Source organism: Rhinopithecus roxellana, chromosome 8, assembly GCF_007565055.1.
Source record: "Rhinopithecus roxellana isolate Shanxi Qingling chromosome 8, ASM756505v1, whole genome shotgun sequence".
Lineage (NCBI taxonomy): Eukaryota > Metazoa > Chordata > Mammalia > Primates > Cercopithecidae > Rhinopithecus > Rhinopithecus roxellana.
Genome location: NC_044556.1, coordinates 71,692,417 through 72,752,454, shown reverse-complemented (window position 1 = coordinate 72,752,454; position 1,060,038 = coordinate 71,692,417). Strand labels below are relative to the sequence as shown.

The following is a 1,060,038-nucleotide window of genomic DNA, read 5'->3' as shown; positions in this document are numbered from 1 at the left end:
ATTTGAAAATAAAGTCATTCCCAATTTTAAAATAAATGGTCTCAGTAAAGGTATATATGGAATATTTTATTAGTAATTTATAATGAATTATTAAAATATAATACATACATGTTTTATGAAATTAAGTACCAAATAAATAGGGCAAATTATGTGAGGATCTCATAAACTTATATTGATTAGTAAGAGAAAAAATGAAAACATCTACTCAGCATAAAGAAAATATATCTAAAGGAAAACCTTCCAAAGAATACTTTTAATATGTGGTAGAAACTGCCAATTCTTCACCAAAACCCATGTATTTCTCTTTTTCTTGGTCATATGGCTAGCTTACGTTTCTCACCTTCCCTTGAAATTAGACATGGCCATGTGACTGAGTTCTAGCCAATTGAATACAACCAGAGATGATGTGTACAATTTCTAGGAGATTTTTGTTTGTTTGTTTTTTGTTTTTTGTTTTTTGTTTTTTTTTGAGACAGAGTCTTGCTCTTTTGCCCAGGCTGGGGTGCAGTGGCACGATCATAGTTCACTGCAGCTTTGATGTCCCAAACTCAAGAAATCCTCCCACCTCAGCCTCCCCAGTAGCTGGGACTACAGGTGCATGCTGCCACACTCGGCTTGTATTTTTATTTTTTTGTAGAGACAAGGTCTCACTATGGTGCCCAGGCTGGTCCTGAACTCGTGGCCTCAAGCTCTCTGCCTGCGTTGATCTCCCAAAGTGCTGGGATTACAGGTGTGAGCCACTACGCCCAGCCCAGGAGGCTTTTTAAGAATCAAATATGGCCAGGCATGGTGGCACATACCTGTAGCCCCAGTTACATGGGAGGCTGAGGCAGGAGGATCATTTGAACCCAGGATGTGGAGGTTGCAATGAGCCAAGATTGTGCCATTGCACTCCAGCCTAGGCAACAAAGGGAGTTCTTGTCTCAAAAAAAAAAAAAAAAAAAAAAAAAAAAAAAAAATCAAATATGCCTTTTCCGTGCATTCTTTTCACTTTCCACTGGCTGGATACAGAGAAAACTGAAAGCTTTCAGGAATGGCAAAGCCCCAAGTTGGAGAGATTCTGGGTCACTGAGTCACCTCACAGAAAACAGACAACCAGGTATGCATGCCTTGGAATGACAGCATAAATAAGGAAAGAAACTTCTATTATATTTGAGCCATTACTTATTTTGGAGTACATTTGTTACTGTAAACAACCAAAACTAAAAAACTATTGATACCTTCCAGTGGGGTTCTGTGAGAACGAAAACCTAAAATACTTTACGTTAACTTAGCAGTCAAGCAGCCAGTGGTGAGGAAATAGATACAGCAGCCCGGAAACCTGTAGCGGTATTTTGCTGTGGCAAAGCACGAATAAACCAGTTGCCTGCATAATGAAAGTGGTCAGTGTGACTGCTAAAACTGTAGTTCAGGGGAAATGGATGGAAAGAGCCAGAGTAGCGGTGTGTTTGAGATGTTCCTTGCTAAAATATATTAAAAGAAAGCAGTAAACTCAAGCAGAAGTTCCATGGCTTTCACGGAGAGATTGAAGGGAATGGAAAAGAGCCCTGAGATTAACTGCCTTGGAGTTGGAAAAGTCTACTGCTTCTAGATCCCAAGTATTAAGATAGAAAATTGAAAAAGGTGTTGAATAAGAAAAGCCCATTGAGACTGCTCAACCAAACACAGGGACTCAACCTCATGGCAAATATCAGAATTGTTTTAGTGTTCCCTCCTGTTTCAGAGGAACTCTAGCCAAACTTTCATCCTCATGAAGCAAGCTATGAAAGTTGTGTGGCCTCCAAGAAGGAAACAGTTCTCAATATCTACTTCAAATGAAACCATAGCATGTAATAGTCTTCTGACTCCTCAGAAGTCAAAGCAGTGGACCACTGAGAACAATGAATAAGAGTTCCCCTTAGAAAACAGATGAAGCCAAATAAAAAATTGCCCCTAGGTCAGGCGTGGCAGCTCACACCTATAATCCCAACACTTTGGGAGGCTGGGGCAGAGGGATGCCAGGAGTTAGAGACTAGCCTGGGCAACATAGGGAGACCCAATCTCTACCAATAAATAAATAAGTTGGGCGTGGTGGTGCACACCTGTACTCCCAGCTACTCAGGAGGTTGAACTGGGAGGATCACTTGAACCCAGAAGTTCGAAGCTGCAGTGAGCTATGATCACTTCACTGCACTCTTGCACTCCAGCATGGTCGACAGAGCAAAACCCTGTCTTTAAAAAACAGGAAACAAAAATAAACATTTAAAAACTGCCTCTGCTGAGAGAATTGGGAGCCGGGGTTTCACTGCTATGAATCAATGACTGCTGTATGTTTCTCATTCTTCCCTCTTTCAAATGAAAATTTTAATGGCAGTTATCTTCTTCCTGCTCTGCATTATGTATTTGTTGGAAGTTGCGGGGGCAGATATCTTTAAATTCCCAGGTCACTGGACTTGATGGAAAGGAGAGTGTATCACCAGAGATAGAGGTCTTGGAGAAGACTGCAATAACTGAATGGGACTTGAGGTGGTCTTCCTTAGGGAGAAAGTAAGCTGTTTAACTAAAGCTCTGTTCTCTTCCTGGACACACGCTAGACTACAGTTCCCAGCCTCTCTTGCAAGTATCTGTGGCTATGTGACTGAGTCCTAGTCAACTGGAATGTGAGTGGAAGTGATATGTACCATTTCTAGGCCCAGTGCCTTCATGGTCTCTCTCCCCATGCATTAGCTGGTTACAGAAGATGGCTAGTATGCTAAGGGATGGTGAAGCCACAGATGAAAGGAGCCTGGGTCCTTGATTCACTGCTTGAAGTTCATCTACGCATCAACCAGTAACATCTTCAGAGTCTTACATGAGAAAAAAAACTTCCACTGTGTATTTGAGCTGTTACTCATTTGGGGTCTATTTTATCCCTGCAGCACTAGCATAGACTGATAAGTAAACTCACAGCAACTGAGGAAAATCTAGATAGCACTGTAGCAAAATAAACAAAAGTTCCAAACAATATTCGGAAAGACAAGGTCTAACACCTAATTGTTGGGGGCAAAAACCAAATAATAAGATAAGTCTCCAGAACATTGCCTGCCAGCAGTACTGGAAGGAGTTATTTTAGGAATGGATTGTAAGGCTTTTGTAAAGATTCAAAATGCATGACTCTCCAACTTCACCAAACTACAAGAAATGAATTTAACTGTGACCCAAGAGATGAAATGAAGTGATAGGCGGAAAGCCAGAGGAACAACTAAAACCTAGAGCATCAAACCTAGAGACATAACTGAAGCAATAAGAATGTTGGAGGAACACATTTGTAGGGTGAAGAGAGAAAGAATCCAAGCAGTGAACCAGAGTTAAGGCAAGGACACCAGAAACGTCATGAGGGGCAAATGAAAACCAGGTGGTCAAAACCCTTGAATCCAGACTAGAGACTTGTATAGTTAACCCCATAAGGTTTAGAGTAGAAGAGTGATTTTAAGAAGGCAAGTTTAATAGGGGATAAGAATCAGAAAGAGGTCCATTGGAAGCTTTTTTAAAAAAAAAATATTTATTATTATTATTATTTATTTATTTATTTATTTATTTATTTAAGACGGGGTCTCACTCTGTCGCCCAGGCTGGAGTGCAATGGCACAATCTCAGCTCACTGCAACCTCTGCCTCCAGGGTTCAAGTGATTCTCCCGCCTTAGCCTCCCAAGTAGCTGGGATCACAAGTGCATACCACCATACATGGCTAATTTTTGTATTTTTAGTAGAGAGGGGGTTTTTCAGCATGTCGGCCAGGCTGGTCTCAAACTCCTGACCTTAGGTGATCTGCCTGCCTCGGCCTCCCAAAGTGCTAAGACTACAGGTGTGAGCTAACACGCCTGGCTGGAAGCTATTTTTTTAAATTCAGATGTTTAAAATCATAAGTGATTAGATATAAGGTAATACTAGTAACCTATATCATGTGAATATATCCTATATCCTATATCATGTGAATTCTGGGAATTGATGACCAATTCAGTGCAGAGTCGTGCAAAGCACTGGAATGACCAAGTCACAGGAATCAAGAGCTGACATCCTCTCATTAGAATATACGTTCCCCAATGGCAGAAACTTTTCACAACTGTGTTCCCAGTGCCTAAGCAGTATCTAGGGCATAAAGTGAATGAGTATTTAATGAATCTTTATTTCTGATGGAGGTTGGGACATTGGGAAGTTTGAGGGGGCTTGAGAGGTTTTTGGGGGGTTGTCTTTCTAGGCAGCTATTTGTTTTAATTGAATAGAATCAGCCAAGAATGGTTAGATTATATTAATGTACATTATTTGCCAAGGTAATACAAATATACAAATACATTTGAGAAATATATTCAATAATACCTGAGATGAAAAGAATAATTGTTCAACAAAAAGAAACTGATTTATGAAACCCCATGTCCTCTGTCATTTCTGGTTCATTAGTTGATTTTTTAAAAAACGTCTATTTCTGACATAGCTGTAACTGTTAATAGGAAAATAATACTAAGCTAACACCAAGCTTTTTTTTTCAATAAACTTCATTTTAGGACAGTTGTAGATTTACAGAAAAATTCAGTTGATACTACAGAGAGTTCCCACACACCATGCACCCAGTTCCCCCTATTAATAACATCTTACACTGGTACATTTTTTTACAACTAATATCCAATTTGCTTCATTATAATTAAATGAAATCGCTGGTTTAATCAGATTTTCTTAGTCCCCTCTCCTTGCTTATCTAATACCCTTTCGCTGTTCCAGGATCCTGTTTAGGATCTTACACTACGTTTATTTATAAGTCTCCTTAGGCTTCTCGTGACTATGACAGTTTCTCAAACGCTCCTTGTTTTTGATGACTTTGACAGTTTTGAGGAGGACTGACCAGGTATTTTGTAGACTGTCCCTTAATTGGGATTTCTCTGATGTTTTTGGTTTACAAACCTATTTTCCCGTCTAGAAATATTACTCTGCTCAGCATGGAGTTATGAGTTTTAAATGGGTTGACCGAGGCAAGTTATCCAACACTTAATAAGTGTTCATGTAGTTTTATTTTCATCTTTTCGTGATTAATGAAATGACACTTATTATCTTTGGCACAAATAGTCACTTCATATGCTTGGGGGGCATTACTAAATCAACCATCATTTTTCTAAATAATATTAATACCTTTAATAAATTTTATTTTCCAGATTTTCTATTCTCTAGATCCTTTCTAACTAGCTTGACATCCCTTAATCCATGAAATCTGAGCTTCTATTCACTTATTTATCAGGGGTTCAAACAAAATAAGGGCTTACAATATGGCTTTACATTTTATACCACTTATCTTACTTGTTTTTTATTTTTTAGTCACAACACAAGTATAAGGATTCTATTTTAATTATTTATAAACTGTCAAAACTTATTTACCCTGTATTACTTTGATAATTATTTTTAACCATTGGGCAATATTTTGCTACAGTAGCTCTTAAACTGTACAATACAGATGATTTTTGTTCACCCAAGATAGTTTCAGTCTTTATAGGATGTTACCATATGTTGCATACTATACATGCATATAGCTATCCGGAGATTTTGAAAGCAAGAAAAAATATGTTAAACTTCAGTGAACATATTTTTTAAATGAAATCAGAAACAGTATCCTATAATCTTTATTATGAATGTCAATTTTTTTCAAGCTTACAGGTAATTGGATTTCAAATTAAATTGTTTGTGTATAAAATCTTTGTAGAAATCTTCATACTTTTCAGAAGATTTTAAACATTTATACTATCAATTTTGTGATTTTTTAAAATTTGCCTCTTCTGCAAGAGTAAAATATTAAACAAAACCACTTTTGCTTGGGCTTCAATTTACTTAGCAAAGAGTTTTCAATGCCTACTATGTGTTTGAGACTGTATTTCGCTTAGGGCTGTAAATACAAATGAGATACAGTTTTTTCCCAAATGAAGCATGTGATCTAGTAGAGGAAGACAGACCTGAAAACAAAACAAGGCCAAAAAAATTGTAAATGTTCAATGATACAAGTTTGCAAATAGTCCAAGGGCTCACAAATGTCATGAGCTTGGTTCTTCTTTGGGGTAGGGGGTTGCATCAAAAAGCTTTCAACAAGAAGTTAATACCTGAATACAGTGTAGAAAAAGGAGGACTGCACATATTTTCTAGTGAACTGGGATGAGGGAAATAGCACATGAACACAGGAATGGAGATACAAGGCCGAGTGCTTCTTGATGAGTACCGCAAGTCATTAGTCATGGCTGGAGCATAGTATGTGAGGACAGTAGCGTGAAAGATAATGCTGTAGACACAGGCAGAGAACAGAGCAGAGGGGCCTTTGTTTGCCTTGCAAAGAATCTCACATTTATCAGTAGACAACAGAGAACCCCTGAAGAGTTTTAAGCCAGACAGTGACATGATGAGATTCTCATTTTATTAAGAGTATTCCTGCAGCAATTTGGAAGATAGGCTGGAGCAAAAGGAAAAACTGAAAGCATATGGCCTATAAAGAGGCCATTGCAGTCGTCTAGGTGAGAAATGTGTGAGGGCTCAAACTAAGGTAGTAGCAGAGGGAATATAGAAAAGGAGAAAGAAAAAATACTCAAGGAGGCTAGGCACGGTGTTTCATGCCTGTAGTTCCAGCACTTCAGGACGGCCAAGGCAGACAGATCACTTGAGATCAGGAGTTTGAGACCAGCCTGGCCAACATGGTGAAACCCTGTCTCTGCTAAAAATACAAAGATTAGCCAGGCATGGTGGCTCACGCCTGTAGTCCTAGCTACTCAGGAGGCCAAGGCAGGAGAATCGCTTGAACCCAGGAGGCAGAGTCTGCAGTGAGCTGAGATGGAGCCATTGCACTCTAGCCTGGGCCACAGAACAAGACTCTATCTCAGAAAAAAGAAAAAAAAAGCTGAAGAAGACTAAACAGGCCTTGATGACTGACTAGTTGTGGAGGATTAGACAGAGGGAGATGTCTAGGAAGATACTGTTTCTGGCTTGGACAGTGGAATAGAGGATGTTGCTGTCTACTAAGAGGGAAGAATAAAGTGAGACTTTCTGAAGGAAGAGATACTGAATCAGTTTCCCTGTGGTGATCCCCCAAAGATTTCTAATAGGTTGTTGCATATGCAGGTCTGAAGCTCAGAAGAAAAACCTGAATGAAAGGTATGGATTTAGAGTTTATCAAATTTCAAATCAGTTGGAGTCTAGATAAATGGGATTTGTTATATGCTGATTGATGGCATATGGTTTAACCAATATATGTTATGTAGATGAACATTTAAAAAATCATTTAGGTAATACTAAACCCAATGGGAAGATGGCATATTAGACTCTAGCACTCTTACTACTCACTAACAAGGACTATTATAAAATAATTAGAAGAGATTTCAAATAAATAAATAGAATATAAAGAGCCACCATAATGAATGTTATGCTTACTCTAGTTGCTATTTAAGAATTATTAAACAGCAATTTAATCATTATTGGGAAGTGGTTCTTTTTCTTTCTTTGTTTTTTTGTTCTTGTTTTTGTAACTAGTTTCTACCACTGATGTTTCACGAATGTTGGACGGACAGTAACTACTAAATAAATAATGAAAAATGTGGCCGGGCACAGTGGCTCACGCCTGTAATCCCAGCACTTTGGGAGGCCGAGGCGGGTGGATCACAAGGTCAGGAGATCGAGACCATCCTGGCTAACATGGTGAAACCCCGTCTCTACTAAAAATACAAAAAATTAGCCGGGCGTGGTGGCGGGTGCCTATAGTCCCAGCTACTCAGGAGTCTGAGGCAGGAGAATCGCGTGAACCCGGGAGGTGGAGCTTGCAGTAAGCCGAGATGGCACCACTGCACTCCAGCTTAGGCAACAGAGTGAGACTCTGTCTCAAAAAAAAAAAAAAAAAAAAAAAAAAAAGTATGCACTGCTTAAAGGGAAAGCTTGAACCATATCAAACAATAAAACAGATTTTAGAAACAAATATTTATACATTGCAATGAGTGTTGTACTTTGGTGGTCTTAAAACATGGTATGCTATTCATCTATTTAAACAATACTGCCTAATTCAAAACATTTTAGAAACATATTCTTTTGGTATTATTTTCAGAGCCCATCTAGCAGTCATGTAAGAAAAACATTCCAATGATTTGTAGTCAAAACTCATTTTTGACAAAAATCAGTACTTTTTCTTCTTAAACTTTTTATTATGGGAAACTTAAAACATCTACAAAATAAACAGAATAGAATAATGAATTTTCATGTACTACTCACCGAGCTTGAGTAGTTAACTAACATTTTGTTATTCTTGTATGATCTATAGTTTCATGTACTTCCCATCCCCACTTAATTTTTATTACTTTCAAAAAGTTTTAAGGTAAGTTTGTTATACTTTCATGTACCTTACATTGAAATCCACAAATGTTACCTTGCACAATATTGACAAACAGATGCACGTTTGTAACCCACACCTCTATTATAGACCATTTTCATCTACCAAGAATGTTTCATTATATTATTTCCTAGTCGTTTTGCACCCAAAGGCAATCATGGATCCATGTATTCATTTAGATTAACTTTGCTTATTCTAGAACTTCAAATAAATGGAAACATGCTATATGTACTCTTTGTTCCCAGCTTCTTTTGCTAAGCATAGGATCTTTAGATTCATCCATGTTGTTGCATTTACCAATACTTCATTCCTTTATATGGCTGAGTTTCATTGTATGTGTATACCACAATTTGTTTTCCATTCTCCTTGTCCCAGTTTTCTATTGCTGCACCACAAACTATCCCAAACTAAGTGGCTTTGAAAAACTGACAATAATATATTTTGCTCATGAATCAGCACTTGTGCATGGCATAGCAGGGGCAGCTTTTCTCCATTCTGCATGTCACCCCCAGGGTGGCACAAAGGCTGAAGGTGACTTGATGGTCAGAGACAGGAATCATCCAAAGACTCACTCACGTACCTGGTGGTGGATGCTGGCTGTCAGCTGGAACCTTAGCTGGAGCCTATGCACATGGCTGCTTGCATTCCTCACAGTCTGGAAGCTGGGCTCCAAGAATAAGATCTCAAGAGAGCAAGGCAATTGTAGGTGGCATTTTTATGACCTATCTTCAGAAGGCACAAAGCATCACTTTCTTCGTACTCTATTGGCCAACACAGTCACAGAGTTCTATACAGGTTCAGAGGAATACAGCAGAGACTCCACGACTTGGTGAGAGGGGTGTCAATGTCACATTCTAAGAACACATGGGATAACACATGTTGTTGTGACCGTCTTTGGGTAACACTGTCTGCCATAGCCTCCCTTCTGGCCACAAGAGTTCACATCTTTCCCACATACAAAATGCACTCAACTCTCTCTTCCAAGAGCCCTAAGTCACTTACCATTATGGTAATAGCACACAGTCCAGGATCTCCTCATGTCGTTTAGGTCTGAGTGTGGATGAGACTCCTTGGGAGCAGCTTCTGCATTCAGTTCCTTCAGTAGCATTCTGAAGAGCTGTGAACCAAAGAGAGAAGTTACATGCTTGACACACACCCAACAGACAACAGGGGAACAGGCAGAGGATAACCACTGTAAACCCTACTGCTCAAAAACATGTGCACTCCCTGGGATTTCTTCCTTTTGATAAAATGTAGCTCATGTTTGCAACTAATACATTTTATCAGACTACTCTCTGCTGTAGAAGTTTGTGGATCCAATGAACTCTTTTATTTTTGTACTGTCTTTGTTCCTTTCAGTCCAGGCAATCTACTTTTTCTTTAAACCTTGTGAGATTTATGTGTATTAATTTCTAATCCACCATATTAAAGAAAAGCCATACCCACAAATCTCTTCAAGAGAAGCCCTACTCTACCTAGAAATATCTATGAGATTGCTATGGGACAACTCTTTTAAAATCTTTAGATGCCCCATTGTTTAGCAGGGAAGATCTGTGAGGCATTTCCTTAAGATCCTTAGAAGAACTTCTGTTTGTCTGAAAAGGCATATAAAATACCACCTTATGGCCAGGCACAGTGGCTCATGCCTGTAATCCCAGTACTTTGGGAGGCCAAGGCAGATGGATGGCTTGAGCCCAGGAGTTCAAGACCAGCCTTGGCAACAGTGAGACCCCATCTCTACCAAAAAAAAATTTTTAATTAGCTGGTCCTGGTGACATGCAACTATAGTGTCAGCTACTTCCTTGAGCCTGGGAGGCTGAGGCTACAGTGAACCATGGTTGTACCACTGCACTCCAGCCTGGGCAACAGAGTGAGACACTGTCTCAAACAAACAAACAAACAAAAAAAAAAAAAACAAAAGAAAACCCACATTTTTTTAACACCACTTTAAGTCTTTCTGAGGTCTTAACAAAAGGATTTCCAGTCATGCCCTTGGCTTATATGTGGACATATTTCTGCAACACCATTGATTTCCTATAAGCCATTTCTTAATTCAAGCATCATTTACCATCTAGAGAGGCTGGAAATGAGAAACCATGTAATTTTCATACCCAGCAAGTCCTGGCTCCTTATATTTAACTGTCCTTTCTCTTATCTCTCTTCTAATGCATTGCCAGTGAGAAGTCAGGTGACATTTTCAATATTCTACCTGAAAATCTTCTTAACTAGATTATTGTCTGCATTCAGGACATTACCTATTTTCCATATTACTGCAGGGGACTTCAGGGACAATTCTCCACAACCATAAAATGAAGGTCTCTTTTCCCTGCAGCTTCCAATAACATTTTCCTTACTTTCTCTTTGGTCCTCACTGACATCCTCCTCAAGATCCTTTAAGCCCCTGCTAACACCTTGTCTCCTCAAGGCCCTTCCAACTTTGCCTACTATCCAGTCCCAAAGCCAATGCCACATGTTTTAGGTTTTTGTTTTGGCAGTACCCCATCTCCAGGTACCAAAATCTGTTCCAGTTCTCTGTTTCTGAGTGACAAATCACCCCACACTTAGTGGCTTAAAACAGCAAGTCATTTATTTTACTCACGAATCTGCAATTGGGCAGAGCTTGACAGAGACACCTCATCTCTGCTCAATGCAGCATCAATTGACATAATTCACAGGCTGGAAATGACTCCACAGTCAGGCTTTGAAGTCATCGGAAGGCTCACTTACCTGTCTGGGAGTCAACAAAGGTTGCCATCTGGGACACCGAGGCATGAACTCTCCTGGTTAGTTTCCTTGCAACACAGTGCTGGATTCCAGGAACAAGCATCCCAAAAGAATAAGACAGAAGTGTGTGGCATCTGTACAACCTAGCCTCGTAAGTCTCATAGTGAAGCTTCCTCCATTCTTGGTTGATTGACACAGTCACAAAGATCTGCCTAAGTACAAGTAGAGGGAATATAGGAGATGTGATATAAGGTGGTGGCCATCTTAGAGAAATGAAATCTGCCATAGTCCTGATGCTATTACTTAGGTTTAACCTGTATCTTATTTATAAGTCTACATTCCAAACCTGTATCTTATTTATAAGTCTAGATTCCAAACAATGTTTTTATATTTCTGATGATCAAACCCATTTTTAAGGTGCCATGATTGACTTGATTATTCATGATTATTCATGATTGAGATATTGAGAACGCATGGAGGCTTTCAATTCCAAAAGAGTTTTTAAAATCAACAGAACCATCATCATTGCAAGTACTGTTTGAATCTATATGCAATTCTAATTATCAGCCCTTTATCACAGATTATTTATACTTGTAGTTGAATGCATTGCACACTCTGACTGTAAACTACAATGATTAGATTATCACTATCAAGCAGATTTAAATTTAGCTGGCAAAAGATAGACTAATTTCTCAAGCTCTTCAACACCTGACAACAATCTTATAAAATATTATGAGACCTTTGGTATTGTTAATTATTAGCATGCCTGATTCTTCTTTTCCCACTAGCACATTTCTATGAAGAAAATTAACTCCTATATATTTTTTGTGAATATAACCTAAGGGCATATAGCAATCTAATTGTATGCCTAATTATTTCAAGTTATCTTTTAAAAGTTGGTCCTAAGGATCTCTTTTGCTAAACCCTGTATCCAAAGGAGGCCAGAATTGACACAGACTTTTAAGAAAACCCCTAGGCCACATGCAGTGACTCATACCTGTAATCCCAGCACTTTGGGAGGCCAAGGCAGGCAGATCACTTGAACTCAGGAGTTCAAGACCAACCTGGGAAACATGGGAAAACCCCATCTCTACCAAAACTACAAAAATTAGCCCGGTATGATGGTGTGTGCCTATGGTCCCAGCTACTAAGGAGGCTGAGATGGGAGAATCATTTTAGCCCAGGAAGTTGAGACTTCAGTGATCCAGCATCGTACCACTGCACTCCAGCCTGGGTGACATAGTGAGATCCTGTCAAAAAAACAAACAACGAAATCCCCTGAGAAATATTTAATATATAATCTTCCCTGCTATATTCAAGACACTCAATTGTATCAGGAATATTCCATAGGTATGGAAAGATGTTTCTTCTGAAACCTTCTAACTATAAATAAACTATCAATTAATGAGTATATACATTCTTGTCACACCACCGCCCCACCACTGCCATTTATAGGGGGAAAGGCAAAAAAGAAAAACCAAAAAAAACAAAACAAACATATATATATATATATAAATGCCAGTCATGATCATTTAATCTCATAGGTTGGGACCAGTTGGAAAAGAATAATCTCATTTGCTAAGAGTGCATGGCACACTGGCTATAGAATAAAAATGAGCACAGGGAGGTAAATGCCCAGGCAGCTTGCACTCAGCCTGAATCGGACTTTTGACTTCTATGTAAGAGAAGGAGAGTGAGTCACTAAAAAACTTTCCACTCAAAGGTGAATTCTAAGTGATGAGTTGTGTATTAGTGATAAATTAGCAGGTTTTACTTAGATGTCTCTTTACATGCTTACTATATAGGTACAACATTTTAAATCATGTCAGTAACAGGTTCAACTTTTAGAATAGATATTAAAAGAAAAAATTGCACAATTGCATGTCAAATAAACATGCCTAGAATGACAGCCTTCAGCTGGGACCATGTGGCCATTATCAGGGCCCCACCACCATCCAGTGTCACTGTACTCCAATTACAGAAGGAAGGAAACATAACGTTTTGAATACTGCATTTGCAAATATAATCATAGAAAGGTTCATAGATAGCTCTTTTTTTAGAAAATAGTTTAAGTATGATTTTAAAGAAAAAAATGGCAGAAGAATTTTTTCCTATTTATATCACGTGAGGCATCCTCAGCCTCCCCCCCCCCCCCCAGCTTTATTAACTTTATCTTGGGTTTGTTTGTTTGTTTGTTTTTTGTTTTTGAGATGGAGTCTCATTCTGTCACCAAGGCTAGAGTGCAGTGGCACAATCTCGGCTCACTGCAACCTCTGCCTCCTAGGTTCAAGCAATTATTTTGCCTCAGCCTCCTGAGTAGCTGGGATTACAGGTGTGGGCCACCACACCTGGCTAATTTTTGTATTTTTATTGGAGACAGGATTTTGCCATGTTGCCCAGGCTGGTCTCAAACTCCTGACCTCAGGTGATCCACCCACCTCAGCCTCCCAAAGTGCTGGGATTACAGGTGTGAGCCACCACTCCTGGCCTTCCCTCCTAGCTTTAAACATTAACCTATTCTTCAAAGTCAGATGCTCTTCTCTTGTTATTGAACTTTGGTTGACTCTATTTTGTTATTGGGAACATTTTCTAGTTAAGAAACAATCTTTCACAGGGTGTAAATTTTCAGTAGTCCATAGGAAATCTTAAAAGGTGGAAATGGACTTGATTATTCATATTATTCAAAGATTTTAGTCTTTTTTCTTGGAATCCATGAATGGATGGCCATCTGGCCTTCTCGTTTCCACTACAAACACAATCACTTTTTTCCCAGTAAAGTTATGCTGATTCCCTCTTGATTTTGATTTTTTTCTAAATGGATCTTTCTTTGACAGCCACAGAGTGAAATGACTTGAAGGAGAAATTTCTCCATATGGTAGTATTGAAATAAAATGCCTGCCAAATTGGATTGATTGGAGGAGCTCTGAATGCAGCAATATTAATATTAAGTGAAAAATGCATATTTCATAAAAACCTTTGGGTGAAACAATACATGAGTCACAGAGCTATTATTCAAGATGTCAAATGGTAGTTCATGGTATGAAAATAAAATACTAATCAGAGTAATGCCAGGTGCAATAGAAATGAGAGAAATGTGCCTAGATCTTGAGGTACAAAAAAGACAAAACTATCATTTGGATAGTAGAAGATCTTTAGTCTTTTTCTTGAAACCCATTAGTGGATAGTTGTCATTGCCTTCTCATTGCCACTATACACATGCTTTGTTCTCAATAAAGCTATTTCTGATTCTCTCTTTGAATTTGATTTTGTTGTTGACAGAAACAGAGTGAAATGTCTCAAATAGCATTTGGGAGGTTGGGGGGGAGAATGAAGAGAAAGGAAAAGGACTCATGCTTCCCTGTTCTCATATTGGTGGTTCTCAAACTTTCAGATGTTTAGGAATTATCTGGGAAGGGAAGCATAGTACAAATACGCATTTTTCAGGCCTTATCCTCACAGATGCATTCTAAGGCACCCCAAATATCAATTAAATTTACCCCTATGGCCCACTGTGTAACTCATGACTGGCTATATATATATCAGTTTTTCTCAACATTACAGAAATACTCCTGGTTCCCTCCTCTGAAAATGCCACTCTACATGTTTCTTCTGAAATAACCTACACTTGGGGCCAAATACCAATGTCACGTAGAAACTTAAGGTGCAGAATCTATTCTAAAACATCTTCAGACTTCAAATGAATGTGTGGCCCTGGAGGTCTAAAACTGTTATGTTGGCTGAGTGCAGTGTCATGCCTGTAATCCCAGCACTTTGGGAGACCAAGGTGGGTGGATCACCTGAGGTCGGGAGTTCGAGACCAGCCTGACCAACATGGAGAAACCCTGTCTCTATTAAAAATACAAAAAAATTAGACAGGCATGGCGGCGCATACCTGTAATCCCAGCTACTCTCCTGCTGAGGCAGGAGAATCGCTTGAACCCAGAAGGCAGAGGTTGCGGTGAGCTGAGGTCATACCATTGCACTCTAGCCTGGGCAACAAGAGCGAAACTCCATCTCAAAAAACAAAACAAAAAAAAAAAACTGTTGTATGGCTTTAATGTTTATTACAACCCCAAATATATTTAGTATGCATTGACTATTGTTTAAAAGTTGCTTCAGTAATTCCTGTGTTCATTGAATATAGTTGGATAACAAGACATTTTATTTGCACAGGAACTTCCCTTTACCCTTGGCATTGCTAGAATTTGCTTTGGGCTGAGTTGAAGTTCAGAGATTCTAAAGTGTGGGTTCAGTCAGTTTAACTTCCGTTGTATCATTTTACATCTACTCATTTGCAAATGGACTGAAGAGACCCTCTTTAACAGAAGAAGGGGTGAGAATATGATTCTACCATCCAGTGAGGTTTAACAAAATAACATTTCTGATGAACTGGAATAGGATCAAACCAAGTCTGGATCCCAGGATATGGCAACAAGATCCCTAAGACGGAAGATGGATGATTGAATTATTTACTGATAAATAATAAACACTTCCAAACTAAGTGGCTTAAAACAAAAACAATAATTTATTTTGCTCATTAATCTGTGAGTCAGGAGTTGAGATAGGTGAGAAGAGAACAGCTCACCTATCCTCTGTGATATCTGGGGTCTCAGATGGGATGGTCTCAACATTTCAATGCTGGAACACCTGAAGCTACTCAGCCACCCCAAACCCTTCTCTCTCACACACAGCCTATCTACATGGCTAGCTTGAGCATCCTCAAAACATGGCAGCCTTACCATTGTCAGACGTTTTGTATGGCAGTCAGGGCTCTAAGAGTGCGTGCTCTATGAGGCCTGGGTGAAAGCTGCAAGCCTCTTATGACCTAGCCTCAGAAATCCAGAACATCAATTCTGCCACATCCTATTGGTCAAATACGTCATTAAGACCAGCCAGATTCAAGGGAAAGAAAATTAGACTCCACCTATTGGGGGAGGAATAGCAACAAATTTGCAGCCATCTTTAGTCTTTCTTTGTTTGTCCTTCCTTCCAGTTCATTCTCTGCCCACCAATAATTTACATTCATCCTACATGCAAAATACACATACCCCCTCCCAAGGCTCCCAAAAGTCTCATCCCATTTCAGCACTAGTCCAAAGGCCAGCATCTCATTATGTAAATTGGGATGAGGTTTCTCAATGTAGTTCCTTGAGGAGAGTTCCTCTTGATCTGAAGACCATGAAATGAAGATGCAAGTTATCTTCCTTGTCTATAAACCCAATATCCAATAGTGACACAGGGATAGGGTTACTGCAGTCAACACAGTCATTCAAAAAAGAGTAGGACAGAATCAAAGGTTCAGAGCAGCCACTAGCCTATAATAGTTATGAAACCCAACCAGACCCATATCAATAGTTCCTTTGCTCTGAAGCCATTTCTTACTTTGATAATATTTTTCTGAAAGAGATGGAGGTAGGGACTTTCATTTTCAAATGCAACAAGTTCTTCCTTCTTAATATATCCTATAAATCCTCAAAAAGTGAACAGTTCCATCTTTAATTTTTTCCTCACTTCCCATATTTTATGGTAGAAATAATAAAATTATTAGAAAAAACTAAGTAGCACTTTCAGCATTCTGCCTGAAAATTTGTTTAGCAAGATCCTCAAGATCTTTCTTTACCTCATTACTCCAAGCAACAAGTTAGCTAACTGTTTTGCTAGGACATATCTCACATGCCTGTCAGGCCTCTGAGCCCACGCTAAGCCATCATATCCCCTGTGACCTGCACATATACATCCAGATGGCCTGAAACAATTGAAGATCAAAAAAGAAGTGAAAATAGCCTTAACTGATGACATTCCACCATTGTGATTTGTTCCTGTCCCACCCTAACTGACACATATATTCTCCCCTGCCCTGAAGAAGGTACTTTGTAATATTATTCCCCGCCCTTAAGAATGTACTTTGTACGCCTATCCCAAACCTATAAGAACGCCTATCCCACCACCCTTTGCTGACTCTCTTTTTGGACTCAGCCGGATAGCACCCAGGTGAAATAAACAGCCTTGTTGCTCACACAAAGCCTGTTTGGTGGTCTCTTCAAATGGATGTCCGTGACAATACCCTTTCTTCCAGCCTCTATTTCTTCACTGTCCTGTAAGGCATCACTCATAAGGCCATTACAGATTTCACAAACAGTCTTCTTAAGGCCCAGTTTCCAGCTGCTACCTAGTCCCCAAACCAATATCATATGTTTTAAATTTTCTTAAGGTAGCACCCCACTCTTGGCACAAAATTCTGTTCCAGTTATCTACCCGGTGTAAATAACTACACAAAACAACTTTTTTTCTCACAAATCCATAAATCTGGAATTCAGACATTGCACAATGGAGACAGTTCACCTTTGCCCCACAATGTCTGAGGCCTCAACTGTTATGACTTGAATGACTGGGTGCTAGAACAGGAAATTAGCTATACTGAGGTTTCTAATAGTATGGTCCTTATTGGGGGAACCCGCCCCCAATATTTCAACATAGGTTCTTTCTATTTTCCATAAGTGTCGGCCGGCTGAGAAATAAAGAGAAAGAGTACAAAGAGAGGAATTTTACAGGTGGGCCGTCAGGGGTGACATCACATATCAGTAGGACCATGATGCCCACCTGAGTCTCAGACCAGCAAATTTTTATTAAGGGTTTCAAAAGGGAAGGGGGTGTAAAACAGGGAGTAGGTACAAAGATCACATGCTTCAAAGGGCAAAAAGCAGAACAAAGATCACATGCTTCTGAGGGAACAGAACAAAAGGCAAAACAGAACTACTGATAAGTGTCTATGTTCAGTTGTGCACGTATTGTCTTGATAAACATCTTAAACAACAGAAAACAGGGTCTGAGAGCAGAGAACCAGTCTGGCCACAAATTTATCAGGGCAGAGTTTTCCCCCACCCTAATAAGCCTGAGGATGCTGCAGGAGACCAGAGCATATCTCAATCCTTATCTCAACCGCATAAGACAGACACTCCCAGAGCGGCCATTTATAGACCTACCCCCAGGAATGCAGTCCTTTCCCAGGGTATTAATTATTAATATTCCTTGCTAGGAAAAGAATTTAGTGATATCTCTCCTACTTGCATGTCCATTTATAGGCTCTCTGCAAGAAGAAAAATATGGTTCTTTTTGCCCAACCACACAGGCAGTAAGACCTTATGGTTGTCTTCCCTTGTTCCCTAAAAATCTCTGTTACTCTGTTCTTTTTCAAGGTGCACTGATTTCATATTGTTCAAACACACATGTTTTACAATCAATTTGTACAGTTAACACAATTATCACAGTGATCCTGAGGTGATGCACATTCTCAGCTTATGAAGATAACAGGATTAAGAGATTAAAGACAGGCATAAGAAATTATAAAGGTATTATTTGGGAACTGATAAATGTCCATGAAATTTTCATAATTCATGTTCCCCTGCCATGGCTCCAGCCAGTCCCTCCATTCGGGGTCCCTGACTTCCCGCAACAGGTCCTCAAGGTAGTTAGACTTTAAATTGGTAGCTCAGGGCTCCAAGAATGAGTGTAACCAGGGGCCTGGGCAGAAGCTGCAAAGCTTCTTATAATTTAGCTTCAGAAGTCCTAGACTGTCACTTCTGCCACATTCTGTTTGTCAGTCAAGTTATCATAGCTGGCCCAGATTCAAAGGGAGTAAAATTAGACTTCATCTCTTAATGAGAGAAGTAGCAAAGAATTTGCAACCATCTTTAATTGATCATAAAGGATATTGTAGATAGCATGAATTAGTTTGCTCCACATCCATTTCAACTTCATTTTATTACTGCAGAGGTTAGAAAGATTCTTTTAACCTAAAGCTTCTTTAACCTAAAGGTTATTTTAACCTAAAGCTAAAAGCTTTGTTTCCTCTACTCTCTTGCAGTTGGGTTTAGAGGTGTGAACCAAGTTTAATAAGTGGAGAGACAAGGCATGGGGCCTCTCCTTTTCTGGTATACAATATTGCAGAGAGAGACAAGTTCTACAGTTTGCATCTAAAATGGCAGTATGCTATTTTAGTGCTATGCAGTGGGAGGCAGAATTCTAAGATGACCTCTAAGATCCCCTTTCCCTTACACACCATATCCCAGTTATTGAATAAGACACTAATCTAGGTGCTGCTGTGAAGAGTTTTGCAGAAGTAATTGAAGTCCTTCTTCAGTTACCTTTAAGTTATGGATATTATCCTGTGTGAACCTGACATGATAATCAAGTGAGTCCCTAAAAGAAGTCAAAGAGACACTCCCCTGCTGACCTTGAAGGAACAAACTGCCTTGTTGTGGCAGGGAATGGCAGGCAGCCTCTAGAGCTGAGAACAGCTCAGGTTGACAGCCAACAATCAAGCAGGAACCTTGATCCTACAACTGCAAGGAGTTGAACTCTGCCAACAGCCAGGGAGTTTAGAAGAGGACCTCAAGCCTCAGATGAGATTATTGTCCCAGATGACACCTTGATTTCAGTCTGGCGAGACCCTGACCAGAGAACCCAGTTGAGCTGTGCCTTGACTTCTGATCTGCGGAACTGTAAGAAAACAAATGGGTGTTGTTTTAAGCCACTAAGTTTGTGATACTTTGCTAAATAGTGTTTTAGTCTGTTCAAGCTACTATAACAAAATATCTTAGCCTGGGTAACTTATAGACAACAGAAATGTATTTCTCACAGTTCTGGAGACTGGGAAATCCAAATGAAGGTACTGGGGACATTTGGTGAGGGCCTGTGTCCTCAAGGATGGCAACTTCTCACTGCATCCTTACATGGTAGAAGGAGCCAACTAGCTCTCTGGGGTCTCTTTTATAAGAGCACTAGTCCCATTCATGCAGGGAGAGCCTTCATGAGCTAATCACCTCCCAGAAGCCTTCTCATACTATCACATTGAGGATAAAGTTTCAATATATAAATTTTGAAGAGATTAAAAACATTCAGACCATAGTAAATAGCAATAGAAAACGAATACAGGCAGCACTGCAGTTTGGCTGGTAGCTTCTTCATTGTCACAATGCAGAGTGATTCTAGAGTCAAAAAATGTAGCACAAAAGATTCCTGATTCTACAATTTCCAGACAATGTCAGAGACTGGAGGTCCAATGGCAGCAAGTTTGTGGTGGATTTGGTAGTCATTCCTAAACTAGCTTAGAGTTTTTCTCAAGCACTCAATAGCAACAGTAGGTTCTGTTTTCTGCATTTGACTAGTAGAGTTTTGTTTGAACCCACAAGGCAGGCTCAGCTCCTAGACCTAAAGTTTAATGGAAGGCCTTTGTTTCCTACAGCTGGCAAAGGAATTCATGCCAAATCAATTTTGCTTGATGCTTGATCCCATCTTGGGGCAAATGTATCTATGTAATTATGAACTGAAAGATCTGTACCATTAAAGACTTATTCTTCAGCACACAAGCCACTTTGCTGTAGGAAACTGTCTCAGAATAACAAAACAGAGTATTCTAGTTTCCATCACATCAGCTATTGATGACCACGTGATCAATGAATTCAATGATGCAAAGACATTGACAGGGTTCTACTGAATTCAGCCAACAACCAATGATCTTGGAAGAGGGCATCAGGTAAGTAATATGTATAAAGTTAAACTTCCAGAAGGACCCAGTCATTCTCCCTCTACATACAGATAAGTACAAGTTGCAGACACATATATATACATTTACTCTTAAGAATTTTCAAGAATATTTAGAGAATAGAGTCCTCATCAAAGATTTAGGCAGTGTCAAAGACCTCAAACAGAGATGGGTCAGACCTCGTTGATCCTTCTGGGCTGGCTCAAAATGTGACAGAAAGGTACATACAGATTCTAGTACCTGACAGAGGATCGATGAGTGGAACCTGCACATGATGGTTCTATGTGTTATTAATCTTGTTTACTATGGATAAAGTGTGTAAAATACATGGACGAGCATCTGGCATATGGTAAGTGTTCAGCATATATTAGGTTTTTAAAAAATCCTTTTAATGAAAGTAACTATGTACATGTAAAACTTTGCTAAATTTTGTAAATAATTACAATAAAAGATGTGGTTTCTACTTTCAATGAGTTTCTTTTGTTTTTATATTTTTTGAGATGGAGTCTCGCTCTGTCGCCCAGGCTGGAGTGCAGTGGCCGGATCTCAGCTCACTGCAAGCTCCGCCTCCCGGGTTCACGCCATTCTCCTGCCTCAGCCTCCCGAGTAGCTGGAACTACAGGCGCCCGCCACCTCGCCCAGCTAGTTTTTTTTTTTTTTTTGTATTTTTTTAGTAGAGACGGGGTTTCACCAGGTTAGCCAGGATGGTCTCGATCTCCTGATCTCGTGATCCGCCCGCCTCGGCCTCCCAAAGTGCTGGGATTACAGGCTTGAGCCACCGCACCCGGCCTCAATGAGTTTCTAAACCAACAGATAAACATTTAAAATGGTTATCTCCTAAATAGTTAATGAATTAAAGAGAGACAGAAAACGAAAAAAAGAAAAAAAAAAAGTAACACCTTTTGTTTTAAAGAGACCTTCTTACTAAGACGAAGGGATATTGATTTTAAAAAGAAAAATCTACTATTATAATATGATTACATTACTTGGAACTTTTTTTTTTTTTTTTTGAGATGGAGTCTCGCTGTGTCTCCCAGGTTGGAGTGCAGTGGTGCGATCTTGGCTCACTGCAACCTCTGCCTCCTGGATTCAAGTGATTCTCCTGCCTTGGTAGTACACATAGCTGGGATTACAGGTGCCTGCCAACACGCTCAGCTAATTTTCGTATTTTTAGTAGAGACAGAGTTCCACCATGTTGGCCAGGCTGGTCTCGAACTCCTGACCTCAGGTGATCCACCTGCCTCGACCCCCCAAAGTACTAGGATTACAGGCATGAGCCACCACACCTGACGGGACATAAATTTTTTTTATATTGCAACACCAAACAACAGCACATAGTATGGCAGCAAATGGAAAGTGAAACAGGTGATCAAGCATAATCAAGAAAATAATTTAAACCATAGGAATGGTGAAGTAGATAGAGCTACACATTCGGTTTTATATTTGAATTCTTTCAACTTTGCAAAATTTCTCTCAAATATATTTAGACACAAGGTGTCAGCACAACCTTGAGCTCAATTAATTCTCATCACAATATCCAGATAATCAGGTAAGGAAGACTTGGTCTAAAGACGGCAATGTAGCTTTGTTTCTCTCTTGTATTAGGCATTCTGCTTGGTTATTTAGTACTGATGATTTTTAAATGCTCTAATATAAACTCCAAGGGGTGCTCAAACATAATATTAAGGCAAAGCACAAAACCACAGGAAAGCAATAAAATGTATCTAATGGGATTATGTAATAAATCATATAGATTTTACTTAAACAATTTATATGGCAATAAACCCCTAATATGATTATGAAAAATGTGTAAAGTTTACTATTGTTTGTTTCATGCCTAATTAGAGGTCATGCATCTCAGACTATTAACAATAGAAAGCCAAGTCTACAAATACATGTAACCACTAACATGTACCTGCTCAGGCTCAAGCAGAATCCAATAAACTGTTTCCAATAATAAGTTAATGAATATGTTTTCTAGATTTCCACTTCTTATCACAGGTGTTTCATTTATTTGTGTTCCTCCATTAACTGACTTTCAGAATATTACTCTGTCCACAGTGCTTGGGAATAAATCAGGATATTACATAATGATAAAAGGGTCAATTCACCCAAAAGACATAATAGTCCAAAACGTGTATGCACTCAAAGCTGAATCTTTCTTCCTCAGTTTTTTTTTTTTTTTTGATAAATTTGCTAGATCCAAGTATGTACATCTTTAAGCCTTCTGACAAATCATGCTATAATGCCCTCCAGAAAGGTTGCTCTAATTTCTACCCCTAGCCAGGATATGTGAAAAAAGCCTCCTCTCTTCATTTTCACCGAAACCAGATGGCCATTCCATCTAAAATAGTTTTCAGAGGTTGTTTTGCTTCTTTCCCATTTCTCCTACTAATGGCAACTATAAAAGCATAGGGATTTTAAAAAGTATACATTCTCATACCTGCTTTCAATAACAAATGAGTTATGATGCTATTTATATGTAAACCTAGTGCTTCAAAATGCTTAAGAATTGTTCAAAGGCTTTATTTGAAATTTGATATGGAATGGTCATTTTACACAAACCTGTGTGTATGTGTATGTGTGTGTGAGACAGCACCAAGGTAAGTCAATTCTCCTCTAGTAACATTTGTATACATCTTTATCACTAAATTGTCACATTATTATTATTTTTTAATAAAGTCTTGCTCTGCTGCTTAGCCTGAAAGGCAATGGTGCACTCACTGCTGGCTGCAGCCTGGACCTCCCAGACTCAAGGGATCCTCCCACCTCAGCCTCTCGAATAGCTAAGACTACAGGCATGTGCCACCATGCCTGGCTAATTATTTTTTTATTTTTTGTAGATCTGGGTTCTCCCTATGTTGCCCAGGCTGGTCTCAAACGCCTGGCCTCAAGAGATCCTTTGGCCTCTCAAAGTGCTGAGATGATAGTTGTGAGCCACTGAGCCTGACCCATTTTTAATCAAGTTTTGCCTCATAGATTGTGACCCTCCTTAATGGCAGGGATTTTGTTTGGATTTTTGTTTGGTATGCTTTTTTTTTTTTTTTTTACTATCAGGGGATTACAGAGTCTGGTATAATAACCACTCAACAAATGTTTGGGGGAAGGAAGGCTGAGAGGAAGGAAGACATGAGGGAAGGAAATATAAACTTGGTCCTTATCCAAATAGCACAAATTCCAATTCACATAATCATGTTAAAGATGGTTAACTGTATTCACTGTTTGTAAAAATTAATTTGTTGGCTTCTACATCAATTGACTATATTAAAAGTCTGAAGGCTGGGCATGGTAGCTCATTCCTGTAATCCCAGCACTTTGGGAGGAAGGCCAAAGAGTTTGAGACCAGCCTGGGAAACATGGCAAAACCCTATCTCTACACAAAAATACAAAAATTAGCAGGGCGTGGTGGTGCACATCTGTAGTCCCAGCTACTTGGGAGGCTAAGGCAGAAGAATTGCTTGAACCCAGGAGGCGGAGGTTGCAGTGAGCTGAAATTATACCCCTGTACTCGAATATCCTCTCTTGTCCAAATTTTTTATAAACTCCAGTGGATAGTCTGCATTTCATATTAGTGAAAGAGTCTGGGCTGGTTGACAATGCCAGAATGCTCTGTGTGAACGACCTCAACCCAAGTATAAGCGAGTTACATCTCTTTATTTCCTGCTTAATTGCAGAATTGGGTTTTATTTTGTTAAAATGAAGGTAAATTTTTCTTTACAATTAGAATTTTATATTTGTGAAAAACAGTTGTAAAAGCGAATCTAATGAGGATTCCATTAGCTTGAAACTTCTATTTAACCAGAACTTTGCTAGGCTGTTCACAGTAATGACTCTATAAAGTATGCAGTGTTTTGAAATGCATTCTGAATTATCAAGGATTTAATTATATGTAATATAGATTTAGACATTGTTTTCAAGTAATTTAAAAATTGATGGTGCATTAAGAATCAGCAATGGTTTTAGAGCTGTAGTTGATTTTAGAGATTATCAAATTCAAATGCATCATTGTACACATAAGAAAACTGAGGCCCCAGGCAGGTGGACTTACCCAGAGTCACACTAGTTAATGTCACAGTGGTGACAGATCTACTGAATCCCAGCCAAACACCACATCCATTGATTGGACAAATTGACTAACAGACCATTTTTTTTTCAGTTGACCTTAATTCCTCACTTAGAGAATTGAGTTTTTCTGTAATAACATGAAAAACAAAAATAGGTCAAATAGCCAATTACATAAAAGACATAGAGTCCTGTCTCTATGATGAGGAAAAACTAAGTTAATTGCCTAAAGTCTGAATATTTTGAAATCAAATATTTCAGAATAAACTCTTCTGTCTAGGATCTGCCTTACCCTTTTACAGCTGTAGGTTTGGCACAGTACTGGCATCTGCTACCTACTTGTTACCCGACAATGAAGAATGATAAGAATTAACAAGAAGCAACTCAATCCTCATTCTTCCCACCCTTCATGATCAAGTTGAGCATCTTTATCTCATTAATATCTGACTATGAAATCCCTTGACACCTGAAAAGACTGGCAATTTATTTATAAGAATATGGTACCTGATTGTGAAGCTTTCTGCCAGCAGAGATTTTTCAAAGATTTATCTTTCTCCTGGAGTAAATATCATATTTTTAATTATTCATAATGTTTCTCCTGTTTTACCACAAGCTACCTCAGAGGACAGAAGTGCATTAAGACTCTTCTGTTACTGTAAGAGTGTGAAGTGTAAATAGAATATATATTTTTTAGCATTTCATCATTATTCTGGGCAAACAAAATTAAACATGATTTGCAAGTGCTGCAGTCAGAAACAACAAAAGGTATAAAGTGATGTAACAGAATTTATACTGTATGCACACCAGAAAACGTAAACGAAAAATGCTTATAGTTGAAATGGAAACTGAAAAGATATCATATTCTTAACAGCTATATTAGAGAGGTAAAAATGTGAGCATGCCTATAAATATGACCAGAAAAGCTTTATTTAGATTTGTGCTAAAGGAATACTCCACAATTTTGAGCGTCTTCTATACAAGCTAAATTTGGTGAGCTGCCTTTTCTCATATTGAATCCTTAATAATTAGCCAAAGAAAGAGAAACTTTCTCCATATTTTTAGGTTAGCTTAGGTTATTATCTTATAAGTGCTAATGTCAAGAGTGGCCCTATTGACTTTTGTTTCAGGCTCATTGAGATATAATTTGCACATAGCAGAGTTCATCATTTTCAGTGTAAAATCCTATGAGTTTCAACACATACAGTCATAACCATCACTACAATCAGGATATGGAACAGCTTTCTCTACCCAAAAGTCTCATGCGCCTTGGTTTTCAACTTCTTGCCCTGCTTTTAATCCCCAGTAACCATCAATCCTTTTTCTTTGGTTTTGCCTTTTTGAGAATGTCATATAAATGGAATAAAACAATATGTAACTTTTTGGCTCTGGGTTCTTTCACTTTGCATGATGCGTTTGTGATTCATCTATTTATGTTTATTAGTAAATCTGTTCCTCTTTTTTTTTTTTTTTTTTTTTTTTGAGACACAATGTCATTCTGTCGCTAGTCTGGAGTGCAGTGGCATGATCGCGGCTCACTGCAACCTCTGCCTCCTAGGTTCAAGAGATTCTCCTGCCTCAGCCTCTAGAGTAGCTGGGACTACAGTTGTGCACCACAATGCCCAGTTAATTTTTGTATTTTTAGTGGAGATGGGGTTTCACCATGTTGGCTAGGATGATCTCAATCTCTTGACCTCGTGATCCACCCACTTTGGCCTCCCAAAGTGCTGGGACTACAGGCGTGAGCCACAGTACCCAGCCAATCTGTTCCTTTTTATTGCTGAGTAGCATCCTCGGTTTATATACCCACTCGGCAACTGACAGACATTGGTTTTGTTTCTAGTTTTTGGTAATTATAAATAAAACAACTAGAAACATTGATGTACAATTTTCTGTGTTAACATAAGTTTTTATTTCTCTTGGATAAATATCTAAGAGTAGGATTTCTGGGTTATATGGTAACTTATGTTTAACTTTATTAGAAAATTCCAAACTGTTTTCCAAAGGGGCTATAACATTTTGCATTCCCACCAAATACATAAAACATTAAGTTGCTTTGCATTTTCATCAGCACTTGATATGGAAAGTTGTTTTTGTTGTTTTTTAAAAGTAAGCCATTCTAATAGATGCAGTGGTAACACATTATGATTTTAATTTGCATTTCCCTAATGTCCAATAATGCTTAGCATCTTTTAATGTGCTTATTTACCATCTGTATATGATCTTTGGTGTAGTGTATGTTCAAATTTTTGCCATTTTCTTACTGGGTTATTTGTTTCTTTCCTTTTTGACAGAGTCTCACTCCGTCGCCCAGGCTGGAGTGCAGTGGCGCAATCTTGGCTCACCGCAACCTCCGCCTCCTGGGTTCAAATGATTCTCCTGCCTCAGCCTCTGCAGTAGCTGGGATTACAGACACTCGCCATGATGCCCAGCTAATTTTTTTTTTTAATTTATTTTTAGTAGAGATAGGTTTTAACCATGTTGGCCAGCCTGGTCTCGAACTCTTGACCTCAAGTAATCCACTTGCCTTGCTTCCCAAAGTGCTGGGATTGCAGGCATGAGCTGCCACACCCGGCCTATTTGTTTCTTTATTATTGAGGGTTTTTAAAAAGAATTCTTTCAATATGTAATGTGGTTATCGGTTATTTAGGAGATATGTGTTTTGCAAATATTTAATTCCAGACTATGGCTTTCTTTTCCTTTCCTCAACAGTGTTTATGAAGAGCAGTGTTTCTGTAAAGTTTTTTGCATATGAGTGTCCAATAGTTCTCATACCATTTCTTGAAAATACTTATTTCTCCATTAAATTGCCTTTGCACTGCCATCAAAATACAAATGACCACATAAGAATGGGTCTGTTTCTGGTCTCTCTATTCATTTCCATTGATCTACATGTTCACCAAATATCACACTGTCTTTTTATTTTTTTCTTTGAGATTGCAGTGGTGCCATCTCAGTTCGCTGCAAGCTCCGCTTCCCAGGTTAACACTATTCTTCTGCCTCAGCCTCCCAAGTAGCTGGGACTATAGGTGACTGCCACCACGGTTGGCTAATTTTTTGTATTTTTAGTAGAGACAGGGTTTCACCGTGTTAGCCAGGATGATCTCAATCACCTGACCTTGTGATCCTCCTGCCTCGGCCTCCCAAAGTTCTAGGATTACAGGCATGAACCACCGCGCCCAGCCAGTACCACACTGTCTTAATTGCTATGACTTGACGGTAAGTTTTGAAGTCAGATAGTATGAATCCTCTAACTTTGTTATGTTTGTCAATAGCAAGTGGGGGAAATGTGGGTAAAATGGAGAATGCATGACCAACCTATAAACATTCAAATTTAATCTTTAAAACTTTGTGGGCTGTGTGCGACGGCTCACCCCTGTAATCCCAGCACTGTGGGAGGCCGAGGCGGGTGGATCACCTGAGGTCAGGAGTTCAAGACCAGCCTGGCCAACATGGTGAAACTAAAAAGAAAAAAAAAGAAAAAAAAAAAAAAGCGGAGCATGGTGGCACATGCCTGTAGCCCCAGCTACTCAGGAGGCTGAGCCAAGAGAATTGCTTGAACCCAGGATGCAGAGGTTGCAGTGAGATGAGATTGTGCCACTGTACTCCAGTCTGGGTGACAGAGTGAGACTCTGTCTCAAAAATAAATAAATAAAGAGAGAAAGAAAAAAGAAATGTAATCCCCTTGTCTATGTCAGAGGAGGGGCCTGGGGGTAGGTGACTGAATCATGGGGACAGGCTTCTCCCTTGCTCTTCTCATGTTAGTGAGTGAGTTCTCATGACATCTGATGGTTTAAAAGTATGGCACTTCCCTCTTCGCTCTCTCTCCTGCTGTCGTGTAAGACATGCTTGGCTCACCTGTGCCTTCCACCATGATTGTAGGTTTCCTGAGGCCTCCCCAGCCATGTGAAACTGTGAGTCAATTAAACCTCTTTTCTTTACAAATTACCCAGCCTCAGGTAATTCTTTATAGCAGTGTGAAAACAGACTAATACACAGAGACACTTTACAAATGCCCTTTAACAAAGAAATCATAGTCCCCCTAAAATTTCCTCCAACTTTATGAACCCCTCCATTGCTTACTGATGCTTGCTTAGTTGAGGAAAAAGACTTTAAATTCACATTCAGATATGAGGTTTAAATGCAATGAGGCTGTTTCTTAAAAAGTTGAACATAAACTTACCATATGACCCAGCATTCACTCCTGGATATTTATTTAAGAAAAAAATGAAAATATGTGCCCACACAAAGACTCACACACCAATGTTCATAGCAGAATTATTTGTAATAGTCAAAAAGTGGAAACAACCCAAATATCATTTTGTTTATCATTTGGACAGATGAAATATGGTATATCCACAACAGAATACTATTCAGCACTTAAAAGGAATGAGCAGAAACTGCTACAGCATCTCAGGAATAATTGTGCTAAGTGAAAGAAGCCAGATGCAAAATGTTACATACTGTATGATTTCATTTATCCTAAAAAGACAAATCTAGGCCAGAAATGGTGGCCCGCGTCTGTAATCCCAGCACTTTTTGGAGATCCAGGCAGGTGGATTGCCAGGAGTTTGAGAGCAGCCTGGGCAACATGGTAACACTTGTCTCCACAAAAAAATAGAAAAATTAGCCAGGCGTGGTAGTGTTATGCACCTGTAGTCCCAACTACTCAGGAGGCTGAGGTGGGAGGATCACCTGAACCCAGGAAGTTCAAGGCTGTAGTGAGCTGTGATCCTGTCCCTGTACTCCAGTTTGGGTGACAGAATGAGACCCTGAAGAAAGCAAGCAAGAGAGAGAGAGAGGGAGGGAGAGAAGGAAGGAGGGAGGAAGGAATGAAAAAAGCAAGGAAGGAAGGAAGGAGAGAGAAAGGAGAAAGAAAAAAGAAAGAAAGAAAGAGGAAAGAAAGAAGAAAGAAAAAAGGAAAGAAAGAAAGAAAGAAGAAAGAACGAAAGAAAGAAAGAGAAAGAACGAAAGAAAGAAAAGAAAAGGAAAGAAGAAAGAAGAAAGAAAAGCGAGCAAAGGAAGGAAGGAGGAGCCAAAAAAGAACGAAGGAAGAAAGAAAGAAAGAAAGAAAAGAAAGAAAGAAAAAGAAAGAAAGAAAAAGAGAAAGAAAGAAAGGAAAGAAAGAAAGGAAAGAAGAAGAAAAAACGGAAGAAAAATCTATAGAGACAAAAAGTAGATTAGTAGTTGTCTGGGACTGAAGGTGGGAACATGAAATACTGTAACTCAGCATGAGGGAATTTATTGAGTTGAGGAAAATATTCTAAAACTGGATTATGGGGATGGTTGCCATAACTCAATAAACATGAAAAGTCATTGAACTGTATTCTTTAAATGGGTGAATTTCAAGATATGTAAATTATACCTCAATAAAAATTATAAAATTCAAGTGCCTGACTGAGGTAACAGTGTAGTGTGAATGAATTTCAAGTATGCTACAATTATTCTCTCTTTAAACTAATATAAATGGTGAGTTATAGAGTTTACTCTGTAGGGCTCAGGGAGAAGACAAGGATAGCAGAAGGGACTGGAGTGAGTGTGGGAGGAAAATGGAAGGACAGAGGGGCGAGGCAGCCTTGCAGAGACGTTAAGAACTTGGATAGCCAGATCTTGGTTCCTATGCTGGCTCTACCACTTACTAGCAGGTCAAGTGAGCAGATATTAATCTTCTTTTAATGTCTATTACCTCTCTGTGAAATGGTGTCTCTCATAGGACAGTGTGAAAAAACAGAGATAATTTATGTAAAGTACTTAGCATAGTGCCAGGCCCATAAAAAGAATTTTTAAATGAACTATTATTATTTAAAATACTAGTTTTTAAACTAGAAGACAAAACAGCAAGGTGCCACGAATTTGCATGGGTAGTTCTTATTTACCCTCAACTGGAAAGAAAGAGATTGATCTTTATCCTTTACAACCCAAAGTGCAAGCCTCGATATTATCAGAGGCTCCTTCAACCCATCCTGAGTTTCTCTGGGGCTGTCTATGATGTCACATGTACACCACTACTGTATAGTGCATCCTTGAAATAACTCCTTTAGAGAAAGATTCCATTTTACATTTCATCGGACACTTTGCCAACAAGAATAAGATGTTTTGTTTAATAAACAAATAACAAAGACTATTACCCAACGAGATAAGAACATAAACAAACATACTCTTCCACTATCAGTCCTCACCAGGGGACTCAATGGTCATAAAATCTTACTGTCACTCATGATTTAAAAAAAAAAAAAAAAAAAGAGTTTGGCATCTACTGTGCCAAAGGCTGAAGGCTGTGCCACATCAAAGACCCTTCATTACAAGACCGACAGACTTCCCTGGCCTAGCCCAGGAGATTCTTTTTGTCTTGTTAAAGCAAACTAAATATGGCCTGAGAAGGACTCCGTACCTCTATATTTGAGTCCTTTTGGAGGAACTGTAACCTAGCTTAACAGACAAAATTGAAAACCTAATTTAGGAGTATGTGCCTGTCACAAGAGCTAAGTCTTGGCCAATGCCAGCGGCCATACTTCAACCATTCATTCACCACTGAGTGTTGACACTGTGTTCAAATAAGGTAAACGCCGAGCTGTAACAATCTAGCCGTTCTGTACCTCACTTCCAATTTCTGTATGTCATTTCCCTTTTTTTGCCTATTAATCTTCTTCCACCACGTGGCCATGCTGGATGCTGAAATCTCTGTGAATCTGCTGTGATTCTGGGGGCTGCCCGATTCCTGATGTTCATGGCTCGATTAAACTCCTTTAAATTTAATTCGGCTGAAGTTTTTCTTTTATCAGCCTTCCTCACTCTCCCTAGACTAGTTTGTTAACCCTTTTTCCTATCTTTTCTCTTGATACTAAAAGTTACTTTGTTTGTAAAAGATTACATCTGTAACATTTCATTTTTGGTAGAGACGGGGTTTTGCCATGTTGCCCAGGGTGGTCTCAAATTCCTGAGGTCAAGCGATCCGCCCGCCTCTGCCTCCCAAAGTGCTGAGATTACAGACGCGGGCCACGGCGCCCAGCCAAACCTATAACATTTTTATATTGATTCAGTGTACTACTATGTGTGGTTTATAAAACTGACTGACTTTCAGAGTGGCTTGAGCCTGTGTGCCCGCAGCTCTGACTACTGGATGAATGAAAAGTACTAAAAACATTGCCTTCTTAGAAACTCCATGTAACTGGTGACTTTTCTAATTAAAATAACATCAATGAAAATCTAACATTATACAAAGACAATGAAGGTGGGTAGATCTGGTTTCCCCTAATAAGATAATGAGGCCTACCATTAACCAGGTAGAGAAGGCCTGCTGGGGCCTTTCTCAAGGATCTAGGGATGTCTTCACCCTAACCTTGCGCCTCTGGAATCTTCCTCCTTCCCCTCCTCCATATGTCAGCTGTCTAAGTGCCATCCACTCCTCTCCAGGTACAGGGACATTAATCTATCACACTCCAAGTACCCCAAAATAAAAGCGTCAGAAGCAAGCTTTCCTTTGATTTTCTCTTGTCCTGTTGTCTCTCAGTTCCATTCTCCCCTGAGCCTAGCCATAAAGCTGGAATCCCTCTTCTCCAAGGCAGGTCATAGAAGCCAGAACCCCTCTTCCCCAAAGGTAGCCATGAAACCTAAATATATTACTCAATTTTCCCTCCATCTTTCTGTGTAAAGACTGGCCACAAAGAAATTATCTGACCTACCTTGTTTGACTATGGGTCATAAGACCCCATTCTAGAAAGGGATCTGCCGCACACACAGGAGGAGGAATGTGTGCTCAGGGAGATCAAGAAGAATCTAGACAGGCAGGCCTTGCTGGGTTTCCCCAATCAGTCTATTAGCATTAGATCAGACCCTTTTTGTCCAATCATATTTCTACATGGTGGTTTGTACTTTGTTGAATCTAAGCATACCAACGGAGAATTTCCTCTGTATCTTTGGGTCTTCAATCTGAAGGCTCCCGTGTATTCATGTTAAATAAATGTGTATACCTTTTCTCCTATTAATCAGTCTGCCTCAAGTCAGTAATTTTCAGTGCACACCCCCTCTAGGGGACCAAGGCCTTGTCGCCTATGTCACCAAGCCTTGGTTTTGATAAGTGAAGAGAAGGTTTGACATTTTCTCCCTCAACAAAGCCTGGCTTTCCAGACTGTTCTCTCATTCAGGATGCCAAAGTAAAATAAAAATTGACAGTCAGAACTGAGCAATGACTGTTGTTCTAGCTGGTATCTACCATCTCTATAAAGCAAATGAAATATTGATTTAGTGAGTGAAGGCAACGGAGCTTTAAGAAAAATCTTAAACTGCATTGGCTTAAATTTTTTAAAATCATGATTATATTTGTTACAAATGTACAAAAAATTAATTTTAAATAAGAATTAAGGAATTTTAAATTATTTTCCACTACTGGTAAGAGTGAAGAGAAAGTCATTTTCATACATTGTGTTCACACGCTGCTGGTGTTTGCATAAATTTACTAAGTATACTCAAAGGTCCAAGTAGATGTTTGCTTTAACTTGTAACCTGCTCCTCTCTACTCACCTCTACCTAACCCCCTCCTCTCTTTTCCTGAAAATTAAAAGTGACAATAGAAAGCAATTTCCTCAACATGGAGAATTTTTGAGAAAGAAGAAATCAATGAGCTGTTTTCTTTTCTCTAAATAAGTTAGATTATAAACGGATTTAGACATATCAAGGGCATAACTTTCTCTTTCCAACTATTATGTTTTGAGATTTAGGATAGTTTATCACATTTATATCAATCAATATGTTGTTATGAAATTTAGAGATTCCTTTTAAAGTTGGCAATCTTGGTAGTTTCTTTTTAACCTGTTAATTCAGTGAATTTCTAACTTACTGTAAATGTTGATGCTTAAGGTCTTAATAGTCTATATTTATATAGAATATCTTGATTCCAATTTTCTGTTCTTCTAGCTGAAGTTTTGCATTTGGAAAATGTTGCATTTCCATCTAGATCTACCCTACAGGCCTAGTGGAAGAAATTTTTTCCTCTCATACCTCTTACAATGAAATTTTAAGAAGCAAAAAAAGGTGGGGGGGCTTCTGATTAAATATGACAGATTGATTACACATGTTTGCCTCCATTTCCTTCCACAACCTCACTAACATGAAAGTAAAAAGATTACCTAAAAGACGTAAACCCATAAAGGCAATGACAAAGAAAGAAGAGATGACAGTACAACATGATAGAATTTATAGATACATACATGAGTGGGAAGTTACTTACTAGATAAGAGAAAGCTGAAACTTTAAGCTGACCGTAAGGCAAAGGGAGGTGGTCTAGAAACAAGACAATTGATTTTACAGAACCCCAGAAAAGCTAAAAAAATCATAGGTATCACATATTTCAAGGTGCTGATCAGGTGAGGCTAAAAACAGAAGGGCAGGGTCGGGCGCAGTGGCTCACGCCTGTAATCCTAGCACTTTGGGAAGCCGAGGCAGGCGGATCACCTCAGGTCAAGAGTTTGAGACCAGTTTGGCCAACATGGTGAAACCTCACCTCTACTAAAAATACAAAAATTAGCTGGGCGAGGCCAGGCACGGTTGTTCATGCCTGTAATCCTAGCTTTTTAGGAGACCGAGGTGGGCAGATTGCCTGAGCTCAGGAGATCGAGACCAGCCTGAGCAACATGGTGAAACCCCACCTCTACTAAAACTATAAAAAATTAGCCAGGCATAGTGGTGTGCACCTGTAGTCCCAGCTACTCAGGAGACTGAGGCAGGAGAATGGCTTGAACCTGGGAGGCAGAGGTTGCAGTGAGCCGAGATCACACCACAGTACTCCAGCCTGGGCGACAGAGGGAGACTCTGTCTCAAAATAAATAAATAAATAAATAAATAAATAAATAAATAAATAAATACAAACAGGATAGGGTAAATCTATATAGGAAATAGAATCCCCAGATCCCATCTTTCACCCCAAATAATGACTACCCTTTTCCCACTCGGTATAAGACTGGATTGCTCTCTGAACAAGCTGCACCATAATGGCTCAGGTCATAGGACATCAGGAAGTGGAAGACAGGGATACCGTACTAAAAATGAAAATCTACATATGAAAGGTGAGAATCTCATTGCCCTTTTTGACATAACTCCCAAGAATGCTGGCATGCAGGCTGATACTAATATAGGAGTTAAAAATAAATTATTGGCCGGGCATGGTGGCTCCCACCTGTAATCCCAGCACTTTGGGAGGCTGAGATGGGCGGATCACGAGGTCAGGAGATCGAGACCATTCTGGCTGACTGACACGTGAACCCGGGAGGCGGAGCTTGCAGTGAGCCGTGATCGCGCCACTGCTTTCCAGTCTGGGGGACAGAGTGAGGCTCCGTCTCAAAAAAAAAATAAAATAAAATAAAATAAAAATAAAAATAAATTATTTAGGCAGATAGTGAGGGTACAGGAGTCCTCAGTAAGTCTTTTCTCTTAGTAAAAAGCAGCCCCAAAACCATTTCTTTTCTAACAGAAAGCAGCCTGAAAAGCCAAGCTGCAAGCATAAATAAGCAAGCTGGAAGCAGGGATAGATGAGTGCCAGCAGCTGTACTAAAAGCCAGGTTCACACAGTATGGCAATTCCCCGTCCCTTTTCTTGGTGGCCATGCGTGTGGGTGTCATGGAGCCGGCCACGTAAAGAACCCCATTTACATAATAAAAGATTAAGGTGGGATGGCCAGTTTCTTCTTGGGCTATGTAAATGACACACCTGGTCAAAACAATCCCCTGGGCCCTATGTAAATCAGATACCACCTCCTCAAGCCTCCCTATATAACCTACTGCTTCCTGCCAAGGATGGGGCTTTTCATTCAGAGCCCTTCCTCTGCACAGGGGAGCTGTTCTCTTCTTTCCTGCTTATTAAACTTTCCTGCTCCTTAACCCACACCATGTGTGTGTGTCCGTGTTGTTAATCCTCTCGACGTGAGACGATGAACCTCGGGTATTTCCCCAGACAACAAAGCTGCTTTGATACCTCCAACCGGATTGGAAGATTTCTCTCTGGGTCAGTTGACCAACGCAAGAGGAAAGACTCACAGACACAGACAACTCACGTCGGAGGGCACTATGACACTGTCCAGCCCAGCCCCCCTGTGATGGTGGTCATCACTCCAAAAGCCCCCACCACTCACACAAATGTTTCATCCAACTTTTTAGTGCCTCACTCTGAAATTAAATATGCAATAATGGAGAAAGATTGTGAAATAAAATTAAGTTAATCTCCTAGGGGGGAAAAAGACAGAGACAGAAAATGGGAGATAAAATTTAGAAAATTAGAGGACCACTGTAGACTATCCATATAATAGGAATTCCGGAAAGAATGTGTAAGGAAAATGAAGGGAGGGTGTTTTTAAATAAATAATTCAAGGGAATGTCCTAAACCCGATGACATAAGTTTTCAGATTATGCCCAGCATGACACCAAGACACATATGAAAACCATGCCAAGATACATCATGAAATTTTGGAGCCCCTAAAATAAAGAAAAGACCCTAAAAGCCTTGAAATTTTTTCCCAAATATCATGTACAATGGATTAGAACTCCGATTAGCATCAAATTACTCAATACCTAACAATGGAAACCAAAAAAAAAAATTTAACAGTATTCAAAAATCAGAAGGAAATTATATTCAACCCAGAATTGTCTATCTGGCAATTAAACAAAAGGATAAAGACATTTCCAGATGTGCAAAGTGTATCAGTGAGATTCCAGTTAGTATTCTGATACAGGGAAAATTTAATATGAAGAATTATTAGTTAGTAAAAAAAAAAATGATTTTTTTGAGAGAGGGTCTCACTCTGTTGCCCAAGCTGGAATGCAGTGGTGGGACCACAGATCACTGCAGCCTCGACCTCCCAGGCTCAAGTGATCCTCCCACCCCAGCCTCCCAAGTAGCTAGGACTACAGTCATAAGCCAATGCACCTGACTAATTTTTTTATTTTTTGTCAAGATGGGGTCTCCCTATGTTGGGCAGGCTGGCCTCAAACTTCTGAGCTCAAGTGATCCTCCCGCCTTGGCCTCCCAAAGTGCTGGAATTACAGGCATGAATCACCATGCTCAGCTAGTAAAAGATGATTAATTACTAAAAGATGTAAAAGAAAGCCCAAAGAAAACAGGAATACCAACTGTAGGGAACGACTACTTCCTTTAAGGCTGAGGCAGAGTATCCATAATCAAGGAAGAAATAAGCTCAGAAGGACCTGCAAAGGCTGAGATTCAGACCTCATTGTAGAGAGTGTGACTGAGGCCCATGTAATGGTGGAGAAGTTCACTAGGGTACTGTGGACGGAAGCTGTCCACTGGGGTGTGCCAACCAGAGCCAGTGGGCAGGAGGCCACCCGCTAGGGCAAGCTAGGGCTGGCTCATGAGAAGTTGCCTGCTGGAGAGTTGGAGGAACTTACTGGAAGTTGAGTGGAGAAACTTGTTCGAAGGCAAGTGCCACTGAGCCCCCTGCACGTCTGTTGGCAACTGCACATGAGAACTTGGAAGAGAAGCCCTTTTATCTGCCATGCTGTGCAGTGTTTTTCCAGGGCCCTCTATTGACAAAGCCTACCATTGCTCCAGCTGGCAAAGGAGAGATGTTTATTGGGTCCAGCTCCAGTATCATAAAGAAGCACAATAGAGCTGAGATGCAATAAATTAATAACTGACACACAAAGTCTCAGAAAATCTGCTTCCTTTGTGCCTTTCCCTGGAAAGTGACTCAAAAATGATCCACCAAAAGGAAGCAAACTAGGAAAGAATAATATATGAGATCCAAGAAACAAGAGATAGAGGACTGATCCCAAGAACGAGGAAAAGTGAATCCCAGGATGATGACAATGGAAGATCCAGGATGACAGTGGATGCAGCAGGACTAGTGAGCAACCAGTGTCTCTGACTGGAGCAAGAAAAGAGATGATTCCAGGAGGGATGACTCAAAAGAGACTCTGTGTGTGTGTGTGTGTGTGTGTGTGTGTGTGTGTCTGTGTAGAAGGAAGAAATGGAGTGGGGAGGAGGAGGGAGAAAAAGAGCAGAAGAAATAAAAAAAGGAAGAAAAGAAAAGAGAATGTGTTTGAACACTTTGAAAGGAGTTTTATGCTCTATCAGTGTCTTAATGATAGTTACCTAGAAAATTAAGTGAACAAGAAACTGACAATTATTAATCCCAGAGGGAAAAAAAGGTTTTACAAAAAAATATATAATTGTAGTTCACTACATGTCTAGTTGTGAAAAATATTTACACAGTGTTCAAAATTCAATGAATATTCAACTGATCAAAAATCATGATACAACTATATTAGGAAGATGAAGTGAGAATAGGTGAAGAATCGGAAGGTATAAAAGAACCGAAGCCTCATCTTACCTAGCAGGAAGGCAATAACAGATGATAACCAACATGTAAAAATATAACAAAGCAACATGACGAAAATGTTATTTAAAAATATGAAGGTGACTACCAAATGAAAGACCAAAATGTATCCTAAGTGGTTGTTTCTGGCTAGCAGTAATTGAGGGTAAGGTGAAGTGGGATGGAAATTGTTGGTTTAAGTTATAAGAATTATAGAATTTAAACATTTTTAACTATACATATGGATATCTTCAATAAAAATTGAGGAAAAATAAGAAGAGAATTTATTTCTTAAGTTTGAATTGGAACGTAGGTCTGCGTTAAACACATTTCTTCAATTTATTTCAATGAAAGGTTGGTTCCAGGGCATAACTCCCTGCTTTGGACATGTTCTCAGAAGCATAAAGTCTTTGGCAGTAAGGATGCTCCCCTCAAATTACATGAGGAGCAAAACCACAGTGTGCCAGGAGGAGTGAGAAACTACAGGGTAAGCATGGCCTACCTCTAGAGGAGAGAGTCAATTTTATCCACGGGTAATCGCGGAAAGCTTCTTTTCTTGTCTTAGAAAACATATCAGGCCAGGCACTGTGGTGCATGCCTGTAATCCCAGCATTTTGGGAGGTTGAGGTGGATGGATCGCTTGAGCCCAGGAGTTCAAGACTAGCCTGGCCAACCTGTTGAAACCCTGTCTCTACTGAAACAAACACACAAACAAAAGAAAACCAAAAATTAGCTGGGAGTGGTGGTGCACACCTGTAGTCCCAACTACTGCAGAGGCTAAGGTGGGAGGATTGCTTGAGCCTGGGGAGGTCGAGGCTGCAGCGAGCCATGATCGTGCCATTGCACTCCAGCCTGGGCAACAGAGTGAGACCCTGTCCAAAAAAAAAAAAAAGAAAAGAAAAGAAAACATATCTATGTTATGGAAGACAGTGAAGCTTTAAAGAAGGAAAGAAATTGGGATTAATTTTGATGCTAAGTTAATGGTTACACTGACATCAGGGCTTTTCAGATGTTGTTTCCTCTCAAGAAGTGCAAGCCCCTCTAGCTTCTCACAGGTATATTACCTTCCCATTCGGTTCTTCAGGTATGAATGGAACACTTAATGTATATGTTATGGGTTGAATCGTGTTCCCCCAATATTTATATGTTAAACTGCCAATCCCCAGCATCTCAGAATGCGACCTTCTTTAGAAATAAGTTTGCAGCACATATAGTTAAGATGAAATCTTCATGATGGACCCTAATTCAATAATACTGGTGTCTTTACAAAAAAGGAAAATTTGGACACACACACACAGACAATGCCATGGAAAGATGAAGGCAGAGATGGGGATGATGTTTCTACAAGCCGAGGAACATCAGGGATTGCCTACAAACTACCAGATACTAAGGGAATGGCAGGGAACAGCCTCTTCCTTACAGCTCTCGAAAGAAACCAGCCTTGCCAACATCCTGATCTCAGGCTTCTAGCCTCCAGAACTACGAAACAATGTGAAACATTTCTGTTATTTAAGCCACCCAGCTTGTAGTATTTTATTATAGCAACTCCAGAAAACTAATACGGTGTTTAATGTGCTTTTTGTATTAAGTGGTGGTCTGGTCCCCAGATTTCCTTTTTGTTGTAAATATTATCCAGAGAGTCAATATACTTATAAATATCTTCTCAACATATTTATATCATCAATTGAATTAAATTCTTCTTTTGAGCTACATTTGTATAGTTATGAATGAAAAGTTGTTGGGGGAGATAGCAGAGAAAGAAAATGTGATTATTTATTTCTTTAGACTGAATAAATACATTTACTTTTCTGTCAGAGGGTGGAAGAGATCAGAGTAAGACTTTCCAGTTGCATTCCTTATTTGATTTTCTACCTAATTCAAGTCCTTTCAGTTCAGATTTGGTTTGTATGTTTTCTTAAAAGATGAGTGAATGCACGTAGTTGTGTATACATTGCTTAGGATCTATATACTGTAAGGCAAGAATGTTTCCATTTATAACATTCCTTGCAGCAGGACACAGTGGCTCATGCCTGTAATCACAGCACTTTGGGAGGCTGAGGTTGGCAGATTACTTGAGACCAGGAGTTCGAGACCAGCCTGGCCAACATGGTGAAACCTTGCTTCTATGAAAAATACAGAAATTAGCCAGGTGTAGTGGTGCTCACCTGTGATCCCAGCTACTTGGGAGGCTGAGGCATGAGAATCACTTGAACCTGGGAGGCAGAGATTGCAGTGAGTTGAGATCATGCCACTGTACTCCAACCTGGGCAACAGAGTGAGACTGTCTCAAAAAATAAGAAGAATAATACATTGTTCCCTGCTGGCAAACTACTGAGGGTCTGAACTAGACAACACTGTCCTAAAACCTATGTATTACACAGAAGTTCAACTGATTTAGGGATCTGTAAAAACAAATAAAACTGACAATTTTTACCTAACACAGATGTTTTAATCAATGGTGTGTATATGTCTTGATGCACAATTAAACACAAATGTCCCCAGAAGATACATGCTATTTCAATGTGCACATTGGGAGTATCTCTAGAATAAGGACCTGAAAAAGTCCTATTGTTCTTCATCTTATTAAGAACTTCAATTCTGGCAATTTAATCTATGCATTCATAGTAGAATTGAGAATCGTGATACAGCTATGCTGATAATTCAAGTTAAAAACACATTTTCTTTGATTATCTGGATGTTGCAGGCAAATGTAGGAACCTATTAGCATGAATTATTATCCAGAGAATTGGCTCAATTTTCCATTTCACTTTGCTCATGTAAGCATGGTCTAAATCATTGAGTGAAAAATATTATTAGCAATGAACTGCATTTAAAACTCTGGTAAAAAAGTCATTTTTATCTAATGGCCAAACGTAACAAATATAATAACAGTGATTTCTTACACTTACAGGGTTGACACTGGTGAGATGTCTCCATCAAGGGATTTGATGGAGATTACAAAATTTAGAACTCATGGGTCCTAGTTCAGTGTTCCTTCCACTGCTTCAAGGTTCTTTGTTTTTTTTTTGTTTTGTTTTGTTTCTGTTTTTGAGACAGGGAGCGCAGTGGTGCCATAAAAATTCATTGCAGCCTCAGCCTTCTGGGCTTAAGCGATCCTCCTACCTCAGCCTCCCAAGTAGCTGGGACTACAGGCACATATCTCCTGGCTAATTTTTTAAAATTAGTTTTTTGTAGACATGGGGTCTCACTTTGTTGACCAGGCTGTATTTCAGGGGTGCTTAGCCTTTTATGTGCCATGAACCTCCTTAGGAATTGGCAGAAGCATTTGGACACCTTCTTAGAAAAATGTTTTCAAATGTATTTCTAAAACATCATAGGTTTATAAAGAAAACCAATTATATTAAAATGTAATTATCAAAATATCTTAAAATTTGTGACACTTTAGTACATGTGCCTCTTTATTAACACATTAAATATCAAGATACAGTAGTAAATCTAATAAATGTCATAATTTCAAAGTAGTGACAAGTATAAACAATAATTCAAGGTATTTACAACAATTGTGACATGTAAATAACTGTGATTTCTGTTGGTAACAAAGTCACTGATATTGCTGCATACAAGACATTGGGAGTTACCAATAACCCAGTAATCCAAACAGGATGTGGCATTAGAGTTTTGAATTCAGATAATTATTTAATTAATTAACTAATTTTTTTGAGACAGAGTTTCACTCTGTTGCCCAGGCTGGAGTGCAGTGGCGTGATCTCGGCTCACTGCAGCCTCAACCTCCCAGGTTCAAGCGATTCTCCTGCCTCCGCCTCCAGAGTAGCTGGGATTACAGGCATGTGCCACCATGCCCAGCTAATTTTTGTATTTTTAATAGAAACAGGGTTTCACCATGTTGGCCAGGCTGGTCTCGAACTCCTGGCCTCAGGTGATACCCCTGCCTTGGCCTCCCAAAGTGCTGGGATTACAGGTGTAAGCCACTGCTCCTGGCCGAGATAATTATTTAATCAGTTGTTGGGTTCTTATGAATGAGACTAACACCTTGGAGTAGCTGGACATTAAACCAGGTGTAGGGGCAGAGGGGTGCTGTCATCGAAAGGTCTAAAACCCAGTATGAGTTATATGTATCCCAGAGCCAGGAAAGCTCTATAAGTTAAATTGCAACGACATTCATTCATTCAACAATTACCTTCTGGGAACCAGGAACTGAGTGGACACTTCCTCAGCAACTTGGTCCTATCTTCTGATATTCGAAAGCCAGTCATAAAAAATCCAGAGATCAATGGGAAACCAAATTGCATTAATTCAAGAAAAAGCTATTCATCTTGATTGGATTGGGTTTCAAGACAGGAACACATATCTTACATCTTGCCATTCCCTTGGTTCTCTCAGTAATCTTGGCCCATTCTCTTTTGTGTGTGTGTGCCAAAATATTTTTACAGACTTTATGTTTTTAGAACAGTTGTAAGTTTACAGAAAAATTGAGAAGATAGTACAGAGGGTTCTCGTATCCCCTAAACTCAATTTTCCTTATTATTAATATCTTACATTAGTATGGTACATTTGTTATACTTAATGATATAATATTTACACATTATAATTAAAGTCCATACTTTATCCAGATTTTTTTTTTTTTTTTTTTTTTTTTTTTTTTTTTTTTTTGAGACGGAGTCTCGCTCTGTCGCCCAAGCTGGAGTGCAGTGGCTGGATCTCAGCTCACTACAATCTCCGCCTCCCGGGTTCACGCCATTCTCCTGCCTCAGCTTCCCGAGTAGCTGGGACTACAGGCGCCCGCCAACTCGCCCGGCTAGTTTTTTGTACTTTTTAGTAGAGACGGGGTTTCACCGTGTTAGCCAGGAGGGTCTCGATCTCCTGACCTTGTGATCCGCCCGCCTCGGCCTCCCAAAGTGCTGGGATTACAGGCTTGAGCCACCGCGCCCGGCCTTTATCCAGATTTTTTAGTTTTCACTGCATGTCTTTTTCCTGTCCCAGGGATGCCACATTACTGTCCTCCTGCCTCCTTAGACTTCGACACTTAGACTTTTCTTGATTGTGACAGTTTCTCAGATTTTCCTTGTTTTTGTTGACCTTGACTGTTTGAAGGAGGACTGGTCAGGTATTTTGTAGAATGTCTCTCAATTGGGATTGGTGTGATATTTTTGTCATGATTAGACTGAAGTTATGGGTTTTGGAGAGGACTATCACAGAAGTAAGTTTCCATTTTCAAGACCTCATATCAAGGGTACAAGCTATCAACTTAAGGATGATGACCTTAAGTTATCACTGTTGATGATCAAGTGACTGAGGTAGTGTTTGTCTGGACCCCTTGCAAATTCACTTTTCTGTAATTAACTACTAAAGAGAAAATAATTCTTACTATACATGATAACCTCGTCCTTTACAGAATCATAGGTCTAGAAGAGATTTTGACAGATTAAGTGATCCAGTTTCTTGCCCCTGTATTCAAGCCATCCTGCGCAGATGAGTTTGTGGTAGGCCTATTTTTAAAGATAGAAAGTGGCTGGGCGTGGTAGCTCATGCCTGTAATCCTAACACTTTGGGAGGCTGAGGCAGGCAGATCACTTGAGCCCAGGAGTTTGAGACCAGTGTGGGTAACATAGTGAAACTCTGCCTCTACAAAAAACACAAAAATTAACCGGGTGAGGTGGAGTGCAACTGTAGTCCTACATACTCAGGAGACTGAAGTGGGAGGATGACCTGAGCCCAGGACATCAAGGTTACAGTGAGCTGTGATTGAGCCACTGCACTCCAGCCTGGGTGACAGTGAGACTCTGTCTCAAAATAATAATAATAATAAATATAGAAAGAGAAAGGGACTCCACAGTGAAAGAATTCTGAATTCTTGACAAATGAGGTTCTCTGGCTCAATCAACAAATATGCAATGTAGAGTGCTGGAACCTTATGCAAACTGCTTAGATATGTGTGTAACTCCAAGGCACTTTTACCATCTGAAATCATTTCTGGAACAAGGTGGTATATGAGTGAAGATACAAATAACTGAAAACAAAAAGGCAGTATAACAGTGGGAAAGAGTACAAAAAAAAGTGTGGTTATAAACACAGTTTTTGGACTCATAAGGTCTAAATTTACATTCCAGGTCCACTGAATGAAGGCATGCCATTTTCAGCAAGACACTAAGGCCTTTCTAAGCCTCAATCTCCTTAGCTATAAAATGGGGATAATTTGTACCCATTATCAAAAGTTGTGCAAATCAAATAACATATCGAAAGCATCTGGCACGTAGTAGGTCCTCAATGCATTGTAGCTATTGTTATTAAACAGGGAATAATTATATGACCCTGTAATCATTATATTACACGGTATCATAATAGTTACATGGCACTGTAAATTAAATAGAGTGTGTTTTAGAAGGGCTCTCTGCTGAAGGAATACACATTGCGGATCTTTCTCCTTAGTTTTCTTCCTGCTTCCCAGCTTCCTCCACTCCCTACTTTCTCCCTTGTTTGTTCTGGGATTTCATTACCTCCTCCCTGCTCTCTTAGTGGCTGGTGCCTTCATACCATTCCCCACTGCCAAGCCCTTTTGTTACTCTGGCATTTGTCAAGCAGCTGAGTTTCCTAGTGACTGATAAGAACCACTTCTCCCCCAGGTAGTCAGGGAGAGGCAGCGAGCTAGCAAGAGTGGAGAAAATGTTTCTGTGTACAGGACTTGGATTCCTGCATTTGTTTGTTTTGTTTTAAGTGGTTGCTTTGCTGATCCTATTACCGTAAAGGGTAATTATATTTGGGAATGAAAGTCTATGAATAAGTAATGATAATAGAAGTAAGACCCAGAACTGTGGGATAGAAAGCTTGTGTTAAAAATAGTCTGTCATTTTCCACTCTGCCTACTAAGCCTTTTCCTAGACTGAAAGACACAGATCGTGCTTCCACGAGCTGAGCCAACACAGCATGGCGGGAGTCAATCCACAACCCAAGGAAAACCGTACTCCCGAGCAAAGCAAGTTTCTATTGTGGTCAAACCACGTCCCCTGGGTGTCTCTGATGTAGGCAATGAAACTTTTCTTCCCAAAGCCTGGTAACCTGAGTAAAAAATGTAAAATGTATTGATTTTAGAATGGAAACTACAAAATGAGAACACGTTAGGCTTTGCTCTGAGAACTTTATGGTTCTTAAGATAGTTATTCTTAGTTATTTGATTCAATTAAAACACAGATATAAGCAAGGTGAACCATAAAGAAATATGATAAGAGACTTCAGCTCGGGATGAAAGTGTAAATTATAGCATCAGAGGCATCATGCATGCATTATCTAGAAGGCTGGTCAAACTGAGGTCCTGCAGCCTCAGCACAAATGGCTGCCAAATCTCGATTCTAGTGAACTAAGAGAAAACAGACGGTGAGCCAAGCAGGACTTTATACTCAGAATATTCTCCAGTTCAGGAAGCCCAGATCCTAGGAGTGCAAGCCAAGACATTACAACTGATGTGAGCAATTGCTCTGGTGCCTATCGTGGCCTTGGATTTATTGCTTTAATGGCTAAGGTCACAAGCTAAGGCATTCTCCAGATTCTGCTATTGAATACAGACACTACCGCCCCTCCTGTCTCCCCACCATCAAACACCAGGAGTCTGGTGGGGCAGAACTGCACAAATGGGAAACACCCATCAAATGCAGCAGGAATATTAACTTCACTAGGAAGCCTTTATATGCCATTACTTTAGAAAGGATTCCTTGTTAGTCCTACCATTAAACAATTAAATTGTCAGAGATGAATTCTGTGCATGTGTGTGCAGAGCTTGCCTGTGTGTGCAGGATGTGTAATTTCCCGCTCAGGTGATGTCTGCTGCAGGTTGTCTTTCTCTCTCTCTCTCTCTCTCTGTCTCTGTCCCTCTCCCACTCCCATTGTATGCTTTTTCCTTTACGTTGTTGAAAATAAATACATCTTCCTGATGGTATAAGCAGTTTTTGTTACAAACTTTGATATGCCTACACATTTTATACTACACAGAAAGTAGTAATATAAAATGAAATGTTCAAAAATTAATTTGTCTCCAGGTATTTCTCTGCCAGAACATGATTCCTTAGTTCCCCTCTCCTGACACTAGTTATTGATACAGTCAGTTTACTCTACATGCATTCTAAACATGGATGTTATACCAAAAAACTCTAAACCAAGTCCAGGCTACTGCCTACAAATAGGAAGAATGATGAGTGAATGCTGTTTCCCTTATATATTCATCCTAATTAGGAATTTATGCCTTCATAATACTGGCTTACTTACCCTAGTTCCCTATTGTAAAATGTTTGACCTAGGAAAAGCAATGCTTGTGACAAGTACACACATTTCACTTAAACCAAGTAATAATTATTTTAGTCAAGAAAAAGCACACTACCTAAAATAAATTTAATTATATTTAATACATATAATTAGTGCCACACTTAAATCTCTATACTTTCTTATATAGCTCGTATGTTTACTTAATTGGAATATATTCTTGCCCTTGTCAATTACCAAAACTTTTCTTTGAGGTTTTTATAATCTTTTAAAAATGCTAAAAACAAAATAGACTAGCTATACACTAAGATGAAAAGACTTTTAGAAATTCCGTATGTATAAAGTGAAGGGGCCAGGTGCAGTGGCTCACATCTGTAATCCCAATTCTTTGGGAGTCCAAGAAGGTAGGATTACTTGAGACCAGGAGTTTAAGGTTACAATGAGCTATGATCCCACCATTACATTCCAGCCCAGGTGACACAGCGAGACCCTATCTCTAAAAAATAATTACAAATTTAAAAAAATAAGGTGAAGAGTAAGCTTGAGAAAATACTCCAATATCTACAAATCCTCCAGTTCCTAAGAAAACCATGTTGGATTAATTCTCTATATGCCAGTATGACTATTAGTCACTTAATAAATGCTCCTTGATTGTGATGACATCACAGTATCATGAATATAACCCATGAACGGATATTAAGCTTCACAAAATATTTAGCCTATCTTTTTTATAACAATGTGCAGAAGGGGCAAATAGAGAAGGAAAGGACTCTTCAAATCAGATTATAAGTAGCTTCAGTTTCTCTCCAGACTGCCCGTTTTTTGGATCTTGTTTTCTTTGGCTTATGATATGGTTTGAATATGTCCCTCTGAATCTTAAGATGAAATGTGACTCTCATTGTTGGGAGTGGGACAGATTCCTCATGAATGACTTGGTGCCATCCTCATGGTAATGAGTGAGTTCTCAGTCTGTGAATTCATGCAAGAGCTAGTTATTGAAAAGAGCCTGGCACCCCTCCCCTCTCTCTTGTTTCCTTTCTCTCTATGTGATACAATCTCCTCCTTTGCCTTCCACCATGATTGTAAGCTCCCTGAGTCTGTCACCAGAAGCAGATGCTGGCACCATGCTTCTTGTACAGCCTGCAGAACTGTGAGCCAAATAAACCTCTCTTCTTCATAAATTACCCAGCCACATACAGGTATCCCTTCATAGCAACACAAACGGATGAACACAGCATATATATATATATATATATATATATATATATATTTTTTTTTTTTTTTTTTTTTTTTTTTGAGATGGAGTCTTGCTGTGTCACCCAGGCTGGAGTGTAGTGGCGTGATCTGGGTTCACTGCAAGCTCCGCCTCCCAGGTTCACGCCATTCTCCTGCTTCAGCCTCCCGAGTAGCTGGGTCTACAGGCGCCCACCTCCATGCCCAGCTAATTTTTTGTGTTTTTAGTGGAGATGGAGTTTCACTGCGTTAGCCACAATGGTCTTGATCTCCTGACCTCGTCATCCGTCTGCCTTGGCCTCCCAAAGTGCTGGGATTACAGGCGTGAGCCACTGTGCCTGGCCTATTTTTTTTTTTTAACAGATTGACCCTAATATGATTTTTGGAACCTCCTCCTGTTGCATGGCCAGTTATATTTAGGCATAAGCTGGGGTACACTCTGCTGTCCAGCTGTGGGGGCCCTCGTACAGCCCTGCATAGCCTCTCCCAGGCCTCACCAAAATCTGCCTTCAGGTTTTGGATGAAATACTCGACTTCTTCAGTCATTCATACTTCTGAATTTGTGTTCTGGCACCATGTGGACCCATGTGTTTAGGTTTCTGGTCAAGAAAAAACTGTACAGACCCTTACTGCCAAAGGAAGGAAGAGGATAAATGAGGAACATTCTTCTTGGAAGAAGAAAAGGAAAAGGGAACAAAGAAAGGTAATACTCCCAGAACATAGATGTGTCACCATTTTTCTTATTTACTTACTATCTCAGTTCATTGTGTAAAAAGTTTGAACTCCCCCACCTCCAATACACATACATACCCCACACACTCTTTTGCCATCTTTTGCTTAAATAACTTCCTTCCACTTTCTGTGCTTTCCCTCCAAAAGCAATGCCATCTTCCTTAATATAACTATTTTTAAAGTTGGCTTTGACTCATCCAGTGCCCTCATGCCTGGAGCATTCTGTTCTCTTACCTGGGGAACTCATGAATGTTATTCCTTAACCCACAAGAAGGTTCCCTTTCTCCTCCCCTCTGGTTATCCAGGTCCCATCCAAGTTTCATGCCTAACTTAGGACCCATATTCTCCCTGAAGACTTGGGATGAATATTGAGGTTGATGTACACATGATTACCACACTCTTTTTATTATTATTATTATTGTTCCTAATATAGAGAAGGGAGTCTCACTATGTTGCCCAGGTTGGTCTTGAACTCCTGGACTGAAGCAATTCACCTGCCTTGGCTTCCCAAAGTATTGGGATTACAGGTGTGAGCCACGGTGCCCAGCAGGTTACCATACTCTTTTAGCTAATACAATATTAATAGCATTAAAAGTATTTCAACTGAAAAATTTTAATTGAAAAAGTTACCAAGGATGTTAGAATGACAACTCTTTACAAATAATTGGTATGGGCCAGGGCCAGGTGTGGTGGCTCATACCTGTAATCCCAGCACTTTGGACCAGCACTTTGGGAGCGGGAGGATCACTGGAATCCAGGAGTTTGAGACCAGCCTGGGAAACAAAGCAAGACCTCCATCTTTACAAAAAATAAAAAAATAGCCAGGAGTTGTGGTTTGTGTGTGTGTAGTCCCAGCTACTTAGGAGGCTGAGGCAGGAGGATTACTTGAGCCAAGGAGTTCAAAGCTGCAGTGAGTTTTGATCACTCTATTGCACTCCAGCCTGGGCAACAGAGTGACACCTTAACTCTAATTTTTTTCAATTAAAAAAGGATTGATATGTTTACTGTAAACCACTCCTACCTATTTACTAATATAGGTTTTCCAAAATAGTACCTTGAGCAAGGGACTCTCTCTCTATATATACATACATATATAAATATATAGTGATTTCCATTCAGAAATAATATTCATTAGCTTGTATTACATCTGAAATCATGTCATTAGTTATTAATTGCTCTGATTAAAGTTTTTATAGCATTATGAGACTCCTATTAAAATGCAAATGTCCCTGAGAGAGATAACATTCCAAGCTCATTGTCAATGATTTACATCTTTCAGGAATTATTGCAGGATTATTTGTGAAATATCAAATCACTTTCCACCTGTGATGGCAAATAAGTAAATGCAACCACATGAGGTAGCCCAGCACATAACTACTTCTGTGTCATGACATCAGGGCAGTTAGAAGAGACTGCCTGCTACCCAAACTCCACCATCACTTCTCAAATTTTTTATTTTAAATTTTAGCCAAACGGGTCTTTGTATACTATTAAATACAGCTATTCCTGAAAGAAGTCACACATTAAGCCCAAAATGTTTTTTGTTCATCCCTGAACAAATGCATTTATCAGATTCTTCAAGATGCTGACCCAAACCCTTTACTGTTTAATTCTCTGAAATGTCTTCAATAATTTTATGAAGTCCTAAGAGATGTTTATTGAAATAATCACAAATTTTTGTAATTTGCTCTCATATTATATCCACACCTAGAATGGAATATTCAGCTAACTAGTGGACATCCCTGTCTACACTTCATCCTCAAAATACCCAGAACCAACACATGGTATTCTCTTCATACCTGCTTCTCATTTGTTATGGGTTTACTTAGCCACACAGTAGTAGTAACGTCACTCAAGTAGTAACGTCAGAGGCATCTTTCCTTCTTCTCTTCCCCGCAGTCAGTGATTATATCCTGAGGATTCCAACTCTGTGATACCTCACACTTGAAAGGGCTCTCATTCAGAGGCCCCGTGTTTCATGCAGACCTACACTTTTCCTCCCTAGACTGCCAAAAGAGCTTCTTACTCACAATGCCCAGCACCGCTCCCCACTGCACGTTACTCTTCCTAAAGCTCAGCTTCAATCATATCATTCTCCAGTTTGAAAACTTTAGTGTTCCCCACTGCTTATTAAATTCAGATCAAACTCATCTTATTTTTCACTGTATATTATGATACACTGAATTATGTATATTCATAATACAATATTAATGGCATAATATATTATGATACACTGTGTTATGTAATATACACTGTATTATCATACACTATATTACGATACACTTTTACTTTCATGTACCCACTAGTTAACCAGAACACTCACTCCTCTCAAAGATTCCCTTTGCTTTCCAGCCTACGTGGCTTTCCTCAAATTGTTTCCTCCACATTTCACCCATTCCCCATTTCCAGCCATTGAGAGCTACCTATCTTCAAGGTCAACTTCAAGTTTTACTTTCTTCACTACATCTTTCTAGCTCTCCCAGCTGGATGTGATCATCTCATCATGGAACTCCCATGGCCATTTAGTGCCATCATGTCTATGCTTGTCTTATGCTACTCACTGTACTGACAACCCATAAGTCTAAGAATAGTATCTTATTAATCTCTATTTCACCTGCAGTGCCTCGATCAATTCTTGCATGTAAAATGCACATAATTATTAGAGTATTTCTGAATGAGTTTTGAAGGAGGATAAGAAAGAAAGTGGAGGAACTCTGAAAGGGTAGCTATGGCAAGAAATGATATCCTAGGCTCCTAGAGAGTAATTTTACACACTTTGTCATCTTGTATAATACTGTAACTTAGCACAAGCATCTTGGCAATGATGAAAATCTGTGCTGGGGGCAAGGCAGGCTGGACCAGAGCACCAGCATTCACAGGAATAAAATCTAGTACTGGGACTCTCAGGCAGGGAGGGCAGCATGAAACCACTGGGTCCTGGGAATCTTGGTAGTATCTTCAGATCCTGGAAGGCTGCAGGGCAGATGGCAGCTCTAGGCCAGAGGATTCTGGGAGACAAATGAGGTAATAAAACTGACTGCCTGTTTCACCATTCTACATACACTAGATTAGACTAGCACTATTTTAGCCTTGTTTGGGTTCTGTATATACGTGAAACTGTCAGTCAGTTGTTCAGTCAATCATTATATATTTATTGAGTGCTTCCAGTACGCCAAGTACTTGCACTGTGCTAGTTGCTGAAGATATGGGAGCTAATAAAAAAAGACAAAAATCCCTGCCTTTATGGACATTACTTTCTAGTGGAAGAAGAGAAGTGATAAATTGAACATATGCATAAAAGATTAGAAGGTGATCTTTATTTTATTCTCTGGATGAAAATCAAGCAGGCTATAAAGGTGAAGTGTTAGAATGTCACGCATATTGGTCAGGGCTTATTAAGAAGATGATACTTGAGCTGGGATGTGGAAGAGGTGAACACGTATCTGTGCAGCTATCTGAGGAAAGAGCACAACAGGAAGAGGGAATAGCCAGTGCAAATGGCCCGAGGAAAGCAAGGTTGGCTGTTAGAGGGACAGAAAGGAGACCAGAGTGGCTGGAGTGGTTGGAGGCAGAGTGAGATTAGAGAAATAAAGAGAGACTTCTAGTCTTTGTAGGCTATTGCAAGAACCTGGCTTTTACTTTGAAATGGGGAGCTCTAGGAAGAGCCTTGGCAAAAATTGACACCATTGCTATTGACCTGAGATTGAACTGGAGACAGGGCCAAAGACGGAAGCAGGGAGACCAGTTAAGAGGCTATTGTCACATCCTAGGCAGAAGATCATGATGAAAGCGTGGACCACAATGGTGGTGGTAGAGATAATGAAAAGTGATCAGAGTCAAGAAAAAAAAAATTTTTTTTGAGACGGAGTCTCACTCTGTTGCCCACGCTGGAGTGCAGTGGCGTGATCTCGGCTCACTGCAATCTTCACCTCCCGGGTTCAAAGGATTCTCTAGACTCAGCCTCCCAAGTAGCTGGGACTACAGGCATGTGCCACCATGCCTGGCTACTTTTTTTTGTACTTTTAGTAGAATGGGGTTTCACCATGTTAGCCAAGATTGTCTCCATCTCCTGACCTTGTGATTTGCCCACCTCAGACTCTCAAAGTCCTGGGATTACAGGCATGAGCCACCGCACCTGGCCAAGTCAAGAAAAATTTTAAAGGTAGCTTCTCAAGGACTTTCTGATGTATTAGGTAGAGGAGATGAAGGAAAAGAAATCAATGATGACTGTAAGGATTTTTGTCAGAGCAAGTAGAAAAATACTGTTGTTTATTGATGGAGACTATTATAGGTGGCATAGATTGGGAAAGCAGAGATAATAAGGGTTGAGTTTTGGGTCTGTAAAGCTTGTGATACCCATTAGGCATCTACATGGAGTCTGGAAGTCAGGAGAGAGCCTGGGCTAGAGATATGAATTTGGGAGTCATCAGAATATAGAGAGTATTTGAAGGCAAGAGACTAGATGAGACCCACAAGGAAGTGGCTGTAGAGAAGAGACAAGGTACAAGGACTGAGCTTGAGGCAACCCAACATCCAGAGGTCCTAGATAAGAGGGGGAACCAGCAAAGGAGACTGAGAAGGAACAACCAGTGAGTCAGGTGGCAAACCAGGTGGGTGTGTTGTCCCAGGAGCCAGGATAAAGGCATTTGAAGGAGGAGGGAGTGGGCACCTGGGTCAAATGCTGCTTAAGGGTCAAGTTAGATGCAAAATGGCCTTTGGATTTAACAGCGTGGAGGTCACTGGTGACATTGACCAGAACAGTTTCAATGGAGTGATGGGATAAGAAAGCCTCAGTGGAAAAGATTTGAGAATAGAAGAGGAATTGGGTGCAGATGCTTCTTTTTGCCATAAAAAATGGTTTGTTTTTTGTTTTGTTTTGTTTTTTAGACGGATTCTTGCTCTGTCACACCCTGGCTGGAGTACAGTGGTGTGATCTCGGCTCACTGCAGCCCCTGTCTCCTGGGTTCAAGCTATTCTCCTGCCTCAGCCTCCCGAGTAGCTGGGATTACAGGTGCCTGCCACCACGCCTGGCTAATTGTTTTGTATTTTTAGTAGAAGCGGGTTTTCACCGTGTTGGTCAGGCTGGCCTCAGGTGATCCACTCACCTTGGCCTCCCAAACTGCTGGGATTACAGGCGTGAGCCACCGCACCCAGCCAAAAATGGTCTATTTTTTTAAGCCAGTAATTTTAACTTTCAATTAACCCAATTGGGAATTGTATCCACAGCAATCTGAATAAGTCAAATTTTACTTGTGAAATCTCCCTACCAGACAAATGACAAAAAGGTTTTGTGAAATGGGTTTCAGCAATTTTAAGTCTGAAAGTCTATTTGTTAAACAAAGGAAAACAACCACTGCCTTCAGTAAATCTGCAGCTCAAAGTATTATAAGTTTTATAATCAAACTTCTATTTGGAAATTCACACACACACACACACACACACCCCAAAATGATGACATCATAGTTCTCAATTAAATATTGTACCTCATTATAAATAACATTTACTCATTCCAAATATTTCATTATTGATTTATAGTTAGTTCTTTTTTCATGCCATAGCTACCACATACTCACCTTAAATTTGTAATGAGGTTTCTCATTCCATAGACATTTGTCTGCCTCTTGTACTTGGAGACACAGGTTCATGTTGTCAACAGTTGGGTATTGAATCTCAAAAAACATTAAGCTTGGGATTAAAAGTAGGGCAGGGAAAGCTGTCAGTAAAACATGCTAACCTAATATATCTGATGAGGACAAGGTCTAGTTCATACTCAGAACTGCAAGGATGCTGTGAAGTACAATGATTTGATACTTGTGATATCATTTTGTTGTAACATTAAAGCCAAGAGTCTTCTCCACCCAAGGGCAATGCCAGTTTCCCAGAAGGCTCATTTCTCAGAGCCAAAGCTCCAAAGATACCAGTGCACCCATGCTGATAACTTAGTCTCATGTTATTTCTCAATTTTATGCTTAATTTGCTCCTTTTGGTTTTATGTATTTTGACACAGCCAAGTGTATGTGGGGATTTCCCCATAGTCCTTTAAATGCTATAAAACTTTAATATAGGGAGATAAAAACCATAATAAGCCATGCCTCCAAGCCCTCACATTTAGTTCTTTGAGTTTGACAATAACCAGTTTTAGATATTTGGAAATTTGGATTTCTACATACTTGCACTGCTTTAAACGCTCTTGTGCCTTTCCTAATCCTCCTCTCCCACCCAAATGAAAATTGTATTCTACTCTTAACCTGGACGTGCAACTTCCATTGACTGCACAAAATGGTATCTTTACAATTCTTAAATTATCATCATAATGGCCTACATCATGCATGAGCCAATGCAATTTAATATGGTTCAGAATAAAGCCAAGATGGATGCCCAATTCCCAATTTTAGGCATGCAACCCTGGAATGTCTTTTGGAAAAAATGAAATAATGCTCTTGGTAGGCTGTTGGGTTCGTCTGTTTTCAGCATAATTGCCATCTCTCAGTTTCCTAATACCCTTAAAACCTCTGAGAGTCTTTAATGTACAAAGTTCAACAGAAACACCTTCAAAACAGATTAGTTCTAATTAGGTTTAATATTGGTTTGCTACTTTATTGAATAAACTACATTTGCTTAAAAAAAAAAAAAGGAAATTCACTTAACTGCATGTCAGTCACCCAAGTTTTAAGTGTACAAATGAAATGGAAAACATTTATTACACAAATTTAATTACAATTCTAAGAAATAAACATGCAAATTAGATAGAGTTCAATTTGCAGATGCTAATCCTCATCCTTGATCTTGTTCCTTCCTCCCTTGATTTTCAGTCTGTGCGTCTTCTTGATTCCTAGGGTGCCAGGCAGCCAGAGGTTTGGTTTTTCACAGTCGGAGGATCACTGTTTTAAAGAAGTGTTATATTTAGCACATCTGGCATAGTGGCAGTAAACAAACATTATAGTCTTTGTAACACTTTTGTGCAGGTGCCTTCTCCCGATTTTATTAGGTCTATGCCTTCCAAGCCTCTGCCTTCATTACACCTAAAATGACCCATCTCGGCAATGGAGGGGTCCCTAGACAGAAGTTATGAATTAATGTTTTTAAAAAATAAACTCTGATTGAGGCCACTATAGGAGAAAATTACTATTTGCAAAAATTCTGATTCCAAGGCTTAAATTGCATTCTCTTCAGCAAGGACAGTCTCTTGTATTACTTTTTATTTCCTGGAGGTTTTCCCTGGAGGCTCCCCACCCAGAAAGAGTTGCCAATTCAAGTTGCAGCAGGACCAAGGTTGCTTTTTTTTTTTTTATATATATATACGTACGCAGCTCAGGAGGGAAACGGGTGGGGGCGGGCAGCGAGGGAGAATAACTGTTTGGTCCTGCAAAGACATCTGTTTCTCATCTCCGTTTGCTGTGGCAAAGAAGAAAGTCTTTTGCAAACGGTGGGAAAGGCACAGATTTTTTTTTTAATCACACGCACACACAACAACAACAAAACTAAAGCAAATTTTAAAAGACAAGACATCTCGGAAGGTTGCAGTGTGAATACATTATTCGGCTGGAGCCGAGCCCCCAGGGCTAGGGCGGGAGCCGGAGAGCGCGTGGGGTCTGGGCTGCGGGCTGGAGCTGGGCCCGCGTGTCCCCGGGCACCGGGAAGGGAGGGGAGGAGAAGGAGGAGGGAGGGCGGGAAGGAGGGAAGGAGGCAGGGGGCGGGCTGGGGTGGGGGTGCGGGAAAGGCGCCCCGTGTGCAGCCTGAGGAGCGGCGGCGGCGGCGGGAGCAGAGGGAGGGAGGGAGAGCGGGCGCGCTTGTCATGTTCCCTCTCTCACCCTGGGGGCATCCTGCAGAACCTCTCCTCGGAAATCCGCGGGGAAATGGCAAACAGGATTGACGGGTTTCACACGCTGCTCGCTAGACAGAGCCGCTCATTACCATAACCGTCTGCAGCGACGGCGGCGCAGCGCCCGAGTCGCGGCGGCGGGACCTGCCGGGACCCTCGCCCGCCGCGCACCCGCAGTCACCGCCGAGCGGGCCGCCGGGCCGGGACCCGTGAGTGTGCACCGGCGGCCGGGCTGGCGTCGAGCCCAGAGCGGACCAGCAGCGGCTCAAGCGCTGCGGCCGCTGCCTCCCCGCTGACCCCGCGGTAAGAGCAGGGCTGGGCGCGGGCCGCCGGGGCGGGAGAGGGCCGGGCCGGGTGGAGGGGGAGGGCCGGGCCGGGTGGAAGGCGAGGGCCCGCCGGGGCTCCTGCCCGCTCAGACGGGCACCCAGGCGGCCTCCCGCGCGCCCTCTTGGCACCAGGGCTGCGCCGAGGTCACCGAGTGGACTCTCAGCGGCCGGAGCGGGGTCGGGGCGGCGTGGGGGCCAAGGCACAGCTGGGCGCGGAGGCGGCGCGGGCTTTTCCCTGGGCTAGCGTGCGCTGCGGCGCCTTCACCAGGGCGGGAACCGCAGCCTCCTCTAGGGCTGCTTGGGCTGCCACCCGCGCGCACCGAGACAACTCCAGGGGCGGGTGGGGTCAGAAGCTCTGGTGAGACCTCAGGGTCCTCGGTGGTCGCTTAATCCCTCATCCTAGGGGATGGGGGTCAGTAGGAGGGGTTCCCCAGGTCCCGATGCCGCGGCGCTTGGCAGGTGGGGAGAGAGGGATTGTGGATGTCAGGAGCGCGCGTTTGCAAGAAAAAGGAATTGATGCAGTAGCTGACACCTTCTGTCCCCCGCCACCTCCGCCCCCGCACCCTCCTCCCAGGCAGCAGAGCCGCGCTGCGGGCGGCGGCGGCTCCTCTGTCCTCAGCTCACCTCCCCGGCGGGCTGAGGCTGCTGCCCGCCTGGTCCACGCCTCCGCCTCTCTCTTCCCTTCCTCCCCTCCAGCCTCTTCGGCCCTAGCAACTTTCCGAGTGCCCAGCTGCGGTCGCAGAAGCAAGGAAGAGGCGTCCTCGCCGCCAGGTCCCATGGGCGCAGGGCGCTCCCGCGGCCGGGGGCTTCCAGCGGGTTTGGCCATCAAGGGAGGGAGGGAGGGAGGTCCGGGCCGGCATCTGCTGCGGGCTGGAGCGCGGGGGCCCAGGCCAGCCCCGCCAGAGCCCTGCCAGCCGCCGTGAGTCATTTCCTTGGAATCCTACCTTTGGTGTTTATTTCCCTTAGAAGGAAACTTGGTTGAAAAAAAAAAAAGGATAAGACATAAAGAATAATAATAGCTCTCATTCTTCAGAAGAGGCACACGGCTCCGGCACCGTAGAAAGACAACTTGCCTTTGTTCCCGGACACTTGGGGTGTTGTTTACTTTCTCCTGCGGCCAGCGGCCGACTGGGCGCTGCTGGCTACCCCGGGAGGGGCTGAGGGCTGCGGCACCGACACCCCGGGGGTGTGTCTGTGCGGGAGCCAGAATGTGGTTGGTGGCTGCCGCCCGCCTTCAAGAGGTCTGCCCTCCAAACCTCGGAACCCCCCCGCCCCCGCCCGCCGCCAACACACACACACACCTTGGGCACCGGGGCTTGGACATCGGAGCACCCCTTCGTGCTATTTAGGCCCACCCAGCACCTGCAGCCCCAATCACAGGACCCAGCTTCAAGCTCTTGACCTCGTGAGGCTGCAGCTGAGAAGGGTACTTTCCAGGGCAGACAGGTGTACTGCAGGGACCGGCAGAAAAGCGACATCTGTCTGTTAGAAGGGTTGAAGGATTTTGTTCCGCCCATCCAGTCCCTTCCACTGCCACCACCAGGAGCCGGACAAGCTATTGAGATCATTTTAGGACAACGTGGAGGTCAGGGGCTTGATGCCATTTAAGACTGGCAGCATCCATCGGGGGTGGAAATAGCCCTTTACTTCCCTGCTTTCCAGTGCTGGAATCAGACTGCTAACTGCTATAATGATCTTAATCAAATGCTCTCCAGTTTTCAATGACAGATGGAAGAAGAGGTGAGCAAGGAATGACCTGGCGCCCCTTGTTAGATTCAAGGTGCCGCTGAATTCATAGCTATCCTGTTTTGTGTGCCAGCCCCTCCTATTAGCATCATAATTGCTTCGAGGAAAGAACAAGCACAACTCATCTGGAAAAAAACAAATTGTGTAGAAATGTCTGGTAACTTTACTATGAGCATTTGCTGGAAAAGCTTAGCATTCTAGCCCTCAGCCTTCTGGGGATGCTGGACATGTCATTCCACTACAGCCACCTGGGTGTCAAAACAGACATTCAGGAGCCTGAGGATGAAGGGTTAGGGGTGTTTTTTTTTTTTTTTTTAATCTTTTAAACCCATGCATAGGCAAAACACACTCTAACACCCTCCTGTTGAATCCACCACCTCAGATGTTAGAAAATAAATTTTGTCATAATGTATATCCTTTTATTTGTTTAATATTAATAGAACATGAATTTGTGGACTTGAACTGCTGACATCAGTAGCAGAATTATAATATAAATCTCATCAGACTGGGAATTATGACAGTTTAGATCTCTACATATAATATGAAGACAGATTCATGTTAAGCATTTGTGCTTAATGCTGCAGTGTCCAATTTTTCAGGAACATTCAACTTGCCTTCTTAATTTGTTAACATCCAGTGTAAGTTTTAAATAGACTAGGAAGACTCAATTGCAAAATCTCCTCCCTGCTCCCAAATAATCCCAATTCATTCATGTTTTATTCAGATTTACATAAATCACTTGCAGAACTCAGCCTCTCTAGTTTAGGGTTTTGTGTGTAACAGTTCTCAATTTACAGAAGAAAAACTTACTAAAATTAGATATTGTGAACAAAAAAATAGCCAAGATAAATACTGTTATGCCATGTTTCCAGTTCACATGCATAATAGCATCTCATATGCTGGAAATAATGCTAACACATAGAAACACTGAAATCCCTAACAACCAAAAAGCTCCTACCAAAAAGTTATTAAAATATAAACAAACTCTGGCAAACATAAAACAGCACAGGGCCCATTTAATGTCCTATTAAACAAAAGTAATTTGCTGCCAGGGGCCTGCAAATGTTTTTCTTTCTTAAGGGGCATGAGTTTGTCAACTTGCTTTTGTTTACATGAAATAAAATTCTGCATAGGCAAAAGCCTTGGATCTTATTCCCATGATCTAACACAAAAGTGAGTGTAAACTTCAAACTAGAAAATGTTGATTCTTTCAATAAGAAAGGGCTGCTGACTGTTGAAAAGTGTAATTCATGTGCTCTTGGCAATAGTATTTCCTGATTTGATTGTCTCTTAGAATAGTTTAAGAGACTGGACCATTTCATGAGAGTCTTCCAGGGAATAAATCATCATGAAGTTTGATACCCTACTTGGATGCGGAGTTTGAGAAGTGATGGAGAGAAGGGCTTAATTTGTTAAATCAGTGTAGGCTAAATTTCTTTGTTGATGACTCAAAGATAACAGTAAATGACATGTCCCATCGTTTCTTTATAAAGATTTAATCAAACCTTTCTTTTGCCCACTTGTCTTAAGGTTTACTAATAAGTCCTTACTGATGTCTCTTTGGCGGGCGTCTTAAAAGAGAAAGGGGAAGTGTTTTAGCAGCCCAAACCAGCTGAGTCCTAATTCTCTCCACTGACCTGTACACCTTCCCTGTCTGTCAAAAGGTCTTGCTTCATTATTCTGTGTGGTTGGGACAGAATTTGAGACCTCAGAGAGAAGACTGGGTGAAAGGTAGAGTCATTGCTGCCAAGAACTGCTCTTTTAGCCAGAAGGACATTGTCACTTTAATGATGCTGTTTTGCCTTACCCTGGTGGTGTTCCTCCTTTTCTTGGAAGTGGACCCCTGTTATAGCATGTAGGTAATAGTCTCCCATGAGACAATGATAGATTCCCAGTCTTTCCCAAAAACATTACAAGCTGTATAATTTGGAAAAGAAAGCAAGAACTGGGTCCTTAGTTTATATTTGAAAAACAATCAATCTTCAGAAAGCAAGCCTGACATCACTTGTGTGACAGTTCTTGAAACCACAAAACGAGATAGTGGGGGCTTGGGTCTCGTAAAGGGATTGGCAGTTAAGGAGGCACTGAGGCTGTGCTACTGTTACCACTGGTCTATGGCTGCTAGGTCTTTTTACCTTCATATCAGACTCTCCTCTCCCTTGAACTTACTCTTGACCCTACCTTGAGAGCTGCAAAGGGCCAAGTGAAGACACAGAGCCCCCATGAAAGCAGCCCCACTGCTTATGCTATAGAGGGGCCCAGGAAGCCTCACAGAGCAGAGGCTCCCATCTCCCTGCAGGCCCAAGGGAGAAGGGCGTGAACTGGAGAGAAGGGCAGTGATGTGTTGCCTCTTGGAAAGTTCCTGCTCTGTGTCTGGGCTTTGCAGTGTAAAGAGTTGTTGGCTGCCTCTGGCCCCAGAGCCTGGCTCCTGTTTAATATTCTGCCTGCTCCGTTGATGTTGTGCTTGGCTCCTGTGGGACTGCAACTCACGGCTTGAAACTGGAGCCAATTTTCTGTCTTCATCTCGCAGTGTTTTGACTGGAGGCAGATCCAGTTCAGGCCGATCAGGGCTGGTGGAAACAACTACCAAGTGTCTCTCTGTCTGCTTTGCTTTGGGAGAAGAAAGTGGAGGGAGCCCCAGCATGTTGTAGAGGAACTGGCCTGCGGAAACAAGAGGAGGAGGGTGCAGGGGGCAGCGGAACAGACCGAACCTCAGAACATCAGTTGGAATTACGGTGGATATTTCTGCTTCCCCTGCCCTTTTCTTTTGATTGATTAGTGGATTTCATCAAAGGAGACTCCCGGGGAATTGACTGGAAAATTGATTTTGCCTTATTAATAGAAAGGAAGAGCAAGGGTTTTGGCTTCTTAGCGGTACATTTTCTTTGGAAGGTCAGAAGGAAAATGTGTTTAGGAGGCAAAGCAGCTGTCTAGAAGAAGGCTGAGGGGAATCTGAGAACAATAAGAAATGGGGTTTTAAAGATCCGCCCATGAAATGCAGATTGCTGAACACAGAGGCTGAGCTAATAGCAGCTAGAGAGTTTGCTGAGGTTTTCTTTGAAAAAATAATAAAATGTTTCAGGGTGAAGGGGAGGGCCGAGAAGTAAAAGTTTCCCAAAGCAAAGAAATGAAGATGCCAAGGCCGTCCCTTGGCTTGCTCTTGATTAGGGCTGTTTTCTTCATTCTTGTTTTTTTTTTTTTTTCTTTTCAGATCTGAGACTGTTAGAGATGACTCTGGTTCTGTCCATGAATAGATTCTGCGAGCCCATTGTCTCGGAAGGAGCTGCTGAAATTGCTGGGTACCAAACACTATGGGAGGCTGACAGCTACGGAGGCCCAAGCCCCCCAGGGCCAGCACAGGCTCCTTTGCAGGGAGACCGGGGAGCTGGTCCCCCACTGGCAGGTATTTCCTTTGACCCCACCCCCCACCCCCACCACCCGCTCCTTGCTGCCCTTTGCAGTCAGCCTGGTGGGCAGGAGGTGGTGTCTGGAGTGCCCCTCTGAGCCAGGAAAGCTAAAGCTCCCAGGACTTCCCGGGCTGCTGTGCACCTCTCATAAGTGAGTCCAGAGCTCCAGAGAGAGGACCAAAGGTGATATTTAAATTGCATTCAAACCTGTGTCTACCCATGCTGCTGCTTGAATTATATTCTGTATTTTTAAGAGGGCCAAACCAGATATTGAAACTCTGAGTTTGGGTTTTGGTTTTCTACCCTGTGGAACTATATGGTTCTCTCACAACTATGAAAGCTCTGGTGGGCTCAACAATGACACCTTTATCCCATGAGATACAAAGGAATCTGTACTTTGGGCCAGCAGCTATGTGTCTCTTTTCTTTATTAACCCATTTATGCTCAGTGTTCCATTATTGGAACGCTAAGCTTGTGGAAGTTATTTCTATCCTACTGTTCAAGGTCATCACCAAGGTTGGACTTCACACACAAAAAATTTGCAACCTCTGGCATAAATGGGTTAAGCACACAACTGGCTTTGGGATTGTAGGAAAAAATTTAAAGCCAAGAAAATAAAAGTATGTTCTTCCTGATTCTTGCTTCTTATGGTTTAAGTTCCTTTGGATTTTTGTGCAGTATTAGCTATTTTTTAAAATAAACTAAAATATAAAACAAGTACTCGGCCGGGCGCGGTGGCTCAAGCCTGTAATCCCAGCACTTTGGGAGGCCGAGACGGGTGGATCACGAGGTCAGGAGATCGAGACCATCCTGGCTAACATGGTGAAACCCCGTCTCTACTAAAAATACAAAAAAAAACTAGCCGGGTGACGTGGCGGGCGCCTGTAGTCCCAGCTACTCGGGAGGCTGAGGCAAGAGAATGGCGTGAACCCGGGAGGCGGAGCTTGCAGTGAGCTGAGATCCGGCCACTGCACTCCAGCCTGGGCGGCAGAGCGAGACTCCGTCTCAAAAAACAAAAACAAAAACAAGAAAAACAAGTACTCAATGAAGTCTGTTTTGCTAAAAAAGATTAAAAACTGTGGTGTTCATGGTTGGCATACTACATTTTGAAGAGTGAAAAGGACATTAGTTACCCACTATTTTAATTCAAATTTTAAAAATTTGAATTTTGCATTTTGAAAAAAAGGAATGTTATAATTCCAATATGCAGATAACCATTTGTTCACTAACCTAAAGCCAATAATATTTTAAAGTTGTTTGGTTATCAGCGGTTACAGTTAAAGATGTATGCATTTGAACAGTGGTGCTCTGTTGTCATGGGTTTAATTAAACAATTTAAATAAATACTAATATATTTTAGAGAAATTACACTCCTCCCCTTTATGAATATTGCAGTTTCCTTTTGCATAGATTTAAGATTCTGCATATTTATTAAATGCTAAAGTATGTGATTTTCCTCTATAATTGCCTAGAAATCTTTTCCTAGCCTGGGTCACAGGACTCCATATGATAGCAACTATTAAGACAAATGTTTATTTTTAATCACCACATGTTCAGACAAATATGCAGCCAAGTTATCATCTAGAAGGAAAGGAAACGAAAGTATTTTGTTTGGAGAACCTCTGGCAAACCGCATGTCATTTGTCATATCTGATTTATTACCACAGGATCACATTACAGGGGAACTTCAAATCCTCTAACAACATCCAAGATCGCATACTTTAAGAGGAAGTATGTGGAAGAAGAGGATTTTCACCCACCACTCAGCAGCTGTAGCCATAAAGTATGTTTTTTTTTAATAGTCATTATTTTTATTAAGAGTTTAAGATACTTAGTAACAGTTGCTTGATCCACTTCCAGGAATTAAATTGTTTCACCCAAGCAATGAAAATGAGCCACTTCTCAGTGGAGCCTCATTAATCGTTGTCACTTTTTTGGGTCCTGTGTTATTTTTCACAAGTACTTGAAGAAAAAGCTGGCAAGAGCTGTTCTACCCAGAAATGTCAAAATTATGTAATCCAAGGAATTTTTTTTAACATATGATTTAATATTTCTCAGACTGCGTTTCGGGTTATGGTTCTTCCGCACTTTTGTGTGTGGGGAAATGCTTGTTCTTTCCTGTGGTGTTCTCCCCAGTCGAAGTTCTGGCTCCTGCAGCCAATGTTACTTCTGTGTGTGTCCACATGGGGGTGGTTACGCAGAGCTTTTCCTGACCTTTTATGGGTAGACTCACCATCCTTGAATGTGTGTATGCAAGTAGAAATATGCACTTCCCTGGACATTGGTTACATATAAGTTTGTTGAAAAATAGACTTCATTTCCAAGAAAAGACCAAAGCTAACTTTTTTGTAGGTATAGTTAAAAAAAAAAAAAAATAACAAGATGGAGAAATTGCATAGAATTATGAAACTGGGCACCTAAACTTTTGAAATACCAGTTCGTTTTTCTTTAGAGTTACCTTCCTTCAATAACTATCTGCTGATTTCATTGAGGCAGGTATAACTGCAGACCATAGTTGTCTGAAATGCAGAGAGGATTTTCAATTCATCTTCCTCTCTGTCTTCTCTTGTCTTTCCCCTCTGCCACCTCATCCTTTAGATGTTGCTTTTACCTTGCTCATGAAAAGACAGCAGAATGCATTGGTAGGTACTGGGCTTTTCCCTGCATGTGTAGTCCCTGCGTTTGGTCAGTATGGGCTGGTTTAGTTCACAGCTCCTCAGGTTATGCTGCCAGTGTGCTTTTTTGATGACCTGGAATAGCTGGTCCCCCGGACACAAGCAGTTTATTTCCTTTTTAGTTTCTGTGTTGTGGTTGTAGCAGTTTCCCAGTTGCTACTGGATTTGCACCAACCATCACATAGTGATAGTATCACACAGCTAAGGAGTGAGCCCTCTCATTTCCTCTTGGCATCTCATCTCCCACTCAGCTCCACAAGGAAGCCTACTTTGGTCCTTCAACTGACAGATTCTGTCAGGGCCTGAGCCTCATTCATTATTGTATCCTCTTATCAAGCAAGGATAATTGCAAGTATGAAACCCAAAGGATTAAAAGAGGGACAGTATTAAAAGCCAAATCTCATGCTCCTTGATGGCTAGACCAGGGTTTGGAGTATATTCATTATGACTTGCATTTTGACATCATTTTAAAAACACGTATTGATGTACAATATATGAGGTATGTGTCTGTGTGTGTGTGTATTTGTATAGACACACATAAAAAAGTACAAGTATCACAGTACAGCTTGATGAATTTCATGAGGTGAACATACCCATGTAACTAACATCCAGGTCAAGAACCAAAACATAACCAGCAACCAGAATCCTCCTTGTGCCTGCTTTTAACATTACCCTTTGCCCCACTCACCTCAACTCTGAAAGTACCTCCTCTCCTGACTTCTAATAGCTTAGATTAGTTTTGTGTTTCAGCATCTTCCTTACTGGGCCATAATAGATCAAACCACCTGAACTGTCCCTCCTGAGGTCTGCACTGTGGCTTGATTCCCTAGTGCTTGACCACACCAGTGAGTCAGGAAGTGGGTGGGCACTCCAGCCAAGTGACAAAAGGGAACATCGACAGAATGGGGGACAGCCTCTCTAAATGAACCTTGGGGAACAAGACCACAACATGCCCAGAAAGAAGTATGCTATGATGCCGTTTTCTTATAGTCCATTTTCTAAGCTTTCTCTCTTCCTTTTTTCGTTTTTTTGTTTTGTTTTGTTTTGGTTTTGGTTTTGGTTTGTAGACCATCTCAGTTTTTGAGGAACGAGCCCACATCCTTTATATGTCCTTAGAAAAGCTAAAGTTTATCGATGATCCTGAAGTATACCTCCGAAGATCTGTCCTTATAAACAATTTGATGAAAAGGATCCATGGAGAAATTATCATGCAGAATAACTGGTGCTTCCCTGCCTGCTCTTTCAATGGCACCTCTGCCCAAGAGTGGTTTATGGCTCAAGACTGCCCTTACCGAAAACGACCACGGATGGCTAAAGAGGAATGTGAAAAGTTTCATGCCTGCTGCTTTTACCAAGAATGTGGTGGCCACTACCTAAATGTACCCCTTTCTGTCAATGCTAATGTTGGAAGTGCCTCCACTGCTGCCTCCTCTCCCTCCGTCTCTTCTTCCTCCTCATCCTCCTCTTCCTCTCCCCCTTTGTCTTTACCGAGTTGTTCCCACCAGGTGGATTTCGATGTAGGCAGTGCACCTGTTTACAAGAGTGATGGCCAGATACCTGCCAACGAAATCTTTGTCACTAATGTCAGATCACTTGGTGTTCAGGAAAAGGCCAAATTAAATGAGGAGAAAGCAAATAATGACACCAACAGAGATGGTGGCCCCCTCAGCCATGAACCTGTGGGAAATGACCTTGCTTTTGAGTGCAAAGGCCAATTTTATGATTATTTTGAGACTGGATATAATGAAAGAAACAATGTAAATGAATCTTGGAAAAAGTCCTTACGGAAAAAGGAGGCTTCACCACCAAGTAACAAACTGTGCTGCAGCAAAGGAAGTAAAATATGAGCCATCTTCTCACCGAACTTTGAAGCATGCACAGCATGAACAGTTAGCTCTCATAAATTTTATTTTGAATGGATTTTGATCAACTGATAAAATTATGCCATGAACATGCCGTGTCATTTTAATGCCTGGAGAGCAGATTGCATAAAACATCTGTATAGTAGACATCAGCGAGCTTCTTATAAATGTGGTGATTTTTACCAAGGAAACGATTGACTTAATGCTTAAAAGTGTATCATAGTTTTCTGACAGAAAAGACCAGTAGATTAGATTGGGGGGCAGTGTGCCCTTGCAATATTTCCATTGCCCCCCAAGGAGCCTGTCACTAGCTAAGAAATTTCTACATGTTTGCCATTTAATTAGGGAGTTATTTGGTAAGCAAATCAATATAACCAGCAAAGATACCTGCTTCTTCTATATGATATAATTTTTTTTTTTAAATAAAAGACTGAAGACAGGGAGCTAGATGAAATGACTTAATGGTGCTGTTAAGTATTTGTACCTAACAGTCTTGTGTGACAGATGAAAATAGGATGTAACATAATGAAACACACCTGTCTAGGGGCAGGCAATCAACAGTCTTACACAGAGAGGGTATTCCCTGCAAGTTTCTGGCTTGCCTGTGATGGGTGATGAGGCTTTTAGAGAGGTGTTATACAGGGCGATTTTTGGTGCCTTACTTTATCTTAATTTTTGCCAATGTGAAAATTAAGGATAAATCAGAGTTACAGCAGGGATTTAACAAACAGGAAAAAAAAAAAACACACACACACACAGGGTGGATCAATATGGTTTGGAAACTGTTAACTTTGAACTACTGTGTTCAACTTTTGATTCGACATCTCTATTCTTCCTTTATTTTTGATGCCCAATTGCTTTTGGATTTGGCATTTTTTCAATAGGGATGGAGGAAATGAGAGAGAGAGCTGTTAGAAAGCAGCACGGGCTGCTCGAGCTTTTCTATGGCAACTGTCTGTTGCTGGGGTTTGAGTTTTCTGGGTTTTGGGTTGTTTTGTTTTGTTTTCTTGTCCAATGAAGTTCACGAACCAGTGGCATGCATTATACTTTTCTCTGTTTTGCATCATTTCACTTGTTTAGATTATAAAAGCATGTGGGTTTTTATATATGAACTTTGCTGTTGATTAAGAAGCACAATGTTATAAATGATGTGGTGATCATTAAGGTTTATCTTAAAGAATGTAAAGACTTTAGTTTTTTGAAAGTTATTTTGGAGAAATGGGACTTAATTTATAATAGTTACTATGTATTTGGTCTACATTTTCCAAATAATATCTTTAATTTGTACATTTGAAAAGTGTTCAGAGTGGCCCTCCTACCATCCTTCCTTCCACTCCAGCCAAATCTTCCTGCTATTACAGTTTCCAAGTTTACTAATTGACTTGGACCTGTTTAAACAATACTTCACAGAAACCAAATGCCAAACGGAGGAAATAAGTAAACCCTCCCAGTTTCTCCAAGATAAAGCTTTTTTATTATTGCTATTAATATTAAATATAGGTCTCATTCATACAGTGTATGAGTAGGATCATTTGGACAATTGTCCACAAGGACCAATTTCTAAAACGTTTTATTGTGTTATAGCTAAATAGTCTAGTAATGTTTTGTCCTTTATTTTCAATATTTGATAAACATTTGATGTTCAAAACTTAGTGAATAGATGCTTGTATATGAATGTGTTGTAATAAAGTGAGGTTTTCTTGATATATATTTATTAAAATGATAAAAATTCGTTAAGATTTTTTAAAGTTTTAATGGCTATTGGCTATGTTTCTCTTTTCCATTATTCTCTCTCCTTTAAAAAACTCAAAACATCTAGAAACTGTAATGGATAGTGGCCACACAGGAGTTTTCTAAATTAAAGAGTATTTGAAAATGCCAATCTGACAGGTGTTTTAGAATGATCCTAGTTTGTAAGTTTAAGTTTCTGTTGATTAAGAAGCACAATGTTAATAGATGATGTGGTGATCAATAAGGTTATGTCTGAAAGAATGTAAAGATTTTCCTTTTTGGAGTGTGTCTGAAAAAAATTGTATAGCATGAAGCCGTAAATACTGAATCTTAGCTGATTGCATTATGAAATGTCGAACTGTGAAGATGACCCATATGTAAACAGTTATAACAACTACAGATTATTGCTAGTAGCATTCCATACAATTGTGTATTAATGTTCTTAGGAGCTAATATTTGATAAAGGGGGAAAGCTAGTTAAAAACTAATTTGTCAACTGTAGCATTCTTATTACGAGTGTAATATCTCGTGGAGATTTAAATATGAACGAAAGGACTTATCCTTCTGCTTTTTAAAGGCCCCAGCATTACTAGATAGTGTTCTTCTTGATGGCCAAAGCTGTAAAATGACAAAGTTGGTGATTTTCAGCAGCACTCACCTGAGCTGTGTGCGCCTGCGCCTGTTCGGTAGAACCCACTAGAATCACTTCTCTGCAGGATAAGTGATGCCTTTGAATCCAGCAGAATAAAAATCTGTTCTTTGTAGTCATCATCAAGTTTTTGTTTCCAGGATATTTCTAGCATCACAAAAAAATTTTCTTCACCAAAAACTGATTCCTAAACACCCATCCAAACTACAAAAATTCTCTTGTTAGTAGGTGAGAGTGGTAGGACTTCCTGTGTTCACCTCCCACGCACCCAGCATTGTCTTTTATGCATGAGATATTCCATTAGATTTTCCTAGAATGGCCAGGACACCCTTCATAGTAAGTTAAATCTCTTAGCTGGATTCTATAGTTTTATCCTGAGCAACTTGGAAAAGCTAAGACATCCTCCACCCACACTGCTGTCTACCCGCCTGGAAGCAGCACCTTCTCTCATTGCTGTGCTGTGCTTTAAGGAAAACCTGATATGACAGAATCAAGACTATTAAAAGATAAATGAAGGGAAACCTTCATTTAAGAAAGTGGCCTTGCTCCCCAAGAGTGCCTTTAATTGCTATTCCCCTAGGCATCTGGGTGCATATCATTAATGAAATCATTAACCTTTGTCTCTGGTCCTTCCTTTCTAAAAATGGCAGATTATAGAAGGTGGTCTGGCAAAGGGATTTTCAAAGGACAAAATCTCATCATCATCTTTCCACTCAAAATCCTATTATTCTATACTTCACTTTGCAGGGGTCCTAGGGATAGGATTGCAGGGACAGGGGACATGGGAGGAAGAGAGAAAAATTCAAAACCAGCAGATGCCACTATCTGGCAATGAATTGAGAATTAGGGTAAAGCATCTTTGGCATGATCTTTTATTAAGACAACAAAAACGTAGAACATTTTACATGCTACTTTGTTAAATGGTGAAGCAAGTGAATGAAAGTATTTATTTTTAGAGCTCACAGTTAACTCCATCAAGACATGGCTATCCACCCCTCCAGTTATGAACTTGTATTACAGCTCCACTTGGTGACTTCCTTTCTGTGTATCAGGAGCAGAGCAGAGCACAACTTGTAGAAGACATGACCATTAAGGGACATCAACTTCACAACAAATATAAGACAAGGATACAAGGATTCCTATGTGATGCAGCTAGGTTTTTATATCCTTCTAACAAATGGTGAGCAGGAGACTTTTTTTTTGGAAATAATTAGTTGTGAAATTCCATTTTTCTGACAGCCCCTTAAATTTGAAGTTATTTGATTTGTAGTTAAGGTTATCACATCCCTGCCAATTTTGCTAGATCTTTTCAGAGACAAGCATTCAGCATGGCATTAGTAATGGTGGTTTAAACTAGATGCAGAACTGTCCCATGAAGAGAAGAATGATATCAGTATTTAAATAATAAAAGAAGAGACAATGTATGATTTGTAGTGATTCATTTTAAGATTGCTGTGTTTTGATTGCTGTGGTTTAAAATAAATTCATTAAGGATCTTTTAAGTTACTACAAGGTGCCTCTGTTGCTTTCTTAGCTATAGTGCCTAAGCAAGTGCCTAAGCAAGTATATTCTCTTGACATGGCTAAAACATCTCAATTTTATGTGATATAGCTACACGACCAGGGGTGAAAGAGTTACTAGTTTGGAGATTATTTCCCAGCCCTGGGTACCTGCCATATTTGAGCTGGGAGAACTCACTTAGGAAAAGCACTTGCAAAGATGTAAGTTATGAACACTTGAATCTCGCATCCTGCCATAAAGTGCATCAGCAAGTGAGCTTAATAAAACATGCTGTTTAAAATAGTCTGTAATTTCCTGTTTCTGCATTTCCCTTCAGTATCTGTGACAGGCTGAAGAACGATGACTAAACGAAGGGAATTTACACAAGCTAGTCTGGTGGTGTTTGCAAACCATCGCCATGAGCTTCATCTTCTTTGGTAAACAATCCGCTGGTGGGCTGTCTATGGTTGGTTTCTTTTCCTTGTTGTTGATCCAATTTGTTAATTTTGAAAATGCAAACTACTTATTCACAGCGTGGAAACACCTGCTTTTGACCACAATGAAACTGATAGAATGTATGGGGATGTATTAGTGGTTTCTCATGACATTTCTTGTATTTCTCAACCCCATTTTCATGACTCTTCTCTTGATTTAAAAATATAAAAATGTGATAAAATCTTGTTGGGAGGACCTACATATAAAAGAACTTGCAGAGTTGTAAGTTATGATCTTGCTTTCTGCCAAGATCTCTAAGACAATAGGCAAATATCAGAATTTTGGGAGAAAGGGATCTAACGTACCCTAGTCTTGCGCTGCACAGACCAGCCTGGCCTTCAGCAGGCATTACCTCTATCCAGATCTTTCAATGGAAGCAGCTGAGTCCAGGCATCAAGCATGTGATTCTCCACTGCCTCCTCTGGTCAGCACACACGTGCTTCAGATACCCTCTAAAGTGACTGCAATGAACTAAGCTCAGATGTGGTAAGACCCTGGTATCCTCTCAATCAAGAGATGAGTAGATCTCTCTGAAATATACTTGGCACAGCACTCAGATATCTATACCATCTTCAAAACTCACAACATCCCTGTGTGCACAATAAGGAAAAGATCAAGAATGACAGTCTATGCAAGGGATTTGGGCAAAAGGTTAGGGAGTTGATGTCTGGTCCAGTACGCTGAAGGAAGTCTGAAAAATACAGTGCTCTCCGTACACTGCGGAGTGAATACAACTCTCTTTAAGGAAAAGTCTAAAGACTGCAAGAGAAAGAAGACAGAATTTTTTTGTTTTCTCGTCAAACCTCTTTAGGAAAAGAGAAAAAAACATTTCAGGGACTAAAGGATTGTTTTAAATGTTTTTGCAGGAAGACAGAAATGGCTTGTCTGCCCTTTCTTGATCTGGGAGGGGCTCTCCTTGTTCTCCATGTCCTTAGATGCTGTGCTTTTCAATAAACCCACCAAACTGTATTTGTGAACAGGTATGGTCATTAGCCCAACGAATCTCTCTCCTGTTCAGTTTAGGCACAGAGGTTGTGGGTTTCTCACAAGACTGGAGTATGGCAGAGGGTTAAGAGTAGGGGGTTTGGAGTTAGACTGCCTGGATGAAAATCTCAGCTCTACCAGGGTAGCTGTGCAAGCTTGGCCTTGGCCAACAAGCCACTTTACCTCCTAGTGCCTCAGTTTACTCATCTGTAAAATGGAGCAGCACACATTATCCACCTCACAACATTGTCAGGATTAAAGGTTTTAATATTAGGGGAGTGACTCAACATTTCCTGGGTGTACATTATGGGTTTGCAATGAACACGCCTCCATGACTCCTCCATTACTGTCCTTGAATACCCTGCAGATGGAATCCAACTGTGCCAGATCCTCCTTTTGGTGGAAAGTATTCAGCCTCTTTGGTTCTGTACAGCAAGCTTGAAGTTAAACGGGGGGATGGTATGAAACCTGGGGTCCCAGGGCCCTTAGCTATGAAAATAGTCATGGTGTCCTTGAGATATGTTTAGTATTTAAAATACCTTATTGCAAATCATAAAATCTTCTGAAAGTGGTTGCACAGGCTAACCCCACATCAGATTTCCTTGCCTTTGGCTGGAATTAAATCAGCTCCAGGCTATCACAAACTGAGAAGAAACTCTGACTGGGAAAACGAAGGCATTATCCTTAATAAATGCAATTTGTTTGTCAGACAGAATCTTTCAGAACATTTGCTATGTGAGGGGAATAAGAGGTGTCCCTTACAAATGGAAAGATTAAAAACCACTAACCTCTGACTCATCTCCAGGATTTGCCAAAGTTCAAGTTTATTCAGTTGTTGTATCGAATAATTTTCTTAAACCTAGTTTTTACTCTGAAAAAGTACAGTATTAAGTTAGGGAAAAAAGGGGGTGGCAGGCACGGCAGCTCATGCCTGCCAGTAATCCCAGCACTTTGGGAGGCCAAGGCGGTTGGATCACTTGGGTTAAGAGTTCAAGACCGGCCTGGTCAACATGGTGAAACCCCGTGTCTACTAAAAATACAAAAGTTAGCCGGGTATGTGTGGTGGTGGTGGGGGGGGGGGGGTGCCTTTAATCCCAGCTATTCGGGAGGCCAAGGTAGGAGAATTACTTGAACCTGGGAGGCAGAGTTTGCAGTGAGCCTAGATTGATCCACTGTACTCCAACCTGGATGAGGAAGTAAGAGTCTGTCTCAAAAAAAAAAAAAAAAAGTTGGGGGGGTGGGCAGGGGAGGTAATTTAGACTAAATGCTATTCCTTGTGCTCCTGAACCTGATAATTTTGGAGGCCAAAGCAGAATTTCCTGGATAACCATAACCAAGGACACGGCCTATTATAAAATAACTGGGATACAGTTTCCACGTATAAGGTCAACTAGAGGTTGGTTATCCCTATTTCAAACTCTTATCCCTTCTGTTTTGCCATTAAACTCAGAAATCAACTGATAATTTCAAAATAGAATTCCATTTACAAAATTACATTCCATTTCTCTATTTTTGAAGAGTATGTATTTTTCCATAAGGTGAGGTCACTTGTAGTAGGCTTGCTGATGGGTAGGTCCTGAAATGAGAACAAAACTGAACCATATGGCTTGAGAATGAGAAATGGACAACACAGTATAATGAGAGCGAATGCAGTGTTGTATCATGGGGGTCCCAGGACTTCTCTGCAAGAGGCTCCCCTCCTATTTGACTGGACCAGGATCTCATGATTGGCAACATTAGTTGCCATTTGAGCCAGCTGAGAGAGGCAGTGGGAAGCCAGGACATCTCAGCCTGCCCAGGAAGGTCTAGGCTGACCATCTCTAAACCTCTGTCCTCTCAGAGTTGGGAAAACCAGCAGCTGGAGTAGATGTTTTTGTTTTCCAATCAGTAGGATTTTAACCAGTTAAGATGACCAATTAGAATTCTCAACCAGCCCAATCTTGACCTAGCTGGTTTTAGGCAAGATGACTTAATGCACAAGGGACATCTCTATCTAGAGATGGTATTTGTCCCTGCACAGAAAGAACTCTTAAAGAAATTCTGGGGCCATTTATCCATCTGGGTGTTTTAAGTGATGAATAAAGAAATACACACTAGGAAGAATCCTGGGATGGAATTTGTACGACTTAATTGATTTCTAACTCTTATTACAGATCCAACAAAGCTTAACTCAATCTTTTAAAAATGTCCTGTTAGGCCAGGCGCGATGGTGCACACCTTAATCCCAGCACTTTGGGAGGCCGAGGCAGGAGGATCACTTGAATCCATGAGGTGGAGGTTGCAGTGAGCCTGCAGTCCCAGCCGCTCTGGAGGCTGAGGCATGAGAATCGCTTGAACCCCAGAGGCAGAGGTTGCAGTGAGCTGAGATTGCGCCACTGCACTATAGCCTGGGTGACAGAGCAAAGAGCAAGAATCTGTCACAAAAGAAGAGAAGAATAAGAGAGAAGAATAAGAAGAAGAAAAGAGAAGAAGAAGAAGAAGAAGAAGAAGAAAAGAAGCAGAAGAAGAAAAGAAAGAGAAAGATAAACGACATAATCAGAATAACTCAAAGAACAAAAGAAGAAAGAATGACTCCTTACCTCTCCAACACTACTACCTCCCTCAACTCCTCCCTAAAAAGACCCTCAGCCCTGACCCAAGCCCAGCCCCCCAACTCACCTCCTCACACACGCCCGCCTACCAACCTCAAAGCCTCCCTTCAATACTCCAGAAGAAAGAAACAGAAATAGAAAAAAGAAAGAAAAAGAAAAGGACAAAAGAAAATCATAAGTCTCATTTATTTGCTTAGAGTCAATCTATTGTATTGATTTCTGGTCAAATGACTGCTGTTTCTTAACCACAAGATTATAACCAACTTAGTGGTGAGAACTAGATTAGGAGTTAGGAGACAGATTCTTGCCCAGGTCTGCCACCCAGTAGTGGTCTAACCATGAGCAAGCCCCTTCACTTCTGTGGATCTTGATTTTCCATCTGTCAAATGATGAGGCTGGATTCAAAGGACTTCTAGAAGATTGTTCCCTTCTGACCCTCTCTTCTGATTCTAACAATCAGGGATCTTTCTGAAGATGTTCACTTGAGTTTTCTGCATGTCACCCTTTCCTTTCCTTCCCCAGAATGCCTTTTTTCCCTCCCAGTGAAACTGAGAAATGGCTTCTGGATCTTTCTTTAAGAATACATCTCTGAGTTTTCCTGTCCCAAATAACTGTTTTCTGCATATGGCGGCTAATCTATTGTCTTCTGAAAATATACATTCCTCTAGATAGGCCATGCTCCCCCATTCTCACTGCAGTTCCTCTGCCCCCTCCTCCTGGAGTGCTCCTGCCCCCGCCTCCTTTAGCCGATTAGCTCCACACACCCGGAGCCAGCCAGGCACAACGTGGCTCCCCCTGGCACAAGATTGTCCTCGCCTGCAAGCAACCAGCCTGCCTGCACCATGCAGGCGCGAGATCCGTGAACCCTCTTCTCTCTCATTCTTATGCGTAATAAAATAGCGGACTTTCCCCCTTCTTTTTATGAAAACAGTTCTTGCAGCTGTGACTATAACTGTTTTTTTGTTTGTTTGCTTGTTTTTTTTTTTTTTTAAATACCAGCCAACATTATGGTCCTATAACCCAATTAGTGTCATTTGGTTGTGGTCCAAGGGCTTCCCCTGCACGAGTTTTAATTTGGGGATCCCCGGAGGCTGCACTCCACATCTGTAACCGGCCTGTTCTTCCTCTCCCCTTATTTGCTCGAGGTTTATGGGAGGATTAGCTGTGTGGTCTGGGAGGCGGCTGCTTCCCTTTCATCCTCACGGCTCTCGAGCCGCCGAGGAGCCTTTTACTTTTCATCAAGCCCTGGCACCTGGAGGGCGGGCAGCCCGGGCGACTGGAATGAATCAGAGGATGCCCTGCAGGCCCCGGGGGGGCGCGGCCCTGCAAGCAAGGGGGAGGGGAGGACTGGGGAAAGGCTGCTTATTGGGCGGCTCAGCACCCTGCCAAGCTGGGCAGTGCTGGGACGGCGAGGGGGTGGTGAGGAGGGCGACCACAGTGTGAGGTGCCCTCCCTCCTCGCCCCCACTCCCTGACTGGCGAGGGCTGGCAAGGGCTCCGGGCGCTCATTGTGCAGGCAGCTGGCACCAGCTGGGAAGGGGAATTAGCATAACAAAGAGCCGGAGCGAGTGCGGCGCGGCCTGGCGGGGGCTCTGCCGAGCGCCCCGGGCTCCGAGAAGCCGCGCTGTCAGCGGCTGTGGAGCGCTCGGGTCGCCTGGCCTGAGACCCTCGGAGCGGCGGGTCCCGGCCCCCAGCGGGCGCGCTCTGTCTGGGTTCCGGCCGCAGGACTCCCCCGGAGAATGCAGTGGGTGTGGGTGTGTCCGGGACAGCGTGAATGGGCGTGGGGGTGTGTGTTCGGGTGAATGTGGGTGCCCGTGTGTCCGAGCGTGCGTGTAACCTTGTCCCTGGGCGTGGGAATGCGGGTATGAAGGGGTCGCCTGCACAGGGGTGGGGACCCGCCAGCCCTCTTCCCTCCCGCCCCAGGAAGGCCTCTTTGTTTATTTTTTTTCCCGAGACCGCGGTCGTTCTTCTTCAATCACCAGTTCTGAATCCTGACTGCACCTCGGAGCCCCCTTCGGGAGTTTTTACAAAATCCTCAGGCCTGAACCCTACCCCCACGCGGCTCGCGATGAATTGGACTTTGCTGAGGCCTCCCAGCGAATGTTTCTTCAAATGTCCGAGTGGATTCCGACATGCGGCGTGGTTGGAGACGGCCGGGTACCCCCTCCCACCGTCCCCAGCCCCGCTGCCGACCCTGGACGCCAGCGAGCGCCAAGGAGACCGGGGCCGGCTGGGTGTCGGTTCTAGGGCCTCGAAGCTTATCCTTCGCCTTCACTGGTTGAGGTCAAGTGCACATTCCCCCGACAGTAGCGCTGGGTCTTAGGCTACCGACTGGGCAACTTCACCTCCATTACTGCATCTAAGCCTTACAGTAGCCCCGTGGGAAAAAAGCTGTCGTGAAATGAAGCTCAGTTGAGTGTCACAAAAGGTCACAAAGCTAAGTATTCGGCCCACCGAATTGGAGTCCAGGGCTGTGGGACTCCAAAGTCCACATTCTTTCCACTGTAATATTTAAAAATAAAAATTAAACAACTAAATCAAAAACCACCGGTGCTTTTCAAGTGTTGCCAAGACCTCAAGCTGACCAGGTCCCTGGAAAAACCCTGGGAGGACTGTGAGGTAGGCGGGGTTAGGGTGTAGCAAGACTCCTGACCCTAGAAGGCAGATACGGCCTAGACGACGTCGCTAGAAAATGCCAGGGGCATCTTCTCTCCAGCAATCTTCTGCACCGCCTTCCACCTGGGTAGTCTCCCTCTCAGTAGCGGCCCTTCCAGATTCCAGTTCCCCACCCCCTCCCTACAGGAAGGAAATGTGACAGCGCAAGCCGTTCGCCGTCACCCAGGAGCTGTCAGCAGCTGTGCAGTGCGGGGCGGGGTGGAGAGCGGAGGGGAGAGAGAGCGGCGGTCAGAGACTCGGGGACCCAGGGACCGGGAGACTGGGGAGGTGCACCTCCGCGTTCTGGGCCTTGCGCCTGGGCTTCGCCTCGCTGCACCGCGCCTGCTTGCTCCTAGCGGGAGCCCAGAGTCTCCGAATCTCCCCAACAGCTTCGCGACAGGAGTCTCTTGCCTCAGCTGCCTGAGCAGCCCTCCTGGAGAGGGAGGAGAGGAGGATGAAATGAGCTCTGGGCTCTGCTAGCCCCAGACTCCCCCATTACCCAGAGGTGTGAGTTTCCAAGAGTGCAGGCTCCAACCAGCGCCTTAGCATCACCAAGCTCCAGAGGGCCCTGGGCTTCTGAGGCCACCCAGGCCCACCCACCCTTCTCACAGCAGGGGAGATAAAGGTCCAGGGAGATGAAGTGACTGGAGGTTTCACGGCCTCCTGACTGCTTGCTGAGCTTTACTCTGGCTGCATCAGACCCTTTAATAGGCACCTGTCAGTGCTTACTTACCGGGGCCATTTTCTACAGAGAGAACCTCAGTGCTGGGGAAAGGAGCAACTATAGGCTTGCAGGCAGCATCTGCCCACAAGGTGCTCTGGAGAGAGGGAGAAGTTGGAAACCTTGGGCCCCCAGCCTGAGCACTACCCAGTCTGAGTTTCTGGGGCCTGATGGGGCTGGTGGTGGCTGCTGTTGTTATTATTAAGAGTTCAGAATTCTCGTAGGTTCTAACAACTGTGTTCTTTCTCAATAAATGGTTTCTTAATAATCGTTTTAATTAGCAAAAAGGCTGTCTTATTAAAGCTAATTAAAGGCAATTTGGGAACTTTGTTTTCATACAATCATAAAATTAGAGAAACAAGAGGCAGGAGAAATGGGAAAAGTCTCAGCTTTTCTGCAGAGGGGGCAGGGAGGAGTTGGGGAGACCCTACCTCCAAGCCAGGCATGCAGAATGCCAGTGCCCGTGGCGGGGGTGGGGGGACGGAGACTGGAGCTCCTAGACTTGGGTGTGGCCTCAGGCAGTGCTAGGGACCAACTGCAGGGAGGGATACTCTGTTCACATCCTCCAACTGGAATCTCAGAGTCACCTGAACTCCTCCCTCTGCTCTCACACAATTAGTCAATTCTTTCCCTCTAGTTATCTCTACATGGAAAAAGAAGGTGCTACCATTGCACCTCTGCCATTGCACCTGGCAGCCATAACCTAGGTGGTTTAGCATCCCTCAGGTGCCTTAGCATCACCAAGCTCCACAGGGGCCCAGGCTTCTGAGCACTCAGGCTTATCTACCCTTCTCACAGCAAGGGAGATTAAGGTCCACGGAGGTGAAGTCCAGAGCCTCAGCCCTGCCCAGGGCGCCCCTAAGTTCCCAAGCGTTTCCATTCCATCCATTCTGTAGCTGATCATCCTAAATCCCCAGGCAAACAGGAGCAGTTTACCTCCTAGGTTTGACTTTCAGTGCCCTCCAGACCTCAGCCTAGGCTATATGCCCAGCCCCACCTTCTGCTCCCTGGGGGGAACCTTCTGCTCCAGCCACGTCTGTCCTTTCAATGGCCTCTCCTGCTGACCTGCAACTTTTCACCTCCCAGCCTTCACTCCAGCTTTTCCCTTAGCCTGGGATAACCTCTCCATGCCCCCACTTATACAAAGAGTAAGTTGCCCTCAAGGCCAATTCAAGGTCCACATTTTGTGTGAAGCCTTCCAGGGCTACTATAGTTCTGTTCTGTGATACATAAAATGTAATATCCCCCCTCTCTAGAATTACTTTTCAACTAGAATCATAGTTTTTGGGGAGTTTTTTTTTTTTGGAAGGCATTATAAAGTAGAAATTAAACATGGGCTTTGGAATCAGAGAGCTTAGTTACAATCCTGGCTTCCCATGACTTTGTGACCTTGAGTAAACGTCTTGACTTCTCTAAGCGCAGTCTTCTTCATGAGTAAAATGTGGCTAACAATACTCATAACTAAATTATTGGGATGGTGTATGTAAGTCACTTTACATAATGCCAAACACGCAATATGAATAGCTCTGGGATCCTTGTCCTTCTTGTTGTGGGGGAATAGTTTAGGGCGACAATTTGTTGTTGTATGAGCAAGTCCTCCAGAAAAAGAGAGCACCCAGTCAAAGGATAGATTCTGTGGCTATCTGAACTTTCACCGCACACATCCCTAGGGGTTCTAGTGCCTCAGTACACATACCCCCATTCCTTCTCTCCAGGGACCCTTCCAAATCCTAGGAAGGGGCTCTTCCCTCGGGTCCATGGGATAGTGGTTTACGGGCGCATACTTACTGTAAGTGTCTAGTGTCAGAACTCTACACAAGAAAGACCCTAAACAGGGGCTTAGCTCCTTGCCTTCATGTTTTAAGTTTCCCAGTCTCTATCCTCAGTAGGCCTCCCTGTAAATAACCCATTCTGGCAGGAACTAACAGTCTATAAGGGTTTTCCAGTAAATTCTACCATAACACCAAGAATTCTTGCCTGTCCTTAAAAATGCAGCTTTGTGCATTTTTTTGTGTGCATACATAGATTTTTTTGTACATCAGGTTTTGTCCCTCTCCTTATCTGTTGCTTAGGCCATGGGACAGTGGGTGGCCATGAATCTGCAGGGGGCTCCCCTTCTGCCCTCCCCTGAACATCCTCTGGATGAAACAACCATAGCAAAACTGACCTGGAGGAAGAGTAGTGAGCCCATGCGTGAAATACTAGTGTTTAGCCGCCTAGTCTCAAAGCAATTGTTTAAGTAGGGGCCTCAGCCATGCTAATAGCTGTTATCATAGGACCTTATGTCTATTAATGTCTCCTCAGAAGGAAATGCAAACCTATGACATGCTGATCGTGATAAGCAGCACACTTTCACCTACGAGGGGCTGTAATCGAAGCAGAAGTGCCTCACAAATGAACTAGTATTCCCCCACACATCAGGCACCAGAGTATATTTTCTCTATCATAGGTAAGAAAGGGACTTATTTCCCATCCTGGAGCATCAGTGGCTGTGTCAGCCCCACCACAGCTTCCGATATGACTGGAGCTACACTGACATGTATGATTAAAGCTCCACGTTATACCGCAGTGGCTGCATTTTCAAGGAGATAGAGGAAACCTCACAGGACCCCTGGGGCAGGACACAACACTGCTCCTCAGAACATTCCTTTTAAAAAAGTTGTCATGAAATCCAATTAACCAGCTGGAAGGCCATCGTGGGCAGGCCTCCTCGGGGTTAATAAATAATAGAATATGCCCTACATTGGAAGGGGAATCTCTCTTTTCTAAGCTTGCAGGCTGTGACAAGGGCTCCTGGCAGGAAGAAACATGAACTACCACCACGTTCTGGTCCCTAAAACCTCAGTGAGTCCAGCAGTGAAGGTCCCCTAGACAGATGCCCAGGGGATACCCTGGGGGTACCTTCCCCCTCCCCTGAACCATGAGCCACAAATTCATCAACCCAGCCCCAGGTGTGAGGGAATGAGGGGCCCTGTCTTGAGAGAACAGAGCATTAGAATGGGGTCAGAAGCTTTAGTTCTAGCTCCAGGTCAGTCTCATTCTCAGGCAAGCTGTTCAGAGGCTCCTGTTCGCAGCTGAACAAGACCGATGGTAGAGAAGAGTTCAAGATGGGCACAGCAGGTCCTCTCACTGGTCCCCTCTCTGTGGCTGATCCCCCGTGGGGAACTCTTTGCTTTTGTTAAACCAGCACTGCTCAATAAAAATATAATGCGAATCATGAATGTCATTTTCAATTTTCTAGTAGTCACATTAAAAAAAAAAGTTCATTTCAAAAAAAAGGGTGACATTAATTTTAATAATGAAGGCTGGGTGTGGTGGCTCACACCTGTAATCCCAGCACTTTGGGAGGCTGAGGCTGGAGAATCACTTGAGACCCGGAGTTCGAGACCAAACTGGGAAACATAGGGAGACCTTGTCTCTATTAAAGATTAAAACTTAGCCAGGTGTGGTATTGCACGTCTGTTAGTTCCAGCTACTCAAGGAGGCTAAGCAGGGAGGATCGTTTCAGCCCAGGAGGTCGAGGCTGCAGGGAGCTATGATTGTGCCACTGCACTTCAGCCTGGGCAACAGAGTGAGACTCTGTCTCAATTTTAAAAAAATTTTTCAAATTTTTTTTTAATAGAAGGTCTCGCTATGTTGCCCAAGCTGGTCTTGGACTCCTGGACTCAAGCAATCCTCTCACCTCAGCCTCCCAAAGTGCTGGAATTACAGGCATGAGCCACCACGCCCAGTCCCTTAATTTTGACAAAATAAAAAACAGTTTTAAATTATAAAACATTTTAATAATATATTTTATTTAACCCAAATATATACAAATTATTGTCATTTCAACATGTAATCAATATAAACATTTTGAATGAGATATTTTACATTCTTTTTTGTCTTGTACTAAGTCTGAAATCTGGAGTCTAGTCTACAATGACAACACATATCAATTAGGACAAGACACATTTTAGTGCTCAATAGCCACATATGGCTAGTGGCTACCATATTGGGCAAGTCAAGGCCTGGATCTCTGTGATCCCTTGTACAGGGAATCATGCAGCCCCCATCTGGCTCACAACCACATCCTCTCTCCTCCGTGCCCTCTGGGCACCACATTCTTGCTTCTTGGGGACCCTTAGCCCATCCCCCTAGTTCAAGACTTTGGAAGGCCTGGGAAAGGCAGTGGAAGCTGCCATCACTCCTAGGGACTGCTCATTGAAAACTCCCCGACACCAGAGGGTCAACATTTTGGGGCTGGCTGGCTCTGGTGTACACCCTCCAGCATCATCCCCACTGCCCAGGGAGGGTTGTGTGGGGCTATCCTAGAGTGGCAGAGCCAAGGACTGGGCAGGCAGGTTAGGGGACAGGAGGAGTTGCAGACAGTAGCTCCAGTAGTTCCTGGAGTGGTGAGGGCTTTAGTTAGAAGCAGATTGAGGAGCCTTTAATCCTCTCTGTTACCAGAGAGCAAAATGTGGGTGGCAAGTAAAGTCTTGTCAGGGAAAATACTGGCAGGAAGGTGAGCCACATGCCCGAGTAATCACCGACTCCACTGCTCTCCTTTGATGTAGCACCTCGGTGCCATGCAGGCCAGGCCAGGCCTGTGACAGACAGGCCCTTCCTGGGCGATTGCGATTGTGTGTGTATGTGTGTGAGTGTGTATTCTGGCTCCTTCTCAAGCTGCAGATGCCTGTCTCTGCATGCCCTCAATCTGACAGCATCCCAAGGGGAATGAGTCTTAGGTTCATGTTTTCTGAACCTCACATTTAGATGTGTGGCCTGAGAAATTAGGAGTGTCCTGGAGCGGACGACAGGCTGGTACAGATGACACTGTACTCACCATGCCTGTCCTACCTCCCTGGGTGCTCTCTGCTACCTTGTGGAATAGCAGTGGATGAATGAGCACGTGACTGCTGCAGACAGTGGGCAGGCTCGGTCAACATGCTGAGTAGAAGAGGGCACTGCAGAGAACAAAGAGCTCCAGTGGAAGTGCTGTTTATGGGCCTGGAGCAGTGGAACAGGATGAAGCCTCAGTGAGGTCCCTTGCGGGGGAGAGAGTCACCCATTTGTAAGAGACAACATTCCTGGGGTCCAGTTCTCAGGCCCTTATGCGTTACCAGGAACTCTGCCAGCTCTAGCCTGATGTTGCCACCATGCCTCAGGCTTTAGAAAGGGGAAAGGGAGCTGGCTGATTGATCACTATTATAATATAAAACACTTTACAGTTTACAAAAAACTTTCACCTCCATTACGGTGTAATTCTCCCAACAATTCTATAGTGTTGGCAGGACAGGTATTGTTATCCTTATTTTATAGGTGAGAAAACTGTGGCTCAATGAAGGGAAACACTTGCAAGGGGCAGAGCCAAGATCAGTAGGCAGGCTTTTTCATAGAGCTCTCCAGAATCATTGCTCAAGCTGCCCTTAGAGCAGGGCTCTTATAATTTGGGGGTCATAGATCCCTTTGGGAGTCTGATTAAAAAAAAAAAAAAGCTTTGAATACTCTTACTGAATAATGGACTTTAAACAGTCCATGATCCCCTTGAAATTGTACACAAAACATTGTCTGTACAGTTTTTAGGGGGAGGGACTGGGGATGAATGAAAAAGATCAGATTTTTTTTTTTTTAAAGAGTCTTGCTCTGTTGCCCAGGCTGGAGTGCAGTGGCACGATCTCAGCTCACCACAGCCTCTGCTTCCTGGGTTCAAGTGATTCTTCTGCCTCAGTCTCCCAAGTAGCTGGGATCACAGGTATGCACTGCCATGCCCAGCTAATTTTTACATTCTTAGTAGAGACGGGATTTCGTCATGTTGGCCAGGCTGGTCTCAAACTCCTGACCTCAAGCAGTCCAACTGCCTCAGCCTTCCAAAGTGCTGGGATTACAGGTGTGTGCCACTGCACCTGGCCAAATATCAGATTTTTCTTTTTTCTAATTGGAGTCTTACTTTGTTGCCCAGGCTAGACTGCAGTGGAGTGATCTCAGCTCACTGCAACCTCTGCCTCCTGGGTTCAAGCAATTCTCCCGCCACAGCCTCCCAAGTAGTTGGGACTACAGGCGCACACTGCCAGTCCTGGCTAATTTTTTTTTTTTTTTTTTTTTTTTTTTTTTTTTTTTGTATTTTAGTAGAGACGGGATTTCACTGTTTTGCCCAGGCTGGTCTCGAACTCCTGAGCTCAGGCAATCTGCCCACCTCTGCCTCCCAAAGTGTTAGGATTACAAGCGTGAGCCCCCTCACTTGGCCCAAAGATCAGATTGTTAAGGGAGTCTATGACACCCAAAAGGCTAAGAATTTGTGATCTAGACCAACCTCTTCATTTGACAGATGAGGTAAATGAAGCCCAAAGATAGCCAGTGATTTGCCCAGGACTGCACTAGCCTCAGAGCAGAAGTGGGACTTGAAATCTGAGTCAGTCTGCCCTTTCGCTATATACCAATTATAATGAGGTTTACAGATGCCTGAGCTGCTCCTGGCTCCAGGGAGCCCTACTTGGGAAACACCAAGCCCCTACACAATGAGATCCAGATTAAGAATGAATGTGTCATCCCAGCTCCACCCCTAGCCAGCTGCACAACTATCCTGCACTCTCTACACATCATTTTACCTTCCAGAGTAGCATTTTACCTTCCAGAGAGAAGCACCCCCTGACCTCCCTACCTCTGAGGAACAGTGTGAGGAAGCAAGGACGTGAAATGTGATGGAGCTCCAGAGACGGGGCAGGGAAGGGGAGGAAGAGGGAAGAACAGAAGAGAGCAAGTGGATGTTCAAAGAGGCTGGGGCTGGGCAGCAGATAGATGGGATGGTTTTGTTTTATGCAGCCGTTTCATCCTTAGGGGCTAAATTTCCCCATCCCTCACACTGTAGGTAACAGGTCTCCTTAAACTTTGCCCTTGCATCCTCTGAATTGATCAGGGTCCTTCTTTGTAAAGCAAAGCAAATATAAAAACCTGGAATCCTCCCCATCTGGTTTAAGCATGAAGTAAGGATATTGAGAGGACTGAAAAACAGACTTGAGTCTGAGCTTCCAGGATGACTCCAAGAGCCACACTGCAGATCTGGCTGCCAGGGGAGCTGCTGCCTCCGTCAGGAGCAGGAAGCTGCCAGTTCTTACCCACTCTGTGCCTGCTGTGATCTGGTGCCAGCAAAAAGGGAGGACCCCTTCCTGCCATGTCCCTGTCCCTGGGTAACTCTGTTCAGAGACAAAGATTGACTCCGATTGATGTGACTAGCACCCCTAGCAGCAATGGAAATGAAAAAATAAGAGCAGTTTTCTTTTGTTTTAGTTTTCGTTGGAAAGGTAGGATGCATCCTTGAAAAACTATCAAAATATCAAGAGGGTATTGAAAACATTTGGGCAGTCATGAATATGTCTATGATAGTGCCCTTTTTGATGCTGGGGACATAGTCCCAGGAGACTTGCTCTGACAACTGTATTTTGAGGTCTCTTATTTTAACTTAATTTTTTTTGTTGTTGTTGTTGTTGTTGTTTTTGAGACAGTGTCTCACTCTGTCGCCCAGGCTGGAGTACAGTGGTGTGATCACGGCTCACTGCAGCCTGGACCTCCTAGGCTCAAGCGATCCTCCCACCTCAGCCTCCGGAGTAGCTGGGGCTACAGGCATATCCACCACACCTGGCTAATTTTTAAAGTTTTTTTGTAGAGATGAGGTTTCACCATGTTACCCAGGCTGATTTCAAACTCCCAGTCTCAAGGGATCCTCCTGCCTCAGCCCCCTAAAGTGCTGGGATTACAGGCATGAGCCCCCACACCTGGCCTAATTTCAACAAATTTAAAAAAAATTCATGTGACTTCTGTATTATATGTGTATATATCTCTTATCATCTATCTAGAAATATATATATAGATACACATACACACATATACTATTTATAAGCACACATTGTATACATACATGTTTTATTTACCATAATAATCATGTTTCTCTAAAAATCAAGCAGAATTGGGGTGTTGAGGAGAATATTTGAAACTAATCCTTCAGTTTCTCATAACCCTCAGCTACACACAGACACAGGCCCTTAAAGATCTTAGAAGGGAGGGAGGCTAAATGTCCTGGTTTATCTGGAACAGGCCTGGTTTATGCCTATGGGCCCAGCATAATGATTAATAACACATCTGCCCTCTCCAAAGTCCTCATTTAAATGATAAATTATATAGTCATCTTAATCTTGGGGGACATCTGACAGTCCCTGGCTTCTGGGATGTGCTGACAGAAATGTCATTGCAACCTGACCCAGCCAGCCCTTGGGGAAAACCAGGTGGTCAACTGATTTGTCTTAATTCTCCTATTTTGAGAGAGGTCAGATCTCCAAGCCCTACCTCACCACACCCAGCCAGTTGAACTGAGACCTCTGGGGACATGGGCTCCTAAGTCCTGTCCCTTAAGAATCGAGAATGCATCATCACAGATGCTCACACACAGGCTATGGTCCTAGCAAAGCCACGGTCATCTTACTGCTCAAATCTTCCCTCCTCTAGGAACTATCCCTAACCCTGATCCACTGTAAACATAAGTCCTTTAGCATATGATGTCCCCACATTGCATAAAACTCACTGAACCTGCTTACATGCCAATTCTGTATGAGTCTGATTATTGCTTCATTTACTACAGTCCTGCCTTTCTCACCAGACTAGGGATCCCAGGGTTAGGGGCTATCTACTAGGTATCCCCAAGTGTAGGAATGAGTTCTTCCCCCATCAAACCAGGGGTCTTTAATGGCAGGAACCAGTCTCCCCTATCAGATGGAGCTCCCAAGGACAGGAGTCCTGTAACCTGGAAGACAATCATCTCTTCTTACTTCTGCCTTTGCCATTCAGTGCCCAACCTAGGTTCAAGGGCAAGTGTAGGTATGGATCTTGTTCTCCTAACTACCCCGCAATTGGGCTGGGTGAAGGGGTGAGATTTGTTCCTGTGACTCCCTTTCAAAGCAGTTCTGATTTTTCCAGTCTGCCTGGGCCTCCAGGCTGCAGAGCGGACTGACTCGTGCTTAATGAAGCGCATTCTCCATCTGTGGTCTGCCCCTCCTGGCAGCTCCAGCTGCCTGGGGCCTGGCTTTGGGGAAAGCAGTAAAGAAGTTCCCTCATCTCAGGCTGCCCCCCACTACAGACACACCAGGGATCCACTCCCCCAGGCTAGCCCCACCTCACCCATGTTAAGCTAATGAGATCCAGACCCCACACCAGAGCTGTCCTGATTGGGTTGACCTGTTTAATTAAAGCAGCAGCTTCCAAAGACGGAGGTTCTGCTCCAAGGCTCTGCCCCTGGCCTCAGAGACAGACTCTGGCTGTCTCTGGCCAGCTTGGACTTTGGCACTTTTTCTCAGACCCTGACTTTCTTCTCTCCCTCCCTCCTTCCTTCTCCTCATTTTTCCAACATCTGTGTCCAGAAAGGAAGAAAAACCATGTTTGGACTGGCTTCCTTCCATCCGTCATTTTTTTCCCCTTTCAAACGTCTTGTCTAAAGCGGAGTCAGTTACATAAACATTCCACCTCTTTCCATAAATTGGCCGCAGTTACCGAACAATAGCGTTACTGTGCAGGGGAAGAGGGAGCCCAAGGCCACACCCCGCAAGTGCTGGTCCCCCAGCCAAATAGAACCAGAGACTCATTCTTTGAAAGAACCAAAGAGGAAATCCAGAATCTTCAGGCGAGACCTTTTCTGTTGTGCTTGGAGCGGTTCCTTTACCAAAGCCCCTCTCTGCTCTGCCCTCCCGGCAGCCGTCTTCCATCTCTTAACTTCAAGCCGTTTGAACGGATGCCCAATTTCTGCTTTTTCCTTGACTGCCTGACAGTGTGTGTCACTGTGTGTCCCTGTCCCGAGGGCAGAGTGTGTGGATGATGGAATTGGTGGTGGTGGTGATGTGTGCGTGTGTGTGTGTGTGTGTGTGTGTGTGCGTGCATGTGTGTCTTTTGGCAAGATTTTTGGAGGCACACCCTCAAGATTCTGTTGCCTTTTTCTTAAATAGAAACAGTTAGACCTCACTAATTCAGACCAGTTGGAGAAAAGTCCACAGGGGAAAAAAAGTCTGACTTAACAGAACCCAGTTCTTCTTAGGCCCTCTCCCTTCTCCCAAATGCATCCAGTTACTGGAACTGGACTAACCACATTGGCAGATACAGTTTTGCCAGACTTGCTCCATGAATAGATAAAGACCACTTTTTCCATTATCTTGAGTACCTAATTAAATGTGCAGGCCACTCAGGGTGTGAAAATGCATTTTTTTTCTTAGTAGATCAGATATCTTCAACATTTATACAGTACTTCTCATTGACTTAGTGAACTGTCTTCTTAGCCAGACTGCATGCTCTTTAAGGACAAGTTCTATATCTTAATCCATTCACTATCCAGTGTCTATTGTAGCTCCAAGCACATAGTAAGTGTGCAAAATATTGTTGAATAGCGGATGGATGGATGGATGGATGGATAAATGGATGTACAGATGAAATTAGTGAGGCAGGAAGAATGGGGGTGGAGAAAGAGCCTTGGCAGGGGAAATTTGAAGGAAGCTTCTATTGACCTCCTTCTGGTGAGGAGCAGAAGTAGCAGAGAGCAATGTTAGAGCAAGAGCAAGTAACTGACAGCATTGCCATCAGTTCTCACAGCAAGTGGCAGGAGATGAGGGAGGCAGAGATGGGTGGAGCTGGGACTGGGGAAGTGAGTGGTAAAGCAGGAGTAGGAAGGCTGTGATAATGGGGTTGGTGGGAAGATGTAATCATGTGAATGGGTTTGTGAGCAGCTCTGGTGCTAGAGGCAGATGTGGGTGTGATAAAAAGAGATTCATCTGCTATGGGTAAACTAAGTGGAAAAGGTGCTGTATCAGTTAAGTGGCTTTTGGCTGCAAGTAATAGAAAATTTAGTTCAGTTGGCTTATACTAGTCATTCTCAACTGGGGGCAATTTTACTCCCCAGGGGACATTTCGTAAGGTCTGAAGATATTTGTGGTTGTCACAACTGGGATGGTTGGCGGAGGGGGTCATACTGGTATCTAGTGGGCAGTGGCCAGAGATGCTTCCCAACATACCACAATGCATAGGACCACACACAATGCACAGCTGCCCACAGCAAAGTATTATGTGGCCCAAAGTGTCAATGGTGATGCTGAGAAACCCTGGTTTAAACCAATAAGGAACAATTTATTGTTCCATATAATAAGCAGTTTCAATGGTGGTCATTTCATGTGTTCATTGAGGAGGTGGGTTCTCCCCACCAGTAGCCTTTGCCTCTGCCATGTATTGGGCCTTTGTTCCCTCAGGGCCACAAGAGGCTACAGTGGCTCCAAGTATCACATCCTCACCCAAGAGCATCTTCCTGTCCCTTTATAAAACTCAAATTTCCTTTCTGTCTCACTAGCTTTGTGTCCTATACCTATTCCTCAATCAATCCTGGGCGAGGGGATTGCCAAGATTAATTTAATTGACATCCCTCACCCCTATCCCCACGCTGACACTGGGGTATGGAACGTGAAACGAAGAAAATTTATATTCTGTTAAAAAGAAAATGTATCTTCTGGAGAAAGGAGAGGGTGCTGTGTGGTTCACAACAGGCTCTCCCCAGCATATTATGTTCATGAAGCTGAGAAATAGCTGAGAAATGTGGTCCTGGGCCTCAAGGCTGGAACTTGCTGCTCTGTTACTCACTTTGGATTCGCACCTTCGTTCACTCATTCCATAAGCAATAGATATTTACAGAATGCCTCTGCATGGTGCAAGGGACATCACAGACGTGTGGTTCCTGCTGACCTGGAGCTTTCAGTCTTGTAAGGGAGACACTAATCAAATAGTCTCATGGATGATGTGCAATTAAAGACAGAGATAGGCTGGGATTTAAAAGCACATGGAGCAGCAACAGTATATTACAGAAGACCTTACAAAGAAGGTGAGGGAGAGTCAGGAAGGGTTTCCTTGGTTGAGCTAAGATCTGAAGAATGTATGAAAATTAGCTTGGTGAAAGACAGGGGACAGAGGAGACTTCCCAAGAATAGTGACCATGTGTGCACATCCCTCTGTGGGGAGGAGCTCAGTGCAGTCCAGGAACAGTCACAGTGGAGTGCAGAGCAGAAATCCAGGGGAGGACAGCAGGGATTTTGAGAGGTTAGACAAGGGCCGAATCTCACAGGGTTTGCTCGTGTTAAGGATTTTTGTCTTGGTCTTAAGAGCAAGGAAAATTCATTCAGGTGTCCCAAACAAAGATCTTTTTTTTTTTTTTTTTTTTTGAGTGCTTAAAGTTTGTAATTCCTAGTAGGAAAACATTATCTGAATGAATACCCTAATGGCAAACCACTGTAAAATGCTTCAGCTGCATTTGGGGAAGAGGGGTAGGGATTATCTTCAAAGCATCCCAGCTCTCTTGATGAGAAGGTCAGAGGTACACTGGTTTGTATTGTTGCGACATCCATAAGGTGATCTAGGTTGCTTTCCTTTCAGCAAGGGCTTTATTTATCAGAAGGGCATTATGTTTGACCTCCATATTTGGCTGACAATTTACTGATAAGATTCATAACCTTTGGGTTGCTCTGGTATTGTGACATATTTGCTGGATGCTGAGCCACATCCTGAAAGGCCACCATAACTTCTGGATCCTGCATGGTTGCAAGAACCTCTGGATCACCAAGAATTTCATTGAGTCCAGGCATTCTGGCCATTCCAGGCATGCCCCCTCCCATTCCAGGCATTCCTCTGGTAAAATTACCAGGCATTCCCCCAGGAAAGCCACCTGGAAAAGAGCCATACTGAGCTCCTGACCATCGTCTGGCTTCTTCCTCCCTCTGGGCTCTCTCATGCTCTTCTCAAGCCTTCTTAACTCTTTCTATTCTTTCTTCGATCTCTCGCTCTTTCCATTTTCGCTCATACTTTCTCCAATGTTCGGCAATTGTCCGTGCCCTAGGTTGAACTTCTTTTAGCATTGCACTAGCATCTTCATTATAATTCAATTTACAGTCAAGGGCAAGATCATGGGCTGCTTCTTCCCAGTGGCCTAGAAGTCTGTGTGCTTCCCAGCAGGGTGCGGTGGCTCACACGTGTAATCCTAGCACTTTGGGAGGCTGAGGTGAACGGATCACAAAGTCAGGAGATCGAGACTATCCTGGCTAACACGGTGAAACCCCGTCTCTACTAAAGATACAAAAAATTAGCCGGGCATGGTGGCGGGCGCCTGTTGTCCCAGCTACTCAGGAGGCTGAGGCAAGAGAATGGCGTGAACCAGGAGGCGGAGCTTGCAGTGAGCCAAGATTGTGCCACTGCACTCCAACCTGGGTAACAGAGTGAGATTCCCTCTAAGAAAGGAAGGAAGGAAGGAAGGAAGGAAGGAAGGAAGGAAGGAAGGAAGGAAGGAAGGAAGGAAGGAAGGAAGGAAGGAAGGAAGGAAGGAAGGAAAAGGAAAGAAAAAAAAAGAAAAGAAGTCTGTGTGCTTTCCCTCACCACTTGTCAGGCTGAGCTGAATCAGGATTTATTTCTATGGCTCTGTCACAGTCTCGGATGGCAGCATTTGGCTTCTGTAATTTGACGAAGACACTGGCCCTCTTGGCCTACAAAATGGCCAAGCAAGGATTCAGCTTGATGGCATCTGTGAATAAGTCAGTGGCTTTCTGCAGTTTACCATCATTTAGGGCTCAATAGCAGCCACTTCTTATCATTTGCCTGATTCATCATCTCTGTTATCTCTGCATTTTCATCTCCCATTTCTTGATGGGCATCAGTGTCTGGTTCAATCACACCTTCATTATCAATTTCTAGATCACTTTCCTCACTTGATGGTTCATCTGCCTTTAAGTCTTCCTCCACCTTCTTACTATCAGGTTTTTCTTCGTAGGTATTTTCTTCGAATTTAGCTTTCTGAGTAGCAGGTGGTACTTTACCCCGCATGCTCTCCACCCACTCCCTCAGGAAGTGCATTTCCTTGGTGTGCAGAACACTCGGATCCTGCACACACTTTCACAAAGGCCCGAAGTTCATTCACTTTGTGGGGGTCCATGGTCAGGAGGTGGTGGGCAAAGCTGAGGGTCTGTAGCCTGGTTCCAGGATCAGGCCCTGGCTTGGCATGACCGCACAGAAAGGGCTTTTTTTTTTTTTTTTTTTTTTTTTTTTTGAGACGGAGTCTTGCTCTGTCACTCAGACTGGAGGGCAATGGTGCGATCTCGGCTCACTGCAGCCTCCACCTCCCGGGCTCCAGTGATTCTCCTGCCTCAGCCTCCTGAGTAGCAGGGATTAGAGGCACCCACCACCACGCCCAGCTAATTTCCAAATAAGGATCATTTTGACTGCAGTGTGAAGAACAAAGTGGAGAGAAGCAGGCTAGATTTGGGAAGGTAAGAAACTACTACATGGGTTCAGGCAGGTGAGTTGTGATGGTGGATTGGATCACGGCAATGGTGGGGATGTAGAGAGGTTGTGAGATTTAAGATACATTTGGCCAGACACGGTGGCTCAGGCCTGTAGTCCCAGCATTTCGGGAGGCCAAGGCAGGTAGACTGCTTGAGGTCAGGAGTTCGAGACCAGCCTGGCCAACAGGGCAAAACCCTGTCTCTACTAAAAATATAAAAATTAGCCGAGTGTGCTGGCATGTGCCTATAGTCCCAGTTACTCGGGAGGCTGAGGCAGGAGAATTGCTTGAACCTGGGAGGTGAAGGTTGCAGTGAGCTGAGATTGTGCCACTGCACTACACTCCAGCCTGGGCAACAGAGCAAGATCTTGTCTCAATTAATAAAAAAAAAAAAAAAAAAAAAAAGAAGCCAGGCACGGTGGCTCACACCTGTAATCCCAGCACTTTAGGAGGCCAAGGCGGGTGGATCGCAAGGTCGGGAGATCGAGACCATCCTGGCTAACATGGTGAAACCCTGCCTCTACTGAAAATACGAAAAATTAGCCAGGCATTGTGGTGGGCACCTGTAGTCCCAACTACTGGGGAGGCTGAGGCAGGAGAATGGCAAACCCGGGAAGCAGAGCTTGTAGTGAGCCAAGATCATGCCACTGTACTCCAGCCTGGGTGACCGAGCAAGACTCCATCTAAAAAAAAAAAAAAAAAAAAAAAAAGAAAAAGAAAGAGAGAGAGAGAGATTTTAAGAGGTAAAATTGACCAAATTTATTGATGGATTTCTTGTGGACCAGTGGGGAAAATAAAGGATTAAGGACAGATTCCTAAATTTCTGGATTCAGAAAATGGTTGAAAGGAAGAGCCATTTATTAAGAAAGAAAACAGTGGAAAAGGATCAGACCTCTGGGAAAATTAGAGTTTAGCTTTCATCATGGTGAGATCCCAGCTCCTTTGAGACATCCAAGTGGAGACGCTGAGCAGGCAATTGGATATATGGATCCAGAGATCAAAGAAGAAGACTAAGTTGGAAATATAAATTTAGAGAATATCGGCATACAGATGGTATAGTGGGTGTCTATCACCAAGTAACAAATTACTTCAACACTTGGTGACTTCAAACAACAGCCATTTATTATCTCTTATGGTTTCATTGTATTGAGACTTTGGACAATGCATGGAGAGGATATCTTTGTTCTACAGTGTCTGAGGTCTCAGCTGGGAGACTCAATGGCTGGGACCTGAAACTATACACACACACACACACACACACACACACACATATATATATATATATTTTTTTTTTTTGAGACAGAGTCTCGCTCTGTTGCCCAGGCTGGAGAGCAGTGGCGCGATCTCGGCTCATGCAAACTCCACCTCCTGGGTTCAAGTGATTGGTTCTTCAGCCTCAGCCTCCCAAGTAGCTGGGATTACAAGTGCCCGCCACCACGCCCAGCTAATGTTTTGTATTTTTAGTAGAGACGGGGTTTCACCATATTAACCAGGCTGGTCTTGAACTCCTGACCTCGTGATCTGCCCGCCTCAGCCTCCCAAAGTGTTGGGATTACAGGCATGAGCCACCACACCTGGCCTATGTGATATTAATGTTGGCTGCTGGCTGAGGGCTTAGCTGGAGTCATTGGCTGCCAACACCCACATGTGGCCCCTCTATGTGGCCTGGGCTTCCTCACCACAGGATGGATTGCTTCTAAAATCAAGAAGCCTGAGAGAGATCCAGGTGGAGACTGAATTATTCATACGACCTAACCTCCAAAGTCATAGAGTGTCACTTCCATTTGACCAAAGAAGTCATAAGCTGCCAGGAAGATTCAAGGGGAGGAAACTTAGACCCTACTTCTTGATGGAAAAGTGTCAGTTACGTTTTAAGAAGAGTATGTGGGATGGGATAAATATATAGGTGTGGCCATTCTTGGACAATGCCATGAGCCACAGATGCTACTTAAAGGTAACGAATAAGGTGTCCCAAAGAAAAACAATATGGATGAGGAAAGGAGAGTGCCTAGGATGGAGGTTTGGAGTCATCTTACATGTCAGGATAAAGAAGAAGAGTCTACCAAAAAAGACAGAGAAGAAGCAGACAGGGAGTAGAAGGAAAACCAGAGAGCAGGGCAGCACAGAAGCCATGGAAAGAAAGTTCACTCATTTATTCACTGAGCATTTATCAGGTACCCTACTGTATTTATCAGGCACTTAATGCCAGACTGTTCTAGGTTCTGGGAATGTAGTAATGAATGCAAAATTCCTTGACTTCATGATGATTACATTCTAGAGGGGAACTATCCAATTAGTTGAAAACTGAAAAAAAAGTGTGCCTTGGACATAGTCACTTGAAGGTCAATGGTGATCTTCATGAAAATGGCTTTTATAAGAAATGAGGACCAAGCATGATGGCTCATGCCTATAATCCCAGCACAATGGGAGGCTGAGGCAGCAGGATTGCTTCAGCCCGGGTGTTTGAGATCAGCCTGGGCAGCACAGCAAAACCACATCTCTACAAAAAGTAACAAAAAATTAGCCAGGCATGGTGACGTGTGCCTGTGGTCCCAGCTAGTTGAGAGGCTGAAGCAGGAGGATAGCTTGAGCCTTGGAGGTCGAGGCCATAGTGAGCAGAGATCATGCCACTGCATTCCAGCCTGGATGACAAGTGAGACCCTGTCTCAAAAAAAGAAAAGAAAAGAAAAGAAAAGAAAAGAAAAGAAAAGAAAAGGAAAGGAAAGGAAAGGAAAGGAAAGGAAAGGAAAGGAAAGGAAAGGAAAGGAAAGGAAAGGAAAGGAAAGGAAAGGAAAGGAAAGGAAAGGAAAGGAAAGGAAAGGAACAGAAGCCAGATTGGGTAGGTTGAGGAATCAGTTGGAGAAGGGGAGTATAAAAAATGGATTGGGGAGGTAAAGGCAGCTGTGAGGCTCTGAGGATAAAGATAAAACCCCTAACAGGGCATTTCCTCTTCTCTGTAGCATGTCCTATTATCAGGCTGCACTAGAAGGGGCTGAAGCCCCACTGTGACTGGCAAGGGACCCGCATCAAGTTTTTCTGCGCTCCACTCAGCATTGTTCGGGAGTAACTAAGAATGTGCTGCCTAGTGCAGTTCCAGCCTCCAACCCTTAGTCAACAGCTCTGTCATCTCCCATACCCTCATGGATTCTTTCCTGGATTGTTTCTTCATTGCTGCCAAACTCCATCCTGAGCTTGCAGCCCAGATTCTAGCCACATTGATCTCCTCACAAGCTATGCCTGAACTCCCCTCCTTCAGTCTATCCCTTTCACTATTTGAGTTCCACCACAAAACTCCTTTTCCATGAAGAAGGACCCACGCCAGCCCTCATGGATGCCCTTACCCACTGAAGGCTGCACTGAGTTCAGCTCTGCACCATGCATGGTTCTGGCTGGCCTGTGATGTTTGTGTCTTAATCTTCCACACCACGGGTAACTTATTTGAAAGCAGACCAGGGTGGAGATGTTTCCTGTCTTCACAGTGTCCCCGAGGCAAGCTCAATACTGGACTAAGTAAATAGCAAGGGCCCAATATCTATCGCATCTGTTGAATGACTTGATGCAGAGCCTACCTGTGCCCTCCCACACTTGCCCCAGATGACCTGCCCTGTGAGCCTGTTGCAGTAGCTGAATCCAGGATAGGAATGGGGACTGCTTTTCTCAAGACTCTGCCTGCAGAGCTCCTGGGGAATAAAGAGCAGGAGAGGCCCTCTCTGTACTCAAGAATCTGAGTTCAATCTGGGGATAGAGGAAGAGGGATATAGTTCCCCATCCCGATAAGCACCCCCAGATAAGTTAAAGAGAACACACCAGCCCACAGTAGTAGCTGAACGAGTCCATTTAGGTATGGCAAATAGATACAGAATAAAAGATTGACTGAGGCGGTATGATCTTCTCTGGTAGAGTTTTCTCCAGGTGAAAGGTCTTAAGCTTGATGTGGGAGACATACAAATGCCACTTGTTAGCCATACCACCTTGTACAAATCACATAAGCCCCTCTGAGCCTCCGTTTTCCAACCTTTTTTTTTTTTTTTTTAAGAAACTGAGTCTCGCTGTGTTACCTTGGCTGGACTACAGTGGTGGACTCACTGCAGCCTCAAACTCCTAGGCTAAAGGGATCCTCCTGCTCAGCCTCCTGAGTAGCTGGGATTGCAGACATGAGCCACTGTGTCCAGCTCCCAAGTTTTCTAATCTTTAAAATGGGAATAGTAATACCCACCACAGGCTGGACGTGGCGGCTCACACCTGTAATCCCAGCACTTTGGGAGGCTGAGGAGGGAGGATTGCTTGAACCCAGGAGTTTGAGATCAGCCTAGGGGACAAAATGAGACTCTATCTCTACAAACAATAATAATAAATACCTACCACATAGAATTGCTAGGAGAAATAAACGGGATAATATACAGTTGGTCCTGTTAGTTGTGACCTCTGTATTTGCAAATTTGTCTACTCACTAAAATGTATTTGTAACCCTCAAATCAATATTTATGGTGTTTTTGGGGTCATTTGCAGACATGCACAGAGCAGCAGAAATTCGAATCATGTTCCCAGCTGAGGCTGGACAAGGCATGCTCTTCCTTCTTCTTTCAGCCCTCATGCTGTAAACAAGTGCCCCTTGTGCAGTCTATTTAGTGCCCATGGTTTTGGCATTTTTTTGTGCTTTTTCTTGGTAATTTCACTGTTTAAAATGGTCCCCAAGCATAGTGCTGAAGCGGTGTCTCCTGCTCCTAAGCACAAAAAGACTGTGATGAGATTTATGGAGAAAAGAAGTGTGTTAGAGAAGCTTTGTTCAGGCTGAAATGATAGTGTTGTGGGCTGTGAGTTCAATGTTAATTAATTAATGATACATACTTCATAGAAACACATAAAACAAGGCTATGAATTGATTGGTTAATGAAAATGTTCTGACCAGAGGTTCGAGGTTTGCAGTGATTTTGTAGGGTATAAGTACGCTAAGCAATGAGAACGGACAGTATGTAGAAGTGCCTATATAGCATATGGTGTAGACGAGACGCATTCAGAAGTGCTGACTGCTGATCTTGGTGAGAAGGTGGCAGAAGGCACTCCAGGCAGTTTCTCGCCATAGTTGTCTGTGCTTTGCCGGGAATTTGGATCCTGTAAGAGTCAAAAAATTTTTGATCATAAGTTTCTGTCCCTTTGCATCCAATTGAGGTACCGAGTTAAAAAAAAAAAAGTTTCTGTCTTATTTCTCTTGTATCCTGTGGGCGCCTCATGTTTCTGCCTCAGACAGGGAGCTTAGGCAGGGGCTGAGGCTCCAAAAGGACCATGTCTCTTGCCTTCTGTGTGTTTTCTACCCTCCTTCTTGTTTGACATCCAGGGGTCCCAATTATCTTGTGTTTCAGTGGTTACTTTCACTGTGGTTGGTCCTGGGGTGGGTGGAGGAGCAAAAGCCCTGTCTGGATCCACATTCCCCTGCAGGGTGACAGAGAGGGCTCTAAGCCCCAGCCATGGGGGAAAATGTTGGGGGTGAGCGCGAAGGGGGACACTGACCACAAGCTTTCCCCCCATAGGAAAGGCCTTCCCCTGTTGGGCTACTGTCTTTTCCCAGGTGGAGACGAAAGCAGCAAGAACTAAGAAAAAGGGCTAGAGGTTTTCTCCACACATGGGTCTGATTAGACTCTCATTCCTGAGGCTCTCTGGGCTTGAACACTTTCTCTCCAGGAAGCCAGACAGCCAGTTAGAGAAAATCTGCAAACCTGCACGGAGGCCAGGCTTCAGGAGGCAGCCCCGGGTGGGGTGGAAGAGACGGGAGGGCTGTGGGCACTTGATCTTTATCACAGCCCTCAGCCTCCCGGCCTCCTGCCAGCTCCCATAGCCCCTGGCCAGGAGCCTCTAAGAATTCAGAGCCTGAGGATTGTGTTACCTTCTGAATTCTATTAGCACAGGCCAGCTGGGGGTGGGGATGGGGGCTGGCTACGGCTTACCTGGGGAGTCGTTTGGTGCCAAGCAGGCGCCTTGGGTTGCTTGTTTCTGCCTTTCCAACTTTGACTCCCCCTTTGCCCTCATTCTCTCACATTCTCTGCAGGGAAGGACATGAATTGTGTATATGTTAATATAAACCAAAAAAGATAGGGGTTTTTCAGATGTTCATAAGGAAGAGAAGTTAACGATGATATGAATAATAGCAAAACTTTGTGCCAGACACTGTTCTAATTGCTTGTATGTGTACAGTCCTGCATTGTTTAACAAAGGGGATATGTTCCGAGAAATGTGTCATTAGGTAATTTCATTGTTAGATGATTTCGCCATTGTGTAAACATCATAGAGTGTACTTGCATAAACCTAGACGGTAGAGCCACTACACACCTAGGCTGCATGGTATAGCCTATCTCTCTTAGGCTACAAACCTGTACAGAATGTTACTGTACGGAATACCATAGGCAATTGTAACAGGCAATGGTAAGTTCTAGAATACCATAGGCAACGGTAAGATTTTTTTGTATGTAAACTTATCTAAACATAGAAAAGGTACAGTAAAAATACAGTATAAAAGATAAAAGATGGTAGACCTGTATGGGGCACTGTCTGTGAAAGGAGCTTGCAGGACTGGAAGTTGCTCTGGGTGAGTCAGTGAGTGAGTGGTGAGTGAATGTGAGGGCCTAAGGCACTATTGTGCACTACCGTAGACTTTATAAGCTCTCTACACCTAGGTTGCAATAAATTTATAAATAATATTTTTCTTTCTTCAATAATAAATTAACCTTAGCTTACTGTAACTTTTTTACCTAATAAGCTTTGAAAAATTTTAAAAACTTTTTGACTCCTTTGTATTAGCACTTAGCTTAAAACACACATCGTACAGCTATACAAAAATATTTCTTTCCTTATGTCATTATTCTATATGCTTTTTTCCATTTTTACATAACTTTTTTGTTAAAAACTAAGACACAGACACACACATTAGCCTAGGCCTACACAGGGTCAAGGACATCATGTAGAGAACCAACTCCACATCTTGTCCAACTGAAAAGTGTTTTTTGTTTTTGTTTTTGTTTTGTTTTGTTTGTTTGTTTGTTTTGAGACAGAGTTTTTCTCTGTTGTCCAGGCTGGAGTGCAGTGGTACGATCTTGGCTCACTGCAACCTCTGCCTCCCGGGCTCAGGCAATCCTCCCACCTCAACCTCCCAAGTAGCTGGGACTACAGGCCTGTGCCACCACACTGGCCTGTTTTTGTGTAGTTTGTAGAGACAGGAGTCTCACCATGTTGCTCAGGCTGGTCTCAAACTCCTGGGCTCAAGCGATCCACCCACTTTGGCCTCCCAAAGTGCTAGGATTATAGGCGTGAGCCACCGCGCCGGCCCCATTGGAAGGTCCTTGAGGGCAATAGTTGTCGTCTCCTATGATAACAATGCCTTCTTCTGTAATACCTCCTGAAGGAACTCCCTAAGGCTGTTTTACAGTTAGCTAGTTTTAAATAAGTATAAGGAGCATACTCTAAAATAATGATAAATAGTATAGTAAATACATAAACCAGTAACATAGTTGTATATTATCATTATCAGTTATTATGCATTGTACATGATTGTATGCTTTTACACCAGTAGGTTTGTTTATACCAGCACGTGAGTAATGCATTGTGCTACAATGTTACATAGGCTACTATGTCACTAAGTGATAGGAATTTTTCATCTCCATTATAATCTTATGGGACCACCATCATATATGTGGCCCTTCCTTGACCAAAACATCATTCTTTATGTGGTACATGACTGTATTAGCACATTTACAACTCAAAATATCTCTATTTTACAGATGAAGAGATTGAGACAGAACTGTGTTGGACTACAGTTTCCTCACAACCATAAAGAAGTTAGACAAAATCAATCTAAAGTAACTTACAGCCGAGCGCGGCCGAATTATCTCCGCTCACTGCAATGCTAGGCTCATGCCTGTTATCCTAGCACTTTGGGAGGCTGAGGCAGAAGGATCACTTGAGTCCAGGAGTTCAAGACAGTCCAGGAGTTCGAGACCAGCCTGGGCAACATGGCGAAACCCCATCTCTACCAAAAACACAAAGATTAACCAGGCATGATGGCACATGTCTGTAGTCCCAACTACTTGGGAGGCTGAGGTGAGAGGATTCCTTGAGTCAGGGAGGCCGGTATTGCAGTGAGCTGAGATGGCACCACTACATTCTGGACTGGACAACAGAGCCAGATCCCGTCTCAAAAAAAAAAAAATGTAACTTTCATGTTCATTTTTCATTTGTTTTTCTTTTTCTTAGTCTCCTTCCATAACAAGAAGGAGGAAAAGGAAAGAGAAAGAATAATTTATGTAATCTTTACTACATTGGGCTCTATAACAAGGGCAGCAAACTGTGTTTTCAAGAGCCAGATAGTAAATATTTTAGGCTTTGTGATCCACACAATCTCTGTCAAAACTATTCAGCTCTGCCATTGTAGCACCAAAGCAGTTAGATACAATATGTGGACCAACCTGTGTAGCTGTACTTCAATAAAACTTCATTTAACTAAATAGGCAGAGGGCTGGATTTGGCCCTCTGTCCTATTACTTTATAAGATTACCCAGGCTGGGGTCCTGCCCTCAGAAAGCTCACCTTCTGCTCCAGGCTTCACTGTGAGATACATGAATGTGACTGACATACTCCATTTGTTAACGTGCAAAACTACATATACATGTGGACACACGCACATATGCTCACACACACCTGCACATAGTTCCCCAGCTTTATGTGTATTTACACACACCACAGGCCTCTTTTACACATTGCCTGGCAATTTACATCCCCAAAAGGAATAGTATTGCTGGGCATTCACGATGTTCTAAGCACTATGATTGGTGATTTTCATGTTTTCTCAAGTCATCCTTCCCACAGTTTCGTCCATAGGAATTATGACCCCTGTAGCAGTTTGTTAGGGCTACCATAACACAGTACCACAAACTGGGTGGATTAAACAACAGAAATGTATTTCTCACAGTTCTGGAGGCTAGAAGTTTGAGAACAAGTTGTCAGTAAGAGCCAGGCATGGTGGCTCACACCTGTAATTCCAGCACTTTGGGAGGCCAAGGTGGGGAGATCATTTGAGCCCGGGAATTTGAGACCAGCCTAGGCAGCAAAGGGAGACCCTGTCTCTACAAAAACATTTTTAAAATTGTCTGGGTGTGGCGGTCTGCACCTGTAGTCCCAGCTACTTGGGAGGCTGAAGTGGAAGGATCACTTGAGCCCAGGAGTTCGAGGCCACAGTGAGCTATGATCACACCACTGTATTCCAGCCTGGGCAACAGAGTGAAACTCCATCTTAAAATAACTAATTAAACAAGGCAGAGTGCAGTGGCTCATGCCTGTAATTCCTGCACTTTGAAAGGCTGAGGTGGGTGAATTCACTTGAGCCCAGGAGTTCAAGACCAGCCTGGCAAACATAGTGAAAACGCATCTCTCCTAAAAACACAAAAATTAGTCCAGTGTGGTTGCACATGCCTGTAGTTCCAGCTACTCAGGAGGCTGAGGCAGGAGGATCACTCGATCCTGGGAGGCAGAGGTTGCAGTGAGCTGACACAGTGAGATCCTGTCTCAATAAATATAAATAAATAAATAAATAAATAAATAAATAAATAAATAAATAAATGGTGTCAGCAGGGTTAGATTCTTCTGAAGTCTCTCTTCTTGGCCTGTGGATGGCCTTCTCCTCTTTGTATCTTCATATGATTTTCTCTCTCTGTGTCTGCTATGCTCTGAATGTTTGTGTTCCCCCCAAATTCATGTTCCTATCCTAATCCCCAGTGTGATGGTATTAGGAGGTAGGGCTTCTAGGAGGTGATTAGGTCACGAGCGTGGAGACCTCATGAATGGAATTAGTGTCCTTATACAAAAAAACCCTATCTCTTCCACCATATGAGGACACAGCAACAAGCTGCCATCTATGACGAAAGAGACCTCACCAGACACTGAATTTTCTGCAGACATGATCATGGACTTCCTACCCTCCAGAACTGTGAGAAATAAATATTTGGTCTCTATAAGCCACCTAGTTTGTGGTATTTTGCTGTAGCAGCCCAAATGGACTGAGACAGTGTCTGTGTCCTGATCTCCTTTTCTTATAAGGACACCTGTCATATTGGATTAGGGCCTACCCATATGATCTCATTTTAAATGACCCTTTTAAAGACCCTGTCTCCAAATGGTGCCATTCTAAGGTACTGGGGGACAGGGCCATAACACATAAATTTCTGGGGAATACGAGTCAACCCACAACAATCCCATTTACAGAAAAGATAACAGAGACACCGAGAAACCAAGTAATTGGCCCATGGTCACACTGCAATTTGGTTGCCTGATGTCAAAGCCCATGTTGCCGCATGTATCAGTAGCTCATTCCTGTTTATTGTTGAGTAGTATTCTATTGGATGCATACATTATGTTTTCTTCTTATGCATTAATTTTTAAATTTTGTTTTATTTTTTGGAGATGGAGTTTCACTCTTGTCATCCAGTCTAGAGTGCAATGGTGTGATCTCAGCTCACTGCAACCTCTGCCTTCCAGGTTCAAGCAATTCTCCTGCCTCAGCCTCACAAGTAGCTGGGATTACAGGCATGCACCACCACATCCAGATAATTTTTGTATCATTAGTAGAGACGGGGTTTCACCATGTTGGCCAGGCTGGTCTTAAACTCCTGACCTCAGGTGATCCACCTGCCTCAGCCTCCGAAAGTGCTGGGATTACTGTGTGCACCACCACGCCCAGCCATGCATTTTTAAATTGATGAACATTTGTGTTATTTCCAGGCTATTAGGAATAAAGTCATTGTGAGCACTATTATATCAGTCTTTTTGTGGCTACAACTCTAATTTCTCTTGCCCAAATACCTAGGAGTCTAATTGCTGAGTGATAGAATAGGTGAAACATTTAAGTTTTAAGAAATTGCCAAACAGTTTTCCAAAGTGCTTATTCTATTTTCACTTTTATCAGCCATGTATTAGAGATCTGGTTGTTCCTTGTCATCATCAACATGGGGTTGTTTTTCCCTTTGCTATTGAGTTGTAGGAGTTCGTGTGTGTGTATGTGTGTGTGTGTGTGTGTGTGTGTGTGTGATCCTTTGTTGAAGAGATTGATTTCTGGTATGATGATTTGGGGAGCTCCAGTGAAATTGATGAAAATCATTTTTTTAAAACCCCAAACACTTAGAGGCTCTAGAAACATGCCTAAGGACATACAGCAAATGAAGAAATATCTATTAAAGAAAATCTACAAATATCTGGTAAGAAAAACAATGATCTATTGTATTTGAACAACTGTTTCTTTGTAGAAATTGACAAACTAATTCTCAAATTCATATGGATTTGCAGATGACCCAGAATAGCTATAACAATCCTGAGAAAGAATCTTGGCTGGGTGTGGTGGCTCACACCTGTAATCCCAGCACTTTGGGAGGCTGAAGTGGGCGGGTCAAAAAAAAGCCAGGCGCAGTGGCTCACGCCTGTAATCCTAGCACTTTAGGAGGCCAAGGCAGGTGGATCACGAGGTCAGGAGTTTAAGACCAGCCTGACCAACGTGGTGAAACTCTGCCTCTACTAAAAATACAAAAATTAGCCTGGGGTGGTGGCGCACGCCTGTAACTTCAGCTACTCAGGAGGCTGAGGCAGGAGAATTGCTTGAACCTGAGGCGGAGGTTGCAGTGAGCCGAAATTGTGCCACTGCACTCCAGCCTGGGTGACAGAGCAAGAGTCCATCTCAAAATAATAATAGTAATAATAATAATAAATACAGGTCACAAAGACTTTGCTGCTAAAATAGGCTGTGATAAAGAAGCCAGGCAAAACCCACCAAAACCAAGATGGCAACAAAAGTGACCTCTGGTCATCCTCATTGCTCATTATGTTAATTATAATGCATTTTAATGCTAAAAGACACTCCTCCCAGCACCATAACAGTTTACAAATGCCATGGAAACATCAGGAAGTTACCCTATATGGTCTAAAAAGGGTAGAAACCTTCAGTTTTGGGACTTGCCTGAAAACTCATGAATAATCCATCCCTTGTTTAGCATATAATCAAGAAATAACCATAAAAATAGCCAGCCAGCAGCTCTCAGGACTTCTCTGCCTATGGAGTAGACATTCTTTATTCCCTTACTTCCCTAATCAACTTGCTTTCACTTTACTCTATGGATTTGCCTCGAATTGTTTCTTGCACAAGATCCAAGAATGCTCTCTTGGGGTCTAGATCAGGACCCCTTTCCTGTAACACAGGATGAGTACTCTCCCCTCTCTCTGTGGGACGAGGGCCCAGCTGAGTACTGTTCCTAGAAGGAGGTAAGGAAACAAAGGACTTCCTTAGGGAAATGGCCCAAACACCTTGTGGGCCATAACAAAATGTTACTAAGTACAGTCCGATGGTACTTACAGAACCTGATACAGGGTTTCGCTAGCTAAGGAATTATTTTGGTTCCACCCATAGTAGAAACAATAGAAGTAACCCTGTTGTGATTGGCAGTCCCAAGGGGGGCCTTGTGTCTCAGGATGGAATTTATACATGGCTCTTTGTTGACCAGAGTTCATCATAATGGGTAGGGGAGGGGCTGAGTGCATAAGACTTGAGTTGGTTGAGTCTTTGAACCAGTAAAATGGCTCCCTTTAGATGTGGGAACCTGACAATCAAAATTAGTGACTGAAGCATAAGCTTCAAATTATCAAGATTTATTAAGCCAGCTTGAGGGCACACCCAGGAAAAATGAGAGTCACAGACACATCTGCAGCAGCTCTTTTTTTCCAAAGAGGTTCTCAGGAGGTTTAGTATTTATACATTTTCCTTAAAAAAGGAATGGGAGCAGTGAGAGGAATGACTACACATTTGTCAGACTTTAGTTAGTGCCCAGGAAATCTATATTTTACATAATATAAGGTGAACATTTGAAGAGAAGAGAAATAGAGGAAGCAGATGTTTCAGAGAAGGGTGAAGGAGCAACTAATCTCATCTTGTCTTTGTTCTGTACCTGGGAAGATAAGCTAGTCATTGACATTATCAGTGTGGAGTCTTTTGAAAGGTCTGGTTTCTGTGTAGCCCTTAGGGAAGAAAGTCTATGGCAGTTATCAAGGGAGAGGATGTAATGAGGTATGTCCAACCTTCTATAGCATCATGGCAAGGACTCAGCTTCCAAGGTTTCTCTGGGGTACCCCTGGCCAAGAGGGGATCAGTTCAGTCAGTTAGGGCCTTGGAATTTTATTTTTTATTTCTCAGGTCTCAGTAAGGCAACCTGGGGAAGAATCATTCCCCACCTGGAGATTCCTGAAGATACATGTTAGATATAAGTGAGGCTTGGTGAGAACGGGGGATGACAGGAGTCTTGGGGACCTGCCTGGTATCATCTTTCCTACTCTGAACTTGTCCATGTGAGGAAGCACCCAAGGACCAACACTGAGATGATATCTCCCTTTGTAGGTTCCTCAGTCCAGATCCACAGTGGAGGCAGAATTAAGGAGTGAGTTGGTGACTCCCTCCCCACATTTCCCCATCATCCTGTCTTTCCTTTGCCCAAAACAAAGCCCTCTTTTAAAGGCTAGGAGCTTCTGCTACTATGAGAATGTGAGATGAGAAAGGAAGAAACCAGTCAGGCAGGCAGTTAGGGTGGGTCCTCAGTTAAATTCTTTCAAACAAAAGAACAGCCTGAAAAATCAAGCTGCAGGCACAGATAAGGAAACTTGCACAGGGGGTCTTGCCTAAGACATTCCCACAGCTGCACAGATAAGAACAACTACACAGGTGACTTACCCAGACATGCTTGCAGTGGAAAATTCTGTGCTTTAACACATGTGCATAAGGGGAACAAAACAATATGGAGCTAAGGGCCCCCATGCACATTAGGAAAATGGGGTGGAGCTACCAGAAATTTGCACCTTATGTAAATGAGATGCCTAGCCGCCATCAGTGTCTTATAAAAGGCTTTGCATTCAACTATAAAAACGGCACCCTTTTGAGACCCCTCTCTGCTGCAGAGAGCTTCTTCTTTTGCTTATTAAACTTTCACTCCAACCTCATCCTTTGTGTTTATGCTCCTTAATTCTCTTGGTTGTGAGACAAAGAACTTGGAGTGATACCTCACAATGAGAGACTGCTACATTGTGGTGCATTGCTAAGACTGTAACAAAAACAGCCTCTTCTTACTACATATTTCATCAAGAGGAACTTACATATTTATTATAAGGTTTTTACTTTTAAGAACTGAATCCCAGTATCATGTCTCTGCTCAGTGCTACAGGAAAGCAAGTGGCATCCAGGCAGAACCTGTGGAGATCTATCACTGTGGGGCCAATTTAACCTGCAGTACAGAGGCTTGTGCATTTGAGCTTCATAGTAACAGCCTTCAAATGCTAGTTCCATGCCCATGGAACACAAATGACCTTGTGTCTGAGAAAGAATTTGGGCATACAACGTAGCAGCTTCATGTGAGGGATTGTATTTGTCAAACTAAGGCAGCCTGAACCGTTGGAACTTATGCTTGATTTAAGGGAGCTGATGATGTAGGCAGGGGAGACAACCCAGAGAGTTCATCTGCAGTCCACAGACCTCCTAAAGAATCCATAAGTGGAGCGCTATCTCAATATAATTGGTTTCCTAGGTAAGCCTATACATTTGATTTTACACATTTAAAGACACTCTTCAGAGAAGGGGTCCACAGACTTCACTAGTTTATCAAAGTCATCTATGGCACCAAAAAGACTCAAAGAATAAGAACCTAGTACCTCTCTCTCCTTTCTCCTCTCTTTTCCCTTTTCTTTTCTCCATCTCCTTTCTCAGTTTTTATAGCAGGGCAATTATAAGACAAAAAAGCCCGCTGTTACTAACACTGATCCCTCTTCACAGCATACTTTTAATATGTTTGTTTAAAAATCTACATTCCTATCAGGAGAGGAATGGGGAAAGACAAAGGAGATGACCTCATTTTTAGTTTCTAGTGAGGAAGGGATCCATTGTGTGGTTTATTTATACCCAATTCCCTCCAGAAAAGGCTTGGGACAAATATAAACATTTCAACATATGTAAACCTATGTTTTAGGCATTAAACAGCAGGAGAGAAAGCAGGGAGTGATCCTGGGGTGCTTGCACAGACCTTGCTCAGCTGTGGAAATCAGCATTAGCATTTGGCTCTATTCCAAAAAGCTCCTTCATCACCTTCAGAGCATATCTCAGAATCTAATAATAATTTAAGTGAGTATTTTTGTCAAACTTTAAAAGCTTGGCATGTTCTGTCCTTTAATATCTTCCTTCAGAAAAGGTAAGCTGCTTAATAAGTATCAATGTTAATGGATGGAATCATTAATCAAGAGGAAGAAAGTTTTTTTTAATAGTCATTTGACTTAATTCATCTCCAAAATATTTTCCTAGAGAGGAATTGGACAATTCAAGTCTTTTTTTGGTCATCAGCATTGATAAGACTTTGGTACTCAGGTAGTAGTGGGGTCATTGTAAGAAATTTCCAGCTTCCAGTTCTTTATGTAGTTTGGTTTTTTTTTAATGTTGGTCAAAAACAAGATGTTGCAACTTTGTCAGACGTTTTCAGAAATCATTAGGAATAAAAATTCCATTAGCATCCCAAAATATGTATTAGTCCTATAGCAGACACAATGCGTTGCCCACTCCCCATATCCATTTCTCTTTCCCTTTCCCTCCATTCCTTTCCTTGGGCACATGACTACCCAGCTAAAGACCACATTTCCAGCCTCTTTTGCAGCACGAGATGGACACATAATTAAGTCTTGGCCAGTGAGATGTGAGCAGAAGTGGTACGTGCACTTTCTAGGTCATTCCTTTAGCAAAAGAATGTGTCCAGTGTCACTTTTCTTCCCTTCCCATGAGCTGGAAGGTAGGAGTTATGGCAGGAGCTGGAGTAGCCGTCTTAGACTGGGAGGTGAAGCCACATGCTGAGAATGGCATGGAAACAAGGTAGAAGAAACCTGGCTCTCCTACAAGATAGAAGAAGCCTCCAACACTACAGAACCACCATACCAACCCTGAACCATCTACTCAAATTCTTTTATGTAAGAGAAATAAGCTTTGTTAGAGACACCATTATTTTGGCCTTTGGTATAGTAGCTAAATCTGTACCCTAACCCATCTTGGTCTCAGCCACACTTCTTCTTACTCCTAGTTACTTTTATTCTCTTCTGGGCTCCATTTCATTTTGCTGGCCAATCTCTGACATTTTGCTATCATGATCCATTGCCAAAGCTATTGCAGATGAGTGGGGAGTACGTGGGCCAGTGGTGCAGGGGTAAAAGAATTTACCAAGACAGTTGTAGATAACAATAGGCAGATTTACTAACGAAAGTAGGAAAATACATTGCAAGGAGGCAATGGGCAGCCAGCAGAAGAGAATCTGACTGCCAGGAAACAGAGGCTTGCTGGAGATTCTATAGAAGAGTGTTTATGCTGTCTGTTGAAGAGGGCTTTGTGCAGTTCTGATAATGCCAAGGTTGCAGTGAGCTATAATAGCTTGCAGGTGTCTGGTGATAGTTAGACGCAGGAAGATTGTGAGTTATTTGCTCAGGAGGGCTATGTGTCCTGGACCATGAAGAAAGAAAGGAAGACTTACAGTTTATCTGCTTTCTTTAATTTTTATTTATTTATTTATTTTGAGATGGAGCCTCGCTCTGTTGCCCAGGCTGGAATGCAGTGGCATGATCTCAGCTCACTGCAACCTCTACCTCCCAGGTTCAAGCAAATCTCCTGTCTCAGCCTCCCCAGTAGTTGGGATTACAGGCACACACCACGACGCCTGGCTGATTTTTGTATTTTTAGTAGATATGGGGTTTCACCATATTGGCCAGGCTGGTCTTGAACTCCTGACCTCAGGTGATCCACGCACTTTGGCCTCCCAAAGTGCTGGAATTACAGGCGTGAGCCACCACACCCAGCCGTTTATCTGCTTTCTCTCTTTGCTTTCCCTTGGTCCTGCTAGCCTAACTCTGTTTCTCTAATTAGAACTCCACAAAAGCTTCCTCAGTCACTCCCCCTTCCTGCAACTTATATGACTTTCTCATCTGATCACCACTACACACCTCATTCTCAGTTCTCCACCATGGCCTACCTCTAGATAATCCGTGATCTCTAACTTCTGCCAAGGATTCATAGATATAAAGCAACAAAAGCTGCCAACATTTCTTTTAACACTTAACACAAGCCAGTTTCTATTCTAAACTAATTATGTATTAATGTAATGTCTAAACTAATTACATCTCATTTTAACCTTTCACCAGCCCTTCGAGGTAAGTAGTTCTACTCCCTCCATTTTGAAGATGAGAAATCTGAGGCACAGACAGGTGAGGGGATGCTCTTCCCACTCATCCTGACAGCGGTTCTACTCCAGAAACTCTAAACAGAGACAAGCAAGATCAGAGAAGTCCATGAGTGAGGCAGGTGAATTGCTTGAGGTAAGGAGTTTGAGAGCAGCCTGTGCAATAACACAACACCATGTTTCCACAGTAAATTTAAAAACTAGCCTGCATGGTGGCCCCACCTGTAGTCCCAGCTACTCAGGAGGCTGAGGTTGGGAGGATCCCCTGAGCCCAGCAGTTTGGAGCTATAATCACACCACTGCACTCTAGCCTGAATGACCCTGTCTCAAATACAATGAAAGAAGAAAGAGAGAAGGAAGGAAGGAAGGATGAAGGAAGGAAGGAAAGAAGGAAGGGAGGGAGGGAGGGAAGGAAGGGAGAGAGGAAGAAAGAAAAGTCCTTGAGGTCACTGAAGAGTATGAGGGCCAGGCTATCTATGACCAGTGGCAGCTGCTGAGTGGTGGAGACAGGCTGAGTAGTTTTGGGGGACTCCTGCATCTTTGGTTCTCAAGAAATGGCACAACTTTTGTTGGAGTTCTGCTCTCTCTGCCTTGCTCCCAAACACACATAATTCCATGGTTGTTTTAAATGGTATTCTCCCCAGTGATTCTTTCAGAATCCTCCAATTCCTATCCTTGGGCTCTCTCCATTTTATTTTTATTTTTATTTTTATTTTCCTTTGTCAAGCTTTCTGCTTAATTAGAACCATATAATAGCAGAAAGCAACTTACCAAGCCAGACCCCAGAGAGCCCTACAAGTTGGAACTGGGTCTTTCCTCTCAGCGTGGGGACAACTTTGTCTCTTCCCCATCAGGCACATTGACCAGCTGAAAGATATTCAGTATGGTCACAGAGAAGGCAATCTGGATTAAAAGGTGCTTATTTAAAATGGAAAATTCTTCCTCTCTCATCCTTCCATTTTTCTACTGAAAATGTCTCTCTCTGTCCCTTGCTCCCTCCTGCAGCTTCAGCAAGGGTGATCACATGTTAATTGAGTTGTAATTCCTCCTCCTGTTAAAGTGAGTAGTTATTTGTTAACAGGAGAGTTTAATGCTGTTGTACTAGGGATGTCACAGATAGTTCTTCCTTCTTTACAGCAGTATGTAGTCCATGCTACATGTCAGCTGCATTGTCATTGTTCTGCCAAATGGATGAAAAGATTGCAGTGGTTGATTGGCACTCAGCATCTAGTCTGCCTTCACAGGTAGCATTTCCTGTTTGATTTACAGAAGCAGGTAAACTAAACTCCTCATTTCTCAGACTCTCTTGCAGCTAGGTTTCTAAAAGAGAATTAGGTTCTCCCAATTAGATGCGCCTGACCCAAGTGAGACAAAGGCTCTCTTCCTGCAGCTTTGACTATTAAGGATCTACCAGAGAACCAAGCAGCTAAGCTTGTCCTACCTCGGGGTCTTGCTCAGAGCCATCCCTAGAACCAGCAGCAAGCATGGTTGTACAGACATTATGTTTCTCCATAGCAGCCTTCCAGAGCTCTGTCACCAGTCTTGTAGGTGTCAGGAGGCAATGATGTGGTGGTGGTGGTGGTGATGGTGGTGGTAGCAGATGCCTGAATCCAGCTATGGCCGTGGCCACATGTATTTTTAAATTCATCAGCTTCAGATTTGCCCACCTTGGTAGCAGCTCCCCTGTTGGGCCAGTTCTGGTGTGCTGTTCTGAAAGTCGTTCTAGGAGGCACAGTCTGAGGTCTGCTGCTTCAGCCCTGGCAATAACCTTTCAGGCATCTAATTCCTGATACTACATAATCTTTTTGTTTAAAATTGGCATAATGGTTTCTGTTTCCTATACCTGAACTCTTTTAAAACAGGGGGCTTTGGAAGTACAAAGAGCTGAGAGCCATGGAGAAAAATTCTAGCATTTGACTGTGGAAAGGGGACAGTCATAGTACCGCTCTTGCTGAAACGCCCATGAAAAGCTAGAAAGGTATGTTTTATGCCTGTATGTATTACAAGTTGGTCAGAGGGCTTAGATTTAAAGCTTGCCCTAGGAAAGTTTCATTCATTTAGTCATTCAACAAACTTTTATTTTCTGCCGGGAACTATACTAGGCACTATGGCCAAATAAAGAATAAACCATAATCCTTGCTCTTCAGGTGCTTAGAGCAAACATCCAAAGTAAAATTAAAGGCAGCTTAGAAGAAGCATCTTAACCAAAGTTTGGGAATAAGATCAAATTTAGATTAAATTGTGATTGATGACAGTTAAAATTGCCCAATTCTGTAGAGCTATTCCCCTTAAATCCTTTTTGGAGCTGACATGAGTCAGTAGATAAATAGCCTCACCTATGTGTTTCATTGAAATGCTTGTTTCCTGAGCATCTTCCCCGAGTGGAGTGTTTGTTTCATATGCATTAGCAAAGAATTATATTTTTCATTTAAAAAATATCTAGATATGTTATTCCAAACTAGAACTCAGGTACAACACACATACTGTGGTTTGGAACGTGATATTAAGGTATTTATCACCAGCTCAACGCAGAGCATTACAACTCTGGGAAAAATACAGCATCCTAAATGATGAATTTGCAAAACTAAACTTTTAAGGCAACAACAATAAGGTGTCACTGGCTACTGCTTTATATATACACAAAGGTTTTTGACAATATTGACCAATTATTAGGTTGGCACAAACGTAATCATGGTTTTTGTCATTAAAAGTATGGAAGGCCTGGTGCAGTGGCTCATGACTGTAATCCCAGGACTTTGGGAGGCTGAGGTGGGTGGATCACCTGAGGTCAGGAGTTCAAGACCAGCCTGGCCAACATGGCGAAATCCCATCTCTACTAAAAAATACAAAAATTAGTCGGATGGTGGCGTGGTGGCAGATACCTGTAATCCCAGCTACTCAGGAGGCTGAGGCAGGGAGAATTGCTGGAACCCGGGAGGCAGAGGTTGCAGTGAGCTGAGGTCACACCACTGCACTCCAGCCTGGGTTACAGTGAGACTCTGTCTTAAACAAACAAACAAACAAAAAGTAATGGGAAAAACCTCAATTACTTCTGCACCAACCTAGCATATTGACTGTTTAACATGTATAAAACAAAAATAGAACTCTTCTTCATTTTCTTCACCCAAACATTTGTTTCCACGAGGGAAAGGACCTCTTCTATTTTGTTCACTGCTGTTATCTCCAGCAACTGAAATAGACTCTTGCACATAGCTGGGCTCAAGGAATATTATTTGAATGTTGAATATATCTTTTTAAAAGATTTTCTGTGCTGGGCACAGTGGCTCATGCCTGTAATCCCAGCACTTTGGGAGGCCAAGGCAGGCAGATCACGAGGTCAGGAGATCTAGAGCAGCCTGGCCAACATGGTGAAACTCCATCTCTACTAAAAATACAAAAATTAGCCAGGCATGGTGACAGGTACCTGTAATCCCAGTTACTCAGGAGGCTAAGTCAGGAGAATCGCTTGAACCCGGAGGCAGAGGTTGCAGTGAGCCAAGATTGTGCCATTGCACTCCAGCCTGGGGAACAAGAATAAGACTTCATCTCAAAAAAAAAAAGAGAGAGATTTTCTAGGCCAAGCACAGTGGCTCATGTCTATAATCCCAGCATTGTGGGAGGCTGGGGCAGGAGGATTGCTTGAGGCCAGGCATTTGAGACCAGCCTGAGCAACATAGTAAGACCCCCTTCTCTACAAACTTTTAAAAAAAATATTAACCAGGCATGTTGGCATATGCCTGTAGCCCTAGCTACTCAAGAGGCTGAGGCAGGAGGATAGCTTGAGCCCAGTGGTTCAAGGTTATAGTGAGCTATGATTGCACCACTGCATTCCATCCAGGCTGAGTGACACAGTGAGACTCTGTCTCTAAAAAATAATAATAAAAAAAGATCCGTCTGGCTACTGTGAGAAGGATAGGCTATGGGGTGCAAGATGGCAAGCAAAGTGGCTACAGTAATCCAGGTGGGCAGGTGAGAGATGGTGGTGGCTTAGATTAAGGGTCTTTGGTGGAGGTGATAAGAAGTAGTCTGATTTGGGATCTCCTTAGAATGGAAACCTATCAAGACCTGCCAATGGATAGGCTATGGAGTGTGAGAAAAAAAAAAAAAAAAAAGGAATCAAGAGTGACTCCTAAATCTACTGCTAGAGCAATTGGGGGAATCATGGCCAAGAGCTTCGCATCGCTCAGAACAACATCAACTGTCTTCACCTTCCTTGCGAAGCTCTTGGAGGTACAAACTACAAGTGTTCTAATACATGATCACATTTGCATTTTTAAAGGATGATTCGGGCTACTTATGTAGAAAATCAACCACAGAAATGAAGAAATAAAAATGGAGAGACTTGTTAGGGCTATAGCAGGGGAGAGGGTAAGAGAGAGTGGTGGCTTGAACCAGGCTGGTGGCTGGGGCGGGGATGAGACCAGTGAGATCATGTCTGCTTCTGAAACATGCCAAGCTCATTCTCTCCTCCTGGACCCTTCCCTGGTTGGTCCTACTAACTAGGCTGCACTTCACTCACTGTTCCATCTCATGTAGGTCTCTCCCCAATTATCATCTCCTCGGAGGTCTTCCCTGAGAAAGATCACCTTTAACACGGTGCCTGGTGCCTCCTCTCTCACTCTGCTTTCTTTGCATTATTTTACTCATACTCTGTATCACCCACTGTTTTTATATTTTATTGATGTATTTTTATCATCAACTTCCCCCACTAAAAGGTCAACTCTATCAGGGCAGAGGCTTTGTTGTACTCACTGCTGCATCACTAGCCTCTAGGTCAGTGTCTGCAAACAGGTATTTGTTGAATATAAACGAAGCACTTAGGTAGGTGCTGGGAAGATTTTCTTTATATGACAAAGGGTTTCGTATGCAAATATTCAGTGTAAACATGACTAAAGGACAGGGAGTATTCAAACTGTTAAGGAACAAGCCATGTTAGGGAAGTTTCTACATAGGAAAACTTTTTTTTTTTTTTTTTTTTTGGAGACAGGGTCTCACTCTGTCACCCAGGCTAGAGTGCAGTGGTCCAATCATGGCTCACTGCAGCCTCCACCTCCAGGGTTCAAGTGATCCTCCTGCCTCAGCCTCCTGAGTACTGGGATTATAGGCATGCACCACCATGCCCAGCTAATTTTGTTCATTTTTTATAGAGATAATGTCTCACTATGTTGCCCAGGCTGGTCTCAAACTCCTGGCCTCAAATGATTCTCCCAATTTGGTGTCCCAAAGTGCTGGGATTACAAGCATGAGCTACTGGGCCCAGACTACACAGGGGAACTTCTCGTTGTCATACAGTCAACAGGTGAGGGGCATAGCAGCAGGTTGATGCTTATGTATGTAAGTACTCTCTTGCACCAAGATACAGGTCTAAATGAAAAAATTTACTTATTTTTAATAAAAATGCCTGGCTCATCATTTAAAAAATAGAATTTTCGGGGGATGTAATTCCTGTTTTTTTTTAAAAAAAGGTAGCACGTATTCATAATACAGACCTTTACACAAGCATATGCATTGAGCAAATACATGTTGTCTTATTATTTTTGAATGCAGTCTTTTCCCCCTATTTCCTTTTCTTTAGTCAGCCCTAGCCCCATTTCTTCCCACCATAACACCTTGAATACGGAGTATACTTTTCTCTTTTTTATGTAATTCTGTATAGAATATATACCTATACACATACCCGGGGGGGATGCTGTTCATTGCTTTACAATGTGGGATCATTTATATACCTTTTCTCTCCTCATCTCAACACCACCTCATAGAAACTCCTCCAAGCTATCTGGCATACTCTGATTTTCCATGTTCATTGGTTACATACTATTCCATGGCATGGACATGTAATAATGTGTTCAGCTATTCCCTCTTGGAAGGCAACCCTCTGTTTCCCAGCTTTTGCTCCTTTGAACTATGCCATAACACCCATCTTTGAAATGTACAGTTTCAGAGCAGGAGGTGAAGCTGGATGCTCTTTCATTCAATCCCACAGTTTTACAGTTAAGATGAAAAAGGATCAGAAAAGTAAAAGAACATGCCCAAGGTCACACAGCTATTTGCTTGGTGCTTTGTAAAAATTTGAATAGCTATTATTTCACACGTTCTTCACAAGCAGGGCAAGTATTATCATGTCAACCTTAAAAGTGGAGAAACTGAAGTCAAAGAGACCAATTGCTTTGATTTTATTGCCAGTGACGGCTAAAACTAGGGCTTAAAGCCAGGACTTCTGATTCCTGATCCCCAGTAGCTTCTTCCACTCCTACGTTGATGGAAACCATTAACTCAAAACTTCTACAGGGCAGCCTTCTGTTAATATATTCTAGACATCAACTATATACCAAGCCTGAAAAAAAAAAAAAAGTTTAGTTAAAAGAATGACACAGTGTGGATTTGCCCATAATTCACAGCATACTTTCCTTACCTATTAGAATAAATGATAGTTGAGGTTGCTAAAAACCGTCTTTGAAATCAAACAGATTTAATTGTGAGTGCTGGCTCTGACACTAACTCTGCAACCTTCAGTGTATTATCCAGCATCCCTAAAACCCAGTTTCCTCATCTATAACCAAGGATATAATTGCACTGCACCTACCTTCTCAGGTATTGTTAGGATTAGATGCCACAGGTGTAAGAGCAGATAGGACAGTGCCTGGCACATAGTAAGCTCTTGATAAAGATTAGCTATTATTTTGGATGCTGTAATTCTTAGGTCTCACCCAACTGAACCAGCAGATATCTTTGATATCTTTCCTTCTTCACTCTTGCCTAGGACAGGGTAAGTCTTTCTTATCTACAGGTCCAGGGCAGCTCAATATCCTTGCTGGTTACTTTGTTATTTCTTCATAAGTGTAGGGTCAGAGCGGGGAAGACCTTGAAACAGTTGTCTCTTTTAGCATTGTACATTGGCTAAAGTGGAGGGGAATCTGTCCCCAAAAACGGCAGAATGGGAATATTCTGACCCTTCTGAGCACGCCTGACTGTGTGAGCCATGGAGAATGCAGACATTTTTCAGCAACAGAACATAACTGTCAATGGATGTGTTACAGCTATTTTAGTGCCTTCTTCCCTCCTAGAGAAAAGCCATTTTCAAGCCCGTTGCTTGCAATGCATCAAGTGATGAAATACAGATAACAAATTGTGCATTTGTTTGGCTTCATGCTTATTACACCCCCGGTTCTGGAAAGCATTGCACTTAGCCCCTTAATAATCCCTCTCCTGAGATCAATTACTAGGATTTATCTGGTTCCTCGAGCATAAAAGTGTTTTATTGTTTTTACTTTTGCTCCAAGTGAAGTGTGAGTGGGTAGGCCAGGTTTAAAGGGACTGTCCCAGGCAAGAATGTGAAGCTGCGATCATTGGCCCTGCTTTTACTGTCTACCGGGTCCTCATGACCAGGAAAGGGGGGAATATTTGGAAGCGCCTTCCCTGGGGAGGCACCAGGTCCAGATGTCCTCATCTCTAGCTAGTTGCACGTACATAGAACGTAGGTCTGCAGGTGCCTAACAAGGTGGGTGCTGCTCCAGGGGAGAGGCTGGAAAGCAGAACCAAGTTACCATCTCAGACCAAATCGTTTTTCCTCTAGAGTTTCACTGTAATCCAAACCAGTTGAACATTTGAGAAGTGGGTACCGTGAAAAGGCGTAATGGAATTAGCTTTCATGTTTTTCCAGGACTCTAAACCATATTTCCTGTCACAACTGTACATTATTAATACAAGGCATCTGTTAGCGCAGAACTGCCTGAAAATGTGCACCCAAAAACCTTACATCTGGTTTCAATAATTTTTTTCTGACATTTGTAGTTGGTGGTGGTGGGGAGTGGGGGGAGGATGGGAAAAAAGGGGGAATTAAAGCAAGATGTTGGCTTTAACCCATCAGAAGCTCCTGTTGGAGCCGAAAGCTGGAGTTCTTAACGTGGTTTCTGCATTAGGTAATATAATTATATTAATTTAGCAGCAAATAGCAAGACTCCAGGCCTGGTGGGTGTGGGTGCCCGCTCGCTTTTATCCTGCCTTCTCTGGCTGCAGCAATTAGCTTCCTCTTGAGAAGGGGATTAGGAGGACCACCCCCCAGCGGCGGGGGTTGGGGAGCTCTCTCGGAGCTGTCAGGTGTCATTCGGCTTACCCAGTCCCCCCACCACTCCCCGCCCCTGAAATTTAACTCCCTCTCCTGCTTTGCCAGCCCCTCACCCGCGCAGAGACAAAGAGGCCTGTTCCCGAGGTGTCCGACCTCCTGCCCTCTCGGCGGGCCCCGCCCGGGTTCCTCCAGCAGGAATCGCCCCAGGCGCTGGGAGCCAGAGCAGGCCGACTCTGACACCCGCCCCAGACTTTCCACGATCAGGTTTCAGCTCGACTAACGAGGGGGAAAGAAAGAACGCGCGACTTCCGCGGGCCGGAGCCGCGCGGGGGCCCGGGGGAAACGCAGGCCTGGCCTGGGTGGGAGGCGACGCGAAGAGGCTCCGGGCTCGGCCAGTGTCTACCCCGGGACTGGGCCCTGGGACTGGGCGGGGCACAGGCGTCCCAGGAGGGGGCGCCCTAACTCGACGCGTATGGGCCACCTGTGCCTCCCACGCCTGCGCTGCCACCCGCCCTGCTCCGCCGTCGCCTCCTCAAAAGTGCCCCGGGTCCTCCGAGGCGGCGTCGTCCGAGATGCTCTGCGGGAGGAACGTCGGCTAAAGCCGGTCCTTGGGTACCCCCTGCCTCAGGAGGGGCAGAGCCCGGTTTGTCTTAAGTAGAACACTTGCCAAAAGGGGCTCTTTGGGATTTCGGACTTTTTTTTCCCCCAAGCAACAGACGTACCTTTCTAGACTCACCAACTTAGAAACACAGGATTGCTGTTTGTTTCATTAATAGACCTTCAAAGACCATCATGTCCCACCGACTCCTCGTTTTCCAGATGAGGGAACTGAAAATCAGAAAGATTTTGCCTTTTGCTCAAGGTCACACAGCTCAAGTTCACTGTGCGACTGGGACTACAGGGTCCGAATATTCTGCAGCTATGATATGAAAAAAATAAGTTTGGCTGGAGGGTGGAGGGCATCCAGGTCTGTCCTGGCCAGCCGGCGGAGAGGCTCAGCCCAGGGTTCAGATTTTCCTGGAGCCAGTCCACCAGCGGTCAGGCCACATGTGAGTAATAAAGAATTGAGTGTTGTGTACTTTAGGCTGGTCTCCCTCTTCCTGGCCCCCTTCCCCGGCCTTAACTTCCTTTTGGAGTCCCTACTGACTTCTGGGTGTCCACCATGGGCCCTGTTGGAAAAATTTCAGCTCCATCCCAGAATAAAAGGAATGAAAACCTGGGGAAAGGAGCCAAGGAGGAAAAGCCACAAATACGCATCTGGCCGCGGCAGAGGGAGCAGATCCAAGAGTCTGCAGAGATGCACCGTGACTGCTGTCTGCAAAGTTTCAGCTGCCAGACACTGGGCTGCCCTCCTGGGTCCTGCTCCTGAGAAATCAGAGCAGGAGAGAGAAGACACATGTTCCCCACCAAATTTTTCCTGCTGCCAAGTCCTTCAAGTTTCTGCAGACCATGGGGAAGAGCAAGAACTGTGGAGTCAGACAAGAGGTAGCTGAAATTCCAACTCCCCAACCCATTAGATGGGGCCTTGAGTAAGTGACTCAACCTCTCTAAGCCTCAGTTTCTTTGCCTGTTGCATGAGGGGAACAACAGGACCATTATGAGGTCTTATATAATGTGTACTATATAAGCACTTTACACAGTTCTTGTACCTAGGGCTACATTGTAACTTTTGTGGATTTTAGGCATTTTGGCCTTTGTGGCCCTGAGCCCTTCATCAAAAACAAAAATTAAAAAATACAAAAATAGTTTATGGCTGCATTTGTATAAAGATGAACATAGTAATATTATGTAGTAAAGCATTTTTTTTTTTTTTTAATGGAGTCTTGCTCTGTGGCTCAGGCTGGAGTACAGTGGCACGATCTTGGCTCACTGAAACCTCTGCCCACTGGGTTCAAGCGATTCTCCTGCCTCAGCCTCCTGAGAAGCTGGGATTACAGGCACCTGCCACCATGCTGGCTAATTTTTGTATTTTTAGTGGAGACGGGGTTTCACCATGTTGGCCCGGCTGCTCTCAAACTCCTGGCCTCAAGTGATCTACCCGCCTTGGCTTCCCAAAGTGCTGGGATTACAAGCTTGAGCCACCGTGCCCAGCCAGTACTAAAGCATTTTTTAATCTAAAAGTATTATATATTGTTTTGTTTCTACAAAGAAATTACAACATTTCCTTGGGTCCCCAAAAGCCCTGTGGGCCCTCGACACTGTGCCTAATGGATGTCAGCCCTGCTTGTCTCCCAGCTCAGGATCTGCTTTTAGGGTAGCCCAAACAAAGACATAGGGGCATGTCTATGATGTGTGAGGAGCCACAGCAAAGAGGCAAACGAGAAGAGTGTAATGAGTGAAGGTGGGGGGAAATTAGAGAGAAATAATTTTCACAAACTCAGCCTCCCCACAATCCTCTCGCCATCACATGGGGCTGCTATTGTAGCCTTCCCTGCAGGGTCTGTCAGGACTGTTCTTCCTGTATGTTTGGTCTGCCCTCTGCACCACTGGCCTTCTATCTCCACTCCCTCTGCTCATACCCAGGCAGGTAGGTAGTGTAAAGTCCACCTTCCCCTATAGGCCCCTCTCAGTAGTTCCTCTTCACAGACAGGCATCTATCCTGCCAGGATTCTAGTCCCTCTTGCCAAGGGGAGATCCCAGGCTTTGGGGCAACACTGCCCTAGCCTCCTGAGGCCCACATGTGGAATATCTGGCCATGCCCTCCCACCCACTTTTCTTCTCAGGGCAGGCCCACCTCTGGGGTACTTTTCAATTGCAGAGAGCCTCAGAAAGAGAGTGGACATTAGAGAAGAAGGTGCTGTCCTACATGATATTAGCTTTTCTTCCATCTGAAGTCACAAGGCTGGGTCATGCAGTCGGTCCCTGGGGACACATAGCTCTTAGGATTCGCTTCCAGCTACCAGGCAACTGGCAGAGACTAAACAGCTTATGTTTCTAAAGAGGGAGTGACTGGTGTTTATCAAAGACTGATGTGTGGGCTCCAGCGGCCTCTCCAGACGGTGGCTGAGGCCTGTCCTGAGATCTGGGAAAGCAGGAAGTCCCCGGCTGGGCTGGGACTTGCTGGCTTTGCAGGAGCACTGGCAGGATCTGAGGAAAGCATTCCTCACAAATGTCTCCTTCAGAGGCTGGTGGATTCCTTAACAGCTAATTTGTGAGAAGTCGCTACCATGATGGGAGCTGACCTAGGCCTTCCTCTACCTCCTCCTCGGGGTCGAGACCCCAGGAGAGACCAGCAATGCTTTACTATGGCCGTATTTCCTCCCCGACATCAATGGTTTCTTTAGGAATCATCTCTCCAGTTTAAGCCTTTTCTCAGAAACCAGCTTTTCTCTGACAAGTTTGCAGCTCAAAAGGAACTGGCTCCTCTTACTGTTGAAATCGGGCACATCTGGAAGCAGTAAACTTTTCAGCAGGCTGAGGGGGAAGAAAAGATGTCTTGTAGGGGACGGATTCACCTCTGGGACTAATTACTCTTTGTATTTCACCCGTCACATTTACCATCTTCGTCAGAGCAAAGAGACAATAAGTGATCTCATTAAATCCCAGAAAGATGCTTCTCCCCTTCAAGGAGAATCTCCTCTCGACACCCTGTCCTCTGACAAGGGCCATGTCACTGAGGTTGGCACCGGGGCCTGGGAATCAGGAATGGGTGGGGCAGGGGTGCTTCCAAATGCTTTTCCTCGTTTGAATACAGTGTCTGTGTTTTCTATTGCTGGAAATATCCTTATGGGTCTGAAATCAAAGTCTTCTCTGGCCAGATTTTCCCCAGACATAGGCTCCCTTTGGAAAGATAGAAATGACAGGGGATTGGTTGTGGGGTTAAAAAAATCATTTTGGGGGAATTCTGAACCAACTCTTCTCCTCCTTTCTTCCTATCAAAAACTCATCCTGTGGCCGGTTGCATTGGCTCACACCTGTAATCCCAGCACTTTCGGAGGCTAAGGCAGGAGGATTGCTTGAGCTCAGGATTTCAGGACTAGCCTGGGCAACATGGTTAAACCCTGTCTCTCCAAAAAATACAAAAATTAGCCAGGCATGGTGGCACATGCCTGTAGTCTGAGCTACTTGGGAGGCTGAAGTGGGAGGATTGCTTGAGCCTGGGAGGTTGAGGCTGCAGTGAACTGAGATTGTGTCACTGCACTCCAGACTGGGTGACAGAGTGAGACCCTGTCTCAAAAACAAACAAATGAAACATCCTGGTAAAAAGATCAGAGAAGACACTGAGTCAGATTCTTCCAGAGCTGGGTGACAGTTGTGTGAAACCCCTATTAACCCCAGTGAGTAAGGCACCAAGTTCAAGAGGCTGAAGATGAGGCCCAGAGTCAGCAAATGAGACACGGGGTTTTATTAGAGGCTTCCATACAGAGGAGCATCAGGATGGACAACATAATCGGGTGGCCTAGTGGCAGTGGGCTGGGCAGGAAAACTGCAATGGCCTCCAATTTCATGCAGTTTGTATAGCATTTTCACTTAACACCCTCCCCCTAACAACTTTCACCCAGCAGACTTCATTTTGCCCCAAAATTCAGGGCCTCAATCCCCTGTACTACCGGTGTTCCACAGGATGGGCCGGGGACTCAGATGTTCTGCCTAGACAAGGAATGAATCTCCTGGTTGGCTATTCCCAGGTTCCCTAGCTCAGAACACACATTCTGGTGCATCTGCCACACAGGATCATTCCGAGGGTTTGCTAAACTTAATGCTGACAGGTGCGTTTACCCTACAATGACCCTCCACAAAGCCATCGCTATGATACCAGGGTTCAGGAGTTGTTGTCACTTCCTTTCCCAATCACATAAATGAGCAGCTCAGACAGGGCCCCAGCATCCGATTGATTGTCTTCCCAATCCACACCTTTTTAACCCTTCAAACAGATACCACTCAAGTCAAGGGGATGAGTGTAGGATAAGACATTCTCTCCCTCTGCACTCTTGTCAGATGTTGGCCTGAGGTGGCCCAGAAGGATCACAACCCCATCTTCTGAAGAGTGCCTGGTGTCTTTCAGGTCTTCCTTACTTAAAATGTGCTTGACAAAATTAGCATTAGTTGAAACCTCCTTCAAAAGTACACAGTCTCCTCACCCTTTCCTGCCCCGCATCCCAGGCATTTTTAACAAGACCTCCAGGTGATTTGTATGAATGCTGTAGAATGAGAAGTTGAGTTCCAGATCAGTAGTTCTCAGTAATTGGCTTGGCTCGGAATCACCAGCACGGGTTGTTAAAATGTTGACTGCAGGACCCTACCCCAGAGTTTCTGATTCCAAAGGTCTGGCATGGCTGAGAATGTACATTTTTAATAAGTTCCCATGTGGTGCAGGTTGTGCTGATCCAGGGACAACACCAACGTGGTTCCCAAGCCTAACTGCGTAACACTTAAGGAATTGTGTTTAAAAATACAGATTCCTGGGCTCTACTTAAGAAATTCAGATTCGAAGGTCTTATAATCTAATAACAGGGTTGTTACAACAAAGTACATTTGTATAGCACTTTACAGTTTACAAAATGCTTTTGTCAGAGGCTTTTGAACCAGAGCAACTTCATCTTGAATAGGAGCTGGGTAAAATGAGGCTGAGATCTACTCAGCTGCCTTCCCAGAGAGTTAAGGCATTCTAAGTCACAGGATGAGATAGGAGGTAAGCACAAGATATAGGTCATAGAGACTTTGTTGATAAAACAGGCTGCAGTAAAGAAGCCAGTTAAAACCCACCAAAACCAAGATGGTGACAAGAGTGACCTCTGGTTGTCCTCACTGCTACACTCCCACCAGCGCCATGACATTTTACAAATGCCATGGCAATGTCAGGAAGTTACCCTATAGGGTCTAAAAAGGGGAGGCATGACTAATTCACCCCTTGTTTGTCATATAATCAAGAAATAACCATAAAATTTGCAACCAGCAGCCCTCAGGGCTGCTCTGCCTGTGGAGTAGCCACTCTTTTATTCCTTTACTTTACTAATAAACTTGCTTTCACTTTGCTCTATGGACTTACCTCAAATTCTTTCTTGCACGGGTTCCAAGAACTGTTTCTTGGGGTCTGGACCAGGACCCCTTTCCAGTAATGAAATGAGAGAGTTCCCTGGCCTCTTTGCAGGATGTGCAACAGGGGTGTGGCTCCTTTATTTGCGCCCCCCCCCCCCCGACAACAAACACACAAATCCCTTAAGGTAGTGGGAGTATGCAGGTGAGCAGGTGCAGGAGCTGGGGTGAGTGCTTTTGGGCTCCAGCCCCACAGCAGTGTCTAGGGGTATTACAATGCTCTTTTAACCCTGCCGTATGGGGATGGCTTTACTGTTAAACAGCTGAGTGAAGAGTCAGTATGAAAGCCTTTTTGGGTTCCTGCATTCAGTGCGTCCCGAATTCTTGTCCAGTGTCCAGGAAGAATCAGGTCACACAGACTTGAAAGATGGTGAATGCAGGGATTTTATTGAGTGATGGAGGTAGTACTCAGTGGGACGGGGAGCTGGGGAGGGGATGGAGTGGGAAGATGATATTCCCCTGGAGTTTAAGCATCCTGCAGCCAGTCTCCTTTGCAACTGCTCCCAGCTGAGCTCTCGACCTTCAGACGCTTTGTCTGTTCTCCCCTTCTCTGCCATGCTGCTCTGCTGCTTTTCTGCTTGTGGAGCCTGGCGTTTGAGGTTTTTATGGGTACAGAATCAGGGTATGGTGGGCCATGGTGGTTTTGGCAAACACTTGGGCAGGAAAACAAGGATAACTGTTCTCATTTAGGGCCGTGGTTTCCAGGCTTGAGGGTGGGGCCTTTGCTGGGGAACCACTCTCTTCTACCCAGTATTTCCCTGCCTCCTGTCTGTATCAGTAACACTTTTATAAGCAATATTCCATTTACTCTTTGGAGTGAAGAATCTTCTTACAAACAAGGAGGAAGCTCAGGCTCTGAGAGGTTAAGCAATTTATCTAATATTTCTTAGTGAGTAAGCCAAGATTTGAACCCAAGAATTCCAAAGCCACAACCTAAACTTTTCCATCTCGTCATAGCCTGTTACAAAATCATTGTGAAGATTGAGTCCATTTCAAGTATTTTTAGTTTCGTGATCACATTTGAGTTAACTGTTCACAGGGTTTTTCAGAGGCGGTTTTATGGTTTTGTGGAACCTGGTTAATGAACAGATAAGACTGTTTTGTACAGAGCAACATCTATTCCCATGCTGGTAATATCCTTGGGTACTTAGAAGCATGCCAAATAGATTGAACGTGCCTTCTCTGGTCTTAACTACCCTTCCAATTCTCCTTTTTTTAAAACAGTTTAAAAAATAAAAATAAAAAGACTCAACCCTTTCTTCAAAGGTCAAACTGATCAAGTTTTGATTTAGCTGAGCCTGAATCAATGAGTTTACTGAGTGTACAGACTCCTAGTCCACATCACTGCCATAATGCCCAACTAAGCTTTTTCAGTCAAAGAAAAGGCATCTGCTTGCATTGTAAGTACTAGTTGTTGATGACCAAAAAAACAAACAAACAAACAAAAACAAACAAAAAAAAAACCATTGTATGCCTCAGGCCATATCTATGAAAAAAAAAAATCTTCCCAGAATCTGTCCTCAGATCCTTTTTAAATGCAAGTTGAGACGAAAGGTTTCCAAGCTGGCTGGGACCGAGAACAATGCCCTGGAGCTGTGGGTGTGGGAGTGGGTGCGGCTTGTCATCTGGCAGCTTTTGAAGAGTTGTCAAAAAAAGGCCATTTTGAAATAAATGCTCCACTTACCTACAAGAGGGCAGCGCCTAGGTCAGAAATGTCCAGAGGTCTCCTTGAAAAAAGAAAAGGGGAGAAAACAACCTTCCTAGCTGGGAAGCAGAGCTGATATTCTCCCATTACATGAACCCCTTTCCCAGAGGTGTTTCTGGGAGCACTGAGATCAAATTACAAAACCATTTTCTGCCTCACATTACTCAGTTTTTTTTTTTCTTTCTTTCTTTCTTTTTTGAAATAGGGTCTCACTCTGTCACCCAGGCTGGAGTGCAGTGGCGTGATCTTGGCTCACCGCAGCCTCCATTTCCAGGGCTCAAGCGATCCTCCCACCTCAGCCTCCCAAGTAGCTGGGACCACGGCACATGCCATTATGCCTGGCTACTTTTTGTATTTTTGGTAGAGATGGGGTTTTACCGTGTTGGCGAGGCTAGTCTTGAACTCCGGGGCTCAAGTGATCCACCTGCCTCGGCCTCCCAAAGTGCTGGGATTACGGGTGTGAGCCACCATGCCTGGCCTTAGTTGGTGTTTTAAGTGGCAAAATTTTCTTCTTTCAAAGTCCAGTGCTCCGCTGATTTTCCCCTTTCCTCCCTGTCTGGCAGGAATGGCAATGGGGAAGTCAAGGTGCTACAGAAGAGTGAGTTGAGGGTGCCTGTATCTTAGATCACATGCCATAACCAGGAAATATTTTTAGAAATCCAGAAAAAAAAAAATCTCCTGGGCGAATGGTGTCGATTTTGTGCTGTTTGGGGAAAGTGGCTCATCAGAGTAAATGCCTCTTTCTCTGATGCCTTAAGTATCCTCCCTGCCTCAGATGAGCAGGTTATTAAGGTAATGTTACCCTTTATTGTTGAAAAGCAGTGTAAACAGACACCCAGACTACAGAGATTACCTGCTTTCAAACTGCAGAAATGAGACACTTTCTCTTACAATTTCCCTTTCCACCAAATAGCATACCCTATTTACTTGGGGGAAATAGTCGCCTTCTTATAATGACCACACCCATTTGCTCAGATGGAAGAAGCTGGCAAAGTAAGTGCTGTTATTATCTGGGCAAATCTTTGAGAGTTTTCTTCCTCATCCTGCGTTGTTCCACTGTGAGCTTACTGCCCTCCTTTCATTCAGTCACGTACAGAAGGTACTGCCCTTTCTGCTCCCCACAAGGGTCAAGGAGCTCCCAGTCCTAGGATGGAGTGTGTCTCTTGACTGATGGGGATGGCGGTAGGGGTGAGAATCATTCCAGGACCATCTGATACTGAGAGAGGAGACCCAGCCTGCTGCCCTTGGAGAGCTCTCAGCTGATGAAGAAGGCACAGCCCTGACGTGAGGAAATTTACACACACATATGCACACATAGACACATAGACATATACATATATACATTTACACATGTACCTATGTGCACATATATACACATGCATTTCCACCAAATATTATATATTAATATATTTTTTCTTGGAATATATAGAGAAAAGTAGCATTTGATGAATAACACTGAGACTAAGAGAGCATAATTAGTATTCACTGACCCAAACTATGGAGTTAGTGCTGGGGAAAAGAGATTTTAAAGGGAGCAGGTGTCCGGCTCCATGTAGAGCAAGTCAGTATGACCGAGGTGTACTCCGAGTGCTTAATATTAGCCTAGGAAAGAATAGCAGAGACTCCGCCTGCTGCTTCCTGATAGGGATTTCTTTATAACCAAAGCAAAATAGCTTTACCCAGCCCACTGTAACAGGATAAACAAGTTTGATGTAACTTCCAAATCTATTTTCTATTGTAAGTTCGTTTATTGAATAAAATAGCAATTCAACATGTTTGCAAATCATGGTGCTGTTAGATGCCAATGCTGGCAGAGATTCATGTGTTTACTGTACAGCTCGCCCAGTTAGGCTCTGCTACTCAGCAGAGCAGCAATGTGGAATTCCAAACAGCTGCAAGTAGTAAGTGGAAAGCGATTTTTGCTAATCATCCAGGAGGTTATGTGGCATGGTGGAAACTGGTTCCAGACAGCAACTTGCGTGTAGAGTCAGGACTTGGAAGCGGCTTCTGGATATTTGCTTTTTGGACTGATACAAAGTAAGAGTGAAGTGGTGACGTGATCTTGCACACTTGCATTTAGTATTCTCTAAATGTGAACCTGAATTTGTTTTACATTAGAAAACCCCTTTTCAACAGTTTTTGGGCCTGGTTCCCAGCATCTGAGGAAAATGCACAAAAGCAAAGATGTGGTCCACTTATGGGGGAATATGGGAAAGCTACCTCCTCAGGCTTCTCCAAAGGATTTAAAAATTCTTCTGAGGATGTGTGTGGTTTTTTAAAATCTATTTTGAATGTAGAATTAACTTATATCCATTCAGCCAGAGAAAAGTTGATCTTGGTTTCTCAGTAAAAGCACATTTCAAGATATCGATGTGGAAACAGGGGCTTTGGTGGTGGTCTACCAAGAAGTATACCTAATCTGTGAGTATCCCTGCTCAAGTTGGCCACTCTAAAACTCAAGACTTCCTAGGCCTACCATCACCTTTTGCCATATAATCATCCCCAGCCCTGTTCCTCCTTGTCCTGACTAGAGCTTAGAATGGGCTTTGGAAGCCCAGGCTAGAGGCTGCATTTCTCTCTCATCAAGAATGGGAAGTGAAGACCCTCTGCTGCTGCTTTTTGTCTGCGGCTGGAGCACGAAGAACATGGCCTCGAAGCTGGCTTCCAGATACACAAGTAGCCAGGATCTCTGCTAGGTCCCTTCTGTCCTGGTGTTTGGCATCCGAAGTAGCCCTAGCCTGTGTTCCAGCCACCTAGCTGGTTGCTGCCAGCTCAGTTTCCCAGGGCTTGGGCCTAATCCCGGTCTCACGCCTCACATGGAGCTGGCTGGTTCCTGTTAGCATGTCAGTCTACCCCTAATGGCAAGCATCGTTGCTCCCAAGAACTCATGAAACTGGATTCCCATTTGGCCCCTTCTGATCAGACTCTTCTAGACCACTTTGCCTGCTTGGAAACAGGCGGCAGTTATGCCACGTCCCTTGGACTTGTCTGTGGCTGCTCAGGGAAGGGCTGTGTCTGGTCCGTATGTTCTGATTCATGATATCCCCTCCTGGCAGCCTGTAGTGCAACTGGCTTCAATCTGGAATTCTAGGTAATGCTAACCCCTCTTTTGGAATAGCTCCTTATAGCTATGATCTGTGCTGAACAAAATAATCTTATCAAGTGCAGAGGCTTTCAGAGAATGTTATCTACCTTTCAAAGTAAAGTTCTCAAGAACATTCTAGAAGATCACGTTTTGTTTTTTCTCCACAGCTTAGCTCAAGGCATAGGGGATTTGATAGATTTATGACAAGGACTTTTTCAAATGCATTGATCTGACTAGCTTTGGTCCTCAGAAGAATGTTCTGCCCTGGAGCAGTCCCGTCTTATCAGACACAGCTAAACAAATGGGTTAGTTCTTGCAAATGGTCCACCAACTGACCATAGAGAAAAATAATTAGCCAAGTCTTTAGTTATGCCTCAGAGTGTACTTTTTTTTTTAAGATAGGTTCTCACTCCCGTCGCCCAGGCTGGAGTGCAGTGGCACAATCTGGGCTCACTGCAGCCTCGACCTTCCGGGATCAGGTGATTCTCCCACCTCAGCCTCCACAGGTGTAGGCCATCATGCCCAGCTAACTTTTAGTAGAGATGGGGTTTTGCTATGTTCCCCAGGCTGGTCTCAACTCCTGGACTCAGGCAATCCACCCACCTCCAACCCGAAAAGTGCTGGAATTATAGGCATGAGCTACCGTGTCCAGCCTCAGAGTATACTTTTACTGAAGCTATTTTTGGTGGGCACTGTTGGGGTCACACTGGTGTGAAGCGAGGGTGAGCCATGTGCCAGCCTTGATAGCTGTGCACTGCCGCAGGGACTGTTGCAGCCTCAGGATGGTCTATGCTGTGGGGAGGGCCTGCAGGACCGGGGTCTTTCTGACCTGGAATGAATGTAGAGCATAGGTGGACCTATTTCCTGCTGCCAGATTTAAGAAGTTTGCCACAGAAAATGAGGCCTGGGCCTTTGTCAGGAAATCTGCAAGCCCAGAAGGTTCAGAAGGGCGGAAAAATAAACATGTACAAGAATCACAAATGAAAGACAGCAAGGGACTCCGTGAGCCATTGAATGGCGATGGAGATGAAAGCGCAAAGCCTGTGTAGCAAATCACAGAGCCAGCACCTCGAATGAGCAGGGACATTTTCTTACATCGAAGGCTTTGTCATTGAGTACACTGATGGCTGCTGCTCCAGTAATGGGTGGAGGAGAGCACTAGTGGGAACTGATATTTACTGGGGGCCAGGCCATCCTTTAAATGTAGGCATTAGACTTCCTGGGTGACAGACAAACCACAGAGCAGAAAATCATGCAGCCTGCAATACCATTGAACAAGCAGAGGCTGAAAACATCAATAAATTGGTTCCATACACAGATAGTATGTTTACTATAAATGGTATAACTAACTGGGTTCAAGGTAGGAAGAAGAACAGGTGGAAGACAAGTACAGGGAAAGAGGTGATGAAAAAAGAGGACTTTGTGGCACTGGAGAAGCTCACTCAAGGCATGGGCATTCAGTGGATACTTGTTCCTGGTCATCCAGGGTTTATCAGCAATGAAAAAGCTGATAGATTAGCAAGAGGAGCTAAACATTCTGAAGACTAAGCAAAGTGACTTTATTACTTGGGAAAAGTTGAGCCAGTGGCTGTTTTGCTACTTTTGCTTACTGGTACAGAAAAGAGACTACAGGCTGGACCATTGCAGTGGATGAGCAGATGTGGCTTTCACACTGAATCATGGTGGCACGGTGGCATTCTGTGATACATTTTGATAAAAAGTGGTTAAATATATAATAAATTGAACATCTCTGAGATTTAAGAATTATGTGAGATTTCAGCATTATGTTTACTAGATTTGATACTGTTCTTGCTTATTTTATTGCAATCTGTTTTAAAATGCCACAGGTTTGATTTTTTTTTTTTTTTTTTTTTTTTTTTTTTAGACAGAGTCTTGCTCTGTTGCCCAGGCTGGAGTGCGGTGGCACAATCTCAGCTCACTGCAACCTCTACCTCGAGGATTCAAGTGATTCTCCTACCTCAGCCTCTCGAGTAGCTGGGACTACAGGTGTGTGCCACCACGTCTGACTAATTTTTGTATTTTTAGTAGAGATGGGGTTTCACCATGTTGGCCAGACTGGTCTCAAACTCCTGATCTCAAGTGATCCACCCACCTCAGCCTCCCAAAGTGCTAGGATTATAGGTATGAGTCACTGTGCCCGGCCCACAGCTTTGATTTTGATAACAAATCAAAAAAACATTGGTTAAAAGATGCAGGTCAGAAGTCTAGAAATATTCTGAAAACATCCATTTACCTTCCAGTTCACAAACTTGAGTCTCTTACTTTTACAGGTGACTTGTGCCTGTGGGCACATTAGAGACAGATGCAGCCAGGGGCCTGGGTGGGCTGCTCAGCAGAGAGGATGTGAGCTGGTCTTAGCCTCACATGCTTGCCTGCTGGGCACTGACATAACAGGCCAAGCCTGCACACAGGCGACCCTGGCTGCTAGGCCACTCTCTAGGAACAGACAACTTGTAAAGACCAAGATGTATAAATCAATCTTTCCAAAATTTCTTTGGCTCTTTTATTGAAAACTGTGCACACTTAAAAAAAAAGTTTGACATGATCATTGATTTAGTTTTAAATCTTTTTATCATAAAATGAAAACATACAGGAAGACAGACAGACAGACACACACACACACACACACACATATGCTGTTTTCATTGAGACTTCTGCCTAGAAGAAAATCCTTATTGATCTGTATGTTCTGAAGGCTAGTGGCATTCAAAACTGTTAGCAGCATTCAGACAATTTTTATTTATTAATGGAACATTAATTTTTAAAAACCTCCCTTATTATTATTTTTTCTTTTTTCTTTTTTTTTTTGAGATGGAGTCTCACTCTGTTGCCCAGGCTGGAGTGCAGTGGCATAATTTTGGCTCACTGAAACCTCTGCCTCCCAGGTTCAAGCGATTCTCCTGTCTCAGCCTCCAGAGTAGCTGGGATTATAGACGTGCGCCACCACGCCCAGCTAATTTTTGTACTTTTAGTAGCAGGGTTTCACCATGTTGGTCAGGCAAACTCCTGGCCTCATGTGATCCATCCACCTCAGCCTCCCAAAGTGCTGGGATTACAGGCATGAGCCATGGTGCCCGGCCAAAACCTCCTTTTTTAAAAAACTAATAATAATCTGTTAATCTACATGCATACAGAAACACAACTTACGAGTTGGCCATTTTTTTCTTGCTATGGAAAATTAGATAACAACTACTGAACAGGCTCACAAATCATAACTTGGAAATACAGTTAAAACAGAGGTACATATGATCGTTTACTACTATTTTGCTTATTTCCAATAGATAGAATCACTATAAATGTCCCACATTAAGATTTGTGTTTGTTCATTTCTGATGAGTCCAAAAGGAATAAAACAGTATTCCCAAACATTTAATATTTTAATTGTTTTGTTATTTTCAATAGGTTTTAGAAATAATCACTTACTCTGGTGTCATCCATTAGTAAAAACTTATTACTGCTTCAAATCATCTTTTGGCTAGATTGTATATAGAAATAAATATGTAATTCATTGAAAATCTACTTGGTACATGTTGCCAGGCTTAGTCAAGGGAGCCCTAAAGCAGAGGTGTTTGAGACCTCTCCATTAAGCTATGAAGACTTTTTGTTAGTTACAAAACTTCTCTTACTGTAGGTAAAATAGGTGAAATGGTGGCTGATGTTGAGTCTGTGGTAGAAGGCCCAGACCCTGTTGTGAGCCACTCCTCCAGTCTCAAGGGTCTCCTTAGAATACCTACACTACTATGGAGCACAGTTTGAAAACATGGCCTATTAGATGAGGTGTAATTTCAACCTTAGTGTTTCTTGGGTACCAAAGGGGGTCACCTTAATAGTAGTAACCCATGCCAGGCACCGTGGTGGACACCTGTAATCCCAGCACTTTGGGAGGCTGAGATGGGTGTTCTTGAGTCTAGGAGTTTGAGATCAGCCTGAGTAACATGGCAAAACCTCATCTCTACAAAAAATACAAAATTAAAAAAACATCGTAATAAACCAAGTTTTATTGACTCTTCTTACCACATACTCAACTAGAACCTTCTATTTGTTTCAGCAAAGTTCCATCCAGACTTCATAGAGTATGTCTCACATGTCCTTATGAATGGTGACCATATTATTATAGTCAACACACAGATTCCTCTAGGCTCATCCCCCTTCTCTGGCCTCAGTCCCATCCAATGTTCTCTGTCCACAAAACCTCTTGAGAGTGACTCTCCATTGCCCCAGCTTCTGGCCACCACACTCAGAATTTCAACATCCAAGCCAGCTACATCCAGAGGCCAAAGTTTCTAATCCATGAGGGCCAGAACAGCACTAGGTCCTGGCCCATCTGTCTGGCAACCTGTGTCATGCTGATCCCTTAGGAAAGTAAGAACGATACTCTTGCCTCAGGCCTCACTGAGTCCCTCACAAAGACCAATAGTATAGCTTTAGCTCACAGCCCGTTTTCTACCAGGCTCAGACACCAAACTGAGGTGCCAGGTATGGAACAAATCCCACTTTGGCCTTTTATTTTTACCTCCAACCAGATGGCCACCAAACCTCCTCCCTTCTGTTTCTACCCCATATAGCAAACCTGCAAACTGACTATTCTTGTCCACCCACCAGTTTAGGTCCATTCTCTGACATGTTTAAATCTCAGTTTGGGCTCAAAGTGGAATTAATTCATCAGATGACATTATTCTGAAATTTGATATCGGCTGTCTTGTTTCCCTTAGATTGACACCATTGACTTCTTTAAGCTGTGGCTCTGAACCCAGCCCTGGGGTGCTATGAGCTTAGATGGAGAGATGTGTTCAGGACATGAGGCAGCTTCAGCACATACACCAATATCTTTGGCCCTTGGAATGAATGTGTTATCCAAAGGGCAGCTACTGTCTTTACTAGATTTCCTGGAAAATTACAAAGAAAAACAAACAAACAAATAAACCACAAAAGCTATTTCCTGAATTTTCCAGCAACTCTGACTAGTTTTGAGTAGGTTGTTTTTATTATTTCTTCCTTTGGGGAACAAATTAAAGTTATGTGTTTATTTCTGCAACATTGAGGAACACAAAGAGAAAATCTCCCAAAAGGATGATCCTCTTTCCCATTCTAGATATTTGCCAACAACCACATGAAAAGGAAAAATATGCTTGAAGACATTGCATTATGCAATAGATTTGCCTTATAATATTACTTATAATTCCGATTCTATTTTAAATTCATGTAAGGTGTGACTCCCACTCCCTTGCACCATCCAAAGTCATTTAAAGACCTAGGAGGCTGGGCATGGTGGCTCATGCCTGTAATCCCAGCACTTTGGGAGGCCAAGTTGGATGGATTGCTTGAACCCAGGAGTTTGAGAGTAGCCTGGGCAACCTGGGGACAAACCTTGTCTCTATAAAAATGATAAAATTAGCCAAGCATGGTGGCATGCACCTGTAGTCTCAGCTTCTCAGGAGGCTTAGGTGGGTGAATTACTTGAGCCCAAGGGGTCAAGGCTTCTGTGAGCCGTGATTGTGCCACTGTAATCCAGCCTGGGCAACAGAATGAGACCCTGTCTCAAAAAACAAACAAACAAACAAACAAACAAAAATCCTAGATGATAAATAAATAATCATACTGATAACAGCCTCTCATGTTACCAGAGAGAACATGATTCTAATAAAACCCAGTCATGACCACACTCAACATCTGGGATGGGGAAAAACTGCTGTGTTCTTTTCCCATTGGCTCTCCTTTTGGTCATATGAAGATAGCTTTTTAGGGCATTTGGAAGGCCTGTCTTGAGAACTTCTCAAGGCTGGTTTTAGTTAGTGGCACTTAAAGTACAACATTTTTAGATTTTTCCAAGAGGACCATCTCTAAGCAATATTTCACCTGCCAATAGCAACAGCGTCTCATAACCATGATGTGTTACTGTGCTCAAAGAATGCCTCCCTCTTCAAGGTAACAAAAGAATAGAACAAAGGCAGTTGAAGGAACTGAGACATATAAATGTATTGGTTTCATACAGCTGCAGTAACAAAGCACCAAAACCTTGGTAGCTAAAAACAACAGAAATTCATTCTCTCACAGTTATGGAGTCACATGTCTAAAATCAAGGTGCTAGCAGAGTTTGTTCTTTCTGGAGGCACTGAGGGAAAAGCTGTTCCATGCCTCTCTCCTGGCTTCTGGTGGCTGCAAGCAATTCTTGGATTCCTTGGTTTGTAGATATATCACCCCAATTTCTGTCTTCACATTGTCTTCTTCTCCGTGTGCCTTCTTCTCCCCTCTTCTCCCCTTCCTTTCCCTCCCCTCTCCTCTTCTCCCCTCCCTTCCTCTCCTTTCCTTTCCTCTCTTCTTCACTCCTCTTCTTCTCTTCTCAAGACACTTGTCATTGGATATAGGCTGATCCTAAGCAAACATAATTTCATCTCAAGATCCTTAATTAATTACATCTACAGAGATCCTTTTTAAAAATAAGGGGATTTGAGACCAGCCTGGGCAACATGGTGAAACCCCATCTTTACAAAAAATATAAAAAATTAGCTAGGTGTGGTGGCGTGCACCTGTAGTCCCAGCTACCCAGGAGGCTGTGGTGGGAGAATCACCTGAGCCTAGGAGGTTGAGGCTGCCGTGAGTCATGATCGTGCCACTGCACTCCAGCCTGGGTGATAGAGTGAGACTCTGTCTCAAAAAAATAAAAAAATGAATGAATAACATTTAAAAATAAATATAAAAGTAAGATTCTATATCTTTTTTGGGAGGGGGATGGTGGTACCATTCAACCACCATAACATGTAAAGGAAAGTCAAGTAAATCCAAGTAAAAAAGGCAACAAACATGTCTATAATCCTTTAAGAACAGATAAAATGACTGGAATTATGAACTGGGGATCAAGATATTGAGTTACATAGTCTTAGTTCTGTCAGTGTTGACTCTGGGATACTGGGCAAGACCTTCTCCTTTGCAGGCCTGGTATCTGCATTTGTAAAATGAGAGGATGGATTAAATTAGCTTGAAAGTATGTTCTAGCTCTGGTGTTCCATGATTCCATATGAACACCCATTCTCCTAACTAGTTCTCACATGTGCTTATGTGCATACACACATGGGTGCAAGTCATACCCCACCCTCTTACAGATCAAGCCAGCCACCTCCCAAACCCAAATGTGATTTCCACACTGAATCTATAACCTATGCTTTCTCATGTGGGGCATCTGGGAGCTGACTTCCATTGTGTCATGTTTGACTTGGCTGGAGAAATAAATTTGGCAGTGCTTAGAAATGCCACACCTTTATATTCTGAGTTTTTCCACAATCTTCTTGGTGTCCAGGACTTCTGATCACTTTTCTTTCTTATTTTCCAATTGCATATTTCCGCCTGTGGTCTTCAGCCTGCCCACTGCTTTTTCTGCCGCAGGAGCGGCCCACATCTCAGATGATTGTCCTGGCACTGGCAGATGACCTAAGAAGGCAATAAACAGATAAAGAACAGACTTGGAAATTCCATGGCATCACTTCTTCTGGAACTCTTGATGGTAAAATGACCACATGCCAGAAATTACACTGCAACTCTACTCCAGAAAATCTGTGTGGCATCTAATTTTGGCAGATTAACTGAGTCTTACTATCCCATACTTCATGTGAGGGCTGTGCAAGGGAAGGGCATACTCATGGGATTGTAGAATGACAGCTGGAGAAACTGTACACTTTTTTTTCTATGTACAGTGTATATGCATTTTTCTAAAACCTAAGTTCCGTGAGAGTACAGAGTGTTGTTCACAGCTCTCTCCTCAGCACCTAGCCCAGGGTGTGGCAGGTAGTAGGCACTCATCAAATTTCTGATTATGAATGAAAATTAATGCAAATCAGATGCTTAGAAGAGTTCAGATCTCATGCAACATCCTCATTTCTGATTCATTTTCAGTAGCCAGAAATGTTAGTAGGCTAACACTTCAGTTTCTCTGCTAAATAATTGATGAACTAAAAAGGACTAAAAATATCAAGAGAATTCACCTGTAAGGAGGAGCTCTGCATGCTTTCCATTGTCGGCATTAAGGATAGCCCTTCAACTTACCTGCTTTGTAAACTTAGGCATTTTTAACATTGAGTTTTCTTAAACTTCTGTCTCTGCCTCCCCATTCTCCCTGCTGGGCACCTCCCCACCCCCTACCCCTGCTAGGTGCGTGCACGGGAACACACACACACACACACACACACACACAAGTGGCAGAGGGTCTCATCTCTCTTTGCCACCAGCCTGGCACCTATGGAAACAAACAAGGTCCTGTGCAGCCACCTAGTGGTGTCTCTTCACCCCTGCAGTTCCCCATGGCTTCTAAAGGAAGTAACAGAGGGCACTGGGAGGCACTGAGATACTTTGAAGACTGCCCACTTCCTCAAGGCATCTGGGACCTCACCCAGAGGTGAGCCAGAGGGAAAAAAGGAGAGCGAGCTCAGGGCGTGCCTGGCTCCGGCCGCTGCCTCACTTCCTCGGGGGTCAGCGGCCAAAGGCAGTGGGGGTGAGGCCAGACGACCCTGCACCACCCGAAGGAAGTGATGTCATGGTCTCCTTCTCCGAGAAGCCTTTGACACGGAGGGCGGGGGCGGGGGGATAGGAATGAGTGCCAGGGTGGGACAGACAGCCCTTGTTCCATGGGAAATGTCAGGCTTTGAGAGACTTGTTTCATAAACATGCCTTGCCTCAATTTTGAACCCTCCATTTGAGTTCCTTTACAGACTTGTCCCTTGGGACCGAGAAACTGTTGTGATTGCAGAGGACACAGAAAAGGGTCAGCCAAGCAGTGATCAGAGAATAGGGGCAGGCAGAACTCAACAGCCACTAGGCAATGGGGTTTAAATGAAGAACCATAACATTGAACTAGGCTCCTAGGAGCTCCTAAGGACTCTGGAATCTTTCCACGGGGTCTCCAACCTTCACAGGTCCCGGGGTGCTGAGCCTAAGAAGGAGATGGAAGTCAAAGACCAGCGCAATCAGACACACACCATTAAAAATACCTTTCTTCTCATTTCATACACCACCCTGCAGTACCACCATGAGTGCTACCATCCTGAGAGCACCTTGCCTTTGTTGATTTGACCAGTTTTCACCTGAGTAGTAATGTATCCTATGTCCACTGGAACCTTCCTTTACCCACGGACAGCTCTGTGTAAGCCTTTCTCATCTGCCTACAACTTCTGCCTATAAATTATTAGGTTTCTCCATTTAAAATAAACAGAATTTCCCTCAAGCCTACAATCCATACTCATCCACACCCACACTCCTCGCCAGTGTCTCCAAAGAGCAGTTTATTTTGACCACTCTGTTCTGACCCCATTGCCATCTGGCTTCTGTCCTAAGCATGACGGAAATTGCCCTTTCGGAGGTTGCTCATGACTTTCTACTTGCCAAATCCAAAGGCTTCATTAATAATAACATGTCAGTTTTGATATTTTATACAGTCACAGCTCTTGGTGTTCGAGGATGTAACTTAATTTTCTTAGAGCTGACCTCAAATCATTAACTCAACCTCCAATGTCTGTGGTCTTCCTAATTCAAGATAAATCCAGCCTTTTCTGTTTTTTACTTTTATTTTTTAGAGATGATATCTTGCTCTGTCACCCAGGTGAGAGTGCAGTGGCACGATCATAGCTCACTGTAGCCTCTTGGGCACAAGGGATCCTCCTTCCTCAGCCTCCCAAGTAGGTGGGATTACAGCTGCGTGCCACCACACTTGGATAATTTTTAAATTTTTTTCTGTAGAGACAGGTGTCTCACTTTGTTGCCCAGACTGCTCTCAAACTCCTGGGCTCAAACAATCCTCCCACCTCAGCGTCCCAAATGCTGGGATTACAGGTGTGAGCCGCCACACCCAGTGCCCATTCTGTTTTTAATCTTATTTTAAATTTTTATTTTTATGTAACTTGTGTTAGAAATGTACCATCAGACCCATTTTTTTTTTTTTTTTTTTGAGATAGGCTCTCGCTCTGTCGCCTATGCTAGAGTATAGTGGCTTGATCTCAGCTTACTGCAACCTCTGCTTCCTGGGCTCAAACAATTATCCCTCCTCAGCCTCCCGAGTAGCTGAGACTACAGGCACACACCACAAACCTGGCTAAGTTTTTGCATTTTCAGTAGAGACAGGGTTTCGGAATGTTGCCCAGGCTGGTCTTAAAGTCCCAGACTCAAGCAATCCATTCACCTCAGCCTCCCAAAGTGCTGGGGTTACAGGTGTGAGCCACCACACCCAGCCTCATTCTGTTTGAAAACAGAATTAAAACATAGTCTTTGAGTAGTGAATCAGAAGTTCCCTCCCCTTATTCCCCAACATTTTTTCAGTCTCTGTAGCTGCAGGGGGCGTGCGTCTGGGGGCAGCATTCGTGCATCATGTCGGTGTGGGGAGAAAAGCAGTGTCTGGCCCATCATGACATTCTGTCTACACCACTTTCCACTGACTGGTGACCCTTGCAACTTGATCTCATTGTCCTGAGCCAGCACTAGTTTCTGATGGCCAAGTTTCCACTGTCACCTCCCTTTGCCTACATCCTTATGGTCCAGACTGCAGCTCCTTTAGATCCTTTTGGCTTGTCCAGGGCCTCTTCTACATCCCTTTTGGTGGCCATAGAAACTTTTCAGATTTTTCTCCAGCCTCGCCAAGATGCATGGGGGCTCTGTGTGGCCACCCTAAATCATGACTGCTCTGTTCTTCCAATGCCATTCTGGATGTGGAAATTCTCCCAGGAACTATGATTCTCCCTGGTACATTCTGAGAGGAGAGACACATGTGTCCTCTGCTATGGAGAGTCTCTGGTGATGTATGAATTTGTTTGACTGTGACCATAATAGAAAATGCGTTTTACATCATGACTGAGCACACGTACACATCACACATGAAACAACAACTTCATGAAACAACATTACCATTACCTTGCAATGAACTCTGGGATTTCCTAGTCCATTGTATTCTGTTTCTTTTAATGCTGGTTTTATCCCAATAAACCGATTTTATGATGCAAGAGGTCTCAGCCCACAGTTTAAAAAATATTGCCTTGATAGTGGGTTTACTTGGTTCAGAGGGCGAGCTCTGGGCTCCATACCAAAACTTAGGAAGCAGCTATACGCTTGTTTTGTTCTTTCTCAAAATGCACAGCTTTCAGAATCAAAGAAAGTCCTGCTTCTCAAGCTGTTGTCTCTACTATGGGTTTAAAATAAATCCATTCAGACATTCAACAGATTTTTTCTTCTCAGCTTTATCTACTTTCTGTCTGAGAACAATGTGTATGGAGTATGACACATGATAAAGAAAAGAGTAATGGCTATAAAGAAGCACAAGGGAAAAAAAACCTCAGTTAATATTCCCAAATATACCTGTAATCCCAGCACTTTGGGAGGCTGAGTTAGGTGGATCACTTGAGGTCAGGAGTTGGAGACCAGCCTGGCCAGCATGGTGAAACCCCATTTCTACTAAACATACAAAAATTAGCCAGGCATGGTTGGAGGTACCTGTAATTCTGGCTACTTGGGAGGTTGAGGCATGAGAATCGCTTGAACCTGGAAGGTGGAGGTTGCAGTGAGCTGAGATTGCACCCGTGCACTCCAGCCTGGGCAACAGAGCAAGACTTAGTCTCAAAAAAAAAAAAAAAAAAAAAAAAAAATCCAAGGATTACATATTCTATTGGTAATAGTAATAGTAACTAATTATGACTGAGTATGTATTATGGGCCAGGCATGATGCTTAGCATTTCATGTTTATTATTTCAGTTAATCCTTACACCATCCCTATGATATGGTACAAATATTATCCTCATTTTATAAAAAGGAAGTTAAGGCTAACCTAAATTTGACTCTTTCCCTACCCTTTACATCCAGAGACCATTTCTCATGTCTGTTAGTTTCTTTGTTCTAGCCCTACCTCCATAAAATTAGGGATGAAAACTAGACCCTCTCTCTCAGCTCAGAAAGAGTCCAGCAAACTTTCAAAGGCAAGGCTGGTTTCTACTAAGTTGGAAAAGTGAGGGTCTTGCTCCACAGGCCTGCAGCTTGACCTGTACCCATCCCTCCTGCTGCTGTTAGCCATTCTCCTTCTAGGACTTTCTATGGCCTAAAACTGAAGATCATCCAGAATCTTCTTCCAACCAGAAGGGATTGGGAGTCTGCCCTTCTCCTTAGCAACCTGCAGATCCTCATAGGAAATGACCACGGTAACTTCCCTTTATCTTTTCTAAAACCCACATCTATAAAAGGGAGAAAGATGTCTCAAGAATGCAAACAAAACATAACTATAAGTTTGAATTTTCTCCTTTGATTTGGTGAGTTCCTTCTTTATCTAGCAAATATTAATATTTATTGAAGATGTACTAGGCACAGTTCTAGGTGCTACTGGAGATTTGGTGATGAGCAAGACAGATCAAATTCTTCCCCTTCTGAAATTTACACTCCATAGGGGCTGGTTTCTGGGGAGGGCAGACAGTGGCTGCAGGTTTTCAGCTTTCTTTTAAGTCACACTTCCCAGTAAGAAGTGTGTTTTGCACAGCAATGTAGTATATTCCTTCTCCCTTCTGCCCCCACACAATAGAATCAAAGTTTTGTAGAACACTTGCTCTTATTAAATATAAAAACTAAAAACATAAAGTTAATATAGCCTTATTAATACTTGAATGCAGCTGGGTGTGGTGACTCACATCTGTAATCCCAGTACTTTGGGATGCTAAGTCAGGCAGATTGCTTGAGCCAAGAGTTTGACACCATCCTGTGCAACATAATGAGACCCTGTCTCTACAAAAAGTAAAACAAAATTAGCCAGGCCTGGTGGCAGGTGCTTGTGGTCCCAGCTACTCAGGTGACTGAGGTAGGAGGAGTGCTTGAACCTGGGTGGTTAAGGTTGCAGTGAGGTATGGTGGTGCTACTGCACTCCAGCCTGGGCGACAGAGTGAGACCTCATCTCAAACCAAAAACAAAACCAAAAACAAAAAAACTTGAATGTAGCATAAGAAAAGTTTCCCCAACAAGCAACACAAAAACAAGAGTCAGGCAAGATTGTATTTAATGCACTAGGAGTACTTGTCTGCTTCTAAGTTTATTCCAGTCCAGGACATACAAGGATAATTCTCACTGTGCATACATTCATGCGCCTGTTTCTTTCTCTCCTTTGTTTTAATTGGTTTTAAAAGTTGGAAATCCTTGTTCATACAAATAGGTAATTTTGAGTGGTGATAATAAAGATGCATTCTTTTTGCCTGGGAATGGAGATTCTTCTTTAATTTTACCCTACAATTATGATTCATTTAACGTCTTGTGATTACTCTTTCGTACAAACATAGAACTAAGCTGCAATAATTCATTCACTCCTTTTGGGCACCAAGTTTAGGTCACTTATTGATTCAGGGTTCTGAAAAGAAAATGAGTCTTTCATTTGAAACCTTTTATCTTGTGTTTACAATTTATCATCTGGAAAATCACGATTGCATCTGGAAAATCACTCCAAGTTTGAAACTGAGGAGTGAAATATAACGATCTCCCTAATTTTATTTCCTTCATACTGACTTTACTAATAATATCATTTTCAATATGTTGTAACAATATGAGGAACAAATAGGTGCTAGGGTGATTGCTCTTAAGGTTACTTGCCATAACAAAATGTCTTTGGAATCCTGGATGTGTTGGACTTGCTGAATTATATTGTTGTTTTCTCCCTGAAGTTATACATTGAAGTTCATTTAAAAAAATCAATAACCTCTGTTAAATACACTAATTAAAAATGCCAAACATTGTCTTTGAAAATGAGATTGCTTGCCAAATGAGATTGCTTTCCAACTAGAAAAACGTGACTGTCATTTCTGAGTTTATTCATCCTGATTAATACTTTCCCTTACGATTCCGTAGATAACCAATGAATTTCAGTGAGCTTCAGAGTATGGTTCATTCCAGTCTCACCAAACACATCAATATTTTGGCTATTGATGAGCTCTCTTTAATAAATTTAACAACCTTCATGATGTTTTCCAATACTTCCATGAGATTTAGCAGAATTACTTCAAGAGATGGCACATTTCTATTGATTCTGATTTCTGAACACAACTGTCATTAATAGTTTTTACAAATATTTTAATAGCTTTGCTGTTTTCTAGCAATATCAGCTGGCCCTGCCTGTCTCTCATAATTCCATTGTTATATTTTATTTTATTTTTAAATATAAATTAAAATAATTAAATTTGTTATTTTCTTTTAGAGATGGGGACTCCCTATGTTGTCCGAGCTGGAGTGCAGTGCTCTTCTCAGACGTGATTATAGCATGCTATATCCTTGAACTCCTCGGTTCAAGTGATCCTCCCTCCTCAGCTACCCAAGTAGCTGGGACTAAAGGTGCATGCCATCATGCCCGGCTCTATTTTTCCATTTTAGTAGATATTGACCAACAAAGCATTTTTCCACTTTTGTAAATATATACAATCCATTGTGTGTGAGGTTAAATTTAAACAACACAAACACCGCCACACACTCACACACATCTTGTTGTTTTGCATACACGAGAGGAGTTTAACAACTTGCAGTATCTGTGCTCTTTTGGGGATGGATCTTAAGGTCTATACTGGATTTTAACCACATGAGAAGCATGGCTCTAGAAGGTTCTGCAGTAGTACAGATCTGACTAGAAATATTACTATCCCAAAGAATTGTACACTTCAATTTATTAGCTGATTTGGTATTAAAAATCATATTCATCGTAGCTATTTATATTAGAGAATAATTTTTATTTTTATTTTGAAAGATTTTTTTTTTTTTTTTTTTTTTTTTTTTTTGAGACGGAGTCTGGCTCTGTCGCCCAGGCTGGAGTGCGGTGGCCGGATCTCAGCTCACTGCAAGCTCCGCCTCCCAGGTTCACGCCATTCTCCTGCCTCCGCCTCCCAAGTAGCTGGGACTACAGGCGCCCGCCACCTCGCCCGGCTAGTTTTTTTTTTGTATTTTTTAGTAGAGACGGGGTTTCACCGTGTTAGCCAGGATGGTCTCGATCTCCTGACCTCGTGATCCGCCCGTCTCGGCCTCCCAAAGTGCTGGGATTACAGGCTTGAGCCACCGCGCCCGGCCGAAAGATTGATTTTTTAAAGTTGTTTCATTTTGAAGTAGTATAGGTACATAATAGTTTTATATATTTATGGGGGTACATTTGATACTTTGATACAGGTATGCAATGTGTAATAATCACATTAGGGCAATTGGAGTATCCATCATCTCAAGCACTTATCATTTCTTTATGTTAGGGACATTCCAATTCCACTATTTTAGTTATTTTAAAGTAGACAATAAAATATTGTTAACTATAGTCACCCTATTGTGCTACCATATACTAGATCTTATTCATTTTATCTAACTGTATTTTTGTGCCCATTAACCATTTCCACTTTATCACCCTATCTTTGCTACCCTTCCCAGTCTCTGGTAGCCATAATTGTACCCACTAATCTCCTCCCTGAGTTCAATTTTTTTTTTCTCACCTATATGAGTGAGAACATGAGATATTTGTCTTTCTGCACCTGGCTTACTGCACTTAACATAATGTCCCTCAGTTCTATCTGTGTTGGTACAAATGGCAGGATTTCATTCTTTTTAGTGGTTGAATAATATTCCATTCTCTGTATGTGCCACAGTTTTTTTATCCATTCATTCATTGATGGACTCTGAGGTTGATTCCTTATCTTGGCTATTGTGAATAGCACTTCATTAAACAGGGGAGTGCAGATATCTCTTTGATATACTGATTTCCTTTCTTTTGGATATATACCCAGCAGTGGGATTGCTGGATCATATGGTAGTTCTATTTTTCATTTTTTGAGGAACCTCCGTAGTGTTCTTTATAGTGGTTGTACCAATTTACATTTCCACCAACAGGGTACAACCGTTTCCCTTTCTCCACATCCTCACTAGCTTTCGTTATTGCCCATCTTTTGGATAAATGCCATTTTAATTGGGGTGAGATAATATTTCATTGTAGTTTTCATTTGCATTTCTCCAATGATTTGATTTTGAGCATTTTTCCTGTACCTGTTTGCCATTTGTATGCTTTCTTTTGAGAAATGTCTATTCAGATCTTTTACCCATTTTTAAATTGGATTATTATTATTATTTTTTTTCCTATTGAGTTGTTTGAGCTCCTTACATATGGTGGTTACCCCTTGTCAGATGGGTAGTTTGCAGATATTTCCTCCCATTCGGTGGCTCATCACTTCACTTTGTTTATTTTTTCCTTTGCTGTGCAGAAGCTTTTTAGCTTGATGTGATCCCAGTTGTCCATTTTTGCTTCGGTTGCTTGTGCTTCTGAGGTCTTACTCAAGAAATCTTTGCCCAGACCAATGTTCTGGAGAGTTAGAAGAATAATTTTTCAACAACTATGTGAGAGCCATTTTCTCTTTTGTCCAACCATATGTAACTAAGTCTTATTAACAGTTTATAGAACAGGCCGGGCGCGGTGGCTCATACTTGTAATCATCTCACTTTGGTAGGCCGAGACAGGCGAATCACTTGAGGTCACGATTTCGAAACCAGCCTGGCCAACATGGTGAAACCCCCTCTCTACTAAAAACACACAAAAAATTAGCCGGGCGTGGTGGCGGGCACCTGTAATCCCAGCTACTTCGGAGGCTGAGGCAGGAGAATCGCTTGAACCTGGGAGGTGGAGGTTGCAGTGAGCCAAGATTGTGCCATTGCACTCCAGTCTGGACCACAGATTGAGTCTCCACCTCAACAAAACAAAACAAAACAAACAAACAAAAAAACAGTTAATAGAACAACAGAGAAATTGTATCAATAATTTTTTGTCCTTCGTTTTCTTTTAAAAATGGTTGAAGGGCTTATTAATAAATCTAGCATGCTGTGTTTCCAAGTGTCCTTCTAGTTTTGAAGGTGTCATTACAAATAATATATTGGGGTTTGTCACTTTTGTTGGATTTTATGCACTGAAAAAAATTTTTAAAAAATAATCTGTCTTATAAAGCTGTGCATTCTCTTTTTCTTTTTAAAAGACATCTCAAGGCCGGGCGCGGTGGCTCAAGCCTGTAATCCCAGCACTTTGGGAGGCCGAGACGGGTGGATCACGAGGTCAGGAGATCGAGACCATCCTGGCTAACACGGTGAAACCCCGTTTCTACTAAAAAAAAAATACAAAAAACTAGCCGGGCGAGGTGGCGGGGGCCTGTAGTCCCAGCTACTTGGGAGGCTGAGGCAGGAGAATGGCGTAAACCCCGGAGGTGGAGCTTGCAGTGAGCTGAGATCCGGCCACTGCACTCCAGCCTGGGCGACAGAGCGAGACTCCGTTTCAAAAAAAAATAAAATAAAATAAAAAAAATAAAAGACATCTCAAATGAAGTTGAAGCTAACTAATTAGAATCAATCATTTTCTCAACATTGTCACTATTTACAGTTCTAGGTTGAACTTGGGGATTTCTCTAATTTTTCTTTCATCATTCTTTTCTAATAAGAAGAAATCCTGTTAAAGGGAAATTCATGCTAATTTAACAAAATACACATTTGATGCAAACCTGAGACGTATCTCACTTGACAATGTTCTTTCAGAAAAAGGCTTTACAATGAACTCTGACTAATGTTAACATAAAATATAAACAGCTAATTATCTTATAAATATCATGGGCATATTCATATTATATATCAGAAAATCAAATGAGATGTTTGTTTTTAGAAGGTAGAATGACTTGTACTAGCCAAATGATATTGATATTCATCATAGTCTTTTTTTTTTTTTTAATTATTTTTGAGACAGAGTCTCACTGCATCACCCAGGCTGGAGTGCAGTGGTGCGATCTTGGCTCACTGCAATTTCCGCCTCCCAGGTTCAAGCGATTCTCCTGCCTCAACCTCCCAAGTACCTGGGATTACAGGTGTGTACCACCATGTCTGGCTAATTTTTTTTTTTTTTTTATGGTAAAGATGCAGTTTCACCATGTTGGCCAGGTTGGTCTCGAACTCTTGGTCTCAAGTGATCCACCTACCTCAGCCTCTGTAAATGCTGGGATTATAGGCGTGAGCCACTGTGCTTGGCCCCTCATAGTCTTTTATTAGCTTTCTTAATCCTGCTCATAGCAATTGGATGTAGTATTTCTTACAGTGTTCACAACTCCTAAAAAAGTCCAGTAATGTGTTCTCATATTTTCTATTTTATTCTAATTGCTTATTCTACTCTATTTCATTTTGTTAAAAAATAAGTAAAAAAAAAAAAAATTAAATGTATTTGTGACCCATTAAGTTTATTTTACAACCTACTACGGTATTATGTCTTCCAAGTAGTCTGAATAATGGTGACATAAATAATAAATATATAAACAAATGAGAGAAGTTCAGAGAGTGGTAAGTGCTATAGGAAAATGTAAAAGAATAATGTGATAGAAGAGAGTGACTGGGCAGAGATTAATTTTGCCAGGGATTGAATTTACCCTGGATAGGAAGGGTTCTTGGAGATGCTAATGAATTGCACTCTGCATAGTTTAGGTTACTGATACGAGCCTGTTCTTCAGCATTTATGAGTAGTTTGAACTATATCATTTTAATTGTACTTCTGATTTGCCTGTTGTTTTGTGTATATCTGGTGAATCCCCAGCCAGAGTGCAACTTCCTGCAGAAGAAGTCTTTTTTCCCTTTTTATAAAATCTCCCCCAATACTCGGTTTTGTGCTGTGTGTAAAGTTGGTGCTAGACAAATGCTAGTTCAATGTTGATTATTGAAAATCACAATAAACCAGGGTGGACATTCTTATAGGTGGAGCAGACAAAAGCCTATGCCAGATGGTCAGGGTTGGGTAGATCCTTGAATCTTTCAAAATAGCTCATGATTGCTCCTTCAGTGTGAATCTTTGTAATTAGAAATTCACTCCTTTGTCTTCAAGCCTCTATCAATGAAGTCTTAGCAACCATTTATGCCTCTGTTGAATGAGTATAATTCTATGGCTGAGTCACGGCTGAACTTAAAAGGAGGATTGGCCTCGTTAATCCCTCCTAAGCACCAGTTTTTCTGTCTGGAGAGTTGCTACCAGGTACTCAGGTCTGCCTGTCTGCATGGGACGCCCCAGTGGAATACTTAGATTCTACTAATTGAGAGTCAGAGAGAAAACACACCCAGTGCAGGTGCCTGATTAATGACTTATGATTAAAATAATAGTATAGAGAGGGACTGACCATTTATTACTCACATTTATGTACTACTTTTGGTATTTTTGTTTTTAAGGAAATACAATACCAAGGCACAAATTGGTTCCCTCCTTTAAACCTCAATTATCATCAATTTTGCTCTATTTACTCTATTTCTGGTTTGCTTCTCAACTTCAGGGAGGACTCTCCTTGGCTTTGCTTGTAGTCAGAACTGACGCCTTTCAAGCCAAGGCATGTCTGGTCATGTCTTGCCTCAGGGCTCACTGCTCTGGCTCCAAGTCGGGAAGATCCAGAGGCCTTACTGCTCCAAGACAAGCAGAGATCCTCAAAGTTCAGCCACTTCTGCCTGTGTGTGAAGCATTAAAGGCGGGGTAGAATCTCCCTCTTCTCCCTCTACTCCCATCTACACTCTCCCCAACCCAACTTTTCTCCTGGTGTTTAGACTTTGACGTTGGTTTACTCCATTAATCTTATTTCTCATTTCCAAAAGGAACTTAGTTTCCTACCATCCATTCCTTCTACTCCAATCCCTGGCATTTAAAAGATGTTTATGCTTTTTAACAAGTGGTACTGGGAAAGTTGGATGGCCATATGCAAAAGATTGAAGCTGGACCCTTATCTAATACCAAATACAAAAATTAACTTGAAATGGATCAAACTCCTAATCATAAGAATTAAAATTATAAAAATTTCAGAGGAAAATATAGGAAAAAAGCTTCATGACATTGGTTTCTTGGATATGACATTAAAAATACCAGCAACTGGCCAGGCATGATGGTTCATGCCTGTAATCTCAGCACTTTGGGACGCCAACGTGGGAGGTTCACTTGAGCTCAATAGTTTGAGACCAGCCTGGGCAACATAGTGAGTCCTCTTCTCTACTAAAGATAAAAACAATTAGCCAGGCATGGTGGCATATCCTGATAGTCCCAGCTACTTGGGAGGCTAAGGCAGGAGGATCGCTTGAGCCCTGGAGATGGAGGCTGCAGTGAGCTATGAATGTGCCATTGTACTATAGCCTTGGTGACAGCGAGGCCCTGTTTCAAAAAACAAAATAAAAACAAAAACAAAAAAAAGCAACAAAAGAAAAAATAGTTAAATTAGACTTCACCAAAACTAAAATGTCTGTGCATCAAGTGACACAATCAGTAGAGTGAAAAGACAACCCATGGGATGGGAGAACATATTTGCAAATCATATATTTGATGAGGGATTAAAATCCAGAATGTGTAAAGAACTCCTACAACTTAACGAGAAAACCAACAATAAAATTTAAAAAAATGGGCATAGGACTTGATTAGACAGTTCTCCAGAGAAGGTATGTAAATGACCAATAAGCATATGAAAAGATGATCAACATCATTAATCATTAGGGAAATGTAAATTAAAACTACAAGGAGATACTACCCCATACTGATTAGAATGGCTAGTATAAAAACAAATAAAAAAAACAAGTATTGGTGAGGATATGGAGAAATTGCACTGTTGATGGGAATGTAAAATGGTACAGCCTCTATGGAAAATAGTATGGCAATTCTTCATAAAAATTAAAAACAGAATTACCATATGATTCAGCAATTTCACTTCTGGGTATATACTCAAAAGAATCCAACGCAGGGTCTCAAAGAGATGTTTATATATCTGTGTTCATGGCAGCATTATTCACAATAGCCAAAAGAAGAAAGCAACTCAAGAGTCCATAGAGAGATAAATGGAGAAAATGTGTGACATACATACAATGGAATATTAGCAGTTTTAAAAAGGAAGGAAATTCTGGCATGTGTCAGCTTAAAAAAAAATCACACATTTTTTATACATTTAGAAAAGAGACTTTCTTATATAAGGTTGCAGACTGCAGGGTGGCCATCTGACAGGCTGAGAAGTGTAGCCTCTGGTTTTTTAAAGCCATTCAGCCACTGTTACGTCTTTTGATTGGAGAGTTTAGTCCATTTACATTCAATGTTATAATTGATAAGTAAGGACTTACTCCTGCCATTTTGTTATTTGTTTTCTGGTTGTTTGGTGGTCTTCTGTTCCTTCTTTCCTTCCTTCCTGTGTTCCTTTTAGTGAAGGTGATTTTCTCTGGTGGTTATGTTTTAATTTCTTGCTTTTTACTTTTTGAGAATCTGTTGTATGTTTTTGATTCAAGGTTACCATGAGGCTTGAAAATTATATCTTATAACACATTATCTTAAATTGATGACAACTTAACACTGAGTGCATAAACAAACAAGCAAGCAAAGAGAAAACTAATGAAAACTCTACATTTTAACTTGCTTACCCTACTTTTTAACTTTTTGTTGTTTCTATTTATATTTTACTGTATTGTTTAAGTCTTGAAAAGTTGTGGTAGCTATTATTTTTAATTGCTTCCTCTTTCAGTCTTTTCACTCAAGATATGAGTAGTTTACACACCACAATTACTGTGTTAAAATATACTGTGTTTTTCTGTGTATGTACTATTACCAGTGAGTTCTGCACCTTCAGATGATTTCTTATTGCTCATTAACATCCTTTTCTTTCAGACTGAAGAACTCCCTTTCGCATTTCTTGTACAGGGCTGGTGTTGATGATAAATCCTTCAGCTTTTGTTTGTCTGGAAAAGTCTTTATTTCTATACTTTTATGTTTGAAGGATATGGTTCACTGAATATACTATTCTAAGATAATTTTTTTTTCCTCAGCACTTTAAACATGTCATGCCACTCTCTCTTGGCCTGTAAGGTTTCCCCTGAAAAGTCTGCTGCCAGACGTATTGGCGCTCCATTGTAGGGTTTTTTAAAAATTTATTTTTGTTTTTTGAGACATAGTCTCATTCTGTTGCCCAGGTTGGAGTGCAGTGATGCCATCTCAGCTCACTGCAACCTCTGCCAACCAGGTTTAAGTGATTCTCCTGCCTCAGCCTCCCAAGTAGCTGGGATTAGAGGCACCCACCACCATGCCTGGCTAATTTTGTATTTTTAGTAGAGACAGGGTTTCCCCATGTTGGTCAGTTTAGTCTCAAACTCCTGACCTCAGGTGATCCACCTGCCTCGGCCTCCCAAAGTGTTAAGATTACAAGTGTGAGCCACTGTGCCCGGCCAGTATCCTTTCTTTATCCTTGACCCTTGGAAGTTTGATTATTAAATGTCTTAAGGTAGTCTTATTTAGGTTAAATCAGCTTGGCGTTTTATAACCTTTTCTACTTGGATATTGATCTATTCTTCTAGGTTTGGAAAGTTCTCTGTTATTATCCCTTTCAATAAACTTTTTACCCCTATCTTTTCTCAACCTCCTTTTTAAGGCCAATAACTCAGATTTGCCTTTTGAGGCTATTTTATAGATCTTGTAGGTGTACTTCATGTTTTTAAATTATTTTTTCTTTTGTCTCCTCCCACTGCATATTTTCAAATAGTTTGTCTTCAAGCTCACTAGTTCTTTCTTCTACTCAATCAATTCTGCTATTAAAGTACTCACATGCATTCTTCAGCATATCAATTGTATTTTTCATTTCCAGAATTTTGGGCTTAATTCTTTTCAATTATTTCAATTGCTTCATTAAATTTACCTGATAGGATTCTGAATTCCTTCTCATGTTATCTTGAATTTCACTGAGTAGAAACTCAGTGAAGAGCTGTTCATGTTCAAAAGAGCTGTTTTGAATTCTCTGTCTGAAAGGTCACTCTGGGAGTGATGCCTTATTTAGTTTGTTTGGTGATGTCATGTTTTCCTGGATGGTCTTGATGCTTGTGAATGTGTGTCAGTGTCTGGGCATTGAAGAGTTAGGTATTTATTGTAGTCTTCACAGTCTGGGTTTGTTTGTCCTCATCCTTCTTGGGAAGGCTTTCCAGGTATTCAAAGGGACTTGGGTGTTGTGATCTTAGTTTTGGGTCACTGCAGTCATTTCTGCATTAGGGGGCACCCCAAGCCCAGGAATGCTATGGCTCTTGCAGACTCAGAGGTACCACCTTAGTGGTCTTGCATAAGATCTGAAAGAATCTTTCCGCGGCTGTTGCTGGAGGATGAGGGAGGAGTAGCGTCCGCAATTCAAGACTGTCTTTTCTACGCTTTTCAGTGCCTCTTCCAGTGATATGAAGTTAAAACCTGGTACTGCAATGGCCCACTTGATCTCTGGTTCTTATTAAGGTGTGTTTTTGTAGATAGTCGTTCATCTTGTTGTTCTTGAAGGGAGGACAATTGGTAGAGGCTTCTATTTGGCCATCTTGCCCCACCTCTCTTAGATTTTGATAAATTTTAAGGGTTTTCATATTGCCAAATTGTTTACCCAACTAAACATTGTGTGTGAGTGCTATCACATAGCACCCATGCCAGGCTGTAATGTTATTTTTTAATTTTTTGCCAACTTAATGTGTGAAAATTGTGTGTTCTTATTTTACTATGCATTTCATTGAGCTTTTTGCAATATATTTTGTTTCCTAATTTTATTTCCCTCCTCCTTTTTCTAGTGGGTTGTCTATAAATGTGTCTTGCTCGTCTATAATTGGTTTCTAATGTTTTCTTATTGATTGTATTGACCCTATATATAATTTTAAAATTAACACTTTGCAAATTTCTTGCAAATACCCCAGTCTATTGCTAATCTTTAAATTTTTGCTATTATGGCCAAGCACAGTGGCTCACACCTGTAATCCCAGCACTTTGGGAGGCTGAGGCAGGTACATCACTTGAGGTCAGGAGTTCGAGACCAGCTTGGCCAACAAGGCAAAACCATGTCTCTACTAAAAATTACAAGAATTAGCCAGGTGTGGTGGCTGGTGCATGCCTGTAATCCCAGCTACTCAGGTGGATAAGCCACGAGAATTGCTTGAATCTGCAGTGAGCTGAGATCATGCCACTGCACTCAGTCTGGGTGACAGAGTGAGACTCTCTCTGAAATATATATATACACACATAAATTTTGGCTATTTTTATTTAATTGATGTTTCTGATTGCCTGTGTTTAAATCTACCTTTATCTCCTTTGTGTTCTCTGGTGAATTTAAAGTGTGTTTATAGATAGGGATTAAATCACACTGAACCTATATTAACAACAGCATCTTTTAGAAATAATGTAGGAGCTGTTATCATATCCCTGTCTCTAAGTCTGACACTACCTGAGTTGAGTTCTTATTCCACCACTCCCTCTGCCAAACCCTTGGATCTAGAGTTGCCAGATAAAATACCCAGTTAAATTTGCTTTTCAGATACCTAGGATGTAAATTTGAATTTCAGATAAATTTTTTTTTTTTTTTTGGTAGACATGGAGTTTCATCATGTTGGCCAGGCTGGTTTCAAACTCCTGGATTCAAGTTATCTGCTCACCTTGGCCTCCCAAAGTGCTGGGATTACAAGCTTCCTGTAAGTACTTTTTTCTTTTTTTAAACACAAGTATATCCAAATATTGCATGGGTCATAGTGATACTAAAAAGTTACATATTGTTCACCTGAAATTATGTACTTATTTTTTGAGACAGAGTCCGGCTCAGTCACCCAGGTTGGAGTGCAGTGGTGCTATCTGAGCTCACTGCAACCTCTGCCTCCCGGGTTCAAGCAATTCTCATGCCTCCGCCTCCCAAGTGGCTGGGATTACAGGCGCAGGCCACCACACCAGGCTAATTTTTAGTAGAGAGGGGGTTTCACCATGTTGGTCAGGCTGGTCTCAAACTCCTGGCTTCAAGTGACCCTCCTGCTACGGCTCCCAAAGTGTTGAGATTACAGGCGTGGGCCACCGTGCCCAGCCTGAAATTCAATTTTAATCGAGTATACTGTATTTTTTATTTGTTAAATCTGGCACTCCTATTTGGGGCTAGTTTACTAACACCTGCTTACTGAACATCATCCTGTACTAGATTTTGGGGTGGGTGGGTTGGGAGAAAGCAGAAAGAAAAGATGGCTCTAGCTCTTGGAGAGTTCATACTCTGGTTTCCTGGAGAATTCTACAATCGTTAAAATAATCCTCTCGACCATTACAATGACTGCTAGATGAAATTTCTGAGAGCACAGCTTCCGCATTTCCCTGCTGCCTAGCGCAGAGTTATCCACTTTTACCTTATCATAGAACCACCTGAGCCGCCCGTGCCATGGACAGTCTGATTCATTTGGTTTGGGGAGGGATCCAGAAGCCCGAGGTTTTAAGGAGAGCCAGGTGATTATGCTGAAATAAGTCTGCAGAACTCTGGCAAGCCTGTCTGTTGGCTCAGGCTTGGAGGCCTCCGGGCAGCAACATCGTCCCAATTACACCCCGTTGGGGCATCTTCAGATCTTTCAGCCTTTTCACAACGCAATCAAAATCTTCGTACCCATTTTGCAGTAGTGATCTCTGTAAGTTGTTTTACAATTCATAAAGTTTATTCTGTTTGATCTTCACTCTAATTTACAAGGAAAGGCAGGGAAGTTTATTTCTGTTTTACAGAGTTGGACAGGGAGGCTTACAGGGGCTAAGTTCACACAGCGAGCCCTCGAAACTGCCAGGGCTGCAAAACCCGCCCTCTTTCCACGGCACCGAACTACCTTCCTTTCGCCTAGGAAATGTAGGTGGGGACCACTGGTGTTGGAATGAAGGCCCACCTCAAGTTTCAGGTGACTTTCACTCTGCAATTAACTTGCAGGCAGCCCCACACCTGCAATGAACATACAGGTGGGGGGAGAGATATACACGCCAGGGTCAGTGGAAACCGGCAGCCGAGGAGTGAGCGGGGCGAGGGGTGAGCGGGGCTAGGGGTCCCGGGCCGCCGGCGGGGCAAACGCGGTTCGGAGAGGCAGGCCGCTCTGTGGCCCGTCCCCCTGCAGCAGCACGGCCTGCTCGCCACCGCCCCGGGAGCGCCGCGGGTTCCCGAGTCCGGGCGCGGAGGGCGCGCGGGCACGGCGGCAGGGGCGTGCTCAGAGGACGCGCGCTGGACTACTCCTCCAAAGGGCAGCTCCGGGGGAAAGAGGGTGGCGTCCCGGGGAAGCCCGCAGCCGCCGCCGATGTCGCTGGGACTCGGAAGTGCCGAAAGAGGGGTGTTGGGAACTCGCGGCGCGCGTGAACGTTGCCGTCGCCGCCGCCCGGGACAGCCCGGAGGTTGGTAACTGGTGACCGTAGGGGGTCCTGGGGAGGTTAGATGCTGAATTTTCTGCGTCAGTTTACTTCGTTAAAAAAAAAATGCACCAAACGCTTTCCGTTTCTACCCCAGTTCCCGTGTGCGCGCCCGAGGGCGGGACAGAGGAAGTTCCCGGTGAGGCGAAGGAGACAAAAGCGGCGGGGGCCGCGCGCTTAGTGCACCCGGGCAAAGGCGGGGATCTGGGCGCCGGGACATGTCCGCGCACGCCCCAGCCGGCGTCCTCTCTCCTTGGCTTCGTCCCCAGCTTCCGGCACTGCTGCGGGGAGTTGCGAACTCTGGTCCCCTTGGCAGTATCAGCGGTGTGCCTGCCTGCCTGCCTGCCTGCTGTGACTCCAGGGACTCTAAAGTTAGAGACTTCCTTTGCGTTCTGTCTTCAGGACTCAGTTTCCTTCTTCTGTTCTGAGTCTAACCTTCAGGTGGCAGGTCTTTATGCGGAAAACCCCTCCCCCCAGTCCTCACCAGAGGTGCTTTTTTACGGGTAGCATTCTGTTAAGAAATGTGTTGCTACCTGTGTTCATTGCTCTTGGATCAGGGTTGTAGAGCTAGGGCATTTGGCATCCTCGGAGGCTTGCATTATGTGGGAGTGAGACATTGCTTCTCTGTCTCTTTCTGTTGTTGTTTGTGTTTTTTGAGACGGAGTGTGGCTCTCATCGCCCAGGCTGGAGTGCAGTGGCACAATCTCTGCTCACTGCAACCTTCGCATCCCGGTTTCGAGCGATTCTCCAGCCTTGCCTTCTGAGTAGTTGGGATTACAGGCATGTGCCACCAAGCCCAGCTAATTTTGTATTTTTAGTAGCGACGGGGTGGGGGTGGGGGGGGTCTCACCATGCTGGCTAGGCTGGTCTCGAACTCCTGTCTTCAGGTGATCTGCCCGCCTCGGCCTCCCAAAGTGCTGGGATTACTGCGCCTGGCATCTCATTCATTCTCAGAGCTAAGGACCGATTTCAATGTGATTAAGAGCTATGGGAACGCAAGGAGAAGAGAGGGAAGGCTTCATTGAAGAAGTGGTAGTTCATTGAAGGAGACTTTGAGGAATGATTTTTCCCCCTTCCATTCCTCATGTTCCATTTTCCCTGTGATTTTTCTCCCTCCTTTCTCGTTACCAGTCCTTAATTGTGATTAAGTGTTTGATAAGGACAGCTCTGACCTGAGAGATTCAATTAATGTTAATTTAAGGAGACTATGTGCTTGTTAGGTGCTTTAGATACATTATTTCTAAACCTTACAGTAACTGGGAAAGATAGGTGGTGTTACCGCTTTTCACCGTGGGATAGAGAAAGCCTTGGAGGGGAGCCAAAGCCGCAAACTAGTACATGTCAGGGCTGAGTTTTGGACTCCTCTTTTGGATCAACGCCCGTGCTTTATCTACTGTTTACTTTGTCTCCTCCTTGGGAGTAGGTTAGATGGATGAACTTAGGGTGAAAGTCAAGTCTCTGGAGGGAGCAGCCATTTTTGTGGGTGGCCAGATGTTGGGAGCTCTGTAGGTAGGTAGCATCACGAACTTCCGAGCATGGGCCTTAACTGCACACCCTGCTTCCAGCTCAGGACCTGGCCCAGGGGGAAGTGTTCCCTAAAGTAGTGGTCCCCAACCTTTTTGGCACCAAGGACCGGTTTCATGGAAAATAATTTTTTCATGGACCGGGGGAGTGGGGATGGTTTGGGAGAATTCAAGCGCGTTACATTTATTTTATTTATTTGTTTTGAGATAGAGTCTTGCTGGGTCACCCAGGCTGGAGTGCAGTGCCACGATACCGGCTCACTGCAACCTCCACCTCCTGGAATCAAGCAATTCTCGTGCCTCAGCCTGCAGAGTAGCTTACAGGCGTGCGACACCACACCCGGCTAATTTTTGCATTTTTAATAGAGACAGGATTTCACCATGTCAACCAGGCTGGTCTCAAATTCCTAAACTTGAACTCCTCAACTCAAGCCATCCTCTCCTTGGCCTCCCACAGTGCTGGGATTACAGGTGTGAATCACCATGCCCTCCCCCCCCCGCATTACATTTATTGTGGACTTTTATTTCTATTATTATTACATTGTAATATATAATGAATACAACTCACCATAGAGTAGAATCAGTGGGACCCCTGAGCTTGTTTTCCTGCAACTAGGCGGTCCCATCTGATGGTGTTGGTAGACATTGACACCCAAAGTCTGTTTGCTTATGTCCAGTCTACTCCATAGTCTCATTTTGGTTGCTGTCACTGCAGAAGACCCTGCTTCACAAAGATAGGATGTTGGAAATGGAAGCAGACTTTTCAGTGCTTTTGTGGCAGTCTCAGGATATTTCGCCTTGACTTTAATCCAGAATGTATGGAGATTTGAAGTTCTCTCAGACATATTTCTAGGGCCCCGTCATTTGCCATCTCAAGCAACTGGTCCTCTTCTAGCATGGACAAAGTCAATTTACCTGGCTTATTCACAGATGGGTCTAGGATCCTTCCCAGTACGTAGGTCTTTTGTAGGTGGGAAGTAATGCTCAAACTCTTTTGAAAGCTGTGATCATGCATCAGCTGGGAGAAAGAAGGCCCTGACTTAGTCTCTTTCAAAATCTCTGCTAATGTTTGAAACATGTCAGAAATCCGTGTTCACTTGTCGCCCCAATAATTCCAGTTTGGTTTTGAGTACAGCCACTTATCTGTTGACTTGAACACAGTTCTCTCCTGAGGGGACAGATTGAGTTCGTTGAGTAGGTAAGCAGGTAAGCAAGTTTTGCTACCCCTTCTGTGAAATGTGCTGCCAGTGGTGACTGTTTTTCTAAAAGAAATCTCTGGAGTGGCCCTCATAACTCAAACGCTGGCCAGTGATCTATCTTTAGAAAGCCATCCCACTTCTGTGTATAAAAGATGTGTGTGCCCTACGTCCATCTCACAAAGCTGCATGAACAGATGTGAGTTAAGGGCATGTACTTTAATGTGGTTGATAATTTTAATCATATCCTGCAAAACGTTGTTCAGGTGACATTTTTCAGCTAGCCAACTCTTCTCTATGAATGTAACAGTGCATAGACTCACATTCAGAAGTGACCTCTTTGACCCGAGTAGTGAAACCAGCTGTAGCAGTCGCTCTGCTCATGCATGTACTACCCAAAATGACCAATTCAGTTTTCCTGATAGGTAATCATTCAAAGACTTGAATAATTCTACAGCTGTGGTGTTGGTTAGCAACAAAAGTGCAAGTGACACATCCTCGTGCATCTAACATCCTCATGCATATCCTCCTGAAAACCATATCACACAAAAACAAGCATTGTTGCCTTGTCAGCATTGGTAGACTAGTCAATCTGGATTGCATTCTGCAGTGACTCATTAATCCTCTCTAACAATTGTGCCTCAATATCCTCTGCTATTTCAATTAGCCTAGTTATGCTGCTAGAGAAGAACACATGCCACCTTTTGAACTGCAGCCTCTCCTAAAAGTTCAGAACAAATGTCCTTAGAAGTACGCAGGACCAACTCTTCACCAATAGTAAAGGGCTTCTTAGCTTTAGCAATACGGTTAGCCACTAAGAATGATGCTCTCATTGCAGACACATTTGATGAAATGGTAGCCTTCAATAATTGCTTCTGTTCTTTGTGCTTATGTTTTTTCTTTTGAAATACTCCAGAGGTTTGTCTTTTAATGAAGGGTGCTTGGTCTCCATGTGGTGAAGCAGTTTTGAAGGTTTCATGGCTTCACTGGATAGCCAGTAGCCACATGTTATACAAAGTGGGTTTGGAGAATGTGAATCACTTGTTGCAATGAACCTGTAATTTGAGTTTGACTCCTGGTATTTTCTTTTAAATGTAGCTTTCTTTTTGTTGGCAGTCTTAGCGTCTTCTGTCTCATCATTGGGTCTTTCCACCTTTTCAAAGAAGCTTACCAATGACGTTTTTTTTTACTCATTTTGGCTAGGGTTAACTTGTGGGCTTACCAAAACTGTGACTGAGACAAATGCGCAGTGCAGGAAACAGGTACAGCTGGAAGTGGTAAATAAAATAATGGGTGGACCACGAGTGAACTAAAATAAGTGTTGGATTCTGACTTAAAGCCTGCCCACGGCTGCGGTTGTATAGTGGAAGTACATCAACTCACTTGCCACTATAAAGCCTGCCACCAGACGCAGCTTGTTACTTGACACTCACTGATAGGATTTTGATATGAGTCTGCAAGCAATTGATTTATTATGGTCTCTGTGTAGTCAAACCTCTCTGTTAATGCTAATCGGTATTTGCAGCCACTCCCCAGTGCTAGCATCACTTGTAGTCCCAACAACTTGTGGGGCTGAGGAGGAAGGATCATTTGAGCCCAGGAGGTCAAGGCTGCAGTGAACTATGATCAGGCCACTGCACTCTAGCCGGCATGACAGAGTGAGACCCTGTTTCTTAAAAAAAATAATAAAGTGAAAAAACTAAAACTCCAAATTTATGAGTATATGTACTTCTTTATTAATGCAGTACTTTTATTAAAAAGTAAAAACAATTCAGTGCAGTAGCAAATAACTCCTGTAATTTCAAAGTAGTGATGCCCATGTAAATGGTATTTTGTAGTATTTTCAAAAGCTACACTGTGGTATGACAGTATCTGACTTTTCCTGGTGACAGAGTCATCCGAGCTGCTCTTACTACCATGCTTTTCTATTTTTTTTTTTTTTTTTTGAGACAGCGTCTCACTGTGTCACACAAGATGGAGTGCAGTGGCGTAATCTCGGCTCACTGCAACCTTTGCCTCCTGAGTTCAAGCAATTCTCATGCCTCACCCACCCCAGTAGCTGGGATTACAGATGTTCACCACCATGTCAGGCTTAGTTTGTAGTTTTAGTAGAGACAAGATTTCATCATGTTGGCCAGGGTGGTCTTGAACTCCTGGCCTGAAGTGATCTGCCCACCTCGGCCTCCCAATATGTTGGAATTACAGGCGGGAGCCATCATATCTGGCCGGAACTGCTCTTACTACTGTGATTTCTTGTCCACATCTATAATCCAATGAAATGCTAATTTTCAGCCAGAAATTCATGAAAATAAAGATATTTGAGCTCATATTCCCCTGAATTCTCTCTATGGACACCTTGGGAGTGGAGGGCTGGGGATCCTGGGTTACATACAACCTTACTTAGTGGTTGTTGTCATCTAAGTACTTGCTGGCCACCTTAAAGTATCACTTTTTTTTTTTTTTTTTTTTGAGAAGGGGTCTTGTTCTGTTTCCCAAGCTGGATCACAGCTCACTGCAGCCTCAACTTCCTGGGCTCCCACCTCAGCCTGCCGAGCAGCTGGACTACTGGCATGCAACACCATTCCTGGCTAATTTTTGTATTTTTAGTAGAGAAGGGATTTCGGCATGTTGCCGAGGCTGGTCTCAAACTCCTAGGCTCAAGTGATCTGCCCACCTCAGCCTCCCAAAATGGTGGGATTACAGGCATGAGCCACCACACCTGGCCTGTTAGTGCATTACTGATGGTAGTTTCCTTCTTCAGTGTTCCCCTTAGCCCGGGTTCACAGTTTCTGTTTGATGAAAGCTTTTGAGAGGGGATTGCTGGATTGTTTATATAATCTACCTGCTCTGCTCCTTCTGTGGGTAATACGATTGAAGAATATTCCTGAAATAGTGGATGTGTGTCGTGTATACACCCTACCTTTTTTTTTTTTTTTTTTTTTGGCTAGTAGAAATTAACCTTAGTGGTAGATGATGTTATTAGTGTGAGGGAGGAAAGATGAACTACAATCACATATACCACAGACAGAAACTCTAAAGATGTTATGAACAATTTCATGGTAATACATTTGAAAATTCAGATGAAATTGACAAGTTTTTCCAGTAAAATGTATTACTGAAGACACAAAAGCTAGAAAAAAATAGTAGTCCTGTATCTACCAAAGACATTGAATTTGTAGTTAAAAACCTTTCCATAGCAAAATTTTCAGGCCCAGATGGCTTTACTAGTGAAACTTCCAAACATTTAAGAAAATTAAAGAGGAACCACTTTCCAGTTTCATTTATGAGGCCAGCACAATCTTGTTACTAAAAATTGATAAGGATATTACAAGAAAATTATAGACCAAATGCTCATAAAGACAGACACATAAGTCTTAAATAATGGTAAGTCAAATCTAGCAATCTATAAAAAGGATAATAAATCATGACCAAGTTAGATTTATTTCAGGAATGTAAACTTTGGCTAACACTAGAAAAGTCAACAAATGTAATTTAACTCCATACATGAAGTAAAGGAGAAAAATTATTTGATACAATTCAGCACCCATTCATGATTTAAAAAAAAAAAAAAAAAAAAAAAAAAAAAAAAACCTCTTTGCAAGCTGGAGCATTGAGACAAATTAGATTTAAAATAACAGAGGGTATGGTATTGCTCTGCAAATCTATAGATTTGGGCTAATCCCAATCAAAATCCCGGCAAATTTTTTTCTTCAAAAATAGGTGATAAGCTGATTGTAAAATTTATTTGGAAATTCCAGACAGTCGTAAGAGCAAAATTGGAGGACCTAAGCTACTGGATCAGTATTTAGTCATGTCAGTGTGGTATTGCATGAAACTACACAGATTATGGAACTGAGCAGAGAATCCATAAACAGGCTTATACATCTGTGGTCTTTTGATTTATGACAGAGGCAACACTGCAGGGCAGTGGAGAGAAGATGGTCTTCTTGGTAAATGACACTGGGTCGATTCCCTATGTACATAGACAAAATGAAGCTAGATCATGTACCTCATCTCATATACAAAAATTAATCAAGATAACATCATATACCTAAATGTGAATGCTAAAACAAAGCACCTGGAAGAAAGTTAAGTAAAATATCTTTATGACCCAGGGACAAGTTTTTTAAATAGGACACAAAAAGCACTAATTTGTACAGTAATAAGAATGAACAAATTGGCCGGGCACGGTGGCTCAAGCCTGTAATCCCAGCACTTTGGGAGGCCGAGACAGGCGGATCACGAGGTCAGGAATCGAGACCATCCTGACACGGTGAAACCCTGTCTCTACTAAAAAATACAAAAAACTAGCTGGGCGAGGTGGCAGGCGCCTGTAGTCCCAGCTACTCAGGAGGCTGAGGCAGGAGAATGGCGTGAACCCGGGAGGCGGAGCTTGGAGTGAGCTGAGATCCAGCCACTGCACTCCAGCCTGGGCAACAAAGCGAGACTCCAGCTCAAAAAAAAAAAAAAAAAGAATGAACAAATTATTGCCTCACATAACAACATGGATGAATCTTGTGACACAAAGCTGAGCAAAACCAAGATAGATGTAAAAGAGTAAGTGCAATGTGATTTCATTCATGTGAAGTTCAAAAACAGACAACTAAATAAACCACGGTGGTAGAAGTCAGGCTACTGGTCACCTTTGATGGATTTAGTGACTAGGAAAGGGCAGAAGGGGCTTCAGAGGCATTCTTTCACTTTTTAGAGACAGGATCTCGCTCTGTTACCCAGGCTGGAGTACAGTGGTGTGATCTCAGCTCATTGCAACCTCCCTCTCCTGGGCTCAAGTGATCCTATCACCTCAGCCCACCTGAGTAGCTGGGACTATAGGCGTGAGCCACCATATCTGGCTGATTTTGTTTTTTTTTTTTAGAGATGGGGTCTTGCCATGTTGCCCAGGCTGGTCTTGAACCCCTGGGCTCAAGCAATCTGCCCATCTCCTCCTCTCAAAGTGCTAGAATTACAGATGTGAGCCACTGCCTCTGGCCTGGCATGCAGTTTTTATCTCAGTGATAATTACTTGGTAATTATATAAGGCTTTCCACTTCTCGCAAGCCCTAAGGGCTGGGCATGGAGGCTCATTCCTGTAATCCCAGCACTTTGGGAGGCTGAGGAGGGAGGATCACTTGAGGCCAGGAGTTTGAAATCAGCCTGGCCAACATAGCAAGATCCTGTCTCTAAACAAAACAAGACCAAAAAATTAGCAGGGTGTGGTGATGCGAGCCTGCAATCCCAGCTACTCCTGAAGCTAAAGCAGGAGGATCACTCTTGAGGCCAGGAATTTGAGGCTGCAATGAGCTATGATCATGCCATGCACTATAGTCTGGGTGACAGAGTGAGACCCTATTTAAGAAAAAAATAAAAAATAGTAAAAAAGGAAGTCTTAAGGTTTTTTCTTCATTTAAGTATATTTTAATAAAGTTTACTTAAAATCTTGTAAAAAGTTAGGTTCATTCTGATGCTCCCAGGCTGGGGAGTGTAAGATGTGGTGGGCACGAACCTTGCTGATTAAAAAGGCTTAAAATAGGTTGAGAATTTTCAGGGGAAAGAATGCAATATCACATCAGTAGCTCTTTTTGAATTAGGGACTTATAAAATTGACTCCCTTTTGCCAATCTTTAATGGCAGAGATCTGGCTTAAGGGAATTTCATATAAAAAGACTTAGAGTTATGTTTGATTATAAGATTGATATCAGTGTGAGGTGGAAATAAAAGCTAAGGGAGTGTTAAGTAGAAAATTTTGTTTTCAGATTTAATTTTCTTCCAATTTAAGTTTTGAAAGTTTGTGACCACTGGATTAAAAAACTTTTCTTCCAATTTAAGTTTTTAAAGTTCATGACCAGTGGATTAAAAAACAATTTGTTTTCTACAAATCCTTTCAGTTAGGTGCTTTCCTCCCATAAGGCCATGAACTAACTGAGGGCAGGGATGGCATGTGAGTTTCCTATTACACCTGTACTAAATTAACACAAATTCAGTGGTTTAAAACAACAGACATTTATTACCTTATGGTTCTGGATGTCAGAAGTCCAAAATGTGACAGCAGGGTTCATTTCTTCTGGAGGTTCTAGGGAAGAATCTTTTTGTTGTCGTTGCCTTTTCCAGCCTCTAGATGCCTCTTAGATTCCTTCATCCGGGAGCCCTTCCTCCATCTTCCAAGCACACCACTCTAACCTCTGCCTCCATCATCACCTCACATTTCCTCTCTGTCTCTGACCCTTCCGCCTCCCTCCTAAAAGGAACCTTGTGATTACTTCGGGCCCACCCAGATAATCCAGGCTAATCTCTCAATCAAAAGATCCTTAATCACATAGGCAAAGTCCCTTTTGCTGTGTAAGGCAACATATTCACGGTTCCAGGGATCAGGACATGGACACTTCTAAGGGACCCATCTTTGGTGGACCCCACAGAGGGGATCTTTATATTTTGTCTTCACAAAGAGCACAGTTCCTGGTTGTCATTAGAAGTTCATTCATATTTGTTGAATGAAGACATGCGTCTAAGATTTCATTATTTGAGTGCAGTTTCTGAAAGAAGAGAAGTGATGGTCTTGTCCTCCCACTGACACAACTGAAGCTTTGGGTTCAGGTTTAGGTACATGTATTATACAGAGACAACTGACAGAAAGGCAGAGGATCTGGGGACAGGCATAGTGGCTCATGCTTGTAATCCCAGCACTTTGGCAGGAATAGGTGGGAAGATCACTTGAGCACAGGAGTTCAAGACCAGCCTGGGCAACATAGTGAGACCCCCCCCCCCCCATTTCTTAAAAAAAAAAAAAAAAAAAAAGGGTGTGGTGGCTCTTGTCTATAGCCCCAGCTACTTGGGAGGCTGAGATGGAAGGATTGCTTGAGCCTGGGAAGTTGAGACTGCAGTGAGCCAAGATTGTGCCTCTGCATTCCAGCCTGAACAACAGAGAGTGAGACCTTGTTTCAGAAAGGAACCTGGAACCAAGTCATTGAAGTAATGGTTGAAGGAATCATAGATGTTGGTCTGGAAGAGGGTTTGGATGGAGTAGATGGCATTAGTTATCTTTAAATATTTGAAGGAGTATTATTGGAAAGAATAAAAAAGACTTTTTAGCATACTCAATAGTAATAGCATTAAAAACAACAAAATAAGCATTTCAGAGTTTACTATGCCTAAGACACTGTTTTATCATTTTATAAATTAACTTAATCCTTACATCAATCTTCTGAGATTTGCTATTACTGTATTTTACAGATAAGGAAACTGAAGCTCAGAGAGGTTATGCACCTTGTCCTAGGTCACACAACCATGAAGCAGCAAAGCTGGGATTCAATCTTTGGCATTCTGACTCCAGAGCCACCCCTGAAACCATATCACACTATGTTGTCTCCATGCCTTTAGTTCCAGAAGGTAGAAGAGGGCTAGTGGCAGAAGAAGTCCACCTCTGTATTTTTTAGAAATCTGTATTTTTTAGAAATACAGGGGTAGATTTCAAGGGAAAACACAACAATCAGAACTGCTAGCCAGGCATGGTGGTGTGCACCTGGGAGGCTGAGGCAGGAGGATCACTTGAGCCCAGGAGTTTGGAGCTGCAGTGAGCTGCGATCACGCCACTGCATTCCAGCCTGGGTGACAGAGTGAGACCCTGTCTCAAAACAAAAACAACAACAAAAGCAACAGCTGCTTAGGAACAGTGTTTCTCTGCCTTGTAATGTTACTGGAAATGGTCAAGTAGGCTATTATAAAAGGAATTCCCCAAACTGGCTGGATGAGACCAAATGGCAACAGAGATCCCACTGATTTTGAAATTCTGACTTGGGAACATAATTTTTTTCATTACATATATAAGAAGGGAGGGAACAACCTTTGTGCCATTTTATGTAATGAAGATCCATTGTGAAAGGTATCTTTTCAACTAATTTTCCAGATTTTATTGATTAGTAACTATTTATAATATACCTGGTGTGGTAGATGTGTCCCCACCCCTTTCTAAGGTACGCTTGCTGCTCCTCCCATAAAGAAGTATGGTCTGTTTTCTCCTCCTCCTTGAATCCAGGCTGGGTTTTGGACTTGCTTTGACCAATAAAGTGTTCTGTGAACTCTGGAGCCTGGTCTTTAAGGGATGTTGCACCTCTTGCCTCTGTTCTTTTGGTACCCTGAAGCCCCACTGCTGTGAAAAAGCTGAGTCTAGCTTACCAGAGGAGGAGCCCTGGCCTGGAGGAGAAGGGAGGGGCCTTGTGTGAGCTGGTGCCAAATGCCAGATGTGTGCATGAGGTCATCATGGCCCCCTCCAGCCCCAGTGGAGTTGTGTGATGACAGAAGTCACATGAATGACCCCAGGAGGGACATGAACAGAACTATCTAGACTGACATCCCACAAAATCCTTAAAAAGAATAAATGTTTATTGTTGTAAGGAACTACATGTTGTGATGGTTTCTTATGCAGCAATACATAACTGACACATAATATGTTGGTGTGGATTTGGAAGTAGTGGGTATTTTAAACTATTCTGTAATTAGACTTTTTTCCCCAGTTCAGTGGACCTCTTTCAGTCTATCTAGCCATTCTTCTGTGTTGGTGAAACCTTTCTGGGTTTGGAGAAGTATTTCCTCTTAGTATTATGTGTGTTGAAGGATAAGAGTCTTTATAAGACTCTTACGTGGGGACCGGGCATGGTGGCTCACACCTGTAATTCCAGCAGTTTGGGAGGCTGAGGTGGGAGGATCATTCAAGGCCAGGAGTTCAAGACCAGCCTGGGCAACATGGCAAAACCCCATCTCTACTAAAAACAGAAAACTTAGCAGGGCATGGTGGTGTGCGCCTGTAATCCCAGCTACTCAGCAGGCTGAGGCACGAGAATTGCTTGAGCCCGGGAAGTGGAGGTTGCAGCGAGCTGGGATCATGCCAGCGCACTCCAGCCTGGGGGACAGAGCAAGACTCTGTCTCAGAAAAGGAAAAATAAAAGACTGAAGTCGGGTTTGGAGAGAATTGTGATATGGGAATCTGGACTTGGTGGTTTTCTTGGAGAAAATCATGTAATTTAGAGTCTATAAAATGGAGTTCTGTTTCATGAAAATTGGACTCTGGAAAAGGCAAAAGTGTCATACCACTTTTTCTGAATATGCTAGAATATTGCACTACTATTTCATTTTCTTTAAAGCCATTGTCATTTCAGTGGGCATATGCATCTTTCACTTTTATTACTTGTGGTTTCCAGAGTGCTCATTTATTCCTGAATTTAGAGATATTTCAATTTTACTCTTATCTCTGCCTAACTGCTGACTTTCCCTTCTTACTTCCAAGGTAGATCGGTTTGGTTTAGTTTGCCTTTTTCAGTAAATCTTTTAAGGAATGTATGTGAGTTAGATGTTTCATGTGTATTTTGATTACATTTCATTGATTTAAATTTTTTTCATCATAGAGAGTGTCTAATGTTATGCATAACGTTTAAAAATTCTATTACACTTAGACCACTTGTATTACCTTCTAGCTTTCCTAATGGATTGATTTCATTATAGATTTTGGAAAAAATGAATCCAGTACACTCTAAGAATAGTGAGGTGGCTGAAGGAAGGCTCTGCAGTTAGACTCAGTGGGTATGAATTTAAGCTTTGCTGCCTACCAGCTGTGTGATTTGGGGCAGCTTTCTTTATCCTTTCTGGGCCTTGGTTTCCTCTTGTGTTAAGTGAGGTTATCAGAAGCACCAACCTCAAAGGGTTGTTATGAAGATTAAGTGAGATAATGCTTGTAAAGTGCCTTTTCAGCATAGGAAATCCGTAAATAGTACTTGTTATAGTACAGCTATTACTAAAGCATGAGAAAACTCAGTAGAGGGAAATCTTCATTTAAGGACATTGAGCAGTTAGTCAGTAGAAGTGACGATGGTGATGCTGATGTGGGGGGATTGTTAGCTTAATGATGAGAGCTGTCTTATTAAAGTCCTCTGGTGCATGTGAATATTGGGTGCTTGATATCAAGATATCAAGTGCTTGATATTAGTGCTTGATATCAAGATTTAAAAGCAGAAAAAATTTAAAATGGAAGTGTTGGAATCCATTAGTTGCCTGCATCAGAATTAAAGCTAAAGTACTTTTGAATGATATTGGAAGTTGCTGGGGGAAAACCATCTTGCAGCCATTATGGTTATGCATGTTTCAGGGTTTGGCAAGGTGAGCTATGCTTTTCTTCCAAGATCAAGGAACAGGATTTCTGCCTGTATGACAGCGGGGGCTGGGAATTTTTGTTCTAATTTTTGCTCCATTGCTGGCTTCTCTGTCCATGGGCAGATCGCTGCTTCTTCCCAAGCAGGATTCTGATTCCTGAAAGGGCCCCAAAAGCTTAGCCCTCCTGTGAGGATCGGAGTAGATGGCGACTTTGAAAGCAGGTGGAGGGTTAAATTCCAAAGTAAATGCAAATGTAAGTAGCTCCAGTATAGAAAAAGCTCTGTTAGCTGAGAGATTCTTGCCATTTTATAGCTAAGATTTTATTCTGCGGCCCTCTTGAGTTCTGTAATTCCCAGATAAATATATTTTTTGAAATATTCAACTTTGGGGTATTTGTACCCAATTTGCAGGTGTAGAAAGCTCCCTATTACTCCAGTCTGAATTCCTTCCGTCTGATTCCAGGGAAACCTTTGCTATGATTTCCTTTAATGTCTAATATTAAAGGCATATTCTATTGCTTTGTCCTCACTTGCCTCGAAATTCTCACTCTTTTCAACATTTAACTTTGAGATCCTGTTGTCTTACAGCTTTGGAGTTTCTGTTTTATCTTCTTTATCTTCCTCTTTTTTTCCTCCTACCAACTTCTGGACTAGTTTGATGCCAGGGACAACTTAATTTTTCCCCGTCTGTGTGGCTTGGATCCAGCACTCTCTCCACTTTCACTAAGGGCCTAAATCATCCACCTCCCTGCCTCTTAGGTCTACCACAGCACCAAGGCGCTGCTTTGTAGAGCTTCGTTCGAATAATTTTATGTACTGGCTTGCAAGCCTGAGGTTTCTGCAGGAAATAAAATCTAAACGTCAAATCGTATGTTTTAAGACTCCTTACCACTTGGCTCCTGTTCTCCCTTCCCTGAACCATACACACTTTCTCTTCTTTACAGTTCTGACCAGTATTCCCACACTGGGAAAGTGTTTGTAGACACATCTCACCATCACACATCCCAACAACCCAATCACTCTTACGTATCAATAGTGCAATCTCATTTATGTAGATTAATCAGGTAGACTGCTACTTAAACACAGGCTATGTCACTATAGATTGGCTGTTTTCTATAGAAATGATGCTGTAAGTGGTGATGACTTTTCTAGGCTATCTCACAGCTACCCACTTAGCTGATAATATTGGTGCAGGACTGACTGCATGAAAACAGAAAAGAAGCATCAGTTACACATTTTAGTAAGAATCTCCTTGATTTCAGATAGCTCTGCCTAAAGAGGGACATGCTTGTTTAGAGCATGAGAAATGGAAACTTGATAATTTTTTGAGAGTGTTTTTGGGAACCTCTAAGGGTCTGGACATTTAAAAAAGGTTCCAGTCATATTCCCAAATATACAGCTTTCCTTTTCTTTTTCCTTTTCCTTTTCATTGTGTCATAAATCCCTTAAGAGATATCTACTCTGATTTACTTTCTGGCTGCACAGCTGAAATAAACAGGGAAAACAAAGTAGGGAAGTAATTTTCCTGAGATAAGTGGGCAAGTGTTGAAGGCTGAAAGAATGAGGGTCGTGATCAACTTAGTATACCACTGGAAGCTATATGAGTAAACAGCATACTGTTTCTCATGAAAGCAGGTTGTTGGCAAACTGACAAACTGCGTCTGCCTGCCAGAAGGAATGCTGGGGGCAGTCACCACCCAGGCACGGTGTTTCTTGTGATTAGGCAAATCTGAAGCCTGTTAGCAATAATGTGAACCTGTGATCAATCAAGCAGCTGACCAATTGTTACCTCCTCCTCCCTGCTCTTTCTACCCAATAAAAACAAAGGGCTGTAGAAGCTGGAGGTTGCTGCCTTTGCTCCCTAGAAGCAGGGAGCTCTCTTTTTCTCCTGGCCCCCTTCCTTTAAAATAGTTACTTTTGTTTTAAGTTTTCATTTCTGCCTTCATCCTCCTTCCTTTAGTCTCCTAATGATGGTCTCAAGTAGTAACAGTAGTAACTGTTGTAATGACGGTCTCAAGTAGTAACAGTAGTGACTGTCGTAGTGACAGTCTCAAGTAGTAACTATGACAGTCAGCTACAGGCAAGAGTTGAAAAGAGGTGTGAGGAAGAAAGGTCTGTTAAGGAGATGGGGGAGTGTCTGCGGTGGTGGTGTTTTGAGGTGGCATTCAGTGTAATGGAGAGTGGTGAAAATGAAAGTGGAAAGTACTGCCTGCCCATCATTCCCTTGGGAGTAGCAGAAAGGTAGGTGGTGAGGAAGAGGCTCTGGGCTGAAAGCTTGCAGGTGACCCCCAGGGATAGTTTGCTTGCTGTCCAGGGTGGCCTTGGATTGGGCGTCAGAAGAGGAAGGAGACATTAACAAAAGCCCTGGGGATGCCAACCTCCTGAAAGAGGTCCAGATGCAGGTAGGATGGGCACACCTCTGGAAGGTCAGCCAGATTTCTTTGATTTAGGGGGAAAATCAGGGTCTGGGTTAGGTAGGCTCCTGATGAATGAAATTCACTAGTAACTGCTAATGTTTGTTGAGTGCTTGTTCACTGCCAGGCCCTGGGCTAAGCATTTTACATTTAACCCCTTCAACAACCCTATGAGAAAACATTTGGGAGGCCGTTATCTACCCAAGTTTCCTCAACCAATAAATTGACAGAGCCTGGGACTCCCCCTGCACCTGCCCACCCCTTCTCCCCGACCCCACAGGTGGGTTTGGTGCCAGAATGTATCACTGTGCTGTCAGGTGGAGACTATTTGGTTCAATCCCTAAATTTTGGGAGTGAGGGGACAGCCAGTTTTGCTGCTTAGTTACCTGCTGTTTTGCTGCTAGTTACTGTGTATCTTTGTGCATATGTCTACAAAACATATAGCATTATTGAAACTGTTATTGTTTCCCTATACCACTGAATAGAAGAAAATGGAGTTTCTGCTGGGGGTCACTGTCTGTGGAGTTTGCACGTTCTCGCTATGTCTGCAGGGGTTTTCTCTGGCTACTCGGTTTCCTCCCACATCCCAAAGCTGTGCCCATTAGGTGAATTGGTGTGTCTAAATGGTCGCAGTGTGTGAGTGTAACCGAGTACCCTATTAAGTTTTTCTGTGATGGCATCGAATGCCTGTTGATGTTCATCTGTCCAAGGTTGGGGGCTCTGAATCTAGTCCCTTTTAAAGGCCTCATAAACTGGCTTAGCCGTCAACCCCAAATTTGGAATTCAAATTCAACAAAAGTCAGACATTCCTAGGAATCCCTGCAATTGCCTCTCATTTTGGGGAGCCTTTGGGGCCACTGTTATCTGCTTTCAGTGGGGTCTTTAGGCTCCTTCAGCCTGAAGTTGAGGTTCCAGAGACTAGACCTTGATACAGCACAGACACCTGTGAAAATCTCCCCTACCAGGAGATGGCTTCAAGGCTACAGTCAATTTACAACCCAGCTGAGCCCCAGATGATGCCAGCCCATTCACAAGATGGAGCAACAATTGAAGACGAGTCATCGGAACAAGTCATGCATGCCTGCACTGCCTCACCCCATGCCACAACTTCCTTCCCCTTCTTTTTTATTTATGTATTTATTTTTATTTTATTTATTTTATTTTTTTGAGATGGAGTCTTGCTCTGTCGCCCAGGCTGGAGGGCAGTGGCGCAATCTCGGCTCACTGCAAGCTCCTCCTCCCAGGTTCACGCCATTCTCCTGCCACAGCCTCCCGAGTAGCTGGGACTACAGGCGCCCGCCACCACGCCCGGCTAATTTTTTGTATGTTTAGTAGAGATGGGGTTTCACCGTGTTAGCCAGGATGGTCTTGATCTCCTGACTTTGTGATCTGCCCGCCTCGGCCTCCCAAAGTGCTGGGATTACAGGCATGAGCCACTCTGCCCAGCCGGCCTTCCCCTTCTTAAGCCTTTGCACTTCGCTTGGAAATTTGAAGTGGTTCCATTAAGGCAAGAGTCTAGACCGTCTTGCACGTTGCTAGCTTTGGTCTGTAATCAAGTCACTTTCTGTCTACCGTATCTCTATCTTGCTAATTTGTTTTGCAAGTGGTGAGCAGCTGAACCTGTGTTTGGTAACGAGTGTGGGGGTGTGAGTATGAGTGGGTTCTGCGCTGAGATGGCATCCTGTCCAGGGTTGGTTCCTGCCTTGCGTCCTGAGCTGCTGGAATGGGCTCCAGCTACCAGAGACCCTAAATTGGAACAAGTCGGGTGGAAAATGAATGCATAAAAATTATCTAATAAAAATTTGTAACGTCTATGATAATCATACAAATGCATGACCAAAAAATGTAGTATGGAAGCTCTCAGTGAGCCCACCCTGATTGTAAATGTTTTGAACTGCATGGTGGCAGGAGGTGCTCCTTATAATTTTTGCTTTGCAAACATTTTATTCCTTGGTTTAACCCACCACCAGTACAACTGCCATCACTTGCTGATTCATCAAACTTGGGTAAATAATGATCTTACCTGTGCTTATTAATCTTTAAGTGTATGTATAGCTCATGTTTATTTCAGTGTTTACTATTAGAAGTGTTTTGGTCTTTAGATGTTTGGTGTTTTTGTGACCAGAAATATGCAGTAGGAACTTACCTTTTGTTTATATCAATTAGCCTGTGGTAAAATTAGTTGCATTATACATTGTTTTGCTTAAAGTTACAATTTCCAAGACCCTACTAGTGATGTTAAATAAGGACTCATTGTACAATCCAGCTAAGAGCAGCACTAAGCTGGGTGCAGTGGCTCACGCCTGTAATCCCAGCACTTTGGGAGGCCATGGCGGGCAGATCTCCTGAGCTAAAGAGTTTGAGACCAACCTGGGCAACAGAAAAACTCGCCTGGCATTGTGGTGCGTGCCTGTAATCCCAGCTACTCAGGAGGCTGAGGCAGGAGAATCACTTGAGCCTGAGAAGTTGAGGCTGCAGCGAGCTGAGATCATGCCACCGCACTCCTGCTTGGGCAACAGAGCAAGACCCTGTCTCCAGGAAGAAAAAAAAAAAAGCACCAAAACGAAAAATTATTAAACTGAATTTTCTAGTTCCCTGAGGATTAAATCCTTAATGCAGGAGAATTGTCTCAGATAGAATGTCCTTGAAAAACATCTAATGGCAAGCCTTCTAAAACTTTCATTTAGTCTACAAGATCATTTGTGTTCAAATTTCAATCCTTTTAGAAGATCAGCTTTTTGTTAATCAGATTCTTCGTGAGGCAAAGAGGTCATCCAATGTAATACCAACATCTTTTGACAGGCGAGACATTAAATTATAAACCAAGAAGTTAAAATTACCTTCCCACTAAGGGGAAGCCTATCAAATTCCTGAAAAGTTCCAGAAAGGAGTCTTGTTATTCTGAAGATGAAAGTATTTAAAAATAAATTGTGAGTAGAAATGGATAAAGCTAGAAGTAGTTCTGAAAAATAGTAAGGAACTTGAGAAAGTGTTATTGAAATACTGGGGCTTAGGCATATGTTTTAAAGCATGAATGACTGCTTCTGGATCTCTTAGGTTGCAGGAAAAGTCCAGACCAAACTTTCTGGGTGACTTTTAGGTAATGAAATGGGGCACTCTGGGTGCAAGACCACTTATTTCTGAAATCGTGGTTTATCAAAGTTGAAGTTTATTTCCCTTCCTGCTCTGTCTCCCAGTGGCCTGGAGAAAGGAGTTTGTGTGCAGGCAGATTCTGAGTCAGGCTCTAAGTCTGAGTAACTGTACACTGGCATTAATGGGATTGGCCGTGGCAGAGTGGAGGGGCAGCGGCCTGGGTCCAAAGACTTGGCTTTGAGCCTTGGCTCAGTTGTTTACTTATTTGTTTACTCATTTATTTAGACAAAAATTGTGCATATTTATGGTGTACAATGTGATGTCTAGCTATACATTGTGAGATGATTAAATCAAGGTAATTAACATACCCATCACCTTACCTCCTTATCGTTTTATGATGAGAACATTTAAGATCTACTCTTAGCACTTTTCAAGAATATAATACATTATTGCTAACTAGAATCACCATGCTGTATGATAGATCCTCAGAATTTATTCATCCTGTCCAACATCTTTTAACCAGCATCTTCCCCCCTTCCCCCCAGCCCCTGGCAACCACCACTTCTGTGAGTTTGACTTTTTTTAGATTTCACATATAAGTGAGATCATGCAGTATTTGCTTTTCTGCTCTGGCTGTTATTTCTGGCTCTGTGACCTCATCACATTTGTCATCTATAAAATGCCTACCTCCCCTGTTCCACTTCCACCTACTTCACCAGGCTGTTGTGAAAACAAAATGAGATAATGTGTGAATTCTGGGGTTTGGCATTACTGTCACATGTTAGAAGTAGTTGGTGGGGTTGGGGAGGGGGGTGCAGCTTAAAATTTTGCTCTTAATTTAGCATCCACAATGAGACATATTTGAGAGGTTTAAGTAAAGCAGTAAAGGCCATAAATGGGTTTAAATTTAGTGAACTCTGTTAGTTGGAACATTTGGAATCATTTAATTTGCTGAATTTTAGGATCTAACTTTCCTATACCTTCTCTATTACTTAGAATATAGTCATGGCTGCCATGATGGAGAGATCTAGAATAGGAGAGGCTTCAACAACCTAGAAATGCATTTCTTTTTCCTGTAACAGTCTAGATCTAAGTAGTCTGGGGCACTTTGGGGGTTGGGGGTGGTACATGGATTTGGGGACTGAGAGGCCTCTGTCTTGTCCATGTGACTTTCACCTCTTCATCCATGGTGGCTGTTCCAACTCTGTTCAACAGGAAAGGGAGGGAAAGAAAGAGATGGCCACAGCCTTGTCCCTTCACTCACATCCTTTTGAATGGAGCTATTCAGGTGTCCACACTTAGCTACAGTGTAGTGTTGGTGTCCAGAGGAAGTTTTAATTGCTGTGTGAGAAGAGAGACTGAATTCTGAAAAGGGGTAGGTGAGGGGCAGTGGGTAATGAGCAGTGTCTGTCACAGATGCCTGTGGTTATGTCATTAACTGCCCTTTAAGAAATGTATGGATGAGGCCTAGCACAGTGGCTTGTGCCTGTAACCCCAGCTACTCAGGAGGCTGAGGTGGGAGGATCACATGAGGCCAGGAAATCAAGATTAGCCTGGGCAACATAGACCCTGTCTCCAAAAATACATAAATAAAGTGCGTAGATGCATGGCAGACAGACAGGTTTATAGTATTCCATTCTGATAATCAACTGCAGGATGGTACTTGATTTCTTATATATATTTTTTGAGGCAAGGTCTCACTCTGTCACCCAGGCTGGAGTGCAGTGGCACAATCTTGGCTCACTGCAACCTCAGCCTCTTGGATTCAAGTGATTTTCCTGCCTCAACCTCCTGAGTAGCTGGGATTACAGGCAAATGCCACCATGCCTGGGTAATTCTTGTATTTTTAGTAGAGACGGGTTTTGCTGTGTTAGCCAGGCTGGTCTCAAACTCCTGGCCTCAAGTGATCCACCTGCCTTGGCCTCCCAAAGTGATGGGGTAACAGGTGTGTGCCACCGTGCCCAGCTGATTTTAAGTTTTTATTTTATTTTTTAGAGATGGGATCTGGCTATGTTGCCCAGGCTGGCCTCAAACTCCTGGCCTCTAGTGATCCATCTTGGCCTCCCAAAGTGTTGGGATTATAGGCATGAGCCACTATGCCTGGCCTATAGTATGATACTTGAAAGGGACAACGAGGATGGTGAGCCTGTTGGCTTAGAGGTTTGGATATTGTTTGTGCTTTTCAGACTTTTTGAAGCCATTTATTATTCACAAAGCACCTGGTAGTCCCTTCTTGCTACATTCCAGGCACTGCGCTAGGGGCTGGGAGTCAGAGATCATGGTCCCTGCTATCTGAGGTTCACTCCACAGAAGAGACAGGTATATTATGCAATGAGTAGAGAACTGATGTATACTTTGATGGGAGGCTGTGGGAACCCGTAGGAAAAGACCTGACCCCTTTGACAGGCAGGTTGAGTGTGTGTGGTGTATGTGTGCATGTGTGTGTGTTTGTTGGATGCAGGAGGGAGTAAGGTCACAGGCAGGAGGAGGCTTTATTGGGGTTATGTCTGTATCACCTCCAACAGTGATGGTCTCGGGGAGTGCGAACTAACTGAATTGATGTTAAGATGCTGTTCTCTAGTGTCATGTTCATGGCTTAATATTTTGTCTCTTTCTCAGAAACTCTCAGTGTGGGCATCGGGAATCTTCGTGCCTAGGAGCCATGCTGCCCCGATGGGAACTGGCACTTTACCTACTTGCCTCACTAGGCTTCCACTTCTATTCCTTCTATGAAGTTTACAAAGTCTCCAGAGGTAAGGCCCCAAGCTTTTCTGACTTTCTATCAAGCAAGGAAACTCCTGTCAGAAAAAAGGAGCAGAGGTGGAAGATTCAAGAAGATGATCCAATCGTGTCAAGATGATGTGGGCCTTGATTTGCTTCCCCCTGTCCTGGATAGTTTGAATCAGTGACCTGAGTCCATTAAGTTTTCTACCCTAATCCTGGGTCTTTTAGGTGATGCTGTGGCTTGTCTTCTATAATTGGTGGGTTTGATTCAAAGGCTATTGAAGGCCATGGAGGGGATTTGCATTCAGAATTCAAAGTAAACTCTTAAATTTCTCTTTCATCATTACTCCTCTCAGACATATGAGACCCGGGCTCGTTTTATCTTCTCGTTCTGTCATTTTTAGTGTGTTGCCTTTGTCTGAGTGCTGGAGATAAATCATCATCAGGTCACAACCCAGCCCGTAGGAAGGAGAATGGGAGCCCTCGTTTATTTTAGTGGCAGTTTGGCAGGGAGCACTAGTCACTCCTGCTCACACCCAGTTGACCAGCACTGAGTCCCACGGGCACAGCTGGGAGGCTGGGAAATAGGTGGCTATGTGCTATCTAAAACTACTTTTTTTTTTATTGAGACCTAGTTTCACTCTTGTCACCCAGGCTGGAGTGCAATGGCACGATCTCGGCTCACTACAACCTCTGCCTCCTGGATTCAAGCAATTGTCCTACCTCAGCCTCCTGAGTGGCTGGGATTACAGGCGCCCACCACCACGCCCGGCTAATTTTTGTATTTTTAGTAGAGACAGCGGTTTCACCATGTTGGCCAGGCTGGTCTTGAACTCCTGACCTCAGGTGATCCTCCTGCCTCAGCCTCCCAAAGTGCTGGGATTACAGGTGTGAGCCACTGCACCCAGCCTAAAACTTCTCATGTTATGGAAGAAAGAGAAAGAATTTTGGAGGGTCCTTGAGCAGTCTCTGCCATAGGTAGCAAGAGTGTCCTAGAGGTGATAGTGATTACTGAACCTTGTCTTAAGAAGAGCAAGAGTCAGCCAAGTAGAGAAGTGAGCAGAGGAACTCTGAACAGAGTTAAGTTTGCAGGCAAATGATGTTGGAGATAGCTTACCATCATCAGGGAACTACAAACCACTCATCAGGACTAGAGTGCAGAGTGTGATGGGGAGTGAAAGAGTTGAGCTTAGATCAAAGAGCAGGGATAGGTTGTGAAAGACATGGGTTGTATATTTGCCCAAGGAGTTTGGATCTTATCTTGAAGACAGGACAGCGTATTGAAAGTAGTGCAGTCATTTAAAATGACAAAGGTAGGTTTTGGGAAGTACAGTTGAGAATGCTCTGCCTTCAGCATCTGCTACTCTATGGATCACCAGGGTTGACCTTCCTCTGCATTCTGAATGTGTCCCATTCATAGCCGTGGACTTGGTTGCAGGAACTGACCATCTAAAGGAGATGAGCAGGGTTCTTTGAGCAGGGCTGTCCAAGTAGCTGCATTCTCTTGCTGGAGCCTCTGAACTCTCAGAGCTTATGAAGAGGAACTAACCTGCCCTGTGTCAGGCCCTGTGTTAGATACTTCATCTACCTTGTCTCACTTGATCTTTAGCACACCCCAATGAGATAGGATATTTAGAAAACAAGCTTGGCTGCAGAAACTTAGCCTCCAGAGTAACTGTAGTTCACAGCTAGTGTGGTGTCTAGCTAGCATCAGAGACCCTGGTTCCTTCTCCCATGTTCCCCTGCTGTCTTCAACATGTCCCACCTTTTGTAAGGTAGCTGCTCCAGCTCTTGTTGTCAAGTTTGCTTTTTGACCAGCAGGAAGGATGGAAGGGAAGGGGAGGACAGGCTCTCTCCCTTTCAGAACTTGACTTGAAAGTGGCTTATATCATATCTGTTCAAGTACTACTCACCAGAACCTAGTCCTGTGACCACATTCACTGAGAGGGGAGCTAGGAAATGTAATCTCTGGTTGGGAGGCCATTTATCCAGCCAAAGCACATGGATTCTATTGTAGAGAAACCAAGAAGGGACATGACCAGTTCATTGGCAGTCTCCTCCTTAGAAGGGTGTCTTCATTACCTGTTTCTGCACAACAAGCTATCCTGAAGCTTTGTGTTTTAAAGAAACAACCACCTTTTATTATCTCTCACTGTTCTGTGAGATTCCCCCTACCTCCCGTTTTGAATATACTTTAGTTTTTAAAAGTAGTTTTAAAGCCAGGCATGGTGGTGCACTCCTGTAGTCCCAGCTACTTGGGAGGCTGAGGCAGTAGGATCACTTCAGCTCAAGAGCTTGAGACCAGCCTGGACAACACAGCAAGACCATGTTTCAAAAACAGAACAACAAGAAAAGCAGTTTTTGGTTCACAGCAAAATTGAGCAGATAGTACAGAGAGCTCCCATAATACCCCATGCTCCTATACATACATAGCCTCGCCAACTATGTGCGTCCAGCCCTGGAGGTGTACATTTGTTACAATTGATGAACCTACATTGACATATCATTATTGCCCAAAGTCCATACTTTACAATAGGGGTTTCTCTTGGTGGTGTACATTCTTTAGGTTTTAAGAAATGTGTAATGACCCATATCCACCATTGTAGTATCATATAGAGCAGTTTCACTGCCCTAAAACTCTTCTGTGCTTCGGCTACTTATCCTTCCCTCCTCCTGCCCCAACCCTGGTAGCTCTTAATCTTTTTACTGTGGCCATAGTTTTACCTTTTCTAGAATGTCATATGTTTGCCTTTTCTTCGAATCATACAAAATGTAGCCTTTTCAGATTGGCTTTTTGTTTGTTTGTTTGTTTGTTTTACTTAGTAATAAGCATTTAAGACTTCTCAGTGTCTTTTTATGGCTTGATAGCTCCTATCTTTTTACTGCTAAATAATTTGTGGTCTAGAAAAACCACAGTTTATTAACCCACTCACCTGCTGAAGGACATCTTGGTTGCTTCCACGTTTTGGCAATTACAAATAAAGCTGCTATAAAGATCATGTGTAGGTTTTGAATGGACATAAGTTTTTACCTCCTTTGGATAAATACCAAGGAGTGCAATTGCTGGATCATATAGTAAGAATATGTTAATTTTTGTAAGAAACTGCCAAACTGTCTTCCAAAGTGCCTGTGCCTTTTGTATTCCTGTCAGCAGTGAATCAGAGTTTCTTTTCTCTGCATCTTGCCAGCAACTGGTATTGTCACAGTTCTGGATGTTGTCCATTCTAATAGGTATGTAGTAGTATCTCATTGTTTTTCTATAAGGAAATGCATTTGCAGTTTCCTAAGGACATACGATATGGAACATTTTTTATATGCCTATTTGCCATCTGTGTATCTTTGGTAAGGTGTCTGTCTGGTTCTTTTGCCCATTTTTAAATTGGGTTGATATGTCTTTTGCAAATATTTTCTCCTAGTGTATGGCTTGTCTCATTGTCTTGACAGTGTTTTTAGAAAAACAGAAATTTTGAAATTTTAACGAAGTCGAGCTTATCAATTTTTTTTTTTTAAGGATTGTGCCTTTAGTCTTAGATCTAAAAGGTCATCACCATACCCAACATCATCTAGATTTTCTCTTATGTTATCCTCTAGAAGTTTATAATTTTACATTTTATATTTAGGCCTATGATTCATTTTGAGTTAATTTTTGTAAAGGGTGTAAGGTCTGTGTTTAGACTGATTTTTTTGCAGGTAGATGTCCAGTTGTTCAGCACCATTTGTTGAAAAGACTATCTTTTCCTCATTGTTTTGCCTTTGCTCCTTTGTCAAAATTCAGTTGGCTATATTTATGTGGGTCTATTTCTGGGCTCTCTATTATGTTCTGATATATTTCTCTATTCTTACACCAATACCATAATGTCTTGATTACTGTAGCTTTACAGTAAGTCTTGAAGTTGGATAGTGTCAGTCTTCTGACTGTTACTTGTGTTGTCTGTTCTGGGTCTTTTGCCTGTCTGTATACACTTTAAAGTCAGTTTGTTGACATCTACAAAATAATTTTAATTATAAAATAAAGATGTTTATAGCAGCTTTATGAATAATTGCTAAAAAATTGGAAGCAACCAGGATGTCATTAAGCAGGCAAATGGATTAATAAACTGTGGTATATTCAGACAATGGAATTTGCCAGGATTTTCACTGGGGTTGCATTGAATCTATAGATCAAGTTGGGAAGAACTGACATCTTGACAATAGTGCGTCTTCCTAGCCATGAACATGGACTATCTCTCCATTTATTTAGTTACTTGATTTCTTTCATGAGAGTTTTATTGTTTCCCCGATATAGATCTTATATATATTTTGTTAGATTTATAGCTCAGTAGTATTTCATCTTTTGGGTGACAATGTAAATGGTGTTGTTTTACATTTCAAATTCTATTTATTTCATTGCTGATATATAGGTGAGAAATTGACTTTGGTATAGTTACCTTAAATCCTGCAATCTTGTTGTTATTGCTTATTAATTCCAGGAGTTTTTCTGTCAGTTCTTTCAGATTTTCTACATAGGTAATCATGGCGTCTGCAAAGATGATTTTATTTCTTCCTTCTCAATCTTATATACCTTTTCTTTGTTGTTGCTGTTGTATTGCCTTAATTAGGATTTCCAGTACAATCTTGAAAAAGAGAGATGAGAGGAATATCCTTGCCTTATTCCTAATTTAACTGGGAAAACTTCTAGTTTCTCACCATTAAGTATGACATTAGCTGTGGGTTTTTTATAGATGCTTTTTATCTAGTTAAGGAAGTTCCCCTCTATTCCTAGTTTTCTGAGAGCTTTTGTTATGAATGACTGTATTAGTTAGGGTTCTCCAGGGAAATAGAATCAACAGGCTACATATAGATATAAAAGGAGATTTGTTACAAGGAATTGGCCCACACAATTATAGAGGCTGGGAAGTTTCATGATCTTCTTACAAGGAATTGGCCCACACAATTATAGAGGCTGGGAAGTTTCATGATCTTCTGTCTGCAAGCTGTAGACCTGCGAAAGCCAGTGGTGCAATTCAGTTCAAGTCCGAAGGCCTGAGAACTGGAGGAGCCTAGGATGTAAATCCCAGTCTGAGGGCAGGAGAAGATGAACCGAGATGATCTAGCTCAAGCAGTAGCCAGACATAAGAGTGAATTCTTCCGGCCGGGCGCGGTGGCTCAAGCCTGTAATCCCAGCACTTTGGGAGGCCGAGACGGGCGGATCATGAGGTCAGGAGTTCGAGACCATCCTGGCAAACACGGTGAAACCTCGTCTCTACTAAAAAATACAAAAACTAGCCGGGCGAGGTGGTGGCGCCTGTAGTCCCAGCTACTCGGGAGGCTGAGGCAGGAGAATGGCGTAAACCCGGGAGGCGGAGCTTGCAGTGAGCTGAGATCCGGCCACTGCACTCCAGCCTGGGTGACAGAGGGAGACTCCATCTCAAAAAAAAAAAAAAAAAAAAAAAAAAGAGTGAATTCTTCCTTCCTCCTCCTTTTGTTCTATTTAGACCCTCGATGGATTGGATGATGCCCACCCACATTAAAGAGGGCAATCTACTCTATCTGATTCAAATGCTTATCTCATCAAGAAACACCCTCACAGACACCTAGAAATAGTGTTTAACCTGGGCATTCCATGGCCTGGTCAAGTTGACACATAGCACTAACCAACACAATAGATGTTGGTTTTTGTCAAGTGCTCTTTCTGCATTTCTTGATCATTTTATTCTTCTTTAGCCTGTTGATGTGTTGGATTACATTGATTTTTTGTGTTCTGTGAGATTTTGACTTTAATATACCTGGACTGGACTCAGCTGGCCTTTCTCCTGTTTCCTGTATTGTCAGCTGGGGCTGCAGTCATCTGGTGGCTCGATTGGGTTCACTCATCCAGGGTGGCTCACTCACGTGACTGGCAGTTGGTGCTGGCTGTCAGCTGAGAGCTCAGCTGGGGACTGTCAAGTGGAGTACTATGGTTCTCTCTAAATGGCTTCATGTGGCTTACATTTCTTACATTTATAACAGGGCAGCTGGGTTCCAGCTGTTGCACATGCCGCCTGGGAAATTATACAGGTCACTTCTGCCTCATTTATTGGTCAAAGCAAATCATAGGGCCAGTCCAGATTGAAGGGGAGGAAAGACTACACCTTTTTACAGGTAGAGCAGCATATGGAGGAAGAGAAGAGTCTGATGGCAGCCACCTCCTGGAGTTTCTCTTCTATAATGGGTGTTATACTTCTTTACCCACATGAATCACTGAGGCTCAAAAGTATTACTTGTCCAAGATCATATATCTAATAACTAATAGAGCTGAAGCTTAAACCTAGGACTCTACAACTCTACTTCTTATGTTGTGTTAGCTTCTGGGAATGGGGCAAGGGGTTCCTTTGTAGATAGTACAAAACTTTTCTGCACCTTAAACTGTCCAGATGCTGCCATGCTGTGCGTCATGCTGACCACTCCCTAACCTGAGGCTTCCTAAATCCTTAATGCCTTTCCTTTTGTTGTCAGTGCCGACATTCCCAAGAAATGTCTTCCTCAAATGCTTTTGCCAGTTTAGCTCACAGGAGCCAGATCCCCATGCCATGCTTAAGTATGTTTAACTGGTGCAGTGTTGAGCCTTCTTGGTTCCACATCTCACTTTCTAATTCAGGAAAAAGTGCTACTTACCCACATTGTAGAAGTGGGTCACTGGAAAAATTGTCTCTACTGTGAACTTTTTTAGGGCATTCGTGTCTGGAGCAAATGTGCTGCCTAGAATAGACTAGGGGCTCCAAGTGTATTTGTTAAGTGAAATGTCTCTGGTGGGCATCTGCATGGCTACTCTCCTTGGGCACAGAGCAGGCATCTCATTCACTGCTATCTCTATCAGCAGTAGCGGGGTTGTCATGTGGTTGGGGACAGCAGACTGATTTTAACAGCTTTAGTCAAGTGGAATCTCTCACCAAATCCATAGCAGGGACTCAACAGAATACCCCTTCTTCCCTGCAACTCTACCAAATTAGAGTATCTTGAAGTCACATGGAAATATTTGGGGTGGTGACAGTGATCTGCTATGCTGGCTGACCTTGCCCCTGGTGCTCTGCAGTACTGTGGCTAATCCACAGCTATTGCATTAGGTTGGTGCCTTATGGTTTAGTAGACATAAAACTTTTTATCTCTGTTTACTTTATTTATTTATTTATTTTTTTGAGATAGAGTCTTGCTCTGTCGCCCAAGCTGGAGTGCAGTGGCACAATCTCGGCTCACTGTAACTTCTGCCTCCTGGGTTCAAGTAATTCTCCTGTCTCAGCCTCCCTAGTAGCTGTGATTAGCCACCACACCTGGCTAATTTTTGTATTTTTAGTGGAGACAGGGTTTCACCATGTTAGCCAGGCTGGTCTCAAATTCCTGACCTCAGGTAATCCACTCCTCTCAGCCTCTCAAAGTGCTGGGATTACAGGCATAAGCCACCACGCCCAGCCCCTCTCTGTTTACATTTAATGGGAAAATGCAATGTGCCATGCATCAGAAGGCTTGTGTGATAGGCCTTGAACGAACTGATGCCTCTGCCTAAAAGAATACCATATATTTTTCTGGCCATATCAATTTAATGCAATATTCAGAATAAAAACTATTGAATTCCCATCATTGAAAATCCTGGTGATAGAAGGAAGTCACCTGTTTTGTGTTTTTTTTTTTTTTTTAAAGAAACCACCTGGGAGGGGAAGTCTGACTATTTCAGTTTACCACCTATTGGTTCTTAAATGTTTTATTTCTTCTTGTACCCATTTTGACATTTTATAGCTTTCTAGGGATCTATATACTTTACATAGGTTTTCAGTTTGATTAGCATATTTTGGCTCTTAACTTTTATTTAAAAATTTTTTTGTTATTTCATTATTTTATATTTTATCTGCATCATCTTCACTCTTTTCATTTCCTCTTTCCATTTCTTCCTCCCTTCTATTTTTTTTTTCTTTCATCAGTGGTGATAGAAATCTTATTAATCTTTTCAGTATTTGGCTTTATTTTCTCAGTCGTTTCTTTTTGTTTTCTAACTCATTGATTTTTGCCCTTATCTCATTATTTCCTTCGTTATTATTTCTTTAGGTTTGGTCTGTTCCTTTTTATTTCAGTGTCATGAGTTGAATGCTTGTCTCATTTACTTTGTAAAGAATGTGTTTGGATTGTTGATTTTTTTTTTCAGAAAGATTTCTAGAAGAGGAATTATAGAGTAAAACCACACAACCATTTTTCAGGTGCTTAATAGATGTACCCAGGCTGCTCTCAGGAAGGCTGTGCCAATTCACGCTTCCAAAGGAGGAGATCCATTTTTCTGTACTACTCCCAGCAAGTTGAATGCTCTTCAATCCATCTCAAGTGTATTTAGTATATGATGTGATATTTTTTCACAAATAGGTAACTAAACATTATGTCTTTTTTTTTTGGAGACAGAGTCTTGCTCTGTCACTCTGACAGTCTTGCTCTGTCACTGAGTACAGTGGCATGATCTCTATTCACTGTAACCTCCGCCTCCTGGGTCCAAGCAATTCTCATGCCTCTGCTTCCCGAGTAGCTGGGATTACATGTGTGCACCACCACACCCTGCTAATTTTTGTATTTTTAGTAAAGATGGGTTTTTACCATGTTGGTCAAGCCAGTCTCAAACTCCTCGGCCTCCCAAAGTGCTGGGTAAATTACTGGTGATTATGATAATTATGATGGAATCTTGATCATGTATTGAATTATTTTGTTAAAATTTAAAGTTTATTTTTATTTTTCATTTTACAAAAATAGACACAAGATCTATGTTGCTGAGACTGGTCTCAAACTCCTAAACTCAAGCAATCTTCCTGCCTTGGCCTCCCAAAGTGCTGAGATTACAGACATGAGCCAGGTTGCCTGGCCTCACATATTAAATTATTATATTCTGTTTAACTGACTTCTCAATCAATTCTTACATCAATACTGTGCTGTTTTAATTATTTTTGATTTATAAAATGCTTAAGTATCAGGAGTAAGTTATTAGTCATTGGTTCTTTGTTTTCAGATCTTTCTTAGGCTATTCTTACTGGCTTATTCTTCCAGATATATATTTGAAATTGGCTACTTTCAAAAAATCATTAGGGTTTTAGTTAGAATTGTAATAAACTTATAAATTAATTTGTAAATAATTGATATTTTTATAATGTGTCTTTCTATCCAAGAATATATTTTTTTCTTTGCTTATTCAAAATCTTTCATCACTTCCCTTAATGAAAGTTTGTGGTCTTCTTCAAAATAGATCCTGCTGAAACTTAAGATTATTTCTGAGTCTTTTCCTTTCTCCTTTTGCGATTGGGATATTTTCTGAATTTCCTAGCTGATTATTTCTGATCTACACTAAAGGTATTTATTTTGGTTTATCTATTTTATATTTTAGCAATTTATTGAATTCTCTTATGTTCCATTGGCTTATTTGATTTTCCTTGTTCTTGTATTTAGATAATACCATCCACAGATGATGATGGTAGTTTTGCTTCATTTGTTTTTGCTTTGCTAGGACATCTAGAACAATACAACAGTTGAATGTTATCCTGTTTTAATTCTGACTTTAATGGAAATCTCTGTATAGTGAAAGGTTGAACAAGCTTTACTTATTTGTTTTTAAAAACTCATGTTAAGGAATCCTGGCCCCTTTAAATTGGCAATAAGTGTTTAATTTTATTTGTTTTTAAAGTACCTATTCCTTTTTTGACCTATTGATACATTTTAAAGTCATCAGTTTTCCAAAGGCAAACCATACGGATTCAATCCTACCACAAACCTACCATGACCATGGTATTTTTAAACATCCTTTTCCCCCTAGGGTTAAAAAAATATGGATTTCTAAGTGAGAGTGGTTGGCCTGTAATTTTGTTTTGTCTCATCCCCAAATTTCAGTCTTGATATTCTGTTAGCTTTATGAAACACTGGAGATGATTCCATTTTAAAAAATATTATGGTACTGTTAAAGTAGCATATGAAATGTCTGCATCAGTGTCTGATGTTATTCACTTCTAAGTATGTCTAGGCATGAAGTCTCTTTGGGAGTTTATTCACTGAAAACTTTTCAGTACTTTTCAGGGTTATTTGTATGTTTTCATTCTGAAGTCAGTTTGAACAATTCATATTTTTCTATTTCATTATTATTATTTTTGAGACAGTGTCTCATTCTGTTGCTCAGGCTGGAGTGTAGTGGCTTGATCCTAGCTCACTGCAAACTCAAGCACCTGGGCTCAAGTGATCCTCCAACTTCAGCCTCCTAAGTAGCTAGGACTATAGGCACACATTACCACACTTGCACACTTGCTTGGCTATTTTTTTTTTTGATGATAGGATCTTGCTATGTTGCCCAGGCTAGTCTTAAACCCCTGGCCTCAAGCCAAATCCCAAAGTCCTGGGATTATAGGCATGAACCACTAAGCTTGGCCTGTGAAAATTATTTTCTAATGAAAAGCAGCTACCCTAGAACCTTCTGATTTTACAGAGACCAGGCACATCTTCTTTTATGAAGTAGCTATGTTCCTGAAAAGTTGCATATTAATGACATTTTCATAAATGAAATTGTGCTTCCCATTGATTTGCATTTTCATGTCACAGGCTTTTTTTTTTTCATTTTTTTAATATTCAGTGATATATCTGTAGTTAATGTTTCTTTAAATACACTCTAGCACCAGGGAGCCCTCATATTTAAGGAGCCTTTGCTTTTTATGGTGCAAAGTATTTATTTGAATCACTACTCCCTATTTCTTTGTTTTTATATAGTTGTTCTTAAAGTGGGATACAGCTAGTATAGCTGACTGAACATATTCACCTTCTACCTTTTGTTTATTTCTGTATAAACCTGTGGCTTTCGTTGTTACTACGCTCGATTTATGAATAAAGGATACAGAAGCTCATTTATAGATGAGTTCTTTCTTTTACGTTGTTCATGCAACGTGCTAACCTCTCATGGGGCATGGGCTTTTTTGGAAGTAATTTTTCCCACTGACTTTTGTGATTAGAGGAACTTATTTGGTTGCAAGATGATCAGTAACTCTGGAGAGCCCAGTCCAGGGTGGGAAAACAAAGGCCACTGGTCCTGTCCTTGAACAGGTGTCCTTGCTCTTAGAACCAGGTGAGCTGACTGAGTATGGCTGGGGCCACCAGGGGCCCATCAGCTAACAAGACTTTGTGAAAAGACCCAAATGTACTTCTGTAGGAGCCGGGAACTGAACAGCCTGTCATGAAGCATTAACAGTGAGTGTTGTGGAACAGCCAAGGCCCCAAACATTCTGTTTGGTGATGCTTCACATCATATTTGACTGTGGTTTCCATTGTTACCTATGGCCAGAGTCTTAGGAAACAGTTGAATCACTGTCTTCCTATTAGAATGGATCCCAAGTCTTGTAGCCTATCCCTTCCTTCTTGCACTGGCATTTTCCTCCTGGGTTGACACTGGTCCTTCAGGTAGGTGTTGGGGTTCAGGAGCACTACCTCAAAACATGGTATCTTGGCATTTGAGAAAACAGCAGAAGCGGGAAAGTTACTCCCAACCTTTCTCCCCTGAAGCAGGTCATACAACCCTCATCTGAGAGGTGCCTTCTCTATAGACAAAGGAAGGGAACATCCTTATCTCAGAAGATGAAGGATCACACAGAAGAAATAGGTCTTGCTAAGTTCCCCTCAGTTGATTACCATTAGAACATACTCATTTTGTCCAAATCTATTTCTCCACGACTGTCCAATCTTCATCAAACTTAGCATTAAAATACACAAATTTAGTAATTTCTTTGGGTCTTCACTTCCTTACAAAGGCTCCTGTATCGTATAAAACTTACATTAAATATATTTGTATGCTCTTCTCTTGTTAATGTGCCTTTTGTTACAGGGGCCTCAGTCATGAACCTTCGAAAGTTAGAGGAAAAATATTTTTTTATCCTCACATAGGGGGAGTGTTGGCTTCCAGATAATCTGCTTTCTTAAGACTTCTAGTAAGCCTCCCACAATGACATGGGGCAGAGACTGGGCTGGAGGGCATTTGTGGGCAAGCCCTAGTATTAGACTCCACAGCTCCTCATTCCTTCTGCTCCCCATCTGGTGCTCCATGTCAGACCCCACACACTGAACATGCATAGAGCTTATGGCTCACTCTTGGCTTGAGAGTTTCCATTTAAGTCCAGGCTGCTTCTACTTCTCCCAGAAGCTCTAAAGTTTCCCATGCAAACTACACACCTGGTGGTCTGCCCCTGCAGACTCAGAATTTCTCAGGTGAGTGGCAGATGAGCAGCCATATTTGGGAGTTTTGAAGGACATTTATGCAATCTCCTTTTACATCCATTGGCATATATGATTTGCTTTTCCTTGCGTTATTTTTAAATCACTTTTTTATTCCTCAAGTGGAAGTTGGAAGAGGAAAGAAGGAGCCCCTAGGCCTCCAGAGTGTCATGAAAACCACCCCCTTTATGTAGGATAATCTGCAGATGAATATTTGAGAGTTGCTTACCACTAAATTCTCCCATCATCAGAAGCCCATCTTTTCTGTGCCGCCCTTCCTATTCTCAATGACTACCACAGTCTGTTGTACTCATGGCTTCCTGGAGAAATAATCAGTAGGAGCTGATTGGAGTTTTGCCAATGCGTAGAAACAGCGGGGCACGTGTGCCATGACTGGGTGTGCTGCTCCCAGTGGCTTGTGTCTTGTCAGACTAGGGTGTGTGTGTGTGTATGTGTTTTCTTCTCTTTCTGATTATTGCCCTCTTACTACACCCACCCCAGAATTAATTTCCCATCAAAATGCTGAGAGTGAAAAGGGGTAGGTTAGTTAGAGGTTTTAAGTAGATGGTTTACCACCACAGCTCATTGACAGCGATTAAAATGCAAATCCTCTCACTCAGTAGGTAGGATGGAGCTTTGATGTATCCTTTTGTGGAAGGCAAGAATCAACAGCTGACGTGGTAATCAGGACTCATCAGCAGAAATTGCTTCATTTCTATGCTCTCAGGCAGTTTTGTGAAGCACTGAATTTGGGGAAATAGAAGCAGGGCACTGGAAGAAAGAGCAGGCTCTGCCAGTCAGTCCTGTGTGATGGGGAGAGAATTCCCAGGCACAGAAGGCTTCTTTTCTGTTTGTGGCAGCCTCTTGCCTGACTGTGTTTGACTTAGGATAAAAACTCCAGTTCTGCTCAAAGAATGAAGGTCCGAGGTCCCTCCCTAAGAATAAAACTGCCTGTGCAAAAATTATAAATGTAACTGCCTTTGTAGGACTAACAAATTAGTCATAAGATTAGAAATGAAGCTTAGGAGGTATGCAGCTGGAGGCCACAAGATTCTAAACCATCCCAATTGCTCCTAGGTAAAACTATCACTATTGTAAAACCTAAGACTGGTGCTTGAGATATTTTGCAGACTCTGTACTGGAGGGATCAGCTGGTGCCACCCAGATCGATGAACTGGCTCATCTGATCTTGTGGCTCCCACTCAGGAACCGACTCAGCACAGCAGGACAGCTTTGACTCCCTATGATTTCATCTCCAACCTGACCAATCAGCCCTGGCCCTCTACCTGCCAAATTATCCTTAAAACAAAACAAAACAAAACAAAAAAACCAGTCTCACGAGGTCAGGAGTTCAAGACCAGCCTGACCAACATGGTGAAACCCCATCTCTACTAAAAATACAAAAATTAGCCAGGCATAGTGGCGCACACCTGTAATCCCAGCTACTCGAGAGTCTGAGGCAGGAGAATCGCTTGCACCCAGGAGGCGGAGGTTGCAGTGAGCCGAGATTGCACCACTGTACTCCAACCTGGGTAACAGAGCGAGACTTCTTCTGGGGTGGGGCTGGGGGAAATTTTCAGGAGACTGATTTCAGTAATAATAAAACTCTCATCTGCCATTTAGGCAGCTCTATGTGAATTGAATTTCTTTATTACAATTCCTCTGTCTTGATAAATCTGCTGTGTCTGGGCAGTGGGCCAAATGAACCCAAAGGGCGGTTACCAGAAGATATAATCAGAAATTCTGAGGGTTACTGCAACTTGTGGAAAGATGTCCTGCCGCAGGTTCTCCTGTATCAACTACATTCTGCAGCTGGGGATTTTCAGCTAACTTATGACAATGTGAAGACAGTGAGTTCCAAATGGGTCATGAATGGATTTAACTTAGAATTTAAAATTTATGTCAGGGAGCATTTGTGTCAAGAAATGAGGCAAAGGTGATATATATGAATTCTCTAAAACATGAGGAAAGATTTTTTTTTTTTATATGAAATTTCGCTCTTGTGCCCAGGCTGGAGTGCAGTGGTGTGATCTCAGCTCACTGGAACCTCTGCCTCCTGGCTTCAAGCGATTCTCCTGCCTCAGCCTCCTGAGTAGCTGTGATTACAGGCACCTACCACCACACCCAGCTAATTTTGTATTTTAGTAAAGATGGGGTTTCTCCATGTTGGCCAGGCTGGTCTTGAACTCCTGACCTCAGGTGATCTGCCTGCCTTGGCCTCCCAAAGTACTGGGATTACAGGCTTGAGCCACCGCGCCTGGTCAAGGACGGATTTTTGGTCTAGAGCTATGCTGTCCAGTACTGTAGTCATGGGCCACATCTGGATAGGGAGCATTTGAAATGTGGCCAGGTCAAATTGAGGTGTGCTATAAAGATGACATGTAAATAGGATTATAAAGAATTAGAAAAAAGGAACGTAAAATAGCTCATATCACTGTTTAATATTGATTTCATATTGAAATACAATTTATATTGGAGTAAATAATATAGTAAAATTAACTTGACTTTTTTTTTTTATTTTGTGGCTATTAGAAACTTTAAAATTTTAAGTGTGGCTCATGTTCTGTTTCTGTTGGGCAGCACTAGGCAAGATTTCATCATCATTCTCCAGTCTGCATAGGGTTCCTTGCTCCCACTAGAGGGAGATATGTTCCAGCCTCAGGAAATCTGAGGCTAGTGTGTAAATAAATGCCACTGCTTTTGAATGAGCTCTTAAAAAAGAAGCACCAAAAAAAAAGAGCTTAAGTTTTTGCTTTGTTTTAATCCCGTGTAACTCTGATGTTTCTAAAGGTTGCAGTTTGTGTGAAAGTGAAGCCAAAACAGAAGAGGGAAGAGGCAGAAAGTTTTTGTACTCTCTTTGCCCTACCTAATGAATTCAGAGGTTTCTGTTACTTGTTTGTTGGATCACAGTAACTTGTCATTTGTTTGCCAATTGTTCCCTTGGACTTGAGTCTGTGTGTCTGTGTGCAGTGCAACACGCAAATAGGTGCATGCACACACACATACACAATGTGGTCTTGGATACAGCTGTCACAGAGAGGACCAGTGCCCTACTGCAATCACACACCTCCATGGCACACCCAGATCACTTGGAGTGCACTGTAGCTGGGGCTCCTGGAGGTGTGCCATGTGTACCCTGGGCCGGTGTGCAAGCCCCTCCCTTTTGTATTGTTCCTAAATGTTGCCTGTGGTCTGACGCTTGGCTTGTTGTTTGCATCTAGTGTGTGTGAATCTGCCCCTTGATCCTACTCTGAACCCAGCATCATTTCATGATTATATTTTAGTGACAGCACTCTCTCCTGGGTTTCCTTCTGGGTAGCTCCTTTTTGGTTTCCTGTGGTTTTTATACTTTTGTTGATCTGATAAACATTAATATTTCCCCATTCTTGTCTATGTACTCTTTGTCCGTTTTTGGGGGGGAATCTCAGTCATTCTGGTGGCTTTGTCCCACCCTTATACTGAGAACTCATAAATCTTTATCTCCAGCTTAGAGCATTCCTGTGAGCTCCACCCACACCCATGCAGCTGCCTACAGGACATCGCACCTCAGCATCAGCCCCCACAGCATTCCTTCCTGCATCAATTCACTCATCAGCACTATCGTAGTTTCTTACTCTGTGTTTGTCTATCTTCCCCAGTAAACAGTAAGCCCCAGGGAGACAAAAGCCACACCAGTCTGGTTGCATTTCATTCCTAGTATCTTGTACTGTGTCTGGTTATTGTACATCCTCAAGAAGTGTTTGCAGATATTATTTTATCTTTTGTTTCAAATCAACTGTATTGTTTACTTATATACATGCTCATTACCATTATATGACTATTTTATTATATTTTGTTAGCATTATATCATAGTGGATCCAATCACCATATTTTGTGGCAAGTCTGTGTCAAAATTTCTTTCTTTTTTTTTCTTTCTTTCTTCTTCTTTTTTTGTTTTTGAGATGGAGTCTTGCTCTTGTTGCCTAGGCTAGAATACAATGGTGCAATCTTGGCTCACTGCAACCTCTGCCTCCTGGTTCAAGCGATTCTCCTGCCTCAGTCTCCTGAGTAACTGGGATTACAGGTGCCTGCCACCACACCTGGCTCATTTTTGTATTTTTAATAGAGGTGGGGTTTCACCATGTTGGTCAGGCTGGTCTCGAACTCCTGAACTCATGATCCGCCCTCCTCGTTTTCCCAAAGTGCTGGGATTACAGGCGTGAGCCACCATGCCTGGCCCAAAATTTCTAACAGCATGTGCACGTGGGCCATTTGCAGTAACCCTTCCCATGTTTTCCTGTGTTGGAAACTCTTCTCCCTTGCTCTCTCCTTTTGTGACCCTTATTACAATCCAAATTTCCATCAGTGGCTCTACGTATTTCCAGGAACTTAGGTCACAGAACACTGGAAAGCAGGGTCAAGGAGTGTGGTATGTTTCCGTGCCTGCAGCTTAGTCCACCGGCTGCTTTTCCAGGACATAGTCCAATTCCTTTAGTGCTTCAGCTCTTCAGCCAACCCAGTTTTGTTTAGATTTGTGACTAACGAAGACTTTTTTTTTGTTTTTTTTGGTCAGAACATGAAGAGGAGCTGGACCAGGAATTTGAGCTGGAGGCTGATACTTTATTTGGAGGATTAAAGAAGGTACAAAGTGGATGAATAAAAAATCTCAGTTTTCAAACCTGATTTCAATATTTCACATCACATTTGTATTTGGAGTCGACCCAGGTATCGTATTCAGCAACAATCTGGAATGAAGCGTCCTTTCTGCTGTAAAGGTGTGAGTGTGCTGTGTTGGGGAAGGCATTCCCAGGGTCTGTATCTTTTTGTCCCCTGTTCTCTTCTGAAGATACCAGAAATGTGATTAACCTTATCAGTTAGGACAGTTCACCTTTGGAAAGCTCAGCAACTTCCTTCTTGACCAAGCCAGATCCATAAGAATCACATGTGGCCCCTGGACACTCCTACACCGACTGTTGGCAGCTACAGAAACATCTTCCTTCCGGCCTGAGTGTCCCTGGCTGTTCACGCTGCTGCACAGCGTGCTGGGAATTCACATTCTTCCTCCCTCTGGTGGGGCGGTGCCAGGGTGCTGGCTCGCTTGTCTTCAGCAGCAGCTCATTTTGTATTTTGTCTACTTTGGTAGCAGGCAGAGTGGCCACTGTTCTTTCACATACCCGTGTCTTTCTAGATGTGACCAGTAGCACGTCTGTGCTAGAGTATATATTCTGGGTAGGGTACCACACCCTTCTCTTCCAGTTGAGAGATGCCTGACTACTTTTTTCTCCCACCAGAATCCCTGTCCCTTTGAGGCTGGAGTTCTTCTCATTCTTCTCCATTCAGTTTCTTAGGGCCCCATTTCAGTTACGACTTGGACGGTGGAGGGTCCAGGGCCCAGCTCATGGTGTGGGCTTCGGGTCAAGGCTAATTATAGGCTGCATATTTGTTTTTCTAAGTATTTTTATATGTTTTTAAAATGTGATCAGAGCATTGTTTGTTTTTTGTTTTGTGTTGTTTTCTATTTTTACTTTAAGTATGTAATATACCAAATAAATCATAAATTCAATCAGCCTTTTGTGAGCTGGCTTGGGACATAAAAGACACCTTGCATTCCAGGTTCTGAACATTCTGCTTGTGAGTGAACTTTTGCAAGACAGTTCATGTCCAAGTTGGGCACTGCCAGTACTTCTGTTTTTCTCCTGTTGAAAGTTGCAGATCTTACTCGAATTGTAACAAATGTAGCTCAATTTCCATTTTGATTTGCTAGGGTAAGCCGTTCCTTTCTCCCAGCTCTGGACAGAGCCATGCATAAGATACAAGGCCCATGTTTGTCTGGAACTAGGAAGAGTATCCTGCCCTGCATGGGGTGCCATTCTTGGCTTTCCTTGCTCTACCCACCAGACACTTCCATGAAAACTTAGATGTAAATTGAATTTTCATCCGTGGCATCCATTTCTAGATGGCTCTTCTTTAAATAAGCTCTTTTTAGGATTGTTAGTGAGAATGTAATGTGGGTAGTATTGTACCCACCTCAGAGATGAGGAAATTTAGGAAGCTTTGTCACAAAGTGGAATTTGAGATGTAATAGGAGGTAGCCTTTGTGTGTCTCAGATCTACTCTTTACAAATATAACGTTAGCGGATGTCTTACAGCAGGAAAAAAGGTGATTTTTTTTCCTTTTAGAATTAAAATTCAAACATTCTAGATAATATTGAAATATAGAATTATGTGCCAGGGGCAAAAATAAGCAGACACATTTGAGAGACTTTCAGCTGCAGAGGAGCAATGGTGAGGCAGCGTGAGAAAGGAAACACAGGGTGAGGCCCCAACAAGTTTTGGAGCTGCCACAGATTTCATTATCAAGGGCAGGCTCAGCCCAGTCATGTGTTGCTACTTCTAGACAAAGGGGCTTTGTCTTCACTGACTTCCCGGTTCCTGTCACTTCACTGGGTCAAGCCCAGCTGCTTGACTCCCTGCAGAGGCTCCAGAGCCCTGCAGAGATGACCACTTCTCAGTGCTCTGCACAGCAGCTCTCATAACAGGGCTGGGGTTGGCAGTGTTGTTGCTCAGGCCAATTCTGCCTTCACAGAAAAGTCCACGTGGCACAGGCACATACTCTGGGAGCTCCAAGGATTCAGTCTTTTGCCATCCTGACAAATCTGTCTGTCCATCCCTCTGTCTATCATTCATCTGCAGTGCTGTGAGCACCTCTCACCTTCTCATCTTTCTGCTTCTCATCACCTTGCATGTGGGGTGGGTGGTTTGGAGCCTTAGAATTTATGGAGGAAATGATGAGTCCTGGTGGATATCCAGCAGATGAAGGACATTGATGTGGGTCCTTAGGATCAAGATAGTTTTTGCTGAATATTTCTTTTCTCAGAGCCTATAGGAGGTGGCAAGCACATGCTATTTTGGTCCAAATTCTAATCAAAAGAAGGTATTAGGTGTGACTAGAAATCATGACCTTTAAAAGAAAGTTTGTGTTTTCTGACCAGCCCATCCCTTGAATGTTAGTCTGCAGCTGGATTGGTAAACCTCAGTACTGCTGACATTCTTCTTCTTCTTCTTCTTTCTTCTTTCTTCTTCTTTCTTCTTCTTTCTCCTTCTTCTCCTCCTCCTCCTCCTCCTCCTCCTCCTCCTCCTCCTCCTCCTCCTCTTCCTCCTTCTTCTTCTCCTTCTCCTTCTCCTTCTCCTTCTTCTTCTTCTATTTTGAGACAGAGTCTCCCTCTGTTACCCAGGCTGAAGTGCAGTGGCATGATCTTGGCTCACTGCCAGCTCTGCCTCCTAGGTTCTAGTGATTCTCCTGCCTCAGCTTCCTGAGTAGCTGGGGTTACAGGTGCCTGCCACCATGCCCAGCTAATTTTTTTTTTTTTTAGTAGAGCTGGAGTTTCATTATGTTAGGCTGGTCTCAAACTCCTGACCTCAGGTGATCCACCGGCCTTGGCCTCCCAAAATACTGGGATTACAGGCATGAGCCAACATGCCTGGCCGACATTTTATTTTATTTTGTTGAGACAGAGTCTCGCTCTGTAACCCAGGCTGGAGTGCAGTGGCACAATCTCAGCTCACTGCAACCTCCATCTCTCGGGTTCAAACATTTCTCTTGTCTCAGCCTCCCAGGTAGCTGAGATTACAGGCACACACCACCACGTCTGGCCAATTTTTGTATTTTTAATAGAGATGGAGTTTCACCATGTTGACTAGGTTGGTTCAAACTCCTGGCCTCAAGTGATCCACCTGCCTTAGCCTCTCAAAGTGCTGGCATTACAAGCGTGAGCCACCATGACTGGCCACATTTTTTTTTTTTTAATAATAATATTTTTTTTTAGAGATGGGATCCTGCTCTGTCACCCAGGCTGGAGTACAGTGGTATAATCACAGCTCACTGGAGCCTTGAACTCCTGGGCTCAAACGATCCTCCTGCCTTAGCCTCTTGAGTAGCTGGGACTACAGACATGCACCACCATACCTGGCTAATTTTTAATTTTTTTTTGTAGAGATGGGGTCTCCCTGTATTACCCAGGCTGGTCTTGAACTCCTAGCCTCAGCCTCCCAAAGCACTGGGATTACAGGTGTGAGCCACACTGCTTGGCCACTACTGACATTTTAGATCAGATGGCTGTTGTGGGGAGCTGCTCTGGACATTGTACAATGCTTAGCAGAATCCCTGGACTCTACCTAGTAGATGCTAGTAGCAGCATTTCCTGCCCTAAGCCTTAACAATTTAAAAAAGTGAGCTGGGTGTGGTGGCTCACTCCTGTAATCCCAGCACTTTGGAAGGCTAAGGCCAGCAGGTCACTTGAGGTCAGGAGTTTGAGATTAGCCTGGCCAACATGATGAAACCCCATGTCTACTAAAAATACAAAAATTAGCCAGGCATGGTGATGTGTGCCTGTAATCCCAGCTACTCCAGGGGCTGAGGCACAAGAATGGCTTGAACCCAGGAGGTGGAGGTTGCAGTGAGCTGAGATGGTGCCAATGCACTCTGCACTCCAGCCTGGGCATCAGAGTGAGACCCTCTCTCTAAAAATAAAAAGAAACACAAAAAACAATTTTAAAAGTCTCCATGCATTGTCAAATGCCCCCGGGAGGCAAAATCATCCCCTTTTAAAAGCAGCTGGTCTATAGCAATATTTAAGTGCTCTTAAGTGACCACTCTCTTGGTCATGCCAATTTGCCATTCTTACCTTTGCTCATCCTGTTCCTCTTCTGGATTGGGGCTCACGCCTTCCCTGTCTGGCCCTCACTCACACTCCAGATCATAGCTGGCTCCCTGTCATGGAAGCATTGCCTAAACCTCAAGCCGGCCTTGGTACTCATAGTTCCTGACACTTCCCTGCCTCTCTCTTTACTTCCTTCCACAAATACAGCTTTCAACGAGAGTGTCTCTGTGCTCAAGTCCATATGGAGTGCTGGGGACAGTGGCGAACCAGACAGACAATGTTCCTATGCTAGTGTCTCCTACTAGGGACAGGCTGACCACAAATAAATGAACCAACAATGGCTGCAGACTGAGCTAAATGACATGAAGGCAGTAAACAGGGTGATAGGATGGCTCTGTTTTGGATCAAATTGTGTACCCTATTATGAAAAATTGATTTGTAGAATTTTATTTGGTGTCATCCTTTCTCACATAGATTGTGGGTCCCACAAAAGCAGGGCTGGGATGTAGTCATTTCTGTATCTTCAATGCCTGGAGCAGAGTCAGTGAGTATTTTGTTGAATTTAACTGCAGGAAAGAGTGAAGTGCCAGGTTGCAGCATGGAGGTGAAATACATCGTCCTCTGTGCCTCTAGATAGCCATGTAGGTAAGCGGGCGAAGTGGGACAGTGTGTAGAGTCAGAGGAGGGAGAGACCACTCTGGGCACAAAACAATCACAAACTGCCTCTGGGAGAAGGGGCTGCACCTTCACCTGAGCTGCAAAGAATGGGTAGGGTTTGGCAAGATCATCAGTAGAGGAAACGCTGTTCCAGTGGTGTCACTGTGGTTAGAAAAGGGAAGAACATATTAGGGAAATGGTGACTCAAAGTGAAGCTTCACTTAGGGCAGTGAAAGGGAGCTGGACCTGACTGTAGTCCTCCAATTTTTGATGATGTTTGGGTTTGGAGGATTACAGCCCCAATCAAGAATGCCTTTGAGCTTTGCCATTTCTTTGAGGGTAACGCTGACTGCACTTGCTGAGACAACAGATGCGGTGTGGGTGCTTGTGTAGGTGCGGCTGTCAAGGGCTGTTCAGACTCCATATGCTTTGGTTTTTGCATCCTTTTTTGTAATGTTTGCTCTTCCAGGCTGTCAGGGTAAAAGCGTCCCCTGACCTCCACCCCCGCAGGCTCCAGCGTGCTGTGCTAGAGCCTGTGTGTGGCAGGGATGGGGCGAACCCAGTCTTGCTGGGTTCTGGCGTGATCTGTCATTGTATTTGCCAGTCCCTGTCTGTTACTTCTTACTGGTCTTCTCTCTAGTGATGCCAGGGAGATAGGGGAAGTATTTCAGTGCCCATGTTGCTTGCTCGATGAAGTAAACATGTTTCTAGACAGTAGCATCTGAACCAAACTGATACAAATGAAGTTCTATGTCAGGTATATAGTCATTAATTTTTTTCATTTTAGTTAGGATTCAAGATCATAAATACTTGGCATAATAGAAAGAGCACAGGTTTGGAGTTGGATGGGCTTGAGTTCAAATTTGGCTTTGCTAGATCTGGGAAAACAGTTTACCTCCTTTGTAAAAAAATGTATGTATTTTTTTTGAGACAGGCTGAAGTACAGTGGCAAGATCTCGGCTCACTGTAACCTCTGCCTCCCAGGTTCAAGTGATTCTCTTGCCTCAGCCTCCTGAGTAGCTGGGGTTACAGGCATGTGCCACCATACTCAGCTAGTTTTTGTATTTTTAGTAGAGATGGTGTTTTGCCATGTTGGCCAGGCTGGTCTCGAACTCCTGGCCTCAAGTGATCCACCCGTCTCGGCCTTCCAAAGTGCTGGGATTACAGGCATGAGCCACTGTGGCCTGGCCTCATTTACTTCCTTTTAGCCTCAGTTTTATTACCTGGAACGTGGGAATAAAAGGTTATGAAGAGGTGATGGACAGAAAACACCCAGCATGCTTGTGGCTAGTACGGAATCAATGCACAATACATGTTATTGTGGTTATTGTTATTTTTTTCTTCCATGGATGAATAATTCCTTGCTTTAGCACTAAGAATTACTGATTCTTGGTTGGGCGCGGTGGCTCATGCCTGTAATCCCAGCACTTTCGGAGGCTGAGGTGGGCAGATCACCTGAGGTCAGGAGTTCACAACCAGTCTGGCCAACATGGTGAAACTCCGTCTCTACTAAAAATACAAAAATTAGCTGGGTGTGGTGGCGGGTGCCTATAATCCCAGCTACTTGGGAGGCTGAGGCAGGAGAATCACTTGAACCTGGGAGGCGGAGGTTGCAGTGAGCCGAGCCTGCACCATAGCACTCCAGCCTGGGCAACAAGAGTGAAACTCTGTCTCAAAAAAAAAAAAAAAAAAAAAAAAAAAGAATTGATTCTCCCTTTCTAGCAAGAAGGTAATGTTCTACAGAGTGACATTTACATGTAGAGGGGGACTGCTATTGAAAAGAGCTCTCAAAATCCTAATGCATTATAAAGAGTGTTACAAGTAATCAATTCTGTTCTTTCCTGAGGACACATTTTCCCATGACAGGTTTCTGAAATTGGGGCAGACCTCTAAATAAGCTGTTCTTTCAGAAGTAAAATCAGAAAGGACTTTCCAGTGCCTGTGAGGAGACTTAGGAAGAAGAGGCAGAGGCAGGCAGGGAAGCTTGAATACGAATGACTGTGAACATACAGAAAGAGGTACTTCTATAAAGACGTAGTTCTTAGCTACTCATGCTTTCCCCATGAAGGTTTTAAGATCTGGCTTATCTATAAATGCCTCTGCATTTTAATACTTCAGGAAAACAACATTCCATTTTGACTCATTTAACAAATGAGTTAAATGTGCATCTGCTGTGTAAGCAGCTTCCAGGCCACGTGCCAGGGATGCTGTGACATTCCAGGCTCAGTCTCTGTCCTGAGTGGGCTCTGAAGTTTTGGGGAAGGTGATGATGTGACAATGAGCTCGTGGTGCAATAGCCACTGGGGCTTGTAGAGGCAGAAGGTGCGGAGAACCCCACCGGCAGGGACTGAAGGGAGGTGATGGCTGGGAGACAAAGCTAGGTGAAGGGAATAGCATGCCTGATGACCTGGATTTGAGTGAAATAAATTTGACTTGGCTAGAAGGTTGAGTTGTGAGGAGGGCAAATGACTCAACATAGGCAGGGGATAGATCATAAAGGCCATGGAGTGCCATATGTGGAGTCTGGACTTTATCCAGAGGGCAGTGGTCAGTCATTGAAGGGTTTCAGGTGCCATTTCTTCTGTGGACTCTTTCTGAAGCCCTCTGACTGATTTTCCCGCCTTGCCCTGTCGCCCTCTCCTTTCTCTTCTCTATACACACACATGCGCTCTCTCTCGCGCTCGCTCTCTCTCTCTCTCTCTCTCTCTCTCTCTCTCTCTCGATCTGTTAGTTTTGCAGAGCTAAACCCTTGATTCTACCTTCACCTTTTTTTTCCCCCATATAAAGTCTCGCTGTGTCACCCAGGCTGGAATGCAGTGGCATGATCTTGGCTCACTGCAACCTCTGCCTTCTGGGTTCAAGTGATTCTCTTGCCTCAGCCTCCCAAGAAGCTGGGACTACAGGTACCCGTCATCATGCTTGGCTAATGTTTGTATTTTTAGTAGAGATGGGTTTTCACTATGTTGGCCAGGCTGGTCTTGAACTCCTGACCTCATGATCTGCCCACCTTGGCCTCCCAAAGTGCTGGGATTGCAGGCGTGAGCCATTGTGCCTGGCCTTCAAAGACCTTTTTAATGAAACAAATAATATTTCCCATGAGCTACTAGATAGAAAAGAGAGAGAACTGAGCAGGGTACCTGGTGGCTAAGAATTAATAAACAAATTTGCTATTTATCCATTCACAATGTAGATGCTATTTTTCTTTCTTTCTTTCTTTCTTTTCTTTTTTTTTTTTTTGAGACAGAGTCTCACTCTGTCACCCAGGCTGGAGTGCAGTGATGTGATCTCGGCTCACTGCAACCTCCATCTCCCGGATTCAAGTGATTCTTCTGCCTCAGCCTCCCGAGTAGCTGGGACTACAGGCATGTACCACCACACCCAGCTAATTTTTTGTATTTTTAGTAGAGACAGGGTTTTTACCGTGTTAGCCAGGATGGTCTTGATCTCCTGACCTCGTGATCAGCCCACCTCGGCCTCCCAAAGTGCTGGGATTACAGGCGTGAGCCACTGCACCTGGCTGCAGATCCTATTTTTACATGAGGCAGAGAGCTACAATTCCTATTCCTGTTCTCACCAGGAAATCACTAGCATCTTACGTTTTTCCTACCTGTCTGCAAATTTACATGTCAGGAAGAAAATCTAGCATGGATGAGACTAGACAAAAGGTCTTGTACTGATGGGTAAAGAGCTGGCATTCTTTGTGTTCACAAGAAGGAAGCAAACTTGACCTTCCATCGCTAATCATGGGTTTTTTTTCTTATTTATTTTTTTGAGACAGAGTCTCACTCTGTTGCCCATGTTAGAGTGCAGTGGTGCAACCACGGTTCACCGTAACCTCTGCCTCCCAAGTCCAAGCGATTCTCGTGCCTCAGCCTCCCAAGTAGCAGGGCCTATAGGCATGTGCCACCATACTTGGCTAACTTTTTGTATTTTTAGTAGAGACAGGTTTTCAACATGCTGGCTAGGGTGGTCTCAAACTCCTGGCCTCAAGTGATCCACCCGTCTCGGCCTCCCAAAGTGCTGGGATTACAGGTGTGAGCCACCCCGCCTGGCCTAATCCGTGGGTTTCTTGCCCCTGCCATTTGGAGACTCTTCAACCCACATTCTTTGTCTGGAGGGGCTGGCATGGTACACAGGAATCTGTCTCTGCTAAGCGAGCCTCTCTGGGAAGGGGAAAAATTGTATAAAATCCAATTTTCTGTTATTCAAGACAGGCTGAACATTCACACACACAGCCAAATCACTTATTAATCTGCTCCCGTCAGATGGAGGGAGGCAGAGATATGACAGACATGCTGGAATAATCTTTGAGGGGCTGTGGCTTAATGAAAATGAGTTAAGGCCTAACCTCTATAAACTCACCAGAATTTACACACATGAAACAAGGCAAATGTTGCCAAGAGATCAGTGTTCTTTTACAAGAAGTCCCCAACCCCAATGGGCATGTTCACCTCAACTCAGCAAACATTATCAAGAGTCTCCTAATGTTTGAGGGAGTTTGATGGAAAGATGAAGACATTCCCACTGTTGAGAATGGTGAGAAATTTCTCAGTCACAAAGCAGTTTACAAGTCAGTGCTTACTACCTGCTTTCTGGTCTGGGTTGTGATAATGCTGTGGGTTAAGGAAGTAACAGGCATTATTTCTCTACTCAACAAGTTTATACTCTATTTGAAAATTCCAGGAGGACACCCCTAGCTTTAATACGGCTGATGTGTGAAGTATGTAACAAGAGCCAGGGCTGTACACAGCCAGGACAGTTGGCCCTGCTGGTGGGTCCTGCCTGAAAGCTGGCCCTGGCATGCCGTTTCACAAAGTGTTTCCATATGTAGGATTGTCCCTAGTCGGTGTAGCCAAAACTTGCTGGGAGAGTTTCTAGCCTTGGAATGATCAGAGAAGACTCTCTGGAGTAGGTGGATTGGAGCTGAGTCTTGAATAGAAGTACTATGTTTTGAACTGACCCAAGCCTATTTTGTTGTTTAACAAAAATAAAGTTCTTTGGTTTTACTCTTGGTAACTTCTGGCATTTGGAGGTGAATAGGAGTTAAACGTCTTCTCTCCCACAACCTTGCCACCAAGTGGTATGTTAAACAGTGAAAGTGTCTAACTCTGAATTCTCCTACAAGTATAAACATTCATTAGATAGGGAGGTACAAAACCCATCATTGAGCCTGTTCCTGAAAGCTTGTGAAGCCTCTATTGTTTGTCTCTAGGTACTCCAGCAAGCATCTTGCAGACAGTTCCTTCTGCAGCTGGTGCAGTTCTATTCTGCTGGCTGAAGCAGTTACCCTTCTAGTCTGATTAGAGGATAGAGCCTTATTGAAGCAAAAGACACAGACCAAGAGAGTGTTAGACCTTCAGTGCTTTGGGTGCTGGGCTCAAGGGAGGTTTTTTTTTTTTTTTTGATAGGGTCTCTCTTGGCCAGGCTGGAGTGTGGTGGTGCCAGCACCATAGCTCCCAGAATAGCTGGGACTGTGAGCATGTGCCACCATATCCAGCTAAGTTTTAAAATTTTTGTACAGACAGGGTCTTGCTTTGTTACCCAGGCTTATCTCAAACTCCCCGCCTTAAGCGGTCCTCCTGTCATGGCCCCCCAAACTGTTAGAATTACAGGTGTGAGCTACCACACCCGGACTAATTTATTTATTTTTTAAAGACAGAGTCTTGCTCTGTCATCCAGGCTGGAGTGCGGTAGCATGATCATAGCTCACTGTAAACTCTAACTCCTGGGCACAAGCGATCCTTCTGGCTCAGCCTCCCAAAGTGTTGGGATTACAGGCGTGAGCCACTGCACCTGGCCTCAAGGGATTCTTACATACTTCATTAGTACAAGGGTAATAATGAAAAATTTTAATCCATCACATGTTGAGCACCATGCTTTTCATTAGTAAAATATTTATTCCTAACATTCCTTATGCTAGTTAACTTTCAGGTGCAGCTTTAGGTACCATGTTGGAATTATTTGAATTGTAGTCATGTGTGGGAGTAGATTTCTGATTAGAATCCTTCAAATGCCAACTCACTCTTTCTGGACTCCTTATTTGGATACTTTCAATGTTAAGAACTGTCCTTAGAGGTGGATTAAAGTTAATTTACACACAAACATATAAGTGCTATAACAGGATTCAAAATTATGTAAGTGCCATAACAAGACCCAGAGAGAAAGGGGGAAGGGATTATTCCAGCCTAGGGCAGGTTGAATAGTGGCGGGATCTGAAATTTGGGGGGAGGTATGGGGAAGCGGGAAGGAGGGAAAACATTTCCTTCTCTCAGTACATTTCCTAAAAGTGGTGCCTGTCAGCATTCTTAAAAAGGTTATTACCTTTTAAAATCATGACATGACAGTTGATAAGCCTTTGTTAAAAAGAAATTAAGCAGCCGAAGCAAGGTAAGAGCGAGATCACAGGGGCACGTGGGAGAAGATGTAAAGTGGGGTGTCTTTGTGTGGGGAACTGACTGATGCCACTTTCAGGGATGACAATAGCTGCCGAAAAGTTTGAGATGGATGAAGGTTTGTTATTCCACCATAATTTTCCTCCCAGGTTTGATGAAAGCAAATCTCAGGTCAAATTCTATCTGGCATATGTACGTTTATTAAACGCTTGCTAGGCAAGCAGTGGAAACCAGTTTACACCAAGCTGATCAGTGGAATTGATGGAGTCCTTTAAGGAGCTTGCATCACCACCTTGCATTGAATTTCTTACTAGGTAGATAGATAATAGAATATTATCTAGAGGGGGATGGATTTGGGGTTTTTTTAAAGACAGGCAACCAGAAATTCTCCAACCATGTGACTGAATTTAGGATCTTAAAGGCCATTACTTCAGGGGGAGTCTCTCTAAATTGTCTAAGCCAGTCTGTGTCTCTAATGTTAATGTTGTTAATTAGCGAGTCAGATGTCACCAGGGAAAGTTATATGACTTTTGAGATATATGACTCGGAGCTTTGAAATGCAAAACAAGAGTTAACGACGGTCTTAGAAGTTCTATTATTCAGTGTTTAAGCAAACAGTGAACAGCAACAATGTGTAACCCTGGAACCTGAAGCTGGACTACAATGCTGTCTCTTAAGGTCTTTCTTTATAAAACATAATTCGCCTTGCCCAAGGCAAAGCTTCAAAAAATTAGTTTAAAACTGATTTGCTTCTCTCCACGGAAATCTTTAGTAAAAGGCGAAAGATTTGTTCGATTTGAAGAGAAACCAGTGAATACTGAAAGGAAAGGTTAACTCATTATGGCAGTAACTGCAACTCCTAGTACAGCGATGGTGCCTACAGTTCGCACAAAGAGAATTACTGCCTACAGTTTGCACAAAAAGAATTCTTTAATCTTCACATAGTTAGAAATGTTGAGTCAAAAGAAATATTCTTTTAAGCTTTAAATAATTTACTATGTGCAGGGTACTATGGGTATGCAAATGAGATGTTGAGTCATCACCTTGAGATTCCACACCTTGTTATTCATCGGGTGCCTTTGGTGCTACCACTAGGGGGCGAAGTAGAGGACATGCTAGCTGGGTTCTAAATCCCATCCTGGGTTAACCATAGAAACTCTCGTTTTTAGCCCTTTTTCTATAATGGGACTTGGAGTACGATTTGTTATCTTTAGCATCGTCTTATTTTGAAACAATTACACACTTACAGGAAGTTGCAGCAATAGTACAGAGAGGCCTTGTGTACCTCTACCCAGATTCCCCAGTGGGGAATCTTTTCTTCCCCCCAACTTTTAATTTTAGATTCCAGGGGTACATGTGCAAATTTGTTACCTGGGTATATTGTGTGACGCTGAGGTTGAGGGTGTGAATAATCCTGTCACCCAGGTACTGAGCACAGTATTCAATAGTTTTTCAGCCCTTGCCAGTCCTCCCTCCCACCCCCCAGCAGTCCCTGGTGTCTGTTGTTGTCAACAGGAGGACCTGATGGTTAGCTCCCCAGTGGGGAATCTTCCATAGTAAACTCAAACCCAGGAACTTGACATTAGTACAACCCACAGACTTTAATCAGATTTCACCTGTTTTGCAGGCACCTATTTGTGTATATGTATATAGTTATGTGCAGTTTTATCACATGAGTGAATTCATGTAAACACCAACATGATAAAGATATAGGACCTTGAAGAGCTACTCTGTGCTACCTTTTCTGTGGCCATACTCACCCTGCTCCTCCTCATCTCTAATCCCTGAAAAACCACAATGCTTTTAATATATATGTATATGTGTATGTGTATATACACACACACATTTAGGATTCTTATATCTTATTGGTGAGAAGATATTTTTATCATTCTGCAATGACCCTTTTTGACCCTGGTGATTTTCTTTCTCTGAAGTCTACTTTATCTGCCATTGATAGAGCCACTCCCACCTTCTTTTGATTCATGTATGTATGCCATATCCTTTTCCATCCTTTTAACTTTCCACCTCCCCATTTCATTATATTTAAAGTGAATTCCTGTAGACAGTCTAGAGTTGGGTCATTTTTCTAGCAATCCATTCTGCCAAGCTCTGTCTTTTAATTGCTGTGTTTAATTTGATTGGAGTTTATTCAGCTTCTTGAATCTGTAGGTTTATGCTTTTGGCCAAATTTGGGGATTTTTCTTTTTTTTTTACCATTATTTCTTTGAACATATTTTTAACCTCATTTTTTTTCTTCTTTCTTTCTGGAAAATTTAATGACAACAATGTCAGGTCTTTTGTTCTTATATCAAGGGTCTCTGAGACTGTATTTTTACAGTCAGTTTTCTCTCTCTCTTGTTCAGATTGGGTGATTTTTATTGACCTATGCTTAGGTTAAAAAAAAAAAAACTCACTGTGTCATCCAAGCTGGAGTGCAGTGGTGCAATCTTGGCTCACTGCAATCTCTGCCTCCTGGGTTCAAACGATTCTTCTGCCTCAGCCTCCCAAGAAGCTGGGATTACAGGCATGTGCCACCATGCCCAGCTAATTGTTTTGTATTTTTACTAGATAGGGGGTTTTGCCATGTCAGCCAGGCTGGTCTGGAACTCCTGGCCTCAAATGATCCACCCCTCACAGCCTCCCAAAGTTCTGGGATTACAGGCGTGAGCCACCACGCCTGGCTCAATAATTCTTTCTTATGTAATCTACTTTTGCTATTAAGCCCATCTAGTAAGTTATATTAAGTATAATTAATATTGCATTAATGTAAATATTAATATATCAACATTTACTTCATACTTAATTTTATTTTGCTTATTGTCATTCCGTAGGTCCTCAGCTCTCTAGCCCAGTCTGCTCTTTTCACCATTCAGAATCTCCTTGCATTTGTTTTATATATTACATCCAAGGGTTTTAGCTGTCATTAGCGGAGGGATAGGGATAAATGTGTGTACTATATCTTGCCTGAAAGCAGAAGTCTCTGTGTTGGAGTCTGTGTTTTAAAGTAAGTTTCCGGTATCATAAATAAGGTGAGTTATTTTATTAATACACAAATAGGTTTCTGAAGAGAGATGGTAGAAGCAATGCACAGTGGGGGAAGGATGGGGCAGTGTGCCCTGAGGATGTGGTGAGCCTTGGTCTTGTTCTTGTCTGTCTCTATTCCCAGTCTCCCAGGTTCCTGGGCTGCCTGTGATGGCTGGTGGGTTCACGGGTGATCTGGGTGGGGAGGTGTCTCTTGAACAGCTTGGGCAGCTAATGGGCAAAGGGGACAGATGTAAAGATGTATGGGAGTACTCTTCAACATAGCTCTGCTCACCTGTTTCCCTGGTCTTTCAGGCAGTGTGTAAAGTAGAAAGGTGGTATCTGGGATTATGGAGGGTTCCCTTCTTCTTCCCCTAGATAGATGGCAAAAATGTTAGTTCTCCCCTTTTCTCTCTGAGATTATACTTTCTTTCTTAATTGGCCTTCTGCCCTGGAGATCTCCAACATTTTGGGCCTCCATGTGGAGTTCCAGTTTGCTACGTTTGCCCACTGCAGAGACGTTCTGTACAAACCAGTTTTCTTGCATGTGTGAAGACTTCCTCAGCAGAGAGTAAATTCTCTGAGTGTAAGGATCATTTTAGGGGCTGTGGCCCCCAACAGGCTGAGGATCTTTTTTCCTTCCATGTTATTGTGACTCACTTTGTCTTTCTGATATTCTGGGGAAGTGACATTAATGGTATGTGTGATTTATTAGCATATTTTGAAGCTGAGGAGTCATGATTCTGTGTAATTTGTTCTCCAGTCATCTCATTCTATTACATTTTTTTGTCATGATCTCTAATTTGTTTATCACCTTTTTTCATCGTTTATAGCTCTTTTTTTCTATATACCTTGTAGAAAATATAGTGTTTTTCCAATTTGAGAGATGTGGGGAAAATAAAATAGTTTTGTGCCTTCAACTTCACCCTGAAATTTAATGTTTCTTTTTAAACATTTGCTTCCTTCTTTGCTGGCTTTAGGAGGAAAGGAAAGGTGGAAATATGGCATAGACAGAGCAGGGAGACAGTATCTATTCATGTTAAACCGAATAGATTCTGCAGTCTTGCTCTCCTGCATAATCCAAAGTGACTTCTGAGAAATAGGTAGGTAGGTAGGTAGAGAGTTGTGACCAGAGGAAGTTACTGAGTTTAGGTTGGCAGTTGGGCTGAAGATAAGCGAAATAACTTACCCATGTTAATTAGGTCCTCTTGTCTTAAGAGGCTTTCTCTTTTCTTCTTCCGCAAAACATCTCCGCTTTACCATTTTACCCTGGACCAATTTGCCTGGCTTGTGTGGCGAGGGGCAATGAAGAGGCTGGGAATGGTACACAGTAGAACAGGGCAGCCTGGGCCTGTCCTGTTGGCAGCGTCCCTGCGCTTGTAAGCGTCTTCACCTATGCAGGAGGGTGACGATGTTTCAGCAGGGACTTTGTTATTTCCAGAAAAAAAGGTTTTATTAGTGGAAGCATTTTATCTTTCAGAAAGTATTGACTGGGAGAGAGTGTTGTCTCTGGAAATTGTAAGCAGTAAAATGATTTAGTTCAAATTCTTTTAGAAAGAGAAAAAGCAGTTGTTGAAGGAAAAAGAAAACTCTTCCAATAATTGCTCAATGAATCGTTAGCCTGGGTTCATTCGGAGAGCAGCGCCTCTTTTGTGCAGAATTCTTACAAAATTAGTCTCCTTTTGTGTTTCTTGTCTGGAGATTTACGGGCCATTAAGGTCAGTTTGCTGCCTTAGAATGTGCAGGGAAACATTTATGATTTCAAGAACCTCATAAAGGTTTTCTCTGATCGCAGATTTACTCAGTGTAATTAGATATTATATATGGTCTCAAAGTAAACAATAAGCAAATAATGCTATTTAGGAAATAGGTACACAAACGTGTAGTATTTCTGTAGTATTTTATTTTTACAACTTGCTAAATATGAAGATAAGGAAAATAGTAAATATATTCAGCTCTATACTGTTTTCTCTGAAGGAAAAAGGTATAATAATGAAAAATATAAAGTGGTTGGTAAGGTAGGCCATTTCTTTTTTTTTTCTTTAAAAATTGATCTACAATAGTTGTACACATTTTTGGAGTACATTTGATACTTTGACATCTCTATACAGTGTGTAATTATCAAATAAAGGTAATTGGGATATCCATCACCTGAAACATTTATCTTTTTTTGGTATAGAGAACATTACATATCTTTGGGTTTTGAAATACATAAATGCATTTGTGACTGTATTCTAACAAACAATCACTGCCTTCATTACCTAGTTCTTGAGCATTCATTTTTGAGATGGAGTCTCGCTCTGTCACTAGGCTGGAGTGCAGTGGCATGATCTCGGCTCACTGCAACCTCCACCTCCCGAAAATAGCTGGTGTTTTCTTCCATGTCATTTTCTTCCATTGAATAGACTTATTTCAGACTAGTGTCCTTCAAAGTGAATTGTTTTCATAATGCTTTTGTTATTAAGCTGGAGCTGGATGCCAATCAGAGGAAACATTTCTTCCATAGTATGTTAGTCATGGTTCCACTGCAGACAACAGAACTATTGCAGTCATTTTAAAAAGACAATTATTGCAGGGATTTAAAGACATTTCAGAATAATGGAAAGACCTGTAGGAGCAGGCACTAAGTGAGCTACCAGCAACAGTTCTGAGAGCCACCCTACACATCTGCTGCCACATAGCTCCTGGCTTGAGAACCTAGGGCTCTGGTGCCACATCTGACAGCTTCAGCATCTCTGAACTGACTGGACTCTAGAATCTCCATCATGGCTGCTGCAGAACAGCCAAAGGGCCTCTGCCACCATTTTCTTCAGAAGTCTCGCAGCCCATGCCTCGTTCCTTTACCCTCAGAGTCATCGTGTTTGTATTTGTTCATCAGAAGTTCAGCCATTTTTAGACCTGCCAGCTACAGGGAATTCGGTGATATGTAGTTTTCAACCTTCTAACCTGTAATGTGTAGGAAGTAATGCTAGAGAGGATTAAATAGTCATGGTTAAGTTAATTGGCAGTCCCTGCTGTACAAGCAGATGTTTTCTTCTTAGGAAAAGATTAAGATGGTTGCTTTCCTGAATGCTGAAGTTCCTTTTTGTTAACCGTGGACTCACTTCTTTTCAGTCCACAGTCTCTAGAACTTTCTTCTTTCCTTTTTTTGGACTGGGTTTGGGATCTTGAACAGCTGAACTCTCTCATATTCTAACTATGGGTGCTTCTAACTGTTTCAGGATGTGCAGCTTGAAAACTCCTGGAGTTGTGTTTCTGGGCCTATCAAAGCAAAATCGAGTTTGTTGTTTGTTCATTTATTTATATATTTACTGAACAAACAAGGACAGAGCACTTCATACATTCCTGGCTGTATTCCAGGTGTTTTCCATACTTTAGTTTATGTGTTTCTTATGAATATGAAATGGGTCCTCTATTGTAATAATACTATGCTTTGGCCATGTCTTGAGAGTCAGTAATTGATTTTTCAGAGAGTGGGCCTTGAGCTGGTCAGGATAATCTGCAGAGCAGATCATCCACTAGAACTATTCTGTGAGCTTATATTTTCTCCTTACCTGGGGTTATAAAGGCATTCTAAGCCAGACACTAGGTTCTTCACTTTTGGTATCTCTTATTCCCCTTTCCCAGCAGACTGTGCTGATACCAGGTTCCTAAAAATAGTTTGACTCAATGTATAATCATTCAAATTTTTCAAACTTTTATTGAGCATCTAATATATTATGTTTATTGAAGGATACAATGCTTAATATACATGTAGACCCTGTCAGAAAGAAGCTCACAGTCTAGTGGAGAGACAGCTCAGTAACCTGTAATTAAAACACAATGGGGGCTGGACATGGTGGCTCAAGGCTCTAATCCCAGCACTTTGGGAGGCTGAGGAGGGTGGATCACTTGCAGTCAGGAGTTCGAGATCAGCCTGGCCAACGTGGTGAAACCCCATCTCTACTAAAAATACAAAAATTAGTTGGGCGTGGCGGTGCGTGCCTGTAATTCCAGCTTCTTGGGAGCGGAAGCAGGAGAATTGCTTGAACTCGGGAGGTGGAGGTTGCAGTGAGCCGAGATCATGCCACTGCACTCCAGCCTAGTGACAGAGCGAGACTCCATCTCAAAAATAAAATAAAATAAAATAAGCCGGGCACGGTGGCTCACGCCTATAATCCCAGCACTTTGGGAGGCTGAGGCGAGAGGATCACAAGGTCAGGAGATTGAGACCATCTTGGCTAACACGGTGAAACTGCGTCTCTACTAAAAATACAAAAAAAGAAAAAAATTAGCCGGGCGTGGTGGCGGGCACCTGTAGTCCCAGCTACTCCGGCAGCTGAGGCAGAAGAATGGTGTGACCCCGGGAGGCAGAGCTTGCAGTGAGCTGAGATTGCACCTCTGCACTCCAGCCTGGGCGACAGAGCGACACTCTGTCTCAAAATAAAATAACATAACATAAAATAAAAAAATAAAAAGCACAGTGGGATAAGTTGCTTTGATACAGGTAACCATAGTGGCATATTATGAGAGCATAGGCAAGGGACACCGAGTCCAGGCTGAATGGATGGATTAGGAAAGGCTTCCTGGGAGAAGGCTTGCCTGAGCTGAGACCTGAAAGGTAGGTCCTCATTCACATGATGCTTCAGTGATGGTTTTTCCAAATAGAGGGAGCAAAGTGTGGGAGGCCCAGCTGCATGAATGTGGTGCTGTGGGGTCAGAGGGGTCAATGCAGTTGTAATGTGGGATGGTGGGGGCAGTGAAGGTTAGGTAGGACGATGGAAGCGTGGACAGGGGGACAGGGCCATTTTATGAAGAACTGCGTGAGTCTCACTGAGAAGTTTCTCTGGAATGCTAAGGGGAGCACATGAAGAATATTAAGTGGGGGAAATAATATGATCAAGTATGCTCTTAAAAATATTACTTTGGTGCTGTGTAGGGGGCATGGGATGGAAGGAATTAGGTCAAATGGGTAGAAGTGAGTAGAGAACAGTCTGCAGAATTGAAGTAGGTCTAGCATATAGTACAGGGAGGAAAACGATTTTGCAGTAACTCCAAGACTTCCCTCGATATCAAAGCCTAATTGATGTGCTGTGATTGAGTATATGAAGCAGCATATACTAGATGCTTAATAAAATTTCTTGAAATATTTGAATGATTATACAATGGGTCAAATCATTTTTTAAAAGGTTTTATTTATTTTTATTTTTTTGAGACAGAGTCTTGCTCTGTTACCTAGGTTGGAGTGCAGTGGCATGATCTTGGTTCACTGCAACCTCCACCTCCCAGGTTCAAGTGATTTTCATGTCTCACCCTTCCGAGTAGCTGGGATTGTAAGTATGCACCAGCACTCCCAGCTAATTTTTGTATTTTTAGTAGATACGGGGTTTCACCATGTTGGCCAGGCTGGTCTCGAGCTCCTGGCCTCAAGCTATCCACCCACCTCAGCTTTCCAAGGTGCTGGGATTATAGGCGTGAGCCACTGCACCTGACCTCAAATCATTTTTAAGGCTCATCCATGGCCTTTCTTAGACTCTGCATCATTTGTAGATGTAAGCTTCTGAGCTGATAGCAAGCTATATACAAATGCCATCAACAGGCATAATAAAACAGTGCTCCTGACCCATCTCACTAGGAGATAAACAGTGGAACTATTCAGCAGGTCATGGACTGATTACAAAAAAAAATCCAAAAAGACTCCAAAAACAGTGGGGCCAGGGATCTGGATTGAGGAACTAGCAGACTGAGCTAACTGATGTGGTGACAGGGTGAATTTCTCTCATTCACTTAGGGCGTCTTGGTGAGTGCCTTGGCACTTGGCTTGGTACTTTATATTTTAGTCTATTGACCAGGCCTCAGTAGCTATGCATTTGTGTTGTTTTCAGCTGGAAAATAGTCCTCAATTTTCTGGGGAATGCAAGAGAAAGCACAGAACCAGAATTTTAGCCATCCCTTGTGATAACAACACAGTACTCCAGCTAAGCGGCTGAGAGTGAGTTGTGATCTGGCAAGGTTTAAGGGCGATGAGAATTCAAGGCTAGAAGGAGGAAAGATTTACTCAGGAGTGAGTTGCTAGGGCAAGTTCTCACTTGCCAGGAATTTTTTCTCGTAACTTTCTTCCCTAGTGACATAGGGGTGTGAGAAGGGGGGACCACCCCCTCTCCACGGGTGGGTGACAAGCACTTTCTTAGTATTTCTTTCCTTTAGCCTGGAAAATAACTGTCTTTCCCATTTTCTGAAAGGCATCTTAGACATTGTGCTAGTGGAGACCTTCATTTTACACGCAAGGAAATTCAAGTCCAGATAGTTAAGTGACTTTTCCAAGTTTAAACAGGGGGAGAAATGTGACAAGTACTAGATGGCCTGATTTTTTGGCTCCCTTCCTTCTCCCCGCCATTTTAAAGGCTTACTGAATGTTTAAAGGCACATAGGAGACAGATTTAAGTCAAGGTTCTTGCTCTCGGAGAACTCCATTTTTCCCTCCAGAGAGAAAATACATGAATAAAAGTAATATAATAAATATGCCATAATGAAAGTTCTAAAATTGAGATGTGGATGACAGAGAAGGGAGTGCAATGAGGTCCACCTGGGATGGGAGCGCAGGGATGGGAAAGCTTCACTTCTGAGCTGACATTTGAATTGAACTATTTAGTGAGTGTTTTGTGCATGTCACTGGGCTGGCTTTGTGGTTATGGGGCATTAATGAGGTGCACTCTGGGTTGGAGATTGTCTAGTCAAATAGTTTTGTGGGCCAAAGGGGTGGGAAGGCAGAGAGTCCAGGTACAGGGACAAGCATGAGTAGAAACGTCTCAGAAGAGGTTTTCCTCCTTGGCATCAGACAGGCCTACGTTTGAAACCCAGTTCTGCCCCTTACTAGATTTGGACAAATAATCTGCTTTCTCTGAGCTCCAGTTAACTCATTAGTAACACGGAGATAAAAAACAGAACTACTCAAAAAAGAAAAAAGAAGAAAAAAGGAAAAATGAGCTTCAGGCCAGGCGCAGTGGCTTATGCCTGTAATCCCCGCATTTTGGGAGGCTGAGGCTGGTGGATCACTTGAGGTCAGGAGTTTGAGACCAGCCTGGCCAATGTGGTGAAACCTCGTCTCTACTAAAAGTACTAAAATTAGCCAGGTATGGTGGTATGCACCTGTAGTCCCAGCCCCTTGGGAGACTGAGGCACGAGAATCACTTGAGCCTGGGAGGCAGAGGTTGCAGTGAGCCGAGGTTGTGCCACTGCACTCCAGCCTGGGCAACAGAGTGAGACTGTCTCAAATAAAAAGAGCTTCAAATTGCTGACAGAAAAACAAAAACAAAAACCCAAAACGTATGTATTTCAACTACATGACATTCTGAAAAAAGTAAAATATGGAGACAGTAAAAAGATCACTGTTTGCCAGGGATTGAGGCGGGGCAGGGTCAGGGTGGGAGGGACGAAGAGGTAGAGTACAGAGGATTTTTAGGGCAGTGAAACTATTCCGTATGATATGAAAATGGTGGATATGTGTTTTTATACATTTGTCCAAACCCATAGAATATGCAACATCAAGAGTGAACCCTAATGTACTTTGGGTGACAATGATGAATCAGTGTAGGTTCACCAATTGGAACAAATATATTACTGTGGTGGGGGATGCTGATGGAGAGGGGTTAAGGGGTCTATGGGAACTCTCTGTACATTGTGCTTAATTCTTCTGTGAACTGAAAACTCTCTAAAAGATAAGGTCTATTAAACAAATGAACCACTTTAAAGATTGTTATGAGGTTGTAATTAGAAAACACATACGCGAATGTTCATCAGTGATTGTATGGGAAGAAAGGACAGGTCTGTCAGTTTCCTGGGCATATGAAGTTGAGTTGCAGCACTGTTACCCCTCTCACTTTGCAGTGGATTTTTAGTGTGTCTTCGTTGTGGGATGTGGTGGTCTTGGTGCTGGGGGTGTTCCCATTTAGACTTTGAGCTCCTCATGGTGCCTAGAGTAGAACTCCATTGTGGATGGGAAAAGCGGCAGTTACAAAGACTAGGCCCAGACCCTTTCCTTTGTTAAGAAAGGAAAAAGTGTTTTGCCAGGAAGTTAGAGTTACTATTTAAGAAACCCAGAACGATTGTGTCTCTCAGAGTCCTTAGTATTGCCTGGTAGCAGAATGCAAGCCTCGGAATAAACAACCGCATTTGTTAACTTGTTCAGTGAATTCCGAAGTCTGGGTGCTTAGAGCTTTGAATGGTGAACAGGAGGATGACTGATCTGTTGGTGAGTGTTAGGTAGCAGCTTTGGAGTGTGTGCCCTCCCTGGCTGGGAATGGTATGGGGTAGGCTGAGCTGTTAAGGATTCTGTGAGTTTATGAACATTCAGCTGTAGGGAGGCTCATCAGTCATGCAGATCGGTCCCCAGGCTGGTAGTATCACATCATCTGGAAGCTTGTTAGAAATGCAGAATCCCAGGCCCCACTCTTGATTGACTGCATCAGAATCTGCATTTTAGCAAGTAGGTGGCTTGTGTCCACCTTGAGGTTGGATGTGGGTGACTTCTCCTTGGAGTACAGCCTCCAAGCTTCCATGGAGAAGCCTGCCTAGTTCTGCCTGGCTGGGATTTAGCCCCAGTTTATATCTGACCCCCTTAGAGTCCCAAAGAAGAGTAATAACCATGGAGTCAAGAAAGAAAATGCGGGAAGGGACAGAACATGATGTTGTTCCTGATTTTAGGCTTTCATGTTTGCCTTGAAATGTGTGACTGAGCTCAGAGTCTATAAAGCTTTTGCTTCGAGAAGCTGTGAGTCAATATTTTTCTTACCCAAATCATTAAACATCATCTTGACCTTTTCACTGGCCCAGCTTTTCTGGGTGGTCATTTCCCTTAGGTAACTTTTTTAAATGGGGAAGAATAGACATGAGAGAGACATTTTTATTTCCTTTAAATGAATGTTTTTTGTAATAATTAGCGGTGAAAGGCCATGCGTAATTTTTGTTGATGGGATTTTACCAGCAGAGTTTTCAGGAGTCCTGGACTTTCTGGTGGAACAGAAAGTCTTAGATGTTTTGTCATATTATATCCTTTTTTCCCCTAAAAAATTAAACTTGGAGAAGTTTTGAGGCATAGGTAAGCTTGGGGTCATGAATTCTAAATGTAATTCTAAGTGTTCAAAAATGTTATATTTAAAAAGCTCAAATGTTGTTTTTTCTTTTTTGAGTTTGTGTTAAAAAAAAAGTCTCGGCTTTCAGTGTCTTTTTGGCTATATCCCTGTTATAAAAGTGGTATTTTACTAACATGGCCTCATCACATGACCTTTGACCTTGTTTACCTTTATTTAGTTAATTGACTCTTAGCTAACTTGGAAATCTCTAGATGGGGGAATAAACTGTGGATCAGGGATCAGGAGCCAGGTTAAAGCTTTGCGTTCTCTGCTGTGCTGTCTGGCTGTTTGTTGGTGGGCGTGTCCCAGACTCTGGTGTAGTCATCTCTAAATGGAAACAATTCAACTAGGTACATGATTTCCAGCAGGGGACGGGGTGTTATGAGCAGATCATGTATGAGGATCTGGGGTGTGGAGAGCATGTGTAATTTGAGAATGCACAGTATTGTATTTCCTTATTTGAAGAAATGGGAAAACTTTTTTTAAATGAGTGGCACAAAGTAAAGCATGATACAGTGTTGGCTGGTGGTTTACAAGGGATGGGAAGCACATGGGTCTAGCAGTGAGTAGTGGGTACTGCTGTTTAGTGAGTACTGTGTGCTGTTATAAACTTTTAATATACATATGCTCGTATTTAAGCCTCAAAAATCCCTGTAAGGTAAGTACTATTGTCATATGAAGAAACAGAACAGAAAGGTTAAGAATCATGTTCAAGGTCATCACAGCAAGTGTGAGTGGACCTGAGCTCTGGACCCAAACCAAGCCTCCAGTCTTAGCTACCTTGCACTCATAGTCTGTTATGAATCAAGATTAATTTTATGTGTATCTTACCTTCTGCAAAAAAAGTTTTATTTGTGTGTAACTGGTATGACATTACCCCACAATCTTAGGTACACCAAAAAAATCACACTTTTCTTCAAATCCAATTAAGAGAGACTTCAAGTTCCACTTGTAGAGATTGGTGAGGGGTTCAATATCAGTAGTCATTGCAGGAGTCCTTTTCCAGGCACACGTTTTGGTTAGAAAATTCTAAGACCTCAAATCCCCCACCATCCTGTGTGCATCTCTCCACGCTCCTCTTGGCCTCCGTGGTCCTTTCTGGGGCTCCTGAGGCTATGACTTTGAGGTGCTGGTTCCTAAGCATCCACATGTCCACTCTTTTCAGAGGTTTCTACCTACTCTTGCTGGGGAGCTTCATACATGTGGAACCTGGTACCGATGCAGACACAGAATGCTACATGGACACAGAGCTTCTTGGGGGGAAGAGAAGTGTACCTTTCATTCCTTTATTATACATTTATATGAAATTAGTTAATTTATCTGACAAATTATTCTGTCTGTAAATGGTAACAAGACTCAGAATGACTGACTTTAAGCCATTTTATTAGCGTCTAATTTACATTTCTCTCCTTAGTGAAAACATCTAGTTGTCTAAACTGGGATAGCCTCAATTCATTACTTGTGCTATCCCTGTGACCTTGGGTAAATGAATCGAGTTCTTTAAGTCTCTGTTTCATCTTTTGCAAAATGGAAATAATAATAGTATCTATACTATAGAGGGTCCTGGGAGATCAGCTATACCAAAGACACTGAGTTGTAGAAAGTCCAAGGTGCATTTGGGGAATGGCAATAGCAATGATTCTGTTAGGTTGGTGCAAAAGTAATTGCAGTTTTTGCCATTAACTAATAGCAAGCTGGAGGGGAGTGTACAGGTGGACGGGGAAAGGCTAGAAGTGTGTAAATCCTGTTTACAGAGTTTGGACTCACACTGACCTTCTTTCCAGTTTTATTAACTGGAGTTTGTATTCTGACTCAGACGTGCACTGAAATCCCTCTGATAAACTCCTATTTTGTCCTATTTAGGATGCGACTGACTTTGAGTGGAGCTTCTGGATGGAATGGGGGAAGCAGTGGCTGGTGTGGCTTCTCCTTGGCCACATGGTAGTGTCTCAAATGGCCACACTGCTGGCAAGAAAGGTATGATTATTTGTGTTGTTACCTTTTAAGTGTGTTTTTCCTTTGCTTCTTGTAAAGAAAGAGTCCAAGCTAGGAATCAGAAGACATGAATATTAGCATTGGGAGCCTGGAAAAAATGATAAAGTTGTTAACGATCAATATAACATTTAAGATAAAAGTTCATAGTTCATATCCTGCACTTACTTTCTCCAACTTATTTTCAGACATTGAATATAAAGGTTGTAGAGTAAAACTAACCATGGAGGGTGGTGGTGGTCTTTAAGATCACTTCCGATCAATTTATCAAAAAGTTGCCTGTTGTTGAGAATCTAGACGAGTTCAAATTCAGAAGAAAGTTGATGATTTACTTAAGAAGTGGGAATAATTTTAATGTCAAGTAGTTTATGCTGCTGTCGCTGTTTTAGATGGGAAGTCCAGTAGCATTTTGCTCTTGCCTTGGTCTGGCTTAGATAACGAAAGATTCTTCAAAGTGATTATTTGAAAACTACTTTTATATGAGGCAGGATTGAGACCCTCTTCACAGGTCTAGCTAGCAAGGGACCTGGTATACTGCCAGGGGGATCTTTCTGTCACCTGGGGGCCAGGGTGTTGCCCAGAGGCCTCTGATAAATGCTTCTTGCTTGCTATAGATTCCTGATGGAGGAAAAAATCTGTGCTTGGAAATTTACTGAGTGAAAACAAGACACAACCAAAACCTGATTTAGAAGTCAACCTAGGAAAAATGTTTTGATTCTCAGAGGTTCCCGGAGGTGATAAAACTGAAGTAGAAGAGAAACAGAAACCTCTGGAGATTGAGACCGGAAAGTGAGATACAGAAACAGGATGCCCTGTGGTTAGAGACGTGCACCTACCTTGAGCCAGTTTCTGACTCTTTCCTGAAAATTGGTGCTTCCTGGGCATTGCTTCTAACCCTGGAAGATAGGAAATCTCAACAGCATATTAACTTCCTCTTAAATATGATATTGATTTTTTTTTTGTACTCAAGTGGCTGCTGAACTGGCAAAATCCAAAATATTAGATGTTGTCAGATCTGAATATATTTTAAAATTTCATATAACTTTGTGAGCAGACCTAATAATAATTTTTTTGTTCCTAAGCTAGTAATAAATATATCTACCTCAGCCCTCATTAATGGTTTCTTTTCTCCCACAAATTTCTGTTTAGTTTTTTCCCCCAAGAATTCAAAATTTCTGGAAATTTAACATTTTAATTTGTAACAAAGTTTTCCCACCCATGTGTAAATGACTTATTACCATAAGTCTTAGTTTTCCTATATGTAAAATGAATAGCTTCATACTGGTTTTTCTTTACCTCTGTGAGGGGACGATGATGTACTTCGAGGATTGTACTAAGTTAATTGTGTAGTGGAGGAGTGCTGGACATTGTATTACTCATGTTTGGTCCTTAGTTTGGTCACTGATTAGCTTTCTAACCTGAGCAAAGGTTTTCACTGCATCTTCATTTATGGTCTTAGTGAATTTTTGTTGCTTAGAATACATAAAACTGAGTAATTTTATAAGAAAATGAACTTATTTAGTAATTTATGAAGAAAAGGAATTTACACAGTTATGGAGGCTGGGAAGTCCAAGGTTGAGGAGCCACATCTAGTGAGGGCCTTCTTGCTGGCGTCTCTATAGTCCTGAGGCCATGCAGGAGATCAGGTGGTGAGCATGATAGCTCAGGTATCTTTTCCTCTTCTTATAAAGCTGCCAGTCCCCCTCCCATGGTAACTCATTAATTCATGACATGGTTTGGCTCTGTGTCCCTACCCAAATCTCATGTCAAATTGTAATCCCCACATCTTGGAGGAGGAGCCTGGTGGGAGGTGACTGAATCATGGGGGCAGACTTCCCCCTTACTGTTCTCATGATAGAGTTCGTATGAGATCTGGTTGTTTGAAAGTCTAGCACTCCCCGCTTTGCTCATTCTCTCTTCTGCTCTGCTGTGGTAAGATGTGCTTGCTTCCCCTTTGCCTTCCGCCATGATTGTAGGTTTCCTAAGGCATTCCAGTCATGCTTCCTGCTAAGTCTGTGGAAGTGTGAGTTAATTAAACCTCTTCTTCGTAAGTTACCCAGTCTCAGGTAGTTCTTTATAGCAGTGTGTAAACAGACTAATACAACCTATGAATGAATTAATCCATTAATGAAGGCAGAGCCCTCATGATCCAGTTGCTTCTTAAAGGCTGTACCTCACAATATTGCCACACTGGGGATTAAATTTCAGCACCAGTTTTGGAGGGGACAAGCATTCAAAACCTAGCAGTTGTCCTCTGCAAGCTAGGATCAATAATATAGTATCAGTTTTTTAAATCCCTTTACAATAGGATGAACTTCATTTGTTAGACATTTCATCCTTAAAAGTAAAGATGAAACAGGGAAAAGTGGGACAAAGAGACAGCATAAAAGAAATGGTTAAAATAAGTTTAAATATGTCAGTCATTACAATCAACATAAGTGGATTCTCAAAAAAGATGAAGATTGTCAGACTAGATGAAAAAAAGAAAGAAAGAAAGAAAGGAAAACAAAAACCAAAACGGAGCTCAGAGAGGCTTTTCTTAGCTGGATATCCTTAAAACAGAAGGATATAGAATTTGAAAGTAAAAGTATGAAAAGATATTCCAGGCAAATATTAAACCCCCTCTCCCTCTGACAAACTGCTGGTGCAGTTTTATTAATAGCGGCAAAGAGCATTACTGGTGACAGAGGGCTGCTGTTGAATAACAAAGAGTTCATTTCTTGTTAGGAAGATATTAAAACTCTGAGTTTATTTGCTTCAAAATATATACAACAAAAAGTGTTCATAAACATAAAGATAGATAGGTCTATTATTGTGGGGAGATTTTTTTCATTTTTTTTATTTCAATAGTTTTTGGAGTACAGGTGGTTTTTGGTTACATGGATAGATTCTTCAGTGGTGATTTATGAAATTTTAGTGTACCTGTCACCCAAGCAGTGTATACTGTAGCCAATATGTAGTCTTTTATTCCTCACCCCCACAACCTTTCCCTCCGAAGCCCCAAAGTCCATTATACATTCTTATGCCTTTGGGTCTTCATAGCTTAGCTCCTCCTTATAAATGAGAACATATGATATTTGGTTTTCCATTCCTGACTTACTTCACTTAGAACAATGGCCTCCAGCTCCAACCAAGCTGCTGCAAAAGACATTATTTCTTTCCTCTTTATGACTGAGTAGTATTCCATGGTATATATACCACATTTTCTTTATCCACTCATTGGTTGATGGGCACTTAGATTGGTTCCATATCTTTGCAATTGCAAATTGTGCTGCTATAAACATGCAGGTGCGTGTGCCTTTTTCATATAAGGACTTCTTTTCCTTTGGGTAGATACACAGTAGTGGGATTGCTGGATCAAATGGTAGTTCTACTTTTAGTTCCTTAAGGAATTCCCATACTGTTTTCTATAGTGGTTGTACTAATTTACACTTCTACCTGTAGTGTGAAAGTGTTCCCTTTTTATCACATTTACAGCAATATCTATTTTTTTGACTTTTAATTATGGATTAATAAGTAATTATGGAAATTAAGTTGAAAAGCAATAAAAACAAGATCTACTTTTGTCAAACTAGAAAGTATACATATGGTTTCCTCATAATAATTTTCTATATGAATTAAGGAGTTAAAATGAAAATCAAAAGTATTAAACTTTTAGAAAATATGACATAGAATATTGATGCTGGCACAGAGAGCTTTTTTTATACAAGATACAAAAAGTGCAAATTATAGAGGAAAACACTAATAAATTTACATTAAAATGGAAAACTTTTTATCCAGTGACACAATAGAAAAGTGGAAAGGCAAGTCACTAGTGGAGAAGTAATTTGCAAACTGACAAAGGCTTGGCATATGGAATAAAGAAATTTCGTATAAAAGACAATCACTCAATAGAAAAATGGTATAAGATATGAAGAGGAATTTGTAGAAGAGGAAACATAAATGACCAATAAACATATGAAATAATGTTAAATTCATTAGTAATCAAACAAATGCATCTTAAAACTACAATAAGATATCATTTTATGCTTTCTAGTTTGGCAAAAACAAAACAAAAATCCCCTGATGATATCAGCGTTAGCTGCCTGAACTGATCCAGAAAGGGTGTTGAATATATATTGGTATAACTACTTAGTAACACATTATATAGTAAAGCCAAAGGAGGGCCTACCCTACAGCCACCAGCACTGTGTGATTTTTTTTTCCTTACAGACAGGATCTCATTGTGCTACCCAGGCTGGAGTGCAGTGGTGTAATCATGGCTCACTGTAACCTCGAACTCCTGGGATTAAGCAATCCTCCTTCCTCAGCTCCTGCGTAGATTGGACTACAGGCTGTGACACCACACCTGGCTAATTTTAAAAACTTTTTGTAGAGACGAGATCTCGCTATTTTGCCCAGACTGGTCTTGAACTCCTGGCCTCAAGTGATCCTCCCATTTCACCCTCCCAAAGTGCTGGGATTACAGGCATGAGCTACTGCACCTGGCCAGATATTTCGTATATTTTTAACTGAACACATGGAAGAATGAAATGATGGGCAGAAGGAAAGGTAGAGTTGTCCTGGGGACACTGTGTTTTCGTCTGTCCCCCTGATGTCTCTGGGCCATGCGCATCCAGACCCACATGGCCTCCTCTGATGGGTCTCCTTTGCCTCTAACCCTTGTTCTTGTTCCTCCTGTTTGCTTCCTGTAGATCAGTGTTTCTTAAATTTTTTTCAGTATTGTCCCTGAGGCACCTTTCTAGATAATTTTTTTCCTGATCATCTCTCCTCCTCTGTGAAATTTGAGTACTACATATATCCTGTATATATCTCTTTATTTACTGTACGTATGTCTGTGCTTTATGCATAAGGAGTAAGATTTTCTTGCCCCCAGCAACAAGTAACCTAAAACTGAGACAAAATATAATACTAATATTCTACAAATGTTAAATTATTAAAAAACAATAGAGATGGAGTCTTGCCGGTCTCAAACTCCTAGCTTCAAGCGATCCTCCCACCTCTGCTTTACGAAGTGCTGGGATTACGGGTGTGAGCCACCATGCCCAGTCATCACTAATTTTAATTTCCATTTTATCCTTAGGTCTAGCCTACAAAATCTGCCCCACCCCACCTCGTTTGAAGGAGATACAACCTTGTTGAGAACGCATGATTGAGATTAATTACCTGTTCCTGATTAGATGCCCCTCCCTCTTTCCAAACCTCCTCCACGTTCAGCTCCTGTTTTGCACCTGACACTATCAGAAATCTAGCTATATTAGGATATAGATGTCCCTTCTTTTAATTTGCTTGAACCTTTGAGTTCTTGCTCCTCCTCTTGTGGGAGGCAGTATTTGGTGTGGTTAAGAGCACTAGGGTCAATCCCTGCATTGCCACTCTCAAGCTGTGTAACCTTAAGCAAGTTCCTGAATATCTCTAAGGCTGTTTCCACAGTTGTGCAAGCGGGATGGCACTGCTGGCTTCGTGGAGTTGTGGAGAGGGTCTGATAAGCAAATGTTTTTCAAGGTTATGCTTGCACATGAGGACAGCCCAATAGATGGTGTCTGCTACTGTCATCTGCTGGCATTTGCTCCTGAGAGCAGTTTATGGTATTCAAGAATGGAGGTGACCATCTTGAGATTCCAAAATCCTCAAGGGCGTAGGTCGTGTCTAGCATCCGTAGCAATGTTCCCATGCTGATGGTCTTTTCAAGCTTGTCTTGGGTCCTGGGGGAAAAGATTAAGAAACACAGCCCCTTCTCTTGGGGAGTCACAGTTGAGTGGGAAGTTAGGAAAGCAAATACTGCTCACTGTTCTGTACCTGATGTGGTTGGCTGGGCATGCTATGGTGGGAGAAGATGTGGGCCTCACCTGCCATTCTGGTGTCAGGGCAGGCCTCCGAGAAGGTGGCTTTTGAGCTGTGGCTTGAAGGAAATGGAGTTCACTTGTTTCAGCTTCTTGCATCTTGTTACCAGGCAGGGCTGGACAGGTGGACTAGTCTTTTTCTCTGCAGAGCACACCAATGTCCGTAGGAGGTGTTCTTTTGCATTTTTCTTGGAATGAGGCAGAGTGAGCACTGAGTCATCTCCCTCTGTATGTGCCTCTCTCATCCTCTGGGCGACCGCAGGTTTGATTTGTGAGACAGCTGGTGGGCCGGGTTCGGCCTGTGGCTGGGGCACAGTGCTTTCTTTGTCTGAGTTTCCTTGGCCCTTACATAAGTATGAACCACAACGTTGGCCTCATTAGCTCTCTGCTTTCACCACCTGGACTAAGTGTTCCAGATGGCCTTAATTCGGGTTGTTGTTTTTGGTACTTATTCAGGGTGGAAGATTTAGGCTGCAGTTGTCCTTTTTTTTTTTTTTTCCTCCCCATTCTCTGAGGCATCCTAAACTATAGGCAATACTATGCAGGGACAGGCTTTAGCAATTCTTGCTGCTATAGCCTTAAGCCCTGAAATATTCTAGCCTTCTCCTTTATCTAATATCTAATCTTGTCTCTTCCTTGGCTCGCTGCACCTCCTCCCATGGAGAGGTGGCAGGTTATTTTTATTTTCAAAAGCATGATCTATCTTTTTTTTTTTTTTTTTTTTTTTTTTTTTTTTTTTTGCCATGGTAAGAAATAAAACTTTCCACTGAGTTCCTTGGCTCAGTTAAACACCCTTTCCCTGGATAAGGCTCTCTCTTTGGGTTTTGGTGAGACTTCATCAGGAGCCAGTGGCCCTGGAGGGAAGGCTGAATCACGGCTCTGAGCTTTGGCTGTGTGTTTGTTATGATTGGATTGGATGTCGTGGGTCAGACAGTTGCCTTCTTTCATGAATGCCAACAGTGGCCTCACCACCACCTGAGACATTGTGTCCTCTGCCCTCAGAACCAAAAAATACCCCCGTGTGAACTTTTTGAGAAGACTGGCCTGGTGTAGGGCTGAGGGTGGGTGCTGTTGCTAACCACACAGCTGGGTTCTCACTGTGCCTCTGATGGGGAGAACCCACATCATTAGCTATTGGCTGATGGGCTGAGCTCATCAGGCGCAAGATATGAAAAGGGCTGAGAAGCCTGACCCATGGTGCTGAGTGAGATGAGTTAACCAACCTCTGGAAGGCTGCAGGGAGCAGGGCTTTTTTCCAGGACATTCCCAAATCCATGCACCGAATAGAAATACCATGTGCTAATGGTTCTCCTGGAATCAGCCCCTTTCTACCTCCATCAATGCATGTTTAAGGAGGGATGAAATTCCTTTCACAGGGGCCTGCTGGCCTTTACTCCCAGGAAAAAGCAGGCTAGAATGCAGTTTTTCAGACTCTGGGATGGGTGGGTTGTATCTTTCTGTTTGGGGAGATTGTATATAAATATATATGTATATATAAGACATATATATTTCAGTAGAGCTGCTATTGGTTATGTAGTACGTAATAAATTATGTCATACATAAGAATATTGATTGATTCCCATTCTTATTTCCCAAATAATGCTCCCATTAAGTGGTTTCTTGGCAGATGTGCAAAAAGAATTAACAGGCAGGGACATCTGATAATGTTGCCAACAGGAATTCTGACCAAGGCTGTACACTTTCATTCCTCCCTGCAGAGGTAAACTCTAAGGAGGGAACCCACTCAGGCACATCCTATTATCACTTGGCACCCTTGGCACAGAATGAGCTGAAGTAGAAACAGATGGTGTGAGAAGGGGCATTGTCTGGCAGTTTTTCTTGACTCCTTATGAAGAAGGTTTTAAGAGTATGGATTTCAAAAGAAAGAGCAAATCTGTAGTCTTTTCTTAGGGTCACTGATTCCATCCTTGGAGCTGTGCCAGCTCAACTGGTTATTCTCCCGGGAGACTCTGCTGGGGTGAGGGATAGAAGGCTCTATAGCAGGTATCCACTTTCCTGGATTGGTACCTGTGCCCCATCAGTTGTTAACTATTGGAGATTTCCCCCAACAGAAGTACAGTTAAGAGATGCTGTGAGTGGCAAACAGGTAATAGGCGGTGAGATGTGAAATGTCTCTTCCATTCTACCCGCATTGGCAAAACAGCCTTTGTTTATAACGGGTTAAGTAGGACAAGTAGAGAAAGACAGTAGGTTTTCACTTTAGTGGGTTCCAAAGCCCACATTTTAGTACTATTTTCTTGTTTCTTCTTATTCATGATCACAAGATTAAATCCCAAGACTTGGGAAAGCATATCCGTCTACCCAGCTATCCATCCATGCAACTATTCTCTCCGTCCTTCCATCCAGTAGTTATGAAACACTTGATATATGCTGGGCACTGTGCTAGATTCTGGGCTCACATTACTGTAATCCAAACAAAGCAGGAGTTTAGCCTGTTAAAGGAGACTATCAAGTAGAGTCAGACCCCATTTTGAGAGTGGTTCAGACCCAGGGAGCAGAGGGGAAGGATGCCTGCTTAAGTCTATCAGGGTTAGTAAGATCTATGTCTCATCAGAGAGGCCATAGTGTTCTCAGTCTGGCTTTGTCTCCACTGCTACATAAATAGAGTATACTTTCTTATTTTTCATCAGATTTTTAAACATTTTCCCTCTTCCCCTGCTTTCTGTTTCATCTTCTATTAGAAATGGAAGAACCTGGAATAAAGAGCATTAAGGGAGGGTCAGAGTGGTTCCAGTGGGGCTGTCATCCTGTGCTCCAGCAAACCCATCTCAAGCTTCAGGTCACTCATGCTTTGATACCTTTTAAAAGAGCATGATAAATTCAAATTAGAACCACAACGAGATGTCATTACACACTTACCAGAATGGCTCAGATAGAACATAGTAACAGCACCAAATGCTGGCAAAGATGTGAATAAACTGGATCACACATGCATTGCTGGCAGGAAAGTATAATGCTACAGCCATGCTGGAAAATGTTTTATAGTTTATTATAGAACTAAATATGCAACTACCTTGCACCCCAGCAAGTGTGATCTTGGGCATTTATCCCAGAGAAATGAAAACTTATTTTTACACAAAAATCTATGTATGTATGTTTGCATAAGTTTTATTTGTAATAGCCCCAAAATGGAAACAGCCTAGACAGCCTCCAGTAGGTAAATGGCTAACAAGCTGTGGTATATCCACATCATGGAACACTACTCAGCGATGAAAAGGAGGAAACCATTGATACAGCAACTTGAAGGAATCTGCAGGAAATTACGCTGAGTGAAAAAAGCCAATCTTTGAAATGGAGAAGAGGTTATTGGTTGTCAGGATTAGGGATGGGGGCGATCAGGGGAGTGGGAAGGAGGTGAATGTGGTATAAAATGGCAATATGAGGAATCCTTGTGGTGATGGAGCTGTTCTGCATTTTTGCTGTGGTAGTTACCAAACCTATACATGTGATAAAATTGTATAGAACTAAACACACACATAAATGAATACGAGTGAAACTAGGAAAATCTGAATAAGTTTGGTGCATTGCAGCAACATCAATATCCTGGTTGTGATATTTGTGGTTTTAAACAATGTGCCATAGGAAGAAACTGGGTAAAGTGTACAAGGGATGTCTCTTGTACGTATATGTGAATACAACTATCTCAATAAAAATCTGAGAACATTATATAAAAGTTGTATGCAATTGGAATCTAAATTTATAAATCAGAAACATCACAATCCAACATTAAGGCCATGTTTTACTTATACACTTGATGTGATCAATGTGATTCTTTGTGTCTTCTTTCAAGTAACAAGTAATTCCCAATCATATTCATGATTTGAATCTTGTAATTTAAATGAATTGGGCTATTTTGGTGTTTAGGTGTGTTTTTAAACTTGAGTTTGACGTACAGTATGTGTATGACCAAATCTTGTATGTCTGCTCTTATTACCTTGAGAACTTGGAAAAAAAATCTGAAAGCCTTTCTAGTGATGAGTCAGAAGTGTTGTTTTGGAACAAAATGCAACACATTTTATTTTTTTATTTTTGAAAAGTTAAAAAAAATTCTAGCCTGGTTGATGTCAGATGTCAGAGGCTTAATACTGATAGTTAAGCATTTTTACTTAAGAGAGAAAAAAGGTCGATAAACACATACACACATTTGGAGTAGAGATGGATGGGACAGGGCTAGCCTTAGGCTTTTGCTTATGAAACTGGCCTTTGAAATGCTTAGAAAAAGCTCTTCTGCTGCCCAGAGGAGCAGGCTGTCCATGCTGCTGCTCACCCTGCTGGGCCATGTCACCCGTTAATCCTGGAACCCTCTTCATAGTGCTTGAGATCTAGGTACGTGCATGGGAAGGATCGTGGTCGGGCAGCTGTGCCCTAAGGGCTACATCTATAATGGGGACTGCCCTGCCATGACGCCAGTTGGATTGCAAGGCATGGGAGGCTGGTTCTGCTCTAGCAGGATTTTATTTACTTCTTTGTTACTTATTTTGAGATGGAGTTTCACTCTTGTCTCCCAGGCTAGAGTGCAATGGCGCGATCTTGGCTCACTGTAACCTCTGCCTCCCAGGTTCAAGCGATTCTCCTCTTGTAGGATTTTAATGGTGTTTTGGGGATAGGATTCATTCCAATGGCATTTTTATAGACAAAGTATGAAAATCAACATTGTAGTGGGATTCTAATCTATACAACAGTTTTGTGTAGGTGATTCTTTTTGCGTTATTCACATCTTTTCATGGCCTGTGCATCATGAATGTATATAGTAGAGTTGCTTGTACCTGGGGAGAATCAGTGCGTAATACTAAGATGGGTAGAGAACATGAGGCTCATGTGAGAGCGTGTCCTGTGATGTCTTAGACCAGTATTAAGTGTCATCTGCCTGTACTGTTTGGCAGTAGGGAAACAGTGGGGGATGAATATGGGACCAATTTGTCTGCCTCAAGGTGGCTTTGGAGACCACTGTTAAATTCATCATAGAGTCTCTCCAGTAAATGGGGTATGCACAGCACTGTGAAGTATTTCCTGAAGGTTCTTACAGCATTTTCCAAGTTGAAGCGGCTTCAGACTGTGGTAAGTTCCCAGATGAATCCTAGCAAACAGGCTTTTTCCAAAGGGATCAAATAGCACTTAATAAAAACATAACTGTGTCTATGTATGTAGCCACACATGCACGAAAAAGAATTCCATTGGTAAATGCTGTAGGTCATGTTGGAAAAGAACCTCTTTTTTTCATTTGTTAAAACTACTTCTTCAAATAGTCTTTGGCGACGTATTCCTTATAATTGGACTCTGCCCAGAGGTGAGGGTTTGAAGCAAATTTATGTGGCTGTTTTCTGTGGGTAGTAGGATGGAAAAATAGTAAAACTGAACTTCACATTTCCCTGGTTTTCCTGGAACTTAAAAATGGCTGACCTAGTCTCATATTTAAAATGTTCTCTCTTGAACTAGAGTATAGGTTTGGGAAAGAATAGTAGGTAGGCAATATTTTGAAAGTGTTAGCATCAAAGCATGGGATTTGCAATTTACACTCCACACCTGTCTTGCCCTGAAAAGTCTTTGGCTCCACAAGAAGACTTAAATTCAGGCACTTCTCACTTTTCAGTTCGGTGTGTTCCTGGGATCCACATTTTAAAATGCATACCTATGAGACATCACATTTCCCTATGGAAATAACAACTGTATTTGTAGAGTCCTTCCTGTGTATACACCCCATGAAGGAGATACTGTTATTATTCCAGTTTTGTTTTGTTTTGTTCTTGAGATGGAGTCTTGCTCTGTTGCCTAGGCTGGAGTGCAATGGTGCGATCTCAGCTCACAGCAACCTCCGCCTACCGGGTTCCAGGGATTCTCCTGCCTCAGCCTCCTGGGTAGTTGGGATTGCAGTCACCTACCACACCTGGCTAATTTTTGTATTTTTAGTAGAGATGGGGTTTATGCCATGTTGGTCAGGCTGGTCTCAAACTCCTGACCTCAAGTGATGCGCCTGTCTTGGCCTCCCAAAGTGCTGGGATATTACAGTTTTATATATGAAGAAATTAATCCACAGAGATGGAGTCATTTACCTCAGGTTACACATGTAGTTATGAGACACAAGCATTTGAATTTAGGCAGTTAGACTTCAAAGCTTGAATCATTGAACCACAATGATATCTTGCGTCTCAAAGTTAAAACATTATAGTTTTTAAATAAGGATTTCCCCATCAGATCTGACCAAAGTTATATCATGAAGCAAAGATATGTTAATTCATCTACTTATTCAATGTGATAACTATAAATTACTTGATGATTAGATAAAAATCTGTGATTCTCCTAAAATGGGAATAAATGTATCAATCAGGTAGATGATGCAAAGTCCTCAGTAGCTCATAAAGCAGGTAAGATGCAATTTTTCTATGACATAAATTTGACTAATCAATATGCAAAAAATCAAAAATGGAAAAATCCCTACATATTAAAAATTTCTGGCTTAGACTTTGGAAAGTCTTTTGTGGTTTGGATGATCCAGATTTCTTAAGAAGTCTTCCTAGAAATGTGTACTAATACTTCCTCTCGCCTTCACTTCTGAAGGATGGTGTATGTAGGATGTGGTCCATTTGGCAGTTTTCCAGCTGTCTTCTGGCTTCCATTGTGTCTGTTGAAAAGTCAATCCAATATCTTATTGTTGTGTGTCCCAGGGGTCTGGGTGGCTTTGGTTGAAGGCAGGAGAGTGGTTACTTGCTTCTGGGTGGAGCTGATGGGACTCTGGGGGTTAATGTGGAAAGTCCCTCTCAATCTTGTTTGTTTTGTACCAAAATTCCCAGGGCAATGATAATAGAGTTTCTTTATTGGGTAATTAAACGTGATCCTCTTACAGGTAGAACTTTCAATATCAATTCCATGAGCTCACTTCTCTTTCTTTTCCTCCCTCTCCTCTCCCTCCCTGTCTCTCTCTGGTTGGACCCCACCCTGTCTGCAGCACAGACCCTGGATTCTAATGCTCTATGGGATTTGGGCCTGCTGGTGTGTGCTGGGGACCCCTGGTGTGGCCATGGTTTTGCTGCATACCACCATCTCTTTCTGCGTGGCCCAGTTCCGGTCTCAGCTCCTGTCGTGGCTCTGTACTTTCCTCCTGCTCTCCACACTGAGGCTGCAGGGTGTGGAGGAAGTTAAGGTAAGTGTCTTCCTGTTACCATCGGGAATCCGGAGAAGGCCCCTTTGGCTTTGCCTTGATCCCAGTAGACACCTTGGTTTTCAGACAAGATGATTGTAGAACTGTGATGGGGCTCCCCATAGTGGCCATACGGGGTTGCTACATGTGAACCCTAGTGGTGCGTTCTGCAGTCCTGTCATTCCTGGCTGTGTTTTAGCCCTGTGAGATTGCCCAGGGCTAGCCCTGTACCATCTCTCAGAGTTTGGGTAGGCATGTGGAGTGCCAGATGTCACAGGGCCAGAGGGCCAGGAACAAAGAGAGAAGAAACAAACAGATGATTTACTGAAAATCACCTGGAGAGTGCCCTACAATATATAGGGAATGTGCACATCACTCAACTCATCTGATGGCCACAATGGCCCTGTGGTGGTAAGTTAGGTCTTTTTCTTCTTCCTAGTTGATTGAACAGATCCATTTATTCATTTATTGAGATGGCGTCTTGCTCTGTCACCCAGACTGAAGTGCAGTGGCGCAATCTTGGCTCACTGCAACCTCCGCCTCCTGGGTTCAAGTGATTCTCATGCCTCAGTCAACCGAGTAGCTGGGACTACAGGTACCTGCCACCATACCCAGTTAATTTTTGTATTTTTAGTAGAGACGGGGTTTCACCATGTTGGTCGGGCTGGCCTGAAACTCCTGGCTTCATGTGATCTGCCCACCTTGGCCTCCCAAAGTGCTGGGATTACAGGTATGAGCCATTGTGCCTGGTCAGGAACAGATTTACTATCTACTCATGTGACCCAGTGGAAGCTCTTTCAATTTAGATAGTGAAAACAAAGGGTTGTCTCCAAAGGGCACAGACCAAGCTTTCATTTTTGTAAACCCAGAGGCATTTTGACAGACTCAGTCACCTATCGGTTGTTTGTGCTAATAGAGGAGAGCACTGGGCTCAAACCACACTTCTTTATAGCTTTTGTTTGCATTAGTAAAATCTTATTTTATAGGCACTTACCTTTTAGCTTTATTTTTTTCTTAGTCACAATAACAGTGCATTTTTATTTTATGATTGCACATCAGACTTGGCCCAGAGGATGGTGGATGACAGAGGGACTGCCTTCCGAGTTGAGGAGTTTGCTGAGGCGATTGCACCTATCAGCAAATTCTTCTTGCACTGCATTTTCTGATTTCTGTTGTGTGTTCTCTGATCATCTCCTGGGCAGTGGCTAGCATCTCCTGGACAGCTCCGGACTATCGGGTTCTGTCTTTGGTAACTGGAATAACCTAGCCCTGCTTGTGCAAATGAAGCTTAGGCCCCTCAGGCTATCTCAGGCCCACTCAGACTGTGAGGTTCCTTCTCTCACTTGTCTGTTGAATACACCCTTTACATGTGCAAGTTGGAGCTGCCAAGGTCTGTGGCTGCAGGGGAGAAAAGGGAGAGTCTGTGTGGAACTCTCAATCATCCAGAAGTGGGAGCTTTCTTTTAAGGTAGAAATGCATGGCAAGAAGAACACAAGTCCAAGGCCCCAGCTCCAGGGTCTGGTCCTGGGCACTCGGCTTCAGAGCCCTTCACCTTCGGGGTCAGTCGACTCTGAGAATAGCCAGCCTGAGAGATGCACAGCTTGGAAAACACTGGGGGTCATGTGCCTAGGGCAGGACCATTAATGTTTCCCACCTTCATCGACCTTCTCCTTCCTAGCCCGGTTCCCAAACACTGCCCAACTGGCAGGAGCTGTTTTTTTGAGTCAGGCCAATCTGCTTACCTTTCCCTTTACACGTTTACATATGTTTACACTGTCTATTGGAACCAACCTTCCCATCATCCCTGTCCACCTGATTCTCTTTCAAAGTACGGCTTAGACCTCAGTCTCTAAAGGTAAGTAATAAAAGAGGGCCACAGAAAAAGCAGATCATTTAGTATCACATACTGCTCTGAGAGCTGCTGGCTCTGACAAACCGGGGACACAATAAAACAGTAGCATGTAAGTGACCAGGTGTCACATAGAGCTTTGGGGACACTGCACACACCTATCCCTTCCTCTAACCCCCTAGGATCTCCATAGGCACATTTAAAATCTTGGGCAGTGTTGGATATTCTTTCTTCAATCACTGTGGGACTGGAACTCCTGTGGTATCTATATTTTTGTTCATTCATTCAGTCACTCATTCGTTGATCCAGGTGACTGCACTTAGCACTCATGTGCCCTGCATCGACACAGTGATGGGAAGGAACATGATGGGAAATGTGAGATGGATGACCTGGTTTCTAGTCTTTTCTAATCCCCATCTCTTCCTACTCTGAAGCTGGAGCAGTCATTTAGCCTCTGAGCCTCAATCTCGTCATTTGGAAAATGGAAGTAATAAATGCTCTTCCTTTCTCATGGGATTGTTCTGATAGTCAAACAAGATAATCTATGTTAAGTGATTTTGTGAAAATTGTAGCATTTTGAAAGTTGAAGTGTTTTTTGCTGTTTTTAGTCTACCTTAATTTTTCTCACTCTCATTAATGATGTGGGGCTAATATTTTAAGCACATATGTCAAAATCTGGACTTATGAGAGTATATCAGATAATCACTCCATTTTAACAAAAGATACTTCCCAGAGTGATTAACTAGGCAACCATTTAAGCAAGTGTGCTTAAAAACAGATTTACAGTAAAAATGAAAACAAGTTCATACTTAACTTTTTGGGGACCTGGCAAGTGTAAAAACAGAATCTAATTCCATTTATCATTTCTTTGGGGACAGTTAGCATCAGTTATGGATGTTGGAGGTGAATAAATATTCATTTGTTCTGTACGTTTTACAGTGATTTGAAAAACATTGAGGAAGGAGATCATATGATTAGAAACTAGCTGGGTTTCCATGCTTTTGCACATGTGGTTCTCCTGATATGATTATCCTCTTTCCCCTTGGTGGCTGTTAAAGTCTTGTACAAGAAGTAGAAACTCTGTTCAGTGGTTGGTTTTTCTGTGTACAGCTTTAAGAGACCCTGATGGATCAAATTAATTACTTTCTCCTTTGACCCAAGTTATATTTCTTCTATGTATTTCCATAAATAGTTTTTCTCACTGAATGTATTTTTGGAAAACATCGAAAATATAGAAAAATATAGAAATTAGAAATACTTCATGATTTTATTCCCTGATATTAACATTTTATTGTATTTCCTTCTCATCTTTTGTTCCACGCATATTTTTGCACAGGTTATTTCTTGTTTCATGCTGTATTATAATTGCATGTTTACACATTTATGTCCTGTATGAGAATTTAACATATTGAGGGCAGGGACTGTTTTTTTAATTTTTATTTTTTAATATTTGTCTTTAAAGCTTATTTGACAGATGCTACTCAACTAAATGTAGAGCCAAACTGATAACAAAAGAGAGAAAAGAAAAATACATTGAAGACAGAAATCCCATGGGACATTTTAAGCCCCCTCTTTGTTATCCGAATAGTTGAAGAAGCTGTCAGAGTATCCACTGGATGTAGCTAATCTGCACTTTATGCCCTGGGTATCTGATACATGCGTATCTGGGAAAACCTTCATTATGTTGTGTCAGTCCTAATGCTAAGTTTACATTAGAGACATTCTTTTTCCTACTGCTCATTAACTGCCTTGCTTTGATTACCAATGAGATTTACCTGGTGTTCATTGGTTCTCGACTCCCCTTTATGGCACAGCTGCTCTACCTGAAAAAGAGGTCGCCTTCCCAGAGCCCCCTAGGATTCTCAGATGAAGGTGGTCCTCCTGGCCAGCACCTGCAATGGGACTGGACGATGTCCCTGCTGGCCACTCAGAGGTGGTTCTCTCCTTTTGATTTTGTAGAGAAGGTGGTACAAGACAGAAAACGAGTACTACCTGCTGCAGTTCACGCTGACTGTTCGCTGCCTCTACTACACCAGCTTCAGCCTGGAGCTCTGCTGGCAGCAGCTGCCTGCTGCATCGACCTCCTACTCCTTTCCCTGGATGCTGGCCTATGTCTTTTATTATCCAGTCTTCCACAATGGGCCCATCCTCAGCTTCCCGGAGTTCATCAAACAGGTAGAGCCCGCTGGGGATGGGATTGGGATTCTGTAGATTAAACCTTTGTCACTGTTGCTGTGGGCTTCTCTGACTCTTGAGTCATTTCATTCAGAGGTGGCCACAGATTTACAACACTATTAGTTCTCATGAGGTTTTATGTAATAGATGAAATGCATATGAGAAATGAGCCTTTAAAGTTTGACCCATCAGATATGTTAGTTCTAGGGGGTCCCACCTTGATTTTCAGTGAACTCTGGCAACCAGGATTAATGAGTGGGGCACAACGAGGAGTTTGGGAGTTGGCATCCAATGTGGCGAAGTCCCAAGGAAAGAAAAAAATTTGATTATGATGCTATTACCTGAAGGAATAGAAAAGGAAACTGTCTAAGCTGTTGCTTGGCAAATAATATGTTTCCTTTTATATTCACAAGCTGCCATAGCTTGTGAAATTTCCCATAGCCTGGGAGCTGTTCAGGGTGACCTAGATGTGAGAACAGAGTGGAGTTGAAGTAAGTTCGAAGGCAATGGTGTGTGTTCAGGACTGGATTCCCCTTTGTGCCCAGGCCCCTGCCTGCCTTCCTTGGACAGCGTCCTTGTCTGAAATGCCATGTTAAACTGCCTTTGTTGTTCCCCCCTACTTCACTTTTCCCCCTTGCTTACAACTTTCTTTTTTTTCTGCCTCCTCAACCTACATCTAGTTTCATGGAGCATAATTGCTAAGTTATTTCACATAAGGAATTAGTAATTGACAATGCCTAAAACGGTGTTTCTCAAGGGATATTCTACCCCCACCACCAAAACAAAACAATCCTCATAGAGAATAACATGTACGTGCATACACACACATGCATGCACACGCACAACACACACCCACACATATGCACACACCTGGAAGTGCAGGGCAAGCAGCAGTGTTGCACATTTCTGGGCAGCAACATGAAAGATGCTCCCTGAAAAAGAAGAGAGGGTTCTTAGAAATCATATTTTGTCCTCAAAGTTCCACTGAATTATACATTGTATTAAAGAATATATTTTTGCATTATAACAATAACATAATGTTCTAAAATTTCCAGTGAAAGTATGTAACGTTTTATATCTCTAGAAATCTGTAAGTGAAATCAATATTCTAGACAGATATGTTTAGTCTGTGGTTTCTCATACCTCGGTTTGGGATTGTTCTTTTGTCATGAAGGAATTTAAAATCTGTGTTTGAAATTGTGTTTAAAATTATTGTGTAGGCCGGGCGCGGTGGCTCAAGCCTGTAATCCCAGCACTTTGGGAGGCCGAGAAGGGTGGATCACGAGGTCAGGAGATCGAGACCATCCTGGCTAACACAGTGAAACCCCGTCTCTACTAAAAAATACAAAAAACTAGCCGGGCGAGGTGGTGGGCGCCTGTAGTCCCAGCTACTCGGGAGGCTGAGTCAGGAGAATGGCGTAAACCCGGGAGGCGGAGCTTGCAGTGAGCTGAGATCCGGCCACTGCACTCCAGCCTGGGCGACAGAGCGAGACTCCGTCTCAAAAAAAAAAAAAAAAAAAAATTATTGTGTAAAAGAGATGGTTTAATGATGGCAGCTGATCTTCTAACTCAATGATTTGCAAAGTGTAGTTCCTGGACCAGCAGCATCAGTATCACCAGAGAACTTGTTAGAAATACAAATTCTCAGGTCCTCTCCAACCTCCTGAATCAGAACCTCTAGGGTTAGAACCCAGGAAGGTGGTTTAACAGGCCCTTCAGGAAGAGGGTGGGAATAAAGGTAGGGTGGGCACAGCATAGGGTGGGTTCCTCTCTTTTACAATCTCCTTACCTTTGTGAATATTTGAATTATTCCCAGTTTGCCAGCCAATAACTTTTGGACCAAACATCCACACACAGACACCCCTCTCCTGAGGATGGCTGGTAATTTTCAGAGAAACATAAACTAAATCCATTAGGAGGAAACAGATTGTTTTCCCAACTTCCTTTTATATATAAGCTTTGCCCTGTATGCTCTGCACTTTACTATTATGCAAAATGTTTGTTCCTGTTATTTCTCATCTTTTTCTTCTTTTTTTGAGACAGAGTCTTACTCTGTCACCCAGGCTGGAGTGCAGTGGTGCAATCTCAGCTTACTCCAACCTCTGCCTCCTGGATTCAAGTGATTCCCGTGTCTCACCCTCTTGAGTAGCTGGATTACAGGCATGCGCCAGCAAGTCCAGCTAATTTTTTGTATTTTTAGTAGAGACCGGGTTTTGCTATGTTTCCCAGGCTTGTCTCTAACTCCTAAGGTCAGGCAGTCTGTCCTCAGCCTCCCAAAGTGCTAGGATTACAGGCTTGAGCCACCACACCCGGCCCCCCTTTTCAAATTGTGCCTTTTAGGGTCTAGTAAGAATATTAGAGGCCTCTAGTAGGGTCCTGTGTCACACAGAGGCATGCTTTAAGATTATTTCCCACCTAAATCCTTAGCCAAGGGCTCTCATTCTCTTGAGTCTCAGTCTGGGGAAGTGAAGGGGCATGCTTCCTATAGGGGCCAGGTATAGACACTCTGGGTTTCATCCATGTCTTTTCGTCCCTCTCTCTCGCTCTCTTTTTTTTAACCCGTTCCAAAACAATAGCAATTGCTGACAGCAGGGAACTTGAAAGGGCAAATTAAAACCTCTATGTTTGGGGGAGTATTCATAGAACAGTCATTCTAGAAAAGGATAAATGTTCAGTAAGATATAGGGCAAATTTAAAAAGCCAGGAGGTTTCCGCACTTGCTGAAAGTGGCTGTGGGAAACTTCCCTTCTGTGGGGAAGGGGGCTCTAAAGGGGGAGGGGGTTAAACCAAAAAGTTTATCTTGTAGTGAAAGGGTTCTTTCAGAGAAGCCAAGAAGGAAAAGGCTGGGAGGTGGGGAAAGAAAGCTAGTTGGAAGAACTTGTAAGTTAGATTTGCTCTGAATGAATGCTTGGATGAATGCATGCATGAAATGCCTTTAACTATAAGGATTGGAAATATTGAAATGCATGGTTCTTAGACTGGCGGGTCAATGCTTAAAAATAACGTAGAGCAAGAGAATGACGCTGCACCACCAGGGGGCAGCAGTGCCCCATCGTGTAAACCAACCCCAGCGGGAAATCTTCACCCAGTATCTGCAAACGCCTAAAGATCAAATGACAATGTTAGTTTTAGGCATACCCCTGGAGAATGTATCTTCCACCCAATTTACATACACAAAATGAGGGAGGTATAGAAGAGGTGTCTTCTGCAATGTAAAGCGTGTGAAATTTGCATAATTAGTCACAAACAGGTAAAAATCTGCCTCAGCGCCTTAACTTGAAGGCTATTTCTGGTGGCATTTAGAGTTTTAGGAACATGGGCCCGATTTGTTTTTCTCTCATGTTGCTGTGGCACTCGGATACCAAGTCAGTGGTGAGGCGGGGATCCTGAGGGACTTAGGGAAGGGAAGGACATGGTGTTTACTTGCTTAGCCTGGAGCCTGGGGCCGGTACGTCTTGAAGAGGTTGACTGGTGTGGTGTAGGCACTGGGGAGAAGAGCAGCCTTAGTGTGGTAGGCCAGGGACTCTTCCTTGCCGGGCACTGTGCTCTCCCATCTTAGAGAAGCCAGTGGTCAAATAGGGAATTTGGCATGGAGGTTAAGAGCAAAGGTCCTGGAGCCCACCCTCCAGGGTTCGAAACCCTGCTCTGCTTTGGCTTGAGAGTGCTTGCTGAGTTATTTACCTTATTTATGCCTCAGTCTTCTCATCAGTGAAATGGGAAGAATAATAGTGCCTCCCTCAGGATTGCTGTGAGAATTAAATAATTGTGTATAGGTAATGTGGTTTGACAGGTTAATACTATAAAGTGTTAATTCTTACTCTTATTATTATTATTATTATTTGAGACAGAGTCTGGCTCCGTTACCCAGGCTGGAGTGCAGTGGCACAACTTCAGCTTTCCGCAACCTCCAGCTCCTAGTATCAAGTGATTCTCGTGCCTCAGCCTCCCAAGTAGCTGGAATTATAAGTGTGCACCAACACACCCAGCTCATTTTTGTATTTTTAGTAGAGACGGTTTCATCATGTTGGCCAGGCTGGTCTCAAACTCCCGACTTCAGGTGATCCGCCTGTCTCGGCCTCCTAAAGCGCTGGGGTTACAGATGTGAGCCACCATGCTCGGTCTCTTACTTTTATTATTGTGATTATTGGCCAGAAAGCATGCGGTAGGGTAGTTTAGGTCAGAAGTGAGACCCTGGGTATCCAGTCTGATAGGCAGGCACAGCAGCAGGGGACACTGGGCCATGGCCATGCTTGGGCTCAGAAGAGGCCAGTGTGCTGGTTCCATCTATTTGAAGAGAGACTCAGGCAGTTGCTGCGGGAACAGGGATGCGGGCAGTCCCAGAGTTGCTGGGACTGGCAAGAGCTGTGCAAGGCAGTCAATGTCCCAGAAGCTTTGTTTAGTATTTGGCATGGGCTCCTGGAATCATGTATTTGGCACTTGGAATCATGCTAATTGTAATAAAATATACTAGCTGATCATTTAGTCTGAGCCAGGCTTTATACAATTCTAACTTCAAATTTTTGAGATGGTCTCACTCTGACACCCACGTTGGAGTGCAATGGTGCAATCATAGCTCACTGTAGCTTTGGCCTCCCGAGCTCAAGTGATCCTCCCACCTCAGCCTCCTGAGTAGCTGGGACTATAGGTATGCATCACCACATTTGGCTAATTTTTAAAAAATACTTTTCTAGAGATGAGATCTTGCTATGTTGCCCAGGCTGGTCTCAAACTCCTGGCCTCAAGTGATCCTCTTGCTTCGGCCTCCCAAAGTGCTGGGGTTACAGGCACATACCATTGTGCATGGCCATTCTAGCTTGTTTAATCCTCACAACCTATGAGAGAGATACTGTCATGACCACTTTATGGACAGGGAAATAGAGACAAAGAGAGGCTATTACAATGCAGATAGGGTGAAGGGAATCAAAACATGAACCTTGTTGCGCTGACTTGGTGTGTGAGAGGAGTTAGAGGGGGATGGAGTGTCAGCTGGTGGACATGCAGGTCTGGAGGCTCAAGCTGGCTGGACCAAGTACCAGTGTTGGTGGCAGCAACACCTGCGGGCCCCACTTGCTGTTCCAGGAGAGCTCACTGGACATCACTGGCCTTGGTCTGGATGGCTAGGGGGTCGGGAGTAATGTGGGTCTGATTAGGGAATGATTTGTTAGGAGTAGGGGTATGGTCTGTGGCCAGTATAAAGGAATAAAACAACTGCCACAAGGCCTCCTATACCCAAGCAAAGAGAAGCCAATAAGTTAGTGGCCCAGGTGGTCCAGCTGAATATCTGGCTCTGAGGAGGGCTTTTGTTTTGTGCTCACCAACATATGTGTTATTCGTGTGTGAAGAAAAAGAACCTTTCAGCTTTGAGAACTGTCATCTTTAATCATCAGAATATATTTGGAAGAGGGAGAAAGGCGTCCCTATTCCTTTTTATGCAATTTGCATGAAATGAGGTTTTAAAATATAATGCATTTTGAAATGCACCTTGCAGATGAGTTAATGTGTATTTTTTAGTGATGCTTGAACTTCACAATTTCCATGGTAGCAGTTTCCAGTGGTCTTAAGGTTGGCAGTCCCCTAGGTTTGAAATGTCTCAAATGAAATACTTTGCATGCAGGCAAGAGAGTCGCCCTGCACATTAGATGGGCTGTATATGGACTGTCTGTTCTTCCTGCTGGGTTGAAAAGGGACAAATTTTGGACTTTTTTTTTTTTTTTTTTTTTTGAGACGGAGTCTCGCTGTGTGGACCAGGATGGAGTGCAGTGCCACAACCTCAGCTCACTGCAACCTCCAACTCCTGGGTTCATGCCATTCTCCTGCCTCAGCCTCCCGAGTAGCTGGGACTACAGGTGCCTGCCACCAGGCCCAGCTAATTTTTTTGTATTTTTTAGTAAAGACGAGGTTTCACTGTGTTAGCCAGGATGGTCTCGATCTTCTGACCTTGTGATTCGCCCTCCTTGGCCTCCCAAAGTGCTGGGATTACAGGCATGAGCCACCATGCCCAGCTGGATTTTTTAAACAAAAGTCAATTAGATTGCACATGTAAATGGACTGTAATAATGATATGACTCTAAAGAATGATGAAAAACCTTTTTTAATTTTTTTCAGGTGAAAGCAAATAGAATGAAAGTTGGATTGTTTTTCTTTTGCTATGTTTCTTTGTACAATTTTTTTTTTTTTTTTTAAACATGCAATCTCACTGTGTCACCCAGGCTAGAGTATAGTGACTCAATCTCGGCTCACTGCAACCTCCACCTCCCAGGTTCAAGCGATTCTCCTGCCTCAGCCTCCTGAGTAGCTGGGATTGCAGGCACATGCCACCACACATGGCTAATTTTTGTATTTTTAGTAGAGACAGGGTTTGACCATTTTGGCCAGGCTGGTCTTGAACTCCTGACCTCAAGTGATCCGCCTGCCTTGGCCTCCCAAAGTGCTGCGATTACAGGCATGAGCCACCATGCCTGGCTTATTTGTGCAATTAATAAACATTTCTGTTGCTCAGAGCAAGGAGGCAGTTAGCACCAGAAAGTGAGTGTTGCAGAGAAAAGTCTAGCCCTTTTGGTCCTGTAGTGACATGTAATTATGCCTTATTAAACCTGGTAGGGAAGTTTTAGCTTGTGGAAACTAGGGACGTCATTATTAGGAAGCCAACACCTAACAAAATGTACCTCATGATTTTTCTTAATTAAGATATTTGTGTCATTTTAGAAACTACGTAGTTTGAGGAGGGAAAGGAAGCCTTTGAATTGATCTTGAAACGTGATTGCCTGGAACTGAGACGTGATTGGGTGTTAGTGGTATTTTCTTGATTGTCATGGGGGCTGTTGGTTCTGACCTGTTGGCTCCCTTCCAGTCCAGCTGCTGTCTCTCCACTCCCTGGGATGGGGCTCCATACCCAACACTGCTTGGAAGCCCGAGGTGCAGTCCTGGCCTTCAGGGGACCTGAGCTTGGGGTAGGTTATGCTGAACAGCCTGTGGGCCATATGCACAGTTGCTTATTTAGAAACTGTAGAAATATGGCTGTGTGAAGATTATCTGCTGTCAACACTGCTTTTGACGCCATTATCGCGTTCAGCTAGAAGACTTGCTTCTCTCCAAGAGTTTGGGCAGGTTGGGCACAGTGATTTATAACTGTAATCCCAGTGCTTTGGGAGGCTGAGGTAGGAGGATCACTTGAGGCCAGGAATTTGAGACCAGCCTGGGCAACATGGTGAAACTCAGCTCTACAAAAAAATAAAAAAATCAGCCAGGCATGGTGGTCCATGCCTGTAGTCCCAGCTACTGGGGAGGCTGAGGCAGGAGGATGACTTGAGCCCAGGAGATCAAGGCTACCATGAGGTAGGGTCACATCATTGTATTCCAGCTTGGGCAATAGAGTGACAGCCTGTGTCATAAAGAAAAGAGTCTGGGTGCCAGGAAAGACCTGTCCGTTGATCTAGAGTGATTTTGCTGCCTCTACATGTCTTAACCTTGGTGTGAACTCCTCTAGCCTCTACAGACTAATATATGGTATGTGTCTTAGTCCATTCAGACTGCTATAACAAAATATCATAAACTGGATGGCTTCTAAGCATCAAACATTTATTTCTCACAGTTCTAGAGGCTGGACACTGGCAGATTTGATGTCTGGTAAGGGCCTGCTTCCTGGTTCATAGGCTGGTGTCTGTCACTGTGTGCTTTTGTGGTAGAAGGGGTCTAACTCTTCAGCATCTCTTTTGTAAGGGCACTATTCCCAACCATGAAGAATGCTGTCATGACCTAATTACTTCCTAAAGACCCCATCTCCTAGTACCATTACCTTGGGTGTTAAGATTTCAACATAGGAATTTTTGGAGGGATGTAAACATTTAACTTATAATATTCTGCTCCTGCCCCCTGAAAATTAATGTCCTCCTTACATGCAAAATATACTCATTCCATCCTAATAGCCCCAATAATATTAACTTGTTCCAGCACCAGCTCAAGTGTCTGAAATCCAAAGTCTCCTTTAAATATCATCTAAGTCAGATGTGTGTAATACTCAAGGTATGATTCATCCTTACGCAAATTCCCCTTCAGCTGTGGGCTTGCGAAATCAAGCTCTGTGCACCCAAATGCAATGGTGAGACAGGCATAGGATGGACACTCCAATTCCAAAAGGTAGAAATCAGAAAGAAGAAAGGAGTAAAAGCTCCCGAGGAAGTCCAAAACCTTAAGGCTCAGGAATCATCATTTTTGGCTCATTACTCTGCCCTCCAGGCCCACTAGGGTGGAGGTTTCACCTTCCAGACACACTGGGGTGCCTTCTGGACACATGGTGGCAGGGAGGGGGGTTGTGGCTCTGCCTTCATGGGGACTTTGCGCCTCCTGCCGATCGTCCAGGCCAGAATCTTGAGCTGGTGGCTCTACTGGTCTGGGGTCATGAGAGCAGTGCCACCTGCATGGCTCTGCTGGACCCTGCCTGTGTGCAGTTATTTATCTGGGCCCCATTGCTCTCTAGGCATTGTTAGAAATCTAGGTGGAGGCAGCCACACCCCCTTACAGCTTCGCTGGTTGCAGTGCCAACTATACTGCACTGGGGCCCACAGAAGCCACCCTTGGGGCAGCCAAGGAGTGTGGTGATGGGGAGTGGGGAACAGCCCACAGTGTGAGGCAGGACTGGGCAGTGACATCCCCTCCTTTGCATCTGCAATTGCTCTGTCCCCCAGGCCTTTGCACTCTGGCCTGTGATGATGGTGGCAACACAGAAGGTCAAAATATTCACAATGTTATAATGTTACATTACTTTTTCTCTGACTGAAAAGAACCAATTTTAATTGTAAAACATAACTAAAATCTCACCATCCAAAGATTACCATTGTTGACATTTGGTGTAGATCTTTCCAGCCTTTCATTATTTTATGCACATTGAACAAAAATAGTTTTCATGACTGAATTCCCTTTGGAATCACTCTTCCATTGTCTTGGACAGGAGGTCCTGGCTTCTGTTTAAACAGCTGACTAACCTTATCAGGTGGTTGTTTGACCACATTCTCAATGTTCTCTCCTGAAGAGGCTTTCTCATTCTTTATAGTATGGAAAAGCTGAGAGTTTTCCAGATCTTTAAGTTCTGCTTCCCTTTCGATTAACAATTTTGTCTTTAAATCACTTTTCTCCTCTACTGTTTTACTATAAACAGTCAAGAGGAGCCAAGCTGCACCTTCAACACTTTGCTTAGAAATGGCTTTAGCTAAATATCCAATTTCATTACTCACAAATTCTGCCTTCCACAAAACACTAGGATATGAACACAATTCAGCCAACTTCTTTGCTGGCTCATAACAGGATTGCTTTTCATTCAGTTTTCAATACCATATTTCTCTTGTCTAAGAAATCATCAGATGGCCTTTACTGTGCATATTTCTACCAACATTCTGTTCACTACTGCTTAGCTCTTCTCTAAGAATATTGAGGCTTTCTCTACAGCTCTTCTCCTTTCCTTCTGAGCCCTTGCCAAAATTTCCATTGAAGATCCATTTACAGCAATGCAGACTTCTTAAAGCATGCACCTCCAAACTCTTCCAGCCTCTATCCATTACCCCTTCCAAACTAATTGCATATTTTTGGGTATTTGTTACAGCAGCACTCCCACTCTTGGTACTGATTTTCAGCCGTAGTCCATTTGGGCTGCTGTAACAAAATACTATAAACTGGTTGGCTTATAAACAACATAAATGTATTGCTTACAGTTCTAGAGGCTGGGAATTCCATGATCAATGAGCTGGCAGATTCTGTGTCTGGTGAGGGCCTGCTTCCTTGTTCATAGATTGACACCTTCTCACTGTCTTCACATGGTAGAAGGAACTAGCTAACTCTCTGAGGTTTCCTTGATGAGAGCACTAATCCTAATCATGAAAGCTTTACTCTCATGAGCTAATCACTTCTCAAAGGCCCCACATCCTAATACCATCTCCTTGGGGGTTAGGATTTCAACATATGAATTTTAGGGGGGCACAAGCATGCAGACCATAGCAGTGTATTTGTAATCATTTCTTCTTTTGCTAGTGGTTATTAGGTCAAAATGAATTTGCTTTGGAGAGCTGGAAAAGGGTTGAGAATTAACAAAGAAGAACTCCGTACATAGCTACAAAAAAAACCAAACCAAACCAAAACAAAAAAACCTAAGAGTGAAGGGAGAAGGAGAGGAGAAATAAAAATTAGTCTAGCATAAAACATGGAGAAGAATACTCACTCATAGAGGATGCTGGGCTTCCTGGCAGAAGTTCCGATGCCAGGCATTTGGAGAAGCAGGATGAAGAAATAGAGGGGTCTTGAGTACATTTGCCTCACTAACAGAGAGGGTCCAAATATTCACAATATTGTAAGGTCACGTTACTTTTTCTCTGATTTAAAAAGGAACCAATTTGGCTGGGTGCGGTAGCTCACACCTGTAATTCCAGCACTGTGGGAGGCCAAGGTGGGTGGATCACTAGAGGTCAGGAGTTTGAGACCAGCCTGGCCAATGTGGAGAAACCCTGTCTCTACTGCAAATACAAAAAATAGACAGGTGTGGTGATGGTACGTGCCTGTAATCCCAGCTACTTGGGAGGCTAAGGCACAAGAATTGCCTGAACCTGGGAGGCAGAGGTTGGGGTGAGCTGAGATTGTGCCACTGCACTCCAGCCTGGGTGACAGAGTGAAACTGTGTCTTAAAAAAAAAATTTTAATTGTCAAAAAATAACTAAACTCTCATCATCCAAAGATTACCACTGTTGACATTTGGTGTATATCTTTCCTGCCTTGGATTATTTTATGCACATTGAATAAAAATAGTTTTCATGATGATATAATATTGAGGTACACACATGCACTTAACCAACACCCTAGTGTTGGACATTTGGGTTATTTCCTTTTAACTTCTTGTTTATTAACACAAACGTGAATGATCTGGCAGGTAGATGTTTCCACACTCAGGATTTAGTGATTAACTGGCTTGTAACAGATCTGCTGCCATAGACTTTGTAGGGTCTCTCAGAGCATGCATGCTTGGGGTAAGGATTCAAGTGAAAACCATCCTCAGTTTATGCCCAGAAAGGGGTCTGCCTGGGGTCACTAGTGCATCTTTAATTGCAGTTAGGTCTGATCAATACAAGTCTGCAAATACCCAAGGATACCCAGTCTTCCTTCTTGGAGAACTCAAGTTCTGCTTCCTGTCAATACTAACCAGATGAATTCTCCAAAGCAGTTACTGTTGTTTCTTAACAATGCAGATTGGTATGGCTGCATAAAATATCTTCCTGAAGTGAACTGAGGTAAACAAAAGGCAAAAGGGAAATTTCTGTTAGTTTTGCCAATTTTTTCCTTTTTTTTTTTTTTTGAGACAAAAGAGAAATTCCTGTTAGTTTTGCCAATTTTTTCCTTTTTTTTTTTTTTTTGAGACAGAGTCTCTCTCTGACACCCAGGGTAGAGTGCAGTGGTATATAGTCTAGGCTCATTGCAATCTCTGCCTCCGGAGTTAAAACGTTTCTCCTGCCTCAGCCTCTTGGATAGCTGGGATTACAGGTGTGTGCCACCACATTCAGCTAATTTTTGTATTTTTAATAGAGACGGAGTTTCACCATGTCAGCCAGGCTGGTCTCGAACTCCTGACCTCAGGTGATCCGCCTGCCTCCGCCTCCCAAAGTACTGGGATTATAGATGTGAGCCACCACCATACCCAGCCTAATTTACATTTTAAAAGTTAAGCCAACAAGCTTTCCTGGGCATAGTTAACCAAGCAGATGGCAAAAGGGAGAAAGCTGTTTGTGCAGAAGATTGTAATGCCAATGAGCCGACCAAAATTTCTTAGCCTGGCTTCTTGTTGCGGGAGGACAGTTTGAGAGACTGGAAGTTTCTAACACTGGAAGTGTTAGAAAATGGAATAAAAATAAATCCCCTGCTGTGTAGCTCTCTCTTCCCCGCTAGGGGCAGTGCCTGCCACTCTCCTGGCTGCAGTGGGACCCACTGCACCCTGACGGTAGAGGAGAGAGAAGCTAAGGAGCTACCTCATGGAATGGGCCTTTGTGTCATGAGCCCTGACAGTCAAATGCTAAAGCAAGCTCTTTTCCTCCACCGGCTAATGTGTGCAGATGCAGCTTCCACATTTAGCATTAGTCTGTCCTCTGCATTTCAAGGGAGCTTTCAGTCTAATAAAATCCTGTCATTGTGAGATCCAGAAAACTTACTGCTCTCTCTAGTTTTTCTGTATTTATATTTGTTTAGTGGTATAAGGCTGAATGAAATTGAATTCACTTCACATTTTCCAGCATGTTTATGAATTCTAGAGTCTATGTGTTTTAAGTTATTGTGCATCTCTAAACAACAGGCAGTGAGGTGAGACCACAGAACCAGGCTTTAGCATTTTTCGTCTGTGTTGTCCACATGTATTGAGTATGCCCTCAGTAGCTTCTATCTGTATCTGTGAATAATCAAAACATCCCTCTCTTGCCTTTGGTGTTTGGCTCTGAGCTGTCTCCTAATGCTGCCCTGTAGCTGGTTGTCTGGGACATCACGTGGGAAAGATGGGAAGACACACATGGAAGTGGTTAATGATAGATACTACCTATAATACAAGATATCCAGGGCTTCTTGTATGCCGGTCACTGTACTTCGTACTTCACATACTTCATCATATTTAATCGTCATAACAATGTTTTTTTACTTTATGTTTGAGGAAACCCAGACTCTGAAAGGTTAAGTCACTTGCTCGGGATCACACGGCTGCGTAGTTTGTGGTAGAATTTGATCTTGATCCTCTGACTCTAAAGTCCATTTTTTAAAGAAGAAAATTCCTTTTCCAATAACATCAAAAAGAACAAAATATTTAGGAACAACTTTAATCAAAGAGGTATAAGACTTGTGCACTGGACACTACACACATTGCTGAAAGAAATTTAAAGAAGACCTAATAAATGGAAAAACAGCCCAAGTTTATGGAGTGAAAGACTCAATATTGTTCTGATGACAAAACTACCCAAAGTGATTTATTTTACTTTTTCTTTGTTTTGTTTTTTAGACGGAGTCTCGCTCTGTCACCCAGGCTAGAGTGCAGTGGTGTGATCTTAGCTCACTGCAACCTCTGTCTCCCGGGTTTAAGCAATTCTCCTGCCTCAGCCTCCTGAGTAGCTGGGATTACAGGCATGTGCCACACCACACCTGACTAATTTTTGTATTTTTAGTAGAGATAGGGTTTCACCATATTGGCCAGGCTGGTCTCGAACTCCTGACCTCAGGTGATCTGCCCACCCGGGCCTCCCAAAATCCTGGGATTACAGGTGTGAGCCACCGTGACCCACCTTATTTTATGTTTTCTAAAGTCTGTATTCTTAACTATTATGCTCTGCTGCCTACTAGGCAAGAGACTTGTTCCACATATTGTCTGCCATGTTTAGAAAACAACTTAGGGTGAAATGACACTGCCACACATCCTTTTCCCTTGCTCTCAGCCCCTGTCTTTTTCTCTGTCTCTTCTACCAGTCCTGTGTCTCTTTTTGACTGGTCCCTGCTTTTACCAGCTTCAAACATGAGTAGGTGATGGAAGAATTCAGGCAGGGTGGCGCTGTAGCCTAAAGAAACTCCAAATTCCCAGTGGGGGAAATACACTGTGTGCTGCCCTTCCACTTGGGTTTTCCCAGGGCTGATGCTGGAGTGGAGGGATCAGTGCAGAACGTGGCTTTGGTTCTTGGCACTAGGCTAGCTTGTTGACCCCCATCCCCCATTCTGATTTTGAGACAGTGTTCAAGCTCAGATATGATTCTTCCACTCAAGAATGTTGAGTGTTCCCAAGACAAGCCAAACCAACCCTCTGTCAGCCAGCATAGCAATAATGTTTGTGGGAAGTTTATGAAAAATCTTATCGAGGGGACTGTTTTAGAAATCAATCACCATCTAATGACCTCTTTGTTTCCACTTTAGATGCAGCAGCAGGAGCATGAATCCCTGAAGGCCAACCTGTGTGTCCTGGCCCTGGGGCTGGGCCGCCTTCTTTGCTGGTGGTGGCTGGCCGAGCTGATGGCTCACCTGATGTACGTGCACGCCATCTACAACAGCATCCCCCTCCTGGAGGCTGTCTCTGGTTGGACGTTAGGTAATTGTGGGAATCACTAACAGTGGGATGAGCCCCAATAGTCAGTTAGCATCAGAGTGGAGCTGGAGTGGGGGTGAGGAGGGGTGCAGCTGCCTAGAGCAAACCCTCTTTATTATTATTTTTTAACCTACTCCTCTTGTGGCCAAGATTATGCACGTGAGAAGTGGTTGATGTGGTTGACGTGATTGACGAAATTGAGGGCTGTGCTGATAATCTGGGAACCAAGAATGGTGGCATTCTCCTCTGTAATGGGATCCTACTGAGCTTAGCTGGGTCCACATCTTCACAGATGGCCAGCATTGCGTTTATCAGTAGAAAGCAGGAGTTGCTGGGGGCAGCTTTGAGTTCATTCTAAGAGGGAATGCTCCAAGATTGAGTTGTTCCACAGTCTTCCTTGTCCTTCGTGCATAGGGTATAAAAGAATATGAGGCTGGTTGTGGTGGCTTATGCCTGTAATCCAAGCACTTTGGGAGGCTGAAGCGGGCAGATCACTTGAAGTCAGGAGTTTGAGACCAGCCTGGCCAAGATGGTGAAATCATGTCTCTACTAAAACTACAAAAATTAGCCAGGTGTAGTGAGAGACACCTGTAATCCTAACTACTCGAGAAACTGAGGCAGGAGAATCACTTGAATCTGGGAGGCGGAGTTTGCAGTAAGCCAAGATCATGCCACCACACTCCAGCCTGGGTGACAAAGCATGACTCTGTCTCAAAAAAGAATGAGTTTGAGGATCACACAGTTGTAGGTTTGAGTTTCAGTTTCACCAATGACTGATGGGTAATCTTGGCAGTTTACTTAACCTCTGAGCTCCAGCACCCTCATCTGTAAAACAGGGAGACTTAGCTTTGTGGAATAATAGGAGGATATCAGGAAGTGCCGCACATTGAGGGTATACCTTGTAAAATGTCTGGGGGATAGAATAAAGGGTGTGTGTGTATTTCCCTCTGTAGATCCCCTTTTCTTATCTACCCTTTCCTGTGTGTCTGCCAGGGAGGTGGCATGGAAGTCTTATTTCCTCAGCAGGGCTAGTCTCCAGTATAGGATTTGTCTGTGGAGAAACCACTCTTCTTTATTCCTCTGGCCAAAACAGCAGAGCCCACACCCTTTTCTGAATAAAATCTCTTCACTTCCTTCTTCTCTCTCCTTTTGAGGACTCCCGCAGTGACTGACTTCTGCCTGTGTGCTGACCTCCAGCCTGTAGCTCCAATAACTGTGTGATCCTCAGGCAGATCAAGCTGTTTCCTGCTGAGGGCAAGAGTACAAGCCCGACTCCCTCCTTATCTGTTTAACATTTCATAGATCTTCCTAAACAAATCTGGATTGTTCTTGCTATCACACGTACTTAATCAGTATGTTTCCAAGGAAGAAACCTTTAAATGGAAAAAATGCTAAGCTGTTTTAATGATAGTCTCTTTCTTCAAAACAAAATTTTTTATAGTTTGGGGTTGCTTAATATTGTAAGGTTTTAATGATACAATTAGACAAACAGAATATGATTAAATGATAGCTTATACTAAGTCAGATCCCAGTTGTACGGGATACAAACTAAGGGACTGTTTCAGCGTGAGGGTTTTTAAACTACAAGTAATGGAAGACACAATTCAAAATGGCGCTTAAACAATAAGGAAAAGTTATTCCATATAACAATGATACCTAAGTTCAGCACTAGGGGTAGTAAATTATGTGACTCTGATGTCACCAACACACCTTTTGTATGTCTACCATTCAGCTTAAACTAACCAGAATCTTAGAAGCCCTTAGTTTGTACTCCTAATCCCGTCAGCCTCTGTCACCCTCTCTGAAAAGGTAACCTGAATATTGTATTTATCCTTTTCTTCTTTTTCGTTGTACTTTTACCACAGTTAAAACCTTAAAATTGCATATGTTAACACCTCTTCATATGAATAGATTCATACTTGGTATGTATGTTCTATGACTTGATTTTCTTGTTTAACATGTTTTTGAGAAATATTCATGTTAACACTCATGTAACTAGGTACCACTTATTTTCACTGCTATATAGTATTCCAGTGTATCCATATACAAGAAGTTATTTGTCCATTCTACATATAGAAGGACATTTGAGTTTTTTTTTTTACAGGGTTTTGCTGTTCCATATAATGCCATTTCTGTGTCTCTTGGAGCTCACGTGTAAGGCTTTCCCTGTAGGGCTATAACTTTCAAACTCTTTGGCACATTACCCACAGTAAGAAATACATTTTGTATTACAGGTGTGTGCATGAGTGTATGCATGTCTGTGTGTGTGTGTAAACTCTCACAAAGCCATACTTTACCTTGAACCACCTGCAATGTATACTGGCTGATATTTTCTGTTCCATATTATTCTATTTTAAACTATTCGCTGGAAATCCCTGAATTGGATGAGTCACTATCCAGAGTTTGTCAAACATTGCTCAAATATATCTATATCTAGAAATAAGTATCGTGGGTAGTATATATGTTCAGATTTATAGCATAAATTATTTTTTAAATTGGCTAAACCAATTTATGCTCTTCTTGGCAGTGTATGAGAGTTTCCATTGCTTGAAATTCTCACCAACACTTGATACTACTCAAAGCAATTTATAGATTTAATGCAATCCCTATCAGTGACATTCTTCACAGAAACAAAACAAAACAAAACAAAACAAAAACCCTAAAATTTGTGTGGAACCAGAAAAGAACCGGAATAGCCAAAGCAATTCTGAGCAAAAAAAGCAAAGCTGGAGTCAGAACACTGCCACACCTCAAAATATACTACAAAGCTGTAGTAACCAAAACATCATGGTACTGGCATAAAAACAGGCATGTAGATCAATATAAAAAAAATAGAGAACCCAGAAATTAATTCACATATCTTTTAATTTTGAAAATCTGGTGGTTGTGAATTTTATCTCATGGTTTTAATTTGCCTTTCCTTGGTTACTAATAAATTTGAGCATCTTTTCATAGGCTTAAAGGACTTTATTATATCATTTCTTATTTATTTTTGAGACAGTCCCACTCTGTCACCCAGGCTGGAGTATGGGTGATCTCAACTCACTGCAACTTCCACCTCCTGAGTTGAAGCAATTCTTATGCCTCAGCCTTCTAAGTAGCTGAGATTACAGGCGTGCACCACCATACGCAGCTAATTTTTGTATTTTTAGTAGAGACAGGGTTTCACCATGTTGGCCAGGCTGGTCTTGAACTCCTGACCTCAAGTGATCCACTCACCTCAGCCTCCCAAATTCCTGAGCTTACATCTATGAGTCCCTGTGTCTGGCCTGGTATATCATTTCTAATGAATAACTTGATAACTTTTACCCATTTTTCTAATGGGATTTCTGTCTTTTTCTTATGGATTCATAAAATTTATTCTATATTATTTGAAAAAAGTCATATGTGTAGTTGCAAATATTGACATCTTTTGGTTTGTGGTTTGACTTCTAATGTTTCTATGTTGTCTTTTGATGAACGGGCTTCATTTTAATGCAGTTGCATTTAGACATTTTTATTTATCATTTTTACTTTTTTGGGTCTTTCAAAACTAATTTTTTCAAAAATATAAATAAAAATAGGTAATTCTCCATTTTCTTCTAAAACTTTTAAAGTTAAAAAAATCTTTGGTTATTATGGACATTTGCATCATAGACTGATAAAATATAAACCATCCAAAATAATTTTTTTTTAAATTGACAAATAATAACTGTACATACTCATGGGGTACATGGTGATGTTTTGATACATACAATGTATGGTGATCAGATCAGGGTAATTAGCATATCCATCATCACAAATGTTTATCATTTCTTTGTGTTGGGAACATTCAGTATTTTCCTTCTAGCTATTTGAAACTGTGTAATATATAATTAACTCTAGTCATCCTACAGTGCTATAGAACACTAGAACTTATTCCTTCTACCTACTGTAATTTTGTATCTTTTAACAAATCTCTCCCTATCCCTCCCTTTCCAGCTTCTAGTATTTTCTCTTTGGTTTTTTCACTTCTGTATGAACATTTATTAGCTTCCACCTATGAGTGAGAACATGTGGTGTTAACTTTTTGTTTCTAGCTTATTTCACTTAACAGAATGTCCCCCAGTTCCATCTTTGTTGCCTCAAATGACAAAATTTCATTCTTTTTTATGGTGGCATGGTATTCCATGGTGTAAAAATACCACATTTTCTGTTTCTTTTTTTTTTTTGAGACAGAGTCTCGCTCTGTCGCCCAGGCTGGAGTGCAGTGGTGTGACCTCGGCTTACTGCAACCTCCGCCTCTTGGTTTCAAGTGATTCTCTTGCCTCAGCCTCCTGAGTAGCTGGAAGGTGCCTGCCACTACACCTGGTTAATTTTTATATTTTTGGTAGAGATGGGGTTTCACCACGTTAGCCAGGCTGGTCTCGAACTCCTGACCTAAAGTGGTCTGTCTGCCTCCCAAAGTGCTGGGATTACAGGCACAAGCCACTGCGCCCAGCTTTAAATACCACATTTTCTTTATCCATTTATCTGTTGTTAGACACCTAGGTTGATTACATATCTTGGCTGTTGTGAATAGTGCTACGGTAAACATGGGGTATAGATGTCTCTTGAATATAATGATCTTCTTTTTGTTGGATAAATTCACAGTAGTGGGATTGCTGGATCATATGGTAGTTTCATTTGTAATTTTTTGAAGGACTTCCATATTGTTCCCCATAGTGGCTATACTAGTTTGCATTCCCACCAACAATGTGTAAGAATTCGCTTTTCTCTGCATCTTCATCACCATTTGTTATTTTTTGGCATTTTCATAGTAGTCATCCTAACTCTGGGGTGAGATGATATCTCATTGTGGTTCTGATTTGCATTTCCCTGATGATTAGTTATATCGAACTTTTCACGTATTTGTTGACCATTTCTTTTGAGAAAATATCTGTTCAGATCATTAGCCCATTTTTAAATCAGATTGTTTTGTTTGCTGTTGAGATGTCTGGATATTAATCACCTGTTGGATAAGTAGTTTACAAATATTTTCTCCTATTCTGTAAGTTATCATTTCACTCTTTTGTTTCCTTTGCTTTGCAAAGCTTTTTAGTTTGATACATTCCATTTGTTTATTTTTGCTTTTGTTGCCTGTGCTTTAGAAGTCTTATTTATAAAATCTTTCCCTGACCAATGTCCTGACAGATTCTCCCAGTGCTTTCTTCTAGTCTTTTTATTGCTTCAGGTATTACATGTAGGGCTTTGATCCATTTTGAGGGTGAGAGGTGGGGGTCTGGTTCAATTCTTCTGCATTTGGGTATCCAGCTTTCTCAGTACCATTTGTTGAACAGACTGTCCTTTCCTTAATGAGTGTTTTTGGGAGCTTTGTCAAAAATCAGTTGGCTTAGATTGTGGATTAATTTCTGGGTTCTCTATTCTTTTATATTGATCTATGTGCCTGTTTCTATGCAAGTACCATGCTGTTTTGGTTACTACAGTTTTGTAGTATATTTTGAGGTCTGGCAGTGTTCTGACTCCAGCTTTGTTCTTTTTGCTCAGAATTGCTTTGGCTACTCAGGATCTTTTGTGGTTCCACACAAATTTTAGGGTTTTTTTTTTTTTTTTTCCTATTTTTGTGAAGAATGTTACTGGTATTTTGATAGGAATTGTATTAAATCTATAAATTGCTTTGAGTAGTATTGTCATTTTAACAATATTCTTTCAATCCATGAGCATGGGATGTTTTTCCATTTGTTTGTATCCTCTTCAATGTTTGTATTTCTTTCATCAGTGTTTTGCAGTTTTCCTTGTGAAGGTTTTCACTGCCTTAGTTAAATTTACTCCTAGTTATTTTACTTTTTTGTAGCTATTGGAAGTGGAATTGCCTTCTTGATTTCTTTAGTTCACTGTTTGTGTATAGAAATGATACTGATTTTTGTCTAACTGTACCGTGCAACTTTACTGAATTTGTTTATCAATTCAAATAGTTTTTTTGGTAGAGTTTTTAGGTCTTTCTTTCTTTCGTTCTTTTTTTAACTCTTTAAGTTCAGGGGTACGTGTGCAGGTTTATTACATAGGAAATTTGTGCCATGGTTTATTTTTTTTTGTACAGATTATTTCATCACCCCGCTATTAAGCTGAGTACCCATTAGTTATTTTTCCTGATCTTCTCCCTCCTCCCACCCTCCACCCTGTGATAGGCCCCAGTGCGTGTTGTTCCCTTCTATGCCTCCAGCTCCAACCATGTCCCTGCAAAGGACATTATATTGTTCTATTTTATGGCTGCATAGTATTCCATGGTGTATATGTACCACATTTTCTTTATCCAGGCTGGGCATTGTTGATGGGCATTTAGATTGATTCCATGTTTTTGCTATTGTGGATAGTGTTGCAGTGAACATACACATGAGTGTGTCTTTATAATAACACTATTTATATTCCTCTCAGTATATACCCAGTAATGGGATTGCTGGGTCAAATGGTATTTCTGTCTTTAGGTCTTTCAGGAATTGCCACACTGTCTTCTATAATGGTTGAACTAATTCACACTCTTACCAACAGTGTGTAAGTGTTCCTGTTTCTCCACAATCTGGCCAGCATCTGTTATTTTTGGACTTTTCAATAACAGCCATTCTGACTGGTATGAGATGGGATCTCATCGTGGTTTTGATTTGCATTTCTTTAATGATCAGTGATGTTGAGGTTTTTTTTTTACGCCTGATTGTTGGCCACATGTACGTCTTCTTTTGAAAAGTCTGTTTATGTCCTTTGCCTATTAATGAAATTGTTTATTTTTTTCTTGTAAATTTGCTTAAGTTCTTTGAGATGCTAGATATTAGACCTTTGTCAGATGCCTAGTTTGCAAAAATTTTCTCCCATTTTGTAGGTTGTCTGTTTACTCTGTTGATAGTTTGTTTTGCTGTGCAGAAGCTCTTTAATTAGATCCCATTTATCAATTTTGCTTTTGTTGCAATTGCTTTTGGCATCTTCGTCATGAAGTCTTTGCCCATGCCTGTGTCCCAAATGGTATTGCCTAGATTGTCTTCCAGGGTTTTTATAGTTTTGGGTTTTACATTTATGTCTTTAATCTATCTTGGGTTAATTTTTGTATGCGCTATAAGGAAGGGGTCCAGTTTTAGTCTTCTGCATATGGCTAGCCAGTTATCCCAGCACCATTTATTGAATAGGGAATTATTTCTCCATTGCTTGTTTTCGCCAGGTTTGTTGAAGTTCATATAGTTGTATATGTGTGGCCTTATTTCTGGATTCTCTGTTCTGTTTCATCTGTCTATGTGTTGGGTTTTGTATCAGTATCATGCTGTTTTGGTTACTATAGTCCTTTAGTGTAGTTTGAAGTCAAGTAGCATGATGTCTCCAGCTTTGTTCTGTTTGCTTAGGATTGCCTTGGATATATGGGCTCTTCTTTGGTTCCATATGAATTTTAAAATAGTTTTTTCTAGCTCTGTGAGGAATGTCAATGGTAGTTTAATAAGAATAGCATTGAATCTGTAAATTGCTTTGAGCAGTATGGCCATTTTCACAATATTGATTCTTCCCATCCATGAACATGGAATGTTTTCCCATTTGTTTTGTATCATCTCTGGTTTCTTTGAGCAGTGGGTTGTAGTTATCCTTGTAGCTATCTTTCACTTCCCTAGTTAGCTGCATTGCTAGGTGTTTTATTATTTTTGTGGCAGTTGTAAATGGTAGTTTGTTGCTGATTTGGCTCTCAGCTTGACTGTTGTTGGTGTATAGGTATGCTAGTGATTTTTGCACATTGATTCTGTATCCTGCGGCTCTGCTGAAGTTATCAGCTTATGAAGCTTTTGGGCTGAGATGATGGCGTTTTCTCAACATGGATCATGTCATCTACAAAAGGGGTAGTTTTACTTCCATTAATACCTAGTTTATTGAGAGTGTTTAACCATGAATGGATGTTGTATTTTATTGAAAGCTTTTTCTGCATCTATCGAGATAATCATGTGGTTTTTTTCTTTAGTTCTGTTTTTGTAATAAATTACATTTATTGATTTGCATATGTTGAGTCAATCTTGCGTCCCAGGGATAAAGCCTACTTGATGGTGGTGGATAAGCCTTTTAGTGCAGTGGTGGATTCGGTTTGCCAGTGTTTTGTTGAGGATTTTTGCATTGATGTTTGCAAGGACATTGGCCTAAAGTTTTCTTTTTTTGTATCTCTGCCAGGTTTTGGTATCAGGATGATGCTGGCCTCATAGAATGAGTTAGGTAGGAATCTCTCCTCCTCAATTTTTTCGAATAGTTGCAGTAGGAATGGTACCAGCTCTTTTTTGTACATCTGGTAGAATTCAGCTGTGAAGCCATCTGGTCCTGGGCTTTTTTTGGTTGGTAAACTATTTGTTACTGCCTCAATTTCAGAGCTTCTTATTGGTCTGTTCAGGAATTCAGTTCTTTTCCTGGTTCTGTCTTGGGAGGGTATACGTGTCCTGGAAATGATAACTTTCTTCTAGATTTTCTAGTTTGACATATTCATAATATTCTCTGATGGTTGTTTGTACTTCTGTGGGGTCAGTGGTAATATCCCCCTTGTTTCTTATTATGTTCATTTGAATCTTCTCTCTTTTCTTTATTAGTCTAGCTAGTGGTCTATTTATTAATTTTTTTTAAAAAACCAGTTCCTGGATTCACTGATCTTTCAAGTCTCTAATCCCTTCAGTGCAGCTCTGATTTTGGTTATTTATTGTCTTCTGCTAGCTTTGGGATTGGTTTGTTCTCGGTTCTTTAGTTCTTTTAGTTTTGATGTTAGATTATTAACTTGAGATCTTTCTTTTTGTTGTAGTCATTTAGTGCTATAACTTTCCCTCTTAACGTTGCCTTAGCTGTGTCCCAGAGACTCTGGTATGTTGTATTTTTATTCTGGTTAGTTTGAAAGAACTTGCTCATTTTTGCCTTAATTTCATCATTTGCCCAAAAGTCATTCAGGAGCAGGTCATTCAATTTCCATGTAATTATATGGTTTTGAGTGAATTTCTTAGCCTTGATTTGTAATTTGATAGTGCTGTCGTCCAAGAAACTGTTATGATTTCAGTTATTTTGCATTTGCTGAGGAGTGTTTTCTGATTATGTGATCAATTTTAGAGTATGTGCCATGTAGTGATGAGAAGAATGTATATTCTGTTGTTTTTGGGTGGAAAATTCTGCAGATATCTATCAGGTCCATTTGATCTAGTGCTGAGTTCAGGTCCTAAATATCTATCTGGCTTCTCATAATGTCATTATAGCATATTCCTTTATCCCTTCTGTTTCTTATAAACTAAAAGTTAACTCAGAGCTTCATGGGTCAGGTGTGGTGGCTCATGCCTATAATCCCAGCTCTTTGGGAGGCTAAGACAGGTGTTTGACTTGAGTCCAGGAGTTTGAGACCAGCCAGGGCAAGATGGCAAAACCCCATCTCTACAGAAAATAAAAAAATTAGCTAGGGTGGTAGTGCGCACCAGTAGTGCCAGCTACTCAGGCTGAGATGGAAGAATCACTTGAGCCCAGGAGGTCAAGGCTGCAGTGAGCTATGATCACACCACTGCACTCCAGCAGCCTGGGCAACAGAGTGAGACTCTGTCCTCCACTCCGTGCCCCCCGCCAAAAGAAAAACCTTCATAAATTAAAGTGGTTAATTATTTTTAGCTGCAATACCTATCATATCACCTATGAAGTCATAGGTGATATGGCATACTTAAACTTTCCCCAATTCTTATGAGAAATTTTAAATATCTAGAATGTTTGAAGGAATTATGTAACAAACACAATGGATCCATTGTGTAGATCCAACAATTGTTAATTTTTGCCCCCAAGTAACATTCTCCTACCTAACTACAATCACACTTGAAAATAGTACTTTTCTAATACCTAATATCTAGTCTATCTTCACATTTTCCTAGTTGTCTCCAAATATATTTTAAAGTTATTTTTGTCAACCCAGAATCAGCCAAATGCATCATTTAGTTTCATGTCTATTAGTCTACTTAAATCTAGAATAGTTCAACCATGTTTTAAAATGTTAAGACTTTTTGAGGAGTCCAGACCTATTGTCTTTCAGAATGTCCCACACACTGGATTTGATTTTTTTAAATTGTGTTATTCTTAAATTTGTTCTTCTATCCTGTCTGTTTCTGTAAATTGAAACTTAGATCTAGATCCTCTAGAGTCTTGATTTAATAAAACAATTTTTTTGCAAAAATAACTTTATATAGAATGTCCTGTGTTTCGTGTTGCATCTGTGGGATGCGTATAATGTCAGGTGGCCCCCTCTGTTTGCATCGCTAAGTTAAATCACTTGCATATGGTGGTGGCGCCCCATCTCTCCCTTCTGAAGGTACATTTATCCCTTTGGAATTAGCAAGCAACATGTGGGATGTTAATTCAGTGCTATCTGAGTATCTTGTTCCCCAATAACCTGGAAAATAGTGTTAGTGAATAGTTTTAACATTTTTTGATGAAACTTGCCTGAATCAGTTTTTTGAGTAGGAGTTTGAAATGCTGATTTTCCAAATCTATCATTATACCTGCGTTTGATAGCTGGCATTCTTCCGTAAAGAAGACGTTTCCATCATAAACTGGAGCTGACTACAGTTTCTCGTAAAAAGCCAGGGCAAATGTGTAATCGTTCCTCTTTAAACTTCATTTTATAGAATAAGGAGTTCAGTGAAATATTCTCCTTCAATAGTAGTGTCAAATAATTTTCTATTTTACAATTCGATGTAGTAATTTTCCTTTTGGATGCTAAAAGTGTCCCAAATTTGGTCAGGCTGGCTTCTGTGTTCTCTTGACGAGCCTTTATTTGACTCTGAGTGTTTCCTTAGTTTCTGGAACTAAAAGATACCCCCATGCTCACCTTATATTTTCCTTAGCCCTGTATTGGAATCAGCCAAATCTTCAAAGGACCCTTGGTTCCTTTTAGTTGGGGAATTATATTTGGGAGCTGAGATCTGAGTCTGTCTATTACTATAGGGGTGCTATTGTTTGGAGGCCTGAAAATTTCCAGTGAGTAGACTGGGGAATATGTTTTTACAAAAACATGAGTTTTGTAAAATGTGAGTTCATACTGAGATTTTAAATTCAGATTTAACATTACTATGTGTTTTCTTAGCAACTTTGATTTTATACTTGTGCCTTTTCTCTTTATTAATGAAGATCATAGTTTCTAACTACATGAGCATATTATTTGTGGTGACACTATGAGTAGTTTCAAAATTATAATACTCAACATTTTGACTAAAAATCACTGAATGACATTTAAGAATCATTTCAGTTCTTTTTTCTCTTAGAGTCGAGGTAGATACTGAGTGCTCTGTGTTCAAAAGCCAGTTGAAATAATGCTTTTTAATGTGTGTTCATATTACTGATTTGATATTTGGTTAAATTCTTCTAAATTTGAATATGTCTTTTTATCAGTCCTATTTTTTAGTTTTATAAGTTCTTTTTGATGCCTTTTCGTATCTGTGAGGTCTTATAGTTTCTTTTCCTTGCATATTCTTTCAAGTTTACTTATATTTTCAAACATGATAAATGTGTTTATCTTATATTCTATAGCTGGTAATTCTACATCTGCAATCTTTGTTAGTCTAATTATCCATTTTACTTCTGTCCGTTCTCACCCATATTTTGGGATGTTTGATTGTGAGCCCATGTTAATTGCTGCATTGTCCTTGGGAATTCTTTGGTGTCTGTGTTTGGAATACATTCATCCAGAGAGTATTTAGGTTTATTTCTGCCAGGTGCTTGGAGTTATTACCAACGTGGTGCCACTTACATTTCTGGCTTGGGGTTTTGAGGGGACACACCAGTAATGGGAATTTTGGGCTTTGGAAATCTGGATTTATGTGGGCTCTCACCCTGACCTCCTATGTGTATGGGCTCCCAGGACTGCCACCTGTCCCCACATGTGGCTTGTGGAAAACACAGCCTGGATCCTTGCAGCCTGGCAGGTTCTACCAAGGTAAAGACAAGCACCACTACTCGCCCATTTTTCGACTCTTGCTTTATATGTATATGTTTGGTCTCCAAGGACTTTTCCAAATAGCTCCAGCATATATTTTAAAAAGATGATGCTTTTACATATTTCAGTTAGCATTTCTTAGGTGTTCTCCATTGGCATGATTTTCAAGATGGGACAGTCTGTTATATTGCCAGAAATGGAAATTCCCCTATACCTCTTTTTAAGAAGGAAGAAATCTCCCAAGAAGCATCTCCAGCAGCTTCCCCCTTTATGTACCTTGTAGCCGTAACTGCATCATCTGGGTCATATGCCCATATTGTAATCATCCCATGATTAGTTGTAATCCGGAATTTCTTTCAGGTAACTATGGGGAAGAGGTCGGACACTGAAATGAAATTCCCTTTTGCAATGGCAAGGACTGGGGGAAGAGAGTTGTTTGGGAGGCAGCCAGTACTTTGTATTAGGGCAACTACTTCTGAATACAAAGTTGCAGTGTAGTGTTTCAACTCGGAAAATTTGAAAAGTAGTATAATAGGCAGCCAAGAAAATAGAAGATTTAAATTTTATAATTGTTTTATTCCACTCTTAAAATAATTAATTTGAGGCTTATGATTTGTAGAGTGACCAAATATCCCATTTTGTAGTCCTATTTTATATCTGTTGTCCTGACATCATTATAATAGTTCCTTTCATTCTCAGAAGTGTCACTGAAAAGTGAACATCCATGGATTTTGGTATCTGTAGGGGTTCTGGGAACCAATTCCCCAGGGATCCAGAGGACAACTATATAGTTAGATGCAACTGGAGCTCAGGAGTGGGATTGGCAGCGGAGACAGGTACGTGGGAACTGTTGCACACATGTGATAACTGAGGCCACAAGAGTGAAAGAACTTCCTTGAAAAAAGTGTAGAATGAGAATAAAGGAGGGCCAAGTATTGAACTTTAGGGAATGCTAAAATTTAAGAGGTGGCTGAAAAAGAGGAGTCAAGAACTAATGAGAAGGAATTTTAATAAACAAAGGAGGAAGCCAATGGTTTTGTGAAGACTGCAAGAAGAAAGCTCAATTTATCAGAGGTTGAAAAGAGACTAAGAGGGGATTTAAGAGAGTCTTTCATTTTGGCAAATGGGAGGTCATGGTTGACACTGTTCATTTTGGGGGACTAAAGACCAGAGTTACAAAATAAATCAAAGGTGAAAAAATAGAGGCAGAAGCTAATATGCTGCTTTGGTTGTGTTAAATGATGGTGCCTAGTATGTTCTGTTTCCCTGCCACATAGTCTCAGATGGCCTTGCTGTCACACAGCCCAGTGGGTCCTGACTGCATCTTTTTTCCTTCTGGTGGACCTGCCATCTCCAGGCCACTCCTCAGGGTCTCCATCTCTCCAGGCTGCCATGGTGTGGAGTATAGCATGGCAAACACTCCCTTTCTTTCCAGCATGTGGGCATCTTCAGCTTCAAGGTTGTGGGGCTAATCCTTCTTGGGATGTTCAGAAAGATAAAATAAGCATAAGGGGGTTATAAGGTGTGCAGAAGGCATGTGGGCTTTGGGCCCTGGTTGCAGCCTCTGATTTCCTTCTGAACTAATACAGAGATACAGTAATTTTTTTATTCTATCACTTTTAACCTCTCAATGGTAGGGCTCTCCTTCCACGATGGCCCTTTTTTTCCATCCAAAAGTTGTAGTTAAGTGTGAGGCAGCAGCACAGACAGAGTAAAAGATGCCTCTTTGTCTTACATGGAAGAAGACATACAACATATCCTTCATCTCTAAGGATCTCAGGACTGGGTAACATTCTACCCTGTCCAGGAATGACCCCCTCTGAACACCCCAAGCTGAGTGAGAGCTGCTTTAGAGACGTGCCTATACCACTGCCTCTGGGGTCTTTCTCCTGCAGCACTCACAACACAGGTGCTTAATGAGTACTTCACGTGCAGGTTCAGGTGAAGTAAAATTTCACAGGGACTCTGCCTGGCAAATGACATCAGATTGGTGTTAGTGTGAGCAGCCAGATATCCAGAAGAGTGATTGATGCAAGATTTTGCATAAGGCAGCAAAGGGAAATCATACATCTTACATTATTATTCCAAAAAGGGATCGCTGCAAAGTTAACAGAAATAGAGAATATAAATAGAGGTTGTTTCTCATGGGATTGATGTGGTTAATCAAAGGAGAGAGATTCACGTACTCCATGGAAGGTGTTCAATCCTCTCCTGGCAGGGATGGAAAAAAACAGTGGTGGCTGCTTGTCTGTCAGGGCTCCGTTGCTACTCACTGTGATTGAGAGGACATTGGGAGCACCATGGCAACAGGGCGACATTTGTTTTTCTTTCATTTCCCTTAATCCTCTCCTGGAGATATCAAGGTAAAATTTTCTTCCCATTTATTTTTCTCTCTCTTCAGGGTGATGTTGATGATGATTATTAATTTTAACCTTCTCCTTCAGTTTCTAGTGAGGGTTAGAGCTGCTGTAATCAGCCTCTCTGGTGGAGGCCAGGCTCCAGGAAGCTCTGCTCCCTGAGCACTGCCTGGGCAGGGCATTGGGCTGTGGATGTTTTCCACACCAGCGTTGTACCGGTCTACATGGGGTTACCTCTGCCCCCGCTGCGGCTGGCCCAGCACCTGCATTAGATGTATCTTACTGGAAGGATAGAACTTTAGAGAACACTAATATTTGACAGATGGATAGAAAAAGAGGGCAATCAATGAATCAGAAGGAATATTAATTAATGAGGAAGGAAACAAGTGTCTTGCGAAAGTTTAAAAAAGAAGGAGATGCACAATTTATCAGAAGTTGAAGAGAGCCCAAGTAAGGGGACTGAAGATAGTCTGTTTCAGTTTTGGCAAATGAGTCGTGGTTGACTATGGTCATGGTTGCCACTGTTCATTTTTTGGGAATATAGACCAGGGTTGAAGAATAATCAGATATGAGAAAATAGAAGTAGTTTGGGGGAAACTTTCAGTGTTTCTGCTTTCAACAACTAAAAGCAATCAGAAACTAGTGGGAAATGTGATAGTGATTATAGCTTTCTGAAGGCCAGTGGGAGGCTGAATTCTTTTAATATGCAGGAATATTCAGGAAGAGGATACTGAGCAGCTCCTATCCATGTCTGCCGAGTTCAAACAAGGTTTAAGTTTAAGCAAGGAAATGTTATTAGATATAGTTCTCAAGTGGTGTACCACAGACTGAACACCTCGAGGAAGACACACACTATCTCTTATAGAGCTGAAAACATACACACCTCTTTCCCTAAGTAACTATTCAAGTCCAGGCTCTCAGTCGGCTCAAGGGAATGTTCACATTTCCTGGAATTCGGTCATAATGTTAATATCCTACAATTGTGGGCTCAATTGTAGAGTTAGCTACCATTGACACACTTCATATTAAATAGAAGGGGAAAGAGATAGAAATATTAGTTAAAATTTACATGTAAATGCATTATACAGCAAATAAGAAAGTACAGGTAATGGTTTAGAGTGAATTTTTATGTTTTTCATTAAGAAAACTTTTTAACTTTTAAAATTGATATATAATGTACGTATTTTGGGGGTACATGTGATAATTTGATACATTCATATAACCAGAGTAATTGGGATCTCTTTTTAAATGCTGGAACTTTTGAATTATTTTCTCGCTGTTTTGAAATGTACAATCAATTAATGTTAACTATGGTTACCCTATTGATCTATTGAACAGCAGGTCTTCTCTCTTCTAAGTGTATATGTGTACCCATTAATCAACCTCTCTTCATCCTCCCCTTCTGCTTACCCTTTCCAGCCTCTGGTAAACCACCAATCTACTCTGTCTTAACGAGATTCACTTTTATATCTCTGACATGTGAGTGAAAACATGCAATGTTTATCTTTTTGTGCTTTGCTTATTTCGCTTAACATATGACCTCCAGTTCCATTCATGTTCTACAAATGACAGAATTTCTTTTTTATGGCTGAATAATATTCCACTGCGTATATATTTCAATTTTTTAACTCCATTCATTCATTAATGGACATTTAGGTTGATTTCATATTTTGGTTATTGTGAATAATGCTGCAATAAACATGGGGAGTACAGATACTGCTTTGACATGTCGATTTCTTTTCTGTGGGGTGTATACCCAGGAGTAGAATTGCTGGATCATGTGGTGGTTCTATTTTTGTTTTTGGGGGAAGTTTTTGTATTGTTTTTCATAGAGGCTGTAGTAATTTACATTTCCGCCAACAGCGTATGAGGTTTCCCCTTTCTTCACATCTTCAGCAGCATCTGTTTTTTTTTTTTTTTTTTTTTTTTTGATAAAAGCCATCCTAACTGGGGTGAGACAGTATCTCATTGTGGCTTTGATTTGCATTTCTCTAATGATTAGTTATGTTGTGCACTTTTTCATATGTTTGTTCACCATTTATATGTCATTTTTTGAGAAATGTCTTTTAGGTCTTTTGCCCATTTTTAAATTGGATTCTTTTTTTTTTTTGGTGTCGAGTTGTTTGAGTTTCTTGTATATTCTGGTTATTAATCTTTTGTCAGATAGATAATCTGTAAGTATTTTCTCCCATTCTATGGGATGTCTCTTCACTTTGTTGATTATTTCTTTTGCTGTGCAGAAACTTTTTAGCTTGATGTAATCCATTTGTCTATTTTTTCCTTTTGTTGCCTGTGGTTTTGAGGCCTCGCCTAGAATCTTTGCCCAGACCAGTGTCCTGGAGTATTTTCCCAATGTTTTCTTCTAGCTGTTTCATAGTTTCAGGTCTTGGATGTAAGTCTTTAGTGTGGTTTGAATTAATTTTTGTATATGGTGAGAGAGGTCTAATTTGGTTCTTCTGCATGTGGTTATCCAGTTTTCCCAGCACCATTTATTGAAGAGAGTGCCCTTTGCCTATTTTATGTTCTTGGCACCTTTGCTGAAAATGAGTTCACTGTGTATGCATGGATTTATATCTGGGTTCTCTATTCTATTGCATTATCTGTACGTCTTTTTTAAAATGCCATTACCATACTTGATTTGGTTTCTATAGCTTTGCAGTATATTTTGAAGTCAGATAGTGTGATGCCTTCAGCTTCATTCTTTTTGCTCAGGGTTGCTTTGACTATTTGGGGTCTTCTGCAGTTCCATATGAATTTTAGGTTTGTTTTTTCTATTTCTGTGAAGAATGTCATTGGCATTTTGATGGGAATAGAGCAATTTCTGTGCCTGATCAGGGGGTTTGTGACTTTCCCCTTCATTCTGTGTTCTTTTTTGCCTTCAGTTAGTACTTCTGCTGTTGGGTTTCTTAACTCTGATGTGATCCAAATTTTGATTCTTCACAGGTCTAAGCCATTGCAAGTCCTGCTGTTGTCTTCCATTAACTAACCAGTAGACATGGCAATACTAGGTGATACCCCACAAAATCCCCTAAGTTTCCTTTATACTCCTCCTGCCTCCATTGTGTAGGAGTAACTCAACTTCCCTTTGAGAGTAAAGGTTAAGCCTCCCAGCTTGTACTATAACTCCTCTTTCACTTGTTCTCCTAGTTCCAGGAGGAACCCCAAATGGCTGGGTGATAGTAGGTTTTGATTTGATAGAATCATTGTTTTGTTCCCTGGTGGAAGCACTTCTTTGCTGTGTGGTAAGACCTCTAACCAAGCACATCACAGAGTTGCATGGATGGGAAGAGGATTTCTTAGGAGTAGGTTAAGAGGTGCAATAGTGAGAGGTGTCGCTCCTTCTTCCCCTCTTTGAATACTGACTTTACATATTTAGGTGATGGGTAAGAGCACCATATGGAGTTTGCTGGCTCAGAGCACATTCTATATCCTGTGGGATAGAATCTCAATGCCACATGATGATGTGTATGGGAACCTTTGATAGACTATTCTGTAAGGCTAACTGCTTTCGAATGATGGGATAAGACTAGTGAATCCCATAGCCCAAGGTCTGACTTCATTTGCTACAAAGTGAGGTCATTAGACAAAAGTGATGTTAAGTCTGATAACATGACAGTGACTAAGACAGTCATTACGCCCATGGATGGTGAAACTGGCAGACACACTGGTGAATTTGGAAAGCAGATTCACAAGGAACGACTCTCTGGCCCCTCCAAAACAGAAGAGGTCTAGTGTAATCAGCCTGATACCAGAATATGGAAGGTCATAGAAAACTGGCACATTAGGGATCCAGCTGTGCTAATAGCCAGGTTAATCTTGGTGAGAGGCTGTCCACATTGTTGATCCTATGCAAAGCTTTCATTACTGCCATTGCGGCTACTTTGGTCATGAGTCCATTGGAATGGCTGTGGAAAGAAGCTGGCTGATGTGCAGGGGCCATGACACCTTATTATTTAGACTACCAGGCCCTTTTGTTGAGTATTTACATGGGTCACAAATATCTCCACTGGGCTCATTTTGAGATGTTCATTGATATGCCTCTTCACTGATTTAAATGCCTCCTTATTAACGTTTATCCAATTGAATTCCTTCCACAATCCTAACTATGCCAGGAAACTATTGGACACTCCCATGAATCAGTTTTAGATTCTTACAGACAAATTGACCAATGGTATGTACCACTTGAAATTCCACCCAGTGTGAGGCTTTTTCCTTGTTTGCTGTCCTTTGGGGCCACCTCACGTGTAAGGTTGCAGCTGTTCATTTCCAGCAGATTCCAGCATATCATGGGGAGCCATCAGTGAACACAGCTCAGTTTCCCCTCCTCTACCAACTCCTCTTGGGGCCTTAGGTGTGGGATGAGAGAAGGATAGCATATTGGGAGGAAGAGTTCTCTTTTCCTGCAACTTATTTGTGACTTGAAGATTCTCCTTGTGTGTGTGTATGTGTGTACACACACGTGTATGTATCCATTGATAATGGAATGCTTCCTGATATTGTGGCTAGGTGAATCAGATAACTCCAGTTGATAATGGATCACTCAGGTAACATGGTTCTCTGGTGTTCTGTGGTCAGGGATAGCTCACCTGGTGAATGAGTTAGAATGGCATGCACAGTTATGTATATATCACCTCCAAATTCCGAAGAGGTCTGCCAAAGCTGTGCCTCTTTCTTATGGATGAGTGGCATAAGGTAGACCAACTTGCTCTTTACTTGTATCTTGAACTTCCAGAAACTGCTCTGAAGTGATATACATATATATATATATATGTTTATTTCTGATATGCTCATACTTACTAAGGCATCTGGTATACCTGCCACTCCTAATTTTGTAGGTCCTATTGGCATGCTCTATTAATAATTTTTCTTATGGTTATTTGGCTCTCTAGTTTAGAATCTTTAGATCTGTGAACTGACTCAGGTCTGCAAATTGGATAAATGATCATGGTGGCTTAAGTTAAGCCTTGTTCACTAAGACTAGATTATTTGCCAGTTATATAATGACAATAAAAATAACAGTAGTGGAAATGATAGCTAACATATATTGAGCACTTAATCTGTGCCAAACACTGCTTTAAAAGCTTTATATTAGCCTGTGTAATTCTCATGGCAGCCCTCTGAGCAGGTAGAATCTTATTGCTATATTACAGTGAGGAAATGGAGACACAGAGAGGTTCAACTTGAATATTTGTCTGTTTAAGGTCTATGGACCTCATGATCAGTTGCCCTTCTCCAAAAATCCCAGTGAATCAGAGCATCTGACCACCAGGAAGGCCATGTGGCTTACTGTGGTCATCATGCACACATCACCCTGGGGTTAAGTGGCATTATTTAGTCTATTACTTAAGGGGTTTGGTGTCCGCATTGAAATGAAGAATCCCGTTGTCTCCTAACAGCATTCTCAGCCCACAGAGAATGGCCTTGGCAACACATTTCTGAGATGCTTGTGCTCCCCTCACTAGTGTATTTATTTATCAAATTCTCAGTGAAGGGAGTGTCTTCTGAGCTCTCTTGGAGACATAATTAGGGAGTGGGCTAGCAGGTCACACATGATAAATCCGCTCTGACATTCTTATCTCCTGAAATCATTCTATTACTTCCTCTATGACTTTCCAAAGAATTTGTGGCATCTCAGCCCCACACATATGGGCAGCTGTGGTGTCTGGGTTTCCAAAGTCATACAGTCAGCTCCACTCCCAGCTGCTGCAGCTGGCATGTGGAATCCTGACTTGCTGGTAAGTGTACTCATATTGATCACTCCACCCCATCTAGTTAGTCTTCTTCCCTCCATCTAGATTCCTCAGAATCCATTTGCACATATATAGGTCAGAGTTTTGTGGTTCTTTTGGAGTGAAAACCTTGTAATAGGCCCCTTGGGGCATGCTGGGGCTCATTTCTAGACAGTGAGGCATGGTGAGCAGGAGAGATGAAGAAAATCTGCTTTTCTTGCAAAGTAATTCCTTCATGAGACTTCACTAAAAGGGTCTTCAGGTAAGGCCAGATCAGCCTCACCTGAAAGCCTTACACAGGGAAAAATGGGCTGTCACTGCTGGGAAGTGATGCTCCCTGAGGTTTGGGGACTTGGGCTTTTCTGAATCACCTTAAATATCCGTTTTAGTTTTTAGGAGTTTCACTCTTTGTAGATTGGTAGCCCAGTCTATAGATACCTTGCAAGAGTGAGGATTCAGCTGGCAATGTAATTTAATAAAGATAAGGATAAAACTTTTTGGTTTTTTTGTTTATTGAGCCTGCTGACTACAAGAAATAAGAGACGGTTTTTAGCAGAGGCCGAGAAGGTCCCTGGGTTTCAGTCCATGCCCTGAGCTGAGAATTTAGGAATTTGAGCCTGTCATTCTCCTCTTACTCTCATTCTTTAAGCTCTCCTTGGCAGTTGAAAGCAACCAGCCTACACCATATTTCTTGGAATTAAAGACATCATGCCCTTAGTAGTTGTAAACTGTGTTCCCCAGGGAGGCTGGTTTGCAGGTGCTTATTAGGGTGTTCTCTTGAGATTAATTCTTGTGGGAGGAAAGGGGTGGAAGGAGGACCTGGAATAGGGAGGAGCCAACTGTGATGGAGTCTTCATGGAAGCTCCAGTCGATTCTGTCGGGAGTTCTGCAGGTGGGGTAATTCTTTGGAGTGGTCCCAAGCAGAGTGGGGAGGCTAAGCCTTTCTACCCCCATGGCAATCAGTCCTTGGATGTAGCCTGCCCCAGAAAGGCTTGGGCGAGGTAGCTTTCCTGAGTGGAGGCAATCTCCAGTGGAGGTAATCCCCAGCTGGGGGTTTCTGCTGGTCACCTCCCATCAGCTGGGACAGTGAGTCCTTCCTTGCTTAAGGAAATCTGGGCAGTGCATCCTAGTATTCACCACAATGGTGTTTTGTGGAATTGTCTACTCGGTCACCCAGTGTTGGCTTCAATGGTTGCTTCTTTCCAGGTGACTCCAGACAATAATTTGATGAACAATTTCAATACTGTGTACCTGGAGCTTCCAGAGTCTCACTGTTGATTAGTAGCTGGATTTTCACTGCCTTCAGCTCCAAAGCATCAAGACAACCAAATCTAGGTTCCCCAGGTTTTCCTGAGTGTCTGATGCCAACAGGTACTGAGTATCAGTTTCTTGAAACTACCGATTTCTTCTTTGGAAGTAGGAGAAACCAACTTTGAATGATTTATGCAGAAAATAAAATGCATTAAAAGGAAAATGAGTAGCTCATACAATCACAGGGCTCTGAACTCAGAGGACTGAATCCAGGGCTATGCAGCCAGGACTAAACCCCACAATATGTCACAGTCTGTAAGGATGCCACCACCTCCTAGGGTAACTTGCACTAGCCACTGTGTGCTGCCACTAATGTCACTGCCACTAGAGTGTGCTCGTCTAGTGGACAGAGCCTATTCAAAGTGCAGGGGAACCTGCGGGGACTGTGTGATGTGGATGGAGGGTAAGGAATGAGAAACGGGAGAGGGACTGTGGTCAAGTTTCACAAATGCCCATGTTGATTTTAGACAGCAGCAGCTTGTTGAATGGCTTGAGAATCGAGTTGCAAATAAGACCTCTTGTGGGTTACATAGGAAATCTGAAGCCTGCTGGGCCCAGAGGGACAGAAAGCTCAGTAATTGTTTTTATAGAGGTACTGGTCTGAATGTCAAGTGTCTTTGCCAAAAGAGACCTTGCTCACTTTTCCGATCAATCTTTCTCTACACCTTCTGGCTGTCAAGTTGTTACCTAAGTGAGTTTTTTGGTGGTTATTCTACAAATATGACACTTTTTCAAATGATTTGCGTTTTAATGTCAGTGAAAGTCAAGCTGGTCTTTAGGTTTTGACAAAGATAGCCCCATGGCTCACCAAAGATATCTTAGTTCAAACTGTTCTTTTTAATAGTATAGTAATAATAGCAATATATTTTCCTCACCATGAAAGTGGAAATGATTGGCAGTTGGAAAAAGTATTTGTTCATCAACATCTTCTCAAATTTGTAATTAAGAGCAACAAATAATCTGCTAAACATTTCAACATGCACTAAATGTATATATAAAAACAGATATACACATGTAAACATACGTGTATGTGTATATATGTACACACACACATACACACATTTTTAAATAGAGACTGGGTCTCACTATTTTGCTCAGGCTGGCCTCAAACTCCTGGACTCGAGCAATCCTTCCACCTCAGCCTCCCAAAGTATTGGGATGGATTACAGATGTGAACCACCATGCCCAGCCAATATATAACACACAAACGAGGTGTTGTTTTTTTTTTTTCTTTCTCCTGAGACAGAGTCTAACTCTGTCGCCCAGGTTGGAGTACAGTGGTGCAATTTCGGCTTACTGCAACCTCCACCTCCTGGGTTCAAGCGATTCTCCTGCCTCAGCCTCCTGAGTAGCTGGGATTACAGGCATGTACCACCACACCCAGCTAATTTTTGTATTTTTAGTAGAGACAGGATTTCACCATGTTGGTCAGGCTGGTCTTGAACTCCTGACTGTGTGATCTGCCTGCCTCGGCCTCCCAAAGTGCTGGAATTACAGGCCTGAGCTACTGTGCCCAGCCAACACACAAACAAGTTTTAAACAGTGGTCACATTTTGACTAGTGAGCACAATGGTGCAAAGAATATAAAATAGAATTATGCTAGTATATCTTCCTAGCCCTCTCCGCCTTTACTATTTGCCTTTTGCATTTTGTCCAGATAATCTACAAGGATTTGCAAGCCCTGTGTTCTTTACAGGCTCCTTTTTTTTTTTCCTTTTAAAAGGTCGCCTTGGCTTTAGAGCTTACAACCTACTTTGAAAGTTTACTATATTATGAACTTTTCCTCTGTATGGTGAAATCATCTTTTAGATTTCATTCTTTTAGAGTATATATATATATATTTTTACTAGTTTTCAGGTATTCCTTTCTATGGCTTTACTGTAATTTAGTTAACCAATTCTCTGTTGTTGATTAGTGTTTAAAATTTTGCCTCATTGTAAATAATGCTTTAGTGAACATATTTACATTAACCTTTTTAAATTCACCTGGGATGATTTCCTCAGGGTAATTTCCTAGGTCAAAGGCTTTTGCAACTCATTGCCAAACCAGACTTTAGAAGGGTAGTGTCATTTTTCTTTCTTGACATCAGCAGTGTTTGAGAGAGGTGGTTGGTGGTGGACTGATTTTTTGTTAATGCAATTGATTTCTATTTAGAAGGCTAGACATCTCTTGCCACCTGCCCTACCTTTCTCTATTTTCTGGATTCTCCTCCCCTGCTAACCTCATAGGGTGCTCATTAACATTCCTTTGCTCTTGGACAGTTACAGGCTCTATCTTTGAGTATGGAGCAAGCTGCAGTCAGGTGCCATCTAAGCAGCCAACTGGGGGAAGAGCGCAAAGGACGGAACCTGTGGGAGATTCTCTTGTCAGGTGGGCAAGGCATGGAACTCTGGCCCTCTCCCCTAGCCTTTTCCCAGAAGACAACTGGGGCCTCACGGGAGCCTTACAGGGCTTCTTGGAGGTCAGATTGCCTGAATATTGAGGCTATGAACCTACTGCGTATATATATGATTTTTTAGATAGGAAAAACTTTTCTTCTTGCAAGATTATAGTGTTTGAAGTCTTTCAAATATGTCCTTCCTGTTTATGGAAAAAATACCATATTAATCAAGACACCAGTCAGTGGATTCTGGGAATAATGGGACGATCGGGACTTTGGGATTGTTGGGTGTAAAACTTATTCTACAATGGTGTGACCTTGTTAAAAAGCAGAATATTTCTGCAGTTGTGTGCTGGCTTGTCATTGAGCTTAGAATAAAGCCAGTCTGATCCTCCTTAACAAAACATCATGTGGTCCGGCACCTGCCTCCGTGACTCATCTCCTCCCACCCTTGCCCCGGCCTCTGTGCTCCAGCACTCTGGGCTTCCTGCTCATCTTCAGACAGAGCAAGCATGGTGCCACCGCAGGGTGCTTTTATGAGCTGTTCCTTCATGTTAGAATGCTTTTGCCTTTCGTCATCATATGACTTCTTGTCATTCCCATCTCTGCTTAAATGTCATTGCCCTAAAGAAGCTGTCCTTGGTGACCCAAACAGAAATAGACAACCAGCGTTCTACATCACCGGATTTTTTTTCTCTGTGTAGGGCTCATTGCCATCTGAAATTTTCCTCGTTTGTCTGCCTTCCATCCCTGAGTCTATGTTCCATGGACGTAGGAACCTTAGTGAACTTGTTCATCATGGTGTCCCCACTGCCTAAAACAGTAGATAGCTAATACTTGACACTCCATAAATATTTGTTGAGTATATGAGTAGTGCAGTTGGTCAGGTAAACCCCTTTGTAGTTTGTTAAAAGCAAGTATGCTTGGTAGACTCATTTGGGGTCTGAAGATCTGAGCTTTAGTCTTAACCCCATATCCACTAATTCTGTGACACTGGAAAAACCACTTGTCATCTCTGAATCTCAGCGTCCTTATCTGTAAAATAAGAATCATAGTACTTACGCAGAGAACCTCCTATGATGGTTGAGAGGAATAGCTGTGACAGTAGATGTGCAAGCTGTCTGTAAGCTTTTCAACAAATGGACATTGTCTCTACCTGTTTATTAGAAGTAATTACAGGAGATTACCGTAGGGTGCTTCCAAAGCTTGGAAAAAGAGAAAATGCAGCCCACTACAGAGAGAAGACTTTTATATCAGTGCATGATGGGTTAGAAACATGTATTTTGGTGGGCACTTGATTGAGGATCATTTAATTGGAGGCTTTAATCATACCATTGGAAAGATTTTGCCGATTAGAAAGGGAGCTGGTTTAGTCAGAACTAGATGAGGAAACATCCAGAAGGCAAATCCTGACAATTCCCAGTCAAGCATTTGCTGGGGAAGGATGCCCTGGTTCAGCAATTTGCTTTGTCATGTCAGGTGGCAGAATATCCCTGTGGAGGAGACAGGTATCTCCATCTTTCACAGCTTGAAGTCACTGAAGGTTCACGTTCTTGAACCAGGGCCAGTGCCCTGGCCGTGATTTCTTTCTCACCAAGCACTCTCTGAGTGCATAATTTGACTTCTTATGTGGCTGACCTAGAGAAGATACGAGGCCCCACATTCTGGTAATATAGATCTGTCTCCATGAGCTGGGTTAATGTGTGTCTACCCCTACACACAGATCTGTCTCAGGGTGCTGACAAATCAGGCTCCTGACCCACAAAACGGAGGACCCAGACGCTGGCTGAGGTGACTGTCAGTGTACAGCCACCTTGAAGGGGATGTGGCTGGGTGACCAGCTGCCTCGATCAGGGACTCCCACTTGGTAGCATAACTTTCCATCTGCAATGTGGTCAGAGTTTAATTTGACAGTTTATTTGGTTAGAGGTTCTTTTTTGTTTTTGAGATGGAGTCTTGCTCTGTCGCCCAGCCTGTAATGCAGTGGCTCAATCTCAGTGCTCACTGCAGCCTCTGCCTTCCTGGTTCAGGCGATTCTCCTGGATCAGCTGCACGAGTAGCTGGGACTACAGGCGCTTGCCACCATGCCCGGCTAATTTTTGTATTTTAGTAGAGACAGGGTTTCACCATGTTGGCCAGGCTGGTCTTGAACTCCTGACCTCAGGTGATCCGCCCACCTCAGTCTCCCAAAGTGTTGGGATTACAGGTGTGAGCCACTGTACCCAGCAATTAAGAGATTCTTGAATGTAATTGATATTTTGTGTATGCATAGGAGGATTTATCAGTATTAGTGTAATAGTTTAGGGTAGACATACTAGAAGGGGCCAGGAGGTGGCAGTAAAAGATAGCTAGTCATTTAAGCAATTCAAATTAGACCAAATTAGCCTAATATTCAGCCTATCTAGGGTAATTTGCAAAGTATTGAGGTTGGAGCAGGATGGGTATTGTTTCTAGACCAGAGAGAGAGAGAGTCTACCGAAGTAGCCATTCTCATCCCAGCTTTCATGATTTCCCTGAATCTTTTTACTTTAAACTGTTTTTCATTAAATTCTCCTGTGAAATTAAAAAAAAAATTCTCAACTTACTCTAGTTTTCAGATTTTATGTAGAACATGTTTTTATATATAGGCTGTAGGTTGGACTGTCACTGGGTTTCAGCAGTGAGGGTCTCCCAGCTTCTTAATTTCTAGATAAGGTGGACCTGACTCTTTATTCCCTAGATGGAGCATGGCCCAGTGCTGTCCTGAGACATTTACTCCTATGCCGCTTCTGTCCCTCACCTCGTGCTTCCATGAAATTGGTTCTGTTTGGGGATCATATTGCTGTCCCCACTGAACATCACCCTGGCTATCACGTGGCATTTGGCTATTTTTCTTAATTTGTACACATACACCATGCATGACACACACAACCACCAACAGAAATCTCTTTGGATGCAGCATGTGTTAGAGGACTTTAATAAAGGTTTGGGAGACAGTTCCACAAGCAGCTTAAAATTGGTGGTCGGACCTCCTGGATCCCTCTGCCATATCTGAAACTCAGACTCTGGCCTCTGGCCACGCTGTTCTATCTTCTCTGTCTAGCTCCTTTTTCTGCCTTTTCTCCCCTTAGGAACAAAGCTTATCCTCTACTTCTTTTTCTGAACAGACTGATCTTTCTAAAACACAAAACAAATCATATAATTTTCTTATTTGATTTCCCAGGTCTCCCACTATAAAGTTGTGCTTTGTAGCTGACGAGTGTGACCCTTTCTGATAGTGCCTTTCCCGTTGCTGAAGTCGCATCACCATTCCTGTCTACGTTTTTTCCACCCCATCTGCACTGGGATGGTTCATTTCTTCATGCTTTGTCTATGCCATTGCTTCAGGTTTTCTTTATCTAGTTAATACCTCTAAAACATCTCACTTCTGAACTGCTTCCCCTGAGCCCTCAGGTTTAGAGGGAGCCTTATTCTGTTCCTTCATGACTGTAATGAATTACTTTTCATTGGGAGAGAGAAGCTGAGAATTCCAGTCTTAAACTGTCACCAATTTTGTGACACAGGGCATATTAAGGGAGGCTAGATGATTATGAGGAGTTATTTAAGTGCTAACCTTCCTCAAATGTAATTGTGATCACTGAAAAAGTGATGGTCATTTAATTCACATCAGTTCATCAAAGTTTCATTAAGTCTTCATAAAGAAATTTCTACTCATGAATTCGCTCTCTAAATGTTGGGTGCCAGGTACTGTGTGGGGCCACAGGTACAGAGAGGAAGTGGAGATTTCCAGCGGGAGTATGCATCCATAGGTCTGGGATTCAGAGGAAATATCAATGTTAGCGATACGTATTTGGGTTTCAGTAGTGAGAATATAGGCTGGGCGTGGTGGCTCCTGTTACCCCTGTACTTCGGGAGGCTAAGGTGGGTGGATCACGAGGTCAGGAGTTCAAAGCCAGCCTGGCCAACATGGTGAAACCCCATCTCTACTAAAAATACAAAAACTAGCAGGGCTTGATGGCAGGCACCTGCAATCCCAGCTTCTTGGGAGGCCGAGGGAGGAGAATTGCTTCAACCCGGGAGGCAGAGGTTGCAGTGAGCCAAGATCGCGCCACTGCACTCAGCCTGGGCGACAGAGCAAGACTGCGTCTCGGGTGGGGGGCAGGAAACAGTAAGAATCTGGCCATTAAAGCTATTGGGAAGGGTGCCGACTAGGGAAAATATATGAAAGATCTGTATAGATCACTGGAGCCGTGGATATATCCTGCTTTTCAAACATTTCTTATGTGAAAGGGAAGATGTTCTGAGTGCAACTTTCCTATTCCGAAGAATTAAAAAATTATTTTGTATCTTTAAAAAAATTTTTTTTTTGAGATGGAGTCTTGCCCTGTTGTCCAGGCTGTAGCGCAGTGGTGTGAACTGCCGTACCTGGCCATATCTTTTATAATTGGTACATTGTAAATTTTTCTTTTTACAAACTCCAAGGACTGTGACAATAGCAGAGGGCACATTTTATAATGAATCTACATATTAAATAAATATATAGATAAAATGTACAAACAGCTTTCCCCTGGAATGCTAGCAAATTTGAAAATTAGCTGAAGATTTATCTTTTGAGGGAGCTTTGATAACTGGCAGTAACTTTTTTTTCTCTTCTACTAATCCTTACGCGATGGAATAGGGTGGTGTTAAAAGTGTTTTGTTAAAATAGGGTTTTGTTAAAAGTGTGGGCGGATCACGAGGTCAGGGGATCGAGACCATCCTGGCTAACACGGTGAAACCGCATCTCTACTAAGAATACAAAAAATTATCTGGGCGTGGTGGCAGGCGCCTGTAGTCCCAGCTACTCAGGAGGCTGAGGCAGGAGAATGGCGGGAACCCAGGAGGCTGAGCTTGCAGTGAGCGGAGATTGCGCCACTGCACTCCAGCCTGGGCGACAGAGCGAGACTCCATCTCAAAAAAAAATAAAAATAAAAATAACGCTATTTGTAGAAGTATTTTAGCAGAACTCTGCAGAGAAGCTTGGAGCTTGGTTTCTCTAGTAGGGAGTATTAGATTGGGTCTGGGTGATCGCTGATTTTCACTCTCAGGCTAGCAGAGCATTGTTTCTTTACAGTTAAGTTATGCTTATCAAAATGATAGCAGTCTTTAGGTAATAAAATGAAAGGTCACTTCTGTGGCACAAGATTTCTCTTTGAAATTCCCTGCATGTTCTCTTTTCGGATAACTCAGTGATGAATGTCAGAATGAATTTGGAACATTACCTTTGAAATTCTGCCACAGAACAAATTGAGCGAGAAAGGTGATGTTTTTTCTTTTCTATACCTGAAAATCAGAAAATGTTAACAAAATTAGTATTTGGAAAATTAAAACAACAGAAAAGTAATCTCTATTTTTCCAAGAAAGCTGCTATTTACACTTTGAAATATCTTTTTATATTTATATTTATTTATTTAGAGACAGGGTCTCACCCTGTTACCTAGGCTGGGGTGCAGTGGTGCGACAATAGCTCAACATAGCCTTGAACTCTTGGGCTCTGGTGATCCTCCCACATCAGCCTCCCAGGTAGCTATGACTATGGGCAGGCATTACCATGCCTGGCTAATTTTAAATTTTTTACAGAGACACAGTTTTGCTATGTTGCTCAGGCTGGTCTCCAACACTTGGTCTCCAGTGATCCTCCTGGCTCAGCCTCCCAAAACATCTTTTAAAAAATGGGAAAACAAAGTAGAGTGTGGATCTTCTAACTTAGGTCTCTCAAACTTGACTGGGCATAATTTTCTAGTACTTGTTTTATATATAGATTTCAGGTCTCTGGCTCAGATACTAAACAGAATCTTTCAAGGAGAGGCTAGGATTCTCTGTGATTATTATCCCGGAAGGTGTTTAGGACCAGATACATTTCAGAAGTGCTGTTGTAATTGCTAAAGATCACCATGGGGCATCTTGTTGTAGAAAGACATTCTTCTTCATAGGCTGCCAGTTCCCAGCGATCTAAGGCCTGATAAGCTAATTCATTATTCTGATCCTTGACATTCTCCCCCTTCTCCCTCCCATCATTGGCCTCTCCATTTTTCTATTTTTCATGCTTTCTATGTACGAAGGCCGAGCAAGGAGGTGGGATTGTGCTGAGATAAGCCCATTTGGCTCATTGCCCCCTGCACATGCATTCAGTTCGTGGTGAGGAGGAAGTTGAATATTCAGGGTTCAGGTGGGGGCTCTCATTGCCTCCCCTTTTAGAATATTGTATTCTGGAAAATTAAAGGTGTAAATGTAGAATTAACCCTAATGTATTCATCACCCAGGTTCAACAATTATCAGCTCCTGGCCAATATTCTTTTTTATCTGTACTCTCTCCCGTATTGTTTTGAAGCAAATCCCAGACATCTTATTATCTATAAATATTTCAGTAGTATCTCTAAAAGATAAGAACTCTCATATTCTTTTGAACTTCAGAATCTTCTAAGAAAACAGAATATGGTAGACTGGAGCTTTACCCTAACTAGGCAGAGCCTAGGATTAACGGGAACAAAGACAGTGACTTGAGGTTTTTCTTTAAAAGAGCTCAAAAAGGTAACATTTCTTCAATTCATTATTGAATGGTGCTTCTCAATGGTAAATCCATGGTAAATCCAGGTATATGAGTTTATGGGAGAAAAGAGAGCTTTAGCAAGGGATTTGAGAGTGAGCGAGGAGGTAGAAAAGTGAAAATAATTGAAAGTGAGTTGTTCTTACATGGCAAAGTTTATAATAAAGCTTTGTGAAATGTACATTAGGGTCCTTTTTAAACACTTAACTGTTCACTGATTGGAGATTAAAAACCTGTCTAAGTGTAAGTAATCAGTTTTTTAGCTCAGTGTTTAAGTACTAACTGTTGTTGATATAATGCCTGTGCACCTATCTAAATGGTGATGAAATGCCAGCAAAGTTATCCATTTGCTTTTTCTCATTCTACAACATAACAGTGAGAGGAAAGGGATAAGACATTTGACATCTGATATTTGTTTTGAAAGCTGGGGAGACAAATATATATCAGTTAGCATAAGATTCCTTTCTTTTTGCACTCTTTTGAGGAATTAAACATTCTAAGATTTGTTAAGATACAGGAGAAAAAATTTTATAAATTTTCTCCTTGGATTAGAATCCTGAGGTTATTTAAAATTAATGCAGTGTGAACCTGAAGCTACTCTGGGATTTACTACTCTGGAACTTGACTGTTCAATTACAGATATTCTATGTAGTGTGAAGATAATTTCATGGTGCATGCTTGCAGAATGGAAGAGATGCCTGCTTGATGTGCTGTTATAAATATATACTGAAATGTAGCAAGTTGCAGCACAGTTATTTAAAATACCAACTATTCCTTGCCTTCCCTTTCCCCCTTTATCTCCTTCCCCCATAGTCCCCTGAGAATACCGTGATCTTTGTTCATTCTTACCTAACTCATTGTTGTGCTCAGGTAACTTGGTGTACAGATAACTTCTTAGATGCAGAAAATAGCTGTATCTTTCTTTTAAGCCAAGTTGACGTATGGAAATCTGAATTTGTTGGATACTTTGTGGGGGGGGGGGGGGCAATTATTTGCTTTCTAAAGAGATTCTTTACTTTTTTGAAGGATTTGCAATAGAATCCTTTAATTAGTGGGTAATTTTCAATTCATTTCTGCACATAGATTTTACAGAGCACTTCTTTTAGGCAAAGTGAGTGATTGACTGTATTAGTTTGTTTTCATGCAGCTGATAAAGACATACCTGAAACTGGGAACAAAAAGAGGTTTAATTGGATTTACAGTTTCACATGGCTGGGGAGGCCTCAGAATCACCACGGGAGGCAAAAGGTACTTCTTACATGGTGGTGACAAGAGAGAAATGAGGAAGAAGCAAAAGCGGAAACCGCTGATAGACCCATCAGATCTCGTGAGACTTACTCACTATCACAAGAATAGCACAGTAAAGACCAGCTCCCATGATTCAATTACCTCCCCGCTCCTGGGTACCTCCCACTATGCATGGGAATTACAGGAGACACAATTCAAGTGGAGATTTGGGTGGGGACACAGCCAAACCACATCATGGACTCTGCCTGAAAATGTGCTTTTTAGAACTGTCAGGACATTTTGCCCTGTGTAAAGCTCCCTTCTTGTCCCACATTATTTCATTAAGTCTTGCCTGGCTGTGTGTGTCGAGTATTACTTTGCTTCTGCTGTGTGGAATCTTCCCTGCATTTCTTCAATCAAGTACAAGATGATGTCAGTAGGTGGTATCCTGAGGAACAAGATGGGCAAATAGGATTTAATATTCTACCTAGGTAAATTGTCTCCTCCAGCAACACATATTTTCTTTAAAGGGGCATTTTGGTGATTTGAACCCATTAAGAAGAAATTTTCCAAAACTAGGTTTTTCCATGCCTAACATGTTCAAAGAATAGTCACTCTGAGAAGTAAACTGTCTCTTGGGTTTCCAAGTTAGTAACCACTCATTGTGACCTTGAGAGGATCAGTTTGGTGTTAAAGAAAAAGAGGAAACAGTTACCTGGGAGAGTGTTAGTTCATGGTTTGACCAGTATAGAGCCCTTTCTACAGATCACTGGCTCCTCTCATTTAAGGACAAAGCAAGGGAGAATGATGGGAGGCCAGGAGACAATTTGGATGCAGCTGTGGAAGCCCTTTTTGGGACTGACTCTTGACCTTGACAGAGATCACCTCTGGGAGCGGCTGAAAGGCTTCCTGAGCTTGATGGTCCTTGGCACACTAAGTGCCTGTCTTCTTGTCCCTGTCTTTCACATCACCTGCCCTTTATAGCAGAAAAAGGTATCTCTTATTGTGCCTGTGCTTCTTTGAGCTGGTATTAGCTTGGAACAACTCAAAGAGCAAATCTATTCACCTGGAGTTGCTCACCACAATGCACCACCCCCTCATTTGATCTCAAATACCTTTGCATACATTGTGCTGCTTGAGGATGGATTTTCTGAGGACCTTTAGAGCTCGTTCCCTGTGTTTTTTTGTTTTTTTGTTTTTTTGGTTTTTTTTTTCCTGCTTGAAATAACCTCTGTCGGCTCCCTTTAACAACTCCCTGGTCAGCTTCACACAGGCTCTGTTCCACGTCTGGCCTCAGAGTTGTGTGTGAATCTAGTAAACGTGGTGACTTGGAGACAGCTGACCCGATTCAAGTTACGACCCTGCCACTTGTTAGTGTGTGATCTTAGGCAAATGTTGTAACCTTTCTGTGTCCAGGTTCCCATCTATAAAATGAGGAGTAATAGTAGTTCTTACCACAGACAGAATGGAGCAAACACTTGTTTCTCCACCCTTAGTTTAAGAAATAAAGTATTACAACATAGTTGAAGCCTGATTGGGTTCCCTCCTGATTGTGTTTCCCACCCTGCCCCTAAACGGCAGCCACTATCCTGAATTTGGTATTTTTATTCTTCTGCATCTGTTTATGCTTTTACTGTTTGTGTGACTATTGTTTTACGTGGATATTGGTAAATAATAAGACCTGTGAGAGACGAGGTGGAACTGTCTGAGAAGCCACGTGTGAAGGGTGTGTAGATCCCACTCTAGCAATTTGTGGGGAGAGGAGAGTGCAAAGCTCTGCCATAGCTCTCATCAGGAGAGCACCAGGTTTTGGCATTGTCCCCTTCTGTTTGGCTGCTGTCCTCCAGGTCTGTTGATGCACCCAAGGGGAACAGCCTGGCCTCTTTGTAGTGTTTTGTGCCTTCACGCAGAAAGGAATTATGCAGCCAGAAGTTTATAGCCCCAAACCCCTCTCCAACCCACTCTAGTCTGTTCTTGCTTCATTTTGCCAACATCTGCTTTGTTTGTTTCTAGTTTTACGGATGCAATTAATGTTCCTCCAGCCTCTGACTTGTTGCCTTTTTTCCCCTTTCTGTCTCCCCTCCCTCCCTGGTTTGGTCTTTCTTACTCTGAACACTCAGTCTTTGCATTTCCTAGAAGCAGCCCTGAAGCCTCTTCTGTGGACTACTCACCAGCCGGATGCAGCCAGGGTCCTGGGACCACCCCCTTTTTGAGCACCAGAGGGTCCACTACTGGGTGTGCATGGCCTTGCCATCAACATGCACAACCAATTGTTTAGAGCATATTATTGCTGTACTATGAGTAGGGGATTTGGTGATATAGACCGTGCACAGTCAGGTAGATTACAGGTGTCCCCCTTAGTCAGAGATTCAGCTCAGGATCTCTTAGTGGATGAGTCTGAGCTACTGGTTTCTGACTGTTTCTCCTTCAGCAGGCCAGTGACACTATTGAGCTCAGAAGTAGGGACACTAGCTTCTCCCTCCTGGGGCTGCTTCTAGCTCTAGAGGTTTAGGTTGAATTGAAATGACACCAGTTGCTATAGTCATTCATTTCCAGAAATCAATGCTAGAGATGACTGAATTCCTTTTGCTTCTTTGGCCCCTCTGGCTGGCCAAGCTTCACATGAGGTGTCCCTGGTGCCTCTCCCCTACACACTGCTCTTCCTTCTGGGCTCTAGCACTTGCTGCCCTGGAGTATGTGGCAGCCGTTCCTCAGTTCTGCCCATGACCTCGCTCCCTTTCCCTCAGTTCTGCCCATGACCTCGCTCCCTTTCCCCACCAGTCACATTTACTGACTTTGGTTTTCTGGGTGCTGATCCATCTCTTCCTGACCAAGCACATTATAGAACTCCTGTGGGGCAATAGCTACCTTTTGTTCAGTGTGTCTACAGAGCCATCATGATGACTCTGAGCACTGGTGTTGACCACTTCAGGACATTAGCTTCTCTTCTTCCTTCACCCCTGGCTGGGAGAGAAAATCTCCAAGTGTCTGTTGTGGCACTTCTACCTTATGTTGAGGTTCCTGGTCTGTACTCTTCTTGATTCATCTTTATATTTCCAGTACTTACCCCAGATCTTATATATGAGAGGTTCTTATAACCTCACATGAGAAAAAACTTATTTAAAAAAATGTAAGGTTCTTGAAGCTACAAAGCTTTTTTTAAAATTATTATTTATTTATTTATTTATTTATTTATTTATTTATTTATTTATTTATTTATTTATTTTGAGACAGAGTCTTGCTCTGTCACCCAGTCTGGAGTGCAGTGGCCGGATCTCGGCTCACTGCAAGCTCCGCCTCCCGGGTTTACGCTATTCTCCTGCCTCAGCCTCCCGAGTAGCTGGGACTACAGGCGCCCGCCACCTCGCCCTGCTAGTTTTTTTGTGTTTTTTAGTAGAGATGGGGTGAAGCTACAAAGCTTTAATCACAAAGTTAAGCAAAATCTAGAGTAGGTTTGATGTGTACAAAGTAAAAGTTATTAGAGGGACTTGGAGCAGAAAATGTCCAGATGAGAGGTCAGGCCATGGACTGATGCAGGAGCCCAGGACAGGCTGGAGATGAGAGCGTGGAGTCGGGGGGCACAAGCTAGTAAAGGCAGCTTCCTGAAGCTGAGGGAAGTGGGAGCCAGTACCTGACACACACGATGAGGCTCGGAAGGCAGGGGTCAAACATGCAAAGATGGCAGCTCTGCAGCCAGCCCACAGAGCCGAGGGGCACCTCTCTCCAATCCTGGCAAACGCTGGCGCAAGATGCAACTGGACTCTTTCTGTTGCTCATGAATTTTCATGAGGCAGTTGCTGAGTTGTTCTCCAGGTCTGTGGGGGAATTAACAATTCACAAGGTGATCTCATACAACTCAGACCCTTGTGTTTACCCCCGGGAAGATCTTCTGATCATTAACAAGGTTCATTGGACGCGCTACTCTGTATTGTGTGCCTGCTGCTTGGAGGTCCTGATGTTCAGCCATGTGGGGATGGCCTTTGGATATCCTGTAATCTGGTAGACAATATCAGCAAGTACAAAAAGACCTGTAAGATAATGAGTAGAGAAATGTTAGTTGCACTTCCTCATATGTGGTACAAATAAAAGAATACTAGAATTGAAATCATGTGAGTAAAACATTTTTAAAAAATCTAAAAATTTATATGTAGAGAAGGTACTTTTGGAAGCTTGGCATTTGGAGAAGATGCCATTGATTTTGGAGCCAAGAGACCTGGGTTAAAGTCCCAACTGTGGATTGACTCTGAGGCTTGCGAAGATCACTTAATCCTTATCAATCTTTGCATTCTAATATGATACATGGGGGCAATACTTGTGGGATAGGGTGGTAAAAATTAACAGTGGGATAATGGACATGAAAGTGCATTCATTCTTTCATCCCATTCATTCATTCATTCAGCAAATACTCATTGCTTATTTTGTGTTATGTGCCAGGCACTGGTTGGTGCTAAGGAGATGGAATTAAAGAAGATAGCTGTGATCTTTGCCCTTCAGATCTTATCGATAACTAGACTTTACAGAAAGCTGAACCACATTATGTACTGGGAAAGTACTATGTGACTATTTTAGCTAGGGCAGTTAGAAAAACTTTAAGAAATAATGGCACTTAGATGGGTAATGGCAGTTTAAGGGTAACTCTACCCTTAAACTTAGGTAGAATTTTGACAGACAAAATGGAGGAAGGGAACCTCTAGGCAGAGAAAAGAGTGTGAGGAAAGAGAAAGTGAAGGAGAGAATTGAATAAAATGAGTGGTTCAATGAGGACAGGAATGTCAGGGCAGGAAAAATAGGTTGGGCCTGGCCTTGGCTTCTCCTTCCCATTCCCTCCACCTTTCAGCGCGAGATTTTTAGCCACTCATTTGTGGACTAGAGCCGAGAGGAGGGTGATCAGCCAGATGGGATCCAATCACTAGCTTCTTCATTTTTAGTTAAAATTATGACAAGTCAAGATTAAACACAAAGAAGGGCTGGGTAGGTATGTATATCAATCTAGGAAGAACTAAATTCCAGGAGAGCTAGTTGGGATATTTTCTCAGCCCTCCTAGAACTCTTATAGAATTTGACATTCATCTCCTTTTGTCTTGAAAATCTGTGCCATTTATAGTTTTCAAGGGGAGAAAGCTAAATTCTGTTTTGGACGAGTTGAGTTTCAAGATGCCCAGTTAGGGGTGGCCTGCTGTTAGGCAGAATTAACTACACATTTAGTAACTTCAAAGCAGTAGCTAACATAGTGCTGGGACTTCTTTCTCTCCTTTTCACCAATGTTCTTGATACTGGGAATACAGTATCCAAGGTCCCAAACCTACAGAAGACTCATTGATTTGGTGGCAGGTCTGAACTTCAGTAGAGATTTAAGAATCCTCAGAGCTGACTGTATACACTTCCCGGAAATACTGTGATACAGTTTGTCTTCCTTTAGTATAAGGGGAATTTTTCATTCAGTTACTTCTTAAGGAAATGCTTATCAAACATCAACCATATGGCAAATATTAGGTGCCGGGAATGCAAGAGGTATACGACACCATTCCTGATCTTAAGGAACCTACGATCTTAAGCTATACACACATGTGTACACCTGTGGTCTGATAGGATAAAGACAGATCGTAAGAAGGGAGTATGATGACAGCCCAAGAGGAAGCAGAGTGGCTGCATAGCTGACCTCCTCACCCCCTTCAAGTTTTTGCAAAAATGTCCTCATTTTGATGAAGATCACTCCACTCTCCTTTTAAAAAGGGCAGCATCTGCCACCTCAGCACTTCAGAGCTCCCTCACCCTATTCCACAGTTTTGCTTTTTCCATTACATTTATTGTCCTCTGTCTCAGTTGGCTGTTGCTGAATAACAAACCATCTCCAAACTTACCAGCTTAAAACAATGATTGCCTCTGTCTCCCTGTTCTGTTGGTTGACTGTACTTGGCTGGGTAGTTCTTGCTTGGGGTCTATCCTATAGTTGCAGTCAGACATCAGCCAGGGTTGCCATCTTTCAAAGGTGTAACTGGGCAGGATGTCCAAGAGGTTTTCTCACATGGCTGGCCATTCAGGCTGCTGTCAGCTGGGAGCTCGGCTGATGCTGTTCCCCAGAACATCTTCATGTGGTCACTCTGTGTGGCTTGGGCTTCTTTATATGACAACTTGGTTCTAAGAGGTAGTGTTCAAAGATTGAGCATTCCAAGGGGCAGGAAGTGGAAGGTGCCCGGCCAGTGGCAGACCACGCTTGGAATTAGAACAGCATCACTTCTTCTGTATCTGTTGGTCCTAGGACCTGCCCAGATTTACTCTTGATGGGGGAGTGGCAAGGTCACATTGCAGAAGACCATAAGGGATGAAAGATACAGTTGCAGCCCTTGTCAGGAAGTCATTCTGTCCTACTTCCTAAGTTCATATAAAGTTTATTTTTATGTCTATTTTTTTGTTGACTCTTGCTCGGGTATAAGCCCCATGAAAGCAGGAGTATCCACTGATGCATTCCAAGCACCTAGAACCATGCTTGGCACATATGTACACAATGAATGTTTGTTAAATATGCAATGAATGGTGTCTGATCCTCTGTGTTTAGGTTGTTGCCTGTCCTTGGGGTGTGAGTATTAATCTCACTCCTAATTTACATTCTTTTCTCTTTTAACAGACCGTAACACTCCATAAGGGCTGTTATCATGCCTTTTTATTCACTACCATATTGCTCAGTGCCTGGCAAGGAGCTGATGTTCAATAACTGTATGTTAAATGAATGAGATGAGACCATATTTGAGCTGGGATCTGAAGGATACATAGTATTTTGCCAAGAAAAGAAGGAGGAGGGGTAGGGCACAGAGGCAGAAGAAAATACCGTGTGGCAAAAGAGAAGGGTAAATGAGACTGCAGTGAAACTGTGAGTCCCCTGAGGCTAGGTCCCACCGATTTGACCTCTAGTCTATTTCTCATAGGACTTAACTGGTGATTCCATTAGTCATACCCTCTGCACATGCTTGTTGAATGAATGTCAAAGGAGTGTGTAATACATGAACTCATATATGGCTTTTCTTTGTAGGGGAAGAAGTTGGGTTAGATAAAGTCATAACTCTTGCTAATTGAGAAAATCTTACACATACAACCCAGAAATATTTGTTAAAGTATTGAAAAATAGTAAAATGTAATTTTTTTGAGCATAACGAAAGCTAATTCAATTTATATCAAATAATTTGCAATCAGAGTAGAGTCATTTATAGTCTTATGTTGCCTTCCTGCCTCTTGTATGCCCAAGAGAATGCAGCAAAATATTTAGGGTCAACCCTGAAACTTAGACCAAATCTTACAAGGGAAAGAGACTAATTTTTAGGTCAAGGGGAAAGAAGAATGAGCCATGCATTTTCCTTTTTTCTTTTTCTTTTTCTTTTTTGGGACAGAGTCTCACCCTGTCACCAGGCTGGAGTGCAGTGGCGCGATCTTGGCTCACTGCAGTCTCCGCCTCCCAGCTTCAAGCGATTCCACTGCCTCAACCTGGAATCACTTGAACCGAGTAGCTGGGAGTACAAGCATGCATCACCATGCCCAGTGAATTTTTTGTGTTTGCTTAGTAGAGACGTGACTTCACCATATTGGCCAGGATGGTCTCGATTTCCTGACCTCGTGATCCACCTGCCTCAGCCTCCCAAAGTGCTGGGACTACAGGCATGAGCCACCGTGCCTAGCCAAGCCATGCATTTTTCAAAGGGATAATGGAAATCAACAGCAAGACAGCAGAGTAGTGAAATCCACGGTGCAAACCCAATTTTTAAAGAAAATTAACACGCAAATTATTATTTGTAATTTAATCTTTAAATTTAATATTGTTTTAAAAATCATTATGTGTCTTTTATTATATAAGCTTGTAAACCAGATATTAAAATTTCAAGGAAAAAATCTATTTAAGCCTTTCATATCTTAAGTCATAAGAAATACTCAGTGACAGGAAAATAGAGCACTTGTGTGACTTCTTTTTTTTTAATATTATAAAAATGTATTTAATTAATCATTTTGTTGGTTATCTGATTAACTTTTCTCTGTATCTTTTTTTTTTTTAAAGTTCTAGGGTACATGTGCACAACGTGCAGGTTTGTTACATATGTATACATGCTTTCCATTCACCTAGTGCTTTAAGAAAACCCAAATCAACCTAAATCTTTAATTATATTTAGCAGTAGAGTTTATTAAACATCTATGCAAAATCAATCTTTTCCTTAGCCCAGTTCTGTGTGAAAATACTAACAAATAGTGAATATTTTGTACAAACAGCGAGTCATAAAAATGTAGACTCAGCCATAGATTTTAATTTATATGCCTTGAATCTGACAAATGTACAAAAATAGTGTAAAAAATAAAGCAATACTTGAGACATGAAGCAACCCATTTTTCCTAATCTGGCATCCTGTTAGCAGGGAGGAGAAGTCTGTGATGCTTCATGTACGTAAGAGCTTGGCACGGCCTTAACGATGCATGGTCTTCCATAGGTCCATTGATGCCTTCAGTTCTTCAGGTGGATCATTTTCAGCTCTGGAAGCATTGTACCCTTTAATCAGTCATTCTTACATATGTGTCCTGCCATCTCTAGTTGTGGAATTTTTCTGGCTAGAGCCTAGTGGTTCATTTTGCATGAGTTGCGAGCCTCCCTCATTGCCATCTCAGCCAGTGAGACTGATTTGTCACCCAGAGTGATCACATGCCCTTCAAGTATTTTATGATAGTATTGCTAGGACATATGTCTCACTTCTTGCTGAACGTGTGGTGTATACCTATATTCACTTGTATGTATACATATATATTCACACACATATATCAGATTTTTTTCCTGACTCTTATCAGGCACATCTAAGAATGCTGAAAGTTTATCCCTAGCTCTTCAGTGGGTATGACTGTAGTCTGATTTTCAAAAGTCTGAAGAACCTGTTTGATCACTTCTGAATGGGAATGAGACACAGCGGTCCCCAGGGGTTTCTCCTTGTAGGATGTATGACTTTCACATTTGAACCACCATCTGCCATCACCCAAACTATATATTCAGAAAGTGGCTTATGTTTTTCTTCTGGCACCAGGGTTACCATTTATAGCCACACACTCGATAATAGTGACATTCTTTCAAAGATCCTAGTGTGGCATCAAAGAGGACAGACAGTGGTATTTTCTGCTAGTACCTCTCTGAAGCTTGGTTATTTCCTTCAGAATATCCCAGAAGATAACCTGGTCTGCCACACCGACATGTCCTGCAGTAATTTTCTGCACAGTGGGGAGGGCAATCTTGAGGTGAGAGAGCATGTGACCATTTATCATCTTCCCTGGGGGCTCCTTCTGGGCTTGGCCTGTGGCCTTCTTGCGGGCACTGCTCTGGCAGACCCACTGCCTCCTTACTCCGCTAGACCTCAGGCCTTCATGTGAGTTTTCCTTTTTTTTTTTTCCAAAGAGCTTTATTGGAAGATACCTCACATGCCATAAAATCCACCCCTTTAAATTGTACAGTTCAATGACTTTTACTATATTCACAGATATGATTCACCTATCACCACCACCAGTTTTAGAATATTTTCATCGTCTTGAAAAGAAACCCCACCTTTTATTAATTGCTGCCCCTTCTCCCCAAGAAACCACTAACCTACTTTGTCTCTATAGATTTCCCTATTCTGGGTCTTCATATGAATGGAATAATACAATATGTGGTCTTTTGTGACTGGCTTGTTTCACTTAGCTTCATGTTTTCAGGGTTCATCCACATTGTGGCATTTATCAGTACTTCATTCCTTTTTATGGTGCAAAGTTATTCTGTTGTGTAGACAGACCACATTGTGTTTATCCATTCATCTGCTGATGGATGTTTAGGTGGTCTCCTCTTTTGGCTGTTGTGAATAATGCTGCTCTGTACATTGGAGTATAAGTTTTTGTGTGAACATATGTTTTGTGTGAACATTTCATTTCTCTTGGGCATATAACAAGGAGTGGAGTTGCTGGGTCATGTGTAACTCTGCTTAATCATTTGGGGAACCACCAGACTGTTTTCCAAAGCAGCTCCCTCGCTCTACACTCCCAGCAGCTGTGCCTGGTGGTTCGAGTTTCTCCAGATCTTCATCAACACTTGCTGATCTGACCTTTCGATTCTAGTTATGCTAAAGGGTATAGACTCACGTCGGTTTTCTTTAACTTTTAAATTTTGGGTGTGCATTGTAGGTGTATATATGTATGAGGTATGGGGGATACAGCAAACAGGCATATGATGCATAATAATCGATACAGGCATTCAGTGTATAATAATCACATCAGGGTAAATAGGGTATCCATTACCTCAAGCATTTATCCTTTGTGTTACAAATAACCCAATTATATTTTTCTAGTTATTTTAAAATGTGTAATTAATTATTTACCAAAGTTACCCTGTTATTCAGTCAAATACTAGATCTTATTCTTTTTTTTTTTGTACCCATTATCATGTAGGTTTTGAAAGATTTTGGAAGGATTTTCCCCTTTGTAATATTTTTTTAATGCAATGTACACATTTTGGGCATTCTCTTTCCTAGTATCTGTAAAAGCATGACTGCTAAGAGGTCCTCTTGCCTGTCACAATAATGAAATTTCATTTTTTGTTAAACAAAAAATTTCATTGAAGAAAACCAATGTGGGATACTTTTGTAAAATGTGCGAGTGGAAGGGAGGAAGGGGTGGGTGGAGAAGCGAGGCAGTTGGCATAGCTCCTGGGGTGCTGGTCTCCTCCAGGAAGCTACTGTGACTCTCATCCGTGTGTCTGACTGGCCTGTTTGCCTTTCAGGAGGACTGGCGTTAGCCCAGGTGCTCTTTTTCTACGTGAAGTACTTGGTGCTCTTTGGCGTGCCGGCTCTGCTCATGCGCCTGGATGGACTCACTCCGCCCGCCCTCCCTCGCTGCGTGAGCACCATGTTCAGTTTCACCGGGATGTGGAGGTCAGACGCTGGGTTTGCTAAAGTTGGTCAGGCGTGTCCAGTGGGAGGAGCACGGCTGGACAGGCCTCAAAGGGTTCGGGCTACTGTCCTCTCCCTGTCTCTCACTCAAGCTGCATTTGGCATCTGTTTCTTCATCTTACTAACAGGATGACTAATCCATGCTTTCTGGGTCTCTCACAATTATGATTAGTCTATGTAGATGGGTGAGATAAGAAAGTTTCTTTCTGAGTCTGTGTACTGGTGCACAAAGGGTTATGTTTGAAGTGGTTTCTTACTAACTTGGGAAAGGCTACTGTATCTTGATTTTTTAATTGCTTTCTCTTTGTCTTGAAAATGACATCAGTATACGTGAGACTGTTAAGAAAAATAGACTCAGGATAATAGATTCGGCCAGTGTTGCAGCATACTATTTATAAATGTCTCTAAGTTTCATTTTTCTTATCTCTTAAACAGTAGTAAAGATAATCTCTGTCTCAAGGAGTTGTTTTGAAGATTAAATAACCTAATGCATGTAGAGCAGGTGGTATAATATAGATGTTTACTAATGTTAGCTTTAACACTTGTGTTATTCTTATGCTCAGTGAACATGATAGACAGACACTTTTTTTCTGAAATTTTCTTTTCTAGATTTTGACCCATAGTCTTATGGTTGGTGTGGAGTCTTTTTTTCCTTAGTCCTTCTGCCATTTCGGATTGTTGTTTTCAACGTGATGGACTTGTTGCTGTGTTCCTCTTATCACTTCCAGAGTGTAATAAGTGACAGGATTGCATTTGCAATGGGAAACCTAATGGAAGAACCTCAGAGTCAGCACTGGCACAACCATGGGAGTCGGTGGCTGATTCATGTGGCTCATTCCTTTTTATTTTTTAATTTTTGAGACAAGTTCTTGCTATGTTTCCCAGGCTAGTCTCAAACTCTGGGCTAGATCCTTCCACCTCAGCCCCCCAGTAGCTGGGATTACAGGCTTATTCATTCTTAAATTTCATCTCTGTAGGCAAAAAAACCCAAGACACAGGTAGGGGAAGAGCTCAATAAATAGTGCCATATCTAATGTTGCTGTTCAAAAGGAGGTGGGTAGCACTCAACATCTTGATTTTTCATAGTAACTTGTTACAGATGCTGAATTTATCAGAGCCTCTCTAAATACATTTTATTTTTGGTCCAGCTTGCTTCTTGGAGTAAGAAATTTCCTATGGTGATTGCAAGGAATGTCAAGTAGTTACTTTGATTTGTCCTTACTTCATCAAATATCACAGGTTGCCCTGTTTTCATGGCAAGATTGGGGAATGTTGGCAAAGAGGTACTCTCTAACTAGAAGGCCAAGGAATGGATTTCGTTGAAAAGGTGACGCTGGTTGGAAGGCTCTGTTAACTTTTGATTTACTCATCAAAGTCACTTACTGAGTCAATGGGTTGGGACCCAGCATGGTTTGGGAACATGTCACAAGTGTCTGGTGTGAACCTTGCACAGTCCCTGTGCCTACTCAGTGTGAATGCTTGTACTGTTGCATTTCTTGGGAAGCACATTCCCCTGAAAGGCTTCTCCTGAATTGGCTTGCATGATAAAATCATAACTCCCTGGCATGCATGCTGGTTTCTGGGTCCATGTCCATAAATACCAACCTATTGTGTCACCAGAGGCAGTTTTGGCAGTTGACTATTTCATACTCAAAATGGTTGTCTTCTTGTCCTTTATTTTAATATTTTTTTTTGTCCAAGGAAGACCTTCAGTTCTATGTCAACCACAGACATGGAGAGAACATGTCTGTCAAGACCTTTGTCACTGTCTTGATTAGAACTAGACTCATATAGTTGAGACCCCAGGCTGCTGAGACACTCTCTCGCCTCACTCAGTTAAAGTTTTAAGACAAATGTGGACAATAGAGTAGTAATGAAAAGTTATTCTGAGGAGGAAGCTCTGGGGTGACCCCTTGGAGTGATGTGGTTCTAAAAAGAGGTGTTTCTGAGGGCATGTGACAAAATAACAAAGAAGGCCTTTCCTGGGAGTGACCTAGACTTTCATCCTAGCTTCTTTAGCATGCATAGGTGTAGGTTTTCCTCTCCACATTTTTAGGTTTCTTGAAGGATTTTCCAGGCTGCTAATTATACTTAGAAACACACAGGTCTTTGTGCAGAATGGCCATTTCATACTAAGTAGCTAAATTTAGGTATGGAGATAAACTTTTTCTGAGATTCAGTGTACAATGTAAGACTCAGAAGTAGTTTTTTAATTGAAAAAACAAAAAGAATAACAATTAGTGTCTCTTTTGTGTGATTTGCAGATGCTCCTTGACTAGTAGGAGGAGGTTGACCATGTTTCATGTTCAGTATCTGGTAGCATAACCCTGACACTGGTCTTGGTCTCATTCTCTAACTTTTCTCTTTAAGAATGCTTGTTAAAGGAAACTAGGTTTTGAATTTGTAATTTCTGTTAACAGCTAACCTTACTTTTTCTGGGTCATCTGTTGAAGTATTGCTGCAGACAGGGAATGGCTCTCTTCCTGGATTTAGGTTTGAGAAGAATTTAATCATGAGCAGATGTGAACGCTGGTGATGCAAATTATTCTGCTGGGTCATGTCAGCTATTCACAAGGTGACGTAAAGGGTACGGTGGATGGGAAGTGGAGGGAAGAATCTCCAGAGATGATTTAATGGTTACCTGAACTTCTCAGAGATCTACGCTGACTGAGATTTAGAACTGCTGATAGAGGAATATTTAGCCCCGCCTCCATTTTAGTGGAGCCATAACCTCCTGAACACCGTGCTGACTGATTGCATCATCTTTCAGCCTACTTAGCATTGAGAGACTTGAAGTCAGCAGCCTGCCATATGAGAGGAATATGAGCTCTACATCATAGAAAAGACAAAATTGGTCATTACCAGAGAGAGAATCTTCCTTGCCATGCTAGTTCAAATTGACTGTGAAAAATTGCAATTCACCAAGAAGGCCCAAACCTGAAAGTTAGGACCTGATGGGTTTGTTTTTCTTTCCTCGTAAACCTTCTCTTTCATATAATTTCTGCTCAGATTATTTACAGATATAACAAGACTCCAAGGAGTACCTGTATTCCCACTTGCATGATTTTTCCATGGTCTTATGGACCTGAGAAAATGATAATTTTCTGCTTAACTTTTGGATTTCACGTTTTAATTTAGATTGGCTGAGATCTGTAATGAGCATTTTTTGCCAGGAGTCATTAAAGATGACGTTGCACGGCCGGGCGCGGTGGCTCAAGCCTGTAATCCCGGCACTTTGGGAGGCCGAGACGGGCGGATCACGAGGTCAGGAGATCGAGACCATCCTGGCTAACCCGGTGAAACCCCGTCTCTACTAAAAAATACAAAAAACTAGCCGGGCGAGGTGGCGGGTGCCTGTAGTCCCAGCTACTCGGGAGGCTGAGGCAGGAGAATGGCGTAAACCCGGAGGCGGAGCTTGCAGTGAGCTGAGATCCGGCCACTGCACTCCAGCCCCGGAGACAGAGCAAGACTCTGTCTCAAAAAAAAAAAAAAAAAAAAAAAAGATGACGTTGCACGTCTAAGGCTCCAAATAAGAGATCTGATCCTATTTTTGTGATTTGATTTCTAGCTATGGAAGCAAAGCGATAGAATTTCCCATGGTGGCTGGTGAGTTATGGGTCAGTTTCAATTATTTCAGGAGTCCTGCACAGCTTGCCCTCTGCATTTCTTGAATTATGATGCTTTCAGGTGTTCAGAGGCAAACTCATGCATCATTGCTTATCCCAGGGGGATCTGGGTGCTGTTGGTGGCTGCTAGACCTTAATATATAGGAGTATCTTTAGGCTGGGGATGAGGAGGAATCTGAGCACTTTCTTTTAGTGTGGTAGGTTGCGTGGGCTGTTAGGTCAATAGAAGAATTTAGGTCCCTAGGTAGAGAGTTGGTCCAGCATGTTAGATGATAAATCAGCTCTACAAACTGCTGGCTTTGCATTAGTACTGCCTTTGAATCATGCTTAACCACCAGTTGCAGGGCAGGATGGCGGGCATGGAGTTGGTGAAATATTTTATCATGTCTACCGACATTGTTGGGTAGAAAGCTGGAATAGGGTGAGCATAAATAAGAAAATGTCAAATAGGTGCTGTTAATAAAAGATTGCTTTTTTGGGCGGCGATCTATTGACTAAGAGCTGACTACCTACTAGTTATGTGACTTTGGACAAATAATTTAAATTCTCTGGGTCAATCTTTTAATAGGAGAATAGTACTACTTTGCCTCATGGGGTGCTATGAGGATTGAGTGAGCCTGGTGTATAGTAGGTCCTCAGGAAGGGGTAGTTTCTTAGTACTTTTTTTTTTGCTTGAAAATCAAACAAAGCCAGAGGTGACCAAGAGGTCCACCTGCTAATGGACTGGGGTAGGGAGGCAGTGAGCAGTGATGGGACTGGCTGATGGAAGGCTCAATTTCAGCTCTGCACCGGAGATGTGATGATTCAGAGACAGAGACTACAGTGGAAGCAGTACGGGCTAGACCTTCAGAGGAGGGGCCTTGCTCTTGTCATTTTTGTCTGCTTGCTTATGTGAGAGGAAGACTGAGGTGTCAGATGAAAAGACTAGGAACAGCATCTTGTCACTAGACAATGCCTGTGTTCCCCTCTACTTGTCTGTTAGCCCTAGCCACATTGAAGGGAGATGACGACCAGGATCCCTGTGCTAAAGTACAACCACCCCCACAAATCTGCTTATTCCTCAGTTTCTTGAGGCATTACAATGGGGCTGATCATAGTACTCATCTCACTGGATTGTTGTAAGGGTTAGGTAAGATCATGTACTAAAGCACTGGATACACTGCAGGCAAGCTGCAGACACCAAAATATAAGTGATTAACTAATCATTACATAATTATATAAATAATGATTAATAATCATTACAAATAGAGTAAAATTTATACCATTTGTTCGTTTGTGGTTTATTTATGAGACAGTGTCTCACTCTGTCACCCAGGCTGGAATGCAGTTGTGTGATTATAGCTCATAGCAGGCTCTACCTCCTGGGCTCAGGTGATCTTCCTGCCTCAGCTTCCCAAGTAGCTGTGACCACAGGCACGCACCACCATACCTGGCTAATTTTTTTTTTTTTTTTAAATTCTGGGACACATGTGCTGAATGTGCAGGTTTGTTACATAGGTATACACGTGACATGGTGGTTTGCTGCACCTATCAACCCATCATCTAGGTTTTAAGCTCCACATGCATTAGGTATTTGTCCTAATGTGCTCCCTCCCCTTTCCCCCACACTTGCCTAATTTTTAAATTTTTTTTGTAGAGGAAAGGTCTCTACTGTTTTGGCTAGACTGGTCTTGAGCTCCTGGCCTTAAGCAGTCTTCTCACCTTGGTCTCCCGAAGTGCTGGGATTACAGGCATGAGACACTGTGCCCAGCCCCACCATTTGCTTGTTTTTTAATTTCTCAGAAAAGAAATACCTGATAAGGTGCTAAGTGTTGAAGTAGATGGAAGGTAGAAGAGGTGAGTGACAAAAGGTGGAAGACATGGATTTCAAATTAGATGCATGTGAGTCCCCTGAATCTGCCCCAGTATGACCTCTCCTCCACCCCTCACAGAGCTCTTATTCATTCATATAACTTTGCAAGCAGTTTCCAGCCACTAGACATTTATATTACCTCATATTTTGGGTACTTACCTTAGTCAACCCCTCTCTCATAGTTCCATCTCAACAAACTCAAAACATATTTTCTTTTCTGTAGCATTCGTATTTTAAAATCCCCTTACCTTTTCCTTCAAACATAGACTTCCATAGATCAAAGTGGAAAGGGCTATCAAGTTAAAGCGAATTTTACAAACCATCATTATATTTTGCTTCCTGAATTTATTTTGCTTCACGGATTTATTTTTGCTTCACAGATACTGTGTCCTCTTCTCCATTTTCTCCCCATGTGGAAGATTTTTGGGGGTGCCTTGACTGACAAGCTCTTAGATGACTGTTAGAGTAAGAAGTAATCTAATGTAAGAAGCACCAGACATTTTCAGATGAAAGATGTTGATCACCAGTCACCAGAACATAGTGTTTGAGGCCACAGATCTAGAGCCTGAACTGCCTGGGTTTGAATCCTGGCTCCACTGCTTATTAGCCGATGACCTCTCTGTGCCTTCATTTCCTTCTCTGTAAGATGGAGATACTATAAAGGGTATCCAATTCCTAATGGAGCTGGAACCCCTGTACCTTTCACGGTAATAGTCACACTGTACTTGGTTGTAACCCACCAGCCCATAAGCCCTTTGAAGGCAGTGATCATGTCTTATTCTTGTTTAATGTTGTAATCCTAGCACCCTCCTCGGTGCCCAGCATTCAGTGGAAATCTATGCTGAATGGACACTGGTCACTCTTCTGAAATTTTGATCACCAGGTCTTAAGAGCAAGATTTCCAAGTATTTAGGTCTGGCAGCTGGGCGGCTTCTCTCTGCAGCATGTGGTGACATGTGGCTGTAGGTGTACCATACCATGACTGCTGTTGATACTCCACTGTCATCTCCCTGTTTTTCTCATTAAGTATTAATACATGACATGCCAACATATCGCATCTGCCGCAATTTCTTTGAGAATGACTTTGCCTTATAAGGAATCTAGAGAGAAGAATGTTTGCCTTTCTTAATTTATTACTGTCATTATTTTATCAGATGTTGTGCCACATCCTAGATATGAGATGAGGGAGAAAGTTACAAATATAAAGGGAGAAAAGGGATTTAATTCAGACTTGGCTATGAGAGAGGAGTTTGGCAACTGTTTATGTTTGGGGGTAGGATTTTTCTGAGGAAGGTGCTGAAAGGAGATATCCTAATGCCTTACAGAGGAAGATGAGGAACTGGATGCGGGGCTGGGAGTGAAGCCTTTCTAAAACACATCCTCAGAATAGCCCAAACTCTAATAATAATAATCATAATAACGGCAATAGCAGTAGCAGCGGTGCGAAGAGCATAATGCTTACATTCTGCCAGGACAGTTATTTTTAAAACATGTTTTAAATTCATTTAAAATAACATTATTAAGCCCATTATATGTTAATATAACATTTTTTTCTGAAAAAGTAACTATTTCCAATATCAAATAATTTAGTGAGAAGAGTTTTTTTTTTGCAGATTTAAACAAAATTCCAGCAATTTTCAATGCACTGTTGTTTACTATAGTCACCATATTGTACGACAGATCTCTTGAATTTACTCCTTCTAACTGAAATTTTGTATCCTATGAAATAGTCGGTATAATTACAGATAATCTAGGGAAATGGGCAAATATTAAGAACAAGTCTAATTCATCTAAAATATTCGCCACCTTTGGAAAGTAAAATTATCTGCTCCTGTAATAAGATCAGATAACATCTCAAAATCAATTAGAAGGTACTTGAGCTATTACAGCTTTGAAAATGTGTATCCCTGTGTTTGTGCATGCACACACACTCAAGTATAATTTATTCAGAAAAAAAATCCTCCCACACAGCTTGTTCCCACTTCTGCAAGGACAGTTCTAAGTTCTTTTATATATTCAATGTATTTCATCTTTACAAAACCCCTGTGAAGTAGGTACTATTATTTTTGCCACTCTACAGATGATGAAATTGAGGCATAGAGAGGTTGAGTAACTCTCCTTAGATCACACAGCGAGTGAGTGGTGGAGCTGGGATTTGAATACAAACACATGACTCTTGAGTCTGTGCTCTTGATCACTCCCTTTTACTGTCTCTCTAGTGAAATGGAACTGAAGCAGATTTCTCCTTCATGGTTTGGAGTGTGGGGCTTGTGGGACAAGATCTGGAATTTAGAGGTACCTGAGAATGACTATGGCTTACATACTGACTCCCTAGAAAGGGAATGGTTCAGGGAGTGATGGGAGGGGTTCAGTCTGTGTCACGGTTGATGAAAACAGTCAAACTCTGTAAAATATTTAAAAACGTTTATTCTGAGCCAAATATGAATGATCAAGGCCCAAGACACAGTCTCAAGAGGTCCTGAGAACCTGTGTTTGTTAGGTTATAGCTTGGTTTTATACCTCAAGGAGACATAACACATCAATGATTGCATGTGAGTTATACATTTGTTTGGTCTGGAAAGGCAGGACAACTTGAAGTGGGGGCTTACAGGTCACAGGTGGATTTAAAGATTTTCTGATTAACAGTTGGGAAAAGAGTTACCATCTAAAGACCTAGAATTGATAGCAAGGAATGTCTGGGTTAAGAGAAGGGGTTGTGGAGACCAAGGTTCTTATTATGTAGATGAAGTGGCTACTCTTAGAGACAATAGATGGCAAATATTTCCTCTTCAGACCTTTAAAAGGTGCTCAACTCTCAGCCAATCTCTTCAAGATCAGAAAAGGACCTGGAAAGGAAAGGGGATTCTCTACAGAATGTAAATTTACCCCGCAAGAGACGGCTTTGCAGGGTCATTTCAGAATATGTCAAAGAGATATATTTTAGGGTAAAATACTTTTAATTTCTTTCAGGGCCTGCTATCTGTCATGTAATGCAATACTAAAGTCAGGTTGGAATTTGGTATCTTATTGCCACAAAGAGTCTGTTTTGTCTTAAGATTTGTGTTTTAATGTTAATGCTGGTCAGTTGTGCCTGAATTTTGAAGGGAAGAGAGTATAATGAGGCATGTTCAACCCCTTCTTCCCATCATGGCCTGAACTAATTTTTCAGGTCTACTTTTAAATCCCCTTAGCCAAGAGAAGAGGTCCATTCAGTCGGTTGGGGGGTTCAGTGTTTTGTTTTTGGTTTACAGCACCGAGCCGGGAGGGATGGGGAGAAAGGAATCACCAGTTTAACCTGAGTCACTGACTGAGTGAATGGTGTGGGGCCACTGGGGGCTTCTGTTCCTATCTTACATCCTTGTATTACAAACAACAATCCAGAAACAGCTGCCCTGATAGAGGAAGGAAGTGGAGGCTTTACCTGGTGCCCACAAAGACTTAATTTGACTTAATTTCTCCTGCCAGTCTCTCCTCCTGCATCTCCTCTCCCACAGCCACCTTGATGACTGTCCTCTTCTTCTGTTCCTTTATCTCATTTCATGCTGGGTCAGGTCCTCCTTGCCATTGAAAAAGGAGAATTGTCCTACATCTGCTGGTCTTCTAGGTCTCCTAGCTCTACCTTATTTCTAATTCAGACATACCTTCAGCAAAGTAGTGTTGTTTTTTGCCCCACCTCAGTTCTGAGGAATGAGTGCAACCTTCTATTTTTCTAAAATATTTACAGAATATTTGGATATGCCAATTTCACATTTATATGCAATTAAGGCTTCATTCTTTTTTTTTTTTTTTCTTTTCTTTCTTTCTTTATTTATTTTTATTATACTTTAAGTTCTAGGGTACATGTGCATAACGTGCAGGTTTGTTACATATGTATACTTGTGCCATGTTGGTGTGCTGCACCCATCAACTCGTCAGCACCCATCAATTCATCATTTATATCATGTATAACTCCCCAATGCAATCCTTCCCCCCTCCCCGCTCCCTATGATAAGCCCCATTGTGTGATGTTCCCCTTCCCGAGTCCAAGTGATCTCATTGTTCAGTTCCCACCTATGAGTGAGAACATGCGGTGTTTGGTTTTCTGTTCTTGTGATAGTTTGCTAAGAATGATGGTTTCCAGCTGCATCCATGTCCCTACAAAGGACGCAAACTCATCCTTTTTTATGGCTGCATAGTATTCCATGGTGTATATGTGCCACATTTTCTTTTTTTTTTTTTTTTATTTAAGTTCTAGGGTACCTGTGCATAACGTGCAGGTTTGTTACATATGTATACTTATGCCATGTTGGTGTGCTGCACCCATCAACTCATCAGCACCCATCAATTCATCATTTATATCATGTATAACTCCCCAAGGCAATCCCTCCCTCCTCCCACCTCCCCATGATAGGCCCCAGTGTGTGATGTTCCCCTTCCCGAGTCCAAGTGATCTCATTGTTCAGTTCCCACCTATGAGTGAGAACATGCGGTGTTTGGTTTTCTGTTCTTGTGATAGTTTGCTAAGAATGATGGTTTCCAGCTGCATCCATGTCCCTACAAAGGATGCAAACTCATCCTTTTTTATGGCTGCATAGTATTCCATGGTGTATATGTGCCACATTTTCTTAATCCAGTCTGTCACAGATGGACATTTGGGTTGATTCCAAGTCTTTGCTATTGTGAATAGTGCCGCAATAAACATACGTGTGCATGTGTCTTTATAGCAGCATGATTTATAATCCTTTGGGTATATACCCAGTAGTGGGATGGCTGGGTCATATGGTACATCTAGTTCTAGATCCGTGAGGAATCGCCATACTGTTTTCCATAATGGTTGAACTAGTTTACAATCCCACCAACAGTGTAAAAGTGTTCCTATTTCTCCACATCCTCTCCAACAACTGTTGTTTCCTGATTTTTTTAATGATTGCCATTCTAACTGGTGTGAGATGGTATCTCATTGTGGTTTTGATTTGCATTTCTCTGATGGCCAGTGATGATGAGCATTTTTTCATGTGTCTGTTGGCTGTATGAATGTCTTCTTTTGAGAAATGTCTGTTCATATCCTTTCCCCACTTTTTGATGGGGTTCTTTGTTTTTTTCTTGTATATTTGTTTGAGTTCTATGTAGATTCTGGATATTAGCCCTTTGTCAGATGAGTAGATTGCAAAAATTTTCTGCCATTCTGTAGGTTGCCTGTTCACTCTGATGGTAGTTTCTTTTGCTGTGCAGAAGCTCTTTAGTTTAATTAGATCCCATTTGTCAATTGTGGCTTTTGCTGCCATTGCGTTTGGTGTTTTAGACATGAAGTCCTTGCCCATGCCTATGTCCTGAATGGTACTACCTAGATTTTCTTCTAGGGTTTTTATGGTATTAGGTCTAACATTTAAGTCTCTAATCCACCTTGAATTAATCTTCGTATAAGGAGTAAGGAAAGGATCCAGTTTCAGCTTTCTACTTATGGCTAGCCAATTTTCCCAGCACCATTTATTAAATATGGAATCCTTTCCCCATTTCTTGTTTCTCTCAGGTTTGTCAAAGATCAGATGGCTGTAGATGTGTGGTATTATTTGTGAGGACTCTGTTCTGTTCCATTGGTCTATATCTCTGTTTTGGTACCAGTACCATGCTGTTTTGGTTACTGTAGCCTTGTAGTATAGTTTGAAGTCAGGTAGCGTGACGCCTCCAGCTTTGTCCTTTTGACTTAGGATTGTCTTGGCAATGCGGGCTCTTTTTTGGTTCCATATGAACTTTAAAGCAGTTTTTTTCCAATTCTATGAAGAAACTCATTGGTAGCTTGATGGGGATGGCATTGAATCTATAAATAACCTTGGGCAGTATGGCCATTTTCATGATATTGATTCTTCCTATCCATGAGCATGGTATGTTCTTCCATTTGTTTGTGTCATCTTTTATTTCACTGAGCAGTGGTTTGTAGTTCTCCTTGAAGAGGTCCTTTACATCCCTTGTAAGTTGGATTCCTAGGTATTTTATTCTCTTTGAAGCAATTGTGAATGGAAGTTCATTCCTGATTTGGCTCTCTGCTTGTCTGTTACTGGTGTATAAGAATGCTTGTGATTTTTGCACATTAATTTTGTATCCTGAGACTTTGCTGAAGTTGCTTATCAGCTTAAGGAGCTTTTGGGCTGAGACGATGGGGTTTTCTAAATATACAATCATGTCATCTGCAAACAGGGACAATTTGACTTCTTCTTTTCCTAACTGAATATCCTTGATTTCTTTCTCTTGCCTGATTGCCCTAGCCAGAACTTCCAACACTATGTTGAATAGGAGTGGTGTGAGAGGGCATCCCTGTCTTGTACCAGTTTTCAAAGGGAATTTTTCCAGTTTTTGCCCATTCAGTATGATATTAGCTGTGGGTTTGTCATAAATAGCTCTTATTATTTTGAGGTATGTTCCATCAATACCGAATTTATTGAGCGTTTTTAGCATGAAGGGCTGTTGAATTTTGTCAAAAGCCTTTTCTGCATCTATTGAGATAATCATGTGGTTCTTGTCTTTGGTTCTGTTTATATGCTGGATTACGTTTATTGATTTGTGAATGTTGAACCAGCCTTGCATCCCAGGGATGAAGCCCACTTGATCATGGTGGATAAGCTTTTTGATGTGCTGCTGAATCCGGTTTGCCAGTCTTTTATTGAGGATTTTTGCATCGATGTTCATCAGGGATATTGGTCTAAAATTCTCTTTTTTTGTTGTGTCTCTGCCAGGCTTTGGTATCAGGATGATGTTGGCCTCATAAAATGAGTTAGGGAGGATTCCCCTTTTTTCTATTGATTGGAATAGTTTCAGAAGGAATGGTACCAGCTCCTCTTTGTACCTCTGGTAGAATTCAGCTGTGAATCCATCTGGTCCTGGACTCTTTTTGGTGGGTAGGCTATTAATTGTTGCCTCAATTTCAGAGCCTGCTATTGGTCTATTCAGGGATTCAACTTCTTCCTGGTTTAGTCTTGGGAGAGTGTAAGTGTCCAGGAAATTATCCATTTCTTCTAGATTTTCTAGTTGATTTGCGTAGAGGCGTTTATAGTATTCTCTGATGGTAGTTTGTATTTCTGTGGGGTCGGTGGTGCTATCCGCTTTATCATTTTTTTATTGCGTCTATTTGATTCCTCTCTCTTTTCTTCTTTATTAGTCTTGCTAGCGGTCTGTCAATTTTGTTGATCTTTTCAAAAAACCAACTTCTGGATTCATTGATTTTTTGGAGGGTTTTTTGTGTCTCTATCTCCTTCAGTTCTGCTCTGATCTTAGTTATTTCTTGCCTTCTGCTAGCTTTTGAATGTGTTTGCTCTTGCCTCTCTAGTTCTTTTAATTGTGATGTTAGAGTGTCAATTTTAGATCTTTCCTGCTTTCTCTTGTGGTCATTTAGTGCTATAAATTTCCCTCTACATACTGCTTTAAATGTGTCCCAGAGATTCTGGTATGTTGTATCTTTGTTCTCATTAATTTCAAAGAACATCGTTATTTCTGCTTTCATTTCGTTATGTACCCCGTAGTCGTTCAGGAGCAGGTTGTTCAGTTTCCATGTAGTTGAGCGGTTTTGATTGAGTTTCTTAGTCCTGAGTTCTAGTTTGATTGCACTGTGGTCTGAGAGACAGTTTGTTATAATTTCTGTTCTTTTACATTTGCTGAGGAGTGCTTTACTTCCAATTATGTGGTCAATTTTGGAATAAGTGCGATGTGGTGCTGAGAAGAATGTATATTCTGTTGATTTGGGGTGGAGAGTTCTATAGATGTCTATTAGGTCTGCTTGGTGCAGAGATGAGTTCAATTCCTGGATATCCTTGTTAACTTTCTGTCTCGTTGATCTGTCTAATGTTGACAGTCGAGTGTTGAAGTCTCCCATTATTATTGTATGGGAGTCTAAGTCTCTTTGTAAGTCTCTAAGGACTTGCTTTGTGAATCTGGGTGCTCCTGTATTGAGTGCATATATATTTAGGATAGTTAACTCTTCCTGTTGAATTGATCCCTTTACCATTATGTAATGTCCTTCTTTGTCTCTTTTGATCTTTGATGGTTTAAAGTCTGTTTTATCAGAGACTAGGATTGCAACCCCTGCTTTTTTTTGTTCTCCATTTGCTTGGTAGATCTTCCTCCATCCCTTTATTTTGAGCCTATGTATGTCTCTGCATGTGAGATGGGTCTCCTGAATACAGCAGACTGATGGGTCTTGACTCTTTATCCAGTTTGCCAGTCTGTGTCTTTTAATTGGAGCATTTAGTCCATTAACATTTAAGGTTAGTATTGTTGTGTGTGAACTTGATCCTGCCATTATGATATTAACTGGTTATTTTGCTCGTTAGTTGATGCAGTTTCTTCCTAGCCTTGATGGTCTTTACATTTTGGCATGTTTTTGTAATGGTTGGTACCAGTTGTTCCTTTCCATGTTTAGGGCTTCCTTCAGGGTCTCTTGTAAGGTAGGCCTGGTGGTGAGAAAATCTCTAAGCATTTGCTTATCTGTAAAGGATTTTATTTCTCCTTCACTTATGAAACTTAGTTTGGCTGGATATGAAATTCTGGGTTTAAAATTCTTTTCTTTAAGAACGTTGAATATTGGCCCCCACTCTCTTCTGGCTTGTAGAGTTTCTGCCGAGAGATTCTGCTGTTAGTCTGATGGGCTTCCCTTTGTGGGTAACCCGACCTTTCTCTCTGGCTCCCCTTAAGATTTTTTCCTTCATTTCAACTTTGGTGAATCTGGCAATTATGTGTCTTGGAGTTGCTCTTCTGGAGGAGTATCTTTGTGGCGTTCTCTGTATTTCCTGAATTTGAATGTTGGCCTGCCCTAGTAGGTTGGGGAAGTTCTCCTGGATGATATCCTGAAGAGTGTTTTCCAACTTGGTTCCATTTTCCCCCTCACTTTCAGGCACCCCAATCAGACGTAGATTTGGTCTTTTTACATAGTCCCATACTTCTTGCAGGCTTTCTTCATTTCTTTTTCTTCTTTTTTCTTTTGGTTTCTCTTCTCGCTTCATTTCATTCATTTGATCCTCAATCGCTGATACTCTTTCTTCCAGTTGATCGAGTCGGTTACTGAAGCTTGTGCATTTGTCACGTATTTCTCGTGTCATGGTTTTCATCTCTGTCATTTCGTTTATGACCTTCTCTGCGTTAGTTAGTCTAGCTGTCAATTCTTCCACTCTTTTTTCCAGATTTTTAGTTTCTTTGCGCTGGGTACGTAATTCCTCCTTTAGCTCTGAGAAGTTTGATGGACTGAAGCCTTCTTCTCTCATCTCATCAAAGTCATTCTCTGACCAGCTTTGATCCGTTGCTGGCGATGGGCTGCGCTCCTTTGCAGGGGGAGATGCGCTCTTATTTTTTGAGTTTCCAGCTTTTCTGTCCTGCTTTTTCCCCATCTTTGTGGTTTTATCTGTCTCTGGTCTTTGATGGTGGTGACGTACTGATGGGGTTTTGGTATAGGTGTCCTTCCTGTTTGATAGTTTACCTTGTGACAGTCAGGACCCTCAGCTATAGGTCTGTTGGAGATTGCTTGAGGTCCACTCCAGACCCTGTTTGCCTGGGTATCAGCAGCAGAGGTTGCAGAAGATAGAATATTGCTGAACAGCGAGCGTACCTGTCTGATTCTTCCTTTGGAAGCTTCCTCTCAGGGGTGTACTCCACCCTGTGAGGTGTGGGGTGCCAGACTGCCCCTAGTGGGGGATGTCTCCCAGTTAGGCTACTCAGGGGTCAGGGACCCACTTGAGCAGGCAGTCTGTCCGTTCTCAGATATCAACCTCCGTGTTGGGAGATCCACTGCTCTCTTCAAAGCTGTCAGACAGAGTTGTTCGCGTCTGCTCAGGCCTCTGCTGTTTCCCCTGTTGTTTTTTAGCTGAGCCCTGCCCCCAGAGGTGGAGTCTATAGAGACAGGCAGGTTTCCTTGAGCTGCTGTGAGCTCCACCCAGTTCGAGCTTCCCAGGGGCTTTGTTTACCTACTTAAGCCTCAGCAATGGCGGGCGCCCCTCCCCCAGCCTCGCTGCTGCCTTGCAGTTAGATCGCCGCAGACTGCTGTGTTAGCAATGAGGGAGGCTCCGTGGGCGTGGGACCCTCCCGGCCAGGTGTGGGATATATTCTCCTGGTGTGCCCGTTTGCTTAAAGTGCAGTATTGGGGTGGGAGTTACCTGATTTTCCAGGTGTTGTGTGTCAGTTCCCCTGGCTAGGAAAAGGGATTCAGTTCCCCCTTGTGCTTCCCAGGTGAGGCAATGCCTCGCCCTGCTTCAGCTCTCGCTGGTCAGGCTGCAGCAGCTGACCAGCACTGATTGTCCAGCACTCCCTAGTGAGATGACCCCAGTACCTCAGTTGAAAATGCAGAAATCACCGGTCTTCTGTGTCGCTCGCGCTGGGAGTTGGAGACTGGAGCTGTTCCTATTCGGCCATCTTGCTCCGCCCCAAGGCTTCATTCTTTTCCTGTATAATTTCTGCCTTTAGTCATCAGCTGAGAATGTCCTACACTCCATCTAAAATTTACTTTTATGTAGGGCAGAAATTCCTAATTTGGGGATCCACAAGCCACTGATTCAGTTTTTCTTTAGCTTTTCGAGAGACTACCCTCATAGAATCCCTGCCTCCTAGCATGGGGACCGGCACATAGTAGGCACTTAACAAACTGATATATTCTAAGTGAAAGAATGCCTGATCCTTCACTATTCCCACTCCTTTGAGGAAGAGATAAAGAGTAATTATTTATTTTCTGAGACAGGTTCTCATTCTGTCGCCCAGGCTAGAGTGCAGTGGTGCCATCATGGCTCACTGCAACCTCTACCTCTCTACCTTCCGGGCTCAGGTGGTCTTCCCACCTCAGCCTCCTGAGTAGCTGGGACTATAGACGTGTACCACCATGCTTGGCAAATTGAATTTTTGAAATATAGGTTTCACTTAATTTTTTATTTCCAGTGGTTAACCTGCCAGCCTAAGTCCATTTATGGTCATCATAAAATGCTGCCTTTTGCCATAGTCTCTATTTCCTATGTTGACCTGAGACTTTCTGGGCCCATCCTCCAGCAGCATGCATTCTAGGTTTTATGTTTCTTTAAAATGTAAATGTTTCCATTTTTGTGTGTATTGAAAAACTCAGCATTAGAATCCAAGAAGGAGTTTGTGTTTCTTTATTGGTCTAGTGGATAAGAGTGAGTCTGATGAGGAGGGAAAGGTGGTGAACTTGGCCTGGTTGGGGTCCAGACATCTTTTCTTCCTAACTTGGCCTCACCCCAGGTGGTTTTTTTGTTTGTTTGATTTTGAGACAGGGTCTCACTCTGTCACTAAGGTTGGAGTGCATTGGCTCAATCAGGGATTACTGCAGCCTCAACTTCCCAGGCTCAAATGATCTTCCTGCCTCAGCCCCCCCCAAGTAATTGGGACTACAGGTGTGGGCCACCAGACGTAGCTATTTTTTTTTTTTTAAGTTTTGGAGACAAGGTCTCGCTGTGTTGCCCATGCTGGTCTCGAACTCCTGAGTGCAAGTGATCCACCTGCCTTAGCCTCCCAAAGTGTTGGGATTGCAGGTGTGAGCCACTGTGCCGAGCTCACCCCAGTTCTTATTAACTAGGCAGAACCTTTTGAGTCCTGGCCAGTCTCTGGCAAAGCTGTGTACTTTGTGGTAGGCTTACCTTGCCATCCATCATGGTGCACCTTATCCTGGTTTTCTGGCCTTCATCCCTCTACCTTTAATGCAAGAACTTCTGGATCTCTTCTTGCAGAGGGATTGCTGAGGAAGACTTAGCAGTGCCAGCCAAGCTCTCTCCTTCACTCTACCTAACTACATTTACTGTGATATGATCACCCTGTGTTTTTGTGGAAAGCATCTTGCAAGTGTCGTCTATCAGAGTCCGAACCAGGAAGTAAAGCCAAAGCCTCTCTCATTGGGTTTTTACCTCCACCTACATGACAGACTTCACTTTCAGGATGCCATGGGGTGACCTGAGGGCAGGGGAAGCTAGAACATAAGATTGAATAATTTCATCCTCTTCCTTCTCTTCCTTTTTCTTCCCATGATTCACTGTGTCACAGGGGACTAGTTTTTTGTTTCCTCTTCCTATTCTCTCTTAATGACATATTCTTCTTTAGGGAAAGAAGCCTTGTTGCCCAGCCCTTGTAGGGAGAATGGCGTATTCTTTTTGTAATATGGAGGAAAATAAGTTTTGACTCATTAGATTTGATTCTGAATTTGTGAGCAGCCAGACAACCACTAGGAATGAGAGATTGCTGAGAATGAACTTCATTGTTTTAGTTAAAAAAAATCCCTGTTAGAATTAGCTTATTTATTCTTGTGTAATTGTATTGTTAAGTAAGGATTTAGATATTATCATCAATGAGAATCAGAGATACTGATATGTCCCAGATCACAGAGCTAGTACATGCTAACTGCTTTTAAATCCTAATCCTCTTAGTAAGAAAGGTTTTGAACCATAAGTGTGTTTGCTCGTAGAGGAGCGTGTGAAAATTTGCATATTCTGTAGCACCGTGGGTGAATAGGTTTCTTCTTTCTGTTATACCAAGAAGAAAGGCAGAAGTTTTCTTATCCATTTTGTGAGTCCTGAGATTGCAGACAATTACAGCTACAGACAACATCTGTTTTGTGTTGCTACGCAGACCTACTGCCATTTTTATTCTAATCCACCTGTCTGTACAGACATTCAAAGACTTTCTTTTGGTATACTATCAAATTCTCTGATACTGCCCAACTGCTTACCTAATGAACAAGATGAATACTTTGTCTTCTACTAGGAGCCATAAACTGTAATACCTGCAGGGGTAAAAGTTAAGACAAATTCTCTGGTTGTCATGCTTGCAAACAATGCTTTATTCTTTAGCATGGTGTATAAGCCTGGCTCCAACCTTCTATTCCAAATTCCTCTCACTCACCTTACTGGCAGTAGTGCAGAACAAGTCTTCATTCCTCAGTCCAGCCTGTGCAGCTCTCTCACAAACCTCCGTGACTTGGGTGCTGGCTTTCTAGTACCATAGGGCACACTCTCCGGACCCTTTTTTTTTTTTTTTGAGACGGAGTCTCACTCTGTCGCCCAGGCTGGAGTGCAGTGGTGCGATCTCGGCGCACTGCAAGCTCTGCCCGCCAGGTTCTCGGCATTCTCCTGCCTCAGCCTGCTGAGTAGCTGGGACTACAGGCGCCCACCACCACGACCGGCTAAGTGTTTGTATTTTTAGTGGAGACGGGGTTTCACCGTGTTAGCCAGGATGATCTCGATCTCCTGACCTCGTGATCCGCCTGCCTCAGCCTCCCAAAGTGCTGGGATTACAGGCATGAGCCACCGCACCTGGCCTCCAGACCCTTCTTATATCAGGCAAAATACCACTGAACTTCTGGAAGCCAGGGACTGCTATACATTACTGTTTTGTATTTGATATTTTGCTTTGACAAAGCCAGCGTTTTGGTATTTAGCAAGAGCCTTGTATTAGATTCTTGGTGTCTTAAGTAGGGTCTGAGGAACAGCCACATCGATCTTTCCTGGGAGCTTGTTAGAAATACAGGATCATGACTACAAGATTGGAATCACAATCTGCTTTTCAGCAAGATCTCCTAGGAACAGTGTATGCATATTAACATTTGAGAGTCACTGGGCTAGATGACTCCTCAGGACTTCTCCTTAACGTGCTATGGCTCCATAGACTGCCTTGATGATGGCCATGAGTAACCGTAAATATGTTTGAATATTCAGTATCTTACATTCACATGGGTCACAGGGACCAGGACCCTGAAGAACTTAAATGGGAGTTTTTACTGACTTTACCAGGGGATGGGACCACAAAAGGACTGAAGAGACAGGTGACAACAAACTTGTTGACCAGTTCTAAGGCAGGGAGGGTGCTGGAGGGCAGCTCTTTGGAGGAGGTAAGGAATCAGGGAAGCTCGACTTACAGGTGCTCAAACCGTATAAAGGCAACTGATCTACAGCCACAAAAACTTGGGAAAAATGAGTTGGCCCATTTGTCATCATAGGATGCATTGTCCTCCAATTCATTTTCCTATATATGCCCTCTTCCCACTGTTTCCCTAGAGTTGCTTCTTGTGTGTAAGAAGCCCACAGGGGAGGGACTCCGCCATTCAGGAGGGAATGCCCAGCCTTTCCTGATTTCTGGCCGAGTCCTGTAGACATCCTTCTGTGAATGTCAGAGGATTGGCCACCTGATCTCCATGGCAGGGAGGGATCTAGTTTCCTGTGAGACTATTTAAATAGGAGAGCTGACCCACCAGACTTCTGGAAAGCATCATCAGGGGCATGGCCTTACTGTTGAAATAGACATGACAAGTTCAAGTAGGCATTCCATTTCTGGGAAATGTTGCTAGCTGCAGGCTACAGAGGATTTGCTAAGAAGTTAATTAAAATATACATCATGGGTATCCTACAGGTGGCGCCTAGGTTGTGATTAATGACTGATTGGGAGGTAGTCAGGCGAGGTTGCTTGCTGCATTATTTTAATCGAGGCTCTTCACCTGGGAGTGGGGAACAGGGTTGTCATTAGCAGACTAAGGGAAATGGACTTGCAGAGGCTTGGTGATGGGGGCAGTAGCTCAGATCTTATGACACATTGTCATCATAATGTAAATCTGCAAATAATACTTGTCTAGTCGGTGGCTGACTTACTTGGTAGCAGTAATTGTCATAGCAATATATTTCCAAGATTACTTATATTTATGTTGCAGTTGGGATTAGGTACCCTTCTTGCAGTCTGGTTTTAATGAAAAAACTGAGAGCTAAGATCTTAGGTTCCCTGGGATTTCTCAAGTGAGTTCCTGCTGCAGACTGGGATATGGTATATTTGAGACAGATGTATTTCCTTCTGAATTGTGTCGTCACTCACTCCAATAGGGTTGATCCGGAGGGAAATTCAAGGGACTGGTTTTATGTGTTACGTTTTTTGTGTGCTTCATTTTCTATTAGCAGATTTAATTTTCCAAAAGTTTTTAGCAAGATCATCTGCCAATATTTGCCTTTGACTCAATCATGATCAACTAAAATGTAGCCTGGTTGCCTCCCTTCCTCAAGGTTGTTGGTTGTGAGAGTCCTATAGGTGGAACCAAGAAACTGGACCAGCCCCTTTCCTGGTTTGAGTAAAGACTTCAATTAGAGTTATGTGTGGAATTTGGCTGTGGTCCTTGGCTCTTGGAATGGTGAAATAGGAGGGTGAGAGGCTGAATCTCTGGAATCTGAGAAAATATTTAGTAGCCTAAGGGTTCTAGGTATCTTGCCTGTGCTTCAGAGGAGAGGGATGGATGTTAGGTGAGGTGGAGAGTGATTCTCTCACACTCTATGAAAGCACCTTCCTAGTGGAACCTTGACCACAAGGGACTCCTCGGCCCTTTTCCAGCATAATGTAGGTAGAAAGGAATTTTCCTTATGACAAGTAGGGGTAGGACCTGCCCTCAAGAATCTATGCAGGGGCTGTTCTTGTGTGAGTTTGTCATATATGCACCTCAAAAGTGCTGTTTATCAAATCTTAGATGGATACTCTGGAACTGTTGGCCCTGAGGAATGTGTCCTTAAATGTTTTCCTGGTGCTGGGAAGCATTTTTCTGGACCCCTTCCCTCCATAATGAGAGACAAGCATCTGGGAGAGGGTTTGCAGAGTGGTGGGATCTGTGTCATGCCATCTGACCTTTGTGGGCTTAAAGTGTGATCTGTTGGCTGTGTACTCTGACCACTGAGTGGCTGGTGGAAGTGCCAGCAGCAAGAGTAGCAAACAATTTGTCAGCTGTTCCTGGGCAAGTTTTATCAGCATCTCACGGAACAGAGTGTCCCCTATCGTATGACCTTTCCCCAAATGATTCTGTAACTTCATATTTGATTCTCAAATGGTCTAGATTATTCTCATCAATACTTCGCTCACAGACTATTTAGACTTGTTGTAGAGCCTCTCTGAATGAATTGTACCTGATAGTCCAAATTCTCTTTGGTCAAGGAGTATTTATTGAGCACCTCCTATGGGCCAACCATTGACAAATGAATATGATACAGAGCTGAAGAGAGGAGTCCCTGCCCTCAGGGAGTTAATACTGACAAGTAATGTGTCACAAGACAGCCATGACCATCATTGAGTCTCTATAGCCCTGAATGTTAACAAACATTTCCATATCTATTGTCTCATTTGTTGGTTCAATAGATTAGTCAGAGAAGGCCTTGTTTTTGTTATCTCCATTTTATTGATGAGAAAAATAAAAGCTTAGAGAGGTTAAACGATTTGCCCAGAGAGGAGAGTGGCAGACCTGAGACAATACCATGTCATCTCCCAATAGCATGTCCTAGTTTCCTTGATGTTGGTTTCTGTAACAGTTTACCAGTGATTAGCTTTAAACTGTCGTGTCTTTAAAATGTAAATATTGTGGTCAGTGGGCACCTTGAAAACTAAATGAAATTACACTAATTCCCTGAAAATAAGTGAAATAAATTGTTTTGTTTGAGTAATTGTATATCACTATTGATATAAAGTTGTTGGAAAAGCAGAGCAATATTTTAATTCATTTAAAAAGCATTTAAGGGAGTTATGTAATGATGTAGTGTAGAGAATAGAGCATGAGCTTTGGAGTCTGGCAGACTTGGGGTCACATCCTGTCCTTACTAGTTCTGTCACCTTTGTCAAGGCACTCAACTTATCTAAGCCTTAGTTTCTCTACCTATTAATGGGCTACTGATGCCTACCTGCTGGGATGAAGGTGAGAAGTTAATCTTTCTGTATAAATTAAGGTTCATATTCTGTTTGTTACTGGACATTCAGGCATTAAAGGGGTGTGTGTGTGTATGTGTGTCTTTTGAGTAAACTGACACAATATGAATTACATAGCTATCCGAAGTTCATCTGGGGTAGAACGAGGTGTAGTCACCCTCCAGGGACACTGACACTAAAGTCCAAAGTGTGCTGGAGGTGAATCAGGATTGAGGGAGACCTCACCTCTGTATTGAAATCCCATGGACAGACTGCGAGCTGAGGAGTCAAAGTTGAGCCACCAATTAATCCATTTATGCCTGAGGTTGCAATTTGTTGAATATTTGCAACCAGACCTTGGTAATGACATTGAGCACTAGGATATAAATAACTCCCACATGCTTCGTGTTCCAGTAATGGAACACTAGGCATAAATAATTGCCAGAGAAGACATGGAGCTGCAGCCATTGATATGTAATGAAGCTGCTGCTTACATGGGCAACTCTATGGAGCTTATTCCAGGAGGCACAACACCAGGGATTTTAGTTATTAAGGATTAACGCAAATATGATGGTGCTTAGCACCCCCCCATTTCTGTTTGGAGCCTGTTGTATCCTGCACCCCTTGCTGGCTTGAACTTTCCATCTACAGTCTGCCTCTAGAAACCTGGCAACTGTCTACCTGGGTTCAGCTTCAGAGCCTGCAGGTAAACTCTTTGTTCCCCATCCAGCCTCTGCTTCCCTTTAGGCTCAGCTGACGGTAAAATGTTTCTCTGACCTCTCCCTGATAGCTCCCCTCCAGGACAGAATTCCCACCTTATTCCTTTGTTTTCCTAGATACACTCATATGGTACTTATCCTCTAGGAAAGCACTTGTCAGATCTCTGCTTCAGGGGAGGCTGTGACTCCATCCATCTATCCATTCACTGATCAAACAAATATTTGTTGAGTGCCTATTATGTGCCAGCAACTGTGCTATGTGCTGGGGATATAGTAGTGAACAAAACAGGCAAAAGCACATACTCTCACATAGCTTACTCATAGCTGGTGAGACAGATAATTAACAAACCTAATAAATAAGCGAATGATATGGTGTGTTAGGAAGTGATAAATGCTATGAAAAAAATAGAGCAAGGTGAGGGAGACTTGGAGTTCTGGGGGAAGGGTTGCAGTATACAGTCAATATCATTTTACAAACACTGAATTAGTGACCACTGAGCCATTGCTTCTAGGGGAAATACAGAGTTAGGTTTCTGCTAGCCTCTGGTCACAACCTTCTCATCAACTGATAATACATAACTTTGTTTTTTTTGAGTGTTTCTGCTTAAAGATGCCTTCTTTACCATATGTAGTCGATTCATTCACATTGAACTCATGGCCAACAGCACCATAACTTGTGCTTGAATAAAGCTTTTCTAACACTTGTGTTTTCTCTGTAAGTCTCATCACAGCCTTCCTGTACTTAGCAATGCTAGGCAGCACTTCATTACTGTGCTTGGGGGTCGCTTTTAGCAATGAAATCGCCAAAAACACAAAAATGTGTAAAACATGGCACTAAATAGGTGGCAGAAGGGATACTCGTAGTATGAGAGCTAAAGCATGGAGGCGGCATGGGCCTTGTTGGACCTCACCCAGCTGAGATCCTCAGCAGCACTTCAGACCTCATCGGGTGATGTACATATTTTGCTGCATGGAACTTGCCTGCGAATGGCCACAAAAGTGCCTCAAGTATTGATTTTGAGGTTACAAATAAATTTTAGTGAGGTGAATTTGCAAATACACAATTTGTGAATAACAAGGATTGACTGTCAATGAATGATTAGCATAGGCCTCACTGAGAAGGTGATATCTGATGAAGACTTGGAGGAGATTACGGGAGTCATGTGGGTATTTGGAGAAGTGTTCCAGGAGGAAGGTGCAGCCAGTGCCAGAGGTATGCCCAAAGTGCTCAAGGAATAGCAGGAAGGCCAGTGTAGCTGTCATGGAGTGAGGAGTAGCAGGAGATGAGGGTAGGGGAGTGGACTTTGTAAGCGATAGTGCATCCTTTGGTTTATATCTGAGTTAGATGGGGAGATGTGGAAGGGTTTTGAGCTAAGAAGTTTTACAGCACTGTACTGTGTTGAGGCAGCAGTAAACCAGTTAAAAGGGTGCCGGCAGTAATCTATAGACAAGCCTAGATGTCATCATCTGGTCACCACTAAAAATAACTCTTCTGCACCTCCCGTTCCCCAGATCACTCCCAGATCACAAATAGAGCACAGTTCTTAGAACTCAACCACCTTTTTGGAGCATATCAAGGAGAGTTAAACTGTGGGATTACAGTACCTGCTGCTGCTGGTGCCTATCTGAAAATGTGCTGCCACTTGAAATTGAACTAATTGAAGCTTTAGTTTCTCTAATGCAATTTGGCATCTTGCATTATTAGCCTTACACTTTCAGATTATTTTAAACACAGGGTGCCAGTAATTGGATAGAAGAATATTCCCTTCATTGTTTGTCTGGATAAAAGGTACATATGCTTCCTTGCTAAGTTTCAGCTTTCCTTTTTACAACCATGATCCCAGCCATTGAAAGCCACATCTCATTTACCTTCACTGGGAAGGGGAATGTGGCTAAATAGATTGCCTGCATGAAGATATTTGCATCGGAAGTAGAGAGTGGAAATAATTCATGTCACGTTGCTGTGCTGCTATAATGAATACAGAATATACTTTAGGTAATGCATTATTAAAGGCATGCACAGCAGAGCTTCCGTGTATACAGTTTGAGCGTGAGCTTATTAGCATTTCAGGTTGATACCTCTTTTAGATTTAATTAGATTCCAGGCTTCAATCAATTTATTAAATGAATTTCTCACTGCTTAAAAGGTGTAATATGTTCATGACAGTAGCTTTTCATCACTCTCTTCTCATTTCCTCATGCACTCAAGCAAATCTCAGCTTCCGTCTTGGATTCAAAGCCAGAGATTATTTTCCAAAGATACTATGCTGTATAAACGTAGCCTCTTTTGTGCTTGGGGATATTGGGGCTTTGGGGAGAGTTTTTTTTTTATCCACACTGTCTGACATGAATGCACTTCTTGTAGATTTACCACCAGTAAATGTAACTAATGCATAATAATAGCACTCTCTTCTGTTTCTGTGGCCCTTTGTCACTGTGACTCTTTCTACTATTATTTTGGCACAAAATTCACAAACTTTTATTTCTGTTGCTATGGGGAGAGTGTTGGGACTATTCAAATAGTGGGAAATTAAATGGAATGCGTCAAATCATATTAGTGATTGGCAAGATGAGCTAGAGAGCTAGACCATAAAGTGCGTAATTTCATGATGTTCTGCATTTGTTTAGAAGAGCAGAGAGAACACTTCTCTGAGCCCTGCAGCATCCTAACCTTGCCTCTGTCATTGCCTGCATGCATGCCCTTAAGTCAGCCCCTGGCTATGATTGCCTCATCTTTGAAGTGGGGCCCCTGGTATCTTGTCATTGGAAGGCAGGGGAGAGGTCTGATCTAGTTCCAGCAGTTCCTTCCAGCTTTAGGTTCTGTGTATTTGTGGGGTAAAGAGGGTGATGTGAAAATAGATTAGTTTCTATTTATGTCTAATAGCCATCATCTAAATAAATAAAGCCTAAAATGCAAAGTGGAAGAAGTGATATAATTTATTTGATGTGTTTTTAATTTGTGAATGAACTAGGGACTCAGATTAAAGTCAGTTGTGCCCAGCTCAGTTAAGGAAGTTATATTTATTATATGGACTGTTTATCTCCTCATGGGTTACATTTTTGAAAGCTCAGTTGGAAAGGAGATTAAAGACCCATCAACCAAGGTAGAATAATATAAATATAAATCCATTTCTATACTATAAATCTTTTTATAAGGATAAATCCATTTTTGCCACAGAGCAAAAGCTGTGGTGAAAATGCTGTGAATTCACAATTCAGGGAAAAAAAAAATACTAGCTAAGAGGCAGAGCCCAGAGGCAAAATGGGATTGTGACTGATTGACAGGCTCAACTTCAGGGACAATGCTGGTTTTGTTTGTTTCTGCAAGCCTCAACATGGGCTAGGTTATGTAAGAGGCCTGTGAAATTTTAAAAACTGATTTTCCACCTGCAGATTATTCATGTAAGGAATGCTATTTAACCCCAAGCCTGATTTCTCACAGAGAAGAGAGTGTAAAAATGCCTGACTGACATGTAGTTGGAGTTCTAGGATCTTCTTTAACCTGGAAAATGTCCGTAGCCTTTTTTTTGTCTTTTATGACATTTAAGAGTTCTCCCTTATTTAATAGAACACTCATAATTTTGAAGAATCCTCATGATGAGACTGATACACATTCTGGGCAGGAAAACTACATAAGAAGTGTTATATCCTTGTCGGGGTATGTCATCTGGAGGGACACCATGTCCCACTCTGCCCATTAGAGATGTTAATTTTCATCATCCTGAAGAATGAATTTTGTCTGATTTATCTACTGTTACCATAGTTACTTTTTTTTTTTTTTTTTTTGGCCTTGTGGCTAATAAGCAATCTATGGAAGACACTTGAAGACCATGCAAATACTCTGCTCTTTGTCAAAATGTTCCCCTAGACTTAGTGTTATGGGTTATTTTTGCCTGAGCCAGTTTTACCCTGATGGTTGCAAATGATGACTTCCTGACTTTGGTACTTACCAGTGGCACTGGGTATTCTATTGAAAACATGAGCTCCTTCCCCCAGTTTATTTGTATATTTATTATCTGTACGGATGCACCACTTCCTGTTTTTTAGTAGTTTACAATTCATTACTTAATTATATATTTATTTTTTGGTGCTCACATTGTCTCAGTCTTACTCAAGGGGAGCCCCATCAACCTGCTTCTGTGTCCTTGGACATGCCCAAATGGGATTTGAGAAGGATACCTTATATTAATAAACTCTGCCCTGCCAATCACGTTTTTTCCCTCTGTGATCCCTAAAGTATCCATACATAAATTTGGAGTCATTGCTGGCTATGTGCAGAGTAAGATGAGGTGTGGGCTAGAGGTTCATGGGGTCTCTTTGCTCCTCACTGAGCCCAAATTTGAAATTCAGTGTCTTGCCTCATGTTGAGTGGCTACGAGAAGAACAAGAGAGAGAAGAGAGTACATGAGAATATGAATGAGGAAAGAGAAAGAACAAAGAGCTCAGGCCTCCTCTTCCCCCAGGCAGGAGTGGGCTCAAGACCTAGATGGGAGTGAGAATAAAAACACACCTGTATACCTGACTTTTTAACATGCTGACTCCTCCTCCTAGGATATGCAGCACACAGTGCTGTGGTCCGATCACTCTGAGGCAAGTCCTCCTCTCTGTAGGCTCAGGGTCAGCCGCCATAGACTTCTTCACTAGTCAGCCCTGGTCAGAGCTATAGCCTTCTTTCTTGTTCTTAACAGTTGATTAAGAACAGGACCCATTTCATCTCTTCCTTGGGTGCTCCCAGCAGAACTGACACATGGACCTCTCCCATCAGCAGCTCCTCAGGTCCTGGGGCTGTTTGGATCATGAGGTCTCTATATTAGTCAGTTTTCACACTGCTGATAAAGACATATCTGAGACTGGGTATAAATTATAAAGAAAAAGAGGTTTAAGGACGTACAGTTCCACATGGCTGGGGAGGCCTCGCAATCATGGTTGAAGGCAGCGAGGAGAAAGTCACGTCTTACATGGATGGCAGCAGGCGGAGAGAGAATGAGAACCAAGCAAAACAGCTTTCCCTTATCAAACTCAGATCTCGTGAGACTCCGTCACTACCATAAGAACAGTATGGGAGAAACCACCCTCATGATTCAGTGTTCTCCCACCGGGTCCTTCCCACAATATGTAGGAATTATGGGAGTACTGAGATTTGGGTGGAGACACAGCTAAACCATGTCAGTCTCAGACTGTATGCCCTGTGTTGTCTTGTGTTTCCAAAAGACATCTGATAGGCTGTAATATTGGGCCTCAATTTCCTTTAAGCTAAGAGAGGGAATAGGATTAGGATCTTTAAGATGGTCTTCGACTTTGAAACTCTCTAATTCTGAAAATTGAGTCAGGAATTATATGTGCTTGAATTAGTATTCTCACATATTTGCCCTTACTCATCACCGTAATGATTCTGCTATTGTGTCTAACAAAATAGGCACTTTTCATGGGTTTTCTTCTTTAACAACTTCTTACCACTCCCCTAAATGATCCCTTTTGATAGAAGTGTAATCAGGATGTTAATTAATACATTTGCTAGCTCTCACATAAGGACATAGAAACAAAGTATTCTCACAAAAAAAGGAAATGAATTTCTGTAACAGCCTAGTAAAGGGCATATTTTTGAATTCCTCCTAAGACTACGTTAAGTGAATGCTTACCCATAATGAAGCCACTCACATCAGCTTCTCATTTCTTCTTCATTCATTTTGAAGGATTGTTCTTGTGCTGCTGAAAGTGCTATTCACATTATTAATAATTAGAGCTTTTATCTAGATGCTGGGTCCTCTTTTCAAGTATTTTGACCATCGGCAGCACTGTGTACTTACCTGCTGGCCACAGGTAGGACTGATCAAACACTTGTTCTTTTGAGTGGACAGTTAGAGTCCACACCCAGACCTTCAGTGTGGGGGAAGCATAGTGTTTCCTATACATCAGGCTAACTTCTAAGGTGGCGTATTAATAAGGGACTGTCCCCCAGTATTGACAGTTCATATCCAATAGTATCTTTTCTGCAGTTTGTATACTTAGAAAGTCAGGGGCTTCTAAAAACTCAAGAATCAAGAGCATTCATCTCAGGAGTTACTGTCATCTAAGATCAAGCCTCTTGATTATCTTCTTTTTGGCCTGGGCAATAGGCAGGCAAGTGTCCTCTCCCCTCTGTCATTAAATCCTGCACCGGCTGCTAGCCTAAAGGAAAGCTTGATTTGCTGATTATACTGTGGCTTTGAAAGCTGCTTCTGCTCTCTGAAGAATGTGAAAAGGAGGGATAATGAAGTCCCCAGTCACTCTCAACTTAGAACCATATAATTATTTTAAATTGTTTTCATTGTCTGTTCTTCACACCTGTGATGTGGTTTTTTCAGATTTCACTCCTAAGAAGTCCAGATCTTGATGCAGAGGCGTAGGCAGTAGGAGAGGATGGGCAGAAATGGGAGCTGCCAGGCCAGGCATCTGTGTGGCTGTGCAAAGAGCTTAGGGTCAGCTCAGACAGCAGAGCAGCAGATATGTGGGCAGAGTGAGGAGCTCAGGAGCAAAGGTGAGGACAAAGGGGTTGCAGAACCGTGAGAATGTAGTATAAGGGAGGCCATTCCCAGAATAAGTCAATACTCAAAAATAATGAAAAGTAACTAAGAGGTTTTTTGTTTGTTTGTTTGTTTGTTTTAAGCTATGGGAGAGCATAAGCATGGTCTCCTACAGAGCCCCACAATATCTATTTGAGCCTCTCCTGGACTTCACAGAGAATGGTCTTCAGAGGTATCCAGTTGAAAGACAAGGGTTAGTAGTATTCTGAAGGGAAGTTCACAATGGTTGCTAGAGTCCCATCCTCTTCCAAATTTGTTTTGACAGCCAGGAAGCAGGTGCATGTTTTAATATGTGTTTCTAGTATGACGCTGAGAGATATGGATAATGAATGGCTTGGAAGAATGATCCAGAGATGCTGGTGAAGGGGTTCAGAAGATGTTGCTCCAAAATATGTCACTTTGGCATATTATTTTGAGCTGAAAGAAACTGAGAACCAGCCAACACAGGAAATGCTCTTTTACCTTTCCCTCAGCTGCCTAAAATAAAGTATAAATTTCCCCTTTTGTAAAGGAAATGTACATTTATGAAGGAAATGCTCATTAATGTTCATTAGTAAAGGCATCTGTAGCAGGAAGAAAGCTACAAGAGACAGCTTTTATCTTCTAAGGGACTTTAATCTGCATACCAAGGCAACCTTTATTCACCATCCATTTCCTCTTCTCACCTTCCGTAATTTGCTTTCACCACCCCTCAGAAGCCCCAAACCCCTATTCTTCTCTGTAGCTCAGATGATACATTAGTTTCAGTCATCTGGCTGCTTCCTCGTGGGATTCCCATGCATCTGTATGTAATTAAAATTATTTTTCCTCTGTTAATCTGTCTTATGTTAATTTGTAGACCAAAGATCCAGAAGGGTGGAAGGAAGCAATCTTTTTTTTCCCTCTACACTGGAGAATTTGATGCACAGCACAGCAATTTATAACAGAGAAGGAAAACCTCTAAAGGTCACCTGGCTCTTCTTTCCCCTACATATCTGCATCACAGATTCCCTCATCTCCTTCAAGTCTTGACTCACATATCACCTTCAAAGGGGAGGCTTACCTGGACCATTCTGTTTAAAACTTCAACTGACATCCCCACTCACCCCATCACTCTCCACTTTTTCTTTTTGCTTTTTGCTCTAGCACTTGACCATCCACTAACACATGATATGCTCTAGTTATTTATTATACACATAATGGGGGTGAATTGTTGATTGTCTCCCTTTCCCTGTTGGAACAGAAGTTCCATGAGAGTGAAGATGTTTTCCCGTTTTATTCACTCATGTACATCAACAGCCCAAACAATGCCTAGCACCTAGTAGCTGTTCAATGATTATTCATTCGATGAATGAATGAATTTAATAATAGGTAAAACATGGCCAGGCATAGCGGCTAATGCCTCTAATCCTAGCACTTTGGGAGGCCGAGGTAGGAGGATTGCTTGATCCTAGAAGTTTGAGACCAGCCTGGGCAATATAGTGAGACCTTGTCTCTACAGAAAATTTAAAAATTAGTAGAGCTTGGTGGTACACACCTGTAGTCCTAGCTACTCAGGAGGCTGAGGGTGGGAGGATCATTTGAGCCCCTGAGGCAGAGGTTGCAGTGAGCCAACTGTGGCACTGCACTCTAGCCTGGACAACAGAGTGAGACCTTGTCTCACAAAAATAAAAATAAGGTAAAACATTCACAGACATAGCAAAGAAGCCAAAATGGGGACCTGGAGGGAACTATTCTCAGGTTTGGCTTAAGTGAAAAAGGAACTTTCCATACTAAAAAGTGGACAACAGAAGCAATGCTTTGCTGAATGGTTCACGACAAATTCTATTGAAAAGTCTTAAGTAATGTTCTTTCTACCTGTATGTGTTCAGTCAAGATTCTAGCTCTTTGATACAAAGTCATTATTTTGATATCATTCATTTAGGGTACAACTTTATTTAAATGCAGTGCAAGTTATTTCTTTAAAATGTGCTGATTTGTAAAATATTGTGTTAGTAAATAGTTCTCTGCTGTCCCTAAAGAGCTAGGAGTGGGGATCAGGCAGTGGGGAGATTAAGCTGGTGGGAAGAGAGTTGAAGAAAGTTAACTGGAGATAGAGTTAAGCTGGGATTCTTTAGGAGGAGTGACAGAAAAGTCATTCTGAGGCTGTCAGCTTAATGCCATAATTGCCTTACATAATTTGATACATAAATGCTGAATAAACACCAATTAAAGCCTTCTTGAGAGAGAAGCAGGCTAATCTGAGGATCTTACTTTGTGCACCTTGACTTGTGGTCATAATTGTCTCCACATTATTATTATTTTTGCAGCCTCTTCTGAGTAGCTTGTCAGTTCCCCTTGACCAGGGCCTCTTTTGGTCATGTTCTCTTTCTATTCTGTAGCAACTGGCATTCGGTGTTGTCCTGGTAACCATCAACTTCTCTGTTTGCATTTCTTATTGGAGCTAGAAAAGCTGAGGTTGTAGGTTAGGCTTCCTACATGCTGACCATCTGTGAATCCGGGAAAACTGCCCATGACCTTCTTAAGCAGAGCACATACCTTTGGATCCATGCCTTTAGTGAAAGAGGAGCTCAGGAGAATCTGCAGATGCTCACCTTATATCACTTCCAGGTATGCATCCCCCACGGCCCGCAGTCCCAGTCCTTTGTGAAGGCCATAACATCATTTATGATTATTTCAGATCAGTTGAGTGGGCTTGTCTGTAGGAGGCATAGTCCTCAATGACTGTTCTACGTAAAAAAAAAAAAAAAAAAAAGTAACTGTAAAATTCTTCAATGGTTTTTAGATCTGGTAACCAGTACCATGGCCTCTGGATTAACCCAAGTTTGGCATCTGAGCTTTGCTCTCTGACATCTGGTAAAGTGGTCTGGATTCCAGGCTCATAGGCTGCCAAGGCCTTCAAGTCATGGAGTGAGACCAAGCAATGGTATAGAAGAGCGGGGAGAAAGAGGCTTGTTAAATCAGGGAATAACTCTGGCCTTTAATACATTCTAAAGAGAGGAAAGGTATCTGAGCATCTCATACATTTCTGCCACCAGCAGATGTTCTCCACCAGAAATAACGACCACACATGGATATGAATGGAGTGATATCTCTACTGATTTCCTTGGTTCTCCCCATTTGGAGTTGAAATGCCCTGACTTAGACTTCGTTCCTGGGAGAATTCTCTAGGGGACAGGGACAGGAAAGCTGAAGCTCAAACATCAAACCTAAACATTTTCATGTTCACCCAAGAAGTGATATTGATGTTCTGGCCATATCAAACACCTTAGCAAACTTCCCAGGTTTGAAATCCCCATGTGCCCTCAGGCAAATGAGATTATTGAGATTATTCATCAAAATGAATGTTTTCACAAAGAGAATGAAAGACATACTTGCTAACCTGATGGTGGCATCACACCACAACTTGAAATTGAGGCCTGTGGGATTTAACCTGGGTGTCATGTCTTAATTTTTGTCAAATGTAAACTCACTAATAGGAAAAGAGACTTTCACCCAAGTGAAAATTTTCTGCTAAGAAAAACATTCCAAAGTAGAGATTTTTACTTTTGATGTAGAAAAATGTTTCAACTATGAACTTGCAAAAACACTCTTTTACATCAGAAGACAAAAATAACACATTGTAAGGAACATAAGAAAAAAAATCCATATGGAAAAAGTTGAAACAGCCAATATGTGTTTAAGTGTCTCCATTATGCAGCCATCTCACATAAACTGTCTGAAGACACCATTTTTGTGAGACACACACATAGAGAAAGAGAGAGAGAGAGAGAGAGAGAGTGTGTGTGTGTGTGTGTCTCCTGGATTGAAAGTGGGAAGAAATGGGGGAGGGGCAGTGATTTATGTGCTGCTAAGTCCTCTGAGACCCTAGTCAATGGGGTTCAAGCCTGATTCAGGCCTCTCAAGCTGACCTTTGCAGGCCCATCACCATCTCTCAGAACTGGCCTCCCACCTCACTCTTGAGCCCTCTCCCTCTGTGTTCTCACTAATGCCAGACTGAAATTTTTCTAGAAGATAAGTAAGTCTCTATCCAGTCATTGCTCTGTCTAACACTGTTTGGTGGCTCCCTAGTGCCTTAGGATAAACCACAAACTCCTATGAGGAGCAAGTTCAGAGAGCTGGTGGGAAGGCAGTGGTTACGGCTTTGAGCCGTGAAACTGTACTTCCTGGGTTAGGACCTTGTTCATCTACTTACCAGCTGAGAACCCTTGGGCAAGTTATTTATTTCTTTGGTTTTCAGCTTCTTCTTCTGTAAAATTGGGATAATAGTACAACCTTGACAGTGTTGTTGAGAGGATTGAATGAGTTCTAATACGTACTAAACACCTAATAAAGATTCGCTTTTATTGTGATTACTTATATTCTGCTCCCAGTTTGCTTCTGCCCCTATTCCTTCAGTCATACCCAGCTACTTGCAGAGCTCTTCCCTACCGGCATTCAGCTAATGGACCATATTTCTTTCTGTCTGTGTTTAGTTTTTTTGTTTGTTTGTTTTGAGATGGAATCTCACTCTGTCATCCAGGCTGGAGTGCAGCGGCCCGATCTCAGCTCACTGCAACCTCCGCCTCCTGGGTTCAAGCGATTCTCCTGCCTCAGCCTCCCAAGTAGCTGGGACTACAGACACACACCACCACACCTGGCTAATTTTTGTATTTTTAGTAGAGACAGGATTTTACCATGTTGGCCAGACTGGTCTTAAATTCCTGACCTCAGGCGATCTGCTGCCTCGGCCTCCCAAAGTGCTGGGATTACAGGTGTGAGCCACTGCACCTGACCCTGTATTTAGTTCCTATAAGCTACTTTCTCCACCTAGAATGTCATCACACACGTACCCACCTGCATCCTCTTCATTTATCTTCTACATCCTCCCACTAACTCTTCCTTAACCTTCAAAGTTCAGCTTAGGTCAAGACTCTTTTACTCTCAACAGCCTACCAGATATCACTCTATCTTAGAGGCTCCTGTAGCTCCAGTTCATCTTTCTCTCCTACCATTTATGACACAGCACAATAATGGTCTGTTTACTCGTAGTTCTTTACTCCCTAGCCCCATGAAAGAGGGATTATATCTTGATCATTTCTATATATCTCCTACCTGTATATTGTGTGCTCATAAATGCTGCTTCATGAATGGATGGTTAGATGGAGGGAGGCATGGATGAGTGAAGGCACTTTGAGAGATATTACCAAACTAGAATATGTCTAATGTGGTTGTAATGGTTAGGGGTTTGGAAACCTATTTGATTAAGAAATAGGTCAAATATTTGAGAAATACCCATGCTTTGTGAAAGAAGGCATGGGTAGGAGAGGGTTTAAATAGCTGTCTTGGTATATATAAATGACTGGAGTGTACTTTTACTTACTTTGTATTGTTTAACATGGCAGAACCATGACCAAGACTGGGATGAAAGATACAGGCCACTCTCAGCTCAAAATAAGAGATATAATTTTAATAAAGGGATTTCGTTGCAGTAGCAACTGCCTAGGTTATAGCAAAACTCTGCACCAAAAGCAAGTTAGACTAAATGATCTCTGAATTCTATTCTGTGCGTTAGTTTTTGTCTTCTTCCTGTCAATGGATGGGTTCAGATGCCAAGTATCTTATCAGCCTTTTGGGATCTCATTTCTTAGAGGGCTACTGGGCTCCAATTCTTAAATAGTTCCATTTTCCCTTTTTAGCCTGTGCACCCTCTTTTTTCTACAAATGCCTTCAAAGTTAACAGAATATCAGCAGTTGAAAGGATCGAGTACCTTGATTCTAGTTCAGCCAACCATCTGAATATTTGGTTTCCTTTATAACACCCTTCACAGTGCTAAGTTTGCAACTTTTAGTCATCCCAGCAGAGACAGTCAAAAAGCAGGGAAATCTATGGGTCTTATGGCAGTCAAGATTTTCCAGAGAAACAGAATCAATAGATTGCACTCACATGTATGTATGTGCATGTATATATATACACATATATATTTATTTATTAATTTTAAATAATTGGCAAATTCAAACTCTGCAGGGCAGGCTGGCAGACTAAAGAGCCAGGGAAGAGTTGATGTTCTACTTTTTAGTCAAAGGTGGTCTGCAGACAGAATTTCTGCCTCCTTGGGGCCCTCAGTCTTTTCTCTTAAGGCCTTCAACTGATTGAATAAGGCCCACCCACATTATGGAGGGTAATGTGCTTTACTTGAGGTCTACTGATTTAAGTGTTCATCACATTTTGAAAATACCTTACCTGCAGCATTTATACTGGTGTTTGACCAAACAACTGGTACCATAGCCTAGCCTAGTTGACACATAAAATTAATCATCCCACGTCTGGAGTATGAGAGAGAGGTCAAAGCTAGAAATACAGATTTGGGAGTCTTGAGCATATAGGTAGCACTTAAAACCTTGAGACTGGGTGCTGAGGTTGCCAAAATGATCTAGTGACAGGAAACTTCTCAAGGCGGCCCGTTTGGTTATAGTCATAATTGAGCTGAAATCCACCTGAAAACCCTGTTTTCTGGTTCATTACTTATCCATCTTAAACTTCCCGGTTCCTTGCATCCCCCCTCAAACGGTATTCTTTCACATTCCTGCCTCAGCCTGGATGTTATCATCAGACATGTCTCTCTTTGTCAATCTATCTTTAAAGTAGGCACTTGAAATTGAGGGTGACCTTCCAGGTGTGGTCTGATGAACACAAGCCATGCTCAGTTCATTTGTTCTTCTATTGAAGCAGATAAATATTAGAATTTGGTTGAAGGGAGGGGGGTTAGAATACTGTTGATTCATTGAGCTCACTCTTGGCTTAAAGGCTCAATCTCAATCTGCTTCTGCAACATCACCTTGCCTGTATCCTACATGTGCAGTGGTTTTGTAGTCCATAGTAAAGACTTGAGCTGCTCCTCTGAGTGAAGTGGGGAACAATTGTAGCATTAAGTAGAGGAGTGATGTGTCTTGGGTCTTTAAAGGATCATTCTGGCTGCTCTGTTGAGAATGGCTTTTTGGGAGCAAGGGGAGCCTTTTAGGAAGCTATTGAAGTGGAAGTGGTGAGAAGTCATCAGATTCTGGATATATCTCAAAGTAGAGCTAACAGGCTCTACTGATGGATTGGATGTCAGGGTTACAGAGTTAAGTATGACTGCAAGGTTTTTAGCCTCAGCCACTGGTAGGATGGAGTTGCCATCAACTGAGATAGGGAAGGCTACCAGAGGAGGAGATGCAAGCGGGGAGATCAGGAGTTCAGTTTGGGATGTGTGAAGTTTGAAATTGCTTTTTTTTTTTTATTTGAGATAGAGAGTTTTGCTCTTTTTTCCCAGGCTGGAGTGCAATGGTGCGATCTCTGCTCACTGCAACCTCTGCCTCCCAGGTTCAAATGATTCTCCTGCCTAAGCCTTCTGAGTAGCTGGGATTACAGTCGCACACCACCGTGCCTGGCTAATTTTGTATTTTTGGTAGAGACAGGGTTTTACCATGTTGGCCAGGCTGGTCTCAAACTCCTGACCTCAGGTGATCCACCTGCCTTGGCCTCCCAAAGTGCTGGGATTACAGGCATGAGCCACTGTGCTTGGCCTGAAATTGCTTTTTGACATCCAAGTAGAGTTATTTAAAAAGTAAGGAGATGTGTGGCTCTGGACTGCAGGAAAGAGGCCTGAGCTGGAACTCCCAATTTGGGAGTCTTTAGCATAGGTAGTACTTAAAACCCAGAGACTGGGTGGTACGACTGCCAGTGGCATGAGTACACAGAGGAAAGAAGAGGACCAAGGACTGATGAGCCCTGGCTCTCCAGCAGTGAGAGGCTGGAATCAGCAAAGGAACCTGAGAAGGAGCAGCCAGTGAGTTAGCAGGAAAACCAAGAGAACGTGGGGTCCTGGGAACTCAGTGAAAATCAAGGAGGATATCTATGTAATAGATTATAAACTTTATATATAGTATAAAATATTGTATACATCTGTAGTATATAATACATGCTTAATATATATTTTCATAAAGATTTTATATGAATTATAATATATTACAACATTTATATATTAGATTACTTCTGGGGAAATATAGCAAAGGTGGCTTAGTGGAAAGGGCACCAGGAATCAGAAGGCCTGAGGGCTGGGCTCAGTTCTGTTGGTCTTAGTTCTTTAACTTTAGGCAAATTAAATAGCCTACTTCAAGCAACATTTTTGACTCATCGGGAAAGTGGAGATTTTAATCCTTTCTTTTTTTTTTTTTTTTTTTTGAGACGGAGTCTCCCTCTGCTGCCCAGGCTGGAGTGCAGTGGCCGGATCTCAGCTCACTGCAAGCTCCGCCTCCCGGGTTTACGCCATTCTCCTGCCTCAGCCTCCCAAGTAGCTGGGACCACAGGCACCTGCCACCTCGCCCGGCTAGTTGTTTTTGTATTTTTTAGTAGAGACAGGGTTTCACCGTGTTTGCCAGGATGGTCTCGATCTCCTGACCTCGTGATCCGCCCGTCTTGGCCTCCCAAAGTGCTGGGATTACAGGCTTGAGCCACCGCGCCCGGCCCAATCCTTTCTTTACTCTCAGTTATTGCAAGAATCAACTGAAGCAATAGATATGGATATGGTTTATTAGCAATAAAGATCCTGTACTCCCTCATTCTCCCTCTCTTTCTCTATGTATGTATAAATGTATATGTATATATATAAGGAATTCCAGATATTTGTTATATTTTTAATGCCTGTTGGACCATTCAGATTATGACCTATTGTAGGTCATAATCGTTTTAGTGGGTTTCAGGCAACATTTGAAAATGAAATAGGACCGAGCATGCTGGCTCACACCTGTAATCCCAGCACTTTGGGTGGCTGAGGCAGGCAGATTGCCTGAGGTCAAGAGTTCAAGACCAGCCTGGCCAACATGGTGAAACCTCATCTCTGCTAAAAGTACAAAAGACAGATGGGCATGGTGGTGCATGCCTGTAGTCCCAGCTACTCGGGAGGCTGAGGCAGGAGAATCACGTGAACCTAGGAGGCAGAGGTTGCAGTGAGCCAAGATCATACTGCTGCGTAACAGAGTCAGACTCTGTCTCAAAAAATGGAATAGAAAATATCAGTATTCACGGGTCAGAGAGAGTAAAGGTAATTAGTTTTTTTGGGGAATCTTTTTAGTTATATACTTGCATTAGTTATCAAATTACCCCCATACTTAGTAGTTTAAAACAATAAGCATTTGTTATTTAGAGGGATCAGGTATCTGTGACCTGCTTAGCTGGGTGGTTTGATTCAGGTGGAAGACAAGCTGTCAGCTAGGGCTGCAGTCATCTAAAGGCCTCGCTGGGCTGATCTTCCAGGCCTATGCTTGTGGCTGTTGGCAGGAGGCCTCAGCCTCTCACCACATAGGCCTTTCCTTAGTGCTACTCATGACATCTTTGCTGGTTTCTACCAGAACACATGACCTAAGACAGAAAGAGAACAAGAGTGTGCCCCCAAGACAGAAGATGCAGTATCAGATCAAAATTAAGAGTATCAGATCAAAAGTAATCAACTCTGCTATGACTCTGTTCTCTTCTTTTAGTCACATCTAGCGATCCTGGTACAGTGCGAGAGGGACTTTACGAGAGTGTAAAGGGCAGGAGGTGGCGATTGTCCAGGGCCATCATGGAGACTGGCCATCACAACTTCTATAACTGGGTTGAGATAAAAGATACATCTTTAAATGTGGGTCATGTGAGAAGGTGTTTAAGAAACACTGCTGTACAGTGTCTAATACTGTGCACCATTAGGCAGAGGTATACATTAGCTAGCAGAAGCCCATTTAAGAAGCTCTGCTGTTGATGCACTCTACACCCATGTTTAATTACCTGTGACTTTAAGATCATGAATATGATGAACACCAGTGACTTTTACAATGAAGCAACATCTGGGCTATGGGGGACTGTTTGTCCTTAAGTAAATTGAGCCTATACTAATGTCCTTTCAGAGTCCTTCTGTCTGATTTCTATAGTTCTACACCTTTTACCTATCTGGTCATCTGTCAAGTATATCTGCTGGTGGTGAGTTCTCACTTCAAATCTGTGGCCATATTTCATGCACAACTGCATGGCTTGTTTCTTATAGAATACAATACAGGGGTTTGTGATAGCAGTTATACTTTCAGCTGATCTTTCTGCCTGTTTAGTCTTCTTAGGAGTGTGGTCTGAGTAATGAGCTTATGGAAAATTCTACCTGGAGATAAATGGGGTATAATTAAACTTTGATATTTTGAGAATAGGGATTATTAGAAACATAAAGTCATGCCCTACTTAAAGGAATCTTGTAGAATAATTACAGACATGATGTGTATAATATAATTTGATATATTCCCTGGTGTGAAAACAAATCTGTTTTAGCTCTCCTAGCCAATATTTTTTGTGTTGACTAATGTAAATGACTGAAAAAGAACAAATTATTTTTGAAGTGCTAATAGATCCTAAGCAGGCTAGAAGTCTCTAGTTAAACAGTTAAAAGACCAGTAGAAAACACAACACAAAGTAAAAACATATGGCCTCGGGTTCTTAATTTGAAACTGTGAGAGTTTCAAACTGGAGTCGTTTCTTGATATAAAGTGAGCCCTACTAATTAATTGGAAAGGCACTGTTCTACAAGAAAATTTCTTAGTTTGATGTTGATTGTTTACTCTTCAACACACTCCTACTACTTGTCAGCCCTGCAGCCACAGGTCTTCTCTGGCTTAAGATTTTATACCTGAGGGCTTCGCTGCATGTTCCAGTCACAGTGAAGAATTGGAGGATGTGTTGTTTTCAGTGGGCTCCCGGGTCTGTAGAGGCCCATTTTTTCTCGAAGAGTTACTACTGTTAGAATGCTGGGCTGACTCTAATTTTTTTTTTTTTTTTTTTTTTTTTTTTTTTTTTTTTTTTTGAGTCAGAGTCTCGCTCTGTTACCCAGGCTGGAGTGCAGTGGTGTGATCTCAGCTCACTGCAACCTCCACTTCCCCGGTTCAAGCAATTCTCCTACCTCAGCCTCCCAAGTAGCTGGGACTACAGGCATGCGCCACCATGCCCAGCTAATTTTTGTATTTTTAGCAGCGACGGGGTTTCACCATGTTGGCCAGGATGGTCTCGATGTCTTGACCTTGTGATCTGCCTGCCTTGGCCTCCCAAAGTGCTGGGATTACAGGCCTGAGCCACAAAGCCTGGCCATAATTTTTTATTTATGTATCAGTTGACCCCCTAAGCTATCAACTCCTGTGGTCAGGGACTGTCCATCCCTGTACCTGACAGCATTTGGCTCATGGGAGAAGCTCAGTAAATATAAAGAAATTACATTCTTTATTCTCTTGCGTGGATTTGTGTCCAGAAGAACAATGTTTGGGGTACAATATGCATGTGATACCACTTTTCTTAGTGTTTCTATTGAATGTAGTAAATTTTAATTTTCCTTGAAGTGTGTGAAACTTAAAAATTTAAATGTTGAGACAACAATATGATTCTTATTTCTTGAAATAAGGTGGATTTTTAAAAAAATCTATTAAAAACCCCTATATTATTTTTGGTAACATTCAGTAGGAGAGGAATTTAGTTTTTATAACACAGATAGGGATCACTGGCAGCTTGAATGAGCAGGTTGAGAACCACTCAGCTAGAGAACACTGAAGGCCCCTTTATGTTCTTGCCTGTGCATATCCCTGAAGACCCAGCAACATCATCAGTTGACTTTATGAAGTGACTTCTTCTCTGTCCAGAATGCTGTCTGAGCAATGGGTGGCTAATGAAGGTGCTGTAGGCCTGGCCCACTCACCCAGCATTACTTATAACTAGGAAAATCCAAAGCAACTGTTGGCATGGTGGATTATGAAAGGTCAGGCACTCTTTTGTATGTATTGCTTCCCTGCCTTGCAGTCTATTTTTATTTTTCCTTGCTGCCTCTGCTCTGCAAATCAGCCTATGCACTGCTTAGTCCTGAGAAGACCATCTGTGTCACACTGCCTTGAACCTCAAGCCTCAAGCCGTGACACAGCCCTGCAGAACTCCTTCCTCATCCGTGTCCTTCTGGTCTCTGCTTCCCATTCCCCACACCTGCCTATGCTGCACTGTGACATCGACAGTTGACAAACTGTGGCTCCTTAATTTTTTTCTTCTGGACTTCAATAAAAAGAATTTGATAGAAAGTTATGGAAGTGGCCAGGCATCATGGCTTGCGCCTGTCATTCCAACACTTTGGGAGGCCAAGATGGGCAGATCACTCAAGGTCAGGAATTTGAGACCAGCCTGGCCAACATGGCGAAACCCTGTCTCTACTAAAAATTCAAAAAAATTAGCTGGGCGTGGTGGTGCATGCCTGTAGTCCGGAGAATCCTTGGAACCCAGGAGTTGGAGGTTGCAGTGGGCTGGGATTGTGCCACTGCACTCCAACCTAGGTGGCAAAGTGAGACTCTGACTCAAAAAAAAAAAAAAAAAAAAAAAAAAAAAAAGAAATTTATGGAAGGGAAAATAGCCATATTCACTTAGATTAGCTCAGCCACTTAAGTGAAAGAGATGCCGAGGGAGAGACTTAGACAGTTTGCTGGTAATTACTAAGCCTAGGAGAGGCGGCTGCAAAGACTAGGAGAGCTTGTTGTTTTAAAACCCCGAAACTCTACTTATATCTTAGTCAAGTAGGGAATAAATAACCAAATGGGAATTCTTAAGGCTCCGATATATCATGAGTATGAGAGTAAAACTGAGAAAGGAAAGGACACAAATTAGTGAGAATGACACTAATGTCAAATATATTTTCAAAATTTGTTAGTATCATTTTTAGATACAGTGACTGTTGTCTTTTGAGTCCTGGTTATGGTAAAAAGTATTTTGTTTCAATATAAAAGGAGGGAAAGCCTGTGTACCTCATTCCAGTTAAGCAACTTCTCATACCAGTCAGCCTTGGGTAACAAGGCCAAATGTTCAACTATTCCGAGAGGTGAAACTAGATCCTTGAAGGGATCATGTGATGGCAGTTTTTCAAACCGTAATGAACAGATTCATCAAACACATGTCATGAATAATCACTTGTTGTGATGTATTCACAAACAAACTGCTGAAGGGTAGAATGAGGTATTAATAAGATGACTGATTATAAAAATACACATGCAGGGAAGATGTTCAGCTTTTAAGATTGTATTAATAATAGCCTTATATTAGTTTTGTGTTGAATTCTTGTGACCTGCTGGCACTTTTTTGTAAGTATTGACTCATTTAATTACCCAGCTCCCAGAACTCAACCCTTAGAAGCCTAACCTAATTTCTTTAGTTTCCTGAAGCTCTGGGTGTCTTGGGTCCAGTTTACTCTATAAGCACATGCTGAAGCCTGTGTCTCTGTGTAATTTTTGGAGCATCATGGAGAGGAAGGTGTAAGTCATATATCCTTGTTCTCTGTTTGGAGATACTCAGTGGTGTGGTTGTCAAGGGTAACCTGGGCAGAAAGACCAGCAGGGCTCTGTGGTTCCATTAGGGATGTAGACGTCTCTCCTTTTAATCTTGCTGCTTTTGGTTGCCCTCTGGGCATCATTACTGAAGTGCTCCTTGGAAGAAAGAAGAGAACATTTGTCACCATCTCCTGTGGCTCTGGAACCAGCTCCCCTTATCAGTCACCAACTCAAGTGGTGTTCTGTGGGGACTGTTGCCAGTTGGCTTCCGCAGTGAGGATCCTAAACACTATGGAACTGACATGTTACCTGGGAAGTCCCTCCCACACCAGGCTGTCCAACTTCTTGTTCTTCAAAGCCCAGCTAGAGCATCAGCTCCTCTGGGAAACCCTTCCTGCATGCCTCTCCTGCCCTCCCCCATGCTGGTAAAATGTAAACACCCCCTCAGGAGCTCTCACAGCACCTCATGCTTATCTCTTCTTTGGCATTTGTCCCTTTGTTCCAGATTCATTGAATCACTTATATTGCCTCCACCAGACTGAATGCTGGAGGACCACATTCCGCTTTGTTCGGTTTTATTTTTCTAGCCTCTAATGCCATGCCTGGCACATAGTAGGCACTCTAAATATTCATTAAATGGATTTATTTGCCATTCTTATTTTGGCCCATAGACTCGGTTTCCCCAGCCTCTGCCCTTTGCAGATGCTTGAAATCTCCTGGCACATCTGTTTCTGTCCTGTCTCCTCCCCTTTCTCCCTTTTGCTGCAGCAGCTTTGCCCTGTTTCATCGGTTGCATGGGAGTTTGGGTAGGAAAATGGAAATCACTCCAGATATTTTGGGTGGCAAGGATTAACTATAGGGAACTGGAGGTGTGCCAAAATCATAGAGGTGTGGTGGAGTAGAGGGTCGGAAGGCTGTTGGAAGCTGCTGCTGCTGATCTTGGCTGCCTGCAGCACCAAAGTGGGGTCTCAAGAGTCCCTCACTGCAGAAGCAGCTAGCAAAACCCATGTCTGCCATCTGCTGACGTCCACAGGCCTGTCCCCAGCTGCCCCCTGGGAAAAGTGGCTTTTCTTGCTTTTTTCCCTTCAGTTCTTATGAGAGTGCCTCTTATTGGGAGAACTGAATCAGAAGTCAGCTGGAAAGGGAATCTGGGAAGTGCTAGTTTATAGGCATTTCACCTCTGAGGTACAGGCCAGTGCTTGGAAGAAAGGAATATCCACACACAAAATCTGGCATATCGAGAGCACTGCCTTGCTTCATCTGAAACCTTCTCCCTGAGCTGCCCACCCCCACCTTTAAAAAAAAAAAAAAAAAAGAACAAAGCTCTGCCCATATTATTGAATGCTTTAATTTTGTTAATGTGTGGGAACCCTCATCCTTAGTCCTATCCCAACAGTTAATATCCCCTCTGCCTATATTTTAGGTCTCCTGTGTTCTTCTTAAGAATTAAATCTTTCCTAGTCCAGAAGTTATAAGCATAATCTTTTGAAAAGTATATCTCATTTAATTTATAATACATTAGTCATTTGAAAATCGCGGAATTTTTAGTGAGGCAATCTGAGTTTAAGTTAAAATCAGGTCCCTTATTAGCTACATAATTGTAGGAGACTCATTTAATCATGCGTTCATGCATTTTCATATTTACCAGGCTTGTACTAAGTGCCAAGAACCAGGCTCTGTTAGGTACCACTGGCTGTTAAATGGTTATAATATACAAGCCCTATTTTCCTTACAGTTTGTGATGGTGCTTTGTAAATTTAAAGTTCCATTGAAGTACTAATCATTATTTTCCTAATAGACAACAACTTATAAATTCATGTTTAGAATTCTTTAATAGAATTTATTATAGTTATAATACGTCAGCAAAGTGGTATCATGGTCATATTAAGGCACAACACCTGGAGTGAATCAGCCTCAATAAATTTTTTTCTTTCTTGCTGTCTATATACTCAAGATTTAATTTAGCTTATACTATATACTTAATATATATACTCTCTATATACTCAAGATTTTTTGAGACTGTCTCCGTCACCCAGGCTAGAGTGCAGTGGCACAATCCCAGCCCACTGCAACCTCTGCCTCCGCCTCCTGGGTTCAAATGATTCTCCTGCCTCAGCCTCCTGAGTAGCTAGGAGTACAGGCATGTGCCATGACATCCAGCTAATTTTTGTATTTTTGGTAGAGACAGGGTTTTGCCATGTTGGCCAGGCTGGGCTCGAACTCCTGGCCTAAAGTGATTTGTTCACTTTGGCCTCCCAAAGTGCTGGGATTACAGGCATGAGCCACTATATATTCAAGATTTAATTTTACTTAGCCTGGCTGCCTTGCCCATGGTTCTAGCAGGCAGGGATGAGGTTTAATTGTCCTACTAGAACAGGACACAGTAGGTGAGAGGTAAGTCCCCAAAGGAAGCCAGGCCTTCCCTGAGAACAAACAAGCAAACAAGCAAAACCAACAAATGTCCACATGTAACTCCTATCTACTTTTCTCTCATCTGATGATTTTGCTTTGTACTCTTGAAAATATTGCCTCCACCAAATCACTGCCATTTGCATTCATCTTCTTTTAAATCTTCTGTACCTATCACTGGTACAAGGGAAGACTTTCCCCCAAATGAACAAAAACCAACTGATTTGCTTTCTAGGAAACTGATTTGCTTTCCAGGAAACTGATTTGCTTTCCAGGAAACTGATTTGCTTTCTAGGAAACCGATTTGCTTTCTAGGAAGCTGATTTGCTTTCCAGGAAACCAGGGCGAGTATTAAATGACCAGCAAGTAGGCAAGGCTAGGAGCAAAACTGCACATTTATTTTTGGCCCCCCAGCTTCAGGAAAGAAGGTGTGGGGGAGGGGTGAGGTCCGTCGGTCTCCGGCAGGGGAGGCCGGGGGAGTCACCCAGTGGAGCTCTTGGGTGGAGTTCCTACAGCCCCGACAGGAGTGAGGGCTGAGGAAGTGTGCCCAGTGCACCCGCCGGGAGTGGCTTTTATGTCCTGGGCCTGGGAGTGGGAGGGCAGTGGGCGGGACATAGGCGGGTTGGGGGCCAGGTGGTAGGCGTGGCTAGGCAGGTTCCGGTTTTTCTCCGTCGGAGGCCGGGTTGCGCCTGCACAGTCCACCCGACCCGTGCCTTTCCTGGGCGCGGGAAAGTTGTCGGTGAAGAACCCGGAACTGCGCCATCTTGAGTCCGTTAATCCAAACACCAACCTTGTTTGTTTCATCTTTCATCGGTGACTATGGTTCCTCTTCTCCTTCAGGACATAACTCTTCCTCATAAGAACTACCCACACCAGGTAGTGTCCTCCTCTCCTTCTCATCCTCTCTTCACTTGGCTCTCGTCTGGCTTCCATTTCCACCACTCAATGAAACTACTCCTCTAAGTTGCCAGTGACCTTTAATTTGGCAAATATGTCCAATAGACATTTTTACATGAAGAGCTAAAAAGCAAGATGAACTTAGACCCTTATACTCACCCCATGCACAAAAATTAACTCAAAATAGATAATGGACTTTAAGTGCTAAACTATGAAACTTTTAGAAGAAAACAGAAAATTTTCAAGATCTTGGGTTAGGCCAACTTAACTTTGATCACAAAATACCTCTACATTTTTACCCCTCTCTCCGCCACCCATTTTGAAGTTTTAATGTCAACATTTATATCTTTTCGGATTGTATATTCAGCATCCTTTTCATTTAGTTTGAAGAACTCACTTTAGTATTTCCTATAAGACAGTTCTGTGGTAACACACTCCCTCAGCTTTTGTTTTTCTAGGAAAGTCTTTATCTCACCTTCATTCCTGAAGGACAGCTTTGCTAGGTACTCTTGGTTCAGTTTTTTGTATTGTCCCTTCGGCACGTTGAATATATCATCATACTTTGTCATGGCCTATAATGTTTCTGCTGAGAAGTCTGTTGATAGGCATATTGGAACTCCCTTACATGTTACTCATTTCTTTTCTCTTGATACTTTTTTTGTCTTTGATTTTTGATAGTGTGGATATGTCTTGTGGTAGTCTTATTTGGATTGGATCTGATTGGAGACTTCTGGTCTCCCAGTACCTGGATGTTTACATCTTTCTCTAGGTTTGGAAAGTGTTCCGTTACTATGGCTCTAAATAAGCTTTCTACTCCATTTATCTTTTCTTCTGCTTTTATACTTCTATGACTTGAAGCTTGGCTCTTTTGGGGTTGTTTACAAATTCTGTTAAGTTTTCTTCATTCCTTTTTCTTTAAACATGTAAAACTGTCTTTATTTGGAAACAACATGATCATGTGTATAAAACAGCCTATGAAATCTATCATTATGCTTTAGAAAAAACAAAACCCCACAGTAAATGGGGAATGAATAAAATAAAGTATTACTGCTCTTTCAAAAAAAAAAAAAAAAAAAAAAAAAGATCTTGGGTTAGGCAAAGATGTCTTAGATCTAACACCAAAATCATGATCCATAGTAGGAAAAACATCGATCAATTGGATTTTTGAAATTCACAACTTTTATGCTTCAAAGACATTTTCAGAAAATGAAAAGATAAACCATAGGTTGAGAGAAAATATTTGCAAATTACATATCAAATAAAGGACTTGTTTCCAGAATACTCACAAGGGTAGGAACTCTCTTGTTCATTGCTGTATCCTAAGCATCTCTTGTAGCTCTATTGAGCATCTAGAAGGTACTCGATAAATATTTCCTGGATAATCACAGCGTTAATACAGTTTGGAGAATACTCTGTTAGGATTCTTAATGACGTCTAAGGAGGAGAGAAAACAATCTTGAACATTTGTAGAACATTTTTGAAGCATTTGTACCTACTACATTTATTCCCTTTTCTGTTGTTGGTATCATTGTATCCATGCCACAGTTAAGAAAACAGAGCCATGGAGGGGTTAACTTTTTGCCTGTGGTCAAATGCTGTTAAGTGGTAGAGTCAGAATCCAGATCTCGAATTTCTAATTCTACATTCAGTGTGTCATGATTTCCACTGTTGTTGGGGAAATGTCTTCACTCCTGAGCTGATGATGCCTGGGACTGGTGCCTTCTCACCTTTCCTTCAGCAGTGTGAAATGCCTAGATCTCAGGCTTGTGGGCTGTTTTTCCAGACACTCCTTCCTGATGATCTGATGGCAGACACACTTGTCTGATCCATAAGAGCATGTCACGTGATAACTCAGGACTGTTTTCACCATGTTTGTTCCAAGGAGTTTGTCCTCCCAGGGCTTGTTTTCTACTTTTCCATCAGAACTTGGTATTTCACCAAACGTGTTTGACTGCCAACTGGGATCATGCTAGTCTAAGTTCATTTTCACTTCTCACTATGTTCTATGTTCCCGGCGTAGCTTTTTATTCTTTCTTTCTTTTTTTTTTTTCTTGAGATGGAGTCTCGCTGTGTTGACTAGGCTAGAGTGCAGCGGAGTGATCTCGACTCCAACAACCACCTCCTGGGTTCAAGCGATTCTCCTGCCTCAGTCTCCCAAGTAGCTGGGATTACAGGCGCCCACCACTATGACTGGCTAATTTTTGTATTTTTAGTAGAGATGGGGTTTCACCATGTTGGTCAGGCTGTTCTTGAACTCCTGACCTCAGGTGATCCACCCTCCTTGGCCTCCCAAAGTGCTGGGATTACAGGCATGAACCACCACACCTGGCCCAGTTTTTTATTCTTAACTGTGAGCAGGTTGAGACGTAGGATAACAGATGGAGCTGAAGATGGTATGATATGGTGCCAGTTACTATATGATGTCATCAGTAAGCCTATTCCAAGAATCGTGCCTCGGGCATCCTTAGAAAATAAAGATGTTACTTGAGACTGAGAGGAGGGCAGCATTGGGACACTTTGAAAAAAGCTGGGGTCTAGGGGGCCTGGTCGATCAGCCTCAGCTCTGCAGTTGTTGTATCTCAGTTATTTCATGTTCCTTATTCTGTGCTTCCAAATTAGTCAAGTGAGGAGGAGGTTAGGTTAGATATACTTTCAGGTCTTCTCTGCTGTCTAAAATTGGGTTGGGTAGGCTAGCCAGAACTAATCAGGGCTTCTTGAGTCTAGGTATCAACTTTATCACCCTAGCGACGTGCTTTGGTTTTTACCCCCAGCTGTGCAAATTAGTTTTCAAACTTCCCAGGCAGGAATGTAAAGGCTGAACTTTGGCAGCCCATTAATGGGATAAACAAGTCTAGTGACAAAAGACTGAAGATTGAAAATGGAAGAGGTGGAGGCAAGGATTGAGAGCTGAATTTTGGTATATTGTCTACATGCTACCTTGCCTGTGTCATTCTTAGTGGCCATGACAACAGTGGTTCTAAAACATACCTCAGTTGTATGGTATTTGCCACTCCTGGCCATAGTCCATTGCTGTTTTTATCCCTAGCTCCCACCCAGCCAAGATTAGCCTGGGAGGAAAGACAGGACCCCAAAGGGCAGGCAGCCTGTTAGTGCAGAACAAGTCCTGGAGCTGGCCATAGGTTCTGTCTGAGTTCTGCCATGGACGTGCTGTGTGGCCCCCATCCCTCCTCTGTCAAAGGAGCAGTTCTAAGCTAGGTGATATATAAACCTCTGTGCTCTGTGAGTAAGCATATGGACAGCACCACTTTGTCAGGCCCAACAAGCCTAATTTTGATGCACTGCGAAGCTCTAATGAGTACAGCAGTCATAATCATAAATAAACTGCCAGGGCTGCCATGGATGTGTTAGCCCAGGCACAGTCTACTAATTTGCTGATGGTAATCAGACAGGAGCTGCTGCTGTGGGAGGGAGCATTCATACTTAGAGATGCTGCCTGAAAGTGCCTGAAACACGAACTTGGAAACTTGAGGCTTAAAGGAATCTTAAAGGTCATCCATTCTAGTTTCTTTTTATCTCAAGCTGAAATCTGCCTCCCTGTGGCTGCTATCAATTGATGTGCAGATAACAAAGCTTGCATATCATACAAGATTTTCTATTTTTAATTTCTGGAAGGAGCTAAGAATAATATGTGCAGGATCCATGTTCCTTATGCCTCTTCATAAGGAAATCCTGGTTTTCTGTGGGCTGGTTAGCAGTGAGACTATTTCCTTAAAAGGTGATAAGAATGATTGTGCTACAGTTTGATCAGTATCTTATTTCAGAAGAGAACCCCCATTTTTATCTGTGGGTGTTTATTTTATGCACTTACATAAAATAATCAGTGTATTAACTACTTTTGAGCCTCTTCTATCTGCAGTGTACGATGCTAAGTTCCAGAGCAGACAGAAGCATTGGTGCCTTATTACGGGCGTATCATTCACACATTGCTTCACTCAACGACATTTATTGCTTTCCGGCAGGCTCTGGTTCTTGCCCTTATGAAGTTTTTGGTCTGTTGTGGGAGAGAATGATTGATTAGTTATCAGTCACGCTGCATTGAAATTATTGTTGACTTTTCCATCCCTTTAGGCTCTATTATCCCTGAAGCAGAGGTTACGTACTGTGCATTACTGAATTTCCGGTATCTAGCACAGAATAGGCACATAATGAATATTTGTTAAATGAGTCTGTGGTTGAATATATGAAGAAAAAGCACAGACTTTGGTGTCTGCTCTGAGCTAAATCCTGACTGAGCATTTGCTAGCCATGAGACTGGGAATAAAGACACAAGCCTTCATAAAATAGGACCTATTTAACAGGGTTGTTGTGAGGACTAAAAATTAGGATATACAGAGTGCTTAGCCTAGTGTTTGGCATATACTTCTAAGAAAACAATGTATATTCTTTTCCTACTGTAGCTCCTTAAGGTGCCTTTTGCATCTGTATAAAAAAACTAAATGAAAATATATTTCTTTTTTTTTTCTTTTTTGAGATGGAGTCTTGCTCTGTTGCCCAGGCTGGAGTGCAATGGTGCAATCTCGGCTTACTGCAACTTCCACCTCCTGGGTTCAAGTGATTCTCCTGCCTTAGCCTCCCTAGCAGCTGGGATTACAGGCACTCACCACCATGCCTGGCTAATGTTTGTATTTTTAGTAGAAACAGGGTTTTCCCATTTTGGCCAGGCTGGTCTTGAACTCCTGACCTTGTGATCTACCTGCCTTGGCCTCCCAAAGTGCTGGGATTACAGGTGTGAGCCACCACGCCTGGCCATGATAACATATTTCTAGAATTCATTGGATTGCTAGTGTTTTGAAATTAAAGATGGCCCCACAGGGGAGGCCCCACCCCTTAACTCTTTGGAAGGAGCATGAGTTAGGTTTACCATCGTAAAGAGGAAATCTATACTGGACGTTTCAAAATCACTGATGGAGTAAATTTGAAATATTCTCATCATAAAAAATGTTAAATATTTGAGGTGATGGATATATTAATTAGCTCGATTTAATCATTCCACATTATGTTCAAAAATCATAGTTATCACTTTGTACCCCATAAATGTATACAACTATAATATGTCAATATGTAATAATAATGATGGTAAAAGAATTAACTCATGATTCTGAGGAAGCTGCAAAAGTCCACAAATTCTGGTAACAGGGGGCTAGACCTCTGGTTGGGTAGACCACAGTTTTCTTTTGGATAGAATCATTTTCTCTTATGATACTTAAAATTCTTAAGGTAATGATGAAATAACTTATTTTTAAAATACCACATAAATTTAAATAACAGTTTATAGTTTCAAATATGTTTGGTTTATTTCTTTCTAATGGGAACAGGATGAAAGGCATATACATTCTTTAAGCCAAACCTTTAGCATCATATTAAATATGTTGCCTGACTTATTGGTGGTGAAGTTGGTAAGACTAAGATAATGACTCTTATGAAGAGCAGCTTTATGGACCACTTCATTCTCCAGCCAGTAAGATAAGTATCATTGGTTTTATCATGTGGTCTTGATTTTCATTTTATATATGTTCACTCATTTACAGCTCAAAAACAAAAGATATGAGGAAAAACTAATTAGAGTTATAGACATTAGATTCTGATTTTAGGATGCATTGTTAATTTCTATATACAAAAACATGAACTTGTGTGTCTTTATTTTGCAAGGAGTGTGCTGTTTTATCTTTCATTTTTAAAATGTTGAAATAATCTTAAAGTCACAAACATTAGAAGCACAGTACATGTAACGTTTTCCCCCTGAATTATTTGAGATTAGGTTGTGGACATGAAGCATCATCACCCTAAATACTTCACCGTATTCTTCCAAGGACACTTTCCTATGTATTAGGTTGGTGCAAAAGTAATTGTGGGTTTTGTCATTACTTTTAATGACCAAGACCACATGCAATTACTTTTGCACCAACTGAATAACTGCAATATGCAGGTTGAGTATCCCTTATTTGAAATGCTCGGGTCCAGAAATCAGTGTTTTGGATTTTGAGCTTTACAGGTGTTGGAATACTTGCAGTTACACTAGTTGAGCATCTCAAATTTAAAAATCCAAAATCTGAAGGTGCTCCCATGAGCATTTTTATGAGCATCTCATTGGTGCTCAAACAGTTTTAGATTTTGGAGCATTTTGGATTTCAGATTTTTTGAATTTGGGATACTCAGCCCTCTAATAACCAAACTCAGGAAGTTAACCTTGGTGCATTCCTACTATTTATTCCTCAAAACCAAGGTACTGTTCCCTGGGGGGTCTTCTGGCTAGTGGAGACTATCTGGGCTCAGGTGTTAGCTTTACCCCTAACTAACAATCACTTAACCTCTCTGTGCTTCTGTTTCTTCCTTTGTGGTGCAGATGATAATAGTATCTGTCTACCTCATAGTGTTACTGCAAACATAATTGTGTGTGTGTGTGTAGAATGGAAGAGTGCCTGGCACATGCTAACCACTGTATGTGTGTAGAATGGAAGAGTGCCTGGCAGTGTGTGTAGAATGGAAGAGTGCCTGGCACATGCTAACCACTGTATGTGTGTAGAATGGAAGAGTGCCTGGCACATGCTAACCACTGTATGTGTGTAGAATGGAAGAGTGCCTGGCACATGCTAACCACTGTATGTGTGTAGAATGGAAGAGTGCCTGGCACATGCTAACCACTGTATGTGTGTAGAATGGAAGAGTGCCTGGCACATGCTAACCACTGTATGTGTGTAGAATGGAAGAGTGCCTGGCACATGCTAACCACTGTATGTGTGTAGAATGGAAGAGTGCCTGGCACATGCTAACCACTGTATGTGTGTTGGCTTTTACTATTAACATACCCCCTTCTCCACTCTGTGTGTGCTGTACTGTGCCTGCACGGTGAGAAACTATAACCCTTTATTCTCCCCTAACCTTGCCTTTCTTTCTTACATGATCCAAGGAATGTGAGAAGCAGCATTAAATTAAAGCTTACGTATATTCTACCCATATCTTGTAGTCATTGCAAAGGCTCTTATATTTAGAGGTGATTTTTTAAAAACCTGCTCTTTGTCCCATTTCTGGAGCTAGAATTAATTTTTAGATACATTCATCCTTTCATGTATTGGGTGTCTACACAGAATTGTCATTGGGAAGTATTTTCAAAGCCCTAAGATGTGCTTTGCAGTGGAAATCTTTCAGGGCTATAAGAATGGATAATTTCCTGGCTATTAGTTGAATAAGAAAGACACATTTTGCCTTTCAGAGATTGTTCAACCATTATGGAAAACAGTATGGCAATTCCTCAAGGATCTAGAACTAGATGTACCATATGACCCAGCCATCCCACTACTGGGTATATACCCAAAGGATTATAAATTATTCTACTACAAAGACACATGTACACGTATGTTTATTGCGGCACTATTCACAATAGCAAAGACTTGGAATCAACCCAAATGTCCATCTGTGACAGACTGGATTAAGAAAATGTGGCACATATACACCATGGAATACTATGCAGCCATAAAAAAGGATGAGTTTGCGTCCTTTGTAGGGACATGGATGCAGCTGGAAACCATCATTGTTAGCAAACTATCACAAGAACAGAAAACCAAACACCGCATGTTCTCACTCATAGGTGGGAACTGAACAATGAGATCACTTGGACTCGGGAAGGGGAACATCACGCACTGGGGCCTATCATGGGGAGGGGGGAGGGGGGAGGGGGGAGGGATTGCATTGGGGAGTTATACATGATATAAATGATGAATTGATGGGTGCTGACAAGTTGATGGGTGCAGCACACCAACATGGCATAAGTATACATATGTAACAAACCTGCACGTTATGCACATGTACCCTAGAACTTAAAGTATAAAAAAAAAAAAAAAAAAAAAAACAGAGATTGTTATATTTTATAATGCAGAGATGGTTTCGAATATATTTAGTTTTTAAATATTCAGTAGGTGGTGTGCTAAAGCTTAGTGTCCTTAGGTAGGCCTCTTGTTACAAGTAGAGGAGGAGATGGGTGAGGGAATTGGTTTGGCTGGCCACCGTTTCTATGAGGAAGGGCACCTGGAAATGGAAAGAAATGAATTGACTACCAACCACATCATCCCCTGGAGGCCATGGCTAGGTTGAATGAAAATGATGGTGTTGGCATGAGTTGGGTGAACCTTATTTTTTAAAAACTGATAGTCATCCAGAAACAGAAGGACAAATAATGTACGTCTCCACTTACCTGAACTTCTATCACTTTGTGGAGCCTGGCTAGCTGAGACCAAGAAGGTGGGTGGAACCGGGGAAGAAGAAGTAGGTGGGAGAAGAAGCAGGTGGGAGAAGAAGCAGGTGGGAGAAGAAGCAGGTGGGAGAAGAAGCAGGTGGGAGAAGAAGCAGGTGGGCTTCCCTGGAGCAGGGCAGCCATGCTGGGAGAAGCAGAAATGAAGTGGAAGCGGGAAGACATCAGCTTTTCGCATGAGCAATCATTTTCAATTAGTAATAATGAAAGGCAGTGAGAACCCTGCTTTTAGTGGGGTGCTTGGGAAGAACAAGTAATTCATGCATTTTAGGGTTCAGTTTGATTTCCAGCTTTGTTTTCTACTGGCTGTCAGCTCCGGGGATACCAAGTACCTGCCTCACCGGCATGTGTATGTGAGCACCAAACATAGTACTTGCCACATTCTAAACAATAAATATAATTTCTCATTATTATCAGGTTTTTCATTACTGTTTCAGTGCCTTCCTCCTACCCCACTATATACTGCGGATCTCTGATTTCTTCCATGTCTGCTTTGTCCTGTGATTCCTGAAATAGAGTCTATTGGTCTCTGTTCCTAATGTAATTGAAAAGGCTCTACAAGCTTTGGATGAGTGAAGGAAGCTGAAATCTTTGTTTTAATCTACACATACTTCTACCTCCCATGTTATAGATGTGGCAACCTTAAAATTGCTGTCTGTGGTGTGGATATTTATTTATGGGGCTAAGCAAGGTAGCCTTGGTTTTGGTTAAGAGAAGGGATCATTTCTATTTAAAAAAAATTTGTGTTAAATATAATTTTAGAAAGAACTTAGCATCTTATCCAGGTCAATGTAAAATTCAAATGAAACACATCACCTCTCCCTACAGGTAGCTCTCTCTTTAGAGAAGAGCTCTGTGCAGAAGACTTATGAATAAATGGAATTTATATATCTCTAATCCTGTTTTTCCTGAATTATGTAATTATTTTAGGTCAGTGATATAGTAAATGAGGTCTGTCATGTTTTGGCTTTGAGTTTCTTTATTCTCACCTATGCTGTGTCCACTGTCTGTAAACAGATACTTAAGTACGTAAAAGACTCTTGTCATTTAAAGGTATCCCACAGGGAATGACAGTAATTACCTGTCAAATGTCAGGTGGCGAGGTACCAGGCATGATGGGATGTTCCAGGGATGAGGCAAGGGTGGAGCTGGAAGCTAGGGACAGGTGGGGTCTGGACAGTCAGACCCCCCTCAAGGGTGAATTCCTGTGTCCATTACCCCTTGTCTGAAAGGGACAGAATTAACTCAGGCCCTACTCAGTCAGGTTGGCAACCCAAGAGGTGAGACTCGTGGGTGGGATGCAACCACCACCCTTCAGGTGCTGGGAGCAGTGATTCTGTCTAGGGGACTATATCATCATGATTCTGGCCGCCTGGTCTTTTTCTCTCTCTCTCTCTTTTTTTTTTTTTTTTTTTGAGATGGAGGCTTGCTCTGTCGCCCAGGCTGGAGTGCAGTGGCGCAATCTCGGCTCATTGTAAGCTCCGCCTCCTGGGTTCACACCATTCTCCTGCCTCAGCCTCCCGAGTAGCTGAGACTACACTGGCCACCTGGTCTTTTTACTCACACTCTGACCCAAAGGGAGAGAAGGGCACTGGCTACATGATCAGAGGTTCAGGAGGAACAAGCATGCTAGTTAGAGAAACCAAGCAGCGTCATTTATATGGACTATACCAGTTTGGTGGTGTCAGGAAAAGGCTGTGACTTCAAGGGTCTGCCATAGCCCAGTGCTGTGGGATGCCTAGTATGAGGCTCAAGCACAATGACAGGCTCCCCAGCTAGTGCATGGAGCTACAGCTCTTCCAATCCCCTGCTCAGGGCAGACCCAGAGATGGGACAGGGTTGTTTTCTCAGGTGGAAAGCTCCAGGGACTACAACTAGGTGGGGCTTGGAAGGCCACTACCACACCAGCCTCTCCCTGCCCCACCACCGCCCCCCCAAGCCTTCTTCCCTTTGGCTAGTGTGGTGTTGTGCTTTTGAAACATATTTTGGGCTGAGTGCGGTTGCTTGCACCTGTAATCCCAGTACTTTGGCAGGTTGAGGTGGGAGGATTGCTCAAGCCCATGAGTTTGAGACCATCCTGGGCAACATAGACCATGTCTCTAAAAAAATTAAAAATTAGCCAGATGTGGTGGTGCACACCTGTAGTCACCGTTATTCTGGGGGCAGAGGTTGGAGGATTGGTTTAACCTAGGAGGTCAAGGCTGCAGTGAGTGTGATCGCCCTGCTGCACTTCAGGCTGGGTGATAAAGCAAGACCTTGTCTCAAGGGGAAAAAAAAAAAAACCATATACGTATACATATATATGTGTGTGTGTGTGTTTGTATACATATATATTTTTTAAATGAACATCTGAGACATGAATATTACAAACGGACTCATCTATTGGAAAAGTGGAAGGTACCTGGGAGATCCACTCTCATGGCCTTTGTTTCTAGAGAGAGCTTACCCTTGCTGAGACACTTACGCTACTAGAGAGCAGTGTTTCTGCACCAGAATCTCCTGGAGGGCTTGTTAAGTTTAATTGCTGGGCTCCATCCCCAGAATTTCGGAATTGGTATGTCTGAGGTGGGGCCTAAGAAGCTGCAATTCCAACAAGTTCCCAGGAATGCTGCTGCTCCAGCGGCCGCATCTTGAGAACTCCTGTGGTAGAGCAATCCATTTATTCATGCTATGAATTTAAATTATATATATAGTTGTCTACCATTACTATAAATATCTTTTCTTGATATGCCTGTCTATGTCTCCTTTGAACAGGTATTTTGATGTTGGACTGCATAAGTTCTTAATCAGGTAAGCCAATAATTTTTATTTTAGGTAACATTGAATAACATGTCTATTATGAAAGACTGAAACGGAAAATCCTTGTTAAATATCTTGATAAATAATGGCATTTGCATATATATACTTGTCAAGAAAACATTGCTAACACTAGTTATTTTGTGTTTCCCAGAATCACACATGATTAAGCAATTAAAGAAATCAATGTTTAAAGTGGCTTATTTCTGAAGTGATAGTTACCTGAGATCTCAGACAGTATAATTCCAACTACTAGGCTGCTGGAAAAACCAATTGAAAAATTAGGAGTGCCAGCTTGTATTCAGACATTAAACAACCCCCTTAACCAATTTTCCCTCCACTGAATTTAGTCTTTTTAAGTGGAATCTTTCAGTTGCTTTATAGTTGTGAAGATACAACCTTGTTCATAATTGAAAGAGATTACAGGTGACAGTTTATATCCTAGTTTATTGGTGATTTTTACCAGAGTTGGCTTATGGGACATATTAATTTCAAATAGCTATTAAATCTAATAGAGGTTAAATGGAAATATACCAGCATTGTAGTTTTAAGAATATGCATATTTTGTCTGCTATCAATTTTGCTGTGTTTTCTAAATGTATTAATATTGAGCATGTATTACTCTAATAATGGTAAATAATGATCATTAAAATGCTTGTCAAAAATATTGAGGGAAGCAGAAATGGTTGCTGAAAGACTGCAAGCTAAAGATGACAAGGAAACCAGAAATTATGTAAAGCGATTTGCTTTCTGCAAGTATGTATCTCTAAATGCTAGTTAATACTGTCTAATAGCCTGATAATTAACAGTCTGTAAACGCAATGTGATTTTTGGGTAAGTGTTAATGTTGGTTTCGTTCTCTACAATGCGTGGCCATCTCCCTACTGGTAAGATGCTCTTTGAGAGGAAGTGTACATAATTGACATCACCTTTAATCCCACCAAAAACCACATTTCCTCTGCACTGGATATGGTGGTGTTCTGAGTAAGGCCATGCAGGCCTTGTCCTCTTTGACCTCTTTTCCAAGGCCTCATCCAAGGCTGCACAGTGAAATCTCCTCGGCTTCCCCCCTACTCAAGGAATATGCATGGTCCTGGCTTTCTCCAGGACCATCCATACTTACTCCACAGATAGTAGAGTGTGAACTGCTATCTTTGACACAGCAAGGTTAAATACATTTTAGCAGGAAGGACAAAGAACCAGCAGTCATAGGAAAGCAGGCATGAGCATTCCATATTTGAACTGATCAGAAGAATCTGGATGTATTATTACTTCAGGGAGTAGTTCGAGTTTTTTATTTAATGTCTTTGGTGCTTTGTATAACTCCCATTGTACTGTTCCCTTATTGCCTTGTAGTGGATGCAAATTTGTACTCTTATTTTTTATAGTAAATTTCTTGAGGTCAGGGATCATGTCTTAGTCACTTATCAATGATTAGATTCAGAAACTTGTATAGGATCAACCTTCAACAAACATTAGTGCTAGCAGGGAATGAATGAGATGAGACGGAAAGGACAAGAGGGGTGAAGCAGGTTGAGAAGAAGCTGTACAGTCATTTATTCAGCAAATAACTTAAGCTTACCATGTGCCACTTACTTGGATATGCCTAGGAATACTGTCACTTGCAAAAACAGACATTTGATTTGAAGCTTTCCATGTGCTTACCCCTTGCCAGGCTTGTAGTTGGAGCAAACGGTGGGTCTGCCTCTGCTATCCCTCCTCTCTTTCCTTCTTCTGGGCTCCAACCCTTCCTCCTATGTTGGGTCTGGAGGAAGGAGAGAGAGTGGTCTAGTGGCTCTAACGTGACTGAGGCTGGGATCCCCTCGCTCTGGCAGGAGGCCCTTGTGGGCAGGTACTGGAAGATGCTCTAACTGGTCACCTTAACCAGCATTCTGTGAAGCGAGCACTATTGGGAGAGTAAGGCTTCTCTCTACCTTGCCATGCTGTCTTCTGTGTTTCCTTTCCCTCATTCGGGTAGGGGGCAGAGAAAATTAGCAGGTTTCTTGCTTATCCTACTGGGGAATGAGAGGTTAGTTTTGCAGGCATCCCTAGCCTCTGGGAGTAGGTCTCTTCCTCTCCCATCACATGACAGCGTGCCCCACTAAGCAAACAACTTAATGACTCCAAGGAATCTCTTCCTCTTTCCTCTTCCCAGCTTGGGAGTAAGGGGTAGGGGTGGTAAAGATGGTGGTTGGGAGCAGAGGCAGTTCTCCATCTTGCAGTGATCCCAGAATGGGGTGGATCTCACCTCTTTATTTGCAGCTTTCTTTAGAAAGTGAGTATTTTCAGGCCGGACTTGGTGACTCACACTTGTAATCCCAGCACTTTGGGAGGCCAAGGCAGGTGGATCATGAGGTCAGGAGATCGAGACCATCCTGGATAACACAGTGAAACCCCATCTCTATGAAAAATACAAAAAATTAGCCAGGCATGGTGGCGGGCCCCTCTAGTCCCAGCTACTTGGGAGGCTGAGGCAGGAGAATGATGTGAACCCAGGAGGTGGAGCTTGCAGTGAGCCAAGATCGTGCCACTTAGCTTCAGCCTAGGTAATAGAGCAAGACTCTGTCTCAAAAAAAAAAAAAAAAAAAAAAAAAAAAAAGTATTTTCAACCATGTGCAGTGGCTTATGCCTGTAATTCCAGCACTTTGGGAGGCTGAGGTGGGCAAATCACTTGAAGCCAGGAGTTCAAGGCTAGCCTGGGCAGTATGAGAAAAAATCCTGCCTCTACTAAAAATACAAAAATTAGCCAGGCGTATTGACACACACCTGTAATCCCAGCTACGTGGGTGGCTGAGGCACGAGGATCACTTGAACCCAGAAGGCCAAAGCTGCAGTGAGCCGAGATAGGGCTGCTGCACTCCAGCCTGGGCGACAGAGTGAGACTCTGTCTCAAAAGAAAAGAAAAGAAAAAAAAAAGAGGTATTTTCTGCTCCCAGCTTGGGAGGGAAGTCAAACCTGATGGGATCCAGCACCATTTATGACTGGACACCTTAATAAGAAGTGTTTCTTTGAGACAATGACCCTGAAGCTAGGTTGAAGAGGGTGGGGGCATGGTGGGGTTAGCAGTGAGGGGATGGCAGCAACAGCTCCTTTAAGAAGATAAGCTGTGAAGGGGAGGAAAGAAAGACAGGGCAGCTGGTGGAGAGGGTGGGTGGAGTGGGTATTTTTTTCTTTTTAATGGGATGAACTCTTGTATTTAGCCACCAGAAGGTCTTAAGTGTCCTTTAGACTTAGAGAAAGCAGTTTCATTTAGGTGGAGAGAAGTAGAGCCTGATTGCTGGGGGGAGTGAGTGGCCCCTTAGTAACCTCAGACAGCAATGGCATTTTCTTGTAAATATATCATTAGAGAAAACCTTAGAGGGTTGGAAGAGTGAAAGGGATGGTCCTTAAGGAATCCTTCTCACTCTATAATGGCCAAGAGAAGAAAATATACTTCCCTTTGTAAAAGAGCAAATATGGGAGAAATTGTCATAGGTTTCCTCCTCCCCTCTAAGATTAACTACATTTATTAGCTCCAACAAGCTCTTAATGTGCAGTTTGGCTTGTCAGGCTGTATTGAATACTTAGTGTTTGGCTAAAAAAAACAAAAAAACAAAAAAACTACAGCATGCCTGAAATTAATCAGCTGCATCTTTTAAATTGATGGAAGTCATGTCAACTTCTCTGGAATGACGTAAATTTCCACAAAGCCAAGAGCCCTATCTTTGATCTCAGACTAGGCATTTGCAAGGAGGGACATGCTTCCTTTTAAACCTTGAAGTGCTCTACTGAGCCATGGGGGCAGGAAGGAGCTGTCACACTTAATGAAATGTGGGCATTTTTGGTATTAGTGTTTTGTGATGACTGTGGGAAAATTCAGTGAGCTCAGTTCTGCATCTTATAGAAATCATAGACAGAAGCAGCAACCACAACTCACTTAGGAATGGCCTCAGAAGAAGCCTACTGGCTGGAGTTCTTAATGTGACACTGCGTAAGAAAAGCTGACCAACCTGGAGAAAGAGATTACAGAATAAAAATCTCTGTTTCATTATAGATAACAGGGTGGCTTGTTTAAATTTAGCTTAGTTTAGCTTTGGCAAGAAAGTAAATGATTTTTGGTTTGATTCTTGCTGACTGAGGCATGTTTCTTTTTCTTTCTTCTTTTATCTTTGAATAGATATGGGGTTTTGCCATGTTTCCCAGACTGATCTTGAACTCCATGAGCTCAGGCGATCCTCCCGCCTTGGCCTCCCACAGTGCTGGGATTACAGGCGTGAGCTACTGCACCTGGCCAGCATTTTCCATCTTACTCAGAATTGCAGCCAGCACTGTCTCTTTTAAGACAAAGGTGTACATGTGGTCTCACTTATATGTGGAATCTAAAAAAATTGAACTCATAGAAATAGTAGAATGGTAGCTACCAAGGTCTGGGAGTGGGAATGAAGAAATGTCAAGGAATACAAAATTTCAGTTAGACAGAAAAAGGAAGTTCAAGAGCTCTATTGTATAATAGGGTGACAATAGCTAATAATGATGTATTCTTGAAAATTGCTAAGAGAGGAGATTTTAGGCTTTCTCACCACAAAAAAAATAAGTATATGAAGAAATGCATGTGTTAATTAGCTTGATTTGTCTGTTTCACAATATGAACGTATTTCAAAACATGTTGTACACCATAAACATATACAATTTTTGTCAGCTAAAAAATAATATTTTAAAAAAGATGAATGATACTTGTTTTGTTCCGTCCCCTACCTCTGACTGCTCCTGTCTGACCACCTCAGGTGGGGCAGTAGTTTTCAGTGGAGCAGGATGACATCGTGACTAAAAAAAAAAATTGACACATTGTGTTTGTATTTATGGGGTACAATTTGATGTTTTGATATATTTATGTTGTATAATGATCAAATCGGGGTAGTTAGCATATCTGTCATCTCATGCATTTGTCATTTGTAGTGAGAACATGCTGTATTTGGTATTATACAATAACTTTGATATAATATACAATACCTTACTATTAACCATTGTCACTCTACTGTGCAGTTGAACACCAGAACATACTCTTCCTATCTAATTGAAACTTTGTACCCCTCACCAGTCTTTTCCTATCCTCCCCCTCTACCCCATCTATGGTAATCACTGTTTTATTCTCTGCTGCTGTGTTATGAATTTTTTTAAGCTTCCACATGTCAGTGAAATCATGTAGTATTTGTCTATGTCTGGATCTTTTCAGTTAACATGATGTCTTCCAGATCCATCCATGTTGTCACGGATAACAGGATTTCTTTCTTTTTTCTGGTTGCATAGTATTCCATTGTGTTGCCAAAATCAAATAATATATAGAGATGAATCTCTAAATTTAAAACATTTTATTTGGCCCCAGGCACGGTGGCTCATGCCTGTAATCCCAGCACTTTGCGAGGCCTAAGCAGGTAGATCACTTGAGGCCAGGAGTTCAAGACCAGCCTGGCCAACATGGCAAAACCCTATCTCTACTGAAAATACAAAAATTAGCTGGGTGTGGTAGCACATACCGATAGTTCCCGCTACTTGGGAGGCTGAGGCACAAGAATCTCTTGAACCTGGGAGGCAGAGGTTACAGTGAGCTGAGATCATACCACTGCACTCCAGCCCTGGGTGACACAGCAAGACTGTGTCTCAAAAACAAACATATGGGAAGCAAGAAGTTTCAATTCAGGGCATACATACAGACCAGGTGGTCTTCCGTATGTCCAGAGAACAAACAGAAAGTTGGGAGTTGTATTAGACAGAGAAATGTTATGTATTGTTTTGAAAGAAAGCTCATTGGCACTAGAGAGGCTTTTGAGAGATGGTAAGCTCTGACTGGTGACTGATGATAGTAAATAAAACCAGTGTTAGAGTCTCGGGAGGTCATTTCAGCAGCTACTGCGTAAAACTGGTCTTAGGGTTACAGCAGACTGTTTCAGCACCTGAGCTTGTGGAACATTTAACTCTTGGAGCAGGTGCTATGTGTCCCAAGTGCTTTTCTTCCCTGGCCCCTCAACTCTGATTTAGTTGGGCATAACAAGAGTGATCCAATTTGTATAATTAACTTTCACGGTATGTATATGCCACATTTTCTCTATCTGTGCATCTGTTGTTGGACACTTGAGTTGATTCCATCTCTTGGCTATTATCAATAGTGCTACAGTAAACATGGGAGTGCAGATATTTCTTCAATATACTGATGTTCTTTCCTTTGGATGTATACCCAGTAGTGGGATTGCAGGATCATATGGTAGTTTGGTTCTTAATTTTTTGAGGAACCTCCAAACTGTTTTCCAAAGTGGCTGTACTAATTTATATTGCCACCAACAGTGTGTAATGTAAAGGGTTCCTTTATCTGCACATCCTTGCCAACACTTTTGTTTGCATTTTTTTTTTTTTTTTTTTTGAGGCAGGGTCTCCGTCACTCTGGCTTTGGTGCAGTGGCATGATATGGCTCACTGCAGCCTCAGCCTCCTGGACTCAAGCAATCTGCCTGCCTTAGTCTCCAAGTAGCTGGGACTACAGGCATGCACCACCATGCTCAGCAATTTTTTTTTTTTTTGGTAGAGACAGGGTCTTACTGTGTTGACCAGGCTGCCTTTGAACACCTGAGCTCAAGTGATTCTCCTGCCTTGGCCTCCCAAAGTGATGGGATTACAGGTATGAGCCCCCACACTTGACTTTTTTTTTTTTTTGGTCTTTTTGGTGATAGCTATTCCAACTGGGATGAAGTGGTATCTCATTGTGGTTTTGATTTGCATTTCCCTGATGATAGGTGATGCTGAGTATCTTTTCATATGCCTGTTGGCCATTTGTATATCTTCTTTTGAGAAATGTCTATTAAGATCTTCAGCTCATTTAAAAACCCTTTGTTGTTTTGTTTTTGTTTTTTTTTTGAGACAGAGTCTCACTCTGTCACCCAGACTGGAGTGCAATGGCATGATCTCGGCTCAGTGCAACTTCGCCTCCCGGGTTCAAGTGATTCTCCTGCCTCAGCCTCCTGAATAGCTGGGATTACAGGCGTCCACCACCATGCTTGGCTAATTTTTTATATTTTTAGTAGAGACAGGGTTTCACTATGTTGGCCAGGCTTGTCTGGAACTCCTGACCTCATGATCCACCCACCTCAGCCTCCCAAAGTGCTGGGATTACAGATGTAAGCCACTGAACCTGAACCATTCTGTCTTTTTAATTGGGGAATTTGATCCATTGACATTCAAGATTATTATTGGTAAGTAAGGACTTACTCCTGCCATTTTGCTAATTGTTTTTTGGTGGTTTTGTAGATCTTTTTTTCCTTTTTTCCTCTCTTGTTTTTTTTCCCCTCTGGTTTGGTGGTTTTCTGTGCTGCTAAGCTTTTTTTCTTTTTTCTTTTTTCTTTTTTTTTATCTTATTTGTGTATCTGCTATAATTTCTTTCTTTGTGGTTACTATGGGATTAACATAAAGAGTGCTGTAGTTATAATAGACTAACTTTTTAAAGCTGATAACTTAACTTTGGACATATGACTTTTAAAAGAGGACCTGATGCTATCCTTCTCTCAGTGTCTCTGAAACATTAAATTTGTCAATTGATAATTTTTTGTTACTCTTTAACTTACAGATTTAAAATCAGAAAAGTATTCACCTGAATTTTGTTTTCGATATTATTTATATGTATCTTTTAATTAGTTTCAAATACATATTTCAAATAAGAATCTAGCTTTTAAAAAAATAGCAAGATAAATTTTATCATCACTTTTCGTATTTACTCCAGAGACCATGTGTGAGTTCATCCGAGCCACTACTTCTGTCCTAAGGAGAAGGACTTGATACCCTCTCAGGACTAGTGGAAATGCAAAGTATGGAAATAATTCCACTGATACTTCTTAGGCAAATAGAACAAGGCAGTGAACCTCTGGCATGGCCCTGAAGCTATTTGAGAAGATCTCTGGAGATCTTAATATAGTCCTTAATAGAGTCCTTAGAAGATAAATTTTTTCACAAATAAATAGATTTTGCCTATTAGAATGGCAAAGGCCAACATTTTTATGAAATACATGTGCCCTTTTGAAGCATGATTTTGTTATGAAAGAGAAGGTAGAAGAGGACAACTATTCACTTGTAGTGTCTTTTGTTCTTCTGGAGGTTGGTGCAGGTTTTCCATGAAGTCTAGAGTGTATCTTTGAATGGCCAGAAGGGCAGCAAATTTCAGCAATATGGGAGTTGGTGGCTTACTGAATTCTGAAATGATTATAAATGATATTGCCTGCTTCTGGTGTTTTCCTTGTTGATACCCTATACCTGACCCTTTCATAAAATTAGGCCTACAACAGAACAGAATTATTATTTGGGCTAAAAATCATTGGCATTTTGAATTTTATGAATCACAGGGTAATTTTTAACTTTCTTTATCTTGGATACCACAAGTCTATCACTGCATTTGCTGTAGTTAATTGTAGCATTCCTGGTATGGATGAAGAAGTCTGGTCACCATCATCTGAAGTGTTTCTTGGACTGTGTGATGTCTGAAACGTTCAAAAAATCTGCCTTGCGTCTTTAAGAAGCGAGGTGGTCAAATGAAGGATTAATTGAGGCTCACGCACTCCCTCTGAGAAGGAAGAGAGCTGAAGATGAGCCACTGTCTTTTTGGTGTCCCCTTAGGACCGTTTAGACCTATTTGGGCTCTGAGCTGCCCTGGAAACAGAAAGAGAGAGGCACGCATTTGATCCTGGAAGTAAGACCCAGATGGTAATGGGAAGTTAATTAGCATCCGTATTCAGTTTAGCAGTTTACAACCAGCTAAAACACATGCCTGTTCTGTGTCTACCAGGAAAGAAAGATGAAGTCATTGTGTGTGTGTGTGTGTGTGTGTGTGTATATATATATATATATATATATTTTTTTTTTTTTTTTTTTGAGATGGAGTCTCGTTCTGTCACCCAGGCTGGAGTGCAGTGGCAGGATCTCAGCTCACTGCAAGCTCCGCCTCCCAGGTTCACGCCATTCTCCTGCCTCTGCCTCCCGAGTAGCTGGGACTACAGGCTAATTTTTTTGTATTTTTAGTAGAGATGGGGTTTCACCGTGTTAGTTAGGATGGTCTCTATCTCCTGACCTTGTGATCCTCCTGCCTCGGCCTCCCAAAGTGCTGGGATTACGGGCATAAGCCACCACGCCCAGCCCATTATGTATATATTTTTAAACACAGAGGTGACAACTCAGAGGCAAAAAATACTTGCTCTGTTACATGGGATTTTAAACTTTGTATTTTGTAAATGTAACATAAAGGTCGGTTTCTGTTTAAACAGTTTTTAATAGTGATATAAAAAGTGAATGAGCTTATTAAAACACCGCTTCCACCTGAGGTGAGTCTAAAGTGTGTGTCTTTGCGGCCCTAATTAGGCATTGCGGATCATCTTTTAGTGGCATCCAGAGGGGAGAAGTGACACCTGGGAGGAGTCCCCAGGTCTCTTTTATCCCCGCCTGATGAAAACTCATCTCCTTTGAAGTGACTGCAGTATCAGTTTCTTTTAAACTTTTCTTTGATTCCACCAGAAAGAAGCTAAGGATCTGTATGATGTTCTTGTACTAAAGTGTTTTAAATAAAAAGTGAAGAACATGTGAGTGAAGAGACCCAGGTAACCAAAATAGGCCCCAGAGAGGCAGTTAATGAAAATGCAGGCAGGGTGCTAGAGAGAAGTCCGCTGGCTCCCATGGAGCTGGGAACCCCCTTCCATTGTTGCTCCTGCACCCAGTCATTTTCCAAATCGCACTGACTTTGTCTTCTTAACATCTCTCACATCCACCCTTTCCTTTCTGTTTCTGGAGGAAAAGAATAATATGTACCTTTGTCTGTGAACTGGGCTTCTTATCCCACAGAGCTGTGATGAGGTTTAATAATACATGCTAATCACTCAGCTCTGTGCCTGGACATGATGGAAACTCAAGGCTAGTTTTATCTCCCTGCCCCCCACTTCCCAGTCCCACTTTACCTCTGGAATCAGAGTAACAGGATTTGAATCCTGGCACACTCTTCACTCTTTCTACCCGTGACTTTAGATAACTTATGTAACCTTTCTAAGACCTTGACTACTTATCTGTAAATGGGAAATCACAGTTCCTGGCTCAAGGAAGTTGTTTGCCAGGGTTGAATGGGATGAAGTGTGTCAAAAGTGTTTTAGGGGCCATAACACTCCATGCAGATGTTAGTTGTTATTCAGGTCTTCATTTTCTTTCCAACCAAGTTGTCCGAGCCTCCTCCTAGTCCCCTCACCTTTCATAGCTTTTCTTTCATTTTGCTTATGGTCACCCACCAGTCTCACAGAAACCCAGCCCTGATGCTGCCCCTCCCTCCTCAGAACCAGACTTTATACAACCTCATCTCCTGGGCCCACCACAGTGGGTCTTCAGGCTACCTTTCCATCTCATCTCACCGTTATTCCCTTTGTGCTACTGCCACTTGGGACCAAATGCTGCTTTTTGCCCCATGCCTCGCCATCTCCTGGCATCTTTGTTACCTATATCAGAAGTGCCTGTGCTTCCCCCATTAGTGCATATCCAAATCCCACCCGTCTCAGTCCATCTCAGATGCTGCCTTCTCTGTGCAGCCTTCCTCCCTCTACCTCGATAATGCTATCTCCCAAGCCTCCTGGATCCTGGAAATCTTCCTGGATACTTTAGATCCCCAAGCTCTACTTCTGGGAATTGGGCTAAGTAGATTTGGATAGAGTCTAGCAATGAGTATAACTGTGAACCACTCCCAGTGACTCTGATTCTTAGGGGATTTTGGGACCCCAGCTTTAAATATAGTGTGTGTTTGCATGTGTGCACATACATGTTGCAGCCCCCTCCCAGGTAGCCAGCAGGATCTGACTCATCTGGATCTTCCACATAGTACCTTACAATGTCTAATGTCTAGAGGGACTCCTAAACATGTTCAGATAAATAAAGTTTATTTTCAAAAACGTAAAAGGACTTAGTAACCATGTAATTTTCTTTTCATTTAACCCATTTATTTTTATACCAAATTAAGTGCCCTAAGCACTATTCTAGGTGCCAGGATCAAAGCAGTGACAAGATAGACAATGTCCCTGCCCTCTCTTTGCTCACATCCCAGTGAGTAAATGAGAAAACAAGTAAGCAGTGTGTGATGACATGGGTGAGTGTGGAGGACGTTAGCTAAATGAAATCAACCACTCACAGAAGAACAAGAACTGCATGAATCCACTTTTATGAGGTATTTAAAATAAACTCAGAAGCAAAAACAAAAATAGAATGATGGTTGCTGGGGGTGGGGGAAGGAAGAGTTGCTAATCAGCAGGTATAAAGTTTCAGGTAGGCGAGATACATAAGCTCTGGACATCCACTGTACAGCATGTGCCTGTAGTTATCGGTACTGTATGGTGTAGTTAAAAACCTGTTAACAGGTTAGATCTCATGTTAAGTGTTTCTACAATAAAATTTTTTTTAATGGAAGAACAAAAAGAACCCAAGTAAGCAAGCACTATCATTCCCTTGATGTGATGGAGGGTGCAGGCGTGAGTGCGACGTTTGAAGGGCTGGGCAGGAAGGCCCTCTTTGAGGCAGTGGGCGACACAGAGATGAGTGAGGAGGAAGAGGTCACCGGGGAAAGGGCCAGTGCTGGACTGTTCGAGCCAAAGGGAAGTACAAGTACCCAGCCCCTGAGTGGCAAAGGAATGTGCTCGAGGAACAGAAGGGGAGCCTGGGGCTGGCCAGTGGAGGAGCAAGGAGTCCTCCGTGAGGCTGGAGGAAGAGGGAACAGTCAGACTGTGATGAAGACTGAGCTCCATTTTGAATGTGATAGGCACCCTTGAAGGGTTTTAAGTAGGAGAGTGACAGGATCTGATTTACATTTTCGAAAGTCACTCTGACAGACTTAGGTGGGAATCTAGAGAAACTGGGAATTTTGAACCTCAACCATGACTGGGCTTCTGCACCATGAGCTGGAGCCTCCTGGTCCAGGTCTGTCCTGCTACTCGGGGGTTTCTCAAACAGACAGCTGCTGTGAAAGCTTCACTGTATTGAGCAACAGCAGACCTCAAATACCTCTTAATTTCTTTCTGCTTGCCTGGTGTGTTCTAAAATATGTAATTATGCACGTGAACATTAACTTGGAGGCAGTTAAGTAAGGGTCGGTTGTGGCAGTAGACTCTCTCCAGAAGTATGGGCAGCTGAGTGGAGTTGGGGTCAGGGCTACGAAATGTACTTGGGATAGAGGTTTGCAGTTTTCCCAGGATTACAAGTACCTACCTTGTCTTCTGGCCACTCAGCAAACCAGGGCTTCGGCCTCGTCACTGGTTCGTCTCTCTTGCTTGGCCATTAGTTAGTGAGGTCTCTGAAGGCCCAGTTCTTAGCCATCAGCACCCTTGTGTTGACGCCCACTCCCCTTGGGTGTCAGCCCATCTTAGGATACAGAGACCCTCTAAGTCCACAAGGCTGGCTCCTTCTCTGAGACTTCCAGTGCAATCTGTCACATACTGTGTTGGTGTGTTCTCCCATTTCTTGTCAAAAATTAAATCCCCTTCCAGGCTTTCCCCATCACAGTCATGTCAATGGCCAAGACAACATTCCTTGTCCTTCAGATGCAAACACTTGGACTGCTTTGGAGTCCTTTTCTTATGTTCACAGAATGTTAGAATGGAAGGGCCTTGATGATGATGCTCCACATTTCACTAATATTTCATTTTTAGAAGATTTCTCAGGTTCACTCCTCACCCTGATCTTGCTGTTACCACTTTTGAGGAAAAATTTGTTAGAATTATTTGTCTTCCTGGCTGTGCTATATTTGAGTTTATTAATGAGAAAGTCCAGGTTTAAAAAGAAAAAAAGAAGAGAAACTCTCCACACTTGGGAATTGAGATGCATAATTTAGTTCCTACCATACATAGCTTTGTCAATACAGATGTTCCTGTGAATAAATGCATCATTTAAAAAAATCAAAAAGAGCCCCTGGTGACTTGTTTGAGGTATTTGCAATGTAGAAACGTAGTTTTAAATGTAAAAAGCTCTGAGTCAGGGATGCTGCTTAGCAAGATGGGCTGTGAGATCCATGGTCTTAGGCCAGTACAGATGGGTTATTTACTTGACAGGCCATTTGCTAAGTGTTGGCGCTGCCTTCTTTTGAATTCTCTTATGCGTGGGGGATCTTTCTGCCTTATGAGGTTGCTGCATCTGGTAGAAGCCATAAATTTTTTTTCTTCCTTGCAGGAAGAGTCTCAGATCCCCCGTGCCTGAGATTAGATTCTGAAGAGAATGGTAGGTGGGCAGAGGTGGGACCTGAAGTGCATTCTGGTGAGGGTGGTAGTGGTGATACCCAGCTTGAAGGGACAGAGGTCCTGGGGTGGAGTCCTATACCCAGCACTGGAGATGGGGAGCCCCTTTTCCTGAGTCCAGTGGCAGACATGGTTGAGTCCCCACTGGAGCAGTGGTGGTATAATTTGTCAGCAGTTCTGACTGCATCACCTCTGAGCCTGGCTCTCTGGCCCTTTCAGAGATTGTGCAAGCTGCCTAACCTTCCTTAATAAACTAACCAGAGTGGGTTCTGTTTTTTTTTGTTGTTTTTGTTGTTGTTGTTGTTGTTTGTTTGTTTGTTTTGCAACTGAGATAACTAATATAGTTACCAGCTGGACATTGGAGATGCCTAGCTCAACAGGGGGAGCACATGATCTTTAGTTAGCTTTGCCTGTGAGCTGCATCAATTCCACATACCAGAATTAAACAAAATTAGAGCTATTTTTGCATCAGTAACAGAAGCAGCCTGTGGAATGGAAAGGGCATTGGATCAGATGCAGAAGACCAACACTCTAGACTGCTGTACCTCTCTAGCTGCAATGGTTTTGTGTGAGTTGCTTCTGTTTGGGCCTTAGTTTTCTTATTTGTGAGATGAGAGAATTATACCGGATAAACTCTAAGGTCCCTTCCAATCTCAACAGCCTCTGCTAAGCAGCCTTGCTGTTTCTAATATTAGAGAGCAGCTTCTGTTGTCTAGATCTGTGCCAGCCAATACAGTAGCTATTAATCACTCATGGCTATTTAAATTTAAACTACTGAAATTCCATAAAATTACTGTGATGTTGTGATATAATATGAAATATATATTTGGTCTCTGCCTCCCAGTTTCCAGCACAGAGCTCCTAAAACACTTAGGGGCACTAGGATAATATTTTGTCCTGATATTTGGTCTTTGACCCCAGTTCCTGATACAGAGTTCTTAAATCCCTTGGAATTTCCTGAGTGATCAGAGCATCTTTTGTTCTAATGAGGCAACTCTTGATGGGCTTCTGGATAGCATCAGGATGGGGGCTGGGTACCAGGGTAACCAACCACATGCTAAGAGGATGGGAACTTTTAGCCCCACCCTCATCACCACCTCCCAAGAATGCAGAGGCTCCTTCATTCTCTTCTTTCCTTTAATGCATGTGTCGCCCCCTCCTCCTGCATAGGCTGGCTCAGCACTCAGCTCAGACTCCCCTGGAAACGTCAGGTGCTCCCTTGCAGCATGGTGTGTGGTCTCTCGCGGTTTTGCAGCGCAGGCTCCCATGGCTGACTGCCTGGGTTTGTGTGCTGGATGCATTACTCTTGACTGTGTGACCAGCTTAACAGCTCCGTGCTTCACTTTCCTCATCTGTAAAATGAAGACTAATAATAATACCTATTTCACAGGAGGTTTTTGAGGACCAAATAACATAGTACACTTAGAGTGCTTAGAATAGTGTCCAGCAGTAATACAATGGCGGTTAGCCATCACCGTTATCAGCATCATCATTTCCCTGGCTATCTTGTCATTCTTTGGGATCTTAGCATACTGAGTGGCAACACTTTTAAAAAGAAAACAATAAAGAAAATGAGTGATTCTGCTTTTGCTTAAGATTTGGCGATTCTCAAGTAAGCTCCCTGAGGGCCAGAATTGTGGGCTTGCTTTCTTCTGCAATTTCCTTTGAGCACCTGGCAGAGGATGGTGTGCCAACAGTGTGGCACTATTGAGTGGAGCTGCTGTAGACTAAACCCAGGCCATCTCTGGTATGTACTAGCCATGTGAATTTATTAGCGAATATTTAATAGCACTGCTTCAGTTTCCCCATCTGTGAAATGGAGACATTGTCACCTTTGAGAGAAAAGTTAGATACTTTGAAACTCTGAGTTAAATCAAGCAAATAAATAAATGGGTGAACTCAATCACTCTGAATGCATAAACCCATTCATTTATATATCAGATGTTTTTTTAGCATCTACCATGGGCAAGAAACCCTACTTGTTCTTGGAACACAGCAGTGAGCAAAAAGACATGCAGTTCCTAACCCCTGGGAGCTTATTATGCTTTAGGAGCAGAGAGGTGTTCATCAGGTGATCATATGTGTATCAGCAAAAGTATAGCAACCAGTAATGCTGAGAGAGAGACACATGGTTCTGCAAGTGTGTGTCACAATGCACCTGACCCAGGAGTGGTGCAGGGACTAGTCATGGGGAAGGTTCTCCCAGGATCTTTGGGGTGGAAGGTGTAGGGAAAAGCATATCAAACCCCTGTGGTGGGAGGAGCAGGGTGCGTCACAGGAGGAAGAAGAGAAAGAAGGTTCTTGTGTTCTGGGCACCAAGAGTGAGGGGCATAGTAAGACTGGTAGATTGTCCAGGGCTGGGCCATGTAAGGCCTTGAATGCCATTTTAAAGATCAAAGTCAGTTTTAGGTGCTAAGCAATAGACTGGAAATGAATGACTAAGGAGTTTCCTAGGGAAACATAACTGTAGTTAAAAATTATGTGTGCAAATGTATCCTAGCATGTCTAAAGTTCTCATTCAGATGATGTAATTAACATATTGAAGGGAGAAACTTTCACTAGAAAATGCGTAGTGTAGCCTATTAATATGTGGAAGTGGAAGGATCTGTTGTGAGGAATATTATCACTAATCTGTTACCAATCATAATCGCAATGTTTGCAATGATGTACATTTTTATATTAATTAGGGTAGATTCATTTGCATTCAGATACCCTTTCCTGAATGAGAAAAATGTGATAGTACCATTAGGGGACATGGAAATCGGGCATACCCTGGATCTGTAGAAATCTGTGATGCACCTCTGTCCTGGTTTGTCTGCAAGTCAAAATCCCCATGTGCTCATACAAATTGTTACCCCTGGGATATCATCCATTGATAAGTGCAGCCTTGGAACCTTGGGGATATTTTCAAATGTTGGTCAACATATAAGATCAAATTTTGTTAGAAAATGGAGGCCGGATGCGGTGGCTGATGCCGATAATCCCAGCACTTTTGGAGGCTGAGGCAGGCGGATCACCTGAGGTCAAGAGTTCGAGACCAGCCTGGCCAAGATAGCAAAACCCTGTTTCTACTGGGAAAAAAAAAAAAAAAAAAAAAAAAACAAACAAAAAAAAAACATTAGCCAGGTGTGGTGGAATGTGCCTGTAATCCCAGCTACTTGGGAGGTTGAGGCATGAGAATTGTTTGAATCCAGGAGGTGGAGGTTGCAGTGAGCCGAGATGGTGCCACTACACTCCAGCCTGGGCAACAGAGCGAGACTTCGTCTCAAAAAAAAAAAGAAAAAAAAATGGGGATATTTGTTGTTAAGCTGATGTACATCAGACAGAACACTGAATTCAGCTGTGAGGAGCGGTGACATCAACGTGGTACTGAGAGATCAGTATTTGTTGCGACTTGTGTAAAATTTAATCCCTACTCTAGCTATGTGGTACCTTTTGAACATTCTTGTGGCTTTTAGGGAATTTCTAGCCTTATGTACTCTGCCTCCTCAAAGTACAAGTCAAAAAGTCACTCTCTGGGCCTCTCTTGCAGCTAGTACCCCAGTGTATCCCAGGCCCAGCTTCTCAGGGACATCAAAGGGTTAACTGTGATTCAGAAGAGTATCATGGGAATGAGAGGGCCTCCCACAAAACTATTTCCAGCAAAGATGGTAGAGAGACATGCAGCTTTCCCTGCAGCATAAACAGGGTTCTGCAGCACAGGCGTCTGCAGCACAGGCATCTGCAGTACGAGCACGGTGCTTCTGGCGGTGTCACCAGAAGCAGGGTGAACTGGAGCAGCCTCAGGGAGCAATGGTCTCCCAGCCTGATTTGCTGGCCCACCCAGGTATTTTGTGAGCACATGTCCTTTAATAAATTCCTTTTCTGCTTAGTTAGAGTCTGTTGTTTGCAACTAAAAACTGAGTTATATATCAGACTATATAAATAAGCACGGTAAAGACAGTAATTCATTCTGTTCTCACAGCGACTCAGTGTTGAAGAGGCACCATGTGAGTCTTGAGGTAACTGGATAAAGTTTAATCCTTTGGTTGTGCTGCCAGTTCAAATGTTTCTGCTATGATGTCGGGTATACAAACTTGGAAAAGCTCAGGTTATGTAAAAGTGCACACAAAAATCATAGGATTTGTGGGAAAAATAGAGTTGAGTAAATCATTCAAAATCTATTCAACTTTGTCCAGAGCACCAAGAAAAACAGTAACAGTCCTAATAAGGATCTTAGCACATTTGAAACGTCATGTTGAATTCCTAGGAAATACATATTCTAGTAAGTACATATTAGCCTTTACCTTAAAAGATGAAGGTAACATGACTAAAGGGGTATAAACAAGGGTCGGGGCTATCAGGGCTAATTTGTTATGAATCATATTTGCATTAATTAGAGGAGATTCATTTGCATTCGAATGCCCTTTCCTGAATGAGAAAAATGTGTGACAGTACCAGCAGGGACTTGGAAATCAGGCGTACCCTGCAGCCTGTAGGAATGAGGAGTACTGAATAAGGAGTTATTAACAGAGCAACTTGTTCTGGAGACAAAGGCAGGGAGAGATGGAGAAGCATTTGCAGACTTTGCACAGACTTGAGTGATGTCTGAGAGAGATGGCTCTGAATCCTTGTTCTGGGTTGTTCTTTTAAACAAGAAACTAGGAGAACTGGGTGGGCCCTATGTGCTTCTAAGACAGCGTGTTGACCGAACTAAGCCAATAAAAAGGCAGGCTTAGTGGGTATCTGGTACAATAATCTAGTCAATTCTGTTAGTGAATTCTCTGTTCAGATGCTCAAAGTATTGACAGGCTAAGAAAAAAAATGCATATAAACAGTCACAATTTCTATTTTATAAGGATATTATTTTCCCCTTTACCAGTTAATCATACATCAATTAATGACAAGGATATAGTCTGAGAAATGCATCGTTAGGCAATTTCATCATTGTGCAACAGCGTAGAGTGTACTTACACAGATCTATGTGGTATAGCCTACTGCACACATAGGCTATATGCTAGAGCATGTTGCTCCTGGGCTACAAACCTGTGCACTGTATTACTGTACTGAACACTATAGGCAGTTGTAATATGGTAAGTATTCATGTAAACATAGAAGAGGTACAGTAAAAATACAGCATTATAATCTTATGAGACCACCCATCGTATATGCAGTCCGTTGTTGACTGAATCATTATATAATGCATGACTGTACGTATGAACTATGGTAATTAAAGTGTGTGACTGTGTGTTGTAGAACAGTCTGTATTTGAAAGTGCTGTGTAAACCTGAAAAGCTGGTGGACCTCTGGCATGTAAATAACGGGACTGTGGGCTTCAGATAGTCTCTAACGTTGTTGAAGAGGAAGAGGAAGAAGAGGAACCTAGGCAGAGGACTAGAATCTCTTGTCAGTGCATGCTGCAGAGGGGTGGAATAGCTCAACAGTTAGAAGCGTAAGTTGTGGAATTAAACCACCTGGGTTTGAATCCCTACTCTACTGCATACTAAGTCTGAGCCTCGGTTTTTTTCATGTGTAAGTTGGAAATGATAAATTTGCTAATGCATGTAAAATACTTCGGACAGTTCCCTAAGTGGTGGATATTGTTATCTCTTATCTGTCCATCAGTCCACAATACCATCTGTTTCAAGGTTAAGGAGAGAAAACCCACGTGGAAGTGCCTCTCACAGGGTCTAACACTTAATAGGCACTCAGTACGTATTTGTGGAATTTGAATCTGATGAGAAAGATTGACATAGCTGCAACTAACACTGTTTCTTTTCCTCTCACCAAGTCTATGTGAAAAGGCTTGCTTAGTGGCAAGGGTGAGTGAGATAATCTTTATTGACGAGACAGATGCAAGAGCATATTCTACACCAAACAGGCGATGATTCCTGGGTATTTGCAAGCAACATGTGATCCCAGGGGTAGGTCTGACCTTCAGAATGTGTGTGGACTAGAAAGAAAGAGCAGCCTGGTTTCAGCTGTGAAAAGGCCATTTAAAATAAAAACACTTTAGAATCTGAAAGCCCACAGCATCTGTTTCTAATTGAAAGGTTATTTGCAGACAATATGTTTTTCATAGAGTGACATTTGTATGTGTTTATTAATATACTGAGTCTATTGCAGTGAAATCCATTTTGGAAATGGAAATAGATTTTTGAACATTTTAATCAATTTTTAAGCAAAATAATGAACTGAAAAACATTTAGCTGAGAAAGTGCATCTGATTACACAGGAAAATTTTTCAGTTGTAATAAAATGCAGATATATATTGTTTCTCCCTGTGCTACTGAGAGGAGGTTCCTTATTTTATCTCTGGACTCTATAACGTTTTTTCACTTTCATCTGATGCTTCGGAGGCCCAAGATTCTAGTCCTGGCTTTTCCATTTATTTCATAGCCTTAGGAAAGTCACTTCCCATTTCTGGACATCAGTTACTCATTGGTAAAAACACCTTATGATTTAAAAGGTCTCTTCTAGCCCTAAACTTACATAACTGTAGGATTCTGTGACTTGACTGAAGCAGGCAAATTCCTATAAGCAATTGAGCAATCCAAGAACCATGACGTTCTCCAGACCCCATATTGGCGTTTTAGATACTGGATTTTATGTTTCCGTCAGCACCATGTTCAGAGCTCCTACCATATGCAGAATACTCTTAAGGCCAATGATGGGACAGAAAGGTAAGTGACTACCTGAGTTTTCTGTGGTCTTGTTGGAGAAGGAGAACACATTTATGACATAATTAGAGTGATTAAACCAGCCAAATCTGCACTACCTATTTTCTTTCCATATAGTTTTTCTGGAATATACCCTAGTTGAGTCTTTCTCTCTCACTAGATTTGTGAGCATCTCAGAAGCCTCTCCTTGTTTTTCGGTGTGAAGTCCCTGTGGCATCGAGCATGGCACTTTGTTCAATATAAATGTCTTGAATGGTGGAGCATCCCTGATCGTCACCTTCCAGCCCTATCATTGCTCACTGGCACTGGAATTTGGGTATGGCCAGGAGTGATAATTGGGTGAGATGGAGGTGAATGGCGCAGAAAAGCTGGCTGTTTTGTTAGTAGCTCTGCTGTTTTAGAAGTACAGATGGCAGCTGGCTGCTTCAGAAGACAGCATCTTTGGGGACTGTCAACTCCAAGGGAAATGGGTATGCCTGAGAAAAGTGCATCCCCAGATGCTGCTCTTGGCCTTAGGTCTGGAGATGGTCTTTTCATGACTAAATATGTTTGTAATCACCTCTGAGACTCACAGACAACCTGCAGCTTTCTGTCTGTAAGAGCTTCTCCATCCTGTCCTTGATGCATCTTGCTGGAGCAGGCAGGAGAGCGGCAGCATTTGCATATAGTGCACCCATAGGTGCATTTTCAGAGGGAAAAAAATCAAGCTATGTGATCATTGCTTTAGATTGGGGATCTTTAAACGGGTTCTGTAGTCCTGCCAAGGAAGCTACTGGATAAACTGAGATTTAGGGATTTCCAATGATTTTGATCTTCCTGGCTTTCTCTCTAATAAAGAAATCAAGGGTTTGATAATTTGGTCTTACTAAACTTTTTAAAATTTCTGAGAAATCAATCCTGACTCCAAAAGAAAAAAGGCCCAGCTTAAATGAGTTTGTGCTGGCACCTGGTGGCTTGATGATGCAGAATACTCCCGGGTCCCTGAACTCACTGTGGGATGTGGTGTTAGGGAGGAGGCTGGAAGAGAAGGTGGATGGGGAGCTGGTGGGGGAATGAGGAGTCTCAGGCTGCCGTATAGAGTGGAAGCACATCTTTCCATACTGGCTAGCTGCCACGCACTGGGGTAATTGTACCTTTTTTTTTTTTTTTCATGAGTGTTCTCCTAGGTGCTGTTCCAGGCACTGCTGAGCAGGCACCTATGGTCTGTGAGGGGTATCCATTCTTTTCCTGGCTCTGATGGCTCACGTGGAGCCTGTCAAGTTTTCTTTTCAAACTCAATACCGTGTCACTGTACTGCTACCATGGTGGATTTGTACACTCCTGTTATATTTAGCTCTGGCTACCTCAGGATGTGGGGAGATGATTATTCACGCTACATGGGGTAAAGATATTTTGTTTGTTTATTTCATTAATGCTCTTTTTATATAACAATCCCCACCCCGCTACGTCCTGAACATAAACAGAAATACAGGTGGAGTACCCCGTATCTGAAATGCTTGGGACTAGAAATGTTGAATTTTATATTTTTTCAGAATTTGGAATATTTGCTTATACATAATGAGATATCTAGGGGATGGTACTGAAGTCTAAACATGAAATTCATTTAGGTTTAATGTACATCTTATATACATAGCCTGAAGGTAATTTATACCATATATTAAATAATTATGTGCATGAAACAAAGTTTTGGACTGTGGCCTGTCACATGAGACCACGTGTGGCATTTTCTACTGGTGGCATCATCACAGAGCTCAAACGTTTCAAATTTTAGAGTTTTCAATTTTGGATTTTCTGTAATAGAATTTCCAGAGAAAGGTCAAATATATAGGGTCTAGATTTACCCATCACGTCAGTGCTAAGATACCCATAGAATTGTACCTCCTGTGTCTAACATTCTGGCCTTCAACAAGGACCTTGTGGATTGGGTTGGTCTCTCTTTGCCTTCCATGGGAGTACTGCTAGCGGGATGCACTGCTGAAGTCACTCCTTGATAGAGGGTTGGCTTTGCATCCACATTTTCTTTTTTTGTTTTCCTTTTTTATTATACTTTAAGTTCTAAGGTACATGTGCACAATGTGCAGGTTTGTTACATATGTATACATGTGCCATGTTGTTGTGCTGCACCCATTAACTCATCGTTTACATTAGGTATATCTCCTAATGCTATCCCTCCCCCCTCCTCCCACCCCACAACAGGCCCCAGTGTGTGATGTTCCCCTTCCTGTGTCCAAGTGTTCTCATTGTTCAGTTCCCACCTATGAGTGAGAACATGCAGTGTTTGGTTTTCTGTTCTTGAGATAGTTTGCTGAGAATGATGGTTTCCAGCTGCATCCATGTCCCTGCAAAAGACATGAATTCATCCTGTTTTATGGCTGCATAGTATTCCATGGTGTATATGTGCCACATTTTCTTAATCCAGTCTGTCATTGATGGACATTTGGGTTGGTCCCCAATGTCTTTGCTATTGTGAATAGTGCTGCAATAAACATATGTGTGCATGTATCTTTTTAGCAGCAGCATGATTTATAATCCGTTGGGTATATACCCAGTAATGGGATGGCTGGGTCAAATGGTATTTCTAGTTCTGGATCCTTGAGGAATTGCCACACTGTCTTCCACAATGGTTGAACTAGTTTACAGTCCCACCAACAGTGTAAAAGTGTTCCTATTTCTCCACATCCTCTCTAGCACCTGTTGTTTCCTGACTTTTTAATGATCGCCATTCTAACGGGTGTGAGATGGTATCTCATTGTGGTTTTGATTTGCATTTCTCTGATGGCTAGTGATGATGAGCATTTTGTCATGTGTCTGTTGGTTGCATAAATGTCTTCTTTTGAGAAGTGTCTGTTCATATCCTTTGAGAATTGGAAAAAGCTACTTTGAAGTTCATATGGAACCAAAAAAGAGCCTTCATTGCCAAGACAGTCCTAAGCCAAAAGAACAAAGCTGGAGGTATCATGCTACTTGACTTCAAACTATACTACAAGGATACTGTAACCAAAACAGCATGGTACTGGTACCAAAACAGAGATATAGACCAATGGAACAGAACAGAGCCCTCAGAAATAATAGCACACATCTACAACCATCTGATCTTTGACAAACCTGAGAAAAATAAGAAATGGGGAAAGGATTCCCTATTTAATAAATGGTGCTGGGAAAACTGGCTAGCCATAAGTAGAAAGCTGAAACTGGATGCCTTCCTTACACCTTATACAAAAAGTAATTCAAGATGGATTAGAGACTTAAATGTTAGACCTAAAACCATGCATCCACATTTTCTTAACTAGGCTTCCTGACCATCCTCTGCTTTTTGTAGGATTGTTTAGCTGTGTTGAGCACCAGGGAGGAGCACAGAGGCCTCTCTGGGGCAAAGGCAATGCATCCCAGCCCTGAGGAAAGCCGTTGTTATACTTGGAGCTCTGGGTTATAGGACCTCCATTGCCAGCACTACTTCTACCTGGCCATGTGAACATGCCCATATCGGGCTCCAGTTCCTCATCTGCCAAATAGAAGACAGTGACTACATCACAGGGTTTTGTGAAGACTGGGTTAGATGATTTCTGTGGAAGAACTTGGTGACACTGTACAGTATTGTAAGGTGGATTACTAGCATGTTGCTCTAACCTACTGAGCTGTAATACTGTGAGGGAAGGGGACTGGGAAACTGTGTGTGTGTGGTAAAATAATATAAATAATCTGTCCTTCATAGTTGATGATTCTCTGGACATTGGCTAGAATCCCTTTCGATGGGGGAGAGAGGTCAGTGGGAGGGGGTAGGCCAGTTCGCTCAGTGTGCAAATAACTCGGTTCACACATCAGATGTCAGACTGGCTTGGCCTTTTATGACAGAAGGTACTATGAGCGACACTCTTACTGGTGTGTGTGTGTGTGCGCGTGCGTGCGCGCATGCATGCGTCCCTTCTTGTGCTGTATCTGCACAGAAAACATAGCAAAGGTTTTGATTGAAAATTTGGGGGTGGGGGAGAATCCCTGTGAATAGCACATCAACAAATAAAGACACCCATGAAATAAACAGTGTTCCAAACCAAACCAACTACAACACAAACATGCAAATATGCTAAAAGCCGTGTAACCAATAGCGTGGCCCCCTTAGCTCTGAATTACAGAGCCTGGAAGAGCAGCTTGCGGATGCTCAAGCTTCCAGTAATTACTCAACTAGCAGCCAGCTCCGTAACTCTCAGCCATTCCTGGGGAGATTCGGGCATACGCATATCAAGTCCAGCTATGAGCTGTCACTGGCCATCAGAGTGCTAATGACCAACTGATTTGGCTGCCTTAATGTGGTGGAATTCCTTTTGAGAATATTTCCTTTTTAATCGGGGAAAATACGTTTAGTGCTTTAGTAAGCACCTCATCAATGAAGCCACTGCTGCAAAATATATAAATAGCCTGTGTGAAAGTCCTGGGATATTTGTATGAATTTAGCCTATTCCAGCACACAGACCTTTACCATCTTTCATCCACCCAACACAGAGTCTCTGATGCCTGTTGTTCCCTGAGGGCTCATAGCTACTGCTGGTATTTTGAGAACGAGTTTCAGAGCATCTTTTCAGTACGCACTCAACTTTCTTTGTCTGAACAGAATGCAGCCAGTTCCCTCCAGTTTCCTGCTGGGGAACCCAGCTGTCTGCTGTTTTCATGTGTGTCCAGCCCAGGCATGCTGGGCTCAGTACCACATTACTGCTTGTGACTGCAGACTTTTCAGCCTCTCCCTGTTAGTGATTGTATCTCTCCTCTGCTATATCATTTACAGTGGAGGTGAAAGAACAATATGGGCGAATCTGTCTTTTCTTGAGTTGGAGAAGGATTTGTGTCTCCTAATCAGCAGAAAGTTAATGTAACTGGGACATTCAGATAATGAATAGGGTGCTAATACAGGTGATCAGGGGAGTAGCAAAGACACCCCTCAGATAATTCCCCCATGGGGCTTCTGTTGGAGTTGGACCTTTGCCATACAGCAGGATGCGGCGATGTTGGCACTGTTGACATTTTGGACTGGTTAATTCTTTGTTGTGGGAGCTGTCCTGTGTACTTAGATGTTTAACAGCATCTCGGGCCTCTACCTGCTAAATGTCAGTAGCACCCCCTAGAAGTGACAATAAAAAATATCACCAGATAGTGCCAACTAGCCCTGGGGTATGGAGAGGGAGGGGAATTGCACTTGGTTGAAAACCACTGTTAAAGATAAAATGTCACATTGGGGTTTGGACTGTACATAAAGGCAGGTGTAAAAAAAAGGTGGCTATAGGGCTTCAAGTTTAAAATAATGTCTGTTGCCTCTGATACAACCTCACCCAACCGCCACTGTAATGTAATGTCTAGAGAACACTGAGAAAAGATGAACAAAATCAACACTGAAAAGTAGGGCTGGACTTCAGTCTGTTGTGAGAATCAATGAGAAATTTCCTTTACTTTGGCACAGAAAGCTCACTTGTCTGAAAATGCTGTCAGTGGCTTGTGCATGCTGTGCTACGAAGCCCCTCACCCTTCTTCTGCTGTCTGCCTGTCCTCCCAGTTCAGAAACACAGTCTATTCCAAGCAGAAAGGTGGGCTGCCCTTCCCTGTACAAATACAGTGTCATTGTTGCATTCCGTTCCAGCGCAATTGTTGTATTGCTCTTCTCACTTCATAGACACCCCCCTTTCCACACCAATGTGGAGACTCCAATAATAATAAAATGAATAGACAGAAAGTGAGGAACACAGGATTGGGCCATTGGGGTTCATTTCTCTGTTCGGTCTTCTGTCTTCCGCCTTCCGCAGGTCAGCTGTGGTAGGTGAAAATGGAGACAGGAAGGGCCCTGCTGCCACATTGGGAAGGGCCATTTTAATGTGTCCTGTTGGTTAACTGATCAAGCAAGGAATGGGGTAGAGGAAAATGCACCCTGAAGGAAGAAGCAGCATATCCGAGAATATCTGTTGGAAACTTGAAATTGGACTAGGGACTGGCACCTCATTTTGTTCATTGAGTGTGTTACTTGAGGAGATTTGACTGTTGTTTAAGGAGAAACAGAACAAAGTGAAAAGCAATAAAGTGTTTCCTTTACCCTTTCAATTGAAAGAAGAACAATTTTGAGAAACTCGAGTCATTTGAAGTTCTCCTTTATTAATTTTATAGAGAATTTTATGATTCTGGATTTGATTGTTTTTGGTAATTGGATGCTATAAAAATTTTTCAGTGATTTTCTCTTCTTGATAATTAGAAATAGTGATGAAAGTATCTTTTTGTATTACAAGGCTTTTTTTTTTCCTTTAAACAATTGTACACATTTTGTATTTTTTTTCTTTTTTTTTTTAATATTTTATTTTATTTATTTATTTTTTTTAATTTTATTATTTTTTTTTATTATACTTTAAGTTCTAGGGTACATGTGCATAATGTGCAGGTTTGTTACATATGTATACTTATGCCATGTTGGTGTGCTGCACCCATCAACTTGTCAGCACCCATCAATTCATCATTTATATCATGTATAACTCCCCAAGGCAATCCCTCCCTCCTCCCGCCTCCCCATGATAGGCCCCAGTGCGTGATGTTCCCCTTCCCGAGTCCAAGTGATCTCATTGTTCAGTTCCCACCTATGAGTGAGAACATGCGGTGTTTGGTTTTCTGTTCTTGTGATAGTTTGCTAAGAATGATGGTTTCCAGCTGCATCCATGTCCCTACAAAGGACGCAAACTCATCCTTTTTTATGGCTGCATAGTGTTCCATGGTGTATATGTGCCACATTTTCTTAATCCAGTCTGTCACAGATGGACATTTGGGTTGATTCCAAGTCTTTGCTATTGTGAATAGTGCCGCAATAAACATACGTGTACATGTGTCTTTGTAGTAGAATAATTTATAATCCTTTGGGTATATACCCAGTAGTGGGATGGCTGGGTCATATGGTACATCTAGTTCTAGATCCTTGAGGAATTGCCATACTGTTTTCCATAATGGTTGAACTAGTTTACAATCCCACCAACAGTGTAAAAGTGTTCCTATTTCTCCACGTCCTCTCCAACACCTGTTGTTTCCTGACTTCTTAATGATTGCCATTCTAACTGGTGTGAGATGGTATCTCATTGTGGTTTTGATTTGCATTTCTCTGATGGCGAGTGATGATGAGCATTTTTTCATGTGTCTGTTGGCTGTATGAATATCTTCTTTTGAGAAATGTCTGTTCATATCCTTTCCCCACTTTTTGATGGGGTTGTTTGTTTTTTTCTCGTATATTTGTTTGAGTTCTTTGTAGATTCTGGATATTAGCCCTTTGTCAGATGAGTAGATTGCAAAAATTTTCTCCCATTCTGTAGGTTGCCTGTTCACTCTGATGGTAGTTTCTTTTGCTGTGCAAAAGCTCTTTAGTTTAATTAGATCCCATTTGTCAATTTTTGCTTTTGCTGCCGTTGCTTTTGGTGTTTTAGACATGAAGTCCTTGCCCATGCCTATGTCCTGAATGGTACTACCTAGATTTTCTTCTAGGGTTTTTATGGTATTAGGTCTAACATTTAAGTCTCTAATCCATCTTGAATTAATCTTCGTATAAGGGGTAAGGAAAGGATCCAGTTTCAGCTTTCTACTTATGGCTAGCCAATTTTCCCAGCACCATTTATTAAATAGGGAATCCTTTCCCCATTTCTTGTTTCTCTCAGGTTTGTCAAAGATCAGATGGCTGTAGATGTGTGGTATTATTTCTGAGGGCTCTGTTCTGTTCCATTGGTCTATATCTCTGTTTTGGTACCAGTACCATGCTGTTTTGGTTACTGTAGCCTTGTAGTATAGTTTGAAGTCAGGTAGCGTGACGCCTCCAGCTTTGTCCTTTTGACTTAGGATTGTCTTGGCAATGCGGGCTCTTTTTTGGTTCCATATGAACTTTAAAGCAGTTTTTTCCAATTCTGTGAAGAAACTCATTGGTAGCTTGATGGGGATGGCATTGAATCTATAAATAACCTTGGGCAGTATGGCCATTTTCACGATATTGATTCTTCCTATCCATGAGCATGGTATGTTCTTCCATTTGTTTGTGTCCTCTTTGATTTCACTGAGCAGTGGTTTGTAGTTCTCCTTGAAGAGGTCCTTTACATCCCTTGTAAGCTGGATTCCTAGGTATTTGATTCTCTTTGAAGCAATTGTGAATGGAAGTTCATTCCTGATTTGGCTCTCTGCTTGTCTGTTACTGGTGTATAAGAATGCTTGTGATTTTTGCACATTAATTTTGTATCCTGAGACTTTGCTGAAGTTGCTTATCAGCTTAAGGAGATTTTGGGCTGAGACGATGGGGTTTTCTAAATATACAATCATGTCATCTGCAAACAGGGACAATTTGACTTCTTCTTTTCCTAACTGGATACCCTTGATTTCTTTCTCTTGCCTGATTGCCCTAGCCAGAACTTCCAACACTATGTTGAATAGGAGTGGTGAGAGAGGGCATCCCTGTCTTGTGCCAGTTTTCAAAGGGAATTTTTCCAGTTTTTGCGCATTCAGTATGATATTAGCTGTGGGTTTGTCATAAATAGCTCTTATTATTTTGAGGTACGTTCCATCAATACCGAATTTATTGAGCGTTTTTAGCATGAAGGGCTGTTGAATTTTGTCAAAAGCCTTTTCTGCATCTATTGAGACAATCATGTGGTTCTTGTCTTTGGTTCTGTTTATATGCTGGATTACGTTTATTGATTTGCGAATGTTGAACCAGCCTTGCATCCCAGGGATGAAGCCCACTTGATCATGGTGGATAAGCTTTTTGATGTGCTGCTGAATCCGGTTTGCCAGTATTTTATTGAGAATTTTTGCATCAATGTTCATCAGGGATGTTGGTCTAAAATTCTCTTTTTTTGTTGTGTCTCTGCCAGGCTTTGGTATCAGGATGATGTTGGCCTCATAAAATGAGTTAGGGAGGATTCCCTCTTTTTCTATTGATTGGAATAGTTTCAGAAGGAATGGTACCAGCTCCTCCTTGTACCTCTGGTAGAATTCAGCTGTGAATCCATCTGGTCCTGGACTTTTTTTGGTGGGTAGGCTATTAATGGTTGCCTCAATTTCAGAGCCTGCTATTGGTCTATTCAGGGATTCAACTTCTTCCTGGTTTAGCCTTGGGAGAGTGTAAGTGTCCAGGAAATTATCCATTTCTTCTAGATTTTCTAGTTGATTTGCGTAGAGGCGTTTATAGTATTCTCTGATGGTAGTTTGTATTTCTGTGGGGTCAGTGGTGATATCCCCTTTATCATTTTTTATTGCATCTATTTGATTCCTCTCTCTTTTCTTCTTTATTAGCCTTGCTAGCGGTCTGTCAATTTTGTTGATCTTTTCAAAAAACCAACTCCTGGATTCATTGATTTTTTGGAGGGTTTTTTGTGTCTCTATCTCCTTCAGTTCGGCTCTGATCTTAGTTATTTCTTGCCTTCTGCTAGCTTTTGAATGTGTTTGCTCTTGCCTCTCTAGTTCTTTTAGTTGTGATGTTAGAGTGTCAATTTTAGATCTTTCCTGCTTTCTCTTGTGGGCATTTAGTGCTATAAATTTCCCTCTACACACTGCTTTAAATGTGTCCCAGAGATTCTGGTATGTTGTATCTTTGTTCTCATTGGTTTCAAAGAACATCTTTATTTCCGCTTTCATTTCGTTATGTACCCAGTAGTCATTCAGGAGCAGGTTGTTCAGTTTCCATGTAGTTGAGCGGTTTTGATTGAGTTTCTTAGTCCTGAGTTCTAGTTTGATTGCACTGTGGTCTGAGAGACAGTTTGTTATAATTTCTGTTCTTTTACATTTGCTGAGGAGTGCTTTACTTCCAATTATGTGGTCAATTTTGGAATAAGTGCGATGTGGTGCTGAGAAGAATGTATATTCTGTTGATTTGGGGTGGAGAGTTCTATAGATGTCTATTAGGTCCGCTTGGTGCAGAGATGAGTTCAATTCCTGGATATCCTTGTTAACTTTCTGTCTCGTTGATCTGTCTAATGTTGACAGTGGAGTGTTGAAGTCTCCCATTATTATTGTATGGGAGTCTAAGTCTCTTTGTAAGTCTCTAAGGACTTGCTTTATGAATCTGGGTGCTCCTGTATTGGGTGCATATATATTTAGGAGAGTTAGCTCTTCCTGTTGAACTGATCCCTTTACCATTATGTAATGGCCTTCTTTGTCTCTTTTGATCTTTGATGGTTTAAAGTCTGTTTTATCAGAGACAAGGATTGCAACCCCTGCTTTTTTTTGTTCTCCATTTGCTTGGTAGATCTTCCTCCATCCCTTTATTTTGAGCCTATGTATGTCTCTGCATGTGAGATGGGTCTCCTGAATACAGCAGACTGATGGGTCTTGACTCTTTATCCAGTTTGCCAGTCTGTGTCTTTTAATTGGAGCATTTAGTCCATTAACATTTAAGGTTAATATTGTTATGTGTGAACTTGATCCTGCCATTATGATATTAACTGGTTATTTTGCTCGTTAGTTGATGCAGTTTCTTCCTAGCCTCGATGGTCTTTACATTTTGGCATGTTTTTGCGATGGCTGGTACCGGTTGTTCCTTTCCATGTTTAGGGTTTCCTTCAGGGTCTCTTGTAAGGCAGGCCTGGTGGTGACAAAATCTCTAAGCATTTGCTTATCTGTAAAGGATTTTATTTCTCCTTCACTTATGAAACTTAGTTTGGCTGGATATGAAATTCTGGGTTTAAAATTCTTTTCTTTAAGAACGTTGAATATTGGCGCCCACTCTCTTCTGGCTTGTAGAGTTTCTGCCGAGAGATCTGCTGTTAGTCCGATGGGCTTCCCTTTGTGGGTAACCCGACCTTTCTCTCTGGCTGCCCTTAAGATTTTTTCCTTCATTTCAACTTTGGTGAATCTGGCAATTGTGTGTCTTGGAGTTGCTCTTCTGGAGGAGTATCTTTGTGGCGTTCTCTGTATTTCCTGAATTTGAATGTTGGCCTGCCCTACTAGGTTGGGGAAGTTCTCCTGGATGATATCCTGAAGAGTGTTTTCCAACTTGGTTCCATTTTCCCCCTCACTTTCAGGCACCCCAATCAGACGTAGATTTGGTCTTTTTACGTAATCCCATACTTCTTGCAGGCTTTGCTCATTTCTTTTTCTTCTTTTTTCTTTTGGTTTCTCTTCTCGCTTCATTTCATTCATTTGATCTTCAATCGCTGATACTCTTTCTTCCAGTTGATCGAGTCGGTTACTGAAGCTTGTGCATTTGTCACGTATTTCTCGTGTCATGGTTTTCATCTCTGTCATTTCGTTTATGATCTTCTCTGCATTAATTAGTCTAGCTGTCAATTCTTCCACTCTTTTTTCAAGATTTTTAGTTTCTTTGCGCTGGGTACGTAATTCCTCCTTTAGCTCTGATAAGTTTGATGGACTGAAGCCTTCTTCTCTCCTCTCGTCCAAGTCGTTCTCTGACCAGCTTTGATCCGTTGCTGGCGATGGGCTGCGCTCCTTTGCAGGGGGAGATGCGCTCTTATTTTTTGAGTTTCCAGCTTTTCTGCCCTGCTTCTTCCCCATCTTTGTGGTTTTATCTGTCTCTGGTTTTTGATGGTGGTGACGTACTGATGGGGTTTTGGTATAGGTGTCCTTCCTGTTTGATAGTTTTCCTTCTGACAGTCAGAAGGACTGTCTGTTGGTCTGTTGGAGATTGCTTGAGGTCCACTCCAGACCCTGTTTGCCTGGGTATCAGCAGCAGAGGTTGCCGAAGATAGAATATTGCTGAACAGCGAGTGTACCTGTCTGATTCTTCCTTTGGAAGTTTCCTCTCAGGGGTGTACTCCACCCTGTGAGGTGTGGGGTGTCAGACTGCCCCTAGTGGGGGATTTCTCCCAGCTAGGCTACTCAGGGGTCAGGGACACACCTGAGCAGGCAGTCTGTCCGTTCTCAGATCTCAACCTCCGAGTTGGGAGATCCACAGCTCTCCCCAAAGCTGTCAGAGTCGTTCGCGTCTGCACCGGCCCCCACTGTTTCCCCTGTTGGTCTTCAGCTGTGCGCTGTCCCCAGAGGTGGAGTCTACAGAGACAGGCAGGCTTCCTTGAGCTGCTGTGAGCTCCACCCAGGTCGAGCTTCCCAGAGGCTTTGTTTACCTACTTAAGCCTCAGCAATGGCGGGCGCCCCTCCCCCAGCCTCACTGCTGCCTTGCCGATAGATAGCGGCAGACTGCTGTGTTAGCAGTGAGGGAGGCTCCGTGGGCGTGGGACCCTCCCGGCCAGGTGTGGGATATATTCTCCTGGTGTGCCTCTTTGCTTAAAGCGCCGTATTGGGGTGGGAGTTACCCGATTTTCCAGGTGTTGTGTGTCTCAGTTCCCCTGGCTAGGAAAACGGATTCCCTTCCCCCTTGCACTTCCAGGTGAGGCGATGCCTCGACCTGCTTCAGCTCTCGCTGGTCAGGCTGCAGCAGCTGACCAGCACCGATTGTCCGGCACTCCCTAGTGAGATGACCCCAGTACCTCAGTTGAAAATGCAGAAATCACCGGTCTTCTGTGTCGCTTGCGCTGGGAGTTGGAGACTGGAGCTGTTCCTATTCGGCCATCTTGCCCCGCCCCCCCTGTATTTTTTTTCTTTTCTCCATACAGACTTTTATGAGAATGGATTCATTGTATCCCATAATTGCTCTTACAGTATATAATGAAAATGAGATATTCATCATTGAAAATCACAGCAAAAGTCAATATATTCCTCATTGGTAGATAGCAGTTGGTGATAAATGCTAAATATGAATACATTTTACTTCTTCTAAGGATTTATGTAGAGAAAATAAATAATTAGCCATTGAAGAAAGTTTCCACTGTAAAGTAAGGGACTCATCACTCCAAGTCTCAGAGGAAAAGCAGGCCTGTGAGATGATTTATTATAAATATAAAAATCAGGACAAATATTTTAAAGCTTTAGTCTCATGTGGCATATATGAAATAGTAATAAACCATAAATAGAGGATAAGAAGGGAAGAAAAATGGAGTTAAGAGAAATAAGAAAGCATTTCTGGAAAAATAAGGATGCAATCACATAATTAAAGTTTTATTTGGAGAATGTGAAGATGGAAATTGACACTTGAAAATACTGCTATGAGGGAGACCATCTTGAGATTGTCTTCCACATTGTAGAAAAAGATAAAAGAAAATAATAAATACTAGAGATAACTGTAAAACCTGAACAATGAGAGCAGAAGTGTTAAAAAGGACAACATAAAGAAGAAAACTTTCCTGGATTTAAAAGGACTAACCATATTACAAGCAAAATGCATAGAAGGGGCTGGGCACAATGGCTCACGCCTGTAATCCCAGCAGTTTGGGAGGCCGAGGCAGGTGAATCACCTGAGGCAGAAGTTTGAGACCAGCCTGGCCAACATGGTGAAACCCCGTCTCTACCAAAAATACAAAAATTAGCCAGGCAGGGTGGCGGACTCCTGTAATCCCAGCTACTCAGGAGGCTGAGGCAGGAGAATTGCTTGAACCTGGGAGGCAGAGGCTACAGTGAGCCAAGATTGCACCACTGCACTCCAGCCTGGGTGACAGAGGTGAACCTTGTCTGGAAAAAAAAAAATCAAAGAGAGCCACATGGAAGCATATTCTGCTGTAATTTTTGAATTATGGAACAAAAGGAAAAGGTACACAAGGATCCACACAGAGACAAGGGTTACTTAGGAGGAGAAAAAAATGTCGGACATCTGCCTGGCAAAACCTCAGGCCAAAAAAACAGTGGAACAAGGCCTATTGAGTGCTGAGAAGGAAATACTACGATTCAATAATTTTATATCCAGTTAAATTGTTTTAGTGTTTGAAGCCAACTGAATGACTTCTCTAAAAATGCTTTAGGGTGCCTGCCCTGGACAAGCCGCCTTCTCACAGAATGGTCTTGACCTGGAAGGACCTATGGAGTAGGAAGGCCTTTGAGCCTGGGTGGCCTTGCCATCTCCTGCTAAAGTGGTAGGAGTAGGAGTGGCCATCCCTCAGAAGTAACCTGCGATTTAAGATCTGGTAAACAGGGATGAGGTGGGCCAGCTAGATTCTTCTTCGAGGATTTTGGAATAGAGAAAATGTTGCAGTTGGTTTTGAGGACTCAAGGTAGGGAATCACAGAGATGGGGGTATTGTCAGCAGCTCCCCAGTCTGGCAGTGTGTAAACTGACATTGCAGAGGGCCAGAAGCTATGAGGAGGCAGGGATGCTGAGTGGAGTCAGAGAGGAGCAGAGAAGCCACACACAGAGACAGGGCAGCTGTTGCAATGCCTTTCTTGTGCTCACGAAGCTCCGTCATCCTTTGAATTTTGTCCTGTGTCCTTCCAGTAAATCCTCCTGGATATGAGAGTGTGTATCTGTTCCTTCTACTCAAGAAAAGTTCTTCCTACAAGGGCATTCTCAGATCATCAAGGGCTTATGAAGCATGCCACCTGGCAACCTTTAATTGAAAACATTGCTTGAAGTACACTAAAAATTATAAATCAAATAATAAAGAAGTGCGAAGGGATTGGATTGCTCTGTGGAACTCTCAGTAGGCTTAATACCGAATGTCTCCCTAAAGTCCTGAGGAGACTGGTCACTCAGTAGCCACCCTGATTACTTGGTCACTCTAGTGACAAAGAAGACAGCCGAGGGCTTGGTATTTCTTTTCACAATAGCATCTGGATGAAACTAAAAAGTAAAGAATGTTGTTAGGGATTGTTACTCTCAATTTAGGCAATAATCCTGTAATTTGACATAAAAGATGTTCCAAAACAGCCTCTCTCTAAGGTAGCATTTATCATCAGAATTACAATTGCAGTTTAATATAATGACAACAGCGTACCAAATATGAACATTCATACAATGTTGCCTTGAGAGAAAACCGGGGAAAAAAATACCAAAATATTGATGTGGTTTTCTTTGGTGGTAGTAAATAGGAGATTTTTTCCCTCTTTATACACATACACACACTCTGTCTCTCTCTGTCTCTCTCTCTCTCTCTCTCTCTCTCTCTCTTTCTCTGACTCACCTTCACCTTCATATACATACACATAGTGTGTACTAAATATATATGTGTACTAAATATATATAATATTAATATCTATATATATTATTTAGTACACACTATGTGTATGTTTGCTTCAATGAGTAGATATTGATTTTTTTTTTAAGACATGAGGTCTTGCTACATCGTCCAGGTTGGAGTGCAGTGGCTATTCACAGGTGCAGTAATAGCACACTACAGCTTAGAACTCCTGGGCTCAAGTTATCCTCCCTTGCTTAGGTTCCCAAGTAGCTGGAACCTATAGGTGTGCATCATCACACCCAGCTTAAGTATTGCTTTATTTAAATTGTTTTTTTTTTTTTTTTTTTTTTTGAGACAGAGTGTCTCGCTCTGTTGCCCCTGCTGAAGTGTGCTGGCGTGATCTCAGCTCACTGCAACCTCTGCCTCCTAGGTTCAAGCAATTCTCCTGCCTCAGCCTCCTGAGTAGCTGCGACTACCAGCGCACACCGCCACGCCCAGCTAATTTTTTTGTATTTTAGTAGAGATCAGGTTTCACCGTGTTGTCCAGGCTGGTCTCGAACTCCTGAGCTCAGGCAATCTGCCTGCCTCAGCCTCCCAAAGTGCTAGGATTACAAGCGGGAGCCACAGCACCCAGCCAAGTATTGCTTTTTAAATTGAAAAAAATTTTTTAAGCTTTATATTAAAAAAAAAATAGAGACAATACTAAGCAGTGTTTCTGAATAAATCCACAATGAATTACTAAGAACCTCCTGTGCATGGGGTATCATATTTAACCACTTGACCAACATTGTCTCCCCAAATCTTTCTGTGAATCCAGTAGAGTGTGGGGTTTTGCTGTTTTCTAAATGAGGGGAAACAAGCTCTTTGAGGGTAAAGGCTTAACAAAGTCTCACAGGCAGACATAAAGTTTGACTGTTCTAGAAAAGAATACCAGCCAGCCGTGGTGGCTCATGCGTGTAATCCTTGCACTTTGGAAGGCTGAGGCAGCAGATCACTTGAGGTCAGGAGTTTGAGACTAGCCTGGCCAACATGATGAAACCCCGTCTCTACAAAAAATATAAAAATTAGCTGGGTGTGGTGGAGCGTTCCTGAAATCCCAGCTCCTTGGGAGGCCGAGGCAGGAGAATCACTTGAACCCGGGAGGTGGAGGTTGCAGTGAGCTGAGATTGTGCCACTGCACTGCAGCCTGGGTGACAGAGCAAGACTCCATCTCAAAAACAAACAAACAAAAAACAAAGCAATAACAAAAATAAAAGAATATCCCCATCCTCAGGGAACTTTAGAAGTTTAGGTGGAATGTCGGCATCCCCCCGGTGTCCTGGTCTGAATGACTCAGTTGAGGGCATGGGAAGGATTTGTTGTCTGCCCAGTGCCCCAGGCCAGCAATGTGAGTGTGGCCCTCCCTTGGAGAATGTTTCTGCACTGGCTGGGGAGTTCATCAGCATCAGCGCTTATTCCAGGGAATGCCTCTGTGCTGAGTATCTGAATGGGGGATAACTGGCCAGTTGGTGGATTCGTCTCCTCCTTCCTCCTGCTTTCTCTTTTCCTCTCCCTTGAGGTCCCTTTGTCTGTTTTTCCCATCTCCAGCTCTGCTTTTTGAATGGCAAAGGAAAGAGAAATTCAAACTGTTTCAAGATGAGACAGACAGAAAGTTGTCACTGTTGACAGATGACAACCTATGTATCCTTATAGATCTTGATTACTCTTTATCTGCCTGCCTGCCTCTCACACTTCTGGGCAGGGAATAAACAGGTAGAGGTGGGAGGTTGGCCTCCAACTGCCCAAATTTCTTGCTGTCACCTAAACTGTTACCCCTGGCTTACCAGGGACATGGTCATCCCTCTGTTGTATTTCAAAACACATTTTGATTTCTTTCCAATTCAGCAAATGCATTAGTTTATTTTCCTGTTTCTGTTGCATCAATGTTGGGTTTAGGAAATAAATAAAATTTGTACAGTTTTTGCTGCATCAGTGTTTTAGTAAAAAAAATCAATATTGGTTGGATGCAGTGGCTTGCCCCTGTAATCTCAGCACTTTGGGAGGCTGAGTTGGGAGGATTGCTTGAGGCCAGGAGTTGAAGACTGGCCTGGGCAACATAGTGAGACTCTGTCTATGTAAAATAAAATAAAATATTAGCCAATCACGGTGGTGTGCACCTGTAGTCCCAGTCACTCAGGAGGCTGAGATGGGAGGATTGCTTGAGCCCAGGAGCTCAAGGCTGTAGTGAGCTAGGATCATACCACTGCACTCCAGTCTGTTTGACAGACTGAGACCCTGTCTCTGAAAAAACAAAAATAAAATAATATTGTCTTAAATCATATTAAGTATACATGTTGTATATATATTATACATATGTGGACATCTTTGTGTGTATGTATATTTTGATTGATTGATTGTTTTGTTTTACATTTGCAAAAGATTTAGGGGCTGATCTCAGTGCTGTTTGCCAACAGAGGTAGATTAATATGGCACCGTTGTTCACAGACAGGCATCATGGGGAAAACTGCATTTGCTTCATTGTAATGACCACAGTTAAGCAAAGCTTTTGATTTTCTTGTTCTAAAGCCTTTATGGAACGTTAGTCCTGGCAAGAAAGAGAAAACATATTTAGTGAGTTCATAATCAGGAGCTGATGGAATAGCCTTTAAAAAAGCAGACACTTTTTAAAAAAGAAATTCAGCTAATTTCATAAATGTGGGTTAACGGGGCAGGGAAGTTAGGGGAGGATACAGGAAGGGTAAATTTCGTGAGTACGGTGGTTTGGCATGTTTTCTCTGAATTTTTTTTCTGTAACTTTTCTCTGAAAAATTAATAAGGCTCCAGGGTATTTTTCTTTTCTTCCTTCTTTCTTTTTTCTCTGAAAAATTAAGGGAATTGTTCAGATAATCTCTCTTGACTCTTTAAAAAACTCATGTCTGACTGAGCATGGTGACTTGCGCCTGTAATCCCAGCACTCTGGGAGGCTGAGGCAAGAGGATTGCTTGAAGCCAGGAGTTTGAGACCAGGAGTTCAAGCCTGCAGTGAGCTGTGATTGTGCCTCTGCACTCCAGTCTGGGTCATAGAGTGAGACCCTGCCTCAACCCTCCCCACCCCTTCAAAAGACCTCATGTGTTTTGAATTTTAATTTTTCCAAATTTTTCTTTGAATTCATTTTTGGGGCTCTCATTGTTTCTTCATAGGACCCCCTCAATGGCCTTCTTACTGTGCTCTGTATTATTGCCTGCGTTCTTTTGCCTCTAAGTCCATCCTTTCCATGACCTCCTTACCTTAACAGAACATGGATGAGAGTCTAGTAACATCCTCAGAAACCTTGGTAGCTCCTCTCTGCCCATAGGGATAAGTTCATCGAGGCCTCATATCCAATCCCAGCTCATCTTTCCAGTCCTATTTTTCTACACTCGCTATCTCCACCTTCCACATAATATAGACAGCTGAAGCAGTTCTTGGTCCCAGAACACATTATTGACTTTTCTCTACCCTTGGGTTGCAGGTGGCCTGTGAGCTGTCTGTAAGATCCAAGATTTGTCTGTTTCAGGGTCTTCGGCCCTCTCAAATACTAGACCCTGAGAAAAGACTCTTTATTTTCTCCAAAAGATGAAGAAGGAAATAGTATGCACTGCCCGTGCGCTCTATTCACCCACTGCTGGTCCTGAGGTGTGGGAATCTCTCAAGCTCTAGGCATCAACAGTGGGAGGGGATGTAGCTGGTGATACGTACAGTCTTAGTGACTTTTGACTATGTGGATTCCTGTCAAGGGACCTTGTCAAGTATCTTCACCTAGAGAAAGTTAGAAGGGTTTAATAAGGCTCCAGGGTGTTTTTCTTGTTTTTCTTTTTTCTTTTCTTTTCTTTCCTTTTTTTTTTTTTTTTAAAGAGTTTTGCTCTTGTTGCCCCAGCTGGAGTGCAAGGGCGCGATCCTGGCTCACCGCAACCTCTGCTTCCTGGGTTCAAGTGATTCTCCTGCCTCAGCCTCGTGAGTAGCTGGGATTACAGGTGTGCACCACCACGCCCAGCTAATTTATGTATTTTTAGTAGAAACGAGGTTTCACCATGTTGGCCAGGCTGGTCTTGAACTCCTAACCTCAGGTAATCTGCCCTCCTTGGCCTCCCAAAATGCTGGGATTACAGGCATGAGCCACCATGCCCAGCCCAGGGTGTTTTTCAGAGAAGACTCTACCAGCTATTCCTAATCTAGATCATACATGGGTTTGGTTCTCTTACAGGTGTCCTTCCACTCCCAGTTCATTCAAAGCATTTGTTAGCCACAATTCATGATCTTTCCTCGATATCTTATCTCTTCAATAGTTGTTACCTCAGTAAATGGTGTCTTCACTTCTTCCATTACATGCACCAGATGGCAGGAGTCATCTCTGATACCTCCTTTGTCCTCACCCTTAAATTCCCAGGTCTGTTGATTCTACATACCTATGTCTCCCAAATGTTCCCACTGTCTCTAAATATCAATGGCTACTGTCACCTCTTATCTGGGCAACTGAAGTAGTTTCCTATCTAGTCAACATCCACGTGTTCTCCTTCTCCTACCCATTCCCCATATTGTAATGAGAATGGCTTTTTAAAAACAAAAAACACAATTCTGATCGAGGTACCCTTTGCTTAAAATACTCCAGTGATTCCCATTGCTTTGAAGATTTGAAGACAAAGTTCTTAAACTGAACTATAAAACTCTCCTTGCTTAGGCCTCTTCTCTTACCTCTCTTACCTCTGCAGCCTCATCATCTTTAGGCATCCCTCTCAGCATTCAGCCTCATGAGTTTTCTTTTGGTCCCTTGAGTGCCCATTTTCTCTTGCTGCCACAAGGCATTTGCACAAGCTATTCCATCTGCTTAGAATATTATCCTTCTCTCACTTGCTTAATAAGCTTTCGCTTCACAACTCAATTTAGTCATGACTTTTTTTTTTTTTTTTAAAGATCAGAGTCTCATTCTGTTGCCCAGACTGGAGTACAGTGGCATAATCTCGGCTCACTGCAACCTCCACCTCCTGGGCTCAAGTGATTCTCCTGCCTCAGCCTCCCAAGTAGCTGGGATTACAGGCATGTGCCACCATGCTCAGCTAATTTTTGTAATTTTTGTAGAGATGGGGCTTCACCACATTGTCCAGTCTGGCCTCAAACTCCTGGGAACAAGAGATCCACCCACCTTGGCCTCCCAAAGTGCTGGTATTACAGGTGTGAGCCACTGTACCAGGCCTTAGTCATCACTTCTTCATCTCTAAGTAAAACTGTTGTTTCTCCCTGAGTAGTATGTTTTATCTCTTTAGAGCCTCATGACAGCTTTTCATTTATTTGTGAAATGATTTGACTGCTTTTCTTCCCTGTTGGACTGTAAGCTCCATTAAAGTAGGGACCACATATAGTTTTGCTTATATCGCCAACACTTAGTGCAACACCTGGCACTTAATAGGTCCTTTGACTATTTGTTGAAGGTCATGAGGAAAGGCATTTCCTTTGTTCATGCTATTTTCATACTACAGCTTTTTTCCTCCTTCTGCTTAACATTTAGTCTAAGCATCCCTTTAGATGACACTATGCTATTTCTCACCAGCCAGAATTAATTACTCTGTACTTCAGCTGGTCAGTTCAGCTAACATTCTCTCAGTGTCTGTCTACTACATGCCAGGCAACACTCTGGGCCTTGGAGACATAAAAATGGGAGAGACATTGTCCCTGATACAAAGTGGCCCATAGTTTACCTGAATGTGATGTATTTGAGTGCCAAACTAGGAGTCTGAATAAAGTGATGGGAAAATACAGAAGCAGGACCATCCACTTGGCCTGGGGAAGCCACGGAACATTTCAGGGAATGTGATCCAGGGGCTGGACTTGAAGGTTGGCATGTGATTCCACCAGATGGCAGATGGAGGAGGAGGGAACTGCTGAGTAGGAAGCACCTGGAGCAGAGGTGCAGAGGTGGAAGATGAGTGCATGCTTGGAAAGATGGCGGTCCAGCGTGGCTGGGGCGGTTAGGTCCACAGGGAGGTAAGAGGAGAGGCTGGGTTGTGGAGAGGCCAGGAAGGTGGGACCTTATCCTGTCTGGCGTGAGGAACCTCCACATGGATTTAAGCACGGGCTTAACAGCATCAGATTTCATTTTTAAAATAACCCAGTGTCAGTGTGTAGAGGGTGTGGCAGCTGGTGGTGGTGAGGATGGAGGCACAGAGAAAAGCAAGGTGGTGGTTGCAGCGACCTGGGCAGTGAAGGAGCAGGGCTTGAAGCTTCACCGTGAAAGTGGGAATGGGGAGGGTGGGATGATTTGAGAGAAAACTTGAAAGTCCGGGTGACAGACTTGATAATGAAGGCTAGATGGGAAAGGATGAGGGGAGAGTGGAGACAGAACAGCTTGGAGTTTTTGTAGGGTGAAGTGACAGATCGTGATGAACTGGGGCCATCACCAGGGCCTCTCTGGACCCTTTCAAATGGTCTCAGATGGCATTAGTGTTCAGGAGATGGGCTGAAATGGAATAGAGAGAATTAATAGGTTAGGCCGGGTGGGGTGGCTCATGCCTGTAATCCCAGCACTTTGGGAAGCCGAGGTGGGTGGATCTCCTGTGGTTAGGAGTTCGAGACCGGCCTGACCAACATGGCGGAACCTCGTTTCTACTAAAAATACAAAATTATCTGGGCGTGGTGGCGAGCACCTGTAATCCCAGCTACTCAGGAGGCTGAGGCAGGAGAATCACTTGAACCCGGGAGGCAGAGGTTGTGGTGAGCCAAGATCGTGCCATTGCACTCCAGCATGGGCAACAAGAGCAAAACTCCATCTCAGAAAATTTAATAGGTTACAAGACAAAAACTTTTTGATTCATAATTTGGGTAGAACTTGAGCAGAAATTTAAGTTGGTTCTCCATGAAGAAGGAAATCACTGGACTTGTTAATGGTATTAATAGAAAATTACAGAAGCATATGGAATCCCATTAAGAAAGTAGATCCCGGTCCCTCAGTAGTAGTCATCCTGGTTGTGATGAGGGCATATTTATTTTATCTGCTCATTAAGGCAGGTCCCAAAAGGCCTCTTTTTGGCAGTATTCCAATAATCTAGTTGCTATTTTTAGTCTCTAAAACATGTTGGGCGCCATTTTGTACTTAGCACTGAGTTGGGAGCTGTGAGGAAGATGATAAAATGAGTCATGAAAATCTCATTTCCTCCAAAGCCTCTGGGAATTCAGACTTCCAAGTTTCCCTCCAAAAAGCTTTAATTTGTACATTCGACCAAGTCCTCTTGTGACTCCAGAACCTCACCCGAGGACCTATTTCTGTCTGCCTGTACTGAATCTGGAGTATCTGAGCAGGTGTGTTACTCCAGCCAGGTGGGCATCTTAAGTGTGTATACACATCAGAGCAGATTGACTTTGAAATGCTGAATGGCATTAAAAAGTCAAAACATAATAACGTTCATGTAGGGTGAGTATAAACAGCTGTATGATAAGGTGGTGTTTCAGAGTCCAGGAAGGTCTTGGGGAAAACTCTGATGACATAATTGCATGATTTCTTCTCTTATTTCATACCCTACTATACTCACTGACCCACAGTGATGGACCGTCCTGGTAGTCGCCATTGTCTTATGGAACATTTCTGTTCTGCTATCAGTGCTCACTGTGGGCACCAAGGCAGAGGAAAATTGGGGAAAGTACCCAAGAACACCTTGGAAAAGGGCCAGACCCAATTACCAAGGCCAAGTAAGCAACTGTCTGGTCTGATCTTGGCCTATGTTACTGTCCTGGACAAGGTCCAGTGCTTTAAGAGAGCTTTGTTGGAGGTGATACAAGGACTATCAAAAACAACAGCTGCTTTAAAATGTTCCCCAGAGCCTACAAGGCCTGGAAAATAGTAGGTGTTTAATAAGTGTGTGTTTGTTTGAATGAATTAATGAAGAACAAATAGATGAATGGATGAATCAGATTCCGAGTCACAGATCTGGAGTAGGAACCAGGGGACTTAGGGGAGCTCGTGAGGCAGGTGGTACAGAAGGTGGGGACAGGCATCCAACTGTGGCTTGATGCTCCAGCTATGCCAGGGCTCTCCTTGGTACACGGAGAATTAGGTAACAGGCTAGGTACCTAATTATTTGATTAGAACTTGAGCAGAAATTTAAGTTGGTTCTACATGAAGAAGGAAATCAGTGGACTTGTTAATGGCATTAATTGAAAATTACAGAAGCATATGGAATTCCCATTAAGAAAGTAGATCCCGGCCCATCAGCAGTAGTCATGCTGGTTGTGATGAGGGCGTATTTATTTTATCTGCCTATTAAGGCAGGTCCCAAAGTGCCTGTATTTGGCATTATTTCAATTGCTGTTCCTAATGTCTAACAGACCCCACTAACTGGGGGAGAAGTATTCTGAAGTTTGCTGCCAGGCTTATGCGTTCAGCCTGGGCAGGGCTTCTCGGATGGCAAATGGCAGTGTAGTGCAGTGGTTCTTAAGAACATGGATTTTTGAACCTGCTCCCAGCTTCCATTCTTGGCTCTGCCACTTACTACCTTGGACAAGTTGCCTAATCTCTCTGTGCCTCAGTTTGCTCACCTGTAAAATCGGGATAATAATGGCATTTACCTTGTAGAGTTGTTGTGAGGATCAAATGGCATAATACATGTAAAGCACTAAAGTAGGCATGATTGTTGTTTTTGTTATCTGTCATTGTTTTTATTACTGTGTGTGAGGAAAGAATGATCAGATGTTGTCTAGTTTTCAGTTTAGGTTTCTATAATGAAGGGTTGGTATTGAGCCATCGGCAATAAAGCCTTTTAGGAAATGCATTTTGTCAGTTGCATATGAAGGATGGATTGGCAGAGTGTGGTACTGTGGGGAGGTTTATATTCAGAGTCCACGGTTCTCTATGAAGTCCAGAGCAAGCTGGCAGGACTCCCTGAATTCCTGAAATTGTAAGAAGAGTGTGCAAAGCGGCGAGAATCCATAGTTTTAGTCAGTCAGTGCTCAAAGGCCATTTCATGGGAAGACATCTATCTGCCTACAGGGTCTGGTAATAAGGAGACTTGAGTTTTAGGTTCACCATTTACTTGAAAGAGTTGTGGGCAATTTAGACTTCATTTTTTCCTCTTCGTGAAGTGAGCAGAATAGTATATCTGTTTACCATATGGCATTATGATAGGATAAAAATAAAGAAGGAAGCTGGGTACAGTGGTGTACGCTGTAGTCTCAGCTACTTGGGAGGCTGAGGTGGGAGGATGGCTTGAGCCTGGGAGTTTGAGGCCAGCCTGGGCAACATAGCAAGACTGCATCTCAAAAAAAGCAGTGTGAGAAGATTAAGATATCTGTAAATAGATTAAATTCTGTTGTTCATTTGGATCATACTACTCACTTGCATTCTGCCTTTCTGAAAAAACAGAGTTGTCATATCTTGGGATACATGTACCAAGGGCTCATCAGAGCCAGAGAAGAGAATGTTTACTGTCTCTACTCACCCCCTTATCCACTGTCCTCCCCAGGCACTGTGCTGATTTTCAACTGCAAGCCTTTGTGCTGTTTCCTGAAGTATTTGTTCTTTCTACCTCTGATGATCTAAACTCCACTCATCCTTTCATGCCAAGCTTATGTCTCACCTCTTCCCTAAAGCTGTTTGATTATTCCAGCCACACAGACTTCTCTCTTTTCTGAAATCCACAGATCAGCATTGACTTACTCTTCAGCTGGCTGGGATTTTTAACTCTTTTGTAAATGCCTTGGATCTAAGAGCCATGGTTAGTTAATATGTGTACATCCAAAAGTACATGAGAGAAAAGAAATGTGTCTGTACGGTAGAAAAAGCACAATGGAGCATGGCTCCTTCTCTCCACCTTTTACCCTGCCTGTGTCCTTGGTTAAGTTATTTAAGCTCTTCTGAACTTCAGTTTCCTCAGCTGTAAAATGGTGAAAATACCTACTTCAGGACTGCTGTGCAGCTTAAATGATATAAAGCTGTGAGCACAGTAACGAGCACATAGTAGGCATTCAGTTAATGTTGTTTTGACCCCCTTTTCTCCTGCAGGGGAAAGCTAGGGATGAGAGAGAGGTGGGAAAGAGATACTGTTAACTCCACCAAAACTCAACATTGAATTCTCAGTGGCTTGCCTAATCTACAGAAGTGATGCCTTTTTTATTGTTTTTGAGACAGAGTCTCACTCTGTTGCCCAGGCTGGAGTGCAGTGGCGTGATCTCAGCCCACTGCAACCTCTGCCTCTTGGGCTCAAGTGATTCTCCTGCCTCAGCCTCCCAAGTAGCTGGGACTATAGACATATGCTACCACTTCCAGATAATTTGTATTTTTAGTAGAGACAGGGTTTCACCATGTTGGCCAGGCTGGTCGTGAACTCTTGACCTCAAGTGATCCGCCCAGCTTGGCCTCGCAAAGCTCTAGGATTACAGGTGTGAGCAGCCACTCCTGGCCCAGAAGTGTTGACTTTTTAAGCAGGAGTAAGAATTCCTAAAGACTGATACAGAGCTAAAGGACACAGGGGATGTAAGAATCCTGACATCAGCTAGAGTCTGGGTTTCAATAGTAAGTGAGCACAGATCTGTGGGTTTTTAAAAAAAAGAACTCCATGTGACTGGAATAATCAAATGTGTTGGCTCTTCTCTGAAGCCCTGGGTTCCTTGTAGGATGTGATGTATACACCAGTGACCGAATTAAAGTGCCTTCAAAGGTTCTTAGTGCAGCCCGCTGCAAAGCCCAGGGAGAGAGGGAATGTCCCAGTGGCGAGCAAAAGTACAATCCTTAGCACCCCCCACCCACAAGGAACTGGAAAGTGGGGACCCAGCATGACTCGTCACAGTTCTGAAGATTCTGCACCATTTAGAGACAGTGCAGATTTAGCAATTATTCTGAAAACTGTAACCGTGCTAGAAGATTGGTAGGTTTATTTTTGTTTTTTAAATTGTGTTTCTGAGTAACCACCTAGGAGAGCCCACTGGGTTGTTGGCTCCAGAGATGAGGCAACAATGACTTTAAAGTGATTAATGCTTTTCCCCTTCATTATTCAAGATAAAACTTTATCATCACAAGGAACTACTTAATCAAAATGCCAGGAGTCTTCTTGGTTATATGAAATTTATTGGAACGGTTCTTTTTTAATCTCAAGTCATAAAACCATTTTAAGATGTAAATGTCATAGCAACATTAATGAACAATTTATTGAAGGGAAAACAAATTGGTTTATCAACTCCCAGGCTGCTTTGGTAACCAAGGTACTTTAGAGAAGCTACTGCCTTTGTAAATAGACGTGCAAGCCTTGCAGAGAGGCAGAGCTCCTGAAAAGTTCTGTGATGTTGAAGTCTTGGAAAGTGAACCAAGATTTTTATTAACCTTCAAGGCCATCTCAGTTGTGCCTCAGTGATGATTTTCTGCCAAGTGGCTAAAATAGAATCAGATTGGAACATGAGCTTTCCTTACTGACCATCAGCTACAATACAGTGCTAGGAGTTGAGTTTCCTTTCTTTGTACTTCATAATCTATGACCCGCAAAGCACTGCAGTTGCTTCGTCTCCAGCATTATGGATTGGCTTGAGGGTGGCTTTCTCCCCATTTGTATTCCCAGTGACAGCTCTAACATTTTGTTTCTATGGATAAACAGACTTGTGGAGAGTAAGGCTGATACGCAGGGAAGCAGGTGGCAGGAGTATGTTTTGAGAAAGCTCCTCGGGGCATTGGAATTTTCCAGATAGATTCTTCAGGGACTCACACAACTTTCAGAGGGCTCTGGGAGAAAGCTTGCATCTTTGACAAATAATCAGTGCTTTGCTTGTTTAAAACGTAGGTAACTTACATGTCCAATTTGTGTCCTTCTGAGATATTGTTCTTGAAAACCTCTGGCCTGTGCCTTGTGCCTGGCTGAGATGGTGGAAATACGGGAAATGGACTTGGAGATGGAAATTTGTGAACAGGTAGTTCACTGGCAAGTGCTCGTGGGATGGACAATTTTGAGGGAATGAGGCAAACAAGATTAAGCAAGGGGAAAATTGGACTGCTGGGCAGTTGTGGCAGAGGCATCACCTAGGTGGCCCCATGTTGCTCTCGAATTGAGACACTCTTCACCGTTGTCCTGCCTTGAGTCAAGGGAACCGGACACTTATTAGCTTTTCCCTCTTGACCAGTTATTGATGTGGGCTGCCTCCAGGGAGGGCCATGTTGTTGGGTGAGGCAGCTCTCTTGGAGTAAAAGCAATTCCTGGAGAGGGCTCAGCTGCCAGGAGAGCAAATGGGGCTACCCTTGGTTTGCCTGGTGATTGTATGTTAATGGACCTCCTCATTCCCTTTGAGAAGCCCTCCTTGGCTTTCTACCCTCACAGAATGATTCCTGCCCTCCTTTGAGTCCGACCTCTGTTTTCTTGTAGCTGTCTCTCTCTTTGCTGGTCTGTGAGGGCAGGGAGCAAGTCTCCTTCATCTCACAGCCCCATCCTTTAGTGCAGTGCCTGCGTTGAAGAGTTAAATGTCTTTATTCCCCCATTCAGGTGGCTCTACCCCATCTTTGCCTGTTCCACTGCATCTCTCTGTCCTAAGACGTCAACATCTTCTTGATGTCATGCCAGCCCAAGGGCCTTTGAGGGGAGAGGAAGATGGGAGATGGAACCTTTTTCTTGGATCCAGTGGCTCTACTGCTGCCCAGAAAGAGGGAACCAAGGTTGGCTTCCTGGCCCACAGCAAGAACAGCCAAGTCCTGTGATACTGGACCCCAAGCTGAATTTTCAGAGTGTGTCCGTTTGCTCTTCTTCATCTGTCAACTTGGCTCCCCACTTTGTACCCTGCCTTTAGAGGCTTTGAAAGGGTTGAGGTCAGAGAGGCTGTAGAGCTTCTTTAGCTTCAGGAGACTTCCAGACGGAGGGGAGGACATTCTTCTGTGGAGGCCCTTCTAGGATCATGGGGAAGATAGACATACACATTGGAAGGCAGAAGAGAGACTTTAGAAACATGAGTGAAGTGCAGAGTAATAAGACCTAAATTTACCCGTCTGGGTATCAGAGTTACAGTTCACCTAGCAATGGAGTTTCATAGTCTCCTGAAGGTTTCAACCCTAGTCCTGCTCAGTGCCCACAGGGCATCAGACAGTACTCTTCTCTGAGGCCAGAGTAAAACATCTTGGTGTTCAGGGCTGGCTTAGACCCCTGCAGTGTGAGCTTCTCAAATCATTTCTCCGTGGACCTCAGCCTCCTTCCCTGGAAATGGGGATATGGGCTCAGAGTTGCTTAGGCTACCCGGGGCTCTGCCTCCTTCTCTCCCTCTCTCCCTCTCTCCACCTCTTCCTTTCCCTGTATGGTTTGCTGGGCCATGGCTCCACCCCAAGCATATCCACTTCATTACTCTCCAGCTCCCTTCCACTCCTGTCTGGGGCTGACATATTACTAGAAATGGCCCTGAAATTGTTTTCTTCCCTGATAAAATATTCATCACTGGGATCTGTATTTTTATTGAAAACTTAAAGTGGACAGGTTCCATTTCTGTTGTCATACATCAATGGGCACGCAAAGCTCGCAGTGAGCGAGCAGAACCAGGGCTGCTGGGTTATGAACACTGCATGTGGAGGGGCAGGGAGGGGATGCATTTTAAGAAAGAGAGTAATAATACTGATGATGATGATAAACCAGATAGGTTAATGATTTTAGCATGAGGGTGCACATTATTATAATTGTATAATGAAAGTTTTGTCCACTGCTGCATCCTCAGTGCCCCTTGTAATGTCTGTCATCATGTAGGGGTTCAAAAATATTTGTTGAACTAATTACTTTCAGGAAAACCCTGACCCTCTCCTAATTCAGCTAGGGTTGTAACCTCAGTTTGCTGCTTTGTCCTGGCTTTTGAAGATGAGCTTTGGTGGGATGCTGTACTCGGAGGAGTAAGGGAGTTTTTGCCCTTTGGTGCTGGTCAGAGCTCAGTGCAGGGTTTGTGTCTTGAAGGTTGAGATTTGGGTTTGGAGACAAAGGCACCTTTCTCTACCCAGAGACCAGGCCACCCTCCCTGTGTGTGAGTTGTGGGTGTGAGTCCGCGGAGGTGCTGTGAAAATGTGCATGTGTGTGCAATGGGTGGGAATATACTAGTGAGAAGGCAGGGAGCTTTCAGCGTAAGACCATGAAAGTGCTAAGATTCTTGAATGAGAAGTTGCCATCTCTAAATCAGGAAAGTGGGTTTCCTTGACTTCCTCTCTTTCATGACGGATTTATGTGGCACCATCTAGTCTTTCTCAAGGTGTGTCTTGTGGTTCACTGGAGGTCTGAGGGTCAGGAGAGAGATGGCGGCACTGAAAGAGAAGGTGCCATCTAGCAGTCTGCTCTCAGGCCGTTTGGCAAGGCTGGAATACACAAGGTTCGTGTTTGTTGAGTGGGTCCCCTGGAAGATGATTAGGCGTGAGCCATCCTGCTGGTGTTTTCTCTTCTGCCTACCTCCCTCTCCTGCAAAGAAGGCTGCCCACCAGATAAAGGGGGTCCCAGAAGCAAGAGGCTGTATATTGGGCCTCCTGTGATAGAGGCCAGAGGAACGAAAGAAAATGTTGAACTTGAGTTGGATATTTCATACCTAGGGACTTGAAGGGGGATCCCCTCAAGGAACCAATGAAAGTTTTCCACAAAAGCCTGGCATTTAGAAACATTCGCCACAAAGAAAAACTAACAACCAGCCAATTTGAAGAAGCAGAAACAACCTACAGAAAGAGGCTACCTCCTTGCCTTAAGCACTCACTTGAGAAGACCCCTCTGCTGCCTGTAGTTCTACTCACCCCAACCCCTTGCTGTGACACCATAGTGAAGCCCAGATAAGCAGGAAGCATCAGCCTGCAGTACCCCTTCTCTCCAAGCTGAGAGAACAAGCAAGAGATCTTGTCCGTGCTGGAGACAGGAAGAATTTTAATTCGTGCACAATACTGGAATTGTGAGATGAACAAGACTGGGAAGTCCTGGAATTGGGCCCTAGTCCTGTTTAAGGGAGTGGCCGCCCATCAGTGGGAGTCTCTGGAGAGTGGGCATGACATAGAAGAGTTGGGGGCAATTAGGAAATTGTGAGAAGGAGAGATTCCCTGGACTTCTATTTTCAGAGAGGATTTGTTCTATTTCAAAGCAGCCAGGCTTTCACACACTGTCCCTTATAACTGTTAGATAACAGGCTTGAACCTGTTGGGTATTACCAACAAACCATTGAATTAATGGCTGAAGCCCATATATATTGATTGACAGACATCCGGGACAGAAATGGTGCCCATCAAACCCTCTTAGAAGCCTAGTGGTAAATTCTGCACTGGCGGCCTCATTAGTATGCATGTGTTGGACTCCAATCAGGTCAGGGCTGGGAAGTGTTATTAAGCCCTGGGAGGAGAAGTGGGCCAGCTGAGCCTGATTAGTATTGATTGGAATTTTTTCCTACCAATAAATTGTTTTTGAAAGCATAGCCATGTTTGTTCTTTTCTCTTTCACATGTCCTTCCCTCATTTTTTTTAAAGACAATTTTCATTTGAAAAAGTGTTTTGTGAGGAGTCAGAACTGTAGTGTGCAGGAGGTTTAGTCTATACTCTTGTTTCTTTTCTTTTCCTCCCCTTCTTGTGGTCTTTTTCTCATCTAGTCTCCAGCAGCAGGGGGCATGGAGGGCGTGTAAATTGCAGCCCTACGAGGCTCCTCCCATATCATCTCATGTTGCCTGACCTCTGGAGAGTTTTCCCTCAAGTGGTATCTTTCCCCTGATTTTCTTAAAATAAAGATACAAACAAACAGAACCTTCCATCATTTGAGTCCATTCTTGTGAAAAGGTCAGTTCTCCCAGGGCCAAGGGCTATGTCTCTTCTGTTTATCACTATGTCGCCTAGCTGTGGTCAGCCCCCAGATGTTTGTTAGGTGCATGAATATATGATATAAATGCGCACATGTCCAGCCTGGTTCCCACTGCTCCCTGCTGCTCACCTGAACCCCAGGGGGCTGCCCTCCCTCCTGATGCGCCAACCCGTACTGCCTCCTTTCCTCTCATCGCCTTTGGGCCTCCAAACATCCTTCCTCCTGCTGACAAACACATATACCATCCTTTGGGTCCAGAGCGGCCTTCAAGAGGGGAGCTGATATGACAGCTTCATTCTCTTGCCATGTTTGATTGACTGTAGTTTGGCAGATGTTGTTGATTAGCTCTTTGAGCTGGAGACTGGTGCTGATGAGACCAAGATGATGGAATTTAACTTCCTATAATTTGACCAAGAATAACAACACATGGACCACAGATTTCACCCCTAACATAGCTAGCCACTCATGAATGGGTGTGATTTGTTCTGGTAAAGTAAGGATATAAAAGTCAGCATAATCCAATACCTCTGGAAAAACAGCTCAAGGCCACTGACCCCCGAAGGGCTAGATAAGCAGTTTCCTCTTTTAAATGAAGGACAGTGTAGGATTGTGCTGTAGAAATAGGGGATGGGACCCAGATGTGAGGCTTCCTGCAGATGGTGCTGATTGTCACCCACACTCACAGCAGGGCTCAGGATCAGCCCTTCCCCCGAATGAGCTGGAGGACCCAGTGGTGCCAAAGGCTCACAGGTGAGAAAGAGACCCTAGGAGGGAGACAGAATGTGGCTGGGACCAACTTTGAGCAATGAATGAAATGCATTAAGGTATGAAATGCATATGTTAGTAACTGACACTTGCTAAACTCCTGGATATGTGATAGAGAAAGAATGTCTTCATTGTGAGTGGAGGACCCATAACAAAAGCCCCCATGAACCCCGAAGTGTCCTTGGAAGGCAGATGAGTCCAAGATAAGCCAATCCCTTCCACTGCTTTCCAACTCCTGAAACCCCTGGTTTAGAGAGTTGAAATTTTGGAATCTTCCCCAGCCTGACGATCAGAACCTAAGTTGCACTTGTACACGAATGTCTCCTGCTTGGGTAGTGGATCAGGCCAGTTACTTGCTGGCTACTGTATTAGTCTATTTTCACACTGCTGATTAAACATGCCCAAGACTGCAAATAAAAAGAGGTGTAATTGGACTTACAGTTCCACATGGATGGGGAGGCCTCAGAATCATGGCGAGAGGTGAAAGGCACTTCTTACATGGTGGCAGCAAGAGAAAATGAGGAAGAAGCTGAAGCGGAAACCCCTGATAAACCGTCAGATCTCATGAGACTTATTCACTGTCACGAGAACAGAACGGGAAAGACCAGTCCCTGTGATGCAATTACTTCCCACTGGATCCCTCCCACAAGAGGGAAAACTCTCTCCAGAGGGTTTGGGAATTCTCTGTACCCATTTCAAAATAAAACATTGCAATTCAAGTTGAAATTTGGGTAGGGACACAACCAAACCATATCACCTACTGTCAAGGAAGAAGTGGGCAAGGCACTTGGCTGGTTATGTGGGCGGCCAGGAGTATGTGGGTGGAACAGGCCAGAAGACACTGTCCACATGGGTATTTGGGCTGATTTCCTGGAGAGTCAGAAGAGCATTCTTCCTGCTTGGCTTTCAGTGGTGTTCTGGGAAAGTGGCTACACTTTAAAAAGAACTGGATCCCTAGGGATTTTTCCTTCCACTTGAGCAGTGGGAATGGTTCAACCTTGTATTTGTGGGTAATGCTGTATTGTGAGTTCCTTGGTGGCACAGAGTTTTTTGTTACTCAGGTTTGAATTTCCCGTAACAGCTAACACAGAGCCTTCTGCCAGAAGATATCCAGCAAATGGTGGGTGGATAAAAGCCGAGTGAATAGAAAACGTGTTTCACAAAACCTGGTGGTCTCAGTGTCCTTCATAGTTCCAGAAGGAATCAGAATAGTGGAAGCTTTAAAATGAAGGCTGGTAACTCTTTTGCAAAGGAGTGCTGCAGTAGAGTTGTCCTACCTGGCTAAGGTAGGAGGGGTACCCTGTGCTTCTTTCTCTTGTTACTTTATTTAGAAAGAAAGGATGCAGTTGTCCCTAAGAGCAGATGCTGGCCGCCTGCCGGGACTTGCCTTTGGGTCTTACCTGTTTGTGTTGGCTTGAGCAGTTTGTAGTGTTAATGATTGTAGAACGAGCTTAAGGGGAAGGGATAGGGAAGAGTAAATATGCTTTCCAGGGGCAGGAAATGGATTTGGTAACTTTTTTCTTGCTGCTTTCTGGTCCACTTTGAGGGGCTCCTGGTAGACAGAGCTTACAGGCTTTGGCAAAGTGAGGAAGAAAAACGTTTTATCTCGAAATGGGTAAACAGAATCTGCCATTTTCTTTGAATCTCCAAAACAGCTCTATAGGGAAAAGGCTGTTGAACTATTCAGAATTTTGCCAGTTATTCTTGAGGCCAGGCATGCATGGGTTTGGGTCATATGGCTGGGATGGTGGGACATCCTTGGGAAAGGCGCACAGAGAAATTGAAATGGAAGGTGTGGGGCTGTCTTGGGGTCAGCTTAGTGCTAATGATGAGGTCCTGTCTGGAGTAGTGAGGAGGCTGTACTTCTAAAGTTTCTGTCTATTTCATAGTGATATCAAGCAGTGACTCATGGAATTGGATGGTATCTAACTTGGTAGAATCCTCTTTAGTCAGTTCATTGTCAGTTGATAGAAATTTGCTGAGCATTTGCTATGTGCTTGGCATTCCTGTAGATATCACAGAGCATGACGGCTTATAAGGCAGAATCCATATGTCTGAGAAGTTTCAGCCTAGTTCAGATTATAGATTAACACATAGGAAAGAGTAGTGAATCAAGCATTGCCATCCATGCTGAGATTCTGAATGACGTGGTCAGGCTCTAGCCCCTTATCATGCTTCATTATTATTTTTTTTTTAAATAGTAGTCTGAAAGTATTTACCTATTCATCTGCTTATCTGTTTAAGTCTCCCCTACTAGAATATTTCATGAGGGCAGGGACCTTCTCTGTACTGTTCATGATTTTAAGTAAACAGTTTAATCTCTGTCCACTTGGCCCATAGTAGGTACTCAGTAAGTATCTGTTGAATAAATGGAGTGGATGAGTGCTGGAGGAGAGGTTAGTCGGTAAAGGTTGATGTGAAGCAGGATAGAGTAGTGAATCTAGTTTTAAATTCCCTTCAGCATTTATTATTCAGCACCCCTTATACATAGATCATAGCTCACTTTGCAGATTAGCACTGATGATTGGAAGTGGTGGAGCTAGGATTTGGACACAGGCCTGTCTGACTCCTAAACCTTCATCTTTCCACCACACAATGCTGCCATTCACAAAAATGGCCAAGTTTTCCCACGAAATGTCCTGGAGACCACAGGTCAGAGACAGAAATCCAGATCTGGTCTCTGTGTGCTCAGAACAGGATTTTATTGTGACACTATGCTGGCTGCTCTGCGGATGAGTGACTTATGCAGATGTGGTGGTTCCTTCTTTTGACCATTCCGTCATTGATGTCACCCAGGAAAAGTGTAGGTATTTTTTTGTGTGTGTGACATTATTGAAACAAAGTGTATCAGACTCTGTTATCTGAGAAATGATGGCAATTCCTTCCCAAAGACATTTCTAATCAGGTTGAAAGCCTGCTCAGTCAGGTAATTTGGGAGTAGCTCTCTCTGGTAGTGCCAGGGGATTGGAGACTTTGCTCCACTGTAATCGTAGAAGGCCCTTTAAGCCCTGGGATCCTGTGTCTTTCTCCTGAATTGGCCATCTCTTAACTCTACCACTTGGTAAAGTTTTCCTGTGTGCTCCTTTCCCACGAACTCTTAGGATCACGTGAAAACCGTGTCCTGAGGCATTCAGTCCTCCAATTTCTCTCTTGTACCCTTCTAAGGACTAGGCCTGACCTTTGAATTGGTATTTAGTTCCTAAAGATGGTCCTTTATTTCTTTGCTTATTACTTCTTAGAATTGTGAACAAAAACAAACAAGGAAAAGAACACGGTGAGAATGTGTGTGACTTCCACAGAGTCAAAGTTTTTTGGGCTTTTTTCCCCTTAAAAACAATGGGAATGTGCATATCTCACCTCTCTCATACTTTGTTGGTTTTTTCCCAAGTTGTTCTGAGACTTGTTTATAATGGGAAGTTATTCCCTGAGGAGACCTCTGGCTTCTTGGGGGCTCACCCTGCCCAGGGCACTTACCTGTAAGTTAAAAAGAACCACATAAAGGGATGACAGCTATGACATCATTCAAGATAAATAGAAGAGGCTGCGGTGTGGTCCCAGCACTTTGGGAGGCTGAGGTAGGAGAATTGCTTGAATCCAGCAGCTCAAGACCAGCCTGGGCAACATAGACCCCATCTCTACCAAAAACAAACAAACAAACAAAAAAAAAACAGATGTGATGGCAGCACCCGTAGTCCCAGTTACTCAGAATGCTGAGGCAAGAGGATGGATCGCTTGAGATCAGGAGTTTGAGGCTACAGTGAGCTATGATCGTGCCACTGCCCTGCAGCCTGGGTGACAAAGCGAGACCCTGTGTCTAAAAAAACAAAAACAAACAAACAAACAAAAAACCAGAGTAGAGTGTGGTGGATCCGTTTTTTTCCTCTTTCTGACTTTAAAGACCTTTCAGATTAAGAAATGCCAACTCCTGAGCTGCACTGACCATGGAGAGTGAAGGAAGCTAATGATCACTGAGGCCGGTATCTATGACGCTCTTTGATACATCTTTTCTCAAAGAAAGAAGGGGAAGATGTGGTGAAAATGGTCATCTCCTTTCCAGGTTTAAAACAGAATCCTTTGCCACATCCCAGTTTCTAGCTGAGGTGTGGGGTGAGTCCCATGGAACTAGGTGATTTCTTCACTGGCCTGTACCTTTTACCTTCATCATGGTCTCAAGGTGATCTTGGGCCACTTGTTTGGACAGATGGAAGGCCCTTTGGTTTCATCATAAAGAGTCTGTAGGATTAAAAGACTGAGAACTTTTGAAAATAAATCTATTCATAATGTTTAAATATGAGCCAGGGTACTTAACCATTCTGTACCTCATTTTGCATGAATGTTGTATAAGTCTAAATGTATAAATAGGTCTAAATGAAGAGGCTGGGCAAAGAGAGTTAGCATGGCATGGTGACAGGATGCCAGCTTCAGAGATAGATGAGAGTCCAAATCTGTGTCGTCATCTGGAAAATGCGGGTTTTCTACCTCACATCATAGGTTTAAATGTGGCAAGTGCCCAGCCATCTGCCTGGTGCCTAGAAGGTGCTCAGTAAGTGTTCATTCTTAACCCTGTTTTACTGCTACTCTGTATGCTACTCACATTACCTTAAACTGCTGTCATTTTCTCTTTTTTCTGCATTTATTTGATTTCTAATTGACAAATAATAATTGTATATATTTATGGGGTACAATGTGATGTTTTCATATATGTACACATTGTGAAGTGATTGTCAAGGTAATTAACATATTTATTGCCTCACGTAGTTGTCATTTTTTGTGGTGAGAACATTTAACATCAGTTCTTTTGGCTGTCACTCTCAATGTTTGTTTTGTCTGTCAGGCAGAGGATACACTCCCTGAAGGTGGGGACTGTGTCTTTAGCAACTTCATTTTCCTCATCATGTCCAGCACAGTGCCCAACACCTGACAGTCACTTACTAACTCCTTCCAGTGCATAGTGGCTGCTCATAGTAGGTGTTATGTTAAATGAATGAATGAATATGACAGAGACTAACCAAATACAATGTAAACTTACTAACCAAATACAATGTAAATTATAAGATTACAACTTATAGATATCATTCAATAAATCAGCTCAGTTTTAAGTAGCTGTTGAACACCTAGGAGATAGTTGACTGCTGTTTCGAGGGCACCCTTTAGTGTAAACAATATTAGCAGCACGAATCATACAAGCACTAATTAGAGAAGGTAATTGGAAAGGATATATATTTTTCCAATCTGCATCGTTGACACTGGGGGTTTCCACTTAAACAACTTATTAAGGAATGTCGCACTCATAAAGAAAAGGGTATTTAGCAGAAATTCTTTTCAATCCAATCCCCAAGGGCCAAGGGGTGGGGGGTGGGTAAAGAATTTTGAATTTGCTACAGCTGTCCTGAGGCCATTCATGATTTGGAGAGAGGAGCAGGGCTCCTTGCTTGCTCTGCCCTTTTGCTTTTTTGAGATGTTTCTTTCTGCTGAGGTGCATCTTTGTCACAGCTAACATCCAACATCTACTGAGTGCTTGCTGTATGCCAGGCATTCTTTGAGCTCTTTGTGTTCAATGTCTTGGTTAAGCATTACGACATTCCTGTGGTGGGTTTTATTGCCTCCACTCTAAGGATCAGGAGCCTGAGGCTCAGAACAGATAAACTTGGCTCAGAGCCTCACAACTACTAAGTGAAGGTGGGATTAGAATCCAAGGGTGAATCCATGCCTTAACTGCTGTATTTTGAGGCATCTCCTTGGTTTTAATGCTTCTGGGTCAAGTGATTCTGCCTGTGGCAAGTACCTAGAGGGAATACAGAAGGGTACTGGGCATGTGGGGTATAGATTCTAGAACAGATGAGGTCTCAGCCCTATGGGGTTCCAAAATAGCTAGAAAATGAAGTAACTGAACAACTGTATAATTATCCAAATGGTAAGAATTTATAAATAGCAGAAAAGATCATGTTAGGGGCCGGGGATCATAATTTGAGTCTGGAAGATGGATGATGTTTATCTGAGGAGGCTTCCAGATGGAGCCTAAAGGTGAAATCAGAGTGGAGTGGGCATGGAAGGCAGTTTATGAGATAGTGGGTGGGAAGCACGGTGGGGAGGGTTCTTCAGTGTTGCAGTGGAGTGAAGTCCAGGGAGAGCCTCTTCACATCCCATTCACAAGGGCATTCTTGCACAGTGATTCCTGGAGGCTGGTCATGGGAGAGCAGGGAGTTGGGAACCACTTCTTGTATCTATTCAGTGGTGCTCTCAGCAACTGCATGACAGATCCAACTCTCAGCGTAGGTGTGAAGGAGAAATTTTGGTTTTGATACTTCTCTGATATTTTCCCCTCAGCCCATTGTTATTCTTTTCCATAACCTTATATTGGGTCTTCACCATGCCAAGTTACTTGGGCTGGCCTCCCTCAAAGTACCCCTCACTTCAGCTCTTCTCTCTTCCTCCTTGACTTCAATTCATTTCGTAGGTATTTCTTGAGTACCTACTGTATATTAGCATCAATGTATTATTAGCCTCAGTGAGTGGTTGACTAGCTGGTTAATGTGATAGATGAACCCAAACTACATTGTTTTTGTTTGTTTGTTTTGAGATGGAGTCTCACTCTGTCACCCAGGCTGGAGTACAGTGGTGCAATCTCAGCTTACTGCAATCTCTGCCTCCTGGGTCCAAGTGATTCTCCTGCCTCAGCCTCCTGAGTAGCTGGGATTACAGGAGTCCGCCACCCCGCCTGGCTAATTTTTCTATTTTTGGTAGAGAAGGGGTTTCACCATGTTGGCCAGGCTGATTTGGAACTCCTGACCTCAGGTGATCCGTCCACCTCAGCCTCCCAGAGTGCTGGGATTACAGGCGTGAAATGCCTGGCTTCACTACATTGTTAATATGCTGATGTGCTCTCCCAGTGTGAGCACATAGAAGTTAAGGGACAGAACCATGACTGGTTGCTGATACTTTTAGAACTAGGCAGAGAATGGGTAGCCTGAGAGGGAGCGCGAGGAGCAGTGGCTCTAAAGATGAAAGGAAAACAGAGAGCTTCATCAGAGCCACAGAAGCAAAGAATGAGAACAACGAAAGTCATGTGGAAGGATGCTCGTGATTAGGTGAACAGAACAGTTTCCTAAAGTGGAATGTATGCCATCTTGTTCTTGTAAGAAGTATGTGTCTATGTGTATTTATAGAAAAATGTCATAAAGGACATACACAAAAATGTCATTGGTAGTTCTGGATTTTAAAAAATACTTCTAAAGGTAAGGAGTACAGTAGTGGTAAGACATAAAACAGACATTATCTAAAGAGGAAAATGGAAGGCACTGTCAATGCAAATGTAATAGGACAAATAAGAGAGAGACACAGATGTAACCATCAGCTGTGACAATATGGAGGTCTTTGATGACCTTGACAAAAGCTGATGGAATGGGGAGGGGAGGGACAGAAGTCAGACTGCAACAGGTTAAGGAGGGAATGGGATGGAGGGACTTAGAGACTGTATGTAGACTATTCTTTCAATGACCTTAAATACCTGCTTAAAAAAAAAGCTATTAGGATTGAAGCTGGAAGAAGCTGTGGATGAAAGAAAGACATTTATGAAATGGGAAAGTGCATCTTTAGGCTAAGGAAAGAACCAGTCAGATAAGTTGGACAGAGATACTGGGGGTGGGAGCTGGGAAGGGGAAGCGTGGTTCCTCAGGAGGCAGAAGGAGACAGAGCTAACAAGCAGAGTTAGCCTTAGTCATGGAAATGGTGTCTCTTTTACTATGGGAGAAGGGCCAGATAGTGAATGGACGTGTGCTGATGGTGATAAAGATGATGTATGTGGTTAGGGAAGAAGGAGAGGGTGCTCATATAATGGTCTTGACTTTCTCAGAAAAAAGTGGTAGATGCAAGCTCTGCTGTGAGTTAAGTCTGCCCTGAAACAAATGTCACCACAGATAGCCTCAATAATAGGTTGTATATAAGCTTTTAGTCCGATCTGGCATGTTCCTGTACACCTCTGTTGGGTAGCACAGTATCAGCATGTAGTAGACACTTAGAAAATACTTGGTGATGATGCAAATATACGGTTAGGAAAAGAATGTGGCATTCCTAGTCTGTTCTTCATTATTCTTGTCGTTCCATGAATGCTCCTTCTGTTTCTGGCTGCATAATCCCAGAGGGACACAAACAAGGAAATATCTAAAAAAAAACAGAAACCATGACAGTGAGAGAGGTTAGAATCACAAAGAATGGACATAGAAGCTGAGAATCTGTAGCAGGCAAAAGCAAGCCTTTGGAGAGAGCTAAAAGCTCTCATCAGGTATTTTGCAGGCTGCCAGTTGGTGGGTTGGTACTTGCTCTGTGTTTCTTTGAAGAGGAGAGTCAGGACCAACCAATGAAAAGCACCAGGAAGCATGTTTTCGTCAACCTAAGTTGTGTAAAAGTAGAAAGACTGTTTCACAAGCCGAGATCTGCTAAGAGTGTGGAAGTGTAGGCTGGATGGCTCTTGGTGTGGGTGTAGCTCAGGGGTCCCTGGGCAAGATGGCCTCTCAGATCCCTTCCAGTTCTAGTGTTCTCTGTGCCAACGATAGGGGGTCATTCTTGGCCTCCGGACTTCTTGCTGTCATCAGGAGTTTCTGCCAGATTTGAGTAGAAATGCATTGAATTTTTTGTATCACCTCACAGTTAGTTGGATACTTTATCTACATCTGCCATGCTTTGCTGCTACAATGATGATTTAGGTTCACAAACATGAATCTGAACACTTAAAGATGCCAAAAGAGCATCAAATGAAATATGGTGGAAAGCCCAGAACAAGGTGATTGACATTTACTGGGGGCTCAGTAGATATTAAAAAGCTAGAAAATATTAAACATTGTCTTTTTAGTGTTAAGCATATAGGTTATCTATATTAATATTTGTAGTAATCACGGGGAAACAACTTGGTCTAGTGATGATACAGACATGAGACAGGGAAATACTGCGCAGAAGAGGGTGGTTCCCCAGCAAAGGCCCCATCCTCAAGCCTGGATACCTGTGACCTTAAATGAGAACAGGCATTCTTGCTTTTGCACACAAAAGTTGCCTTTTGGCCCGTCATACCCCTATCCTGTACCCATATAAACCCCAAACCCCAGGCTCCATAAAGCAGATGAGGGGACAAGGAGACGAGACAAAGAGATGAGCTGATGAATGACTGAACAGCATGGCAGAGAAGGACAGAAGAGAAGGAATGTCTGAATGCTGAGAGGAGTTCAACTGGTGATGATTGGAGGGGAGATTGGCCGCTAGATGGCCAGACTCCAGGAGAAGACCATCTTTCCACTCCATTCCACTTCCAGCTCCCCATCCATCCCACTGAGAGCCACCTCCACCACTCATTAAAACCCTTGCATTCATCCTTCTATGTGTGACCCAGTTCTTCAGGGATGCTGGGCAAGAGCTCTGGATACAGAAAGCTGTCACACTGGCCCCCTGCCCTTGCAAAAAGGCAGAGGGTCCACTGAGCTGGTTAACACTTAAGCCATTCACAGATGGCAAGGCTAGAAGAATGCACTGTAATACATGACCATTTGGGCTTTGGGAGTCACAGGCTCCCACCCCTGGATGCTGCCATGGGGCTGGAGCCCGAGGATGCTTGCTCCAGCTCCTGCACCTGTCTGTCTCTGTGCTCCCCCTCCAATAAGGGGTTTGATTAGTGGCGGCAACCAGAGGATGCACATTCCTGTTGCACATTCTGCGAGTGAGGTCAGGCAACTCTCCCATTTCATCAAGAAGAATGCACATTTTGAAATCAGACAAACCCAAGTCTCAATTTCTCCTCCACCATTAGTTGTGTAGCTTTCTTACTCTTAGACATCTCAGATCGAAGAGAACATGCATCACTGCAATTTTCACCAGTGTATGAAAAGTTCTGCTCTTTGATGCAACATGGAACAAAGTGACCAGTTCCTCAAGTAGGGAAGTAAGTAACCTCTCTGAGCTTTATTTTCCTCATCTGGAAATTAGGGGAGGTGGAAATTGCCCAGAGTAGCTTCATAAATTGAGTAACACCTGTAAAATGTTCAACGCAGTACCCAGTTCACAGTGAGCAGGCAGTATTTTCTCTCTCTTCTTTATCAAAATATTTAACTCAATGCAAATCCTTTTCTGATGATCAGTAGTGTCTCTAATACGCTATTGTTTATATCCTGTCAGTATAATGATCATTTGTTTTACATTATTTCTCCATTCCTTTCCATCCCTTTTGCCTCATTAGATCATCATGTACCATCCTATGAGGTGAGCTGGGCATAGATTACAAACTTATGTCCTAGATGGAGATGCTGTGGCCCAGCATGGATCACAGCTGTTCGGGGTTATAGAGATGGAGACACAGCCTTGCTTATACCCAGGGACCTGCTTGCTGAGCCAGGCTCATTCTTGGGGGGCAACTAAAATCCAGATTTTATAATTGGGTGCCCTTGGTTCTCAGGTAACTTGTTGTGTGAAATTATGAAATGTATATTTGATCTTCCTCCCAGTTTCCTGACATAAAACTCCTAAAATCCTTAGAATCTCTAAAGTCATATGTCTTTTTGTATGTTAAGGAGTTGACTGATGGCTGGCAGCCCCTTAGTAGCTTCAGGATGAGGCCTATCACTAGAAAGACCAATGCCTGACAAGAGGGATGGGACTTTCAGCCCCACCCCTCAACCTCTGGGAATGGGAGAGTGGCTGAAGGTTAAGTTAATCACCAATTATTTAATCAATCATTCCTACGTAATGAAGTCTCCATAGAAGTCCCAAAGGACAGAGTAATGATGAACTTCCAGAGAGTTAAACATGTGAAGGCTCTTGGAGGGTGATACACCTGGGGAGGGCATGTAAGTTCTGAGCCCCTTCCACCATATTTTGCTTTATGCATCTCTTCATCTGTGTCTTTTGTAATAATCTTTACAATAACAATTTAAGGTAGATGTAAGTAAGTTTCCCTGAGTCCTGTGAGCTGCTCTAACAAATTAAAACCAAGGAGGGAGGGTCGGGGGAGCCTCAATTTATGGCTGGTTATGTTACCGATGGAGGGTGTCTAGGGTCTTCGCATCTTGAATAAAGAATTGGGCAAAATGCACAAAGCAAGGAACGAATGAAGCAACAAAAGCAGAGATTTATTGAAAATGAAAGTATCCTCTATAGGGTCGGGACAGACCCAAGCATAGGGGCTCAAGAGCCCCGTTAGAGAATTTTCTGGGGTTTAAATACCCTCCAGAGGTTTCCACTGGTTACTTGGCTTATGCTGTATGTAAATGAAGAGGACCAAGTAAAGTTACAAAGTCATTTACTCAGTGTAGGCCCTGTGTAAATGGAGAGAATATTTCCTATCATAGCTGAGGTGTTTCCATTAGATTTAGTTCTAGGAAGTCAGCATGAATCAGCCTTATGTTCCCAGCCTCCAGACCCTATGCTCCTGCCTCAGCTGGTCAGAAGCACAGGTAAACTGACTTAGGGCTTGTGATTGGCCTCAGAAGTAGGGCTCAGTTTTGTGGGGATGAGTCTCCAACCTGTGTGATCTGACCCTATCTCCAGGTAGATAGCATCAGAATTAAATTCAGTTAGAGGACACACAGCTCATGTCACTCCAGAACTGATTGCTTGCTTGGTATGTGGGAGAAAACCCCCAAACATGTGGTGTCAGAAGTGTGTTATAAGATTATAGCAGCAGAGGCCGGGCACGATGGCTCTGCCTGTAATCCCATCACTTTGGGAGGCTGAGGCAGGCGGATCACCAGAGGTCAGGAGTTTGAGACCATCCTGGCCAACATGGCAAAATCCCATCTCTACTAAAAATACAAAAATTAGCCAGGCGCAGTGGCGGGCACCTGTAATCCCAGAGACTCGGGAGGCTGAGGCAGGAGAATTGCTTGAACCGGGGAGGCAGAGGTTGCAGTGAGCCAAGATTGTGCCACTGCACTCAGCTCAGGTGACAGAGCCAGACACACACACACACACACACACACACACACACAATGTATAGCAGCAGAATCTGTTTGTTTTCCACTCATTGAGAAAGGCTTGTTTCATTTCTTCATAATGTTCCCACATGTCTTTTTGTAGTCTACCTTTTGGATTTTCCATAGTAATGTACAATTACATTTTTTAAATTTGTGAACTTTTAGGATTTTTTTTCCTTGATTCAGGAAGGCAATGATAATCTTTTTCCTCTGACATTGACTTTGCAAGAGCTTGTCAGTGGTATTAGGGGTACATTGGGATCGATGTCAACTAGCCAGTAAAGACAAGATTAGAACCCTCTACTGCTTTATATATCCTCTTCTTTATCTCAGATGTGGCTTTTCCCCCTGAACCTGTCCCTGGGAGCCACCTCTCAGAATCAGCCCCTCATTCCCCAGCACATGCAAGTTGTCTATAGCTCCAGGCTGCATTTATTTCATTCTGCTTCGACTTTTTTTTAAACTGTACCTTTAGATGTTAAACATACCTCTAGACTGTCTGCCCCAGGCAGGCACAGACGTTTCAATCCCTCTTTATATTATCCCTATGCCTAGCCTGTAGTTGGTACTCAGCCTATTTTTTATAGACACATTCCTTTCACAAACACAAATATACACAAAAATGACTGGGGAGCCAAGAGTGGCTTGGTTTGATTCTAGTAGAAGTCACTGTACAGTTTGTGATACCAGGTTACATAGGTGCAACCCTGAGCCACCGTTAGAGTTTATGTGCTTTGTTCCTAGAAACTTGCACCTTGAAAGGGAGACATTTTACCTTAGCACTGTGAGAAGGGAGTAATGATCTCTAGCCCACATTCTGCTCTGGAAGTACACCCCTAGGAAGTATTTGAGCTCATCCAGAGCCATGGGAGGAGGGGGTTCGGTCCTTTGCCAAGTCCCATGCCGTGCTCTGCCCATGATCCTGGGAGATGTCTTACTCCCAAGGGGACTTTGGATGAGGGTCCTCTAGAGAGCTGTGCAGCTCCATGAGGCTCAGCAGAGACCCTGATGGAAGCTTGACAATGTACAGTGTAATCCCTGGGAACTAGGGACTCCTGGAGGGTATGAGAGATGCTGGAAAGAACACGGAGGACTCTGCAGCTGTGCCAGAGGCAGCTGTGTGCCCAGGGCTGGTGCTGCTGAGGAAGACAGTGAGCCACAGACCCACCACCAAGGAGTGTGTGTGGAGAGGAGCAGAAGGATAGGCATCAGACTCAAAAGACCTTTGTGCTAATGAGAGTTGGGGGTCACCCTTGGCATACATTCTAACATAGAGACTTGTATTCTCCAAGCAAGCTCCTCACTGAGGAGCTAGAACAGTGTGATCTGAAGTGACTGAGCTGCAGGAGAGGTCACTTAAGGCGGTGCTGTCAAGTCATAAGGTGACGCAGCAGGAAAGTGGTGCTAACTAGATGGGCTAGCAATATTGGCCCCGCAGGTGAACTCTGAAGAGTAGCTTGGTTGCCCCCACCAGTCCAGCCCATTCTAGCATCGCTCTGGATGGTTCTTGGCTCCTGGTGCCATAAGAGGGGCAAGTGTTAAAGCCCACAGCTTCACCTTAACTCCCATGCTTTGCAGCATGGACAGTCAGCCTTCTCCCCTGGCCTTCTCGTTTAGGTAAATAGGGAATGCTCTTGAAGGAGCCTCTCTCAATCTCTTGGCCTCGGCCGTCGAATTGAAAAAGGGTCTGCTTCTTAACCTCTGAAAATAAACTGATCTGTACTACCCAAGGCAAAGATGGTAAGCTCTGAATCAACTACTTCTGCCCTTCACATTGTCTCTGGGCGTGAACCAGATACATAGCATCTCCTCCATGCCTTTCCCTTTCTTGTCGGGAAAGCTAATGGCGTTAGAGGCCCAGATCTGCTGATTTGGTTACTGGCCTTTAGATTCAAGTCAACACACGCAGCCTGGGTAAATGAGGTTCCACAGGCATGCGGGCGCTTGGAGGGCGTCTCTTTGTTCTTTGGCTCCATGAAATGGCTTTGCTTGGCAGCTGCCCCTTGCCTGCAATTTCTCCTATCATAGTCTTGGAAGGCAGGACCATGGTGTGGGTGGGAAGAGCTTGGAACAGCACATCTCTCATTTGGACCCAGCTGCTTCTCTGTATCCCCACACTCAGGACCTGGCTTCTCTCTGCAGCAACATTAGCCGCCTGTACTGGGGAGTGACTAACTACTCTCATCTTCTCTGCCTGCCTTTCTCAGGGGTAAGGTAAAGTCGAGCTCAGTACTCTCCGACCCATAAAACTTCTTTTCTCATCTTGACCACACTTGAGAGGGAGCCTTCCAAGCAAGTGAAAGGCCATCAGTGTGGTGCACTTCTTTCCCCAACCCTTGGAAAGTGGCTGTTTCCTAGCCTGGACCACCATGTTAATATCCAGATCTACAGCTGACATCTTTGGATTTCTTATGACGTTAGTGCATGAACAGAAGCATTTTTAATCTACAGAAGACTCTGCCTTATATGTCACACATTTAATGTCATCCTTAGACTGCCTCTGTCTGTAAAATGCCAGCTCTTAAAATATTAATCTCTAATGTGCACTCAAGAGTTTACTCAATTACCACGGGATTTTTCAAATAAGCATCATCATCCCTGCAGCCCTGACTGCATTAAGAGAAAAATGCTTCCCGGGCCATTGTTTCCTGAGCATGGGATGATGTTCTTGCTTTGTTTCCGTAAATGTTACACTGGCACGGCTGTGTTGGCTACTGCAGATTTATTGTCATTCATGCCCAAGCTCAAGCATTATCAGTTTTCCCTTTTAGTGCCAAACTTTAAAAGGTGCCATCTCTGATAGGGATTGTGAATCATAATTACGGTAAATGAGAGGCAGTTGAAACAATTCTGTCAAAGCTGATTTGTCAGAGTGCGGATTTCAGTCCGGAGGGGGAGCAGCCATCTCATTACCACCAGCAGTCATTCCACTTTGATTATTTTTTTGAAAATCACATCGGTTTCAGAGACCTTTATTTTCTTTCCTCCTGAAGACAGTCATGAGTGTCAGTGTTTTGCAAAGGGTACCCATATAATACTTGCTGGCTTTTTCTCCCACTTTTATCCCTTTCTGGGCATTGAAACCCACCTGTGGCCACCCTAGATGACCATTTTCATTTCCAGTATGCCTTTAAGAAAGCCCAGGATACAATAGAAATGTGCTATTAGGAAATAATTTGTTACCTTGAGTCAGGATTCATCTCAGGCTTCCTACAAGTAACCCCTTTAGGCTGGGTTTTGTGGCTCGTGCCTGTAATCCCAGTGACTTGGGAGGCCAAGGTGAGAGGATCGCTTGAGGCCAGGAGTTTGAAACCAGCCTGGGCAACACAGTGAGACCTGGTCTCTAAAATATAAAAAAAAATGTGGCCAGGCACGGTGGTGTGTACTCGCAGTCCCAGCTACTCAGAAGGCTGGGGTGGGAGGATCCATTGAGCCCAAGAGTTTGAGGCTGTAGTGAGCCATGATTGCACCAGTACATTCCAGCCTAAGCAACAGAGTGAGACCCCCCACTCAAACTCTCCCCTGTCCTTTTTGCACTTGCCGATGCATTTTAATTTTGGTTAAAAGACAAGAGTTAACTTCATGGCAGCAGAGGGGTAGGGAAAATGGGGAACTCAAAAGCATAAGCTAATATTTCAGGAGCTCTGTGTTCTGAAACCCAATCAGGGAAGACAGATCCCCTCTGCTTTGATAGAAACCAGTAGCAAACAGCACACTCTTGTGATATTTTGTAACTCTTCAAGAGCGTTTATGCTTATGTCTCAAATGTTCCCAGACCTTTATAGACCTTTCAGGAGGCTTCATTCCCTGGTTCTCTCCTAGCCCTTCAGCTGTTCCCAGTTGTAAATCAAAAACCGGAAAAGTGACTGCCACTGAAATCTGTGACCCTGACTTACTCATCCCTACATCTGCCCTACTCGGTGCTTTAAGGTGCTTTTAAGGTCCTGACTCCACACTACTCTTTTTTTTTTTTGAGACAGAGTCTCGCTCTGTTGCCCAGCCTGGAGTGCAGTGGCGTGATCTCGGCTCACTGCAAGCTCCGCCTCCCGGGGGTCACACCATTCTCCTGCCTCTGCCTCCCGGTTAGCTGGGACTACAGGCGCCCGCCACCACACCTGGCTAATTTTTTGGTATTTTTAGTAGAGACGGGGTTTCACCATGTTAGTCAGGATGGTCTTGATCTCCTGACTTCGTGATCCTCCCACCTTGGCCTCCCAAAGTGCTGGGATTACAGGCGTGAGCCACCGCGCCCGACCCGCACTACTCTTTTTGTGACCTGCGAACACACTGGAATTGAAGTGACATGCCTGGCCAAGGAAGTGGTATTGTCAGGAAAGTCAACCCAAGCAATCCAACAAAGACCAACTCTTGGCCTCCTGGACCCCATCCCCTCGCAGATATAGAATACTGATGGGCACAGCCATGGTTTTACTTGACGCTTTTAAAGTTAAGGTCATATATGTTAAATATCATAACTTGAGTGCTTTAATTTTAAAAACGTGTAACCCTGGAGTTTTGCTTTGTGGTTAAATCTCCCTTTTCTTTCAGTAGTTCCAGCAACTTTCTTGAAGAGGTTGGTGTGGGCATGTGTCCCCCCATCAGTCCCTGCCAACCGTCCCTTTTGCTCAGGGTATCTCCTGCTGGTATCTGTGATTTAGTCTGACTTCGTAAATATTCCCTCGAAACCCCACAGCACTTTAGAGGAGAACACAGTGGCGGCAGACATAAACAGTGATATTTACTTATGAAGTCACAGTTTCTAGCTGGAGAATCATCTTTTGTTTACAGGGAGTGACAGTCAAAGAAAAGAAGAGGCAAGAGAGATGAATCAGGGAAATGAGAAGGATGAAGGAAAGAGCAGGAGACAAATTCACTAGGATTTATTGAGCGTCCTCCTGAATTTGGAGTCTAAATTAGACTCTGGTGGACTAAGAAGGGAAATTTTATAATTCTGTGTTGCAGATATTGATGTAAGGTGAGGAATCCTGCATGCTGTCAGGCCTGGTGAGGTAGCTCAGAAGTACTAAAGAGCAGCACATCAGCAAGTTGAAAGAAATCATTTAGGTTGAGATGAATGCATTAAAGAGGTAAAGAATCAAAGGGTGAGATTGGCTGGGGAAATTTTCGTGGAAGTGAATGTTAAACCCATTTTGAAAGATCAAATGATGGAAAAGACTGACCAGAGGCCTTCTGTGCTTGGGGGATGGGATGGCATGGCATGATTACAAGGCCCAGGTTTGGGCAGGAATGAAGTTAATAACTGGGGTGGAGAATCTATTTTGGAGGCTGATAAGATGAAATTAGTGGCATAAGAGGCAGTTGGAGAATGACTTAGAAGAAGCCAAGCTGATGGGTTTAATTTAGGCCATAATACAATGGGAATCCACTGGAAGTGGGACCCCCAAAGGTAGAGACTTGCCCACCCTTATTAGACTAGATGCTTCCTGACCACAAAGAACTTGCGTCTTCTTTTCCTTTATGTTACACACATCAGCTGTTGATTTTTGTCTTTGCTGACTGACCAACAGACCAGACTTTGTATGTGTGGGACTGGGTTGCTTTGAAAACCTGGAGTATACACTTATCAAGGCCATGGACCCTGCCTCTGGGGCCCTCTCCAGCATGGCTGCCACAAAATCATTACACCATAAACCCGGATGAGGAATGAAATGCTTCGGGAACCAGCTAGGCATTTCTTTATTGCACTTGTCCTCAGAGCACTTTCTTCCAGAGACTCCAAGGCATTGTACCAGCACAGTAACCTTTAAGTTGTACAAGTTTATTTTAGAGTGAACATTTTCCTAACAGCCATGATAAATGAGTTTGAAGACTAGGACCGGCAGGAGTGGCACTGAATAGGATGTGAGTGAGAGGCAGAGATGGAAAGGAAACATCCAAGAGAAACCCATAGTTCACATGCTGATTAGAGGAGGTGTATGCCCAGGATGGTGGCAGTTTTAATCCCTGGATTTGGGATCTGCTGATGGAGCAAAGGTTGGGAAATGCCTTAGGGGCAAGGGTGGGCTCTTTCCCCTACCCCTTCTCCTCCTGACTGTGCAGTGGGAGAAGTCATGCACCCTTTCATCATACGGACATCCTCATTTGCCCCTTTACTTCTGGCTTTTCGTACCCCCCACCCCGCCCCCGCCTTTTCCTCTGGCCTAGGGAAGCTTAGAAATGCTTTTAGCATTCTCCTGGGAGAAAGGTGGGAAGACAGGCAGGCAGCCAGAAAATGTTGGTGGTTATTAAACTGAGGCTTCAAGGACCTTTTTATTAGCAATTAGACACAGCTTTGCAGCACTAAAGAGTGTAAATTCCCACTCTGTCTCTTTTGCTCAAACCTCCAAAGAATCTGCTTTATATAGTGTTTATTTATAACCCAGAATAGACCTGGGCCTGGGAGGCCTGGGGATGCTGAGGCTTCAGTGTGCTCTCAAGCAGAAGAAGAGGGTTAGAAACCCCAGGGAGGGAAACAGTACATACCCCTTTCTGGTGTTCACCTCCCGTGGGCCTTAGCATGTCCCTGTTTGGGACTAGGAGCTAGTTTTGATGCATGACATCTTAAAAAGTACTTTTGGTCCTTTGCTTTGCTTGCTTGTTTTGCAGTTTCTGGTGTGAAAATTGTAATACCACAAAGACACATGTGTCATCAGGACTTTGACCTCCCAGGACATCATTAGGTCACTTAAACTGATAAAATTTGTAAACCTATATAAGGACTTTCTTTAGACAGTTAGTTACCGCAGTAACTCATTATAAGAAAATGACTTGGTCAGGTGACTTTTCTACTTGGCAGATAAAGGGGGAACGTGAGGGGAAGGGTGGCAGTTATTTGATGGCAAAATGTTGGAGATAGACAAAATCGTAGTAGGTACTGCCTTACCCTGGCACACCCACATACCTTCTGCAGGCTCCTCTGCAGCCAGTGTTAGGTGTGTGGAGAACAGCTGGCTGTCATCTGGATTAAGCATAATCAACAGGTATATGTGGGTGTTGAATCCGTAGCTTTGACCCAATAGCACTAAGTGACCTGGATCTGATAGTGGACATTTTTAGGACTAATGGTTTCAAGTAAAGAACATCCCTGAGCAAGCAGTTCGGTGTTCTTGGTGTCTTCAAATGCTGATGAAAGATATAGGAGTGCTACTTGTTATGATAATGGCTTTTTAAAACCCCAGCTTTATTGGAGTGTAACTGATACACAAAAATTGCACATATTAATGTATACAATTTGATGCGTTTGGACATATGCATGCACCCATGAAACCATCAACATAAAGTAATAAGCATATCCATCACCTCCAAAAGTTTCCTTGTACCCCTTTGGGTTTTTGTGTGTGTGTGTGTGTGTGTGTGTGTGTGTGTGTGTGTGTGTGTGTGTTAAGAACACTTAACATGATTTTCCTTGAATGAAGTATGCTGCTGCTGGCCCATTATTAGTAAGTATAAACCTTTCATGTGTATGCAGTGTTAAAATCTCCAGAGTCCTATCCATGGGCACAGCATATCTTTCCATTTTTTGTGTGTATTTACTTTCTTTCATCAATGTTTTATGGTTTTCAGCATACAAATCTTTTGCCTTCTTGGCTAAATTTATTCCTAAGTATTTTATTCTTTGTCATTCTATTTTTTTCTTTTTTTGTTCTTTTAAAAATGATATTTTTTCTTAATTTTCTTTTTGGATCATTTATTGTTTATAGGAAAGCAACTGATTTTTATGTTACTTTTGTGTCCTCCAATTTTACTGAATTTGTTTATTAGTTCTAACGGTTTTTTTTTTTGTAGTCTTTAGGGTTTTTTATATATATGATCATGTTATCTGTAAACAGACATAATGTTATTTCTTCCTTTCCAATTCATATGCCTTTTATTTATTTTTCTTTTCTGATTACTCTGGCTAGTACTTCCAATACTATGTTTAAAAGATGTAGTGAGAGCGGGCATTCTTGCTTGTTTCCAATCTTAGCAAAAAGACTTTCAGTTTTTCAATGTCAAATATGTTAGCTGTAGCTTGTCATATATGGCCTTTATTGTATTGAAATAAATTTCTTCCGTACCTAGTATGTTGAGAGTTTTTAATCATAAAAGTTTGTCTAATTTTGTCAAATGCGTTTTCTCCATGTATTAAGATGATAACGAAGGCTTTTGTCCTTCATTCTGTTAATGTGATGTATCATGCTAATTGATTTGTGTAAGTTGAGACGTCCTTGCACCTTAGGGGTAGATCCCAGTTAATCATGATGAACCAATTCTTTCAACATACTGTTGAATTTCGTTTTCTAGTATTTTGTTGAGTATTCTTGCATCTATGTGCATCAGGGATATTGGCCTGTAGGTTTTTTTTTTTGTTTTGTTTTGTTTTGTTTTGTTATTGAGATGGAGTCTCACTCTGTCACCCAGGCTGGAGTGCAGAAGTGCAATCTTAGCTCCCTGCAACCTCTGCCTCCTGAGTTCAAGCAATTCTCCTGTCTCAGTCTCCCAAGTAACTGGGATTACAGGAGGCATGCACCACCACACTGGGCTAATTTGTGTATTTTTAGTAGAGACAGGGTTTCACCATGTTGGCCAGGCTGGTCTTAAACTCCTGACCTCATGTGATCTGCCTGCCTCAGCCTCTCAAAGTTCTGGGATTACAGATGTGAGCCACTGCGCCCAGCCGGCCTGTAGTTTTTTAATGATGTCTTTGTCTGGCTTTGGTATCAGGGTAATGACAGCCTCATAAAATGAGTTTGGAAGTATTCTTTTTCTTCAGTTCTTTTGACGGTTGGAGAAGGATTGGTATTACTTTTTCTTTAAATGTTTGTTAGAATCCACCAGTGAAGCCATCAGGTCCTGGGCTTTTCTTTGTTGTGAGGTTTTTAATTACTAATTCAATCTCTTTGTTATTAGTCTGTTTAGATTTTTCTGATTCATTCTTGGTAGGTTGTATGTTTCAAGATACATGTGTAAAAGATGCTTAATATCACCAGTCATCATGGAAATGAAAATCAAAATCACAATGAGATATCACTTCATATGTGTTAGGATGGCTATCATTTTCTAGAAAAACAAAGGTAACAGGTGTTGGTGAGGTTGTGGAAAAATAGAACTCTTGTACATTGTTGGTACAGCCACTATGGAAAACAGTATGGAGATTCCTCAGAAAAATAAAAAAGAGCTACTATGTGATTCAGTGATCGCACTTTTGAGTATATAAAATAATTGAAATCAGTATCTAGAAGAGATATCTATACTTCCATATTAATTTCAGCATTATTCACAACAGCCAAGATGTGGACATAACCTAAATATCTATTGATATATAGATTGATAAAGAAAATGTGGTATATACATACAATGTAATATTATTCAGCCTCAAAAAAGAAGAAATTCCTGCCAGTTGCAACATCATCGATGAACGTGAAGAATATTCTATTCAGTGAGATAAGCCCATAACAGAAGGACAAATACTATATGATTCCAGTTATATATAAGGCTATGAAGGTGAAATAAGCCCATGATAGAAAGAGAAATACTGTATGATTCCACTTATATGAGGGCTCTAAAAATAGTCAAACTCCACATGCATGTAGATGTTCGCTGTAACACTATTCACAATAGCAAGGACATAGAATCAACCTAAAAGCCCATCAATGGCAGATTGGATAAAGAAAAAGTAGTACATATCCACCATAGACTATCATGCAGCCATGTAGAACAATGAGATCATGTCCTTTGCAAGAACATGGATGGAACTGGAGGCCATTATCTTTAGCAGAAACAGAAAACCACATACTCCATGTTTTCACTTATAAGTGGGAGATAAAAGATGACACATGGACACACAGAGGGGAATGACAGACACCACGGATAGAGGGTGGGAGGAGGGAGAGAATCAGGAAAAATAGCTAATGGATACTAGGCTTAATACCTGGGTGATGAAATAATCTGTATAACAAACCCCCATGACACGAGTTTACCTATATAACAACCAGCACGTGTACCCCTAAACTTAAAGGTTAAAAACTAGTCAAACTCGTAGAAGCGAAGAATAGAATGGTGGTTGCCAGGTGCCAGGGGTGAGAGGAAGGGGGTCTTTTCCTTATCAATGGATATAAAATATTGGTTATGCAAGATGAAGAATTTCTAGAGATCCACTGGGTAGCGTTGTGCCTATAGTTAATGATACTGTATTATGCATGTAAACAATTGTTAGCAGTGTAGATTTCATGCTAAGTGTTCTTGCCATGATTAAAAAAAAATTAAATGTGAATCCAGAGTCTTTATATTTTGTCTCATCTGATCTTCACAGCAACTCATACTCAAAGAAGGTTTTAGTGCTGCTAGTGCATACTCAATGTGTATATTTAAGCTGAGAAGTTTACATGACAAGTTTGGGGTTACAGAAGTTGGTGAGTGGCAGAGCAGGGCCAAAGTCACATCTTCTAGCTCTCAAGCACTGCCCTCTTTCTTGTCCTCCACTTCACCACTGTTGCTGCTTGGGCTGTTTTCTAGCGACAAATGTGCTTAGACTGAGCCATTCATACTTTCTCAGCCTCTCTTTCTGTGAGAAAGATAGAGCTTTTGTGAAGCCAGAGTTTGGGTTTTGACCTATGAAGGTGTGGTTGAATCTTTCTCTAAGATGGAGGCTACAAGCTTGGGTTCATCAGCACAGTACTTCAACTCACTGAACTACCAGCTTTATGCAGAGAAAAGAAAGATTATTATTTTTTAAATGTTGGTATCTAATTACATTTACCTAGAAGTTGAAGTGTAGGCTAAATATAGCTTGAATTTCATTTCTATTTTATAAATTCTACAATGTTCTGTTGCCAAAGAGGGCATAGAATTTTTAATAGATAATTTTCAGAATTACATATGAAGCTTTTATACAGCATCTTTTAGTAAAGGAGCTGAGAATTAGCCCAGCTCGAAATATTTTCTCTGCTTTGGAAATAGACTCCTCTTAGCCTTCTGGAGGATGACAAAGCCTATGGTTGCCCATTAACCAACTGCTGGTTATTACTTATTAAGATGCTGTTATTATCTCAACTGGACAGAGAGATATTAAAAGCAAATTATATTCCTTTTTGTGTGCATCTTCCTTTGAAAACTTTTTTTCCTTATTTCTTAAAAAAAAAAGGGGGGGGGGATACATATACAGAATGTGCAGGTTTGTTACATAGGTATACGTGTGTCATGGTGGTTTGCTGCCGTGATGACCTGTCCTCTAAGTTCCTTCCCCCGACCCTCCAGCCCCCAACAGGCCCTGGTGTGTGTTGTTTCCCTCTCTGTGTCCATGTGTTCTCATTGTTCAATTCCCACTTATGAGAACATGCAGTGTTTGGTTTTCTGTTCCCGTGTTAGTTTGCTGAGGATGATGGTTTCCAGCTTCATCCATGTCCCTGCAAAGGACATGATCTCATTCCTTTATATGGCTGCATAGTATTCCACACATTTTCTTTATCCAGTCTATCATTGATGGGCATTTGGGTTGGTTCCAAATCTTTGCTATTGTGAATAGTGCTGCAAAAAACATATGTGTGCTTATGTCTTTATAGTAGAATGATTTATATTCCTTTGGTTATATACCCAGTAATGGGATTGCTGGGTCAAATGGTATTTCTGGTTCTAGATCCTTGAGGTATTGCCATACTGTCTTCCACAATGGTTGAACTAATTTACATTCCCACCAACAGTGTGAAAGCATTCCTATTTCTCCACAGCCCTGCCAGCATCTATTATTTCCTGACTTTTTAATAATCACCATTCTGACTCGTGTGAGACGGTATCTCATCATGGTTTTGATTTGCGTTTCTCTGATGCTGAGGGATGTTGAGCTTTCTTTCATATGTTTATTGGTCACATAAATGTCTTCTTTTGAGAAGTGTCTGTTCATATCCTCTTTCCATTCTTTGATGGGATTATTTGTTTTTTTCTTACAAATACGTTTAAGTTCCTTGTAAATTCTGGATATTAGACCTTTGTCAGATGGGTAGATTGTGAAAACTTTTTATAAGTAGATGTGTAGCTTCCTTTGTGATAACTACCTAGAAGATGGAGATTTGACTGGAGGGCCATCACTGGCTATGAGAAAGAGCACTAAAATGTGGGCCAAGGCCAAAGCCAGAGCCAGGGTTGGGTCAGGGGAGCTACTGCCCATGAGAACTGGGCTCAGGACAGCACAGCCAGCTCTGTAGAGAAACCTGAGCACAGGGACTGGTCTCAGGGCCCAGATGAAGCCAAGGTGAGGTCACCTCACCACCAGTGTAACATGGACAAAAGTCTTGCCTTTCCTAGCCACTAAAGGTTCTGTTCTTTAAAGGACTAGTACTTTTACTTTGGGTGGTAAATCTCTTAGGGTTAGAGTAGTTCCAGAGGTGTAGTGACACATACTTTTGACTTTAATAGGGTAATTAGGATTACAAAGTATGGAGAAACTTCAGGGTCTTTCAGTGGTCTGTATTCTTTAGGAATAGGTATCTTCCAAAGTCTCCCAGTACCAGGTATAGGACCTTATAATCAATCTTCCCTTTGTTCCTGTTGCTTATAATGGGTCCATGACAATGGTGACAATTTATAACAAGTTTAAAAGCTATTCGAAGCTATCAGCAGTAAATGGAAATTATGTTATGTATATAAGTACTGTTGACTAGTAGCTGTGTAATACACACACGCATATGCATACGCACATCACATATGTAGTGCTGTCTGAATGAATCTTATAATTTAGTTCAAATGACACCCATAATAGACACATTTTGGTAAATCGCTGTTCAATCAGTGGAACAGACAGTACACACCGTAGGTTCCTGGGTTAAACTGCAAGCTGAAAAATGCAAAAGAGACTTCCTGGACATGGAAAATCCACTGGAGTTTATAGACTGAGTAGGTGTTGGAAAATCAGGGAGGATTGAGGAATATCTTCTAGATGTGAAAATGGTATGACCAAGGACACGGAGCTATAAAATTCTCCTTTATTCAGGATTTTAGGATTTGCCACCAGAGCCCAGTGGGGAGAAGGGAAATAAAGGTGGAAAGTTAAGGCGGAGCTAGAGTAGGATGTCAGCAACTGCCTGCCCTAGCCCGGCCGAGGAATAGGTAAATAATGACAGGAAACCAGCAAGCCCACCTCGGCTCAGTGCAGGAGACAGTAAAAGCCATGTCCGTCAGTGTCTGGTGCTTCATCTTCATACCTTATTGGGGTCTGGGATTAGTCTGTCACAGAATTAAGTGGTAATGTAGCAAGCCAAGGAGCTATTGTATAGGTCCTTGGAAAAAGGAAGAGTTGCGATTTTAAGATAAATGCGTTTACCACATGGATTGTTTCCACCCCTGTCTCCCTCTGTAGGGCGTATATTTGTGTTGTTTTTCATAGTAGGTGTGAGGGAGCTAGATATTTTCTTCTCCCTTTATGTACCTCTACTCAGCATCACCCTAGCCACCAACTTTTTATGCTCCACTTCTGACATAGGCAGATGTCTGCAGGATGTCAGGGAGTTGAGATAGCAGGTGTTATCTCTGCTTGTGGGACAGAGGGTGACTACTTAGTCGTTCAAAAGCGGAAGTTATACCTCTTGTCTTCTGACACTGAACAGTGGCTAACAGAGCTCATTGGCTCAAATCCCTTTGTAAATTGTAAGCATTATTCTCTTGAGCAAGAATTCTTTCCTAGAAAGGACATTTTTCAGTTAATAAAACATCAGTGGGTGTTTATGTGGAGACTGCTTTGAAGATTTGGTTAAACAGGAAATATATCACCAAAAGCACAACATTCTAGGTGCAGATTTTACCTCTCCTGTATAAAATAGGCCTAGTTATTTCCTTGGAGGGTTGTTTTAATGATTAGAAATAGTATGCATAAAGCACCTGGCGCATGGGCACTGAGTAAAGGATAGAAGTCATCAATACTGTCTACATTTTATATGGATTCCTCCTCCTGAGTTGGGGGTGTGCTATGGTGCATTGATTCAGTGAGATGCTTTTAAATTAAGAAGGTGGCTGCAGCATTTTCTATAAGCAGTGACCACACGAAGCCGGCCAGGCAGAGGCAGGCTTCATGAAGACTCAGCCTGACACAGTCACTGACGAGAAGCAAGCTTTTTAGTTTTGCTTTGCTGAGAAGGTGGTGCTGATTGCTTTCTTCCATTGGGAAATCAATTTACTGTGCAGCGAATCTTAGTAAGCAGTTTCATACTATTGCTTTTCTAAAAAAAGAGACATGTTTCTGTTTTTATTAATCATGAAACTGACAGAAGATGGTAGAATTTGTAAAAGAAAATAACCTGTTTGCTCTCCTTTTTACCACACGTACTGTTTTCTAGAAATTAAGAATAAAGAAGGGATTTTTATCTTCCAGTCTTGAAACTATACCCTCTTCTGGTTTGAAACAAACAGCCTCATGTCCTTGGAGACCTGCCATATATGAATTTCTGGAATAAAAGGAATTTTCAGAGATGTTTGTCTGCTGTCATTTTGAAGGCAAAGTAACAGAGCCTTGGTTCCAGGAGATGCCCAAAATAGCTGGGCATGTAATTTTGGGGCTAGATGTTTCCTGATCACAAGCTTGAAAACATGTCCTCCTTGGAGTTGAATTCAAGATCAAGTACCATTGGTGTGGAGAATGAGAGGGTTTTATGCTATGGTTTTCTGACATATACAGTGCAGCTAATTTGTGTGTGTGTGTGTGTGTGTGTGTGTGTGTGTGTGTGTGTGAGTGATGGAGTCTCATTCTGTTGCCCAGGCTGGAGGGCAGTGGTGCTCACTGCAACCTCTGCCTCCCAAATTCAAGCAATTCTCCTGGCTCAGCCTCCCAAGTAGCTGAGACTATAGGCGTGTGCCACCACACCTGGCTAATTTTTGTATTTTTAGTAGAGACAGGGTTCACCATGTTGGCCAGGCTGGTCTTGAACTCCTGACCTCAAGTGACCCCCCAGCCTCGGCCTCCCAAAGTTCTGGTATTACAGGTGTGAGCCACTGTCCCTGGCTGCAGCTCACTTTTAATTAGTGAGATACGATTTAAACAACAGCAACAACAACAACATGAGGCAGGTTGGGTGAAAAGAGCATTTGATAATCTGTTTTATAAAATAGCCATCTGCACAGTTTTCTTAAAGAGAAGTTGTTCTTCATCCTTTTGCAATAGGTTTGATCACCCTATTTTATTTTTATATACAACACTGGTTATGTAAAGTTAAGGGCAGCCTCATGATGGGCCAGCAGTTACCTCCATGCAGGTAGGAAGCAGCGTAATTGTGGCCCATTTTTTGCCTCTGCTGAGTGTTCTACACCAATAACCAATCAGCCTCTGGGGGGCAGCAGAACACCGGATAAGACCACTGCGGCCTGGGCTGTCAGGCTTTTCTGACTTGTCATCCAGCCCCTCCTTTGTGTCCTTGACACAGAGCCCAACCTTCTCTTTGCCTACCAAAACTCATCCTCTTGGCTTTGCCAGAATGAGAGGCTTCGCTCTTCAGCCTCCTTTGCCCCACTGTTTTTGCTCACACCCTTCTCCCCTGCACTCTGAAACCTTCCTGGTCTACTTTGTACCATGTCACATAGCTTAATTATGGGACTTGTTTGCTATTGTTTCACAAGCAGGTATGCCCATCCTTATAGCAAGAACAAAGTCATGTCTGTTTCCCATAGTGCCAGGAATTCCCTGAAGGCCTAAAGACATGCTCAACAGTAGGTGGAAGATTCCTTAATCTATATTGAGTGCTTGATGCCTATTTGCTAATTTGAACGTCAAGATGGTCCTGTTTTTGCACAAATGAAAGTATTAGTTTTGCTTTACTTATTTCTGAAACTGCTACATTCTCACATGCCTTCCAGTTTAATAGTTCCTGATTGGGGTGAAATATAGAGGACTTTAAAAATTAGCCCAGGGATGTAATGGAAGCAGTAAGTTGGGTGTATAGTTGCAGATTTGCTTCTTGGTCTTTCTCCTCCCCAGCTGTGTACCTTGGGCAAATTGATTTCTCAACCTCAGTTTCCTCACCCATAAAATGGGATTATGTAAGGTGATCAAATAATTTATTATCTAAACTGGAAACTGGAACATATTTGAGAGTGGAGGATGTCAAAGAAAAACCAGATATAGGTAGTAGTTGAAGCAGTAAAAAAATTTATTTGGGAATTATTTTAATAGGGGAAAAGAGACCTCAGTATGGAACTGGACTCAATTTTTTTTTTTTTTTTTTTTTCAGAGTCTTGCTCTGTCACCCAGGCTGGAGTGCAGCGGCATGTTTTCAGCTCACTGCAACCTTCACCTCCTCCTCCCAGGTTCAAGAGATTCTTCTGCCTCAGCCTCCCAAGTAGCTGGGACTACAGGCCCACACCACAATGCCTGGCTGATTTTTGTGTTTTTGGTTGAGACAGGATTTTGCCGTGTTAGCTAGGCTGGTCTCAATCCACCCACCTCGGCCTCCCTAAGTGCTGGGATTACATGCAAGAGCCACTTCACCCAGCCAGAACTGGGCTCAATTCTGAATACAGCTTGGACAAGGGGGATATAGCCAAGGAGCAAGGTGGGGGGTCATTGAGTAGAATACTATTAAGAGGAAACATTTGGAAATAGGGGGATTCTGGCTGAACAGACTTAACAGGATTCCTCCTGAAGGCAGCCAGGGTGATCAGACACCAAGAGTAGACGATGAAGAATTTGGCCAGATAATGGAGCATGATCAGATATTGCAGGTGGGGGATTCGTTCTAAACCGACTTAGCAGTATTCTTGCTACAATAAAGATGGACGCCAAGGTCGAGGCCTAGAGAGCTTAGAGGAGCTTGACTAAAGTTCAGTCAAGGAGAGAGTCTTTGTCCAGTGGCACAGTTTGAAGTAATTACAATAGTATAGTCTTTTAAAAGATTTATTGCCTGATAAGTTGCTTTTATTTTTAGCTTGCCTACCTATACAGTTCTATTAAACCAGGTATGGTGACTCACGCCTGTAATCCTTGCACTTTGGGAGGCTGAGGCAGGAGGATCACTTGAGGCTAGGAGTTTGAGACCAGGCTAGGCAACTTTTATCATCTCTACAAAAAAAAAATTTTAATTATCTGGGTGTGGTGGTGCATGCCTGTAGTCCCAGCTACTTGGGAGACTGAAGTGGGAGCATTGTCTGAGTTCAGGAGCTTGAGGTTGTGGTAAGCTATGATTGCACCACTCCACTCCTGCCTGGGTAACATCTAGAGATGCTGTCTCTAAAAATAAAATAGTCCTGTTGAAAACATTTTCACTAGAACAATTTCTTCTCTGAAAACAATTTTATTTCCTCCTCAAAAACAAGTTTGATCGCCTCCCCCAAATTAAAATGGTATATAAACAGGACAAATGCTAAGTTGTTTTAAAATGCTGGGGCAATGGGTATAAACCATACATATGATGCTTTAAAGAATCAAACAAAGTAGTACATGTAAAGTGTCTAGTGCTTGGAACATACTGTGTATTCAGAAAAGGATTTTCTCTTTTTCCCTCCTGGAGGAAGGTTGGACAAAGAAGCACTGATCAGCAATAAACAAAGGCCTACAGGTTTTTTTAAAAGGCTATTGCAAAAAGCTCCTAGCTTTCCAGGTCCTAACAGCCCAAGGTGTGAGTTTTGTCCAACTCAAGCAGGAAAATACTGACTGAAGAACATAGTCCTGTCTCTCTGTACTCAGGCAGCTGTCTCGGCAATGGAGAACATACCCAGGGGACGGCTGTGCATTTTTGTCTGGTACTTTGGCTGCCCTGTGAGCACAGAGCCCTTTTCTTTGTTGTGAATTCACGACTGCTTCTGGGCAACCTGCCTAGAAAGCTGGGGAACCGTCTCTGGCACCCATCTGCTGCACCCAGCTCCTGCCTGTTTAGGAACGTGATCTTACCAACTGCATTTAAATAATGGGTTTACCATAAACTTAGTAGTCTGAGCTGTAAAATCCACACCTGCTGTATTAGTCCATTTTCATACTGCTACGAAGAAATACCCAAGATTAGGTAATTTATAAAGAAAAAACAGTTTAATGGACTCACAGTTCCACATGGCTGAGGAGGCCTCATAATCATGGTAGAAGGCGAAAGAGGAGCAAAGGCACATCTTACATGGTGCCAGGCAAGAGAGCCTGTGCAGGGGAACTGCCCTTTGTACAACCATCAGATCTCATGTGAGACTTATTCACTATCACGAGAATGGCATAGGAAAAACTCACTCCCATGATTCAATTACCTCGCACTGGGTCCCTCCCATGACACATGGGGATTTTGGGAGCTACAATTCAAGATGAGATTTGGGTGGGGTTGCAGCCAAACCATATCACCTGCCTTGAAGGTTGCTGGTCCCATGTAGCCAGAAGCCTAACTGCCATTATGTGATTGGATTTCCGGGGTTGGGCCTGGGCCCATCCCTTTCAGAAACTCTAAATTCATGACTTCTTGCCCTGCCTCTTATAAGTGCTATTTTGCTCTAGTGATGAGAGCTCTTGAGCCTGTGTGTTCGTTTAACCTAACACCCTGCAGAGCTGAGGCTTGGGTTTTTGCCAACTCCTTGTGGGATGGAGAATCCACGGAATCTGGCCTCCTGGAAGCGAGGAAGGATCTGCGTATGTGAACAGCAGTGTGCGACAGGAGAGTCAAGCCAGGGAGCAGGCAGAGTTGCAGGGCAGCCCTCTGCATGGCTCCTAACAGCCTCTTCTTTCTCTAGGTATGTGTACATTCCAGTGGGCGGGTCCCAGCATGGCCTGCTGGGGACACTGTTTTCCACGGCGATGACATTTGCATTTGTGAGCTACTGGCATGGCGGCTACGACTACCTCTGGTGCTGGGCAGCGCTCAACTGGCTGGGAGTCACTGTGGAGAATGGAGTCCGGAGGCTGGTGGAGACTCCCTGCATCCAGGACAATCTGGTGAGCAGGGTCCTTGTTCCTGTGTTAGGAGACAGCTGAGCTAGGCAGATCAGGTCTAGGAGGGATGGGGCCATCAGATTCCCTACCCCCACCATGGGCCCTTTCTGCTAGGTTGGTTCAAAGTCCATATGCCTAGAGACAAGATAGCTGGAAAAGAAGCTTCTGTAGTGCATATGTGTGTTTGTGCGTGTGTGTGTGTGTGTATAACTATAAAAAGTGTGTTATGTAAAAATTAGAAAATTTAAACAAGAAAAAACCTCTCTTCAACAGAAACCATGTTAAGATCCATTCTTCTAAATTTTTTCTATGTGTATATATAAACAGACATATGTATGTAACATTAAAACAAATGCTATTACAGAAAGATGATTGCATCGGGACCACCTTTTTAAGTCACTGAGTCCATACCTAACCACCCTTTTTAATGGCTACATAGAATTCCCTTATGTGGATATGCCATAATTTATTTTAGTCTCCTATTATTAGTAATCATATTATTCTAAAGGTTTTTTGCAACTATCAGCTGTATTAAAATGAATGTCATAACCAGGATGAATTCTCGTAAGTGAAATTTCCAGGTTCAAGGTTTTTCTCATCTTTAATGTTCATTATGTATATTGCCTATTAACTCTTAACTGCCCTGTAAACAAAAGTACACTAGTTTATGTTTCTACCAATGGTACATAAGAATGACCTTGCTAATATTGAGTATAAACTGGAATTTTAAATCTTGATGGGTGTCGTATATAGTAGTGTAAAAAATAACTAAGGTTTTAAGAAACAGTTCAACTTTACAGGAAAGTGATTTGGAAAATCAATTAAGCATTTCTCTTTATACATATATTTTAAGTGATTTTAAACTATGGACATAGCTTTTATCTTGCAAGTGTGGTATATGATATATTACAATTTTGTAGGAAATCATCGGTTCTGAAGATGTAGCAATATCCCTCTAACCCCAAAAAAAGTAGCTAAAAAGAAATGTGCTGGCATCAGTGTTCATGGCAGGCAATCACACACAGAAAATTTGAAAAATGATTAATGTGGCTAAATTCCACCAATATGAATAACTAAAGCAAATGCACTTTAAAAAACCCTGTCAAAACAGAATACATTTACATATGTTTTTATAAAGATAGCCATAGTACAAGTGGACAGTTATTTCAATAAAAACTGAAATAAACTGAGTAGTCAAACAACACATTGGAGGGAATTTAAATATGCTCATGTATGTATAAAGATAAATATTTTTCCAGCCATCAGCAGGAAAGAAATGCCAGTGGATTCTAATAGAAAATGGTATTTCAGTGAAAGCCATGGCTATGTAACACACAGGAAAACAAAAAAGGATGGTATCATAAAGATTTTAATCTTCCCTCAAATCTAAGCATTCTGCTCCAAAGCCTGAAAACACAGTTATCACCTTTGAAAGACAGAAGGTTCTTTTCAGCCCTGTCTGTAGCCCTGTAACTCATTTCTGTGCTGTTTCATGAAGCAGCTAACATTAACCTTGAACTTAATGTTAAGCAGTGCTCTGTGGCCTTTGAGCTATAGCTTATGCTAGTAATAATTTTAGAAATCTAAAACGTGGAGTAACCCAACTGTGCCATGTAGCCTGTGGCCTGTTCATTTTGGTTCAAAATAAATCAAGGCATCAAGCACATTTACTCACAGGATGAAGCTCTTGCCTGTCTACCTTGCTCCATCACAGCTTGCTTCAGGACTCACTCATTCACTTCACTTGACCGTCCATCTATAATTCAGGTACCTTGGTACATAGTAATTTTTGATATGTATTTTTTTGGCAAAATATTTGTCTTATATGTTGCAAATGTGATGTTTGGCTTGCATCTTTATTGAGCAAGAATATATTTTATGAAACCTATTTTTATCACCTACAAGCCTGGTAGGTGGTGACGGCTATTTAGACAATGCACTCCTTGAGTACATGGCCAGGTTCCCATTACTCTGTTTATTATCCCCATTGTCTGAGTGAGCCTTAGTGTTAAGTCAGTGTACAATTAGTGCTTTCATATCAGATTGATTCTTTAGTTCTTCCTCCACTTATCCAGACATAGAGTCTTCCTCCAGTACCCTGTTTCTTATGTAGTTCCACACAACATCCAAATGCACACAAATTTTTGAGCAAACTATTTCCCCACTTAGGTTACCCTTCTTCCCTCTCTTTCCATGAATCAGTTTCCTGTTCTTCTGTCAAAATCCAAATAAAGACTTACTGCCTCTGTGAATTCATTCTGCATGCCCCTCACGTCCTTAGTATTATTCAGAGTTCTCCAGAGAAACAGATCAATAGGGTGTGTGTGTGTGTTTGGGTGGGCGGGCGGGGGTGGGGTGCGGTAGGGATGACGGTAAAGAAATTTAGTGTACAGAATTAGACCATGTGATTTTGTAGGCTGAGAAATTCAGACCCAGGAGAGCTAATGGTGTAAGTTCCAGTCCAAAAAAAAAAAAAAAAAAAAAAAAAAAGGCAAGAGAAGACCAGTGTCCTAGCTCAAAGACAGGCTTGAAGACAGAAAAAAATATTGTCTTAGCTTTCTGTTCTATTTAGAACTTCAACAGATTGGATGAGGCCCACTCACATTGGGGAAGGAAATCTGCTTTCTTCAGTCTACTGATTCAAATGTTAATCTCATCCAGAAACACCTTCACCAGTTCACCAGAACACCCATGAATAATATTTAAGTGAATATTTGGGCCCATTCAGGTTTACAAATAAAATTAACCATCACACCCTTTCTTCATGGTGTATATCCTTCATCCGTTTTATTAAGATAGATTAGCAGATGTCTAAATAAAAAAAAAATTTTTTTTCTTTGTCATATCTTTTCAAAAAATGTTTGCGGGTACATAGTAAGTATTTGTATTTGTGGGGTACCTGAGATATTTTGATACAAGCATGCAATGTATAATTATCACATGGGGGTAAATAGGGTATCCATCATCTCAAGCCTTTATGCTTTCTTTGCGTTACAACCAATCCAATCATACTCTTCCATGTCAATTTTAAATATATAATAATCGTTGACTGCAGTCACCTTGTTGTGCTACCAAATACTACATCTTATTAATTCTATATAACTATATTTTTATGCTCATTAACCATCCTTCCCCCCAGCTACCCTTCCAGGCCTCTGGTCATCATCCTTTTACTCTCTGTCTCCACAAGTTCCGTTGTTTTAATTTTTAACTCCCACAAACAAGTGAGAACATGTGAAGTTTGCCTGTCTGTGCCTGGTTTATTTTCCTTAATTACTTCCAGTTCCATCCATGTTGTTGCAAAGGATAGGCCTTCATTCTTTTTTATGGCTGAATGATACGCCATTGGGTATATGTACAACATTGTCTTTATTTGTCTGTTGATGGACACTTAGGTTGCTTCCAAATCTTGGCTATTGCGAATAGTACTACAGTAAACACGGGAGTGCAAATATTTCTTTAATTTACTGATTTCCTTTCTTTTGAGTATATCCCAAGTCATAGGACTGCTGAATCATATGATAATTCTGTTTTTAGTTTTTTGAGGAACCTGCAAACTGTTTTCCATAGTGGTTGTATTAATTTACATTGCCACCAACAGTGTACAATGATGCCCTTTTCTCCACATCCTTACCAGCATTCGTTATTGTCTGTCTTTTAGATAAAGCCATTTTAACTGGGGACAGATAATATCGTATTGTAGTTTTGATTTGAATTTTTCTGACTTTAATGTTGAGCACTTTTTCATATACCTGTTTGCCATTTGTATGTCATCTTTTTTGAAATGTCTATTCAGATGCTTTGCCCATTTCTTAATCAGATTATTAGGTTTTTTTCCTGTAGAGTTGTTTGAGCTCCTTATATATCCTGACTATTAATCCCTTGTCAGATGGACAGTTGACAAATATTTTCTCCTATTCTGTGGGTTGTGTCTTCACTTAGTTGATTGTTTCCTTTACTGTGCAGAAAACTTTAAACTTGATGTGATCCTATTTGTCCATTTTTGCTTTGGTTGTCTATGCCTATGGGGTATTACTAAAGGATTATTTGCTAACTCCAGTGTCCTGGCAAGTTTTTCCAATGTTTTCTTTTAGTAGTTTCATATTGTGAGACCTTAAATTTAAGTCTTTAGTTCATTTTGATTTGATTTTTTTAATATGGTGAGAGAGAGGAGTCTAGTTTCATTCTTCTTTATATGGATATCCAGTTTTCCCAGCACCATTTTTTGAAGAGATTGTCCTTTCCTCAGTGTATATTATTAGCACCTTTGTTGAAAATGAGTTCACTGTAGATGTGTGGATTTGTTCCCGGGTTCTCTATTCTGTTCCATTGATCTATGTGTCTGTTTTTGAGCAATACCATACTATTTTGGTTACTATAGCTTCATAGTATATTTTGAAGTTAAATAATGTGATTCTCCAGTTTTGTTCTTTTTGCTCAGAATAGCTTTGGCTATCCTGTGTCTTGTGGTTCCATATAAGTTTTAGGATTTTTTTTTTTATTTCTGTGAAGAATGTCATTAGTATTTTGATAGAGATTGCATTGAAACTGTAGATTACTTTAGATAATATGGATGTTTTAACAATATTGATTATTTCAGTTCATGAACATGGAATATCGTTCCATTTTTTGTGTCCTCTTCAATTTCTTTCATCAGTGTTTTATAATTTTCATTGTAGGGATCTTTCACTTCTTGGTTAATGCCTAGGTATTTAATTTTATTTGTAGCTATTATAATTGGGATTACTGTCTTGATTTCTTTCTTTTAGTCTGGCTAAAGGCTTGTCAATTATATGAATCTTTTCAAAAAAACCAACTTTTCATTTCATTGATTTTGTATTTTCATTGTTTCAATTTTATGTATTTCATCTCTGATCTTTATTGTTTCCTTTGTTCTAATTTTGGGTTTGGTTTGCTCTTACTTTTCTAATTCTTTAAGGTGCATCATTAGGTTATTTTTAGTTTTTTGACTTTTCTGATATAGGTGCCTATAGCTGTAACTTTCGTCTTAATATTTCTTTGGCCGTATCCCATCGGTTTTGGCATGTTGTGTATCCATTATCATTTGTTTCAAGGAGTTTTTCAATTTCTTTTTTAAGTTCTTCATTGACCCTCTGTCATTCAGGAGCATATTGTTTAATTTCCCTGTGTTTGGGAAATAAAACACAACAAAAAATAACAAAATTCCTCTTGTTATTGATTTCTGCTTTTATTCCATTGTTCAGAGAAGGTAGTGGATATAATTTTGTTTTGTAAAATGTTTTAAGACTGATTTTGGTGGCCTAACATATGGTCTATCCTTGATAATGATCCATATGTGGAGGAGAAGAATGTGTGTTCTGCAGCCCTTGGATGAAATGTTCTGTAGATGTCAATTAGGTCCATTTGACCTGTGCTGCAGGTTAAAGCTGATGTTTCTTTGTTGATGTTCTGTTTGGATGATCTGTCTAATTCTGAAAGTGGGGTGTATAATTTCTTCAGCTGTTATTGGGGTATCTGTCTTTAGCTCTAATAATATTTGCTTTAGACATCTGGGTGCTCCAATATTGGTTACATATATTATTTACAACTGTTGTGTCTTCTTGCTGAATTGATCCCTTCATCATTATATAATGATGATATATGTATCTTTGTCTCTTTTTATAGTTTTTGTCTTGAAATCTATTTTGTCTGATGTAAGTATGGCTGCTGATGTTTTGTCTTGATATCTATTTTGGTTTCCGTTGGCATGGAGTATCTTTTTCCATTTCTTTACTTTCAGTCTATGTGTCTTCATAAGTTAAGTGTGTTTCTTGTAGCCCACAGATCATGGGGTCCTGATTTTTAATCTATATGTATTTTTTAATCTACTCAGCCACGCTGTCTTTTGATTGGAGAGTTTAGTCCATTTACATTCAACGTTGTTATTTATAAATTAGGACTTCCTCTTGCCATGTTACTATTCGTTTTCTGTTTTGTGGTCTTCTTTCCCTCTTTTCTGTCTTTTAGTGAAAGTGATTTTCTCTGGTGGTGTGTTTTAATTTGTTGCTTTTTTGTGTATCTGTTGTGTGTTGTTTGATTTGAAATTACCATGAGGCTTGCAAATAATCTTATCACCCATTATTTTAAACTGATGACATCTTAACACTGATTGCATAAACAAATTAATAAGCAAAGAGAAAACTAATAAAAACTCTACACTTTAACTTTGTACTGCTTTTAACTTCTTGTTGTTGTTGTTGTTTTTTTTTTTTTTTTTTTTTTTTTTTTTTTTTTTTGAGACAGAGTCTCTCTCTGTCGCCCAGGCTGGAGTGCAGTGGCCGGATCTCAGCTCACTGCAAGCTCCGCCTCCTGGGTTTACACCATTCTCCTGCCTCAGCCTCCCGAGTAGCTGGGACTACAGGCACCAGCCACCTCGCCCGGCTAGCTTTTTGTATTTTTTTTTAGTAGAGACGGGGTTTCACCGTGTTAGCCAGGATGGTCTCGAACTCCTGACCTCGTGATCCGCCCGTCTCGGCCTCCCAAAGTGCTGGGATTACAGGCTTGAGCCACCGCGCCCGGCCTGTTGTTTTTATTTATATCTCATTGTACTGTTTATGTCTTTAAAAGTTGTTGTTGTTATTATTTGTTACTGATTTGTGTTTTAGTCTTTCTACTCAATATATGAGTAGTTTGTAGGCCACAATTACATTGTCATAGTATTCTGTGTTTTCCTGTGTACTTGATATTGCCAATGAGTTCTGCACCTTCAGATGATTTCTTACTGCTTATTAATATCCTTTTCTTTCAGACTGAAGAACTACCCTTGGCATTTCTTGCAGGACAGGTCTGGTGTTGATGAAATTCCTCAGCTTGTTTGTCTGGGCAAGTCTTTATTTTTCCTTCATGTTTGAAGGATATTTTTGCTGGATATACTATTTTAGGATAAAAGTTTTTTTCCTTCAGCACTGTATGTCTTCTACCCTCCCCTGAATTGTAAGGTTTCCATTGAAAAATCTTCTGCCGGATGTATTGGAGCTCCAATGTATGTTATTTATTTCTTTGCTCTCATTGCTTTTCAGATTCTTTCTTTATCCTTGACTTTGGGAGTTTGATTATCTTGAGGTAGTCTTATTTGGGTTAAATCTATTTGATGTTCAGTAACCTTCTTGTTCTTGAATACTGATATCATTCTCTAGTTTGGGGAAGTTCTCTGATATTATCTCCTTGGATAAATGTTCTACCCCTGTCTTTTCCTCTCTTTACCTCCCTTTTAAGGCCATTAACTCTTAGATTTGCCTCTTTGAGGCTATTTTCTAGATCTTATAGGCATGCTTCATTCTCTTATATTCTTTTTTATCTCCTCTGACTGTATTTTCATATAGCTCATCTTCAAGTGTGCTAATTCTTTCTTCTGCTTGATCAATTCTGCTAAGAGACTCTGAGGCATTTTTCAGTCTATCAGTTGCATTTTTCATCTCCAGAATTCCTGCTTGATTCTTTGTAATTATTTCAGTGTCTGTTAAATTTATCTGATAGGGTTCTGAATTCCTTCTCTGTTTTGTCTTGAACTTCATTTAGTTTCCTCAAAGTAGCTATTTTGAATTCTCTACCTGAAAGGTCACATATCTTTGTGTCTCAGCAATTTGTTCCTGGTGCCTTCTTTAGTTCATACAGTGAGGTCATATTTTCATGGATGGTCATCATGCTTCTGCATGGTACATTGGTATTTGGGCATTGAAGAGTTAGGTATTTATTGTAGTCTTCACAGTTTGGGCTTCTTTTTACCTATGCTTCTTGGGAAGGCTTTCCAGGTATTTGAAGGGACGTGGGCATTGTGATCTAAGTTTTTGGTTGCTCTAACTGTATTTGCAATATGGGGCACCCCATGTCCAGTAATGCTGTGAGTCTTGCAGACTCGTAGAAGTATCACCTTGGTTATCTTAGAGAAGATCCAGAAGAATTACCTGGATTGCCAGGCAAAGACTCTTGTTCTCTTCCCTTACTTTCTCCCAAACAAATGGCGTCTGTGTGCTAAACTGCCTAGAGCTGGAGGTGGAGTGACACAAAAACTCCTGTGGGCCACCACCACTGGGACTGCCCTGGGTCAGACCTGAAGCCAGCACAGTACTGGGTCTTGCCCATGACCTACAGTAACTACTGCCTGGCTACCACCTATGTTTGCTCAAGGCCCTAGGTTTCTATAATCAGCAGGTGGCAAAGTCAGCCAGACTTGTATCCTTCCCTTCGGGGTTATGGGTTCCTCCTGGTCCTGGGTGGGTCCTAAGATGCCATCCAGGAGCCAGGTCTTGGAGTCAGAAACCTTAGGAATCTACCTGGTGCATTATTCTACTACAGCTAAGCTGGCACCCAGGCTGCAATACAAAGTCCTTGCCACCCTTCCTTCTCCTTTCCACAAGCAGAGGAGTCTTTTCTCATGGCTACCACCACCTGAGGCCTGTGGCAAGTATTGCTTGGCTATTGCCAGTGTTCATTCAGCATCCAAGGGCTCTTCATTCAGCTTGTGATGAATGCTGCCAAGCCTGGGTCCTTCCTTTCAGGACAGTAGACTCCCTTCTAGCCGAAGACAGGTGCAGAAATGTCCGAGCCAAAACCTGGAACTGGGAACCCAAGAGCCTACTCGGTGCTCTACCCCACTGTGGGTGAGCTGGTATCTTGGCTGCAAAACAAAGTCCTCTTTCCTTTTCCCTCTTCTTTTTTCAAGCAGGAGGAGTTCCCCATAGCTACCACAACAGGGAATGTGCTATGTCATGCCTGAAGCCAGCAAGTCTCTGAGTCATACCAAAGGTCCACAGCAAGCACTGCCTAGCTACCACTGTTGATTATTCAGGGCCTAAGGGCTCTTTTGTCAACAGGTGATTTATTTTGCCAGGACTGCATCCTTCCCTTCAAAACAGTGGGTTCCCTTTTAGCCCAGGGTGTGTCTAGAAATGTTGTCTGGGAGGTAGGGGTTGGGATGGAGGCCTCAGAACTCTGCCTGGCCCCCTATCTTACTGTGGCTGAGCAGGTATCCAAATTGCAAGACAAAGTTGTCTTTATTCTTCTGTCTCCTCTTCTCAGGCAGAAGTTCGAAAGGAATCTGTCTTGGAGCTGTGAGCTATGCTGCCTGGGGTTGGGAGAGGGGTGATGCAAGCACTCCCTTGGATGCCCTGGCTGGTGTCTCACTAGGTCACATGTCCCTGAAATCAACTGGCTTGAAGTTCAGCAAAGTATGAGGACTTGCTCAGGCATCAGTCCTTGTTGCCTAGACTACCTTTCAAGTTTATTTATGACCTTGGAGTCCCTTAGCCCTTGGGGAAAAGGGTTGCTGGAATCCAAGTTCTGACTTCTGGGGATGGATGCTTCCCCTCTGACTAGGGCTGCTCTAAGGGCCGCCTCCATGGGCACCGGGCTGAGTTCTGCCCAGTATCGCTTTCTGCTGTGACAGGGCAGCCCTGAGTTCCAGTGCCAAGTCCCACAGTCACTGTGATCTTTCTCCCCCAAGTGTACGAGTTGTTGGTCCATGCCATGTGGCTGCTGTTGGAGGATGGAGGAGAGGTGGCATTGCAATTTAAGACTGTCTTTCCTACCCTCTTCAGAGCCACTTTCAGTGATAGGAAGTTAAAACCAGGTACTGTGATTGCTCATCCAATTTTTGGTTCTTATAAAGGTGTGTTTTTATGTGTAGATAGTTGTTTAATTGGGTGTTCCTACAGGGAGAATGATTGGTGAAGGCTTCTATTTGGCCATCTTGCTTCACCTCCCACTTCTTTCATGTCTTCATCTTCAACCCCAAGGTCTTATTTGGGGATCAAAATATAGAAGAATTCTATTTCTTGATGTTGGTAGACTGAGAGCTGAACATTCACCCAAATACTTGTCAGAGCTGAGTGTTGTAAATAGGAAGCCCTCTGATCGTCTTCAACAAGGTTGTCTGATAGAACTTTTAAGGTGACAGAAATGTTCATTACACTGTCTAGTGCAGTAGCTACTAGCCCCATTGAGCACTTGAAATGTGGCCAGTGCCTATTTAAACTCTGAATTTTAAATACATTTAATTTTAGCTAATTTAGATCACAGTATCTCCCATAAGGCTAGTGGCCACCATTTTAAACAGTGCAGCTCTGGAACATACCCCCCTTCTAGAAAACATAACGTGCTGAACCTCTTGACTTGGAAATCTCCCAGGTTTCACACATGTAATACTGAGCTCATGCACCCCTACCTCCCAGTAATCCCAGCATACTCTCTTTCCCCAAATGACACCACCATCTATCTAGCTACTCAAGGCCAAAGCTATTATGTTATCCTTTGTACCTCTCTCCCCCTCAGATTCATCTGCATGTACTGTACATTCTACCTCCTAAGTAGACTTTGAATTTTTTTGTTTGTTTCTATTTCTACTGAAATCCTAATCCAAGCTGCTCTCATTTCTTTCCTGGTCTACCAAATAGCTTCTAACTAAATCCCTGCTTCCACTTCCTCCCCCTTCCATTTATTATCCTCATAGTCCTGACTGATATTTCTCCATAAAAACCTAACCATGTTGCTACCCTTTAAATCCTATAGTGACTCCCATTTTGTTAGAACCAGGTCCACAACTTTTAAGATGACCTATGACACCCTATCTGATCTTTAACTTACTGTCTTTTCCCACTCCTCCCCCCCGCATCACCTCTCTGTTCTTCTTTCCATTCATTACATACCTGGTCCCTCTATCCTCAGCTCCCCAACACAGGTACTTCCATCTTCTAGAGTGCTCTCTTTCCTTCCCTTCCACCCCTACTCATCCTTCAGATTTCACCTCAAATGATATCTAGTTTGGCCCTCCTAACTCAATTAGATCCCATTTGATAATTTATTTTGGGTACCTTGTATATGTTCTCTTCTGCTATATTTATCACAGTTGAAATGAAAATTTTAACATAATTTATTCCCTCACTGAACTTTAAGCCTCACAAGGTCAGAAATACTGTATTCTTGACCCTTATCCCAATTCCTGGCACAATGCCTTGTTGAATAAAAGAAAGAATGAATGATCCTTTCTGACTTGATTCACTGAGGGGAGTTTAAGATGAGATAGGCTTATGCAGCAACATGAAGAATATAGATTGAACACTGAAAAAACTGACTAAGACTGAGAGTTATTGAGCATTGGGAGATTATCTTACTAAGCAGCAGCATAGATACAAATAGGTCTAGCAATGGCAAAATGCTGTTATAATGCTCAGTGCACAAAATATATATACAGGAAACAATGGGGTAAGGAGGAATTAGTCTTCCTGGTAGCCTGCTGCTTTATGAGAGAAGGGATTGTTGGTTGTGACTCACTGAGACACAGAGCTGTAGGAAGCTGACAAAAGGCATTTTCACAAAGCATCCAAGCTCGGTGGATGTAGAGGAGTTACTGCTGGAGGACTGCGCTTTTTCTCTATACATGTACTCTCCAGGGAGCGAGGATTTCTGTTTAGCATTGAAATATTTTAATCAGAGGAAACATTTTGAAGTGACACCACTTCTTGCCAATTCTCAATTTGATCTCTCCTTTGAAGGAAGGCTCCTTCAGGCTGCTTGTCGATTATTCCTACCCAAAGGAGAATCTATATCTCAAATAGTTCACCTACCCCCACCCCTGATTTCCATTTCATTGAATAATTTAAATACGTTCTCCCCTCCCAGCCTTGCCTCCCCCTCTTTGCCCCAAGAGTGTCTTGCTGAGCTGATTTATATCCTCTCTGAAGCAGTAAAATTTCTATTTATAGACTTAATTGAGGAAACACACCTCTAGTGAAAACCACCGAGAATCAGTCTGATGGTCGTGGTAGGGGTTTGATGTTCTGGGGTATCAGAGAGAACCCAAAGACTATGGTGGTGGTAATTCAATTTATTGGCCATGTTGATCAGTTTGATTTTGAAGATAGAGAATTCCAAATTGGTTTTAAGAAATCAACCAATTTAAAAGTATTGTTGATTGTAAATTGACCAACATGATCCAAACTATGGTTATTTGATTCTGTAGAATCCTAACTCACCGCTTGACAAGACATACATGTCTAGTTGTCCTGATTAGAAAACCTTTTCCTAGGGGTCAGTAGTCCAAGCCCCAACTAAGCCTCTGAGGGAGTATAAAGCAAATTTGAGAAGAGCTGTGGTGTTTGATAATGGCTCATGGCCTTCTATTCCTCCACCATTTGGATTTCTTTCAACAAATTAAAATCAAGCAGTTACTGGACGTAAGCCATTTTCTCCAAAAAATGATACCCTTTCTCGACTGAGCCCACTTAGGCACAGTCAGCATGGCTATTCATTTCTTAACTTATTCATTTAGGAAAAAAATTCTCAGCATCTTATGTAGAAGACACTTTACACATTACTGAAGGACTCTAAACTGAATAAGACATGATCCCTGCCATGAATTAAGGTTCCTTGCCTGACCTCCTATCAGAGTACTCATATTATGATGACTGCTTTGGATTAAAGATGTAATAAAACCGTGAAATGGGAGCTTCTCTCTATGAAGAGCTAAGATATCTATATGACAAATGAACTTGCCTTTATAAACATAATAAAATGCTGATTGACCTAGCCTTCCCAGGCTTTGCTTAGAAGAAAGGTCCAAGCTAGAGATAGAAATTTGGGAGCATATAGATGATATTTTGGAGCCATGAGAATATTTGAGACTCTTAGAGAAAGAGAGAGAGAGAGGGAATGCATGCGTGCGTGTGTGCAAAGAGAAGAAAAGGCAGCCAGGGAACACCAGTATTGAGAAGCTGGATGGAGGAGGAGTTGAGGAGGAGGAAAATCTAGAGGGTGATTTCACAGAAACTAAGAAGAGGGGAGATTTCATGGAGGGGAAGTGGTCCATGGTGGTGATGCTACTCAGGGGTCGAGTAAAATGAGAGTGCTGACAGTGAGAAAAGAAAGCTGTGAGAGTTCATCCCTGCCCCCCAGGGGCTTATGATCCGGATGGAGAGACGAGATATGCACAGACAAGTTGAGGACCACTGTAAGGCATTACGTGCAGAGTGACCAGAATGAGGCACAGAGGCAGCTGATGTTCATGGTGGTCAGTGTGAGCTAAGCTTTTGGGAAAGGTTCATTAAAGAGCCAAGGCTTGAATAGTACCCTGGAGAATTAACAGTAGGATTTGGCCAGGGTCAGGAGGGAGAAGAAGACTGGCATTGCAGACTGGGAGAACAGTGCACATGCTGCCTGAAGTCAGGCATGGATGGGCATGCTGTATCCAGGTCACGAGGCTGCCAAAACAAATAGGAGAAGGGTGGTTAGAGGGGCCACATGGTTCCCATATAAAGGGATTTGAATGCCATGCTTAGGAATTTAGGAACACAAACCACTTAACCAAACAGGAGAGCATTAAATTAACATATTAATCCCACACATCAAATTAGCCTGTTGTCCCAGCTTATTAGTGCTCACTCGGGCCTCTGGGTCTGGAAAAAGCAATGTGTGTTGTTATGAACAGTGTGTTCCTTGGTGGATTACGACCCTTTGGCACCCCCACGGCATTGTCTCCCACTCCTAAGGATCATTAGCGATGCAGGAAACACACTATGCAATTCTCTGGTTATACATTTTCTTCTCTGTGGGAACTGGAAGCCTGAATGTTAACCTCTCTGGTCTAAGAGGTAGAATTCTGAAAATAATTCCACGTTAGTTCAAATATGTTTAGTATGACAAAAGCATTTTCAAAGGTTCTTTTTAACTTTCCATGACTGAGTCAGCTGACAGATAGAAGACTTTGAAATAGAACCCATTTTCAGTTATTCCTGGACTGATGAGCACCAGGACTGGCCAGTGCTTGGCCTTCTGCTGCCTTTCCCTGGCTGCTCAGTTTCTGCTGGAGCAAGACAGGTCACCTGCTCTAATCATCGGCTGCTATCATGGCATTCTTATACCTTCTCCCTGTTCAATGCAAAGTCTCACCTGGGACACCGTAATCTCAGGAACGAGTACTGAGCCAAAGATGAGATCCACAGCGTGAATGTAAATGGTTGAAACTGGCTTTTCTTGGTGGTTTGTGGAGTTTGATTCTTCATCTGTGAGTCTCTGGTCTGTTTCTGCAGCACAGATGAATGGTGGTTGCTCTAATCGCAGTCTAGTGCCTAGCAACTTTCCATAGATGAACTTGGGAAAAACAAATAATCTTAGTATATATATGTTGAAGCTTTGGCTGTGTCTTTCTAATTCTGGGTATCTAAATCCAAATTACCCACTGGAGGTGACAAAGCTTGAATTTCCAGTGTTCCTGTTATTGATGAAAAGAAAAATAGCCCCCTTGTTTCTTCCTAAAATAATATGCACATAACTGCAATATATTTTTACGATGTATATTTATATATGTACATATGCTGTGACTATATGTGTGCAGGCATGTGTGTGTGCACGCGTATGTAACGCATTTTTAAAGATCTAAGGCAGAGATGTGCAGGACTTCCAAAATAAAATTCTTCTAAAGTACCTCACATTCTTTCCAAGTCCTAGAAATAAACTCTGCTTTAAAAAGCCTTTCGAGCAGCTGCTGGTCTTGTTAGAGATAAGCTGAGTTGGTATTAATATACTTGTGATTACTGACATGTATTGAAACACACAATTTAAGTTGGATCTTGCTTTTTCTTCTGGTGTCAAACCTGTAGTTTACCTAATAGGCTGGAGTAATCGCTGGAACAGACACTGACAGTCCACGGAAGGGTAGGAAGCAAGGGTACAGTATAAAAGGTGAAGTTCATCCATCAAACTGACTGCAGCTATTAACAGTGATGTTAAAATAGTTTGTTTTGTTTTGTTTTGTTTTGAGACAGAGTCTAACTCTGTTGTCCAGCCTGGAATTCAGTGACGCGATCTAGGCTCATTGCAACCTCCACCTCCCAGGTTCAAGTGATGCTCCTGCCTCAGCCTCCCAAGTAGCTGGGACTACAGGTGCGTGCCACTACGCCTGGCTATACATGTATATATATGTATATGTGTATACATGTGTATACATGTGTATACATGTGTATACATGTGTATACATGTGTATACATGTGTATACATGTGTATACATGTGTATACATGTGTATACATGTGTATACATGTGTATACATGTGTATACATATATTTGTATTTTTAGTAGAGATGGGTTTTCACCATGTTAGCCAGAATGGTCTCGATCTCCTGATATCGTGATCCACCTACCTCAGCCTCCCAAAGTGCTGGGATTACAGGCCTGAGTCACCGCACCTGGCCTAAAATAGTTTTTTTGAGAGGGAATATGTTCTTGACATATTAGTTTAAAATGATCACCAAAGAATGATAGATTTAATAAAACCTTATTTTTATTTAAAAATACACATAAACAGAAAAGTATGTGAAAGGTTATACACTAAAATAATCATGGTGGTTAATTCTTACTGGTAGTATTATTTGTGATATATAGTTTCTTATTTTTACTTATTTATATTTTCAACTTTTGCTACAGTAAATACATACTGTTGTCTAACTAAAAATTATTGAGAGAGAGGTGAGCCGTATGGATTCACCCTAGGGAGGCTTTGACTAGCTGATCCTGGATGCTTGATTTATGTTAGAAATTGGAAGTTAGTCAGATGTAGTGGCTCATACCTATAATCCTAACACTTTGAGGGGCCAAGGTGGGAGAATCCTTTGAGGCCAGGAGTTCGAGGCCAACCTGGGAAACACAGTGGGACCCGCTTGCTACAAAAACAAATAAAAATCAGCCTGTTTTGATAGCATGTGCCTGTTGTCCCAACTACTCAGGAGACTGAGGCAGAAGATCACTTGAGGCCAGGAGTTCCGTGCTATAGCACGCTACGATTGTACTTGGCGAATAGCTACTGTGCTCCAGTCTGGGCAATAGAGCAAGACTCAACAACAACAACAACAACAACAACAACAACAACAAAAAGAAGAAGAACAACAACAAAGAAATTGAAGGTTAGAGTTGTCATTCTCCAAAACAAACTAGGTCTGTTGTAGTTGCCATCCTTTGCTAAAGAAGAAATGGTACCAGATACCATACAAGAATCTCTTACATTTGTTGTTTGATATAACCACTGCAGCAAGCCTCCAGGGTAGGTGTTACTACCTCCAGTGTTACAGATAGGGAAACTGGAGACTGGGGAAGGTAAATAATTTATCTAAGAATACAGTTAGTTAAATGAGGAGGGGAGTCAAACCCAGTTATACATGATCTAAGCTTCCTGGATTTCAGACTAGAAGAATCTTCGTTTTGATAAACCCCTCCTACTTAGATCACCCGTTCACTTCATGTCTCTTTGCTGCTTATGCATATTGGGCATTGGATTGATTAATATTCAGCCTTCAGTACTTGGACCACGTGGGTTTTGATTGTGTCTCCTCTGTTTATCAAATAACTACTCTGAAAAATTGGTCCAACTAGAAAGGGAATGTTTACAGAGGGAATTTGACCATGTTATCTCATATGATGTTAACAGCAGCTTTATAGGTATGTCTTATCACTATTCCCATTTTACCAGAAGAAAAACTGAAACCTGAAAGTTTAAGTAAGATATGTCCATGGTTCACACATCAAGCATGAATGTAATAAATAAATAAGCAAACGAGCAGCTTCCCTTCATCCCATTCTTGGGTCCCTTTCCCCAGCAACAGCAACATTCAATTCTCTTAGTTGTTTCTGATTTTTACTTCTTTCCAAAGTGTACACTAATTTTATTATTTCTTCATTTATCCTCCCTCCCTCCCTCCCTCCCTCCCTCCCTCCCTCCCTCCCTCCCTTCCTTCCTTCCTTCCTTCCTTCCTTTTTCTCTCCTTTTTTGAGGCAGAGTTTTGCTCTTGTTGCCCAGGCTGGAGTGCAGTGGCTTGATCTTGGCTCACTGCAATCTCCACCTCCTGGATTCAAGCCATTCTCCTGCTTCAGCCTCCTGAGTAGCTGGGACTAAAGGTGTGTGCCACCACACCTGGCTAATTTTTTTATTTTTAGTAGAGATGGAATTTCACCATGTTGGCCAGGCTGGTCTCGAACTCCTGACCTCAGGTCAGGTCCACCTGCCTTGGCCTCCCAAAGTGCTGGTATTACAGGCATGAGCCACCACGCTCAGCCTATTTCTTCATTTATGAATTGTAACTATTAGCTGCTTTCTTCATGAAATTTTAGCATCTTAGTCCTACTCACTATTTTTTCTCCTAATATAATAACTCCATTTTGTTTGTTAATTCAGCACTCAGCACATCATGGTAAGTGTGGCTGACTGCCAAACTGTTTAGTATAAGTGCATCTCCTTTCTTTTTTTTTTTTTTTTTTTTTTTTGAGGCAGAGTCTCGCTTTGTCGCCCGGACTGGAGTGCAGTGGCCAGATCTCAGCTCACTGCAAGCTCCGCCTCCCGAGTTTACGCCATTCTCCTGCCTCAGCCTCCCGAGTAGCTGGGACTACAGGCGCCCGCCACTTCGCCCGGCTAGTTTTTGTATTTTTAGTAGAGACGGGGTTTCACCGTGTTAGCCAGGATGGTCTTGATCTCCTGACCTCGTGATCCGCCCGTCTCGGCCTCCCAAAGTGCTGGGATTACAGGCTTGAGCCACCGCGCCCGGCCTCCTTTCTTATACAACTGTTTCTTCCACTTAGGTGAATTGCCTTGCCATTTTTTTTCTTTCATTAGTTTATTGTCCCTCCTGCTTCCCAGATTCTCCAACAGAACTGGAAAATCCCTCAGATAGAATTTTCCACATGGTCAGAGGTATCTGCTCATCTGTCTATTCTCTTCCTTTCCTGGAGAATCTCTCTTGAAACCCTTCCATCCTCTTTTCCCACCTGACTCACTGCTCTTTAGATGCTCTGTTTAGCTGTTGTACTGATGCTTCCCTTCTCCTCTCTCCTTTAACAAATCCCTGTTTCTTTGTGCTGGGTCTTGTTTTTTTTTTTTTCTTTTTCTCCCTTGATTTGATGGAGCACATCCTTTAGTAGCTTTTTAAGAAAAAGACCATAGAGAGATAGTTTCTTGAGACCTGTATTTTCAAAAATGTCTTATTTTTACTCTCACACTTGACTGGGCACTGGATTTCAGGTTGAAAAGTAATTTGTCCTAAGAATTTTGAAGATACTGTCTCCTAGCTTTTCACTTTTCTATTGAGAAATGCCATTTTCATTAGTGTATTTATTCTGTTTTTTTGCTCTGGAAGCATTACTGCAAACATCTTTGGTATATATCTAAAATTTTACTGTGCCCATTGTCCCTGCCTTTAAATTCTCTTTGATGCAATTTATCTATGAAAGAACTTTTATCCTGGGGGGTGAAGGAGGAAGAGGGAAACCTCGGGCCCTATATGTTTATTACCCAGATTTTTAACTAATCTCCCTGCTTTTTTCTTCTTCATGGGTTACTCTTGCCATCTGTGGTACCTGGTGCCTCTATGCCTGGGCCTTATGGGTGTTTGGTGTATAAATGACTTTCATGTCTTTGACATCTAGTATTCAGGTATCTCAAATCTGCTAATTCTTTAATTTGCTCTATCTTATTAAAATGAGTTGTCTTTGCTCACCCTGCTCTTCCCTTCATTTTTTATCTGTGGATGTATACCTTTTTCAAATGTTTACTTGCATTTTAATGAGACTTGCGAAGGGATCAGAGATGTTTATTATGTTTAATTGGTTATCAGTAGAGGAGTTTTGTGTCCTATCACTTGGTGAATCATTCTTAGATTTTAAAATATTAAGATTACTTAAAAAGGAGGCCTTGCTTTAAACTGTTGTTTTTGTGGTTTTGACATGATGTAGCTGAGGCCACAGCTGTCACATCCTAGGCTTATTCACTAGTCCCAAGGGACCTAAGTGTAGCCTGGAGAGGGAGGCCCTCAGTACCATGCGCAGCTATCACTTGGGTGTGATGGTCGTCAGACTTTCATCTTCCCACCCATGTGCCTTGACTATGCTCAAGGGAGATGGCTGGGATCTAAGGTCATTTAGTGGAAAAATTCCTAGGTTTTCTTTTGTTTGTTTTTCCCTTGTTACTTCTTTTTAACTTAATGAAGTCATTCACGACCACATACTTTTAAAAAATACATACAGAGAGATGAAGCTGAAAGTCCTCTGGGATACCCACCCCCCAACAAACACACCCTGCTCATTTTCCTCCCCAAGAGGTAACCATTGTTATCAGTTCGAATGTAGTCTCCCATACCTTTGCTTTGTGTTTGTGTGGTTTAAGGAATATTCTAAAGTTTGCAGTTTTCTTCCTCACTGATATGCTGTGAAGATGTTTCTATGATAGTGTATGCAGATCTGTGTAATCAGGAATGGTATGGATGATACGGATATATCATTCAGCCATTCTCCTGTTGAAAATTCAGGTTGCCTCTATTTTTTTTTTTTTCGCTTGCAAGTAATGCGTCTGCAGTGAAGATTCCATTTTGAGCTTCCTTGTACACGTGTGTATGTGTTTCTTTGGGGCAGTTACCAAGAATAAAATAGGACAGAGGAGTTGGCAAACTAAGGCCCATGAGCCAGATTTGGTCAACTGATTGTTTTTGCATAGCCTGCAGTTATGAATTGTTTTTACTTTTTAAAATTGTGTTATTGAATACTCTATCCTTTCCCCAGTTATTTAAAAGATCACCTTGAATATATAGTAAATATCAATATATACATGGATTCACTTTTTGGCTATCTATTCTGTTGCTTTGATCTAGTTGATTGTTTCAGTTTTAAATACTAGAGTTTTATATTGTGTCCTGATTTCTGCTAGGGAAAGTCCCTACCTTTTTTTGGCATTTTTTCAGAATTGCATTGGCTAGTTTTGCCTGTTGATTCTTCCGTCTGAATTTTAGAACTGGTGAAGTTCCCCAAAACTCCCTTTGGTATTTTTATTGGAATTTACTAGATGTGCATTGAATTGTAGTATGATTTGAGTACAGTTGATATTGTCTTAGTCCATTTGTGCTGCTATAATGAAATACCTGAGACAGGGTAATTTATGAGGAACAGAAATTTATTTCCTAGAGTTCTGGAGGCTGGGAGTCAAAGATCAAGACACTGGCCATTTAAGTGTCTGGTGAGGGCCCAGTCTCTCCCTCCAAAATGGCATCTTGTTGCTGCATCCTTCAGAGGGGACAAATGCTGTGTCCTCACGTGGCAGAAGGAAGAAAGATGAAGGGGTAGAGAGAGTGAATCCACTCCGACAAGCCCTTTTAAAGGAGCCCAAATCCATTCATGGGGTGAAGCTCTCATGAATTAATCACTCCCCTAAAGGTCCCATCTCTTAATACTACCACAATGAGGATTAAGTTTCAACATGAATTTTGGAGGGGACACCATCATTCAAACCATAGCAAATGTTAATTATTCAAATCTTCTCTTATGGTCTTACATAAAGTTTCTTCTTAGAAGTCTTGCATACTTCTTTTTGTATCATTGCTTTGGTATAGGAAAAGTACTGATTTTTGTATTGAGTTAAACTTTTGCGTTTATGTTGTCTAAATCTTTTGTAGCTCTGCTAATTTGCCAGTTATTTCTTTTGAATTTTCTATATCGATGGTCACATCACCCATAAATAATGACAATTTTGTCTTTGCCAACAATTATAACTCTTACTACATCCAATTATCTCATTGTACTGACTAGGATATTTGGTACAGCTTTGGATAATAGAGGATAAAATGTCTTTATCTTGAAGTTTATGGGAATGCTTGCTCTGGGATTTTGGTATATCCTCTTTTTCAGCTTACATATGCTTTCTCTTTTTCTAGTCCTCTAGAGGTTTTTATTGTGAATGAGTGTACAATTTTACCCAATGCTTTATCGTCATTTATTGAGTGATCATAAGATTATTCTCCATGAGTTACATAGATTATCTATATGTTTCTAATATTGAATCACCCTTTCATTCCTGGGATAAATCTTACTCCATGGAGAGTGTTTTTAAGTTACTCTTGTATTTGACTTGCTGCTATTTAATTTGTATTTTTTAAGGTAATAAAAATGAACAACAACAAAAATTACCAATAATTAACACACCACTAAATTTGGAAAGAAATTTGGTGGAAATTTGCAATAATTAAGACACCATTAAACTTGGAAAGAAATTTGGTTAGTCATAAAAAGCTAACATAAGAAAACCGGAAGCTAGCCTTTCTTCCACCATTAAAGTGAAAGTTTTTATGACTTTGATGTCAGGGCTGTGCTAATGTCATGAAATGAATGGAAGCTTCCCGTGGTTTTCTACTCTCCAAAAAAGTTTTTGTGAAATGGGATTTATCTCTTCTTGACCATCTGGTAGACCTTGCTCATTAAAATCACCTGTAAGCCAGGCATGGTGGCTCATACCTGTAATGCTAGCACTTTGGGAGGCCAATGCAGAAGGATTGTTTGAGGCTACGAGTTTGAGACAAGCCTAGGCAACATAGTGAGACCCCATCTCTACAAAAATAAAAAAAAAAAAATTAGCCAGGCATGGTGGCACATACCTGTACTCCCAGCTACTCAGGGGACTGAGGCAGGAGGATCACATAAACCCAGGAGTTCAAGGCTCCAGTGAGCTATGATCATGCCACTGCACACTAGCCTGGGTGACAGAGTAAGGCACCATCTCTAAAAATAATTAACTAAAAATCATGTAGGTGAATTTTCTTTGAACATAGGGCTTTAACCACTAATTCAGTTTTTCTATGTGTGTTAGTCCATTTGCATACTGCTGTAAAGAACTTCTCATGACCGGGTAACTTATAAAGGAAAGAGGTTTAATTAATTCACAGTTCAACATAGCTGGGGAGGCCACAGGAAACTTACAACCATGGCAAGGCACCTTCTTCATAAGGCTGAAGGAAGAAGTGCCAAGCGAAGGGGGAAGAGCCCCTTATAAACCCATCAAATCTCATGAAAACTCACTGTCATGAGAACAGCATGGGGGAAACCACCCCCATGATTCAATGACCTCCACCTGGTCTCTCCCTTGTCACTTGGTGATTATGGAGATTACAATTCAAGATAAGATTTGTGTGGGGACACAAAGCCTAACCATATCACTATGGTTATGCTTTTTCAAACTTTCTACTTCTTTTATTCAAAATTGAGGTAATTTATATTTTCTAGATAATTTACCTTTTTAAGCTATATCTCCAAATATATTGTTATATAATCTCCAAAGATTTAAACATTTTCTATATATTATCTATTTTGCCTTATTTTCTTAATTGATAAAAATTGCTAATGTTTACTCATTTTATTTTTCCTTAAATAAACACTTTTGGTTTGAATGAATGAAATTTTAAAAAACGTAATGGTTTGTTAATTATTGCAAATTGTTGTTATTCATTATTTTATTGCAGTGTTATCAGTGAGCATAGCTTTTATGGTAACTTTTATTTCTTTATTTTTTCAACTTTTCAGTTTAGGGGTATGTGTGCAGGATGTGCAGGTTTATTATATAGGTAGATGTGTGCCATGGTGGTATGCTGCACAGATCATCTCATCACTAGGTATTAAGTGATGATTTTAAGGTAGTAAGTCCAGCATCCATTAGCTATTCTTCCTGATGTTTTCCCTCCCTCCCTCCCTGTAGCCCCTCAACAGGCCCCATTGTGTGTTGTTCCCCACCATGGGTTCATGTGTTCTCATCATTCAGCTCCCACTTATAAGTGAGAACATGCAGTGCTTGGTTTTCTGTTCATGCATTAGTTTGCTGACGATAATGGCTTTCAACTCCATCCATGTCCCTGCAAAGGATGTGATCTCATTTTTTTTGGCTACACAGTATTCCATGGTGTATATATACCACATTTCTCTTTGTCCAGTCTATCATTGATGGACATTTAGATTGACTCCGTCTTTGCTATCGTGAATAGTGCTGCAATGAACATATGTGTGCATGTATCTTTATAATAGAATGATTCCTTTGGGTATATACCCAGTAATGGGATTCTCGGGCCAAATGGTATTTCTGCCTCTAGGTCTTTGAGGAATTGCCACAGTGTCTTCCACAATGGTTGAGCTAACTTACACTCCCACCAACAGTGTAAAAGTGTTTTGTTTTGTTTTGTTTTCTCTGCAACTGCAACCTCACCGGCATCTGTTGTTTTGACTTTTTTATAACTGCCATTCTGACTGGCATGAGATGCTATCTCATTGTGGTTTTGATTTGCATTTCTCTAATGATCAGTGATGTTGAGCTTTTTAAAAATATGTTGGCCACATTTGTGTCTTCTTTTGAGAAGTGTCGTTCATGTATTTTCCCTCCTTTTTAATGGGGTTGCTTGTTTTTCTCTTGTAAATTTATTTAAGTTCTTTATGGATGCTGGATAGTAGACCTTTGTCATATGGATAGATTGCAAATATTTACTCCCATTACTATAAGTTGTCTGTTCACTCTGATGATAGTTTCTTTTGCTGTGCAGAAGCTCTTTAGTTTAATTAGGTACCATTTACCAATTTTTGCTTTTGTTGCAATCACTTTTGGGGATTTTGTCATGAAATCTTTGCCTGTGCCTATGCCCTGAATAGTATTGCCTGGATTTTCTTCTAGGGTTTTTATAGTTTTGGATTTTATATTTAAGTCTTTAATCCATCTTGAATTAATTTTTATATGGTATAAGGAAGGGGTCCAGTTTCAGTTTTCTGCATGTGGCTAGCCAGTTCTCCCAGCACCATTTATTAAATAGGGAATTGTTTCCCCATTGCTTTTTTTGTCAGGTTTGTTGAAGATCAGATGACTGTGGGTATGTGGTCTCATTTCTGGGTTCTCTATTCTGTTCCATCGATCTATGTGTCTGTTCTGATGCCAGACACATAGTTTTGGTTACTGTAGCCTTATACTATAATCTGAAGTCAGGTAGTGTGATGCCTCCAGATTTGTTCTTTTTGCTTAGGAGTTGCCTTGGCTATTTGGGCTTTTTTTTTGGTTCCATATGAATTTTAAAATAGTTTTTTCTAATTCTGTAAAGGATGTCAATGGTAGTTTAATGGGAATAACACTGAATCTATGAATTACTTTGGGCAGTATGGCCATTTTCACAATATTGATTATTCCCATCCATGAGCATGGAATGTTCTTCCATTTGTGTCCTCTTTGATTTCTTTGAGCAGGTAGTTTGTAGTTCTCCTTGAAGAGGTCCTTCACTTCCCTTGTTAGCTGTATGACTAGGTATTTTTTTTTTTTTGTAGCAATTGTTAGTGGCAGTTCATTCATGATTTAGCCCTCTGCTTGCCTGTGGTTAGTGTATAGGAATGTTAGGGATTTTTGCACATTATTTTTATATCCTGAGACTTTGCTGAAGTTGCTTATCAGCTTAAGAAGCTTTTGGGCTGAGATGATGGGGTTTTCTTTTATGTATATATATATACTTTTTAAAAATACTTTAAGTTCTAGGGTACATGTATACAATGTGCAAGTTTGTTACATATGTATACATGTGCCATGTCAGTTTGCTGCACCTATTAACTCGTCATTTACATTAGGTATATCTCCTGATGCTATCCCTCTCCCATCCCCTCTCCCCACAATAGGCCCCGATGTGTGATGATCCCCTTCCTGTGTCCAAGTGATCTCATTGTTCAATTCCCACCTATGAGTGAGAACATGCGGTGTTTGGTTTTCTGTTCTTGCAATAGTTTGCTGAGAAGATGATGGAATTTTCTAAAGATAGGATCATGTTATCTCCAAACAAAGATAATTTGACTTCCTTTCTTCCTATTTGAATGCGCTTTATTTCTTTCTCTTGCCTGATTGCCCTTGCCAGAGCTTCCAATACTATGTTGAATACGAATGGTGAGAGACAGCATCCTTGTCTAGTGCTGGTTTTCAAGGGGAACAGTTTCTGCTTTTGCCCATTCAGTAGGATGTTGGCTGTGGGTTTGCCACATATCACTCTTATATTTTGATGTATGTTTCTTCAATACCTAGTTTATTGAGAGTTTTTAACAAGGAGGGATGTTGAATTTTCTCAAAGGCCTTTTCATCTATTGTGATAATTATGTGTTTTTTTGTCTTTAGTTCTGTTTATGTGATGAATTACCTTTATTGATTTGCATATGTTGAACCAACCTTGCATCCCAGGGACGAAGCCAACTTGATCATGGTGCATAAGCTTTTTGATGTGCTGCTGGATTTGGTTTGCCAGTATTTTATTGAGGATTTTTGCATCAATGTTCATCAAGGATATTGACCTGAAGTGTTCTTTTTTTGTTGTATCTCTGCCAGGTTTTGGCATCAGGATGATGCTGGCCTTCATGATAACTTCTTAGAATGTATTTAGGCTCCTTTCCTGGTTTAATACATGTTGAGTTTGATTATGGTCCACCTGCATTTGAAAATTGCATGTATTCATTTTTCCGTATATCTATTAGCAAAGGCCTGTTAATGTTTTCATTGTGATGACGTATATTTAACATATAATTTGCCATTTTAACCACATTTGGGTATACAATTCAGGGGTATTAAATACATTCATATTGTTTTGCAACCGTCACCACCTTCAATCTCCAGGACTTTTTCATCATCCAAATCTGAAATCTCTCATCTTCTCCCTCCATCCCTAGTAGCCACTATTCTATTTTCTGTATCTATGAATTTGACTGTTTTGGGTATCTTATATAAGTGCAGCCATACAATGTTTGTCTCTTTGTATCTGGCTTATTTCACTCAGCATAATGTCTTCAAAGTTCATTCATGTTGTGGCATATGTCAAAACTTCTTTCCTTTTTAAGGCTAAAATGCCATTTTATGTATATGTTACTCTGTTTACTCATCCATTGATAGACATTTGGGTTGCTTCTACCTTTTGTCTATTGTGAATAATACCGCTGTGTACATTGGTATACAAATATGTGTTTGAGTCCCTTTCAATTCTTTTTTGTATATACCTTGAAATGAAATTGCTGGATCATATGGCAATTTTGTGTTTAATTTTTTGAGGAACCTATATACTGTTTTCCACAGTGGCTGTACCATTTTACATTCTCACCAGCAATGCACAGGGCTTCAAATTTCTTCTCATCCTCATCAACACTTGTTATTTCATTTTTGATATAGCCACATTAGAAGGTGTGAAGTGATATCTCATGGTTTTGATTTGCATTTCCTTTATGATTTTTTATGTGCTTATTGGCCATGTGTATATCTTCTTTGGATAAATGTCTATTCAAGTTCTTTGTCCATTTTTTTAAATTGTTTTATTGTTGTTGAGTTGTAGGAGTTCTTGATATATTCTGGATATTAAACTCTTATCAATATGTGATTGCAGATATTTTCTCCCATTCCTGGGTTGTCTTTTTACTCTGTTAATAGTATCATTTAATGCATAAAAGTTTTTAATTTGGTAACGTCAAGTTTATCTCTTTTTACTTTTGTTGACTGCTTTTTGTGTGATAGCCAAGAAATCATTGCTAAATCCAATGTCATGAAGGTCTCCCCTGTCTTCTTTTAACAGTTTTATAGTTTTAGTTCTTCTTTTTAGATATTTGAACCCTTTTGAGTTAATTTTTGTATATAGTATAAGGGTCCAGTTTCATTCTTTTGCATGTGTATATCCAGTTTTTCCAGAATCATTTGTTGGAAAGACTGTTCTTTCCTCATTAAATGCTCTTTCTGCCCTTGTTGAGAATCATTTGGCCTTGTCGAAAACTATTTAACCGTATATAAGGGTTTATTTTTGGTCTCTCTATTTTATTCCATTTGTCTATATGTTTATCTTTATGTCAGTACCACACCGTTTTGATTATTGTAGCTTTGTTTTAAGTGTTAAAATCAGCAAGTTTGTGTCCTGCAACTTTGTTCTGCTTTTTCAATGTTGTTTTGGCTAGTTAGGGCCATTTGAGATCTCAGATCAATTTTAGGATGGGGTTTTCTATTTTTCCAAAGAATGTCATTGGGATTTTGATAGGGATTATATTGAATCTGTGTATAACTTTGGGTAGTATTGTTATTTTAACAGTATTCTTCCCAACTGGGTGCAGTGGCTCATGCCTATAATTCCAGCACTTTGTGAGGCTGAGGTGGGAGGATCACTTGAGCCCAGGAGTTTAAGACCTGCCTGGGCAGCATAGTGAGACTACAAAAAAGTAAACAATTAGCCAATTGCAATTAGCCACACCTGTGGTGGCCCCAGCTTCTTAGGAGGCTGAGGTGGGAGGATTGCTTGAGCCCAGGAAGTCGAAGCTGCAGTGAGTCATGATTGTGCCACTGCACTCCAGCCTGGAGACAGAGTGAGACCCTGCCTCAAAAAAAAAAAAAAAAAAAAAAAAAAAAAAAAAAAAAATTCCTCCCATCTATGAATGTGGGATGTCTTTGTATTTATGTCTTCTTTCAGCATTGTTTTGTAGTTTCATTATACAATTTTTTTGCCTCTCTGGTTAAGTTTATTCGTAAGTATTTTATTCTTTTTAATGCCATTATAAATGGAGTTGCTTTCTTAATTTCCTTTTCAGGTTGGTCATTGTTAGTGTATAGAGATACACAACTGTTTTTTTGCACATTGATTTTTGTATACTGCAACTTTGCTGAATTTGTTTAACATTTTTGGTAGAATTTTTAGGGTTTTGTACATGTAATCTGTGAACAGAAATCATTTTACTTCTTTCTCATTTGGATGCTTGGCTTATTGTTTTCCTTTAAAAATTTTTAAGTGACACATAAAAGTGTATTGTGTAAAACATTTTGAAATGTGTATACCTGTGGAATGGCTTAATTAAGCAAATTAACATGCCCTACCTCACTTATTTTCTGTGGTGACAACACTTAAAATCTACTCTCTCAGTGATTTTCAAGAATATGATATATTGTTATTAACTATATAGTCACTGTGTTGTACAATAGATTGCTTCAACTTATTCCTCCTATCTAATTGAAATTTTGAATCTTTTGACCAGCCAACATCTCTCCAACCCCCCTTTTCCCCCAGGGCCTATTAATTTTTATGCAGATATTTTATATTTCTATTTTGCTCTGTTAGATATCACTTTCTGGGGAGATTTGCTAAATCTCCTACTGCACTTGTAGATCCCAGTTAGTTTTAAAAATTCCAGTGTCATTGTAAGCCATATGTTCTTGAAGACATATGGCATTTGAAATCAACAGTTGGTATCTGCCAACCATTGTTAGTGGGATACATGCATGACGTATTTGTTGAACAAATATTTTTTGAAAATCCACTTTGTGTATGGCACTCAAGAGGCAAAGATCTTGAAGGTTGCAGTTGAGAGAAGGGAATCCACACTGCCTCACAGATATGAAGTTGTGTAATGTAGTAGGAGCATGAAGATGTTCAATTAGAGAAACATGTGAATTCTTGCACTGCACTTATCAGTCTATAATCTGGGTAAGTTACTTAATCTCTCTGCTCTTCTAGTTCTTCATTTGTAAAATATGAATTGTTTTTACCTATTTTACAGTATAAGTAAAGCTGCTCACACAGTGAATTTTTTGCATCACAAACTGTATTTATCTAAAACGTAGATAGGTGTTGTCTAGCCCATGCATTATAGAAACACAGAAAACGGGTAACTGACTGTGCTAATACCAATGTGAATTAGGTAAATGAAGAGCCTCAGCAAGTCCTGGGCAACACAGATAAAAAGTAGAAATATAGAACCTAAACCCAAGTTGGGCTGGTCTAAAGCTGTTGCTCTCCTGAGCTGACATTAAGCTGGGGCTTGAAGAATAAGGAAGATGCATTCAATGTAGAGAGAACAGCTTTTGCTAAGTCGCATAAATATGGAAGCACATGTTATGTTTGGGGAACACTGAAGACAGCCATGTCATTGATAAAAAGTAAGGAGGGTTAAGATTGGGAAGTAAAATGGGATCCAGTTTAAAGTGCTTCCCACTTAGGATTTCAGTCTCTAAGCAGTGAAGAAATATCAAAGTGTTTTGCAGAGTAGACACACATAATGTGCTTGACGAACTAGAGGGAGAAATGCTAGAGTATGACATGTCAGTTAAAGTTGAGGCTTCTGGAAAACTCGAAGCAGAGATGTACAGGCTGGAGGTGGAGCCACGGCAGTGGAAAAGTAAGAACTCAGGGTGATGCAGTACTATTGCTCAAACCGGAACTTTTAGCAGGACCCCAGGCACCCCAAACAAGGCTTAAGTTCTCTGACTAAACAGAGCCAGTTGTTTCTTTAGTTATTTGACAGTACTCTGAAATTTTTTCACGTACTGCATGGATTTAAATGCTAAACTTTGGCCTCTGCAGTTTTTAAACTAAGCTGGATATCTAAAGTGTGAGGAAGGTAACTTGTCCAGTTAAACAAAACTGGCTCTGCCTTCATTGCTGCAGGTGTTTGATTCTCTCTCAGGAGCATGCACACAGACTTCGGAGAATGTAACTGCATTGACCTGCTGTTGTTTGAAGCTCTGTACACTTGAAGGAAGGAGGAGGTATTGCTTTTAGAGGGTCTTCATGTATTCATTCAGCTTGGATATAGGGTGGGATAGAACATTTAGGAACTCAGGAGATTCTGTAACTTATTTAGGGCAAAGAGCGAGACCGGTGATAGCTAATTATTGAGCACACATAGGGTATGCGTGGCTCTTGGATGGTGCATAGTTGAGAAACAGTCCTGCCCTATCCTTGAGGAACCTACTAAGCTAGTAGGAACATGAGAGAGGGGAAACTGGTAAAACACAGACTTCTAGCTGAAAATGACTGAATGTTTTGAGACGGGAAAACATCCTACAAGTTGGCACAGAGATGGGACATGGGCCCTGAAGTGACTGGAATCTGAGTCCTCCTGACCTTGATTGTGTCACTCTGGTCATTCTTCTCTTTCTTGAGAGTTATAATTGTGTCTCTTGTTGTCTCTGGCCTCATCTTTACAGTCTGTGGGGTGTTCACCACTCATTTGCTCTCTCTGGTCTCCACCAACCCCTCCCTTGTCATTGCCTTTTTCATCCTCTCTTACCTTCTGGTTAGCATTTTTATTAGAAAATGGAAAACTTCAGTGATTATATGGAAGAACTGTGTCCAGCTGCTCAAACCCACCCAGTTTCTGTTTTTAGCTTCTCCACCACTTAAAAATAAGCAGCATCAGGTCCCATTTGCCAAGCCTTTGTCACAGTCTCCAGCAGCCATTCCTCCGGCCATCTGCTCCTCCAGATGCTCAGCCTGTCCCCACCTCCCATCTCAGCCCCACATGCAGCCCGTCCGTGGATGAGTGAGGGGCTGGCAAGCCCACAACCTCCAGCCCAACTGTGCCATCTGTCTCCCATCTCCACGTATGTTTCTAGCTTTGCTTTTGACCCACATTCCTGCAGCCCCCCATCCCTGACTTGTTTGCCCCCACCAATCCTGTGATTTCCAGGGAAAGGATGCTGCCTGGAAAAGATGGATGAGTTGCCATGGAGATTTGAATATACACAGGAAGCCACAGACACCTCACACCTGGAAGTACAAAGGAGTTTGACATAAATTTAGTTTAGCCCTAAGGTTTAGTTGGTTTGGGTTGCAGTCCTTCCCATTGGAAGTCAGTGTCTTAGAGGGAAGTTTAAAGCCAAGTGTTGCCATAGCTGAGTCATGACATTCCCCCATCCCATGTCAGTCTCTTGGATCACAGGCAAACTACTCAGAGGAATTGGAGGTTACCCCTAGGCCTGCGCTCTGAGTGTTCTGAGGGGCTTGCTGTAACCAGGCCAAAAGTCTAGCACCTGCCCTTGCACCTGAAGAGTGGGTATATTCACATTCACAGGAAGAGAAACTGCCCGACCCACCCCTCTGTCATGTACCATAGAGACCATGTAGAGAACTGGTCACCCCTGCCTGAGAACAAAGTGATTCTAAGGTGCCCCACTTCCCATTCTTCCTTTTTCTTCTGGATTTCAGGAATGTCAGGGGAGGAAGCTTGGAATTGGTGGTTACACCTTGCCTGTCTGTGGCCGGGGGCACAGGAAGCTCCTCCTCACTCTCTAGATGATGCCAGGTGGTGGGCAGGATAGGAGGGGCCTAGTGATCGAATGCTGTGAGGGAACATTCCCTGCACTGGGATGCATTTCTCTGGATCCCAAAGGAAAGGGGGCACATTTTTGGCATTGCTCTTAATGCCCACATAGACCAAGCGAGAACTCTGCTCTGTGATGAATGTGGAGGAGAACAATTCGCCCTTTCTCAACAGGGCTCTGCTGACCTTTTGGGCAGGACAGGTCCGTCCTGCACATTGCAGTGTGCTTATTATCCCTGGCCCCTGCCCACCAAATGTCATATTGCCTTGTAGTCACTGAGACAACCAAAAATGCCCAGCAACTTTTCAAACATCTCCTATGGGATAGTGCCACTCCCAGTTTTTTGCTGCCAGAAAATCAGATTGCTACAGACCAGTCTATGCTCTGAGAAGAGACCAGGACCAGACCAGAGCTCTCTTTTGTCCTGATCAATTCATATTAATGAAAATCATATTCTATTTGTCCATTATTGCCTTAGCTGATCAACGTGGCAATTCTCTTTATCATACCTGATGGCTTTTCACTGTCTTCTGATATTCCCCCATTTGTTTACAAGTCTTCAACATGAGTTCTCTTGTCAAGGGAGTTTTCAAGTACCAAAGCCATGAGGATGGTGACTTAACACCTGAGGCATGCCTCCCACTTGTGAGAGGCCTGCATCCTGGTGATGAAGGACCACCGGGGTAATTGCTGTAGGACTACGGAAAAGAGAGTGTAAGAGAAAAATCTTTAAAGTGGAGGCTTGGCCCTGTGGCCTTAGAGATTCCGAAAGTTAGATTTATTGATGTAGCTGCCTGGTCCAAGGAAATATACCTTCCAGTTTTGTCCACATGACCTGTTTCCTCCTGGGAACTTACCCCTAGAGCTCCTATAAACCAGTGGCTGAGCCAGGGGGTTCCCAAGGTGGAGAGAGTGATCCCTGTGTCAAAACCATCACCTTCCAAAGTGTCCAGAGAATGCAAAGAGGAGAGATGAATTGCAGCTGAGACTCCTGTCCCCTTTGTTGTTAGTTATTACCCTCTTGTGGATGAATCAGACAGATCCCACCCCCTTTTCCTTCCTGTGGCCCATCATTCTTTTTCCCTACCATTTCACCATGCAAAGGAGCAATGCTCTGTTCATTTTGCTGCTTATTGGCATGGCTAGTTTTGTCAGAGGATGAGGCTGTTGGTTAAAACTAGGTTTTTGGATTCCTTGATCTTCATCTATTTTGTCTCCCACCCACTCACCCTGGGTGATAATCAAGAATTGCCTATGGGCATCTTGATTTCTCCTTTAAATCCTTTTAGTTTGATTCTAACAGGCTGTGCTTTTTAACATTCTTGCTTATTTAAAATTTTTTTTAATTTCTAAATTTTTAAAAAACATTTATAAAAATTGGATTGTAGTCATTCGTTCCAGATTTTAGCTGCCCCCCTCCCTTCCTATCTCTGAGATCAGCAGCTCCTTCACAGTTGGTATGATTTTGACTTTTTTTTTTTCCTAAGTAGATATAGGAACTTATGGAACCATGCAGCTTGGAAAGATATGGGGGTAATCACAGAATCAAAGGAAGAACTGTAGGATCTGGGGCCTCAGGGCTTGGAGCCTTATGCCTCCAAGGCACGCTGTCTCTTCTCACCTTCCTTGGCCCTCATCTCCTCCTCCTGCTGTGGCCAGTCCTTACCCTGCCCCAAGTATCAGCTCCATAGTCCTGCTTAGCAGCCCCATGCAAAGAGAGTCTTCCTCTCTCAGTACCTCTCTGTTGATTTTTTAATAATTGTAATCACTTCCCACAAAAGAAGAGCCACTTAGCTTAACAAGCTATGTGCACTCTTGGTAGTTGACGTTAACAAAGGAAAGATCACACAGGACCTTTGTGTTCCCTTCTTAGGATGTGAGGCTGGGGGAGACTGATGTGGTTAGAACAGAAGTGGTGGAGTGTCAGACTCAGCGGATCCCTTAGGAATCAAATGTCTTGTTAGTAACCGCAGTATCTGGAGAGAATTACTTGGAAGCATTTATGTCAATTAAGACAATTCATATTTTCTTAATCCATTTTGGATCTTCCCCCGTCTCCCAACTTCCTCTCACCCTGCCTTCCTAGTTACTGCTAATTGAGTCAGTAATACCCAGAAAATATCTTCCTCTGCTTTAGAATGCAGAAAGTGGTAGATTAATGTCCCATTATTCTCAGAGGTGAAGAGTGCTGAATAATAAGCCTGCTCCTTCCCCATTTCTCTCTCATTAACAGTTTTCACACCATGTAGTTATCTTGTACCAGGTCTTGTCTGACAGTGTCCTCCTGTACGTGCCTGTGGCCTCCTAGAGCAGGGGCAAGACTAGAGGTGATCTTGCCTGGTGGCCTCTAAGTAGGGACACTCGACATCACTGGAGAGCATTCCAGAACAACCATGGTCAGGCAGACATCTCACTGTCCACCGCACAGCTTCTCTGTGAGCAGGCCACACTTGTGTTTGCCAGCAGTAAAAGCATGTTCCAAAGGGATGTTGGAGCAGAGAGCCGCGGGTGGGAAGATGGGGAGAGAGAGGGTAGCAGCCAGATCTGAGAGTTAAGAACAGACCCTGGGGCTGACAGGAGAGAACAGGAGGAGTCAGAAATTCATTTCTCTAGATGGAGAAGACACTGACCATGACTTCCAAAGCAGTCACAGGAGATTCACAGCAGGGCCGCCATAATAAGTAAGCCTCTTGCTGAAGACTCATTCTCCAATTTAGTCCTTTTTGCCTGTCATGAATTGCATCGGCTGCTGTCATTGAGTTATTCCGAGTTCCGTTTGTAATTGGAACACAGCTGAAATTAGGGTGCATGTGACCCTAGAGATGTGTGGGTTTCTGGAGGATATTTGGGAAATATCTCCAGACCCTTTGCTCCCTCTTTCTCTGTGTCTGTGGATTAAGTGGAGGTGCTTATCAGATACCCTGAGCCCCTGCATGTCCAGCTGCTGTGCTGTACCTGGTTCTCATTCTGAACACACAGTCCCTCGGGGCGGTCCCTGTGCAAGTGCTGACTGGGCTCGCACACTCCAGCATGGTGACCTCACTCGGGAGGGGCTCCCAGAACAGTCAGTGCTGAAGAATAAAGGCTTTGTTTGCTTTGTGAAATCCCTGGGAAAATCTTAAAAGGAGAAGTACAATGAAGAACTAGGAAGGACAAGTGGAATTCTTTATTGTGATGCCGTAAAATATCCCTCCAGCCTTAAGTATTTCAGGCACGCCGATACACTTCATCCTTAGTGCCGATGTGTGCCACGGGTGAAGTGTGGGCCTGAGCTCTGATTCCAGCGGTAGGCTCGGCTCACACTGATTGTCCTCCACCCTTGTTATGAGATTACTCTTAATAGCATGTCAGGTTTAGGGGGCGGTTGGCTGGCTTCCCAGGGTCATTGTAACTGGCCCAGAGGATCATGCTGATCTTGACCTAATTCCATGGAGCTATATATACTAGTTATCACAGACAGCAGTTTGAAGTTCTTGCACCTGCAGGTTTACATGCAGAAAACAAGTGGAGGAGGGAGGGTGCTAAATCCTAACTGGTTTCAGTGCTTGTATTCCACATGTCAGAGGGAAGCCCTCACATTTTGTTCTCCCTCAAAGAAACAACTTGGGGTATGTCACTTCTTTCCTTAGGGTAGAATGAACATGTTGCAGGAGTATGGTTTTGTTTTGTTTTGAGACAGGATCTTGTTCTGTCACCCAGACTGGGATCCTGTGGTGTGATCATGGCTCACTGCAGCCTCAAACTCCTGGGCTCAAGCAGTCCTCCCACCTTAGCCTCCCAAGTACCTGGGACTACAGGCACATGCCACCTGGCCCAGCTAAGTTTTAAATTGTTTTTGTAGAGATGGTATATCACTATGTTGGCTAGGCTGGTCTTGAACTCCTGGGCCCAAGTGATCCTCCCACCTTAGCCTCCCAAAGTGTCAGATTATAGGCATGAGCTGCCACACCCAGACTGGAATTGAAATTTTGAGAGCTGTTTAAATAATGACCTGGTTCAGGCTCTGTGGGGAGGCACCCTGGGCTGGTGACAGAGAAAGTTGGATGATATCTTAGCCCCATTTTTTTCCACCCTTGTCATGAGATGCCTTCTTGCCATTTTTCTCACAGGCCCGATACTTCTCCCCACAAGCTCGCCATCGATTCCACGCTGCCCTTGCGTCTTGTTCCACCTCGATGCTGATCCTGTCCAACCTGGTGTTTCTGGGGGGCAATGAGGTTGGGAAAACCTACTGGAATAGGATCTTCATACAAGGTAAATTGCTTGACAGTGCTGTTTTCAGTCAGTTTCTTGTTTTCCATGTATGCGGATGGGATCACACATGGGATGGATGGGATCTGGGGAACTCATTCATTGTTATGTTCATGGTATGTGACCTCTAAAGTACCAGCCAGGAATAATTGCCTATGTTTAGTTATGACTTTAAGTGTTCCCCTCTTTTTGATGTACCCCATATCTCCTGTATGTGATACTTGTTTAACACCAAAAGGTATTATTCCAACTCTCCCAAAGTGTATATTCCCTTCCATTACACTATATTTCCAATGATTTGATATTTCTTAATCTTTCCTACTGCTGTGGTTGAATATCCCTTTCAAAAATCATGTTGAAATTTAATCCCCAATTGGCATTATTGAGAGATGAGGCCTTTTAGAGGTGATTGGATCATGAGGGGTCTGCCCTCATGAATGGATTAACCCATTCACGGATTAATGGATTATTATGGAAGTGGGACTGGTGACTTTACAAGAAGAGGAAGAAAGACCTGAGCTAGGATGCTCAGCCTCCTCACCATGTGATGCCCTGTGCTACCTGGGGACTCTGCAGAGAGTTCCCACCAGCACGAAGGTCTTCCCCAGATGCAGCCCATTGATCTTGGACTTCTCAGCATCCATAACTGTAAGAAATAAATTCCATTTCTTTATAAATTATCCAGTTTTAGATATTCTGTTATAATCAACAGGCAACAGAGACACCTAATGTCCGTGGGTCCTAGCCTGCAATGTACTGCAAAATCTAACCTTGTTTTGTTTATTGCTCTGAATGTCTTACTAGGAATCTGCCCTAGAAGCTTCCTTGTGCTCTCTTGCAGCTGTGGCATGGCATCAGTATTTGCCACAGCTCTTGGTTGTGGGTATTTTTGTGTGAATACCAGGGGCCAACCTTATGTTTAATGTACATTAAATAGGTAATCTGAATATCCAAAGCAAAGCCATACCTGCAGCAGATAAACTGCTACTATGTAGGAGTTGTCAAAATATTCTATTAATAATTGATCATTGTTTATTTATGGTCACCATTTCCCTTGGGCTGGGACTGAGTTATATCTATGAATCAGGAGATTTGGAACTACTCACAGTACATATTACTATAGCCAACTCGCTACATCTTAAAAGAGAAGATCCCTGCTCTGTTCCTTGCCCAGTGACACGGTCTTGTGCTTTTGCTTTGGGAAGCTTTGCCAAGTGGTGATGACGTAACTCTGCACAGCTGGCCCATCATCTCCACATCTGGGTCCCTGAGAAGGCAGCAGTGCTTTTGCTGCAGCTCTTTTCACACCAGAAATAACAGCAACACAGCTGCAGTATTTCAGAATGGCAAACCATGGGCCTAAACTGTGGCAGCCTTGGGTGAGCCATGCTCAAAGGGCCAGGAGAGAGTCCTGTTCTACTTTAATCTTGTCACTAAAAGACTCCTCTTTGATCTTGCTTTCTGTGAGATGTTTTAGCTGATAGTTCCTGGAAAGACCATGTACTTTCTAAGTGAAAGCTGTCCTTTAATAGAGATGAGAGATCATAGGGTGCAAAGGATCTGAAGATACAGGTGGGTTACAGCATTTTTTACTTTTCTTGGGCCCTCTCACAGAACCTAGCACAATGATAAGAACATTGTGACTTGGGGGGAAAGTGCTGATTTGGTTTGCTTGTCACATAATGAGGAAACTCTGATTTTCACTTCCCTGAATCAAATGCATTCAGTGTTTGCTACTTGCGAGGCACTGAGAACACAGAGATGAAAAAGGAAGCTCACAAATGTTGAGTGCCAAACACACAAAAATGTGCAGTAGATTCAGGGAATTGCTCTGCCAGATGTATGAGTGAATTACTAGAGGTCACAGGATAGAGTAACTGACTTTCCATGGAAGATAGACTCTTCAGAAGAGGTGGCATTTGAATTGACGTAATAATTCAGGAATTTGCTAGGTAGAAAAGGCAAGTGTATCAGGGAAATTAACACTGGCTGCTTTGTCTGAAAGTCCAAAATCTCAGTAATTTCTCACCATAGAAGTTTGTTTCTCTGACAGTTCAGTACAAATCCGGTGGCTTTTTCTAAGCAGTGACTCCAGGGCCTACAATGTTTGTTTTGATTCTCCAAAATCTTGTCCTGACATCATGGAGGGGAAGAGAACACGGGACTGGCACACCAGGTGCTCAAACATGTGACATTTCTGCTTACATGTCATTGGTCAGAGCCAGTCACATGACCAGCCCAAGTACAGGGCAGGGGTGTGTAGGGAATCATGCAGATATCAGTGTGCACCAGCTATCTATGGCACAGCAGGAGCGGCACATGGGCCTGGCCAGAAATGCCCAAGAGGCAGTTGGAAATATGAGTTGGAGTTGGAGAAGATGGTGGGACCAGTGATTGAGATGTGTGGGGGTCAAGGGCATAAAGGTTGTACGTGAGGCCAGAGGAATAGATGCAATTAACCATGGAGCTGTGTAGAGTGAGAAGAGAACAGGGTGGGGGAAACCCCAGGGAATGCTGGCATTGAAGGGAGCAGAGAGAAAGGCAGGAAGATCGAAGTGTGACTTGCCCGACATCCTATGGAGTTAACCTCAGTCACATGGGATTGGGCTCTGAAAACCCTGTCTGCTGCTGCCACATGGGACCTGCTATGGTCTATGACTGAACGCACTATTTATGTCCTCCCTGGACTCGGGTGCCACAGCCCTGGGAACTCTGATTCTATAAATGTGGAAGGCTCTGTGGAATCATCTCTCTTCTGGGTTCTGAGGCCAGAGAAACTCAGCTTAGAAGGCTTTTTCTATGTCAGTGATTATCCAAATAAGCTTGTTTGCATCTCTGCTGGCCTGTGCCATGGGCCTCCTGAGTCAGGGAATGTCTGCTGGGGTTTTAGCAGTTGCCCCTTCATCTGTTCTTTGCTGTGGGTTTTTGTCCCTGAAGGATTGGGTTTAGATATCTCTTGGAGGTAAATGAACTGGACAGTGTCCAATCTCCCATCCTGGAGAACTCTGGATTTCATTTAATAACTAATGTGACTTGATAGAAGATTAATATGAATATTCATGTTTTGGTGAAATAAAATAATGAGTCTATATGATGTTCCCTCAGTCTCTGCTGGGGCTGTTCATATCTGAGCTTTGTAAAATTAAAAAAATCTGAATTCGGAAACTCATCTGACCCCAGAAAGTTTAGTTAACGGATTGTCAAACTGTATATGGAATTGCTGACAAATGTGCACCTTTGACAGCCTTGTAGTCTTGGCATCTTCCCTGGGACACATGATCAGTTCCTGTCGCTCCAGAGCCCATCTTTACACACTGAGGAGATACAGTGAAGCGAGTGAGAATGCTGGCTTTAGGGATGGAGAGCATTTAAGCCCAGTGTCTAGATTTCCAGGTTGAAGGGAAAGGTGGCCCTTCCCTCTGCACCTTGATGGGTTGGGACCTGCTGCAGCAAGAGAGAAGAACCGCTGACACCACATCCCTCTAACAGGTCTTGCCCCAGAGCCCTGGAGGAGTAGGAAGGGGCAGATGGGTATCTAGGAGATAGGGATTATTGAGATTTGCAAACACCTCACAGCTAATGGGGTGTGGATACACATGTGTCTTAAAAGATACACCTCGCTGTTTCCCAGGGAGCCCTCTTCTGGCATCATTGATGTCCCTAGAAGCATCTCGTGATTCACCTGGAAAAGTTGTCTTAAAATTGGTATCTTCCTGTCTCCAGTTCACTTGAATTTAGCCGTAGATTTGTTTGCTCTAAACTACAAAGTTTATTTTAGTGATTTCCATGAAAATGTCTGTCCTGGTCTCTGTGGGTCATATGGGTGAAATGAGGCTGTAAAACCAGACCCTTCCCTTTCTGTTGTGCACCTGCCCTGCTGTCTAGACAGTGGAAGACAGAGTCTGAAGGCAAGGGATAGAAATGCTCAGTGGCAAACCTAGGGCTCTGTTAATGTGTCATCCCCAAAACAGTTTTGGTCAAGAAGTGTTACCTCTGCTGCTGAGGTTGAAGAAGTAGTGTTGAGTTTATTCAGCAGAGAATAAGGAATCTATGTTTTTGGTTTAAAAAAAAAAAAAAAAAACTCCAAATTTTTACTTTTGAAGTTATGCTTCAAGCTACTTGAGGAATATGCATATTTAGGCCTCACAAACTTTATTTAAAAGACTTAGCTGGTCCACGGATCTGAGAATGATATGGCTGGAGATTTGGTCCAAATGCTGTTCTAGGAGGAACTCTGCTGTGTCATGCTTTGCAGAGACCAATGCAGGTTGCTTTTTACAAGCCCTTTGGCTGTGAAAAGCATTTGTTAATAGAAGGAGCTTTCTCATGCCTGCCATAAATCTTTGACATTGAAGGATAATTTCTTCAACAAGCAGCTGAATAGAGCTCTGTAATTCAAAGGTATCAATGAGTTGTAACTCCAGATCAACAAGGCCAGTCGCCATAAACCAGCTGTGGCCGAAGTATCTTTGCAGTGCTCTCTCCACTGTCCTGGGGTAATGAGGAGAAAAAGTATTCAAGGGGGGTATTTATACACTGGGAATATATCTGACCTTGAGAGGGCTGAGAGCCTTGTAATGTTTGTATGGGTGCAGAATGGTGCTTCTTCTGAAAAGTCTGTCTGCTTTTGTCCAGGGAAGCCATGGACTTTGTTTAAAAAAAAAAGAAAAAGAAAAAAGGAAAACCAAAACATCTCCTGAGTGGTGGGACCTGGATCACTGGGGTGATCCAGTGACAATGTGTGCAGTGACAAGAGCTTGGTAGAGATGTGGCATCCATGGAACATTGCCCTGTCTGATGCCGCATTACACACACACACACCTGTACACACATGCACACATACACACATGGATGTTTGTTTTTCCTTCTATTATCCGATCTATTTTGGCAAACTCTGCCTTAACACTTAGCTCCTGGAGTGACCCCATGCCAAGGCAAGGAGAATTTTATTCTTTTTCCTTCTAGATTGCAATGAGAAAGGAGCTGGTAATTTTCTTATGCAGGGTCCCCATATTTGCCTGCTATTTCTAGCTGAGAGAAGAGAAAGTATATTTTCTCCCTGATTACTAGCTTGTCTGAGCAGTTTATTTGCCTCCTAACTCAAATGGTTCTGGACAGGCATTTTATTTAAAGCTGAACTGGAGTATTGCACTAGAGATTCTGGAGGGTTGTGGTTAAATAGAAATTCATTCCCATCATATCTTCTTAAATTCTTGGGATTAAAAATTTCATTTCTGATGAAAGAGGACAGAGGGCAGGTGTCGGTGTCTCAGAGGCCATCCTTTCTGATGACTTTGTTTCACGGCCTTCCCTAGCCCTTCTCTCTAAGGGGAGTTTTCACTGCTGTCATTGATCGTGTCTATGCCTCACTGGATCCTCTGAAAGTTCTAGAAGAGTTTGAAAAGCAGGTGCTTCCTGTGCATCATACTTCAGGGTGATGAGGTTGACATGTAGATGTAGGTTAGACAGTCTATCTGTGTTTACATCATTGGTCTATTTATGACCATTCCTGGAATCTGAATGTCAAGACTTGCAGAAGCCTTGGTTTCTTTATTGCATGCCACATGGCCAGACAGAGGCCTTGGGCATTAGTTTTCCCACAAGTAATTCCAGCCAAGTCACCAGGCATAGAATGTGAGGAATAGTGAGTGAAAGTCCTTATTCAAAAGTGCACCTGGGGTTGTGTTAAAGCTGAAACAAATTCTAAAGTACCCAGGAAGGGCTTTCAACCAGATAACATTTCAATCTTTTGTGCTAGGTTATGGAAACTTTTTCCTGCTAATTAGGGTTTCCAGGGCACTGAACCCTGACCACTTGCTGTGTTGCCAAGTTGGTTCCCTATGGCTACTGTAACAAGTTATTAAAAACTTGGCTTAAAACAACACAAGTTTATTTTTCTTATAGTTGTAAGGACCAGAAGTTTGAAATCATTCTCACTGGGCTAGTCAAGGTGTTGGCAACGCTGGTTCCTTCTGGAGGCTATAGGGGAGAGGCTGTTTCCTTACCTTTTCTAATTTACAGAGATGGGTTTCTCTTGGCTCATGCCTTCTTGCCTTCCTCTGTCTTCAAAACCAGCAGTGTAGCATCTTCAAACCATGTTCTTTCGTCTGTCTTCTGTCACACATATCTACCTCTTGTTCTTGCTGTCTCCTCCTCTGTTTCTCTCTCTCTCTCTTTGTTTTGAAACGGGGTCTCTGTCACCCAGGCTGGAGTGCAGTGGCATGATCTTGGCTCACTGCAACCTTCGCCTCTCAGGTTCAAGCGATTCTCCTGCTTCAACCTCCTGAGTAGCTGGGATTACAGGTGTGCACCACCACACCCAGCTAATTTTTGTATTTTTAGTAGAGACAGCATTTCACCATGTTCATCAGGCTGGTCTTGAACTCCTGACCTCGTGATCCGCCCACCTCAGCCTCCCAAAGTGCTGGGATTACAGGCATGAGCCACGAGCCACTGCACCTGGCCTCCTCCTCTGTCTCTCTTATAATGACCTTTGTGATTCCATTGGGCATGCCTGGATAATCTAGAGTAATTTCCCATCTCAAAGTCTCTCATTTGATCACCTCTGCAAGGTCTCTATTGCTGTGTGAGGTGACTTTGACTTTGACAGGTCTGGGGGCTTAGAGGGTGGTCGTCTCTAGTGGAGCCATTACTCAGCCCACCGCACCATGCTGACATGGGCAATTGCTGTGGTGCAGAACACCCCTCGGTGACACCACTGCCGTAGCTTCTTTTAAAGAGATTTGGTTATAATAGCAATTTGGATGTGCCACTAGCCTCCTTAAAATGTGAATCTGCCTATCAAAAAAAAAGTAATACTTAAATTTCACAGAAGGACGCATGTGAGATTTGTTATCTTCAGGGAATTTCAAGGGTGGTGTTGAGGACTGCTGCGCTTTTGCCTGCTCAGTGTTTGTTTCCCATTCCTTGGTAACAGCGCCCTGCTTTTCCTTTGGGAACAGATCTCTCCCACCCGCCCTCAATCTGTGTGATTCCGGTGGGGCACACCCCATATCTAAGATCCGCAATCAATGTGTGGCCCGGGACTGGCCAGGCGGTAGGGTCCGTCTCGCCATGTGATATAATTCCAGAACTTTTGCTGAAACTATTGGGAAGCAGAAGCAGTCTCTCCTTTGGAGGGTGGAGTAGTCAGGATGCAGAGCTGGAGCTGCTGAGCCCTCTCGTCCTCTCAGTGAACAGCCACGGAGGCGGGGGGCCAGCTCAGAGGAAGGCAGAGCTGCAGGATGGAAACTGAAGCCATATAATTTTGAGCCCCTAGATTGAGGAATGCCTGAAGCCAACATATCTTTGTACTTTTCTGTTACAGGAGATTTATTTTTATTTTTTTTACTCAATCCATGTTGAGAGACAGTGTTCCAGGGCTTGCTTTGTTTCTGCATTTCTTGCAAACAGAGGCACTGGCTACCTTTGTTCCCAATTATTTTTCCTGGAATATTTGTATAGAAAACACCTCAGAATTGTCCAGCTACTAAGCAGCAATATCAGGTGAGATTACAAGCCCTTTGACTCCAAATTCTACATTCTTTGTATCAGACTACTCTTCTCTCTCTGCTCTGTAAAGCCTAAATCATGACAGGCAACCACTGTTTTCACTGTGACCCATCCCTGATTGTCACTGCCAGAGACAGTCTAAGGTGCCTGGTTAATTGTTTTGATTCTTAGTACTTCTCCACTGAGCATGTTGGGAGGGTGACAAGAGTCAGACCTTCCAGGGTCTGGGGCTGATAGACCAGCCTGAGGCCTGTTAGCTGGATCGGCACTGACCAGTTCACATGCCTACAACTCTTTTTATCCTAAGCCTGCTCAGTTGGTCAAGGACTCTGGCTTCTCTCTTTAGGTTTACTCTGACATTGCATTAGATTGCTCCCAAGCCCTGTTTCCAGTGTAATTACTCTTTTCCAGACCAAGAAAGCAGTGGAAAGAGGAGATAATTTTGTTATGGCACACAATTTCAACGACTGGGGAAACAGAATTATCTCAGGTTGGCTGTCATAAGAGCCGAGGGCCTGTGACTGTCATATGTAAGGGCAGTGCTGGAAATTCAACAAAGGACAGCAACATGGCTGGCCATGGTTCTTGTCTTTGCAGTGAAGATCAGAAAGTGGAATCCAGGGGACCTTTTCCTTGCCTCAGGAATTCTATGTGGAACTGTGGTCATTTATCTTAAGTGTAATTGAGGCACTCAAGTCTTTCAGTGAGTATTCAACAAATGAGAGTGAAGACTATACAAAAAAAAAAACCTTTTCATTATCTTGAAACAAAGACAGAAAAAAGCATATCCTGTTTTGTCAGCACCTGTTTAGTACCACGTAAGATTGTTGAAGGGGTCAGAGCTTCTAGCTGACACCTGTCAATTGGGCCTAGTTGGTCCATTTTCCTCTGTACTAACCTAACTCTCCCAGTTGCCAGCGGCTGCCCTGATCACATTAGCTGCTGCTGTGGAGTATTCTCTCTAAGGGGAAGCTACTGAAAGGGGAAAGCATGGAAAAGAGGGTGTTACGGTTGAATTGTGCCCACCCAATGAAGTCCTAATCGCCAATACCTCAAAATGTGACCTTATTTGGAAATAGGGTCTTTATAGAGATGATAATGAAGCAGCATCATTGTCTGGGGTAAATACCTGAGGTTTGTCATCTCACACCAAGGAAATCGAGTACGCAGACACAAAAGAAGTGGGTTTAGGAGTGGAGGTTTAATAGGCAAAAGAAGGAGAAAGGAGAACAGCTCTTTGTCTTGAGGAGGTGATGTCTGGTTTACATAGGGCCCAAAGATTGGTTGGACCAGGTGTGACATTTACATGGCACGAGGAAGCTAGCCTTGCTGGTGCCATGTCGCCTGCTCCTTACTGTACACATGGTTGGCAAAGAAAAGGGAAGATGGAGCCACCATTTTGGACATGCCTAGTCCCCACATAGCCTCTTTCCTATTGGCACAACTGCCGGCATTCAAACTGTGACTCTTCCCCACTGTAAGAAACAGTTCATGAGTCCAGCAGCTGGAGGGCCAGAAACGCCCACTTCAAGTGTTCAGGTCCACGTAATGGTTAGACTTTGCTGTCTGAGCATGGGCCGTAGGACAGACATTCCAACAGTGTGAAGTGAGGATAGGAGTAGTCAAATGCCAATCACAGCAATGTCACATGGTTATCCAGAGGTACAGTGAGGGCCCTGGGAGGTGAGGAGCAAGGAAAGCCAGCCTTCTAGTTCCTGGGGAGCCATTATCTTTCATGGGTGATCCAGATCAGGCAAGAACAGGGATGTGGTAGGTGAAGGCGGGTGAGTAGAAACACGACCCCGCAGTGAGTGTCCCGGGATGCACCAATCAGCCACTTTTAAAACAAAGCCAGACTTCCAGCCCCGACCTGCCTTCATATTTATCTTCTCCTCTTCTGCCCTTCTCTGACCCCTGACATTGATTACACAGGAAGCAGCAGATAGGAATAGCTAGCCTGGCAGTGTATGTCACCCTGTGTCAGGCTGGCAGATTGAGGCTTCCGGGCAGGGCAGGCAGAGCTGATACTCCACTTGAGAGCCACCCTGCATTCCACCAACCCAGGGCCAAAGCCTTTGTCCCCTGGGCGCCTGCTGGCACATGTGCCCGCAGAGCCGCTCTGCACCCTTTTGTTCTCCTCTGGCTATTGTAGCATGCCAGCTGCTGACCACTCTTGCCCAGACAAGGAGGCAGCTGCTAATTTTAGCCCTACTTAGGTCTCCAGGCAGCACATCTCAGGACTTAAAAAATATTTTTTGGTTGCGTTTTTAGGTGATCTTGGGAAACAAAAAATTGGGAGGACTTCACCTGCTATCAGTAAAATGAAAAGGGAAGTTTAACGTTTTGTTTTAAAAAAGTTACTCAATTTCTTTGCTGTTAGAAGTCTACTGGGGCCAGGGGCATTTGTCTAAGAGAGTTAACTTGTAACTTGTGGCTTTTAGTGGGGTGAGAAGACAGACAACTGAGTGCTAAGTCAGGGGATAGAACATTCTGCCCAGAGAGCACTAGGAAGCTGTTTCTGGCCTGCCTGGGGGAGGATAAGCCACTCTGTTGATACAAGGGAATGTGGAATTTTGCTTGGTAAACCCGATTTCCATTTTTCACCATTGTTTACGTGTTGGGTAGATGGGACCATTCTCATTTGTCTTGGTTCCAAGTTGGGTTGCCTTAGTGAGAAGGCCTTTGAAACACGTCTGTTGAGTCATGCACAGCAGGGAGCCATTTGTGTTCTGAGGGTTGTCAATCGCAGAAAATCTGAAAAATACCAGACAACATAATGGCACAGCAGCCAAACCATGCCTGGACATTTTCTGATCACATAGGTCTGTCTAAGGAACTGTGCTTTTTCTCAGAAAGTCATTAGGTTTTTTTGAATAAGCTAGAAGAAACCAGCTAACTTTTAACTTAACAAAATTGTTCCTGATCTTGTTGTTTTTCTGTTTGTGTTCACAGTTATCCATAACTGACTTTAGTCATATTTGAAGCTAACCTCTTGATTACTTTTTTCACTTTATGACTGCCATTTAAGGTTGCTGGAGAGTTGGCTCATGACTTTTGGATTGCAATACAAAATTTCTATCAGCCAGGGCTTTACTAAGAAAAGCAAAAGTCCATGGCAAGGAAATAAGCAATGTGGGAAGTATCTCAGCTTATCTGATGCAGGAGAAAGAAGGACAGTGGTCAGCTGAGTCTAGGTGCAAGGCTAAGTTATTTTTACAGAGAATTCTGCCAGAAGGAGAGGGCTTTTGGGACATAGTGTTTTGATATATGCTTTGGGGACAAAAAGGTGAATGGCTCAGGGTTGCACCAATAAGCTGATTTTAAAACAAAGCCAAACTTCTGGCTATCACTTGCCTTAATATGTGTCTTCTTAATTTTGTCTTCTGGGTGAGAAAGTCACCATGGAGGAGGTGACATCAGAGGCGGGCTTAATGGATGAGTAAGTACCAGACTTGGGGGATGGGTCACAGCCTGTACAAAGGTATGGAGGCATAAATCATATATTCAGGAACTGCAAGCATCCTGGGATCATAGCAGGAGAGGGTGCAAGGTGTGATATTGATGAGTAAGCTGTTTGCACCAACAAACACCAGGAAGGTAACTTGAGGATCAGAGAATGAAGTCCATACATGCCATGCTAAGGAGTGTGCACTTCATCCTTAGTAGGCTGAGAAAGGCAGGGGCTACAAGGATTTTTGCAAGAGAGTGACATGATTTTCATTTTTGAAAGATTCTTCTGGAGGTCATGTGAAGGGGAGCAGTACTAGGCGCAGGGCGATCAGTAGGAAGCTGTGGGAAAGATGGTGAGGCTCTCAGCTATGGCTGTGGGGCATCAAAGGACAGAAAAGATGGGAAAAGAAATTTTCAGAGTTCTCCCAGGGAGAATTTTAGAGAATCAGTTAAGTCTTCATAATTTGTACAATAATGGTTTTGGTACCTGAGATGGGCAAAAATACTTGAGGTTTATCCTTTTTATTTGGGAGCTCATTATAGATTAATTTCTGAAGTTTGGAGAAAGAATGGTCACTTCAGGTTTCCCCTCTGTTTCTTTGCCTTTGCCCCTAGAATTTGAAAGAATATGCAAGTGCCAAGGAGAATGTCAAAACAAAGAGGGGGTGCTTTGCAGAGATGAGCCGCTTGCTCCATGTACTGCCTGAATTAATGTTTTTTTCCAAGGCTAAGTTCGCTCTGGAAGGGGGACTCCTTTTGTAGAAAGTGTTTTGTTCTCTGCAGATATTTTACAGATATTTCAGATTCATCTTTTGTTTCCTTAAACATCAATAAGCATAGCTGCTTTGTAATCTATGTTTGATACTTTAAGTATTTTTAATCTGTGTGAATCTGTGTCTGCTGTATTCCTTTACTGCTGGGTTTTAGCCCTAACTTCTCTTTCCTTGGATACTTGGTTATCTTTGACTACGTGCTGCTCATTATCTTGTGTAATTACATGTGAGGTATTCCTGAGGCCTAGTGTGAAGGTATCTTCCTACAGACAAAATTTGTGCTTGCATCTGCCAGACCAATAGGGCTGACTCAAGAGTTGCATTTCCTTAGGGAGGGATTCACTTCCCTCCCCTTCTCCTTTGGAGGTGGGAACTAGGTTTACCTCTGGTTAACCCTTAACCTTAGGATGAGTATGATTATTTTCTGGGCCCCAGCTTAATGTGTTTTTGAGGACCCACCTGTTAGACTCATTGCTTTTGTCAGGCTCTGGGATTTTTCTTCTGCTATCTCACCCCAAAGGCTGCAGTACAGTCTGGACAGACAGATGTTTTCAGGAAAAAAAAAAAAAAAAAAAAAAAAACTTTAAGAACTTTGTTTGCCCCCTTTGGTTCTCATTTTTTCTTAGATTTTGGCCTGGTTATTCCTTACTGTCTTTCCGGAATGTTGCTAGCTGTTTGGGGGAAAAAAATTAAAATATTTATCTGTCAATTTTAGGATTCTGTTTTCTCCCAGTGGAAGTACTGGTACAAATAATATACCTACCATTGCCGGAAGCTGAAGTCTTAGATTCTGCAGAAATTCTGCTTTTCTTCTGAGTCAAACATCCCAGTTGAAACGTCTAAGAAATGACAATGTGCTTCAAATATAAATAGGAGGTGTTAGGTAAATGCTTTATTAGTGAATTCATATTGAATTGCTAAGAGAAGTTAGGTGTGTCTGAGATATCCCCTGATTTCTGAGGACTGTTACAGAGGCAGTGTCGGGTGGTAGTTGGAGGACTCTGGAGTCAGACATAATTGAGCCACTTACTAGTATGAGAACTTGGACAAGGGAACTAACCTCTTTAATACTCAAATTCTCACCTGTAAATTGAGAAAAATACCTACCTCATAGGGGGTTGTAGAGATTAAATAAGATAATAAATATAACCTTACACAGTTCCTGGCACATGATGACCCCTTACTAATGGTAGTTAGTTATTAGTACTGGTATTATATTAACATTATTCTGCCACATGGACCCATTTTTCTTCTATCAAAATAGTTTGGTGGATATGTACATGCAAAAGAATGAGGTTGGACCCATACCTCACATCATATACAAGAGTTAACTCACAATGGATCAAAGACCAAAACGTAAGAGCCAAAACTATAAAACTCTTAAAAGAAGATAAATCTCCATGACTTTGGATTAAATAATAGTTTCTCAGACATGACACCAAATATACAAATAACAAAAGAAAAAATAGATCAATTGGGTGTCATCAAAACTAAAAACTTTGGTGCTTCAAAGGACATCAAAAAAATGAAAATACAGCCAGATAAATCTTTGCACATCATATAATGATGAGGAACTTATATCTAGAATATATAACTCAATGATAAAAAAAAAAGACAAATCACCCAATTAAAAATGGGCAAAGGGGGCCGGGCATGGTGGCTCACACCTTTAATCCCAGGACTTTGGGAGGCCAAGGCAGGAGGATAATGAGGTTAAGAGATAGAGACCATCCTGGCCAACATAGTGAAACCCCATCTCTACTAAAAATACAAAAATTAGCTGGGCATGGTAGCGCACGCCTGTAGTCCCAGCTACTTGGGAGGCTGAGGCAGGAGAATCGCTTGAACCCAAGAGGCAGAGATTGCAGTGAGCCGAGATCACGCCACTGCACTCTAGCCTGGCAACAGAGCGAGACTCCGTCTCAAAAAAAAAAAAAAAAAAAAAGGCAAAGGACCTGAATAGATATTTATGCAAAGAGGATATACAAATGATTAATAAGCATGTGAAAAGACATTCAGCATCATTAGACATCAGGGAAATGTACATTAAAACCACAATAAGATACCACTTCACAGCTACTCCCTTTACTGCTGATGGGAGTGTAAAATGCAAAACATTTTGGTCTGCAGTCTGGTAGTTTCTTAAAAAGTTAAACATAGAGTTACTATATGACATAGCAATTCTACTCCTGTATATGTGCCCAAGAAAAATGAAAAGCTATGTTCACACAAAACTTGTACATGAATTTTCATACCAGCATTCTGCATAATAGCCAAAAAGTAGAAACAACCCAAATATCTGTCAAATGATATGTGGCATATCCATACAATGGAGTATTATTCAGCAATAAAGAGAAATGAAGTACTGATTTATGCTACAACATGGATGAACCTTGGAAACGTGGTAAATGAAAGAAACCAGTCACAAAGGATCACATGTTGTTGATTCTATTTATGCAATGTCCAGAATAGGCAAATCTATAGAGACAGAAATAGAGTAGTAGTTGTCTGGAACTGGGAGGGATAGGGATTTGTAGGGTGATAGCTAATGGGCATGTGTTCCTTTTTAGGGGATGATGAAATATTCTAAAATTGAATATGGGGCTTGGTATGGTGGCCTGTGCACATAATCTTAGCACTTTGGGAGGTTGAGGCAGGAAGATTACTTCCCTTTTGTTCAGGATTTCGAGACCAGCTTGAGCAACATAGGGAGACCCTGTATTTACAAAAAAAAAAAAAACAAAATTATTTTAAATAGCTGGGTGTGGTGGCATGTGCCTGTAGTCCCAGCTGCTCTGGAGACTGAGGTGGGAGGATTGCTTGAGCCCAGGAGGCCAAGGCTGCAGTGAGCTATGATCATACCACTGCACCACAGCCTGGGTGACAGAGTGAGACCCTCCCTCAAAAATAAAATACTTAAAAAAAAAAATTATTGTGGTGATGGTTTGAAAACTGTGAATATACTAAGAGCCACTGAACTGTGTTCTTTAAATTGGTGAATTGTGTGATATGCAAATCATATCTCAATAAGGGCATGTTAAAAACTGTTTAAGGCTAAAAGATAATTGTTCTGATATGGCCCTATCCTCTCCGTCCATCTATTTGTCTTACCACCTTTTTTTTTTTTTTTTTTTTTGAGACAGAGTCTCGCTCTGTTGCCCAGGCTGGAGTGCAGTGGTGCGATCTTGGCTCACTGCAAGCTCCGTGTCCCGAGTTCATGCCATTCTCCTGCCTCAGCCTCCCGAGTAGCTGGGACTACAGGTGCCCGCCACCACGCCCAGCTAATTTTTTGTATTTTTAATAGAGACGGGGTTTCACCGTGTTAGCCACGATGGTCTTGATCTCCTGATCTCGTGATCCACCTGCCTTGGCCTCCCAAAGTGCTGGGATTACAGACGTGAGCCACCGCACCTGGCCTTACCATCCATTTTATCCGTTCATCCACGCACCCAACAGCCTGTCCACTCTTCCTTCAACCCATTCATTTGTCCATTTACCCTTCCTTCTGCCCTCCCATCTCATCCCATGCCATTTTGCCTTCCTCCCTCACTCTGTCAATCCAAAAAAAAAAAAACCGTAAAACCAAAAATTTGATTTGTTGCTTATCTGCTCAAGTTTAGTCTGTGCTAGTCATCATGTAAGTCTCTGCTTTTCATCATGCTAGTTTGGCATTTCCGGTGTCCTTATGACTTGCTACTTAGCATAAGATGAGTTTTCCAAGCTCTGCAGAGGAAATGCTCTTTATCAATCCATCCAGTAAACAGGTGGATGCATAGATGTGGGGACTGTGGGGTGTTTGATACATAGCCAGTGGCTTACTGAAATGGCAGGAACATCCAGGTCACATCTCACCTGACAGAAGTCCTCAGAATGGTGTGTAGAAAATTTTGGGTTTGTTGTTTGCTGTGACATCTCAGTGTTAAATGTGTGTGACACTCGCTCTTTCCTTCTTTCAGTGGCTCAGTGCAGGTTTGATGCCTGGTAACTGCATTCCTCATTCTTAACACAATGGTGAGTGATTTCAAGGTTGACCTGGTTTAAAACAGCTTTCTTAATGAGACTGTTCCTCTTTGTGTCATCGTTAGTATGATGTCAGTTCTTTCCTTGCCCAACCTCCAGTACAGTTGTTTCCTAACTTGATTGCCCGTCAGAGTCACTTGGAAAGATTATTTAAAATGCAGAGTCCTGAGCTCTTACCTCTAAGAGATTCTGATTCAGTGGGTCTAGGGTAGCATCTGGGAACCAGTGTTTTAAGGAGCACCCCTAATGACTCTTAATTGGAATCTTCCTTGTACTGCCCTGAGATACTCTACCATAATTGATCTGTTAATGCCAGCATTAGTTAACAATGTGGGAGACTTCTAATTTCCCTTCTAATGCCTGGCTAGTGTTCATTTCTTCAAGCCTGGAAGTGTTAATCCATGGCTAAGAAGAAGCCATTACTATTCTGTGTATCTCCAGCTGAGTTAGTGGGTAGATTATAGTGCTTTGAGAATTTTGAAGGTGGCAAGAACTCAGCAGCCCTAGACAGCTCTCATATATCCAGTGATGTAGATACTACAAACTAACTTATCCAAATAATCAGCATCTGGGGTTAGAAATGTACTGTTTGATATTAGATTTTTTGCCCTTCTTCATTTTTCTTGGTTTAGTAAAAAAAACAACTTTTTGAAGACAAGAGGGAGTGGCCTTAGGAAGACAATTATTTGGGGCTGAGGGGGTGAAATGAGATGTTAGTTGTAATGAAAACTCTTCTCTGACCATAGAATACTGAGTTCTGACTCCAATAAGCTAAGTACTGGACTTTAAAATGCCTCTAGATCTGCACATACCTCAAGATGCTATGTGGACATATTTTTTTTTTTTTTCTGATGAAGGTATAAACCCATCAGAACACTAAATTCCTCACCATCAAAATGACTTTGCCAAAGCCCTAACATGGAACTGTATTCAAAACATGTGTGTGCACCTACCCCACACACACACGTACACACTCACACACACACACCTCTTAGGGCTAATGCTAGCCAGCTTTGTTATTTGGGATTTTGAAGTACAAACAAGGAAATAGGAGGCTTAAACTAAATTTCAGCTGGAACTGAGGGAGAAAATACTGCAATAGCATCTTACCTGAGGTGGACACAATTCTCTTTATGGTTTGCAAAGCACATGTATTTGCATTATCATCCTATGATGTAGATTGAACTAGAATTCAAGTTAAATGACCTGCCAAATCCACCTGGGTAGTAAATGGCAGAGCTGAGTTTTGAGACCATGTCATCTAGCTGCTTCTTCAGTGCTGTTTTCACTACATCACACTACTAAGAAAATGCTGGGGTTTTACGAGTTGTCTGGCTGGATTTAATAACTGAAAGGAACCTTACCTTGTTCTTTAGGGTACAAATGATGAGCTACTGAACACTGTGTGAAAAGAACTATGTAAATGTTTGTGGCATGGTGTCAGCGATTAGTGTATGTGTTTTCGGGAAGAACTGAATGTCCGTATAGTGGCGCAGGAAAATCTCAGCACTTGTCTTCCTATCTGTTAATATCTCTTTTAGGAAGACTCCCAGGAACACATAAAACACATATAGTAAAATGCACAAGTGTTAAATGTGCCAAATGATCAGTTTTTAAAATTGAAGACACCTGTTTAGTCAGTATCCAGCATTCTGGAAATTACTTCTTGTGATCCCTTTTAGTTATAATCCCCTTTAGACTAACCAATATCCTGATATCTATTGGGTTGGTACACAAGTAATTGCAGTTTTTGCCATTAATTTTAATAGCAAAAACAGCAATTACTTGTGCACCAACCTAATAACAATATCGATTAAATTTTGCCTGCGTTTGAACTTTATTTAAATAGAATAATAAGGTACTAGCAGTTCTGCTGTAATGCTTGTTTTGAAAATGCAAATTTCCATTATGACTGATGCATTAGAGAACAATTCGAGCATAATGCAATTTAGTGTTTGCTTATATGCAATTTTGTCCTCAAGAAACTCTAAATGAATGCAGAAATCTTCACTCAGTGAAACTGAGCCCAGTAGGAAAGCACAGCATGCACACGCATGCACCTCATGTATCTACCAGCCACCTGGGTTGATTGTGTTATGAGACACACCCATCCACATCTCGTGTTACACACTCCATCCAGTCGTAGGCAATGCTACTTCCACCACGTCACAATAACTTGCAAGCTGCAACCCTTCCTACACCCTCTTCCACAAGCAAACATCAGGTCTTTTTCAACATAAAATGCTATTTATTCTAGTATGTATGCATTTCTTAATAATTTTACATGTGTAAAACCGTGCTTCCATTTTTATTAGATTTCCCTATTTTTTAAAATTTGTCACTGCCAAAGTTTTGAATGTTTTGTTCCTAACCCTGTCTTTCTCATAAGCCCTATGATTTTAGTTGCATGCATTTGCATATTGTGTTACTTTTGAAGAACACATACATCACATTAAAGCAGAAGGGACTGTATTTCTCTTTCGTGTCTGGCTCCTTTTGAGATTATGTTTGAGAGATTTATCATTGTTATGTGTCGCAATAGTTCATTTTCATTGCTGTACAGTATTTCGTTGTATGAACATACCACAATTCATATATCTGTTCAACTGATGATGGACTTGTAGATTGTTTTTAGATTGAGACTGTTAAAAACCTTGTACATATTTCTGTTGAGTATATACTTAGGAAATTGCTGGATCTTATAATATGTGTATGTTCAGCTTCAGTAGAAGTCACCAGTTTTCCAATGGGGTTGCACCAATTTATCGTCTCGCTAGAGTGCATGAGGAACCTAGTGGCCTCAAATCCTTTCCAAAACTTACAACTGTCTTTTTAATTTTAGCTATTCTGATAGATGTGATTGTCATCTCATCATGATTTTAATTTGCATTTCCTTGATGACTAAAGTTTAAGTATCTTTGTAATGTTTATTAGCCACTTGTATACTCTTTTCTGTGAAATGTCTGTAGAAGTCTTTTGGCCATTTAAAAATAATTGAGTTGATTGGCTTTTTCTTCTCAATTTATAGGCATATATTCTGGGTAAGAATTTTTTGTTGGTTTTGTATGTTGTAAATATGTTCTCCCACTCTATGGCTTCCATTTTTTACTCTTTTAATGATGTTTTCTGAGGGACAAGGTTTTTACTTTTCAAGTCCTATTTATCAGTCAGTTCCTTCATTGTTAGTACTTTCTATGTTCTGTTTAGGAAATATTTGTTTACCCTAAGCTCATTAACATATTGTTCTGTATTATCTTCTATCATTAGAAGCTTTACTTTTTTACTTTCCCTATTTATGTCTAAAATATGTTTAGTATTAATTTTGTGTATTATGTGAGATAGGGATCAATTTTTTTGGTCTATTTGGATATTTAATTGACCCAGCAACATTCATTGAAAAAACCATTGTATCCCCCACAGATGTGTACTACAGCCTTTGTCACAAATCAGATGTCCATGGTCTGTTTGTCTCTTGCTGGGCCAATACTGCACTATCTTAAATCTTGTTGCTGTGAATGTAATTCCTTAATCTTAATTCTTCAGAATTGTCTTGGATACACTTAATTTTTTTACTTCAGAAACATCTTGTCAGTTTCTACAAAAAAAATTTATTTGGTTGGCTTTAGATTGGAATTACATTAAATGTGTATATAAGTTTGTTGAGAATTGACATCTCTACAGTATTGGTACATCTCTTGATTTATTTAGGAAACAAATATAAAACTCATAGTCAGTGTTAGTCTTTGATTAATCACAAATGAAATGATTATTTATATAGGTGGGAAAATAGCTTATGTATTCCAGAATGTTCTGGAACATACCACATGTCCAGAGGGTGAATCACTCCTTCATCTTTTGTAAGACATCATGGTAGTTATATCAGTTGAAGTTGGAGATGCAGAGATGGAGGAGATCGTGATTTAGCACTGGTCAGTGAATCTTTTGCAGATTTTGTGTGAACAACCTGCCTGCAGAGAGTGGCATTCGCGTTGTCTTTCAGTAGCGTCTTTTTTTTTTTTTTTTTTAACCACCAGACAACTTTGTTGGAAGAGAAGAAGGAATATCTTATTCAATTTAATGGACAGAATTTAAATACAAAAGTGCTAATTGCAGAAGCATCTGGAAACATTACACAGATGAGCCAGTGGTGTTTAGAGTTGGTGGAAAATGATATATTCATATGCCAAGAATTAAGATGTGATATTTTTAGAAATTTTTATTTTATGGAGAAATTCCTCTTTTTCTGTTTTAAGATCTGTAGCTGAAAAGATGGATATTTTGAAGAATTATTTGGAAATTTGGAGGTCCTGTGGCCCACCTCTCTCCCAAAGCAGCATACTTATTCCAGTATACTTTGCAGAAGCCATAGCATTGTAGATAGTTAGATCCAAAAAGATCTTGGAGGAGAGACTCTGGTCTAACCCTCCCATTTTGAAAAAGACACTGAGGTCTAGAAAGGTAACATTACTTGTATACAATCAGGACTAGAGGCCAGGTCTCCTGACTCTCAGTCCAGTGCTCATTTTAAGAGTTCAGCATTTCCCAAAGTATTCTCAAAGTATAATCCAAAGAAATAGTAATCATTTTGGGAGAGTAAAGTGCTTCATCTAAGAAGTAGTCTTGGGCTGGACGCTGTGGCTCATGCCTATAATCCCAGCATTTTGGGAGGCAAGGCAAGCGGATCATCTGAAGTTTGGAGTTCGAGACCAGCCTGGCCAACATGGCGAAATCTCGTCTCTACTAAAAATACAAAAATTAGCTAGGCGTGGTGGTGGGCGCCTGTAATCTCAGCCACTTGGGAGGCTGAGGCAGGAGAATTGCTTGAACGTGGGAGGCAGAGGTTGTGGTGAGCTGAGATCGCACCACTGCACTCCAGAGTGACAGAGCATGACTCCGTCTCAAAAAAAAAAAAAAAAAAAAAAAAAGTAATACTGGTCTTGGGAGAGTGAAGTGCTCAGTCTAAAAGGGGATCCTTGGCAAAATCAGTTTGGAAACTTTTGCATAGCATGTCCTCTTGGAAATGTATGATATACATTGACACTTCTGCCATATAGTAAGGAGAGTTATTTAACTTTGATTCAGTCTTTTCTAAACATTTAACCATGGGCCACTTTTTGCACAGAACAACTTGTTATAAGCCATGGGGCACTCCAGGAAACCTGCAGTAGGTGACATGGGTCTGCCTGACAGCCTTTGCCACTGATAAGGGCTCTCCTTGTAACTTCCACTTATTGCGCATGGCCACGTCCTCTGGAGTGGTCATTTGGAGGTAAAGTTTCTCTCACATTTACTAATTGCACTTGCCTGGGCCTTTGCTTATGTTAATATATTTAGTCCTCACAAAATTTTCTAGAAAGGTGGTTAGTATAATCTCTGCTTTATAGACAAGGAAACAAAGAATCCAAAAGGTTACACAACTTGTTCAAGGGTGCCCAGCCTAGTGGACGGGACATGCTTGCCGTCACACCTGGCTGCCTCCCTACCAGATACTACCTTCATTATTATGGAGACACCACCATTTGTCGCTGTACTTTTTAAGAAATCCACTTTATTTAGGTGTAACTTTTATACATAAAATGCAGTCCCTTTATCCCAAGTACTGGATAATATTCAACACATTTTGACAAGTTGATATACTTGTGCAGTTGCTGCCACCATCAAGCTATGAAAAGATTAACCTGGCTAAGTTCACACTGTGAGGTGCATGCTTTTTTTCTCAGTTCTATCTTCAAAGCTTTTGCTGTGTTGCTGTGGGTCTGCTTTGTGCCACTCAAGGTTTAGTCTGGGACTCGGTCATGCTTGAAATGTTAGTTCAGTTGCCCAGGCCTTCTTGATACCAGTTTGGGTCCCTCCTGTGCAGCTAAGGCCTGCGTCTGAGACCTGTGGGGGTTCAGGCACCGCAAACCCCTTACCCAGCTCACTCTCCTTCAGGGTTCCCTATATGCTCTCCAGCCCACAAGCACCGGAAACCCCTTACCCAGCTCACTCTCCTTTAGGGTTCCCTATATGCTCTCCAGCCCACAGGGCCCCCTTTTTTGGATCGCTTTGGCCAGAAAGACCAGATTTCCATCAGGGGTTTAGCCTCCCTGTTGCTGCTTCACCCTGCAGTTCTGCAACTGAGACCTGCCTTCCCAGCTCAGCTGAGAGATAGAAGAAGAAAAAGATAATGGGAAACTCACCCCCGTGCTTCAGCAAGTTTTGAGTCCTGCAAAATCTGCTGTGTTTGCTTTTTTGAGTACTCTGGTAGTTGCTTTGTATACTTTGCACGGAGTTTTTCGTGTAAGTAGTGGGAGATCATAGCAGACCCAGAAGTCTCTATTTACTTTTAAATGTGTTTGATTTTTGTTACAAGAGACTTCTAAGCAGCTGGACTTTAAGGCCTATTTTTGAAAACTCCTGAGAATAAAAGGGACTTCTTATACTACAGCAGGAAAAATGTTTACAAACTCCTAGCCTGAGCCTCTTGTGCTGGCAGGATAAGTTCCTGTTTTCTAATCTCCAAAGGAATGAATGAATGTTCTCACCACTGTGTGCTCTATTCTAATCCTTTTAGTCCTAATGAAGAGGCTGTGAACATATCCCTGAGCCCTCGGATTAAAAGTCAAGACAAAAGCCCATAAGACAAGAAGACACTGAATTCTATTTCTTGCTTTTATGAAAATTACAATATCTCTTGGAAAGAAAAACTGTTTCTTTTGCCAGTATTTTTTATCATACTAAGGAAAATTTGAAAATAACAGAAAAGGAAGAAAATAACCTATAATCCCATAACCCAGAAATAATCACTGCTAACATTTTCTCTTTGCTTACAGATCTTGCAGAAATACATCTTTATCTTTTGTTTGCAATTTTACTACAGTAGTAACCATGGAGTATAAAAATGATTATGAACTGAAACTCTAGATTTTTTTATATAAAATATCTTCTCATTGTGTATTTAAAATAATTCTGAGAAATTAATGGCTAGTTGGCAATAAATGAAGATCTGTAATTTGTTCATTATTTTAAAATAAACATTAGCATCCCGAGCTATTCCAATTTTGAGTAAAATTATACACGCAAATCTTCAAAGAAAAAAGAGGTGCAAGTAATGGATGATTTCTTCCCACTGTATTAGCCTCCACGAATTGCCGTGGCAAAGACCACAAACTGGAGAGTTTAGGTAACAGAAATTTCTTCTCTCCCAGTTCTGGAGGCTTGAAGTCCATAATCCAAGCGTCAGAAGCGCATTCTCTCTTCGAGACTCGGTAGAATCCTGCCTTGACTTTCCCTTGCTCTTTTCGTGTTCCTTGGATTGTAGCTACATCACTCCTGTCTCTGTCGTTTCTCTTCTGATGAGGACACCAGTCTTAATTAGGTTTAGGGCCTATCCTCATCGAGTGTGACCTCATTTAACTTCATTACCTCTGCAAAGATCCTACTTCCAAACCATTACATTCTGAGGTACTAAGGGTGATGACTTATACATATCTTTTCGGAAACACAATTTAACCCATAAGACCTACCATTTGGTCCTTTTTCCCATTCCACTGGGGCCATTTTTCCTCCAGCCAGGATGCCTATCTCTCCCCTGTGACCAGCAGAGCTGCCTCAGATGGAAATGTCATGTGGCATGTTAGGGGGAGTTGCCTTATGCGGTACCCTGGCCACCATCCTCCCTGCTTCCCAGCACCCCAGCCCTGTAACCCTGTCCACTCCTTTCTATCCCCACCCTTATCCCAATATCTCTGGCAAGGAGTTAGAACCTTACCAGAGCTGAGGGCCTCTTTCTGGTTTTCTCAAGAACAAAAAGCCGAGGGTAAATGTAAAACTATGTGGAGGAAACAGATTTCTCTTCTTAAATTTCCAGATTCAGAAACAATTATTGAACATCTGTTATGTCTGGACACTGGGCCAGTTTCCTTTAATCTGTATAAAATCGTTTTAAATGCTATACAACTTTTATTGCTGAGGAGACAGTTTTAGGTAGGTCAAGTCACATACTAGGTGCATTTCAGAGTGGGGTTTTAAATCTGCAATGGCAGCCTGAAGGCAGAAAAATTGTAGTAAAGAGTCTGGACCGGGTGTGGTGGCTCAAACCTGTAATCCCAGCACTTTGGGAGGCCGAGGTGGGCGGATCACAAGGTCAGGAGTTCGAGACCAGCCTGGCCAATATGGTGAAACCCTGTCTCTACTAAAAATACAAAAATTAGCCGGGAGTGGTGGCGGACGCCTGTAGTCCCAGCTACTCGGGAGGCTGAGGCAGAGAATCACTTGAACCTGGGAGGTGGAGGTTGTAGTGAGCCGAGATCGGGCCACTGCAGTCCAGCCTGGGAGACAGAGCGAGACTCTGTCTTAAAAAAAAAAAAAAAAAAGTCTGGCTCCATTTTTTGATGCTTGACTGCTGACAGCTTTCAAGCCCCACCCCTCCAATTTCTTGTGTCCCACCTCTGGGTGAGCCTGTAAGAAAACAGACCTGCACCTTTCCTAGGGGCTGCAAGTTCAAACCAAGCAAATCGAACCACTGGTCTGACCCTCACCACAATCAAAACCAAAGCCACTTTCCCTTCCCTTTTTTTAAGCTGATTTGGAATGGCTTGGATCCCCGCTATCTCCAGAAAGCCACATTATATGAGTAGTAACCTTTTCAGACCCTCCTGGTGTGTATGTTGTCATCAGTCTCAATGTCTGAGCCACTTTTGCATGGAGAATCTGCAGAACATCCGCAGATAAAAATATTCAAGGAAATTGAGTGCTGCCTCGCTGATTCTCAGAGGCCTAGTATGACCATGTATTCAGCATACGTTCGGCTGACGGAGACTTGAAGCCATGCATTTATTGTTGAGGACCTTTCTCCCCAGCAGTGTACTTGGTGAGGATGGTGATGGAGACAAGGTTCTTTCCATCTTTGCAGCATTTGTTTCTTCTCTTCTGCTGTTGCACAGCTCCGAATTCTTTACTCATTGGTGGAGGTCTTAAAATTTTTCCTCCATATCCAATCTGCTTATTCCGTGCTATTTGGTTATCATCCCAAGACCCTAAATTTATATACACTTACTCTTAAAGCCCCCCAAGCTGATTGATTATGCACAACACGCATTCTCCAGAATATGCATTTTCCAGCAGTTGTTGTTTTCCCCCAGGTGAGGATTTATTTGTCCTATAGAGAAATGAGTGGCTCTATGTATGCATGTGTGTTACTACATAATGCAGGATTAATTTGAAAATTGCATGGAGGTCTGAATGTGAATTATGCAAAATGCAAAAGCTGGTTTTATTATGAGCATTTGAGTTAACATGCCTGCATACAGAAATGTTCAGGGAATTTATGGTTCAGTTCAAGTGACACCAGGATTGAGCCTTTTAAAAACAGACCATTCCCAGCATAATGATTCTATAATTTATTCAGAGTCAGACATTTAGCACTGCTGAATTTTGTGTTAAATAACCCAATTGGTAGATATGAAAACAGCTTCCAGTAATTCAAATCCTTGGAATCAACCCAACTGTACAATCGTGGCCTCAGCAAATACTTAAAGAGGGTAGAGGGGATATTTAGCATAAATTTGGCTATATATTCAACTCTGGTATGTAATACAGGGGAATTAGTCTCAGATACATGGCTGTCTTCAGATGGGGTTTGGAATCTCATTCTGGCTCCCCTCTGACCACTCAGCATACCCAGGATCCCCTTTTACTTTCTTTGTCTAAGTGAGCTAGGAATAGAGACTCATTTTCATGAGTTTTCTAAGCATGGCATAATTGCCACGGGAAATTGGTATGGCTTTACAAAATAAGCCATGGCTTCACATTGGCTCCTAAAGAGTAAGCTGGAGAGACCTGAGTGGGTCAGACCAAGGTAACCCTGGCACAGTGCTGGTCACGCAGAATACAGCAGTGATTGATAGTGTTGGGACCTAACATTGCCATGACTGAGATAGACCTACATGAGCCTCAGATAGTGGAGTAATGCAGTGTTGTTCCTGATGTGAGGATGGGCTGCCTGGAGCCATGATACTGTTCACACTGTGTCACCCTAAAGGTTTTATGTCGTCTCTGGCAGGAGCCACATGGAGATCAGAGTCAAGAATGACCTTGACCTGTTCTATGTGTTGTCAACTATCATGTCCCACTTATGGGTAATGGGAAAGCAGAATGTTGGAGTGTTGGGTTTGGGGATCCAGGTCAGCATGACAGAAATAATGCTATTGACAGAGCCAACAGTGCTGAAGTGGTCATAGGTTTATATGGCAGCAGCTTATTTGGAAGTTAAAAACAATAAAACAGCAAGGTGTTTATGCAAGGAGAGTATCTTCAGGGTTTGTGTCTCTATACCTGCATAGGCTACTCATATCATTTAGCATCAGAAATGTGCTTGTTCAGTGACAACTGTTAGGCTTCAGGAAAGCTTTTTGGATTTATAGTTGTGAGATGTCAAAGAACATTCTTGTCAGAGTTTTCCCCCTGCCTCCCCAGTAGAAAGGGGAAGAAACCTGTTCATCTTGCCTATATGGCACGATGCTGAGGACTGGGATATTGAATACGACTCTGTAACAGCTCAAGTTTGCTGCTTGAGATTTGGATTTTTTAATGATTTCCCATTCTTCAATCCTGTTGAATAAATGGAGAATCAGATGGCTCCTATTCTCATAATGGTTTTGTGATTAGGGATTGAATATTCTGGTTTTAAAGATGAGAAAACAAGAGGCTCAGAGAAGTTGGTTTACAGAGCTAACAACTGATGGAGCTCAGGACCCCTCAGTCCAAGAGCAGGGCTCTTTTCTGTGGCTGGGAGTTCTGGCTCCTGAAACTGGCCCCAACCATGGAGGGTAGGACATCTTATTCCTTTCTTCTTTGTGTTTCTGCATCCCAGAGAGTATGCTGAAATTAAAGGTCACCCATAAAAAGGGTTGAACTATAGGTACATTATTGGGAGCATGGTCTGGTTATTTTTTCTTTTCATTAAAAGAGCAAATATAATACAAGGGCCTTTTGTTTTCAGCTTTGGAATTTAGCCAATTATAAATACATTTAAGGTGATTCAGATCCACCTCAAGCTCTTAATCAGAGCATTTGGAAGCTCTTGGATAGAAGGTATATTTAATCTCTTTCTAGGTCAGCTGGATATCCCTGCATAGCTATTAGTTTAGACAAGATAAGTCTTGGAGCCCTTCTTTGCTTATAATGTGTTGGTGGGAGGCGGGGGGTGAGGTATGGGAATGAGCTAGAGGCGCATGGGTCTGAGGCAGGCCTATAATTTATGAATTTATTTGCTTCGTGGCACACTCCTTCCTTAGTTTGTCCATGAGGTGCAAATATAATCTTTTTAACATATTCTCATATTATAAATTTAGAAAGGGAAAGAGAAGACTCATTAGCTATATGAAATTTCACTCATTAAATATACTGGAAAGCTGTAGATAATTGGCAGGAGCCATACAATCTCATCCCTAGAGGGAGAGAGGAACCAGCTCAGAATGGAGCCTGGAGTAATTGTGACTCTGAGCACAGGAGAAAGAGAACACTTGATGAGAGCTCCTCTAGTTGATTCTCCATAAAGGCTGAAACCCCCAAAGTTCTGGGTCTGTCTTCTGTGCATGGCAAATGCCCCCACTCATCTCTCCAGACTCAGCAGAATTATTGCCCCTCCTTTCCTGGTGTTCTCGATCCTACAGAGGCACTGATCAGCCTCTGGTGTATAATTGGGAGTTAGATGATGTATCTGTCAAGATCCAGTCTGGAAAACAGAGACTATACTAGGTATTTAAGCAGCAGGGATTTAATATAGGGAATTGCACAAGTATTAGAAAGCTGAAAGAGCAAAAAGGGACACTGGGACACTGAGGCATCCCAGATATATGTAATTGTAGAAAGCAGTTACTGTCCTAGGACTGGGAAACACAAGGGAAGAAGTGAATCACTAGAATCAAGGGTTTCAGAGAAGAGGCCCCTAGCAGCTATGCTGAGGCCTCTGAAGGGTACCCTGTGGCTTATGATTGAACCTCAGACCAGGGGGCTGTGCAGCCAGCTCTGAGACCCCAAGGGAGGTGAGTGCTGCTGAAGTTGAGAGTGTTGGTAGAAGCTGGAGGCTGGGCCCACTGCTGCCTTCTAGGGCTGGAGGGACATTGACAAGAACTGGAAACAGGAAGGAAGTTCAGTTGTCCTCTTCTCCCGCTACATTGCAAGAGGAATTGCTCAGAATTGAGGTGCAAAACAAGCATAGTCATAGGGCCTAGACCATCCCAGAGAGGATCATGGAAAATCTGGGCATCCCAGTAAGTAAAGCAGGCACCTGGCCTTGCCCTGGTGGCCTCCAGGCCAGGGCTTGGTTGTCAGTAAGGGCAATCCAGGAAAGGAACTAATGGAGCTGGAGGTGGGGGGCCCACAGGAACCCCGAACCCTGACCCTAAGAGGCCCAGAAATGGCATGACTGAGGCTAATACATCATCCATCCTGACTGACTCCGAACTGAAGGAAAGCCTAGCTTTCAAGAGCTGGAGGAAGTAATTGGAATAAATGCTGGATACACATCAGCCATTCAATCATGACATTTCCAAGAGAGAAGTCTTTTTTTTTTTTTTTTTTTATACTTTAAGTTCTAGGGTACATGTGCATTATGTGAAGGTTTGTTACATATGTATATTTGTGCCATGTTGGTGTGCTGCACCCATCAACTCGTCAGCACCCATCAATTCATCATTTATATCATGTATAACTCCCCAATGCAATCCCTCCCCCCTCCCCCGCCCATGATAGGCCCCAGTGTGTGATGTTCCCCTTCCCGAGTCCAAGTGATCTCATTGTTCAGTTCCCACCTATGAGTGAGAACATGCGGTGTTTGGTTTTCTCTTCCTGTGATAGTTTACTAAGAATGATGGTTTCCAGCTGCATCCATGTCCCTACAAAGGACGCAAACTCATCCTTTTTTATGGCTGCATAGTATTCCATGGTGTATATGTGCCACATTTTCTTAATCCAGTCTGTCACAGATGGACATTTGGGTTGATTCCAAGTCTTTGCTATTGTGAATAGTGCTGCAATAAACATACATGTGCATGTGTCTTTGTAGTAGAATAATTTATAATCCCTTGGGTATATACCCAGTAGTGGGATGGCTGGGTCATATGGTACATCTAGTTCTAGATCCTTGAGGAATTGCCATACTGTTTTCCATAATGGTTGAACTAGTTTACAATCCCACCAACACTGTAAAAGTGTTCCTATTTCTTCACATCCTCTCCAACACCTGTTGTTTCCTGATTTTTTAATGATTGCCATTCTAACTGGTGTGAGATGGTATCTCATTGTGGTTTTGATTTGCATTTCTCTGATGGCTAGTGATGATGAGCATTTTTTCATGTGTCTGTTGGCTGTATGAATGTCTTCTTTTGAGAAATGTCTGTTCATATCCTTTGCCCACTTTTTGATGGGGTTGTTTGTTTTTTTCTTGTATATTTGTTTGAGTTCTTTGTAGATTCTGGATATTAGCCCTTTGTCAGATGAGTAGATTGCAAAAATTTTCTCCCATTCTGTAGGTTGCCTGTTCACTCTGATGGTAGTTTCTTTTGCTGTGCAGAAGCTCTTTAGTTTAATTCGATCCCATTTGTCAGTTGTGGCTTTCACTGCCATTGCTTTTGGTGTTTTAGACATGAAGTCCTTGCCCATGCCTATGTCCTGAATGGTACTACCTAGATTTTCTTCTAGGGTTTTTATGGTATTAGGTCTAACATTTAAGTCTCTAATCCACCTTGAATTAATCTTCATATAAGGAGTAAGGAAAGGATCCAGTTTCAGCTTTCTACTTATGGCTAGCCAATTTTTCTAGCACCATTTATTAAATATGGAATCCTTTCCCCATTTCTTGTTTCTCTCAGGTTTGTCAAAGATCAGATGGCTGTAGATGTGTGGTATTATTTCTGAGGACTCTGTTCTGTTCCATTGGTCTGTATCTCTGTTTTGGTACCAGTACCATGCTGTTTTGGGTACTGTAGCCTTGTAGTATAGTTTGAAGTCAGGTAGCGTGACGCCTCCAGCTTTGTCCTTTTGACTTAGGATTGTCTTGGCAATGTGGACTCTTTTTTGGTTCCATATGAACTTTAAAGCAGTTTTTTCCAATTCTGTGAAGAAACTCATTGGTAGCTTGATGGGGATGGCATTGAATCTATAAATAACCTTGGGCAGTATGGCCATTTTCACGATATTGATTCTTCCTATCCATGAGCATGGTATGTTCTTCCATTTGTTTGTGTCCTCTTTGATTTCACTGAGCAGTGGTTTGTAGTTCTCCTTGAAGAGGTCCTTTACATCCCTTGTAAGTTGGATTCCTAGGTATTTTATTCTCTTTGAAGCAATTGTGAATGGAAGTTCATTCCTGATTTGGCTCTTTGCTTGTCTGTTACTGGTGTATAAGAATGCTTGTGATTTTTGCACATTAATTTTGTATCCTGAGACTTTGCTGAAGTTGCTTATCAGCTTAAGGAGCTTTTGGGCTGAGACGATGGGGTTTTCTAAATATACAATCATGTCATCTGCAAACAGGGACAATTTGACTTCTTCTTTTCCTAACTGAATACCCTTGATTTCTTTCTCTTGCCTGATTGCCCTAGCCAGAACTTCCAACACTATGTTGAATAGGAGTTGTGAGAGAGGGCATCCCTGTCTTGTACCAGTTTTCAAAGGGAATTTTTCCAGTTTTTGCGCATTCAGTATGATATTAGCTGTGGGTTTGTCATAAATAGCTCTTACTATTTTGAGGTACGTTCCATCAATACCGAATTTATTGAGCGTTTTTAGCATGAAGGGCTGTTGAATTTTGTCAAAAGCCTTTTCTGCATCTATTGAGACAATCATGTGGTTCTTGTCTTTGGTTCTGTTTATATGCTGGATTACGTTTATTGATTTGCGAATGTTGAACCAGCCTTGCATCCCAGGGATGAAGCCCACTTGATCATGGTGGATAAGTTTTTTGATGTGCTGCTGAATCCGGTTTGCCAGTATTTTATTGAGGATTTTTGCATCGATGTTCATCAGGGATATTGGTCTAAAATTCTCTTTTTTTGTTGTGTCTCTGCCAGGCTTTGGTATCAGGATGATGTTGACCTCATAAAATGAGTTTGGGAGGATTCCCTCTTTTTCTATTGATTGGAATAGTTTCAGAAAGAATGGTACCAGCTCCTCCTTGTACCTCTGGTAGAATTCAGCTGTGAATCCATCTGGTCCTGGACTCTTTTTGGTGGGTAGGCTATTAATGGTTGCCTCAATTTCAGAGCCTGCTATTGGTCTATTCAGGGATTCAACTTCTTCCTGGTTTAGTCTTGGGAGAGTGTAAGTGTCCAGGAAATTATCCATTTCTTCTAGATTTTCTAGTTGATTTGCATAGAGGCGTTTATAGTATTCTCTGATGGTAGTTTGTATTTCTGTGGGGTCGGTGGTGATATTCCCTTTATCATTTTTTATTGCATCTATTTGATTCCTCTCTCTTTTCTTCTTTATTAGTCTTGCTAGCGGTCTGTCAATTTTGTTGATCTTTTCAAAAAACCAACTCCTGGATTCATTGATTTTTTGGAGGGTTTTTTGTGTCTCTATCTCCTTCACTTCCACTCTGATCTTAGTTATTTCTTGCCTTCTGCTAGCTTTTGAATGTGTTTGCTCTTGCCTCTCTAGTTCTTTTAATTGTGATGTTAGAGTGTCAATTTTAGATCTTTCCTGCTTTCTCTTGTGGGCATTTAGTGCTATAAATTTCCCTCTACACACTGCTTTAAATGTGTCCCAGAGATTCTGGTATGTAGTGTCTTTGTTCTCATTGGTTTCAAAGAACATCTTTATTTCTGCCTTCATTTCATTATGTACCCAGTAGTCATTCAGGAGCAGGTTGTTCAGTTTCCATGTAGTTGTGCGGTTTTGATTGAGTTTCTTAGTCCTGAGTTCTAGTTTGATTGCACTGTGGCCTAAGAGACAGTTTGTTATAATTTCTGTTCTTTTACATTTGCTGAGGAGTGCTTTACTTCCAATTATGTGGTCAATTTTGGAATAAGTGCAATGTGGTGCTGAGAAGAATGTATATTCTGTTGATTTGGGGTGGAGAGTTCTATAGATGTCTATTAGGTCCGCTTGGTGCAGAGATGAGTTCAATTCCTGGATATCCTTGTGAACTTTCTGTCTCGTTGATCTGTCTAATGTTGACAGTGGAGTGTTGAAGTCTCCCATTATTATTGTATGGGAGTCTAAGTCTCTTTGTAAGTCTCTAAGGACTTGCTTTATGAATCTGGGTGCTCCTGTATTGGGTGCATATATATTTAGGATAGTTAGCTCTTCCTGTTGAATTGATCCCTTTACCATTATGTAATGGCCTTCTTTGTCTCTTTTGATCTTTGATGGTTTAAAGTCTGTTTTATCAGAGACTAGGATTGCAACCCCTGCTTTTTTTTTGTTCTCCATTTGCTTGGTAGATCTTCCTCCATCCCTTTATTTTGAGCCTATGTATGTCTCTGCATGTGAGATGGGTCTCCTGAATACAGCAGACTGATGGGTCTTGACTCTTTATCCAGTTTGCCAGTCTGTGTCTTTTAATTGGAGCATTTAGTCCATTTACATTTAAGGTTAGTATTGTTATGTGTGAACTTGATCCTGCCATTATGATATTAACTGGTTATTTTGCTCGTTAGTTGATGCAGTTTCTTCCTAGCCTCGATGGTCTTTACAGTTTGGCATGTCTTTGCAATGGTTGGTACCGGTTGTTCCTTTCCATGTTTAGGGCTTCCTTCAGGGTCTCTTGTAGGGCAGGCCTGGTGGTGACAAAATCTCTAAGCATTTGCTTATCTGTAAAGGATTTTATTTCTCCTTCACTTATGAAACTTAGTTTGGCTGGATATGAAATTCTGGGTTGAAAATTCTTTTCTTTAAGAACGTTGAATATTGGCCCCCACTCTCTTCTGGCTTGTAGAGTTTCTGCCAAGAGATCTGCTGTTAGTCTGATGGGCTTCCCTTTGTGGGTAACCCAACCTTTCTCTCTGGCTGCCCTTAAGATTTTTTCCTTCATTTCAACTTTGGTGAATCTGGCAATTATGTGTCTTGGAGTTGCTCTTCTGGAAGAGTATCTTTGTGGCGTTCTCTGTATTTCCTGAATTTGAGTGTTGGCCTGCCCTAGTAGGTTGGGGAAGTTCTCCTGGATGATATCCTGAAGAGTGTTTTCCAACTTGGTTCCATTTTCCCCCTCACTTTCAGGCACCCCAATCAGACGTAGATTTGGTCTTTTTACATAGTCCCATACTTCTTGCAGGCTTTGTTCATTTCTTTTTCTTCTTTTTTCTTTTGTTTTCTCTTTTCGCTTCATTTCATTCATTTGATCCTCAATCGCTGATACTCTTTCTTCCAGTTGATCGAGTCGGTTACTGAAGCTTGTGCATTTGTCATGGTTTTCATCTCTGTCATTTCGTTTATGACCTTCTCTGCATTAATTAGTCTAGCTGTCAATTCTTCCACTCTTTTTTCAAGATTTTGAGTTTCTTTGCGCTGGGTACGTAATTCCTCCTTTAGCTCTGAGAAGTTTGATGGACTGAAGCCTTCTTCTCTCATCTCGTCAAAGTCATTCTCTGACCAGCTTCGATCCGTTGCTGGCGATGGGCTGCGCTCCTTTGCAGGGGGAGATGCGCTCTTATTTTTTGAATTTCCAGCTTTTCTGCCCTGCTTTCTCCCCATCTTTGTGGTTTTATCTGTCTCTGGTCTTTGATGATGGTGACGTACTTATGGGGTTTTGGTATAGGTGTTCTTCCTGTTTGATAGTTTTCCTTCTAATAGTCAGGACCCTCAGCTATAGTTCTGTTGGAGATTGCTTGAGGTCCACTCCAGACCCTGTTTGCCTGGGTATCAGCAGCAGAGGTTGCAGAAGATAGAATATTGCTGAACAGCGAGTGTACCTGTCTGATTCTTCCTTTGGAAGCTTCCTCTCAGGGGTGTACTCCACACTGTGAGGTGTGGGGTGTCAGACTGCCCCTAGTGGGGGATGTCTCCCAGTTAGGCTACTCAGGGGTCAGTGACCCACTTGAGCAGGCAGTCTGTCCGTTCTCAGATCTCTACCTCCGTGTTGGGAGATCCACTGCTCTCTTCAAAGCTGTCAGACAGAGTCATTCGTGTCTGCTCAGGCCTCTGCTGCTTCCCCTGTTGTTTTTTTAGCTGAGCCCTGCCCTCAGAGGTGGAGTCTATAGAGACAGGCAGGTTTCCTTGAGCTGCTGTGAGCTCCACCCAGTTGGAGCTTCCCAGCGGCTTTGTTTACCTACTTAAGCCTCAGCAATGGCGGGCTCCCCTCCCCTAGCCTCGCTGCTGCCTTGTGGTTAGATCACCGTAGACTGCTGTGTTAACAATGAGGGAGGCTCCGTGGGCGTGGGACCCTGCCGGCCAGGTGAGGGATATATTCTTCTGGCGTGCCCGTTTGCTTAAAGCGCGGTATTGGGGTGGGAGTTACCCGATTTTCCAGGTGTTGTGTGTCTCAGTTCCCCTGGCTAGGAAAAGGGATTCCCTTCCCCCATTGCACTCCCCAGGTTAGGCGATGCCTCGCCCTGCTTCAGCTCTCGCTGGTCAGGCTGCAGCAGCTGACCAGCACCGATTGTCCGGCACTCCCTAGTGAGATGACCCCAGTACCTCAGTTGAAAATGCAGAAATCACTGGTCTTCTGTGTCGCTCGCGCTGGGAGTTGGAGACTGGAGCTGTTCCTATTCGGCCATCTTGCTCTGCCCCCCCGAGAAGTCTTAATGAGAAAAGCCTTGCCCACCCCAAGTAGTATTAAATGGGTAGGTGAATGGGATGGATAGATGGAATAGAGGGGATTGGAGGAGAGAGAGCAGGGAGTGGAGACAGGAATAAAGGAAGGAAAGAAAGAAAGAATGGAGGAATCAAAACAAATTCTTATCTCTAGCTCTGCAGCTGAAGGGTCATAAGAGTGAAAATAGAAGTAGCATACAGCCTTTCCTGTAGATGGTCGTTCACCCCTTGCAGAGATTATGATGCCAGTAGTAAGGAAGTTGGTTTTGATTTCCTCACTTAATAAAGATTCAGAAACAGTGAAATCTGAGCTGCTACAGAGGGCAGAACCCAGGGCCCACTGTGTTCTTTGAGCACAAAGCCCAGCGTGTGAGCACCTGGGAGAATAGTGTGACAGCGGAATAGTGCAACAGTGGAATAGTGTGATGGGAATAGTGTGATAGCGGAATAGTGTGATGGGAATAGTGTGATGGGAGAATAGTGTGACAGCAGAATAGTGTGACAGGAATAGTGTGACAGGAGAATAGTGTGACAGTGGAATAGTGTGATGGGAGAATATCAAGGTGCCCAGCCATTGTAAACTGCTCCCAGCCAAGCAGGCAGTTGCAGGCCTGGCCCTGCCTATGGAGGCTCCCCCACAACTCAGTGCCATTGCCTGTGCCCTCCAAGGGGGCTGCAGAACACCCTTCAGGCTGGTGCAGTAATAACAGCCTCACTCCTGTAGATCTGTAAGAAAAAGGTACCAGCCTGTTAAAAGAAATGGGGAAAGGGTGCAGAGAGTTCTCAGAAAAAGGAAATCCAAATGTCTCTGAAGCAAATGAGAAGACACTCAACCTCACTCTGCAAAAGAGAAATGCAACTTGAAAGTAGGACAAGGTACTATATACCAGGTTGGCATAGATCAAAAAGTTTCACCTCATAGATTCCTGTAGAAGTATAAAGTGCCAGCTCCTCTAGAGAGAGCAGTTTGGCAGTATCTCTCAAAAGTGACCCAGCAGTTCCACTTCTAGGACTTTGACATCCAGATGTAATTTCACACATGTGAAATGAAATATACAAGGATATCCATTGTAATAGCAAAATATTGGAATGGACATAAATGTCCACTGGAGGCCACTAGGTGGATCAATTATGGCACATCTGTTCTTCAGAATTCTTCCAAGCTGTTAGATCAAAACAGCCTTATACATATGTACATGGGACAATTTCCGAGATATAGAACCTTAAGTAGGAACAGTGTGTGTAGTACTTAGGTTCAAAAACAATACGTATTTTAGAATGAAAATTCAACTACCAGCTGGGTGCAGTGGCTCACGCCTGTAATCCCAGCACTTTGGGAGGCTGAGGCCAGCATTAGCTTGAGCCCAGGAGTTTGAGACCAGTCTTGGCAACATGATGAAACTCTTTCTCTAAAAAATATACAAAAATTATCTGGGTGTGATGGTGCATCCCTGTGGTCCCAGCTACTTGGGGGAGGGTGCTGCTGAGGTGGGAGAATTGCTTGAGCCCAAGAAGTTAAGGCTTGAGTGAGCGGAGATCGCACCACTGCACTCCAGCCTGGTTGACAGAGCAAGACCCTGTCTCAAAAAAAAAAGTTAAATACCATTTAATGTGTATGTTTCTGTGTACATACAATATCTGTGGTAGGATAAACAAGGAAATGGGAACAGGAAATGCCTACAGGGAGAGGAACTGAGGGATTAGACAGAGGAGTAAGGGGAGATTTCCTTTTCCCTGCCTACTCTTTGGTACATTTTGTATTTTGTGCATTATCTGGTCAAAAAGAAATAGTTTTTTTTTTTTTTTTAAAGTCTTAGTTATGCTGGAGGCCACAGCAGCCGAGGTGCTGGGGCAGGAGCTGGAGGGCAGGCCTTCTGCATGTTAAGGGAGGGTCTTCATGGAGGATGGAAACCACTGGATGGTGTGCCTGTGACAGTGGAATAGTGTGACGGGAGAATAGTGTGACAGCGGAATAGTGCAACAGTGGAATAGTGTGATGGGAATAGTGTGATAGCGGAATAGTGTGATGGGAATAGTGTGATGGGAGAATAGTGTGACAGCAGAATAGTGTGACAGGAATAGTGTGACAGGAGAATAGTGTGACAGTGGAATAGTGTGATGGGAGAATAATGTGACAGCAGAAGAGTGCAACAGTGGAACAGTGTGATGGGAATAGTGTGACAGTGGAATAGTGTGATGGGAATAGTGTGACAGAATAGTGTGATGAAAGAATAGTGTGACAGCAGAATAGTGCGACAGTGGAATAGTGCAACAGTGGAATAGTGTGATGAGAATAGTGTGACAGCAGAATAGTGTGACAGGAATAGTGTGACAGAATACTGTGACGGAAGTGTGATGGGAATAGTATGACAGGAATAGTGTGACGGGAATAGTATGACATTGGAATAGTGTGATGGGAATAGTGTGACAGTGGGATAGTGTGACGGGAATAGTGTGATAAGAATAGTGTGACAGTGGAATAGTGTGATGGGAATAGTGTGACAGCAGAATAGTGTGATGGCGGAATACTGTGACAGCAGAACAGTGTGATGGGAATAGTGTGATGGAATAGTGTCACAGGAATAGTATGACAGCAGAAAAGTGTGACAGGAGAATAGTGTGACGAGAATAGTGTGACAGTGGAATAGTGTGATGGGAATAGTGTGACAGTGGAATAGTGCGACAGTGGAATAGTGTGATGGGAATAGTGTGACAGCAGAATAGTGTGACAGGAATAATGTGACAGGAGAATAGTGCAACAGCAGAATAGTGCGACAGCAGAGTAGTGCAACAGTGGAAAGGTGTGACAGGAATGGTGTGACAGTGGAATAGTGTGACAGTGGAATAGTGCAACAGTGGAATAGTGTGATGGGAATAGTGTGACAGTGGAATAGTGTGACAGGAGAATAGTGTGACGGGAATAGTGTGAGAGTGGAATAGTGTGACAGTGGAACGGTGTGATGGGAATAGTGTGACAGTGGAATAGTGTGACATGAATAGTGTGACGGGAATAGTGTGAGAGTGGAATAGTGTGACAGTGGAACGGTGTGATGGGAATAGTGTGACAGTGGAATAGTGTGACATGAATAGTGTGACGGGAATAGTGTGAGAGTGGAATAGTGTGACAGGAATAGTGTCACAGTGGAAAAGAGTGACAGGAATAGTGTGATGGGGAAGAGTGTGACTGGAGTAGTGTGACAGCAATAGGGTGACAGCAGAATAGGGTGACACAGGAATAGTGTGACAGCAGAATAGTGTGATGGGAATAGTGTGACGAGAATAGTGTGACAGTGGAATAGTGTGACAGGAATAGTGTGACGGGAATAGTGTGACAGCGGAATAGTGTGATAGCGGAATAGTGTGACGGGAATAGTGTGACAGAATACTGTGAGGGAATAGTGTGACGGGGAATAGTGTGATGGGAATAGTGTGAAGAGAATAGTGTGACGGGAATAGTGTGACGGGAATAGTGTGACAGTGAAATAGTGTGATGGGAATACTGTGATGGGAATAGTGTGACAGTGGAATACTGTGATGGGAATACTGTGACAGCAGAATAGTGTGATGGCGGAATACTGTGACGGCAGAACAGTGTGATGGGAGTAGTGTCTTGGGAATAGTGTGATGGAATAGTGTGACGGGAATAGTGTGACAGCAGAATAGTGTGACAGAAGAATAATGTGATGAGAATGGTGTGACAGTGGAATAGTGTGACGGGAATAGTGTGACAGTGGAATAGTGTGACAGTGGAATAGTGTGATGGGAATAGTGTGACAGTGGAATAGTGACAGTAGAATAATATGATTGGAATAGTGTGACGGGAATAGTGTGACAGCAGAATAGTGTCACAGTAGTGTGATGGGAATAGTGTGATAGTGGAATAGGGTGATGGGAATAGTGTGACAGTGGAATAGTGTGACAGGAATAGTGTGACAGAATAGTGTGATGGAAATAGTGTGACAGCGGAATAGCATGACAGTGGAATAGTGTGACAGAAATAGTGTGACAGCGAAATAATGTGACAGGAATAGCGTGACGGGACTAGTGTGATGGGAATAGTGTGACAGTGGAATAGTGTGACAGGAATAGTGTGACAGGGGAATAGCGTGACGGGACTAGTGTGATGGGAATAGTGTGATAGTGGAATAGTGTGACAGGAATAGTGTGATGGAAATAGTGTGACAGCGGAATAGTGTGACGGTGGAATAGTGTGAGAGGAGTAGTATGACAGCAGAATAGTGTGACAAGAATATAGTGACAGCGGAATAGCGTGACAGCGGAACAGTGTGACAGGAATATTGTGACAGTGGAACAGTGTGACAGGAATAGTGGGACAGCAGAATAGTGTGACAGTGGAATAGCGTGACAGCAAAATAGTGTGATGGGAATAGTGTGACAGCAGAATAGTGTGACGGGAATAGTGTGACAGTGGAATAGTGTGATGGGAACAGTGTGACATGGAATAGTGTTACAGGGCAATAGTGTGATGGGAATAGTGTGACGGGAGTAGTGTGACCGTGGAATAGTGTGACGGGAATAGTGTGACAGCAGACTAGTGTGACAGTGGAATAGTGTGACGGAAATAGTGTGACAGCAGAATAGCGTGACAGCAGAATAGTGTGATGGGAATATTGTGACAGTGGAACAGTGTGACGGGAATAGTGTGACAGCGGAATACCATGACAGTGGAATAGTGTGACGGGAATATTGTGACAGCGGAACAGTGTGATGGGAATAGTGTGATAGCGGAGTAGTGTGACGAGAGTAGTGTGACAGTGGAATAGTGTGACAGGAATAGTGATGGGAATAGTGTGACAGCGGAATAGTGTCACAGTGGAATAGTTTGACAGTGGAATAGTGTGACAGAAATAGTGTGACAGCGGAATAGTGTCACAGTGGAATAGTTTGACAGTGGAATAGTGTGACAGAAATAGTGTGACAGCGAAATAGTGTGACAGGAATAGTGTGACAGGGGAATAGTGTGATGGGAATAGTGTGACAGGAATAGTGTGACAGTGGAATAATGTGACGGGAATAGTGTGACGGGAATAGTCTGACAGTGGAATAGTGTGATGGGAATAGTGTGACAGTAGAATAGTGTGAAGGGAATAGTGTGACGGGAATAGTGTGATGGGAATAGTGTGATGGGAATAGTGTGACAGGGGAATATTGTGATGGGAATAGTGTGACAGTGGAATAGTGTTACAGGGCAATAGTGTGATGGGAATAGTGTGACAGTGGAATAGTGTCACAGGAATAGTGTGACAGTGGAATAGTGTGACGGGGAATAGTGTGACGGGAGTAGTGTGACGGGAGTAGTGTGACGGGAAATAGTGTGACGGGAAATAGTGTGACGGGGAATAGTGTGATGGGAATAGTGTGACAGGAATAGTGTGACAGCAGAATAGTGTGATGGGAATAGTGTGATGGGAATAGTGTGATGGGAATAGTGTGACAGGGGAATAGTGTGATGGGAATAGTGTGACAGGGGAATAGTGTGATGGGAATAGTGTGACAGGGGAATAGTGTGATGGGAATAGTGTGACGGGGAATAGTGTGACAGGAATAGTGTGACAGGGGAATAGTGTGACAGGAATAGTGTGACAGCAGAATAGTGTGACGGGAATAGTGTGATGGGAATAGTGTGATGGGAATAGTGTGACAGGGGAATAGTGTGATGGGAATAGTGTGACGGGAATAGTGTGATGGGAATAGTGTGACGGGGAATAGTGTGACAGGAATAGTGTGACAGGGGAATAGTGTGACAGGAATAGTGTGACAGGGGAATAGTGTGATGGGAATAGTGTGATGGGAATAGTGTGACGGGGAATAGTGTGATGGGATAGTGTGACGGGAATAGTGTTGAGGGGAATAGTGTGACGGGAATAGTGTGACAGGAATAGTGGGACAGGGGAAAGTGTGAACGGAATATGTGACAGGGAATAGTGTGATGGGAATAGTTGGACGGAATAGTGTGATGGGATAGTGTGACGGGGAATAGTGTGACAGGAATAGTGTGACAGGGGAATAGTGTGACAGGAATAGTGTGACAGCAGAATAGCGTGACAGTGGAATAGTGAGCCATGGTTGGCCTTTCCCGTTCATGCACTGGCGACCAATAGAATCAAGGCAGTCCCCACACATGTGCTTAGCCCTGTCTGTTCCTGTGTCCTCTCCACCGGCTCTCGGTGTTCTGAAACCCACACCATGAATGCCTGGGTCCTTCCCTCCACTAAACTGTAGCTCTCCAAGGGCAGAGGCCAGTTATTCCATCCTACATGCCCTGGCTTTTGGCATAGTGCCCAGCACACAGAAAAGGCATAATAAATGTTGAGTGAATCATTCATTAACATCAGGAAACACCCTGGGGTTCTGATTTATTGTTTTACGTAAGATTCTTGTCTCCCTACCCTAACTGAAAGGCAGCCTTTTAATCACTGGTATCCAGCACTTAGCCTATTGCTCTGTATATAGTAGGAGCTCAATAAGTGTTGAATGATGCGAGTCGCATGGTGGTTAGTTTATTTTCAGATCAGATTGTTTCCAGCCAAACGGCAAGAACAGAGCCATATCTTCCCCATGGAATGAGTACAAGGCAGCCTCTAGGAAGGAGGTGGGAGGCTCTGCAATGGGAAGGGTTCCAACAGCCTAGGTCAGTACTCCTCCCAAGGGTGACATCAGAGATGTACCAGAGGCACAGGGAGGGGACTGTCACAGTTCCTTCTTTGGACATCACCTCCAGCTCCAGTTTTTGGGACACAGATGGGGAGAAGTCCAGATCCAAGCCATAGGGCTGACCCTTGTAGACACTACCCCATCACTTTAGAGGAATCAGAGAAAGCCCATTGAGGGAGGCTGCTTGCACGTCCTGAACTGACTCAAAACCAAGGAAGCATCTGGAAACTCTACAAGGACTCCATCATGTAAATATTGTACTCTGAGGTCACAAACATAACCAGCCAGAAACTGCAGCAGCTGAGGCCCCTTCCCTGGAGGCCAACAATTAACCCCATGTAAAGATTACCAGGAAGAGAATAAATAGCTGGGAAAAGTTTCCCAAAGGATCCCAGCCTCCCTGCCACTCTTGTTGCCTGAACAGAAAGCATGGAGGAGGCAGGGAAGCTGCTAATGCCTCATTAATGACTGTTGCAATCACTGAGACCCTGGCTGTCTTGATTGGCTTCTCCTCTGATCCACGTCAATGGCGCCCTGTCCTGTCTCCTCTGACCCTGTAGACAATTGGTTACTGGTGTTTGATTCTGAGCAGATCAGCCAGTGAAGAGGAAATGCTTCCTTGTGAGCTCCTGCAAAGTGTAGGAAATGTAGGCAACCCAGTGAGCAGGGCTGCTGCGAGAGGGACTCTTGGTGGGGGTGCAGGGGACACCCATCCCAGCCTGGGCTCGGAGCACCCACCAGGACTTGCTTGTTGTCCCAGGCAGACCTGCCATTGACTATGGGAACATAGTGTTCCTTCAGAGCAGGGTCTGTAAGGCACAAAAACGTCTTTCTCTGTAACCGAAGTGGAAAAAAAGTATCTGAGTCACTTTATACATCAGGTAAATATCCTCATGAGCATGTCATTAAAAATTTGCCATTTCCCCTGACATTTCCACAGCTTGCTAGAACACTGCCTTCTGCTCCAGTTATAGACAAATGACCCTCCATTCTCTGCTTCTGCATTGGTCTTTTAGCTTATTCCTTGGACTGACTTTCTGGGGGGAGGGAAGGATGATTTGAAGACCTGTAACCTCTTAGAATTAGAAGGGACCTTTGTAGGGATCATCTGGTCCTACCTTCTCTCAGAGGCAGATATCTGCAATGGATGTCTTCCTAACAGCTTCCCAAACGCTCACATGCTGAGTGATTCCAAGAACAATGCCCACTTTCTGTTCAAAGGCTCTAAATGTTATATGCTCCTTTTGACAGTAGCCAAAATCCATCTCCTGTCACTTCCATCCATGGGTCCTGGTTCTGTCTTCTGGAGTGACATAGACTAAGTCCATTTCCTTTTCCAGGTGACCTCATGTAGTTTTTCTAAGCTACACTTTTATTTATCTTCTTGTCCCCATGTGGAGCCCTTCTAGACCTCCCATAGAGGAGGCCTTCTAGACCTACACAGAGGAAGTGGCTTCTGTGTGACAGTGTTGCTTCTACAGCATGGCACCTGGAGCCGGTTAGCCTCGCTGGAGTCCACAGTCACGCATGTGCTTTCTCTTACTCTCAGGCTGAGCACACATACTCCCGAGCCCCCGCCCTTTGAGCCCCTTGTTTCCCATGTGGCCTGAGATGACAGCAGCAGTGACCATGGCTCCTCTCCAGGGCCAGGCAGCCGTGCTTATCCCCTGCTCCCCAATGGCTCCATAACCTTATGCTCCTGCAGAGGAAGTGGGTCACGCCAGGAGGAGCAGCTATAGCGTGAGACAGCCCAGTGCCTCTCCTCTCACCCTCAGCGAAGAACCCTTGGTCACCAGGGTTTCCATGTGGGTTTGATGGAGGAAGGGTAGAGATGTGGGGTCTTCTGTATTCCTTTTCTCTCCCCTGAACAGTGATATAAGAGCCCTTGCCCCACCCTCAGGCAGCTCTCATGCTTCTTTAGCAGAGAGGGCCCCCAGACTCCCTGACTTACCAGTGGGCCTCTCCCTGTGCTGCCTCCTTCTGGCACCCAGGACCACCTAAACGCCCTGTGCTCCCAAGGCATGGCAAGCTGCTTCCCCTCCAGGGGCTGGCTGCAGGGGGAGATGTGGACAGCGCCACCGTGGTAGCATCCCTGAGCTTGGATGCCTCTACCTGTGTTCCCCACACCCCTCCTTGTACAGGACCTAGGAGATGAGATGCCTTTTCCAAATACCATTTGTAAATGTTGGAGCCATGTTTTTTTCCGAACTAATCTCAGAACTGTTCTGTGCTCCTGTCAAGTTGGTTTTGAAGAAGGCAGCTCAGGTGGTTAAAATGAGCACTAGTGAGACCAAATCTATGACCTCAGGATCCTTCACGAGAAATGGCTCCATGGCTACCGACTGCATCACAGGCACAGCCCAGCCTACTCTTAGGCAGGAGGAGCAGGGGAGACAGTGGGGATGCGTCTGGACAGCCTAACCCCACTGCTGGATGAAGAGCAGCAGCTGCTGGAACATGATGCACAGCAAAGCTCTTATTCCACAATACCTCCAGCTTTCAACTAGTCCCAATCTTCAGTGTGTTGATGAGCAAAATAGACTTTTGCAGACACAGTGGGAGCATGGAGGTGAGAACAAAGGCATCTTTGACAGGCAGGAACATTTCCTTACCCTTCCAGAGCAGTGGCCAGCAATCCTAGCTCATCATCACTTCTGAGAGCTCTGGGAAGAGTTGCTGCAGCCATGGCTGCTGCCCCTGGGAACTTGGCTTTATCATTCTGTTCTTTGCTCAGAAATTCAAGTCAAGTAATTTAGAATTCTTTATCCAACAACTGCTTTAGGAAAAGAACATGTCAGAAGCATTTGCTGACATCACCTTTAAGATGTTCACGTAGTTTAGGCATCTCTCTCTTTCCTTTCCCTTACAACTCTTTCTGGCATTTTCATTTGGTGGTGGTAGGAGAGTGGGTGTGTGGAGTGCATTCCTGCCCTTCCCTCCCTTGGTAAGTCCAGGTGTTCAGGGCCAGTGCGCGCCAGGTGCCTCTTCTCCCAGGCACTTCCACAAGTGTAGAGGATGCCTAGACGGTGGGCACTTCCGTCAATTAACTTTGTGTTGCACAGGCTTGGAAAATGAGGGCCAAATGTACATAGAGGGTGTGGTCTTGATCAGAGGTTTTGCCACAACTATTATTTTTATATGGCCTGAAGCAGGCAGTCCTGTGATTGGGTACTCCAAAGTCAACAACCCTGTGTTTCTTCAGTCTCGTCTTTGTTTATTCATTGACTGTTTTACCATGCATGCCCTGGTTCCAGGGACTTAGGAAGAAAGAAGGCAGGTACACAGGCTCTCAGACCAGGTTCTACCTCCCATCAAAGGAGGAATCTCCTCCCTTATGTTCCAGCCCACACGCTGTCCTGCCCCAGCCCAAGGAAGCTCAGTCTCTTGAGCTTGTTTTGGTGTCCAAAGGCCCAAGTGTCCCTTTTCCTCCTGGCTCTTTCCTCCCAGCCCTGCCCCTGAGGGTGCTCAGACCTCTTGGCATTACTCTTCTAAAGTAGACTTTTATATATTTGCAGCAACTGTCTTCTCTTCTGCAGGGTCTTATCGTTACCAAGTAGATATCACTTAATCCATCAAATGCTCCTTTCATACCATGTTCCCACACTTCTGCCACTCCATATTTGTATAGTTGGATTAAAAAGGAAAATCTGAGTTCAAGTCCTGGATATCTTTGTTAACCTTCTGTCTCATTGATCTGTCTAATACTGACATTGGGGTGTTCTGCACCAAGTGGACCTAATAGACATCTACAGAACTCTCCACCACAAATCAACAGAATATACATTCTTCTCAGCACCACACCACAATTATTCCAAAACTGACCACATAGTTGGAAGTAAAGCACTCCTCAGCAAATGTAAAAGAACAGAAATCACAAAAACTGTCTCTCAGACCACAGTGCAATCAAATTAGAACTCAGGATTAAGAAACTCACTCAAAACCACACAAATACATGGAAACTGAACAACCTGCTCCTGAACCACTACTGGATAAATAATGAAATGAAGGCAGAAACAAAGATGTTCTTTGAAACCAGTGAGAACAAAGATACAACATACCAGAATCTCTGGGACACATTTAAAGCAGTGTGTAGAGGGAAATGTATAGCACTAAATGCCCACAAGAGAAAGCAGGAAAGATCTAAAATCGGCACCCTAACATCACAATTAAAAGAACTAGAGAAGCAAGAGCAAACACATTCAAAAACTAGCAGAAGGCAAGAAATAACTAAGACCAGAGCAGAACTGAAGGACATAGAGACACAAAAAAACCCTTCAAAAAATCAATGAATCCAGGAGCTGGTTTCATGAAAAGACCAACAAAATTGATGGACCGCTAGCAAGACTAGTAAAGAAGAAAACAGAGAAGAATCAAATAGATGCAATAACAAATGATAAAGGGGATATCACCACTGACTCCAAAGAAATACAAACTACCATCAGAGAATACTGTAAACACCTCTATGCAGATAAACTAGAAAATCTAAAAGAAATGGATAAATTCCTAGACACATACACCCTCCCAAGACTAAACCAAGAAGAAGTTGAATCTCTGAATAGACCAATAACAGGCTCTGAAATTGAGACAATAATTAATAGCCTCCCAACCAAAAAAAGTCCGGGACCAGATGGATTCATAGTCGAATTCTACCAGAGGTACAAGGAGGAGCTGGTACCATTCCTTCTGAAACTATTCCAATCAATAGAAAAAGAGGGAATCCTCCCTAACTCATTTTATGAGGCCAGCATCATCCTGATGCCAAAGCCTGGCAGAGACACAACAAAAAAAGACAATTATAGACCAATATCCCTGATGAACATCAATACAAAAATCCTCAATAAAATACTGGGAAACTGAATCCAGCAGCACATCAAAAAGTTTATTCACCACAATCAAGTTGGCTTCATCCCTGAGATGCAAGGCTGGTTCAACATACACAAGTCAATAAATGTAATCCATCATATAAACAGAACCAAAGACAAAAACCACATGATTATCTCAATAGATGCAGAAAAGGCCTTTAACAAAATTCAACAGCCTTCATGCTAAAAACTCTCAATAAACTAGGTATCAATGGGACGTATCTCAAAATAATAAGAGCTATTTATGACAAACAGCCAATATCATACTGAATGGGCAAAAACTGGAAGCATTCCCTTTGAAAACTGGCACAAGACAGGGATGCCCTCTCTCACCACTCCTATTCAACATAGTGTTGGAAGTTCTGGCCAGGACAACTAGGCAAGAGGAAGAAATAAACGGTATTTAAATAGGAAGAGAGAAAGTCAAATTGTCCCTGTTTGCAGATGACATGATTGTATATTTAGAAATCCCCATTGTCTCAGTCCAAAATCTCCTTAAGCTGATAAGCAACTTCAGCAAAGTCTCAGGATACAAAATCAATGTGCAAAAATCACAAGCATTCCTATATACCAATAACGGACAAACAGACAAATCATGAGTAAACTCCCATTCACAATTGCTACAAAGAGAATAAAATACCTAGGAATCCAACTTACAAGGGGTGTGAAGGACCCCTTCAAGGAGAACTACAAACCACTGCTCAATGAAATAAAAGAGGACACAAGCAAATGAAAGGACATTCCATGCTCATGGATAGGAAGAATCAATATCCTGAAAATGGCCATACTGCCCAAGGTAATTTATAGATTCAATGCCATCCCCATCAAGCTACCAATGACTTTCTTTACAGAATTGGAAAAAAACTACTTAAAGTTCATATGGAACCAAAAAACAGCCTGCATTGCCAAGACAGTCCTAAGCAAAAAGAACAAAGCTGGAGGCATCACGCTACCTGACTTCAAACTATAAGACAAGGCTACTGTAGCCAAAACAGCATGGTACTGGTACCAAAACAGAGAGATAGACCAATGGAACAGAACAGATACCTTAGAAATAACACCACACATCTGCAACCATCTGATCTTTGACAAACCTGACAAAAACAAGCAATAGGAAAAGGATTCCTTATTTAATACATGGTGCTGGGAAAACTGGTTAGCCGTAAGTAGAAAGCTGAAACTGGATCCCTTCCTTACACGTTATACAAACATTAATTCAAGATGGATTAAAGACTTAAATGTTAGAACTAAAACCATAAAAACCCTAGAAGGAAACCTAGGCAATACCATTCAGGACATAGGCATGGGCAAGGACTTCACGACTAAAACACCAAAAGCAATGGCACCAAAGCGAAAATAGACAAATGGGATCTAATTAAAGAGCTTCTGCACAGCAAAAGAAACTACCATCAGAGTGAACAGGCAACCTACAGAATGGGAGAAAATTTTTGCAATCTACCCAGCTGACAAAGGGCTCATATCCAGAACCTACGAAGAGCTTAAACAAATTTACAAAAAAAAAAAAAAAAAAAAAACCCATCAAAAAGTGGGCAAAGGATATGAACAGACGCTTCTCAAAAGAAGACATTTATGCAGCCAACAGACACATGAAAAAATGCTCATCATCACTGGCCATCAGAGAAATGCAAATCAAAACCACAATGAGATACCATCTCACACCAGTTAGAATGGCGATCACTAAAAAGTCAGGAAACAACAGATGCCGGAAAGGATTTGGAGAAACAGGAATGCTTTTACACTGTTGGTGGGAGTGTAAACTAGTTCAACGTTTGTGGAAGACAGTGTGGCAATTCCTCAAGAATCTAGAACTAGAAATACCATTTGACCCAGCCATCCCATTACTGGGTATATACCCAAAGGATTATAAATCATGCTACTTTAAAGACACATGCACACATATGTTTATTGAAGCACTATTCACAATAGCAAAGACTTGGTACCAACCCAAATGTCCATCAACGATAGACTGGATTAAGAAAATGTGGCACATATACACCATGGAATACTATGCAGCCATAAAAAAAGGATGAGTTCTTGTCCTTTGCAGGTACATGGATGAAACTGGAAACCATCATTCTCAGCAAACTATCACAAGGACAGAAAACCAAACACTGCATGTTCTCAATCATAGGTGGGAATTGAACAATGAGAACACTTGGATACAGGGAAAGGAACATCACACACAGGGACCTGTTGGGGGGTGGGTGGCAGGGGGAGGGATAGCATTAGGAGAAATACTTAATGTAAATGACGAGTTAATGGGTGCAGCACACCAACATGGCACATGTATACATATGTAACAAACCTGCACGTTGTGCACATGTACCATAGAACTTAAAGTATAACAAAAGAAAAAGAAGTTAAAAAATTAAATAAAATACAAAAATCTGCTAAGTTTAGCTGTTTTTATCTTACTCAATTTTAACTCATTAGTGTCAGCTCATCCTCCTAGCCTACCTAGTTTTTGGAAATCGTATCTCTGTTATCTGTGTCGTCACTGAGTCTTTTGACATCTGTACAATTGGATCCCAGAGCTGTGGAGCTGAACATGAGGTATAGGGGAGGAGCGTGGTGGCCCCAGAGTGTGCCCTCAGCCTTCAGTGGCACCTTCGCATAAGACCTCAAACGAAGACGCAGACTGTGCCTATGGCAAGCATCCAGGCTGCCTGTCTGAATGCTAAGCACGCAGTAGGTGCTTCATAAATACGGATGTGGGTGAGCGGTTATCAGGCACGTCTGACGAGAAGCCTGATTCGTGGTGTGCCATCCCCGTTTCAGGAAAGTGGCTTCCATGAGCTCATTTGCTAGGCAGCATCCACTGTGTTTTATAGTGTGGGCATGAATTAATAATGAACAACACTCCTAATTAGGCTGGAATAAAAACACAGGTTAAAAAAGAGAAACAGCTGGGGAAGTGTGTTCTGACTGTGCAGCCTCTGGCTCTGGGGGCTTGATTTGGGGGTGCAGCAACCACTGCAGTGGACAGTTTTCTGGAAAGCAGGTCCCCTACCCAGTTGTCCCCAGAGAGAGAAAATATTTGTTTTTTCCAGCACCCCTTCTGCTTGTGCTGTCAGAATAAGAAAAAGTGGCTCTGGCTGGTTCTCCCTGCTCCCTGCATTTCAGGTGGAATGATTTTACTTCATGGAAGTGAGTGCTTTAGTAAGTGCTTGCCTGCGGGGCTTGCATCGGGGAGTCAGGGAAGGAGGAAAAATGTGGTAGAAGTTGGCCTCATCAGGATGTGAAATTGACTGTGAACAATGTGATTTATTAAAGACCACTGTTTGTGCTGGTTAAAATGTGCACTCAGCTCCTAGCAAGGATCTCTTGCTCATAATGGAGAAAGCTCCCTGAGGGTGGTCCCAGCTGCCCCTTCCTCTGTCTCTCCTTGCCAAATTACGTTGCAGACTCAGTCCTTAGCAGGGGCCATGTAATTGTGGCTTTAATGGTTTTAATAAAGGATCATGCAGGCACTGGGAACATGCTCTTCAATGCTCACAGTCTAAATTAGGCACTAACCAAGACAAAGGATATAAGCATGCTCATCCATGCTTTCTCTGGACCCCACTACAAAGACAAGAAAGGGTGGCCCCAGGAGATGGGGGGACCGAGTGAGTGAGTGATAGCTGAGGTCTGAAAACACCATCCTGAAGCTCCTTCCTCCCTGTTACCTTGAGCACCTGGAGTAGGGGGATGAAATGAGATTTGGAGGCCAAGGATTTGAAGGAAAAGAATCCTGGCCAGGAGGTTCACCATGTGGCCCGAAGCAAGCTGCTGCTTTCTGAGCTTCAGTGCCCAAGTGCACTGTGGAGTCGCACAGCCCTTAGTTCTAATGTCCAGTGAGCGTTTAGACCTTGGGAAAGCTACTTCTCTGGGCCTTAGTTTCCGTATCTACTAAATGGGGCTGGTGACACCTGTCTGATAAGGTGGTTGTGAGAATGTGGGATGTACCCAGCCAAGCCACATGTAATGCTCAGTAAATGTCTGTCTCCTCTGCTCCATGCGTGAGCACCCAGTTTAGTAGGAAGCCCTTCCCCCTGCAGATTCCCCTACAACAGCAGTTCCCAAAGTGTGATTCTCAGACCAGCAGCATCCACATCACCTGGGAATGTGCTAGAAATGCAGATTCTCAGGCCTACCCCAGACCTACTGGATCAGAAACTGTGGGGTGGGGCCCTGCAGTCTGCGTTTCACCCTGTCCTCCAGGTGGTTCTTTTTATTTTTTTTCCTTTTCCTTTTTTTTTTTATTATACTTTAAGTTCTAGGGTACATGTGCATAACGTGCAGGTTTGTTACATATGTATACTTGTGCCATGTTGGTGTGCTGCACCCATCAACTCGTCAGCACCCATCAATTCATCATTTATATCATGTATAACTCCCAATGCAATCCCTCCCCCCTCCCTCCTCCCCATGATAGGCCCCAGTGTGTGATGTTCCCCTTCCCGAGTCCAAGTGATCTCATTGTTCAGTTCCCACCTATGAGTGAGAACATGCGGTGTTTGGTTTTCTCTTCTTGTGATAGTTTGCTAAGAATGATGGTTTCCAGCTGCATCCATGTCCCTACAAAGGACGCAAACTCATCCTTTTTTATGGCTGCATAGTATTCCATGGTGTATATGTGCCACATTTTCTTAATCCAGTCTGTCACAGATGGACATTTGGGTTGATTCCAAGTCTTTGCTATTGTGAATAGTGCCGCAATAAACATACGTGTGCATGTGTCTTTGTAGTAGAATAATTTATAATCCTTTGGGTATATACCCAGTAGTGGGATGGCTGGGTCATATGGTACATCTAGTTCTAGATCCTTGAGGAATTGCCATACTGTTTTCCATAATGGTTGAACTAGTTTACAATCCCACCAACAGTGTAAAAGTGTTCCTATTTCTCCACATCCTCTCCAACATCTGTTGTTTCCTGACTTTTTAATGATTGCCATTCTAACTGGTGTGAGATGGTATCTCATTGTGGTTTTGATTTGCATTTCTCTGATGGCGAGTGATGATGAGCATTTTTTCATGTGTCTGTTGGCTGTATGAATGTCTTCTTTTGAGAAATGTCTGTTCATATCCTTTGCCCACTTTTTGATGGGGTTGTTTGTTTTTTTCTTGTATATTTGTTTGAGTTCTATGTAGATTCTGGATATTAGCCCTTTGTCAGATGAGTAGATTGCAAAAATTTTCTCCCATTCTGTAGGTTGCCTGTTCACTCTGATGGTAGTTTCTTTTGCTGTGCAGAAGCTCTTTAGTTTAATTCGATCCCATTTGTCAATTTTGGCTTTTGCTGCCGTTGCTTTTGGTGTTTTAGACATGAAGTCCTTGCCCATGCCTATGTCCTGAATGGTACTACCTAGATTTTCTTCTAGGGTTTTTATGGTATTAGGTCTAACATTTAAGTCTCTAATCCACCTTGAATTAATCTTCATATAAGGAGTAAGGAAAGGATCCAGTTTCAGCTTTCTACTTATGGCTAGCCAATTTTCCTAGCACCATTTATTAAATATGGAATCCTTTCCCCATTTCTTGTTTCTCTCAGGTTTGTCAAAGATCAGATGGCTGTAGATGTGTGGTATTATTTCTGAGGACTCTGTTCTGTTCCATTGGTCTGTATCTCTGTTTTGGTACCAGTACCATGCTGTTTTGGGTACTGTAGCCTTGTAGTATAGTTTGAAGTCAGGTAGCGTGACGCCTCCAGCTTTGTCCTTTTGACTTAGGATTGTCTTGGCAATGCGGACTCTTTTTTGGTTCCATATGAACTTTAAAGCAGTTTTTTCCAATTCTGTGAAGAAACTCATTGGTAGCTTGATGGGGATGGCATTGAATCTATAAATAACCTTGGGCAGTATGGCCATTTTCACGATATTGATTCTTCCTATCCATGAGCATGGTATGTTCTTCCATTTGTTTGTGTCCTCTTTGATTTCACTGAGCAGTGGTTTGTAGTTCTCCTTGAAGAGGTCCTTTACATCCCTTGTAAGTTGGATTCCTAGGTATTTTATTCTCTTTGAAGCAATTGTGAATGGAAGTTCATTCATGATTTGGCTCTCTCTTTGTCTGTTACTGGTGTATAAGAATGCTTGTGATTTTTGCACATTGATTTTGTATCCTGAGACTTTGCTGAAGTTGCTTACCAGCTTAAGGAGCTTTTGGGCTGAGACAACGGGGTTTTCTAAATATACAATCATGTCATCTGCAAACAGGGACAATTTGACTTCTTCTTTTCCTAACTGAATACCCTTGATTTCTTTCTCTTGCCTGATTGCCCTAGCCAGAACTTCCAACACTATGTTGAATAGGAGTTGTGAGAGAGGGCATCCCTGTCTTGTACCAGTTTTCAAAGGGAATTTTTCCAGTTTTTGCGCATTCAGTATGATATTAGCTGTGGGTTTGTCATAAATAGCTCTTACTATTTTGAGGTACGTTCCATCAATACCGAATTTATTGAGCGTTTTTAGCATGAAGGGCTGTTGAATTTTGTCAAAAGCCTTTTCTGCATCTATTGAGACAATCATGTGGTTCTTGTCTTTGGTTCTGTTTATATGCTGGATTACGTTTATTGATTTGCGAATGTTGAACCAGCCTTGCATCCCAGGGATGAAGCCCACTTGATCATGGTGGATAAGTTTTTTGATGTGCTGCTGAATCCGGTTTGCCAGTATTTTATTGAGGATTTTTGCATCGATGTTCATCAGGGATATTGGTCTAAAATTTTCTTTTATTGTTGTGTCTCTGCCAGGCTTTGGTATCAGGATGATGTTGGCCTCATAAAATGAGTTAGGGAGGATTCCCTCTTTTTCAATTGATTGGAATAGTTTCAGAAGGAATGGTACCAGCTCCTCCTTGTACCTCTGGTAGAATTCAGCTGTGAATCCATCTGGTCCTGGAGTTTTTTTGGTTGGTAGGCTATTAATTGTTCCCTCAATTTCAGAGCCTGCTATTGGTCTATTCAGGGATTCAACTTCTTCCTGGTTTAGTCTTGGAAGAGTGTAAGTGTCCAGGAAATTATCCATTTCTTCTAGATTTTCTAGGTGATTTGCGTAGAGGTGTTTATAGTATTCTCTGATGGTAGTTTGTATTTCTGTGGGGTCGGTGGTGATATTCCCTTTATCATTTTTTATTGCATCTATTTGATTCTTCTCTCTTTTCTTCTTTATTAGTCTTGCTAGTGGTCTGTCAATTTTGTTGATCTTTTCAAAAAACCAACTCCTGGATTCATTGATTTTTTGGAGGGTTTTTTGTGTCTCTATCTCCTTCACTTCTGCTCTGATCTTAGTTATTTCTTGCCTTCTGCTAGCTTTTGGATGTGTTTCCTCTTGCTTCTCCAGTTCTTTTAATTGTGACGTTAGAGTGTCAATTTTAGATCTTTCCAGCTTTCTCTTGTGGGCATTTAGTGCTATAAATTTCCCTCTAGACACTGCTTTAAATGTGTCCCAGAGATTCTGGTATGTTGTATCTTTGTTCTCATTGGTTTCAAAGAATATCTTTATTTCTGCCTTCATTTCGTTATGTACCCAGTAGTCATTCAGGAGCAGGTTGTTCAGTTTCCATGTAGTTGAGTGGTTTTGATTGAGTTTCTTGGTCCTGAGTTCTAGTTTGATTGCACTGTGGTCTGAGAGACAGTTTGTTATAATTTTTGTTCTTTTACATTTGCTGAGGAGTGCTTTACTTCCAATTATGTGGTCAATTTTGGAATAAGTGTGATGTGGTGCTGAGAAGAATGTATATTCTGTTGATTTGGGGTGGAGAGTTCTATAGATGTCTATTAGGTCTGCTTGGTGCAGAGATGAGTTCAATTCCTGGATATCCTTGTGAACCTTCTGTCTCGTTGATCTGTCTAATGTTGACAGTGGAGTGTTGAAGTCTCCCATTATTATTGTATGGGAGTCTAAGTCTCTTTGTAAGTCTCTAAGGACTTGCTTTATGAATTTGGGTGCTCCTGTATTGGGTGCATATATATTTAGGATAGTTAGCTCTTCCTGTTGAATTGATCCCTTTACCATTATGTAGTGGCCTTCTTTGTCTCTTTTGATCTTTGATGGTTTAAAGTCTATTTTATCAGAGACTAGGATTGCAACCCCTGCTTTTTTTTGTTCTCCATTTGCTTGGTAGATCTTCCTCCATCCCTTTATTTTGAGCCTATGTATGTCTCTGCATGTGAGATAGGTCTCCTGAATACAGCAGACTGATGGGTCTTGACTCTTTATCCAGTTCGCCAGTCTGTGTCTTTTAATTGGAGCATTTAGTCCATTTACATTTAAGGTTAATATTGTTATGTGTGACCTTGATCCTGCCATTATGATATTAACTGGTTATTTTGCTCGTTAGTTGATGCAGTTTCTTCGTAGCCTCGATGGTCTTTACATTTTGGCATGTCTTTGCAATGGCTGGTACCGGTTGTTCCTTTCCATGTTTAGGGCTTCCTTCAGGGTCTGTTGTAAGGCAGGCCTGGTGGTGACAAAATCTCTAAGCATTTGCTTATCTGTAAAGGATTTTATTTCTCCTTCACTGATGAAACTTAGTTTGGCTGGATATGAAATTCTGGGTTTAAAATTATTTTCTTTAAGAATGTTGAATATTAGCCCCCACTCTCTTCTGGCTTGTAGAGTTTCTGCCGAGAGGTCTGCTGTTAGTCTGATGGGCTTCCCTTTGTGGGTAACCCGACCTTTCTCTCTGGCTGCCCTTAAGATTTTTTCCTTCATTTCCACTTTGGTGAATCTGGCAATTATGTGTCTTGGAGTTGCTCTTCTCGAGGAGTATCTTCGTGGCATTCTCTGTATTTCCTGAATTTGAATGTTGGCCTGCCCTACTAGGTTGGGGAAGTTCTCCTGGATGATATCCTGAAGAGTGTTTTCCAACTTGGTTCCATTTTCCTCCTCACTTTCAGGCACCCCAATCAGACGTAGATTTGGTCTTTTTACATAATCCCATACTTCTTGCAGGCTTTGTTCATTTCTTTTTCTTCTTTTTTCTTTTGGTTTCTCTTCTTGCTTCATTTCATTCATTTGATCCTCAATCGCTGATACTCTTTCTTCCAGTTGATCGAGTCGGTTATTGAAGCTTGTGGATTTGTCACGTATTTCTCGGGTCATGATTTTCATCTCTGTCATTTCATTTATGACCTTCTCTGCATTAATTATTCTAGCTATCAATTCTTCCACTCTTTTTTCAAGATTTTTAGTTTCTTTGCACTGGGTACGTAATTCCTCCTTTAGCTCTGAGAAGTTTGATGGACTGAAGCCTTCTTCTCTCATCTCGTCAAAGTCATTCTCTGACCAGCTTTGATCTGTTGCTGGCGATGAGCTGCGCTCCTTTGCAGGGGGAGATGCGCTCTTATTTTTTGAATTTCCAGCTTTTCTGCCCTGCTTTTTCCCCATCTTTGTGGTTTTATCTGCCTCTGGTCTTTGATGGTGGTGACGTACTGATGGGGTTTTGGTATAGGTGTTCTTCCTGTTTGATAGTTTTCCTTCTAATAGTCAGGACCCTCAGCTGTAGGTCTGTTGGAGATTGCTTGAGGTCCACTCCAGACCCTGTTTGCCTGGGTATCAGCAGCAGAGGTTGCAGAAGATAGAATATTGCTGAACAGCGAGTGTACCTGTCTGATTCTTCCTTTGGAAGCTTCCTCTCAGGGGTGTACTCCACCCTGTGAGGTGTGGGGTGTCAGACTGCCCCTAGTGGGCGATGTCTCCCAGTTAGGCTACTCAGGGGTCAGGGACCCACTTGAGCAGGCAGTCTGCCCGTTCTCAGATCTCAACCTCCATGTTGGGAGATCCACTGCTCTCTTCAAAGCTGTCAGACAGAGTCGTTCGCGTCTGCACAGGCCTCTGCTGCTTCACCTGTTGTTTTTTAGCTGTGCCCTGTCCCCAGAGGTGGAGTCTACAGAGACAGGCAGGTTTCCTTGAGCTGCTGTGAGCTCCACCCAGTTGGAGCTTCCCAGCGGCTTTGTTTACCTATTTAAGCCTCAGCAATGGCGGCCACCCCTCCCCCAGCCTCGCTGCTGCCGTTTCGGTTAGATTGCAGACTGCTGTGTTAGCAATGAGGGAGGCTCCGTGGGCGTGGGACCCTCCCAGCCAGGTGTGGGATATGTTCTCCTGGTGTGCCCGTTTGCTTAAAGCGCAATATTGGGGTGGGAGTTACCCGATTCTCCAGGTGTTGTGTGTCTCAGTTCCCCTGGCTAGGAAAAGGGATTCCCTTCCCCCTTGCGCTTCCCAGGTGAGGCAATGCCTCGCCCTGCTTCAGCTCTCGCTGGTCGGGCTGCAGCAGCTGACCAGCACCGATTGTCTGGCACTCCCCAGTGAGATGACCCCAGTACCTCAGTCGAAAATGCAGAAATCACCGGTCTTCTGTGTCGCTTGCGCTGGGAGTTGGAGACTGGAGCTGTTCCTATTCGGCCATCTTGCTCTGCTCCCCCTCCAGGTGGTTCTGATGCAGACTTGTTGTTCTGGGATTTTCTGCTTCAATTTCGAACAGATGACAACCATCTAGTCCTTTCTCCTGAGAGGATGTGAAAGTGACAGCTGACCATTTTTTGAAAAAACTGTGAGGGCTGAACACTGGGGTTTGAGTTCCAGGTGCGTAAACTCTGTCAGGGTAAGGAATTATTATTAGAACTTTGAGGTAGCAAAAGCCTGTTCTTCAAAGCTTCTGTCCAGCGCCCCCTGTGTATGGAGTTAGATCCAGTGGTTTGCAGGCTCAGAAGCCTGGGGCAGCTTTGCTCTTGCTGTGTATCTTTTGATAAGGAAACCAGCCCTCTGACGGAAGAAGGCTCCTGCCTCATAGGCTTATTAAGATTAAAACTCTAAATTTAGCTCTGGAGGAAGGTCTGCAGGCTCAAGGCCATTTGATGAATGCCTCCACGATATCTGCAGACTGCAACTGCTGGAGTAAATAAGATTTAACTACAGCTGCCAAGCCACCTTATCATTCCCCCCTATCAGATCTGAACATGGTTAAACTAAGTGCTGTCAGAGCCAGCTCATTGAATGAAGGCAGCAGTGCATAAAGTCATTCTGAATAATTAATGAAATAATGGTTGTGAAGCTGGTGGGATGGTGCAGAGTGCTAGGGCAGGGCCAGTGTGTTTCCAGATCCGGTGTCAGCACCCTAGGACTAGGATCTGGTGCATGAGGCAGTTCTTTAAGGAAAGAAGCACTCATTCTCCAGAGGCCTCAAAATAGAAAATGCCACCAAAGCAGAGATATGTGATATTTGGGATATCTAACAAATGTCAGGGTACAGGCACGGACCTGTAGATCCAAAGAGATGGTGGCCAAATGCAACAGCAGACCGTTGGGGCCCCTGCAGAGCCACATGTGACCCCTCTTTTTGTATTAGACAAGTCATGAGGGAGAGGCCAGGACCATGGCTTTTACTCACTCTAGGGTAGCATATCATTCTTTTAATGTCAGGTATAGTGTCTCTGATGCACACCGACTGAGTGTCAGCCTCGAGGGCACATGCTGAGGATATGCTCAGAGTCAGTGACAGAGGTCCCCAAATTCATCAGTCACCAAGTCTTATAAATCCCTCTTTGGCTGCATCTCCTGGAGTTGCCTCTTTCCCTTCACTCTGCTTCCCCATTGGATATATCGTTCTCTGAGTCAGCCCATGAGCAAACCCTCTGGAGGTTGAAATTCATCAGCCTCACATTGGTCTTAACCAGGATGGCTGTGTGGGCTGTTTCATGTGCACAGTGCACCCTACAGACATGGATGGATATGTTGGTGACATTTAAGAATCGTATTAGGTTGCTGCAAAAGTAATTGCGGTTTTGCCTCTGAAAGTAATGACAAAAACCACAATTACTTTTGCTCCAACCTAATATATCCTTCACATTTGCAGACTTAGGCTTTGACCAAGAAGAGTTGGTCTTAGGAGGTGAAGCTTGTTTTCTTTACCACCTGGTAGTTCTTAGGAGTAATGGGAATTTCCTCTCTTTCCTTTCTTAGACTGGTTTTGAGTCACTGGGGGACATTGCTCTATGGGACCAGAAAGTAAGAATCTATCATTTTAGCTGTCAGGACCCAAGGGCCAAGCTGGGAAGGTCACAGTGCTGTGCAACGCTCAGAACTGGGAACCAGCAAGGTGATGACTGCACAGTGGATGAGCCAGAGGGACAGCAGGCAGTGGGGTGCTGGAGTCTCTAGCCTTGGTGGAAGGAGGAAGTTAAGGCAGTATTAATGCTAGATAAATAGTGGGTAATGGTAGATTTTAAAAACTAAGGGACAGACATTCAGACTATTTTCCACATAGGACTCAACCTGACACCCCGGGCTTGGGATGTGGACTCTGGGCCTTTGTGAGGCGATGTGACTTCAAGCAAGATTATCACTATCGGATTGAAATCAAAACCAGAGTTTGAGAATCCGCTAGCTGGGTGCTCTATGACAAGTTATTTACCTTTCTGAGCCTCAGTTTCTCCCTCTTAAAATGGGAAGAATAATTTCTACCTCAGAGTGTTGTAAGAATTAACTAAGATTGTGTATTCTTTGTGAATGGTGTGGTAGATTGCATATTCTTTGTAGACCATTTACATGTAGACAGACTATGGTGCTGGGTGGCTAGGAAGAAAGCTTCCCTGAAGTTTGTTCATGTGCTGGCCATCAGCCATTTTCTTCTAAAAATGGGTACCAGTAGGATGTGGTCTTTGAAAAAGCCCTGTTAGAGACAAGATGGCAGTCACAGGCTCAGGAGTGCTGCCCAGCCTGACAGCCAAGTGAGCCTGTGATGCAGTAATTGATAGCTCAGACACAATTCAGCAACTCAATTAACTCATCTCCCATTAGGATGGATTGATTTATTTCTTGGGATAGGAATTTGTGCTGATTCAGCAACAGCAGCCTTCCCACTACTGAATGCATCTGCGTGGTTAAGAAAGCTTTTCCAGTGCTCCTGCTCCCCAGAGGCCTCAGGGGAAGAAGGCATGATTAGGGGAGACCAGTGTTCAGTCCTACACACAACAAGTCCCCCTCCTGCTAGGAAGATGAAGGACTGAAGGTCCATCATTATTTTATATATATATATTAATATATATAATATATATATATTTATATATTTATATATTTTAGATAGAGGCTCGCTCTGTTGCCCAGGCTAGAGGTACAGTGGCACAATTTTGGCTCACTGCAATCTCTGCCTCCCAGGTTCAAGTGATTCTTGTGCCTCAGCCTCCCGAATAACTGTGATCACAGGTGCACACCACCATATCCTGCTAATTTTTGTATTTTTGGTAGAGACAAAGTTTTGCCATGTTGGCCAAACTGGTCTTGAACTCCTGGCCTCAAGTGACTTGAGTGCCTCGGCCTCCCAAAGTGCTGGGACTATAGGCATGAGCCACCGTGCCTGGCCTACCATCATTTTGAAAATGAATTTTGGGCCAGGCCCGGTGGCTCACGTCTGTATTCCCAGCACTCTGAGAGGCTGAGGCAGGCAGATCATCTGGGGTCAGGAGTTGGAGACCAGCCTGAGCAACAAGGAGAAACTCTGTCTCTACTAAAAATACAAAATTAGCTGGGAGTAGTGGCGCATGCCTGTAATTGCAGCTACTTGGGAGGCTGAGGCAGGAGAATCACTTGAACTTGGGAGGCAGAGGTTGAGGTGAGCCAAGATCACGCCATTGCACTCCAGCCTGGGCAACAAGAGCAAAACTCTGTCTCTAAATAGTACCTGACTGCATTGGGATAAATGGTATTCCTCCCGGAATTCATGTGGACCTGGTACCTCAGCATGTTACTTCATTTGGAATCACCATTCATGATGATTCTGTCATCACAAGTCTTATTCCTGAGGTCAGGAAAGGGTAAGGAACCCTTGACAGCCGTCTGGTACATGCCAGGTCTACTGTCTGTAGGAACGTGTGTGCATTAAAAAGTCCAGTGAGCTGTGGGTATGTAACAGAATTGTCAAGTGGCCCTATATTACTCTTTTGTATTTGTAAAACACTTTTAAAAGCAGTACCAAATCTGTGATCTTATTTTATTTGCATGTATGCTTTTTAAAAATTATTCTGAGCTCTAATTGTGTAGATGGGGAAACTGAGGCCCTAATAGGGTCTCATAATACAGTCAGGATTATAAGTCCTCCTAAGTGCTATCTAGCCACCTCTCTGGATGGCATATACAGTAAGAATGGGGAGAATTTTCAGAACCTAGCTATGGCTTGTGCTAAACATGTCTATGCCTCACCTCTGGGCAATCTTGGGGACAGTCTTCCTTACAGTCCTGTGTGTTAGGCGGAAGCTTTCACAGGGTGTCACTTGATAGCCACAGGTGCCAAGCAGAGCTGTGCAATGCTCCAGACCTAGCATTGTGTAAACGAAGCATCCCCATTGGCCCATCTCCACAGCTGGCCTCTGGGCTCCGTGTTTACCAAACACTGCTGATGCCTCACTCCAAACACAGCTGAAGTCCAGGAGTGCTTTCTGTGTCCAAAGCCCACTCCCCTCATCCTGCTCCCTGAACCCACTGAGGAGCAGGTGTTGGCCGGTCCCCTGGCATCTGTGCCTGAGCCGCAGTAATGAGAGCTCTGAGGGCTTCCAGCAGGATGGATCCATCTGGAAGTTCTGGGAAAGTACCTGGCTGTATTGAGCTAAATAGTGTTCCCCCGAGAATTCATGTATACCTGGCACCTCAGAATGTGACTTCATTTGGGAATAGGTTATTTACAGATGTAACTTGTCAGGTATCTTGAGAGGAAATCCTGGATTTGGGATAGCCTTTAAATCCAATGACTGGTGCCCTTAGAAGAAGAGGAGAGGACAGAGGGAAGAAGGGTCTGTGAAAATGGAGGCAGTGATGCTGCCATAAGCCAAGGGATCCTAGGAGCCACCAGAAGCTGGAAGAGGTAAGGAAGGGTTCCTGCCAACACCTTGATTTCAGACTTCTGGCCTCCAGAACTAAGAATACATGTCTATTGTTTTAATACACTAATAAGTTTGGTAAGTTGTTATGGCAGCCACAGGACACATACTGGCTGCCTAGCAGGAAGTGGAGCTGTAGGGCTGGTCCTGGAGCCAGGCTGCCAGGGGTCCTCTGCTGCCCTCACCTCTCTTGCCTGCGGGGCCTGGGAGAACACTGTGGAAAGCTAGGCTAAGGCACAAGGAAGGCCAGGGCTTGACTTCCCTGTTGTCACTCTCATCTTGGTGGAGAAAGACTTCCGTGCCCTCTCACCATTATTATTACGACCTTTTTTTAAGTTTCTGTGCTATGCTAGGCACCGTGCAAGTCTTTATATCATTTCACTCTGTCCTTGTAAGGACACTATTCAGTAAGTTGCTCTATCTCTAGTTTTTCATTTGAGATTCATTAACTTGCTCAAGGTTCCACAGCTGGCAAGTGGCAGAGCCAGAATTTGAACTCATCCCACTTAAGAGCCTGCACATGTACCAGTATGCTACAGTGACTTCCCCAGGCCATATTAATAAGTATGGTAGCTAATGGTTGACATAGCAAGAAGAGAGCCTGTAACCATCCCCAGGGGCTTCCCGCAGCCTCCTTCCTATTCCTACCACTGTCTGCCTGCCTCTTCCCTAGGCAGCAGCCACGTCACATGATCCCTGTTCCTTGGATGGCCTGTAAGGTTACACATCAGGTGGTCTTCCTCTGGTAGCTGGTCCCTGTCCCTTGCCATCTGACAAACTCTTGCTCAGCCCATGTGGCCCAGTTTAAATGTGTTCTGTGCTTTCCATCATCCAGCGCTTACCACATGGATCATAAATCCCACTGGTGTGCGTGTGTGTGTCTTTCCAAAGTTGGAGTGGGAGTGCTTTTGACACGGGACTGGGTCTTTCCATTTTGCCATCTTGTATCTTCCCCAGCATCTCTGGCTCTCCAAAATCCCCAATCAATGTTTAAGTGAAACATGCAGAAGACATGAAGATTGTTAAGTAACAAATACTCAGCAGAAAGGGCTGTTACTTTTAAAAAAAGAAGAAGAAAAATAAAAGAACATCAGATATTCTAAGATAAGTATTTGTAGAGGGAATCACTAAAAGCTTTCAGTTTTGAAAGCAAATATTTAATTTAGGCTCCCCCTTCTGTGTGCTTACAAATGGCACTAAATTCAGTATAATGCTCAATCTACATTTTGAGATTTACTATGGGACTCATGGACTTTAAGAAAAAAATGTAGTTCATTGTAAGTGCCTACATTTCACAGTCATTCTTTTCTTTTAACACAATTGGAGTGACAAAGGTAATGACTTCCTAGCTAGCCATATTCAAAAGAAATGTCAAAACTTTAAATTTATAAAGCTCTCTGTAAAATGTTGTGATGCCCCCAATCAAATGACCCTCCTGATCTTGCCCGGCACCCTTTTCCTCTCGGCTGCTGGCACCTTCCTGTCTCATTGCCAAGGATAGGCCACATCTGCAAGTCTATCCCACTCCCCACCACTTAGAACTCTTGAAAGCTCTGGGGAGGCTGACCAAGGACAGAGGACTCTATATTTAGAGCTTCAGGATCCTAAATGCCCCAAGGCTCAGAGCTCCTATTAGTGCTATTTCACACTTACTACGAGTTTAAAACAAACAAAAACAACGGTGAGGATGATGATGGTGATTTTTGTGTCTTGTGCATGAATCACACAATATTATTCTAGGGGGAAACGTACCCTGGTTTCAAACAACTCATTTAAAACTACAGGTTTTGGAACATGACCTACATGTTTACAGTGGCACATGAGACTCTACTTTTTCTCAGACTCATGGACGTTTTTCCTTTTTCAATTACTAACTGCTTTAGTCCTCTAAACATGAATACTTCTTCTTCTTCTCCTTCTTCTTCTCCTTCTCCTTCTCCTTCTCCTTCTCCTCCTCCTCCTCCTCCTCCTCCTTCTCCTTTTCCTTCTCCTCTCCTCCTCCCTCTCCTCCTCCTCCTTCTCCTTCTCCTTCTCCTCCTTCTCCTTCTTCTCCTTCTCCTTCTCCTCCTCCTCCTCCTCCTCCTCCTTCTTCTTTTCTCCTTCTTCTTTTCTCCTTCTTCTTCTTCTTCTTCTTCTTCTTCTTCTTCTTCTTCTTCTTCTTCTTCTTCTTCTTCTTCTTCTTCTTCTTCTTCTTCTTCTTCTTCTTCCTCCTCCTCCTCCTCCTCCTCCTCCTCCTCCTCCTTCTTCTTCTTCTTCTTTCTTCTTCTTTCTTCTTCTTTCTTCTTCCTTTCTTTTTTTGTAAACCAATACTGGGTCTAACTCTGTGGCCCAAGCTGGATTGCAGTGGTGCATTCGTAGCTCACTGTAACCTCTAACTCCTGATCTCAAGTGATCCTTCCTCCTTGGCCTCTCAAGTAGCTAGGACTACAGAAACATGCCACCAGGCCTGGCTGATTGATTGATTGTAGAGATGAGGTTTCACTATGTTTCCCAGGCTGGTCTCCAACTCTTGGACTCAAGTGATCCTCTCACCTCAGCCTCCCTAAGTGCCAGGATTACAGGTGCCTGACCCTAAACATGGATTATTTAAAAGCCTGCCCTATTTCTAAACATGGTTCGTGTTTGCAATAGTGCACTCCTCATTTTATGCTGACTCTGATGGTAATGTAGGACTCAGTTGCTGAAGTTGTCGTTACAGCAGACTTTCCAGGAGGCCTGTGTTGTTTCTCAGGTTGCCTTCTCCAAAAGGGGACAGTTTGCCCATATGGGACGTCCTGCCCCAAGCATTTCTAACTGCTCTTCCATCTCTGTCCTCCCTCTGCAGGCTGGCCATGGGTGACCCTCTCTGTCCTGGGATTCCTGTACTGCTACTCCCACGTGGGCATTGCCTGGGCCCAGACCTACGCCATGGACTAATGCTGTTGGGTCCAGGCCAGTCCTTGCTGCTGGCCTCCAAGGCAAACAGTGCTTCACCCTGACCTCTCACTCCAGCACAGACTCTAAGGGATTTGATCTGTTCATTTTCGGTTGAATGTTCTCACTCCAAGACTGGATGCTAGATGTCATAGAAAATTCACAGCCAAACAATCTTCTAACCTCAAGTCTTTGAAATCTTCTACCCCAACCCATCATTTTCCTATTGAGGAAGCTGGGGTCCAGGGCAGTTTTGTGTCTTGCCCAACTACACAAGGTGACATTTTGGTCTAGAACCTACTCTCATGAGCCCTTTGCATTCTTTCCCCTTAAGCAAGAATAGAATGTAGTGGACATTTATTGATTGAGACACAGAAATCCTGATTAGTGATAGGCCTGTCTTCTGGGCGGTATTTCTAAAATATTTGAGTGACATTGATGTTTAAGTGACCTCCTTTATCACATCCCACAGTGTCTCTAGAAGCAGCACTAGGGTTTGAGCTTCACACTTCAGCCCCTCTGTAGGAAGGAGAGCAAGCCACAGCTGTCTTTTGAATTACCTAGTCCAAGAAGACAGTAGCAGCCCTGTAGCATTCTAAGGCATCCGTACCCAAGGAGTCCTGTGATTTGAGCTTCAGCAGGGTGATCTACATTTGCGTGCTTGTTTCTGAGATTTGCAGAGAAGTATAACATGGTAGTTCCTCTACCTTACAGTTAATAGTTTCTTAATAAAGAAGCAGCATTTAGAAACCACAGGATAGTGTATCCACAGATGGGTGCTATCAGGCTAGTCATGAGGATGGTGTCCTGGAGTCTTGTCCACCCTCTCCACACGTCTCAAAAGTCATCCTCCTATTCAGTGATTCACCTTTAGTGGTTTATATTGTTATGGTTTGATTCAAATGGAGCCTTTTCTGTCATGTAGATAATCTACATGTTTGTAGAATTATTTTTAATATGTTTGAGGAAAATGTTTAAAATCTAAATATATTCACATAACTTGATTATTCACTCCTCTAAAAAGATGCTGGATAGGCTACGAAAGGTCCCAAGTGGTAGATAATTCAGGATACTTCTGTTTGAATTTGGAATTTTTTTTTTTTTGAGTGGGGAGGGGTAAAGGAGCCTTAAAATTTGAATCCATAATATGTCTAATTACAGGAGAATTTACAAGCATCTCAAGTAGGTGAATTAAGTTGTCATTGAGTGAAAGGTTCACCTGGACCTAGTGCTGCCTCCTGTTTATTACATAGCATGGCCCTTATGTCTTGAGTTGAGGTTATCAACTCAATGAGGCTTAAACTCCTAGAGTACAGGACAATTTTGTTGACTGTCTTTCTTCATAGCTTCTCTGCTTGGCAAAGAGATGGGAGGGGGGCCAGATACTGACTACCCTGGGTAGGCACATTATGTGTTAACTGAAGCAAAAGACAGAGGCCAGAGAGGGGCAGGTAGACCTGCATAGCAGCAGCCTCAGCAGCTGTCTTGGTAAAGGAGAGAGAGAGAGACATGGGGCCGGTGATTCCAGGGTGCTCAGAAGTTTTAGGAAGGAATGAGCCTCAGGGAGGAGTGGGCACCTACATGAATGCAGTAAACCTTCATGGACTAACACTGATTCAGGATTTGTGGCCAGCCAGAGGGAGTTCGGCTGAAGTTTACTTGGAAAGAAAGGGCTTGCTAAGAAAAAAAGGAGTATAAAAATGATGATATGGAAGTGTCTAATGTATGTGTACATGTAAGTAATACAAAAGTTTTGAGCTCTTCCAAGTATACCATTTATAGAAAAACAAATAGGCTTATTCATTCATTAAACTATTTTGGAAGAGTCAGTGGATATATTTGAAAGTGGTAATCCTGAATTTCTTTTAAACTATTATATGATTCATAGTGGTTCTCAGGAATTAATAAATGATTACTGTGTTTAGCTCTGTATTTGAGGCTGATTAATTAATATGTGGATTATCCAGGACCATTGTTTTGCTTAACCTCTTCCTATTCCCAGCTGTAATATGAAAATGATAATGCTTCTTTCCTCATGCATATTAACTAAAATCTTGTAGTTACTCTGAATGGTGGTGCCTGGGCACACAGAGGAGTTCAGCCAAGGACACTGGACATGTCATCAGCCCTGGGCAACTTCAGGCACAGTGTTGGGAAAAGACTAGACAAGCTCCCAAGGTCAGTTCCAGACCCTGGATCCTCTGATACCAGCCTCACTCTGCAGGCAAGACCAAGAGCTGCAAGCACAATCGCCAAGATGCTACCCAAGGAGGGAAGCAAGATGCCTGAAGGACACCCAAACCTTAGTCATTCTAATTCTTGGGACCACACAAGAAGACTAAAAGGTTATTTTTTCAAATTAATTTGTTTGAAGTGTCAGGAGAAAACATTTTGTTCCATTAAAGATAGCAGGCCTCAAGAAAAAATAAATCAATGACACAAATAATTGTATAATAATCTATATATTGGGAGAATAGCAATTTTGGTGGGGGAGGGGGCGGCTTCCCCTTACAGAAATTGAGACTGCTCACTTCCTTATTTAAAATAATACAACCATTGAAAAAAAAATAGTAAATTAACCATAATATAATGAGTTTGGTTTTTAGCAGGTGTATCAGAATATATCCATACAATAGGGTTCCCTTCAGTGTGGACAACATGAGAAGCCAAATTATCGTGATACTACTAGCCTCAGCACCTTTTGAGAAAGCCTCTCTGAGGCCTTTCTCAGGGAAATTGTTTCATTTTAAAACAAAAAACCGTCTTTTTAAAATCATTGAACTCCATCTGGCACCCAAAACATGGCATTCATTACTTAGCTCTGTATTACTGGTCCTTTTGACTAATTACAAAAATCATATTCACAGAGATGTTTTGCAACATTGAAGAGATCTAGATAGAATGCTTTAGGCTGGGCGTGGTGGCTCACACCTAGAATCCCAGCACTTTTGGGAGGCCGAAGCAGGTGGATCACTTGAGGTCAGGAGTTTGAGACCAGCCTGGGCAACAGAGTGAGACCCTGTCTCAAAATAATAATAATAATAATAAAGAATGCTTTAATACGTTATTAGTGATACTTTTGAAACAAACATCAATAATTTGGAATTTTTAAACAATATCACCCTTAAATTATTTTTATAATGCTTTTGTGCAATTTGATTAAATCAGTTGCACAAAATGTAAGGAAACATTACATTGCACACAATGTAAGGAAACATCATTAAAAATACTGTACCCCTACTGTGATCCTATAAGATCAAGCAGAGGCTTGTAGGTCAGATTCCCCATCCCGTAATTAAGTTACACTGTCTATAATAAGAGAAGTGCCATGTTTGTAAAGTGGTCCACTGGATGGTAAATGAGAACTCAGGCTGGCAATATTGTGGAGCCTTGCCATGAGCAGGAAGCAATACCTATTAAAATAGCAAAACTGAAACCATGCCAGTGTATGGGACTATTTCGATTAGAGGCAAGCTACCTTAATAGCTTCTGAGACTATCAATGAAGTGTAAAGCACAGATCAGAGCTCATATTGTAGACACTGAGTCATTCAAAAAAGATTGTTATATTCTTCATACTATGTTTTAAAAGGTGCGAGGGAAACGTTAATATATTTTATACAAATTTCAATCCAAATTGTTCAAAATAAAAAAGTGTACGTCTAAGTAAGTGGCGGGGGGCGGGGGGGGGGTCAGCTTCTGGTATATCACATCCATGTGTCATACAGTTTTCCGTGATACCAGGCATTGAGCTCAACATCTGTGCCCTTGTACAGCAACTGCAGCTGGACCTTAAGATCGTAGAGCCACATACGTTCATGTCCATTCTCTCACTGTTTGGTACTTTGACACACAGTCTTGGTGAATCTGGGACTGTAAGTAAGTTCTCAAAAAACTATAAGTGCTGTCCAAATAAGAGCTTCCCAAACTCTTGAATAGAAAATACCATCCTAGGTCACAACTTAGGTCACAGCTGTCATCTTAGGCCAGAACAGCCAATTCAGTGACCTAAAATTAATGTAAGGAAAGGCAAAAGCAAGTATCATGTATAAAATAGTTTATTACCATAATAAATAAAACTTTTTTTTTTACAAATATCATTTGTGCTTGTTTAAAAATGTTGAGAAGGGAATATCATCAATGGAGGGGCCTGCACGTTCCTCTTAACATTCCCAAGCCACAGATATACAGTGGTGTTCCTGGCAGCATCCTCAGCTGACCACAAAAATAGTATCAGCTCATTTACACTTTTGTTTATTCATGCTCATTTGGACAAAGTGACAGATGCAAAGGAAAAAGAAAAACCCAATAAAGGATTTGGCAGGACTCAATGGAAAGCGTATTAATATAAGGAGAAGCCCCAGAATGGTGAACTGCTCATGAGTAGAAGTGTCCTTGAGGTGCCGGCGAAACGTCGGATGTGGACAGTCTCCAACTGATGCACAAATACAGCATCGGAATATAAAGAGAATACATTCATTAGGGGAGGGTGCATCCTTCTTAACGTAAGATCAGTTTATATCCTGATACAAGATCTGTGAACTTCTCATTGAACAACTAATGGATCCGTCGGATGACTCAGAAGTCACAGATAAAGAGATAAGGGCTGTAAGAAAAGTTTAATGGCAGGCAGGGAGGGCACCCACCGCTCTGGCACCTGCAGGGAATTCAAGTCCAGTTCTAGAGGTTCCAGAATAAGTCTGATATGCTCACATGAGAATGAAGTTTCACTTGAATTTAAGCTGCAGATAAATTCACATTGATTCGTTTGAGCTGTAGGGGGTAGAAATTAAAACTTCTCAACATGAACACCTTTGGTGAGAAAATGGTTTTTTTCTCTGATGTTTGCAGTCTGTGCTGAGAGGATCATGGAGTCTCCTCCAGATGGAGGGCACAGGAGCTGGTGAAGGTAATCTTAATTGAAGCGAGTGAGAAGGCAGTATATAGAGCAATAACAATGATTTAGCAACAGAGGGAGGCTGTCTGGGGCGTCAAGTGTGCCCTCAATGGCCTCCTCTTTAAGCAACACTAGGTGATAAGGGGGAGAGAGGAAGGGGCGTTGGCAGCTCTATCACAGCTGGAGTTCCATTCAAGGGTCTTAAGGCTAAACGTCTTTATTGCAAGACATAGTACAATCTATTAATCAAATGCACATCAGCAATGTGTATCTCCACCAGGGCTCCTAAAATTTCCCAGAGTATGCATGTGAGACAGAGTGGTCAGTGCAACAAGGGAAAATGAGGATCTTCCTATACCTAGTATTCCTAGAGTTCATTTAGTCCCCACAAGGACTCAAAGAGCTTGACAGTTGGTATAATACCTTCCATCTAAGGATTTGAAGAGGAAGTTTGCTGAATGGGATGGGGTGGTGTAGTACAATTTTACCCCTGCTCAGCCCTCCCCACTTTTGAAAGAGGAGGATTCCAGCAAAGGGGCTGATGTTTGGCCAACAGCAGCACACTGGATTGAAGAGGTTGAGGGTAAAACAGGCCCCCAGGGATTGGATAACAAGAAGAAATCAAGTAAGAAATGTATTTGCAAAAGTTTACTGGAAGGCTGCAAAATGGGCTCAGTTTTTTAAATACTTGGGCTATCCTGTAGCATTAATGTTGTAACCTTGTTAGCATAATGTAGCATTGCATTAATTAATGCAATGAGTTGCATTAATTGTACACTAGATAATTTGGTTTTTCAACCAAATGATCCCCTCCGTTTCTGTCCTTTGGCTATCTTGTCATGTCCAGTGGAGGAGCCTTTTGTAAGTATATGGGATGGCAGTGCCCATTGCTGGAGTCAGTGCCCCCCCACCAAGAACAAACACCACCTCACTGACCATCTTAGTTCTCAGAGTTAACCCTAAACCCACCCCCTCCATCAGCCGGGAGGAGCATGTTCAACCAGCAGCCAAGTGACAGGGACAGGACCTCCCCACTTCAAAGCAGCCTGTCAGGATATTCTCTGGGAAATGGAGCTTCAATATGAATGACATTCAAAGTAAAGAATCTAGTAGAAATCAAATAGTACTTACTAGACAATGGTGCCACATATCATGCCCCCTACTCCTCAAAAAGGAAAAACATATATCCTGGGCAAATCTGTTCTCTTGGCATACTTTTTCTGAAGTCTAAATGTTCTGTCCCATACCTAGTAACCTTTTGTTTCCCTAATCTCTCTCCAGCCACCAGATAATGGTTTATACTGGAAGGCTCAGGTCAGTGGTGTCTGAGGCACATGGTCCTGGCTCGGGAACCCAGTGGCATCCTGGCATGGGAAGGCAGCACAAAGCAGCCTGCGGCCAAGTTCATGGCGTGAAAAGGAAGGGAGAAAGGTTTGGCTCATTTACACAATGTTTTTTCAGAGAAAACAATTACAGCAAAAAATCCCTCAAATCCTAGGGAGGATTACAGGAGAATAAAGCCCATGCACCCACACGTGCACCTGTGACCCCAAGAGGAACAGATTCCTGCCGCAGGAGCTGGCTTCCAGTCATGAGCCCAGTTTGCACTGATTCAGGAGTGCATTCCTAAAGCTGCGTTCCACCCTAAAACATGTCTGGACTTCAAAGCCTTACATCATCTTTGCCCCTCATACCCAGAGGTCTGAGCGATTTCATGGACATCCATCTCCCTCAGGCAGAGGTGGAGGGAAGTGGCAAGGCCTCTTGACATTGGCTATGGAGTGCTGGACAAGAAGCCTGTCATCAAGTCCCTGGAGAGCTGGGAGGCAACAAAAAGTCTCCAGTGGCAGGTGCTTCTGAGGCTGGGTTTTGGGGTGGATTAGAGGCATACCCTGCCTTAAAAGTGGTGGGTCCTAAACTTCAGAAGCAGGTTGAGGAGCATGTTTAAGAAATGGCAGACTAGAAAGTTAGGGGGCAGCCAACAGATGGGATTCCAGATATTTTACAGGCTCTTACCCAAGGACTGGTTGGTAGCTTCTCAAGTGAAAGAGGCTGAAGACCTCATAGCTTTATCCAAAGTCAGACAGTTGTGACTCGGCCTTAGGAAATTAGAATTCCTCTTCTTTGCATGCCGCCACCTGAGGCTAAATCTAATTATGTCACAGCCTGGAGAAGCCAGGAGCAGCCCCTGTAAGCCTCATGTGAGAAGCTACACATGAGGTTAGGGCTCCTGGAGCAGGACTCTCCCTTGAGCTCGCAGGCCCTGGCTTCCCAGGGCCATCTGTGCCAACCCTGTGAACCAGGAGAGGTCAGCCCTGCCTTGCACAGACAACTGAGGGCCCAGCCCTGGGACTCACTGTGAGCACTGGGCAGGACTAAGGAGGCGAGGCGGGGTGGGGTGGTGGGCAGGCTCGGACCAGAGGCTCTCAGAAACACTGAGTATCTTTGGTAGGGCAGAGGTACCAGGGATGGAGTCACCATCTAACATAGGCAAAGGTAAGCTCCCTGGATAAGTCCATGCTGTCACCTGTACTCCTAATTCCATTCCCTCCAAGTTGACTTTTCAGAGCTGAACTTCTAACCTTGCTTGTCAGTATTTGGGGTCCTGACACCTCTCTGTAGGGCATATGCCCTGGCCAGCTCCACTGTGCCTGGAAGAGACTTCTCCCCTTTCCTTTCTCAGATGCCATTGAGAGAAGCCCAAGCACATGAATAACCTGACTTAGGTGACCACGAGGCAGTGGAGTGTCCCCGAGCATCGTGGCATAAGGGCTCGGATGGCCCATACGCAGCTCTGTGACCATCACTGGGAGCCACAGCTCCAAGGCCACTTTTCTCCATCACCTTACAGAGAGCTGGAAACTCACTGCTTCGTTCTCTTTCCAGCTCCTGAAGAGAGTACAATCATGATCCTGAAATCTTTTTCCATTTTCTCTTGAAATCCTACTGACTTTAGTAGGAAATAGAGACCGGCTTTAAAATAAGGACCAGCATGGCTCCCAAGTGCCTATAATGACGCCGTGCGGTGAACAAAATACAAAGGTCTGCAGGGCAATCCCAATGAGAATCAAAGTATAAACATAGCAACTTGCTACAGTTCTGAGGTTGTGTGTGTGTCTGCTTTGTTAATAAAGCAACTCTGGGCTCATGACCCTTCCTGCCGATGCTCCATACCCTGAGGAATGCCACGGGGACACTTGGGAAGAGGCCAAGAAGGAACAGAGGCAAGGGAGCCTGTGTGTGAGGCCAGCAGCATGGAGCACGGCCAGAGGCTCAGCTGGGGACTCCACAGCCCTCCCTGTCAACTGTCCCAGAGGAGCAGGATGTGGGCCGCACCGCAGAGAACCCCTGGATCCTAAGGACCCCTCTCCAGCTCTTACCCTTGCCTCACCACCTTTGGGAAAGGAGACCTGAGGATTCCCAGCTCCAATGTCAATGGGAGGCATGCACCACACCTGCAGCTGCTTTTCTGGCCTTAACCATGAGACAGAAAGTTTCCGGGCTCTACCCTCCTGTCCCTCAAGCTCCGCTTGTCCCGAGCTAGTTACAAATGACAACTACAGGAAAACATGGTGATGTCAGACACAGGCTGTACAAGGACGGGGATGCTGGGAAGTCCCTGGCCCACCACAGTCCGTTGGGGGTCTTGGCAAAGGAGCCCAGCATGGTATATACATGAGAGGTTCTCGGCACTTTCCCACCTGTCCCCAGATGGCTGCTGCTCTGTCCTGGTAGTTTATCTCTTACAAATATCATGGTAGTAAAAAATTAAAAATGAAGGAAAATACCCTTTAGACAGCATGTCCCTTCTTTCAAAATTGTGCAAAGATGGTTCAGATGCAGCTGCCACCTTGCAGGGTAGGGGCACGCTACCCTTCCCATATCTTTTTCCAGATAGAGAAAGAGCGCGTCTAAGCCACTGGCCCCACTTTTTCTGTCAGGAAAAGCCTACTTGAAAATTGTTGGTCATGTGGACGTGTGTGGTGGGGTGGTGGTCACGGCAAGGTTGTAGATGTCTGTCTTTGACTTTTCTTTTAATAGACCTCTCAGCTGGCTCCAAAAATGTCTCTCTCTGATTCTGGGGACTGTGGCCTCGATATTTCAAACAGCTCTTGAGGAGACTGAGAGGATCTTCTGGAAGTTAATATCCTGAGTATCTCAGAGAGCTGTTTCTCAATATTGGTCATTTTGGCGTTTAAGGCCTTGATGTCCTCCTTCAGCTCGTGCCTCACCTCCAGGACTGTGGCCTGCAGCGTCTGCTCAGGGATGGGGTAGAAAGAATGCTTGACCTCTGCCAGGATGGGACTCCGATCCTGGGGACTCCTGGCCTCACCCACGTTGTCCAGCCGCAAGTCGCTCTTGGTGATGCCACTGTCACACGAGTCTGTCTTCTTCAGCGTGGCCTCGCCTGATGCTTTTGTCCTCTCGGGAAGTGTCTCCATCGACTCAGCCTTGGACACCTTGTTCCATTCCTCACCCTTCCCGCAAGCATCTTTGAAGCGGGCCCAGCCTTTGCGCTTGGCACAATCGCCCCCACCCCCCTTGGGGCCCAGGCACTCGGACCCGGGTGCGTGTAGCTTTGCGTGGTCTGGAACCCCGGAGGTGGAGGCTGCCTGGAAGGACACGGGCGTGGCAGGACTCTCACGTACGGTGACCACGCTGGCCTTCATGAGGCTGTGGTTGGCGGAGGCATGCTCTGTGAGGACATTGCCCTTCTCCACGTCTAGGTCATCCAGGTCCCGGCCCCCTCTCTCAGCCGCCAGCCTGGCCTCTTTCTGCTGTCGAAATCTCTGGAAGAGGCGCCGGACAGGGTGGTCCGGGGGCAAGATCAGGGGGGCCTCATTCTTTCGTTTCATACGCTCTTCCTCTTCACGTTTCACGTCGCTGATCTTCCGGAACACAATCTGGAGAGACAGAGAATGACATGCCATGTTAGCCACATGCTGGCTGCAGCAGCCCAGCTCAGCCCCTCTGCCTATCACGGCCCTCTCCTTCCAGTCCCCCTGCTGCCAAGAGGCTGGGGCTCACAGCCTGCAAGGCCTCACGAGGCTTTTCTCTATGACTGACCTCACCCTCCTTTGCTCAACACTGACTCCCAGCTTTCAAACAGCAGGTAATTGACTCCCTTTGTCATTCCCTTCAAGAGGAACAGATCCCATTTTTTCCCTCCCCACATGCCAGGAAGCTGAAGAATCCAAAGAGCATCTTCCCAGGAGACTGTTCCTAGCCTCTGAGCCTGGCCTCCCTTAAATCCGTCCTTGTCTGCAATTCAGCATCATCTCATGAGACTTTCAAATATCATTTTTCTGGCCCCACTTCAGACCTACTCCATTAGTATCTCTGCACAAAAGCTGGAGCATCTCTGGTCTAAACCATACTTCAGGGCAAGAAAGTCCCCTGGCAAGGCTACAGCTAAGGTTTCCAATGCCACCCACAGATCTGGATCCTAAGTGAATGTGGTTGGCTGTGAAAAGTAAAAGTCAGTCTCACACGGAAGTCCTCCTTGTCCTTGGTAAGCTTACAGTAGACTAACGTCTATAAAGTTGAACATAAACTTGTCCTAACAATAATACCCACACTTGGACAGTGATTTGCAGGTCACAAGGCACTTTAATGTTACTTCATGTATTCCTTTTGACAGCACTGTGAAGTCACTGGAACACCTGTTATTATCCCCATTTCAGACATAAGGAAACCGCAGCTCAGAGTGGCTAAATATCACCTAACAGGTAAGTTGCCTAGAAGGGACTTGTACCCAAGGTATCAAACCCAGATCCATTAGGTGACCAGCAGGTAATGACTAATGATAACAATACTTCATGCAGAGGATGGACCATCAGCAAACCAGACTCATGAATTTGGCCCGAGTGCAGCATAAGCCACAGCTATGGGGGCCTTCCCCTGGGTCAGCATCTGACTATGGGAAAGCCCCATAATTTCTAGCTTATATTGCATGTGCCAATTAGACTCTGGGACATGTTTTGACCCATATCATGTTTGAATTTGTGAGATGCAACCTGTAATAGGTTGTCTTTTTAGTGTAAATTTCTGATTTGAGGACTAGAGGTATTGAGATTGTGTAGAAGTAGAGGAGAGGCCTGTGGGAAGGGAGAACAGCAGCTTTTTCATCATCCCAATCTGGGAAACTTTGTGCCCTGGGCAGGCAACTTAGACCCACCTAGAACCTGTCCCAGGGACTTGCCACAGGACCGCCCGTCTTGGGGAGGCACACATGGTGTCATGCCAGGAGCAGGGGTTTGGGGTCAGAAAGAACAAAGTTTAAGTCTCAGCCCCATTACTTAACCGTGTAACCTCACAAGGTATCTTAACTTCTGAATCTCAGCTTCCTCCTTAAAAAGTGAGGAAAATCTCTACTTTTCAGACTTGGTATAAAGCTGATACAAGATGACGTATATGAAATCACTGGCCCACTAGAGATGCTTAAATGGATCCTGTTGTCCTCGCCCTTTCAAGGCCCCCAGCTCAAGATGACACACAACTCGCCCTACCTCCTCCAAGAGGCCCTGCCCCATGCTGTCACCAGTAGGTTCTCAGGTATGACCAACAAGACGATTGTTTTATAGTGCCCAACACAGAGAAGCCAAACAAACAGTTAATTGCTTGATGCTAGGAATCCATCAGCAAATCACTGGCAGACTAGAGGCCCACGTCTGTGCACTAACTTCTTGGTCAAAGTTTCTGTCACTAGATGACTTTACACTGAGGTCACTAACAGGTGGATGGGTGGTTAAATTTTCCAGCTATTATCTGGATTCTGATATGTGACTTTCTGACCTCCACTGGGCAGCATTTCTCCCATCCCTACCTCCTCTGGTCCCCTCTTTAGCTGCACCCCAACTGCCCCTACAGTCTGGCTTGCAGATCCAAGAAATGGGACTCAGGAGAATCCTGTCCACCCTGAAGAGAGCCAGAGAAACCCAACAAAAGGCCCATGGGGGGATGCGGAAGGATAAGTAGAGTGATTGGGACCCTTTTCTCTCTGTGCTCTGAGTTGGATGCCTCTATACGTGCTGTACTCTGTTCTGGGAATAGCCTCTGCTCTCCATTGGGCATCCAAATCCTCTTCACACCAAGACCCAGCGCAAATGCACCTCCTCCAGAAAGTCTTCGCTGATTTCAATGTGCTGTAAGTTATCCTCCTACCTCCCAACTCCAATGGCCCTTTCTACAGTTTGACTGCTCTTCTGTCCTAATTACCCTCTATCTTGTATCCATTTGTAGTAGAGAGGCCAACTCTCTTCTGCCTACTCACATGCCTTCTTAGAGAGGGGAGGAGAGAGAAGGGAATAGGAAGGAAGGTAGAATGGAGGGAAGGAATGCAGAAAAGAGGAAGGAGAAAGTGGGTGAGAATGTGAATGTACCCAAGAGAGATGATGGCTTTTAGAGCTCATTGCTCTTTTCCTGCCCTTTATATCTGCAGGATATCTGATTCCTAACACTACCCCCTTTTTCACTTGAGCAAGTTTGGGCAGGTCTATTCCTTGTAAGCAACAATTCCTGAACACAAACATATCCTATCCTGCTAAAAGGTCCCTGAGGGCTCAGAACAGTACTTTGGAGGTCACACTGTATTTTTTACTTTTTAAGTTTTTGCTTATTATTTGCCCTGAAAGAGCAATGATTTTCCGTTTTGTTTCCAATTTCCAGCTGTTCCAAGTGACTGGTACCTAGCAGGCCCTCAATAAATATTTGTGCAATGTAGAGCACATAAATATTGGCTAATGAATCCGTGGGATAATATCTTCTTCCTGGAAAGATGAAATCACAGAGGTCATAGTCAGTGTTATAAAAAGCAGGGTTTGGCCTGGACACACATCTCTCAACATCAAAGGTCAGGGGCAGCCTCTGAGACTTGAGATGTTCTAAGACTAATGAAAAGGAAGTTCTTCAGATATTGAGGAGTCAACAAAAAACTGATCCCAAGAGGCTTAACATAATTCATGGTGGACAGTTTCGGAGGGGAAGTGGGAGTTCCTCTTTGAGGGTGTGGCTACATTGTGCTTGTCACCCAGAGGCCCCATGGGTCAGAATCCTGGACTGAACCAGCCAGCACATTCAGGTGTTATGACTGTGTGGTCGATGTGGGCAGATCAGGCACTCACAGACAGGGCCTGTTGGTGGAACCGCGGGTCTCTGGATCTGTGCAGGCTTTTTTCCAAAGTGTCATCCTAGGCTGCCCTCCATCATCCTGTGTGATAGGCAGCCCCCCTGAACGTCACTGTCTCAACCAATGGACAGGTGAGCCAGGGAAGAACTTCCTACCCTGCAGAAATGCCTGGTTCTTCCTTTGAGAATCAAGGAGATAAAACCTGCCACCCCCAGGAGACAAGGCAAAAGGAATTTTTACAGAGCTATGTGGTCTGACAGCTTTGCTGATCTGGAGTCAAGGGCTCTGCTTACTAACTTCAACTGCTTTTCTGGAGAAGTTAGTCATGGAGTGTGTCTCAGAGCAGCCATGACCATGCATTTTGCCAAGTATTTTAGATCTGAGTGGGCAGGAGTGGTTGTAGGACTCATGACAATGAGGTCTGTGCCACCAGCTCCAGCCACAGCAGCTCTCCGTCTGCTTGGAGATGCTCCACAGCTTCCCATGGCAAGAGTGTATCCTGGGAATGATGGGCATGACTCCCAGCTCCGTAACTCAGGATGCTCCCTGTACTGGACAGGTGATGGATGGAGGTCTGGGGAACAAGTCTGTCCAAAGTATTCCATGATGCTCTAATAGGTACTATGAGGCGGGAGAAGTTCCCAAGTTAGGTACGTTTGAGTCACACTGCAATGTTAAATGGGTTGCTTTACTGCAGGACTTCTCAGAGCCTTACCACACTAATGTGCCTTATGAATGTCTAAGAGGAAGACATTATATGGAGCATTTCTTAAGCCAGTTCCCCCAGATCCTCTCTTTTGAATGAAAGAACCTCCTCTGGAAAACACTAAAATTATATCAATGTGTAGGGTATGGGATGTTCTCTGTATTTGTGTATAGCCCTGACAGATGGACAGATGTTTCCTGTTCCAGCTAAAGGGGACCTCCTATCTCTAACTCACTCGCTAAGTCCCTGGAATTTGAGATTTGAGGACTCCATTGCAGATGCATTACCCCCTGGTAGACAGGCCAGGATCAATCCAAACTCAGTGGCTATGGCCATCCTCGTTTGTGAAGCCAAAAGAAGTGATGTATATTGCCCTCCCTCCAAAAATCTGCTTCTAATGTTTGTGGTTTAACTGGGGAGAGAGGAAAAGAGATCACAGGTAACTTCTCTATGCACTACACATAGGCTCCTGAAGGATGGTGTGAAAATAAAATCCTAAACGACTTCCATTTTCACTCATCCTCATTGCAGACTGACCTCATACTGATTTCATCATCTCTGCCTGGCTGATTTTATTTTTGAACTCTTACATGAGCTCAGGGAGCTGACATTGAAAAGTACCCCTGAGATGAACATTTTTGCAATGAGGACAACTGCTCATTGGCTCTTGCCTTCTTTCTTCACATCATAGATCCTTAGTCAGGGACCACACCAACAGAGAGGTGCTGGGGTCTGTCTGGAGAGTTTGTTCCACTGGAAAAGGCCCAGCCCTGGTGATAGAAAACTACTCCATTCTTGGCATGGTTTCAAGGCACTGGTAATGGGATAAGTCCAGATCCTTCCTGGATCCAGCCAGAGTCCTGCCAGCCCACAGGGGCATATATTTTTCTAGCCTGACGTGTTGCTCAGAATGCTGAGCAGCTCATGACTTATTGCAACCTGGAGACAGAGGACGCCTGGAGGGCAGAGACGCTGCTGTGCCTTGCTCATCCAACTTGGCATCCCTCTGAGCTCGCACCAAGCAACAACAACGGCCCTAAGTCTGGGAAGACTTAAATTGTTGTTGAGCTGAATGGAATTGACACTCAGATTCCTAAGCTATAGGAATTTCTTGGTAATTATTTTCAACTTGGTTTGAAAAACCAATACCCCTGGAATCTGATGTGAGTCAGGATAGTCGACCACCTCTTCTGGGTTACATTAAGAGGGCCCAGCTCCTCTCAAACCTAACCTGTTCTCAAGCCCTAGCCAGGACCAGGCCAAGGGGAGGAGTCATCCCCTCGGGGTCTCAGCAGCACGCATGGGGGAAAGGCAGACCTAGGAGGGGAATGGACTTGCTGGAGTTCTGGCAGCAAGAGAATGTGGGGAGGGCACCCAAGTGGGAGCACAGTTACTTAAAAGAACTCAGATTGTGGAATAAAAATACATATGTAATGTCAATCCTCAGTGGTTTGCATAAATGAGCTGAGGTATGACTCATCGAAATCTATGGATATATCAAATGGGATTTAGATGATTTTCTCTTGGATTCAGACACATGTCCCCAATCTGAAAGGCTCAGCAGTAGAAAGAGCACTGGCTTGGAGTGGTCCTAGCTCTGCCACTGACTAGTCACTGTGTGACCTTGGGAAAGTTATATCCTTCCTTGGTTGTACCAGATCAATGGTTCTGAAATCTGGCTGCACTTCAGAACCCCCTGAAGAGGTGATCTAGTGAGTGAGAATTTCCCGTGACAGGGCTAGAAACTGGCATTTGCAGCAAGCTCCCAAGTGATTCTGACATGGGCAGCCTGACCCAGGTCTGCTGACTAGGCTCTCAGAACCCCTGGATGGATGGCTGGTGAGGTTACTGCTACTCTGCTGTCCCCTGTGCATGGACTTGTGCTCACACATGCCTCCTGTAGTACCTGTCTGCCTGTACTCACACTTCCAGCCAGACTCAGCCCTCCTAGGTGCTGCCTAGGATTGGAGTGGGGGATGACCCTGGTCTCTCACTCAGCCTCTGGTCCCTGAAGGATGACTGAGAGGAAACGGGGAGGCCCCGCAACCACCTTCAACTCTTTCTTTCTTAGATCTGACAAAAAGCTGTCTTAGAGTGGGGGGACATAAAGCCAAGCAAACATTTACTGAGCACCCACTGCCTAAGAGCACTCAGCAGGGCGCACACACTCTATAGCTCCTTGCTAGTAGGAGCCAGGCCTCTTGTCCCAGAGCTGGGGTCCATGCTGGTGCTGACTGAAGCACCGTGAGTGGCCGAGCATCAGAAGGGCCCTAACATCCCCACAGGCCCACTTGACGTAGTTTTCCTTGTGGTTTCGTCACCCACCAGCCTCCTCCACCAGTCACCCTGCCTGGTTTTATGGCAGAGCATAAAACATGAAGATTAACAAACTGGGCCATTTAAGAAACTTAAAACATGGAAAAACAAACTGCAGATGGGCAGATAGGATAAGGCAGTTGGTTGGGTTTTATTTTTGGAAAAGGCCACTTCTCAACCCCCTCAGAAAGATCACTTCTGTTACTGTGGAATCAAATGCTACATTTTCTACTTGGTATCATGATGAATACGTGACAGCCCAGAACATGGGAGGCCCTGAGCCTTGAGGAGGGGAGGGGGCCCCAGAGGGACCCAGGCCAGTTCGGCTAAGGCTGTGTGCCGCCCTGGCCTGAGGCTGGAGGGGACAAAGCACAGCACTGTCCTCCAGGGGATGCCAGGCTCAGGATATAGAGCAGTAAACTCACAGCATAAGTACAGAGTGCTAAAGTGGGCCCAGGGCAGGAGGGCGAGGGCAGGAGCCTGTGGAGTCAGCATGGAGTGACGGCATGTGCACACGCTTTGAAGTCAGGTGGATTTGGATCGTGTTCCCCAAACCTCAGTTTCAGCACAGAATACAACTGCTTTCACAGGACTGTTACAAGGATTAAGTTGGATAATGTAAGTAAGCCCTTAAAGAGAGTGCTTGACATTTAATAGTTGCTCAGTAAATGTATTATGTATTACTCTTTATGGGGGCGGTCCTTGAGATGATTCTAGAAGGATGAGCTAGAATTAGGTATAAAAGGTAAAGAATTTGGGTGAGGGTGTTCCAAACAGGGAACAGCCCACGCCAAGACACAAAGGCAGAAACGCCAGCCAGGGAAGAACAGTGTCTTTGTGGTGGCAGTCCTGGTGAGAGGAGCTGACGCTGATGGAGAGCTCTGATGTGCCAGGCACTGTGTTAAATGTTGGACCTGTGCCATCCTTAAGGAAACCCCAGCAGGTGGGTACATTATTATCCTCATTTTTCAAATAATGAAACCGAGTTTAGAAAGAGTAAGTGATCACCCAAGAGGACAAAGCTGTGGAGCTGTGAGCCAAACCTGGGCAACCGGAGTCCCTGCCCACACCATGTCTGAGGCCATTCTTCTAGGGAAAATGCCTTGGGTTTTAGGACAAAGGATAGTTTCTCTCAGTATAGGTTGATGACCTCCACTAGTGTCTCTCCATCTTTGTCCATTGGCAACTTCTCTAAAGAATTCAGGGGCAGCACTAGGAAGTAGAATATCTGGCCAAGGGAAGGCGAGAGGCCAAGAAGCCAAGATTCCCAGAGGATTTAAAGAGGGAATCCCTCTTTAGATGCATTAGGCTATGTGGTACTTTAATTTGTCAGGATGGACCAATGACTTAGGGTGAAACCAGACTTTGATTGGTTAAGGTGAAAAAGAGGGCTAGCAACACATGAGCCCAACTGTTTGGCTTCGTGGAAAATCCTGCCTCCCTGAAGGATGCTGAGGTTACCAGTTACCCTGTTGACCACTCGTGACCTCTGGGCCCAGCACTAGGCAGAAGGAGTAGGAATGCACAGATGTCCCAGTGGCCTTTATCTGGGAAAACCCTAGAGGCTAGAGCTGTTCTGTTCTCAGGGGACCTGGTCCACTGGCTCTCAGCACACTGCTAACAGGCAGGCCCCTCCCATCACCATGCAGCATCTGTACTTTCTTCTGGCATTAATCAAGAATGACTTGTCTGACCCATCAGTGCCATCCCATCATCTTATTCACTCTTCTAAGGCCCCCCACTAGACTGGCAGACATGGGCAGTAGGTGGATTGGACATATCTTCTTTTGACAGACCAACCTGGGGCCTGAAAGACTCCCACAGATGCTCCTGTTCCTCTTTCCTCAGGAAGGTTCAAACCCAAGACAGATGAGTATCCTTCCTTCTCAGTGCCACCCAGAGAATAAGATGTGCCCCTGGGTTGCTACTCAGGGAAGAGATGGCACTGCTGTTCAGGAGTTGCTATCCTCGGGCATTTCACTAGGGGTCACATTTGTCACCTTCTCCTTGTTTTGTGCTCCCTCAGTGTAGTGGACTGAATTATGACCCTCGAAAGGCATGTCCACCCAGAATTTCAGAAGGCAGCCTTATTTGGAATAAGGTTCTTCGCAGATGTAAGCAAGGTAAGGATCTCAAAATGAGATCATTCTGCATTAGAGTGGGCTCTAGACCAGTGATGAATGCCATTACAAGAGACAGGGAAAAATGCAGAACACAGAGAAAGGCCATGGGGAAGATGGAGGTAGATACTGGAGTTATGTAGCTATAAGCCAAGGAATGCCAAGGATTGCTGACAGCAACCAGAAGCTAAGACAGGCCTGGAATGGATCCTCCCCCAAACCTCCAGAAGGAACCAAGGCAGTAGACAACTGTATTTCAGACTTCTGGCCTCCGGAACTGTGAGAGAGAAGCAATTTGTTTTAAGCCACCAAGTCTGTGGTCGTTTGTATGGCAGCCCTCAAACTAGAACACAAGGTCTGCTTCACCACTTCGTCCTCTCTCCCTCCCCTAACAGAGGCCCTGTCCACAGCGCCGCCCTTTGCGCTCAGGCCTCCGCCAGCTGTTCTCCCTTCTGCTTCAGTATTTATCCTCACGCAGCTGAGGCCGGCACAGAAGCCAACAAGACAATGGATGTAAGTGCCCACACCCGCCGTGTGCTGGTTTCAGACCCTGAGGAAATAACTTGATCTTTCGAAGCCTTAGTTGTCTTCTGTACAGTTCCTACTTCTTCTTCCTGTGGAGTTGCAATGAAATAACATTTGAGAGAAGCCCCCCTTCCTTCACATTTATAAACCAATGCTGCTTTTCTTTCTAGTCCCAGCCTGAATATTCCCACACTAAGCATGGGTTACACCTTACATCAGTGTTTCAGAGACCCCTCAAACTCTACTGTCCTAGCCAGAGCAGTCTCCCTTCCCACCTAGTTCTTCCTCAGTGAAGGTGAAGTAGATAATCAGGTCAGTAGGAATCAGAACCCCACTTGGGTGGGTGGGAGGAGCAACTGAAGAGAGGCCAGGTAGAAGACTGTGACTAAAGCTAGTGAAACATACAGAGGGGATGGCCCAGGGAAGCAGAGGAGTGGGCAATAAAACACAACATGGCCCGCTTCTAGACATACACACCAGTTCATGATGCAAGGAGAAACAAATATGATCTGCAAACTGCACCTCATTAACCTGAACCTGAATCAAGAATGACTTGTCCGACCCATCAGTGCCATCCCATGAAGACTCAGGCATCATCTTATTCACTTTCATAAGGGTCCCCGCCTAGACTGGTGGCCATCTTCTTTTGACAGACCAACTTCAACCTGTGGCCTCACCTGCACTAGGTCCCTGAGGGGCATTTGCAGCCTTGTGGGTATCCCTGGGAAACACATGCTACTAACTCCTGGAGGGCTTTGGCCCCTAATGTTGTCTCCCATCCTAGGAACCAGATGGAAGCATGTGCAAACCACAAGCTTTCCCTTAGCCCTTCCAGAGACAGTTTTAGGAGCCTGCTTGCCTGCCTATGTCTCCACTCCCAGGAGGTTCCACTCTGATCCCTCAAAGGAGGACAAGTCTTACAGACTGGAGCTTTGAACCTCTTCCTACTTCCATTAAAAGCTCCTTGAAGCATGTGGCCCCACTGGCAGCCCTCAGGACTCCTGTCTTTGCCCCTTCACTCTGGCAGTGCATAATGGGGAAGCCTAGAACCCTTCCCTCCCCACCTCCAGCAGCACTTGCCAACCAGTAAGAGGGACAGAATCTCCTGGGGAGCTTTTCCAAATACACATCTAGGCACCACTCTCCTTGCATCCCTCTCTGCCCTTCAATCTCCACCTCTATTTGAGAGCCAGTACCCTAAGCCTAGAATGAAGATCATGCCAGTAAAGACAGGGGAAACAGGGTAAGACAGCCACATCAGACATATTTCATACTCATGTTTTGAGGACACACACACACGTGCTCAGCAGACAAGATGCCCCTTCTTGATGCCAGTGTACCAGCTGCACACATAGCTCCTCTTACCAGCTACTCCCATCCCTCTCTCCCTCTGCCATTTTTTCCCCTTAGTGACTGACAGGTATCCTATCCTGGGTAGAGGCCTGAGGCACTGGATCTGAAGCCAAAAACAGCTGAAGGGTGGTGGGAGTGGGCAGTAATCCTATCTGTGCTGCCTGAGCCCTCTGTCTGCAGGGAATATGCCCAGTGGGGAGCAGAGCCACAGCCTGTCCCCTAGGTGGGGAAGAAACTCTCAGCCAGTGAGAGTTGAGCCAGTGAGGGGTCTGCAGTCCAAAATTCCCAGGGAATCCCCTTGGAGCTGGGCAGTCCCTAGTCCCAGGCCCCTTGGGGACAGCATGTTTTGTGATGGGTTTCCTCCTTTGAGGGATCAGAGTGGAACCTCCTGGGAGTGGAGACATAGGCAGGCAAGCAGGCTCCTAAATTTCTGACTGGGGTTTTAAGCCTCAGGTCCTTTCTTTATGGAGAGGTGACATTCTCTCCTAAACTTCATTACACAAGGAAACAGCTCTGATCAGCCATTCAAACACTCTTTATGCAGTGCCTACTGAATACAGAGCAATGTATGAAATGTATGGGATAGCTGGTCCACATTTAAAGAGAGCTAAGACTCTTCCTCTCAGAAGCTGATGCTCCAACAGCTTTCCCAGCCTGAGCTGATCTGCGAAACAGCTGCATTTTACAGAAGGACCAACTGAGAATGAGAAAGGGGGGATGGGGGACAGCACCCATACAGTGTTTGCTTCTCCTTGGAGTCAGGATGGTGGTTCAGAGGCTGTTCTAGAACAATCCAATCTCTCTTTAGAACGCTGACACTGATTAACGGAGTTGGCACTGCTCTATTCTTAGCCATGGACGGGGCCACCAGGCTATGACGCCACTCTCCTAATGAGAGGGGGCAACGGAGAGTTCCTGAGCAGCTGCCGCCAGCGGCTCAAGTCCTTTACTTTATCCAGCTTAGTCATGACAGCAGCTCTGGGAGATGCTCTGTTGAATGTGCTTTCATGAGGAACTTTTCCACTTGTGAGAGCATTACTCCCAGTTTACAGATGTGACGGTGACTCAGAATGGTAACTGGTCATTCACTTGAGTTCTTGGTATATAGTGCTAACATCAGTCCCTTAGGACCTGGACCATTTCTAACCTATCTCTCATTAACACCTAGTATATTTACACTGTGTTCAATTTTAGCACCTGAGACTATCAATATATTCATCTTTTTGTGTGTTTGAATTATCTCCCTACTCCCATTGTCCCTCCCTCCCTCAGTAAGACAAGTCTCCTTGCTAGAATAAACTCTACCTTGTTCATTTTTGTGGCCCCAAAACTAGAAGGGTACTTGTCACACAGCAAACATTCAGTGACTATTTGGGGACTGACAGATTGCATGACTTGGGCAAGTCAATTAACTTCTGTCTTTGTCTATTATAATTTGGAAATAATACGCTTTACAAGAGAGAAATATCATGAGGATGAAATGAGACAGTGAGCCCCAGGATGTGTGTATCAGCTTTTTATGTATTGCCAGTTAGCACCAAGTCCACCCTCCACACTCTACTGGCTGGGCACCGGCCAGTAAGTTACCCAGACTCCCTTGCCGGCTGGTTTCCTATTAGGGTCTGCCAGTGGCAGCTCTGGCAGGAGACTGATAGGCGGGAGGAGGGGAGAAGGGGCTTCCTCCCTGCTTTCAGCTCCTGTAGTATGGCTCCAGCAGCAGTGGTCAGCTTTAGCCCCACTCTCCAGCAGTTTCTCTGGTCACTCCCTGCACAAGCTTCTTCAGCTCTCAGCTGCGTACCTGGGCAGTCAGGGTGCAGGTCCACAGCTCTCCCCATTCTCTGGGACATGGGTCAAGCCAAGCTCTCTTTCCAGAAGTCTGGGAGGAGCTACACGTGCCTCTTCCTTAGAGGTCCTGGCACAAGATAGGCAACACCCCTTCTCAGAGGGCTGCATGCAGCACCCACTCACCAAAGCTAGGGCCCCTCCTCCAGCCTCCTAGGTTTTGGTAATACTGCCCTGTTGTGCTCCCAGCCCTGGTAGAGAATGCTGTTTATTTCCATTATTTCCATTATTAATCCCTGGGTGTCCTCAGCATCTCCTTTTTGCTCTTTTAGCCTTTCCACTCCAACTCCATGATTTAAATCCTCTCTTAAAAAATTAGTATCGTTTCAGTTTCTGTTTTCCTGACTGGGCCCTGAGTGACCATGTGCGGGAGGGAGCTCGGGTTCAAGCCTAGCAAGGGGGTAGGTGCTCCCACTGAAACCTAGTGGAAGCTGATACCTTTCTCCCAAAAAACTAGTAGCATGAGAAGGAAAGACACTTGAACTCCCACCTGGTAACCCAGTCCTCGTTTTATGGGGGGCACTGGCTAATGTCACCCTTGCCACTGTCAGTAATCAAGGCTTTGAATTTCTCTTGCTTTCCTTGGTTACCAGGACTTGGGGAAAGGGCATTTTTCTTCCTTGCTACTCAGTCTATTTTCCTCATTCAGAGGATCTGCTGTTCCTAAAGCTTTCAGAGAACAGCCTGCATAGAGGCCTGTGCAGGGAAGGAGGCAGAATTTTATCCAAGTCTATCTTAGAAGTACTGTCTTTTGATGAATCATCACTTGCCCAACTGTGGCCCTGGGTGAAACTGTAACGCACAGCCATCTACTGAGCAGGTTGATGCTAACCATTTTACATAACTTATCTTCCAACTCTCAACCACAAGCCTGTGAAATTGAAACTAATTCTCATTCCTCTTTCAAAGTTAAGAATTTCAAATTCAGAGAGGTCCTTTGCTGACGGTTTACTCAGTCAGTCAGTGGGTGACCAGAACCCAAGTCTGCTGATATCCAAACTTTGCCACCAGGGCTGGGAACCCACACGTTCCAGAGCTTAGGGGGCCCTGGGAAGGGAAGAAATTCATGCTTCTTTGCTTGGGGAGCTTCCCTGGGAAGGTCACCAGAGTCCTGGAGAGAGCATGAGCACCTGAGGTCCAAGAGGGTCTTCCTGCTGGGCCCAAGAAACATGGGCAGGATACCTGCTTATGCCAGGCTCTGAGCTTGTGCTAGGACATGAACTGAACTCCACTGAGGATTATGCTAAACTGTGACTGCTGATAACCCAGACCCTGTGCTGCCTCCCGCAGCAGGACTGGGCTCCAGGCCTGGGGGTTGAGAGTTCAACTTTTCCTCAGGAATATTCATCTATCTTTCTTGCAGGCCTGCAAGATGCTCTTGCCAAATGGAGACGTGGGATGCATTGATTTCAATCCCAGATCACGCACTGAGGTGCTCCTCTTTTCAAGGCAGCAAGGCAAGTAATTTGTCTCTCAAACTGCACATTCACACAAAATCCTTAGTCTGACCCTGGCAGACTCTATACTCATGTTATTGCCACTCACTGCCATGGCGGGTGGGGGGAGGTTGTATCCTCTGGCCCATGGCCAGGGCTCAGGGACTACTGGCTCCTCAGTCCTGGAGTCCAGTCCCCATGTGGAGCATGGCCATGCAGTTTGCCAAGGGCAGTATTTCCAAGGCCCCTCCTCTGCTTCCATCAGCCACACGTGCCCAGCAATCCTTGTTCCTGGTACAGTAATCCACATCAATGCATCTGGGAAAGTGGCATTTTAATTTTCAGGAAACAGATATGCAAAATTAGGGGACTTGTGCATATCAGGCAATTGTATCATTTCTACTTATTTTTTCACATGCTGTCATTGTAGCTATATGGATAGACAGTTTGTGGATTGCTTTTGTCTCCTTCTATCAATATACACAAATGGCAAATTTAGTACTGAATCCAATATAGAAAGGAAGGCTGGTGTGTTCACTCCAGGAGTAATCTTAAGTATTTCAGTTGACCTAGAGGTTGAAAGCTCTACCTGGACAGTTAAGTTAAGGATCTGGACAGTTTAGCTTTCCCATTCCACACCTATAAGCTACCCAGCCCAGCATATTTGAAGCAGGTATGCCCAATCTTGGCTTTCTTGGTTGGAGAGGAGGCAGAAGGAGAATAAACACTGGAGACTGCCCCCACCAAGATCTGTTCTGACCACCATGGGCTGGCACCTCCCACAGCTTAGCCCGTGGAAAATCCCCAAGAGCCAAGGGGTCTGGAGAAAGCTGAAGTGGGTTCCTAGTCCAGGGGAATAGGGCATTTGAGACGGACAAAGGCCCTAAGGGAAGAATAGATATACCACAACCAGACGAAGAGAAGGTAAAAGAGAAAGAGAAGGATCTCTGGCTAAAGGATTTTACTAGGAAGGTAACATGAAATAAGAAACAACAAGAGAAAGGTCAGAGAAGGGGGCATAGAGCCATCAAAATGGCAAATAAATGAGCCTTTATGTACCAGAATCACGGAGGGGAGGGAGCCCCATGTCACCTGATAATGACAGTGGCTGCCAGATGCTGGGCTCTCCTGCGTACTGGGTTCTGTTCTAAACACTTCACATACATTATTTCATGACCTTGTACAACAACCCTACGGGTAGCCACTATTACAAATCTCATTATGGAGAGGAGGAAGCTGGGGACAAGACTGTACACAGTGAGTAAGAGGCTGAACCCAGGCTGATCTGCCACCAGAGCCCGAGGGCTGCAGTGCCTGCCTACCAACCAGCCTGCATCCTCCTGCAGAGGCCACGGGCAGCTGCCCCTTCTTCTTTGATACCAGGAGGAGAGAACAGGGACTCCCCACCTTTATTTGAAAATGAGACTCTCTTTCCTTTGCACCATTGTCATCTCCCAGCCTACTATGCAACAGACCCACATAAAGTAAGCGTATTTCTCCAGCTGGGTCTCTACCTTACACTCTGTTCCCATATTTTGGACCTTCTGCTCCCCAAGTGAGTCTCTCTGCTCCATTTTTGTACCCACTGTAAAGAGAACAATAGGCTCTGTGGAGTAGGCATGTGGGTTAAATGAGACATAATGTACATAAAGCACATGGCATCCCCAGTGCTCAATAAATACTATGCCTGCCTCTCCCCACCCTGGATTGAAGGTTTTGCCTTCCTTTTGCTGAGAATGTGGCCCTCATGTGCCACTGATTCAACAGGAGTGATAATCCTATGCCTGGCCAAAGGAGCTGTATTTGGCTAAACCTGGGCACAGCGTGGACACAGACCCGTTCAGAGAAAGACTGGCAGAGGAATACCTTTGTAGCATGAGTATAATAATGGCCAGGAGAGCCCCACTCTGCTGAGGAGAAGCTTTGAGAAGCCATCTTTGGAGCAGGAGTGGAATCTCTCAGGCCTAGGTAGGTGGATCCCCAGGCAGCAAGCACAGCCACTAGGCATAAGCTAAGACCAGAGGGAACCACAGAAGCTGGACAGAAGGTGGCTGAAGAGCTTCTCTGCCTACCACTGGCAGGACCTACCTGTTCCTGTGTGCCTTCCTATGCTCCACACCCCCAACCCCCAACCCTGCCCCATCTCTAACTTTCAATGACATGTCAAAAATGTTTCACCAATGACCCCATCCTACACATGAGTTTTTCCTGGAGTAAAGAATAATTAAAAAGTTAAGCTAACCAGATGAGTACAGCTGGCAGCTGGGTTACTATTATTTATTTTATGAATGTGGATGCTGAGGCGCCAAGGTGTTTGGGGCTAGTAAGTAGTAGGGCCGGCTGGAATTTGAACCTAGGTATGAGCCCACAAACCTAAGCTTATTTTGCCTTCCTCCTGACCAGCTGCCAAGGACTCAGCCACTCATCAGTGGCAACTCCCAGGGATTAAATTAAATTGGCTGGTACAGCAAGAGCCGGAGCTGATGGTCTCAGATCCCGCTCCCATCTCAGGAAGAATCCTCTGTCCTGCTGCAGCCCCTTGAAAATCAGCCAAGTGAGGAAGGGACAAACCACCATGCAAGTCAGGAAGTGATGAGCCACCAAAGATGGTGTTCAAAAGACATCTCTTTATATGTAATGGTTGCAACAATTACACTGTCCTCCAAGGCCACCAGGAATGACAAACACACTAAGAGGCTTACAGAAACACTGAGCAGGGAATGAAACACTGCTATCTTTGGTATAGGGAGCAGATACTTTACTGCCTACTGACACAACTCACAAGCTTCGCCGCATTCTCTGCTGCAGGTGTGGGGTGTCCAAGCCAGCTTCATACTCTCATCTGGGCCCCTCTGGCCAGGAGTGTGAGGCCAAGGTTGGAGGACAGAGCACACCTGGGTCCAAGAACCTTCTGACTCCTTCAAATTTGCTCTGCCTGGGTTTCAACAGCACCACAATCTGCTCTTTCTTCCCACCTTAACCCTGTATTCTCTGTCTTCTTCTTATTGATTTGTCATCTCTCTGTATATATTTTAGGCCTTAATTTGTTGCTATTTACATCTGTGGGAAAAAAAATCTTTTCCTAATCCAGCAGTTGGCAAGCTGCTTCTGTAAAGGGCCAGATAGTAAATATTTTTGGCTTTGCAGGCTACTCAATTCTGCCACGATAGCACAAAAACAGACAAAATGTAAACAAATGGGCACGGATGTGTTCCAATAGAAGTTCACTTACAAAACTAGGTGGTGGGCCAGGATTGGCTCAGGTTATAGTTTGCTAACCACTGTCTTGGTCCCTAGCTTGTCTTTTAATCATTTTTTATGGTCTTTTGTTGTCTCAAAGTTTTTCACTTTAATGATCAAATTTTTCTCTTTTCATTTATGGTTTGTACTTTTTAGTTTCTTTTTATTTATTTTTTTTATAGAGACGGGTCTCTTTATTTTGCCCAGGTTGGTCTTGAACTCCTAACCTTGAGCAATCCTCTCACCTCAGCCTCCCAAAGCACTGGGATTGCAGGTCTGAGCCACCATGCCTGGCTCGGTTTGTACTTTTCGTATAGTCACCAATTACTATATAGATGAGGATACTGAGGCCCAGAGAGGGAGAGTGGCTTACTAAGGTCACAAAGTTTCTCTGTAGCAGAGCTTTCTTCGAAGATTCTAAGGCACCAACTTGGGATCAGACAGCCTTGGCTTTGAATTTTGGCTGTTATTTATTAGCAATGCTTGGACAAGCTTTCTTTTTTTTTTTCCTTTAATATAACCCTTTTCCCTGAAGTTAATCTTCCTTCCTTCCATCTTTCTTTTATTTGCCTGGCTGTCCAATAAACCCATCACTAATTTATTTCACATGTCTGAATACCTCTATCATGTGCCCCCCAAAATATTTTCCATGTTTCTAAAAACATTAGTTCCATTTTTCCCCCCGGAGACATCATTTCTGGGGCCATCTGTACCCTTGCTCGAATATCATCTGGCTGTTTTCCAGGCCTGGGATCTGCCTCCACTAGCTGACCTATGGCTATGTTCTTTTTCTTAGTTTTCTCCTCATTTTGCTGGAGCACATCCTCTAGTGGTTCTTCAGGAAAAAACATGCCCCCAAAACCACTAGAATTCCTGCATTCTTAAAAAATATTTTTTTTCTTCACCCTTGAATAACAATTTGGGGCATGGAATTCTTGGCTGAAATTCATTTTTCTATCAGAATTTTCAAAGTATTTGTTTATTAGCTTCTATAAGTCAGCATTGTGATTAAGATAGCCATTCTGATTACTAATCCTTTGAGTGTAACTTACTGTATCACTTTGGAAGATTTAAAGATTTTTTTTAACCTCTGAAAGTTTCAGAATTTCACAACACTGTGCTTCGATGTGGGTCTTTTTAACTCAAAGACCTGGACCCTTGGTGGCCCTGCAATCTGAGGATTCTTGTTCTTCAGCTCTGAAAAGTGTTCTTTTATTATTTTCTTTGGTAGTTTTTCTCCCCTCCATTTTCTGTTTTTCTTTGAACTCCTATCAGTTGAAATGTTGAGTCGATGTTTGAATTTTATTAACTTCCCCTTCCCCCTTTTCCTTATTCTTTGTCTTTTTATCTTCTATAAGATTTCTTTGATTGAATTTTCCAGACTTTTATTATGTTTTAAATTTTCTACTATCTTATTTTTTAAAACTCAAAAGCTCTTTGCTTCTTTTGAATTTTTAAATAGCATCCTGTTTTGTTTCATGGATATATGGACTTTATATCTTTATTGTAAACATTTTTCTTTTGATCCTTGCATTATCTCTATAGTCACTGGGTTGCATGAGGTAGAGCTGTAGAGCTGGAATTCTTTCCATCCCATATAAGGACTTTAAGCCAACCCCCTGAATTTTAATGCTGCAGTTCACCTCCTCCTCACTCCGTGGTGATTTGTGCTTCTAAGGCCAGAGCTTCCTTGGGCTTTGCAAGAGAAAAAAAAAAAAGGCTCCTTTTCCATTTTAGCCCCTTCTGCATCTGTGCTGTGGCTTCTTCCACTTTACTAAATCAGTTACCTTTCCTCCGTCTGCCTTCCATCTTTCAAAATTACTTATCTGCTACTTTCTCTTCTCCCAAGTTTTCACAAATTAGTCCTTCTAGGTTTCCATATTTTAGAAAATGGTTTTTGTATCATTTCATTGGGTTTTCTGGAAAGTGAAGAAATAGATGTTTATGGCTAATCTCCCAAATTTAACACAATTTTATTATTTTAATTTTTAAAATGTACACCAGAAGCCCTTTCTAACTAATTTAAGAATCCAGAAGTCATAAAATAAAAATAAATTTGGTTATATAAAAATCCCTTCTGCAAGGCAAAAAACAACATGTGCAAGTTAAAAGACAAATGGCAAAATGGGAAAATACTTGTAATTTATAATACGACAAAAACTGCTCCTAAAAATAATAAAAGACCCCAATATTCCTATTTTTTAAATAGATAAGAGAGATCACAGAACAGGAAATTTAGATGACTGCTAAGCATAAGAAAAAATGCTAAATCTCGCCCATAATATGAGATGTACACATTCGAACTACTCTGAGATACCACTCTTGAAATGTATCAGATTACTCAAAATCCAGAAGTCTCACCCCACACTTTGATAACAGGGTGTGGGGAAACAAGCATTCTCATACATCACTGGCAAGTTTAAGCTTTTTGGATATCAGATTTCTCATCTATAAAATAGCGCTAATAACAGTGCCTACCTGCTTTATACAGTAATTGTAAGGACTAAAAGAAATAATGCATGTGAAGTGCCTAACACACAACTAGTACACATTTAATAAATACTACTTATTAACATATATTTGCTTGTGTCATTGTGTTTTTCTTCAATGATGATGCTACAAAAGACAAGATTAAATGCTGCCTTCCTAACTCTCCCATAAAATCTCTGAAGACAGAGACTATGTCTCATATTTCTGTGTCCCTTCCAGGGCCCTGCATAGAGCAGGACACAAAGAAGTGTGTGGTCATGAAACACCTGATCTTTGAGGGTCAGTATCGATTTTTATGTAAAATCTGTAATCTCGGGCTTGTGCTTAGTTTCTAATTATACTTTGAATTGGCCCAGCCCCAAAGCAGGAGGGCATAGAAGGCACAGCTAGAATTCAGGCGCCAGCCAGCAAGGGGAGGCCAGTATTCAAAGATGGTGCTCCATGTTCAAGTGCAGGGTGCACCCCAGAGGCCAAGTGCTCTATGAGAGACAAGACACACCTCTCCAGGACTGTCACCGGTGCCCGCTGTTAGTGTAATAAAACAATGTCAGGGCAAGGAGAGGTGCCCTGGGCCAGAGCGGACATCACAATTCAATCTCCCTGGGTCAGGGGTGGGGAAAGCTTCTGGTGCCACCTGACAACATGTGTCAAAGGCAGCAGCCCTTCCTGCCCCTGCTACGAAGTCTGAAGGAAGGTCTGATCATAGTTGAAGGAAGGGAGGGGGCTAAGGAGCAGCACAATGCTCTGCTGTCTCAATAGCAGGAGGGTCCTTGACTTCCTGGCCATTTCAACGTTTAGGTTATCAACCTCATTTCTAATAACAATCACCACACCTAGAAGATTAGAGGCCTATCATAGCCTTTCCTTCAATTCACTCCTATTTCTCCTCCTTTGTTTCCTCTGATAACAGAGGCAGAGGAGCCCAAGGATGATGCTAAAACCAGAAGGGACCTGGTCTAGTGCTCTGTCTTCAAGCCAGTGACTTTCTAAACTGTCCCATGAAGACAGCCATTACTTCTGCCATTATTAGCAATATGAAAATTGACATTTGTTCCTACTTTGTGGTTGACAGAAAGCCAGCACACACATTATCTCATTTGGGATCACATATATGGGGCAAGTGTCCTTATTTTGTATAAATGAGATGACAGACGCTGAGAGAGACAAGATCCATGGCTCTTCCAAACCTAAATGCTGTTCTCCTTTTGAAAGTTTAGAGTTAACATTCCATATATACCTCAGTAGCCAAATCTGTATCTAATCATCTAACAGTGAATTTTATAAACCTACACATAATTTGGTCTTTTATTTAAACCCAGTTCCACTGGCTCACTCTTTCACACACATGGAGAGCAACTGGTCAATATCATTCCTCCCTACACACACTTTGCAGAGCCAGGGACAGCAAACGATTCATCTAGAAACCTCATTGCCAGACTGCAAGCCCAAGGTCTCCCTCCCTTCTCTGGGGTTTGTGGGGTTGAAGGTTGGGAGGGTTGGGTGGAGGTGAGGGGTCCTTGGTCTGAATTTTCCAAGGCTGGAAACAGGGAGAGGAAGGTAGGGAGGTGGGGCAGCCCCTGTGCAGGAGACAATAATTGATCTCACTTGCATTACCAACTTTGAAGAAAGAAAGACACATTTCATCCTCCCTCCCCTCTACCACTCCCTGCCAAGCTGAGGGTGGGGAAAAGAGCCGAGGGCACCTGCTGAGAAGTACCTGAGATAGACAAGACCTGCCATCTTCTCCAGAGGAGAAGGTCAGTTCACAGGCCTGCAGATTCTCATTTGTCTGCTTGCTCAAGCCCCTGAGTTGCTGACAAAGCTATCAGAGGAGAATTGCAGGCCTCACAAGTCTCTCCTCCCTGGGGGTTTAACCTTCACCTAGTGTAACACATGGAGGTCAGACAGAGAAAACTAACTTCCAGAGAGGTGTAATTTTGGGCTAACCAAACAGCATCCATCCAAGCAACAGTGATAGAGTCTTGGGGCTGGTTGTCCCAGGAGCTGGGGAGCAGAATTCTGGTCCCATTGAAACCAGAGGGTCGATCTTGGCCCTGAGGTAGAACCCATTTGGCTTCAGTTTCCATAGCCAAAAAAGAAAGGAAGCTAAAACCACTCTAAACCTGACACCATTGCTTTGAAGATGTAATAAAAGGAAAGTGCCCAGATGATGGATCTCAGGGCTTTCAACTCTGAGGCCTCCTGATCTCTCCTTGGTCTTCCCTCCTACTATGGGATCAGCATTTCCCCCATGCTCTGTAGCTCTAAGCCAGACTCTCCTCTTGTGATCAGCCATTTCTCCTTCCTTACGTCCCCCACTCCCTAGTTATGCTGTGTGTGTCCCCAGTATCTGGGCATCTCGATCCTAATCCCACTCTGCTTCTGTACCAGGCCAGCCCTAAACAGTGTTCCTCCGACTGTAATCACAATCAGCAGCACTGAATGCTAACAGCCAGGTGATATTTGCATATTGTATTTTACTTTACCCTTGCAATGATCCTAACGTAGGTGTTATCACTGGCCCCATTTGACAGATGAAGGAATTGAGACTTGGAGTGGTTAGTGGAAGCAACAAGATTTGAACCCAGAGAGTCAGGTTCCAGATCCTGTCCTTTTGCCAGTTAGTTCTAATCCCTGTCACTAGTTTAATTCATTCCGAAAGTTCCCCTCTTCCACAAAGCCTTCTCCTGTAGTAAACAGGAGGAGGAAGTTCCCCTTCCAGATTCACTCAGCCTTTGCCGCCATCAGCTCCATGGAGTTTAGATACCAACTCTTGCAGGGGTGGACCGTGCCTGGGTGGGGAACATTCCTCAGAGGGCTTGCTGTGCCCCTTCTGAGTCCCCAGTCATTGATATGTGCAGGGGATGCAAACAACCTTTAATATTTGCAGGAGCAAAATGAAGCGTGGAAAGTAAAATCTAACACAAAATAAGCAAAGCATTTGAAAGTCAAATAAAACTGACCTTTGCTTTAGCCACTATTTGGGATTATGTGAGACATGGCTGGTGACTCAGAACCTGTTTGATGGATACCTAATGATTTAATTAGAACCACAAACTGTCAGGGCTGGAAAGGACTGCACATATCACTTTGTTTAACTCCTCTGTGTTACTGATGAGGAAACTGAGGTCCAGAGAAGGGTAATGACATCTTTCAGGCCTCCTGGCCAGGAAATACTGGGAGCCAATTCTTCTGAGTCTCAGACCATGCCTTACTAAGTAAACAGAAGGCAATAAAAACAGTTACTAGCAATTCGTGCTAAGAATAGTGGCTAATTCTCATGATATCACCCCAGATGGATGCTGTTATTTTCATTTTGCAGATGAGAAAACTAAGGCTCAAGGATGTATCAGCAAGTAAGTGAAAGAACTCCAGTGCTGGGAAGGGCCGCGATGGGCATTTCCTGCTTTCTCTCTATCATCTCACATTTGCCAGACATGTACTCAACCCAAGTTCTGTCAGGCATCACACCAAAGGCTGGGTGCAGAAGAGAAAGCATAGTCCCTACTGTGTGGGAATTCATAGTCCAGGAAGTAAGCAGATATTTGTACGTGAGGGGTGTGTGTGTGTGTGTGTGTGTGTGTACGCGCACGCACGCGTATGTGTGTGGGGATTGGCATAAGAATGCACTGAGGTCGGGTTTTCATATATATTATTCCTTGACCAATATCTGAGAGGAGTCTTGTAGGCATGGGCAAGTGCATCCATATCCAGGATGGGTGCGAGCAGGTGCCAGGTAATCAGTGGATGCGCAGGAACCCCACCCTAGGAATGCACCCTACCCAACCCCAGCTCTGCAAAGAGGTCTCTGTTCCCATCTCCTCCAGCCCTGAGAAGCACCAGGCCTTTTCCCCTTTCAAGCACACAGACTGTCTGCCTGTAATAAGGCAGGCGGGCATTTACCCTGGCTTGACCCAGAGTCTCCTCCCAGATAGAGCTATTTACATCAAGAACTGTTCAAGGGCAACGACAGCACAAGCAATTACTGGTAGTAAAAACCGAAGCCATGCTCTGCCGTACTACCCCCCAACGCTGTTTTTTATATGGTCAATAAAGTGGTGGCCTGATTCATGCTCTTGGCAGGCAGAGCTTAGGTGTAGTGTAAGTGTTCAGCCAGGAAGCCGGCTGGCCACACAGAGGGAAAATGGAACACCTTCACCATGTTGCTGGTTTAATGCTCCAGCCCAGTGGCAGGCTGTGGGCTCCAGATGTGGCCTGTCTGCAGGAGCATTTTCTAAAAAGTCCCTCAGCACTAACAAAGATGAAACTCCTACAGCCAGGCCATTCCCTCCTCTCAGGAACCTATAAAAGGGCCATCAATGTGTCTTGTCCTGGGGACAGAACAGATACAAGGAGGCCTCCCTGCCCACCCTCCCTCCCTTCCAATTCATCTGAGATTGAATCTATTCAGGCAGATACAATTTTCACAGAACGGCAAATGAGGTCTTCTTTTTTGTATACCACTCACTCTTAAGTGTGCTCTAGCTATGATAGTGGTGTATGATTCAGGCACATGGCAAGGCTGGACACAATAATGCAAACACAGGTACAATAGCAGGTCATGCAGATACTAAACAGCTCATCACATGAAGCATCTTGTGTTTGCAACAGCCCTTCACTGTCTCATTCTCCAGGCAAAGAAGGAATCCACTGTCTTATTCTCCAGGCAAAGAAAGGGTGTCCAGCATTCACCCTTTCTGGAGCCCATTTATGCTGCCTTTTCCTGGATTGCTCTTCCTTTCCCCGACTCCCATTGTTGGTTCAAATACTTTCTCTATTGCAAAGGACTGAGGAATTCCACTTCTTCCATGAAGCCTTCCTTGATCCTCCCAGCCAGAAGTGCACAACTCTTTTCTGAACATAACATGATCTCTATTCCCCTCTAATAATTAAGAACAGGCTTCTGCTTTAAATTCATTTTTGATGTAAATATACTATTTAATGAAATAGTAAACATCATGAGATCTTATATTTACATAGAGTCCATAAACAGATTTTATAATCATAGTCTCCATAAATTGACCCTATACACTTGCTGATAACTCGAATTATATTCAGTTCCTTTGCTATTGCAGGGTTATTGGACTGACCCACCAATGGGTAAGGATTACCTTACTCATTCTTGTACCCACTCACCCATTCAGGCACAAGTACTGAGCCTGCAGTCTGAAGTAACTAGTAATTTTAACTGGATTGGGTTAGTTTCTGGGAGGATTTCCTGCTAGGACAGTAAGTGTTCAATGGGTCTTGTTGTAACATTCAGATTCCCAATTCCAAAATGTAAAGTCTCTGTTGGGTTACTTTAAGAGACCCTAACTCCTCCAACCAGCACAATTCCATTTCCCTGGAAAGAGAATTGGGCAGGGAGGACAAGGGTGGAGGAGGCATTTGGATTTGAGGCTCAAGACCAGGGAATCCTTAATCCAAAATTACAGATGTCCTTATAAAAAGGGAAAAATTTGGGCTGGGTGTGGTGGCTCACACCTGTAATCCCAGCTCTTTGGAAGGCTGAGGTGGGTGGATCATGTGAGGCCAGTAGCTCGAGACCAGCCTGGCCAACATGGTGAAACCCCATCTCTACTAAAAATACAAAAATTAGCTGGGCAAGGTGGCACACCTGTGGTCCTAGCTGCTTGGGAGACTGAGGCAAAAGAATTGCTTAAACCCATGAGGCAGAGGTTGTAGTCAGCTGAGATTGCGCTACTGCACTCCGGCCCGGGCAACAGTGCGAGACCCTGTCTCAAAGGCGGGGAAGATTTTGACCTGGAGACACAGATATGCATACAGGGATGTGATGATGAAGGCAGAGATTGGGGTGATGCAGCAGAAGCCAAGGAGTGCTGGATTTCAGCAAACCAGCAGGAGGTGGGAGACAGGCATGGAACAGATTCTTCCTCACAAGCTTCAGAGGGAACCAACCCTACAGATACCTTGGTCTTGGACTTCTAGCATCCAGAACTGTGAGACAATACATTTCTGTTATTTAAGCTGCTCAACTGGTGGTACTTTTTTACAGCAGCCCTAGCAAACTAACACAGAGACTTAAGACAGATGATGGTGACATCATGAAGCTAAGTTAACTAAGAGTCAGACCCATAATTCTATTAGTTTAAAAACCATATGTAGATACATACAGGGAAGTAGAAATGGGTGGGTGGATTGACAGACGGAAAGAAAGAGAGAAAGAAAGAGAGAAATACACCAAGAGAGAAAGAGAAAGAGAAAAAGAAAGGAAAGAAAGAAAAATAAAGAAAGAAAGAAAAAGGAAGGAAGGAAGAAGGAAGGAAGGGAAGGAAGGAAAGACGGAAGGAAGGAAAGAAAGGAAGGAAGGGAGGAAGGAAGTGAAGAAGGAATTAAGGACAGGGAACTTCCCAGGAAGGAAGGACTTCCGGAAGTCAGTCCGGAAGTCACTAAGCCCTCCCTATCCTATCAGACCGCCCGCACTAATCAGAAAGCAACTCGCAACACTCTTACCAGTACGAAACATGATAGCTCTGACTGCTGTGCAGGCACTGTGCCTGGGTCCTCCCAAGCCCAGGAGCTCTCCCATACAGTGCTGGGGAGACACTATTAGTCTGTATGGTTGAGTCTTGGGAAAAACATCCCACAAGCAGACAATGTGATGTACATTGCACAATCACTATGCTAATTAGTCTTCATGAGCAACCTGTGATATACAGTCATGTGTCGCTTAACAGGAATACATTCTGATAAATGTGTCACAAGGCAATTTTGTCATTGTGTGAACATCTTAGAGTATACTTAAACAAACCAAGATGGGATGGTCTACTATACGTCTAGGTTATATGGTATAGCCTGTTGCTCCCTGGGCTACAAACCTGTATAGCATGTTACTCTACTGAATACTGTACTGAATATAGGTAATTGTATTTGTCTATCTAGACATATTCAAACATAGAAAAGGTACAGTAAAACCACAATATAAAAGATTTTAAAAAATTAGCACATCTGTATAGCGCACTTAGCAAGAATGGAACTTGCAGGACTGGAATTTGCTCTGGGTGAGTCAGTTGGAAGTGAATGCGAAGGCCTAGGATATTACTGTATTCTACTATAGACTATAGACACTGTACATTTAGGCTACACTAAAGTTATATATATATAAATTAAGTGTGCTACAATGTTACAATGGCTATGATGTCACTAGGTGACAGAAATTTTTCAGCTCCATTATAATCTTATGGAACCACTACCATTGATGGCATTAAGTAGTGCCTGACTATCTTCTTATCCCTATTTTACAGAATGAAGAGATGAAGCTCAGAGAAGCCTAATGCCACATGGCTGGTAAGTGGTATGGCAGGCATGGGAGTCATACTTGGGTCTGCTTGCCCTCAAACACCAGCTCCTTTTACCACACCTGCTGCTCTGCATACCCCTGCCTGCACAGACTCCGTGCTCAAATAGTGAATTCAACAGTCCCAACCTTGTGACCTGCACCAATTTTAAAGGGCTGATATAAATGCCATCATATCTGGCCTGCCAGAAATCTTGTGGGAAATCACCTGGGCCTCTGCTAAGATGCATGTAAATCTTAAACTCCTGGGACTGTTACTCTCTTCAGGGACCCAAGCCAGGTTCTCCTTCATCTCTCTAAATTGTACTACCATTCCCAGGCATTGGGCCATCAGGGAAAGCTTAGCCTTAGCCTGGGGACTACGGAATCTGGCTCATTTCTCACCAGGACCTTCTCATGCTCCTCAGAGATGCCAGCCTCTCTAGAGTCTCTGAGGGGTCTTACATACTGTTCCTTTGGCCTGAGTTGCCTTTCCTCCTCCTCTTTGCCTAGCCAGCTCTTACTTCCTTCAGGTCCTCACTCAAATGTCATCTCCCTGGGACTCACCCTTCACCTTGGTTTGGGTTTCCCTCTCTTCTGCCCCTTTATCATACAATGATGCAAGAGTATCCCTGATAACACCCCTCAAGCGCTACGGGCATCAACTTTCTGAAGTCCTTGGCAGCTTAAGAGTCCACTGTGGGCAGGGACTTTGCCTGCCTTGCTCACACTCTATCCCTGGGGCATGCACACAGTAGGGTCAGGATGAGTAACTGGTGAAGGAGTATATGATGAAGGCCACAGTGGGGAACTTGTGGCTCTCAGAGGCTGGTTAGTTTCTCTGGAGGAAGCCCCTTCACCCCAGGCTTACACAGTTTCCTTCACCTAGGTGGCCAGAGTCCCACATATATTATTGTCCACAATGGCAGAAGGACAGCTGCTCAGGGCATCATTGGCCACCAAGTGGAATCACAACCCACAGGGCCCATTCCTGACAGCGAGCCAGGAGTATACTCTCTGAGTACAACTCTCAGCCATTAGCACCATGAAGTCTAGCAAAGAACACAGATGAGATGAAGTGGCCAGAAAAAAAGCCCTATGTTCAAAATAGTAATCGTAAGTCTCCAGAATCCATAAAAGGAACATAGTAATGCTGTACCAACCATGAGTGATATTTGCCTTTCCTTAAAACAACTCAAATAAAAATAATACTTCTATGAACTAAACATAAAACAAGGCAAGGGTCCTTCAGCCCATGTGTGAAGTTTTCACATCAAATCAACACCTCCTTGGGGGCTGTTTTCTGACACTTCCTGGTACTTGAAATAAAAACTCTGCCTGATTCAGGGCTGGGAGGGAGAGTGGGAATAGAGCCCAGGACACTGCCTGGAGGCTCATAGCAGAAGGAAGAGGCTGGGAGAAAGAAAAATGCCTTCAGGCTGTTTCCTAAGTCTTTCTGGCCCAGAGTCTGTTCTTTCCATCTTGAAAAGCAAAACTTCTGATGCTAGAATGACTTTCCTTTAATGTTTCCTTCTGCTGGTATGACTGTCCATTCCTCCAAAAACAATGCTATAGAAAGCAGAAAGTGACGGCAGAACTTGCTGCTGGTGTCACAGGTGGTTTGGCTCATACCTAGTCAGGAGGTTCACCTTTGCTTGCCTCAAACATTCATTCCTAATGCCTGTGGCCCTTGCATTCCTATTATAAGTTCATTAAAAGGGTTCTGAGAGCTGCATACCCACATTAATAGGGATCTGTACCTGCCTACAAGTCTTGGAATTTTAGTCTATCAGCCCCAGGTCCAGTGCCAAGGCCTTGAAGTTATGAGCAGTTGCTTTTCCCCACCCCCAGTCTCCCAACCCCAGCAGCGGAGCCACCTGCCTTTCCTTGGCCTGGCTCCCCTGACACAATGCAGATGACTGGTGCACATTCTCTTCACTCTACCTTCTCCATCAGGAGGGGTGCTATTGTGCAGGCAATATTTCTTTAACTGGGGTTTGCTCCTGTGTTTGTCAATTTATTTTATTCACCTTTAAAAAGTTTTTTTTCTCTACCTTGGTTTGAAAAAAAAAAACAAAAAACAAATTCAAAGATGCTCGCTTAGGTGCATAAAACACAAGATAAATGATAACATAATAAGGACAGAAGGAAAATAAAGGTAAGAAATGAGATATAGGCAAGTACCGACCATGAGATTGACAGATGCCACCAATTTAGCTCTGAGTCTGGTAAAGGAAAGATGGCAGTATCAGCAGACACAGATTGGGAGTACCTAGTCCTTAATTCCCAAAGAGATCAAGTGTCCAAATCATGCTTTCAGCACTGAAGATGAAGTTCTGCTCTGACTTTGGGGAATGTGGTCTGTTCTCTCCTTTCTTCCATCAATATTAAATGAACATCTTCTAATTGCCAGAACTGTGGTAGACTCCGGGGATAAAATAGATATCAAGATGTGATCTCTTTCCTTGCTCTCCATAAAGAAATAGATTGCCTTCTTAACTGTTCTTGGCTTTGGGTGGTGAATTTCTGCACAGAGGTATCAGGGGTTAGGGAAGGGATAGGGGGAAGAATGGCCCACCTGTCTTTGATTTTTTCTTTCCTCAACCTGCAATTCATGATCCTTCTTTCTCAGCCCCAATAAGTCCTTCCACTTCACAGCCCAATTCAAATGCCACCTCCTCCCGGAAGCCGTTCCATGTATTTCCAGGCTGAATTATGTCTGCTCATGTTGTATTCAAGACAATATATTTTCATGGAGTGGGAAATTCAGAGGCCAAATACACAAAAGTTAATTTTATTGCAAACTGAGGCATCTCTGAGTGGAGCTAACAGGAATTCAGCACCAATAAATCAGACCTGTGTCCTGGGAGCCTAGGGTTCACATATTCTCCTGTTACTCTGGTGGGAGGCTTTTCATGATTGTCCTAAACAAAAGGGTATGAATATCGACATTTTTGTCCAACCCACAGGGCTAATATGCTGCCTGCCCTGCTCCCACTGTGAGACACGTGTGAAGAAGAGGTCTTCTCCTGTGTAGAGTGTATAGAGGGAGGCAACTGGGGTCACAGAAAGAGCTCCGGGCTGTAGACTTGCACATAGACTCCAATCAACTTCTCTGTTTAATGGCTAATGGCTTTGTGTACCTAGGGCAGATCAGCTAACCTCTCCAAACTTCGGCTTCTACAGCTGTCAGTAAGGGGAGTAAAGTATAGTTCACAGAATTTTACAAAACATAAATGTTTCAAGGCAGACAAAAGGGTTTATAATGATACTTGGTTTGGGATAGGTGCTCATGACACATTTTCTTTCTTCCGGTTTTTTGCCTTTACCTAGGGTTGGGGCCTCTGCTGCTTATTCATCATGCAACTTTAGGCAAGTTGTTAACCTAAAATTCAGTGCCCCTGTCAATGGATGGGTTGTGGAGAACTGAACACAGTGATACATGCAATGAGCTTGTGACATCCACACAAGGGATCAGAATATACATGTGCAGCATAATCATAAATTACAGTCTGAATTATCCATTCACTCTTTCTTCCAAACAGGTAGCCCATGGCTTTTGTGTGCCAGGCATTGTGCTATTGCTGGAGACATAAAGAGGATCATGATACCATCCGTGACTTCAAAGGAAGGCAGTATGTATCATTTTTGTCTTCATCTTTTGTGCACTCCACACTCTGCATGTACTTTGTCTCTCTGTGGCATCTTCTCTGGAGGACACACTCAAGAAAGTAAGAAATGAGTCTTGTTGACTTGATTTATGCAGTGCTTCTGTGTGGCTGATGTATAACCTCATTTTCCCCTGGCCACTGCTCTGATGGTGCTCGGGATATTTAGGGATGTGCACTATCTCCTCCCAAAGGGACCAATCCATGGTGATGTCTGGCTGGCACAGACTACCCATCAGAGACCTGTGTTGGTCCTGGTGGGTGCAGAGGGCATGCAGCCAGGCCTGCAGAGAAAGCTTCAGATTGAGTCCACAGGAAGAATCTGCCTCAATAGGGGGCCTGACAGCAGCAAAGACCCATGACAACTCAGTCAAAGTTCTGGGAATAGAAACCCCCAGCTATCTTCCATCAGAGGCAGGAATAGGCTTCCACCCACTCTGACAGGCTGTAGGGCTAGTTCTGGAAGAACCAACGTGCTGCCTACACCAGATGACTCACAGCCAGGCACTTGAGTGAGCCTCCTGTCACTCCCTGCAAGAGGGTAGGGAGGGATGAGGAGCCCAGTTCTCTTTGCCTTGAGCCTTTGCCTCAATAGTCAGACTTAAATAACACACAATATAAATCTTAACAGGGCCAAGCACAGTGACTCACACACGTAATCCCAGCACTTTGGGAGGCCAAGGCAGGAGGGTTGCTTGAGGCCAGGAGTTGAAGACCAGCCTGCACGATATAGCAAGACACTGTTTCTATTTTTAAAATTAAAAAAAAAAAAAAAAGAACGTAATGGGATTAGTTTGGCATGGTTCAACTTTGCATTACTAATCTCCTTCATAAAAAATCCCCAGAATTTTGCCCCATAATCACTAGGTCATAATTTTCCCATCAAGAGCTAATTGTTATCAATAATCATGAGCTGCTATGATTTTTCAGGGCTAAGAAAGTGGGGCTAGAGGTTCTAGCCCAATTTTAGCAACAATAATCATCAAAACAAACGCACGTGTGACCTTCTGTGGGGCCTGGAGGGGAAACGCTCTCTGAGATATGTAGGTGAACCAACAACCTCTTGGAATGACTGGGATAGGAGGCGACCTCGGTGGAAGGTTTCCTGCCTCAGCAAGGGCTCTGAGACCAGGGCAACAGGGCCATTCTCAGACAAAAGAACAAAGACTTCAGGAGAAGCTCCAGGGGACCTGCCACCCTGGCCTCAGGGATCCAAAGGAAAGTAGATCCTGGGACAATGGAAACAGTCCCTCAGAGAAGGCAACTAGGAAATTTATGTATCACATTCCCTTCTAAACACTGCCCTGCTCTCGCCCCCTTCCCCCACCATTCCTACTCGGTTTTATTCCATTTGCAATACTTGAGTGGGTCTTGCTTTAAGAAAGCATGTTACACAGGCTGGGCGCCGTGGCTCACACCTGTAATCCCAGCACTTTGGGAGGCCGAGGCGGGTGGATCATGAGGTCAGAAGATCGAGACCATCCTGGCCAACACGGTGAAACCCTGCCTCTACTAAAAGTACAAACAAAAATTAGCCATGCATGGTGGTGCATGCCTGTAATCTCAGCTACTTGGGAGACTGAGGCAGGAGAATCACTCGAACCCGGAAGGCAGAGGTTGCAGTGAGTGGAGATTGCACCACTGCACTATAGCCTGGGCGACAGAGCAAGACTCTGTCTCAGGGAAAAAAAAAAAAAGCATGCTATACAACAATCTAGACTTTACTGAAACACATCAACAACTGTATGCTATTACTAAAGTGTTTACTTTGAGGAATGATTTACTACAGGGTTCTTCAAATAGTGAAGTCTTCCTTACAGGCATTTAAAATGGAATTGGGTTATGTCCTTCAACTTGCATGGAATGTTAACTTCCTCCAGACATGTCTACTACATTCACGGAGGCCTCCTGTGCTCATCTTCAGTTGTTTGCAGGCTCTGTTGGGTGTGATGACCAAAATGTCTCTGATGATATGCCCTGTCTCTCCAAGCAGGCTTCCCGAGGAAGCTTGCTCTCTCTGTTCCAACTATGGAGATCATTAGGGCCTCTGAAAAGAGTAGGTGCTGGGCATACACTTACAGATAATCACGAGTTGCTATGATTTTTCAGGGCTAAGAAAGTGGGGCTAGAGGTTCTAGCCCAAGTTAGCAACAATAATCATCAAAACAAACCCATGTGTGACCCTCTGTGGGCCCTGGAAGAGGGCATACAGCACTAAGTTGACTGATCAACTTAGAGCAACAAAAATGATGAGTTTTTATCTTCCATTTGAGTTATATCTTCCATTTGACCACATACTGATTAATATCTAAAATCAATCACTTAGCTTTACAAGTAGCCCTTCTTTGCCTCCCAGGAAGCTTCTGGGGTCAGGTGAGATACCATAAGAAGAAAAAGCTGCCCTCATTTGCCCAACCTGTGTTTCCCTGAGGGATTTTGAAGAGCTAGGCCCTCAGCAAGAGCCTGGGGCAACAGAGATGAGATCCCATTTCTGGCCTAGGGCTGAATGCATATAACTGACTGGCAGTTATCCCTGTGCTCAACATGTAGGGGTTATGAAGGGCATCAACCAAACCTGGATGGATCAGGAGAGGAATGCACTTCAGTCCTCAGACTGCACCTCAGCATGGCCCCTGCTGCTCCCCAATTCTCAGGGATTCAGCTTTTGACCAATGAGACACATCCTGCTCTAAGGCAGAGGCTGACCAGTGCTCTCCCTCCCTTTTTCCCTGGGCCTCATCTCACTCCTGAGCAGATTGTCTGTAAGAAGCCCTGGCTCCAGGTTCATAGAACCAAAAGGCTAGGAACACTCCTTCCACAGTTCATCAGAAAACCTAGTTGCTGGTGTGGTGAAGTAACATTTTGAAATACCCCCTTCTGGTATTTCCTGTTACCTCTTGACACTTTCTTGATTCTACAGACCGGATCTGAGGCAGTGGATTTACTTAGGAACAGCAGATTCCCTCGAGGAGTGCTGTCCAAGAGGAATATACCACAAGCACAAATGTGAGCCACATATGGGAATTTTCTAGTACCTACATTTTAAAAGTCAAAAGAAATAGGTAAAATTGGCTGAGCACAGTGGCTCATGCCTGTAATCCCAGCACTTTGGGAGGCCGAGGCAGGAGGATCACTTGAGATCACAAGTTTGAGACCAGCCTGGCCAACATAGTGAAACCCCGTCTCTACTAAAAATATAAAAATTAGCCAGGCGTGGCGGTATGCACCTTTAATCCCAGCTACTGGGGAGACTGAGGCCCGGGAACTGCTTGAACCCAGGAGGCGGTGGTTGCAGTGAGCTGAGATTGTACTACTGTACTCCAGCCTGGGCGAGACTACATTTCAAAAACAAGAAAGAAAAAAAGAAATAGGTAAAATTAATTTTAATGTTTTATTTAACATAATATGTCCAAAATATAATACTTAAATATGTAATCAACATAAAAAATATACGTATAAAAAGTACTGTCTTCTATAAATATGTGTATGTAAATATATATGTATATATAAAATATCAAGTCTTCTATAAATAATATATGTATGTGTGTATATGTGTATATATAAATATATACACATATATATGAAAAATACTAAGTCTTCAAAATCCCTTGTCTATTTTACCCCGGCAGCACATCTCAGTTCTGACTAGCTATATTTCAAGTGCTCAATAGGCACATGTGACCAGTGGCTACCACGTTAGACAATGTAGCCCCAGAGCCAAGGAAGTGTGAAGAGGTGGCTAAGAGGGAGCCACCCCTCAAAAGCCATGGGGTCAGGAACTGGAGAAGACTCAAGAGTGTGTTGGGATCAATGATATCTCAATGGAAACAAAAATGATTTTCAGATTTCCAGTGTGGTAGATGACAACTCCCAAGATTAGTCCCCAACCAAGGCACCAAATGCCTTTGCACCATGTAAAATTGCCCACGACTGCATTTTCCAGTATGGTAGCCATTGCTACATGTGGCCATTTAAATTAAAATTAATTTAAAATTAAATAAAATTAAAAAGGCATTAGCTCAGTTGCATTAGCCACATTTCAAGTGTTCATTAGCCATATATGGCTGGGGGCTACTGCATGGAGCAGTGCAAATATATTTCCATCATCACAGAAAGTTATATTGGACAGCACCAGCTAGAACTCGGAATCAACCCCTGAGAAATGTGGGGAGTGGCCCCAAATTTCCTGAGATAAAGATTCTGCTATTTGTAGGTATGGGGACTTATAAGGAAACCTAAACTGAATCATAGAAAAATAAGGTCATTTTAGTATACACCCAGACATGGATAAAACTGGAAACCGTCATTCTCAGCAAACTAACACAGGAACAGAAAACCAAACACCACCTGTTCTCACTCATAAGTGGGAGTTGAACAATGAGAACATATGGACACAGGGAGGGGAGCATCACATACCAGGGCCTGCTGGGGAGTGGGGAGCAAGGGGAGGGAAAGCATTAGGACAAATACCTAATGCATGCACGGCTTAAAACCTAGATGATGTATTGATAGCTGCAGCAAACTACCATAGCATATGTATACCTATGAAACAAACCTGCACATTCTGCACATGTATCTCAGAACTTAAAGTAAAATAAAAAAAAGAAAAATAAGGTCATTTTTCTTGCATAGCTCAATATGTGGAATAAGATGAATAATTTAACTTTTAATAACATTCCTTTTAACTCTTGGTGAACATTGCTTCATTTGTAAATTTGGAAAACAATCCATATCACTGTACAAGGTGGCATGAGGATCAAGTGAGACAAAGAGGGTCAAACATCTGACTCAAGGCGTGGCCCATTGGGCTTCCTTCCCTCCCTTTTCTAGGGTTATGTGTGTAAATGCCTATGTGTCCCTCCTCTCATTCCTATATTCCTCTTAAATGCAGCGGCAGGCAGATTTTCACCCTCTAAAAAGAAGAGCCACATCATTGCAGTACACTGGGAACACCTCTAAAGCAGATGGAACATTCTGTGGCCAAACAGGACTAGTGAGACAGCAGAATGCAAACTGCTAAATGGAGAGAATAAGAGAAAATGGCTTTGTGGAAGGTACAAACAGCATCAAGACTTTTCAGGAGAAATCAAATTGATATGGTCATCCAGAACTTATAGGGACAAAGAGAAAACAGGTGTGCAGAAAGTGGGGGCAGGTAATGGGAATTGAGGACTTCATTGCGTTATTTTGACCAGAAATATGTGGTAAGCCAAGGCAGGAGGTATAATCCAAATAGAATTTCAGTAAAGGTCTACATTGCATTGACTTGTCAACAAAACTTTCTTATTTCATCTCCTTCTTATGGCAATGATATAAGAGTAAGAATAAGCATGTGCAATTAAACAGTAAATAAGGTAAAGTCACTCAAGACCAAGTTTGCTTGGGGACAGTCTCAGAAAGAATGTGGAAGGGAACTGTGCTGAAGACAAAGGGTAAAATCATAAGGGATAGAATTTTAATTATATATAATGGGTTAACTTGACCTTGCTTGCCCCCAAAGAACTGGGACTAACATAGATCGATTGTTTGTTTCTACAAACTCTGGCCAAAAATGATGTGTGCCATTAATCATATAGTGGCATCACCACATTGCCTCACCTGTTCTCCTTGGCCAAATCCCTGTCTCAAGGGACTCTGGTCTAGGAAAAGGGGTTAGATCTCTTTCCTAACCAGGGATAGGAGCAATTATAGAAGCTGAGATTGTTTTCCCTGCTCCTTCATGTTGTCCAGGAAAGTTGGGCCTCCTCACAGGGTAGTGGGAGTAGAAGACTCAACAAAAACTATGTCATGCATGATATGACAGTCACTCTGACATTGATGTTGTCTCTCCCTCTATATCTCTTTCCTTTATAACTCTAGCAACCAGTATTACTTCCTCTGGGGCTTTGGAGCTAGAAGAATCCTACAATACCCAGGTACAACTCCTCATTTGATAGCTAGGACTCAGTGACCCAGAGAGTAGAGGGAAGTGCCATGTATAACAGCCCTGAGCACCTGGCAACTGAGGCTAGAAACCCAGGCCCAGACCTTCTGCTTCGGCTCAGGGTTCTCTCCACTGTATCTAGGGGCCCTTCCAACTGGTGCTGGGTTTGCACACACAATAGGTACTTGATGCCCCTGGAGAATAAAGGTTCCTACAGTTAACCTGCATAACCCAGGCCCTACTGCTCTAGCTCTTGGCCACCTACCAGGAGCTAGCCTGACAATCAGAGTGGTTTTTAATGCCAATGAAAATTCTTCAATGCAAGAGTTATGCTCACAAAGGCTTCTACTAGCTGTCAAAGCACTTGGTGGTTTGGGTTAATAAAATTTTTAGATCTTATAAAATGTATTTTCTCTTGAGGTATTTTTGCATTGTTTTTAGAATAATGAGATCCCAGATAAAAACTCGAGACTTAACAGAAGACTGCATAGAAGTTGATGGCCAAAATAAAATTTAGATTCTCCCTCAATGGAGAGACATAATTTCTCCCAGGCACAAGGCATGAAGTAGACTCTGTTCCAGCCCCTTGTTGCTTTTTTGAGATATGTCAGAAGCTATAGAAAGAGGCTGTCAGAAGCCAAGGGCTAGGGCCCAGCTGTCCTCTTTCCTGTGGTTCCAGGAAAAGACTACAGACTAGGCCCGGTTATTTGACCTTCTGATTCTAAATGGACTCAGGGTCTGCTGAAGACGACCCTCTCCCGTACTCGCCCTGCCACTTCCCTCCATTGCCAATCAATGCACCAGTGGGCACGTAGCAGGTTCCTCAGTGGGTTCCAGCCCCATACTGAAAGCAGGCCAAGGACTGGAACTGGATCCTCACAAGGGATCATGAGCTTCACAAAGACATAAAAAAGAAAGTCTGCTCTAACGTTAAAAGATTACACATTAAACCCAGAAAGTCCCCCTATTCTATGAATAGGGATAAGAAGGATCTGTTCTGTGTTACTTTGTAGGACTGGAGTGAAGCTCAAAGGTGAGAAGGGACAGGTATTTGTAAAAGGGCTGTTTTGGCTTCAGTGTTTCTTGTCATGTGTGCTTATACAGTCACACACATTAATATTTTACTCTTATTTTCTGGGCAGTGACAACCTCCCCCCATTATTCTGGCCACCACAGAGAGACTATGGCTTTTAAATTACATAGGCATATAGCAGGAGCCCACTGCACAGCCAGTGCTGTGTGAATGAAGGAAAGCCAGTGTGTGTGAATGAAGGAAAGCCAGAGCTCGCGTGAAGGGATCAGAAGTTCTCTTGTGCCCCTGGGAGCAGGGGATGTAGAAGGGCCTGGTAGTGTTGATGGCACAGATGAGTCCTGCCCTCCACTGCTCCTGCCTCTGTATGGCTCTGCCCGATGTTCATTGCTGTTATCCCTCAGCACAGAGATAATTTACACATGTGTTTTCTCTCATAGCCACCTGGGCTTCTCGGGATTTGATTTATCCTCTGTCCTCTAGCTTGGCACAGTGTATGGTCTCAATAAAAGTGGATGGAAAGGATGACTGTCCTCTATGAGTTTCTGAAATACCTTGGAATCAAGTCTAGTAAAATACAGCAATTTAAAGTCTAACAGATGGAAGAAGAGAAATTCAATTTATATAATGGGTAGAGAACAGCCTCCCAGACATTTCATTGTTTAACATCCATTTGTGTAGGAACCTGAGGCATCTGGGGAAAATCTCACACTTGTCTTGCTGGGGTTAATGTGCTTCCCGTTCCTGGCAGACCTCAGGGAAGACAACTTAACCTGATAAAAAATCAACACCAATTTATGGAAATATAAACAGACTTCTGAAGGGCACACAACCATAAGGGGAAAATTAATCAGTAAAGATGTATGAGCAAAGTACTTAAATCAACAAGGCAATCAGACAGAAAACTCCAATGGGAAACCTGCCTGCCTGGCCTCACCCATAGCCAGTGTTTCTCATGGTCTCTCAAATCCCTTTCCTTCCTGAAAAGAAAAAAAAAAAAAAAAAAAAAAAAAGATACCTTGCATTTTTTAACTGAAGATTTAAAAATATGTTATATAGATAAAATTGGGCTTCTTTTATCCTTTAGCCATGAGAAAAAATGTTCTTTTGTTAGGAGGACCGTGGTCACCATGAAGGTCAATCATGGTCATCCATGGGGTCAACCGTGGCAGCCACGTTCCCCCAGCAGAGAAGCCCTACTTAGATCCAGCCACTCCTCAGAGGTGGAGAAGGGCAAGTGGGGAAATGTCCATCCTGGCCCCCAGGAAACTCTCCCTAAAGAAAAACCAAGAAGAATCACTTTCCGAATGTTTCTTCGTTTTAAAATAAAGTTAACTAGCAACGCTGATGCCTTCATCAAAACAAAGAAAGGCCTTCTGATGACCGAGTCTGAGGATGATCATCCAAAGTGCTGAACAAAGTGAAAAATGAAATCGAGATTTTTTCCGTTCTCTTGGTTCTGCTGGCTTCAGGGTCCTGATTTCATTAAGCTGAAAGGGAAAAACAGACAAAAGAAAAAGAAAAAGAAAAACTATTTTCAAACAAAAAACAAGCAAGTTAACCATTGAGTAGAAAGCTCCAGCACTCGAAAAGTTAGCAAAGGGACACGTGTGAGTTGAAGCATGGTTGGGCAGCATTGATGCTTTTGATGGCAAACATGCTGTCCTCATGTGGACAGAAGGCCAAAGATCTGTTCTAGGAGTGAGATGAGCACTCCTCATCATGGATCTGACATAGCCTTCACTGGGGTATCCATAGCTTCTCACATTTCCCACTGTGGCCGGGGAAAGACTATGGTCTGTGTCATTCAAGGTTACCAGCTTACATGGGCTATCAGTGATCCCGTGTTTAGAAATGTGACAATAACAGTAGTCATCACTTACTGAACAGACTTTATCTGATTTTATCCTCACAATATGTGAGGATTATATATATATATATATATATTTTTTTTTTTTTTTTTTTTTTTTGAGATGGAGTCTCACTCTGTCGCCCAGGCTGGAGTGCAGTGGCCGGATCTCAGCTCACTGCAAGCTCTGCCTCCCGGGTTCACGCCATTCTCCTACCTCAGCCTCCCGAGTAGCTGGGACTACAGGCGCCTGCCACCTCACCCGGCTAGTTTTTTTGTATTTTTTAGTAGAGACGGGGTTTCACCATATTAGCCAGGATGGTCTCGATCTCCTGACCTCGTGATCCGCCCGTCTCGGCCTCCCAAAGTGCTGGGATTACAGGCTTGAGCCACCGTGCCCGGCTGTGAGGATTATATTAATTCCCAATTTTCAGGCAAGAAAAAATAAGACCCAGAGAAATTTAGTAACTTTTCCAAGGTGCTTCTCTTAGTAGAGTAGTTGTTAGCCTTTGCTGTACTTAGAATCCCAAACCACAGTGCCCAAGCTGTACGTTAAGCCAATTAAATCAGAATTTCTGGTGTGGAATTTTTTTTTAAAAAAGCTCCTGGATGATTTCAATGTGCAGCCAAGGCTGGTTTTTGCTCACTGATCCAGTAAGCAATAGAGTTAGGATCTGAATAGGATTCCAGGCCTCTGCTCATTTTTCTCTGCAATATTGTCAGTCAAGAAGGAACAATCCAGAGATTTAAATAAATATTCATCAAATAGTGTTCCTACTGAAGATAGGAGACAGATTCAGAAAAAGAAATCCATTTGGCATAATGCTTACTTTTCTTATAAATAGAAACAGGCTGAGGGTTAAATGTCTTTTCCCTACAGCAGAATGCATGGGCTTTGCAAACAGGATTTTCAGACATTCAAAATCTTTGTACTTTATCAAGTTCTAGCTATGTGCTTGAGGGTTCACTTGTAGTTTGACTTCAGGGCCTCATGCTAGCTTCTGGCACCCTCAGTGAGAACACCGACTCACAAAGGGCATTCATGGCCAATGTCATCCTCGTACCTCATCTGTTCAGACAGATGCGTCCTGCTGCCAATTCCAATGAATGCTTCAGTTAATAGTCCTCATTTTCTAGGGCAAAATCATCAGGATTGAAACATCTTCCGCTGGCTGCTATGTGGAACAGAACATCCCATCTCCCTGACTTCTCCTGTCATGAGGAAATTACAGAAAATAATTTTCCCTATGAATGCCTGTTTTCCTGCGGATAGGAGCCACCATGGACACTTTAGCTGAGATATCTTAGTTGAGACATAAAGGCTTGGTTAATCAGAACCATCAGCTTGTCACTGCCATTCAAACAAGGAATTAACCCTTTCTTCTAGTCAGACTATGGCTTCTAACTTCATTAAGCCCTTCCTGGCTAGCATTCCCTCTTGTAAAACTTCCGTTCCTAATGGTATCACACTGCCCATAGCCCATAGCTGCACTACACAGACACATTTCACAGTCAGCATTACCTATGAAAGTATTTCTGAACCCTAGATGTGACACATTAGGCTTCATCTTACAAGTAGTTTTAAGGTATTCATTCAGTTTTTTATACATTAATTCAAGATACATTTACTGAGCCCCCTCTCTATTCTAGATACTGCCCTATACACCAGACAAAAAACACCAAGTAATATCCAGACCCAGATCTAAGAAAGCTTCCAGTCTTGTGTGAAAGCTTGAAACATGGAAGGCAATTATAACCCAATGGGTGGCTAAATGATGGACTTGCCTATGGCTCCCTTAACTCAGTCTGGGGGTAGAGGGTGATCAGGGAAGGCCTCTTGGACAAGAAGAAGCCTGAATGGAGGAAATCTGCACAGAGGTATGAAGGATGAACAGGCTCTTAATGCTGTAGAAGCTCATTTCTGCAGGGCAGCTAAGACTGTACCTGTCTCATTCAAAGGTTTCAAGTGGCTCTCGAGGCTCTTCAGAAAATGGCTTTCTAGCCCCTTCTCCTTCCCAGTCCCCTGTGCTGAGCCACTACTCTATTTCCCAAGCAGCCCTTACATATCCATATATTTCCATTCTTGTTGGGGCTGTGTTCTTTGTCAGGAATGCCCATTATCCTCTGTCTGCTGGGCTTCTCCTCACCCTTCAAGGCCCAGTACAAATGTCACTTTCTCTGCAAAGACTTCCCTACCTCTGACAATCACAGGACTTCTGACATTATATTATAGTTATCTGTGTGCCTATCTGAGCCATAAGCTTCTGGAGGACAGGACTGCCTCTTAATCATATTCACATTCCCAGAGTTAGGTAGATAGAAAGTGTATTATATGCCTTCTTTTTGACAAAGGAATGGAAGAACAAAGTAACACATCAAAAATTTATGAGAACGTTTTCATCCATTTCAATGCAAAAGGAGGTAGAGTCTCCCTGGAAGAGGCTACAAATTAGGGTAAATGAACAGGATCCTGGTATCAGCTCCTGACAAGCCAAGGAGCAGCACTTGCCCGATTTCTGAAAAGGAAGTTATTTGGTGACTCGCTGATGTGCAGTAACACCATAAGCAAGCAGAAACAAATGGGGAGACTTGGGAGCAAATTGATTATTCATGAATCCAATTACAACTAATAGCTCAAGAAAGGGCCCTCTCAGATGCCTATAATAATTCATGCAGAGGACAGAAGGAACCCTGCCAGGTTGGCATCTGGATCCTGAAGTGTCAGAGAGCTTGGACAGGTATGTAGCAAATCATCCCAGGAAGGCAAGCTCAACTTCTTAGACTCAATGCTGACAGGACCAAGGTCATGTTTAAGTCCCCTTAGGCTAGTTCACAGCCCAGAGATAAACTTTTCTGTGGACAGAGCCTGTGCTCCCTTATCTAAGCCAGTCACCCACAACATTTATATTATTTTAAGGTCAGCAACCTCAGATGCAGGATGAGATAATTAAACAGAGGGATTTAATAAAAAGTTCTCCTGCTCACATGCTGCACTGAACCCCAAACAGGGTGAGTCCAAAACATGCCTAAGTGGTTCAGAACCATGGACAGTTCCCAGGGGGTTGGACTACTCTCCTCTATTCATTTAAAAGTGCAGGTTCCAGCTCAGAAGTGCCTGCCTACTCAAAGCTCAAAAGAGAGGGGTGGGTATGGAAACCCTTCCCATGTCTTTTATTATGAGTGTAGTGAGAAACCAGAATGAGCTCATGGAGGTGGAGGCCATCCCTTTGTCACCACTCTCAGTCTGGCCGACACTACTTGGGCATGGGTTAAAAAGTCAACAATTGCTAATGATGATGAATGATTACTTATGTCTTGATGGTGTGTGGGATTAGGAAGAGCACAAATGTCTTTTCTTACTCTATCATGAGTTCCTCATACTGTAGGAGAAACTATACTGGCCACCAGACAAAGATGTGTATTTCAATGGGAGAAAAAGAGAAGTATATAGAAGTATATACTTCAGTATTAAAGCCCTATTTTTGATGAGCAAGGCAAAGGCATATTCCCACTGTGTCTCCTTCATGGTAAGTATTTGACAGTTCTAATGTGCTCATAGAGGCTTATCTTACTCAAGAAGCCCACAGGAGAAAGGCCTCTGCTTAAATATACATATTGGTAGGATGCTGTCTCCCTATGTTGCCTAGTCTGGTCTTGAACTCCTGGCCTCAAGAAATCCTCCACCGTGGCCTCCTAAAGTGCTGGGATGACAGGTGTGAGCCACCAAGCCTGGTCCTCTGGTTAACTTTTCATTGTCCATGAGGAAATAGTGAGTAGGGTGTGTTTACAGGCATAGGAGCAGGATGAGGTATTCCTCATCCTTAAAAAAATGTAGATGTTCTGCCATTAGATACACAAAAGATTATCCTTCTCTCAAACAAAACAAGTTCCTTTTAACAAAGAATCAGGGAGTTTGGTCCTTTGGAAATAATTTAATAAGCTTTATCTGGAATCCAGTTTCACCTAACATGCAAGAACCAGGCACATTTTCATCCCCTTTCCAGTACTCAAAACAGTCCACAAGGCACTCATGGAATAGGAAGCAGTAAAGTTTTAAAAGAAAAAATCCTGAAGCACATCTCCTGTCTCTGCATTGTCTGCACAGCTAATCTCAAGGGATCTCAATAATCCTCCAAACAAAAGAGACTGATCTAAACTACAAAGCAACTGTGAATGAACCACCGAATCAGGACAAATGAGACCAGGAGGTTCTAACCCTGTGTTTTCTATGGTCAGCAGACAACCTGCAGCAGAATCAATTGCTACTTGTTAAAATGCAGACTCCTAGGGAACATCAAATACCTACTGAATCTTAATCTTTGGGGGTTGTTATTGGAACCTACATTTTAAAATAGGCTCTTCCTGAAGGAAGGTTGGTAAACAACTGCTCTAAGCCATAATTAATGTAGGCTTAGGAGTCTGAAGACTCTTGAGGCCCACTTGTCTGAGTTCTGATGAGTTGTATGTTTTCAGAATGTCACTGTGCCCTCTTTAGTGACGATCTTGGAGCCTGAGACCACATGAAATATACTGTGAGTTACTTTCATTTCCAGTGCCTGGCACATAAGGAATTCTTAATGAATGGTGAATAGTGAAATGAATAAATAGATGATAATGAGAGACCACACAGTAGGACAGGTAATAGAATGGAGGAACTAATGAACAAATGGAGACCAATGGTGAAATAATAGATTTCAGTATAACAATTACCAAACATGACTTGGAATTAATGTTTTGCCTTGATGACATGAAAATCTTAAATAAATTTCTCTCTGGTCATTCTATGTCATTTACTTAAAATGGGAAAAGACATGGGGGACTACTGGTTTGAGGTATCTGTGCAGAGGTCCCATGTGCACCCAGCACACACACACACGCTCACACACACACAGCTGTCCAGGGACGCAGCTGCCACACTAAATATTGATTAGCAACAGGAGGAGCCAGTTTTAGATGCGTTTACAAAGGAAAAGCAGCCTTGAATAGACAGCCCCTTAGGTAGAAAGTACAGCTCTATATTTTGATGGCTATGCCACTTCACCTGGCGTAGATAGGGCCAGCAAATGTCTTGCTGAGAACCAGCTGTGCTGGGCATGCTGCTCTTCTCTGACCCCAAATCTGCATCCCAACCTGCTAAAGGGCCCTCATTAGTAGGGCCTGAATTGCCTGGAACATTCAGATGTCTTTGCTGCCAAAATACGCTAAGCCAAAGCAAATACTGTCAGGTAACAACCAACGGCTACCAAATGAAAAAGCAAGCTCACAGTGGACTATAACGTGGCTGAGGTTAGATTATACATGAAACCGTAAAGCTGGGCTTCTATCTGGGCAGAAAATGATTAGAAAAAGTAATCATTTCCCTTCAAGCCATTCTGCATTTTTAAATTTCTCAGCATGCAAGGGGGAAAAGGAAAGAAAATTTAGAGCACAGGATACATTTATGAGCCAAGAGATCAAATCAGATGTAATAAGTGGCTTCTTCTTTAGGTTTTCTTTTATGTCCTTATTCCTCCTCCTACTGACCCAAACTTTGGTTAAGAGATTATCAAGAAAAAAAAAAAATGCAGCTGTCCTTTCCCTGTGCTTCAAAACCAAAGGGAAGCTTCTGATAGAAATACTCCAAGTCTAACTTTCAATACTTATGGCAATAATGTCCACCCTGACATGTGGCAGGGGAAGTTCAAGTACACCATGCATTGCCAGGTGGCCCTCCCAGCTTGTGAGCTGTGACACCACATTTCTCTTCACTCAGGAAAGCATACTGAAACTCAAGTAAGAATGGCATTATTATAGGTAGAACTTTGAATATGGTATAATTTTAAAGTAAATCATATAAAAACATTTGCAATTGACTGTCATTAGTAATAAATTACTTGCAAAACACCTCGCAACTTATTATGAAAAGTAAATCAATCTACCTTATTCAATAACAGACAGATTCCTTGTTCCTCAGGCTGTCAGAGAAAAATCCTAGGAAACTGATAAAACCTTTCCTCCTGGATGAAGATGACCCCTCTCAAAAATATGTTATCAGTACTTTAAAAATAGCTCTCAAAATTTCAAGTACAGGGTTTAAGTCAACACCAGAGCCATGTAATGCTGTAGCTTTTGCCGTATCAGCTTGCTTTGAGACTTACTGTATCAATATCCATTGTCTTTTTCAGCCCACCCCACCCTCTTTCATGGATAGAAACCATCCAGGGCTGATGAGGTCGGTCAAGAGAGTTCCCCAACTTCTGGCTGGGCCCTCTCTATTCATTCCTGCAGGCAGCTCTCAATAAAGCCAATGTCTTACTCTAAAATAAAGGTCAGTGGTCTTGTTTTCCAGAGCAACTGTGATAACACAGGAGGAAGATTAACATAGTTACCTCGCAAAGTGCTAAGGACAGTGCCTGGCCCACAGTAAATGCTATATAAGTGTTTGCTATTATGATGATGATAACATCTCAAAGCTGCGGGCAGGAACTATTGCTGCCTAAGGCTATGCAGGAAAATTACACTTCATATGCAAATTCCCTTCTTTCTAAAAGGCAGGTGCTACCAGTTTCCAAAGGGACAAGGTCAGGCCTTAGTTTCTGGTGTCAAAACATGGCTTATCTATGTCAGAAAGAGCTCTTGACAGGGGAGGTTAAACAAAAAAGGAGTGAAATGGCCCACACCATTTGCCAGATGACCTTTTTAAGGGTAGCAAATTGCTTTTGAACTGAGAGACAGTTGGATAATAGCCCAATCTCCTTCCCTACCTCTGATCCCCTACAATTTTGAGTGTATCTAGTAATTACTGATGAAATTTGCCAATTACCATTGCTTTTTCAGCTATCCCCGTGTAACCCTTCTGGAGTCTTACTATTTTGAGGGAAAGACGGGGTGAGTGGGGGCGGGAGTCTGAGCACACAGGAGGTCAGATGTGGCAGCAAGCAAAAGTGAATGTAAGCTGTTTGGATTCCCTACCTGGCCCTACAGAAAAGCTCTGCCCAGGCTACAGCCAAGCACCTCCCCTCAGTGTTTTTGCTTTGTTCATTTCAAATTACACATAAGAAAATTTGGAACGCCCATGTTGCCTATTCATGTCCGACCGTAATCAAACCAAGTGGATTTTCTGCTTTCAACGGGGATCTGTAACACACTCAATGGCCATTATAACCCTCTCCTCTGGACACCAACCAGGAAGGTGTCTGGCTGTTAACCTTACTCGTCCTGTCTTTTTAACTCACCTTTTCCTCATTAAAGATGAGGTGTCTGTGGTTCACAAGACAGCTGAATCTATGACATGAAAGGGGCCAAGTGATCAGAGAATAGGAAGAAAAGATTTGAGAGTTATCTCCCTGCTCTGTTATTTCCTTAGATTTTATCTATCCAATTAGGTACAAGCCTTTAAAGCAGAAATGATGCTGAAATATTTCTGGCTCTCCCATCACCTTCCCTAACTTTCTAGGAAATGTTATTTGTTGTTACAGTGATCGTGTATCCATGCCACATGACATCTTATAAAAGCCCATATACTTGGAGTTAAAAAATGCTAGGTCTTCACTTCACAGAGAAGTTAAAAAATTGGCCCCACATTACCAAACAGGAAGTGGCAGAGCTGCATGGCTTCACCCAGGCTGCATGGCTTCAGAGCTTGCACCCTTAACCACTACTCTACAGTCCCTCACACTGGTTGATCCACTTCTCTTTTTACTTTCACAGGCCTTATCTCTTCATAGAAAAATTATTTACAGAGGCTTAAATAAGTGAGTTTAAGAAAGTAGAGACAGGGGAGTGTAATGGAAGCCAGGAAGGAGAGGAACTCAAGGGCTTATTTCCAGTTACTGGGGAAATTTTATGAAAGAGACGGGATCTCAAGAAATGCCACAAGCCCTTTGAAAAATAATCAATGATATAAATCCAGATTAAATTACCTCTTTAAAAATACATATATTGCTGTTCAAATGCACAACTGTCTTGGGGAGTCTCTGAGAGAGTTGCCAGGTAAAGCAGCAGGGCTCTAGGTACATTTATTAAGCCCACAAACCATTACCTGAGCAAACACTGAGCAAGTGAGAGAATCAATATATGAAGTTTGCCCTGCCTAATTCCTCCTCCCAGCTCGGCAGGGTGCTCTACCACCCACACTGAGAAGGAGAGCTCATGCCTCTCACCTCAACCATTTCTGATTTTCTGTGCAAAGCTGACATGTCAGGTTGCAGCAAATGAAACAAATGAGTATTCTTGGGAAACCTGAGGCCCAGTGTGCCACGGAGGCATGCAGTCCCCTGAGCATCTCAGAAAGTCATTTAGGAATTCATTAGATCGGAGGGAACCCAGGCCAGTTGTGCCCATGAGAACATCCCAAATAACATTAGCTGCAACTCCCACCATCTGGTCACAACTCTGAGAGAAATGAGGTGGTTGAGGATAAATTTCTCTTACAGGAACTGCTCCCCAAATCTCACCCCCAGAAGCAGAACCAGGCAGCCCAGTGTGGCTCCTCTGGGGGCACACCACCAGCTTGGGCATCAACTCAGCATTATAACATTCAGAAAGTAAGTGGCCCACGGTGAGACCATGAGCAAAAGGCTGGTAGAGGTACCTGGGAGATAGTGGGTCAAACAAGAAAGGGACACAATTCATGCACAAGTTCCAGGTTCTTCTAACCACTGGAGTCCACACTGACCTCTCCCTTTGCAGGCTCCTCTAGCAGACATCCTTGCTTTGCCCAATTTCACAAGCCAGCCATCTCATCTATTGTGTGTTCATGGCTCAAGGGCAGAGGCTGTGTCGTCTATCTGCCTTCTAGGACAGAACCTCATTTGATCTTCATCACAGAGGAGGCCTGTCTTAGTCCATTGGGGTGCTATAACAAGATAGCTTAGACTGGGTAATTTATAAATAACAGCAATATATTGCTCACACTTCTGGAGGCTGGGAAGTCCAAAACCAAGGTGCTGGCAGATTCAGTGTCTGGCAAGGGATCTGTCTGCTTCACAGACAGCACATTCCTCACAATGTAGCAGAGGAAGTTAGTTCTCTGGGGCCTCTTTTATAAGGACATTAATCCCATTTATGCAGGCAGAGCCCTCATGACCTACTCGCCTCTCAAAGGCCCTACCTACTAATACCAGCACCTTGGTGGTTAGTTTTCTACATACGAATTTGGGGAAAACACGAACATTCGGACCACAGCAAGGCCCTTAACACTTTCTGGATTTGGTGATGGGTTATCGAGAGCCCAGGGCACAGCAGCTCTCTGAGGTGAGTCTCTTCAGATACCCTCTGAGAAGTCTCTGAGAGTTAAAGAAACAGGCTCCTTTCTCCTTGCTTTTGGTGACAGAAGAACCAGATGATCAAATTATCAATTAAGCAAAGCAAGCTAAATGGAAAACAAAGTATCCTTTCTTATGGCCTATTTTTTTTTTCTTTCTCACTTCAAGTTCTTAGAGAGAATGTACTTCTCAGAAAGCTGTGCAAAGTGGATAGCAATTTTCTGAGTGAAACTCAATCAGTTGAGCTTAGGTTTGGAAAATACTCTGACTTGAGAAAGGAGAATCAAAGCACATGGAAATTTGGCTAAAGGTTGGAGTTTACCTGAGGGTTAATCCAGATTATGGTAGTTACAAAGTAGCACAATGCTCGTCTGGGCATGTGCGGATGAAGTAGGGATTCTAAGCCCCCAGGAACCCTCTTCATCTTCAATTACCTTCCAAACCAGCCTGTTACAATACCTAAAATTACACCATAAACAATTAATTGATCTGGGTTAAGACTCTGCATTAACATTTATGTTTTTATCTGAGCAAATTCCAGATATCACCATGGTTATTAAAGGCATTGCCCTCTGGGAAGGATAAGCTATACCAGCTGTGGGCATTTACCAGGACACTCATGAGATTTTTACTTTGTTGGCTAAGAGGAAGACCTCATGTGACTGATAGGGAGGCTGACTTTGGTGGTGAAAGGAGAACAGGTGCCTCTGAGGAGAGCTAGTCTGGGCAGGGCTGTGAAAAGAGAGGTGTGGGTAGAGAATATAAGCTCATCTGGGGTGTACAACAAAGAGGGGAAGGACACAGAAGGACAAGGAGAAAGGCAGGTCTTAGCCACTTCATTATTCTCTCTTGTTCAAGGTCTGGTCACAAGTTCTCTTTCACCTTTAATCTCCAATAAGTTAATGCCTGGAGCATCTTCAATTAGTGTGTCTGTCTATCACACAGCCCTCAGAAGTCACACTCAGCTCCCCTAGAATCTATTTTAAAAGCCAGTCCTAATTCTGATGGCTCTGTCCATGGTTCTAGCAGGCAAGGTTCTGAAATCTTGCAATACAGAATCATAGACTTCAAAACACAAAATTGACATATCTATCATTATTTATGCTACATTTAATTCCAAATGATTAAAGATGATTAACTCATAAAAGAGATAATTTAGGGGAGTGATGGCAATTGATTTCATGAAAGGATTTCCTATTGAACCCCTTTGAATAGGACTCCCCATTTCCCTCAACAAGTCCCAACTATTCCCATACAGCCCCCAGCTTCAGGGACCTCATCAGAAGCTATCTCTTCTTTGGAGGTCACAACACTGGTTGACTGTACTTCTTAAGCCTTCTCACCAAAATGTCCCAGAAGGTACAGGGAGCAAGGGAGAAAATAGAGACCCAGCTCAAGGCCCATTAAAACAAAACAAACAAACAAACAAAAAAAAAAGCAGCCGGGCGCGGTGGCTCAAGCCTGTAATCCCAGCACTTTGGGAGGCCGAGACAGGCAGATCACGAGGTCAGGAGATCCTGGCTAACACGGTGAAACCCCGTCTCTGCTAAAAAATACAAAAAAACTAGCCAGGCGAGGTGGCAGGTGCCTGTAGTCCCAGCTACTCGGGAGGCTGAGGCAGGAGAATGGTGTGAACCCGGGAGGCGGAGCTTGCAGTGAGCCGAGATCCGGCCACTGCACTCCAGCCTGGGTGACAGAGCGAGACTCCATCTCAAAAAAAAAAAAGAAAAAAAAAGCAACATTTATTTCTTCAAGTCCTACATTTTATCTTACAATTAGGTAAAGTTTGCATTCTACTACATAAAGCATCTGTTTTTATTCTAATATAATTCCCCCGACCCCACCCTGCCAAAACCTTTGGGGAAAACAGATGCTCCAGGAAACAGCACTTGGAAAGCAGAGGCATGGCCTTCCTGTGACGGCTCAGCCTTCTCTTCTGCCCCTCTGCACCATACGTGGAAGATGTCACCCCCTGTGGCAGCAGGAGAAGAGTGAGCTGCAGGCCCCTGACTCTGATGGCTGACCTGCTCATGGGACTTCCCAGGGCCTAGAGAGGGTACCCATTTGAACAAAAAACCTTAATAGCACCTACCCCATAAGGTTGTTTGAAGGACTAAAGGAAATAATCTAGTGTCAGACACTGAAGAAATATAAGCTATTAATATTAGGATTTATTCTCCTTTTATCTAGTTAAGAAAGTGACCAAATTTCCCCCCTAGTTAAGGCCCTTTGGTGGTTCCTACAAGGACCTCTGCAACTGGCCACTGCCTGACTCTCTAGGCTTATTCTCTTCTCCCTGCAGTCAGTCATGCCTTGGACCCCACTGTTTAGTATTGGATGATTTAGAATGCTCCATACTTCCCATGCTATTTTGCACCTCAGGGCCTTTGTGTGTGCTGACTGCTCTGGCTGGAATGCATGCCCCCAACAGCCTCTCCTCCAGTGGTGAAGCCCCCTCATCTGATTAGATGCAGAAGGAGACAGAACATTTTCTGTGGAGACTTCTCAGTCCTCCTGCCTCCACAGACCCAGTGTACACCCCAGGCATCACCTTTCTTGTTCTATTTCCAAGACTTTTTGTCTGTCTGAGTCACTTTTCAGATGTCCAGCTCATTGGGAATGGGAATTCATCTCTATATGTCTTGTCTACATTTAAAAGACATTCAACAAATGTTTGATGAGAGAGAGAGAGAGAGAGTGTGTGTGTGTGTGTGTGTGTGTGTGTGTGTGTGTGTGTGTGTGTGTGAGTGATGCTGGGATGGGTGGGGGGAAGTGTTGATAGGTGCCAGGGGAGATGGAAGACACATTTGCCTAGCACATAGCCTGTAAAAATGGACTGTCATGCATTAGAGGCAGATATTCCATCTACAAAAGTCTGCTGATCAGTCCTTAACCTAGTGCTGTAAGACAAGAAGGCTGCCAAAAAAGTTCCTATACTGTTGATCACAATGGATGCAGGGTTTTTACTTGCCTGTGAATCAATCTATACCATTGTCTCCCCATAGTTGAGTGCACAGGTCCAGGATGCTATATCCTGTCCCTACACACACATGCACATGCATGCAGGCATGCATACACACACACACACACACACACACACACAGAGAGAGAGAGAGAGAGAGAGAGAGAGAGAGAGAGAGAGAGAGAGAGAGAGAGAGAGAGAGAGCATACTTTAGCTATTTCCTGCCACTTCAGTTTTGCCAGAACTGTTTATTTGTCAATGTATGGGTGTTTTGTTTAAGACTTTATATTTTTTCATTATAGTGATTTTCATTATCTTATCCATTTTGCCTTCTGCTGGCTGTAGTTTAGCTCACTGTTCTTTTGCATTATTTTGTTTTAGTTTTAATTTTTTTTTAGAGATAGGGTCTCATTAAGTTGCCCAGGTTGGAATGCAGCAGCTCTTCACAGGCACAATCATAGTGCACCATGGCCTCAAACTCCTGGGCTCAAGCCATCCTTCTGCCTCAGCCTCCTGAGTAGCAGAGACTACAGGAGTGTGCCACCATGCCCAACTTTACATTATTTTATCTCCTTTTTTTAAAACTTTAGATTTAAGTGGGATGTTCCTGGGTAAAGAGTAGGCATTTATTAAGATTGCCCATGACTTGGGAGGCTGAGGTGGGCAGATCACCTGTGGTTGGGAGTTCGAGACCAGCCTGACCAACAAGGAGAAATCCCATCTCTACTAAAAATACAAAATTAGACAGGTGTAGTGGTGCATGCCTGTAATCCCAGCTAGTCGGAGGCTGAGGCAGGAGAATAGCTTCAACCCTGGAGGTGGAGATTACAGTGAGCTGAGTCCGTGCCATTGCACTCCAGCCTGGGCAACAAGAGCAAAACTCCATCTCAAAACAAAACAAAAACAAAAACAAACAAACAAAAAACATTACCCATGACTAGAACACAGAGGTTCCATATCATCTGCCCTTGAAAACATCTAGATTAACGATAAGGATGGGAAACAAATACAGAGAAAAAAATACAAACTCTTAATATGTATACATATATGTACCCCAAATAATCCTGAGCATCTAATACCCAGGTTCCAGGAAGACAAGTGAAGGAAAAGAGGTTAGAGCAGCTGTGGGGGGCCAGAGGAACAGTTCTGGAGCCGTTCTGATTATCCTTCCAGATCATCAAGGCTCTAATTCTCACAGTACTTACACCTCTTTTTTGGGTTTTCTGCACAGCATGAGCAACTGCTAGGCATAATTAGTTAGGCTGGGTGCCTGAGCTGCTTGCTTACCAAAGAGTGTTGACTACCCTCTCTTCTCCCTCCTCCCAAGCAACATCACCATTTATGCAGAATTACATGATTCAGCTCTTGCTAAAGGAGGTCGTAGCTGCTTTCTGGTAAGGGAACAAAGCAAAGAAGGAAAGGCAGTCTAGAAGCAGCCAAAGCCACGTGGTGATCAGATCTTTTATTTTGGATCTCATCATGCCCTAACTTCTGGATTTTCACTAGAGTATTTCCAATGGAAAGTAAGGAGAGAGAAAGGGTAGTCACTGGGCAGCCAGAGGACAGAGAAATGGTCTCAGGGCTAAGTGGTTCAGTCACAGAGTAACTATGAGGAAAGACACCCAAAGGGAAGAGACTGACGGGGAATAAAAGAAAGTCATCTGGTGCATAATGAAAAGGTAGACTTCTGTGGTTTGGGTGTATATTTGACCCTTTTTCTTCTGATATAAAAACTGTTTGCTGTCTTACCTGTTGGCATTTAGAACTATAAACTTTTGTCCTTCAATCAATTAAGATTTTGAGTCAATTAATATTTATACTCTCTCTACTCAGGATTCAGACTCTGACCTTTTCCCTTGTCTATCTGCATTCATTTCTCAGATCATCTCACCTGGTCTCATGATAGCTTTAAATACTATCAATAGGCTGATGGCTCCTGAATTTATATAGTTAGCCCAGAACTCCCCTTTGATCTCTCAGTCTGAACTCTCAGTTCCTACATGCCCCCTCCCCCTGCACATACTCCTCAAATTCCATCCTCCAAAAGTCTTCATCAACTCAGTAGCAACTTCATTCTTCCAGTTAATCAGGCTGAAGGCCTTGCAACTGTTCACTCTCAAACACCCACAGGAAGTCCTGTTGTAGCATCTGGCCATTTCTCCCCACACCTCCATTGCTACCAATTTAGACTAAGTCACCATTGTTTCTTAACTGGATTATTACAGTTTGCTCCTGACTCATCTCCCTGCTTCTACCCTTGTCCCACTCTGTCCTCAACACAGCTACCAAATTTATCTTTCAAAATTTAAGACAGAACATATCACTCCCCTGCTCAAAACCCTCCAAAGATTCCATCTCCTTTAGAGTAAGAGCCAAAGTCCATGCATTGGCCTATAATAAGTACCAGTTCTAGGCCCGTAAGAATGAGTTTTCACCTCCACTTCTGATTTCATTTGCTACCACTCTCCTCTCATTCACTCCCCCCACCAACCCATATTGGCCTCTTTGCTTCTCCTCAGACATCTCAGGGTCTTTGCACCTGTTATTTCCTCTGTCTGGACCCTCTTCCTCAGATATCTACACAGCCTTCTCCTTCAATGAATCTGAGCTTTTGCTCAAATGTTTCCTTACTTGTGAAGGCTTCTCTGGCCACTCTACATCAAGTGATCCATGAAGGCAGCAACTGTGTTCACTGATGTATCCCTGATACAGAGCACAGCCTGACACATCAGAAACTCTCACTGCATATTTTGTAAACAAATGAGAAAATGTAGCTAAAGCTGGGCACATGACTCAAGCTAGGAAATCAGATGTTCTCTTCTGGGTCTATGACTCCAGAGGGTTGGGAAAATCAGTTGGAATGGATCCATCCCAGCAGTAATGCCCTGACAACAATGAACCTGTATTCCTGCTGTATTCCTGGCCTGCCTTTTTTGCTTTTTTTTTTTTTTTTTTTTTGACAGCATCTTGCTCTGTCACTAGGCTCCAGTGCAGTAGCAGAATCAGAGCTCACTGCAGCCTCAAACTCCTGGGCTCAAGGACTCCTCCTCCTGTCTCAGCCTCCTCAGTAGTTAGGACCATAGGTGCATACCCACACACCCAGCTAATTTTTGTATTTTTTTGTAAAATAATCTTGCTATGTTTCCCAGGCTGATCTTGAACTCCTGGGCTCAAGTGATCCTCCTGCATCAGCCTCCCAAAGTGCTGGGATTACAGGCATGAGCCATTGCTGCCTGACCTTGATTCTATTGTTTCTCAGCCTGATTTATCAGCTATACCTTCGATTCTGTAAGCAGCTTTACCTCCTTCCAATAAATTCCCCTTTTTCTCAAGTAGCTAGTGTCACTTTCTGGTGCTTAAAATGTAGTAACTCTAATTGATAGGCTGTTTCACTCCCAATTCCTAAACTATCCTATGGCTCAATAAAAGTATTACATGCTCCATGAGAGTTCTAGTCAGACAGATTGTCTTTCTACTGATATTCTAGGAACTACCCTCAATCTAACATTTTACAATCTTATTAAAAATAATATTGAGAGGTGCCCATATTACTTTGTATCTCTAAAATGTGAGTTAACCCCTCATTTTACTGAAGAGGAAATGGAAGCCCAAGAAGTTGAAGTAGGAGACTGTATGGAAAAAAGTCCAGACGTTAGAGCTTGATTTGCCAATCCTGTGCTCAATAATGCTCACTCCCCATCCTGACCAGAGTTAGAACAGTGGGATCAGTCATCTTACACATTGTCTTAGGACTGAACCTTCATTCTGCATCATAGCTTCTGGAGTTAGAGAGCCCCCGAAGCAACAGCTAGAGGCCCCCACTAGATTGTATGGTTTGCTTTCTTGCCTTTGAGAGGCCATATCTGGCCATGGAAAGTCCTCAGAGATGAAGCTAACCTGGCAGGACCCAAAGTCACCCTGAACATGCACTGCTGGGCTGGTGCTGCACTATTTTACCAGTCTTGTTATCGTTAAAAAGAGACTAGCAGAGGTCAGGGATAAATAAGAGCTGATAAATCTTAGTAGTCTGGCATGAATGCCCCTGACAGCCTTTTTCAACTCCAACTAAAAGTGCTTGTAGTTGTATTTGGAAATTGGCCATAGGGTCTTAGCTAAACTGAATTATCAGGCTATGATATCTGCAAGTTTAGAAGTCACCTTAACTGCATAACCCACAGTTGATCAGCACCCAGGACAGCATCTCTTGTGAGCTTGGGGAGGATGGACCTAGCAGCACAACACACACCCAGCTGAATTCAGGACTTCAGGGCCTATATTCTGCAGGTAGAAAAGCTCAGATGTTGCATTTTAGTCTCAGTCCTAAAGGTCAATCCAAGACATTGGGGGAGGGGGGATGGAAACAAACACAGGAGCACAAACAACAAAAGCTTAATCTTGCAGGGACTCTATAGAGTTAAATGTAGAGTGGCTGGAGGGACAGGAGCTAAGTAAAGATAGTAAACCTTCCTGGAAAAAGTGAAACCTACTCAGGGATTTGAAGGAAGGAAGAAAATGGATATGCTAGAGAGAAGGGTACACATGGCAGGAGGGCATAGACAGATAAAGATGAGCATGACAATCCAACCCTACACATTTATTGCCATCAATACATTCAAAGTGTTCCCCAGAACATCAGGAAATACTATCTCTGAAAAGAATGTCCACCCCATTTTTCTTCAAATACAGTTACAAAATCAACTCTCTGATAAAGCTCTTTTCATTCCCTCCTATCTTTTTTTCGGAAATGGACTTTTGCGCCTTCTAACAATGGTGACTATATTTAGACCTGAAGAAATGTTAGCCACGATATGAGGCGTCTGTATTCGGTTCTGCTTCTTCCTCTCATGATTACCTAACTCTATTGTTTCTGGGTTTGTTTATCCTTGTTTTATTCCTAGATTCTCAGTCTTACACTCTGCCAGAAGCTGGTCTCTTCTGGCACGCTTTTTAGAATTTTACTTACAGGCTACCACGATCTTATTTCCCCCACTCTCTGTTATTTACCTGTTGGGATTTAAAATAGTCATCTCCTATGTTAACTCTTTTCTCTTTGCCCCAACTTTGAGAAACAGTCTCTAACTAAATTTTATATATATATATATTTTTTTTAACTAAAAGAGACTTTGGAAGAATCAAACTCAGGCTTGTGACAGCTAAAACACACTTACCATGTCTTTTAAATGTAAAAACAGAGAGTGAGAAGGAAGAGGAGGGAGGGAGGGATAGAGAACATTTCTTCACAATCACCATGATGGAGGAGTCACAGATCATCAGGAAAAGCCAGTTCCAGAGGCTAAACTACAGCAAAGGTAACCTGTCTCAAAACCAAAAATTGAAACCTATCCCTTCAATCATTCCCCAAAATACTGATCAAGGTACCTGTTTTCCCCTCATTTAAAGAAAATTCAAGTCTTTAAAATGACTAAATAATACCTTCCACCTAGGGAGACACATGCTCATTTAAATTGGCCCACTGCAGGCTGTGATAAAGTGATCACTAGGATCCTTCAAATGCCTGGGGTACGTATTGTCGAGTGTGAGAAGAAGGGCTTTCTGAATGATGCCATCACATGATCCATGATAGTAAAGACATAAAAAATAACAGAATATTGCAAACTTCTTCATTTTGACTTGTGTAAACACAGATTTACCTACAACAGGATAAATGAATTCATATTATGAAACAAACACACTGGTAAATATAACATGTTCCATATAAATGGTGCAAGAGAATCCCCTAAGGCAAGAGGAGTGCAGGAGGACCCAGGCCAAACCATTCCTCCTTGGCAGTACTGTTCCTCAGTCCTTCTGCTTGTATGGGCGGGGAGGCAAAAGGAGAAAGGAATGAGGACAGGAAAAACGCAACAGCTGTAAAAGATGAGGCCAGGCAGACGTGAAAATTGAAGATGTACTCAGGCCATTTTCCTTCTGGGGAATTTTAACACCAAGCTGCACCTAACAATTGTTCTACCCAAGCAACACTGCAAGAAAGCAGACATGAGGCGGATAGAGGCACAGGTGGTTAATGGAAGGCCCTCACAGAAAGCCCTGCCCCACAGAATGTGCCTCCCAAACTGTGTGCCAGTATTCTGTGTACAAGGGACCAGCCCTGTCACAGGTACCAAGTGGAGACAGTCAATAGCCTGCCAACCTATAGGGGCAGCCTGGGGCACCTGCTGATTCTTGCAGTAATGATCTGTGTTACTTAACTTGACATCAGTGTGGGGATATTCTAAAGGACTACAGAAAGGAAGTGTGCTGGGGGATGGGCAGAAGAGCCCCGCTAGATTAAAGAGCATGGATGGGATTCCTGGCAGGCAAAATCTTGCTTAATTTGGCTGAAGTTAATTGATTAGAGATAGTGCTCCCATAACTACTGGAAGGAAAACAACTGGGTGAGTTGCCAGGCTGAGTCAGGAAGTCACCTGCTGGAGCTGAGGCCAAGAGGTGACAGTGCTGCATAACCAAAGGCCTTCTCAGAACTAGCAAGTTGGATCACAGAAAGGCAGAGAACACAAAAAACAATAAATACAAGGACGACAGGTCAAATCTAGTCACCATGAATTCTGAAGGAATTATTTTATTTCTGGGAATTTGGCCTGAACAAATCTCACTTTATTTCTGGGAATTTGGCTAGAAAAAATCTTAGCAAAAGGGGACCATTTCTTCAAGGTGGTTTGTCCTCAAAGGATTCCCTTCATTTGGCTGCAAGTCCTGATGCACTGGTGCCCATGGCTTTTAAGTCCCCAGGGTAACAATGCTGGGGTACCCATCCAGACGGGAAGTAGAAATCCTGGCTTGACAGTTTCATAGCCCCCGCTTTCCTATGGGCTCAAGGAGGCAGGCCCCAGACCACTGCATCTCTGGGATTTCTCCCAGCACAGTTCTGGGCATACAGTGATTCTTACTGGATGGGGCTGAATTTGAGTGAGAGCAGACAGTCTGAGTCTTAGATGCTGCCTCAGGCACTTTCCCAGAAAACAATGAAAATTTAAAAGGCCCTGCTATGTTCCTAGTGCCGCACCCTCCAGCTCTTATCTCTAGACAAGGGATCAGGGGGCTCAAGAAGCTGTCTGGAAGGCAATCATATCTGGGAAACAACTTGGAACTAACTGTCTAATGCAGAGCAAGAGGAAGAATAATGTGCCTGAGACACGCAAGTTATGAACGAGGAGGCTCAGTTCATTGTGTGTGTGTGTTATGTGTGTTTTCAAGTATGGGAGATACTATGAAAAGACTTCAAAGCATTATCAGTTGCATTATTTATTGATCAAAAAATGTATTCCAGCGGGGAGAGAGAAAAGAAAGAGGATAAAGATTAAAGCACCAGGAATAAATCAAGAATCAAGGAAGGGGGCCATTTGTAAATGTTTCATGTAATAAATTAAACAGGCTACTTCACAAAAGTTGGAGGAGATAAGGTGAGTTCCCAGCCAAAGCAAGAGTCATGGGGAGTAGAAGAAAGAGGGAAGAAAGAGATGAGATCCTGGAGCTAGTTGGAGCTGTCCTTTCCTGTAGGTGTCAGGGGAGGCACTGTGTAACTGGTTTCCCTTCAGTTGCTCAGAGGCTACCAAGCGAACAATTGCAGCCAATCAGAGTGTCCTGGAAGAGGCCCTAGGGTGGAGATGGTAGAATGAAGGCAAGAGCAGCCTTCCCAGCAAGGCCAGGCAGCCTCACGGAAAGCCTTTGGAATCAGATGTCTAGTAGGCTCTTCCATTCAGGTAGAAAGAGGTACTCCCCATCACCACCTTAGCCTTGGCAGCCAGAAAGACTGGGACTCTCCATTGGCCTAGGAAGATCTGACAATCTAGGGGTCCTGGTTGCAGCCTGAGCAGTGGGCTGAGGAACCCTCCATCTCTCGCAAGAAGCCAGGGTGACTGCATGGAAGTGAGGAATCTGGAAGTCTAGGACAAGAATGCCTATTTTTAGACTTGGGGACAGGACTGAGACTAATACAGCCTCTGGCCTGCCTATCAAGAGAAATCTTTACTGTTTAAATATTTCAGCAGCCACAAGTCTGCAGGTGATGCATCTAAACTGTGAAGCAGAATCAGCCTCAGAGTTGGAGGTGACTCTACTCATTCACCCCCAAAATATCAAGTGCCTACTCTGTGTCAGGATTGTTAGCAGAGCTGTCCCAAAATAACCCTGGGAGCCCGCTCTGCAACATCTGGGCATGGGAAGGTCTACACTCAAGCTCCACTTCCCAGGGGCTGGGGGCTTCTACTCTCCATTGAGTTGGGTGGTCTACAGCTTCTCATGGGCCTTAGTGCTCTCCAGTGCCAGGCAGCAGGCTTTCCCAGACCACTCCTGTAAGCAGCTGACATCCCACATCCAGCCTGCCTGTGCCTTTCTATGTCCCTTCACTACTGTTTGCTCTCTCACTTGTCCTGTAGGGGGAGGATAAGTAAAGGGGGTGTGGTCCCTCCACCAGAATGCAGGCTCAGAGTGTACCCAAGCCCCAGCACCCCCAGGTGAGATAATGAGGAACCCACGTCTATCTTCTCTTACTGACCATCACCCATGTAAGTCTATTCCTTAACCTGTGCGGCATTGTAGAATTTGTCCCAAATCCTAATACAGTGGCCCTCAAGATTCAAAGGGCACCAGAATCACATGCAGGGCTTGGTAAAACACAGGTTGAGCCGGACACAGAGGTTCACACCTGTAATCCCAGCACTTTGGGAGACTGAAGCAGGCGGATCATGAGGTCATGAGTTCAAGACCGGCCTGACCAACACAGTGAAACCCCATCTCTACTAAAAATACAAAAATTAGTCAGGCATGGTGACGTGTGCCTGTAGTCCCAGCTACTCAGGAGGCTGAGGCAGGAGAATCACTTGAACCCAGGAGATGGAAGTTGCAGTGAGCCAAGACTGCGCCACTGCACTCCAGCTTGGCAACAGAGTGAGACTTTGCCAAACAGAAAAACAAACAAACAAACAAACAAACAAACCACAGGTTGTTGGGCCTCACCCCATAGATTCTAATTCAGTCGATCTAGGGTGTGGTCATGAATTTACCTTTTTAATGAGGAACCACACATTGAAAAATATGCCTAGTGTCTGGGAGGCAAAGATCCACGGGACCCACCCTGCGAGACACAAGCTGTTAGTTACTGGGGATGAAGCTGGGGGCAAAGCTACTCTGAGATGTAAATGTTAAACAAAGATTACACATGTAAAATTATAAATTGTTGGCTGGGCACGGTGGCTCCTGCCTATAATCCCAGCACTTTGGGAGGCCGCGGTGGGTAGGTCACCTGAGGTCAGGAGTTCAAGACCAGCCTGGCCAACATGGTGAAACCCTGTCTCTACTAAAAATACAATAATTAGCCAGGCGTGGTGGTGCATGTCTGTAGTCCCAGCTACTCGAGAGGCTGAGACACGAGAATCACTCGAACTCAGGAGGCAAAGGTTGCAGTGAGCAGAGATCATGCCACTGCACTCCAACCCGGGTAACAGACTGAGACTCAGTCTCAAAAATAATAATAATAATAATAAATTGTTTAAGTGCTATGAAGAAAGAAAAAAGTGCCATGAGTAAAAGCCAATGTGAGGACTAACCTGGATTGGGAGCATGAGAGCAAGGGAAGGTCTCTGAGGAAATGGTTTATGGGTGCCTTCCATCCCCTGGATTTTTCTAGGGCAGCCAGGATTCAACTATTCTGCTCCAATTTTTAAACTAGAAATTGTGGTAGTTTCACATCCAAAACTGTATTTTTCAGATGGAAGCCTGCTTCTGAAAGTAGCCAAAAGACCTGTGTTTGACCATATATGCCAATCAAGAAACGATGATCACTAGACTTAAAAGCCATCTATCTGGTATAATACGATACGAAACAGGAGTCACGCAGGGGTCTCCTGCCATCTACACACCGTTCTGGAAAGTACCACCAGATTACAGGTTTCAAATCACACTAGGGAACTAGCTTTTTCTACTATCCCAAAGTTGGTCAGATAAACCTGCTCCCACCCGCCCCCAAGCAGTGCTAGGCTGGCCCAGCCTCAGTGCCCAGCTGCTTTCTCTTCTCCAGCTGTCAGTTCTAGAAGGCTTTTCAGGGAAGGCCTTAGGGGAAAGAGGTGGGGAGTCATGAGGGCATCCACAGTGGCTGTATAGCCAAGCAGCCCTCTTCTGGGAGAAGGACCCAGGCCTGTGGTGGGTGGTAGCAGAGTAACAGGGAGAAAGGCCACTCTGGCACTAGACTGAGTGGTGCTTGTACTCACAGAATACTAAGCAGGCCAACATTTTGAGGGGAATGCCAGAAGAGGCCCATTCTTCGAGAGCTGGGGCAGCCACACACACAGAGAGAGACTGTGGTATGCCAATTTTTTTGGGCCAGCATCCTGGGATCTAGTTGATCCCGTTATTGATAAACATGGTGCAGTGACCCTCTAAAGAGGTTGATCTTCAGGACTGTAATGGTGGCCAGCTCCAGCGGCACCCTTCTCCTTTCCCTTCTTACCCTGTGAGTCATGCAGCCTGCCAGACTCTCAGGCAAGGCCCCAGATGCACTTTATACTCGTGCAGAGTTTATAGCGTAAAAACTACCTCTCATGCTCTTAGGTGAAACTCATAACAATTGTATGAGTAAAGCAGAGATGCCTCCCCTTTCATTTTACAGATGAGGAAATAGAGGCTCTGGAGGTGATGAAATTTGCTCAAGGTCATACAATTACTTAATGGTACCTATAGAATGTGAGCCCTGGCTTTAAATCCAACTCTCTTTTAATCCATCCCAGTGCCTCTCAAAGCCTCTCTTCTACTCCCCATAGCACCAGGACAGCAAGGGGGCTGCAATATACAGACTATGATGTCATACAACCTTTTCTTTCTTTTTTTTTTTTAAAGACAGAGTCTGGCTCTGTCACAGTGGCGCGATCTCAGCTCACTGCAACCTCCGCCTCACGGGTTCAAGTGATTCTCCTGCTTCAAACTCCTGTGTAGCTGGATTACAGGTGCCTGCCACCACGCCTGGCTAATTTTTGTATTTTTAGTAGAGATGGGGTTTCACCATGTTGGCCAGGCTGGTCTTGAACTCCTGACCTTTAGTGATCCACCCACCTCGGCCTTCCAAAGTCCTGGGTTTACAGGTGTGAACCACCACGCCAGGCTATTACAACCTTTGCTTAAGTAACAGTTCCTTAGGCCCTGGGTAGAGGGCACACCAAGGTTTTCTGCAGAATGGCATGGAGGAAGGGGGAAACTGTTGACTTCAGCACAGCCCTCTCTGACTTTGGGAATCTTCTGTCCAGTAATGTAGTCAGAGTAGACCGTTCATTAGAGAAACTCCAGAAACATACAAGACTTCACACTGCAATAGGGGAAGAGACAGCCAGAGAAACAACCACCTTGTAGGTTGGAGGAGGAGACGAGGTTTTAAGTAGAAAGTAATGGATTTATTAAGCAGAGAGGAATTACCAAACTGATTGCTATAAAATGAGTCCACATCTATAGTTGCCCGACTCCTGTGTGCCTATCTCACCTGATGTTATTGAGCTCAGGGCAGTCTTGGAGAGCCACAGGGAGATGTGACCACAGCACTGGCTTATGTCCCCCTGCCAACCTGGGTTGTGCAGCTGCTCTGCAACTGAGATAGAAATCAGGGTCTAAGGAGGTGCGGATTCAGTGAGGGGCACACATTTCAGTCCTGCTCTGGGAGATTTAATTTCATTCCCCAGTTTCTGAGTGTAGAGTAAGGAAGGGCAAGGGAAGGGTGCATAATATTAAAGCATTTTAAATTCAGGTCTCACGAATTCATATGTATGTTGGAAAGGATGGGGCTGACGTATACCACTATATTTACTGGAGGATTTAATGAGCAGATTAATAAACAACAAAGACTTGGGAAGATGATAAGGTCCTAGGGGCAAACTGTCTATTCCTTTACCTTTCACATGCAAAAAAATTGCTTTACTAAGGAACAAACTATTTCACCTTTTTCTTAAAGTAAGCATGCTTGAATGGCTTGAATGTAATAGTATTCTACCAAATTCTTTACTATGATTTCACAGTTTAGGATTTCATTAGTTCTAATTTGGCTATTCCACCAACTACTTTATATTTATGAAATTAGACATATTCGCCATCATATAAAAATAACATTTCTCCCCTAACTGCACCGTGTAACAATTATATAAAAAAAATCACATAAATATAATTTAACTCCTGAGATGAGATCCTTTGACAGGGAACAAATGAGTAGAGCAGGTTCGGGAATGAGTGAGAGAGAGCCAGTACGTGCCAATGCACGTGTATGTGTGTGTTCAGGCACAATGGCACTGCCAGCCATGTGCCTTGGCTCTGCTCAGGGGCAGAGCTCTGGTTTAACTCCATAGGGGGCACAGCTGCACGGGTGTGAAGGCCAGGTCCCAGGGTGATGCAGCGTGTGTCAGGTGCAGAAGGCCAGCAGGAACCAGCAGGCCCACGTGCTCCTGTGCCCAGGTGGCCTTCAGACCTCCCTAGGGGGTGAAGCAGGAGTGGGATAGTGGGTATCTGGGCTCATTTAACCCATGCTCACCCCTTGATGCCCAACCCTGACCATCAGAAATAAAACACACACATCCCACACTTAATCTGCCTCTCAGACAGCCACTTTTAGAAAAAGGAGAAAGAAACCCTTAGTGAACGAAGCATTTGCTGAGCAACCATGATGACAGAACTTCCAAACCATAATCCCTCTCCTTGAAACCCTTAAGATTTGTTACAGAGAGAATGCAGTGCCTAGCACAGGGCTGCATACCAGAGTGAAACCTACTGCTGGGAAATGACAATAGAAAGAACCAGTATTCAAATGTGAGGGTACTATGGAAGCTACATAATCATAGTAATAATTCTATCAAAATATGTTGCCCCCCTAGGAGGTGACAGGCCAAGATAAATAAGCACAGCCCCTTTCCAAGGAGATCTGACCCCTTACAGCAAAGACTCTCCTGGTCCACGCCGGGCAGGCATCAATTCTGAGGGGCTTTTCTAACTGGAAGGCTGGACTTGGCTTTGTGGTGACCTGCCCATTCTCACTGGCTGGACTGTCTCACCCCACAGCCTCCTGTCACCCTTGAGTCCTCCCTGCATTAGCCCTCTTGAACCAGGCCTCCCACTCCCCAGCTTTATTCAGAGCCTCAGGCCTGAAATCTCCACTTGGCCCTTCACACCCCACCTGTCCTACCTGCTCCCGCTGTCCTAAGCTTTGGCCTTCTGCCTGTTTCCTGTTCACAGACTCTCCTTGCCCTGTCCACTTGGCTCTGCTCCGGCTTCCTCCTTTTGCCTTCCTGCACTGCCCCAGTTTGAATTCTCCCCAGGCTCTCTTGCTTTCGGTAGCCAGGTTTGGCCTGGTCTTAGAGGCTTGGCTCTTGACACCCTGCAGTCTCTCACCTTGCTCAAATGCCATCAGGGTCCCACTAGGTCCACCCAGGCCCTCAAGAAGAATTCTAATAAGGAAGCTCCTCAATTCCCTTGGCTGGATGGGAAAGCTACCCCAGGCCACCACAGAGCCCAGGCAGGCTCACTGGCTGCACACAGAGAGGCAGAAACATACAGAACTCCCAAGAGAGGCTTCTGGGAGAGCTTTTACCCAAGCTTTTAAGTAAAAGGAGATAATGGATGGTCAGATTTTCACTAGAGAGAGAAAACCTTGTATGGGGGAAACATAACAGCAAAGAACAGACAGCATGAGCAATACCCACAGGGCCCTAGTGGTAAGGAACAGTTCTATGTTATGCCCAAGTCTTCAGTGACAGGGTGTTCAATCAGCAACACAGCATCACCTGGGCACTTATTAGAAATGCAGAATTTTGACCCCTCTCCTGACTTACTGAATTGGAACCTACTTGGAACCCGATTTTTAACAAGATCCCAGATGATCTGTATGCAGATTACAGGTTGAGGGACACCAGTTTATAGAAATAACTTGGGACACAGGCAACTTCCCTTGGTCACCTCTGTCAGTGGAATGTTCTGAGGACTCCTGCGTGACAGGAGCCAATGCTCACGTTTTTTTTTTTTTTTTTTTTTGAGATGGAGTCTCGCTCTGTCATCCAGCCTGGAGTGCAACGGCATGATCTCGTCTCACTGCGGCCTCCTCCTCCCAGGTTCAAGTGATTCTCATGCCTCATCCTCCCGAGTAGCTGGGACTACAGGCGCACACCATCATGCCTGGCTAATTTTTGTATTTTTAGTAGAGATGGGGTTTCACCATGCTGGCCAGGCTGGTCTCGAACTCCTGACCTCAGGTGATCCACCCACCTCGGCCTCCCAAAGTGTTGGGATTACAGGCGTGAGCCACCGCACCCAGCTGGCTGCTTGCTATCTTACTGCAGGCACGTGGGCTGAAATGTGGGCAGCAGAAAGAGCATGGGATTTGGAATTGAAGATGTGACTTCAAGCTCTGGTTTGACCACACACTCCCACATACCACAGTTTGCTCCTTTGAGCCTCAGATTCCCCAAATGGAAAAACACGGATAATAACAATAGTACCAACCTCACAAAGTTGTGGCAAAGATCCGATAAGATAAAATATGTGAAAGTGCCTCGTCCAAAGTAAAGCAGAGTACAGATGCTAACTGTGTTGTTTGCGTTGTATTTTAGAGTTCTAAGCCAGGAAGGTCACCCAGCCTGTTGCTTCAATAGACTCAGCTACATTGAAAACATTTAAGGACAGCAACAAGTAGGTCCTGATGAGTTTATCTGGGGCACAAAGGGAAAAACCAGACAAAATTTTGGGTCTGGTAGAAACTGAGCCCAGGACAAGGTTTAAGAATCTAACTGCTCATCCCAAATCTTCAGTTTCATAAGCCAAGTCACAGGAAGGAATCTTGGTCTTCTAATTATACTTTCAAATCTCTTAAGCTGTAGGTGGTAGCTTTTTTGGCTGGGCCAGGATGGGATTATAGGGGAATCAAAAGATAAAGATAGGAATTATAAGTCAAGCAGGGACAGGTGGCAGGGAATGAGCCAATGTAAGATGGGATTTCAGAAGCCTCTTTCCAATGCCATCTTGTTTAAGACATTTGTATCTTACACTCTCCAGAGCAAACTGGATGGGCAGATACTATTAGAATCCAAGTTTGGGAAGATTCTTAAAAATATGAGAGCTTGCCAGGCACGGTGGCTCAAGCCTGTAATCCCAGCACTTTGGGAGGCTGAGACGGGCGGATCATGAAGTCAGGAAATCGAGACCATCCTGGCTAACACGGTGAAACCCCGTCTCTACTAAAAAAATACAAAAAACTAGCCGGGCGAGGTGGTGGGCGCCTGTAGTCCCAGCTACTCAGGAGGTTGAGGCAGGAGAATGGCGTAAACCTGGGAGGCGGAGCTTGCAGCTTGCAGTGAGCTGAGATCCGGCCACTGCACTCCAGCCTGGGTGACAGAGCGAAACTCCGTCTCAAAAAAAAAAAAAAAAAAAAAAAGAGAGAGCTCATCTAATGTTCTCATTTTACAATGAACACAACTGAGGTTAAGAACTTGCCCTGGTGGCAAATTTGGAGTAGAGTCCACGTTCTGGCACCTACTCCAGGGCAACAGGTACTTCCCTTAAGAGATACTGATCAATTCAGGCACTTGAGAGCCTCCAGAGGAAGAATAATGGACCGGTGCTAAGCTGGTAGGAGTTTCCTGGGCAGAGCTTTCTGGAGGAGGCATCTTTGAGTTGTGGTTCTATAGAGAGGAGAGTTATGTCTGGGGTTCCAGTACTCCCAGGCCCTCTTTGATGTGGTGTAGGAAACTTGGAGGATCAGCTAATAGACTGAGTTACAGTTTGGGTTGAGGCGGAGCAGAAGAGAGAGAAGGTCAGGAGGCTGATGAGCTGGACGAAAGCTCAGAAATCACACTGATGAGGCTGCATTTGACAGAAGAGCTGGGAGGGTTGTGCAGGGACAGAGCCAGGACCAGATGCCTATCTTCACATGAAGAAAGCAGTTTTAGTGGTTGTATGACAAATGACTAGAGGAAGATAGAACCTGGACATAAAATTCAATTTGTAAGAATTTTAGCAAGAGTCAGGGGAGGATAAGTGTGAAGTAGGGCAACCAATGATCCCAGTTTGCCTAGGACTAAGGGGTTTCCCAGGATGCAGGGCCTTAAGTGCTAACGTTAGGACAGTTCCAGGCAAAGTGGGACAGCTGGTCACCCTGGTGTAATGGGTAGGGGCCACTGGGGTAGCGGCCTGGCTGGACCTGAGGGTGCCTACTGCTGAGAGATAGAAGAGGGAGGCTGAAAATGTGAGGCTGGAATCTTCACTTATTAACTTTTGACTTGAAGTGCAAAGGCTGTGTGGAAATTTAGTTGTGGTTCTAGTAGCTTAAAGTATTGTTTATAAAATTGAGGCACTGTATGAAGAAATGCAAGAAATAAAAATATGAATAAAGCCCCCAAATTCAGGGGAAATATTAGACATGTGCTGAATCATATAAGAAACCATGGGTGGGGCCAGGCATGGTGGCTCACGCCTGTAATCCCAGCACTTGGGAGGCCGAGGAGGGCAGATCAAGAGGTCAGGAGATCCAGACCATCCTGGCTAACACGGTGAAACCCCGTCTCTACTAAAAATGCAAAAAATTAGCCAGGCGTGGTGGTGGGCACCTGTAGTCCCAGCTACTCGGGAGGCGGAGCTTGCAGTGAGCCGAGATTTTGTCACTGCACTCCAGCCTGGGAGACAGAGCGAGACTCCATCTCAAAAAAAAAAAAAAAAAAGAAACCATGGGTGATACCTGCTCTAAAGGATAAGCAGAACACCATGGAAACACAAATTAGAGGAGAGAGAGAATTCAGCTGGATGTAGACTGAAGAAGGCTGCAAGCAGAAAACAGAATCTGAGCTGGATTTTAAAGGCCAGATTGGGTTTTGATGGGAGGAGGTAAGGTAGTGTGAAGGACATTTCAATAGAAGATATATGCAGAAGTGAGTACACTGCATGTTCTGTAACTGTTGTAGCCCAGGGGGGAGAAGGTATCAGGCAAAATAATGAAGATACAATCTGAACTGCAACTGGAAACACAAGTTTATAGAAGATGCCTGGGTCTGGATTTTACTCCAAGGCTGTAAGGAATCATTGAAGATTTTAGAACAAGAAAAGGACAGAGGTCAGAGCTTGAAAGTCAACAAAAGATTGTTCTTAACCAGCTATAATGAAGGAGAGTCCATAACTCCTTGGGTATCACTTACCACCAGCTCATAACTCTTGGCAGCCAGAAGCTCTAATGTCTAACACAAATCTCTTTCCTGAGATCCTGATGTCCTCTGTGCTTTGTGAATCTCTCCGTTAAGCAAAGAGTTCCACTGGGTTCTAGGGAGGTGCGCTTCATGAGAAGGCAAAGGAAACTGATATTTTACTCTGAGAGTCAAAGAAACTATCAATTAACCAAATACTTGGACCTTCTTCCAAGAACTATTGAGGAGAAGAAACACAGTTTACATAAGAATATTCTCTGCAAAAGAAGAAGATTCCTGTGCTGGCTTCAAGGTACTCGAGGAAGAGGTGGAAAATGAGAAAAAGGGAACAGAGGATGAGGAGGGAAAAGAGCAGGAGGAGAAGGGAGGAAATTAGAAAGAGGAGGAAAAGAGGAAAGAGGAGGAGGAGGAAAGGGGTGTGTAGTTGGTTAAATTGTGTCTCCTCACCAAACCCCTCCAAAGATATATACCAGGGTCCTAAACCCTGGTACCTATTAATGTGACCTCATTTGGAAGTAAGATCTTTGAAAATGTAACTAATTGAAGGAGCTCAAGATGAAATCATCTTGCACTTAGAGTGGGCCCTGAGTCCAGTGACTGTGTTCTTATAAGAGAGAGGTGTGGGAGATTTGAACCTGAGAGACACAGGGGTGAAGGCCATATGAACACAGAGGCAGAGATTGGAATGATGTGGTCACAAGCCAAGGATCACCAGGAGCCACCAGAAGCTGAAAGAGGCAAGGAAGGGTTCTCCCCTACAGCCTTCAAAGGAAGTGTGGCCCTACGAACACCTTGATTTCTGATCTCTGGCCTCTGGAAGTGTGACAGAATACATTTATGTTGTTTTAAGCCACCAAATTTATGATAATCTGCTATAACAGTCATAGGAAACCAATAATTTGGGGATTCCCCAAGTGTGTGTGGGACATGGGAGGGAGATATCACAGTTTGTACCACTCTCAAGTAGCCACCAACATGATGGTTTTCTTTTCCTCAGGAAATTCAAGAATGATGAGGAAAATCTGAGACTTCTGAACAATACAGGACACACACAAATAACGGAAAAGACACTAAATAAAGTGGAAACTAAGTAAACAATTGAAACGTGGAATCAGAAGCCACTGACAGCCTAAGAAAGCCAAGTAGCCCAGCTTCCCCATGGGATTGTCCTCAGCTTCGGTGAGGGGAGGAAGCAGGGTCTGTCCTGGACACTTGTTCCTGGGTTCAGGGCCCAGGTGTTTGGATGCACGGCTTCCCACTCTTTCAGTGGAGGTGCACCTATTGTCTCCTCGGCCAAAGACTCAGGATCATGAATAACTCATGGTAAACTCACTGGGGGGTTGTAGGCATGGATTATTTGTAAACACCATAAAAGGTCCCTGATCCAAAAGGCTCTGCACTCAAAGTGTATTACATGTACTTTCTATTCTTCCCAGGCCCTACTCCACCCCTACATCAGCCATTATAATTCTTAAAGATTTTGTGCTCAAGCCAGGGGCCCGAGTGGGGGCATTTACCCTCCATATAGTGCGAAAATACACAAATAACAATTGACCACCACATGACATAACACTTTGTAGGGTTTTCAAGCTTACAAATATCAGACTAATCTTTATCTTTGACCCAAAGGGAAAAAATACTTCCCAAGCCAAGTAGACCTGACCTGAAAACACCACCATTTTGCCAAGAAACAGAACTTTTGGGATGATTGGATCCAAGGAATGGTTGTGTGGATTAACCAACCTTCTTCTCCCTGGCTGCCACTCTTAAGACTAATCACTGATAGGAGGAATTGCTGCTAACACATTGGTATAGTTTGGATATTTTTTTCCCTGCCCAAATTTCATGTTGAAATGTAATTTCCAGTGTTGGAGGTGGAGGCTGGTAGGAGGTGGGTGGGTCATGGGGGTGGATCCCTCATGGATTGGTTGCTGTTCTTATGATAGTGAGTTCTTGTGAGATCTGCTTGGTTAAAAGTGTGTAGTACCTCCCCCAACTCTCTCTATTGCTCCTCCTTTTACCATATGATGTGCCTGCTCCACACTTCACCTTCTGCTACAAGCAAAAGCTTCCTGAGGTGTCCCCAGAAGCCGAGCAGATGCCGGCACCATGCTTGTATGGCCTGAAGAATCATGAACCAATTAAAACTCGTTTCTTTATAAATTATCCAGTCTCAGGTATTTCTTTATAGCAACATAAGAAAGGCCTGATCCACAAGTAGACACAGGCACACACACACAGACACACACAAACACACACACACAGAGCAGCAGCAACATTGCTGGCAGACACAACAGTCCATGAGGAAAGCAAGCAAACTTCCAGCCATTGGTGTTAGACAAGCATGCATGCACGATACAAGTGCAAACAGGGCCTGCTTCTGCAGAAGGAGACATTAGTAATCGAAGCTCATGCAGTGACAAAGGGGGCAGCTGCTTATGCTTTAGTCCCCTCTGTGACCCCTGTGCATGCAAAGCAGTCACCGGCAGTGGCAGAGAGGGAAGGAGGAAGCACAGAAAGGTCGGGGTGGGGGTGGGCTGCCCCTGCTCATGGGCACAGAATACAGTTTTGCTAACAGATTAGGTGGGGCTGGTGGAAATGGAAGAGGTGCTTAAAATGATTACCTATAGAGAGAATCCAAGGAGTTTTGTTGCTCACAACCACAGATAATTAGGAGCTGCCTCCAGCACTGGTCCAACAAGCTTAGAGCTGAAAGGACCCCTGTTCAGGTTCTAACCTGAGAGAAATGTCAGAGAAGAATTAGGAAGTGCTTTAACACAAAGCCCAGGATGAAAAACCTGGCAGCTCTCCAACTGCCTCAACATGCAGCATAACAGCTAAACAAAGCCGCTCTGTGGCTACGTTCATCCAGCCACGAGGCAGAAGGACTGGGAAAACTGGATTTGGCATGCAAGCCCTTCCTTGGGTTTTCTTCTAGCCCAGCTCACAGTTTGGGGTTTGCAAAGGCATCCGCCTCCCTGGGCAAGAAGTTTGCCTGTGCAGAGCAGATACCAGGTTCCTCTCTTCCATAAATATTTCTGCAAAATCCATTCATCTTCCTGAAATCTCCAATTATGAGTACACTTTGCCTTTATTTCTCAGTGCCCCTTTCTTTCCCTTAGCCCAATTCTTTCCCCAGATCCCCACTTTCCTAGGGCAAAAGAAAGTGGCTTCCACTCACAGCAAATTTTCTGAGTCCTCCCCACAGTGAATTGAAAACCAAAGAGAGAATATTATCAGAGAAAAGCAGCACTATTCATACATCCTTAACTTTACATAATAATTTCATAATTGCTTTTTATGAAACCAAGTTAAATCACATTTCTGATTCAAAAATGCTTGAAATCGTGACTTTAGGGAAGGAGAGGTTGCCAGTGTACTGCATGGCACGCTGCTAGCTATGGAGCCCCTCATGGTGTACTTTTCTTTGTCAAGATTTCCAATATTTTAAACTCCATTTCCTAACTCTACAGGTGTTCTCTTTTTTTTTCATATATGATCCTTCCACCTACGGCCATCTGCCATAGGATTTGTCCCATAGCCTGGAGAAACCCTCCCCCTGCTTACAGTCTTTGGAACCCAGCTTCATATCTTGGTTCATCCAGATGGTTACAGAGATCTTCTGATAGAGTTAGGATGCAGAATCACTTCACCAATAGGGGGTGTCCAGTGTATAATGTGCTCCAGCCTGAGGAATGTAGGGTTTTAGATGCTATAACACAAACAAATGTCCTCCTTTAAAAAATCATACTCTGTCAACCAGAAGTTATTTTCATGACTGGTTTAAGCATTTGCAAGAAGTGTGCTACGAAATACAGCAGAATGCAGAAGCTGTCTGCAAACAGATCTCCAAGTGATAAGGCACAATCTGCCTGTTACAAGAGGTTTTTAAAAAATTAAATCCATCATGGAAAATACACTGGCCTTTGCTACTATAGGCAGCTCAGGGACAGTCAGATAGTTGTAAAAGTCTGGGAAGTGAAAAGTTTGAGGAGCTACCGGGACCTTATAACATTGCCAGGTACAGTGGGAATTAGGATGGAAGGGATAGTGAATTCACTGGTAGCCCCTTGGGAATATTACTTCCCAGTCCATGCTGATCCACCTGTCCTTGGGGTCCCTAGACACTTCTAGAAAAGGCTAATCCTGAAGGTTGGCCTACCCTGAAAGTCTGAGACAGTTCCATTCTTGTGTCTTTAAGGAGCCTTCTCTTAGGTAAAACAAGGTCAGGAAGGAGCTAGAAACAAATTTGGGGGGTGGGGAAGCTGGACAGTCATTTCTCTCAGGAGGCTGTCTTCCTAGGTTCTTACTGATTAGCAATTCAGATTCACTGTTCTCACATCAGCCCATCCTGGAAAAGGCACCTTCCTGATTGAGTATGAGCCATCTAATCAATCATCTTGCTTTTGTGCTGCACCTCTTCCAAATAGTGACTCCATTTCTCCGATCCTAGGAGTGCAGTCCTGGCCAATGGGCCCTTTGTACCCCAGGGGGAGGCTGTCATCCCAGTAACGAATCTGGAGGCTTCAGCATGCCCTGTCTATCTCATGTGTAATTCCATTAAAGCAGCAGGCCACTGGCTACCACCTATGGGTATCTGGGCCCTATGGAGCTACCATGGGACTTGATGAATGATGGCATTTGAATCAACCATCTCTATACCCTGTCCATAATAAGGGACATAGGAGTACACAGAAGGGACTGGGTTTCTCTTCTAGTCAGGTAAATTCCTACCCCTCTATCAAGATCCAGCTCAAGAGTTACTTCCTCAAAGAGTTTCCTAACTATTCCCATGGCCAGAAAAGGCCTTAGATTCATGGTTATCATATTCCCACTCTTACTTTAAGGCTTCATCCCAGCCCAGCTTTGGCCATATTCTAAGCTACTCCCTGAGTCTTCAGGTTCTGCCCAGGTACAAATCTCCAGTCAAGCTGGCCACTCAACTGAGAGCTGAAGGTCATTCCTCTGGCCTCTCATGATGAACAGAAGCAAACTGCAGCTCTGAATATTCCTGTCATAGACTATCACCAGACTTTTATGCTACCTCAGTGGTACCATAGCAGAGCCACATGCCAAATAGCCTCTTGTCAGAAGGATCATTCAGTCTCATTCTGCTCCACTGTTTAATTATGCAAACTCATTTGCATCTCCTTCCTCCATCTCTGAACAAACAGCAATCATGCAAATACCATCAGCTATCAAGCCCGGTGGTGGCTCCATAGAGCCCGGATACCCTTAGGCAGTGGTCAGGGGCCTGCTGCTCTAACAGAATTACTGAAGAGCTACACAGGGCATGCTGCAGCCTCCAAAACCAACACTGGGCTGACAGCCTCCTCCAGGGGGTATTGAGGACCCATCACCTAGGGAAGCTCTACTAGGATAGAGAAATGAGGTCACTGTTTGGAAGAGGTGCAGCACAAAAGCAAGAGCATGGTCTTCAGACTCAAGCAGACCACACTCCCCACAGCTTCTTGCCTATGCTCCTCACCTGAGAGGGGTCCTACCTGCTCTAGTCACAAGCCCACAGATGGCACCTTTTTGAGAGTTTAGAGACATTGTTTGGTGACCTAGAAGTGGAGGTCAAAGCAGGCATTTTAGTTTCAGCCCAGAGATTGGAGTGCTCGCTCTAGACAGGACAAAGGCCCCCAAAGGCAGAATTGAGTGGCAAGTGTGGAGAGTGCACCAGCAGTAGGTGCTGGAATTAGACTCTCTCCCATCTCAGGACAGAAACAGGAGAGTAGCTGAAGCCAAGGTTTCTCCCAGGCACCAAGACTTGCAGCCAGAGACAGCTTTGTGACCTGGAACCAGTCTATGTATGCCATTACCGGATGCCCCAGCCTGCTCCCTTGGTCAGTTGGGGGACAGTGGCCTATCAGCTGAGGAGCAAGAGGGAGGTAGAACCCACTCCCCTGGAGATCTAACCTCAAGCACAGTCTACCCTTAAAGAAGTGAGAAGCACAGCCCATCAAAGTCCCCACTGAGTCAAAGAAAATGTGAGTGTGGTGCCAGCTGCCAAAGGGAGCACCACCAAAGCCTGGAAATGGACCTGGAGGGGGGATAATATATCATCCTCCACCAACCTCCTCAGTGCACTGTTGTGGACACAGCAGTGGCTCTTTCTGTTGGGGCTCAGGGAGCATGGGCTGAGAGAAACCACTTCTCAGGCTTCTCTAGTGAATCCATCCCCAGTGAAGACAAATGCACACTGGGAGGTGGTGCTTTTCACGCTTCTCCCTTGTCTCTGTCCCTGCACCTAACTGCAGGCTCTTACTCTTAAGCCACTTACTAGACTGCAGCCTGAATTTCATCACCAAACAAAAATTACATTGCTACAATAAGCAATGTGTGAGAAACCATAGCACGAAACTGTGTGCAACCATGGAACTCATACAGAGCCTTGGTGCCCTGAAAGCTCCCAGAAATGAAGCAGTTGCTTAACACAATATATACCACTGTCATACCCCAAGGGGAAAAAAGAATTAAAAAATCAAGAAGCCTTATCCAAACCTATCCAAATGATAGACACACACACACACACACACACACACACACACACCATATATATATATATATATATATATATATATATATATATATATATATATATGAGGAGTGCTGGCTCTCTCAGATGAGAGAGAACCAGTGCAAAAAAGCACTGCAATAAAAAATCCAGAGTGTTCTGTCGCCTCCAGGAGACCCCACTAGCTCCCAAGCAATGGATCTGAGCCAGAATGAAATGTCTGAAATGACAAACATAGAATTCAGGATATGGATGGCAAAGACCAATACCCAACAACATCATGAGCAAGTTGAATTCCAATATAAAGAAGCCAGAAAAACAATCCAAGATTTGAAAGACAATATGGCTATATTAAGAAAAAATGAAACAGGGCTCTGGAATTGAAAAATTCACTGCAGGAATTTCAAAATATAGTAGGAAGCTTTAACAACAGACTAGATCAAGCATAATAAAGTGTTTCAGAACTCTAAGATAGGTCCTTTGAATCAACCCAAATTTGTTTGTTTGAATCAAAAAAAATAAAGAAAAAAGAATTTTAAAAAATGAACTAAGCCTTCAAGAAATACGGGATTATGTAATGTGACCAAATACATGACTTTTTAGCATTCTCAAGAGAGAAGAGACAGTAAGCAACCTGGAAAATATATTTGAGGACATAATTCAGGAAAATTTCCCCAATCTTGCTAGAGAGGTCAATAGGCAGATACAAGAAATCTAGGGAATTCCTGTGAAATACTATACAACAGGGGTTCCTAACTCCTGGGGCCATGACTGGTACCAGTCCATGGCCTGTTGAAAACTGGGTCATACAGCAGGAGATGAGCAGGAGGTGAACAAGCACTGCCACGGGAGCTCCGCCTCCTGTCAGAGCAGCAGTGGCATTAGATTCTCATAGGAGTGTGAACTCCATTGTGAGCTGTGCATGTGAGGAATCTAGGTTGCACACTCCTTATGAGATGGAACAGTTTCATCCTGAAACCATCCCTGCCACCCCAGTTCCTGGAAAAACTGTCTTCCACAAAACTGGTCCCTGGTGCCAAAAAGGTTGAGAACTGCTGCTATACAAGACAACCATCTCAAAGGCACATAGTCATCAGACTATCCAAGGTCAATGTGAAAGAAAAAAATCTTAAAGGCAGCTAGATAAAAAGGGTCATATTACCTATAAAGGGTAATACTATAATATTACCCTTTCATAGTATTAGTGTGAAAACCATCAGACTAAGAACAGACTTCTCAGCAGAAACCCTGCCAGCCAGAAGAGATTGGGGACCATTTTTGGCATTCTTGAAGAAAAGACACCCCAGCCAAGAATTTCATTTCCTGCCAAAGAAAGCTTCATAAACAAAGGAAAAATAAAGTCTTTCCCAGAGAAGCAATTGCTAAGGGGATTCATCACTACCAGACCAGTACTACAAAAAATGCTTAAGGGAGTTCTAAACATGGAAACAAATGTGTATTTGTCTGTTTTCACGCTTCTGATAAAGACATAACTGAGACTGGGCAATTTACAAAAGAAAGAGGTTTAATGGACTTACATTTCCACATGGGGAAGCCTGACAATCATGGCAAAAGGCAAAGAGAAGCAAGTCACATCCTGCATGGATGGTAGCAGGCAAAGAGAGAGGGCTTGTGGAGGGAGATTCCTCTTTATGAACCCATCAGATCTCATGAGACTTATTCACTATCATGAGAACAGCAAGGGAAAGACCTGCCCCTACAATTCAATTACCTCCCTCCAGATCCTTCCCATAACACAAGGGAATTCAAGATGAGATCTGGGTGGGGACACAGCCAAACCATATCAGAATGATACTTGCTACCACAAAAGTATGTGTAAGCACATAGCCCATGGACCCTATAAAGCAGTGACAGAACTGAGACTAGCCAACAACACTACAACAGGAACAAAATCTCACAAAGCACCATTAACCTTGAGCGTCAATAGTCTAAATGCTCCACTTAAAATAGAGTGGCAAATTGGATAAAAAAAACAAGACTCATCCTTTTGCTATCTTCAAGAGACCCACCTCCATGTAATGACACCCACAGACTCAATGTAAAGAGACGGCAAAAGATCTACTGCACAAATGGAAAACATAAGATAGCAGGGAGTCGCTAGTCTTATATCACATAAAATAGGCTTCAAACCAACAAAAGTAGAAAAAGACAAAGAACAGTATTACATAATGATAAAGCTGTTCAACTCAACAAGAACACTTAACTATCCCAAATATATATACAATTAACATTGGAGCATTCAGATTTATAATACTATTATTTCTAGACCTGAGAAATGACTTTGACAGTCATGAAATAATAGTGGGGGACTTCAATATCCCACTGACAGCAATAGACAGATAATCAATGCAGAAAAATAACAAAGAAATTCTGGACTTAAATTTGGTACTCGACCAATCAGACTTAATAGATATCTACAGAATACTCTACTCAACAACCACATAGTATACATTCTTCTCATCTGCACATGGAACATACTGTAAGACTGACCATGTGCTTGGTCATACAGCAAGTCTCAACAAATTCAAAAAAATCAAAATTATAATCAAAAATCAAAATGGAATAAAAACAGAAATCAATTCCAAAGGAACTCTTAAAACTACCCAAATACATGGAAACTAAACAACTTGCTCCTGAATGACTTTTAGGTAAACAACAAAATTAAGGCAGAAATTTTAAAAAATTCTTTGAAACAAATGAAGATAGAGACACGACATACTAAAACCTCTGGGATGCATCAAAAGCAGTGTTAAGCGGAAAGTTTATAGTTCTAAATGCCTATATCAAGAAGATAGAAAGATCTGAAATTAACAGCCTAAGATCAGAGCTAAAGGAACTAGGAAAAAACAAACTAAATCCAAAGCTAGCAGAAGAAAAGACATAGCAAAAATCAGGGCAGAACTAAATGAAACTGAGACCAAAAATACTGATTCTTCCAGTTCATAAGCACGGAATGCTTTTCTGTTTGTGTTGTCTATGATTTATTTAAGTAGTATTTAATAGTTCTTCTCATAGAGATCTTTTACCTGCTTGGTTAGATGTATTCCTAGGTATTTTATTTTTGTGTGTGTGTGGCTACTGTAAATGAAATTGCATTTCTCTATGGTACTCTCTATGGTCAAGTACCATAGAGAGGATCAACAAAACAAAAGGTTCAATCTTTGAAAAGGATAAATAAGATCGATAGGACCACTAGCTAGATTAACAAAGGAGAGAGAAGCTCCAAATAAGCACAACCAGAAGTGACAAAGGCAATATCACAACCAATCCCACAGAAATACAAAAGATCCTCAGAGACTATTATGAACATCTCTATGTGCACAAACTAGAAAATCTAGAAGAAATTGATAAATTTCTGGAAACACATAACCTCCCAGGATTGAATCAGGAAGAAAAAGAAATCCTGAACAAACCAATAGTGAGTAATGGAATTGAACCAGTAATAAAAAACCTGTCAACCAACAAAAGCCCTGGACCAGATGGATTCACAGCCAAATTCTACCAGATGTACAAAGAAAAGCTGGTACCAATCCTACTGAAACTATTTTTAAAAATTTGAGGAGGAGGGACTCCTCCTTAACTCATTCTACTAAATCGGCACCATTATGATACCAAAATCTGGCAAAGACACAACAAAAAAAGAAAACTACAGATCAATACCCTGATGAACATGGATGCAAAAATCCTCAGCAAAATACTAGGAAACTAAATCCAGCAGCACATCAAAAAGTTAATTCACTGTGATCAAGTGGGCTTTATTCCTGGGATGCAAGGATGGTTCAACATGTGCAAATCAAAAAATGTAATTCACCATATAAACAGAATAAAAAACAAAAACCATGTTATCATCTCAATAGATGCAGAAAAAGTAGTCAATACAATCCAAAACCTCTTTATAATGAAAACCCTCAACAAACTGGGAATTGAAGGAACACACCTCAAAATAATAAAAGCCATCTATGACAGACACACAGCCAACATCCTACTGAATGGACAAGAGGTGGAAACACTCCCCCTAAGGACTAGAACAAAACAAAGATGTTCACTCTCATCACTCCTATTCAACATAGTAATGGAAGTTCTAATCAAAGTAATCAGACAAGAGAAAGAAACAAAGAGTATCCAAATAGGAAAGGAAGAAGTCAAACTATCTCTTTGCTGATGATATTATTCTATATCTAAAAAACCGTAAAGACCAAAAGTCTCCTAGATTTGATGACTTCAGGAAAGTCTCAGGATACAAAATCAACATACAAAAATCAGTAACATTTCTATACACCAATAATGTGCAAACTGAGAGCCAAATCAAGAATGCAATTTCATTTACAGTAGCCACACACACAAAAATAAAATACCTAGGAATACATCTAACCAAGCAGGTAAAAGACCTCTACGAGAAGAACTATTAAATACTACTTAAATAAATCATAGACAACATAAACAGAAAAGCATTTCATGCTTATGAACTGGAAGAATCAGTATCATTAAAATGTGCATCCTTCCCAAGGCAATATACATATTCAACACTATTCCTTTCAAGTTACCAATGTCATTTTTTTTTTCTCACAGAATTAGAAAAAACTGCTCTAAAATTCACATGGAACCAAAAAAACAGCCCAAATAGCCAAGGCAATCCTGCACAAAAAGAATAAATCTGGAGGCAATCACATTATCCAACTTCAAAGTACACTACGAGGTTACAGTAACCAAAACAGCATGGTACTGGTACAAAAACAGATAAATACACCAATGGAACAGAATAGAAACTTTGAAATGAAGCCACACACCTAAAACTAACTGGTCTTTGACAAAGTCAACAAAAACAAACAATAGGGAAAGAATACCCTATTTAATAAATGATATGAGAAAATTGGCTAACTATATGCAGAAGAATGAAACTGGACCCCTACCTCTCACCATATACAAAAAATAACTCAAGATGAATTAAAGATTTAAATGTAAGACCTTAAACTATAAAAATCCTAGAAGAAAATCTAGAAAATACCCTCTTAGATATTGACCTAGGCAAATCATTTATGCTAAGCCCTCAAAAGCAAATGCAACAAAAACAAAAATTGACAATTGGGGTCTAATTAAATGAAAGAGTTTCTGCACAGCAAAAGAAACTATGAACAGTGTAAACAGACAACCTACTGGATGGGAGAAAATATTTGCAAACTATGCATCTGACAAAGAACTAATATCCAGAATCTATGAGGTACTTAAATCAACAAGCAAAAAGCAAATAACTTCATTAAAAAGTGGGCAAAGGACATGAACAGATGGTTCTCAAAGGAAGACATCCAAGTGACCAAGAAACATGAAAAAATGTTCAACATCACTAATCATCGAAGAAATGCAAACCAAAACCACAAAGAAATACCATCTCACACCAGTCAGTATGGTTATTTTTTTTAAAAAGTCACAAAATAACAGATGGTGAGGTTGGGGAGAAAAGGGAACGCTTACACACTGTTGGCGGGAATGCCAATTAGTTTAGCCCCTGAGGAAAACAGCTTGGAGATTCTCAAAGAACTAAAAATAGAATTACCATTCCACCCAGAAATCCCTTTACTGGTTATAAATCCAAAGGAAAATAAATTGTTCTACCAAAAAAGACACCTGCACTCATATGTTTATCACAGCACCATTCACAATAGCAAAGACATGGAATCAACCCAGGTGTCCATCAACAGTAGATTGGATAAAGAAACTATGGTACATATACACCATGGAATACTACAGAGCCATTAAAAAGAACAAAATCATGGCCTTTGCAGCAACATGAATGCAGCTGAAGTCCATTATCCTAAGTGAATTAATGCACAAACAGAAAACTATATACCACATGTTCTCACTAATAAGTAGTAGCTCAACATTGAGTACACATGGACACAAAGATGGGAACAATAAATACTTGGGATTCCAAAACTGGGGGTGGGGATACAGAAGGGTCCAAAACTGGGCAGGGGGTAATGGTGGTGGGTGAAAGGGTTAAAAAACTATCTACCACTGGGTAGTATGTTCACTACTTGGATAGTGGGATCACCAGAAACCAAAACCTCAGCATCATGTAACATACCCATGTAACAAACCTGCACACATACCCCCAAATTCTAAAATTTAATAAAACAAACAACGGCAAAAAGAGTATGGGCTTGATGACTGCCAGGCTTGAGCTGCAATTCTAACTCCAATTAGCTTAATGGATCATGGGCAAATTATTTAACCTATCTTGGCCTCAGTACCTAAGTGGGATACATGTAAAGGCGTTAGCACATACTTGGCAGATGAGACAATAAATTGGGATGGTTATTATATTTTATGCTGGCACCAGTGGTATCTGCAGAGGCTGAGAGACCTCTACAATCAGGGCCTGGGGGAGAGAAAAAAAGGGGAATGGGCTATGAAATATATAGGAAAAGCTTCAGAGGGACAAAGAAGGAAAGATGTCTCCGCAGATACCATCTTTTAGCCAAGGCTTTAAGAATATACAGCAATAGGCCAGCTGTGATGGCTCATGCCTGTAATCCCAGGACTTTGGGAGGTCAAAGTGGGTGGATCACTTGAGGTCAGGAGTTCAAGACCAGCCTGGCCGAGATAGTGAAACCCTGTCTCCACTAAAAATGCAAAAAATTAGCCGGGCGTGGTGGTGGGCGCCTGTAATCCCAGCTACTCGGGAGGGTGAGGCAGGAGAATTGCTTGAACCCAGGAGGTGGAGGTTGCAGTGAGCCAAGATCGTGCCACTGCACTCCAGCCTGGGCGACAGAGGGAGACTCTGTCTCAGAAAAGAAGAACAAAAGAATACATAGCAGTAATAAGATGGAGGGATATGCCCAGTATTGGTTGGCAGATTTGTATATTTTTGTTGGTTGGTTGGTTGGTTGGTTGGTTGGTCGGTTGACTGACTGACTCATTCAATTATTGAACATTTGCTTTGTACCAAGCTCTAAAAAAGCTGATCAAGACAGAGAAGTGTGGCCAGGTAGGGTGGCTCATGTCTGTAATCCCAGCACTTTGGGAGGCCGAGGCAGGTGGAACACCTGAGGTCAGGAGTTTGAGACCAGCCTGGCCAACATGGAGAAACCCCGTCTCTACTAAAAATACAAAATTAGCCCTGCACAGTGGCGCACGCCTGTAATTCCAGCTACTCAGAAGACTGAGTTGGGAGAATCACTTGAAACCGGGAGGCAGAGGTTGCAGTAAGCCAAGATCACGCCATTGCACTCCAGCCTGGGCAACAAGAGCGAGATTCCATCTCGGGAAAAAAAAGTTAACTGGAAATACAATGAGAACTACAAAGAGGTGATTGTTGCTAATTGAATTAAAAGACAAGGGGCTTCATCTAGACTAGAGAGATTAAAGAGAAGCTATATGGAGCAGGGTCCCATTATGAATTCAAAATTTCAATATAGAAATCTAAGTTAAGCACAGGCAGGGTAAGGACCATTAAGTGACATTAGTAAGAAGTAAACTGCCAACGACAAGGTTTGCAAAGAGATAAACCAAAACAGCGTGGACCTCTGACATATATTACCAGATACGGTCTGCATGGACATTTGGTCTGGGATAGATTCTATATGTGAGCTCATATGCAGGTATTCAAATCCCCCTTGGAAATGGAGGAGAACTAACATTTCTTTTCATTAATCTAACATCTTATAAGGTAATTATTGTTATCAGAGGAGAGGCAGCCTGGGTTCAAATCCTGACTCTGCTTACCAAAAGCAAAGGCTACAACAATAAAAACCTCCATAACTTACTGCAAAATTTATAAGGACATGCTCAAAACCACAGGGCACATTTTTAAGAGTAGAAGGAACACTTAAATAGGAAAAAGGAAGCCCAAACAACATGGTAGATGAGTTAGAAATGTGAAATTTGACTGGGCCAAAGAAAGAATGAGAAAGTAACTTGCAAGGAGGAACTTTGAAGCTAGTTAGAAAACATCCTTTGACAGCCTTCTAACATTAGCACAAGCGAAACGCACTTTGAAAATATGACTGGCTATTCACTAGAAAATGAGTGGGCCACTGGGCATTTGTAAGAGGTGGGAGGGGAGCTGAGTTGAGGAAGATGTTTAGAAATTGGGGAGACCCTGCCAGTAATCTCTGTTTGGGACTTTACTGAGGACCAGGTGACAGAGATTCCCACTGCTAGAGTATATTTTGGCTTCTTGATGTTTCAGAGGCAAGACCTACCTGTTTGCTCCACAGGTCAGTGATCATTTGAGCTGGAAGAGATACTAAAGAACATCTAGACCATGCTTCCTAAATGTGCTCTGTAAAACACTAGCTCTGGTGGATTTTAACAGGTATTTCATAATAGATAATACTTACAGATATAATTCAAAATTTTAGGGAACACATGAATGAGAAATCTTGGGTTAAACATCTAAGACAACAAGAAGCCAATTTGCTCGCTTGAGGATGAACTTCTGATCTAGGATCCATTAGCACTACCCTTATTATGCCTCAATTACATACACCTAAGAAAATATTATTAAGGATGCTACTCTCCTCCAAAAGACTGCACTAACCTTATATTCTTCTAAACTAGGCCAGATCTTTTCTAATTTGTGGTAAACACTATATGTAACAGTACATCAAGTAACTTGATGAGTATTAAAAGATAAATTACAACTTTCCTCCTCCTTCCTCTCTTCCACGCCTGACTCTACCATTCCCTCCATTCATTCTGCTATAGGAGGAATCAGATCCATTTTGAATCCAACAGAGCCATTCTTCACCAAACCTCACTGATGAAACACCTGGATCTCTGGGGCTACTTGAGGGGGCCAGCCTCAAATTTTAGAATTTTCTGTTCAGGAGATTTCTAGATGTTAAAATTCAGCCTACTACTTCTTTTAAAAAACTTTTAGCACCTAATGGGATCTAAGTCCCAGAAAAGCTAAGCAATACATTTGATGATTTTATTGTCATCATCCTTATCATTATCAACATCTTCTTTATCATAATGATAGCCATACAAACATTGAGAATTTGCTATGTCAAAGCATGCTACTGAGGCCTCTATTTCATTCCTGAATAAAGTAGGGCCTAGAGAGGTTAGGTAACTGGCCTGAGGTCACTAAATAGGGCCAGGATTTGAACTCAAATACTCTGACTGCAGGATCCAGATTTTAAACCACCAATCTAGTACCTCCACATGATTATTCTACCAGCCAAACCATTATGGCTCCTATTCTTCTTTGCTCTGCTGCCCCCACTGCTATGAATAATGGAAGGGAAGTAACACAGCTGTATACTACCACATGTGAGGCAATGTGCCTGGCACTTTCTCACTCTTTCCCATCACTACCATTTGGGGTAGGCAGTGTAGATCCACGGAAGACGACAAGGTGTACTTGTTAAATGCCCACCCATCCTGACCCCCTGCCCCAGCTAGCAAATGGCAGAGCCTGGATGTGAAGATCTAGCTTTAAAGCCCACATTCATTCTAGAACTTCATTAAACTTCACTAAAACTTCCTTAAAAATAGCCAGACATAGCCTGACAGACTACAGTTTAAGCTAATTCATACATAATGAAGCATGGAGCACTTTTATTCCACCTCCAGCATCAAGATGGGGTTCTGCTAAATGTTTCTTGGGGTACTGGGGAACAGCTGAGGACCCCTGAAAGACTGCACAGGTCCCTAACATCACTCACTGATCCTCTTGAGGAAAACGGAAATTGATTTTGATTTACGGTTTGTTGTTCTGAAAGAATTATGGTCATGTCACTCACATCATCTCTCCCCTTCCCCCGACTCCTAATTCCAACACCATGATTTTATTATCTTTTTGGCTTGACAGACTAATAGATGATTTTAATTTCACAGAAGCCCACATATGGAGGGATGACAAGGAAAATATGGGCTATGCAGAGATCATTTTTAAAACTTAGGCTATGATGATTCAGGGCGGAAGTGGATGACATTTTTAAGTACCTAGCTTTATGGTCTTTCTTTCCATCTTACCAACCTTCCACAGGAATTTGTTCAGGGAGAAAATTGAAAAGCTTTCCACTGCCACTTATGAGCAGAGCTTTCTCCAAGCATTCAATGCTTTCATCTTCTCTTCTCCAGAATAAAATGCTCTTTGGTTAAAGTGGGCTAGAAATGTACATATGGTATTCAAGACAGTTCACTATGGCAACCTCAGTTTTAGAAAACAGGCATTAGGCTAGGGCCCAGCTTTGAATACATCAGTAACTATAGTCCCAAGCTCCCTCCCAAACTCACTAAGTTGGGGCTTTAACCAAACTAAAAAAAAAAAAAAAATTCATCCTGGAACAAATTAATATAAACAAACACTGCACAAAACAAACTCAATACACAACAATATTGGCTTTAAAAATAAAGCCCTACACACAGAATGAGAACCGCCCTCCCAATTACCTACGTGCCAATTATCCCATGCACTGACTGCTGTTAATTACGTAATTGCTTGTCTGCAGTACATCATTTAATTGTGGTACATTGCTTCTACTGTCCTAATGATCAGAAGGAGAATGTAATTCCCTAGGACCTGGGGAGTGAAACCTTCTCTCAGATTGAAAGGAAAGTACAGCCCAAGTGAAACACTGAGTAAAGAAATAAGGCTGGTTATAAACCAAGGGCAACAAAGTGTGAATTCAGAACCTCCAAGACTGGAGGTGGAAGTAGGGGATGGGCAGTGGGGAGGAGAAAGGGAAAAATATGTATTGAGTGGTTCCTACAGGTACTGTGTCACTTTTTCTTTTTGTTTGTTTTACTGTATGTAAACTTCTCAATAAACCTAATTAGGGCAGCCATAAAAAAGAATGAGCTTGTGTCCTTTGCAGGGACATAGATGAAGCTGGAAACCATCATCCTCAGCAGACTAACACAGGAACAGAAAACCAAACACCAAATGTTCTCATTCATAAGTGGGAGTTGAACAATGAGAACACATGGACACAGGGAGGGGAACATCACACACTGGGGCCTGTTGGGAGGTGGGGGCCAAGGGGAGGGAGAGCATTTGGACAAAAACCTAATGCACGTGGGGCTTAAAACCTAGATGATGGGTCGTAGGTGCAGCGAACCACCATGGCACATGTATATACCTAGGTAACAAACCTGCACGTTCCGCACATGTATTTTAGAACTTAAAATAAATACATAAAAATATAAAAAACCTAACTAGGAAGGACTTATACTGCCCCTTCTCACAGATAAGGAAACTGAGGCTCTGAATAGTTAAGTAACTTGCCCAAAGGCACATAGCTGGTCAGCAGTCAAATCAGTATTCAAACCTAGTCCTTAGACTCAAAGCACTGCCCTTTCTGGTGAGTTACTAACAGCATGGCTGGGTTAACCCGCTGCCTAACCAAAGCGAAACATGTCATGCTTCCCACACCCAGCACACCCAGCTACCTGCTGTGTCTCTGTCACTACGAGGCGGAAATTTGTCACATCTCCCAACCTGGGGTATTACTGTGGTTTTACCATACATGTTTCTGAGTGTACTGGCAGTGGCAAAGGCCACTGGAGAAAGATATTTAGGAGACAACCCAAGCCTCCCCTGAAAAGTTAACAGAGTAGAATGCAGAAGCCAAAGAATACCAATATGGGAACAGCTGAGAGCCACACTTCACTGAGGCTGCCACAGAATGTGACACTGCTGAGCCACAAGAGCACATGCCAGGTTTGGAATCTGCCACTTACTAACCAGGCAACCTTGGAAAAGGGGTTTTCTTCCTCACAGGGTCCTAGTTTATTCAACTGAGAAATGGGAATGATCGGTAATGTCATGAGGCTGTTCCAAAGATGTAGTAAGCTGACATACACATACTGATACAGTGACGTAGCTTGCACAATATCTGGAGTTGGTAATAACTTACTGTTTATAGTCTGCAAAGCTCTGATTACAGATACAAGATGAAACCAGGCCTGGAGGAAAATGCACGTAGACCTGGCACCCTAGAGAGCCAAGGATTTGATGAGGAAGGCTCTAATTCCCCTTCTTTTCATGAATAGCCACAAGCCACCTCCCTCAGAAGAAACAATAATGCTATGCTTTTGTTTTGTGCTTCCCTCTAGACTCCCTGTTAACTGACCTAAGATCTCAAAATAGCCTGATTTTTCCCTCCAAGAATGGAACTGGCCAAAACAGTGGGCAATTGCTGACCTCTTCACTGGCAGGAGCTGAAGAGGCAGCAAGACCAGCAATGGATTCCACTTCTCAGAGTGACTGATCCCTCCTTTGCTGCAAGAGGTGCAGAGAACCTACGGATAACACCTACCCCACAGAACACTGTGCAGGCAGGGCAATAACCCTGCGTGAACAAAGGCAGAGGAACTGCCTTCTTTTTACTTTTCAAAAGGCACAGGATAATAAAGTATAGGGTATTTTCTATACCTATGGAACAAAATATAGTGGATGGAACAAAATAACAATAACACACAAATGAATTGAGCACTTGCTATGTAGCTTTGCACTCATGTGAGCTTTGCAAATATTACCTTATTTAATGCTTGCAACTACCCTACAAGTTAGACATTTTCATCATCCCTATTTTACAGAAAAGGAAACATTTTTAGCTTATCAAGAATTATAGAAGCAATAAGTGGCAGAAGCAGGACCCAGACCAAAGTCTCACCTGGCTCAGACCTCACAAGCAAGAAAAGCTAAAGGTCAAAATGCTGGATTTGCCTCCAGGTTCTGCCTCTTTCATCCTTGTCTGTGCCCTCATGTGGCTTTGGAGGAAATGGAGGAAATCAACAGTTTCTTTCTGAGTTGGGTTCCAAGAGCAGAGCTGAGAGCTAGGTGATGTTCATACCCTTGGATTTAGGGGAAAAGGGATGTGGCTTAGAATACAGAGGCTAGAGTAGGACAGGAAGCTGTGATCAGGAAGACTTTAATCAAGGTGTCACTTCTAGCTCCAATTCTTTCATTATCAACCCAGCTCTGTGACCTTTCTATAAAACGTGAAATGAGGATGTTAGGGAAGTAGGGAAGAGACTGAATGGTTACCAAGTCATCTTGCAGCTCAGAGTCTTTACTGCACATTGGAGAAGATCTGCAAGATCAAGCAACTCCCCAGACAGACGTCAAAGGCACTCTGTTGTCAAAAATCTTAGGAAATAAAAACACTTAATTTTGCCAAGATAGAAACAGCTACAACAATACACTTCACTTTACCAGGAAAAAAAATAGCTACAAGAATAATTCATGCATGTAATGTTCTTGTCTTCCATGCCCTACGTAACTACAAATTAATTCTCAGAAGGACACAACAAGAGACTACAATGGCAATACCAAAATGACAAGCCTTTTTTTTTTTTTTTTTTTTTTTCCAAAAAAGAATGGCTACCTCTTTACACAAAGGCTTTCACTAAAATTCCTCTGGATCCATACCAGACTCATACATAGTCACTCAGAGCTGGAAGGAAATTTGAAGGTCAGTTAGTCTGACTCTCCAACAGTTGCCTAAATCCCTTCCACAATGTTTCTGAGTATGGGTACCTAGGAGATGCCTAAGTACCCTCATAATAATGAACTTGATACACTCAAAGCAGCCTATTTCATTTTTTTGGGAGTTCTGATTTTTTTTCAAAAGACTTTTATAGTGTGCCAAAATCTGTCTATAATTTTGGTTCTTCCTCTGTACCCTGTGGCTACAAAAACTCCTCCACAACAGCCCTTCAAAAATGTAGCCTCTGAGTCTTCTCTTCTGCAGAGCTATCACTCTGTACTTATAGAAAAAATCTGACCACTGAGGTGTCACTGTTTTTGTTGTCATTCTTGTGTTTTTTTTAAAGACAGATTTACTTGAGCCACAATTATTCCAAGAAGATTACTCCTCCAAATAACCCAAATTGCATATTTTTTCAACCTATATTATCAGCAACACTGAAAGCTGATTATAATCAACTTGCTTTCACAGAAAGAAGGAATACATCAAAAAATAGACTATAAGAGAATCCACTTGGCTAAATGTATCACCAGCAAGCATCCTATGTTCCCAACCAACAGATCAACCAGGAAGAACATTGGATGCACATTTCTCCACCACCGCCCACCCTCCACTAGAATTTAAATGGCCGGGTTTCAAACCACAGAACTATAAAAACCATCTCGCCACAATCTTGCATTTTATAATGTGGAAGTAGAGGCCCAGAGATCCCATCTGTTTCTCCTTGCCATCCTCAAACTTTTATTAATTCTAGGCACCCCACACTTGGTTATACACTGAGGATACTAAGGCACCAAGCCCTTGCCTTCACAGGTCTCTGTGCAGGGACCCACAAGATAGTCCAAGGGATTTAAAACGGGTTGAGGAATATTGCTGGGGTAGCCCAGTGACAGGCACTGGAACCTTGTACAAAGGACTTAGACGACAAAGGGTTGTTTCCTTTCTCCAGACTTTGTGCAAATTTCCCCTCCCAGTAGATCATCGGTCCCTTCTGTTTGGCAAACTCGTTCTTTGGACTCAGCTCAGGTATCACCCCTGACAGTTAATCCTTGACTCCCTTTAGCTGTCCGCCTCCTTTATGCTCCCATAATACCTTGTTCAAATCACAATCACTGTACTTACCATCTTCTACACAATTATCTTTCTTGTGTTAACTTTTCTGTTAGACTTTAGGTTCCTGGAGATAGGGAACTGAGTATCATTGGGTTTTATAAGTCTAGTCTAATTCAGTTGGTACAATACTGGGTTTGATGAATAAAAAAGTAAACATTTCAGCAGTTTTTAGGGCTAACAGGGGTTTGTCACATACAGAAAAGAATTCCAGGTTGGGAAAGCAGCAGGCAGAGACACAGCACTTTGAAGGGGTGTCATGTGCTTGGAGGACTGTGTGGAATTCTCATGGTGGCAATTCAGGGTGGGAAGGGTGGGCATATAGAGAAGTGGTTGAGGTTAGGGCTCAGGGGTTAAGTTTGGGCCAGATGTGGACAACCACATACACCATGCTGAAAGGTACAGATATTATCCTTTCGTCAGGTGGGAGAGTGACAGATCAGATTTTTAAGGTTAGTCAAGCAGCCATAACAAAGAAGCACTCCACTGAGGGCAGCCATGAGGCAGGAAGGTGAATTTGGAGCCCATTGCATGATCCAGCTAGGGCATGAGGAAGGTTTTTAATGAAGAGCTTTGTGTCCTGAGAATTCTGTGGGGGCCTTGAGGATGAAAGCAAAGTACTGACTTAGATTTGAGAGCTTAGATAGAACCAACAGGATCTGATGAGTAACACGAGGCTTCAGAGAGGGAAAAGCAGCATCAACGTTGATGCCAGGGTTTTCCAGGACAAATCAGACAATGTAAACAGGAACCATGAGACAAGAAGCAAGTTGGGGGAAAGATTATGAAGTCATTTTAGGAAAGATTCCTATGACAACCTTTCCATATGATTTCTCCAGGTGCAGAGCTATCTTATTGTTTAAACCAAAAGAGTTGGAGAGATGAAGTGCAAGAAAATCCGTCGTAAAAACCCCAAAAGTATGAGACCAATACTTTAATCCTCACAGAGACAGATGGAGCAGTTCTGATGATTTGAGAGTGGAAGAAACAACTTCAGGTAAAAAATCTTCTGGTTCTTAAACCACCAATCATTTCTCAACCAGTTTAGTTGGTAGTTGCATGCAAAATATTCTCTAGACAAACAAATTCCATGTCTCTCTTATTCTCTGGACCCAACTAAGTCATTTTCATATCTGTTAAAAAATTATCATTACTAGCTGACAGGCTAATGGCTTCACACTACTCAGCAAATCCCAGTCAACACAGAGAATTCAGTTTGTAGTAATTAAGTAGCCCCACAGAGCCATTTTGCTGACTAGCAACCTCATGCTTTACTCATCTTTTCAAAATGCTAGGAGGTCTAGATATTGATGAGGGGGGAAAAAAAAAAAGCCACATCCCTGCCCCCAGCACACACATGAATAAATCCCTTCTGCACCAAAATGGATCCATCTCCTAATCTAGCAACATCCCCTCTCTCCTCCATTTTATAGCAAAGCAGAGCAAACAACAAACAGAACCTCTTTAGAACCAATTACTCTACTTAAATAAACAGCAAAGGGACTTTTCTAGTCACAGTGATTATCCAAAGTGCACAGGGACTGTTCTTTGTAGAAAACAACTGAAACTTTTAGCTCACCCTCTTCCTCAGGTTGTATGTCAGAATCAGGTTCCGGGAGAAGGAATGGGAGAAGGCCGTGTAGAATTCCAGCACTTTCTGCAGGGCATCCCGTTTGATCACATGCAGATCACAGTAGGTCAAGGCCCTCACATTGGCACAGGACTGGGCAAGGGTGGCTTCCTTCCAGAACACATCTCCAAACACGTCTCCTTTTCCTAAGGAGAGAAGGTGGTCATGAGGAACATGTTTGCCAGGAGAGGTCTGCCCATCCAGCTGGCTTCCCTCTATTCCCCAGAATTGCTGTCCATTCAGCATTCTGCAGATTGGGCTCAGAAAAGGCAAACACTATTTTAACATGAACCTTAACAACGTGCAGTTTAAGAAATGTTTAAGTAGCAGTTAACACATGCCAAAGTTTAATCACTTTGAAATCATTTATGTCACCTCCTCAAAGGGTTATCTTGATCATCCTATCCAAAACAGGACACACATGCCCATTATTCTGTATCACACCCCTTTTCTCCCCCATAACACTAATCATAATCTTTCATTATATTACTTGTTCACTGGTTTATTGCATGTCTTTCAACTTGATAGCTCATGTGTCTTATTCATCCACATAACACAGTGCCTGCACAAGGTAGGAGCTCAACCAATATTTATAGGCAGAAGGAAAGAACGGAGGTAGACTGCGGTGGGTCTATACTAGTGTGACTGAGAGGTGAATATTTAATGGAGCATGTGGACTCTTCATCAGAAATCTAATGAGCAAGAGAGGTCTCTCTCTGGGATGATCCACATGGAAGAAGTCAGACAGAGTTCTTTCCTTACCACAGTGTGTCCACCACCCTAAGGTTTATGTTTGTATAGTGCCTCTTTCTCAGCCTCTCTCCCATACCTCCTTCCAGAACATGTTTCTTACCCTTGCTAAATGTCCTCCTGGTGGTATAAAAATATGGGCCCTATATAAATGGCATCTCCGGATCCTCTCTATCCCTAGCATTCCACAAGAATACATTTAATAAGTCAACAGAATAATGCTATGGACTGAATGTGTGTGCCCTTCCCCCTTAATTCATATGTTAAAATCCAAACCTCAGTGCAATGATATCAGGAAGTGAAGCCTTTGGGAGGTAATTAAGTCATGGGGGTGGAGCGTCTCATAAATGGGATTAATGTCCTTATAAAAGGGACTCCTAAGAGCGCTCCTGTGCTCTTTCTATCATGTGAGGATACAATGAGAAGTAGGCAGTCTGCAAACCAGAAGGGGGCCCTCACCAGAACCTGACAATACCAGCCCCTGGTCTCAGACTTCCAGCTTCCAGAACTGAAAAGAAATAAATTTCTGTCGTTTATAAGTTACCCAGTCTAAGGTATTTTGTTATAGAAGCCCAAATTAAGACAAGTACTAATCCCATATAGCCATATTCTGGGTCAAAACTTTATCAGTCGTCTTTAACCATCTGCTTTTCACACCTAGGGATATTCTTTCTACCGTTGCCAGCAAGCAACATTTTAACATATGTCAAATGCAAAGCCTAATTCATTTCTGGCATAGCCTCTGGTTATAAATAGTTTAAAATGTTGTTTATCTTGCCTCTAAATTTTCAGCACGATAAACACAAATTTGAATCCCCAGGGAGCCAACAAGGAGTACGCAGGAGAAGGGAAAAATGCTACCAAGGGTGAAAAGTAATGTATTCAAGGGAGTTGTCAGCCTGTGCATCCAGATCGGCCAAGCTCCACAGCTGAAATCAAAGGACCTGTAGCTCAGTGTGTTTAACAGGCCAGCTGTTTTCCTGATTAAAGCTAAGGAGGTAATTATACTTCCAAGTACATGGATAGAACTTGACTTTACCTCAAACATCAAAAAGTGTCCATTCTAAGTATGTAAGATATCTGTGGGCACAGCCTTCCCTAAGCACCTCCAAAATGTGAGCTGAAAAACATTTATACCAGACATACTACTTCACAGTTCTTTATGTGTTTGTGGTTCTAAGTTACGAAGATGGTTTTACTGAGTCAATGTGAATAGGATACATACTGGGGTAGTTTCTAGGCAAATATGTCTTTAAAACTGTGCTACTTAGATTCTCTAACTAAGTTCTTTTTTCAAACATCTGTAACATAGGTGGCTCATTTAGGGCTGGGGTCAGTAAAGGAGAATGTTTCTCTCTGTAGGATGCTAACTGGCTTCCATGGAAATAGGCTCATTTATTGTGTACTCCCCAGTACTCAGTTCTAACCAACAAGGCTGGCCAATTCATTTGTAAATATTATATGTATTAAGCATTATATAACCTCCCTACACTGCCCACAATGGCTTATGCACCCTTCATATTTGTGTCATCTTGTTCCTCAAGAGAATGTCCTTCCTCCAGAACATTATGGTAGGTAGTTAAAAATAGGCCCTACCCATTCTTTTCCCCGCAGTACACACATGCTGCAACTCCCATCAAGAGGTGAAGTCTAATTCCCTCCCCTTGAATCTGGGCTGGCCTTAGTCACTCACTGGCCTCAACCAATAGAATGTGGAAGAAGCGATGTTCTGGGATTTTGAGTCAAGGTCATAAGAAGCCTTGCAGCCTCCACCTGGATCTCTGAGAACACTCATTCTTGGGACTGTCCCTCTTGGAACCCAATCAACAAGTGAGAAGCACAAGCCACACAAGGGGTCATATGTATGTGCTGGGGCCCACAGCCCAGCTGAGCTCTCAGCTGACAGTCTCAACTGCCAGTCATGTCAAGAAGCCATCTTAGTTGTCCTCCCCAGTCCAGCCTTCAGATGACTACAGCCCCAGTCAATGCCTGACTGCACCCACATGTGGGAAGTGCAAGTGACAACCAACCAGCTGAGCTAAACAACCCACAGAATGGAAGAGACAATAATAAGTTTCTTAAGCCACTAAATGTAGGAGTGGTTTGCTACATAGCAATAGAGAGCCAGAATACACAGAATCATGGAGCTTGAGACCAGCCTGGGCAACAAAGCAAGACATCGCCTTTGCAAAAAATGAAAAACAGCTGGGCATGGTGGCATGCACCTGTAGTTCCAACTACTCACGAAGCTGAGATGGGAGGATTGCTTGAACTCAGGAGTCCAGAATTTTGAGACTGCAGTGAGCTATAATCGGGCACTCCAGCCTGGGCTACAGAGCAAGACCCTGTCTCAAAAAAAATTACCTGCTAGGTTATGTAATATTCCAGCAGAACATCACAAATCATCCCAACTCTGAGCTGGCATCCCCCTCTTCCTTCCCTGAAAGAACTATAGAAGACAGAGCAAGGGGTGGCTCTAAGAGGGGCAGATTTTCCTCTGGAAGCGTTTGAATATCTGTGAGAAAATGTAGAATGTATAAAACCTGCAGTCTCCTATTGGGATGAAATGTGTTATAAGCCAGCACTATTGAGAGTAGAAGCTAGCTGATAATCTTGCCTGATTTGTATTAAGATTACTTCATCTAAACAAGACCCAGTACATGAGTGTTACACTTCTCAGATGAATTTGGGAGTCATTTTTCTAATTACAAAAGAAACTATTAGGTAAAATAGTAGCACTGCATGTGCATGTAATTATAAATATATCTATAAAAATTCAGTTTATAAGCAACTCTTCAGGGGCATACCTATTGCATAAAACAAGGGGCAACCATATTGTGGTTGGAATACACCACGAAATAAATGCATCTGTAGAAATGACAATATTCCCATTATGAAACATTTTCCAATCACAGGTTTTGACAGAAAAAATAAATGGAGGGTAGTTCCTACTACAAAAAGTATTTCACGGTAAGATAATCATGATTAATCTGTAGGGTCTAAGAGTCTCAGTATTGTCATAACTTGAGTTGATTTTCAACCCAAATTGAAAATCATATAACTTTACTTCCTGTCAAGGCAGTAGTTTTGGTATAAATTATCTGTTAGTGAGATTTAAGAATGTAATATCAGAGGACCTGTCAGATCCAAAACAAACTCAGGACTATTCTGGCAAATGCAAAATGTTTTTATAACACACATAACTTGGGAGAACTGTCAAGGGGAAGGAGACAGAACATTTGGCAAGCTGCTCATAAGTCACACACAATGCTGGAAATAATAAGTTCCCAGGTCAGGTTTGCAAATCAGAAGCCCGGACAAGCACTACACCCACATTTGTTTCTCATTTGCCAGTGTATGAAATGATCATTCACTCAAGAACAAAAGGTACCCCAATGCACTCAGCAATCAAGCTACTGGAGGCAATCAGCCTATTGATTTATTTATTACACTGAGGCTCTGGGTGCAGAATGTTAAAACCTAATGTTCCAAGTCTCTAAAATACTAACATTCTAAGAGGACATTCTGAGCTGGGGGGAAAAAAAAGAGGGAAGTAAGGAAAGGCAGGCTAATTAAAACTCCAGGCGAACATCTCAGTAATAATTAATCCTCCTCCTCCTCCCCTCAATTATATGCAGCTGTCTTTACTGAACCTCCAATTCTGCAGTGGACTCTAAACAGCCCTATGGGGTACCAACATAGGACTGAAGAACATCCACAAAACATAGCTGGGAAGTGGGACACAGGGCTGAGGTGGCACAGGGCCAGGGAGGGGCACAGCACAGAAGAAAACCAAGTCCCTGCAGGCAATTTGGTTTAATGAAGGGCAAAGGCTAGAACAGCCAGCCACTTGAGGAAGCTGAAGGCGGGTGAGTGGGGTGAAATGGGATTACCAGGGTGAATTCAAGAGATGCTGGAACTCTGGGACCCTGGAAGGATCAATAGTCTTCCTGAGGTTAAAGAGTTACAGGGAAACAATTCTGATCTGAACTTTACAACTAAGTCTTGGAACCCTCGAGAGAAGGCGCTGTTTATTCAAAGACAGGCTCTGAGTGAGCTTGGCAGACCTGGGAGATCAGAAAAAAATGAAATTTCTGGCTGCTTGTCTTCACTATTCCCTATTATATGCTATTTTAAGGACAATCTCACAGTGTTATAATGTACTCCACAAAATATAATTCTAATATTAAACTCACTATCTGCTATTGAGATCATTATTTCTAGACCCAAACCAATTTAAACAAATTCATTCAGTCATTCATGCAACTTTTGCCAGGCACTGTTCTAGGGGCTGAGGTGTAACAGCAGAACAGCAGATACAGTGAGGGAAGGAGATGCAGGTGACTGTAATGTGTTAGGGCCTATAACAAGGGAGAGTCCAGGAGGGGTATCCAGCTCAAGTTCAAGGTTATAAGGGAAGTCTTCCAAGATTTGATGTCTGAGCCTCAACCTGAAGGATGAGTTCAAGTTAAGCAGCATAAAGCTGAAGCATGGAGATGATTCCAGGCAGAGGGATCAGCATGAGCAATGCCTTAAGGCACAAAGATCTGCCTCTTTAGCAAAACTGAAAAGCTATGGCCAGGCATGGTGGCTCACGCCTGTAATCCCAGCACTTTGGGAGGCTGAGGCGGGTGGATCATGAGGTCAGGAGATCAAGACCATCCTAGCTAACATGGTGAAACCCCATCTTTACTAAAAATGCAAAAAAAAAAAAAAAAAAAAAAAAAAAATTAGCCAAGTGTGGTGGTGGGTGCCTGCAGTCCCAGCTACTCGGGAGGCTGAGGCAGGAGAACGGCACGAACCCGGGAGATGGAGGTTGCAGTGAGCTGAGATTGTGCCTCTGCACTCCAGTCTGGGTGACAGAGTGAGACTCTGTCTCAAAACAAAACAAACAAAACAACAACAAAAAAAAAACTGAAAAGCCATTTGGAAGCCTCTGAACCACCCTGTATTTTGAATTATCTTTTCCTTCATTCGCCTGTAGAAATGAGAGTTATATTTTGTAATCCTTGGAGGAAAGTGCCTGGTTTCCTCATTTGGCAGCAAACTCACCTCAGCACCTTCCACACTGTACACTGACAGTGAGAAACACTGACTTGTTGAGTGAGTAGCTCTTTAAAGGTTTAGATCCACTACTCTGTTGGGGGCTTCTCTGGGAGGCTGAGAGAGGTGCCAGAAACACGGAGTACAGTAAGGTTTGCCCTCCTCCCCCTACCCCATTGCCTTTACTCCTCTTCCCTAGGGTATCAGGAAGTCCTTTGTCCTTATGCCATTTCAGGACAAGACGGGTTTTTTCACTCACTTCATCAGGATGATGAAATGCAGCTGCAGAGACCTGACATAGCTGAGAGAGGCTCTGAGGAAGGGGCATCCTCTCTACTGGCCCAAGAGAAAAACTGCTTAAAAGACAGATAAAGGGAGCTGGGTTAATCTTTCCAGGCAAGCCCTAAGCAGAATGTGTGCATGCATACTGAACTAGATAGCTCAGGAAGACAATGACAAGGGCTCAGTTCTCAGACCACCTGGATTATACCACATACCAGGCCCTCTCTTCAGTTAGTGAAGCCATGACTAACACAAAAAGAGAATATGCCCAAATCTCCTCCTCTCCAGTACTGCCCTCAACACATTTTCCAATAACTTATCATCTATTCTTTCAATATGAGTTTTGGGGCAGACAAGCTGGCTGCAAGCCCAGGTTCAACCCATCGAGGGCTCGTGCTGGCCCTGCTGGACTTCTCCTCCTACTCCTTGCCCTCCAGTCACATTGGGAGTCTTGGAGTCCCTCTAAGTTTGGCTCCTGTCTCACATCAGGGCTTTCCCAGCACTGTCCCAGACACTTCACTCTACTCCTTGGCCTGGATGATGCCTGCTCATCCTTCAAAATATGCCTAAACCTCCTCTCTGATCCCTTGAGCAGAGTAGCTCCCTATTATGTATGTCCTCCTCACTCTATGTTTCCCCCTGGAAACACCCATTGTACTTGGAACCGCTGCATACCCAGCACTGTCTCTGGTACATGGCAGGCACTCAATGGTTGTTGAATGTGTACGTAAATGAATAGCACTGGGCATCTTATTGAATCTCTCTCAATCTCAGTTTACTCAACTATAAAATGTGGCTAATCTTACCAACCTGCTATGGTCTGAATATTTGTGTCCCCGCCCCCTCAAATTTATATGCTAAAACCCTAACTCCCAATACAGTGGTATTTGGAGGTGAGATCTGTAGGTGGTATCTGGGTCATGAAGATGGAACCTTTATGATTAAGATGACTGCCCTGGTCAGGCGCAGTGACTCACACCTGTAATCCCAGCACTTTGCGAGGCCGAGGTGGGCAGATCACTTGAGGTCAGGAGTTTGAGACCAGGCTGGCCAACTTGGTGAAACACCATCACTACCAAAAATGCAAAAACTAGCTAGGTGTGGCGGCGAGCACTTGTAATCCCAGCTACTCAGTAGGCTGAGGCAGGAGAATTGCTTGGACCCAAGAGGTGGAGATTGCAGTGAGTCGAGATTGTGCCATTGCATTCCAGCCTGGGCAACAACAGTGAACTCCATCTCAAAAAAAAAAAAAAAGAGGGGGGCATGCCCAAGATGGCCGAATAGGAACAGCTCCAGCCTCCAGCTCCCAGTGTGAGTGACACAGAAGACGGGTGATTTCTACATTTTCAACTGAGGTACAGGGTTCATCTCACTGGGGCATGTCAGACAGTTGGGGCTGGTCTGCGGGTGCAGCCCGACCAGAGAGAGCTGAAGCAGGGTGAAGCATCGCCTCACCTGGGAAGCGCAAGGGGGAAGGGAATTCCTTTTCCTAGCCAGAGGAAATTGAGACACACAACACCTGGAAAACCAGGTAACTCTCACCCTAATACTGCGCTTTACCAAGGGTCTTAGCAAACGGCACACCAGGAAATTAGATCCCACACCTGGCCCAGAGGGTCCCATGCCCACAGAGCCTCCCTCATTGCTAGCACAGCAGTCTGAGATCTAACTGCAAGGTGGCAGCGAGGGTGGGGGAGGGGTGCCCGCCACTGCTGAGGCTTCAGTAGGTAAACAAAGCCACCAGGAAACTCGAATTGGGTGGAGCCCACTGCAGCTCAATGAGGCCGGCCTGCCTCTGTATAATCCTCTGGGGACAGGGCACAGCTAAACAAAAAGCAGCAGAAACCTAGGCAGAGGTAAATGCCTCTGTCTGACAACTTTGAAGAGAGCAGTGGATCTCCCAGCACGGAGGTTGAGATCTGAGAAAGGACAGACTGCCTGCTCAAGTGGGTCCTGAGTAGCCTAAATGGGAGACATCCCCCACTAGGTGCAGACCGACACCTCACACCTCACATGGCAGGGTACACCCCTGAGATGAAACTTCCAGAGCAAGAATCGGACAGCAACACTTGCTGTTCAGCAATATTCTATCTTCTGCAGCCTCCACTGCTGATACCCAATGCAAACAGGGTCTGCAGTGGACCTCAAGCAAACTCCAACAGACCTACAGCTGAGAGTCTCTTTTGACAGATCAACGAGACAGAAAGTTAACAAGGATATCCAGGAATTGAACTCAACTCTGCACCAAGCAGACCTAATAGACATCTACAGAACTCTCCACCCCAAATCAACAGAATATATATTCTTCTCAGCACCACATCACATTTATTCCAAAATTGACCACACGGTTGGAAGTAAAGCACTCCTCAGCAAATGTAAAAGAACAGAAATTATAACAAACTGTCTCTCAGACCACAGTGCAATCAAACTAGAACTCAGGACTAAGATACTCAATCAGAACCACTCAACTACATGGAAACTGAACAACCTGCTCCTGAATGACTACTGGGTACATAACGAAATGAAGGCAGAAATAAAGATGTTCTTTGAAACCAATGAGAACAACGATACAACATACCAGAATATCTGGGACACATTTAAAGCAGTGTGTAGAGGGAAATTTATAGCACTAAATGCCCACAAGAGAAAGCTGGAAAGATCTAAAATTGACACCCTAACATCACAATTAAAAGAACTAGAGAAGCAAGAGCAAACACATTCAAAAGCTAGCAGAAGGCAAGAAATAACTAATATCAGAGCAGAACTGAAGGACATAGACACACAAAAATACCCTCCAAAACATCAATGAATTCAGGAGCTGGTTTTTTTTAAAAGATCAACAAAATTGATAGACTGCTAGCAAGACTAATAAAGAAGAAAAGAGAAGAATCAAATAGATGCAATAAAAAATGATAAAGGGGATATCACCATCGACCCCACAGAAATACAAACTACCATCAGAGAATACTATAAACACCTCTACACAAATCAACTAGAAAACCTAGAAGAAATGGATAATTTCCTGGACACTTACACTCTCCCAAGACTAAACCAGGAAGAAGTTGAATCCCTGAATAGACCAATAGCAGGCTCTGAAATTGAGGCAATAGTTAATAGCCTACCAACCAAAAAAAGTCCAGGACTAGACAGATTCACAGCCAAACTCTACCAGAGGTACAAGGAGGAGCTGGTACTATTCCTTCTGAAACTATTCCAATCAATAGAAAAAGAGGGAATCCTCCCTAACTCATTTTACGAGGCCCACATCATCCTGATACCAAAGCCTGACAGAGATACAACAAAAAAAGAGAATTTTAGACCAATATCCCTGATGAACATCGATGCAAAAATCCTCAATAAAATACTGGCAAACCGGATCCAGCAGCACATCAAAAAGCTTATCCACCATGATCAAGTGGCCTTCATACCTGGGATGCAAGGCTGGTTCAACATACACAAAACAATAAATGTAATCCAGCATATAAACAGAACCAAAGACAAAAACCACATGATTATCTCAATAGATGCAGAAAAGGCTTTTGACAAAATTCAACAGCACTTCATGCTAAAAACTCTCAATAAATTTGGTATTGACGGAATGTATCTCAAAATAATAAGAGCTATTTATGACAAACCCACAGCCAATATCATACTGAATGGCCAAAAACTGGAAGCATTCCCTTTGAAATCTGGCACAACACAGGGATGCCCTCTCTCACCACTCCTATTCAACATAGTGTTGGAGGTTCTGGCTAGGGCAGTCAGGCAAGAGAAAGAAATAAAGGGTAGTCAGTTAGGAAAACAAGAAATCAAATTGTCCCTGTTTGCAGATGACATGATTGTATATTTAGAAAACCCCATTTTCTCAGCCCAAAATCTCCTTAAGCTGATAAGCAACTTCAGCAAAGTCTCAGGATACAAAATTAATGTGCAAAAATCACAAGCATTCTTATACACCAGTGACAGACAAACAGAGAGCCAAATAATGAATGAAGTCCCATTCACAATAGCTTCAAAGAGAATCAAATACCTAGGAATCCAACTTACAAGGGATGTAAAGGACCTCTTCAAGGAGAACTACAAAACACTGCTCAGTGAAATCAAAGAGGACACAAACAAATGGAAGAACATACCATGCTCATGGATAGGAAGAATCAATAATGTGAAAACGGCCATACTGCCCAAGGTAATTTATAGATTCAATGCCATCCCCATGAAGCTACCAATGACTTTCTTCACAGAATTGGAAAAAACTGTTTTAAAGTTCATACAGAACCAAAAAAGAGGTCGCATTGCCAAGACAATCCTAAGCCAAAAGAACAAAGCTGGAGGCATCACGCTACCTGACTTCAAACTATACTACAAGGCTATAGTAATCAAAACAGCATGGAACGGGTACCAAAACAGAGATAGAAGGCACCATCTTTGTACCAGAAAGTGAGCCCTCTCAGCTGGCACCTTGATCTTGGACTTCCCGGCATCCAGAACTGTGAGGAATAAATTTATGTTGTTTATAAGCTACACAGTCTATGCTATTTTGTTATAGCAGCTGGAATAGACTAAGACACCACCTCATTGGGCTGTTGTAAAGTTTACATAAATGAATGTCAACAGATAACTTAGCACCATGCTTAGAACATAGTAGGTGTTCAATAAATAGTAGCCACCATAAAAGAAGAATCTTCCCAATAGCACTGTGAAGCAAATTCCTCAGGGATTATCAGCCTCATTTTAACGAAAGAAAAGTGAGTTCTGAAGACGTTAAATGATTGCCTGTGACTGCCTCGTGGTCTCCATGCTGGCAAAGGAAATTCAAGGTTCCCAGGGTGTCATCCTCTGCATTCCCTCCCTCAAGCAGCCCTCCTCTTCAATCAACATTCAATGACACCTGCTTTGGGTAGGCATAATGCTAGGTGATGGAAAGAGGTAAACGGGAGACAAAATTTTGACCTTACCGAGCAATGGCCTAGGTAGGTTTCCAGCTGTTTCCTCCAAATCAGTTCTCTCCTCTTACGGTAATGAAACTCATGACTTTTAGCTAGGCATAGTGACAACCAGAATAAAGGCTAAATTGCAGGCAAGTGTGGCCATTTGTTCAAGTTCCAGCTAAGGGGAGGTGTGTAGAAGGGATATGTGCAATTTCAAATCATTTCCTTAAAGAGAAAGATCATGTTTGCCTTTCCCTGTACCTCCTCACCTTCCTACTGGCAGGAAGAAGGATGTAAGTTAGCTTGGACCAGGAGGCCAAGGGCAACAACCTAGTTAGGGTGAGGTACCATACTAGGAGGAGGCTGGGTGCCTAATACCATGAGGTTGCCACAACAGGCCTCTTACACCTGGACTGCTACATAAGAGGCGAATAAGCTTCCATCTTGTCTAAGCTTCCTTTCTTTTCAGCTTCTGTTGGAGCAGCTGAACCTGCAACCTAGCCAATTCAGGAGTCCGTGATCCAGTGGGGCAGTACAATATATTGACCTCTGTAATAGAGGTATATGCAAAGGTGCTTTTTTCACCTGCTCTAAGAAAAAGCATGAGCTTCCATGTGTCTGATGGACTAAACAGTAAGATGATGGTGAAGACTCTGGCAGCACATTCAGAGCAAAAGCTCCAGCAACTAGAGCTGCAACCTTGGTAATATCACTTACTTTCCAGCCCAGCCCTGACTGTGGACCAGAAAGCAAGGATTAGTGAGGACTCACAGTGTGCCAGGTTCAGGCACCAGCCAGAAACCCTGCACCCAGCACCCATTCTGTGCCTCACTCCAATGGTGCTGGAGTCCAGTCTTCCAAGTTGATTTTGAACATTTAATAACTCTCCCACATGGGAGAAGAGTAGGTAAACAAAGTTTTGACATCTTATAAATGTTGCTGTCTCTTATCTGTAGTAAAGGTACAAAGCTCTGCTTTTTATCCTTACTGCAAAAAATAAATGCTGCTGGCAGTATGTGACCTTGTTTTATCTGTTACAGTTTACAGACGTTAGAACATATATCAAAGACAGACAGACACAGTGGAAATCTCATCAACTTGTTTTCGCATATAAGTAGTGAAAATACACTAGCAGGAATAAAGCCTTAACTCTAAGGTCTTATCTAATTGTGCTGGGGTGTCTAGTGCTTAACTGACATGTTCTTTTGGATTTCTTACACCAACAAAGAAAGCGAGGAATGGAGGTGCTGAGGGGGCCTTGGCTGCAGAGATAGGCCTGTATTTCACTTTACTTCTCTAAAGGGCATCTATGCCTAGAAAAGTTTTGTCTCAATCTAGGTCTTGTGGGAGATCTCAGAGATGTTGAAGAAACATTTGTTTTTGTTTTTGTTTTTTGATGTTGGTACAAAGGAGTGCAATGGTTATGCTCTTCTGCAAACCATCTCTATATTAGAGATGGGACACTGGAGTGTGTCAGCCACAGATATGGTCAATGAAACACACCCAAGAACCTGTAAGATTATACACCAGGTTCCACGGAAAGTGTGCTTGACTTTCTCTCCCAAGCAGTGAGTCGACTGAAAGTTTCCAAAGATGGGGTTATGTCTTACCATCTCTCTCCACGCAATTCAGCCCAGTTCAACAACCTGGCCTCACCTATTATGGATCAGGCAGAATTCCAGTGATTGGGGGATAAAACAAAAGGCTATGAGATCATCTCTATCTTCAAAGAGATGATACAGAGATGATGCTTACAATGTAAGGAGACAAAACTTAATATGTGTGTAACAGTGAAGTATAAAACAATAGTAACAAAATGTAATACCGAGATATGGGAGAGGCAGGGTTAGGCAGTACTACTGAGGTTTCATAGAGAAGATGAGAATGGAGTTGGCCTTTATATGGTGAGGCGAGATAATTTAGATATACATGAAATAAATAGACAATTTTTCCAAAACGCAGGAAAAAAGTTGGGTGGTTGGGAATGAAGACAGCTGGTTGAGCTGGGTTCACTTTCCTTTATCAACTAAACTTCTTGGTAGTCTTATTTACATTATCTCTGCTCTCTCACTCTTTTTTTTTTTTTTTTTTGACATGGAGTCTAAATCTGTTACCCAGGCTGGAGTGCAGTGGTGTGATCTCAGCTCACTGCAACCTCCACCTCCTGGGTTCAAGCAATTCTCCTGCCTCAACCTCCCTAGTAGCTGGGATTACAGGCACCTGCCACCACACCCAGGTAATTTTTGTATATTTAGTAGAGACGGGGTGTTTCACTGTGTTGACCAGGCTGGTCTCGAACTCCTGACCTCGTGATCTGCCTGCCTCAGCTTGCATTCCTAATCTTTTTTTTTTTTTTTTTTTTTTTGAGACAGAGTCTCGATCTGTCGCCCAGGCTGTAGTGCAGTGGCCGAATCTGAGCTCACTGCAAGCTCCACCTCCCAGCTTTACGCCATTCTCCTGCCTCAGCCTCCCGAGTGGCTGGGACTAAGGCGCCCGCCACCTCGCCCAGCTAGTTTTTTTGTATTTTTTAGTAGAGACGGGGTTTCACCGTGTTAGCCAGGATGGTCTCGATTTCCTGACCTTGTGATCCACCCATCTCTGCCTCCCAAGCATTCCTAATCTTAAGGAGAACTACTTTGTCCCCATTCCTGATATGTCTCTCCATGGTTAGGTGGCTCCAGCTGCATCATATTCTGAACCTTCCCCTGACTGATAGGTTTGCAGGGAGAACAAACTCATACATAGACCAGCCCTTTGCTCTCTCCTCGGGAATGAACTGCCTGTAAGGATGTTCTCTCTGTCCTCCTCTGCCATACGATTTACAGAGCAGACCCACATAGGAAGAGGCTTGTGCTGGTCATCATCACGAGGTGGGTCTAATTCTGGGTCTCAATATTAGGAAGTCTTCTTAGATGCAAATTTAAAGCACATTCTCTAATATTAGGTCTATCTGGAAAATAAAAGGTGATGCCTTGACCTATGCCAATCATACTTATTTTCTCTCTTGGTTCAGAACTCTTGGGGGAATCTATGCAATTTATTAAGCACCCCTGAACCCAATACCCATCCATCTTCATTTCTCAGGCTACTTGAATCTTGCTCTTCATCCCCACACTCCTCTAATGCTACTCTCACCATAGTCAATAACTCCTTTGCTGATAAATCTAAAAGACACTTTGCAGTTCTCAATGAATCACACCTCTTTGATTCTAGCATACACTTACGGTGTAGAGCATTTTTATCTCTGAAATCGGAATGCGCCAGTTTACCTGGCAGCATTTATGGCCCATTGATTCTTAATGGGCCATAAAATATTAGTGTTTCTTACAATCCATGACATTGTCTATTTCGTGAACCATAGTTCTGTAACACTTGAAAATGACCATTTGTCACACTCCCCCACGACCCCTCCCCTGCCACACACCTCAATCGACTTCTGTTATATCCCTGTCTCCCGGTCTCTCCTCCTTTTCTGGAAATCCATCTCAGGCTCCTATAAGTTGGTATTCCTTGGGGCTGTGTTCTAGACTTTGCTGCTTCTTTCCCTCCCTTGTCTCCTTGGGTGTTCTCAGCCTCTCCCCTGGCTTCAATTGCCACCTAGACCATGATCTTCCCTAGATTTTCACCTCAAGCCTTGATCTTTCTTCTGAGTCCAGAATCTCCCACTGGCTACTTTCACTCAGCTCAGACCTGCAGATGTAAAAACGGAACTGGTCTTCCTTCCTGGGAAACCTGCCCCTCCTCCAGTGTTGCCCATCCCAGTAAAGTCATCCAACTCATTCCAGGCTTCTTCCTCTTGCTCATCTTCATACCCAAAATAGATGGCCAAGCTCTGATAATTTCATACATAAAATACCTCTTGGATCTATTTTTCTTCATTTCCACAGCCATTTAAGTCAGGTTAGGCTACTGTCATCTCTCAGCATGTTCCCTGCCTTTTTATCTTGGCTTTTTCTGCTCCTTTCTCCACACAGCTGCCAGGATGATTTTTCTAAACACAAATGAGATTCTGTCATTCTTCTGCTTTAAAATCCTCACTGGCTCTCCATTACCTTCAGTCCAAATTCCTTAACAAGTCTCAAGGCCTTGCTCACCTATTCTACCCTCTTGAGAATGTGATGCTCCAGGTATTTTGAACTACTTTTTTTTTCCCCCAGATGTGTCTCCAAAACTTTTGCAGATGCTTCTCCCTATTCCTGGGACACTCACTGTCTAATATCCCTTTGCAACTCCCCACAGTCACTGCTGTCCCTAGTGGAATTCAGCTTAGATATCAGCTCTCTCAGGAAGCCATCCTTGACTTCTTATAGCTGCTGGATTAGATGCCTGTTATATAAGCTCCCACAGCATCCTGTTCTTAGTCCTATTACAACTCTTGGCTCTGTGTTATAAAATGCATATTTACTTGTCTGTTTCCTGGCTGAGAAGGCTGGCTTTATGAGAGGTGTATCTGTTTAGCCCACTGTTGTATTTCCAACCTCTAGCACTGTACCTGGCATGATTATAAAATGAACAAATTAATACATCCATGAAAGCATGGGTTTGAGCAGAACAATGTAAGGTAGTCCAGGATATGAAAGACTTAGGATGTCTTAGGCTGGATGACTTTGAGGAGAAGATAGGTCCCCAGTCCAAGTGCAAGAACCTGGGTATCCTTAGGACAGCTACAATGTCAGCCTGACTCAAGAAGAAGGAATTTGTTGACCTGCTCAGAAACACTCCTGTAATTGACTGTAATTCAGTTTAATGATAAGCTGAAAATTTACAGACTAAAAAGAACTAAGATAATGCATGTTAGAAATTACTCTGTGACGGGGTCCCAGAGCAAGATGGCCGAATAGGAACAGCTCCAGTCTCCAGCTCCCAGCGCGAGCGACACAGAAGACAGGTGATTTCTGCAGTTTCAACTGAGGTACCAGGTTCATCTCACCGGGGAGTGCCGGACAATCAGTGCTGGTCAGCTGGTGCAGCCCAACCAGCGAGAGCTGAAGCAGGGCGAGGCATCGCCTCACCTGGGAAACACAAGGGGGAAGGGAATCCCTTTTCCTAGCCAGGGGAACTGACACATAACACCTAGAAAATTGGGTAACTCCCACCCTAATACTCTGCTTTACCAAGGGTCTTAGCAAATGGCACATCAGGAGATTATATCCCACATCTGGCCGGGAGGGTCCCACGCCCATGGAGCCTCCCTCATTGCTAGCACAGCAGTCTGAGATCTAACTGCAAGGCAGCAGCGAGGCTGGGGGAGGGGCATCCGCCATTGCTGAGGCTTCAGTAGGTAAAGGAAGCCGCCCAGGAAGCTCGAACTGGGTGGAGCCCACAGCAGCTCTAGGAGGCCTGCCTATCTCTGTAGATTCCACCTCTGGGGACAGTTCACAGCTAAACAAAAAGCTCTGCAGATGCAAATGACCCTGTCTGACAGCTTTGAAGAGAGGAGTGGATCTCCCAACATGGACTGCCTGCTCAGGTGGATCCCTGACCCCTGAGTAGCCTAACTGGGAGACATCCCCCACTAGGTGCAGACTGACACTCCATACCTCGCACAGCAGGGAACACCTCTGGGACAAAGCTTCCAGAGCAAGAATCAGACAGGATCACTCACTGTTCAGCAATATTCTATCTTCTGCAGCCTCCACTGCTGATACCCAGGCAAACAGCGTCTGGAGTGGACCTCAAGCAAACTCCAACAGACCTACAGCTGAGGGTCCTGACTGTTAGAAGGAAAACTAACAAACAGAAAGGACACCCACACCAAAACCCCATCAGTATGTCACCATCATCAAAGACCAAAGGCAGATAAAACCACAAAGACGGGGAAAAAGCAGGGCATAAAAGATGGAAATTCAAAAAATCAGAGCACATCTCCCCTTCCAAAGGAATGCAGCTCATCACCAGCAAGGGAACAAAGCTGGACAGAGAATGACTCTGACGAGTTGAGAGAAGAAGGCTCCAGTCGATCAAACTTCTCAGAGCTAAAGGAGGAACTACGTAATCAGCACAAAGAAACTAAAAACCTTGAAAAAAGAACGGATGAATGGATAACTAGAATAATCAATGCAGAGAAGACCTTAAAAGAACTGATAGAGATGAAAACCATAACATAAGAACTACATCACAAATGCACAAGCTTCAGTAACCGACTCGATCAACTGGAAGAAAGAGTATCAGCGATTAAAGATCAAATGAATGAAATGAAGTGGGAAGAGAAGTGTAGAGAAAAAAGAGTAAAAAGAAATCAACAAAGCCTCCAAGAAATATGGGATTATGTGAAAAGACCAAATCTACGTCTGATTGGGGTGCCTGAAAGTGAGGGGGAAAATGGAACCAAGTTGGAAAACACTCTGCTGGATATCATCCAGGAGAACTTCCCCAACCTAGTAAGGCAGGCCAACATTCAAATTCAGGAAATACAGAGAACGCCACAAAGGTACTCCTCGAGAAGAGCAACTCCAAGACACATAATTGTCAGATTCACCAAAGTTGAAATGAAGGAAAAAATGTTAAGGCAGCCAGAGAGAAAGGTCGGGTTACCCACAAAGGAAAGCCCATCAGACAACAGCAGATCTCTTGGAAGAAACTCTCCAAGCCAGAAGAGAGTGGGGGCCAATATTCAACACTCTTAAAGAATTTTCAACCCAGAATTTCATATCCAGCCAAACTAAGTTTCATAAGTGAAGGAGAAATAAAATCCTTAACAGATAAGCAAATGCTTAGAGATTTTGTCACCACCAGGCCTGCCCTACAAGAGATCCTGAAGGAAGCACTAAACATGGAAAGGAACAACAGGTACCAGCCATTGCAAAAACATGCCAAAATGTAAAGACCATCGATGCTAGGAAGAAACTGCATCAACTAACGAGCAAAATAACCAGCTAATATCACAATGACAGGATCAAGTTCACACATAACAATATTAACCTTAAATGTAAATGGACTAAATGCTCCAATTAAAAGACACAGACTGGCAAATTGGATAAAGAGTCAAGACCCATCAGATTGCTGTATTCAGGAGATCCATCTCACATGCAGAGACACACATAGGCTCAAAATAAAGGGCTGGAGGAAGATCTACCAAGCAAATGGAAAACAAAAAAAAAGCTGGGGTTGCAATCCTAGTCTCTGATAAAACAGACTTTAAACCATCAAAGATCAAAAGAGACAAAGAGGGCCATTACATAATGGTAAAGGGATCAATTCAACAGGAAGAGTTAACTATCCTAAATATATATGCACCCAATACAGGAGCACCCAGATTCATAAAGCAAGTCCTTAGAGACTTACAAAGAGACTTAGACTCCCATACAATAATAATGGGAGACTTCAACACCCCACTGTCAACATTAGACAGATCAACGAGAGAGAAAGTTAACAAGGATATCCAGGAATTGAACTCATCTCTGCACCAAGCAGACCTAATAGACATCTACAGAACTCTCCACCCCAAATCAACAGAATATACATTCTTCTCAGCACCACATCGCACTTATTCCAAAATTGACCACATAATTGGAAGTAAAGCACTCCTCAGCAAATGTAAAAGAACAGAAATTATAACAAACTGTCTCTCAGACCACAGTGCAATCAAACTAGAACTCAGGACTAAGATACTCAATCAAAACCACTCAACTACATGGAAACTGAACAACCTGCTCCTGAATGACTACTGGGTACATAACGAAATGAAAGCGGAAATAAAGATGTTCTTTGAAACCAATGAGAACAAAGATACAACATACCAGAATATCTGGGACACATTTAAAGCAGTGTGTAGAGGGAAATTTATAGCACTAAATGCCCACAAGAGAAAGCTGGAAAGATCTAAAATTGACACCCTAACATCACAATTAAAAGAACTAGAGAAGCAAGAGCAAACACATTCAAAAGCTAGCAGAAGGCAAGAAATAACTAAGATCAGAGCAGAACTGAAGGAGATAGAGACACAAAAAACCCTCCAAAAAATCAATGAATCCAGGAGCTGGTTTTTTTAAAAGATCAACAAAATTGATAGACTGCTAGCAAGACTAATAAAGAAGAAAAGAGAGAAGAATCAAATAGATGCAATAAAAAATGATAAAGGGGATATCACCACCAACCCCACGGAAATACAAACTACCATCAGAGAATACTATAAACACCTCTACACAAATCAACTAGAAAAACTAGAAGAAATGGATAATTTCCTGGACACTTACACTCTCCCAAGACTAAACCAGGAAGAAGTTGAATCCCTGAATAGACCAATAGCAGGCTCTGAAATTGAGGCAATAATTAATAGCCTACCCACCAAAAAAGTCCAGGACCAAATGGATTCACAGCTGAATTCTACCAGAGTACAAGTAGGAGCTGGTACTATTCCTTCTGAAACTATTCCAATCAATAGAAAAAGAGGGAATCCTCCCTAACTCATTTTATGAGGCGAACATCATCCTGATACCAAAGCCTGACAGAGATACAAAAAAAAAAAAAAAAAAAAGAGAATTTTAGACCAATATCCCTGATGAACATCGATGCAAAAATCCTCAATAAAATACTGGCAAACCGAATCCAGCAGCACATCAAAAACCTTATCCACCATGATCAAGTGGGCTTCATCCCTGGGATGCAAGGCTGGTTCAACATTCGCAAATCAATAAACGTAATCCAGCATATAAACAGAACCAAAGACAAAAACCACGTGATTATCTCAATAGATGCAGAAAAGGCCTTTGACAAAATTCAACAGCACTTCATGCTAAAAACGCTCAATAAATTTGGTATTGATGGAACGTATCTCAAAATAATAAGAGCTATTTATGACAAACCCACAGCCAATATCATACTGAATGGCCAAAAACTGGAAGCATTCCCTTTGAAAACTGGCACAACACAGGGATGCCCTCTCTCACCACTCCTATTCAACATAGTGTTGGAAGTTCTGGCTAGGGCAATCAGGCAAGAGAAAGAAATCAAAGGTATTCAGTTAGGAAAAGAAGAAGTCAAATTGTCCCTGTTTGCAGATGACATGATTGTATATTTAGAAAACCCCATTTTCTCAGCCCAAACTCTCCTTAAGCTGATAAGCATCTTCAGCAAAGTCTCAGGATACAAAATTAATGTGCAAAAATCACAAGCATTCTTATACACCAGTGACAGACAGAGAGCCAAATCATGAATGAACTCCCATTCACAATTGCTTCAAAGAGAACAAAATACCAAGGAATCCAACTTACAAGGGATGTAAAGGACCTCTTCAAGGAGAACTACAAACCACTGCTCAGTGAAATAAAAGAGGACACAAACAAATGGAAGAACATACCATGCTCATGGATAGGAAGAATCAATATTGTGAAAACGGCCATACTGCCCAAGGTAATTTATAGATTCAATGCCATCTCCATGAAGCTACCAAGGAATTTCTTCACAGAATTGGAAAAAACTGTTTTAAAGTTCATACAGAACCAAAAAAGAGCCCGCGTTGCCAAGACAATCCTAAGTCAAAAGGACAAAGCTGGAGGCATCACGCTACCTGACTTCAAACTATACTACAAGGCTATAGTAACCAAAACAGCATGGGACTGATACCAAAACAGAGATATAGACCAATGGAACATAACGGAGTCCTCAGAAATAATACCACACATCTACAACCGTCTGATCTTTGACAAACTTAACAAAAACAAGAAATGGGGAAAGGATTCCCTATTTAATAAATGGTGCTGGGAAAATTGGCTAGCCATAAGTAGAAAGCTGAAACTGGATCCTTTCCTTACATGAAAATTAATTCAAGATGGATTAGAGACTTAAATGTTAGACCTAATACCATAAAAACCCTAGAAGAAAACCTAGGTAATACCATTCAGGACATAGGCATGGGCAAGGACTTCATGTCTAAAACACCAAAAGCAATGGCAGCAAAAGCCAAAATTGACAAATGGGATCGAATTAAACTAAAGAACTTCTGCACAGCAAAAGAAACTACCATCAGAGTGAAGAGGCAACCTACAGAATGGAACAAAATTTTTGCAATCTACTCATCAGACAAAGGGCTAATATCCAGAACCTACAAAGAACTCAAACAAATTTACAAGAAAAAAACAAACAACCCCATCAAAAAGTGGGCAAAGGATATGAACAGACATTTCTCTAAAGAAGACATGCATACAGCCAACAGACACATGAAAAAATGCTTGTCATTACTGGCCTCAGAGAAATGCAAATACAATGAGATACCATCTCACACCAGTTATAATGGCAATCATTAAAAAGTCAGGAAACAACAGGCGCTGGAGAGGATGTGGAGAAATAGGAACACTTTTCCACTGTTGGTGGGACTGTGAACTAGTTCAACCATTGTGGAAAACAGTATGGCTCTTCCTCAAGGATCTAGAACTAGAAATACCATTTGACCCAGCCATCCCATTACTGGGTATATACCCAAAGGATTATAAATCATGCTGCTATAAAGACACATGCACACGTATGTTTATTGCGGCACTATTCACAATAGCAAAGACTTGGAATCAACCCAAATGTCCATCTGTGACAGACTGGATTAAGAAAATGTGGCACATACACACCATGGAATACTATGCACCATAAAAAAGGATGAGTTTATGTCCTTTGTAGCGACATGGATGCAGCTGGAAACCATCATTCTCAGCAAACTATCGCAAGAACGGAAAACTAAACACCGCATGTTCTCACTCATAGGTGGGAATTGAACAATGAGATCACTTGGACTCAGGAAGGGGAACATCACACACTGGGGCCTATTATGGTGAGGGGGGACGGGGAAGGGATGGCATTGGGAGTTATACTTGATGTAAATGACGAGTTGATGGGTGCTGACGAGTTGATGGGTGAAGCACACCAACATGGCACAAGTATACATATGTAACAAACCTGCACATTGTGTACATGTACCCTAGAACTTAAAAGTATAACAAAAAAAAAAAAAAAAGAGAGAAATTACTCTGTGACATAAATGCTGTCCCTAAAAGTATTAAAACGTCACCCAAATATGGGTCATCAGCCTTCCTTGTGGGGACTATGCTGATCATGAGAAAACAAGGTTGGCATCTCTTTCTGAATAGGGACTCCGCCATAAATGGTTAAGTTAAAGCAATGGTTTGGAAACTTCATGACAATTCTCCTTCTGTTCTTCATTACTGCAATTAGATAAAATTAAATTGGCCAAATTTCTCCACCAAGCAAACAGAACACAAATCTTCCAATGAAAGCAGTTGACAATTTTCCAAGATTGCTATGGATGAGAACTTTGCTTTTTCCCCTTCTGATTATTTATAAAAGAATATAAGTGAGTTATAGAAAATAACTGAAATATGTTGAAAAATAGACAATAAAAATTACAAATAAGTCTACTGTCCAGAAAACTTCAGTTAACATTTTGGTATACTTTCCATCTTTCTTTTACTCATATATGCATTTTGAGCTAGTTAAGGTTACTATATATATAGCTATATATTCTGCTTTTATCCCACTTAAAGTTATATTTGAAACATTTTGCATGCCAGTAAAACTTCTTCATATCATTATCATAACAACTGCCTTAATTTACCATAATTTATGATTCAACCAATCCCTCTGTCTAGACACTATAAAGTTATGAAAATTTCCTTTAGAAAGATCAATCAACTTCCTAACTGCCAGTGTCTTCGGGGACTGTAAACCAATTTTTAAAATTACTTAAGCAAACACAGAATTAGGAAAGAGACCTGGTCTCTGCCTCCACCCTCTCTCAATCAGATATTGTGTGCATTACATGATACAAGTGGTTTTGTATTTCTGAAGTTCTAGATTATTCATATTATAGCTTCTTTCTAAAAGTACAGACTTAGTTTAATCTCTTCAGATGATGGAACAGCTGTATGAGTATTAATGCTTGGTTGGAGTGTTTAGGGTGACACTTACACATAGCCTCCTCCCTCTGTGCTAAGCATGGGCAAACAGCATTATTATATGGCAAGTGGCAGCAATATTTACCTAGCAACTTCAAGTCCCTGGAGCACTGTGGAGCAATGCACCACAGTGATGGCAGTGCTTGGGGACCCCCTCCTCTCCATACTCAGCTCACAAGAATCTTGGGAAGCATCTCTGTGAAGGATTTAGCTTCTCCAATCCTCTAAAATAATGAGGGTTTATAGAAAATTATTGTTGCTTTTGTTGTTGCTTTAGATCTTTGTCAGATAAGCCATTCTGTCTTCATTGCCTGGCCATCCTCCTTTTCAAGAACTCTTAGAGGGAGGGGTTGGGTACTAGATGCAAAAATAAATGCCACTTTTTTTCTGATTGAATTGGTAAAAAAAAAAAAAAAATGCTGTCAAGACATCTATATGAAAAATAATATCATTCTTCTAAATTATATCCTAATAACCAACAAATGTGAAATTTGAAGTAATGTTGACTTTCTCAATGTCCCCTTGAAAATTAAAACAAAATTTTTCCCCACATTTAGAAAGTAGCATATATTCTTTTTTTTTTTTTTTTTTTTTTTTTTTTTTTTTTTTTTTTTGAGACGGAGTCTTGCTCTGCCGCCCAGGCTGAAGTGCAGTGGCCAGATCTCAGCTCACTGCAAGCTCTGCCTCCCGGGTTCATGCCATTCTCCTACCTCAGCCTCCCGAGTAGCTGGGACTACAGGCGCCCGCCACCTCGCCTGGCTAGTTTTTTGTATTTTTTTAGTAGAGACGGGGTTTCACCGTATTAGCCAGGATGGTGTCGATCTCCTGACCTCGTGATCCGCCCGTCTCGGCCTCCCAAAGTGCTGGGATTACAGGCTTGAGCCACCGCGCCCGGCCGCATATATTCTTTTAAAGACAACTTGAAAGACAAATATGTTTTAAAAATTAAAATATCCTAAAGCCTCGCAAACAAGACATGCACTATAACACGTTGGTGAAAACACCTATGGGCTTTTATCTATGAATGTTTTTCCCTCACATAACTGAGATCAGATTGCATTTAAGAACTGTATTTTACTTACTTTGCTTATTTCTAGTATCGTTTAAAATTTCTTGTGAGTATTGTGAATGGCTACACTCCCATTTCTTTCTTTCTTTTTTAAGAGACAGGGTCTTGCTATGTTGCCTAGGCTGGAGTGCAGTAGCTCTTCACCAGTGTGATCACGGTGCACTACAGCCTCAAAGTCCTAGGCTCAAGTGATCCTCAGCCTCCTGAGTAGCTGGGGCCATGGGCACAAGCCACCACACCTGGCTTTCCCAATTCCTTTCAAATGCTCTGAAATACTTGGTCATTTAGAAAAATATTCCTATGCTCTATCTGTGTCTTTTTAAAATATGCATTTCATATTTCTTCCTCTAAATCCCAAATTTCTGTCTTGACCCCTGGTTTCTTTTCCTGATTCCAGACCCACAGGGTCCAAGTCACTGCTGGACTCTCCACTTTGATACCCTATTGGCCATTAAATGCAACAGCGTAACAGGTCAAAATGAAGCTCACCACTTTCTTTCTCACCACCATTTCCTCCTGACTTGATCTTCTACCACTGATGCCCCCATTTCCCCACTCATCAGAACTGCTTCTCTTGCTTCCCTCTCTTTGCTCCCCATATCCTACTTACAACCTTACAGACTCTGCTTCACGATGTTTTATCCACCTTTGCCTCCCAACTATGGTTGGCAGATTTAGCAAATAAAAATACAAGATACCCAGTTAAAACAGAATTTCAAATAAATGAATAATTTCACTCATAAGCATATCCCATGAAACATCTGGATAAAATTTATACTAGAAACTATGTATTGTTTACATGAAATTCACATTAAACTGGGCATGTGGTATTGTATTTGGCAGCCCTACTCCTGTCTCCATTTTTACTGCCTGCATCTTAACACTCCTTACTTCTGCTATAAGCCATAGTTACCTAACAGCCTCCTGGTCTCTCTGTTCAATCCATTAATCTTTACAAATCACAGCTGTAATAGTGCCATGCTTTACTCACCACCTTCAGTGGTTTCCACTGCTGAGTTCCTCATGCTGACCTTTAAACTCATCTCATAGACTAGCCCTGATATGCCTCCCCAGCCCCATATCCCACTGCTGCCCCGTAGGGCTCTCAGCTACAGCTCAAGTAACTGTCTTGTGGTTATGAAACACCCCCAACACTTTCCTTCCCTAGGCCTCAGCTCACATCGTCTTTTCCATTTAGAATGCCCTACCTCACCTGTCCAAACCTTGACTCCATCCTCACAGAGCTGCTACTCTAGGCCTCTTATACAGATCACTGGGAAGTTGATCCTACCATGTGGTATGTCAAAAAAGTGGAGAATTGATCATTTCATGTGGTTTAGGTTAATGTAATAAAAGGTCTCCTACCCAGTGCATCCCTGCCTTAGTTGCTTCCCCACGTTCATCATCTCATCCTGTTCCACAAAAAACATCAAGCAGTAACTGCCTAAAGCAATGTTTCTCAAAGCGCAGTCCTCCAACCATATGCATGGAATCACCTCTGGGGCTAGGGCTATAGATTCAGAACCTGTGGGGAACAAATGGGGCTTGGCACGATGAACAAGTTTCCCAGCTGAGTTTTTGTGTTCACTATAGTTGAGAACCACTGGCCTCATGGAAAGGCTACTCAGTCTGCTTTGCTCACGTTGGTACCTGAACATGCCACATGCATTTCCATGTATTCTCTAATACCTCTGGAGGCCTGTGCTGTACTTTCCACTTTCAGACTCAGACTACAAAACTCCTACTTGTCCTTCCAAGCCCAATTCAACTTCTACCTCCTGCATGAGCATTTCCCTGCTCACTGCAAGAAGTCTATAGAAAAAGGTACCCACATTACTTATTGCCACTAGCCATGCATTTGTCTCACCACATGTAATGGAACATTCCTCCAAGACAAGGTTTTTCTCTGTATCCCCAAAGAGATTAAGACCATGTTATGCTCTGGTGATTGCTAAATAAATAGATGCTGCAGGAATATCCAAATAAGGTCAATGAACCCAAGGAAGTTAACTAAGCAAAAATGAGAGTACCTTCCAAATTAGGAACTGTGACAAGGAGGTGTCCTTCTAAAAATAAATAAGTAAATAAAATAAAGAAGATTTCATCCATGAACAAGCATTTATGCCTTTATGTACATATAAGTCCTAACTCAATAGTGACAGGACTGCAAGAAAGATCTGTGCCACGTGAACCAGGGCCTGCTCATCAATCTTCCCCATGGCTCTTCTCATTTCTTGGCAGACTTTGGCTCATCCACAAATCAAGAAGAGAGTTTCCTGTAGTCGAAAGCCACACCTGGACCTGTTCCAAAAAGACACTGCAAACTGAACAAAATAGACCGATCTTCTTTCCTCCTTCACTTCCTCCTCCTCTGGCCCTGTTGACTTCTCCAGTCACTTCCGGAAACTATTCCCTGTCCTCACCTCCCACTTCCCGGAGGTTCTCCCTCCCCTGATGTCTGTAGATTCTGGCTCTCCTTCTACTTCCTTATTCAGGGGCTCACCATTTTTCCTGAGCCTCTCTGCTAGTCTCCATGCCTCTGTATTTATGGAACCCAAATCTTCCTGTCAACCTCCTTTCTAAAACTCTCTCTGGGTCCTTATCCCCATAAGATAGTCTTACTCTGGCCTGTGGGGCTCCTCACAGCCTAACCTCTGCCTTCCTTTCAATTGCATTCCATTCAGAAAAGAGCCTCTGGTGCTTTCCATGTGCTAGGTGCCGGAGATATAAAATCAAAGAGTCTGGGGCTCACAGGAGAGTGGGGAGTAAACATGCAATTGATGCAGTGTGATAGGCTCGGTAGAAACACAGGAGCCCTTTGAAGACTTTTTTTTTTTTTTTTTTTTTTTTTTGAGACGGAGTCTCGCTCTGTCGCCCAGGCTGGAGTGCAGTGGCCGGATCTCAGCTCACTGCAAGCTCCGCCTCCCAGGTTTACGCCATTCTCCTGCCTCAGCCTCCGGAGTAGCTGGGACTACAGGCGCCTGCCACCTCGCCCAGCTAGTTTTTTGTATTTTTTAGTAGAGACGGGGTTTCACCGTATTAGCCAGGATGGTGTCGATCTCCTGACCTTGTGATCCGCCCGTCTCGGCCTCCCAAAGTGCTGGGATTACAGGCTTGAGCCACCGCTAGTGGCAACTCCTGCAAGGAGTTATAGCAGAACCAGGACTAGAGTTAAATCTCTAGCTTCAGGACTCTTTTTACTGCTTGATGCAGCCTGACCAAAATACTTCTGTTTGCCCCAAGGGGAAAAAAAAAAAAATCCACAAAACGGGAAAACACAAGATGATCCATAAAGAAAATACAAATTGAGTATTAAAATGCAAAACCCATAAACATTAGTAAGGGGACACTAAATCGCAGTGAAAGGAGATCATATAAATACTGCACTTATAAGATAGAAATGCAGGGAGATACTTAACACACTTATGCACAGCCCAGATGCTAGTCCATGACTCATCTATGTTGCTGAGTCACACAGTAACACAGAACACCAAGATAACTACTTATATGCAGATGCTACTAGTACTACTTGGATAGGGGAAAAATGGTATCTCTACCTTTTAATATTGATATCTATAAAAAACTAAATTACTTTTTAAAATCCAATAAATAAAACGCACATGTGAAAATCTCAAATTTATTTCAAGGAGCCAAGAAACTAGATTTGAGAAGCCATTAAGTGATTTCTAAGGGAATTCCAAAAAGATATAAGGCTTTCATGCAAAATTAAGGCAGAGAGAAGAGTAAAGGGACAGGAGAGCGTAAGAGATTTCTGATATGTTCTCTGTCCTCAGAGAATATCATCGAGATTTGTGGGACCACGTTTTAAACTGCAGACTGTGATCAGGTCAGGAAAACAATTTAGTGGGTCATGATGGTCATTTTTTTTAATGAAAGAGAACATTATCTAATAGAAAATACCAGGTTGCAACTCACATAGCAAGAGAAGTTTCAAATTCTGTGTATAACTGTGTGTGTATTTGTTTATGTATTCATTTGCAACATAATATACATTTCGTGTGGCAGGTTCCAGTCACAAAAGTTGGGAAAACACTCTTCTTTCAAAGACTTTCCTTTGAAGGGCTTCATTTTTAACACAAACTAAACACACTTAGTTATGCGTACTGGCCCTTTTCTTTGTTCTTGGCATCTGTGCTAAAATTAAACAGAGAATGTGAGTGGAATACTAGAACTGGAAGGAGGAGGCAAATTAGCAGAATGTAAATGAGTGAACTGATAATAACAGAACAAAGAGCAAGATAACGAGATGGATGAGCTCTGGCGTTTTTTTCTAAAACCTCTTGCTTGTGATAACTAAGGAATACTTGGATATTTTCTGTCCTCTTTAAAGCACTGGATATACAGTAGCTGCTCAATAATTGCTCATCCAATGATCCTCTATGATACCTGCATTCTCTCCATGGCAATGCTAATCATGCAGAGTGATGGCTGTCTTTCCACTGTCAGCCCCCTCCACCTGTAGGAGGCTGGACTAATGTTTGGCCCACTGCTATATCCCCACCCCTATGACAGTGCCTAGCAGATAGCAGGTGTTCAATGCATTTTGGTTGGATTGTATTGAAGGGCATCAACAGACAATAAAGTTATAATGCCCATTTGATGCCTAACCCCCTTGCAAGAACAAACTGATTTCAGTCCATTGACCAAAGATATGCTAATTATAGAAAAACAACAAGAACAAAACTCTAAATTTAAGTTTCCAGGGGGCCAACAGCTTAGAGTCACTTATGCCTCTTTGTCCAGAGCTCAGGTTGACTTGAAGGACTTGTCTTGACCTTTTAGAGAATAAGAGCCCCTTGAAATCTGATAAGTTATTTAGAATATTGAGTTTGGACCTACTTTTCAGACCCAGTCTGGCTCCTAGAGACAAAGTGAAGAAGCTTTTTCTAGTGTAGACAGCTTGAAGGCAACAACCACTTTGAATCCAAAGCTGCTGAGCTATTTCAGAGATCCTGTCCACATTGCTAACTAGAGCAGGCAGAATGCCCAGGAAGGCCCAAAGTAGAGGGCCAGATTTAGAGACGCAGTCAACAAGGTCAAGTAATTCAACAATAAATCAAGCCCTGGTTTCTTCCTCACAAGAAGCCCAGGATGAAAGGAAATGAGAAGGGGCTAGGAAGCTGTTTGTCTCCCCAACCCCTCTTCAGCTCCATCATGCCTCTATGCCTAAGTCTAGGTGTTCAAACAACTCCTAGAAATGTAGCTGTGTGTGGCGAGTCACGAAGGATGCCCTGAGCATGGAAAGGCATATGGTAAGTTATCAGTGGGAAGATGAGTGAAAGATGCCCTTATCAAAGGGTTAAGTCAAAGGTCAAACTTAAAGGATTGCTCACTAGTTAATAGGTGCTCATCTCAGCCAGGCAAACATAAAAACATGGCTATGACCACCAGTGGAAATTCCTCTTTATCGTGCATGCTAGAACTTAAAGTATAATAAATAAATAAAAAAAGAAACTCCTCTTCATCAAGGAAACTGATGAGTATTAAAGGTAGAGAAAAATGCTCCTTCATATCAGACATACTAAAGCAATGGTTTTTACCTTCATGAGTCCTATGTATACACAGTTGAATCTCGCTTCTCTGTGAAAAGGGGGCAAGGAACAGAGTAACTCTGGTCTGCAGAGTTCAATGGATACCATGGAATCTAGAACACTTATTTTGGCAAACAGTTTCAGCCTCCATTCCCCACCCAATTTCTTTTTGCTTGTTTTTTTTTGTTGTTGTTGTTGTTTGTTTGTTGAGACAGGGTCTCCTTCTGTCACTCAGGCCTCAGGCCAGAGTGCAGCAATGTGATCATGTCTCACTGTAACCTTCGCTTCTGAGCCTCCCACCTAAGCCTCCTGAGTAGTTGGGACCACAAGCATATACCACCATGCCCACCTAATTTTTGTATTTTTTGTGGACACAGGGTTTTGCCATAGTGCCCAGGCTGGTCTTAAATTACTGGACCCAAGAGATCCATCTGTCTCAGACTCCCAAAGTGCTGGGATGACAGGCATGAACCATTGCACCCGACCACCCCACCCAATTTCTATCCCACTCTCCCTCTGACCATCTGCCAATGTATGCTGAAGGAACATAAATCATCCTTGGGTTAACCTAAGCAAAATGTAATCAAGAGAGCCAGTTGGCTTAGGGCCAAAAAAACAAGAAGGAAGCTACATATTGTGTGCTCCAAAGTCAAGCAGGAACAAAGTTGGGGCTTTTCTTTTTCTTTCTTTCTTTTTTAAAATAACACTATCTAATGTCTCTATGTAGTTTGAATCTCAATTCTAACTTCAGCATAACTTAATCTCCTCCGGCCTCAGTTTTCTAATAAATCATTTGTAAAAGATAAAACACATGTTTACAATCTCTACCAGTACCTGGCAACTTAATGGGGCAGCATACTATATTAATTATCATCAGAGGCCAGGCGTGGTGGCTCATGCCTGTAATTTCAGCACTTTGGGAGGCCAAGGCAGGCAGATCACAAGGTCAGGAGACGGAGATCATCCTGGCTAACATGGTAAAACCCCATCTCTACTAAAATCAAAACAAAACAAAACAAAACAAAACAAAAAACAAAAAAATTAGCTGGGCGTGGTGGTGGGTGCCTGTAGTCCCAGCTACTTGGAAGGCTGAGGCAGGAGAATGGCGTGAACCCAGGAGGCAGAGCTTGCAGTGAGCCGAGATTGCACCACCGCACTCCAGCCTGGGCAACAGAGCCAAGATTCCAACTCAAAAAAAAAAAAAATTATCATCAGAATTGCAGTATTACATTTTGTAATCCATTTTGGATTGAAGCAGAGGTTCTGGAGTCAGAGGGACTCTGGAATGCTGGCTTCATGAACTTCATCAGCCATGAGGAAATTTCCTTAACCTCTTTGAACTTTAATTGTCTCATCTACAAAATGGGGATAATAAAACCATTTCATAGGGTTACTGTAAGGGTGAAATGAGTATCTGTGTGTCAAATGCTGTGTGTCAAATGACCATAAATGATAGCTATTATTATGATGATGGCTTGCCCCCTTAGAGATATGCCACCAATAAAGAGCTGTTCTCTGGCTAGCTCAGAAAACCAGACACATTTCCTAAAAGCTACTGATGCTCAATGTCCCGATTACCAACACATTCCCCCGCGTCCCTGCTCTTCCTCCCACATTCTCTATTGCTGTAGATGGTGTACCAGCTTCCCTGTTATCCATGTGAGAAAACCTATAGTCCTCGTTGACTCCTCCTTCCCCACCACAGCTAATCTGTCATTGGGTTCCAGTGATTCTACTTCTTGAATATCTCAACTCCATCTGTTTCTCCCCATCTGCTTGCCACAGTATTAGTTCAGGCCACCATCAACTTGCCTCTAGATAACATGCCTCCCACCTGGTCTCCTTACCCCAGCCTTCCTCGTTCAATCCACTCCCCAAGCTGCAACTACTGTCATCTTTCTAAAGTACAAATCTCATCATGCCTCTCCCCTGCATTCAGCTCTTCATTGGCTCCCCCAAATAATCCCAGTCACCTAATGTGGCTTCCAGAGTCTGCCACGATCTGCCTAGTGCTTCGCTCCCTCCCTAGTCTGATATCTTACCATGTCCCCTCTTGTGCTCCAGCCACACTAAATAATTTGTAGTTCCCCAAGTGAGTCATGAATTTCTCCCTCTGAAAGGATGTGACACATTTAGGATACGTCATCCCTTCTCTTCTCCATGCTAACTCATTCTCAATTTTTAAGTTTTAGCATAGGTACAGGAAGCCTTCCCACTTGAATACTGGGTTAGATGTGCCTCCCATTGTACTGTGAACGTCTGCTTATTTGTTCATCTCCTACACTACACTGGGAGCCCCTTGAGGATAAAACCCATTTTTCTTATTGAAATACTCCAGACATCAAACAGCGACTGGCTTTGTGTCAAACAGGCTCTTGCTGTTTGTTTGTTGGATAGATAAGTTAATATTAGCAATTGGCCCTGCCCTATGAAGCAATCTCTACCTGAAGGCCGCAGTGGCATTGAGCTGCCCAGTAGCTAAGCCAACCCCAGGTACCTTTGCTCGTCCAGCAAAGCCAACACCTACCTAGGATGGCCACCACCTCATCATCTTGGATCACCTCCAGGGAGCCAGAAACCACAAAGCAGAGGCTGTCAACGCTCTCTCCTGCATGGTAGATGAGATCCCCTGGGGCACAATGCACCGTCTGGAACTCCATGGCCAGTGCCCGGAGGCAGCCATCACTGGCCAGCCGGAAGGCCGGGTGCTCCTTGAAAACCTTGCGGTTCAGGTGCACGCAGATGTCAGCTCTCATGTCCTTGGGGCAGATCTGCAGGACCTAGCCAGGCACAGAAAAAAACAGTGTGAGGGTCCTCACTGTGGCCTTCAGCACTTCAGGGGGAGGAGCAACATCCACTACACCAGACTACACTCTTCTAACTAAAGTTCCTGCCCTTATGGAGTTTATATTCTTATAGATGAGACAGATAGTTTCTAAAAAAAAATCTGTGCTGAATGTTCAGGACAGGGGTCTGAGAGTCAGCACTGGGAGTAAGCAGGACTCCTATAGACTAGTGGTCAGAGAAGACTTCTCTGGGAAGATGACTTTTTTTTTTTTTTTTTCGAGACAGTCTCACTCTGTCACCCAGGCTAGAGGGCAGTGGCATCATCTCAGCTCACTGCAAGCTCCGCCTCCCAGGTTCACGCCATTCTCCTGCCTCAGCCTCCCGAGTAGCTGGGACTACAGGTGCCCGCCACCATGCCCAGCTAATTTTTTGTACTTTTAGTAGAGACGCGGTTTTATCGTGTTAGCCAGGATGGTCTCGATCTCCTCACCTCGCGATCCACCCGCCTCAGCCTCCCAAAGTGCTGGGATTACAAGCGTGATCCACCGCACCCGGCCTGGAAGGTGACAGTTAAGCTGACTCTTGCATAAGTGCCAGAGTGAGCCATGTGAAGAAGAATATCCCAGCAAGATAGCAAACACCAAGGCCCTAAGAGAGCCTGAGCAATGGCCAAAAGGAGTGAGAGCAAAGGGGCAGGAGATGAGGATCAAAGACAACACGAAGTACAAGAGACTTTCGGGTGCAATAAGCCTTGGGTTTTACTCTGAGTATGATAGAGAAATACCAGAGGATTTTTGAGCAGGAGAATGTCATGACCTGACTTACATCTGAAGAAGATTATTGAAGCTACAGAGTGGTGTTAGAGAGTGCTGACTACAGAGTGTCAAGAGCCTAGTCAAGGAATCTAGTTAGGTCCCTCCTGCAGCTGTCCAGGTGAGAGGTGAGGGAAGCTTTGACTGGGATGCTGGCAGGAGAGCCAGGGAGGAGCAGTTAAATTTAGAAAAGATTTTTAACGTAGAACGGACATGATTTGCTGATGGACTGAATATAGGGTGTTATTTAACGACAGATATAAAGTAACATTTACTAAGCACTTACTGAGTGGCAGGTGTTGCTAAGCACTTTAGAATCATTCATTCATTTAATACTTATCAAACACATTATGGTTTGCCAGGCATCATCCTAGGCTCTGAGGATGAAGCAGTAAAAAAACAAAAATAAAAAAAGACAAAACTCCCTGCCCCATATAAGTTACCATCTAATGGGAGGAGACAAATAAGCAAAATAAATAAAATTTAGTGGTAAGTGCTTAAACAATAAAAAAAGGAAAGAAGGATAGGCAAAGTTGAACAGGGTTGTCATTTTACATTTTAAATTGTTACGTGCATTTGCTAATTTAATCCTCCCATAAACTGTATAAGTGTTATTATTATATCATTTTACAATAAGAAAACTGAGGCACAAGGAAGATAAATAACTTGCCCAAAATTGCCAGGAAATGTCACAGCTGGGGTTTCAAACTAGGTAGCTTGACATCAGAGCCTGGTTTAGATCCCAACCAATTCCTACACTAGGCAGCTGCCCCCCAAAAAAGGCTTGTAATTTTATTATCAACATCTCGGCAGCATCTTGGAATTCAAGCAAAATGAAAACTGGAGGATGCTATGCAGTTCTCATCTTCTGAAAAAATTAAAAGTTTACAGGTTTTTCTAGAGGGAAATATATTTCTCTGGACTTAATGTTTGCAATAAAACATTGCATGGCCCCTTACATAGCAAGCATTAAGTATGGACACTTTCAAGCAAACTTTTCCAGAGAAATCAGAAGTGTTTCTAAAACAATCCATTCTCCCATCCTAGCTTATGAGCAAAGCTAGGGGCATAAAATCAAATATGTTCAGTGATGACGTTTTCCTTGAGGTTCTGGGCACTTTCCCACCCCTGCTTCTCTGCCTTAGCACAAGCCATTTGCCACTGTATCTGCTGCTCATCCCCAAAGTTGGAAGACTTGCAGCCTCCTTCAAAGCCCAGCTCAAACCACACCTCACCCCTGATGGCTTCACTTATATCCCCACCCCCTCAGGTGCCCCTGTGCTCTCCTTGGAGGTACAGCGGTGGAAAGAGGTCAAAGAGTTGAAATCCCAGCTCCTTCCCCTCCAGGTGACACTTTCGCTTCTCCTATCAAATGCAGACTGTTAACACTGACTTGTGAGATTAAATGAAATTATATCTACCAGTACACAGCCTGGGACAAAGCCTGGCCCCAGCAGGGGATTCAGAAAGCACAGATGCCCTTGCCCTGTGTACCTCTGCATTCTTGATCTGGGATTGCAGGATGCCCATCAAGTGAGCATGCCCTCTGGGAGTACAGACACAGGACAGACCAAGGCAGAGAGGAAAATTCAGAATGCCAATGCTTGGGGCAGAGCACTTGCTAAGGACTTACTTCTATAAGGCTCATTCAAAACAAGACTCCTGCAGAAATGCAGATTTAATTTATTTCCTCTGCTCTCTGAGCAGATCACTAGATAATGGGGAGCACTCGCATGCCATGTCAAAACTGTGCCAAGTAGTCTGGAACCAAGACTTATTCTCCAGGTGAGTTCACCTTTAAATACGTGGTTTCCCCTGGGCTAGACTTTACTCTTTCCCTGGAAGAGGGTGCTAGTGAATGAGGCCTTGGCATGGAGACAATGTTTTATTCTGGGCACTGTTCCCAGAGCCAACGGAGAGTACAGTGAGAGCAGGTGAGGGAACCTGGAGGGGAGAAATTGCAAACTGTCACAGCCATCAGTCATTTCCATCATTCTTCCCATCTATTGGCTCCACACTGAGGTGGGTGGGGTGTCTGGAACTCCTTTCTCTGAGTGGAGTGGGGAGGTCTCAACTCTGAGACCCCACAGCCACCCTCTCCGGCTCTGGCCACCTTTCATACTGCTAGGTTTTGAGAAGAGACCATCCTTACTCTTCCTTGAAGGTCTCAAAGGCTAAAGGGAGATGTCAATGTGGAATCTCCTCCAGGCTAGGCAGGATACGAGTCCTGAGTAAGAGAAGAGGCATTAGGATCAGGTAGAACTAGATTCAAGTCCCAGCCTCAGCACTCACTAGATGCATGAATGTGAGGCAATAGTTAGCTCCTCTCCCCATGTCTTCATTTTTTTGAAATTTCATATAGAATTCTTCTGAGGATTCCATGAGCTGTTGTGTGGAACATCCTGGTATAATGCCTGACACATACAAGTGTTCAATGCCTGTGAGCTCTCATTTTTGATGTTGTCATTACAGCAGCAGCAGCAGCAGCAGCAGCAGCAATTTCAGGGAGGCTTTGAAGTCCAGAAGGTCATAGCAAAAAGGGCTTTAGAGGTCACCTAGTCTTAAAGATCATGTTTCCATGTGTACAGACATAAAAACAGACTTGGAGAGAGACAAGCGATGTGTTCAAAGTCACCAGCCAATAGCTGGTAAAACTGGGGTATCCCAGCACTACCACCCACATGCCCTGGCTCCCTGGTTATCACTGACCATTCTGACTTAGATTGGAGGGTAGGGGCAGATGTGGAGAGGTATAGGACGACAGGACTTGCTCTCTCCCCAGCAGCTGCCTGCCACAAGCTCCTGCCCAGAGGAGCAGCCAGCCCAGGACAGACTGGGCTCCAGAGTGAGCTGGGTCCACGGCTATTCCCTCTTCCATCTGGACCAGGAGCTGGGGTAAATCCCAAAGCCCTTCCAGAAAGTGAGGGCAGATCTGCAGGACAGATCTGCAGGGAGAGTAAGAGAGGGCAAATGCTGACGGTGCTGTCTCCCATGGGCAGCCACCCAGCCAGCCCTACAGCGAGGGTGGGGAAGGGCTTCTTTCCAGACAACCAGACTTACAAAGGCATCCTGGTGCCTGGGAAAAGGAGCCCTAGGGCAGAGAGATCAAAGTTCCTTTCTGCTCCATCAGCTGCCAGGAACCCACAGAACCTACAGGCATTGTTGAGAGAACACAGCAGAAACAACAGGCGTAGTTGGGGCAGGTGGTTGGCAAAGGCAGCCACTAAGTTCAGCTCCAGCTGATGCCCTGCCCATCTAAGAAATTAGAATGACTCTGTTGGGACTCATCCTCCTTCTCTCTAGTACATGTTTTAAATTTTTTTAAGTAATAGTAGGAAAAGCACAAGCTTTGAAGTCAGACAAAATGGTGTTCAAATCCTGGCTTTGCCATTCTTTATTCTGTGACCAGGGGCAGTTAGTAAAATGAATCGGGCCTCTTGTGCTTACCCCCTTCAATAGGGATAACAGGGTTGCTGTGGAGGCTAAGTGAGACACTAGTGCAAGACCAGACATATAGAAGAAGCAAAACAAATATCTGTTCTTAATGCATGTTCAATAAATGGTAGCTGAGGTTGTAGTAGTGGTGTTATGGTTATCATGGCAAATAGTCAGCAAAACCAAAGTAATGTTCAAGTTGAGGATTAAATTCAGTTCAATTTTTCCTTTTAAACTGTCAACCCTCAACTGACAATTCTAATGAAGGAAGACTAGGAACATAAGTAGCTGATCCCAAAGCCAGCTGAATTTGGTTTGCAATGTGTCATTAGGTATTTTTGCAATCGTGTTATCTTTCTGTTTTCCTCATTCTAACAGTCGAAAGAATCAGTATGCCCTGAGTACTTACAGACTGGTGATAAAAAACAGACTCGATAAAGACTGAGAAGCAGAGAATGAATCTCATTGAGAATGGATTTAATCTCAATAGATCTGAGATTAAATCTTTTTTAAAGAAAATTCATAAGTGAATAATAGGAAGTCCACTGTATGTTTTCTCTATTATTTCCAGTACCACCAAATTTTCATTACTCTATTGAAATGCATCTAGAATAACACAACCATTAGAGAACAATAGGAATTTATCACCCTCTCCATTTTACAGGTGGGAAAACAAATAACCAGAGAGATGCCTAATTGATGTTCTGGTCAAGTCAATTGATGATGAAGGCACAAACTCTTGATCACTGTTTCCTGGACTTGTCTGGTGAATAGGGTTGCCTGGGCACTTGTTAAAAATTCATGGCACATGTACACCTGTGTAACAAACCTGCACGTTCTGCACATGTACCCCAGAACTTAAAGTATAATTAAAAAAAAAAAAAAAAAAGAGTAACTCCTTAAAAAAAAATGCTCTCTCACTTCCCCTAAGTTCTCATTCCATAGATCCGCTGAAGGCTGGGATAGTTTTTAAAGGCACTTATTAAAAATGCTCCCTCACCTCCCCTGACTTCTCATTCCACAGATCTGGGATGGGGGCTGGGATTGTTTTTAATGATGACATCACGGGATTCTTTCTTTGAGACAGTCTCGCTCTGTTGCCCAGGCTAGAGTGCAGTGGCATTATCTTGGCTCACTGCAGCCTCTGCCTCCTGGGTTCAAGCGATTCTCCTGCCTCAGCCTCCTGAATAGTTGGAACTACAGGCGCATGCCACCATGCCCAGTTAATTTTTTGTATTTTTAGTAGAGATGAGGTTTCCCCATGTTGCCAGGCTGGTCTCAAACTCCTGACCTCAAGTGATCCACCTGACTCAGCCTCCCAAAGTGCTGGGATTACAGGCATGAGCTGCTGCATCTGGCCTGACATCATGGGATTCTTATCAGGGTCAAGATAAGGGTGAGCTAAGTGAGGCAACAGCCTTGGGCACATAAAATTAAGGGAATGCCAAAAAAGTCAGTAATCAAGATAAATCATAGTTTAATGCTATTTTTTTAAAATCAAGGTTAATGCAAAAAAATCCACGATGAACAAAATACCAAAAGTTTGAATGAAGACAAGATCAGTAACACTGCTGTGCTATCTTCAAGTCTGGGTAAAAAGAAAATTGGCAATACTGATCTCCCTTCTCTAGTCATGGCCCTGATTCTTATCATCATCCAAGTTTGGGAAATTCTACCCTGGACAGTTAAACTTCCAGCTCCTCTCTTCTCCAGGAAATACACCCTGCTTTTCTAATTTCTTAAATAATGATTTTTGATTGTTGGTCTTGGAGTAAGGCTGATCTAGAAGTAAACAAAACCTCTGGAGGTAGGACCTGGAATCCCAAAGTACCCAAGTGAATTCTGAGCATAGCCAGATCTGGGATGCACTGTCCTAGGCAAGCCTCAACACCCCTAGGGAAAGCAAGAGACAAATGGTTTCCCTGAGCTCCTCACCCCCCTTACCTTCTCTGTGTCAATGCCTCTGGACATGGACCAAGTGGACACGATATAATCCATGACTCGCTCACTCAATCCTTTTGGCACCTGGTAGAGCTTCAGGAAGTCCCGAACACTGTTGAGCATCTCATGGTATCTGTTGGTGTTGGCATACATCTGTTGGAAAATGGTCGTCACATTCCCGAAGATGGTGGCATAGAGAAGTGCTAGAGGTGAGGAGGAGGAGCAGGAGAAGAAATAACATGTGAGTGGTCCCTAAGCCAGGGTTCCAGAAAGCTCAGCTTGCTCAGAGTAGGCCAATGGCCAGAGCTGCCTCCCCCTCCCACCCCCAGTGCAGATTGCCCTGACTATTCTCAGGAGACCCTCACACCTGGAGCTTCTGGGGCATGGATGCAAAGAAAGAGCCTCCTAACACCAAGCTACTAGGAGAAACCTGTGGGAGGCAGGGTTAGGGTGGATGGGAGCTGGCATGGCTGGGGACAGAACTAAGACACAGCAGTGGGGGCTAGGCGGTGGGTTGCGGGGGCGGGGGTGAGTTGTACTGCTTCATTTTATACCTTCTGTCATAAAAAGTTTGAGCCATGCCTGAGATCACTAGTCAAATGTGTGCCTATGTGCTCCATACCAGTCAAAATCCAAACCCATTGGTGAATGATCTTTATCAAGCTCTGCTATGTGCCAAGCACTATGCTACCTGCCAAGGACAGGATGGTAAATAAACAGTCAGACCTGGTCCTCACAGAGCTAAAAACAGAGCAGGAATGACAGGCCTTAAATAAATAATCACAAATAAATAAATAATAGCAAGTCTGCAGAGGGCAGTGAAGGATGTTATATCCTTGTTTTGCACTTATTGTTAGTGCAACGATCTGCTTCACTGTGATGTGGCTCCTGAGGAAAAACATAGCTTTAATATGGTAAGAATAAAATCAAGTCCCTTTTGAGACATAACAAGTATGTACTATGCGCTACTACAGCTCCCCCTACATTTGCATTAGGAAGAAGGATCATTCTGTTATTACAAAATCCCACCTTCTACCTCTAACTTCCATTGCTCAATGCTGAGCTCAAGAGCTACTGCTTCCAGGAAGTCTTCCTAAACACCTTCTGCCCTCCATCTGTCACCACAAGTGTGACCATGATTTACCGGGCATATTTCTACAGAACTCATATGACACCATTTTGCAATCATGTGCTTCTTTCTTTGCCTGTTCCCTGACAGTGTGAGTTGCTTGAAGGCTGAACCCTTCTTTTCCTTGCCGTTGTATCTCTAGGATCTAACACTATACCAGTACTTAACAGATATTTGTCAAATTTCACACATTTTTGCTCTGGCTTTTTAAAAGATGAGTTATTATTGATATATAATAAACTGTACATGCTTAAAGTATATAATTTGCTATGTTTTGACATATGTACACCAATAACACCATCACCACAATCAAAATAGTGAACATATCCATCACCAACAAAAGCTTTGTCATGCCTCTTTGTAATCCCTCCCTCCTATCCCCACCTGCTTTCCACCTGCCATCCCCAAACAACCACTGATCTCTCCTCTGGCACCACAGATTAACCTTCATTTTCTAGAATTTTATAGAGATAGAATCATACAGTATGTACTCTTTTTAACGTCTTTATTAAGATATAATTCATACACCATAAAATGTATCCATTTAAACCACAAAATTCAATGGTCTTTAGTCTATTTACAGAGTTGTGCAACTATCACCACAATCTAAGTTTAGAATATACTCTTCCCAAAAGAAATCCCATATCCATTACCAATCATTCTCCATTTCCTCCTAAGTCTCCTGCCCTAGACAACTGCTAACCTACTTTCTATCTTTACTGATTTCCATATAAGTTAAAATCATACAACATGCGGCCTTCCATGACTAGCTTCTTTCACTTAACATAATGTTTTCCAGCTTCATCCCATGTTGCAGCATGTATCAGTACTTCATTCCTTTTTAATTTGAACACCACTCTATTATGTGGATATTCCACATTTCATTTACCCATTCATCAGTTCATGGGCATTTGGGTTGTGTCTGCTTTTTGGCTATTATAAACATTCATGTGCAAGTTGTTGTTGTTTTTAGACTGAGTCTCGCTCTGTCCCCTAGGCTGGAGTGCAGTGGCGCGATCTCGGCTCACAGCAAGCTCCACCTCCCGGGTTCACACCATTCTCCTGCCTCAGCCTCCCGAGTAGCTGGGATTACAGGCGCCCGCCACCACGCCCAGCTAATTTTTTGTATTTTTTAGTAGAGACGGGGGTCTCACCGTGTTAGCCAGGATGGTTTCGATCTCCTGACCTCGTGATCCGCCCGCCTCAGCCTCCCAAAGTGCTGGTATTACAGGCATGAGTCACCGCTCCCAGCCGGCTGGTGTGCAAGTTTTTATGTGAACATATTTTCAATTATTTTGTTTCTATACCTAGGAGTGAAATTGCTGGGTCATATGGTTACTATGTTTAACATGTTGGAGAAATTGCAGAATTGATTTCGAAAGTAACTGCACCACTTTACATTCCTGCCAGCAGTATATGAGAGTTCCAGTGTCTCAATATCCTCATTAACATTTGTTATTGTGTCTTTTTCTTTCTAATGAGTGTGACTTGCCATCTCATTGTGGTTTTGATTTGCATTTCCATAACAGCCAATGATGTTAAGCTTCTTTTCATGTGCTTATTGGTCATTTATATATCTTCTTTGGAGAAACCAAATCTTTGCCCATTTTTCAATTGGTTTTTTAAATTGTTGAGTTGTAAGAATCTTTTATATAATCTGGATACAAATCCCTTCTTAGATAAATGATTTGCAAATACTTTCTCACATCACATGGGTTGTCTTTTCACTTTTTTGTGGTATTATTTACAGCACAAAAGTTTTTAGCTTTGATGTAGCTCATTGTATTTATATTTTTTCTTTTTTACTCTTCTTTGACTGGTTTATTTGATTCAGCATATTTTGGGATTCATCCACGTTATTGCATGTATTGTTTAATAATAGTTCATTTTTCTTTTTAAATAAGAAAAGCAAACATTTTACTTGAAATAATTAGAAATTTACAAGAAGCTTTGGGAGGCTGAGGGAGGTGGATCACCTGAGGTCAAGAGTTCAAGACCAGCCTGGCCAACATGGTGAAACCCCATCTCTACTAAAATATATATATATATATAAATTAGCTGGGCATGGGGGTTCACACCTGTAGTCCCAGTTATTTGGGAGGCTGAGGTAGGAGAATTGCTTGAACCCAGGAGGCAGAGGTTGCAGTGAGCCAAGATCACACCACTGCACTCCAGCCTGGGTGACAAAACAAGACTCCATCTCAAAAAAAAAAAGAAATTACAAGAAGTTGCCAAGATAGTACAGAAAAATTCTGCGTACCCTTCACCCAGTTTCTCTCATCTTACATGACTACAGCATGGTATCAAGAACAGACTGACATTGCTATAAAGTATATGTATACTTCTGTGTCATTTTATCATATGTGTAGATTCATGTAACCAGCACTACATTCAAAATACAGAATTCTTCCATCACCACAGAGATCTCCTTGTGCTTCCCCTTTATGGGCATGCTTCCCCCAGCAATCACAACTTTTTCTCCTTTATTATAATTATGTCATTTTAAGAATGTTATAAAAGCCAGGCACAGTGGCTCATGCCTATAATCCCAGCACTTTGGGAGGCCAAGGTGGGCAGATCACTTGAGGCCAGGAGTTTAAGACCAGCCTCGTCAACATGGCAAAGCCCTGTTGCTACTAAAAATACCAAAAAAAAAAAAAAAGTTTAGCCAGGCATGGTGACACGCACCTTGTAGTCCCAACTACTTAGAAGGCTGAGGCATAAGAATCACTTGAACCTGGGAGAGGTACATGTTGCGTGAGCTGAGATTGTGCCACTACACTCCAGCTTGGGTGGTTAACGAAGCAACTCTGTCTCAAATAATAATAATAATGTTACAGAAATGGAATCACAAAGTATGTGACCCTTTGAGATTGTCTTTTTTCACTCATCAAAATCATCCAAGTTGCTGCATGTATCAATAGTTCCTTCCTTGTATGGATGTACCACAACCATTTCTTCCAAATAATCTTATTCAGGGTACTGAATAAGATTCTGATTCAGTTGACATACTATGGGAGGCAAAAAAGAGAGAAATGCATGGATCTAGAGATAAGAGAAGGACTGAGGACACAAATCCACCGAAAGAGAGTTGGAAACAAGGATCAAAGAGTTCTCTGGAAAAGTACCAGGGACTGGTGTCAATCTGAACAAAAGGAGCCAGACAAAAAGCAGACACTAGCTCTTCTAAGCTCATAGATAGCCTCATAACAATGCAGTTGAAGGTTCTGCCTCCTCCATGCCAATAGTGAATGAAGTGTGGTCAGAACTAACCATCCTCCCAGGAGATGGGTTAGTTGTCTTTTTCCAGTCAGTATGACTCTAACTGAACAAGCCTATGTGGGCAGTCCTGCTTCAGCTCTGTTTTCTGATTCACAATGAACCAGGGGTCACAGGCAAAGAGTATACATGCCTCTTTTAGAATGGCTGCCAGAAAATTAATTTAATCTTGAGCCTAAAACAATAGTTACACCAAATCAATATAGTAAGAATAACTCTCTTATCCATGATCTGAGAGAACCAGGCAGCAGGTCAGACGTCAAGCAGGGATGTACAACCATCATTTACAGCTCAGGGCTGCTCTTGTTCTAGGTTGCTTCTGAGGCATTCTGGAAGGTTAGGGGTCCTCAGGAGGCCCTTGCTCAATTATGATTACTATTATGAAATATTATTACACTAAATGTTGATAATTCTCCTCTTAATGCCCCTTCCTTAATTTATTTTCCTCTTTAAAAAAAACAGCGACATGCTCTCACAATGTTGCCCAGGCTGGTCTCAAACTCCTGGCCTCAAGCAGTCCTCCCACCTCAGCCTCTCAAAGTGCTGGAATTACAGGTGTGAGCTACCATGCCCAGCCCCTAATTTTATATGAAGGGGGATTACATGTTTTTCATGCACGTAACATTTAATTTATATTGGTATCTTATATATAAAGCATTATACCTTAAATGCTAAAAACCTAAGTGGGAGAGAAGACATGTAAGTCCAGTTGTCACCTGAATAGATATATGAGTGTGATGTGGAGAGGAAGGGAGAGATATTGTAATGCCACTGTCAGGAGAGTAAAAAAGCCAGCATGAACCTCCCAGGGCACAAGGTGTTATGGATGGCTCCAAATGTGGATTCTTTGAGTCTTTCTGTTTTGAGAAAGTAAGGAGACCTCCCCCAACCTCAAGGCAAAATGCTGATTTGGAGAAGAAGAGGTTTCTTTCATATTTGAGTGGTTTACAGTTTATACTATATCACAGCGAGAGCTCGGGTTCCTATCCAGAAAGAAAGAAAAAAAAAGATGGTATTATCCAGCCCTTAATTAGAAATAGCTGTGTGGAATTTGGTGGGTGGGGGAGGGGGGAGGCGGGTGTAGCAAAAACACGTATCTTTATCAATTTCATTTTCTTAAATTTTTCCTGCAAGCTTCTGAACTGTGCCATTGCCAGTTGTGTGACTCTTTCCTGTGAACTTAAAATGACAAGGTTCATCAATTTGGAGAGTTTTATTTCTCATAAAGGATTGCAGCTTGCAGGGGGCTATTCTGACAGGCTGGGAAGCATAGCCTTCAGCCAGAAGCCAGAACCAGACACTTCAAGAGGGAGAAGAATAAGACAAAGATTTATGGTGAATGGGGAGGCCAAATATATACATGTTAAATAAGCTATAGGAGGGATCATGAATATTCATAAAAAGAGAAACATGCATGTGAACAGCTGAGCTTCATGTTTCTCCATTGGACCCATGTTCAAAAAATGGCAGCATTAACATGAACCAAGGATCGCGTTTGTAAAGCAGAGTACATGAAAACCCTCACTGTGCATCCTCCAGAGACTAGCCAGAACCATTCTGTAGTGAGTGGTCTCTTATCAGGAAGGAATGCAGTTCAGCTGTTTTGTGAAAACCACAAAAGGGAGCAGCAGCATCAGTGATTATCAGTGGTGGAGTCTTTCAAACGGGCTGGTTTCTGTTTAGTCTTAGGGAGGAAAGACTAAGGGCATTTGGTGAGATAAGGGTTATAACAAGGCATGTTTAACCTCTCATCCTACTATGACTAGGAACTCAGTTTTCCAAGGCTTCTCTGAAGTCCCCTTGGCCAAGAGGAGGTCTGTTCAGTCAGTGAAGGGGCTTAGAATTTTATTTCTAGTTCTCACTCTTTATCAGCAACCTAGGACGTTTCTTCACTTATTTAGGTTAGAGCCCCTTATTCCTGCATCTCCTGTCTTCCTCTTTCTTGGTTTATCCCTTTCCCTCTTTTTAATAAGACATCTTCTAAGAGCTTTCTGAAAAAGGATATATGGGAACAAAGTTTTTTGAGACCTAACATGTCTACTCTTATATTCAATTAATAGCTTAGTTTGGTGTAGAATTCTAAAGTGGAAATCATTTCTCTCTGAATTTTGGAGGCATTTCTCTAGTCTTATCTTGGGATTTGAGAAGTCAGAACCAGTAGGATCCCTTGTCCTTCATATTATAACCTGTTTTTTTTTCCTCTCTAGAAACTCCTTCTACAAGGTTCTGAAAATTCATAATAATGCACCTTTTTGCTATGGTTCCATTTTCATCCATTGTGCTAAACCTTTTCAATCTGGAAATGTATGCCCTTCATTTCAAGAAAATTTTCTTGGATTATTTGATAATTTCTTCCCTTCCATTTCTATATTTTCTTTTCCCTGGCCTCCTGTGATGCAGATGTTGGGCTCCTAGATTAATTTAATTTTGTTTTTCTCTCTTCCTAATTCTATCACTTTATGAGAAATTTCTTCAGCTTCTGCTGTTTTTATTGAATTTTCATTTGATATTATACTTTTAATTTCCATGATATTTTTTTCATTGTCTGAATGTTCCTTTGCATTCTGTTGTTTCTTAGATGTAGTATCTTCTCCTGTTTTCTCAAAGGATATCAATGATAGGTCTATTTTTGAGTTTACTTCTCTTCGTTTGGTCTTTGTTCCCTCATTTATTTATGTGCATGTTTGTCTGCCTTTCTTCATAGAAATATATGGTAATCTTTAGATATCCACTCATATTTAAGAGTGGGGCCCTAGAAAACTGATTAAAAGCTTTAAGTGAATGAGTGGACATTGTCAACTGTGAGAATTCACTGTAGACTGACCTGGCTAGAGTTTGTGTTGAAGAATCCATGATGCTACCAACTTTAGGATTGTCTTTTTGGACTGCTCAGAGAAGACTCAATTTGCTGTCAAGAATGCTGGCAATATTCAGCAATTAAGTGAGGGAGAGAAAGGTTGAAGGTTTCAATATTCAGTGTACAAAGTTTCCCTTAATTCTTATTTTCATATAGTACCTCTGTTTCACTGTGCCTGTTGTCTCCCAGTCCAGAGACTACCTCTAAAGAATAGACCAGGTTTCATGAATGTCAGGAAGTGCAATGACCCAACTGCACAAAATGAGGAAGACATCTGTGGGCCTAAATACTTACTAAGCAAATTTTTAACCCGCCCCCTTTTTCTTAGCTCTACCTTCACCTCCACTTGTAGAGGTACTTACGTCACTAATAGTTGAGTGGGGGTTCTGGTGAAAATCTTTTGGGAGCTGTGTTGCAAATCAAATTATTTTTCAGATTTCCCTTGTGTCACATTAGGGTTCAGCTTTATGGGGTCTACCAAGTCAGTCATTGCTTTCCAGCTTTCAGATTTGTGTTACTGTTGTCTCTCTTCTCATTCTTTTTGTCTTTATGGATTTATGCTTGTAAAAAGGACTCCCCTTTACTGTTGCTTTTGTGGGGTCTCGGGGTAATCAGATAGAAACATGTGCATTCAGCCAGCCATTACAGCAAAAGCAATATCAATGACTTGCAAAGTCTTCAGGAATTACTGGCTTTGGCCCAACATTCCCCATATGAAAGTGAAAAATGGTTACCAAACCTGCAAAGATAAGCGCTCAGAGCAAAACAGTAATGATAAATAACACTACTACCTCATGGTAGATACTGTCACTATTTAGCAGGTAAGGAAACTTAAGTCCAAGATCAAAGAAATAAGGCAATATGTAGCAAGGCCAGAACCCAGGATCTGTCTGACTCCAGCCACACACTGTATCTACTAAATCATCCATTCTCAAACTTCAGTGTGTATCAGAATCATGTGGAGAGCCTTTAAACTCATTCTGGGGTCTCACCTCCAAAGTAGATTTAGTAGGTCATGAGTGGGCCCTAGAGAATATATATATTTCTAACAAGATCCTAGGTGATACTTTCACTGCTAAGAACTTTGAGAAGAGTGGTACGATGATTCTCTGACTTCTATTGCAACTCCTTCTTTTATTTCAGAATATGTTGTCAAGCTGTATGAACATAAATGTTGGTTTTGACTTGCTCTTCACAGCCAAGGCTGACTGGATTATTCATTGATCACTTTTTCTGGAATAAGGATAGGCAAACTGAAAAGAAAAAGTAACTACCTATTAAGAGCCACTATATATTTTCTAAATATAGACTTTAACACCCTCCCTCTCTCTCTGTTTTTTTCTATCTCCCCTCACTTCAACTCTACTACTCCTACTATCCTGCCACCCTGAGATTTCATAGATGCCAACGGGAAAAACTGAGAAAGTAGAAGCCCTTTCCAATCTCTGCTTTTAAGCCAGATAGTGCCTGAAATTCAATATCCATTAAGATTACACCTTACTGCTGCTTATTTTAAGGAGACTTAATTTGTTCCCTCTTTTGCCAAAAAAGAAAATAACTCTTATATGAATTTCCCTTAAAACAAAATCTCCAGTCTTATCATCCTTAATTCCCCATTAGTCATTTGATTAGGATGAACTGCTCATTAAGTAGCTGTGCTGCTGGCTGTGCAGGGTGCAGGAGAGAGTGTCATTAACACATACAACATTGGCACTGAGCACTCAAAGTGGTCCAGAGACACTCTCTCACTTCCAAGTCAATAATGAGATAGAGCAAATACAGTTTTTTTTTTTTTTTTTTGAGATGGAGTCTCGCTCTGTCGCCCAGGCTGGAGTGCAGTGGCCGGATCTCAGCTCACTGCAAGCTCCGCCTCCCGGGTCCACGCCATTCTCCTGCCTCAACCTCCCGAGTAGCTGGGACTACAGGCGCCTGCCATCTCGCCCGGCTAGTTTTTTTGTATTTTTTAGTAGAGACGGGGTTTCACCCTGTAGACCAGGATGGTCTCGATCTCCTGACCTCGTGATCCGCCCGTCTCGGCCTCCCAAAGTGCTGGGATTACAGGTTTGAGCCACCGCGCCCGGCTGCAAATACAGTCTAAAAAGGCAGAAAAGGAACTCACAAGTTAAATTTTCTGCTTTCTCTGTTAAGGGAAGCCAAGCAAATCCCTATAGGTGATTTCTGCACACACAACATTTCTCTCGATAAGGAAGGAAAGATGGGGTCTTCAGAGTTATACTCTTCTGGGTTCAAATTCCAGCTCAGCTGCTTAGAACTCTGTGATCAGAGGCAAATAACTTTACTTCTTTTCCCTCTGTTTCTGTCAATCTAATAAAAAGAGAAACGTCTGCTCACTTCCCCCTGGGTTGTTGGCAGAATTAAATCAGATACTGTGTGATAGTATCCAGAATACTGAGCTGGCACATAGAGACTCCCAATGTTATTTACTCTTTCCATTAATCATCCTAGAGTCAACTATCATGACAGTTAACGCAGATTGGACAGCATGTCATGAAGACAGTAACCTAGAACACTAACCTGAATTGAATTAAAAGACTGCTGCCTTTTAATTGCACTGACTCAAAATTTATCATTGCCAAACAATATTGGAGTCCAGAAGAGAGATGCTTTCAACGAAGCTCATCATGCACAGAGGCCTTCAAAGGAATTTCTAAAATCCATAAACACTAAGAACTTTGACGTATTAGCTAAAATACTGACTACACATTTAGTGATTTTGAATGAAGCTATTCATGGATGAGGAGGGGCTGAAAAGTAAGTGTAGACAAGGGGAGAGTGTGAGGGTGTAGGGAACAAGACCTGAGAACCAGACTTAGTCCTTATTCTATTTCATCCAGCCCATGTAAGAGCAACACGTCTAATTTTGTTAATGTAATTTTTTTGGTCTTTAGTGTTGTTACTGCTTTTGCTTCTTCAAATGTGATATTGATGGAGTAGGTGTGAGGATAAAGTTTATATTGGCATGGTAACTGGCAACTAACTTTTAAATTATTTCCTGTAACTTAAAAACCATAGCCAAGAAACTCACTGCCTGGGCAGAAATGGGTAGTGATATGGTTTGGCTGTGTCCTCACCCAAATCTCATCTTGAATTGTAGCTACCGTAATTCCCACGTGTTGTGGTAGGGACCCTGTGGGGGGTAACTGAATCATGGGAGTGGGTCTTTCCCATGTTGTTCTTGTGATAGTGAATAAGTCTCATGAGATACGATGGTTTTATAAATGGGAGTTTCCCCGCACAAGTTTTCTCTCCTGTCTGCCACCATGTAAGACGTGCCTTTTGCCTTCCACCATGATTGTGAGGCCTCCCCAGCCACACAGAACTGTGAGTGCATTAAACCACTTTTTTTCATAAATTACCCAGTCTCAGGTATGTCTTTATTGGCAGCATGAAAACGGACTCATACAAGTAGTAACAATAGGAAGAAAAAGAAGTATCTACTCATTGCCATGCTAGCAGATCAATCCAGCATAGGAGGAGGATGCACAGGAGAATGCTGAGTCTATGCTTTGGAGACAAGAGCTGCAATTTGGAATACTGGCTCCACTACCCACTTCAGGATAATCATTTACTCTCTTTAAATTTCTTTGTATATAATAAATAATTACCTTATTTTTTTAATAAGTGGAATAATATATAAAATGCTTATCACAGTATCTTGCACATAATGCTCAATAAGTAATAATAATTAACAGCAGGATAATTAAAGACTAAAGAATTTTCTTGAAAGTTAATTATTTCCTGGAAGTGTTACCTCACTAACTTTATCATCAGTTGTCTTAATTCAACAAACATTAAATGCTCAGATATGTCATGTGCTGTTCTGGGAAGCAGCATGGTATAGTAAAAATAACTCAGGTTCTGATAAGAAAGCAGCACTGTAATGGAATTCATGGCCCTGCTACTAAGTCAGGTAATGAGAGCCTCAGTTTTCTCATTTATGAAAGGGGAAGGATAATCCTCACCTCTTAGGGTGGCTGGGAATATTCAATTAATTAACACGACAAATGTCAAACACAATGCTTGATGGAACAGATTTGCAGTAAATCTTAGTTTTCTTTCCTGAACCACCCAGTGTTCATATTTTTCCATCAATCATCTCTGGATTCTGGTTTCTTCAGCTCTTGGCTTTGAATGATTATACTCCTACTGTGATAAGTTGGCCTGTGCTTTTCCTTAAATAGAAGACTTTCTGGAGTGTGGAAATTTTGGTGGAGTCACTTCAGAGGCTTCTTCCTCTGCATTCAGTGGGTGCATTCGGTTTGTCAATGCTGTTGACAAGCTATTGAAGAGTCTGTCTCAAAGAGGTGAGTTTGCTCTAGTTCAATGATCCAAGGGCTTCTCCGAGTGTGATGTTGGAACAGCAGCATCACATCAGCTGGGCATTTGGTAGAAAAGCAAATTCTCAGGCCTACCCCAGACCTACTGGATCAGAATCTCTGGGGGTGAGACCCAGGAATTTGTTCCTTTCAAATTCTCCAGGTGGTTCTGAGGTATGTTAAAGTTTGAGAAACACTGGTTTATGCTATACCAATAAATACTCAGTACTTCCCTAATAAGATTTAAGTATAACGCCCTCCAGCAAGCAGGGAGGATGGCCAGATGAACAAAAAAAGATACTGGGCCACATTGAGAAAGCATAAGGAGACTCTGAAGGTAGCTAACCTTACTCTGCTGTACAGGAAAATGGCCATGAAGCCAGGTGAGATTTAGAGAACCATCCCACAGATTAGCAACACTTTGATGGAAATAACTACACTCAGCTCTGAATTTCCTGCCAGTGGAACCGAGTATCCCCATTTTTCTAAGAGATGGTTTAATTATTTTTTCCCTTTCTCCACTTCTTAGCCCTTTACAAATGCAAAAATACCCTTTTATCACCACGACCCCATTCCACCAGATACTCTCTACAGGGCTAGTTCACCTAACTCCTCAAGAATCAACAGTCAATTTACAGACCGAAGCATGTCCACCATGGAACTTTCACCCACCAGGCCACCAGGAGGTTGCCTTGAGATAGCAGCTGATTTCTATGAACTCCCCCTACCAGGAGACTGCCTCATGGTATGAAACTCCATCCCACCTGGGGCACTTCTGGCCTAGTCCTGCTCACAAAGGTGCCAGCAGTCACCAGCTAAACCACCCAGTAGATAAGGCACCGGAGGTAACACACAGATCCCACCCCCTTGCTCACTTCCTCCCCTGCCTTTTAAAACTGTCTGATTTCTGTTCCAAAAGCAAAGTGGTATATTTAAAGGCGGGACATCTGTGCTTCTTCCTCTAAGCCAGCTTTGGAAATAAGTCACTTTCTTTTTACCAGATCTCACTCTTGTTAATCAGACTGTAAGCAGTGAGCGATTAACCCGCATTTCGGTTACACCAGCACTATCCCCTCATTTCTCTTCAACACATCAACCATGGCCATGGGCATAGAAAGTAGCCCCCCGAAACAGAGAATATAAAACATAGATACATTCCCTATTTTATAACAAGAAAAGCCTAAAATCTCTCATTTAATAACCTGCTAAGAATAGCATGAATTCCTATACCACATTCAAACTCGGCCGTGTTGGTGAATGTCGCTTAACAAGCACAGTTCTTACAGGGGAGACAGAAGGTTATTTTCAGCTACTTCTCATCTGTCGAATAAAACAACAGCTCCTGCTCCACAGTAACCCATTAACAATGCAGTCTGTGCCACCTCATTTCAACCAGTGTTTTAATAGCACCACAGATAAAAGCACAGCAATTTCCACAGGCAATTACTTCTGCAGATGAATCAAGAAGGTCAGAAACAGGTTGAAAAGGTCTTCAGATAATTTGTCACTTTTACTTATTTTGAACTCGCTGAGTTCTTGATTGCAAAGAGACAACCATTTAGTTACAATGCACGTGGCTAAAGGTAGACTGGCTTGTAGGTTTGCAAACCCAGGTCTTGCTTTACTTCCTAATGAGAGCTCTAAGTTTATTTTTCTCCAATATGAGTCATCAAAGGGAATCTAATTAACAAAGCCATTTAAAATAACACAATTTTAAAAGTCATTTAAACAAGCGTGTTAATCTTAACTAGGCTCATTTTCCAATAGTAGTTAACATGTACTTTTAAGTTAGAAACTCTCACAAAACTCGATGTTTGTTTTTCTTCTAAATCTCAAAACAAAAATAAAAGTGAAAAACTTTGCAGAAGCCACTACTATCACCACGAACTACATAGAAACATCATAATAATTGGACAGAAAGTGGCTTTTAAAGAAATACTTCTTTCAATAGAAATAAATTAAAATCACTTTGCTAATTTTTGCCAACTCTAATCTCAGTACCTCTAGCATTTGTTAACTTTCCACACTGAATAACCATAAGTCTCTTAGTTTATCAAAGGCAGAATTGGAATCCTTTAGTTGCTAAGTTACACTGCAAGTTATAGTGGTGCCTCTTCTCCACATTGCCTCCAAAATAATAGATCCCCCAACCTTTTACCACAGAGGACGCCAAGAAGTAGAGAATTGTGAGCCTATTGTATCTGACAAAACTATTCATCTTGTATAAGTCAGTGGTCCTAATCCTGACTCTGTTGCTGACTATGTAATTAGAAAAAATTGAAATGGATGATATTATACAGGGTCTATTCATGATAAAAACTTGGCTTTTCTCATCTTCTTGGCACTAGAAAGACAATTTCCAGCCTAATAGTGATGTCCATAAGTGACTTTAAAGACGTCTTATAAGCCTAGATATTTTTCATTCACAAAGATTTTAATCAGGTAGGAAATAATTCTCTGGCCATTACCCACATCATGAATCTCTGCTGTTTGCCTTCTACCAAATCTGCTGCATTACAGTAATCAGAGCTCTGCAGTCACACTGACTATCCCGGCTCTGCTACTTACTTGCTGTGTGACTTTCAGCAAAACACTTGGTGTGAGTTCAGTTTTCTTCATCTGTAAAAAGGAGATAATACCATCTGCCTTATAGTAAGATTTTGGTGAGGATTAAATTTGATGATATATATAAAGTGCCCCATGTAGTATGTGTTCAACAAGTCAGTTTTTTTGCTATGTTATTACTATTCAAGATACAGCTCAAAACATAATTCTTCCCAAAAGCTTCCCAGAACCAACACATAAGACTTCCCCACTCTATCCCTAAGTGTAGCTCATATGTGGTAATCAACAACACCCACATGGGCCCTACCCATCTGGAACAACAATGACCATTGTTCTCAACCAGGGGAATACTAGAATCACCAGAAAAGCTTTCTAAAAATTATGTTTTCTCAGGTTTACCTACAGCTGGCAGTGTGGTGAGAAGGGGGTGAGCAAGTAGATTTTTTAAAACTTCTCGTAACTCTTACAGGCACCATTACTTCATCCACGTCTGTGAGCTTCTAATTTAGTTTGCAAGTAACCACTGGATGCTTTATTTTTAAAAAGTCTGGTTAAGTTAAAGTATTTTAATATGTTGAAGGAAAATAGTGTGATGTCCTTATAAAACAGATTGTAAAACAATAGGCTTAGCCAAAGATGTGCTTAATGCTAACTGGGTACTAATGATTAAAAAAAAAAAAAAAAGAAGGAAGAGTTAATTGAAGAAATTAGTAACTAAGGTGATACAGCAACTTTTTCCTAGTTGAGAGGAAATAATCATAGGCTACAGTCGGATTTCGCAGAGTCTAGGAAAATATGACAGTCTTTGTTTTTCCCTTTTTCTTACTTGAAAGAGGAAGTATAAAGGAAAAATGTGTAGAGAAAAAGGTGATTTTAAGCCTTGAAATCAGAAAGGTCATTATTCTTCAGGAAGACAGATGGCTCAGGAAGACTGGCCAAGTGTCAGGAGGAGGGACGCGAGCCTTCACAAGGGCTCTGAACAGCCAAGCTTTGAGTGTCTGCCATGACACCTCAGACCAGCTTCCTGCCCTGAATTACTGGGGCTTCAAGGCAATCATGGCTATCCTGGGAGTAGAGAGAAACATGAAAATTAAGCTAAGCAGTGACAAGTAGTTAGAAAAACCGTTTAGGAAAAAAAAAAACCCAGCATTCCATTTGTATTTAGCTGTTTGATGGGGGGATTTATACACCATGATAAACTTGTCAAAAAATAAACATTAGAAATCATTGGCTTCTACTCTTCTGTTAATAGTGTTGCTGTTGATGAAATTCTCTGGGTTTTCCATTCACCACAGCACCACCACAGAACCAGGACTGTTTAATAGTGCTTAGGAAAAAATAATCATCCCAGTCTAGGTCACAAAAAGGGATTTTGGCTTCTGAATCGTTCTTGATTGCTTGCTCTGGGGGAAGCCAGTGGTCATGCTGTGAAGACACTCCAGCATGCACGTCATGTGAGGGAGTCACCTTGAAAGTGGCTCCTCCGGCCCAGTCATGCCTTCAGATGACAGAAGCGCTAGCCAGTATCTGACTGCAACTGGGCTGCTCCCAAATTCGTCATCCATGGAAGCCAGAAAGATAAATTATTAATGTTGTTTTAAGCCTCTACATTTTAGGGTAGTTTTCACAGAGGGATAGATAACTAATCCAGAAATGTGTCTGTTTCAACTTAAACACAAGCATTTTATTAACTTGAAAACTAGCTTGAGAAAACATTTTATAATTTTCTTATGGAGCATGTAGTAGACAGAAAACAATGGCTACCCAAAGATGTCCACATCCTTTTAATCATCCTAATTTCTAGAACCTATGAATATGTTACCTTACAGGGTAAAAGGAACTTTGCAGCCGGGCGCAGTAGGTCATGCCTGTAATCCCAGCACTTTGGGAGGCTGAGGGGGGTGGATCACGAAGTCAGGAGTTCAAGACCATGGCCAACATGGTGAAACCCTGTCTCTACTAAAAATACAAAAATTAGACAGGCGTGGTGGCACACACCTGTAGTCTCAGCCACTCGGGAGGATGAGGCAGGAGAATTGCTTGAACCCAGGAGGCATAGGTTGCAGTGAACCAAGATCATGCCACTGCACTACAGACTGGGTGACAGACAGAGACTGTCTCAAAAAACAACAACAAAAAAGGAACTTTGCAGATTGATTAAGGATCTTGGGATGAGAAGATTACTGTGGATTATTCAGATGGATCAAAAGTAATCACAAAGGTCTTTACAATGGGGATCGGGGAAAGGTCCAAGGCAGAAGTAGGAGATATGATGACTGAAGCAAGAGGCTGGAATGATGTGAGGATGGTGATACAAGCCAAGGAATGTAGGTGGCCTCTAGATGCTGAGAAAGGCCAGGGAACAGATTCTTTCCCTGAAGCCTCCAGTAGGAGCACAGCACTGCTGACACTTTGATTTTGACTTTTGACCTCCAGAACTCTAAGGGAATAAATCTGTGTTGTTTTAAGCCACTAAGTTCACATTAATATATTATAGCAGCAATAGGAAACCAATGCAAAGCACTTAAATCATACCATCTTAAGTTTTTCAAATCATACTAATGGGTAATGAAAAATGATCTGGGAGCTGTGAGATTTCAGGTGAATCACTAAAGTGCTTTGAACCTCACCTTGTTTTGCCTATAAACTGATGTTTGATCACAATCATCTTGGTGGTCTCCCAAAGGCTCCATCTGATAATACCATCACACTGGGGATTAGGGCTTTGACATATGAATTGGGGATGCGAGATACATAATGGGACTGATATCACCATTCAGTCCATAGTAAATGGTAATAATAAAAATTAGACCAACTTTCAGTTGGTATGTTAATATTTTAAAATTCTCTGTAGAGAGTCCACTCATGCAGACCATTCCCACCCCATCCCTCTTGGGATGCCCCTGCTCCTTCCTGGTTTCTGGTTACAACAACAGGTCAGGGTATGGTGTCAGAATAATAAAGTTTTTTCATTTCTAGAACTCACCATATATCACCTATAAAGTGCAGTTTGGCCATGATCATCTTGGTGGTCCACGCAGAAACATCTGTAGAGGGTGAGCACATACTTGCCACATAGGAGAGCCAGGAGGAGTGAAACTTAGGGGGAAGCTGGAAGGAATGTGGAGGAGTAGGGCAGATTTCACAACTGGCGATTTAATCAGCAGCAGTACACTCCAGCTAAAAAAATTGCAGATCATATGCCCTCTTTGGAAATTGAAGCTGTACAGCTATTTAATTTGAAATGGAGTAGGCTTTTAGACAATCACTTGGTCCAGTAGATTAACTCCAGCTATTTATTTATTTATTTATTTATTTATTTATTTATTTAAGAGGTGGGGTCTTACTCTGTCACCCAGGTTGGAGTGTGGTGGCATGATCATAGCTCATTGCAGCCTCGAACTCTGTGGCTCAAGTAGTCCTCCCACCTCAGCCTCCTGAGTTGCTGGGGCTACAGGTATGAGTCACTGTGCCCAGCTCTATCTCTTCATTTATTTCACAAACATATGCAAGCCTCTCCCTTGGGTGGGGAATGGCACTAGCTCTCAAATGCAATGTCCAATAGGATCTTGTCCAAGATGAATAGACAAAGAAATGTGGTATGGTCAGGGTGCTGTGAAGGGGTACCCAGTCTAGACTGGGGTGATGGGGATGGGCAGGGCATGCAGCGGGCCCAGAGAAAATTTTTGAAAGGTAAATGGGAACTAGGGGTATGGCAGGGAAGTGGAGGAGGCAGACTCTCAAGCAAAAGCAACTGATTCAGAGCCCTGGGACGTGGGATATGGATGGAGAGTAGTGAGAGATGAGGATGGAGAGGCAGGCAGGGGCCAGGCGGGAAGCCTTATGCCAGGCTAAGACACTTAGATTTGCCCACAAAACCATTTTCAGAGCTTCATTAAATATAATGAGAGTACAGGGACTGGCTTTTGCTAAAGAATTTATACCTACTCAATTATTTCCACCATTTAATTCTTATTGCCTGGGTTAAATCCTGGCAGAGTAATGAAATCACTGGATAGTCAGCCAATTGGTCAGTCAAAGAACACAGATTGAATGCCCAGCTCCCTCACTTACCAATTCTCCTTCAACATTTTTTATCAGTCCTGTCACTCAGGCTAAACATCTTGACATCATTTTTGCCTATCCCTTTCCTCACCCTTCTCAGTTCAATTAACTCAAAACTACTTCTGATGTCTCTGGATTCCATTTTCTCTATTCCATTCCTGCTACTGATTTTGAATTCAGAACCATTCTCTCTCAATGACCCACATGTCAATAGCTTCCCATGCCCTTGCCCTCTCTTCAGTTCCTCCCAAACCACCTTTAATCCTGCCTCTATTTCAGTAGCCATCTTCCCAAAACACTGTTTTGGTCATTCCCAGCTCCAAACTTCAGAAGTTCCCTCACTAAACTTAACATCAAGTCTATCTTCCTAAGCATGGTGCCCAAACATACAGTTCCAACCTGCCTTTGCAAACTTGTCTGCAACTACTTGCTTTCACACAAGCTATGCTTCAGACAACCCTGAGGTCTCCCCTTTCCTGCATCCAGAATTGGCTCCATGGGCGTATGACCTGTGCAGTCACATGGGCCCCTACCCTTAGAAGGTCCTATGCTTGGCTCAATGCTCCACTGTTGCTGTCTTGAAATTTCCAACAATTTTCAAGCAAGAGGACCCACATTTTCATTTTGCACTGGGTTTCACAAAATTATGCTGCTGATTCTGCATGCTTTTCACACCCCATCTGTACCCAATGTTCATATGTTGTTCCCTCCACATAAAAACTCTCATCTGCCCATTTCTCTGTGCTAGAACCTGATCCCTCTTTCAAGACCCAGCTCAAATATCATTGAGCCCTTGTCAGTCTCTCTAAGGTTCTCCTCTGGGCTCCCAAAGTACTTTGCTTTCACTTCTATCTCAACACATCACACAATACCTGAAACATAGTCATGTGCAAACATGCCTTATTCCCCCTACCAGAAGAGAAAACAAGCCACTCTAGGATTGGGGTGGGAGGATAGCTTTTCCCTTCTGCTGTTCCTCAATGCCCGGCACAGAGTAAACTCTCAATACATTATTGATGAACTGAATTTTACTCCCTGTATTACACAATGATTTCTTGGCCACCTGTGACTCCTCTCTGTGTTAGCTGCTCCTGGATCAGCTCCAGTCCTGCTGACTATGTCCATGGTAACTTTGGGCCACCTCAGAAACTATGCTAATGTAAAAATGGGTACCAGGCAGCCAATTAGTTCAGGAGAGTGAAATGGCTTTGTAAGTGGTCATACATGTGAAGAGTTATATGAGTGAAAAAAATCAACCCAAATTTGAAAGTCAACAGGTCAGTGAAATGTTCCACAAAAGAGAAGTGATTCCCAGTTGTGTAGAAAATTGCTCTCAAAGTAAGTGGTACACTGTAAGAAGGCCTAAGAGCCTTCCTGAGGTTGAAGACTCACAGCTGTAACTGTCTTCCCCTGAGGCCCATACCGCATTAAGGAAAGTCCCAAGTACAATGCATACTCCCCCTGTGTTTTTCTTACAGCACATGTTAATCCATTTGGACCTCTTTCTTGCTTAAAACCCTCCAAATTCTCTCTTACTAAAGTACAGAGTCCAAATGTCTTAATACACAATAGCAAACATGTATTGAGTGCCTTCTTTATGCCAAGCACTATGCCAAGTATTTTAGAGAGATTATGTCATTAAATCCTCACAGCAACTCAATATAGAAGGTGCTATTATTATCATCCCTATTTTTTTTAAATCATCCCATTTATTTAAATATTTGGAAACTGAAATAGAGGTCAATTAAATTCCCTCAAATCACACAGCAACCAAGTGGTAGAGCCAAGATTTGAACCCAGGCAGTCTGAGGCCTGAGTGCTTTATTACCCTACTGGCCCTTGCCTACCTAGACTGCTTCATTCTTCACAGCTCTCCTCTGTCTCCTGCCCTTCACTGAAGCCCATCTGAACTGTGCACCGTGCTCCAAATGTGCCCATTTTTCTTGCTCAGGCTTTTTAACTTTTTGTTGTTGTTGTTGTTGTAGAGACAAGGTCTCGCTATATTGCTCAGTCTGGTCTTGAACTCCTGGCCTCAATCAGTCCTCCCACCTCAGTCTCCCAAACTGTTGAGATTACACGCATGAGCCACCGCACCCTGACCTCTTGCTCAGGCTTCTAAACCTTTGTTCCCAGGAAGTCCATTATCCTAGTAAATGTGACCCCCCTAAATCTGGGCCTCAAATTTATTGGTCCTAGGACTCCTTTCCACTTTCAAGAGATTGAGACCCTCAGGTTTAATTTCTAATATCATAAATATAAACAGATATAATCTTATGTAGATTATATATAGAGGTAGACATCTATGTAGATATAATCTACATAAGATTATGTCTACAGATATATATCTCCTGATATTTATAATATTAGAAATTAAACGTGAGAAATTTTAGAATATGTGTTTATTCACTTAAAAATCTCCTCACCGCATGTTAATATAGATAACATAGTTTACAGAAATAATGATACTGTCCAAAATAGAAAATAATTTGTAAAAGAAATGTTGTTGCTTTACATTGCCAATCTTTTTAATGTCTGACTTAATAGATGATAACTAGATTCTTGTATCTGCTTCTACACTCAATCTAATGTGACATGTTGTTTGGGTTGAAGTATATGAAGAAAATCCAGCCTTACACAGACATGTAGTTGGAAAAGGGAGGGGCATTTTATTTTATTTTATTTTTTTTCTTTTTTTTTCTTTTTTTATTTTTTTTATTTTTTTTTTATTATACTTTAAGTTCTAGGGTACATGTGCATAACGTGCAGGTTTGTTACATATGTATACTTATGCCATGTTGGTGTGCTGCATCCATCAACTCGTCAGCACCCATCAATTCATCATTTATATCATGTATAACTCCCCAATGCAATCCCTCCCTCCTCCCCCCTCCCCCCTCCCCATGATAGGCCCCAGTGCGTGATGTTCCCCTTCCCGAGTCCAAGTGATCTCATTGTTCAGTTCCCACCTATGAGTGAGAACATGCGGTGTTTGGTTTTCTGTTCTTGTGATAGTTTGCTAAGAATGATGGTTTCCAGCTGCATCCATGTCCCTACAAAGGACGGAAACTCATCCTTTTTTATGGCTGCATAGTATTCCATGGTGTATATGTGCCACATTTTCTTAATCCAGTCTGTCACAGATGGACATTTGGGTTGATTCCAAGTCTTTGCTATTGTGAATAGTGCCGCAATAAACATACGTGTGCATGTGTCTTTGTAGTAGAATAATTTATAATCCTTTGGGTATATACCCAGTAGTGGGATGGCTGGGTCATATGGTACATCTAGTTCTAGATCCTTGAGGAATTGCCATACTGTTTTCCATAATGGTTGAACTAGTTTACAATCCCACCAACAGTGTAAAAGTGTTCCTATTTCTCCACATCCTCTCCAACACCTGTTGTTTCCTGACTTCTTAATGATTGCCATTCTAACTGGTGTGAGATGGTATCTCATTGTGGTTTTGATTTGCATTTCTCTGATGGCGAGTGACGATGAGCATTTTTTCATGTGTCTGTTGGCTGTATGAATATCTTCTTTTGAGAAATGTCTGTTCATATCCTTTCCCCACTTTTTGATGGGGTTGTTTGTTTTTTTCTCGTATATTTGTTTGAGTTCTTTGTAGATTCTGGATATTAGCCCTTTGTCAGATGAGTAGGTTGCAAAAATTTTCTCCCATTCTGTAGGTTGCCTGTTCACTCTGATGGTAGTTTCTTTTGCTGTGCAAAAGCTCTTTAGTTTAATTAGATCCCATTTGTCAATTTTTGCTTTTGCTGCCGTTGCTTTTGGCGTTTTAGACATGAAGTCCTTGCCCATGCCTATGTCCTGAATGGTACTACCTAGATTTTCTTCTAGGGTTTTTATGGTATTAGGTCTAACATTTAAGTCTCTAATCCATCTTGAATTAATCTTCGTATAAGGGGTAAGGAAAGGATCCAGTTTCAGCTTTCTACTTATGGCTAGCTAATTTTCCCAGCACCATTTATTAAATAGGGAATCCTTTCCCCATTTCTTGTTTCTCTCAGGTTTCTCAAAGATCAGATGGCTGTAGATGTGCGGTATTATTTCTGAGGACTCTGTTCTGTTCCATTGGTCTATAGCTCTGTTTTGGTACCAGTACCATGCTGTTTTGGTTACTGTAGCCTTGTAGTATAGTTTGAAGTCAGGTAGCGTGACGCCTCCAGCTTTGTCCTTTTGACTTAGGATTGTCTTGGCAATGCGGGCTCTTTTTTGGTTCCATATGAACTTTAAAGCAGTTTTTTCCAATTCTGTGAAGAAACTCATTGGTAGCTTGATGGGGATGGCACTGAATCTATAAATAACCTTGGGCAGTATGGCCATTTTCACGATATTGATTCTTCCTATCCATGAGCATGGTATGTTCTTCCATTTGTTTGTGTCCTCTTTTATTTCACTGAGCAGTGGTTTGTAGTTCTCCTTGAAGAGGTCCTTTACATCCCTTGTAAGCTGGATTCCTAGGTATTTGATTCTCTTTGAAGCAATTGTGAATGGAAGTTCATTCCTGATTTGGCTCTCTGCTTGTCTGTTACTGGTGTATAAGAATGCTTGTGATTTTTGCACATTAATTTTGTATCCTGAGACTTTGCTGAAGTTGCTTATCAGCTTAAGGAGATTTTGGGCTGAGACGATGGGGTTTTCTAAATATACAATCATGTCATCTGCAAACAGGGACAATTTGACTTCTTCTTTTCCTAACTGGATACCCTTGATTTCTTTCTCTTGCCTGATTGCCCTAGCCAGAACTTCCAACACTATGTTGAATAGGAGTGGTGAGAGAGGGCATCCCTGTCTTCTGCCAGTTTTCAAAGGGAATTTTTCCAGTTTTTGCCCATTCAGTATGATATTAGCTGTGGGTTTGTCATAAATGGCTCTTATTATTTTGAGATACGTTCCATCAATACCGAATTTATTGAGCGTTTTTAGCATGAAGGGCTGTTGAATTTTGTCAAAAGCCTTTTCTGCATCTATTGAGACAATCATGTGGTTCTTGTCTTTGGTTCTGTTTATATGCTGGATTACGTTTATTGATTTGCGAAAGTTGAACCAGCCTTGCATCCCAGGGATGAAGCCCACTTGATCATGGTGGATAAGCTTTTTGATGTGCTGCTGAATCCGGTTTGCCAGTATTTTATTGAGAATTTTTGCATCAATGTTCATCAGGGATATTGGTCTAAAATTCTCTTTTTTTGTTGTGTCTCTGCCAGGCTTTGGTATCAGGATGATGTTGGCCTCATAAAATGAGTTAGGGAGGATTCCCTCTTTTTCTATTGATTGGAATAGTTTCAGAAGGAATGGTACCAGCTGGGAGGGGCATTTTAATAGCCTTTTCAGGTAACTAGGGATAGTCTTCTTTGATACTATCCTAGAATTTAACAAGTGATAATCTCTTACAGTTTAGTTGTAGTGTGAAATCTGAAACCATATCAATGAGCTTTTCATACTCTTATTTCATACGCATATTATTCATTGGTCTATCTCAGATTTTGAACGGCTCTTTTACCCAGCATTATTTTGTAATATCATGCATTGGTCATTTGGAAAATATGGATTTGTTGACTTTTGCAGATCTTTTGAAAAGTCAATATATTTCACTAAACATTTTAAAAATCACATTTGTTAAAATCACCAATCTTATAAAAAGTCTTTTTATTGGAAACTATTGAACTCACAGCGGCAGATACCAGTTTTCATCACTCTAATTTTTGCTTGAAAGCTTTAATTTTATCATTGGCAACAAATACTTTCCATTATTTTCCTTGAAGTGACGGGTTCACCTCATTCAGTTTCAAGAAAATGTTCTGCCAAATACCCAAGTCTGAATAACCATAGTTTGACAGCCATTCTTTTGAGTAAAAATGGTGTTCCATGAAGACAACAGCTACATCAGCTTGGAATACAATTGCACAAATGCTGTTCCTTAACACAACCTTGTATTTCAATATGCAGAAGTGCTGGTCTATAGTTCTCATTCTGTCCCACAGAATATTAAGCTACATTCAAGGATTGGGATTTCATAAATTAATAATTTATATTATTATTGTTATTTTTTTTTTGAGACGGAGTCTCGCTCTGTCGCCCGGGCTGGAGTGCAGTGGCCGGATCTCAGCTCACTGCAAGCTCCGCCTCCCGGGTTTACGCCATTCTCCTGCCTCAGCCTCCGGAGTAGCTGGGACTACAGGCGCCCGCCACCTCGCCCGGCTAGTTTTTTGTATTTTTTTAGTAAAGACGGGGTTTCGCCGTGTTAGCCAGGATGGTCTCGATCTCCTGACCTCGTGATCCGCCCGTCTCGGCCTCCCAAAGTGCTGGGATTACAGGCTTGAGCCACCGCGCCCAGCCTATATTATGTTATTAAGTGAAACTGGCTTTAAAAAATATATGAGTACATGGCAGTGAAGAATACAGTGACTACTAACACAGTTTGAAGCTGCCTTACTTCATGCTCAGGTGTCCGCCATTTCACACACCTTTGCTTTTGTACTATCAGTGTAAATATGAATGCAGTGAAACAGGCAAATATCCTAATATTATAAAAATAGTTTTGACCTCAAGAAGTCTCTGAAAAGGCCTGAGACCATCATAAATCCACAAATCATACTTTGAGAACAGTTGCCCTGCATTCCTCTTTACAGACAATTCAAATGTCACTTCCTCTTCTTCTGTGCCACCAATGTACCTTGTGTAAATTTCTGGTATTAGTGCACACAATATTTTATTATAGACAATTGATTATATTCTGTTTCTTACAGCTATCAGTAACTTCAGGGCAGAAATTCACATGGTGTTCATGCAAAGTGTGCATATAGGCATTTATTATGAGGAACTAGTATTTCACTTATATCATTGTTTATGATTATGGAAGACGAAAGTACAAGTATAATAGGGATACTCTATGTTAATCACTTGGGTGTACAATTCAAATAAAAAATGTGCATGGTGTTTGTATCTTTACTTTTTTCTGTTTGTTCTAAATCTGTTTACTGAAATATAAAATTATGTCCGCTGAATCTAATAAAAAGGGGTTTCCATTTTATTCTTTTTAAAGTTTTCTAATTTTAATTTGTTATATTTTCACAAAAGTATTAGTGTGAGATGGACTGAATATTTTTTTCAAAATTAAAAGCTAGTTCTTCCCCACAGATAGCCTGAGAAGTACTGAACTAAAGGACTAAGAAAAGGCCATATGCTACTATTCTCATTTTTGTATTTAAGGATGATTCTCCAGACCCATCATCAGCAGGTGAGCTCTGAACTTCTTTCTACTGGCAACTATGGGTTCATGAGGAGCTGTCCACACCTGTTCTCCGGTTCTCTCCCATCCCCATCCCCATGACTTTACAAGATGATTCCCTATGGAAGTAGTAATGCTGCAGCAAAAAGAATAAGGTAAAAATAAGAAATATGGAAACTCAAATCAACTCAATGCATTTCAGATGATAAAACCAACTGTAAAAGACTCAATAAAAAAGACCAAACAATGTAGGAAGCATGACACCTTACCCTTCACGTAAAGGAGAACTTTAAAATTATTTTTACTTTTCCTTTCCTTCTTTTGAAAGAGAGCACAGCCATCAGAAAGAAGCTAGCAACCCCCAGTTCAGCCTTCAGGATTTCATTTCAGAACATCTAAGAAGTATTTTTCTTCTCTCCATGAAATTATCTGCTAAAGCAGTTCTGCAGTTATTCTGAATCCATAGAAACTAAAATGACTTACACTCTGAAAGTTACATTTCCAACTGACTTTGTGTGAAAAGCAGCTTTGTAAAATGTTCTTTTGTGTGCAGAACCCAGTGAGCAATTACCTATCCCCTCCTATCCAGGCTGTGCAGGCACAGAGCCTGGGCAGCACCTGTACCAAGGCTGCCAGTGCCTGCAGAGTTGACACATAGACACTTGGAGTCTGATGGGAAACACATTCACCGTCAAAGCCCTAGTTTCTTAAACCTGGACTGAATATAAATTTACCTTTTACAATTTCATAACTGCAATCCCAACCTCTTAGAAATATCAGCTTGTGGCCAGGCACAGTGGCTCATGCCTGTAATCCCAGCATTTTGGGAGGCTGAGGCAGGCGAATCACCAGGTCAGGAGTTCGAGACCATCCTGACCAACATGGTGAAACCCCGTCTCTACCAAAAATACAAAAATTAGCCAGGTGTGGTGGCAGGCGCCTGTAATCCCAGCTACTCAGGAGGCTGAGGCAGGAGAATCACTTGAACCCGGGAGGCAGAGGTTGCAGTGAGCCAAGATTGCGCCATTGCACTCCAGCCTGGGCAACAGGGCGAGACTCCATCTCAAAAAAAAAAAAAGAAAGAAAAGAAAGAAGGAAAAAAGAAATATCAGCTTGTAAAACCCCTTTATGAGTATGTATTCTCTCCTAATTTTATCATACAGCAAACATTAACATGTACTATTACTTTTCAAGAACCTAAGCTGAGAATTGGTAAGATCAAAGATGACTAAGACAATTTGTATGCTAAAAGAGCTTTTATATATGCTGAATAATTTTTTTATACTTTATGTTTATTGATTATACTTTACATTCAAACAACACAACTGCCTTCACACCACTGAAATAGGCAGAACAAGGATCATTCCCATTTGCTTGAAGAGGAACTGAAGACTAGGATGTATTACATCATCTCCTTCTGTTAATACCACAAGGGGGCTAATCCAGAACATAATGGTAGTTAAGAGCATAGCTTTCGGGTCAGAGGGTTCTGGTTCACAAACCAGTTCCAATAGTCATTGCCTTGGCTTCTTATTTTAGGCACAATTGCCCTTCTGTGCCTCAGTTCCCTCTTGTTTTTTTCTGTTTGTTTGTTTTTTGGAGACAAAGTCTCACTCTGTCACCCAGGCTACAGTGTACTGGTGTGATCTTGGCTGATGGCAATCTTCGCCTCCTGGTAAGGTTGGCAGAGTGATTCTCATGTCTCAGCCTCCTCAGTAGCTGGGATTACAGGCATGCACCACCACACCTGGCTAATTTTTGTATTTTTATTAAAGACGGGGTTTTACCATGTTGGTCAGGCTGGTCTCGAACTCATGACCTCAGGTGATCCACTCGTCTCAGCCTCCCAAAGTGCTAGAATTACAGGCATAAACCACCGCGCCCAGCCTCAGTTTTCTTATGTATAAAATGGAGATAAATAATACCTGTCTCAATTGTTTATTGGAATATCAATTGAGAAAATGTTCATGATGATGGGAGGAACTCAATAAATGATAGCAACTATGCTACTTTATCAAGGGTCCTTTACTAAGCTCCCACTTACATGTACTGCAATATTTAAAAAATAACAGACATAGGAACTCACAATGTAATAAAAGGATAAATAAGCAAAGAATGTAACATAATAAAACAAAAATGACAAATAGGGCATTGATAAGGACTGACTCCTCAACATTCCCATAGTAACATCTAGATCTCAGAACACTTACTGGATACACTATCATTGTCAGGTTCTCTAACCATCCGCCCATTCCACCCCACCCCCACCCCAGCAGATTATGAGCTCCAGGTAATTTTTCCTCTTTTGCTAAATCCTTATTTACTGTACAAGCCCTGACAGACCACACAGCCCAGGAATGAGTGAGCCAAGGACAAGAAGCCATAATTCTCGCTCTTGGGACCTGCCATGTAGTAGGCACTCAACAAAACATGTTGAATTAAAGTAAGTTGTTGATGACTAGGTTGTCCTTTCTAAAAATGTGTTTTTGGGGGCTACTCCTGCATGTAAAAGATCCCTGGGGCTCCACTCTCAGGTAGAGTCCACATCTTTTAGGACGGCAGCAGTTAATGCTCTGAGCCATCCCCAGCTAAACATCACTGTTCAAAAGCAGGTCCTTTCAGAAATAATTTGCAATGACTTCCTGAATAACAATGAACAAAAATCATTAAAACTGCTTCCAGGCTAACAGATTAGAAGATTCTCCCACAAGTTGAGAAGGCAGGAAAGGAAGGCCATCATGGAGGTGTGCATGGCTTATGTTTTTAAGTATGTTGTGTAGAGTATTCAACGTTATTCAGGATCTGGCCCCTGCATCTCTCCTGAGGGCAGTGGGACTGACACACGGGGCACTCCAAGTGATCTGATTCAACAAGAACTCTGGTCTAAGAAGGAAAATGGAGTTCCCACTCAGCAAAACAAAATACCTATCCTTTTGCTGACTAGCTTATCCTCCTAAGAAGGCATTCAACAGATATATTTGTTAACCAACTAATGTTAATATATAGTTGTTAACCAACAAATGTTAAACGTCCCTGGGCTCTTTCCCTCCTTGTGTACAGTACTTTCCCTATGGTAAGTTCTAGTACCAACAATGTCTTGTTTATTACATTCCCAGCACTATTTTTAGGGTCCTTTACAGATTGGTACCCTGTATTGCGGCCAAGCTGTCTGCCTTTTCATGTGCCCCCCTACAGAGTCTATTATCAACAGAGCAGCCAGTGACTTCTTAAAACCTAAGGCAAATCATGTCCCCTCAACTCCCCATGTCACTCAAAATGAAAGCTGAAGCCATGATCCAGAATTCCCTCTGACCTGTCCCCTGCTATCTCTCTAAGACCATCCTTCCACCCTGGCATCATTGCTGTTGCCTAAAGACATCATCCTGCTTTTAGGACCTTTGCACTGGCTGCTACCTGTATAGGAAGACTCTTCCCCCAAATAACTCTATTGCTAACTACATCTCTTTTAAGTCTTGGCTCAACTGAATTTTTTAAAAGGCTTCTCAAAGAGGTATAACATTGTATTTCACTGTCAACGCCCCCTCTGGCACTTGCAATTTCCTTTACCAAACTCTATGATTCCCAACTTCCAATAGCACTTACTACCTTCTAATGAACCATAAAATTATTCAGTTTATTAATCAGTCACATAGCCCTTGGAATGTGGGAAAAATTGTTCTAAGTGCTTTAGAAATAACTAATACAACTTTTATTATGTGTCTTATCTTCTGATTCCCTCCACTTGAGTATCTGTTCCACAAGGGAAAGTATCTTTGTTATATTCACTAATGTAAATCTGGTGCCTAGACTACTGCCTAGCACCTCAAGGGTGCTTAATAAATATTTATTAATAAATAAATGATTCCCCTACTAGTTCCTTTCACAGAAATATCCTTAAGTTTCCCTTACCCATCTCAAGTTTTGGTGTCTCTCTGTTTTTTCATGGACCACTCCCTCTCCCTGAAATGCCTTGCCCGTCATCTGCCTACAAACTCCTACTCATCCGTTAACTTCGTTCAAGCATCACCTCCCACGAGAAGCTTCCCTTCACCATATGCAGGCATAGACAAGAGCTTCTTCCTCAGTGAAGCCACATCAAACCAAGGATGGCTTCCTAAAGAAGCCCAGCTCTGGCAGATAAAAGTGTCTGTGTTTGCCTTGCAGAGTCATTTCCCCTGAGGGTCAGGGTAGAGCTGACACCTGACCAGCAAGCACAGGGTGGGTTGGAAGACCTCAATAAGACACTTTCCTGGAGCATAATTTGCTCCATCAATCACACAGAATAAACCAGATTCTGTGTCAAATAAGGAGAAAGGAGAGGAAGAAGAAAAGAAACCAGCTACTCCATCCAAATGAGCAATTAAAAGATGTTTGAAAATAAACAACAAAGGCAAAAGAAAAATTTTAAGTAGACAACGACTTCCTATGGCGGGTATGAAAAATGACGAGGTCAATCCAAGACAACTGAGTCATTCGGACCACAATCTATCTCCAGCTACTCCAGAGAACTACAGATTTTTCTCTGTCCTCATCTCTTGGAGGGACACAATCCTAATGCATTTAATTTATGTCATTTTTCTCCTCTGGTACTCCCAGGAGGTTTGAGAGTGCCATTTAAAAACTCTAAAAGACCAATAAAACTGCCCCAGCTTGGCCAGAGTTGAGGTTCTTGTACAGGGCAACACCATCAAACTTCAGTTAAGGAATGTATTTAGGTAACCAGCACTGGTTTTAGATTTCCAGAGATAATTATCTGAGTTTTCAGGCACACTGTCATTAAAAGCTGCTAAAGAGCTTTATAAATACCTACTGATTATGATCCTTCAATTCTAAGTCTGACCAAGCATTTGAGAAAGCATGACTTTTTCATAAAGACACCTGCAAACACAGACTTCTCCAAACATATAGGTCAATTACTTGCTTTGTGGCTTATCCAAGGAAAATACTGTTGCCAACTTCTAACTGATGCTTTATTCTGCTTAAGTTCAAGTTATCTTAGCTAACTCAAAGCCTAAATAGGGGTTAAAATACAAAGCCTTTTAATTATCCTCATCAATCATCCATCCAAGTTTATATTCAGAAAATATATTCCCATTTTTAGGTTTCCAGAAATAAATTCTTTTACTAGGCATAATTTCATTGAAAGCTTTTAATGAGTTTTGTAAATTACCATCCTTCCCAAGGAGGGTTCAAATCAGATTAAGATAGACTGAGAAAGGGAGCTGAGATTAGCCTCTACCAGGTCACCAGCTACTTCCTATCACCAAACAATGGAGGAAGTTGCAAATAGCTATGAATAGATGCCTCAGTAGGCCATCTGGGCCATGGCATAGCACTTGACATGGGGCAAGCACATGAGATCTAATAGCTGCAGAAATCATTTCCTCATACTTCCTCCTGCAGCATTCTTAATGAGGGTAACCAAGAGTAAATATTTCCCCTCTTAGACAGCCTTCTAACTCTGTTTACTCAGTTACTGACCAGCTCAGGCGTTGGAAACATTTCCCCTCTAGGTCTTCTCCACTGAACATAACTGCACCTTCTGGAGATACACAGGAAGAGTCTGTTTTTTCTCTTCATGAAATTCTTCAAGTACTTAGAGTAATGCTGCCTAACAGAACTTTCTGTGATGAATGAAATGTACTATATCTATGTGCTGTCCAGTATGGTAACCACTAGCAACATGTGGCTAGTGAGTCCTTGAAATGTGCTGGTACAACTGAGGAACAATTTTTTAAATTTTTATTTAATTTTAATTAATTTCAACTTAAATAGTTATGTGTGGTTAGTGGCTATTATATTGAACAGTTCAGATTTAAGGACATTTCTCATGATTTGCCAAAAATCTTCCCTTTTTCAGATAAACAGTCCTTGCTTTTAAATAGTTTCTCAAAAAAAAAGAAAGCCTTCTAGAATCTTCTCCAGGCAATCAGTTCCTCTCTGATATGTCCCAATTTGCCAAATTCCTATAAGGTACTAAAACAGAGAACTCCTGGTAAGGTCTGACCTAAAAGGCTATTCTCTCTTATCTGAGGCTGCTTAGATGTTTGAGAGTCCTCTCCTTAGACCCAACCTAGCCAGTATGTGGCATATACTGGGCACTCAGGGAATATTTGAAGCTTATGTTAATATTGCAGATATTGTGGCATAACTTGATAAGCCTATTTTCCCAATTCTCCAGAGTCTTTTCAGCTCTACTTTTTAAAATTGCTGTGTTCTGATTTGTTTTGTTGGCTTTGAGGTTTTATGCCTCTCCAGAACATCAGTTGTTCCTTCATTAAGGCTGTATATAAATACATTTTTTAAACTGAAAACAAATATTTTAAAAGATAACCAGGATTATTTGGTGTCCATCAGGGAACAGATAACAAAAGGTAACCTCAAAAAAAAAAAAAAGCCAACGTCTCTGCAGGAGAATAAAACTTCAAGGTAAACACCTTCTTTCAGAGATCACAAATGACATCAATCAAAGTTAGAGAAAGTTAAATTCTTCATACTTGACAGAGCAGGACCCTTTTTTTTCACTCACTAGAAGTGTACTACAAGCCACCTCAGAGAGGTTGCAGATAGTCTATGCAGTGAAATATTTTATATATTATACAATAAATCAAATATCAGCAAATTATAATAGCTGTACTCTTCTAGACAAGTCATTAAACAGGTGGTGCATTTCTCAAATACATACATACATACATATATATATATATATATATATATATATATATATATATATATATATTGAATTTGAGGAAACTAAATAACATTAGAGATGCTTTATCACTATTGCTGATTGTTCTTCAAAGAGCCAGCAGATCCCTAAACATTTAAAGTTTTTCTTCTCCTCACATCAGATCATTAATAATCTGTAAACAGTCCCTGAGAAGAACTAAGAGAAGGCTATTTTCAGGAATTTGAGTAAATACACTTACCTGTAAAGATGTTTTGCAAAGTGAATAATCACCAGTAACAGATCTGAGAATTACTAAATATGATATATTTATAAACCAGGTTTCTTAAAGTAGGGCACACAACCTGAGAATTATTCTAATGCTAAGAATTCATTACGAAGCCACTGTTATAGACTAAAAGTTTGCGTCCCTTGAAAATTCATACATTGAAATCCCAATCCCCACTGTGATGGTATTAAGAAGTAGGGCCTTTGGTAGGTGATTAGGCCATGAGTGCAGAGCCCTCACCAATGGAAGTAGTGCCCTTGTAACAGAGACCTCAGAGAGTTCCCCTGCCTCTTTTACCATGTGAGGACACAGAAAAAAGATGGTGTCTATGAGCCAGGAAGTAGGCCTTCACCAAACACTGACCTGTTGGTGCCTAGATCTTGGAATCCCCAGCTTCCAGAGCTGTGAGAAATAAATTTCTATTGTTTGTTATAGTAAACTATAGCTAAGACAGCTACCTTGTATGGCTTACAGAGACACCCTCCCTGCCCCCACTTTGTTGAGCTTCTGTATGTGAGTCATAAAGCTTTCTGAAGGTAGGAGATAACTGAACTGATGATCTTCAGTTGAGTGACTAAAAACTCACAGAATGCCTTTTGTTCCTTATGGTAATTCTTTACCAAACTTAATGTATGCAAATCCTTTCTGTGTATGTTCAATAAAAATAAATGGCTACATGCTCACATATAGGCACAAACAAGATAAGGTCTCTGATCTCACTAAGCCTCTTAGTCATCTTGAAAAATCTTTAGGCACACAGTTTAGTCTCTTATTTTGTGAGACCAAGTATTAATTTTAACACAAAAAGTATAAAGGCCATTAAGTACATTCATGTGTGCCAGAACTCCATGAACTCTAATTAAATTTTAACCAGAACACTAACCTGCACAGATTCAAGGGAAACATTTACCTTCTTAACACTTATCCTTTCAAGTAAATATTTTATCTAAATTATGATTATTTCTGATTTAGAATTTTTGCAAGTCTCTACCACTAGGTACAAGAATATCTTCCAGGCGGTCCTAGAGAATGTTATACCAGAACGTGGGAGAGAGGGGGAAGGCAGAAGAGGAAGCTGAGAGTGGTGGAGCAATTTAGACCATAGCAACAGAACCACTGAGTCCCTGTGAAAACCTACATGTAATATAGTTAGACACTTCAGAGAAATTGGATCAAAGTGAAGAGTTACAGAGAAATACTGATGATCTTAATTGGTTTATTACTTCTTAATTATTTAGAGGTAGGAATAGGATGGAGAAGAGGACAACTGAACAGAGCTTCAGTTCCCAACTGGTTTCTGGCCTCAATGAGAACAACTCCTTAAAAATTTGATTTCTAAAAAAAAAAAAAAAAAAAAAAATTTGATTTCTAGGTCTGGCATGGTGGCTTAAGCCTGTAATCCCAGGACTTTCGGAGACCAAGATAGGCAGATCACCTGAGATCAGGTGTTTGAGACCAGCATGGCCAATATAGTAAAACCCCATCTCTACTAAAAATATAAAAATTAGGTGGGTGTGGTGGCACACCCCTGTAGTCCTAGCTACTAGGGAGGCTGAGGCAGGAGAATCACTTGAAGTCAGGAGGCAGAGGTTGCAGTGAGCCAAAATTATACCACTGCACTCCAGCCTGCGCAGCAGAGCGAGTCTCGTCTCAAAAAAAAAAAAAAAAAAAAAAAAAAAAAGGATTTCTATATTGGGCTTCATGTAACCTTTTGTTTAATAAGATAAATACATTTTGAAACCCTCTGAGCTAAATGGCTATCCCCCACAGAATTTATAAGGAAGAGAGCAGGGTTTCAATGACAGTGAAGAGGGTAACTTTGTACTTAGGCATATAGGTAATAGAACTGGAAAGTGCTATTACTATCTCTAATTATTTGTGCTGAAATCTAATTTAAGAGATTGCACAGAAGTTGTATAACCTTATTGACAGTAATCATTAAGCCTGCCAGGAAATTACCTTAAGTCTCAGAAGAATGCAGATGCACTTTGGCAGAGTCCAAGTGGAGTCATACAAACTTCTCATCTGTTAATGTCCCTCAATTTACTGTAGAGCAAAATGATTCTCCTCCTTCATCTTCCCTGTCCACTTTCTAGCACTTTCCAAAAAAAGAGGTCTAGACTACAGTCATGCTATACAGAGACTATCCCCATCAGGAACATGAAAACCATGTGTAAGTCACAGCACTTTTGCAGTGAATACCAAGATAAAAAATACATAGTATCTCTCCTTGCGGAGCTGGGGTCTCATAGGAGAGAGAGGTACATGAACTGTAAAGAAAGACAAAGAAAAGCAAATACTATAAAGACGAGGGAGCAAATGTTCAGTGTTGGCATGGATGGTAGGCAGAGGTACTGGCCGCTGAACCAATAAATAAATCAATTACACATATCCTGGAGAAGCAGGAAAAGCTGGAACCATTGCTTCAGATCAGGACCCTCATTTCTTTTCTAGACAATTCTAACACCCTCTAAATGTGTCTCCCTGCTTACTTCATCTATTCTAGCCCATTCTCTACAACATCTGCTTAAAATCCTTCAATGGCTCCCAACCAAACTCAGAAGTCAGCACTGCTTACCATGACTTACAATGTTCTTCATGATCTGAATCTTGTCCATCACTCTGGCTTCATTTCTAAAGAATACGGGGCCTTCCTCAAAGGCTCCATGCTCTCAAATATATCTGGGCCTTTGCACAAGGTGTTTCTTCTGTCCAGAACATCTTCCTATTCTCAGTCTGCAGTCTGGCTAACTCCCTTCATTCCTGGAGATTCAGCTCCTCTAAAAAGCTTTTCTGGACAGCATCTGGGCTGGGCTAGTCATCCTTCCCCTGTGTTCCCAGAGCTCCCTGTGCTTAGCTCTATTGTAGTATTTGGCACTCTGCTTGTATCTGTCATGATATTTTCATCTGTATTAACTCCCCAAACTCAGATTGTGAATTCCTTAAGGGTAGAACATTCATTATCTTTGTTATCACCAACGATTAGTGCAGTACCTGGCACATAATAGGGACTCAGCAAATAAGTCCAATAAAATATTGACCTGAAGATCCATGACAAAGAAAGAGAGAAAATCAATAAAAGTAAGGGGGAAAAATGTTAAAACTTTTTCTGTCATTTCTGGCTGGGAAACTAGAATGAAGTCACTTCATTGCTCTGAAACTTAGGATTCTTACATGACAACAATGATTAGCAGACTACACAAAGTAGTAGGAAGTACAAGAACCTTGGAATTGGCTATCCCTAGAACTGAATCCTTCATCTAGGTACTTATAGGCTATATGACTTAGGGAAAGTCATTTAGCACCTGGATGCCTCAGTGTCCACATGAAAATGGGGATAATAACAGTACCTATCTGATAGAGTTATTTAGAGGGTTAAATGAACTATTGCCTTGAAAGCATTTAGAAAAGTGTCTGCCACATTGCAACTAATAAATGCTAGGTATCGCTGTTATTTTATGAAAATGCTTTGCAAAATTTATAGATTCAATGCTATTCCTGTTCAACTACCATTGAAATTCTTCACAAAATTAGAAACAACTATTTTTAAATTTGCATGGAATCAAAAAAACGCCCAAATAGCCAAGGAAATCCTAAACAAAAAGAACGAAGCTGGAACCATCACAGTACCCAACTTCAAACTATACTACAGGGCTACAGTAACCAAAACAGCTTGGTAGAGGTATAAGAACAGACACATAGACCAGTAGAACAGAATAGAGAACCCAGAAATAGGACCATAGAGCTACAACCATCTGATCTTGGACAAATCTGACAAAAAACAAGCAATGGGGAAAGGATTCCCTATTTAATAAATGGTGCTGGGAGAAGTGGCTAGCCATATGTAGAAAATTAAAACTGGACCCCTTCCTTATACCTTATATAAGAATCAACTAAAGATGGATTAAAAACTTAAATATAAAACCCAAAACTATAAAAACCCTAGAAGAAAACCTAGGCAATACCATTCAGGACACAGGCATGGGCAAAGATTTCATGATGAAGATATCAAAAGCAACTGCAACAAAAGCAAAAGTTGACAAATGGGATCCAATTAAACTAAAGAGCTTCTGCACAGCAAATGAAACTATCAACAGAGTAAAAAGACAATCTACAGAATGGGAGAACATTTTTGCAATATATCCATCTGACAAAGGTCTAATATCCAGCGTCTATAAGGAACTTAAATTTGTAAGAGAAAAATGACCCCATTAAAAAGTGGGCAAAGGACGTGAACAGACACTTCTCAAAAGAAGACATTCACGTGGCCAAAAAACATATGAAAAAAGCTCAGCATCACTGATCATTAGAGAAATGCAAATCAAAACCACAATGAGATACCATCTCACACCAGTCAGAATGCCTATTAAAAAGTCAAACAACAACAGATGCTAGCAGGGTTGCAGAGAAAAAGGAATGCTTTTATACTGCTGGTGGGAGTATAAAGTAGTTCAACCATTGTGGAAGACAGTGTGGTGATTCCTCAAAGACCTAGAGGCAGAAATACCATTTGATCCAGCAATCCCATTACTAAGTATATACCCAAAGGAATATAAGTCATCCTATTATAAAGACACAGCACGCGTTATGTTCATTGCAGCAGCATTCACAATAGCAAAGACATGGAATCAACCTAAATGTTCATCAGTGACAGACTGGATAAAGAAAATGTGGTACATATACACCATAGAATACTATGCAGCCATTAAAAGGAATGAGATCATGTCCTTTGCAGGGACGTGGATGGAGCTGGAAGCCATTATCCTTAGCAAACTAACACAGGAACAGAAAACTAAGTAATGCGTGTTCTCACTTATAAGTGGGAGTGAAATGATGAGACCACACGGACACATGCTGAGGAACAACAAATACTGGGGCCTGTCGGAGGGTGAGGGGTGGGAAGAGGGAGATAATCAGGAAGAGTAGCTAATGGATGCTGGGTTTAATACCTGGGTGATGGGATGATCTGTGCAGTAAACCACCATGGCACACATGTACCTGTGTAACAAACCCACATATCCCACACGTGTATCCCTGAACTTAAAAAAGTTGGAAATTATTAAAAAGAAGAAGGAGGAGGAGGAGGAGGAGGAGGAGGAGGAGGAGGAGGAGGAGGAGGAGAAGAAAATGCTTTGTAAATTGCCATATAAATGTCTATTTTCTTAAAAATAAAATACCCTTTTTGAGATTATAGTAAGGAAAGTTCCCCGAGGGCTATAAGACAGAACTTTATATCAAATGTGACTCTAGTTTTTAAAGTGATACTCTACTTGATTTCATTTCCAAGTATTCTATGTATCTTTTAAAACTCAAAAGATAGACTTCTAAAGAAAAACAATTTGTATTCATAGTGGGAAAAGTTGCCTTAGCATTCTTAAGTTGAAATCTATCTTCTCTAGGACAAATGAAAGAATCACCTGACTGCCTGTCTAAAGGGAGATCTACCTGGAACAAAGGAATAGCCCAGGACCAATAAGCAAGTTATCCAATGCTGAGTGAGAGTGAGAGAGAGTGAGAGTGAGAGTGAGAGAGTGAGAGTGAGAGTGACAGAGAGAGAGAGAGAGAGAGAGAGACAGAGAGAGAGAGAGAGAGACAGACAGAGAGACAGACAGAGAGAGACAGTCCTGATGTTTTCTGAAATGTTTCACCAGGAAATATCTGATCATGCATTTATTTTTCTCAGTCTATGACAACAGAGGTCAAAGAAAAAATGTCTCTCAACCACAGCATTAACTGCATTAGGGCGTTTTTCTTTTGGTAAAGACAATGCATACTCCTCAGATAATAACTCTAGAGCTGTTTTGTTTGTTGCTGTTGCTGTTGCCTTTTGGGTGTTTTTGTTTTTTTAACATGCTAGATCTAAAACAAATCAAACAAACAAACAAACAAAAAAAAAACAAAACAAAAAACAAAACCAGCAGTTGCTCTCCTGAATGCTTTCAGTCTTTCAGGTGGTTAAATGAAGAGCCAAGAAAAGAAAATATATCATGAGGCAAAAGAAAGAAAAAACAAAGAAAAAACCATGAGAAACAGCTGACTGGGGCTGCTTCGCAACAGTTATTTGCATACATGCCTGGGGCAAGCAGGAGAAGGGCATTTGTGTGAAGGGAACCTGTGTGAACAGTGTCAAGCCTCTCCTCTGGATCCCACCAGGAGAGGGCAAAATGGAAAAAAACAACATCCCACCAGGTGGTCCTGGAATTAAATACTTGGAAGAACTCACTTTGAGCATTTTGCAAAGCAGTGTTGCAAAAGCAAGCTTGGAGTCTTCTCCAGAGATGTTGAAGAAAAGCTAAAATTGTTTTCAAGGGATAGCCTGCATTAGTAGTTTTCAGCTTTCTGTGGAGCTTATCATTTCAGACTCCAAAAGGCCCCTCACCAGTCACCCAAGCTACCACTGCTTCCTGCTACCATTAGAATAAGAAAACTCAAACAAGTCACAAGCTCACCAAAACTATCAGGAGGAATGATGGTGCAGTTTACACTATTGGTGATCAGACTTCACTAACAAGGTCAAACTTGTGGATTTGAATCTTACGTGGGTCTGTTGCCTTTCTCCTCACAGACACCAGGCCAGCTGTCCCACAAACGTGGGCTGGTAGACAGAATGGAGATGGGGCAAAACAGAGCAGCAGCCTCTGCAAAAACCTGTTCCTCCTACTTAAAAAAACAACTCAAAACCTGGACCCCAAAAATGGTCAGTCAGTAATGGACAGCACATGAAGTTGGTACCTGTTAAATACCCTTTAACTATTTAAGGTAATCACTAGCTTATGCCTCTTCCTCTTCCAAAGCAGATACTCTCATCTCAGTTCCATGCTTTGTCATTTATGCCGGTCTTCCTCTAAAAAGAAGTCATAGTGGTTCAATATCCTATTAATACCAATTAATACCATAAAAGGCCAGCCTTCAAGGCCCCCTATAAGATCCAGTGGACTATAAGCTCTCAACTAGTTCCTTCTAGCTCTGAGTTTCTGGGATCCTCTACATTGTCAAGAAAACCGTCAGGGAATGGGAAGTTTATTTTACTCCCTGCACAGCAAATGCTGAATTTTAGAATATTGTTCAGGCTGGGAAAAATAATTAACTGTGAAATAACTTCTACTCCTATATAGCTAGATTAAACGTAGATATTCTTAAAACTACTTAAGAAATTGTAAAATCTCTCAGCCATCCATGGTGATAACTTTATAGGACTGGGGACATGGGAAAAAGTAACAGGCCCATGCAGATCCAAAATCTTGAATTTATATGGGAATAATCACTGCTATTATTATATTCCAAGGCTTCTATAATCTCTTATTTTAATATGGGGAAAATTGTTCCCTAATAGGTTTTTCCCTGTATATATATATATATATATATATATATATATATATATATATAGGATCTGTCTTCTTTTCTAAGGACGAATGAACCCTAATAAATTATGACCCTAACGAATTGTTAATACTACTGGACTAAAGCAGTAGGGGACCAGGGACAGAGACTTGGTGTTGTCTTTCAATCCCACGCACACTCTGGAGGGGATTAAGAAATCTACGTGGGCCGGGCGCAGTGGCTCAAGCCTGTAATCCCAGCACTTTGGGAGGCCGAGACGGGCGGATCACGAGGTCAGGAGATGGAGACCATCCTGGCTAACACGGTGAAACCCCATCTCTACTAAAAAATACAAAAAACAAGCTGGGCGACGTGGCGGGCGCCTGTAGTCCCAGCTATTTGGGAGGCTGAGGCAGGAGAATGGCGTAAACCCAGGAGGCGGGGCTTGCAGTGAGCTGAGATCCGGCCATTGCACTCCAGCCTGGGCGGCAGAGCGAGACTCCATCTCAAAAAAAAAAAAAAAAAAAAAAAAAGAAAAAGAAAAAAAAAAGAAATCTAGAAATCTATGTGGGATAACACCGTGTGAGATAATCCTGAAAACTTCTGATAAGCAGGTTTTTAAGTGGCTATAACATGAGCTCCTCCTTCAACAAAATTTCTCCAAATGAATACCCATTGAGTGCTCTAATTCCACTTACTGTAGGCTCTGATAATAAACACTGACCCAACACGCACCTACTCAGTAAATCTGATGTACTTGCAAATTTGGCTTTGTCCCCACCAGCTCTGGATTTTCCATTTGCTCTGTTAGCCAAAAATAGCACCAGGGCACAAGAACATGTTGCTTACCTCCCCTACCATGATCGTGGAAGCTCACCGACAATCACATAAGGTCCTAGTTACTTTAATAAGACATGAAATTATTCCTTTGAAATAAGAATACTCTGCGGCATAGGGTAATAAAACCCAAAATATAACAAGTGTTATCTTAAAAAATCAAACTCTTTATTTAGAGACACGAAGAGGGTTTTTCTAGGTTGGCAGATAGACAGGGAACACAGATGGTGAAAGACCGTGCTAACAAATGGACTAGATTAAAAAAATAACCATTATATGCTAGTCAAAGGTACAATGATTTAATAAGCTGGGGATGTTAGAGGAATTTAAACTCAACTAACATCTACTGAGTGGTTACTAAGTGTGGGGTACAAGGTTAGATCCTTTAATCATGGCATAGCATTTACTACTCATACCGCTGTGTGGTGTTACTGTTTTTCGATTTCAGGTGATAAAACAGCTGAGTTTTAAGGAAAACAGGCTCAGCGATGATGAGGTTGGCAACCCTAATAGACCCATGTTCTAGATCATTAGTGCAAGAGTGGTCTCTTAACATATCACCCATATGCAGTCCTTTACACCTCTGACATTACTGGCCTTCTGTAACAAGCCCTATAGCTAAAGTTGGTTTTTTTCAGTGACGAAAGTTAATTTGCACTAAGCCATCAGTACCATCTTCTCTGTCCCATCTTGTGAATAACAGCATACATCTGTGAGATAGTTGGCTGCAAGAACTCTAAGGAGGCTCTGTTTCCCATCTGGGAGATGGACGCCCCACCACCCACATTTCCTCTTTCGTTACATGTATTAACAAGTCAATAAGCCAAAGTTACAGAGAAAGTAGTCTTTCCTCTAAAATGTCCTCGGTGAAAGAAATAAGGATTGTGCCTGCAAATCATTCAAAGTCATCTAATACGGATCCATTACAAGACCTGCAGAAGGTAGAGAAAGCTCTCTTCGTGGAAGCAAGAAAAAGAACTGATATTGCATTGGGTCAACTAGTGCATAGCTCTGCTGCTTAGGTTGAGTTAATGTGCTTGCAAGAAATGTGGGAGTGGCATTTCTAGACCACTGGACCATTCTGATAAACCGTTAAGTATACTAACAGTGATTGGTGCTCTATATGCTGAGCAATCACCCAGAAAATAGGCCCCCTGGAATATCCTATTGTATAATTTATTAAGAAACTAACCACTAATATGCTGAGCTCTTCAGAAGGTGGAAGAAGCAGGCTATTTGACAAACGTTTACACTCTCCCATTCTGGCTGAATGCTGATCTTTCTATGCTGTAACTCTATTCTGGTATGGGTTATCACTTAGGGTTTTGGGTTGGAATTCTTTTCTCTTTGAAAACAAATCTCCCAACGCCTGACATACTAGGGATAAACTGCCCTAAGTGGACATTGAGACAGGGAGGTCAAGGCTAATTAAAAACAACCAAATGGCACACGGTATTTACCAAAGGTCACAGGATCATGTCCATTTAATGCATGTTTGTGTAGAAAGAAGCACAGCATCAACACATTTACTGTCAGAGGTTGAGAGCAGCTGTTTGTTATCTGTAATAACATTTTGTTTTAGAAACACAGCTACCAGTGTCATCTAGTTCATCTCCTCTTAGAGAACAGATAGACTAAGAAGATGACTTGCCTTTATCTCTACCTCACATACAACTATGCTTCAGAAACAGTCAGCTGCCTTGTCCAGGTGAATAGCAGTTGACTCTGAGTAAGAAGGGCTTAGGAGTTGGTATGGCTTATTGTCAATATATCAACTAATAATTTTTTTTTTCCAAAAGATGCTGATTTACTGATGAGACCACAAAGAAGGACTTCTGTCATGGCCCATGTTTATCAATACCCTCCAGCAGCATCTGGTGCCCTTAGGGATTTCCAGTAAGCCAAGTTACAATTCCTTTTTTGGTTTAGCTGGATTTTTGGTAAAAATAACCTGTTGGGGCAAGTGAAAAAATACCTTGGTGACAAATAAGATACTGTATGTAAAAGTTTCTAACACTGTGCCCGGCATAAAACTGGCATTCAAATAGGTTTCTTCCAGTCGGGTGCAGTGGCTCATGCCTGTAATCCCAGCATTCTGGGAGGCCAAGGCAGGTGGATCACGAGGTCAAGAGATTGAGACCATCCTGGCCAACATAGTGAAACCCTGTCTCTACTAAAAATACCAAAAAATTAGCTGGGCAAGGTGGTGCATGCCTGTAATCCCAGCTACTTGGGAGGCTGAGGCAGGAGAATCACTCGAACCTGGAAGACAGAGGTTGTAGTGAGCCAAGATCTCGCCACTGCACTCCCGCCTGGCAACAGAGCAAGACTCCATCTCAAAAAAATAAACAAACAAATAGTTTTCTTCCTTTCTTCCATCTCTCTTCTTTCATGAAGATTGTTATTTATTTTAATAATGCAGTAAGATGGATGGGAATGGGAAGACCTGCAAAGCATTTGTATGGGCTAGCATTTGTTGTACCTGGAAAACAAGTTTAGAAGTCACTGGAGTTACCATCATGGATTTTCCAAACTATGTCTCCACCTGTTTGATTCAACTCAAGAAACATTTATTAAGTATGCATTATATGTCAGAATAGTGCTGGGGATATACACATAAAAAACAAGGATTCTGCTCCATGTGCTCACAAAATCACAAGGAAGCAGCTTCCAGAGGCACATTTGGAGGGATGCAGGGAAGAAAAATGAGTGAATGTCTGCTCTCCAGGACAAGAATTTAATTAACATAATCGAAGCATAATGAGACTAATTGTAGCATGTAAATATTGCCAATTAACCAACAAGTGCCCAATTTCCCCACAAATTTAAAAATTACAGCTTTTTTTTAATTATTGAAGGAGGGCAAAAGTCAGTGTCAACAAGAAAAGCAAGTTCTTTCCATACTGTTTACAGAGAGGTCAAAAGATAGCCCTGCCCCTCAAAATCTTCATATAGGTACTAGATTTAAAAGCAAGGTGTGGTCAGGCATGATGGCTCACACCTGCAGTCCCAATACTTTGGAAGGCCAAGACAGGCAGATCAATTGAGGCCGGGAGTTCGAGACCAGCCTGGGAAACATGGTGAAACCTCGTCTCTACTTTTCTACCAAAAATACAAAAATTAGCCAGGTGTGGTGGCAGGTGCCTGTAATCCCAGCTATGTGGGAGGCTGAGGCAGGAGAATCGCTTGAACCCGGGAGGCAGAGGTTGCAGTGAGCCAAGATTGCACACTGCACTCTAGCCTGGGCAACAGAGTGAGACTCCATCTCTAAATAAATAAATAAATGCAAGGTCACAAAATCTCATCATTTATGTGCAGAGGAACACTTAATCCAAAAGCTAAAGCAACCTGTTGTTTGTGTCATGGCTAAAGAACAAACAAGGGTAACAGCGAAGAAGCACAAAAATACCTCCATTAATTAGGGTCACGTTATTCCCACTGTAAATCCTCATCACTGGTTAGAAGTGAAGTTTCATTAAGGTCATTAGTGCCTATCAGGAAATTATAATATACTTACACTTAAATGTCATATTCTAATACTTCCCACAGGAACCTAAATTAAGTCAAGTGTCCATGCAATAATTCTTGTAATACATAAACCTATCACCCCCTTTTCTGTGTGTGTGTGTGCGTTGTTTTTAAGAAATTTTTTAGCATCTCCCTCATGACCAAAAATTACCATGAGCAAAACTAGATAGAATGTAACCATTCCCCTAGCTGTAAGTGTGCAGGCCAGAGATGAACAGTGGAAGACTGAAAGGGTGGGCCAGATCCTGGAAGGCAACTGTCCTTTAAGATGAAAAACAGCGATAACTGCTGAGAAATCTCAACCTTAAGTGCGTTGAAAGTTGATAATGTCCACCTATGTAGTGAAGAATTTGTGAAACAGGACTGTCAAAGGGAGTTATAGGTTCTTGAAAGTAAGAAGCTCCATCTTTTGAATCTTAATACCTTCTAGATAGTTAAAGATAGTGTCTTATAGATAGTAATACCTTATAGATAGTAGACATTCAATAAATGTTGTCTGAATTATGTTACTCAACATACCATATCTCTTTCCTGTCATTTTACAATTTAGAAAATGATTTGACACCAAGAATTGACACCATACAAATCTGCTAATGCTCACATTTCTCTTACTGACTGGTTGGTCACATGGCTACTTTCCCTAACCCTTGTCTTTATAAATTCAATTCAATTTAATTTGCATTGAGTTGAGTTCTGTCAAGACTCAATAGTCCATGTTAACAACCCACATTCTAGATCATTAGTGCAAGAGTGGTCTCTAGCATCTCACTCACGTGTAGTCCTTTATATCACTGACATTACTGGCCTTCTATAATAAGTCCTATAACTAAAGTTGTTTTTTTCAGTGATGGAAGTTAATTTGCACTGAGCCATCAGTACCATCTTCTCTGTCCCATCTTGTGAATAACAGCATACATCTGTGAGATAGTTGGCCAAGCTACAATCTTAGTCATGTGACATTTTTCTGTATGAAAAACAAATTAGGTTCTTATGAGGCCCAAGCATGAAATTTTGGCTTCATAATAATATACTATATATTCAACTTTATAACATCTTACCAACTGGGCCTCCATGCCAATTTTTTTCTAGTTTATGATTCTTCTCAAATAAACTACAGATTCTTTAATTGCATGTGTGGCAGAGCACATTATTAGGTGTTATAGAGGTTACAAAGGTAAAGAGTTAAGTATCTTAGACCTTAAAAAGCTTAGAGTATAGCAGAGAAAGAAATGTACGCAACTAATTACAATTCAAGGCAAAGTAAAATAACTTTAAGAGAAAAAAAAAGATTAAGTAGCACACTAAAAGGCAATGCAAGGTTACTTCTAGATAGGATATCAACTGCTTCTTTAAAGATATGAGCATTGGAATCTGGCCTTACACATATACATACATATGTGTGTGTATTATGTGCACATATTAAAATATACATATACTTGTACAGAATCCTGTAAACATTCTACCATATGAATACAATTCAGACAGAATTAAAAACAACAGAATTCCCTCTAAGAATTTCTATAAGGATTCATTTAGATCACCATTGCCTCCTTGGAGGATTTGAATTAGAATAGAGTTTGTGAAACTATGGTTTTAAGTCATAAGCCTTTTTTTTGTGTTTTTGTTTTTGTTTTTGTTTTTGTTTTGAGACGGAGTCTCGCTCTGTCGCCCAGGCTGGAGTGCACTGGTGCGATCTCGGCTCACTGCAAGCTCCGCCTCCCCGGTTCGCACCATTCTCCTGCCTCAGCCTCCCGAGTAGCTGGGACTACGGGCACCGGCCACCACGCCAAGCTAATTTCTTGTATTTTTAGTAGAGACGGGGTTTCACCATGTTAGCCCAGGATGGTCTCTATTCCTGACCTCGTGATCTGCCCCCCTCGGCCTCCCAAAGTGCTGGGATTACAGGCGTGAGCCACCGCGCCTGGCTTTTTTTTTCTTTTTCTGAGATGGAGTTTTGCTCGTTTGCCCAGGCTGGAGTAAAATAGCGTGATCTCGGCTCACCATAACCGCCGCTTCCTGGATTCAAGCGATTCTCATGCCTCAGCCTCTGGAGTAGCTGGGATTACAGGCATGCGCCACCACGCTTGGCTTAATTTTGTATTTTTACCAGAGGGGGTTTCTCCATGTTGGTTAGGCTGGTCTGGAACTCCTGACCTCAGGTGATCTGCCCACCTCGGCATCCCAAAGTGCTGGGATTACAGGCATAAGCCACTGCACCCGGCTGCCATGAGCCTTTTAATCAAGCAACAATTTAAATAGAAGTTCGACATGTAAAACAAAGAATGGCTACTTAGGGTAGGAGAGGAAGGAACTCCATCTACCCCACCCCTTTCCCAAACTTGCCCACAGCCCAGGGTGGAAACTCCTTGACAAGATGACCAACAAATCCCTTCCGGCTGTCACTATCTGTGATTTAAGTCTAAGTCCATGGAGCACATGGCAAACCATAGCACTGTGTGTCTTAGAAGGAACAACATGTTGTATGAGCCCTGGGATCTTCCCTGGGGAGCATTTCCTGTATTTAGGGGAGGAAACTGAACATATGTGAGAAGAAGTAAAACAAAGCACTTGTTTAAGTGCCTGTCCTAGGAAGAAAACTTTCAAAAAAGGAAAAAAAAAGTCAAGGAAGACATCACAGAAGGAGAAAAGAGAACATGAGCTGTGAAAGACACTGATTAGCAGGAAGAGATAAAGCAAATAATTAATTTTTATCTAAAAACATTTAGGGCCAGGTGTAGTGGCTCGGGCCTGTAATCCCAGCCTTTTGGGAGGCCAAGGTGGGTGGATCACTTGAGGTCAGGATTTGAGACCAGCCTAGCCAACATGGTGAAACCCCATCTCTACTAAAGAAAAAAAAAATACTAAAAAAAGTAGCTGGGCGTGGTGGCACGCACTCGTAGCTCCAGCTACTCAGGTGGCTGAGGCATAAGAATTGCTTGAACCCAGGCAGGCGGAGGTTGCAGTGAGCTGAGATCCTGTCACCTCACTCCAGCCTGGATGACAAGAGTGAGACTCTGTCTGAAAAGGAAAAAATTTTTTTTTAAAAAAAGCATTTGGATCTGTGTTAAATGCAGAACCCAGAAATTAACTGCTGAATCCAAAGGGGGCTTTGGAGATGTGCAGGCCTATCACTCCTCCCACAGTTCTGCTAGCTCGGCCTTGGCAAAGCAAGAACTCTGGAGGGACTTTGGGGCACCAGCTCAGGCCTGACGCAGCAGTCTCAACAGCAAGCCAAGAGGCAGAACAATGCCACTCTAACATCATGATTCACAATGAGTGAAAACCACAATAAAGCTTTTCATCAGAGGAAAGGGAAAATAGTCTTTGTTTATCAGCATCCTGGGGGAGATCAAAAGCCTACTTTCTAGAGCTTGTTCCAGATGTCTCTTCTACCTCTTTAGAGCCTACTGGCCTCCAACAGCCATGCTCAGTATCTCTCATTTCATGCACAAAAAGGTCATTTCAGGCACAGCAAGAGAGCAGGCAGCTTTCTGCATTCTCATGCTGCCAAATCAACCTTCTCACTCACCTAAAGGGCTGTTCAATATGTGTCTTCATGGCCCACGTATCCTCAGAAGACAAAGCCATGTGCTGTCTGCTCTGGGACACAGAAAAAGGAGTCAATCCAGCCTTCTCTCTGAGTTGACTAAATCATGCTACATGATTCTCTCTGGTCACAGCACTGCCAGCCTTTGGAAAGCTATGACTCCTGAGCCCAAGAAGCTCCCAGCTAATAGAGAACATGTTGTTGTCTCCCTCAGAGTGTTCTTGGTCTAGTGTGCCTGGGTACCTTGTTCTTTCATTTTCTCATTTCTTGAGCTAAGACATAACTATCACAACCAAAAGAATCTACTTCTATCATCCCAACAGTGTGGCAGGAAAGCTATGTTCTTAAAATAAAAGTCACACGACACTGAAAAGTGAAGCAACACTGGAGTTGAAAGTCAGGAACTAGATTAGCGTCATACCTCTGCCACTCACTAGGTGAGTAACTTTGAGAAGTCACATTACCTCTCTGACCTTTTGTTTCATCAATTGGAGATATACCTATTCAAAAATCAATAAATACCATCATGTGTCACTTAACAATAACATACAGTTTGAGAAATACATGTTTAGGTGATTCCATCCTTGTGTAAGCATCATAGAGTATACTCATATGAACCTAGATGGGATACCTACTATAATCCCAGGCTATGTGGTATAGCCTGTTGCTCCTAGGCTACAAACCTGTACACCTTGTTACTGCACTAAATGCTGTAAGCTGTAATAACACAATGGTAAGTATCTGTGTATCTACAAATACCTAAACACAGGAAAGACACAGTAAAAATATGGTATTATAACATTTGGGAACCACCGTCCTTTACATGGTTTGTTGTTGAGTGAAAGGTTATGTGGCACATGACTGTATTTACTGAGTCCCTGCCTACTACATGCCAGGAATCATGCTAAATGCTAAGGATATTCTGGTGAGCAAATCAGACTTGGCCTTTGCCCCCACACAGTTTAAAGACTAGTAGAAGAGAAAGAGAATAAATATGGAAACAATGACATATTTACAAATTAGAAGTGTTTGGAAGGATATAAAAAAAACAAACAAACAAAACAATGTGCTCAGAAAGAAAGCAAGATGGAGAACGAGGTTTTTTTCCCTCTGGGGGTACAGAAAGCATCTGTAAGGGGAGTATGTGTGAGGGAAGAGGAAAAGCTATCAGAGAATATAGTGGAGAAGGGGGATTCTAGGCTGAAGGAACATCATAGACAAAGGCCCAGAGGGAAGGAGGGGCTTAGCATGTTCAAAAGCTCAAAGAAGTTCAAGTGTTTGGAGCTGGGAGCTTGGAAAGCAAGAGGAGGTGGTGTGAGAGAAGGCTGGAGAGGGAGCAGGCAAGCAAAGGAAGTCCTGCAAAGCTGCAGTGCTGTGCCTAGCACATAATAGGCCCTCAATCAACATGGGCTGCATGCAAAGGTTTTCTTTGACCAGGAGAATAAATTTTAATTTATAACCTAAATGACTTCTAGGAACCCTGCTATTTTAATGATTCTAGTCCCCAGATTGCTGAGGAAAAAAAATTTAAAGAGCCCCTTGTCCTTTGTGAACCACAAAATAAACAAAACCCCTGTGGAATGAGAATTTCACCCTTCGAGTCCCTACCTCATCCACCAAAGACAAGGAGGCACTATTTAAATAATATTTAGGCAAACATGCTTGGCCCAAGGGAAAGAGTAAGTGCTTCTAAAGCTACAAACATTATGTAGGTTACAGGTTAAAATCATTTCATGGTTCCCTTCCTTTCATGAACAAACACTAGCTTTACTAATCAAGAAAAGATGTTATAATTTCTTAGATATCCCATTAAAAAGACCCATACAGCCAAAGGCAATGTGGAAATTCTGGGCACAATTATGCCATCTGTTCATGCTCAAAAGATGGGTTTCGCATCACATCTTATCTGAGTGGTATGTCCTCTTTTGGGGCCCCTGTCTTCTATTCTTTCCCTAGTTCCAACATTTCCATCATGTGCTAGCTTTTCCAGTGGAAACCAAGCATGAATACAAGGCCACTGAAAAGCTCCACTGAAAAACCACTAAAATGTTCATTTTTCCAAGATAATGTTTGGCAGCTATGGTAAAAAAGTGCAAGAGATTTGGAGTGAGACAGAGCTGGATTCAACCCCCAGCTTTACCACTTACTGGCCATGTAAACTTTTGTTCCTTTTTGAGTCTCAGTTTCTTTTTCTGTCAAGCAGAGATAACACCTACCTGACAGGGTCTCTGTGGCTTAAAAGGGATCACATCTAAAGCCCCTTACCCACAGTATGGAGCATAGTAGGCACAAAATAACAGAAAGCCAGGTTTGGAAGGTGGCACAAGTTTGAGATGCAGCAAAGTCCTTGCAGCCAGGACTGCTCCCCAGAGGCTTGGCCACTGAGGCAGATGATAAACAGAGAGAGCTGGAGCTTGTCACGGGAGGCCAACCCTGCTGACTCAACAGTGCCAGAACCTTTGCAATGGACCTCAAATCCCCCAGGGAGGAGGGATTTGGGTCCTCCTACAGGAGGACCCAGGGCTCCTGGTGGGCAAGTGCATTCCTCCCCAGGGACAAGGGCACTCTACAGAGCCCAGGCCCAGCCTGACTGGGTGCAACTAACCAGAGAAGCATTTACCTTTAGGAGCTTCAAAAGCCACAACTGCCCCTAGCCCACGGTCAGAGAAACACAATCCTTGGAAGATTTATCAGATCTTGCCAGGTCCCTGGTTTGCATCTTTCTTGTCAAATGGATCCATTGTTAGTCCTGTCTTTCTGATCAATACCTTTGTCTAAATTCTGCCTACAGACCCAAACCGTCCTGGTTCAAGTCAGCCCAGTTATATTCTGCCTCTTGTGAATTATTTGTTAAGCATTTTCAAATCTTCTTCTAGAAGACTGATGACTCCAAATCAGGTGACATTTTAATACCCCTAGCAGTAAAAGCATTTATCTAAGCCAAAAAAAAAAAAAAAAAAAAAAAAAAGAAACCAAAGTCTTATCTACTGGCATAATGTGTTTATCTCAATGAGTTTTATCACATAAATGAAATAAAAGAGGGCCAAAAATCATGTTATTCCAGAAACATTCTTCCCCTAATATTTATAATGCAATGTTAAGCAGGAAAAATTCAGCAAATGATCAATTTAGAGAAAAGGAGCCTTTATATTTGGAATTTACCCATTAACTTAAAATCCACAAATCTTGTTTTATACAATAATGTATTCCTCCTCCCAATCTCAATATATTATCAAGTATCTCATTTCACAGAATAACAAAAATAGAAGGGTTATCCCCTCAACGTATAAATGAGGAAACTGGGACTCAGAGACCAAATTGCTTCAGATTAATTCAGCTAGTCCAAGAAAAGGGATGAATAATCAAAGCCTAATTCCAGTATGGTCAAAAATAAGAAAATAGAGAAAGGTACCTGGAAAATCTACAACCAAAGGCACAGGCTCCCAAAACCTGGATCTACAGAGCCAACTTTTACCCATGGCAGCTTTGGGAGCATCTCTGAAGAGCAGATTAAGAAATGTGGCAGAACTTATGTCTGAAAGGTCTGGAGACCAGGCTGGAAAGTGGTAGCTGTCCACCAGTTACAACCAAGGGCATCATCCACCTGGGGCTGGCCCATCAATGGTGTGGACATTGTGGCCATGGTCACAGTGACCACCTGAGGAGAAGGGAGAAGTCTAGATTCCAGGTGTCTGTCGATTTTTAGGATGTGGTCTTGACCGTATTCTCCTCCTACAGGCTGAGAACTAAACATAAAACGGAGCAAGTAAGTGTATGAAGAACACAGATTTAGCCAGAGAACGCAAATGTTCTGCTAGCACCACGGAGATCTCATACAAGTATAGATACAGAAAACCAGACAATTGACCTTAGCTCTGGCTTGAGCATCATGACAGCCCCTGGGCTGGGAAGTAATAATTCAGACAATAGATGTTTAGCTGATGATAAGTGTCTGGGGCTCACCTCTTAGCCTATCCTTTGCAATTTCTTTTTATTCATTTTAACCTGATATCCTCTGCATACAAATGTTTAGTGATGAAGGAGGGTAATGGCATGAATGTGAGAAAGTTCTGGAAGTTTCCTCCCAAGAGCATCAGCTAAAGTTTTATCCACTTCAGAACAAGTAAACATACCCCAGGACAGAGACATCACTAGTTACAGGCAAAAACACTCATTGCCAGCCAGAAGAAGAAACCACAATCAGAGAGGGGGATACTGCAGAAGGGGGATTAAAATACTCTCTCACACAATTTTCTAAGCAAAGAATTTAAAAGACAAGAGACACAACCCCAGCCTTTCTTAAATCCCTTACTATTGACTGTAAGCTTCTAAGCAAAGTTGATTTCCCCTGTTCCCAAATAATATTCCACCCACTCTGGTGGCCAATAGCTCCATCAAAGGTGTAGGCATTGTGGCCATGGCTACAGGGACCACCTGGGGAGAAAAGAGAAGTCCAGGCTGCAGATGTCTGTTGATTTTTAGGATGTGGCCTTGACCATATTCTCCTTCTTTAGGCCTGGAACTAAACATAAAACATAGAGCAGGTAAGTGTATCCAGAATATAGACTGAGCTAGAGAGTGCAAAGTTGCTCTGCTAGCACCATGGAGAGCGAAGCCCAGTCTCAGTAGGCTCATGTGTTATTTGGGGTCACCTGCCCTCCCCACTCACCTGCTGCCTTTCTATAGCAGAGTGTCACGACTCAGCTGGGAGTGCTGTGATGGCTTCACACATAGTCAAGGGGGCTGGACATTGCTATTAATATAACCCACTTTTCCCCTTAGTACTTTCTCCCTGCAGTGATTCATTCCACCTGCAAGTACTTGAGCTGTACCTGGGTGGCTCATTTATTTGCAAACAATAATTCACAAGCATTAAAAAAGTAGGCAATTAGCTTATTCTTAATCTTAATATGCCACCTGGCTAGCAGGTGGTCTCCTGCCCCAAGCAATGATGCAGGCATTGTGGAGTCATCTGCTTCTGGCTGTACATGTTACTTTGCCTCCATCACCAAGACCCTTTCAAATGTTCCTCCTTAGAAAATCTCAAGTTCTCAACTGAGCTTGTTATAGAAAAAGAGTTACAAACCCTTTGGGCAGCTGCCATCTAAAAACTCTGTTTTCCATATTTAGCTAGAGACCACAGTTTTCACTGAACTCAAGATAAGTACCAACCACTCTTTAGAGAAATTTGCTGGAAGGGATGTTTCATGTAGCACTCCCAAACCAGAGCCTGCCTGGAATAATCCCCACTCACATGATGTCAAAAGAGCCAGAAACAGCCCCTGGAAGAAACTTAAACATCAGTTGCTCTTTGCCCTTCAAATGAGCATTAAACCCACTATATATGTATCGAGAATATATTTATTATATATCTATAAATGTATCAATAATATATTTATTTTTATATATATAAATGTATGAAGAATATATTTACATATATATATATATATATATATATATATATACTCATGCCTGGTGTTTACTCTGGAGGTGCTCATTTAGTAGGCCTATAATGGAGGTCTTGAATCTAAACTTTTTAATAGCATCATGGATAAGTTGGATGCACTCTCAGTTGAGATGCTCTAGCTTAGAGCCTTCCTGGGGGCTTGTGAGAAATACAAAGCCATGAGCCTACCCCACGCCTACTGTGTTAGAATCTGCATGTTAACAAGACCCTCAGGTGATCTGTATGCACATTAAAATCTGAGAAGCACTGGCTTAGAGCACATACAGGTCAATAGGTTACTGTTCACAGCAGCAACCACACATTTAGTGCTTTATATAATGAAGACTTTACCCTTGTTAAAGGAATTTCAAATATCTGGGAGCTTGATCCTACAGAAGCAGATAATAAATATGGGAGCCCGAGGCCTTATAGGCACTCTAAAACTCACATCATGAGTCATGGGGACAGATGTCTATTTTGTTTATGCGTAAGGCCGGACCTTTGAATTATCTTTTCTTTTTGAGACAGGTCTTATTCTGTTTCCCAGGCAACAACAGAAGTTTTCTCATGGGGGTGGGGGTGAGGGGGGACTGTCTGGTGGTTACTGTAAAGGCTTGAACAGAAAGAAGTCAGGGTGAAAATGTGCCCAAATGGGTGATTTGTCCACATGGCTGAGACAAAGTGCAGTGTTGCAATCTTTTTTTTTCTTAATTATGCATTTTAAATATCAGTATGTACATTTGTTTTTACAGTTATAAATTTTCTAATCTGTTTTAGACAACAGCTTGTGATAGTTTTGAATCCATTAAGATGTTGCTTTCAATTTGAAATATTTTGTGTATACATGTATATAAAAATAACCCAATGATGACTCATCTGACAGATGTTTAAGATCAATAAAGGCTTATTTTTCAACATGCAGTTAGGAAGAAAGGGAAGCAAGCCAACTTCTCTCCACTCTCTTTTTGCTGGCTTGTTTTTGCAGTGGTATCAGTAGTGTTTTTGGAGGGAACCACATGCCTTCAGCCTATGTAGTTAAGATCAGATACCACAATCAACAAGAGGGGTAGAGGAGATGGGGAACGGGGAGTGGGTAAGTGTTAAATATCAATTTTTGAAGTGTGCATTTTGTACTCTTTCTAGGTATAGGATTAAAAACAGGCCAATGAGGAAAAAATTGTTATAATTGTTATAAATTGTTATGTTGTTTTAAAACTGCAATCAAATCAAGACATAATAGCTGAATTAAGTTCTTTTAATAGATTGTACATATAGATGTTTAGCTATACTCTTAGATCAACTCTTTAACAGTAGAACTTCATATCCAATTAACATGCTCTAGATACCACCTTTCTTATTTTTTACAGTAAAGTCTGGTATTTAAATACCTACTTCTACACTGACAGCTTTAAGAAAAACAGGACACAGAGGGAGTTGTCATTTTTAGCAGCAATGAAATACCACCAACCCATTTTTACATACTGAATTCAAGTCCCCATCAGAAGTGAGTGGACCACAAAGTCACCAGGTACAAAATTGCTAGTTCATTTTTAAATCAATAACTTGGAATTACCCTTGCCCCCCACCCCATTACATCTTTTTATAAACAGCAAACTTTTTGCTGTTTTATACATAGGCTAGCAGGCTTGTTTCAATATGAAAGTGCTAACTCATTTATAGAGTTTTATAATCAGTTATGTAGTGTTACAATAAATGTCCAATAATCTACATAGGAACAACGATGAATAAAAATGATGAAGATTGAATAAGGCTATCAAATTACCTTATCTTATTTACATATAAAGAATAGATACCCAATGGTGAGGAAGAGACAGAAATTGGACAAATTCTCACAGGTTTAAAAATTATATCTACCTTTGAGTTTTATACTGTAAATGAGACATTTTAAGTAGCCCATGCCTATTTTTTCCGTAGAAAAAGAAAAGTTGCCTTCATGACATCCCCTCTTGTGTCAGATTTCCACAGCGTCACTTTGAAGCTTCAGAGTCAAGATCTTACTTTCTTCAAAAAATAAAGAAAATACACCCCCTAAGGTACCTCCAATCCTCCCCACCCCCAAAATCCCGCCGGTTTCTTTTCCAGTGCCAGGTTGCATGGTCAGCTCCTATCTCCAGGGATTATTGTTGTGATTTTTTTTCTGTCCATCTATTGATCATTAGTTTAGAATAGATAACGTGAACCAGTTCTGGAACCACTACTAGGAGGAACACAAGCTCTTCACTACAATCACACAGTAGGAAAGAGAGATAAATCAATTCATCCCTGGTGCTGGGCCTCCAAAATTGAAAGAATTTGGCACAACTGGAGCACTGATTTTGTATCCTCTGTGTGTCTCAATCATTTTGGATTCATGGTCTGCTCTTCTTTGATCGGCCAGAGTTGCTACATCTGTAACTATTGTCTTTGTTCTTCATTAAGACCATGAGTCTGAGACTGATACCACACAGGATTATGATTTTTGAATAGTCTGAAAGATAGCTTTAAATATCTGATATTCAACAACAGGGTTATCTTCATCATCAGTGACTGTGGAATAGCCTTCCTGAGCAGTCTCTTCAGCATCATCTTCTTCCCAATTCTCATCATCTCCATCCTCACCTGCCTGCTTAGTCAGAATCTCCAAATATTCTTTCCCATCTTTATCAATATCATCTTCATCACTCCCCAGTTCCTCGGTTTCATCATCATCTTCAGCTTCATCCTCATCACTGTCATTCTTGGACAAAAGAGCATGGCAGGCATATGCTCTTCTCAATCCATTAAATAAAAGGATAAAAGCTGGCAAAATCTGTCCAGAAACCTGATTCAAACCTTGGGGTGTCTGTTCCATATCAATAAGAGCACAGAGACTGAGAGCACACATATTTCTGTCATGAAGCCTCAAGACACAGTCAACATCATTAAGCCACTATCTAATAAAATTATTTGTAACTGGTTCAACATTATTTGGGAAGTGAAGATTTTCTAAGGTATTGAGTAATAGGTATGCATTATAATGCAAAGTTGCAATTGCAACTTGCAGACATATAGTTCAAAGTTCACTTGTCTTAACCTCTCGTCAGTCTTTCTAAGGCTGCTTGCACGAATAAGGGAATGCACTGGTCAATGTCACGCCCTTTGCACTGCAGAAATGATGACCTCTAACAATTTTGCCGCTTGACACTCTGCATCTTCTCCTGCAACTCCTGTAAGAACCTTTTTGCACATACTGTATATCATTTCAAGATACTTGGTATCAGACAGAAGTGTCTTGCTAAGAACTGTTACATAATTACAAAGGAGCGGCATCATATCTGTAAAGTAATCAAAGCCATCTTGCTGAAAGACTTCAAATACAAGGGGCAGTAGCTGCCACATTTGTGGAGACACTTGTTGACATGTCAGGCTACACACTAAAGAGAATATCTCCTCATAAGATTCTGAGACATGCTGTTGTAAAACAGTACCAATGACCTGTAAGCAGATTCCCTCAAGCTGTTGGGTTATCTCTTTATGATCTTCAACTACAACTAAGAAGTGTGTCAGCTGTATTCAGAATTCCCACAGCAGTAACTGCTTTGTCATCACTACCTTCTTTATCAGGCCCCATCTAGATTACTTGGCTAAATGTCATTGCCAAATGTTGTGTCATTTCTACTGCAATAAGAGTAACTTCGCTATTTTCACAGATCATTTTCCGAATTACATTGGTAAGGTCATAATTTTCTGTTTCTCTTATAATATGAAGAAGAGCCTGCATTACAGGTCTGATGAATGGTGTGATATATTCTTTAAATTTTTCTTGATTGCTGATCAATACTTGAAAGACAATGTCAGCTCCCACTTCCACAGACATGTCTCTATCATCAATCAGACATCTTCTTGTTAGCTCTAAAGCTGTCTGAAGGTTCTGATCACTTTTGAACTTTACTTCACAAAACTAGTGAAGCACCCAGCAAGCCCTTGCTCTCATGTAGCCTAGTTCACTGCTGAAGAGAAAGAATACGTGATTCTGCAACATGTATTCCATCTGATCTTTATAGATCTTCTTCTTCAGAAGTATGTCAGCTCAAGACCCAATCATATGCAGGGCTCCATCTGTTTTTCAAAGGTCAGCATATGGTTCTGTAAGAATCTGGTAACAAAATCCCATAGTCTTTTGAAGTACCTGTTTCCTCTTACTACGGGCTGTAAACAAAAGCTTCTGGGCAGCAGTGGTAAAAGAAATGAAATCTTCAAACACATCAAACTTCATGCATATATATTCGTAAGGGTCTTCTTCCCAAAGTTCCTCATCAGCATCTGTATAACACATCAATGGAAAAATAACATCTTGGATAATGCCTTGTATATGGGGTTTCAGATTCTTCCAGGTGAGAGCATGAGAAACTCCTTGATTAATAGAATTTAATGTCAGTTGTAAAACTTGAGGAACGATATATTGCTTCTCCTTGTATTGTTATAACACCTTTAATAAAACTTGCTGGACACCAACAACAAATGCCTTCAGAAATACTTCAGCCAACTCACTATACTCCTAGGAAACATTACCAGGGCTTCCATATCTTTCAAAAAGTCTTGCTAAAATATGTAAGGCCCACTTCTTGCATTTTCACTATGGTAACTCAGGTCGATCGTCTTCTTCAATTCGAAGTGTTTCAGTCTTCAAAATTTCTATCCATTCTGTCAGGTTCTGTTGGTTTGTCAGTTCCAGTGGTACTATATGCTGAATAAGAGCATAGAAGATCTTGAATATTTGTTTCTGGATGATGACAGACTGATCAGACTGGTCAGAAAGAAGCTGGATGAAATGATCCTTCAGAACTGGCAGAAAATGCTGCATTGCTGCTACTAATGGACTCCACTCCTCTAGTTTTTTATACTCATAATTTTTCCAAGCTGATAAAGGCAAAGAAGAATTCCTAGCCAGCAAGCACTGTTATCGTACTGAAGATAAAAGCCAATTTTGTCCACAATGGCTGTCCAGCAGCTTGGATAATCATTTTTGATGATGTGATAAATGCATGTAGTAACCTGTACCCTGATGAGCCCAGGAGAATGGATAATGGCTTCTACAATATTTTCTCAAATACAATGGCAGTCTTCTTCTGGAATAGTATAAGGGGATATATACCCTTGTGCTGTTTCTCGACCAGGCCAATACTGTGTTATATTTTTCAAATAGATAACACCTGCCTGTCTCACAGGTAAATCCAGTTGTTCCAACAGTAATCTGGAGCAGCAGTGAGACAAAATTCAGAGACTTGTGTGTTTCACTGAGCTGGTGCTCCAAGGTCTCTCACAGGGCTGGGTCCATGGTGCCCTGCAGGGCCTCGATAATGGTGTTGGGGTCCATCGCAGCACAGATGCAGTCAAACCTGGGGCTTGGGTGCTATTGGGCCAGGAATAGTGCTACTCACTGCACACATGGACCTGTCGCAGCAGCAACTGGCGCAAAAGGGCAGTGGTGCAATCTTAACTCGCTGCAACTTTGAACTCCTGGGCTCAAGTGATCCTCCCACCTCAGCCTCCCAAGTAGCTGGGACTGCAGGCTCATGCTACCATGCCAAGCTGATTTTGTGTTGTTGCAGAGATAGGGTCTCACTAAGTTGCCCGGGCTTGTCTCGAACTCCTGGTCTCAAGCAATCATCCTCCCTCAGCCTCCCAAAGTGCTGGATTTACAAGCCTGAGTCACCATGCGTGGCCAATATTTTCAACAGTTAGAGGCAGGAATGAAAAACAATTCCTTTTTGCTTTGCTCAAAATAAGTATTTGTGAGCATCCACTTAAGAGTTACTGTGCTAGATGCTGGACAAATAGAAATAAGACCCAGTTCCTGCTCTTGTGGAAAGGGCAACATTAGAGAAATGTTCAGGAAATGGAGCAAAGGCCCTTATCTCAGCTTAAGGAAGTCTTAGCTCACTATTGTTTGGCTGAATCTCAAAAATGTACAAACCAATAGGAGTGTCCCCTTCTTCCCCACAGATTCCCTGAAGCCAGTGAACTGTATGGCAGGAAAACCAAATACTAACTGTGATTTGCCCTGTCCTAGAAGGTAAGAGAAGGGACTTCAGGGCATGCATGTTAAGTTAGGCTTTGATGATTTGTGTTAGAAGGTTCAGGAAGAAAGGAGCATCACTTATCCCCTATGAAAAAAAGGAATGGCTAAGAGAACTTCCTTGAATCCACGAAGAGCTTCCAAAAGGAGACATTTTAAGTTTAGGGATGATAAGGAGCAGAAAGTCTTGGTCTGCTTTACCTGGTGAGCCTATCAATGCACCCATCAAGCACATGCTCATTACCCAGCAGAGTGTTCGGCACTAGGAGGTGAAGGAGGATAGAATCTAAGATTACTTTTAGCTCTGAAAACTTCAAGACCATCTAAGTTAGGCTCTTCATTTTACAAAAGACAAAGTGCAGACCCAGAAAAGGCCTTATCCAAAATCACATTACTAGCTCTTGAGTACAGGATTACTAGCAGGCTGCAATCTGAGAAGATGACTGAAGTACACTCGACACCATATAAAACTCCAGCATCAGTACTTTGGGCAACATGTAGTCACCAGAGGTTTCTGAGCTGGTGACCAGTTTAGTCAAAACCGCTTTCCCACTTGATAATAGTAAATGCCATTTCCAGTTAAGTTACAGATGACAGATTTTAAGTAATGTTTCCATGTCTATGTGTGAGATCTGAATGGTACCTCCATTACTGGCATTACATTTTATTCCTCAACCCTCCTCTTCACAGCTCTTATTAGGAAAGCAGGGAAAGTCAGGTGCTGAGGCCCACAGGAGCTGTGCCTTGCCAGTGTTCCCTCATGAAAGGCTGCAGCCAGAACTGTGTCCTTCCTTCTTGATGCAGGTCTCTATGCTTAACTTGTTCACCCTCTGTTCCAGAGCATTAGGTGCTCCAAGTGAAGTACTTTTGAACTCTGTCAACCCTGACCTCTCCCCTGTCATGTAGAAAGGCCTCAAGTGGTAGTTTCTGGGGCTCCTGATCATACAAGCACATGCACCCTTCTCAGGAGAGGGCAATTAGAAAACTTGCTAACTAGAGGTGCCATGGCAGGTGCCAACTGGATCAGTGCAGGATGGAATAGCACATTCCAGAGAGCCTCATGAGTCCACTGCTAAGGGTAGAGCTAATTTACAAGAAACATGCAGAGGGTTTGGCTGGATCCCCTCTGATACTAACTGAGCCCAGCTCTCATATGCCTATGGCATGGAGCAGATGGTGCTGGGGCAGGCTTTCCTCAGCCTGACAGCACAGCAGCTGTCTCCACTATTGAGCCAGGTGTGACCCCAGAATGCCGCCTCTACCCCCTCGGCATGGTAGCAATGCCATGGCAGTGAGGATGTGGGGAATGAGGAGCAGCTTAGGGGAGACTAAGGCATTGCAGGGCTGAGGTCCACTACGCAGTTCCAGGTCCCTCTACCATGCTCCTTCAAGAACAGAGTTGGTAGTAAAAGATTATCACCAAGTGCCTCTCAACTCAGCAAAACAAGTGGGGAAGTGAGAAAAGAAAGGAGGAGGAAGATGGCTTCCTGTGCTGTGAGGACTAATTGCAAGCAAAACGTGTGTCAGCTGCCACTGCACACAGTAAACACTCAATGGATGGTAACCTTAAGGGTTTGGGCGGCAGCTTTAGTGCCCAAATCCTATGCCTATGGAGGGACTGAGGCACTTGGACAACAACAATCAAGGCAGATGGAGAAAATCCTGGTTTTGATTGTACCAAAACAAATCACCTCACCCTTAGCAGTGTAAGACAACTAGCATTTTACTATATTCACTGATTCTGAGCATGAGAAATTTAGAAAAGGCCCAGCAGGATGGCTTGTCTCTGTTTCTTGACATCTGGAGCCTCAGCCGGAAAGATTCAAAGACTGGGGTGACTTAATTGGAATTATCTGTGAGCCATAACTGGTGGTTGACCCACGCTGTCAGCTATAACCTGAAGCTGTAAGCTGGAACACCTATACATGGCCCTTCCATGTGGCTGTGTGAGTTTCTTTACAGAATGGTAGCTGGGTTCCTTTCTTTTTCTTTTTTTCTTTTTTTTTTTTTCTTTTTTTTGAGACAGAGTCTTGCTCTCTCTCCCAGTCTGGAGTGCAGTGGCGCAATCTCGGCTCACTGCAAGCTCCGCCTCCCAGGTTTACACTGTTCTCCTGCCTCAGTCTCCCAAGTAGTTGGGACTACAGGCGCCCACCAACATGCCTGGCTAATTTTTTGTATTTTTTAGTAGAGACAGGGTTTCACCGTGTTAGCCAGGATGGTCTCGATCTCCTGACCTCGTGATCCACCCGCTTCAGCCTCCCAAATGCTGGGATTACAGGCATGAGCCACTGCGCCCGGCCGGTAGCTGGGTTATAAGAGCAGGTGTCTCAAATAAATCACACAGAATCTGTATGACCTTTGATGACTTAGCCTATCACTATAATGTGACTTCTGTCATAGCCACAAGGTTTTCCAGGTTCAAGGGCAGAGAACAAGTATCAAAGGCAAATTTTTAAAAGAACATGTGGAATGGAAGGTAATATTAAAGCTATCTCTGGAATATACAATCTGCTTCATTTGTCAGGCTAAGTATATGCTCCCATAGTCTCCCAATGCAGAGATATTATGTGCAATGTCTGGAACAAATATTATCATATGACAGCTCATTAATTCAGTCTTTACAATAATACTACAAGGTAGTTTATTATTACTCCATGTTTTACCTGAAACTGAGCTCAAAAAGTTTAGACATCTTGACCAAGGTCATATAGTTTTTAAGTACCAAAGCATTATCAAATTCAGATCTAAATCTGTTAACTACTTATTAAAACTCAAAGCTCATAGTCTTTAGAGAACATTTTGGGTCAGACTAAATGATCTTGGGTTCTAGGGCAGTAGGAATAAGGTGGCAAAGAAAAAAAAAGGCAGCTGTTCATTTGATGCCTAAATATTCACAGTGTGCACACAATGCTGAAGCTAAGCTTTGTAACTCTTAAGTGTTATTTTTTTCTAATAAATGCATTTTATGTAAGGGAAGACTTTTAAAAACAGTATCTCCAGATAGAATGGAAACTGGGCCACCTTACTAATCTCTCCTGCACCCCAATCACATTTTCCAAAGTAGAGAGAAAGGTACAGTTCAGAACCTCTGTTTTTCAAACTGGAATAAGGCCCCTCTCTTACTTTTCCCCCAACTCTTTAAGATACATCATTTTTATTTTGAAACTTAGCCTAGATTGTGGGGCAAAGCACAATCAAATGAAACGGGTGAATTCCCATTTTGATCCTTATCGTCATTCTCTATCTCAGGTAGCTGATGGATCCAGGCTAAATGTGAGTCAAAAAGTATGTTACAGATCAGCTTTAGTTGAAAAAAAAATGGGTATATACCAATACAACTCAATGGGGGAATAAAAACTTTTTCAACAAATAGTGTTAAGACAACTGGATATCTGCATGCAAGTGAATGAAGTTGGACCCCTACCTCACATCATACACAAAATTTAACTCAAAATGGATTATAGTCTTAATTGTAAAAGCTAATGCTCTAAAACTCTTAGATGAAAATATAGGGGCAAATCTTTATGACCCTGAGTTAGACAAAGCCTCCTTAATTGTGACACCAAAAGTACAGTCTACAGAAGAAAACTAGATAAATTGGACTATGTGAAAACCTAAACTTTTGTACTGCAAAAGATACCATCAAGCAAGAAAAAATGCAACTCACAGACTAGCAGAAAATATTTGCAAATAAAATACCTCATAAGAGATTTGTATACAGAATATATTATAAAAAACTCATAACCCAATAGTGAAAATATTAATAACCCAAAATAGGCAAAGGATCTAAATAGACATTTCTCCAAAGAAGATATAGAAATGGCCAATAAGCACATGAAAAGATGTTCAACATCCCTAGTCATAGAGGAAATGCAAATCAAAACCACAATGAGACATCACTTTACACCCATTAAAATGGCCATAATCAAAACGACAAGTGTTAGTGATGATGCAGAAACATTAGAACACTGAAATTGTTGGAAGAATGTAAAGTGGTGCAGATGCTTTGGAAAACAGTTCAGCAGTTCCTCAAGATGTTATATGTGGAGTTACCAGATGACTCAGCAATTCCACTCCTAAGTCTATACCCAAAAAAGGCGGAAACAAATGTCCATATGAAAACTTGTACATAAATGTTCAATAACGTTCAGAGGAGCATTGTTCATAACGGCCAAAAAAGTGAAAACAGCCCATATACCTGTCAACTGATAAACAGATGAATTAGATGTGGTATAGCCATACAATAAAATATTATTCAGTAATAAAAAGGAATGAAGTACTGATAAATGCTACAAAATATTAGAACCTTGAAAATGTTATTCCAAGTGAAATAAGCCAATCACAAAAGACCACATATTGTACAATTCTATTTATATAAAGTGTCCAGAACAGGTAAATCTAGATTTAGAAAAAGTAGATTAGTGGTTGCCTAGGCCTACAAAATGTGAGGAGAAATGGAAAGCGACTGAAAATGGGTATGGGGTTTCTTTTGGGAGTTATGAAAATGTTCTGAAATTGATAGTGGTGATGGTTGCACAACTCAATAAATATACTTAAAACTACTGAACTGTACATTTTAATTGTGCAAATTGTATGGTAGGTGAGTTTTATTTCAATATTTATATCCACACACATATGCATATATGTTTACACACACACACACATATGTCCTCACACATATGTCCAAAGCAAATTCCTAGTAAAGTGGGGGCAATGTCAAGAATAGAAAACCACCCATAGATACTCCTCTGCTTTAGCCTGACATGTGGCTATGTGACCAAAGGTACTGTGAAAAGCAATTAGACGGTGCTTTCTAAAAAACAATTTTATTGAAGTATAATTTACATGTGACAAAGTACTTCCATTTGAGTTCATAGTTTGATGTGTTTTCACAAATGTGACCACCATATAACCAACACATTCAAGATACAGGATATTTTTTTACCCCAAAAAAAGTCCCTTGTGCCCCTCTGTCCCAAAATGACCAGCCCTAGGCAACAATTGATCTACTTTGTCATTTTAAGTAAGTTTTGCCCTTTTCTATAATTCCAGATAAATTAAACCCTACAGCAATATACTATTTGGGATCTGGACTGTTTTATAACTCAGGATAATATATTTGAAATTCAACCATGTGTTACGCGTATCTCTAATACATTGCTTTTTTATTGCTGAACGTATTCCCTTATATAGATAGACTAAAGTTTGTTTTTGCATTCATCTGCTTAAGGACATTTGATATTTTTCCCTCATTTTAGTTATTATGAACACTAATATACAAGTTTTTGTGTGACCATATGTTTTCATTGCTCTTTGGTAAATGAACCGAAGTGGAAACACCAGGTCTTATAAGTGTATGCCTAACTTTATAAGAAACTGCCAAGCTGATTTCCAAAATGTTAATACTATTCTACGTACCCACAAGCAATATATGTAAGTCTTTTTAATTTTATTCATCATAGTGGGTATCTCATTGTAGTTTTCAATTGCCTTTCCTTGATGACTAATTAAATGGAGCATCTTTCCATGTTCCTTTGGCCATTCACGTGTGTGTGTGTGTGTGTGTGTGTGTGTGTGTGTGTGTGTGTGTGTGAAGTGTCTGTCCAAATCTTCTGCCTATTTAAAAAATTATTTTTAATTGAGTTGTATATGTTTTTTTAATACATTCGGGATTCAAATCTTTATCAGCTTAGTCTGTGGCTAAAAATTGCATTTTCTTAACAGTGTCTTTCTTAATAGTGCCTTTGATAAAGTCCAATGTATCATTTTTTTGCTTATATGTTTCAAATGTTTTGTGTCCTAAGAAATCTTTGCATATGCCAATGTTGAAAAACTTCTAGATTTACAGTTTTAATTTTTATGTTTCAGTATACTACCTATTTCGAGTTCAATTTTGAATCTAGAGTAAAGAGTTGAAGTTCATTTTTTGTATATGAACATCCAATTTTGTAGAACCATTTGTTGAAAGACCATTTCCCCACTAAAATATCTTCTTAACAACATTTCATCACAAGATTCCTCATTTCCCTTTTATAGTCACACCTACTTCCTTCCAACTTTCCTTTAATCCTCTTCTCATTAACTCCTACCAACCACTAACCTGTTTTCCACTTCTATAATTTTGTCATTTCAAGAATACTGAATATATGGAATCATAAAGTATATAACCTTTTGGGATTTGCTGTTTATTCTTTGCATTTATCCATGTATGATGCTCTTCCTTCATTTGTACAGATTTAAGTTTCACTGATAGTATTTGCCTTGCATCTGAAGAACTTGCATTTTAAGTCCACTGGTGAATAATTCTGTCAGCTTTTGTTTGCCTGAAAAAGTTTTCATTTCATATTTATTTTTGAATGGTATTTTTATTGAATATAGAACTCTAGGTTGACAGTTTGCTGTTTTCGTTACAGCTCTTTAAAGATGTGACTTCATTTTCTTCTCATTTAAAAGTTTCTGACAAGACATATGTGAGTATTGTTATCTTTGTTCCTCTGTATGTAATTTTTTTGTCAGCTCTTAAAATTTTCTCTTTATCAATCTTGTTCAGTAATTTGATCATGAACTCCTTTGGTGTGATTTTATTTTGTGCTTATCCTTCTTGGAGTTGTTGACCTGCTTGGATCTGTGAGTTTATAATTTTCACAAAATATGAAAAGTTTTTAGCCACTAGTTGAAATTTTTTCTGCCTTTCATCCTTTCTGGGACTCCAGTGACATGCATATTTACAATAGCTGTTCAAAAGACCCTGTTTGTCAGGTATATTTTCTCTGTCATTTTAGGTCTATTTCCGTTAACTGATTTTTCTCCTAGTTATGGGTCATGTGTTTTGTTTTGTTGCGTTTTGTTGCTTTTAGGCATGCCTTGTAATTTTGGATTGGATGCTGGACATTGTGCCTTCATATTGTTGAATGCTGAATACTGTCCTCTTTAATGGATGTTGAACTGTGTTCTGACTGGCAGTAAACTTAATTACATATCAGTGTGATCCATTTTTAGGCTTTATTAAAACTTTATTAAGTAGACTTTACTCTAGGGCTTATCTAGTCCTATAACTAAGCTGTGACTTATTTTGGAATGCCGTCAATATTAAGCAAGGACCCCAAACCCTGGCTGGTCATAACTCAAACTTCTACCAGCCCTGTATTGCCTCTGGAAATATTCAGCTTACAGATACCTGGAGTTCTTTGCCTGGCTTATGCAGTTTCAGCCTACATATAGCAGTGAGCTATAGTTGCAAGAGGAACTCTATAAAGATCCTCAGCGTTTTCTCTACTGAGCACATTCCAGCCACTCAACCTCTTCAAATTCAAATTTTTGTCTTCTCAACTCTGTGATATCATGCTCTTCTTGAGTGTGTATTGTGGTCCAGAAAGTATCTCCGGGCAGAAAGTTGGTATTATCACAGGGCTTATGTCATTTGTTCCCTTCTCTGAGGAGTCACAGAACTGTACTAATTACCAAAAGGAGTTTTTATAGATTTTTGTCTGGTTTTCTAGTTGTTTACAGTAATAGAGTAAGTCCAACTCCAGTCACTCTCTCATGTCTGGAAGTAGAAGTCACTAATATTATCTATGTTAATACAGTGAAAAAAAAACCCAGTGTTGTCCTTCTTTCCATCCTCACCCCCACACCTCCACTGCTAATACTGTCTCTGTGATGTGTAATATTCAAGGCTTGATTTAGGTCTAATGAATATCTCTGAACACAGTACACTTTGGGTTTCCCAGCACAAGAATTGAAATAATAAAGCACAGGGTACTCTCCCATCTGAGATTCTCAGCCTCTTTTTTCCCCTACTGTGAGCAGTGTCACCCAGGTGCCCTCACTCACCTATTTTAAATACACTCACCATCTTTGCTAACAGCTTCAGCCTCTGTTAATCAGGTAGCTTTTCATTAATGTTCTTATCCTTGTCCCAGCATCTTATTAGTCATGCTTTATTAGTAGACATGTTAAGTCTCAAATCTTAGTTCCTGTTAGCTTCTCAGTATCTGTTGTCAAGTTGAAGATCCCAGACAGAGAGAGATAAGAACTGGTTCATTACAGAGTGACTCTTTCTAACAAATCTCCTTGGTTCTCTATGATACTTATATATTCTTCTCACTGTAGTTGCCTTTTTCTATTTAGAACCAATACAAATCATAGAAATGAGATCATTCGGCTGAAGGGTACATTATCTTCACTTCAACCCGTCCTTCTTTAAGATGAACAATGCTGTCTTTAGATTCTGATACTGGCTCTGCCACTTATTAGCTGGATAGCCCCAGACAATTTACTGACTGAGTTTGTTTCCATACTTACAGAATAGGAAAAATATATTCTGTGTATCTCATGAAGTTTTTTAAGGATTAAGCAAGATAATCTGTGTTAAGTATTTTATATAGTGCCTGCACCATGGTAAATGCTTAATAAATGTTAGCTATGATGACAATGATGGTGATTAAAATGGTCTTTCCATACACTCTGCATACCATCCCTCTGACTGACCTGAGGATTATAATTATTCCCTAGCTACTAGCAAAGAAGTTTCAATCTCCCTTCACTTCTGCTTTTAAACAGTTTTCTCCTATTTTACGAAAAAAAAGAGTGTGTTCTTTTCTTCCCTTTTCCAGCTCTTCATAAACACAGTGTATTAGTCCATTCTTTCATTGCTATAAAGAAATACCTGAGACTGGGTAATTTATAAAGAAAAGAGGTTTAATTGTCTCACGGTTCTGCAGGCTGTACAGAAAGCATGATGCTGACATCTGCTCAGCTTCTAGGGAGTCCTCAGGAAACTTACAATCATGGCAGGAGACAAAGGGGGTACAAGATGTCTTACATGGCAGAGTAGGAGCAAGAGAGAGAGTGGGGAGGTGCTTCACACTTATAAATGACCAGATCTCATGATAACTCACTCACTCACTATCATGAGAACAGCACTGACCAGATGATGCTACACCATTCATAAGAACTCTGCCCCCATGATTCAATCACCTCCCACCAGGTCCCACCACCAATAGTGGGGATTATCATTAAACGTGGGATTTGGGTGGGGACACAGATCCAAACCGTATCACATGGTTTTTCATTTCTATGACTCTTCTACCCAATTTATTCTTAATTCCCTTTAATCAAGCTTTTATCCTTAATACTTTAATTTTCTGTAAAAGTTACCAATCATCTCTGAACCACATTAAATATTATTTTCAAAGTCCTACTATTCCTTTCAAGTCCTACTGGGCTTTCTGTAGCTTTTTGACAGAATTGTCCATTTTCTCAATTTTGGCTACCATGACCACTGAACTGTCATTTTTCATTTTCTACTGGTGGCAGATTAAATTACTGCTATTACTTCATGCTTCCCCTAAGCAATATTATCCATTCTCTTGCAATGGCCTTGTACATAACAGAATCCCCTGCTTCTTGTCTTTCAGGCTTGACCATATGACTTTGAAAAATGAGATATTGGAAGGCATATCATGAACAAAGATTTGAAATGTGCTTGAATAGTTGGAGTTTCCCTCTTTTAAATTTTTTTTATTTTTTTATTTTTTTATTTTTTTTTTTGAGACAGTCTCGCTCTGTCCCCCAGGCTGGAGTGCAGTGGCCGGATCTCAGCTCACTGCAAGCTCCAACTCCCGGGTTCACGCCATTCTCCTGCCTCAGCCTCCCGAGTAGCTGGGACTACAGGTGCCCGCCACTTCGCCCGGCTAGTCTTTTGTACTTTTTAGTAGAGACGGGGTTTCACCGTGTTAGCCAGGATAGTCTTGATCTCCTGACCCAGTGATCCGCCCGTCTCGGCCTCCCAAAGTTCTGGGATTACAGGCTTGAGCCACCGCGCCCGGCCAATTTTTTTTATTTTTAAAAATTTTTTAAATTAATTTTTTAGAGACATCTCACTCTGTTGTCCAGGCTGGTGTTCAGTAGAGTGATTATCGCTCACTGCAGCATTTAACTCCTGGGCTCAAGTGATTCTCCCTTCTCAGACTATCGTGTAGCTGGGACTACAGGTGCATGCCATTGTGCCCAGTTTTTTTTTGTTTTTGTTTGTTTGTTTGTTTTTACTTTTTATAGAGATGGAGAGGGTCTCACTGTGTTTGCCAGGCTGGTCTTGAACTCCTGACCTCAACTATCCTCCTAACTCAGTCTCCCGAAGTTCTGGGATTATAGGCATGAGCCGCCAGGCCCAACCCTAGGGTTCCCACCTTATGTCCCTCATTTAAAGACATAGAAAGAACAGAAAACACAAAAATAATATGTGAATCAAGTCACTCCACATACAGTTGACAGTAAATAATCATAGAGAGATTTATGAAAATAAAAGACTTAAAGAATTTCAGGCCGGTCGCAGTGGCTCAAGCCTGTAATCCCAGCACTTTGGGAGGCCAAGACGGGCGGATCACGAGGTCAGGAGATCGAGACCATCCTGGCTAACATGGTGAAACCCTGTCTCTACTAAAAAATACAAAAAACTAGCCGGGCGAGGTGGCAGGCGCCTGTAGTCCCAGCTACTCGGGAGGCTGAGGCAGGAGAATGGCATAAACCCAGGAGGTGAAGCTTGCAGTGAGCTGAGATCTGGCCACTGCAGTTCAGCCTGGGAGACAGAGCGAGACTCTGTCTCAAAAAAAAAAAAAAAGAAAGAAAGAATTTCAAAAAGTCAAACAGACCAATAATTACAATAGACAATGAGATAGTAGCAAAAAAATAGATAAAATATTGTAAATATAATTCAGTTAAGTGGAATTGGGAGGCTATAATTCAGTTCTTAAAGCTTCTCAGTGATTTTAATATGCAGCCAAGTTTGAGTCACTGGTCTAACTCAGTTTTGATAGTTTAAGTTCAAGGCTGGGGATTAATTTAGCCCTGAGCATGTGACATAATTCTGGCCAATGAAGCACAAAGGAAAGTCTACTGAGGTTGGAGAACAGAAGTTTCTTGGAAAAGTTTCTTCACTTTTAAAAGGAGTCAAATAAGAAAAGTCTTCTACATCTGCTGGGCACTGTAGCAGCTGCATGTAGCCCTGGAAGTCTGGTAAAGGGCAATGCCCATGTGGAGGTAAAGGACAGTAAAGACAGAAGAAACGTGATGCTGTCTTCGAGTCACTGAATTAAACAGTGCTGAAGAAGCTGTACATTAGGGCATCTCACAATGTAACAGAATAAATTTTCCTGCTGTTTAAGACAATTGAAGTTAGACATTTCTATTATTTATAGATGGAAGCATCCTGATACTATGACTAGCAGGATTTATCCTAGAAATATAAGAAGTGACCAATATTAGAAAATCTGGCAAACATGCCATACTTTCTTCTGTATATATTCCAGAATAACTCTCTCAAAGGTCTCATGGAAACATGAACAGGGATATTCATCACAACACTGTGGTACCAAGGCAACAGAGGAAACCTAAGTCCACCACTGGGAATTAGATAAGTAAAATGTAGTCATTTTGCATAGCACTGAATACTGTGCAGAACCATGTCAGGAACAATACAATAGATTTGTATATTTTTTCATCAATATATACACACAAATTCATATACCTATAGCAGCATATATACATATATATAGCAGCATACATACATATATACATATATATATCAGCATAGCTATAATGCCAAAGATCATAGTGTCTAACGAAAAAAAAGAAATATAATCATAACATAATACCTTTTAAGTAAATTAAACTCATATACCCCTACAAATACACATACCTCACTGTACAGTTCTCAGGGATACATATATCTCAAAATATACAGATTGAAGGCAGAATGGTGGATTAAAGGGGTAAGAACAATAACAAAGAAACAAACCAAGGTTGATAGAGTTCCATACACTTAGGAGTATGATTAATTCAGTTTCCTATACTTGAAGGGAAGGAAGGAGGAAATGGAAGAAAGGAAGGAGAAAGAAAAGAAGAGAAATGGAGACCTATCAGTGTAATTCACCACATTAAGAATTGAAATGAAACATATGATTCTTCTCAAGAAATACAGAGCATTTGATAAAACTTTCATGAATTATTCTTAATAAGCCAAGATTAGAAAAGCAGTGCTTTAATCTGGAAAGAATACCTATCAGAAACCTGGAGTCAAAATTACCTCCAATGGTAAAATTTCAAAAGCTTTCCCATTCAAGTCAGGAACAAGCAAGAAAACCTATATGACCACCACTGTTGAATATTCTACCGCAGGTCCAAAAAATACAGTAGGAATGAAGAGTCATAATGATTACAAAATGAGTTAAAATTCTAAGTGTAGGTTATATATTTGTCTATAGGGGAAATGGAAGTGAATAATGAGTAAAAGTTATTAGAACTATTAGGAGGGTTTAGGAAACTTGCTGGTTATAAAATCCACACACAAAAATCAATAGCAATATTTTGGCTGGGTGCAGTAGCTCACACCTGTAATCCCAGCACTTTGGGAGGCCAAGGCGAGTGGATCACTTGAGGTCAGGAGTTCGACACCAGCCTGACCAACATGGTGAACCCCATTTCTACTAAAAATGCAAAAAAAATTGGCTGGGCGTGGTGGCAGGTGCCGGTAATCCCAGCTACTCAGGAGGATGAGCAGGAGGATCACTTGAACCCAGGAGGTGGAGGTTGCAGTGAGCCAAGATCACGCCACTGCATTCCAGCCTGGGCGACAGAGCAAGAATCCATCTCAAAAAATCAACAACAACAACAACAACAACAAAGCATTACTGTGAGAAGCAATAATCAATTAGAACATCTAATAAGAAAAAACAGACCATTCATGATAGCAACAAACAGTATAAAATATTTAGGAATAAAACAAAAATGTGCAAAGCATTTATGGAGAAAATTATCAGGACTACATCACAGGAAATGTTTAAAAATTCCTGAATAAATGGAGAAATAAATCATTAATTATAAAACCCAATATTATTAAAATTTTAATTCTTCCCAAATTGTATTAAAAATTTGGGAAGGTTGCAAGCAAACATCTAAGAGTTTTCGGAGCACTTAAACTTACTTGAAAATGCCAGCATAAGGACAATAATATATGAATAATTAAGACAATTGTTAAAAGAACAGCAAAGAGAACTGACCCACCAGTTAAAACATATTACATGTCTATATTAATTAAAACAGTAGATGTGGACACAGTGATATACAAAGATTGGTAGATCAAAGAACCCTAGAAACATCTCTGTTTGGCATCTCAAATTTTACAATTTGAAACCTGAATCTTTCATCTACCTTCCTCTCATCCTAAATCTACTTGTCTCTCTGCTTTCTCCATTTCAGTTGACAGCCACTCTTTGGAATTTGGTTGTTTAACAGTAGGAAAATTTCTTCTTCCCATTTCCCTAGGATTCAATTCCGAACTCTGCCATAATGCGACAGGTTAACTAGGTCTATGAGAAAAAATTGAAATCTTTTAAATGCTCTTCTCCCTACACCTACAGAGGTCCCCTGAGGTTCTCCTTTCTCTGTGGGGTCTTTGCTTTTATAAGCTTCTCTTGAGAGGCATTGAAAATGGGACAGCATTTAACATAAACAAGCGGAAGAGGAAACCAGTGCAATCCCTGTTCTTTCAAGGAGCCATAAAGCGATGAGTAGCACAAAGTGCTCAGCTCTGTATGGGGCAGTGAAGGACATCTAGTTTTCTCATGGAAACCCTTAGCACCCTTGGCGTCACTAAGTGCCATTATACCCCTCTAAGTGTATGGTCAAATGCAGGCATAATTTGTTCTGCCTCCAGAGGATTACAGTAAAAATTAACTCAAAATGGATAAGTACACCAGATTGCTTTCTCCACCCTGCCTACCCAAGCATTTAACTTTACTGCTCAGTCTCAGAGATAATGAGCTCACAGGTACTTCTCTCTTGAGGGAGATCTAAGTCAATTTAGCATGACTTTAATCCTCCGAATTAAAAAAAAGTCACACAAAGACGGAATCTCATAGTTCACCAATCAGGACAAACAATTTGTTTGCAAAAAATGCCATTTGCTTTTGCAGGTGGAAAACTACTTTCTAGAAATTTACTAATTAGAGCTGTAGTTGATGTGGTCATTCATATCAGCAAGAAGAGAAAGAGAGAGGAATAGAGCAGAGACGTAAGTGGAACATGGAAGACTGGGCTGCAGGAGTCTGAAGCAGGACACTGACTGCAGTCTCACAGAAAGTCTCATAGGTGTATAAAACAGCAAGGAAAGTGGCTCTGAGTCTCAGCTGCCCTGAGGGAGGATGGATGATGCTGAAATCTCAGGAACCGGGCAGGTCATCAAAGCAGGTAGGGCAAAGAATGTATTTCCTTCACATTGAAGTCACATGATGCTCCATTTTCCACACTTGCATCAGGACCCATTTGCTTCATGAGAAACATTACTGACAATGACGGAACCCCCATCACTATCCAAAAGTTCCTCTCAAAATCTGCTCCCATTTTCACTGCACTATTCCATACCACTTATTCAATCCATTTATTTTACAAATAATTGAACATGTCCTATGTACATATCATGGTACAACCTTCTGAAGAAAGTATAAAGATATCTATAGCTTGTGTACTCAGAGCTCCCCTAACACTGGGAATAAATACTATTTAATTTTTTGTTTTCTACACTAAGTCATTAGCTCCAGATGGCAGGGACCTTGCCTGTCTTGCTCATCATTGCATTTCCAGCATGACACCACCTGATACACAGGTGACAATGAATAAATGAATGATCTCTTTCCTTCTGTCATTAACGGTGTAAGTCAAATACAGATGCAAGAAATTAATTAAATGCATAAATAACCAAGTAACTTAATTCTCTTCCTGAATTATAAATCTGGTATATGAATTCAATATTATACTCGATTATTTATATATGTTGGCCATATTTGAATTTATAAGTCTCCAGCTAAAAGAAATCATTTAGATATTGCTTTTTGAAAGGTGCCAAATTACATAATAAAGGGATCAATGCTCCAAGAAGATATAATAATCCTTAACGAGTATGCACCTAACAACAGAGTTTTAAAGTACATGAGGCAAAAACTGATAGTACTGCAAGGAGAAAAAGATGAATCTACTATTACTGTTAGAGATTTCAATACCCTTCTATAAAAAATAGACATACCCAGGAGGCAGAGAATCAGTAAGGATACCATTGAACTCAACGGCATCATTAGTCAACTAGATAAAATGGACATGTAGAGACTAATTTGCCCAAGAACAGCAGAATACACATTCTTCTCAAGCTCACATGGAACATTCACCAGGATAGAACACATTCTGGGCCACAAAAGACATCTTAACAAGTTTAAAAGAATACAAATGAGGTAATGTCTGCTCTCAGATCATACAATAGAATTAAACTAGAAATCAACAGAAACATAGCTGGAAAACCTTGAAATACTTGGAGAATAAATATAACTCTAAATAACACGAGTCAAAGAAGGAATATCCAGAGAATTTCAAAAGTACTTCAAACTAAATTAAAAAAAAAACTTATCAAAATTTGTGGGATGCAGCAAATATAATGCATAGAGGAAAATTTATAGCATTGAGTACCTATATTAGAAAAGAAGAAAGATGTAAAATCAATCACCTAAGCTTCCACCTTAGGAAAGTAGAAAAAGAAGAGCAAATTAAATGCACAGTAAACGGAAAAGAAAAGAAATTATAAAAAGTAGAGCAGAAATCAATCAAATTTAAAAATCAATAATCAACAAAACCAAAAGCTGGTTTCTTTAAAATATCAATAAAATACATAAGCTTCTAGCTAGGTTAATTCTAAAAAGGAGAGTGTTGCAGGAAGTCAGGGACCCTGAACGGAGGGACTGGCTGAAGCCGTGGCAGAAGAACATAAATTGTGAAGATTTCATGGACATTTATTAGTTCCCCAAATTAATTTTTTTTTTTTTTCAGACGGAGTCTCGCTCTGTCGCCCAGGCTGGAGTGCAGTGGCCAGATCTCGTCTCACTGCAAGCTCCGCCTCCCGAGTTCACGCCATTCTCCTGCCTCAGCCTCCCGAGCAGCTGGGACTACAGGCGCCCGCCACCTCGCCCGGCTAGTTATTTTGTATTTTTAGTAGAAACGGGGTTTCACATGTTAGCCAGGATGGTCTCGATCTCCTGACCTCGTGATCCGCCCGTCTCGGCCTCCCAAAGTGCTGGGATTACAGGCTTGAGCCACCGCGCCCGGCCCAAATTAATACTTTTATAATTTTTTACGCCTGTCTTTACTGCAGTCTCTGAACATAAATTGTGAGGATTTCATGGACACTTATCACTTCCCCAATCAATACCCTTGTGATTTCCTATGCCTGTCTTTACTTTAACCTCTTAATCCCATCATCTTCGTAAGCTGAGGAGGATGTATGTCACCTCAGGACCCCGTGATGATTGCATTAACTGCATAAATTGTTTGTAGAGCATGTGTGTTTGAACAATATGAAATCTGGGCATCTTGAAAAAAGAACAGGATAACAGCAATGTTCAGGGAACAAGGGAGATAACTTTAAACTGTGACTTCCTGTGAGCTGGGCAGAACACAGCCATATTTCTCTTCTTTCAAAAGCAAATAGGAGAAATATTGCTGAATTCTTTTTCTCAGCAAGGAACATCCCTGAGAAAGAGAATGTGTCCCTGAGGGGAGGCCTCTAAAATGGCCGCTTTGGGGACGGCTGTCTTTTACGGTCGTAGACTAAGGGATGAAATAAGCCCCAGTCTCCCATAGCGCTCCCAGGCTTATTAGGACAAGGAAATTCCCACCTAATAAATTTTGGTCAGACTGATTGTTTGCTCTCAAACCCTGTCTCCTGATAAGATGTTATCAATGACAATGTGTGCCTGAAACTTCGTTAGCAATTTTAATTTTGCCCCGTCCTGTGGTCCTAGGATCTCACCCTGCCTCCATTTGCTTTGTGATATTTTATTACCTTGTGAAGCATGTGATCTCTGTGACCCACACCCTATTCATACACTCCCTCCCCTTTTGAAAATCGCCAATAAAACTTGCTGGTTTTTAGGCTCAAGAAGCATCACAGAACCTGCCAACATGTGATGTCTCCCCCGGACATGCAGCTTTAAAATTTCTCTCTTTTGTACTCTTTTCCTTTATTTCTCAGACCAGCTGACACATAGGGAAATAGAAAAGAACCCACATTGAATATCAGGGGTGGGGTTTCCCCAATAGGAGAGAGAGGATGTAAATTACTAATATCAGAAATGAAGGCGAGTACATCACTACAGACCTCACGAACATTAAAAGGATAATAAAGGAATACTTTGAACAACTCTATGCTCATCAATTTGATAACCTAGATGAAAATGATCAATTCCTTGAAAGACACAATATGCCAAGAAGAAATAAACAATCTGAAATGGTCTGTATCTATTCAAAAATTGGACCAATAATTAATAACTTCCTAAAACAGAAAGCACCAGACCCAGATAGGTTCACTGGTGAACTCTATCAGACATTTAAGAAATAAAAGACAACAATTATCTATGATCGCTTTCAAAATATAGAAACAGAATACTTCTGAACTCATTCTAGGAGGCCAGGATTACACTAATGCCAAAACCAAAGAAAGACATTACAGAAAAGTACACTCTTATATCTCTCATGAACAGAGATGCAAAAATCCTCAACATAATATTAGCAAATTAAATCCAACAATGAATAAAAATAATTATACAGCAAAAACAAGTGGAATTCCAGATATGCAAGGCCAGTTCAACATTCAAAAATTAATTAATGCAATCTATTGCATCAACAAGCTAAAAATGAAAAGTCACATGATTATATCAACAGATGCAGAAAAAGTATATGACAAAATCCAATACCTATTTCTGATAAAAACTCTCAGTAAACTAGGAATACATGGGAACTTCCTCAACTTGATAAAGAATACCTACAAAAAACCTAAAGCTAACAACATAGTTAATGGTGAGAAACTCAAAAATTTCCCACTAACATTAGGAACAAGGTAAGTATGTCTCTTCTCACTACTGATTTTCAATATACTGAAAGTCCTAGCTAATGCAATAAGATAAGGAAATACAATATATAAAGATTGGGAAGAAAGAAAGAATTTTTTTTTGCAGATTACATAATTCTATATGCAGAAAATCTGAAAGAACTTACAAAAAAATGTTTCAGAATTAATAGATTATTATAGCAGAGTCGTAAGATACAAGGTTAATACATAAAAATTACTTTTCAGTATGTCAGCAATGAGCAGATGGAATTTGAAATCAGAAACACAGTATCATTTATATTAGCACCCCTAAAAATGAAATACTTAGTTATAACTCTAACAAATGTGTATAAGATCTATGTGAAGAAAACTACAAAACTCTTATGAAAGAAATCAAAGAACAAAATAAATACAGAGGTAGTCCATGTTCATGGCTAGGAAGGCTCAATATTGTCAAGATGTCAGTTCCTCCCAAATTGATCTGTAGATTTAACACAATTTCAATAAAAATTCCAAGCAAGTTATTTTGTGGACATCAACAAGCTGATTCTAAAGTTTATATGGAGAGGCAAAGGACCCAGAATAGCCAATATAACACTGAAGGAGAAAAACAAAACTAGAGGACTGACACTATCCAACTTCAAGACTTACTATTAAAAGCTACAGTAATCAACAATACAGTGTTGGTAAAAGAATAAACAAATAAATCCATGCAACAGTATAGAAAGCCCAGAAATAGACATACAAATATAGTTAATTGATTTTTGATAAAGGAGCAAAAGCAACAAAGGAGAAAAGATAATCTTTTCAACAAATGTTGCTCAGACAACTGGATATCCACATGCAAAAATATGAATCTAGACACAGACCATACACCTCTGACAAAAATTAACTCAAAATAAAGACTTACACATAAAATACAACCATACAACTTTCAGAAGAAAACTTAGGAGAAAATCTAGATCATCTTGGGTTTGGTGATGACTGTTCAGTTGCAGCACCAAAGGCACAAGAAAAGAAATAATGGATAAGGTGGACTTCAGTAAAATTGAAATTTTCTCCTCTGTCAAACACACTGTCAAGAGAATGAGAAGGCAAGCCACAAAATGGGGAAAAATATTCCAAAAGACATATCAGATAAAAGATTGTTTCCCACAATAAATAAAGAACTCTAAAACTCAAAAATAAAAATAAAATCTGATTTTAAAATGGGCCAGACTTAATAGAGACCTTATGAAGGACAATAAACAGATGGTAAGTAAGCATATCAAAAGATACTCCATATCATATATCATCAGGGAAATGTAAATTAAAACAATAATAGGATTTTTTTTTTTTTTTTTTTTTTTGGAAACAAGAGTCTCGTTCTGTCACCCAGGCTGGAGAGCAGTGGTGCAATCTCAGCTCACTGCGACCTCTGCCTCCCAGGTTCAAGTGATTCTTGTGCCTCAGCTTCCCGAGTGGCTGGGATTACAGGCATGCTTCACCATGCCTGGCTAATTTTTGTATATTTTGTTGAGATGGGCTTTCACTGTATTGTCCAGGCTGGTCTTGAGCCCCTGAGCTCAAGTAATCCGCCCACCTTGGCCTCCCAAAGTGTTGGGATTACAGGCGTGAGCCACCATGCCCAGCCAAAACAATAAGAAGACATCTTTACACACATTAAAATGGCCCAAATCCAGAATGTTAACTACATCAAATGTGGTAAGATTCTGGAACTATGGGAACTCTCATTCATTGCTGGTGGGAATGCAAAATGGTATAGCCACTTTGGAAGACAGTCTGATTTCTCACAAAATTAAACATACTCTTACTATACAATCCAGCAATCATACTCCTTGCTATGATTGATAACATACTACTTACTCACATGAATTGAAAACTTATGCCCACACAAAAACCCGCACATAGATATTTACAGTTGCTTTATTCATAATTGCCAAAACTTGGAAGCAACCAGGATGCCCTTCAGTAGATGAATGGATAAACTGTGGTACATCCAGACAATGGAATATTATTCACTGCTAAAAGAAATGAGTTATGAAGCCATGAAAAGACATAGAGGAAACTTCAATGTATATTGCTATGTCAAAGAAGCCAATATGAAAAGGCTACTTACTGTATGATTCTAACCATATGACATTCTAGAAAAGGCTAAACTATGGAGACAGAAAAAAGATTAAATGTTTCCTGGAGTTAGAGGGATGAGAGGGATGAATAGGCAGAGCACAGATTTTTAGGACAGTATACTCTGTATGATCCTATAATAGTGAATACATGACGTTATACTTTGACCAAACCCATAGAAGGTACAACACCAAGAGTGAACCCTAATGTAAACTATGGATTTTGAGTGACAATGATGTATCAATGTAGTTTCATCAACTGTAACAAATGTATCACTCAGGTGGGAGATATTGATAATGGCGGAGGCTGTGCATGGCAGGGGTTTAAGAGATACATGAGAAATCTCTGTACCTTCCACTCAATTTTGCTGTGAACCTAAAACTACTCTAAAAAATAAAATTCTGGCCGGGCGCAGTGGCTCAAGCCTGTAAACCCAGCACTTTGGGAGGCCGAGACGGGTGGATCACGAGGTCAGGAGATCGAGACCATCCTGGCTAACACGGTGAAACCCCGTCTCTACTAAAAATACAAACAATTAGCCGGGCGAGGTGGCGGCACCTGTAGTCCCAGCTACTCAGGAGGCTGAGGCAGGAGAATGGCGTGAACCCGGGAGGCGGAGCTTGCAGTGAGCTGAGATCCGGCCACTGCACTCCAGCCTGGGCGACAGTGCAAGACTCCGTCTCAAAAAAATAAAATAAAATAAAATAAAATTCTATTATAAAATTTTTTAAAAATTTAAAGAGGTGTCCAAAGGAAGTGGTTTTCATAGACATGTGTAGACATGGGTACAGACACCAAGCAGGTAAGCAATATTCCTCAAATGGAGATTGAGCAAGGGTGATCCTCATCTGGGTGTGGGAGAAAAAAGTTAAATTACCATCAAGGAAGGAGAGAATATCAGGATAGCTTCAGAGAAAGTCAGCTCTAGATAGAATCACCGTACCCCACCGCCATTGTATAACATCTAAACTCATTCCCCAGATTTCAGGATCAAAAATAGCCCTCGGAAATCAACAGTGCTCAGATAGATGGAGGCTTGCAGATGCCAGAACAGGCTCACATGACAAACCCACCTCCACCCCCTTTACTTTAAAGTATGGAACTTTTAAGATTAGAAGATGAACTTTCTGGTTCCTTTGCTATGACTCAGAGATGCTTCTGGTGTGCTTGTGAGCAGGCAAGAGGAGGAAGAAAGCACAAACATAAGGAGGATGAGGAGTAGGAGGGAAAAATCATTTTCTTTTCAGGCTGAATGTGCTTGCTGGAAGATTGCTGAGGTGTTTCTCTTTGTTTGGAAAGAAGAAATCGATGTTTGCATCTAAACTACATCCTAATTAGAAGCCACATTAGGCAAAATCTCTAAACCTTTTCAGCCCTGAGAAGCAAAAGCGTCATCACATTATCACTCTGCAAAATTGAATCATTAATACACAGTAAAAACATAGAAACTGTGAAAAAGACTGTGAAGTATGCAGCCACAGGAATGCATTATGGAAGAATGAGTAATAAGCTCCAGTAGCTGTGGTGGTGATTATAATGAATAAATCCTACCCTAACAAATGAAGTCACCTGATTCTCTTCCTAAATTACAAATCCAGTAGACCAGAGACAAGTGCTAGGTATTATGGTGGGGGAGGGAGCATTTAGAAAAACTTCCAATCCAGAGGTCTAGGCTTTTTCAGAGAAATGAATGTAAATGAATTCAGTTATAGGTGGAAAGCTCAGCACCTTAGAACAGCAAATGTGTGCTAATGAAGGCAAAGGATCCCAACAGAGCTTTGTTTCTGATACAGAAAAGCTCTTCTTTCCTGGCTAACACATGTGAGGCTAACCTAGTCTCCCTGTCTTAGGCATGTTGGAGCTTGATCACTAGAGGGACCAGAATGGATTTGGGGGTGGAGGAGTTTCTCTATGAACACATCCTTGGCACTAGAAAAATAACACAAAGCATATATCCTAACAGTTGTTGGCCTTCTTCATGGACAAGGCACAATTTGCTTCATGTCCTGTTATGGGATGGCATGGGGATTCTAGAACCAAAAACTATGTTTAAATATTGACACCACCACTTACTAGCTATGCAACCTTGATCAGGTTGCTTAATCTCTTTGCATCCCAGCCAGCCTGGCTTAAAGTACATATAAATTATATTTTATACTTCATAGTGTTATTGAGAGGATTAAGAAAAGCCATGCAAAAGGCTTTGTAATGTGTAAAGAAAGAGCTATACAAATTCACAAGTTTGTTATTCTGTCTTGGACCGCCCATTTTCATTAATGCCAAGCAAGCTTGGTGGAGGTTGAACTGTCCAGGAAAAGAAACAGAATATCTATAGACTCAGAAATACAAGATGTTCAATAGAAATTTATTACACTGATGAATAACCGAACAAGATTCATCAAATGATTAAACTTGGATGTTGAAACCAAGGGTCTAGATTACATCTGGTCTGAGGCAAACCTCTTCCTCCCAGCCCATGCTCTGGACAGTGATTCATCAGCCTCTCAGTTCTACAGACACTAACAGCTCTAAACCATGTCCATGTCCTTGGATGCCTATGTCAGATCTAGTGAGAGGCATGCATAGAAAAAGAACTAGGGCGCAGAGAAAATATGGCAGAGAAATTGTTGCATCCATAGGCACATGCATGCATACAGCATGGTCATTATTGAAAGGGACAGAGTTGTAAACATTCCTCACTCTAATGGCAAGTACAAACCAAGCCCCACCACAGGCATCTTTGGCTTCAATAGCACCAAGTCCAACAATGTGGTATCTACATCAAAGCAACCTCCTTCTCAAAAGAGCTTTGTTACTTGAGAGGATCCTCTCTTTCCTACACAACTAGCACCTGCAGCCTGTCTGGAGGTTTACAAAGCATTCCTGTATCTATTATCTCAGTGAGTCTGTGAGAATCCCATGAGGAAGGCAGGTAAATTCTTTTCAGCTCTATTTTATAGAGGAAGGTCCCAGAGTTCAGAGAGCTTAAATGTCTTTGCCCGAAGGCACATAATTTATAAGTCATGGAGCTAGGCCCTCAAACTCAAATCTGACTTCAGATCCTAGAATGATCTTTCCTCAACCTCAGGATTACTCCCCACGTACTTTTGGTGAGAGAAGAGCAGCAGCACCCAAGAAATTTGTCTGCCATCCTCCACGCCTGTTCACTCTCCCCAGGTCTGGCCCGGAACCATACTTGCTTCAGAGAGGGAGTCACTCCCCTACCAAAGCTGTGCTGGAAGAGCTGCTAGACATCTCTCCAGAAATTGCCCTGCTCTCTGCCAGGCATTCATGACACTATGTACAGCAATTCCTGAACTGATGCCTTAATGGAATATTCAGAAGACTGTCTTCCATCCCTTCTGGAGGAGCCACCAGGCAGAGAGAAAGAAGTCAGTCATTGGCCTACTGTGAGTCAGCTTTACCCTTCCAGGACCAACTCAGGGCTGAAGTTCACTCACAGAGCCTTAGGCAGTTACTCAAACTTCTGAAGGGTGATTTCTCAATTTAACTATCTGAAGCCACACTTTTCCTATTTGCCTTCAGTAGTCACTACCAGTGCACACAGATCCGGACTGAGGCCAAGAATAGACTCTGACCATAACCCCCTTATAATGGATCTTAAGATGGCTGAATAGGAACAACTCCGGTCTGCAGATCCCAGCAAGATCAATGCAGAAGGTAGGTGATTTCTGCATTTCCAACTGAGGTACCCGGCCCATCTCACTGGGACTGGTTAGACAGTGGGTGCAGCAGCCCATAGAGGGCGAGCAGAAGCAGGATGGGGCATCACCTCACCCACGAAGCACAAGGGGTCAAGGAACTCCCTTCTCTAGCCAAGGGAAGCCCTGAGGGACTGTGCTGTGAGGAACAGTGCACTCCGCCCCAAATACTATGCTTTTCCCACAGTCTTCACAACCTGCAGACCAAGAAATTCCCTCGGGTGACTATGCCACCAGGGCCCTGGGTTTCAAGTACAAAACTAGGTGGCCATTTGGACAGACACTGAGCTAGCTGCAGGAGTTTTTTTTCATACCCCAGTGGTGCCTGGAACACTAAAGAGACAGAACCATTCACTCCCCTGGGAAGGGGTCTGAAGCCAGGGAGCCAAGTGGTCTAGCTCAGTGGATCCCACCCCAATGGAGCCCAGCAAGCTAAGATCCACTGGCTTGAAATTCTTGCTGGCAGCACAGCAGTCTGACTGGGACACTCAAGCTTGGTAGAGGGAGGGGCGTCTGCCATTACTGAGGCTTGAGTAGGCAATTTTCTCCTCACAGTATAAAAAAGCTGTGGGGAAGTTCAAACTGGGTGGAGCTCACCAGAGCACTGCAAAGGCAATGTACCCAGACTGCCTCTCTAAATTCCTCCTCTCTGGGCAGAGCATCTCTGAAAGAGAGGCAGCAGCCCCAGTCAGGGTCTTATAGATAAAACTCCCATATCCTTGGAAGAGAGTACCTGAGGGAAGGGGTGGCTGTTGGCACAGGTTCAGCAGACATAAACATTTCTGCCTGCTGGCTCAGAAGAGAGCAGCGGACCCCCCAGCACAGCACTTGAGCTCTGCTAAGGGACAGACTGCCTACTCAAGTGGGTCCCTGACCCCCATGCCTCCTGACAGGGAGACACCTCCCAGCAGGGGTCCACAGACACCTCATACAGGAGAATTCCAGCTGGTGTCTGGTGGGTGACCCTCTGGGAGAAAGCTTCCAGAGGAAGGAACAGGCAGCAATCTTTACTGTTCTGCAGCCTCTGCTGGTGATACCCAGGCAAACAGGGTCTGGAGTGGACCTCCAGCAAACTCCAGAAGACCTGCAGCAGAGAGGCCTGGTTGATAGAAGGAAAACTAACAAACAGAAAGGAATAGCAACAACACCAACAAAAAGGAGTTCCACACCGAAAACCCGATTCAAAGGTCACCAACATCAAAGACCAAACATAGAAAAACACAAGAAGATGAGGAAAAACCAGCACAAAAAGGCTCCAAATTCCAAAAACCAGAACGCTTGTTCTCCTCCAAAGGATCACAACTCCTCACCAGCAAGGGAACAAAACTGGATGGAGAATGAGTTTGACAAATTGACAGAAGTAGGCTTCAGAAGGTGTGTAAAAACAAACTTCTCTGAGCTAAAGGAGAGATCTAACCCAATGCAAGGAAGCTAAGAACCGTGAAAAATGGTTAGATGAGTTGCTAACTAGAATAACAGTTTAGCCAAGAGCATAAATGACTTGATGGAGCTGAAAAACACTACCACAAGAACTTCGTGATATATACACAGTATCAATAACTGAATTGATCAAGTGGAAGAAAGGATATCAGAGACTGAAGATCAACTTAATGAAACAAAGCATGAAGCCAAAATTAGAGAAAAAAGAATGAAAATGAATGAACAAAGCCTCCAAGAAAAATGGGACTATGTGAAAAGACCAAACCTACATTTGATTGATGTATCTGAAATTGACAGAGAAAATGGAACCAAGTTGGAAAACACTCTTCAGGATATTACACAAGAGAACTTCCCCAACATAGCAAGACAGGCCAACATTCAAATTCAGGAAATACAAAGAACACCATAAAGATACTCCTCAAAAAGAGCAACCCCAAGACACACAATTGTCAGATTCACCAAGGTTGAAGTGAAAAAAAAAATGCTAAGGGCAGTCAGAGAGAAAGGTCAGGTTACCCACAAAAGGAAGCCCATTGGACTAACAGCAGATCTCTCAGCAGAAACCCTACAAGCCAGAAGAGAGTGGGGGCCAGTATTCAACATTCTTAAAGAAAATGATTTTCAACCCAGAATTTCATATCTAGCCAAACTAAGCTTCATAAGCAAAGGAGAAATAAAATCCTTTAGAGACAAGCAAATGCTGAGAGATTTTTGTCAACACCAGGCCTGCCTTACAAGAGCTCCTGAAGGAAGTGCTAAATATAGAAAGAACAACCAGGACCAGCCACTGCAAAACATACTAAATTGTAAAGACCATAGACACTATGAAAAAACTGCATCAACTAATAGGCAAAATAACCAGCTAGCATTATAATGACAGGATCAAATTCATACATAACCATATTAACCTTAAATGTAAACAGGCTAAATGCCCCAATTAAAAGATACAGACTGGCAAATTGGATAAAGAGTCAAGACACATCAGTGTGCTGCATTCAGGATACCCATCTCAGGTGAAAAGATGCACATAGGCTAAAAATAAAGGGATGGAGGAGTATTTACCAAGCAAATGAAAAGAAAAAAAAGAAAAGCAGGGGTGGCAATCCTAGTCTCTGATAAAACAGACTTTAAACCAACAAAGATTAAAAAAGACAAAGTGGTAAAGGGATCAACACAACAAGAAGAGCTAACTATCCTAAATACATATATGCACTCAATAAAGGAGCACCCACATTCATAAAGCAAGTTCTAAGAGACCTACAAAGAGACTTAGACTTCCACACAATAATAGTGGGAGACTTTAACACCCTACTGTCAATATTAGACAGATCAATGAGACAAAAGATTAACAATGATATTCAGGATGTGAACTCAACTCTGGATCAAGCAGACCTACTAGACATCTACAGAACTCTCCACCCCAAATCAACAGAATATACATTCTTCTCAGCACCACATCACAGTTATTCTAAAATTGACCACATAACTGGAAGTAAAACACTCCTCAGCAAACGCAAAAGAACAGATATCATAACAAACAGTCTATCAGACCACAGTGCAATCAAATTAGAATTCAAGATTAAGAAACTCACTCAAAACCACACAACTACATGGAAACTGAACAACCTGCTCCTGAAAGACTACTGGGTAAATAACAAAATTAAGGCAGAAATAATAAGTTCTTTGAAACCAGTGAGAACAAAGAGACAACGTACCAGAATCTCTGAGACACAGCTAAAGCAGTGTGTAGTGGGAAATTTATAGCACTAAATGCCCACAGGAGAAAGCAGGAAAGATCTAAAATCAACACCCTAACATTACAATTAAAAGAACTAGAGAAGCAAGACCAAACAAATTCAAAAGCCAGCAGAGGACAAGAAATAACTAAGATGCAAGCAGAACTGAAGGGGATAGAGACACAAAAACCCCTTCAAAAAATCAATGAGTCCAGGAGCTGGTTTTTTGAAAAGATTAACAAAATAGACCACTAGCCAGACTAATGAAGAAGAAAAGACAGAAGAATCAAATAGACACAATAAAAAATGAGAAAGGGGATATTACCACTGATCCCACAGAAATACAAACTACCATCAGAGAATACTATAAATACCTCTATGCAAATAAACTAGAAAATCTAGTAGAAGTGGATAAATTCCTGGACACATACACCCTCCAAGACTAAACCAGGAAGAAGTCGAATCCCTGAATAGACCAATAACAAGTTCTGAAATTGAGCCTAACAACCAAACAGTGTAACAACCAAACAGCCTAACAGGCTAAAACAGCCTAACAACCACAGCAAAACCCGGGACCAGACGGATTCAAAGCCAAATTCTACTAGAAGTACAAAGAGGAGCTGGTACCATTACTTCTGACACTATTCCAAACAACAGAAAAAGAGGGACTCCTCCCTAACTCATTCTATGAGGCCATCATCATCCTGATGCCAAAACCTAGCAGAGACACAACAAAAAAAGAAAATTTCAGGCCAATATCCCTGATGAACATCGATGCAAAAATCCTCAGTAAAATACTGGGAAACCGATCCAGCAGCACATCAAAAAGCTTCTCCACCATGATCAAGTCAGCTTCATCCCTGGGATGCAAGGCTGGTTCAACATATGCAAATCAATAAACATAGCCCATCTCATAAACAGAACCAGTGACAAAAACCACATGATTATCTCAATAGATGTAAAGAAGGCCTTCAATAAGATTCAACACCCCGTCATGCTAAAAACTCTCAATAAACTGGGTATTGATGGAACATATCTCAAAATAATAAGAGCTATTTAGGACCAACCCACAGCCAATGTCATATTGAATGGACAAAAGCTGGAAGCATTCCCCTTGAAAACCAGCACAAGACAAGGATGCCCTCTCTCACCACTCCTATTCAATATCATATTGGAAGTTTTTGCCAGGGCAATCAGGCAAGAGAAAGAAATAAAGGTATTCAAAAAGGAAGGGAGGAAGTCAAATTGTCTGTTTGCAGATGACATGCTTGTATATTTAGAAAACTCCATCGTCTCAGTCCAAAATCTCCTTAAGCTGATAAGCAACTTCAGCAAAGTCTCAGGATACAAAATCAATGTGCAAAAGTCACAAGCATTCTTATACACCAATAATAGACAGCCAAATCATGAGTGAAATCCCATTCACAATTGCTACAAAGAGAATAAAATACCTAGGAATCCAAGTTACAAGGGACGTGAAGGACCTCTTCAAGGAGAACTATAAATCACTGCTCAAGAAAATAAGAGAGGACACAAATAAATGGAAAAACATTCCATGCTCATGGATAGGAAGAATCAGTATTGTGAAAATGGCCATACTGTCCAAAGTAATTGATAGATTCAATGCTATCCCCATCAAGCTACCATTGACTTTCTTCACAGAATTAGAAAAAACTACTTTAGATTTCATATGGAACCAAAAAAGAGCCCACATACCCAAGACAATCCTTAGCAAAAAGAACAAAACTGGAGGCATCATGCTACCTGACTTCAAACTATACTACAAGGCTACAGTAACCAAAACATCTTGGTAGTAGTATCAAAACAGATATATAGACCAATGGAACAGAACAGAAGCCTCAGAAATAACACCACACATCTACAACCATCTGATCTTTGACACATCTGACAAAAACAAGAAATGGGGAAAGGATACCCTATTTAATAAATGGTTCTGGGAAAAGTGGCTAGCCGTATGCAGAAAACTGAAACTGGACTCCTTCCTTACACTTTATACAAAAATTAATTCTAGAGGGATTAAAGACTTAAATATAAGACCTACAACCATAAAAAATACCCTAGAAGAAAACCTACGCAATATCATTCAGGATATAGGCATGGGCAAACACTTCATGACTAAAACAACAAAAGCATGGCAACATAAGCCAAAATTGACAAATGAGATCTAATTAAATGAAAGAGCTTCTGCACAGCAAAAGAAACTATCATCAGAGTGAACAGGCACCCTACAGAATGGGAGAAAATTTCTGCATTCTGTCAGTCTGACACAGGGCTAATCTCCAGGATCTACAAGGAACTTAAACAAATTTACAAGAAAAAAACAACCCCATCAAAAAGTGGGTAAAGCATATGAACAGACATTTATAAAAAGAAGATATTTATGCAGCCAACAAACATATGAAAGAAAAGTTAATAATTAGTGGTCATTAGAGAAACACAAATCAAAACCAAAACGAGATACCATCTCACACCAGTTAGAATGGCAATTATTAAAAAGTCAGGAAACAACAGGTGCTGGAGAGGATGTGGAGAATAGGAATGCTTTTACGCTGTTGGTGGGAGTGTAAATTAGTTCAACCATTGTGAAAGACAGTGTGGCAATTCCTCAAGGATCTAGAACTAGAAATACCATTTGACCCAGCAATCCCATTACTAGGTATATACCCAGATTATAAATCATGCTGCTATAAAGTCACATGCACATGTATGTTTATTGTGACACTATTCACAATAGCAAAGACTTGGAACCAACCCAAATGTCCATCAATGATAGACTGGATTAAGAAAATGTGGCACATGGGGGGCGGAGCAAGATGGCCGAATAGGAACAGCTCCAGTCTCCAACTCCCAGCGCGAGCGACACAGAAGACCGGTGATTTCTGCATCTTCAACTGAGGTACTGGGGTCATCTCACTAGGGAGTGCCGGACAATCGGTGCTGGTCAGTTGCTGCAGCCAGACCAGAGAGAGCTGAAGCAGGGTGAAGCATCGCCTCACCTGGGAAGCACAAGGGGGAAGGGTATCCCTTTTCCTAGCCAGGGGAACTGAGACACACAACACCTGGAAAATCGGGTAACTCCCACCCCAATACCGCGCTTTAAGCAAACGGGCACACCAGAAGAATATATCCCTCACCTGGCCGGGAGGGTCCCACGCCCACGGAGCCTCCCTCATTGCTAACACAGCAGTCTGCGGCGATCTAACTGCAAGGCAGCAGCAAGGCTGGGGGAGGGGCACCCGCCATTGCTGAGGCTTAAGTAGGTAAACAAAGCCACTGGGAAGCTCGAACTGGGTGGAGCTCACAGCAGCTCAAGGAAACCTGCCTGTCTCTATAGACTCCACCTCTGGGGGCAGGGCTCAGCTAAAAAAACAACAGGGGAAGCAGCAGAGGCCTGAGCAGACACGAATGACTCTGTCTGACAGCTTTGAAGAGAGCAGTGGATCTCCCAACACGGACGCTGAGATCTGAGAACGGACAGACTGCCTGCTCAAGTGGGTCACTGACCCCTGAGTAGCCTAACTGGGAGACATCCCCCACTAGGGGCAGTCTGACACCCCACACCTCACAGGGTGGAGTACACCCCTGAGAGGAAGCTTCCAAAGGAAGAATCAGACAGGTACACTCGCTGCTTCAGCAATATTCTATCTTCTGCAACCTCTGCTGCTGATACCCAGGCAAACAGGGTCTGGAGTGGACCTCAAGCAATCTCCAACAGAACTATAGCTGAGGGTCCTGACTGTCAGAAGGAAAACTATCAAACAGGAAGGACACCTATACCAAAAGCCCCATCAGTACGTCACCATCATCAAAGACCAGAGACAGATAAAACCACAAAGATGGGGAGAAAGCAGGGCAGAAAAGCTGGAAATTCAAAAAATAAGAGCGCATCTCCCCCTGCAAAGGAGCGCAGCCCATCACCAGCAACGGATCGAAGCTGGTCAGAGAATGACTTTGACGAGATGAGAGAAGAAGGCTTCAGTCCATCAAACTTCTCAGAGCTAAAGGAGGAATTACTGTACCCAGTGCAAAGAAACTAAAAATCTTGAAAAAAGAGTGGAAGAATTGACAGCTAGACTAATTAATGCAGAGAAGGTCATAAACGAAATGACAGAGATGAAAACCATGACACGAGAAATACGTGACAAATGCACAAGCCTCAGTAACCGACTCGATCAACTGGAAGAAAGAGTATCAGCGATTGAGGATCAAATGAATGAAATGAAGCGAGAAGAGAAACCAAAAGAAAAAAGAAGAAAAAGAAATGAACAAAGCCTGCAAGAAGTATGGGATTATGTAAAAAGACCAAATCTACGTCTGATTGGGGTGCCTGAAAGTGAGGGGGAAAATGGAACCAAGTTGGAAAACACTCTTCAGGATATCATCCAGGAGAACTTCCCCAACCTACTAGGGCAGGCCAACATTCAAATTCAGGAAATACAGAGAACGCCACAAAGATACTCCTCGAGAAGAGCAACTCCAAGACACATAATTGTCAGATTCACCAAAGTTGAAATGAAGGAAAAAATGTTAAGGGCAGCCAGAGAGAAAGGTCGGGTTACACACAAAGGAAAGCCCATCAGACAACAGCAGATCTCTCGGAAGAAACTCTCCAAGCCAGAAGAGAGTGGGGGCCAATATTCAACACTCTTAAAGAAAAGAATTTTCAACCCAGAATTTCATATCCAGCCAAACTAAGTTTCATAAGTGAAGGAGAAATAAAATCCTTTACAGATAAGCAAATGCTTAGAGACTTTGTCACCACCAGGCCTGCCCTACAAGAGATCCTGAAGGAAGCACTAAACATGGAAAGGAACAACAGGTACCAGCCATTGCAAAAACATGCCAAAATGTAAAGACCATCGAGGCTAGGAAGAAACTGCATCAACTAACGAGCAAAATAACCAGTTAATATCATAATGGCAGGATCAAGTTCACACATAACAATATTAACCTTAAATGTAAATGGACTAAATGCTCCAATTAAAAGACACAGACTGGCAAACTGGATAAAGAGTCAAGACCCATCAGTCTGCTGTATTTGGGAGACCCATCTCACATGCAGAGACATACATAGGCTCAAAATAAAGGGATGGAGGAAGATCTACCAAGCAAATGGAGAACAAAAAAAAGCAGGGGTTGCAATCCTAGTCTCTGATAAAACAGACTTTAAACCATCAAAGATCAAAAGAGACAAAGAGGGCCATTACATAATGGTAAAGGGATCAATTCAACAGGAAGAGCTAACTATCCTAAATATATATGCACCCAATACAGGAGCACCTAGATTCATAAAGCAAGTCCTTAGAGACTTACAAAGAGACTTAGACTCCCATACAATAATAATGGGAGACTTCAACACTCCACTGTCAACATTAGACAGATCAACGAGAGAGAAAGTTAACAAGGATATCCAGGAATTGCACTCATCTCTGCAACAAGTGGACCTAATAGACATCTATAGAACTCTCCACCCCAAATCAAGAGAATATACATTCTTCTCAGCACCACATCGCACTTATTCCAAAATTGACCACATAATTGGAAGTAAAGCACTCCTCAGCAAATGTAAAAGAACAGAAATTATAACAAACTGTCTCTCAGACCACAGTGCAATCAAACTAGAACTCAGGACTAAGAAACTCAATCAAAACCGCTCAACTACATGGAAACTGAACAACCTGCTCCTGAATGACTACTAGGTACATAATGAAATGAAGGCAGAAATAAAGATGTTCTTTGAAACCAATGAGAACAAAGATACAACATACCAGAATCTCTGGGACACATTTAAAGCAGTGTGTAGAGGGAAATTTATAGCACTAAATGCCCACAAGAGAAAGCAGGAAAGATCTAAAATTGATACTCTAACATCACAATTAAAAGAACTAGAGAGGCAAGAGCAAACACATTCAAAAGCTAGCAGAAGGCAAGAAATAACTAAGATCAGAGCAGAACTGAAGGAGATAGAGACACAAAAAACCCTCCAAAAAATCAATGAATCCAGGAGTTGGTTTTTTGAAAAGATCAACAAAATTGACAGACCGCTAGCAAGACTAATAAAGAAGAAAAGAGAGAGGAATCAAATAGACGCAATAAAAAATGATAAAGGGGATATCACCACCGACCCCACAGAAATACAAACTACCATCAGAGAATACTATAAACACCTCTACGCAAATCAACTAGAAAATGTAGAAGAAATGGATAATTTCCTGGACACTTACACTCTCCCAAGACTAAACCAGGAAGAAGTTGAATCCCTGAATAGACCAATAGCAGGCTCTGAAATTGAGGCAGCAATTAATAGCCTACCCACCAAAAAAAGTCCAGGACCAGATGGATTCACAGCTGAATTCTACCAGAGGTACAAGGAGGAGCTGGTACCATTCCTTCTGAAACTATTCCAATCAATAGAAAAAGAGGGAATCCTCCCTAACTCATTTTATGAGGTCCACATCATCCTGATACCAAAGCCTGGCAGAGACACAACAATAAAAGAAAATTTTAGACCAATATCCCTGATGAACATCGATGCAAAAATCCTCAATAAAATACTGGCAAACCGGATTCAGCAGCACATCCAAAAGCTTATCCACCATGATCAAGTGGGCTTCATCCCTGGGATGCAAGGCTGGTTCGACATTCGCAAATCAATAAACATAATCCAGCATATAAACAGAACCAAAGTCAAGAACCACATGATTATCTCAATAGATGCAGAAAAGACTTTTGACAAAACTCAACAGCACTTCATGCTAAAAACGCTCAATAAATTCGGTATTGATGGAACGTACCTCAAAATAATAAGAGCTATTTATGACAAACCCACAGCTAATATCATACTGAATGGGCAAAAACTGGAAAAATTCCCTTTGAAAACTGGTACAAGACAGGGATGCCCTCTCTCACCACTCCTATTCAACATAGTGTTGGAAGTTCTGGCTAGGGCAATCAGGCGAGAGAAAGAAATCAAGGGTATTCAGTTAGGAAAAGAAGAAGTCAAATTGTCCCTGTTTGCAGATGACATGATTGTATATTTAGAAAACCCCATTGTCTCAGCCCAAAATCTCCTTAAGCTGATAAGCAACTTCAGCATAGTCTCAGGATACAAAATTAATGTGCAAAAATCACAAGCATTCTTATACACCAGTAACAGACAAGCAGAGAGCCAAGTCAGTTATGAACTTCCATTCACAATTGCTTCAAAGAGAATAAAATACCTAGGAATCCAACTTACAAGGGATGTAAAGGACCTCTTCAAGGAGAACTACAAACCACTGCTCAGTGAAATAAAAGAGGACACAAACAAATGGAAGAACATACCATGCTCATGGATAGGAAGAATCAATATCGTGAAAATGGCCATACTGCCCAAGGTTATTTATAGATTCAATGCCATCCCCATCAAGCTACCAATGACTTTCTTCACAGAATTGGAAAAAACTGCTTTAAAGTTCATATGGAACCAAAAAAGAGCCCGCATTGCCAAGACAATCCTAAGTCAAAAGGACAAAGCTGGAGGCGTCACGCTACCTGACTTCAAACTATACTACAAGGCTACAGTAACCAAAACAGCATAGTACTGGTACCAAAACAGAGCTATAGACCAATGGAACAGAACAGAGTCCTCAGAAATAATACCACACATCTACAGCCATCTGATCTTTGACAAACCTGAGAGAAACAAGAAATGGGGAAAGGATTCCCTATTTAATAAATGGTGCTGGGAAAATTGGCTAGCCACAAGTAGAAAGCTGAAGCTGAATCCTTTCCTTACTCCTTATACGAAGATTAATTCAAGATGGATTAGAGACTTAAATGTTAGACCCAAAACCATAAAAACCCTAGAAGAAAATCTAGGTAGTACCATTCAGGACATAGGCATGGGCAAGGACTTCATGTCTAAAACACCAAAAGCAACGGCAGCAAAAGCCAAAATTGACAAATGGGATCGAATTAAACTAAAGAGCTTCTGCACAGCAAAAGAAACTACCACCAGAGTGAACAGGCAACCTACAGAATGGGAGAAAATTTTTGCAATCTACTCATCTGACAAAGGGCTAATATCCGGAATCTACAAAGAACTCAAACAAATATACAAGAAAAAAACAAACAACCCCATCAAAAAGTGGGCAAAGGATATGAACAGACATTTCTCAAAAGAAGACATTCATACAGCCAACAGGCACATGAAAAAATGCTCATCATCACTCGCCATCAGAGAAATGCAAATCAAAACCACAATGAGATACCATCTCACACCAGCTAGAATGGCAATCATTAAAAAATCAGGAAACAACAGTTGTTGGAGAGGATGTGGAGAAATAGGAACACTTTTACACTGTTGGTGGGATTGTAAACTAGTTCAACCATTATGGAAAACGGTATGGCAATTCCTCAAGGATCTAGAACTAGACGTACCATATGACCCAGCCATCCCAATACTGGGTATATACCCAAAGGATTATAAATTATTCTACTACAAAGACACATGCACACATATGTTTATTGCGGCACTATTCACAATAGCAAAGACTTGGAATCAACCCAAATGTCCATCTGTGACAGACTGGATTAAGAAAATGTGGCACATATACACCATGGAATACTATGCAGCCATAAAAAAGGATGAGCTTGCGTCCTTTGTAGGGACATGGATGCAGCTGGAAACCATCATTCTTAGCAAACTATCACAAGAAGAGAAAACCAAACACCGCATGTTCTCACTCATAGGTGGGAACTGAACAATGAGATCACTTGGACTCAGGAAGGGGAACATCACACACCGGGGCCTATCATGGGGAGGGTGGAGGGGGGAGGGATTGCGTTGGGGAGTTATACATGATATAAATGATGAATTGATGGGTGCTGACGAGTTGATGGGTGCAGCACACCAACATGGCACAAATATACATATGTAACAAACCTGCACGTTATGCACATGTACCCTAGAACCTAAAGTACAATAAAAAAAAAAAAAAAGAAAAGAAAAGAAAATGTGGCACATATACACCATGGAATACTATGCAGCCATAAAAAAGGATGAGTTCATGTCCTTTGTAGGGACATGGAGGAAGCTGGAAACCATCATTCTGAGCAAACTATCACAAGGACAGAAAACCAAACACCACATGTTCTCACTCATAGGTGGGAATTGAACAATGAGAACACTTGGACACAGGATGGAGAACATCACATGCTGGGGCCTGTCAGGGGGTGGGGGCAGGGGGGAGGGATAGCATTAGGAGAAATACCAAATGTAAATGACGAGTTAATGGGTGCAGCACAACAACATGGCACATGTATACATATGTAATAAAACTGCACGTTGTCCAGATGTACCCTAGAACAGAAGAAAGAAGAAAGAAGAAAGAAGGAAGAAGGAAGAAGGAGAAGGAGGAGGAGGAGGAGGAGGAGGAGAGGAGGAAGAAGAAGAAGAGGAAGTAGTAGTAGTAGTAGTAGTAGTAGGACACAACAGATGCTGGAGAGAATGTGGAGAATAGGATTATATACTGTTGGTAGGAGTGTAAATTAGTTCAACTATTGTGGAAGACAGTGTGGAGATTCTTCAAGGATCCAGAACCAAAAATACCATTTGACCCAGCAATCCCATTACTGGGTATATACCCAAAGGATTCTAAATCATTCTACTATAAAGACTCATGCACACATATGTTTATTGCAGCACTATCCACAATAGCAAAGAGTTGGAACTAACCCAAATGCCTATCAGTGACAGATTGGATAAAGAAAATGTGGCACATATTCACCATGGATACTATGCAGCCATAAAAAAGGATCAGTTAATGTCCTTTGCAGGGACATGGATGAAGCTGGAAACCATCATTCTCAGCAAACTAACACAGGAACAGAAAACCAAACACCACATGTTCTCACTCATAAGTGGGAGTTGAACAATGAGAACACATGGACACAGGGAGATGAACATCACACACCGGGGCCTATCAGGGGGTCGGGGGGCTAAGGGAGGGATAGCATTAGAATACCTAATGTAGATCACGGGTTGATAGGTGCAGCAAACCACCATGGTGCGTATATACCTATGTAACAAACCTGCATGTTCTGCACATGTATCCCAGAACTTAAACTGTGTGTGTGTGTGTGTGTGTATGTATATGTGTATATATATACCCTTATATCCTGTCCCACAGTCACACCATTCCCTGGATGCCTGAAACTCATTTCTAAAACAGCCTCATTGCTTTTGCCTATCAGTACCTTCTTCTAGGTTTAGTCTTTCCCACTTTTCTGCCTGAAGAAATGCCAGTTTCTCCTTTTCGAGCTATTAAAATGGCACCTCATTCCTTCTTTCAATCACTCATTTATGCAAGCAACAGCAAAGCCTTTCTTGTCTCTCAGAGGCAAACAGTCAAACACCCTCACTGACAGCTCCCCCACACATGCCTCCATCCCAGCATGGGTCACACCGTATTTTTTTAAAAAACACATTTATCTATGTGAAAATGTATGAGTTCATTTAAGCAGTAATACTGAGTTAAAAATAATACAGGTTGAACTTCGGTGAAAATGGACCCAAAAATATGGACCCAAAAATGGCAAAAATGAACCCCCAAAAACTAAAGTTTGGACAATAATACAGTGGAGTCTACTATCCCCAATCACCTTTGACAAGTCTTAATTGGTCTTGCCTCAAGAAGTGTTCCCAGACAAAGCCCTTTCTGTCTTATTGCCACTGCCATGCCTTAATTCAGAACACCGATCCACTCAATAAGCATTTGTTGATCACTGACTATGTACCAGTTATCAGTATACATAGTCCCTGCCCTCAAGCTCATACATTCCTAGAAGAGTTATACAAGTGGACAATTATATTATCATGATAAATGCAATGTAGGAGGTAATCACAGACAGCCTAGGGAAGGATACTGATTCCATTCTAAGGAAAAGTGGTGGTCATCTGAACTGAGTCATTAAGGACTGGCAGGAGTTAAAAGAAGAGAAGAAAGTTCAGGCAGAGAGGCTAGTGCTCTTCATCCCTTTATAGAGATTCATATTTTCATTCGGTATCATTTTTGGTTTGTCTGAAAGACATCTGTTTACATTTTTTATAGTGCTGGTGTATTGATGATAAACTTTTTTCAGATTTTACATGTCTAAAATATCTTCATTTAAATCTTGTTTTGAAATATATTTTTGCTGGATATAGAATTCTAGGTTGATAGTTTTCTTTCAGTACTTTAAAGATGGTGCTCTATTGTTTTCTACTTGTATTCTTTCCAGCATTCTTTTTAACAAGAAATCTGTCTTTGTTCCTTGTTATGCTGCATATATTTTTCCTATGGTTACCTTTAAGATTTTCTTTTCATCACTGATTTTGAAATTTTTATGATGTACCTTGGCATAGGTTTTTTTGTGTGTTTTCATGTTTCTTGTGCTTGAGGTTTTCTGGGTTCTTGGATTTGTGAATTCATGTTTTTCATCAAGTTTGAAGATTTTTCAGCCATTATTTCTTCAAATACTGCTTCTACCCTCTTTCTCTCTCATCCTTTGCTTTTATTTTTATTTTTTAAATTATAAAAGCAGCTTTGCAAGCCAGAGTAGGCTCAGAAAGATTTCCCTCTCTTCTCCTTTGCAGACTCCAATTATATGTGTATTTGCCCTGTAAAGTTGCGTCATAGTTCATTGATGCCTCTTTCATTTCTCTTAAATTCTTTTCTCTCTAGGTATTTTATTGGGATAGTACATATTGCTATGTCTTCAAGTTTATTAATCTTCCTTTCTGCAATGTCTAGTGTCAATTCTGCCATTAATCCTACCTAATGCATTTTTTATCTTGGACAATGCTTTTTCATCTCTAGAAGCTTGATTTGAACAAAAAATTTACCATGTCTCTACTTAAATACTGTAACATATGGAATATAGTTATAATAACTAATGTCTTTGCCTGCTAATTCTAAAAACCTGTAACAGTTGAGTCAATTTTGGCTGACTGATTTTTCTCCTCATCATGCATTGTATTTTCTTCTTTCTTTGCTTAATAGGTCATTTTTATTGAATGTCAGACATTGTGAATAGGACTTCTGGGTTACTGGGTATTTTTGTATTCCTACAGATATTTTTGAGCTTTATTCTGGAACACAGTTAAATTATTTGGAAACAACTTGATCATTTGGGTCTTACCTTTAAGATTTGTTTAGTGGACCCAGAGCATTATTTAGTCTAGGGATAATTATTTCCCACTGCCAAGGAAAGACCCTTCTGACTACTCAATCCAATATCCCGTGAATACAGCTGGCCTGGTGGGAAATGAACTTCTTCCCAACCTTGTGCAAGCACTAGTCACTGTTTTGTTGTTGTTGTTGTTGTTTGTTTGTTTGTTTGAGATGGAGTTTTGCTTAGTTGCCCAGGCTAGAGCACAGTGGCAAGATCTCGGCTCACTGCAAGCTCCGCCTCCCAGGTTCACGCCATTCTCCTGCCTCGGCCTCCGCAGTAGCTGGGACTACAGGCGCCCGCCACCATGCCCGGCTATTTTTAGTAGAGATGGGGTTTCACCATGTTAGCCAGGATGGTCTCGATCTCCTGACCTTGTGATCCACCCGCGTCAGCCTCCAAAAGTGCTGGGATTACAGGCGTGAGCCACCGCACCTGGCCAGTCACTGTTTCTTAATAATCCTTTTGAGTCATTCTTCTCCTAGCTTTGGGCAGTTTCTTCATTCACAAGTGTTGATTAGTTATCTATTGAAGGCTTGAGGAAGATTCTCTGCAGTATCTTCCTAGTTTTCTCTTTGTGTAGCCCTCTCCTATTTGATACTTGCCATGGTCTGAATATGTCCCTCAAAAGTGCATATATTGAAAACGTAATCCCTCTGCCCTCACAAATGGATTGATGTCAGTATCTTGAAAATGAGTTCATTATTATTGGAGGAGCTTTATTGTGAAAATGAGCTCTCTCTGGCTCTCTTGCCCACTCACCATGTAATGCCCTCTGCCATATTATGATGCATCATGAAGGCCCTGACAAGATGCCAGCACCATGCTCTTGGACTTCCCAGCTTTCTGGAGGAACCATGAGCAAAGTAAACTCTTTTCTTTTTAAATTATCCAGTCTGTGTGGTATTCTGTTTTAGTAGTGGAAAACAGACCGAGACAATACTCTCTTCTGTCATATCTAGCTGCCTTGATCAGATCCACACTCTCAGGTCCATCCCCTCAGATTCTGAGTTCCCCAACCAGAATGCAGAAATTCTCTCAAGGCAGTAAACTGGAGTAATCATAGGGCTAACTTCATTTATTTCCTGCATCTTAGGGATCACCGTCCTTTGTTGCTTGATGTCCAGTATCTTGAAAGTATTATTTTATATATTTTGTTAAGCTTTCTGTTCACTTTTGTTTCCTTTTTTCTCAGGTAAGAGGGTAAATCTAGTCTTCATTATATAACCTCAGACAAATTAATCACAGTGTATTTTAACACTGGACTTATGCATCTCTCTTTCTGCTAGACTCTGAGCTCCTTAACAGTAGGGTCTGTGCTTTATTCATTTTCATATCTTCACACATGCATGGCACACAGTGTAGATGGAATAATAATTAACAAAGGTTAATTCTGCATCATAGATGTAGGCTACCTTTTTCCATTGCCTCAATTACAATGGGGATGGCAAGAGTGGTCCATTGGATATTTACAGCATCTCAGGATGCTGTAAAGAGAAAGAGACCACATAGGCCCTCTCCTCTGGTTTATCCCTTTATAAAACATGGAATCCTCTAATACATTCCTAACAAAGCAGCAAAAGCTAAAATGGTGTTTAGGTGGAGGAGGGGGAATGAGAGATGAAGTACCATGTCTCCCCTTTGCAATAGAAGGCCTCTCTGACCCACAATTATCTTCCCACACACACCCATTACCAACAGGGGTCTACAGAGACATCAGCAAACATAGGAAAGGGATAAAAGTTGAGAACAGAAGACAGAATATAATTTCAGAGAAGAGATATTTCTCAAACTAAAAAAAAAAAAAAAAAAAATACTCTTGGACGTGGCTACCAAAAAGGTGGACCTAGATTGGCAGGACTGTCTCTCTGCTTTTGCTTTTCCAGCAAAGCCGTATCACATGCAGGCACATGCGTTTACATAGACACATCCTAAACCATACTGCAGCTGAGATTAACATAGACAGATCATCAGATAAGCAATCCTACAGTAATACTGCAGACAACCACAGAGATTCTGAGTAATTTAGGATGTCAACAATTGTTACTGGTACTGCTTATCAGAGTAGGGTATGTGAGAAGAAACTTAATAAGAGTTAAACATGTAGGAGGTTTTATACCAACAATCTCAGTTTTTATTGCAAACAATTTCAATCCTCCCCATTACTGAATATTAGCTGATATAGGACCATGTTCCCCCATTTTATGTAAGAGAACTAAAATCTACAATGATTAAATGTCAAGTACAAATTGGTTTTCCTAGTCCTTAATTCTAAGACCTTGACCTGAACCACTCTAAACCATAGGTAAGTGATGAAGCTGGTGTCATCAATGTATGTGATATTTAAAAAAAAAAAAAAATGTTACTGACAAATCCCTACCATCAAAAATATAAACTCTAGAAAAAACCTGAGCAGTGACCAGGCTGTAGACAGTAGCCCTAAAACCATCTAAGCAGTTCAGGGCAACCTTGTGATAGACATAAGGTCAAAGAATACCTTTAAAAAGGAGACTGAAGGATTTTCTTCCTTTGTGTTTTCTGTATCTACATTAGATAGACTGGCTGAGGAGAATAATATGACCAGTAAACAGACAGAATAAGTACAGAGTCCTGGACCCTAGACCCTCAGCTAAATCCCTGAAGAAATGAGTATATTTTACATGTAAACCAATAACATCAGACTAAAAGTGGAGGCTCTTTCCAGAACATCCTGGGTTTCTGGTGTCTAGCAACTCAGGGGAAAGTTTAGCTTTTCTTTAGAATTCATGTCAATCTGATACACAAAGAAAAAAGAAAAGGTTGAAGAAAGAAAAGAGAGGGAGGAGGAAAGAACAAGAAACAAGTGAAGAAAATAAAAATAAGAAAAAAAAAACCCAGACTTTTCCTTCCTATTTATTACCCCATGGAGGAGGCTGTGTATGACTGTACAGTTACAAAACGCCATCTTTTTCTGTCTTCCAGCAAACAGCTTTAGAATAGGAACCTCCTGATAGCACATCCCTACAGCATTTCTAAACAAGTGTATTTTGGTCTTGGCAGACAAATCCTTGCCTGTGACTGGCTTTATACCTCTAAATGGGATGATCTTCTCCTGGAAGGAGCATTCCATGGCCCAGGGTGTTTTACTCCCCTCACAGTGGGATCAGTAGTGAGCTCTCACTAAGCCTATACTATGTGCACTAACTCCTCGATAACTCGAAGGGTAACGTGACCACAGTGATCTGGGTGTAGTGGATGGTAAGAAGCTGGTCTTCAAGTTAGTGAAGGACCATTATGAAAAAAAGGTTGGCCACTTGTGCTTCCTTCACCAGAAAAGAGAAGTAGAAATCCTCTTATCTAAGAGCAAAAGAGGGAGCCGAATGGACTGAACATAAAACTAAGTAGGCAAGGTAGATAATGGAGTATCTGGCATAAAAATCTTTAAAACCAAGAAAAATAAGTACCTACTCTGACTGGGTTGGTTACAAACCCAGCAGGAGCTTACATAGGATCTACTTTAGAGACTGCCTTCACCTCAAACACCTGCACGGGTAAGGAAAGAAATTAACTGTGTTCTCCTAGACACAGTGATGAGGATACCCCTGCCTTCTGTTCCAGCAGCCCCTACAGGCTTCCAAGGATATGAAATCAGACAAGAGCCCTACTGTGATTTTTAAATAAGACAGGATAATTTACTGAGATCTTAATTTGGATTTGTATTGCTCTTGCTATGGTTTTCTCTCTCCTGCTCCAAGAAGGTACCAGGCCTTGCATGCTCACCTGCCTTTGGGGAATGTAGGGAGAGGGGCAGTAGCACTAGAAGAGCAAAAAGCAAAACCAACCTTTAGACAGCTTCTTTTGCATTGTCTCCTGCCATCCGGGCCACCTTTAAAGGGTATGGTACAGAGGAAGCTGAGAGGCAGAAGCAGGAAGAGAGCAAGCTGATGCTCCAAGACGAGAAGGAGACACAAATCTATGGGCTCTAAGAAGAGTGGGCTAGGAAGCCTGTTGAGAGAGCTAGACCCCTGGAGGGGTAAGTGGCAGTGGTTGTGTAGTGGCTGGCCAGGACCACCTTTCAGCTGCCTCCTCCAGGAATATCTGGCTTAGTCCAATGCCCTTCTAAACAACTCTAAGGCACTACATTTTTTTCTCTTTCCCTTGTGGATTGCATTATATTGAAAAATACTGAAAATATGTCTACCATTGACAAAGATTTGGAAATCTTTATTAAACAGTAGTGTTTGTGGCAGGTATCTCTGTTGTTTGTGGAGCTGACCTGCCTGCTGATTGTCACTTGTTTATAGTAATACTTTTTAAGTATGACTATATTGCCTCGTACAAATGGAATACATCCTCCCATCAAACTGGGCATCTGTCAAGGGCAGAAAATATGCCCTTTAATTATTCTACTCAAAACAATAAATATTTATCAACCTCAGCCCCATGGAAGGTACAGAAACATTCAGAGGCATGGTTTTGCCCTCTGGTGGCTTATAGTCTTGAGAAACAAGGCACAGAAGGTAAGAAACATACGACCTGCAAGTGAGTGGTAAATGTGTATAATATTGGCTTTAGACACCTCAGGGATTCACAAGTATGGGGCTTGCTGACAGTCCAGAGAGTGAACTGGCTGGGACTGCCTAGGAAAGGAGCAGAACTCGCTGCTGAGCACCCACTGTGAGCCAAGCCTGTGTCAGGCATGTGGCATCATAATCTCACTTAGAACCGCAAGACCCCTTGGAAGGGGCAGGGGTGGTCCTGTCAACCACCTTTTACAGATACACCTCACAGTAAATGAATCCAGAATTTATAACCAGGTCTAAGTGACTCCAAAATGCTCTTTCTCCTGTATCAAATTGCCACACCCAAGAGAAGCCTGGCTTGACATTCAGGTGTGGGGTAATGAGGGCCTGGACTCAGGTGAAGACAGAACAAGTAGAGAAGCTAAGCCGAAGAGAGCTGTCTACCGGATTGGGTGTTGGAGAAGAAGCACAGTGAATTAAGGAAGCTCAGACTCAGATTCTAACAGTGCCTTCCAGGGCTGGGCTCACAATGGTTTTTAATGAGTCTCATTAGTTACTTGCTCAGGTTAACCCTAAATATCTGACTATGATGCTATTTTATAGAACCCAGTATCTAGAAAGCAGTTCCTAAAGTGTGACCAGGAACTCTAGAGATTCCCCGAGACCCTTTCAGGTTTCATTACATTCAAAATTATTTCCCTAATGAAACTAAGACATTACTGTCCTTTTTGACTCTCATTCTCTCACAAATGTACAGTGAATAGAGTTTCCAGAAACCACATGGTATGTAATATTGCAATGGGCTGAATACAGAGGTAGATATGAGATTCCAGCTTCATTCATTAAGGTAGGGTCAAAAAGATTTTCAAAGCTAAAAGAACAGCACTCTTGACACAAAATTATTTCTAAAAATATGCTGATAGTCAACATGCAATAACTTTGTTACTCTTATTCTTAAATGAATAGATTTTTAAATTTCAGTTTTAATTTCTAAAACAATATGTATTGAGATATATATATATATTATCATTATCTCATACAAACAAAAACTCTTTGGGATTTGGGGATTTCTGACAATGTTTTAAGATTATAAAGGAGTCTTGAGACCAAAAATATGACAACCACTGATCTAAAAGAACAATGGTAAAGACAAGCTCTCAAAATGTATTTGTGTTTAACTTCCACTAACTGGTGGGCCAGGCATTCTACTAAGTGGTTTACATTGGTGACTTCATGTGATCTTCATAACACTTTCAGGTAAGAAACTTATCCTATTTTGCAGATGAGGAGAATGAGGCTCAGAGAGTTTGAACATCTTGCCCAGGGTCTCACAGTCATTAGCTAAGCAGAACAGAATTCAAGTCTATGTCTGTCAAATGCTAAGGCCCAGGCTGTTAACCATTATCTAGTTCTTGAAAAGTCAACACCACAAAGGTACATATTAAAGTCAGATTTTTAAAAAACTAAATCCATGATAATAGATAATAGAAAAGACCCATTGTGAGGGAAGAAACTTTAGGAAAAAGGGGTAGTAAATGGTATAATTCTTCAGTCCTAAATGCTTGTTGCCTCCTAGGCACTATACTGTGCCCTAAGAACACAGCAGTAAACAAGGTAAACTCAGTTCTTCCACTTAAGGAGCTTAACAAGAGAGAGACAGTGAAAGGGCAGAGACAGATTTAAACAAACAATTACACAAATGCAAAGCAGATAAACAATGCAGCGAAGCCTGGAAGGAAAGTAGGCTTGCTCAGAGCCATCTCCATTCACATACCAAGGGAGCTGGGAAGGGCAACGGAGTGTCTGGCACAAATCATTCCCAGTGCTCCTATCAGAACTTGAGCTGGGGCTGTTCAGACAGTTCATCTGAGCAGAAGGGCATTTACAAGTTATTTTGTTGGTTTCTTTATTTTTCAGCTATATACATCTTTGAACTTTTGAATCTAGATAAGCCAAGATTACTGTTTCATTTGAAAGGACAAATATGTTTTTGAGGCATAGTGGGCTAGGGAAGGCTGTGGGAGGTGTGAAGCACTTGGCTATGTTCAGCTTGTTTAGAGACTTTCTGGAACAGAACTCTGGGCAGAGGCAGGGATAATAACTAGACCAGTGGGTAGTGCTGATGCAGATTCAGTGCAATTAGCCACCTTACTAATTTGTGGTGCATAAACAGTGGGCCAAGGTCACGATGGAACTAGAAGAACCTCTGCACTGCTCACACAGTCCATCTCTCCGCAGAGTGGCAGAAGAGCCACATTAATCTTTGTACACAATGGTTATGGGAGTAATAGGGTTCTCCTCACTGACAGCTTTTTTCTTTAAATCCAGATAGTACTTTGTTCTCCATTCTTTCCATCCCCCTTCTCCTCAACCTGGCCAGACAGAAAGAAGCCCAACTTTAGTACCCTGTTATAGTCATACACGGCTCACATTACCCTAGCAAAAAAAAAAAAAAAAAAAAAAAAAAAAAAAAAAAAAAAAAAAAAAAAACAGACAGACAGCCCTCCCTCCAAGACTTTTGGTAGAAAAGCTGCATCTAATAGTATATACTCAATTAACATCTGGATCTAACAGATGCTACATGTCAACAGCTTCCAGATCTATATCTCTGACCAATCCTCTCTCTTTAGCTCCAGCTCATAAGCCAGCTCTCTACTTACATCTCTCGGATAGCTCAAACTCAACATATTTAAACTCAAATTCATGATCTACCCCAAATGGCACCCCTACCCCCACTTCCACAGCTAGTCCACCTCCATGAACCCAGGTCTATGTAAGATACTAGTCTCGCAAATGCTCTGCCCCCAACCCTACCACAGCCAATTCATCACCTGGTCCTGTTGGTCCCACCTTCAAAATCCATCCTGGATTTTCCTCTTTCCATCTGCACTGCCACCACCAACATCAGAGGTCACCTCAGCTCTCACCTGGGCAACTACAACATCCTCCTCACAGGACTCTGCCTCCAAGTGACTCTCCACATGGCAGCAGGTGGTCAGGCTGAATGGGGATGTGTAGAATGGTGTGGGCAGAGAGGAACACATGAAGTGGAGAGTCAAAATCAGGAGGCTCTGCGCTGTTCCCATGAGGAGTGATGCGGACCAAGATTGGGGGTGTGATAATGGGAACCTAAAGAAGTGAAGGATACCAAGGGTCTTTGGATGCTGACTTTTCAAGCAGAAAATGATGCAGAAAAAAAGGGAAAAGGTCCAGGGGCTGGAGATGGGGCATGGTAGCTGGGAAGTCAGTGCTGCTACTAAGTTAAGAAAGTTAGGAGGAAGAGCTGCTTTAGCAGTTCAAGACAAGCCTGTTGATCTTGAGAAAGAGAAGAACAGTTTCACACAGTGTCTTATATTCCATTTATCTGTTTTATGTAACAGAATCTAACAGTCACTTGGATACTGAGCTTCTTGGGGCAGGGACAGTATCTCCTATAGCTTGGAATCCTTAACCTCTGAAAACCACACCTCACTTTCAAAATACCTCTTCCTGGCTCTTCTGCACAGCTTCATTCATTGTATCACTCCAGCCCAGCTTTCCTGGACCCACTCATCCTGCATACTGGCATTCCTTTCTTGCTATCCATACTTGCTAGTCGTTTTGTTTAAATGCGTGTTCTAAGCCCACTAAATGATCAGCAATCCCGCACAGGTCTGACCCCTGACTCCCCTTCTGGCTACTTAAGTGGGGTATCTCCAATGGCCAGATGGACAGATAAATGCTCATCCCCATATCCAAATTATATAGCGGCTTCTTTAAGATGCACATCAATGCTACATGATCCACAGATCAATCCCTGCTTTACCTGTAATGATAATAACAAGCCTTTGAGGAGCATGTTACCATTAACATAGTATTTTCAGAGGTCTGCTCATAAAACTATAGAAGACGTGTCTTCCTGAAAGTGATTTCTCATTCTCCAAACTCCTATAGCCGTTTATCCAGACACTTTTTTTTGCAGCATTTATCATACCCACTTTGATTTAGAGTAATTTGCTAGACCATCAGATTACAAACTCCTTGAGGGCAGGCTCTGAGAACAATTCATCTCTGGAGCCCCACCGCCTGGCACAGTGCCAAGAACTCAGGACACCAAATAAATATATGATCAATGAATAAATTTTAAAGCACAGTCAACATAGACAGCTCCCTGTGTAAATTTTAAAACCTGAGTAATGCTTAGAGGCTCAGAAGAAAAGCTGCCAGATAAAGACAAAAGGTACTATAATACTAATAGAAACAGTTAAAAGGAGTATGCCATAGGGTTACTACTTGATAGGTTTTATATTGCCCTTTGCTAAGGGTACCACTGAGGCTGGCAAAGTCCTCAAAGGGCCTGAGTGCTCTCCCTCTACTCCTAACTCACGGAGAGAAGTGCCACTAATTTGACTTACTATACACTGGGGTAGAACCAACTCAAAAAAAAAAAAAAAAAGCACCACAAGGACTTAGAAAAACGAAACAAAGAGAAAAATGAAAAAGCAGAAGGTTTGTGGTTGGAGGAACCAGGGAACCAAACCAGGCCTTCAGGAGCTGCTGTATCCACCATCTGTTTGAGTTCACAGGCCAGAGACTTCTGCTCCCGACTGGCTCACAGCAGCTGGGCCTCAGCAGCCTGCAGAATAGGGACTGACGCCAGAATGAATAAATTGAATTAATCCCTCCCTCTGTGGGTTCCTCAGCCTTGAAATGCTGGAAAGGTGTTTATCTCACCATGGTTGTTGAGTTTAGCAGGGGCAGGTAGACAGATATGCCCCACTCCATTGATTCTTCTCCCCTTAGTCCTAGGCTCCAAGAGATAGTCCCAAAATAGACCTAACCATTTCTATTTCTAGTGAATTCAAGGAAGCTCCCAGTTTGGGGTAATGAGGTTGGAAGTAGGATGGGGCAGGAATGAGGTAAATGAAGAGGTTTAGAAAAATTGTACCCACTGTGTACTTTCATCCGCGTCAACAGCAGCCCCGGAATTGGATACAGCAGATCCAGAAGGGAGGGTCTCCTTTCCCCTGATGCAGTTTCCTCTACAACTAACAGGGATAAGGGGCTCCTGTGACAGCCTGGTTTCAGAGTCAAAGATTTTAACACTGCTCTCCTTTCCCAGCTGAGAGGCTTCAAGGCCCAGCAGCAGTCTCTGAGTGCACAGCCAGCCACCCTGGAACCTGCCTTTACCTCTGAGGCCCAAAATCTGGCTGAGGGAAGAGGGAAAATCTCTCCTTCAAAGCTCCTTGAGCTTCTGGAAAACAGTTCTGCAGCTCAGAATCAAAGTCCCAGACCTGTTCAGGAAGAGGAAAGTGAGAGACAGAGTGGGGAAAGGGAGATGAAAAGGCAGAAAGTGAGATGGCCATGCTTGGGGATCAGAGCAGGTTAAGTGTGGTGATTCCTAGGTAGGAAAAAAAGAGGCCACATGAATAGGAGGAGGATGGAGAGAAGGTGGGTGCGGAATAATACACAGGTGGGTTTAGTCTGGATCAAGCAGCCTGTGGCCTTGCAGCAAAGTCCTAGAGCCCCAAATAAGAAAAGCAAATGCATAGTGATTTCAGGAGAATGAATATTTAAGCACTTGGGCCTCCAAACCTCAGGCATTCAGAGGACACAGGGGAGTCTTCCCTTTTCCAAATACCACATCTCACAGGCAGTGCTAAGAGCTGGCCTCACTAAGGATGCTGGGCTACATGTGGGCAGCTCAGAAGAGTGGAGGGGCCCCAGGAAGACCAGGATGAACAGACTCCAAGGAAACATCAAATGCCAGTAAGTGAACCATCAAGGGGAGGGAAGAGGAGAGGGCACCCACCCCCACCTGCAACCCTCTCACCAGGAGCAGGTGGTTCCCAACTCTGCAGAGCAGACAAAACCAGCATGTGCCGATAGCTGAGGAGTGATTCTCAGGCTCTGACCAATTGTTTCTTTAGTAAAATAATTCCATCAAGACACAGCATTTTTTCACTTTTAGCCCAGAGGAACTCAAGCAAAGGACACTGCAGGAAAAAGAGAACCAATTAAGATGCTGCTCTGCTGTTGACCATGGTCTCCATCTGCATGAGCAGATGTGGCCAAAAACACCATCTGGTGACCTCTGGGCCCTTAAACCTCTGTGCACATGGTGATGGTGGGAGGAAGATGGCTCTGTTTTGAGGCTAAAAGGGAAGTCTTGGCTTCAGGAGATGTGCCCATTCATCACTGCTGCCGGGCAGCCCGTCTGTTTCCCACTGTTGCTGTCCAGCCACCCACAGACCCGCCATATGGCTGAAAGTGGTGGTTTCAGGCATTGCTAAAATGCCATATCTAACTGCCCTGTTGGGAAGGAAGCCTGTGGTGAAGTGGGCCCTCCACAGTACAGCAGTACACTCTGTCCCTAACCCCAGGCAGCGACACTGCCAAGAGCTATCCATCTACTTTCTTAAGACTTCTGGAATCCCTCCAGTTCTCTCCATTCCCACTACCACTGCCTTCACTCAGACAATCATCATTTCTCCACTAAAATAATACAAAAACTTCCTGTCATGTCTGCCTTTCATCTTGCTCCTCTACAATCCAATCTCTAATAATAATACTCCTTGCTTAAAGTCCTGGATACCTCCTCCTACCTTCAGGAGAAAGTATAAGCTCTTTAGCACATAGATCTCTTCAAAAGTAGCCCCTACTTTCTGCTTTTACTTTGATTGTAGCTAGTTGCTCTCTTCCCCTGCATTTCAGCTATGTGAATGCACTTCATTCTCTTCCAATGAACTGGGTCCTCTGGTCTCCCTCCATGCCCTGCCATCTCTCTTTTTTTTTTTTTTTTTTTTTTCATCTGGCTAACTTAGGTCACAGTAAATGTCCATTGTTCCTTGACTCCAAAGACTAGTTTCGGTCACTTCTACCCACTTCTTCTTTGGAAGTCCATTCTTAACTACAACCACAGGATTTCTCATGCTGTATCAAATTATCTATGTACTTGTCTGTCCCCTCTTAGACTGCTGCCTCTGGAAATTTTGTTTTATTTATCTCAGTATCTATCAGCTCTAAATTTTGTTAAATGAATGGATAAAATATACTTGTCAAAGACAGGCAGTAAATTAGCGACCTCTCTGGCAGGACTTGGGAAGGGCTCATGGCCTCTTAATGTCATTAAAAGTATTCCTACCACTCACTCTAAGCATGGATGGTGAATATAGTATATATTTCATTACATTAACAAATAGCAAAAATTTTTTCATGGATATATAGGCTCAGGTTAAAAAAATTGTCTATTTGCTGCCAAGAAATACCTATGGTGTACCCGGTATAGAGCAGGCATTCATAATAAACAGAAAAAATGAAATATCATAATTGAAAGATTAAGATCCTGTTCACTTTCCCATTGGAATAAGGGTTGACATCTCAAGTCACCTCTCAACATTTTCTCCACTAAAGTCCTCTCTGGAAAGTCCTGGACCAATACTGTAGAGCAGATCTCAAATTTACTACCAACTCTCTGCCTCTCAGGAAGGGAGAGATGAAGGTTACTTTCCCAACTTCAGGTGATAAAACAGAGGCATAGAAAAGCAAAATTGCTCCTTGGAGACACAAACAGAATTGGTCCCACTCCAGATGCTTGTTCTCTCCTTTCCCATCCTTGCCCGTAAGAGAGAGCATAGTCAAGCCAAGGACACCTAATCTTGGCGAACAGTGAGCTGCAGTGGGCATAGAAAGGGCTATTGTATCTTAGTAGTTCTCCTGTTCTGCAATCTCTTTATGTACGTGACCAGGAAACACAAGCCTCTAAGGAACGGTGGAATGTCAGCAGGCAATGCAATATAATGCCAAATACTTTTCTCACTAATAAGCAAAATTAAGGTCATTAAGTTATGAGTGTGAGAACATTCAACTAGAGGATATTTAAATAATGAGATAACTGCTTTACAAAAAGCCTGATTAAAAGAAGAAAGCAGCAGCTAAGTGAGTCTGCAAGTGGTGAGTATATCAGAAGCCTCCACACTGTGTAGAAGAATATCCTTTTTGGACTCTGTCCCCACTGACCCAAGAGCCTTCCCCCATGCTTCCCCACCCCCACCACTCCAGGGCCTTCATCTCTAGTGGACTAGCAGTTGGAGAGGAGAGTTGATATACTCAATGGAAGGTGCAAAGAAATTCTTTCTGAGGCAGTATTATTTAATTTATTCCAAAGGCCAGTGATACAAATAAATGAATAATGCCTGCCATTTCATAATGAAAAGGGCAGGCTTGGGAGCCCAGGCTGTGTGGAGACTGGCCACCTTCGTGCACTTCATGGCTCTCTGAACCAATTTTGGAAGTGGGACAACTTCTAGACAGTGTTCACTAGGCAACACCCACACCTCTGTCTAGGGTAGGAATAGAAAGGAAGAAGAAGAGGAAAGGAATAATAACAAAAGCAGTAACTCCAGCAGTTATTTATTCAGCACTTACTATCTGCCAGGCGCCATGCCAAGGATTTCACCAACATTACATCTAAGCCTGTCAATCACTCTGCCAATGAAATAGAGCCATCACCTCCTCCATTTTACAGATGAGGAAACTGAAGTTCAGAAAAGAACACCTAGCTTTGGGAACTTTTCAAAGCCACCTAGAGAGTGAGTAACTAAGGGGATGTGAGGGGGAGAACAGGAGACCACCTCCACCGCCTATGTTCATCAGAAGGTTTACCCTGTCTTGACCTCCCTCATGACTCCCCACACCATCAGCTCCTTGAGGAGGCAGAAGCAGAGGCAAAGTAGCAGCACGAGAGGAAGAAGAGCCATCCCTAAAAGGTGACTGTAGGGATCTGGACATAGGACAGGTCTTCGCTACACACAGAGTTGGTACCTGCAGTTGCAACTTACGAATCTCCCAGTTCCTCCACTTCCTAGCTGATTTTAGGCAAATGACTTATCACCTTTCTGGGCCTGTTTTCTTACCTGTAAAATGCGAATAATAGTCCCAACTCACAGGGCTTTGAGGATTACATTAGTCAATATGAGTTAAGAGTAGTCCATAGTAAGTGTCTAATAAATTTTAGCATAGTAAGTGTCTAATAAATTTTAGCATCAACATTGTCATTATGCTGACTGCTCCAAATATAAGAGCAAGGCATCCTGGTACTGTCAAGTACCAGGGACTTGGGGTTAAATCTCCTCCCTTAGTCTGATCAGGATCCAAACGGTCAATGTAGACACCTTCCCAAGTCAAGCACTGATTTCATAGAGTGAGTTAGTCACCCTTCAGTTCCTGACATGTAGCCCGGAGTCCAGTGAACTGAGACTATTGCCAACAATAAATTGTTCACATTGACAGCTTAGAGCAAGAGAGTTCTGTGTGAGCATCATGTCTTTCATCTCAGGGGAAAAAAAAGGTTGTAAAACTGGCCTACCCTCTCTGTGTTCCCAGTGGGGTTCACAAAAGGGCAGCTGTGGGGTACTGAGGGAGCACTTCAGAAGACTCAAATGTAAGCTCTGTTTCTTCCTGTCAGTAACTGTGTCATGTCTGGAAAACTGATCAACTTTTCTGTGCCTCACCTCTTCAACTGTGTTACAATGATGATTAAGTGGCATAATGTATGTAAAACACTGTTTGCTCAAAGCAGTATATCAATATAGAGAACTAGAATTAATATTTTCATTCTCCCTAAATCAAATCCACTTAGGCCAGTGTAAAGCCCTTACTCCTCTCAAACCAAACCTCACCTACATACTCCTACTTCCTCTTCTAGCTTGGTTTCAGGATCTCAAGGGAGCAGCTGACGGAGGGGGCAAGGGGCGTGACACAAGCCGTCAGGTCTGAACTCCCAGAAGTAAAAGTCATGGGTTCTATTTTCAGCAGGGCTGGCTGTAGAAAGGTCAGCGTGTGACCTCATGTGAGTCTTCTCCCTGCCTCAAGCCTCGTGCTCAGCTTATAAGCCTGGGGATAAGAAACAGCCAGGTCTCTAGGGCCCAGATGACTGTGAAAAGCAGGTCAATAATTTCATATGGAGCAAGCAGCAGCCATGTCTGGCTGCCAGGGAATGGTGGCAGACACAGTGCTGGGGAAGGGATGGCAAAATGCTGCCGGGGCAGATATCACAGTTCGACACTACATGACTCCTCCCAGACTCAGCTAATATCCTCTAACTCTCAGGATCAAGTACTGGAGAGAAGTGCTTACTGTCATTCCACATAGTGACCATCTTGGTTCCAGCTTTCAGCAGTATCCCAGAAAAATGGATTTCTATAACTACTTCTTATGCCTTCTTGACCACACAGGAATGAGACATCCAGTGGGTGAAATTTTAAAAACAGTATATCCAAATAGCCTGTCCCTAAAAAAGTCGGGGTTTTGTGAGCTACGTGCGTCACTGACAATTCAGTGTTTTCTCTCACATTCACTCAGATTCTCTCACTGACAGATTTGAGAAGCTCCCCCTGCACATTTCTGAAGTGAGTGGGAGAAGAAGAGTGGCTCTAGAGCAGATACTGCTTTTACCTGATACGATGTGAAGACGTAATCACATGGGCAGAACACTCTCACACTGACGCCATGCTGATCAAATTTATGGATAGCTGGAGGCTAGGGAGGTAATAACCAAGGGGGTAGATTAAAGACCAAGATCCTTAAAAATGACACCAAAAGCACAAGCAACAAAAGAGAAAAAATAGAAAAATCAGAATTCACCAAAATGTTAAACTTCTGGCATCAAAGGACACCATCAAAAAAGTGAAAAGGCACTTTCACTTTCTTGCAAATTATGTATCTGACAGATAATCAACCATAAATTTAAAATTGTAACTTGGTTAAAGCGATATCCAACCACATGGATGCAAAAAGGCTGAAACTTATTTATATGAGAGTTCCCAGGAATCACTCAGATAAGAGTGGTAAATGGGAACTCAGGACCATTTCCCAGGGTTATATCTCCAAGTAGTCAGGACCCAATGGCTCTTCTTAAATGCCAAGAAATTGTACCCAGTGGGGAAGGACTCACTCTACTGGGAATCATGAAGTTTGGTCCAAAATGCCGATTGCCAAAGCAAAAGATGGTAGAAATGTGATTTCTCCATATGTAGATGCTTGCCAAGAACAAGTTTTGTCTAGGAACATTGGTATAGGGTGAGATTCTGCATGAGGAGAAGGAAAGGGAGAATGCAGCCCCACCCAGTGTCTTCTGGCCCAAGCTCAAATCAGGGTCTATGAAAAAGGACTGGAAAGAAAAAAAAAAGCAACCTGAGTGGAAAAAGCATTCTATTATTGGCAGTATGACGTGATCCTGTTCTGTCCTAGTGCCAGGGCTGAGCACAGGTGGAGGAGGACATTTCCCCCATATTGGAGCAAACTACAGAGCGTCTGCATGTGACTGTGGGTGACACAGAAGAAGTAACATCAGCACTTTGATGGAGAAAAATATCCATCCCAGTGGGGTTAGGGGTTCACATAGCAACTGAGAAACGACGTGGTATGCATCAGTAGTGGCCAGGGAAGGAGAGCAGATGCTACCAGGTGGAAGAACAAGCAGCTATGATCACCCAGAGTCGCCATGAGATATTACTCTTACCCCTTAAGTCATAAGTTGGGTTCTAATGGTCTTTCTGGTAAGCAACAGAAAAAGAAACTGTGTTTTGTTCCTGCTACTGTGACTCTTTTCCATGTCTATGTTTCCACATTGGTGTAGTCAAGGCAAATGGGGAGACACATTTGGTCAAGTCAAATCATAGAATTTGGTGCAATAAAAAGCCAACCGCAAAGGCAGAGGATGGTAGAGGCATGATTCTTAGTACAACCGAGGAAATGAGTGTGAGGTTCTTCCTAATCTTAATCTCTGTGAGTGCCATCACTGGAGTGCTGGTTAATAACCACAGAAAATGAATGGCTAATTATCCATCTGTTCTCACATCATTTCTAAGTGGCTGACACATTGTAGGGTTTTGATAAGTGTTTGTGGAGGGGAGAGAGAAAGAGAAGCAAAGATGGAAGGCTTAAATCATACATTCAACAATATGTTCAGAAAGTCTTTTGCTCAGAAATCCTGCTTCCCTTCCACTTGTTAAGGTGCTGGATTCCATCCAAGGCTGCCAGCGCCTGCATGTGAGCACAGCTCAGTATAATTAAACACCTGACCTTCCCAGGAGGGATGGAATCAAAATTACAGCCAGGGGAGAACCTGTGGCTTCTGCCTGTGCCCCGCCTCTCTGCTTGCAAGACTGGGCCAGATGGGTAGTCCCCAACAGCCCCGATCACTGTGTTTTCACTGCAGGGGTGCCGTCAGTCTGTTCTCTGTTAACTTGAACATTTGAGCCAGGCTTCATAGGGACTTCTTTGAGTTTACTATAGTTTCCCCAATGGGTGCATTAAAACTCCCTCACACCAAACCCAGGGATCTTTAAGAAGGGGGCCCAGCCCTCATTTATGTGATCAGGAGGAGGGACACCCTACACCCACCCCTGTTCTGGCTCAGTCACCCCCATTCCTGCCCAGACCAGTTCTGTTTCCCACCTCCTTCTGCAAAGGAGGAACAAAGGATCATCCTCTGACCAGGGTCGGCTCTGCAAGCAGGGCACCTGCAGCTCTGCAGAACTCACTGGTGATTTTTCACATATTAGATTTTGTTTTAAAGCCTTCTGCTCTTTTTGTTCTTCCTACCAAGACCTCTCTCCTTGCCAAGCTTTCTTGCAGTGATGGTGGGTTTTTATCACCAGTAGCTGTGATTCAGTGCCAGACCTCTAGCTGATGAGAGCTGAAATTATTCTCTCCCATGCATGCAAAGAGTGTCACAGTGGGGAAAAGTGAAAATGGAAACATTTTGTGAGTCTGCAAAATCACTGTCAGGTGAGAATTTATGGAGTTGGCTCTAACAGCTTCTCATTCTGCAGTATCCTCATCGGAAGATTTTCTTCTTGATATTTAGTTCTATAAACAAACCCTTATCAAGCTCTTCTTATACAAAGCATTGGGCTGTCCCTATTCTCTGTTACCAGATTTGCATATAACACCTTCTCCCTCCTTTACACACTCATCCAACACCTACCAAAGCCCCTGTGGAATTGTTGAACCATTCAACCACATTAGTGAACAAACAACACACACAAAGGGTAGTTAAAGAAAGGCATTAACATCAACTAGCAGGCCACCTGTGGCCCTGGACTGAACACTAGGCAGAAACGAAGGTTCTGAAAGGGAAGAATCTTTACCTTCATTTATGCCATTTAATTTGCATCGTCTCCATTTTCAGAAGAAGAAACAGTCCCAGGACTTAAGTACTTTGCTGACTATTAAGTAGTGCAGCCAAGATCCATACCCACGCTTGTCTCTTTTGATCCCAGGGATTTTCTATGCTATACAATTTCAAAAATGGAAGTTTTTCTCCTGACCTAAAGGCAGCTGCACATGCAGCTTGACTGGTTTCATTGGTAGTGGAGATGATTTTCACAAATCATCCTTGTTGTCTAGTTAGCCTCCTTTCTGAGTTGCATCAATTCAAAGGGGGGCTGTCCAAGAGAAAGGGGCAGTCTTTGATGCCAACAAGCTGACCACTATCATGGGCTGTAGCATCTTCTGCCTAAACAAACTGAGTCATATAACCCAGAAATCCCTGGTGGAGTCCTCCAAGTAAAAAATCAAGTCTGCATCTCAGTGACTTTTCTGAATTGAAGACTACGGGATTGAGATCTGGATGTTAAAAAAATTTCATCAAATTGGCCTTACTGCAAAATATTGCAATACCTGTCTTTTGACACATGGAAAACAGTCAGAGGTGGTTATCAAGCACCAAAAAAAAAATTTCATCAAATTGGCCTTACTGCAAAATGTTGCAATCCCTGTCTTCTGACACATAGTAAACAGTCAGAGGTGGTCATCAAGCACCAAAAAAAAAAAAAAAAAAAAAAAAAAAAAAAAAAAATTCATCAAATTGGCCTTACTGCAAAATGTTGCAATCCCCGTCTTTTGACACATGGTAAACAGTCAGAAGTGGTCATCAAGCACTAGCCTACTGCGAAAAGGAGTCTGAGGGGCTGACAAGCCAGAAGACACAAAACAGGTGCTCAGCCCCTTTCTGATCAGCGCATCTTTCTTTCTGCCCACTATTTGGCAGCAAGGGGTTGCGGCTGCTTTTTCTGCAGCATTCAGCTCCCAGGTTCCTGCATCAGTGTCCTGCTCATTGCTGTCAGTGACTGGGGTGGCAGCACAGACTGGTGGAAAGACAATGAGATTGGGAGACAGAGATCTGGGTTTGCATTGTGCCTGCACCATTCACAAGAAGGTTGACTGAGGGAAAGAGAATTGACCTCCCTGAGCCTTAGTTTCCTCACCTATAAAACTAGGATAATAACACCTGTGACATAAGTGTTGGGACAGGTGAATAAAGAATGTGTGTAATGGGCTCTGCACACAGTATATGTTCAATCATTCATCATTATTAATACTTCTATTACTTACCTATCATTGTAAGTGATGCAAATCCTAACCATTATTCACTGGTCAAGTAAAATCTCTCCTCTTTTATGCCACATTCACGTCCATATTACACAAAAGATCACCATCTTCCTAGAAATCTGAAAGCTTACTCCATGAACACTTAGTGCTTTCCAGCTGCACATGGTTTTCCTACTTGCATTTGTGTAGACTGTAAGTTAACTGTAGAGGAAATATATTTTCTCTCTCTTCCTCCATTCATTCTATATTTATTGAGCCCACTGTGGACCATGGATTGGCTCACACAGCCCCTGACCTAAGCAGCTTGAAGTCTGGTTGTGAAAACATCAGCACGCAGATGCAACATGATAAATCTTAGAAAAGCCTTAGGTGCCTGGCCCACGGCTCTTCCCAAATAAATGGGGTATATACTGCCTGACCCCTCCTTGACCTCCTCACTGGGGAGACGCCCTGCACGTGTGCCCATAACAAGCTGTCCTTTCCTTAGTGGAGACTCATCTCATTGACTCATCTGGCTCCCTTACCAGACTCCAAGCAACGGGAAGGCAGAGCTTGTAGGCCGCATTAACTGCTTCATCCTTAGTATGGCACACAGTGCTTGGCACATGACGCACTCAGCTGAGCCCAGAGGTACTCAGCTACACTGTTGATTAATTGAGGTTCTGGAGAACTGCAGGTCAATATAACATTTGTTTTCTCAAGGACCATACTTATTGATGTATTTTTAGAAACTATTTCCTGGTGGGCTTTCCTCCTCCCACCAATTTTAAAGAAGGAAAGGAGAATTCTCTTCTCCTCTGTGTGATTTCTCTATAGCTGCCTGTAGTTGTCAGTCTAGCAGTTGAGAGCCACAATAAATGCTTGCCAAAAAGCAGCTGAAGAAGTGTGAAATGTGATTAATCAAGTTACTCTGCTTAAAGTAGAATAGAGACTTTTACCACTCTTTGCCCACCTTCACCCCTTCTGCTCAAGCTTTAAGGACACCCCACAAAGGAATCAGCTTCTGCAATCTACTGACATAACTGTGGCCTGTGGCTACCAGTACCAACTGCTGTCATGGAGATCTGCAAGAGCAAGCATAGCACTGGCTGGGAGTCATGAGCCTGGTTCTGTTTCTCGCTAGCTGGGTGACCTTTGACAAATTACTCCACAGATTCTTTATCCATAACATGGGGAGAATACTACTTGCCCTATGGAGTATTGTGAGTTTCAAAGGAGACAGCAGACAGAGAAGCAAAATATTACTAGAAACAAAGGACTGGATTTTAGCAACATCTCCATATTATAATTGACATTTGAATTAAAATTATATTTTTAAAAAGAAGGAAAGGAATTTTTCAAATAATGTGGGTACCTATAAGATCAGAACAATGACCCTGATCGGTTGGCATTCCATCATCAAAGCTTCTGAACATCTAAAACTTGTTGTAAATTCCTCTGCCCAGTGCAGTAATCCAACTATGAACAAGGCTGATGTACTCCCACAATACACACAAGATATTTTGTCACCATAATTATAGTTCAAAATAATAGAGATATCTTCCACCCTTCTCCTGCAATCTCTCCACTGCCCTCTTTCTCCCCCTGATTCTTTACCCTGCATCCCCCAACCACACACACATCACAAAGAACATTTTCTCCTGCCAAATCCCAAAATAATCAACAAGGAAAGCAACAAGACAAAGGGAATGACTTTGTCAGATGAAACTGAAGTCAAAACCCAGTCCAGCCACCTCTCAAACTGTGACCTTAAGTAAGTTATTTCATGTCTCTGAACTCAGTTTTCTGATCTGCCAAACAGGGATAAGAAAGCCTATTTATAAGAGTTACAGGGTAGTGAAAACTTCCCAGCATGACCTGGCATGTCTTGGGGCACTCAGTGCATGACTATCTGTAGTCTTTTCTCCCCTTCTCCAAGGGGATCACTCCTGCTGCTCCTGTTACCATGTCCTGTCCGGTGAAGATCCTGCCAGTCAAGCCTGAACAGTGAAGCCTGGGAGGACTTCCCAACCACACAAAATGACTTCCTACTTATGGGTTTCCCAAAACTTGCTCTGCACTCAGGTCAATTTTTTTTTTTTTTTTAAGAAGCTTTGTATCTAAGGAACCTCACATCCAGATATACTTACATTTAATGACCTGTACTTTAAACACTGTAAGGTACCTGATATTTTATGCAAGTTCAATTCTCTTAAAGTAGAGCATACCCAAAGGACTAACAAATAGTTGAGAAACACCATTGTTTGTTGGGTCCTATAATTGTGCTGCAAGAGAAGAAACAGAGGGGCAAGGAGAGAGTTATCATTGTTTAAACACTCTGCATGGAAGCACTAGGCTAGGTATTTTGGTACTTCACACCATTTTGTTTTTGCATCCTCAATTGGTACCTCCATTTTCAGTTAAGGAACCTGCCAAAGGTCAAAGCATTAATCATGGGCAGAGGTGGGCCTGAAAGCTAGGACTGACTAGTTCCAAAATGTAGTCTCTTTCCCACATTACAGCAGCCTAGGAACAAAAGAGAAGAGAAAGAACAAGATGACCCACAAGTCCCACCCTCAGGAAGCTTAGAGCCTCACCAGAGCTGGACCAAATAGCAGGCAAAAAAGATAGCCATGATGTCACAAGAATGTTCACAGAGCAGTGTAAAGTGAATCCAAGTGAATAAATCCAAAATAGGGTCCAACAAAGGGTTATGAACAGGGTGGGAGTAACCAGAGTTTTCTGGAGAAGGGGAGAAAGCAATGTGGAAGACAGAAAGTAGTCTAAGGTTGTCTAAAATGGGGGCACCCAACTGAAATGCATAGTAGTAGGCAGAACTTTTTTGGAAAAAAAAACAACAGGTTATAAAGAAAAAATCAAGCTGATTGCTGGCTACAAAAGAACTCTAACGATAAATTGGAAATGAAAGGCTATTTCTCCTATAACATTCTGAACACTGCCCCATTCCCAAAATAAATATCAACCAAAAATGAAATTAAACAGCATTCTCATGCTCCCGAGAAAGGAGTAGCAATTACTACTTTCTTTTTTTTTTCTAATTACAAAAAAGAAACAGTTAACTGGGAAGAGCAAGAAACAAACACTGTTATTAATAACAATAAATCATGACATCTGAACGTTAAATTTCAAATTTTTCCAAAACGTTGTTATATATTATTATCTCATTTAATTTTCACTTCGGCCAAGTGAGATTGTCAGGAAAGCCTCTTAACTCTAATTCACAAAAATAGAGGATACAGCCCAAAGCACAGAGCAGATCTAAGATTTGAATCAAAGTCTCTCAACTAGAAATATAAAAACAAAGCTCCAACAAGCTCTTCCTGCTGTGGAGGACTAATGTTTCCTAGTATCAACTGACAGAATAGGACTATGAGGAGAAGAAGGAAAGTTGAGGCTGACACTACTGGTCATCCCCCCATATCAATTTTCCTTGTATATATTATTGTATTTCTACTCAGGCACATGACCATTCAGAATAAATACTGTATTTCTATATTTCCCAGCTTCCCTTCCCAGTGTGGCTAGATTATCAAGTTCCAGCCAATGTGATGTGAACAAAAGTGATAGACAACTTTCTAGTCTTGTTCTCAAAAGTAAGGAGTATGACCAGCTTTCCCCTTCCTTTTCTTTCTACTTTCTGGAATAAGAACATATGGCTGGGGGGGGGGGGGGGGGGAAGCCATATGGGATCCCAATATGAAAGTCATGTGTTGAATATAGCAGAGAAACCTGGGTCTCTGATGACTGCAGAGTAGCCAGACCAACCCTAAACTTTTAGAAAATTTTGTTCATGCCACTTTGGGTCCCTGTCCAACAGCAGAACCCATATCCTACTTTTTAAAAAGTGTTGCCAATAGCACTGAAGCACTGAAGACGCCTTCCAAAATATCGAGGTCTTCTCAATTGCTCTGATTCAAGAAGTCAGTAAACATTTACTAAGAGTCCACCATGTGTCGGAAGTCTCCTAAGAATATCATTACAGCCTCCTGGCAGTTGTGACCCACATGGTTTCAGAAAAATCAGTATGTTGGTACAGAATGCGAAAAGGGATACTCAGCAAAAGTGAAATGGAAAGAAACAAGAAATCTTTTTTTTTTTTAATTGGTATTTTTAACTTTAATAGATTTGGTGTTTTATTTATTTATTTTTTATTTTTTTATTTTTTATTATACTTTAAGTTCTAGGGTACATGTGCATAATGTGCAGGTTTGTTACATATGTATACTTATGCCATGTTGGTGTGCTGCACCCATCAACTCGTCAGCACCCATCAATTCATCATTTATATCATGTATAACTCCCCAAGGCAATCCCTCCCTCCTCCCCCCTCCCCATGATAGGCCCCAGTGTGTGATGTTCCCCTTCCCGAGTCCAAGTGATCTCATTGTTCAGTTCCCACCTATGAGTGAAAACATGCGGTGTTTGGTTTTCTCTTCTTGTGATAGTTTGCTAAGAATGATGAAATAACGTCACGAAGGAGGCAGGGGAAAAGCCCATATTTGAATGCAAGTGACAATCCAAGCTGAAGTGAGGCCACAAAGGATACTGCTGGGCTACAAGTGGGTGAGGTAATGGGGTCAAGTGTTCAGCAGTGCACGTAAGTAGTGTCTCTTCCTCCCAGGCAAGAAGGCAATAGAAGGAAACACTAGGGTGGGCCCAGTTGCTGTCTGGGAGTTTCCAGGCCTGAGGGAGAGGTTACCTAAAGCATTGATCGGGATGGTATCTGGCCCAGTAGAACTAGAAGGAGAGAGGAGAACTGGACCAAGGAAATGCTCACGAGAGTCCCTTTAGCTGACACTCAGCTAGAGTTTTAAGGACCTAAAGTGGGAGGAGAACTGGGAAGAGAAATGAATTCAAAGAGACAGGTGTTGTGCAGTGCTGAGGTAGGAGACTAAATATTAGGCTTGGGGGTGGAGAGTGTCTGGAGTAGGAGTACATTGTCTAGACCCCCTACCATTAGCAGACAGAAAGGAAATAGATGTGGCTGACTTAAAATGACAGGATGACGGCAATGACATTATGAGAAGAGAATCAGAAAAGTGCAAAGCCCATATTTAGAAAATGGAAACTATCTCTTTGCCATCAAATTATCCCTGGAGAGCTCCCCCAAACAGGGTCAGGTCCCTAACCTGAGACTTCCCACATAAAAGGACTCTTCCCCTGACAATTCTTCTTCCTTTGAGGGATTCCTCAAAGGCCAGGGAAAGGATCAGCCACAGTGAAGACTCCATCTCTAGGTCCTTGTTGCTGGCTGCTGGGCTGACAGGGTCTGTCTCTGTCCTTCCTATCCACCTCCACCACCCATACTGTCAGCTCCTTAAGAGCACCAACTATGGTGTTAAGTCACCAAATCCTTAGCACTTAGCCTGGCATCTGTTAGCGTGGGGGACACTCAGTATGTGCCTGTTGAATGGGGGACATTCTCTCCTAGATGTCACACAGAGGGCTGGCATGGACTTGCACTTCTCTTGGCATTACCAATGCATAGGAGAGACTATATGGGAGAAAATGAGTCCACTCACCATACCTTATAGTCAGCCCCTGCCAGGGACAACCACAGATCTACACAGGGAAGGCAGGGAAACCAGGGCAGAAGCTGACTTGCCCCAATCCAGGCCAAGACCCCAGAATGGAAATTAGACATAAAACCAGGCACTTGGAGACACTGTAGATCACCTAAATCCACAGCTAATCACAAAAGCTCATTTTAGTCAACAGTTTTCACCCTTCTTAAAGCAATTTCTTCTCAGAACTGAAAAAAAGGTAGGCTAGCTTGAAAATATGTAGTTTTCCTGCTGCATGTCATCCTCTGGGGAATTAGCCAAGTTGTAATGAGATGTTCAGAGCAGACAGGGGAGGTAATAGAAAACTCGGATAATCTATATTATGGCTAATACACTGCAACAAGATAGCCAAGAAACACTATTACTAAGGCATATAAAATTCAGTGCAAAGAGGAGAAAATCATTAACACACCCAGCACTCCAAAAACCCACTGGCTTTTCGTCTTTTTACCCCTTGAGTGCTAGGCCTGACTACCAGAGTGACCTGGTAGTCAGGGAGGGAGACAGCACTGAGCATTTGATGTAAGTGCAGGCTGTGGTCAATGCTCCCCATTACTAGAGATCCCAAATCTGATGTCAGTCTAATCCCATGAGCCGTACAGGAAGGAAGTCAGTGTATACATGTGTATGCACAGGCAAAAAAAGGTAAAAGAGAACCCTGTAAATCTAGTAAGACATCAGCAGTTGTCCTGAACAAACATTGTTTGGAGTATAAATTTACAAGGATAATTACCAACGCATTACACCAAGTGCAGTAACTTTCTTGTTAGCACAATTTGGCAGATGTGTGTCACATGGAAAGTGAAACAGCTGAAACTGTGACAGGTTGCTGAAAAATGGCTGGTTTCCTAAGCACCCAGTCCTCTGAGTCTGTACCATAATCTTGTTCTTAAAATGACAACAACAACAAACAAGCAAGCAAAGAAAAAGTTTCCACTGCAGAAACTGCTGGCTTGCTAAAATCTATGAAGTGAATTTTCAGTGCCTTAGTGTGGAGAGACTGTTAGGGTCTGTGTCATTAGACCACGCTACCACAGGAGAGAGATCTGGATCTGAATCCTGTCTCTCCTGTCTACCAGTCCCAGGTTCTTGGGAAAGTGAGTTACTTCTATGAGCTTCCATTTCCTTATAAAATGGAGATAATAATCTCTAACATATACTGTTGTCATGAGCAGAAAAAATTGTGTATAGAGTATTTTGTACAGTGTCTGGCAAATAATAAGTGTTCAAGGAAATGGTGTTAAGTAGACTTGCTTAACTAAACATCATCCTTGGCTGCATAATGCAGAGGTGACTACCCATGTATTTTCCTTTTTTCAAAAAAGAAGTGGGCTAGGCGTGGTGGCTCACACCTGTAATCCCAGCACTTTGGGAGGCCAAGGAAGGTGGATCACCTGAGGTCAGGAGTTCGAGACCAGTCTGGCCAACATGGTGAAACCCCATCTCTACTAAAAATACAAAAATTAGCCAGGTGTTATGGCACGTGCCTATAAGCCCAGCTACTTGGGAGGCTAAGGCAGGAGAATCACTGGAACCCAAGAGGCAGAAGTTGCAGTGAGCCTATCATACCATTGCACTGCAGCCTGGGCAACAGAGTGAGACTCTTGTCTCAAAAAAAAAAAAAAAAGAGAGAGAGAGAGAGAGAAAGAGAGAGACAGAAGAGAGGAGAAGAAGGGAAAGAGATAAGAGAGAAGAGAAAGAGAAGAAAGACAGAGAAAGTGACAGAGAGAAAAAAAGAAAGAGAGAGAGAGAGATCACCTGACTCTCAGAAGGTGGGAAGAGAAAAGAGGCGGTAATAACTGAAGTTTTCCCTGGAGACTATACCCAAGAAATTGTGCTTTCCATAGATGAATCATTTTGGGAAAAACCAAAACACAAACAAACAAACAAAACCCAACTGTTTACCCTTACTATATACCACCATGCCACCAGAACTATTTTCTTTCAGGTAAGAAGTTGCAGGGAAATCTCATATTTGAAAGGCTTTTGCAAGTCCATAAAATGGGACCCATTTCCCAAATGACCACTCCTAGCAAATTTTCCGTAATGGATATAACAAGGTATTTTGATTGACAAAGTGGCTCATCTCTCCCTCCCTCTAAGAGAAGGAAATCAAATCATGTCCTAAGCATGGTGCATCTGGTTGTTTATTTTGTGAGCCCCAAGGCTCACAAAAATGCTGTAAGTAAGCACTGCCTAGGAAATACATGCAGTTAAGGCTGAAACAGTTCCAGAAGAGAAAAGATCTTAAATCCTTTTCTGTGACATGAGAAAGCACCTCAAATTCTAATTAAGATGAAGCAATTAGCCACCCACAGATCCTTAACACTGCTTCCCATGGCCAGGCAATCATCTCTATTAAAACCCATTTTAAAGTAAGGAACAAACCCAAAGCTCCGCAGGCACACACTTCCCACAAATCAATTACCCCCTTAGACACATTCCTTAAATACTCTCAGGAAAACTCTGCCTGCAGAGAGGGCTTTTATGAAAGGACTCCATCAGACATGATGAGGCTGTTGCAAAAAAGGAGGTACCAAGCAGCAAATGTGACAATTTGAGGTAATAAAATCCACTCACAAAGCGGGATGCTGAATCTCTGGTCAGCTGGACAAAGCAAGGCAAGCTGAAGCCTCAGGTTTCCCTGGTCAGTATAACAATTTGTCAACTCCATCCTAAAGGAGTACATCAAGTGAAACAGTTTCTGCCTACTGAAACAAGAATCCAAGAGTTTTTACATGTGCTCAGACCTGTCTAAACTGAAGTTTCACCAGAGGACTGTCTTCTCACACCTCAATTTGTCACTGAAGTGCCCACAGGGTGCACTTGGCAGTTTCACAATGAGTCCAATCCACTCAAACTTGTTTGCTTTCTCCATCCCAGTTAGGTCGCTTCCTACATAAGACTCCCTTTAATGAGGGGAATTCATTGTTGTCTGCAGCCACAAGTTGCTTCTACACTCAGCAATAGAACAGCTATGCAACGGTCAGTAAGTCAATAAGATCTAAGTATCTTTCTCAAGAACTAAGGTTGTTTCTCAATCCAATAAAGTTACTCCAATAACCTATTACTTCTCAATTGAACAAGAGCCTTTCTTCCCTCTGTGTCTGTGGATATTTTTTGAGTTGGAAAATTTCCCATCAAGCAAGACATCAAAAATGTTGATCTAGACCATCACTGTCCAGATGATTAAATTTAAATTTTTCCTAGGAGCTACTTTTAAAAGGAAAATGAAACAAATTAAATTAATTCTAAGAGAATATTTTGCTTAACCGATACATCCCAGAAATATTACCATTTCAATATACAATCAATATAAAACATAATTAATGAGATGTTTTGCATTCATTTTTCATACATTCTTTTTCTCATACTATATTAGACTATGCTGAGCTAGAGCTACGTTCAAATTGACATGTAGCAAGATGGATATAGTTAATAATACTGTAATGCCTACAGGAAATTTGCTGGGAGAGCAGATTTCAAGTGCTTTCACCAAAAAAAAGGTAATGATGTAAAGGAATGGATATGTTAATTTGCTTCACTGTCATAATCATTTCACTATATCAAAACATCTCATTGTATACCTTAAATATATATAATTTTTATTAAAAAGAAAAAAATTGACACGAAAAGACTTCCATAACTCACTCTTCTGTGAATAGTTTACCAAAGTGTGTATGCAGCAAGGTCTCATTTTAAGTTTATAAAAATCTGTATGTATTCAGATATGCAAAGAAAATAGTCTGTAAGGGAAGACACCAACAGTATTAGTAGTTATCTCTGAGAGGTAGAATTATGGATAGTCTTTACTTTCTAATTTGCACTCTTTTGTATTTTCTAAATTTTTTTGCAGTAAGCATATACTGCTTTAATTATCAAAGTAACTATAAGCCTAGTCTTTAAAAAAATCTCTGCCTTGTTTTAAGTTATTATTCCCCTGATCCTGCTGGCACTATAGCCATTGCCCTACTTCCAGCTAACAGAAGAGATGGCCAAACAGCATGACCTTACCACCCCCACCCAGCACTGTCATACTTACAGCCAATCATCATGATGGCCACTGCAAAGATCTTCTCAATGTCTGTGGATGGGGCGATGTTCCCAAAGCCCACACTGGTGAGGCTGGTCATTGTGAAATACAACGAGGAGATGTAGACAGAATTCTTGCTGGGACCACCTTCCCACTTCCCTGAGCCAGACCCATTAAACTGGTAAGGGGTGCCAATGTCCATCGCTAGTTGGTACAGCCAGCTGTTGTTGCGGATTGTCTTGGTGTCCTCGTCAAAGATCTCATAGTCCCCAATGCTGTACCAGATGCAGGCCATCCAGTGTGCAGCCAGCCCAAACACACACACCAGCAGGACCAGCACAGCAGCTCCATATTCAATGTAGTGGTCCAGCTTACGGGCCACTCGCCCAAGACGGAGCAGCCGGACAACTTTTAGAGAGCTGAACAGGCTGCTGATGCCCTGGGAGAAGAGGAACACAGCGTCAGGGCCAAAGAACCAAAGATACTACTCTCGTCCCCTCTGCCCCACTTGGGCCATTATTTTAAGCATAGTATATTTCCGCGAGATGCAATATTATGCAACCCTTAAAAAAAGTAAAATTAGAATTTTATTCCAAGATGTATGAAATGAAAATTCCCATTAGCATTTTCTACTTCCATTAAAAAGCAAGTAAGCAAGCAGACAAAACAAATAGAATTAGAATTATATTGTACATAATAAACAAATATATGTGGGCATCTTTCCATATCATTACTTACTTTAAAAAATTTTAAGGGTTGTGTAATATTTCATCTCATGGAAATGAGATATTGCATAATATGAAAAAATTTTAAGGGTTGCATAACATTTATTTCATATTGCATAACATTTCATCCAAATTATATTATGCATAAGCATGCAAATATATATGTGCTGAAAATGGTTGGGAAGTACACCAAAATATTAATAGAGGTTATTGCTGCATTAGCAAGTTATGAAATTACAGGCAATTTTATATTTTGTATATATTTTTGTTATATTTACTTAATTTCTATAATATTATTTATAATTTAAAAAAATAAGTTTATAAATTTAAAAACAAATACAGTTTTTGAAAAGCTAAAAATAAAGAAATAGCTGAGAAGAATCAAAAACTGAGATTCTATTTCCTCAGAAACATTATAAATTCTTAGAAGGCCATATCACTTCTGTCAGGCCAGGGATTATACAATCAGACACCACCTACTTAAACACAATCAGTCAAGGAATCTAAAAGCTAGAAGGAACCTTCTGATTTCACCTGGTCAAGCCTCTTCCCTTCTGGCTAGCATCCACTGATCACACCAGGCCAGGTCTATTCTCCAAATAGTAGTTTTCTTTTTTTTTATTTTTTTATTTTTTTTTGAGACGGAGTCTCGCTCTCAAGCCTGTAATCCCAGCACTTTGGGAGGCCGAGACGGGCGGATCACGAGGTCAGGAGATCGAGACCATCCTGGCTAACACGGTGAAACCTCGTCTCTACTAAAAAATACAAAAAGCTAGCCGGGTGAGGTGGCGGACGTCTGTAGTCCCAGCTACTCGGGAGGCTGACGCAGGAGAATAGTAGTTTTCTAGGGAACAGCATTGTGGTAGTGAAAAAAACACTTGAGTACAAACCTGGAAAATGGGGTCTGAGACCAACATAAACCACTAACTTGCTGTGAATTTGGATAATTCAGTTACCTCTCGGTTCTCTTTTAGACAACGGGAGGTGGGTTGAGGCTCTCTAAGTCTTCTCCATACACTAACATACTCTTATTACCAAAGATAGCTGAAACATATTGCAGAAGCCATATCATTTAAAACCCCAAACCTAAGGTGTTCTAACGTGATTCCAAGATGTATGCAAGTGAAGTTTCTGTTAGCTTTTTTCTACCTCCATTACAAAGCAAATAAACAAGCAAACAAAACAGACATTTGAGTCAAGACTTTGTCCTCCCTTATATAGCAAAAATCCAAGAAAGGATGATGTCCTTCACCAAGTAGACTGAATTACTTTTCATTATTTTAAACACTAACAGTGTCAATGTTACTGCTATTCTCTCTTGTCCACTGTCCCTTTAATAACAACACTCCAAGGGTCAAGTTATGTCACAGACAAAAGGAAAATGTACAAATGCTTTTTGATGAACCTATGCCAGAGATCCACCAAGAGGCTTTTCCTCTTCCTAGATACACAGTTAAACTATATTTTGCAGCTTCTTCCATCTGGGTAGTTCCTGGGGACTAGTTCTTGCCAATGGAATGTGAGGTGAAATATGTCACTTCCAGGCCATGGCAGTTAATAAGTGTGCTTTCTCTACATGCTTCTCCTCCCCTAGCACATCTTCCAGGTGAGTCTAGCATGACTGTGAGGCCACGCATTGAATGAAGGTGGACCCATAGCATGAAAAGAGCCTGGGTCCCAGAAGGACTATTTGGAACATCCCTTCCCCCAAAATCAATTTGAATTGTATTGTGATGTAAATGAGAAAGAAACCTCTGAAATAAGCCACTGGAACTTTGGGGAACATTTGTTACAGCAGCTAGTATTTGCCTTCCCTGACAAATACAGAACCCCTCTGTCACATGAACACGTAAACCATACGTAGCATAGCCTTGTCAATACAGACCATACATCAGGTTGCCACACAAATTATTTTTGTTGAGATGAGGGTGGAAGAGGTGAGATTTATTGCCCTTTAAAAAAAAACTGACAAGTTTGTAGCCATAAAACGTTCAACCATTCTTGTCCAACATACACCAACAAATGGCTAGATGCAAGAATAAGAATAGATTTTTGTAGGCCAAGGAACTACATCTCCAGGGTCAGTCTCATCCAAACCGTTTTTAACAAAACTTACTTTTGGCATGCCCAATATTCCTCCTCTGGGTCTCTTTTTTCCCTATCTGTGTTTTTCTCAAAAACCCACTATGTAAAAAGGGCTGAGAAAATTCCTTATACTAAGGCACAAAAGACTAATGAGGATAAATGGATATCCTTTCTTTATAGGCATTTACATTCTAACAGAGGAGAAAACCTTGGGAAACCAATTTCCAACAGTGGAATTAAAAGTACCCACAGCCTGCATGGAGGAGATATTTTGGGAGGCAAAGGAGTGTTTTTGATGACTCAGAAATCAAACACCACATAAGCAGCCACCTACTCTCCACCTCTTCATAAGGAGGTCCCTGAAATCATCTTTCAAACAGTTCTACTCTGAAGCAGAACTTATTGCCCAGGGCAAAACGGCCTTGTCAGTTTTCCTTACTTGTATTCAGTTCAAAGCAACATTTATGTAGAACCCAGTATGTACTCTTTGTGCTAATGCTATAGAGAAGAGATTAAACCGACAGTATCTTTTTCTTCTTGTTCACTATTGTATCTCCAACACCTAGAATATGGAAGGTGCTCAATAGGGAGAAAATGAGGAAGAATCAAAAGCATAATAATAGTGAAAGATACAAGACATGATAACTGAAAATATATTTCTGCCTAATAATTGCAGAATTGGAGAGCTAAGAGGGAGCATAGAATTCACCTAGGCCAATTCCTCTGAGTTCAGCAATGTCTTCTAGACCACCTTTAAGAAATGGTCATCCAGCCTCTCCTAGACCACTCCCACTCCTACTACCTCTGAAGAGCAGACTTCTGTGGCAGTCATTCATAGAAATAAACTGCCACTGGGGGTCCCATCATCTTTCTTATCTCCCTCTTACTTCGTCCTTTCTCCATCCTTCCTCAGTGGCCACCACAGTCCATGCAATTACTACCCAAAGGCCATGCTATCCTCTAGCCATACACTCAAAGTGTTGCAAGCATCCCACATTGTGGAGGCACAATTGCACGACTGTGCCTGCTCAGACTGGTCCTTCAGTCCAGAATGCTCAGCATTCCTGTTTTGCATACTAGTGAGTCTTCAGGTTTGTCACCAACTCCAAACAAGCACCAACTCCTCCATGTGTCCATAAGTATTCTATATTCGTTATCACTTGAACACTTTGCCTTGCATTAATTTCCTGTACCTGTTTCCCCAACTACATCAGGAACTATACCTTTCTGAAGGCAGAAGCCACTTTTTATTCATTTTAGAAGCCCCGTGTATTCAGCATGTGTTGTGTTGAATAACGTCCCCACAAAAATCCATGTCCTTCCTAGAGCCTCAGAATGTGAACTCATTTGGAAAAAGGATCACTGCAGGTATAGTTAGCTAAGACGAGGTCATACTGAAATAGGGTAGATCTTTAATCCAGTATTACTGGTGTCCTTATAAGAAGAGAAGAGATGGATACAGAGGGAAAATAGCATGTAACAGATGCAGATACAAGGACTGGAGTGATGCAGATACAGATTGGAGGGAGGTATCTTCAAGTTAAGGAATGCCAAAAATTGCCATCATTCCTAGAGGCTAAGAGAAAGGCGTGCAATAGATTCTCCCCATGGCTCTGCCAACACCTTGATTTTAGCCTTCTAGCCTCCAGAACTGTAAGAGAATAAATTTATGCAGTAACACGCTACAGCAGCCCTAGGGAATGAATACACCCATACAAGGTCTAGCGCCCAGTGCCTTTGCAGAAAGGGTCTTCAATATTTTCTAAACTAAATTGAAGTTTGAATTATTATACAATTCTTTCTTGTTATAAAGAGCCCCTGAAACAATAAAAAACAAGCATTTTTTTCATTGTGTTGTTTATCTATGTGTACACTGATACTCTACTACACGGTTGTTGCGTAAGTTATCTTTTACTGCATTAGCAGCTGGAATTCTAGTTGTTTAAAAGCATTTTAAGCTATTAATTTGAGATTTTTTTCTTTACTTGCCTGAGTTCAGTAAACGAGATAAATAAAAAAGAATACTCCAAACATTTTTATTTTATTTTAGTACACTAAAAACATGAGACTTCTTGCATCAGAAAACACACCTCACCCCTTGGCTGTCAGAGCTTCTGCACACTGTGGAACCAGGGACTGTCCTACACCTGGGACATATTACCACCAGCAACGCTGTCTCCATGACCAGTGGAGCCACTGTACACGATGTGCACTTCCAGGGTTTGAGAACCAGCCTGACAGGCAGCTCCAATCCCCAGAAAAGCCACATAACTGCCTCCACTAACAACTGTAGTCTAGGCCACTGAGGCACTCACAGATACCATTGACGTTGATTACAGCCAAAACAAAAACAAAAACAACAAACAAAAAAATCTATTTGGAGACTACACTCCTGCACTCACTCAGATGAAAGCCAAAGTGCTCTACCCAACTGATGCTACAGGATATACTTACAGAAAAGAGTCCTTCCCTACAAAAGCCACTCCATTAAACCGGAAGAGGTAACAATTCTACCAGATGCACAGATATCAATGTAAGAACACAGGAAACATGAAAAAGCAAGAATGCATGACACCACTAAAGGAACACAATAATTCTCCAGTAACAGACCCAAAAGAAAAGGAAATCTATAAAATGTCTAAAAAGGAATTCAGAATAATGCTCTTAAAGAAACTCAGTGAGGATCCACTGGGATTAAGATGGCAGACAGGAGGCAGGACTAGCTTGCAGCTCCCACTTGGATGGACAGAGCAGTGTGTGGAGACTCACACTGTGAACTTTTGCTCCAAGAACTACTGCAGGTATATGCCACCAAAGCCAAGAAAATCCACAGACCCTGTGAAGGAACTTGATCACTGCTACAGGTTCCTTGATATGCCAAAAACCTGTGAGTCGGCTTGCTTTCTCAGTGGGGAGGCTCGTGGCCTCAGGCAGGTTCTTAGCCCTGGTTACCTGCTTCCTGGAAATAGAGTCGGTGCTGTTAGGGGAGTCATGGTGAGAGTGAGACCAGCCTTTAGGACTGAGGGCTGTATGGGAGCAGGGTGAAGCCTGTGACTGCCAGCTTTCCCCTACTTCCCTGGTGACCTGTATGACTCTGCACAGACAGCCATCATCCCCCTGGGAATATAATTCCACTGAACTGGGAACCACACTCCCAACCCCCACAGCAACTGCAGCAAGCCCCACACAAGGAGAGACTGAACTCAGACATGCCTATCCCTGACCCCAGCTGGTGGTCTTTCTCTACCCGCCCTGGTAGCCAAAGACAAAGGTCATAATCTCTTGGGAGCCCTATGGTACTGCCCACCACCTGAGAAACCTGAATACTTAACCAGGTGTCCCTGGGCAAGTTTTTATCCTCCCTAAAGGACCGCAGCTGATGCAGTCTTGAAAGTGCCATCTCCTGGCTGGAGGCCAACCAACACAAAAAACAGCACACTCAACAAAAATACAACCTCACACCTGTAATCCCAGCACTTTGGGAGACCGAGGTGGGTGAATCACCTGAGGTCAGGAGTTCGAGACCAGCCTGGCAAACATGATGAAACCCCATCTATACTGAAAATACAAAAAATTAACCAGGCATGGTGGCAGGTGCCTGTAATGCCAGCTACTCAGGAGGCTAAGGCAGGCGAATCGCTTGAACCCAGGAGGTGGAGGTTGCAGTGAGCTGAGATCGCACCATTGCACTCCAGCCTGGATATCAAGAGCAAAACTACATCTCAAAAAATGCACGCACGCACACACACACACACACACACGCGTGCACACACACAGCTAAGGATCCTCAGAGTCCACTTCAATCCTCTGCTACCTCCACTGGGGCAGGCACTGGTATCCATGGCTGTAAGACCTCAAGATGGATCACATCACAGGACTCTTTGCCAACACTCCCCAGTATGATCTCGGAGCCCGGTAGCTCCACTGAGTGACCAGACCCAGAAGAGCAAAAACAATCCCTGCAGTTTCGCTCTCAGGAAGCCCCATTCCTAGGGAAAGTGGGAGAACACTGTATCAAGGGAGCACTCTGTGGGACAAAAGAATCTGAACAGCAGCCCTTGAATCCCAGAACTTCCCTCTGACATAGTAAACCCAAATAAGAAAGAACCAGCAAAACAATTCTGGTAATATGACAAAACAAGCTTCCGTGACACCCCAAAAGATCATACCAGCTCACCAGCAATGGATCCAAACCAAGACAAAACTTCTGAATTGCCAGAAAAAGAATTCAGGAGGTCGATTATTAAGCTAATCAAGAAGGCACCAGAGAAAGGTGAAGTCCAACTTAAAGAAATCAAAAACATGATACAGGATATGAAACGAGACTTCTTCAGTGAAATAGACAGCATAAATTAAAAAACAATCACAACTTCTGGAAATGAAAGACACACTTAGAGAAATGCAAAATGCACTGCAAAGTCTCAGGATAGAATTGAACAAGCAGGAGAAAGAACTTCAGAGTCTGAAGACGAGGCTTTCAAATTAGCCCAATCCAACAAAGAAAAAGAAAAAAGAATTTAAAAAAATGAACAAAACCTCCAAGAAATTTGGGACTATGTTAAACATCCAAACCTAAGAACAATTGGTATTCCTGAGGAAGAAGAGAAATCTAGAAGTTTGGAAACCATATTTGAGGGAATAATCGAGAAAAACTTCCCCAGCCTTGCTAGAGCTCTAGACATCCAAATAATAGAAGCTCAAAGAACACCAAGAGGAGTCACTGGAAAAAGGTCATTGCATAAACACACAGTCATCAGGTTATCTAAAGCCAAGACAAAGGAAAGAATCTTAAGACCTGTGAGGCAAAAGCATCAGGTAACCTATAAAGGAAAACCTATCAGCTTAACAGCAGGTTTCTCAGCAGAAACCCTACAAACTTGAATGAACTGGGATCCTATTTTTAGCCTCCTTAAACAAAACAATTGTCAGCCAAAAATTTTGTATCCAGCAAAACTAAGCTTCATAAATGAAGGTAAGATGCAATCTTTTCCATATAAACAAATGCTGAGAGAATTCACCATTACCAAGTCATCACTACAAGAACTGCTAAAAGGAGCTCTAAATCTTGAAACAAATCCTTGAAATACACCAAAATAGAACCTCTTTAAAGCACAAATCTCACAGGACCTATATAACAATAACACAATGGAAAAAAAAGATATTCAGGCAATAAATATATGATGAATAGAATAATATCTCAAATCTCACTCAATACTAACATTGAATGTAAATGACCTAAAGGCTCCACTTAAAAGATACAGAATGGCAGAATGGATAAGAATTCACCAACCAAATTTCTGACGTCTTCAGGAGACTCACCTAACACATAGGGACTCACATAAATTTAAGGTAAAGAGGTGGAAAAAGATATTCTATGCAAATGGTCAACAAAAGTGAGCAGGAGTGGCTATTCTTATATCAGACAAAACAAACTTTAAAACAACAGCAGTTAAAAAAAGACAAAAGGGGCAACATATAATGATAAAAAGGCCCTGTCCAACAGGAAAATATGACAATTCTAAATATATATGCACCTAACACTGAAGCTCCCAAATTTATAAAACAATTAGTACTAGACTTAAGAAATGAGATAGATGGCAACACAATAATAGTGGGGGACTTTAATACTCCACTGACAATACTAGATAGGTCATCAAGACAGAAAGTCAACGAAGAAGCTTAAACTGTACCCTACCACAAATAAACTTAACAGATATTTACACAACATTCTAACCAACAACTGCAGAATACACATTCAGCACATGGAACATTCTCCAAGATAGACCATATGATAGGACACAAGTCTCAGTAAATTTAAGAAAATCTAAATTATATCAAGTACTCCCTCAAACCACAGTGGAATAAAATTGGAAATGAACTCCAAAAGGAACCCTCAAAACCATGCAAATACATGGAAATTAAATAACCTGCTCCTGAATGATCATTGGGTCAAAAATGAAATCCAGAAGAAAATTAAAAAATTCTTTGAACTGAATGATAATAGTGAAACAACCTATCAAAACCTCTGGGATATAGCAAGAGCAGTGTTAAGATGAAAATTCATAGCCTTAAGTGTCTACATCAAAAAGTCTGAAAGAGCACAAATAGACAACCTAAGGTCACACCTTACAGAACTGCACAAACAAGAACAATCCAAACCCAAACCCAACCCCAGCAGAAAAGAAACAACAAAGATAAAGCAGAACTAAATGAAACAAACAAAAAGAATGAAACAAAATGATGGTTCTTTGAAAAGATAAAATTGATGGACCATTAGCAAGATTAACCAAAAAAGAAAAGACCCAAATAAGCTCAATTACAAATGAAACGGGAGATACTACAACTAATACCACAGAAATACAAAAGATTATTCAACACTACTGTGAAAACCTTTATGCACATAAAGTTGAAAACCTAGAGGAGATGAATAAATTCCTGGAAAAATACAATCTTCCTAGATTTAACCAGGAAGATACAGAATCTCTGAACAGACCAATAATAAGTAGCGAGATTGAAATAATTTAAAAATTTCTGACAAGAAAAAGTCAAGGGCCAGATGGATTCACAGCTGAATTCTATCAGATATTCAGAGAATTTATATCAATCTACTGACACTATTCCAAAAGACAGAGAAAGAGGGAATCCTCCTTAAGTTATTCTGTGAAGCCAGTATAACCCTACTACCAAAATCAGGGAAGGACATGACCAAAAAAGAAAACTGCAGGCCAATATCCCTGATGAACATAGATTAAAAAATCCTCAACAAAATACTAGTGAACAGAATCCAACATCATATTAAAAAGATAATCCACCATGATCAAGTGGGTTTCATACCAGGGACACAGGGATGGTTTAACATACACAAGTCAATAAATGTGATACACCACATAAACAGAATTAAAAACAAAAATCACATGATCATCTCAATAGATGCAGAAAAAGCATTTGACAAAATTCGTCATCGCTTTATGATTAAAACTCTCAGCAAAATCTGCATAGAAGGAACTCACCTTAAGGTAATAAAAGCCATCTATGACAAACCACAGCCAACATCATACAGAACAGGGAAAAGAAAGCATTCCCCCATGAGAACTGGAACAAGACAAGGATGCCCACTTTCACCACTTCTATTCTGATAGTCTTAGCCAGAGCAATCAGACAAGAGAGAAATCAAGGGCATCCAAATCAATAAAGAGGGACTCAAACTGTCACTGTTTGCTGATGATATAATCATATACCTAGAAAATCCTAAAAAGACTCATCCAAAAAGCTCCTAGAACTGATAAAAGCATTCAGCAAATTTTCCAGATACAAAATTAATGAACGCAAATCAGTAGCTCTTTTATTCACCAACGGCAATCAAGCTGAGAATTAAATCAAGAACTGAATCCCTTTCACAATAACCACAAAAAAAAAGTAAAATACATAGGAATATACCTAACCAAGGAGGTAAAAGACCTCTACAAGGAAAACTACAAAACACTGCTGAAAGAAATCATAGACGACACAGACAAATGGAAATACATCCCATGCTCATGGATGGGTAGAATCAATATCATGAAAATGACCATATTGTCAAAAGCAATCTATAAATTCAATGCAATTCCCATCAAAATACCACCATCATTCTTCACAGAACTAGAAAAAAAATCCTAAAATTCTTATGGAATAAAAGAGAGCCCATATAGCCAAAGCAAGACTAAGCAAAAAGAAAAAATCGGGAGGCATCAGATTACCTAACTGCAAACTACATTATAAGGCCATAGTCACCAAAATAGCATGGTACTGGTATAAAAATAAGCACATAGACCAATGGAATAGAATAAGGAACCCAGAAGTAAACCCAAATACTTACAGCCAACCAATCTTTGACAAAGCAAACAAAAAATAAAGTGGGGAAAAGACACCTTATTCAACAAATGGTGCTGAGATAACTGGCAAGCCACATGTAGAAGAATAAAACTGAATCCTCATCTCTTACCTTATACAAAAATCAACTCAAGATGGATCAAGGACTTAAATTTAAGATCCGAAACCATAAAGAGTCTAGAAGATAACATTGGAAAAACACTTCTAGACATTGACTTGGGCAAAGACTTCATGACCAAGAACCCAAAAGCAAATGCAACAAAAACAAAGATAAATAGGTAGGACTTAATTAAACTAAAAAGCTTCTGCACAGCAAATGAAATAAGCAGCAGAGTTAACAGACAACCCACAGAGTGGGAGAAAACCTTCACAATCTATACATCTGACAAAGGACTAATATCCAGAATCTACAAAGAACTCAAACAAATCAACAAGAAAAAAACAATCTCATCAAAAAGTGGGCTAAGGACATAAATAGACAATTCTCAAAAGAAGATATACAAATGGCCAACAAGCATATGGAAAAATGCTAAACATTACTATTTACAGGGAAACCACAATGCATACTTCACTCCTACAGAATGGCCATAATTAAAAAATCAAAAATAATAGACATTGGCAAGGATACAGTGAAAAGGGAACACTTTCACACTGTTGGTGAGGCTGTAAGCTAGTACAACCACTATGGAAAACAGTGTGGAGATTCCTTAAAGAACTGAAAGTAGATCTACCATTTGATCTAGCAATCCCACTACTAGGTATCTACCCAGAGGAAAAGAAGCCATTATACGAAAAAGATACTTGCACACATGTTTATTGCAGCACAATTGCAAAAAATATGGAACCAGCCCAAATGCACGTCAATCAACAAGTGGATAAAGTGTGCTGAATATATATGCCATGGAATACTACTCAGCTATAAAAAAGAATAAAATAATGGCATTCACAGCAACCTGGATGGAATTAGAGACTATTATTCTAAATGAAGTAACTCAAGAATGGAAAAACAAACATTGTTTGTTCTCGCTCATATGTAGGAGCTAAGCTATGAGGATGCAAAGGCATAAGAATGATACATTGGACTTTGGAGACTCAGGGGAAAGGGTGGGAGTAGTAAGGGATAAAAGACCAGACATTGGGTACAGTGTACACTGCTCTGGTGATGGGTGCACCAAAATCTCAGAAATCACCACTAAAGAATTTGTTCATGTAACCAAACACAAACTGTTCCCCAGAAACCTAATAAAATTTAAAAAAAAATTAAAACAAAATAAACTCAGTGAGATATAGAAGCAGACAGATAGATAATTCAGCAAAAATAAGAAAAACAACTCATGATCCAAATGAGAAATTCAACAAAGAGATAGATACCATAAAAGAGAACAAAACAGAAATCTTGGAGGTGAACTCAGTGAACAAAATAAAAAATACAATCCAGAGTGTCAACAACAGACCTAGTTCAAGCAGAAGAAACAATTTCTGAACTTGAGATGAGCCTCTTGAAGTAATCCAGAGGACAAACGAATAAAAAGTAATGAAGAAAGTCTATGGGACACCATTAAGTTAATAAATTTTTACATTATGTAAATTCAAGAAGGTGAAAAGACACTTAAGAAAACCTACTTAATGAAATAATAGTTGGAAACTTCCCATATCTTGGGAGAGATATGGACATCCACCCACATCCAGGAAGTTCGATGGTCCCCAAATAGATTCAACCCAATAAGGGTTATCTGTGAGGCACATTATAGTCAAACTGTTAGAAGTCAAAGATAGAATTCTAAAAACAGCAAGAGAAAAAGCTTCAAGTCACATACCAGGGAATCACTATTTCTTATGAGAAATGCTTAAGAGAGTCCAACATCTAGAAATGAAAGGATGATAACTACTATGACAAAAACATATGAAAGTATAAAACTCACTGGCTGAGGAGATATGTAAATGAGAATGAAGAAGAAATTAAACCTTGTCACTACAGAAAACCACCAAACCACAAAGATAAACAGTAAAAGAGGAAACGAAGAATATCTAAATCACCAAAATAACAAAAATGACAGAAGTACTAACCTATCAATAATAATCTTGAATGTGAATGTATTATATTACCCAATTAAAAGATATACACTGCATGAATGAATAAAAAACCAAGACCCAACTACACGCTACCTAAAAGAAACCCACTTCACCTATAAAAATACATAAACTGAAAAAGAAAGGATGGAAAAAAAATATTCCATGCAAACAGAAATCAAAACCAAGCAGGAGTAGCACACTTATGTAAGAAAAAATAAACCCTAAGCCAAAAACTGTAAAAAGAGACAAAGAAGTTCCTTATATAATGATCAAAGAATTAATTTAGCAAGACAACATAATAATTGTAAATATATAGGCACCCAACACTGGAGCTCTCATATATATAAAGCAAATATTACTAGATCTAAAAGAAAAGATAGACCCCAATAAAATACAAGTTGATGACTTCAACATCCCACTCTCAGCATTAGATAGATCATTTAGACAGAAAATCAACAAAGAAACATCAGATTTAAACTGTACTACCAACCAAACAGACCTCATAGACATTTACCCACATTTCATCGAACAGTCACAGAATACATATTTCTCTTATTAGCAAAAGGAACATTTTCCAGGACAGATCATGTGTTAGGCCACAGAATAAGTCATGAGAAGTTTTTAAAAATTAAATCATATCAAGTATCTTTCATACCACAACTGAATAAAACTAGAAATCAATAAATACAGCAACTTTGAAAACTATACAAATACATAGAAATTAAACAACATGCTCCTAAATGACCAATGGATCTCTAAAGAAATTGAGAAGGAAATTTAAAATTTTCTTAAAACAAGTGAAAACAGAAACACAACATACCAAAAACAATGGGATATGGCAAAGGTAATACTAAGCAGGAAGGTTATAGCAATAAACAGCTACATCAAAAAAGCACAAATACATTGAATAAGCAGCCTCACAGTGAACTTCAAGGAAGTAGAAAAGCAAGAACAAATGAAACAAAATTAGTAGAAGGAAAGAAGCAACAAGAATCAGAACAAAAATAAATGAAATAGAGACTTAAAAACATACAAAAAAAAATGAAAAGTTAGTTTTTTCAAAAGATAAGCAAAATCAACAAACCATTAGCTAAACCAACTAAGAAAAAAAGAGATAAGACCCAAATAAATAAAATCAGAAATGAAAAAGGTGACATTACAATGGATAACACAGAAATAGAAAGGATCATTAGAGACTATTATAAACAGGAACCATCACACTGACTTCAAAATTTACTACAAAGCTATAGTAACCAAAACAGCATAGTACTGGCATTAAAACAGACACATAGACCAATGGATAGAAAAAAGAACCCAGAAATAAACCCATGTATTTACATCCAACTTATTTTCAAAAAAGGTCCCAAGGACATACATTGGGGAAAGGACAGTCTCTTCAATAAATGATGTTGGGGAAACAGGATATCCATATACGGAAGGATGAAACTAGACTCCTATCTCTCACCACATGCAAAAACCAACTCGAAATGGATTAAAGACTTACATGTAAGACTAGAAATTATGAAACTACTATAAGAAAACTTATGGAAAATGCTTCAGGACATTAGTCTGGGAAAAGATTTTATGGGTAACACCTCAAAAGTAAAGGTAGCAAAAGCCAGAAGAGACAAATGGGATTATATAAAACTACAAAGCTTCTGTAAAGCAAAGGAAACAATCCACAGAGTGAAGAGACAACCTAAAGAATGGATTTGTAAACTCTTCATCCAACAAGGATGAATATCCTTAAATAACATCTAGAATATACAAGGAACTCAAAAGCAAAACATTTAAAATAATCTGCTTAAGAATTGGCAGATGGGCTGGGCGCGGTGGCTCACACCTGTAATCCCAGCACTTTGGGAGGCCAAGGTGGACAGATCATGAGGTCAGGAGTTCCAGACCACCCTGGCCAATATGGCACCAAAAATACAAAAATTAGCTGGGCATGGTGGCTCGCGCCTGTAGTCCCAGCTACTCGGGAGGCTGAGGCAGAAGAATCGCTTGAACCCAGGAGGTGGACGTTGCAATGAGCCAAGATGGTGCCATTGCACTACTCCAGCCTGGGTAACAGAGCAAGACTCCGTCTCAAAAAAAAAAAAAGAATTGGCAGATGATCTAAAAAGTATATGAAAAAATGCTCAACATCATTAATCATTAGGGAAATGTAAATCAAAACCACAATGAGATACCATCTCATTCCAGTTAGAATGGCTACTATCAAAAAGATAAAAAGTAACAATTGCTAGTGAGGATGAGATGAAAAAGGAACTCTTGTACACTACTGGTAGCAATATAAATGGGTTCAGTCACTATAAACAACAGTAAGGAAGTTCTTCAGAAAACTAAAAATAGAACCATCATATGATCCAGATATCCCAATGCTGGGTTATGCCCAAAGGAAAGGGAATTAGTATGTCAAAGAGATAGCTGCACTCATGTTTACTATAGCACTGTTCACAATAGCTAAGATATGGAATTTACCTTAGTGTCATCAACAGATAAATGGACAAAGAAAATGTCACACACACACACAAATACTATTCAGCCATAAAAAAAATAAAATAAAATCCTGTCATTTGCAGGATGACAAATGGATGAGCCTGGAACACATTATGTTAAATGAAATGAACCAGGCACAAAAAGATAAATAATACATGTTCACACTCATATATGGAAGGTAAAAAGGTTTTCTCATAGAGGTAGAGAGCAAAAACAATGGTTACCAGAGACTGAAAAGCGGGGAGAGAATAGGGAGAGTTCAGTTATTGGATACAAAATTACAACTTGAGCAATAAATTCTAGTATCCTATAGCACTGCAGGGTGACTACAGTTAATAACTTATTATATGTTTTTAAATAGCTAAAAGAGTTCCTAGCACAAAGAAGTGATAAATGCTTGAGGTGATTGATATGCTTAATACACTGATTTGACCAGTACACATTGTATACATGTATTGAAAATCACACTGTACCCCATAAAAATGAACTGCTATGTGCCAATTAAAAATAATTTTAAAAGAAAACCTATCTCACATTTCAAATAATTCCATAGAGTTCTTTAACACAAACTTGCAATTATGAACAATCAAGAATTTCAAGCTGGATCAACATGGGTGAAGAGACAGTGAGAACCTATTTTAGTGAGCTTTATCCCTGAAGGCCAACATCTATGACTGGAGAGAATGCGCTGGTAAATCTCAGTAACCTCTGTTATAGTTATACTGATGCAATTCAAATTGAAATGGAAATTTAGCAATTATTAGTTCATCTGTGTGCAAGCTAGCAAATTTTAGCCATTCACTTGGCCTAAATAAAGCATTCCCTTAAACTGGGCTTTACATTGTCTTCTCATCTAACCAGGTTCACCAACTCTCTGCTCAATTTTATTTTTTCTGTCACAGGGAAATAACAGTCACAGACTGATGATAATGTGTTGCTGAAAAGAACCACTCAGTCTTTCAGGTTGATAGATAGTTCTGACAGGCTTCCAGGTCTGTATGGAGACACAATCGCATCCATAGCAAATTCTGCAGGAAAACTTTTTTTAAAGTTTCCTGATTGCTTTCAACCCCATATTACTCATTACTACTCTTTCCCTGCATCCTCCTCCAGCTAAAGACCTCCTTTTCAATGCTTCCCTCTGAGACCTCTGGAACTCATCTTCATGTGTAGAGAAATTCCCAACCTCAACATCTTCATAGGTTGTTCTCACCACCTTCTTGCTTTAGTTGAAACCTGGCTTTCCCCCAGCACCCTGCTTTTTTTCCCTCTTCTCCCTTACATCCTGGAGTTAATAGTAGAGAGTTTTCAAGCTCCACACTTGCACCAAACAAGTGCTATTTGGCACTCAAAAACCAAAATTCGCCTCTCCCTTAACATTCATGCCATCGAGCAATACCACATCCTCATTACAGCTATCTAAGTATGAATGGGTGACATCTGTTTAATGCTTACCAATATGCCAGAAATTAGACTCAGTATTTTCATTAATTATCTTGCATACCAATTTCTTGGCCCCTCCCTTATAGCCCCTGAATCTTTTCTCCTGGCTCCCCAGCCAATCTCCTGCTGTCAGCATGGGAAACTTTAATGTCCATGAGGAAAAATCATTCAACACTCTATTCTTTGACCTCCTCATTGCCAATGATCTTTACCTTTACTCCACATTATCACTGGAAACCACGCCAACTCTGAAATATTTACATATGAGCATTCTACACAATGAGTGCAACTTTCCATTCCTCCCACTCTTTTCCACTTATCGCCATCCTACCTAATTTTTGGCTTCTCTTTGATATCTCTATTCCTCATCTCTTTTTATTTTTCCAGCTATCAACTCTGTAGATTCCACTTCCTTTTGTATCACACTAGACGCTGTTAGTTACATCACTTCAAGTACTCTCTTCCCACCGCTCTAATAACCTTGCTCCTTGCCCTCCTGCCACATTTGCCCTGCCAAACTTCCTAACATTCTTTCTAAAACTACAGTCAACACACAACGGCTCAATTCCTCATTTACCACTTATTTTTCCATCCATCGCAATCAGATGTTCACTCTCACCGCTTCTCAGAATCTACCTTCCCAAGGGTTACCAATGACTTTCTAATTGTTGTACGTTCAGCACCTGACACTTATAATGAACATTTGACATTCTGTATGGCCACACAGTATATCAACTATCTTCCTGTGTTTGAGGAATCATCACCTTACAAGGTATATCCTGTCTCCTGCCACACAAGCTGAGCATGCCAGAATACCTGCTTTCCCATGTAACTACAGTATGAGCACATGATCTAGAATTGGCCCATCAGAGGTACCCACTCCAGTAACTGAATAGTACCTAATGGAGGAACTACACAAGACCCTTTTGGTTAGAACATGGCAGTATTGCTGGTTACCAGAGGCGGTGGATCGTGTTCTGGAAATGGTATTCAATGTCCCCTGATGGTTTTATCAGCTGTGTATGTTACAGGTCCATGTCCAGTAGCAGCAGCAGTGGTATATTCCTGTTACTCATTCTACAACATGATTTGGGGCATTGTTCCTGGCCACATAGCCTCCAAATGTTTTCCTGGTCTTTCCAAAAGCTCTGTGAGTTCCTAATATCCTTTTAATAACCTTTTTCCTCCTTACATTAACCAGATTTGAACGCTGACTACTACAACAATTGAGAAAAGATTATCCTCCCTTGGTTCCCAAAGCACCTCTCTTTATGTGAAATTGTTCCCTAAGGCTTTTTCTAGACCTTCTTCTCTTCTCAATATAGCCCCTTTCCCTGGGCAGCTGCATCCATTAATGTGGCTTTAACCACCATCTATTCACTAATGACCTGCAAATCTACCTTTTCAATCCAGGCATTCCTCCTGACCTCAAGACCTCTATGGGAATGTCCCTGGAATGACCCTTGGGCATGTCGCTGGAATGTCCATGGTTTTGGCATGTCTAACTCTCATTCTATCTCCTATCCTCTAACCTGGAGAATGTGCTCTGGGTCTATAATCTCTCAAGTACAAAACCAGGTATCATCATCTTAGTTGGTCATGCAAGCATTTCTTCACTGAATGTCCTTTTAAGAAGGGCAATGTTAAGCATATTGGTATTCCAATGGGTAATTTTGCTGCCATTTGGATAAAAATGGGAAATAAATTATTTTCTTATCTATACATATAATATCTCTAGAAATACATGTTAAATACTGGAAATATTGATTGTCCCCAAGAAGGAAGACTTTCTTACTGTATATGCTCTTTTGAACATTGTGCTATGTGAATTTACTTATTCAGTTTTTAAATTAAGTTATAAAAATAATTAAATAAAAGTTTAGAAATACAACACAACCCCACTTAAACTAGGCAATATCTCCCTCTGTCTTCTAGATAAAATTCCTTTAGTTTAGCAAATGAGACCCTTCGTAATTTAATCCTTGGCAGCCTCATCTCTCACTCCTTCTTTCCCAGGAACCTCTCTAGTCATATCAGATTATTTGTGGTTCCACAATCACACTGTGCCTTCACTCATGCTGTTTCTTCTGTCTCAAACACTGTTGCATTGGTTGTCTGCCTGGAAAACTCCTACCCATCCTCAGATACATTTCTCAATATCCCAGTGGGAAGATGAGTCACAACATCTTTATTATTAAAAAATTATCACTGTATAAAGTATGCAAGTAGTTTATCTTTTAAAATAAATATTAGTGTGGATTTGACCTTATCTCAAGAATAGTATCACTCTCTGACTTGAATTCTAATTGGCTTTCTTGACTGTAGAGAAAGGAGTACGAATATGGCAGTATCTTAAAAACTGTGAATCAGGTATCAATTATAGGAACGTAACTTTCCATGTGGTCTTTATAGACAACAAAATGAGAACTGCTAGTCTAAGATGCAACACAAACAGTTTCCTCTCTGTGAAGCCCCCTAATCGCCATAGGCAGAGTTGTACATACCCTCCTCTAGGCTCCCATGAATGGTTCTTCATTCATTCTTTCAACAAATAATTCCTGCACACCTAGTACAAGCCGCGCACAGTTTCAAGCACTAATAAACCAGTCTTGGTGACAAGACCAAAATCCTTGCCCTTCTGGAACTTTCATTTGACTGCAGGGATATAAGAAAAGTAATGTTTTGTTATATGACAATAAGGTGAAAAATTAGGCAGGAAATGAAAATATAGGGTGCCAAAAAGAGGGATGATGGTCATTGTTAAATAGGGTTGTGAAGGAAAACTCTTCACTGAGATGTTAGCATTAAAGGCCCAACAGAGGGGAGAGTGGAAGCCACAAAAGAATCTAAGTGAAGCATGTTCCAGACAGAAGGATCGGGAAGTGCAAGATGTCCTGAGGCTGGATTGGCATTTGTCGCACTGTCTTTCTATTAGGCTGACAGGCTTTTGAGGTCAGGAAACACATCTTTGGTGAGAATAATCAATATTTATTGAGTGGTTTCTGACTGCCAGGCACAGAAGGCATTTTACATGCATTAACTCACTTAATCATCATGACCTTTTGAGGTAAGGATATTATATACCCAACTTACAGTTGAAGAAACAGATACACAGCATCATTTGTCCAATACAGCATAGGTAGAAAGCAGCACAGCTGGAATCTGAACTCAGATCAACTGACCCCCAAGTATACATTCTTAACCCTTTGCCCTATAGATTCCACCTTTAACAGGCAACCTACAGAATGGGAGAAAATTTTTGCAATCTACTCATCTGACAAAGGGCTAATATCCAGAACCTACAAAGAACTCAAACAAATTTACAAGAAAAAAACAACCCCATCCAAAAGTGGGCAAAGGATATGAACAGACATTTCTCAAAAGAAGACATTCATACAGCCAACAGACACATGAAAAAATGCTCATCATCACTCGCCATCAGAGAAATGCAAATCAAAACCACAATGAGATACCATCTCACACCAGTTAGAATGGCAATCATTAAAAAGTCAGGAAACAACAGGTGCTAGAGAGGATGTGGAGAAATAGGAACACTTTTACACTGTTGGTGGGAGTGTAAACTAGTTCAACCATTGTGGAAAACAGTATGGTGATTCCTCAAGGATCTAGAACTAGATGTACCTCATGTCCCAGCCATCCCATTACTGGGTATATACCCAGAGGATTATAAATCATGCTGCTATAAAGACACATGCACACGTATGTTTATTGCGGCACTATTCACAATAGCAAAGACTTGGAATCAACCCAAATGTCCATCTGTGACAGACTGGATTAAGAAAATGTGGCACATATACACCATGGAATATTATGCAGCCATAAAAAAGGATGAGTTTGTGTCCTTTGTAGGGACATGGATGCAGCTGGAAACCATCATTCTTAGCAAACTATCACAAGAAGAGAAAACCAAACACCGCATGTTCTCACTCATAGGTGGGAACTGAACAATGAGATCACTTGGACTCAGGAAGGGGAACATCACACACCGGGGCCTATCATGGGGAGGGGGGAGGGAGGAGGGATTGCATTGGGAGTTATACCTGATGTAAATGACAAGTTGATGGGTGCTGACGAGTTGATGGGTGCAGCACACCAACATGGCACAAGTATACATATGTAACAAACCTGCACGTTATGCACATGTACCCTAGAACTTAAAGTATAATAATAATAAAAATAAAATAAAATAAAATAAAAATAAATTCTCATCTTTAGAATTCTAGCTCACTGTGGATGCCCAATAAATGTTTGTTGAATGGAAACTTAAACTGTGACTTATAAGAAGTTTTGATGATGGAAAATTAGTGGTCTGTTATAAGGATTTACTGTGTTATTAACAGAGATAGTCTTGTTGGTTGTCTTTATAAAACAGACATGACTTCAAGAATAAATATTCCACGATGATCCCACTACTCTGAGAACTGCAGAGCCATTACAACTGTATCATGGAATAAATTGGTTTACCAGACTTTATTGGAAGTTACTCAATGAAGCTTAAATATAATTTTCTTCCCTTCCATTGCTTCAACATTTTACTTTAGGCTGGTTTAATTCAATTTGGCAATAATATCCTGAAAACCTAGGACAGAAAGACACAGCCAAGAGCTACCAGTAATACAAAAACTAGGAAAACACAATTCCCTGCCCTTATGTTGCCTACAATCAGCCACAGAGAAAACACACCCTGTAAGCCGCAATGCAGCAGCAAGCACAAGTTAGCTGCCATCATTAAGACTGAATTAGCACAAGACCTGTGGGTGTGCATCAAGATTTTTTTCTAGTTTATTTAACAGGTCTGTTGACCGTATTCAGGGGAAGGATGTGGTTACTCAGTGTAAAGAGAGCTTTTAACTAAAAATGGGATAGCTTGCAACCTTCCATTTGTTTAATCCAATAATATGTCCAAAAGGCACATCTGCAGTCTCCATAGAAAACAATCATTGAAGGAAGTTTACAAATGTTGCTTAAAACCATCCACTTCCTTTCTGTTTACAATTCAAACCATGAAATAAGCTGTGTATTCAGTTGTGATAATGTACGGCTCTTTTTCCTTCTAGAGGCCTGAAAACTGAAATCTTTTTCATTGGCCAAATAAAATCCAAAGGATACAAAAAAGAGAAGCTGGTTTTATCAAACCATATCTCCATCTTCTCAGAATACAAGTTTGAGGTTTTCTTCTCCCAAGGAAATGAAATTAATCCAAGTAGCCTAGAATCTATTTCTCTCACATTGAAGGAAGCAATACAATCCTGTTGTATCCTGACACTGATGCAGTTAGCCATGCCCTTAATTTACTTTAGGCTAATTTGATTTAAATTCTCCAAGACGACAGTATGTCACGGTCTGGCGGGAGTGAAAACCCCAACGACTTTCACGGGGGTTGCATCAATAGGTGCGTTTGCCACTGGGCCCGAGTATAGTACTGGTCCACTTATCGGTCCCCTGGGCAGAGCTCTCGATACAGAACAGCACCAACATTAGGAAAGCATCACCTTGACTAGGAAGATTTGAGGAAGCAAGGAAGCGGCTGGGTCTCCTGACCACATGTGCTAACACTATTTACTTCATGCAGAGGGAAAACACAGGTAATTCCCTATGCAATCTAATTTGGCCTTTAAAAAGCACGCATTCCCTCCACAAACAATCCACTTCAGTGGCATCCTTGCCCAACACCAAGCTTCAAGTAAGAAGGTAGAAGCCTCCAAATGTGTAGCCTCCTGACAAGCACCAAGAATTTGTGGTATGATTGCCCTAGGCCTCCACTAGCCGGTGGTGGGAAAGGAGGCAAGGTTTTAAAAAGCTAGTTTATATGTGCCAAAGGTTCCCTGGAATTTGGGGAGCCTGGTATGCTAAAGTACAGGTCAGCAGCCCAAACACCTGGGTTGTATCTGTGAGAACTGGGCAGGGTGCTAAGGATTCGCAGTACTCAGGGACTATCTCACATGTTTGGCAAACCAAAGCTCTGTGAGGCAGAGTACCCTCAGAAAAAAAGCTTGGCAAGCCACTGGGCATACTTCTGAGGAGCCACAGGAAGTCAAAGCAGGTTCCCAAAAGAGGTGCCATGAGGGTGGACTTGGTCCCATGATGCCTCTCAGTGTGACTGAAAAAGGCACAGGGAGAAACAGAGGACTCACAGGGAAACAGCACAATCCTAACTCAGGGATTTTCTAGGTTTAAGGTAATAAGGGCCCCCTTCCAGCTGGAAGGAGGATCAGTATTTTGCCTTTATATTGTTTATGGTTTAAACTCTGTCCTATCTTCACAAATAGATTTAAAGCCCTTGAGAGCCATTTGTCTTTGCAGCTCAACAGAGAATGGTGATGAGACTACTAATCATTCTAGACTTCCATTCCATGAAGCAGCTGAGAGACACTGAGCTCCACTCTACTGCCATTAGGCCTTCTGAGGATAAATCTCTGTCGAGATTTGTAAAGAAAATTATAGCTCCTTTAAGAGGCTTCCAGTAAATATATAGATCCAAAGTTTCTGGAGACAAGCAGAAGTAAGTAAACATACTTAATCATTCTGTGTGGATTAAAATAATCAATAAGTGAAACTTTTGAGAATAAGAGAAGCCATAGACAAAATAAATTGCCTTCTTGTTAGGAAAACAACAACAAAAGGCCACCAAGAGGAGTCTCATGGATGGACCATATCACATGTGGGATTCAATCTAAGTTCACAGGCACAGGCTAAGACCAGGCCCCCTGTGACCCCAGTAGGTCACCCAACCTCTCTGAGCTTCACATCTTCACCTATAAAGTAGGAGAAATGCAGGTAATACAGGGCTAATGCCCATAAAAGTATTAGTGGTTGTTTTACAAGGGTGCCACCTTGCTGTCTTCCAGCTGTAAAGAATCAAGCTAAAAAAGACAAGTCACAAAGCGGAGAAACTATTTCTCCACAGTGAAGAGAAAGAATCTGAATTATCAAAAGAAGTTATCCCCAGATGAGAGTTAATAAATAAAAAGAATAATGCCCCTTCTCTGAAAATTTGCAAACAAGCAGTCATATATACTGGACCAAAACGGCCGCGTAAGCGTCAGGAAAACGGGCAGGGATCCTAGACTTGTGCTTCAGGACACTCAGAGACCCATAGGGGAGCAAAGGTCAGTTTCACCTGATACGGTTATAAAAAAAAAAAAACAAGGATATCTGAAATAATGAAAACGCATAGGATACAATTTATACCTAGGTATTCATCTTTCTAAACTTGCTTTAAAAGATCTAGTACTTCTTTGACTATAATTATCAGAAATTACCAAAATAACAAACATGCCACTCAGAAATTTATTTTTGTGGAGAAGTTGTATATAGACTTTGACCTGTCATCCCAATCCTGCTAAGTAGTAGCAAGTAACAATAATTTTTAAGAACTTGCAATGTGCCAAGCAGTCCTAACTCTTAGTCTTACAGTCATTCATTCAATTCTCACAACTATCCTATGGAAAAAATGCTGCAATTTTCCCCATTTTATGTGAATGTAGTTTTTTTATGCATTAACTGTTGGACAAGCAGCCATGAGGATGAGTTCTGTTGATTTCAATTAGACTTTTGGAAACAAGTAATGAAATCAAAGTCTCCATGGCTATTCCAAAGACACCAGCCAAACCAGCCTACTATTTTCCCCCACTCACTCAGAAAATTCTCCCCCAGACTCAACCCAACTATAATAGAACTGATGAGTCTCCACTTTTTTTTTTTTTTTTTTTTTTTTTTTTTTTTTTTTTTTTTTTTTTTGAGACAGAATCTCCCTCTGTCGCCCAGGCTGGAGCGCAGTGGCGCAGCTGGAGCGCAGTGACACGGCTGGAGCGCAGTGGCGCAATCTCGGCTCACTGCAAGCTCCGCCTCCTGGGTTCACGCCATTCTCGTGCGTCAGCCTCCCCAGCACCTGGGAGTACTGGTGCACGCTGCCACGTCGGGCTAATTTTGTATTTTTTTGGTAGAGACGGGATTTCACCGTGCTAGCCCGAATGGTCTCCATCTCCTGATCTTGTGATCCGCCCACCTCGGCCTCCCAAAGTGCTGGGATTACAGGCGTGAGCCACCACGCCCAGCCTCTCCCCTTCTTTTTAAGTAGTGAGCAGGTTGTGTATAAGCACCAAGTAGCAGAATGAAAAAATAAAAGCAGTGGTAGAATAAAAAGATGCTCCTTGCATCCCCAAAAGACTAGTGTCAGAATAGATTAGATTTGGTCCCCGCTATATTCGCAAAGACTGAGGACTCTGGGCTCTTACAAGGTGACCTGAAGACAGACAGGATGGTGTCCTGGGACTACCCAGGGCAGAACCTGTGTACATTCCATGGGGACTCAGTAGATACCGGTTTCCCACACATACTGGGCCCAGGGACCGAAAGCTGGCTTCAGTTCTTTAAATACTGTGTATTATCCAAATCATTTCGGCTCAGAAATAAAACAAAGTAGGCACTAAAAGACTCCCAGGACTCTCAGTCTAGCCCCAGAGGAGGCCACTAATGCCCAGAGAGGTAAAGAAACTGACTCCAAAGTCACTGGCCTAGCTAGGGTCACTCTGCAGTTCCCCCAACTCTTACCTGAATCATAGAACTATTATGAGTCTACAGCAAATCAATTCATAAGGGTGTTTTTTAGAAACTTAAAATCAAAACATCTAAAAATGAGTACTGGTGGCAGTAGTGGTAATATTTAGAAATGGCTTTTAAAGTCATAATGCATTTATGGACAGTAATTTAAATCCCTTTCCTGGTGATACTAGGACACAATCCCATGTTTGGACAGAACACAGCCCTCCACTGCAAAGGCCCTCCAGGCAAGCAAACAGAGCCACAGCTCCCCAGGCCGGAAAGCAGATGGCCAAAGGAAGCTGCCAAAGGGTTGGACCACCTAACTGCCACCTAAATGGAAAGCTGAGGACATAAGCCTCACCTCAGGGGTTCTGGGATCACAGAACTATGGATCAGGAGGGGACCCCAGGGGTCACTCATCCCACACCCCTTCTCTTACAGATGAGGAACCAGAAGTGCAGGAAAGGGTGCCTCATTCCAGGCACAGAGCAGCAAATGACAAAGCTGAGACACAAACCCTGGTTTCCTGACTCCTCACATAATATACATTATTCCTCACATAATATACATTTTCCAGATGGCCAAATCTAGAAAAAAACAGGCTACAGTATTTTTTTATTGCAATAAAAAAATATATAACATAAAATGTACCATTTTAACCCTCTTTAAGTGTACAGTTCAGTGGCATCAAGTACATTCACAAAGTTGTACAACCATCACCACTATTCATCTCCAGAAATTTTTCATGTTTCCAAACTGAAACTGAATTAAACACTAATTCCACATCCTCCCTTTTGCCAGCTCCTGATAACCTCCAATCTACTTTCTGTCTCTATGATTTTACCTATTCCAGAAACCTATATAAGTGGAATCATACAATGTTTGTCCTTTTGTGTCTGGCTTCTTTCATTTAGCACAATGTTTTCAGGCTCATCCATGTTACAGCATGTGTCAGAATTTCATTACTTTTTATGAATAAATAATATCCTATTGTGTGTGTACAACACATTTTGCTTACCCATTCATCTATTAATGGGCACTTGGGTTGTATCTACATTTTTGGCTACGACGAATAATGCTGCTATAAGCATTGGTGCACAAATATCTATTTGAGGTCTCAGGATGCAGTACTTAACTTTTTTTGCTGTTTTATACTAACTCTTACACAATGTTTACTATGTGCCAGGCACTGTATGTTATAAACATGATCTCATTTAATTCTCATAATTCCTGTAAGTTAGGAACTACACGTATCTCCATTTTACAAAGAAGGAAACTGAGGCACTGATAGATTAAGTAACTTTCCCAAGATTATAAAGTGACTAAGTGGCAAAGCCAAATTCAAACCCAAGTCATGTAGGAGGCCAGAGCAGAGGAGGAACAGTTACAATAAATGGGCCTTCCAAGGGCTTCCCCTCAGGATGAAGGCCAAAGTCTTCACAGTGGTCCCCAAGGGCCATACATTCTGCATTGCTCTCTCTCCTGATTCAGGATGTCTCCATCTTTGTTTCTTACCACTGTCCCCTCAACTTACTCATTCACTACCACGTAGTCACAGAGAACTTCTGTTTTTCCTCAGATACATTGGATACCCTTCCACCGCAGGGCCTTCACACTTGTTTATCCTCTGCCAGAACATTGGCACCCAATCGTCCTTACTCACCTCATTGGAGTTGTTGCTCAAATGTTACCTTCTCCAAGGACTTAACTGACACGCTTAAAATCACAACTCCTAGAACCCCTTCCCTGTTTCATTTTTCTCCAGAACATCTATCACCATTTAGTATACTAGAGGCTTTACATTTATTTGTTGATGCCTCACACACTAGAATGTACACACTGCCTTGGCAGGAACTGCTGTGTCCTCAGCAGCCAGAACACTGCCAGTATAGCAGGCCCTCAACAAAGATTAGCTGGATGAATTAATACATAGCATCCATGTAGCACTTCACAGTTTACGAAACTTTTCCATAAATATTATCCCACTTGGTCTTCATAAAATAACTGCAAACGTCTCAGAGGGATCGCACCATGAAGGTCAGACTAGCTCCTGCTGGTCCGGAGAATATTCCTAAGGGTCTGAGGCATGGCTTGTACTTTCTGTGGGAACTTAGGGAGCACTGGGCCAGAAAACAGCCCCAGGATACCCAGTCAATGTCCTGGAAGCCCGGGAGCATGCATACCCAGGCTGCCTTAGGGAGGCAAGAAGCCCTGCCCCTCCTTGGTGAAAGCCTGGAGACAAAAAACATGTTTCAGAATCAGAAGTCCTTTCCCATTTGCTTCACTCTGCAACATGGCCCAAATTTGTGTTTTATTCTCCACCTGAACTGTTCTCAGCACCTCACTGCCACCCATAAGGCCGTTGTGACCTGGCCCCTGCCCGCTCCTCCTGCCTTCTCTCCTGCCATGTTCTCACACACTCACAGTCCAGTGACGCTGAACAACTTGAATTCCTCAGATCTGCCATGGTCTGTCTTACCACCTGCCCTTCATGTAGGCGGGTTTCCATGCCCAAAATCATTTCTCTTCTCACTGTCTTCCCCTTTCTGCTTTGTACCTAACCAAGTTCCTACCTATCCTTCATTTTAGAACTCTTCCTTGACATCCCAGCCAGAGTGGCCCTACTCCCAAGCATCCAGCACATATTCCTGTTGTAAACTCACCACAGTGCAATATCGCCGCCAACTTACCTGTCCCCTCACCATCCTATATGTAACTATCAGTCTCCTGAGGGCAAGGACCCTGTTAATTTCAAGACCAAAGCCCCAGAACCTACCTGTTCTTGTGCCTGGTGCTAACAGGCACCATACAAATAATTGCTGAATGACTTTGGAAATTAGATCAACCTCTAAGGAGACAGCTTTTGAACAAGGGTGAGACCACCTGCCCTAGAGTTGTCTTCTTCCTTATAGATCAATCCCTACCCCATTCATACCACCGGGTCTCTTGGCTGAAAAGCAATGTTAAAGCTCAATTCTTCACCTTAAAATAAATAAATAACATATATCAATCAGTCATATATATGATGTTCACTGAGATACACCACTGGTAAACAAGAACTGGGAACAGCCTACATAACCAATAACAGAAGAATTGTTAATTAAAAATAAATTAGCTTGGGAAAAAATTATAAGTTATCAGAAAAGTAAAATGAATAAGAGATTTGGGATCAGAAATCCTGGCTTTACTTGCTTGCTATCTGTGTGATCTGGAGCATATCACTTAATCACTATGAAAGTTCCATGGAATGAGAATACTCCATCTTATCGCATGGGTTTTTGTGATAATAAATCAAGATAATTGCCCTCCATGGTGGCTGATGCCTGTAATCCCAGCACTTTGGGGTGGGGATTGGGAGCAGATTGCTTGAGCCCAGGAGTTTGAGACTAGCCTGCCCAACATTCAGTGAGACCCTATCCCCGTAAAAAAAAAAAAAAAAAAAGGAAAAAATTAGCCGAGTATGGTGGTGCATGCCTGTGGTCCCAGCTACTCAGGAGGTTGAGGCGGGAGGATCACTTGAGCCCAGGAGTTCAAGGCTGCAGTAAGCTGTGATTGTGCCACTGCACTCCAGCAACAGAGTAAGACCCTGTCTCTTAAAATAATAATAATAATAATAATAATAATAAATAATGGATAAAAAGCACTTTTTATATTATAAAGCAATACACAAATACATGCTCATTAAAATTAGTTATGACTACTATAGAAGAATGTTTGACAAAGAAAAGCTGTAGGCAAAAATGAATATGACTATGTAAATTATGTGCACATTTTAGATAAAGACAGGAAGGAAATAAGCAGAAATGAAAAATCATTGAGTTAAGGCAGGAGTCAACAAAGGTTTTCTGTAGAGGGCCAGACATCAGGCTTTGCTGGCCATACAGTCTCTGTCACAATTACTCAATGCTGTCATTATACCCTAAAGCAGCCACAGAAAATATCTAGATGTAGGCGAGGTGTGGTGGCTCATACCTGTAATCCCAGCACTTTGGGAGGCCGAGGAGGGCAGATCACGAGGTCAGGAGATCGAGACCATCCTGGCTAACACAGTGAAACCCTGTCTCTACTGAAAATACAAAAAAAAAAAAAAAAAAATAGCCAGGTGTGGTGGCAGGCGCCTGTAGTCCCAGCTACTCAGGAGGCCGAGGCAGGAGAATTGTGTGAACCTGGGAGGCATGCAGTTAGCCGAGATTGTGCCACTGCACTCCAGCCTGGGCAACGGAGCAAGACTATGTCTCAAAAAAAAAGAAAGAAAACATCCAGATGAAGAAACATGCCTGGGTTCTAACAAAACTTTATTTATGGATACTAAAACTTGAATTTCATATCATTTTCTCATGTCACAAAATACTATCCCTCTCTTTTGTCTTTCATCAACTATCTAAAAAAGTAAAAACCATTCTTAGCTCATGGGCTGTCCAAAAACAAGTGGTGGGCTAGATTTGCCCTGTAGTTTGCTGACTCCTGGGTTAGAGTGATGTGTAATGAACAATTTTTTTTATTATAGTTTTCTTTAATATTGTTATATGCCTTTTATACTTAAAGGGAAAAAAGATACCATGAATTCCCCAAGGACTGCCAGAGTAAAATCGACCAACCTCAGACTGAAATATGAGTCAGCTAGCCCTTGTGTCCTCTGCAAACACATGTCCCATATACCAAGGTGTCATAACCCTTCTCTCCTTGAAGAACCCAGTACACATCTTGCTTATTCCTCAGCTTTGGCGTTTCAAGTTCCTTTCCTATGTCTTTAACCCTGTCAGCCCAAATCTTACCACCTTCCTCAAGAACAAACCCTAAGTTCACCTACTCCAGGAAGTCTTCCCAATTAACCGCATCCAAAGAGATTACCCCTTTGCTTTATTAAGCAATGTGAACACAGTTGTTGTTTTAACACAGTCCTCAACTGTTACATCCCAGTCTATTTTCTCTCCCAACATGACAGTAACATCAAGGGCAGCACCCATGCCCTCTGCTACTTTTCCACCTCCCGCAGGTACTGGCTCCTCCTAGAGGGGAACACACAAAACAGCACTTCATAAATGCAATGAACCGGTTGCACCAGCCAATGCTCAGGTTTCTGCTGTTGATTTTAGTGATATGATCAGTGTTCTCTGCTGATCTGCCACATTTAGCCATATCGCCCATTATAATTGTTCATCTGGTCATTATTTTGGCACATTCCAAGCTGCTGCAAAATAATTATATTCTAAACACGGAGCCTCTCACGCCAATTCCAGACCTTGGCAGCAACACTATGAGATAACATTATAGGAAGATGCTATTAATCGATCAGCTAGGTATAAGGAGGATATTTAAAAGAAAGAATGGAAAAACGGTGAACCAACCATGTGAAACCTGCTTTAATCAAACAGAGTATTCTTCTAAAACCAGAAGCCAGTGAGGAAAAGATTGCCAAGCCACACAAACACAAAGAGAACAAGAACAAAAACCGATGTATAAATAGGTCAGTTTCTTTCCCACCTTCATTTTTCTCTGAGTACCAGGTAACAGCCTCTTCTTGGTCTCCCTCCAGAGTGCCACCTACTGCCCAGGCAGGGGAGGGCAAGTGGGAAGCTGGCAGCTGTTGTCCCCTCACTTCTCAGTTTAGATTTCTTGAAGACAGGCCCTGAACTCCAGAGCTCCAGAATGTGTCCAGTTACCACCTGCCACTTATTGGGACTATTAACTCATGTGACAGATACATTATCTCATTTTATCATCACAATAACTCTATGAAGTATGTACTTTAATCTTCGTATTTACATAGGAACAACTGACAAATACTGGCTAAAAAGTGCTACTTATTGAGTGGCCTCAAGTGCCAGGCCCAGCCCTGGAGATTCAACATTAAGCAAAGCAGAGGATCGCTGCCTTCACGGAACTTACCTTCTAGTGGGAAAAACAAAAATAAGCAAAAGAAAATAAAAGTTTAACAAGATTATATCTGAATGTGTAAAGTGCTATAAATGACATTAAAAGGTTAAATGGGCAAAGAGTCATTCTTAATTAAAACTGGGAGAGAAGGGGAGTATTTCCAGACAGACTCAGCCTAAATGTGCAGTGAGAATCTCTGCAGACTCAAACAGCACAACTCAGGACATCCAAGAACCAGAATGGGCATGCTCTGTCCACAGGGCTATGACAGAAACTCCACTAGGGGCAGACCCCCTCTATACAGGTGTGCTGTGCGAAGAGTAGCAGGCGGGTGGGGGGCATAGCCTGTGTGCATCCAGGAAAACTGAGAAAACATAAAGAGAAAACTACAGATAGGGTTTGTAAAGCATAAGATCCAGGGGGAAAATGAAAAAGATGGATATACTTATGCTAATATATGTCAAAGAGAATGTTCTTGATGCTTTAGGAGCATTTGAACCTGCTGTGCATGTAATTTATATACCAAGCCAGAGCTGCTGGGATCCTGCTCCTCTGGCATTTAGCTAATGGAAGCTATGCAATCTGCTGGCAGTTTGTTGGTCTGAGTTAACAAAGCTGCCTAGCAGAAGCATTTCTTTCTAGATACTCTTCTTGTCATGGTTCCAGGGGTTAACGGGATCAGCTTTCCTCAGGCATAGAAAAATGTATTGGTAATGGGATAAAATCCAGTAGATTATGCTTTTTCCGTAATGGTGTAATTTTATTAAAATATCAAACCCTTATTATGATCATTGACTATTTATTATATATTAAAAGAGATATGGTATTCAGAGTAAGGACTAAAGCAACACAACCACGTCAGTACAAATAGAATAACCCCCTGACTGAACTCAGGCCAACTCTCCTTCACCCTCTTAAAACAGTTATATGATGCACACTGTTGTCTTTTCTAGAACATTCTCCTTACTCCCTTGTGCAAAAGCCTTTCTTCTTTGAGGTTTAAGCCGTGCGTTTCTGGCTCTCCTTGTTATCTCTCTACCTTGTGGCCACTCTCTGTCACTCCCTGAGGACACTTGCGTGGGGTACATCATCCTCCAAGGACCCATATCTTCCTGTGTGATGTTTCCTCAGTAACCCAGACAAGCTGCCTAGCACCTGAGCACTTGGTCTTCCTCTCCGTCTCTTTACCTCCTCTCTCCCTCAGCATCTACTGCCCAGGCAATATCTAAGGAATTGTCACTTCACAGGGTGTACTAATTCTAAAGTATCAAACACTGATGTACTCATCTCTGGCCATAAACCCCTTCCCTCCAGCTCATTCACACCCTTATTCCTACTTCACCAGCCCTTGAAACTCAGATATACACCATATCTTTCCTTTCTCCCTGGTGCATAACTCCTTGATGATGTAACTTCCTTCCTCATAAAGCCTCATCTTTCTATCAGTCTATCCAGCAGAGATTTATGGAGTCCTTACTATGTGCAGGTCCTGACCTAGGCACCAACATTAAGCCTGGTCACTTTATGGGGCTTACAGCTTGTGGAAGAGTCAGACAAACCAGTAATACGTGCAGGACAGCAACAAGGGGAGAACAGAGCTCTGAGCCAGAATAAAGATTAAAGTGTGTCATTTCTGTTGCCCTCTAACAATCATATTCAACACTCAGCCCTCTTGTCTTACTACTCCATGGCTCCCAAAAGTCCACTCTAACTTTGGATATTTTGGATCAATCCAAAGACTCACTGTTAAAAAAAAAAAAAAAAAAAAAAAGTCACGTAAACCTGCCAATTGTTCTTACTGAATGTATGGTTTCTAATTTCAGGCTAGCCTGTAACTAAGGCTTCCATGTACAGTTGAGGTTGTAAACTTCACAACCCTTGGAATATCATTCAGGTAAACTATCATGAGAATATTATAGGTGTCTCTAATCTTGTGCATTACGTAAGCTAGGCAACCATATGCAGTAGCTTCAACCACAGTAATATTTTTATGGAGGTTTTTATTTGGCTGGTTAATTGGTTGACTGCTTGGTTTTTGATTAGCTCCTTTTCTAATGTGCTATTACAGCTGTTCCAAATTTTCATACTCAATTTCAAAAGGTACCCAGCTTTTATTTGACCCAGATAATCAAAGCTATCAAATATGAACTCCCTCACAATCTTTCTCCCATACCTATTATTATTCCTATACCTATAGCCACCTTTCTATTTTCTTAGAGCATAGGGTGAGCCTTTTCTATTTTAAGGCTAAGCCCTCCAGCTCTGCTCTGGATTCCCTATCTTAAGGAACTCTATCACTTGAATATAAAGTATTTTGCTCCCTCCAGGAACGACTACTTTCTGGAAATATAAGTTGCCACTTGGCCTCAACCTCAACACTCAGGTTGAACCTAGGGCAAGCTGGCATCCACCCTCAGCACCCACGTGGGCTGTTCTCACCATAAGGTTTCTATTAGATATACTGAAAGAAGCTTTTCAATCCTTGTGTATTTGCTGACAATTACCTTTCTCAAAATTCTGTCTTACCCTGGCTTCTATGAAAACTCTCTCCTGGTTTTGCTCCAACTTTTCTGGCAATCTGGATCTGTCCCTTTCCTCTATTTCCATAGCCCTCATCTTCTCTTGCATGGAATACTCCAAAGCATTTCAGTTGGTCTCCCTGGCTCAGGTGTAACCTCCTCCAATCTGTCTCCATAAATGGAAATTCAGGATTCTTTCTAAAATTTTAATCCAATCCTGTCTTTTCCTGGCAGGAAATCCTCCAGTGATTTCTCAGTGCCTACAAGTAAAATTCACACCCCCTGGAATGGCATTCAAAACCGTCTCTTATCCAGAACGTTCAATCTCTTACTTCTACTCTGCCTCTCTCCCTACTGACCTCTTTCACTACCAGCTCCAGATATACTGAAAAATTTGCAGTTCTCCTTGTTCTTTCTTTTGCCTTCATAACTACTTTAAGTCCTAGGGTACATGTGCAAAATGTGCAGGTTTGTTACATAGATAGACATGTGCCATGTTGGTTTGCTGCACCCATCAACTCGTTATTTACATTAGGTATTTCTGCAAAGGCTATCTCCCCCCAGTCTCCCAGCCCCCGACAGGCCCTGGTGTATGATATTCCCTGTCTTGTGTCCAAGTGTTCTCACTGCTCAGTTCCCACCTATGAGTGAGAACATGTGGTGTTTGGTTTTCTGTCCTTGTGACAGTTTGCTCAGAATGATGGTTTCCAGCTGCATCCATGTCCCTGCAAAGGACATGAACTCATCCTTTTTTACGGCTACATAGTATTCCATGGTGTATATGTGCCACATTTTCTTAATCCAGTCTATCATTGATGGACATTTGGGTTGGTTTCAAGTCTTTGCTATTGTGAATAATGCTGCAATAAACATACATCTGCATGTGTCTTTATAGTAGCATGATTTATAATTCTTTGGGCATATACCCAGTAATGAGGTTGCTGAGTCAAATGGTATTTCTAGTTCCAGATCCAGGAGGAAATGCCACACTGTCTTCCACAATGGTTGAACTAATTTACACTCCCACCAACAGTGTGAAAGCATTCTTATTTCTCCACATTCTCTCAAGCATCTGTTGCTTCCTGACTTTTTAATGATCACCATTCTAACTGGTGTGAGATGGTATCTCATAGTGATTTTGATTTGCGTTTCTCTGATGACCAGTGATGATGAGCATTTTTTCATGTGTCTGTTGGCTGCACAAATGTCTTCTTTTCAGAAGTGTCTGTTCATATCCTTTGCTCACTTTTTGATGGGGTTGTTTTTTTCTTGTAAATTTGTTTAAGTTCTTTGTAGATGTTGGATATTAGCCCTTTGTCAGATGGGTAGATTGCAAAAATTTTCTCCCATTCTGCAGGTTGCCTGTTCACTCTGACGGTAGTTTCTTTTGCTGTGCAGAAGCGCTTTAGTTTAATCAGATCCCATTTGTCAATTTTCGCTTTTGTTGCCATTGCTTTTGGTGTTTTAGTCATGAAGTCTTTGCCCATGCCTATGTCTTGAATGGTATTGCCTAGGTTTTCTTCTAGGGCTTTTATGGTTTTAGGTCTAACATTTAAGTCTTCAATTCATCTTGAATTAATTTTTGTATAAGGTGTAAGGAAGGGATCCAGTTTCAGTTTTCTGCATATGGCTAGCCAGTTTTCCCTGCACCATTTATTAAATAGAGTATCCTTTCCCCATTTCTTGTTTTTGTCAGGTTTGTCAAAGATCAGATGGTTGTAGATGTGTGGTGTTATTTCTGAGGCCTCTGTTCTGTTCCATTGGTCTGTATATCTGTTTTGGTACCAGTACCAAGCTGTTTTGGTTACTGTAGCCTTGTAGTATAGTTTGACATCAGGTAGCGTGATGCTTCCAGCTTTGTTCTTTTTGCTGCAGATTGTCTTGGCTATGTGGGCTCTTTTTCAGTTCCATATGAACTTTAAAGTAGTTTTTTCAAATTCTGTGAAGAAAGTCATTGGTAGCTTGATGGGGATGGCATTGAATCTGTAAATTACCTTGGGCAGTATGGTCATTTTCATGATATTGATTCTTCCTGTCCATGAACATGGAATGTTCTTCCATTTGTTTGTGTCCTCTTTTATTTCAGTGAGCAGTGGTTTATAGCTCTCCTTGCTGGGGTACTTCACATCCCTTGTAAGTTGGAATCCTAGGTATTTTTTTCTCTTTGTAACAATTGTGAATGGGAGTTCACTCATGATTTGGTTCCCTGTTTGTCTGTTATTGGTGTATAGGAATGCTTGTGATTTTTGCACATTGATTATGTGCCATGAGACTTGGCTGAAGTTGTTTATCAGTTTAAGGAGATTTTTGGCTGAGACGATGGGGTTTTCTAAATATACAATTATGTCATCTGCAAACAGGGACAATTTGACTTCCTCTTTTCCTGATTAAATACCTTTATTTCTTTCTCTTGCCTGATTGCTCTGGCCAGAACTTCCAACACTATGTTGAATACGAGTGGTGAGAGAGGGCATCCTTGTCTTGTGCCAGTTTTCAAAGGGAATGCATCCAGTTTTTGCCCATTCAGCATGATATTGGCTGTGGGTTTGTCATAAATAGCTCTTATTATTTTGAGATATGTTCCATCAATACCTAGTTTATTGAGAGTTTTTAGCATGAAGGGCTATTGAATTTTGTCAAAGGCCTTTTTTCACAACTATGAAGATAATCATGCAGTTTTTGTCATTGGTTCTATTTATGTGATGGATTATGTTTACTGATTTGAGTATGCTAAACCAGCCTTGCATCCCAGGGTTGAAGCCAACTCGATCGTGGTGGAGAAGCTTTTGATGTGCTGCTGGATTCGGTTTGTCAGTATTTTATTGAGGATTTTTGCATCGATGTTCATCAGGGATATTGGTCTAAAATTATTTTTCTTTGTTGTGTCTCTGCTAGGCTTTGGTATCAGGATGATGCTGGCCTCATAAAATGAGTTAGGGAGGATTCCCTCTTTTTCTATTGATTAGAATAGTTTCAGAAGGAATGGTACCAGCTCCTCTTTGTACCTCTGGTAGAATTCGGCTGTGAATCCATCTGGTCCTGGAGTATTTATGGTTGGTAGGCTATTAATTATTACCTCAATTTCAGAGCCCGTTATTCATTTATTCAGAGATTCCACTTCTTCCTGGTTTAGTCTTGGGAGGGTGTATGTGTCCAGGAATTTATCCATTTCTTCTAGAATTTCTAGTTTATTTGCATAGAGGTGTTTATAGTATTCTCTGATGTTAGTTTGTATTTCTATGGGATCAGTGGTGATATCCCCTTTATCATTTTTTATTGTCTCTATTTGATTCTTCTCTCTTTTCCTCTTTATTAGTCTTGCTAGCAGTCTATCAATTTTGTTGATGTTTTCAAAAAACCTGCTCCTGGATTCGGATTCGTTGATTTTTTGAAGGATTTTTTGTTTCTCTATCTCCTTCAGTTCACTCAGATCTTAGTTATTTCTTGCCTCCTGCTAGCTTTTGAATTTGTTTGGTCTTGCTTCTCTAGTTCTTTTAATTGTGATGTCAGGGTGTTGATTTTAGATATTTCCTGCTTTCTCTTGTGGGCATTTAGTACTATAAATTTCCCTCTACACACTGCTTTAGCTGTATCCCAGAGATTCTGGTACGTTGTGTCTTTGTTCTCATTGATTTCAAAGAACTTGTTTCTTTCTGCTTTAATTTCGTTATCTACCTAGTAGTCATTCAGGAGCACGTTGTTCAGTTTCCATGTAGTTGTGCAATTTTGAGTGAATTTCTTAATCCTGAGTTCTAATTTGATTGCACTGTGGTCTGAGAGTTTGTTGTGATTTCTGTTCTTTTACCTTTGCTGAGGAGTCCTTACTTCCAATTATGTTGTCAATTTTAGAATAAGTGTGATGTGATGCTGAGAAGAGTGCATATTCTGTTGATTTGGGGTGAAGAGTTCTGTAGATGTCTATTAGGTCTGCTTGGTACAGAGCTGAGTTCAAGTCCTGGATATCCTTCTTAACCTTCTGTCTCATCAATCTGTCTAATATTGACAATGGGGTGTTAAAATCTCCCATTATTATTGTGTGGGAGCCTGAGTCTCTTTGTAGCTGTCTAAGGTCTTGCTTTATGAATCTGGGTGCTCCTGTATTGGGTGCATATATATTTAGGATATATAAATATATATTTATATTATAATATAATTATATTTATATAATATAATATTTTATATAATTATATTTTATATTTTATATAAATTAATATATAAAATTTATATAAATTTATATAATATATATTATATATATTATTATTATATATATTATATATTTAAATAAATATAAAAATTTATATAAAAATTATATACATATATTTTATATAAATTATCTTATATACTTATAATTTTATCTAATTATAATTTATATAATATAATATAATTATATTATAATATAAATATTATATAATAGATATATTATATTTATATTAAATATTATATATCTTCTTGTTGAATTGATCCCTTTACCATTATGTAATGGCCTTCTTCATCTCTTTCAATCTTTGTTGGTTTAAAGACTGTTTTATCAGAGACTAGGATTTCAACCCCTGCTTTTTTTGCTTTCATTTGCTTGGTAGATCTTCCTCCATCCCTTTCTTTTGAGCCTATGTGTCTCTGCATGTGAGATGGGTCTCCTGAATACAGCACACTGATGGGTCTTGACTCTTTATCCAATTTGCCAGGCTGTGTCTTTTAATTGGGGCATTTAGCCCTTTTACATTTAAGGTCAATATTGTTATGTGTGAATTTGATCCTGTCATTATGATGGTAGTTGTTTTTTTAGTCCATTAATTGATGCAGTTTCTTCACAGCATCAATGGTCTTTACAATTTGGCATGTTTTTGTAGTGGCTGGTACCGTTGTTCCTTTCCATGTTTAGTGCTTCCTTCAGGAGCTCTTGTAAGGCAGGCCTGGTGATGACAAAATCTCTCCACATTTGCTTGTCTGTAAAGGATTTTATTTCTCCTTCACTTATGAAGCTTAGTTTAGCTGGATATGAAATTCAGGGTTGAAATTCTTTTAAGAATGTTGAATATTGGCCCCACTCTCTTCTGGCTTATAGGGTTTCTGCTGAGAGATCCAATGTTAGCCTGATGGGCTTCCCTTTGTGGGTAACCTGACCTTTCTCTCTGACTGCCCTTAACATTTTTTCCTTCATTTCAACCTTGGTGAATCTAACAATTATGTGTCTTGGGGTTGCTCTTCTCGAGGAGTATCTTTGTGGCATTCTCTGCATTTCCTGAATTTCAATCTTGGCCTGCCTTGCTAGAATGGGAGAAGTTCTCCTGGATAATATCCTGAAGAGAGTTTTCCCACCTGGTTCCATTCTCCCCGTCACTTTTAGATACACCAATCAAACATAGATTCGGTCTTTTCACATAGTCCCATATTTCTTGGAGGCTTTGTTCATTTCCTTTTACACTTTTCTCTGATCTTGTCTTCTCACTTTATTCCATTAATTTCATCTTCAATCACTGATATCCTTTCTTCCACTTGATTGAATCAGCTATTGAAGCTTGTGCATGCATCACAAAATTCTCGTATCATGGTTTTCAGCTCCATCAGGTCATTTAAGGTCTTCTCTACACTGTTTATTCTAGGTAGCCATTTGTCTAACCCTTTTTCAAGGTTTTTAGCTTCCTTGCGATGGGTTAGAACATGCCTCTTTAGTTCAGAGAATTTTGTTATTACCGACCTTCTAAAGCCTACTTCTGTCAACTCGTCAAAGTCATCCTCTGTCCAGCTTTGTTCTATTGCTGGCGAGGAGCTGCGATCCTTTGGAGGAGAAGAGATGCTCTGGCTTTTAGAATTTTCAGCTTTTCTACTCTGGTTTCTCCCCATCTTTGTGGTTTTTATCTACCTTTGGTCTTTGATGCTGGTGACCCACAGATGGGCTTTCGGTGTGGATGTCCTTTTTGTTGATGTTGATGCCATTCCTTCTGTTTGTTAGTTTTCCTTCTAACAGTCAGGTCCCTCAGCTGCAGGTCTGTTGGAGCTTGCTGGAGGTCCACTCCAGACCCTGTTTGTCTGAGTATCATGGCAGAGGCTGTAAAACAGCAAATAATACAGAACAACAAATATTGCTACCTGATCTTCCTCTGGAAGCTTTGTCCCAGAGGGGCACCTGCCTGTATGGGTGTCTGTTGGCCCCTACTGGGAGGTATCTCCCAGTTAGGCTACATGTGGGTCAGGGACCCACTTGAGGAGGCAGTCCGTCCATTCTCAGAGCTCAAATGCCATGCTGGGAGAACCACTGCTCTCTTCAGAGCTGACAGACAGGGACGTGTAAGTCTGCAAAAGTTGTCTGCTGCCTTTTGTGCACCTATGCCCTTCCCATAGAGGTGGAGTCTAGAGGCAGTAGGCCTTGTTGAGCTGCAGTTCGAGCTTCCCAGCCACTTTATTTACCTACTCAAGCCCCAGCAATGGCAGATGCCCCTACACCACCCCCTCAACAGGCTGCAGCCTCACAGGTCGATCTCAGACTGCTGCACTAGCAGTGAGCAAGGCTCCATGGGCGTGGGACCTGCTGAGCCAGGCATGGGAGAGAATCTCCTGGTCTGCCAGTTGCTAAGACAGTGGGAAAAGTGCAGTATTTAGGCGGAAGTGTACCAATCTTCCAGGTACAGTCTGTCACGGCTTCCCTTGGCTAGGAAAGGGAAATCCCCCGACCCCTTGTGCTTCCCAGGTGAGGCAGTGCCCCGCCCTACTTCAGTTCGCCCTCTGTGGGCTGTACCCATGGTCCAACCAGTCCCAGTGAGATGAACCAGGTACCTCAGTTGGAAATACAGAAATCACCCATCTTCTGCGTCGATCACGCTGGGAGGTGCAGACCAGTGCTGTTCCTGTTCAGCCATCTTGGAATGGACAAGAGGCTCTCTTTGCCAGAAATGTTCTTTACCACAAGCAGCATTTTGGTAAATTTATTACTTAATGTTCACATGCATAAAATAATTATGAAATGTATATGTCACATAAAAATAATGAATCCATTATGCAGCCTAAGGACTAGAACATCATCAATTTTAATTGCATCCACCCATGTGCTCCTTCCTAGCCTCTTCCAAGAATTAACTACTACCTGTATCACAAATTTTAGGTTTCCATTTCTCTTGCCTTACATAAAAATTTACTGAGGTATAGTAATTTTTGCACATCCATCAAACCATCACCACAATCAAAATAATTACATTTCATGACCACAAAATGTTCCCTTCACCACTTTGTAATCTCCCATCCTTCAGCATGCTCTCTCCACCTCTCTCCCCAGGCAATCACAATGTGCTTTCTGCCACTATAGATCAGTTTGCATTTTCTAGAATTTTTATTTAAATGGAATCATACAGTGTACACTCTGACTTCTTTTACTCAGAAAAAGTATTTTAGAATTCATCTACGTTGTTGCATATATCAACAGTTCATTCCTTTGTATGACTGAGTAGTAGCCTATTGTATAAATGCATCACAATATACTTACCCATTACCTATTGAAGATGTTTGGATTTTTCCCTTAAAAAATACATAAAGCTCCTATGAAGATCTGTGTACAAGTCTTTCTATAGTCACATGCTATATTTCTCTTCAGTAAATAAAAGTTAAATAGCAGGGTAACATAATAGGTATATATTTGATTTTTAAAGAAACATCCAAACTGTTTCCTAAAATGATTATTCTATTTTATGTTCCTACAAGAAGTGTAGGAGAGTTCCAGTTCCTCCACACCAATACTTGGTATAGTCAGTTTTTAATTTTAATCTTTCTAATAGGTACATGGTGGTTTCTTGTAGTTTTAGCGTCATTTCTTGATAACTAATGATGCTGAGCTTTTTATCTCTTGAACATATACAATGCATTTATAATAACTGTTTTAATGCCGTGTTTGCTAATTTTATCTTCTGTATCATGTCTGGGTCAGTTTTCATGTGCTTATTTGCCATATTTATATCTGCTTTGATGATATGTCTGTTAAAATCTTTTGTCTATTTTTTATTGGGTGTTCGTCTTATTGAGTTTTAAGCATTCTTTCTATATCTTGGCTAAAACTTTTCATTAGATATGTGACATGCAAATATTTTTTTTTCCCAGCATGAGGCTTGTCTTTTTATTCTTGTAACAGCATCCTTCAAAAAGCAGATTTTTTCAGGGATTTTTCTCTTTTATTTCAATGAGACAGTTTATGCTTAAATGCCCTCAAGATTACCAATTTTTTCTTCTATATTTTCTAATCCAGTATTAAATCCATTCGACATGTTTTTTCCTTTCATCTCTAGAAGTCTGATGAGTCTTTTTTATATCTTTTATGATTCTACTTATTAAGCTCAGTCTTTTCTCTTATTTCTTGAACATACGGAATACAGTTATAGAGGCTGGGCATGGTGGCTCACACCTGTAATCCCAGCACTTTGGGAGGCTGAGGCAGGTGGATCACCTGAGGTTGGGAGTTCAAGACCAGCCTGACCAACATGGAGAAACCCCGTTTCTATTAAAACTTAAAAATTAGCCAGGCGCGGTGGTGCATGCCTGTAATCCCAGCTACTCAGGAAGCTGAGGCAAGTGAATCGCTTCAACCTGGGAGGCAGAGGTTGCAGTGAGCCGAGATTGCACCATTGCACTCCAATCTGGGAAACAAAAGCGAACCTCTGTCTTAAAAAACAAACAAAAAGAATACAGTTATAATAATTGTTTTAATGCTTTGTCTGATAATTTTATCATCTGTAGTTTTTCCACGCTAGCTAATGGGAACTATTTCCAGTCCTGTGTGTACTCCAAGTACTGCTCTCTCTAATCCTTTTGAGTAGCCCTTTCCTTGATTTCAAGTAGTTTTTACACAGGCCTGCAATGATCACTACTCAGCTGAAGACTAAAGGGGGACCCTTTGCAGCTCTCCACAGCTTTCTCTCTGTGCAGTTTTCTTCTCTCTGGTGCTACACTTTGGCCTACCTATACTCCTAGTTCCATCTCCTTACTCAGGAAGACTGCTGAGCTCTGCCTGGGCTCCCCCTCCCTATGGCATGGCCTCTCCAGGCAGTAAGCCAGGGAATTATAAGGCTCAGATTGTTTTTCAGCCCTCAGAGATCATTCTCCTTGATTGTCTGATACCTGATGGTTTGAAAACTGTCATTTCATATATCTTTTCCATTTTTTTATTGTTTCAGGAGGATGGGTCTCTATTACTTCATCTTGGCAGAAATGGAGTCTCTAATCCTCCTGTCCTCTGCTAGCTCTCCACTTTTTAACAAATGTACAGATCCTTAAATAATGCTATTTAGTTTTATTGTTCTTAAGCTTTATAAACATACTACGTTATGCACTGGGTGAATATACCACCCAATGGAATTTTATTTTGCATTGATGGAGATCTGGGTTGTTTCCAGGTTTTTAATCATAAAACCAATGCTGCTATGAGCATCCTTGAACATGCCCCTGATGCAACTTTGCATGAGACTCTAGGGATGAGTCTCACACCTACGAATGAGACTGCCAGATTTTATACTGTCTTGTAACATGCTTGCCATTTGAGGTTCTCAGACTTTTTACATTTTGTGATCTATGTATCTACTTGCAGTCTTATTCCTGTTTCTCTGGTTACATATGAGGTAAAGCATCATTTCCTATGTTGGTAGTCATTTGTGCTTCCTCTTCAGTGTGATGGCTGCTCATGTGTTTTGCCTATTAATTTACTGGGTTCTTTGCCATTTTCTTATTGCTTTGTGGAACTTTTCTTTAAAAACATATTCCCAAATGGTAACTTGTCTTTTCATTTCCTTCATGCAGTTTCTGCTGAATAGAAATTCTTAATTTTAATGTGGTCAAATGCATCAAACTTACATTAGCTTTTTTTGGCAACTGCCTTAAGAAACCCTCTACTGGGGCCTGACTCTTAGAAGGAAAACTAAAAAACAGAAAAGAAGAGCATCAACATCAACAAAAAGGACATCCACACAGAAACCCTGTCCAAAGGTCACCAACATCAAAGTCCAAACGTAGATAAATCCACAAAGATGGGGAGATACCAGCGCAAAAACGCTGAAAATTCCAAAAATCAGAATGCCTCCTCTCCTCCAAAGGATCACAACTCCTCACCAGCACAGGAACAAAACTGGATGGAGAATGAGTTTGACGAATTGACAGAAATAGGCTTCAGAAGGTTGGTAATAACAAACTCCTCTGAGCTACATAAAGGAGTATATTCTAACCCAATGCAAGGAAGCTAAGAACCTTGAAAAATGGTTAGAGGAATTGCTAACTGGAATAACCAGTTTATACAAGAACATAAATGACCTGATGGAACTGAAAAACACAGCACAAGAACTTCATGAAGCATACACAAGTATCAATGTCAAATTGATCAAGTGGAAGAAAGGACATCAGAGGTTGAAGATCAACTTAATGAAATAAAGCATGAAGACAAGATGAGAGAAAAAAGAATGAAAAGGAATGAACAAAGGCTCCAACAAATATGGAACTATGTGAAAAGACCAAACCTACATTTGATTGGTATACCAGAAAGTGACTGGGAGAATGAAACCAAGTTAGAAAACACTCTTCAGGATATTATCCAGGAGAACTCCCCCAACAGAGCAAGACAGGCCAACATTCAAATTCAGGAAATATAGAGAACACCACAAAGATACTCCTCAAGAAGAGCAACCCCAAGACACATAATTGTCGTATTCACCAAGGTTGAAATGAAGGAAAAAATGTTAAGGGCAGCCAGAGAGAAAGGTTGGGTTACCCACAAAGGGAAGCCCATCAGACTAATGGTGGATCTCTCAGCAGAAACCACACAAGCCAGAAGTGGGGGCCAATATTCAACATTCTTAAAGAAAAGAATTTGGCCGGATACAGTGGCTCATGCCTGTAATCCCAGCACTTTGGGAGGCCAAGATGGGCGGACCATGAGGTCAGGAGATCAAGACCATCGTGGCGAACACAGTGAAACCCCATCTCTACTAAAAATACAAAAAAATTAGCCGGGCGTGGTGGCGGGTGCCTGTAGTCCCAGCTACTCAGGGGGCTGAGGCAGGAGAATGGCATGAACCAGGGGGCAGAGCTTGCAGTGAGCAGACATTGCACCACAGTGAGTGGACATTGCATTCCAGCCTTGGGGACAGAGCAACACTCCATCTCAATAAAAAAGAAAAGAAAAGAAAAGAATTTTGAACCCCAAATTTCATATCTAGCCAAATTAAGCTTCATAAGTGAAGGAAAAATAAAATCCTTTACAGACAAGCCAATGCAGAGAGATTTTGTCACCACCAGGCCTGCCTTACAAGAGCTCCTGAAGGAAGCACTAAACATGGAAAGGAACAACTAGTGTCAGCCACTGCAAAAACATACCAAATTGTAAAGACCATCAACACTATGAAGAAACTGCATCAATTAACGGGCAAAAAAACCAGCTAACAACCTAATGACAGGATCAAATTCACACATAACAATATTAACCTCAAATGTAAATGGGCTAAGTGCTCCAATTAAAAGACACAGACTGGCAAATTGGATAAAGAGTCAAGACCCATCAGTGTGCTGTATTCAGGAGACCCATCTCACAAGCAGAGACACACATAGGCTCAAAAGAAAGGGATGGAGAAAGAACTACCAAGCAAACAGAAAACAAAAAAAAAAAAACAGGGGTTGCAATCCTAGTCTCGGATAAAACAGACTTTAAACCATCAAAGATCAAAAGAGACAAAGAAGGCCATTACATAACGGTAAAGGGATCGATTCAACAAGAAGAGCTAATTATCCTAAATATATATGCACCCCATATAGGAGAAACCAGATTCATAAAGTAAGTCCTAAGAGACTACAAAGAGACTTAGATTCCCACATAATAATAGTGGGAGACTTTAACACCCCACTATCAATATTAGACAGATCAATGATAAAGAAAATCAACAAGGATATCCAGGATTTCAACTCAGCTCTGTACCAAGCAAACCTAACAGACATCTACAGAACTCTTCACCCCAAATCAACAGAATACACATTCTTCTCAGCACCACATCACACTTATTCTAAAACTGACAACATAATTGGAAGTGAAACACTCCTCAGCAAATGCAAGAGAATGGAAATCATAATAAACTGTCTCTCAGACCACAGTGCAATCAAATTAGAACTCAGGATTAAGAAACTCACTCAAAACTGCACAACTACATGGAAACTGAACAAGCTGCTCCTGAATGAATACTGGGTAAATAACAAAATTAAGGCAGAAATAAACATCTTCTTTGAAACCAATGAGAACAAAGACACAACGTACCAGAATCTCTGGGACACAGCTAAAGCAGTGTTAGAGGGAAATTTATAGCACTAAGTGCCCAGAAGAGAAAGCAGGAAAGATCTAAAATTGGCATTCTAACATCACAATTCAAAAGCTAGCAGAATACAAGAATTAACTAAGATCAGAACAGAACTAAAGGAGATAGAGAAACAAAAATCCCCTTCAAAACAAAACAAAAAAATCAATGAATCCAGAGTCTGGTTTTTTGAAAAGATCAACAAAATAGATAGACTTCTAGCCAGACTAATAAAGAGGAAAAGAGAGAAGAATCAAATAGACACAATAAAAAATGATAAAGGGGATATCACCACTGATCCCACAGAAACACAAACTACCATCAGAGAATACTATAAACACCACTATTCAAATAAACTAGAAAATCTAGAAGAAATGGATAAATTCCATTCTTGGGAGAGTGACATATACACTCTCCCAAGTCTAAACCAGGAAGAAGTTGAATTCCTGAATAGACCAATAACCATATCTGAAATTAGGACAGTAATTAACAGTCTACAAGCCAAAAAAAAGTCCAGGACCAGACGGATTCACAGTCAAATTCTACCAGAGGTACAAAAAGGAGCTGGTACCATTCCTTCTGAAACTATTCAGATTAATAGAAAAACAGGGACTCATCCCTAACTCATTTTATGAGGCCAGCATCATCGTGATACCAAAACCTGGCAGAGACACAACAAAAAAAGAAAATTTCAGGCCAATATCCCTGATGAACATCAATGCAAAAATCCTCAATAAAATACTGGCAACCCGAATCCAGCAGCACATCAAAAGCTTCTCCACCACGATCAAGTCAGCTTCACCCTGGCATGCAACTGGTTCAATATATGCAAATCAATAAACATAATCCATCACAAACAGAACCAATTACAAAAACAACAGTTATCTCAATAGATGCAGAAAAGGCTTTCGATAAAATTCAACACCACTTCATGCTAAAAAAAAAACTCTTAGTAAACTAGGTATTGACGGAACATCTCTCAAAATAATAAGAGCTATTTATGACAAACCCACAGCCAATATCATACAGAATGGGCAAAATCTGGAAGCATTCATTCCCTTTGAAAACCAGCATGAGACGAGGATGCCCTCTTTCACCACTCCTATTCAACACAGTATTGGAAGTTCTGGCCAGAGCAATCAGGCAAGAGAAAGAAATAAAGGGTATTCAAATAGGATAAGAGGAAGTCAAATTGTCCCTGTTTGCAGATGACGTGATTGTATATTTAGAAAACCCCATCGTCTCAGCCCAAAATCTCCTTAAGCTGATAAGCAACTTCAGCAAAGTCTCATGATAAAAAATCAATGTGCAAAAATCACAAGCATTCTTTCTTCACAGAATTAGAAAAAACTACTTTAAGTTTCATATGGAACCAAAAAAGAGCCCACATAGCCAGGACAATCCTAAGCAAAAAGAACAAAGCTGGAGGCATCATACTACCTGACTTCAAACTACACTACAAACTATACACCAATAATAGACAAACAGAGCCAAATCATGTGAGAATTCCCATTCACAATTGCTACAAAGAGAATGAAATACCTAGGAATACAACTTACAAGGGATGTGAAGGACCTCTTCAAGGAGAACTATAAACCACTGCTCAAGGAAATAAGAGAGGACATAAACAAATTGAAAAATATTCCATGCTCATGGATAGGAAGAATCAGTATCATGAAAATGGCCATACTGCCCAAAGTAATTGAGAGATTCAATGCTATCCCCATCAAGCTACCATTGACTTTCTTCACAGAATTAGAAAAAATTACTTTAAATTTCATATGGAACCAAAAAAAGAGCCCACATAGCCAAGACAATCCTAAACAAAAAGAACAAAGCTGGAGGCATCATGCTACCTGACTTCAAACTATACTACAAGGATACAGTAACCAAAACAGCTTGGTACTGGTACCAAAACAGATAAACAGACCAATGGAACAGAACAGACACCTCAGAAATGACACTGCACATCTACAACCATCTGATCTTTGACAAACCTAACAAAAACAAGCAATGGGGAAAGGGTTCCCTATTTAATAAACGGTGTTGGGAAAACTGGCCAGTCATATGCAGAAAACTCAAACTGAACCGCTTTCTTACACCTTACACAAAAATTAACTCAAGGTGGATTAAAGACTTAAATATAAGACCTGAAACCATACAACCCCTAGAAGAAAACATAGGCAACACCGTTCAGGACACAGGCCTGGGCAAAGACTTCATGACTAAAACACCAAAAGCAATGGCAACAAAAGCCAAAATTGACAAATGGGATCTGATTAAGCTAAAGAGCTTCTGCACAGCAAAAGAAACTACCATCAGAGTGAACAGACAACCTGCAGAATGGGAGAAAATTTTTGCAATCTACCTATCTGACAAAGGGCTGATATCCAGAATCTACAAAGAATTTATTTACAAGAAAAAAAAAAAACCATCAAAAAGTGGGTGAAGGATATGAACAGACACTTCTCAAATGAAGACATTTATGCAGCCAACATACACATGAAAAAATGCTCATCATCACTGGTCATCAGAGAAATGCAAATCAAAACCACAATGAGATACCATCTCACACCAGTTAGAATGGCGATCATTAAAAAGTCAGGAAACAACAGATGCTGGAGAGGATGTGGAGAAATAGGAATGCTTTCACACTGTTGGTGGGAGTGTAAATTAGTTCAACCATTGTGGAAGACAGTATGGCGATTTCTCATGGATCTCTAACTAGAAATACCATTTGACCCAGCAATCCCATTACTGGGTATATACCCAAAGGATTATAAATCATTCTACTCTAAAGACACATGCACACATACGTTTACTGTGGCACTGTTCACAAAAGCAAAGACTTGGAACCAACCCAAATACCCATCAATGATAGACTCGATAAAGAAAATGTGGCATATACACACCATGGAATACTATGCAGCCATAAAAAAGGATGAGTTCATGTCAAACTAACACAAGAACAGAAAACCAAACACCACATGTTCTCACTCATAAGTGGGAGTTGAACAATGAGAACACATGGACACAGGGAGGGGAACATCACACACTGGGGCCTGTCAGGGGTTGGGGGATTGGGGAGGGATACCATTAGGAGAAATATCTAATGTAGATCATGGGCTGATAGGTACAGCAAGCCACCATGGCATGTGTAAAACGATGTAACAAACCTGCATGTTCTGCACATGTACCCCAGAACTTAACGTATAATAAAGTAAAATACAATAAAGTGTAAAAAAAATAAAGACACCCTCTGTTATGCAAAGGATATAAGGGTTTTTCCTAAAAGTTTGAAAGTTTTGCCTTTCACACTTAAGTCAAATGACTTAAGCTTTTTTTTTTATCTGAAGCTTCTTGTTTACATGTGGTATGAGGGAGAAAAAAAAATACCACTTCATCTCTGCAAATAATCAAATATCCCAGAACCACTTATTGAGTAGTCCTTCCTTACCCTAGTGACCTGTGATGCTACCTTTATTCTTCATATTTCCTGATATACGGGTCTGTTTCTATTCAGTTCCATCTGTCTATTTGTCTATCCTGCATCAATACCGTATTGTCCCAGTTATTAGGTTGTTATAAGAAGTCTTAATATCTGTCAGAGAATATCCTTCCACTTAATTTTTCTTCATTTGTTGCTTCCTTCCCAGTCCTTACAACTATTTCTTTTTTCTCTCTTACTGTATTGGCTAGGACTTTGAACAAAATGTTGACTTGAAGCTATGATAGTGAACATTGTCTTGTTCTTGATTTTAAATAAAATGTTCTTAAAATATACCCCCACTACAATGATGTTTTCAGAAGATTTTTAATAGATATTCCTCATCAAATTAAGAACATCCCTTTTTATTCCTGATTTGCTAAGAGCTTTTATCAGGAAACGTTTTTGATTTTTTGCCTTCTCTGCATCTTTAATTATATGGATTATCTCCTTTCATCTCTTACTGTAATAAATCAGATTTATAAATTTTCTAATATTAAGCCACCTGTGTATTCTTAGAATAAATTCAACTTAATTATAACACCTTACCTTTTCTGTACTTTATGAATTCTTGTTTACTCTTTTTTGGTTATAAATTTTTCATCCATCCTCATGAGTGAGGTTAACTTATAATTTTACTTTTCCACACCATGCTTATGTTTTGGTTTTGTGATTTTACTGGTCTTACAGAATGACTTGAGAGTATTCCTTCTTTTTCTATTATCTGAAAAACTTTACATAAGACTAGAATAATATATATCCTGAAAATTTGGTAGCATTCATCTATAAAATCACCTGGTACTTACATTTTCTTCATTAGAAGTTATATGCCACTTCAATTATTAACAATTTTAGGGCAATATGATTTTCTATTATTTTAATTGAGTCAAGTTTATTTCCCTTAGGAATTTTATTATTTGATCTAAGTTTTCAAACATACTGCTCTAAATGCTTAATTTTCTCTGTCTTCTAAATCTCTATTATATTTGTAGAACTGCCTTGGTTTAGGCCTGATGTTGTTTGGTCTGAGCCTTCTCACCAAAGTTTTATCATTTTTATGAGTCTTTTCAAACAGTCAACTTTTGATATTGCTAATCTTGCCTGTGTATTTTTTAAAATCTTTAATTCCTGCTTTCATCTTTATCTTCCTCCTACTTTTAAATAATTTGATTTTTTAAACTACCTTGTTGAATGCTTATTATTTTTAAACCTTTCTTCTTTGATGTTTTAAATTACCATCTAAGTAATGTCTTAGCCTCATCCCACAACTTTTTTTCATTTTGTTTTTGAGACAGGGTTGCACTCTGTCATCCATGCTGGAGTACAGTGGCATGATCTCTGCCCACTGCAGCCTCAATATGTGAGGCTCAGGTGATCCTCCCACCTCAGCCGCCTGAGTAGCTGGGAGTACAGGCACATGCCACCACACCAAACTAATTTTGATTGTTTTTTTTTCCTCCTGCTTTTATTTTTTTTTCTTTTCCTAAGTTTCAGGATACATGTGCAGAATGTGCAGGTTTGTCACACAGATACATATGTGCCATGGTGGTTTGCTGCACCTATCAACCCGTCACCTAGGTTTTAAGCCTTGCACACATTAGCTATTTGTCTTGATATTCTCCCTCCCTTTGTCCCCTACCCCCGACAGGGGGTGTGATGGTCACCTCCCTGTGTCCATGTGTTCTCATTGTTCAACTCCCACTTATGAGTGAGAACATGCAGTGTTTGTTTCCTGTTCGTGTTTGGTTTCCCATTCCTGTGTGGTTTCCTGTTCCTGTGTTAGTTTGCTGAGGATGATGGCTTCCAGCTTCATCCATGTCCCTGCAAAGGACATGATAAGACCACATATCTACAACCATCTGATCTTCAACATACCCGACAAAAACAAGCAATGGGGAAAGGATTTCCTATTTAATAAATGGTGCTGGGAAAACTGGCTAGCCATATGCAGAAAACCAAAACTGGACCCCTTCCTCAAACCTTATACAAAAATTAACTCAAAATGGATTAAAGACTTAAATGTAAAACCCAAAACCATAAAAATACTGGAAGAAAACTTAGGCAATACCATTCAGGACATAGGCATGGGCAAAGATTTTATGATGAAATCACCCAAAGCAACTGCAACAAATGCTAAAATTGACAAATGGGATCTAATTAAACTAAAGAGCTTCTGCACAGCAAAAGAAACTCATCAGAGAAAGCAGGCAACCTACAGAATGGGAGGAAACTTTTGCAATCTATCCATCTGATAAAGGTCTAATATCCAGAATTTACAAGGAACTTAAATTTACAAAAAAAAAAAAAAAACAAAAAAAAAACAAAAAAAAAACTACCACATCAAAAAGTTGGCAGAGGACATGAACAGACACTTCTCAAAAGAAGACATTTATGCAGCCAATAAACATGAAAGAAAGCTCAATATCACTGATCATTAGAGAAATGCAAATCAAAACCACAATCAGATACCATCTCACGCCAGTCAGAACAAAGTTTTTTTTGAGTTTTAGCAGAGATGAGGTCTCATATTTTCCAGGCTGGTCTCAAACTCCTGAGCTCAAGCAATCCTCTCACTTCAGTCCCCCAAAGTGCTGAGATTATAGGCATGAGCCACCACAGCCAAACCATGATGTTTCATATGTAGCATTTTCATCATCTTACAGGTCTAAATATTTTCCAATCCCTATTATGCTTCTGTGACCCATAAGTTATCCAGAGCATTGTGTAGCTGAGTCCACTTACACCAGCTCAAGAAAGCAATTGTTAAATTTTCAGAAATTTTGAAAGCTGGTTGTTAAACACAGTCATTATTAAAAATCAAATTATATGAACTTAAAATTAAATTAGTTACATGAAAATCCAAGATAATACTCAAAGCACTTTACCTCCTATTTTACTGCATTTTACTATTAGCCATGCTCTCAAGATTATTCTATGTATCTGGATGGTGAAAATATTACACAATGTTGTGCTACCGTGCATCTCTTCCTAACTGATACTCAGTGCAGTCTTGTGGATAACCTGAAATCAGCGATGGAAAAAGTATTTATGTCATAGAAATTAGCAAAATCTACAAATCAGGACTTTTTTTCCTTCTGGAGAATGAGTTGTTCAATATTTGTACATTTTTATATTATCTGAACTTATTTTCTAGTATACATTGTTTATATTGTATATGTACTTTATGTATATGTACTTCATAGTCAAAGATATATATACTTCATACTTAAAGAAGCTTTTAAAATGCTACATGCTGAGAGAAATGGTAGATTTAGTGTGCATATAATCCATTATTATGTCTTTAACAAATACACGTGATGAGTAACATGTGGTAGTTCACCTTCAGGGGTCAAGGGAAGGTACAGAAAAAACCCAATAGTCCTTAAAAATCCACTCAGATGCAAATGCCTGTGACCTTATGTGAAAATCTAAGTTCTATTTATGTTACATTGGTGAATGCTTCTACACAACTTTAAAACAGAGGGGTTTTCTTCCCTATTATTTTTCCCAAAACACCACCCACCAAGTTCTAATTATAACATCATATATTTGAATCATGCTTTATGAGTTATGAAGCATTTTTTAATATAGTATCTCGATCCTTACAAGGACCCCATGAGGCAGGTATTAGCACGTAAAAGGCTGCCTCCCATTCTGGTTTCTAAGACTTGTAGACTGGATTGTGCTTCCTGATAACTTTTGTCAGTTTAGACTTTAATTCTGGCCCACTCCACCTTCATAATTTCAGACTAAGGAGTTTTAATCCTTTTGTTGGTCATACAGAAACCTCTCACTCTCTTGAATGATTTCAGTTGCCCTAAAGTTCCTTTTTTAAAAAAAAAAAAAAAAAAAAAAAAAAAAAGCTTATTTATATGTTGGGAAAGAAAAAAAGATAAAAACCCTGCTTTTAACAAAGAGGCTATCAAAATTGGCAAGCCAGTTTGTTTTCTGATGAAGACAATCATTGTAAAAGGCAGTAAAATGATAGATTGAAAAATTCATTTCTCATTGCAACAGTAAATGTCATTAGGGCAATAGTCATTTCAGTGACAGAACACAATGAAATCATGCCTGCCTCACTGGAAAAGGTCTATATCTACTGGACAAATGTGTATTCAAGTCAAAGGAGGGCTAGAAAGCATTCACAGTAGTAATGAGTCTAGATGGTTCTTCAAGCAACAGGAAAATCTCAGCCTGAAATCTTAAGAAAAACCTCTATAACAAATCCTTTCTACAATCTTGCTTGAGTTTGAGTACTGACTGACTTGAGTATTGTCTCATCTCCTTCCATTCACTGCCAAATGTCTCACAAAAAAATAAAACAAAATAAAAAAGCAAAACTGGCTGTTTGCCTCCCATCTACTTACTCTTCTACCCTTCATCATGAGGTATCCATCATTCTGTTTCATCTGCTATCTCAAAATTCATGACTCCTAATCAGGAACTTCAATAACATTTCCTCATTCTCTAGCATGCACATGCATATGATTCCCATAGCTACCCTTTTAGCCCAACTTCTCTCCAAAGTTCTGTATGTTAATATCATTCTGACCTCTGGACATTTCAACCTGAAAGTCACACTGGCACTTCAAATTCAACATATCCCAAAGTGAAATAACATCACTTAAATACTTATACTTGATGCTCAATAATGTAACAAAAAATGAGATCACCTTCTAAGCATATACAGCCCCTGGACCCATTCTCTTTATATCTATACTGTCTTTGCGTTAATGGAGTCAACATCTTCTAAGACAGAAATTCATGGTCAACAAAGACTCTTTCTCTCAATTCCCTACCTAATCAACCATCAAATCATGTCACCTGAACATTATAAACCTGATTCCCATCCATATAGCTATCCTTTCTTTTCTCTTCAAACTTAAATGACTCCAAATCCATTTGTCACTTTTTTCCTCTCAGAGTAGTATTTATTTTGTGGCAAGAGTAATGACCTTTTTTAAAGGAAGGGAAAGTCAACTGTAATTTCATTGACCTTATCAGGTAATGTTTCCTTCTAGTGTAGGTATAGTATATATAATTTTATACAGTTTAATTACAGCAAACTTACAATTTTAAAGCCTGTTTTCTTTGATGAAAATAATACACATATTTACCACCAAAGTCATTAGTCATTGCAGCTACTTTTAAGTGGAAACATCATCAAAATGATGTCTTAACCATTTCACTATTATGAGAATAGTAGATTGTTTACAATGTTACATATTTAAAGATAATGCTGCAACAAATATTCCATGCACATGAGATTTTTTTCCTTTGAATTATTTCAAATGAATATTTTTAAGATAGGTTTAACATTTTACATTAATTTATTAATATATTTTTCTTGCCATCTATTACTGAGTTATTTTCCCAAAGGTTTGCAACAATTTTCGGAGTATTAGTTTGTCAGTTTTACCACAGCCTCCCCAGAAATATATGCAATTCAATGATGACTTTCTCTCTTTCTTCCCTTCCCTCCTCCTCTCTCTTACCCTTCTTAAGGATAAAACATCCACTTTTTCACTATCATGATGTTAGCTGTAGGTGTTTTGTTAAATGCTCTTTATCAGGTTGAGGAGGTTCCTTTCTATTTCTAGTGAGTTGAACATTTTTATCACGAATGGGTGTTGGATTTTACTGAATGATTTTTCTATACCTATTAATATCAACTTGTGGATTTTGTCTTTTATCATATTAATACAGTATATTACAGTAATTAATTTTTTGATATTAAAACAGCCATGTATTCCTCAGATAAATCTCTTTTGGTCATGGTGAATAATTCTTTTTACATGTTGCCAGATTTGGTTTGCTAGTATTTTGTTTAGGAGCTTTGTGTCTTTGTTAATAAGAATATTGGCTTGTTGTTTTATCTGGCTTTATTAACAGAGTACTACTAGTCTCAGAGATATAATTTTTACGTGTTTCTTCACCTTTTTTTTTTTTTTTTTTTTTTTTTTTTTTTTTTTTTTGAGATGGAGTCTCTCTCTGTCACCCAGGCTGGAGTGTAGTGGCACAATCTCGGCTCACTGCAACTTCCACCTCCCAGGTTCAAGTCATTCCCCTGCCTCAGCCTCCCAGGTAGCTGGGACTACAGGCACGTGACACCACGCCTGGATAATTTTTTGTATTTTTAGTAAAGACGGGGTTTCACTGTGTTATCCAGGATGGTCTTGATCTCCTGACCTCATGATCCATCTGCCTTGGCCTCCCAAAGTGCTGGGATTACAGGTGTTAGCCACCACGCCTGGCCCTTCCTCCATTTTAAGAGTTTGTGCTATTATCATACATATATCAATAGATGTTTTGTACCCAATACATTATTTTTGCTTTATCCACACATCCTTTAAAGAAGTTAGGAGAAGAGATGATAAAAAGATATATTTTAAAGTATTTTTTATTAACCTATGTACTTACCATTTCTGATGCCCTTTACTTCTTCCTTGGGATTTGAGTTAAAACTAACATCATTTCCTTTCATTCTGAAGGACTTCACTTGGTACATTTTATAAGACGTGTCTGCTAGCAACCAGTTTCCCCAGTCTTTCTTAGAAATGTCTTTATTTTGCTGTCATTTATGAAGAATAGTTTTGATAGATTAGAATTCTTGGTTGAGGAAAATTTTGTTTCTTGAATGGGTCATTTCATTGTTTTCTGGCCCCCACTGCTTCAGGTAAAAAGTCAGCCATTCATCATATTGACAAGTCATTTTCTCTTAGCTTTCACAATTTTCACTTTGTCTTTTACTCTGTTCAGTTTTCTTTAATCTTTTTTCTCTGTTCTTCAGATGAGATAATTTCTATTAATCTATTTTCAAATTAACTTTTTTCTTCTCCATCTTAAATTTGCTGTTTAGCTCCAGTAGTGAATTTTTCTTGAAAAGAAATTCAAGAAAACTCAAGAAAAATCCAGCACTTGAGATCTACCCTCTTAGTCAATTTCTAGTATACAATAATGTATTGTTAACTATATTCATTTTGTTGTGCTATCCTAAACTAATTCATCTTGCATAACTAAACCTGTACACCTTTTGTCCAACAGCACCCCCATCATTCCACCCCCAGCTCCTGGTAACCACCATTCTACTCTCTGCTTCTGTAATTTCAACTGTTTTGAATTTCTCAATAAATGAGATCATGCAGTATTTGTCTTCCTGTGCCTGACATTATTTGGCATGAAATTACAGTTTTATTTTTATAGCCTTATATAGATTGTTGTTCGTTGGGTCAGTAGATTCGAAGGGAAAAAAATATTCTTCAACCCAATGTTATACATAGTTAAGGTGACTGGGCTGAATCCTACCAACCTGAAAAAAAAAAGTACTTTTTGCTTTTATTAATATTTTTAATTGACACATAACAATCATACATATTTATGGGGTACAGTGTGATATTTCAGTACATGTATACAATGTGTAATGATCAAATCAGGATAAGTAGCATATCTATCACCTCAAACATTTATCGTTTGTGTTCAGAACATTCAAAATCTGCTCTTCTAGCTATTTGATGAATTTATTTCAGTTATTGTACTTTTCAACTTCAGAATTTGTTTTATAATTTCTAACTCCTTACTTGTTGAGTCACTGGTGTTATATTCTCCTTTAATTCTTTAAATATAGTTGCATTTAGTTTCTTGAACATGTTTATAATAATTTCTTTGAAGACTTGGTATGCTAAACTCAATATCTGAGGACACTGAGAGGCAGTTTCGATTGACTTTTTTTCTCCTTCTGAGTGTGAGTCACACATTACTGTTTCTTTGTAAGCCTGATCATGTTTTGTTGAACTCTGAACATTATAGGTAATATATTTTAGTAACTCTAGATACTGATTTTTCCCCACTTGAAGGTTGTTGTTTAATAACTTGTCTCAGCTAAATCTGTGAAATCTATCTCCCTCAGTGTGTGTGGTTATGATATCCCTGTTGAGTTCCTGTTAACTATTATTACGCTTGTTTTTCATTTGTAAGCCTAAATTCTTAAGAGTCACCTTTGTGTCTACATAGGTTGGCAGTCAGTCAATGATTAGACAGAGATGTGATCTAACATCTCAAGCCCATAAGGCTTTCATCCTCTGCCAGTGGATCTGTGTGTGGGTAGGCACAAGCACTCAAAGTCCAAGCTGTTTTATGTCTGCCTAGACTTTCACTTGCTGTTGGGCCCTTTAGTGTCTCCTCTGCATATTCAAACAGCCTCAAAGTTGGTCAACAGTATATGGACAGTTTGAGCTCTCTACAGTCTTTGCTGCACCTCAGGCAGGAATATGCTCACTTTAATCAATCCTGCAACCTCGGGCTTCTAGAGATGCTGGCCTTTCCCATTCACCCTATTTCTGAGATTGTCCCTTCCACTGACAATGCTGGTGGGTGTGGGCATTGCCAGCCACTTCAATCAAGTCAATTCAGCAACACCGCTGTTAGTCCTCATAGCCTGCCTTGCCCTGGCCAAACCTCCATACTAACAAAGCTGTAGCAGGAGGAAGAAAAATGAGAGGAATCTCAAGAAAAAACATCGGAGACTCCCGCTGTCCTTACAGGAAGTCATACAGTTCTTTAAGTATAAATGCTTCTCAGATTGTTGTATAACTTTGCACAGTTTCTAAAACACTGAAATTGTTATTTGTATCAATTCTGTCCAACTTTATAGTTGCTTTTTAGGAAGAGGATTTGCCAGCCTCACTGAGCCATAGTTAATCCATATTTTCAAATACTCATTATTGTTTCATTTAGCATTTTTAATTATTAGTAACATTGAACATTTTCTGGTTTATATTTCCCATTGAGTGAATTTTCCTTTCTCCTGTTTTACTTCTTCATATCTGGATCTTTTTCTCAACTCTATAAATTTATTATAGATGTTAAATCTTTGTCTATATGTTTGATGTAATAAACTCAATTATTTCTCTCATGTCATTTTTATAATTTTTCCTCAGGGGCTTTTTATTTCAAGCATTACAGTTTTTTCTGGTCTTTGAAGCCTGAGAAAGTTCCCAGGTACTCTTTACCCAAACCAGTTATACTGGCTTATCAATCAATTCCCCAGTTTCCCATCTTCAGCACTATGTAGTGCTTTTCTCATACAGGCAAGATAACCATTAAGTGCTAATGAATCAAATTATTTCTGACAGGAAATTCATGCTAACAGGAGGTAATATTAGTGACATCTAAATTTTGAAATATATGCAGTTTTATTGTATTTATTATAATATCTTTATTTATCGTAATATCTTTAGCTTCTGACAAGGTAAAACGAAGAGGTTCTGGACAAATATTTATTAACAAATTATGACATTTGTAACCTGGCAACATTATTAACATGTCACGAAATGCTAAATTATTTCAGGCATTTAGATTAAATATGCTTTTTCCTTCTATGTTCACTTCTTCCATCTCCTTTACCCTTTATGGTTGACAAGTTGTAGTCCAAGCTTTGTCTGAAACAACTGCTAAGTGAGTACAACATGAAATTGGAAACTGGGCAAGGTATATGAGCTCAACTACAAACCTGATCCCCAGATGCAGGTTAAGACATGATGATGCAGCCATAATGAAGAGGAGCACGTAAGGCCCATAATCAGAAAAGGTCACCTGTGTAATGGGTGTTCACAAGAATCTACATGCTGATAACAGGATTTGCTGCCTTAAGTCACCTTCCCAGAACTAACTTGCCCTAACACGAGATTTACAGGCAGCATGATGTTGAGAGCCTGATGTGTCTACCCTCCAATGCACTAACAGGAAACAATCAATCTAGGAGGCTATGAGGGTAAAAGCCTTTAAACTAAGAAACTGCAATATTAACAAAAGTACGTTGATGAAAGATATAGAAATAGCATATGCAAATGAACTGGTGGGTCAGCAGAAAGCCCAGAGGAAAGCAAAGAATCATTTGCATTGCATTATGATATGATCCAAGGCTGAAAGAGACTCTGTTTGTTGCACTTGAATTGTCATGAGAATGGTATGAGGATTAATAGGGAGAGTCCATCCAGTTGGGGTTGCACTGGATATATATTGAGAAGCAACAAGATAAGAAGCTATGAAAACGGACATCACAATGTATTAGGCAATGTGTGTGTGTGTGCGCGCGCGCATTCATATACATACATCTGACGAAGCAGATATTGCTACCTACATTTTACATATAATGATACTGAGGCTTAGTTACAGATGTTACCTTGGTCCTATAGCTCCAAAGCTGATGCATTTTCCACTATGAGAGCTTTAAAAACTTTCATTAGGTATCTTGAATGTGGAGAGAAGGTTTCATAAACATCCCACAATGGGAACTTTTATATCCCTCTCTCTAAGCAATCCTTTGACTTTTCCAGAACAAAACCATTTCATGAAAGGGGATAACATGCACTAAAGTCACTCAGAGAAAGCCACTCAAGATCTCGCCTGGCCCAGGCAGATAGTGCTTTCAGCATATTTAGGTCAGATGAAAAAAGACACAGAATTTAACTCATGTCTTATTCTATGCATTGACCATGTTGGACTGAACTGTCAGGGAACTGATTGTCAAAAGGAAAACTCAGCATTAGAGATATGATTGCTTCAGCAACTACATCTAGTCTCAGGGGCTCCTCAGTCCATGAATGAGTCATTAGAAGTAACAATGACAAAAAAAAAAAAAAAAAAAAATGAATCATCCCTTATCACACCATGGCTATATGAAGAAAATCACCAGCATGAAAAAAGAAGGGCCAGTATTTGGCTTTCTTATGATTGAGTAGGAGTAACTATGTAGCTGTCCTAAATGAATCTGGTCATTAATATAGAGAAAATTTTTTCAATATAAAAATGTCTTCATCTGCTAGCTATAAATACTATCTCTATAAATACTGTCTCAATAAGGAATGACATAATCTGAAACCAGGTTCTCCTTCTCTATAATTATATTCAAATTGCCCAAAGTCCATCTGTACTGTCAAATGAAACAGAAATGGGGCCAGAATTCCAGCGACTCAGGCAAAACTTCCCGGGAAACTCGTGGAGACTTTTTTTCTATGCCAGAATTGTTCCCTTTGCTCCAATTGCCTTCATTTTACTCTTAGTTCTAGAAGTGGAGGCTGTTTAGAAACAGAGTAAAGAGCTAAAATTTTCAAGGTTTCAAGGCAGGGTAAAGAGGGGCCAGGGGAATGTGTATGTGTGGTCACATGTATATGGGCACATATGTGTTAAGTTTGAGGCATAGGTTAGGGGGAAGTGGGTATATGGTTTGAAAGAGGACACCAAAAGCAAAGTTAATCTTAATTCCCACCCCCCAAAAAAGTGGCTCAGGAATCAGTCAGGCAAGAACTAGAAAACTGGTCTGGGGGTCATGAAATCTAATCTGTAGTCCACCAGCAATAAGACTTTGAACAAGTCAATTGCTCCTGACTCTTGTCTTTTTTCACAAAATTTTCAACATCCACACAGGAATATTGGGAATAAAATTAAGTAACAGCTAGGAAAATGATGCAAACAGTACTTAAAGCTTTATTATTGCTTTATTATTGCAAGATATGCTGAGAACTGTTTACAAATTCAGATAAACCAAAAATAAATGAACCACAATAACACAAGCTAGGTCTATTGCAGTAAGCCATCGCCTAGGATTAATCTATCTCCTGATAGCAGGATAAATACTTAGAAGTAACATATTTGAAAGTGTTGCCCCAAGACATAATAAATGACTATGATGACTAACTTGGGGAACCAGAATTGGAATTGGATTATGTGAGAACAGAAGGCCTATAAACACGCTAAACAAATATTGCTGTTTAATATGTGATGCCCAGCAGTGAAGCAGTGTTCATGCTGTAGTGGAGTGAAGACAAAACCAGATTCTCTCTAGAAGAAAAACAAAATGAAATGGAAGCTATGTTTTATGATTTGCTGCCTGCTTGAGATTAGACTTGACAATGTTCAATAAAGCAAACAAATTTCATTCACTGAAATGGTGGTGCTGACCAACTAGTTTTGTGTGTCTCTATCATGGCTTGGAAACTGACATGCTTATAATAGGATGAAAATAATAGACGTTCAATGTAGCTCCTTAGCGAACATTTTCTTTTCTTTTTGCAAAAATAGTGCTACCGTCACACATTTTAGGTTGCTTTTCCACATATGAGTTGAATCAAACCGTGACATCTTCACATTCTCTGTCAGTACCTCTGTCATCATGGGCTGGCCTACCAGTGGCTAAAGAAAGTACAATGGGTCAAGTTTTGGGCTTTTTCAGTGCATCTGCTCCACACAAGGATCACCCTCTCCTAAGTTCAAGACTCAGAGATGTTAACTTCTGCTGTGGGTAATTGTTTTTAACAAACTTCCAATATGTTTATGCAGCAAAAACAAAAGGTAAAAGACATAAAGTACTACTTTTGTGAATAGAAGGATATCAAAGCCAGTGTGTGAATTTTCTTGTTATAGCCACAAGCTGAGATTTGCTCCTCAGCTGGGATATACACAAACCAGTGTTAGAATCTATCAATTTCTATACTCAGATATTGAGTTGCTTCTGACACCTATGTAGCCAGCCACAACAGTGCTGTCTTCAAGGGCATACCCTCTAAAATAGGGAGTCTAAGGAGCCATACACCGGATATGCCCTCGTGCTTCTTAACATCAGGCTCTTAATAAAGGGTTTTTGTTGTTGTTGTCAAGGAACAGAAATGAGAAAAAGCTGCCAAGCAGTTATAATTTAGAGTATCTTGTGTGTAGCACTTCAAGAGATTTAAAACAGCCCAAGTTCCCAAATGCAGTGAAAACCACTGGGGTTCTCAGGATAATCTATAGGCACTGAGATACTTGTGCCTAGAGAGAATTCCATTCTTTCTGAAAAATATTTCATTATTACCTGATGAGTCACTTATTTCATTTTCCACTCTCCTAAATTACTGTTTGATTTTGATTTTTATAAGGGGCACTTTGTAACTAACCCAATTTATTTTAAGAGCTTCTAAGTGTTTTCTCTTCCCTAGTCCCTACTATTTCTTCTGTGTGATTGCAGAAAAGCTATTGTGTTATGAACATGCTGCACTGCTCTGTATATTCACCTTCCTGGGCAAACACTCAGCTCATCTGATACTTAACGTGTCTTTCTTGCTGACCCTTCAGGGTACATATCTCCCCCACCACATCCAATAAGCATGATGGATTACATTCAATTTAGCTAATGCCAACCTATAACTAATTACAGCAGCATCTCAAATCAGGCTGGAGTTACAGCCTTGCCAAAGTGCCCTTTATCAACAGCTTCTTTCCAGAGATTGATACAGCAAGGATGGTGGATTCAATTGTAAATATGAGAAGAGGGCATAATGGCTAAGCTGCCAACACCAAGGGCTGTGAGTCCTAACTGTTGAAGGAGATAGATCCATGGATCCTTGGAGCAAATGAAGAAAAATGTAAATTGCAGCATCCCAGAGGGGCCTGCTGGCCATTACTCATGTTACTTACTCATGTTATCCAGTGTTATGCTAGGGGGATTTGGTGGCTAGCAGGGTGCCCACAGGTCAAGAAAAGATTCACAATAATCTGGACAAGCTACTGTTTTGAAATTCCAAGTGTGACCCTGGGCAAGGTACCCTGTCTTGATCTCAGGTTCCCCATCAGTAAGATGGAAAGGCAGCAGAGCCTGGTTTCTAAACCCAGATGCATCCCTGAGGGGCTCTGTAAGTTGAGAGTAAGTTACTCAACCTTTCTAAACTTTGGTTTACTCAACAGCAAAACAGAAATAAGAATAACTACCTTGCACAATTGTGAGGATTTAATATGATAATGTTGATAAAACATCAGCAGAATGTCTAGCACATATTACAACCTCAATAAATGATAACCAATATTGGTTCCAAGATCAGTATTTCATCCATTTTGATTATAAGAATCAAAATGAAATTGCATATGGAAAAGAGCTATGAAAAAATATTAAGTGCTAAGGCATTATAATACAGAGTTTACCTAGAACCCCACAATAACATGGACAATCTATGTTTTGCTTTACCAACATAGACTATGGGAAAACAGGCAAGAAGGAATTCTCTCTAAAGGCCCTTACTTTGCTCCTTACTGTATAAAATGATATAAAATCAATTGCAGAAAGAGTCCTCAAAAAAAACAAAAATAAAATTACCATGTCACAGAATCCCACTTCTGGATATATATCTAAAGGAAATGAAATCAGTATGTCAAAAACGTATCTGCACGCTCATGTTCACTGCAGGCATTACTATTCACAATAGCCAAGATATGGAATCAAGCTAAGTGTTCATGGTTGGATGAATGGATTAAGAAAATGTAGTATATACACACACTGGAAAATTACACAGCGTTTCTTTTTTAGAAGAAAATCTTGTCTTTTGCAAACCATGCATAAAACTGGAAGACGTTATGCTAAAAGAAGTCAGTCAGACACAGAAAGACAAATACTGCATGATCTCACTTACATTTGGAATCGAAAAGTCAAACCCATAGAAGTATTGAGTAGAATGGTGGTTAACAGAGGCTGAAGAGGCAGGGGCAGCTGGGGAGATGGTGGTCAAAGGGTACAAAGTTTCAGTTAGACAGGAGGAATAAGTTTTAGTGATCTATTGCTCAACATGGTGACGATAATTAATGTATTATACATCTCAAAATTGCTAGAAGAAGTTTTCTGTTCTTGCCACACACAAAAAAATAGGTAAGGTGTTACATATATTAATTAGTTTGCTTTAATCATCCCACAATGATCAAAAATATCACATTGTACCCCATAAATATAATCATTTGTCAATAAAAATAAAATAAGATTTAATTTTTTTTAAGGATGAAAACCAGAAAGCAGAATTAGCCCTTAGCACTGTCAGTCTGGTCTGCCCTTGAGAGCTGGCTTTATTGTAAAATCTCTCCTGAGATTGGGGCCTCCCCTTTTAGCCAAGGCTCCGGCATGCAGAGAGTGAATGATCATCAAGAGGCTCAAGCTCAAATCCTCAGGAATAAAGAGCAGCTTCCCAAAGGCAATACTTCCCAGGATCAAGTACCTTTGTGAGGTTAGTAATTGTTCTTTTGGATAGTTTCCTGGGCTGACAACACTAGTCACTAAATGCTAACAATGTGGGCACTGCATTCGTCTACATATGTATCTAATTTAATCCCTACAACACCTTGCAAGGAGACACTGCTCTTATTAAAGATGAGAATACCGCGATTCAGAGGATAACCAATGTGCCCAAGGGCATGCATCTAATAAGAGATCGAATCAAACAGGTGATTGTTATTTTGTCATGCCCTTCTACACAACAGTGAGACACAATTGTTTGACCACCCAACGATTCTATCTGCCAATCTCCGGCTATATCTTTCTCGCAGACCTAGCTCAAAATCCTCAACCTGAAGAAATTATATTTCCTCTAAAAGTTCCAAGGCACTGAACAGAGCGCTCATTTCTGGTGGTATTTAATCAATCACTGCTGAATAAATACAGAGGTAAGGCAGCATGTTTTTGTCATATCTTTTCCCAAAGACACAAAACACATTCATATTTTTTATTTCATCGGTTCTAGTGGCTGCTTTTTTAATACTTTTTTTTGAATTGAGACATAAATAAGGGGTTCTATAAAACATTTTAAATGGCATTATTTGTAAGGTCTCGTTCTTTCCTCTAAGTGTTACCATGCTATTTGTTGCTTTTTCTATTCAAATGGAATCTTTTTATTTTTATACATCCATTTCAAAAAATGATTATAAAATGTAACTTAAAAAAGAAATCTCCTCTATTGCTTAGCATGTTTTATTTTCTATGTTTTCTTTATGCTTTCCCTTAATGAGACTTCTCCTACCTTTTCTAAATAGCCCTAAATGGATCTACCAACTTGTTTACAACATGCTTAAACCTACACTCACCATTTGCACTACTTTCATGGGTCCTGTCTTTGCACCAGTGGGGAGAGGACAAGCTGTCTCCAGCACCTCCATCCATGTCTCTGAGGCAGGTCATGCTCTCAGAAGTCTCCCTGTAGGCCCCCACTCACATCGTTGTGATCTAACAGTGGAGCACACACTCCTTTCTCACTCACTGAAGTTTACCCAACCCTCCCTCCCTGCTTACATCAGCCCCCTACTGCTACTCTCACAATTATAATTAGAAATATGGACGCTATTTCAAGTTACTTTGATTAATATGTAAACATATAACAAGTAATATGTCATTAAATTTTAATCAGCCTGGTGGGAGAGATGATGTTTCCAAGGGACTTTTCCTGACCATCTCATATCACCCACAAAGGAGTTTCTCATTCTACCGAAAGGGAATGATTCTCATGCACTTTAATTTCCAATATGTGTATGGTAACATTCATGTAGTCAATTACTAAGCACTGATTACACATCTTTACCTTCAAAAACTTTCAAAATATTAAAAAGGTAACAGTACACAAAGATAAACTACTGCTTCCTAAAGGAAGCCTTAAAGCCTCTAGTTGTTACAAAAGCCTCCATCATTGATTGTCAATACTCTCTTCCCTTCTAACCAACACCCTGAGATACACTTCAGCTAATTCGCAAACCTTATGTCTTATCAACATAAATTTCCTGTGCTTGGAAAAATAAATTTAACACTCATTCCCATGAAAAGTTTTAATACTCAAAATCCTTTAATATATTCCACATTCTTTGTGCTCCCTTTTCTATATACTGTGGCTGTGACGTGTTGTTGGCTATGAGCTGGATAGTTCCAAAGAAACCAGAATTATCTAAGCTAAATTTGACCCCTAATTGTAGTGAACCTAAGGCTAAACAAGACATCACCCAAATATTAAGTAATTCTGGGATCTCAAGTGAGAACAAGATTTGTTCTGTCACTAGCTGTGTGCTTCTTGAAAAAGACACCAACCTCTCTGTGTCTCTGACTTCATCAGCAGTCAGAAGGTAATATAAAAAAGAAATCTGTGCTTATAGGGGTTTTATGAGGTTCAAAGAAAAGAAGAAACTAAACAGGATGAAGCATTATTAAATATTCATTATCTTAGTATTCATAAAGAAAATATCTAAAGTTTAAAATATAATAAAAACTTAAAGCATAATGTTAACTCAAAACACGGAATTGCTGACATTCTGACATTCTCCTATAAACTACTAGACTTCCATTCATGAACAGTTGGTATTGATCATACTCAAATGATGATTCCAGTAATTGTTCAGCATTATAATTAAAATAAAAAAAGATACTTTCTGCAGACTTGTTTTTTCTATCTCATGTGATCTTGATTCACCCATTCATTGTTTTCCTCATTCCATCAATATCTGAATGCCTATTGTGTGCCAGAAACTGTGCTAAATGCCACAACTTGCAAAGGAACAAGACACAATCCCTTCTCACTAGTAAAATTGAGTTGAGTCATAATTAATCACGTAAGAAGATTATACAACATAAAAATATTTTGGTTTCTGTACAGAATGGTGAAGGAATGCAAAAAAAGAAAGTGACCAAGTCAGTCTAAGAGAGTCTTCAAGGAGATGGTAGTCTCTGCAGGGTCTTAAAGGATGGGTCCCCTTCCAAGTTCTTGCTAGAGAAAAGCACCAGGTTCAACAAAAAGGAGAAGAACTTTATAGCATGAAGGCAGTGGATCTGGTTAGCACAGAAACATAATTGTAATCATTTAGAAAATAATTATGTAGGCCAGGGGTTAGTCTAAACTCCTTTTTGCAGTCAACGCCCTTCAAAATCTGGCTTCTACCTAACCTTTCAGTGTTATACCCCAGTAGATGTGAAGCACACTAGTTGAAAGTATATGCTAGAATCAAACAAGCCTATATTCAAATCCCACTCCAAGATGACTATTAGTGTAACCTTGGGCAGATGGAAACCTCTCTGAACCTCTCTTTCCTCATGTATAAAAATGGAATGATGATATGCCAGATTCGTAAGATTCCTTTTTTTTTCTTTTCCTTTTTTTTTTTTTTTTTTTTTTGAGACAGTCTTGCTCTGTCACCCAGACTGGAGTGCAGTGGTGCCATCTCGGCTCACTGCAACCTCCACCTCCCAGGTTCATGACATTCTCCTGCCTCAGCCTCCCGAGTAGCTGGGACTACAGGCACCCACCACCACGTCCGGCTAATTTTTTGTATTTTCAGTAGAGACAGGGTTTCACCATGTTAGCCAGGATGGTCTCGATCTCCTGACCTCATGATCCGCCCACCTTGGACTCCCAAAGTGCTGGGATTACAGGCGTGAGCCACTGCACCCGGCCATTCGTAAGATTCTTATGAGGAGTTCAGGAGATGAGATGTATAAAATATTTATCACTCATTAAACACTTAAGTTCTCAAAAAACATCAGCCAAGATATCGAATTGTCTACCCTACATCCATTTTCCATTCCTTCTTGCTAGAGAATCTCTATTTTGGTGGGGCGCCATCTACCAAGCTAAGGACTATATTCCTTCCATTCTCTTACACAGAGAGGTGACAACATCACACAATTCTGACCACTGATATATAAGTAGAAGTCACTAGACAGGCTTCCAAAAAATCTTTAAAAGAGGAACAGATTCAGGAGGCTTATGTTCTTCTGCCTTTTGTCATTCTTCCTTTTTTCCACTTGGAACATAAACTTGATGACTAGAACTGGAGCAGCCATTCTGTGACTGCATGAAAGAGCAAGAGAATCACAGAAATCTCAGCCCAGATAAACTTAAGCCACTGAATTAATACAGCAATTATCTGCCAATGGATTCTAATGCTGTGAGAAAAAATAAACCCCTATTTCCAGGCCTGGAAAGCATACGGATTAAGATGTGCTTCCTAAACTTACAGTACACACACAACTCTTAATATTTAAGCAGACCCAAAACACCTTACCCAAATGCCTTAGGTCCAGATAGGCTGCGAATTCAGATAACTAATAAGGTCCATTTATCATATATGACCAAACACCCCTAAACAGAATTGGGCAGCACCTGTCCTCAAGCATAGGAATATTTTTGCAGAGAAATGTATGAATATTCAGACTAAGTGAGCTATGTCAAGACCCTAAATAGTAAACATCAACTCAGGTCGGGTTTCTTCAAGTACATTCAGGCCAGTAGAGACTTTGACACTAAATAGGTTATACTCATTTTTCTCAGTTTTTGGGATTTGGGGATTGTATATAATAAACCATGGATCTGTAGTAAAAGACAGAATGTATCTATAATCCAAGTGTAAGTAATATGCTGTGGGGGCTGAATAGAAAAATATATTATACCTGACTCAGAGGAATCAGAAAATGTATCTCGAGTAAAGGAACCCCTAAGCTTAAACCATAATGGATGATTAAGATTTTTGAGAGATAGCTAAGGCTTCTTCAGATACGGAAAGAACTGCATGAGCAAAGCCCTCAATAACATTGTACTCTGACCACCAGTGAAGCAGAGATAAATATTAATAATAAAAATAACATTTACTGAAAGATGCTGATACACCAGATACTGTTCTACTCATTTCACCTATATTAACTCATTTCATCCTCACTTAAATCCCATGAGGTGAGTATAATCATTATTCCAATATTTCAGATGAGCAACTGAGCACAGAGAAGTTAAATATAATTGCTTAAGGGCATATAGCTAGTAAGAGGACTCAAATTCAGGCAGTCTAAATGATAGCCCTAATAAAAACTCAATGAGATTCTAATTTTGACCTATCTAACTGGCCATTTTTTTAATTACTATCCTGTGCTGGTGAGGTACAAGAAAACTAGCATGGACCTCTGTAAACCTGTACAATCTTATTGACAGGCAAGCAGACAGTATGTATCAAAAGCCATTAAAATGTACATTCCCACTTTCCCAATAATTCTACTTCTAATGATTTTTCTCAAAGAAATAATCAGAGTCTTCTGGTAATAGCGGACTGATAAATTCAGATGAACTATCCTATTGAGAACAACTATAAACCCTGGACAAACAACTTTATAAAATCAGCTTGAATGCATCAGTGAGCTAGCAAGGCAGTGAAGAATTATGTGGCCAGGCATGGCAGTTCATGCATGTAATCCCAGCACTTTGGGAGGCCAAGGAAGGAGGATCACTTGAACCCAGTAGTTCAAAACCAGCCTAGGCAACATAGTGAGACCCCCATCTCTAGGGGGAAAAAAAATAGCCAGGCGTGGTAGTGGACACCTGTGGTCCCAGCCACTAGAGAGGCTGAGGTAAGGGGATCACTTGAGCCTGGGAGTGGGAGGTTGAGGCTGCAGTGAGTCGTAATCATGCCACTGCACTCCAGCTGGGGGGATAGAGACGCTGTCTCAAAAAAAAATATATATATATATATAAATATACACACACACACACACACATACATACATATGGCTACAATATATAAAATGGCTACTCTCTAGAGCAAAGTAAACCAGAAAAAGTCTTGAAACACAGCTTCAAATCACCTCACTCCTTGAAACTGTATTCAAAAGCCTTTTCTGCATCTATTGAGATAATCATGTGGCTCTTGTCTTCGGTTCTGTTTATATGCTGGATTACGTTTATTGATTTTCGAATGTTGAACCAGCCTTGCATCCCAGGGATGAGGCCCACTTGATCATGGTGGATAAGCTTTTGGATGTGCTGCTGAATCCGGTTTGCCAGTATTTTATTGAGGATTTTTGCATCGATGTTCATCAGGGATATTGGTCTAAAATTCTCTTTTTTTGTTGTGTCTCTGCCAGGCTTTGGTATCAGGATGATGTTGGCCTCATAAAATGAGTTAGGGAGGATTCCCTCTTTTTCTATTGATTGGAATAGTTTCAGAAGGAATGGTACCAGCTCCTCCTTGTAACTCTGGTAGAATTCAGCTGTGAATCCATCTGGTCCTGGACTTTTTTTGGTTGGTAGGCTATTAATTATAAAAAAATAAATAAATAAATAAAAATAAAAAATATAAAAAAATAAAAATAAATTAAAAAAAAAAAGAAACTGTATTCAGAAAAGGCTGGTTGCTAGTATTCTTAGCTACCTGTAAGAAGCAAATTTAAATACTCTCTAAAAAATCTATACCATCCTAGGGCCCAAAACATTTTTTTTTTAAATTTCATGTAGGGCCGGGCGCGGTGGCTCAAGCCTGTAATCCCAGCACTTTGGGAGGCCGAGACGGGCGGATAACGAGGTCAGGAGATCGAGACCATCCTGGCTAACACGGTGAAACCCCGTCTCTACTAAAAAATACAAAAAAACTAGCCGGGCGAGGTGGCGGGCGCCTGTAGTCCAAACTCAGGAGGCTGAGGCAGGAGAATGGCGTAAACCCGGGAGGCGGAGCTTGCAGTGAGCCGAGATCCAGCCACTGCACTCCAGCCTGGGCAACAGAGCGACACTCCGTCTCCAAAAAAAAAAAAAAATTTCATGTAGAATGTCCAGTACACAATCCAAAATAACTAGCACATGAAGAGATACAACAATCTGTGGGAAAACTAAGAGAAACAATAGAATACAATAGGATGAAACCCACGGAGACTTCAGAATTATGGAGTTATTGAATGTAGACATTAAAATAATTATCCTTAACATACTTTACAAGATAAAAGGAAAAATCGGGAATTTTAGCTGAAAACTTAAAACTATAAAATAGGCCATTTGACAATTCTAACTCTGAAAAATACAATAACCAAAATTAAGAATGCATTGGATGAGTTTAGAAGTAATTAGCCAAAGCTGAAGAGTATTAGGAAGCTGGGAGATGAGTCAGAAAAAAATATCCAGAATGAAGCTTGGGAAGAGAAAAGGTTAAAAAATACAAGAGATTATAAGACAGACACAGGGGATAGAGTGCAAAGAGTCAACCTGTATGTCCTTGGAATTCCAGAGCAAAGAGAAAGTCAAGTTATAAGGAGATAAAGTTATAAAGAGATAGTAGCAGAGAATTCTCCAAAACTGATCCCAGCAAAAAAATGAACCCTCCCACTACACCAGGGGTCAGCCAAATTTGGCCAGTGGCCTGTTTCGGTATGACTTGTGAGCTAAGAATTTTTTTTTTTTTTTACGTCATTAAAGGGTCATGAAAGAAGAAAAGGAGAGGAAAGGAGGAGAGACCACATGTGACACAAACAGCCTAAACGAATTATCTGCCCCTTTACAGAAAAGGTTTGCTGACACCTGAACCACAGATGTAAGGATTCCTATAAACCCCATATGCTCCTCTAAATCTACCCTTTGCTTGGTATCTCAGATCACCAATGAGGAGAACTAAAAGAAATTTGGAAGGAGAAGAAAGGACAATGAGATTAGGGTATTTATTTCCCCAGCTGCCTCCAAAAAGTCACCATAGGATGCCTGCATCCCTTGACCAATATAAAAATTCCTGTGAAGTAACTTTCTTCACACTATCTCTCTGCTTCTAGCTATTAGTGAAAGCTCCCCTTCCCTTTCACGTTCAGGGTGATAAAGCCCCTAACTCTAACCCTGATCCAGGCTTCTGCTGTTACTAGCTCCCAGGTCTGCACTATCCCTTGTTGTTTCATAATATCTTTCCCAACGCATTATTTATCTATTATCTACAAGGTCTGACAAACGGTGGCCATATCTAGGTACAGCATAATAAAAATACTAGAAGAGATGAAAGAGAAGGAAGAAGAGGAGGAGAAAGGAAGAAAGACAATAAATCTTAAAAGCACCAGAGGAAAAAAAGAATTATGAGGGACAACAATTAAACCAAGAGCTAAATTCTCAAAAGAAATAATAAAAGTCTGATGAATTATGGAAAAATATATCCAAATTACCAAAAGAAAACAATTAGCAATCATGAATCCAATCACACCAGTGCAAATATCTTTCAAGAATTGAAACAAGATAGAGGTATTTTCAGACAAACAAAATATGACAATTGGTCACCAGCAGACTAAACAGACGCTAAAGGGTGTTCTTCAGGCAGAAAGAAAAATATACCAGATGGAAGGTAGAATATGACTGAAGGGATGAGGAACAATGAAAGGGGAAATAGATATAAGTATCGATGCATAAGACAACAATGAAGATACATATAGTATGTATATACTTGACAATAATAACATATAAGTAAAGAAGGTAAAAGAGTTTAAAGCAGTCTAAAATCCTTGCAGTATCTAGGAAGGGGTACAAGTACTAATTTACAATAGAACTGTATTTTTCAGAGTGCCCACCCAAAGTGTAGTAAAATAATATAGAAAGTTAATAGACAGGTGAATAATACCAAATAATCAATCCCAAAAGAAGATAAAAGAGCAGAGGAGAGAAAGAGAAAAGGTGAGACAACTAAGAGCAAATAGCAAGATAGAAGATGGAAACTAAGATATCACATCAAATGTAATAAAGGCGATGAATTAACTCCTTCAAATTAAAGGCAGGTGTGTCAGCAAGGTTTATGTTAAGGGATAGAAAAATATACCACGTAAACACTAAAAACAAATCAAAACTGGTATTGCTCTATTAATATCACACAAAGTAGACTTTAAAGAAAAATTATTACTAGACAGACACACTTCACAATGTTGAGGTTCAAATTAGCAGAAAGATAAAAAATTCCAAAATTCTAAAATAAAAGTTGTTTCTTTGGAAACATTTAATAATAAAGTTAGTAAATTGGCAATACTGATTGTAGAGGGGGAAGAGAAAGTGAATAAGAGATAATGAAGATGAGCAAATATAATCAAAATGAGGAATGAAAAAAGGAAAACAGCATCACTACATATCTTACAGACCTTAAAAGATAAAGGGACATTATTTATGAACAATTGTATACCAATAACTCTGAAACTTTAAGTACAATAGAAATATTCCTAGAAAAATTCAGCTTACAAAACCTGACTCCAGAAGTAACAGACAATTTGAATGGGTCTTTGATTATTTAAATAATTAAATCCAAAATGGAAAATTCTAAGCCCAGATTGCCTCACTTGGTGAATTCTTCCAAATATTTAAGGGAGAAATAAAAATGTTAAAATTCATTACAAAACTGCATTGATTAACGCAATGTGATACTGATGAAGTTATATACAAACAAATCAGTGAAAGAGATTTGAGTCCAGAAAAAGATCCAGGCCTATAAAGACACTAATTAAGTGAAAGACTGGATTGAAGACAAGTGAAGAAAGGATGGCATTTTCAAATAAATGATACTAGGTCAACTGGATATCCATCTGAGGAAAAAATAAAACTTGGTCTCTATTTCATATCACACACAATAATCAGTCTAAGTGGATTTCAGATCTAAATGTGAATGGAAAACAATAAAACTAGTGGAAAATGATATGGGAAAGTATCTTGAACTTCAGAGTATGAAATTTAAACAAGACATAAAAGCACATAAATGAAAAATTGATAGATTGTTCTAAATTAATAACATTTGCTCATCAAAATGCACCCTAAAAAGAGAAAATAGGAAGGGAAAAATATTTACAGCACATATAACCCATAAAGGGTTCATATCCAGGCTATATAAAGAACTTCTACAAATCAATTTTTTAATAAAAAATGTATTATGTGTAGAAAAGGAGACCGCATAAGCACTTCATAAAAGAGAATAACCAAAGATGCTAACTCCCAGCAAAAATTTATGAAACGATGCTAAACCTCTTTAGTCATTCAAAAAATATATATCAAAACTAGAATGAGAAACAACTAAAAGCTCATTGGATTAGGTAGAATTAAGCAAACTGGAAACATCAGTGTTGGCAAGGAAGTAAAGCAGTGGAAATTCTCATGTATTGCAACCACTTTGTGCAAAGCACTCAATGCAACCACTTTGGACAGCTGTTTGGCAGTATTTACTAAACAATATACATACACATATAGCCCAGCAATTCCACTCTGTCTAACAGAAATCAGGGTACTAAGAGTATGAATATTCATTTTAAAAACAACCTAAATGAACATCAACAGTAGATTGGATTAACAAATTGAAGTATATTCATACAAGAGATTACAAACAATAACAATGAACTAACTACTGATGGACTCAAAAGCATTCCTGAATCTCTCGAAAGCTGTACTGAACAAAATGAGATAACATAAAAGAATGAATCATTGTCCCATTTAATTTATATGAAGATCAGAAATCAGCAAAATAAAAACACTAGTATTAGAAATCAGGTTGCTCCGTGGGAGGAGGAAGGGAGAAGTGATTAGGAGCAATGAGGGATGTCTGGGGAGTTGGTTACATTCTATTTCTTGACCTGGATGATGGCTACATAAATGCTTGCTTTGTTAGAATTCATTGAAAAGCATATTTCTGTTTTAAACACTTTAAAAAAAACAATCAGAAATGTGACACAAATTTATTTACAAAGACATAATGTTTCATTATTATGATAAAAAAGTTAAAAAAAGGAAGTAACCTAAATGCCAAATCTTGATATATCCATACGATGAACTACTGTATAATCATTTAAGTTCCTGCTATAAAAGAATTTTTAATGTCATAAAAAGGGAAAATCTATTGTTGAGATAATAAAATAGAAAACTCACTACATACAGTGTAATTCCATTTTAATAAAATATACAAACATATATATGCTTTATATATGAAGGAAAAAAAAGGCAGACAATATATGCCAAAATGTTAACAAGATAAAATCATGGGCAATCCTTATTTCTTTATTTCTACATCTATATTTTTAAATTTTTTTACAAGTAACATGAACAACTGAAATGAAAAATTGGAATTAAAAAAATTTTTTTGTAAAGATTATCCAGAGGCTAACACTAAGTCTGTCTCCACTTGGAAGCACATCCCTGAGGCACGATATTTCTCTCATAAAGTCTGAAGCACTCTTTCTTATAAGTTAACATTTATAGACTCCAGAGCTAAACATTGCATGGTTACATAAAAAGAAATCATAAGATGTCTGCATGGCTCTGACACAGACTCCCAATCATTGTTCTCTTCGATCAGAGCCAGATCACAGAGCTCCTATTCCCCCTTTCACTAGAGTTTAACTGGGTTAAGAGCTTCATGAACAACAAGCAAATGGCCAAGCTATTTTTCACTAGCATTTGTCTTCCTTCACAAATAAAGATTAAACCAAAGAAAATCCCCTCCTCCCCCAGCCCCATATGCAATGCCTGTGCCTAACCTTTCCTGCCCTCATGTGGTCCTCCCTTTCCCACTCAGCAAAGTGCCACCCCTCTTTCAACACCTTCCTAAACAGGTGTTTTTGCTTTTTTCTGGAAGCTTCCCACAATTCTCCTAACCCAGTTGTGCTCAGAAGTTTCCTCAGCATGCATGAGTCCTGCAGGGCCCCTCAGCAGATCATTCCTCCTTTGCTGCAACTTTCTCTTCCAGCGGCTTCTATAACTTCCAGTGTCATTTTCCTACCTCTGAGTATGTGCCACGGCCTACATTTAGATGCATGAGGAAGAAGAAAAACTAAAAAAAAAGATCTCAAAGTTCTCAGAATCTATTGCTTACAAAGAAACTAAATGCCACCTTACACATATTAGATGGCTACTCTCATCCATTAAGATGGCTACATACAGAAAATAACAAGTGTTAGCAAGGATGTGGAAAAAAGGGAACCCTTGAGCACTGTTGGTGGGAATGTAAAATGGTGCAGCTGCTATGCAAAACAGTATAGTAGTTCCTCAAAAAACTAAAAATAGAATTATCATGACTCAGCAATTCCACTTCTAGATATAACCCAAAAGAATTAAAAGCAGAGACTTGAACAGAGATATTTGTACCCCAGTGTTCATAGCAACGTTATTCATAATCGCCAAAAGTAGAAGCAACTCATATCCACTGATGGGTGAATGGATAAACAAAATGTGGTATATAGACACAATGAAATATTAGTCATCCTTAAAAAGGAAGCAAATTCTGACACAACATGAATAAACCTTGATGACATTATGCTAAGTGAAATAAGCCAGTTACAAAAGGACAAATATTGTAGAATTCCAATTATGAGGTACCTATATTTCTCAAGAGAAGAACTGCCCAGCTGAGCCAAGCCCAAATTTCAACAGAATAGTTATGCAACAATATATTTATTTTATTAAACCACTAAGTTTTAGGGTGGTTTCTTATGTAGCATTATACAACTGAAACAATTAATACTACACCCCAGTAAAAGTGAGCAAGCTACTGACACACTCAATATGGTTGATGCTCACAGCCATTGTGCTGACAGAAGCCAGGTACAAAAGATTACACACTGAATCATTCCACTTACCTGTACTTCAAGAACAGGTAAAACTAATCTATGGCAATAGAAATCAGAATAATGGTTACTTCAGTGGAGGGCAGTCTAGGATAAAACAGATGAGAACCTTCTAGGGTGCTGGAGAAATCCGATGTTTTGATCTAAGTAGTGATTATGTGCAAGTATATGTTTGTAAAAATTCACTAAGCCATATACTTTTATGCATTTTTATCACACTTAACTTTATGTATTTTTTTATTTTTTACCTCAATTTTTTAAAGTTTCAAAAAATTCTACTGAAAGGATTAACTATAACAAAGCCTATATCAGATTATGATTAGTACTATGAAAACGTAAAAGGATAGAAATTTGTAGTACGGTTCTCAGGGAAAGCCACTCTAATCATGTAACGTTGAGCAAACACCTCGATGAAGTGAGAGGAAAGGCCATTTAGGGGTCTGCCCCTAATGAGGGAACAGCAAGTACCCCAAGACCAGCAAGAGGCCATGGCACCTGAAACAGTAAAAGGCAGCCAAGGGACAGACTATGGAGTGCCTGATACACAACCATTGCGGATTTTACTGTGTGAGACGAGAGGCTGCTAGGTCTAACACTGCCAACATGTAGAAGAAGATGAGAACTGAGATCTGACCATTGGATTTGGCTATGTGGACACCACTGGCACCTTTGACAAGAACAGTTACAGTTTCAATAGAGTGACAAGGATGAAAACCTGATCAGAATAAGTGCAAGAAAGAGAAGACAAAAAGCAGAAACAAGAAGAACAGAGAACTCTTTCTAGGAGTCTTTCAGTAAAAGAAGCAGGAAAATGGGGCAGCAGCTGGGGTATGTGGAGAGAGCTTTACAAAGAAGGGATATATTCCTTGATCATACAGAAGAGAAAGGAAACAACTGAAGAGTGGGCAAGAGGAAATGAATTCAGCACAAAAACCGACCCACTAGAAGGAAGGAAGCATGGTATGTGGGGTTGGTGCAGGCCACAAAGTGGATTTAGCTATGGGAGTACACGTAAGTTCTTTTTTTTTTTTTTTTTTTGAGATGGAGTCTCGCTCTGTCACCCAGACTGGAGTGCAGTGGCGCAATCTCGGCTCTCTGCAACCTCCACCTCCCGGGTTCAAGCGATTCTCCTGCCTCAGCCTCCCGAGTAGCTGGGACTAGAGGTGCCTGCCACCATGCCCAGTCAATTTTTGTATTTTTAGTAGAGACTGAGTTTCACTATGTTGGCCATGCTGGTCTCAAACTCGTGACCTCAGGTGATCTGCCCTCCTCAGCCTCCCAAAGTGCTGGGATTACAGGCGTAAACCACTGCGCCAGGCCAAATTCTCTTTTTATCGCTCCTCTTTTGTCAGTGAATAAGAAGCAAGAGGATCAGGGAAGAGTGCGAGCTGGGTATTGTCAGCCTGAGGAGAGAGGAGAAGCTATGAAGGTTTGCCTTGTTGGAGAACATAGCCTGGGGAAATTCAGGGGGAATTCCAGGTGAGCTGAAGTCAATCTGCACAGTGATGGAGTTCTCCACTCACATTCTCCGGTCACATTCGGGGACTAGGACATAGCCTAGAGGAGGCAGAAAATAGAGCCCAAGTTGGGTGGGGGTTTGGCCAGGCATTAGGACTGAGGGGCAGAGGAACAGGAGTTGGGGGAATGGAGTTCAGTACACCAGTTGAGGTGACAACCTAATTACAGTAGCTTCAAGATATGGGAGGAGGGAAAGCAGGGACATGTTATTTCCCTAACTCATTCCCACCACTGCTTCCTAGGTATACCTTCAAAAACAAAAATCAGATGAGATCCCACCCTAACGGACACCCATGATGGTTTCTTTGCGCCCACATGATAAACTGTAAACTCCTTGGCAAGACTCTAGGATTCTTTATCACTGGACTTGGCCTTCTTCCCTCCCCCAGTGCTAACTCTGATTTGGGCACAACGAATGTCTTGCTCATCCCTTATAGCAGAGCCCTTTGCACACGTTCTTTCCTCTCCCAGAAACGCCCTACTTCCTCCTCACAAGGCTAAACTTACTCATCTCCACCAGGAAGCCTCCCTGGATTCTCTCACTAGGCTAAGTGCTCCCTGTTGTAGGCTGCAACACCTTGAACTGACCCCTAGAACGCCTCTCACATTCTCTGCCGAGTCTATTATCTGTAGCCCCTACTAAACCAGGGGCTCCTTGGGGAGTTGTATCCCTATCCCCTGTCATCTAAGTCAATTACATTTCTTTGAAGAAGGACCAACCTGAAAAAGGAGCCAAGAAAAGTTGGTGGGGAACTAAAAGAGAAGCCGAACTTGGGTTGGCCAGAGAGGATCCTGGGAGAGAAGAATGGCGAGTCAACAGAGGGGAGTCAGACATAGCAGCTGAGTTTATTCTGCTCCCCAGTGCTGAACTCTTTTTTTAAAATCATACTTTAAGTTCTGGGATACACATGCAGAACATGCAGGTTACACAGGTATACACGTACCATAGTGGTTTGCTGCACCCATCAACCCATCATCTACATTAGGTATTTCTCCTAATGCTATCCCTCCCCTACCCCCACAACCCCCAACAGGCCCTGGTGTGTGATGGTCCCCTCCCTGTGTTCTCATTGTTCAACATGGTATATATGTGCCACATTTTCTTTATCCAGTCTATCATTGATGGGCATTTGGGTTGGTTCCAAGTCTTTACTATTGTGAACAGTGCTGCAATAAACATACGTGTGCACGTGTCTTTATAGTAGAATGATGTATAATCCTTTGGGTATATACCCAGTAATGGGACTGCTGGGTCAAATGGTATTTCTGGTTCTAGATTCTTGAAGAATTGCCATGAGGAATCTTCTACAATGGTTGAACTCTTGCATTGCCTCAGAGTCATTTGTTTTTAGGTTTTACATTTTTTTTAACTCTAGAATCACAGTTTCACAGTCAATCACTGCTTCCTGGAAGCCATGCGGGATCGACTTCCTACTGTTAGAAATGCTCCCCTAGCCATTCCCCAGCTCCCACACATACACACCCCAGGTAGGATCATGACTCGGGTGCCTGTGCAGGGACAGCACCTACAGCCCAGTCTTCCATGTGAAGCCTCTGCTTTAACAAGAGGCTCGTCTGCTCCACAATCCTTCACCCACTGCGAGCGCAAGTCAGGAGGAAGACTGAGAACATAAATCAAAGGAAAAGTTCTAGACAATGTTTCCAGCATGGGGGCAGCGGCAGCATCAGGAACATCACTGAAAACAGACTCAGCCCCTGGTCACTGCTGGCAAGTCACACTCATCAAAAGAGAAACGCACTCATCCGCAGCACTTCCTGCCGCTAACAAGACACAGGAGTGAAAACTACTGTGTGTCTGATTTTGTCCTCTTTTTTCCAAAATAATTGGTTAGAAGAAATACTCAGCACAAACATAAAAGACAGAAATGCCAAGGAAAAAAGAATGAAATATGAGGACACTATGGTACGACTTAGTTTTTCTGTCCATTTTACTATCGGACATAATGGCTTGTAAGAAATGTTGCTTTCACCCAGGTGCTACCACAGGCTGCTAAGACTGGCCAGCCTGCATCCTGGGGTCTCACCTCCTCTCCACCCTCCAATCAAACCCACAGCAGAAGGAAATCCCAGAACAAGACTTGTGCTGATCAGAATTGAAATTGCCATTGCTATAGAGTGATGATTTTTAATTTCTATTGCTAAATAAATCGTGGTACATCCATACAATAGGATATTATTCTGCAATTTTAAAAGTTATCACAAAAGAAATGGATGAACCCAATATGCATGTTGCTAAGTGAAAGAAACCAATCTGAGAGACTACATGCTGTGTGATTCCTATGTTATGACATTCTGAAAATGCAAAACTATAAAGAGATCAGTGGTTGCTGGGAATTGGGGTAGGGAGATGAATACGTGGAACACGGGATGTTTAAGGCACTGAAACTTCTCTATATGAAACTGTAATGGTTGATATGCATCATTACACACTTGTCCAAACCCATAGAATATATAATCCAAAGAAGGAACTCTCGTGTTAACTATAGGCTATATGCTATATGAACGTAGCTAACGTTAATAGGAAACTGTGGGCGAGAAGGGGAGGGGAGGGTGGTCTCCGTACATACCACTGCATTTTTCTTTAAACTGAAACAGCTCTAAAACATAAAGTCTACTAATTTAAAAAAACCAAATTGCTATTATGAGCCACAAGGACTGCCTATACAGTATCGTTAGAAATCAAAGGGGAAGAAAAGCCCTGTTCATCTCATGACTTTCACCTGACAGTTTCCCACCTGCTTCCAGCTGGACAGCAAGAGGAGTCACCTGTGTGAAAACTGAAATGTTAGCCATCTACCTGAAAAGAACTACAGGTAAGGACTGACAGGGATAAATTAACAGGATAAGCAATGAACGTTGGTCCAACTTGCTTTCAGCATCAGCGATAAGGAAAGCCTGGAAGAGCAGGGAATAGTGAGCCTAGAAGAACCTAGAGGTGAGGCTATTCACCCAGGATAGGCAATGAGACCTTGGGGTCACTGCTGACCTCCACCCTCACCATCCATCCCCACACACTTGCACCAGTGACCTCATGTTAGGGTCACACAGGCTGACCACCCAAACCTCTCACCCCTCAGCTGTGAGAAAGGTCCACGAAAATGAGGGGAACAGCAGGGGCCATGCCAGGGAATGATTCAGAGAAAGGGCCCCAGGGACTGAAATGCATAGCTTGATTCCCTCGGCTTCCAGATTCTCTGATGAGACAGCATGACTTGCAGGAGAAAGCACAAGCCCAGGAGTCAGAAGACTAGAGTCCGGTTTCACTACCTCAAAACAGCTGCCATCAGGCAAAAGGACAAACTGTCCCTTTCATCTGCAAAACCAGGATAATACCTGCTCTCAAGCCACAGAAGGTTAGAGCTGGGATGGGCTCATCACACAGGTGAGGCAAAGGAAGTTGAGGGAGATGAAGTTACTTTCACAAGGTTGCACAACTGGGTGACAAAGTCCCTCTTGGGTAACAACTTGCCGTCCTCCCAGTTCAGTGCAGTTTCTTCACTGCCACACAGAGTTAGGATAAAGGTGATCCGTGTGAGTGTTTTGGAAAGTTGAAATCACAAGATAAAGGAAAATTTGTCATGCTATCATCTTTTCATTGGCACATTTTGTTCCTGTTCTGCTAGAAGTGAGTATCTCCCATGAATGTGAGCTCTTGGCAAGTGTCAGCTGCATCACTGGCACTAGCTGGTTGTGCTGCTGTCTGAGGTTACAGAGCCAGGGATAGAAAAAAGCTCTTGGCCACCTTCAGGCTCCAGGGCACCAGCATTGTCACCTGGGAGATAACAGCCCCATTCTTCCCTTTGCATTTCCACACTTCAATAGCAGTAAGCAGTAAGTTTCCTTAGGAGAGTGAATCTGTTTTGTCAGTAATAATTCAATCTTTAACACATGAAACACACTAGCCCAACAATCCACTCAGCACTTGAAAGAGACTTATTTAGCTTTTGCTTTGATATACCCATTCCAAGCTTTAGTTTGCTCTGTTTCTAGACCTTTTGTCCTCCAACCATTTTAACTAATGTGCAAACATATTCTCAAATGGCCTCCGAAACAGATTATTACCAACAGACTGGAGAATGACGCAAATACAGCCCATCTACATAAGTGAAACCAGTTTAGCCAAAGGGATCACTTGTGTGGCTTAAATCATGGAGATGGGCTATATCCACAGGGCTGAATTCATAATTGCAGGCTTTAACAATTTACTCCAGTTCTTTTTTGACCCAGGCTTTGGGTGGCTCCAATCTTTTCACTTCAAGGACTCCCCACCCCTACTGCACACATACACACAGATGGCAAAGCCAACACAGCTCACGTCCTTCTTTGGTGGTCTCCACTGGCACACAAGTCCATTGGCATAATTTTGAGAACACCAAAGATGATTCAGCTAGCTCCACACGTACTTTTTATGAGAAATGAGTCAATAAGTTGTTTCTCTGCACACTCCCCCAGAGAAAGAACCTAGAGCACAGGGAGCTGTAATATTAGATTAGTAACTCCACAACAGATCACAGTTGAGAAGACAGCATGTGGTAAATAGGAAGCCGCTAAGCCATTAATCAGAATTCTCCAACCCAGGTGGTTTTCCCTCAGCCTGATCCAGGTTCAGAAGATGGGGTGCCTTTCATGTGCTCTCCAACATCCTCTAACCAACATCAGCCATTCATTCCCACTAATTTATTGGTGTCGTTTCACCAAAGGACTATGCCTGGGAAACTGTGCTGGGTCTGTCCCTTGGCAAGCATCTTCAACTGCTCATGTCATCCCCAACACAGATGCCTTGGGGAAAATGTAGCTGCCCACCTCCATCTACCCCAACCAGACCCCGTGTCCAACTTCTCCACCACACTCAGACAAGCCAAGGAGTGAGCCACACATGTCAGAAGCTTCCTGGTCAGTTTTGACTCAACTGTCCATTAAGTGTTTTGTTCCTATTTTATAAATATCTGACGCTATTAGGAATAGAGAAGTCAGAAGGGAACTCATTATTACTGTGATTATATGATATGTTATTTGATCTTGAGAGAGTCATTTCCCCTCTGAGTCTTTTTTCTTACTTGTGAATTAAGAAGGTTGAACTATAAGACCCCCATGGTCCTGTCAGGCTGTGACCTCAAGTGGGTCTACTTATTACCTGCTAAATGGTCCCAGCCCCCAACTTATTTTCCTCCCACCCAATTACAAGAAAGAGGTCAGGGTGCTAGGCTTCTTGTTCTTACAGTAAGCTTCTGGAGGTGAGACTAATGCAGATGAGATTTAGCATTCACCAGACTTTAGCTCTTGGAGCTGGCAGGAAACTCAAATAATCCACTGCCCAAAAGCTATGCGGTAAGGCAGGTATAGCAGCATTATCCCCAAGACATACATAGGAAAACCATGATCCAGAAAGCCTAAATGATATGCACAAGGATCCCAGCTGTTTTAACAGGTGATACCAAGAGAACTAAAAGCCAAATCTTCCCATTCCTCACACTGCCCTCCCTCCACACCACCAGAGTTGTTATGAAAGGGCATTATTTGAGGTGTTAGCCAAAGCTTTAAAAGAAATTACCAAATACAAAATGATGTCTTAATATTTATATTATTATTTATGACCAAGAGGTGATAGTAAGAGGTTTGATACTAAGCCCTTTACCAATGAGAAAGCTACAGATAACCGACATTTTTCCTATTAACCAATCTATTTCATGAATCTATAAATCAGAAACCACTACTGGGGTATTTATAAATAACGGCAAAGGAGTTCCAACCCAACATATTCAGTTGGTTTGGAACTCCTTCCCAGGGGAGAAGAACTCTGCTCTGTTAACCTACCAGGTGACTGACACATTTTACATATGTGTTTATAGTTCTGCCAATTTTTAATAAGAATCTGTGGAAGCTGGAAAACTGTTCTATTTATCTGCAAAATTTTAGTGCCATTACTCTAAATAGAAAATGGTTTATTTTAAAAACCAGTGTGTTTTTAAAGCTAAATTTCACTTTCCCCATATGTTTAAGAAGCTCTTTTAGATTCACATAATTTATTTGAATTATCTAAGCCAAAATGCTCATATTTTCCTAAGAAAAAAATTTTCTAAAAATGTGCTCACAGAGAAAAATATTCCCAACATGTACTAAAATTCTCATTTGTGGGCCAGGAGTGGTGGCTCATACCTGTAATCTTAGCACTTTGGGAGGCCGAGGCGGGTGGATCACTTGAGGTCAGGAGTTCAAGACCAGCCTGGCCAACATGGGGAAACCCCATCTCTACTAAAAATACAAGACTTAACTGGGCAGTAGCACGTGCCTATAATCCCAGCTACTCGGGAGGCTGAGGCAGGAGAATTGCTTGAACCCGGGAGACGGAGGTTGTGGTGAGCTGAGATCGTGCCACTACATTCCAGCCTGGGTGACAGAGCAAGACTCTGTCTCAAAAAAAAAAAAAAAAAAAAAAAAATTCTCATTTAAGAACCCCAACATTCATGTTAGGTATGATTCTGCTCTTGTAAATGATCAGTCTTGACTCATTTCATCCCCCTACAAAATTCACACAAGCCACCCCAGAGAATTAGTCTTTGGGAATTTTAAAGTATTTTAAAACCCACCACACAGATACAAGCATGGGTTGTTGTGAATCTAGAGCATCTGAGCATCCAAATTCTCTCCTTCCAGCTCTACATTGGCAGCATTTTGTAGCAAGAGCTACACTGGAAAGAGAAGCTCACTGGAAAGAGGAGTGGTAGCAGTTCTGTTTTCCCAGAGAAAAGGCTGCTGTCCCACTGCTGGTACTGATCTGAAGGCACAAAGGCATCATTATACCACCAGTAAGACATGGAGTCACTGGCCGGGTCTTGACATCCCGGGAGGGAGCAGGCTGTTCCTTTTAATATTCTCAAGCCTGAGTCCTATGAGCCCGTTAGTTCTGAAATGTGTCTTGCACCTCAACTTAGTTTCCAGGTGGCTTCCTAGATTACCCACACAACCCAGCCAGACTGAGACCTTGGGAGTCTCTGTAATCTGAAGCAATGAGGGCCCAGCTGAACAGGGCTGGAGACTTGCCAAATGAACTGCCTTTTCTTAATCCATCTGGAATGTCAACTAGGAGTAAGGAAAAGGAAGGACAATTCCCACAGAACACAAACTAGATAAGAATCTGACACTTCTCTTTGCAATGACTTGACATCCTCACTTTTTCAAAGAAAATCACCTTAATCAGTCCAGTGGCCCTTCCTGCTACCACATGGCCCAGGCACTCATTCAGAAAACGACTTAGAGCTTTCCTAATTCCAACACATTTACACAGAATTTAGCTTCCTTTAATTTCATCCATTGCCTACAGGACCAGCAATTGAAAACAGTTGCTACAGTTTGAATGTTTGTCTCCTCCAAACCTCATGTTGAAATTTGATCCCCAGTGTTGGAAATGGGACCTAATGGGAGGTGTTTGGGTCATGGGGGTCATCCCTCTTGAAAAGATTAACGTCGGGCCGGGCGCGGTGGCTCAAGCCTGTAATCCCAGCACTTTGGGAGGCCGAGACGGGCGGATCATGAGGTCAGGAGATCGAGACCATCCTGGCGAACACGGTGAAACCCCGTCTCTACTAAAAAATACAAAAAAAACTAGACGGGCGAGGTGGCGGGCGCCTGTAGTCCCAGCTACTCGGGAGGCTGAGGCAGGAGAATGGCGTGAACCCGGGAGGCGGAGCTTGCAGTGAGCAGAGATCCGGCCACTGCACTCCAGCCTGGGCGACAGAGCAAGACTCCGTCTCAAAAAAAAAAAAAAAAAAAAAAAAAGAAAAGATTAATGTCCTCTCTGGGGGAAGTGGGGTGGGAAGTGGATTCTCACTCCATTAGTTCCCATAAAAGCAGGTTGTTACAAAGAGCCTGGCACCTCCTCTTCCTGTCTCTCACTTCCTCTCTCACCACCTGATCTCTGGACAAGCTGGCTCCCCTCTTCACCTTCTACCATGAGTGACCCGGTCCTAAATCTTCCAGCCATCAGAATTTTGATTTTTCTTTGTAAGTTACCCTGCCTCAGGTATTTCTCTATAGCAACACAAAATGGACTGAAACAGCAGTATAATCCAAAAACAATACTGCTCCTCTTAACCACAAGCTGGTGCCTGACTACCTCAGTACATGGTTGCCTCCAAACTCACTTTAGCAAAGAAGTAACTCATCTCAAAATTTAACAGAAAAAAGGAAAAGCAAACTTTCAGGAAAATGGTATTCCTATTACCAGGAGTTAATTGGCTATGAAGCAGCCAAAAGTCAGCAGCAGATAAAAGAAAAGTCTGCATAATTAGAATAACCAATAGGTAGACATTCAGCAACTATATACTCAACAGAAGACTTGCCAGTGCAGTGGCCATGCATGCCTGCTACTGCAGGCCCACCATTCCTGAACCAGTGGCTTACATTCCACGTGGAGTAGGAGTAAGCCTTTGGTCTCTTCCACACCCATTCACTGTCATGCAGGGCCTCCAAACCGCCAAAGGATGGGAACAGCAGGCAAGGGTATCTGTCAAGCATGCTCCCTCTGTTCTACACATCAGTCATGCTATTTCCCACCCATTTATTCTTCTGTTGACCACCCACATTTAATTAAGTTTTAAAGACATGACAACAAGGTCTGAGATTTGAGGGATGTACCTGACTCTCTCTCCCCTCCAGTGGTGGTGGAATCTGATCAGCAAAACCAATCTTCCCTGGATCACCCATAAAGGCACTAACCTCATCCACGTTCTCAAAAGCGTTGATGACATCATATGGCAAACAGGACAGAAGGTCAATCACAAACCACGTCTTCAGGTAGTTCATGCGGATAAGTTTGGGGTCAGAAATCACCTCCCCTGCTGGTCCAACAAAGGTGGTATGAAAATTGAGCACAATGTCCACCAGAAAGATAACATCCACGATGCTATCAACAACCAGCCAGGCCACATTGTTCTGCCTGGTTTTGAAGGAGACATTATAAGGGACCAAGATGGCTGTATAGAAGGTCAAGATCAAGATGATCCAATCCCACGTGGTCTTAAAAACACAGTAATGTAAGATGATGTGAGGGGGAGTCTTTGGTGCCTCTTGCTTGTACTGGGGAAGGATGTCTGAGCCCAGCTGTAGGACCTGTACAGAAAAACATGACCAAGAGAGAACTAAGTTAGGATTTAATTGCAAGTATCTAACCAGTCAGCATCTGTGATTGACAAATGGTCACAACACTCTGAATAAATCGTTTGGGTACAATAACAGGTATAAACGAATATGGGAGAATGAAAGTGAACATTATAATAGAAATAATCATAAAGAAACAATTACAAACTACTATTTGGCTGTCAGCCAAGTGTTGTACTAAATACTTTACACACATTTATTATCTCAATTCTAAATACACCTTTGTTCTATTAGCCAATTATTATTCCATAAGTTAGAAACTGGGGCTCAAAAAGATTAAGCAACTTTTTGTTCAATAAATATTAATTGCTCTGATTTCATCCAACAGCGGCAGAATGCACATTCTTCTCATCAGCACATGGAACATTCTCCAGAACAGACTATATGTGAGATGACAAAACAAGTGTTAATAAATTTTTAAAAATCAAATTCATATCAAGAATCTTTCTTGACCACAGTGGAAGCAAACTAGAAATTGAAACATGTGGAACTTGGGAAACTTTATGAATACATGGAAGTTAAACATGCTCCAGAATGACCAGTGGGTCAATAGAGAAATTAAGAAAGAAATTTTAAAGTGTCTTGAAACAAATGAAAACATAACATAACAAAAACCTATGGGATACAGCAAAAGCAATACTAAGAGGAAAGTTTATAGCAATAAATGCCCTACATCAAAGAAGTTAAAAGATTTTAAATAAACAACCTAACAACGTACCTCAAGGAACTAGAAAAGCAAGAACAAACCAAATCCAAAATTAGAAGAAGGAAAGATATAAAATAAGAGCTAAATTAAATAAAATTGAGACAAAAAATACAAAAGAGCGGGCGCCTGTAGTCCCAGCTACTCGGGAGGCTGAGGCAGGAGAATGGCGTGAACCCAGGAGGCGGAGCTTGCAGTGAGCTGAGATCCAGCCACTGCACTCCAGCTTGGGCGACAGAGCGAGACCCCGTCTCAAAAAAAAAAAAAAAAAAAAAATACAAAAGAGCAATGAAATGACAACCTGGGTTTCTAAAAACCTAAGTTAAAAAAACCCAAACCTTTAACTAAGAAAAGAAACCCCCAATAAAATTCAACATGAAAAAGGAAATATTACAAGAAATAGCAAACAAATACAAAGGATCATTAGAAGCTACTATGAATAATCATATGCCAACAAATTGGAAAACCTAGAGGAAATGGATAAATTCCTGGACACATACAACCTACCAAGATTGAAACAGGAAGATATGGAAAACTCTAACAGACTAATAACAAGAAATATGATTAATTGAATCAGTAATTTAAAAAATCTCCCAACAAAGAAAAGCCCAGGACCAGATGGCTTCAATGCTGAATGTTACCAAAGTTTTAAAGAAGAATTAGTACCAGTTATTCTCAAACTATTTTTAAAAATTGAAGGAGAGGGCATTCTTTCAAACTCAATCTATGAGGCCAGCATTACCCTGATACCAAAACCAGACAAGGGCAAATCGAAAAAAGAAAACTACAAGCCAATATTCCTGATGAACCTACACACAAAATCCTCAACAACACACTAGCAAACTGAATCCAATAGAACATCAAAAAAAAAAAAAATGGTGTACACTATAATAAACTGGAATTTATCCAGAGATGCGAGAATGACTCAACACATGCAAATTAACAAACATGTTACATCACATCAGCAGTAGGGGAAAAAAATTATTATCTCAATAGATGCAGAAAAAGCATTTGATAAAATTCAATATCCCTTAATGATTTAAAAAAAAACTCTCAACAAATTAGGTATAGAAGAAAGGTACTCAAATGCCTTACATTCGCAGCAACCTGCATGAGATTGGAGACTATGATTGTAAGTGAAGTAACCCAGAAATGGAAAACCAAACATCGTATATTCTCACTCATGAGTGGGGGCTAAGCTATGAGGATGCAAAGCCATAAGAATGACACAACAGACTTTGGGGACTCAGGAGGAAAGGGTAGGAAGGGGGTGAGGGATAAAAGACTACAAATTGGGTTCATTGTATACTGCTTGGGTGATGGGTGCACCAAAATCTCACAAATCACCACTAAAGAACTTATTCATATAACCAAACACTTACCTGTTCCTCAGTAACCTATGGAAATAAAATATATATATATATAAAAAGACCTTACATGACAAACCCACAGCTAACATCATACTGAATAGGAAAAAGTTGAAAGCCTTCCCTTTAAGATCAGGAACAAGACAAGAATGCCCATTTTCACCACTGTTATTCAACATAGCACTGAAAGTCCCAGACAGAACAATTAGGCAAGAGAAAGAAATAAAGGGCATCCAAATTGAAGCAGAGGAAATCAAACTGTCCCTGTTTACAGACATAATCATATATTTAGAGACACATAGACTACACACACACACACACACACACACACACACACACACACACACAAAACCTGTTAGAACTGGTAAACAAATTCACTGAAGTTGCAGGATACAAAAATCAACATACAAAAGTCAGTAGCATTTCCACACACCAACAGCAAACAATCTGAAAATGAAATCAAAGGAGCAATTCCATTATCAATAGCTACAAAAAAAATTAAGTGTCTAGAAATAAATTTAACCAAAGAGAAGAAAAATCTCTACAAATAAAGCTATAAAACACTGAGACAAGAAATTGAAGACGACACAAAAAATAGAAAAGTATTCCGTGGATTGGGAGAATATTATTACAATGTCTAATTACCCAAAGCAATCTACAGATTCAATGCAATCCCTATTAAAATACCAATGACACTCTTCACAGAAGTAGAAAAACTTAATCCTAAAATTTACATGGAATCACAGAAGACCCAGAATAGCAAAAGCTATCCTGAGCCAAAAGAACAAAACTAGAGGAATCACATTACCTGACTTCAAATTATACTACAGAGTTAAAGTAACCAAAACAACAGGGTAGTTGCATAAAAACAGACACATACACCAACGAAACATATAGAGAACCCAGAAGTAAATCCATGTATCTACAATGAACTCATTTTCAACAAAGGTGCCAAGAACATACATTGAGAAAAGGACAGTCTCTTCAACAAATGGTGCTGGGCAAAGTGGATATCCATATGCAGAAGAATGAAATTAGACCCCTATCTCTTCTCATATTCAAAAATCAAGTCAAACTGGGTGAAAAATTTAAATCTAAGACTTCAAATTATGGAATTACTAAAATAAAACTTTCAGGAAACTCTCCAGGTTGTTGGACTGGGCAAAGATTTTTTTTTTTTTTTTTTTTTTTATACTTTAAGTTCTAGGGTACATGTGCATAACGTGCAGGTTTGTTACATATGAGTATTTGTGCCATGTTGGTGTGCTGCACCCATCAACTCGTCAGCACCCATCAATTCATCATTTATATCATGTATAACTCCCCAATGCAATCCCTCCCCCCTCCCCATGATAGGTCCCAGTGTGTGATGTTCCCCTTCCCGAGTCCAAGTGATCTCATTGTTCAGTTCCCACCTATGAGTGAGAACATGCGGTGTTTGGTTTTCTCTTCTTGTGATAGTTTGCTAAGAATGATGGTTTCCAGCTGCATCCAGTCCCTACAAAGGACACAAACTCATCCTTTTTTATGGCTGCATAGTATTCCATGGTGTATATGTGCCACATTTTCTTAATCCAGTCTGTCACAGATGGACATTTGGGTTGATTCCAAGTCTTTGCTATTGTGAATAGTGCTGCAATAAACATACGTGTGCATGTGTCTTTGTAGTAGAATAATTTATAATCCTTTGGGTATATACCCAGTATTGGGACGGCTGGGTCATATGGTACATCTAGTTCTAGATCCTTGAGGAATTGCCATACTGTTTTCCATAATGGTTGAACTAGTTTACAATCCCACCAACAGTGTAAAAGTGTTCCTATTTCTCCACATCCTCTACAACAACTGTTCTTTCATGATTTTTTAATGATTGCCATTCTAACTGGTGTGAGATGGTATCTCATTGTGGTTTTGATTTGCATTTCTCTGATGGCGAGTGATGATGAGCATTTTTGCATGTGTCTGTTGGCTGTATGAATGTCTTCTTTTGAGAAATGTCTGTTCATATCCTTTGCCCACTTTTTGATGGGGTTGTTTGTTTTTTTCTTGTATATTTGTTTGAGTTCTTTGTAGATTCTGGATATTAGCCCTTTGTCAGATGAGTAGATTGCAAAAATTTTCTCCCATTCTGTAGGTTGCCTGTTCACTCTGATGGTAGTTTCTTTTGCTGTGCAGAAGCTCTTTAGTTTAATTAGATCCCATTTGTCAATTTTGGCTTTTGCTGCCATTGCTTTTGGTGTTTTAGACATGAAGTCCTTGCCCATGCCTATGTCCTGAATGGTACTACCTAGATTTTCTTCTAGGGTTTTTATGGTATTAGGTCTAACATTTAAGTCTCTAATCCATCTTGAATTAATCTTCGTATAAGGGGTAAGGAAAGGATCCAGTTTCAGCTTTCTACTTATGGCTAGCCAATTTTCCCAGCACCATTTATTAAATAGGGAATCCTTTCCCCATTTCTTGTTTCTCTCAGGTTTGTCAAAGATCAGATGACTGTAGATGTGTGGTGTTATTTCTGAGGACTCTGTTCTGTTCCATTGGTCTATATCTCTGTTTTGGTACCAGTACCATGCTGTTTTGGTTACTGTAGCCTTGTAGTATAGTTTGAAGTCAGGTAGCGTGATGCCTCCAGCTTTGTCCTTTTGACTTAGGATTGTCTTGGCAATGCGGGCTCTTTTTTGGTTCCATATGAACTTTAAAGCAGTTTTTTCCAATTCCGTGAAGAAACTCATTGGTAGCTTGATGGGGATGGCATTGAATCTATAAATAACCTTGGGCAGTATGGCCATTTTCACGATATTGATTCTTCCTATCCATGAGCATGGTATGTTCTTCCATTTGATTGTGTCCTCTTTGATTTCACTGAGCAGTGGTTTGTAGTTCTCCTTGAAGAGTTCCTTGGCATCCCTTGTAAGTTGGATTCCTAGGTATTTTATTCTCTTTGAAGCAATTGTGAATGGAAGTTCATTCCTGATTTGGCTCTCTGCTTGTCTGTTACTGGTGTATGAGAATGCTTGTGATTTTTGCACATTAATTTTGTATCCTGAGACTTTGCTGAAGTTGCTTATCAGCTTAAGGAGCTTTTGGGCTGAGACGATGGGGTTTTCTAAATACACAATCATGTCATCTGCAAACAGGGACAATTTGACTTCTTCTTTTCCTAACTGAATACCCTTGATTTATTTCTCTTGCCTGATTGCCCTAGCCAGAACTTCCAACACTATGTTGAATAAGAGTGGTGACAGAGGGCATCCCTGTCTTGTACCAGTTTTCAAAGGGAATTTTTCCACTTTTTGCCCATTCAGTATGATATTAGCTGTGGGTTTCTCATAAATAGCTCTTATTATTTTGAGGTACGTTCCATCAACACCGAATTTATTGAGCGTTTTTAGCATGAAGGGCTGTTGAATTTTGTCAAAAGCCTTTTCTGCATCTATTGAGATAATCATGTGGTTGTTGACTTTGGTTTTGTTTATATGCTGGATTATGTTTATTGATTTGTGAATGTTGAACCAGCCTTGCATCCCAGGGATGAAGCCCACTTGATCATGGTGGATAAGCTTTTGGATGTGCTGCTGAATCCGGTTTGCCAGTATTTTATTGAGGATTTTTGCGTCGATGTTCATCAGGGATATTGGTCTAAAATTCTCTTTTTTTGTTGTGTCTCTGCCAGGCTTTGGTATCAGGATGATGTTGGCCTCATAAAATGAGTTAGGGAGGATTCCCTCTTTTTCTATTGATTGGAATAGTTTCAGAAGGAATGGTACCAGCTCCACCTTGTACCTCTGGTAGAATTCAGCTGTGAATCCATCTGGTCCTGGACTTTTTTTGGTGGGTAGGCTATTAATTGCTGCCTCAATTTCAGAGCCTGCTATTCGTCTATTCAGGGATTCAACTTCTTCCTGGTTTAGTCTTGGGAGAGTGTAAGTGTCCAGGAAATTATCCATTTCTTCTAGATTTTCTAGTTGATTTGCGTAGAGGTGTTTATAGTATTCTCTGATGGTAGTTTGTATTTCTGTGGGGTCGGTGGTGATATCCCCTTTATCATTTTTTATTGCGTCTATTTGATTCCTCTCTCTTTTCTTCTTTATGAGTCTTGCTAGCGGTCTGTCAATTTTGTTGATCTTTTCAAAAAACCAACTCCTGGATTCATTGATTTTTTGGAGGGTTTTTTGTGTCTCTATCTCCTTCAGTTCTGCTCTGATCTTAGTTATTTCTTGCCTTCTGCTAGCTTTTGAATGTGTTTGCTCTTGCCTCTCTAGTTCTTTTAATTGTGATGTTAGGGTGTCAATTTTAGATCTTTCCTGCTTTCTCTTGTGGGCATTTAGTGCTATAAATTTCCCTCTACACACTGCTTTAAATGTGTCCCAGAGATTCTGGTATGTTGTATCTTTGTTCTCATTGGTTTCAAAGAACATCTTTATTTCTGCCTTCATTTCATTATGTACCCAGTAGTCATTCAGGAGCAGGTTGTTCAGTTTCCATGTAGTTGAGCGGTTTTGATTGAGTTTCTTAGTCCTGAGTTCTAGTTTGATTGCACTGTGGTCTGAGAGACAGTTTGTTATAATTTCTGTTCTTTTACATTTGCTGAAGAGTGCTTTACTTCCAATTATGTGGTCAATTTTGGAATAAGGGCGATGTGGTGCTGAGAAGAATGTATATTCTGTTGATTTGGGGTGGAGAGTTCTATAGATGTCTATTAGGTCCGCTTGGTGCAGAGATGAGTTCAATTCCTGGATATCCTTGTTAACTTTCTGTCTCGTTGATCTGTCTAATGTTGACAGTGGAGTGTTGAAGTCTCCCATTATTATTGTATGGGAGTCTAAGTCTCTTTGTAAGTCTCTAAGGACTTGCTTTATGAATTTGGGTGCTCCTGTATTGGGTGCATATATATTTAGGAGAGTTAGCTCTTCCTGTTGAATTGATCCCTTTACCATTATGTAATGGCCTTCTTTGTCTCTTTTGATCTTTGATGGTTTAAAGTCTGTTTTATCAGAGACTAGGATTGCAACCCCTGCTTTTTGTTTGTTCTCCATTTGCTTGGTAGATCTTCCTCCACCCCTTTATTTTGAGCCTATGTATGTCTCTGCATGTGAGATGGGTCTCCTGAATACAGCAGACTGATGGGTCTTGACTCTTTATCCAGTTTGCCAGTCTGTGTCTTTTAATTGGAGCATTTAGTCCATTAACATTTAAGGTTAATATTGTTATGTGTGAACTTGATCCTGCCATTATGATATTAACTGGTTATTTTGCTCGTTAGTTGATGCAGTTTCTTCCTAGCCTCGATGGTCTTTACATTTTGGCATGTTTTTGCAATGGCTGGTACCGGTTGTTCCTTTCCATGTTTAGTGCTTCCTTCAGGGTCTCTTGTAAGGCAGGCCTGGTGGTGACAAAATCTCTAAGCATTTGCTTATCTGTAAAGGATTTTATTTCTCCTTCACTTATGAAACTTAGTTTGGCTGGATATGAAATTCTGGGTTTAAAATTCTTTTCTTTAAGAACGTTGAATATTGGCCCCCACTCTCTTCTGGCTTGTAGAGTTTCTGCCGAGAGATCTGCTGTTAGTCTGATGGGCTTCCCTTTGTGGGTAACCCGACCTTTCTCTCTGGCTGCCCTTTAGAGTTTTTCCTTCATTTCAACTTTGGTGAATCTGGCAATTATGTGTCTTGGAGTTGCTCTTCTCGAGGAGTATCTTTGTGGCGTTCTCTGTATTTCCTGAATTTGAATGTTGGCCTGCCCTAGTAGGTTGGGGAAGTTCTCCTGGATGATATCCTGAAGAGTGTTTTCCAACTTGGTTCCATTTTCCCCCTCACTTTCAGGCACCCCAATCAGACGTAGATTTGGTCTTTTTACATAATCCCATACTTCTTGCAGGCTTTGTTCATTTCTTTTTCTTCTTTTTTCTTTTGGTTTCTCTTCTCGCTTCATTTCATTCATTTGATCCTCAATCGCTGATACTCTTTCTTCCAGTTGATCGAGTCGGTTACTGAAGCTTGTGCATTTGTCACGTATTTCTCGTGTCATGGTTTTCTTTTTTTTTTTTTTTTTTTTTTTTTTTTTTTTTTTTTTTTTCCTTTTGTGATTAAATATTTATTACAGCTTTACGGGTGGTATGCCTATGTATTTGTTTTTTTTTTTTTTTTTTTTTTTTTTTTTTTTTTTTTATTATACTTTAAGTTCTAGGGTACATGTGCATAACGTGCAGGTTTGTTACATATGTATACTTATGCCATGTTGGTGTGCTGCACCCATCAACTCGTCAGCACCCATCAATTCATCATTTATATCATGTATAACTCCCCAATGCAATCCCTCCCTCCTCCCCCCTCCCCATGATAGACCCCAGTGTGTGATGTTCCCCTTCCCGAGTCCAAATGATCTCATTGTTCAGTTCCCACCTATGAGTGAGAACATGCGGTGTTTGGTTTTCTCTTCTTGTGATAGTTTGCTAAGAATGATGGTTTCCAGCTGCATCCATGTCCCTACAAAGGACGCAAACTCATCCTTTTTTATGGCTGCATAGTATTCCATGGTGTATATGTGCCACATTTTCTTAATCCAGTCTGTCACAGATGGACATTTGGGTTGATTCCAAGTCTTTGCTATTGTGAATAGTGCCGCAATAAACATACGTGTGCATGTGTCTTTGTAGTAGACTAATTTATAATCCTTTGGGTATATACCCAGTAGTGGGATGGCTGGGTCATATGGTACATCTAGTTCTAGATCCTTGAGGAATTGCCATACTGTTTTCCATAATGGTTGAACTAGTTTACAATCCCACCAACAGTGTAAAAGTGTTCCTATTTCTCCACATCCTCTCCAACACCTGTTGTTTCCTGACTTCTTAATGATTGCCATTCTAACTGGTGTGAGATGGTATCTCATTGTGGTTTTGATTTGCATTTCTCTGATGGCCAGTGATGATGAGCATTTTTTCATGTGTCTGTTGGCTGTATGAATATCTTCTTTTGAGAAATGTCTGTTCATATCCTTTCCCCACTTTTTGATGGGGTTGTTTGTTTTTTTCTCGTATATTTGTTTGAGTTCTTTGTAGATTCTGGATATTAGCCCTTTGTCAGATGAGTAGGTTGCAAAAATTTTCTCCCATTCTGTAGGTTGCCTGTTCACTCTGATGGTAGTTTCTTTTGCTGTGCAAAAGCTCTTTAGTTTAATTAGATCCCATTTGTCAATTTTGGCTTTTGCTGCCGTTGCTTTTGGTGTTTTAGACATGAAGTCCTTGCCCATGCCTATGTCCTGAATGGTACTACCTAGATTTTCTTCTAGGGTTTTGATGGTATTAGGTCTAACATTTAAGTCTCTAATCCATCTTGAATTAATCTTCGTATAAGGGGTAAGGAAAGGATCCAGTTTCAGCTTTCTACTTATGGCTAGCCAATTTTCCCAGCACCATTTATTAAATAGGGAATCCTTTCCCCATTTCTTGTTTCTCTCAGGTTTGTCAAAGATCAGATGGCTGTAGATGTGCGGTATTATTTCTGAGGACTCTGTTCTGTTCCATTGGTCTATATCTCTGTTTTGGTACCAGTACCATGCTGTTTTGGTTACTGTAGCCTTGTAGTATAGTTTGAAGTCAGGTAGCGTGACGCCTCCAGCTTTGTCCTTTTGACTTAGGATTGTCTTGGCAATGCGGGCTCTTTTTTGGTTCCATATGAACTTTAAAGCAGTTTTTTCCAATTCTGTGAAGAAAGTCATTGGTAGCTTGATGGGGATGGCATTGAATCTATAAATAACCTTGGGGAGTATGGCCATTTTCACGATATTGATTCTTCCTATCCATGAGCATGGTATGTTCTTCCATTTGTTTGTGTCCTCTTTGATTTCACTGAGCAGTGGTTTGTAGTTCTCCTTGAAGAGGTCCTTTACATCCCTTGTAAGCTGGATTCCTAGGTATTTTATTCTCTTTGAGGCAATTGTGAATGGAAGTTCATTCCTGATTTGGCTCTCTGCTTGTCTGTTGCTGGTGTATAAGAATGCTTGTGATTTTTGCACATTAATTTTGTATCCTGAGACTTTGCTGAAGTTGCTTATCAGCTTAAGGAGATTTTGGGCTGAGACGATGGGGTTTTCTAAATATACAATCATGTCATCTGCAAACAGGGACAATTTGACTTCTTCTTTTCCTAACTGGATACCCTTGATTTCTTTCTCTTGCCTGATTGCCCTAGCCAGAACTTCCAACACTATGTTGAATAGGAGTGGTGAGAGAGGGCATCCCTGTCTTGTGCCAGTTTTCAAAGGGAATTTTTCCAGTTTTTGCCCATTCAGTATGATATTAGCTGTGGGTTTGTCATAAATAGCTCTTATTATTTTGAGGTACGTTCCATCAATACCGAATTTATTGAGCGTTTTTAGCATGAAGGGCTGTTGAATTTTGTCAAAAGCCTTTTCTGCATCTATTGAGACAATCATGTGGTTCTTGTCTTTGGTTCTGTTTATATGCTGGATTACGTTTATTGATTTGCGAATGTTGAACCAGCCTTGCATCCCAGGGATGAAGCCCACTTGATCATGGTGGATAAGCTTTTTGATGTGCTGCTGAATCCGGTTTGCCAGTATTTTATTGAGGATTTTTGCATCAATGTTCATCAGGGATATTGGTCTAAAATTCTCTTTTTTTGTTGTGTCTCTGCCAGGCTTTGGTATGAGGATGATGTTGGCCTCATAAAATGAGTTAGGGAGGATTCCCTCTTTTTCTATTGATTGGAATAGTTTCAGAAGGAATGGTACCAGCTCCTCCTTGTACCTCTGGTAGAATTCAGCTGTGAATCCATCTGGTCCTGGACTTTTTTTGGTGGGTAGGCTATTAATTGTTGCCTCAATTTCAGAGCCTGCTATTGGTCTATTCAGGGATTCAACTTCTTCCTGGTTTAGCCTTGGGAGAGTGTAAGTGTCCAGGAAATTATCCATTTCTTCTAGATTTTCTAGTTGATTTGCGTAGAGGCGTTTATAGTATTCTCTGATGGTAGTTTGTATTTCTGTGGGGTCAGTGGTGATATCCCCTTTATCATTTTTTATTGCATCTATTTGATTCCTCTCTCTTTTTTTCTTTATTAGCCTTGCTAGCGGTCTGTCAATTTTGTTGATCTTTTCAAAAAACCAACTCCTGGATTCATTGATTTTTTGGAGGGTTTTTTGTGTCTCTATCTCCTTCAGTTCTGCTCTGATCTTAGTTATTTCTTGCCTTCTGCTAGCTTTTGAATGTGATTGCTCTTGCCTCTCTAGTTCTTTTAATTGTGATGTTAGAGTGTCAATTTTAGATCTTTCCTGCTTTCTCTTGTGGGCATTTAGTGCTATAAATTTCCCTCTACACACTGCTTTAAATGTGTCCCAGAGATTCTGGTATGTTGTATCTTTGTTCTCATTGGTTTCAAAGAACATCTTTATTTCCGCTTTCATTTCGTTATGTACCCAGTAGTCATTCAGGAGCAGGTTGTTCAGTTTCCATGTAGTTGAGCGGTTTTGATTGAGTTTCTTAGTCCTGAGTTCTAGTTTGATTGCACTGTGGTCTGAGAGACAGTTTGTTATAATTTCTGTTCTTTTACATTTGCTGAGGAGTACTTTACTTCCAATTATGTGGTCAGTTTTGGAATAAGTGCGATGTGGTGCTGAGAAGAATGTATATTCTGTTGATTTGGGGTGGAGAGTTCTATAGATGTCTATTAGGTCCGCTTGGTGCAGAGATGAGTTCAATTCCTGGATATCCTTGTTAACTTTCTGTCTCGTTGATCTGTCTAATGTTGACAGCGGAGTGTTGAAGTCTCCCATTATTATTGTATGGGAGTCTAAGTCTCTTTGTAAGTCTCTAAGGACTTGCTTTATGAATCTGGGTGCTCCTGTATTGGGTGCATATATATTTAGGAGAGTTAGCTCTTCCTGTTGAATTGATCCCTTTACCATTATGTAATGGCCTTCTTTGTCTCTTTTGATCTTTGATGGTTTAAAGTCTGTTTTATCAGAGACTAGGATTGCAACCCCTGCTTTTTTTTGTTCTCCATTTGCTTGGTAGATCTTCCTCCATCCCTTTATTTTGAGCCTATGTATGTCTCTGCATGTGAGATGGGTCTCCTGAATACAGCAGACTGATGGGTCTTGACTCTTTATCCAGTTTGCCAGTCTGTGTCTTTTAATTGGAGCATTTAGTCCATTAACATTTAAGGTTAATATTGTTATGTGTGAACTTGATCCTGCCATTATGATATTAACTGGTTATTTTGCTCGTTAGTTGATGCAGTTTCTTCCTAGCCTCGATGGTCTTTACATTTTGCCAAGTTTTTGCGATGGCTGGTACCGGTTGTTCCTTTCCATGTTTAGGGCTTCCTTCAGGGTCTCTTGTAAGGCAGGCCTGGTGGTGACAAAATCTCTAAGCATTTGCTTATCTGTAAAGGATTTTATTTCTCCTTCACTTATGAAACTTAGTTTGGCTGGATATGAAATTCTGGGTTTAAAATTCTTTTCTTTAAGAACGTTGAATATTGGCCCCCACTCTCTTCTGGCTTGTAGAGTTTCTGCCGAGAGATCTGCTGTTAGTCTGATGGGCTTCCCTTTGTGGGTAACCCGACCTTTCTCTCTGGCTGCCCTTTAGAGTTTTTCCTTCATTTCAACTTTGGTGAATCTGGCAATTATGTGTCTTGGAGTTGCTCTTCTCGAGGAGTATCTTTGTGGCGTTCTCTGTATTTCCTGAATTTGAATGTTGGCCTGCCCTAGTAGGTTGGGGAAGTTCTCCTGGATGATATCCTGAAGAGTGTTTTCCAACTTGGTTCCATTTTCCCCCTCACTTTCAGGCACCCCAATCAGACGTAGATTTGGTCTTTTTACATAATCCCATACTTCTTGCAGGCTTTGTTCATTTCTTTTTCTTCTTTTTTCTTTTGGTTTCTCTTCTCGCTTCATTTCATTCATTTGATCCTCAATCGCTGATACTCTTTCTTCCAGTTGATCGAGTCGGTTACTGAAGCTTGTGCATTTGTCACGTATTTCTCGTGTCATGGTTTTCATCTCTGTCATTTCGTTTATGACCTTCTCTGCATTAATTAGTCTAGCTGTCAATTCTTCCACTCTTTTTTCAAGACTTTTAGTTTCTTTGAGCTGGGTACATAATTCCTCCTTTAGCTCTGAGAAGTTTGATGGACTGAAGCCTTCTTCTCTCATCTCGTCAAAGTCATTCTCTGACCAGCTTCGATCTGTTGCTGGCGATGGGCTGTGCTCCTTTGCAGGGGGAGATGCGCTCTTATTTTTTGAATTTCCAGCTTTTCTGCCCTGCTTTTTCCCCATCTTTGTGGTTTTATCTGTCTCTGGTCTTTGATGATGGTGACGTACTGATGGGGTTTTGGTATAGGTGTCCTTCCTGTTTGATAGTTTTCCTTCTGACAGTCAGGATCCTCAACTATAGGTCTCTTGGAGATTGCTTGAGGTCCACTCCAGACCCTGTTTGCCTGGGTATCAGCAGCAGAGGTTGCAGAAGATAGAATATTGCTGAACAGCGAGTGTACCTGTCTGATTCTTACTTTGGAAGCTTCCTCTCAGGGGTGTACTCCACCCTGTGAGGTGTGGGGTGTCAGACTGCCCCTAGTGGGGGATGTCTCCCAGTTAGGCTACTCAGGGGTCAGTGACCCACTTGAGAAGGCACTCTGTCTGTTCTCAGATCTCAACATCCGTGTTGGGAGATCCACTGCTCTCTTCAAAGATGTCAGACAGAGTCGTTCGCGTCTGCTCAGGCCTCTGCTGCTTCCCCTGTTGTTTTTTTAGCTGAGCCCTGCCCCCAGAGGTGGAGTCTATAGAGACAGGCAGGTTTCCTTGAGCTGCTGTGAGCTCCACCCAGTTCGAGCTTCCCAGCGGCTTTGTTTACCTACTTAAGCCTCAGCAATGGCGGGTGCCCCTCCCCCAGCCTTGCTGCTGCCTTGCAGTTAGATCGCTGCAGACTGCTGTGTTAGCAATGAGGGAGGCTCCGTGGGCGTGGGACCCTCCCGGCCAGGTGAGGGATATATTCTTCTGGTGTGCCCGTTTGCTTAAAGTGCAGTATTGGGGTGGGAGTTACCTGATTTTCCAGGTGTTGTGTGTCTCAGTTCCCCTGGCTAGGAAAAGGGATTCCCTTCCCCCTTGCGCTTCCCAGGTGAGGCGATGCCTCGCCCTGCTTCAGCTCTCACTGGTCAGGCTGCAGCAGCTGACCAGCACCGATTGTCCGGCACTCCCTAGTGAGATGACCCCAGTACCTCAGTTGAAAATGCAGAAATCACCGGTCTTCTGTGTCGCTCGTGTTGGGAGTTGGAGACTGGAGCTGTTCCTATTCGGCCATCTTGCTGGGCAAAGATTTTTAAGGTAAACCTCAAAAGTACCGGCAACCAAGGCAAAAATAGCCAAATAGGATTATATCAAGCTGAAAAGCGTCTGCACAGCAAAGGAAACAATCAACAGAATGAAAAGACAACCTACAGAATGGAAGAAAATACCTGCAAACTATTCATCTAACAAGGGATTTCTAGAATATACAAGGAATTCAACTCAACAGCAAAAATTGAATAATGTGATTTAAAAATGAGGAAGTAATCTGAATAGCTATTTATCAAAAGAACACATACAAATAAATGGCCAACAGGGATGTGAAAAAAATGCTCAACATCACTAATCCAGGAAAATGCAAATCAAAATGAAATGAAATATAAACTTGTCCCAGTTAAAATGGCTATTATCAAAAAGACATATACACACAAAAAAATGCCGATGGGCCGGGCGTGGTGGCTCACGCCTGTAATCCCAGCACTTTGGAAGGCCGAGGCAGGTGGATCACCTTAGGTCAGGAGTTCGAGATCAGCCTGGCCAACATGGTAAAACCCATCTCTACTAAAAATACAAAATTAGCCAGGCATGGTGGTGCACACCTGTAATCCCAGCTACTCAGGAGGCTGAGGCAGGAGAAACACTTGAACCCGGGAGACAGAGGTTGTAGTGGGCCAAAATCACGCCACTGCACTCCAGCCTGGGTGACAGAGCAAGACTCTGTCTCTATAAAAATAAAAAATAAAAAATAAATACTGGTGAGGATCCAGATGAAGGGAAATTATTATATACTTTTGGTGGGGATGTAAATTAATACAGCCATTATGCAAAACATATTGAGGTTCCTTGAATAAAAACAGAATACCATATGATTCAGCAATCCCATTTGTGGGTATATATCCAAAGGAAAGGAAAACGGTATGTCAAAGAGCTATTGGCACTCCCATATTTATTGCAGCATTATTCACAGTAGCCAAGATACGGAATCAACCTAAGTGTCCATTGACAGATGAATGGATAAACAAAATGTGAATGGATATATATACCCAATAGAACATTATTTTGCCACTAAAAAAGAATGAAATCCTGTCATTTGCAGCAACATGGATAACCCTGGAGGATATTACGTTAAATGAAATAAGCCAGGCACATAAAGACAAATACCACATGTTCCACTCATATATGAAAGCTAAAAAAGCTGACCTCCTAGAAGTAGAGAGTAGAATAGTGGTTACCAGAGGCTGAGAATGGTACCAGAAGAGAGTGTGATAGGGAAGGGTTGGTTAATTGATACAAAATTTCAGCTAGAGTAAAAAAAACAGGTAAGTATTTAAGGTGATGGATATCCCAACTACCTTGATTTGATTATATAAATTTATCAACCTATCACATGTACCCCCAAAATAAGTATATCTAATGTGCATCAATAGAAGTTTTTTTAAAATTAGTATCTGATAGGAGAAATAAGTGTTCTATAGCACAGTAGAGTGAATAGAATAATTTACTATATTTCAAAATAACTAGAAGAGAGGATCTTGAATGTTTCTAGCACAAAGAAATGAAAAATGTTTGAGGTGATGGAGACCTCAATTACCCCAATTTGATCATTACATACTGCATACATGTATGAAAATATGTGTACTCCATAAACATATATAATTATGTATCAATTAAAATTTTTAAATATATTTATTGCTCTGTGCCTGGAACTGTTCTAGGTACTGGACATGCAGCAATGAAGGAAACAGCATGATGCCTGCTCTCTTGGAGCTCAGTCTAGGAGAGAAATCAAAATCATTTCAAATTGTGATAACCACTAAATAACACTGGGGCAGGCAGAACACTGTGATTTGATAAAATGTGACTTGAGTAAGGGAGGGAAAGTGTTTGAATTGAAACCTGAGTGACAACAAAGAACCAGCCATTTAAGTTTGTATGGAAAAATTATCCTAGGCAGAGAGTGTAACTGGTGTAATAACCCTAGGGTGAAATAAGCTTGATATTATCAGGAAAAGAAAGAAGTCCAATGTGGCCGAAACACAATGAGTGGGAGGAGGCGAGGGAGAAGATGCTAGATGAGCTCTGAAAGGAAAATGAAAACTAGACCACACAGGACCCAGTGGGATATTGGGAGGTGTTAGATTTTATTCTATGTACGGCTGGGTGTAACCAGAGGGTTTTAGGTAAAAGAATAATAATCGGATGCATGTTTCTAAAAGATCACCCTGGCTGTTTTATAGATAATGAGTTGGTACAAAGGATTGAGGGAAGAACAGAATCTGGGTACTTGTTATAACAGAGAAAAAGATGAGACGATAGAAAAAAGCAGTCCAATTTTGTACATATTAATATTTCTGCAGTATAGCCAGCTGGACTTGCTGATGGCTAGAAAGGAAAAAAAAAAAAGGCAATGAAGAGTACCAACTACTACATTCCATGAGCCCAGCATGCTGGCTGGGCCCAAAGTAGGCACTACAGGACTGTTTTTAAGTGAATGAGTGAACTCTAAAGTCCTACAGCTAGCGAGAGATGGAGACAGGATCACAAAACAGATCTAACTAGATTCAAAACACATGCTGTTCCACATCATGGTTATGTTTCCCTGAGTAACTTAGGATTCTAAGGAAGCAGACTTAGTGCAGGAAGAAGACCAGAGAAGGTTGGTTCCAGGAGAGACTCACCAACGGGTTTCATCCTCATTAGTCAAAGGCAACAAGCTGTGCCTTCTCATACCAAGCCAAGCTGGAAGGGACTCCCAGCTGCTCCTCTGCCACTTGCACGTTCTTATAAATCTCTAGATAAAACTCTTCTTGTGTCATGGGAACTTCTTGTTACCTCTAGAGGTTGAAGACCCTTTAGTAAAGGTAAAATTAGCTGAACCCCCCTGTTTCCCCTATGGTTGACACCAGCCTTTAAAAGGGGGCAAAGGAAAGCTAGGAATCCAGAGTGTCAGTGTGCATCTTTGGGTGGAGGAACTCTTTCCACTCCTCCTGCGAATGCACTCCTCCTTACTATGCTTGAGATTTTAATTTCTCTCTCCATGAAAAGGAAATTACAAGAGTGTGATTAAGGAAGCTTGGATTCTGAGACCTCAGCAAGAAAGAAGTTTGGCCTTTAAGAATTGTTGGGAAAAGCTGAGTGTTGACAGAAGCTGAGGCAGAGCTTGGATAATGTAAAAGAGTCTTGGAACATGTCGGGGTCCAGGGTCTAAAACCCCTCATGGCCTTTGGAATACCAAGTTCTGTGCTAAAGGGTGGAAGGCTCCCCTGACGCACCATAGTCTAAGCCCAGGGGCTAAAATCCCTCATGGCTTGGACAGAATCCACGGCTCAGGGCATAAAACCTCTCCTGACCTCTGGCATGTGTCTAGACTTGCTGGCTCCTTGCTTATAGCCCTCCCAGGCTCCTAGATCGATTTTGTCTTAGAATTGGCCGTATAAATGCTAAACCATCACAGCTGTAAATCATGTGCTTAATGCAACGCCCCCTTTCAACCCCACATTCTTGCCACCTGTTTCTTTGTTTGATCACCAATAAACAGTCTGGGCTTCCAGAGCTTGGGGCCTTTGCAGCCTCCATAACTAGTGTTGGCCCCCTGGATCCACTTTCTCTCTCAAATTGTCTTTTCTCATTCCTTTGACTCTGCCGGACTTTGTCACCCCCACAACCTGGTGTTGGGTCTGATCACCCCAACAAGAATACAACAAATAAATGAACCGAATAGGACTTCCATTTCTGGAATGATAGAGTAGACATATTTTTCCCTATTCCTCCCTCTAAGTGCAACTAAAAAGCCTTCGTCATTATATCTAAAACAAATATAAGACGACTCTGAAAGGTGGAGAAAAGAAAGCAAACCGGCTAGGAACGACACAGTGGTGAGCTCTCTAGGTTTTCCTTTTGCCTCGTGTATTCCTGACTTGGAGCTAAAGAAGCCAGCAACCTGGAAACTCCAAGGAGTGCAGACAAAAAAAAAAAAAAAAAAAAAAAAATCCCAACAAAAGCCTATTCTTTCCAGCCAAAAGGACTGGGAAATGGGCAGCCTCAAAAGATAGAAAGCTGTTAGATGATAACCACTCTACTATAACCACATAGCACAGAAAAATTGTGTGCCCCCACCCCGCCTCAGCTAGGCCAGCAGGGCCTACTAGGAAGCCTAGACTTCCCCTTTCTTGAGGCTGTAATGAAGCCACTAATCTCCCATCTCCTCTCCTACTGGGATATTCCAGCCAGAAAAGGCCCAGTAAGAAGCATGGACTCTCACACAATGCCACTTCCACCAACAGTAATGAGACGCCCCTTTCCCTCCTCAATGGGATGGTCAGAGGAAGCCTAGTGGACAGCTGGGATTTTCACCACTGCCCAGCAGTCATGAGGTCATCCCCTACAGCGCAGAGAGGTATCCATGTAAGCTTAGTGAGGAGCTGGAATTCCTATCTCTACCGGGCAGTAACAAGAAGGAGTACACCACTCAGGTGTCAACTGAGGCTGAGTGGGAAATCTGTATGTTTACCCTGACCTGGCAAAAGTGAGAGGATGCCTACCTCTTCTTCTGCCATATAAATGTAAACCTAAAATTCAAACTTTAAAGAAGATACAGAGACTACCCAAATGCCAAACTTTCAATAAAAAATTCATTCATTATACCAAGAACCAGGAAGATATCAAATGGAATGAAAAACAGGTAATCAATAGATGCCAACACCAAAATTATGTATCAGAAATATAAAAGATTTTTGAACAGTCATCATAAAAGTGCTTTAACAAGCAATTAGGGACAAGCAAAGAAGATATAAGGAACCAAATGGAAGTTTTAGAACCAGAAAATATAATAATGAATATAAAAAAATCCAATGGATAGGCTCAAAAGCAAAATGAGGCCAGGCACAGTGGCTCATGTCTGTAATCCTAACACTTTGGAGGCCAATGTAGGAGGATCACTTGAACTCAGGAGTCTGAGGCCAGCCTGAGCAACATAGTGAGACCCCATCTCTAGAAAACATTTAAATGTAGCCGCGCCTGGTGGTACATGCCTGTAGTTCCAGCTACTCAGGATGCTAAGGTGAGAGGATTGGTTGAGCCCAGGCAGTTGAGGCAGGAGTAAGCCATGATCACTCCAGTGTGGGCAACGAAGTAGGCAAAGCTGTCTCGGGAAAAAAAAAAAAAAAAAAGCAAAATGAACAAAATGAAGAAAAAAATTAGTGAACTTTAACTTGATGATAAAACAATAGAAATTATCCTATAATTGTTGTTCTGTAATAGAAAGTATCTGAACAATAGAGACAGAAAGGCAAATTGCATAATGATAAAAAGCATCACTCCAAGAAGACGGAACAATCCTGATGTATATGTACCAAACAAGAACTGCAAAATATGTAAAGCAAAAACCTAATAAAATCAAAAGGAGAAACAGACCCACAGTACTCCTCTCTCAATAACTGATAGAGCAACTAGGTAGAAAACTAGCAAAGATAGAGAAGAACTCAACAATACCATCAAACAATAGAATTTAATCAATATTTACAGAATACTCTCCCCAACAGAAGCAAAATACAACCTTTATAAGTGTACATGAAATAGTATTCAGGATAGATCCTATGCTAGTCCATAAAATAAACCTTAATAAATACAACAATTAAAATCACCAGAGCATATTCTCAACTACAATGGAATCACACTAGAAACCAATAAAGATAACGGGAAAATATCCAAACACTTGGAAACTAAGTATCACACTTCTAAACAATCCATGGGCCAAAGATAAAGTGGCAAGGGAAACTTTTATTGAACTCAATGAAAATGAAAATAGAAGTGGGATACTGTGAAAGGAGCACAAAAAGGGAAATGTTTATCACTAAATATTTACCTAAGACAAAAAGTCTTAAATCAATATTCTAAGCTCCCACCTCAAGAATCTATCAAAAGAGAACAAAAATAAAACTAAAGCAAGCAGGAGGAAGGAAATAATAATGAGCAGAAGTCAATGAAATTAAAAATAGAAAAACAAGAGAAAATCAGTGGTCTTTGAAAAGATCAGTAACATAAAATAACATCAACAAACCTGTAGCCAGACTGAAAATAAAAAGAGAGAGAATAGAAATTACCAGTATTAAGAATGGAAAAGAGAGTATCACTATAAACACTGGAGACATTAAAAAAAAATAAGGGAATGCTACAAACAACTCTATACACATAAAGTTGACTAGTTAGATGAAATGGACCTCAAAAACCACAAACTTCCACGCCGATAGCCATAAAATTATTGAGGGAATCAAATGCATAGTTTTAAACTCCCAGAAAAAAATCCCCAGGCCCAGATGATTTCAATAAATAATGGTGTCAAAATTTAAAGAAGAATTAACAGCAATTCTACACAATCTCTAAAAGAAAATAGAAGCAGAGGGAACACTTCTCAATTCATTTTGTGAAACTAATTTTACCCTGATTCCCAAAACCAAAGATAGTACAAAAAAAAACACTACAGACTAATAGCTCTCATAAATACAGATGCAAATATCCTTAACAAATAGTAGCAAACAGAATTCAGCAATATATAAAAAGAATGAGGCTAGGCGTGGTGACTCAGGCCTGTGATCCCAGTGCTTTGAGAGGCTGAGGTAAGAGGATGTTTGAGGCCAGAAGTTCAAGACCAGCCTCGGCAACATAGTGAGACCCCCCCCCCCCATCTCTACAAAAAAAAAAAAGGCCAGTGATGGTGGTGCATGCCTATAGTCCCAGCTGCTTGGGAGGCTGAGGCAGGAGGATCACTTGAGCCCAAGAGTTCGAGGCTGCAGTGAGCTAGGATCATAGCACCACACTCCAGCCTGGGTAACCAAGCAAAATCCTGCCACTTAACAACAACAACAACAAAAAAGGTGGGGTACATTTCAAGAGTGCAAAGCTGGCTCAATATTGAAAAAAAAAAAAAAGCCATGTAATGTACGATAGAACAGGCTAATAAAAAAATCACTTATCAATTGATATACAAAACATTCAATAAAATTCAACACCTAACACCCATTCATGATAAAACTCTCAGAAAAAAAAAAAAAAAAAAAAAAAAAAAAAAAAAAAAAAAAAAAAAAAACAGAAATAGAGGAGAACTTCCTAAACTTAATAAAGAGCATCTACCAAAAAACCTACAGCTAACATTACTCTTAATGGTGAAAGACTGAAAATTTTCCCCCTATGACAAGGAACAAGGCAAAATATCAGCTCTCACCATTCTTAATCAACACAGTACTGCCATTGCAATAATGCAAAAAAAGGAAATAAATGGCATTCAGATCAGAGAGGATGAAATAAAACTATCCCAATTTGCAAATGACATAATGCTACACAGAATATCCCAAAGAATTCACATAAAAACTTCAAGATACACATATAAAAATTATTGTATTTCTACATATAGGAATGAACACTAAAATTACATAATACAATTTATAATCATTCCAAAAATACTTAGATGTAAATATAACAAAACACATGCAGGATTTGAATGCTGAAAACAACAAAATGTTAATGAAAGAGATTAAAGAAATGGAGAGACATATCACGTTCCTAAATTAGAAGACTAAACATACTAAAGATATTCATTCTCTCCCAATCGTTATACAAGTTTAGCACAATTTCTATCAAAATGCTGGCAAGAGTTTTTGTAGATGTGCACAAGATTACTTTAAAATTTATATGAAAGGCAAAGGAACTAAAATAGCTAAAACAATCTTGAATAAGAAAAATTAAGTGGTTCAAACTCATCAAATGATGTACATTAAACATGAGTGGGTTTTTAGTTTTAGTTTTGGGTTAATATATCAATTATACTGGCCGGGCGCGGTGGCTCAAGCCTGTAATCCCAGCACTTTGGGAGGCCGAGACGGGCGGATCACGAGGTCAGGAGATCGAGACCATCCTGGCTAATACGGTGAAACCCTGTCTCTACTTAAAAATACAAAAAAAAAAAAAAAAAAAAAAAAAAAAACCTAGCCGGGCGATGAGGCGGGCGCCTGTAGTCCCAGCTACTCGGGAGGCTGAGGCAGGAGAATGGCGTAAACCCGGGAGGCGGAGCTTGCAGTGAGCTGAGATCCGGCCACTGCACTCCAGCCTGGGTGGCAGAGCGAGACTCCGTCTCAAAAAAAAATATATATATATATCAATTATACTTCAATAAAGCTGTTTTTAAAAAGAAAGTAGGAGGAATCATTCCAACCAATCACAACACTTGATATATAGCTACAGTATGAAGACTATGTGGTACTGGAAAAAGAACAGATACATAGATTAATAGAACAGAATAGAGAGCCCAGAAATAGACCCATACAAACATACTCAACTGATTTTTGACAATGGTGCTAAAGCAATCTGTGCAGGAAAGATGGCATTTTTAACAAATGATAGGAACAAGTGGACATCAATAAGCCAGAAAAGGAACCAGGACCTAAGTCTAGCATCTTATTTAAAAACTAACTCAAAATGGATTGCGGACTTAATATAAAACATAAAACTAAAAAAGTTTTTTTTAGAAGAAAAATGAAAGAAAATCTTCAGAATCTAGGGCCAGGCAAACTGTTCTTAGATTTGATACCAAAAGAATAATCCATAAATGGGAAAAGTGACAAGTTGGACTTCATCAAAATTTAAAACAAACGACTGTGTTGAGGATGAAATGAAAATCTATGACTGAAAGGAATATCTGCAAAGCAAACATCAAAGAAATAGTATCTAGAATATATCATCTATAATGTATAATGTCAAAACTCAACTATTAAAAATCTAATTAAAAGCTGAGTAAAAGGTATAAACAGACATTTTACCTAAAAGGAGATACAGATAACTAATAAGCACGTGAAAAAAATGTTCAACATCATTAGCCACTCAGGAAATGCAAATTAAAATTACACTGTGATATTACTACACACCTATCAAAACAGCTAAAATAAAAAGTGACAACACCAACTGCTGGTGAGAATGCAGATAAACTAGATCATTCATGTATTTTAGTAGGAATGTAAAATGGCGCATGCACTCCAGAAGAGTTTGGCAGTTTATTAACAACTAAATATGCAACTACCATATGACCTAGCAATTACACTCCTGGGCATTTATCCCAGAAAAATGAAAACTTATGTTCACATGAAAACTTGTACATGAATGTTTATAGCAGCTTTGCTCATGATCGGCCAAAACTGGAAACAATCCAAATATCCTTCAACAGATAAATGGTTAAACTGTGTTGCTTCTATATATATAATAGAGCTCTACTCAGCAATAAAAATATAAAAACTATTGATACATGCAACAATCTGGATGAGTCTCCAGAGACTGAAAAAAAAAAAAAACTCAAAGATTACATATTTATGACTCCATATATATAATATTCTTGAAACGACAACATTATAGGAAGAGACTTAGTAATTTACCAGGGCTTAAGGAAGGAGTAAGGGCAGGAAGGAAGGGGGTGGGAGGCTGAGGTACCCATAAAAAGGCAACATAAGGTATTCTTTTTTTATATAGTTAAACAACTTTATTAACATAGTCAAACAGTGATTAACATTCACATCTATTATGTCACATCATACAAATGTAAATACAAAATTACTACAGTACAATATATATTCTCTGCATGATCCAAAATATTTCGTGGCCCCAAAAAACTCTCTTTAAAATTCAGCAGCTTATCAAAAATTAAAACCATATTCTATTTAAAATGGAGATCTGTTAACACAGAGTCAGACTTCAAGAAATACCAATTTAGTAGAGTTTGAGAAGTTGCAGGAGGATATGTTTCAGGGACACATTCTAACATAGTGTGGCAGGTACAGCAAACATCCGATTTAAAGCTTTTAAGCATAACTTTAAACTTCCTTTGATAGTACTTTAAAACATGAGGTATTCTTATGGTGAGGAAAATATTCTGTACCTTGACTGTATCAATGCCAATATCCAGGTTGGGATATTATCCTACAGTTTTGCAGGCAATTACCATCAGTAGAAGCTGGGTAAAGGGCCCATGGGGTCACTTACACTGTTTCTTACAACTCTATATGATTCTAGTTATCTCAAAATAAAAAGTCTAGTTTTTAAAATCAATTGAACGTAGAGGAATTACAAATATTTTAAGGGGTCCGGAGCATTCAGCTAAGGGAAAGGCAAGGTGAAAAGGGAAGCAAGTCATGCAGGAGCTTATTGCATGTTTTCAAGATACAGTCTGGGTGATAAGACTATTCAGCAAGAACTCAAAAGAATCCACAGTAAACAGACACCTGCTGTTTGCAAACCAGTCATCTAGAGCTCCATAGTTCTTGGTAACAAATCCTCAGGAGGAAATGCCCTTTCAAAGAAAAATGGCTCTTCTGTGACAGTTTGATATAATCTATAATTATTTCTAGGTGGATTTTCCATTCTGATTCTTTCTAGGATGCTATTAGGCCCTGACTGAGTGAGGCCTTAGTTCAATAGTGTCTTCATACCTCCCCAAAATGCCAGGTTGACCACAGACTCTCCCCTGATGATATTCCTACAACACGTATTCAAAGATGAATTGACGGCAGCACTAGGCTAGAGAGAGAGGGTTGATGGGGACTTGTATTCGGTACCTCTCTTCCCATCTCTAGGATGTAGCCTTTTACATTTAAACCACAGGGTACTGGCTTTCTAAAATATTTTTATTGCTAGGACATTTTATCAGTATAAATGTCCGACATTCTCTTTCCAAGTCTTTATGTAAAAGGCTATGAGTGATTCCAGTAAGATCAAGTTTTTACCATCCGACCTAGGAAACTACATATTTCACTCTGATGTGAACTCTTCAGCAATTATCAGGACATTACTGAAAATAGAAGATGGAAATTCCATGAAGTGAGTTCTTTATTACAGAAAACCAATATGCTTAAGAGAAATTCCCTAACCAAAAGAGTATTTCACAGCTAGTTAACTGACTCCAACAGTCCTTTCAAAATACAGTACAAATGACTATTCATATTGCTCAGAAAGACTTCCCTGAGATTGACCATCTTCCTCCTCAGAAGTGTGTGTGGAAATGGATTCAGACTAGAAAGACAAGTGACAGCATTGCTCTGATTGTTACCAATGCACCAGGCGCTTGGTCTAGGTTCCGCTGCTTGCTGCACATAAAGTCAATCACTGAGATGACAAGTACTGCCAGGAAAAAAGGCTTTAATCGGGTGTTGCAGCTCAAGAGATGGGAGAACAAACTCAAATTCATCTCCTTGAGCAACTAAAATTGGGGGTTTATGTAGTGGGGAAGGAATGTAGCTACATGTGGGTAAACAAGAATTAGGGAGGGGTAGGGAAGAGGAGTTGGCCACCAAGAAGCAGGTGGTTGGTTAGGCAATCACGATGGGTGAGAAGTCTGGCATCTCATTGTCCAGATGCAGTGTTCTGGTGAGTTTCAGCTCCTTGATACTATCTGGGAGGCCTGATGGTTGGTTTCCTGAAAAAGGGACTCAGATAGGACAAATGTAACTTTCCTAAGTTTTAAGACTGGGAGGGTCAATTTCTGTGTTTCTTCAAAAGAAACCAAAAACGTAAGTTCTACAGGACAATTGGGGAAATTTCACCATGAGCCTGCGATCTCCACCCTCAGGAGAAAAAACTTTCTCAGGACATTCAGGATATGACTATCTGGAAAGGGGTTAGTATCCTCCAAAGGGAAGGAATCTCTGGGCACTGAGCCACAATGCATAGGATACAGACCTTGTCCAGTCATAGAAGCATGCCATAGAAGCATATGTTAGATGCTCAATGAGATTTCAGAAGCTTTACAGAGAAATTAGGCTTAATAACCTGGTCTTGGTGATCCTGGTGACCACAGTACAGTCAGTAATCTCCCTCGCCTCTTTTCTGCCCTTGTCAGTATGAACATGTGCTTCTAGTGTCTTCCTTTGATTAGTCTTGTACAATGGAAGTTTCCTAGGAGAGGCTTGTGTCTGTCCTATTCCCCTAGTCAGACTGGGAGTTCCCCAAAGGCAGATGCTACTTCTGCTACGATAATGTCGCTAGTCTACACTCTCCAATCCTCTCCTGCTACAACATCCAATGCCAGGCTTTGTCCAGAGGAAGTGCTCATTACAGGCCATTATTTATGGGGCCAAACAATGCTCATCTTGAAGATTGATTCTGGAAGGAAAAAAACGTTTTTCTCTTGATAAAAAATAGGGAAATCAGACTGACTAATCTATCACATTTCTCTAGCATTTTTACTTCCAAAAGTCCTCTATTGTATTTTTAAATCCTTGTAACCACTCTGTGAGGAGGTTCTACGGATGGGAAAATGGAGGCTTTGTATAATGGAGGTGACATGACTCACCCTGAGTCATGCCAGGGGTGAGCAAGCAGAGAAGCTGGGAGTAGAAGTCAGGCTGTCAGCTCCAAGCCTCCGAGTCTTTTCACTAATCCATCTGTACAGCATGAAATACTTTTCATAACACACTGACATACATCATCACATCTCATGCAACGGGAAGGCTGGTATTTTGCTTATTTTACAAATTGGGAAAATAGACCCAGAAGGTAAACTATTTGTTCACAGTCACATTGCAGATGGCAAAGCAGGACCACACACTCAAGTCCAGTTTCCTGATTCAGTGCTTTTTTTTTTTTTTAACTGTGCACAGACTCTTAATAGCTTACTGTTTTTCTACAGAACCCCTGAATGATAGCAACATGCCTTCCTGTCATCTTATGCAACCAGCTCCTGGTCAAAGGCAGCATCTCCCACTGTGGACCTTCTCCAGGACTTCCCAGTTAAGTCCAAAACCAGGCACATTGGCCTGAGCCTGTCTCTCTCAAGAGTACCTACTCTAATCTCCAAACTACACCTAACTAGAGTAGGAGAGCAGGACCATACCCTGTGATATGGTTTGGCTGTGTCCCCATCCAAATCTCAACTTGAATTATATCTCTCAGAATTCCTACATGTTGTGGGGAGACCGAGGGGAAGGTAAGCGAATCATGGGGCCAGTCTTTCCCCTACTATTCTCATTATAGTGAATAAGTCTCACGAGATCTGATGATTTATCAGGGGTTTCCACTTTCGCTTCTCCCTTTTCTTTTCTTTTTTTTTTTTTTTTTTTTTTTTTTTTTTTTTTTTTTTTGAGACAGTCTCGCACTGTTGCCCAGGCTGGAGTGCAGTGGCGCGATCTCGGATCACTGCAAGCTCCGCCTCCGAGGTTTACGCCATTCTCCTGGTTCAGCCTCCCGAGTAGCTGAGACTACAGGTGTCCACCACCACGCCCGGCTAATTTTTTTGTATTTTTAGTAGAGACGGGGTTTCACTGTGTTAGCCAGGATGGTCTCAATCCCTTGACCTCGTGATCTGCCCGCCTCAGCCTCCCAAAGTGCTGGGATTACAGGCATGAGCCACTACACCCAGCTGCTTCTCACTCATTTTCTCTTGCTGCTTTTACCTGCCACCATGATTCTAAGGTCTCCCCAGCCATGTGGAACTGTAAGTCTAATTAATCCTCTTTTTCTTCCCAGTCTCAGGTATGTCTTTATCAGCAGCATGAAAACAGACTAATACAGTAAATTGGTACCAGTACAGTGGGGCGTTGCTGAAAAGATATCTGAAAATGTGGAAGTGACTGTAGAACTAGGTAACAGGCAGAGGCTGGAACAGTTTGGAGGGCTCAGAAGAAGACAGGAAAATGTGGGAAAGTTTGGAACTTCCTAGAGACTTGTTGAATGGCTTTGCCCAAAATGCTAGTAGCGACATGGACAATAAGATCCAGGCTGACCCCAGAATGGTAGATCCGACAGCTTGCCCTGCACACCTGGAAAAGCCACAGACTGTCAATGCCAGCCCATTAAAGCAGATGGGAGGGAGGCTGTACCCTGCAAAGTCACATGGGCGGAGCTGCCCAAGAGCATGGGAATGTACCTCTTGCATCAGTGTGATTTGGATGTGAGACCTGGAATCAAAGGAGATCATTTTGGAGCTTTAAAATTTGACTGCCCTGCTGGATTTCAAACTTGCATGGGCCCTGTAACCCCTTTGATTTGGCCATTTCTCCCATTTGGAATGGCTGTATTTACCCGATACCTGTACCCCTATTGTATCCAGGAAGTAACCAGCTTGCTTTTGATTTTACAGGCTCATAGGTGGAAGGGACGTGCCTTGTCTCAGATGAGACTTTGGACTGTGGACTTTTGGGTTAATGCTGAAATGAGTTAAGACTTCGGGGAACTGTTGGGAAGGCGTGATTGGTTTTGAAATGTGAGGACATGAGACTTGGAGTGGCCAGGGGCAGAATGATATGGTTTGGCTGTGTCCCCATCCAAATCTCAACTTGAATTGTATCTCCCAGAATTGCCACGTGTGGGAGGGGGAGCTAATGGAATTGTGGGGGCCAGTCTTTCCTGAGCTATTCTCGTGATAGTGAATAAGTCTCACGAGATCTGATGATGGGTTTATTTGGGGTTTCCACTTTTGCTTCTTCCTCATTTTCTCTTGTTGCCACCATGGTAAAAATTGCCTCTCACTTCCTGCCATGATTCTGAGGTCTCCCCAGCCATGTGGAACTGTAAGTCTAATTAAATCTCTTTTTCTTCCCAGTCTCAGGTATGTCTTTAGCATGAAAACAGACTAACACACTAAAATTTTTCGTGTCCAGTAAATATCATCATGCAAAGTGATTTCTCCTGAGAATGGTCAGAGATCATAATATCTTATTCTAAGCTCTTAAGTCTTGTTCCCTGCTACATACACCTCACTGTTAACTCATGTTTTTGCCTTAGGAATCATCGACAAAACAGAACTAGGGAAAGACTCCTGCATCCTCCAACGGTCACATATCTACAGATCAGCCTCCATCCTCCCCTACCTACTTCATCTTGTTTCAAGAGAGGAAGTGCCCTCTTCTGTGAAAGGCCAATTCCTCCCAAGTGCTCTGAGCCTCATCCTCCCACCTCCTCAAATGCTTTAACCCAGTCCTCAACCTGTGATTCTCTTTTTTCTTGCCATCAGCCTCTCTTTGAATACAGAATCAATTCATCAACATCTTTAGACATAAATCAACTCAACTTTCTTGCTACAGCTCTTTTGCTATTTCCCTTTATAGCCAGATTTTTTGAAAGAGAAGTCTAAACACAATGTCTCCATTTTCACACCTCAAATCACCTTCCAACACATCCCAATCTGACTACTGCCTCCACTCGCTATGGAAATAGCTGTTTTTAAGGTTAGTGTTACTAAATCCAGTGTACTCTTCCATCCTGATCTACCTCATCCTCTCAGCAGCATGTTACAGTTCTTCCTTCTCGAACACTCTCTTTCCTTGGCTTTCCTGATGCCACTCTCTCTTGCTCTAGTACCACAAAGGTGTAAAGTTCAGCTCCCACTTCAAGCAAACCTCCAGAACTAATCTATCAGGGAGTTCTGTTGCTTCTACCACCAAATAAATATAACTCAGGAGCCATTCACTACCTCTCACTCACTTCTACAACTATATTCAATGTACCATCCTGTCTCACAACACCATGGCAGAAGCTTCATCTCTCTCTACTTTCATTCTTGCCCTCCTCAAATTTATATATCATACATCAACTTGTATTCCATTAGGTCACTTCCCTGATCAAAACATTCCAGCTCTTTACATCAGACTCCATCAGACTTCAAATAAGATCTACATTCTTGCTGTGACCTACAATCCCCTGCCTATCTTTCCTACCTAATCTGAACCCTTCTGACTTCACCAAGCATATTGCACCCACTGGTTTTTGTGTTTTGTTTGTTTGTTTGTTTTTGTTGTTGTTTTTTTCAGATGGAGTCTCACTCTGTGTCCCAGGCTGCAGTGCAGTGGCATGATATTGGCTCACTGCAACCTCTGCCTCCTGGATTCTCGTGCCTGAGACTCCTGAGTGGCTAGAATTACAGGTGCACGGCAACACGACCGGCTAATTTTTGTATTTTTAGTAGGGACGGGGTTTCATCATGTTGGCCAGGCTGCTCTAGAACTCCTAACCTCAAGTGATCCACCCGGGTGCCTTGGCCTCCCAAAGTACTGGGATTACAGGCATGAGCCAGCGTGCTTGGCCCACCCACTGGCTTTCTGCAATGACACCAACTCTTGCTATGTAGCAGCTCAGAATGCTCCTCTCCTACTTTCCATGTGGATGGATTCTTCTCAACCTTTAGGTCTCAAATTAAGTGTCATCTCCTTATAGAAGCCTTCCCTGATACCCTCTCTAAAATAGATTCTTCACCCACTTCCTTCTTCTGTTACTTTCTATTTATCAACAGGATTTGTATTGTACTCATCAGGAATTGTAATACATGTATCTATTTTTTTACTTGCTTATAAATGTCTCTCTTACTAGATCATAAGCCCCATGAAAACAAAGTGCTTGTCTCTCTACTTACCATCACAAGGCCTGGCATATAGTGTTTAACAAAAATCACTTGAATGAAGAATTAGCTGAACAATTTATAAAACAATTAGTACTAGACCTAAGAAATGAGATATACAGCAACACAATAATAGTGGCGGAATTCAATACTCCACTGACAGCACTAGACAGGTCATCAAGACAGAAAGTCAACAAAGAAACAATGGATTTAAACTATACCTTGGAACAAATGGACTTACTAGATATTTAAAGAACATTCTACCCAACAACCACAGAATTTACATTCTATTCATCAGCACAGAGAACTTTCTCCAAGATAGACCATATGATAGGCCACAAAACAAGCCTCAATAAATTTAAGAAAATTGAAATTGTATCAAGCACTCTCTCAGACCACAGTAGAATAAAACTGGAAATGAACTCCAAAAGGAACCTTCAAAGCCATGCAAATACATGGAAATTAAACAACCTGCTCCTGAATGATCATTGGATCAAAAATGAAATTAAGATAGAAATTTAAAACTTCAAGAGGAACAACAATAGTGACACAATCTATCAAAACCTCTGGGATACAGCAAAGACAGTGCTAAGAGGGAAGTTCATAGCCCAAAACACCTACATCGAAAAGTCTGAAAGAGCATAAGACAAGCTAAGGTCACACCTCAAGGAACTAGAGAAACAAGAACAAGCCAAACCCAAACCCAGGAGAAGAAAGGAAATATCCAAGATCAGAGCAGAATTAAATGAAATTGAAACAAACAAACAAAAAAAAGACAAATGAAACAAAAAGCTGGTTCTTTGAAAAGATAAATAAAATGGATAGACCATTAGCAAGATTAACCAAGAAAAGAAGAGAGAAAATCCAAATAACCTCACTAAGAAACAAAACAGGAGATATTACAACTGACACTACTGAAATACAAAAGATCATTCAAGGCTACTATGAACACCTTTACACACATAAATTAGAAAACATAGAGGAGATGGATGAATTCCTGGAAGGATACAACCATTCTAGCTTAAATCAGGAAGAATTAGATACCCTAAACAGACCAATAACAAGCAATGAGATTGAAATGGTAACAAAAAAGTTACCAACAAAAAAAGTTCAGGACCAGATGAATTCACAGCTGAATTATACCAGACATTCAAAGCCCTATTGACACTATTCCACAAGATAAAGAGGGAATCCTCCCTAAATCATTCTATGAAGCCAGTATCACCCTAATACCAAAACCAGGAAAGGACATAGCCAAAAAAGAATACTACAGACCAATATCCCTGATGAACATATATGCAAAAATCCTTAACAAAATACTAGCTAACCAAATCCAACAACATATCAAGAAGATAATCCACCATTATCAAGTGAGTTTCGTACCAGGGATGCAGGGATGGTTTAACATACACAAGTCAATAAATGTAATACACCACACAAACAGAATTAAAAACAAAAAATCACATGACCATCTCAATAGACACAGAAAAAGCATTCGACAAAATCCAGCATCACTTTATGATTAAAACCCTCAGCAAAATCAGGATACAAGGGACATACCTAAATGTAATAAAAACCCATCTATGAAAAACCCACAGCCAACATAATACTGAAATGGGAAAAGTTGAAAGCATTCCCTCTGAAAACTGGAACAAGACAAGGATGCCCACTCTTATCACTTCTCTTGAACACAGTACTGGAATCCTAGCCAGAGCAATTTGACAAGAGAAAGAAATAAAGGGCACCCAAATTTGTAAAGAGGAACTCAAACTGTAAATGTTTGCTAATGATATGATTGTATACCTAGAAAACCCTAAAGACACCTCCAGAAACCTCCTAGAACTGATAAAAGAATTCAGCAAAGTGTCCAGATACAAAATTAACATACACAAATCAGTAGCTCTTCTGTACACCAACAGCGACCAAGTGGAGAACCAAATCAAGAACTCAACCCCTTTACCCCCTGGCGTAGGCAAGGATTTCATGACCAAGAACCCAAAAGCAAATACAATAAAAACTAAGATGAATAGCTTGGACTTAATTAAACTAAAGAGCCTTTGCACAACAAAAGGAATAGTCAGCAGAGTAAACAAACAACCCACAGAGTGGGAGAAAATCTTCACAATCTACACATCTGACAAAGGACTAATATCCAAAATCTACAACAAACTAAAACAAATTAGCAAGAAAAAAATTAATCCCATCAAAAAGTGGACTAAGGACATGAATAGACAATCCTCAAAAGAAGATATTCAAATGGACAAAAACATATGAAAAAATGCTCAACATCACTAACGATTAGGGAAATGCAAATCAAAACCACAATGCCATACCACCGTACTCCTACAAGAATGGCCATAATCAAAAACTAATAGATGTTAGTGTGGATGTGGTGAAAAGGAAACACTTCTACACTGCTGGTGGGAATGTAAACTATACAACCACTATGGAAAACAGTGTGGAGATTCCTTAAAGAACTAAAAGTAGAACTACCATTTGATCCAGCAATCCCACTACTGGGTATCTACCTAGAGGAAAAGAAGTCATTATATCAAAAAGATGCTTGCACACACATATTTATAGCAGCACAGTTCACAACTGCAAAAATGTGGAACCAACCCAATGCCCAACAATCCATGTGTGGATAAACTGTGGGGGATAGATATATACGAATGATGGAATAGTAGTCTCAGCAATAAAAAGGGAATGAATTAATGGCATTCACAGCAACCTGGATGAGATCAGAGACTGTTATTCTAAGTGAAGTAACTCAGGAATGGAAAACCAAACATTGTATGTTCTTACTCATAAGTGGGAGCTAAGCTATGAGGATACAAAGGCACAAGAATGACGCAATAAACTTTGGAGACTCAGGGGAAAGGGTGAAAAGGGAGTGAGGAATAAAATACTACAAATTGGGTTCAGTGTATACTGCTCAGGTGATGGGTGCACCAAAATCTCACAAATCACCACTAAAGAACTGACTCATGAAACCAAACACCACCTGTCCTCCAATAACCTATGGAAATAAAAAAATCAAAAAGAAAAATAAAGAATTAGCTGAAGAACAAATTAAGCCAAAGAAGAAGCTAAATAAAAAGATCCAAATAATTATATAATTATTTTTAAACCACTTTATTGAGGTATGACTGTAATGGGAAAAGCTGTGCCTATTTAATGTATACAACTTGAGGATTTGGAGATAAGTATACTCCTGGGAAACTATCACCACAATCTATGCCATAAACCTGTCCATCATTCCAAAAAAAGTTTCCTCCTGTCCTCTTTATTATTGTTTTTGTGATAAACACACTTAGCATGAGTTCTACCCTCTTAGCAAATGCTTAAGTATACAATATTATTAACTATACTATACTACATATCTCTAGGACTTATGTATCTTGCATAAGTGAAATTTTGTGCCCTTTGACTAGTATCTCCCTGTTTTGCCCTCCCCGCAGTCCCTGGAAATCGCTATTCTAGTCTCTACTTCTCTAAGTTTGACTATTTTGGATTAATAATACAAGTGCTATCATGCAGCATTTGTCCTTCTATGTCTGGCTTATTTCACTTAGCATAATGTCCTCCAGGTTCATCCATATTATCACAAATGGCAGGATTTGACTCTTTTGTAAGACTGAATAATATTCTATAGTGTGTATATAACACATTTTCTTTATTCTAACATCAATAGATATTTAGGTTTCTTCCATGTCTTGGCTATTGTGAATAATAGTGCAATGAGCATGGGAGTGCAGCTATCTCTTCAAGAACCTGATTTCAATTCTTCTGTATAATTCTTGACAAAAATATAACATCAAGAACATTCTTAAAATGCTATCATAATCATGATATAGATAAGAACGGATATGTTATGTCCTAGGTTCATATTCTATGTACCTTCTTTGAAGAAATAAAAATAAAAACAAGAGTCCATGTAGACCATTTAATAGCATGAAAGTTTCCAGCAGATGCCCTTCCTCAGGAGCAAGGGTGTTATGGCATTGGTTATCATGTATTGAGTACTTACTACATGCTCTACCCTGACCTCGTAAGCCCTTTATATTTAGTTCATTTAATTCTCACAACTCTGTGAGGCACCTGCTATTATCATTCCTATTTTATAAGAAGAAACTAAGGTTTAGAAAAGTAACTTATCCAAGGCCACAAAGATTTTAAGGGTGCAGCCAAGTGTTGAAACCCTTGTCAGGTTTAACTCCAGGGTCCATGCTTTAAACTCCTCTGCTCTCATGCCAGGTTCTAGGCTGAGTACCTCACATACAAAATACAATTTCATCCTTATAACAACCATGTGAGGTAAATATTGGTCTCTATTTTATAGACAAGGAAAAGTTATTCAAGAGAGGCTAAGCTGCCCAAAACTTAAGTTGCACAAAGCTAATTAAGTAATGAAGCTGAAATTCAAACCCAAGACTAATTCAAAAGTCCATACTCTAAATTAATACTAACCAATGGAAATAAAATGCAAGCCACAAATGTGAGTCTTATATGATTTGGCAGCCACAAAAAAGTAAAAGCAAACAAGTAAAATTTAATATTTTAATCCAATAATTTAATGTAATATATCTAAAATATCATTTCAACAGGTAATCAATACATAAAATCACTAGTGAGATATTTTACATTATTTCATACTGAGTTTGAAATCTGTTATGGATTTCACACCTAGTATACCTCTCAATTCAGACAAGGCACATCTCAATTGCTTAATAGCTATATATTGCCAGTGGTTACCACACTGAACAGCACAGGTCCAAACCATGAAGTTACACCACACCACACGAATATCCTGTACTAGCTTAAACAAATATAGGCATTAGTCTCAGACATAGATTTGTAATGGATCACCTATATACATACTAGACAACAAAATAATGAAGTAAATGTGAACGCAGGCATGTGGGTACATGCAAAAGCATGAGACAAGGAGGTGGGGAACAGGTAGGCGATATCAGAAAATGAAGGGATGGTGGGGACACTATTACAGAGGGGGCTAAAAACACAGTAAGTTCATCAAGGTGCAGCTTTCGAAGGCTGAACCCGGCAAAGTCTCAGCCTGGGAACCCCAATCTTGGCTTCAGAGCTGATCAACCTTGAGCAAGTCAAGATCTCCAGGCCTCAGTTTCCTCACCTGAAAAATGAAGCTAATACCACCTAGACCAGAGAGATACTATGACGATCAAATCAGAATATAGATATGAGTGACTGTGTGTGTACATTCTTGTGAATGGTTAAGCAGTATTCAAAAACTAATACTTTTGTCAGCAAAAGAAATAATCAGCAGGGTAAAAACAGACAACCCACAGAGTGGGAGAAAATATTCTTAAAATATGCATCTGTCAAATGACTAATATCCAGAATCTACAAGGAACTCAAATCAGCAAGGAAAAAAAATCCTATCAAAAAGTAGGCTAAGGACACGAACAGACAACTCTCAAAAGAGAATATATAAATGGCCAACAAACGTGAAAAAAATGAAAACATATGAAGAAATAATCCTATCAAAAAGTGGGCTAAGCACATGAATAGACAGCTCTCAAAAGAATATACAAATGGCCAACAGGCATATTAAAAAATGCTCAATATCACAAATTATCAGGAAAATGCAAATCAAAACCACAATGCGATACCACCTTACTCCTGCAAGAATGCCTGTAATTTAAAAATTAAAAAACAATAGATGTTGGCATGGATGTGGTAAAAAGGGAACACTTTTACACTGCTGGTGTGAATGTTAACTAGTACAATCACTATGGGAAACAGTGTGGAGATTCCTTAAAGAACTAAAAATAGAACTACCATTTGATCCAGCAATCCCACTCCTGAGTATCTACCCAGAGGAAAGTAAGTCATTATATGAAAAAGACACTTGCACAGGCATGTTTACAGCAGCATAATTTGCAAATGCAAAAATAAGGAACCAGCCCAAATGTCCATCAATCAACAAATGGATAAAGAAAATGTGGTATATATATATGTGTACACACACCATGGAATACTACTCAGCCATACAAAGGAACCAAATAACAGCATTTGCAGCAACCTGGATGGAGTTGGAGACCATTATTCAAGTGAAGTGACTGAGGAATGGAAAACCAAACGTCCTATGTTCTCACTTATAAGTGGGAGCTAAGCTATGGGGATCCAAAGGCATAAGAATGATACATTGGACTTTGGGGACAAGTGGGGAAAAATGGGGGAGTGAGGAATAAAAGACTGCACATTGGGCACAGTGTACACCGCTCGGGTGATGGGTGCACCAAACCTCAGAAATCACCACTAAAGAACTTATCCATGTTACCAAACACCACTTGTTCCCCAAAAACTACTGAAATTTAAAAAACTAATAGTTTTGTGCAAACAAAGAAAAATATTACTTCAGGAGATTCCGGAAGAGAATCAGGAAGTTTCAAGCCTAAAATTGGGGTGGTCCAGAAAGTCCTTAGCTTCCTCAAGGATCAGAGACCAAGAACAGCAGAACTGAAATAGACTAAGAAGAAAGGGAGACTGATAAAGTACATTTGTTTGAAGAAAAAAAAAAAAAAAAAAGACAAAGTAGCCTCATAGACTCCATCAATTCTATAAAACCTGGAGTCTAATAAAAACATCCATTAACTGAATAACTGATGGAGAGGTGGACATGAAAATGTACCCACAAGGAACTCACAGTTTAGAACAGAAGAGAGATGTATAAACAAATTATTAAAATGTAATGCAACAAATGGTAGGGAATGCATATGTAAAAGTACTTTAACAGCAAAGGAAAAGAGACAACAAATTGACTTAGGTGGTCAAAAAAGGCTTAGATTTTAAAGTGATTGTCAAGATCTCCATTAAAGGATGAGCCACAAGGCAGACAACACTCATATATGTCTGGCATTTTAGGCAAACCAACTGTGTGTGCAAAAGCTCAAATGTGTAAAGGAAGGCAGTACAAAAGCTTACTTGAGAGGAATCTGGTGTGGCTGAAAAAGGGGTTTTTTTGGTTTGTTGTTGTTGTCATTGTGTTTGGGGGGACTAGAGAGGGCAATGCTGGGTGATAAAGCTTAATTAAGGGAGAGCAGGACTTGATGTGCCCTTGATGCATAGGTAAGAACTTTTAAGTAAGATAGGTTCCTAGTCAAAGTGCTCTTGATGAAAGTAACTGGGCAGCAGTGTGGAGGAGGGCCTGGAAGGGGCCAGTATTGAGGCAGGGAGGTCTGCTACAAGACCACTACAGGATTCCAGAAAGAAAAGAGACAGGCTTGAACTGGGGAGTAACATTAGACAAAGTTGTGAACAAACTCCGTAGTTTTCCTCAGAGCTTGAAGACCTGGCCAATCCACTATGGCCAGAATGGGCCCTAACAAGGGTCGGCAGTACCAGCAGCCTCAAGATCACCATCTCTCAGGAGTGTCAGCTGTCATCTCCCTGGATGATGGCAGCAGAAGAAACCAGAGTCAAATACAGAGAACTTTCTCTTCGAGACTGGTCCCAAGGTACTCACCACTTGCCACCAAATTGGCTTCACTGGTCATTTAAGGACACAAGTAGATCACCCTCCGTAAATACCACCATCATCATCATCTGCAACTGCCTGAACATCTCCCTCTGAGGGTGATAAGAAACCTTGGTCCTCTAAACCCTTATTCTAGGTACACCCATCCCAGCACCTATATGTGTGCTTCTTTCCATTCCATAGAGTTCCAAAAAGCTTCCCTATTTAGAAATGACTTGGGTTTTTATGACTACAAAGTGAGGACAAACTCAGCCCACACATTCTAAAAAAAAAAAAAAAAAAAAAAAAAAAAAAATGAGGCGAGCTTGATGCTAGAGTGGCAAGCTTGATGCTAGAGTGGCAACCTTGATGCTAGAGGCTAGGGTGATGCTCTAGTCACAAAATAAAGCGTGATTTGGGGTTTCAGACATCCCTAGCTAAACAACGACTTAATTCCCATGATAAACACCCTTCTCCATAAACCAGGCAGGTGCTATTTTAGGACTTTTTCCATGATGCACTTGTTCTTTAATGGAAGAGGTAAGAGCAGCAGGAAGCAATTAAAAGTATTAACCATGTACTTTACACTACGGCCCAGGACCAACCCACATGATACCATCACAAATACAATCCCATGTTGAAATGCAACTGGGCAACAATCTTGATTTCTTCCTATTTTGTTGAGAAATACTTCAGCTGTATTCTTTTAACTTTTAATTTTGAAATCTTCAGCTGTATTTTTTTACTTCAATGTGATTAAGAATTAGTGGTGAGGCCGAGTCACAGAAGCGTTGCCATCATAATCAGGTCAGTCATGAATAGTTTTCCATTATCCATGATCAAGACAGAAAGGTGACATGAGCAGAGGAAGGGGTTAACGTGGAAGGGAAATGACATTTACTGAGGTCCCTACCAATGGTACCAATGGTCTGCATTGAACCAAGTGTTTGCTGCCTTTTCTCATTCATTCATTCAATGAACATTTATCAAGTACTTACTACGTGTCAGCATTGTGTTCAATGGGAGATGTAACAGTAAAGAACCAAGACATTCTTTTTTTTGTTTGTTTCTGTTGTTGTTGTTGTTGTTTTGAGATAAGAGTCTTGCTCTATCACCCCAGCTGGAGTGCAGTGGCACGATCTCAGCTCACTGCAACCTCCACCGCCCGAGTTCAAGTGATTCTTGTGCCTCAGTCTCCCAAGTAGCTGGGACTACAGGTGTGTACCAGCACACCTGGCTAAGGTTTATATTTTTAGTAGAGATTGGATTTCACCATGTTGGCCAGGCTGATCTCAAGCTCCCGACTTCAGGTGATCTGTCCACCTTGGCCTCCCAAAATTCTGTGATTACAGGCGTGAGCCACCATGCCTGGCTGAGAGACACTAATACTCCCTGTGTGGGCCTTTCATCTAATGGAGGAGGCAAACCTGAAACCAAAGCTTTCCCAGTGTCATGAACACTCAAAGTAGAAACTGAATATGGCAAGGACAGCTTCTAAGAGGAAGCCTACCTGGAGTGGGGTAGGAGCAGTTGGAAAGGCCTCAGAGAGGAGGTGTGAGATCTACACTGAGACTTGAAGAGTGAGTAGGAAGTAGCCCAGCCAACAGATGGAGCAAGAGCTTCCAGGCAAATGGAGGGCACGTTCCAAGGCCCAGGGTCAAGAGAGAGTGTTTGACAGGCATAAATGCCCCCTGGCTGATGCTGAGGTCAAACGGGGTACAGCTAGATGATGCTAGAGAAGAGAGTTTGGTCTTGTAAGTCACCACGTAAAATTCAAATTTATCCAAAGAGGCAACAAAAAGACATTAAAGGATTTTTAAGAAGGGAGTAATAAAATCAGAGTTGTCTTTAAAAGCATCACAAATCCTCACAACAATCTTTTAGGATAAGTAAAATTATCCTTATTTCGTGAGAATGAGGAAAGATTAGGGAGGCTAAGTAACTTTTACAAAGTCACACAGCTGGAATGTAGTGGAGCTTTGGAGGAGGATTCGGGTCAGTCTGACTCCAAATCTCTTTCTCTTTGCACTACGTCATCCTATCTCTAAAGAAAAAGAAAAAAAAAATTGCAAAAAATCCCTAAACCTGATTTCAGCTAATTATTTATTGCTTTTTCACCAAAATCAAGTGCAGAGTTGATCCCTGGCATCATTGAACAGTTGAGTTCTCCCCTGCCTGACTTCAGTAAACGAAGTTTATTAAAACATAATAAATACATACACAAAACAGCCCTCCCAGGGAAAAAGCAGAGAATACCCTTCCACAAAATCCCAGCCTCAGAAAACAGAGAGCTGGTAAGATGGAATTCCATGGCCCCCATGTGCACAGACCAGCCTTTAGGGCTGCAAGGCAGCAGGAAGGTCATGCACTGGTTCGGCCACTACCCAAGCTCATTTTCAATGTACCATGAAGCGGTCATCCAAAACGCCTCCAGTAACAGCACACTTACAATCTACAGTCACAGCCATATTGCCCACATTGAGACCATTGTATTTTAAAAGACTCTTTATGACAGGCAACACTGCTTAAAACCCAGGTACTTACAGTAGAAGCTCCTGTTGCCAAAGTGACTTTCTTCTCCAAAGCAACAGATCCACATAGTGAGGAGTCATGTTAGCGTTATCACTTTTCCCCTAGTCTGAGGAGCCAAATGAAGCCAACACCCAAAAAAGTTAAAGAGAAGAATAGGAAATCTCAATTTTAGAGTTTGAGAATCAAGGGAGCTTGTTTTTAGAAAAAGGGGTAACATTCTTTGCTCATGGAAATCCTAGCAGCTTCCACCAGTGCTACTGGATTTGAGAGCTGGACACTAAGGATTTGGGCATGGCCTCAGCTCTACTACAGTAGCACACAGGTCCCTCATCACCAGAAAATGTGTATAGCAAGCCTGACCGTGCATATGTTCAACAGGTAAAGTTCATTACAACTTTAATTCTCTGTGTATCTGTCCAGCTGCCTGTAGAGGTGACTGGCTATGGCCATCTCTCACTCCTCATGCACATCCTACAGACAGATGGCTGAAAGCTGTACTCTCATGCACATAAGGAAAGCATCCTCCAGATTTACCAGACCAAATCTTTGGGTAGTTCATTAAAAAACAGATAATTTTCCCTTACATTTTTATTTATATGTTAAAATTTAAGATTGAGTAAAACAATTAATAGTATTTCTAATGGTGAGGGAAGAAAGAAAATGGCTCGTGATTAGATAGGCAGGCAAACTGGTCCAACCTTGTTTTTTCAACTTCAGCACTTTCTACCCAGTTTTAAATGTTCACATCTTGCCTCCTTACTTTCACTTCTAGTAATCTATCCTATTCATAAGAGCATGAGTGTTTAAAGAGTTGTCCATAGAGTAGACTAAGCAATGCAAGTAAAATGTCCATTTCTACCAAACACATTGAAACATAACAGGAATACAAACCAGTGCAGCTAATAAGAGCTGAAACCAAACAGACCAAGAGTTTTTCAGAAGCAGGGGTTATCAGAACCAGTTATGCACTATAGGAGACAGGAGTAGAGGTCACAAGCTCTTGCTGGAGTGACAAGGAGATGCCGTGACAGAGAAACACAAAACAGAAAATCTCTATTCCATATCTAAAAGATATAAAAAGGAAACTGATCATCTATCTAGAACTTTGGGTAGAAAAAAGGGTTATCTGTAAAAAATCAGAACCCCAAGTCTGTGCCATGCATGAATGTAGAGTCAGAATTTACACTGCTCTCATAGTTAGGAGCTCCCAGGCTAAAACTCTTACAGAAAAGTTGGTCTGAACCAGGCAAAACCATAGTATGTGACATTGATAAACTCAACTTAACCACCACAATCAGATGCCTCATCAACTGAAGACCCAATGGACTCCGAACAAAAGACTCCAGTTGCAGATAAGCTTACCGCAAGAGGAAATTAAACACCAAGAGAGAGGATTTAAGGTATGCCTAAATTCTGAAGCAGTAAAAAAGGAGCAATGTTAATAGACATGAATGAGACACTATTTTTGAAGAACAGGAAGATTTGAAAAAGAACTTCATAGAATTTCTAGAAATAAGAAGATAGACATTTGGTTGGGCATGGTGGCTCACACCTCTAATCCCAGCACTTTGGGAGGCCAACGCAGGCAGATCACCTGATGTCAGGAGTTCAAGACCAGCCTGGCCAACATGGTGAAACCCCATCTCTACTAAAAATAATACCAAAAAAAAATTAGCCAGGCATGGTGGTGCACACCTGTAATCCCAGCTACTCAGGAGGCTGAGGAAAGGGAATCTCTTGAACCTGGGAACCAGAGGTTGCAGTGAGCCGAGATGGCATCACTGCACTCTAGCCTGAGTGACAAAGTGAGACTCTGTTTCAAATAAGAAAAAAAAAAAAAAAAACATCTAAAATAAAACAAACATCTCAGTGAACATATGATTCTAAAATTAAATATTCAGTTAAGCTATGATTTCAGAGAGAGGGAATAAATAATGACATATGTAGACATGAAAAGACTAAAAGAATTTATTAATCTCCGAATCTATGAAAGAGCTACTCAAGGATATACTTCAGCAAGACGGAAACTAAAAGTTGTGAACTACAAAATCTATGATGACCAAACAAAATGGTAAAATATATATTGATAAATCAAATTAGGTATTAACTATAGAATAGAAAAATAATGGCCAATGAGGAAGTTAAAAATAAGAAAAAACTAAAATGCTAGAGAACAGTACGTATGACAGTACTTTAGAGTTAAAACACTCTAAATACTGAGGTCCTTGTTTTGTGTTAGAAGCAGTTAAAGTTATTAGCTTCAAAATCAGTATATGCTATTAAAAAATATATAAATATAATCTATAAAAGAACAAAAATAGAGTGTATAACTTTGAAACCAATAGAAAAAAATTAAAATAACATTGAGTAGAAATCAAGGAAAGAGGGAGGGAGATAAAAAGGGAAAGAGCGGGAAGCAGTAAGGAAGGAATGGCAGAAATGGAGGGGGAGAAAACAGATAAACAGAAAACACAAAATCAGATACCAGAATAACCAGACATATTCCAAATATATCAGTAAGAATAAGAACCATAAAACGATTAGATTGGAAGGCACATCAAGACAGTGTAGAAGCCTCCAGCGAGCACCCCCTCCACAAGAACACCAAATTGAACAACTATCCACACAAAAAAAGCACCTACATAAGAGCCAAAAAAATCAAGTGAGCAATCACAGTTCCTGGTTTTAACATCATATAAAAAGGCGCTGAAGAGGGGAGAAAAGACAGCTGTAAACTGCCTATACCACCCCTTCCCTATCCCCAGCAGTAGCCACATAGCATGGGGAGAGAATCCATGCACTTAGGGGAAGGAGAACACAGTGACTGTGGGAGTCTGCATTGGAACACAGTGCTACCCTGTCACAGTGGAAAGTAACATGGGGCAGAGCTCAACTGGTACCCATGGAGGGAGAATTCAGACTAGCCCTAACCAGAGGCTAATCATCCATCCCAAAGATCAGAACTTACATTCCAACAAGCCATGCCACTGCCAGTCAAGGTCCTCTGTGGTGCTAAATAAGCTTAAAAGGCAGTCTAGACCACAAGGACTATAATTCCTGGGCAAGTCCTGGTGCTGTGCTGGACTCGAAGATAGTGAGTGTGGGGTGAATGTGACCTAGTAAGATACCAGCTGAGGTGGCCAAGGAAGTGCTTGAGTCACTCCTCCCCCAACCCCAGACAGTGCAGCTCACAGCTCCAGGAAAGACTCCTTCCCTCAGCTTGAGGAGAGGGGAGAGTAAAAAGGACTTTGTCTTGTAACTAGGATACCAGCTCAGCCACAGTAGGATAGGGCACCAGGCAGAGTTCTGGGGCCCACCATTCTGGGCTCTAGCTCATGGACAACACTTCTAGACACACCATGGGCCAGAAGGGAACCTGATGCCTTGAACAAAAAGACCCAGTCCTGGCAGGCTTCACTACCTGCTGACTACAGAAGCCTTGGGCCCTGAATAATCAGGAATGGTAACCAGGCAGTGCTCACCCCAGTCCTTGGGTAAGGCTCAGAGCCATGCTGGCTTCAGGTGTGACCTAGCCATACCCAGCTGTGGTGGCTATGGGGAGAGTCTCCTTTTGCTTGAGGAAAGGAGAGGGAAGAAGAAAGGAGACTTCATCTTGCAGTTTGGGTACCAGCTCAACCACAGTAGGGTAGAGTGCCAAGAAGGCTCCTGGGATCCCCGATTCATGGTTTTGGCCCCTGGACCTGCCCTGAGCCTCTAGAGAGGAGCCCACTGCCCTAAAGGAGAAACTCAGGATAGACAGTATTCACCACAAGCTGACTAAAGAGTCCCTGAGACTTGAGTGAACAGCAGCAGTAGCCAGGCAGCACTTGCCAAGGGGCCTAGGTGGTGGTGGCTCCAGGCCTTGAGGAAAGGGGAGAGTGGGAAGGACTTTGTCTCATGGCTTGGGTGCCAGGTCAGCTAAAATAGAATAGAGCACCAGGTAGATACCTAAGGTTCATGACTCCAGGCCCTGGTTCCTGGACAGTATCTCTGGATCCATCCAAGGATGGGGGGAAACTCACTGCCCTGAAGAGAAGGAAACAAGCCTGCCTGGATTTGCCACTTGCTGATTGTAGATCCCTTGGGCCTTGAGTGAACATAAGCAATAGCCAGGCAGGGGGTCACTGTAGGCCTTGGGTGGGACCCAGTGTTGTACTGGCTTGGGGTCTAACCTAGCACAGTATCAGTGGTGGTGGCCACAGGGGTGCTTGTGTCACCCATCTGAAAGCGGCAGGTAGCTCGGCACAGAAGGAGACATTCCATTGGTTTGGGAGAAAATAAGGGAAGAAAATAAGTCTCTCTTCCTAGTAATCCAGAGAATTCTTCTGAAGCTCAATCAAGACCACCAAGGTGGTACCTCTATGAGTCTGCAGGAGCCACAGCTTGGGGTGTGCCCTTATGCAGATACAGCTGCAGTAACCAAAAACTTAGTCAAAACACCCAACTCCCTTTGAATACATGGAAAGCCCTCCCAAGAAAGATGGGTACAAACTGCAATACCAAACTCTTCAATCCCCAGACAGTGATGAACATCCACCAGTATCGAGACCATCCAAAATGTGACCTCACCCAAATGAACTAAATAAGGCACCCAGTGACCAATCCTAGAGAGACAGAGAGATGTGACCTTTCAAAGAAAGAATTCAAGATACCTACTGAGGAAACTCAACAAAATTCAAGATAACATAGAGAAGGAATTTAGAATCCTATCAGATAAACTTAATAGATTAAATAATTTAAAAGAATCAAGTAGAATTTCTAGAGCTGAAAAATGCAACTGACATATTGAAGAATGCATGAGTCTCTTAATAGTAGAACTGATCAAGCAAAAGAAAGAAACAGTGAGCTTGAAGACAGGCTACTTGAAAACACACAGAGGAGACAAAAGAAAAAGGAATTAAAAGCCAGGCACAGTGGCTCATGCCTATGGTCCTAGTACTTTGGGGCACCAAGGCAGGTAGATTGCTTGAGCCCAGGAGTTCGAGACCAGACTGGGCAACACGCAAAATCCCATCTCTACAAAAAATTTTTAATTTGCTACGTATTATGACGTTTGCTTGTAGTCCCAGTTACTTGGGAGGCTGAGGTGGGAGGATCGCTCGAGCCCAGGAGGTTAAGCTTGCAGTGAGCCATGATTGTGCCACTGCCCTCTAGCCTGGGAGGCAGAGAGACCCTGTCCCAAAAAAATGAAAAAAAAAAAGAAAAAAAACAGAAAACAAAAGAAAAGAGAAACAGAGAAAGAGAGAGAAACAGAGAGAGAGAGAGAGAAAGAGAGAGAGAGAGAGAGAGAGAGAGAAAGAAAGAAAGAAAGAAAGAAAGAAAGAAAGAAAGAAAGAAAGAAAGAAAGAAGGAAAGAAAGAAAGAGACACAAACTAGAAAATAGTCTCAAACGTTATTGGCCTTAGAGAGGAGATGGGATGAGAGATCAGAAAAAAATGTTTATTAAAGGGATTATAACAGAGAACTTTCCAAATAAAGATATTAATATTCAAGTACAGGAAAGTTACAGAACACCAAGCAACCCAAATAAAACTACCTCGAGACATTTAATAATCAAACTCCCAAAAGTCAAGGATAAAGAAAGGATCCTAAAAGCAGCAACAGAAAAGTAACAACACACAAAGGAGCTTCAATACATCTGGCAACAGACTTCTCAGTGGAATCCTCACAGGCCAAGAGAGAATGACACAACATACTTAAAATACAGAAGGAAAAAATTTCTTATCCCAGGATAGTATATTGAACAAAAATATTCTTCAAACATGAAGAAAAAATATTTTCCCAGACAAACAAAAGCTGAAGAATGTCATCAACACCAGAACTGTCCTACAAGAAACACTAAAGAGAGTCCTTCAGTCTGAAAGAAAAGGATATTAATGAGCAAAAAGAAATTCTCTGAATTTTCACTGGTAATAGTAAGTACACAGAAAAGCACAGTATATTATAACTGTAATTGTGGTGTGTAAACTCATATCTTGAGTAGAAAGACTAAAAGTTGAACCAATAAAAAATGGTAGCTATATTTTTTAAGATAGACAGTACGATAAAATAATTAGAAACAACAAAGTTTAAAAGCAGGGGATGAAGTTAAAGTGCAGACTTTTTTTTTTTTTTTTTTACCAGTTTTCTCTTTTCTTGATTGTTTATGCAATCAACATTAAGTTGTCATCAACTTAAAATAATGGCTTATAAGATTGCGTTTCCAAGCCTCATGGTAACTTCTAATCAAAATCATACAACATATCCACAAAGAAAAAGATAAGAAAATAAAACCCACCACCTGAGAAAATCACCTTCATGAAAAGAAAGAAATGAAAGAAGGAAGACCACAAAACAACCAGAAAAACAACAAAATGGCAGAAGTCCTTACTTATCAATAATAACATTGAATGCAAATGGACTAAACTCTCCAATCAAAAGTCACAGAGTAACTAAATTGATTAAAAATAAGCAAGACTCAAAGATCTGTTGCCTACAAGAAACACACTTCACCTAGAAGGACACACACAGACTGAAAATAAAGGGATAGAAAAAGATATTCCATGCAAATGGAAACTAAAACACAATAGGAATAGCAGCTATAGTTATATTGGACTAAATAGATTTCAAGACAAAAACTATAAAAAGAGACACAGTTGGCCAGGTGCGGTGGCTCAAGCCTGTAAGCACTTTGGGAGGCCAAGGTGGGTAGATCACAAGGTCAGTAGTTCAAGACCATCCTGGCTAACATGGTGAAACCCTGTCTCTACTGAAAACACAAAAAATTAGCTGGGTGTGGTAGCGTGTGCCTGTAGTCCCAGCTACTCAGGAGGCTGAGGCAGGAGAATCATTTGAACCTGGGAGGCAGAAGTTGCAGTGAGCTGAGATCACACCACTGTATTCCAGCCTGGGCAACAGAGCAAGACTCCATCTCAAAAAAAAAAAAAAGAGAGAGACAGACAGACAAAGTCATTAATGATGATAAATGAGTCAAATGATAAAAGAGTCAATTCAGTCGGAGGCTATAACAATTGTAAATACATATGCACCCAACAGTAATGCACCCATATATGTAAAGCAAATATTATTAGTGCTAAAGAGAGAGAGAGATTCCCAGGGCCAGGCGTGGTGGCTTATGCCTGTAATCCCAGCACTTTGGGAGGCTGAGGCAGGCAGATCACGAGGTCAGGAGATCTAGACCATCCTGGCTAACACGGTGAAACCCCATCTCTACTAAAAAATATAAAAAATTAGCTAGGCGTGGTGGTGGGCACCTGTAGTCCCAGCTACTCGGGAGGCTAAGGTAGGAGAATGGCATGAACCTGGGAGGCAGAGCTTGCAGTGAGCCAAGATTGCACCACTGCACTCCAGCCTGGGCGACAGAGTGAGACTCCATCTCAAAAAAAAAAGAGGGAGAGAGAGAGAGAGATATTCCCAAAAAAATAATAGTTAGAGACTTCTACACCCCACTTTCAGCATGGGACAGATCATCTGGACAGCAAATAAGAAACATGGGATTTAATCTACACAACAGACCAAATAGACCTAACAAATGTTTACAGAACATTTCATCCAACACCTGCAAAATACACATTCTTCTCCTCAGCACATGAATAATTTTTAAGGATAGACCATAAATTAGGCCACAAAACAAGTCTTAAAATGTTCAAAAAACTGAAATTATATCAAATGTCTTCTCTGACCACAACAGAATAAAACTATAAATCAATAACAAGAGGAATTTTGGAAACTACATAAACACATGGAAATTTAAAAATATGCTCTTGAATGACGAGTGGGTCAATGAAGAAATTAAGAAGAAAATTGAAAAAATTCTTGAAACAAATGAAAATGGAAATATAACATACCAAAACCTATGGGATACAGCAAAAGCACTACTAAAAGTTTATACCAATAAATGCCTACAGCAAAAGAATAGAAAAACTTCAAATAAATAACCTAATGATGCATCTTAAAGAAATAGAAAAGCAAGAGCAAACCAAGCTTAAAATTAGTAAAGAAATAATAAAGATCAGAACAGAAATAAATGAAATTGAAACAGGAAAAACAATATAAAAGAGAAATGAAATAAAAGTTGGTTTTTTGAAAAGGAAAAAAATCAACAAAACTTTAGACTAAACAAAAAAAAGAACACTCAAAATCAGATGAAAAAGGAGACATTACAACTGATATTGCAGAAACTGAAAGGATCATTAGAAGCTACTATGAGCAATTATATGCCAATACATTGGAAAACCTAGAAGAAATGGGTAAATTCCTAGACATATACAACCTACCAAGATTGAACCGTGAAGTAATCCAAAACCTGAACAAACCAATAACAAGCAATGAGATCAAAGTCGTAATAAAAAGTCTCCCAGCAAAGAAAAGCCTGGGATCCAATAGCTTCACTGCTGAATTTTACCAAACATAAAGAAGAACTAATACCAATGCTACTCAAACTATTCCAAAAAATAGAGGAGAACGAAATACTTCCAAACTCATTCTATACAGACAGTATTATCCTGATACCAAAATCAGACAAAGATACATCAAAAAAAGACAACTGCAGCCCAATATCCCTGATGAACACTGATGCAAAAATCCTCAACAAAATACTAGCAAACTGAATTCAATAACACATTAAAAAGATCATTTGTCATGACCAAGAGAGATTTATCCCAGGGATGCAAGGGGTTCAACAAATTATGCAAATTAATCAGTGTGCTGCATCATATCCACAGAATGAAGGACAAAAAACATACAATCATTTCAATTGACACCTTAAAATCATTTGATAAAATTCATTATGCCTCATGATTAAAAGTAAACACCTCAAGAAACTAGAGAAGGAAGACACATCAACACAATAAAAGCCATATAAAGCAGACTCACAGCTAGTATAATAACGAATGGGGAAAAACTGAAAATCTTTCTTCTAAAATCTGGAATGAGACAAGGATGCCCACTTTCACCAGTTATTCAACATAGTACTGGAAGTCCTAAGTAGAGCAATCAGATTCAATCCTCGCCAGAGCAAAAGAAATGAAGGACATCCAAATTGAAAAGGAAGAAGTCATTGTTTGCAGATGACATAATCTTAAATTTGGAAAAAACTAAAGACTCCATTAAAAAAACTATTAGAACAGATAAACAAATTCAGTAAAGTTGCAGGATACGAAATCAATATACAAAAAACCAGTAGCATTTTAAATACCAACAGCAAACAATCTGAAAGAGAAATCAAGAAAACAATTCCATTTACAATAGCTACAAATAAAATACCTGGGAATTAATTTATCCAAACAAGTGAAATTTCTCTACAATGAAAGCTACAAAACATTGAGGCAAGAAATTGAAGAGGACACACAAAAAAAGAGAAAAATATTCTATGTTCATGAATTAGAAAAATCAACATTATTATAATATCCACCCACTCAAAGCAATCTACAAATTCAATGCAATTCCTATTAAAATACTAATGACATGCATCACAGAAATAAAAAAATTTATTCCTAAAATTTATATGGAGCAACAGAAGACCCAGAATACCCAAAGCTATTCTGAGCAAAAAGAACAGAACTGGAAGAATCACATGATCTGACTTCAAATTATACTACAGAGCTGTAATAACCAAAACAGCATGGTACTCACATAAAAACAGACACATAGACCAATTGAATAGAATGGAGAACCCAGAAATAAATCCATACATCTACAGTGAACTCATTTTTGACAAAGGTGTGAAAAACATACATTGGGGAAAGAACAGTCTCTTCAATGAATGGTGCTGGGAAAACTGGATTATCCATATGCAGAAGGATGAAATTAGACCCCTATCTTGCACCCAACACAAAAATCAAATCAAAATGGATTAAAAACTTAAATCTAATACCTAACTATGAAACCACTAAAAGAAAATATTGGGGAAACTCTCCAAAACATTGAACTGGGCAAAGATTTCTTGAGTAATACCCCACAAGTATAGGCAACCAAAGCAAAAATGGACAAATGGCATCATATCAAGTTAAAAATCTTCTGCATGGCAAAGGAAACAATCAACAAAGAAACATTCTACAGAACAGGAGAAAATATTTGCAAACTATCCACCTGACAAGGAATTAATAACCATAGTATATAAGGAACTCAAACAACTCTATAAGTTAAAATCTAATAATCTCATTTAAAATGGGCAAAAGATCTGAACAGACATTTCTCAAAAGATGACAGACAAATGGCAAAGAGGTACGTGAAAGGTGCTAAACGTCACTGATCAGAGAAATGCAAATGAAAATTACAATGAGATATCACATAACCCCAGTTAAAATGGCTTTGATCCAAAGGACAAGCAATAATAAATGCTGGTGAGGATGTGGAGGAAAAGGAATCCTCATAAACTCTTGTTAGAAATGTAAATTAGTACAATCACAGTGGAGAAGGATTTGGAGATTCCTCAAAAAGCTAAAAATCGAGCTACCACACTATCCAGCAATCCCACCTGCTAGGTATATTCCCAAAAGAAATACATCAGTATATCAAAGAGATATCTGCACTTCCATATTTATTGCAGCACTATTCACAATAGCCAGCATATGGAATCAACCTAAGTGTACATCAACGGATGAATGAATAAACAAAATGTGGTACACATACACAATGGAATTATTATTCAACCATAAAACAAAATGAAATCCTGTCCTTTGCAACAACATGGATAGAACTGGAGGCTATTATGTTAGGTGAAATAAGCCAAGTGCAGAAAGATAAATATCTCATGTTATTATGTGGGGGCCCCCAAAAATAATTAAACTCATGAAGATAGGGTAGAATTATGGTTACCAGAGTCTAGAAATGATAGTGGTGGTGGCAGGCTGGGTGGAATAAAGAGGAGATGGTTAATGGATAAAGAGGATTTGGTAGTAGAGGTGGGGGTAGATAATGGCTAAAGAAGAGATGGTAGTGGAGGGGAAGATAAAGAGGAACAGGGGGATAAAGAAGAGATGGTTCGGCCTGGTGCAGTGGTGCATGTATAATATATAACATGATGACTATAGTTAATAACAAAGTATTGTATCCTTAAAAATTGCTGAGAGATTTTAAGTGTTCTCACCACACACAAAAATATAAGTACGTGAGGTGATACATGTTTGTTTGATTTAGCCATTCTACAATGCATATATATTTCAAGACAACATGTTATACATAATAAATACATACAATTTTTTTCAATTAAAAAAGTTTTTAAAGCCAGATACAGTGGCTCACACCTGTATTCCCAGAACTTTAGAAGGCTGAGGTGGGAAGACTGCTTGAGCCCAGGACTTTGAGACCAGACTGGACAACACAGTGAGACCCCCATCTCTACAAAAAAATGGAAAAATTAGGCATGGTGGCCTATATTTGCAAATACCCCAATATTTGCACCTGTAGTCCTCACCTACTTGGGAGGCTGAGCTGAGAGGATCTCTTGAGCCTTGACCTCCCAGGCTCTAGACCTCCCACACCACTGAGCTCTAGCCTGGGCAGCAGAGTGAGATCTTTTCTTTAAAAAAAAAAAAAAAAAAAAATTTAATGTGGAAAAAGTATCCAAATGCTTATAATAAAACACATAAACTTTAAAACCCGGTTACTTCCAAGAAACAATGGGTATTTCATGTTTTACTTTAGATAAGTCTTTAGTTTTAAAATCTGATTTTTAAAACCTGATTTCTGAAAATGGAGAAAGCTTCTAGAAAGTGATACAAAGAGCCAAACGTCAAAATCTAGTATTAAACTAATATTTGTTGAAGATTTATCGCAAATTGAGTATCATTTATCAAAAATGCTTGGGACCAAAAATTCTGAATGTTTTTGGATTTTGGAATATTTGCATGTAATATTTTGGGAATGGAACCCAAGTCTAAACACAAAATTTATTTTTGTTTCATGTATACTTTATATACATAGCCTAAAGGTAATATCATACAATATTTTTAATAATTTTGTGCATGAAACAGAGCTTGTGTACACTGAATCATCAGAAAGCAAAAGTGTCACTACCTCATTCCAGTGTTCAAAAAGTTTTAGATTTTCACATTAGAGATGTTCAACCTGTATATGCCATAGGGTTCATATTAAGAATCGCTCTCACTCTTCACAAATCTATGAGTACATATTATTCTCATTTCAAATTACTATCGCTATTTCAAGAGAAGAGGAGGAAACAGAAGCTTTCAGGAAATGACTTGCCTGACATCACACAGGTAAAATAAGTTGCCAAATAGGCTATAACCTTTAATGCTGTTTCAGCACACTATTCCTGTAACTGAGGGGAAAACTGCAGAATACACATATGGTATTTACCAGATGTATCATCTAATTCTACTTATAATGAGATGGTATCATGAGCTTTGAGCTGGAATACCCACTCCCCAGTACATGCCTATATGCTCGTGCCTACGCTCCAGCTATCATAATTGCAAATCTCAGATTACATCTTGACCTGGCTTCCTCATGGGGAAGGTTCCAGAGATGATGTGATGGGGAAAGATGGTGTCCTTTCCACATCTTCCCCGCAGTAATCCCATGAAGAAAGAGGCCAGGCTGGCAGCATGGAGTGATCCCAGGCAGACCAAACCCAGCAGAGTCACTCCTGCATGGAAGCCACACAGCAAATCCTGATGAGCAGGACTGCTGCTCTCGCCTACAGACTGAGATTTTCCTCCTTATAAGGGCACCAGGAGTTACAGCAACAAAAATCTCGGAAGTGTGTCCCTCAGATCCCCTTTTAAAAAGGATTCTCTGCCCAGCTTCAGGAACTGCAGTTAGCTGACAGCCTCCAGCTGCTGGTTCCTCAGGGACAGAAAGCTGAGCTTCCAGCGAGCACCCACCCATTACAAAGCAAGAAGGTGGCTAAGGGCCTGGTCATTTTTGCCCTATATGGGACTTCACCCGCTGGCAATCTTTGCTGATGGCCTGTCAGGCTGGTAGAGCCTCTGTGGATCTGCACTGTGGCCTGATACTACCCCTGCCTAGTGCTGTTTCCTCCCTGTTTTCACAGGTGTTAGCTCCGTATCTGCATCTCGGAGCATCCAACCTGTGACAACGGTCCTCCAGCCTACCTTATGCACTGACATAAGGTATTTTTAAGATCAGAGATTAACTGGGTTTCCTTTGCTGAGAAGGGGGAGATTTCAGCATCCCCTACCCGGTGTAAAGCCAGAAAGCCTGGTCGCCCTCATATAAGCAGTAGCAGAGGGCTAGGAAGAAACAATGCCCAGAAGGAATTGCCCCGAATGAGAAACAGGGTGGGTTCAGAGTCAGGCAAACCCGGTTTTCATTCCAGAGTCCCCTACTTACCACCAGGTGACCTCGAACAAGTGAGTGAACTTCCCTATGCCTCTGTTTCCTCCGCTGTAAAACTGCTCCAGGTTTAGAGGATTATAGAAGGAGACAAGGAGCACAGAATGTGGTACACAGTACTTCCTTCCTTCTTTTCTTGAATCAGTCCATAAAGGAGATACGAGTTCTACAGTAAGAACTAAGGCCAGACTGCCTGAGCTCAGGAGACAGGATCAGACTAACAGGGAGATTAAACTGGCTTTGAAAACAACATGTTCAATCTATTTAAATGCAAAATTGCTATTCTCAGTCCACCTGTTCTTTGTGTCAATTTTCTCCTAGCAGTGGGAGAGGTTTCACGGAGGTCTCCATACTCTTATTCAGTCTCCATTTGATCAATGAGAAAATAGGACAAAATATCAGCTATGAACTATGGATGGAGAACACATTTTTCTGTTTAGAACTTCCTACCAACTTCCAATTTCCCATACATCATGTAAATGCCTTAAAAGCCATCACTCTATCCTAATAACAAAGTAAAAAGCTGAACAATCTGAAAAATCAACTTTTTTTTTTTTTTGAGACGGAATCTCGCTCTGTCGCCCAGGCTGGAGTGCAGTGGCACAATCTTGGCTCACTGCAACCTCTGCCTCCCTGGTTCAAGTGATTCTTCTGCCTCAGCCTCCTGAGCAGCTAGGACTATAGGCACGCACCACCATGCCCAGCTATTTTTTGTATTTTTAGTAGAGAAGGGGTTTCACCATATTGACCAGGCTGGTCTCGAACCCCTGACCTTGTGATCCACCCACTTCGGCATCCCAAAGTGCTGGGATTACAGGTGTGAGCCACTGCGCCTGGCAACAACTCTTCTTAGATCCATCAGAGAAGTGAGTGCACAGGGCAAAATGATACCTCCAAAGCTGGAAAGACAGACTAGTCTTTCCAGAAAGACAGAGAATCACAACTGGCCAGAGCAGACAGGCATGAACAGAAACCTCCACAGGAACCAGTGCTGGGTAGGAAAATCTAAACTGTAACTGAAAAATTGCTGTAGGCTATGTGGACAAGTCTGAGCATTAAAAACTCCAGGGAGGACCCATTCGTAGGAAGTCCCTTACACTTTGTGAATTGTACCTCCAGGAACTATCCAGGTCCTCACAGTGAAGACGGAAGAAAAATCCCCTTGTGCTTCTGGCAGCGGGAGGAGAAAGGGAACCATTTTTAAATATACCAGAGCATTCTGATCTTCTTAACAAGGCCTGACCTCAGGAGAAACTATTTAACCAGCGCCTAATTAACTGATTGGAGGAAAGGAAATACCCATCTCCAGCCAGCTCCAGGCACCCTGTCCCTGCCATGGGGTGAGGGGAGGAATGAAAAGAACTTATAAAATTCATAGCCCAGGGGCACAGACTCACTAAAAACTGAGACCTAATCACAGTACTATAGAACATTCCTCCCCCACCCCACACCTTACCATCACATTAGTAAATGGCCTATTTACCTAACACATGACAGCTGACTTTCAGCAAAAAGTCACAAGGCATTTGAAAGGCAAAAACACAGTTTGAAGAGACAGAGTAAGCATCAGAACCAGACCCAGGTATGGCAGGGATGTTGGAATTATCAGACTGGGAATTTAAAACAACTAGCATTAATTTTTTAAGGGCTCTAATAGATAAAAGTGGACAATACACAAGAAGAGATAGGCAATGTAAGCAGAGAGATGAGAACTCTAAGCCAGAACCAAAACAAAATGCTGGAGATAAGAAACACTGTAATTGAAACAAAGAATGTCTTTGATGGATTCATTAGTAAACTAAAGACAGCTGAGGAAAGAATCGCTGTGCTTGAGGACATGCCAATTGAGACTTCCAAAACTAAAACATTTTAGAAAACAGAATATTCAAGAATTGTGGGACAACTACAAAAGGTATAAAATACACATAATGAGAATACCAGAAGGAAAAGTAAGACAGGAACAGAAGAAACATTCAAAGCAATAATCACTGAGAACTTTCCCAAATTAATGTCACCCACCAAACCTCAGATCACAGAAGTACAGAGAACACCAACTCAGACAAATACCACAAAAACGGCCGGGCGCGGTGGCTCATGCCTGTAATCCCAGCACTTTGGAAGGCCGGGGCCAGCAGATCACGAGGTCAGGAGATGAAGACCATCCTGGCTAACACGGTAAAACCCTGTCTCTACTAAAAATACAAAAATTAGCCAGGCGTGGCGACAGGTGCCTGTAATCCCAGCTACAGGAGGCTGAGGCAGCAGAATTGCTTGAACCCAGGAGGTGGAGATTGCAGTGAGCCAAGATCACGCAATTGTACTCCAGCCTGGGGGACAGAGCGAGACTCCATCTCAAAAAGAAAAAAAAAAAAAAAAAAAAAAAAGTCGGTAAAAAAAATCACCTAGCCTAAAAAGAAGGAAAGATAAGAATTACAGGTGACCCTTGAACAATGCAGGAGTTAGAGACACCGATGCCCCCACACAGTCAAATCTACAATAACTTTTGACTCCAAAAATTTCTGCTTTCGGAAACTAAAAAATTAAAGCAAATTAAATCCAAAGTAAGCAGAAGAAAAGAACAAAAATTGGAGCAGAAAGCAATGAAATTGAAAGCAAAAAATCAATAGAAAAATCAACAAAACCAAAAGCTCATTCTTTGAAAAGATCAAAAAAAATCAATAAGCCTCTAGCCAGGTTAACTAAAACATACTAGCCCCTGAGATGAGACCCAGATGTTTGCCTTATATTGGCAATCAATGAGCAACCACTTATGCCAGACCGGTAGACTAAAACTCATTAACATTGTTTCCTTTCTTTCATTCATTCCACCAATTCAAAAAAAAAAAAAAAAAAAAACCTTAATACTGAATACCTGCTATGTGCCAAACACCGTTCTAAGTGCTTGAGATTTATCACTGAATAAACACAATAAGTAAGTAAACTGTATATTACATTAGAAGGTATCAAGTGGAAGAAAACATAGAGGACTAGGAGTTGTAATTTTTCCTTAATTCGGTATAAATTTATATATATATAATACTATTATTCTCATCCCTTTCTTATCCTCTTATATAACATAAATATATTAATAATAGTTAATTTTATATCACAGTATTTGAATTACAGGATAGGGAGAACAAAAATGAACATCACCAATGACTTTGCAGCCTCTTTTGGGGAAAAGGCTGGCATATTTTCCATTGTACATAGAGTAATTGTACCATGTTAGATGGAAGTATGATTTTCTTATTGACTTATTTGGAGATTAAATATAGATTCTAAAAATGTGTATGGGTATCAAGTTGACAAGAGGTGAAGAGGTAATAGTTCTATGTATCAACTTGGCTAGGACGTGGCACTCAGGTATTTAAGCCAACACTAAACTATGTGTTGCTGTAAAAGTATTATGTAGATGTGATTAACATCTACAATCAGTCGACTTTCAGGAAAAGATATAATCCTCTGTAATCTGAGTGGGCCTCATCTAGTCAGTCAAAAGGCATTAAAAGCAGAACTGAGTTTTCCTAAGGAAGAAGGAATTTGCTTGTGAACTTCAGCACCAGCTCTTCCCAAGGGTTTCCAGTCTGTCAATTTGCCCTGAATTTTGGATACAAGTAGCCAATCACCACAATCACATAAGTCAATTCCTTGCAATAAATCTCTTCATATTAAGTATCCTACTGGCTCTGTTTCTCTGGTAGAACTCTGACTGATACAGTCAGCTACATAGAGAAAATAACATTTGGGCAAAGACTTGCAGTTAAGCATGGTGTGTACAAGGAACAGCAAAAAGGCCAGTGTGGCTGAATAAGAGTGAGCAAGGGGAGAGACGTAGGAGAGGAGGTTATTCTACTAACCATAAGAAGCAGCAGAGAAAGTACAGGCTGTGAGTTGAGAGGTCTCCTTTAGCATCCTTTCTATCATAAGCCAAGCCCATATCATGACAAAAAATGATGCTACCATCATCCAAATATGTCTCCTTCTCTAAAATGGTACAAATGAATGTTCCCCATCTCCACTGTTGACAAAAGCTTCTGGTTACTACAAGGAGATCTTTTGTAGCTAACTCATTGTACATGACTGCATATATTCAGAACATTATTTGTGAGCTGAATCATGTTGGTAGTGTCTTCACTAGGGGGTATGGAACTCTGGAGCCAGGCTAGAACGTGGATCCAAAATCATCCAAACGTGGATCAAGGACTGACGAGCCATCTACAGTCCATGGGACAGTTTACCTGTTTTCCTTGGGTAAGACAGTGGTGTGGAGTCAAGAAGGTTTAATGCTTCTAACTGGTCCCGCCCGGATGTAGCTGAAAAAATAAAAACCAGGATTCCAGATCCAAGATGGCCGAATAGGAACAGCTCCCGTCTGCAGCTCCCAGGGTGATCAACACAGAAGACAGGTGTTTTCTGCATTTCCAACTGAGGTACCTGGTTCATCTCATTGGAACTAGTTGGACAGTGGGTGCAGCCCACAGAGGGCAAGCCAAAGCAGGGAGGGGCATCACCTCACCCGGAAAGCACAAGGGGTCAGGGGATTTCCCTTTCCTAGCCAAGGGAAGCCATGACAGACAGCACCTGGAAAAACGGGACGCTCCCAGACAAATACTGTGCTTTTCCAATGGTCTTAGAAAATGGCACACCAGGAGATTATATCCCATGCCTGGCTCCACCGATCCCAAGCCCACGGAGCCTTGCTTACTGCTAGCACAGCAGTCTGAGCTCCACCTGTGAGGCAGCAGCCTGGCAGGGGGAGGAGCATCTGCCATTACTGAGGCTTGAGTAGGTAAACAAAGCAGCCAGGGAAGCTTGAACTGAAGGAGGTAGAGATACCAAAAACCCTTCAAAAAATCGGTGAATCCAGGAGCTGATTTTTTGAAAAGGTCAACAAAATTAATAGACTGCTAGCAAGACTAATAAAGAAGAAAAAAGAGAAGAATCAAACAGACACAATAAAAAATGATAAAGAAGATATCACCACTGATCCCACAGAAATACAAACTACCATCAGAGAATACTATAAACACCTCTGTGCAAATAAACTAGAAAATCTAGAAGAAATGGATAAATTCCTGGACACATACACCCTCCCAAGACTAAACCAGGAAGAAGTGGAATCTCTGAATACACCAATAACAGGCTCTGAAATTGAGGCAATAATTAATAGCCTCCCAACCAAAAAAAAGTCCGGGACCAGAGGGATTCACAGCCAAATTCTACCAGAGGTACAAGGAGGAGCTGGTACCATTCCTTCTGAAACTATTCCAATCAACAGAAAAAGAGGGAATCCTCCCTAACTCATTTTATGAGGCCAGCATCATCCTGATACCAAAGCCTGGTAGAGACACAACAAAAAAAGAGAATTTTAGACCAATATCCCTGATGAACATCGATGCAAAAATCCTCAATAAAATACTGGCAAACTGACTCCAGCAGCACATCAAAAAGTTTATCCAACACAATCAAGTTGGCTACATCCCTGGGATGCAAGGCTGGTTCAACATATGCAAATCAATAAACATAGTCCATCGTATAAACAGAACCAACAACAAAAACCACATGATTATCTCAATAGATGCAGAAAAGCCTTCAACGGAATTCAACAGCCCTTCATGCTAAAAACTTTCAATAAACTAGGTAATGATGGAATGTATCTCAAAATAATAAGAGCTATTATGACAAACCTACAGCCAATATCATACTGAATGGGCAAAAACTGGAAGCATTCCCTTTGAAAACTGGCATAAGACAGGAATGCCCTCTCTTACCACTCCTATTCAACATAGTGTTGGAAGTTCTGGCCAGGGCAATCAGGCAAGAGAAACAAATAAAAGGTATTTAATTAGGAAAAAAGGAAATCAAATTGTCCCTGTTTGCAGATGACATGATTGTATATTTAGAAAACCCCATCGTCTCAGCCCAAAATATCCTTAAGCTGATAAGCAACTTCAGCAAAGACTCAGGATACAAAATCAATGTGCAAAAATCACAAGCATTCCTATATACCAATAACAGACAAAGAGAGAACCAAATCATGAGTGAACTCCCATTCACAATTGCTACAAAGAGAATAAAATACCTAGCAATACAATTTACAAGGTATGTGAAGAACCCCTTCAAGGAGAACTACAAACCACTGCTCAACAAAATAAAAGAGGACAGAAACAAATGGAAGAACATTCCATCCTCATGGCTAGGAAGAATCAATATTGTGAAAATGGCCATAGTGCCCAAAGTAATTTATAGATTCAATGTCATCCCCATCAAGCTACCAATGACTTTCTTCACAAAACTGGAAAAAACTACTTTAAAGTTCATATGGAAGCAAAAAGAGCCCATATTGCCAAGACAATCCTAAGCAAAAAGAACAAAGCTGGAAGCATCACGCTACCTGACTTCAAACTATACTACAAGGCTACAGTAACCAAAACAGCATGGTACTGGTACCAAAACAGAGATATAGACCAATGGAACAGAACACAGTCCTTAGAAATAACACTACACATCTACAACCATCTGATCTTTGACAAACCTGACAAAAACAAGAAATGGGGAAAGGATTCCCTATTTAATAAATGGTGCTGGGGAAACTGGCTAGCTGTATGTAGAAAGCTGAAACTGAACCCCTTCCTTACACCTTATATAAAAATTAATTCAAGATGAATTAAGAACTTAAATGTGAGACCTAAAACCATAAAAACCCTAGAAAAAATCCTAGGCAATTCCATTCAGGACATAGGCATGGGCAAGGACTTCATGACTAAAACACCACAAACAATGGCAACAAAATAGACAAATGGGATCTAATTAAACTAAAGAGCTTCTGCACAGCAAAAGAAACTACCATCAGAGTGAACAGGCAACCTACAGAATGGGAGAAAATTTTTGCAATCTACCCATCTGACAAAGGACTAATATCTAGAATCTACAAAGAACTTACACAAATTTACAAGAAAAAAACAAAAACCCCATCAAAAAGTGGGTGAAGGATATGAACAGACACTTCTCAAATGAAGATATTTACGCAGCCAACATATACATGAAAAAAAATGCTCACCATCACTGGTCATCAGAGAAATACAAATCCCAAAATCACAATGAGATACCATCTCACACCAGTTAGAATGGCAATCATTAAAAAGTAAGGAAAAAACAGATGCTGGAGAGGATGTGGAGAAATAGGAAAGCTTCTACACTGTTGGTGTGAGTGCAAACTAGTTCAACCATTGTGGAAGACAGTGTGGCAATTCCTCAAGGATCTAGAACTAGAAATACCATTTGACCCAACAATCCCATTACTGGGTATATACCCAAAGGATTATAAATCATTCTACTATAAAGACACATGCACATGTATGTTTATTACAGCACTATTCACAATAGCAGAGACTAGGAACCAACCCAAATGTTCACCAATGATAGACTGGATTAAGAAGATGTGGCACATATACACCGTGGATTACTATGCAGCCATAGAAAGGATGAGTTCATGTCCTTTGCAGGGACATGGATGCAGCTGGAAACCATCATTCTGAGCAAACTATCACAATGTCTGCTTTAGGATGGGAGGAAGACGGTTGGTGACAGGTCTTTACTGAGAAAACCAAACACCACATGTTCTCACTCATAGGTGGGAATTGAACAATGAGAACAATTGGACACAGGGCAGGGAACATCACACCCTGGGGCCTGTCGTGGGATGGGGGACAGGGGGAGAGATAGCATTAGGAGAAATACCTAATGTAAATGATGAGTTAATGGGTGCAGCAAACCAACATGGCACATGTATACCTATGTAATACACCTGCACGTTGTGCACATGTACTCTAGAACTTAAAGTATAATAAAAAGAAGTTAAAAAATTTTTTAATGAAATAAAATAAAAATAAAGACCAGGCACCATCAAAGGCAGATAATGATAAGTTGGGTGCATGAAACCTAATAAGATACCTTGTCAAGGCTTCCTAGCCTCTCGCTCCAGCAAAAAGAAGAATGCCAAATTTTCCTTACTACAAAGATTACCAAAATAATAATAATTTTAAGTATATTTATTAACATGTAAAAATGCTCATGATTATATAAAGTGAAGAAAAGGCAACACAATCACATTTAATGTACACACTATTGCTAGATGTGTCTCAACTTCATAAACAGTAACGTGAAAAAATGAATTTCTTAGCATTTAGGAAATAGGATATCTACAAAGAAACAAGTTAAATGCACACACCAAAAAAATGTAAAATGCCATGTGGTTGTTGAGATTGCAGGTAATTTTTATTTTCTTCTTTTCACTTCCTGTATCTTCTTTGCCTATAATGGTATGTATTGCTCTAATAACAAAATTGTTTAAAAACTCCTTCCTGTACACGAAGCACTTCTAGCTCCTCAAAAAAGTGATCTGACACTTTTAATCTCAAGCAAGCTGAAACAGAGCTTTTCCAGCCTGCTTTTGCACATGGGAAAGTATAAAGCTCAAAGGAGTTAGGTCACTTACCCAGTGTCACACATTGTGCTGTGTAAGCCCAGCCAAGACAGGTGTCTGGGGGTCCTGAAGGTCCTCTCCATGATAGCACCTAGTTTTGTGCCATTGCCTCAGCCCATGCACCCCCTAAAAGTAAGGCTCAAGATGAGCTAACCCCTTGCTCTTACCTCTGCCAGGCGGGAGTGCTTGTGCACATTCTCGCCTTTTTGCACGCTTGGAGCCAGCTGCTGCAGGACACCCCTGCTGCTTGTCAGTGCTCTTGTCAGCCGAGCAAACTTCCCCCAGCCTGAAGCAAGTGGAAGAGTGAAAAGACAGGGTCAACCACATCCCAAAGGTGCACAGACATTCACATTAGAAGTTACACTGTCAGAAACAGACACCCCCAATGCCCTCCTAAGCTCCCAACAGTCACTCTGCATCCCTGCAAGCAAGACCCACTGCTCAGAAAAGCACCTTGTGTGTTGCAATTTGCTTTTCCCCTGCACTTTCACTTCATCCTAATCATAGTTTGTGAAGCTGGTAGAGCAGGTTTTAGTACCATTTTACATATAGGGAGACTAAGACACAGAGTGCCTGGACAATGAGAGTCTAGAACATCTCTCCACTCTGGCCCAAGCCTTCTTCACCAGATAATACCAGGTAATTGAGATGGTTCTCTGATTTGGTAACTTGGCTCAGGCTGTTTCCAATCCCCAGGCTAGCTGATCTTGCAGAAACACCTGGTTCTGGGTTTTAAACGGACAAGCTAGTTCAATGGCCATTCTATGCATTACCTTCTCCAAGGCCAGAGGAGTAAGAAATGATTTCAACCCCTGAGGAGGTGGGGGAAAAGCAGTGGCAGATTTTAGTCTGCTTTAGGATGGGAGAAAGATGGTTGGTGACAGGTCTTTACTGAGAATCGAAGATGTCTGAGTGATCTTGACACCTTTTAAAGGCCCCCAAAGACAATTGTCCATTTCAACACTCAACAACCCATCTGTATCAAGGTTATGACCATGCAGTTGCCCCATGAGACGCTTGAAGTCCTGTCAGGATTCTCAAGACCAGGCTTGGGTTTTGGGAGCTCCAAAAACCCAGACGTGGGATATATAGCAAATAAACAGAGCATGCAACTATTTTTACATTACAGCTAAAAGCAGGACTAGGTGATTTTATTTTTTTATATCCTTTAGAGTTTAGAAGCATTCAGCACCTTCCAGTAGAAATCTCATCTGCCAAATTTTACCCTGGAGCAACTTTCCAAGACAGAATCCAGAGGACAATGGAGTTAAGCAGAAGAATGTCCATATTTTATTTTTCTATACAACCTTTGAGAATCATAAACTGGATAAATTTTTGTCAATATAGTAAGAAGAGCAAATCAGCTCTTTTTTATCTCATTCCAGAAGTGCCAGGCTTCAATAAAAAGCCAGTAGTGCTTTCATCCACCCTGATGCCACGAAGCAGAAATGTGGAACTGCTGGGATTGGCTTGAAAAGATACACATAGTGGTTTGACTGTGGGTGTGCGGGGTATCCCACTAATGTTAACAGGAGGGGACAGCATGGACTCTGTAGGGGTCTTTGACATCTCCCCCAGTGTCAATGAATGTGCTATGGGAACTATGAACTAAGATTTTTTTAAAAGTCACTTTCAGAGGAAGGCTCTACTTTAGCTTAAAGTAAAGCTGAAACTGGATTCCAAAAAGCTTTTCGAGAAGAGCAGAGAGTTTATTTTTCAGTCAGTTGTGTATGTAAACATCAGCAAGGGCTCTGCATCCACCCTACTACCACCACCAGCGTGATCTATATACTGTGAGAACAGTGATGAGAGGGAGCTGGCAGAGCAGGTGCCCCAAACCCCTTGGTTCATCACCTGATATAACATAAAAGAATAAAAAGGAATATCCCTGGACCTCTGGGCATTTCCCTAGACTCAGGATAGCCCCTCACTCTCTGGCCTAGCCCTGATTCTCTTTGCAAGAGTGGGTTCTTAAAAGAGTGGGCTCTCGGCTGGCTGAGCAAGGGCATGGGAAGGTGAGTGGGTGTTGAAAAGGAAATGAATGAACAGCGTGAAATTTGCATCACACTTCTACCCAGGATGGGCAGGAAGGAAGGAAATAAATTTTCTCCCAAGTTCCCAAACCCATTATTTTCTTTCCTGCGCTATAGATACTTTATAATGGCAATCATGCCTTGCCAGATGAAAAAATAGATTCATTCACTCATGTGTTAATTCTATAAACATAATTACTAGGTACCAGGCGTGGTACTAGATACTAGAGATACTAACATGAATAAGACACAGATTCTGGCCTCAGAGAGCACACACTCTAGCAGGGAAGACTGACAATTAAGAAATCATGACATAGTGAACTAAGTTCTATGACAGGGATGAGTACAGAATGCTATGGCCAAGACTGTCAAAAGAAGGCATATACCTAATCCAGGCTGGGGAGACAAAGCAGGTTTCCTGAAGGATATGGCACTAGAGCAAAGTTTTAAACAATGAGTAGGAATTAGGTAGACTTAAGGAAAGAAAGACATCCCACACAGAAGGAACAGCACCTACAAAGGCAGAAAATTATAAAACAGGGTAATATGTCAGTGAAGAACAAGACATTCTGAATGGTTGGATGAAGGGCCATGGCTTATAAGTGGGAGGGGGATGCCAGGCATGTCCTGAGATGATGCTAAAGAGGTTGGTAGGGGCCAAACCAAGAAGAACCTGGACAGTAAAAACCTACAAGGTAAGTTAAGAACCTTGAACTTCATCCTGAAACCCACCGAGAGCCACTGAAGGACTTTAAATGTGGTGAGGAGGGAGATACACATGCCAATTTGCATTTTAAATGAACAGAACAACAAAGTGGATAGTGGGCTGGAAAAAAAATAAAAGACAGATAGAAGGTATGTCAGGACAACAGGCAAGAGACCATGTGGGCCTGGACCAATGCTGCGGCCTGGGCCAGGGGTCAAGGGGAGACTTGAGGGCAGCTACAGAGTCAGGACTCTGAGAAAAATAGCTATAGAGGAAAAGAAAAAGCAACCTAGGTGGCTCCTGAGTTTCTGATTTGGGTAACAACTGGGGTGACAGCTATTCAATGAGATTAAAAGCATATGAAGAGCAAACCAATTTGGTGGAAGATAATACATACAATTTGGACCAACAATGTCCCTTACAGCAGACCCATCAGAAGAATCATTTCTGGAGAAAGTGAAACTCCTATTGTCCAAAAGGCCAAATGGGAGGGGACAACCCAAACCGAACTTAGCTCAAAATGGTCTTGCTCAGGGGAAGTCAGACAGTCACTTTCCACATGATTCATTGTCGTCCTTCAAGGAAGGATACTGGCCTACCCCTAGCAGGCTTACTTGCTCCCTGTATTGAACCCCAACTGGCTTTAGGCAGGCATATATTAGATCATTGACTGTGCTTTACTGTTTTATTTGCTTACCTGCCTATGCCTTCTCCCAGATAGACTCAGAGGCTCTATCGCAGGCATTTCCTTGTGTCCTGCACCTAGCATGAGGCCAGGCACCGAACAGGTGAATACAATAGGTGTACTGGACAAATAAAGAACAAATTTTTTTTCTCTCATCACCCTACTTCTGTCTGGGTTTGCAATAGATATAAGGTCCCAAAGGATAGGCAGCCCATTTCACAAACTCTCTTCAGTTTTAGGGGGTATTTCTGTGCCTCTTTTGCCAGGCATTTCTGCACCCACTCCTCCAATTATATCCCACTTGTAAGTTCAACACTGAATAGAGCTCAAATGAAGAAACCCCTGGCCCAGGATTCTTCCAGTTCCATCACAAATGTCACCAGCAAGTTAGGCATAGCAGAGCTGTGGATGCCATGAGAAAATTGAAACCATACATAATCAGGAAAATGAGAGCGGAAGTGGGCAGGAGCAGAAGAGGAAGAGTATAGAGAAAAAAAAGACAAAAGGAAAGGAAACACAATACACAATATAGTACACAATATACTATAACAGTACACAATATAGCAATCAGCTAAAAGGTATTTACTGGGTCTTTTCTTCATTCTCAGGAATGGAGAAATGGCTTTTACCCTGTCTTGACCCAACAATGGCTGGTGGGTGTCAACTTAGCTGAGCCACCAGTGAACCTGAATCTTTCTTTTTCAGGCCAGAAGAGATGGTGCTGGGATAAGTTAGAATTCCAATTCCTCTGAGAGTAAGTCCAGGGGTACCAAAAAAGACAGAGGACAGCCTTGTCCTGAGATACAGGGTCAGAAATTCAGAGGAGTTGATAGCATAATCCAAACATCCAGCAGAGAATAGTGGATACAGGGTACAGCATGGAGAGTCAGTGTGGACCACTGCCTAAGCGTCCTCAAGTCTCCTCCCACAATCTTTTCCTTACCAATGTACAAAGAACCAAAAATCTAGAATGGCTTCTTTAAGCAGCAGTCACTAAATCGTCACTTTCCCATCAGCCTAATGGCAGAGACATAAAATGTTAACATTGAAGAGGGGTGGGGCCTGCGACTTGTGTCTATTACTATTTCTCCCATGTCCAGCATGAAGATACATGGAGAAGGGTGAACAGTTACAACAGTTTGCCAGAGCCTTCATCCTGCAGTATTCTAAATCTCTGGCTCTCAGAAACGTACTCCAAAGTTTTACATTCCTTTTGTTGTCTGCATTTGGCTCAAGTTTAACTCTGAATTTAGAAGTAAACAAGTGAATCTTTGAAAATGAATTTGCTCCTTTAATATGAGATTAGTTGGTGGGATAATAGAGAAAACAAGAGGACTGACTCATCCTTTGGTGAGCAATGTAAAAAGAGAAAATTCTGAGCTTTACGCTCTAATTCTATACTCATTTGCCCAACCCTCCTGACTCAGAAGAGAGAATGTGACAGAAACATATCCCACAGCCTACTCCCAATTATCTATAACAAAAGAAAAAGCAAGAGATAAGGAACAAATGAAATCACTAGAGCATCACAGATTCTCATTTTAGGCAGGAATTCCTACCTACTCTCTCATTCAGCCTTTAAGCACACACACACACACACACACACCAGAACTGTTAGCAAACAGCAAACCTAACTTGACTTTCATTCCCTGCTCCATGCCATCCGTGGGCACTATTTGTCAGAGAGTAAGAGAATTACTGTCAAAAGACAGAGAGCAAAGTGAAGATGAGGAAGTCAGAGGCCTACCTAGCTCATAAAAAGGACGGTGAGAACTGGTACACCAAATGACAGAGGGGGCTCTGGAAGCATTTCCAGGACCCACCCCCTCTGCCTGAGGCTCTGGGTAGAAGAGAAGTTACTTTGTGTCAGATCCTGAAATAGGCCACTGTCAATTATCCCACTGTGTTGGACCCTTTGTGGGTGACTTGTGGGAAAATTGGGGGCACAAACTGGCTTCTTGTATCACTATCAGGATGTACCCACCCCAGCCCCAAGTCCCCAAATTAGGTACTACATGATCTGAGAAAACAAAGTAATTTTAAAGACAATTTGAACATAACTGATTTAAAAGGCTAATATGGTGGTAGGAAAACATCCCATGGGGCTATGCCAAAGAGCAATTATCTGGGATTTTTCTGGGGTTTTAGATTATCCACATTTCCATTCCATCTCCAAAGTGAATTCTAAACAAGCCTAAGTCAGCAAGACTCTTAAGACTCTTAATGGTGACTGAAGTGCTGTACTGAAAACCCAGCTGGTCTCCCGGAAAGAAGCTGCTGAGAGTACATCCAAGAAGAAATGTCAAGCCAGGAGAATAATCCAGCCACATGGCAGCATATTTTCTAGGATCTAGACTTGATCCCTGTAGCAAAAATCGCAGTTTATAGACTTAAAATAACAAGGCCTAGAGAATTATCATGTGCTTCCATCATAAACACACTAATATAAAGTTTGACTTGTCCTAAGCAGACCACCAAACCACAGTGGGCCAGGGGCACAATGACATGGCAAGTGGGAAGGTCTGAACATATCTGCCATGGCATTTGAAACTGACAGGCTTATAAAGCCATGTCTTTGAGGAGACATTTAGCGTGGTCTACTAGCAGGACTCCTACATCGAGGGCTAATGTGTGTGTGTGTGTCAAATTTTTATGAATCAAGCCAGAAGTTACTCCTATTTATTTCACTGACAAAAACAATTAATATCTGGTCCCCTCAGCTAAGAAGAAACAGAGTAAATGTGTGTGTATGTCCTCATGAGTGTCTGTAAGTATGTATGTGTATATACCAAAACTCTTATCAACAAAGAAATGCATCATTGAGGCAGGTTAAATGAAGTGGAGCATTTTATTCCTGGAAAATAAACCTAAGTAAGTCTCACTACATCACTCTGATTTATCCCTCTTTAGGTTTCATTAGCATCAAATGCAGGCACCTACATGCCAGGTACGGAGCATTCTGTTAGGTATGCTTTTCCTACTAAATAATAACAGCACATCACCTACGAATGTTCCGGAGGTAATAAAAAAAAATTTTTGATTCAACCGAATCACATGTCTTAAATTTTTAAGAGAAAAATTGCAAAAATAAATGTAAAAATATTCAATTGCCTTCAAAATACTACTTTTGAGTTTATTAGGTTAAAAAAGCAACTGATCTTTCTATATGGTAACAAGATGATACTTAATCATGAGTGAACCCACTGCCATGAAATAGCTACTGCACTGAGAAATCTTCAAATTAGAAACTAGAAATCGGGCAATCATGTTTCTGTAAGCAAAGGGAGACTTCAGGTGGCTGAAACACTGGCTGAGATATTTTGCATCTGCTGCAGTCTTAAAACCAAAAGGCAAGCTGAAATTGATTTAGTGAGCTATCAGACAGTTTTAAAAAAATAGGATGCACTGGTATTCACAGTACTGTGCTCGGAACTCCATAAATGTGAGTGGCTAAGTGTGTCAGGATTTTAAATACCCTCAGAGGACATAGCCCTTGAGAGAGCATCCACATAATGCTTTTTATTTCCTCCTATAATGCTCATTTAACAACAAAAATTTTGTCACATCAAAAATAATATGTCTCAGTTTAACTCTCCCCTGGACTCCACTCTCACCTCTTTGCTACATCTCAGAAAACCACAAGGAGCAGAGTTCTCCAGCAGAGCTGAAAAATCAACCACAGAGTCAGGTAGCACTGCAACATGAAAAAACTCCTAGCCTCTTGGTTATCTTGAGTGTAAGCTATGAATGAGGGATGTGAAAGGTTCTATGTCACCCCCTAATCCAAAACCTCTGGGACTAACATGCCATCTTTTTTATGTCCTGATGAGCTGAACCTCTTCAGGGATACAGTTGTTGCAGAAACCCTGAGCCATCTCCTTTCCTGGGTCCCCTATGTTATGCAAACAATACATGCATATGATACGGCTGAGATGAGTGCTAAAATCTGTGATCACACAGCTAATTAAATGACCCATATAGAAATGTTACTCAGGACCTGGCTTCATTAATGTCATGTTCCAAATGAATTAACCAGTCACAGACTTAATCAACCACAGATGCAAAGATGTGCTAAAGTCTGCTTTAACAATCTTGAAGTGCTAGAATTCAGTCAAATCTAAGAAAGTTTATATATAAAGCAGATGAATGTAGCCATAGACAACCCCATTTGTATGACTGACATTTGTTATGTGAAAACTTAAAAAGATTCTGAGGATACTAGAGTTGCCAAACTATCTTCTTCTGCCTAACTAATATCGGAAAGGGTTAATTATTAAAGGTATGAAATTGGTTGAAATGCTTTCCTAAACAAAGTGTTTTTTTCTCCCCTTCTCCTCCCTGGATACACTCCAGAATGACACAGTGCTTTGCTCCATACAAATTAAAGTTAGAATCTTGAGGTTTGTAAAGTGATTGCCTTGACAACCTCAAATTCTCTGTAATGAGAGCCACACTAAAGACAAAAAAGGCATAAATGTATCTGTACAAGTGAGAATTACAAACCTTTACATGAATCATCCTCAATTGGCTGTTTGAAAGCTGTTATGTCACTGAAAGTGCAAAGAAATAAAACCACTTTATCCTGTTCGTTTCGAATTGGAGCAATTTTCACAAAGAACCACACAGGTGTCCCTGAAAGGAATATCAAAAGATTGGTCAGTAATTTGCATTCTCATTTGAGGGGCTATGGAAGCAAAGACTTGGGAATGAATAGGTACAAATATTAATTCATTTTTCAAATGGTCTTATTCCTTCAAGTCCTGGGTTATCATTACACCATAAGTTTTTTTTCTTGCTGGAATAAAAACTTTCACAGTGACTATTCAGTAAGGGGTTTCTCCTGTTCAACTAATTTTCTAAGTGCAGATCTCTTAACTTGTAAAACAATTAGGAAATAGGTTGAAAACCCCACCTGATCTGATGGAAGAAACTTAGGTACAAAGACCTAAAGACTTACCTTAGACCACATAGTAGACAGTAAAGAGTAGGGGCCAAGACAGGCCCTGCCAACCATGACCAGCAGACCATGCCAACTCAAATTTCAAACTTCATCCATTGCTAAAGGATCCCAGGGTCAAAATCCAGTTTAGGAATCCACCAGTTTGACTCATATGACCAATCACACATGGTCCAGAAACTATATTTCTTTTTTTTTTTTTTTAGACTCCCAGGCTGGAGTACAATGGTGCAGTCTCGGCTCACTGTAACCTCTGCCTCCCGGATTCAAGTGATTCTCCCGCCTCAGCCTCCCGAGGTAGCTGGGATTACAGGCACCCACCACCACGCCCGGGTAATTTTTGTATTTTTAGTAGAGGCGGCCAGGGTGGTCTCGAACTCTCAACCTCCAATGATCCGCACACCTTGGCCTCCCACAGTGCTGGGATTACAGGCATGAGCCACTGCGTCCAGCCCAGAAACTATATTTCTACATCCCTCTCCTTAAAATAAAAATCTAAGAGATCCAATACAATGGTAAATGACAAGCCATTGAAGAAGGAAAGGAACACCACAATGATTCCCCCATACAAAGCTCTCCAGAAAAGGAGGATTCCAAGCAGGTTTGGGCTTCGATCACATTAATGCCATAGGAAGCTCAATGAATGTGTTTCAATATCAATCCTTGTTCCTGAGGTACAGTGAAGGATAAATGAGTTCTTCCTAAGCTCTGTCTTAATTCACAGAAGGAGGTAGGCAGGGCTATTCTGACTGGCTTTTTGGAGAGGGTACCCACTCAGGTATCAACAGTCAAATATCTGCATAGTCACTCGCTGGCTTCCCAAAAATAATTAAGGAAAATAAATAAACATTTTCTAGCCACAGAAGACATCACAGCAAGAAGCACCAATTTATTCTATGATACAAAATTAAATGAGACACAAAGCAATCTTATGTTCTTTTCTTCCTAGTTCTTATATTCCGGTTCCTACAATAGCATCTAGAAGAACTGAATAACTATTTGTTGAATTTTGCATTACTGGCATAATACTTAGCATACTATTTTATAACCATTTGCAAATCAAAATAAAGTAGCTATTTCCCCATGCTAAGTAATAGTTTCCTATGTAGCCAGCACTGTGCTCAGCATTTTACATATATTATTTTGTGAGATAGAGAGCAGACAACTCACTGAATCTTGGAGATGAAAATAGATCCTCAAGAGGTCACCTGGCTTTCTCTGTCCACAATCACATCAAACTCTGTACTGTACACCAGGGACAGACAGACATCTCTGATTAACATTAGGTTTAGTTAGCCAATCTAGCTTGACAACAACTGCTTTAGAGATTTAACTATACCACCTATTCACATGTCAGTAGTAATAATCCTGAAATGCACAAACTGGCAGCAAGTAGATCCAATGGAAATGTGTTCTCCTTAAATCTTGATTATCTATGTATTCCTCTATAGTTAATTTTAACCTTTCCATTCTCTTTGTGTAATTTTCAGCTGCCAGTTTCTAGGTGTTCTGCAAATACCAACAGATTATAATGTCACCTTAAGAAGTGTTTTGAAAGAAAATTCTACCATATAAAAATCACAAATAGCATTTCAAAGTTAAGAATATGACCTTTGAATTGTTCACTGTTTTTGGAAGTATGTCTTACTATTCCTCCCAGTTTTTTCTCAGAATCTGCAGGATTTAAAACCACTTTCAATTACGCAACAGAAAACTCAAAGTGTCACAGCAATTACGCTTATATCCTCACAGCTCTCAATTGTACCCTCTCTGTTAAGGCAAAAACACAAATAAAAAAAAAAATTTTGCTCTAAAAAAAAATTTAAGCATTTTTTCAGATGATAAACCAGAAAATACCACTAAGTACTCCCCACTTAATAGGTGAATTTGTTTAAACTGTGTCTCTCTGTTGCCCAGGCTGGAGCACATTGTGTGTGGGTTCCTGTCATCTGATTTATTACTAATTTGACAAATGTATTACTAATTTGCCCAATTAGTAATAAATCAGGTGACAGGAACCCACTCATGATGCCTACTCCTAGAATCTCCAGAACCCTCCCCTCCCAGCTACAGCCCTGCAGCCCATCACTGCACTGCATGGGCTGGGCCTGATGCCTGGTAACTTGCTCATTCTTCATGTTTCATTTATGACTACAGGCGTGGATGACACTAAGCCACATCTCCAAGATCATGAAAACCATTTTATTAGTTGTATTGGGAGGTCTTTTTCATTTGTCCACAGTTCAAGCTTATCATGAATGAACTCTCCCCACTTAACAGGTCCATTTGTTTAAAGTGTGTCTCTCTGTCACCCAGGCCATAGTACAATTGCACGATCACGGCTCACTGCAACCTCCACGTCCTGGATTCAAGAGATTCCCCTGCCTCAGCCTCCTGGGTAGCTGGGACTACAGGTGCATGCCACCACACCTGGCTAATTTTTATATTGTTGGTAGAGATGAGGTTTCACATGTTGGCCAGGCTGGTCTCGAACTCCTGACCTCAGGTGATTCTCCTGCCTCAGCCTCCCAAAGTGCTGGGATTACAGGAGTGAGCCACTGCACCCGGCCATGTTCCCTAATTAAACACATACTACTCTGACCATTCCTTTTCAGTATCTAAATATATATCTTATAACAAAAATTCATACAATCAGGACATACTGCCTTAGTGTTCATCTTGAGCTAAATATAGGGACTTTTTAAGGGAAAGGACCTCCTTTTTCCTGATCTGGTGTTTCTCTGTGGAAGAACATCTTGCAGTGTAACACTCTGGGCCTTTTTTCTGGGTTGGTTGGTAATATGGGAGACAAGAGCTGGATATGTGTAGCTTGGCCCCTTCTCTGCTTTGCTCCCCTACCCTATAAAGGGGGAAAGGCAAAAGGCAGGAAGGATGGCTAGTAAGAGGAAAAGCCTGCAGTTCTCCAGTACTACCTGTGACTTGCAGGTAACTCTGTCTGATTCTAGGTTTCACTTTTAGAAATTCACTTGCCCACAGGTATAAACTACATTCCCCAGGATCAGCTTCATTAGTCACAAAAGTTATGTCTTATCCTCTATTGCAGCAGTCCCCAACATTTTCGGCACCAGGGACCAGTTTCATGGAAGACAATTTTTCCATGGACCAGGGTGGGGGGATGATTTCAAGATTAAACTGTTCCACCTCAGATCATCAGGCATTAGATTCTCATAAGGAGCAGGCAACCTCACATACACAGTTCACAATAGGGTTTGCGCTTCTATGATAATCTAATGCCACCGCTGATCTGATAGGAGGTGGAGCTCAGGTGGTAATGCTCGCTCGGCTGCCGCTCACCTCCTGCTATATGGCCCAGTTCCTAACAGGCCACGGACTGGTAGCAGTCTGTGGCCTGGGGACTTGGGACCCCCGCTATATTGACCTGATTCCTTTATCTCTCAATTGGTTCCGATCACGGACATGGAAGTTAAGTGTTATGTACTGGCCCCCTCAAAGCTTAACAGCTAAGGACTGTTTCTTTAAATAGATCATAATACACTCCAAGGGCGAGAGACCTGATCTACTTCCTCTGTCTTACCACCTGGCACCCCTACTTCCTGGCATTCAATATAGTATTATGTACAGGGTCACGTGAAGCCATTGCATCACTCCACTCCAGGGAGTGCCGTCATGGAGTTGCACAACAGCCTTGGTGGGGTAGATGCTCTAGGAATGCTAAATTTAAAAAAATAAATCCTACACCCAGTGTTTTCAGTCCCAAATTATCACTACCCAAACAGTCTAGGAAAGCGAGTAGAATGGGCTTAAATTTTCATTTCTGGAATTCTTTCAGAAGAGAACGTAAGTCCCTCCTAGGTGGTACGGAACACTATTTCAACCTTTTCCACTTAACAGCAAAGGATTTTTATTTAATAAAATATAACTTAAAGATTTAACATGTGAAACAGTTGCTTCAAGTGAACGTGAACCATCTGGAACCTGGACCCCACTCAAGCCAGTTTCCCTTCTACCCTCCAAGGATATTCAGGAATCCTTTGGCTCCATTCAGACATTGACTTTCCTGCAGACAGAACTTGGAGCAAGCAGCCTACAGGGGTCTCTCCTAGAACCCAAATTCTGCAGCAGAATCCATTCCATCAAGATGCTAGACAGGCAATAAATGCAAATATTCATATACATACATAAAAAATCAGGAAGAAGTTAAATTTCTGCCTCCTTACCCAAGTGCCTACTATGGAAAAACTGAGAAAAGTAAGATTTGATGTCCTACTGCAAAAAGGATAAAGTGTCAATGTTAAATCCTTTATTAAAGAAAGATCTATGTACAAACCCAGGAACAACATAGCACCTGACAACCCTACTGATGGCAGAGGCTGCTGCTGCTGCTGGGAAGGAGGCTCTTTCCAAGATGAGGATGTCCAATGGGAGGGCAGTTCCAGGTCAGCCTTTTTAGATCACTCTGATTTTCATCCCTTATGTAGCTCCCTTAGGTCATGTAGTAATGAACCTGACCACCTAACCTGGCTTTGAGGTTCCTCAGCCTTGGCAGTCAGATAACAAAACAGCAAGGCTTAGATATATGAGAGAATTTTTGGTCTCCATCGGTCTTCTTTCTACCCTGGACTTCCTCCCAAGTACTCTCTGTAATCAGGCATCTGGGCATACAGACCATATTCAACAGCAATAGAACAGACCAAGCCACTGTGATTGGGTTTTGGGAAGGGCTGCACTCTAATAGGTCCAGAAACTAGACTTGGGGATGGCAGCCTGCGCCGGGAAATAGGACAATTGGTCTGGGGTCAACTTTATGGAGATGAATTACAAGTACAGAGAGGATGAGACAGCACCAGAGAAATGTAATGGCCACCGGCCATTAGAACATCTACTACTGAGTCCCAAGCCCTGAGTTTGAGCCCTTTATCTTCAGTTGTTAGGAACCTTGGCCGCATCAGTTTAACTTCTCTCACCATCAGACTCTTCATTTGTAAAATGGGGATAACAGAGTTACTTAAAATAAAGTAAAAATACCCACGTCTGATACATAGGTGTCTAAAACTATCACTTTCTTTCTTTTTTATTTATTTATTTATTTTTTTTTTTGAGATGGAGTCTCACTCTATTGCCTAGGCTGGAGTGCAGTGGCGCAATCTCGGCTTACTGCAACTTCCGCCTCCTGGGTTCAAGCGATTCTCCTGCCTCAGCCTCCTGAGTAGCTGGGATTACAGGTGCCCACCACCACACCGGCTAATTTCTGTATTTTTAGTAGAGATGGGGTTTTGCCATGTTGGCCAAGCTAGTCTTGAACTCCTGACCTCACGTGATCTGCCCGCCTCAGCCTCCCAAAGTGCTATGATTACAGGCATGAGCCACCATGCCTGGCCCCAAAACTATCACTTTCCTTTCTTCTTTCCTTTTAAATTTCTCACCTATAAGACGGAAATGCCCAACCTCATTTCACATGGCTGTTTGAATGACTTAAAAACAGGAAGTATTTCAAAGTGTTTAACAAAACTCTGAAGCTGCCTCTGCCTGTTTTGAGGGAAGACGGTCAATCTCATATATAACAAGGGCAAAACTAGGAAAATCAATACTTAAGCCTCAACATAATTAAAATTGCATGATAAGCATAAAACAAGACCTAAATAAATGGAGAGAGTTAAATTGTTTGTAGATAAGATTCCATTTTATAAGACGTCAAACCTCTCCCTCTAATATATATATATATCTAATGCAATTTCAATCATGTTTTTGTATTTGTTTTTCTCTGACTCTGATGAATTAAAATTCAATTCAAACAGAAAAATTAAGGTGTATGCATGGCCAAGAAATCTTTGAAATTATTAGAAAGAAAAATAATAACAGGGACTGCCTACTACAGTAATTAAGAGTCACTGGCACAGGCCTCAAAAGAAAAACAATAAAAATACTATTCACTGAGTACTTACAATGGGGTCAGACTCTGAAACATTGTGGTTTACTTCTCACAATGACTCTATACTGTAGAATAGCTACTATCATATTGTTCCCATTTCAAATGTGGGAATCCAAGTAGGCAAGTATCCTAGTCAAACTCACATAGCTAATAAATTACTTGAGGGTTCCTAGAGAAGACAGAAACAAATCCACATATGTGTGAGACCTTAGCATATAAAGAAAAGGGCATTTCAAATCAGAAAGGAAGAGCTGGATTATTTAATAAATAGTAACGGGATAGCTGGATAAGCAATGTGGATAATAAGTTAGATTGTTGCTTCACACAATATACAAAAATAAATTCCAAGTGGTTTGACATTCTAAATATTTTAACACAACTATAAAGGTACCAAAAGGAAAAACAGAGGCATAATTTTATTGTTTAGGTAAGGAGAACTTCCTAAGCATTATATAAAACTCGGAACCATAAAGGAAAACATTGACACAAAACTTGTTCACTTCTAAATGGTTAAAAAAAAAAAAAAAAGTTTAAGAAGTTAAAAGAAAAACTGTTTGGAGAAAAATGTTTTTCAATATGTCTATGATTTACGATCAACATTCATTACATATAAGCAGCTCCTACCATTGAATACATAAAAGATAACCCATTCAGCAAATAAGCAAAATATGATTGCTTTGCCTATTGGATTTGTCTCCACAACTAGACTGTAACCTCCTCAAAGGCAGAGTCTGTTTCTTACATCTATATCTCTGTGGCCCACTGGGTCCTGCACAGTGCTGAGCCTACAGTAGGTAATCAATGTGTACTTGGCCAGCAGCTTCTCCTTGCTGGCTCAGCAGAAATGCTGTCAGATGCCTTTCCCTGGGCTTCTCTGAGTGGGAAGCTGATTCAGAGCTCCCAGATTCCAGGCCACCAGCCACACCACAAACTGTGGAGTCACACGTTGGGGAGTGCTATCCAGAGGATGTACTGACTGCTTTTATTCAGGGTTAATACTTCTGGATTTTCTTGTTTGAAAAATTGAAAAATTAATTGAGTAGCACAGGAGTGAACACATGAATATTTACTGAATGACTTCATTAATGACGACTGTCATTGATGTAAGAAAATCAGGCCAGGCATGGTGGCTCATGCCTGTAATCTCGACCTGCGAGGTAGAGATGGGTGGATGACTTGAGCTAAGGAGGTGAAGATCAGCCTGGCCAACATGGTGAAACCCCAATTCTACAAAAATACCAAAAAAATGAGCTGAGTATGATGGTGCCTGCCTATAGTCCCAGGTACTTGGGTGGCTGGAGCCTGGGATGCAGAGGTTGCAGTGAGGTGAGATCGCACCACCAAAAGAAGAAAGAAAGAAAGAAAAGAAAGAAGAAAGGAAAGGGAAAGGGAAAGGGGAAAGGAAGGGGAAGGATAGGAAAGTAAAGGAAGGAAGGGGAAGGGAAGGAAGGAAGGAAAGGAAGGAAGGAAGGGAAAGAAGGAAGGAAAGAAAGGAAGGAAGGAAGAAGGAAGGAAAGAAAGGAAGGAAAGAAAGGGAAAAAAGGAAAGAAAGGAAGAAAGGAAAGAAAGTAAGAAAGGAAAGAAAGGAAGGAAAGAAAGAAAGGAAGGAAGGAAGGAAAGAAAGAAAGGAAGGAAAGAAATGAAGGAAGGAAAGGAAGAAAAAGAAAAGAAAGAAAAGAAAGGAAGGAAGAAGGAAGGAAGGAAGGAAGGAAGGAAGGAAGGAAGGAAGGGAGGGAGGGAGGGAGGGAGGGAGGGAGGGAGGGAGGGAGGGAGGGAGGGAAATCATACAGCATACTAAACATTAGGCAAGTAACAATACGAAATATATAGCACTCCAGAAATGCCAGGTTTTCCGAATAGCCAATAGATAGAAATCTTTCAAATAATCCATCCTTCAACATATGTAATGGTATTCCACTCATTCCAAACCACACCATGAAGCCTTCTGCTAATTACTCTCAACTCCCCAAAAGATAGGACAAATATTAATGCTTGTCAAAAGAAGATCCTGTCAGGCCTCTGAGCCCAAGCCAAGCCATCACATCCCCTGTGACTTGCACGTATATGACCAGATGGCCTGAAGTAACTGAAGAATCACAAAAGAAGTGCAAATGCCCTGCCCCGCCTTAACTGATGACATTCCACCACAAAAGAAGTGAAAATGGCCAGTCCTTGCCTTAAACAATGATATTATCTTGTGAAATTCCTTTTCCTGGCTCATCCTGGCTCAAAAAGCTCCCCCACTGAGCACCTTGTGACCCCCACTCCTGCCCGCCAGAGAACAACCCCCCTTTGACTGTACTTTTCCTTTACCTACCCAAATCCTATAAAACGGCCCCACCCTTATCTCCCTTCGCTGACTCTCTTTTCAGACTCAGCCCGCCTGCACCCAGGTGAAATAAACAGCCATGTTGCTCACACAAAGCCTGTTTGGTGGTCTCTTCACACGGACGCGCGTGACAGATACTTTCTACAAAGTTGTCCTTGCAAACCCTAGAGAATGAGACTGGGGAAAAAAGAACTAAAACAAAGTATTAAAAGCTTGTAAAAATGAGTGGGAAAATCCCTATAATTAAATAGGATATATAGGCAAAGAATCCGAACAATTAACATTTAAAAGGGTAATTTTAAATGGATAATAAATAGGAAAAAAATACTTCAATCTCACTAGCATTAAAAAGCTCATTAAACAAAAAAAATTGTGGGCAATTTGACAATTTAAAAGTTATACTATTCAATGCTGGTGAGGCATAACGAGTCAGACACTCACACTCTGTATGAGGACTTGGAAAGGGGTTCAGTTCTTCTGGAAAGCTATTTGGCAAAATGTCTCAGAAACCTTAGTTCACATTCCTTGGCACAGCAATTCTCAACTTCTAGGAAATATTTAATAATGTCAACAAAATATCTTTGTATAACAATTTTTACCTCAGCATTGTTTTTAATAATGAAAATTGAGCCTGATAAATATCTAATAATAGAGGAAACATTAATAAAATTCTTTCTAAATTATATTTATGAGGAATTTTAATAATGGGGATATTTTTGTGATAAAGACTAAATAAACATATGATTTTTAAATTGCATACATGTCGAAATCTCCATTATGTAAAACGTACACAGACAAAAACAAAGGAAACACACCAAAAAGTTAATAGTGTAATAGTGCTTCTCTGAGTCTGTTGGGTTTTTTTTTTCTTTAAATTTTTTGCATGCATTCATCATGGTAAAAATGCATTAATTTAAAAATCAAAGAAAAAATATGCTTTAAGATAGCGATATTTCACTTTTTAAAATCTCAACAAGAAGAACTTTTACCTCATGGAACTCTATATTGCTTTAAAATGCTGAATGTTTTACTCTATTGAACAGCGAAGTTTGAAAGTAGAAACAAACTCTACCTCCACAACGTGAAAAGAAACATGAAACCCTCCTTCCTCCCCTCCACCCCATTTCCCTTACCAGGGGACTCCTCTCTTCCTGCTCACTCCCTGGCTCTGATGCCCTCACTTTGCATCACAACATGTTGTTTCTCTTGTTTCTTGGTAAATATCAGGTTCCTTTCAGAGTAACTCAGCGAACATTCACCTCCTCACTCCTCACCTCCTCACTCCTTAATGCCGGCTCCCAGCCAGACACTAACAAGTTTTACTTCAGGTTAAATGATGAGTTCCTGACTGGAACGCGGGGATTCCTACTTCCTGGGCTCTGCCTGGGGTTCCCAAACTAAGGGAGGAGCCTATCACAGGACACTACTGACAAAGGCCCTGCGCTCATCTCCTCCACAGCCCCCTGGACACCTGTCAGTTTGAATGCCTCTTCCAGGCATTCACTGGCCTGACCAGGCCACTATCATTTTGCAATCAGAGGGATTCCTAACAGCTCCTCTACCTCCTGCTCACTAAGCTCTATTCCATCTCCACGCTCTAGCTGGAGCCATATTTCTTTTCATTTCTTTTTTAGAAGGGTTTTACTATGTTTCCCAGGTCAGATTCAAACTTCTGGGCTCAAACGATCCTCCCCACTCAGCCTCCGAGTAGCTGGGATTACAGGCGTGAGCCACCACCCCTCAGCTTAGAGCTATCTTTCTAAAATGGAATCTGATGACATACTTACCCTGCTTAAAAATCCCTCAACACCCCTCGCCTCCACCGCCTTCTCTACCACTGCCACTTTTAAGACAGATTCTAAACTCTTTAATTTGGCTGTGTGACTGGCCCTTCCTAGCCTCACCAACCTCATATTACTTCTCATGTATTTATATATTTTTATATATATATACAACACACACAGACACACACACACATTTTGGAGACAGAGTCTCTCTGTCACCCAGGCTGAAGAGCAATGGCACAATCTCAGCTCACTGCAACCTCTGCCTCTGGAGTTCAAGCAATTCTCCTGCCTCACCCTCCCAAGTAGCTGGGATTACAGGCGCCCGCCACCACACCCAGCTAATTTTTGTATTTTTAGTAGATGGGATTTCACCATGTTGGCCAAGCTGGTCTCGAACTCCTGACCTCAAGTGATCCACCCACTTTGGCCTCCCAAAGTACTGGGATTATAGGCGTGAGCCACTGCGCCTGGCCCTTCATCTATTCATATATTTATTTACTCCATGAGTTTGGGTGGAGCACTTTCTATGTGTCAGGCACTGGGCTGGGTGCAAGGGGTAGAGCTCTGAAAGAGATGAAACCCTATTGGCATGAAAGTCAGTCTTCACTGCAGCTCTTTCTGTCCTTGCTACTCCAAGTGTGATCTGTTTCTTGTTGCTATCTGGAATTGCAGCATCGGCATCACCTGGAAGCAGAACCTCAGATCCTTTGCTAGACCCTCGGCATAGAAATACACGTTTCCGTTCACTGGTGAGTTCTTATGCATGTCAAAGTTTAAGAAGCATAGGTTTGTGTCTCTTGAACCCTCAGTGCTCTCTCTCTGCTGCAGCCCTCTTCACATGCATTCAGCCTGGGATACTCTTGGCCCTGATCTTTGTCTAACTCCCCTCTATCCTTCCAGTTTCTGCATGGCACTTAATGTCTGTTAGGAAGACTTCCTTCCCTGACCCCCTAAGTTGGAGTCGTGAGCCACCTATGTGGTGCCACCATCAAAGCACTTATGGCTCTGTTCCGTGGATGCTGCCCCTTCCCCTACAGATGCTGTAAGAGCAGACACTGTGTCTATCTCTTCATACTCGCATCCCTAGCAGCAAGCCTACTGTCTGCCATAGGGTAGTGGATCAATAAAAAGCTATTGGAAAAAATACATACACAGAGAGAGAATCCAGTGCAACTGTATAATTTCCAGGCTTAACAAATAAGTTAAAAGTTCTTAATTCCTCAAGAGAGGGTGGGATTTGGAGGTAGTGGGCAGGTCCTAGGAAGAAAACAACATTATCTGCATCGTTTCCTTAGTTTCATGGTTCATGTTGTATGTAAAAGTTTAGCTTTGTCCAGAGCCCCTGCTGACCCACTAGGTATCTTGGTGTGAATTAGAAAGAGAAACTCCTTCCTCAGCAGATGCAATTCCAGACCATGGTCCATAGAGAACTAAGCAAGCAAATCACAAGTTGGTTTCCACTTCCCCCTAAGCAGGGTATAGCCTGCACGACCTTATGTGTTAACCCTGCCTTGTACCCGCAATAAAACTGAGAATGGCCATGGAGCAAACAGTGGAAACTAGTCCTGGTGCTACATGACCTCAGATGAGGAATTAACTTTCAGCTGTGCCTATTTCACAGCGCTTAAAGAATCCACATTTTAAAATACAGTCATGCCTTACACCAAGTTTATTTTCTAAAGGTAAAAGCTAGGGTGAAAATTGTATATGATCATAATTACTCTTGAAAATGCTTTAATATCACCCATAAAGTAGAGCCTGATGCCCAGGTTGATATGCCACTTTGGAGACTATCAATAAACCTACCACAAACTTCAGGGAGGGAAGAAATGCTGATTCTTTGGTAGGCCATCATTTGATCTAGTTGGTTTACCTGGGTAGTTCATGTCTACCTAAAGTACAGAACTTCAAATATCAGAATCAATCACTTTCAGCATAGTGAGATACTCATAATACAGGATCTTCAGCCCCAGAGACAGCTAGGAAAAGGCAGATTGCCCTGTCGCATCTCAGACTCACTCTGGGGCATATGCTCACTGAAACCAATGGCAAGTGAATCATTAGTGCTGCCAAAGTGGTAAACTTTTAACTTATTCCATTAGCTTATGACACATGTGCAGAACATGTCTTTCCACTGTTGGTATGCTTCTGGTAAGAGCTGTTGCTTTGAGTTGAGTCGTATTCCCCCATAGTGGAAACACTGGCATACAGCCTTTCACAGTCTTTCCCTTCGTTCCTGTCCTAGCTAATAGTGGAGTGGGAACTAGATCTGCCAGCAGAGGGAGTGAATTGGAGCAAGGCAACAACTCCAGTGTGAAAGCTTTGGTAACAACCCTCTCGGGCTTGTGGATGGCCAGTGCTAATCTCTCAGACCAGTATCGGCACAGACCACCAAGCAAACAGTAATCTCAGTCACCTACTCCAATACCCCAGACCTGAAAAAAGTCCCAGCTGCTCCCAGATAAAAACAACACATGCCCTTTACTTTCCAGGGCAAAACATATCACTCAAACCTAAATGCCACCAAATTAAACAGTTATCCTCATGTGCCATAAGGACCACCCTGGAATAGTTCAACTGAATCAATTTCCTACCAGTCAATCCTACATATAAGGAACAGGACTTCTTACAAAACTAGTGTTTTTAAAAAACAGAAACAAACCACTATTAACACCCGTGCAGCCTTGCTAGGCCCATATACCCTACTTTCTCTACTTCTAATACAGCTAATCTCCAACAGGAAACCTCCTAAGGGAAGAGCAAGTTTTATACTTCCGTATGGCTATTGACCTAAAACCTCATTAACATTCTTTGTGGAAGTAATTGTAGCCACAAACAAATACAAATTAACAATGTATTGCTCTTAATACTGGGGACAAACTTTTATTTAGAAGCTCTTAATTAGGTACCCACTGTGTTACTTGTGCTAAGTGCCTGTGGAAGATAGATACAAAGATGAACTGGACAGAATTTCTGTCCCATCTTGTCCCTCCCTTTTTAAAAAGTCTACAAGTGCCTTAAGCTAGCAACTCACCATATGTAAACCATTAGGAAAAAACACTAACTCTTAGCAACAACAACATAGATGAAGAAGTAATTAGTGACAAGAACCTCATCAAATGTTCCTGTGAGAAACAGTGTAACTGATCAAACTGTATCATTCATCCCAACATACACAATGGCTTCAAGTAACAGCATTTACCTGATGGGAGAGAAGAAAAACCAAGACAGCAACAGAGGAAGAGGAGATATTTTACTATTTCAAACACATAAAAAGGTATAGTTCAGAACGGTCTCAATACTCACTGTTCTTCTTGTACATTAAAATTTCAAAGGAATTCATCTCATAGTTCTCAAATGTTTGCCGCACTTTTTCAATCGTGTCTTTATCAGTCAGCTCCCCATACATAAAACTGTAAACAACCAAATAACTCAAATTAGATTAACAAGTATTCATTATTCTACAACCGTATGTTAAATATCTGTTCTATGCTATGTACTGTGGAACACACACACACACACAATGAAAACATTAACTGACTCAAAAAAATTTACTGATTCAACTCTGAATAAGACTTTTTCATTGCCTCCAAAAAACTAACAGTCTAATGAGAGATACACACCATAAAACAGTACATCAGAAAACAGTGGATTAGAGAACAGTGTGATCACTGCCACAATGGCAAGCACACATAATGAATTACAGAACACACAGAATAGGCACAGTGCACTCCCTGGTTGATCAGAGAATGCTTCCCAGAAGTAAGGACAATTAGGTCTAAGGGGCAGGAAGGAGGGGAAATGGCTGAGAGAAAGAAGGAGAAAAACATTCCAAACAAAAGACAAGCAACTGCAAAGGCACAGAGGTGACGGTCAGATTAATTCCAGACCCTGATTATAGTTCATTTCAGTATGATTGAAATATAGACAATGAGAGGGAAATTTGCAACAGATAATATAGAGAAGTAAACAGAGGCAAGATCATGGAGGAGACCATGGCATTATAAGCCATGGGAAGTAATTTAATCTTTATCTTGAAAGCAATGGGAGCACACGGGAGGGTTTTGAGCAAAGGAGAAACATAATCAGATTTCATTTTAGAAATACAACTCTGAGAGACTTCCTGGTAAAGATGGCTGGGTAAGTTTAGACCATAGATTTTTTTCCTTTTCTAGTTCTCAGCAAAATAAATTCATTTATTTAAATGTGCATGTAATATATTAGAGAAAATCTCAGAAGAGTAGAAGGTCTACCTACTAACACTAGTTCTCACCAGAAGCAAGAAAAGCGCCAGGACTGTCTATTTACCTGGGCCCCAGACTGAATCTGGTCTAAAAATTATGGTTTGTCCCTTTGGGAACAGGATATACTTCCAATTAAGTAGAATGAATAATGGCACAGGAGACTAACAAAATGCCAGAGGAGGGGGTAGAAAACATCTTTCAATGGGGCTGGAACGTCCAGCTCTCTGACAAAGGCTGCCCATGGGCCCAGCAAACATTTCCCCTGCCCACCCCAGGCCTTCAGACTGCAGTAACAAGAAAGAGCAGCAATGATCACTCCTCAAGTCAGGTAATACACAAACTGGCATGGGTTCCTGAATGTTACTGTAAAGTCAATATAATCTAACCTTTTTTGATGACTTGAATCACAGAAACATAGAGTTTCAGAGCTACAAAGAACCTCAGAGGTTATCAAGTGCAATTTCTGATCTAAAACTGAACCACCAAGCCAAGCACTATGCTTAGCTTGATACTGGAACAACCCTGGGCTTACTACAGGCTTCCAAATTCTGGCACCTAATAAGAAAAGAGTCCTAGCTATTGCCTTTGTGAATTCTGTGTCACAGTTGTTATTTTATGTCCCTTCCCAGTCCTCTGAGGAATGTGATTATCTGTGGTTGTCCTTATGCACTCTGCTTTGGGGTTGTAGTCTTTGTCTATAAGCCAGGAAATAGAAAACTGAGCTTGTTGAATTATCTCTAGAAAGAATAGATCAAGACTAATTTAGCCCTGCCTAAGAATAAGAGGATTTTTCCTCTTTCTCTTTGTGAGTTAATTTTCTAGATAAGTGACCTCCATTTAAATGAAGTGATGGTATATATGCTAGCAACTTCCTTAACAAGGTAAAAGAAATCTCTGTAAAGTTGAATCTTCAAATAAATGAAGTGCCATAATTACACCCAGTTTTCATTCATCTTATGTACTTTTTCAAGCTGTAGATTACCAGTAGTTCTAAGTGTCCTTTACCTGGATCTTAGATTGCAAATGCTTACAATGCACAAAATAAGTAAAAGAGACTCCTGAGCTATCAGGAACATAGCTAGCACAAAGGTATGTTTATTTATAGAGAAGGGATACCTTCGCGTAATTCAATAAGTTGCTGAGAACTGTGCACAAAAAAAAAAAAGCTGGCTAAATTAGCAAGTTATTTTATCTGATTTCCTTAAAGTGTCTGATTATAGCCAATAAGAAGAAAGGTAAGGAAAGGCTGCTCAAGTCCCACTAAAAAGTGAAGCTACGTCTCTGAAATTGTTCTGATTATATATGTACAATACAGATAGAGATGTAGATGCAGATAAACAGATCTATAAATACTTTAGAGGATAACAGCACACAAAGAATATAAGATAATTCTATTGCATTAAGAATTATAATTTCTGAACCCTTGAACAGTCAGGGGGAAGAATCTTCAATTTTCCATTTCTCAGTCCCCAAAATCTAAGATTTAAGAAAGTGGAAATATTTTCAAAACATTTGATACTTCCTTCTTATGAGCTCAGACATTTATTTTATTTTAGAAGACTGTTTTATTTTAAAATAATGTAAAGTGACATGGCTGACTTAGCAAGTAAAAATGCAACTTCTGAAAACAGAAGACTATGTTTGGTCAGACAGGTTTCTCCACTCTTCATAGATGAGTTTGTTTCTTCATTTGGCATGAATGATTCCACTTCATGCAAACACCACTGAAGACAGAAGACGGAAGAAGGCAGAAACTGAGAGGAGCCAAAAGGCTATGGTAGGCCAAGACCTTGCCAGGGCATAGCAGGGGAATGTCTGGCAGGATCCAGGCTGTATGTCTGGCTCAACACCTGGAAGATGCTTTAAAAGAGCTTTTCAAACACCACGGCCCAAGGACACTGCTTGGTTAGAAACCCTGTAAAAATATACCAGCTTCACTGTTAGTGCAATTTGCTAAGAGTTCAGAGAGAGAGAGAGGTAACAGCATGAATTAGAAGGCAACAAAATATTGGTTCTCTCATCTTTGTCTGAAGTAAAAAAATCTGGCTAAGGCCAGGTGTGGTGGCTCACGCCTATAATCCAGCACTTTGGGAGGCCAAGGCGAGCAGATCACCTAAGGTCAGGAGTTCGAGACTAGCCTGGCCAATATGGTGAAACCCTGTCTATACTAAAAATACAAAAAAAAAAAAAAATAGCCGGGTGTGGTGGCACATGCCTGTAATCCCAGCTACTTAGGAGGCTGAATCAGGAGAATTGCTTGAACCCAGGAGGCAGAGGTTGCAGTGAGCCAAGATCATGCCACTGCACTCCAGTCTGCGCAACAAAGCAAGATGCCATCTCAAAACAAAAAAGAATTTTGACTGAGGAAAAGCTCTAGGAACCAGGGCCTTGTCTCCAACATTGTAGTTACTCTTCTAAAATGCTCATAAATTTTTAAAAATTGTTTTAATCATCTAAAATTTCATTTCACTGTATTTCAGCCTCTTTCACATTTAATTTAATCTAAAATGCCATAACTTTTGAGTTCACATTTTATAGACAGAATGGTTTTCCTGAGTTCTTCTGGGTTTTCTCCCATCTTTGTGACTACAAGTTTGTCAGTTGTGGGAACTATGTTTTATATCTGCTTAGATTTTCCCAGTACAGTACATGAACTAGAGATGATATGGCAATAAATTTTCCTCTGAATACACACTGAATGAGGTAAAGGCAATTCCCAAATGCAGTAAGCCATTTTCTTTTTCCAAAATATACCATAATAGATTGTTCACCAGAACAACCCCAAACATAAATACCTGCAGGTGCTGCTTTTTTGCATCACTTCTGCCCTGTGATAGCCAGAGAGCTTGCAAAATCCATCATTGCTGTACACAATAGGCCAGTCCACTATCTGAGCATTCCCCAACACAAAATTAGTATCTGTTAAAAAAAAAAAAAAAAAAAAAGGGAAAAAAGGGCACATGAGGCAACACATTAGTTGAGATTCAATGAGGACATAAATAATGTCAAGCAATCCAGATATTTCTGTTTCCCTCCAAAACACAGACTTTTGAACAGGAATGTGGCCCTGTAAGGAATACAAAACAACATTGTTTTAGAAGTGAATATTTTGAATGCAAGTGCTAACTTTGGTCACTGTACTCCAAAAGCAAGTTAGAAAAGAAAGCGTACCTAACCAAACCAACGAATCCTGCAGAAATCCAGTGGATTCCCATGAGACATATTTAAGTCCTAATTTTTCATCCCAGTGAAGGTATACCAATAATACAGAGCAAGAGAGAGCCCAAAAGTAATTTATTCTGAGCTCTGTCCAGCATCTTAGCCTTCTCAGTCTTTTGGCCAGAAGCTAAAAATTTGCCTTCTTGACCCTAACTAGGATTTGCCCAACCTAGGGGGCATCTCAGGAAGGTACAGGAAGGAGGCTAAGCACTGCCTCATGGACACACATATCACCATGGAACCCTTCCCTTGGTAAGAAATAGTAACTAGACTCTCTTAATACTAGAGCTTTTAGAGGCTGATCAAGATGCCCACACAATAGGACCTTCTTGCTAATTTTGAAATTCTTGCTGATTTTGAAATTCTTGCTGATTTTGAAATGCAGCCACAGAGCTGTTTGTGTTTGGCCAGTTTAGTGTATTCTCACTACTTCCCACATTTTTGAAAATCAGTCGTCAATACTTTTTATGCTCAGGAAATCAACTGTGCTTCCTTTCTTTTCAAGCATTTCAATTAAGCAAATAACATCCAGAACTTAAATGTAATCATTATTTAAGTTTGGCCCTTCCTTTCCACAGAAGACCCATGCACTTCCCCACCCTCCAAAAAAAGAAAGAATACAAACATCTTTCTTTAGTTGTAAACTGCAGAGGGTATTGTGTATGTATGTGCGTGTCTGTATATACACATACTACATAGAGTGAAATAATAGTGATATATTATATCATGATTTCATTGAAAGAATTTACAGTTTTTTCACAATATGGGTAGCCATCCCTTCAGATAGGCTTCTCTCCACTCTTCTTAGATGAGTTTATTCTTGATTTGGCAGGCTTGGGAAAATGCTTCCACTTCATGCAGACACCACTGAAGACAAAAGACTTGGAAGAAGACAGGGCCTGAGGAGCTAAGGGTTGTGGTGAGCCACGATCTTACAGAGGAGGGTGAAGGAGGAGGAATTACTAAACATGGCAATCTATTATTGAGATTGCTTTGATCTATTTAAAAGGAACAGAAAACACAACATTTATGAGGTGAATCTATAAAGCTACTCTTTTTATAAATATGCTTTTAATGAAAATCTACAACCAGTCCTTCCCTCCATCTGTCCCATATATACATAAATTGCTCTTGAGTGCCAACAGGTGCCAAGCACAATGCAAGATCCTGGGGGTCTCCAGATTGATAAGAAACGGTCCCTGCGCTCAAGGAACTTAGCAAGACAAATAGATATGTCCACAACTAACTAAAGAAACAGCTAAGACAACAATGAACTCTGAGAGAGGTAAAGGGCTATGTCTTAGAGGGGATAATATTTGAATTTGCTCTAGTCTAAAAGGATGAGTAAGATTTATTTAAACTTTTTGAATGCCTAATATGTAACTGGCACAGATAATACAAAAACAATAGATATAGAAATTAAAATATGATCACTGTCTTTGTGAACTCAAGAGGGTGTGAGAGGAACAGAACATTCCAGGCAGAGGATCCAGCGTGGGCAAAGGCATGGCAGCATGGAACACCGCGCAGGCTAGGGTAGACAAAGGGCAGCCAGGAAGAGTGGCAGGATGAGTAACTGGAGACTAGACTGGGAAGTGTCTTGAATGAATAAAGTCAGAGAGCTTTGATTTTATCCTAGGGGCAGAATAATCCTTCATATTGGTCTTCTCTCCCTGAATAAACTCAATTTCCTGAACTGAATAGCTTAGACTTAAAAGTAGTACAGTATTGACTAAATTCCTCCCAAGTGTACATGAAGCCTAGTCAGTTTGACTATCTCTTTTGTTAAATCCTGACATAGTAGTTAATTTCCCTCAAAATACCTAGAGCAGGAGGAAAAACTGAGTATTCTTTATCATGGCTAATGCTCCACTGAGATTATCTATGCAGAAAGAGGGAAGAAAGCCAGTTATAGATAATGGATTGACCACATGTGTTTACTTTCTTTTGTATACCAGACCCCAGTAAAATAAAAGTAAACAAATTAAAAATGTAAAAATCCACAAAAATGAAAATTACGTAAAAAAAGAATGAACAACAACAACAACAATAACTGGGGAAGAAGGTGCAATGTTATAGGAAACAGAGAAGAACTTAAAACAAATCTAACTGGTATCCTTAGAGAGATTCAAGAAGCATTACATCCACAAAACAAAAACAGAATGCTATGTGGAAAAAATAATACGGGCACAAGAACTCTTGTAAATTAAAAATGAATAGCAATTAAATATTGAACACGAATTTTAGAAGATACAATCTAACAGAAAGTAATACAGAAAGAGAAAGAGACAAGAAACACGGAGAAGAAAAAAAAAAAAGACATGGAGGATCAGTCCAAGAGGAAAACACATGCACCTTAAGAGGAACAGCAGAAAGAACAACTTGAGAAAAGGCCAGAAGACATTCTTTTTAAAATTAAAACAATCAAATGTGAGTGTACAATGAAGACATTTTCATATATGCAAAGATTAGGGGAAATTATTTACCACATATTCTTTCTTTGGCAGTTACTTGAGCAAAATGAGGGAATAAAGCAAAAAGGAGGACAACATGGAAACCAGGAAAAAATAGCTCCAAATGTAGAAAGCAAGGAAGAGAGCTAGTAGACAGTATTCAATACAAAACAATTCAGAGACTAGAAGTCCCAAAAGAGAATTATCTACGGATAAAGGAGGTCAGGATTTGATGATATTCTTGATTACTTAGAACAACATTGTCAATAAAGGTATGGCAGGAAAGGGAATTAGAAACATCAAAGAAAACAAAAACCAAAATCTCATCATCACATCATTGTAAGAATAAGGTAAGCACCTTATTAATTTCCAATTTTAAAACCAATACATAATAAAGGATGAAATATTTAATTATCATAAGTATCTGAATGTAATTTCATTGATTCTGGCAATAAAAATACAGATGATAAAAGTTTAGGGAGAGAAAAGAGAACAATGATGAAGAGAATAAGAGATGGTGTGTACAGCCGATTAAAAAATGGTATACATATTTTACTTAAAGTTACAAAAATAAACAATAAGAGAGTAATATAATTATATTAGGATGAGGGGTAGGGAGTAAGATTAAGTGAGCTAAAACCTCAACTAATTAACAGAAGTCAACAGATAATATCTAGAATGGATAAAACTATAAATAGCTGTAATGCATGTTATTTAGAGACATGGCAGAAACTATAAGAAGAAAGCTAAAATTAGAAGACACGGCCTCTGGTGAGTAGGATGGGAGGAGGGACAAGGCATAGAATGGCTATTGACATTACATTACAAGCTCTTCTGATTGATTTTTGTAAACAGGAACTTACTGACTTTGATAAAAATAACTATGTACTTAATTTTAATTAATTTAATCTAAAAGATTATTGATCAAATTTTTTACTTACTGAAAAATGAGAGCAAGATAGATTTCAAGCTCCAGATATCACTGCAAGTGCTCACAAAAGTGTTCTGATCACCTTTTAAAGTTATTCATCCTTCTGGAAGCATACCCTCAGTTCCTGGTGTGCATATTACAGCCCTATCTAAGAAAAACCATTCACAATTGCTTCAAAGAGAATAAAATACCTAGGAATCCAACTTACAAGGGATGTAAAGGACCTCTTCAAGGAGAACTACAAACCACTGCTCAGTGAAATCAAAGAGGACACAAACAAATGGAAGAAGAACATACCATGCTCATGGATAGGAAGACTCAATATCATGAAAATGGCCATACTGCCCAAGGTCATTTATAGAATCAATGCCATCCCCATCAAGCTACCAATGACTTTCTTCACAGAAGTGGAAAAAACTGCTTTAAAGTTCATATGGTACCAAAAAAGAGCCCGCATTGCCAAGACAATCCTAAGTCAAAAGAACAAAGCTGGAGGCATCACGCTACCTGACTTCAAACTATACTACAAGGCTACAGTAACCAAAACAGCATGGTACTGGTACCAAAACAGAGATACAGACCAATGGAACAGAACAGAGTCCTCAGAAATAATACCACACATCTACAGCCATCTGATCTTTGACAAACCTGAGAAAAACAAGAAATGGGGAAAGGATTCCCTATTTAATAAATGGTACTGGGAAAATTGGCTAGCCATAAGTAGAAAGCTGAAACTGGATCCTTTCCTTACTCCTTATATGAAAATTAATTCAAGATGGATTAGAGACTTAAATGTTAGACCTAATACCATAAAAACCCTAGAAGAAAACCTAGGTAATACCATTCAGGACATAGGCATGGGCAAGGACTTCATGTCTAAAACACCAAAAGCAATGGCAACAAAAGCCACAATTGACAAATGGGATCGAATTAAACTAAAGAGCTTCTGCACAGCAAAAGAAACTACCATCAGAGTGAACAGGCAACCTACAGAATGGGAGAAAATTTTTGCAATCTACTCATCTGACAAAGGGCTAATATCCAGAACCTACAAAGAACTCAAACAAATTTACAAGAAAAAAGCAAACAACCCCATCAAAAAGTGGGCAAAGGATATGAACAGACATTTCTCAAAAGAAGACATTCATACAGCCAACAGACACATGAAAAAATGCTCATCATCACTGGCCATCAGAGAAATGCAAATCAAAACCACAATGAGATATCATCTCACACCAGTTAGAATGGCAAGCATTAAGAAGTCAGGAAACAACAGGTGCTGGAGAGGATGTGGAGAAATAGGAACACTTTTACACTGTTGGTGGGATTGTAAACTAGTTCAACCATTATGGAAAACAGTATGGCGATTCCTCAAGGATCTAGAACTAAAAGTACCATATGACCCAGCCATCCCATTACTGGGTATATACCCAAAGGATTATAAATCATGCTGCTATAAAGACACATGCACACGTATGTTTATTGCAGCACTATTCACAATAGCAAAGACTTGGAATCAACCCAAATGTCCATCTGTGACAGACTGGATTAAGAAAATGTGGCACATATACACCATGGAATACTATGCAGCCATATAAAAGGATGAGTTTGTGTCCTTTGTAGGGACATGGATGCAACTGGAAACCATCATTCTCAGCAAACTATGGCAAGAACAGAAAACCAAACACCGCATGTTCTCACTCATAGGTGGGAACTGAACAACGAGATCACTTGGACTCAGGAAGGGGAACATCACACACCGGGGCCTATCATGGGGATGGGGGAGGGGGAGGGATTGCATTGGGAGTTTTACCTGATGTAAATGACGAGTTGATGGGTGCTGACGAGTTGATGGGTGCAGCACACCAACATGGCACAAGTATACATATGTAACAAACCTGCACGTTATGCACATGTACCCTAGAACTTAAAGTATAATAATAATAAAATAAAATTTAAAAAAAGAAAAAAAGAAAAACCAAGCCCACCGCCTCTGCTCAGCGGTCCCACCGTCGGGAAGAGAGGGGCGCCTCTGCCCGGCCGCAGCCCTGTCTGGGAAGTGAGGGGCCCCTCTGCCCGGCTACCCCACTGTCTGGGAAGTGAGGAGCGCTTCTGCCGGCCCCCACCCCGTCTAGGAAGTGAGGAGCTCTCTGCCGGGCCCCCGCCCCATCTGGAAAGTGAGGAGCACCTCTGCCTGGCCGCCCCACCTTCTGGGAAGTGAGGAGCTCTCTGCCCGGCCCCCCCACCGTCTGGGAAGTGAGGAGTCCCTCTGCCCGGCCGCCACACTGTCTGGGAAGTGAGGAGCGCCTCTGCCCAGCCTCGGCCCCGCCTGGGAAGTGAGGAGCCCCTCTGCCAGGCCGCCGCACCATCTGGGAAGTGAGAACGACCTCTCCCTGGCCGCCACACTCACTGGGAAATGAGAAGCGCCTCTGCCCGGCCACCGCCCCGTCTGAGAAGTGACAAGCGCCTCTGCCTGGCCCCCACCACCGCCACCGTCTGGGAAGTGAGGAGCCCCTCTGCCTGGCCACCGCCCCGTCTGGGAAGTGAGGAATGCCTCTGCCCAGGCACCTCACCGTCTGGGAAGTTGGAGCGCCTCTGCCCGGCCACTGCACCATCTGGGAAGTGAGGAGGGTCTCTGGCCTGCCGCCGCCCGGTCTGGGAAATGAGGAGCCCCTAACTGGCCGCTGCACTGTGAAGTGAGGAGCGACTCTGCGCCTGCCTCCCCACCCCCTCCATCCCCCTCTCTCCCCTATGCCCCCCACCCTGGTCTGGGAAGTGAGGTGCCCCTCTGCCTGGCCGCTGCACTGTCTGGGAAGTAAGGAGCGCCTCTGCCCAGCCACCTCACCGTCTGGGAAATTGGAGTGCCTCTGCCCGGTCTGGGAAGTGAGGAGAGTCTCTGGCCTGTCGCCGCCCCGTCTAGGAAGTGAGGAGGGCCTACACTCGGCTGCCCCACCGTCTGGGAAGCAAGGAGCTCCTCCTCTGCCCCGCCGCTGTGCAGCCCTCCAAGTATGAAGTAACAGCCTTGTGTATGATCTTTCTGCCCTCCCCACGTTTGCATTTTCGACATTAAAGTTTACTTTTTAATAAGAAAAAAAAAAAAAAAAAAACAAGCCCACTAGCATCTTCTCTGACTTTAGTAAGGGAAACAGAAAAATAGGAAGTGCATTAGGAATTGAAACATCAGCCTATCACCCACTCAGAAGATTCTCACCATAGAATTTAAATTTCCAAAATAGTCTCCTCTCACTGCTAACCCAAGCAAGCAATTATAGCTCTAGGGAGCAAGATTCCCTTGTCACTCCATGATAGAAGGTCTAGGAATTCCCTCTTTACCCAAGGAGTCAGAGAGAATGGAAGAAAGATTTCCTAGTCCCAGCCACAAAGCCGTTTGCCTCCAACAGTATAGAAATTCTTCCCCCATCCCTGCCCCATTCCTAGCACGCACATTCCCTTCTATTCTAAACCACAAATAATTGACCTGTAAATTACCTTCCAGAACACAATCTGTTTATAAGTTAGGGGCTACCCATACAAACGCCATAACACCACAAATATCATCAGGAACTAAGGGATTCCACCACAGAAGTGAGATTTTAGGTATTAATAATAATGGGTACCATTTATTGATGATTACTCTGTACCAGGTACTGTTTTAAGTACTTTACCATATATCATGGTGTTTTTCAACCTTTACATAAATCTTTGTGAAGTGATATTACTTTACTGAAGGAAGTCTCAGGGATTTCATCATTTCACTCATGAGGAAACTGGGTCTCTGAGGATGCACAATCACCATTTACACCAGGATAAAGTTGGGATTTGAACCTAGGTCTGTGTGACTTCAAAATGTATGCTTTTAATCATTATATTACATAGTCTCCTTATGCCATTAGGTGCTAAAATCAGACCATTTCTATGAATACTGTTATTGTAGTCATATATTGTTATTCTGTTTCTGGTATACAATGATGCCCTCTGGAAATTTTGATGTGAGTAGAAGTCATTGTTCCAGTGCTGAATGCTTGGGTTCTCCTGTCTTTTCAACGTTTTGTCTCTTCCCTCACTTGAAGACTACCATCTTTTACTTCTTAAAACCTAGCGTGCTGGCCAATTTCTATAACAGTCCTGCTTCCATACAGTAGAAGAGGAGAAGGAACAGGAGAGAAGAGGGTAAACTTTGTGCCTGGCTCCCCATTTGACACTCAGGGGTGAGGAGGAACACCACACTGGGTGACCCAAAGCAGCTGCACAGGAAACTTGGCCATGTTAGCAGTCCTGAGCCTCCCTCAGTTCCCATGGAGTCTGGAAAGAATCCAGAAGTCCCCAACTGCCTGTGGCTGCTGAAGTTGAATAAGCAGATGATTATCACAGTGGAGTGAACTGACCTTATAGCCAAGGGCTATATGTTAGCCTACCCAATCCTAGGATCAAATGGGGTGGGTAGGGGTGTTTGGGGGAGGACAGTGAGTCAGGCAAATATCAGACGTGAGCTGGAGGCCAGGAATAGCCTACATTAGATCAAGTCTCTCTCTCTCTCTCACACACACACACACACACACACACACACACACAGAGAGAGAGAGAAAGACAGAGAGAAAGACAGAGAGAGATAAAGAATATGTGTGTTGGATTGGGGCAGAGGTACCAAGTTTTATTCCATCCAAGAGAGTGGAACATAAGTTTGCCAGCTGTGGACTGGAGCCCCACATATCAGCTGCGCACCCAGTGACCAGCAGAGCAGGGACCATTGCCAGAGACTCAAGGAACAAGAGGGGAAAACCAGGGCTCTGCATCCAGGGCTCTGAGGCTCCAGAGGCTATGCAAGTGCCACTTGTTTCCACCCCACACACCATCTTAGAAGCAATGAGGTGGGTAGAAGTGGAATCTGAGCCCAGAAGAGACTGAGGTACCCAAAAGACTATTTAAACTAGAAGAGCTAGAGATACCACTTTAGAGTTCCCTCAACCACATTCCCTTTGGTATTCAGTAAGATGGGAGGGAATAGCAAAGGGGAAGATTAGATCCGTTCAATAAAATAAAGAAATAAGCCTATGTATGACTGAGTGAATTTGCCAGGATGCCTCTAGAAGTACATCTGCCATAAGAATAAATAGGCTCAGAAAATGGGAATCTCCTGAATAAAGTACATAAATTCCATTACAAGGACACTATGACAGCAATTTCGCTTAGCCAAGGCTTCTGAATTCCTCCAGGTGGTTGGCCGTATTCCCCATGATTGAGAATGCCAAATAAGAGAGCTAAAGTGAAGCGACACAGAGTTTCTAGCCAAATGCACAGATGGGCATTCCACATCCAAACATCAATGACTCTGGGATTATTTACTATTTTTCGCACTCAGTAAACAGAAACCTAATTTTAAGCTAAGCAAAACTTAATTAGCAAAGTAACCCACTGCTTGAATAAAATATCAAATAATATATAATCTCCTACATAAATAAATGGAAATATATCCCATGTTCATGTACTGGAAGAATTAATAATTCTTTTGTGTGGGGGGGGAGTGGGAGTTGGGTTTTTTGCTTTTGTTTTTGTTTTGAGACAGGGTCTTGTTCTGTCGCCCAGGCTGGAGTGCAGTGGTGCAATCTCGGCTCACTGTAACCTCTGCATCCCCGGTTTAACCTCCACCTCCCAGATTCAACCAATTCTCCTGCCTCAGCCTCCTGAGTAGCTGAGACTACAGGCACACACCACCATGACCAGATGATTTTTGTATTTTTAGTAGAGACGGGGATTCACCATGTTGGTGAGGCAGGTCTCGAACTCCTGACCTCCATTGATCCACCTGCCTTGGCCTCCCAAAGTGCTGGGATTACAGGGCTGAGTCATTGCACCTAGCCAGAATTAATATTGTTAACATGTTCAGACTACCTGTGATGGTTAATAGTGAGTGTCAAATTGATTGGATTTAATGATACAAAGCATTAATCCTTGGTGTGTCTGTGAGGGTGTTGCCAAAGGAGATTAACATTTGAGTCAGTGGGCTGGGGAAGGCAGACATACCCTTAATCTGGTGGGCACCATCTAACCAGCTTCCAGCAAATATAAAGCAGGCAGAAAAAACGTGAAAAGGCAAGACTGGTCTAGTCTTCCAGACTACATCTTTCTCCTGTGCTGGATGCTTCCTGCCCTCGAACATCGGTCTCCAAGTTCTTCAGTTTTGGGACTCGGACTGGCTCTCCTTGCTCCTCAGCTTGCGGACAGCCTATTGTGGGACCTTGTGATTGTGTAAGTTAATACTTATATTAGTTAATATTAATATGTATATAAACCCGCCTTTATATATGCACACACACATACACACACATCCTATTAGTCCTGTCCCTCTAGAGAACCCTATACACTGCCCAAAGTGATCTACAGATTAAATGCAATCCTTATCAGAATTCCAAGGACATTTCAGCCAGGCATGGTGGCTCACACCTGCAATCCCAACACTTGAAGAGGCCAAGGTGGGAGAATTGCTGGAGCTCAGGAGTTTGAGACCAGCCTGGGCACCACAGTTAGCTCTTGTCTCCAAAAAACTTTTTAAAAATTAGCTGGGCACAATGACATGTGCCCATAGTCCCAGCTACTCGGAAGGCTGAGGTGGGAGGATCACTTGAGCAAAAGAGGTCAAGGCTGCAGTGAGCTATGAGCATGCCACTGCAATCCAGCCTGGGCAAGACAGCAAGACCCTATCTCTATAAAAACAAACGAATCAATGACATTTTTCACATAAATAGAAAAAATATCCTAAAATTTGTATGGAATGCTAAACTCATTCAAAAACACCCTCTCAGAAACACTGAGAATAATGTTTGATTAAATATCTGGGCACCCCATGGCCCACTGATAAAATTAACTACCACAAACACCAAAGCCGAGGCGCTTAACAATATAACTTCTGCAATAGTCTTTAATGGAATCAGCAGAGCGACAGCTTGCAAATTTTCAATGCCCTCACAGGCCTAATGGTACTCTGAGTTTGGGAGGATTGAGCACCATTTCAAAGCTCTATTTTGATAAAGAGTTTTTATGTGGGCAACACTTACCTTTCCACTCCTGGGGTTTCCACTGAGAGAAAAGACTGTCCACCCACCCCTAGATAGAAGTATTGGGGTGAATACTTTTGTCCCCGCCACTTATACTTTCATAATCAGACTGACCAAATTGTCGGTAGCTACCTCAAGAGCAAGAGGAATCACTCTGTCTTGGCCTCTCATACTTGCCTATGCCCCAGCCTGGTGGGGAAAGAGAGGGTTTGGGCTACTTGTCTCCTTGTGGTACTCAGAACATGTAATACTTGTGACAGGCCCTGCCAAACCTGTGCTTAACTTCAGCTTCTTAGCCTAGGAGTAGGTCAGTAACTCATGGTCTAGAAGCCAGGGTATACGCTTGAGAAGGGAGACAAATGGCACCACTATCTTCTCTAATCCAATATAATAGTAATAGAGCTGATTCTGTATTTTGACCCTCATTTGGCTCCTTCAGACAGTCTTCGGTTGAGTAAAAATCTGAAGGGAATGAGAGTAAAATGGGCTCCAACACATTAATAAGCATCAAACCTCCAAGATTCCAAGGGTATTAAGAGGTCACCCATGTTCCTGACTCCTAGAACTGCTGAATCACACTGGTGAGACCCTTTATGAATACCTCCAGAGGAAGAGGAAATACGGCCACTTTTACAACACTGCTGATGCTGTGTAAGTCCTTTTCACTGTCCTTCTTTTTTATGTGTGTGGAAAAGACCAGACCCTTACATATCTCAGATCCCCTACTCTATATTAGGTAGTACAGTCAAAGCCTCATTATAACCAGTTAAGATTATATTGGTAGCCCCCAATAAGCCCTGCCTCCTTGCATTCATGCCTTGTGTAGTTCTCTCCCGCTTGCATCTGGGCGGGCCTATGATTTGCTTCAACCAACAGAATGCAGTAGAGTTGGTGCTGTGCCCACTGCAGGCGTAAGCCTTACGATCTGGTGACTTCTGCTGCTGTGCTCTTGGGAGCCCTGAGCTTCCATGTAAGAAGTTCGGCCATGCTACAGGAGAAGCCATAAGGAGACTGTGCAACCAGAGCCAACCTAGAGAGAAAGAGGTCCTGAGATTACATGGAGAAGAACCGAGGAATCTAGTCAACAATGAAAACCAATAGAAGAATGAGGGGTAAAAGACACTCTAGTAATCTACTCTTCCCCTTCCCCAGCAATCCCTAGGCTTCCCAGAGCACCATTTGTGAGAAGAAAGGGGGTGACAACAAGTTTAATTCTAGTCACAGTGTTGTCCCTAATGAGCTGTAGGTAAGTCACTTCAGCTCTATAGATCTGGTGGGGGACAGGGTCAACTAAATCTCCATGCTTCTGGCAGCAATAAAATACGACTCTCTAAGTAATCAGATGCATAACAAAGAACAAATCAGATGATGCCCCGCAACCTGCAATCCATGCATCCATTTGGAGTAATCAAACCAGTCATCACCATGAAATATCACTTCTCTAAATGCTGGACTCTGTGCAGCCTGGATCACTTCAAAAACAGCAGAAACACCCTCTAAACTTAATACCCTTATTCCAGGTGAACCATGTTGTATCAGGCTTTTGCTCAGTGGAATTGTTTGGATTTGGGATATGATGTAATGTGCACTATTAATATTAAAATGTACCATGTTGTCAAATGATTCAACAGTAGAAATAAATCACATATTGGTGGGTCCATTTATATATAGGGAAAATGCCTAAATGTGTCTTCGAAAACAAATATGCTATTGAGGCACACACATACACACACACACGTATATGTACATATGTATCTTTTACAAGCAGAATGTGTAACTTCCAATCAGCCAATAGCCCATTCTGAAGTATCAAACCTGCCTCCAAATTTGTATTTTCTGAACTTATCAAGTCCTTCCTACATTGTTCAGTAAAACGTGTAGGTTCAACCTGGCTGCCCTTGACATGATTTATTCATTGGCTCTCATCTGAAAGTTCCCCTGTGTCCCAGGTCTTTGATGCAAATTAGCCAGATTCTACTGCCGACTTCTGATGCCTTTTTACCCCCTAAGGGTCTATAGCTGCAAGAGTGTGTGCAATTAAGTGTAAGGTTTCCTAAATTCAACCTTCCTCAGCCCACACAGTTTTCCTCTGGTTCATAGCATAAAACAAACATTCTCTAAAAATTTAAAAGACTCCCCTCCTCCCCTTACTGTGTAAAGTTTCTCCAACTGATGAGGCATGAGCCAAACTACACTGCGGTAGTCAGAAGTGTCAAAATCATTCCAAGTCTGCCATTTGCCCATAAAGCATAACACAGACATATTCTCAAGAGAAATTATTAAAAATTGCTTTTCATCAAAATTACCACAAATAACAAAGGCAAAACTAACTAAAGCAACGACTTAGAAAAGTGACTCAGTTTGGCAATTACGCAGATAAAAGCTACATTCAGCAAGCAGTGCACACAAGTGTACTGTTCCCTGCCAACACTGGTTATTTGGAGGGCTACAGTAAATATTTCACAATACACTTCTAATAACTTGAGATATTTTAGTCAGAAGAGCACATGTCTTCCTGACATTTTAGAATTAGAATTATAGATTTCTAAGGATATCAGTACTCTTACAAAAAGGAAGTTTGAGTCCGGGTGCGGTGGCTCATGCCCAGCACTTTGGGAGGCCAAGGCGGGTGGATCACGAGGTCAGAAGATGGAGACCATGGTGAAATCCCATCTCTATTAAAAATACAAAAAATTAGGCGGGTGTGGTGGCGGGTCCTGTAGTTCCAGCTACTCGGGAGGTTGAGGCAGGAGAATGGCATGAACCCAGGAGGTGGAGCTTGCAGTGAGCCGAGATCATGCCACTGCACTCCAGCCTGGGCGACAGAGCGAGACTCCATCTCAAAAAAAAAAAAAAGGCAGGTTTGAGTAAAAATATACTTTCCTTCTTTTAGAATAAAGAATTGAAAGATAATGATTGAGATAAATGAGAATAAGTGCTATGTATTTTTACTATATAAAGACCAGAAAACAATAGTTTGATTTACCTGAACCTAAATAAAATCCATACCAGAAATTACTTCAAAAAAAAAAAAAAAAAAAAAAGACAGATCAAGGTTATTTAGGAGAATGGAGAGGATGGAATGAGAAACAAGAAATTAAATCAGTATGATATACCCAAATAAAACATCTAAAATCTTAACATCAGCAAAAGTCATCTTGTGGCTCTATTGTGATTTTCAACAATAAAGTCTCATGAAAATGACTCTTCTAAATTGTCAAAAGCCTAATCTTTGCACAAAACAAACTGAACTCTCAAGAGATTCAATAGTTATTTGCTTTCTCTGATTTTAATATCCTACAGAAATACATTTTTTATTAAGTCAGTAAATTACAATGGAGAGAGAGATTTCAACTTCAAAAGCAAACTCAAACACTTCATTTATTGGGCAGTTACCCCTAAGTACATGAAATCAAAAGCATGACCTCCATCTTCATTCAGCATCAAATTAATTTTAAAACAATAAAAACAGATGAACCAGTTTCACAACAAGTATGGAAGAGAATGAAAATGTGTTGAAATATACAGACTTTTATTACTGAATGATATTTTACTTAAGAAATAAGAGATCAGGCCGGGCGCGGTGGCTCAAGCCTGTAATCCCAGCACTTTGGGAGGCCGAGACGGGCGGATCACGAGGTCAGGAGATCGAGACCATCCTGGCTAACACGGTGAAACCCCGTCTCTACTAAAAAATACAAAAAACTAGCCGGGCGAGGTGGCGGGCGCCTGTAGTCCCAGCTACTCGGGAGGCTGAGGCAGGAGAATGGCGTAAACCCGGGAGGCGGAGCTTGCAGTGAGCTGAGATCCGGCCACTGCACTCCAGCCTGGGCGACAGAGTGAGACTCCATCTCAAAAAATAAAAAAAATAAAAAAAAAAAAGAAATAAGAGATCAGTGATATCTTGAATTATTGCTAAGAAATATTTGTGTAATCAATTGTTTAAAAGTGTTTCAATAGATTAATCAATCCATTTAATGATTGATTCTATATATATATATATATATATATATTTTTTTTTTTTTTTTTTGAGACAGAGTTTTGCTCTTGTCACCCAGGATAGAGTGCAATGGCACAATCTTGGCTCACTGCAACCTCTGTCTCCTGGGTTCAAGCAATTCTCCCGCCTCAGCCTCCTGACTAGCTGGAATTACAGGTGTGTGCCACCATGCCCAACTAACTTTTGTATTTTTAGTAGAGACGGGATTTCACCATGTTGGCCAGGCTGGTCTTGAACTCCTGACCTCAGCTGATCCACCTGCCTCAGCCTCCCAAAACGCTGGGATTACAGGTGTGAGCCACTGTGCCTGGCCTAATTCAATAGATTTTATTCTCATTTTTACAGTCTTAATAATTTCTTAATGCACATCTGTATATATTATAGACAATTTGAACACAAAGTATTAGACCATAATCGAATAACACAAAAAAATTCACTCTCAGAACTCAAAAAAAGTGGTGACTCAAAGTAAGCAACATAAAAATATTAATGAATGCTAGAAAAAGGGTGTTTTTTTTTTTTGGTAAGTTGGCTTTACATTTGTCTCCTGTGTTATTTTAAGGAAGTCAAGTTGTCTCTGTTTGCAGATGACATGATTTTATATTTAGAAAACACCATCACCTCAGCCCAAACATTTCTTGAACTGATTAACAACTTAAGCAAAGTCTCAGGATACAAAATCAATGTGCAAAAATCACAAGCATTCCTTTACACCAACAATAGGCAAGCAGAAAGCCAAATCATGAATGAACTCCCATTCACAATCACTGCAAAGAGAATAAAATACCTAGGAATACAGCTAACAAGGGATGTGAAGGACCTCTTTAAGGAGAACTACAAACCACTGCTCAGGGAAATAAGAGAGGACACAAACAAATGGAAAAAAATTCCATCCTCATGGATAGCAAGAATCAATATCATGAAAATGGCCATACTGCCCAAAGTAATTTATAGATTCTTTTTTTTTTTTTTTTTTTTTTTTTTTTTTTTTTTTGAGGCGGAGTCTTGCTCTGTCACCCAGGCTGGAGTGCAGTGGCCAGATCTCAGCTCACTGCAAGCTTCCCCTCCCGGGTTCCCGCCATTCTCCTGCCTCAGCCTCCCAAGTAGCTGGGACTACAAGCGCCCGCCACCTCGCCCGGCTAGTTTTTTGTATTTTTTAGTAGAGACGGGGTTTCACTGTGTTTGCCAGGATGGTCTCGATCTCCTGAACTTGTGATCCGCCCGTCTCGGCCTCCCAAAGTGCTGGGATTACAGGCTTGAGCCACTGCGCCCGGCCGTAATTTATAGATTCAATGCTATTCCCATCAAAATACCATTGACATTATTCACAGAATTAGAAAACACTATTTTAAATTTCATATAGAATCAAAGACGACCCCATATAGCCAAGACAATGCTAAGCAAAAAGAACAAAACTGGTGGCATCACACTACCTGATTTCAAACTATACTATAAGGCTGTAATAACCAAAACAGCATGGTACTGGTACCAAAACAGACATACAGACCAATGGAGCAGAACAGAGACCTCAGAAATAAAACCACACATCTACAACCATCTGCACTTTGACAAACCTAGCAAAAACAAGCAATGAGGAAAGGATCTCCTATTCAGTAAATGGTGCTAGGAAAACTGGCTAGCCATATGCAGAAAACTGAAACCAGACCCCTTCCTTACACCTTATACAAAAATTAACTCAAGATGGATTAAAGACTTAAATGTAAAACCCAAAACCATAAAAACCCTAGAAGAAAACCTAAGTAATACCATTCAGGACATGGGCATGGGCAAAGACTTCATGACAAAAATGCCAAAAGCAATTGCAACAAAAGCCAAAATTGACAAATGGGATCTAATTAAACTAAAGAGCTTCTGCACAGCAAAAGAAACTATCATCAGAGTGAACAGACAGACTACAGAATGGGAGAAAATTTTTGCAATCTACTCATCTGACAAAGGTCTAACATCCAGAATTTACAAGGAAATTAAACATATTTACAAGGGAAAAACAAACAACCCCATCAAAAAGTAGACAAAGAATATGAACAGACACTTCTCAAAATAAGACATTTATGCAGCCAACAAACATGAAAAAAGCTCAACGTCACCAATCATCAGAGAAATGCAAATCAAAACCACAATGAGATACCATCTCATATCAGTCAGAATGATGGTTATTAAATAGTCAGGAAACAATAGATGCTGGCCAGGCCGTGGAGAAACAGGAACGCTTTTACACCGTTGGTGGGAGTGTAAACTAGTTCAACTATTGTGGAAGACAGTGTGGCGATTCCTCAAGGATCTAGAACCAGAAATACTATTTGACCCAGCAATCCCATTACTGGGTATATACCCAAAGAAATATAAATCATTCTACTATAAAGACACATGCACATGCATATTTATTGCAGCACTATTTACAATAGCAAAGACATGGAACCAACCAAAATGCCCATCAATGATAGACTGGATAAAGAAAATGTGGTACATATACACCATGGAATACTATCCAGCCATAAAAAGGAATGAGATCATGTCCTTTGCAGGGACATGAATGAAGCTGGAAGCCATCATCCTCAGCAAACTAACCTGGGGACAGAAAACCAAACACTGCATGTTCTTACTCATAAGTGGGAGTTGAACAATGAGAACACATGGACACAGAGAGGGGAACAACATATGCCAGGTCCTGTTGGGGGTGGGAGTAGAGGGGAGGGAGCTTAGAGAATGGGTCGATAGATGCAGCAAACCACCATGGCACATGTATACATATGTAACAAACCTGCACGTTCCGCATATGTATCTCGTTGTTTTTTTTTTTTTAGAAGAAATAAAGAAAAAAAAAAGAAACATTAAAAAAAAAAAAAAAAGACTTGGACAGGGTATAGCACCAGAGTGAATGGGAGGAATCTCAAAGCAGCTCTCTGTTTAATACAACTATTTGAGTAACTACTCTGTCCCAGGCATGGCAGGAGTGTAGGGGACACGCTTGTCCATTTTTAAGCAATGCCCAGTTTCCCTATCTGGCTTTATCTGCCCCACTCTACATATCACAAAATTCCATGTCCTACCCCCTCCATCCAGGCCCCAGTCACAGAAAACTAGGCCTGGAGTGGACCGCTGGCCAAACAACCAATAGTCAGGGCTGGACCAATGAGATTCTCTCCCCAGAACAAAACTCAGACAACTAAAGCTGAGAGATCCGTAGAGCTGAGCATGTATCTTTGACCACATGCATGCTGATGAGTAAAACGAAAAGTGGTCTTGAGAGAGAAACAGGGAGCTCAGATACACAGGGAAGCATATATGAGGCCATTTGAAGGGAGAACTGGACAGACAGAAAGACAGGCAGATGGGCAGAGATGGATAGATGGAGGCAGAGACAGCAGAGACAGACAGCAAAGAGACATGGACAGTGGCAGAGACAGCAAAAACAGAGACGGTGATGAAGACAGATGGTAGCCGGTGACAGAAGGTGACACAGATTAAAGGTAGGCAGTGACAGAGACAGGCAGGAAGACAGACAGACGGAGAAAGGAGAGGAGACAGTGAGGGAATGAAGGGACATAGGGCATGGGGCAGAGGCCAGGCCCACAGAGTACAAAAGCATGAGCCAAGAGCAGGAGAACAATAATAGCAAGACCAAGAGAGTGAGCCGCGGGAGTGAAAGACCAGGAGAGGAGAGGACATGAGAGACTGAGGGGAGAGAATAAGACCAAAGGCCAGAGAGAGACACAAAAAGAGAAGAAGAAAACCAGGAAACTGGAGATACGGTGTTACTAGAGACACGTGAGAGGTACAGATTGGGAAGCTGGAGGGGAGGAGACATTTTAAATGAAGAAAAGACGGAGGAAAGCGGCCACTCAATGAAGTCAGGCTGGAGCACAGTCCTGGAGTGCTCCAGCCAGGTGGGAAAGCATAAAGGAGAATTTCATCTGACATGAGAGTGACTAGAATTTAGGAGCTCTTTTTTCTTTAAAAAGTATCAGCTATCATTTCAAAATGGCAAATGCAGTATACACACTTATTTCCTCCTTCTTGAATGATGAAAAAAGATGGAAATGGGACGTGAAAGTATTCTATCAAGCTTGTAGGTGACCAACTCACTGAACTGAAAAGCAAAGGCAGGCACATACTGCCTGCTTCAGAAAGAACACAGGTGTTTTTTTTGTGTTGAAAGTAGTACCTAAGTGCACATCCCCTCACCAAATTCACTGCCATGACTGAATGGTCTGCACAAAATGTTAAGAAACCACTTTTGGTTCATGCCTGTAATCCCAGCACTTTGGGAGGCCGAGGCGGGCGGATCACAAGGTCAGAAAATCAAGACCATCCTGGCCAACACAATGAAACCCCATCTCTACTAAAATACGAAAAATTAGCTGGGCATGGTGGTGAGCACCTGTAGTCCCAGCTGTTCAGGAGGCTAAGCCAGGGGAATTGCTTGAACTCGGGAGGCGGAGGTTTCAGTGAGCCGAGATTGTGCCACTGCACTCCAGCCTGGAGACAAAGCAAGACTGACTCCATCTCAAAAAAAAAAAAAAAAAAAAAAAAAAAACAGGACAGAAAGAAACCACTTTATCCAAAGAACAAGTAATTGGCTTTCTCAGCCAGGGTCTTGGCAGCAAAATATGACATACTCAATGGGTAATTTGAGGAATGGTTAATAAAGGAACTATTTACAAAGGTGTGGGAGAGGTATAGGCAGTAGTGTGTTAGCAAGCTGACTCTGGGAAGAAAAGAGTCCCGATTTATAACATTGGCCAATTTCTAAGGTGTAAATACCTTACACCTTGGTATAAGCAGTTTTCAAGCTTCCAAAGCGAAGTCCCTGAACCAAGAAAAAGAAAGAGATGCACATAATCACATCTTAAGAGGTAGAACCAGCCACTTGCAGCCTGCTCCAGCACTCCACTGCGGAAAACTCCAAGATGTTAGTAACATACCCAAACCCAAAGAGAGCAAGCTAGAGACGGTAAGCTTTAATCAGGGGAAAACAGCTAGGCTAAGATGACCTCGTGGGAGAGAACAAGGAGAATAAGGACTACAACCTCTCTCTTGCTTCTCATTTCATGTGATGTACCCCACAAGCTGAAGGCAGCCAAAAGCCAAAAAGCAAGGAAGGCTGCAGGTGTACTCTATACAGGTCAGCCTCCCAACCTCCAACAAGAGACAGGCTGGTAAAGAAGAGTGTGGTTTTAGGGAGGCAAACAGAAACTATTCAGTACCTTGGCCCACACAGAGGCTTAAAGCACAGCCTTAATGATGACAGCATAGAAGTCTAATATATTCAGTCCTGATAATGCTGAAAGGAAAAGAAAGCAAATAAAATAAAAACTTAAATATCAATTTAATGGAAATAAATATAGTCTTATCACTCAAATTAACTCCATTTTCTTTGCATCGGCCCTGAAGTTCTAGTCTAAGACGTATTTTCCAACTTCATTCTTAATACAAATCAAAGTTAAGCCATAGATAAATATCAGTAAAATTTGCCAATACAGTATCATCTTTCAAATGCTGACTCCAGCACTCTGAGAATGCCAGTGGAGGGTGTCTAAATCATTGCTTTAAGGGAAGAAAAAGGAGACAGAAGGCCATTTCTCTTCCTTACAGAAGCACCTGTTGTGATTGCAGAACCTTTAAAAGGCTATGGGAAACGATGGCTTTTAGTCACTCTCAATTAATAATTACATTAATAATTACTAGCATTGACTCAGTTAATTTCAGAACATCATTTTTATGCAACATAGGACTGATCAAAAGAGTTGTCATTTTAATTTACGTAATGAACAATCAGTATGAGTAAGCAAATTGACTATTGGCGTAACTCTGTAATACCTAATCAGGAGAATTTTAAGTGGTTTTGTCATTAACAGGAGTGTTTCACTGTTAGAGCAGAAACTGTGAGAATCAAGGGAGATGCTGAAGTTGGTCAGACTGTGATCTGTTCAGCAAGACCACACTTGCAGCAGGGCGCAGTGGCTGACACCTATAATCCCAGCACTTTGGGAGGCTGAGGCAGGTGGGTCGCTTGAGCCCAGGAGTTTGAGAACCCCCCGGACAACATGGCAAAACCCCATCTCTACAAAAAATATAAAAATTAGCTGGGTGTGGGACCGGGCACAGTGGCTCACACCTGTAATCCCAGCACTTTGGGAGGCCGAGGTGGGCGGATCACGAGGTCATGAGATCAAGACCATCCTGGCTAACACGGTGAAACCCCATCTCTACTAAAAATACAAAAAATTAACTGGGCATGGTGGCGGGCTCCTGTATTCCCAGCTACTCGGGAGGCTGAGGCAGGAGAATGGCGTGAACCCGGGAGGTGGAGCTTGCAGTGAGCCGAGATTGCACCACTGCATTCCAGCCTGGGCAACAGAGAGAGACTCTGTCTCAAAAAAAAAAAAAAAAAAAAAAAAAGGCTGGGTGTGGTGGCACATGCCTGTAGTCCCAGCTACTCGGGAGGCTGAGGTGGGAGGATGGGAGGATTGCTTGAGCCTGTGAGTCAGAGGCTGTAGTAAGCTGACATTGCACCACTCCAATCCAGCCTGGGTGACAGAGTGAGATCCCATAATATCTCAAAAAAAAAAAAAAAAAAAAAAAAAAAAAAAAGATTGCACTTGCCTAGAGAACAGCCAGAGCATCAAACAAATTCCAGCATCTAGGATGTACTAAAAACTCACACCAATGGATGAGCAACCCAAGACAGCATGCCAAAGAAGACAGAGCAGTGGGATATCCCAGAGGAATAAGGTTTGTTTAAAAAAATCTCAACCGCATCAGAACAAAATGTCACACATTCTGCAATCTTCTTTTAATTCACTTACGGGATCTGGTCATCCCACACCCAACCTCACAAAAAAATAAATAGCTATAAAATCTAAGAATAATTTTGGGTGAGGTGTTTATAAGGGAAAAATATGTAGTAAGTGTTGAATCATTATAACATCCCTTAAATCTTTGGAGAGGTTTACAAAGCATGTTGGCCTCCGTCATAGATTCCTCTGTTAGACCCAGCATCACAAAAGCTGTACTCATTTTGGTATTCCTACTTGTTAGCACAGTATTGGGCACCTAGGAAGTCCACCGTGCTTATAAAACTGAACCATAAGCTAGCCTTTGCTTTTTGTTTTAATTTTCCATTGAGTTTTGATTCCTCCACTAAATCTGTGCCTTTCCTTCTGTCATTTTGTTTTCATTTCAGTGAAACAAATATAAATCATTCACTTCCTAGTTCCTTCTCCCTTCCAGCTCTAATTCTTGCATAATATCTGTCCCCAGGGTTTAGTGCTTCTCAAATTAAGAAAATGAATCTCCTAAACACACACACACCAAAAAAAAAAAAAAAAACCTACCACACTTGCATGTACCCTTTGCACATAATTCTAACTGTACGAGTCTTTCACACGTCATCGTCATTTACAATCATGTGTGAGGGAGCTCCTCCGAGAGAATAGTTCAACCCACAGTGGATACTGATGCCTCCCAAAGGGCAAGAACAAGTTTTGTTTTCATTTCATTTTGGTCATGTGCTCCTATTAACATAACTCTCAATGACCCTGTTTTATTAGTTACTAGATTGTTTGGGCAACGCCACTATTAAAGACAAAAGAAGAAAATACCAAATGCTGGCAAGGATGTGCAGTGATGGAAATGCTTATACACTGCTGGTGGGAGTGTATATTAATATAAACCCTTTGGAAAACTGTTTGACAGCATCTACCGCAGTTACACATGTGCATCCTAGATATATACTCAAGAGAAATGTGGGCCCACAGGTCCCAAAAGACATACTAAGAATGTTTGTAGCAGCATTAATAGCACAAAAGTGGAAACAATCCATCAATGGCAGAATGGATACAATGTGTAGTACAGTCATACTATAAAGAACTATGCAGCAGTGAAAACACATCAACAGGCCAGGTGCAGTGGCTCATGCCTGTAATCCCAGCACTTTGGAAGTCCAAAGTGGGTGGATCACAAGGTCAGGAGTTCAAGACCAGCCTGACCAACATGATGAAACTTTGTATCTACTAAAAATACAAAAATTAGCCAGGCGTGGTGGCACACGCCTGTAATCCCGGCTACTCAGGAGGCTGAGGCAGGAGAATTGCTTGAACCTGGGAGGCTGAGGTTGCAGTGAGCCAAGATCCCGCCACTGCTTGGATGACAAAGTGAGACTCCGTCTCACAAAAAAAAAAAAAAAAAAAAAAAAAAAAGAAAAAAGAAAGAAAAGAAAAGAAAAGAAAAGAAAAGGAAGCAGTACGTGCAACAACATGGAGGAATTGCCACCCGACAAAAGAATACATGCTAGATGATCCCATGTATATAAAGCTCCAAAACAAATAAAAATTTGTTTATTAACTATAGTGTTTTTTTTTAGGAATGCAAAACAAACTGGTAAAATTATGAGGAAAAGCAAGAAAGTGATTACCATAAAATCAGGAGATGCCTACCCGTTGGGAGAAGAGTGAGAGTCTTAGGATCAGGAAGGCTTTGGGGGCTTCTAGAGGGGCTGGCAAGACCCTATTTCTTGACACAGGTGGCGATGACATACAGTATCACTTTATGGAAATATGTTAAGCTGTACAAAATTGTTTTATGTGCTTTTCTATTGGTGGTACTGAACAACTAAAAAGAAAAAGATTAAAAGGGGAGAAGAATACAATACAAAACTTATCAAAATTTTTTAAAGGTTTGCAGCTGGAAAAAACAGTGGGCTGTCAGTTTTGTTCCACGGAGCAGACTGCAAATAAGTGGTAGCTATAAGAAGACAGATTTTGGTAAGACCAAATGACAGCAACAAAGGGAGGAGGAAGAGGCAGAAAGAAGAGAAGAGAAAAACAAGGAGTGGAGGCAAAAAGAAACACAATTATACTTGCTTACAAACAGAATATTCCTCATGAGAAAGTGAGGGTCCCATCACTGAAGCCAGTCAAACACAGGCTGGAGGACCATCGGGAGGGATGTTCTGGAGAGGACGCAAACAGTGGAAAATGAATTGTATAGCATGTCCCCCCAGAACTAAGATTCCGTCATTCTATTTCTCTTTCTCAACAGTTACAGGTGTGGCCACTGAGAGAAACAGAAAAAATTAAAACCAAGAAAATCATGGTCCAATATCCTAAATGTATAAAGCAGATATTCTAGTAGATTTTAAAATGTTTGTTTACAAGCCATTAACTAATCAAAAATAAAGGGAAGGGAAGAATTGAAGAGCTTCAAGGTAATGCTCAAGGAACCACTCCCAAATGAGGTCCGACCATAAATGAAGAGCTGGCATTGGAAACAATGAAGACAGGGATTCAGTTGACCCACAGTGTTCCTCAAATGCATCTATTCTTTTAAGATAGATTATTAAAATAAATGGGTTGCCTAAAAGTCATGGAATTTGGAAGCTTTATTTCCTTAACATTAAATCACAAGGCTTCAGCCTCTCAATCCCCCATCTAACATCAGCCAATAGATTTAACGTTTTGACACTTTCAGAGAAAGATAGCTGAGCCTTGGCTGAAGACTGTCTTAGAATATTTTGCAAGAAAAAACAAGCTCTGCTGAGCTGGTGATAATCCAGATTATCATCCATTCCCCCTTTTAGAGGCACAATGGATTTTAACCAGTTTTCTGTTTTATAAATATTACCATGGCTCAAAACATCTATGAGGAGACACAACATTACTCGTGGCTCTCATCCTGTTTGCTAACTAATTATATCAACAACCTGAACCAACTTAACACTATACAAAAACACAGCTGATTTAGCAATCTGTAAATTATACATGTACATAAATCTGTACTAAAATGTGCTGTGTTTCACTCCTGCTAATGTGCATGGATTCTTACTGGCACCTACAATTGTTTGATATAGGTTCCCGAACACTAAAACATATGTTCTGCCCAGAATGGGACCATTTAGAGTAATATTTTTGTAGTTTCCTGGCACTAAGGTCTGCCAGCCTTTCTAAGACAGATCTCCTATTTGCTTCAGCGAACATTCTGACAACAAGTGCCTGCAGATTTAAGCAACTATCAAAAAATACTCTGTAACAACACTTTCCATCCATGAACATAAAGAGAAACGGGCTGGTTTTGCCTATGTGGCAACAAAGCCAGTAGGATTTAAAATGATCACTGACATGACCATAAGCAAAATCAAATAAAATATGGAGTATTAATTATTTCTGCTGCCTACTTATGGCAATAAAAAAAACCAGATAATTATCAAATCTTTCCTTCAAATGGGATTCAAAGTGTACCAAAGAAAGTTAAAGTCGATTTTAGTACCAGCAAGACCAGTAAACACTTTAGAAATGTTTTTTAAATACAGTGACAGGCCTAAACAGTTGCAGCCAGTCAACACTGTAAAATAGGGGCAAGAATCCTGGACCAAGATTCACTAGAATGTAATTTGCTAATCACAAGGAGGGTTTCTTGTTTACCACTCTATCCTCAGTGTTCCATAAATACATTCAATAAATCTTTGTTGAATGAATAAACCAGTAACAACTACTGGCTAGTCCCTGATCTGTCTCTAATTGCCTTTTCGTAACTCTGCCTCTTACTAACTGTAGGTAAATCACTTAACCTGAGGATTCTTAGGTGAGTTTTAGTTTAAGGATTTTAGTTCCTTAAATTCTAAAATGGAGACACTGCACCTCCTCTACTAGCTTATGAGGATCAAAGGCGATATTCTATGAAAAGTGACTTGGTACTTTATAATGGGGCACACAGATGTTAAGTGACCATTATCCCCGCCTTTGCCTTCAGCTAAACCACTGACAAAGGTGAACAGACTGCATTTCCTTGAAATATAATTAGCCTCTCCTTTGCCCTATTATTCTGTTGAGATGTAGTAGTGTGGCTGTTAGCCAAGATGGATGTTGTTCTTGTTGTTATAGCATTTTATTTAATCTCCACTCGGAAATTATGCTTCTTGAGAGAATATAATGGTAACACGAGGAAAGTGTTTTTGCACGGTGTACCATAAAGAATATGACATTGGATTCAAATGGTTTGGGGCCTCATCAGTTCTGCCCTTAAATATTTGAGGAAAGTCTCTTGCATCAGTTTCCTTATTTATACAATGATGGGGAAGGAGAGGCAGACTAGATAATAATTAAGGTCTGTCTCTTCCTACAGTTCTATGATATTCCAGACATCAGATATTCAAATAACCCAAAACGAAGTCAGTACTACTGTTCATTATCATATAAGAAGTTTTTAAAGGATGATAAAAATAGTTTCACAGACTAAATCATAAAAGCTAGAGAAATAATAATGCTGAGAGCAGGATATATGATAGATGTCCTCTAAGGAATACCAGCCTCAGGCATTGTTTGCTCTGCCACTTTGAATAAGCCACTTACTATTCCTAGGACTCAGTTTTCTGATCTGTAAAAGAGGAACATTAATACTGCACAGGACCACTGGGAGAAAACACTTAATAAAATGATCATAAAACATTGCTTTTCCAAGGTAAAATGCTATTTTAATACCATAATGTCCAAAAAAAGGGCTCATGGATTTTAGAACGAGACAATCAATATCTTTAAATAGACTTTTTCCACCACAGTAAAATAATATAATGCACGCAGATATTGTGATATTTCTAGGAGTTCACATTTTTCTTCCATTTGTGTTCAGGAAATATTATAAAAAGGATCACCTTTTAAACATTAAGTGCCATATTTCAAGATGAGAATCATTTCTTCTGAAATAATAATTTTAAAAATTCATCGAACTCTCCCAAGATGCTTCATTTTTGTTGATGCTATTCGTTTGGTTGATTCATTGAAATCAACCTGCTGAAACTGATGTTGAAATGACAACGCCCATCCTAAAAATATTCCCAGTGACTTATTCTAGTCACATTCTATGCTTACAGAGGGAAAGTGGCTCTAATAAGATCAACTAAACTAGACAGTATTCTGCCTTCACAGCTCCAAGATTCTTAAGGTTCTCTTACAAACCCAAGGCATCTTGTGACTTTTACATGTTTCCCTTCCTGCTCCCTCCACTCAAAAATATACACAGTATACTTTTGGGTTTCCCCTCTAACTTACAGGGCACTGCCTCTTTACTGAAAAACAGAATTGTCATTGATATTTATGAGGCAGTTGGTGTCACTGACAATGGGATAACCAAATTTACAAGATTGTCTCCATACTCCTTAATAGTCCAATAAAAATAGCAATAATAGCACAGTAACTCTTAGTTATTTTATTTAAAAATCCATGAACACCTCCAGCTTTTTTATGGCAAAACAGTTCATTGTGGCTGTTCACATAGTAATTATCATCCCCTTGCATCCCCAGGTAATGACTGTGACCTTGACCTAAAAGCCACCTTAGTTTGAATAAGGAAGACCTTGAAAGGAAAGGTGACTGACCAGAAACACTCTTAGGAGGCACACAATGAAGAAATGATCATTTATAAGAAAGTACTTAAATAATACATGATTATTTGCTATGCTAGTTGATGTGTTTTATTATAAGATAAACTTAAATCACTGTTTAATTAAAGAGTATTTATTAGTAGCATAAGTCACTTTTCATGCCCTTCCCCTGAATCCCTAACTAAATCCAAACAGAATCTCATCTGAAATCGTGATATTTACACATTATTAAAACCCATTTCCTAAGATTAGCTCCTCATGTCCCCCGGGTAGAAGAATGTCATCTGTTTCTGGAAGGGGTGGGGTGGGGGGTCTAGGAGTCTGCAAAGAGCATCTTATGCTTGGCTGTCTTTCAATGTAGCCGTTTGACGAGCTCGTGCGCTGCGTCTTCCAACTGCCAGGACTCCTATTTGCTCTGCAAGTGCTTAGCTGAGGTCTCTCCGCTGTGTCCAAAAGCGTTTGGAATTCTTCCTTACCATCCCTGCTCCTAGGACTCTCGCCTCTCAAGGTTTCATGATACCGTCGATCTTAATGCCACAAGGAAACAGACGAGTGCTGATGATCAGTTTATTGGGTAATGGATCTATTTATAGGTTTCGTGAGATTGGGAATTTATAAGTGAGCAACACTTAAGGGTGGCATAAAACAGTTGTGGGTTTGGAAGACAGGAAATATAACAGGTTTGTACCTGTGACCATTTAGTCCGCGCTGCACCTGTGCCCTCCACTTCCCACCTGACGCCAGGAAAACCATCTGCCCCTCACTTCGAAGGTGAGCCTTAACTTCACCTGGAAAGGGGTGGGGGAGTGAAGGGGTGGAATCAGGCCGCCGACAGCACTTCCCCACACCTCGGACTTTTCAGTTGCAGGGATGGAAGGTGGAGGCAGCCGCATCCTCCCATTCTGAGGCAACGGGGACCGGGAGTTGCCCGTCTCTACTGCTGGCTCTCCCTGGGAAGAGGCTGCGCCTCCGGGAGCCCCAGAGCCTTCGCGGAAGGGTGGGCAGTGCCGACAGGGCACGCGCTGCCGCTCCGGCTGCGGCCAGCTTTCCATCACTTTTCCCAGGACTTTGCTCAGCAGCTGTCACGCACCCTTGGAGATGAGAACGAGAGGGCACGAGAAAGGCCCAAAAGGCGTCCCCAGAAGAGCTCTCCTGTTAGGATGGGGACCCATCAGACCCCGCCCCGCCCTGCCCACCTTTCTCTGCCTCGGGGAGGCTGCCCTGGGTGCCCGCGCCGCGGCTCCTTAGCAGAGCTCGCGGGTTCTGCTGCATCTGCTGGCTCCGAGCGGCGAGAGGTTCTGCAATAAAAGCACGGATAAAACGCCCGGGTAATCGAAATCCGAATGCACCTCTTACCATTGGACCGCCGGACAATATTCTCCAGAAACGTGTTCTGCGGGGCCACCAGTCCCCTCCTGCCCCCAGCCATGGTCATCCTCCCAGCAGCTCAGGGTCCGGGGGGCGTCCTGGCGCGGCTTCTTACGACAGCAGGAAACTGGACTCGGGGCCCGCACGCAGTCCCGGCTCGAAGCTCCCCATGCGCCCCGCGGGGACCCGCAGGCAGGGCTGGCGGCTCCCTCCGGCTGCTACCCTCGCGCCCTCTTCGCGCCTCCCTCCCTGCGGCCCGCCTCGCAGTGCACTCGCGCCGGCCTCGGCTCGCTGCAGCCGCCTCCGGGTGGGCGGAGGGAGCAGCGGCGCCTGGGCCGGCGGCGCCCCCTACCGGGCTCGTGCCCCCCGCCGGCCTGCGGGAGACCAAGCTTTGGGGTTCCCGCAGAGGCCAGGAAGCGGCGGGCGGCCTTGGACCAAGGCTGGGACGGCAGCGCCACCCTCTGGGTACAGCCGGGAAATGTGTTCAGGATGTGCCTTGGGTTGGGTGGAGAGGAGGGCATTGTGAGCAGCTTTCAGGGCGGATTCCCCCCCTAACAAGTCTTGGGGTAGCGTGCTGATGTAACTCTCTTCCTTTGCTCTGTTTCAGGCCGGGGACCCCGGGACGTCTAAGGCTCTGGGAATACCTTCTTGCTTTCCTGGAAGGTTTGTCAGCCTGACTAGTGAAAGTTGCCCCACCTTGATTGTAGGCCAAGTGTTGGAGCAGTAATTAATGAAGTTGTATTGCAATAGTGCAGATTTACAGAGTGACTGGCAGATTCAGCTTCAGAAGAGTTGTCTTGGGTTGTTTTTACCGTAGACACAAATGCAGGCTCCTGATGTTTGGTATGATCAATATCAAACTGCCTGACAAACATCAAAAACGGTGGACTTGTCTCTAAGGACGAATGCTCGGGGCGGGCGGGGCCGGGGGGGCAGTATTAATCAAGCAACCATGGCTTTGGCTTGAAGGGTAGTCTGTAGTGCAGAGGATACAGTTAGTTTTTACAGCTGACCCCTAGTATACGGAAGAACCACGTACATCCAAGGTTTCTGGACAGGGGCTAAGACAATAGTCGTTTGTTCACTTATTTGGGGGGATTTCGAACCAAACATACTCTGTACCTGCCTTTTTACTATATATCCCCCGTCGGTGTGGTGGGAGACTAAGCCTATGTCCCACAGAGGAAATGAATGGAGAGTTTACTAGTTGCAGACCAAGTCAAGAGTCAACACGAAAATGTAAGAGGGAAAAAAAAACTGACCCTGGAAATTAATTGTCTGGGTTAGCCATCCTGACATATCCTAATGTATTGCAAAGACATCCTGTCTCAGTTAATTAATCTCAAAAACAGAAGAACTAATTCTTGCCCAGAAATCTCTCAGAGTTGCTGTGAAGATCAAGCAAGATTATGTATGGGGACAGCACCCTAAATTGTAAAGTGCTTTGCCAAGGTCAGATGTCATTATCGGAGTGACTAAATAAATTGGGCCATTATGAATATCACCCTTTGTCTCGTCTTGTGAAGAGACAAAGTAAACAGATTGCTGTTAGCAGAGAGTTAAATAAGGCTGTCATAGGATTTGAAATGAAAGTGATGATACACTTTTCCCTTAAGATAGCCTTCTACCCATCGCCTGTCACCCAGTCTAGAACTGTGATTTCTTAAACCCTAGCTCCGTCTAGTGGTTCTTTGTTCTATTACAAATGAGATAACACAGTGGTTGAAGAGAACTTGACTCTCAAATGCATTTGGTGCTGAGCTGAGCCAGTTTGGTGCCTATCCACTTCATTTAAATAAGTTCATTTAAATACGATTTTTAAAGTTGTGTTATCGCACAAACATGCCAAAGGAAGATTTTTCATGACAATATTAAAAACCCATCAAGAAACCTCATAATCCTGCTTGTGAAAGGAAGATAAAGAAAATAATGCGGAGGGGAAAATTATCATAGAGTTAATAAAATTTGTAAGGTTTTAATGAGCTCTCATGTTCTATGGCTTAGATAAAAAAGGAAACAGATGATATTAGTTTGAGATGAGAGATGTTAAAGCCTTGGTGGGCTACCTGATAAGAAAAAGAAATAAGGAGATGTCTTCCATTTTAAATGTACTACTGAAATGGATCTCAATATGGACTGTGCGTGCGTGTGTGTGTGCGTGCGTGTGTGTGTGTGTATTGGCACCTTTTTGAATACTACAATTTTTGGTGGCACACTTGAAGAAATTAAAATACCTAAAACAAAGTAGTGCTACTACAAAGTGGTCTTTTTTTAAAGTTTTAAACCTCCAGATTGTGTGCCATAACACAATCACATTATTTTATATCTTTTTGCTTAAATAAGACTGGATGCCTGTAAAAGCACTGTTACACTGTGTTATGGCACTTTAAGTACTTGCTTAGAAATGATCATTTCTTCATTGTGTGCTTCTTAAGAGTGTTTCTGGAGGCCGGGCGCGGTGGCTCAAGCCTGTAATCCCAGCACTTTGGGAGGCCGAGACGGGCGGATCATGAGGTCAGGAGATCGAGACCATCCTGGCTAACACGGTGAAACCCCGTCTCTACTAAAAATACAAAAAACTAGCCGGGCGAGGTGGCGGCGCCTGTAGTCCCAGCTACTCGGGAGGCTGAGGCAGGAGAATGGCGTGAGCCCAGGAGGCGGAGCTTACAGTGAGCTGAGATCCGGCCACTGCACTCCAGCCTGGGTGACAGAGCGAGACTCCGTCTCAAAAAAAAAAAAAAAAAAAAAAAAAAAAAAAAAGAGTGTTTCTGGTCAGTCACCTTTCCTTTCAAGGTCTTCCTTATTCAAACTAACTAAGGTGGCTTTTAGGTCAAGATCACAGTCATTACCTGGGGATGCAAGAGGAAGATAATTACTACGTGAACAGCTACAATGAACTGTTTTTGCCATAAAAAAAAAAAAGCTGGAGGTGTTCATGATTTTTAAATAAAATAAATATTTAAGAGTTAAATTGTTAAAAAGTCAGCAATCTTTCATCACAATGTGAGTGTCTCACAGTGTCTGTGGAGGTACATCCAGTTTTTTCCCCCATTCCCTTGGTTCACTCACAACACATCTGACATGTAGGAATAGAATCACATTCTGCCCTGTCCACAGCCACATCCTCAATATTCCAGTAAACACTCCCTCTTTCTTGGTGCTAGTTGACAGGATACTGTGCTTCTTACCTTTTACTTGCCACCTTCTGTTCCCTCCTTAACATTGAGTTCCAGCACCTGCTCAACTTAAAAGTTCTGTCTGAGATCTACCTCTGTAATATAGGAATCTCAGTTAGAGTAAACTAATCTTACAGATTTGTCGAAACTTGGTTACAGATTTGTGAAGGATTCACAATATACCAATGTACCTTGGAAAACATTTGAGAACGCTTATATTTTTGCATAACAGACAAAGCCACTCCTTCATTTAAAGGGACAACTTTAGATAACTGTGACCAGAGTTCCAATTCAACTGCGTCTATCCATCTGCATGGATAACATTTTATCCATGGGCTACATTATATATGGGCTACATTTTCTGCAGGGATACAGAGTTCAGATACAGAGTTTGAAATAAATTCTAAAATGTGAGTCTACTGCTTCTAGGCTTCTTTCCTCCTCAGGAGCTCTCCTCCTGTATCCCTCAGCATTTTGTTTACCCCTTAGCTATAAGATGTGTTTATGTCTGTATCATGCTGTAGATTATGTCTGTATCACACTCCTTGAAACAAAGACACACTGTAACTATCTTTGTTCTCATAAATGCTATTAAGCTACACTGCAATTAGTGAGTTCACAAATGTAATAGATAGTGATGGAGGCATAATGCTATAAGGAGAATATGGATATGGTGGTCTGCAGATTGGCTGGGAAAAGAGTCCAGGAGATGACAGAAAAATCTCTCCCCGCAACAACAACAACAAGTCTATCAAACGAAGAGGATGACAATGCCACACATCAGAAGGGGCAAATGGTATCATCTAAAGACAGGAACTTCATTTTTCCTTCCATTAAGACCACAAGGTGTGGGTGACAGATTTTAGAAAGCCAGGAACCTCTCTAATGTAGGAAAGTTGCCTGTGAGTCCTAGAAGGTCTGAGAGCTGGAAGGGGCAGACCACAGATGCATCGTCATTAGCAACTTAAGTGGAGGAGAAATTGAACATAGAGGCGACCTCACTACTGAGCCACCATGAGTGAAATATCTAAATATCTAAAAGTGGAGAGGAATTTGCAGCATGAGAAATTTCAGCTTCTATAGCCCAATGACTGACTGACTTCTTGTATGTAATTTCTATTAACAAAACTTCTAGGCCGGGCGTGGTGGCTCAAGCCTGTAATCCCAGCACTTTGGGAGGCCTAGACGGGTGGATCATGAGGTCAGGAGATCGAGACCATCCTGGCTAACACGGTGAAACCCCGTCTCTACTAAAAAAATACAAAAAAACTAGCCGGGCGAGGTGGCGGGCGCCTGTAGTCCCAGCTACTCGGGAGGCTGAGGCAGGAGTATGGCGTAAACCCGGGAGGCGGAGCTTGCAGTGAGCTGAGATCTGGCCACTGCACTCCAGCCTGGGCGACAGAGCGAGACTCCATCTCAAAAAAAAAAAAAAAAAAAACTTCTATTGGAATCAACTTATAGGAAGAATGTTGGGCAGACTATATACATTGAAAAAAATGATTCCCTACTATAAATGTATCTCCCCAGTGTTGGGAGAAGGGACAGAATCTGCTTCAAAGGAAATACTAGTCCCTGAATCCAATTGACTAGGGGCAAAGAATGCACTGATGTGGGTCTACACTTACCCATGGCTAACCCAACAGACAGTGTGAAGCGTTTGTAGAATTGAGTTATATCCTTCCAAGTGCCCTAAGCTATTATTTTCTTTCTCATTTCCTCTAAACAAAAGAGAAAAGGATCTTTTATCACACCCTTCCCTCAGTGAGAAATAATTAAAAGTCATTTACAACAGTCTCATTTTATTATAACAAACATTTGCATGGTGTCTAGTATATAGCAGACACTGGGATAGGTTCTAAGGATTAAAAGATGGTTATGACTGGCCCTGCCCACAAGAAATTCAACAAACACTTAATGAATGTGTATGTTCTTCATGATTTCTTTCAACTGCTTTCCTGTCTCCAATGTACCCTCTAAATCTTCCTTTCTTTTTAAATAAACTATAGTTCAACTTGACCTCTTCACTTAAGATTTTTTTTTTTTTTTTTTTTTTTTGAGACAGGGTCTCAAAAAAGCCAGAAGTTCAGGTGAGAATTTGTCTAGTTCCTCATTGCCGTATTTAAACCACTACTCTTCTCCATTCATGTAAAATTTCTCCTACTTTGAAGTTCATGACCAATGACAATATCACTGTATTTCCCTTCAATTCTTAAAACAAACTTGGGGAAAACTGTATTCAGTTATGAAAAGGCTGAGTTGCCTGCAGGACATTTCAGAGAAATATCAAGTAGGAAGTTGGATATTCACATCTAGAACCCAAGAGAAACATCTGGGTGGTGCTCGAAATTGGAAATCACCAGTTTATAGCTTTCAAAGGAGACTGAGAAGGAGCAGTTTAGAAGTGGAGGGAACTGAGAGAAGTGGTTTTATAGAAGCCCAGAGGGGAAAACTCTTTAAATGAAAAGAAAGAAGAAAAGCATCATTTGTTGTACACTGTAGAGATAAACAATGGAAAATGTGCATTAGCTCTAATGATTAGTTGGCCATTTGATACATTAGCAGAAACATTTTCAATGGAATAGTAGGGAAGGAGCCAAAGTTCAAGCGATTTAAAGATTAAATAGAAACATACAATTAAACCAGGTGCGGTGGTTCACGCCTGTAATCCCAACGCTTTGGGAGGCCGAGGCAGGCAGATCAACTGAGATTAGGAGTTTCAGACCAGCCTGGCCGACATGGTGAAACCCCATCTCTACTAAAAATACAAAAATTAGCTTGGCATGGTGGTGGCCGCCTGTAATCCCAGCTTCTTGGGAGGCTGAGGCAAGATAATAGCTTGAACCCGGGAGGCGGAGATTGCAGTGAGCCGAGATCACGCCATTGCATTCCAGCCTGGGCAACAAGAGCAAAACTTTGTCTCAAAACAAACAAACAAAAAAATATATATACAATTAAGATGGCAGATGGGGCTAAGGTGAAGTGGGTACCACCTTCCTCTCCTAAGCATACAGAAATGCCAGGTAAGGCTGGGCATGGTGGCTCACGCCTATAATCCCAACGCTTTGGGAGACCTAGGCGGGTGGATCAGTTGAAGTCAGGAGTTCGAGACCAGCCTGGCCAACGTGGTGAAACCCTGTCTCTACTAAAAATAAAAAAATTAGCCTGATGTGGTGGCACACACCTGTAATACCAGCTACTCAGGAGGCTGAATATTTTATTGAAAACTTTATCCATGTCTATTGAGATGATCACATGGTTTTTGTTTTTAATTCAATTTATGTGGTAAATCACGTTTATTGATTTGTGTATGTTGAACCAACCTTGCATCCCAGGAATGAAGCTTACTTGATCATGGTGAATTAACACTTTGATATGCTATTGAATTCGATTTGCTAATATTTAATTGAGGATTTTTGTATCTATGTTCATCAGGGATGTTAGCCTGTAGTTTTCTTTATTTGTTGTGTCTTTTGCCAGGTTTTGGTATCACGGTGATGCTGGCTTCATAGAATGAGTTAGTGAGGAGTCACTTCTCCTTGAATTTTTGGAATAGTTTCAGTGAAATTAGTACTAGCTCTTCTTTGTACATCTAGTAGAGTTTGACTGTGAATGGACCTGGTTCAGGGTTTTTATTGGTTGGTAAGTGTTTTTTTTTGTTTGTTTGTTTTGTTTTTTTTTTCACGGATTCAATTTCAGAACTCAATATTGGTCTGTTCAGTGTTTCAATTTCTTCCCGTTTCAATCATGGGAGATTGTGTGTTTCCAGGAATTTATTTATTTTCTCTAGATATTCTACTTTGTGCACATACAGGTGTTCATAATAATTTCACAGGATCTTTTCTGTTTCTGTGGGATTGGTTGTAATGTCAACTTGTCATTTATGATTGTGCTTATTTGGCTATCTTTTTTTTTTGTTATTCTCACTAGCAGTCTATTGATCTCGTTTATCCTTTCGAAGAACAAATTTTTGGTTTCACTGATTTTTTGTATGGATTTTTGGGTCTCAATTTCATTCAGTTCTGCTCTGATCTTAGTTATTTCTGTTATTCTGCTAACTTCAAGGTTAGTTTGTTCTTGTTTTTCTAGTTCCTCTAGGCATGATGCTATTAATAGATTATTAATTTGAAAGCTTTCTTTTTAAAGTGAGTATTTAGAACTAAATTTCATACTACTTTTGCTGCACCCCAAAGATTTGGCTATGTCATGTCTCTATTTTCATTAATGTCAAAGATTTTTTTTAAATTTCTGCCTTAATTTCACTTATTTACCCAAAAGTCATTCAGGAGCAAGTTCTTTAATTTCCATGTAATAGTGTGGTTTTTGTTGTGTTTTGTTTGAGATGGAGTCTTGTTCTGTTGCCCAGTCTGGAGTGCAATGGCACAATGTCAGCTCACTGCAACCTCTGCTTCCTAGGTTCAAGCGATTCTCCCACTTCAGCCACCCAAGTAGCTGGGATTACAGGCCCACACCACCACACCTGACTAATTTTTGTACTTTTAATAGAGATGAGGTTTCAACATGTTGACCAGGGTGGTCTCGAACTCCTGACCCCAAGTGATCCACCCACCTCAGCCTCCTAAAGTGCTGGGATTACAGGCGTGAGTCATCGTGCCCGGACAATAGTGTGGTTTTGAGAGATCTTTTTGGTACTGATTTCTATTTTTATTCCACTATGGTTCAAGAGTATGGTTGGTATGATTTGTTTTTTGTTTTTTGGTTTTTGGTTTTTTTTTTTTGAGACTTGCTTTATGGCTGAGAAGGTGGTTGATCTTGGAGTATGTTCCATGTGCAGATAAGAATGTATATTCTGTGGCTGATGGATGGAGTATTTGATAGATGTCTATTAGATCCAGTTGATCCAGTGTTGAATTTAAGTCCAGAATTTCTTTGCTGACTTTCTGCCTCAGTGATCTGTCTAATATCGTCAGTGGGGTGTTGAATTTCCCTAATATTGTGTGGCTGTGTAAGTCTTTTTGTAGGTCTAGAAGTACTTGTTTTATGAATTTGAGTGCGCCAACATTGCGTATTTAGAATAGTCAAGTCTTGTTTAACTGAATACTTTATCATTATATAATCTCTTTCTTTGTCCATTTTAAACCTTTTGGTTAGTTTAAGGTCTGTTTTATCTGTTACAAGAATAGTAATTCCCACTCTTTTTTGTTTTCCATTTGTGTGGTAGATCTTTCTCCAGCCCCTTACTTTGAGCTGATGAGTGTCATTAATTGTGAGATGGGTTTCTTGCAGACAGTAAGTGAATGTCTGCAAGAAAAAAATGGTTTTTTATCCAATTTGTCACTCTGCACCTTTTAAGTGGGGCATTTAGACCATTTACATTCAAGGTTAATATTGACATGTGAGGTTTTGGTCCTAGTGTGAAGTTGTTAGCTGGTTGCTTTGTAGTCTCTATTGTGTGATTGCTTTATGTGATCTGTGAGCTATGTACTTAAGTGTGGTTTTATGGTAGGAAGTATCATTCTTTCATTTCCATGTTTAGAACTGCCTTAAGGATCTCTTGCAAGGCTGGCCTAATGGTAATGAATTCTCTTTGTGCTTGTTTGTCTGGAAAAGATTTTATTTCTCCTTCACTTATGAAGCTTTGTTTGCCTGGATATAGAAATTCTTGGTTGAAGTTTCTTTTCTTTAAGAATATTGAAAATAGCCCCCAGTCTCTCCTGGCTTTTAAGGTTCCTGCTGAGAAGTCTGCTGTTGACCTAACAAGGTTCCATTTGCACATAATCTGACCTTTTTCTCTAGCTGCCTTTAAGATTTTTTTCCTTAACATTGACCTTGGACAGTTGGTGACTATATGCATTGGTAACATTCATTTTGTATAGTGTCTCATAGGTGTTCTCTGGATGTCTTGTACCTAGATGTCTATTCTTGTAGCAAGATTAAGGAAATTTTCTTGGATTATTTCCATGAGGATGGTCATAAAGAAAATACAATCAAACCAAAATATGCCATGAAAAGAAAAAAAAAGACGTACAAAATGAATATGGTATATGGTAAATACATTGAAAGTGACAGAAATGCATTCAAATATGTCATTAATCACAGTTAATGTAAAGGGATTAAATTTGCTTTTTCAAAGAAACTTTTAGATCAGAAAAAAAAACACCACCTTTTAGTGGTTTAAAAGAACCTCACGTAGAGCACAGTGATATAAGAATGTTTAAAATGTAAAGAAATGGGCCAGATGTAGTGTCCCATGCCTGTAATCCAGAGTGTTGGGAGGCCGAAGCAGGAGGAACACTTGAATAGGAGTTCAAGAATAGCCTAGGCAACATAGTGAGACCCATCTCTACAAAAAAAATTTTTTAATTAGCTAGGTGTGGTGGCTTATGCTGTTCAGCCTAGCTACTTGAGAAGCTGAAGCAGGAGGATCACCTGAGCCCCGGCATTTGAGACTCCAGTGCTATGATCATGCCACTCCACTCCAGCCTGGGCAACAGAAGGAGACCCTATCTCTAAAAAATATAATAAAAATCGGTTGAACATGATGCCAAATGCCTGTAAACCCAGCATTTTGGAAGGCTGAGGTGGAAGAAATGTTTGAGTCCAGGAGTTTGAAATCAGCCTAGGCCACAAAGCGATACCTTGTCTTCACACACACACAAAAAAAATTTAATAAAAAAAATTAGCTGGCATGGTGGCATGCACCTGAAGTCCCAGCTACTCTGGAGGCTGAGGCAGGAGGATCACTTGAGCCCAGGAGGTTGAGGCTTCAGTGAGCTATGATTGAGCTACTGCATTCCAACCTGGGTGACAGAGTGAGACCCTGTCTCTAAATATTTAATAGTAATAATAAAAAAATAGAAAAAAGGGAAAAAGGCCAGCACGGTGGCTCACACCTGTAAGCCCAGCACTTTGGGAGGTTGAGGCAGGCAGATCACCTGAGGTCAGGAGTTCAAGACCAGTCTGGCCAACATGGTGAAACCCCATCTCTATAAAAATACAAAAATTAGCTGCACGTGGTGGTGGGCACCTGTAATCCTAGCTACTCAGGAGGCTGAGGCTGGAAAATCACTTGAACCCCAGAAGGCAGAGGTTGCAGTAAGCCAAGATCACGCCATTGCACTCCTTCCTGGGTGACAAGAGCAAGACTCCACCTCCCCCCGCAAAAAAAAGAAAGAAAGAAAGAAAGAAAGAAAGAAAGAAAGAAAGAAAGAAAGAAAGAAAGAAAGAAAGAAAGAAGGAAGGAAGGAAGGAAGGAAGGAAGGAAGGAAGGAAGGAAGGAAGGAAGGAAGGAAGGAAGGAAGGAAGGAAGGAAGGAAGGAAGGAGGAAAAGGATATAGCAGAACTTTAGATTCAGGCAATATTTCAAATGAGAAAACTTTAAAACCCTCCTACTACAAATATCAAAAAATTCTGGAGATATATATACGTGTGTGTGTGTACACAACCTTCTGTGAAATCAAGTAAATTCCTCAGGCACAAAAAACAAAGACAGAACTGAAAACCAAAGCAATGAGTACAAGCACAGTGATCTAACACTGTGACTGCCCAAGCAATTAGGGGAGGAGACGGTGGAAACCCCGATTAAGGCCAGGTCAAGAAACGTTTTATTGTCATGCTGAATTCAGGCTTTATTCTATGAATAATCTAGTGTAATAAAAGTTTAGGCAAGTGCATGACATGATTTGTATTTTATAAAAATATCTCTGACAGCAATGGGATAAATGGACATGTAGAGAAACAAAGAAGGAAAGTTGAGTAAGGAAGACAAGGGCTATGCTATGTCAATGGCAAGGGAAATAGAGAAGACTGCATGGATGTAAGAGCTGTGTGTGAAGTAGAATCATCAAAACTTGGTGAATCTGTGGATATAAGAATTTGAGTTAGAACATCAAAAGTCGTAACCAGTATTCTGCCTGGACAAGTAGGTATACAATGGAGCCACTCCTTCAAAGGGGAGCACAAAAAATTTCAAAAGGAGGATCCTCCTCCTCCTTTTGAGGGGGCTGAAAAACAACAACAAAACATCTCTGACCTTAAATACCTAAATTCCAATTGAGTGAGACTGGCAAAAATAAATTCGTTTTTCATGTCTTAAAACATAGATATCTTTCACTCACCTTTAATCATTTCATTTTGGAGCTAAAGGAGAATGCTTTAGAGCAGGTATAATTATTATAGAAAATATAAACTACCAGAATTATCTTACAGCATGGGACTTTGGAGATAAGTGCCATTATGTTAAGGTAAGGGGTACCTCAGTTGTTGTTCAGCCTTTCAAAAGATCCTTTGACATTTTATTTTCTAGTTGACTTCCTCAGCTCATTCACGAGATTTGGAACCTTTAAAATGTTACTGCAATCCAATTCTCACATGACTGTTGTATAAAAAAAAAAAAAAAAAAAACCCTTAACAAAACATTGGCGTATCTAACTAGTACTTTGATAACCCCACAATATTAATTACCTATTCCTAAAAAAAATTACTGCATAATTTAACAGCTTAAAACAACAAATATTTATTATCTCACAGTTTACTTGGGTCAGGAATCCAAGTGCAGCTTAGGTGGGTGCCTTTGGTATAAGGTGTCTCATAAGGCTGCAATCAGGCTGCTAGCTGGGATTTGCAGTGTCATCTGAAGGCTCAGCTGGGCAGAGGATCTTCTAACCTCCCTCATATGGATTTTGACAAACTTTAATTCCTGACAGGTTGTTAGACAAAAGCCTCCTTCAGTTCCTTGCCATCTGGACCTCTCCACTGAGCAGCTCACAACATAACATTTGACTTCCCACAGAGTGAGCAAGTATCAGAGCAGACGAGTGACTGTCTAATATAAAAGCCGCAGCCACACAGTCTTTCTTTTTTTTTCTGAGAAGGAGTCTCTGTCTGTTGCCCAGGCTGGAGTGTGGTAGCACAATCTCAGCTCACAGCAGCCTCTGCATCCCGGGTTCAAGTGATTCTCCTGCCTCAGCCTCCCAAGTAGCTGGGATTACAGGCATGCCCCACCACGCCTGGCTAATATTTATATTTTTAGTAGAGACCGGGTTTCACCATGTTAGCCAGGATGGTCTCAAACTCCTGACCTCAAGTGATCTATCCCACCTCAGCCTCCCAAAGTGTTGAGATTACAGGCATGAGCCACCACGCCTGGCCCAACACACTCTTTTTGTGACCTAATGTCAGAAGTAACCTTCCATCCCCATCACTTCTACTATGTTCTGTTCATTAAAAATCAAGCTCAGACTCAAGGGGAAGGGATGACACAAGGGCATGAATACCAGGAGGCCGGGACCACTTTCTTAGAGGCTGCTTACCACATCTACTTTTGACCCTAAACATCTATCAACCGTTGTCTACCACATTCTTCTGTATCTTTGCGATATTCAGGTTACTTAACTCTTTAACCACTACCGTACCACCACAACATTTACTCCCCCAGTTATTCAGCTTAGATGGTGTGATCTGTCATTTTAGTAACTTTCTCACTAGTGTCTTCCCTGGCCTCTCTATCTCTTCATAATACCTAACTCGGGATAAACACTCCCTCTTGGCATGCATCCAGGTAGCTAAGCCATGCTGGATGAAGCTGCAAAACAGGCCAGGTTGGCATTACTATCCATTAATGATTTCCTATTCCACCGGAGCCTTCAACACTATCTGGCCGTCATGTTATACTGCTCTAGATAAGCTTGCTTTCTACACTTCACCCTTTTAAACCTTCTTCCTTCCTTCTCACTCCCAATTTCAATTTTGCACCCCACTTCCCAAAACTAAAAGCCAATGGTATGAATTCCCTTGTGCTTCTACCACAAACACCTGTTTATAATTGCTAGCTACCATCCCCTCATCTTTTCCACCTTTCGAAATCGTAGTGTGCTCTGAATACCATCACCTGTCACTTTCTCTCTGTTGAATCCTTCATATTAATATTAAAAAGTAAAATCCCCTGACACCACTTTTGACTACCAGCTGCTCTCCTATATTTCTCCTCCTCTTCTTTACTGCCAATCTTTAAAGAATTGCCTGGACTATTTCCATTCCCTTACATCCTATTCTTTCTTCAACTCAATACATCTGCTTTCCCTCCCATTACTCTAATGAAACGGTTCTCACTAAAGTTATTAATGGCCTCCATATCACTAAAGCCAGGGGACATTTTTCAGCCTTCATATTACCAGACCTCTTGGTGGCATTTATAGCATACTTTTCCCTTGGCTTCTGTGATTCCGTATTTTTTATTTTTTTCTTCTGTGTCTTTGTAGTGGCATTATGGATGTTTATGGTTTTCCAACATCTTTTAGGTGAATTTCTATATTGTGTTCATTTTCTCATCTCACCCCTTAACCCCCGCCCAAGTCAAAGATCAGGACCTACATTGCCAGCTCCTCTCACAATCAAGTTTAACCATGTGATCTAGAGTCCTCCACTCAGTTGCATCCACATGAGACTTAGACTTAGAAAAAAGTGATGTGAAGAAGGAAACAAGTCAAATTCATTTAGCTTGCATAGGTTATTGTAAGGGTTAAATTTTATAATATACATAGAGTAATTAGAACAGTGCCTGGGACAACGCAAGCACTGTTTCTGCGTTAGCTGTTATTATTTATACAGGAACAGTGATAGTGCTGGCGGCTTTTGGGGACAGCAAGAAACATTATCAGTAATCACAAAAACCAAGGTTAAGTTTCATTACCCTGATGTATAAGTTTCAAATAATCAAAACAATATATTTAAAGGAGCTCTATTACCACCCTATGTAAACCAAAGATTGTCATCAAGCATAAGACACTCAAAGCCATCTAAGAACCTGCTACCGTGGCTGTATGCCAGGTAAGATCATGGATAGATCAACAAATAAGGAAATAGATCAAGGTGTGTTAAACATAATCTATAGGAGGTTGGAAGATTCAGTGTGATTTCAATAGTGGTGTCAAATGCTTAATCTACATTTCTAGGTGTGGCCAGCTGCAGAAGGACATGGTCAACCTTCATATATGGAATTTATTTTTTCAGAAATTAAAAGAGGATCAGGGGGGAAAATGCCTTGGTCTAGAGGGCAAAAGTTGACTCAATTAACCTGAAATAGGGACTACCTTCCCCTAATTCTCATCAATGTTTGGGATTAGCTATGACTATAAATTGTATAAAATGAGAAAAGTCTTTTTTTTTTAATGGATTACTGCTTTGCAAGACTGCATACCTGAATAATATGGGATGATATGTGTAATTTCATATAATCAACACATCTGAATAATGAGAATAGCATATTATCTACTTCACTTGGTTGTAACAAGGCGTGATTAAATAAATTAATACACATAAAGCAATAAGAGCAATGTCTGGCATATCGTTGTTTGCTTGATTGTTTGTTTTATTTTGTTCATACACTTCATGCTGTGCCATTCCCTTTTACTGTTCTAAAAACAGTATATGCAGCTAAACTGCCTGCAATTCAGGGGCTCTTTGAGGGGAAGGTCACTCACCGCATGAGAGGAGAAGGAAGAAAACCCATGAATTTTAAGAGTTTATTTTGGAAGACAAAGTCCTCCCATCCCACCTTAATCTTTCCAGGAACTTGTAGCAAAGGTCTCCTAAGAGAAGAGGTGGGCAGAGGCCTTAAGGGTTTCTATTGCATGACAATGCTTAAGGCTATGCCTGCCTGCCCCAGACCGGCTTTCCACCCACTACAGTGCCTAGCTCACGCAGTGCCTTCCTCTCCTTCCCCAGGCCAGCAATGCTGACTCCCCCAGAGCCTTATAAGCAGCAATTTTTATAACCTTAACCATGCAAATGATTGTCCAACTATAGCCAGAGAGTCCAGGGGAGCAACAGAAAAGGATTGCGCTCTCTGCATAACACTGGGCAAGATTCAGAATTTAAAATTCTGAATCCCGCTGAATAACTACTCCTCTTTGTGCTTTTAAGTCACTGGTGAATCATTGGTGTGTTTGGATAGCTTGGTTTAATTACACTATACATGTTCTTGTTATCACAGATTTTCTCTTCACCAGCATGGGGTCTACTTGCCTCTGCTCTTCAAATGCCACTTTATTTACTCGCTATGGTCCTCCTTTTCTGTAAATACTGTCTCAGCATTAACAGCCTCCTCTATGGCTACCTAGCAGGTCATTTAGTAAATTATCTTTTAGTAAGAACTACATAGAATGCATACTCAGGAGCCTTAATTCAATTTACCTGTGTAAAGAAACTCTTCACTATTACAACACAGTTCTAAAAGTACTCTGATAAATCATCCTGATAAGGAAGAAAGTGAAGAGGAACATAAAGAAACCAGAGCATCTATAACGTTTTAAATAGTTCCTCTTTTGAAGAACGTAAGTACAGAAATAACAAAAGATAAATGCCAGTCAGATGCGGTGGCTAATGCCTGTAATCCCAGCACTTTGGGAGGCCAAGGTGGGCGGATCATTTGAGGTCAGGAGTTCTAGACCAGCCTGGCCAACATGGTGAAACCCCATCTCTACTAAAAATACAAAAATTAGTCGGGTGTGGTGGCACACACCTGTAGTCCCAGCTACTTGGGAGGCTGAGGCAGGAGAATCTCTTGAACCTGGGAAGTGGAGGTTGCAGTGAGCCAAGATCACACCACTGCACTCCAACCTGGCAACACAGCCAGACTCCATCTCAAAAAATAAAAAAAATAAAAAATAAGATAAATGCCAAAGATAAATGCCAAATAGCTGTATCAACCTGGGGAACAAATGCCAGAGACTAATTCCTTTAAGATTCTGAGAACCCATGGAAAATGCTACAGGTAACATTATTCTTAGAACAAGAAAATGAATATGTAAAGCAGAGGACCACCATTTGGACTATATGCATGCATATAAATGTAACAGACTACAGAAAATATGTAATTCCTCAAGATTCTTTTTGCTCTTACTTACTTTGTTAAAGAGAATAATATTTGAACTGTAGTCAACTTTTTAACATCATAAAGAAGAAATTGAAGTCTAAAATATGGAAAAAATATCTTAGGAAACTGTAGCTAAAGTTAGTTCAAGTTTCCAGGCCCCACTGAATTAAAAGGAACTAAAAGCCTAAACTCAAGAAAATGTTTTCTTGATTTTGTTCAAAAGGGATAAGAAGTGAATTGTTTTGAAAAACCACACTTTAACTAAATACTTATTCTGGACAAATTGCTGATAGGTTATTAAACAGATGAGTTGGGAGTATGTGTTAGCCCTTTCTTGCATTGCTATAAAGAAATACCTGAGACTGGCTAATTTATAAAGAAAGGGGGTTTAATTGGCAAATGGTTCTGCAGTCTTTACAAGAAGCATGGTGTTGGCATCTGCTGGGCTTCTAGTGAAGCCTCAGGGAACTTTCAATTATTGTAGAAGGTGAAGGGGGGACAGGGTCTCATATGGTGAGAACGGGAGCAAGTGAGAGAGTGTAGGGGGAAGGTACCACACACTTTTAAAGACCAGATGTCATGAAAATTCACTCACTATCACATAGACAGCACCAAGTGGATGGGGCTAAACTATTCATAAGAAATCCACCCCCATGATTTAAATACCTCCCACCATGCCCACCTCCAACATTGGAAATTATATAAGATTTAGAGGGGACATCCAAACTATATCAGTGTACCTACAAGAAAAGAAGGTTAATTGCTGAGAAGCAGAATAGGTAAATCAAATGAGGAAAGAAAGAGGAGCATAAGGTGGTAGAAGGAGGGAGAGTACAAAGAGTTCTTTGTAATATGGACCAAAAAGATTACTTAAGGAAGTCTTCAATGAAAAGTAGGCAGTATAGGCAGTGGTTACCATGAGCCTTGTGAGACTCAGTGCTGTCCCAGTGGTGGTGGCCACAGGGGTGCTTGTGTCACCCCACCTCAGCTCCAGGCAACTGGGGAAAGAACACAGAAAGAAAGAGAGAGAGACTCCATTTATCTGGAAGAAAATAAGGGAGAGAACAAGAGTCTTCCTGGTAATCCAGAGAATTCTTCTGGATCTTATCCAAGACCACCAAGGAGGTACCTCAAAATGTCTGCAAGAGACACAGAAATACTGAACTTGGGTTGCCCCCAGTGCAGATACAGCTATGGCGGCCAAAAACTTAGATCACAACATCCAAGTTCTTTCAAATACCTGGAGAGTCCTCCTAACAAGGATGGGTACAAAGAAGCCCAAACTATGAAGATTTCAATAAATACTTAACTATTCAATGCCCATACACTGACAAACATTGAGAAGCATCAAGAACATGACCTCACCAAACAAACTAAATAAGGTACTAGTGACTTGGCGGGGCGCAGTGGCTCACGCCTGTAATCCCAACACTTTGGGAGGCTGAGGTGGGTGGATCACGAGGTCAGGAGTTCAAGACCAGCCTGGCCAAGATGGTGAAACCCTGCCTCTACTAAAAATACAAAAAATTAGCCGGGCATGGTGGCAGGCACCTGTAATCCCAGCTACTCGGGAGCCTGAGGCAGGAGAATGGCTTGAACTCAGAGGGCAGAGGTTGCAGTGATCCAAGATCACACCACTGCATTCCAACCTGGGTGACAGAGTAAGACTCTGTCTCAAAAAAATAAATTAAATAAATAAATAAATAAAAATAAGGTACTAGTGACCAGTTACGGAGACAGAGAGATATGTGACCTTACAGACAGAGAATTCAAAATAGCTGTTTTGAGGAAACACAGTGAAATTCAAGATAACACAGAAAAGGAATTCAGAATCCTAACAGATAGGATTTAACAAAGAGATTTAAATAATTTAAAAGAATTCAGAAGAAATTATGGAGTTTAAAATGCAATTGAGGCCAGATGCAGTGGCTCACACCTGTAATGCCAATACTTTGGGAGGCTGAGGCAGGTGAATTACCTGAAGTCAGGAGTTCAAGAGCAGCCTGGCCAACATGATGAAACCCCATCTCTACCAAAAAATACAAAAATTAGTAGAGCATGATAGCACACGCCTATAGTCCCAGCTACTCAGGAGGCTGAGGCAGGAGAATTGCTTGAACCCGGGAGGTGGAGGTTCCAGTGAGCCGAGATTGCGTGACTGCACTCCAGCCTGGGTAACAGAGAGCCTATCTCAAACAAAAACAAGCAAACAAACAAAAAAGCAATTGATATGCTGAAGAAAGTATCAGACTCTCATAATAGCAGAATTGATCAAGCAGAAGAAAGACATAGTGAACTGTTTTGAAAATACACAGAGGATACAGAAAAAAAGACCAAAAAAAGACAGTTTTGAAAATACACAGAGGATACAAAATAAATAAATAAATAAGAAAAATAATGAAACACACCTGCAAGATCAAAAACATAGCCTCAAAAGGGCAAATCTAAGAGCTATTGGCCTTTAAGAGGAGATTGAGAGAGACAGGAGTAGAAAGTTTATTCAAAGGGATAATATCAGAGAACTTCCCAAAGCTAGAGAAAGACATCAACGTTCAAGTACAAGAAGGTTACTGAACACTAAGCAGATTTAACCCAAAGAAGACTACCTCAAAGCATTTAATAAACTACCAAAGTTCAAGGATAAAGAAAGAATCCTAAAAGCCACAAGAGAAAAGAAACAAATAACCACACAATGGAGTACCAATATGTCCGGCAGAAGACTTTTCAGTGGAAACCTTACAGGCCAGAAGAAGGCGGCATGACATATTTAAAGTGAGGAAGGACTGTAATCTCAGCATTTTGGGAAGCCGAAGCAGGTGTATTGCCTGATGTCAGGAGTTCAAGACCAGCCTGGCCAACATGGTGAAACCCCTATCTCTACTAAAAATACAAAAATTAGCCAGATGTGGTGGTGGACACCTGTAATCCCAGCTACTTGGGAGGCTGAGGTGAGAGAATCGCTTGAACCCAGGAGGCAGAGGTTGCAGTGAGCTGAGATCATGCCACTGCACTCCAGCCTGAAAAACAGAGTAAGATTCCATCTCAAAAAAAAAATTTTTTTTAATAAAATAAATAAATAAAGTGATGAAGGAAAAACTTTTATCCTAGAATAGTATATCTAGAGAAAATATCCTTCCCACATGAAAAAGAAGTAAAGACTTTCCCAGACAAACAAAAGTTGAGGGATCTCATAAACACCAGACCTGGCCTACAAGAAATACTAACAGGCCGGGCGTGGTGGCTCAAGCACTTTGGGAGGCCGAGACGGGCGGATCACGAGGTCAGGAGATCGAGACCATCCTGGCTAACACGGTGAAACCCCGTCTCTACTAAAAAAAATACAAAAAACTAGCCGGGCGAGGTGGCGGGCGCCTGTAGTCCCAGCTACTCCGGAGGCTGAGGCAGGAGAATGGCTTAAATCCGGGATGCGGAGCTTGCAGTGAGCTGAGATCTGGCCACTGCACTCCAGCCTGGGCGACAGAGCAAGACTCCGTCTCAAAAAAAAAAAAAAAAAAAAAGGGGAAATACTAACAGAGTTCTTTAATCTGAAAGAAAGGAATGTTAATGAGCAAGAAGACATCACCTGAAGGTACAAAACTCACTAGTAATACTAAATACACAGAATATTATAACACTGTAATTGTGGTGTGTAAAGTACTCAAATCTCGAGTAGAAAGACTAAAAGATGAACTGATCAAAAATAATAATTATATCAAATTTTCAAGACAATACAATAAGATATAAATGGAAACAAAAAAGTTAAAAAGCAGGGAGATGAATTTGTTTGTTTGGTTGTTTGTTTGTTTATTTTGAGGTGGAGTCTTGCTTTGTCGCTGAGGCTGCAGTGCAGTGGCATGATCTCGGCTCACTGCAACCTCTGCCTCCTGGGTTCAAAGGATCCTCCCACCTCCGTCTCCCAAGTAGCTGGGATTACAAGCATTTGCATGACACCCAGCTAATTTTTGTATTTTTCAGTAGAGGCAGGGTTTCATGTTGGCTGGGCTGGTCTCAAACTACTGACCTTAAATGATACACCCACCTCAGCCTCCCAAAGTGCTGGGATTACAGGCATGAGCCACCATGCCCAGCCAAAGCACAGGAATGAATTTAAACTGTAGAGTGTTTATTAGCTGTCTCTTGCTCATAGTTTGTTTATGCAATCATCGTTAAGTTGTCATCAGCTTAAAAATGGGTTTTTAAATATTATTTGTAAGACTTGGGGTAACCTAAAATCAAAAAACATACAACAGATACACAAAAAATAAAAAGCAAGAAATTAAAATGTACCACCTGAGAAAATCACTGTCAGCAAATGGAAGACAGGAAAGAAGGAAAGGAGGAGAAGACTACAAAACAACAAGAAAATAAATAACTAAAATGACAGAAGTAAGCATGTACTTATCAATAATAATACTGAATGTAAATGTATTAAACTCTCCAATTAAAAAACATAGAGTGGCTGCATGGATTGGAAAATAAGACCTAATGATCTGTTGCTTACAAGAAATACACTTCACCTATAAAGACACGTATAAAATAAAGGAATTGAAAAAGATATTCCATGCAAATGGAAGCCAAAAAAGAACAGGAGTAGCTACGCTCATATCAGACAAAATAAGTTTTAAGACAAGAACTATAAAAACAGACAAAGAATGTCATTATACAATAAAAAAGAAGTCGTTTCGGCAAGAAGATGTAAGAATTGTAAATGTGCATATACCTAACACTGGAGCAGCCTGATATATAAAGCAAATATTATTAGAGCTTATAGAGAGAATGAGAGCCCCATACAGCAATAGCTGAAGACTTTAATACCCCACTTTCAGCACTGGACAGATCTTCCAGAAAGAAAATTAGCAAAGACATTGGACTTAATCTGCACTACAGACTAAATGCACCTAATAGATGTTTACAGAACATTTCATCCAATGGCTCTAGAATACACGTTCTCCTCAGCACATGGATCATTTTCAAAGATAGACCATATGACAGGCCACAAAACAAGTCTTAAAACATTCAAAAAAATGAAATAATATCAAGCATCTTCTCTGACCACAGTGGAATAAAACTAGAAGTCAGTAACAAGAGGAATTTTGGAAACTATACAAACACATGGAAATCAAACAATACACTCCTTAATGATCAATATGACAGTGAAGAGACTAAGAAGAAAATTGATAAATTTCTTGAAACAAATGATAATGGAAAAACAACACACCAAAACCTATAAGATACAGTGGGCTGGGCATGGTGGCTCACACCTATAATCCCAGCACTTTGGGAGGCCGAGACGGGCAGATCACAAGGTCAGGAGATCGAGACCATCCTGGCTAACACAGTGAAACCCTGTCTCTACTAAAAATACAAAAAATTAGCCATGCTTGGTGGCGGGCACCTATAGTCCCAGCTACTCGGTAGGCTGAGGCAGGAGAATGGCGTGAACCCAGGAGGTGGAGCTCGCAGTGAGCCAAGATCATGCCACTGCACTCCAGTCTGGGAGACACAGTGAGACTCCATCTCAAAAAAAAAAAAAAAAAAAAGATACAGTGAAAGCAGTACTAAAAGAAAATATTTACAGCTATAAGTGTCTACATCAAAAAAGTAGAAAAACTTTAAATAAACCACCTAATGATGCATCTTTTTAAATTTACTTTTTTGGGGGGGTGGACAGAGTCTTGCTCTATCACCCAGGCTGGATTGCAGTGGAGGGTTCTTGACTTGCTGCAATCTCTGCCCCCCAGGTTCGAGTGATTCTTGTGCTTCAGCCTCCCAAGTAACTGGGATTACAGGCATGCATCACTACACTCAGCTAATTTCTGTATTTTCAGTAGAGATGGGGTTTCACCATGTTGGCCAGACTGGTGTTGAACTCCTGACCTCAGGTGATCTACTCACCTTGGCCTCCCAAAGTGCTAGGATTACAGGCATGAGCCGCCTCACCCTGACTATTTTAATTTTTTAAATATATTTTTAGCTTTTATTTTAGGTTCAGGGGTACATGTGAAGTTTTGTTTCATAGGTAAATTTGTGTCATGGAGGTTTGTTGTACAGATTATTTCATTATGCAGGTATTAAGCCCAGTACTCAACAGTTATCTTTTCTGCTCCTCTCCCTCCTCCCACTCTCTATCCTGTTAGATCCCAGCATCTGTTGTTTCCTTTTTTACATTCATAAGTTCTCGTCATTTAGCTCCCACTTTATAAGTGAAAACATGTGGTATTTGGTTTTCTGTTCCTGCATTCATTTGCTATAGATAATGGCTTCCAGTTCCATTCATATATATGCAAAGGACATAATCTTGTTATTTTTATTGCTGCATAGTATTCTATAGTGTATATGTACCACATGTTCTGTATCCAATCTGTCATTGATGGGCAGTTTGATTCCATGTCTTTGCTATTGTGAATAGTGCTGCAGTGAACTATTCAGCATGCATGTGTCTTTATGATAAAATAAGTTATATTCCTCTGGGTATATGCTCAGGAATAGTATTACTGGGTCAAATGGCAGTTCTGCTTTTAGCTCTTTGAAGAATCACCATACTGCTTCCACAATGTTTGAACAAATTTACACTCCCATCAACAATGTATAAGGGTTTACTATTCCCTGCAACCTTGCAAGCATCTGTTATTTTTTGACTTTTTAATGATAGCCATTCTGACTGCTGTGAGATGGTACCTCACTATGGTTTTTGATTTGCACTTCTCTAATGATCAGTGATATTGAGCTTTTTCTCAAATGCTTGTTGGTTGTATGTATGTCTCCTTTTGAAAAGTGTCTGTTCATATCCTTTGCCCACTTTTAAATAGGATTGTTTGTTTTTCTCTTCTATATTTGTTTAAGTTCCTTATAGATAGATGCTGGATATTAGACCTTTGTCAGATGTATAGTTTCCAAATATTTTCTCCCATTTTGTAAGTTGTCTGTTCAACATGTTGATAGTTTATTTTGCTGTGCAGAAGTTCTAATGCTTTTAGATTCCACTTGTCAATTTTTACTTTTGTTGCTCTTGCTTTTGGTGTCTTTGTCATGAAATCTTTGCCTGTTCCGATGTCTAGAATGGTATTGCTTACGTTGTCTTCCAGGGTTTTTATTGTTTCGGACTTTACATTTAAATCTTTAAACCATCTTGAGTTGATTTTGTATATGGTATAAAGAAGGAGTCCAGGCCGGGCACAGTGGCTCACACCTGTAACCCCAGCACTTTGGGAGGTTGAGGCAGATGGATCACAAGGTCAGGAGTTCAAGACCAGCCTGACCAAGACGGTGAAACTCTGTCTCTATTAAAAATACAAAAATTAGCCGGGCGTGGTAGCAGGCACCTGTAATCCCAGCTACTCAGGAGGCTGAGGCAGAGAATTGCTTGAACCTAGGAGGTGGAGTTTGCAGTGAGCTGAGATGATGCCACTGCATTCCAGCCTGGGCAACAGAGCAAGACTCTCTCTCAAAAAAAAAAAAAAAAAAAAGAAGGGGTCCAGCTTCAATCTTCTGCATATGGCTAGCCAGTTATCCCAGCACTGTTTATTGAATAGGGAGTCTTTTCCCCCTTGCTTGTTTTTGTCACCTTTGTCAAAGATCAGATGGTTGTAAGTGTGCAGCCTTATTTCTGAGTTCTCTATTCCGTTCCATTGGCCTAGCTGTCTGTTTTTGTACCAGTACTATGCTGTTTTGGTTACTGCAGCTCTGTAACATAGTTTGAAGTTTGCTAATGTGATGCCTCCAACTTTGTTCTTTTTACTTAGGAGTGCCTTGGCTATTCAGGCTCTTTTTTGGTTCCATATGAAATTTAAAATAGTTTTTTCTTGTTCTGTGAATAATGTCCTTGGTAGTTTTATAGGTGTCACATTGAATCTGTACATTGCTTTGGGCAGTGCGACCAATTTAATGATATTGATTCTTCCTATCCATGATCATGGAACATTTTTTCATTTGTTTATGTTTTCTATGATTTCTTTGAGCAGTGTTTTGTAATTCTCATTGTAGAGACTTTTCATCTCCCTAGTTAACTGTATTCCTAGCTATTTTATTCTTTTTGTGGCAATTGTGAATGAGACTGCCGTTCTGATTTGGCTTTCGGTTTGGCTGTTGATGGTGTATAGGAATGCTAGTGATTTTTGTACATTGATTTTGTATCCTGAAACTTTGATGAAGTTGTTTATCAGCTGAAGAAGCTTTTGGGCTGAGACTATGGGGTTTTCTAGATATAGAATTATGTTATCTGCAAACAGAGATAGTTTTACTTCCTCTCTTCCTATTTGGATGCCCTTTATTTCTTTCTCTTGCATGATTGCTCTGTCTAGGATTTCCAATACTAGGAAATGTTGAATAGGAGTGGTGAGAGAGGGCAACCTTGTCTTGTGTTGATTTTCAAGGGGAATGCTTCCAGCTTTTGCTCATTCAGTATGATGTTGGCTGCAGGTTTGTCATAGATGGCTCTTATTATTTTGAAGTATGTTCCTTCAATATCTAGTTTATTAAGAGTTTATAGCATGAAGAGTGTTTAATTTTATCAAAAGCCTTTTCTGCATCTATTGAAATAATCATGTGGTTTTTGTCTTCAGTTCTGTTTATGTGATGAATCACCTTTATTAATTTTCATATTACGAACCAACTTTGCATCCTTTGGATCAAGCCTACTTGATCATGGTGGATTAGTTTTTGATGTGCTGCTGAATTTGGTTTTCCAATATTTTGTTGAAGATTTTTGCATTGATGTTCATCAAGGATACTGGGCTGAAGTTTTCTTTTATTGTTGTGTGTCTGCCAGGTTTTTGTTTCAAGGTGATGCTGACCTCATAAAATGAGTTAGGGGATGGGCACAGTAGCTCACGTCTGCAATCCCATCACTTTAGAGGGCTGAGGTGGGTGAATTGTTTGAGGTTAGGAGTTCAAGACCAGCCTGGCCAACATGGCAAAACCCCATCTCTACTAAAAATACAAAAATTAGCTGGGTGTGGTGGCGTGCACCTGTAATCCCAGCTACTCAGGAGACTGAGGCATGAGAATTGCTTAAACTCAGGAGGCAGAGATTACAGTGAGCTGAGATCGCACCACTGCACTCCAGCCTGGGTGACAGAGCAAGACTCTGTCTGGAAAAAAAAAAAAAAAAAAGAGCTAGGGAGGATTCCCTCCTTCTCAATGTCTGGAATAGTTTCTGTAGAAATGTATCAGCTCTTCTTTGTACATCTGGTAGAATTCAGCTGTGAATCCATTAGGTCCTGGGTTTTTTATGGTTAGTAGGCCATTTACTACTGAATCAATTTCAGAGCTCATTATTAGTCTGTTCAGGGAATCAATTTCTTCCTGGTTCAATCTTGGATGAATGTATTTGTCCAGGAATTTTTGCATCTCTTCTAGGTTTTCTAGTTTGTGTGCAAGAGGTGTTTGTAGTAGTTTCCGATGGTTATTTTTATTTCTGTGGCATCAGTTGTAACACTCCTTTTGTCATTTTTAATTGTACTTATTTGGATCTTCTCTCTTTTCTTCTTGATGAGTCTAGCTGGAAGCCTATCTATCTTAATAATTTTTTCAAAAAACCAACTTCTGGATTCGTTGATCTTTTGAATGGCTTTTTGTCTTAATTTCCTTTAGTTTAGCTCTGATTTTTATAATTTCTTGTCGTCTTCTAGCTTTGGGGTTGATTTTTTCTTGCTTCTCTAATTATTTCAGTTGTGATGTTATGTTGTTAAACTGAGATCTTTCTAACTGTTTGACGTAGGCATTTTAATGCTATGAATTTCCCTCTTAATACTGCCTTAACTGTGTCCCAGAGATTTTGGTATGTTGTATCTTTATTGTCATTATTTTCAAAGAACTTCTTGATTTCTGCCTTAATTTCATTATTTACCCAAAAGTCATTCAGGAGCATGTGCTTAATTTCCATGTAATTTTATGGTTTTGAGTGATTTTCTTGGCCTTGACTTTTATTATTATTAAGTTGTGGTCCAAGAGTGTGTTTGGTATGATTTTGGTCCTTTTGCATTTGCTGAGAATTATTTTATGTCCAATTATGTGACTGATTTTAGAGTATGTGTTATGTGGCAGGCAATGAGAAGAATGTATTTTCAGTTGTTTTGGGGTGGAGAGTTCTGTAAGCGTCTATCACATCCATTTCATCCAAAGTTGAGTTCAGGTCCTGAATACCTTTGTTAATCTTCTGCCTGGATGATCCGTCTAATAATGTCACCAGAGTGTTGAAGCCACTCATCATTATTCTTTGGGAGTCTATGTCTCTTTGTAAGTCTCTTAAGAACTTGCTTGCCGGGCGCGGTGGCTCAAGCCTGTAATCCCAGCACTTTGGGAGGCCGAGGTGGGCGGATCACGAGGTCAGGAGATCGAGACCATCCTGGCTAACTTGGTGAAACCCCGTCTCTACTAAAATAAAAATACAAAAAACTAGCCGGGTGAGGTGGCGGGCGCCTGTAGTCCCAGCTACTTGGGAGGCTGAGGCAGGAGAATGGCGTAAACCCGGGAGGCGGAGCTTGCAGTGAGCTGAGATCCGGCCACTGCACTCCAGCCTGGGTGACAGAGCGAGACTCCGTCTCAAAAAATAAATAAATAAATAAAAGAACTTGCTTTATGAATCTGGGTGCTCCTGTGTTGGGTGCATATATATTTAGAATAGTTAGGTCTTATTTAATCAAACCCTTTACCGTTATGTAATATCCTTCTTTGTCTTTCTTATCTTTGTTGGTTTGAAGTCTGTTTTGTCAGAAACTAAGACTGCAACTCTTGCTTTCTCTCTTTTCCATTTTCTTGCTAGATTTTTAATCTCCATCACTTTATTTTGAGCCTATGTGTGTGTGATTACATGTGAGATGGGTGTCTTGAAGGCAGCATACCATTGGATCTTGCTTTGTTTGTTTGTTTGTTATTCTTTTTTTCATCTACTTTGGCATCACCACACCTGGATGGAGCTTGCTTTTTTATCCAGGTTGCCACTCTGTGCCTTTTAAACAGGGCATTTATCCTGATTGCATTCAAGATTAATATTGATATGTGTGAATTTGATCCTGTCATTGTGTTGTTTGCTGGTATTATGTTGACTTGTTCGTGTGTTTGCTTTATAGTGACACTGATGTATGTTTTTAAGTGTGTTTTTGTGCTATCTGGTAGTGGTTTTTCCTTTCAATATTTAGTGGTCCTTTCAAGATCTCTTGTAGGGTAGGTATGGTAGTAACAAACTCCCTCAACGTTTGCTTATATGAAAAGGATCTTATTTCTCCTTCACTTAGGAAGTTTAGGTTTGGCTGGGTATGAAATTCTTGGCTGAAGATTTTTTATTTAAGAACATTGAATATAGGCCCCAATCTCTTCTGATGTGTAGGGTTTCAGCTGAGAGGTCTTCTGTTAGTCTGATGGGATCCCTTTGTAGGTAACCTGCCCCTTATCTCTAGCTGCCTTTAACATTCTCTCTTTCACTTTGACCTTGGAAAATCTGATGATTATGTGTCTTGTGGGTGTTCTCCTCCTCCTCCTCCTCCTCCTCCTCCTCCTCCTCCTCCTCCTCCTCCTCCTCCTCCTCCTCCTCCTCCTCCTCCTTCTTCTTCTTCTTCTTCTTCTTCTTCTTCTTCTTCTTCTTCTTCTTCTTGAAGTAGTTTTGCTCTAGTTGCCCAGGCTGGAGTGCAATGGCGTGATCTCGGCTCACTGCAACTTCACCTCCTGGGTTCAAGCGATTCTCCTGCCTCAGCCTCCCAAGTAGCTAGGACTACAGGTGTGTGCCATCATGCCTGGCTAATTTTTTTTTTTTTTTCTGTATTTTTAGTGGATACAGGGTTTCACCATGTTGATCAGGCTGGTCTTGGACTCCTGACCTCAGGTGATCCACCCACCTCAGCCTCCCAAAGAGTTGGGATTACAGGTGTGAGCCACCATGCCCAGCCTGTGGGTGATCTTCTTGTGTTGAACTTTGTAGGAGTTCTCTGGATTTCCTGAATTTTGCATTTGCCTCTCTAGCAAGGTCAAGGAAGTTTTCATGAATGATATCCTGAAATACATTTTTGAATTTGTTTGCTTTCTCCTCCTCTCTTTCAAAAATGCCAGTGATTGGTACATTTGACCTCTTTACATAATTCCATACTTCTTAGAGATTTTGTTTGTTCCTTTTTTTATTTTATTTTGTTTTTTTTTTTTTTTTGAGATGGAGTTTCACTCTTGTCACCCAGGCTGGAGTGCAATGGCACGATCTTGGCTCACTGCAACCTCTGCCTTCGAGGTTCAAGCAATTCTCCTGCCTCAGCCTCCTGAGTAGCTGGGATTATAGGTGCCCACCACCATGCCCAGCTAATTTTTATATTTTTAGTAGAGATGGGGTTTCACTATGTTACCCAGGCCAGTCTCAAACTCCTGACCTCACGTGATCCACCTGCCTCAGCCTCCCAAAGTGTTGGGATTACAGACATGAGCCACCACACGTGGCCTGTTTGTTCCTTTTTACTCTTTTCTTTCTCTTTTGTCTGACTGCATTATTTCAGAGAACCAGTTTTCAAGTTCTGTAATTCTTTCTTCAGCTTGGTTTATTCTGCTGTTAAAATTTGTAATTGTATTGTGAAATTTTTGTATTGTGTTATTCAGTTTTGTCAGACCTGTTAGGTTATTTTTTATACCAGCTATTTTGTCCTTTGGTTCCTGTTTTGTTTTAATTGGGATTCTTAGTTTCTTTGGATTGGGTTTTGCTGTCTTCCTGAATCTCAATGATTATTTTCCTAACCATATTCTGAATTCGTTCTCTCATTTCAGCCAGCTCAGCCTGGTTAAGAACTCTTTTTTTTTTTTTTTGAGACGGAGTCTCGCTCTGTCGCCCAGGCTGGAGTGGAGTGGCCGGATCTCAGCTCACTGCAAGCTCCGCCTCCCGGGTCCACGCCATTCTCCTGCCTCAGCCTCCCGAGTAGCTGGGACTACAGGCGCCGCCATCTCGCCCGGCTAATTTTTTGTATTTTTTTTTTTTTTTTTTTTTTTTAACGGAGTCTCGCTCTATGGCCCAGGCTGGAGTGCAGTGGCCGGATCTCAGCTCACTGCAAGCTCCGCCCTCCTGGGTTTACGCCATTCTCCTGCCTCAGCCTCCCGAGTAGCTGGGACTACAGGCGCCCGCCACCTCGCCCGGCTAGTTTTTTTTTTTTTTTTGTATATTTAGTAGAGACGGGGTTTCACGGTGTTAGCCAGGATGGTCTCGATCTCCTGACCTCGTGATCCACCCGTCTCGGCCTCCCAAAGTGCTGGGATTACAGGCTTGAGCCACCGCGCCCGGCCATTTTTTGTATTTTTTAAGTGGAGACGGGGTTTCACTGTGTTAGCCAGGATGGTCTCGACCTCCTGACCTTGTGATCCGCCCGCCTCGGCCTCCCAAAGTGCTGGGATTACAGGCTTGAGCCACCGCGCCCGGCCAAGAACTCTTGAAGAATTGGTGTGGTCATTTGGAGGACATACAACAGACGTTCTGGTCATTTGAGTTACTAAAGTTCTTGCATTGGTTCTTTCTCATCTCTGCATGTGGATATTCCTTTAACTGCAGTGTAGACTTCTGATGTTTTCACTGTGCCAAGGCTTTGTGCAGGGTCTTTATTTGAAGCTGACTTCCTATCTCTGGTTTCAGAGTGGGGAATGTTAGGGCAGGCACTGTGGCTCAGGCCTAGAATCCCAGCACTTTGGGAGGCTGAGGTGGGGGGATCTCCTGAGGTCAGGAGTTTGAGACCAGCCTAGCCAACATGATGAAACCCCGTCTCTACTAAAAATACAAAAATTAGGTGGGTGTAGTGGCACACGCCTGTAGTCCCTTGGGAGACTGAGGCAGGAGAATCACTTGAACCCAGGAAGTGGATGTTGCAGTGAGCCGAGATCACGACACTGCACTCCAACCTGGGTGACAGAGTGAGACTCCGCCAAAAAAAAAAAAAAAAAAAAAAAAAAAAAAAAAAACTCTCAAAGTGGGGTACGTTTGCAAGGTATTTTTGTTGTTTTTGTTGTTGTTTTGGGGACAGAGTCTCACTCTGTCGCCTAGGCTGGAGTGCAGTGGCACAATCTCGGCTCACTACATCCTCTGCCTACAGGGTTCAAGTGATTCTCCTGCCTCAGCCTCCTGAGTAGCTGGGACTACAGGAGCACACCACCATGCCCTGCCAATTTGTTTGTATTTTAGTAGAAATGGGGTTTCACCATATTGCTCAGGCTGGTCTCAAACTCCTGAGCTCAGGCAATCTGCTCACCCTGGCATCCGAAAGTGCTAGAATTCCAGGCATGAACCATCGCACCTGGCCTGCAAGGTGTTATTGGAGTTGAAGCTTTGGGGTGTGATCCAGTACGTAGCATTTAGGCTTATTGATCAATTGGTAGACTCCTGCTCGGTTCTGTGGCTCCCCTATGTTTCCTAATAATTGCAGCCACGTTCCCTCTCAATGCTTTGAAAGTGTGGTTTCCTCTCCCCCTCGAGTGTTGGTTGTTGATCACTGCTTGGCACTCCTAGGCTGCCCACTGTATCTCTGGGGTGATGTCAGTCTTTGTTTCTTCCCCAACTTGGAGGCAGCAGAGGAATAGGCCTTAGTAGTGGTTGTGGCCAAGGGTCTTCTCTTGTCCCCCAGGGGCTCCACCCAGAGGGATGCAGGTCAGCAATTACTCAGTGCAATCAGCCCAGGATGGAGAGTCTGTGCTGTGGGCCCAAGCCAGGGGTACCCTGTCTGGTGATAAGCAGTGGAAGGTGTGTGGGACCAGTGGGAGACAGACTAGCATCCTCTCCTTGGGTCAACTGCAGCTTGTTGGAGTGTGGATAAGCACTTAGGGCCTTTGCTCTTTGTTTGTCCGAAGGTGGCAAGGGCAGTTTTACTGTAGAGGCAGTAGCAGAGAGGCTTTCAGTTGCCCCTGGAGACTCTGTTTAGGGAGTTGCCGAGTTGCTACTGGCTCGGTAGCTCTGGTGCAGGGCTGGCTGGAGGCCAGGTGTGGAAGACCTGCCTGGTGAGGAGATACAGGAGTGGGCACCCATGTAACAGTCTGGCCATTTTTCTTTAGGGCTTCTTCAGTATGCTGGAGGCCTGCTCCAGTCCCTAGTCACCTCAGATTTTCTAGTACCTGGAGGTATCTCCTGAAGGATGAAAAGCAGCAAAGATAGCAGCCTGCCCCTTCCTCTGGGAGCTCTGTCCTAGGGAGGTACAGACCTGTTGCCAACCAGAATGCATCTGACGGAGGTGGCTGGAGAACCTGGTTGGAAGGTCCTGCCCATTGAGAAGGCATGGGATCAGGGAGCTGCTTAAAAATGCAGTCTGGCCATGTTTTCATAAATCAGCTGTGCTGTGCTGGGGATCCACCTCAGCTCTCCATTGCCATGGACACCCCAAAGCCTGAAGGCTGGAATGGCTAAGTCACCCAAACAGCAAAGATGGTGGCCTGATCCTCCCCTCGGGACCTCCAACACAGGGGGATTTGAAAGCTCTGTCGGGCAGAAAACACTGGTGAGGGTAGCTGGAGACTCCGGTTGGGAGGCCTCACCTGGTGATAAGGAATGGGATCAAGGACTCACTTTAAAAAGCAGTCTGGCAATGTTTTTGCAGAGCAGCTGCTGTGCTGGAGTACCACTTCCACCCCTGATCAGCTTGGGCTCTCCAAAGCTGGTAGGTTGGAATTGCTAAGTTCCCCAAACAGCAAAGGTAGCACCCCAGCCCTCCCTCTGGGATGTCCATCCCAGGGAAGTTTCAAATATCTGTTGGCCAGATAATACCGCCGAAGGTGGCTGGAGACGCTGGTTGGGAAGTCCGGCCCAGTGAGGAGGAATGGAACAGGGACACGCCTTAAAAAGCAGCCTGGCCACATTTTCATAGAGCAGCTGTGTTGTGCTGGAGGATCCCTTCCATCCTGGTCAGCTCAGACTCTCCAAAGCCCAAAGGCTGGAATGGCTAAGTTGCTCAAACAGCAAAGATGACAGCTCACCTCTCCTTCTGAGAGCTCTGTCCCAGGGAGGTTTCAAAATTCTGTCTGCCAGAGAACACTGGCAGGGGTAGCTGGAAGCCCCGGTTTGGGGGTCCCACCCAGACAGGAGGAACAGGATCAGAGACCGACTTTACAAAAGCAGTCTGGCCATGCTTTCATAAAGCAGCTGTGCTGTGCAGGGGTACTGCCTCCACCCCTAGTTGGCTGGGACTCTCCGAAGCCCAAAGGCTGAAATGACTAAGTCGCCCAAACAGCAAAGATGGCAGCCTTCCCCTCCCGCTGCGAGCTGTGTCTCAGGGAGGTGCAACGCTGCTGGTGGCTGGCTGGAATTCCAAGCCAGTGGGTGCCACGGAAGTGGGGCCTATAGACTGTCACTGCTCAGCCCCCTGGATTCAGCTTCTTTCCTATGGGTATGTACACTTGTCTCATCTCCTGCTTTGCCAGAGTTGCAGCTGCTTTTAATGGGAGTCCAGGAAAGCCCAGGTATCTAAAGCTCCTGGTTGTCCACACATCCCTGAGCAGTTGCTCTGCTGAGACTCCACGTAGCTCTATCTGTCAGACTGAAGGCCCTAATGCAGTGGGTTCATGAGGGGATCTCCTGACCTGAGGGTTGCAAAGATCCATGGGCAAAGCATGGGTTCCCATGGTTGCACATTCCCTGGGTTGGGGAGGCTCCCCTGGCTCCATGTCACTCCTGGGTGTGCCATCATCCTGCCTTGCTTTTCTTCATTCTCCATGGGTCAAGTTGTTTCCTTGGTTAGTCCCACTGAGAGTACCTGGATGTTTCAGTTGAAGGTGCTGAATTTACTCGCCCCTTCCATTCCTCTCCATGAGAGCCATGCACACTAGCTGCCTCTAGTCAGCCACCTTAGCCACCCTTTTCCTCATGATGCATCTTGAAGAACTAGGAAAGCAAGACCACGCCAAACCAAAGGAGAAAAAAAGAAATAATAACAATCAGAGCAGAAATAAATGAAATTGACATGAAGAAAACAATACAAGAGATTAATGAAACAAAAAATTGATTTATTGAAAAGATAAATAAAATTCACAAACCTTTAGCCAGACTAAGAACAAAAGAGAGAAGACCCAAATAAATAAAATCAGATATGAAAAAGAGACATTAAAACTGATTCTCCAGAAATTCAAAGATCATTAGAGGCTATTTTATTGGCATATCAGCAACTATATGCCAATAAATTGGAAAATCTGAAATAAATGGATAAATTCCTAGATACATACAACCTACCAAGATTGAACCAGGAAGAAATCGAAAACCTGAGCAGACTAATAAGAAGATTGAAGCTATAATGAAAAGTCTTCCACCAAAGAAAAGTCTGCAACTTATCGACTTCACTGCTGGATTTTACCAAACCCTTAAAGAATAACTAATACCTATAACCAGAATGGTATTGCCTTGGTTGTCTTCCAGGGTTTTTGTAGTTTTATAGTTTTTGGTTTTATGTTTAAATCTTTAATCCATATTAAGTTAATTTTGTATATGGTGTAAGGAAGGGGTCCAGTTTCAATCTTCTGCTTTTGGCTAGCCAGTTATCCCAGCACTGTATATTGAATAGGGAATCTATTCCCAATTGCTAGTTTTTATAAGGTTTTTCAAAGACCAGATAGTTGTAGATGTGCAGCCTCGCTTTTAGGTTCTCTATTCTGTTCCACTGGTCTATACGTCTGTTTTTGTACTAGTACCATGCTGTTTTGGTTACTGTAGCCCCATAGTGTAGTTTGAAGTCAGGTAGTGTGATGCCTCCAGCTTTGTTCTTTTGTGTAGATTGCCTTCGCTATTCAGGCACTTTTTTTTATTTGGCTCCATATGAGATTTAAAATAGTTATTTCTAGTTATTTGAAGAATATCTATGATAGTTTAGTGGGAATAGCATTGAATCTACAAATTGCTTTGGGCAGCGTGGCCATTTTAACAATATTGATTCTTCCTATCCATGAGCATAGAATGTTTTTCCATTTGCTTGTGTCATCTCTGATTTCTTTGAGCAGTGTTTTATAGTTCTCCTTGTAGAGATCTTTCAACTCCCTGGTTAGCTGTATGCCTAGATATTTTATTCTTTGTGTGGGAATTGTGAATGGGATTGCATTCCTGACTTGGCTCTCAGCTTGACTGTTGTTGATTCATAGGAATGTTAGTGAATTTTGCACATTGATTTTGTATCATAATACTTTGCTAAAGTTGTTTATCAGCTGAAGGAGCTTTTGGACTGAGACTATGGGGTTTTCTATATATAGAATCATGTCATCTGATACACCAAAAATAATCACAAAAGCAAAAACTGACAAATGGGATCTAATTAAACTAAAGAGCTTCTGCACAGCAAAGGAAACTATCAACAGAATAAACAAAAAACCTACAGAATGGGAGAAAATTTTTGCAAACGATGCATCTGACAAAAGTCTAATATCCAACATCTATAAGGAACATCAACAAATTTACAAGAAAAAAATCAAACTACCCCATTAAAAAGTAGACAAAGGACATGAACAGACACTTTTCAAAAGAAGGCATACAAGTGGCCAGCAATCATGAAAAGAAGCTCAACATCACTCATCATTAGAGAACTGATGCACAGGCAATCTTTCAAAGCAAAAAAATGATCAAAAAAACCTTCTGCACAGTAAAGGAAATAATCAATAAATTGAAGAGACAACCCACAGAATGGGAGAAAATATTTGCAAACTATCAACCTGACAAGAGATTAATAACCATAACATATAATGAACTCAAACAACTCTACAGGGAACAATCTAATAACCTGATTTTAAAATGGGCAAAAAATCTGAATAGACATTTCTAAAAAGAAGACACACAAATGGCAAACAGATATTTGAAAAAGGTGCTCAACATCACTGATCATCAGAGAAGTGCAAATCAAAATTACAATTAGCTATCACCTTGCCCCAGTTAAAATAGCTTCTATCTACAAGACAGGCAATAACAAATGCTGGCGAGGATGTGGAGAAAAGGAAACCCTTGTACATTATTGATGGGAATGTAAATTTGTACATCCACTATGAAGAACAGTTTGGAGATTCCTCAAAAAACTAGAAATAGAGCTACCATATGATCCAGCAATGCCACTACTGGTATATATCAAAAAAAAAAAAAAAAAGGAAATCAGTATATCAAAGAGATATCTGCACTTTCATGTTTATTGCAGCACTATTACCTGAGTGTCCATCAACAGTCAAATGGATAAACAAAATGTGGTACATATACACAATGGAATACTATTCAGCCATAAAAAAAAAAATGAGATCCTGTAATTTGCAACAACGGGGACAGAATTGAAGGTTATTATGTCAAGTGAACGATGTTAGGCACAGAAAAACAAACTTCACATGTTCTCAGTAATCTGTGGAGGCTGAACATTGAAACAATTGAATTTATGGAGATAGAGAGTAGAATGATGGTTATTACAGGACGGAAAGCGTAGCTGGGGTGGGGGTGGTCAATATAATTAGACAGATATATGAAATATAATTAGAATGAATAAGATCTGGTATTTAATAGCACAAGAGAGTGACTACAGTCAATAATAATTTATTGTACATTTTTAAATACCTAAAAGTACAATTGGATTGTTTGTAACACAAAGAAAGAATAAATGCTTGAGGTGATGGATACCCCATTTACTCTGATATGATTTTTACACACTGTATGTCTGTATCAAAATATCTCATGTACCCTATAAACATATATATCTACTATGTGCCCACAATACTTTTTTAAAAAAAAAAAAAGAAAGGAAAATAGGCAGTGGCTAGCACGTATTTCCAAGATACCTGATTCTATGGGGTCTTTGTGCCTTTCGTGGCCTTTGAACTATTTACAACTCTGTAACTTATAGACGACTGATAGCAATGCAAATTATTCTTGTCCAGAGACTGCAAATGAATTATTTTTGATGGTGTTTCGGTTGATTTTCCTCTCCTGGTGTTGAAGAAGCCAGTTTTACATTTTTGAAGCAAATTCATTTAAGTATTCCTGATGGCTCATGTGGCCCAACACATGTCTGTACTAGATTCTCCTTTGAATCTGTTTTGGTTTTTGTAGCATCTTACTAGTTCCCTCATTAATAAATGAGTTAAATAAAGTATTTGACTTGTGTTTATATTTGTATAAGATACAACATTTTTCCTTTAAAAATATATATTTTTCTATTGGATGATGGGAGAGGCTTCCAGGCATAGGAAATAATGATATGTTTTTAAGATATGATAACGAGAAAGAACATGGTATGCTGGTAGCAGAAGAGGCACAGGAGTAGTAGAGAGGTGGGCTACAAGGATAAGCATAATTTAGGACACAAGGGCCTTGTGATGTAATGAAAGTTTAAAAATATATTATCTTAACAGCTAATATCAGAATTCCTGTTAGGAAGGTTACTATACTTTTTGAGGCAATACTTGGAATGCTGCGTGGTGATAGAACACGAGGCATGAAAGTCAGCAGGGATCAAGGTAAACATTTTAGGAGGTGGCTAAAGAAAGCCACCTAAAACAAAGAAAGACATTTGTTTCAGCTCCTGAAAAGGGAGGAGAGAAAGAGAATCAGAAATATGATGTGCAATTTAGACCATGTAAGATGAAGAGTCAGTAAAAATGGTGTTGAAGTAGCCAAAAAGCATTTCAAAAAAGCAATGCCTAAAGCTCAACTTGACATTTTTTGCATTGTCACAACGTAAACCCTTTCAAAATTAGCTTTGTGTCGGTGGATTTTATGGGCATATGCCAGGGGATTCTGTGATGTTTGTAGAACTTAAAAAGGAACAGAATTACATATCTCAGTTGCTGCAGAGTCCCAACCCACTAAAACCTGAGCCCAGAAGTAGGGGTGCTAACGCAAAAGGTTCTCCCTACAGAGACACAGAAATCTTATGTAGAAACCGAGATTCCCTTGTGTTTGGAATGACCTTATTTAGCTCTCAATGGGTAATAGATGACACGTGAGTTACACAAACCAAGCATAATGAACTTCAGCTTAGTCTTGAAAATGACAGAGAGGCACTGACGTGGCTGGAGTGTTGAGATATGACATGAGAACAAGGGCAATGACTTGAGAACAAGGGCAATGAAGTGCTGACTTGGAGTGAGGAGAGCAACAAGAGAAGAGTGGCAAATTACAGAACATCTTATTTTGTAATGGGCAAAAACAAAAAAAAAACCTTTACATGGGGACCTTAAAAATAAACTCATAAAACTCAGGACACAGAGCAAAGCTGTGATTGGTAAAGTAGTGGGGAGAAGACCAGACAGTGGTTTGGATCACCAACTCATTGTTTCACACTTCTAGTTTCTACCAGAGGGAAAGTCTACAATTAGCTTCTCAAATATTGTCAGCATTTAAGAAGTAATATCAGCACTAGTGCAGGAGAAAATGGGAAATGATGTGTGAACAGCTTCTAGGGAGTGTTGACATTTTTAAAGAAATGGTTCAGGGAAGGACCATCTTTCTTATCAACTACAAACTCTTTTTGAGGATCAACCTATATTGAAACACTTTGACAGATACAGTTGTTTAAGAGCCCACTCAGTACCGCAGAGCAAAGGAGAAAAGATAATTCTATTAGTTCATTCTTACACTGCTATAAATAAACCTGAGACTGGGTAACTTATAAAGAAAGAAGGTTTAATTGGCTCATGGTTCTGCAGGCTGTACAGGAAACATAGCGGCTTCTGCTTCTTGGAAGAACTCAGGAAGCTTCCAATCATGTCACAAGGCAAAGGGGAAACAAACACATGACATGGCCAGAGCAGGAAGAAGAGAGAGTGAGTGGGGAAGGTGCTGCACAGTTTTAAACAACCAGATCTCATGAGAACTCCCTCACTATCACAAGAACAACACCAAATGGGTGGTGCTAAACCACTCATGAGAAATCCACCTCCAGGGTCCCACCTCCAACAGTGGGGACTAGAATTTGACATGAGATTTGATGGGGACACAGATCCAAACCATATTATTCCACCTCTGGGCCCCCTAAATCTCATGTTCTTCTCACATTGCAAAATATAATCATCCCTTCTCAACAGTCCCCCAAAGTCTTAACTCTTTTCTGCATTAACTCAAAAGTACAAAGTCTCATCTGAGACAAGGATACTCCCTTCCACATATGAGCCTATAAAATGAAAAACAAGTTAGTTACTTTCAACATACAATGGGGGTATAGGCATTGGGTAGGTACTCCCATTCCAAAAGGGAGAAATCCACCAAAAGAAAGGGGCTACAAGTCCCATGCAAGTCCAAAACCCAGCGGGGCAGTCATTATATCTTAAACCTCCAAAATAATTTCCTTTGACTCCATGTCCCATATCTAGGACATACTTATGCAAGGGATGAGCTCCCAAGGCCTTAGGAAGCTCTACCGCTGTGGATCTGCAGGGTGTAGCCCCTGCAGCTGCTTTCATGGGATGGCACTGAATGCCTGCAGCTTTTCCAGGTGCATGGTGCAAGCTGTCAGTGGACACCATTCTGGGGTCTGGAGGATGATGGCACTCTTCTCACAGCTCCAGTAGGCAGTTCCTCAGTGGGGACTCTGTTGGGGGATGCTCCAACCCCACATTTACCCTCCACACTATCCTAGTAGAGGTTCTCCATGAAGGCTCCACTCTTGCAACAGGCTTCTGCCTGGACATTCAGGCTTTTCCGTACATCCTCTGAAATCTAGGCAGAGGTGCCCAAGCCTCAACTCTTGCACTTTCCCCCCAACCCCACAGGTTTAACACCATGTGGAAGCTCCCAAGTCTTACAGTTTGTACCCTCTGAGGCAGCAGCCCAAACTGTACCTGGGCCCTTTGAGCTATGGCTGAAGCTGGAGTGGCTACAATGCAGGGACCAGTGTCCTGAGGCTGTGCAGGGTAACCAGGGTCATGGGCCTGGCCCACAAAACCATCCTTCCCTCCTAGGGCTCTGGGCCTGTGATAGGAGGGGCTGCTGCAAAGATTTCTGAAATGCCTTCCAGGCCTTTTCCCCATTGTCTTGGCAATTAGCAATTGGCTGTTTTTTACTTATACAAATTTCTAAAGCCTGTTTGAATTCTTGCCCTGAAAATGGGCTTTTCTTTTCTTACCACATGACCAGGCTGCAAATTTTCCAAAATTTTGCTCTACTTCCCCTTTAAACATAAGTTTAAACATAGGTTGATTTTTTGCTCACACATATAAGCATAGACTGTTAGAAGCAGGAAGGCCACATCTTGAACACTTTGCTGCTTAGAAATTTCTTCCACCAGATACCATAAATCGCCACTCTCAAGTTCAAAGTTCCGCAGATCCCTAGGGCAGGGGCACAAAGCAGCCAAATTATTTGCTAACGCATAACAAAAGTGACCTTTACTTCAGTTCTCAATAAGTTCCTCATTTCTGCCTGAGACCTTATCAGCCTGAACTTCACTGTCCATATCACTACTAGCATTTTGGTCATAACCACTCAACCATCTCTAGGAAGTTCCAAATATTCCTTCATTTTCCTGTCTTCTTCTAAGCCCTCCACACTCCTCCAATTTCTGCTCATTACCCAGTTCCAAAGTCACTTTCACATTTTCAGGTATTTTTATAGCAAAGACCCACTCCTCAGTACCAATTTTCTTCATTAGTCAGTTCTCGCATTATTATTTAAAAAAACCTGACACAGTTAATTTATAAAGAAAAGAGGTTTGGCCAGGCATGGTGGCTCATGGCCAGCACTTTGGGAGGCCGAGGCAGGCGGATCACAGGGTCAGGAGATCGAGACCATCCTGGCTAACGCAGTGAAACTCTGTCTCCACTAAAAATACAAAAAATTAGATGGGCGTGGTGGTGGGTGCCTGTAGTCCCAGCTGCTCGGGAGGCTGAGGCAGAAGAATAGCGTGAACCTGGGAGGTGGGAAGCTTGCAGTGAGCCAAGATTGCACCACTGCACTCCAGCCTGGGTGACAGAGCGAGACTCTGTCTCAAAAAAAAAAAAAAAAAAAAAAAAGAGAAAAGAAAAGAGGTTTAATTGGCTCGCATAATGCTGGCATCTGCTCAGTTTCTGGGGAGACCTCTAGAAACTTACAATCATGGTGGAGGGGAAAGGAGGAGTGAGACATCTCACATGGCAGGAACAGGAGCAAGAGACATGTGCGGGTGGTACTACAGACTTTTAAACAACCAGATCTCATGATAATTCACTCACTCACTCTCATGAGAACAGCACCAAGAGGATGGTGCTAAAACATTCATGAAGGAGCACCCCCATGATCCAATCACCTCCCACCAGGCCACACCTCCAACATTAGGGATTACAATTCAACATGAGATTTGAGTGGGGACACAAATCCAAACCATATCAATAATGTTTTATTGGACTCAGGTCAAAACGTGGTTGAGAATATGAGCTTGGGGGTCAAACAGAATCCAACTTAAGAACGAGTTCTACAACTTACTGGTGTTGTGATTTGGGCAAGTTACGTAATCTCTCTGTGCCTGTTTTCATCTAGAAATAAAAGGTAAGGCCAGGCGTGTTGGCTCACACCTGTAATCCCAATTACTTTTGGAGGCCGAGGCAGGTAGATCACTTAAGGTCAGGAGTTTGAGACCAGCCTGGCCAACATAGTGAAACCCAGTCTCTACTAAAATACAAAAATTAGTTGGGCATGGTGGCGCATGCCTGTAATCCCAGCTACTCAGGAGGCTGAGGCAGGAGAATCGCTTGAACCCGGGAGGCAGAGGTTGCAGTGAGCCGAGATCATGCCACTGCACTCCAGCCTGGGCAACAGAGCAAGAGTCTGTCTCAAAAAAAAAGAAAAAGAAAAAGAAAAAAAGGTTAGGCTCGGTGGCTCATGCCTGGAATCCTAGAACTTTGGGAGGCCAAGGCAGGTGGATCACCTGAGGTCAGGAGTTCGAGACCAGCCTGACCAACATGGAGAAACCCCGTATCCACTAAAAATACAAAATCAGCCAGGCGTGGTGGCACATGCCTGTCATCTCAGCTACTCAGGAGGCTGTGGCAGGGGAATCGCTTGAACCTGGGAGGCAGAAGTTGCAGTGAGCCAAGATCATGCCATTGCACTCCAGCCTAGGCAACAAGAGCAAAACTCTATCTCAAAAGAAAAAAAAAAAGAGTTAATACAATAATTTTCTTAAATGAGTAATAAGGATTAAACAACAGTAATAATCATGGCTAAGTACTTAGACAATGATAGCTTATTATAGCACTTAATATTTTCCACACTGTATAGCATTTTATATGTACTTTTTAATCCCCATTAAGAATTCTGTAATGTAGATATTATTATCATCCTGATTCTACAGAGGAGATGATGCATGTAAAGTGCTTACACGATGAATACCACATAGCACATGATCAATAAATATTCCATGTTATTACAGATGAGCTTGGTGTTAGAAAGTACAATTTGGATAAGAAGGACCAAAGATCACCTCATGACATTTTCTTTCTTTTTTTTTTTTTTTTTTTTTTTTTTTGAGACGGAGTCTTGCTCTGCCGCCCAGGCTGGAGTGCAATGGCCGGATCTCAGCTCACTGCAAGCCCCGCCTCCTGGGTTCCCGCCATTCTCCTGCCTCAGCCTCCCGAGTAGCTGGGACTACAGGCGCCCACCACGTCGCCCGGCTAGTTTTTTGTATTTTTTAGTAGAGACGGGGTTTCACCGTGTTAGCCAGGATGGTCTCGATCTCCTGACCTCGTGATCCGCCCGTCTCGGCCTCCCAAAGTGCTGGGATTACAGGCTTGAGCCACCGCGCCCGGCACCTCATGACATTTTCTACATTGGACAAGTGCATAGTAATAATCTATCACCTGGGACACTCTACTTAGTAGCTTGCTAGTGGAAAAATTTTCTCAGCCTCTTCTATAATAACCTTACAACTTTGTATCTATTTAGTATGCAATAGGAGCAATTAGAGACTTCTGTAGAGCAATGGCATGATCAAATCATGTTAAAGAAGATTGATTTGTCAAGAGTAGGTATAATGAATAGGAGTGAGGAGAGAGGAGGCATAGAAACCAACTAGGAAATTAATATTACTGCTGGCAAGAAATTTGACAATAAAATAGGAATAGGAGTCTTGAGAGATTTTAGAAGTTTTGCTTATCTGTACATCAGGAATAATGGTCTGTAGTTCTTTTTCCTTGTAATGCTTTTGTATAGTTTTGGCATCAGCATAATGCTGGCCTCATTAAGTGAGTTGGGAAATATTCCCTCTTCTGTAAGGAATAGTTTTCTGGAAGAGATTATGTGGAATTGGTATTACTTCTGATTGTCACGCGTTTTACCTATATGCATGTTATAAAACCCTCAATACACTGATGTTGTTTTTGTTTAAAACGTCAATTATCTTTATAAGAGATTTTAAAAATGATTAAAACTCTCATATATTTATTAACAAAGTTACCACTTATAGCGCTTTTTATTCTTTTGTGTAAATCTGTATTTCTACCTGGTGTCACTTCCTTCCAGTATGAAAATGTTAACATTTCTTGTAGTGAAGATATGCTGGTAATAAATTATTTAAGTTTTTGTCTGTCTGAAAAGGTCTTTATTTTGCCTTCATTTTTAAAAGATATTTTTGCTGGATATAAAATTCTAGGTGGCAGGTTTTTTTCTCCATTCTGCACTGTAAAGATTATCCCACTGTCTTCTTATTTTCATTGTTTCCAATGAAAAATCTGATGTCATCTTTATCTTTTTTATCTGACTGCTTTTAAGATTTTCTCTCTATGACTAGTTTTGAGAAATTTGATTATTATGTGCCTTAAAGTCATTGTCTTCATGTTTGTTGAGCTTTGGGCTCATTGAGCTTCTTGGACCTGTGGATTTATAGCTTTCGTCAAATTTGGAAAATATTTGGCCATTCTTTTTCTAAATATTTGCCTCTGTCCTACATCTCTATTTCAGGGAATCCAATTACATATATATTAGGCCACTGAAATTGTCTCACAGCTCACGGCTCTTTTCATTTAAAATACATTATTTCTGATTTATTTTGAATACTTTTTATTGCTATATGTTCAAGTTCATTCATCTTTTCTTATGTAATTATAGTGTACTGTTAATCCTATCCAGGGTCTTTTTCATCTCAGACATTGCAGTTTTCATCTCTCGAAGTTTGGGTTGGATCTTTTTTATATCTTCACATACCTACTTATCTCTTTGTATGTACACAAAATGTTTACAATATCTCTTAGTGTCTTTATCTGTTAGTTCTAAAATCTGTATCATTTCTTGCTTCTTTGCAAGAAATTTTTTATTGGATATCAGACATTTTAAATTTTATCTGGTGCTTTTTGTCCAACATCTTAGCGAGGCTGTGTTTGCCACTGCTCTCTGAGCTTTGCAATGCGCTCAAGGACAACAAGAAGAAAGATGCCGGAAAGTTGGCCAAGAAAGACAAAGACCCAGTGAACAAATCCAGGGGCAAGGCCAGAAAGGAGAAGTGGTCCAAAGGCAAAGTTCAGGACAAGCTCAATAACTTAGTCTTGTTTGACAAAGCTACCTATAACAAACTCTGTAAGGAAGTTCCCAACTATAAACTTATAACCCCAGCTGTGGTCTCTGAGAGACTGAAGATTCGAGGCTCCCTGTCCAGGGCAGCCCTTCAGGAGCTCCTTAGTAAAGGATTTATCAAACTGGTTTCAAAGCACAGAGCTCAAGTAATTTACACCAGAAATACAAAGGGTGGAGATGCTCCAGCTGTTGGTGAAGAGGCACGAATAGGTCCAACCAACTGTTCATTTGGAAAAATAAAACTTTATTAAATAAAAAAAAAAAAAACCTACTTAGGTGTTGGATATTTTTATATTCCCATAGGTATTCTTGAACTTTGTTCTAGGATGCTGGTATCTTCTTTGAAAATAATTTTTAGTCTTGCTTTTAAGATGTTAGGTGAGACCAGAGATGCACTTAGTCTAGATTATTTCTGACTACTGAGGCAAGAACTTTTTGAGTCCTCTACTAAATGTCCCATGAATTATAACATTTTCCAGGTTGGATTATAGAAGCAGGCACTACTCCTTTCTCTGTAGTAGAGCTGAGTACTATTCTCTTTAATCTTCTTGGATGGTTCTTTGTCCAGTCTGGATAATTTTCTAATACACATGTGCCAATCAGTACTCTGCTTAATACTCAAGGGGACCTTCCTCAGGCACTAACCACATTTCACGTGCTCAATAGCCAAATGTGATTAATGGCCAATGTTTTTAGTGACACATATATGAAACATTACTATTAATATTATTGCAGAAATTTCTATTGGAAAGTATTATTCTAGAGCCAGGCTTATCTGACATCAAGCCTTTACTCAGTGCATCAGTGCTTCTCAAAATTTACTGTGCATTTAGACCAGCTAGGGATCTTGTCAAAATGCAGATTTGGCTTCAGGAGGTCTGGTTCGTATCTGAGATTCTCTATTTCCAACAAGATACCAGGTGATGAGAATGCTATGAGTCAGCGGACCACAGTTGAGCAACGCTTAACCCAGGAGATACAAGCTTGCATATACCATTAAGTTGGTCTGTTTTCTTTTTATGTGGAAGTAAAACACACTGAAACAAACAAAAATAGACTAATAGTGAGAAAAGATCAGTGTAACATCTCATAATTTTTTTTTGCTTTTGTGCAATTGTTTCAATAACTAACTGACAATTCTACTTTTACACACAAGTTAATTATCTAAATACATATTTAGGAGGGTGCGTTCCATGTTTGCTTAATTTTAATGTGAAGAGGACTTTATGCTAAGATTATAAAATAGTATTCAGTGATATACTAGAGGCGGCTCATATCATTTTATAAGAATTGTTAAATTTTTAGAAATTTTGCAAGCCATTATGCAAAGTTAAAATATAATTAAATTACTTTAAAATAAAGATATCAACTACTCAAACCCATCACTGCCTAATTATTTTGCTACTTTTTTTTACTATATTGTTTTACTACTTTACTATTATTTACCGCTTGAGGTTACTAGCATCTGTTTTATCTGCCAAGTCGAAATACAACATTTTGGTGAGCTACTACATGTTGGTAGTGACAGTGACAGGAGGCTGCCAAATGCCTAGGCTGATAGGGGCAGGTCCCCGGCAAAATCCCACCTACAAGCCGAAGATAGTTTAAAGCCTGAAAGCAAAGCTACAAGTTAAATCCTCGGACCAGATCGAGAACCCACCTTCCCGTTTGGCATACTTTCCTCTGATTGATCCCCATTCTTCATCTATTTTACATATAACTGCCCTTCCCTAGTTGGTTTTCTACACTGTTGTGCCCACCTTTGAGTGTTATCTTTGCTTTGACCTTTTTTGCATACTCACACACCAATCAGCACATACTCCCCATTCTGAGCCCATAAAAGTCCCTGGGCACAGCCATATTGAGAACTTTCCCACCTTCAAGTAGGGGGACCATCCCTGCGTCCCCGCCCCACTAAAAGCTGTTTCATCACTCAATATAACTCCCTGCCTTGCTCACTCTTCGAGTGTCTGCATGCCTACTTTTTCCTGGTCATGAGACAAGAACCCAGAGCTAACTGAGCTAAGGAACAAAAAGTCCTGCATCAGTAGCTTGAAATTGACCATTTACACCACAGAAACAAGAAAATACTGCAAATAAGGGCTTCCCTTTCTCCCCAGAGGGCTAATTGTTACACATTTACCAGCACACCTCTGATGGTAGTGCCTTGGGAGCCACAGTAGATTCAAAACATAATAAATTAAGTAGTGTGTTAAACAATAATATTTCTCACCAATTCTTTGAGTTAACTGGGATCAGACATTTTGAAACATGGGAGAAACATAATAATCAAGCCTAGGGACAGATCCCTCACCCAGGAGAAAAGGCCAGATCCTTAGACCCAGAGAATCTGGCATACCATTACAATCCAGCTTCTTACCCACAGCAGGAACCATGAGGCTACACAAGATCTTGAGGAAGAGAAGCAACCAGCTTTGTTCTTAACTGGAACAGACATCTCAGTCATTTATGTGCTGGAGATAAAACTTATTGATGCAGGACTGTTCCTTCCATGTGCCCTCACTGCCTCTCCACTTCCCAGTACGCCCAGAAAGATCAAAGAGTGTCTGTGCTTTGCCATCACAGTTTCTAGGTCTTTTATGATGCAGAATTGGGAGAATAAGTAAGAATAGTAAGAACAGAGTATGGGAGAGGGGGAAATGAGATCTAAATTGAGACCCTTTCTGAGGGTCAATGTGGGGGGTGGGGAGAATTACAGGCTAAGTAAATAGAAGGCCAAGAAGTGGTATAGCTTAATCTAAGAGTTGGAGGAGGCATGGGTAGAGATGTGTTTGAAGAGGTTAAGTGGGTGATTATGTTACACCTTGTGAGCCTGGTAAAGATTCCCTCTATCCAAGAGCAACAGAAGGCCACTGAAGGATTTGAAAGAGAGAAGATACAGGATTACATTTACATTTTAGAAATAACATTTCAGCTGCAAAGTAGAGAATATATTGGAATGGGCTAAGCCTGGAGACAGGGAGATCAGTTGGCAGTGACCCAATGGTAACGAACAATTACAGAAGTTATAGGGTATTTATACATTTGCAGTGTGCGTAGGCAAATAAGACAAGTTCAATACAGGCTATTGAAAAGTCATTTGAATACCTGGGATCTTAACCTCTTAACCTTAGATATTTGCCTTTGTGAAAGGAAAAGAAATCCTGGGGCCCCAAGGTCGCTAAGCTAAGAGGAAAAGTTAAGCTGGGAACTGCTTAGGGCATACCTGCCTCCCATTTTATTCAAAATCATCCCTCTGCTCACTGAGAAAAGTACATATTTGATGACCTCCTTTGGAAAGGGTGATCAGAAACTCAGAAGAATGCAACATTTGTCTCTTTTCTACCTATGACCTGGACGCCCCCTCCCCACTATCAAGTTGTCCCAATATTGATTGATGACTCATGTCTCCCTCAAATGAATAAAACCAAGCTGTGCTCTGACCACCTTGGACATATGTCATCAGAACCTCCTGAGGCTGTGTCACAAGTGTACATCCTTAGCTTTGGCAAAATTAACTTCTGAAATTGACTGAGATGTGTCTCAGATATTTGGGGTTCACACCTTATACCTGGCTGTGCAGAGTCCTCCCTTCCTTATAATTATACAGGATCTATCATATGCAAGGTACTCTGGATAGAGTAAACTTCTAGTGTTCCAAAGGAATTTAAACTATTAAAGATATATTTATTTTATTGTTGCAAAGTGTCTCTCTTCTGAGGAACAAAAAGCACTTTATAATATTGTTTCATAGCCTACGGGTTCCCTGTGAAGCTGGAATAATTAACAATCACAGTCTTTTGACTCATTAACAGGATTGGGTATTCACAGACTATAAACTATCAATAAACTATCCAGAGAGGGAGCAGTCTCTCCTTTGGGGATGTTCTATGCCATCCTCATCAACAAACCAAACATCACCCCCAGGCTACCTTAAAAGATTAAGATTTATGTTTGAGAACTCTAAGGACCCATTAATCAAGAAGACTGGTGAACAAACTATGCTTTAGTTTACTTGGAAACAATATATATGAGTTCTCAACCTGAGAATAATCACTAATGCTCTCAGTATACCTTGGACATACATTTTCCCTAGATATTTTAGTTTGGAATAACTTGAACCCAATTTTCATGCATTAATATTAGTTCATAATTATAGTCATGTGTCACTTCACAACGGGGATATGTTCTGAGAAATGCAGCCTTGGGAGATGCCATTCTTGTACAAACACCATAGAGTATACTTACACAAACCTACACGGTATAGCCTACTACACACCTAGGCTGTATGGCATAGCCTATTACTCCCAGGCTACAAACATGCACAGCATGTTACTGTGCTGAACACTGTAGGCAACTGTAACACAATAAGTATTTGTTTATCTAAATATATCTAAATGTAGAAATGACACAGTAAAAATACAGTATCATAATCTTACGGGACTACAGTCATATACATGGTCCATAGTTGACTGAAACATCATTATGCAGTTCATGACTATCACATCTGAAAACGCAAAGCAATAGATTCTCTTTTGTTTTTGTTAAAACTGTGTTGGCTCTACCTTCTCTAGCAGAGCTGCACTTAAACACTTCCAACTTTATGCACTCACAAAAATGTGATTGTCTCTTTCGAGAACATTCTGTCTCTACATAGATTAATATCTGTAGAACTCATAAGGAAAAACAAAACAATACATATCTTTCACTTATATACACACAAATACAGATAAATCGACCATTCCAGAAAAGGAAATTAACTTCAGTGAACTATTTGTAATTCATTCCTTCAAAAAATTAAAGGTTATTTGAAATCTGGAATTCATATTAGACTGTGAAGTTAAACTCTGGGTGAACTTTTCTGATGAAGGGAATTTAACATACCAGAAAGAATAACTTCCAAATCTCAAGGTCAAACATGGGGCTACGAACTTATGGCCACTGGGGTGATCAAATGGCTGAAAGTCATTGCAGTATAATTGATGTAGTAAAACCTGGGGAAAGGTGGGGTATAGATGTTATAGGGAAAGTGCCCAAATATTGGAATAACCCCAGAAGCTAAAAGAAGAGACTCAGACACGCTAGATAGTAAAGGAGAAGTACCTACAGGAAAGCAAGACTATTACTTATCAGTCATACCACATGTAAGACCTACAACTTGAATGCTCTTGTGACACTGAGTGCTAAACAACTTATCCTTGCAGGAGAAGTGCTGTGACTAGGTTTCAGTTCTATAGTTCTGTCTATCCATTTGATCAGAAAATAATGAGAATCTTCAAATGCTGCGCACCATCCAAACGCCAGAGTTATAGAGATGAAAGATACTCAAGGGCTTTAGGGCTGAAATGGTAACAAGGAAAGGAGAAAAAAAAAAAAAAAGCAATTGGTGTATTTGAGCAGGGATCTGTGGAGTGTTAAGAACTGGAAGATAGTATAGGAACAATAATACACATACATGCTGGTACTGTTATGAACTCTTTGTAGGGATTCATGCATTAAATCTGCACTACAGCATAAGAGATTGGCATAATTATTATCCCATTTTATAGAGGTAGAAATTAAGGTATGAAGGTTATGTTATTTGTCCAAGGTCACAAACATTACTGCCAAGCATTCAGGCAGCCCCACGCACGGCAAAGTAAATGTCTGATCACCTCCAAGAAAGCAACAGAGATCATCATCATCACCACCACTCAATGCGCTGCACATGCCAGGCTAAGTGTTGTTGTTTTTGTTGGTGGTGTTGTTGTTGTTGTTTTTGAGATGGAGTCTCGCTCTGTCGCCCAGGCTGGAGTTCAGTGGGACCATCTCAGTTTACTGCAACCTCCACCTCCCAGGTTCAAGCGATTCTCCTGCCTCAACCTCCCAAGTAGCTAGGACTACAGACACCTGCCACCACACCCAGCTAATTTTTGTATTTTTAGTAGAAGCAGGGTTTCACCATATTGACCAGGCTGGTCTCAAACTCCTGACCTTGTGATCCGCCCGCCTTGGTCTCCCAAAGTGCTGGGATTACAGGTGTGAGCCATGGTGCCCAGCCTCTGTAAGTGTTTTATATATATTAACTCATCGAATCCTCACAACAACCCTCTTTTTGTTTTGAGGCAGACTTTTTTTTAAATAATTGAATTTTTAGAGAAGTTTTAAGTTTACAAAAAAAATCCTGTGGAAAATACAGACAGTTCCCCTATACCATCCCTTCCACAGCCCCACCCTCAGCACACATAGTTTTCCTTATTAACATCTTGCATTCATGTACTTTTGTTACAATTGATGAGCCAATGTTGATACCTTGTTAAAAGTCCACAGTTTACATTAGGGTTGACTCTGTTTTGTGGGGTTCTACAGGTTTTGACAAGTGTAACATGTATCGACCATTACATCACACAGCATAGTTTCACTGCACACCAAAGTCTCCTGTGTTCCACCTACTCCTCCCTGCCTCCCCACCTCCAAACCCTTAGTACACACTGATCTTTTCACTTTTCGGTTTGCCTGTTCCAGAATATTATGTGTTTGAAATCATATAGTATGTAGCCTTTTCATAATGCCTTCTTTCTATTAACAATATACATTTATGATTCTTCCATGTCTTTTCGTGGCTTGATAGCTTATTTGTTTTTACTGCTGAATGATACTCCATTGTATAAATGTACCCGTTTGTTTACCCATTCACCTACTAAAGGACATATTGGTTGCTTCCAAGTTTCGGCAATTATGAACAAAACTGTTATAACCATATATGTGCAAGCTTTTCTATAGACAAAAGTTTTCAACTCATTTGGGTAAAAACCAAGGTGCATGATTGCTAGATCCTATAGTAAGAGTATGTTCACTTTTGTAAGAAACTGCCAAACTGTCTTCCAAAGTTGATTGCACCATTTTGCATTCCTACCAGCAATAAATGAGAGTTCCTGTTGTTCTACATCCTCTCCAATATTTGATGTCAGTTTTTGGATTTTTGCTATTCTAATATTAATAGGTATGTAGTGGCACCTCATTATTGTTTTAGTTTGCAATTCCCTAGTGACATAGAATATTGAGCTTCTTTTTATGTGCTTATGTGCCATCTTCGATCTTTTGACCACTTTTAACTGGGTTAACAACTCCATTTTTAGACGAGATAACTGAGACATAGGAGTTCAACAACTTGCCCACAGTTACACAGCTGCGGTTGAGCCCTGGCATGAGCCCACACTCCTAATCACTATTCTATATTGTCTTTGGGATACACGTTTTAGAGCTAAAAAGCCTGGGTCTCAATGCTGGCTTTCTAGTTTACTTGGTGTCTAACCTTTGATTATTTAATCTCTCTGAGCCTCAGTTTCTTCTTCAATAATATGAGGATGCCAGTTCTCACCATTGTCAACAGCATTAAGTCAGAGAAAGCATTGAATTTGTTCTCAGCATACAGCAGCTGCCAGTAAATGGTAGCTACCATTAGTCCAATGCCTCGTGAAAGAGTGAGAAAGCCCTATAGTAGCCATAAGAATTAGCTCCTGCCTGGAAACTAAAATAGATGAGTCTAGAGCTTTAAATTCTGTGGAAACTCAGACATTCTCGGTGAGGTTTTCATAATCAGCTGTCAGCTGACACCTTAACTCCTTATACCTAGTGCATATGAATGAGTAAAGGGAGTTCTAGTTCTTGAAAGAAATTTTTTACTGTACTCAATTTCTCTTTCCTGTTCATCTTACCCTCCTGCTATCCCTCCTGCTATCCCTGCAAAAAAAAAAAAGGTTACATTTCTATTAATCTTTCAACTAATGAAGCCTGCCTGGAACCAGATGTGCTCTGCATGCCTCCACTGAAAACTGAAATGGTGGCAGAAAAGAAAAACATCCAAGCAATTGCATCTGATGTGAATGAATAACTCTCAGAGGATCCAGGGCTCCTCTGAAACCACAGCAGATCTGGGTTGAGAGTGTCCTTAAGACCATATTTTAGGCTGGGCACAGTGGCTCACACCTGTAATCCTAACATTTTGGGAGGCCGAGGCGGGAGGACCACCAGAGGTCTGTCCAACATGGTGAAACCCCATCTCTACTAAAAATACACCAAAAAAAAAAAAAAAAAAAAAAAATTAGCCGGACATGGCAGCATGCACCTGTAATCCCAGCTATTTGTGAGGCTAAGGCAGGAGAATTGCTTGAACCCTGAGGGGGAGGTTGCAGTGAGCTGAGATCACACCTTGCAGTCCAGCCTGGGCAACAGAGCAGGACTCCATCTCAAAAAAAAACAAAAAAACAAAACAAAACAAAAAACAAAAACAAAAAAAGTATTCTAGAGAGAGTTATGAAAAAATAGATTACAGACTTAAGATTATCAATAAAAGTAGAAGCAAACTGGATAAACAGTTTCTGAAATTATTTTCCAATGAAAGTGATCAAAAGCAAAGAATACGAGTTCAAAGAGGAAAAAATATTCCTAAAGAAATCTGGTCTTCAAACCTCCCACTTTTTTCTGACGCTGTAGCATCTTTAGAATATCTTACCTTCTTTTTTTTTTTTTTTTTTTTTTTTTTTGAGACGGAGTCTCCCTCTGTCACCCAGGCTGGGGTGCAGTGGCCAGATCTCAGCTCACTGCAAACTCCGCCTCCCGGGTTTATGCCATTCTCCTGCCTCAGCCTCCTGAGTAGCTGGGACTACAGGCGCCCGCCACCTCTCCCGGCTAGTTTCTTTGTATTTTTTAGTAGAGACGGGGTTTCACCGCGTTAACCAGGATGGTCTCGATCTCCTGACCTCGTGATCTGCCCGTCTCAGCCTCCCAAAGTGCTGGGATTACAGGTTTGAGCCACCGCGCCCGGCCAGAATATCTTACCTTCTTTAAATAATGACCCTTAACTAGTTTAAATAACTTTTTCCCCATGAGAGTTGACTAAGTTAAATAATTTACTTACATATCTGGGATCAAAATTGAAGCTCCTCCCCTTAGTGATTCAAGTTTCCAGAACACACCTGTCTTCCTCTAGCAGTAGTTAATGAGAAAGTTGTATTAAGACAGTAAGTTAATTAATTATGTTTGGAAGAAACAGGTTTTACAGGCTTAAACTGGCATTAAAATCTTGCAAAGTACTTGGTTTGGCTTTTTTAAATTTTACCTTTTGATTTTCCTTAAATAAGGAATGTCTCTTCAGATTGGCCACTCCCAGATTCCTTAGCTCAGAACTCCAAACACACGTTCAGGTGCATCTGCCACACAGGGTCATTATCAGGGTATGCGTAGTTATTGCTGTCAGATGTGTCAACCATACACTATGTTAAACAGTCCTGGCATTGGACATACCTCTGTGTGAACCAGTACTGAGAATAAGCGAAAATAACCTAGCTACTTTCTCCTGGAAGACAAGACCATGAGCCAACTAAAACAGTTTAATTTCAAGATTAACTATATTCTTGCCTCACTTGAGCTCACCAGATCAAAGCTACTATGTCATAATTTCAGCCCAATCCTCAACCAGTTCTCCACCCTAAAACTACCCAGCCCTCACCCTAACTCCTATAGGTATCCTTCTGACTTCTCCCTTCTGGGATATTACTAAGTCTCTGTCAAGGTGATGTTTGCTCTTATGACAGTAAGTCTAATGCATTTAGATTTGTTTGATCAACAGCTTGTTTTGTTTTTCTTTTCTGGTGGTCTTTTGGAAAGACAATAGTCAATATTTTACAGATGAAGAAATCTGCCCAAACATACAGTTATTATGAACTACTTTCTTGAAGAGCCAACAGTTAAACCCAGCTGTAACTAATTCTGAAGTTCCTATTCTATCCATAGATGTATACATTTAGGCATAAGTGTTAGATTAGATAAAGGAAACACAGCTTTTACTGTATATTCTTAGAAGTTCACAAGTAAACAACTTTAAAAGAGATGGCAGCATTAAAAATGGCAGTTTATAAATGCAAGGGAAATTCAAGTCCTTAAGTCAAGTCAAAATTTATTCACTGCCATCTGTTCTTCACAGTGACACAGCAATAAAGTGCATAAATAAATGAGTCACAGGCTATAAAAGAGTTGCCTAAATGAGTCTTCAAACAGATACAAACAAAAAAGAACTGAAATCTAAGTGTTGATTGATAACAATAAGTGAAGCTTAGAATTTTCCACATGATCCTAAGAAAAATCTCCTAAGCCCTCTTGGGTCATTGTTCAATGTGCTCTATAATCATAGACTTCTGAGGCCTGAGCATTGAGTGGTTATTGAAAATACAAAACATCGGCCGGGCGCGGTGGCTCGAGCCTGTAATCCCAGCACTTTGGGAGGCCGAGGCGGGCGGATCACAAAGTCAGGAGGTCGAGACCATCCTGGCTAACACAGTGAAACCCCGTCTCCACTTAAAAAATACAAAAAATTAGCCGGTCGAGATGGCGGCGCCTGTAGTCCCAGCTACTCGGGAGGCTGAGGCAGGAGAATGGCGTGGACCCGGGAGGCGGAGCTTGCAGTGAGCTGAGATCCGGCCACTGCACTCCAGCCTGGGCGACAGAGCGAGGCTCCGTCTCAAAAAAAAAAAAAAAAAGAAAATACAAAACATCAAATAAAAATACAAAAGTATTTCTGTTTCAAATGCACTGAAGATACTTTGTTGACTTTGAAATAAAGCAAAACAGACTGTGAGACACAGAAAAAGGTGAAGTTTGATCAGTAGTCCCAGTTTGATTCATTCTGAAAGAAGGTAGAGAAGAGGTAAATATAAAAGCAGAGTCAAATGAAGGAAAACAATAAACCATTTGCCAGAAAATATAAGACACATTCTATACTGACCAAGGGCTCTCAGCTCAGCAAGAGGGGTTCCAGAGTAAGGATGAAAAGCTGGGGTCAGAGTGTGGTGAGTATTGACACTCCCCCATTAAGGAGCATCCAAAGGGACACAGACTAGAGGGTACAAGCGATTTCCACAACAGGGAAAGTTTCTTTCAACTCCTGGTATGGAGAGGAACCATCACCTTTGAGAATGCAAATTGCACTGTTGATGAATGAGTTAATAACAGTAAGAGTTGGCTCACGCCTGTAAGCCCAGCACTTTGGGAAGCCAAGGAGGGCAGATTGCCCAGGAATTCAAGACCAGCCTGAGCAACATGGTGAAACCCCATCTCTACAAAAAAAAAAAAAAACATAAAAATTTTCTGTGTTTTTTTGGTGGCGCATGCCTATAGACCCGGCTACTCAGGAGGTTGAGGTGGCAGGATCACTTGAACCTGGAAAGTCAAGGCTGCAGTGAGCCATAACCACACCACTGCACTCCAGCCTGGGTGACAGAGTAAGACCCCATCTCAAAAAAAAAAAAAAAAAAAAAAAAAAAAGTAAAAAACAAAAAATAAATAAATAACAAAACAAAAATAACAGCTAACATTTTCATGCAGCGCTTGTTCTGTACCAGGCAATGTTCTAAGTACTTTACATATATTAACTTATTTAAGTTCATCCTATGAGTACCTATGAGGTAGGCACTGTTATTCTATATATGAGGAAATTGAGGCATAGGGAGATTAAGTGACTTGTCTGGGTCTCACAAGAATGGCAGAGCCAAGATGAATCAATCAATTAAGGCAGTCACTTGTGATGCTCTGCCTTAGCAGACAGAAACACATGCTGTTTTTTGCACTCATAATGTAGAAATAGACTTTATACTCAGCAGTCCACTTCAGATCTCAGTACTGAGTGTTCATCAGTATTCATACAGAATAGAGACTTCTCCCCCTTGTTGTATGGCATTTTGTGCTTATTTATCACTGACAACGCACGCAATTTGTCACATTTTATCTCCCATTTTTTTCTTATTGTATATATTTATGGGGTACAATGTGATGTTTTGAGATATATATATACATTGTGAAATTAATTTAAGCTAATTAACATATGCATTACCTGACAAACTATCATTATTTGTAGTGAGATCATTTAAAAATACTCTTAGCAATTTTCAAGTGTACAGTACATTAGTATTAACTATAGTCACCATGCTGTACACCACACATCTCTAGAACTTATTCCTCCTGTGTAACTAAAACTTTGTACCCTTTGAATACCTGCCATTTCATTAGAACATCACACACACACAAATGCACATGCGTGTGCACAGGCACACACACACACACACACCTGGGTTGTCGTACTTAAACTGTGCTTTTGGGAGTGTATTTAGGTAGTTGGCTAAAACTGTTTTATTCATTTATTTATTTATTTATAAAACAGGGTCTCACTTTGTCACCCAGGCTGGAATACAGTGGTACAATCATAGCTCACTGCAGCCCCCACCTCCGGGATTCAAGCAACTCTCTCACCTCAGCCTCCCAAGTAGCTGGTCCTACAAGCACACACCACCACACCCAACTAATTTAAAAAAACACACAATTGGCTGGGCATGGTGGATCACTCCTGTAATCCCAGCACTTTGGGAGGCTGAGGTGGGTGAATCACGAGGTCAGGAGTTTGAGACCAGATTGGACAACATAGTAAAACCCTGTTTCTACTAAAAATACAAAAATTAGCTGGGCGTGGTGGCACATGACTATAATCCCAGCTACTTGGGAGGCTGAGACAGGAGAATCGCTTGAACTCAGGAAGTGGAGGTTGCAGTGAGCCAAGATAGCGCCACTGCACACCAGCCTGGGTGACAGAGCGAGACTCCATCTTAAAAAAAAAAAAAAAAAACTACAGAGATGGGGTCTTGCTGTGTTGCCCAAACTGGTCTTAAACTCCTGGACTCAAGTTATCCTCCTGCCTCATCCTCCCAGAGTGCTGGGATTGCAGGTGTGAGCCACTGTGCCCAGCCTGATTTGTTTTTTGTTGTTGTTGTTGTTGTTGTTTGTTTTTGTTTTTTGTTTTCTGAGACAGAGTCTCACTCTGTGGCCCAGGCTGGAGTGCAGTGGTGGGATCTCGGCTCACTGCAAGCTCCGCCTCCCGGGTTCACACCTTTCTCCTGCCTCAGCCTCCGGAGTAGCTGGGACTACGGGCACCCACCACCACACCCGGCTAATTTTTTGTATTTTTAGTAGAAATGGGGTTTTACCATGTTAGCCAGGATGGTCTCCATCTCCTGACCTCGTGATCCACCCGCCTTGGCCTCCCAAAGTGCTGGGATTACAGGCATGAGCCACTGTGTCCAGCCGGATTTGTTATTTTTTAATTCATTTTCAGAATTACATTTAGCCAATTTAAAGGATTATTTTTAAATATTTTAAAGGGTTATTTAAAGGATTATTTTTAAATGTTTACATTTAGTGTAAACTTTTTATTTTGGAACAATCTCAAACTTCCAGACAAGTTGCAAGTAGAGTTCAAACAACTTTTCTTCTGGAAGAAATCATTTGAGAATAAGTTTCTAACCTGATGCCCCAATACCCACAAATACTTGAGCATGTATTTCCTACAAACAAGAACATTTTCCTGCAAATTCAGAACACAACCATCAGAATTAGAAAGCTAACACTGATACTACAGTAAAATTTCATCCTCAGACCCTCAGACCCTAATTGTTCCATTAATGTCCTTTATAGATCCAGTTAAGGATCACATATTGCAGCCAGGTGCGGTGGCTCACGTCTGTAATCCCAGCACTTTGGGAGGCCTAGGTGGGCGGATCCCTTGAGAGCAGGAGTTCGAGACCAGCCTGGCCATCACAGTGAAACCCCATCTCTACTAAAAATACAAAAATTAGCCAGGTGCGGTAGTACACACCTGTAATCCCAGCTATTAGGGAGGCTGAGACAGGAGAATCACTTGAACCTGGGAGGCACAGTTTGCAGTGAGCAGAGATCAGGCCACTGCACTCCAGCCTGGGCAACAGAGCAAGACTCTGTTTCGGGGGGGAAAAAAAAAAAAGAAAAGGATCAAATATTGCATTCGGTTGTCCTGTCTCTAGTCTCCTTTAGCCTAGAACAGTTCCTCAGTCTTTCCTTGACTTTCACAGCCTTGATATTTTTGAAGATTACAGAGCAGTTATTTTATAGAATGTCTCTTAATTTGGAGTTGTCTGACATTTTCTCATGATTAAATTCATGTTACATGCCTCCAGCAGGAATATTACAGAAATTATGATGTGTTCCTCTCATTGCATTTTTATTTGTTCCTTTACTGATAATATCAGCTTTAATCATTTGATTAAGGTGGTGTCTGCCAGGCATCTCCACCATAAACTTACTCTTCTCTTTATAATTAATGAATATTTTGTGTGGAGTCACTTTGAAACAATTTAAATAACCCATTCTTTATCAGATGTTCCATTTATTAATTTATGTTAGCATGGACTCATGACTTCCTATTATAGTCAATGGGTTATAATCCCTTAGATGATAGATATCATTTGTTTGATGCTCAAATTGTCAAGTGAAATCTCCTTCAAGCTTGCTTCTGGGTACTTTTGACATGGTCCTATTATTTCTAGGATAATCTTTTGATCTCTGGCTCACCAAGATGTTCCAAACGTTTCATCTAAAAATGGAATTAGTCATATCTCTGGAAACCCCTTGGTCCTTTTTAGTAGAAAATGACATTCAAAAATCTGGGTGAAAGTTGTGCTTATTGCTCTTGGGGGGTCAGTTGCTACCACAAAGCCACACACACACACACACACACACACACACACACACACACCCCTATCTATTTTTAGTGCTATATTTATCTTATTGATGTAATATTCTATTTACTGAAAGCCATGAGTTCACATAGATACAACCAATTCTAATCTGACCTCATAGCATTCATTGTAGTTTTCTCCCTTTCTATTAGACAGTGAAAACCTTGACTTCGCTTTCTCTTGAGATCTTGACTTTTTTATCAAGCCCCTTGTTTGTAATGAGTCTCCCATGACTGCTTCTGGGTCTCTCCTGCCTAGAGGCCCTCTTTATCCTACCAGGAAACCTCATGCCAGGCTGCCCTCATGCCTGGTGACCTTACCACCCTGCTTGGGCTTTGGCACTCCCCACCAGAGAGCCCCTCCTCATGAACGTCCTCGCTGCCCCACTCAAGGCTTCACCCATGTATGGCAGCCTCTTCCTCCCACGTGGGCTCGGACTCACCTGGTCAGGTTGACCCCTACAAGGATGCTCCGCACAGCCTGCTTGTTACCTGGTTCCCCCTTGAGGCTGCCCACCTCACAATGTGATAACCACCTTGCTCTGTCACAATCCCGACTTTTATAACCGAGCTTTTTTTTGGAGATGGAGTCTCGCTCTGTCTCCCAGACTGGCGTGAGAGTAGTGGTACGATCCTGGCTCACTGCAACCTCCACCTCCCAGGTTCAAGCGATTCTTGTGCCTCAGCCTCCTGAGTAGGTAGGACTACAGGCTCATGCCACCATGTCTGGCTAATTTTTGTATTTTTAGTAGAGACTGGGTTTCATTATGTTGGCCAGGCTGATCTCGAACCCCTGACCTCAGGTGATCCACCCACCTAGGCCTCCCGAAATGCTGGGATTACAGGTGTAAGCCACCGTGCCCAGCCTATAATTGAACTTTTCAGAAAGCGGAAGGGAAAGAGAAAGGTAAAGGAAGCCAACAGATACATTTCAAAACATTAGCATTGTTCAAAATAAAAAAGAAATCACCAGAAACTTTTGTTTTCAAACTGCAAGAAAAAGATTTTCAGCAAGGCAAAGCACTGTTTTTAGAAAGGAAAACAATTCTAAGAACGAAGAAAATGTTTGTTTGCCATGAAGATCCTATATCAACCAATAAACAAAAATGTATTAATCACGTGCTACTTTCTGGAACTTCCCCTAACATTTGCATGGCCCAGGACAAAAATACAAATGGAGACCCACATGCCAATAGAGAAAATACATAAAAGTTATCGGCAACATTAATAAACTTTCAGGTAAAATATATTCTAACCTCTTACCTTGACAAATTACCTTTATAAACAACAAAATTTTAAAATGTATAAAACTATGTTTTTATATGATCAGAAGTCAGGTAAATATCAAAGACAATTGAACTGAATTATAATTGCACATGTCAGAGTGTTCCACTGATGAGCCAGTGAAAACTGGGTAACAGAGGCATACATAATTTGTTAATTACACTGATTCTGTAAAACTTACTACTCTTCCTTTTTTTTTTTTTTTTTTTTGAGACAGAGTCTCAATCTGTCGCCCAGGCTAGAATGCAGTGGCACGATCTCGGTTCACTGCAAGCTCTGCCTCCTGGGTTCACAACATTCTCCTGCCTCAGCCTCCCAAGTAACTGGGACTACAGGTACCTGTCACCACGCCGGGCTAATTTTTTGTATTTTTAGTAGAGATGGGGTTTCACCACGTTAGCCAGGATGGTCTCGATCTCCTGACCTCGTGATCCACCTGCCTCGGACTCCCAAAGTGCTGGGATTACAGGCGTAAGCCACCACGCCCAGCCTTCTTTTTTATTTTTTATTTTAGACAGAGTCTCACTTTGTCGCCCAGGATGGAGTACAATGGTGCCATCTCAGCTCACTGTAACCTCTGCCTCCTGGGTTCAGGTGATTCTCCTGCCTCAGCCTTTGGAGTAGCTGGGATTACAGGCACATGTCACCGGGCCTGTCTAATTTTTGTATTTTTAGTAGACATGGGGTTTCTCCGTGTTGGTCAGGCTGGTCTCGAACTCCTGACCTCGTGATTCACCCACCTTAACCTCCCAAAGTGCTGGGATTACAGGCGTGAGCCACTGTGCCCGGCCTACTCTTACTTTCATTTTACCAAAATCACTAATTATGTGGTCATAATCAAGATTTTTACATTATTTGCTTCTACTATAAGTAACTCTAAATTAGCCTTTCTTGAGCCACAGAAGTCCCTATGTAAGTTTGTTTTTTCTATTTTTACCAATTTCAATTTAGAGAACAGCACTGAGACAACAGCAAGCGAAATAAAATTTCTAAAGCAATACTTAGATTCAAAAACAAATCATGAACTTTATGTTGTGTGTCTAAACATTGTAATGAAGCCACATATGATAAAGTATTGTAATTTCTAAAATATTACAGAACACTTAGTTCCATCACGTAAATCATTATCATATACTACTTTTTGCCATCTTTTAAATCAGTATTAATACCCAAGCTTTTATGTGAAGAATCAGTATCATGCTTCATGCATGTTATATCTAGACCTACATATAGGTAGATTTAAGAGTAATACAAATCATTTAATATTGCAAAACGTTTCCCAGGTGCCGTGTTAAGAGCAAGCAAGAAAATGGATGCTGGGCAGTATTGGGATATAATTCATTATGCAAAAATATGTTTATATCACCTGAGAGGAAAGAATTGATAATTTTTTTTCTCTTACCTAACCACTTCTACTGCTGAAATACTTCCCTCAGAAATAATATGTGTCTGAAGTTGGCAGTGGCCCAACCTACAACCTTCACAGAACTTCGACACAGTCACCTTTTATTTTAAGGACACAGGGCAAGAGATGAGATGAACGCTGCTATTAGTCTTGAGAGGGGCTGTTGGGATTACAGGTCATGCTGTGCCACAGCTGAGACCATAACACAGGTAACTCCTGCCCATGGATTTATGAATAAACTCATATTTTTGTTTTTGTGACACATGGAGCCCTCTAAGACATGGGGCCCAAGGCAAAAACCCCTTCTCTGGCACTGAAGGGCCATGATGCTATGCTGTTTCT

At 41.8% G+C, this 1,060,038-nt stretch overlaps 4 protein-coding genes, 1 non-coding gene and 3 pseudogenes across 11 annotated transcripts; 3 read left to right on the top strand and 5 right to left on the bottom strand.

Moving 5' to 3' along the window:
* Positions 1 to 54,760: 54,760 nt before the first annotated feature.
* LOC104679500 (putative uncharacterized protein SERTAD4-AS1) lies at positions 54,761 to 57,455 on the bottom strand. 3 transcript variants are annotated; one of them, XR_004059027.1, is made up of 4 exons: positions 56,972 to 57,384; positions 56,011 to 56,798; positions 55,506 to 55,594; positions 54,761 to 55,080 (listed from the first exon to the last, which is right to left on the bottom strand). XR_004059027.1 is itself a non-coding variant. In XM_030937214.1 (3 exons), exons 1-3 carry the CDS (start codon positions 57,273 to 57,275, stop codon positions 55,078 to 55,080), a joined length of 396 nt encoding a protein of 131 aa, XP_030793074.1. In that variant the 5' UTR covers positions 57,276 to 57,384; the 3' UTR covers positions 54,761 to 55,077. The 3 variants fall into 3 exon arrangements, 2 of the variants coding, with proteins under 2 accessions (XP_030793074.1, XP_010383409.1); XM_030937214.1 differs by lacking the exon at positions 56,011 to 56,798; XM_010385107.2 differs by lacking the exons at positions 55,506 to 55,594; positions 56,011 to 56,798 and having other exon boundaries at positions 56,972 to 57,455.
* SERTAD4 (SERTA domain containing 4) lies at positions 56,109 to 69,923 on the top strand. 2 transcript variants are annotated; one of them, XM_030937212.1, is made up of 4 exons: positions 56,109 to 56,324; positions 61,305 to 61,496; positions 63,168 to 63,283; positions 65,243 to 69,923. In XM_030937212.1, the coding sequence occupies exons 2-4, from the start codon at positions 61,322 to 61,324 to the stop codon at positions 66,020 to 66,022; spliced, it is 1,071 nt and encodes a 356-aa protein (XP_030793072.1). In that variant the 5' UTR covers positions 56,109 to 56,324; positions 61,305 to 61,321; the 3' UTR covers positions 66,023 to 69,923. The 2 variants fall into 2 exon arrangements, with proteins under 2 accessions (XP_030793072.1, XP_030793073.1); XM_030937213.1 differs by lacking the exon at positions 56,109 to 56,324 and adding an exon at positions 60,648 to 60,828 and having other exon boundaries at positions 65,243 to 67,781.
* Positions 69,924 to 89,808: 19,885 nt separating this feature from the next.
* Positions 89,809 to 91,328, bottom strand: LOC104679525 (annotated as a pseudogene).
* A 37,288-nt stretch (positions 91,329 to 128,616) lies between these two features.
* Positions 128,617 to 129,382, top strand: LOC104679534 (annotated as a pseudogene).
* Positions 129,383 to 153,732: 24,350 nt separating this feature from the next.
* HHAT (hedgehog acyltransferase) lies at positions 153,733 to 531,024 on the top strand. Of its 3 annotated transcripts, XR_004058941.1 has the most exons (13): positions 153,734 to 154,004; positions 175,001 to 175,134; positions 191,880 to 191,947; positions 217,010 to 217,123; positions 229,946 to 230,140; positions 233,946 to 234,161; positions 248,070 to 248,241; positions 290,487 to 290,637; positions 347,691 to 347,726; positions 429,728 to 429,929; positions 464,905 to 465,049; positions 528,772 to 529,137; positions 530,921 to 531,024. XR_004058941.1 is itself a non-coding variant. In XM_030936770.1 (12 exons), exons 2-12 carry the CDS (start codon positions 175,044 to 175,046, stop codon positions 528,861 to 528,863), a joined length of 1,482 nt encoding a protein of 493 aa, XP_030792630.1. In that variant the 5' UTR covers positions 153,802 to 154,004; positions 175,001 to 175,043; the 3' UTR covers positions 528,864 to 530,790. The 3 variants fall into 3 exon arrangements, 2 of the variants coding, with proteins under 2 accessions (XP_030792631.1, XP_030792630.1); XM_030936770.1 differs by lacking the exon at positions 530,921 to 531,024 and having other exon boundaries at positions 153,802 to 154,004; positions 528,772 to 530,790; XM_030936771.1 differs by lacking the exons at positions 175,001 to 175,134; positions 530,921 to 531,024 and having other exon boundaries at positions 153,733 to 154,004; positions 528,772 to 530,790.
* LOC115899332 lies at positions 203,717 to 203,829 on the bottom strand. Its single transcript, XR_004059066.1, has one exon. It is a non-coding gene; the product is annotated as a U5 spliceosomal RNA (small nuclear RNA).
* Positions 531,025 to 532,901: 1,877 nt separating the features above from the next.
* KCNH1 (potassium voltage-gated channel subfamily H member 1) lies at positions 532,902 to 999,273 on the bottom strand. Of its 2 annotated transcripts, none has more exons than XM_010372506.2 (11): positions 998,992 to 999,273; positions 970,379 to 970,502; positions 966,646 to 966,752; positions 952,859 to 952,987; positions 945,099 to 945,217; positions 881,839 to 882,312; positions 795,098 to 795,527; positions 668,280 to 668,479; positions 661,829 to 662,081; positions 629,727 to 629,923; positions 532,902 to 538,660 (listed from the first exon to the last, which is right to left on the bottom strand). In XM_010372506.2, exons 1-11 carry the CDS (start codon positions 999,068 to 999,070, stop codon positions 537,803 to 537,805), a joined length of 2,970 nt encoding a protein of 989 aa, XP_010370808.1. In that variant the 5' UTR covers positions 999,071 to 999,273; the 3' UTR covers positions 532,902 to 537,802. The 2 variants fall into 2 exon arrangements, with proteins under 2 accessions (XP_010370808.1, XP_010370809.1); XM_010372507.2 differs by having other exon boundaries at positions 881,920 to 882,312.
* Positions 723,664 to 726,747, bottom strand: LOC104669510 (annotated as a pseudogene).
* Positions 999,274 to 1,060,038: the final 60,765 nt, after the last annotated feature.

Excerpts from the sequence above, each read along its gene's own strand:
- HHAT (XM_030936771.1), top strand. The coding sequence starts at position 153,911 with ATGTCGCTGGGACTCGGAAGTGCCGAAAGAGGGGTGTTGGGAACTCGC. Across the intron at positions 154,005-191,879 it reads CCGCCCGGGACAGCCCGGAG|AACATGAAGAGGAGCTGGAC; the intron begins GTTGGTAACTGG and ends TTTTTTGGTCAG. Across the intron at positions 230,141-233,945 it reads AGGGTGTGGAGGAAGTTAAG|AGAAGGTGGTACAAGACAGA; the intron begins GTAAGTGTCTTC and ends TTGATTTTGTAG.
- KCNH1 (XM_010372506.2), bottom strand. The coding sequence starts at position 999,070 with ATGACCATGGCTGGGGGCAGGAGGGGACTGGTGGCCCCGCAGAACACG. Across the intron at positions 970,503-998,991 it reads TATTGTCCGGCGGTCCAATG|ATACTAATTTTGTGTTGGGG; the intron begins GTAAGAGGTGCA and ends TTTTTTTAACAG. Across the intron at positions 662,082-668,279 it reads GAGGCATTGACACAGAGAAG|GTCCTGCAGATCTGCCCCAA; the intron begins GTAAGGGGGGTG and ends GTGCCTGGCTAG.
- LOC104679500 (XM_030937214.1), bottom strand. The coding sequence starts at position 57,275 with ATGACTCACGGCGGCTGGCAGGGCTCTGGCGGGGCTGGCCTGGGCCCC. Across the intron at positions 55,595-56,971 it reads AGCCTCAGCCCGCCGGGGAG|CAAACGGAGATGAGAAACAG; the intron begins GTGAGCTGAGGA and ends TCTTTGCCACAG.
- SERTAD4 (XM_030937212.1), top strand. The coding sequence starts at position 61,322 with ATGACTCTGGTTCTGTCCATGAATAGATTCTGCGAGCCCATTGTCTCG. Across the intron at positions 61,497-63,167 it reads AGCTGGTCCCCCACTGGCAG|GATCACATTACAGGGGAACT; the intron begins GTATTTCCTTTG and ends TTATTACCACAG. Across the intron at positions 63,284-65,242 it reads TCAGCAGCTGTAGCCATAAA|ACCATCTCAGTTTTTGAGGA; the intron begins GTATGTTTTTTT and ends TTTGGTTTGTAG.